This window comes from Chiloscyllium plagiosum, unplaced genomic scaffold (genome assembly GCF_037043375.1).
Source record: "Chiloscyllium plagiosum isolate Xiang-an unplaced genomic scaffold, Cpla_swu_hap1 HiC_scaffold_36, whole genome shotgun sequence".
In the NCBI taxonomy this organism is placed as follows: domain Eukaryota; kingdom Metazoa; phylum Chordata; class Chondrichthyes; order Orectolobiformes; family Hemiscylliidae; genus Chiloscyllium; species Chiloscyllium plagiosum.
Window position 1 is genome coordinate 29414811 of NW_028270174.1, and position 1026931 is coordinate 30441741.

Here is a 1026931-nt window from a genome sequence, read left to right on the forward strand (position 1 = left end):
CCCTATTAGTCATAGATAATTCTACTTGTTTTTGCTTCTTCTGTTTAGTATTGGCATGTGCAGCCTAATTTTATAATGTAAGCTTTTGCAGAAGCAACACCTGTTCCCTTATTCTGCACAATTTTAACCCTATACCTTACAGGAGGGTCAATTATTGGTTAGAAGGAAGCATTTCTAACTGTGAGAAGAAGAATGGTACTTCTGATCACTTATGCTCTACTAAGGAGCATGATCAGTGTGAAGGTGTATTCAGCTGAGTGACTGGAACTGAAAATATGGTTCAAAATTGGAATCTGATGCAAAGGGAGACAAAGGTGATTTAATTACAATTTATTGTGAAAAGGAATCTCTCTCAAGGTCAGGTCACACACGGCAGCATCACGAGTGTGCAGGAAAAGAAAACAAATGGTGAATAGGATTAGTGAATATTTCTAATCTTTAAAATGTCTTCAGTATGTATTTAGGTTTCCAATGTTTTTCTTCTCTTTTCTTAACAAGCTATTTCAGTATGAGATTAATACTCTGATTTTTTTTAAAGATATCAACACATAAAGTGTAGAGATCATGGAAATGATAGTAATTCATTTTTAACAAATTAAATGTTAGTGATGGTAGGTCAGGTGATGTATTGTTGCTGCACATGAGGAAACTACTGGATGCCTAAATGATCCAGAGTGAACACATCTGAAACAAATACTTGCAGCCTGAGAGCGTTGGATCTAAGTTGAAGATCTGGAATCTGAGCTTTAGACATGTTGCCATTTCAGGGAAGGGGAAAGTAATCCAGACACTTTGCTCCAGAGATGGTCATATTCCGCAGATTAGGTCATTCAAGTTTAACCTATGATCAGGTGCAGGAGAGTGAGACTGCAGGTGAGACAGATATGGGAATCCAAGGTGTTATATGTAAGGACTGTTAGCAATTAACCAACACTAGACTTCTTGCAACCTGTGGAGATGAGAGTGAAAGGATAAGCAAACTGACCACAGCAGATAGCCATTCAACTGGGAGAGGAAATAGGGATATAGGAGTAGGGATACAGACTATATAATTAGGGGGATAGATTACTCTGGAAGAAGTGATGGTAGATAATTTCACTGGACAGAACTAAGGCTAATTTTCCAGCAAAATGGGTTCAAATCCTACTATAGCAGGCTGGTAATATTGTAATTCAATTAAAATGAAATCTGGAATAAAAAGCTAGCCCAACAATAACGACATAACCACTGCTGATTGTCATAAAAACCCATCTGGTTCTTTAATTTCCTTCCCTTAAAGAAAGCTTTCTGGTCTGACTTACCTAACGATTCTACACCCACAGCTATGTGGTTGACCTTTAACTGCCCTCTGGGAAATTAGGGATAGGCAACAAATGATGGTCCAACCAAAGATGCCTATGTCACATGACCCCAAAAAACCCCTCTTCTCTGCAGCCATGAGCATGACCCCTTAAAGGTGCAATCGAGTTAAAGTTATCTCCAGGGGGCTGGAGAAAAACTTGGAATAGGAGGAATCCAGTAGTAATTGGTACTAGCCCAGTTGAAAGGACTGGAAAGGAAGTTCTGTTGAAGGAATTTCAACAGTTAGCAGATATACTAAAAAGCAAAATCTCTAAGGTAATAATCTTAATTACTAGCTGAGCCATGGGCAAACTGACATTGGGTAAAAAATAGTCAGAATTAAATATATAGCCTAATAATTGGTGTGGCTGGGACGCTGGCACCAGTACGGGTAGAAGGGAGCTGTTCCAGTGAGACAAGCAGGAAGCTGGAAGAACACCAGGCTCCTGCTTGTCTACTTTGGATTCCAGCACCTGCAGTTTTTTGTCTCTTTCCAATATGACAAGCAGGAAGGAAAGGATGGTGGGGGAGCATTGTTAGTATGGGATAGACTGAGTACAATAGCAAAAAATGATCTTGGACCAGAAGATCTAGAATCCATCAGGGTGGTAGTAAGAATTAACAATAGGTAGACATCACTGGTAGGCCCTGTGACAATGTAAACTTTACAACATTAATAACTTCATGGATTGAAAGAATCAGCAATAACTTCTCTCAGGTCTAGGAAGGATATAGGACAATCATGGTGAAACAGGAAAGTTAAGTATAGCATCAAATTAGAAGAAAAAACATATGGCAAAGATTAGTAATAAGACAGAGGTTTGGGAACATTTTGAAAACCAACAAATGATAGTAAATAAGGAGAAAATAAACTGAGGGTAAACTTGTAAGTGGCAAGGCAACAGACAGCAAGTGCTTCTTTAAATATATTGAAAGATTGGCTCCAAAATTAGCACAGACATACTAAAGAATGAGGCAACAGAAATAATAATGGGGAACCAGGAAATGGCCGGGAAATTGAATAAATACTTTGTATCAGTCTTCAAAATGGGAACCACTAATAGCATTCCAAAAATCCTAAATAATCGAGGGGAAAAGGGGGAGAGAAAATAAATACAATAACTATCATTAGAGAAAAATTCCGAGGAAAACTAATGGAGCTAAAGAGCAATAGGCTCCCTTCACCAGACAGGATACATTCTAGGATATTAAAAGTACTAGCAAAGAGATAATAGATGTAGTTGAAGTAATCTTCGAAGATTTATTAGATTTTGAAAAAGTCTGAGGATTGGTAAACTGCCAGTCTAACATCTTTATTGATAAAGGGAAGGAGACAAAAACAGGTACCTAAAGGCCAGTTAGCTTAACATGTTTTTTAAGGAAAATATCAGTCTATTACAAATATAATATAAATAGCAGAGCATAAAGAAATATGTAATATAATGAAGCAGATACAACATGGCTTCATGAAGGGGAAATCATGCCCTGAAATTTATTAAGATTCTTTGGGGAAGTAACATCTAAGATAAAGTGGATGTAATTATTTGAATTTCCAGAGGCACTTAATAAGAGCCCATGGTATTGAGGGGTAGTATATTAGCATGGATAGAAGATTGGCTAACTAATAGAAGATAGAGTTGGGATAAGGGGTCATTTTCAGGATGGCTAGTGGAGTGCTACAATTATTTACAATATAAATAACTTGGATGAGGGATATGAATGTATTGTAGTGAAGTTTGCAAATGACACAAAAACAGGTGAAAAAGCAAGTGGTCAGTATGACACAGTGCTTGCAGAGAGGGTTATAGACTGGTTAAATGAGTGTGCAAGACTTGACAAATAGAATATAATGCAGGAAATTAGGTTATGCACTTTGGCAAGACTAACTCAGGAGCTGAATATTGTTTAAGTGGAGGAAGATCCAGAAAACTGCAGCAGAGGGAGTTTGTAATCCCTGTGCATAAAACATTAAAAGCTAGCTAGCATCAAGTTCTGTGGATAATGGAGAAGGCAAACAAAATGTTAGCCTTTCTAAAAGAAAGAGGGAATGGAATATAAAAATAGGGGAGTCTTGCTAACATTATACAAGGCACTAGTTAGACCACATCTAAACAGTTTTGGTCCCCTGATCTAAGGAAAGATATATTGGTATTGGAAACAAACCAGAGAACGTTCACTAGGTTAATCCCAGGTATGGAGGTATTTTCTTGAGGTTGAGGGGTTGAGCCTGTACTCTGGATTTTAGGAAAATAAGAGGTGGCCTTATTGAAGATTCATAGGGAGCTTGACAAGATCGATGCAGAGAGGGCATTTCCCCTTGTGTGTCTCCGAGTATAGAACTACCTCGATTATCCGAACATCAATTATTTGAATTTCAGGTTATCCGAACAAGATCTCAAAGTCGTGTAAAAACATCCGTTATCCGAGCAAAATACTCCCTTGCCTGTCTTGTTCGGATAATTGAGGTTGTTCTGTAAAGGACTTAATCTCAAAGTAAAAGGTCATCCAGTTAGGACAGAGATGAGAATGAATTTCTTCCTAATGTAAGAATTCTTTTCCACACAGGGACAAACAGGCTGGGTCATTAAGTATATGCAAGGCAGGGGGATCCAAGATGGCGGCGATCTGAGAGGCCTGCTTTGCTGAGCTCTGCATCTCAGCCCAGCAAAGTAGCACTCTCACCTCGGTGAGTTATTTCAGTGAAAATTCAGCATTTAACGAGTTACAGAACTTCTACAAATTTCTTAAAGTCTGTTTTATTAAAGAAATATGACTAAAGATAAAGGTTCCAGCAAGTCCCAAGACACAGGACACTCACCGGAGAGGTCAGACACTTGCGTAGCCACAGCTACAGATCCCTCCGCTAGTCCATCGGAGTCGCTCACTCACCAGGCCCTGCTGCAGAGTTTGCAAAACTGCGAGACATGATCGAGTCGTCAATTGAGGAGGAGTTCCGTGGTAGACTGGACCCAATCTCGGCCATGCTCCAGAAGCACAAGTAGCAGCTGGAAAGCCTTGGACACCAAATGGAAGAAGTTGAAAGAAGGACCGCAACTTCGAAGACTGCAATTGACTTTTCAAAGGAACGAATTCGAGTTCTTGAGAAGCAAGTCCTTACCTTACTGGAACAAGTCGACGACCTCGAGGACAGAGATAGGAAGAAGAATCTTTGCGTCGTGGGGCTGCCAGAGGGAGCGGAAGATGACCAGCCAGCGAGCTTCTTTGAGAGCTGGCTGCCGCAATTTCTTGGCTTGGAGTTTGCATCAGACTGGGTGAAAGTTGTGCGCAAGCCAGGCTCAGATCAGCACCTCCGTGGGGACCTAGTGCGAGTCCACAGTTACAGGGACAATGTTGAAGTTATGGAGGCCTCCACAATAAAGAAAAAGGATCCACAGGCCTTAACTTACGAAGGTCCCAAGATAATGTGCTTTCAGGACTTCTCTGCAGCTGTTATTTGTAAAATGAAATCCTTTGATGAAGCCAAGAGAAGACTGAAAGACCTGGGTATCCAGTATTCCCTGTGGTATTTGGCGCTGCTGTGCTTTGCTTCACTTATGATGGGTCTGTGCACTCATTTGACTCGTCAGACAAAATGAAAATATTTTTGGACCTTTTAAAATAGATCGGATAACTTAAGGATGTGGACAATAGTATTTCTTTTTCCTTTTCTCTCTCTCCTTTTCTTAAAGACAATGTTGCTGGATTTTTTTTCTGATATTAATGCATGTTAATGTATATTTGGGGATGGGTAGAGTGTTTACTTTTAATTTCCTTGTTGATTTTTTTTTGTTTCTCTTTCCTTTTTGGCCTGGGCCTGGGAGACGGCTCAGGCTGGAAGGAGGTATAAAGATGTTTTTGAGAGATGTAAGTGCCCCCTGTGGGTTAGGGATAGAGCCCCTCATTAATTTGCCTTGAATTTGGTTTAGTTGGTTGGTTTGTTGTTTTTTTTAGGGTTTATGAGTTTTTGTTTTGTTTATGCTGAGCAATTGGTATGTCAAATTCTTCCTTTTTGGAGTTCAAATGATGTTATAGAGAGTCATGGCTAATTGTGTCCTCAAATGGTGCACCTGGAAAATTAGAGGGAGCCGTTCACCAGTTAAGAGGAAAAAGGTGCTTCCTTAGAAAGGAGAGGGTGTTCATTACCCTTTTGCAGGAGACTCATTTCGATGATCAGGAACATCTGGAATTGCGGCAGAATGGGTTTGATCGGGTATACGTTTCCTTTAATACTAGGAGCAGGGGAGTGGCCATACTCATTAGGAAGAATTTTTCATTTAAGTTGCTAGATCAGATTAATGATGAGTATGGGCAGTTTGTCATTCTTAAAGCCTCAATACATGGAGAAGAGTATGGTATTTTGAATGTTTATTGCCCCCCAGCGCACCCCCTTAATTTTTGATAGATGATTTCTCCAAACTGATGACTCCTGCGCCGCGGCAGATAATTATAGGAGGAGACTTTAATTGCCTCATGGATCCCTCAACACTTGCTTTACTATCTGAGCAACTAATGGATTTATGAGCTGAACTGGGATTGGTGGATATCTGGAGACATCTCCACCCCACAGGTAGGGACTTTACGTTCCTTTCTAATCCGCACAAATGTCATACTAGGATTGATCTTTTCCGAGTCCCTGCATTATCCTTGGATTCGGTTAAGTCCTGTACAATTGGAAGTATCACTATTTCTAACCACACTGGAATATATTTAGAGATTGAGGTTAAGGGCAATGTTACATGCTCTCGGCACTGGCGAATGGATCCCTTTATTCTTGAGGGCAGTGAGTACATTGAGTATTTCTTCAATGAATTTAAGGTATTTTTAGACACCAATTCGGATTCAGCCAGTAACCCGTTTATTCTTTGGAAACTGCTTGAGACTTATACAAGGGGAATAATTATTTCTTACTTAGCAATTTTAATATTTGTAGGGGCAGTCAACAAGGCTGTCCCCTCTCACCTTTACTTTTTAATTGGTGACTGAGCCGCTGGCAGACGCTATCCGTAGGGATCCTAATACAGCTGTCCCGGAAGTAGGATCAAAATCACATAAGTTCACATTATATGCGGATGATGTTTTGTTTTTCTGTCGAATCCAGTGGTCTCGGTACCTCCATTTGATACAATGTATAGATTCATTTGGCTCCTTTTTGGGTTATAAGATTAATTTCTCAAAATTGGAGGACATGCCGATGGGGGTTCTTAGGAGAATCTTTGTGTAGGGTGAATCACGGTTCCCCTTGAAATGGTCACAGGAGGGTTTTCTTTAATTAGGTTTCTTTGTTACTCCTGTCTTTGATCAGCTGTTCAAGGCCAATTTTGCCTATTCGCTCGACAGGATTAAGCAAAATCGCTAGCGATAGGGGGCATTTCCAATATCTTGGCTGGGTTGGGCAGCTCTTATTAAAATAAATGTCCTTCCCCATTTGCTATGCCCTAGACGAACACTCCCCTTAATTTTTCCAAGGCAAACATTCTGGAGACTTAATGGATGATTTCGATCTTTTATTTGCTGCAGTAGCTCTTATCAAGCTGGCTAAATTGCAGTTATCACATGGGTTGGGGGAGTGAGCCTCCCAGATATTAAAAGATATCAATTAAGTTCTCTTCTATCCTTCATTAGTGACTGGGCTTGTGAGGACCCAGTGTCAATATGGTTAGATATTGAGGCCTCCCAGGCAAATGTCCCCTCATTAGCTTGTTGTTCTTAGATAAAATGAAGACAGCTACGGAATATTGCCATAATCTGATCATTATGAATACTGTTAAGGCATGGAAGGCAATGCAGCAGAGGGTAATACATCCAAAACATCCTTTCTTACCCCTATAGCTGGTATGCTGGCGACAATAAGCCCCAGATTTAAGCTTCGGGCAGATAAGAGAATCTCCTGTTTGGGTGATGTATTTGAAGGTGAAATAATGATGTCCTTTGACCAAATAATGGGTAAGTATGCTTTAGCTAGCAGAGACTATTTTGGTGTTTTTCAGGTAAGGGATTTCATTCAAAAAGAGACCACCCTTTTGACCGACCCCTACAGATCTATCTCAGAGAAGAGGGTGCTTCATGCTAAAGGTACTCTCTCCATTAGAAATCTTTATTATATGTTAGGGGGTGATCTTTCAGAAGACTATGAGCAACGTTGTGGGGTCTGGGAGAGAGAACTTGGGGTTGAAATCTCTTTTGCAGACATGGGAGGACATTTGCAGAAATGCAAGGAAGGTTTTGATCTGTAATAAGCCTATGACATGCAGCTAAAGAGGCTGCATAGGATCCATGTGGCCCCAGACCATCTCTCAAAATTTAAGGTGGGAGTATCTTCATTATGTCCTAAGTGGAAAATAAGTATTGGTACTCTCACTCATTGTCTGTGGCCTTGCCACAGGGTCCGTATATATTAGAGTGCAGCAGCAGGAGTAATAGAGTGGGTCTTGGGGAACCAAAGTTAAGAGGGACCCTTTCTCTCTATCCTGGGCCTACCCAATATATATTCTCTAGATGCTCATGGGAAAAAACATTTTAATATTCTCACTTTTTGTGCAAGGAAAAATGTTCTAATGCTTTGAGTCTCTGAAAGCTCCCCCAGGTCTGTTGGGTTGGTATAGGCTAATCATAGAACATATTTCTTTAAAAGGTTTTGTGAATATGGTACACCGGAAAACAAGAAATTTTTATAGGGTATGGCAGCCCTTTTTAGACTATCTAGAGTTAGATTTATCTGCTATCTTAATTAAGCTTTTGTGTAGCCATGACAATCCAATTCAGTGAACTTGATGTCCTCGAAGGAAGAATTTCTAATAACCTTGTGTGTATTACCCCATGCTCTCGGAGGCTGGGAGCTAATGTTGATTTGTTCGGAGTTGTTTTATTTACTTATTTATTTGTTAATTATTTTTACTGATTTGCTTATTTTGCATGAGTATAGTTGTGTTTTGTTTGTTGTTTGTCTTTATATACACACAAATTGGTTTGTTGTAATTTTATAAAAATATTTACTTTCAATAAAAATATCGATAAAAGAAGTATATGTAAGGCTGAGATAGAAATATTTAAATCAGCAAGGGAAAGGAAAAAGACAAGAAAGTGGAGTTGAAGATAATCAGATCATCCATGATCTCGTTGAGCAGTGGAGTAGATTTGATGGGCCAAATGGACTGCTTCTGGTCCTGTGTCTTATGGTCTGTTACCACAATCTCAACTCTCTAAGAACTTTGATTTTTGCCTCATCAACAACAGCACCACCCAACAACCAGTTTCATTGTGGCATACAAACTTCCTGTTCTGTTTTTCTACAGTGATTGCTTACATCTTCATTTATTTTCATCAAAGGCCTATTTAACCCTTCAGTATCAATAGGCAGCTCATTTCACTGGAGGAGAGCCGATGACTAAATATTCCTCTTCTGTCAAGTTGAAATATTTTAGACATTTGAGAAGTCAGTCAGTTTAGAGATTCTAAAAGTTATCAAAACAGATAAAATTCCTCAGAGTCCAAACAATCCTGACAAGCAGCAATGGATTTTTGGTTAATTACAGAAGTGCAGAATTATAAATTATAACAAATGTGCTTAGTTGAGCTAGAGCTTGGGATTTATCTATATCTTTAATTTAATTGGGAGAATCCATCAAAAGCAACACACTCTAGATAATTTTCATATTGTTTGCTGGGCACATCCATTTAATAGTTGAACTGTATCATCAAATGCGGAGCAAAACACCTCATTGTGCTTGTCCTGGAAAATTCTTGCATATTTTATTTTAAATAATTGCAAACATAAAAATATAAACACCAACATTAGTGCCCTTTCTTAAAAAAATTAGAAAATTCACATGGTAAACTTTCACTCATTCAATTTGAACATAAATTCTAAAAGCCAACTTATGGATTATTTCAGGACTAGTCACACTTACTTTCTCTATTCCTAAAATGGTTAACCAATGTACTGATAGTTATTTTGCCAGGGATAAAATGCTGCATAATTCTAGTGTATCACAATACTGTAAAGAGGTCAGCATGCGGGTTTTTCTTTGTAATTTCTTCCATGTAGAGAAGAGGAAACACTGGTTCCAATTTTAACCAGGACAGCAAGTAACCATTTTAATTGCTCTAAAGAAGAGTGCCTCAGCTCATCATTGCCATTCTAAAAAATTCAGTAAAATGGGTAATGGGAATTCAAAGCAGATATTAGTCTCTGTCAGCTGGGGAATAGGTTCACATCACTGGAAAACTTGAGAAATAAAAGATAAGCACATTATACACAATATGAAGTTGTTAAACATTGCATTCCTGCACATCAACCCATTAGACAGAGACAAACTTTCAAAACAATTAGTATATCTGTCTCATGTCAAAAACAGTGCATCAGCCCAAATCAATGTCAAATTTTAGCTACCCAACCCAATTCGTTACGTTAGTAACAACAGCCAGGATTGCCCCAGGTAGATGCCCTGGTCTGTGTTGACTACAGCAGTGTCAGAATCACAACTGGTACTCTGTGTTTGGGGAATCTAGCAGGCTTCTGCAGCAGATTGCTACCCAGTGATTGTCATGAATGTGTGCATTAAATGCTAATGGGTGAACAACTACAGTGCCATCAGTTGTTGGCCCTGACACTGTCTTGTCTCATACAATGAATAAATACTTAGGTTTGGCTCAGGTGGTGGAATGCATCATCCAACTGATTCTCAATTCCAAGATATATGATTTCTCTTCACTGTGACATTTTCCATGTGTATGGTTATGGCCAAGGGCAATAAGCAAGTAAAAGTGAAGAAAAGAAGGAGAGTTTTTTTAAAAAAAACTACATAACTGGATCACAAGTGAAATTATTTCCATATGGTTCAAGATGTTGATAGCAGGTCTTTGTAAAAAAAAATAAAATTGCAAACTGCCATTTGTTTTTGCAGGCTGCACCATTTTGATAACAAAGCACAATTTTAAAAAAACATCCACTTTTTCCCACGCTTAATTTATGACTTAAAAATTGGCAGCACTCCAACTTGAAGCAAATTCATTAGATAATTACTGCCAAGGTCGGAGTTGTTCATTCTCAGATACTTAATACAGAACTGCAGTTACATATCCTTCTGTTCACATCAAGGACAATTATCTTCAGAAGATTCAAAATGGCATAAAAAGTTACTCAACATCCAATTCTCCCTACGGTGTAATTACTTGTGTAATACACCCGGCATCGATGTGAACTGCAATTATAACTGTCCAGGCATCACAACTAAAATGTATGGAATTTCAATGCTCCAAATTTGAAGAGTAAGTGAGGCTTATTCTTCACAGTTTATAAAAAATTCATGCCAACATAGTCCTCCAAAATAGTAAATACAACTACCAAATGTGACTGCAGTTAAAAGTATTTTAAGCAAGTTGGGTGTAAGGTACTGGCTTTGATGTCCGCTCTGAATCTTCTGTATCTATATTCCAGTCGTTGTATCCTACTGGATCATTTAGAATTCGCTGATCACCGCCACCTTGTTTTAAAAAGAAACTCATTAATTTGTTTCAAAAAAATTCGGCTCATTGCATGTAACATGTCCCAGATTGAGTCAGATACTTTGCACAAATTAAGTTAAACGCTGTGTTCCAACTGGATAAATGCACTGCGCAGTACGGCATCAAACTGTACATATGAAGAGCTTGCATTCAATCTCTGATCTATGGTACTTGCCTACTCAAGGTCATAACGCAAGGGAGGCCACACAACTCGCTGGGTATAGAGAGTGTGAGTGAATGTCAGATAATATTTAATGTGGGAAAAATGTAAGAGGTCATCCATTTTGGATCAAATATAAATTCAAACTAAACAACATTTTAAGGTGAGAGGGGCTGTGGAAGCACAAATTGACCTGGATGTCCATGTACAAAGTTCGTGCAAAGTTGTTTTTAAAAAAAGTGAATTAAGTGTTGGCATTTATCTCAAAGGAGTTGGAATTGAAGTGAGGATGTGGTAGGGGTACAGTGCAGTTTTGTCAGAGTGATACCAGGCTTAAATGCTTCATAGGAACACAGATTAAATAAATTTGGTTCTGTTCCCCTGAATGGGGCATGTTTTAAATCAAAATAATGTGTACTTTAACTGGGGTAAATAGAAACTAGTGGGAAAATCCAGAGGAAGGGGAAATTGTGTTAAAATTAGAACTAGGACATTTAGGAGTGAAATCGGGAGGAATGAAAATAAAATGGAAATCAGTAAGTCTCTCAACTTCAAATTACAATGGGTTCTGGGAAAATTCAAACCCTAAAGACATTGATACCCAAAGCTAACAAAAAAATGCAACAATGAAAATGATTAATAGTGGATAAATGAAGTTGAGAAACAGATTAGCGAAGATCTAACTGACGATGTGGTTAGTCTTGAGGAGTAGAATGGTCTTTTGCTGTTCCTATGTTTCAAAATATTTTGATAAAAGTGTGAGCTGATAACTTTGCTCTATTGTAGGTGGTGATATTTTGAACATACTGCTGCCTATAAATGTAAATCTCAGATGAGTAATTGTTTCAAAAGTACCCAGCAAAACCACTGTGTTCCAAGGAAAAGAAAAAAGAGGTTAAAGGGAAAGCCGAAACTGTTATCAAACTAACCTGGTTGATGCTTGAAAATGTTCCTGCTGGGTACCATTACAGATTTCCTATTGTCCTTAAGGTAATGTCAATAATCCTGTTGATATACTCTAATGACTTGGTCAATTATAATATTAAACTATATGAATCCATATCAATACTTAATTATAGAATCTTACAGTTCAAAAGGAAGTTGTTGTATATGCTGCAGTACAAAGCAGCTAATAGTTGCAGTAAAATGCTGCTTCCAATCTCCTTTTTAGACACTTTCTAATCAACCTGTTCAGAGAGATATTAGCATTTACCTCTGGGATAGGTGGGACTTCCGGGCCCAGAGGTAGGAATACTACTACTACACCACAAGATCGCTCTCAAAACCAAACTGGCATTGTAGATATTCTCCTCATCACCCTGTTCAGAGATGTTATTATGCAACTTTGGAGCAGGTGAGACTTAACCTGGCCTCCTGTCTCAGAGGCAGGAAAGCCACCACCATGCCACAAGAGTCCTAATCCTCCCTCTTATACTGGGTCTAAAGGTCTGTTTGGCTTACAGTAAAGGATGAAACACTGGTATAATTATTGTAACATAATATAGTTCACTGCATTATGGGAAGAGGTACAATTATAGTCTTAATTATTATGGAATCAGGAGCCAGGAATGTCTGACCCCAATGTGATCTCAGGCTCGACTCCTCTTCCTTATCCTAGGCTGTATGACATCATAGATTGGGTGGTGCCTAATGCCATCTCCAATATTAATCTTATAAAGATGGCATGATTTGCTGAATGATTTCTTTGAAAGAAGGCACCCAATTAACTCCACTCTTCTGCCCTCTCTAGTCTCATATTTTAAAAATGACATGTCCAATTTCCTTCTGCAAGTTGATGATTTATTTTCCATCACTTCCTATGTATTCCATGTCATAAGTAATCATTTTTAAATAAAATTTATCAGACCCTCATCTGCATTAAATTAGCAGTCAGGACAGTAGGAATGCTAGAATTATGAACACGAGTACACCTTTAAGCCCCTCAGGTCTGTTCAGCTATTGAATAAAATCATGACTGAACAGTGACCTTTATCTGCCTTGGGCCCATATCCAATCATATCTGTGGTGGACATCAATCTCAATTTTAAATTTAAGAGAGCATTCCAAACTTTTAACCTTTATGGAGTGTCTCCTAATATCACTTCTAAATAGTCCAAATCTATTTTGAAGAATACATATGTTAATCTTAAGACTCCCCAACCAGTGGAAATACTTTCTCCCCATCTTTCCTCCTAATATCTTGAAAACCTCAATCAAATTACTCCTTAAGCACCCAGATTCCAAGGAATACTACTCTAGTTTGAACAACTTCTCGTCACAAGTTAATTCTTTGAGTCCAGGTGTCATTCTGGTAAATCTGTGCTACACTCAGCTAGGCCAATATATCCATTTTAAGGTGTGGTCCCCAGCTCTGTTCACAGTATTCCAGGTATAGTCCAGGTATAAGGTTGGTATGGCTAAAACAGGACTTCTACCATGGGAAAGGGGGCAGAGAGGATTTACAAGGATGCTACCAGCAGTGGAGAGTTTGTATTATAAGGATATGATGGATAGGTAGGGACTTTTTTTCCTGGAGCATAGGAGGTTGAGGGATGACCTTATAGAGGTTTACAAAATCATGAGAGGCACAGATAAGGTCAATAGCAAAGGTACTTTCCCTAGGGGGATTTCAAAACCAGAAGCCATAGGTTTAAAGTGAGAGGGGAAAGATTTAAAAAGGGACCCGAGAGGCAACTTTTTCAAGCAGAGGGTGATGTGTGTATGGAAATGGTAGAAGTAGGTACAAGTTACAATATTGAAAAGATATTTGAACAGGTACATGAGCAGGGAAAGGTTTTGAGGAATATGGGCCAAATGCAGGCAAATGGGACCAGTGTCATTTGGGAAAGGTGGTCAGCATGGACAAGTTGGACCGACAGGTCTGTTTCCATGCTGTATGACTCTATTAGCATTCCAAAAGCCTTTGATTGTTTTCTGTTCCTACATATGCATCATATTTTAATGGTCTATGCCGATGAACCCCGGAGTCTCTCTAGACATCCATTGTTTCTGGCTTTCCCTCATTTTCTTGGATCTAATCTTTTTTTGTCATTGATACATTTTGAGTATTTTAATACATTCTATTATCCCAAATCATTAATAAATATGATGAGTCTCTGAAGTTCCAAAACTGGTTTTTGTGGAACATTAACTGGTCATATCCTGGAAGTAGTGTACCGATTCATTGATTTGGATAAATCCTTGATTAATTCAAACCCAATAATCTTGGTAACAGGAGAGCAGTAGTATTTACCTACACAAAATTTTAAATCATTGCAGCTGGGTCTGCAGGGGGTTGGGAGATGTTCTTGGCACCCTCAGCTAGTCAGCAGACAGAATCTAAAATTAGAAAACTCCAACTCATCAAGCTGGAATTATGAATCCACATCAGAAATTGGCACAAAGGGATACCTAAAGATGAGACCTGTGCCCATTTCAAGTGCCAGAAAGGTTTAAAATATCACTGCTTCTTTATGAATGGCATATAAAAACTTACCTTGCCAGGTACACACCAATTCAATTGTTTGAGGCTGTTGATCCTCTGTTATCAATGACTGCTGCAAAAGGAAATGGGATATTGAAGTGAATTTCTACCACTACAGTTGAAGAAACAAATTTACATTTGTATAGCACTTTATTGTCCTCACGACATTTCAAAACACAACATCTCTGCTGCTAAATGTCAACAGTCAAATCTATGCACAGGACCCAGAGACAGCAAAATAAACAAAATGGCCAGTTAACAGGTTTGGTATTATTAGCAGAGGTAAATCTAACTAAGAATCACTGCGTTGCCCTCCTCTATTTTCCAAATACAGTCAGTTCTGATATAACGTAATAGTTCTGTTCTCATGCAATCTCACATTATAAGAAAATTGCACAATAGCCATACCATTTAATGGGGCCAGAATCATGTTATAGCCAATATGGGGGTAAGGAAAGTTTCCATTCTACAAATAATGATCGAAAGTTTTCAATCTCATTACAGCCAATTTGCATTGAAGAAACATGTTATAGCAGAACTGACTGTAATCCTCAGGAATGGTTCCCTTCCTCATTTAGAACTCTGCTGTGATCAGCCCTCGTCTCAGAAATAAACTCAGCAACGATTGCCGTCACATGTGCCTGCATCTGCAACTGCAACTTTCCTTTCCCTCAAAGAAAATGGTAAACTACCATTTCTGTCTGTGCATAGATGTTCCTTGACCTGTTGAGTGTTTCTGGCATTTTATGCTTTTACTTAACAACAACAGTCTGACTGAGCTTTTATTTTACAAACTATTGCATGTGAAAAGCGAGGGAGAGACAGCAAGATACACAGGATAGTGCTGACCCCTTTTAGGAACATGGAATTCAGAAGTGAAGTCTGCTTAAGCCACTTTATCCTGCTTGTGCCAATACTTTCAAAGACCTGTTCAATTTAGTCTTAAACCATAGCATCTTCCTCCTAACCCTGCAAATTAGTTATCAAGTACATGTCTAGTTGCCTTTTGAAAGTGTATCCATCACTGTTTTGAGGGATACACACAAAACACTAACCTGACTGTTCTTTAAAGTGGTGCAAACTGATGCTTTGTTCCATCAATTTGTTGGTGTTATGGACCAGACCAAACCACTCAAATCATATTCAGAACATAGCTTTTAAATAAGAAAAAGTTAGGCTCTAGACTAAGTATTGCATTCCAGACGCAATTCAATTGGTCAAACTATTCAATGTTAAGCAAAACACACAATTTTAAACTAAAATATAGACCAAATAAAAAAGAATTGACAACCATAATTCTATCGAAATGATTGACAAAATAATAGATATATTAACTACTGCTAATTAACTGTTCCAATAAGTAACATCCCATAAACACATCCTTGGCAAAGGCAAAGTCAGTAAAATAGGTCATCTTACAGACAATTCTCCAGTTCAGAAGAAAAATAAATCAAGAGAAAATGTAGAAAGAGAGACAGAGAGAGACAGACAGAGAGAGACAGACAGAGAGAGACAGACAGAGAGAGACAGAGAGACAGAGACAGAGAGACAGAGACAGAGAGACAGAGACAGACAGAGACAGACAAAAACATGGAGAGATGTACTGCAAATTCCAAACTCAAATTTCAAGAACCCAGCAACAGCTACTGAAAAGCAAACTAAAAATCCTGGCTCTGGGGGTGATTGACTCCACCCATTCAGTCTGCTTCTTTTGTTCCAATTTTTCACAAGCTGTTAATTGGATTCAAATAGACTGCTTGTCACCTCTGTCTTAAAACCTCATAAAACCACAGTATCGCCACAGCTTTAATTATAATGTTTTACTAAATGTTACACTAATTGAAAATGAGTAACCCCTTCCCAATAAAGCCAACTTTAAGCAAGGGGTTTTAAAAGATGTAAACACATGTAAGAGTTTAATGTTTAGAATTAGCAGGCAACTAGATTGGTACATTTTTGGGTTATCATTTATGGAATGGAAATTAGTTTTTGCTGCTGGCATAAAATGGGTGGTATTGGATCTGTGGCTACTTTACGAAGTGTCTGACACTTGGTTCCATTGCAACTGATGGAATTCAATACCAGATGGTGCATTGAATGTGCAACCAATCTAACATGAGCCATTTCACACCACTGGCCAAGATGAATCTTTATCCGAAAATTAAGTTTGAACCAAAAGAAAATAGCCAAAATGGAACAAAACAAAAAATGATTGAGAGATACTTATAACATTTTGGGCGACATCCTTCCCATGAATTCAGATTCATATGGTTGAATCACACTGGACGATGATTACAAAAATCTGTGGAGATGTGCAGTGGTTCAAGTTTATCAACATCTCAAGAGAAATTAAGAATTGGCAATAAATGCTGGCCTACCAGCTGTACACATGTCCCAAGAAAGAACACCATGTACAATCCTTGCTGGAAATGTGCATGCATGGATGATGGATAAAGATACGATTAGTCCCCTCCTTTCAAACAACCTGCTTTCCCAGGTTCCTAAATAAGATCTTAATATACAAGTGTGGAGATAAACCCTTCAGCCACCAAGTCTGCTGTGTCATTCAATGAGATCATGGCTGATCTGAGAATTGTCAGCTCCATTTTTCTGCCTTTTCCACATTACCCTCGATTAAAAATCTCTCCATATCACCCCTGAATATTCTTAATTACCTTAGCCTTTACGGCTCTTTGGGGTAAAGAATTCCACAGACTCATTACTCTGTGAGAAGAAATTCCTCTTCATCTCTGTCTGAAAAGGATGGCTCTCTACTCTGAGATTATGCCTTTCCCCCCCTTTATAGGATAGTCTAAGACCAATCTCTCAGTATTTACCCTGTCAAGCTGTCAAAGAGTCTTGTATCTTTCAATAAGGTCACCTCCCATTCTTTTAAATTTCAATGAGCACAAGCCCAAATGAAGTTTCTCCTCAAGAAAATTCCTCCATCTCCAAGATCAATCTAGTGAATTGTCTCCAATGCCAATATATCCTTCTTTGAATAGGAGACCAAGATTGCTACATTATTCTAGGTGTGTTCTGATTACTGCCTGTACAGTTTTATCAAGTTTTCCTATTTTTCTACTCCAATTCCTTTGAAAAGAAAAGGCCAACAGTCTACTTGTCTTCGCTGTTACCTGTTGAACTTGTGTGCTAGGTTTTGGCGATTCATGCATGAGCATTCCCAAATCTCTTTGTGCTGTAAGTTTCTGCAGTATTTCTCCATATAATTAATATTCAGCTCCTTTATTCTTCCTGCTAAAGTGCATAACTTTACATTTTCCCAGGTTATATTCTATGTGCAAACGTTTTGCCTGCTCACTCTAACCTGTCTACATTCTTCTGTAGACCCTTTATGTTACCCTCACCAGTTGCCTTCCCAACTATTTCTATGGAAACTGAAAAACTTGACAACAGTTTATGTACTTCCTCATCCAAGTTATTAACATTTTTATAAATTATTGTGGCCCCACCGATGATCTCTGCAGCACTCCACTAGCTATCCGGAAAATGCCTCCCTTATATCTATTGTCTTCTCTTTGTTACACAATCCACTACCCATGCTAACATGCTGTCCCAATACCATGGGCTCTTATTTTAGGCAGCCTAACAACTGGTACCTTATCCATCACGTTTTAGAAACCCAAGTATATTATGTACATTGTGTCCACTTTATCTATCATGCTTATCATCCCCTCAAAGAATTTGAATATATTTAACAGGCATGATTTTGCCTTATCAAGCCATGCTGACTCTGCTTTATTATATTATGTATGTCTCAATGCTCTGTTATTGCAACCTTTATAATGGACTCTTTCATTCTTTTCAATGAGAGATGTTAAACTAATTCTCCTATAGTTCTTGATTTTGTCTCCCTTTCTAGTTGATGTTGCCATAACTCTTTGGCTGTGTAAGCTTGGATATCTACTTTCCATTATCCTCCCATCTTCTCTCAAGTCATTCCTTGAGCAAGACAGGTATTTGGGGCCATGGAACCACATGCCAACACTTTGGAGAGGAAGAAGAAAATTTCTGAAATCAAGAGCAAACCTTTGTGGTCACACAGCATTGTTTTACGAAAACAAATTGTCTCAGTAAACCCTACAAAATAGGCAGCTACGCACTTTGCAGATCACAAATAATTTTAAATGGTAAATGTGTGATTAAAAACTGGGGTTTGAGTAACTAACACTTACCATTCCAGTTGTACTGTCATAGCATCCACAAATGGGAAGGCTCCGACAACCTAGAAATGCTATTATGGTTGTTGTCATCATACTAATCACAGATGCAATTAATATGGCCATATTTGCTCCCTGGACAAATTTGGTCAGTATATATTCCTGCAAAAAAGTAGGTACGCACTTTACTCCCAACTTCAGGAAAACAGAAAAATACGGCACAATGATGAATAAGTGAATGCATTTCATGGCAACGCAGTGAGTTATGGAGAAGAAAGTCTCAGGTTCAGGACTTAATCCTGTGTACACTGAGCACATTGTGAGGATCTCAGTGTCCACAGGTTAAGTGAACCAACCATGGTTCCACTTATTATTTAATGCCCTATGTGGAAACTGTGTTCTTGTCAGTTGAGAACAGTTACTCTGAACTTTCGCTAAACAGTGTGCCCCCTTTGAAGGATCAGTGCTTGACAGCAGTTAACAATGATCAATAGTTATCTCACTGGAGATGGTGATTAGCATTTGTAATAAAGAGTCACCTCACTGAAGAGAACAGGGGCTTTGCTCGTTAATGATGTCTACCTATAATATATAGATCGACCTAACAGCACTAATTACAACTTTCTATTTATGGTAATGATTCATAACTATGGTAGTGCAAGGGCAAAACTTTATAAGAAACCCAATCTTCTTCACCATCTCTCTTCTATTTCACTTGATGAGGAGGTGCCGATGTTAGACCTGCAGTGGACAAAGTTAAAAATCACACAACACCAGTTTATAGTCTAACAGGTCCAACTACAACCTGGTGTTGTGATCTTTAATTATTTTACTTGAGTGAAGTATTGGAAGCGTCGACTGCTGCAATCTAGAGAAACGAACATACTAATCACAGTAAAGAGAAAGCAAGGAAGCAAGAAACAGTCCAAACCCAGAACTTTCCACCGAAGTTCATAAATCACATTTAGTAGTACATTGAATCCTGAAGCACTTTAGATCCAGCTTAATTACATCACTGTGCTTAATAGCTCTTGTACAATGTAATCAATAATCAGAACTGAACAATTATTTGGCACTATCTTGAGTAACTGGAACCAAAGTTTCATTTTAAATCACTTCTCTAACAACTTGCACTTATTTAGGATCTTTTTTAATTATTCACTCTCAGGGTATGGGTGTTCCTGGCTGGAACAGCGTTTATTGCGCTCTCTTGTTGCTCTTGAGATGGTGGTGATGAGTTGCCTTCTGGAGCATGTGCAATCCATTTGCTGTACATTGACCCACAATGCCTTTAGGAAGGGAATTCCAAGACTTTGACTCAATGTCAGTGAAGGAACACAGCAATGTATTTCCAAGTCAGGATGGTGAGTGGCTTGGATGGGACCTTGAAGTGGTGGTGTTCTCATGAATCTGTTACCCTTGTGCTTTCAAATGGGAGGAGCTGTAGGTTTGGAAGGTGTTGTCTAAGAATACACACTTCTGTGAGCGTCAGTGATGGAGGGAGTGGATGCTTCTGGATGTGGTGCCAATAAAGTGGGCTGCTTTGTTCTGGAAGGTATCAAGCTACTCGAGTGTTGTTGAAGCTGCACCCATTCACCAAGTGTGAAATATTCCATCACAAAACCCCTTTCCCAGGATATTGATAGTGGGGGATTCAGTAATGGTAACACCATTGAATGTCAAGGGGCAATGGTTAGATTGTCTCTCAGTAGAGATCGTCATTGTCTGGCATTTGTGTGGTGTGGAATGCTACTTGCCATTTGAACACCCAAGACTGGATACTGATGAGATCTTTTACTTTGGGATAAACCAAAGGTGCTTCACAGGTTGTTGTTGATATAAAGGGAAGAGAGACAGAGACAGAGACAGAAACAGAAACGGAGAAAAGGAGGAAAGAACGATCTCTGGGCCAATGCTGCAGATGACACGGTAGAGCAGCTAAACTCAGGGATGTGTAAGAAATTGGAATAGGAAGAATCAACTTCAATGGTAACTTAAATGGTAACAATTTGGGAAAATAAATCTTGAAATCTTTTAAGCTGATTGTAGGAAATACAGATAGGCAAGATCCAACAGACTTGTATAGATTTTTCAAAAAATTTCAGATTTCAAAACACATTGGTCTGTAAGATTTATATCCATATATGCAAATATTTTAAACAAATCCAAACAGGCTGCTACCACATCATTCACTGCATCCATTACAGATGACACAGATAAAGCAAATATGAATCTCAATGAAAAATGACTTATGTGGAAAAGAGAAGTTATAATTCATGAGGCACTGGTACCAATTTTGGAATAGGCCCCATTTTTACCAACAACTTAGATCAGTGTCCCTGGTGAATTATGCAATAATGGCTAAGAACTTTAAAGGGGGAGGAAGACAGATAAAGGAGCTTTAGAAATCTCAATAGTCAAAAGAAGAAAACAGATTTGCAATTTAAGTAAAAACAAAATAGAGTAGGACAGGAAGAAAGTTCAATGGCACAGGTAGCATCTCAAACTGGCTACGTTGGAATGGAGTCTATGACAGATTTTGAATCTCGCTGGTTTTCAGGTTGGATATTTAGGGTAGGTTACTGAGCTATCTTCTTAAAACAGTATGCTTGGAATGGTAGCAATGGAGCTATTTTAGATTTAGTATAGCATAAATGAGGCAAGGCTAATTATTGCTGAGAAAAAGATGGATTTTATTGAAACTTTTTGTCTTGCACACAGCAGAGCACTTTATATGAACATCAACTGAATATAAAAACCAACATTTATGCTGCACGAGAGGAGAATGCTGAGTGGCTGCAAAGTGGATGCTGACTGACAGAGGCTTGTTATGGACAATGCACCCATTAATGCTAGTGTGCTTCCAATTAAACCTGTTGGACTATAACCTGGTGTTGTGTGATTTTTAACTTTGTACACCCCAGTCCAACACCGGCATCTCCAAATCATGCCCATTAATGATAAGTGACAATTAACAGCCAATTGTTTAAATTTTAAACCAGGCAGGTAGACTCTGAAGAGTCATCTAGACTCAAAATGTTAGCTTGGTCTCTCTCCATGGATGCTGTCTGATCCTCTATGATCTCAAGTATTTGTTGTTTTCAGGTAGATTGATAGGTCAGGCATTGCTCTGAGAAATCAACCAGTGAATGGTTGTCACCTACTTGTTCAGTTGAAACAGGTGCAGTATGTGTACTTATTCTTTCTGTCTCCAAAGAACATATCCTGTCAATAAATATATGTCGCTTCCATTACATGCAAGTGCACACACTATGGCTCTAACTGATAATGCTCAAGTAATTGTCAGCAAAATTCTTTCCACATTCAGGGTTGTCCAGCAAATGTTTTCCAATTAACAAAAAGTGTCTAATCTACCTCTCATTACCCTGGAAGGTATCTTTAAAGGGGAGTTTTTGCAGCAGCTGAAGATAGTTGCTTCATGCTGCTGTTATGCAGCAGCAACACAAATGATGGCCCCAAGTAAGAGATAGCTGCCATCAATGCAAAAAGACATTCTGCTCCGCATAGAAATGAGTAATATGATGTATGAATTTCAGAGCTGGTAATACCAATTTTGCAGGGCATTTGTCTCAAAGACTGGCAGATTGTATCAAACAGCTTGCCCCTTCAACTGTTCACAAATGGGCAAGGTATGACTACACCCAAACAGCCTATGCTTGAAAATCTCAAGTCTTAATGATTCTGCAATGGGACAATATCTGCTGGAGAATCTGCAATGTGCAAGGCCTTTAACTTTAATGCAATCATTCTCCATAGCACTGCCTCTTCAAATCAGAGTCTGCTGACCAACTAATTACCATTCTTTTCTCATGCATCATAAATGATTATTTTCTCCTTGAATTAATACATTTGCAAAGTGGTCCAATGAGGTAAGATGAAAAACTATGACAGGATATGTCTCTTTTCAGCAACACTCAAGTTTTATATCACCAAATAACAATCTCAGAATAAACCATCTTCTAGGAAAGTGATTATATAATTGAATTGCATATTCAGTTTGAGAGTGAGTTTTTTGAAGCAGTAACAAAGAACATTGATGAAGGCAGAGCAGTAGATGTGATCTATATGGACTTCAGTAAGGCGTTCGACAAGGTTCCCCATGGGAGACTGATTAGCAAGGTTAGATCTCATGGAATACAGGAAGAACTAGCCATTTGGATACAGAACTGGCTCAAAGATAGAAGACCACGGTGGTGGTGGAGGGTTGTTTTTTAGATTGGAGGCCTGTGACCAGTGGAGTGCCACAAGGATCAGTGTTGGGCCCTTTACTTTTTGTCATTTACATAAATGATTTGGATGTGAGCATAAGAGGTACAGTTAGTAAGTTTGCAGATGACACCAAAATTGGAGGTGTAGTGGACAGCGAAGAGGGTTACCTCAGATTACAACAGGATCTGGACCAGATGGGCCAATGGGCTGAGAAGTGGCAGATGGAGTTTAATTCTGATAAATGTGAGGTGCTGCATTTTGGGAAAGCAAATCCTAGCAGGACTTTTACACTTAATGGTAAGGTCCTAGGGACTGTTGCTGAGACCTTGGAGTGCAGGTTCATAGTTCCTTGAAAGTGGAGTCACAGGTAGATCGGATAGTGAATAAGGCGTTTGGTATGCTATCATTTATTGGTCAGAGTATTGAGTACAGGAGTTGGGAGATCATGTTGCGGCTGTACAGGACATTGCTTAGGCCACTGTTGGAATATTGCGTGCAATTCTGGTCTCCTTCCTATCAGAAAGATGTTGTGAAACTTGAAAGGGTTCAGAAACGATCTACAAGGATGTTGCCAGGGTTGGACGATCTGAGCTACAGGGAGAGGCTGAACAGGCTGGGGCTGTTTTCCCTGGAGCGTCAGAGGCTGAGGGGTGACCTTATAGAGGTTTACAAAATTATGAGGGGCATGGATAGGATAAATAGACAAAGTCTTTTCCCTGGGGTCGGGGAGTCCAGAACTAGAGGGCATAGGTTTAGGGTGAGAGGGGAAAGATATAAAAGAGACCTATGGGGCAACTTTTTCACGAGGAGTGTGGTACATGAATGGAATGTGCTGCCAGAGGAAGTGGTGGAGGCTGGTACAATTGCAACATTTAAGAGGCATTTGGAAGAGTATATGAATAGGAAGGATTTGGAGGGATATGGGCCGGGTGCTGGCAGGTGAGACTAGATTGGGTTGGGGTATCTGGTCAGCATGGACGGGTTGGACCGAAGGGTCCGTTTCCATGCTGTACATCTCTATGACTCTATGGTGTACTGCAATTTAAATTAAGTATCTGAACACATAAATGAAAGCCATTATAAGTAATAGGTGAGATAGTTGGTGTGTAAGACAGAACTTGAGTAATGCTGAAAAGCTTTTGGCTTTAAATTAGGACAAAGAAAAGTATACTGCTAATTTTAGACTATTTTTGGAAACTATTAAAATGTTTTCAATTATGTTTACATTTCTCATTAATTCTAGTTGAATACTCAAGAAGTACTTCCTATCTATGTTACAGACAAATTAAATTACAGCTCTAAATTTATATCCTAATCGATGAACTGTGGGAAATGCCTGCATAATAAAGTCAAGTATTTTGTGAAGGAATCAAACTAAAAGGCACATAATGTGATTCCTCCCCCCTCAAATGTTCATGTAAAACACCAAAGACTTTGTTATCTGCAGGAAAAACAACAAGTAAGCTTAAAGAATAAGTTTCACTTACATTTTAAAATAGCTTACCAGATGAATAACATGACTGGGTTTATGTTGGAACACCTCATCATCATCTTCACCATAGTTCAACGTCAAAGCTGCATATATTATCAAAACAGTTGTAGTAATCCAGGAAAATACAGCTGATGCAACCATACTGCTCACCTAGATAGAATGCAAGGAATTCAATATAAACAGTAAAATAACTAAATACTGCAAATTATTAAAATTGAACACATTTTGTAGCTTAACTCAAATCTGAAGCTTGTTACAGCTCATTAGGGTAGAACGCTGGAAATCAACTCCCACTCTTCCTGAAATTGTCACAAATGTTAAGGTTTCAAAAAGTATTCCTCAATTTACCTCTCTTTTAGACCGAGGTGGACAGAAAGCATTGTATGGGTAGATAATCCTTTATCCGAAGTTCCAAAATCCGAAAAGCTCCGAAATCCGGAGGTTTTTTGTGAAGTTTTTTTCTCATTAACAAGGTTGTTTGGCATGCAAACAGTTAACCCAGGTGAACACCCATTTGATGCATGTTACTCAGATGTGGATGTGGATGTGGATGTGGAAAAGAGGGCGGGGTGCGTGTCCCAGCACCAGCAGGCCTCGATTCTCTCGAAAGGCTTGTTTTAGTTACTAAGTCTGCTCCTCTGGTAAGATTTTTAAAATTTTCACCATCAAACTGTCACTTATTCTGAAATTCGAAAAATTCCAAATTCCGAAAAACAGCTGGTCCCAAAGATTTCAGATAAAGGATCATCTACCTGTACCTATTATTCTATTGGGGTGGCATGGTGGCTCAGTGGTTAGCACTGCTGCCTCACAGCGCCAGGGTCCCAGGTTTGATTCCAGCCTCGGACAACTATCTGTGTGGAGTTTGCATGTTCTCCCAGTGTCTGTGTGGGTTTCCTCTGGGCGCTCCAGTTTCCTCCCACATTCCAAAGATGCGTGGGTCAGGTGAATTGGCCAAGCTAAATTGTCCATAGTGTTAGGTGCATTGGTCAGAGGGAAATGGGTCTGGATGGGTTACTCTTTGGAGGGTCTGTGTGGACTTGTTGGGCCGAAGGGCCTGTTCCCACACTGTAGGGAATCTAATCTAATCTTAACAAGAATTACTATTTATTACAAGTAGACTCTAGCTATAGGTAAACAAAGATTAACTGTTGATACATAACACTACCAGTTAAAACTCGAACCCACTTAGACAACTCTCCCTCTATGCACACACACACACAGTCAAAACATAGGTGTTATGGGTGAAGGGAAAGATTGGGAAGGCAGTTCAGTGGTCTGTCCACAGTGTTTGCTGAGATTATCCTTGTGCAGATCAGAATGCTTCTTCTCGTTCTTCCTTCCTGAAGTACTTTTAATTGTTTTTTAAGAAACAGAGAGTGACTAGTTCACACTGAATGTTCTCTGACTTAGTAATTAAGAGTCATAGCTTATGGCAACTGGTAAGGGGAAATAAAGTTTAGATTGAGATGTATTTTACTGCAGAACAAAACAACACCATCTCTCCCAGATATATGATGGCTTCTGACCTGAACATTCATATCCTGAAACTGTTCAGCTATCTTACAGCCGATCGCAGTTATTTGGCAGGCAGCAGGCCATTGTCTGATCATTTCACAGACCAATCAGCTTCTTGATGCTGACCAAATCTCCCTTTGTACACAACCCAATTTGTCTGGACTTTCTCCACCGTTTGAACCAACAGCTGTGTAAATTGCACCTACAATGAGTGTCAAGTAACTTGCTTTTAGCAAGTACACCAATCTTTCAAAAAATCTTGGCTTTTAAACCAGTCCTTTTCCCACTTTATTTCACAATCAAAGTTTAAAAAAAAATGAAAATACATGGTCATTACAAAATGTCTGATTAAAACAAAACTAATTTTGACGTAGCATGAGAGGGTAAGTTATTCAAACACAAAGGGTAATTTTCAATAACAAATTTAGAATTCAGCATACCAGTTTAGAAGCTAATTTCTTAGAAAATGATATTTGCTTGTAAGTACTAGTTTCAACACCATCTTATGAGTGCAGTTTACAAATTATACGGATGTTAGTCCTGCATATTAAATTTTCATCTTTAGTAATACTAAAGAGTTCTTGCCGCCAAATGTAGCATTGTGTAGAAGATTTAAAAACTTGATACATTAGAAGCTTGAAAATTACAAGGGATGGAAATAGAAGCTGTTCTGCATATTCTAAAACTTTCATATTTCATCACTAAGGGCGTAGGTTACAATTGCAGAATATAGGAAAAGCAGAAATTCCTAGGTTCCACAGATGTTCATTTGTGTTAATGCTGCAAACATGAACTTCAATATCAAAGTAACTTTGGAACCCATTCAACTGGTCTGTAAATTCAAGATGAATCATGGCTGCTTCACTAAACAAACTTGGTTATTTCCTGAAAGACAAGTGATTATAATACTCCATAAAGACAACCAGAACATTAACCAACGCCTTGCTTCAAACTATGAAATTTGGCTGATCCAACATATTGATGCAGAGGGTCTCAAATTTAATTCAGATGATTGGACACAAAAGCAATTCCATCAGATGAGGGCAGAAGAATAACATTACCACCATCACAACCCTTCCCCAACAGTATTTTTATCCTACTTGAAACTGTTACCATACCCTTTTTGCCCACAGTCCAAACAACAGCCACCTTGCTCGTGTACAATACCATCAATGCATCATCTATATGGATTTTTTTATGAGTGAGCATTCCATGGTGGGGGATGGGGCGGTGGGAAGGAAGGACGGGTTAAGGTAGTCCTATTGTGATATGGAAAGAAAATACCCTTTAACTGAAAGACTCATCCGTCTGCCTCCTAATTCTGGAGACTGAACAAATCACTGTTCTCCCAAATGTGTCAAGAATTCAGCCACCTGAAAAAAATTGAAACTTTTATATGTCCAAGGCAATTCCTCAAAATTCAGCCAGTGAGTTTAAGAAACTGGTTATAGTAATTTTGAGTATAGTTTAACAGAAATGAAAAGTAAAACAAGTAAAACAGGCTTATTTGAAAAAAATTCACTCAACCACTAAATCAAATCGAAATACACTCAGATCTTCAGAGACAATGGGATGAAAGTGACCCTTGAGAGTCCTATGTGCCCAAGCACATACCAAAGTGGACTTAAAAAAAAAATTAATGATCTTTTTGCACAATCTCATGAGACAATCACCTAAGTTAGTCTTCCACATAAGATGATAACGACAATTTATTACCCCACTGCAACAGACTTACAAGAATAGGATTCTTTTTCTGAGAAGAAAATAATGCCAGAACTCCTGGAATGGCCATTGCCTGAAAAAGCAAGAATAATGTTTATCATGGGTTTACTGATTTTAAAATAAATAAAGTCACAATACACTTTAAAAATCATATGGATTTACCATTCCAGTCCAGACGGGGATTCTAGTTCTACTCAGTACTGAACTTTTTCTAAAAATTGTATCCATAAAGCCAGACACTACACACACTGCAGCACAGGCTATCTGCAGAAATCCCAGGATAATCATACCACGCTGATTAAATATGAAGTATCTGTAACGTGCCATTGGCTGCCAACAACTTCACCAGTGGTAACAATCTTAATATCTGTTGGTTCAAAGCAAAGTGCTCTTCAATTCAACCTAGGAGAGAAAAAAAATTGAGTAATACACCATACAAATATCCCAAATCCTACTGCTTTCAATTAGAATAATCAGAATGAAGCTAATCATGTCTGTATGAAGGTAAAAATCACACAACACCAGGTTATAGTCCAACAGGTTTAATTGGAAGCACATTAGCTTTCGGAGCGACGCTCCTTCCAACACCGGCATCTCCGAATCATGTCTGTATGGTTCTTTTGAACTGCAATTTAGTTACTCCCACACATCTCTGTATCTATTCCTCCAAGTATTTACTCAACTTTCATTTGAAGAGTTGCTACTGAATATGTTTGCAGTATCTGTTGGACAGTGCATTCCAAATCCTAATCATTGTATTAAAAAGGTTTTGTCTTCATGTCACTTCTGTTTTTATCAATCACCTTAAATCTGTGGCTGTTAGTTATTGACCCTTCGGTTGGCGGAAACAATTTTCACTTAGTCCAAACAGATGCATGATTTTAACCACTTGGATCAAATCTCTTCTCGGTATTTTCTGCTCTAAAGAGAACAATCCCAGTTTCTTCAGTCTGAACATAACTGCAATTCCTCATTCTTGGAACCATTCTCACCCTTCCGAGCCATTTTCTTGAAGTGTTTCACAGATTTTGCCCAATTTCCTGGATTTATACTCTTATTCCACAATATACAAAGCCCAGGCTTTAATAACCTTTCCAACTTACCTACAAACAACTTCAGGTATTTCTATACTTGCACCTGCTTTAAAATTGTGCCATTTAGCTTGCATTGTCTTTCATCAATTGTTCTCCCAAAATGAATCAGTTCACAATTTTCTGCATTGAATTTCATCTATCATTGTACACTTGGTCAATCAACCTATATTCTCTTGAATCTATTTTCCTCACTGTTTGCTTCATTTCCAAGTTTCACATCTTCTATAAAGTTGCAAAATGCAGGTGTACCACAAGTCACTAATGCATATCAAATCAGCATTGATTCCAATTCTGAACCCTAGGGACCAGCACTGCACACCACATTAATGTCCAGAAAACAATCAGTCACCACACCTGTTTCTTTCTGTTGAGCCAATTTTGTTTCTTTGTTTTTGCTGCCCAAGTTCCATAGTGTAGTTGTTTTCAAAGCCTTAGGAAGTCTACGTACGCAACACAAAGAACCTCACTTTCACTCACTGTTGTCACCAAAAGACTCAAAATTTGTCAAATATGAATTTCACTTAAAGCTGCAAGGTTTGTAGCTCAGGTTGAGGTTTAGGGTGTAGGTTTGCTCGCTGAGCTATAGGTTTGATATCCAGACGTTTCATTACCTGGCTAGGTAACATCATCAGTAGCAACCTCCAAGTGAAGCGAAGCTGTTGACTCCTGCTTTCTATTTATATCTTTCTCCTGGATGGGGTTCCTGGGGTTTGTGGTGATGTCATTTCCTGTTCGTTTTCTGAGGGGTTGATAGATGGTATCTAGATCTATGTGTTTGTTTATGGCGTTGTGGTTGGAGTGCCAGGCCTCTAGGAATTCTCTGGCATGTCTTTGCTTAGCCTGTCCCAGGATAGATGTGTTGTCCCAGTCAAAATGGTGATTTTTTTTCATTCGTGTGTAGGGCTACGAGGGAGAGAGAGTCGTGTCTTTTTTGTGGCTAGCTGGTGTTCGTGTATCCTGGTGGCCAACTTTCTTCCTGTTTGTCCTACATAGTGTTTGTGGCAGTCCTTGCATGGAATTTTGTAGACGATGCTTAAGGCTATGCTGACTTTTATCAGCCTACACAAAGCCAAGTTGCCATTAATGATTTTCCAGATTGATTTTTCCAATGGTAAAATTAGCTCGCCAGTAATCAAACTATCCTCCTCCCATTTTGAACAAACATGCAACATTTACAACTCCTCTGGCAAAACCCCGGTATCTAAATTGGACCAGGTGACCAAATCACCTCTTGACTATCATCTATGTTAGATGAAGAAGAATTTGTGATATTGAATGAGATAAAAATAGGTAATGCAATACTAGAAAGGCTAACAGATAGTCAAGAGCTGACAAAGGTCAGACAATTAGGTGGTCGAGGGGTAGGGATAGTGCAGAATGAAAGGTGCTGGGAGGTTGGACGAGGATAAATATAGAGAGGAAAAGACCACAACAGAATTTCCACACAAGAATAAGAATTTAAAATTTCAAGCACTTTAGGATTAGAAGCTCATGTAGTCCAGCAAAGGCCAAGGTGATGAGTGAGTAGGACACAGTCCATAGGTTATGGAGTGTTTTGGATGAGCAGAAGTTAATAGTGTCTGATGGATGGGAACTAGCCAATGGACCGTTAGAATAGTTAACTTTAGAAAGTACAAAGACAAGGATGATTTTTCCAGCAGCAAACAGGTTGAGGTAGCAAAAGATGTGGCTGTAAGCTTTTGCAACAGAGAGGCTGGAGCTTAACTTCAATCACATAAGATACCAAGGTTACCAACAGTAAGGTGCAATTCAAGTTGAGAGACTGGATTCAGTTCCAAGGAAGTGGGATCTCTGGTACCGAACAGGCATCAGTGCTCCCAATATTTAATTGTAGAAAATGCAACTTCTCTCAGACCACCAAATTGCCTGGGGATCAGGAGCAATTTAGAATTCAGCAAAAGACAAAAGAAGTTGATTACAAGGGTGAAACAGAGTAAAATTTCAGGGAACATTAAACAACTCAGCAAAAAAGATTCTATAAATATGTAAAGAGAAAATGATTAGTAAAAGACAAATGCAGATCCCAGTCAGAAGCCAGAGAAGTTATAAAGGGGAATAAATAAATTTCCAGGAACATTAGGGAAGCAAGGGTCTAGTAAGAGGGCAGAACTGAAGGAAGTCAGTATTAGTAAGAAAAAAAAGTGCTGGGAAATTAATGGGATTGAAAATTGACAAATTATACCAGCCTGATAATCTACATTCCAGAGCACTAAAGGGAGGGAGTCTGGAAATACTGGAAACATTGGTGTTTATCTTCCAGAATTCTATAAATTCTGGAGCTTTCCCGGAGTGGAGACTGGCAAAGTAATCACCACTATTTAAAAAAAGACAGAAAAAGAAACAGTTTTACAGACCAGTTAGTCCAGCAGTAATGAGGACAATGGTAGTGACTATAATAAAAAACCTGATAACAGAACATTTGAAATCATCAATGGGATTCAACAAAATAATAGGAGATTATGAAAGGCAAATAATGCTTGTCAAAACTTTTAGTTTTTGAGGATGTAACTAGTAGGGTAGATAAGGGGCGACCAGTGGATGTGGTATAATTGGATTCTCAGAAGGTATTTGATAAGGGATATTATAAGAGGTTAATGAGCAAGCTTAAACCACATGGTATCAGAGATAATGTATTGGCATGAGTCAAGAATTAGTCAATAGACAGGAAACAGAATGGGAATAAATGGGTTATTTTCTAAGTGGAAGTTATTGACTATCGGAAAGATATTGTGAAACTTGAAAGGGTTCAGAAAAGATTTATAAGGGTGTTGCCAGGGTTGGAGGATCTGAGCTACAGAGAGAGGCTGAACAGGCTGGGGTTGTTTTCCCTGGAGCGTCGGTGGCTGAGGGGTGACCTTATAGAGGTTTACAAAATTATGAGGGGAATGGAGAGGATAAATAGACAAAGTCTTTTCCCTGGGGTCGGGGAGTCCAGAACTAGAGGGCATAGGTTTAAGGTGAGAGGGGAAAGATATAAAAGAGACCTAAGGGGCAACTTTTTCACGCAGAGAGTGGTACGTGTATGGAATGAGTTGCCAGAGGATGTGGTGGAGGCTGGTACAATTGCAACATTTAAGAGGCATTTGGATGGGTATATGAATAGGAAGGGTTTGGAGGGATATGGGCCGGGTGCTGGCAGGTGGGACTAGATTGGGTTGAGATATCTGGTCGGCATGGACGGGTTGGACCGAAGGGTCTGTTTCCATGCTGTACATCTCTATGACTTTATACTCTATGACTAGTGGGGACTAGCAAGGATTAGTGCTTGAGCCCTAGCTATATATTTCCCAAATAAATAATTTGGGATGAAGAAATTATTTGAATAAAATAATATGCAAGGGAATGGGGGGGGGGAAAGCAGGAGATTGGCACTAAATTCTGATGCTCATTTAACAAGCTGTTGAAGGCACTGTCTTGTGTCTTAACCTTCCCTATGCTGGATAATAGAGGACAACAGCATTGTGAACTGTTTCAGAAGCTGTACAGTGTTCAAGGAACATGGGGCAGAGTAATGAATCACAGTCAGAATATATTTTTCTTACACTGGTTAGACTTAATACTGTGTCAGTTGCAGACGGATAGAGTGTGAGTATTATAAGGACTGGGATGACGATGGACATTTTGACAGCAGGAGGGCAAAGCCAGCAGAACTTGTCAGCTAGCTTGGAGCTAGGAAAGCACATTAGTAGTTTGGTCAAAATAGGTCAAGACACCAACAGATGGCCATCATGTACATAATAAGCTTGCAGTGGTCATGATCAAAGAGTGGTTCATGACTTAACTTTCTGAGCAAGAAGAAAGGTCAGCCAGGGGAGTTCAGCTTTAGTCTTGTATGTCAAAGAAATCAATAACATCCTTGCATTTGCTTCAGGTACAAACTGGAGGAAACAGCTTAGTGAAAAGAAAGGTCACACAGATTCTGGGAAAGAGTTTGACAGAGAAGCAAGCAGCTGAATAGCATTTTGATGTGACAATGATGGATAAATGAGAACAGCACTAAATTTTAAATCTGTGCTCCCACCATTAGTCCCCTAGCCAATTCTGGTCGGCACAAAATGGATCAAAATCAGAGAAATGATTGGGTCGAGAGGTTCTTCTTATTCATTTATGCGATGTGGGTGTTACTGGCAAGGTCAGCATTTACTGCCTATCCTTGATTGTCCAGGAGCCATTTAACAGTCAATGAGATTGCTGTGGATCTGGAGTTGCATATAAGGTCAGATCAGTTAAGGATGGCAAATTTCCTTCTCCATAGTGATTTTTACAACAATCACTATGGTTACATGATTACCATTAGACTATTTTTAGTTAAATTTCAGATTTGCTTCCTCAGCTACAGTAGCAGTTTTGAAATCCATGTCCTTAAGAACATTAGGCTGGCATTCTGAATTACTGGTCCACTATGCCACTGCCTCCCCTAAAGGTTTTGCTAAAGACAAACACAAAAATGGAGGTAAAAAATAATTAAGTATATTTACAGTTGCAGAAGATCATATAGCAAATTTAGGGAGGAGTAAGAATTATAAATGTTATTCTCACCTCTGGTCAGGAAATGAAGAAGTGGGGTTTAAGGGATAGGAGGTAGTGAGGCATAGAAGGAAATGGTCGAGGATTACTTTATAGTAATAGAGAGCAGAGGAATAAAGGAATCATAGGCCATTACAAAGTTGAGGGGTGGCTGTAAACGTAAGAAGAGATTTTATTTAGCGGAGAGACTTAAGGAAGGCCAGTGAAGTCAGAGAATAAATAATTTTAAGCAAGCAGCAAGGAATGGATCAATGTTTGGTGATAAGCGTGACATTTTCTCTGTGGACATCTGACCTGGTATCCAGTGAAAACATAAAAAAGGACAGAAAATTATCATACCCACTTACAACCTAACTTTATTCCTTCATAGAATTTTTGTATCCTTCTCACAACCTGTTTTTCTGCCTGCCTCTATATTGTAGCCACATTTGCTGATGATATAGTCACTTCCTCCACCCTAGTCATGAACATAGATTGTAAACAGTTGAGGCTCACAGCTTGTCAGCCTGAAAATGATCCATTTCTCACTACACGCTAACAATACCCCCATCATCATGATTTCTTATTTTGTCCAATAATCTTATGTGTGATATCTCAACAAACAATTTTTAGAAATCCAGATACATTACTGATGCCCCTTTATCCAGCCTGATTCTTACACCCTCAAATAACTCATTTTCCAAACATGATTTTTCTTTCACAAGGCTATATTCCTTCTGCCTCTTTATATTCAATTTCAAAGCATCTTTCAACGACTTTAACAATTGATCCTAGCATTTTCTCAGTGATAAACATTAGGCCAGCTAGCCTGCTATTTTGTGTGTTCTCTCTCTCCCTCGTCTCTCAAACAGAGCAGCTGCATCTGTAATATAATGTTTAATTATCTCAGTGAAGTAAACATAATTAATTTCCTATGCACATCATTACTGCTGCATTTCGTAGGACTTCTGCACATTTGGTTGCCAATATCAATCATTAGATCACCTAAGCAAAAATTACCAATTTTTAACTTGAGGAATTGTTAAATGGTATCTTCAATACCAATCATAACTCCAGAATTCTGTTCAATATGGCCAAAAGATAATCAATGAGATACAACAAGTTAGGCTACTACACAAAGTAAGTGGTCAAGTTAGATAGGAGTTTTGATAGACGAGGGAATTGAGAGTTACAGAGGGCAGACTGGAATTTTGTGAGACCTCCTGCTCCTCATAGTCATAGAGTCACAGAGAAGTACAGCCTGGAAACAGACCCTTCGGTCCAACCCATCCATGGCAACTAGATATCCCAAAGCCTTTTAAATGTTGCAATTGTACCAGCCTCCACCACTTCATCTGGCAGCTCATTCCATACGCATACCATCCTCTGTATGAAAAAGTTGCCCCTTAGGTCTTTTTTATATCTTTCCCCTCTCACCCTAAACCTATGGCCTCTAGTTCTGGACTCCCCGACTCCTCATCCTATATTATTATTTCTTCCTAAGAAATTATAGTGTTGGGGATAAAATAATAACAACAATATAGATACATAATTGGCTAACTAACAGAAACAAGAATTGGGACAAAAAGTCATTTGTAATTAATGGGGTGTAACAGGTATCTGTGCTGTAGCCTCAACTATTTGCAATAAGGAAGCAAGAACACTGTAGTCAAATTTGCTGTTGATATAATACAGGATAGTATATTGTGCAGTGATCACAGGGTCTGCCAGTGGATATAGGTAGTTAAAACAAGTGGGCACAACTTTGGCAGATTCTGCAAGGCAAATCAAAATATTGTTTGAATAGAGTCTATAGAATGCTGCAGTACAGAGGAATCTAGCCGTCTTCAGACATGAAATTCAAATGTAACAACAAAGGCAAATGGAATAAATACTTCGGGGCTGAAGTAGGAAAGTCTCACTACAACTGCATAGGACATTGGGGAGATCACTGCATATAATTAGTAAGCTTTATGCAGAGATGTACTCGTTTTGGAGACAGTTCATAGAAGGTCCACAAGGTTGATTCCTGGGGCAAAGGTAATGTCTTATGAGGAATGAGGATCTCACATAAGGTCACCTCAGAGTACAAGGGGATCTTTATCAAATGGGTCAATGGGCTGAGTGGCAGATGGAGTTTAATTTAGATAAATGTGAGGTGCTGCGTTTTGAAAAGGCAAATTAGAGAAGGACTGATACACTTAATGGTAAGGTCCTAGGGAGTATTGCCGAACAAAGAGACCTTGGAGTGCAGGTTCATAGTTCCTTGAAAGTAGAGTCGCAGGTAGATAGGATAGTGAAGGCGGCATTTGATATGCTCTCCTTTATTGGTAAGAGTATTGCGTATAGGAGTTGGGAGGTCATGTTATGGCTGTACAGGATGTTAGTTAGGCCACTTTTGGAACATTATATGCAATTCTGGTCTCCTTCCTATCAGAAGGATATTGTGAAACTTGAAAGGGTTCAGAAAAGGTTTACAAAGATTTGCCTGGGTTGGAGGATTTGAGCTAAAGAGAGAGCTTGAATAGGTTGGGCCTGTTTCCCTGGAGTGTTAGAGGCTGAAGGGTGACCTTATAGAGGGTTATAAAATCATGAGGGACATGGATATGATAGATAGACAAAGTCTTTGCCCTGGGTGAGTCCAGAACTAGAGGACATGGGTTTAGGGTGAGAGGGGACAAGATACAAAAGGGATCTAAGGGGCAACTTTTTTCACACAGCGGGTTGTGCGTGTATGGAATGAGCTGCCAGAGGAAGTAGTGGAAGCCAGTACAGTTTCTCCATTTAAAAGGCATCTGGATGGGTATATGAATAGGAAGGGTATAGTGAAATATTGGCCAAGTCCTGGCAAATGGGACTAGATTAGGTTAGGATATCTGGTTGGCATGGACAAGTTGGACCAAAGGGTCTGATTCCATGCTATACATCTCTATGACTCTTTAACATAAAGCAAGGGGTAGTTTTAGAATAAGAGATCATCTATTCAGGATAGAAGATTAGTGGAATTTCTTGTCTGTGAGGGTTGCAAATCTTTGAAATTCTCTTCCCCAGAGAGGTGTACAACCCACTCCTGCTCCTATTTCTATATTCTAATTTAAACTATAATGATGGACAATTTATTTTTAAACATTGTAACTGAACTTAGGAAGGAAAGATATCTTTACAACTTAAAAGGCTTAATATATTTTCATACACATTAGAGCTGCAGAAACTTCCTAAGAGACCAACTCCTCAACCTTTAAACATAGACAGAAATTGTTGGAAAAATTCCCCAAGCCTGGCAGCATCTGTGGACTGAAAGCAAAGTTAACATTTCGGATCCAGTAATCAGCGGCCTTTGTGTGGAGCCGCAGTAAATGGGGGAGATACTAAATGAGTATTTTGCATCAGTATTTACTGTGGAAAAGGATATGGAAGATATAAACTCTAGGGAAATAGATGGTGACATCTTGCAAAATGTCCAGATTACAGAGGAGGAAGTGCTGGATGTCTTGGAATGGATAAAGGTGGATAAATCCCCAAGACCTGCTTAGGAACTCTGTGAGAAGCTAGAGAAGCGATTGTTGGGCCTCTTGCTGAGATATTTGTATCATTGATAGTCACAGGCGAGGTGCCGGAAGAGTAGAGGTTGGCTAACGTGGAGCCACTGTTTAAGAAGGGTGGTAAAGACAAGCCAGGGAACTATAGACCAGTGAGCCTGACCTCGGTGTGTGGGCAATTTGTTGGAAGGAATCCTGAGGGACAGGATGTACATGTATTTGGAAAGGCAAGGACTGATTAGGGGTAGTCAACATGGCTTTGTGCGTGGGAAATCATGTCTCACAAACTTTATTGAGTTCTTTGAATAAGTAACAAAGAGGATTGATGAGGGCAGAGCAGTAGATGTGATCTATATGGACTTCAGTAAGGCATTCGACAAGGTTCCCCATGGGAGACTGATTAGCAAGGTTAGATCTCACGGAATACAGGGAGAACTAGCCATTTGGATACAGAACTGGCTCAAAGGTAGAAGACAGAGGGTGGTGGTGGAGGGTTGTTCTTCAGTTTGGAGGCCTGTGACCAGTGGAGTGCCACAAGGATCAGTGCTGGGTCCCCTACTTTTTGTCATTTTCATAAATGATTTGGAAGTGAGCATAAGAGATACGTTAGTAAGTTTGCAGATGACACCAAAATTGGAGGTGTAGTGGACAGCGAAGAGGGTTACCTCAGATTACAACAGGATCTTGATCAGATGGGCCAATGAGCTGAGAAGTGGCAGATGGAGTTTAATTCAGATAAATGTGAGGTGCTGCATTTTGGGAAAGCAAATCTTAGCAGGACTTAGACACTTAATGGTAAGGTCCTAGGGACTGTTGCTGAACAAAGAGACCCTGGAGTGCAGGTTCATAGCTCCTTGAAAGTGGATTCGCAGGTAGATAGGATAGTGAAGAAGGCGTTTGGTATGCTTTCTTTTATTGGTCAGAGTATTGAGTACAGGAGTTGGGAGGTTCATGTAGCGGCTGTACAGGACATTGGTTCGGCCACTGTTGGAATATTGTGTGCAATTCTGGTCTCCTTCCTATCGGAAAGATGTTGTGAAACTTGAAAGGGTTTAGAAAAGATTTACAAGGATGTTACCAGGGTTGGAAGATTTGAGCTATAGGGAGAGGCTGAACAGGCTGTGGCTGTTTTCCCTGGAGCATTGGAGGCTGAGGGGTGACCTTATAGAGGTTTACAAAATTATGAGGGGCATGGATAGGACAAATAGACAGAGTCTTTTCCCTGGGATTGGGGAGTCCAGAACTAGAGGGCATAGGTTTAGGGTGAGAGAGGAAAGGTATAAAAGAGACCAGATATAAAAGAGACCTAAGGGGCAACTTTTTCCACACAGAGGATGGTGCATTTATGGAATGAGCTGCCAGAGGAAGTGGTGGAGGCTGGTACAATTGTAACATTTAAGAGGCATTTGGATGGGTACATGAAAAGGGAGGGATATGGGCTAGGTGCTGGCAGGTGGGACTAGATTTGGTTGGGATATCTGGTCAGCATGGACGGGTTGGACCAAAGGGTCTGTTTCCATGCTGTACATCTCTATGACTCTAATCCTTCTTTCAAACTCACGTGTTCTGGAAAAGGGTCACTGGACCCAAAATGTTAATTCTGTTGTACGTTTAAGCCTTGCTTTAGATTTGAGCACATCGTCTCTATTGGCATTAGCAGCATTGTTCAGAGTCAGATGAGATGTTACGTCAAGTCACTTACTTGCATGCTATACTCTCATGCTCTGTGCATGGTGCAAAAAAAACCATTGGAGACAAAAAAATGTTTTACAAGCAGGCCATTCTTGTGTAAAGTGACAAGTGATATAATGACCCATTACAACACTTTGACATTTCCAAGTTAACCCATTGTACTGGTCCACAATTAGGCTTTTGAGACACTAAAAACTAACTTTTCAACAGTCAATGTTTACGTGCAATTTAAACAACATCATTGTGTTCGATTAAAAACAGCTTTATCTTTGAAACATCTCGAAGTACTTCTCAAGCTAAAGTACTTTGAGGGTGTACCGACTTATGTCCACAAGCCAACATAAAAATTGACATTTTTTTTCCTGTTTGTATTGATTAAGGGTGGGAATTCTGGGTATTTCTAAATATTGCCACAGAATGAAAAAAGTTGACATAATTCCTTAATGTGTTGTAATTTTAAAATATTTGATCTGCTGCTAAAAAAGATGAAGGTTGGCAAACACATGAATTGGTGTCAAGATTACAGTGGTGCTGGAAAAGCACAGCAGGTCAGGCAGCATCATTCTACCCACCCCCAACCCCCTTCCATTTATCTCTCCACCCTGGAGGCTCCCTACCTCATTCCTGATGAAGGGCTTTTGCCCAAAATGGCAATTTTCCTGCTCCTCAGATGCTGCCTGACCTGCTATGCTCTTCCAGCACCACTCTAAACTTGACTCTGATCTCCAGCATCTGCAGTCCTCACTTTCGTCTCCATGAATTGTTGAGCTATTATACATTTGGACAGCTCAATATCTTATTTTAAATTTCTAAATGATTTAGTGAGCTATACAACTTCAAAATGTGTATACTGTGCCTACTTGTTCGAGTGCCCCAAGAAAAGTCAATATTATTAAATCCACGCAGTTCTCATTAAATTCCTAAATGTAAATGAAAGATTAAAGGAGCAGTTCATAACTCAGTTATTTGTTCCCCTCCAGTTCGACACCAAAATGCATTGAACAGTCTCACAAACAAGCTCCCTTCTCAGTTCTCCACACAAATAACAAACTTAACAAACAATTTATTTCTCTAAGATTACAAAGAGATCTTGATCAATTGGGTCAATGGGCTGAGGAGTGGCAAAATGGAGTTTAATTGGGATAACATGAAAAGGAAGAACTTAGAGGGATATCACCCAATGCTGGCAAAACAGGGCTAGATTAATTTAGGATATCTGGTCAACATAGACAAGTCTGTTTTTGTGCTGTACAACTTTATGATTCTAAGTGCAAGATATTGCATTTTGTTAACACATACAAGGGCAGGACTTATACAATTAATGGTAGGGTCATGGGTGGTGTTGTAGAATAGAGAACCAAGGGTTCAGGTACATAATTCTTTGAAATTTGTGTCACAGGTGTAGACAGGGTAGTTTAGAAAGTGTCTGCCTTGCTTGCCTTCATTGTTCAAACCTTCTGAGTATAGGAGTTGGGACGTCATGTTGAGCCTGTACAGCACATTGGTGAGGCCTCTTTTGGAATACTGTGTGCAATTCTGGTCACCCTGTTATAGAAAGGATGTTACTAAACTGGAGAGGGTTCAGAAAAGATTTACCAGGCTGTTGCCAGGAATAGAAGTTTTGAGTTATAAAAATGGACTGGATAGACTGGGACATGTGCCCGAAACGTCGAATCTTCTGTTCCCTAGATGCTGCCTGACCTGCTGTGCTGTTCCAGCAATAAAGTTTCAGCACGTTTTTCAGAGTAACACAGGAGGTTGAGGGGAGGCCTTATAGGGGTTTATAAAAGCATGAGTGGCATAGATAAGGTGAATAGCAAAGGTCTTTTCGGTAGCGGGGGTCGACAAAACTATTGGCATTTTAAGGTGAGAGGAGACAGATTTAAAATGGATGTGAGGGGTAATTTTTTTTAGCAGAGTGGTTAGTGTGTGAATGAACTGCCAGAGGAAGTGGTGAATGCAGGTAGTTACAACGTTTGAAAGACACTTGGGTAAGTTAATGAATAGAAAAGGTTTGTAGTGATATGGGCCACGAACTGGCAGGTGAGATTAGTTTAGTTTGGGAACATGGTCAGAGTGGACTAGTTGAAGGGTCTGTTTCCATCCTGTATGAGTCTCCAGGCTCCCCCACCTTGTTTAACCAGGATCTAACTCGCAGCAATTCTGGACTCTTCACCCGGGAACGCACACATTTCCTTCTCTCAAAGCGCGCGCACATACACCAGGAACAAAAGGAATTCGCTTCCAAACATCCAGATCCAATTTCTAGCCCATCACCACGTTGAGCAGAAACCATTACCTTCACCACCGTGTGTCAATATAAAAAGCGAGTACCACACGATGAATGCTCGATCGGCTTGGTTACCAGGTTTGAGGCAATATTTACTTCCTTCGAAATTAAAATTCGCTATCGCACTCGGAGAAGTTTTACTTTCTTTTTCTGTCCTCCTTTACAGCGACTCCGAATGTCTCCCTCGACAAGTGAGCTCTGCGGACTCCATGATCCAGGTTCACAGGTGTGACTAGCTCAGCAGGAACACCTCACTCATTAACCCTATCCACCCCATTCCTGGGTACAGCTACAAGGAACCGTCTGACCTTTGTGCTGTTCCCACTTTTTAAATTCTCAGATTTGTTTATTACATTTCTCTTTACTTTTCACGGAAGAGACAGAAGCGTCTGTTGCAAGTTTACTTTGATTTCTTTGAAAAAATGCTCTTGTCCCAGTCATCTGTCACTGTTTGTAGAGTTGGTTTCGTACTTCAGTAATTTTTCTAGAAACTCACCGATTATGTAAGGCTACGTCCTCCAAACTAATGCTCGCCAAAGTAATTGCAACAGTTTTGTATTTTCTTTAAAAGTTAATGCATTATTGGATGAAACACCATTCCTGGGTGGAGTCACCTTCCTTCCGTGTAGGCCTCCGTGGACCAAGCAGTGTTACTCAGCCAGAGGCAATTTACTGGATGTATTCACGGCTAGGATAATCAGGCCCTCCATTTTTCTGCTGTGCCTGCCAATGTTGAGAACTTTTGGTGTGAAGAACAAGCTCAAACTCTCATCGGAGCATCTCTCACCCACGAAGAGTAAGGCCATTTTAAATCTTATGAAGTTTTGGGTATTGAAAACTAGCAAGGATTTAGGGTTAGCCCATCATTACACAAGCCAAAATTTCTTCCACTTAAGTATAAGGTGACCATCCAAATCTCCTCTGCCTCACTTCAGCTTCAACTACAACTCTTAGACAGACCTTTATTTTCCCCTAAGCTTTTACATTCCAACCCACTTCTGGCCATCTTATCATATTCTACTTTCTGCAAACTTGAGGTAATTTAATGTTGCATTGCCACTGAGTTCCCTTTCACCCTCCTTACTCTGCTCACACCGACACTTCATCCAGGCCAGGGAATGCTTAATTTTAAATTGCTCATTCTTGTTTTCAAATATTTCATGATTATGCCTCTCCCTATTTGTGATACCCCTCATCCCCACAATCCTCTGATTAGATTTACTATAGTGTGGAAACAGGCCCTTCGACCCAAGTCCACACCGACCCTCCAAAGACCCATTTCCCTCTGACTAATGCACCGAACACTATGGACGATTTAACATGACCAATTCACCTAACCTGCACATCTTTGGACTGTGGGAGGAAACCAGAACAACTGAAGGAAACCCACGCAGACACGGGGAGAATGTGCAAACTCCACACAGTCACCCGAGGCTGGGATTGAACCCAGTTCCCTGGTGCTAACCACTGAACCACTATGCCACCCCTATATAAAACAATCGCCTCTGCTGAGTCAGATTTTAATGCATTCACCACTGGTGGTCATGTTTTCAGCTGCTCTGACGCAAAACCTTGGAGCTTGCACCCTAAACCTCTCCATATTCTCAAACTGTCTTTCTGTCATAGAGATGTACAGCACAGAAACGGACCCTTCAGTCCAACTCGTCCACGCTGACCAGATGTCCTAAATTAATCTAGTCCCATTTGCCAGCACTTGGCCCATATCCCTCTAAAACCTTCCTATTCATATACCCATCCAGGTGCCTTTTAAATGCAGCAATTGTACCATCCTCCACTACTTCCTCGGGCAGCTCATTCCACGCATGCACCACACTCTCTGTAAAAACGTTGTCCCTTAAGTCCCTTCTAAATATTTCCCCTCTCACCCAAAACCTATGCCCTCTAGAAAAAGACCTTGTCTATTTACCCTATCCATGTCCCTCATGATTTTATAAACCTCTCTAAAGTCAGCCCTCAGCCTCTGATGCGCCAGTTAAAAAACAGCTCCAGCCTATTCAGCCTCTCTCTATTGCTCAAACCCTCCAACTCTGGCAATATCCTTATAAATCTTTTCTGAACCCTTTCAAGTTCCACAACATCCTTCCGATAGGAGGGAGACCAGAATTGCATGCAATATTCCAAAAGTGCCATAACCGATGACTTGAATAGCTACAACATGACCTCCCAACCTCTTTACTGAATGCTGCGGATTTATCTACCTCTACATATTTTAGGATATCCTGTACCATCTCCTCCTGTGTTTCATCACTGTGCTAGGTAACATCATCAGCAAGCCTCTGATGAAGCGCTGGTGTTGTGTCCCACTTGCTATTTATCTGTCTTGAGAGTGTGTTGCTGGAAAAGCACAGCAGGTCAGGCAGCATCCGAACAGCAGGAACATCAACGTTTTGAGCCAGAGCCCTTCATAAGGAATGGAGGGCTCTGGCCTGAAACATCGATTCTCCTGCTCCTCGGATGCTGCCAGACGTGCTGTGCTTTTCCAGCAACATACTGTCAACTCCAGCATCTGCAGACCTCACTGTCTCCTAGTTGATTTACCTGTCTTGGTCTGTTGTGGTGGGTGATATCACTTCCAGTTCTTTTTCTGAGAGGTTGGTAAATGGGGTCCAAATCTATATGTTTGTTAGTGGAGTTCAGGTTTGAATGCCAGGCCTCTAGGAATTCACGTGCGTGTCTTTGTTTAGCCTGTCCCAGGATAGATGTATTGTCCCAGTCGACCTGGTGTCCCTCTTCATCTGTGTGTATGGATAGCAGTGATAGTTGGTCATGACTTTTGGTGGCTATTTGATGCTCATGTATCCTGGTGGCTGGTTTCCTGCTGGTTTGTCCAATGTAATGTTTATTGCAGTCCTTGCAAGGTATTTTGTACGATGTTTGTTCTGCTGGTTGTTGGTATGGGGTCCTTTAAATTCATCAGGAGCTGTTTCAGTGTGGTGGTAGGTTTGTGGGCTACCATGACATTGAGGGGTTGGAGTCATCTGCTCATCATCTCCTTTAATGTATGCCAGGTTGGCTAGAGTCTCTGGGCGTGTTGTGTCGTCTTGTTTTGGTCGGCAGACTCCGCTTATCAGGTACCCGTTGTTCCTGAATACGTTGTAGAAGTGTTTTTCCTCAGCTTCTTGTAGCTCCTGAGTGCTGCAATGTGATGTGGCTTGTCTAAATAATGTCCTTGTGCAGCTCTGTTTGTGGGTGTTGGGATGATTGCTCCTGTGGTTGGGTATCTGGTCAGTGTGTATGGCTTTCTCGTAAACACAGGTCTGTAGCTCTCCATTGGCTTTGCATTCTACCCCTTTTGGGAACGGAGTATATTGTTGTTCTCTTCCTCTTTGGTGAACTTTGTACCAGTCAGGATGTTGTTTATGTGTTTGTGGGTTTCTTCTAGTTTGTTACGTTTTGTGATGACAAAGGTATCATCCACATAGTGGACCCAAAGCTTGGGCTGGATCGTGGGAAGTGCTGTTTGTTCTTACCTCTGGATAACTGCTTCTGCTAAGAGTCCTGACATTGGTGATCCCATTGGCAACCATTGAATTGTTTGTAGTTCTGGTTATTGCAGGTGGTAGGTTTTGAGGCACAGGTTTGCTAGTTGGAGGATGCTGTCCTTGCTGATGGAGTTGGTGCTGTCAGGTGTTTGTGTCCTTGGTTTGTCTAGCAGTGAGGCCAGTGTTTCTTTGGCCAGAGTGATGTTTATTGACGTGGATAGGGCAATCACATAGAAGGAAACCATGACCTTGTTGTCCTCTACCTTGGTGTCTTTGATGTTAAGGAATTCCTGGATGGAGTGGTTTGAGTTTTGTACTAGGTGTTTCAGTTTGTAATGCAGTTCCTTTGCTAGTCTGTATGTCTGTTTACCGGGAAGTGAGTCTGAGGGGGGGGGGGGGTTGAAACTTTATTGCTGGAACAGCACAGCAGGTCAGGCAGCATCCAGGGAACAGGAGATTCGACGTTTCGGGCACAGGCCCTTCTTCAGGAATGAGCAGAGAGTGTTCAGCAGGAGAAGATAAAAGGTAGGGAGGAGGGACTTGGAGGAGGGGCGTTGGAAATGTGATAGGTGGAAAGAGGTCAAGGTGAGGGTGATAGGTCGGAGTAGGATGGAGGCGGAGAGGTCAAGAAGAAGACTGCAGGTCAGGAAGGCGGTGCCGGGCTGGAGGGATTCAAAGGGGGGGGGGGGGGCCTTGTTTATGTACCTTTGATAATCCGGAGAAACAGGGTGTGCTGGATCCTTCAGGTTTCATTCTTTGGAGGTCTTATCTTGTTAATTTCACCTGTCTTTCCTCAGGTACGCTGTAATACAGTTTTCTAGCTGTGGAGTCGGACCCATCGCCACCTGTTGGTAGGTGTCAGTATCAGCTGGTAGCATGTTTGCTTTTCAAATATATCGTGTTCTGTTCAGGATGACTGTCATGCGCCCTTTGTCTGCTGGTCTGATTACAATATTTCTAGCTTTACAGAGTTCTTCCAGGGCTCTTCTTTCCAGTGTGATGTTTGAGGGTGCCTCTTCTCTCCCTAAATACTCCTTTGTCTTTAATATATTTATAAAATCCCTTTGGATTCCCAAAGCTATCTCATGTCCCCTTTTTGCCCTCCTGATTTCCCTCTTAAGTATTCTCCTCCTGCATTTATACTGTAAGGAGTCACTCGATCTCTGCTGTCTATACTTGGCATATGCTTCTTTCCTTTTCTTAGCCAAAACCTCAATTACTGTAATCATCTAGCCTTCCCTATACCTATCAGCCTTACCTTTCACCCTAACAGGAACATATTGTCTCTGGGCGCTCGTTATCTCATTCCGGAAGGCTTCCCATTTTCTAGCCATCCCTTTACCTGTGAACATCTGCCCCCAATCAGCTTTTGAAAGTTCTTGCCTAATACCATCAAAATTGGTCTTCCTCCAATTTAGAACTTCAACTTTTAGATCCAGTCTATCCTTTTCCATCACAATTTTAAAACTAACAGAACTATGGTTGCTGGCCCCAAAGTGCTCCCCCACTGACACCTCAGTCACCTGCCCTGCCTTATTTCCCAAGAATAGGTCAAGGTTTGCACCTTCTCTAGTAGGTACATCCACATACTGAATCAGAAAACTTTTTTGTACACACTCAACAAATTCCTCTCCATCTAAACCCTTAACACTATGGCAGTCCCAGTCTATGTTTGGAAAGTTAAAATCCCCTACCATTTTTACAGATATCAGATCACCTTCCAAATGTGTTTTTCAAGTACTATAGCTCCCCCCCCAACAGTCAGTGAGAAATTAAGATGGTCCTCAAAACTAACCCACAAGCAAATGTTTGACTATCTGCCCTAATGTTATCAAGTGGGTTTGTAACACTCCGAAGAAGCAACTTGGTAGACATGTTACATAAATATCACATATCAACACAAGTTTACGTTGAGTGTCATTTCATAACTGCTAGACTAATGCAACATTACCTCTTTGATTTAATATCAAGAAATCATAATAGTAAATTATGTTTACTGTAGAAAACCATTTCTTTATCATCATAAATCAAGATTTAATTTGGCAGCTTTAGCAACTTAGCTTTTACAATTTTTTATCTCGAAATCTAAATTTAAAGGCCACATCTTTGCAAGTCTTTATTCAGTTCAACATTTAAACTTCTTTGAATCATTTCTTTTATGGTAGTTTTTAATAATCTTCAGGAATTCATGTTAACATAGAAGTGTTGCTATTAAAATAAATGCAAGTGCTAACCAACACTAACTTGATTTTCCACGATATTTTAGCATTGTAGATCCAATGTGCCACACGAGATATACAAGGATGTAGTAGAGTTCCTTTAAAAGGTAAGAGAAAGGTAAAGAGGTTTAGGAAGCAAATTCTTGAGCTTAAGGACTTGTTAACCCAAAGCACAGCCGTCAATTATGGAACTATTAAAACTGGGGACATTCAAGGTGCCACCATTTGGAAGATCACAGTTAGGTAGGTGCAATGTCATGCAAGGTTCAGAACAGGATCAAGAGAATTTTAAAATAGAGGAATTTCTTAATATTAGAACCAGAATAAGTCAGGGAGATGGCAGTGATGGGTGAATGGTTCACTGAGAGTTATAATCAGGGCAAATTCTTGGAATAGTGTACAGAGGTTACAAAATGGCAGGCCAGCAATCAATGGTTTTGAGGTTACAAAGGTATGGTAAGGATTCAGCAGCAGATGTGCTGAGTTAAGGCAAAGCCATGTTTAAAATGTGGACATGAGCAATCACAGTGATGGTATTGATACGTAGTCAGAAGCTGACAATGGAGTCAAATGATACAAAGGAAGAAAACAGGTTCAGCCTAAAGATGTTATTTGAAACACTAATTAAGTCAGTGCTAAGAAAATTGGTAACAAAAGTAAATGGCTTTAAAATTATCAATATTTAGCTGAAGGATGTAATTTGTAATTTTGTTGCAACTATGAAACAGGTCTAAAAAGGTGAAAACCTGATTGAAGGAGTTCCAGAAAAGATGGGCAGGACTGAGAGAAGTTTTTTTTCCAAAATATGAAAGTACATAGGCAATATGAATAAGAACATTTAAAATTGTTTATGCTAATTTAATACTACTGGAAAGTACATTAATAAGTAGCCAAGATAAATTAGTCAAACATTATAAAACTAAGTTTATAACTAAATTGACATTTTAGATATGATGGTTCTGGTGTTTTTCAAATTATACCTTTATTCTAAACATATCATTTCCATTTGTCGATTAATGTGAGTGGTTCATAAAATTGTAGATTACAGATATAGCATGCAGATATTCTACAAAATTTTGTCATTGGTTATTTACTTCCTGTGGAGATTAGTGAAGATGATTTTAATGAGTCATACAGTATATTGAAAGAAACCAGTTTGGAGAATAAGTAGTTTTTGCTTATTCAGCAGTTATAAATAATTGATTGAATAATAAACTCTTTCTCAATTACTTTACTATTGTATTGGATTTTGATTGTTTCAAGTTCACTTTGTAGTTTTATGTAGGATGGCAGTGGCTCAGTAGTTAACACTATTGCCTCACAGCACCAGGGAGCCAGGTTTAATTCCAGCCATTCACATCCACATTCTCCCCATGTCTGCATGGGTTTCCTCCAAGTGCTCCAGTTTTCTGCTAAAGTCCAAAGCTGTACAGGTTAGGTGGACTGGCTATGCTGAATTGACCATAGTGTCCAGGGATGTGTAGGCTAGGTGGATTAGCAATGGGAAATACAGCAAGGAGGGTTCTGGTGAGATGTGGACTCTTCAGGGGCTTGGTATGGACTTGATGGACCAAATAGCTTACTTCCAAGTTGTAAGAATTCTGTGATTCTATGTATATTGAACAAGTGCCAAGCACAATTAAAATGTACCTTTACGTCAACCTCACATTACTGCCGTTTATTTCACTCGAAATATGTAACTTCCTCAACATTTGGACTTCAAATTAATTTTCAAGATATCTTTCATGGTGATGGAGTATTCACTACATTGCATACATTGGAATACCATGGCCAGAATATTCATTCCTGATTCAGGTGCAGAGACAACATGAGAACCATCTCTGTCAACCTGGAAAAATTGAGGACTGCAGATGCTGGACATCATTGAGTGTGTGACGCTGGAAAAGTACAGTCAGGCAGCATCCAAGCAGCAGGAGAAGCAATGTTTCGAGCATAAGCTCTTCATCAGGAATGAGAACCTGACCTTTAAAAACATCAGTTGGAATGTATCATTTTCAGCTCGGCCTGAGGATTTAGAACAGGCTGGATTAGAAGCCTGGTTAAATGACCTTAAAAAGAGCTGAAAATGTGTTGCTGGAAAAGTGCAGCAGGTCAGACAGCATCCAAGGAACAGGAGAATCGACGTTTCGGGCATAAGCCCTTCTTCAGGATGAAGGGCTTATGCCCGAAACGTCGATTCTCCTGTTCCTTGGATGCTGCCTGACCTGCTGCGCGTTTCCAGCAACACATTTTCAGCTCTGATCTCCAGCATCTGCAGTCCTCACTTTCTCCTTGAAGATTTTGACCAGAGGCTACCACTTGCAGAGGTGGGCTGGATTGAGTAGGAGGCCTGCCTTGGGGATGAAATACAGTGTTCAAAGTTTAAAATCAATGAATAAAATGTGAAACAGCCCTTCCTCTCCCCAACAGCTCATCCCTCCCTTCCAACCCCATGATCCTTCAAGCCCCCATTCCAAGGTGTATGCTCATGTGCCTACCTCAATAGCCCTTTACAGACTCTGTGCCTACCTCAATAGCCCTTTACAGACCCTGTGCCAATTCCCTCTCACATACTCAACCCCCTTTGCCCTTACACTGCTCATCCATCAATGGGAAGATCTTTGTAATCATATTAGTTAGAACATTGTTATCCATCATTAAGTTACACACATCTATTGCAGATATTAAATAGAAAAATCTCTAATGAAGTCTATTTACTGTATTTATATTCCTTTCAACTAAATAAAGCCTTCTAACAACATTTCACTTAAATCCACAATAAGCAACAGAATTCATAATACCGCAGAGTCCATAACCACCTGTAGCTATCAAACAAAACAAATAGCAGCCCCCCCCCCCCCCCCAAGCCAATGGACAGTTATAAAATCAGTCACTAATGCAATAATGGAAACTCTTGGCTTAAGTCAGCAGACAGTAGGTTTAACAGGCAATCATTTGGTATTGACACTGTAGACATTTATTTCAAAAAATTAGACTAGGATTTCTAAATGCTTTGGCAGTTCCCTTTAGTAGTTGCTTCTGACAGACCTGTTGACAGTAATGTATTTATGCACATTTTTAACAATTCTAAAGGGCATCTTACCTCCCCAAAAAGGTATCTTAGCATCATATCCAATAAAGAATCTTACTCTTCCAAACATGTATCCTGGCTACCTAAATAAATTGCCGAAGTCTAGACCTGTTCTTCATAGGTCCATGCTACACTTGAGATTTCACACTCCCCAGCTACCAAAATCCCACTTGCAGCAAAAAAAATCTAAGCCTATCTTTTCACCTCTGGGAGCTGCATTTAAAATTGTTCCTGAGATGAAACATAACCTTGCTTGTGGTTGGCAAAAATGTGTAATGTTTCATAATGCAGTACTTTACAACAAATTGCCAGTCATAATAAAACAGTATACAGAAATAGCTTGTTCCTAGTGTATAGCGTATTATGAAGTAGGAACAGGTTCTGGTTCTGTGGACTTGAGCACATAAATTAGGTTGCCACTCAAGCATCATTGAGGCAATGTTACATACTTGCAAGAGCCAATAAACTGAGGCCCAATCTTCCATTCAGGTGGCCTAAAATTAAAAAGATATTATGTAACATTTCAGAGAGGTATTCTACTGTTCATTGGCTGACATTTAGTCTTCAAATAGACATCTACAATAGGTATTCTATTTGTTTCCATAGCTGTTCATTGTGGTTTGCAAAAATGTGCCTGAAAAGATCTGTGGCAGCCTGCCTGAAGTGCAACTGCCTTGTTTCTTATACAATTCTAATAAAATGAGCAGCCCAGTTATCTACAATCAACCTAGAAGTTCGATAGTTATTACTTGTTCAGTTCAGAAACATTCACTGGTTCTTTTCACAAATACTACCTGGACTTCCAAAAATGTTTCTATTATATAAGCTATTCCTTGTGGTTGCTCATCATCCAAATTAATATTTCCCTCTGCTCAGAGACCAACTTACTCAGCGCAGAACTAAGAATGAACTCTGATATCTTTTGGCATGTACAGCTCAGTACAAAACCACATGGTTTCTATAACCAATGAACAATTAAAATCTTAAAATGATATTTAATAACTGATAATTCACCTTGAAACTTAATTAAAAAGCAGATCACAGGATCAAAGTCTTAGGCGATGAAAATAGTGAAGAGTCCAGTCAATTGTAAGCTTGGAGCATTTATTACCGCTGATAACCTATTGCTATAATATGAATTCAGTCAGCAATGCAGAACTTCTGCACTAGAGTTTGCTGTTTAATATGTTGACAAATCCACAAATGCCATTACTGATGGATACGGCACTACAATGCTGTAAAAAGATCAAGAGTCCATTACTTTTATTCTGAAATACTGTAACCCACCCTCATTTTCAGTCAAACAAGACTGATCCGAAGCAAAAGAATGACAAAAGTTGAGACTCAAACTGAACATTTCATATTTGAAAACAAACCATGCACTGAAATAGTGACATACATTACAATTCTTAAAAAAAAATCAATTAGATCCATGATTTGTTCTTCTCTGCATATTTCTATCTTTACAGTAAAAAAATCCATTTATTCACAGTTTACCACATTTTTGTTTAAATCACCATTAGAAAACAAATTTTCTTGACCTGTACCAAGTTATCAACTTTATATATTGGTTACAACATAATTCATTTTGTCAAATCCAAAACATATTATAAATGTTTTCCCCACTCCTATCAACCAAAACAATTCTCATGCTCACCCAGACATTCTTATAAAATGCACACACTTTCATTTAATACACTGAAAGAGGATACACACAATCAGAAGACTAGAGGGGAATCTGTAAACTTTTGGATCCACTCCAATCTTTCATACTCTCACCCAGTTAAGCTTTTTTTTCAGTTACATTAGCAAAACTATGTAATTTAATAAGGCTGCAACCACCAGTTACAAAATGCAGAGTTTAACTAGTCAAGCTTTCAAGAAAGAAAGAACATTGTACTGAAACACAATTTTTGATTGTGCTACTGTTCTTTAGGAGAAAAATGCTTGCATGTGGCCATGGTTATATTTCTATACCTGAAGCAAGGTTAACTGTTACTTGAAACAATGTTGTCACATTTACATAAAAATGCTCTATTTGGATTATGCTGCATCTCTTCAGTTGCTGGCTTTGTTTACTCAGTGTTGTGAAACAAACTACAGAAAGTGCAAGGTTGATGTCTTGCATCTTATCAACAAGGTCACACGAATCACCATGAGTTAAGCTGTTGTATCTGAAGATCAGAGTGCAACATTGTTGTCAATTGCTATATTTAATATTAATATTAAATACTTTGCAAGTGACACGAGATGATAAATGCCAACTAATGCACTTGAACATTATTGAATAAATGCTTAAATTATCACTGAGCTATCTGCAAAATCTATAAATAACAATACTTCATTCTAGCGATACTGATATGCAACTCAAAATGCTTTCTCCAGACACCAACTTTCAGAGGACAAAATCTATCAAATGGTGCTAAGTGTTATTCGCAATTAAAGTGGACAAGTTACAAAAATTACAACTAGCCGGTGTTAGCTTTCACTAAAACCCCAGTTACAACATCAAATGATGAATAGTCATAATCAATTCAGCTAAAGATGAAACAGCTATCATTGGTAGTATTTGGATATTTAGGAGGTGAACACTATAAACCCATAAACAGTATGTGTAGAGTTAGACTTGCCTAAAAGTAGAACAGATTATGCAGATTTGAAACAATAAAAATGGCCAAGGTGTATCTGGCAGTCCATGAGCCGCTTTAGAAAGCGCATGTTAACACTGTTAGGTAGGACAAGCTACACTGTATAATTAACAGGTTAATAGTGTTTACTGCTACATAACAAATTTCCATGTGCTGATGCAAATGTATATCTACTTGTTCAAGTGCCTTATATATTGTATTTCACAAATAAATCTAACCTTGAATACTTTATATACAAGGTATATGATAATTTTTAAAACAGAGCATTTTAATGATCCTGATCTGGCAGTTCCACATAGCTTTAGTGCATAGCTTCTTCTGCTTTTGCTACCTGCTTAAAGAGAAAGCTGTATAAATTTCATTTCCGTTGAACATGTTGGAAGGCCTGCAGTTCAAGCTTGTACCAGTCAGGAGCTTCTGGACCACCCTTGCCTGCAGAATAGTGATCGTATCCATAAGCAACTGTAAGTTCTTCATCTTTCTGTACTGCCTGGATGGTACGGATACTTTTAATATGTCCAAACCGAGGATGAATAAACCTTGACAGAAGAAGTTACAATGATATACCAAAAAAGTAATTTTTAAAACATGGTTGAATTCAAGTATACTGTATGTTAAATCATAAGTTCTCTTTCCAGGCCAACAGCATTAAAAGGAAAGTAAGAATCAGATGTGGTTTTTACAGCATCAGAATTACAGTATCAATGCCAAATGCCAGGAAGATGCATAAGCAACATCCATCAACTAAATGTACACTAAAGTGAGAATTAAACAGATTTAAGTGAATGTATTGAGGCTTTTAAATTTTGAGTGGTCATCAATTTTCTTGGTTCTTTTCAAGGGAAAGGGACCCCTTTTGTTTGTTATATACATAAATGTACATAAAAATACAGTGTGTCCTCTTTAATGCAAGGATTGTCAGAAATAAGAGTGATGAACTTCGAGCATGGATTAGTATTTGAACTATGGTGTTGTGGCCATAATGAAGACATGGGTTTCACAGGGACAGAAATGGTTGCTAGATGTTCCTGGGTTTAGAACATTTAAAAAGAACAGGGAGGGGGGAAAAAAAACAAGAGGGGTTGTAGCGTTGCTAATCAGACAGTGCGTCACAGCTACAGAAATGAAGGTTGTCAAGGAAGGTTTGTCTACTGAGTCTGTATGGGTGGAAGTTAGGAACAGCAAGGGAGCAGATACCTCATTGAGGGTTTTCTACAGACCCCCTAATAGCAATAGGGAGATCGAAGAACTCACAAGCTGGCAGATTTTGGAAAAATGCAGATGTTGTTATGGGTGATTTTAACTTTTCCAATACTGACTGGAACCTCCTTAGTTCAGATGGTTTGGAAGGAGCCATTTTTGTCAGGTGTTCAGGTGGATTTCCTTACTCAGTATGTAGACAGGCCGATGAGGGGAGTGGCCGTTTTGGATTTGGTGCTCAGCAAAAAGCCAGGACAGGTGTCAGATCTCGCAGTTGGAGAATACTTTGGTGACTGTGACCACAACTGCCTCACATTTACCATAGCTATGGGGAGGGAAAGGAGCAGCTACCATCAGAAGATGTTTAATTGGGAAAAAGGAAATTATGACACTATCAGACAGGAGTTAGAAAATACAAATTGGGAGTAATTGTTCCACAGAAAGGGCACAATAGACATGTGGAAATAGTTGTTGCGAGTGATGCGTAAATTTGTTCCTCTGAGACAGGCAAGAAGGGGTAAGATTAAGGAGCCTTGGATGACGAGAACAGAGGAGCTTCTCGTCAAAAGGAAGGAGGCAGCTTACGTAAGGTGGAGGAAGCAAGGATCTTGCACAGCTTTAGAGGATTACAGGCTTACAAGAAAGGAGCTCAAAATGGACTGAGGAGAGCCATGAGGGGAACGAAAAAGGCCTGGCAAGAAGAATTAGGGAGAACCCAAAAGTATTTTACTCACACGTGAGGAATAAGATAATGATCAGGGAGAAGGTAAAGCCGGTCAGGGATAGCATAAGGAACTTTTGAGCGAAGTCTGAGCAGATAGGGGAAGCCCTAAATGAGTATTTTGTTTTGGTTTTCAGTAAGGAAAGGGACCTTGTTGTGAATTAGAACTTTGAGGAGCTGGGAAACAGGGTTGAACAGATCGAGATTGAGGAAGTTGAAGTGCTGGAACTTTTGGCAAATATTAAGATTGATAAGTCCCCAGAGCCAGACCAAAATTTATCCTAGGTCGCTCTGGGAAGCGAGACAGGAGGTTGCGAAGCCACTGGCAAAGATCTTTGCTTCCTCACTCTCCGCAGGAGTCGTACCAGTGGATTGGAGGGAGGCGAATGTTGTTCCTCTTTTCAAGGTGGGTAATAGGGAAATCCCTGGCAATTACAGACCAGTCAGTCTTAAGTCTGTGGTCAGCAAGGTTTTGGAAAGAATTCTGAGGGATAGGATTTATGACTATTTGGAAAAGCATAGCATGATTAAAAGCAGTCAGCATGGCTTTGTGGGGGGCAGGTCATGCCTCACAAATCTTATTCAGTTCTTTGAGGAGGTGATGAGACAGGTTGAAGAAGGTTGGATAGTGGATGTGGTGTATATTGACTTCAGTAAGGCATTTGATAAGGTTCCCAATGGTAGACTCATTCATAAAGTCAGGAGGTATGGGATACAGGGAGATTCGGCTCTCTAGATTCAGAATTGGTTGGCTGACAGAAGGCAGAGAGTGGAGGTCAGTGATGAGTGGTAGGTTAGGTTATTTTATTTTAGATTAGGATTAATCCTAGACAATACATAGTGGGCCAAAGGGCCTGTTCTGTGCTGTACTTTTCTATGTTCTATAAATGATATAAATTTTAAAAATGGGGGGAATGTTAAGCAATTTTACAGATGACAGCAAGATTGTTGGGGTGGTTAACACTGAAGATCGGCAGAGCAGTGGCAGATCTGCTTAACCCTGATAAGAGCAAGGTGATGTACCATGGAAGAAGAAACAAGATGAAGGAGTATTTAATGAAAGATGGGACACTGGGTAGCCTAAGAAGGATCATCATATAATTATTTACAGGATAGTTAAGGCGGTATATGGGATGCTTGCTTCTATCAGTCGTGCATAGAGAATAAGATCAAGCAGGTCATGTTGGAGTTGTACAGAGTGTTGGTTAGGCCACAGCTGGAGTACTGTGTGCATTTCTGGTCACCTTACTACAGGAAGGATGTGATAGCACTAGAGGGGGGGTACAGAGGAGGTTCACAAGGGCGTTGACTGGGATGGAACAATTGAGCTGTAAGGAGAGACTAGACAGGCTTGGATTGTTCTTTAGAGCAAAAAAGACTGAGGGGGGTGTGTTTGAAGTGTATAAGAGTATAAGAGGTATGGATAGGGTCAACAGGGAGCAGCTGTTCCCCTTGGTTGAGTGGTCAATCACGAAGGGCCACAGTTTAGGGTTAAGTGGCAAGAGATTCAGAGTGGATTTAAGAAAAAACCTTCTCACTCGGCCTGTAATGGGCATCTAGAATGCACTGCCTACAAAAGGTAGTGGAGGCCAGAAACCTTAACCTTTTAAAAAAAAAACTATTTGGATGAGCACTTGAAACAAATTAACATTCTAGGGTATGGGACATAGTCTTTGGAATTAGTACACTTTTAGTGGTAGTTATGTCGATGCATACTCAATGGCCCCCAAGGGCCTTGTTTGCACTATATAAATCTACGACTGGCAGAAACTTACATTCTACTCATTACCAAGTTCTGTCTTAAAAACACAAGAAAGCACGAGAGCTTCATTATTTTCTGTTGATGTCAAGACCTTTAAACTTATTTTGTGCTCCCACCTTCTCTAGAGCCCAAAGATTCCCCTAAATCTGTAAACAATCATTCACGTTTTGAAGGTAATTAGTGAAACTGAGAACATCATTCTGGTACTCTACACCCTACACAAGAAAGGGAGACATTTCTGTGGTACTGGCTCTTAGCATGGAATAGACACTGGGGTTGCAGTGCAAATTTGACAATGTCAGCTCAAGGTCTAATCTAGTGAAGCTTGTCACCAGACCCTGGGAGGTATTAACCTCCACACAATCCACACAGGTCTGAAGACAGACCTTGGGAAGGCAAGGAATGGGGCGCAGAGTCCTGGGCCAGCAGCATATCTGTGGAGCCAAGAGAAGACAAAACTAAATCTTCCATACATTTGTGTGTGTGTTTATTAACAGTCTCCTTAATGGACTATTGGTAAGGCCAAAGGCATTAAATGACTAGAGGAAGGATGCATGGCTCCAGTCAATGATCAATTTGAATAGGATATCCTACACCACCATTAAGGCCCTTATCCGAGTTAGCAGGTTACCCAGGGCTCATTTCAGGTATGCTCTGCCCAGCTAGAAGTTAGGAAAGATCACGTTCAAGAGATTTTGACTTTGCACTCCAACCTCAATTTTTCACCCAAGAATAGAGGACAGATTTCTAAAAATCTGAACTTGTGATCTTTGGCAAAACGCAAAGTTCAGTTAGAGAATTTTGTTGACAAGGAGATGACATTTTCATTACATACGTCAGCACTGGCCATCTCAGCCAAGAAGAAAAAAAAATACAATCAACTTCCTCAGCATGGATGGGTTGGACCAAAGGGTCTGTTTCCATGCTGTACATCTCTATGACTATGACTTTCAAAAGTACTACCCATAACAAAAAAATACTTACGTAGCATAACTGCAATTGGGAGTAAAGGAGTGATTTGCTTTGTGCCCCAGGGAGGCACAATAATGTTCTGTACTGTTGTAAGGCTCAGGAACATCTAGTACAGTATCACCATCCAAGGATATAGTGCTCCCATTGAGCGACCAATCTCGAGCATCTACCTGGAAAGAAAATATATCCAAGTGATTTTCTTACAAACAAACTGACTTTGTCCGCAGTCTTTCTGACCAATAAATTTTACTTTGATTAGAAACTCTGGAATTGTGATGCTCACCTCTTCATGCGCTAATCGTATTCCATTGTAGAAAGCCATGACTGTGTCAGGTCCGGCTGCTACTTTTGCAAACAAACCTTCCCCAGCATGTGGAATAAGAGATTCAGTAACATGCACCCTAATTCAGGAGAAATAACAAAACAACATTTATGCATGTCCTTAGATCAAATATGCAATCACTGCAATATATTTAAAAGTAGAACTAAGCATTTGGTTTTTCCAATGAAAAACAATTAGCTTGTTGATCTTGACCAGCTTATTTTTACAAAAAGATAGGAAATATAACTAACTTTGCTGGAGTCCCTGCCTTTGCAACCAACAATATCTCGAACGGTAAACAGATAAGGGAGAATTCTGACAAAAGCACAGCCACACTATCTCATCTTAAAACTGCACTATTAGCACATCTTCGTTTGACAAAATACTGTTCAGCAAGATGTACAGAACATCCACTTCCCCAGACTTCAGTCGCCCAAATTTATGTTTACCAACAGGTTTGATGAAAATAACACTTTCTCCCCAGTTCATGATATCCACTTTCTATTTTTGTCTCCGATTTACAGCATCCCCTTTTCTTTTGGCTTTTATTGAGGATTTTGTAGATTGGTGTCATACACATCAGGTCAACAACGATGTTAGGTGCTGCATTTGTTTTGCTGCACATGAGTGCAGTTAAGGTGTTATAATAGACAATCACCCCTTCAACACGATCACAGAAAGTGAGTCACCACGATTGTGACCACAATAATTCAGCATCAACTGATCATTTCTCATTTTACCTCAACTTTGCTTATTCTTTCAATTCAGAACACAGTCGACATTCCATGCCTTGTATCTTTGCCAAAATAATGGGAATGTGATATACTTCTCCCAACTACCTTAATAGTTGAAAGTCCTGAAGTTATGGAATAATAATTAACAAATTAATCCATTATTTCTGAACTATGAAATGTTACTGAAAGTTGCAGTGTGTCATGCCCTGTCCATTTATTCATCATAAAAAAACAAAAGAACTGCAGATGCTGTGAATCAGAAAATAAAACAAGAACTGCTAGAAAAGCTCAGCAGGTCTGGCAGCATTGGTGAAGAGAAATCAGAGTTAACGTTTTGGGTCCAGTGACCCTTCTCACTGGACATGAAATGTTAACTCTGATTTCTCTTCACAGACGCTGCTAGATCTGCTGAGCTTTTCCAGCAATTTCCAATTCTTCTTCATATGGGTTCAGTATGGTTTCAGGTTGGGCTTTTTTTGTTTTTAAAACATTACCTGGCCTTTAAGCATCACTTGAGTGAAGACAGAAAAATCGGTCAGGGATCATTTCTGATTAGTAATGATCTGTCCAATTTTCCATCCATTGAAATGAATGAAGGAAAGTTCGACAAGTACCAAAAGAGGTGTGCAATCCTCCCTGCCTGATATTGCTTTTTGCGTTCTGCCCAGGAAATGCTAAATGTCCTGGCGAAGACAAAGATCTACCTCAATCACTTCACAAATCAGCTCATGGTGACAGATCAAAAGAGAGATTGAAGAAATTTTCTTTGCAGAATGCATTCAAATTCATAAACTTACATCACCTTTAATAATTATTCCTGCTTCATGCAAGACGGTTTTGAAAGACATTTTTAAATCAATTGTTATAATTTGTAAATAAGTATTAAGTACTTATTAAAATGTAAACCATAATTAACCATCCAACAAGAAAGTGGCTGTTATTCCAGATCATTGATCAAAACGTTGGGGTAAAATTGATTTATCACAAAACTTCAGCCAAGAATTTGAACATGTTTAGGAGGAAACTGATCGAGTTTCACATTAAGCATGATGTAAAATTGAAGTGGAGTGAAGCTAACCCATTACTTACAATATAGGAATAGTCATTTTTAAAACTTACAACTCAAAGATGATCAAAAAAAGAAATTTAAACAAAAACTGAACTATGATAGAAAACTTTATCAATAGTCTGAGAAAATCCAATTCTGAAATAAAAACAAAAAGTGCTGAAAATGTACCAGAGTGTCTATTACATCTGAAAAGAAAAATACTAGTTAACCTTGGGGGAAGATCTGACTCTCCCTTTACAGATGCTGATGTGCATTTCCAATGTTTGGAAATACTGTATAGTATACCTGTATCTTGTTGTGCTCATCGTCTAGAATTAGACAATGATGGCCAATTTCAGAGACTGATATCCTGACCTCCAGGGACACCTTAAGAGGCATCAATCCCAATATTAAGGTTGACTTTTTGTTCAGAGATTTGTGGTGGCTGTCTAAAACAGGTAATAGACTTCATTAACCTACTCCATGTGCTAAGGAAGGGATAAATGCCTAGATAGGGTATCTTAAGAAACCTGGCCTGCTCTCAGCAAGGGAAATATCAGGCCTGGTCCGTTCAGGTTTTCCAGGCATGGACACATTCTAGCAAGTGGCCAATGATTAAAGACAAAGTTTCATTTTAAGCTTGCAGAGCCAGGAAAACCACACACGTTTCCAAGTATTTGCAAGAAACGCTGGTCTGGTATCAGTCTATTGTCCATTTTGCTCTTCTATGGCCGAGTTTGGACCACAGCTAGATAGGCACTGATCTTTATAAAATGACTGAACTGCAAGTGCTGATACTGTGGTCAAGGGTGACTTACTCAAAGTTAATGAGACTCAATTTCAAGCTCATCTTGCAACCCCCACCTCCTGGTTGGTGTGCAACGTTCCAGTTCTAGATCAAAAATGAATCTACAGTACTTCCTTTGCTGTTTTTTAATCTTTGAATACATTATACTTCCTTTTTCACAACCAGAACAGTTATTTCATGCTGACAACAGTCACTGACAAGATAGAAAATTTTGTTTTCTTCAACAATCAGTAATTTCAATATTTAAAAATGAAAAAGCCGGCTTATGGAGGGAATAAATTTAAACAACCTTTCATTTTCATAAGGATCAGGCAGGAGGCAATTTGTAGAAATGCAAAATGAGCTGGACTTGTCGAAAGTGTAAAGTGGACCTGTTGTGAAGAAAGGAGGATATTAGATTTAACAGTTTCAGACTTCCAGGCAATATTTCTTGAATTTTCCATAGGAGTCTTTTAAAAATAATTATTAGCTTTAAATATACATCTTAATCAGAACAATACCCATCCTCAGAATCAACGATACCGGTTGTCTCCTTATTGTTGAAAGATGAACAGAATTATTTTGAGAATAATCGTTTTTCAGCATTTAATTTTGAATAAAATCAACTGAAGTTGTTAATGGAGCAGAAGTATATTCCACTATATTCAGAGTAACATGGCAAACTATGAATATATAAGTTACTCAGTAAGAAAGGTAGTCAACAATCACACTCTGGCTAAATCTCATTCAAAACTCTGATGTCCATATCCTATTACACAGCTGTTCATTTCACCCTTTACCTGCAGACCCACGTCAGCTCCTGGTTCAACAATACCTTGATTTGCAAACTGCTTTACGGTCTCATCTTGCCAAACTATAACCTCCTCCGGCAGGTTATCCTCAGGTATCAGTATGCTACTACTGCTAGCTGCTCTACTATTTTCCATTGACCGTTTAGCAGTGTAATCCCATACTTTGTACTATTTCTTTAATCCTACCTACCCTCCTTTAAAGACACTTCTTACAACCTTTTCTTTGTTTAAGTTTTTGGTCACCAATCCTGTGTTACATATTGTTTGATGATATTCTTGGTTAAATATCCATTGTGCTTTACAAGTTAAAGATGCTATACAGTTACAACATTTTGTTCTTATTAGAGTTACAGCTTTTCAATTATACACTGCTTCCTACACCAATGCAGCAAATATGTAGTAAACTCTACATGGGAAATGAAAATAAATTCAAGTGAGGGATACCTACTTGCATTTAAGGTAAGGTAATTGTTCACAATCTTTCATACTGGGCAATAGTATGTTCAGAGCTTGCCATTTTACTTTGAATACGATGTAACATACCTCTGTGCCACTAACAACTTGAGTTGATTTAATCCAAAATTTAACTGAAGGAGGATTATATTTAAAATAATTTTGTTCAATCTTTCATGTGAGATAAACTCTACGAGTAAAATATCAAAAGATTTAAAAATGACCCAAACAGGGATTATATAGATTGAAATGATTCTCTGCAGCTTGTACAAACAGAAATCTCCCCACAATCCTATTGTACAAATTATCAAGATTAAGAAAGGAGAGTAAGACTGGCTATGATTCTTGGTCTTCTGAGTTATAATGTGGAGCTGGGGTGGACAAAATTAAAAATCACACAACGCCAGTTTATAGTCCAACAGGTTTATTTGGAAGTACACGCTTTCACAGCGCTGCTCTTTCGTCAGCTAGCTAATGGAGCAGGATCATAGGACAGAGAATTTACAGCAAAATGGAATGGTACAAAGGAGACCACTGTACTGACACTTAGAGTTATAAATGAGTTCCTTCCTTTTCTGCTGCTCTGCAAATTATTTTCCTTTCAAGTCTTTTTTTCTTTTTAAATAAAGACACTGAATCTGGGTTTCACCACTCTTTCGGTCAATGCATTCCAGACCATAATAAATCACTGCACATTAAGAAAAGAAATTCCTCATGTCACCTCTGGTTCTTTTGCAAATCGCCTTAAGTCTAAATCCTCCAAGCTTTCTGTCACTGGGAATGGTTTCTCTGTATGCAGTCTATCAAAAATGTTGCATGATTTTGAAGTCTCTTGAAACAACCCAATTTCTCTAGTCCCATGACAAATGAAATACTGTGTCTCTGGTATATTTAACTAAATCTCATCTGCACACCTTCCAAGGCTTCTTAAATACCTATTAAAATGAGGTGGCCAGAATCAAAATATAATAATAAGTCAAACTGAGGCCTAACCATTATCTTATAAATGTTCAGCATGACTTATTTGCACTATACCCTATGCCTGTAATTCTAAAGGCTGGATCTCATGTGCAGTTTTAAAAATAGAATTCTCAGTTTCTCCTGACACCTTTAAAATATTGTGTGACAATGCTGCAGCTTTAAGAGGTATATTTTGTCCTTACGGTAACAAACAGCTTGTGAGGCCTTGGGTTGGTTCTTAAAACGTTGGAACAATAGAAACAGCCAGGAAAGGTGTGGTCAACTCTCTCTGACCAGATTGTCTAGTTTTTAGTTCTTTACTTTTTAAGATTCAGCACCTGCTATTGGAGTCCCATCAGGGTTAGAAGCTGCAGTAGATGTCGCCTGGCTACTACTCTTTAGTTTTCGCTTGATATCTTTTCTCTGGGGGATACATGGAATAGAGCAGAGAGAATCTGTTTCTGAATGTGTTTTTTGACCAGGGATGACACTGGGCCCAGGGTGTTTATGGGATGACACTTTAGTTAATAATAGTTACTGTATCTATTGGAAAACTTCCTTCTTCTGTTGTATTTTAACACTATAGTGTTTGAATAAATTACGTTTGCTTAATGTTGACTAGTTTGACCTATCGAATTGCATCTGGAACACAGCACTTTATATTTGCCTTTAAATTAAGAAAAAGATAGTGTCTAGGTTACCTTCTTAAAAGTATTTTGAGGGGGGTCTGGTCTATAAAACTTTGTACACCAACACAATGGTCTTGTTTTTGTAGATGCTGGTGAAATGATGGTACTCACCATTGGCCTTGAAGATAGTTACCAAAGATTTAGCAATCTCCGGATTTCCCTTTGGCTGCTGTTATTTCAAATGGACAGCAAGTCAAGGAATCTCCAGAGAGTCCTGCACGTCATGTTATCATGCAGGGTAAGTAACCAATCTAACTGGTCTTCTCACAGACACCAACCCAGGAAACACAATGCATGGATTATCAACAATTTATGTGAAGTTTGTCCTCATCTCAGTTTTTACCTTAGTCCCACAGGAATGCCTCAATTATTTTATGTATTTTCTGTATACAGCATGTCCAGGGAAGTATGAACTAATTACCATAACATTATCGCTAAGATATGTAATGTCATGTCCATTAGTAAATACTGAATTACAGGAACTAACTTCATATTCCTGAATTTCAATGTCATCACTTATGAATTGATTATGTGCATCTGTTAGTGGCCCAGTCACTACCCTAAATCTTTCTTTTGTTATTTAGGCATTTGTAAATTACTTAGTTATTATTTATATTTGTTCAATTTTATAGTTCCTCTTTGCCTTCCTAATTCCCTTGTATTAAATTGAGAAGAGAAAACCATAGGTTATGATCATCCTCAACAGAGGAGAAATCATCAACACCCTTCCTACCAAAACCTAAACTCAAATCCACTCAGTCCATCTCGTTGCACAACTCTCTACTAGACCCATTTGGTTACCAGCATAAGAGACATAGACTGATTTATTCCTCTCTCTTCCATACATTCTTAACACCCTACATAAAGCACTTATAATAAAAGTATTGCAGAGATTGGAAAGCAATAAGAATAGACAAGAGTGTGGTGCCGGACAAGCACAGCAGATCAAGCAGCATCCGAGGAGCAGGAAAAATCGACACTTCGGGCAAAAGCCCTTCATCAGGAAGATGAAACATTGATTTTCTGGCTCCATAGGCAGCATGGTGGTTCAGTGGTTAGCACTGCTGCTTCACAGTGCCAGGGATTTGATTCCACCCTTAGGTGACTGTGCGGAATTTGTACATTCTCCCCATGTCTGCATGGGTTTCCACCCACTGTCCAAAGATGTGCAGGTTAGGTGGATTGGTCATGTTAAAACTTGCCCCATAATGTCCAGGGATATGCTGGTTCAGTGGATTAGCCATACGGAATGCAGGGTTACAGGTATAGGGTAGGGGGATGCTTTTCAGATTGCTCCACACCGCACGGTTACTACAATAAAAAAACATGTAAAATACTGCAGATGCAAAAAAATCTGAAATTAAATTAAAAAGTCCTGGATATACAGTGCAGCTCAGGGCGTCTCTATGGAGGCAGAAACAGAGTTAATGCTTCTGGTTGAAAGATTCTAATGAAAAGTCAATTGGATATGTTAACTCTGTTTCTCTCCATAGGTGCCATCCAGGGAATTAAATACTACTTACACCTTAACATACTTTCACATTCAAAATTTTCAAATACTTCTAAGTTTAGAATATGACACTTGTTGGCTTGATGCACCATCCACCATTTTAACCTAAGCAAAACATTCAGAATTTTCTAAAAATATAAGAAGATGATTGAAAACAAAGGTGTGCATTATGAGATGAAACAGTGTAATGATAAAATCATGATTTCTTACCATCTGGTACCAGCTCAAACTGGGGTTTCCCCTCAGATACACACTTCAGAGTTGCCAGGTGTCCTTCAATAAGTTCCCCATCAACAAATTTCCCAAGCAAGGCTATTTTTCCCTCAGGATATACATAAGCTATTTTATCACCAGTCATCTCCCCATCTTCATTCACCTCTCCTACAAGGCAGCCTCCATCCTGTCAAATAAAGATAATACGTCACTTCATTCATTTCACACAATGTTCAATCTTGCATTTTCGTTCAAAAATCCTGGAAATGTAGGCAGAGATTTTCCTCAGACTTGCTCTCACTTTGTCACCAAAGAGACAAGGACAATATCCCTATATCCCTGCAAAAGTGGGGTTTCTGCAATGCTGGAACAGTTACAGCAGCAAAATAGAAGTTGTTCTGAGGCAATTTCTGAGCACAGTAGTAAGCACTACGCACTTAGATGTTTATGGCAATGAAAACTCAAATACAAGGCAACTTCTTATATAATAAACCTAACCTTTGTTTTGCCAGCTTTCTCCATCTTCACCATATGTCAGCTGTGGCTCAACTGGCTGCACATGAGCCTCTGAATCACAAAGTTGGAGCAATGCCCAAATAAAATTTCTCCCTCCAGAGCCTACCATACTTTTCTGAATATGATGGATACCTAAAATTAATCTTGAAGCTAGGGTGAATAATACACATGGTAACAAAATAGGTAGTTTTGCAGCCAGGGTATAAACTCATGAAACTTTGTAAACTTCATTCCCCCCACCATGACTCCAGTTTAATGCTTGAAGATTGATTCAACCCCATTTTGTGGGCCATGGTGGTGGGTGGAAGAGGTGGTGTTGGGAATGTGTTGCAGGGGTGATGCTAGGTAAGGGCCAATGGTTTTGTCCACAGCTTTTGGAAGACTTGGATGGCAGCTAAAAATTGTGCAAGCACAACAATGCACCTCCACGAATTATAAAGATACCCACAGAAGCCCCTGATCAGCCCACGTGTAAGCTGAACTGAATGGCAAACAAGGGCACCAAAAAACTGTCCCACTGATGAACAGTTTGTGGAAAAGAAAAGGTTGCACTCCAGCCAGATTCTTTGCTTCACAAACAACATCACTGGCTCACTGCTCGCAGCCGCAAGGGATTGTCCTGCAACTGCAAGTGAGTCAGAGGGTGAAAACCTCTGTTTATGAAGAATTGCACATTATGGTGTCACGTGCTATTTTCAAACAATCCATAAACGTGAGAGCCCACCATTAAACAAAGAAAGATGGAAACAAGCCCTCCAGGCACTGACTTTAAATTTACATAGCCATATTTCAATTCAATATCATTTATTTTGCCTGATTATTCTATTTGATAGTAGTGAGCAGAAAATATACTTTAATACGTTTCTTTCCGGTCTAGATATAGCTGAATTACCATTTCAACACAGTATATTCTGCCAAGAATCTTTTTTGGTTTCTTGTTTGTAAAATTGTCTTATCAATGCAAACGTGTTCGATACTCATTCTTGATTGGATTTGCTCATTACCTTGGTCACTAAAGGGTCACTTTGACCATAGCTTTACAACAGTTTGGGTGCACGTTGTATAGGGTGATAAAATAAAGTTGACATTTTATTCATGGAAGTACAAGTGGATCTTATATTCAGGAAATTAAATAGGTGTACTGAGCCCAATTAAAGCACCAAACAGCTGACCTTGCTGAGATCAGATAATTTCCCAGAGGCTGGGATCGAAAAAGATCCTTTTAATTAGTGTGCAAGTTAACCACGATTTTCAAAGCCTTTCTCCAGTTAACTGAAGCTTACCGCAAAGTACATCCAGCAAACACCCCATCGAACATTATCCCTGTATTGACCCCTGAAGGTCAACTGTCCCTCTGAATCATATTCCTCAGCTATGCCATTCAGTTCTCCGTCAATGTAGGTGCCATGGAGGGTACTGCCATCCTCATAGGTGTACACAGCTTGTCCTTGTAAAGCATCGTCAATGCAGTTCCCTTCCAGAGTGCTAAATAATAAAAAGGGATACATGATGTTACACATTTTACCCCCCCCCCCCCCCCCGCCCCAAGTCACTTAGTTGGTTTTGCCTATAAGCAAAATTGAAAGATTCCCATCAAATATTTATTCAGGTTATGAGTAATTTTGTTGGGAGATTTTCACATTTCAAAATGACCGAACGATGTACTGCACTGGTTGAACTTCTGTTTGTGTATACAACCTTTTTTTTGAAAGCAAAACTAGATTATGTCCAATTAAACATGAACTCAGTTCTAACTTAGAAAATTAGTGGGCAGGTAAACATACAAACAAAAACGATGATTCATCAACAGGAAGTGAAACAGTTTAATCCTAATGAAGTAGCTGTTTCAGTCTAAATTGCAGACTGGATCTGATCTCCAGTCCAAGGGAATGACTGGTGCAATAAATTTCATTTTGAAATAAAAAAAGTGTTTTTCTAACTTCAAATCCACTCTTACCACTTAATTTTCAGAGAAGTTATAATATCAAAGGCAAGATTGTTCAATGAACATGGAATATGTGGTTGATGATATGTGGTAATAACTTATCTGCAAAACCAGCAGTAATGCAATTTTCCCCCCACCTAAGTATTAAATGTGGGGATTTTACCAGCACCACCTCAAAGATAAACATTGAACATTAATGAATGCACAGATCCAGTTTGCTTCTGTGCTAGTTTTATTGATGGCAGAGATCCACCAAGACTGACTGACTGACTGACTGACCTTTTCCTCCAAGCAGCTGGATAACATGTTGCAACAAAATGCTGCTCATCCCATGGAGGCTGCTGCCTTGATTAGGCCTTCACAGGGAAAGGAAACAGAGACACTTTCCAATTGGCAGAAGGGTAATTTGCAACTATTTCTAGCCCCTGACCTATCTCAGTAGCTGGTAAAGTTAATAAGGTCAAGTAAATGAGACACCACATTACTGGCCTCTAGCAGTACTCCGTTTCTTTGCCACTTAAAATCATTTAATTTCTTCTTCCAATAACAGTATGTACATTTCCCAGTGGATTTTTGTACTCTATTTGCATTAGAGCACAGAATGTCACAATTACTGGGGGCCAGAAGGAAGGCAAAAAGCTTTAAAGTATTTACGGAATTATTTACTTCTCACTTTCGCTCCAGGAACACTCTTGACCAGTCATCACAACCTCTATATAAACCTATAAGTGATTAATGTTTTTGATAAAACAACTAACAGTAATAGTTGAACAGCAAAATTTCACATTTCAGGACTTTTACTGGAACAAACAGGTAAAGACTAAAATCAATAAATCAGTCAAACACTAACTAACAGACAACTGATTTCAAACAAAGAAGTTAAGTTTTGCACTAAGACAATTGAATTGAGACTTAGGAAATACTCACTCTATACCACGCTTCTGACAAATATACAGAAATTTCAAATAAGTCTCAAAGACACTTCCAGCTTTCCAGCAAAAGGTTCACCTCTACCAATCATTGCCAGGTCAAAGTTTCCACAGTCCTTTGACAATCTTACTTTTGAGCAGAAACTGGACCCTTCAAAATTATCCTGCTTAGTCTTTAAATCAAGCAGTTCGGGTTTCTCTACAGCCACACCGTTTTTATTCAGTTCTATGAGCACTTGCCTAACGTGCTTGAACTGCCATTCAAAACTCTGGGTTTCCTCTCAAATTTCTTTCTATGTCAATTTCAGATCTTCCAGAAATTGGGTGACATTCAGCAGTCCTCTCTTCACAACTTTGTTTTTGCTTTAAGTTAAACGGACATTTCAAACCCAAGTGTCGTGCAATGTTCAGCATTCACACATTCTATGGTCACATTAACAATTCGTCCTCAGACCAGCTTTCAAAAGGTATGCTGGGAATGTGTTTGTAGTTGCAGGATGTGCTGTCACTTTGACAAAATAATATCCACACAAAGAAGTGGAGGCTACAAGAACAGTCTGAAATCCATAACATGGGGCACTACAGCTGGTTAGAAATAAGACAATCCTCATATTTGTAAGTTATTCCATAATTTCACAAAAATATTCACGGAATTCTGTGTTCTGACCATTAAACCTACACAATGTAGAGAAACTTGTCATTCAGCGCCAAGAATTTTCTTGCCTCCTCTCTAAAGGAGAAGTTTCACAATGAATACCTCAGTACTTTTTTGTTCAGCGTACCAATTCCTTATGTTTGGGCTCAGAATGCAAGGCTAATGTAGCAAAGATAGCATTACACTGTACCTTTGAATTTTAGGAATCTTTAATCAACTTATTGTTTGAACATGTTGAGACATTTCCAGCACAGGTGAGATTTGAACCCGGATCTTCTGGCCCAGAGGCAGAATAACTACCACTGTGCCACAAGAGCCCTTAGCTTCTTATTTTATCCTGTTACAAACTGACCCCTGATGGGATGTATAAGCAGAAATTCACAGATTTTATCCCTGCCAATGTAAAAGAGTCCTTCAAAAATGAAGGTTAGTCTGCTGCAAATGGTTTTATACATTCATCCCTTGGTATTTTGCAAATTGCAAAATGTCCCCTTCCATCATATTTTAGGAGGGGAAGCTGAGCACATGACAACACTAAGCTTTGTAGCCCATCAAAACTACACCAGTGCTGAGTTAGCTAAACTCACCCAACGCTAATTAACAGAGAAGCCCTATGCCAGAGTGGGTCAAGGTAAACTGGCTGAGGTTCTTATTCCTGTTCACAGACCCCTGCTGGAAGTAAGTGCATACGTGACCATCAGGAGTAGTTTCAAATGTTGACAGGTTTCACAGTCAAATAATATAATAGCCTGTAATTACATAACAACATCACAGCAGAAATAGTCAGAGGAACAACGTCCTACTTCCAGCTTTTGTTTTCCATAAACAAAAGGAATAAAAGACTAAATACATTCTCCAAGTGAGGACCACTGACAAAATTTCACCAAATGAAAATCCATTCCCAATGACACAACCAGCAGGGTGCGCCATTCCCACTTTCTTTTCTCATTTCCACACAATTACCATTAAACTTTGAAATGTGCACTGAACTCCTATTTGATTGGGTGAACACACCCCACTACACTACACACTCTCTCTCACGCACGCACACACATACACAAACACTCTCTTACATACTCTCATACTCATGGAGAACCTCTCTGACATATACACACACACACACCACACACACCCCTGCTCACATCCAAGCACCCACCCTCTCACAGGCTTATATGCCATCACACCCACATCACCAAGCTTGCGCACACTCACTCACTCTCTCATGCACACACATACAAATCCGAGGTGAATTTGTACTGGAGATACATTCTATTTTGCTCAAAAAAATGCATAATCTGCAAGCAGTCAATACATGTAATACTTTGTAAATTCCACTTTGGAAATAGAACTAGTCTGACTCAAGACTGGAATACAGCCAGACTCTAACCTCACATCTTTAATGCACTGTCTGAGCTGAGATGTCACCTTTTGTTGTAAAACCTTAAGTTATCGAGAAGGTGACTTGGAAGAAGTTCTGCGATTTACATATTAATAAACCAAAACATTCTAAAAATAAAGAGGAAAGACTTAACAACAATCCAGGTTTGTTCAATATATCATTTCAGTTGCATGACACTGTAATCTTTTGCTATCAATTCTGTGTCTTATGGTCTTGTGCTCCACAATCACCTAATGAAGGACAAGCAATATTCAAGCTAATGCTTCCATATAAACCTGTTGGGCTTTAACTTGGTGTTGTGTGATTTTTACTATATAATTCTACCATTTCAAACTTTAACCCCTTCATTAAACTCTCCCTAAATATGCGCACAAAAAGAAAAGCTGTTAAAGGTGAAGGGAGGAAAAAAAAACTGAGAAACAATTCAATGGCTTTTGTCCACAGGGTTTAACAGAGATGGTCCTTTTGTTAGCCAGAACCCTTTGCTGCCTCTTAGTCTGTTTTCTCTTGATTCTCTTCAGCTCCTCAGAGACAGCACTGGCAAGTGGCTAACAAACATTAATGTCTGTCTAAACCAATGGGTGGCTTTAAGTATTTACTACTTCAAAGATACAAACTATCTCCCTTTCCAGAGGTCCAAAATCTTCTGGCAATATCATTCACACCTACATGTTGTTCAGCTTTCAGGATCTAACCACAGAGTTATTGGCAGGCAGACTGCCTTAGTCATAACTTCACAAACCAATCAACTACTTGTTGCTGACCAGATTTCAGTTTGAACATGGTGCCAGCCCATCTGCAACCAGCATCCCCCATTTCTTGTGACAAGAGACACTAAAACCCATGGTAACCACCGCAAAAGCTCAAGCACAAAAGGCCACACTCTTAGACTCTCCTGCCATATTAGACCAAGAGGCTAGAAACTGTAAAATACCTTGTGCTATAACCAAAGCATGGTTTGACATGAAAATGCAAATACAAGTTGTTAGTACAGGTTATATTTACACGTGTAGGGAAACCTTTCATGTATCGTATTGAAAGAAGCTGATTATTAGACTTCATGGAACATCCAAAGATGAATTATGTAATGTACTTTTACAATGTCATAAGAATATTTTTAAGAAATAAAAGAACAATTTAAAAATATGTCATTACCTCAGTACAATTAGTAGGAGCTGTTTTATAAAATTAGCTGCCATATTTCCTATGTTACAACAGTGAATAAACTTCAGTTGTAATTGCTGTAAATCATTTTGAGATATAAATGCAAGTCTTTGTATGTGAGTGTCTCATTTCCTTAACTTATCAAATTTCATATCGCCTAGACGATTCACTTCCATATTTTTACTAAGTTATCTGCTCAACCTATTGGATTTTCCACCAGACAAGTTTGCTTGCACCATATTTTACACTCTTACAATTGATTTGGTCCTATTTAACTCATCATTAATACATTTCAGTTCTAAAGAAGGGTTTATACCTTTAATGTCAGCTGACTTTTTTTTCCTATTAATGCTATCTGATTTGTTGTTGCTTTCAGTGTTATTTTGTTTCATATTTTCAGCAATTACATTATTTAGCTTTTAATTCAAAATACTTTCATTGTCTGTTATGCTCCCAATTTCCAAATCATATCTGCCTCTGAGTTGAATATCCATTTCTCAAAAAGTATCAAGTGTCTTCCTGTTAGCTTTAAATTCCTAACAAAATCAGAAATTGAGAGATAACTCGGCAGGTCTGGCAGTTCCATCTGTGGGGAAAACGTAGAGCTTAATATTTCAGGTCCAGGGACCCTTCTTCTGAAATGTTAGCTCTACTATCTCTCCACAAATGCTGCCCGACGTGCTGAGTTATCCCAGCAATTTGTGGTTGTTTGTGATTTCTAGCATCTTTGATTTTCTTTACCTTTAAATTCCTTCTGGCTCAGGTTGTAAAGACCCAAGAATAACATAATACACAAAGATATTTTTAAGTACAAGGACCAGAGGATTGATACAAGATCACACCACAAATACTTTCTTACTTAGTAATGTTGCAAGTCAGCTAGTGCATTTATTTCTGTCTTACATGTGAATAAACAAATGAAATATCTGGAGAAAAAAAGTTATCGTGCTACTCTTTCTAATTTGGAATGGGATATTATGGAAATAGTGCGTCTGAAAACTCATGACCCCAGTTATCAGACTGATTGTGGATATATGCTTCTTTGTTCCCTAACTCCAATTACAACTGTTCTAACTGGAACACCAGGAGCTATTAACAACACAAGGGAAACTGACACAATTGAATTAGTTGCAAATTTTACATCACACATTATTTTACTTCTAATTGACACGGTCAGTCATTTCACGTCTTACTCAACTGTGACGCCACTGGATTAATTACTTCATCAGTCCTGCCCACAAAAGCAGGTGGTAAGTAGTTCCCTTTACTCCTCCTCCTTTCTTCCCTTCCAAAACTTTCTTTTAAAGAAAGCTTGTTTGCTCTCAATTTTTATTTAAATGTAAGGAAATAAAATTAGAAGAAACTGCTCTTCTTTCTCTGTAATTACTTCATTCTGCCTGTCTCACTTTCTCAAATATATGTCTACTACTCTTATCTCAGTTTGAAACAGTTTCACAGGTATAATTGCTTAGCATGGACTTTTTTAAAACTTAACATCTCACAGAAGAGACAATTGACATTAGTGTTCAGATTTCTTTTAGCATTTTATGCTCATTGTGTTTTTTTGGATCACAGAACTAAGAGTGCAATTAACATGTATTTTCCCTCATCTCATAACCATACCTCATATACATTTGATTCCCTCAAAGAAAAACCTTTGGAAATGGGTTATTTTTCCACAGATCAAAGGAGGCTTGCAGCTAAAGAAAAATATTTAATCAATGCAGCTAAGAAATTAGATACACTTCAAATGCTCAAACTGCCGCACTAAATATATTGAACCCAGTTACAATTTGAACTTTTGAAAAAGGCTGAGGATTTTAAATGAACCTATTAGAAACGTAATGAAATATTTAATTTTGTTACTAGGGTCTGGTACTCTTTAATGTTTTTTTTACAAAACCTCAGATATAAAATGTTTGGTTCTTGAGAAAATTTTCAGATGGAGAAACTGGAGAAAAGATTTAGAATGACCTACAGGCATGTGAACACCAGAATACACAACCCTGAAGTTTATCCCATTCTACATAATGGATAGGGAATTATAATAAAGGAAAAACAGATACAAAAAATCATAGCAAAATATAATGGAGCAAGTTTTCTTCCAGTAAATGAGTACAAATATTATAGACATATTAAATGTGATTTCATTAGACCACTATTGCTTAGTTGGAGTCTTTGAACTTATTTATTTGGAGAAATAAAATTTTGTATGTTTAAATTTTAGTTCCTTAGATCATATTTTTTCTCTCATGTACAGCAAATTTAAAGATTTACCTCCCCCCCCCACCCAATAGTTCTATAAATTAGTTGCTGAATTGACATCATTCTATACTTTTTCCTCTTTTTCTCCAACTACAAACAATGCATTTTGTACCCAAAAGTGCTTCACAGTTCAGCTGCATACACATTTCTTTATGAAGATAGTGTTTTCATGATACAAACAACTTCTGCTGGCAAGGCAGTACTGACACTGATAGAAAACATCCATCTCCCCCCCCCCCCCCCCCCTCCTTCCCCACTCTTAAAGGTAATTATGAAAATCTAAACAAAAAGGAAAACAGGAAATCTCCCTCCACGACAGAAAATATCCGTAATTTAATTTATATGAACTACACTCATAATGCCATCAAAAAGTGGGTGTCGAAACATAAGACCTTATTTTCAAACTGGGCAGTATTGCAAAGGAGCAGTTTGTAGAGACATTCTGCAACAAGCATGCTGCCAAATATTCTTTATAAATCAACTGAAATGAAACATCCATATGAAATTTGAATCACCAACATTGATTGTGTCAATAAACTTCCGAATTATAGATTAAGTACAACAGCAAATGGCTGAACAGGAGGGGACTACCTTTTTTCCCAGTAAACACATTTAATCACATTCCAAATGACAAACAACGAAAGAAATCCTAACTTAGATCAAGCAAAAAACTCCTCTGATAGAGCAAATATCTAAATAACAAGTAATAAGCTTCAAATTGATGGACTTTTGATTTTTTTTACCTGCCATCAAAAAAATAGAACTTCCCGCGACCATTCTTCTCACCATGCACAAAATGCCCTTCAAATCTGTCACTAGAGGAATAGGTAACTTTACAGAACCCATGTGGCTGGTTATCTTCATCCAGGGGACCTACAACAGGAACATTTTAAACTTACTGAACCTCAGCACAGACACACACAAAAGTAAATTGCATCATCTTAAATCCAAAGAAAAAACAATGCAAATTACTGCAATATATGACCACTACACATCTGACTAAATATCACCAGGAATTCTGTCCACTTAAAATCAAAAGGAAGGCATCAACTTAACTGTTTTTCTCATTGGTGCGAAACCCAGTTTGGAGGTGACTTTTTCTGACTGGGTTATTTATTACGAGTGAAAACAACAGCTGAACATTCAGTGTCACGAAGAAGGAGAAATTGCTTGTTCGTTTCCTCTCTGTTGTGTATGGCATTAACAATTGGGAAAAGCTTTATTCCTCAATTCTTCTGAAATAACAATTGATACTGGGAATCGTGCAGCAAATTGGCAACATTGACAATGACCACCCCTTGAAGACTTCGCTGTGATGTAAAGATTACATTGTTTAAAAAGGAATGGGACGAGGGAGAGAAAAGTTTCCCGGCTCTCTGTCTCAGATTATAAATATGCAACAAATTATAAACACACAGCCTCAGTCTCTGTTCCTCTGAGGGACTGTCTGTACTGCCAGCATCACAATAATCCAGGTTACATAACTGTTAAAGTAGCACATTGTATTTTGAATCGAATCGCACTTGTTTTGTTTTTAAAAAGAATCCATTCAATTCCCAGGAAAATCAGAATAGAATTTCGACGTCCTTGCAAAAACCAAATTATGGGTTTTATCTTGACGAATTAAATTTACATTTCGTCAACAGTGCAAAACAAAATCTTGGGAGGAAAAACTTTTTCAAAACATTTTTAAAAAAAAAGCCAAGTATATTCACTGGCGTGCAATTGATTTTCGACACGCGGGTTAAAAGCAATAAATAAAAGGCATCTCTTTGAAGCCGCGCGGTTTGGGGCCGGGTATATCCGCACTGCACTGTCACTCCCTTCTCCCCCGGCTTGTTCCAAAGCCCTTCCTCTGGAACACTCCCAGCTCACCTTCCACCGTCTCCTCCACATTGTCGTCGTCACTGTCCATGATACCGCTGGCTTATGCTGTATGTGAGGCTCCTTCCCACAAAGAGAGACCAGCTCCAACTCTGCCTTTGCTTAGACTGCGAGTTGCCGCTGCGTAAACCGGAATCAGGCACTGACATCATTCCCCCATCCCTCCCCCGCCCCAGCTCCTGCATTGATCGACAGCCTCAGTCTCTACCCACCCTCCCCACCGTCAGCAGCTGCTCCTCTCACTGACAGCCGCAGTCTCTCGCACTCCAATGCCCATCTGCCATGGTAGACAGTTACAATCTCTCTCCCTCCTCAGAGAGTTTAATCACACGCTGTAATGAAACTAAGAACCGTCAATCATTCCACCACGCGCTTCTCTTCCCCCAACACCAACTTGTGCATTTGGAGAGGCACTCGGAGGGACACTTGCACCAAAAGACGTAGTCCGTCAGATGTGCTGGTTTTGGAGGCAGTCCAGAGAAGGCTAAGACCACAAGAGTAGGACCTGAAGCAGGTTGGCTGTGCAATTCAATAGTCTCTCATTCCTCAAGACCACTTTCCTGCTCTTTCCCCATAATGCTTCTTTCCCTTCTGATCTATCTCAGTCTTAAAAATACACAAGGACTCTGCCCCTATAGCTCTCTGTGGCAAGGAGTTCCAAAGATGCTTAACCTCCAAGTGAAGAAAATCCTCCTCATAGAATCATAAATTCATACAGAACCTTTGGTCCAATTCGTCCATGCCAACCAGGCTACCTGAACTGAACCACCTGCCTGCATTTGACCCATATCCCTCTAAACCGTTCTTATCCATGAACCTGTCCAAATATCTTTTAAATGTTGTAATTGTTCTCACCTCTACCACTTCCTCTGGCAGTTCATTTCATATATGCACCACGCTTCATGTGAAAAATTTGACCATCAAGTCCCTTTAAAATCTTTTCTCACCTTTAACCTATGCCCTCTGCTTTTGGACACCCCTACTCTGAGCAAAAGACCTTGGTTATTCATCTTATCTATGCCCCTCATGGTTTTGTAAACCTCTATAAGGTCACTCCTCAGCCTCCTACACTCCATGGCAAAAGCTCCCAGCCTATCCAGCCTCTCCTTATAAATCAAATCCTCCAGTCTCAGTAACATTAGTGTAAATCATTTTTGCACACTTTGCAGTTTAATAACATCCTTCCCACGGCAGACAAATCAAAAATTATGCAGTATTCCAAACATGGCCTTACCAATGTCTTGTACAGCTGCATGAGTCCCAACACCTGTAACTAATGCTTTACCAAATGCTTTCTTCACCACCTGTCTACCTATAACAATAGTCGAGAGTATGGTGCTGGAAAGGCACAGCAGGTCAGGCAGCATCTGAGGAGCAGGAAAATCGACATTTTGGGCAAAGACCCTTCATCAAGAAGGCTTTTGCCTGAAACATCGATTCTTCTACTCCTTGGTTGCTGCCTGACGTGCTGTGCTTTTCCAGCACCACACTCTCGACTCTAACCTCCAGCATCTGCAGCCCTCACTTTTACCTATGACAATACTTTCAAGGAACTGTGTACCTATGTCCTTAGGTCTCTCTGACAACACTTTCCAGGGCCCTACCATTAATTGAATAATTAAGTCCTGCCCTGGTCTGTCTTACAAAAATGCAATATCTCATTTTTACCTGAATTAAACTCCAACTGCCATTCCATGGCCCACAGTTGATCAAAATATTCTTAGATAATCTTCTTCATTGTCTAGTAAACCACCAATTTTACTGTTATCTGTAAACTTACTAACGATGCCTCCTATATTCTACTCCAAATCATTAAATATAAAATGACAAACAAGAGTGGGCCAAGCACAGATCCTTGCAGTGCACCACTGATCACAGGCCTCCAGTCTGAACAACTCTTTACCACCACCCTCGCATTCCTACCTAATTTTGTATCCAATTGGCTGGCTCTCCCTGGATCCCATTGATCTAACCTTACTAACCAGTCAACCATGAAGAACCTTGACATAGGCCTCGCTAAAGTCTATATAGACATCTATTGTTCTGCCGTCTTCTGTCATCTTGTTCACTTCTGCAAAAAACCCAATCAAATTTGTGAGACATGATTTCCCACATACAAAGCCATGTTGACTATCTTTATTCAGTCTTTGCCTTTCCAAATGCAAGATCCTGTCTCTCAGAATTCCCTCCAACAACTTATCCAGCATTGACATCAGGCTCACTGTTTGTAATTCCCTGGCTTTCCCTTGCAGCCTCCCTTAAATAATGCACAACATTAGCCAACCTCCAGTCTTTCAACACCTTACTTGTGGCTGTGGATGATACAAATATTTCTGCTTGGGGGTCCCCAGTTTCTTATCACAATGTCCAGGGATACACCTGATCAGGTCATATCTACATTTATGCGTTTTACTAAACTGGTGCCTCTTTATTCTGACGTGAAGCCCTTTGGTCTAGGCTTTCTCATGAGCTAAAACATTTTCTCAATATTTATCCTGTCAAGCCCCTCAACAATCCTATATGTTTCAATGAAATCACCTCTCATTCTTCTAAATTGTAGTGAGTCCCATTGTGCTTAACCTTCGCAAATAGGATATGGAGGGATTGTTCTATCTTAGACTCCAACTCCCTTGAAAAAAGAGGTAACATTCCATTAGCCTTCCTGATTATAAGCTGCACCTATATGATAGCTTTCTGTGTTTCATGCAGAAGTACACACAAGTCTCTTTGTGTTGTAGCGTTCTGCAGTTTTTCTCCATTTAAAGAATGTTCTATTCTTTTGTTCTCCCTTCCAAAATGAACAACTTCACATTTTCCCGTATTATACTCTATTTACCAACCTTTTGCCCAGTTAACCTATCAATACCTGTGAATTGTTTGTATCCGTCATGCAACTTGTTTTTTTATACCTATTTTAGTCCATCTGCATATTTGATTACAGTATATTCTGCCTGAGTCATTAAGATATATTCACTAGATTCACTGATACTAGCTATGGATTGACAAGGAGAAGAGGCTAAGTAGGTTGGGCTTGTATTCATAAGAGTTAAGAAGAATGAGAGGCAACTTTATCGAAACACCAAGACTCTCGGGAGAATTGACAGGAGGGAGTACAATGTAGGTTTACAAGGATCAAACCTCAACTTCAGGAGTTAAATAATGAGGTTTGTTCAGAATTTAGAAGATTAAGGGATGGTCTGATTGAACACTTCAAAATATTAATAGGAAAAGACAGAGTAGATAAAGATAAATTATTTTTACTGGTTGAGGATTCTATAACCGCAGGACATAGTCTGAAAATTTGGGTCAAACCATTCAGGAAAGGTGATCGGAAGCAGTTCTATACACAAAGGATGGTAGAGGTTTGGAACTCTCATCCACCAATGGCAGTGGATGCTAGACTAGTTCTTAAATCTGAGATAGATCAATTTTTCTTAAGCGAAGGTATTAAGGGATATACTGTACCTGCCTTTGATCCATATGGAGTTAAGCCACAGAAGAACCATCATGTCATTGAATGGTGGAACAGGCTTGAGGGGCTGAATTGCCTATCCTTGGTTCTATATTCAAAGCTGAGATAGAGAGAATTTTAATCAGTAAAGGTATCAAAATTTATAGGATGAGGCAAGAAAGTGAGTTGAGGCTTATCAGATCAGCCCTGTCCATACGGATTAGTGAAGCACGCGCAGTAGGCTGAATGGCCCATCCCTGCTCCCAAGTCTTATGTTCAACAACTAAATTTCAAACTGTGCCCTGTACCCTATTCTGGTGTATGTTCTATTCCCCAAAGCTGTGTTTTAGAATTGCTCCCAGTGCCCATCTGTCCCACTCCCAACATTGCCAACTATCTTTCAATAAATTACTGACAGATTACATTTGTGGTCTCATGCTGTTCAACTACCAGCACCTTTGAGCTGACACCTATGTCTGTACAATTTCATCAAGAGCACTGGCTAATTTCTTTTTAACTAAATCAGTAAGACTTCACAGTCACTGTTAGACTCTTCATTCCAGACTTTTTTTTAATTTAATTCAAACTTCACCATCTGACATGGTGGGATTTGAACCCAGGTCCCCAAGACATTACTTGGGTCTCTGGCTTAATAGTTTAGCAAAAATACTACTCGGCCATCACCTCCCCTATTTCCCCCTTTGAGAAAGGGTCAGTTAGACTTGAAACGTCAGCTCTTTTCTCTCCTTACAGATGCTGCCAGAACTGCTGAGATTTTCCAGCATTTTCTCTTTTGGTTTCAGATTCCAGCATCTGCAGTAATTTGCTTTTAACCTCCCCTATTTTGTTCCTGATCAGCATGAAGACCATGTTCAGTTGTTATGCCTCCACTGCTGGCCCAGATAAGGTCTATTAATTCAAAACACACTGGAGATCCTAGTCTCTATGTCTCAGCTATTGTTGGCCATATAGCAATTGAACCTTTATAGGTGGCCTCAGAAAGTTTTATTATAGGGGTAAATTTCTAACTTCACACTCCTGGCAGCAAGTAAAGACTGCATAGTTTCAACTTAAAGCACACTGCAAATGTTTTCCAAACCTGTTCTACCTAAATGATAAAATAAAGGTAAATAGGGATGATATACCACCACCGGCAAGTTCTCCTCCAAGCCAGTCACCACCCTGACCTTGAATATTTTTCATCATTCCTTCACTGCCACTGAGTGAAAATCCTGAAATTCCCTCTCATTGTGGGTCTACCTACAGCCAGTGGACTACAGTAGATCAAGAAGGCAGCTCACCACCACCTTCACAAGGGCAACTAGGGATGAGTAATAAACACTGGCCCAGCTAGCAATACCCATGTTCCATGAGTGAAAAAAATAATTTAGGATCTGGCTTCAGTAATTTCCATGAAATGAACATCTATCCCTGTTACTCTCATTACATTCCAGTTCCATTTGTATTATCTTCTCATCCTGTGTCATCTCTAATCCTTTGCCATTTTGTTATTCTTATATCACTTGTGATCTATTCCCTCCTACTAGCCCTACTCTTGGCAATCCTGCTTCCTCTCAATCTCCTGTCTTCACAATCTGATTTCTACTCAGCTCCCATCAACTTAAACCATTAAACAATGTGCTTTTCTTCATATCATCTTCTTGTAAGTCATCCTTCCATTCTTACTCCCACCTTTGCTGCTTGCAAGTGCCTTGATTTTATTTTTACAAAATTGATCAGCTCCCACCCACTAAACATATTCAGTCTTTATTACTCCAAAACTGCCTTGCACATTCAGCACCCCATTCCTTTAACTCATCCCTTTCCTTGTCACACTTAGTGTAACTTGGAAAGTCCCATCTTTTATCTTATTTGTCTTTGCAATTTCCCAGGAGTGCAAATTCAGTAATTTACTATCCAGACATTCAAACATTACTACAAGAAAGGACAACATATCATTTTCTTTTATGTACATAAAACATCCTCAAAAACAAATTTCCTGTTTACTACATCAGAAAATTATCAAAGAGGAAGGAAATAATCAAGTCACCAGTTTAAATGGGAACTGGAAGAAGGAGACTATGCAAGCACAAAGCCAGAAAGGAACAATACAAATCCTGAAATAAAATTTAAAAAAACTACAGATGCTGGAAATCTGAGACGAAAACAGACATTGCTGGAGAAACTCATGTCTGGCCCTTCTTCACTGGACTTAAAGTATTGCCTTTGCTTTCTCTCCACAGATACTGCCAAACCTGCTGAGTTTCTCTAGCAATTTCTGATTTTGTAATACAAGTCCTGGGGCCAATTTTGGCTAAAGCCGTTAGGAACAGTATTCTTAAGTGTCCAATCTGGTATTAACTCTCTGTACTGATTGGGATCATCTGGACCTTGATTGGGGTTGTTAACCTGGGCCAATCAGGAAAGTCTTTGCTGACCAATATAAACAAGAGATGTTCGTGCACTTTGTGTCTTCCACTGTGTCTCCCACCTGCACACACACACACCATGGGTGCTGGGGATAAAATAAGCACTACCGCACTTAGGTGGTAGTGTGGGGGTTAAAAAAAAAAGAAAAAAAAGAAAAGAAAAAAAAAACAGGAGATTTGGCGAAAAAAGAAAAAGAAAAAAAAAAATATATAAACAAGAGATGTTCGTGCACTTTGTGTCTTCCACTGTGTCTCCCACCTGCACACACACACCATGGGTGCTGGGGAAAAAATAAGCACTACCGCACTTAGGTGGTAGTGTGGGGGTTAAAAGAAAAAAGAAAAAAAAAGAAAAAAAAAATAAATAAATAAAAGGGGTGACATTCCAACTCTATTTTGATTTAGTCCCTACCCTCCCCTTCACTGTTTTGATCACACAGCACTGCCCTTTGATGTGAAGGGCAGTGTTTGTCACTGGCCACCCGGGTGTTTTCCTATCTTCCTGGTGGTGGAAATTGAATAAAGATTCGTGCACTTTGTGTCTCTCACTGTGTCTCACACCTGCACACACACACACCATGGGTGCTGGGGATAAAATAAACACTACCGCACTTAGGTGGTAGTGTGGGGGTTAAAAGAAAAGAAAAAAGAAAAAAAAAAAAAAATATAAACAAGAGATGTTCGTGCACTTTGTGTCTTCCACTGTGTCTCCCACCTGCACACACACACACACCATGGGTGCTGGGGATAAAATAAGCACTACCGCACTTAGGTGGTAGTGTGGGGGTTAAAAAAAAAAGAAAAAAAAAAAGAAAAAAAAAACAGGAGATTTGGCGAAAAAAGAAAAAGAAAAAAAAAATATATAAACAAGAGATGTTCGTGCACTTTGTGTCTTCCACTGTGTCTCCCACCTGCACACACACACCATGGGTGCTGGGGAAAAAATAAGCACTACCGCACTTAGGTGGTAGTGTGGGGGTTAAAAGAAAAAAGAAAAAAAAAGAAAAAAAAAATAAATAAATAAAAGGGGTGACATTCCAACTCTATTTTGATTTAGTCCCTACCCTCCCCTTCACTGTTTTGATCACACAGCACTGCCCTTTGATGTGAAGGGCAGTGTTTGTCACTGGCCACTCGGGTGTTTTCCTATCTTCCTGGTGGTGGAAATTGAATAAAGATTGGTGCACTTTGTGTCTTTCACTGTGTCTCACACCTGCACACAAAAAAAAAAAATATAAACAAGAGATGTTCGTGCACTTTGTGTCTTCCACTGTGTCTCCCACCTGCACACACACACACACCATGGGTGCTGGGGATAAAATAAGCACTACCGCACTTAGGTGGTAGTGTGGGGGTTAAAAAAAAAAGAAAAAAAAAAAGAAAAAAAAAACAGGAGATTTGGCGAAAAAAGAAAAAGAAAAAAAAAAATATATAAACAAGAGATGTTCGTGCACTTTGTGTCTTCCACTGTGTCTCCCACCTGCACACACACACCATGGGTGCTGGGGAAAAAATAAGCACTACCGCACTTAGGTGGTAGTGTGGGGGTTAAAAGAAAAAAGAAAAAAAAAGAAAAAAAAAATAAATAAATAAAAGGGGTGACATTCCAACTCTATTTTGATTTAGTCCCTACCCTCCCCTTCACTGTTTTGATCACACAGCACTGCCCTTTGATGTGAAGGGCAGTGTTTGTCACTGGCCACCCGGGTGTTTTCCTATCTTCCTGGTGGTGGAAATTGAATAAAGATTCGTGCACTTTGTGTCTCTCACTGTGTCTCACACCTGCACACACACACACCATGGGTGCTGGGGATAAAATAAACACTACCGCACTTAGGTGGTAGTGTGGGGGTTAAAAGAAAAGAAAAAAGAAAAAAAAAAAATATATAAACAAGAGATGTTCGTGCACTTTGTGTCTTCCACTGTGTCTCCCACCTGCACACACACACACACCATGGGTGCTGGGGATAAAATAAGCACTACCGCACTTAGGTGGTAGTGTGGGGGTTAAAAAAAAAGAAAAAAAAGAAAAGAAAAAAAAAACAGGAGATTTGGCGAAAAAAGAAAAAGAAAAAAAAAATATATAAACAAGAGATGTTCGTGCACTTTGTGTCTTCCACTGTGTCTCCCACCTGCACACACACACCATGGGTGCTGGGGAAAAAATAAGCACTACCGCACTTAGGTGGTAGTGTGGGGGTTAAAAGAAAAAAGAAAAAAAAAGAAAAAAAAAAAAAATAAATAAAAGGGGTGACATTCCAACTCTATTTTGATTTAGTCCCTACCCTCCCCTTCACTGTTTTGATCACACAGCACTGCCCTTTGATGTGAAGGGCAGTGTTTGTCACTGGCCACCCGGGTGTTTTCCTATCTTCCTGGTGGTGGAAATTGAATAAAGATTCGTGCACTTTGTGTCTCTCACTGTGTCTCACACCTGCACACACACACACCATGGGTGCTGGGGATAAAATAAACACTACCGCACTTAGGTGGTAGTGTGGGGGTTAAAAGAAAAGAAAAAAGAAAAAAAAAAAAATATAAACAAGAGATGTTCGTGCACTTTGTGTCTTCCACTGTGTCTCCCACCTGCACACACACACACACCATGGGTGCTGGGGATAAAATAAGCACTACCGCACTTAGGTGGTAGTGTGGGGGTTAAAAAAAAAGAAAAAAAAGAAAAAAAAAACAGGAGATTTGGCGAAAAAAGAAAAAGAAAAAAAAAAATATATAAACAAGAGATGTTCGTGCACTTTGTGTCTTCCACTGTGTCTCCCACCTGCACACACACACCATGGGTGCTGGGGAAAAAATAAGCACTACCGCACTTAGGTGGTAGTGTGGGGGTTAAAAGAAAAAAGAAAAAAAAAGAAAAAAAAATAAATAAATAAAAGGGGTGACATTCCAACTCTATTTTGATTTAGTCCCTACCCTCCCCTTCACTGTTTTGATCACACAGCACTGCCCTTTGATGTGAAGGGCAGTGTTTGTCACTGGCCACTCGGGTGTTTTCCTATCTTCCTGGTGGTGGAAATTGAATAAAGATTGGTGCACTTTGTGTCTTTCACTGTGTCTCACACCTGCACACAAAAAAAAAAAAAAATATAAACAAGAGATGTTCGTGCACTTTGTGTCTTCCACTGTGTCTCCCACCTGCACACACACACCATGGGTGCTGGGGATAAAATAAGCACTACCGCACTTAGGTGGTAGTGTGGGGGTTAAAAAGAAAAAAGGGGAGTGTGGAAAAAAAAATATATAAACAAGAGATGTTCGTGCACTTTGTGTCTTCCACTGTGTCTCCCACCTGCACACACACACCATGGGTGCTGGGGAAAAAATAAGCACTACCGCACTTAGGTGGTAGTGTGGGGGTTAAAAGAAAAAAGAAAAAAAAAGAAAAAAAAATAAATAAATAAAAGGGGTGACATTCCAACTCTATTTTGATTTAGTCCCTACCCTCCCCTTCACTGTTTTGATCACACAGCACTGCCCTTTGATGTGAAGGGCAGTGTTTGTCACTGGCCACTCGGGTGTTTTCCTATCTTCCTGGTGGTGGAAATTGAATAAAGATTGGTGCACTTTGTGTCTTTCACTGTGTCTCACACCTGCACACAAAAAAAAAAAAAAAATATAAACAAGAGATGTTCGTGCACTTTGTGTCTTCCACTGTGTCTCCCACCTGCACACACACACCATGGGTGCTGGGGATAAAATAAGCACTACCGCACTTAGGTGGTAGTGTGGGGGTTAAAAAGAAAAAAGGGGAGTGTGGAAAAAAAAATATATAAACAAGAGATGTTCGTGCACTTTGTGTCTTCCACTGTGTCTCCCACCTGCACACACACACCATGGGTGCTGGGGATAAAATAAGCACTACCGCACTTAGTTGGTAGTGTGGAGGTTTTAAAAAAAAGAAAAAAAGAAAAAAAGGGAAAAAAAATAAATAAATAGGGATTCACAGAGAAAAAAAAAGATAAACAGTCGTGAAAGAAAAAAAGAGAAAAAAAAAATATAAACAAGAGATGTTCGTGCACTTTGTGTCTTCCACTGTGTCTCCCACCTGCACACACACACCATGGGTGCTGGGGATAAAATAAGCACTACCGCACTTAGGTGGTAGTGTGGGGGTTAAAAAGAAAAAAGGGGAGTGTGGAAAAAAAAATATATAAACAAGAGATGTTCATGCACTTTGTGTCTTCCACTGTGTCTCCCACCTGCACACACACACCATGGGTGCTGGGGATAAAATAAGCACTACCGCACTTAGTTGGTAGTGTGGAGGTTTTAAAAAAAAGAAAAAAAGAAAAAAAGGGAAAAAAAATAAATAAATAGGGATTCACAGAGAAAAAAAAAGATAAACAGTCGTGAAAGAAAAAAAGAGAAAAAAAAAATATAAACAAGAGATGTTCGTGCACTTTGTGTCTTCCACTGTGTCTCCCACCTGCACACACACACCATGGGTGCTGGGGATAAAATAAGCACTACCGCACTTAGGTGGTAGTGTGGGGGTTTTAAAAAAAAGAAAAAAAAAGAAAAAAGGGAAAAAATAAATAAATAGGGATTCACAGAGAAAAAAAGAAAAAAAAAGATAAACAGTCGTGAAAGAAAAAAAGAGAAAAAAAAAATATAAACAAGAGATGTTCGTGCACTTTGTGTCTTCCACTGTGTCTCCCACCTGCACACACACACCATGGGTGCTGGGGATAAAATAAGCACTACCGCACTTAGGTGGCAGTGTGGGGGTTAAAATAAAAAAAAATTTTAAAAATGGGATATTAGAGGTGGGCGCCGCAGGGAAAAAAAAAGAAGATAAAAGAAAAAAATATATATAAACAAGAGATGTTCGTGCACTTTGTGTCTTCCACTGTGTCTCCCACCTGCACACACACACCATGGGTGCTGGGGATAAAATAAGCACTACCGCACTTAGGTGGTAGTGTGGGGGTTAAAATAAAAAAAAATAGACTGCTGCTGCACACCGTCCACCTCTTCAAAAAAAAAATAAAACCAGGAGACTCACTGGCCACCCGGGTAACAGGGGAAAAAAAAATATAAACAAGAGATGTTCGTGCACTTTGTGTCTTCCACTGTGTCTCCCACCTGCACACACACACCATGGGTGCTGGGGATAAAATAAGCACTACCGCACTTAGGTGGTAGTGTGGGGAAAAAAAAAGAAAAAATAAATAAATAAAAAAAACAAAAAAAAAAACAGGAGATTCACATACACACCATGGGTGCTGGGGATAAAATAAGCACTACCGCACTTAGGTGGTAGTGTGGGGGTTAAAAAAGAAAGGGGAAAAAGAAAAGAAAAAAAAATATACAGAGGGGATCTCCCTTGTGGGTCCGCTCCTGGGCCTGGCCAAACTGGCCACAAAAAAAAAATTAAAAAAAGGGAAAAAAACAAAAACAAAAAAAAATATAAACAAGAGATGTTCGTGCACTTTGTGTCTTTCACTGTGTCTCACACCTGCACACACAGTGCTGGGGGAAAAAAATAAGCACTACCGCACTTAGGTGGTAGTATGGGGGTTAATATTTAAATAAATAAATAAATAAATAAAACAGGGGTGGTTAAGGGCAGTGTTTGTCAAAAAGAAAAGAAAAAGAAGGGAAAAAAAGAAAAAAAAAGAAAAGAAAAAAAATATAAACAAGAGATGTTCGTGCACTTTGTGTCTTTCACTGTGTCTCACACCTGCACACACGCACGCACAGTGCTGGGGGAAAAAAATAAGCACTACCGCACTTAGGTGGTAGTGTGGGGGTTAATATTTAAATAAATAAATAAATAAAACAGGGGTGGTTAAGGGCAGTGTTTGTCAAAAAGAAAAGAAAAAGAAGGGAAAAAAAATAAAAAGAAAAGAAAAAAAAATAAACAAGAGATGTTCGTGCACTTTGTGTCTTTCACTGTGTCTCACACCGGCACACACGCACGCACAGTGCTGGGGAAAAAAAAATAAGCACTACCGCACTTAGGTGGTAGTGTGGGGGTTAAATTAATTAATAAAAAGTAAACCGGAGATTCAGCACTGCCCTTTGATATGAAGGGCAGTGTTTGTCACTGGCCACCCTGGTGTTTGCCTATTAATTTTAAAAAAATAAACAAGAGATGAGAAAGAGAAGAGAATAAAAATAACCAGGAGATTCTAATCTCCTCAGTTCAAGAACTGATGGGCTGCAGCTAGTGTGATCTAGAGTCCTGAAGAAGGGCCTGTGCCCGAAACGTCGAATCTCCTGTTCCCTGGATGCTGCCTGACCTGCTGTGCTGTTCCAGCAATAAAGTTTCAAAATTCAGTGTGATCTACGCTAGTGAATAAAAGGTGCCTTGGTAGTGGGACTTAGCCTCCGCAGTTAGCTCAAGCACCCTGTATGGTAACAGATATGGTTTATATTTAATCAACAGAACAGTTGCTGACTGCTTATCAGCAGAATATTTCTGACTTAAGAATAGAAAGCCACTCTGCATTAAAAAAAAGGTATTTATTAAATAAATATAATTTCCAAATTCTGGCAAGAATTTACATGTTCCCAGTTACTCTTGCGTATATTGACCTGCTTAGTATTTAAAAAAAAGCTTTGCAAACTAGTAAATATTTCCAATTTGTAATAACCACTTTGTGTGGTAACTTTGTCACAGCTTTATATACCCATGTATTATCTTAAAAAAAACACTAACACTTTAAAAGCTGAGAAATTATTTCTGCGCCTGCCTTGACTTTCAGATCCAGACTGCATTTCCCAATGTTGTTAACCCAGTTCATGTTATAGTTAATCTTTCTCTTCTTTATTCCCTGGCAATATTTTAAGTTCACTTAATTCAGAAATGATCTGTAATAACATGCTTATTACTTATTTGACTATGCTCTCAGCCAATATCATACACTTACCTGATTTCTGTGGCTGGGTGTCAGGGCTCAGTTGCCTGACTAATATTTACCACTCCTATAACAAGAGGGAAATAACTGCAGAGGCTAGGTCCTGTTACCAAGTCACCTTTTATTTACACTGTCTGTGGCCAGCCAACCAGCCAGCTTGGAGTCAGCTCAGATCTGTCATCAATAGTAAGAAAGATCTACTCACTTCAGTTAAAATTTCCAGGTAACCACAGTTATTGATATAAAAACTCTACAAAACATGTTAAAGAGATTGTTTCAAAAATCTTATAAACTTACTTAAAGCATGTAAATAGAATAACACTTACTGTCGTGTGTACTTCAGTACAGGAGTACAGTGAAATGATTTTACAATCTTTGGTACAAGTATTTGGATGAGGGTAGGGCAGTTGACATGGTATACATGGACTTCAATAAAGCCTTTGATAAGGTTCCCACATGGTAGGCTGTTGGAGAAAACGCAGAGGCATGGAACTGAGGATGATTTAGTAGTTTGAATTAGAAACTGGCTTTCTGAAAGGAAGTAGCGAGTGGTGGTTGATGGAAAATATTCAGCCTGGAGTCTGGTTACTAGTGGTGTGCCACAAGGATCGGTTTTGGGATGACTGCTGTTTGTCATTTTTATAAATGACTTAGACGGAGGCATAGGTGGATGGGTTAGTAAATTTGCAGACGACACTAAAGTCATTGGAGTAGTGGACAGTTTGGAAGGCTGTTACAGGTTGCTGGGGACTTGGATAAACTGCAGAATTGGGCTGTGAGGTGGCAAATGGAGTTCAACGCAGCTAAGTGTGAGGTGATGCACTTTGGGAAGAATAACAGGAAGGCAGAGTACTGGGTCAATGAAAAGATTCTTGGAAGTGTGGATGTGTAGCGGGATCTTGGAGTCCATGTACATAGATCCCTGAAAGTTGCCACCCAAGTTGATAGCGCTGTTAAGAAGGCATATGGTGTGTTAGGTTTCATTCGTAGAGGGATTGAGTTCCAGAGCCGCAATATCATGCTGCAACTGTACAAAATGCTAATGCAGCCACTCTTGGAATATTGTGCACAGTTCTGGTTGTCATATTTCGGGAAGGATGTGGAAGCATTGGAAAAGGTACAGAAGAGATTTACCAGGATATTGTCTGGTCTGGAGGGAAGGTCTTATGAGGAAAGGCTGAGAGACTTGGGTGTGTTCTCATTGGAAAGAAGAAGGCTAAGAGGGGATTTGATAGAGACATACAAGATGATCAGAGAATTAGATTTGGTAGACAGTGAAAGTCTTTTTCCTAGGATGATGACGTCAGCTTGTACAAGGGGTGATAGATTTAAGACAGAAATCAGAGGCAGGTTCTTTACACAGAGAGTGGTAAGGGTGTGGAATGCGTTACCTGCTAATGTAGTCAACTCAGCCACATTAGGGATATTTAAATAAACCTTAGATAAGCACATGGATGATTTTGGGATAGTGTAGGGGGACGAGCTGAGAATAGTTCACAGGTCGACGCAACATCAAGGGTCGAAGGGCCTGTTCTGCACTGTATTGTTCTATGTCCTAAGTACCTAGGTACAAATCTTGGATCCAGAAGAGGAATAAAAAGAAAAGCAGTAGCATTACTTTAGTGTCTTAAATAGTGTAACCAGGAGAGTCTAATCTCCTCCATTCGAGAGCTGACTCCAAGCTGGCTGACTGGCCGGCCACAGACAGTGTACTATGCGCTAGTAAATAAAAGGTGACTTGGTAACAGGACCTAGCCTCTGCAGTTATATCCCTCTTGTTATAGGAGTGGGAAATACTAGTCAGGCAACTGGAGTCCTGACACCCAGCCACAGAAATCAGGTAAGTGTATGATATTGGCTGAGAGCATAGTCAAATAAGTAATAAGCATATTATTACAGATCATTTCTGAATTAAGTGAACTTAATATATTGCCAGGGAATAAAGAGGAGAAACCTAACTATAATATGAACTGGGTTAACAACATTGGGAAATGCAGTCTGGATCTGAAAGTCAAGGCAGGCGCAGAAATAATTTCTCAGCTTTTAAAGTGTTAGTGTTTTTTTTAGATAATACATGGGTATATAAAGCTGTGACAAAGTTACCACACAAAGTGGTTATTACAAACTAGAAATATTTAGATTAGATTAGATTAGATTTGATTACAGTGTGGAAACAGGCCCTTCGGCCCAACAAGTCCACACCGACCCGCCGAAGCGAAACCCACCCATACCCCTACATTTACCCCTTACCTAACACTACGGGCAATTTAGTATGGCCAATTCACCTGACCCTGCACATCTTTGGACTGTGGGAGGAAACCGGAGCACCCGGAGGAAACCCACGCAGACACGGGGAGAACGTGCAAACTCCACACAGTCAGTCGCCTAAGTCGGGAATTGAACCCGGGATTTACTAGTTTGCAAAGCTTTCTTTAAAATACTAAGCAGGTCAATATACGCAAGAGTAACTGGGAACATGTAAATTCTTGCCAGAGTTTGGAAATTAAAGTTATCTTAAAAAAAACTTTTTTTGAGCAGAGTGGCTTTCTAATCTTAAGTCTGAAATACTCTGTTGATAAGCAGTCGGCAACTGTAGCATATGTTAATCTTGTGATTTTTAAATTTTCTTTTGAATTAGCATTGAAAAAGATGGCGAAGCCTCTTTATAAAACAATACAAAAAAATTGTATGGCTACAGTGCTCAATATATTGTCTTTTTACAGATTAATTCTGCCTACCATCTTCTCAACACATCCCTCCATTTCTTCTCTTTCCAGAAATAGATCTAATTGTTACTTGTGTTTGAATAACCTTCTTAGACAGTTTATTCCAAAACTCTGTAACCTTGAAATTCTGTAGGAGTTCTCTAGATCTTGTAACTTGATTGAAAGACTGGCAAACCTCCCAACCCCTTGAAAAAAGCACAAAATGATTGAAAACTTTTCCACCATTTCATGAGAATTTTATTGAACTGTTTAAAGTTATAGGAGATAGTCTTAACCACCTGTGAGATTTTGCTTTTGAGACAGAAGAGAATGTTTTCTCGAGAAGGTCATTGATTCGTGAAATTCTTTTCTCCATAAAACAGTGGAGCCTTTCATTCAAGCTGAGTTTGATGGATTTTTAAAAACAGATTGGGGAGGGTTGGGCAGGAGGGGACAGAGTCAAGAGTTTCCTCAATCAGATCACGCTTGAAGGCCCAAATGATCTACTCTGCAGCCAAGTGCGATGTTTCTTAATCCATAAGCTTTCCAAGATCAAAAATTGAAGTATGCTAATTTCTCCAGCTAATACAGTCAGTAGTTCATGACTACAAAGGCTATCTGATACTCATTAAAGTAAATACTTACCCATGAATGGGTAACTATCAACCAACAGAAGTTGCTGATGCTACACTATTGTAACAAAAATGATACATGATCTTACCAGCGATTCATATTGTTCTGAAACAATGACTTCTCAGGTTGCATCTGTTCAAAGCTGCTGCTAGTATGGTGCATCAGGAACAATCTTCCTCAGAAGAAAAAAAACTTGCATTTTTAAAGCATGTTTCACATGCACAAGATGTCTCAAAGTGCTACATTTCAGTGAAGTACTTTTGAAGCATAAACCTCATTGAGATGTGGGGAATATGGCAGCCAATTTGGCAACAGCAAACAGCAATGTGATAATAACCAGAAATCAATACTAGCCAAAACCATGAGATGACTCTTCTACTATTCTTTGGAATAGCAGCATGAGATCTTTTCCATTCATCCAAGCAGGGCCTTGGTTTCAAATCTCTCCCAAGAGATTGCACCAATGTAACACTCACTCAAAACTGCACTGACACATCAATGGAGTGTTTCTGCTCAAATCCTCTAGTAGGATTGAATGCAGAATCTTGAGTCAGGAAATGTGACCAACAAAGCTAATAGCTGACCCATTTAATTAACATGCATTTAGCAGCGCTTGTCTATGTTAACCATCCCAACCTTTCACACATACATTATGACAATGTCCCAGACTGTAAATTCACAATAAAATCATGTCATGGTTTGAACTGAAGCCCATACGTTGCTGAAACAACTTACAACACAATAGGAATATTTGGCACAAGTAAACACAAAACAAAATTTAAATTGAAAAAAGAATGGAAAATACAAAGAAGAAAAAACAGGCAGCTTTAAATAAAAGAGAAAGCAAATGAATGTGTATCACAGATGGTTGAAACATATTTAAAATTAATATTAAATGGGGCCAAAGAGCTTCAAGGACAATGTGAAGTTAGGGTTAATTATAATTCTGTCTGGAATGTGGATGGGCAATTAAAGTCACCCTGGTAATAGCCCTACTGATTCAAATCCTTCTTGCAGTCTTCCATTTTAAGCAACTCATCTGAGTAGTTGTGAAAACACCCACTCAAAACAGGCACAGTTATTCTATAAATGTGAAAATTTGGCAGCGACACAGCCCAGTTGGCCAAATGCTATTTGAACAAATGGCTGAGCGGCAATGCTGTGTTGGTTTTCCTGCCAGAAGAACCTAGTAGGAAATGGATTCAGGGCATGAATATTTCCAAACAAGCACATTTTAAAAATAAGCGTTTAATTTTGGTTGTTGAGTAAAGTTAAGACTTCTCATGTCCTGAATTCTTACCTAATTGTTGCAAAATTTGTCCTGCAATTTATCGGATTGCTGGCAACCACTCCTTTGGTCACTCTTGGAAGCCTCCTGCCTCCTGATAATATTTTCCTTCCTGGCAACTAGCTGCCACTTCCTGTAGACAACAGACCTTTGCACGCCTAGCCGTCACTTTGCTGTGGTCTTGACTATTTTTCACTTGCTTTGGTTCGTAAACCATGGTTTTCCTCATTCATCCTCTACCCTGGCAATTTTAATCTCTACCTCAACTCGTCACACTCTCTGTCACCTCAGAGTTCACGGTCTTCTCCTCTTCCATTTCTCCCTCCATGTTAACTCTCCAGCTTATATTCATGACCTGCCCCATTGTTGAAATGAATGGTTCAGCCATTGTTGGTTTGCCAGTGTGCAAGGCTTTTCAAATTGCAATAATTCAGGAGTCTGTAACACCAAGGTTTACAGAGAAGTCAGAGTCAATATTTTGGGTCCAGTGACCCTTCCGAAATGATTCCTCTTCACAGCTGCTGCCAGACCTGCTGAGTATTTTCAGCAATTTCTGTTTTTATTTTTGATTTTTGTCTCTGATTTCCAGCATCTGCAGTTCCTTCATTTATTTTTAATCTCAAGGACAATGCCAACTCTGGAATTGATCCTCCTCACACATATAGGGTCCACATTGAGGGCAAACTCAAAATGGAAGTACAGGCATTGAAGGTAGCAGTATAACCTGCAAGGTTGAGTACCACATTAAGTGCGGCAACTCTATCATTTGTGTGCTGAGAAAGATGTCACCATACCCCACTGATGAAAATCCAGGCAACGTTATCAGACATTGAAAGGATATCCACACAAAATCCACACTCTAGAGGGGCTCAAACCCAAGTTCTTTGGTGATAAGTACAACTTCATGCTGAATTTAAAAAAAAATGATTATTGGTCAATGTGCCTTTTGCATAAATCTCAAAAGCTTAGTATCTTCATTTTGTAGGCATAGCTCTTTACAACTGCCATTAGGGCTGTCTGAGAGTCAATGTACCTTTTAGCAGCACATGGACTGAAGTATAGAGAATGTCCCAGGCTCTGTCTGCATGGCTGTCATGAGTGAAGGCTTGGGAAAGATCAAGCACAAAAATGATAGCAATCTCTACCAACTCATGGAGACAGAAAAAAAAAAGGCTTTGTCTTTAATGGTAAGAAGAGACTTCAGAAATGAGATAACGAGAGTCCAGAGAAATTATGTTCCTGTTAGGGTGAAATGAAAGGCTGGTAGGTAAATGGAATGCTGGTTGACTAAAGAAATTGAGGGTTTGGTTAAGAAAAAGAAGGAAGCATATGTCAGGTATAGACAGGATAGATCGAATGAATCCTTAGAGTATAAAGGCAGTAGGAGTATACTTAAGAGGGAAATCAGGAGGGCAAAAATGGACATGAGATAGCTTTGGCAAATAGAGTTAAAGAGAATCCAAAGGGTTTTTACAAATATATTAAGGACAAAAGGGTAACCAGGGAGAATAGGGCCCCTCAAAGATCAGCAAGACGGCCTTTGTGTGGAGCCGCAGAAAATGGGGGAGATACTAAATGAGTATTTTGTATCAGTACTTACTGTGGAAAAGGATATGGAAGATATAGAATGTAGGGAAATAGATGGTGACAATTTGAAAAACGTCCATATTACAGAGGAGGAAGTGCTGGATGTCTTGAGATGCATAAAAGTGGATAAATCCCCACGACCTGATCAGGTGTACTCTAGAGCTCTGTGGGAAGCTAGGGAAGTGATTGCTGGGCCTCTTGCTGAGATATTTGTATCATGATAGTCACAGGTGAGGTGCTGGAAGACTGGAGGTTGGCAAACGTGGTGCCACTGTTCAAGAAGGGTGGTAAGGACAAGCCAGGGAACTTTAGACCAGTGAGCCTGACGTTGGTGGTGGGCAAGTTGTTGGAGGGAATCCTGAGGTACAGGATGTATATGTATTTGGAAAGGCAAGGACTGATTAGGGATAGTCAACATGGCTTTGTGCATGGGAAATCATTTTCGGGCATTAGCCCTTCTTCAGGAAGAAGGGCTAATGCCCGAAACGTCGATTCTCCTGTTCCCTAGATGCTGCCTGACCTGCTGCGCTTCTCCAGCAACACATTTCCATCTCTGATCTCCAGCATCTGCAGACCTCATTTTCTCTCCGCATGGGAAATCATGTCTCACAAACTTAATTGAGTTTTTTGAAGAAGTGACAAAGAGGATTGATGAGGGCAGAGCAGTAGATGTGATTTATATGGACTTCAGTAAAGTGTTCGACAAGGTTCCCCATGGGAGACTGGTTAGCAAGGTTAGAACTCACGGAATACAGGGAGAACTAGCCATTTGGATACAGTACTGGCTCAAAGACAGAAGACAGAGGGTGGTGGTGGAGGGTTGTTTTTCAGACTGGAGGCCTGTGACCAGTGGAGTGACACAAGGATCAATGCTGCGTCCACTACTTTTCAGCATTTATATAAATGATTTGGATGTAAGCATAAGAGGTACAGTTACAAAGTTTGCAGATGACACCAAAATTGGAGGTATAGTGGACAGCGAAGAGGGTTACCTCAGATTACAACGGGATCTTTATCAGAGGGGCCACTGGGCTGAGGAGTGGCAGACTGAATTTAATTTAGATAAATGTGAGGAAAGTAAATCTTAGCAGGACTTATACACTTAATAGTAAGGTCCTAGGGAGTGTTGCTGAACGAAGAGACCTTGGATTGGGCTATCTGATCAGCATGGACAGGTTGGACCGAAGGGTCTGTTTCTGTGCTGTACATCTCTATGACTCCACAAGAAATGTTAAATTATTATAAGCCAAATTAACTTCTCCAATTCCATAAACAATCTAACCACCAAGCCTTGATAGTCAATGTTGTTACCATCACTGAATTCCCCACTATCAACATTCTGGAGGTTATTAAAGTCCAGAAACTCAACTGGAATCACCACAAATGCACTATAAGAGCAGGTCGGAGACGAGGAATACTGCAGTGAGTAACCCACCTCCTAATTCCCCTGTCCACCATCTATAAGGCACAGGTCTGGAATGTGATGGAATACTCTCCACTTGGCTGGATGATGCAGCTCCAACAACACTCAAGAAGCTTAACACCCTCCAGGACGATGCAGCCCACTTGATTGGTAACACATCCCCACAAGCATGCACTCCCTCCATCATGGATGCTCAGCAGCAGTGTGTACTATCTACAAGATGATCTTTGGTGAATTTCTGCAGAGCTTTAGATTGCATCTTCCAAACACATTCCCACTTCTATCAAGAAGGACAACGGTAGCAGATATGTGGGAATACCATCACCTGCAAGATACCCTCCGAGCCACTCACCACCTTGACTTAGAATCATAACCATTCCTTCATTGTAACTGGGTCAAAATTTTGGAATTCCCTCTCTAAGGTCATTGTTGGTCAACCTACAGCACGTGAACTGCGACAGTTGAAGAAGGCAGCTCACCACCACCTTCTCAAGGGCAACTTGGGATGGGCAATAAATGCTAGCCAGCCAGCAATGCCTACATCCTACAAGTGGAAAAAAAATCCGTCTCAAAGATTATGTGATAAGAACTAACACCGTAACATAAGAGTACATTAAAGTTCAACCAATAGGAAGCAGCATTAATAGGACACCCTTACCAAAACGGAAATGACATCCAACTGTGATCTAGATGGAGATCAGCAGGGACAACATTTTTTTTGCATTTGTCTGGGTTCTCACCCTCAACTGTCAGACAAAATTAGAAACTGCATTAAGATGTGGTGAGTGAAATAACTTTATCAGAATTCAAAATGTTGGGGAAAGAGGAGTTTTTGCACTAAATAATGGTAGGTGTTTAAGTATTTATTTATCTTGAATTCTCAGATGTTATAATTTGGTTCCAAAATAAATTAAGAATTGTATGTTTCAATTACTGATATTCTTGTTGACGCAGGATTAATTATGTTGCATACTGCATTATAGTCGAGATTCAGCATTACTTTGGTTATGGCCATGATTCTTGGCAGCTGTAACATCAGCAAATGTTTAACTGTGGGCTACCTTTTCAGTTTGTGAGCTAGATTTTACCCTATTCCAAAACATTAGAATAGCTTCTTTGTAAATAGGACCAGGTCAGTCTGTATGAATATCCACATCATTTTCATCATGTCTCTAGCGCACACCCCTCATTGATTAAACGTGGAACCACGCATTTGTGCGGATGATTTCAAACCTGTGGGCTGGATGATTGCAAATTACGAGTGAATGTATAAGGGTTTACATTGGTTGCCGGTACTTAAAATAGTTAGATCAGGTTTTGCATTTGTTTTCTACTGATTTGATTAAACAGAATCAGCACAAATTTGTTCATGTGCATACCAAATATCCACCAAGATCTATGCTGTCTGTCTGTCTTTACCTAAAGATTCTGTCTGAGTGATACTGAGACCAATTTAACGCTTTCAGTTAACTTCTGAGAGACTAGGAGTGATTTGCCTTTTCTCATGTGTCATATTTTACAACATCAACAATCATGACTCTTATCAAGGACCATGAAAATCAGTATTTCAGTGTTTTTAACAAGCATACTTGTTTTCAAACTTTTGGAGTAGTTCTTCCTTTACTTCCCTTTTTCTCTGCTAACCTTTTTTTTAACCAATTATTATCAGATCTTCTTGTTTCTCTCTACCAAGAATGTGGCCAAAGAATTGTAGTGTGTCTTTGTGATAACCTCAAAAGTTTGTACTTGTATCCCTGCTTTGTGTAGAACTTCAATATTATGTGGATTGTCCCAAATGATCCTCATTGTATACCTCAAAACTTGCAGCTACTTTTCAGTTGCCTGTAATTTAACTTCACACGTCTGCCTTGTGTGCACCTTCCACATTCAGACAAAGTAATCTCAATTTGCTTTCATTACAGATAGTCTTATTTCTAAAAAACTTTTTTCGGAACGTTTGTTCTGCAAGTGTTATGTGCTGTTTCACCATTCTCGTTTCCTATTTAATGTTAGCATGCTACCCAGATAAGAAAATAGTACTACCTATTTTACTTCTTTTTGGGCAGTATGGTGGCTCAGTGGTTAGCACTGCTGCCTTAGAGCGCCAGGGACCTGGATTCAATTCCGCCCTCGGGAGACTGTCTGTGTGGAGTTTGCAAGTTCATCTTGTGTCTGCGTGGGTTTCCTCTGGGTGCTCTGGTTTCCTCCTCCCACAATCCAAAGATGTGCAGGTTTGGTGAATTGGCCAGGCTAAATTGCCCATAGTGGTCAGGGTTGCCTACGTTAGGTGCATTAGTCAGGGATAAATATAGGGGAATGAGTCTGGGTGGGTTACTCTTCGGAGGGTGGGTGTGGACTTGTTGGGCTGAAGGGCTTGTTTCCACATTGTAGGTATTCTATCAAAATTAAAGATTAGAACTGCTTTCTAGATTATCTTTCGATGCATTTACTCCTAAAATGGTCTCTTGACAGTCATGGTTATAGTTAGCAAATGGAATTAGACAGGTTTTACAATATTAAAAAAGACAGCTATTTAGTAATGTAATTAACTCTATTAATTGTAGTAGTAAAATCAATTATATAAATGATTTTAAAAGGCTGTTGGAATATTTAAACAAGTCTGAATTATAAAGTGATGGAAGTTATGTTACCGCTCTACAAGGACTCTGGTGAAACCCCATTGGGAGTACTGCATTCAGTTCCATGCACATTACATCAGAGATGGTGCGTTGGTGTTGGGAACTGGGGTGGGGAGAATTGTCATTCAATCTCTTGACTCTGCATTGTTCAAAGCCTGCACAGTCTCAGAGAAATGGACGGTTGGGGACCCATCATTACTTTTGTGGGCTTTGAAGGAACCAGGCATCATGCCAGTTAATAAAGTTAGGTAACACGGGATTCAGGGTGAACTTGTGAATTGGATACAAAATTGGTTTAATTGTAGGAGTTAGAGGGTGATGGTGGAAAGTTATTTTTCGGATTGGAGGCTTGTGACCAGCAATGTTACCCAGGGATTGGTGCTGGGTCCACTTTTGTTTGTCATTTTTATAAAAGATTTAGATGGATATGTAAAGCACGGTTAGTAAGCTTACAGATGAAACCAAGATTTGTAGTAGAAAGTGCAGAAGGCTATCTAAGATTACAAAGAGATCTTGATCAATTGGATCAAAGGGCTGAAGAGTGGCAGACGGAGTTTAATTTAGATAAATGCTAGGTCTTGCATTTTGGTAAAACAAAGGCAAAACTTATACAATTAAAAGTAGGGCCTTGGGTAGTATTGAAGAACAGAGAGAGCTAGGGGATCAGATTCGTAATTCTTTTGACGTTTGTATCATATAAAGATAGGGTGGTTAAGAAGCTTTTAACACACGTTTGATTTCATTACTCATACCTTTTGAGGATAGGAGATGGGACATGATGTTAAGGTTGTACAGTACATTGGTGAGGCCTCTTCTGGAATAGTAAATCCAGTTCTGGTCTCCCTGTTATAGGAGGGATATTATTAAGGTGGGCAGGATTCAGAATAAATTAATCAGGAGTTGCTGGGAATGGAAGGTTTGAGCAATACTGAGAGGCTGGAAAGGCTGAGACTTATTTCACAGGAGTGCAGGAAGTAGAAAAGTGACCTGATAGGCGTTTATAAAATCATGAGGGATAGAAATAATGTGAATGACAGGTGTCTTTTCCTTCGGGTGGGCAGATTTCAAGACTAGGGACATCATTTTAAAGTGAGATGAGGTCGATTTAATAAAAACATCAGGGGCAATTTTTTTTTAAGAGTGGTTTGTGTGTGGAATGAACTTCCAGAGGAAGTGATGAATGCAGGTACAGTTACCCTGTTTAAAAGACATTTAGATAAGGCATATGGGCCAAGTGCAGGAACTAGAATAGTGTGGGATTATGGACTAGTTGGACTGAACGGTCTGTTTCCTTGCTGTATGACTATGTCTATATTACGGGGACCACCATATAATAAGATGGTCCCGGAAATCAGTGGGAAAATTTTTGAAGTCCACCTTGTTGACCTTGGGAAGAATAGGCCCTTTTATCAACTTTCATTTTTTCAACTCTGGACCCCAGCATTTCCCTGCCAGAGGATCCATGCCTGGCCCAGGGTCTTTGGTGAAAGACTAACAATCTTCAGCACACTTGACCCATTTCCCCTGCCCCGTGTATTTTTTGATGCTACTATTGTGTCTCAGTTCCAACAATATTACGAGTCTCCTCTTCACAATGCCAGGCTTCTTCTTGGTGATACTGTGCATGGCTAAGAAGCCCTGACACATTGAAACAATTTGGAGGTCAGGGAGAGAGGCAGTTATTGAGGCTGGTGTTTGCAGGAGTGAGCAGAAGTCCTGTGTCAGTGGAACTTTATCCTAAGTAGAAGCATCCTACATTTGCCCTCTAACAATGGCTGGAATCTGTGGAGACCCCAATTAAAGTTGCCTTCACACTATACAGGCAAAGATTTGTATCACCATACTCTGCCATTTTTAATAGTTTCCATTACTGGCCCTATGCATGGTCATTGGAACACTCAGAGTAGGTGGCAAAAGACCTTTTCATCAGCCTACTCTGCCAACTTTAGCAGAATCCATAGTTGGTCCTATGCATGGTCTTCAGAATACTCAGTAGGTGGCAAAAGCCCTTCTCCAAGGGCATACAATAGTTGCGTCCACTCCAGCCAGAATCCCCAAAATCAGCTGTACAGTGCTGTTCTGAGGAAGGAAGAGAGGCCCTGATGGGACCCAAGGAAAAATGTAGCTTTCTTCCCTTTCTCCTTATTATAGCATTGCTGATACTCTAAAATATAGAATTAAAGATTAAATCTCCAAGGCACTACTGCAAGCAATGCAAGAGAAAATCATTGGGGCATTCAAAATGTGTTGCTGTTGCCTTTTACTGATACGTTTGTTGCGAGCAACTCAAGTTTTGCAGATTTGAACAAGTAATGCGACAGATTTGATTTGAATTATTATTGCCACGTGTATCTATATGCAGTGAAAAGCTTTGTTTTGCATGCAATACAGGCAGACCCTAACATCCAAAGATGTACAGATCACAGGGTGATTTAACTGAGCAAGGCTAACAAGGTTATGGCCGCACAGGAGGTGTACAAAAGCAAGATTGACATTAGACTTGAAATTTGAGAGGTTGATTCAGCAGTTTAACAACAGTGGGGAAGAAGCTGTTCTTCAACCTTTCGGGGTACATGTATTTTACGGTTTTGTATCTTCTGTCTGATGGAAGAGGTTGGAAGAGATTATAACCGGGGTTGGAGGGTCTTTGATAATATTGGCTGCTTTTCCGGGTCAATGAAAAGTTGGAGTCAGTGGATGGGAGGTTGGCTTGCATGACGGTCTGGGCGCTGTTCACAACTCTCTGTAGTGTAGTTTAGATTAGATACTTACAGTGTGGAAACAGGCCCTTCGGCCCAACAAGTCCACACCGACCCGCCGAAGTGCAACCCACCCAGACCCATTCCCCTACATTTACCCCTGCCCCTAACACTATGGGCAATTTAGCATGGTCAATTCACCTAACCTGCACATTTTTGGACTGTGGGAGGAAACTGGAGCACCCGGAGGAAACCCACACAGACACGGGGAGAATGTACAAACTCCACACAGACAGTTGCCTGAGGCGGGAATTGAACCCAGGTCTCTGGCGCTGTGAGGCAGCAGTGCTAACCACTGTGCCACCACGCCGACCGTTTCTTACAGTCCTAGGCAGAGCAGTTACCTTACCAAGCCATGATTTACCCAGATAGAATGCTTTCTATGATGCATCTATAAAAGTTGATGAGGATCCTCATGGACATGCAGAGTTTCCTTCACTTCCTGAGAAAGAAGATGCATTGTTGTGCCTTCTTGACCACTGCATCTACCTGTGTGGTCCTGTAGAAGGAAGTCTTGTGAGGAAATCACCAGGAATATCTCCAAGATAGTTTCTAATCAACCTGCTCAGAAATGCTATGAAAACCTTTTGGAGCAGGTGAGACTGGAACCTGGGCTTTCTGGCTCAGAGGTAGGGACACTGCATCATGATATCCCTAGCTAGGAATATTTCTAGTGCAGTTGCCTCTGGGATCAGTTACCTCTCGCTGCTGAAGGTTTAGATATTAGTACTTAAAATTGTCAACACGGATTTGCATTGTCTCTACCTCCTTTTGCTGGAACCTTGCCAAATTGTGCTGAATGGTAGCAGAGCTGATTTTCAAACTCATTTTCTAGTCCACTGACCAACAGCTTGCCACATTTTCACTAGGGCCAGCTCAGAATTTCAGTGCTTGTGAGTGCAGCCAATGCAAACTTCATTTGCTTCCCTCCTCAAAATAAACAAAAGCCCAGTTCCCTTATCTCTAAAAATTGCAGCAAATGTATGGTTTATATGTACAGAAGAAAACCAAGGTAAAGACGGGAAGCAGACCCAGTTTTTTTTCCGCTATTTGTGCTGCTATGTGAAGGAACAGAGATCAGTGTGTGTTTGGAAACTGGTCCTCTCAACTGGGGTGTAAAAGTGGGAGAGTGGGAAAGGGATGTTCAAATTGGTACCCATCTTGTTAATGCACCAAAACATAAATGGGGAAAAAATGATTGGACTTGTTAACAGCCTTAATACATATAATTTATATTTTAAAAGTTATCATGTTAATTATTGCAATGTTAAAAATTAAATCACATAATCTTCCAAAATACTTGTTAATGGGTTAACTGAGTTGTAACAATAGACAATAGGTGCAGGAGTAGGCCATTCTGCCCTTCGAGCCAGCACCACCATTCATTATGATCATGGCTGATCATCCTCAATCAGTATCCTGTTCCTGCCTTATCCCCATAACCCTTGATTCCACGATCCTTAAGAGCTCTATCCAACTCTTTCTTGAAAGTATCCAGAGGCTTGGCCTCCACAGCCTTCTGGGGCAGAGCATTCCATATACCCACCACTCTCTGGGTGAAGAAGTTTCTCCTCAACTCTGTTCTAAGTGGCCTACCCCTTATTTTTAAACAGTGCCCTCTGGTTCGGGACTCACCCATCAGCAGAAACATACTTCCTGCCACCAGAGTGTCCAATCCTTTAATAATCTTATATATCTCAATCAGATCCCCTCTCAGTCTTCTAAACTCAAGCGTATACAAGCACAATCGCTCCAATCTTTCAGCGTAAGGTAGTCCCGCCATTCCGGGAATTGACCCCGTGAACCTACGCTGCACTCCCTCAATAGCCAGAATGTCTTTCCTCAAATTTGGAGACCAAAACTGCACACAATATTCCAGGTGTGGTCTCACCAGGGCCCTGTACAGCTGCAGAAGGACCTCTTTGCTTCTACACTCAATTCCTCTTGTTATGAAGGCCAGCATGCTATTAGCTTTCTTCACTACCTGCTGTACCTGCATGCTTGCTTTCATTGGCTGATGTACAAGAACACCTAGATCTCATTGTACTGCCCCTTTACCTAATTTGACCTCATTTAGGTAGTAATCTGCCTTCCTGTTCTTGCCACCAAAGTGGATAACCACACATTTATCCACATTAAACTGCATCTGCCATGCATCCGTCCACTCACCTAACCTGTAGAGGTCACCTGTATTCTCCTAACATCCTCCTCACATTTCACCCTGCCACCCAGCTTTGTGTCATCAGCAAATTTGCTAATATTACTTTTAACACCTTCATCTATATCATTAATTTATATTGCAAAAAGCTGCGGTCCCAGCTCTGATCCCTGCGGCACACCACTGGTCACTGCCTGCCATTCTGAAAGGGAGCCGTTTATCATTATTCTTTGTTTCCGGTCAGCCAACCAATTTTCAATCCATGTCAGTATTTTGCCCCTAATACCATGTGCCCTAATTTTGCTCACGAACCTCCTATGTGGGCCTTTATCAAAGGCTTTCTGAAAGTCCAGGTATACTACATCCACTGGATCTCTCTTGTCCATCTTCAGAGTTACATCCTCAAACAAATTCCAGAAGATTAGTTAAGCATGATTTCCCCTTCATAAATCCATGCTGACTCTGACCTATCCTGTTACTGCTATCCAGATGTGTCATAATTTCATCCTTTATAATTGACTCCAGCATTTTTCCCACCACTGAGGTCAGACTAACTGGTCTATAATTCTCTGTTTTCTCTCTCCCTCCTTTCTTAAAAAGTGGGATACCATTAGCCACCGTCCAATCCGCAGGAACTGATCCTGAATCTATAGAACATTGGAAAATGATCACCAATGCATCCACGATTTCTCAAGCCACCTCCGTCAGTACCCTGGGATGCAGACCATCAGGTCCTGGGGACTTATCAGCCTTCAGACCTAACAGTCTCTCCAACACTATTTCCTGCCTAATTTTAATTCTCTTCAGTTCAGGTCCTTCAGCCACTATTACATCTGGGAGATTGCTCGTGTCTTCCCCAGTGAAGACAGATCTAAAGTACCAATTCAACTCTTCTGCCATTTCTTTGTTCCCTGTAATAAATTCACCCATTTATGTCTTCAAGGGCCCAATTTTAGTCTTAACCATTTTTTTTCTTTTCACATACCTAAAAAAGCTTTACTATCCTCCTTTATATTTTTGGCCAGTTTACCTTCGTACCTTATTTGTTCTTTGCGTATTTCCTTTTTAGTAATCCTCTGTTGTTCTTTAAAAGCTTCCCAGTCCTCCGATTTCCCATTCATCTTTGCTATGTTATACTTTTTCCTTTTGTCTTTATATGGTCCTTAACTTCCCTCATCAGCCACGGCCACCCCTGCCTCCCCTTAGGATTTTTCTTCCTTTTTGGAATGAACTGATCCTGCATCTTCTGCATTATACCCAGAAATACCTGCCATTGTTATTCCACTGCCATCCCTCTATCTGTGGCTCTATCAGGCCAACCTGGGGTCAAGAAATATTAATCTTCATCATAATTGGTTCTTTTATAAGGAGTGAAAACTTGTCATCAGCTGTCCTGCAATTTGAGCTTTGCCTGTTTCAAATAGCGGTCCTTCACATGAATGAAGAGGGTGATTCTCGATCTGCACATCTGTGGAGCAGGATATACCGCCCCCCCCACTCCGCGCAAGCTGGATCTGGAGTTCAGGAATTTGATTCCTTTGCTTTCCCCACTCTCTGCTGCCACTACCTCATCACCAAGACCATTCCACAGATATTCCAATTGTCAGGTAGTCATTTTCTGCAGCTTGAACTGAACTTATGCAATGGAACCAAGCAGAGTTCCTAAAGCAGTCCCAGGAAATTAAAGATTCCAATTTGCCTGTGTTCTGGGACCCTCCAATAAAACATAATGAAATAGAGGAATTTGGAGGTTTCAGACTCACTTCAGTTTAACAGTTACCCTAGCAATGTTAGTGGTATAAAAGCCTAGCCTAATTAAAACAGGATTCCTGACTCATCACTGACTGTCCTTGATCAGAGATCCTAAACACTCAACCTCACCTCGACACGTTCAATCCAAACTGACAGGCCAGCTTTTGTGGGTAAATTACACAAGCCACCTTTAATTCAGCAATGTATTAAGAAATCTCATGGACAAGTAAAAACTGAAACAATAACTTGATCTTTTTTGCGTGTAGCAACCAAAATAAGATCCCTCAAGTCAGCAATTTAAGCCTCACAACCCAACTTGGTATTACACGATAAATGGTGGAATTTAGCTGTGATTTTAACCAACAGTGTTTTTCCCTGGATGCCCAGTGTTCAATCTCTGTACAGTGTGGCCTGCTGTGCTTTTCCAGCACCACACTCTCGACTCTAATCTCCAGCATCTGCAGTCCTCACTGTCGCCATTTGTACAGTGTTGTTAAAGTCATAGAGCTATACAGCACAGAAACAGACCCTTGGGTCCAACTTGTCCATGCCAACCAGTTATCCTAAGTTAATCTAGTCCCATTTGCCATCATTTGGCCCACGTCCCTCTAACTCTTCCTATTCATAAACCCAACCAGATGCCTTTTCAATGTTGTAATTGTATCAGCCTCCTCCACTTCCTCTGGCAGATCATTCCATGCATGCATCACCCGCTCTTAGATCCCTTTTAAATCTTTCCCTTCTCACCTTAAACCTACGCCATCTAGTTTGAACTCCCCTACCATGGAAATAAAACCTTGGCTATTCACCCTATCCATGCCCCTCATGATTTCATAACCCTCTATAAGGTCACCCTTCAGCCTCCGATACTCCAGGGAAAACAGCCCAACCCATGCAGCCTCTGCCTATAATTCAAACCTTCCAACCCTGGCATCACCTTTGTAAACTTTTTCTGAACCCTTCACAACATTTTTCCAATAGGAGGGAGACCAGAATTCTCTTCGAAGTTCTGTGCTGAGGAGCCCTGGAATTGAATTTTCATGCAAATGTCTGTTCTTCAAGTTTTACTGTGTGACGTTATTGATGATCCTTTAGATTCTTTCACCAAAATATTGACTACTCCTCTGGATCTATCAAGTTTGGAGCTTACCTTCTTATCAAAAGTAGTTCTCCTGCTCCTTGTTACAGCATTGACTCTCTGTTTGAACACACAGCTTTTCTGTGATTAACTCTTTAAATTCTTCTACAAGCCAATCATTTGTCCTTGTAGCACAAGTCAGTCGGTATTAAGCAGTCGTTAAAACAGTTTGGTTGGTGTAGCTTCTGCTCCTTCCTTTCCCAGACATAAATAATTGCTTTCAATTCCTGCATGACGGTTTGTGCTTGTGCCCCCTGTTTATTCCAGACACGGTTATCGTGATTCTTTCAATCTATGAGCAGTCATGAAAGTTCTGAACTTTACATTATCTCACAGTGTTCCCACCTCTTCTGCAAATCAACACCTCTGTCAGTCTGTTAGGGACCCAACACCCTTGCTGGACATGACTGTCTTTCACTATTGGCTGCAAGCTCACCCCACTTCCAACCCAACATCCTTTACTCCCTGCTCCCTGGACCTTATACCCCACAACCCACCTTGAATAGGCATTCCACTCACCCACCCTCCCACTTAGTGCTGTAGAGGAACAAATGGTTTCTCTGAAAATTTTCTTCACTTCTGGTTCATTGCAGGAGGCCCCTATTCAGGAATCACAAGCACAGAACTCACTTGAAGGTAAGTGGCTAATTTTTAAAATGAATATGGTCTAGGATAAGGTATAAAACCCAGATTTGACTGTCTGGGCTACTGTGTTATAGAAGTGACCTTCCTTTTTGTTCCTCCTCCTATCTTCAATATCATAAATCCCATTATATTTCCACAGCAGAGTTATATCAGACTCAATGTTAAATTGTTTCTCTCTCCTCAGATGCTGCCAGATCAATGATATCCATTTTTACATATTAGCATTAACTACCCTATTATGGCACAATTAAAAACATCATTTACTATCTTGTACTCATCTTCCAACTTAAGATAATTTCACCTCTCGCCTTTTCTCAGATAGAAAAGCTTTTGTTGCAGCAGAGATATTTCGATGGTACCTCTTGACTACAGCAATGCCAGTTTCCTAATTCCAAATAGTGCTGCAGTTTCTAGTTCACTGGTTAAAGAACATGCTGAAAAATGTTGAAAGCATTTGCGACCAATAACCTGAAGACAAACAAGTCTCTGTCCTGGATTTATGGGAATGGTCATTGATGCAAAAAAATACTGCCCAGAGTATTAAGTTTTCTAATGCTGACCGAGTTAATGCTGCTGCTGTCAGTCACTTCAACATTGTACAGTACAACTGCAGACCGAATAAGACCAATTAATTGATCCTCCTTGGAGCTCAGCATATTCAAGACTCACGTATCATTTTCTACTTGTGTATTAAAACTGTGGGCAGTACCTTCACAGATCTTGAACACAGGCAACGGTGACTTGGTTGGGCAAATGTGGCGAGATTGGAAAAATAAAATTCTCAAATGTTTAGAAAGTAGTTCAAGTTTTGAACGACAAGACAAAAATCTCTCTACTGAGTAGTTGAGAGGTCTATTTGCATGCATTATTGCAATTAGTACACAAACTTTCCTTGTTTATATGCATTTTCCTTATTTTCACACGCACCATAAAGAAACTAGTCAATGTTAATCCATGAAATGAAAGTCAGAGCAGACTCCAGCTTATCGTTTACTCCTCCAGACTTCTGTCTTGCCTAGCAGTCTCTAACATCTCAGGGCATAATCAACTGGGCAGCAACCAACTGCACCCACCACATAATCATGGCACATCTTCAACCCACCTACAATACAGTCCTGAACTTCAATGTTGCACTTTGGAGCACACTGGCACCTTTCGTTATAATGATACAGCTAAGATACTTTGTACACACGCAAAGACAACCAGCTCGTGGATTGGAGCAGTCTGAATGTCAGGACTCCTCACCTGCTGTCTTAGCACTCCCTCAATTGATACCTACCTGGATGCTCACAGCATCTCTGCCTTGCCTTTCCATATGTTGCCTCCTCAACCAGTGTTCACAATCTTTCTTTACTTTTTGATGCAGACACCAAGTCGAGCAATTGTCAGTCAGTCAATGATTGGACGTTTTGCTCTGTGTTACAATGCTACATCAAGGCAATTCTCTACCATGCTTTCACAGCGACCACTCTGCATGTGCTACTGCCAAATGATAATGTCCCAAGATCTAGTGGGAATACTCCTCTTAACAGCATCCACACAACACCATTAACCCAATTCCGTGATTAAACTAATAGTTTGCCTCTAGTTTCACGTACTCATAGTTGTTAACAGTCCCATCTCTGCAATGTCATTGAATATCTTCTGGAACTCTATTTATAAGGTCTTTTCTCTGGTGTGAGGGCATCAAAAACTGGAGGGCATAGGTTTAGGGTGAGAGGGGCAACTTTTTTCATGTAGAGCACGATGCGTATATGGAATGAGCTGCCAGAAGGAGTTTAAGTGCCAGCATTTAAAAGGAATCTGGATGAGGATATGAATTGGAAGGGTTTAGAGAGATATGGGCTAAATGTTGGCAAATGGGAGTAGATTTATCTTGGATATGTGGTCAGCATGGATGAGTGGACTGAAGAGTCTGTTTTCATACTGTGCATCTATGACTCTATATAATATGGTCATGAAGGTTCATGGCATTCTTATTATTTAGAACTGGGGTTCTAATGTGGACAGAACTGTACAGCTTTAAGTCTGATTTGAATGCAGATATTTCCAAAAGGAAATCACGTATTGCTGTGCCTACAGGTATATCAGACTATAACTAATTATATACCTTAACTTGTCTATTTAATTTCAAGATAGAATGGAGTTTAAATCGATTTAAATATAGCTAATTAGCAATTCTGCCTGGATGCAAGCTCCTAGTGACTAATATTGCCATCGGGATGGGCTTCAGGAGAGAAATAAGGCAGGGCAGGTGACTGAGGTGTCAATGGGAGAGCACTTTGGAGGGATATAGGCCAAATGCTGGCAAATGGAGCTAGGTTAGTTTAGATTAGAATTTCTGTTCGGCATGGTCAAGTTGGACTAAAGGGTCTGTTTCCATGCTGTACACCTTTATGACTCTGTAAGAGCATTGAACAATGAACATTCTTCCCCAAGAGTGTGCAGCAAAAATGGAATTTGCTCTCCTAGTTGGAAAACAATTTGGGAAAAACAAGCTTGGTTTAATTAATAACATATTGTTTCTCAGTCTTTGGATTCAAGGCCCACTTCAGGTCATGAACACATAATCTTGCCCAAGTGTACTGAGAGTGCAGTGAAATGACTGATGGTCGGAGATGAACAACAGTTTATTCTTTCTTTACAATTTCAGAAGTGCTTCCTGTTCCTTTTCCACATTATTATGATGGATTGAATTTAAACAGCTTATGAATGAATGTGTAGGTACATCACATACCTTCCTGAGTGCTTTAGTGGCACAATAGTAGTGTCCCTGCCTCTGAATCAGGAGGCTGAGATTTAAGTCCCAACTGCTCCAGACATATATAGTTACATCTCTGAACAGGCCACTTAGAAAACATTGACTTTCTTGAGCCCAAAGGCTCCTGTAATGCAGTGGTAATGTCCCATCTTCCAGGCCAGAAGGCCTTATTCACGTGTCACCTGTTCCCGAAACATGTCATAACCTCCCTGAGCACGCGAACAAAAGATATTTCTTCCCTGGTGCTACAGCAGGAATGAGTTAGTTAAGTTGGCTGGGGAACATTTCTTTCCTTGAGCACTGGGGTCAATTGAACTGTCCCATACCTTTCCTAGCTTAGATCAGCCCAAATGTACTGTCATGCTGCCATAAGTATATGTTAATCTTCAACACAGTAAGAAAGATTACTTCTGGATATAGTTTTCTCTCATCAGTTATTGGGCATTTTTTTTTGTTCTGCTGCATTTTTCCAATTTTACAAATTTAATCTTTGATGTGAATAGGACAATCACATCAGTCCTTTGACTTTCAATTTGTGGAAGTGAAATGACATTAGGAGATGATGTTGTTTTCATGTCTTCACATGTTTCCCTTTCAGAAAAATGTGAAGTAATGGAAGGATTGGCAGGCTGATTAACAGCCAGGACATGAGCATTCATTCTATGTACATAACATTTGCAGCAGTTGGTGTGCTGTTAGTCCAGAAATGGAGGGTAATATTGACTCCCACAAACCAACAAGCCTTGGAACTATGAGTTGAGTCTTCACTTGCTGTAGAGGGTGCTCAGTAAGACTGCTAAGATGTTCATTGTTAAATGGAATCCAATGGTCAACTTTAGAAAGACCACATGAGAGTTTGGCTTAGTTCGGATCTGTCACGTTTTTCTAAGCTCAAATGTCAACAATGACCATTCAGGTACTAAGTATTAGCAAAGCATGAGCCAGTGCCTGACAAGATTGGGGGCATGAGAAGTTTTAATAAATAAAACTGCATATTAGCAGCTTTGTTTCATTGAGCTAACATTAAAAATATAATGATAGATGAGAAATACAATCTCTGAAGTCCACATGTCATAGTGCTTTTTTATAGCCCACGCTTTTTGCTTGCACTGTTGTATTTTATATTTATTATATGTAAAGATTATTATGTATTGCTTACTGTTTATGTGAAACAGAATTGATTACTGTTGTAAAGCAGAATATTTTGATATCTATGAGTAAAGTACTGAATCAGTTTGAAGCATTACTTTGGGTTTTCTCAGAACTTTAATAATCGTAGTATAGTTCAATAAGCTCACTTCTCAAACTCTGTTTTCCCAGCATTAAAAAGTCAAAGATCTTTCTCAGCTGGACGGTTATTTCAACAGCCTGTCAACTTTGTTGATAAATCCCTTGCATTATTTGGACATGTTTAACATCAAGTCTACTTAGACTCTCAATCACTTTCAACTCCTTTTCAAATTACTTAAGCACTTATCAAGATGATGGCTGACTGTTAAGAAGAAAAATTATGACGAGGCACTTCACAATCAGAAACTGATTGCAGCGGGATCACATTTGAAGAAGAGACAGAGCTATGAGGGACAATGGAACAGGAAGCAGCAGTTTACAAAGTACAGAATGAAATTGACAAAATACAAGTGGACAGATGAATTTTCATGCGGATAAATGTAAAATGAGATACACTGGAAGGAAAAGAACTGGGCACGAGTAATGTTGTGAGAACTATGGATGTATCTGGAAAAGATAAAGAATTCAGAGTAGACTGAGTGCTGAATCAATCAAAGCAATACAGAGCAGAAAAACCATCAGAACAGCAATTTTCATTGCACCTTTAATGCAATAAAATGTGCCAAAGTACTTCATAAGAGAATTATAAATCAAAATATGATGCTGAACCACATGTGGTATCACTAAGTCAAATAATAACAATCTCATGGATGTGGGTTTTAAGAGGTGTCTTAAAAGAATATGAGATAGAGAACTGTAAGAACTTGGGGATGGTCAAGAAACTAGAATTAGGGGAGCAGATGTAAGGAGGAATAAAGCCAGCACAGATTTGGAAACAAGGATACAAATTTAAACCGAGACATTGCTTGGCTGGGGGCCAATGTAGGTCATCAAATAACCAAAACAATACATTAATATTTTAAACAGGGGTAGTGATCAAGTTTTATAGTGCTCTTGTCAGATCAGCAGCAACATGGTGGTCAGTTCTGGTCACCAAGGAACAAGAGACACGTTCAGGTTCTGCAGACTGTGCAGGGAAGAGGAAGAGACAAACTCCACTCTGAAGGACGTCAGAAAATAACTGGAGGAGATTATGCATTTTACCAAGGGGAGGTAACCGAGAGATGATCTTATGGAGATACACAGAAGTTTGGAGTATATAAGGAACAAATTCATATAGAATATTGCTGCAAATTAAACTTGAGATAAGAACACAAATTACAAAAAAGGGTTATTTTAATACGTCGGGAAGAATGATGAAGATGTGGACGAATATTCCAGAAAGTGCAGAGGAGATCGAAAATCCTGCTTATCTCATTCATTATAATCATATGATCAGAGATTCAATCCAACTGTTAAAAGTGACTTAGAGTCATAGAGATGTACAGCATGGAAACAAGCCCTTCGGTCCAACTCATCCATGCCGACCAGATATCCCAACCTAACCTAATCCCGTTTGCCAGCACTTGGCGCATATCCCTCTAAGCCCATCCTATTCATATACCCATCCAGATGCCTTTTAAATGTTGTAATTGTACCAGCCTCCACCACTTCCTCTGGCAGCTCATTCCATACACGTACCACCCTCTGCATGAAAAAGTTGCCCCTTAGCTCTCTTTTATATCTTTCCCCTCTCGCCCTAAACCTACGTCCTTTAGTTCTGGACTCCCCCACCCCAGGGAAAAGACCTTGTCTCTTTATTCTAACCATGCCCCTCATGATTTTATAAACCTCTATGAGGTCACCCCTCAGCCTCTGATGCTCCAGGAAAAAGAGCCCCAGCCTATTCAACCTCTCCCTATAGCTCATATCTTCCAACACTGGCAACATCCTTGTAAATCTTTTCTGAACCCTTTCAAGTTTCACAACATCCTTCCAATAGGAAGAACAGAATTGCACACAATATACCAAAAGTGGCCTAACCAATGAAATGTACAGCTGCAACATGACCTCTCAACTTCTATACTCAATGTTCTGACCAATAAAGGAAAGCATATCAAATGCCTTCTTCAATATCCTACCTACCGACATGTGATTGATTGGCACCTACCAAAACACACAAAAATTCAATTTACCAGTTAGCATATGAGAAAGGCTGTGGCATTTGTGTAATAACTGTTGACACCAGCATAAAGATGAAAACAGCTTTTTGGTGTCAACAGAATAGAACAAATACATTCACCTTTCTCTCTTTGCATTAAAAAGCTGTAGATGTGAAGATACTGTTGCACACCTCTTCCTGGAATGCATCTTTTCAAAGAAAGTCTTGTGAGAGATGCAATGGCTTTTTCTAGGTTCATTCCGAGCCCCCCCATGATGCTCCACAAGGTGTTCCTGGAAATGCACAGCAAGCCAAATGCCAACTGTGGCTGGAGGAGCAACAACAGAGCAAAAAGCACTGTGTTATCTATCCAGATCTTGCTGGCCTTCCAGTATAAAGAGTCATCCTCAACCAAGTGTTGCAGACTGGCACATTCCAAAGGTCACGACAGTGTGCTAAGGAATACTGTAAAGCTTGAGGCAGCCATTGCGAAGACACAGTAGGGAAAGGCCACAATGAAGTCATAGAGACATAGATCTGTACAGCATGGAAACAGACCCTTCAATCCAACTCGTCCATGCCAGCCAGCTATCCTAAATTAATTTAGTCCCATTTGCCATCATTTGGACCACATCCCTCTTAAACACTTCCTATTCATATATCCATCCAGATGCCTTTTAAATGTTGTAATTCTACCATCCTCCACCACTTCCTCTGGGAGCCCATTCCACACATGCATCATCCTCTGCGTAAAAGATTTGCCCCTTAGGTCCCTTTTAAATCTTTCCCCTCTCACCTTAAACCTTTTCCCTCTAGTTTTGGACTCACGCACCCCAGGGAAAAGACTTTGTCTATTTATCCTATCCACGCCCCTCATGATTTTATAAACCTGTGTAAGGTCACCCCTCAGCCTCCGCGCTCCAGGAAAAATAACATAGAGCATAGAACAACACAGCACAGTTCAGGCCCTTTGGCCCTTGGTGTTGTGCCGACCTTTTATCGTACTCCAAGATCAAACTAACCTACATACCTTTCAATTTACTATCATCCATATGACTATCCATGTGTCACTTTAATGTCCCTAATGTATCTGTCTCAACTACAACCGCTGGCCGTGCACTCCATGCACCCACCATTCTGAGTAAAGAACATACCTCTGATATCTCCCCTGAACCTTCATCCAATTACCTTAAAATTGTGTCCCCTTGTGATAACCATTTTTGTCCTGGGAAAAAGTCTCTGACTATTCACTTTATCTATGCCTCTCATCATTTTGTACACCTCTTGTCAAATCACCTCTTATCATTCTTTGCTCCAATGAGAAAAGCCTTAGTTCCCTGAACCTTTCTTCATAAGACACACCCTCCAGTCCAGGCAGCATCCTGGTAAATCGCCTCTGCTCTCTTTAAAGCTTCCACATTTTTCTGATAATGAGGCAACCAGAACTGAACACAATAATCCAAGTGTGGTCTAACCAGGACTCTACAGAGCTGCAGCAATACCTCATGGCTCTTAAACTCAATCTCCCTGCTACTGAAAGTCGACACACTGTGTACCTTCTTAACAACTCTATCAACTTGGGTGGCAAATTTGTGTATGGGCATGGACCCCAAGATCCCTCTGTTTCTCTACACTGCCAAGAATCCTGCCTTTAACCCCGTGTTCTACACTCAAATTCAACCTTCCAAAATTAATAACTTCACACTTTTCCAGGTTGAACTCCATCTGTCACATCTCAGCACAGTTCTGCATTCCATCAATGTTCCGTTGCAACCTACAACAACCCTCCACATTTTCCACCACTCCACCAACTGTTGTGTCATCGGCAAACTTCCTAAACAACCCTTCCACTTCATCATCCAAGTCATTTATAAAGATCACAAAGAGCAGAGGTCCCCGAACAGATCCTTGTGGAACACCACTGGTCACCGAGCTCCAGGCTGAATACTTTCCATGTACTACCATCCTCTGTCCTCTATGGGCCAGCCAATTCTGTATCCATACAGCCAGATTTCCCTATATCCCATGTCTCTATACTTTCTGAATGAGCCTACCTTGGGGACCCTTATCAAATGTCTTGCCAAAATCCATGTACACCACATTCACTGCTCTATCTTCAATGTGTTTTGTTACATTTTCAAAGAATTCAATAAGGTTTGTGAGGCATGACCTGCCCCCCTCAAAGCCATGCTGACTATCTCTAATCAAACTATGGTTTTTCAAAGTTAAAAATCACACAACACCAGGTTATAGTCCAACAGGTTTAATTGGAAGCACTAGCTTTCGGAGTGCTGCTTCTTCATCAAGTGGCTCCTTCATCAGAAGGAGCGGCGCTCCGAAAGTTAGTGCTTCCAAATAAACCTGTTGGACTATAACCTGGTACTGTGTGATTTTTTAACTTTGTACATCCCAGTCCAACACCGGCATCTCCAAATCATGGTTTTTCAAGTAATCATAAATCCTGTCTCTCAGAATCCTCTCCAATAATTTGTCCACCACAGACGTAAGACTGACTGGTCTGTAATAACCAGGATTATCCCTATTCCATTTCTCGAGCAGGGGAATAAAGGCGCAGCAATCTCTTCTCTCTAAGTAGTAACCTTGGGAATATCCTGTCAGGCCCAGGGGACTTAAGCCAAGGAGCTTCTCGCCAAAAGGAAGAAGGAAGCTTACTTAAGATTGAGGAAGCAAAGAAATGGCACAGCTTTAGAGAATTGCAGGGTAGCTAGGAAAGAACTCAAAAAGGGACTGAGGAGAGCTAGGAGGGGGCATAAAAAAGCCTTGGTGGGAATGATTAGGGAAATCCCAAAGGCGTTCTACACCTACGTGAGGAATAAGAGAATGATCAGAGAAAGGAAAGGGCTGATCAGGAATAGTGGAGGAAATTTATGCCTGGAGGCTGAAGAGGTAGGGGAGGCCCTAAATGAGTTTTTTGCTTCAATATTCACTAGATAGAGGGACCTTGGTGACAGTGAGAACACCGTGGATAAGGTTAATAGGTTTGAACAAATTGATATTAGGAAAGTGGATGTGCTGGAAATTCTGGGAAGCATCAAGATGGATAAGTCCCCAGGGCTGGACCAGATATATCCAAGATTACTACAGGAAGCAAGGAATGAGATTGCTGCACCTCTGGTGATGATTTTTGCATCCTCACTCTCCACAGGAGTAGTACCGGATGATTGGAGGGAGGCGAATGTTGTTCCTCTGTTCAAGAAAGGGAATAGGAAAATCCCTGGGAATTACAAACCAGTCAGACTTACGTCTGTGGTATGCAAGTTTCTGGAAAGGATTCTGAGAAATAGGATTTATGACCATTTGGAGAAACATAGTTTGATTGAAGGGCTTTTGCCCGAAATGTCAATTTTTCTGCTCTTTAGATGCTACCTGACTTGCTGTGCTTTTCCAGCACCACATTCTTGACCCATGGCTTTGAGAGTGGCAGGTCATGCCTCACAAGCCTTATTGAGTTCTTTGAGGATGTGACAAGACAAGTTGATGAAGGCCAAGCAGTGGATATAGTGTATCTGGAGGCATTTGATAAGGTTCCCCACAGTCGTCTCATTCAGAAAGTTAGGAGGTATGGGATACAGGGAAATTTGGCTGTTTGGATACAGAATTGGCTGGCCAAAAGAAGCCAGCAAGTGGTAATGGATGGAAAGTATTCCGTCTGGAGGTTGGTGACCAGTGGTGCCCTACAGGGATCTGTCCTTGGGTCTCTGCTCTTTGTAGTTTTTATAAATGACTTTGATGAAGAAGTGGAAGAGTGGGTTAGTAAGTTTGCTGATGACATAAAGGTTGGTAATGTTGTAGCTAGTGTCAAGGGCTGTTGTAGGTTGCAACATAACATTGACAGGATGCATAGCTGGGCTGAGATGTGGCAGATGGAGTTCAATCTGGACAAATGTGAAGTGATTCATTTTGGAAGGTTGAATTTGAATTCTGAAAATAGGGTTAAAGACCGGATTCTTGGCAGTGTGGAGGAACAGCAGGATCTTAGGGTCCATGTAGATAGATCCCTCAAAATTGCCACCCAAGTTGATAGGGTTGTTAAGAAGGCATACGGTGTTTTGGCTTTCATTAATAGGGGGATTGAGTTTAAGAGCCACGAGGTTTTGCCGCAGCTCTATAAAACCCTGATTAGACCACATTTGGAATATTGTGTCCAGTTCTGGTTGCCTCATTGTAGAAAAAATGTAGATGCTTTAGAGAGGGTGCAGAGGAGATTTACCAGGATGCTGCCTGGATTGGAGGGCATGTTGAGAAGTTGAGTGAGCTCAGACTTTTCACACTGGAGAGAAGAAAGAGAGGTGACTTGATAAAAGTGTACAAGGTAATGAGAGGCATATATAGACTAAATAGCCAGACACTTTTCTCTAGGGCTGAAATGGCTATCACGAAGGTTCATAATTATGAAGTGATTGGAGGAAGGTATAGGGGAGATGTCAGAGGTTGGTTCTTCATGCAGAGAGTGATGGGTGTGGGGGTGCAATGCCAGCAGTGGTAGTAGAGTCAAAGACATTACGGACATTTAAGCGACTGCTGGACAAGCACATGGACGGCAATAAATTGAGGGGTGTGTAGGTAAGGTTAATCTTAGATTAAGATAGATACTCGGCACAACATTGAGGGCTGAAGGGCCTGTACTGTGCTGTACTATTATGTTCTAATATCTATCTTTACATTTTTCAAACTTTTTACCACAACTCCTTCTTAATGTCAAACTGTTTGAGTATATCAGCCTGTTTCATGCTGTCCTCACAAACGACAAGGTCCCTCTCAGTAGTGAATACTGATGCAAAGTGTTCATTAAGGACCTCCCCCACCTCCTCCGACTCCAGGCACAAGTTCTCTCCACTGTCCCTGATCGGCCCTACCCTCAATCTGGCCATCCTTTTGCTCCTCACATAAGTGTATTTTACCTTGGATTTTTCCTTAATCCTACCCACTAAAGCTTTCTCATGCCCCCTTCTAGCTCTCCTAAGTCTATTCTTCAGTTCCTTCCTGGCTACCTTGTGACCCTGTAGTGTCCTGTCTGATCCGTGCCTCCACAACTTTAAGTAAACTTCCTTCTTCCTCATGACTAGATGTTCTACATCCCTTGTCACCCAAGGTTCCTTCACCCTACCAGCCCATCCTTGCCTCAGTTGGACAAACCTGTCCAGCACTTGCAGCAAGTGCTCCCTAACCAACCTCCATCTTTCTGTCCTGCATTTTCCTGAGAACATCTGTTTCCAATTTAGGTGTCCTAGTTCCTGCCTAATAGCATTGTAATTCCTCCTCCCCCAATTAAATACTTTCCCAAACCATCTGCTTCTATCCCTCTCCAGGACTACAGTAAAGGTCAAGGAGTTGTGATCATTATCTCTCCCACCCAGAGATCTGACAACTGGCCTGGTTTGTTGCCAATCACCAAATCCAATATGGTCTCCCCTCTAGTCAGCCTCTCTACACATTGAGTCAAGAATCCTTCCTGGACACCTGACAAACATTGTTCCATCCAAACTATTTGAACTAAGGAGGTTCCAATCAACATTAGGGAAGTTAAAATCATCCATGACAACAACCCTGTTACTTCTGCACCTTTCCAAAACCTGCCTCCCAATCTGCTCCTCTGTATTCTTTGTTGCTATTGGGAGGTCTGTAGAAAACTCCCAATAAAATGACTGCTCCTTTCCTGTTCCTACTTCCACCTATACTGACTCTGTAGACAAACCCTCCTCAAAGACCTCCCTTTCTGTAGCTGTGATACTATCACTGATTAGCAATGCCGCTCCCCCACCTCTTTTACCTCCCCACCTCATCACACCCCCTCCCCAATTCCTTTTGAACCATCTAAACCCTGGAACATCCAACAACCATTCCTGTTCCTGTGACATCATGTCTCCGTAATTGCCACAACATTGTAGTTCCAAGTACTGATCCATAAGCCGCACCTACTCAGCCTCTCATAGCGCAAACTCCAACCCTGGCAACATCCTCGCAAATTTTTACTGAACCTTTTCAAGTTTCACAACATCCTTGCTACATCAGGCCTACCAGAATTGAATGTAGCATTCCAATAGTGGCCTAACCAATGTCCTCTACAGTCGCAACGTGACCTCCCAACTCCTACACTCAATAGAGGCAAGCATACTAAATGCCTTCTTCACTATCCTATCTACCTCTGACTCCATTTTCAAGGAGCTATGAACCTGCACTCCAAGGTCTTTTTGTTCAGCAACACACCCCAGGACTTCACCATTAAGTGTATAAGTCCTGCTCTGATTTGCCTTTCCAAAATGCAGCAGCTCACATTTTCCTAAATTAAACTCCACCTGCCACTTCTTGGCCTATTGGTTCGGCTGATCAAAATTCTGTTGTACTCTGAGGTAATCTTCTTCACTGATGAAGGGCTTATGTTCGAACCATCGACTCTCTTGCTCCTCGGATGCTGCCTGACCTGCTGTGCTTTTCCAGTGCCACACTTTTTGACTCTGATCTCCAGCATCTGCAGTTTTCACTTTCTCCTAGTCTCTGTAGCCTTCTTCACTGTCCACTACACCACCTATTTTGGTGTCATCTGCAAACTTACTAACCATACCTCCTAATCATTTATGTAAATGACAAAAAGTGTGGACCCAGCACCAATCCTTGTGGCACATCACTGGTCACAGGCCTCCAGTCTGAAAAGCAACCATCCACCATCACCCTCTGCCAGTTCTGTATCCAAATGATTAGCTCTTCCAGTATTCCATGTGTTCTAACCTTGCTAACCAGTTTGCCATGAAGAACCTTGTCAAACACCTTACTGAAGTCCATATAATAGATAATGCCCACTGCTCTGCCCTCATCATTCCTCTTTGTTACTTCAAAAAACTCAATCAAGTTTGTGAGACATGCTTTCCCGCGCAAAAAGCCATGTTGACAATCCTTAACGAGTCTTTGCCTTTCCAAGTACGTGTAAATCCTATCCCTCAGGATTCCCTCCAACAACTTGCCCACCACCGATGTCAGACTCACTGGTCTATAGTTCCCTGGCTGTTCCTTACCACCTTTCTTAAACAGCGGTACCACATTAGCCAACCTCTGGTTTTCCAGCACCTCACCTGTGGCTAACAATGATAAAAATATCTCAGCAAGGGGCATAGCAATCACTTCCCTAGCTTCCCACAGAGTTCAAGGGTACACCTGATCAGGTCCTAGGGCTTTAGAAGTCTTTCATTCATTGTACACTAAGGGTCTGGTAACTTATATAACATCCTTGGGCAGTATACTTATCAATGAATGCACATATTAAATATCAGGTATTTAAATTGAATTGATTATATGTACAATGAAAAATTGTATATGACTGCATTTTCCATATTGTCCATTTTAAAGTAGTTTGATACCTACTTTTATTTCGCAAACAAAACATATTTTTGCAAAAAAAACTGTATAGTAATTTTATGCTGAATCCCATCCTTATTAGTCAACACTTTAGTGGGCGGCACGGTAGCACAGCAGTTAGCACTGCTGCTTCACAGCGCCAGAGACCCGGGTTCAATTCCCGCCTCAGGCGACTCTCTGTGTGGAGTTTGCACATTCTCCCCGTGTCTGCGTGGGTTTCCTCCGGGTGCTCCGGTTTCCTCCCACAATCCAAAAATGTGCAGGGGTTAGGTGAATTGGCCATGCTAAATTGCCCGTAGTGTTAGGTGAAGGGGTAAATGTAGGAGAATGGGTCTGGGTGGGTTACGCTTCGGCGGGTCGGTGTGGACTTGTTGGGCCGAAGGGCCTGTTTCCACACTGTAAGTAATCTAATCTAACCTTCACCAATCTGCACTATTTCTCAAGTTATACTCTGCTGCAATTGCTGAATTTCCAACATGTCTGTTTCATAAATTTTACCAGAGTGTCTGTCACACATTTGACTGTTTAGAAAGTGAAAGTGTACTTCTGCATTTTGCCTTATAGTCGAGTCATTGAGTCAGAGTTGTATAGCATGGAATCAGACCCTTTGGTTCAACTCGTCCGCACCGACAGGTACCCTAAATTAATCTAATCCTATTTGGGCCATGTCCCTTTAAAGGTAAAAACAAGGACTGCAGATGCTGGAAACCAGAGTCTAGATTAGAGTGGTGCTGGAAAAGCACAGCAGGTCAGGCAGCATCCGAGGAGCAGAAAAATCGACGTTTAAGGCAAAAGCCTTTCATCAGGAATAGAGCTCTATTCCTAATGAAGGGCTTTTGCCTGAAAGGTCGATTTTCCTGCTCCTCGGATGCTGCCTGACCTGCTGTGCTTTTCCAGCACCACTCTAACCTAGACCCATGTCCCTTTAAACCCTTCCTATTTATATACCCATCCAGATGCCTTTTAAATGTTGTAACTGTATCAGCCTCCACCACTTCCTGTGGTAGCTCATTCCATACATGCACCACCCTCTGTGTGAAAACATTGCCCCTTAGGTCCTTTTATATCTTTCCCCTTTTACCTTAAACCTATGCAGGAGTGAGCTATTTGCTGCAGGATTCCTAGTGTCTGACTTGCTCTTGTAGCCACAGTAGTCCTATAGCTAGTCCAATTCAGTTTCTGGTTAACAATAATCCCCAGGATGTTGATGTTGGGGAATTCAGCAACAGTAATGCTGTTGAATGTCAAAGGATGGGTACAAATTAGTACAGATTTAGAACACATTTTGTGCTTGGCTTTTACAACATGAATGGGTGAGTTTAAAAAAAGGAGCAAGTGAAGTCTGCAGATGCTGGAGATCAGAGCTGAAAATGTGTTGCTGGAAAAGCGCAGCAGGTCAGGCAGCATCCAGGGAACAGGAGAATCGACGTTTCGGGCATAAGGCCTTCTCCTGAAGAAGGGCTTATGCCCGAAACGTCGATACTCCTGTTCCCTGGATGCTGCCTGACCTGCTGCGCTTTTCCAGCAACACATTTTCAGCTGAGTTTAAAAAAAGATAGGAATAAAGTAAAAGTTAAAATATGTCTCTAATTTAGCCTGAATTGGACACATACAAAGACATTAAGACAATTATGGGGGAGGGCGGGAAGGAGAGTGGACCATAAGCTAAATCTTAATCATAAAAATAACAAAATGAGCTGTGGTTACTGGAGATCTGAAACAAAAACAGAGATTGCTGGAGAAATTCGGTTCTGATCAAGACTCGCCAGATTCCTAAACGTAAACATTGCCTTCTCCGGCAGCAATTTCTGTTTTTATTCCTTAGTCCTTGTCCATCCTGACCAGTCCATGGATATCAAGGGTCTGAGAAGTCTTTGAAACTTGGGATAAAGGGCTAAAGAGACATGGTGCAGTTCCTCTGTAAATCACTAGATGTTGCTGCAGAATGTGATATAGAGTAGTTCTTTTTCAAAAAAAGAGAAACTTTTATTTTATATAGAAACTAGGCGTTTCTTCACTAGATTTTGTTCATTTGATAGTGAACATAGTTTTAAAAAACAATATAAGGATTTAAATCTACACCAAAATAAAGGCTATTTAGGTTTGTAAATTATCTCCCAAGTTGAATCGTTTGCAGCGTGAGGGAAAAAAAAAGATTTTAATCTGCAAGTGACCAGCTAAGAGTAAGCTGCAGTTCAGTTTCAGTGGGAATGGAATTCAGACAGTTCTTTATAAAACAGTCGTGGCTTTATAACGGGAAAGTAAAACCGAGACACAATCCCAGTCTCCGATCACCGCTTTCAAAGTGTAAAGCCAGCATCAATCATTTCAACAGAACGAGTAAAATTCATGGGAAGGAATGAGAGAAGACTACGCTGATGAACCATCATGCTTAACAAACAGGTTTTCTGTACAGGCCTTTCCTCACCTCTGATGGTTTATTTAACCTCGTCTACAATGTCTGAATGATTTGATCAGTAAGCTCTGCCCCCGCCCCCAGGTGATGAAGCAGAGTCTATCACATTCACGTACAGCAGGAGCTGAGACTGCACCTCATGGGCGGAGCTAAATTACCATTCCCCACCCTCCTCCCAGACTGTACCTGTTGTTGTTCCCTGGTTCTTCCAGGTTGTTTGGAGTCATGGCGAAGGATTATGTCTTGTTAGCTGTTGTTTCACTGTTATCTGTCGTCCAGCAGGGTAAGGCGTTGGTTTTGTATGTGTAACAGGTATCATTCCCCATTTCCTATGGTTCCTGTTGAAATGCCCACTCCCTGCTGTACTCTAGCCTACCTTTGACCGTGCCAGTGAGCTCGGAACACTGCCACATGAATTCCAGTTAAATTCTACATGTTTTATTCGGATAATGAGGAACAGCTTCAACGGGTTTTGTTTTTCGTCCCCTTGTCTTGAACCCCTTGAGGTAATTCCTATCTCTTCCAGTTGGTGAAAGGTTAAAGGCAGTGGACGATCCTGAATGGAAGGCAGAGGGCAGTTTAATCTGGAATATGATATGAATGCAGGAAGTTGTGCTAAACTACATACATTTAAACAACTTTACATCTCAACTAACGCACTGTCCAATTCTAGGTCCTACACGTTTGGTGGGATATGAAATTTTGGAGAAGGTGCAGTGGAAATGTACTTTATAGCAGTAGGCCTGAGGGAAGTTCAAGATGCTGCTGCAGTTTAGATTTGATTGGTGTCTTGGTGGTGGGGGAATACCCAGTTTTGATTGAATAAATAGAAGCAATTGCGGCAGGATATCTATTAGAATTATTGGCAAATGAATAGGAGGCCATGGGCAGACATTTGTGTTTGTAGTGGAGATTGTGGTGCTGGAAAAGCAAAACAGGTCAGGCCGAGGAGCAGGAAAATCCACGTTTCAGGCAGAAGTCTGTTCACAGTTGTTTGTGAGCTGCAATACTTTGACAGAAAAAGATTCAGCAGTTCTTTTCAGAAAGGAATTGGATAAGTTCTGAAAAGAATAAACAAATAGAGAACTATGGGAAATGGATAGATGGAATAGCATTTTTGAAACTCTGTGGGTACAATGGGATGACTCACCAGCTGTATTGTCACAAGACACCACTTAAAAGGAAAAGCAGGAGGCTGGGAGAACACAGCAAGCCAGGCAGCATCAGGGGGGACAGGCAGGAGGCTGGGAGATTACAGCAAGCCAGCCAGCATCAGGAGGGACAAGCAGGAGGCTGGGAGAACACAGCAAGCCAGGCAGCATCAGTAAGTGGGCAAGTTGACATTTTGGGTATAACCCTCCTTCAGGCCTGGAGAGCTGCAGATAAAGGGGAAGGTGGGTGGGCAGGGTTACTGGTGGGGAGAAGGGTGGAGTAGTGTTGGGTGAACACAGCGGGTAGGTATGACCTGGTAGGCTATTGGGAAGAATGAATCTGGTTGGTAGCTGAAAGGAAGGATTGGTAGGTGGAATGGAAGGGAGGAGGCAGGGCTGGAAAGGGAATGGGGGATGGGTGGAAAGGTAATTTGAAATTAGAGACCTCAGTGTTGAGTCCTCCGAGCTGTAGGCTGCCCAGGTGGAATATGAGGTGTTGTTTCTCCAATTTGCAGTCTGATTCACTATGGCAATAGAAGAGGCAGAGGATGGACATGTTGGAGAGGGTGTGGGAAAGGGAATTTAAATGGGCAGTGACTGGGAGGTCAGGCTAGTCCTCACTGATCTGGTTGAGATGCTCAATGAAATGTGCCCTTAGTTTACGTTTAGTCTCACTGATATAGAGAAGACCACATCGGGTGCCTCCTCGAGACTGCCGCAGAACCCCAGCCTGGAGCCTTGCCACATATTCACCATCCCCCCAACCTTGAACCCCTGAGGCAGAATGATCTGTCCTCAGTAAAGGGCTCACGTTTATGCCCCCACCTTAGCGAGTTTGGTGCCCATCATGATATGGAGCTCTTTTTCCATCACCTCTGTGCCTCCTTCTTTGATGATGACTCCCAACCTCCCTCTGAGGACCCCATCTCCATCCTTCCTCTTCCACTTGGATACTTGCTCCTCGCCTCTTGTCTGCCCTGGACGCGACATCAGCAACTTTGATTTCTCCACCCCCCCTCGCCCATTCCAACCTCACCCCCTCCAAACATGCAGCGCACCATTCTCTCCGCACCAATCGCTGTTTCGCCAGTAAACCTGCTAACAAAGGCAGGATGGTGGTAGTCTGGAGGATGGACCTCTGCAGCACAGAGGCCAAAAGTCAGCTCTCTGATACCATATCCTACCTTCCTCTTGACCACAATCCCATCATGGCCCATCAGGCCACTATCACCCACACCATCTGTGACCTCCTCACCTCCAGTGATCTCCCCTCCACTGCCTCCATCCTCATAGTTCCCCAGCCTCGCACTGCCTGGTTCTACCTGCTCCCCAAGATCCACAAGCCCAACTACTCTGGCCGACCTGGAGCTGGAATAAACCAAAAGCCAGCCTAATAGTGACCATGTAACCACAGTTGATTGTTATTAAAGCCACTTCATTCACGACTTCCCATTTGGGAAGGAAATCCTTACCTGGTCAGGTCTCCATATGATTCCAGATCCGCAGCATTGTGGTTGATTCTGCAGCTAGCGGAGGGTTGGAGAGCAAAAGGAGTTGAGCCCAGACACGCCTGCGTCTGAAGCAGAGAAAATGCTGACCCTTTCATATACTGGATGGAATATGGATGAGAGTCTTCCTCAGCTTGAAGACCAGGTTTGTGACGAGTTAAAAACCTAAAATAGAGAAAGGTTGATCTGGCTTACTGGTTTTCTGATCCATACGTACGTTTCTATGGCATTTTGGGGGACCCTAGTGCTGTTGCTCCTGAGGAGTGTAGGCTTCCACTTAGTAGCTGAGCCAAAGGTTTAGAAATAAAGTAGACTCAATGTGAGATGGAACAATGAATGAATTCATCCCTATGCCATTGGTTTGTGCTAGGGGCAGGATAAGGGTAATAAGAGTACATTACATCCAGGACAGAAATTCATTGTAGGAAAAAGAAAATTTTATCTATGTTTTGTCAGAAATTTCCAATCGGCAAAATATGTTGAAATCTTTGGAATGTGAGGCTACAAATAACATTTTATATTAGATTTGTCCTGTTGTATGGAAACAAATGAAAAGCTTTCCCAATTAGGAGGCAAAAGCAAGCCAGTTGCATCTCTTTCAGTTTGATATCTCTTGCTGTTTGGTCACACCAGCACAGTGTAAGACTTATACTATTTAAACTTCATTTCAGAATCACCCACTCCATTCCTTCTGCTGAGGAGTCGCACCTCTTTAAGATTTTCATCGCTTCCGATTCGCTAAGGTTTTTTGTATTTGTTTTGCTGACTTTTTTTTCTATTTGTCTTGCTGCTTAATAAGTAAAATCAGGACCTCCGTTGAGGAAAATACTGAGTTCCAAGTGTGGAGGTCGCTGAAATAATATGGTGAAAATTAAATGTTAGGAATAATGATCAGAATTAATGACAGTGTTTTTGGACTCAGTAACTGTTCCAAAGTATTTCCTCCAGTGAGATCATTAGTGTTAAATCTGTACAATGTGTTGGGCTGCCTCATTGCATTAGCAGGTTTATTGTGAATAGCTGCACCGTATAAATCAGAAGCCTCTGTTTAAACTCTGATGTGAGCCAGTTGGCAAATGTCACCTGGGACATTACCTGACTTCAAATAATGGATGTTGGGGCAAGGATTGGGGGTTGCACAGTGAGGATGTCGGACAATCTTTGGCTGATAGACCATACTAAGTGTACATAGTTCTTTAAATAAGGACATTTTCTTCACATAGTCATAGAAATGTACAGAACGGAAACAGACCCTTTAGTCCAACTCGTCCAGGCTGACCAGACATCCCAACCCAATCTAGTCCCATATCCCTCCAAACCCTTCCTTTTCATATACCCATCCAAATGCCTTTTAAATGTTGCAATTGTACCAGCCTCCACCACTTCCGCTGGCAACTCGTTCCATACACGTACCACCTTCTGTGTGACAGAGTTGCTCCTTAGGTCTCTTTTATATCTTTCCCCTCTCGCCCTAAACCTATGTCCTCTAGTTCTGGACTTGTTCTAATTCACTGTTTAACTTCAATGTGATTAATTATATAATTATCTAATTATTATTTTAGATGATTTTGTCATCTTGTTTCAAGACTGTAAAATCCTCATTGTCTTCACTTTCATTGGCTAGGTCTTTGCAAGGGAATTCATCAGTGAAATTTCTGCAAGACTTACATATCTTCCTAATGGACACTCTGGACAGCAATTGGTTCCTTGGTAGTGTCTTCACATGGTGACATAACTGTGATTGGGATTCCATTTATTGGTAGTGGTGGAAGTATCACGTTACTGTCCAATTGAATGCATTGAGAATTTTGATTCTTGGAAGTCTTTGAATTATTGTACTCTGTTTTTGGGGGCGGGAGGGGGCTGGTTTTAATGTCTGCTTTCAGAATGCTGGTAATGGCAATTTATCACTAGTGTGCAGCAATTGGGCACTCAGATTGGTACCCAAAGATTAGTAACAATATAAGCAGAAGGAAACAGAGGGTTTCAATGATAGATTTAGATCAGGAATGATGGGAGGAGGCTGTAGCAGAACACAAAACACTGTTATGGACTAATTGGGCTGAATCACCTATCTCCATGTTACATATCTTACATAATCCTAATAATCTTCCTCTGAATGATTTTCCTTCTTATAGGGAAAATATTAAGCCGTACCTTAGTAGAGATTGAGTCCTCTGTGAGCAATTTGGAGCAGTAATCCCATGATCTTCAATGTGTGATTCGATATATTGTCAGTTCATTGTATTAGGTGAGCAATTGTCTAGTTCATACTAAACTCGCAGCATAAAACCTTCAATAATTCCATACAAAAGATTTTTGTTGCTGGATTATGACATGATTGAGTAAAGGGTAATATTTAATGTTGGTGGAGTAAGTTCACAACCCATTAACACTGCTTTGCCAGCTGCATTAGTTGTGGTTTTATAGCCACTCCTTGTATTTTGAAGTTAACTCCCTATATATCAAATGACATTACTTTCTTTGAGATGAGGATCTTTGTGACCTTATACTAGAATGACATATGGTAGTGTTTTCAAGGTTTATTTGGAGCGATGTTCATATACAAGTACTTATCATTCTCATCTCCTTCTCTTTCCAAGTAGACTCGTAAGATATCCATTCAAATACAAGAATCCCTCCACGGATCTCATCATAGGAATTTTCTTTCTTGTGGATGAATCTAGATCAACTTTGGGTGTAAAGGATCCCATCAGGTCCTCAAACAATGTCTTTGAGGGTACCAAGTGCTGATTGAGTTATACAGTACTGCATGTACCCCCACCACTTGATCCCTAGCAGTTGCCTATCTGCTCTCTGGTTGGAATCAGCAATGTGCACCAGTCAAACATTGGACGACTGTCATCTGCCACATCAGTTTGTATCATCTGGTAGCCTGCTGGGACAGCCAGTAACCCACTGTAACACCAGTGGCATAGATTTGAGTAATCAATGTAATTAGACTGTTTCTGCTGACACGAAGCTATATTTGACATGTTGAGACTAAATGTATAATATTAGATCATATCTCTTAAAAGAAAATAGAAACAAACTGTGCCAGATAACAAAGAAATCCCACAGAAAACATGGAGAATCAGTAAGTAAATCTAGAGCGAGAGAGAGAGACGCTTGCAGCCAAGTGTGAAGGTATGTTACCAAGTCATGTGGTGGTTGACATCTGAGCTAAGGTATAAATAATTTGTCTTTGACAATTGAAGATAGCTGTGGAAAACTGAAGCACTTCAAATTCGAGAACAATAAAAGGCAAAATGGATTCTGCCTTATCGGGTCTCTGATGATGGAAATATGAGCTGATTTTTATAGAAATTGAGTTTGTAGAAATCTGAAATGAAACAAAGGATTTTTCATTTTCAAACCTGCAGCTTCACTTTTCTCCTGTTCTAAGGAAACCACAAAATATTTCTGTGCAAAAGTAGTCAAAAACAGGATGTCCCAAACTCCCTGTCCTAAACGTGAATAAGTTCAAGTCAGGAAACTGTGTGTGTAAAAATGAATGTGTCACAGTTTCTGTGATTTCTTGTCAAAATGTTTTATGCTGTTTGCATATTATTGTAGTACCAAATTTTAACCACTAGAGGCCCTAGGTAGATTATATGAAGAGTAATCTCCATTAGGTGTGTACTCCAGTATAGTACAATGCAATTGACCTCTCGGATGATATGCATTTTCTCTTTCCGTCATATTTGTAGAATGATCAGTAGATAAATTCACACCTGTCACGCTACTGATTTAGAACTGGTTAGGAACGCCACAAATTTAGTTGCATGTGTGCTGGATTAGTTGGTCTCTTGGGCAACAGTGGGTGTGAATACAATTTAGATTTTGCAACCCTGGGAGAGAGAGTATTAAACCAAGCTATCTGCTTGTGTTTGTTAAGCAGTGACCCCTGTTGGAAATGTACATATATAGTACATAGGTGAGGACAGGACCGGAATTAACTGTGGCTCCCTCATGTTATATGGACCAGTATAGTTTGTAGTATAACTGGAGTCACAAAGGATGGTAGGTTGATAGCAGTCAGTGTCAGACAGCCAATATTTCTGATACAGAGCAAGTTACCCAGTTTGGGAGAATATGGGTTGGGGAGAAAATTGGATGGAAAGTGCTTGATTTAATACCGAAATATGTAAACGAGGAAGCTCACTTGCTATTTATTAATCTGGGCTCTACAATTTATGTCAGTGGAGCTCATCTCTCTGATTTAAGCTATTGATTCTGTGACTTGACTGTGCATTGGTCCACTAAAAGGAACATCAGTGACAGAACGGAGTTGAGCTTATCTCTTACAATTACAGAGATGTGACGCAGGGATGGGCAGGATTGGCAGCTTAATGTTCCAGGGTATAGATGCTATAGGAAAGATAGAACGAGGATCGGGCGTGGCGTTTTTGACTAAGGATAACATTACTGCTGTACTCAGGATATTCCTGGGAATACCTCCAGGGACTTTATTTGGGTAGAACTGAAAAATAAGAAGGGGATGATCACCTTATTGGGATTGTATTATAGACACCCTAATAGTCAGTGGGAAATTGAGAAACAAACGTATAAGGAGATCTCAGTTATCTGTAAGAATAATAGGGTGGTTATGGTAGAGGATTTTAATTTTCCAAACGTAGACCGGGACTGCCATTGTGTTAATAGCTTGGATGGAGAGGAATTAGTGTGTACAAGAAAATTTAAGTATGTGGATGTACCTACTAGAGAAGGTGCAAAACTTGACCTACTCTTGGGACTTAAGGCTGAGCAGGTGACTGAGGTGTCAGTGGGGAGCACTTTGGGGCCAGCGATCATAATTGTATTAGTTTTAAAATAATAATGGAAAAGGATAGACCGGATCTAAAAGTTGGAGTTCTAAATTAGAGGGAGGCTAATTTTGACGGTATTAGGCAAGAACTTTCAAACATTGATTGGGGGCAGATGTTCACAGATAAATGGTCAGCTGGAAAATGGGAACCCTTCAAAAATGAGATAACAGGAGTCCAGAGACCAGTATATTCCTGTTAGGGTGAAAGGGAAAGCTGGTAGGTGTAGGGAATGCTGGATGACTAGAGAAATTGAGGTTTTGGTCAAGAAAAAGAAGGAAGCAAATGTCAGGTATAGACAAGATAGATCGAGTGACTCCTTAGGGTATAAAGGCAGTAAGAGTATACTTGAGAGGGAAGTCAGGGGGGCAAAAAGGAGACGTGAGATAGGTTTGGTAGTACGGTTAAGGAGAATCCAGAGGGATTCTACAAATAGATCAAGGACAAAAGGATAGCTAGAGAAAGAATAGGTACCTGTTAAAGATCAGCAAGGCTGCCTACATGTGGAACTGCAGGAGATGGATGGGATACTAAATGAGTATTTTGCATCAGTTTTAACTGTGGAGAAAGATATGAAAGACAGAATGTGGGGAAATAGATGGTAACATCTTGAAAAATGTCCATATTATAGAGGAGGAGATGCTGGTCTTAAAATGCATAAATGTGAGGTGCTGCATTTTGGAAAGGCAATGGTTAGGTCCTGGGGATTGTTGCTGAACAAAGAGACCTTGGGGTGCAGATTCATAGTTCCTTGAATGTGGAATCGCAGGTAGACAGGATAGTGAAGAAGGTGTTTGGTATGCTTTCCTTTCTTGGTAGGTGCATTGAGTAAAGACGTTGGGAGGTCATGTTGTGGCTGTACAGGTCGTTGGTTCTGCCAGTTTTGGGGTATTGTGTGCATTCTGGTCTCCCTGCTGTAGCAAGGATATTGTGAAACGTGAAAGAGTTCAGAAACTATTTACAAGGATGTTGCCAGGGTTGGAGGGTTTGAGCTATAGGGAGAGGCTGAACAGGCTGGGGCTGTTTTCCCTGGAGCATCGGAGGCTGAGGGGTGACCTTATAGAGGTTTACAAAATTATGGAATGTATGGATAGGTTAACTATATGTATGGTCTTTTCCCCAAGGTTGGGGGACTCCAGAACTAGAGGGCATAGGTTTAGGGTGAGAGGGGAAAGATTTAAAAGAGACCTAAGGGGGACCTATTTCATGCAGAGGGTGGTGCCTATCTGGAATGAGCTTCCAGAGGAAGTGGTGGAGGCTGGTACGATTACAACATTTTAAAAGGTATCTGGATGGGTATATGAATAGGTGGGGTTTAGAGGGATATGGGTCAAATGCTGGGAAGTGAGACTAGATATATATCAGATATCTGATCAGCATGGACGGGTTGGACTGAACGGTCTGTTTCTATGCTGTATATTACTATGACCTGATGACTCTCTTCTGATCTTTGTTCCTCAAAACATCAGGAAAGGTTTATGGAACCAGCAAGTTTATTGCAAGGTGATAAATAGCTGTATACAAGAAAATACGAGGCTGAAGACAAAAGGAATTAACTGTCTAATCCATTTTTCTCCAAGTCTAATTTGGCTTGAAAAGCTGGATGAATTGGGAGTGTGTTGCTGAGAATGAACCTCCATACATGACATGGGTTATAAAACCCACACCAGCAGTGAATCTTGTATCCTGCCTTTTAGCTTCTCATCAGGCAATGCCATCACTTGCAGTAGTCTGCTGTGTTTTGAACTTTTGACCTTTGGACCACTTAATTTATTAAGAATTGCTTGGAGCATTCATTAGACTGAGAATGCTATGAGAAAGTAAGAACTGCAGGTACTAGAGCTCAGAGTCAACCTCCACTAACGTTATCTACCGTATCTGTTGCGCCAGATGTGGTGTCCTCTACACCGGGGAGACAGAACGCCAACTTGCGGACATTTCAGAGAACATCTCTGGAACGTCCACACTAACTAACCCTTCCGCACAAACCAACCCTATCACCCTGTGGCTGAACACTTCAACTCCCCCTCCCACTCCACTAAGGACATGCAGGTCCTGTGCCACCTCCACCGCCACTCCTTAACCGCCTAGAGGAAGAATGCCTCATCTTCTGCCTTGGGACACAGCAACCACATGGGATTAATGTGGATTTCACCAGTTTCCACATTTTCCCTCCCCCACCTTATCCCAGTCCTAAGCTTCCAACTCAGCACCTCCCTCTTGACCTGTCCATTGTCTTTCTGCTCCACTCTCCTCTGACTTATAACCTTCTCGCCGCCTTTCATCTACCTATTGCATTCTCAGCTACATTCCCCCCCAGCCCCACCCCCTGCCCCTCCCATTTATATCTCAGCCCCCTGGCACACAAGCCTCGTTCCTGATGAAGAACTTATGTCGGTTCTCCTGCCCCTCGGATGCTGCCTGACCTGCTGTGTTTTTCCAGCACCACACTTTCGATTGTGAGAATGCTATGATCTATGTTTTTTGTATTTTCATACGATGTGTTTAAATCTTTGCCCCAGCATATCTCCCTTTATTTGTACTGTTCTAATACTGCTCTGCATTTTGAAATAACCTTTCCCTTGTATATGCAGCACATTTTGCCAAGCAAGTAGGAAGTGCCAGGAAGAAGTATAAAATTGCTCCACCATCAGTTACAGGATCTCCTGATTTTGAAAGAATATTTCGTGCACAGTAAGTTTTATAATATCTATTAACACTGAAGAATTGACTGAAGATTTCCTTCTTCCAATTTTACCCAAATGAAATTGTGCTTAAGCTTTCAGTGTGGTCATTTTAAGACTCTCGTTTTATCATCAATAAAAAAATCAAAAGGATGTTCTTACTGCATTTTTCTTAATTAACTGTCTTGTTAGGCATGAATCAATCTTGGGTTTTTCTTTCTTTCTTTAAAGTTAAATAATTAGCAGGGTTTTCAAGTTGAGAACATTCCTGGAGAAGAGCAAGACCTTGTCTAGATAAACATTCTGAGCAACGCTGCCATTTCCATGACTCTGGCCATTCAGAACGATAGCCTCAGTTCCCAATAACCCAGTCTGAACTGCACTAGATCACAAAGAGTAGGGGAGGACTAGTATTTGGCAGCCAGTACAACAATAAGTACCTTATACACAGTTACAATCACATGCAGGAACAAAAACAGACTCTCAAACACATTTTCAGTTTTATTAAGTAATTAACCACTTTCTTCTAATTTTTTTTGTCTTCCTCTCTTGAAAGGCTTGACTTTTTTTTTGCTTTTCAACTTTAATCAAGAATTGGTGCAGGTATCAATGAGCCTCATTAAAATCTTTTGAGTAAACTTTTAATCATGGACCACATCACAGCTGAGCCTGTTTTGACTTGTTTGTAACCATTGACGTGGTTGGCTGCATCTTCCTCATCCAAGCTCTTCCTCATTGTTGCCCAGCTAAGGGGGCACTGATCCTACCTGTATCTATCTAATCATAATCAGGAAATTGCATTCAGTGGCTTCTCATCCTGCTCTACCTCATTTCCTCTGGTGTCTCCAAGTTATCCATCCTTGGCCCCTCAGTGACATGATCTAAAGGCATGGCATTAGTTTTCACATGTATGCTGACGACACCCAGCTCTACCTCACCACCATCACCACTACCGCATCTCTTGACTCCTCCCCTGTTGTTAAACCGTCAGACTGCTTATCTGATATCCAGTACTGGATTAGCAGTAATAAAAATACTTTGAAATTGGAAGTCATTGTTTTCAAATCCCTTCCAAACTCCACTCCCTAGCCATGGTCTTCTACCTATGTCCTTGGCAACAGTCTGTGATAAAGACAATCTGTTTGCAACCTTGGAGTCACACTTGACACACCAATAAGCTTCTGACCACATTTGTGCTGGCTAAAGAATGCCCATTCTCCCTCCATAATATCACTTCTCCTGATTTCAGCAGACCTACTGCTAAAATCCTCATCTGTGCCTTTTGTTACTTTATTATTCCAACGCACATCTGTCTAGTCTCCCACGTTTCGGTCTCTGTACATTTGAGCTCATCTGGAACTCCTGTCTATGTCTTAACTTACAGCAAGGCACTCTCCTCTATCACTTAAGTATTCACTCAACTCCATTGGTTCCCCATCTAGCAAAGTCTTAGAACATAGAACAATACAGAGCAGAACAGGCCCTTTGGCCCTTGATGTTACGCCGACCTGTGAAGTAATCTAAGCCTATCCCCCTACACTATCCCATCATCATCCATGTGCTTATCCAAGGGCCAAGGGCTGTTTAAATGTCCCAAATGTGGCTGAGTTAACTACATTGGCAGGCAGGGCATTCCACACCCTTACCACTCTCTGAGTAAAGAACCCGCTTCTGACATCTGTCTTAAATCTATCACCCCTCAACTTGTAGCTCTGCCCCCTCGTACAAGCTGATGTCATCATCCTTGGAAAAAGACTTTCACTGTCTACCCTATCTAATCCTCTGCTCATCTTGTATGTCCCTATTAAATCCCCTCTTAGCCACCTTCTCTCCAATGAGAACAGACTCCAATCTCTCAGTTTTTCCTCATAAAACCTTCCCTCCAGACCAAGCAACATCCTGGTAAATATCCTCTGCACCTTTTCCAATGCTTCCACATCCTTCCTGTAATGAACTGGACACAATATTCCAAGTGCGGCCGTACTAGCGTTTTGTAAGGTTGCAGCATGACATTACAGCTCTGGAACTCCATCCCTCTACCAATAAAACCTAACACACACGGTATGCCTTCTTAACAGCACTATCAACCTGGATGGCGACTTTCAGGGGTCAATGTACAGGATCTCTCAACACATCCACACTACCAAGAATCTTTCCATTGACCCAGTACTCTGCCTTCCTGTTATTTTTCCTAAAGTTAATCACTTCACATTTATCTGCTTTGAACTCCAAATGCCACCTTTCAGCCCAGTTCTGCAGTTTATCCAAGTCCCCCTGCAACATTCTTCCAAACTGTCCACTACTTCACTGACTTCAGTGTCATCTGCAAACATACTAGCCCATCCACCTATGCCTGTGTCTAAGTCATTTATAAAAATGACATGACAAACAGCAGTGGTCCCAAAATAGATCCTTGTGGCACACCACTAGTAACCGGACTCCAGGCTGAATATTTTCCATCAACCACCACTCGCTGCTTTCTTACAGAAAGCCAGTTTCTAATCCAAACTGCTAAATCACCCTTAATCTCATGCCTCTGCGTTTTCTTGAACAGCCTACCATGTGGAACCTTATTAAAGGATTTACTCAAGTCCATCAACTGCCCTACTCTTGTCCACAAGCTTGGTCACCTGCTCAAAAAAACTGAGGTTTGTGAGACGTGATCGGCCCTTGACGAAACCATGTTGACTATCTGAAATCAAATTATTTCTTGCTAAATGATAATAAACCCTATCTCTTATAATCCTTTCCAAAACTTTTCCTACAACAGAAGTAAGGCTGACTGGTTTATAATTACCTGGGTCATCCCTGTGGCCTCCTTGAACAAGGGCACAACATTTACAATCCTCCAGTCCTCTCTACTAAACCTGTAGACAATGATAATTCAAATATCAAAGCCAAAGGCTACAACACCACCTCCCTAGCTTCCAAGAGAATCCTCAAATAAATCCCATCCGGCCCAGGGGACTTGTCTACTTCTAGAATTGATAACACCTCTACCTTACCAACCTCGATCCTTTCTAGTCTAATATCCCGTATCTCATTCTTCTCCTCTACAATAGTCTCCTTTTTGAGAGTGAAAACAGTTGAGAAATATTCATTTAGCACCTCTCCAAATTCCACAGGGTCCACACACAACTTCCCATTTCTGTCTTTGGCCCTATTCCTACCCTAGTCATCCTTTTGTTCCTCACATACCTATAGAAAGCTTTAGAGTTCTCCTTCATTCTACCTGCTAAAGACAGCTCATGTCCCCTCATTGCTTTTCTTAACTCTTTCTTTAAATCCTTCCTAGCTAATCTGTAACTCTCCATCACCTCATCTATACCATCTCGTCTCAATGTCACATAAGCCTCTTTCTTCCGCTTAACAAGAGATGCAATTTCTTTAGTAAACCACGGTTCCCTTGCCTTATCGCTTCCTCCCTGCCTGACAGGGGCATACCTATCAAGGACACGCAATATCTGTTCCTTAAACCAGCTCCACGTTTCAACTGTACCCATCCCCTGCATTTTGCTACCCCATTCTATGCCTCCTAAGTCTTGCCCTATCACATTTATAATTGCCCTTACCCCATCTATAATTCTTGCCCTGTGGCATGTACCTATCCCTTTCCATCGCTAAACTTAACTGAGTTATGGTCACTCTCTCCAAAGTGCTCACCTACCACTAAATCAAACACCTGGTCTGGTTCATTACCAAGCACCAGATCCAGTGTGGCCTCCCCTCTTGTCGGCCCTTTGACATACTGTATCAGGAAACTCTCCTGCACACATTGGACAAAAACGGATCCACCTGATGTACTAGAGTTATAGCATTGCCAGTCAATGTTGGGGAAGTTAAAGTCCCCCATAATGACCACCCTGTTCCTTTCACTCCTACCCAGAATCGTTTTGCCGATCTCTCCTCCACATCCCTGGAACTATGTGAGGCCTATTTTTAAAAAAAAGCTCCCAGCAGTGTGACCTCTTCTCTCCTGTTTCTAACCTCAGCCCATATCACCTGAGTAGGGGGGTCTTCGACAAAAGTTCTTTCAGCCACCGTTATACTGTCCTTGACTAACGAGGCCACCCAACCCCCTCTTTTACTGCCTTCTAAATCCTGGAACCTGCAACATCATTCATGACCCTGCTGTATCCATGTCTCCAAAATGCCCACAACATCAAAGTCCCAGGTACCTATCCATGCTGCTAGCTCACCTATCTTATTCCGGATACTCTTGGCGCACTTCAAATCTGCCAGCACACTCCTGACCATGAAATCCTGTCCCTGTCCTTCCTACTCACATTCTCATGTATAGTGAAACTACACCTCAGTTCCCATCCCCCTTCTGAGCTCGTTTAAACCCACCCAAAATATCACTAGCAAATTTCCCATCCAGGATATTATTTCCCCTCTGCTTCAAGTGAAGACCTCCTGTTTCTAGAGGTCCCACCTTCTGCAGAATGAGCCCCAATTATACATGTACCTGAAACCCTCCCTCCTGCACCATCCCTGCAGCCACGTGTTTAGCTGATATCTCCCCCTGTTCCTTGGCAAGGGTAACAAACCAGAGCTAACAACTCTTTGTTCTAGCACTCAGCTACAACTCTTTGTTCTAGCACTTGGCTTCAACCCTAGCTCCCTGAAATCCTGCCCTACATCCCTATCCCTCTTTCTACCTATGTCATTGGTACCTACGTGGACCATGACTTGAGGCTGGTCACCCTCTCCCTTCAGAACCCCAAAGATACGATCTGAGACATCACTGACCCTGGCACCTGGGAGGTAACACCAACCGTGAGTCTCGTTCATTCCCAATGAACCTTCTATCTGACTCTCTAACCATTGAGTTCCCCAATGACTAACACACTCTCCTCCTTTCCCTCCTGTGCAACCAGGGACAGGCTCTGTGCCAGAGACCTGCACCCCACTGCATACCCCTGGTAAGTCGTACCCCCCCAACAGTATCCAAAACGGTATACATGTTTTTCAGGGGAACGACCACAGGGATCACTGCACTGAATGGTTTTTCCCCCTTCGAACAGTTACCCAGCTTTCTTCGTGCTGAGGAGTAACTACTTCCCTGTATCTCTTATCTAGCACAGCCTCTGCCTCCTGAATGATCCAAAGTTTATCCAGCTCCTGCTCCCGTTCCCGTTCCCTAATGTGGTTTTGGAGGAGCAAGAGTTGGGTGCACTTCCTGCAGATGTACTTGGATGGGACACTAATGAAATGTCATTCCTCTCCCTGCACTGCCATCCCTGCTAATCCCCTTATAGACCATAGATGCAGGAGTAGGCCATTCAATATGATCATGGCTGATCATTCCTAATCGGTATCCTGTTCCTGCCTTATCTCCATAACCCTTGATTCCACTATCTTTGAGAGCTCTATCCAACTCTTTCTTAAATGAATCCTGAGACTGGGCCTCCACTGCCCTCTGGGGCAAAGCATTCCACACAGCCACCACTCTCTGGGTGAAGAAGTTTCTCCTCATCTCTGTCCTAAATGGTCTACCCCGTATTTTTAAGTTGTGTCCTCTGGTTCGGCACTCACTCATCAGCGGAAACCTGTTTCCTGCTGCCAGAGTGTCCAATCCTTTCATAATCTTATATGTCTCAATCAGATCCCCTCTCAGTCTTCTAAACTCAAGGGTAAACAAGCCCAGTCGCTTCAGTCTATCCGTGTAAGGTAGTCCCGCCATTCCAGGAATTGACCTCGTGAACCTATGCTGCACTCCCTCAATAGCCAGAATGTCTTTCCTCAAATTTGGAGACCAGAACTGCACACAGTACTCCAGGTGTGGTCTCAACAGGGCCCTGTACAGCTGCAGAAGTACCTCTTTGCTTCTATACTCAATTCCTCTTGTTATGAAGGCCAGCATGCTATTAGCCTTCTTCACTACCTGCAGTATTCGGAAAGTAAAAAAGAAGAGAAGCTTACCTGATGTGTCCCTGGTGATTAAGGTTAGAGGAGCTTGATGGGTCGGAGGCCCTACAAAGGTAGGGTCTCGGTTTTAGAAAACACTCACTTATATAGCTGGAGGGAAATAAAGAAAAAGTCCCTCCTTTCCCAGAAACCTCTGCTCTCTGATGTCAGATATAAGACTCAAATCAGTGACTCACTGCTCCTGACAGGCCCCTGGTCCAAGTTCCTGCTCTTCCTGCTGGTGCTGATAAACAGGAATGGATTGCTTTTAAAATTCTCATCTTTGTTTTCAAATCCCAATGTGGCTTTGCTCCTCCGTATCTCTGAAACCCTCTCCAACCCCACAATCCTCTGAGATATGTGTGCTCCTTTTAATTCTAGATTCTTGTGCATTCCCAGTTATAATTGCTGCATGGTTGGTTACAAAGCTCTAGAATTCCATCTCTGACACCTCTCCACCTTACTTTTTAAAACATTTAGCCATCTGGCCTCATATCTTATTTTTTGGCCCAGTGTTATACTTTGCTTTGTAATTTCACCTATAATGTAAACATACCTTTTTTATGTAAAAGGTGCAATTATAAATAAGTTATTGTTGAAGCTGGTCTTGTTCTGTCAAATATCTACAAATGCATATATTTTCCAATTGGTTCGATACCAATCAGGAGCAGGGTCAAAGCAGATTTTCCTTTCAGCCTCACCGTCCCTCATACAGAGAATTGAAGCAAATTGTAGAGTGGTATTACTGAAAGTGTTTATGATACAATAGCGCCTCGACATACAAACGACCTCGTTTATGTACAAATCGGTTTACGAACAGGATTGTACGTAAAATTTTGCTTCAACGTACGTACGAAATTCAAGGTACGAACGCAAAAAGCCTGTGTGCGACCACGTGGTTTCATTGTTCTGCTTTGCTACGCGCTTGTTGAACGCAAAAGCTCTTGGACCCCGCGTGATCTCACTCAGTTTGTCTTTGGCACATGCGCTGTGAACAGCCATCCAAGCATTCTTACGCTATCCGAACAATGGGAAAAATTGATTCAGTTCCAGATCAGGTCCCGGAACAAATTAAGTTCGTAAGTCGAGGTGCTACTGTATTTCATAAAGAGAGCTTTCTGCCAGTTTACTAACTCATTTTTATGTTAGAGAACTATGGTTTGTTCCCTACATATAGTGGGTTTATTGTGAATAAACCTTCCATGGTGTTTCAGGGCTAGAAGGATAGGACAGATGCCTGGCTAAGGAGGGACCGATTTAGGAGGGTGGCCAACATTGTGTTGGAGTTGGGCAGGAAGGGAGCCTGATTGGGGTGGTAAAAAGAACAACCTTGGAAACAGGATAGTCGTTATGCTCCCCCTAAGCTGAGGAGCTTTGCAGCAGCCTGCAGATTTTCTCGTAGGCCGAGGGCAGGCTTAAAGGTACCACATTGGTGTAGCCATGCCAAACAGTTTAAAGGCACACATTAATAAGTCACACACCACACTGAAAGGTTAGATGGGCCATTGGCCCTGCAGTTTTATATGAACTGACGTTTCAGGGGATGGGAGTCTGGTCAGAAATATTGGGATATTTAAGTCTGGTGTTGACAAAGGTACAAATGAGGTAACAGATGAGCCAATGTGGCTTGGAGTTAAGGCAAAAGAAGTTATGATTTTCCTGTAAAAAGTATGGAGCTTGAGATTGAACAGGAGGCAGAGGTCATATGTTTTTGGAGACTTTATTATAATCGATTTTATTTTTATAAAACACTGTGAGAGAACCTTCCCTTTTGTTCCACTTGGAGTAGGAAAAAAAGTTGAGGTTTTATTTGCTTACAGATACAATCTTTGATTGCCAATAATTAACGTCAGTCAGTCCCTTACCTTAATTGAGGCATATCCATATAATGATATGGTGCTGGTGAATAATTCAGAGCAAACCTTTAGACAACATAAGATTTGACTTCACATGAACATGAATCATTTGTGTGTAATTGTATTGTGATGGCTGCTTGCTCAGACATAAATTAGTGGTACGCATCATCAAGGTGAATAAATTCAGTTTGCCCTTTCCTTGCCCTCCTTCCACCATTAGCTTGCCCAGAAATACTCATTCACATCTATCCAGTGCATTTCCTAAATGTTCTGTCTTCACACGTGAGCTGCGATAACAGCTGCACGAGAACTATTCACCTATGGAGGCCATCACAACCAAGGCTGGCCCCATCCCTATCTGTAGATAGTAAGAAGTGCAGATGCTGGAGAGTCAGGCAGCTTCCTCTGGCAGCTCATTCCAGTATCCTGACAAATATTCCGATCAGAAACGTCGACTCCTCCTCCTCCTCCTCCTTGGCCTGCTGTGCTTTTTCCAGCTCAAATCCCTATCCACCCCATCCATACCTGACACCTGTATATGTGCCATATCCAGCAAAAAAATTTAGAAGGACCAGAAATGGAAATCCTGGTCTAATTTCACCCTTTTAAAAAGGGAAGTATTTTTGACTTAAAATCTTTAAAGTGACAAGCAGCAATATGTTTCTTTCAAAAGGTAATTTAATTTCTGGTGAAATCGGAATCATGGAATCATACTGGCCCCCCTGAAGAGCATCTACCCATCCAGATGCCTTCTAAATATTGTTTGGAATGAGCTGCCAGAGGATGTGGAGGAGGAGTAGTCCCCACCACTTCCTCTGTGTGAAAAGGTTGCCCCTTAGCTCCCTTTTTAAAATTTTCCCCTTTCACCTTAAACCTATGCCCTCTAGTTTTGGACTCCCCTATCCTGGGAAAAAGACCTTGGTTATTCACCTGACCCTTGTAGTGCTCTGACTGTCATACCTTCCTCTCAAAGCTCTGGCTTTGAATCCCACCCCAGAGCTAAAATGCCAAGGAAGCTGCATTCCTAATGTGGCCAAACACGTTGCGTATCAAGCTGCACCTTCATTCAGCACCTACCAATGGCAAAGGTAAGAATGAGAGAGGGGTTAATGTACTGGAAGAAAATTTGGAGCTTCTAGCAGCACTATCCATGGTTCCAGAACACAAGACACATGTAGAAAGTGCATACTGCTGCTACAGCTCTGACTCCGAGTTAGCTGTAACTCACAACTTAATTGTGAGCTTAATTGTGTTCATAGCTTAATTGTGCTGCATTTCTTTTTTAAAGAATGTTTTCTCATGGAGATGTTAACAACAGAGCAATAAATCTCAGCTAGAACTTATTTTTTAAGTAAGGTTGTGTGTGTGGATGGTGAGCACAGAATCAAGCTGGACAGAATTCCGGTTCAACCTCTGCCCTCTCTTTGCTCTTGTAAATTGGCAGCGTGGATCTTGATTTCAGTTGTAACAGAATAAGATTCAAGCCTGTTCTCAAGGATCTAATGTAGAATAAAGGGAAAATGACAGAAATTGAGGCTGGAATAGGCCATTTGGCTCTTCCACCTGCTCTCTGTTCGGTAACATCATGACTAATCTGGGTGGCTTTATTTTCACTCTCCTACCCATCCCCAAAATCCTCGATCCACTCGTCTAACTCAACTTTGAGTGGATTTAATGGTACAGCTGGCAGTGCTCGCTGGGGAAGAGAAGTTCCAAAGACCAGTGACCCTCAGAGAAATTTCTACTCAGACCACTTGGCATCATGGTAGCCCACAAACCCGCCAACACAGTAAAACTGCAGCTAATGAACTTGAAACACCCTGTACAGACAACAAGCAAAACTAATGACTGCAACAAACACTACATTGGACAAACAGGCAGAAAACTCACCACCAAGATACATGAACATCAACTAGCCACAAAACAACATGACCCTCTCTCACTAATACCCTTACATACCGATGAGGAAGGACACCACTTCGACTGGGACAACACATCCATCCTAGGACAAGCCAAACAGAGACATGTACGAGGTTTCCTAGAAGCATGGCGTTCCAACCAGGACTCTATCAACAAACACACTGACTTGGATGGGATTTACCACCCTGAGAAAAAAACAGGAAATGACATCACCAATCCAAAGAAACCCAAACGTATAAGTAGAAAGCAGGAATCATCAGCAATGCATTAGCCGACCAATGTTGCTAGCCTCAGTACACATGAGCTACCTGGAAAAAAAATTGGCCTGATTTCTGTTCAGTAATCTATTCTCTAGACAAGTACATACTTGTAACCACAGCCTATTTTTGAAATTAAAAACATACTTTGTTCATAAAGATATCTTTATACACATTGAACTGAACTGCTTTAGTGACAATCAGTAACATCTCACTGAAGATGTTACCTAGTATGGTGACAAAGCGTCTGAAAATGAACTTCAAACTCAACATCCAGAAATTTCTCCTCATTTCCATCTTAACTGGAAACCACTTAGTTTGAATCATTGCTCCTTAGTCCTAGATACAAGGGGGCCATCCTTTCAGCATTTATCCTGTTAAACTATGCTAGGATCCTTAATGCTTCAACAAGATTACCTCTCCTCCTTCCAACTCTTCCTCATAAGACAAATTCCTCACTCCAGAAATCCGCCTAGTGAACTGCTTCCAATACAAATCTATCCCTCCCAGGTAAGGTGATCAAAACTGTACTTGTACTCTAGATGTGGTGTCGGTAATGTCCTGTACAGTTGAAGCCAAACTCTTGTACTTTTATATTTCATTCCCATTGCACTAAAAGCTGATATTCCATTTACTACCTTGATTATATTTACTGTGTCTGTGTGCTGAATTTTCTTTTAGGATTCATGTATAAAAGTGACCAAGTCCCTCTGCCACCATATTTTGCAGTTTCACTCCATTTCAATAGTACTCTACTCTTCTTGCCGAAGCAACAACCTCTTACTTTTACATGTTAAGCTCCATTATACTCATCAGGTCTTATAGCATCAGCAGGGATGAGGCGATAAAATATTTAATGTTTAAAATTTGTCATCTTTCATCAGAGTTGTGTGGAGATAATTCCCAACATGATTCAGCACCTTCAAGGGAGGTTAGGAGAAAATTTGGGGTGGACATTTCGAAGCAATTTTAATTAAATATTTTGGAAACATCCATTGAAATTGATTTCATGCTTGTTGCTTTTAAATCCCTGCAGGCAGAACTCTGTTGAATTCTATCCCGTGTTCTTGGTTGTATTTTGGACTTCTGGAATGTTCTTTAATCAAGGTGAGTAGTAATGTTTTCTAAGAAGCGGTCTTTCCAAATACACACTCTTGGTCTTCAACAAAGCCAGTTCATTTGCATGGCATCCATTATCTATGAGGCATAGGCTGAACATTTTCTCCATTGTTTCCTTTATATGGAGGTTAAGTTGAAGGTATTCTGAAACTTGGTGATTTCCCTCCCACCATCTACTATAGCAGAATCATGGACATCTGTAGGGAACAGGGAGACCGAAAGAAAATGAAAAATAGCTAAAAGTTTTCTTAGTTTCTAACATGGTTCAGTGGATAACTGTAGCAGCCAGGGCAAATACTAAGCTGTGTAGTGTGGACAAGTCTCAGGATTCCTTTCCTGGTCAACGCTGACATAGCAGATTTCAGCCCAGTTAGTAGCTGACCAATGTTGCTAGCCTTAGTACACATGAGTTACCTGGAACAAAATTGGCCTGCTTTCTGTTTAGTGATCTATTCTCTACTTACTTGTAACCACCAGCCTATTTTTGAAATTAAAAACATACTTTGTTCATAAAGATATCTTTATACACATTGTCACTAAAGCAGTTCAGTTCCGGACTGTAACATACGAAAAAAAACAAACCCCGGAGTTTGACTGTATGCAACAAATAAAGCAAAGGCATTTCTTACTTGTGCAAGATTTTATTGACATGAGACACTGGGAAGGTCCAATAACTGCACGGGCCCCCATTTAACTTCAGGAGAAAGCCCTCAGACAGTGGTTTTTCCCCAGTTTGCCTTGGCAGCAGCTGCCACGAGTTTTAGTGCAGCCCTCAGCACATAGTCCTGGGCCTTGGAATGTGCCAGTCTGCAACACTTGGTTGAGGTCAATTCCTTTGCTCTGGAAAACCAACCAGTTTCGGGCAGACCAAAGAGCGGCTTTCACGGAGTTGATGGTCCTCCAGGCGCAATTGTCTCCGTATCAGTCCTGGGAAGCAGACAATAGAGCACAGAGTCCTGTGTCACGGAGCTGCTTGGGATGAATCTCAACAAATATACATCTAACCACTAGACAAAGACAGGATCAACCTTGCTTGTGATGCTACTGTGATCGATGATGTTGCCAAATGTCACTGCCTGAACTCATCTGAAGTACAGTTCGGTCAGCAAACCTTTGAGAACCTGCAAATGGAAATCTCCAGAAATTGTTGTAAGAAGAATATCACCTCTGTAAACCTTTTCAAATAATCCTTACCAGGAAAAAAAGTCTCATCAAGGCATGTTTACATATTTAAAGGGTGACTGCTGCTGATCTCTTTGAGGAATTGCTGAGCCCTGTCAGCATGCTGAAAGCTGAATAAACATCAGCAGCTAACTACCTTTAATGTAGGATGCCCAGCACTTTTGGCAAATTCAGTCAGCTCCCCAGACTGTCAGATGTGACTGCTTTCTACTCTCTCCCCATGCAATAGCATTAACACCTCCTAAAATCAAAGGGATAAAAATTACTGAAATATGATCAAAATGTTTGTGATTATGCAAACTTATTTGATGTTTGTAAGATTTATGACTAACGGGGTCTGTTGAGATTAATCTTTTTAGATTTGTTGTGTGGTACCATACATTTCTCTTTTTATTTTTCTCTGAAGAATCGGAGCAAATTACGTTCTTCAGGCTGAAATTATAATCTAAAGTTTGATTAATGCACTCGTGGACAGTTCATCACCAAAACATTTCAAACGACTGTAATGTAATTAGGTTTTCACTGAATCTGTACAGTGTGGAAGCAGGTCATTCAGCCCATCGAATCTGCCCCAATCCTCCAAACAGGGCACCCCCGTCCCCTCAAATCCTGCATTTCCATGGTTAATCCACTTAGCCTGCACATCCTTGGACACTATGGACAATTTAACATAGCCAATCCACCTAACCTACACATCTTTGGATTGTGAAGGGAACTGGAGCACCTGGAGGAAACCCGCGCAGACACTGGGAGAATGTGCAAATTCCACACTGTCAGTCGTCAGAGGGTGGAATTGAACCTGGGTTCTTGGCGCTGTGAGGCAGCAGTGCTAACCACTGAGCCACCGTGCTGCCCACAAGTTATGTTGTTGTACCAAACATGAGTATTGCTGAAAAAAGGCAATTTGTCAGAACTTTTCAACTTTGCACCGTTCTTCTTTTCAACCTATGAAGAATTCTGCAGACATATGGATCGATGGATTTTGATTCTCTTGCTTTAATAATTATTGCTCATATTTATAAGTGTAGCAGACCATTTGAAGACTGAGTGTTGGTGGGGGCTGGAGGGGAAGCATTTCAGTGTGATCATATTGTAGCTCAATGACACTATCTGGGAAAATTCAATGGTGAGGAAAAGGGTTGTGTGTTCACACAACAGCATAGTGACCAAGAACATCGCTGTCGCGTTTGAGAATAATTGTAGCACCTCAACTGCTACTTTTGAATTGGATTGGCTCGCATTGCCTCGTCAAAACTCGATCTGGGATTTTTGGTATGCACGGTTCACTTTTCATCGAGCTTTTGAGCAGTTGTGTTTGTTTGAGCCTTTTATCATTTTTACTGGGAGCTTTACAGAATGCATGACTTTTCAAATGATAATTCATTGAAACAGAACCACAATCAGGGGCTTAGAATGTGAGGTGTGAGCATTGCTCTGTGCAGAATTACTTTGTAGTTTGATCATAAACAATAACTTTTAGTAGGGCATGTAAGGTCTCTGGGTATCGGTGTCTAAAGGGAAATACAGAGTAAATGAGGTAAATCCTGTTAATCAATGCCACGTTGTCTGCATATTCTGAGAAAATGATCTATTTTGGTGTTTAATGCAAGGACTTAAGCAGTAAGTTGTAGTGAAACTCAAACAGAAGGAAGGCAAAACCATGAAAACTTTGAGATAGAAAGCCAGAAGAATAACAGGAGTGAGAAATGAAGAAAAGTTAGTAAGAAAAGAGAGGAAAGCAATGCAGAAAAGAAACACCTTAAAATTCATATTCTGTTTTCCAAGCAGCGTTAGGAAGAAAATAAAGAATACTGAGCTAATTTGATGGCTGGAGAGAGAGAGGGAGGGAGGAGAAAGGAGAAATAATAACTCTGCATTTACGTAGCTGCTTATCACATTCTCAGTACAGATGCAGATAACAGATATTTCTGCTGTGGAACCTCATTATTAATTATTGGCTGATTTGTAAATCTTCTATTGGCTTAACTCAGCACGGCTTGTTGAAGAGGCTGGCAAGGAAACTTTATTATATTGAGATTTAAAATGGTTACGGGTTTTTAAAATGGACTTTAAAGTACTGTTTGAAAAGCTCATCTAAATAAACAAAGACTTTCCAAATTTATGGGGATCATGGATTCTGTGCAGAGTGAATTCTGGGTAAGTGTGGAGATGTGGGGGAAGCCACACCTTCTTCAGAACTAAGTGAGCCTCCCAGCAAAAGGAGGTAGGCCTTTGAAAATCAGTTGCTTTGGCAACCATTTATCTCAGTCTCCACCTTTTGGCCTTTCTGACTCAAATAAGAACTCTGGAGACCTGTGAGCCGTCTCTGAAATCCAAGCAAATGCTTCAAGGAAATATAACGACAATTTTGGATGAGCCTCCAGCCTCTAGCCTCTGGCATATCCTTGAAGCTTCAAACGTCTGTCTGTAACTTCAAGCATGAACTTAACCTGAAACTACACCTGGGCCTAAAGCAATTTTGAAAGCAGTTCCTTTGCCAATGAAGTCATCTATTAACACTGCCTTGGTAGGTTCAGCTTTCTATGATACGTCTAAGTCCATAGTAGTAGGAACATATAGAAAATAGGAGCAGGAATAGGCCATTCAGCTCTTTGGAACTTGGTCGTCCAGCCCTCCCCTCTTGGAAGTAAGAGTGCCTCTTCCTCAGCTAAAATTTTACCAAGAGGAGTCAACTTGGTGCAAGGCTGTGAAATTGCTGGTGACTTTGGGGGTGGAGGTAGATCACACAGGTTAGGAGTGAAGCATGAGTATGGAACAATGGCAAAGGTAGTAATTGAAATATCCAAGATCCTGAGGGATCCTGTTCGATGACAATGTAAATGAATGGCTCAAAGCAAATGAGGCAAACCACTGAGAAAAACCAAAAAGAAAATGGAGAGGGTAAGTGCAACACATACCATGTGGCTCAGTTTATCTTGGCCAGAATTTTTATCTTGTTCTTAGTACTCTGGAGATGGAGTCATTTCCCAAACATCCCAGTCCTGTATCCTGACTGTCACTGTCCACCCATGCTGTTTTTATAGCAGGTGGTGGAGGTGGCTGGTGTCAGGAACAGCAGGCCCAAGGTGGAGACAGAATTGGACGGTTGCCAAAGCAACTGGCTTTAAAGACTCCCTTTCATTCACCAGGGCATCCATCAGTTCTGGAGAGGAAGGTGCGACTTCTCTCACACCTCCATAATTGCCCAGTATCCAATATGTGCAAAACCCAGGAGTCCTCTAGCAAATTTGAGAAGTCTTTGAAAAGCTCATAACTCTATCAAAATAAACAAGTAGTACTTAAAGTCCATTTGAAAAATCCATGTCATTTAAATCGATCAAGTTTTCTTGCCAGTCTCTTCAATGATCCTTGTTGAGCTGTAGCCATTAGAAGATTTCTAATTATTGGCTAATTTGCAAATGAGATTCCATTGCACAAGTATAGAAACCACCTGCCCTGAGTTGCATGCATTCGTGAGCTTGAAACTCAGCCCAGCATTCACACCAAGGTTGCATTGAACAACTATTAACAAAACTTTCTGAATATAGTAAAGCTTTTGAAGTCAGCTGAAGACCACCAACCTTGAAGAGAGAGGCTAAAGCTGTCAGTCATTTGTAGGTGACTGTACCCATTTTTGAATTTGTTCAATCACTCCTTTGGGAGAGACAAGATGCCCTTCAGAGATGAAAATAACAGTAGACATAAGAGTACATAAAATCCTACTGGAACTGTTGAGCTTTAAAGACACTAAAATCTTCCCACTAAAGTTTTTTTTATTAAAAAGAAGTTTGCAATTTAAAAAAGAAAGAAATCCTATGTTTGCAATTTCACTGTCTGTTTGTACAAACCTGAGTTTTATCATTGCAGGATTAGTACTGCCTGATTTGATTCCACAAATATTATCATGGTGTGGTGCATGGTAGTTCACAGTGTGACTGGTATCTCCAAGTAGTTAAGTCTTTGTGGAGCTATGAATATGATTGTTTTAAGAAGGAATTAATGTAAGTCTTCAGTAGTTAAAGGAATTTTAAATGTATCAAATAGGTCCTTATGAATATGGACATTTATAAAAGGTTTGCAAAAGACACTTAAGTTTTGTTTTATTTCATCTTAGCATAGCTCCTGCAGGAGCCCATGGTGGATCCTGGGTATGTTGGAATGGAGGGTGCAAAGGCAAAGGGGCCCTGGGCTGGCATGAGTTGGCATAGGGAGTGTTGATGAGCATGGAGGTAAGTGGAGGGATATTGTTTTGCAAGGAAGGTGTGAGGGGATCCTGGGGGTGTGTAGAGGGGAGAAAGTTGATTATAGGATGTGTGAAATTCCATGGCATTTTGGTTGAGTTAGCACGGATAGGGCATGAGTAGTATGTGGGGTAGTGAGGGCTATTTCTTACTTTATTCTTTCACTTACAATTCTTGGAGTTGGCCTTTCACAATGCCTGCATCCCCGGCTGCCTTCACTGTTTCTGGGGTTGGAGGGTCTGATTCTCTTTAACTCCTGTCTCCCTCACTTTCCCTTCCAATGCCTGGGATAAGAATCAGAACTTTTGGGCCACTTCTATTGATTTGGATTTGGAGACTCGGGGAATTTTTTCAACTTAGGGTCAAACATTTACTCCCATGTTTCCAGTATGCGGGTTTTAACAATAACAAAAAAATGCCACCATGCCAGAACACTAGCATTTTCAATCATTCGAGAAACTTATCACATTTTGAATGGAGATATCTCACTGTGTGTTACCCTGGAGTTTAAAATTAGGGATCTTGGAGCAGAGTGAGAGAAACTCTACCCTTATTGTATTTTTCCTGAGCATTCTTGATGCCCATTAGAACCAAGGGCTTTCCTGGCCAGTTACAGGATCCCTAGTGTGAAAGTGCGGTAAGTTTCAGTGCTGCCATCATAAAGATTGAGAACTTAAAACAGGAGGGGGTTCACATTATTCTGTGTAAAATTACTGATGACTGTATGAATGTTTTTATATGAAATATCTGTTTGCCATTTTAATGAAGCTCTTAACTCAAGTGAGTTAATTTCTTTTTTCAAAACGCAGAAATGAGAAATTGCATGGGAATGAATTAATATGTTCATTACTGGTCCCACACAGTCACATTTCAACCTGAAGGTCTGATGAGACAAATCAAATGAATCATCTGGGAAGGTCAAATTAATTGTAAGAAAGCTGGTTATAAATCTGTACCATCTTCTCATTTAGGAGTTAACTGTTATTAAAACAAATATCTCTAGTGTCATACATTGATTTTTTTTTTCCATTAGAAATTAATTTTTTGATATGTAGTTTCAATAGAGTATTTCAAAATTGGAAAATCAATTCAATGCTCAAAAAAAAACAAATTTGAAAAATCCAGTTTTATTTGATCAGTTTTCATGGTGGAGCAGATGCATTTAGATATTAAATGTTGTATCCATAAACACTCTGGCAAGAGTTTGGATAATATATTTAGGTAAACTGTTTACAACCTTGTACTCCTCTGATTCTCTCTTGCCCTGTGGTTCTATCTTGTGCTGAGATACCGTTCCACCAGCCCTCGCAACGCTCAGGTATCCTGCCCAGCAGGAGAGGAACTATTCCACATGTGTGAATCTAACGATTGAGCATGGCTGCATTATCTGATCATTTGAGGTATTTTCCAGTTAGAGTGCTCCTCTGCTACCCTGAACACAAACGAAAGGTTGAGTCAGCTAGATTTGAAGGACTTGGGGCACAAAATCACTCTGCAAGGAGCATTTTCAATCTTGTAATTTACATAACTTTAATAGAATAAATTCAAAACTGACAATATGACACTGAGTTGTACAGCAGACCCTTCAGTCCAACCAGTCCGTTGCTGACCATAATCCCAAACTGAATTAATCCCACCTACCTGCGCTTGGCCCATATCCCTGCAAATATTTCTGATTCATGTTCTTATCCAAATGTCTTTTAAACATATCCACATCCACCACTTCCTTTGGAAGTTCATTCCACACACAAACCATTCTGTGTTTTAAAATGAAACAAAAAGGCCCCTCGTCTTTTTAAAATCTTTCTCATTTAAAAGGTTTGAGCAATCAATAAGTTAAAACTGGTTTATGTTTCTATTTATGTTGGAGCTGTATAAGACTCTAATGAGGCCACGTTTGGAATATTGCATGGACGTCTGTTCCCCACACTATAGGAAGAATGTGGAGGCCTTGGGGAGGGTGCAAAAGAGATTTACCAGATGATGCCTGGATTGGAGTGGTTAAGTATAAGGAGAGGTTGGACACAATTGGATTGTTTTCACTATGGCATCAGAGGCTGAAGGGTGACCTGATAGAAGCATAAAAAATTTGAGAGGCATGGATAGGGTGGATAGTCAGAATCTTTTTCCCAAGATGGAAATGCTAGATACTAGGGGGCATCGATGAGAGGGGCAAAGTTTTTTTTTTACAAAGAGGGTGATAGGTGCCTGGAACGTGCTGCCAGGGAAGGTGGTAGAAGCAGAGCCAATAGTAACATTTAAGAAGTGCTTAGACAGACACATGAACAGGCAGGGAAAAGAGGGATATGGACCATGTGCAGTAGAGAATTGCACCATAGTTGGCACAGACATGGTGGGCCGAAGGGCCTGTTCGTGTGCTGTACTGTTCCCTACTGTGTGGAAGCAGGCCAATCAGCCCATCAAATCTACACCAGCCCTCCAAACCGCATACCACTTGGGTCCACCTCCCTACACTATATGGCTAATCCACCTAGCCTGCACATCCCTGAACACTACAGACAATTTAGCATGGCCAATCCACCTGACCTGCACATCTTTGGTTTTTCGGAGGTAACTGGAGCACCGAGAGGAATCCTACGCAGCCATAGGGAGAACGTGCAAACTCCACACAGACAGTCGCCTGAGGGTGGAATCAAATCCAGGTCCCTGGTGCTGTGAGGCAGCAGTGCTAACCACTGAGTTAACACACAATATGAAAGTTACAACCTTATTATTCTGCACTGTATACCAGACTGATTCCTGACAGCAGGACTGACATATAGAGACCAGATTAGTTCGGACTACAGGGTGTTGCTGATTTATGAACATCTGCCTCATGAATGCTTGTACTTACGAATACGATCCCATGCATGATTCTAATTTGAAAGACCCAAAATAGGAGTGTTTCCCGAATGTACAAACAGCTGCTTTCCATTGCATTGCGTTGAGTTCCAGCTTGCAAAAAAATTGACTTGTGGATGGATTCCAGAACTATGTTCACTAGCGTTTAGTAGAATGAGGTGAGTATCTGAGAAACCTGCAAACGTCTAACAGAGCTAGACAGGATAAATACAGGAAAGATGCTCCCTGTTACCAGGCTAAGGATGCAAGCTAGACCATTTAGCACTGAGGGAAGGAGAAATTACTTTGAGGGCGGTGAGCTGTGGAATTCTCTGCTTTGGAAAGTGGTTGAGGCCAAACATTGAATGTTTGCAAGAAGGAGATAGATGTCGGGATCCAGGTATTGGGAAGAAGGCAGAATCAGGGCACTGAGTTGGATGATTTCGCCATGATCCTAATGAATGGCAGCACAGGCTTAAAGGCCTACTCCTGTTCCTATTTTCTATGTTTTCTGCTAATTCTTGGGGAGAGAATTGAAGGGAATAGTTTCCTGGAAAGAAACAGGCCAAGTAATTTATTTAGGTGCAAAGCTTTATCTATGAGCGGTTTTGCTGATGTCTGAGGTTTTTTTGTTGCTTGACTAAGCATACCACTAGTGACAGAACAGAGACTGCAAAAGGAAACGTGAAACAGGCTGAGATTAAATCACTTTTGTACCAAATAGACCACCAATACTAAAGTCAATGAGCTGTCACATGACAGATTTATGCATAACCTACTGTGTAACATCTTTGTCCGTAGTTCTGACTTTCTGTGCATTCAAGGACATGATTGTTAATACCAGTTAATGTGACTGTTAATGTGCCTTCTGTGGGAAATGATAGCCTTGTTTTGTTTCTGAGTCACAGTGAAGCTGATGGAAAGACAGGAGGAAGTGCTATTCAGGGCCAGATTGTGACAGGATGATGGTCTGTTAAGACAGCAGGATGCATGGCCTAAAGCTGAGAGAGCATGAGGAAAGACTTCTGTATAGATCAAAATCTATCCTCGGATTGTTAGCGCTGGCATCCACTTTGAAGCACTAAAACAGGCTCAGTTGTGAATTAGTATCGAATACATGACCCATCAAATGTGAATGTGCAATTGAATCAACAGAGCAATTGACTGTAATTATAAAATTTGTGTTAAGGTTTTGTCAATGTTATGTATGAAATTACTTTGAAGTTCTGAAAGATTAGTTTGAGGTGCGGTTGCTGAAGGAATGGTGAGGTGCTTCTTCACATGAAACAAAGGAAACATCCCACCAGCTGGGTCAGGATCATGCTGTACTTTCATCCCTGCCTCTTCCTCAGGATCACGTGATCTTGTGCTCTCTTTTTTCTTTGTTGTTCACTCTGCACGCTCTCTCTCCTGCACGTGCTCTCCTTTTCTTCCCCCCTCTCCCACTGTCACACCATTCCAGCTTCCCAAACATCTCTCCTTTGCAGCTGCATGTCCCTTCCTCACTTGTTCCTCCAACCCACCTGCTACCCACTTTCCTGCTCTCTCTCCCTCTCCTGATCAATGCCTCCCTCCTGCCTCTCTTCCCTGCTCTTGACCCTCCCACCTTCACCACCCTCACCCATTTTTTAATCTGCCTCCTTCCTGCCTCACCCATTTTTTGATTTTCTTTTTCCCCCTCCCAACCTGTCCCTTCCATGCTCTCTATCCCAACCCTCACCCACTCCCAACCTGTTCTGTCTTCACATTCACTCGTTCTATCGCACATACAGACCCGTACATTGTAAAGAAGTCACGGAGTATGGAGAATACAGCAAGAAGGTGGGGGCTAAATAGAAATGAAAGACAAGATCTAAGGGAACTGCAAAAGAGTCTCAAGGGCTGGTGTTCTCTGTTACTGGTCTCCCTCACTTAGAGTTCAGTTCTGCAGGTTTATAGCTGTCCAGTTCACTTGGTGAAAGATGTTATGACTGAAGTTGATTGGTGCACTGAGTCCTTTTCTACTTGCACTCTTCCACTGTTGACAATAAAGTTTAAATTTAATGAGGAATGATATTATCAATGCAACAGGTCTCAAATTGTATTAGGTTTGTATTTAAAAAAAAATGCCAAAGGTTTCTTGTGTTAAACAATATTAACAAGTGCTTTAAAACAAAACTTATTCAAAAAATGCAAATACTTTTGTCAGAGGTTTAGATTACGCAAGGTTCAATATACTGTTCTAATAGCTGGATTTAGCATGAGGCAAATTAGTAACCAGAGTAAGACCCCCTCTAGACCACTCCAAATAGAAAATGTAAGTAAGACAGAACCTATGGATTTCTTAACCATCTCTCCAGACGCAATAGTTTAGTGGCATAATATAACGAGATTTCATGACACAGCATTAAAATAGATTCCAATTCATCTCACCTGAGGAGTTAACCTCAGATGTCCCTCAAAAGGCACTTGGTCATAGATTTCCCATATCCTGGTATTTCTCTCCGTTCTGGGAACTGTGCCCCTTGGATTCTGGATGTAGCACTCCAGCACCTGGTCACAGGCACAACTTAAGATTTTCATCGCTGAAAATGTGTTGCTGGCAAAGCACAGCAGGTCAAGCAGCATCCAAGGAACAGGAGAATCGACGTTTCGGGCATAAGCCCTTCTTCTTATGCCCGAAACGTCGATTCTCCTGCTCCTTGGATGCTGCCTGACCTGCTGCGCTTTTCCAGCAACACATTTTCAGCTCTGATCTCCAGCATCTGCAGACCTCACTTTCTCCTTTAAGATTTTCATAGATATCTACCTGCACCAAGCTAGCACTAGAGTCATAGAGATGTACAGCATGAAAACAGACCTTTCAGTCCACCCATCCATGCCGACCAGATATCCAAACCCAATCTAGTCCCACCTGCCAGCACCTGGCCCATATCCCTCCAAACCCTTCCTATTCACATACCCATTCAAATGCCTCTTAAATGTTACAATTGTACCAACTTCCACCACTTCCTCTGACAGCTCATTCCATACATATACCACCCTTTGCGTGGAAAAGTTGCCCCTCAGGTCTCTTTTATATCTTTCCCCTCTCACCCTAAACCTATGTCCTCTAGTTCTGGTCTCCCCGACCCCAGGGAAAAGACTTTGCCTATTTACCCTATCCATGCCTGTTTTAAAAAATTCTCAAGGTCAGGTTCGTAGGAGAGTAGTCTGACACAGAACAAACGACCAAGAGGCGAGTCTGCTAGAATATGGGCATTTTATTCCCCGCAGCGTCGCCAGAACGGGTCTGGCTTATACTCACTCTACATGTTACCAAAACTGGGAGCCGTCAGTTCTCGTAGAGCGGTTGCCAACAACCCACGCTCGGCGGTTAAACGTAACCCCGGAGCAGACTCACCGAACTGGAGACTTTTCCAGCTGATATACTCTTTTCCAGATATAAACATTCATGTGAACAGCAGAGCAAGGCTAAAAAACACATTCCATTCTGGTTACATACAGATAAGAAGATTCACACGGGACTAAGCAACACCTCCATTCCGGTTAGATTCACACATGTATTGGGACATAATTTTTAACCGTTTCACCACATTCCACTGCTTGGAATTTTACACCACAATGCCCCTCATAATTTTGTAAACCTCTATAAGGTCACCCCTCAGCCTCCGACGCTCCAGGGAAAACAGCCCCAGCCTGTTCAGCCTCTCCCTGCAGCTCATAACCTCCAACCCTGGCAACATCCTTATAAATCTTTTCTGAACCCTTTCAAGTTTCACAACATCTTTCCGATAGGAAAGAGAGGGTAGTTTTTTTTCCCTGAGCTCTAATGTTGCTTAATTGCACCAAACAAGTCCAGCTTCTGGGCTTCTACCATGCCACTCTCTGCATTGAAATAACTGCTCACTGACTTTTTCTAAGATCCTCATGACTCCCAGGACTTTTACTGAGTCCTAATTGCAACGCTTAGTTTCATCCACTAGCTCCTGGGATCTCTCAAGAGTTCTAATCACACAGAAATATCATATAATTTCTGGGACATTTTTCTAAGCCCCAACACCAAACCAATGGCTTTTAATCACCTCATTAGGACACCTTCTAACACTCTTGTTGCAGTGAGCATGCTTTTTACACCCTGACAAGCTCGAACTGACTGGATTCCTATAATTGCTCTTCAGTGATCCTTGACATGTTCTGAGTGATTGTTACGACATGGGGTAAACTCTCCTGCTTAATTTAAACCCCGCAACACAAAAGATTTATTCCATGCAGTCATCTATAAAAATTCGAGTGGTAAAGAAATGTGTAAAGTAAAAATTAACTTTATTTCTTAAAGTATAACAGAGAATAATTAACTACTATGTATGATTTCTTTCTCTAACCTATCTTTTATCTTCCCTTCTATAATACTAGTCCGATAAGACTCCCAATTAAGAATTACAAAACAATATTTGTTATCTCAATACCAGACAGCTGTAGGTTCTTATCTTCGGATCTTCCTGGGTCTTCTGTTCTCCTTCTTAGTCATTTATGCATCACAGGTTACTGATCAAAAAGATACTTTTAAAGAGAGAGAGCGCAAGAGATTTTTTCAAGCAGTCTAGTACATGTTAGGCTAAGCAGTTCTCCTCTCAACTGTTCAATTTCCCCCCGGTCTTATATCCAAGAGCATCAGATTGTGTCATTGGCTTTTAATATTGTCAAGATACTCAATTAAATCTTGATTGGAAATTGGTATTTTTATCAAGGTATAATTTAAACTGGCTGAATTCAAATTTGTTTTTGTCTCCAGGCAACGAACTACTTGAGTTGTTTGACCCAGTGTTACAGACATTGTTGCCTTATTGAGAATACTTGGTGCTGTGTATGGTAGTTCTGCTGCTTTTCATTCTCTGAAAGGTACACCCACATCTTCATAACACCTCCCACCTTAAAAAAAAACGAACCATCATAATGAAAAAATGGCTTCTTTTTTAATCTTTTAAACACATTATCCTAACATACTGATAACTTCCATATAAGTTCTCAGTAACCTCTTCCCATATACCTAAATATGTACATTAAATAAAGACATATCATCTAAACTGTTAAATCTGCGATATCGCATCTGCGATTACATTCTTCCGATCTCCAACATGTACAATTTAAAAATTAAAAGTCTGTAACAAAAGACTCCAATGAAATAGTTTCATATTCTTATCCTTAAAACCTTCTAAGAATGTAAGTGGATTGTGGTCAGCGTACACAATTTCTCTGATACGTCATTCGTGACATACACATTGAAATGCTGTAAGGCCGGTACCAAACTCAATCGTTCGTTTTCGATTGTGGAATATTTCCTCTGGGGGATGTTGATCTTTGAAGAGTAACCAACTGGCCGCTCGATCCCATCCTCATCTCCCTGGAGGAGGAAAGCGCCAACTCCTGTGTCACAGCATCAATGGCGACTTTAAATGGTTTTGAAAAGTTTGGTGTAGCTAAAGCTGGTTTGGTGGTTAATATCGATTTCAAATGGTTAAATGCCTCCTGACGTTGTTCTGTCCACCGAAACTTTGTGTTCTTCTTCAGCCGATGGGTTAATGTGGCCACTACACTGCTGAAGTTTGGATCAAACATCCAATAAAATCCGTTGAGTCCTAAGAATCAAAGCACTTCTTTCTTCCAGCTTGGTCGTGGAAATTCCTCTATAGCCTTTGTCTTTGCATTCCATGGGGTCAACCTTCCATGACCGATGTTATGTTCCAAGCAAGTCACCTCTGCTTTCGTGAATTCAGTTTTATTTAAGCTTATCACAAGTTTTGCTTCTTGTAGTCGTTGAAAGAGCTCTGCCAACTGTACCATGTGATCATTCCAGGACTTACTAAAGACCGCTACATCATCCAAACAAACTGCACAGTTTGTTAACCCAGCCACAGCTCTGTTCATGAGTCTTTGGAATGTTGCGGGCGCATTCTTCCTTCCAAAGGGTATTACTTTAAACTGATGTAGCCCATTTGGGGTAACAAATGCAAAAATTTCTTTCGCCATCTCTGCTAAAGGTATCTGCCCGTAACCATGCAGTAAGCCCAACTCGGTGATGTAACTGGCTTGTCCGACTTTCTCAATACAGTCCTCCAATCTAGGAATTGGATATGAATCCGATTTTGTAACAGCATTGACCTTCCGATAATCTACGCAGAATAGTTGAGTCCTGTCTGGTTTGGGAACTAGGATGATCGGCAAACTCCACTCGCTCTGGCTTGGTTCGATGATGTCCTTTTCAAGCATGGCCTCCACCTCCATCTGGACCTGTCAGGCTTTGAAAGGATTCAGCCGATAGGGGTGTTGTTTCATCAGAGCAGTATTCCCTATGGCTACTTCATATACAATAGCATTAGTCCTCCCCACCTGATTCTTACACATGTCCTTGTACTGTAGTAACAAATCTTTCAACTCCATTCTGTGCTCCTGAGTCAGATAGCTTACTAATCTATCTCACTCCTCAAGGACTACTTCACTTTTAATCTATTTTGAGGCAGCTCAAAAATCTATATCATCATCTGGATTTGATTCCTCACTCTGCAGGGCAGTAACTAACACCCACTCCTCCAGTTCTTTCTCTCTAGTGTAATATGGTTTCAGCATGTTCTCTTGACATACCCGATACCTTTTTCTTTGTATCTGACATCTTTCCTAAATAGTTCACTTGACTCCACTTTTTCTCAATTTGATAGGGACCACTAAACCTGGCTTGAAGGGATCTCCTATCACTGGTAACAGTACTAACGCATCATCCCCTTGGGGGGAGAATGTCCAAGTCTCGAGTTTCTATCTGCCACCTGCTCCATTCTACACTGTGCCCTCTTTAGATTCTGTTTAGCTAATTCACCTACTGTATTTAATCTCCGCTTCACCTCTAATATGTAATCTAATGGTGAGATCTCCAACTTTGGTCCTGTCAAATTTTCTTTAATTAATTTCAAAGGGTCTCTCACTTCATGAATGAATATTAACTCAAAGGGAGTGAACTAAAATAGATTAGTTTGGGGCATCTCTAATGGCAAACAATACAAATGGGATACCTTTATCCCAATCACTCAGGTAATCTTGACAGTATACTCTCAACATAATTCTCAAGGTCTGATGCCACCTTTCTAAAGGTCCCTGGGATGCAGGATGATATGCACTAGATTTAAAGTGCTGTATACTGAAGCTATCTATAACCTCCTTAAAACAACCTAGCAGTAAAATTTGACTCTTAGTCCGACTGAATCTCTGGGTAGCCCATTCCGTGTGAAGAAAGCTACTAACTCCTCTACCACCTTTATTTGCCTTGATACTGCATAATGGAATTGCTCTGAAAATCTGGTAGAATCATCCATTATAGTTAACAAATACTGGCTCCCACTTTTATTTCTCGGGAGGGGACCTACATAGACTACTATAACCTGCATGAAAGGTTCTTCAAATGTGGGAATTGGCAACAAAAGTGCTGGTTTTATTACCGCCTATGGTTTACCTATCATTTGGCATGTATGACATGTACGGCAAAAGTTAACCATATCCTTGTATATTCCAAGCCGATAAAAATGTTTTTGTACCTGAGCGTGAGTCTTTCGTACCCCTAGGTGACCTCCTACAAGTAGTTCATGTGCTACCTGTAACACCACCTGTCTGTATGCTACAGGCAACACCGTCTGGTGCACTTCGGCCTATTTCTCCTCTGCACTAACCTGCTGTGGTCTCCATTTCCATCTTGTGGTTTCTATCTTTCAGATAATAACCCTCTGGAATATTCTCTGCCTCGTTTTCAGAGTATGCATCCATCCATATCTTTTATCATCTTGGTGTTGTAAGTCTCTTAGCCTTTCAGGACTAAACACTTCTGTCTGACCCTCTGGATGTTCAGGTTTTTCCTGCACCATTACGTCAAATAGGGTAGCTGCTAACTGAAACTCAACTCCTTCATCTTTCTCTTTACTTTTCACTTTGTGTTGTGACTTATGATAGTCGGATCTGGTTACAACACAGTCTGGGAAATACTAGGATATTTCTGTTTTAACTCCTCAGTTTCTTGGTCTTCCTTGGGCTTCTCCACAATAAGTGGTGTCACTCCCACCTTGGATCCTGCCAAATCATTCCCAAGAACAAACTGAATTCCTGGAGTTGACACTCTATCAATCACTCTCACTGTAACTTCCCCAGTCTTAAGTTGGTATTCCAACCTGATCTTACATAAGGGAATGTTAAATTTCTGTCCATCATCCCACAAATTACCACAATCTCTGGTAACAGATCAGAAAGAGTGCACATTCACTCATCCTTTACTATCAGCAATTGGTTAGATCCTATATCTCTCGAAATTATAATGTCTCGTCCTTCTCCCCTTGGTCTTTCTGAGTAATCTTTACCCACAGAGGTGAATTCTTTGTAGAGATCAGATACTAACTCCAGACCCAGCCCCTGCCGAGGCTGTGCACTCTCCTGCTGCTCCTCGGCTCTTCTTGGGGTCTCCTTTACTACGTTCACTAATGCCACTGGCTTAGCTGCTTTTACCACAGCACCCTTCTTTAATGACCAGCACTGTGTCTTTACGTGTCCCACTTTACCACAGTGTAAGCACCTGAGGCCTTTCATCTCCTTTCCACTCTCTTGGACTTCTTTTTAATTCTGTGGTAAAATCTTACCAGTGCTCTCTAACCTTGGTTTAGTAGTATAGGATCTCCCTTTCTCCCAACTTACATCCCTCAGAGGACAAACTTCTGGCCGGAAGCTTGTACTCATCTGCTAATTCTGCAGCCCTTCTCACTTTCTGAACTTTCTGTTCTTCCACCTGAATTCTTACCATCTCTGGAAGTGAGTTTTTAAACTCCTCCAGCAGAATAATCTCACTTAAAGCCTCAAATATCATATCTATTTTCTAAGCGTTCACCCATCAAGCAAAGTGACTATGCTTAATTCTTGCGAGCTCAACATAAGTCTGACCTGGTTCCTTCTTTGTTTCTAAACTGCTGTCTATATGCTTATGGTACCAGTTCATAAGCACTTAAAATAGCCTGTTTAACCTCTTCATAATCCCTTGACAGCTCATATGACAATGTGGCAAATACCTCACTAGCTCTGCCTACCAATTTAGTCTGAACTACCATTATCCATAAATCCTCAGACCATTCCATCTGCCTAGCCAATTATTCAAATGTAATAAAGAAGACTTCAACAGCTTTCTCAAAATATGGCAGAGTTTTGACATGTTTATATATATCGCTACCTTCTCTTTTAATGTCCATCCTGTTAACTTGACTTTGCTGACTAAATCGCAACTTCTCAAGTTCAAATTCTCTCTCTCCCTTTCTTATAGAACATAGAACATAGAAGAATACAGCGCAGTACAGGCCCTTCGGCCCTCGATGTTGCGCCGATCCAAGCCCACCTAACCTACACTAGCCCACTATCCTCCATATGCCTATCCAATGCCCGCTTAAATGCCCATAATGAGGGAGAGTCCACCACTGCTACTGGCAGGGCATTCCATGAACTCACGACTCGCTGAGTAAAGAACCTACCCCTAACATCTGTCCTATACCTACCCCCCCTTAATTTAAAGCTCTGCCCCCTTGTAATAGCTGACTCCATACGTGGAAAAAGATTCTCACTGTCGACCCTATCTAAACCCCTAATCATCTTGTACACCTCTATCAAGTCACCCCTAAACCTTCTTTTCTCCAATGAAAACAACCCCAAGTGCCTCAGCCTTTCCTCATACGATCTTTCTACCATACCAGGCAACATTCTGGTAAACCTCCTCTGCACCCGTTCCAGTCCCTCCACATGCTTCCAATAATATGGCGACCAAAACTGCACACAATACTCCAGATGCGGCCGCACCAGAGTCTTATACAACTGCAACATGACCTCAGTACTCCGGAACTCAATTCCTCTACCAATAAAAGCCAATACGCCATATGCCTTCTTCACCGCACTATTTACCTGGGTGGCAACTTTCAAAGATCTGTGTACATGGACACCAAGATCCCTCTGCTCATCCACACTACCAAGTATCCGACCATTAGCCCAGTACCCCATCTTTTTATTACTCTTACCAAAGTGAATCACCTCACACTTAGCTACATTGAACTCCATTTGCCACCTTTCTGCCCAGTTCTGCAGCTTATCTATATCCCGCTGTAACCTGCCATATCCTTCCTCACTGTCAACAACTCCTCCGACTTTCATATCATCTGCAAACTTGCTCACCCAACCTTCTAACCCCTCCTCCAGGTCATTTATAAAAATGACAAACAGCAATGGTCCCAAAACAGATCCTTGCGGAACACCGCGTGACGGCACTCCAAGATGAACCTTTGCCATCAACTACTACCCTCTGTCTTCTTCCAGCCAGCCAACTCCTAATCCAAGCCTCCAACTCACCCTCAATGCCATACCTCCGTATTTTTTGCAGTAGTCTACCATGGGGAACCTTATCAAACGCCTTACTAAAATCCATATACACCACATCTACCGCTTTCCCCTCGTCCACCTCCTTAGTCACCTTCTCAAAGAATTCAATAAAGTTTGTGAGGCACGACCTGCCCTTCACAAAACCATGCTGACTATCCTTGATCACATTATTCCTATCCAGATGTTCATAAATCCTATCCCTTACAATTCTCTCTAAGACTTTGCCCACAACAGAAGTGAGACTCACTGGCCTATAGTTACTAGGGTTATCCCTACTCCCCTTCTTGAACAAGGGAACCACATTTGCTAGCCTCCAATCTTCTGGCACTACTCCTGTAGACAACGAGGACATAAAAATCAAGGCCAATGGCTCTGCAATCTCCTCCCTTGCTTCCCAGAGAATCCTAGGATAAATGCCATCAGGCCCAGGGGACTTATCTATTTTCACCCTTTCCAGACTTTCCAACACCTCTTCTCTACATACCTCAAAGCCATCCATTCTACTTAATTGTGACTCAGTACTCACATTGACAACAATGTCCTGTTCCTGATTGAATACTGACAAAAAGTATTCATTCAATGTCTCCCCAATCTCTTCAGCCTCCACACGCAACTTCCCACTACTATCCTTGACTGGACCTATTCCTACCCTAGTCATTCTTTTATTCCTGACATACCTATAGAAAGCCTTAGGGTTTTCCCTAATCCTACCAACTAAGGACCTTTCATGTCCCCTCCTTGCTGCTCTTAGCTCTCTCTTCAGGTCCTTCCTGGCTACCTTATAACTCTCAATCGCCCCAATTGAACCTTCATGCCTCATCTTTACATAGGCCGCCCTCTTCCCTTTAACAAGGGATTCCAATTCCTTATTAAACCACGGCTCCCTCACACGACCCTTTCCTCCCTGCCTGACGGGTACATACTTATCAAGGACACTCAATAGTTGCTCCTTGAACGAGCTCCACATATCAATTACGCCCTTGCCTTGAAGCTTACTTTTCCAAGCCACACATCCTAAGTCATGCCTCACCGCATCATAATTTCCCTGCCCCCAGCTATAACTCTTGCCCTGTAGTGCACACTTATCCCTCTCCATCACTAGAGTAAAAGTCACCGAATTGTGGTCACTGTCCCCAAAGTGCTCACCTACCTCTAATTCTAACACCTGGCCTGGTTCATTACCCAGAACCAAATCCAGTATGGCCTCACCTCTTGTTGGCCTATCTACATATTGTGTCAGGAAACCCTCCTGCACACATTGGACAAACACTGACCCATCTAACGAACTTGAGCTATAGCTTTCCCAATCAATATCAGGAAAGTTAAAGTCCCCCATAACAACCACCCTATTACTTTCACTCTTCTCTTGAATCATCCTCGCAATCCTTTCTTCTACATTTCTAGGACTATTAGGAGGCCTGTAAAAAACTCCTAACAGGGTGAGCTCACCTTTCCTATTCCTAACCTCCGCCCAAACTACCTCAGATGGCGAGTCTTCATCCATCGTCCTTTCCACAGCAGTAATACTATCTTTGACAAGCAATGCCACACTTCCCCCTCTTTTACCCCCACCTCTGACCCTACTAAAACATTTAAACCCTGGAATCTGCAACAGCCAATCCTGTCCCTGTTCTACCCATGTCTCCGTAATAGCCACAACATCGAAGTCCCGGGTACCAACCCACGCTGCAAGTTCACCTACCTTATTTCGTATACTTCTTGCATTGAAGTATACACACTTCAAGCCACTTTCCTGTTTACAGGCACCCTCCTTTGAAATTGATGCCATGTTCCTAACCTCCCTACACTCCAGGTCCTGCACCCTAAAGCTACAGTCTGGGTTCCCATGCCCCTGCAGAGTTAGTTTAAACCACCCCCAAGAGCACTAGCAAACCTCCCTCAGGTTCAGGTGAAGACCATCCTGTTTATAGAGGTCCCACCTTCCCCAGAAAAAAACCCAGTTATCCAAATACTGGAATCCCTCCCTCCTGCACCATCCCTGTAGCCACGCATTTAACTGTTCTCTCTCCCTATTCCTCGACTCTCTATCACGTGGCACGGGTAACAAACCAGAGACAACAACTCTGTTCGTTCTAACTTTGAGCTTCCAACCTAGCTCCCTGAAAGCCTGCCTAACATCCTCAGCGCTCCTCCTACCTATGTCATTGGTGCCAATGTGGACCATGACTTCGGGCTGCTCCCCCTCTCTCTCTTTTTCCTCTCTCTCCCTTTCTCTTCTAACTCCATTTTCCTCAATTGTAATTTAAGTATTTCCACCTCTACTGCATCTGTCTGTTTCTCTGACACACCTAAGTGTTTGAGTAATTCCCTTACAATTTCAGCTTTACTTTTGTCCATGGTTAAACCCAAATCTAACTTATTTGCTAATTCTAAAAGTATGGCCTTTTTCTTTCCTTCTGAATTTTCTCAGCAAATTTAAGAATCATCTTCAAATCCCAGAACCTCTTCTGCAATTTTAAGAGCTATTTCTCTCACTTTTAACTTAATCAGCCACAAATCACCGAAATTAAACAATTTGTCTCACCTGCGTTTTATTTAGCGTTCGAGGACACTAACCTAGAAGTGTTTAAATCTGGGATTTTTCGTACCCCAAAATCTATTCAATTCTGTCTAAACCAGTTCAAATCATAGACTCGAGCCCCCAAACTGTTGCGACACGGGGTAAACTCTCCTGCTTAATTTAAACACACCAACACAGAAAAGATTTATTCCATGCAGTAATCAGTAAACATTCGAATGGGCAAGAACAATGTAAAGCAAAAATTAACAACTTTATTTCTTAACATATAAGAATAATTAAGTAACCACTATTTACAATTTCTTTCTCTAACCTATTTTTTTACCTTCCCTTCTATAATACTAGTCCAATAAAACTCCCATTAAGATTTACAAAACAGCACTTCTTATCTCAAAACCAGGCAGTTGTAGGTTCTTGTCTTCGGATCTTCCTGTCTTTTTCTTTTCCTTGTTAGGATTTTCTGTGTCACAGGTTACTGATCAAAAAGATACTTTTAAGAGAGTGTTTTTTTTTCCCAAGCAGTCTGATACATAATTAGGCTTGGCAGTTCTCCTCTCAACTGTTCAATTTTCTCCTGGTCTTATATACCAGAGCATTGGATTTTAAGATTGTCAATATACTCAATTCAAACTTGATTGGAAATTGATATTTTTATCGGGGTATAATTTAAACTGATTCGAATTTGTCTCTAGGCAACAAACTACTCGAGTTGTTCAACCCAGTGTTACATACATTGTTGCCTTATTGAGAACACTTGGTACTGTGTCCGGTAGTTCTGCTGCTTTTAACTTTCTTAAAGGTACACCCATACCTTCATAAGTGATCTATAAAAAAAAATTTATTAGGCCCTGCCATGATTGCTAGGTAGCACTAAGTTCCCCAAAAGCCAGCCAATTGTAAAAATTGTGGCTTACAGAGTACAAATGGATAGAGCAGGGAAAAAAAGAATTTCATCACAGTTTGGAATGACAGCCTAAAGAAAGGACAGCTGCAAGTTGGAGCCACATCAACACCTCTGCTTCCACAGGAGATTAAGGAAATTCAGGATGTCCATAAAGACGTTTACAATTTTTTATAGATGCACCAAAGAAAACATTCTACCCAGATGGACCACAGTGTGGTATGGCAACCGTTCTTCCCAAGACTGAAAGAAACAGCAGAGTTATGAAGACTGTCCATCACACAACCCAACCTCCCATCCACTGACTTCATCTATACGTCCTGTTGCATTGGGAACGCAACTAACATAATCAAAGAGATCTCCCATTCCAGTTATACTGCCTTCCACTGTCTCCGTCAGGCAGAAGCTATAAAAGTTTGTACACAAGTATGAACAGATTCAAGAACTACCTCTTCCCTACTGTATCAGATTTTTAATGGACCTGTTTAATATTAATGTTGATATGTCTCTCTGCACCTTCTCAACAGCTGTAACCCTGTCTGCTGCACTCTGTTCTGTTACCCTGATGCCTTTGTATAGTATGCCTGCCCATAAAGCACATAAGACACAATTTTCTCTATACTTTGGTACACATGTGAGTAATAAATCAAATCAAATCCTCCTTGTTTTCAAATCTCTTCATGGCCTTGTTTCTGCCTATCTCTAATCTGCAAACCCTCTGAGATGTCTGTGCTTCCCGCATTCTGGCCTGTTGTGTATTCCCAAACATAATTGTCCCACTATTGGTGGTCCTGCCTTCATTTGCTTAGGCCCACGCTCTACATCTGTATACATTGCTTGCCTTCCAAAGATACTTTCACTGTCTACATCTTTGTCCAAAGTTTTGGTCATTTGACCGAATCTCTCCTTACATGGTTGGGTGCCGTAATTCACTTTATCATGCTCCTGCAAATCACCTTGGAATGTTTAGTTGTTTTAACAGTGCAATATAAATAGAATTAGTTGTTGTTAAATGATTTTTCAAACATGCAATTCAAATAATCCAGCAAAACACTTGTATATAGACAAAATATGATAGATTTTTACAGATTCTGCACCCTTGATGTTCTGAACATTTGTAAAAAGTATTAAGTGAGCATTTGTAATAAAGCTCTCTTCCTTTTATGAAAATTAACAGGTCAAGTAAGATTTCAATCAGAGCCCATGATTGTCTAATAGTTCCTGTCACGCTGTTTGGCAATGAAACTGTATTATTCCCAATATGCCTCGAGTTAAAACCCGATATTCTCTGATTTTTTTGAAGACTTACTTCTACCACTGATCTCTTACTATAATTTCTACTTATAATGGTGCTATAATACGTACAATTGTATAAGATTACAGTCTTTATATTCCAGTCATTCCCCTCCCAGGATTCATCTAAATCTATAATTTTGAGTCTTTGTTCCCTTTTCCATGATGTTTATTCAGCTTCCCCTTAAACACAACTATATTATTTGTTTCAACCACTCTGTGTAGTCCTGAGTTACATATTCTCATAACTATTTGAATAGAGTTTTTAAAAGAAGTTCAATTGGATTTGTGAATAATTATCTCGTATTAATGGCTTCTAGTTACTCGCTTCCCCACATGAGAAAAAATTCTCTTCATATTCATTGTCTCAAATTCTATTGGGTCACCCTCTCAGCCTTGCTTTTCCATGAGGGAAGAGAACTAGCATGTTGATCCTTTCCTGATCTGCATAGACATGTTTTTTTCTAATATTGTGTTAGTAAATCCTCTGTGCAACCTCTCCATTGCCTTGATATTCTTTTTATCATATGCCAACTAGAACTGTTCTCTCAGTACCTGTAAGTTTGGTCTATCCAACATTTGATACAGTTAACATAACAAACCTATTTTTATAGTTGTAATCCTCTAATAGCCTTACTAATCTCTGGCATAGCGTTTTGTGATATGTACCTGAGATCTCTGTCTTCCACTGTCCTACCTAGATGGGCACATTGCAAGCTTATTAATATCCCTTTTTAGTTGCTCTAGTCCAATTCTCAATTTTTTTGTACCTGCCACACCACACCACCTCAATGTTTGGTGCCATCTGCAAATTCAGAATGGTCTTTGCCACTAACATATTGCTGCCATCAAACCAAAAACTACATTCTACCCATCCTCCAAATGACTAATGAACTTCAGTGTTGATATACCATTAGATATGTAGGCTGCGCATCTCAAAAACTGGAGAATTATATCAAACAGCATGTCCCTTCAGCCGTTGGAAAAGGCAAGGTCATGACTATAGCCAAACAGCCATGTCCTTACAAAACTCAAAACAGAATGTCCAATATTTGATTCAGTTCCATGACTGGGCAACATTTGGTAATTAAAATTTACACTGACCACTAATTTCAGATTATTAGGTTCAAAGACTGGCACATTTGACATACTGAAAGGTACATCTATTAAAATACAGGGCCATGTTCTTTGCAGTCAGAACATGTACTTGCACTGCACCTGTTTCAACTCAACAAAGTAGGTGGCTGCCATTTTCTGATTCATTACTCAGGGAAATGCCTGGTCAAATCAGTCAACATGTCTGCTTTAATTTTTTAAAATTAACTTGGCAGTTAACTGTTAGTCATCATCTAATTGGAGCATTCAACATGGTACCTCCACCAATTGGATCCCTCTTGCTAATCACTGAGTGTTCCTTTCTCTTGCAATAGAAAATGTTGTTCCCCCTTATCACTGGTATTCTTGTGAATATCCCAGTGAATGCAAGATGAATAGCTATGACAAAATGTGGCTTCTTTCTGCAGCACCCAAGTTCTCTATTACCAGATAACTACTTCCTTCTTTTGATCTGCTCGTACAAGCTCAAGCCTTGACTTATATGTGACATTTTCACAACGTAGAAAATCAAGGGAAGATCATATTGATTGGTTATTTTCGGCTTGATGAGTTTTGACTGAAGGGAAGAAAGACCAATCAGGAATATGTTTATCTCGACAGTCTGCCAAGACAGAACATTGTCCAGAGTTGCAGTCATTTAATTTTCTTCTTCTTTAATGAGTATCACTGGCTGAGCCAGCATTTATTGCCCATCCCTAATTGTCCATGAAACTGTGGTGGTTCTCCAATTTCTTGAAGAGCTTCAATCCATGAAGGTACGTCCTGTTAGGGTTAGGAGTTTGAGGATTTTGATTCAGCTACAGCAAAGGAATGGTGCCACAGTGCCAAGTCAGGTTTGGAAATGACTTGGAGGGGCATTTGCAGATGTTGATGTTCCCATTTATCTGTTGCCCCATTCTTCTGGGTATCTGATTGATCACATATAACATATCTCAAAGCAATCTTGGATTATTTTAAAGACACTGTCTAGGACTTTAGCATGTTCATTTATACCATTTCATTGCCAGGAACCATATCATAATATAGACTCTTGTTTGAAATTTCCTTTACCTGGGGTGATGGTATGACTTGGTAATGTCGCTGGGTCAATAATCCAGATATTCAGGACAATATTCCCTCTAGGCCATTTCGAGGTGCAAATTAGCATGTAAACGCATTGATAACTGACTTGGTCTCCACAGCAGGAAAATCACACTGGATATGATCCTAGGCTAATGCTCTGGGACCATTGGTTCAAATCCTACCATGGCAGCAGATGGAATTCAAAATTCAATTCATTACTCTGCAATATAAAGCTAAACTCCATAAAGGTAACTTTGACAACTATCATCAGTTGTTGTAAAAAGCAAAATACCCTTTAGGAATGAAAAACTACTGTGTTGGACCTGTTTGCGACTCCAGAGCTGTAGCAATTTGATTATCTCTCTGCAGCCCACAGCAAACTGCATGGGTCACCAGCACCTCACTTACGTTGCCATTCTTTATATGGCAACCTGAAATATGAGTGTTCCACACTTGACTGAAGAAGAATCATAGTTTGTTACAATCCAATACTTACCTTGTGTCCATAAATATCACTTTTGAGTTGTGTAATTGGATCATAGTTAAGTGCTGGAACTTGAGTGCAATTTCTTCAGTTCTCTCATCATTGCCCCTTGACCATGGACCGGTCGCTGGCATGGAGACTTTGAGACTGGTTACTGTGTTTTGTAGTTGCTATAAAGATACATTGTTATCACTTCAGTTTATTCCCTGATTACCTGAGGATTAAACACCATTACTATTGTATTATTGCATAGATTGCAAAAAAGTTACCTTGAAGACTATTAGATGATACCATGACATATGACCATTTAGGAAGAAACTCCTCACCTCACCTACAGTAGTCACAGTGCAATGGGGTCAGTGCAGTGAGCACATGGTCGGCAGTGCTTTGTGTTAGTCATGGAATGTAGCTGTGAGCATGGAACACAGACTTTGTGAAAGACTGAGATCTTATAAATAGTACTGTTAATAAACTTCAACACATCTGTCTCACCAAGAACCCAGTCTTGTGTGTTGTATGAATTAACACAGAGGGAAACACTCTGTATCACCACTAGAAGTGATGTCTGAACCAAGAAATTACATTGGTTACTTCAGTGTAACTGTCTTCATGATTATTGCATATATCATCATATGAAACAAGTAAATTAAACTTTATTTTTTTGGGGGGTACGGAAACAACATTCATAATAGTGATAAAGTGTAGTATGATTAATTTTCAATTACTTAAAATAATAGTTTGTTACTTGCCTTCATTCAGAAATCACCTCGATCTTGGGTCTTGTATATCTGTTTAGTCGACACATGTACTTTACTGGATATGCAGAGTCAATGAAAGGAAGGTAGGTGTTTAAAAGCTCTTCCTAATTTATTTTCTTTTTCTGTTTTTCGGTCTTTGTCTCTCACGATGATCTTTCCATGCTGTGCACTATCTTCTCTGAAAGATCAGTAATTTACTTCCCATGTTGATTGTCATAAGTTTGAAACTTTTTATAAAAACGATCCATTATAATTCTGCCTCCAATACTTTTTGCCCCCTATTTTGTGTGTTAGGTAGGGGAAGGAGAGAAGGTGACTTGCCCCAAAATAATGGCTGCCATTTGTTATTGTTGCATGTAAAGTAGTGCATTATGAAATCTAAATTTGTTGTCCACTGAAGTCTATTTGAGAATATGTAGAATACAGCCAGGAAATTGGTCCACACAGCTCAGACTACTGAGGCCTTAACATAGTAGGTAAGAAGCATATGTACAGATCCAGCTGGAAGTGCATCACTTACTATACTGGGTAGGGACAAATGAACTTTCACGCTTACCAGCTGCACTCAAGAAGTGACAACCAAGAAACTTGGCTGACCGTGCAGGTCTGAACAGTCATCCAGACACCATACTGAGATTAAAAAAAATGAAAGAACTTACATGTCTTGCGAATAAAGTACTTTCTTAAATTTGGCAACTTGTAGTGTGAGAGACCCAGCAGTCAATTAGGGTCCAACTAGATCCCAAAGGCAGCAATGAAATAAATTACAATGATCTATTTTTAGATGTTACAAGGGATGAAAGTGGCCAATATAAGGGAAATTAATATTCCTACCAATTGGTGCCATAGGGTCTTGTCTGCATCTAGGAGACCAGTCAGGATCTCAGTTCATTATGTCATCAGGAAGTGGCAGCTCTGACAGAACAGTTTTCTCTTTGCGATATGTTGGAGCAGCGGTTTAGATTAAGCACTCAAGCCCCTGAAGTAGGACATGAGTCTGCAACCTTCTGTGTTGTAGGTCAGAATATTACCACTTCACCAACACTGATACTGTAGGATGATGGATGCTGGCTGAAATCCAATACCTTTCATCATGTGAATGACCAGAGGCTGTCTATTGACTTGCATCACATCCATGATCTGAGATTCCCACCTGATTTCCACCCCTTAGATTATCAGAAGGAATTCTAATGTTTAGGAAAGTAAACTGATGTTTTTTAGCATTTTACTTGCTCTCCCCACTGTCTTGGATATGAAGAAAGTTGCAATGAAGCCCAACAGTATCTCTCTGATGTCAGCTGTTATATCAGGCTACAGTAATTGATATACGTGCCCATCGAGCTACTGAAAGCAGAAATAGGAAAACAAGAACATAAACCATCATGTATTTCTAAAAATAAATTGTAGTTGGCTGATCATTGTTTTAACGTGTGCATTTCTGGTTTCAGGATTCCTGGATTCAAAATTGGTATCGCAGTGTTGTTCATACTGTTCGGTCTTAGTTTTGTCGCGATTACAAATTGCATGATGGACAAGTATTTTGATTTCAATATAGCTAAAAAGATCAGCAAATTGTTTCCATAATGTGAAAGCTGTTGACTACAAAAGGGAATATTGCATACTCTGCTTTAAAATGATTATTATGAAGACATTCTCTGAAGCCATTCTGTGATTTTATGTATGTGACTTCAACATGGTAAAATAAAAACAGCATTTTTCACATCATCTAGGCTTTTTAAAAAATCTAATGTTCATTTATGTACACAACCTTACTTTGTAACTATTTAGTTAGTTGCATTTTTAATAAGCTCAGGTAAATTAGCATTAATTTTCTTGTAGTCATTTTCCAATCCAAATATTTACATTCAGTTTCACACACATTTTATACCATTAACATTTCCACAGGAGAGGTGATGGCCTAGCAGTATTATCACTAGACTATTAATCCAGAGATCCAGGCCATGTTCTGGGGACCTGGGTTCAAATCCTGCTATGGACAGATGGTGAAATTAGAATTCAGTTTTAAAAATCTGGAATTTACAAAGCTTTTCACTGTGCCTCCGTGCACGTGACAATAAATTCAATTCAATTCAATTCTATGATGAGAATGAAACCATTGCCAGAGCAAATTACTGCAAATGCTGGAATCACAATGGGTCAGGCAGTATGCACAGAGAGAAAGCAAGATAATATTTTGAGTCTGGATGACTCTTCAGACCCGCTGTGATCTGTTTATGTTTTAAGTATGAAACCATTGTTGATTGATGGAAAAACCACTGGTTTCACTAACGTCCTTTAGGAAAGGAAATTGCGATCCTTACCTAGCTTACATGTGATGTCAGACCCACAGCAATGCGGTTGACACTTAACTGCCCTCTGGGCAATTAGGAACGGGCAGTAAATGCTGCTGTAGCGATGACACACTCATCCCCACTATGAATTTTTTAAAAGTACAGACGGAGTTTACTATCTTCAGGTCATTTGCTATGTTTATCCTACACTCAAGTCTGAACTCAAGTCTACACATGGCTCATGTACTGATGAAGAGTGGCTGAGATAGCATTCCTTCCCAATGGTGGTTATTTTTGGAATACTTTCTGAAGGCTAAAGACTTTAGTGAGGTGCACTGCATCCGTCAGATGCAGCTTGTCAGCCATTCACTGCTATAACTTCTCATCACGCCTGTTTGGTGTGGGGCTTGAATTCAAGTCTTTTGTCTTAAAAGCCAATAATACTATCGCTGAGACACAAATAGCAACTGAGATGCGTGAAGTATTTTGTTGCAGGAAAATTATTGACGCGGAAACACCTTGCTCTTCTTGAAGTAGTCTCATAGGATCCATTACATCCACCTCAGGAAGAAATTGCTTCACGTAACATCTGATCTTGAAAAATGTAGCATTTCCAACAGTTTTGTGCCAAAGTGCTGGCCCCCGCGCTTAATCTTGAATCGAGTTCATATTCAGAAGTGTGTCACAGCCACAACTTCTAAAGTTGAAGGCAAGTGTATTACACATTGATGAAACCAGTTACTCTAGAAACATTGTCAGACTAAAACCTCCAGGATAAAGAAATGTTTCCAATCTCCATGCCACGTGATGCAAAATAAATTAAACTGTCACTGTGGACAGGATGTATTCTACACCTCCATTTAAAGAATTTGCAAAGTGTTTTGTAAAAGATCAGCTCAAAAACACAATTTTATTTTGACTGAAAATCAATATTTCATTTCTGACTGAATAAAGACATTAATTAATTTTCCTCCTGGATCTCAATTACACCGATACAATTGTTCTCTTTGCCATGCATCTTAGGATTGTTTTGATGATAAAGGCTGAGAATATGTAAACGTAAGCTACATTTAACATGTCTTTTCAGTATCTTATTTTTCTACAACATCATTCTGTGTATGTGAACGTTCTGCTTAAATAAACATTTAGATTCCAGGATTCAAAATAAAATAGTGTAGATACTAGAAATGTGAAAACAGAAAATGCTAGGAATATTCACCAGGGCAGGCAGCCACTTTAGAGAGAGAGGAACAGAGTTGACATTTTCATCAAAAAAACCGAAAGAACTACGGATGCTGGAAATCAAAAGTTGCTGGGAAAATTCAGCAAATCCAGCAGAGAGAAAGCATTAAAATTTTCAGGCCCAGTGACACTTCTTTAGAATTGATGGAAAGGTCACTGGACCCAAAATGTTAACTGTTTTCTCTCCACAAATGCTGCCAGACAAGCTGGGGTTTTCTATTGTGATCATACTACAGCTTTAAGAGGTATACTTGGTCCTGTTTTTGTTTTCCTGAAGAGTGGTTGAGACAAAAGGTGAAGAGCAGTCTGTCCAAGCCAATCAAGTAAACAGCTTGTGAGGCCTTGGATTTTTAAAGTTGGAACAATATAAGCAGCCTGATGGGGTGAGGTCAAGCTCCCACAGAACCAGGATTTTAGTTTAACTTTCAGCAGCTGTTAGGGTTTGGAAACTGCGATACATCTCTCTCTGTGACAGCGAAACACTTGAGTTCTCTCACTCTCTAAGTTTTCTCTTGATGTTCTTTCCTCCTGGACTGGAGAATTGCATGTGAGACAGTCTATTTTGATGAATTTACCTTTGTCAAAGATTTGTTTATGGAATGTTATTATCTTGGAACAGCTGCTGTTTAGTAATTAAATAATCTATTATTCTGTTAAGCTTTCCAATAAAGTGATTCCAATTGTTCTTTCTTTTATTTATATTTTAACTATAGTGTCATAATAAAGTATGTTTTGCTTCAAGCCTGGTAGTTTGACCAATGGAATTACACACTGCCTTACACTTGCCTTTTTACAAAAAAAAATCGGTTAAGCTCTAGGTGACTATTCATTAGAAACCAGTTCTGAACCTCCATTCCAAACTTAGACACTCAGAATCCCACCCCACCTCAATGTTTTCTGTTTCCATTTATTTCACCATGAAAGGTTAGCTGATAACAGTCTTCAACCATGCCCAAACCTTGACTATTTTCTTTCATGAATCTCCTGTGTAAGTGGCGTTTCTCATTTAAGACATGGTGTAAAATCATTTTTGATTGTTTGTAACTTGAATATTCACATGGATACTTACTGAAGTAATTGTTTCACAAAATTTTAAGAAGTAAAAAGATAAATAAATCCCAAAAGTAAATTTAATGTTGTCATTCATACACCAGGTTTTATGCTCCAACCAAACTCCTTCAATATTAATTGTCTTCTTGTGCAAAGTTAGCTGAGAGAAAATCGAGTTCTTGCATTACTTATTGATGATTTTATTTCCCAGAGGAGTATTGATGTAATCATTTCCCATTGATGATTACATCAATGTTAGCACTGCTACCTCACAGCGCCAGGGACCCAGATTCAATTCCCGTCTTGGGCAATTGTCTGTGTGGAGTTTGCACATTCTCCCCGTGTCTGTGTGGGTTTCCTGCGGGTGCTCCGGTTTCCTCCCACAGTCCAAAAATGTGCAGGTCAGGTGAATTGGCCATGCTAAAATTGCCCGTAGTGATAGGTGCACTAGTCAGGGTGGGTTGCTCTTCGGAGGGTCGGTGTGGACTTGTTGGGCCGAAGGGCCTGTTTCCACACTGTTGGGAATCTTAAAAAAGATCTAATGCCCAGGAGTAGAGGATATCAATGGTTTGAGCACAGCATGATTGCCCAATCTTGGCACTGATCTTAAACAAAATTCTTTTTTTTGCCACTGTTGAGGATTACAGGCAGTAAAGTGCTTCGTCTCTTTACCTGATAGAGATAAGCTGAGAAGGAGGTTTCCTCATTACCTCAGGTGAAGTGGTCATCATGGTGAGACCAGCATCTACTGCTTCTACACAATTGGCCTTGCAGAGGTGACGGTGAGCCATCATCTTAACCTGTTGGTGTCCAGGTGATGCAGGTATACCCATAGTGTTGTTAGTGAGGGAGCTCGAGTATTCTGACCAAGTGACAATGAAGGACTGGTGATGTAGATTCAATTCAGTATGGTATTTGGCTTGGAGGAGAGCTTTGTGGGTGATGGTGTTTCCATGCAACTGTTGCCCTTGTCTTTTTAGATGATAGATCATCATGGATTGTACTGACATTGTGAACCCTGGATTGTATCCATATGCTTAGAGGCTGTTGTCTTACATTGGATTGTCCCTACTCTGAGTCTGCTCTGTCTTTGACTTCAGAATAACTGTCTGACCCTTTTGAATTATTTTAACAGAATTTCAAAACATTTGTTAAACTGTTTACATTTATTCCATATCTTCCTTCCCTGCAACTTCCTCACCTCGCTCTACCAAAAGCCACCCCACCGCCTGCTTTTGGATGAGGTTGATGGTCCTCCATCATTCCTCTAACCCAGTTCTGTGCCATTTTGCAGGATGGTTGATGTTGTTTAGTTCTCACTGTCCCATATTCTACAGTAATCATACTCATTCGTTCTTGCTGCTTCACATGAAACCAAAGCTGGTCTGTTCCTTCCAAACCTTGTTGCTGGTGTTCAAGCAATGTAAGGCAGTGCATGTCCTGTCTTTCCCGAGGGATATATTATGGAAAATAAAAAAAACATGAAAGCATGGGAAGGGTTAAAGCATAAAAACCACTGGCAATCTGAAGGCAGGATGGGATAAGACTAGTGGAACATTCTTACACCAGTTAGCAGAGTAAGGTTAAGGTTGAAAGGTCACCATGGCGAGATGAGATAACACAAGTATTAAAGCAAGCTTCTCTGTTATGACAGGATTGGGACCATAAATATTTGGGACAAGACACTAAAATGTCTAATTAAGAGCTAGTAGAGTCAGCTTGAGACATGAGACTATTGTAATGGATGGACTAGCTAAATATCTATCATGACAAGTTAGTCTGGAATGGAAGATCACTGTAGCAGAGTTAGCACTAAATATGTAACTGTGACATTAGATTAGATTAGATTACTTACAGTGTGGAAACAGGCCCTTCGGCCTAACAAGTCCACACCGACCCGCCGAAGTGCAACCCACCCATACCCCTACATTTACCCCTTACCTAACACTACGGACAATTTAGCATGGCCAATTCACCTGACCTGCACATCTTTGGACTGTGCAGAATGTGCAACTAAAGAGATAATGGGAACTAACATCACTGGTTTATTGTGTAGCTAGAGTAAGGTACTTTGATTATTATAGTTGGACATGCTGATAAGCTAACAGAAATATGATTAAAAAAAATAAAAGTCCATGGACCCTGAGATTCGGGGCATTTGAGAATCTGCTTTCTCAGTATCACAGTTTTTTGTTTGCAAATAAAGGACCTACTTTTTTTTAATAGATATTTTTATTGAAAATTTAACATTTTTACAAGTTTACAAATAAAAAAAACCCAAGTATTAAAATTGGTATACAATTAAATCTTAAATAAATAATAACCAAAATTTATCAAACAAAAAAAATACCGAGAGGAAAAAAAAACAAAACTCAACTAACTACTAATCTAACCTACAACTAACCAGAGTGTATAATTATGTCTCTTACATTAATCAAAGAAGAGAAAAAAAATCCGATGGATAACACAGAAATTGGGCAGTGAGATACATGCTCGGAGTGTATTAACATCAAATCGTAACAAAACCCGTATTCATGCGGGATTCCTCTCCCAAGGGCCCCGGACCGGCCAGCTTCGCCATCTCAAGTAAATAAAAGCCCTTGTTAGGATGACCGAAATATCTGTATTTGTGTAATTCAAGAAGGGCTGCTATATTTTATGGAATAATTCGGTCTTTCAGTGCACCATATTTGTAAGGAAGTCAAAGGGAACACATTCCATAATTAATCTGTGCCAATTTGAAAGTCCAGGGGGGCCCTCAGCCACCCAGTTTACCAGAATAGTTTTCCTTGCACAGAAAGAGAGAATAGAAAATAATCACTTCTCGTGCATATCCAGGGAGCGTAAATTTGAAAAGCCCAAAAGGAGAGATACAGGGTCCATTCTAATTTCCATTCCTAAGATTTCTGTCAGAGCACTTGCTACTTTAGTCCAATATCTACGGATCTTATGACAGGTCCATAGGCAATGTACAAGAGTGCCCACCTCTATTTTACATTTGGGACACATTGGAGATACTCCTGCCTTAAATAATGCCAATCGATCCGGTGCTATATGGGCCCTATGAAGTATCTTCAACTGAATGGCCTGAGTTCTGTTGCAGATGGTGATTCTTCTGGCGTTTTCCCAAATGTCATTCCACGTTTCTACAGAGATTTCCAGTCCCAAATCCTGATTCCATGTTTAAGCAGATTATCCATATCTCCCGATACTTCATCATGTAATAAATGATAAATAGTGCTGACGGAAGATACCCCCATTGGCCATAGCACTCTACGTTCTCTATCTGATTTATAAAGACTATCTAATAACGTAGTCTTCTTCTGTATATAGTCTCGAATTTGGAAGTATCGAAAGAGGTCTCCATTAGGTAGTCCAGATTTCTGATGCAGCTGTTCAAAAGACATCAGGACCCCTTCTTTAAACAGATCCCCTAAACAGGAGATACCCCTGGATCTCCAGAGTTTGAAAGTGACATCTGTAAGCCCCGGTTGAAATCCCCATGCTCCCACTATCGGACCATAGGGGGATGTTTTATGTGAGTTGCCCTCATTTTGCCGCATTATATTCCAAGCTTTAATTGTGTTTAATATTATAGGGTTTTACAGTGATCCGTAATGAGTTTCCTCTTGTCTGAAAATAAAAGGTTAATAAGTGGGCATTTTACTTGAGAAGCCTCGGTGTCCAGCCAGATTAATTGCGGGTCAGACAAGACCCAATTGGCTATGTAACTTAATAGGGAACTTAACGGATATTTCCTAAAATTTGGGAAATCCAATCTTCCCCTTGCCTGTGGAAGCTGTAGCTTCTTCAGCTTAATGAGGGGCTGTCTATGATTCCAGATAAAGGAACCCAACCAGCCATATAATTTACATAGTGCCAGCCTCAGCAGCATCACCGGAAGCATTCTCATAGGGTATTGGAGATGGGGCAGGACATTCATTTTAATTAGTGCTATTCTACCCAGCCAGGAAATTGGAAGGTCTCCCCATCGCTGGAGGTCCTGCCTTATCCTTTCCAGTAAATGCACAAAGTTAGCCTTGTATAACTGACCAAATACTGGGGTAATAAAAATGCCTAAATATAAGAAACCCTCCAGGGACCACCGAAAGGGAAAGTGGGATCAGTCCAATAAGTGGGATATACTAGCAAGGCCACCCATTGGCATAGCCTCTGATTTTGAGAGATTAATTTTGTAGCCTGAAAATACATTAAATGTATTAATAACTTGGATTAAGCGAAGCACAGACATCAGGGGATTACTGAGAAATAGAAGAACGTCATCTGCATAAAGGGTAATTTTATGTTTACCTGTACCAATCCTCAGGGCCATTATATTAGGGTCAGCCCGTATAGCTTCTGCTAGTGGCTCAATTATTAGTGTAAATAGCAATGATGAAAGAGGACATCCCTGACGGCAGCCCCTATCCACACTGAAGCTATCCGAGCCTAGTCCATTGGTAATCACAACTGCTTTGGGATCACTATACAGTGTTGAGACCCATTTGGTAAACACCTTTCCAACGCCAAACCTTTCCAATGTGTAAAACAAATATGACCATTCAACCCTATCGAATGCCTTTTCTGCGTCTAATGAGACTACTACTCCTGGTATCTTTCCCTGATGGCAGGCTTGAATCACATTCAAAACCCTTCTAACATTATTGGATGATCTACGGCCCTTAATAAACCCCATTTGATCCTCCTTCATGATATGTGGCAATACCCTTTCTAGCCTCAATGCTAACGTTATAGAGAGGATTTAAAAATCTACATTTAGCAAGGATATTGGTCTGTATGACGCACAATCTTCTGGGTCCTTTCCTTTTTTGAGGATAAGAGAGATATTTGCCTCTTTCAGCGAAGGCGGGAGACAACCCTGACTGTGTTAATAGTTATACATGTCCATACGTGGACCAGCCAATATTCCTGTAAATTCTTTACAGAATTCAGCTTGAAAGCCATCTGGGCCAGGTGCCTTACCGCTCTGAAGTTGCCTGATTGTGTCAAGTATTTCTTGGATTGTTAGGGGAACATTCAAGACCGATACCTGTTCCGGGGTTAGGTCCGGAAAGGTCAGGTTTTAAAAAAATGACTGCATCCTCCTAGTCCTGTCTTTGCAATCCTGCGATTTATATAAATCAGAATAAAATTTTCTAATGATTGCGTTAATCCGTTTATGATCATGAATCAAAATACCCATACTTTCCTTGATAGATGTGATAGTTTGAGGGGCTTTCTTTCTCTTTGCGAGAAATGCTAAATATCTACCAGGTTTACCGACAAATTCATATAACCTTTGTTTTGCAAATAATATTTCCCTCTTAGCCGTTTGGGTAAGCGTGGTGTTTAGAGTTGTCCTAAGGGCCGTAATCCTTTGTAATTTAATAATAGGTCTGTCAGCGTATGTTGTTTCAGCCGCTTTTGGGCGAACTTCAAGCAGACGCTGTTGTTCTCCCTTTAATTTTTTCTGGGTCGCTGATGATCAAACCTCGTGCGTAAGCTTTGATGGTCTCCCACATCATTGATGGGTTGCTAGCCGTACCTGAATTAATTTCTAAAAAAGTTTTAAATTCTTGAGAGAAGTACTTTACAAATTTACTTTCATCAGGAAGAGGTCCATACGCCAATGCCGAGGGGATGTCTCATTGTTCCTCGCCTTGATTTCCATATGTACAGCAGCGTGGTCGGAAATTGCTATACTGCCTATTTTACAGGATGATATGGAATTTAAAAAAATCGAGGGGGCAAAAAACATATTGATTCTGGTGTGGCATATATGTGGATTGGAGTAAAAAGAAAAATCTCTGCCCTGCAGATGAAGGTATCTCCATACATCTATTAATCCTAATTCTTTGTTCAGATCCACCAATTGTCTAGATCTGGGAGATACTCCTGCATTCTTGGGAATCCTATCTATTTCCGGGTCCATAATACAATTAAAAGTCTCGCCCTATAATTGTATGACGAGCACTGAGAGCCATCAATTTTGAGAAGGCTTCGGTTATAAATTTAAAAGGATGTGCCGGGGGGGGCAATACAAATTTAAGATCCCATATTCCTCTCCATTTATAAGGGCTTTAATCAGAATATATCACCCAGATTCGTATTTTATCTGATTTAGGATTTTGAAAGGGAAATTCTTCCGAGTAAGAATAACAACTCCCCTACCTTTTGAGCTGAAAGGAGAAAGAAAGGCCTGATCAAATCCATCCTGCCGTAATTTCAAATGTTCTTTATCCAATAAGTGTGTCTCCTGTAGGAGAGCTATATTGACCCTTTCTTTCTTGAGGTTTGATAATATTTTCTTCCTTTTGACTGGTGAATTACTCCCCTTGACATTCCAGGTGCACCACTTAACCGACTGATCAACCATAATCCTCTGGGCAAGTCCGAGACCCCTTGGAAGGGGAAACCCTATCCAAAACATCCCGAGCATAGAGCATATAAAATTTACAAAACTAACGGCTCTTTAATACACTCACTTCGATATAATAAAAAACTATTTCTAAATAAAAAAATATAAAACGTATTTAAATCGAGATTTTCCCCCTTGTTCCCAGGGGGTATCAGTTCCTTTCCAACAGCCCATCGTATCCTCTCCCAACCAGTGCCCCACCCTTGACCTAGGCGCTCCTCAATAAGATGAAGAAAATTCAGATATAATACAAAGTTAGAGTTAACAGTGAGCACCCTACCTTCGCCCCCCCCCCCCACCCACACCAACACCTGGATATATTTGGTAATGTTAATACCATGTATATACATATATAACTATAAAATTACAACCTCAACAAGTAATAATTAAATATAATAACACAAAATAACAGGGGAAAACAACCCCGCTCCTAAAGACAGAAATAAAACAGGATAAGGTAACCACCTCCCCACACCAACATTAACTAGACCCCCCGGCCTATATATATAAAAAAAGAGAGAAAATTGCTAAGTAGAGAACAAATAAATAAATCCCTCCCCCCCCCCCCCCCCGCCCCCCCGAAGATAATATTAAACAGTCAGGTAAAAAAAGGGATTAATATAAAAAAAGGGATATAAACCGGAGTGTGGGGAGAGCAAAACAACATCAATTAACTCTTACAATTTATCTAAGAGAGTCCAAAAGTTCCTCAGCCTTTTCCGGCGATCCGAAGTTATACACGGACCCTTCATGGTTAAAGCATAGCGTTGCTGGGTAGCGCAAGGAGTACTGAATATTTAAGTCCCTTAAACACTTCTTTGCTTCATCAAACGTCTTCCTCTTTCGGACCAGAGCTGGGGAAAAGTCCTGGAATAACATAACTTTGGATCCTTTATAAATCATTGTTTGGAGATCTTTCCCAAGATTTCTGGAAGCTCCTAAGAGCATCTGCCTCTCCTTATAGCTCTGCAGCCGGAACAGGACCGGGCGGGGGCGCTGGTTTGAGCCGGGCCCGCGTATTGCAACCCGGTAAGCCCATTCCACCCTTACTTGGCCTGATCCAGCCTCCAGATTTAAAAGCTGTGGAAGCCACTGTTCGAGAAACACTGTAAGCTGGCCTTCCTCTTCCCGTTCGGGAAGGCCCAGCAAACAAATATTTTTTCGACGACCTCGATTCTCGAGGTCGTCAATGTGATTCTCTAAGGTCCGGACCCAATCCACGGCCGATTCTGCTGTCGTTTTGGAGGTTGCATCCTTTAGCTCCACCCCTCCGACTCGACGCTCAAATTCCTCGATGTCTCGGTCATGCTTTTGTAGCGCGACCGAGAGTGAGTCCCATCTGCTCTGGGACTCTTCAATGAAAGCATCGATCTTCACATTAAGTTTGGAGATGATTTCCACGAGGCTCGCCACCATTGGTAAGTCCCCCAGGGTGGTTGCGGACGCCTCAGCTGCAGCTGGGGATGGTGGGGGAGGGCTCCTGCCTGCTGAGAACTGCGGGATCCCTTCCCTTTAGTCATTTTTACTGGAGATTAAATTGTTTAAATGCAGTACTAAGCAACTAATTACATTAAGTAAAAACTATTTTGAATGATTTGGTGAGTGTGGTAGGATGGGTGACCCACTTTGCCCAAGTCTTGGGAGGAGCACTATAGACTCGGACTTGCTGGGTCACCGCCATCTTGGATCCCCCGGACCTACTTCTTGAGGAACTCTCTGCGTCTCCTGGTGATTCTCTACATTTTCTCCACAACAGTACTTTCTTACTCGCTAACTTTGATTCAAACTTTGTAGCTTGACAAAACTGATGAAGTCATCATTCTGTGCCTGGCATTCTGCCAAGTCTCTTGTTTCATCTTATGATTATCTTCAATTGTTCGAATTCTCTCTGGGTCTTGGGATCTTACATGATTGGATGCTATGGTATCAACCGCTCGTGGTTTATGGTTGGGGTAGAGTGCTACCATTAATCCTCCTTTTCGTGCTTAGTCCGTAGGTCTGCAGTGGCAGCAGAGGATAAACCATTATTGAATCTTATCGAGAAGAGGCAGATGTCTTACACAATAAGATGTAATAGTTTATTGTATGATAGCAATAATACAAATTACTTTGACTAGTTAGACATAATTACTATGATTATCAGGACCCTGAGGTGACATACCTGTCTCCATTGGGATCTCCTGCTGGACAATTCCTCCTCCACCCAAAGACTGCATGATGTCATCACATTGGCAGGAGCTTAAAGCAGCTTCAATATTCACTCTTTCAGATGCACCAACTTTTTCAGAACTATTACCTTATACAATTTATTCTTCTACTGTGGTAATGGAATTTCTGCTTTCAGCATTGTGCCCATCCAGTGAATATCCATTGCTGCTCTGTGATTCACTAAAGCTAAGTCCCAGTCATTATTGGGTCTATTGTGACCATTAACAACATCACTGGAGGAAGATGAGAACATGTCACTTTTCTTTACTTCCTTATGACAGGTGGGAGACACTGGAAAGGACAGTTATTATTTCTCATCCCTAATTGCCTTTGAACTCAGTGGCTGTGTAGTCCATTTTCTGAGGTTAGTTTAGCATCAACCTCACTGCCATGAGTCTGGAGTCACATGTAAGTAAGATCAGGTAAGGATGGCAGTTTCCTTCCTAAAAGTGAACCAGATGAGTTTGTACAATGAGCTATGATGGTTTCATTGTTACAATTATTGAGACTAATGTCACAATTCACTGGGTGAGTGCACGAGAAATCAAGCCCTGCTAATCCTAGAGTTGTGATAAACATGAAGATTTACTTTGACTACCAAGAATCCCAAATTGTCTTTGACTGGCTGCTAACCAGGATAAACATGATCCCTTTAGGAACCATTTTTAAAAAATTTATTATAACACTCTTAGCTTAAACAATAACAGTAAAAGGATTTCTAACTTGTGAAATTTAAACATTATTCTTTTTAAAAACTTCTACAGACACACTTGGGGAAAAATGCACAATTATGATGAGTGGACGGGAAAGGAAAATTAAAGGAACATATTTCTGTATCACCAGTCCAAAAAAAAATCATAAAACTAAATGGGTTAGTTTTGCAATCCTCAATTCTTCAGTGATGCCCTGATGTTACTTGCACAGCAATGATCAGTCTGTAGTTCACTGATTGCTTGGTTGGTGTCATGACTCACTGAGAGAGTGCACTGCAAATCATACCCCAATTATTCCCAGTGTCATAACAAGTTTTAAAAAACCATTGATTAAGTCACTAAAAAGCAAATTCTACGTAACTATCTAATTTATAAAAATGTAACATAGTTTGCATATCAGCTTTTTCAAAGATGCTACTACACACCTCTGGAGCAGGTGGGACTTGAACCCAGGACTCTCAGTTCAGGAATAGAGTGCCACAAGATGGCCCCCATCAACTGTCTAATTCAGGTTAAAACAACATTTGCACCAGATTCTTCCCATTAGCAAGAAAATAATAATTTAAGACCAAACTGGTTGCAACCAATCGCAAAAAAAGGTCAACATGGAAAATTTATAGCTTTAAAACGAACCCTTTCTCAAAATTCCCATACATGTACAAATAGGTACACATTGTAGGCAGGACAGGTGGGTGGGTGGAGGAGGCAAGGAAACAAAGAAGCACAGTTCTGGCATCAGTCTGGAGCACAGATGTTTCTGAGTTGTTTCAGATCCTTTCAAGTCCTTCCCATTCTTTCCTAATGATGCAAGATTCTGGCTGCACTGATTCACACTTTTTCTTTCATCAGTTGATAATTTTAGTGTCTCTCATGATGGTCCTAATCCCTTTTCCTTTTAACAGGGGCTTTGCAGAGAGAGCATTTCACAGACAAGGGTGAGGAACAGTAGCTAGCTGCTAGGAATTTTCCTTCCCACACGAGGGAGAGAAAGAGAGACATGAATGTTTTTCTCTTCCAAGGCTGGATGTTGCTGCTGTATTATCCACACACAGGGCTGTAGCTACCTGCCTGTTGTTATGCTGAGGAGAAAGTGAGGGCTGCAGATGCTGGAGATCAGAGCTGCAAATGTGTTGCTGGAAAAGCGCAGCAGGTCAGGCAGCATCCAAGGAACAGGAGAATCGACGTTTCGGGCATAAGCCCTTCTGAGCCCACAACTAGTGCTGACAATGTCCAGGCAAAGTTGCCCTAAACACACAGATGCTCATTTTGTCTGGAATTGTCCCTCACTGTTTGAATCAGGCAACATTGTTAATCAACCCACAATATTATTCCAGTAATTTGTTTTTAAAACTGCAAACATCCTCTTCCACAGTTTCCTTGGATTAGAGCACTATCTTTTCCCACATTCATCCATGATCCATACAGGGTCTTTCTTTAGGTTTTAAATTTATTTATTTCAATGTCTCTGAATGTAGTTTTCCTTCTCTTTCAAATGGGAGAGAGCAACTTTACAGAGAAAGAGGAGAAAAGATTGATAACTTCAGGAAATCTCCACTCTGTCTGTTTCACTTCCATCACTCTCTGACCAATCAGAGGCTTGTCGCTATGCTGAGCTGTCCTGAACCCATTATACTGATTTTAATTGAAAAGCCAATCAAAAGACTACACCCTGATGGTGCCAGTTTATTTGCACTCAATGTCCCCAAAAGTAATATTGTTTCCTATGTATCAGTTAGCTTAACGTGTTTCTTTAATACTGCAAGCAACTCCTCGTACTTTTGTTCCCTCTTTAAAGCAATGTCATTTTTCCCCTTTTTCCATCAAGCAATATTGTGGTCTTTTATTTAATTCTACCCCTAAAAGAAATGAAACACATTTTTAAATGCATTTCATTACCATGTATATAGCACATAGACAACAAAACATGAAAATACATCCATTCATCCTCTTTCAGTTCCTTTACAGAATTAAATAGTCTATTATAATCTTTCTCTTAAATTCTTAATTTATTCTGTAATTTTCGCAATCTGTAAAATGTCCCTGCTATGGATGATTTTATGTATGAGAAATAGATCATAGTTTTATGAGAAAAATTTACTACAGCATAGAAGAAAGCTTTCAAATATTCTCATTATTAATTTGACTGTGTTAAACTCTTCTGCACTTTTCTCAACAAATAGAAAGTATTTCTCAGAGACAATTCTGTTAGCATTCAATGTTCTTATCCCAAACAAAATAGTGACTGAATTTTATTCTTTTTGACAAAGTGCAAGTTGTGTCAAGATTTTGGCCATGGGGTCCAGCAAGTTTTCTCTCCATATTCTGCCACACTTACCTTAATAATTACTGATCCCACACCCATGGTGTCCCTCATTCCGATTTGTGCCTTATCTTACCAAATGCCGTTCCTGGTTCAACTTTCTACATCCTAGATATCCACCAAACAACATGGAGGTCTAGGTCAAGGGGATGGGGCAAAGGAGAGGAGTCTTGTAATTAGAAATATAGAATAAGATATAGTCTTTACAACACTAAGGTGTGTTGGGAGGGAGAGAAAGAAGAAATCCTATTGACATCACTTTGGTGGCACAGCTGATGACACACTTTTTGTCATTTAGCTATAACGTTATAACTATCTCTCTGTGTAGCCCTGAATGTAACTGTCTAGTTTGAGACATTACGTTATGGTCACACCGGATTGATGTCTGTCCTGAGAGCCTGCTGCAGCATCTGTCTGCAAGAGGAACAAGGTGTTTACAGAGTCCTGCAGATATCGTTAGCCCCCATCCTTCAATGTCCCTATTCTTTCCCTAACCTCTATGTCCAAAAGTGTTGGTGTGAATGAGTTGGTCAGGAATTTCTGAAAAAGGGAGCTGCACAGCAACGGATTAGGATAGCCAGAGATTAAGGTCCCTACAGGGTTGTATCTTGTACAGTGGATCTATGTGTAATGTCCTTGCTATCCAAAGGGCCTTTCAACAGAGATTCTTGCAGCCCCTCACACAGTCTGGGACACGTACTCTGCTCACTCTGAGTGTGTTTGCAGCTGTTTGTTTTTCCCTGATTGCACACTTTCGATTTCCAACATTATGGAAAAGAAATAGATGGTGCTCCTTGATCAGTGACTTCCACTTCCAGCTCTAGGTGTTGGTAAATCTTCAAACAACCAAATCCCCTTCCTCTTATAGTTCTTTTCATGAACCCCATCAGGTTTCCCCACCCAAACCGTCAAAGTGAACCTGCATTTCCTAACCTCACAATGCATGGAATATGAGGTGACCGTGCTAGGTGTGGTTATACACTGCTCCTTACTCGATGCCAGGCTGCTGCTGACTGTGAACAAAGAGCCATCCTTCACCACCCCTCCCTGTTCACAATTTACTCCTTCCAGATATGTTTATCTCCTTCCCCAGCCTGTACTCCTCAGTCCAGAAGAATAATTTGCCAAATCTCCTTCCTGGGGCAGAGTTCCCCTGTCCTGTCCAAACAACCCACTTTCTACTTAGTTTCTTTGGACAGATCTGATGGAAAGGATTCTGGGTAATCCAAGATAGAGGACAGGAAAAATTGTGGCCGGAACAGCTGCTCCTTTTTGAGGTATTTTCAGCATTGGAGCTGATTTCCTCAAATTCTAGGAACAGTAATTACTATATTATAAGCTGTTGCATTATTTTGTAACTTTGGAAAAAAAGATTTTAAAAAAGCACTTTAAAAAGGAAGAAGAGAGACAAAGGCAATGACCACATGGAAGTGATTCAAATGGAGCAATGAACCTGCACAGCTGCATGACCCAGCAGTAACCTGCACAGCTAACTGCTTTTACTGTTTGGTTTCAAGTATCTCTGGACATCTGAGTTCATTTTAAGAAAAATGAACAAACATTGAAATTCACAACTGACCTAGAGAAACCTGTGTGGGTGATCTCAGAGCAGGGGAGCAGTTAAGTGGCTTAATTTTCATGTGTAACCTTACTGTGTTTGTTTAGAAATCTACAATACTGAGTAGAGTGGATTTTTTTTTAATTATATGTTTTTATTGAGATCTGTCTCTTGATTAAACTTTATAAATATAAAAACATAGGTATTACGTTAGCCTGGCAATGTTTTTAGAGCAGTAAAACTGTGTTATTTTCTGGGTCTGTAGATTGTGAAGGTGCAAAGATGGCCTTTAGTAGAGTGACATGCTCTTCCTGTCAGATGTGTGAGGTTAGGGAGAGTTTCTGTGTTACTGATGATTATGCCTGCAGGAAGTGTGTTTGGTTGCGACTTCTATCAGATCACGTGGATCGGTTGGAGTGGTAGTTAGAGGGCAAGAGAGGAGGAGGAATAGTGTTTTTGATAAGGGATAGCATTACTGCTGTACTGAGGGAGGATATTCCTTGTCCAGGCAAGTTATTTGGGTGGTACTGAGAAATAAGAAAGGGATGATCACCTTATTGGGATTGTACTATAGATTCCCCCCTCATAGTCAACTGGAAGTTGAAAAACAAAAGGACATCTCAGTTATCTGTCAGAATAATTGAGTGGTTATATTAGGGGATTTTAACTTTCCAAACATACATTGGGATTGTCATAGTGTAAAGGGCTTGGATGGAAAGGAATTTGTTAAGTGGGCGCAAGAAATTTTTCTGATCCGGTATGTGGATGTACCTACTAGAGAATGTATGAGAAAGTAAGGACTACAGATGCTGGAGATCAGAGTTGAAGAGTGTGATTCTGGAAGAGCACAGCCAGTCAGACATCATCTGAGGAGCAGGAGAATCAATGTTTCAGGCATATTGAGTCCCATTCCTGATGAAGGGCTTATGTCTGAAACGTAAATTCTCCTGCTTCTCAGATGCTGCCTGACCAGCTGTGATTTTCCAGCTCCACAATCTTTTGTTACTAGAGAAGGAGCAAAGCTTGACCTACTCTTGGAAAATAAGGCAGAGCAGGTGACTGAGGTATCAGTGGAGGAGCACTTTGGGGCCAGTGACCATAATTCCATTACTTTTAAAATAGTGACGGAAGAAGATAGACTGAATCTAAAAGTTAAAGTTTAAAATTGGAGGAAGGCCAATTTTAATGGTAGTTTGAGGCAAGAACTTTCAAATGTTGATTGGGGGTGGATGTTTGCAGGTAAAGGGATGGCTAGAAAATGGGAAGCCTTCAACAATGAGACAACGAGAGTCCAGAGAAAGTATGCTCCTGTTAGGATGAAGGGCAAATCTGGTAGGTGTAGGAAATGCTGGATGACTAGAGAAATTGAGGTTTTGTTTAAGAATTAGAAGGAAGTATTTGTTCGGTATAAACAGCAGAGATTGAATGAATCCCTGGAACAGTATTAAGGCAGTAGGAATATACCCTAAGGGGGAAATCAAGAGAGCAAAAAGGGACATGAGACAGCTTTGGCAAATAAGGTTAAGGAGAATCCAAAGGGATACTACAAACACCTTAAGGACAAAAGGATAATTAAGAAGAGAATAGACCTCTTAACGATCAGCAAGGCAGCCTGTGTGTGGAATTACAGGAGATGGGGGATCAGTGTTCATTGTGGAGAAGGATATGGGAGATAGATAATGTGGAGAAATAAATAGAGACATTTCATTTACAGAGGAGGAAGTACTAGATGTTTCAAATTGCATAAGGATTGGTAAATCCCCAGGACCTGATCAGGAGTCCCCTAGAACTTTGTGGGAAGCTAAAGAAATGATTGGTGGGTGCATCACTGAAATATTTGCATCATCAATAGTCACAGGTGAGGTGTCAGAAGACTGGAAGTTGGCTAATGTGGCGCCACTATTTAAGAAAAGTGGTAAGGAAAAGCTCGGAACCACAGACCGGTGAACCTGACATCAGTGGTGGGCATGTTGTTGGAGGGAATCCTGTGGAACAGGCTTTACACATATTTGGAAAGACAGGGACTGATTAGGGCTAGTTAACATGGATTTGTGTGTGGGAAATTGTGTCTGACAAACTTAATTGAGTTTTTTGAAGAAGGGATAAAGAGGATTGATGAGGGCAGAGCGATGTATGTGATCTACGTGGACTTCAGTAAGGTGTTTGACAAAGTTCCTCATGGTAGATTGGTTAGCAAGGTTCGATCACATGGAAGACGGGAAGAACTAATCATTTGGATACAGAACTGGCTTGAAGGAAGAAGACAGAGGGTGATGGTAGAGGGTTGCTTTTCAGACTGGAGGCCTGTGACCAGTGGTGTGCCACAAGGATCGGTGCTGGGTCCACTGCCTTTTGTCATTTATGTAAATGATTTTGATGTGAACATAGGAGATATAGTTAGTAAGTTTGCAAATGACACAAAACTTTGAGGTGTAGTGGACAGCGAAGAAGGTTACCTCAGATTACAATGGGATCTTGATCAAATGGGCCAATATGCCGAGGAGTGGCAGATGGAGTTTAATTTAGATAATGTGAGGTGCTGCATTTTGGGAAAGCAAATCAGAGCAAGCCTTATGCATGTAATGGTAAGGTCCTGGGGAATGTCGCTGAATCTTTGACTGAGGACTACTGACAAGCATAAGACCATAAGCCTAACAGCAGAAGTGGGCCATTCAGCCCATTGAGTTTGCTTTACCATTGAATGAGATCATTGCTGATCTGATAATCTTCAATCCCACTTTCCCACCTTCTCCCTACAACTTTTGATTCCCCTGCTGATTAAAAAGCTGTTTATCCCAGTCTTGGAATAATGGCCCAGCTCTCTTTGGTAAGGCATTCCACATATTCACAACTCTCTGACAGGAGAATTTCCTCTTCATCTCTGTCTTAAATGTGTGACCCCTTATTCTGAGACTATACTGATAGCCTGCTTTTGTTTCTGTGTAATAATCCCACACATTCAATTGAATGGTTCTTCAAAACTTGGTTCTTCAAAAACTTGAGATTTCTCTACTACATGACACTTCTAGCATATTTTCCAGAACAGCACCACATCCTAATTCAGTCTGGGCCATGTAAAATGCTGTTGATCGATGTTTGTGTTTGCCATATTCCTCCATGTCCTGCCATCAGAATTTCATGTGCTATTTGCAAAATCTCCTTCTGATATTTGGACAGTACTACTACTGATGAATAATTATCCATTCCTCATCTGCAGGTCAATATGGATGTCTCCACTTCCTCAGGAGAACTGCATTTTTAATGTAAAAATACTTCAAAATTCCTTTAGCCTCAGCATCAATGTGAGCTGCCTGTGCTCACTTGTTTTAACTCCGGATTTGCTTTCTCAGCATCAATTAGCAAAGACATGCTTTTGAACTATCCCCTTCCTTAAGTAAAGTTTCAGATATTTTAACATTTGCCTAAACTGAGCAGGTCTGGCAGCATCAGTTCTGATGCAGGGTCACTAGACTCGAAACATTAATTCTGCTTTCTTTCCACAGAGGCTGCCTGTCCTGCTGAGTTTCTCCAGCAATATTTGTTTTTGTTTTGTTTAGCTATTGCTCTGGTGATGGAAAACTACCTGGAAATTGTTCCTATACCTGTTTGATCTCTTTAACCTTATTCAGACTTTCTGTGATTATGAGTGCAGCTCTAAACTTTTATTCCATCCAAACCATTCCCTAAGAGTAATTCAACTCCATTTGTGGGTAAACTTCTACTACCACTCTTCAGGTTAACATGTTATACATGAATTTTGCTTTCTGTAGTGAAATTATAAGATCATTTGATGTAGAAATGGATTTAGATCCTTTGGCCTATCGAGTCTGCTTCACCATTTGACCATGACTGATAGGTTTTTCCAAGCCATTCTCCTACCTTCTCCCCCATACTAATCAAAAAATTAATAATCTATCTCTGACTTAAAGATACACACACTTCTGGCCTCCACACACTTCTGAGGTAATGAGGTCCACAGATTCACCACCTCCTGACTGAAGAAATTTCTCCTCCTCTCATCTGGAGGGAAAGGTATACCCTTCTCCAGAAAAAGAGTTTAAGTATTACCCATGTCTCTTAATATACTTACAGGTTTAGCAGCATCATTGGAAGGATAAGGAATTATTTTCCCTTTTGACAAGATTCTTTTACATCATTTGCCCTATTCAGCTTGCCTGTTCTCACCTTCAGTCTCCTGCTTGGATATAACGTTATAATTTTGTCCAGGTTATTGGCCCTTTGAGTCCCTTTTTGGACTCGCTCCAAAATGTCTCATCTATTTCCCTCACAGATTCTAACATTCTGACCAAGAATCTCCCACTTTGTTATAATGCATCTACTTTGGCTTTTAGTTTTCACGTACCCCCTCAGCACCTTGCTTTCTGATCTGAGGACATTCCCAGCTCTCCTTTAATTGATCCTGGCTAGTTGTCTTCCTTTCACTCTCCCATTCTCAGCCCGTCTCGAGTTTGTTGGAGTGACAGGAAAAAAATGTTTAGTTTTATAGATTAGATTGTAATCATCAGCCATGACTTCTGCTTGTCTAATGGATGTAGCCTTCTGATCTTCAATATGAAAAGTTTTTAAATTCTTCTAAGAGACTTATCTCTCCAAAAGGCTTTGTATTTATTCCAAATGCCCTTATTCGCCTTTCAAAATTAGTCTGTTTGACTCTTTCAAATTTCTTATAGGTTTACATAACTACTAAGAGCAGGAGCAGGCATTTCAGTCCCTCAAGCCTGCTCCCATATTCAATATCATCACAGCTGATCTCATCTCAGCCTCGACTCCACTTTCAACAGGGCCTGGTTTTTTACATTCTGAAACTTTTGCTATATGCTTCAGGAACTAACCCATGTGCACCCAGAATAATGTGCTTCAGAGCATCATATTATTCAGAAACTCCTTTGACAGAGAAACATCGTTTTCCTGCACTAGAGCTGAATGTTACTGTGCATGGGTTGCTTCAGCCATTTCATTTATCTCACTACTTACTTGACTGACATAAGGAATATCTCCACAACCTTTATCTCAAATTTTGCTAGGGTCTGTACAAACTTAAAATATTTCCTTATAGATTTTAGATTATGTCTAGAATTTTTCTCATCAGAGCCCATTCAGCTTCTGTTTTTTTTTAAATTGCGCCGTTTTAAGCCTTTGTTTTTGTGTTGTGTCTTCTCTCTGAGATACAAGATTTTTCTTTTTGTACCTCCGTTCTTTTCAGTTCCCTCTGTCTTTCCTCATTTCTCAATTCATTTTGTTCGTCATTCTCAAGGTGCTTTAACTGTAAGTCAATATGAACTGCAGGTTCATAGCTCCTTGAAAATAGAGTTGCAGGTAGATAGGATAGTGAAGAATGTGTTTGGTATACTTTCCTTTATTGGTCAGAGTATTGAGTACAGGAGTTGGGTGGTCATGTTACGGCTGTACAGGACATTGGTTAGGCCACTGTTGGAATATTGCGTGCAATTCTGGTCTCGTTCCTATCGGAAGGATGTTGTGAAACTTGAAAGGGTTCAGAAAAGATTTACAAGGATGTTGCCAGGGTTGGAGGATTTGAGCTACAGGGAGAGGCTGAACAGGCTGGGGCTGTTTTCCCCCTGGAGCATTGAAGGCTGAGGAGTGACTTTATAGAGGTTTATAAAATCATGAGGGATTTGGATAGGATAAATAGACAAAATCTTTTCCCTGGGGTCAGGGAGTCCAGAACTAGAGGTTTAGGATGAGAAGGGCAAGATATAAAAGAGACCTAATGAGCAACAATTTTTTCACGCAGAGGGTGGTGCGTAAATGGAATGAGCTGCCAGAGGAAGTGGTGGAGGCTGGTACAATTACAACATTTAAAAAGCATCTGGATGGTTATATGAATAGGAAGGGTTTGGAGGGATATGGGCCAGGTGCTGGCAGGTGGGACTAGATTGGGTTGGGACATCTGGTCGGCATGGATGGGTTGGACAAAAAGGTCTGCTTCTGTGCTGTACATCTCTATGACTCTGATGGCTTCCTACTTGGAGTAACTGGTCTCCTTGCTTCTCTCGGTCTGATTCACACCCCTCACAAAGTCTGAGTTGAACTGCATCCTGGAGGAGAAAGTGAGGTCTGCAGATGCTGGAGATCAAAGTTGAAACTTTATTGCTGGAACAGCACAGCAGGTCAGGCAGCATCCAGGGAACAGGAGATTCGACCTTTCGGGCACAGGCCCTTCTTCAGGAATGAGCAGAGAGTGTTCAGCAGGAGAAGATAAAAGGTAGGGAGGAGGGACTTGGAGGAGGGGCGTTGGAAATGTGATAGGTGGAAAGAGGTCAAGGTGAGGGTGATAGGTCGGAGTAGGATGGAGGCGGAGAGGTCAAGAAGAAGACTGCAGGTCAGGAAGGCGGTGCCGGGCTGGAGGGATTCGGCTGAGACAAGGTGGGGGGAGGGGGGATGAAGAAACTGGTGAAGTCCAAGTTCATCCCCTGTGGTTGGAGGGTTCCCAGTCGGAAGATAAGACGCTCCTCCTCCGACCGTCGCGTTGTTGTGGTTTGGCGGTGGATGAGTCCAATGACCTGCATATCCTCGGTGGAGTGGGAGGGGGAGTTGAAATGCTGTGCTACAGGGTGGTTGGGTTGGTTCGTCCGGGTGGCCCAGAGGTGCTCTCTGAATCGCTCCGCAAGTAGGCGGCCTGTCTCCCCAATATAGAGGAGGCCACACCGGCTGCAGCGGATGCAGTAGATGATGTGGGTGGAGGTGTGCAGGTGAATCTGTGGCGGATATGGAAGTTTCCTTTGGGGCCTTGGAGAGAAGTGAGGGGGGAGGTGTGGGCGCAAGTGTTGCACCTCCTGCGGTTGCAAGGGAAGGTGCCGGGAGTGGAGGTTGGGTCGGTGGGGGGTGTGGATCTGACAAGGGAGTCGCGGAGGGAGTGGTCTCTACGGAAAGCTGATAGGGGAGGGGAGGGAAATATATCCTTGGTGCTGGGGTCTGTTTGGAGGTGGCGGAAGTGACGGCGGATGATGCGCTGTACATGGAGATTGGTGGGGTGGTAGGTGAGGACCAGTGGGGTTCTGTCCTGGTGGCGGTTGGAGGGGCGGGGCTCAAGGGCGGAGGAGCGGGAAGTGGAGGAGATGCGGTGGAGGGCACCGTCGACCACGTCGGGGGGGAAATTGCGGTCCTTGAAGAAGGAGGCCATCTGTGTTGTACGTATTTTGAACTGGTCCTCCTGGGAGCAGATGCGGCGGAGACGAAGGAATTGGGACCCAGACCATCCATAACCTCATCACCTCAGGGGACCTCCCATCCACCGCCTCCAACCTCATAGTCCCACAACCCCGCACCGCCCGTTTCTACCTCCTGCCCAAAATCCACAAACCTGACTGCCCCGGACGACCCATCGTCTCAGCCTGCTCCTGCCCAACCGAACTCATCTCGGCATACCTCGACACGGTCCTGTCCCCATTAGTCCAAGAACTCCCCACCTACGTTCGTGACACCACCCACGCTCTCCACCTCCTCCAGGATTTCCGCTTCCCCGGTCCCCAACGCCTCATCTTCACCATGGACATCCAGTAATCAGAGGCTTACTGCTATACTGAGCTCTCCTGAATGCATAACAAATGATGCTAATTGAGGAGCCAATGAAAAGATGTCTCTGGGCAAAATTACTCTGGACATACCCATGTGGTGTAGATTTATCTGGACTCAATGCTGCCAAAAGGTAAGGGACTCTTATGATTAAGTGATAGTGAGCACTATCTCTGTGCAAGGAGGCCACATTCAAGTTCTATCTGCTCCAGGGTTGTGTAAGAATGTCCCTGCACAGGGTGATTAGAAAGTATCTGCCCCCCCCCCCCAATAAAAATGGTTTTATATGGACCAGTTGGGTTTGCTTGTGTTCTGAAAGATGCAAATAACTTCCTATCTTTTCTCTCCGTTAAAGCAGTGTCATTTTTCCCATTTTTAGCCCATAGCAAAAGAATAATCATAGAATCCCTACAATGCTGAAAGAGGCTGTTTGGCTCATTGAGCCTGCACCAACTCTCTGAACAGCATCCCACCAACTATCCCATATGTACCATGGCCAATCTTACCAAACATGCACAATTTAGCATAGCCAATCCACCCAACCTGCACATCTTTGGACTGTGGGAGAAAAACAGAGCAACCAGCAAAAACAGGGAAAATATGCAAACTCCACATAGATAGTCAACCAAGGCTGGATTTGAACCCATGTCCCTGGTGTTGTGAGGCAGTAGTGCTAGCCACTGAGCCACTGTGCTGCCCTAATGTTGTCCCTGACACTGGCTTTTTTATTTTTCATTCCAGAATATATTAATTAAACTTAAATAATACTAGCTGGCTTGATGGGATTTGAACCCATGCTCCCTAAGTGCTAGCCAGAACCGCAATCCTACTACTACACCTCCATCTCCCACTGATGTAACGGATTCCTGATTCTGTTGTGAACCTCTTAAACTTTTTGTTCATAATTTATGGATTATTGTCTGAAACCATTTCATCTGGGAACCTTTGTGGAAAATATTTACTTCAATGTTTTGACCATTGAATCAGGCATATTAAGTAACATCTATCTTTCTAGAACAGGAACCTACAAATATCAACTGTGCTTTGCTTTGAAAGTTGAATGTGTGTAGCCCTAATCTTTGAGAAGACCTGAGCAGGAAGTTCAAAGATATTAAGGGCTCCACTGGTGACTGTCCAATAACTGCACATGTGTGGCAAGATGGCATGAACTTTTCAATTTCTTTTGAAAGTCCTGGCAACCCTACAAACATATTTATTCCTCAGTGCCCTTTGTGAGTTCTTCTTAGAATTGATTCAGTCATGGGTTTTGATGTTGTCAGACAGTGGATAAAAAATTTAACAGGTCATCTATTATGGTCGAGACTTACTGTTGTTCATGATATTTATTTAAAAGCTAGTTTATTGGACTATACTTCAACTAATCTGTCTCAACAGAATTTTCTAAGTTGCATGCATTCCACACCTGCCTCTTGAGCTCACAAATTTCCTGTAGCTTCTCTCAGAACATAATTTATTATAGTTAAAAATGGCACTCCATCTTCATTAAAGATGAAATCTTCAGCTTGCCCCATTGTTGCTTTGAATAGTGCAGTAGCTGTAATCTGTAACTACCCTGGGACATAGACTGTCGAATAGTCATAGCTCGTCAATCTGAGTCAGAACCTTTGAATTCTTAGTGGCATTTTGACTTCTTCCTTGGAATCTAATGTTATGGTTTCTTCAATCCCACTAGGCAATCTGAGAAAGATTCACATCCTCAAGTAACAGCTAAATTATCTTCATCTAGAATTGAATTGTGTTAGTCTGTTTCTGTTTGCCCCTTAGATGGAAAGTCAATTGGCTTCCTGCTCACATCATCCTTAATCTGAATAAGTATTGTGCCTTGTTCTGTAAAAGATGCATCTGCAGGCCCTATTGTGGGCAATCTGGGATTGTAATGAGTTAGTGAATCAAAAAAAAAAATTAACATTTCCTTAATGCAGTGTTCTGCTCCAAATTCCAAAGTCAAGTTGACATTTTCACAAAAGATCCTTTGGGGATTGTGTGATCATAAGACCAGAAGACCTAGGAGTGGAAGTAAGGTCATTCGGCCCATCGTGTCCACTCCGCCATTTAATCATGGTTGATGGGCATTTCAACTCCACTTACCCACACTCTCCCCATATCCCTTAATTCCTTGTGAGTTCCTCAGCTGTTCATTGTATGTTAGGCCTACCATTCCAGGGATCATCTATGTGAATCTCCACTGAACACACTCCAGTGCCAGTATGTCCTTCCTGAGGTGTGGGGCCCAAAATTGGACACAATATTCTAAATGGGACCTAACTAGAGCTTTATTAAGTCTCTTTTATATTCCAACCCTCTTGAGATAAATTACATTACATTTGCTTTCTTAATCACAGACTCAACTGCAAGTTAACCTCTAGAGAATCCTGGACTCGCCCTCCCAGATCCCTTTGTACATTGGCTTTTTGAATTTTCTCAGTGTTTAGAAAATAGTCCATGCCTGTATTCTTTTTTCCAGAGTGCAAGACCTCGCATTTGCTCACGTTGAATTTCATCAGCCATTTCCTGGACCACTCCCAGAAACTGTCTAAATCTTTCTTCAGCCTCCCCACCTCCTCAGTACTACCTGCCTGTCCGCCTAACTTTGTATCATTGGCAAACTTTGCCAGAATGCTGCCGGTCCCTTCATCCAGATCATTAATATATAAAGTGAACAGCTGTGGCCTCAACACTGAACCCTGCGGGACACCACTTGTCACTAGCTGCCATTCCGAAAAAGAACCTTTTATCCCAACTCTCTGTCTTCTGACAGACAGCCAATCCTCAATCCATGCCAGTAGCTCACCTCGAACACCATGGGCCCTCACCTTAATCAGCAGTCTCCCAAGAGGCACCTTGTCAAAGGCCTTTTTGAAGTCTAGATAGACCACATCCACTGGGTATCCCTGGTCTAACTTACTTGTCACCTCTTCAAAGAATTCTAACAGGTTTGTTAGGCATAACCTTCCCTTACTAAATCCATGCTGACTTGTCCTAATCCAACCCTGCACTTCCAAGAATTTAGAAATCTCATCCTTAATGATGGATTCTAGAATTTTACCAACAACCAAAGTTAGGCTAATTGGCCCATAATTTTCCATCTTTTGTCTTGATCGTTTCTTGATCAAGGGGGTTACAACAACAATTTTCCAATCATCCGGGACTTTCCCTGACTCCAGTGACTTTTGAAAGATTGCAAACAACGCCGCCGCTATTTCCTCAGCTACCTCCCTCAGAACTCTAGGATGTAGCCCATTGGGCCTAAGTGATTTATTGGTTTTTAGACCTTTTAGCTTTTCTAGCACTTCCTCTTTTGTAATGCCTACCATACTCAACTCTGCCCCCGACTCTCCATAATTCTTGGGATATTATTCATGTCTTCCACTGTGAAGACTGAAGCAAAGTACTTATTAAGTTCTTCAGCTATTTCCTTATCTTCCTTATCGCTTTCCTACATCAATGTGAAGCAGCCCAATGTCTACTTTTGCCTCTCGTTTGTTTCTTATGTATTGAAAGAAACTTTTACTATCATTTCTAATATTACTGGCTAGCCTCCCTTCATATTTGACCCTCTCCTTCCTTAATTCTCTCTTTGTTATCCTCTGTTTGTTTTTGTAGTCTTCCTAATCTTCTGATTTCCCAGTGCTCTTGGCCTCTTTATAGGCTCTATCTTTTTCTTTGATACATTTCCTGACTTCCTTTGTCAGTCATGGCTGTCTAATTCCCCCTGGATTATATTTCTTTTCTTTGCGATAAACCTCTGTACTGTGTCCTCAATTACACCCAGAAACCCCTGCCATTGTTGCTCTACTATTTTCCCCAATAGCCATATTTAGCCAAATTTAGAATGAATTTCTCCACGGGCTGACTGTTCCTAAAATGCGTTGAATACCATGGACTTTGTTTGGCTGTGGGAACTCTCCATGGCCTTCACCTTCCTATGGTATACTGGGAATCCTTTCTCTTGTATGATTTCGCCCAATAATATGTCTTATCTTTGCACCTTGATACTTCTCATTGAGCATGAGGCCTGTACTCTGCAGGGCCTTCACAAGCTATGTGGTTATGATCCTTTTCTGAAGTGTTGGGTACAACATACGACAGAATACTCCCTGTTTCCTTTCGAGGATTTGAAACATCGCACACGGAAATATATCTGGTGTTGACCAAATTCCAGATTAGGTGATTCAACCAAAATTACTCAACAGCATGGGATGATGTAAGTGGCTAATAATCTTGACTTCTGTTTTAGGGACTTTTGTCAAAAGCTGCGTGTGTAGAATACACTATTGGTATGTTTAGTCAGATCTTCATTCATTGATCATATCAGTAGCCTTCTTGCTGAACGCCCTTGTTCCATTGTCTGGTGTCAACACATAATCGGAGCTCCCTAATGGAGTTGCGAACTGTTCTCAGCCCTGTGCCTGCTTTGAGAGCAGCTCGACAATGGACATTCCTCCACTGTGATGTTGGTTATCAAACTGTGTCTTCACTTTCTCTAGCATTCGGTGTGGAACCCTCCTGGAAGTGTACATATCTAGGCAACTTAAATAATGCCATGTGATACTCTTGATTGAGCTCATGGTTCTTTCTTAATTATATGTTTTATTGAGATCTGTCTCTTGATCAAGTTTTAAGAATATAAACTGGGGGATCCAAGATGGCAGCGACCTAGGAGGATCACGTTGCTGGGCTCCCCGCCACAACTTTGGCAGGACAGAGAGCTAGAATCCATCCCATCCATGTTACTGTCAACAAAAATACAGTAAAAGAGCTACAGAACCTGAAAATTTCACTTACCTTTTGTTTTTACTGTGGGAGAATGCTGAAGAAAAGAGGGAGTTTGCCTGGGGCTGTGGCCACGGCTCAATCCACCGAGGTGGCAGGCTTGCTTACTCACCAGGCCTTAGTCGAGGAGATCACCAAATCTTGTGAAGTCCTGGGCAAGCCGATTGAAGAAAAAAATCGAGGATGAGCTGGCTCGGTCTCTGCTATGTTGCAAAAGCACGAACAGCAGCTGGAAGACCTGGAGTAAAGGACTGGAGACCTCGAACGCTAGGTCACAGGGATGGAAGCAGAGGCTGATTCATCCAAGAGTTGGATTGGAGGCCTGGAAACACAGGTCCGTGGTTTGCTGGATCTGGTGGATGACCTCAAGGACAGGAGCAGAAGAAAGAATCTTTGTGTTGTCGGCATGCTGGAAGGGATGGAAAGTGAGTGGCCAGTGGAACTCTTTGAGAAGTGGTTCCCAGAATTCCTTAGTTTGGAGGCTGAAAAGGGAAGGATAAAGATTGAGAGAGCTCATCGGGTCGCAGCACGGAGGCTAGGAATGGACCAACGCCCTGGCACTGTCCTGGTATGGTTCCATTATTATAAAGACAAACAGAGTCATGAAAACTTCCAGAGGCCAAGGGAAGGATCTGAGGGCCTTGGTGTGCAAAATCTCCAGGGTCATGTTTTTCCAAGACTTTTCAGTGGCAATGATCTAGAAAAGAAGAGATTGAGAGAGCTTGGGATCTAGTACTCTCTAAGATACACAGCGGTGCTTTGAAATAATTATAATGCATCTGTACATTTATTTGATTCGCCAGAGGAAGCGAGAAAGTGGACACACTAACTTAAGCCAGATGATGGATTTGTACAGATAACAGAGTTGTTCAGGTTTGTCCTTCTTCAGAGAGGACCTGGTGGAGCCTCCTTTTGTTGGTAATAAGTTGCATTAAATTATGCTCGAGATAGATAGAGTGTTTATCTTTACTTTCTAAATTTTACCAAGAGATGGGTGAGGTATTTATATTTAACTTACTTGTGTATATTACTAATTTTGCTTTTTCTTACCCTTTCTTTGCTCTTTTATCCTGGGCTGCCTGTGTTTGTGGTGCAGCCCTCGCTGAACGTTGGTTGGGACGGTTAGTAGGGTTTCAGGATGTGTAAGTACCCCTTTGAATGGGAGGTAAATTCCTCTCATCAGTGCCTCTGGCACTTTTCTGTTTTTGGTGTACATAGTTTTGCAAGTTTTGTAAATTTGTTGATTGTAGCTGTTTTAGTTTATGTAGTTTTTGTGTTTTGAGGACTTTTTTGTACCAAAGCGTAGCAACTCGTAGTTCGCGTTCTTTCTCTCTGGAGTCTAAATGGTGCTATCGAAGGTTATGGCTAAGGATGTGTTCAAGTAGTGTACTTGGAACATTAAGGGGAGTCACTCACCAGTCAAGAGGAAGAAGTACTCTTCAGTCTTAAAAGGGAGATGGGTGGATGTTGCCTTGTTACAAGCAATACACCTACATGATGCAGAGCATTTGAAACTGCAACAGAATGAGTAAGACTGGGTTTATTTCTCATCCTTCAATACTAGGAGTAGGGAGTGGCCACACTTGTTAGGAAGAATCTCCCATTTAAGTTATTACAGTGCATTAATCCTTAAAGCCTTGATAAATGGGGAAGAATACTGGATCTGAAATATTTATTGTCTTCCAACCCAGCCCCTCAAATTCTTGATAGACACACTTTCTAAACTGGTTAATCTCGCATCTCAGCATATTATGGTAGTGGGGAATTTTAATTGTCCAGTAGATCCTATGGTAGACAGATTGCCCAAAGGCCCCACCGATATCATCTTCATGATTTAAGCAATTAAGGAATTTGTGTGTTCAACTAGGATTGGTAGATGTTTGGAGACACCTTCACCCTACCAGCAGGGATTTTATGTTGTCTCAAATCTGCACAAATGCCATAGCAGGATTGATCTCTTTTTGACTCCCACAGCATATCTGGGCTCGGTGGTGTCCTATCCAATTGGCAATATCACCATTTCTAATCACGCTCCAGTGTACCTAATGGTCAAGAGTAAGGATACCGTGGTAGATTTGAGGCACTGACGACTGGACCCCTTCATCCTCAAGGATAGCAAGTTTACTGAATTCTTTTCTACTGAGTTCAGGGTTTTCTTTTAGTCATTAATTCAGGCTCAGTCAGGAACCCATCCATTCTCTGGGAAACTGCTAACGTCTATGCTAGGGGGTTAATTATTTCCTACTCTGCCAGTGAGAAATGGCAGAAGGGTGAGCAGCAATGCTTGCTCAAGACACATCTGAAGGCAGCTGAAAAGGCATAGTTTGATAGGCCCTCATTGGCTAAACTGCAGAGGATCACAATGCTTCGGTCTACACCGAACTCCATGCTCACATAGACAGCTAAGAGGGAGCTCACATTTGCAAACCAAAGGTTGCTTGAGCATAGGGATAAGCCAGGCTAGTACCTAGCGTATCTTAAAAATATGTTGCTGGAAAAGCGCAGCAGGTCAGGCAGCATCAAAGGAGAAGGAGAATCAACGTTTCGGGCATAAGCCCTTCTTCAGGAATGATGAGGGTGTGCCAAGCAGGCTAAGATAAAAGGTAGGGAGGAGGGACTTGGGGAGGGGCGTTGGGAATGCGATAGGTGGAAGGAGGTCAAGGTGAGGGTGATAGGCCGAAGTGGGGGTGGGGGCGGAGATGACGGGAAGAAGATTGCAGGTCAAGAAGGCGGTGCTGAGTCTGAGGGTTGGGACTGAGAAAAGGTGGGGGGAGGGGAAATGAGGAAGCTGGAGAAATCTGCATTCACCCCTTGTGGTTGGAGGATTCCTAGGCGGAAGATGAGTTGCTCTTCCTCCAGGTGTCGTATTGCTATGGTCTGGCGATGGAGGAGGCCAAGGACCTGCATGTCCTTGGTGAAGTGGGAGGGGGAGTTAAAGTGTTCAGCCACGGGGCGGTTGGGTTGGTTGGTGCGGGTGTCCCAGAGGTGTTCTCTGAAACGTTCCAGAAGTAGGTGGTCTGTCTCCCCAATGTATAGGAGGCCACATCGGGTGCAGCGGATGCAGTAAATGATGTGTGTGGAGGTGCAGGTGAATTTCTGATGGATATTGAAGGATCCCTTGAGGGAAGTGAGGGGGGAGGTGTGGGCGCAAGTTTTGCATTTTTTGCGGTTGCAGGGGAAGGTGCCTGGAGTGGAGGTTGGGTTGGTGGGGGGTGTGTGGACCTGACGAGGGAGTCACGGAGGGAGTGGTCTTTCCGGAACTCTGATAGGGGAGAGGAGGGAAATATATCCTTGGTGGTGGGCTCCGTTTGGAGGTGGCGGAAATGACGAAGGATGATCCGATGTATCTGGAGGTTGATGGGGTAGTAGGTGAGGACCAGTGGGGTTCTGTCCTGGTGGCAATTGGAGCAGCGGGATTCAAGGGCGGAGGAGCGGTAAGTGGACGAGATGCGGTGGAGAGCATCGTCAACCACGTCTGAGGGGAAATTGCAGTCTTTGAAGGAGGAGGCCATCTGGGTTGTTCGGTATTGGAATTGGTCCTCCTGGGGGCAGATGCGGCGAAGGCGAAGGAATTGGGAATATGGGATGGTGTTTTTACAGGGGGCAGGGTGGGAGAGGTGTAATCTCGGTAGCTGTGGGAGTCAATCGGTTTATAGTATATGTCCGTGTTGAGTCGGTCGTCCGAGTTAGAGATGGAGAGGTCTAGGAGGGGGAGGGAGGAGTCTGAGTTGGTCCAGGTAAATTTGAGGTCGGGGTGGAAGGTGTTAGTAAAGTGGATGAACTGTTCAACCTGCTCGTGGGAGCACGAGGTAGCGCCGATACAGTCATCAATGTAGCGGAGGAAAAGGTGTGGGGTGGTGCCAGTGTAGCTGCGGAAGATGGACTGTTCCACATATCCGACGAAGAGGCAGGCATAGCTGGGGGCCATGTGGGTGCCCATGGCTACTCCTTTGGTTTGGAGGAAGTGGGAGGATTAGAAGGAGAAGTTGTTAAGAGTGAGGACCAGTTCAGTCAGTTGAAGGAGGGTGTCAGTGGAAAGGTACTGGTTGGTTCGGCTGGAAAGGAAGAAGCGGAGGGCTTTGAGGCCTTCATGATGGGGGATGGAGGTGCATAGAGACTGGATGTCCATGGTGAAGATAAGGCGTTGGGTGCCGGGGAAGCGAAAATCATGGAGGAGGTGGAGGGCGTGGGTGGTGTCCCGAACATAGGTGGGGAGTTCTTGGACTAAGGGGGACAGGACCATGTCAAGGTATGCGGAGATGAGTTCGGTGGGGCAGGAGCAGGCTGAGACAATGGGTCGGCCGGGGCAGTCAGGTTTGTGGATTTTAGGCAGGAGGTAGAAACGGGCATGCGGGATTGTGGGAGTATGAGGTTGTAGGCAGTGGATGGGAGATCCCCTGAGGTGATGAGGTTATGGATGGTCTGGGAGATGATGGTTTGGTGGTGGGAGGGAGGTCATGGTCAAGGGGGCAGTAGGAGGAGGTGTCCGCAAGCTGGCGTTTAGCCTCAGCAATATAAAGATCGGTGCGCCAAACTACCACAGCGCCTCCCTTGTCTGCCGGTTTGATGGTGAGGTTGGGGTTAGAGCGGAGGGAGTGGAGGGCTGTGCGTTTCGAGGGTGAGAGGTTGGAGTGGGTGAGAGGGGTGGAGAGGTTGAGGCGGTCAATGTCACGGCGGCAGTTGGCTATGAAGAGATTGAGGGTGGGTAAGAGGCCAGCATGGGGTATCCAGGTGGATGGGGTGTGTTGGAGGTGGGAGAAGGGGTCGTCAGAGGGTGGGCGGGAGTCCTGGTTGGAAAAGTAGACGCGGAGGCGAAGGCGGCGGAAGAATTGTTCGATGTCTCGTCGCATGTTGAATTCGTTAATCCGAGAGCGTAGGGGGATGAAGGTGAGGCCTCTGCTGAGGACTGATCTTTCATCCTCAGAGAGAGGTAGGTCTGGAGGGATGGTGAAAATACAGCAGGGCTGGCAGCTAGGACCTGGTAGCTGGGAGTGGGGCAGGGTTAGGCGCAGGGGCAGGGATCGGCGCGGGGGCGGGGTTAAGCGTGGGGCGGAGATCGGCGCGGGCGGAGATCAGTGCGGGGGCGGAGACACATTCAGCGTGGTCGGTGTGTAGGCGAGTGACGTCACTGGGGGCGGAAGTAGATGCTGCGACGGCAACTCCGGGGGCGGAAGTGGCTGCGGCGAATGCAAAAATGGTGTTCCCGGTGGCTGTGGACCCCGTGGAGGCCACGAATCTGTCAGCGATGGTCTTCCTGGCGATTGTGTAGGCGGTTGTCTGGGCGGCGATCGGTGCATGGTCGGTGGGGGCGGAAGTGATGTCATGGTTCACGGTGGCGGTTGCTGCAGCGGCCGCGTGGTTAATGACGCCCGAGCGCTTCCGGAGGCCGATGGAAGATTCTGGAACATTTGAGGAATCCGGAGTGTAGGGGTAAGTACATGAAAGTTTTTGATACTTACTGTCTTTAATTTCCGATATGGCTAGGAAGAACTGTTTGTTTAGTGTATGGATTCTTCTGTGGATGAAGAAGAGTAAAGGACCTTTGCAGGTCTGTGAGAGTGTTGTCCTGAGCTGGGGTAGGGCTGACTGTAGGGAATGTAGGTAGCGGCGCATGGCTGCAAGCGTGGAGCGAAGGATCTGGAGGGAGGGCTGTTGCTTGAGGCTTCGGATTTGTTGTAGGTACTGGTTATCCTGGTTGGGTCCAAATTTTGTTGGTCTGAACGTAGTCTGGAGTCCATGCAGGGTCAGTCGGTTCTGTAGGCAGGTGCTGAGGAAGGAGATGTGGCTGTGGTAGTGAGTCTGTTTGAGAACGTGGCTGAAGAGCTTCAGGGCAGAGGAGATGACCTGGGGGGTGCAGTGAGAGAGGGACTGACTGAAATCCTTGTAGAGGGAGGAAGAGAGCTTCTTCAAGGAAGGCATCCTTGCAAGAGAATTCACAGTAGGTTAAAATCAACTAGGAGAAAGTGAGGACTGCAGATGCTGGAGATCAGAGCTTAAAAATGTGTTGCTGGAAAAGCGCAGCAGGTCAGGCAGCATCAAAGAAGAAGGAGAATCGACGTTTTGGGCATAAGCCCTTCTTCAGGAATGAGGAGGGTGTGCCAAGCAGGCTAAGATAAAAGGTAGGGAGGAGGGACTTGGGGGAGGGGCATTGGGAATGCGATAGCTGGAAGGAGGTTAAGGTGAGGGTGATAGGCCAGAGTGGGGGTGGGGGCGGAGAGGTCAGGAAGAAGATTGCAGGTTAGGAAGGCGGTGCTGAGTCTGAGGGTTGGGACTGAGAAAAGGTGGGGGGAGGGGAAATGAGGAAGCTGGAGAAATCTGCATTCATCCCTTGTGGTTGGAGGGTTCCTAGGCAGAAGATGAGTCACTCTTCCTCCAGGCGTTGTGTTGCCATGGTCTGGCGATGGAGGAGGCCAAGGACCTGCATGTCCTTGGTGGAGTGGGAGGGGGAGTTGAAGTGTTCAGCCACGGGGCGGTTGGGTCGGTTGGTGCGGGTGTCCCAGAGGTGTTCTCTGAAATATTCCGCAAGTAGGCGGCCTGTCTCCCCAATGTAGAGGAGGCCACATTGGGTGCAGCGGATGCAGTAAATGATGTGTGTGGAGGTGCAGGTGAATTGGTGATGGATATGGAAGGATCCCTTGGGGCCTTGGAGGGAAGTGAGGGGGGAGGTGTGGGCGCAAGTTTTGCATTTTTTACGGTTGCAGGGGAAGGTGCCGGGAGTGGAGGTTGGGTTGGTGGAGGGGGGGGGGGGTGTGTGGATCTGACGAGGGAGTCGCGGAGGGAGTGGTCTTTCCAGAACGCTGATAGGGGAGGGGAGGGAAATATATCCTTGGTGGTGGAGTCCGTTTGGAGGTGGCGGAAATGACGAAGGATATATTTCCCTCCCCACCCCTATCAGCGTTCCGGATCATCCTTCATCATTTCCGCCACCTCCAAATGGACCCCATCACCAAGGATATATTTCCCTCCCCACCCCTATCAGCGTTCCGGATCATCCTTCATCATTTCCACCACCTCCAAACGGACCCCATCACCAAGGATATATTTCCCTCCCCACCCCTATCAGCGTTCCGGAAAGACCACTCCCTCCGTGACTCCCTTGTCAGATCCAAACCCCCCACCAACCCAGCCTTCACTCCTGGCACCTTCCCCTGCAACCACAAGAAATGCAAAACTCGTTGCTATCTTATGTGAATGATTGGGCCTGGGGGGGACCCTCACCCATTATGCTTGGACATTGAAGCATCTCAGGCAAGATCCCCCTTACTAGCTTGATGTTCTTAGACAGAATGAGAACAGTTAAGGAACATTGCCGTAGCCCAATAGTTATTACTATTGTTAAAGCATGGAGGGCATTATGTCAGAGTGAGGGCAATATTGCCAAAATGTCATTTTTTTTACACCCATAGTTGGTGTGATGGACTCGGGATTTAAACTATGGGCAGCTAGGGGCGTGTCTTGCCTGGGTGATTTATTCGAAGGGGACATATTGATGTCCTTTGACCAGTTGGCTCGGAAATACTAGTTGCCCAGTAGGGACCTCTTCCATTTTTTTTCAAAGTAGAAATTTTGTACAAAAAGAGAGCACACTTCTAACATGGAGATGAGGGTGCTGAGTGTTGAGAACACACTTTCTGTCAGCAATGTCTACCACCTATTGGGAGAGGATCCCTTGGACAAGTCTGAATGGCTCTGTAAGGTTTGGGAGAGGGAGCTGGACTTTGAGATCTCTTCTGAAAAATGGGAGGATATCTGGGAAAATGCAAGAAGGATCTTGATTTGCAACAGGACCCATGCCTTGCAATTGAAGATTCTCCACAGGGTCCACTTGGCTTCAGATGGCCTTTCAAAATTTAAAGCGGGAGCGTCTCCAATGTGTCCTAAATGTAACGTGAGTATGGGCACACTCACTCATTGTCTCTGTTCCTGCCACAGACCACGGGCATACTGCAGCACTGTGGTGGGTGAAATAGAGAGGGTCTTGGGGATGGACGTGGAGATGGACCTGGTATCTTCTCCTCTTGGCCTTGTTAATCCACTTCCATTAGACACGCACAAACAAAAAGCTTTTCAGTATCCTCACTTTTTGTGCAAGAAAGAACAACGTGTTCGGGTGGGACTGGCAGGCTGGAATAAGCTAGTCATGGAACACATCCCCTTGGACTTTTATATAAAACTGAGAATTGTTATAAGATGTGGCAGCCCTTTTTGTAATATTTAGGTGCAGATTTGTCTGCCTTAGTAATAAGGGCCTTTAAATAACCATGATGATTGTGTTTAATGAGTCTGGTATCCAGAGAGGAGGAACTACAAACACATGAATATGTATGAATTTATGGTCTAGATGGTCAAGGGCTATTATTTTGTTTCATTAAGCTTTGTTTCATTATTACTCCTGTCTTGATTTATTAGTTAGTTGTTAGTTATTATTTATTTATATAATTAGTGGGTTCCTTTGTATTGTTTTGTTTTGTTTTGTACTTGTAATATCCAAAAATGTCCATTTTTTGCAATAAAAATATATTTTAAAATAATACCAACCATAAGTACTAAATTAGCATGGAACACTTCTTTTTCAAGCAATAAGACTGTGCTGTTTTCTGGGTCTGTAGATTGTGAAGGAGCAAAGACAGCCTTTAGTAGAGTCATTGTATACAATGGACCTAACAACATAGGAAGGGAAAAGGATGAGATTCTGAAGGGGGAATATAGAGAGTTAGGCAGGTATTTAAAAAGGAGGTCCTTGAGGGTAGTGATATCTGGATTATTCCCAGTGCTACAAGCTAGTGAGGGCAGGAATAGGAGGATAGAGCAGATGAATATGTGGCTGAGGAGCTGGTGCAGTGGAGAAGGATTCACATTTTTGGATCACTGGAATCTCTTCTCGTGTAAAAGTGACCTGCACAAGAAGGACAGATTACACCTGAATTGGAAGGGGACTAATGTACCGGCAGGGAGATTTGCTAGAGCTGCTCAGGACGATTTAAACTAGTAAGGTGAGGGGATGGAATCCAGGGAAATAGTGAGGAAAGAGATCAGTCTGAGACTGGTACAGTTGGAAAAAGGAGCAAGCCAGTCAGGGCAGGCAGGAACAAAGCAGAGAACAAGGTAGGACTGATACATTAAACTGCATTTATTTCAATGCAAGAGGCCTAACAGGGAAGGCAGATGAACTCAGGGCATGGTTAAGAACATGGGACTGGGATATCATAGCAATTACAGAGACGTGGCTCTGGGATGGGCAGGACAGGCAGCTTAATGTTCCAGGATGCAAATGCTACAGGAAGGATAGAAAGCAAGGCAAGAGAGGAAGGGGCGTGGTGTTTTTAAAAAAGGATACCATAACTGGGAATACATCCAGGGAAATTATCTGAGTGGAACTGAGAAATAAGAAAGGGATGATCACCTTATTGGGATTGTATTATAGACCCCCTTATAGTCAAAGGGAAAATGAGAAATAAACTTTTAAGGAGATCTCAGCTATCTGTAAAAATAATAGGGTGGTTATGGTGGGGGATTTTAACTTTCCAAATATAGACTGGGATTGCCATAGTGTTAAGGGTTTAGATGGAGAGGAATTTGTTAAGTCTGTACAAGAAAGTTTTCTGATTTAGTATGTGGATGTACCTACTAGAGACGGTGCAAAACTTTACCTACTCTTGGGAAATAAGGCAGGGCAGGTGACTGAGGTGTCAGTGGGGGAGCACTTTGGGGCCAGTGACCATAATTCCATTAGATTTAAAATAGTGATGGATAAGGATAGACCAGATCTAAAATTTGAAATTCTAAATTGGAGGAAGGCCAATTTTGACGGTATTAGGCAAGAATTTCCAAAGTTGATTGTTCGCAGGTAAAGGGATAGCTAGAAAATGAGAGTTAAAAATCACACAACACCAGGTTATAGTCCAACAGGTTTAATTGGAAGCACACTAGCTTTCGGAGCGACGCTCCTTCATCAGGTGATCATTGTTCCAAAAGCTAGTGTGCTTCCAATTAAACCTGTTGGACTATAACTTGGTGTTGTGTGATTTTTAACTTTGTACACCTCAGTCCAACACCGGCATCTCCAAATCATAGAAAATGAGAAGCCTTCAAAAATGAGATAACAAGAATCCAGAGAAAGTATATTCCTGTTAGGGTGAAAAGGAAGGCTGGTAGGTATAGGGAACGCTGGATGACTAAAGAAATTGAGGTTTTGGTTAAGAAAAAGAAGGAAGCATATGTCAGGTAAAGGCAGGATAGATTGAATGAATCCTTAGAGTATAAAGGCCATAGGAGTATATTTAAGAGTTCAAAGTTTGTGCGAAGATTTGTAGCTCGGGTGCTCGTTGTTGTGGTTCTGTTCGCCGAGCTGGAAGTTTTTGTTGCAAACGTTTCGTCCCCTGGCTAGGCGACATAATCAGTGCTTGGGAGCCTCCTGCGAAGCACTTCTTTGATGTTTCCTCCGGTGTTTATAGTGGTCTGTCCCTGCTGCTTCCGGTTGTCAGTTTCAGCTGTCCGCTGTGGTGGTTGGTATATTGGGTCCAGGTCGATGTGTTTGTTGATGGAGTTTGTGGATGAATGCCATGCCTCTAGGAATTCCCTGGCTGTTCTCTGTCTGGCTTGCCCTATGATAGTAGTGTTGTCCCAGTCGAATTCATGTTGCTTGTTGTCTGCGTGTGTGGCTACTAAGGATAGCTGGTCGTGTCGTTTCGTGGCTAGTTGATGTTCATGTATGCGGATTGTTAGCTGTCTTCCTGTTTGTCCTATATAGTGTTTTGTGCAGTCCTTGCATGGTATTTTGTACACTACATTAGTTTTGCTCATGTTGGGTATCGGGTCCTTCGTTCTGGTGAGTTGTTGTCTGAGCGTGGCTGTTGGTTTGTGTGCCGTTATGAGTCCTAGGGGTCGCAGTAGTCTGGTTGTCAGTTCCGAGATGCTCCTGATGTATGGTAGTGTGGCTAGTCCTTTTGGTTGTGGTATGTCCTCGTTCTGTGGTCTTTCTCTTAGGAATCTGTTGAAGAAGTTGCGCGGGTATCCGTTTTTGGCGAATACCTTGTATAGGTGTTCCTCTTCTTCTTTTTGCAGTTCTGGTGTACTGCAGTGTGTTGTGGCCCTTCTGAATAGTGTCTTGATGCAGCTTCGTTTGTGTGTGTTGGGGTGGTTACTTTCATAGTTTAGGACTTGGTCTGTGTGTGTGGCTTTCCTGTATACCCTTGTAGTGAATTCTCCGTTTGGTGTTCTCTGTACCATCACGTCTAGGAATGGGAGTTGGCTATCCTTTTCTTCTTCTCTCGTGAATCGGATTCCTGTGAGTGGCCAAGAAAAAATGGCCAAACTAACACACAACAAAGAGGACACTACAACACACACCTCGGTTAAAAACCTCTCCCACAGACAGCTCACAGACACGGAAAGAACAATACTGGCCAAGGGACTCAACTACAACCACAGGGACGCCAAGACAGCAGACTTCCTAGCAGCACTAGAATGCACACTCAGGAACAATGGACTGACAGAAGAGACACAACAAACAGTGAGACAAACGGTTGTACCTATGATAATAAGGAAAAGACAAACACATAACCTCAACACCAAGGAGAGGGAAGTAATCCCTAAGAAACGATAAGAATATAATCATACTACCAGCAGATAAAGGCAGAATGACGGTCATCCTAGATAAATCTGATTACATCCAAAAAGCACAACAACTACTTGCAGATATCAACACCTACCAAATGAAGGAATTTGACCCCACACCACAACTCACCAATAGGATAAATAACACACTAAGGAATCTTCAAAAAAAAGGACAGATAACCAGAGCTGACCTACAAAGAATGAAACCGGAAAGCAACAACACCCCCAGATTCTATGGATTACCTAAAGTACACAAGCCAGACATCCCACTCAGACCCATAGTATCACTACCAGGGACACCATCATACAAACTGGCCAAAGAACTACAACAGAAACTGAAACACCTGGTCAGCGGATCCAAACACTCTATACAATCAACACAGGAATTCTTGGACATCATCAGAAATATACACATAGACAAAGAAGAAACCATGATATCATTCGACGTGACGGCACTGTTCACTTCGATTGACAAAACCCTAGCCAGAGAAACAATAGCCAACCTACTGGACATACAGAACAGAAAACAGGACGCTGAACCTATCAACAAAGACGGCATACTTAAACTACTGGACTTGTGCCTCACAACACACTTCACATTCAACAACCAGATATACGAATAAATCAACGGAACACCCATGGGATCACCAATCTCGGGACTCATAGCAGAGGCAGTTATGCAAAGGTTAGAACAAACAGTCCTACCACAAATTCAACCCAAACTCTGGGTCAGATATGTCGATGACACGTTTGTAATCATTAAAAACACAGGAAGGGAATCCTGAGTGACAGGATTTACACGTATTTTGAAAGGCAAGGACTGATTAGGGTTAGTCAGTATGGCTTTGTGCGTGGGAAATCATGTCTTATGAACTTGATTGAGTTTTTTGAAGAAGTAACAAAGAGGATTGATGAGGGCAGAGCGGTGGACATGATCTATATGGACTTCAGTAAGGTGTTTAACAAGTTTCCTCATGGTAGACTGGTTAGCAAGGTTAGGTCTCATGGAATAGAGTGAGAGCTAGCCATTTAGATACAGCACTGGCTCAATGGTAGAAGACAGAGGGTGGTGGTGGAGGGTTGTTTTTCAGATTGGAGGCCTGTGACTAGTGGAGTGCCACAAGGATCGGTGCTGGGTCCACTACTTTTCGTCAATTACGTAAAAGATTTGGATAACATAGGAGGTATTGCTAGTAAGTTTGCAGATGGTATCAAAATTGGAGGTGTAGTGGACAGCGAAAAAGGTTACCTCAGATTACAACGGGATCTTGATCAGATGGGCCAATTGGTCGAGGAGTGGCAGATGGAGTTTAATTTAGATAAATGCGAGGTACTGCATTTTGGAAAAACAAATCAGACCAGAACTTATACACTTAATGGTAAGGTCCTGAGGAGTGTTGCTGAACAAAGAGACCTTGTACTGCAGGTTCATCGTTCCTTGAAAGTGGAGTCACCGGTAGATGGGATAGTGAAGAATGCGTTTGGTATGCTTTCCTTTATTGGTCAGAGTATTGAATATTGGGAAATCATGTTGTGGCTGTACAGGACATTGGTTAGGCCACTTTTGGAGTATTGTGTGCAATTCTGATCAGGTAAAAACAAGGACTGCAGATGCTGGAAACCAGAGTCTAGATTAGAGTGGTGCTGGAAAAGCACAGCAGGTCAGGCAGCATCCGAGGAGCAGGAAAATCGACGTTTCAGGCAAAAGCCCTTCATCATGCTTTTCCCGAAATGTCGATTTTCCTGCTCCTCAGATGCTGCCTGACCTGCTGTGCTTTTCCAGCACTACTCTAATCTAGACACTGCAATTCTGATCTTCCTATTGGAATGATGTTGTGAAACTTGAAAGGATTCGGAAAGGATTTACAAGGATGTTGCCAGGATTGGAGGATTTCAGCTATAGGGAGAGGTTGAATCGACAAGGGCTGTTTTCCCTGGTGCATTGGAGACTGAGGGATGAACCTTATAGTAGTTTATAAAATCATGTGGGGCATGGATAGGATACATAGACAAAGTCTTTTCCCTGGGGTGGGAGAGTCAGAACTAGAGGGCATAGGCTTAGGCTGAGAGGGAAAAGATATAAAAGAGACCTGAGGAGCAACCTTTTCACGCTGAGTGTGAGTGTGAGTGTGTGTGAGTGCACATGTGGAATGAGCTGCCAGAGGAAGTGGTGGAGGCTGGTACAATTACAACATTTAAAATGCATCTGGATGAATAGGAAGGGTTTAAAGGGATATGGGCCAAGTGCTGGCAAATGGGACTAGATTAGGTTGGGATATCTGGTCAGCATGGACTATTTGGACCAAAGAGTCTGTTTCTGTGCTGTACATTTCTATGACTCTGTGACTTATCCAATCCTTGTGGAAGAAATTCTTGACAAAAGATTGGGCTTGAAATCTGTTTTTGTTTCTTCTACGTCGTTTTCACATGAAGATGTTGTCAGCTTTAGGCCTTTAAGAAGATCCATGCTCTTTGCCGTGCAGACCTGATGCTTTCTGATGTTGGAAATGCTGTTTCCACAGTTCCCTGTGAGCTTTCTGTATTCTTTAGTGGCGGTGGGAATGGGAGTGAATAAACTGGAATCCTATCAGGTTCTAGTACACCATTGACCTAGGTAAGTCTTCCAACTTTTTTTTTCCCTTTGTTGGAATCGTTCAATTTTATTCGTTGCTGTTAGAAGTCTTCCTTTTGTTCCCTTTTGCGATTCCTTGTGGATTTTTGAATATATCAATTCACAGCAACATTGACGTCTCTCTAGCTGTCACTGTGGTTTGAGTTGACACTATGAAGTCTGGATTCTATCTGGCACTGCTGAGGTTGCTCCCTCTTGCTCTGGGTTGTTCCTACTCCGAGTGTATCTCTGAGTGACTGTTGGCCGACTTTCAGGAGTTCCGACAAACTTGTTCCTTACATTCTAATGAATACAGTTTTTATGTTTGTACCAGACCTTTATGTTATGGCTCTCCAATACAGTTCTTCCATTCCTTTCTTCTCAGAGTCTCAGCATGTAACTGTTGGCTTCATTGTTACATCAGCATATTGTATCACGAACAAACGCATTCTCATCATACTACAGGAAACATCACTGATTTGGAAGGGACAGTTGGAGGACCTTTGAGTTGCCGTAGTGCAGTTTATGGATGACACTCGTAGCTTTCATTGCGGGCCACTGGTGGAGAGCGTGAGTGTTATGGTCTGGATGCCAATCAAGCAGCTTACTTTGATCTGATGGTGTCAAGCTTCTGAAGTGATGTTGGAGCTCTGTTGATGCAGGCAAGTCGAGTATTCCATCATGTTTGATTTGTCACTTCAGTCGTCATTCATCTGAAAAAGTGTGACAGAAATGTATATTCAGTGTAAGTGTGCGTGTGCATCTCTATATACTGTGGGAAATGTTCAAAGAAAATCCCATTGTTTGTTGAATATTTTACTGTATTAGTTTGAAGTGGATTTTCCAATGAAGCTCATCCCTTCCATCCCATTTTTATTCACTAGAAACCTTACTTAAATGATCCGTTCCCTTCTATTCTCCTGCCCTGGCAACTGTTTCAGGGACTAAAGTGAAAATGACAGATTTTAACATTGATTTTCTCTTCTAAGCGAGTAATAACTTTTTTGAAGTAAGAACTTGACATAAAGACCCTTCAAGTTGTCTGTAATATTTGAAATGTATGGCATGTTACAATTCCTAATACTCTGAGAATCAATCACCAGCCCTGAGCTGCAATGGGATTTATGTGGGCTTACAGAATAATGTGCAAACTGCTTTTGAATAATTGTAGTGTTAAAGAGAGATCCAGATTGGAATCCAGATATATGCAGGAGGTATCCCTATTCTTGTGTATTCTCTACCTAATTTGGGAGCATTTATTTCTCTTTAAAGCTGCAGTATTTTGTGTCAAATGTATTTTTTTCCCTAAGTGGAAATTGGCTTATTTCTAGAATTACATCTATTAAAGGCATGAGTATTCTCCAAATGCACTGGAGAGCTGTCTTTCTCCTTGTTTAAATTCTAAAGTGCACTGCTAAGGTTTGCTATATGATGTTGCATCTGTGTTGGATCGGATGTTGGTGTGAGTTGTTCCTCTGTCAGGCCAAGTAATGATGTGGTGTTACTGATGAACCAGGAATCCAACATCATTTTGACATGATAAGTTGAAACGTAACCACACACATATTTAGAATCTCTGGTGGATTGGAACAGAACCAGTAGTCTCAAGAGTATATTTGAGATGAGCAAATGGAAAACTGCATCAAACATTGTGTTTTTTGTCAACTGTATTTATTGGAATATTTCTGCTGCAATTCCAGATCGAGGAAATTTGATCAATCCTTCCGAAGAAAGAATCATCCACTGAATGAATTTTTCTTTGAGAAATAATTATGAACTTGTTTAATTGGTGTTGAAATCATTGTTATGCTGTCCATGCATTAAACACACACATTCTGATATACATTTTGTGTTACACACTATATATATATAAAATATATATATTTTAACATCACCTGTTTTCCTTCTCAACCTGTTCAGAGGTGTCATTGCCCACCTCTGGAGCAGGTGGGCTTGAACCTGGGCCTCCCAGTGTAGGGGTAGGGACACATCCACTGCACCACAAAAGGGCTGGCTATGGCGAATGCAACAAGACTGAACCGAGGAGGTAGAGTAGCACTAGTTGAAAGGGGTCTTTGATTATAGGGGTGAGGAACAGTGGTATGGAAAATCCATTTTGTGTTCATTTCAATCCTAGTGTTGTACTCTTCCAAGCTCTTCAAGTGGTCAGTGACTGTCTGACAGTGTATGGTCCCAGACAGCGACTGTCTGACAGTGTATGGTCCCAGATAGTGACTGTCTGACAGTGTGTGGTCCCAGACAGTGACTGTCTGACAGTGTGTGGTCCCAGACTGTGACTGTCTGACAGTGTGTGGTCCCAGACAGCGACTGTCTGACAGTGTGTGGTCCCAGACAGTGACTGTCTGACAGTGTGTGGTCCCAGACAGTGACTTTCTGACAGTGTGTGGTCCCAGACAGTGACTGTCTGACAGTGTGTGGTCCCAGACAGCGACTGTCTGACAGTGTGTGGTCCCAGACAGCGACTGTCTGACAGTGTATGGTCCCAGATAGTGACTGTCTGACAGTGTGTGGTCCCAGACAGTGACTGTCTGACAGTGTGTGGTCCCAGACTGTGACTGTCTGACAGTGTGTGGTCCCAGATAGTGACTGTCTGACAGTGTGTGGTCCCAGACAGTGACTGTCTGACAGTGTGTGGTCCCAGACTGTGACTGTCTGACAGTGTGTGGTCCCAGACAGCGACTGTCTGACAGTGTGTGGTCCCAGACAGTGACTGTCTGACAGTGTGTGGTCCCAGACTGTGACTGTCTGACAGTGTGTGGTCCCAGATAGTGACTGTCTGACAGTGTGTGGTCCCAGACAGTGACTGTCTGACAGTGTGTGGTCCCAGACTGTGACTGTCTGACAGTGTGTGGTCCAGACAGCGACTGTCTGACAGTGTGTGGTCCCAGACAGTGACTGTCTGACAGTGTGTGGTCCCAGACAGCGACTGTCTGACAGTATGTGGTCCCAGACAGCGACTGTCTGACAGTGTATGGTCCCAGACAGTGACTGTCTGACAGTGTGTGGTCCCAGACAGTGACTGTCTGACAGTGTGTGGTCCCAGACAGTGACTGTCTCCAGGTTATTTGATTGGAGAGGACACCATAGTATCACATTGTCCTGATCTGACATTCTCATTGTAGTTGCCAGTGGGTGGGGTTCAAATATGGGAACTTGGGGATATCTGCCCTTTTTATTGAGAGGGTTTTGTATCCTCTCCCAGGGGTCAGAAAGCGGATGGCAATTGAACATTGGCGCCTTAAATGTGGCAGAATCACAGAATCACAGGATTGTGATGATGTAGAACATTTGTATTTGCACTGGCTCCCTGTAATTTTAATTTAATACAAAGCTTTAACCTGTCACTCTATACTTCACTTTTATGTAAATACTCATCCAGTGCCCTCTTGAATGTCTTAATTAATCCTTCCTCCACCAACCTTCCAGGCAATATGATAACCACTGCCAGGTTAACGGTGATTTACCTTCCCTGGATTTAGAGTAATTACATTTACGTTTTATCTAGAACAAACTGGCATTTTACATTCTTTTGCTAAGCTCAGCAATCCTAAAAATCCGGATCCTAGAATTAACATGGCGGTCGATGATAGCTCCTGTTCACCAATTTATACCAAGCACATTAGTCCAGAAGGTGATGAGGCAGCACTGGACATGATGTTATTAGATAAAAACAATGACTACAGATGCTGGAAACCAGATTCTGGATTAGTGGTGCTGGAAGAGCACAGCAGTTCAGGCAGCATCCAAGGAGCAGCAAAATCGACGTTTCAGTCAAAAGCCCTTCATCAGGAATAAAGGCAGAGAGCCTGAAGCGTGGAGAGATAAGCGAGAGGAGGGTGGGGGTGGGGATAGAGTAGCATAGAGTACAATAGGTGAGTGGGGGAGGGGATGAAGGTGATGGGTCAGGGAGGAGAGGGTGGAGTGGATAGGTGGAAAAGAAGATAGGCAGGTAGGACAGGTCATGGGGACAGTGCTGAGCTGGAAGTTTGGAACTAGGGTGAGGTGGGGGAAGGGGAAATGAGGAAACTGTTGAATTCCACATTGATGCCCACATCCCGCACCTCCGCCCTCAGACCCCACCCCCCCAACCGTAACAAGGACAGAACGCCCCTGGTGCTCACCTTCCACCCTACCAACCTTCGCATAAACCAAATCATCCGCCGACATTTCCGCCACCTCCAAACAGACCCCACCACCAGGGATATATTTCCCTCCCCACCTCTTTCCGCCTTCCGCAAAGACCGTTCCCTCCGTGACTACCTGGTCAGGTCCACGCCCCCCTACAACCCACCCTCCCATCCTTGCACCTTCCCCTGCCACCGTAGGAACTGCAAACCTGCGCCCACACCTCCTCCCTCACCTCCATCCAAAGCTCTAAAGGAGCCTTCCACATCCATCAAAGTTTTACCTGCACATCCACTAATATCATTTATTGTATCCGTTGCTCCCGATGTGGTCTCCTCTACATTGGGGAGACTGGATGCCTCCTAGCAGAGTGCTTAAGGGAACATCTCCGGGACACCCGCACCAATCAACCACACCACCCTGTGTCCGAACATTTCAACTCCCCCTCCCACTCTGCCGAGGACATGGAGGTCCTGGGCCTCCTTCACCGCCGCTCCCTCACCACCAGACGCCTGGAGGAAGAACGCCTCATCTTCCGCCTCGGAAAACTTCAACCCCAGGGCATCAATGTGGACTTTAACAGTTTCCTCATTTCCCCTTTCCCCACCTCACCCTAGTTCCAAACTTCCAGCTCAGCACTGTCCCCATGACCTGTCCTACCTGCCTATCTTCTTTTCCACCTATCCACTCCACCCTCCCCCCGCCCCCGACCTATCACCTTCATCCCCTCCCCGACTCACCTATTGTACTCTATGCTACTTTCTCCCCACCCCCACCCTCCTCTCGCTTATCTCTCCACGCTTCAGGCTATTTCGCTGCTCCTCGGATGCTGCCTGAACTGCTGTGCTCTTCCAGCACCACTAATCCAAAATAATTTTATTAGAGCTAGGTTATTCAGGAGAATTCCTATTCATGCAAAGAAATTTTGTTTTCCCCTGAAAGGCCATTGCTGAATCAATTGGAATTTTCTGGACTGAGATTGGCAGATTGTTATTGGGTCGGGGAATCGATGGTAACCATTATCCCTGATCCCCAGCCTCCTTGCTGGCCGTGACTGAGTTTGAGAAATGAGTCATTTGTGATCTTCACATCCAATTAATCCCTGAGTTGAACTTCAAACCTAATGGGCCGAATTTTATGGAGCATCGGCAGGCAGTAGGGTGTACCACACCTTCAGTCTACTCACCCCTTGCCATAGGCAGCTATAGTGGTGACATTCCAAGTCCTCCTGCAAAAATGCGATCCACTTCTCCCAATTCCTCTGCCTTCACCGTGTCTGCTCCCAGGATGAGAGATTTCACTCCGCGACATCCCAGTGTCCTCCTACTTGAAAGACTGCAATTCCCTCTCTCCCTTATGCCCTCAACTGCATCTCCTACATTTCCCACACCTCAGCTCGCAAACTGTTTCCCTCCCCCACCTCAACCACAATAAGGACAGAGACTCCCTGGTCCTCACATTCCACCCACTAATCGCTAAATGCAACACATTACTCTTTGCTATTGACATCCCTGCAGTTTGGACCCAGCACCAAAATGATATTTCTCTCCCCACCCCATCTGCCTTTTGCAGGGATTGTTTCCTCCGCGACTTCCTTGTTAGGTCCACACTCCCCATCAACCTCTCCACCACACCTGGCACCTTTCCCTGCAGCTCCAGGAGATGCAAAACCTGCCCCCCACACCTGCCCCTCACACCTCCCCTCGTACCTGCCCCCCACACCTCCCCTCATACCTGCCCCCCACACCTCCCCTCGTACCTGTCCCCCACACCTCCCCTCGTACCTGCCCCCCACACCTCCCCTCGTAACTGCCCCCCACACCTCCCCCTCACACCTCCCCCATACTTGCTCCTCACACCTCCCCTCATAACTGCCCCCCACACCTCCCCTCGTATCTGTCCCCCACACCTCCCCTCATACCTGCCCCTCACACCTCCCCTCATACCTGCACCCCACACCTCCCCTCATAACTGCCCCCCACACCTCCCCTCGTATCTGTCCCCCACACCTCCCCTCGTATCTGTCCCCCACACCTCCCCTCATACCTGCTCCTCACACCTCCCCTCATACCTGCACCCCACACCTCCCCCCTACCTGCCCTCCACAGCACCCCTCGTACCTGCCCTCCACATCTCCCCTCGTACCTGCCCCCACACCTCCCCTCTTACCTGCCCCCACACCTCCTGTCATACCTGCCCCCAACACCTCCCCTCGTACCTGCTGTCCACACCTCCCCTCGTACCTGCCCCCCCACACCTCCCCCTTACCTGCCCTCCACATCTCCCCTCGTACCTGCCGTCCACATCTCCCCTCGTACCTGCCCTCCACACTTCCCCTCTTACCTGCCCCCACACCTCTTTTCATACCTGCCCACCACACCTCCCCTCTTACCTGCCTCCTACACCTTCCCTCTTACCTGCCCACCACACCTTCCCCATACCTATCCCCCACACCTCCCCTCATACCTGTCCCCCACACCTCCCCTCATAACTGTCCCCACACCTCCCCCATATCTGTCCCCCACACCTCCCCCATACCTGTCCCCCACACCTCCCCTCATACCTGTCCCTCACACCTCCCCCATACCTCCCCCATATCTGTCCCCCATACCTCCCCTCATACCTGTCCCTCACACCTCCCCTCATACCTGTCCCCCATACCTCCCCTCTTACCTGCCCACCACACCTCCCCCTTATCTTCCTCCCCCTTACCTCTGTCCAAGGCCCCAAAGAGTTATTCCAAGTCCAGCAGAGATTTACTCCAACCTGATTGATTGCATCTGTTGCTCCTGATGTGGTCTCTTCTACATCATAGAGACTGAGTGCAAATTTGGGGATTGTTTCAGGGAACATCTACAGTCCGTGCGCTCCAACCCAACCCCACTTCCTGGTTGCCAGCCATTTCAACTCTCACCCCCCACTTCCATAACGACATATCCACCCTGAGCTTCCTCAGCCGTCAAAATAAGGTCACACATAAACTGGAGGAAGAACACCTCATCTTCCGCCTCGGGAGCTTACAACCTTATGGTCTCAACATAGAATTCACCAGTTTCCAAATCTCCCCACATCATCCCAGGCCTAGCCTCTTTCTCCATCCTGCCCCCTTGACCTGACCTAACCTGTCCATCTTCCTTCCCACCCTATCTGCTCCACCCTTCCCACTGATCAATCCCATCCACCTATCTTCCCCCCAGCCCTACTCCCCATTTATTTCTCAGCTCCCTTTCCCCTCCCCGATCCTGATGAAGGGTCCTGTCTGAAAAGTCAACTCTCTTGCTCTTCTGATGCTGCTTGACCTGCTGTGCTTTTTCCAGCTCCACATTTTATTGACTCTAGACTTTCCAGCACCTGCAGTCCTCACTTTCTCTTTCACTAAAATCCATCTCTGGAATAATACCTGTCTCCAACTGTGCTTCAACACATAAACACTTGTCACATCTAGACTCAACTATTTCATTAATCTCTTGGGGAGATCTCCCACTAACATTGTCTGATAACACGAGGTTATTCAAAGATCCCCATTCTTCTAACTGATCTTGCATTAAATCCCATTTACCCATCACGCCTATGAACAGTGCAAGCCATTGGTTTCCAGATGATAATGCCTCAAGTTTAAAATCTTGTTTCCATGGTTTCTCTCCTCAACTCCATATCCCCCAGCTCTGCAACCTCTGACATATCGTGCTCCTTTAATTATGGCATCTGCCATTTTAATTATGCCCAGCCTTAAAACATAACTCTTTGAACAAGTCTTTGGTGATCCACCCCACTATCTCCTCATGTCCAGCGGTGTTATTTCTAATTTAATAATGTTCCCATGAAGCGTTATGGGACATTTTATTATTGTACATTACAGTATTATAGGAATATGGTGTCATTGTTCCAGAGCTTAGGGCTAGGTCACTTTAAAAGTCTGGGTGGACAGTCTGTGACTGTGGAGCTGAAATGAAAACATTTACTCTAAAGTTATGCTGGAAATTCAAAGGACCAAGCAATGGGGCTATCAAAAGAGTATTGACAAAAACATTGGCACATAATTGGCCATCTGGCTCAACCACTCCATCCCAATGTTTATTCGATCCTGAGCCACCTCCTATTTTTCATCAAACTCTATCAGCATAACCCTCTATTCTCTTTTCCCTCTTATGTAAATCTAGTTTCCCATTAAGAGCATGTAGCCTGAACTAATCCAATTCAGTGACTTGCACATTCTCAATGAAGAGGTTTATTCTGAATTCACTACTTGGTTTCTGACAGCCTCCAGTTTTGTCCACATACGAAAACACTCTCTCTGTGGCTTCTGTCAAAACCTTTCATAATTTGAAAGAACACCACACAATCACCCCCTCAGCCTTTTTCAGGAGATTCACTTTTTTCATTTTCTTTATGGTACTGTGCAGATCTGATCTCGTCCTTGCAAGTCATATTTGCACCATGTCTAATGCTTCAAAATCTTTTTTATGATTTGACAAGCAGAGCTGGACACAGTGCTCTGTGTGGTCTAACTAAGGTTTCACCGCTTCCCTTTCAACTCTAGTATGTGCCATTGTTCTGACTTTATTGACCTGCATTACAAGTTGTAGTGATTTGGGTGTTCATCCTCCCAGATTCCTTTCTATCCGCATTTCCATTAAATTCTAATTTCCCAAGTGACAAGAATCTTCCATTGCAGTGATGCCAAGTTTCAACATGTTATGGCAATGGCAACGAATCCCTTTAGGGGATTATCTTTACAATGCAGTGATCTTTCCTGGACTTTATTAAAGTCAAGTATGAGACTATTGGTGCACTGGGTAGACTAGCTGTGGAATTCCCTCCCTTGATTCAAAGCAGTTATTTTACGAAGGGAAGGTCACAGCCACTTTCAACTTCCTGGAATTTGGACTGTATTTTAAATGCGAGGACCTCAGGTAGATCCAGAATCTATGCTAACTTATGACGGCTTGAGTAATACTAATGTATGCCATTAGAAATCAGGGGCTGTTTGTGCTACTGTTTTCCCCCTTGTCCTGGGGAGTTGTCTGGCTTCCGGCTAATACCTCTTCAGAGCAGCTCAATGGGATGTGAGATTCACCTTGTCCAAACCCATCCCCTGTACCTGGTTAATCCATTGACCTGTCGAATTTACTACTTTAAGCAATTAACATTTTAGATGACATTTTAGATTGGCTGAATCACATCTCATGAAAGATAATTTGAATATTTTCTCTTCTTTCCTCAGAATGCATGTTAGCCTCTCATACAGGCTGCAATCTTATGGATACATGGCTCCTTCGAACACATCTCAACTGTGTTCATTGTGTAGCTGTTACTGGGGTTTTCTGGCACTCTCCTCGTTGAGTCTATTAATCCATTGCGACCATCTCCACCATTCCATAATAATAGCATTGTTCTTCCTAAGAGCTGGCATGACAGGGGCCTGAGAGGCTGAGTGACCGTATTCTGTGCTGTGTATTTAATTCAGAAAAGCCTTAAATATAGCCGACGGTTACTACTGCTGAGCAGTTTGGAAGTGTATTTCTTTAGCGGTAGCCTCCTCCTAAGTCTAGATTTACCAACACGAGGTGGTCACTAAGTGCAGCAAGAAACAAAAACAAACTACTTAGGCTTTCAAAACTCTCATCATCTTCCAGCCAGCTCTTTTTTGATAAAATTAACTGTTCCCAAGAATAGTCACATTGGACTCCAAATTTTAACTCTGTTTTTCTCTCCACAGATGCTGCCAGACTTGCTGGGTTTTCCAGCCCTCTGTTTTTATTTCAGATCTCGAGTACTGTATCTGTTGTACTTGGCTTTTATGTAAAATTAACTATATACATTTATCTATAAGGTATTAGTCCAATATAGCCAACTTAATGAGTTATTTTCATTCCAACTTAGTTTCTAATTTGATGACTGCAGTTGTTACATTATGTGGAACAGGGGGTATCAGGATTGCATAGACCATAAGGAGGTTACCAACAAAGATATAAACTTCCAAAACACTGTGCAATACTAATTCTCCACTGTGCTGCTGCTGAAAATATATCCAAGGTTTTCTGAATGAATTAATTGTTACATTACAATGTATTTTTCAGGGGATTTAGCATAAATCAATACTGGCTAATGAATATAATTGTGGAAAATCAGTTGCAAGTTTTACAAGAAAATACTGTCATGCAGGGAATGCATAAAACCTAAACATTCCAATACTATATAAATAAATTTATCGTCAAGATTGGCCACACTGAAATTGGTAACAAAATTTATAACAACAACTTGCACCTTTATCATGCATTTAACGTGGGAGACTGTCACAAAGCTCCTCAGGACCATAATCAAACAAAAATCAACACCAAGCCATGAGGCGTACTAAGACAGATGGTTAATAGCTTGGGCAAATTGTTAATTTTTACACAGTGTTTTAAATGAGAGAGTGAAGCATTAATCCCAAGAGGGTGAGGGAAGAAGTTCCAGAGATTAGAAGCTAGACAGCTGAAAGCACAAATAATGGAGCAATTAGCTGCCAGATTACACAAGAGGTGCAATTTGAGAAGTGAGAAGATCATAAAGGTGTGTAGGGCTGGAGGAGGTAACAGAATTAGGGCTGGGCAAGGCCAGGGATAGATGACAACAGAGCGCTGGATCCATTCGAGTTTACGTAGGGTTGAATATTGGAAGCTGGGAAAGAAAGTAGAGGAGCGGTGAAGTCTGGACACAACAAAGGCATAGACGAGCTGCGGATGAGTTGAGGTAAAAATAGAGTGGACAATGATGCTGCGAAAATACATTGTCTTGGTGCTGGAGCAGAAATCTGGTCAGAAGTTCTGAAAGGATCAAATATGATAATAAGGTTGCAAAAATCCCATTCAATTTTAGGTAGTTGCAAGAAAGCAAGGTGGCTGAGGAACAGAGTTACGGCAGGGACTGAAGACAATGGTTTTGGTCTTACTAATATTTGGTTTCAGAAGGTTTTTGTTCATTTTGTCAGAGATAAGCAGTCTGAAAATCGATGAGGTAATCAGGGGGAGAAGCTGGTAACATCAGGGTTCATCACTAACGGTACAATGATGATGTCAAGGAGGAGTTTGCAGCTGAGAAATACGACAGTGCTAAGAACAGGTGTGTGGGATCCAGCAGATAATGATGCGGGAGCTGGAACCCATTGCAGGTGATTCAAAGACTGCAACAGGATAGAAGAGTAGACGAGCCAGCCAGTGAGAATGCAGAGACACACTGGAGGTGAAGGGTAGGATCCAATGTGTTAAGGATTGCACATTGACTAAAGGAGGTTGAGGAGTGATGGTTTAACACAGCCGGGTCAGATGGTATTTGTAACCTTAAAAAGGACCATTTCAGTCTGCAGACTGGGAAGGAACCTGATGGGAACGATTTAAACTTGGAATTGGAGAAAAGATGGGCAGGGTTTGGTGGGCAGCAATATATTTCTGCACCTTGGAGGTAACAAGGACAGGAGGTGGTACAGGTCTCTTTCTGAGGTGTACAATTTCCTATTTTGTTAACAGTCCTAGTTTTTTAAATGTCGTGTTTCCCCTAACCTTTTCCTTGCGAAGGTATTGATTTTCCCTTCCTCGAATAGCTACGCAGACTATCTTTCTCGGTGAGTTACAACAGTGGGTGACAGCAGGCTAAGTGTAGCTCCGACTATTCTCATCTGAATTTCATACACATTTTCAGTGGAGTAACACCCAAGAGCGTGAACTATGGTTGGTTTGGAAACATCTGCCTTTCGGGGTGGGGGCAAATGGCTGGGAAGAATCCTGCTCCCTCATGCTATTGTATATTCAAAAGCTTCTCTGGAAAAATAAAACCTCAAATATTGCAAATTCACATTAAAGTTCTTTTTTAATAAGATCTCATGATTCATTGACATAACATTCTCCCTATCCCCTGACACCTCCCACCTCCCACCCTCCCCAAAGAAAATGTTATTCAACATCACACTTTTACACAGTCAAGGATTCTGTACAGATTTAAAAAGAACTGAGCTCAGGTTCCAAGCACTGCTTAAGATACAGAGTAAAAATGAAATCTACAAAAAAATTGTATTCAATGAACACATCTGTTTAGAGTTTACAGTAAAAATAATTAGTTAGACATTGTCTGAAGTGCAATATCATTGCTTTCTTGATGAATTGAAAACTGTAAAATGAAATAAAAATACTTCAACGTTCTGTTAAACTAAGAGCCATTCTTTACAGGAAGTAGACCCAATGGTAAGCCTTATATTTGGACTTATATAAAAATCTATTTACATGAAACCATTACAGTTTGGATCACATCTACATGTACATCAGCACCGTAATGCAACAGCAGTGCAACTACAAAACTAGGCCTACTTTACTTGGTCCCTAAACACTTTTATTTAGAGGAAGCCTTAATTTAACAGCTTTTTTTTTAATAATTAAAAACCCATTTTCGTCCAATCTACTGCTGGTTACCAAATATTTCATCAAACTCTTGCATCCAGCCTTCCGTCGATCCACTTTTGATAAGAGAGTCCATCAGATCGCCACTGTCTGATAAATTAGAGAAGGAGCCAGCCCCTGATTGGCTGACGTAATTAAAGGACATGTCCTGATTTGTGGTTCTTGTGTGATACCCCTGACCCGGGTTGCTCTGTGCGTAGCAACCTGCTGTTAACTGTTGACCTGTGGCCTGATTAAAACCAGCCATGCTGTGGATTGTCTGGGTCATGCCAGACATGACTATCTGTCTCGGTTGGTTGGTCCTTGCGTGTCCTGCAAAATGAGGCATCATTTGTCCTCCAACTGTACCGGCAGTGTCAAGAACTGGCTGCCCCATCGTCTGGGAAAAATGCTGCTTGGCCATCTTAGTTTGACCAGGTTGCATTGGATAAGCTGATTTGTTGCTGAATGGACTCAACTCACTGTTTGCTTGAGTTCTGTTGGGCAAGCTCTGCAAACTGTGTTGCTGCCAGCTCTGAGCTGGAGTACCAGAGCTTCCAATGAGCTGTAGTCTTTGAGCTTGAGCCTTGGGCATTGCTTGCCCTCCTGGTCCTTTGACGTGTTGTTGCTGTTGCTGTTGTTGTTGGGCTAGCACAGGGTTTCCAAGAAGGTTTTGTCCATAACCAGGTACCATTCCAACCCCTTGTCCTGCAATAGGCTGTTTCTGCATCTGGCTAACGTTACGTGCCATGCTCGTGTTACTTTGGTTTGAATGTTGAAGAATTTGGTTCATGCCTGGACTCATACTGTACATTCCTTGTTGGCTACTCTGGGCATTACTGTAGGACACCATGCCAATCTCTGACTGTCCAGTGGTGGCAGGTATCGCACCAGAATTCTGGACTGCCGTCATCTGTATCATGCCTGGATTGTGTGCCATCATTCGGGGACGAATTGCATTTTGGAGCGCCTGGTTCCGTGCAGCTGCCAATTCCTGGGCGGCACCTACAACGAGAAAGAGGTAGACGCTAGTTGGATTTTGTTACATGATACTGAACCATTTTAAAACCATATTCCGTCTGTGATCAGACTATTTCTGTTGTTTAGTATGACTGTAGTATGGCATCAAATATTTCACTGAGTTCAGTACCACTGAAACCAAGACTATCGCTTGGAACTGAAACATGTCATGCTTTAATTTGTTGGCATGATGGCCCTCTAGTACCTCAGCTCAGTGGGAATTCTTCACACGAGTCTAGAATGTCAGAACCTTTGTCTTTGCAGATGTCAGCCCTTGAAGCTGCCATGGTGGAGCAGTGATGTCATGCTGCAACTGTACAAAACGCTAGCGCGGCCTCACTTGGAGTACTGTGTCCAGTTCTGGTCGCCCCATTACAGAAGGGATGTGGAAGCATTGGAAAAGGTGCAGAGTAGATTTACCAGGATGTTGCCTGGTCTGGAGGGAAGGTCTTATGAAGAAAGGCTGAGGGACTTGGGTCTGTTCTCATTGGAGAGAAAAAGGCTAAGAGGGGATTTAATAGAGACATACCCAGGATGATCAGAGGATTAGGTAGGGTGGACAGTGAGAGTCTTTTTCCGAGGATGATGACATCTGCTTGTACAAGGGGGCATAGCTGCAAATTGAGGGGTGACAGATTTAAAACAGATGCCAGAGGCAGGTTCTTTACTCAGAGAGCAGTAAGGGCGTGGAATGCCCTGTCTGCCAATGTAGTTAACTCAGCCACATTAAGGGCATTTAAACAATCCTTGGATAAGCACATGGATGATGATGGGATAGTGTAGGGTGATGAGCTTAGATTAGTTCACAGATTGGCGCAACATCAAGGGCCGAAGGGCCTGTTCTGCGCTGTATTGTTCTATGTTCTATGAATGACACCTTAATAAGCACAACGTACCTTCCAGCAAGGATTGCAGGATAGTAAATGGGAGCAAAATCCATTAACTGGTTTCTCCACTCAAGTAGTTACATTTACCTCTGCACTGTTGTCACTAAATGAGGTGAGACCCTCCAACTCAGCACGTAGCAGGTTTTGAACCTGGGAGTTTTCTCTACTCTTCAGGACGACAGCATGCAACAAAATTCCGCATTAAGCCACCAGAGAAACTATCAGTTAACTTTAGGTTTTAAAAAGGCAGCTTATTTCTTACCACTCCACCATGAGTCCTATTAGTGAGGTCATCTGTAAGACCACCTTGCAATGACTGACACCCCAATCTCTCCTTCTCTACAAGGAACCACCCAGCATGCACCAGCATCTTTGCTGCAAAACCTGTCCCCACACAAAGCTAAGATTGGAAACTTATTTAACGCAGAATCACAACCATACACCTGTTGGTGACATTCAGAGCTCCTGTCATTGTACTAAGCCATTACTTGACAATTGTTGTGTTTGCCAACCTCCTTCTCTCCAGCCCTGAACCATAAACAAAGATTTTGAAGACACAGTTTCTGAATATGTCTTTTTCAAAGTACCACATTAGAATTGAGTTAAGTGCTGCCTACGGACGGATAACACACTGATGACTTGGCGTTGTATTTGAATAAAAGTAAGAAAAACTTGTCTGACCTCCATCAGGAAGTTGGGAAGTCTCCACTGGAGTAACACCCTGCCCTGGGATGTTAAAGGTCCCTTGATGAGGATTACACAACACAAGGCCTTTCTTTCCCTAAAGCATTCCCAAAATATTGCCGGCAGTGACAAATTGTCAGGTAAGAGCAGCAAACTCAAACTGCACAACAGTGAAGTCAATTTTTCTATGTCCTTTAACAGAGCAGTTCCTAAAGAGATTTTATGGTGTGGTGGGTTGTTCCTACTTCCTGGACCTGAGATTCCCAGTTCAAGTGCACAGCAGGACTCACTGGCCACAGAAGGAGTGCTCATGACAGTTTGATGGTTGATCATTGGCCTAGGAATCCTTTGACTACCTCCCCACTATTCCCTCAAGGGAAAGGGAAATGTGTTAAGATGCAGCTCTGTCTGAAGCAAAGCATTCACCAACTCAAACCTCACAGCTTAACAGACATCTATTATTGTATTATATTTTAAACTATTAAGCTGCAGAGGGTTCAGAAGAGATTTACCAGGATGCTGCCTGGAATGGAGGGTTTGAGTTATAAGGTGACCCTGAATAAGCTGAGACTTTCTTTCCTTGGAGCAATGGAGGTTGAGGGATGACTTTATAATGGTTTATAACATCATAAGGTAAATAGCAAAGGTCTTTTCCCTAAGGTGGGGGGAGTTCAAAACCAGCAGGCACATTTTTAAGGTGAGAGGAGAAAGATTTAAAAGGTTTGTGCGAAGATTTGTAGCTCGGGTGCTCGTTGAACCACAACAAAGATTTAAAAAAGACATGGGGTCAGTTTTTTTTTAATATACAGAGCGTGTTCCTGTGTGGAATGAACGTCCAGGTGTAGTAGTGGATGTAGTATGTTAAACATTGTACAGTTACAATGTTTAACATACATTTGGTTAAGGACATGAGGAAGAAATGTTTGGAGGGATATGGGTAAAATGCAGGCAGGTGGGACTAGTTTAGTTTGGGATTATGGTTGGCCTGGACTAGTTGGACTGAAGGGTCTGTTTCCATGTTGTATGACCCTATGTCCTTTTCCTTTCCTAACTCTGCTGGTGATTGATGGTTTCCCTGATCACTGAAGTGTTCTCTTATTCACTGCATCAAAATCCTTCACCTCAAATATGTGAATTAAACTTGATCATAGGCTTCTTTGCTCCCTCAGAAATACAAATACTCTCGAAAATTATTTCTCATAATTGCTGATATCATCCTGATGAATCCACAGTAGTGAATGTGCCTGAGGATAAATGAACTGCTTTATAACTTAAAGTAGACTGTACATAGTTAAACACACCACTTGGTGAAGTACTCAGTCACACAGACTGAATGCCCCAGACTCAATTCTGAATCTGTACTCAAGTCAGTTGATCTTAACTGAAACAGTGCCTAGGTACTAGGTACCAGGTACCACAGTGCTACCCCCCCCCCCCCCCCCCCCCCCCCATCCTAAAGAGGGAAAAACAGCATCGGTCATAGAGGCCTACTCTCTGTTGACTTGGACTAACATTGCTATAAATGCAGATGTTGGGTTATGGGCAGAATGAAGCTCAGCAATGAGGTACTTCACAAGCAAACAGTCATATTGATACATGTGGTCTAGGCCCACATGCAAAAGGACCACTTGTGAGAGACACCGGAGAGAAGCAGTAAATATGCGGCAAGTACTACAATAAGGTTACAGAAGAAAATTAGGAAAGCACTAGTCTCACATCATACACTGTAAAGTCGATAAGTCAATCATCTTCAGAACGCACTATATAATTTAATCTGATATTTGTATTGTGAAAGTAATAAAATGCAACAAAGAATTTTTTAAATACTAAATATCGTGGGAAGGTAAATGAGGTGTTAATGATTCTGAGGTGTCCTAATTTTTAATTGAAAAGAATAATCAAAACCAGGCAATAGAGCCATTCAGCCCTACTCTGCCATTCAATCATGGCTGATAAGTTCCTCAACCACATTCTCCTGCTTTCTCCCCGTAACACTTGATCCTCTTGATACTCAAGAACCTGTCTATCTCAGTCTTAAATATATTCAATGAAATGGCCTCCATGGCCTTCTGTGGCAATGAATTCCATAGACTACCACTTTCTGGCTGAAGAAGTTTCTCCTCATCTTCATTCTAAAGGGTCTTCCCTTTACTCTAAGGCTATGCCCTCGGGTCCTAGTCTCTCGTACGAATGGAAACATCTTCCCAATGTCTACTCTGTCCAGGCCATTCAGTATTCTGTAGTTTTAATTAGATCCCCCCCTCATCCTTCTAAACTTCATCAAGTTTGAACCCAGAGTCCTCAAACGTTCCTCATATGTTAAACTTTCATTCCTGGGACCATTCTCATGTACCGCCTCTGAACATGCTCCAGGGCCAGTACATCCGTCCTGAGATATGGGGCCCAAAACTGGGCACAATAGTCCAAATGTGGTCTGACCAGAGCCTTATAGAGGCTCAGAAGTACATCCCTGCCTTAAGAAATCCGAAGCACCTGCTCTATTTCATGTTTCTATGATTTCACTTATTGGTAAATGAAAACCTTGTCTGGTAGTTAAACAGCTTGGAAAGACAATGGAGCTAGACTCAAGAATACACTTTGAACTATATTACAATGGCTGCATTTGAGCAGTAACAAAAAGAAGGAAAATGAATTTTCTTCATCTGATTGAGATTTTTTTTTAAAAATGGTAGATGATTTTGCAAGAAAAAGGCTGGAACTCTTTCTATACCTCCCTGTTCCATCATTATCTCAATAAACAGGGCCTGGTGAAAAAGCAAATTGGAAAAACAACCATTCACTGAGAGCTCAAAGATATGCAGAAAAATGCACAAAAGCTGAGAATGCTGATTAGCAATTAAACAGCTGTGGCCTCAGATAAAGAATCTAACACCTCAAGTTCTCTGAGGACTATTTAACTGTATAAACTTTATTCTCCTGATCTGCAACAATATTTTCCCTCCAAGATTTATTACTTGCATCACATTTTATATTATCTTAGGGTTAGTTGCTAACAATATCTCTCTTTCAGTTAACATTCTAATCGATGTGCGATAGCTGTGTGCTAAATATTTGTCGTGGCCGGCTGAGCAGTAGGTCAAAAAGAGGGGAATCAATTTGTCTCTCTCCTTGAGATTCTTCTTTCTCTCTCTGTGTGTCTCCCAGGGAGGGTTTTCACTGGAATTGGAATTAGCAACTTGCTCAATGGAGAAGAACAGGCAATCGGGATAACTAAGGGTTTAATTAAGATGTAGAGGAGTGGTGCAAGTTTTCAGGCATCATATGGGCCACCTGCTTTGTCAAGTGCCCAGCACCAACCTGATTGAAGGAGTCCCTCAGTGGGAGGTCAGAGGTTGATTGGATGTTGCTGCAAAAGCAGACTTCAATGAGGTGGAAGGATCCCATCTCCTCATTAAGAAACCTCAGGCCTAGTGTTTAATGATTCCATTTTGAGGCAGGCTTTAGGTTCACCTTCCTCAGAAGCTCCTGGCTGATCCTTCCTTTGAGCCTTTTCACTGAGGTGACCAGACAAACAACTGGGGGAACACTCGGGAGGAAACTCAGAAGCAGCTGTAAAAATGGCATACGTAATTTAGTGCAGACAGCTGTAGGAATACTGCCTACAGAAAGGAGAAATGTAACATGTACACCCCACAGATAGTATTGAAATAGTTAAGGACGAAACTGAGCATTGTTCTAGCAGGCTTGACTCTCAATATAGAAGAAAGTGAGGACTGCAGATACTGAAGATCAGAGTAAAAATGTGCGGCGCTGGAAAAGCACAGCAGGTCAGGCAGCATCCAAAGAGCGGAAAAATCAAAGTTTCGGGTATTTTCCCTTCATCAGGACTGTAGGGAGAGCCCAAGGGGGCTGACAGGTAAACAGGAGAGGGGTGGAGCTGGGGGAAAGGTAGCTGGGAATGAGATAGGTAGATGAAGATGGGGGGGGGGGGGGGAATGGTGATAAGTTGGAGTGGACGGTGTAGCGGATAGGTGGGAAGGAAGATGGACAGGTAGGACATTCAAGAGGGCGGTGCCGAGTTTGAGGACACCTCCTTCCCCTCCCCTCTCCATCTCCATTCCCTCTGTGATGCCTTTGTTAGGTCCACACCCCCCGCCAACCCACCCTCCACTCCCACAACTTCTCTTGCCGCTGCAGGAGGTGTAAAACCTGTGCCCACACCTCCCCCCCTCACCTCGATCCAAGGCCCCAAAGGATCCTTCCACATCCGGCAGAGATTTTCCTGCACCTCCAAACAACTCAACTACTGTGTCCATTGCTCTCAATGTGGTCTCCTCTACACTGGGGAGACAGGATGCCAACTTGCGGAACATTTCAGAAAACATCTCTGGGACACATGTACCAAACAACCCCACTGCCCTGTGGTTGACCACTTCAACTCCCCCTCCCACTCCGCCAAGAACATGCAAGTCCTGGGCCTCCTCCATCTCCAAGTCCTAGCCACCGACGCCTAGAGGAAAACGCCTCATCTTCCGCTTTGGGACCCTCCAACCACACAGCATCAATATCGAATTCACCAGTTTCTTCATCTCCCTTCAACCCACCACATCCCAGATCCAACCCTGCAACTCAGCACCACCCTCTTGAACTATCCTACCTGTCCCATCTTCCTTCCCACCTATCTGCTCCACCCTTTGGTCCAATCTATCACCATCACCCTCCATCTTCATCTACCTATCGCCTTTCAAGCTACCTTCCACCAGGCCCAACCCCCTCCTATTTCTCTCTCAGCCCCTTTTGCCTCCCCTCCCCCATATTCCTGATGAAGGGCTTATGCCCAAAACATCAACTCTCCTGCTCCTCGGATGCTACTTGACCTGCTGCGCTTTTCCAGTGCCACACACTTTGACTCTAGACTCTCAACACGTTCAACTAATATGGAGAAACAAACAAAAATATCAATGTTTTACTACACAGGCAAAACAGTTAACTATCAGTTCGAGGAAGTGTGACCAAATGGTACAGTGTTCTGTTCAGTGTGTTTCTTGAATAATGCATCCAATTCTGTTTGAGTCAGAACAGGAAGAGAGACACGTTGGAGCACAAGTTACAAAGCTCATTCCAAAGGTCAAGAGATTGAGCTATGAGCAAAGACTTGAGAAAATTAGGCTTTTCCATCTTGTCAAGAAGTATCTGAAAATTTGTAGATGTCTGAAAAATCATTAACAAGTGGCAATAGTGAACCAAATATTTTGTTAAATAGCAAGATTCGAGTTTGATATAAAATTGTCAGAGACACGTCATCAGGAAAGTGCTTTCTGCACACAAAGTGACCAAATATGTTATAAATTCCCAGGATGAAAAGTGGTAAGACTTGCTAAGACTAAAGACACCTATCAGTGCTGGGGGTAATTCAAACCTGCCATTCTAACCCTGTCCGGTCTGGCCCAGGGTAAACTCTGTGCCAGTAATTTCTGTCTTGGCTCTTCCAATCTCCTGCACAGCTTTGGCAGAAACCCCGAAAGAAATGGTACAATTCTGCCAGTCACAGCAGAAAATCAGTGAATACCTATGGAAATTCTACCCCTTAGTTTTCAAGCACTGGATAAAACATTACTGAAATTCTGTTTTCAGATTAGAAAACAGTATGGCCTCCACCTCAGACATTACACAATATTCTCGTTCTATCATTAAGATTCATCTTAATTCATCGATGTAAAGGAGTCTGGGCAGGTTTGTTGATGCAAACATTTCACCATTGGTGATGGCCTCCCACATCTGAGCTAAAAGACCCTGTTTTCCACGTGTGGATATACTGGCAGCAGACAGCGTACAATTCCACAGGCATTGTCGGGTCTCCAGCCCTTTCAGTGCTTAATCAATCATTCTTCATAAACCCAACCAAGCTATTCAAATGTAAACTGTGTCACAACTAACACAAAGGCATACCCCCTTATCTAAGGATACAGTGACACTGGCTGCAGACTAAGCTGAACTTAAGCTAATGCTCCTTATGCAATCCGTCTGTTTATTTTAGTATACTCCAGCAAAACAAAAACAAGGGATGGAGCCCTCTGGTCTCTTCAACATCACAAAGGCTGGACTACTGAAAAATGCAGCTTGCCACTTGTGGTTTCACTATATTGCTCACTGCCGATAGAGGAAAGCCTGTTCATTAGGCTGCAGTGCAGATTTCACTCACGTCATTATTAAGTGAATCACTCTAATGCAATAATGTAATGTGTTCCATTTGAATGCAATCACATGGAAATCAGCTCAGCAGGAGCAAAAATATGGGAAGATCGCCTGATTGACAGAGCATGAAGATAAAGAACAAACAGTGTAAAAGTTCGCCTTCCCCTCCAAATTTCTTCTCTTGTACAGACATATAAAAAAGGACCAGGCCATTCGACATGCAATAAGATCATGGATGATCTGATTGTCACCCCAAATCCACATTCCTGCCCACCCCAATAACCTTTCACCTCCTTTCTTAATGAGAATCTATCTATAATAGTTTAAAGCAAGGTACTGTGGATGCTGCAGATCTGAACCACAGACAGAAAGTGCTGGAGAAATTCAAATCTGGCAGCATCTTTCGAAAGAAAAACAGAATCAACATTTCAAGTCCAGTGACCCTTCAGTCTGCTGAGCCTTTCTGTTTAAGAATCTATCTATCTCTGCCTTCAAAATTGTCAAGAACTCTCCTTCCATCACTTTTTCAGGAAGACCCATAACCATTGAGAGAAAATATTTTCCCGCCTCTCTGTTTTAAATAAGGAATCCCTGATTTACTATAACAGGAAATATCCTGATGAAGTGCCAGGTCTCTGCTATGTCTGCCATTGTTCAAATGTGAGTCGGGACAATCCATGCCACAAGGCCTTATAACCATGAATGATATCCCACTTCAACCTGATCCTCACCTCATTCTTCACTCTCACATGTGCACTTTCCAACACAAGTCATAAGATAGCAATCAAAAGCTTGAACCTTCACTGATAATTTTTTTGATTTCCGTCCCCACCAGAGGTCCTGAGGCAAAATGTAGCCACCCCGCTGAAATGATATTGGCACTAAAATAATGTAGATTTTGTTTTTTTTTAACGTATACAAGGTCTATAAGAAGTAAGCAAATTGATGAATTTTGATGCTTGGATACAGACTAGGATTTCACAGTTTCCTTTCTACATCCTGTTCTGGTTTGCAAGACTCATTCCCAAGCCAATCAGAGCCTATCTCCATTGAGTATTTAGGGGAGCCCCTGCAACAATGATGGCATGGTGGCTCAGTGGTTAGCACTTGTTCCCTCACACCACCAGGGACCTGAGATCGATACCACCCTTGGGTGACTGTCTGTGTGCAGTTTGCACATTCTCTCCATGTCTGTGGGTTTCCTCCGAGTGCTCTGTTTTCCTCCCACAATCCAAAGGTGTACAGGCTAGGTGGACTGGCCATTCTGAATTGCCCCTTAGTGACCAGGGATGTGAAGGCTACATAGATTAGCCATGGGAAATGCAGGTTTATGGGAATAGTGTAGTGGGGTGGGTCTGGGTGGGATCTGTTTTGGACAGTCAACGTGGACTCAATGGCAGCTTTTGCATTGCAGATTTCTATAAACATTCCATGTAAGGCAGTAATTTGAACTCAGCATTTTATGTGTGGAGGAGCTGGTGGGTTACTATAGAACCACCGTGTCATTTCAAGGTCTCTGTGATATATGGAGTAGCAGACCCTTCAAGTATTGTAAGTTAAGCTTTGCACAGAACTAACAAAGTGGGATGGAATTTGCAAAATATGTTAATAAAAATCGCTGGGAGGGTGGGGGTGAGGGGCTAGTAAGAAAAAGGAAAACATTGCTGAGTCCAGAGCATGTGATGAATGTTGATGTTTTCAAATGCATACGGAAATCAAGTGGATTTTTGGACTTTGGACACTGCTCTTGACTGATTCCTGGTATCTCTTTTGCAGGCAATTATTAATAAAATCTATTCTGAAGTACCCTTGATGTCTCAATTATGATGGAACAAACCAGTAACCAGCGCGCACCCCCTCCCCACCCACCTGTTTTAATAGTGAGTTCTGTTTTGGGGGTAACAGACCAATTGATGGTGAGAGGATAGATGTGTACATGACATCTTCCAAGGCTGCTGGTGATGCCATTTAGTGATAACTTGTCCTCTGACCATTCCTTTCCCAGTGATAGGGGTCATTTTGGCAGATTGAGTTATGAATCGTTTCATGCCGCAACGTGTTCTAACTCTGACTTTTCTCTCTCCCAAATTTGAAGTTAAAAGTTTTTAAGCACTTTTCTTAACGTTTATATTTCATATAAGTTTGGTAACTCAGCAGGTAAATGCACTTTACGGTTTAGAAAGGAACCACATTTGCCAGGAAAATCCCATGAATTGTAGCCAAATAGTTTTATGAGTGGCCTACTGAGCTCCTCAAGCCTGTTCCACCAGGCTATTAGCTCATAAGTGCACTGTCTTTTAACTCCAACTACCCATTTTGGTTCCGTTACCCTTCCTACCCTTACATCATAAAAATGTATCTGAATTGGTTTTAATGTTTTCAAATGACATGTTTTCAATTTAACAACTGGTTGGTGACCACATTTCCAATACCCTTTATGTAAAGAAGTGCATTTTAACATCACCCCAAGTAGCCTAGCTTGAATTTTAAGGTTACAACCCCTGTTTCTAGACTCTCCTAACTGAGAAAAATAGTTTTTCTCTCATGAATATGTTACCCAGCTGATGCTGCTTTTCAGAGCCTAAGAAAACCTGAGAAGAAAGAATATCTTCCGAATCTGCTGATAATGTCCATTTGCCCTCCCCAAAAGCTGTTGCCGGGAATATATTTCACTTATCTGTTCTCATGATTAGCATTTTAGTTTCTTCAAGCAGGATAATTTGTAGGCACCTGTCACTGCAATTTATTAACTTTCAAAAAGGTCTGAATCAACAAACAGATACATGAGGTTCAGTGCCATTTTATAGCTTTCCAGCACTTTTGACTTGGAGTGAGTTTTGTTCATTGTTGGTTTCATAAGCTTGATATAACCTGATCATGTGACCACTGGCCACCTTAAGTCTGTTTTTCTCATTTTTTTCAAAGCATTTTATTCATGAAATGTCTGAGATATTAACATGAGATGATGTCCAGAGATGTGTGGGTTAGGTGAATTAGCCATGCTAAATTGTCCATAGTGTCCAGGGATACGCAGGCTAGGTGGATTAGCCATGGGAAATGCAGGGTTATAGGGAGGGGGTGGGTCTGGGTGGGATTCTTTTTGAAGGGTCAGTGTTGACTTGATGGGCCAAATGGCCTGTTTCCACACTGTAGGGATCCTGTGATTCTGAAGACTTTGATCATCTTAAACACTTGATTTGGATCATCCTGCAATCCTTCCATACAAACCTATAAAATCTCTCCTCATAATGCAAAACACCCTTTTAATCCCAGCATCTCTCTGGTTAACCTATAGTGCATTCAATCCAAGGCTATTATATTACTACTGAAATGCAGTGCCCCAGAATTGAAGGCAGCACTCCAGATAAATTTAAAACAAAGTACTGTGTATCTGGAATATAACTCCCAACCCATTCTCTTCCATTCCTCTTCATTTTAAAGTCAAAATTCCATTTCCCTGTCCAATCAATTTCTGTATCTGTTCTCTAGCTTTGAGCAATTACTGGACTTGGGCCCTTAGATCGCTCCCCTTAACCACAGTTCCTGTTTTCATTTAGAATATATTCTGATTTATGGTTCTTAGGTTCAAAGTGAATGACCTCATACTTTCCTACCTTTTATTTTATCTGCCACAGTCTTGCCCATTCACTTAATCTATCTCTGTCCTTTTGCAACTTCCTATTCCCATCTACATTATTTACTGTGCCAACTAACTTATTGTCGACAGGTACCTTCAGATATATGGCTCTCTTGTCCTTCATCCAAATCATTTATAAATATAGTAAAAAGCTGCAGCCCGGTGCAGATCTCTGGGGATCACAGCATGCTGCCAATTTGTGTATATTCCCATTATCCCCACTCATTGTTCGTTCTAACCAATTCCCTATTAAAGCCATAGGTTGCTTTCCAATTCCATGTGCTCTCGTACTTGTTAACAGTCTCTTCTGTGGAAGTGCAACAAAATCATTTGTCAAAAGTCAGCTAATGTATTTGTGGAGCTCTGCCGTCAAGTGCAGTAGCCACTTTAAAAATGTCTCCTGGAAGACCATATAAATAACTGCTATAGATCCCATCTCATTTACTGTATTACTTCCTCAAAAATGCAACTAGCTTCGTTGGACATGACATAACCTTTATAAAATACATGCTATTTTCTCTGATCAGCTCATTATCTCTCCAAGTGTTCAGTCACTCTGTCCTATAACAGATTCTAGTAACTTCCCTGCATTAGATCGATAATTTCCAAGCTCAATCTCTTAGCCATTTTAAATATTGAGTGACACTGGCAATTTTCCAATCCAAGTTGACAATTCCTGAATCAAGAATATTTTGGAAGATCATGATTAATGCTTTAACAATGTCCTCACCTAATTCTTTTAATATTCTATCATGGAAACGATCAAATCACAGAATATTTCTTTATCTTTAAGCTCATTAGTCTCACTATCAATATTTCTGGTATTTATATTGAACCTAGTTCATTCCTCCTGTGATTTATTCTTCGTTTCCATGCACCTTCTGTATTTTATAATGGATATAACTGGTATCACAAATCATCTAAATCTATCACAAAGGGACCCAAATTACTCTGTATCACCCTCTCAATATATTGGTAGAACATAGTACAGCACAGAACAGGCCCTTCAGCCCACGGTGTTGTGCCGACCATTGATCCACATGTAATGTAAACCTAATGTATGAACCCTCAAATTTCTGTGACCATATGCATGTCAAGTAGTCTCTTAAATATCCCCAATGACCTCGCTTCCACAACTGCTGCTGGCAACGTATTCCATGCTCCCACAACTCTCTGCGAAAAGAATCCGCCTCTGACATTCCCTCTATACTTTCCGCCAACAGCTTAAAACTATAACCCCTAGTGTTAACAATTTCTGCCCTGGGAAAAAGTCTCTGGCTATCAACTCTATCTTTGCCTCTCATTATCTTGTACACCTCAATTAGGACCCCTCTCTTCCTTCTTTTTTCCAATGAAAAAGTCTGATCTCAGTCAACCTCTCTTCGTAAGATAAGCCCTCCATTCCAGGCCATATCCTGGTAAACCTCCTTTGAACCCTCTCCAAAGCATCCACATCTTTCCTATAATAGGGCGACCAGAACTGGACACAGTATTCCAAGTGCGGTCTAACCAAAGTTTTATAGAACTGCAACAAGATCTCATGTCTCTTAAATTCAATCCCCCTGTTAATGAAAGCCAAAACACCATATGCTTTCTTTACAACCCTGTCAACTTGGATGGCAATTTTAAGGGATCTATGTACCTGCACACCAAGATCCCGCTGTTCCTCCACAGTGCCAAGAATCCTGTCTTTAATCCTGTACTCAACTTTCAAGTTCGACCTTCCAAAATGCATCACTTCACATTTATACAGGTTGAACTCCATCTGCCACCTCTCAGCCCATCTCTGCATCCTGTCAATGTCACACTGCAGCCTACAACAGCCCTCTATACTGTCAATGACACCTCTAACCTTTGTGTTGCCTGCAAACTTGCTAACACATCCTTCAATCTCCTCATCCAAGTCATTAAGAAAAATTACAAAGACTGGAGGCCCAAGAACAGAGTCCTGTGGAACACCACTCACCACTGACTTCCAGGCAGAATATTTTCCTTCTACTACCGCTCGCTGTTTTCTGTCAACCAGCCAATTCTGTATCCAGACAGCTAAATTTCCCTGTATCCCATTCCTCCTGACTTTCTGAATGAGCCTACCACAGGGAACCTTATCAAATGCCTTGCTTGCTGAAGTCCATATACACCACATCCACCGCTCGACCCTCATTAACTTGTCTAGTAACATCCTCAAAGAACTCAATAAGATTTGTGAGGCATGACCTGCCTCTCACAAAGCCATGCTGACTGCATTTAATCAAGCCATGCTCTTCCAGGTGGTCATAAATCCTATCCCTCAGAATCCTTTCTAACACCTTGCAGACAACCTTTCATGTTTAAATTTCTGAAGTATGCCAAGTCAGAAAATACCACTGTTTTTTCTGGGAAACAAAATTGGAATACTGAAACAAAAACAGTGGCAGTTCTTTAGAAGACCTGAGTGCAAATTGCAATTGGGTGGGTTCTCTTGATTCTGTGCTACAGTATATGACCTGGGAAACAAGGTCGATAGCCATTCACTGCACTGCTGGGGTTTTTCACTGAAGTTGCAGTGAGAGATCAGGAGAACCCCGTGGAAATTTGCCAGCTAATAATTCCTGCCCAAATGCCTGAGCTGACATTGGACTCAACCCTGACTTTCCACATGATCGAATGGCTTGCTAAGATTGACTATCAAAGAAACAGAATAGACACTGGAGTAAGGTACAGAATGTAAGCACGAGTCAGTATCTTTAAGATAGGAAAGGGTAGGCAGCGAACATCAAAGGAAAAAGCTGAATATAAATTGGAAATCCCCTAGCTAAAAATACGTGCAATAAATGGAATATTTATTGGGACCAATAACTCCACATGTGCGTAGTTAACTCATTAATAAAATTATTAGATTTAATTATCCAGGTAATTTCAATTAATAAACTACACAATTGAGCTTCTTGAGGATTACGAGGTATTCTCTGTGAGAGGGACACAGGATGTACAAGGTCCACAAATACATCAATCAAGTAAGAACTCAAAGAGCATTCAACCAAAATTGGTTGTTATAGTTAAAAAAAAAAGTCACCGTTGATTGTGGGGGCTACTGATGGAAGATGGTGGTGAATAATAGCATAGCAACAGTAGTGCTGTAATCACTGGTGGTAACCATGCTGTTCATCATGGTTGTTCCTGCCAGAATTTCACTGGGAAACAAATGGAAACGAGATGGAATAAATTGCTGTTTGGCAAAAGAAAACATAAAAGAAATGCTTGCTAGATATAGTACAGTTTGAAAACAAAAAGACTCTAAAATTATACCATGGCATTAAGCGTACAAATGCTAATGCTTTTGGCTGAAATTCCACCTTTGGCTATTTGTGCTGAGGTTTTAACATGTTTAAAATAAATAGAGCAACACCTCTGCTAAAATAGCTGAGAAAAGAAATTCAGTTTAATGCGCTAAGTATTTTATATTGGATTCTGCAGCCAGGGTTTTTAGCAATGAGGCTTTATGCATACAAAAACAGGGGTAAACAATATGATGCAGCAGAACTTAATGGGATTACTTTGTCCTTTTGCATGTGTGCTTTATTAAGCAGGTGCCAAAATGATCAGTAACTGTCAAATGCCTCAAATTCCTCCTCTCCTCTCACTGAAGGAGGTGGTTAATATTGTCATGTAGTTCCAAAGGCATCAGATTTTGTCTTAGTTCATTTGGTCAATGCTCCTGCAAAGCGTCCTGTGGGCATTTTACACTGCTATAGGTGCTACATAAATGCAAGTTGCTGCACGTCGTCGTTTTGACCTTTCATTGTGTATCAGTGACGATTGGCATCATATTGAATCAGGGAGGGGTGATTACAATATGCATTTATTATTTATTTCTACATTTATTATTGCAATTTCTAGTCGTCCAGGAGCAGGTACCTGAACTAATTTTCCAAATTTACCTCAGGAGTGTCTGGTCTAATTATATAACATCAAATATCATCTGACTGAGAGCAGCTGCCACAGGGCCATCTGCAGATGGAAGTTGGATCCTCACTGATCTGTCGATTCCATAAGCCATTTACCATATGAACCACACAGGCTGTCTAAAATGTCAGGATAATTACATGTAAAATAGTATTACACTACATTTTTCAGTTTAGTTTAGTGGAAATTTTTTTTAAACTTATGTAGAGTGCACTTGAAAACTCCCAACTATGTCATGTGAGGTGCATTGCTGAACAGGGCCTTAGCAGGAAAGAAGCATTAAACTAACAGATCTGTTTTGGGTTGCTGTGATTCCACTGACGAGTGAGTCATTGTGTTAGTGTTAACATTTAGTTTCACAGTTCCTCAGAAAGCTAAAACAATCTGAATACTTTGTGGGCAAATACCATATGTGAAATGATTCATTCAATAAAGACGCAACTTTACAAATAACAAAAGAAAAGTCCTGGGGAGAAGGTTGATAGCTGCTGGGAACATGGTTTGGTTAAAAAAAACAAACATCAAAGTGAAGAATCGAGCTAAATGTTGGACCCCTCCAGTTGAAGTTCAGCGGCATCCATCAAGCCTTACATTCTCACGAGGTACTTTGCAGAACATTTTCTTGGCTTCCAAAGAGGTGCAATAAAACAATATGGAGAGGACCTCACCTTGATTGAATAGTTAGATACTGTCCTTACGTAACAGTGATCCTGTCTGCAGAGAGCAGGGGTTGGTACATAAAACTGCTCCTGGCCAGGACCCCCATCCCATGTCTCCTAACCCAAGCACATGGGCCCCGCCCCTGGTCTTAGCACTGCCCCAAGTTCCAGTTATTCGGTCCTGATTTACCTCTCCAGCTTTGGCCCTGGTACACAATGATTTAGTAATATTGGGCGGATGAGGTAACCACAGGCATTCTGTCAGCAGCAGTATGCTCCCACTGCTAACAGAGATCGCCATGTATACCCTGACAGCTTCCTTCCCCGCAGCCTCCCCTCCACCCAACCAACCCTTCCACATGCCCAATCAGGCTCAAAGTGGCCCACAGGAGGCCTACTTCTTTGTGAAAGGGCCCATTCCATAACAACACCCCCCCTACACTCCAAAGATCCTTAGACAGCACCTTCCAAACCCATGACCACTTCCATCTAGAAGGACAAGGGAGCAGGTACTTGGAAATACCACCACCTGCAAGTTCCCTCCAAGCCACTCACCATCCTGACTTGGAAATATACTGCCAGTCCTTCACAGTCATTGGGTCAAAATCCTGGAATTCCCTCCCTACCAGTATTGTGGGTGAACCCACAGCAAGTGGACTGCAGCGATTCAAAAAGGCAGCTCATCACCACCTTCTTAGGGGAAAATAGGGATGGGCTATCAATGCTGGCCAGCCAGCGATGCCCAATGATTAGAATAACTCATCTACCAAACCCTCCCACTTCTCATAGTGGCCTGTCTGCATGGCTCCAGTGGTCTATTGCTGGACTTGCTCCATTGTTACTGCTCCTGTTTAATTACAGTCCCTGGAGTTGCCACTGCAACTGGTGGTGCTGCTGGTACCAAATAGTTTCTGGTCCTGCAGTTTGCTGGCAGGCCTTAAGCACTAGATTGCTGTCGTTAAAAGAGATTGGAGCGCTGATACAAGGAAAGGAGTGAAAACAGGTCATGGCTCCCATAACTGAGACTCCCCTAGCATGTGGTTTGGTCTAACACTGCCACCTAAAGTCTCATCCTGGCACTGCATCAGTAGAGGAAAGTGATCATCTTCACAGGACTCCATGAACTTCAACTAAGGTTGACACCCAATTGGTTTGGCTGGCCATTCTAACCATTCTATTTTGTGTTGCTGAGATGGATATTTCTCATTGCAGTTGCTAACTGCTCACAGGAGAATTAAGTGAGGGTTCCAGGCATCTCCAGGGTTGGGAAGCAGCAGAGTAGGTTTGGGAATGGGTGTGGAAGATTCTAATTGTGATTGCAGTAACCGGCTACTGGACTAACAAACGATTCAGTGTAGAATCCAATGGCAGTCTATCAACACCAACTGCCTGGCTCCCCAGAAAAATGTTAGTTACACTTGAATTTCATATTTTGATTTAATACTGTTTCATTCAGAGGATTTGGAAGCTCAACACTTGAGTATTAGTAATTGTAAAGACATCAGAGTTTTCCTGGAACATCTATTTCTTTTCCAGCGTAAGCATTGCTTAAGTAACATGAACATACAATGGGAAAGGGATGCAGACTGATTATCACATGAATTACACAGAAAAGCGATAATTCTCAAATTCTCTGACTCTGCACATTAGCTTATTTTCACAGTACAACAGCTTTAGAAATGCATGCAAAATCCTTTTTATTTAACTTTGAAAAAGTGTAAGATTGAGAAAGCTAGAAAAAGAAACGTGCTTCTGAAAAACTAAATTCTGAAAGGTCTCCCTGATTTTTCAGGCACCTCATAATGCAGTTAATGGCTCAGTCTCATGGGCCACGGTCTGATCATTTCTCTGAACTGGGGCAGATGATCCAGCTCAGGGCAGTGCTCCTGGTCACAGTGTCCCTTGAATAGGAAGAATAAAAAAATCAGCAGAGGCTATTACCTCTGATCGTTAGGTATATTTACGTATGTCAGATACTATCACTTACATTTTTGGATCAGAAGCTGTGGGTGTGAACCCCATACAAAGATTTCGGTGAATAATTCAGGTTTGTATTCCAATGTAATAGTGCTCTGCCAGAGAATAACAGCATCATTCCCTGAATTAGATATTGGGGGTTACAAGATCCTATAGCCTCAAGTGACAATGAACTTGTCCTGGTGCCTTGATGAAAATTCTTGTCTTACATCAACACCACCTAAGTGATTATTATTGTGGCTCCCTGGATGATGGTAGTGCACAGTTCGTCCACATGACAATTAACAAACTTCCAAATATAATTCATTGTGTAAAGTTCTTTGGAGACTTCTGCCTGAAACACGAGGTGTATAACAGAACTGCATTCTGTTTTGAATTCCAGTTACTCACCAGAAACTTCATACAACTGGACATCAGGCACTCAATTCCTTACCAACACTCATTGGTCTGACAGGAGTAAGGTAGTCCCTTCTGCCAAGTACCAGAATGGTAAAGGTACCTCCAAACCTGTACTCTAAGTTGAGTCACTTTCAATCACAGGAAAGATACACATACCAATACTCCAACTGCCATTAAATTTCACAAAGCTAGCCTGACAAGCAATGTCATTCATTTGTGGCTTTCACGGGAAATTAATTGTGTTTAACAAAGGTTTGATTCATTCATCGCCATAAGTGAATAACCCGGGTAAGTACATTATTTAGCACATAGCAGCACACTCCCATTGCTATGCAACATCGTATCCTTTGACTCACCACGAGCAATGTCGTATAAGCTCGAATCTTAAGGAGAAATTACTTTGAAGTTAAATATTCATGAGCTGGCGCCTAATCAAGAAGCACCATTTTTGTGATGTTTCCAGAGTGGAACATGCAAATGTTCTGTCACATCGTTCAGCTGCCAGCGATCCCTTCTATTTCGCTAAACAAGGAGGCAGTGTCACAGCCAACTATGGAAGATCTACAGAAGGAATACGCTTAACATCTCAATCTCCTCTGTCCCAGCTTTGTTCTGTTTCTGACGCTCTCCTGCTATCTCCATGCCAGTGCCTCAATGGGTTTTCCTGTCTGAGAATTTCCACAATTAAGCTTGCTCAATGATACCCTCATACTGACATATGTGCCCAGTCACCGAGGGCACTTCACTCAATGTGCCATACCAACAGCAGAGCTTCACAAGACACAGGTAGAAAAGCATAAGTACTTTGCTCTGCAATTTTTTTGTCCACTGCTATTAATGTGAGGAAAATGTCAGGAAAGGCACCTAAGTTGTTCTGATAAGTCACTCACTGCCAGTCTTCAGTGGTATAGGCCCTTGCAAAGTTCTGCCCGAAGTACTGACTAGCCAGTTCACTACTATGGTCTTGTAATCAAACCTGTGCTATTTTTTATTCGATGCCCATTTGTATATATTTGCCTGAGTAGCTGGGAAGGTATTTCTTTTCTCCAGTCCAAAGAAACTGAGGGTTATTGTGCCCCTCTGGATTGGAATATAATCAATCGAGAAGAACAAGGCAAGCAGATACATGGGAACACCACCATCTTCAACTTCCCCTCCAAGCCACTCACTATCCTGACTTGGAAATATATCACTGTTCCTTCGCTGTGCTTGGGTCAAAATCCTGGAATTTCCCTTGTTAATGGCATTGTGGGTCAACCCACCGCAGGTGGACTGCAGCAGTTGAAGAAGGTAGCTCACCCCACTACCTTCTCAAGGGCAACCAGGGACTGGGAATAAATGCGGGCCCAGCCAACAATGCCCACATCCCACAATGAATACATTTTAAAGAAGAGGCTGCATTTTAAACAGTTATTTATGAAGTAAAGGCTATTCCCTGATTGAAGTCTGTTCCATTTATTCTACAAATATAACCTATGAACTTTATGGGTTCTTAATGTACTTGCTGGTTAGTTTAATATCAAACTTTCAATCTTACAGGGCAAACAACACATATCATTTGCAAATACTTAAGAGAGAGTTAATAATTGACTGGCTTACCTTGGAACTGGTTGACCTGTTGAACAGGATATGGATTCCTCTGCTGGTCTTTGCACTGTGAATGTGTTCTGGGGAGATGCCTCTGCATCTGATCGTGCTGCTGCTGCTGCTGTTGTTGTAGCTGCTGCTGATGGAAAAAAAAAGGAAAATAAACCCATTAATTTTTTGCCAATACAGATCTGGGGAAAGAAATGTTACTATTTACTATTATAATCACTATTATCATAGTTTAAACCACAGCAATGGTTACAATCTCCGGTGAAATGATAATGCATCCTCAACAGCGTTTTTCAATTTCTCCATTTTCTAAAAAAAATTCTTTTCTGCACGGTCATTAAAATAAAATAAAAGTTACTTGATTTTTCTCCCCTTTTTGTAATAGTTCGCCTTTCCAAACCCAAATGTGGCTTACAAAATCTTGGAAAATGAAAAGAACATCGGTGTTAGAACCAAGCTGGAGCAAAACAAACTTAGAGTATCACGTTTGAGCTTCAATCTACTGAGATCTGGCAATGGTACGACCCAACTTCCTTCACTTGTCCAAGCTGAGTGAGACCTCTGGCAGTGCTGCTTTGTGGTATTCTGCCATCTGCAACATGACTGCGAGCTTGCACCAACTTACCCTGTCAGACACGAACCTGTTATTAATGGTCACAAACTTTTTTGGTTTGTGATAACCGATATAAATTACAAGATAGTTGCAACTGTTTAAAACAGTGCCCCTTTTCTGATCTTGCACTGTTACTTTTACTGGATGACATGGAGAAATGTTCAAAGGCCCCACTTCAGCCACAGATCTGCTGTTTCCAGCTACAGTCACAGCCGGGGTCCTTGAGCTCTTGTGGAATTTCCAGGCCAAAGTGTTTTACAAAGGCATTTCCTCTCTGTTTGCTTCTCACCCACACAAACTGTTCTCCAACAGTGGTGTCTTGTGTCTGTGAGTGCTGCTGGCTAGAAGGAAAAGGGCAGCATATACAAGGGTACAGTGAGACTTCCAACCTTCCCTCCAGACAACACCATCCTGATGTGGAACTGTATTGTCAATTCTTTCACTGTCACTGGGTCAAAAGCCTGGAACTCTCTCCCTAACTGCACTGTGGGTGGTCTCAGTCTTCATGGGATGCAGCTCACCACCACGCAATAAGGGACGGTCAACAAATGTGTCTGTACCCAGCAACAGCTATTTCCCATGACTAATTTAAAAACATGAGCTTTTGGACAAAATACTACTGAGTAGTAAAACGTTACTAACTTTCTACCAACCTCTCCCAGCTCTCCACTTGCTCAGCCTACTTTGAAGTTGCTGATCCTCTCTTGTTTTTAATGCTACGCACAGACAGTAGGAAAAGCGGTAGCTGCTGATTTATGCCCTAATGTAGTGCACTCCCCTGTGCTGTCGCTTCATTCCCTTTCCCTGCCATTAATTGGGTGGGATATCTATCTCTGGGATCATTAAGACCCTCACTCCATAAAGATGATACAATGGAGATGATGGTCTAGTGATATTATTGTTGGACTGCTAATCCACAGAGCCAAGTAACGATCTGGGGACCTGGGTTCAACCATCAACGACTTAGGTGCCTTTCCTGACATTTTCAGTAGATTGTGGAATCAAAAATCTAAGGATGGCCATGAAACCATTTTTGATTGTTCGGAAAAACCCATCTCGTTCACTAAAGCTCTTCAGGGAAGGAAATATGCCATTGTCGCCTGGTCTGGCCTACATGTGACTCCAGGCCCACAGCAATGGGATTGACTCCTAACTGCCCTCTGGGGTATGCAATAAATGCTGGCTGAGCCATGATATTCCATGAATGCATTTTGAAAAAAACACAGGAGAGGGAACCCTGGTGATAACTCAGATCTGAACCACCTTTCTCACTGCCTCCCAGAGGAAACTCCAGTCTCTCTTCACCCAATAGTGCTTTCCAATGAGGTGAATTATTGAGAAGATCAGTAACCCCCAACCCTGGGAGATTGTAGCAAACTATAACATTCACACCATGACTCCAACTGAGATTAGCTCAATCGGTGGTTGAACCTTTTGGATTTGCCCATTGGACTGTCAGATGTGTGATGCTCTTCCACACCTGATTTCAATTTCAATATTAATGGTTCTTTGAACTTTGCTTAATCAACACATATTACCACTACTGCTCACAAACTGACTAGGCAGGTTATTAAACAATTATGTTGGATCTGAACGATGGTAAATTCACTCATGCAAATTCCTCTTGAGATGCCCTATTTAGACAAACAGACAGATTTTGTAATTCCTACTTTCACAATTTGGTAGCTTTCATCCTTACTTGGGTAGTAATCGTGTGGAATGGATTACCCTTCATTTAGACAACCTGTTTAATCTTTATTCCATTGAAATCATATGAAAGACCAGTGATCTGCCTTGCCAGTTTACTGTAAAGCTTAACACCTACCCTAATAGGTCGGACCTTGTGGTATTGGGCTGACTTTTCACTCGGGAAGTATTGTGGCTTGGCTCAACTGCCTCAGACTGGAGGTGTCCACTGTTGAAGTAGGCTGCTTAAATGGTCTGCATCCATTCTCTGTACTTAATTTTGTTAAATATTAGGTTTCAGCAGCCCTCACCCCTCACCTTCCCACCCCCCACTCTCCAGGCTCCACCCATGCTTACTTTATGCCCCATCATCTCCACAGCAACGCATAGCCCCATGCCAAATCATGTCCCCACCCAGTCCTGTGATCCCTCATCATCTCAATGTCAACTCATTCCTCCCAAACTACCTCCTACTGTCATACGACACCTTAATGCCAACCTGTATAGCTGTGCCCACCAGTCTTGGCCTTTACCCTCTCCATGCAAATCACACAGTATCCATCATGTACAGATAAAACAAAACTTAAAAAAACTAAATATCTTACTTAAAACAAAATCCATTCATGAAGGCCCATCCAAAACCTTTAGAAGTCACTTCTGTATTTATTTATCAAAAGAAACAAGGTTTAAATTCATAACCCACATTGATGGCAGCCATTAATGTATTGACCTATTGAGTTGTTAAGCATTAATAATGACAGCTTAAGGGGTAGTGGCTACAAACAGCGAATATAACTGCTAGAGCAGATCTTTTTCAACATTAATGATACAGGCAGGCTGGGATTTTGGGCTGGGAACGTAAGCTACATCATTACACGTTTTAGCAGTTTACACACCCTGACGTATGTGACAAGCTATTCAGGCTTTGAGGTTTAATAAGTCTGGTATTTTAACTCTTCCAGCACAGAATGTACTCTCGCTAGGTTTGTGGATCACACAAAAATAGGTGCAGGGAGAGGATGCCAGTGAAAGTCTGTAGAGGAAAACAGACAGGTCAAGTGAAGGGCAAAAGCTTGCCAGATGCAATATGATTCAAGGGATTCTGAAGTTATGCACATTGGCAGGAAGAATAGAGGAGCTGAATATTATTTAAATTGAGAAAGCTAAGGAACAGAAGGATGATGAATCACAAAATTCTAGCATCCAACTTTAGCAGTAAAGAGGAGAGTAAGTGGATTGTTGGCCTTTATTCAAAGGGAATTGAGTATAAAAGTAGGGAGGTTTTGTTAAAACTACAGAATGCATCAGTTAGACTTCAGCTGGAATACTTGGAACAGTTTGGCCCGTATCTAAATAAAGACATACAGGTATTGGAGGAAGTGCACAACAGGTTCAATAGGCTGATACCAGGCACAGATAGACTGCCAGTGGTTACTAGAATATGGAAGAATGTGAAGTGACTTCATTGAAACACATAAGATTCTGAGGGAACTTGACAGGGTAGATGTGGAGAGTTGTCTCCACTTGTGGTAGTCTAGGACCAGAAGGCACAATCTCAGAATATGAAGTCACACACTTAAGATAGAGATAAAGCAGAAATGCGTTTCCTGAATGTAGTTAATTTATAGAATTCTTTGCTGCAAAGGACTGTAGAGGGTGGTCATTACATACATTCAAAGAGAGAGATTTTTAATCAGTAAGGAAATTGGAGGTTATGGAGAGAAGGCAGGGAATTGGAGTTGAGGACTACCAGATCTACCACTGACTGGTAGAACAGACTCAATGCCTGAATAGACTAATGTGACATAGGCAAGTAAACTTTTTAATTTTGAAAGGATTTAAGATTTAAATAATTTGACAGCCTGACAGTTCTCATACTTCAACTGTCCTTCATGGGTATTTAAATTTCCTCCATAGAAGTTCCTCCATATATATCTTCTCCATAAATGTGAGACTCCCAAGGCACTTGCTACAGTGAATCTGGGGTTTGTTTGACAATAGCGCTGAATTCAAATGGCCCTGCTGAATCCTCACGTGAGAGTCACTGCCTGCCCCTTTCCCTGCAAAAGATCAAGGGATGTGTTGGAAATTAGAGTTTCAGCACCTAGTCCAGCTTGTCATTTTTAAAGGTCAGTCGAGTCTTCATGTCTCTGTGAAAATCCAGCTAATCTGCTCCTAAGTACATCTGTTCAGAATTCAGTCCATCTCCTGGTGAAAACTTCATTTATGTCTTTGTTATCTAGACTATCCCAATGATTAAACCAAACTTTTATCCTCTATCTCCCATTCAGTCAGCTTATCTGAAGTTTTTCCACACCATTTCTCCACTCACATCATGTCTACTCTTGCACAGAATTGAAATTCTCTTCCTGGTGTTGTCAAGCCTTCATGATCTCACCCCTCCTTTATTCTGCCATTATCTGCAAGAGTTCTGTCCATTCACTTTAATGGAGTCTAGCATAACTACTTAACTCTTCTGCATGCCTCCTCCCTTTGTCCAAGCATTAACACCATACCTTTGGCCTGCTCAGCCCCATATTGAATGGCACGGTGGTTCAGTGATTAGCACTGCTGCAGTCCAGCGCCAGGCACCCTGCTTCGATTCCAGCCTCCGGCAAGTGTCTGTGTGGAGTTTGCACATTCTCCCCATGTGTGCATGGGTTTCCTCTGGATGGTCTGGTTTCCTTCCACAGTCCAAAGGTCGTGCAGGTTAGGTGGATTGACCATGCTGTGTCCACAGATGTGCACGCAGAGTGGATTAGCCATGGGAAACAGGGGTAGGAGAGAGGAGTTGGTCTGTGTGCGATGCTCTTCAGAGGATCAGTGCAGAAATGATGGGCCGAATTTCCTGCTTCCACACTTTTAGGGATTCTGTATTATGGCACGGCCTCTTCATCTTTACAACAGCCTTTAATACCCTGGTTTCATTTAGGTCATTGCCCCTCTTAGCAGCTCCTTCTTTTAACTAAGCCCCAGTTTTTGTATATGCCTCTGTGAAGTCTTTTGGGATATTTCTCTCTGTCAGAGGTGCTGTATTAACTGTATACCATGATTGTTACTGCCACAACCCTACCCACTTTACCAACTTTCTGCCTGAGTGAAATCAGACTGCACGACAATAGGATTCTTTTAAGCCTGATCAAACCAAAGATTCTGTCTTCAGTTGCACAAAACAGTTGAAGTACTGCCACTGGTCTGGGCACTGGGCCGTAATCGCACAGTTTTTACACAATTTCGTACACATTACAACACAAATTAGTTTCTACCTTAGCAGTATGGCACTGCCCAGAAGGACCAGAAGGAACTGCAGCTGCTCAATGGGAAAGCAGCATGAACAGATTTCCTTCCATCGATTCCAGCTCCAAGACAGCAGGGCACCACATTGCATCAACTTCCCGAAATTACAGCGCTGACAGAAAACAAGTGGGCTTCCAATTTTCAAACACTTCTCCCTGAAGAATTTTTCAAATGTTCTTTCTGCATGTATTAGGAGAGTTCGGTCTACGGTGGTGAGAAAAAACAGGGAGAGGAGGAGTGGGCAGTGGGTACAGAGTGGATGATGGAGAAGGGAGATGGGGGAAGACAGAGTAGGACACAAAGGTCAGGGGTCAGGAGTGGAAGAGAGGGGAGAATGTCCCGAGTATGGGAAGGGGACGGGCTCGAGGAGAAAGACACAGGGCCCTCAGTGTAGGACAGGAGTGAGAGGATGGAGGGGACAGGCCTGAAGTACCAGGAAAGAGGGAACCAGTGCCTGAGTGTTGGGAATGGGCAGGCAGGAGGGAGGGCACACGGACCTGCGTGCTGGCTGCAGGGAGGTTGCAGAGCCTGAGAGATTATTAGGAAGGTGGGGGCAGGGGAAGAAAGGCACTTTGTGAGAGCCCTGGAGGAGAAACAGCGTGGCCACAGTGACAGCATGGGGTAAAGGGAGAATGGCCTGAATGCTGGTCGGGTACATACAGAACACAAGATGAAAGACCTGGGCAGGAGGAGTTTGTAATGGAGTGGGAGCTGAGTGCTGACAGATTGGAATTCAGCAGGATGCAGGTTCCTGAGTATTAACAGGATGGGGTTTAGCATTGCAGGTCCCTGAGCATTAACAGGATGGGGTTTAGCAGGATGCAGGTCCCTGAGTAATAACAGAATGGGGTTTAGCAGGATGCAGGTCCCTGAGTATTAACAGGATGGGGTTTAGCAGGATGCAGGTCCCTGAGTATTAACAGAATGGGGTTTAGCAGGATGCAGGTCCCTGAGCATTCACAGATGGAGTTTAGCAGGGTGCAGGTCCCTGAGTATTAACAGGATGGGGTTTAGCAGGATGCAGGTCCCTGAGTATTAACAGAATGGGGTTTAGCAGGATGCAGGTCCCTGAGCATTAACAGATGGAGTTTAGCAGGGTGCAGGTCCCTGAGTATTAACAGAATGGGGTTTAGCAGGATGCAGGTCCCTGAGCATTAACAGATGGAGTTTAGCAGGGTGCAGGTCCCTGAGTATTAACAGAATGGGGTTTAGCAGGATGCAGGTCCCTGAGCATTAACAGATGGAGTTTAGCAGGGTGCAGGTCCCTGAGTATTAACAGAATGGGGTTTAGCAGGATGCAGGTCCCTGAGTATTAACAGGATGGGGTTTAGCAGGATGCAGGTCCCTGAGTATTAACAGGATGGGGTTTAACAGGATGCAGGTCCCGGAGCATTAACAGATGGAGTTTAGCAGGGTGCAGGTCCCTGAGTATTAACAGGATGGGATTTAGCAGGGAGCAGGTCCCTGAGTATTAACAGGATTGGGTTTAGCAGAGTGCAGGTCCCTGAGTATTAACAGGATGGGGCTTAGCAGGGTGCAGGTCCCTGAGTATTAACAGGATGGGGTTCAGCAGGGAGCAGGTCCCTGAGTATTAACAGGATGGGGTTTAGCAGGGAGCAGGTCCCTGAGTATTAACAGGATGGGGTTTAGCAGAGTGCAGGTCCCTGAGTATTAACAGGATGGGGTTCAGCAGGGTGCCGGTACTGGAGTATTAACAGGATGGGGTTTAGCAGGGTGCAGGTCCCTGAGTAATAACAGGATGGGGTTTAGCAGGATGCAGGTTCCTGTGTATTAACATGATGGGGTTTAGCAGGATGCAGGTCGCGGAGTAATAACAGTGTGTGGTGTAGAGGGTACAGGTCCCTGAGTAATAACAGGATGGGGTTTAGCAAGGAGCAGGTCCCTGAGTATTTACAGGACGGGGATTAGCAGGGTGCAGGTCCCTGAGTATTAACAGGATAGGGTTTAGCAGGGTGCAGGTACCGGAGTATTAACGGTATGGGGTTTAGCAGGGTGCAGGTCCCTGAGTATTAACAGGATGGGGTTTAGCAGGATACAGGTCCCTGACTATTATCAGGATAGGGTTTAGCATGGTAAAAACAATGACTGCAGATGCTGGAAACCAGATTCTGGAGGAGAGTGGTGCTGGAAAAGCACAGCAGTTCAGGCAGCATCTGAGGAGCAGGAAAATGCACATGTCGGGCAGCATGGTACAGGTCTCTGAGTATTAACAGGATGGGATTTAGCGGTGTGCAGGTCCCTAAGCTTTAACAGGATGGGATTTGGCAGGGTGCAGGTCCATGAGTATTAATAAGATGAGGTTTAGCCGGGTGCAGGTCCCTGAGCATGAACAGGATAGGGTATACAGGGTGCACGTCCCTGAGTATTAACAGGATGGGGTTTAGCAGGGTGCAGGACTCTTCGCATTAACAGGATGGGGTTTAGCAGTGTGCAGGTACCTGAGTATTAACAGGATGGGGTTCAGCAGGGTGCAGGTCCCTGAGTATAATCGAGATGGGGTTTAGCAGGGAGCAGGTCCCTGAGTATTAACAGGATGGGTTTAGCAGAGTGCAGGTCCCTGAGTATAATCGGGATGGGGTTTAGCAGGGTGAAGATACCTGAGTATTAACAGGATGGAGTTTAGCAGGGTGCAGGTCCCTGAGTATTAACAGGATGGAGTTTAGCAGGGAGCAGGTCCCCGAGTATTAACAGGATGGATCTTAGCAGGGTGCAGGTTCCTGTATATTAACAGGATGGGGCTCAGCAGGGAGCAGGTCCTTGCCTATTAACAGGGTTTAGCAGGGTGCAGATAGCTGTGTATTAACAGAATGGGGTTTACCAGGATGGATGTCCCTGAGTATTAATAGGATAGGGTTTAGCAGGGTGCAGGCCCTTGAATATTAACAGGATGGGGCTTAGCAGGGTGCAGGTACCTGAGTATTAACAGGATGGGGTTTAGCAGGGTGCAGGTCCCTGAGTATTAACAGGATGAGGTTTAGCAGGGTGAAGATACCTGAGTATTAACAGGATGGGGCTTAGCAGGGCGCAGGTACCTGAGTATTAACAGAATGGGGTTGAGCAGCATGCAGGATCCTGAGTATTAACAGGATGGGGCTTAGCAGGGTACAGGTCCCTGAGTATTAACAGAATGGGGTTCAGCAGGGTGCAGGTCCCTGAGTATTAACAGGATGGGGTTTAGCAGGGTGTAGGTCCCTGAGTATTAACAGAATGGGGTTCAGCAGGGTGCAGGTCCCTGAGTATTAACAGGATGGGGTTTAGCAGGGTGCAGGTCCCTGAGTATTAACAGGATGGGGCTTAGCAGGGTACAGGTCCCTGAGTATTAACAGAATGGGGTTCAGCAGGGTGCAGGTCCCTGAGTATTAACAGAATGGGGTTCAGCAGCGTGCAGGATCCTGAGTATTAAAAGGATGGGGCTTAGCAGGGTGCAGGTCCCTGAGTATTAACAGGATGGGGTTTAGCAGGGTGCAGGTCCCTGAGTATTAACAGAATGGGGTTCAGCAGGATGCAAGTCCCTGAGTATTAACAGAATGGGGTTGAGCACAGTGCAGGATCCTGAGTATTAACAGGATGGTGCTTAGCAGGATACAGGTCCCTGAGTGTTAAGAGGATGGGGTTTATCAGGGTGCAGGTCCCTGAGTATTAACAGGATGGGGTTTAGCAGGGTGTAGGTCCCTGAGTATTAACAGAGTGGGGTTGAGCAGTGTGCAGGATCCTGAGTATTAACAGGATGGGGCTTAGCAGGGTGCAGGTCCCTGAGTATTAACAGGATGGGGTTTAGCAAGGTGCAGGTCCCTGAGTATTAACAGGATGAGGTTTAGCAGGGTGAAGATACCTGAGTATTAACAGGATGGGGCATAGCAGGGTGCAGGTCCCTGAGTATTAACAGGATGGGGCTTAGCAGGGTGCAGGTACCTGAGTATTAACAGGATGGGGCTTAGCAGGGTGCAGGTACCTGAGTATTAACAGGATAGGGTTTAGCATGGTTCAGGTCCCTGAATATTAACAGGTTCGGGTTTAGCAGGGTGCAGGTCCTTGTGTATTAACATGATGTGGTTTTGCAGGTTGTAGGTCCCTGAGTATTAACAGGACGGGTTTAGCAGGGATCAGGTCCCTGAGCATTATTCGGTTGAGGCTTAGGAGGTTGCAGGTCCCTGTGTGATTACAGGATGGGGTTTAGCAGGGTACAGATCCCTGAGTATAAATCGGATGGGGCTTAGCAGGGTGCAGGTACCTGAGTATTAACAGGATGGGGCTTAGCAGGGTGCAGGTACCTGAGTATTAACGGAATGAGGTTCAGCAGTGTGCAGGTCCCTGAGTATTAACAAGATGGGGTTTAGCAGCGTGCAGGTCCCTGAGTATTAACAAGATGGGGTTTAGCAGGGTGCAGGTCCCTGAGTATTAACAAGATGGGGTTTAGCAGGGTGCAGGTCCCTGAGTATTAACAGAATGGGGTTGAGCAGCATGCAGGATCCTGAGTATTAACAGGATGGGGCTTAGCAAGGTACAGGTCCCTGAGTATTAACAGAATGGGGTTCAGCAGGGTGCAGGTCCCTGAGTATTAACAGGATGGGGTTTAGCAGGGTGTAGGTCCCTGAGTATTAACAGAATGGGGTTCAGCAGGGTGCAGGTCCCTGAGTATTAACAGGATGGGGTTTAGCAGGGTGCAGGTCCCTGAGTATTAACAGGATGGGGCTTAGCAGGGTGCAGGTCCCTGAGTATTAACAGAATGGGGTTCAGCAGGGTGCAGGTCCCTGAGTATTAACAGAATGGGGTTCAGCAGCGTGCAGGATCCAGAGTATTAACAGGATGGGGCTTAGCAGGATACAGGTCCCTGAGTGTTAAGAGGATGGGGTTTAGCAGGGTGCAGGTCCCTGAGTATTAAGAGGATGGGGTTTAGCAGGGTGCACGTCCCTCAGTATTCACATGATGGGGTTTAGCAGGGTGTAGGTTCCTGTGTATTAACAGGATGGGATTCAGCAGGTTAAAGGTCCCTGAGTATAAACAGGATAGGTCTTAGCAGGGTGCAGGTAGCTGTGTTTTAACAGAATGGGGTTTAGCAGGGTGCAGGTGCCTGAGTATTAACAGGATGGGGTTTAGCAGGGTGCAGGTCCCTCTGTAATAACAGGATGGGGTTTAGCAGAGTGCAGGTCCCTGAGTATTAACAGGATGGGGTTTAGCAGGGAGCAGGTCCCTGAGCAATAATCGGTTGAGGCTTTGGAGGTTGCAGGTCCCTCTGTAATAACAGGATGGGGTTTAGCAGAGTGCAGGTCCCTGAGTATTAACAGGATGGTGTTTAGCAGGGTGCAGGTCCCTCTGTAATAACAGGATGGGGTTTAGCAGAGTGCAGGTCCCTGAGTATAAATAGGATGGGGTTTAGCAGAGTGCAGGTCCCTACGAAATAACAGGATGGGGTTTAGCAGTGTGAAGTCCCTGAGTATTAACAGGATGGGGATTAGCAGGGTGCAGGTCCTGAATATTAACAGGATGAGGTTTACCAGGGTGGATCTCCATGAGTATTAACAGGATGGGGTTCAGCAGGTTCCAGGTCCCTGAGCATGAACAAGATGTGATTTAGCTGGGTGCGGTTCCCTGAGTATTAACAGCATGTGGTTTAGCAGGATGAAGGTCCCTGAGTACTAACAGGATGGGGTTTAGCGGGGTGCAGGTCCCTGTGTATTAACAGGATGTGGTTTAGCAGGGTGCAGGTCCATGGGTATTAACAGGATGGGATTTAGCAGGGTTCAGGTCTCTGAGCATTAATCGGTTGAGGTTTAGCAGGGTGCAGGTCCCTGAGTATTAACAGGATGGGGTTTAGCAGGGTGCAGGTCCCTGAGAATTAACATGATGGTGTTTGGCAGGAAACTGGTCCCTGAGTATTAACAGGATTGGGTTTAGCAGGGTGCAGGTGCCTGAGTATTAACAGGATGGGGTTTAGCAGGGTGCAGGTCCCTGAGTATAAATAGGATGGGGTTTAGCAGAGTGCAGGTCCCTAAGAAATAACAGGATGGGGTTTAGCAGAGTGCAGGTCCCTGAGTATTAACAGGATGGGGTTTAGCAGGGTGCAGGTCCCTGAGTATTAACAGGATGGGGTTTAGCAGGGTGCAGGTCCCTGAGTATTAACAGGATGGGGTTTGGCAGGGTGCAGGTCGCTGAGTATTAAAAAGGGTGGGGTATCGAGGGTGCATGTCCCTGAGTATTAACAAGATGAGGTTCAGCAGGGTGCTGGTCCCTGAGTATTTACAGGATGGGGATTAGCAGGGTGCAGGTCCCTGAGTATTAACAGGATAGGGTTTAGCAGGGTGCAGGTTCCTGTGTATTAACAGGATGGGGCTCAGCAGGGAGCAGGTCCCTGCCTATTAACAGGACAGGGTTTAGCAGGGTGCAGATAGCTGTGTATTAACAGAATGGGGTTTACCAGAATGGATGTCCCTGAGTATTAACAGGATGGGGGTGAGCAGGGTGCAGATCCCTGAGTATTAACAGGATAGGGTTTAGCAGGGTGCAGGTCCTTGAATGTAAACAGGATGCGGCTTAGCAGAGTGCAGGTACCTGAGTATTAACAGGATGCGGCTTAGCAGAGTGCAGGTACCTGAGTATTAACAGGATGGGGTTTAGCAGTGTGCAGGTACCTGAGTATTAACAGGATGGGGTTTAGCAGTGTGCAGGTACCTGAGTATTAACAGGATGGGGCTTAGCAGGGTGCAGGTACCTGAGTATTAACAGGATGGGGCTTAGTGGGGGTGCAGGTATGTGAGTATTAACAGGATGGGGCTTAGTGGGGTGCAGGTATGTGAGTATTAACAGGATGGGGCATGGTGGGGTGCAGGTACCTGAGTATTAACACGATAGTGATCAGCAGTGTGAAGGTCCCTGAGTAATAACAGGATGGGGTTTAGCAGGGTGCAGGTCCTGAATATTAACAGGATGAGGTTTACCAGGGTGGATCTCCATGAGTATTAACAGGATGGGGTTCAGCAGGTTCCAGGTCCCTGAGCATGAACAAGATGTGATTTAGCTGGGTGCGGTTCCCTGAGTATTAACAGCATGTGGTTTAGCAGGATGAAGGTCCCTGAGTACTAACAGGATGGGGTTTAGCGGGGTGCAGGTCCCTGTGTATTAACAGGATGTGGTTTAGCAGGGTGCAGGTCCATGGGTATTAACAGGATGGGATTTAGCAGGGTTCAGGTCTCTGAGCATTAATCGGTTGAGGTTTAGCAGGGTGCAGGTCCCTGAGTATTAACAGGATGGGGTTTAGCAGGGTGCAGGTCCCTAAGTATTAACAGGATAGGGTTTTGCAGGGTGCAGGTCCCCGAGTATTAACATGATGGTGTTTGGCAGGAAACTGGTCCCTGAGTATTAACAGGATTGGGTTTAGCAGGGTGCAGGTGCCTGAGTATTAACAGGATGGGGTTTAGCAGAGTGCAGGTCCCTAAGAAATAACAGGATGGGGTTTAGCAGGATGCAGGTCCCTGTGTATTTAAAGGATGGGGTTTAGCAGGGTGCAGGTCCCTGTGTATTTAAAGGATGGGGTTTAGCAGGGTGTATGTTCCTGAGTATTAACATGATGGAGTTTAACAGGGTGCAGGTCCCTGAGAATTAATAAGATGGGGATTAGCAGGGTACAGGTCCCTGAGCATGAACAAGATGTGACTTAGCAGGGTGCAGTTCCCGGAGTATTAGCAGGATTGGGTTTAGCAGGGTGCAGGTCCCTGAGTATTAACAGAATTGGGTTTAGCAGGGTGCAGGTCCCTGAGTATTAACAGAATTGGGTTTAGGAGGGTGCAGGCCCTGAGTATTAACAGAATTGGGTTTAGCAGGGTACAGGTCCCTGAGCATGAACAAGATGTGATTTAGCAGGGTGCAGTTCCCTGAGTATTAACAGGATGGAGTTTAGCAGGGTGCAGTTCCCTGAGTATTAACAGGATTGGGTTTAGCAGGGTGCAGGTCCCTGAGCATTAACAGGATTGGGTTTAGCAGAGATCAGGTCCCTGAGCATTATTCGGTTGAGGCTTAGGAGGTTGCAGGTCCCTGTGTGATTACAGGATGGGGTTTAGCAGGGTACAAGTACCTGAGTATTAACGGAATGAGGTTCAGCAGGTTGCAGGTCCCTGAGTATTAACAGGATGGTGTTTAGCAGGGTGCAGGTCCCTGAGTATTAACAAGATGAGGTTTAGCAGGGTGCAGGTCCCTGAGTATTAACAGAATGGGGTTGAGCAGCATGCAGGATCCTGAGTATTAACAGGATGGGGCTTAGCAGGGTGCAGGTCCCTGAGTATTAACAGGATGGGGTTTAGCAGGATGCAGGTCCCTAAGTATTAACAGGATAGGGTTTTGCAGGGTGCACGTCCCTGAGTGTTAAGAGGATGGGGTTTAGCAGGGTGCAGGTCCCTAAGTATTAATAGGATTGGGTTTTGCAGGATGCAGGTCCCTAAGTATTAACAGGATGGGGTTTAGCAGGTTGTAGGTCCCTAAGTATTAACAGGATGGGGTTTAGCAGGATGCAGGTCCCTAAGTATTAACAGGATAGGGTTTTGCAGGGTGCACGTCCCTGAGTGTTAAGAGGATGGGGTTTAGCAGGGTGCAGGTCCCTAAGTATTAACAGGATAGGGTTTTGCAGGGTGCACGTCCCTGAGTGTTAAGAGGATGGGGTTTAGCAGGGTGCAGGTCCCTAAGTATTAACAGGATAGGGTTTTGCAGGGTGCAGGTCCCTGAGTATTAACAGGATGGGGTTTAGCAGGTTGTAGGTCCCTAAGTATTAACAGGATGGGGTTTAGCAAGGTGCAGGTTCAAACAATGACTGCAGATGCTGGAAACCAGATTCTGGATTAGTGGTGCTGGAAAAGCACAGCAGTTCAGGCAGCATCCAAGAGCAGTGAAATCGACGTTCGGGCAAAAGCCTTTCATCAGGAATACAGGCAGAGGTCCTGAAGGGTGGAGAGATAAAAGGTGCAGGTCCCTGTGTACTAACAGGACTGTGAGTGTGGCAGGTAGAGGGACCTGGACAAGGTGCTCTAGGTGCCTCAGCCTTTGTGCTTGTCTTTAACAGGTTTAAGATTCTTGCTCCCTGTGGATGAGAGTGAGGGCGACAGCAAGCAAACTGACCATAGCACCATGGTACAGGGAACCATTCCAGAGTGGGGATAGAAGAGAAATGTAGTTATAATTGGAGTTAGTACAGTCAGGGGAACAGACACTCTTCCCTGTGGCCAGGATCGCGAGTCCCGAAGGCACCCCTAGTGCCCGGGGTTCAGGATATCTCACCTGCGCTGTGGAGAAACCTGCTGTGGGAGGGGAAAGATCCAGTTATCATGGTCCACATGCGTACCAGCAATACAGGCAGAAAGAGGAGAGAGGTTCTGCTGAGGGAATATGAACAGTGAGGGTCTAAAATTTTTAATTCCCATATTTCTAGCTGACCCACGGGCAAATTGTCACAGGGTCAACAAAATTAAAGAGGTAAACGCACTCCTCAGAGACTGGAGTTGGAGAAATGGGTTTGAATTCATGCAACACTGGTACCAGGACTAGGGAAGGGGTGGGCTCCTCCTGAATCCTGCTGGGACCAAAGGCCTATTGAATCGCATAACTAGGGCTGTGGATAGGGTTTTTACTGAATTGTGGGGAGGGAAGGGGCAGAAAGGAGGAGGTTCAGTTGGATGGAAATTTATGGAAAACATTAAAGGTGCGAGGGCTCAGCAGGTGTTGTTAAAGTTTCCAAAACAAGTAATAGGAAGGATTCTGGGTAATCCAAGATGGAGGACAGGAAAAAATTGTGGCTGTAAGAGCTACTCCTTTTTTTGAGGTATTTTAGGTATTGGAGGAGATTTCTTCGAATTCCATGAGTAACAATTACTGTTTGATATACTGTTGCATTGTTTTGGAACTTTGAGGGACAAAAGATCTAAACAACGGCACTTTAAAAAGGAGGAAGACAGATAAAGGCAGTGACCACATGGTCAGAGAAAGAAACCTGCACTACTGTCTGACACAGCAGTGAATCTGCACAGTTACTGCCTTTGGCGTTTGAGATCAAGTATCTCTGGACATCGGAGCATGCCTCGAGAAAAATGAACAAATGGCGAAGTTTCCAGATGACCTTGGAGGATCCTGTGTGGGACAGTTCACAGCACAGGAACAGATATGTGCATAGTTTTAAAGTATAACCTTGCTGTAAATCTACAATAGTGAATAGAGTGGGTTCTTTCCAGATTAAATGTTTTATTGAGATCCGTCTCTTGATTAAATCTTAAAAATATAAGCCATAAGTACAAAGTTAGCCTGGAGCAGTGTTTTTTTAGAGCAATAAGACAGTGTTATTTTCTGAGTCTGTAGATTGTGAAGATGCAAATATGGCCTTTAGTAGATCGATGTGCTCTTCCTGGGATTTTAGGGAGAGTTTCCATGTTACTGACGATTATGTCTGCAGCAACGTCTTTGGTTGCGAATCCTGTCAGATCGCATGGATGGGTTGAAGCGGCAGTTTGAGGCAATGAGAAGTTTACAGGGGCTGGGGGCATGATGGATGGCTGTTATAGGAAGGGAAAAAAGCTGCAGATTCAGTCAGGTAGAGGAGTTAACTCCAGGATAGGTTGTACAGGAACGCAGGTAGTGCAGGAGTCTCCTGTGGCGATCCCCATCTCAAACAAGTATACTGTTTTGGACAATGTAGGGGGTGACAGACTCTCAGGGGAAAGTAGCATGAACAGCCAGTTTGGGGTATCAAGAATGGCTCTAATGTAATGAGGGGTACGGTAGGTTCCAAGTGATCTGATTGTGATAACGGACTCTCTAGTCAGAGGCACAAATAGACGTTTCTGCGGCTGATGGCAAAAATCAGAATGGTGCGTTGTCTCCCTGGTACCAGGATCTAGGATATCTCAGAGACAGTGCAGAATGTTCTCAAAGGGGAGAGTTACTGTACACATTAGAACTAATGACATAGAAAGGGAACAGGATGAGATTCTGAATGGAAAATATAGAAAGTTAGGTAGGAATTTAAAAAGGAGGTCCTCAAGGGTAGTAAAATCTGGAGTACTCCCAATGCTATGAGCTCGTGAGAGCAGGAACAGGATGAATGTGTGGCTGAGGAGTTGGAGCAGGGGAAAAGGGTTCACATTTTGGATCATCGGAATTTCTTCTGGGATAGAAGTGACTTCACAAGAAGGACAGATTGCACCTGAATAGGAAAGGGGCTAATATACTGGCAGGGAGATTTGCAAGAGCTGCTCAGGAGGATTTAAACTAGTAAGGTTTTGGGAGGGGGTGTGCGACCCAGGGAGATAGTGAGGAAAGGGATCAATCTGACACTGGTGCAGTTGGGAAAAGGAATGAGTCAAACAGTCAGGGCAGGCAGGGAGGGACAGGATGTACATGTATTTGGAAAGGCAAGGACTGATTAGGGATAGTCAACATGGCTTTGTGCATGGGAAATCATGTCTTACAAATTTTAGTTTTTTGAAGAAGTAACAAAGAAGATTGATGAAGGCAGAGCAGTAGATGTGATCTATATGGGCTTCAGTAAGGCGTTCGACAAGGTTCCCCATGGGAGACTGATTAGCAAGGTTAGATCTCATGGAATACAGGGAGAACTGGCCATCTGGATACAGAACTGGCTTGAATCTAGAAGAAGAGAGGGTGGTGGTGGAGGGTTGTTTTTCAGACTGGTGTGCTGCAAGGATAAGTGCTGGGTCCACTGCTTTTCGTCATTTATATAAATGATTTGGATTTGAATATAGGTGGTATAGTTAGTAAGTTTGCAGATGACACCAATATTGGAGGTGTAGTGGCCAGCGAAGAAGGTACCTCAGGTTACAATGGGATCTTGATCAGATGGGCCAACGGGCTGAGGAGTTTAATTTAGATAAATGTGAGGTGCAGCATTTGCTGAACAAAGAGACCTTGGAGTGCAGGTTCATAGTTTCTTGAAAGTGGAGTTGCAGGTAGATAGGATAGTGAAGAAGGCATTTGGTATGCTTTCCTTTATTGGACAGAGCAATGAGTACAGGAGTTGGGAGGTCATGTTGCGGCTGTACAGGACATTGATTAGGCCACTGTTGGAATATTGCCTGCAATTCTGGTCTCTCTCCAATCAGAAGGGTGTTGAGAAACTTGATAGGTTTCAGAAAAGATTTACAAGGATGTTGCCAGGGTTAGAGGATTTGAGCTATAGGGAGAAGCTGAACAGGCTGGGGCTGTTTTCCCTGAAGCATTAGAGGCTGAGGAATGACCTTACAGAGGTTTATAAAATCATGAGGGCATGGATAGGATAAATAGACAAGGTCTCTTCCCTGGGTTGGGGGAGTCCAGAACTAGAGGGCATAGGTTTAGGATGAGAGGGGAAAAATTTAAAAGGGACCTAAGCGGCAACTTTTCCATGCAGAGGGTGGTACGTGTATGGAATGAGCTGCCAGAGGAAGTGGTGGAGGCTGGTACAATTGCAACATTTAAAAGGCATCTGGATGGTTATATGAATAGGAAGGGTTTAGAGGGATATGGGCCAAATGCAGGCAGGATAGGTAAGGATATCTGGTCAGCATGGACGAGTTGGACCGAAGGGTCTGTTTCCATGCTAAACATGTCTATGACTGTATGACAGAGAGTATGGAAAGGATCAGGAATTTAACTTCAGGTAGAGCAAATGAGGGGATATTATGAGAAGGGGGAAGTCAATGCAGGACTGAGAGTAACTACAGACCAGTGAGCCTGACGTTGGTGGTGGGGAAGTTGCTGGAGAAGGTACTGAGGGATAAGATCTATTTATATTTAGAAAAGAATGGGCTTATCAGTGATAGGCAACATGGTTTTGTGTGAGGGAGATTGTGCCTTACCAACTTAATAGAGTACTTTGAGGAAGTGACCAAATTGATAGATGAAGGGCTGTTGATGTCATGTACATGAATTTTAGTAAGGTGTTTGATAAGGTTCCCCATGGTAGACTAATGGAGAAAGTGAAGTCATATGGTGTGTAGGGTGTTCTAGCTAAGTGGATAAAAAACTGGTTGAGCAACAGGAACAGAGAATAATAGTTGAAGGGAGTTTCTCGAAATGGAGAAAAGTGACCAGTGGTGTTCCACAGGGATCAGTGTTGGGGCCACTGTTGTTTGTGATATACATAAATGATCTGGAAGAGGGCACTGTTGGTATGATAAGCAAGTATGCCGATGACACGAAGATTGGTGGAGTAGCAGAAAGCATAAGGGACTGTCAAAGAATACAGGAGGATATATGTAGACTGAAGAGTTGGACAAAGAAGTGGCAGATGGTTTTCAATCCAGACAAATGTGAGGTGATGCATTTAGGCAAGACTAATTTTAGAGTGAATTATACAATGAATGGAAGAGCCTTGAGAAAAGTTGATGAGCAGAGAGATCTGGGAGTTCAGATCCATTGTATCTTGAAGTTTGCTGCACAGGTGGATAGAGTGGCCAAGAATGCATATAGTATGTTTGCCTTCATTGGACGGGGTATTGAGTATAAGAGCTGGCAAGTCATGTTAAAATTATACAAGACATTGGTTTGGCTGCACTTAGAATACTGTGTCCAATTCTGGTCACCACATTACCAAAAGGATGTGGACACTTTGGAGAGGGTGCAGAGAAGGTTTACGAGGATGTTGCCTGGTATGGAAGGTGCTAGCTATGAAGAGAGGTTGAGTAGGTTAGGTTTGTTTTCATTAGAAAAAAGGAGATTGAGGGGGGGACCTGATTGAGGTTTATAAAATCATGAAGGGTATAGACAGGGTGGCTAGAGACAAGCTTTTTCCCAGGGTGAAGGATTCAATAACAGGAGGTCACGGTTTCAAGGTGAGAGGTGGAAAGTTTAATGGGGATACACACGGCAAGTACTTCACACAGAGGGTGGTGGGCGGCTGGAATGCGATGCCAGCAGAGGTGGTAGAGGCAGGCACGGTAGATTCATTTAAGATGCGTCTGGACAGATGCATGAGTAGATGGGGAGCAGGGGGATACAGATGCTTAGGAATTGGGTGACAGGTTTAGACAGTAGATTTGGAATGGCTCAGGCTTGAAGGGCCGAAGGGCCTATTCCTGGGCTGTAAATTTTCTTTGTTCTTTGTTTTTAAATATGTACAGTATAGTAAACAAGGTAAATAAGCTTGCAGCGTAGAGTAAAATTGGCAGGTACGATGTCGGTATCACTGAGATGTGGCTGCAAGGGGATCAGCACTTGGAACTGTGTGGTAAAATAAGACTGAGTCAGCATGGCTTCACCGTGGGGAAGTTAAAACTGACAAAATCTGTTAGAATTCTTTGATGAGGTCACAAGCAAGTCAGACAAAGGACAGCCAGTGTCTATGATATATTTGGCCTTTGACATGATGTTGCACAGGAGGCTTCCAAATAAGCTAACAGCCATGGTGTTTGGGCAAGGTGCTAGCAAGGATAGAGGATTGGCTGACTGGCAGAGGGCAGAGAGTGGGGTAAAGGGTTCTTTTTCAGGACGGCAGCCAGTGACGAGTGGAGTTCCGCAGGGGTTAGTGTTGGGACCACAACCTTTCGTATTGTACATTAATAACCTGGATGAAGGAACTGAGGGCATTGTTGCCACGTTTGCAGATGACACAAAGACAGGAGGAGGGACAGCTAATATTGAGGAAGCAGGGAGTCTGCAGAAGGACATGGACAGGCTAGGAGAGTGGGCAAAGAAGTGGTAGGTGGAATACAATGTGAGAAAGTGTAAGGTAGGAAGAAAGTAGGAAGAATAGAAGCTCAGACTATTTTCTAGTTGGGAGAAAACTAGAAAACAAAGCACAAACAGACTTTGGGGTCCGTGTTCAGGATTCCCTTAAGTTTAATACGCAGGTTCAGTTGGTAGTTAGAAAGGCAAGTGCAATGTCAGCATTCATTTCAAGAGGGCTAGAATACAAGAACAAAGATGTACTGTCGAGGCTGTGTATTTGCAATATGATATGAGAAGTTTTGGGCCATATCTATGGAAGGATGGGCTGGCCTAGGCGATGGTCCAGAAGAGGTTTCCAAGAATGATCCTGGGGAGGACTCTGGTGTTTACTCTGTGGAGTTTAGAAGGTTGAGCATAAATCTCATTGAACCTTACACAATAATGAGAGGCCAAGTTAGACTGGATATGGAAAAGATGTTTCCACCAGTAGGAGGAACTATGACCTGAGGACATGGCCTCAGAGTGAAGGAACAACCCTTTAGGACTGAGCTGAGGAGAAATTTCTTCAGCCAGAAGTTGGGTGAATCTGTGTAACTCACTGCCATAGAAGGTTGTGGCGGCCAAGTCATTGAGTATAAGACAGGAATAAAGGGGATTAAGGATTATAGGCAGGAGGCAGGAGAATGGGGTTGAGAAACAGATCAGCCATGATCGAATGGTGGAGCAAACTGGATGGGCCAAATGGCCTATATCTCATGGTCTTAAAAGGGACTGCAGATATGAAACTCAATTCCAATAAGTCACCTTGTGACAAGTAGTTAACAGTTTACTTTTGGAAATGGAGGATTAATTTCTAAAACATTAACAACACCTAATTTATAGATTCAAAGTTAAAAGACTTACTAATATATACATGCATGTCGGCAACCAATGTTATTTGAATTATCTTACCTAAAGAATAAACCTTTAAAAGAGCACATATACAGAAGCTACTTGACTACATCATCTAATAGAAGAAAAATAGAGCTCTTGAATAACAAAAGAGCATTTAGAAATAAATAATTCCAAATGTAGCCCTTTATAAAATTTTACAAAGAGTCCTTGGGGAAATACAAGACCACTACAGCCAACTTTGTATCCATACCGTCCTTCTTCTTCAGTCGTTTCAATTTTGCTGCCACGCCTGGTTGATGGTACTTTATCGAATGTTTCTGCAGTTCATGTACACGGCATCAACTGCATTATCCTTATCAATGCACTCTGTTGCTTCATTAAAAAGCTCAATCAACTCTGTTATGATGCTTAATGTTTAATCATTTTTTGTAGAATTGAGTTTGAGGGATTGTGGCTACCCTGACTGTGTGTTTTAAAGAGGTCAATGAAAGGACAGTGGAGCTGCGGTTTTGAGTGACAATTCAATTGATGCAGTTAGAAACAGGTTTCACCCATTAACATTGTAACATCTCCAATGGTTGCGCTGAAATGGTTTGTTGCTGTTTCTTGATGTGTTCTACTATCTTTGTTCCGCATGGTGGCTCTGTGGTTAGCACTGCTGCCTCATAGCGCCAGGGATCTGGGTTCGATTCCACACTTGGGTGACAGTGAGTGTACATTCTCCCAATGTCTGCGTGGAATTCCTCTGGGTGCTTTGGTTTCCTCCCACAATCCAAAGGTTTGGTTGGGTTGGATTGGTCAAGCCAAATTGCCCATAATGTCCAGGGATGTGCTAGGTGGATTAGCCATGGTAAGTGCAGGGATAGGGTAGGAGAGTGGGTCTGGGTGAGATGCTCTTCCAAGGGTCAGTGTGGATTTGATGATCTTTCACTGCAGTTACAAAAGGATACCAGGATAAGCCTTGTAAAATTCACTGACCCAAAGGTAATTGATGTATAAGCTTAGCAAGTTGATGACCTCATCATAATGATGCAAAGAAAAAAAAAGGAAGAATTTAAAATCTGGCCTCCAGCACTGCAGATTATCTTGGGGCAGGTGCTGCCAGCACAGGTGTCATGGCCAATGGGTGTGAAGTGAGAACTCACAAAGAGAGGAATTGGAAAAGGAACAAAACCAAGCTGGAAGAGAAGAGCAAACATGCCACTGGAAAATATTCTGGTCTTCCATTGTGACTGATATGGGAAAGAAACAATGACGCAAAGATGGAGATTGAGGGAAAAAAAATTACTTGATTTATATACCGATCAGTCTTGTGTATGGAACTGACTGAAACATACATACAAACCTCACATGGGTGTTGCCATTTTCAACTTATCATTTTGAATGAGCTCTGGCCTTCAGTAATTTCTGTGAGAATATGCCTTTGAGATAATGAAACACAGGAGACAGTGTATCTCCATCCCAGCCCCCGCCATTGTCTATGTCAGCATTTACCTGCTCTGCCAGCAACTGTTGCTGTTGCCTCTGCTCCCTGAATAACTGCTGCTTCTGCTGTTCCATCATATGAAGCTGATGCATTCTCTGTCTTTCTTGCTCCATCAACAACTGTTTCATCATGACTGCCTGCTGCTGGTTTCCAAGGTAACCAGGTCCTCCAGGGTTAGCAGTCATCGAGCCGGGCACTGGGACACCAGTGCCAGTGGCAGGGCCAGGGTTCTGTACAGATGCTGCTGGGCGCGAGGTTCCCACTGCACTCTGATCCTGTGTGGAAGAATGAACTGTCTCAGTGATTAGAGAACAGGCAGGCTACTACAGAGCCACAAACATGACACATTGTGAAGATAAAACATTAAGCCATGAAAAATACCACAATTGTAGTAATCCTATCCACCAACTGCCAAGTTATATACCTTATCCCTGCACATGGCAGTTTCATGAAGGAAGTGGAGTTACCATTGCATGCCTCTGCAAGAACAGCCCCCAGCAAGCTGTTTGGAAACTGGCTTCCCCCTCCATTTGCATTTGTGTAATACCTCCCCAGCAAACCTGATCAAAGTGCAAGAACTATCAGGTTGAGGTTCTGGATGTAGGTTTGCTCGCTGAGCTGGAAGGTTCGTTTTCAGACATTTCGTCACCACGCTAGGTAACATCTTCAGTGAGCCGCTGGATGAAGCACTAGTGGTGCAGCCCACTTTCTATTTATATGTTTTGACAGTTTCCAAACTCAAACATGGGTTACATCACCAGTGCTTCATCCAGAGGTTCACTGAAGATGTTACCTAGCGTGGTGATGAAACATCTGAAAACGAACCTTGCAGCTCAGCGAGCAAACCTACATCCAGGTAAAGTTAGAAAGATGATTGGTGGTGTTTTTTAAAAATTTAAACTATTTTTATTAGCTGGTAGTTTGACCTGAGAGTCATCACGCCTCAGGTGAGGGGCGAGGTTGAGAAGGAGAGTCCATCATGGTAACCTCAGCTGGTGTGGGAATTGAACCCACACTGTTGGCATCACAAACCGGCCAACTGAGTTAATCCACCCTTGTATGTCTGTACATGGGGAATGGTAGGGGTAAGTGAGGAGTGACTTGGAGATAAAAAATACATCTCCCCAGTCTAACTCATTAGCAGATTACAACAACCAACATTCAAATTCCTAATCAGATTAAACCATATAATGTGTTTCAGTGAGTGGACATTTCTTAATGAACAAAGTGACTTTTTGTTGACACTGAAACCCAGGAGACTAGCATCTGTAGTTTTATCTCACCCTCTTAAACAACCATTGGCTTTACTTTACTTAACATTTGCCACTTCACTGCTGCATTCTCAATTGAAGATTAATTTTGTTCGGTGATGTTACAGTAAAATGTTATGTCTCCCCTGCCACTAGTACAATATCGCAGATCCACAAGGAGGTCTCCAGTATACTGCAGTCTTACTGACTTGTTTATTACATTTAAGTATTAACACATTGTTCAGTAAACTGAAAGGCTGACATCTTAAGAGTCACAGCATTTTAAAAAATGCGCACAGTACAAAGAATAGTTCTTTATCAAAAGAAGGCATGCATTTGTTTCAGAGGATAATTACAACCTTCACTTTTGACAACTGTGCATATGAATTTATAAAGATTGTGTCTCAAATATTAATATTTACATACATTGTATACCAGCCTGTAGCAAATCTTTTTAATATTTTGAGGTGTCATGCACATATCAGGACTTTTTTTGGTGGGGTGGGGGAAAGAGAGACGGCGGGATGGTGTTTTAAAAACGCTATTTTTATATTCATTTTGCCACCACTTTTCTTCCTATGACCCTCTTCTCCTGAGTGTGGTGGTTCATATTGTAACACAGAACCATAAAGAACTCTCCAGCACCATGTACACATGAGTCTGCACTATCAGAGGCAGCAGGTTGTTATGCTCTGTGCATTCCTGTCTTTGGTTTTATTCTTTTCCTGATGTGCATATCATTAGGAAAGCTGTATAAATTGCTTCTCGCTTAATTGCCTCAGAGAGTGATCCCAGGATTTCTGTTACTTGCTACCACACTTCAGAGGGCATTTAAGAAGCAAGAGAGGCAGGAATAATTCCTGAAATGAGTGGATTGTTTTATGAGGCAGGTAATCCTCTGGAGGTTAGAAGAGTCAGAAGTGACTTAATTGAAATAAGTAAGATCCTGAGAGGACGTGATTGAGTGGATGTTGAAAGGATGTTTCCTCTTGCAGGAGAATCTAGAACTATAGAATCCCTATAGTGCAGAAAGAGGCCATTCAGAGAATCATGTCTGCACTGGCCCTCTGAACAGCATCCCATCCAGACCGAGCCCCCTCCACCCTATTCACTTAACCCTGTGTTTACAATGGCTAATCCACCTCGCCTGCACATCTTTGGACTGTGGGAGGAAACCGGAGCACGTTCAAACTCCACACTGTCACCCAAGGCTGGAATCAAACCTGGGTCCTTAGTGCTGTGAGACAAAAGTGCTAACCACTGTATCATTGTGCTGCCCACAACATAGCAGTCATTGTTTAAAATTAAGGGGCGGGGGGGGGCAATGAGGGGCGCTTATTTAAAACAGAGAAGGAAACATGTTTTCTTTCAAAGGGTTGTGAACTTTTGGAGGGCTTTTCAGGGTGCGTGCTAGGGAGAGGCTCTGCAAAGATGGAGGGAAGACATGATTGGAAAGGTGGCCCTTGAATCCCGAAGCAATGGAAAGCAAGATGATCCCTGGGAGTATGGAGCAATGGAATGCAGCGTGGTGGTTTGTGAACAGGTAGGATAGCACTCAGCATCCAAGAGCTCAGAGGACAAGCCTGCTTGATGTCATTCTGGATTCTGTAGGAACAGAATTAAATGTCAGGGTATGGACCGGAGACTGAAGAATGGAGTTCCGAGCAGTGGAAAAGGAGCAGAATTTCCTTGTGTGAGGTAGTAAGATCCAAACTATTCTGGGCCTTTTTCAAATCTTAGATAGCAATACATCACTGAGTACCTTCCTATGACTGATAAATCATCGCTCTGACAACCTAGTTTCTTGCTTACACATTTTCCTCCAATTACTTCCCCATTTGCCTATCTCTCTCTAATTTATTAGAAGCTAAGTATTTTTTTTAAATTATCAACGTTTTGAGAGTTGGTTGGCTTACTTATAAATATAGATGTCCACAAATCAAATAAAATTGACCCCATAAAACATTTAAATGGTCATTACCAAGTTTTTATATTAAACACCTGCCATAAACCTCAAAAAATGGTTCATAAAATAGATCTCTAACTTAAATTTTAATTGTAATAAAACACTTACAAAAAAACAAAATCAAGGCTTAATACACAGTTTCATAGGTAGTGATAGATAGTAAGTAAAACAGAAAAATGACAAGTACAACAAAACATAATTTTTCTCTGTCTGAAAGCTGTTCCACAATAAAGACCACAACTTTTAAATGAATGTCACCAGGAGCCTTAGTTTGAAAATCCTTTACAGAAAGTGAAGGAATTCCAAGATTTTCAGAGTGAAGGCATCTTGATGCTTTAACTGCTACACTGATTCCTGAGAAGTTCAGAAAAATCTATGGAACATCGCCGAAAGGTTATAACTCAGAACTCACTGGCTTTTGTGGTTGTGCTGCCTTTCTGAAGGAGCAATTCAGCTCCCGCCAATCACCGATCTTCTGCTTATAGCTCTGTACATTCTTCATTTACAGTGAATAATCCAAATCCCTCGTGAATGCCTTGACTGAACCTGTCTCCTCCACACTCTCTTTGGAATTGCATTCCAGATTCTAACCAAACAATGCATGAGAATGTGCGTCACCAATGCTTACCAAAACCAGTGTCCTCTGATTTGTGGTTCATCCAACAATGGAGCAAATCGCAATCTATCTGCTGTGTCCAGATCCCTTATGATTTTGAATTCAGTATCCCTATCTTTTCATTTTTCTATAGTTATGATTGTGGACCGATAGGGGTAAAGATGGTTTTCAGAACCAAGGATTGTGGTTGGGAAGATTGCACTTTTTAAAAGTAAGTTGCCTGACACTCACTATATTCAATGGATATTCAGCTGGTAACAAGTAGCTGATTGGTCTGGAGACTGATGATTATTTACCAACGACAAAGTAGCTGATTGTTTTGGGGACTGATGATTATTTACCAGTGACAAAGGTTGTTCACACTGCTGCTTTATTCAACCAGTGGGGGAGGCTGGTTTCAGATGGGCTGGCACCAGGGAGTGTTTTCAAGGTGAGGTCCATCCAGCAATAAATAGCAACTTGGCTTGTGGAGTTGTCACCAACTGTGGATGACAAGGGCCATCTGCCTGCCAACAATAGAGTGTTTGGTGCTGAGAGCTGAACAGCTTGTGGGTGTGAATAATTTGGCCGAAGCCTTCTGACCTCCACAGTGGGAAGGGGGCGTGTCTCTGCAGTAAAGAAAATCCTAGAGCTTGAAGCCAGTTTCTTTTCTACACTGCAGCTTTTAACCACTGAGTCTTCAGGCGGCTCAGTGGTTAACACAGCTGCCTCACAGCACCAGGGACCCAAGTTCAAATCCAGCCTCGGGCGACTGTCTCTGCAGAGTTTGCACATTCTCCCCATGTCTGCGTGGGTTTCCTCTGGGTGCTCTGGTTTCCTCCCACGGTCCAAAGATGTGCAGGTTAGATGGATTGACCGTGCTAACGTACCCTTAGTGTCCAGGGATGTGCATGCTGGGTGGATTAGCCATTGGAAATGTAGTGTGAGTCTGACTGAAATGCTCTTCAGAAGGTTGGTGTGGAGTCAATGGGCCATACGGCCTGTTTCCACACTGCAGGGATTCAATGAATCCAACCAATACCTAAGGGAGTTTGCAGTTAATGTATCCATGCTGCATAAGAAGAAATGAACAAAAAACTTGGGGAAAAAAGAGATTGAAGAATTGCAAGTTCGGGCAAGCAAAAGGATGGTCTCTGTGAACTGTTTTTCCAGTGATTTTTTTTCTCTCCACAGATGACGTCAATGTTTTTTCTTTGTCTGTCTGCATATGTGTAGGAGGTTTAGAGAAAAGGCTCTATCCAGCAGAGTTGTATGTTGATAGTTCATAGTTGTTTACCTGGAGCTATACTCTATTTATTTGCAACAAAATCAGGTTAAGTACAGAAGCTTAGTCTATGTTTTCTGAAAGATAGAAAAACTGGGGACTTTGCACGCTTTGATAAAATCTCTAATTTTTGTGACAATTCTGGGTACAGTTTGATTTCCAATGAACTACCCCAGTGATGCATGACACTCTCAAGTCTCCTCTCAATCTTTCTGACCCACTGTAGTTCCTCATCCCTGGAGCCATTCTTGTGAATCAATTCTGTGTCCCTCTCAAATGCCTTCACATTTCTTGCAATGCGTGCTTCCCAAAAATGTTGCGATACTCTAGTAAAGGTTGTATTGATGCTTTATGCAGATTTAACACAATTTTTAAGCTTCCATTGATAAGGTTCAGTACACAATATGCTTTTTAAATACTGTTTGCAACCTGTCCTGTCACATTCAATTATCTAAAATATTTCAGTCCAGGCTGGTTTGGTCTAGTGGCATGGCAGTAAACTGGAAAATGGTCTGCCCACCTCTTCACCGTGCCCCTAGCCAACACCTCCAGATCCACGTCTGTAAAGTGGGGGGCAAGCTTCCCTTTTCTATGGGCTATGTCCTGAATGCATAGCCTCGGCACGATGGGGTCAAGCTTGCAGTGTCTGAAGTGGCGCACAGCTGGGCCTTAGACATAGCACCAGCAGCATGAGTGCTGAAAGGTGCCACAAGGGGGCGAACACCTCCTGTTGTGTGATTCCCTGAGCAAGATACCCAGCAGCCTGGCTGCAAACTCACTGAGATGAGGAATGGAGGATTGTGTGAGAAAAGTCACTGCGAGCCATGGTGGACCAGGTGGCATGAATCTCATTCTCCAATATAGTGAATATTGGAGATGCACGTTATTGTGGAAAAGATTTCTGGAAGAGTATAACTGGAACTGAGGCTGGAATATGATGGTGAGGGAACAGAGTTAGAGAAAGCAGAGCCAAGTAGTTGTTTTGTATTACAGCAGAAAAGTTTGCAAATGGCTGAGTTTGAGCTATGGTGTGTTTTAAAACCATTCCCTCATGTTGCTACTCCAATAATAGGGGCTCCCTTGTCCACTTTTGTGTTCATAGTCTAACAGACAGCATCATTGTCTGATTTCTTTTCGGGAGAGATATTGCACGATACAATGAGGGACAGGAACACGAGGCCCTAGCAACAAGAGGAAGAAAATGTCTAGGTATGAAAGATTCTTTGGGTTGATGCAAGGTTCTGATAAATCTTGAGGGCAGATGTTATAGCTCCATGTGTGGAATATGTGCTTAAAGGCAATACTGGCTTTATCCAGAAATGAATTCTCTCCACTCATGAGTATCAACTTAGTCATGTGCCCACGTTTATTTTACTCTGTTACCAGTTTTGTAGTGTCACATTTGACTGAGGTAGCAAGACCTACTAGTCCCAGAGTTGTCACAAAAGTTAAAAGATTTTATAGAAATACTCGAAATTCCAATTTACCCTCTTTTAGATCCAGATTGACAAAAAACATGTAGTGGGTTTCTATACTTAACATTTAATTACAAATGAATAGATTTTAACCACAGTAAACAATTATGAATTGTTGGTGTATAACACTGGGAAAACAGTTAATGTTCCTTGTCCATGGGGTTCATTCAGATGATCCTATTGGCTGCTTCTCAATCTTCCTTCTCTGAAATCTTTTACTTGCTTGCAAGGTGCACTGGGTAACTGGTTCACACCGGTAAAAGCTCTAACAGCGGTTCAAAGCCACAGTTTACATCAACTGATGAGGTAAAATCAACTGGCTTTCCTCAGGCTTGGTGTTACCTTTTTTTACTGCAGAGAAAGGACAGCTTCTTCCTTTCTGGATGGCTGATAGCTTCTGACCCAAACATACACCTCCACAAGGTATTCAGCTACCTGGGAGCCAATCACTTAGTTGGTGCCAGGCAGAAGGACTTTGTTTTCAAAACTGGCCACCATTTCCCATAAAATCAGCTCCTTGTTACTGGCTGAATCTCCATTTGTACTTACTCCTTGGCTGCAACTCATCTATAATTAGATTTTCCCCCATAGTTTGATCAGTAAACAACAACACTTACAGTAAGTGTCAGGTAACTTGCTTTTAAAAAGTACTGCAATCCTTTCCACAAGCAAAAATGCAGAAAAAGAAGAAGATATGGCCTTTGTAACAGGAATAAGGTAAATTGATCGTGTCATCATTTAACTGACTGGGGTTGGATGCTTCCTTGTGGCAGAAGTCAAGGTCAGTTAGAGTTTATAGAGAGCAAACAGAGAGTGAACCATGTATCACAAGTCAGTAAGTAGACATAATTTGTGTAAATTATAATATGTTATAGGATGGCGCTGTCAGGAATGTGAAGTTCCAATATTATATTTTTGTAAGGAAAATTAATCTGTCTTTTAAAATGGACTCAGGGAATTTTATAAAATGGTGCCTAGAAGTCACCTGACAATCCCTGTGGACTCAACTACTGGGAGTAGATTGTACTTATCGCAAGAGACCTTTTGCAGTTCAATGAATATCTCCAAGGGTAACGAAACTCATTGATAAAGTTTCCCTGGAAGCGCAAATAGCTTTATTTCACTTAAAATCTGACAGAATGTCTGAGACAGTTAAAATGCTAATTATCTTGACTGAAACACAATGGATAGGTCTGCTAATCCATACGGAAGCAAGTTTCAATAGCTTTGGAAAAGAAACCATTACTAGTAATAAACAGTACAAAAGCCTGACTGTGAGTAATAATTTTATGACCATGAGGGAACCATCTTGAAGCAGTTTCTGTTTCTAAAGAGAGACAGAGAAGAAGGCTGCTAGACTGCACCAGGCCTCAAAAGGCCACAATCTACAGGGCTGTACAAACCTTTACTCGCTCTCAGGATCTGTGGGAACAACTTCAGCTTTAATCCACCTGTGGGAACAACTTCAGCTTTTCAACTACAGAAGCCATCGCAGCAATATCATTTCAGGAAGAGAATCTTGTGATTATATTAGAGACCGATCTCATTTTCATCTTCATATGTAACTCTGGCCTTTAGTTACTTTAAACCTTTGCACTTGTATTTTTGCTCATAACTTTCTCACTTTTTAGTTAAATAACTTTCAGCTATATTTGTATCATAAACAAATCCTCTATCTTATGAAAACATGAAGTGGTGCTGCATATTGAAAGACTCAGAAGCTATAAATGAATGAATGAATTCTTAGTTAAAAGGCCATTCTGACTAAATGTTGGGTGTGGTTGTGACAGGCAGATACACCAGAAATTTATACCTGAAAACAAGTTACAAAAGTTAAATGTACAATAAGTGTAAGCTTTATAGTGGATATATTGCCCACGTGCATGGCTTCACAATGGAGGCATCAAATTCAAGCTGAACATCACCATCACCCTGTCATTCAAACACCTTTTTTTTTTCCCAATGTTGATCCACCACAAGAACAGTAGCCTATATTTTTTCCCTATTCAGAGCTCAGGCCTCATGGATGCTTTGGCAGACAAACTGGATAAAGGCCCAGGCTCAGGAGAAAATCAGGCCTGAGGCCTCAATAATGTTCTTTTGGATGTAAAAGCAAATTGATCCTTTTACATTGGTAAATATCTTGGCACTCATTTCTCTGATGACGGTTCTGAGGTTAGGAGATGTGGTATTGGTGAGGGTACAACTCACGGATGCTGTAGTGTCAAACACTTCCTGCCTCCACAGTGTTTGTTTCTGCAAGCTGACCTTTAGGTGAACAATTGCCATTTAGGCTATCCAGCCTAGAATCACTTAGGTTCCTGCCCAATCCTGTAATATTCAACTTAAGCATGGCCAGATATCAGGCCCTTCAGTTCCTTATGTAAGGTAAGGTGTTAACACAACTGTAAAACAGATTGCAATGCTGTGCCACATGACGTTCCAATTGCCCTAATTGTCTGCCTGCCAGTATCAGGACGGCAGCAATCATTCCAAGATACACTTTTGGAAAAACTCACACAGTGATCACCACGTCAAGCTACTGACACAACGTCATCCTGGGCAAAGCTGCAGGCATACTTGCCTCTCCCTGTGTGGCAGGATTCAACCCAACATATACTTTAAGTGATCCTTTTACATTGGTAAATATCTTGGCACTCATTTCTCTGATGACGGTTCTGAGGTTAGGAGATGTGGTATTGGTGAGGGTACAACTCACGGATGCTGTAGTGTCAAACACTTCCTGCCTCCACAGTGTTTGTTTCTGCAAGCTGACCTTTAGGTGAACAATTGCCATTTAGGCTATCCAGCCTAGAATCACTTAGGTTCCTGCCCAATCCTGTAATATTCAACTTAAGCATGGCCAGATATCAGGCCCTTCAGTTCCTTATGTAAGGTAAGGTGTTAACACAACTGTAAAACAGATTGCAATGCTGTGCCACATGACGTTCCAATTGCCCTAATTGTCTGCCTGCCAGTATCAGGACGGCAGCAATCATTCCAAGATACACTTTTGGAAAAACTCACACAGTGATCACCACGTCAAGCTACTGACACAACGTCATCCTGGGCAAAGCTGCAGGCATACTTGCCTCTCCCTGTGTGGCAGGATTCAACCCAACATATACTTTAAGTTCAATATCATAAGAACATAAGAAATGGGAGTAGGATTAGGCCACCTGGCCCTTCGAGCCTGCTCCACCATTCAATAAGATCATGGCTGATCTTTTTGTGGACTCAACTCCACTAACCCGCCCGCTCACCATAACCCTTAATTCCTTTACTGTTCAAAATCTATCCATCTCTGCTTAAAAACATTCAACGAGGCAGACTCAACGACATCACTAGGCAGGGAATTCCACTGATTCATAACCCTGTGGGTGAAGACATTCGTTCTCAATTCAGTACTAAATCTGCTCCCTCTAATTTTGAGGCTATGCCCCTAGTTCTAGTTTCACCCACCAGTGGAAACTTCCCTGCTTCTATCTTATCTGTATCAGGGAGATACGACACAGCGACTTGAACCGGTACATCTTTTCATGTCATTTGACACTTCGATGAGATACTGAAAACTGAACAGTCACTGCAAATGGCCAATGATTGGCAACCGCCCTGCAGTCAATTATAAAATCATCAATTCACTCACGGCATCATTTCATTCTCTGCCTTTCCCTACACTCAGCAACACCTCCCCACCCCCCCTCCCCATCCCCGGCCAATGCTCACTTATCGGAACATCACTGATGGAATTGTATCAGTTATGTCAGCTGTGCATTTGGTACCCATGAGATTACCATGGCAACATCATTTTATCCTAATGGCTACTGGAGAGCTTTACATAAGATCAGGTGTGTGATGGCTTTCCATTTCGCAAGGGCTGGCAGAATTGTTTTTGAACTAGCTGTTGGAATTCTGTCTGTGAAGTGCAGGATGGGGGGGTATAGAAGGAAAAGAGAAAATTATTCATTCACAGTTACTTACAAAACACACACAGACACTTTTTTTTAAAAAGAGGTTTGCACCAGTTAATTGTCCTCATAAGATTCTGGGATAGTTATTTTAACAAGCCTGGTCCCCCCCACTCCCAGAGAAGGTTACATCCCTGTCGACGTGTAAATGCTCATCGACTGCTTCATCCAGAGTGAGATCGAAGAAACAAACACAATCACCAGCTCAAATAGAAAAGGAGCAGATTGTGGACAACAGGGCGGCTGGACAGCGTGGTCTCCCTGGAGCCTACGTGGCTGGTGGGGAGGTGCACCAATTTATTGCGAGCCCCCACCACTCCCTCTGCTGTCAAAACCTCATCAGACATGGCCTCAATAGTCACCACTCTAACCACAAAGTCTGAAGCACTATTAACCACTTCATGGTTTCAAAGGCAAACCATAGCCAGGCTGTTTCTGGTGTCTTACTTCTATTTTTTAAAAAAAACCCTTACGTTGCTTCAGCTATTTAAACAAAAGCCTTGTCCTCTATTTAGTTCATAAGAAACTAAGTGGAAATTGAGATATGTGTGTAGATAGAGATATTTAGAATCATTGAATTTCTACAGTGTGGAAACAAGCCATTTGGCCCAACAAGTCAAAACTAATTCTCTGAGGAGCATACCCACAGACTGACCACACATCACCCTTCCCCACCACTGTATCTCCCATGGCTAATCCACCTACCCTACACATCCCTGGACACTATGGGTAATTTAGCATGGCTAATCCACCTAACAAACACATCCCTGGACACTATGGGTAATTTAACATGGCCAATCCACCTAACCTGCACATCTATAGACTGTGGGATGAAACCCACGCAGACACAGGGAGAACGTACAAACACCACACCGATAGTCATCAAAGGTTGAAATCGAACCTGGGCCCCTGGTGATGTGAGGCCACAATGCTAACCACCATGCCGTGTTTGGGGATTAAAGAACATATATCAGAATGTCGCCAGTGGCATCAACCAGGCCTATGGGTTGTTAACAATTTGACTAGTTCCTTTCACAGAAACTAGGAGCAGGAATAGGCCATTCGGCCCTTCGAGTCTGCTCTGCTATTCAATTTGATCATGGCTAATCATCTATCTCAATGCCATATTCCTATTCTCTCTCCAAACATCTTAATGCCTTCAGTATCCAAAAAAACCCTCTTTCTTGAATACTCAGTGATCCAGCCTGCAGACAAATTGCACAGATTAACTACTTTCACTGACTGAAGAAACGTTTTGAGACTGACCCCATTCTAAGCTCCTGAGCCAGAAAACCATTCTTCCTGCATCTAGGCTGTCTAGCCCTGTTAGAATTTTGTATGTTTCAATCAGATCCCCTCTCATCCTTCTAAACTCTAGTCAATATAGGCCCAGTTGAATCGATCTCTCCTCAAACTGTCACCCCTGGTATTGGCCGAGTGAACCTCTACTGTGCTCCCTCTATGGCAAGTTTACTCCAAGGCTCTGTATAACTGCAGTACCACGTCACTACTTCTGAACTCAAATCCTCTTGTAATGAAGGCCAACATACCATTTGCCTTTCTGATTGCTTGCTGTAACTACCTACTTAAATAACTGGACTCTTCCCGATTTTAATACAGGTTGGTCTGCAATAAAGCATGTTTCGCCAGTACAAATTGGCTATTATGTGATTGACGAATTGTGGCTGTTGTTTGGATAACATGAACGTTTCTACTGAACAGCTATAGCAATATTCTATTAGCCATCTTCTACTGCACAATTTTCTATAGCAGTTTTCCACAGCGTTAATACAGAATGATCTGGATGCAGAATTCTTACAGCTGTTCAACCATTTGCTGACAGCAGGCTGCAACTCTTGCATTTTTACAAAGAAGGATCCCATTATGTCAGTGGAACCCTACTGGCTACAGCATTGCCACAAGCTATAGCAGGTCTGCTAACCCAGAAAACCCACTTCTATGATTGGTCCAAAATTTCCCTTGGTGAGGCCAAGAGGAGTAGAGGTTCTCCTCTAGACCTTCCAAATTCAATCTTATCTCCCCTCAAGAACATTCCAGATCTGCATCTCTTAGCTGTCAGATGCTTGGTGGCAAAGGGCCACCCACTGTACCCTCACAGGCAGCTAATCTCCCTCTCCCCATTACCACAGGACAAGAGAGATACAATGAGGCTTCAAGAATGCAACATTCAAATAAAGACTTCGGTGTTTCATATGTCCTTGGTTCTTGACCTGCCCAAAATTACTCAGGATTCATTTGTGTCAACTTCAATTCCAAACTTAGCACTAAAGAATGAAGTGAGCATCTCTTTGGTGATTGGTCAAGGAAAGCAACAGTGACAAAAACGAAGGCACAGTGGCTCAGTGGTTAGCACTGCTGCCTCACAGCGCCAGGGACCCAGATTTGATTCCAGCCTTAGGCAACTGTGTGGAGTTTACATATTCTCCCTGTGTCTGTGTGCGTTTGCTCCGGATACTCCAGTTTCCTCCCAGTCCAACGATGTGCAGGTTAGGTGTATTGGGCATGCTAAATTGTCCATAATGTTCAGGGATGTGTAGACTAGGGGCATCAGTCAGGGGAAAATATAGGGGAAGGGGTCTAAGTGGGATAATGTTCGAAGGGCTGGTGTGGAGTTGTTGAGCCAAATGGTGGTTTCCACGCTGTAGGGATTTGACGATTCTAAGTGACTTTTTGTTTAGAAATGTGAGTATTATATTAAGTATAGACAAACAAATAAAAAGATGGTTCAAATGACACAGGACTCTATGGCCTGTTCCCCAGGACGCACACCAAGACAAACATTGAGTGCGCCTGGAGGACCATCAATTCAGTGAAAGACATCCTTTTGTCTGCCCGAAACTTGTCCATCTTCCAGAGCAAGGAGTTGAACTCAACCAAGTGTTGCAGGCTGCCATATTCCAGGGTCCAGGACTATGTGTTCAGGGATGCACTGAAGCTTGGGGCAACTATCATCAAGGCGCAGTGGGGGAAGACCACCATCTAATGTCTTTCAGCCAAAGTTAAATGGGGGTCCGTTTGGTTATTGGACCCCGAGTGCCTCAAAGGTATGTAAATATAGTCTTGTTCAACTAAGAAATACCTTTGGTTTGTTTGTTGGATAGAGTCAACTCCAATGTTTGTATGTTTCTTCATATGTTGTTGTACAGAACAGAAATGCTTTAGTGACTATGTATGCATATAAAGACATTTTTATGAATAAAGTATATTTTTGAAATTTGAAAAAATCTGTTTCCCTTTCCAAATCCTAATTCAGGATGTGGTTATCATTGACTCAGCCAACATTTCAGGGTCCCCTATACCTCGTTGTTAAGTGTCAGGATAACTCATGAATTAAAGTACTGAGTTAAGCCACTTCAGAAAGCACTTAAATGTTAACCATATGAAGGGTGGGCTTACAGTCACATTCAAGCCAAACTGGTTAGGGACAGCTGATATCCTTCCCTAACACATCAGTTACGTGTTTGCAATGTTTTTTATATTACCGACATTTGCAATTTTCCCCACTTTACATTAGGGAAACAGAAAGCTTTTTAAACATTTAGTCAGTTTTGAAATCAGTCCTTTTTAATGTTTGTAATATTTGAATTTAGAAGTAGCCACTCCGAAAGTAGCAACTGTTATTCCATCATCAATCTCTCCTGTTCCTCCAAACTTAGTTGGGTTACTAGAACATAAGGACTGGTGTTTGATTACAATTACAATCATTTCATTTCCCTTTAGCAAACAGAGAAAAATCAGCTAGGACATTCAACCTTGATGAATGTCTAGTGTTACACCTACTGTGAAAATAAAAATGATGTGGATATCACGTGAGACTGAGGGACCAGGTTTTCTTGTGATGTGTAACATGAATGAATAAGTCATGTATGTGTAATCACATACATGAACAATGATCATGGAGGTAAGATACAGAGACTGGTAGGAGTCTGGAACATACTACCAGGGTGGTGGGGGAGGCAGGTACGATAGGGGTGTTTAAGGGACTTGATGATAAGCACATGAATAGGCAAGGAATAGAGGGATATTGGAGCGAGGGCAGGCAGAAGGGATTAATTTAATTTGGTGCATGTTCAGCACAACATCATAGGCCGAATGGCCTGTTCCTGCGCTTAAAAATGTGTTGCTGGAATAGCGCAGGTCAGGCAGCATCAAAGGAGAAGGAGAATCGACGTTTCGGGCATAAGCCCTTCTTCAGGATTCAGTTGTTGTGCTGTTCCTGTTCCTGTGCTGTACAGCTTTATCTTCTAAGCCAAGAGTTGCCTTTGGTGAAATGTTATTTGCACAACAATTTGTGTTTTTTACTGAAAATGGTGGGAAAATTGGACCATTCAGAGGGGTGGGATGGGCAAGGTTGATGTCAAATGTTTAAGGCCAGTGGTCTTGGTCTTGAATTAACAAGCCTCTTGTGGTACAATGGTAATGTCCTTGCCTCTAGTCAGAGGGACTAGGTTCAAATCTTACTTGTGCCAGAGGTATGTCTGAGCAGGATGATTTAAAAAAATAAATTAGGTTGTGTGGTTGGAGACTCTTTCTCCACTGCTGGCTCGATTACCCAGAGAGACTGGAGCCCAGAATTCATCCGTACTGATGGGGCTGATTAACATCACTGGGGGCTTTGTAAAAGCCTGTCTTCTGAAACTTTTCCAATGTTCTTGGAGGAGTCGGCATTTAACAGTTGCCTGTTCCAGACCAACCGAATGGAGACAAGGAACAATCCTGTCCGGGATTTTTAAAATGCTGACTATTGGTTAAAGGGGTTGCCTCTTTGAAACTAAAGTTACAGCAGCTCATCATAGGCCAAGGAGGAGTCAGCATTAAGAAGTTTGCTAATTTAGGAGACTTTCAACCTCCTGGGCATCAGAATGTTTGACAAGATTGTTAAGGGTCTATGTGAGCACCAGGAAGACTGTACCTGCAAATAGTTCTGGCCTCCTCAGAGAGTAAGGCCATTGGAGATAAACCGCAGCAATCTTCATACAAAGGCAGAGCATCAGACATCAGGACACTGGAGGAGAGGGAGAAGGTGCATGGAGAAGAAGCAGACACCCCTCAGATCACAGAACTGGCAGGCAGATTGATGCAAAGACACAGGGCTTTTGTACAGAGTGTTAGTGAAACCAAACCTGGAGTACTACAATTCTGGTCTCCAGATTTAAGGAAGGACCTGTTTGTACTGGAAGCAGTATAGGAAAGGTTCATTAGATTGGTTCCTGAGATGTGGAAGTTGTCCTATGATGACAGACTGAGTAAATTGGGCCTGGGTAAATAAGGAGAATGAGAGGTGATCACACTGAAACGTTCAAGATTACAAACAGGCTTGACAGGATAGACACTGGGAGGCTGTTTCCTATGGCTGGAAAATCAAAAACACAGGGACACACAGGATAAGATGCCAATCATTTAAGACTGAGAGGACATTTCTCCACCCAAGTATTGTAGATCTGTGAAATTAACTACCTGGAGAGTTGAGGTTACTGAATACATCCAATTGCATGCTAAGCAAAACTCTAGAGGCAGATGCCCTCTTTGTTGATGCTCGGCAGCACATCAGGATCTCAGTATGTGGGCCCAGAAGGCACTGGGTCCAATGCAGCCAGATGGTACCCTGCAATACTTTGTGGCGAGGGTCTGGTTCCATTGTGTTGGTCCTCTATGTAACATGACCACCCTGAGAAGTGCCAACCTTGAGAATAGTGAAACCCTAGATAGGGAGAGCCCCTCACAGGAGGAGCACAGAAGGAGAATGGATCTCCTATCCCACCACTTACTAGCAAATACATTGCTATTCTTTGCCTATAAATCCCTTCCCTATTAAAAACGTTCTGGAGATGGAGGAATAAGGACTTACTGAAAACAGCAAGTCCAGTGTAATTTGGAGCCAGGAAATTGTGGATCACTCAGAGGGTTATATAGAAGCATCAAAGGTTACAAGTGAGGAAAAGGTTAGCAATTTAAACTTGTTACCCTTTTCACCAGGTTTGTATCAGTTTTCCTTGTATTAGATTTCAAATCTCAAGCTGTTATTGCCAAACTTTTGAATGATTTTCAATCTTCATTGAAGCCACTATTTGGAAGTATTTGAAACAGCTGGGTGCTCTTGACGTTCTGCTTATCTGGTAGCAGCCATGACTCAGTGACAGCACTCTAGCTTCGGAGTTTGCAGGTTGTGGGTTCAACGACAACTTCAGCAACATGGATTTAGATGTTGCCTTTTATGTGATAAAATGGGTCAAGGCTCTTCTCAGGATTCTTATAAAGTGAGATTTAATAACAAGCTGCATATGTTTGTATTGGTCAGCTGTCAAGAGCTTGGTCAAATGGGTAGGCTTTAAGGATGACCTTAAAAGAAGAAAGACAGGTAGAAAGCCATAAAGGCTGGGAGACAATATTTCAGAATTTAGGGCCTGGACAGCCAAAAGCAGGGTGCAGTGATTAAAATTGGGTCAGTCAAGAGGCCAGAATTACTAAAGATGAGGGCAGATCCATCAGAGGGATGTGGAAGCAGAGACACTTACATGGGAAGGGAGGAGGTGCCATAGAGGATTTTAGAAACAAGGATGGGGATGTTAAAATCAAGGCATTGCTTAACAGGGAATCAATGTAGGTCAGTGAGGATAGGTGTGATGGGCGAATAGAACATGGCATGAGTCAGGACAGGGGCAATGCAGATTGGGACGACATTGTGTTTACAAAAGGATAAAATGTGGGAGGTTGGCCACAAGTGAATTGGAATAGTTGAATCTAGAGACAATACAGTCAGAGATGAGGATTTCAGCCAAAGGTAGGTATTTCTTAATCAACCTGTACAGAGATGTTATTACATACATACCTGTGGAACTGGTGGGACTTGAATCCGGGCCTCCTGGCTCACACTACTACCACACCACCAAAGCACATTTCAGTAGGACATAAGCTGAGGCCAACATGGAGTTTGTCAATGTTAGAGATGGAAATAGGTTCTCTTAACATGTAAAACAAACAAGACCAGGCCATTTGGCTCTGTCATTCAATAAGACCATGGCTGATCTGATTTTAACCTCAACTCTACAACCCTGCATATTCCCAATAATGCTTCAGCTCCATGGTAATCAAGGACTGCAAGAATTAAGAAATAATGATAGCAACGATGGGTGCTGGATCTCAACTTGGGATCAAAGATGACACAAATATCAACCTTCGATTGTTGATAGGGAAAGTGATGGAAAAGATCTTAAAGTGGAACTAAAAGCTTTGGTTTTCTCTCAGTTTAATTAAAGAAAATTTCTACTCATCCAATAAGATCACGTGGTTAAATAACTTAGCAACTGTGAAGTGGTCAAGAGTTATGTTCCTTCTAATTATTCCTGCTGCTGCCTTGACTCCAAGCTCCATGTGCAGTACGGACTCTCAAAACTCTACGTTAATATATCCACGCATCAATCGGTGAGCAGGGAGCCTCTGCACAGTCATGCATCTTTGTGGGAACATTGTTCAGCAGAGATGGTGTTGAGACACAGCCTGCATGTGAAAACCAACACTGTTTTTGATGATGTCTCCAAGAGCTAGCACATACATAAGAAACAGAAGGAGTACAAGCACAGACCCTTAAGGAAAATTGGTGCAGAATCTCTGTTCCAGAGACTGAAGCAAATAATGTAGGTCTCACCCCTATAGAGTAGCTGAGGGACAGGGGCATGTTGAAGGTGCAATCTTTTACATGAGATGTTAAGTGAGGCCTATCAATCCTTTGAAATGGGTGAAAAACATTTGAAGAGGACCAGAGAGTGCTGAACAATATTTAATCTTCAGCAAACACCTAGAATGGGTGAAGTAGTTAATATTTCACTCCAGTTTGTGAAGGTTGGCTATTTGCAATTTGCCAGTCATATCTCCTACATTACAATGGTGACAACATGTCAAAAGTACTTTATTAACTGTAAAGCACTTTGGGAAATTCTGAGGTCATGAAAGGCATCTAATACATACAAGTTAATATAACTTTTTGATTTGCTGGTCTTGACTGGAGAGAGCTACGAAAATTTCTGAAGTAAATCACTTTTAAAGCAAAGTACTGTCAACTAAGCTCAGAGATAAATTCATGTCATTTAAATCCCTCAAAGTTGCACAGATTTAATGACAGAGAAATCTGATCGTCTTGGCTTTAGGTACGCACCACACATGCCTGCTGCTACTGACACAAGCAGCACATAATTCATTCAGAGTTGGGGTGGAAAAGATAGTGAATGTTCACCAGACTAATAAATAAACTCAACTATCGGGTATATGTACAGTTTGTCAGCCACAGATAAACAAAATAGAACGTTCCTGTATTGAAAATTGGCTGCAGTCACAAAGTTGTTGGAATGCAAAGCAGCCTTTGAAATCTCAGTTCTCAGAAGGTTGAGAAACAGTGCTGTTACCAAATGCAGGGGGTCTGGAAGCCTCTGTGCAAAGAAAGCACAAGTAAAATTTCCAGTTACCCCTCTTCAGAACAGTTGCTTTTACTCTGTTAACATTGTCTAAATATCATATTTCCATTTTATATTAAATATACCAACTTTTGCAATTCTTGTACTTGTACCATTTACAATATTTATCAATAAGTTTGTGCTAACACCATTCCCAGTACTTAATAACAATTCCTTAATACTCCATTTAATGTTCATTCAAATTGTACATATTATCTACTTGAAATACACATCACGTTGGACAATATTTAATTCTGCAATACATTGCACTTACCACTGCTATCCAAGTCTTATATCTGTCATCACTGCTGTATGAGATAATCTTGTCACCAGACCATTAGCAGCTTGGTATCAATAGGCTACAGTGGCATAATTCAATATCTCTAATACTGTGCCAATGAGCTTCCTGTGCTGCTTAAATCAATGGTATAGACTGTGAGATTTATACATATATTTTAATATCATTAAGTTTGAACTTTTGAAGTTTAGATGACAGTAGTTGCTCTCATACCGGGGGGAATACGTTCAAAGACCTACCGCAGAAGCCTAAAACCGCGGATCCATTCATTTAAATAGGAAATTTACCTTCCCGGTAGCCCCCGGTCCCTGTTTCTGGAACGTTCCCTGTAATATGTTCGGGCCGCGGTAAACCGCAGGTAACTGGACCCGCGGATATGGCGGTTGCCTTGTAGTGCCATATATTTTTGTTTGTGCTAGTCTCAAAACTGGAACCCAGAAGCATGAATGTGATTGCTCTATGAAGAAACTGTATAAAGTTACAGTCCAAAAGTCAAAAATGGCTTAAACCTACCAAGCTTTTATCTATAGAGAGACTGGTCTGGGCATTACATGAAAGATGTTTTGGGTCGTATACCAGTGGTGTGTTTTGTAAAAAAAGACTGGTTTGGCGCTTTTCAATTTATAAAGGAGTGTTTTGGGACGAATGGGTTTGCTTTTACTGTTTAAAATGCTTTGAATTTGTATTATAATTAGATAGCTTGGATTATTCTATTTTATCTTCATTTCTTTTGTAATAAATGGTTTATTGTCAAGGCAAAGTCTGCAGTAACGCGTGCTTATGTTCCATGGAAAGACTACATCGTTAAAATAAATAAATCATTATCACCAATTGTCAATAAGATCCATCAAGCCAGGTCCTGACTGGCATCTGACTTGTCTGGTCATGACATTAGCTGAGATCATAACATATGTAAATAGTCTGTTTTATTGTATTGATCTTTCTAGCTTTTGATGAATAATCTTCTGTTTTATTGATAAAACTAAATCTGCAACACCATGTTTATATTTCAGTGAGAGACTATCACATTAAGACCATTTCAAAACATGATCTATCAAACCAGATTTCAGTCTGGGATCTGACATGTCCAGTAAATATCAGCTGGGATTAGAACAGCACATGTTAAACTGCTCGACCACTGTCGCTACTGGTGACAGATCTGTAAACAGCCTACTATCCCAAAGGAAGTAGTAAGCACATTTTACACACCCATCATTGTACTTTACACAAGTCACGATAACACACTGCTATACCTCCCCAGATAGTTGTTATATTTGTAATTCCCTTATTGTTTGCATTTACTGAGTATTACATAATAAGACTATTCCTCCACTGTAATTGCTTTTGAAAGTAAAATACTCTCATATTTTAATCTCTCAATGTAAATCTAAAAATCATATGGAATAGAAACAGAGCCTTCAGCCCACCATTCTATGCAAATTGTGCTTACATTTGCAAAATAACAAAAACATTCTATCAAAACTACTGCAGTGGTCAATTATGGACTAACTATAATGTGAGCAGGAAGCAGAGACAGTAAACAAATCATTCTTCTATTCCACAAGCCCATGGTTAAATTTAGGTTCTAGGTTCAAATTAATGGTTGGTGTTAATCTATACTAAATCTTCTTGCATTCTCTTCAAAGAAATGTAGAGTCATAGACAATAAGCTGATCTTGGCTAAGCACTGGTGATGGTCTGCTTTCTGTAGAATTTGGGGACGGTTTTGTAGGAACATAAAGGATGGAATCTTCTGCTGCCAATGATGGTGAGCTTTGAGGTGATAGCATCGTTGTTAATCTCAGCTTCAGTGAGCTGAGGTCCTTAAGTTATCTTCAATGACTATTAGGGTCTCAAATAGCAGGGGGATTGGTGAAGTCAATCAAGGGTTTCCCTGCCCAGCATTTCATTCTGGTAGAGGTGGGAAGGTGGTGGGATTTGGATACATTTCCTTCTGCTTAATTAAGTCACCTTCCCACCTCTCAGTCACTGTCACCAGGAGCAAAACATTCTGCATCTGAGATCTGTTAGTGCTAGAAGAGAGAGAGCTCTTGCAGAGTGCTGGGGGCTCGTGCGAGAAGTGAAAGGGATATTGCAGAGTCCTGGGGGCCAGTGTAGAGTAAGAGATATATTGCACAGTGCTGGAGATGCATGTTGGAAATGAAAGAGATATTGTAGAGTCCTGGGGGCAGGGTGTCTATTTGTCTCCTTGGCTGCAGATTAAGGAAACATAAAACAACAAACTGACTTCAAGCAAAATCAAAACTCTAAGTTAACTAGAATTTTATCTGGTTAGAGTTTTAGTTCTTCTTCCTCTCTACGACCAAAGCCATTTTCTTCTTATCAATTGTAGCAACCAAGTAGAATCAATTCACATGCGCAGTAGACAATCACATTTGAAAGACTTAATTTTATTTGATTGGTCACAGTACATCAGTCGTGGTTTACACATTGTCACAGCTAAAGCAGTTGAAGGAGCTGGTGGGCTAGTATGAGCAAGTGTGATAATTAGGTGGAGGACTGTGTGACTGAAGTGTTCAAAGTGCCATATGCATCCTATCATACTCCTCTATCTCCTGTCACTACGACATTTGGACCCAGGAGCTGAGAAAAGTCATTTCTCATGTCGCTGTCACGTCTTTGTCAGGTTTTATGCTGTTGCTCCCGTCACATTCTGCCTCCACCATCAGCCTTCAAAGTAAATGAAGCAGCATCACTGAACCTGGTCAGGAGTAAATACCCCTTCACACAACGATCAACTTGGTGAAAATTGCCGTTTCCTGTATCTGAAACTTGCTGGTCGTCCAGAACAAGGAGTTGCCCTTGGCTGAGTGTGACAGACTGGCACATTCCCAAGTCCAGGACTACCTGCTGAGGGGGCTACTGAAGCTGGAGCTGCCCCTGCAGAAGTGCAATGGGGAAAGGTCTTTCAGCCACATTATACTGAGGAGCTGGAAACTGGAGAACACTCCTAAAGCTGTGAGCCTTACAAAATATATATTCATTATGAATCACAAGTATTGAGGCAAATCAGAAAGAACATGGAGTAATATGAAAAATGTTATATCTATCACTGTTTGTAATTTCCAATTGGAAATGTTTTGCTCCCAGCCTGTATTTTTGATATGAAATGAAATGTATAAATATTAAGATTAATCTAATAAAGACTATTACAATTATATTGAGTGAAACATGTTATCTATGGACAAGTTCAATTTTATTGCAAATTCCATAATATTCCACTTAAAATGAGTCACAAAATTTATTTTTCCAAATTTTATGAAAAACAAAAGTGGTTTTCTCATGGTCTGTTAGAGACTTTGGGCGCTGGTGGAGCTAATACTAACTGTTGCTATTGACGTGGTAAGTGGGTATTAGTTCAGATTGGTTAGATTAGGTTAGATTCCCTACAGTATGGAAACAGGCTCTTCGGCCCAACCAGTCCACACAGACCCTCCGAAGAGCAACTCACTAGACCCATTCCCTGACATTTATCCCGACTAATGCACCTAACATTATGGGCAAGTTAATGTGGCCAATTCATCTGACCTGCACATCTTTGGACTGTGGGAGGAAACCAGAGCACCTGGAGGAAACCCACGCAGACACGGGGAGAATGTGCAAACTCCACACAGATAGTCGCCCAAGGCAGGAATCAAACCTGGGTCCCCTGGCGCTGTGAGGCAGCAGTGCTAACCACTGAGCCACCATGCCATCCCATATGTATTGTGAGAAGGTCAAATTTGCTGATTTGTAATCACCTTGCCCAGCCATTGAAGAAGGCTCAGAGCAGAAATGAAAGGCACAACGGTGATTTTCAGCATGTGGATGTTAATCTCATCCTCTGTATTCAAATCCACAATACAAAGAAGAATCCAACAGCATCAGTCAGCAAGACTAACACAGAGACACATCAAAGGGTTGTGTGATATAAGATCAACATTTGGCATTGTGAAAAACAACTGTGATTATTGTGCACTATATGTATTGCAGTGAACAGCTCACAGGTTTGAAGTTTCTAATGTTCTTACTCTGCACATGTATCGACTTTTAAAGTTCACTGAGCATTGAATACAGAGATCCTGATCTGAGATGAGCACCGATGGTACAATTCCAATCCATCCACTTGTCTCAGAAACACATATGGCGGCAAAGTCCACATTTCAACTACTCTTAAGAGAGAAACAAAATCACTACTGGATGCATTAGTGACGATCTTATATTTACGGTCTGCACTTTTGGCATCCCTAAGATAATGTTTCATCAAATTAAAACACAGAAGAACTTTAAATAGTGATCTACGCAATTACATTAGAGGTGCTCTCTCTGCAAGGCAAGCTCAAACCAGGCAACAAGTACAGGCTTACCCATACCAACTACATTCACAGCTCAGACCAACTGGCTCTTGATCAGTCTCAGGCAGAGTCCAAATCTGGAAGCAGACTAAATAACTTATGGATAAAGTACAATCTGCAGCTCTTTGCCCTTAAATGATATCTACTTGCCTTCTGATGTTACTCCAGCACTCCCGTTGCCCTGTTTAATGCTTTTGAACAATGAGCTGGAGGCAGCCTGGGAGCAGAGTGGACATTTTGTCTGAAGCTCTTGCTGTTGTGATATTGCAAAGTTGCAGTGCAGTGATATCAGTGAGTACAGGGACCACCCTCATCAAAGGTGGCTCTACACAGAAGCCCAGATCATGCCCCATCGTTAGGAGGAAGTGAGGACTACAGATGCTGGAGATTAGAGTCAAGATTAGAGTGGTGCTGGAAAAACACAGCAGGTCAGGCAGCATCAGAGGAGCAGGAAAATCAATGTTTCAGGCAAAAGTCCTTCACCAGGAACCATGCCCCATCTGTGTGTACCTGTATATTACTAATGAGGACCAAGGCAGGACGATGGAAACTGGCTCATTGCTTTCGTTAATAAATTATCGACACATTCCAGGTACCTGTCACCAACTTGACTGGCCAGTCACAAGGACAGCAACATTGGCTCTTCCAGATTCTGGTGTTGGGGTGGGAAGACAATTGGACAGGAGGGGAGGACAATTGTGGGGGGGTGGAGGGAGGGGCACCAATTTGGTCTCAGGGTAATTAAAATTTGTTGCTTGGGTTCCTTGTAAAACAGGCAATGCTGCACACGTAAGGACTGCAGCAGCAGCTCAAACCCATTTACATGGGCAAAATAAGCCAGTAATGAGATAACAAAAGGAAACTGGAAAAACACAGCAAGTCAGGCAGCATCCCAGGAGCAGGAGAATTGATGTTTCAGGCATAAGCTCTTCATCAGGAAGATTGAAGGGCTTATGCCCAAAACATCAATTCTCCTGCTCCCCGGATGCTGCCTAACCTGCTGTGCTTTTCCAGCATCACATTCTCGATTCTGATCTCCAGCATCTGCAGTCCTCACTTTCTCCTAGCTAACAAAAGGAACTCCAGTAAAGTATGTTACTACAATATTGTGGAATCATACACGAGTTTAATAGTTACATTTTCATTTTAAAATTAGCCCCATTGGAGTGCATTCACAAACTCGGCCGAATTTTAGATTATTTTGTGTCCTCATCTACGTGCTGGTACTAACTCAACCCCACACAGTTCTCAGTGAGGGTCTTTAGTTCCACAGCTCTGTATACATTACACTTCCAACTCCCTGTAGCTCAGTTAGGTTAGTGCCCTGGAGATTGGGGCAGAAAGGGCTGGTTGGTCCGATCTGACCACAAGGGTTACAAGTCGGCTGGTCAAACACAGGAGCTGCTGGATTAAGGAAATGGTGTTGCTGTTGTTAACAGGTCTTAGAGTGTGCACAGATAATCATATCACAAGGTTCTTTACAATTCTTGGTAATGCATAACTGAGGTTTGCATCAATCATTTACTTTAATGACAGGAGACTGCCAGACCACTCTCACTACTTCTTAAATTCTAACCTGTACTTGAAACTCCTCAGGAGAGAGACTGACAAGCAAGTGGCAACAATACTCCAGGCTGTTGGCTGCACATCACATTGGTCTTCAATCTGCTGCAACAACAGCAGCTTTCAAAGTTGCCTCACATTTAAGCAATATTCTATATTTAGCTCTAACATTCTATTCGAGCCGATGCCTTCTCCCCTGTCAACTGTGTGCATGTAATAAAGTCACATTAGTTGACAATTATATAAATAATGGCTTAAAGCATAACAGTGCCTCATTTAACTCTGCTTAACATAGCTCAGTGTATTCAGTGATATTAATTTAGCTAGCCTGATAGAACTCCAGTGGAAAGTTGCCTCATTGTCAAAGAAAGAAGCACTTGCTTGTCACTATTGAGCAACATCGGAGTGTGGGGAAAACCTAGGGGTAGGACCAGCTCAGTGAAACTAGCTATTGGTGAACAGCTGGAGTTACATTTGTCAATAAGCACTGGAGTGCAGTTTCACAATCCACATGAGTGTAGACCAAGGAAAGGAGGGTGATCAACCAGAGGGGGAGTAGTCTCAGAGGCAGCACATTACAGTGTGGTTCTTGAGAGGGAATATCGAGACCAGATTGACAAAAGTGAAGGACTGATGAAGTCAAGAACCTTTGTGAAATTTAATGAGTTTTAATGCCTTACCGTGTCATTAACATCTAGGAAAACGTTGCTGAGAAATGTGTGGGTTCTGTTTTAATAGCATTTACTATTTCATGTACACTTTTAGGTTGCACTCTATTACCCATACGTAGAACATTCACTCTTGGTGTCGGAATTTAAATTGTGCAGGTAATTTTCTGATCATATATAGTAAAGATCATTGTTGAATTTTCAAAACTGTAGAGTATTGTGACTTTATTCACTTGGTATATTCCCTAGATCTCACATTTTGTCTATTTTAAAAATAAAAGTTACTGGCTCCTAGCGACATTGTGAATTTGGTGGTCATTTTGAGATCAGTTGTACAGTCACTAAAGGTTTGACTCATTCAGCAAATCATTTTTCCAAAATTACTGGCTGATGTGGTTACATGACCGGTCCAGGTTTGAATCACATTAGCCTACCAAAGCTTGGCACAATTTAATTCCTTTACAGAGTATTCACAGCACAGAAACTAGGAGAAAGTGAGGACTGCAGATGCTGGAGACCAGAGTTGAAAAATGTGGTGCTGGAAAAACACAGCAGGCCAGGCAGCATCTGAGGAGCAGGAGAATCGACGTTTCGGGCATAAGCCCTTCTTCAGCACAGAAACTGGCCATTTCTACCAACTCTACGTGGTCTTTATTTGTCAGATGAGCCATTCACATTTTACTTCATTGAACGCTGTCACCATCGCCGTCCATTCCTTGCAGTCATCTAGCTTCTCCTTATGTCATGGATACTCCTGTCTTCACCTGCAATTCCCACCACTTGCTGAGGAAAAATATTTCCCCCGAATTTGTGATGGAGTTATGACACCAAAGGTTTCATATCTTCTCTGCATCCATTCTGTTGAACCCTTCATCTCTATCTGAGATCTCTATCTGATCGTGTGCCTTTGAGATGGAAAAGCACCAGTGGTTCAAACTTTACTGAGGATTTTAAGCTCTCACCTTTTTAAGCACCTTTCCCATTCCCAAATTAAGACAGTGAAACTGGAATTCTCTGGACCCTAGATACACTCAGTGTCTGAAAACGGTTGGGTGCCTGTGACAATCTAGTGGAATCTATTGGAGTCCATCTGCAACACATAATATCACTGGGAATACCAGACGTAACCTGATGGGTTTTGCAAAATTGTGGCTGTTTTGCTTTGCACCTTTTCTTCATAATCAGTGGGCGCTGCATTATTAGAAAAAGCCTGAGAATTTTCCAGTCCTCTCCGGCTGTGTGCTGACCCTTACCCTGGGATCATTCACCTAACACCCTGATTTCAAGGTCAGTCAATTGAACCATCAACTTTCAATTGTGCCTGTAATCAAGCATGCACACATTTAAAACAAATTATAATGCTTATGAAATTCTCCTAAGTTCCACATTTTCCTATGTGCATTGGGCATACTTTTTGATACTTCAATGTTTCCCACCCTGAGGATAACAGGAATTGAAAATGACTTCTCAATTATCCAGGAATACACGCATTAATAAAGATTATCTTGGAGCTCTTTCTCCATTCTTTCACAGGACGTGAGCTTGACTGATTAAACCAGCATTTGTTGTCCATCTTATAAAAGGAGTGAGAAAACGAGGGCACAAATTGAAAATCATCTCCAGAGGCAGCAAAAGAAACTTTACACACAGCGAGTGGCTTGAGTCTGGAATGCACTGCTCGGAAATGTGGCAGAGGCAGGTTCAATTGACATATTCAAGAGGGCGTTAGAGGATTAATTGAACAGAAAGAATGTGCCAGGGGCCAGGGGAAAAGGCAGGATTGGCACTAAGTCATAATGCTCATTCGGAGAACTGGTGCTGGCATGATGGGCTGAGTAGCCACCTTCTTTGTCAGAACAGTTCCGCGATTGTAAATTTCACACGGATCACATTGGTTGAAGAATGGTGTCTAAGCTGTGGACCTCAGGAAGGGCCCAAGTTGAATCATCTTCTCAGTATTCCTAGCTGAAGCTGGTTGAATATACCAAAACCCCGTGTTTTGTATTGATATTCTGGGCTCTCCTGTCATCGAAAACAGTGTGGAATAAAGGGTTAACTCTGCTTTGACTCAAAAGGACCCATGTTGTGGGATGTCAAATTGCGCAGAACTGAAACCTGAATCTCTAAGGTTCCCAAACAATGCCCTCTCTTATCCTCCCAGTATCCAGTTATGTTCAATAAAGCTTGTTAATCTTCATTCACCCGAGTGTAGACCTGACATTACTGTGTAATCAGACCAACACAACCTGAGGAAAGTGACAAGGACTGAAGTGAAGCTGAGCAGCAGAACAGTGCTATAGCTAAAGGACAAGACTAACCATCAATCTTCATGTGTAACTGGGGAAAATACATGAAGAGAAGCCCAGCAGTGAGAAGGAGTGGTGTGCAATGGGCTCTCTAGGCACAGGATGCAGACAAGGAATGTGTTAACCTGTAAAAAAAATCACTCAACTACAGTTAGCCGTGCATTACTGTAAATTAGAGATTTTACAGAGAGCGGGAAGAAAATCACACCCAGAGAGTTCACCAGTAAGAAGTTTGTGAGGAAACAAGGCTCAGTTAACATCATTAATTGGTGGTGCTTTGTCTGACCTATATTACAGGCAGAGTTGCAAAAACGATCAGTTGAGAGCTTGATGTCTGCAGTGGAAACTTAAAAACAAATGACAACATCCTGCAAGTGCCCAAGTATCACAGGAGGCTGAGGAGCTAAATTCTTTGGGGGGGGGGATTGATAACGAGGCCCATGCAGAGTTTGGGGCGACATAGATATCCTTCTGGATACTTCACCAAATTCAAAGCAAAAAATCAGATCAAAGTTTGGGTGAAGATTTGTAGCTCGGGTGCTCATTGTTGTGGTTCTGTTCGCCGAGCTGGGAATTTGTGTTGCAAACGTTTCGTCCCCTGTCTAGGTGACATCCTCAGTGCTTGGGAGCCTCCTGTAAAGCGCTTCTGTGGTGTTTCCTCCAGCATTTATAGTGGCCTGTCCCTGCCGCTTCCGGTTGTCAGTTTCAGCTGTTCGCTGTACTGGCCGGTATATTGGGTCCCGGTCGATGTGTTTGTTGATGAAATTTATGGATGAGTGCCATGCTTCTCGGAATTCCCTGGCTGTTCTTTGTTTGGCTTGCCCTATAACGGTAGTGTTGTCCCAGTCGAATTCAGCCGATCCAGACAATCTATACAATCAACACAGGAATTCTTGGACATCATCAGAAATATACACATAGACAAGGAAGAAACTATGGTCTCATTCGACGTAACGGCACTGTTCACCTCTATTGACAAAGCCCTAGCCAGAGAAACAATAGCCAACCTGCTGGACATACAGAACAGACAACAGGACGTTGAACCTATCAACAAAGACGGCATACTTAAACTACTGGACTTGTGCCTCACAACACACTTCACATTCAACAACCAGATATACGAACAAATCAACGGAACACCCATGGGCTCACCGATCTCGGGACTCATAGCAGAAGCAGTAATGCAAAGGTTAGAACAAACAGTCTTACCACAAATTCAACCCTAACTCTGGGTCAGATATGTTGATGACACCTTTGTAATCATTAAAAACACTGAAATAGAGAATGCATACTGGATCATCAACGCCACACTCACAGGAATCCGATTCACTAGAGAGGAAGAAAAGGATAACCAACTCCCATTCCTAGACGTGATGGTACAGAGAACACCGAACGGAGAATTCACCACAAAGATACACAGGAAAGCCACACACACAGACCAAGTCCTGAACTATGAAAGCAACCACCCCAACACACACAAACGAAGTTGCATCAAGACACTATTCAAAAGGGCCACTACACACTGCAGTACACCAGAACTGCAAAAAGAGGAAGAGGAACACCTGTACAAGGTATTCGACAAAAACGGATACCCGCGCAACTTCATCAACAGATACCTAAGAGAAAGACAACGGAACGAGGACATGCCGCAACCCAAAGGACTAGCCACACTACCATACATCAGGAGCATCTCAGAACTGACAGCCAGACTACTGCGACCACTAGGACTTATAACAGCACACAAACCAACAGCCACCCTCAGACAACAACTCACCAGAACGAAGGACCCGATACCCAGCATGAGCAAAACTAATGTAGTGTACAAAATCCCATGCAAGGACTGCGCAAAACACTACATAGGATAAACAGGAAGACAGCTAACGATCCGCATCCATGAACATCAACTAGCCACGAAACGACACGACCAGCTATCCTTAGTAGCCACACACGCAGACAACAAGCAACATGAATTTGACTGGGACAACACTACCATTATAGGGCAAGCCAAACAAAGAACAGCCAGGGAATTCCTAGAAGCATGGCACTCATCCACAAACTCCATCAACAAACACATCGACCTGGACCCAATATACCGGCCACTACAGCGGACAGCTGAAACTGACAACCGGAAGCGGCAGGGACAGACCACTATAAATGCCGGAGGAAACACCACAGAAGCGCTTCACAGGAGGCTCCCAAGCACTGAGGATGTCACCTAGACAGGGGACGAAATGTTTGCAACACAAATTCCCAGCTCGGCGAACAGAACCACAACAATTATCAGATCATTTTCCATTCAGCTTTGGGGGACAGGGGATATTAAGTTTAAAATGAGAGGGCAGAGGCATGCAACACTTCACTCCAGTGAAAGAGAGATCACAGACACCTTATATGTCATCCCTAATCAGTAAGTTCAGCAGAAGCGCTTGTGTGGCATTGAGCATTCCTTATTCAACAATTACAGAAAACATTGAAACTGACTCAGTGCACCAGCAATCACTATCCACTGCAAAAACTCTATCCCTGGGCCGCAGGAAGATAATGCAGATCCTTAATTTCTTTCAAAAGTGAGCATGAAAACAATAAAGGAATTAGAGAGTAAAACAGACCGTAGAGCCCAGCCTCAGTTCAAGCCATTCTAGTCTTTAGTTTGTTTTTTTCAGCCAGAGAGAGAGAGAGAGGGAGAGAATCTACCACTCTTTGTGTTGACTTATTGAAGGCAGAGGTGCTAGATTTAGGGGGCACTGTTCATGAAATCTTTTGCTGTCTTCTTTGAGGAGAATCATCCCTCTGTTCAAGAAGATGACAAAGAGAAAACGTTGTCTATTTGTTCCACTGAACCCACTAAGGGAAATGCAACAACAGCAATAGCAGCAGTAAAGGTGAACAATGTACTTTTTGAGAGGAGGGTCAGACACTACCAGGAAGGAGAAAGAGACTGGCGTCCTGAAGGATGAGTTGCTGTCAGCTGCATCTCTGTACATGGAACCATCTTAAAGATGCAAGCTAAGGGTTCTTGTGGCGCAGTGGTAGTGTTCATATCTCTTAACCAGGAGGGCAAGTCCCACCTATCCCAGTGGTGCATGATAACATCACTAGACAGGTGGTTCTGAAAATAACCTAAAATTGCAAGCTAACAGCTCTTGTGGTGCAGTGGTAGTGTCCCTACCCCTGTACAGGGAGCCCAGGTTTAAGTCCCACCTGTTCCAGAGGCTTGTAACGACATCTCTGAACAGGTTGATTAGAAAAACAGGTTGAATGATAAACAAATTTAAAAAAAAATTAGAGTTGCAAGCTTATGGTCCAATAGTAGTGTCCCTACCTCCGAGTCATGGAGGCCTGGATTCAAGTCCCATCTGCTCCAGTGGTGTGTAATAACATCTCTGAACAGGTTGATTAAAAAAAGTTTAAAACAAAAGTTGCAAGCAACTCAGCTGAAGATCGAAGATTTGAGACAAGTGGGCATATTTGTAAGGTGAGAGTAGAACACTTTAAAAAGGACATGAGGGGCAACATTTTTAAACAGAATTGTTTATGTGTGGAATGAACTGCCAGAGGAAGTGGTGGATATGGGCAGAGTTACAACAATTAAAAGACATTTGGATGAGAAATATGAATAGGAAAGGTTTGAAAGAATAAGGGCCAAATGCAGGCAGCTGGGGACTAGTTTAGTTTGAGAAATGGTCAGCGTGGATTAATTGGACCAGAGGGTCTGTTTCCATGCTGTATGGCTGCATGTGGCAGTGTTACAAGCTCATGACCATAGGCAGACACAAATAGGAGATGTCCTAAAATTTAAGAGGCTCAGAAAGAGCTTCAATCAAAATGAACACAATAAAATAAAACTTCGATTTTTTTTTCCCACAGCTGGAACAGTAGCCACAATCGATGAGAAGTCTCAGGTTAAGGAATTAGAAAAAGGTCTCAGGGCTTGGACACACACTCATGGACAGCGTTGGCGCCTCAACCACTTACAATCTGTAGCAATGGTATAGATGCGGAATGTATGGTAGGTGTTTCTGCTGAGAATAGGCCATGCAGTACGTTTCCCAGATGTGGTAGAGAGTCTGCAAAGAGAAGTAGATAGACCGACTGGGAAGGCAAACATTTGTCAGCCCAGAGCATCTTGTGGGAAAACGAGAACTCGCTCGGTTTGTAAGAAAGAAGAGCCTCACATTATTTCAATGAGAGAGTTTGAAGAACTCACAGGTACAGACGTATCTGGGTGAGCTGGTAAATGAATCGGACTAAAATGTTAGTCTGCAGTGACATCTATCTGGATGCACCATAGCTTTGTATAGCAACTGCTGTACCCAGGACCGTAAGAAACTACAGAAAGTTGTGAAGACAGCCCACACCATCATGCAGGCCAGCCTCCGACCTACTGACTCCAGCTATCCTTCTCATTGCTGCAGAAAGGCAAGCAACATCGGAGACCCCTCCTACCCCGGTGATCATCTCTTCCAACCTCTTCCATTAGGCAGAAGATGGAAAAGCTTAAACACAGGTATCAACAGGTTAAAGAACAGCTTCTTCCCTGCTGTTATTAGACAGCTGAATTGACCTCTCAATTTTCAAATCTAATGTTGATCTTGGTTCTCTATACCCTCCTGTGCAGCCATAACTTTGTGTGCCTCGCCTTGCTCAAACCACCCTCTGTTATGTATGTCCTTGTAAGGTGTGATTGCCTATACTGCACGCAAATAAAACTTTTCACTGCACTTAGGTACACATGACAACAATAAATCAAATCCAATATTGCTACTTTTGCAAATGGAATAAAGGAGTAGGGAAATTTTATTGATAAAGCACATGGTCTTAGATGGGCCAAATCTGGAAAACTGATGCAGTTTTGGTATCCTCTTGTGAAAAAAAAGGAAATCATTAAATTAGAAGCAGTTTCAGAAAAGATTCACTCAACTCATTCCTCAGATGATGGTGTTATCCTTCAAGGAAAGGCTGAATAGAAGAACGCAAGGTGACCTTATTGAAATATGTAAGATCCAAAGGTGATTTGATAGTGTGGATACTGGAAGAAGGTTTTTTAGCTTGTGGAGGGACTAAAACTAGGGACACAGCTTAAGAGTAAGGGGTCTTCAGTTTTTTAACAGAGATGAGGTTAATATTTTTACTCCCAGAGGTTGTCAGTCTCCCAGAGGTTGGAATTCTCCTCCCCAGAAGCCAGTGGGCTCTGTGTCATTGAATTTATTAAAGGCAGAATCTGATAGAGCATGGAGTCAAAGTTATGGGAATGGACAGGAAAGTGAGTTTAGGATCACAGCCATGAGCTTATTGAATGGTAAAACAGTATGGAATGTCTGAATGGCCCAATCTTGCTCCTAGTCCTACACTCCTTCAGGGAAGGTGGCTAGTACCGCATCTTTATCAGCATATGTCAACTATCATACACAAGGTACAGCAATATCGAATCTCAGAAACAAATCACTAAGTGGAAATTCAAAACTTGCAAGCAGCAAATTAAAAATAACTATCCAGGGTAAAGGATATAAGAACATAAGAACTAGTAGCAGGAATAGGCCATCTGGCCCTGCTCCGCCATTCAATACCATCATGGCTGATCTTTCCATGGCAATCTCACACTGAAGCAAATGTGCAACTGATGTCATTACCCGCAGCAAGTTGAATCCATACATCTGGAGAAGTAAGGAGGCTCATTCATCTGAAAAATTATCCTCAGGCTGTTCATCATACTTCCTTTTATCTACTTAATTTCTCTGGCTCAGAGTGTGCTAGAGAAATGGAGAATTTCTGTTTCTCACCTTCCTCTTTTAGGGATTGCGGTACTGGAGAGTTACCTCTTTGTCCAGCTTCTTCCCTGGTATACACCCAGAAACCAGCTGTTGTGAAGCACCACCAAATTGATCACCTTCCAAGATGATGCTAAGGGAGCGTGTGCAGCTTATATGTTTCCCAAGAGGACTAAGAATATTGTTGGAGATTAATGGCTCAAGTGCACGAATCTTTGAGGCAGAAGGAGGGGTGAAATGGGAGGAAAATGGGTTAAACGTTAAAGTAGAAGAACCTGACAGGAAACATGGAGTAATGTGAGGATAGCCACTGAGCATGTGCATAAGAAACCATGTCAAAATGATGCCAGATCACAAAGAACTGGAATCCAATAGTGTCTCCTGTCTTCCCGCATATATAACATTCACTAACTTGAATGCATAGCTGAGCTTAATATACATATTTGTGGAGCCCCTTTCTCAAGTTAGTTAGTTAGTTGTCTCTCACCTTTCATATCTGGATGTGGTAGCACTTCTGTGCGGCCAGAGATTGGGGAGTATGGTGACGTCCAGGCTGCTGGACAATGGTCAAGGCATTACATGTTGTCAGGGAAAGAGACCACAGAATTGGACAGTGGTCAGAGGCTGGGAAATGGGCAGGAAGCTGAAGGGTGTTCAAGGTGCTGGAGAGAGGTTGGGGGATGTTAGCTGTGACTAGGACCAGGTTCCTGAATGTGATGTCTACAAATATTGAAGAGAGTGCAAACAATTTATTAATGACTGATATTTGGCTACTCCAGATAGGGCCAGGAGTCATATTCCTGCATAAGGTTATATGCTGTGAGAACAGGTGAGAAAATCACAATGGGATATGTAACAAAGAAAGATCTATCCAGAAAGTACGCATCTAAAAAAAGTTAAGAATAAGAACTAAAGTGGCAACTTTCAGGCTGGATGGTCAGAGGAGCTGCACGCACTGGATGAACCAATCAAAAATTCTACTTATTCCTACTAATAATTTTCATCAGTTTTGATACTCAGAACAGGTTGTTATTGAGCTGCCTGAATTTCTGATCTGATACACTGTGAGCATAACTCCTCACTGAAGATGTGGAGTGGGAAATGGAGTCATTCAATACACCTTCATTGCAGAGTTGTTCCTACGTAAACAACAGTAAAACAGCTTCAGCAAGTAGCATAACATCTCACCCCAGAAGATGCAACGTTTGTGACAATGATGGATTTTCACCAAGTGTCTTATTTGACATATGGCTCAAGGTCAGTGTCTGGTTTCATAAATTTAAGACCTGTTTATGAATTAATAGGCCTCACCGCAAAAAAGTATTCGGCCAAACTGAATGCTACATCTTGTTATAAATCTCAACTCATAAGCTCTCTGTTACCAAAGCAGAGAAACAACTTGAAAATAATACGGAAACCTCTGAATAGTCCAAAAATCCACTAAAAGCTCAATACTAAACATCTGTGGTTAACCATAATCTGTTAAATAATGATTTTGCTAATCTTTTGAATGGGTTTGCTACAATGAATGAGGGTTATGACTTTTAATTAATTTTTAAAATCTCAATTGGAGGTAATTGACTTCATACAGGATGAAAAATAGTTTAAGGAACATGGGTGATAAACAATTTATATATCTGGAGGAAAGCACAGTTGATCATAACCACACTCAGCCTTTGTACACTTCATTTTCACTTGGTCAGAATTCTGTCAAGTACATAAGATTTGTCTAAACTCTGAGGTAAAAGGGAAGCCATAAGTGGGAGAAGACTGAAGTAAAATGCACAATATTCTAGTGCTATGTGTCCACAACCATCTAATGAAGGAACAGTGCTCCGAAAGCTCGTGCTTCCAAATAAACCTGTTGGACTATAACCTGGTGTTATGTGATTTTTAACACTGTATAACCAGAACAAGCAGAAAAGTTTGAAAATATTACTCTTCTACAGTGGTTTTTATGCAGTTTGTTGAAGCATTGATGTGCTTTTTGTCTCTGATGTAACAACAGCATTACTCAGTCTTGGACACGAGCTCCTGGATGCCTTCATTGGAAGACTGCTGATGTTTATTTGTTCACTCTTCCATTGAAAACAGTCTCTTGTTTGTGTGAAATGCACTCACTTCCAGGAAGAGAACCCTAATTACCAGACAGAAAAAGCACATTGTTTTTCTGATATATGCAACATGGATGAAACGAACTTTGCTTGGTTTTCAAAGCACTGACATCACTGTTCCATTCTCTTCCCATTTTATCGGTTTATAAAAAAACCTATTATTGAGGTGTTGACAATTTACAAAACCTGTTTACACGTGAGTTAGTGCAGTTTGTCATTAAAATAAAAATGGAATTTGGTGAATCTCCACCTACAACCCAGCACAAATGAGGAAGAGAACATACGTTTGTATACCAGGACTCAATCTTAGGGAAGATTAATGCAGAATGGAGTCTCTGCCTGTTTCTTACAAGATTAGCCACAGATGGATGAGTAGAACTTCTCTCAAGCTTGTATTTCCATGTTTGTGTTCCCTGCTGGTCAGGTTTGGCCTGATTTCCAGTGAGATGAGGCATGTCCACATCCAGAGAAATGAAAGTGGGCCCTGCTGGGAAGACAGAGCTGGGGTCATCTAATTTACGGAAGCAGCATAAAGACTTGTTGGCTCACATATTGTAGGCTGTGAGCGTGAGATTTTGCGTGTCCTTGGTGGTTTTACTCTAAATACCTCTCATAAAATGGTTTTAATGTTGTTTTCAGGTTAAGTGCCAATGATCTTCCTGCAGCGGCACAGGCAAAGGATTGGACATTTTTTGGGGTTCATGATGGGAAGGTGATGGTGTAATGATAATGACACTGGACATGCCATCCCCAGGACCAGGTTCAAATATCACCATCACAATTCAGTTTTAACGAAACTGGAATTTAAAAGAGAATCTCCAAATTGGTAACCAGGGACAAGTGTATTGTTTTCTGATTCAGTAATACCCTTTAAGGAAGGAAATCTACTTGATCTGATCTACGTAGGACTTCAGATCCACAACAGCGTGATTGACCTTCAAGTGGACCAGCAGGCTCTTCAAGTGCATCAAATTACTATCACATCAAACAGGAATGAAATGGGACAGGACCACAACATTGATCTCACCACCAGACACAACAACGGCAGCACAGTCAACCCTGTCAATCCTGTGATGTTGTCCTTACTAACGCCTGGGCCTTCTGTCAAATAAGGGAGAGGTGTCTCACAACTGCAGCCTGATACACTCATACTCACCAAACTATGCCTTCCAGACAATGTCCCACACACTGCAGCCACCAATCCTCTGTATGCCCTGTCTCAACATATGACAGATCCACCAAAAAAGTTGCTCAGTGGTCTACAGTCTGAAGGCAGTTGCCCTGGGAGTCCTTAGTATTGACACCGGAACACGTGAAGCTTTCCATGGGGAAAAAAGCATCTGTTAATTACCATCTACTGCTTGTCCTCAGTTCATGAATTAGTACTCATACAGTCATAGAGATGTACAGCTTGGAAACAAATCCTTCGGTCCAACTCATCCATGCCTACCAGATATCCTAACCTAATCTAGTCCCATTTGTCAGCACTTGGCCCATATTCCTCTAAACCCTTCCTATTCATATATCTACCCAGATGCCTTTTAAATGTACCAGCCTCCACCACTTCCTCTGACAGCTCATTCCATACACGCACCATACTTTACATGAAAATGTTTCCCCTTAGGGCCCTTTCAAATTTTTCCCCTCTCACTCTCAACCTATGTCCTCTAACTCTGGACTCCCCCACTCCAGGGAAAAAGACCATGTCTATTCACCCCATCCATGCCCCTCAAGATTTTATAATCGTCAATAAGGTTACCCCTCAGCCTCTGATGCTCCAGTGAAAACAGCCTTAGCCTTATTCAGCCTCTCCCTATACCTCAAACCCTCCAACCATGGTAACATCCTTGTAAATCTTTTCTGAACCCTTTCAAATTTCACAACATCCTTTGCACAGGAGGGAGACCAGAATTGCACACTCTATTCCAAAAGTGGACTAACCAGTGACCTGTACAGCCGCAACATGACCTCCCAACTCTTACATTTGGTGCTCTGACCAAAAAAGGAAAGCATCCTTAATACCTTCTTCACTATCCTATCTTCCTGAGACTCCATTTTCAAGGAACTATGAACCTGCGCTCTTTGTTCAGCAACACTCCCTAGGACCTTACCATTAAGTGAAAAAGTCCTGCCCCGATTTGCTTTTCCAAAATGCAGCACCTCACATTTATCTAATTTAACTCCATTGGCCACTCCTCAGCCCGTTGGCCCATCTGATCAAGATCCTGTTGTAATCTGAGATAACCTTCTTTGCTGTCTATTGCACCTCCAATTTTGGTGTCACCTGCAAACTTATTAACTGTACCTCTTGTGCTCACATCCAAATCATTTATATCAATGGCGAAAAGTAGGGGACCCAGCACTGATCCTGTGGCACTCCACTGGTCACAGGCCTCCACTCTGAAAAACAACCCTCCACCACCCTCTGTCTTCTACCTTCAAGCCAGTTCTATATCCAAATGGCTAGTTCTCCCTGTGTTCCGTGTGATCTAATCTTGCTAACCAGTCTACAATGAGGTATCTTATTGAATGCCTTACTGAAGTCCATATAGATCATGTCCATTGCCGCCCTCATCAATCCACTTCGTTACTTCTTCAACAACTCAATCAAGTTACTGAGACATGATTTCCAACGCACAAAGCATGCTGACTATGCCTAATCAGTCCTTGCCTATACAAATATATGTACATCCTGTCCCTCAGGATTCCCTCCAACAACTTGCCCACCACCGACGTCAGGCTCACTGGTCTATAGTTCCCTGGCTTTTCCTTACCACCTTTCTTAAACAGTGGCACCACGTTTGCCAACCTCCAGTCTTCTGGCACCTCACCTGTGACTATCGATGATACAAATATCTCAGCAAGAGGCCCAGCAATCACTTCCCTAGCTTCCCACAGAGTTCTAGGGTGCACCTGATCATGTCCTGGGGATTTATCCACCTTTATGTGTTTTAAGACATCCAGTACCTCCTCCTCTGTAATATGGACATTTTTTCAAGATGTCACCATCTATTTCCCCACATTCTATATCTTCCATGTCATTCTCTACAGAAATCACTGATGCAAAATACTCGTTTCATTTCTCCCCCATCCCCTGCAGTTTCCACATACTGATGCAAAATACTCATTTAGTATCTCCCCCATTTTCTGTGGCTCCACACAAAGGCTGTCTTGCTGATCTTTGAGGGGCCCTATTCTATCCCTAGTTACCCTTCTGCCCTTAATGTATTTGTAAAATCCCTTTGGATTCTCTTTAACTCTATTTGTCAAAGCTATCTCATGTCCCCCTTTTGCCCTCCTGATTTCCCTCTTAAGTATACTCCTATTGTCTTTATCATCTTTTAAGGATTCACTCAATCTCTGTCTATACCTGACATTTTCCAGCCGTCCCTTTACCTGCGAACGTTTGCCCCCAGTCAGCTTTTGAAAGTTCTTGCCTAATACCATCAAAATTGTCCTTCCTCCAATTTCGAACTTCAATTTTTAGATACGGTCTATCCTTTTCCATCACTATTTGAAAACTAATAGAATTATAGTCACTGACCCCAAAGTGCTCCCTCACTGACACCTCGGCCATTTGCCCTCCCTTATTTCCCAAGAGTAGGTCAAATTATGCACATTTTGAAGTAGATACATCTACATACTGAGTCAAAAAATTTTCTTGTACACAAGTAACAAATTGTTCTCCATCTAAACCCAGTTTATGGCAATCCCATAAAGTTAAAATCTCTACTGTAACCACCTTATGATTCTTACAGATAACTGAGATCGTACAAATTTATTTCTCAATTTCCCGCTGACTACTGGGAGGTCTACATTACAATCACAATAAGGTGATCATCATTTTCTTATTTCTCATTTCCAACTAAATAACTTCCCTACTCCTCCAAATTGAATGTCAATTGGAGGAAGCAATCAGGGGTGGGGCAAAGGAGCTGAACACACTCTGTGTGCGAGTCTTCAGGGTCCATCTTCAAGAGTGACTCAGTGGCACCACTACTGACTGAGCTAATCCAGCCCTGACGGACACAGCTGCAGGAAAAAGCCTGCAACAGCTGTTGAGAAAACTAAGAAGACTACTTACCCCATCCTTACCAATACACCCGTTGCAGGTACGTGTCTACAACAGTAGTTCGAGCAGTGTGTGCAACACAGTCCTTGTACAGGTGGAATCCTAGCTCGATATTAAAAATATCCTTATTGTATTGTGTGGCATTATCCCTATGCTGAATGGACATCTCCTGAACAAATGTAGCAACTCACACTGCACACATGCATGTGAGTCACCACCAATAGCAGAATTGTTTCGACCACAATTTATAACATCTTCATCCGAACATAACAGTTTCTATCAAGTGAAGGGATCAGCTCTGATTTAATGTAGAGTTGCAGGATGGTATGACAGGAGCAGCACCAAGTATACCTGGAAATGAGGTGTCGATCTGGTGAAGATACAACATAGGACTACTTGCACATTAAACTGCAGAGGCAGGATGCAACAGAGAGATGCCACATCGAACAAAGCAGATCAAACCTCTGCAGTCTTGCCAAATCTACTCATGAACGGTGCCTGAAAAAAGGGCAACTCACAGGAGGAGGCAGCTCCACAAATGTCTCCATTTTTCACGTTGGGGGAGCTGAGCACATCAGTTGAAAAGACAAGGCTGAAACATTCGCAACAATTTCCAGCCAGAAGTGCCAAGTGGATGGTTCAGCTCAGTCTCCTCCAGAGATCCCCAGCATCACAGATGCCAGTATTCAGCCAATTCAATTCACTCCATGTGATACCAGAAATGGTGGAAGGTGCTGGACACTACCAAGGCTCTGAGCCCTGACAACATACTGGCAACAATACTGCTGCAGACCTAGCTAGACTGCTCCAGAACAGCTACAACATTGGCATTGACTCAGCAGTATTGAAAACTGTCCAGGCCGGCCCTTTCCACAAAAAGCAGAATGAATCCAAACCAATTAGTCTGCTCTCATTCATCAGTAAAGTGACAGAAGGGGTCATCAACAGTGTGATTAAGATACATGTACTCAGCAACACCCTAATTGCCAATTTTCCTTCGAATTGGTGTGCCCATTCTGAGGGTTCATGCATGGTCATAGATAGACTGTATCTTTCCCAGAATTGACTTCCAGTGTTGGAGGTCGCTGCTGCACGTGGATGTTGGAGGTTTACACAGGGGAAAACAAAATGAGAGAGAACATAGCGAATCACTGTCAATTTGTTTGGATTCCACCAGGGCCACTCCTCTTCTGAGCTCAATACAGCCTCCATCCAAACATGGACAAAATGACTAAAATCAAGAGGTGATGTGGAAGTGACTGCTCTTGACTTCAAAGCAGCATTGAACAGAGTGTGGTACCAAGGAGCCATTGCAAAACTGATATCAGTGGGAATAAGGAACACTCTCTATTGGCTTGATCCATACTTAGTACAAAGGAAGATTGTTAAAGTTATTGGAGGTTCATCATCTTATCTGCAGGAAATAGTTGAAGGTGCCACTCAGGGCATTGTTCAGATCCATTCATGACTCCCCAGATACTGAAACAGTCCACGTCCAAATGGAGCAAGACTTGGACTACAATCAGGCTTGGGCTGATAAGTGACAAGCTACAGTCACAACAACAGCTGACAGACATTGCCCAAGAGAAAATGTAACCACCTTCCCTTGACACTCAGTGACATTACCATCAATGAATCCTCTACTATCAAATTCCTGAGGATTACCATTGGCTAGAAACTGAACTGGAATGAGCATATAAATGCTGTGGCTCCATGAGCAAGTTAAGTTGGGAAATTCTGCTGTAAGTAACTTATATGATGCCCAGACAGAGAACACCCCATCTTCCGCCTCGGGATACTCCAACCACATGGGATCAATGTGGATTTCACCAGTTTCCTCATTTCCCATCCCCACCATCTTACCCCAGTTCCAACCTTCCAGCTCAGCACGGTCCTCATGACCTGTCCCATCTGTCAATCTTCGTTCCCACTTATCCGCTCCACCCTCCTCTCCGACCTATCACCTTCACCCCCACTTCCATCCACCTATCACATTCCCAGTTACCATCCCCCCAGCCCCAGCCCCCTTCCAGTTATCTGTCAGCCACCCCCTCATTACTGATGAAGAGCTTATGCTCAAAATATCTATTTTTCTGCTCCTCGGATGCTGCCTGACTGGCTGTGCTTTTCCAGCACCACATTCTTTGATTCTGATCTCCAGCATCTGCAGTCCTCAATGTCTCCTCTCTGTAAGTAACTTACTCCTGTCTCTCCAAAGTCTATCTACAAGGTGCATGTTTGGGGCGTGATGGAATTCCCTACAATTGCCTGATGCCATTTGGAACAATGCAGCCTTCTTGACTGGCAACACCACCTGAAACATTCACTGCCTCCAACATCAATGTACAGCAGCAACCATGTGAACAAGATGCTCTGCAGAAACAGAAGTTCTATTCAAACTTAAGACCTCAATCACCTACAAGTCCAACGACGCAAATACATGTGAGAACTCTACCATTTGCAAGTTCATGTCCAAGCAACGCAACATCCTGACTTGGAATTATATCATTGTTGCTTTACTGTCACTAGATCTAAACCTGCAAACTCAGCACCTAACAGCATTGTAGGTGAATCGACACCCCAAGGTCAGCTGTGGTTAAAGATGTCATCTCCCTCCTTCTCAAGGGCAACAAAAGCTGGCCTACCCAATGACATCTTACAAAAGGATAATTAAAAATATTTAGCATATTCATGATATTTTCAAATTGTTTTTCTTTTTCAGCTTTGGCGCAATTGGCCTTGATCAATGAATATAGAACAACAATCTTTTGATCTGAAGTTTTGACAAAGTCTGGGAGAGACAGAAGAAAGACCCAATCCGGCAGTCTGCTCCTTGATTTCCGTCATTACTCTCATATAAATTGGCCACTAGGAGGTGTGCGAGAGCAGCACTTGGTTCATACAAGTTTTTCTTCTCCAGGGAATGTTCAGCCTCCACTTGCAAGACTCTTCCTTCCGTCACCACCACCCACCACCCAGGCCCACACCACCAAGCAAACCCCACACGCAGAAAAAAAGGTTTGACAGCCACATGACAGGAAATGCCAGTTGTGAATTTTGCCACTCAGAATGACGAGAAAGGACCCTCACAATATTACAGGGTCTACATTTGTTGAAAGATTCTAATAAACTATGGGATGAAGGGCTTTTGCCCGAAACGTCGATTTTACTGCTCCTCGGATACTGCCTGAACTGCTGTGCTCTTCCAGCACCACTAATCCAGAATATGGGCATCGATGTTGAGTATTAATATACAAATAACTGAACCATCCCACACAATCAGAACACAGTTACAATATTATTATTGTAAACCAGAGAGGAGGGAATAGAGAGTTCTGCTGATAAAGTTTGATGAGGAAACATGGGAGGAGAATCAAGAATGAACATTGGCACAGAGAGGCTGGGCTGAATAGTTTATTTCTATGCTGTGTTTTTCAATGTTGATTACCACATTGTATTGTAACTTCAGGCCAGAAACTCCTGATGTCACATTTTGCATAATCTAAAACATTTCCCTGTTTTGCATATATTACAAAATACCACAGAATGTGTGTGTGGCCTTTTTTAGTGCCCACTTTCTGCATGGATTCAATAGAAGCAGCAAACACGAGAGATGACACTGCTTGCCTCAAAACCACCAAGCGCTGTCTGAGATTATTTTCCCATGCTCTGCAATGCATGCCTAATACATTGTTAAGTGTCTGGTTTCAGTCTTGGTAAAGGAGGGCAATAGCAACTCTTTAAAAGTTGACCTATCTACAACTGATCCATTCCCAATAGTCCGTGTAAGGCAGGTCCTCCTTTCACTAAACTATGCGGTCTTGTGTATCTCTCTTCGACTTTGCACACAACTGCCCATTCTTCAGCCCATAGGAATACCTCTTTTCTTTCCTCTTAATATTTTCTTCCATCTGCCCATCTAACAGCTTATTTCCTCATTCCACTCCCTCACAATTCCATCCAACTGCACACCCTTTGTAATCACATTACATTGCTCTTACCATTCCCAATATTCTTCCTCATCTCCTGTCCATCCAAAATCATCTCTCAAAGTTCTCGAGCCACCTGGCCTCCTCTTCCATTAGTTTCCATTGCCGCTGAGAAACTAAATCCCCTTTCCCTGTTACATTGCTTAGCATTGTCAGCTCTAGGACATGGCACTGTGATATCACAGTGATATTCTCATGCTCGATGGCATGGGTCTTCCAGCTGTACTAAATCAGTGTTCTAAACTGCCCAAACTCTTTACAGAGAATCTATAACACTGAATACAGCTTGGCTGGTCCATATTGATACTCGGGATAGACCTACCACCTTAATTCACCTTCTGGTACCTAAATTTGTTATTCCCCACAATGGCACGGGCAGCATGATAGCTCATTTATTAGCACAACTGCCTCATAGCACCAGGGCCTTGGGTTCAATTCTAGTTTGAGGTAACTGTGTGGAGTTACCTCCAGATGCTCCGGTTTCCTCTCAGTCCAAGGTGGATTGGTCATGCTAAATTGCCTATAATTGAGCAGGCGAGGTGGATTAGCCATTGGGAAATGCAGGGTTACAGGGATAGAGTAGGAGGTGGGTCTGGCTGGGATGCTCTTTGGAGGGTCGGTGTGGGCTCGATGGGTCAAATGGCCTGCTCCCACACTGTAGGGATTCTATGGTACTGCATGAGGTAGCAAGTGCCACGTTCAAGCCACAGTCTGATTAAGGAGATGTCTTTGCTGGAACTCCATACTGGATTTATTAGTAACTATCTACCTGGCCAAAGCCTTCATAATTTCAACAGGCCACTCAAACTCCATCACTAGAAGATCAAGGAGAGTGGATGAATGGGAAAACCAACACCTGCAAGTTCCTCTCCATGCCACACACCATCCTGATAGGAAATATACTGCTGTTCCTTCACTGGCACTAGGTAAACATCCTGGAATTTCCTTGCCCATAGCACTGTTGGTATTCCTACACCCAAAGGACTCTAATAGCTCCAGTAGTGGCCCACAAAAAACTGCCCCAGGGCAGCTGGGCATAGGGGATAAATGCTGGTGATGCCCTCATACCTTTGAATGACAAAACAAAATCAGTTAAAGCAAGTACTGTGCCATAGAGAGCAAGCAAGTCATGTGTTCAATCTGTTATCTCTGTTAGGTTCACTGAACTCAGCCAGAGTGACTGTGAGTACACAGCAATTGATCACTGAAACAACAGCTCAGTCAAGGTTCCCACTTCTTAGTGATCTCCACAAAGAGCTGTGCCAGCTGGACAGTGCTGGGTTAACTTCTTGCATCCCCAGGTCAAACATAGGGGGGCATGAATGAAGGTTGGTCCTCAGGAGCCAGTGGGGCGGGGGGGCGGGGGGCAGTCAGTCTGAATCACAACCAAGTTAATGAAAAAGCCTTCAGTAAAGGGGGGGGGGAATCAAGCAACATGTTTGCCTTGAAAAATGTTTTCTATATAAAATAAACGAGATATGTGCTGTCAATAACCCTGGTGAAAGCACAGAATTAAATGAAGTTATTTAAGCAGAAACTCTAGCCAACATGTTTTGCAAGGGACTGTGTTCCTCGCAAGAGTTAATAAATAACTCACCTGGGAGTCATAAAGCAATCTCAGGACCGGAGCCTTGCATTACTGCAGTTCCCTAACACTTCTTAACACCAACCTTCAATTTTGTTAGCGTTTTTTTTACGGAATATTTTCTTTTTAGTTCCTTCACTGAAAAACAATGAGAAAGCAATCAGTGCATCCAAGAAAGAGGCCAGTGCATTCTAATTATTCTCCAATCAGAGGTGCAGACTTGCAAACATGTTTCTGTGTTGTGATGAAAACTGAGGTCCGCAGCCAGTCACAGCTCCAACACTGAACGTGTTGACATGAAGCATTTTTTCCAGTGTGTGGGGCTAGCTGCTTGGAGTCCTGGCCTGGCATCGCTGGGCTTTTCCAGCAGATGGCTTAATCATGACCACGTTGCTTTTACCTTCTGGATAATGTGGCTAATGCACAGCCAATTCCAGTGAGCTGTGACAGCGTGTAGTAGGTAGCCTGGCAACCAACAGCATAATGCTGAACAGATGGTGTTTGTACAGCATGATGGACACTGCACGCTGTATCCTGAGACAACCTAAGAATTCCCTGGGGGGTTTGAGGCCCATTCTGAATAAGCACACTTCAGCTGCCATCTCACTCTTTTTCTTCACAACATCCTCGGGACAAGAACTGGCTGATCAATTCTTACCCACAAGCCAGGAGGACATGAGGGAGACTGAGATTATTACCGTTTCTCCACATAGGGTTTTTGTACTTATTCATTACCATGCTCATCAAATCAAGAGCTATCCTCAGTAGATATTAAATCATTGTTATCGCAATGAGAGTCAGGCTGTTATAAGATAGCTATGAAATGGGATGGCTCCAAGCATCAAATCCCTGAAAGGAAGGGGTTACAAAATTCCCATCAAGATCTGTCGGTTCCACTGTTTTGGTGCAGGATTTTCCCAGAGTCTTTTTTATATTTGTAATTATAATATCAAACACTCCACCAACAAATTGTGCCAAGTACTGAATATCCTGTTGTGACATTCCATATAATGAAACGTGGCTTTTATTTTGAGCGGGATACCCTTTATGCTGATTGAGGATTTTTATTACCTTAATTCCAAAGTGGCGACAGGGCTGCTCACACACTTTATGTCGAGCTCCACATTTATACTTCACTTCTATTGATCGATCTTTTCCCTTCAATTTTCTCATGTCATTTTGCTTCCCGAGTTGACAACCATGGTAAATTTGCATTTAAGGTGGGAGATAGATAAAAGCCAGGGAAGAAGAGAAGGATATCGATATTGTGAGATGTGATTCACTTGTGAAGAATAAACATCAAGCAAGGACTTGTTGCTTTGAATTTTATAACAGGGGATCAGGCTTTTCAATACAGTTCTATGAGGGCTGTAGGGGAGAGCAGCAGCAAGTTGGAAATACAGTGGAAATGAGGAGGGGAGCAGGAATAGGAGCCCAGAGTAACATTGAAAATCAGCAGGCGAGAGGAAGTGAGAGTAACAGGAGGATAGAGTAATCTTTATTTTATTCATTCATGGGATGAGCATTCTTGACTGGTGAGTATTTATTGCCTGTCCCTAGTTGCCTTTGAGAAGGTGGTGGTGAGCTGCCTTCTTAAACCGCTGCAGTCAATTTGTTGCAGTCAGACCCACAATCCTGCCGGCGAGTGAGATCCAGGACACTGAAGGAATAGTGATTTATTACCAAGGATTTATTTCAGGATGAAAACTGGCTTGGAGGGAAACTTGCACGTGATGGTGGTTCAATGTTTCTGCTGCCGCTGTCCTTCAAGATAGAAGTGGTTATGAGTTTGAAAGGTGCTTGCTGACCAGACGTGATGAATTGCAACAGTGCAACCAGTCGACAGTATACACTGTTGCTACCGAGCTTTGGTGGTGAAGGGATGGGCTGTTTGTGGATGTGGTGCCAATCATAAATGTTATTTTGTCTTGATGGTCTCACAGCTTGATTGTTGTTTGGAGGGATATAAGCCAGGAGCAGGCAGGTGAGACTAGTTGAGTTTGGGATTGAGTTCAGTATGGACTGGTTGGACCAAAGGGTCTGTTTCCGTGCTGTATAACTATTCCATCAGACTCCTGACATGTGCCTGTAAATGGTGGATAGGCTTTGGAGAATCAGGAAGTTACTCACTGCAGTATTCCTAGCTTCTGACCTGCTCTTGTAGCCAGCGTATTTAAATGGCTAGTCCAGCTCAGTTACCCCCAAGATATTGATAGTAGGGGACTCAGTGGTGGTAGTGCCACTGAATCTGAAGGAATGATGGTTACATTATCCCTCGCTGGGGATGGTCAATGCTTGGCACAAATGTTCCTTGCTACTTTACAGTTCAATACTGTCCGGGTCTTTCTGCATTTGGACATGGACTGCTTCAGTATCTGAGGAGTTGTGAATGGTGCTTAACATTGTGCAATCATCAGTAAACCTCCCCACTTCTGAGGTAATGATGGTGGAAGGTCACTGATGTAGCAATTAAGATGGTTGGGCCAAGGACACTATCCTGAGGATGTTCTGCAGCTCAGATGACTAACATGCAAAAGCCACAACCGTCTTCCAATGTGCCAGATATGACTCCAAGCTGTGAAGAGTTTGCCCCCAGATACTCAGTGATTCCAGTTTTGATAGGGCTCTTTGATGCCACACTTCGCCAATGCAGACTTAATGCCAAGGGCTGTTACTCTCACCTCACCTCTTGAGTTCAGCTCTGTTGTCATGTGTGAACCAAGGCTGTAGTGAAGTCAGGAGCCGAGTGGCCTTAGTGGAATCCAAACTGGACACGAGTGAACAAGTTATCGATATGTAAATTCTGTCTGAGAGACCATTGTTGCTGACATCTTCCATCACCAATGTAGACTTATGGGAGCTGTAATTGGCCATGGTGGATGTCTCCTGCTTTTGCGTAGAGGATATACTTATGCAATTTTCCACCTTGTCAGGGAGATGCCAAGGCTGTAACTGTACTGGAACAGCTTGGCTAGGAATGCGGCAAGTCTTCAGTACTATAGCTGGAATATGGCCAGGGCCCATAGCCTTTGCAGTGTTCAGTGCCTTTAGCAATGGTTCAAGCTTTTACTTGACTTTTAAATACAGTGTTTTTTTAAATTCAAATTCCACCATCTGCCCATGGTGAGATTTGAACTGGTGTGCCCAGGTCTCTGGATTATCAGTCACGTGATCACACCACTATGCTATCACCTCCCCAATTTGGGTGGTGGCGTGTATCAGGAGGCCAGGGGTACTGTTGGAAATTGCAGGAGTTGAGTGTAGGTGGATGTTGGATTAATGCTGCAAAACAAAAGAGAGCAGCCGGAAACTGGAATAACGTTGGAAATGCAATGGGGAAGAGTAGCAGGGTGTTGGAAATTGCAGGGATGGGGTAACTAACAGGAGGCTGGAATAATGTTGGAAATTAGGAGGGGAAGGGAAAAGAAAGAAAAAACGCGAGAGGTAGCTAACTGCTATTTTGACTTACTCCAAGATCTGTGTTGTGGGGAACGCTAATTTCCAGGACAGCCAAAGCTCCTTGATTTATAAAAAGCTTTACTCACTTCCGACCTACCCATTCCTCTCCAGCCAAGCAGTGTGACAAATTATTGTCAGCTTTTGACAGAAGCTGTTCCTGAATGGAGGGCTGTAAGAAGTGGAGATGTAAATGGTGGCCTGTTCAGTCTCCTTCTTTCCCTCGTGACCTTACAGAGGTTTATAAAATCATGAGGGTGAATAGTGAGGGTCTTTTCCCTAGGGTGGGGGAGTTCAAAACAAGGGGGCATAGGTTTAAGATGAGAGGAAAAAGATTTTAAAAGGACATGAAGGACAACTGTGTTTTTACACAGAGAGTGGTTCATGCATGGAGTGAACTACGAGACGAAGTGGTGGGTGTGGGTAGGGTTACACCATTTAGAAGACATTTGGAGACATGAATGGGAAAGGTTTGGAGGGATAGGGGCCAAACACAGGCAGGTGGGACTGGCTTAGTTTGGGAAATTTGGTCACCACAGACTGGTTGGGCCAAAGGATCTGTTTCCGTGCTGTATGACTTTACAGAGAGATTGGGCGCACAATTCACTGAACAGCATTGAGTAATTGGGAGATTCACCAATGGGCTAAGTCATGACTGCACATAAATGTCTGCACTGCTGAATATCACAGTGCCTTACTCCTAGAAATTGCAATGAGAAGGTATGTTCCCTCCAACCTCTCCTCTGTTCTAACTGTGCTAAATATTCGAGGCTGGTATATATGGTGACAGCACTCAAGTACCTGAGCTTCTGAATGGCCTTGTCAGAATTCTGCATTGTCTGCTTGCACTGTTTGTCATGACAAAATTACAGGAAGGGGAATTGAAATAAATGATTATCGTGTATAAAATATGAATGCAAGATCAGAAACTCATATGTCACAGGTACAAAGCAGAATGTAACATTCAATTGGGAAAAATAAAATGCTGAGACAGCCAATCAGTACAAATAAACAGAAGGATAACACTGAACTAACACAATAAACATCAAGGCAGCCACCGCCCCTTCCTCACACCTTAACTCATTTCATATCGGATTAGTCAGTAAAGACGAGAAGGCAGCTTTCACTTCCGAAAGATGACAAGGAAATCACTTCAGAAGCTGTTAGGTGAAATCTCACCACAGTGAAGATTGACTCAAGCCTGTTACATCCCTCAAATTGTCAGATGGATTTTTCTTTTCAGAATGTGGAGCTGCAAACTAGTTATAAAATGAAGTGCAGCTAACCAGTACTGCACCTTAATCTCCAAACCCCCAAATCTCCCCCAAGCATTATTAACCTTTTATAATGTAGAATATGTATATTCTCTTTGCTAACACAGTGTAGACTCTGATCCAGTTGAAGGGACTGACTGTGTGGATTGGGTGCATCCTGACCAGAAATCTGTATTAATTATTCAGGATGCAAATCTTTCACATTACGTGGCTGTTAGAGTGAAAGCAATGACGTTAGCAGGCTGAGATCCCAGAAAGAATGCCAGAACCTTTAATCCCAAGAACTTCTCAGTGAAACCCCTTCCAAATCGTGTTCAAACCACATTCAGAATGAGGAAGTTCAAGGTTGGCCATGGCTCCTGGCTTAAGTCAGTCAGCTCCATTTAAACAGAAATCAGTTGCAGCCAGACAGCATTGCTGCGCTGCACAATGACCTGGCTGAACTGGTAGATTAGCCCCGAGATATTCGGACCCTCCCCAGTGCCACCCTCACCCTGATGGCCACCTTTGTGTGTAGTTGCATCAAGTTGTGCGTGGATCCCCGGTACGCAAACACCAAGTGTCACTACGTACTGAGGTTCTACCTGCCCCTGGTGTTGCGAAGGATGGGCCTGGCCTTGCTGCCACGGAACGCTTCAAGTAGTTGGACCGTTCTGTATCACCTGTCCTTCGTGGAGAAGTTTATGAAGAAAAACACCTTTGACCACAAATCCGTCAGGAAGTGGTCAGCACATAGTGTCCTTGAGACCCTTCGGGAAAAGGAGAGGGCGGATCCTATCGAGCGGTTCCTTGAGCAGACTGTCAAAGCCATTTGGCAGAATGCCTCATCGCCAGAACTTTCCAACAAGTACCAAGACATGGCTTGGCTGGTGGTGAGAAGGGCTCTGCCTGTGAGATCCTTTATGCACGCCCGGACTCTCAGCCGCACTGCACGCTGCCCTCGAAGCGGCTGCGGGGGGGACGAGACTGTCACACACCTCCTCCTGGAATGTGCCTATGCAGAGGAAGTCTGGAGAGGAACGCAGTGGTGCTTGTCGAGGTTCGTCCTGAGCAGCGCCGTGATGCGGGACTCCGTGCTCTACGGCCTGTTCCCCGGGTCGCACACCGAGACGAACATCAACTGTGTCTGGAGGATCATCATAGAGATGTACAGCATGGAAACAGACCTTTCAGTCCAACATGTCCATGCCGACCAGATATCCCAACCCAATCTAGTCCCACCTGCCAGCACCTGGCCCATATCCCTCCAAACCCTTCCTATTCATATACCCATCCAAATGCCTCTTAAATGTTGCAATTGTACCAGCCTCCACCACTTCTTCTGGCAGCTCACCAACTCGGTGAAGGATGCTCTCTGGGCGATCCGAAACCTGTTGATCTTCTAGCTGAAGGAGTTGACCCCGACTGAGTGTTGCAGACTGACACACTTCAAGGTCCAGGGCTACGTGTTGAGGGACGTGCTGAAGCTTGGGGCAGCTGCTGCCAAGGCGCAGTGGGGAAAGACCACTGTGTAAGGGCTGCCTACCAAAGAAGAACAGGGTGCCCACTCAGTAACTGGACTCTGCTGATGCCTTAGCTAAATATCTGGATGGTCAATGTACAGACTTGTATATACAAATGACGCAGTCTGATCTCTGTATGTAAGGGCATGCAATGTATACATATGAATGGGATCACCAACTGTACAGATATCAAAATATTTTTATGAATAAAGTATATTTTTGAAATAAAAACAATTCAGACCCTCTTGGCAACACAAATGTATCTAAATATAGTATTGATCAAGTAAGGGATGCCTTTGCTATGTTTGGATAGAGTCAAACCCCAATATTTGTTTGGCTCCTTGATATGCTGCTATACAGAACTGAAGTGTGTGTGTGTGTGTGAGAGAGAGAGAGTGTGAGTGTGAGAGAGAGAAAGAGAGAGAGAGTATGTGTGTGTGTGTGTGTGTGTGTGTGTGTTTGTTTTCGCAATTAAAAAAATTAGCACTGAGATATGAGCCTTTAAACAAGAAACACCCAGAAAGCTGTCTTGATTTTTTTCATCTGAATAATTGGAAGCTCAGCGTTTTCAGGTTCAGCCACCCCAGGGCGGGTAGAACCATGGATGTGGTTGCAAATACCATTCATCCAACAGCAAGATGCATTAGGACATCAGGATCTCATCCACCTGCCTTCTGCAGATCTTTACAAAAGCAGGAGATTCAGATTTATTAGTGTAAGTGGGAATGATTGGTGGGAGCTCTGTGTGCCAGTGTTTCTTCATTACCTGTGCCCACTCACTAAATATTTCAGATTTTAAAAGAGCTACGACTTAGAAAAGACAGGATTATAATTAGTTTAAGAAACTACAACGTTGAGATTACAAATAAAGGCTTAAATGAACTTCAGTTTCACACAGCGATATTTAAGCAAGATCTGGTTTCCACACACTGGCATGTCTGAGATTACAAGGGGAAACCACATACATCCAATACATTTCATGCCAATCTGGGCATTATGCAGATGCTAAAGCAAATAGGTGTGGCATGAAACTGAATGTCAACTACGAGGAACAATCCAACAATGAATAACTACAGCAACCTGTCAAGCAAGAATGATGCTCACATTCGCACTGATTCCTGGAATTTCTGAACTGCTGTGTGTCCTGAGGCTAGGCTCAGCACTGCAGTGCAGGCTGCATATACTGTTTGATACTGGCTTGCATTTAGTGACAAAACCCATTATTCAGCACATAAAATAAAATTAAATATTACAGCTGCAATACACTGAGGCAATGCAGTGTACTGTGGCTTGATGGGGCACAAACCATGGTCACGATCGTTCACACTGTTTATAGCTCATCTCAGCTGTGCGAGGGTGGGTAAGTGCTGAGCAGATGCCAAATATGTTTAACAGGGTGGAAGGAAAACTTCAAGAACCAACTCAGGGTGCCATAATCCAGCATCTTGTGTCCTCATCCTCCTTCCTACATTCTCGTCATGTTAAAATTAACACTCAGCACCCCCTCCAGTTTAATTGATTCTTCCCACAACCTCAAAACTGTAACTCCTTATCATCCTTCCTTCTCCAATATTCAGTTTTTAAAATCCAGTCATTTGGTAGCTATTTGTTGATTCATTTCATCACTTTTCAATCTTGGTAGTTGTCCTGAAAAACTGGGATTTTATCTTCCATATATCTCAATTAAAAAAAAATAAAATTAAGCTGAAGTCTCTATCCTTTGTTCCACATAACGAATAAATTGTCAATTGTATTAACATTGACTTTCAGCTGAATAGTGCAATCTAGGTCTGAAATGAAACGTGTGTGGAGGAGGAACAGGACACTGTGGGGACAGATTATGACCCTATCACACTGTACATCATGCAAGAGAAAGCAGAATCACAGGAGCTGCAGCAACAAGCATTTGCATTTATATAGCACCTTTAACTGGGGTTTTAAAAATGCAAGGCATCATCCAACGCAGCATACAGGAGACCGACGAGGGATGGTAAAGCCTGTGACTGTAGTGATGCTGACTGCTTAGCATACACCAGAGTTCAGAATAAACACACATCAATTATTCCTCCACTGCTCTGGTGACTGTTTGACAACTTCTTTCACTGATCAATAGGAGTTTCATTAGCAGCAAATTTACTCAGTGGACTAGTCACACAAGACAATGGTTTTACAGGCCCCTGTCCTGTACCCATCAGGAATTTCGGTGTTAATGCTCAGGGCGAAAAATGTGAATCCTCAAAATATCCGTCAACTCACAGCAAGATAACCTGAGCAATTATAATGAGCAAAAGCCTCTGCGGCCCAGTCAATGCTGCTAAATGGATGAGAGTCTGCATGTTGCTGGCACTCCCGTGTTTTAAGATTAACTTGTACTGAGGTCACAGCACGGGTGGTGTCAATATAAAAATGACTGCACACCAGCAAGGATGCTTGGGCATGAATCATTTAACATTTAGAACTGCAACATGAACGGTCTACCCTCGAGTTGGGAAGATCCATTTGGGGTTGCAAATTAAAGAGCTCCAATCCTGGCCTGTGTGGGTGGGCTGAGGACTCAAGATTGTCCACAGCCAGCACTGTCACACCCTATGGGCAGCTCACTTTGCCACAGGTTGGTGTTCATGCCTTGCTGCAGGCTTCCGGCTGGCACAGCAGCCTTTAATGTGGCGCACAGACGAATCCGGGGCGGGGAGGGTGTCCTCAAGATATACTGCACTGCTTCCAATATCATGGCTTCCTCCAACAGCAGCACACATAAGCGTACGATACATTCAACACATCAGACACACCCTACATGCTCTGCTTCTGTAGTACAGCCCATGACTGTGAGGGATTTTATCTTTAAATGGTGGTAAGTTTTCTCAGCAGCCATTCCAACCATGCCATTCAAAATCCACCTAACAGACATATTAGTCAGGGTTTTATCATTTCAAGTTTTTTGCATGTATGGAGCACAAAGAACTCTTTTAGGCCACAAAAAAATGGCATTTATTTATAGATCATGGATTCCAAAATTGAATTTGCTGTACAAATACGTCTGACTGTTTGGCACAACTGAACATTACAAATCCGCACGCTTCACTGTTCCATTTTTCTATAGTAAGCTCAAAAACAGACAAAATGCGCTTTTTAAGGTGCAAGTTATCCTAGGACTTAAATCACAGCCTCACGTTCCATTGTCTAAACAACATTGCAGCAATGATGGTCTTCCTGAAAAATAATGATGTGCAGGTTAGGTGGATTGGCTATGCTAAATTGCCCATAGTGTCCAGGGATATGTAGGCTAGGTGGATTCGCCATGGGAAATGCAGGGTTACAGGGATAGGGTAGGGGGTGGGACTGGGTGGGATGCTCTTTGAAGAGTAATTATGGACTCGATGGGCCAAATAGCCTGTTTTTATGCTGGAGGGATTCTATAAATGTTACAGGATTCTGCTGACTGGGCCCACCAAAAATGTAAACTTACAACTGTCAGATACAGTGGGCGGCACGGTGGCACAGTGGTTAGCACTGCTGCTTCACAGCGCCAGAGACACGGGTTCAATTCCTGCCTCAGGCGACTGACTGTGTCGGGTTCAATTCCCGCCTCAGGCAACTGACTGTGTGGAGTTTGCACATTCTCCCCGTGTCTGCGTGGGTTTCCTCCGGGTGCTCCGGTTTCCTCCCACAGTCCAAAGATGTGCAGGTCGGTGAATTGGCCATGCTAAATTGTCCGTAGTGTTAGGTAAGGGGTAAATGTAGGGGTATGGGTGGTTTGCGCTTCGGCGGGTTGGTGTGGACTTGTTGGGGCGAAGGGCCTGTTTCCACACTGTAAAGTAATCTAATCTAAAAAAGGTATATTCTGATGCCTAACATGTATTTTCTGCAATTTCTTTTTCAGAATTCCAACATCTTCCGTTATAAATATAAGGACAAGGACTAGGGAAGCGGTTCATGGAGTACCACACCTCCCAGTTCCCATCCAAGCCATTCAACCATTCTGACTTGGAAATATATTGCCATTCCAACACTATTACTGGGTCAAAGTCTTGGAATTCCCTCCGTAAGAGCATTGTGGGTCTACCGACAGCATGTGGACTGCAGTCCATGTCAAAATGCAGCAAGATCTGGACGATATCCAGGCTTGGGCTGCAAAGTAGCCAGTAACATTCACGTCACACAATTGACAGATAATGACCATCTCGAAGAAGAGACATTCTAACCACCCCCACAGTCAATGGGTGTTACAATCACTGAATCCCTCATTATTATTGTTCGAGGGGTTACCATTGCCCAGAAACTGAACTAGATTAGCCATGTAAATGCTGCTTCAAGAAGCAACAAGAACAGGTCAGAGAGTTAGATTCCTGCAATGCATAATTCACCTCCTGACTCCCCAAAACCTCTCCATCATCTGCAAGGAGCAAGTCAGGAGTGTGCTAGAATACTGCCCACTTGTCTGGAGGTGAGCAGCTCCAACAGCACTCAGGCAGTTTGATATCAGCCAGGACAAAACATCCTGTTTGACTGGCCACAAACACTCCCCTCCCCCCCCACCCCCAGTACTAATGGTCAGTGCCACCAATGCATACAAGATGCTCTGCAGAAATTCACCAAGCCTCATTAGACTGCCCTTTCCAAACCCATGAACGTCAAGGACAAGGATGAGGACTAGGGAAGTGGTTCATGGAGAACCACACCTCCCAGAAGTCCATTCAAGCCATTCAACCACCCTGACTTGGAAATATATTGCCATTCCAACACTATTTCGGGGTCAAAATCCTGGAATTCCCTCCCTAAGAGCATTGTGGGTCTACCGCCAGCATGTGGACTGCAGCCAATCAAGAGGGCAGCTCACCCCCACCCTCTCAAGGGCAAATTGGGATGGACAATAAATGCCGTTCCATGAGTTATTTTTAAAAAATCCACTAATTAATACAGATAATTAATTAATTAAAATTGGGGAAAGGATGGGAGTAAATATTAAATATCTACTGAATATATTACTGAAATGCTCCTCAAAATGTGTCTGCTCATTGGATGTTTGGTTTGGGATACATAAAATAAAGACTTCATTGTGACCAAATTAGTACAGCCAATTTGGCATCTCTGACTCGTGATAAAGGGATACAAGAAGTTCTGGATGTGGTCAAAATGCCTATAAATAAAAACAGAATGGGTAAAAGGACTGATATCCTTTAATTTATACCGTTAAATATTTTCTGCTTTTGTTGAGTAGGTTCAATTGCACTGTTTCTGGATTTTCACACATTAAAAATCAGTCTGGTAGATCACACCAACCTGGCTGAAAGTATATTTGATAAGATAGTTTAAAGGAATGCATAAATGTACATGTTGAACAACCAGGTCAGACTTCAACAACAAGCCCTAATCCTCCTGCACTGTGGACAGCATGTTCTACTCCCATGAGCAGTGTAGGCAACAGCAGGAAAACATTGCTGAAATAAACATTCTCAACACTGTTAAAAATATTCCTGATTATCTCTTTAAACGGCAAGTTCAGAAACTCACTATTAAATGACGATTAATATTAGTCCACTCACCTCACGTATATGCCACTTCCAATTCTCCTCTCCCTTCCTGAAAAAGTAGACAACCAATTCCTGGTACAGAAGTCAGAGCAGATACTTGGTTACCTCACTTGTCCGGGTCTTCAGTCAACTCTGTCTTTATCACAATGTCCCTCCACTCTCCATGGACCAATCCTCATCCACCTATCTCCCACAGCATCAGCAAACCTCCAGCTTCACCACTTCATCACTCCTGTTCGCACTCCAACTCTCATACCATGTGAGCTCTTCGACATTTTACTTTGGAGCTCAGTGACACATATCACTCCCTTACATCTGCCAGATGCTGGACACACATTCATCTCATGCACCATTTGGCTCTTGGCTTCATTTCTTAGCACTCAATCGCTATGCACCTACTTGGAAGCTGCCAGCCCCTGTGGCTTACATTGTATTTTGTTTCTAAAATACAGAGAGAGGCGAACAGTCAAGGAACTGAACATGTTGCAGTATGGCATTCTGCTAAATCAATGTCATATCAATGGCATTTTCCAGCACTTGTGTTACAACCAAATGGCCATGTGTGAAAGCGAAAGGGGAACTTAGTGGGGTCATGGGGGCAGTTGAGGTCAGTCAGACAGTATCACTACAGTCAAGAGCACTGGTCCTACCAGAGACCACGGGATTAGGTGTTCACAGTCCAAAGATTGGGCCATGGTCACATCTACTGTCAAGTGCAACCAGTGCAGTACTTACAGGTCTGTGAGTCAGGCTGCTGTGGAGAATATCCTTACAGGGAATGGGTCTATCCCTGCAGTGAGACAGGGAAGGATTGGGTCTGGAGAAATGGAGGTGGACGAGAGAACTGTTAGTGGTGATTCAGGGCAGGAGAGTGAATTATGGCTATACTAGTGTGGGGTGGCTGAGAGGAGATGGTGGTGGAGTGCAGAATATCATTCATCTTCTTCCTCCAGCCCAAGTACTGATCCGGGTTGCTATCTCGGCTGACCATGTTTGATGACATGAATTCCTTTGCCAATCAGTGGGATTCAGCATAGCTCTCCTCTCCATCAGTACCTCCAGGTCTCTGTCAGCAAACCTGGGGCCTAACTTCCCTCTCTGGGCCATTTCCTGATGTTTAGACTCGAGCACCATAGAGTGGAGGGAAGTTCCTGGTTTGCAGTCTCCGAAGTGGGATGTAACTGGAATTCACATCCACAGTGTGAACAAGGTGTCACACGAAGGGCTCTGAACAGCCCTGACACATAAACACAAATAATGTGAGGAAGCGCAGACGATTATGTGAGAAATGCCCATGAGAGTCATGGTGGACAGGGTGCCATGAATCCTACTTGAAAGAAAACTTTGCCAAAACATGTGAATCCTATGTTTTGCCAATGAATCATGGACAGAAATGGTAGAATGAAAACCAATTCTAAGACATTACTGAGTAACACCCACATCCAATTAAAAAAAATAGAAATCTTATTAAAACAAAGATTTTCTAAATTTGGATAATAAAATTCAACATAGCAGGAGTTTCGATAAATTATTTTTAGAAGACGTGTTTTTGGAAGAAGTCTGAAATCACAACACAGTGTATGTTGCCACATACCTGCAAAGACTTGAGCCAAACCATATCCAAAGCTATTAAACACTGAACATTCGACAACTATTTTCAATAAAGAGCCTACGCGTTCGTGTAACCGATTATTATTTTCCTCAGATTCAGTATTCCTAATGTAATTACAGCACATTAATCCTCAAAGCTCTGATCTTTTTAACATTGAAGGAGATTCTCGCATCAAGTTGTATTCTAAGCAAGAGATTCTGTCATGTTCATTAACCAGCCAAGTGATTTACACCCAGAAGGACAGGATCTTTAAACCCTTCCCCCAGCATTAGAGATTTGTGTGTTCAACTACCTCAGTTTACAACAGGATCTTGATCAGATGAGCCAATGGGCTGAGAAGTGGCTGATGGAGTTTAATTCAGATAAATGCGAGGTGCTGCATTTTGGGAAAGCAAATCTTAGCAGGACTTATATACTTAATGGTAAGGTCCTAGGGAATGTTGCTGAACAAAGAGACTTTGGAGTGCAGGTTCATAGCTCCTTGAAAATGGAGTCACAGTTTGATAGGATAGTGAAGAAGGCGTTTGGCATGCTTTCCTTTATTGGTCAGAGTACTGAGTACAGGAGGTGGGAGGTCATGTTGCGACTGTACAGGACATTGGTTAAGCCACTGTTGGAATACTGCATGCAATTCTGGTTTCCTTCCTATTGGAAAGATGTTGTGAAATTTGAAAGGGTTCAGAAAAGATTTACAAGGATGTTGCCAGAGTTGGAGGATGAGAGCTCTGGGGCAGTTTTCCCCAAAGCGTTGGAAGCTGAGGAGTGAGCTTATAGAGGTTTATAAAATCATGAGGGACATGTATAGGATAAATAGACAAAGTCTTTTCCTGGAGTGGGGGAGTCCAGAACTAGAGGGCAGAGATTTAGGGTGAGAGGGGAAAGATATAAAAGTGACCTAACTGGCAACATTTTCACGCAGAGGGTGGTACGTATGTGGAATGAGCTGCCAGAGGAAGTGGTGGAGGCTGGTGCAATTACAACATTTAAAAGGCATTCGGATGGGTATATGAATTGGAAGGGTTTAGAGGGTTATGGGCCAGGTGCTGGCAGGTGGGACCAGATTGGGTTGGGATATCTGGTCGGCATGGATGGGTTGGTCCGAAGGGTCTGTTACCATGCTGTACATCTCTATGACTCTATGACTGACAATTACATTTTCTTCTTAATGTCTTTGTGGAGAGTGACAGATTGAATGGAGTTCCCACCACTCTGCTCAAATGGCATGTACCCAAGCCCATAACTCAGAAAAGCATCCTCTCCTGCAGGGTTTCTCAAACCAGTGGGGTGCAAAGGTCATCTAAGTGCACCCTCAAGAATTGACATGTTTACCAATGGTAGGCAGCCACAGGATTCTCACTAACAAGCACATCATTTTCTCATTTTGTTCCTTTTTCTATAACTTAGCAATAAAACAGATTCTCAGCAAACACACCACAATTTTTAATTTCCTTTTAAAAAATCCGCAAACAGTTACGATGGTGCTGAAATGCATGCAAACGTAAAACTAACTTCTCGCAAAACAAAAATCAGGTTTTGTTTTTCTCATGGTGGAGAGCAAAGGCTTTTTTGACAAAATGCTTGGTGGCAAAAGGTTGAGAATTGCCGCTCTACTGCACATGTAAACATCTCCATTACACATACAAAGTCTTCTTGCAGCTTTTCTCTGTGACACTGCCAATTCAGCTCTGATGAATTGCAATTTGGGAGCAATTTCCAACTGCAGATTCATGTTCAGTGAAGAACTGGATTAAGATTGTCTTGAACTGGTTTCATATAGGGCCATTAATGCCACTGGGCAAAAGACGTTCTTTGTCTGATCACAATGGGCTGTGTTCAAATCCAACTCCTGAAAGTAGACATTGCAGCATCCAGCCCCATAAAGAACTGGATCTTACTTTTCATAAATAATCCAACTGACAGCAGCAGAAGTAGGCCATGAAACAACAAACTTATGTACAATTGTAACCGATTTTATGGAGCTGCTGTTTTGTTGCAAGTGAACAACAAGACTTTGACAGTAGATAGTTCAAAGGGAAATCAGACAAGTTTGAACAAGTAATTTTCTGACGAGATTGGATTATTCTTTGTAAAAGAATAAAATCTTTGTCTTTGAAAAAGTTCAGAAATATAATTAGTTACATACTTCTGTCTACACCACTTGAACTCCTGTTAACATGTTTTGCCATACTTTAGTATCAATGTTTTTACATTATGAGTTCCTATGTGAGGTTTATCTATGTAGCCTGTGATTGTGTAATCTCAGCACTGAGTTCTCAAAAGTCCCTCAGAATACTTTCTTTAATTTCTTTTGTCCAATCTTCCTCTCTTTGACTGAAATTTCTAGTGACAGAAATAAAGATGTGAACTAAATTAAGAATCAAAAGTGTTTTAAAATAACATGATTCATTTTATCCATGGATTATTCATTGTGCTGTGGGCTTGGAGGTGGGGTTTGGGGTTTGACTCTGAGCTGAATTTGGATTGTGTGTTCTGAGCAAGTGCACGGCAGACCTCCCAAGATCTGGAACCCAGCTAGCGGCTCGTTTTTAGCTCCTAAGCTATCTCATCTTCCTCAGCATTCCCCATCCTACACAGAGCCAATCCTGACAATCAGACTGACTTCCAGGCTCCTCCCTCTCACTTGGAAAGCCTGCCCTACACCATACTGAGGGCATGGATTCACATCGATGATCACAACAGGATAAGGAAAAGCAGGAAAGACAGGAAAACTAAAGAAACTGGCAGAAACATGGGCCCCCAACTTAAAGAATTTTTGAATGAAAATAAATTGAATTTTAAAAACAAATGGCGCATCTTTTAAGAGAAATAAACAGGAAGTGGCAGTAAAATTTGGCAGGAAGAAGGATTACAAATTTAGGGGGTCAAGTCTTTTACCTCCTGCCTTTGGGGAGGTGTGAGGGAAAGGTAACAGTAACTGTTGATCATGAGGAAGATAGGAGGATATGGAGTTCAGTGGGTAGTTCAAGGAGGAAGAGCAATGGAGGAGATAGTTGTGTGTACCCAGAGCTGGCTGTGACCGAGAGCTTGTTATCTGGTCAGAAGATACATGAGAGCACCACCAGCTGCTAATTCCTCTCCAAGACACTCACTGTCCTGACTTGGAAGTATACTGTTGCTGTATCAAAGTCTTAGAGCTCCCTCCATAACAACGTTGTTGGTCTACTTGCATTAAATGGACTGCAGCAGATCAAGAGACAGCTCACCAGCACTTTCTCAAGGAGAAAATGAGAACTGCAGAGGCTGGAGTCAAAAAATGTGGTGGTGGAAAAGCACAGCAGGTCAGGCAGCATCCGAGGAGCGGAGAGTTGATGTTTTGGGTATAAGCCCCTCATCAGGAACGGGGAGTGGGGAAAGGGGCTGAGAGATAAATAGGAGGGGTTGGGGGAGGTAGCTTGGAAGGTGATAGGTGGATGCTGCTGGGGGTGATGGTGATAAGTCGGAGTAGAGGGTGAAGTGGATAGGTGGGAAGGAAGATGGACAGGTGGGAGAAGTTCAGGAAGACGGTGCCGAGTTGGAGGGTTGGATCTGGGATAAAGGTGGGGTGAGGAGAGATGAGGAAACTGGTGAAATCAAGGTTGATCAAAGACACTTTCACAAGGACAACTTGGGATGACCAATAAATACTGGCCAGCCAGCAACACCCACATTTCATGAATTAATTTTTTAAAAATCTTATCAGTTCAAATATTGGTATAGTACGTACCATGGAGGGTAGGATAGCAAATGATGAGTTGCCAGGTAGAAGTGTGCTACAGTCAGGCCAGATGCAAAAAGCTGATATATTGGCCCACTGTATGGTGAGGTTCCTACTTGAAGCTACTCATATTACAATGTCAATGTGGTTACAAACAGCTTGCATCCATCTATATCTTCTAAGTGTGCGGGTTCTTTAAGGGCCCACGTGGCCGAGTGAGTATGAGGGAAGCCACGTCTTCATCTAATGATGAAGTAACATAAACAAGATGTAGTTTATTGTATCTCTGTGCAAGTTACAAGAATAGGCTCTACTTTATTACAAAGGTTGTTGAGAAGATACAGATTTTGGTCTGTCTCCTAAGAGAACCTATAGTTACCTAATTCTCATACATCCATCACTGCTGCTGGTATTTATTGCTCTCTCAAACTTTGTCAGACCCATAGACAGTTGACAAGTGAGTGCTGATAAACTTGCACATGGATTTGCTGGGTGCGTCAGCTGAACTGTCAGTGTCAGACAGCATGAAGTCATCTGGTCCAATTTAGCAGAGGGCATACTCTCACTAGTCCTCTGCTCAAGTTGCTCATCGTCCTGCAGACTTAGACGCACTGCCACAGTTGCTCCCCTACCTGCTGCAGCACATGAGCAGACAGACCATGTCATCCTCCGCCTTCCCATAAATCCACAGTACTTGCAAAAACTGAAATAACCAAAGTTCTAAAAATCATTTCACCTTCACCTTGGAAGCCTGACTTTAGGTCTCCCTCTCTCACATGGATCACCTGATCTTTTGAGAAATCTAACAAGAATTGTATAATGGGGCTGTACATTCCAAATACGGTGTCCCATTAACCAATCAGATCACTGAGTTAGCTGCTTCTGCTTCAAGCGGGGCACATGTGCGGAAGCCCTTCTCAAAGTGGCAAGCTACAGGGGTCTGTGCTAAAATCAGCCACCCTCCACACAGCATTCCCTCCCCAGAGGGAATCAGCTCCCCTAGCACCAAAAGAGTTAACTTTCACACCAACCAAATCTTCGGGAATTCTAACACTGCTTCATTTAGTAAAAAATGCTTGTGCTTTCAAAAGTGTCATCTAGCCAAGATTCCTTTTGTCTCATTAACAGAATTTTAACTGAATACGCAACTATCCAAAGACATCTTTACATTTGGTAGAGAATTATTTGGTCATTGGACTGAATCAACTATGTCAGCCATGGCTCGTTGAACCCATAACCATCTGACCCTGAGGTCAAGGCCCCCTTCAAAGATTTAAACACTAAAGTCTGGGCTGACGCTGTATGGCAATGCTGATGGGATGCTGCAATACTGGAGGTGCCAGCTCTCAGCTGAGATTATACACCAAGGCCCACATCAATAACAGTCATATAGATGGACAGCACAGAAACAGACCCTTCGGTCCAACTCGTCTATGCTGACCAGTTATCTCAACCCAATCTAGTCCCACCTGCCAGCACCCAGCCCACATCCCTCTAAACCCTTCCTATTCATATACCTATCCAGATGCCTCTTAAATGTTGCAATTGTACCAGCCTCCACCACTTCCTCTGGCAGCTCATTCCTTACACGTAACACCCTCTGCGTGAAAAAGTTGCCTCTTAGGTCTCTTTTATATCTTTCCCCTCTCACCCTAAACCTATGCCCTCTAGTTCAGGAGTCACCCACCCCAGGGAAAAGACTTTGTCTATTTATCCTATCCATGCCCCTCATGATTTTATAAACCTCTATAAGGTCACCCCCTCAGCCTCCGACATACAGGGAAAACAGCCCCAGCCTTTTCAACCTCTCCCTATAGTTCAAATCCTCAACCCCGGCAACATCCTTGTAAATCTTTTCTGAGCCCTTTCAAGTTTCACAACATCCTTGTGATAGGAACGAGACCAGTATTGCACGCAATATTCCAACAGTGGCCTAACCAATGTCGTGTACAGCCGCAACATGACCTCGCAACTCCTGTACTCAATACTCTGACCAATAAAGGAAAGCATACCAAACGTCTTTTTCACTATCCTATCTACCTGTGACTCCACTTTCAAGGAGCTATGAACCTGCACTCCAAAGTCTCTTTGTTCAGCAACATTCCCTAGGACCTTACCATTAAGTATGTAAGTCCTGCTAAGATTTGCTTTCCCAAAATGCAGCACCTCGCATTTATCTGAATTAAACTCCATCTGCCACTTCTCAGCCTATTGGCCCATCTGGTCCAGATCCTGTTGTAATCTGAGGTGACCTTCTTCACTAGGAGAAAGTGAGGACTGCAGATGCTGGAGATCAGAGCTTAAAAATGTGTTGCTAGAAAAGCGCAGCTAGAAAAGCGCAGCAGGTCAGGCAGCATCAAAGAAACAGGAGAATGCTGCCTGACCTGCTGCGCTTTTCCAGCAACACATTTTTAACCTTCTTCACTGTCCACTACACCTTCAATTTTGGTGTCATCAGCAAACTTACTAACTATACCTCTTATGCTCACATCCAAATCATTTATGTAAATGATGAAAAGTAATGGACTCAGCACCATTTGTGTTTAGAGAACAGCAGAGAGGTATCCCAGTCAATATGTACTCCTCAACAAATGTTTAAAAAATCCCAAAACATAGGCTTCCTATCTCATTGCTACTGGTGTGAGATTATGATGACGAATACGAAATGAACATTTTGCATCAGCTGTTACTGTAGAGAAAGAAATGGAGGCAAAAGAATTCTGGGAAATAAACAGGGATTTTTTTTTTAGAAACAGTTCACATTACAGAAGAGGAAGTGCTGCAGGTCTTAGAAAACATAATGGTGGATAAATCTCCAGAACCTGATCAAGCGTATCATGGGACATTGTGGGACGTTAGAGAAGAAATTACGGGGCCCCTAGCAGAAATATTTGTATCATCTATAACAATGGGTGAGGTGCTAGAGGGTTGTAGGGTGGCTAATGTTGCACCTTTATTTAAAAACGGCTGTAAGTAGAAGTCTAGGAACTATCAACCTGTGAGCCTAACATCAGTGGTGAGTAAGTTGTTGGTGATTCTGAAAGATAGGAATTACTATACATACATTTGGAAAGGCAAGGACTAATTAGGGATAGTCAGCATTGTTTTGTGCAAGGGAAATCATTTCTCACAAACTTTATTGAATTTTTTATGGAAGTAACCAAAATGATTGATGAGGGCAGAGCGATAGACGTAGTTTGCATGGACTTTAGTAAAGCTTTTGACAAGGTTCTGTATGGTAGATTAACTTGTAAAGTTAGATCACATGGGATTCAGGGTGAGCTTGCCAAATGGATACAAAATTAACTTGACGGTACGATACAGAGGGTGGTGTTGGAGGGTTGCTTTTTGGACTGGAGGCCTGTGACCAGACACTTTCCAAAGGGATTCAAATGGGTCATTTATAGAAATGATTTGAATGAGAATATAAGAAGGGTGGTTAGTAAGTTTACAGATGAACCTAAGATTGGTGGTACAGTGGACAGTGAAGAAGGTTATCTAAGATTACAAAGAGATGTTGATCAGTTGGGTCAATGGACTATGGAGTGGCAGGTGGAGTTTAATTCGAATAAATGTGAGGTATTGCATTTTGGTAAAACAAACAAGGGTTGGACTGATACAATTAATGGTTTCCAGCATCTGCAGTCATTGTTTTTACCCACAATTAATAGTAGGGCAGTGTGCGTTGTAAAACAGAGACCTGGGGTTTGGGTACATAATTCTTTAAAATTTGCATCACAGGTAGACAGGATGATTAAAAGGGCATTCAGCATACTTGTCTTCATTGCTCAGAGCTTTTGAGTACAGGAGTTGGGATGTCATGTTGAGGTTGTATAGGATGTTAGTGAGGCCTCTTCTGCAATACTGTGTGCAATTCTGCTCGCCATACTCTAGGAAGGACATTATTCAATTGGAGGTGATTCAGAAAAGAGTTACCAGGACGTTGCCTGGAATGGAGGGTTTGAGTTATAAAAATCGTCTGAGACATTTTGGTCTGTAGTACAGAAGTTGAGGGGTAACCTTATTGAGGTTTACAAAATCATGAGGGGCATAGATAAGGTGAATGACAAGGCTGTTTTCTCTAGGGTGCGGGAGTTCAAACCAAATGTGAGGGAAAGCAAACCTTAGCAGGACTTATACACTTAATGGTAAGGTCCTAGGGAGTGTTGCTGAACAAAGAGACCTTGGAGTGCAGGTTAATAGTTCCTTGAAAGTAGAGTCGCAGGTGGATAGGATAGTGAAGAAGGCGTTTGGTATACTTTCTTTTATTGGTCAGTGTACTGAGTACAGGAGTTAGGAAGTCATGTTGTGGCTGTACAGTACACTGGTTAGGCCAGTGTTGGAATATTGCGTGCAATTCTGGTTTCCATCCTATCGGAAGGATGTTGTGAAACTTTAAACGGTTCAAAAAGGATTTACAAGGGTTGCCAGGGTCGGAGGATTTGAGCTATAGGGAGAGGTTGAATCAGCAAGGGCTGTCTTCCCTGGAGCATCGGAGGCTGAGGGGTGACCTTATAGAAGCTTATAAAATTATGAGAGGCATGGATAGGGTAAATAGACATGGTCTTTTCCCTGGGGTGGGGGGAGTCCTGACCTAGAGGGCATAGATTTAGGGCGAAAGGGACAAGATATAAAAGAGACCTAAGGGAAACGTTTTCACACAGAGGATGGTGCATGCGTGGAATGAGCTGCCAGAGGAAGTGGTGGATGCTGGTACAATTCCAACATTTAAGAGGCATTTGGATGGGTATATGAATAAGAAGAGTTTGGAAGGATATGGGCCGGGTGCTGGCAGGTGGGACTAGATTGGGTTGGGATATCTGGTCGGCATGGACAGGTTGGACCAAAGGGTCTGTTTCCACGCTGTACATCTCTATGATTTGGGGTCATATTTTTAAGGTAGGGGAAAAAGATTTAAAAAGGACATGAGACAGAGAAAGATTCTGGAACGAACTGCCAGAGAAAGTGGTGAATGCAGATATAGTTGCAACATTTAAAAGATATTCGGATAAGTATATGAATAGAAAAGGTTGGCAAGGATGTGGGCCAAACACAGGAAGTGGGAAATAGTTCAGTTTGGGAATGTTGTTGGTCTGGACTGGTTGGACCGAAGGGTCTGTTTCCATGTTGTATGATTCACGGACTTTAAGTATTGTTTTCAGGCTCACTTCTTTCAAGGGATAACCGTAAATGGCAAGGCCATTGTCTTTGAACTGAATGGATTGCTCGGACATTTAAAAGGGCAGCTAAGAGTCTGAAGTCACATGTAGGCCAACCCAAGCAAGGATGGCTAATCTCCTTTCTGTAAGGATCTTAGTGAACCAGATGGGTTTTAAATGACAATTAATAATAACATCACGGCAATTAGCTTTCATTTCCAGATTTATTCTATTAAGTAAATTTAACCACTAGCTGCTGTACTCTGATTCAACCCCACATCGCCAGATCATTAACCTGGATCTCTGAATCAGCTGACCTTGCTGCCATGCTTCCAGCATTTTCCTGGTGAATACAATTCATTGGTTATAAAAATATGTCCAGAAGCCCTAAGATTACGGAGAACAAATTTATATATGAATGCACATAGGTGTTCTTTGGAGAAAAAACTTTTTTAAAAATTGCACATATATGAAAGGAGGCGAGAAACATTTTATATCTCATTCATTTTTAAAGAGAGATTGTTAATAGGAAAGAATGTTTGTGCTGTATATCAGAACCAGTGCTGTCATGGTGCCCCATTTGAATAATTTGAGCTCTCTAAAAACAGGCAGAAAGTGCTATAGCTGAGCAAACAAAATGATTTATTTACATCGTTTCCTGCTGATTCATTCCTTCTTGCTAATAGAAACACTAAGGCTGCAAATTTGGAAACCCCCCAAAAATGACCATAGGGATTGAAATGTGCAATTAACCTGCATTGTTTGCCTCTAATGTAAACAATGCATGAACTTTAGGAGTACAGCCAAAGACACATTAAGGCAGTCACAAAGCAAGGGTGAATATTTGTTATTGCTTGCAATATGGAGTGGTTTGACTTAAAAAATTGGTTTTGGAATGTGTATTTTGTGTTGGCATTTCCTTTTGCAAAGAGGCAAGAAAGAGGATGCTGCTACGATTTAGAGAGGGAAGGACTGGAATGGTGAATAGGGTATCAGGGTTGTTTTTACTGGTATCACAGCCAGACAAAGTGATCGCGGATAGTCTGACCAGAAAGGGGGTCTGTTGGTTGCTTCCTTCCATTCTCCTCAGCCGATTGCCTGGCGAGGGCTGCACACACACAAAGCTGTGGGATGCAGCAGGTCCATTTAAACCACTCAAGCTATGCTCTGTTGTGAACTCCAGACATCTAACAGAACACTTCTGCAGCAATAGACATGTTAAACCAATCTCAATGGTTTCCCTATCACACACTGTATGGCAGCATGACACTCCTTACCATCTGCTAACACTGCATTGTCACTCTGTCTCCTTCTCTCTGGCAAGTGAGAATTCAATGTATTCTGCTCTCATGCAATGTAGAGCCTCTCAGCAACAGTAGAAAGTGAAATGTCGCAAACAATGCCACTTCTAAGCTGGGAGGAGCTAGACACAATGTCACTGCCGAGTCACCTTCACAGCCGCTGGCAATGTGGCAATTTGGCTGCTACAGGTAGCAGATTTCAGTGAGGAACTGTTTAGTGAACTGGGGACATTGCTCACCCTGGTTCTTTCTAAGGTTCAGGTCAGAGACCTGCTCCCTGAACAACCTGGGCTGATAGGGTTATCTGTACGGGTAGCCCCTCTCTCTCAACTCCTCCTCCAGCTTCGAGCAGCTCGTTCAGCACTGAGTTGCCTCCCTGTCGTGCTGCAGCTGGCCGGTGGGAGGGGGGGGGGGGGGGGGGGGGGGGGGGGGGGTGGAGACACTGGAGGCAACATACCCCAACCACAGCTCTGAGTACATGCTGAATCCTTGAAGCGAGGGTGGATTTATTCAGCAGGAGATGTAACACCAATGCCTGTGGACTTCAGCAACTTTGAAAAAACTTTGGAAACGGACAACTTTTTCTCAATCACAGCAAGGGCCAGCAGATGTCAGTCTATAACCCACCTGAAAGTTAGTTGACAATCCCTTTAAAAAACACTGGAGAATATTTTTTCCTGCTGCTGAACGCACGATAAGCAGGGCGAAGTTAAGAAAGGGCAAAATGGTAGTCATACACTGAGTGACTTCACAACCTGCTAACTCTGTAATTTCCTTTGGCAGATACTCACACACGCAATACAATGGCTAATGCTGGAGTGTGTTCATGTGCCACTTTGGAATCAAAAGGGCACTTCAACTGGTGAAAAACAAATTGTTACACAGAGCTGCTTCAATACCTAAGCCTCTTGGCACTCACCTTGATGGTGAGGTAAATTTTGCTGGCTAATTTGCAAATCCAAAACTGCATTTGCCCTACCTTTTCAAGATGCCGTACTCCAGAATCAATAACACACAATGCGACTTAGCAACAAAGTACCGATTATCTCACTGAAACAGTAACGCCAGTTCTCGAGACCGATTCTCAACAGTTCCTCCCATCCACCTTCTAATCCCAAAAGGGCAATTTGATCACCAGTAGCACAAAGGATGATGATATAATAATCCATTATTTTGCTTTGTTCTGCACTCTTTTATCCAGTTCAAAAGACTCGACCCAGTGCAGGTATCCCAGGGGATCTGAAGCTAATGACCTGAACCATCTGGGCTACCTGGAGTGACACACAGTCAAAGCAATATACTGAGGTAAAAATGCATGGTTTCTGAGCAATTACTGCAAATGATTTATGCGCTCAGTCAAGTGCCCCTTTCCTAGAGTTTTATTTATGTTCACTGAACTCAGCTGAAGTCTGGGTTGGAAATTTCTGTCTCTTTCTTTAATAAGCAGGATATGGAATTTCAGAAAAAAAAATTAAGTGTACTTCACTTTGAAAGTTCCATATTTTTTAAGCATAAATTACTTCAAATTTAAAGACAATTAATAGTCTTCAAATATTTATCTACGTGTTAAATGATTGAGTTTTTGAGGAGAGCATCAATCTTCAAATCAATAAATCGATGCACAGTCTTACATTAATAGTATGGAACACCAGCTCTCAGGCAGAGACATGGGACCTGTTGAGTATGGCACTTGTCCTGTGTAACACCAGCCCACAACTGAAGGTTAATAGAGATTACAAGTATCTGTTTTCTACATCTCTTTGCTTCACATATTGAATCCTGGCTGTTGTCATTAAGATTTTTTTACTAGTGGCTGGCCAATGATGTGCCTTTAATGCAGAGGTGACAGTGGGTAACCAGGCCTTAGTTGGCAACCTGTTGGTTATTTAATGAGACATTGCAAATAGCTTTGAAAACTTGATATTCACCATTCCTACTGATTCTTTATATACTGTAATGGCTATTTTACTGGCGCGTCATCTTTGTTCTTTCAAGAACATAAATATGTTGCTAATTTTGAGCCCCGGAGGCCTGTGTCAATTTTGAAAAACCTTTTTGTCTGGAGAAGATTGCAGGGAAGGATGCCCCAAGGTGTGGTATGTTGGCAAGACCATGCAGACGCTAAGACAATGGATGAATGTGCAACAATAGCCAGCCGGGAATGTTCCCTCCTAGTCGGGGAACACATCAGCGGTCAAGGACATCTGATCTTCCGGTATGCGTCCTCCAAGGTGGCCTCTGAGATACACAACAACGCAGAATCGCTGAGCAGAAATGAGTAGCCAAGTTCCATACCCATGAAGATGGCCTGAACCGTGGACTTCGGTTAATGTCATGCTACATGTAACCCCACCATACTGTTTTACATCTTCCTTAATGTCCTTTTTTGACACTACCACCTTGATAACTTGTTATGATTTCTCTCCCTTAATTAGTTTGTACAGTTTTGGATTACTTGTTACTTTGGGTGGACCTTTGGCATGTGACTCTTATACCTAGCATGTTATTCCAATCATTTGGTTTGTCTCCAGCATCACTTTATTTTTAATTTTTTGTAATTATCCCTCTGCCTCAGTTAATCGGATTACAGGTGATCCCTTCACGTGTTATTCAGCTGTTGACACTTTACTCACACCATCTGACACTCTCCATCACCTGCAGAGAACTATTATCTGGCCCATTGACACTCCACTCACATCATCTGTATGATAATTTGATCTCTCTGATTATAAAGTCTGTGCCTGGGTGCTCTCTTCACTGACAATGGGGCAACACTCCAAAAGCTTGTGATTTCAAATTTACCTGTTGGACTACACCACGTGTCATGAGACCTTTGAGTCTGTCGAAGGTGGTTAATAACATGGCACCAGCCAGTGGATTATCTGATTGTGTTGGCATTGTTCATAAGCCCTTCCGGGATTCATAGCTAGGCAATAATTGTCTGGGTCAAGATTAAGATTACTACATCATTTCTATATTAAAACGTGTAAAACAACAAAAAAAACCTAAACAGAACCTAATACCAGATAATCACAAGAACAAAGTCTGATATTGAGCTGTAATTAAACCTTCCTGAGGATCTACAGTTTTGAGTCACAATCAGTTGATCTTTACCACATCTGATGACATTATCTTACAATCTTATTGCTAAGAAGTATGCAGTTTTCAAACTCCTATCTAGCAGCAGGATTATTGATGGCAAATACAATGCAAAAACCTAACAACTGTAATGGTCACAATATAAAATGGTTACTTCAACATGAGAGGCATCCTTTGAAACAAAAAAAAGTATTTTTCTCACTGAATTCTGTGTTTGCTACACCAGCAGCTGTCAGGCAATGAAAAAGAAACCACAATTATCCCCTTCCTGTTTATTGTACCCCACAAAGTGTTGTTGTCTTCCTTTGCCTGACTATCTTGGTCACTGACCTTTGCCCACAACCATGGGCACTTCCTGGTCATCTCAAAGTAGGCATGTTTCTGGTTGATGATACCTGGGTGTTACACACTTCTTCTTGAGTTGGGTCACCTTTGGCTGTATTGGTCTTCTCCTCTAAGTGCTGAACGTTTAACCTCAGTTGACAAGTCGGGGGAGGGTCAATCAGGCGAACAGATCTACAAATTGGTTCGGGTTTGATGCTGGGCCCTGACTGCATTCTTTCTCGCTGTACTCAGCAAGGATGGATATGGATATAAAAGGACATAACCCTGCCCAGGATTTACCATTGGCTTTGTTTGGGGGGGGCAGGAGCCTGCCCTTATGTACAGTGGCATGGACATCACTCACATTTGTGTAAATGACAGGAGCTCCTCCTGACTCTGTAATGGTGGATAAGGTCAGCAGCAGTGCTCTCAGAAAGGTCTGATTTTGGCTGAATTATTTGAAAGATTTCAGCGGGATGTCATAAATAGGGAGTGGTGCAAGATGTGGGACTATCTACACAGGGAAAGGGAAACAAAGGTAGAAAAGGTGTGGAAACCTTTGACGTTTTCTCATCTATGCTTCTAACATTGATATAATGTCTTAACATCACATGCAAGTGATGAAATGATACATTTTGATACCAATAGAACCCGTTGTTAAAAAATGTTGCTTACTGTTCATAGTCCAAACTCTTTTTCAGAAAGGTAGTGTACCTTTAATACATTTCCAGTTTGGCTTCAAACTAGGAAGAATGATACAGCCTTCATTAAACCAACTGATCAAAGAGGTACCAAGTGGACTGGAGGGAGGCAGTATTTCAGGGACAGGTAATCCAGCCATAGTTACAGCCAGATAAAGGTACATAAATTAGGATAGAGACGTGAACAAGTATGCTGCAAAACTGTACTCGCTTCTGAAGCGCATCAATCAATAAATTTGAATTAAGACATTACTTATCTGTACTTGCAGAAGGAAGATGAACCATATAACGGTTACTCAACCGTCTTCAAAATTCCATTGTTTATATACTAATTACCTTTATGTACTATCACCCAATCGTTCACAATACAGACACTGCAGGAAAGAACATTAAGGTCCCTTCAAAACCTAAATATTATTAATTTATGTCATAAAGTCCCATTTTCTATAACCAGGTAAAGGCTACGATGTTAGTCAGCAACACAATCCCCAGCGACCATTTATCTTGTCATTCTTCAAAATGGAGCATGTGAGGCCTCAGCTGGTTACTGTTATATTCTCAGACCGTCACTGAACATTTCTGTGTAAGACAAATGGCTCTGCAATTTGAATCTTCATGCATGTGCCTTTCTGTCTCTATTGCTTCTAGCTTTTCACCATCTCATTTGCTTCTTTCTGTCTTCCTTTTCTCTCTTAATTTTCCTCCATCTCCTTCTTTTGTTTGTTATTTGCCTATTTATCGTTTAACTCTCACAGTCACTCTCTTTCTTCTGTGTCTCCCGGTTGCATAATTTCCATCTGCCAGTTCGACTTCCCAGCACAAACAGCATTTTAACAAGCAATTGTTTGGCAGGTTCTTGTTGGTGCCAAATAAACAACAACAAAAGCCGTGAGTGCTTTGACAATACCACACCTCGCCTCCTTGCAGCCCTTGGCATCTACATTTTACACTGATCACAAACCTGAAACAAACTGTACTGGGAGGATTTGAGCAATTCCTTCGTGAAATTTTAAGGATGACAGGCTATTTCTGTAAAGCAAGGATATACAGCATTTTTAGTCAAGGAAAAAAAGTCAAATATTTAAAGAAGGCATCACGACTGCTTTTCATGATATAAGCGCAGCCTAATGATTCACTAGAATATGTTACAGGAGTCACCACTCACTCTTATGTTTCAAAGGATTACAATATACACGGCAGGTGGACTAAGATGCACTCAATCACACTTGAAAGTGGGATTGATAACCCAAGAGTGCTCCAGTAATGCTATAATGCAAATGTGCAGTAATTGTATTCAGCTTCAGCCTTTCTTTTCCCAATATAGTATGATATATTCAGGTCTGGTTGTACTGTGATACAGTCAGTGCGATATCCCATCGCATAGTGCAGCAAGTAATCTCTGCAACATGTCATCATAGCTTCAAATTGTTTCAGGAGATTAGCTGACAATTTACTCTGACAATTTATGCTGCAGTACTTACAGCACGGCTGAACCTCCACTCGTCTGACAAGTCAATGAACCTGGTACGAATTTTAATCTTCATTTGCAGGTAGGCCCCAGCAGTATTCCCACCCGTGCTGCGGAAGCTGCTTTGGGAATGTAAATGGCTCCTATTTGTCTTGGTTACCTGCCCCAGTGACTGGGTCTGGCTACTTGTGGGATGGCAAAAGGAGAAGATTATTCTTGTACTTAAAATTTAAAAGTTGCAGCCAGAAAGTAGGCAGAGGTCTTGGAATTGGCTGGGAGCAAATGTAATGCACATCTGGCTGCTTGGGTCTTCCACAAACATAGTGTAATCTGTCGGTGGGACTGCACTAACATCGAAGATGGTAAGAATCTCCAGCTGTCTGACTATCCCCAGACGGCATTACTAATCAAAGGTCAAAATATCCTCAAACTGGCCAATTTAATTTTGCTACATGGCAGTTTCCATATGGATGCCATGTCAAAGTCATATCATACCAGCGACTTGAAAGAAAGAGTAAGAACTGTGCATCAGAAAAATAAAAGGAACTGCTTAGTCATTCCTTTCACCTCACGTCTCTGCATCACTGGAAAGGCAGGACATTGTGAAAGCACAGATTGAGAAAGGCCTCAATTTGATCCAACCATTCTTCCCAATTTGATCTTATTGTACTTTTAGTGACTCTTCTACAGATTAGTTAGTGGTGAATACATAGTTGCATTTACTTAAACAGTAGGTAATCCTCAAGAGAAGAAACTGTTGACCCTAATCTGCCTCAACTCCGAATGAGTTCACACAGAGCTTTAGAATCACAGAATCATACAATTTCAGAAGAGGCCGTTCAGCCCATCGAGTTTGTACTGCCAAAAATACACTACACCTACATCAGTCCTACTTTCCAGCACTGGGCCCATAACCTTCAAGTGCTCACCTAAGTACTTTTGAAACGTTGTGAGGTTAGCCATCTCTACTTGTCTTTCAGGTAGAGCATTCCAGACTCCTATCACCCTCTGGGCGAAACAGTTTTTCCTCAGGTCCCCCCAAACCTCCTGCTGTTCACATTAATAGTGTTATTGAGTCCTGAACTAAGGGAACAGTTGCTTTCTATCCACCTGGCCTGTGTCACTCATAAACTTCCAAACCTCCGTGAGGTCCCTCCTCAGCCTTCTCAGTTCCAAACTGTCCACAAACAGGATCATTTGAATGGAAGCAAGACATTCAGTCCCTTCAGTACACTCCACCATTCAATTAGATTATGGCTTATCTAACACAATGCCACTCCATATTCTATCTCCATACCACTTGAGTTGGAAGCCATTGCTATCAACTCCAGAGCAATCAGCCTTTAACAATGATTCCTGTAGTCAGGTGATCTGATTGGATACTTTATACCTTAACCCTCAGTTCAGCAATCAAAAACATAAGACTAAAAGTTGGATATTTGTGAACTTGATTTTTATTTATTCTCAGGACTGATGAGGAAGATGGTGTTTCCCATTTATTGACCATCCCTAGTTGAAGAGTACAACTGAACTTTCCTTATGAACCGATACAGTCCTTGTGGTGAAGGCAATGTTAGGTCAGGAGCTTGAGGATCGTGACCCATTGATTATGAAGGAACAGGGAAATCATCCAAGTCAGATGTGTGTGTAACTTGGAGACAGTGATGATTACATGCCCTCGTTGTTCTTGGCCTTTCAGGTGGTGCCAGGTGCTTTTGCGGAAGTCTCCAGGGTATCCTAGAGGTAGCACACTGTGGTTGTGGTCCATCAGTGGTGGACAGAATTTTTTAAATGGTGAATAGGGTGCCAATCAAGTAGACTGCATTGGCCTGAATAGTATTCAGCTTCTCCAATGTCATTGCTCATGCACTCATCCAGTCAAGTGGAAAGTTTTCAACCACGCCACCTTGTGGATGAAGGGGAAGCTTAGGGAACCTTCACCACAAAAAAGCAAGTCTAAGGCTCCCACCCATTTTAACCACCATGGCATTTATGTGGCTGGTTCGGTTGAACCACTGGTCCATGGTGACAACCAACATAATAACGGAGGAAATTGCCACCCATAACGTTACCAAAGCTTCAAAGCAGTTGGTTGGACTTTCTCTTGTTGGAGATGGTCACTGGGAGTAATGTTAAATGCTATTTAATAGTGAGCATACCCAAATGCTGCAATGGTAAGTTGTTGGTGAGTAAGTTCCATCTGATAGGACTGATGATGATTTCAGATTGAGTTCAGACTGATAAGAGTCGTACCTGACCAGAACTGGATTTGCCTTGCATTTTGTAGATCGGACACATCTTGGAAAAGGTTGACATAAGTCAGGTGGATGCTATCAGTTTGTTCAAATAATTTTAATATGTTCTATACCCTTACCGGGAGCCATGTATTAAATTGATTCTTGGAGCAGTGAGAATGGGTAGAGGCTTATTCTGTCTATTTCATGTATTGATACCATATAGCAGTATCTTCAAGGACACTTGTGACACTGTGGTCATGTCCCTACCTGTGAACCAGAAGGCCTGGGTTCAGGGCCCATCTGTAGGTGAACTGAAGCACTTAAGTGAGCAATTAAAGCCTAATTGAGGGATTTATTCCACCATTGTCTGGATTAAACACACAATGGAAGAGGCCCATGACAGGGAGCCAGCCCAGCACATTTCCTTGCACTGAGTCAGTAGTGAGCTTACAGCAAGGTGTCTGGGCTCTTCCATCACAATTCCTCTGGATCCAAGAGAGACCCCTCCCCACCCAACAACCCCCAAACCCCAAGATATAAATTTTCTCCTGCCCTCAGGTTCCTCTCCCTCCCTGCCCACCTCCTTTACCTACTTGACATGTTCTGATTCATCACAGCTTGAAACTGGTGGATGCTGCTGGTAATGAATGTAATCCCCAGTGGAGGTCTGTACTGGAGACAGGTGGGAAGGAGGGCTGGTGTGGTTTGCAGAAAGTCCAAACTAGAAAGGTCGAGGGAGGGCAAGGAGGGAATTGGGAAACCTGAAGGATCGGGGGTGGGCGAGTGCCAGTGAGCTGGGGGCCTCTGAAGGAAGACCCCATTTGCTTTGCTGCCAATAGCTTGAGGAGTGGGGTTTGGTAGGTTTCACATTTTTGTTCTGACCTCTGACCAGTCACAAGAAAATTACTGCTGGCTCGGGACAGATCCTTCATAGCTGTTAATCTGCCTCTATCTGACCTTGACTGGCCTAAAGGCAGGTGATCACCCTACATCTTCCCTTCAGTTCATGAAGCTGCAGTGAGGGCAGGACAGTCGGCACTGGGAAAGGTGCTCATGGTTTTAGACCAATTGTGTGTGCCCATTCCCCTGCCAACCTGCCCCTGGGACAGCATCAGGTTCGACTCCTCGCTAGTGTACGTGGACAATACAAGCTGGATAAATCCGAATTTGGGCAGCATCTTCACCAAACTTCCACCTCATCAATAGTTAACAAACTGGCGCTTCTTATGACAGGTCAGCTTGCTCCTTCTGTTCCCTGTCATGTTTTCTGATATTTGCACCAAGAATAGCTCTCATGATAAATTATTTGCTCACCGAGGCTGGGAGTGCTGAGGAAAAGAATTGCTAAAGCAAGCTTGTTTCGGGAAATCTGAAAAAATGAGATAACTACAACTACTTCTTGCATGTGTGCTCTTCTTTAAATATTACTTCCAATGGTCTTTCGAAGCCAAACTCACTAGACTTCACTCACATGTTCACTGCTGGGTGGGATTTCTGTGCTGATATACTGGTATCACATTGCGTCCTACACTATCACCGGACGGTGAACTACATATGGTGGAGCCACTTAACAGTTAATATTGCAATGGCCAAGGCATTATATCCCGACCATGCCAGAGGCCAGGAGGCTAGCAGAGGAAGGCAGTTGCATGTTCCTCTAGTGCTGGGAGTGAGGGACAGGATGGGATGATGGAGAGAAGGGAGAGAACATATATTGCTAACTTAGAGTCATAGAGATGTACAGCATGGAAACAGACCCTTCCGTCCAACCTGTCCATGCCGACCAGATATCCCAACCCAATCTAGTCCCACCTGCCAGCACCTGGCCCATATCCCTCCAAACCCTTCCTATTCATATACCCATCCAAATGCCTCTTAAATGTTGCAATTGTACCAGCCTCCACCACATCCTCTGGCAGCTCATTCCATACACGTACCATCCTCTGCGTGAAAAGGTTGCCCCGTAGGTCTCTTTTGTATCTTTCCCCTCTCACCCTAAACCTATGCCCTCTAGTTCTGGACTCCCCGACCCCAGGGAAAAGACTTTGTCTATTTACCCTATCCATGCCCCTCATAATTTTGTAAACCTCTATAAGGTCACCCCTCAGCTTCCAACGCTCCAGGGAAAACAGCCCCAACCTGTTCAGCCTCTCCCTATAGCTCAAATCCTCCAACCCTGGCAACATCCTTGGAATCTTATCTGAACCCTTTCAAGTTTCACAACATCTTTCCGATAGGAAGGAGACCAGAATTGCACGCAATATTCCAACAGTGGCCTAACCAATGTCCCAGCCGCTACATGACCTCCTAATTACTGTACTCAATACTCTGGCCAATAAAGGAAAGCATACCAAACGCCTTCTTCACTATCCTATCTACCTGTGAATCCGCCTTCAAGGAGCTATGAACCTGCACTCCAAGGTCTCTTTGTTCAGCAACACACCCTAGGACCTTACCATTAAGTGTATAAGTCCTGCTAAGATTTGCTTTCCCAAAATGCAGCACCTCGCATTTATCTGAATTAAACTCCATCTGCCACTTCTCAGCCCATTGGCCCATCTGATCAAGATCCTGTTGTAATCTGAGGAATCCCTCTTCACTGTCCACTACACCTCCAATTTTAGTGTCATCTGCAAACTTACTAAATATACCTCTTATGCTCGCATCCAAATCATTTATGTAAATGACAAAAAGTAGAGGACCCAGCACCGATCCTTGTGGCACTTCCACTGGTCACAGGCCTCTAGTCTGAAAAACAACCCTCCACCACCATCCTCTGTCTTCCACCTTTGAGCCAGTTCTGTATCAAAATGGCTAGTTCTCCCTGTATTCCGTGAGATCTAATCTTGCTAATCAGTCTCCATGGGGAACCTTCTCAAACACCTTACTGAAGTCCATATAGATCACGTCTACTGCTCTGCCCTCATCAATCTTCTTTGTTACTTCTTCAAAAAACTCAATCAAGTTTGTGAGACATGATTTCCCATGCACAAAGCCATGTTGACTATCCCGAATCAGTCCTTGCCTTTCCAAATACATGTACATCTTGTCTCTCAGGAATCCCTCCAACAACTTGCTCACCACCGAGGTCAGGCTCACTGGTCTATAGTTTCCTGGCTTGTCTTTACCACCCTTCTTAAACAGTGGCATCACGTTTGCCAACCTCCAGTCTTCTGGCACCTCACCTGTGACTATCGCTGAAACAAATATCTCAGCAAGAGGCCCAGCAATCACTTCTCTAGCTTCCCACAGGGTTCTCGGGTACACCTGATCAGGTCCTGGGGATTTATCCACCTTTACCCGTTTCAAGACATTCAGCACTTCCTCCTCTGTAATCTGGACATTTTGCAAGATGTCACCATCTATTTCCCTACAGTCTATATCTTCCATATCCTTTTCCACAGTAAATACTGATGCAAAATACTCATTTAGTATCTCCCCCATTTTCTGTGGCTCCACACAAAGGCCGCCTTGCTGATCTTTGAGGGGCCCTATTCTCTCCCTAGTTAACCTTTTGTCCTTATTGTATTTGTAAAAACCCTTTGGATTCTCCATAATTCTATTTGCCCTTTTTGCCCTCCTGATTTCCTTAAGTATACTCCTACTTCCTTTATACTCTTCTGAGGATTCACTCGATCTATCCTGTCTATACCTTACATATGCATCCTTCTTTTTCTTAACCAAACTGAACAAGACAAGAAACAGTCAAATGTCACAGGCCAAACAAGGCATTGCGGAATATGCCTTACAGTGTCTAACAAATCAGTTATAAGCAGCCGATTTTTAAATATTAAGAAATTACTCCTAAAGCTTTACGAATACTTCAATATAGCCATTGAATCAATGAATATGTAGGTAGCTTAGAAGTTACTTGATCAGGATTAGCCCAATATTTACTTTGAAAATGTATGTAACCTTGATCTCTGCATCTGAAGAAGATACTCCACATTTGACTGCAGACTTCTGTCTGTATGGCTGATACAGATGCTGCTCCTGTTTATAGCAGCGATACAGACAGCTGTCTGCAGTCAACCACAGAAAACGTTGTTCAAAGTGCCAGGGACTATGGATACACGATGTCAGACTTAACCCAGTGAAATCACACTACCCTCCCTCACTGATCTTTTCGAATTAACAGTGTCAGATACCTGAAAGGTCCAGGGCAAAGGGAGCACTACAAATGGAAGACGAATGCATCTTAAAATGCAAGGAGATTTACAAGCGAAAAGAATGAGACAGACAGTGTATGATTATCCCTTTGCGCTTCTAATGTAAAATCCAGAGCCAATTGTAGCTTCTATTACTGCGACACTTCAGCTTGTACTGACAAATATCTTTGATCAAATTTTGCCTTCTGCCAAAAAAGAAATAAGTAAGAGGAAGACGACAAAAAGAATAAACTTGGGATTTATATCGTGCCCTTCAGGACCTCAGGATATAGCAAAGTGCTTCAAAGTTGATTAAGCGCTTTGCTGGCAGCCAATCAGTGCACAGTCACACACATAGCAATGGAAGACACGCCTAGATTAGCTGGGACACATGTTGGATGTGGAATAAATGCTGATCAGGCCACCAGGAGAACTCCCGTGCTCTTCTTCAAATAGTGCTCTGGGATCATTGACATCTACCTGCGAGGGCAGAGAAGGGCTCAATTTAACATTGGAAAGGTGGCACCTCTGAAAATGCAGCACCCCCTCAGTTCTGCACCGTTAGTACTGTGCTTTCTCTTATTCTCATTTCATGAGGACTGCTTCAGTGAGGTGGATTCTCTGGTGCGGAAGGAAATGGCCTCTCCCCTTTAAAGCTTTCTCATATTCACAATTTGCCAGGTTTGTGCCTCTTCCAGCTACCTTCCCACGACAAGTTTTCATCTTCTGAATGCAGTAACATGCAGAATTAAATTTTGTTTGCTCAGATTTTACTCAATTGGGGATAAGTGACTTTGATGAATGTAGCCCGTACATATAACAATAGAAAAGCAGCTAGAACCCACTACACTTTCAAATAATCTGTTATCATAAGAAAGCACACAGAAACGTTATTAGATGTAACTTAATAATATGGCTATGATACCTCCACCTGACAGCAAAAAACTTCTGTCAGCAAATTCAAACATCCAAGATTGATTAGATTTTTAGTTCTAACTATTTGACCAAGACAATTAAGTGATAGTGTTACCACAACTCTCCTTGTAGATTAAGCGATCTCTTCTAACAATCAAATAATTGCGCAGAATTGATGATTATTCTAAATATAACGTCATTTTATTTGACATTTCTTTCTCATGAATTTCTGCGAAGTCTTAACTTAAGTCGAGTGTTGCTGTTTTCATCAGACGGAGTGACTTGAAGTTAAGTCTTCTCTGGTTTCACAGGTCACATTCCAATTGCTAAATACTGGGAATACTTTCAAGTTTTCTCTTAAAAATGCACTCACAGATGGAAATCTCAGTGTTGCATACACTTAATATTTTGAGAGATTTATTTAGATGCATTAACTAGAGGAATAATAATATGGAAAGCGAAACAGGTATCTTTTAAATATGCATCAGTAAGTGCAACACTTAAAAAGAACTTATTTATTACCTGTCTGAATATAATCCACACTTAATCTAAAATCATTTTCTGGATAATTAACATGGTAACCCAAACGGCACTTTAAGAAAATTAACATTGCATGAGATTTCAGAAGGGTTTAAGTTATTTAGCTGGAAACCATGGGAAGTTATGAAAGAAAAGATTTGTATTTTTTTAGCACTTGTCACAACCTCAGGACATTCTAAAGTGTTTGACAGCAGAAGTGGCATTTTGAACTGTAACTGCTGTCATCTGGGAGGAATGGCAGCCAATTTGTGCACAGCAAGATCTCACAAATAGAACACGAGTATCAGCTGCATTGATTCGAGGATAACAAAGCTGAAAACAGCTCCTCAATCTGTACTAACAGCTCAGATGCAACAAGAATCCATACCTATACAATCTGAATACCTGCTCAGAAACACAAGTACTTATTACTCTGTCTGGGTAGCAACTCACCAAGAACCTGCAGCACTGTAGTCAATTCTTGGCAAAGGAACCAGGGAATTGGAGGATCTTTTGGGATGAATGGGCTAAAATGCGGCCTCATAACCCTACTTACCTTGTTATTCTGTAAATCTCTTCACGGGTTCTACTAATTTGTTTTGGTCATATTTATTTTATTGACTTTGGGGGCAGCACGGTGGCTCAATGGTTAGCACTGCTGCCTCACAGTGCTCGGGACCCGGGCTTCAGCCTCGGGTGACTCTCTGTGTGGAGTTTGCACATTCTCCCAGTGTCTGCGTGGGTTTCCTCCGGGCGCTCCAGTTTCCTCCCACAGTCCAAAGATGTGCAGGTTAGATCAATTGGCCATCGTAAATTGCCCGTAGGGATGTTTAGGTTAGGCGCATTAGTCAGGGGCAAATATAGGATAGGGGAATAGGTCTGAGAGGGTTACTCTTTGGAGGGTCAGTGTGAACTTGTTGGGCCGAAGGGCCTGTTTCCACACTGTAGGGATTCTAATATCTAAAAAATAAGCAGTTGAAGGGCTGGAATTGATTTATGGGCTAAGAAACAATAAATGAACCAGAGTTCCAGCCATCTAGAATATGATAGATAAACATGGTTAATACAGAAAATATGGATAAATACCGATAAATATAGATAAATACTGATTCCAGAACAGGGATGCAGTAAGTCACTACTTTCACTGGTGAATACAAGTCATGGATGCCAGGTACAAATTTGCATCCAGGAATGAAACATAATGTAGAGATGCCGGTGTTGGACTGGGGTGTACAAAATTAAAAATCACACAACACCAGGTTAGAGTCCAACAGGTTTACTTGGAAGCACTAGCTTTCGGAGTTGCCACAACCACCTGATGAAGGAGCAGCGCTCCGAAAGCTAGTGCTTCCAAATAAATCTGTTGGACTATAACCTGGTGTTGTGTGATTTTTAACTCAGAATGAAACAGTTTGTGATCCAGAACTCCTTAAGGGGAGGTGCTCATAACCTGACAGCACTTTGTTAACAATCTCCCTTCTCAGCAAGATCAGCCTGACTTAAGGCTGCACAAAAGGTATAGACCGAAATTGCAGCGTTACATTTTTCAGGTTTTAAAACTCAGCAATACCCTTCCAGTGACAGTGTGATCAAAGGTCATGGTGGCTCAGGGGTTAGCACTGCTGTCTCACAGCACCAGGGACCCAGGTTCGATTCCAGCCTCAGGCGACTGACTGTGTAGAGTTTGCACATTCTCCCAGTGTCTGTGTGGGTTTTCTCTGGGTGCTCCAGTTTCCTCCCACAATCCAGAGATGTGCAGGTTAGGGTGAATTGGTCATGCTAAATTGCCTATAGTGTTGTTGGGCCCAAGGGCCTGTTTCCACACTGTAGGGATTCTATGAACTCAGGGCAGAACGTTCCTGTTTCCAGTTCAATGTGAGTGACATTCAAGACATCTGATTTCACCAGGGCTCACAACAACTTTTCTCACACAACCTTCTGCTCTTTATCACGTTAATTTTGCAACCAAACTCTTTGGCACTTTCTTGGGGGTGTCACTTGGCCAGACTGGCAGAAGCACTTGGCATTGCTGGGATCTTCAGGGTGTCCATGCTGCACATGCCAGGTCTAAAGCCCAGCTGCATGATACTTCAGATGCTGTAGAGAGGAACTGGCCCTCATGCTGTGGTGCTCTATCATTCGCCCTGAGGACCCCGCCCAGAAAAGCAAGGAAACTTCACAGACAGGAATCTGGAGGGATTGGTTCCTGAGGATTGGAGAGAAAGGCAGTTCTTTATCCAGCTGACTGACACAGGAAGCCATGCCTTTGTGACATAGTGCTGGGACCCTGATGGTCAGTGCTATGTTCCATGATAAATGGAATGATACAGCAGTGCAGGAAAATGGTCAATGATTTCCCCTAAGGACAGTTCTCCTTTGAGTTTTAACATAACCATTTGCTGGAAGCACACAGAGTGTGGTACATTCTGAAGGTGTGACACTCATGTAGTCCCAGTGCCAAACAGCAACATGCCCACCTACTTAAATGCTCAGTGCTCCCCACTTGACAAGCTGTCTGCCTCTCCCTCTGAACGAAAAGAATAAACTGAGACACAGAGGCCGGCAATCTTCAAGTGAGCAGAAACTGAGTCAGTACTAAGGAAGTAAGCTAAGAGCCATAAGATGCATCCTGTATGGACGAATGAGATAAGTGTGTTTTTCTTTGTGCAAAGTGAGATGCAAGTTGTAGGTGTCCCTGTGCTCCAATAGCAGACCTGAAGTACTGAAGTGGAATGCAAGTTGGTCAGAGAGCAGGATTTTGTGCTGAGACTGATGGCTTGCTGCTGTCATGTTGAGGTGGATGGTGGCTATGCAGCTACCTCAGACCTTGTGGGGAAGGTACAGTTGGATAATGGCTGAGACACGCAGTTGACTGGAAGAACCCAACAAGCCAAGCAGCATCAGGAGATGGAGAAGTCAATGCTTTGAATGTAACCCTTCTTCAGCACCCGAAATGTTGACTTCTCCACCTCCTGATGCTGCCTGGCTTGCTGTGTTCTTCCAGCCTCCTGCTTGTCTACATTGGGAATCCAGCAACTGCAGTTTTTTTTGTCTCGAGACAAGCAGTCAGTAAGCTGAAGCCACCAGATACTTATTCTGACTTGCCTGTCAGGGATTTGTGCTGGCTAGTTTCTTAGGGAGAGGAGAGGAAAATTGATAGTGGCGTATAAATAAGGCCAAGCTGGTGATTTCCAGCACCTGTCAGCACTGAAACAGAGACATACCAGACTCGAAACATCAATTCTGTTTCTGTCTCCACAGACGCTACTAGACCTACTGAGCTTCTCCAACAGTTGGGTTAATAATGAGGTGCAAATGTAAGGAAATAAGGTGGTCTCAACTCAACGGTGAGATCCGGAAGTTGCCATTTAAAGCTTTAAGGATTAAATCATAAAATCCTTTGTCAACGTTGAGTGTCTGATTCTTTCATTCTTGCTGTTTTTTCCCAAGCTTTCTCACCATTGTTCATACTGTATCGGGGAAGGGGAAACATTCTGCCCTAAGTAATGAGAAAGGTCACCTAAATATTTGCCTCATCACAACTTGCTAAACTCATTATTGCTGCAACATGAGGTATCACCCCACTACTTAATTAATAATCAACATTTATTTTAAAGTTGAATAAAAAACCCAAAGACCTGTGGGTGCTGGAAGTCAGAAACAAAAATATATTTTTAAAGTGTTCGGTTCCATATCCAACATTTCTTCAGTTACACTTTAAGATGCATATTTTAGAGACACTGGGCACTCTTAGTATCAAAATGTTGTAATACAGGATGCTTAGAGTGTCATAGAGATGTACAGCACAGAAACAGACCCTTCGGTCAACTTGCCCATGCCGACCAGATATCCCAACCCAATCTAGACCCACCTGCCAGTACCCAGCCCATATCCCTAAAACCCTTCCTATTCATATACCCATCTAGATGCACTAGCCTCCACCACTTCCACTGGCAGCTCATTCCATACACATACCACCCTCTGCGTGAAAAAGTTGCCCCTTAGGTCTCTTTTATATCTTTCCCCTCTCACCCTAAACCTATGCCCTCTAGTTCTGGATTCCCCCACCATGGGCACAAAGTGACAAAAGCAGGACAATCTATTTTGGAAAACCCTTTAAATAGACAGGCTATCATAACTAAGCCGAATCTTGCTGGGCATATACTCTGCAGCATTGATCATTAGAGTACAATCAAAAACCCAAACCTATAATCAACAAAAGCAAGAAGGGACAATGGTCTCCTCCTTCTTAAGATGTTTATGCTTTTATTCTCCTAAGGGGCAAACCAATCAACTTTTTTTAAAACGCTGCCCTGCTGGAAGCAGCCTTAATGAGCTGAGGGTTGGCCTTCGCCCCTTATAGAAGAAGACTCCGACCTTGACTTCCGCCAGTCAATCTGACTGTCCAGCATCTTTTGCAATTCCAGCAGGATGCTGCTTATACAGAGTCCTAAGAAGAGGACAACTTGGACCCTGGAGGCCGGTGAGTTGGCCTTCATCTGACTGGGAGAGATCAGCGTCCTGGGGAGGGGCTGCGCAGGGTTAGTGGTGAGGCAGAAAGCTACAAAGGAGGCGTACAATCACTGATGCTGCCACTGAATGGCAGTGGGTACATCCCAAAGGAGGTACCCCTTCCTTGCGCCCTTTCACTAACTCTGGTGAAAAGTACAGTGTAGCCACATGTCCACCATCCCAGTGTGATATGCCAGCTGACATTGAATAAGACCCTTAATTGGGCGTAATGAGCCCAGAATAGGCCTGAAGGTTGTGAGCTGCTTGGTGCCCGACATGCCATTGTATTATGAGAGACAGCTTCGAGTGGGCTAACACCACTCGTATTTTATGTGCCACAGCCGTGTTTCAAAGCCGTCTGCTGTGGGGGCTCAAAAACTCCTCCAATTGAGACAGTCAGTTAACTTCGCACAGACTAGAGACTGAACCTAGAATCTCCTGCAACTGTGTGGCTCAACACTGGGATCTCATTTACATTTACCAAGTAACCTTTGTTGGAAAGCTCAAAATATTGGTTTTGAACAACAGAGAATCAGAGAGAACTTGGCACAGGGAAACAGCCTTTGCCCTCTTTCTCTGAAATCGCTGTGGTCCATGTAGCTGCCAATGATGTAGGTAAAAAGAGGGATAGGGTCCTGCAAGCAGAATATAATGAGCAGGGAAATACATTAAATAGATTCTCCATCAATAGGGGAATCAAAGGTTAGTGGACCTGAGGAATGTTGGATCAGCCATGATCCTATTGAATGGCAGAGGAGGCTCAAGGGGTCAAATGGTCTACACCTGGTCCTGTTTCTTATGGCTTTATGATCAAAAACAGTAATCTCAGGTTTACTTGCTGTGCTACATGTTAGTGAGATTTGGAATAGAAGATTAGATTCCCTACAGTATGGAAACAGGCCCTTCGACCCAAAAGTCCACAACGACCCTCTGAAGAGTAACCCACCCCAACACATTTACCTACCCTCTATTTACCCCTGACTAATGCACCTACCACAATTTGAGCAATTTAGCATGACCCCCAATTCACCTGGCCTGCACATCTTTGGATTGTGGGAGGAAACCAGACTACCCAGAGGAAACCCATATAAACACAGGGAGGATGTGCAAACTCCACACAGACAGTCGCCAGAGGTGGGAATTGAACCCGGGTCCCTGGCGCTGTGAGGGACTGAGCCACCGTGCCACCCCAAGAAGAATAGACCAGCCTAGCTGGAGGGATGGGGTAGGAGGGAGAGATTTTTGGGGAAGAAGGGAAGAAGGGACATCTACTAGTTTCGGGGGTCATATCTCAGCAGGACCAAGACCAATATCCCTGCAAAGGAGTTTTTCACTAATGTGTGGAAAGGTTAAAACTAAATTGCAGGGCTTGGGGACCCAAGTGGGATATAAGAGTAGGGGCAACACTGGGGCAAGTGAAAAACAGAAAAGCAGAAAGAAGTGGAAGGCACAGGAAGCAGGAGCTACTAGCAAACAGAGCTGGAATACAAACGTGTAAAAATGTCAAAGACAAGTCATAGAGTCAGAGAGATGTACAGCATGGAAACTGACCCTTCAGTCCAACCCGTCCATGCTGACCAGATATCCCAACCCAATCTAGTCCCACCTGCCAGCACCTAACCCATATCCCTCCAAACCCTTCCTATTCATATACCCACCCAAATGCCTCTTAAATGTTGCAATTGTACCAGCCTCCACCACATCCTCTGGCAGCTCATACCATACACGTACCACCCTCTGTGTGAAAAAGTTGCCCCTTAGGTCTCTTTTATATCTTTCCCCTCTCACCCTAAACCTATGCCCTCTAGTTCTGGACTCCCCGACCCCAGGGAAAAGACTTTGCCTATTTATCCTATCCATGCCCATCATAATTTTGTAAACCTCTATAAGGTCACCCCTCAGCCTCAGGGAAAACAGCCCCAGCCTACTACTGTATATCTGAATGTACAGTGCATTCACAATAAGACAAACAATTTAACAATACAAATAGTTAAAAAAGTTACGATATGGTCGTGATTACAGACTATCACTGCAAGGAGGAGAAAGTGAGTACTGCAGATGCTGGAGATCAGAGTTGAGAGTGTGGTGCCAAAAAAGCACAGCAGGTCAGGCAGCATCCGAGGAGCAGGAGAATTGATGTTTCAGGCAAAAGCCCTTCATCAGGAATGAGGCTTGTGTGTCAAGGAGCTGAGAAATAAATGGGAGGGGGTGTGTGGGGGTTGGTGGGGGGAAGGTAGCTGAGAATGCAATAGGTCGATGAAGGTGAGAGAGAAGGTGATAGGTCGGGGGGAGCGAAGAGCGGATAGATGGAAAAGGTGATGGACAGGTCAGGAGGGTGGTGCAGAGTTGGAGGCTTGGGACTGGGATAATGTGGGGGGAGGGGAAACGAGGAAATCCATATTGATCCCTGCAGGGAGACCAAGTTGGGAACTGAACATTCAAAGGCATTTAATCTTTAGAAAGGACTGACAAAGAGGCGGGGTTGCATTGTTAGTGAATGATAGAATCTGTGCAATACTGAGAAGGGATACTGCTGCAGAAACTCTCAATATGGAATTAGTCTGGGGAGAGCTATGAGGCAACAAGGGGTGGAAAACATTAGTGAGAGTTTTTTTTATAGGTGGCTGCTGCAACAGATGAATTCTCGGACCTTATGTCCAGGAGCAGGTGCTAGAGTGCATAGAAGATGGTCTTTTAGATTAGTACATTGCAGAACCAACTCAGAAACAGACTATCCCAGATTGGTTTTGTGAAATGAGAAGGGTTTAATTAACAATCTTGTCTGAGAGTGACTTTAGGAAAAAGTGACCATAATGAGATAGATCTCTTCATTGGGATAGAAAATGAAGTAGCTCAATCCAAACGCTAAACAAAGAAAACTCACGAGTAATGAACTGGCTATGATAGACTTAATTAAAAAGCACGGCAGTGAATAGGCAATGCTAATATTTAAGGAATGAATATGTGTATTACAGCAGTTATACAGTTCTTTTGCGTGAAAGACCACAACAGGAAAAGTGGCCCAACTATAGTTATCATAAATTAAGGCTAGTATCCAAACAGGATCCATATAAAGTTGTTAGAAAAAGTAGCAAGTCTGATGATTGGGAGCAGTTTAGAATTCAGTAACCAAGAGTTTGGTGAAGAGGGGAAAATACAGTATAAGAGGAAACTCGTAAGGATTATAAAAATAGACTATAAGAATTTCTACACGTATGTAAAAAGAAACAGCTCAGTGAAGACAAATGTAGACTCCTTATTGTCTGAAATGGGGGAAGGATTGGTAATATCTGCTCTCTCTTAAATTCAAACTTTGTTCTCCCTCCCCACATGGTCATAGTGCAAGTGACAGAATACTATTCGAATAGTGTGATAACTGATTCCTTCTGCAGTGATCAGCAGTGGGAATCTTGTTAGAGCCTTGAAACACTAATGACAATAACAGTGCCCCGAAGACAACCTGTTCACAAACTAAAGATTGAACTGGGAATCATTTGTAACTCAGTGCCATACCAGATTGAAACATAAGTTCCTAAATTTGCTCATTTGATAATTGAGGCAAGAACGCAATAGGTGAATTATGTTGCTCTTCCCTCATCAAAAAATTTAACCACAAACAGCCTTCTGTAGCACTTATTCCCAGTGAGTCAGAGTGTCTGCTATTTATAACAAAGGATTGTTTATCCTTCCCACTCCCAGCAGAACCAGAATTACTCATCCACAATATTTCTCTCCCTAACCCTAACCCTAACCCTGACAACTCTCTGAGTGAAAGCAAATCTCATCTCCTTCTAGATTGGGTTTCCTTGTGATTTTGTTGAGCTACTAACAAGAAGAATTTTTTTGCCAATCTGCAATATCAAAACTGCTCATCATCTTGAAAAGTCTATATTAGGTCATCTCTTAAATTTCTTTGTTTCGAGAGAACAATTTTAACTTTATCAATCTCCCCAAATAACAGAAATTCTCCACCCAGTTAAATCTCCTCGGCATTGTTTCAAATGCCTTTTTTTTTCTGAAGTGTAACACATATGTTTTTAGCCAGTTCAAGCTTGATCTTTCTATATATTTAATATCATGAAGTGACTCCACGTGCTTTTGAACCACATTATCAACCTGCCCTGCTATCTTAAGAATTTACATGTCGTTGTCTGGATCATCCTCAAGACCCTAACTATCTTCATCACTACTTGCTACTTCAGCATTTTATGTAAACTTTACAATCTTTATTAAGCTACCCAGCATACCTTTGCCTAGTTCATTCGTAGAAAATGAAAAATAACTAATGAATCCAAAATATTGCCTTGGACGAACACAGCTACAAATCAATTCTAAAACTGAAAAATATCCACCCTTTGCTTTCCATCACTCAATCAATTTTGTATCTATAGTGCCACTTTAACACCATGGGCTTCCATCTTCTTAACGAGCTTAATAATCAAAGAATTCAATTATGTTAGCCAGGCATGACTCTTAACATGTTGACTCTCCTTAATTAACTCATACCTTTACAAATGAAAGTTTATTTCTTTCCCATTTATGGTTTCCAGTAACTTCCTTACTTTGAGATTTCTGCCAACTACCCTGTTATTTATTGCTTCCTGTTCGATGTATAATCCAATGAGAATTAAAAATCGTGATCAATGCCTCAACTATTTCTGCTTTTGGCTTTTTCACCTATAACGAGGTAGTTCATCTGTTCTAGGTAACTTGCTAACATTCTGTAATGCTTGTCTTTTCATTATGTCTTCTTTATTACTATCCCATCCATAGCTTCTCTCTCCACACTTAGTGCAAACTTCAAATTATACACTTCCTTTTTGAAGGCAGATACCAAGGTATTCACTTAATGTTTTTGCTATGAGCTTCTCTTCGAAATTAAGATTTCTCTCTGGGTCATTAATCAGCCTAACATTTTCTCTAGAAAACTGCTTATATTTTTCATGTTTACCAGATGATTTAGGGTTCAATTCAATTATGTTGCTCACCTTTTCTTGTAATATCTCTTTGCCTCCCACATTTTGTTTCAGTTCTCTCCAGTATCTTTATAAATCCTCCAGGTTATTAACTGAATCTCACTTCTGACATTTGTCATAAGCCCTCGTTCAGTGTTTTAATTTTTATTGCCTTTGTCTTTTAGGCAACATTAGCTTTGGATGTTCTCTCCTTTCAATTCAAAGGAATATAGTTTGTCTCTGAATTTTCCTTCCCTGAACCATTCTTTCATTGTTCATTTGCTGCTTTACCCTGGACTTGTTTTTTGTCCCAATCTACTTTACTCAGAAATCACTGAAATTGGCTCTTCCCCAGATGCACTTTTCTACCTTTGATATTTTCTGGCCTCCTTCCATAATTATGTTAAATTGAATTACATTCTTGTCACTTCTAGCTAGATACTCTCTGACATTATCACATCATTCCTCAGACCAGATACAACACAGCCTCCTCTCTTGCTGATCTCAAAACACATTTCTCCAACGACACCTCTTAAACCCTGGTTGGTAAGATGGTCTGTCTCTATTCAATCTCAAAGAAAGTCTGTCTCTCCCTCCATTTCAAGCTAGTCTCTCACTTCATCCCTGTTCTCTCACCTAAGTCATCCATCTCACTTTTTTCTTTTTCCCATTTATCAGGCTGCACTGCTGCCAAATATTTATTGCTGGAATATCACCTGAAACAATGCAAAAGTTGTCCAGTATTTTCAATTAAGCTACTATAAAATTATCAGTTTTACAATTGAAAATGGAACATGACATGAATCTATGCTGTTATAGGCTGCGCCATTTTTATTTACTTGTGTTCTAGTGAAATAATGGCAATGCTTGCAGTATATTTTCCTTCTGTCTTGACTTTTTGTAATATTTACTCTCTTTGATTCTCCTTGTTCTGCAGTTTCATGATACATGTGATCTCCCCCACTTTCTGATTTCTAATCCCCGATGAGCCAGTCTTAATTTCTGCTCGTTTTGTAACTGTGCTGTGGAGAATAGATGTGCTGCACAGAATGGTTCAAGTAATTTTACACTAGCACACACATCAGAATATAGTGCCATCAACACATGAGCGATACTGACTGTCATGCCGTCTTCCAATACTTAAAGAATCAGAAAGGCCTGTTACATGCATCTATTGAAATTGTATCCACATTACAGACTGCATACACTACAGGATATCCTGTAATAATATCATACTGTGTATATTGTGAGCAATGTGATGTTCTAGGACTACTAGAAGCCGATTCCCTGTTGTAAAGATTAAGAACCACAACAGGATCTGAGTCCCCAGGGCATGCAGCTCCAGAACAGATGCAATCGCTGCCACTGACAAGACTAGTAGGAGTTCCAACAGACAGACTAATGATTTCCTTTACAACTGAGATGACGGTAAAACTGTACCATACCTTCTCAGGGAGCAGCTAATGAGCAGTGACAAAAAATATACGCTCCTGCTTGTGATCTATTTAAAGCAAACCAAAGTGAAGTGAGTTAAACGCTTGTTAAATGGAATGCCCTGATGGATATGAAATCGCTCCATTTATCAGACATTTCCACAGTCAACACCTCCATTAGCCATAGTTGCACTGACTGTCCTAAAGTCTGTTGAAATAAGCACCATTGTTATCCGTAATAAAAGCATTGTTAAAAAAAATTAAGTAATTCTTTTTAACAATGCTTTTAACAAGCAGGGAAGCATTGTAGTTTTTAAAGAAAGGCGCCATTTTGAAGCTGACATCAACATTGGGTCCCTCAAAACGCACGTTGAACCCTGCATGAGTTTGCAGTTCTCTATGAACAAAACCATCTTTGAAATAATATTACCACTTGTGGCTGTGTGAAACTCTCCCTCTGACAACTGAATAAAAAAGATGTTAATCTATTCAAACTAAACCACCGTTATTTGAAATAGTCAACAAAATAAACTGGCTCCACTAATTTATCTGATTGAGGACACAGCAGAAATTTAAAGATTAAAAATAGTGCATAATGTATGTTTTTGTGTGCATGGAGTGGGGAGGAGGGAACAAACACAGTATGGATGCATAAATGCTGCATCTCCTACAGAAACAAGCTCAACCTTTCTCAGGGAAGACAGCTTCAAAGACAGCAGCAACTATTTTTGCAAACTAGCCACAATTAATGGAACTCCCTCAGCAAAGACCTGTAATTAATACTTGCCTCCTCATTAAGTCACTGCGAATATTTTTGCAGTATTCTGTAGCACAATGCAAAGGCCATTTTTTTTCCACAATTTTATTTGCCAGACAGAGATCTAGATCTTAAACTTCACGGCTCAATATCCACTAGCAACTCCCTCACCCCACTATCTGAAAGGAATACTTACAGGAAAGATGAATAGCAAGGCTTAACACCATGGTCCTGCTCAGATCTCAATTATTCTCCCTAAGAGCTAACCCCCACCCTCTCATATTGACTGTCGGTATTCTCCCTACCCTGAGGTCAAAGTAGTGGGTGGAAGGCCATTAATTACATGCCGAGGAGGAGAATCTAGACCTTTTCCTAATGTACTTATTTATGCTGCATTCATTAAAATACAAAACTAGCTGGCATTGAACATACTCTTTGTCACTAGATGTCACTAGCGTTGCACCTGGAATTTTCAAAGGGTGCTAGTGACACCTCAAAAACCATTGTATCAGCTTTAATAATTTGCAAAAAAAGCCTTGTTATGTAACCATGTCAGTACTCTACAAGTGCTCCACTTTATGGTTTGCAGTATTGGCAGTATGACCTTTGCCTTGGGAGTTGGTCACATGTCCTGTGGATAACCTCTCATCTCTGGCGGCCATGCACATGGAGACCCAGCGTAGAATGTAAGGTCACCAATCAACTAACTCACCATATCCCTTGCCCGAGACAATTAGGATATGGAATCTCCCTCCATTGGCCAGGCACCAGGTTCCTCCACCATATGAACTCAGAGCTGAAGGAGGATTTCCAGCTGAAGTAGCAAAGGAACTCATTTTGCAAAATTATAGAGCAGCATTCGTTATGACAACAGGCTGAATCTTCCTAGCCCCTAAACGATGTTGGTGACAGTGAGCCAGTTGGGGAAAGATCAGAAAAATATAGATTCTTGGCATAAGAGAATGGAAATTGTCCACCTCATGTTTTAATGGTGAGATGAGCACTAGTGGCCTAACTTATCTTTGCATTATGACTTATTCTGACCTCAGCTGGTGTTCTCCTGCATTGCAGAGAGAAACTAGACAGTGACAATTCCTGCCAGAAAACTCAGAGTGGGTACCTTGCTGCTAGAATTTATCATTCATTCCTCAGGGTCTCTACCTTGGCTGATTTCTCAGAGCATGCTCCATGGTCAGCGATAGCCTGCAGCCCTCTGTCCCATGGAGGTGGGCATTTGATGTATGCCAGGCTTGCCACATCATGACACATCGCTGACGGGGACTCGGAACTCAGTTCTCCACTTCAGTACTGCACACAAGGGTAGCCACCTTCTCAGGCATCGGAGTTACTGCTTCACAGGGCTCTTTCTTAGCACTCACTGATTTCACACATACGTGGATGCTCACAGCACCTCTGTCTTGCCTTTATCCACTTTTACAACAAATTCAAAATTTACACCCCCACAGTACTTCTGTCCTGCCTTGCCAAATTGTGCAGAGCCAAAACTGGGCAGCTTGCCATGCTTACCAGCAGAGATCGCTCAAGAGGGCAGCATGTTGGCATATAGCACCATGCTACACCAAATGTCACACACACACAAGTGCCAGCAGCTTAGATGGCAAACACTGACTGAGCTTCAACCAAATGGCTATGTCTCAAAGTTGGGGAGTATTCTCATTTACTATTGGGAGGGGGGGGCTGTCATTAATCAGAAAGTCCCATCAGTCAGTTCAGGGTGGCATTCAGTCTCAGTCTAGGGCCTTGGACAGTTGACTGTTTAGAATGAACAGGACAAGGACTTCCGCATTAGTACAGTCTGGGGAGGTGGTCACAGTCAGTCCTGCAGGCCCAGTGCAACCAGGCTATGGATTAATAGTTGGTCAGTCACGGAGCTGCACAGAGATCAGTAATGGGTCCAGTCACTCATCAGTCAAAGTCAGTCAGGAAGGGTTGGCTACAGTCAGTTTACTGAAGGGGAGTCATCAGGCACCACTGCTGAAGTGGGACAGTTAGGGCCATTGTGTGGGGACTGGAGTCAATCTGTTGAGACGGAGAGCGGACAATAATTGTGACAAAGGGTATTTCAAAGAAACAAGTGTGGGAGACAAAGGGTGGCACAGTGGTTAGCACTGCTGCCTCACAGCACCAGAGACCCAGGTTCGATTCCAGCCTCGGGCGACTGTCTGTGAGGAATTTGCACATTCTCCCAGTGTCTGCGTGGGTTTCCTCTGGGTGCTTCGGTTTCCTTCCAAGGTCATAAAGATGTGCAGGTTAGGTGAATTGGCCATGCTAAATCCCCCATAGGGTTCAGGGCTGTGTAGGCTAGGTGCATTAGTCAGGGGTAAATGTAGAATTGGGTCTGGGTAGGTTACTCTTCGGAGGGTCAGTATGCACTTGTTGGGCTTCTATGATCCTCAGCTATAGTATTTGAGGATATGAGTTGCTGGGGGAGGGGATCTTCATTGATCACCACCAGCCTGGCTTCAAGAGTGAGCAGTGCATCATGATGACTGGCATGGCTGAGCTTTAAGCTCAAGGGGCAACATTGGCATTGAAGACTTCAATAAAAAAATTTGAGTGGGAACATGTGGGAGCACATGTTGTGCAAGGAAGAAAGAAATACGAAGGTGGAGGGCTGACCTAGATTAACAGCCTGAGTTCATCACTCATTCTGGTAAGTTACACTGCCTTCCATTCTCTTCTGAATGGGAACTGTACACTGTCAGTGAGAAATGGCTGCCACAAAATCAGAGTGGGTGCAGTAAGGTCTCTTTCTGTCTGAAGATGTGTGAGCAATGGGAGGTCCTTCAAGGGGCAATTGCATTAATTGGGTACTTAAAATATCTGTAATTATCAAACTCAACAGTATGGATGTAATGACGTATTCGCAAATACTTACAGTTAGTTCTAGGCAAGACAAAATCAGCTCTGTTCCTTTCTTGCAGCCTGAGAGACTTTGGGTCATCTTTACGAATTAGAGCCGTAGGTGACAATTTTAAAGTTGTCTCTGATTAATTCTGTTTCATGAAGATTGTTATGATCTATTTGAAATGACCAAATACATGGAGAAAATTGCTTGCAGCTGGAATTTATATTCCACACAGTTGGTCACGGCATGTATTTCATACGTTGAACTTGATAATTACAGATATTTTAATTGGCCGATTAATACAAGTGGCCCTTGAAGGACCTCCCATTGCTCACAAGACGAACCCATATCTTCAGGCAGAAATAGCCCCGACCATACCCACTCTGAATGCGCTGGCACTTCCATTGTACAATTGTGATTTGGATGAGAATAGAAGGTAACATAAGTCTCACTTGCAACACCGCCTGTATGGGGTAATTTGGGAGGGAGGAGGATGCGGGTAGAGAGGATGTAAAGCTCCAGTGATATGTCTACACTTACAAGCTCTATCAGCGTGACATGGCTTGTGCTGCATCCATCAGAATAAGGCAATGTCAAAGGTCCATGCACAGCCATTTCACAGCCCTTCTTGTCTCAGTATACCAAGGACCACGCTAAACTCTCATGTATTATAAGGATGGTTACTGGGAGACAAAGTTTGTCTCTTCAGCCATGGTTGATAATCCCATCTGTAGATGTAATGCAGCCCATTCTTCAAACAGGGGGCATTGTGGAGCAAACAATAGGCCATATGAAGATGATGGATCAGTGCTCCTTATTTTCTCGATGCCAGCTTGCTATCCCTGACCAACTCATGATCCAACCCCATGACTCCTTGTAGTCTCTATGCTAATTCAGTGCTCCCATACCCTCTACCTTTTTCCATTATACCCTCCATGTACACTTGTTCAGTATGGACCTTGGAAAATATCAGCAGCAATGTTGTGATGGAATAAAACAAAATTCTGAATATCTATTAAAGTCTTTGCTACGAAAAGAGCTAACCTATGCTAGTCCATTCAATGCATTTAATTCCACTCAAGTACTTAAATACTTATAAAAATAAACATTCGTATTCACAAACCCACAGCAAAGACAGATTATCATTTAATCACCTCTTGGAGTTGTCAATCAAACTCGGAGCTTACAGATGCCAACCAAGATAATGTCAGTTCTGAAGAAGAATCATATTGGACCCAAAACATTAATTCTCATTCTCTCTCCACTGATGCTCCCAGGCTTTGAGTTTCTCCAGCACTCTGTGCTTGTTTCTGATAATGATAGATTTTGGAAAGCACTCAACAGGTATTCCATCTGCTCCAGGGAGTTTGTTTCTTGGTAGTACAGCAGTGTCACTTTGCAGTGGTATAATGCTGAGGCCAAGCCAGATGTGGTATTGAGGAATGGAGGTGAGAATGGAGTTTGAGTCAAAGGCAGAATCTCGGCTGAGATGCTCCTCAGAATGCACTCTACACCAACCCCCTGCCCCCCACCATGTACTGACCTCCTCTCCTCTAAGTGGGGTGGGCCATTGAGTACTTGCACTAAAGATTGCCTGAGTTGAGCTGAACTGAAGAAACCACAGATGTCATTGGTGTTATCAAACTGTTGCATTCTTTCAACCAAATATTTAATTTTTAAATTGTAGCATTGTTGGCAGATGGGGAGTCAGGATGGTTGACTCTTAAGAGTGAGTACAGGCTTGACTCTTAAGAGTGAGTACAGCAGAAAACTAGGTCGAAATTTATACTCGCCATTCTGTCAGTTGGCATCTGTCAGTTCCTTTAAAGATAGTTAGATTGCTTGATGCCAGCACAAACTGAACAGTTTGCCAGGACATAGCTTACTTACTTGCATCCTGTATAATAATTGTGAATTATTTTGCATTTTATTGTGGTCTCCTGTCCAAAGCAGTCAGGTGCTATCAACATTTTCCCCCTTTAATTTTCCATGCCCGGCCTGCAAAATCTAACCTCCTTCAATCCCTTCCTTGAGAGCCCCCGTTCTTTCCTCAGTTTGGCATCCATGCTGTTTGCTTTCTGGGTCTAATTGCAGTCTCAGCAGTTCCCACTACGGAGATCTGGCACTGCAGGAGCTGCAGGTTAATCACATTGTCTAGCGGCTCTTTAGATCAGGACTTGCTCCCAAAGAAGAGCTTGTTATGGCCACCCACAAATTAATATTGCTATGATCCAATCTTTATTCAAGTCAGTCAGTGTGAATGATAAAGTGAGCAATACACCACAGGAAGCTCTCTTCAGATAATGGGCATTGATAATCTGCAGTATTATCTACAAAATCAGCAACATATTTTCACATTTAGCATCTTTAATATAGTAAAACATCTCCTATTCAAAGAGTATTATTAAACTAGATTTGAACAAGCTGAAAATGTGTTGCTGGAAAAGCGCAGCAGGTCAGGCAGCATCCAAGGAACAGGAGAATCGACGTTTTGGGCATAAGCCCCTGAAGAAGGGCTTATGCCCAAAACGTCGATTCTCCTGTTCCTTGGATGCTGCCTGACCTGCTGCGCTTTTCCAGCAACACATTTTCAGCTCTGATCTCCAGCATCTGCAGCCCTCACTTTCTCTCGTAGATTTGAACAAGGCCACATTAGGAGATATAGGCCAGGTTCCAAAGCTTGGTCAATGGGGCAGGTTTTAAGAAGCATCTTAAAGGGAGAGGAGAGGGTTTGGAGAAAAGTCCTGAGTCCTGGGCACAGGGAATTGAAGGGCACTCAAAACTTTGTGACTGCTGGGTCACATGATTTGTTCAAAGCTAAGATGACATTTTTTTTTAAATTAGGTAAGCTTTTAAGGAAATATAAGCAAACCATAGATTCCCTACAATGTGGAAGCAGGCCATTCAGCCCATCGAGCCTACACTGGCCCTACAAAGAGCATTCCACCCAGACTCACCCCCCCTCCCCCCGCACCTCCCTACCCTATCCCTGTAACCCTGCATTTCCTGTGGGTAATCCCACCCAGGCTGCACATCTTTGGACACTATGGGTGATTTAGCATGGCCCATCCACCTAACTTGTATATCTTTGGACTATGGGAGGAAACTGGAGCACACAAATGAAACCCACGCAGAAACAGAGAGAATATGCAAACTCCATACAGATAGTTGCCTGAGGGTGGAACTGAACCCGATTCTCTGGCACTGTGAGACAGCAGGGCTAACCACTGAGCTATCGCGCCACCCATATATACAAGTTAAAGACAGCTAAATAAAATTGGGATTGAATAGCTGAATTGAAGAGCCTCATGGAGCTAATTAGTTGACACTTCTTCATAATAATGCTAGTTTAGATTGTGAACGTCAGCGAGTGTGGGAAAACCATTGTAGCACTAAGTACTGTCCTGTTCTCACCCAGCTACGTATTTTCTAGCCAGTCTGGGCAACAATCAGAGATGGGAAACTTGACTGCTTTATTTTCCCTATTTCACCGAGGAATAGTTTCTTCGAGTGTACAATGGGATATTTAAATAAAAGAACGACAGGCCTGAAGTCAGGATGATAATGTGAAAACTGGCACCAATGGGTGATCAGTATAGAATTCAATAAAAAAAACTGATGTTATTGTCTCAATTTACGCTTAGTGAAAATGATGACTAGGCATACTCATCAATTCATATGAACATAAGCATTGTGAAGTCAAAATAAACTCAAATAGTGTTATTTGTTGCTACAGACGATAGTCTTCATCTTTAACAGTCTTTTTGATGATTCAAATCCTGACAGCCATTTATGTACCATTTACAGAGAACAGAAGGAATGCCTCTTCCATTGCTCTACTTTTCTATTTAACACTGCATTCGATTGACATCATGTAGGCGCTACATAATACTTATCTGCCTCCAGTTTTTATTTTTTTATAACATTTTAAATAACAAACACTAATTGCACAAGCTGGAAACGATTGCAACTAGTGTCCACTAGCCACCACTCCTAACAGAATAAAAGGCGGATAAAGTTAATTTGCAAGATCCTGAGTCAAATATGAACCAAAAATGATTATAACTGCAGCTACTGACTGCTCTATGGCTTGCAAAACAACGTCTGAAAATTCATTTTAATCCAGATGGTCTTTGAGGGCACATGGGAAAGAATAAGTAAGATGACAAGAAATACTACTCAGAGTACTTAAATAGCATCTAAAATATATACCAGAACCACCTTTAGTATCTGCTCCCAGGGCCAAGTGATAATACGGGTGTATGTTACAGTGAAATAGGACTTTCTGTTTTCTGTGAGGTTTGCTGCAGTGGTCTATGGTCAGGGATACTGTGACAAGATATGTCTCAAATTTGCTGCTGTTTACCCGCTGTGAGCACAGAATGGGAAGTATTTCACTTTGCTAATACAAATAAGGACAGGGCTTATACAATTAATGGTAGGGCCCTGGGTTATGTTGTAGAACGGACAGACCGAGGGGTTCAGGTACAGAATTCTTTGAAATTTGCTCAAAGGTAGACAGGGTGGTTAAGAAGGCGTTTAGCACCATTGCTCAGACCTTTGGGTGTAGGTGTTGGGACTTGATGTTGCAGTAGTACAGGATGTTGGTGAGGCCTCTTCTGGATGACAGTGGCCAGTTCTGGTCACCCTGCTATAGGAAGGATATTATTAAAATGCAGAGGGTTCAGAAAAGATTCACCTTTACCATAGCCATGGAGGGATAGGAGCAGACAGTGTTTAATTGGGGAGGGGAAATTATACTTCTCCACAGGAGCTGTGGAGTATAAATTGGGAACAACTGTTCTACAGGAAATGCACGACAGAAATGTGGAGGCTGTTTAAGGAGCACTTGTTGCGAGTATTGGATAACTTTGTCCCACTGAGACAGGCAAGGAATGGTAAGGTGACAGAGCCTTGGATGACAAGAGAAGAGGAGCTTCTCATCAAGAGTAAGGAGGTAGTTTACTTAAGTTTGAGGAAGCAAGGATCTGGCACAGCTTTAGAGGATTACAGGGTAGCTAGGAAAGAACTCAAAAATGGACTGACCAGAGCTAGGAGGGGGCGCAAAAAGCCTTGGTGGGAAGGATTAGGGAAAACCCAAAGGCGTTCTACACATATGTGAGGAATAAGAGAATGATCAGAGAGAGGAAGAGGCCGATCAGGGATAGTGGAGGAAACTTGTGCCTGGAGTCTGAAGAGGTAGGGGAGGCCCTAAATGGGTTTTTTGCTAGAGTATTCAGGAGAGAGAGGGACCTTGTTGATAGTGACAACACCGTGGACCAGATTAATAGGCTTGAACAGGAAGTGAGGAATGAGATTGCTGTGCCTCTGGCAATGATCTTTGCAACCTCACTCTCCATTGGGGTAGTACAAGATTATTGGAGGGAGGTGAATGTTGTTCCTCTGTTCAAGAAAGGGAATAGGGACATCCCTGGGAATTACAGACCAGTCAGTCTTATGTCTGTGGTAAACAAGGTACTAGAAAGGATTCTGAGAGATAGGATTTATGACTATTTGGAAAAATATAGTTTGATTAAAGATAGTCAGCATGGCTTTGTGAGTGGTAGGTCATGCCTCACAAGCCTTACTGAGATTTTGATGATGTGACAAGACAAATTGATGAGGGTCGAGCGGTGGATGTGGTGTATCTGGATTTCATTAAGGCATTTGATAAGGTTCCCCATGGTAGGGTCGTTAGAAAGTTAGGAGGTATGGAATACAGGGAAATTTTGCTGTCTAGATACAGAATAGGCTGGCTGGAAGAAGACAGCAAGTGGTAGTGGATGGAAAGTATTCTGCCTGGAGGTAGATGACCAGTGGTGTTCCACAGGGATTTGTCCTTGGGCCTCTGCCCTTTGTGGTTTTTATAAATGACTTGGATGAAGAAGTGGAAAAGTGGGTAAATTTGCCAATGACACAAAGGTTAGTGGTGTTGTAGATAGTGTCAAGGGCTGTTGCAGGCTACAACAAGACATTGACAGGATGCAGAAATGGACTGAGAAGTGGCAATTGGAGTTCAACCTCGATAAATGCAAAGTGATTCATTTTGGAAGGTTGAATTTGATTGCTGAATACAGGATTAAAGACAGGATCCTTGGCAGTGTGGAGGAACAACAGGATCTTGGGGTCCACATACAGAGACTCCTCTGAGTTGCCACCCAAGTTGATAGGATTGTTAAGAAAGTGTGTGGTGTTTAGGCTTTCATTAACTGGGGGATGGAGTTTAAGAGCCGTGAGGTTTTGCTGCAGCTCTATAAAACCCTGGTTAGAGCACGCTTGGAATATTGTGTCTAGTTCTGGTCACCTTATTATAGAAAGAACGTAGATGTTTTAGAGAGGGTGCAGAGGAGATTTACCAGGATGCTGCCTGGATTGGAGGGCACATCTTATGAAGAGAGGTTGAGTGAGTTCATGTTTTTCACATTGGACAGAAGGAAGACAGGTGACTTGATAAAAGTGTACAAGGTAATGAGAGGCATAGATAGACTAGATAGCCAGAGACTTTTCCCCAGGGCTGAAATGGCTATCACAAGAGGTCATAATTTCAACATGATTGGAGGAAGGTATAGGGGAGATGTCAGAGGTAGGTTCCTCACACAGAGAGTGGTGGGTGTGTGGGGTGCAATGCCAGCAGTGGTCGTAGAGTCAGAGACATTACGGACATTTAAGTGACTGCTGGACAAGCACATGGACAGCTGCAAGTTGAGGGGTGTGTAGGTTAAGTTAATCTTAGATTAAGATAACTGCTCAGCACAACATCATGGGCTGATGGGCCTGTACTATGCTGCACTATTCTATGTTTTATGACACTGCCAGTTTTGAGATATAAAATTAGACAGTAGAGGCTGGAACTTTTTTTCACTGGAGCGTGGGAGGTTGAGGGGTGACCTTATTGAGGTTTGTAAAATCATGAGCAGCATAGCTAAGATGAATGACAAGGTTCTTTTCCCCAGAGGGCATATTTTTAAGGTGATAGGAGAAAGATTTAAAAAGGACATGATTGCCAACTTTTTTTACACAGAGAATGGTTAGTGTATGGAATAAACTGCCAGAGGAAGTGGTGGATGCAAGTACAGTTACAACATTAACAAGATATTTGGATAAGCTCATGAATAGGAAAGGTTTGGAGGGATATGAGCCAAGTGCAAGCAGTTGGGATTGGTTTAATTTGGGAACAGTCAGCATGGACTGGTTGGACCGAAGGGTCTGTTTCCGTGCTGTACGATTCCACCACTCTATAATTTATATTGGATACGAAAGAACCAAGAACAGATTGATTAATGTGTTTCAGTTCACTTTGTTTTTAAACTCTGCAGAAAGGATAGAGTTGCTATGGGAGACACCTTACTCTGAGAAACACGGGCTTGCTGCTGTCATTGAGTGGAGATTTTTTGGTATGTTCCCAAACATTGAGGTACGGATACAACAACTATTCAGAGGACTGGCAAGTCTTGCAGGCTACTCAGATTATACGCTGAAGAAGCTTAATAAACTAGTTACACCTTTCCCACATTGTAATGTGTGCATGGCAAGAAGCAAGTCATTCTTGTCCAACCTATCAATTATAATTGTATTAAATCCAGAAGAGTTGCACAATGTCTTCTGAATCAGATATTCCATTACTGTTTAAGAGAAAGCTAAATTATCAACACTGAGAGTCAAACTGATGTGCAGGCTAGGTGGGTTAGCCACAGGAATTGCAGGGGTTGGGTCTGGCTGGGATACCTTTTTGGGGGAGGGGGGGGGGTCAGTGTAAACTTGAAGGGCCAAATGGCCTGCTTCCACACTGTAGGGATTGTATGATCTGAACTGAACTTCTTTGAGGACTATCACACCTCAATGGCTTTTACAGTCATCTTTGTCACTTGATAATCTCAGCATAAATCAGATGTAGGCACAGAGTGTTGAAAGTTTGCAACTGAAAATGGTTTGCGACCCAACCAGGTTAAGCAGCTGATGCTCTTGACACGTACTGACTTTGATTTCACAGAGTAATGCACCATTTGAATTCTGTACAATGGAAAGTAATGGTCTGCACTCTTCAATGCTGAGAAGGTGAGATATGTATATCAGTTGGCAGAATGCTGGACTGCTTGTCTTTTAAAATGGAGAGCTAACATTTTGTAGAAGATGTTCTCATCAGCATTATCCTGAAGGCCATCACCAGATCAGTGATAAAGAAAAGATTGTGATCAAACATGAGTCTCTGATAGAATGCTGCACAGATGCTGCACGAAGAAGACAAACATCCATTAATATAGCCCTGATGTTTGCATTCTCTGAGAGTTAAGCATGCATGTAATAAGTGCACAGACCCTCATTAAGGCTGGGACTTAATATCCTATTCTAGAAGTGTTGAGGAAATGCTTTAACTTTATGCCAAATATCAAGGGAGCTGCTCCATTTCTGGACCCTGAGATTGGGAGCATCACATGTTAACTAATTTGCCCTGAAGCCAAATTGATAACAGGGCATTGGGACTGAGATGCTGCAGCATTTTCTCATTTACTGTAATTTTCATGATACCTGTCGCTATTGGCAGGAAACATACTGGACTAATAATTAGATGCTGACTGTGAACTCTTCTTCAAGGCAGGAATGATGTTGTTATTTTAATCTGAAATCGAGCAATGTTAGTTGGCGGGTATTGAAGCAGATAAGAAAAACAGTTCTTTGGACTGAGATTGGAGTACCTGTGTTTCTCTTTTGTTTGAATTAGAAGCTTATCGAAGCTTAGACTTTTGAAGAAGAAGCTTAATCTTTTTCATTTTAATTTGGCTAATTGGATCGCAACATTTCACAGTGATTTCTCATAACAGACGTCAGAGGCTGGATTTTCATTCTCAGGGCGAGTGGGGGAACTCTATAAAATTCCTGGCTTCATGCATTTTCCTTGGAGGTACGGGGGTTTTGGGATGTGGCAATTTAATGCCAGTCTTCCATGTCCAGTGGGTAGAGGTAGATTTGGACCCACACCCCAGGGATGAGTGTGTGAAAGCAAGCTGATTAAAAGGCCTTGGTGATTTAGGGCATTGTTCCTGCTGTATCAAAAGAGTTGGAACCTCAAGTCCTCACCTTGCACCCACACACCAAGTAAACCTACCCATCATTCGATAACCTAGGCTCCCCCACACCCCCATATGTGCTGTGCAAAACAATGGAACTTCCATGCTTACACAATCACAATAGACTCAGTATAGAAAGGGTTAACTCTACAGTTACAATTGAATGTTTTAAAGAAAGCTTTAGAAAAATCTTTTAATACAGCTCAATAAAAGTGTCAATCATTCAGACCCTTGAAAGCATCTATGACAGAAACTGCAAGCACTTGAAACCACCATGTTGGCGCAAAGAAACATTGTAACAGAAAGGATTAGAAGGTCAAGACAAAAGTTGTCAATCAGACTAGTTTCCCCTGGCATGCAGCTGTTCAGGACTCTCATAGCTAAGTATGCATAATGAGGCTTCCGAAATAGAATGCAGTTCCACAGATGCCAAAGCCTTCTCGAATTCAACAAGGTGGTTGTTTCTCCTGTGTTATCCCAGCACGTGAAAGGTTGTAGGGAATTCAGTGTAGGGCACAGTGCCTCAGTGGCTAGCACTGCTACCTCACAGCGCCAGGGACCCGGGTTCAATTCCAGCCTCAGGTGACTGTCTGTGTGGAGTTTGCACATTCTCCCCGTGTCTGCGTGGGTTTCCTCCAGGTGCTCCAGTTTCCTCACACAATCGAAAGGTGTGCAGGTTAGGTGGATTGGCTATGCCTAAATTGCCCATAGGGTTCAGGGATGTGTAGGCTGGGTGGATTAATCATGGTAAATATGGGATTACTGGGATAGGTGCAGAGGTGGATTTGCGTGGGATTCTCTTTGGAGGGCTGGTGCAGTCCCAAATGGCTTCTAGATGCAGTGTTCTATGGTTCAAGTTTAGAATGCATTGTAGTCCCAAGTTTGAGCCTAATATCCCAAATGACGACGAGTCAATAGATAGGTACCTGTGTAATTTTAATTGTTACAACTAGATGCCAAAATGTATCAACTATGTTCATCCGAGGACCAAGGTGGATTTTCGTAAACACCTGTATTGTCACATACCCACACCCCTTCAAGTATATCTAACAATTAGGTCTTTTTCCAGAGTAAAATATTAAACAAAGGTTTATCTTGTGAAAGTTGTGAGTAATTTTTATTTCAAAAAAAAATTTGTTTTAAGAAAGGTTCACATTCCTACCATTTGCCACAACCTGTTCCAGTCAGCCCAGAGCCACAAATCCTTATCATCACGCTGCTTTGCAGAAAGCACGAGCTGGCAGATGCCACGGGGCAGAAAGATTCAGAAGCTCGGGCAAACATGGCAAATGAATCCCAGCCATTGATTGTTCTGGCAGATAGGAGTTTTAATCTGTTCGCCAGCTAACTTAAACTCTACTGCAGCAATAAGACTTTATGTAATACTTGCCTCATTTTTAAATTAACTATGGGTGCCTTGATAAATCAGTCACCTCATTCAGCACAACATTTTAATTCATTTAGATGTGCCACTTAATTCACTTAAAATACTTGGAAGCATGGAGGAGATACAATTGATATTTAATAGTTATGCAAATCAGGTGAATAGTGGTCAATTTTGCACCTTTTCTGAAGTTAGTGGGAAAAAAGCAGCTAGAGTGTAAAACAGTCACCAATTTGCTATGACCACTTTTGCTCTATTTCACCCCCTGGAGAGTCATAACAAATAATTTGTATTTGAAATTTTATTGACTTAAATGAACCATCCATTTATCTAGTTTTCTCCTAAGGCACCATGGTATTTAACAGAATTAAAGGTCTGTACTTTGACAGATCAGGACCTGAGGCACTAACGTTAATAAGAGGAGAACTGGTAGCGGAAGATCCGCCATCTCCACTGGTGACCAATAAGCGCTGTCATCGACTTACTGGAAGATAGGCATCACCCACACTGAGTTCAGCACCTGGTCATGTCAACAGATCCATACATGTACCGATGGATGACAGGGAAAGAAATGTTAATGGAGCAAAAAAGCAAACAAAAGGCAGCTAGTGTCGCTGTGAACTCATTACGAGTTTTTAAGTGACGCTTGATTGATTGTTGGCATGACAGTGATTAATGATTGTTTGGGAATCTCTGCCTAAGTGGATATTACGACTCAGTCTTCGTTTGGCAGAGTTCATTTATATATACATGAGTTGTGTTTCACAAATGGTATCACCTCCACCAATAATCGCACACCCCTCTCCGCATCCAAATACACCCTTCATAGGATTCTGACCACTGTGGTACTTCACACTCTCGCTGAAATTTCAATGTGGAAAGAGATATTCCTGGATAAGCAGGAAGTTGCTGGGTGTGGAAATTGGTGTGGTCCTTTTGTATCCACTGGCAGCCGGCTCAGTGTAAACAGTGAGGATCTAATGGGGGAGATGGGGAGTCTGTCATGGCACGGAAGGTGAGAGGTCTGCAGCAGAGAAGGAAGTCTTGTTTCTAATGACCCAACAAATGAAAACGAGAAGCTTACCTTATTCTTCTCGTCCTCCCCTCACTTCACCTCAGTTGGCAAGAATATCACAGTGGTCTGTTCACACAAAGTGGATTTCAAATTACAGTAAGGCCTGCCGATGTCATCAGATGACTATCTACATCTTCAAAGAAGGACCTCATCGGCCTCATGTGGGTTCCCTAGCTGCCTGTATAGAACCGGATAAATTTCAAATCCACTTCGGATATTGGCTGATAAGTGATCCAGATGATTTTAACTGCATGTCATTCCAAAACAAATAGATTTCTTTAAAAGTCATGATCCAATAACCTCGACATATTAATACCGGATGGTGACCAAACGCCCTCCAAGTGGATAATACTTGTCAACACTCTTTGACAAAACTCAACCGTTAAGAATGGTCACTTGATGAGGTACCAAAGAGCTTGCCAATCCACAATGAAGTATATCTACCTTTGGGACAGGAGGGAACAACCCTGGGGCTTGTGTAAAAGATTTTTAATGGAGAAATCACTTACATCTTTAGATAATAAATGAAAAGGATTGAAAGTCATAAATAGCACATACAAATGAAGGGCTGCTTTATTCAATTTTTAAATACATTAATATTTACATCAGTGTCTCATGATGGCTGATGTGCGCCATTGCACTGGGGGAATAACAAGCAACTCGGCTCAATTCATGAAGTTACTGCACCTGATGTTATTTCCCAACAGTAGTGGACATACGTGAACATCTAACAAAAGCAAATGTGTACGACATGAAACAGACTAGCGAGGACATTTCATCAACTTAATTCACAGATGTGCTGTGAAGAGAGCTTGAAACCTTTGTCTGAACAGTACTGCTCCAATGCGCATGGAGTGCTTGGTAGAACATAGTTTCATACACACTATTTATTCAGATAAATACTTACATTTATATAGTTTTTTTCACAATCTTTGGATCTGTGAGTGCACTTTGTAACCAATGAAGCACTTTACAAGTGTTGTCACTTATAACATAGGACCTGAGATTCAATTTCTGGACTCTGTTCCCACCATGGGCAAGAATCCATGACTCTGCACATCCAGCAGTATTCATTCTATGGCGGTTTCAGAATTCTTCCAAAATTCCCATTTAATTCTGAAATGCATTGCCATCAAGAATGTTGTTAGGCTTAGGTGTGCTTTGCCTTTGGGATTTTTACTTCAGTGTGATGTTGCTACCTTAAGGCTAGTCTTTATTATTTATCTACTGATCAGTTAGAGAAACAATTTGTCTCTGTATTTCCTGCTATGTCAGTGTCAAGCTTCTGCTGTCACACCTGAGATAATAGTTTAATTATATGCAGATTATCTTAACTCTGGGGGGAATTTCTTATTGGTCATACAAACATGTTGAAAAACTCTCAGGGAAAACAAACCACCAGAGACTGCAGCTTCTTAATTGACAAATGGACAATAACCTCCAGCCTAAAGAGTAATTAATCTTTGAACAAACTCATCCACTCTGACTTACAATTGTGACTACCTTTTAGCCTGAAAGGGACACTACTTCACCTGAGCAGCAGAATAATACATAGTACATTTCTTGGTATGCCTATCATTGCCTTTTAAAGCATTATATACAGGCTGATTTACCAAAGTGAGAGAACTATACTGGATATAAAGATTCTCACTGTATAAGAATGCAAATAGCAGCAGTTATGGCTTTTTAAGCTATTAACTACACTCCATGGTGTAAAACGCTACAGGCCTTTTCCAGTGGACTTGCAAACATTAAAAAAACTGTGCATTCACCAACAGCTTTCGGGAAAGACCACAGTCTCTGTGAAATTAGGGTCGGGAGGGAGTCACGAGATCTACACAAATAACATAGGAGAATCCGGGAGCATGACAGTGAGCCATCCCTGACATGCAGCCTAAAAACTGGGAGGTCAATCTCCTAGAGCAATTGCAAAGTCAAATTAACTAACGCCAGGAATGTACTTGATACAGCATCAGTATCAAATTTACACCAGTGAATAATCAGGAATTCCATACACTTAACACAGCAGCAGCAAATAGCATTTTAAGAATTAATGTCATCTGTGAGGCACCATAGGATTAGAGAGCCGTACAGGGATGACTTGCTGTGCTATGTTACACAACATTATGAAGCCCCTGTGGCCTCTTCATTCAATGACAAAGTGCATTAATCTCACAAAGTGGTCATCTTGCACAGGACTGTCTGATGACTTGAATTCTGCAAAGTTTAAAAGTTAAACCAGCATTTGCAATTATATTTGTAAGTGTGTACAAATTCAGGTTGTCTCCCTTATGTTTAGTCCAATCTCAACGGCAAATAGGGATGGGCAATAAATGGCAAATCCAAAGAATGATTAGGAAAGAAAAAAATCCTCTGTTCAAACATCAAGTAGACATCATTATGATGATTCCCTCGCAGATATCATTCTGCAAATGGCTGGGGAAATTCTCCAAATCAGGAGTGACCTTTTCAGATACCTTTGCCTTCGGTGAGATGTGGAAGTGCTCTATTTACAGTTGGTTCTGCTATAATGCGTGCTTCTGCAATGTGAATTGGCTTTAACGCGATTGAAGAATTTAGACCATTATTCGTAGAACACAAACTTTCCTTACCTGTATTGTCTATAATACAATCCCGACCCCACTAGTTTATATGGTGTGGCTATTGGGCAATTTTTTTTATAACACAAGATCACACAAGAACGCAACTATCGCATTACATGAGAATGAACTGTACCTGCTTGGTGGCACTTGATAGAGCTTAGTCAATTTGGGCAATGATTCAAACCTGCATCCTTGTATTCATGGAGTTTGCCATTCTTTCATTACTACAGGCCTGCATGTGTCAGTTAGCCGGATCGTAGAAAAGTCTTCTGATAGTTCTTTGAGTAAATGGATTGCATATATTGGAATGATCCAGTAAATGTTGAGGTTGCAGCTTTAGATTTGGGTCTTTGCCTAGTTACCTTACCTGAATCAGTGAAGTAGATAGGGTGCGACAAAACAGCTCCATCCTTTCTGAGTGGAAAGAAATTATTAGTCAGTAACCCCACTCCCATTCAGTGACCTGTGCTGGAGAGTGTCCATGCTGGATTCTGGTAGAGAGGAGGATTGAGTATAGCTTTCCAAAATAGACAGCCTTCATTCACAAGTAGCTGATTAAAAAAATGTAGCCATTGGCTAAGGCAATGGAGGGCATTTGGGGATGGTGGAAGCACGAATCTATGTAGGCAAAAGGAAAATTGCAGGTGGAAAAAGAAATTGTGGGAGCTACGACCGTGATCTGGCAAAACATAGCACTGTACATTATCAATAATTAATTACCTTTCGTTGATACAATAACCATAATGACTTTGTTTGCATTGGCTCTTTAGATAAATGCTGGTTCAGTGTCTCAACACCCTGCAACACAAACAGCTTCTGCACCGGAAAACATTATCTGAGTAAGGCTCCGATAGCAATGAATAGCCTGCAGCAGTCGACAGGTCATACACATAGAGTGTGGAACGGCAAACTTGGTTTACAAAGAGACATCTGTTCCATTACTTAAATGCATTGTGGCTAATTACATCCTGGCCCGTCTGTGAAATGACAACCATTTATTCTCCAGTGAACCATAAAATCCTAACATGCTCAATCGAAAGCAAGGAGGGAGCACTTGACAATTATGTTTCCAATGCAGCTCAGAGAAGCCAGAGATGATGAAACGAGAGCCAATTTGCCACAAAACTAAGAGGGAAAAGCAAGGAGGGCCAGGAAAGGCATTCGTTTAGCACATTGCCATAAATGTGGGGGAAGGTAAACACCATGAGTCAGTACTTGAGAAATGAAGAGCAAACTGAAGCCCGTACCCTTTTATCATTTCACTAACTATTTCACTTAACGCTCCTCTTTGCTGATCCAGCTCACTATCAGCGTACCACAACTTTCTGAGTTCCTCAGTATACCTTCATAACAGAAGGATTCTTTATCCAATTTTGAAAGTATTCTGAGTGCACTTATATACACATTATTGCTCTCTTACACTGAAGTCAGTCCTGCAACATAAATATCATGAGTGCTGCTTAGTGTGGAATAAGGCAAAATACGCATTAAGAAAAATGTCCATTGATAGCATTATAATTTATTTTAAGGGTCAGAAATCATTTTGCTGCTCAGCTTCACTCCAGTCAAAGAAATAATTAATATGCTAAACTATCTGACATACACCTGGCTTAATTCTACAACAGAAAATCTTTCTTCGACAACCGGGACTATCAAACAAGGTAAACTAGCTCACACATAACCACTTGTCACAACTTTACCAGAAAGCATTTTATCACAGTATCTTACTGACAATCAAAAATAAGCCATGACCTGTGGCCTGGGAACCAGTAACGAATCCAAAATTGCTCACCTGTCTGAAAGGAATTGTCCAAAACTAGGCACCAGCATCGTAGCACTTCAACCGCTTTTCTCAAGAACCTTGTTAATACTTTTAACGTCACAGTTGCTCAGAAAAATACCCTTTTAAAACTGTTTTCACATTTGGCATTGACTGCAAATTATGACAAAAGGCAGGTCAGAAAATATCACGACTACTGATACACAAATAAGCATAGGAAATGCTGAGGGTTAAGGGAAAGATGAATATGGTGTAGAGATGGACTAGTGGAAGGGAGGAAGGAACTATTCATAACAAGTCCTTGCTTTTAGTCATTTGTTTCAATGTCAGTTAGTTAATGGGGGCCCATATTCATACTTAACATTGCGAGTTTCATTTTAAAGTTGTTTCATACCAGATTGAGGTTTTGGAGCAGCTGACCTGCCACCCAGCAGCTTGTAGTTTACCTCCTGTAATTGTATCTGCTTTCTCTGCCTCTTGTTTCCAGAGCTCTCCTTCACAGCACAGGCTCGAGATAGGGAAGGGGCAAGTGGGAGGAGTCAGGCTCTGAACTGGAGGGTCAGAGAGACTTTGAGTTTGATTTATTGTTGTCACGAGAGGCAGTGCAAGTGTTGTTTTGCATGCTATACAGGGAGAGAAGGTGCAGATGGAGAGATCAACATTAACATTTGTGAGGTCCATTGAAAAGTCTGACAACAATGGGGAAGAAGGTGTTCATACATAGATTCAACCTTTTATATCTTCTGCCTGGTAGGAGATGGTGGAAGAGAGTACAATCAGGGTGGGAGGGATCTTTGATTTTGTTGGTTGCTTTCATGAGGCAGCTGAAAGTGTAGACGGAGTCAATGGATGGAAGGCTGGTTTGCGTGAGAGGCTGAGCCATGTTCACGACTCTCTGTAGTTTCCTGCAGTCTTGGGAAAAGCAGTTGCCATACCCAGCTGTGAGGTAGCCAGATTGAATGCTTTCGCTGTGATATGTGAAATCTCCTTCGCCTCCTGAGGAAGTAGAGATGTTGTTGTGCTTTGTTGATCACCATGTCGATGTGGGTGGACCATAGCGGATGGTTGATGATCATCCCAAGGAATCTGATGCTGTCGACCATCTCTGCCTCAGCAACACTGATGTAGGTGCGGCGTGCCCTCCACTCCACTCCTGAAGTCAATGACCAGATCCTTCACTTTGCTGACACTGATGGAGAGATTGTTACTTTATACCATGTCACTAAGTGCTCAATCTCTTTCCTGCATTGTCTTATCTCAGCCTACAATGGTGATGTCAAGTTCGCTGATGATACCACCATAGTCGGTCGAATCTCAGATGGTGACAAAACAGGCTACAGATGGGAGATGAAAGACCTGGAAAAATGGTGCACTGAGAACAACCTAGCTCTCAATGCCGGCAAAATCAAGGAACTCAGTGGCGGGACGTTACTCATGTACCCCTACACATTACCAGCACAGAGGTGGAATGAGTGGAGAGTGTCAAGCTCCCGGGAGTGCTCATCCACAACAAGCTTTCTTGGACTCTTCATGTGGATACACTGGTTATGAAGGCCCAACAATGTCTCTTCTTCCTCAGGCAGCTGAGGAAATTTGGCATGACGGCGAATACCCTTGCCAACTTTTATAGGTGTGCTATCGAGAACATTCTGTCTGGATATAGCACTAGCTGGTATGGCAACTGCACCATTCAAGATCAGAAATGGTTACAGAGAGTGGTGAACTTAGCCCGGACAATCACAAAGGCCAACCTCCCATCTAGAGACTCCACCTACCAGGCCCACTGTCAAGGAAAGACCGCCAGCATTCTCAAAGATCTATTCCACCCTGGCAATATTTCTCTCCAACCTATACCATCAGGGAGGAGGTACAGAAGCCTGAACACATGCACCAGCCGGTTTTGAAACAGTTTCTACCCCACTGTTGTTAGAATACTGAATGGACCCACAAACTCTTAACATTCACCTGTACCTGTGTTTTTTGTTTTTGCTGCTGTTTACCTATTATTTACTTATCTATGCTTAGCGAGTTTTGAGAAGATTTGGAGCTCAGGTTGAGCTATTTAACTCTGTGACCTGCCTGTATTGCTTGCAACACAAAGCTTTTCACTGTGCCTTGGTACACGTGACAATAAATTCAATTCAATTCAACTCAATTCAATGCATTCAAGTTGTAAATGGAGCTGGGAGGAAATTTGGCCACACAGTCATGAGTGCATAAGGAGTATATTAGGGGACTGAGCCTTTCGGGGCACCAGTGTTGAGGATTATCATGGAGGAATTGTTGTTGCCTAGCCTTACTGATTGTGGTATATGGGTCAGAAAGTTGAGGGTCCAATTAGGGGGGGGGGGGGGGGGGGAGGAGGGAGCTGAGACCGAGATCTTGGAGTTTAGAGATGAGTTTGTTTGGGATTATGGTGTTGAAGGTAGTCAATAAGTAGGAGCCTGAGGTCCTTGCTCTCCAGATGTTCCAGGGATGAATTGCAAAAGGTCAAGGCAATTTGCTGGGTTGGAGTTGATGTGAGCCAAGACTAACCTCTTGAAGCATTTCGTAATTATGGAGGTCACAGCCACCAGGTGGTGGTCATTCAGGGGCTCTGCAATGTTTTGCTTTGGCATCAGGATGACGGTAGACTTCTTGAAGCAGGTGGGCACCTCAGATCAGAGTAAGCAGAGGTTGAAGATGTTTGTGAAGATGTTTCCCTCCAGCTGGTTCACACAAGATCTGGGTGCTAGGCTGGGGACTCAATCTAGGCCAGTCACTTACCGTGGGTTCACTCTCAACAAGGCTGACCGAAAGAGGAAGGTTTGCAGTGGCTGGGAGAGTGAAGGCGTTGTATGTGTGGTGAGGCAGTGAGCAGGCAGTAAACAAAAAGTTAGCATATTTATGTTCTACATTTAATTTATTTTCAAGTTATTTTGTTTACTCATATAGAAATTTAGCAATGTAAAGTACTAAAACCTACAGGGTGTAGTGTTTTCCTGCTGTTATTCTGAGAATAAAGCTACCTAACTATAGCTTTTATATTGATCTTAACTGGCAAATCTGACTTGCTCAAAGTTGTTTCGCTTTAAGTTGAACTTTTCAGGAAATGAATTATAACTTTGAGTTCGGATTTATTACCTGGAGCAAAAATGTCCCCTGCAAGTCAGTAATAACATGGATTATTGCTTGCTCATTTATCCAACACAAAGATTCCTACCTTTGTCTCATGGCTCACAACTCTGATAAAGATCAGCAAAATAAGCCAAGGCTACTGTTTCCCTCGAGCTTCAAGAGCTCATTTAAACCAAGAGAGATGATCCCAACTGAACACAGTCTGCCCACACTTTCTAATCAAACCAGGATGTTATTTTAGAATTTTTTTAGAATTAGAATCCTTACAGTGTGGAAACAGACCCTTCAGTCCAACAAATCCATATCGATCCTCCAAAGAGAACTCACCCAGACCCATTCCCCTACCATGTATTTACCCATGACTAATGCACCTAGCCTACACATCCCTGAACATTATAGGCAATTTAACATGGCCAGTTCACCCAACCTGCACATCTTTGGATTGTGGGAGGAAACCAGAGCAACTGGAGGAAACCCACGCAGACACGGGGAGAATGTGCAAACTCCACATACAGTCACCTGAGGCTGGAAATGAACCCGGGTCCCTGGGGTTGAGAGGCAGCAGTGCTAACCATTGAGCCACTGTGCCGCCCACGAGTCTGCCTTTTGGGAAAAAAAAAGAAATTTCCCAAGAATATTGCTCATCCTGTTACATTATAATAGATCTCAGCTTTACCCTGTCAATAAAACTCTCAGGTGTCAGATTCACCTAAATGTCTATGACTTGAGAACATCATCTCTCGAGCACGCCGATACACAGTGCTACATTGTTGAAGATACTATTTTTCGTAGAATATATTAAACTGAGGTCCTGTCTAACATTCTGAATGGACAAACCAACTCCAATATGACCTATACAGTGGACAATTTGCTTGCATTTACACTTGGAGGCTTCATCACATGTTCTACAGAGCTTCCAAACATTGTCCCTGTAAATAGCTTTTCATTACCATCTGCAGCAGTTTCATATCTAATAGCTAAAAGTATTGAGAGAAAATGACAAAGAAATCCACAGTTTCTTTGAACACCTCAGTGGTTTTTAGCCAGTGATGCTCAGAGCATTAACCCAGGCAGTCTAGGACAGTCTTCGAGGGACTGAGGTATGAAAAATTGAAACTCCCTCTTTTGATTTTCCATCTTGTTGTGAGAGAGAGGCCTTGGTTTACTTGGCATGTCCTTACAGCAGCACTTTTTAAGCCCAGGAATTCAATGCCTATCTGTTGGCACTCTAACGGACAGCTGTGTGACCTCCAAGTGTTCTTAATATTTTTATATTTTTCTTATTTTTCTCAGCACTAAAATAATGCCCCTGCAAACATTTGTGTTTTGAACTTTAAGGAACAAATGACACAGCCGTCTTAAGTTAAAGTTTGATATTTGGAAAAGAAGTGTTCAACAGCTTGGCTTGGAGCACAAGTAGGGCAATGCGAGGTTAGCTACACTACACATACTGTCCTAAAAGAACCCACTTGGTCAAATTTAAATCCCTATGAAATGCAGAAGACAACTTGCGGACCACTTTGCATTAGGGTAACTGCTCTGAAGACTATCAGTAGTCTTCTGTTTCAGGTTTTATTTCAGGTCACCACGGAGCGGTTCAATTTAAATTTTATAAAAACATCACTTGGGTGGTTGCACTGCCACTGCATATCGGAGCACAATGGGAGGTGTCATGGATGGACTTTGAATTGAAAGCTTTTCCCTTATCGCGCCCCAGTCTGTGCAACGCAGAGAACAAATGCCCTGGGGAAGCTCTTCGAGTCTGTATGTGTAATAAGTAGTTAAGCAGGTAATTGGGCTTAATTGATTAATTAATTGACTAGATAGACATAAAGGGGAAACAGGTGGGACTGGTGTGTGATTTGTGGGGTGGAGTGCTTTATCGCCCTTTCCAACTCCATTTTGATTTCGTTACTTCCTGCTCTCCCTACCTCCCTCACTTTTGAAAGTTTGCATTGGCCTTAACGGCCTTTGCACATAAATATCTAATTAGCTACATGAGTGTTTTACTGATGATAGTTAGTGTTTACAAAGGAAAAGGGTCACGGTGATTTGGTGGTGAGAAAGGTGCTTGATTATTTGTGATAGCACTTCAGGATATAAGACAAAACGAAGATTGAGTAGCGGGGTAGAGAGCTTCATCTCCATTTTGACTTCATCCCCTCCTTCCCGTTCCCTCACCTTTGGTGGTCTGCATTGCCTTTAATGGACGTTGTATGTAAATTAATCATTTGGAAAACATGGGTGATTTACTGGTGGTGGTTAATAGATTAAAAAGTACAGGTGGTTTGGTGACTGAAAAAGACTGCTTCTGGATATTAAAAGTACGACTGAGTGGCGCAGCTCTTGTAGTCCAGTGATAGTGTATCTAACTCTAAGCCAGGAGACCATGGTTGAATTTGACCTGCTCCAGAGGTGTGTAATGACATCTCTGAACAGGTTGATTTGAGCAGATCTGTAAGACAGAGTAGTTAGTAAACTCCCTTCACAAACCGAGATGTCTTACTTTCTGCTTCACTGAACGGTTTGGATGCACTTTGACCTCGGACCTGGGAGGAGGAGGGAGGCCAAAATCAGATTGGGATGGTCATCAACAGATTACTAATATCAGCTAATGACACAGGCACACATTTCACAGCCAAGGTTTGACCAACTCTTCACTGGCAGAGTTGTTGAATTTGGCGTGATCCAGAATAACAAAATGAGCAAGGGGTTTAACAGACCAGCAATTCACAAAAGAAAGAGACAATAACCAGCACCATCCAAACAAACATAGAAATCAATACTGCATGTAACGAAGGGTTAAGAATTTGGCACAAGTGCTCCTATTATTATAACACATCACAGTGACAGGAACCTCCCAGCCTTCCTTATAGGAACAGCTTTCTGCTTTTGACAAAAAGTTTAACCTTGTTCATTACAAGAAGAATTTTACAAAACTCCCCTCACTCAGTGTGCTTTATGATGACTTAATGTTCAACAAAAGAAAGGCAACAAACCATCCCATGAATAAATAGCCTTGGGCAGACCTCCCCACATACAGACATCACCACAGCCCACTTAAGTTAAACTCAGAGATCAAACCTTGCCACAAATATTCTCTTAAAAAAAAATTCAAGTTACATTCAATATCAGCACTTTTTTTTCTTGACTTGATTAAAATATAAAAGAAAATCTCATTCAGTATGCTTAATTAAAAATAAACCATCTTTATTAACAGTAACATCTTTTCACTTGGTGTTCTGTCTGCTGATCTTTATTTAATTATTTTTTGAACAATGAATGTTGTTGTTTAATTAAAGAAGAGCTGTTGATGTTGCACCTTCCGTTCCTCACCACCTCCTCTCCCTCACACGATACTGGTTTAGTCATTACAAGCCAGACATTTTCAGAAATGTGTGTACTGATTACTTGTATCACGTGTAAACTGGGAGCGGGCTGACAGTCAATGCCAGCTGTTCCTAGTTTTTCAACCACGAAATAATGCCAGGGAACAGAACATGTCCCTATTTCGACTGCCACTTTCAGAAGTAAGCACTCCCAAGCCGGAGTTGCGCAGACCAGATTGAGAGAAATAGCCTCATCAGTTGTGCACCATCTTTGACAGGCTGCAGAACTGTGAGCAACATTACAACTGGGCCAGATTTTGCACTCAGCTGACATTCCTTGAAATATAATCTTTAGTGGGAGTCACTATGCAACAGTGAGGGTGGTTTACCCAGGCTGACGTTTCCCCATCCCAGATCAGGGACATGGTGATCAACTGTACGAACATCCCAGTTTAGATTATACACTCAGCACGGCCAGAGGGTGAGTGTGGACCTTCAGAATCAAACGATGCACCAGCAGAGAAAAGAAAAACAAAAGGAATTGGAGAGAGTGTAGACGTTTCACCTCTTCAGCTGCCTCACCATTCACTAAGGAGTTGGATGACCTTCTGCGTTAGTTACATCCTCACAAGTTAAACTTGTGCATTTTACATAGCTTAGAGGAATGAATCCTGTGAGTAATTGGCTCTCACAAGGGAGGAGCTGCAGCTCTGCATTTTCACACCTTGAGGTCTTCTTAGCCGGGCAGGTTCTCTGATCAAACGCTCCCAATATCTACTCGCCTGAATGACCATAACCAGTCCCCACACAGCTCAGCAATCTCATGCAACTCCAGAGATTTTACACTCACCTCACAACACACAGGAACAGTAGGAGGTAGGACCATGTTGGGTTCCCAACCCATTGTCACTTTTTAAGGACCTGACTGAACCTGCCCCTGGGAGTTAAAGGTCTGTCCATTGTCACCTGCTGCGGTTCAGAGAGGAAAGTTGTTCACTGAACCCTTTTCCTTCCTCCCCCTAGTCCTGCCCTATGTAACCTATGTTCATTCTCTCGGGTGTGCTCCAAAGGAAAAGCTATTCGCAAACTCATGTCGGAGAGGACACTGTTTATGGAGAAGCCTTGAAGTCAGCAAAAAGACCTTCAGAAAATGCCATACTTCCTGCAGACCTTTGCAATTTGAATTCTCAATAGAAAGCACCAAGCATTTGCAGACTTGTACGATAACCTTAGGGAGGGAATTCCAGGATATCTTCTGGCTGTTAGTACATCACCCCACAGCAGGTGAACTACAACCATTCAAGAAGGCAGCTCACCACCACCTTCTCAAGGGCAACTAGGGACAGGCAATAAATGCTGGCCAGCCATTGATACCCACATCCCACAAATTAATTTCAAAAACAGAAGACAATCAGGAACTAACCTATACTGATGAACACTTGTTCAATTGTGCAAAGTTAAGAGAGATAAATTGTCGTGTTACTGTTGGCATCATATTACACCAACTAATGTCATGATCTGCCTGCTTTTGTATCCTTCAGGCAGATGTTTACTGGGCATGCCTTTACACCTGCACCAATATGGCATCTGTGTGTGTGTCCAAATGCCACTAACACTACTTTCGACTATAAGGCCACTCATAACTCTCCCAAAAAAAGCACTAACAAACCCAATTTCTCACCTATGTCCTAATGTTTGATTACCTTTTGCATTGGCGCTCAAACATGCTGTATCACAGAAACATTTTTCTCAATGTGTGGAGTTATGGTTCACCTAAAATGAATCACTGCGACACATGTTGCACGAAAAGAAACTAGAGGCACATACGAGCAATACCATCTGAAAGGTTGAAAGCACGCATGTGAGATTCATGTAATTCCCTCCCCAACACCAATGTGGGAGTACATTATCACAAGCACTTCAAGAAGGGCCCCCACTACATTCCCTGGGCAATCAGTGACAGGCAATTAATGCTGCTTTGCCTGTCTTGTGCACAGCCTAAGAATAAATGTAAGTTACATCAAGATGTGTTAGTAAAACTCTTTAGGTACAGTTCTCTTACAGGTTGTAAATATAAGGAGCAGAGGTGGGCAACAGAGCAATACAGGTTTACAGAACTGAAAAAGACCCTTTGTTCCATCAAGTTTGTACCAGTCAAAAACAACCAGCTAACCATCCTAATCCCATAAACCAGCTCTGGTTGTAATGTGAATCTCTACCTTAAAGCAGATTTTGGGAAGTAGTGGGCTGCTGGTAGCTACCCAATGGAATAATACCTAGTAGAAAAGAATAAGTGGCGAGGTGTGAGGTGCCCCGGATGCGATTTTAGTCAGGGGAGCAACCCCTGATGCAAGAGAGGCTCAAGGTTTCTTGTAGAGCCCAAGGCAATCCAAAACAAGTGTTAAAAAACACTTCTTGCAGTTTGCCTCTTGGCTCCTGCTTGCTAGCAACTTCCACTGAGGGCCTCTGCACCAGGCAGCATTGATCGTTAACATTACTTTGGTTTCACGTTGGATCAAGAACACCTCGCACTGAGGCGAAGGGAAGGTGATCACTGCCAAACATCTGACAGTCAAAATGCTATGGGCACAGTGTAGTACTTGCACTGAGTGGCACTCAACCAGGAGCTTAATTAGCAGCGTAGCTCCACCACCTCATTTCTACCCAGGGTTCAAATTAGGCCTTTTATTTCTTGGAATTGTAGTCAACCAAGATCCCAGTTTTTCATCTCTGCCACCTAGTTGATTGATAACTGAATGGTTAAAAGTATACCAGCAATTAATCAACCGTGTTTTACTGCTCCTGAAAACTAGAGAAATTGGGAGTATAATTTGCAGTCATACGTCAAGCTGTTTTTCTCAAGTCAGCTCCAGTTTATGCAAACACTGTGCACTTTGCTGATAAACCTCGATATTATATTTACTTTTATAGCCTTCTTAAAATCTGTTTACTGAAGAAGCAATGGGTTTGTGATAGGTTTTGCCTGTTGCATGTGATAGGAATTTAGGTGCTGTACTAACTATCCACAAGTGCGATGAATAAGCAAATGAGACAAAGTTCCCATTTTATTATCATACCTTTCAGACTGTTATGTATTAGCCTGAGGATTGTCTTTACAGATTGAAAAAAAAAGGGACAGTGATGGATGATTCAGTCAATGTCTCATCTAATAGATTTCATTTGAAATTATGGGGAATGTTTTAATATTTTTGGAGGAATAGTTCTCATCTCTGTAGGTTGAAATCCTTCTGGCAAGTGTGTGCACACAGTCAGTAATGCACTCGGACGTAGCAACATAGCATGGGCTTCAGCTTATCGGTGAATCTCCTGCTTAAAATGCCCCACTCACACTGCAGCGTGGCTTCACAGATTGGCAGGTGAGGAACTGAGACCAATCTTCTGTTTATCCACTCACTTCATCTCAATCCTTGTGTTCTCCACACTGCCATTACCCCTACACCCACCCAACATGGCACAGCCTATTTTGTCAGAGCGCCATATTACAACTCTGCTACTATTTGTCTATTGTTTGATTTTCTGCATTTCTGTGCTTCGTTTCTCAATCTTAAGATTTCCACTGTTTTTGTTTTGAGCGCCGTGAACCTGTCTGGGCAATTTCTGTAAAGTCACAAAGCAAGTGGTGTTTACTTTGTGTTCTTTGCAGGTAAAGGTGCAGCCTGGATGGAACTGAAGCAGGGAAATAATAAAAAAAATACAAGTTGGTTACGGAATGTTTCTTCCATTTGTGAGCAACAGGATTTGCAGCGATAGCTTTGCGCTGGGGTGGTCTCCCTGTACACAGATTTTTATCATCAGTTCAATTGAAAGACACCTCTTCTGCTCACTTCAAAGTGATTCCTCCAGAGGCAATGTAGAAGTTGGTAACTGACTTAAAAGTCTGCTCCAGTTATCCTGGTAGCCCTCATTTACATTTCCTAAGACACCCAGAGAAAGAGTTATATACCAACACATTTTGCAACATTGTAAATTGGAATGTACACGCACAAGTCCTTCAGGTTGGAGAATACTGTGAAAGCAGCAGAAAATGATTTAGGAGTTAACGTCACACACAGGTCAGGGCATTTTCACAGCTGACATGATGAGAAACAAGATTCAATCAAGGATAGAAGAAATTATGGGACAGAACTCCCACGTTTCCAGCTGGAAGCTGTTTAACTGAAAAATTAAAAACTCCTCGCTGTCTCCTCTGAGTTTTGTTCAAAGGCATTTACCACAGTCCAGTCGAGTCTTAGAATTCAGAACCTCTGCCTCAGGCTTGTGTACAAAGCCACTGACAAGAACTTAGCTCACAACTGACCTGCAAAAATCACACATTGTCTGACTGGCGTCTTAACGGGGCCTTTTTTTTTGGGGTCTGTGAAAAATCAACCAGTAACAGTTCATTATTCTCCCATGATCTCTGACTTGTCTTGTAAACTGTAGCAGGAACCCTACAAACCTGAACTGAATCCAGCACTATTTCCTCAAAGCCAAGCAGAGGTGGTATGCCTCAGTCTGCACATTTGAGATGCTCCATTGAATAGAGCCAATGCAGAGAAGGTTATTTATGAGCGATGAGCTGCTCTCCTCCAACCTGCCCATTAATTGGAGGCCACAATCACCCTCCGCCTGCCTCTTATTCATTCATTAACAGTCAATAACAAGTTCCATTTCAGGACTGATCACATTTATTTTTGCAGTCACAGAACTGGACACCTCAGCTGTCATCGTGAAGTGTGGAGGCGGGTGTCGACAACAGCCACGTATAAATAGTTTTGAGACAGATTGCACATTTTCAAGGTGGCCTTTACAGATGTACCGCCACGCTGCTGCAAGGATGGGGCTGCGTTTCTAAGTCGAGGGCCGGCAATGGCACAGAAACAGAGGCCATTCGTTTTACAAAGCAGCGAGGCGTCAGCAGTCAGATTGTTTCACTTCACATCAGATGAAACTTTACAGCACAACCCAGGCAAAGCTGCCTGCGAAAGCAGACTGCTAATGTAGCAGCAGCAGCACACACACACACTGTGCACACAAATAGAATGTGATGATCAATATGTTTAACAAATTTTTGGACTGCTGTGTCTTCCAAACTAAACTCACTATCATAATGAGATTAAAATTCCCATAGTTTAGATCCAGCTTATGGCGTAATGGGGACAAAGGCAGCACCAAACGTGGCACTGATCTTGGTTTGACCCATGGGATGTGATACGCTAAGATAGTCCCCACCAGCAATGTAGTTGGCTTCATTGGACCCACAGATCCAGGCAATCAGCCTTATAATGTAGTCAGTGGTTCTGACTGAAACGTCTCTGCACCTGTATGTGTGTGAGAGAGAGAATCTGTGAGTGAGTTAGTGAACAACTGAGGGAGCAAGTGAACTATTGACTGAACAAATGAGTGAGTCAGCAAATGAGTAATCCTGAAAGTATGTGTGTGAGTAAGTGATCCTGAGAGTGAGTGCATGTGTGTCAGTCATCCTGAGAGTGTGTGTGTAAGTGATCCTGAGAGTGAGCGTGTGCGTTCCTGAGAGTGAGTGCATGTGTGTCAGTCATCCTGAGAGTGTGTGTGTAAGTGATCCTGAGAGTGAGCGTGTGCGTTCCTGAGAGTGAGTGTGTGTGTGTAAGTCATCCTGAGAGTGTTTGTGTGTAAGTGATCCTGAGAGTCAGTGTGTGCAAGTGATCCTGCAAGTGCATGCGTGTGTGTATGTCATCCTGAGAGTGAGTGCGTGTGTGTGTAAGTGATCCTGAGGGTAAGTGCATGTGAGTGTAAGTGATCCTGAGAGTGAGTGTGTATGATCCTGAGTGAGTGCACGTGTAAGTATTCCTAAGAGTGAGTGCACATGAGTGTAAATGATCCTGAAGTGAGTGTGTGTGTAAGTGATCCTGAGAGTGCGTGTGTGTGTAAGTGATCCTGAGAGTGCGTGTGTGTGTAAGTGATCCTGAGAATGAGTGTGTGTGTAAGTGATCCTGAGAGTGCATGTGTGTGTAAGTGATCCTGAATGTGAGTGTAAGTGATCCTGAGAGTGAGTGCACGTGTGTGTAAGTGATCCTGAGAGTGCGTGAGTGTGTAAGTGATCCTGAGAGTGTGTGTAAGTGATCCTGAGAGTGTGTGTGTAAGTGATCCTGAGAGTGCGTGTGTGTGTAAGTGATCCTGAGAGTGAGTGTGTGTGTAAGTGATCCTGAAAGTGCGTATGAGTGTGTAAGTGATCCTGAGAGTGAGTGTGTGTATAAGTGATCCTGAGAGTGAGTGTGTGTAAGTGATCGTGAGAGTGAGTGTGTGTGTAAGTGATCCTGAGAGTGCGTGTGTGTGTAAGTGATCCTGAGAGTGCGTATGAGTGTGTAAGTGATCCTGAGAGTGTGTGTGTAAGTGATCCTGAGAGTGAGTGTGTGTATAAGTGATCCTGAGAGTGAGTGTGTGTGTAAGTGATCCTGAGAGTGCGTATGAGTGTGTAAGTGATCCTGAGAGTGTAAGTGATCGTGAGAGTGAGTGTGTGTATAAGTGATCCTGAGAGTGTGTGTGTAAGTGATCGTGAGAGTGAGTGTGTGTGTAAGTGATCCTGAGAGTGTGTGTGTAAGTGATCCTGAGAGTGCGTGTATGTGTAAGTGATCCTGAGAGTGCGTGCGTGTGTGTGTGTAAGTGATCCTGAGAGTGCGTGCATGTGTGGCCTGAACTTTGCTGATTGGGCTGAAGGCCTGAGGGAAGGACAAAGGAAACACATGCTGACAGCATACTCAGGCAGCTCCCCTCTCCATGTTGCAGGTGATGGCTGACTACAAGAGGGGACTGCTATCTTGTTGTGGATGGGAGGCTGCCCAAGAGCTGCTGGCCATTAGGCACGGGGGCTGCTGGCCATTAGGCGCGGGGGCTGCTGGCCATTAGGCGCGGGGGCTGCTGAGGCATGCCACCACCAGAAAGTAGGGAACAAAAAATCTTTTCTCCAAATCCAGTGCCTTGTGCACTTCTCCAGGAATATGACATGTTACCTTCCCTGCCTGCAGTCTCCTCTTTGCTTTAAAGAAGCAGCCCATCCTCTCCTTCCCAGGTAGCTCCACTTAGCTTGGTGAGTCCATGTGGCAGAGGGTTGACCCACAATTGGCAAAGAGCTGAGGGCACCATTAAATGACCCCCTCGCTGGGCCATTATTGTGGATATTGGCCCTCTGCCCTCTGCCCACAAATGAAAAGCAGTCTGCTTGGTGGGGAAAGCTGCCCTACACAGTAAACTCCCTATCCTATCAGGAGGAAACTGCTGAGAAAGATGATGCTAAATTGTCTTTCCACTTCACATCGTTGTTTCCTTTTCCAGGGGTTCGGCTGCTTGGCTGTTTCTATCAGCATTACACAAGGTTCAGCCTCCAGGTGGCATATGACAGTAGCCAGGGGTGCACCAGAATTCAACTTCTCCTCATCCTGGGCAGGGGGCAAGACTTTATTCTGTATCACTTACTGATGCTCCCAACTGTGTTTGTTTATCACTGTGTATGCGGTCTTAATGGCAAACCCAGTTTCACACTTAGGAACAGGTCAAATTCAGTTTTTAACGCATTCCAAAGCAAATTGCGGTCTTGCAGTAACTGTCATCATTTTACCCAGATTCATCAATCCTTCTCTGGTAATTAGAATCGTCAGGGCTCAGAGTCCATTGATTTTTGAACATCCCTCCTTATTTTCATTCTCTCTGGGAGTGATCAGTGCTGCTCCACAACTGAGCCCTTTGTGTTTCCACTACATTAAAATCACGAAGGAAAAAGTGTTAACGGAATCAGAGGAGAGAGAGGAGATCTTTTGGGGGAATAACCACGAGGGAAACTTTCTTTGAAATACCAATGTAAAATAAATATCAGTACACATTCCATCACTGGGATCCCAGACTACAACAGGATATTTTAAAAGGTTGCAGACCACACTTGAAAGGAGTGCACTGCAAGTACGTTTGAGGTGAGTGACTATATCCCCCATTCGTGTCTTATAAATGGAGGACGTTATGGTGGGTGAAGCATAAGTGAAGCAAATCCTAAAGGCTCTCTTGTATCTGCGAGTTAACAGCAATAGAAAAATGTTCTTGCAGCTACTCCCACTGAAGACACTTTGTTTCAGCACATTCATTGGCTTTGAACTTTGATTGCTTCATTTCTGTTGAATCCTAATCAACCGGTTGCAAAATTTCAGAAACATTTGTCACATTGCTTACTGATGTCATAGAAATGTAATTGTCATCGTGAGCACACCTGCAGAAGTTGTTTCACACCATTGTCATATTTTACATTGCTTATTTTCACTGTTGAAAATGGTCCATTTAGCCCTCGCTGTAGTGTAAGGAGAGTGAATATATCTCTGATCATCATAAAAAATCCCACAACACCAGGTTATAATCCAACAGGCTTATTTGGAAGCACTAACTTTCGGAGCGCTTTCACAACCACCTGATGAAGGAGCAGTGTTCCGAATGCAAGTGCTTCCAATTAAACTTTAGATTAGACTACTTACAGTGTGGAAACAGGTCCTTCGGCCCAGCAAGTCCACACCGACCCGCCAAAGTGCAACCCACCCAGACTCATTCCCCTACATTTACCCCTTCACCTAACACTACAGGCAGTTTAGCATGGCCAATTCACCTAACCTGCACATCTTTGGACTGTGGGAGGAAACCGGAGCACCCGGATGAAACCCACGCAGACACGGGGAGAATGTGCAAACTCCACACAGTCAGTTGCCTGAGGTGGGAATTGAACCCGGGTCTCTGGCGCTGTGAGGCAACAGTGCTAACCACTGTGCCACCGTGCAACTTGTTGGACTATAACCTGGTATTGTGGGACTTGTAACTTTGTATACCCCAGTCCAACACTGGCACCTCCAAATCATTTCTGATCATGACATTCATTTTGGTGCAACTCTTTAACATCAAAGGTTATATGTTATTGAGGAGGAACAGTGCTAGAGAGCTGTAATTGGTATCCTGATGTATGCACAATGTACATCTGTAAGGATGTACAACTGGCTGTTGGAACTCCTTACAGTCAGACAATACTCATTCTCAACTAAACAAGTGTGATGAATTTTTCCTTTTGTAAGTATGTTTTTGGGTTGGGGAAGCCAGCAAACTGTGAACTATAACGCTCATAGCACACTCAGTTCCAAGAATTGTTAGGTGGCCGCATTCAACTCTGACCAGCAACAGGCACAGACCTTATTGCAAGGTTTTCAATAGGTCACTCAGGACAATTCGGGAGTCACTGAAGAGCACTTCAAAAGTTACAGGCAGTTGGTGAGTAAGAGAGAAATGAGAGAGGCAGTCACCATGTCGGGAAGGTTTACCGTTTGCTGTACTGCTGAAAAAACAACTGAACTATAGCTAGTTTGTGCAGTTGAGGATGCAGTGAGAAGTCAAGAGCAGTTGAATGGCTCTGTGTTGTTAGAACTCAGAGAGAAGTTCTAGGAATTAGTGGGCTGCTATATGCTGAAGTTAGGGAACAGCAAAGATCCTGGAGCTGTGCAGTCACAGAAACTACGTGGTACGAATTGTTCAGCACAGCTGAGAGCGGGATTGAAAAGTTTTATGCAGCTGAGCAAGATCAAAGCTCGGAGAAACGCAGGGGTGGTGTCAGCTTGGTGAAGCTAGCTGTCTGAGGCAAGTTGAGGTTGTGTCTGTGAGTGAGAAACTGAGAGTGTAGTTTTACAGCATGGTAGAGTGCTGACCCAAGATGGTGACTGACCAGAATGGCTCTTTAGAGAGACTTTTAGGTCCAGATCAGCAAGAGTGAAGAAGTGAGAAGATCAATGATATATGATGACTCATTGCATCACTATTGTCTGGAGGGAATTGCTGAGAAATACGGATCAACTTCTTGATCAAATCTGCTACTTAACGTGCGCTGTGGGGTGTTTGATCATCAATTGTTATCCGTATTTACCACGTGTCAATGCTGGGTGCTACAATATAAATTGTTGTTCACAATCGAGATGGCTATGTGACAAATGCTGTACTCAAGATGGCTCCCGCAGGCATGCACGCACACAACTGTGGATTCATAAACTTTACCAGAATTTACCGTTACCCGCTTAAGTTCCTGCCCATGCTTACAGCTTCTTTCAAGTTTTTAGGTCTCTGTCCTTCAGCTAGCCTCTGTAGCTCTACTATTTCCAGGTCAGTCAATTGTTGGTGCAGGAATAAGGCTTTTACAAATAGTGACTGTATTCTGTACTTCCAGTGTATTCCCATAGTTTCACTTGAGCTGTGGTTTGACTTGAGCTGACTTCTACTGTAGAAAAGAAAGCCAGTGGCTTGAAACCAGAGCCCCTGCATCCCAGATCAAAAATACAACCAAGATAGTGAGGCTGAACAGGTCACTATAAAGAACATTTAAATGCAGTGGGAGTGGAAAGCAGACACCGTCAACCATGACTATAAACTATCCCTCCCCCACTCCTTCCCCTTGTCTCAACCCTTTCCTTTATAGAGTCATAGAGTCTTAATGGCACAGAAAAAGAGCCTTCAGTCCAACTCGTCCATGCCAACCAGATATCCTAAACTGACCTAGTCCCATTTGCCAGCATTTGGCCCATATCCCTCTAAACCCTTCCTATTTACGTATCCATCCAGATGCCTTTTAAATGTTGTAATTGTACCAGCCTCCACCACTTCCTCTGGCAGCTCATTCCTTACATGTATCACCCTCTGCATAAAGTTATCCCTCAAGTCCCTTTTAGATCTTTCCCCTCTCACCTTAAACTCATGTCCTCTAGTTTTGGACTCCCCTACCCTGGGGAAAAGACATTGGCTACTCACCCTATCCATGCCTCTCTGTAAGGTCATCCCTAGCCACCAAAGCTCCAGGGAAAATCGACATTTCAGGCAAAAGCCCTTCATCAGGAATACTTTTTGGTGGGCCAGTTTCTTTGGTATTTCCATTTTGTTCTCAACCAGAACGGTCTGTTCTCACAGATGGAAGACAGGCTGCTGCACCTGACACCACGACCAACTAACAGTATTTCTATTGTGCAGTAATGATTACACACAAAACTAGGCCTCAGTAGGAATGGGCACCATCATGATGTACAGAAAACCAATGGGAAAGATTTATACTTTGATGTTGAGAGTGGAGAGTAACGTGTTCTTGTCTGTGGCATTCCCAGTATGGTTACTGACAACTTGTTCCAACAGCAAATGGGGTCTGCCCTTCAATGCCTAGGTGAGCAGCCTGACACCTAACCACTCAGCTTCCATCTGCTTGGCATTTCACGGTACAAGAGGTTCCTGTTGGCCCGGAGCCTTCTTGGGATTTAAAATGACCAAGCAATGGCCAGATCAGGCTAAGGCCTCCATCCCACTATTGCTAGCTCACTCGTACTGTGCAGGGAGCTCACTGCTGCTAGCTCACTTCGTGGACATCTGTTAGGCAAAGGAGGACCTCATCTGGGCATCCCTCAACTCAGCGGTCCTGCTTTAACCCTCTCCTTTAGCCTCCTGAACCCTGCTTCGTCAGTGTGGAGGGGCTGCCTGTAGACAGGGCAAGTGATAATGTCACCGTATAAGAAATCCAGCAGCCCAGACAAATACTCTGGGAACATAGGTTCAAATCCTTTTCTAGCAGCAGGTGGAATTTCAATTAAATTCATTAATTTGGATTATAAAGCTAGTAGTGATCATAAAATCCATCAAAAATACCCACCAGGTTCACTAATGTCCTTCAGGGAAGGAAATCTGCCCTCATTACCTGGTCTGACCTACACATGACTCCAGACATATTGCAGTGTGGTTAACACTTTATTACCCTCCGAAATGATCGTGCAAACCACTGAGTTCAGGACAATCAGGTACAGGCAAAAGGTACTGGCCTTGCCAGTGAGGCACACATACCACTAAAGAATAGAAAGAGAAGGAATTCTGGTGCTGCTGGGAACTCCAAATCCCAAGACAAGGGCAGAAGTCTCCTCTCCAAGTAATGAATGTAGCTCCCTGCACTGCTGCAGGGCAGTCATTGGCTGATTAGTGTGGCCATGTGCCTGTACAACCCAGCTCTCAGATATATAAAAGGGATTTTGTGGACCAAGTTAAATTTCAAGCTTAAATCGAAATCAATTTACAGAAGACCAAGGGTTCCGTAGACACTTAGCAGTTCATGATTCTGCCATTTAATATAAAGACGTGAAGGACATAAGCGAAGGAATTAAGGGCCACAGAGAGCTGGCAGGTAAGTAGAACTGAGTCCATGAAAATGATTAGCCATGATCTTACTGAATGGCAGAGCAGGCCCGAGGGGCCAGGCGGCCTACTCCTGCACCCATTTCTTATTCCTTACAACTGGGACTCGCATCAAACTTCACAGTCCCTGAGACAGGTACGTCATACTCACCGCAAGAAAGAACTTGTCATCTTTTATCTGTCATGCTCAAAACTGATACAAAACAGTGAATTTATAGTATCCACACACACTGTTAGGGCACTCTATTATTTAAACCATCCAGTCAATTCAGTGAGCGCTTATGATAGCTCTTCTTTGGATACTTTCTTTCTTTCACCCTGGCTCACTTCCTGTTGAGTTCAATCCTTTCCCATTCCCTTCACGTAGTTTTCAGCCTTCCCCCAATCAGCAGCAAGTGACAACTTGGGCCCTGAGTCACTGGGAAAAATCAACCTGGACAATATGGGCTGTGGTGAAGTTTGTGGCAGAATTGGATTAGATGTCTATCTCAAACTTAGGAGTTTCTCATTCCATCTCTTTTGGTTTTTTTGCTAGCAGCTAGGAGAACTCCTTGCTAGACAGTGGTGAGTAGCTGATTAAGAGGAATTATAGCTTATTAAATGCCTTATTAAATCCTCAACTTGCCTCATTAATGCTCAGCTTCCCATCATACCAAATGTACAAGACAAATTTGACGTCACAAGAAGAAGGGCTTATGCCCGAAACGTCGATTCTCCTTCTCCTTTGATGCTGCCTGACCTACTGCGCTTTTCCAGCAACACATTTTTAAGCTCTGATCCCCAGCATCTGCAGTCCTCACTTTCTCCTAGTCACAAATTCTCAACATGGAAGCTGGAGTGGGTACCTGATGATTTCGGCTCGCTCCTTGCTTCAAAGGACCTCCATATTGGACACCAGACACTAAAGTCCCACAGCACACTTCAGGAGCACCAGGCACACACACTCCACATCCACGGGCACTGGCACTCAATATGCCAGACTCCAAGAACCTTCATGGAATATTCAATCTACTTACAGGACACCTCTCTATTTCAGTGCTGCACCTTGGGCTGCATTGGCCAAGGTACCACTGTAATGCTGCAGCTAGGACACTGTGAGCTCAGTGAAATGTGCCCAGCACATGGACCAGGCTAGGCAATGTCTTTGCTCACTGTCTTAACGCTCATTCACTTTTAGCCGAGCTGGATGTTCACAGTGTTGCCTTGTTCTGCCTTTGTGCACTTTGCACCCCCAGCCAAAGCTACCAGCTCCAGATTATTTCCACCTTGCCTTGCACTTTACAAAGCCAGGAGCCATTGTCCTGGTTGCCACAGTCCTCGTTCACGTCAAGGGAGATAATGTCACTTAGCGGGGCTGGTGTGGAAAGTCAAGGGCAGCCTCCAATAGCAGGTCAGGAGATTGAGCACTCACAGTCAGAATGCTCTCCACACATGAGGTGGAGCCCACCAACAGTCTTCACTTTTCCTGTCGTACCGGAAACCATCTTCCTTTTGGAATGAGAGAGAAGCAGGGGTTGAGGGAGGTGAGCATGGCTGGCAGAGCTGTTATTTTGGCAGATGTGGCAAAGTGTCTGAGAGAATAGGCAGGCAATGCAGACAGTGAGTGGGGTCAGCGATTGAGGTAACATGTTGCAGATATTATTGAAAGGGGTAGAGCATGAGCTTTGATGGGAGGTGGGTACAGTAGAAGAGTGTGAGGTATCAGAGAGAAGAGCTGGCAGAGTGGAGGAGGGCACTGACCTTCTTCCTGCAGTGCTGTCCATTCTTCCAGACAGCCGAGACCTCTTTAAGCCAGATGGCAACCTGAGGCCAGGTTGGCATGATCTGGTGTCATGGTTTCCACCTGTTGGTTCTGGGGGAGAGGAAGTCCTGCATTTGCAACACCCGTCCATTAGGACGTCTAGGTGCTGATTCACAACGCAGAGTACCAATTTCCCCCTGTCTGCCACGTCTGGGGTAAATTTCAGGAACCATGCAGGGCAATGCGGAACTGACAGTGCTTGATTGGAAACACAGTGGGCACTCAAAGATGATGCAGATACAAGGGATGCCAGTCTTTCAGTAGATATCTGCTGCATGGTGAATTGTTCTAGGAATGGAGCAGGTTAAGATGGAGACAGAATTGGATGCAAGTGACGCTATAAGAGTGAGGCAGGTAGTTAATAAGGTGCGTTTGGTATGATATGAGAAACTTGGCTAGGCCTCATGGCAAGAATCCTTCCAGAAAATTTACACAACTTGCACTTATCCAAAAGAAGAAAGATTCAGCCCACTGCATTTGATTTCCCATCACCAACCGGTCTGAGGTATTGCAGGATGTACTGACACAGGTTATATGGCTCAGCCTGAGCACATCTAACTGAGCGGACTTTACTGTTTCTGACAGGGTCTGCACCCTGACCGTAAAGGAGTCCAATTTGACTCAGCCAAGGCTCTGCTACCTGTGGTTCAGGAGCTCACCATGATTCATCAAGGACTCGTGCGTGGCTCCCTACCTCGATCAAACAAACCTATTTCACTGGTATTAAATAGCTTTTGTTTTGTTTTTTATAAACTTGTGAGAAAGTGTCATTCAATCAACAACTTCTTTGTAAAAAAAACTTCTAAATAATCTCGATCTTCTTGTTTGTCATTATTAGCATTTGATTAACAGTTATTGTAGTTGTTAAAATATTGCTTCTTAAGTAAATGTTAAAAATAGCTCTTATTTTTAAGGTTACTGGCTCTTGGACCAAGCTTTGATGGACTGTTTTATAACTTCAAATCGGACAGGGTCCGTCTCCTTTTGCCTGGTTTGGATTAACCACCATTCAATTCCAGTGAAGGGGAGAAAACAGTCACCAATGTATTGTATTTTTCCTTTCATAGATTTCATGGAAAAGAAGGTTAAGGCAACACGGTCACTTGCTGGTGATAGTTTTCAGCCCCCATCGGAATTGAAACCAACTTCTGATGCTAGGTAAGAGAATGATTACTTGTGTATTCCTTGAAATAACTCCATAAGTTAATTTTCCCATCTCGCTGCCTCTAGACCTTGGCAATGTCCATGCTGGAACTCTGGTCTACAAAGACGCCACAGATGGGTGAGGTAATCAAGTTCATGATGGACACGATCTTAAGTGGCAACTGCATGAAAAACATACACAGGGTTATTTTGATGCACTTACAAATTGGTACATAATCTACATTTCTTCACAATGCGTCCAGATAAATTATAAATAGATCTGTTCAGCAGCACTCAGGCTGTGGAGATAATGCAACCTTCACTGATCTGTGCGCATGTGAGCTATTAAATCAAAAAGAACTGTAAAGAGGAACAATGAGGGTATTTATCTGAAATGGTAAGCTACATTGAAAACAACATCAAACAAAATTAAAAGTTAGACAGGAGCCAAAAATTACAATTTGTATGTGAATACTGTGCCGTCCAGCAAACCACAAAGTCTAGCCCCCCTCCTCCCCTGTCCCACCTACAAGTTACATAAACAATGCATAAAAAAACCATGGGTAACCTAAAGTCAGTCTTGGTCACTGTCTTCATCACATGTTTCCACATAAAACGAAGAGCTAGTATTGATGGTTAACTCACTCATCTACAGCAACCAGACATGAAAATTACAATTTAGCACAGTAGGGTATGATTGTGTGTCTCGTTTTGAGCTTGCATGACATGGGAAATCAAGCTCCATAGTCTTTTATTATAGAGTTATTTACAAATGATAATGCCCAGAAAAGGCTCACTAACATTTAATACGCTATTTAAAGTTAGGGGCTTGTTGGGGGGGGGTGAGGGTAATTACAGTTGTTCATAATTATCCTTGCATTTTCTTGCACTCTCTTTATCTAGTGAAAGAGGATGTCCTATAGAACTAAGTTACAACCAAGTGATTCCACAACAAGTCCTGCAACAGGAAATGGGTGGCAACTGCAAAATATCCTCTTAGCACTGAGCTCCACTGCCAAAGAAAACAAGCAAGTTACATTTATATACCCCTCTTTTCGAATCTTTCCGGTAAGTCCCAAAATGCTTCGTAGACAATGAAATATATTCAACTACAACCACCATTGCTGGTTTGGCAACAATGTTGCCATATTGTACAGAGCAAATCCCCATAAACAACAAATCTTGTCAATGTTCTGTTAATCTGCTGTCAACGGCTATTTTAGATGAACAGTGCACAGGAGACTGACTGAGCTTCCTGGCTTTATTTGAACAGAACCGGTGTTATAAACAGGAGCATCCAATATATTGGGGTAGGGTCACAGATTCATGTGCAACCAGGTGACCAAGATAAAAACATAAAATGGTGAATTTCTGCTGCGACCGCACAGCAAGTGTCCCATTGAGCTGTTTATACGGCTGTCCCAGAGACTGCCTTACTCTCTGACCACAGTAACAGCACAGAGCTTCAGCAAAAACTCACTGAGTGTAGCCAGATGAACCTCACAGAATCTGAGTTCCCTGACTGGGGCTGTTAATCTCATCTAATCAGAGGCCCTGAAAGAAAGGTCGAGTGTCAGGGATCCTGGTGATTGTATGAGGCAGTACTGTAATCAAGGACTCTTCATTTATAAATGAAGGGTGGCTTGGTGATGGGATAGAGTTCTATAGAGTTATTTCGACCCAGATACAGTTTATCATGCACTAATGGACTATTCCACTTCCCTTTAGAATGGCAGGGTGCTGCTCTGTACTTATGCCTTATGCAGCCACGGGCACGGGGACCCATGCCCGACAGGAACACTCGGGGTTGGAAACAAGGTTATAGTGAAGCCAACACAGCGGGCTGCATTACCTTTCCATCTTCAAACGTTGTTTCTTCTGTGAGCTGCACCTGTGAAAGCTGATGGGAACGTTGTGCAGTTCTTAGCTGGGTTGGGATTTGCTCGGCAGTCAGTGTACTCAGCCGAGAGAAGTTTGATCCTGAATCCAGGACATTCAGAAGTTGGAGAGGTTACAGGCTGTTGCTTGTGGAATGAACGTGGGAGTTATTGGAGTCAAGATGAGGGTGATTGCTTTTAAAGGAATGTTTCTGCTTCTTCTGTGATAAGCTTTATTTATAGTACAGGAAAAGGAACAGTTACTTTGGAGGTTTTTCTTGCTGGAATACAGACAGTTGATTTTTTTGTGCAGTGAGAGAGGGATTTTGAGAACATTTCTTGCAGAAATGATAAAATATAACGAAGTTACCAAATGATGCAGAAGTCTTAAAATTAACGGTGTGGAGTTCCACAATGGGACACTGGGTTCAGAATTTGGAGGAATACCTAATTCCACTGTTGGACAAAAGATTCCTCAATGTTACACCTCATAGGTAAGATTTGATGGGAAAGTTGGACAGGAGAAACAGTCGAAAACAGATGCAGGACTGGAGTGATTCCATCACTTCCCAGCAATCAAATGACTCTATGACCGTCCCAAATCCACATATGAGAGAAAGATATTTCTCTGGAGCTTCAATCCACAAATGCCAGTTCCTACTGACAATCTCACAGCCCAATCAGAGTAGCAGGGTACCACCTTGAAATTTGTGGCCCGATGTCTGGGTGTGGTATTGACTGGATATTAGGGAGTGGAGAGGAAATTGCCCAGGAAACACCATGTCAATTTACAACCATTGCTCCTTTCTATGCAAATAATTCCATGTAGAGAGCTCAGTTCAGGGTCAGGAATAGGGCAGACTGGTGACTGGAAACTCTGCCTCACCACACAACAATGGGGAAGAAACAAATTGATCATCAAATTCTCCAGCCGCAGCATGGATGACAGTTTCTAAACAATAGCAGGATTGTTCTCCAAGAGCATGTAGGTCAGAATTGTGTAGATCGTCATGTAACAGTCTGAGCAGCAAACTGAGAGGCACCAACTAACACAGGAAATGGTTCACTGGTTGAAAAAGAGAATACTGCGGATGCTGGAAATCTGAAATACAAGAAGAAAGTGCTGGGGAAGAAAGTGTTCAGCAGGTCAGGCAGCATTCATGCAGAGGGGAATCAGAGGTAATGTTTAAGGTCAGCTTTCATCAGAGCTGGGAAAAGTTAGCGATGTAAAAGGTTTGGGTAAAGGGTGGTTGGGGCAGAGAGAAAAGGAAGGCCTCTTGGGTGGAAGGCAGGCCAGAATAAATGACATCAAAGTTAGTCACCTTCAGTGGCTAACAAAATGGTAATAGGGGAAGGAAAGGAACAAAGAAGCAAAAAAATTACTCAAAGCAGGTAGGTGTCCTCGAATAGAAAGCAAATAAAACAAAATAAACAAAGAAAACAAGCTGGATTACAGACTTCCTCTAGCCTAGGTTAGGGGAGGGAATACACAGATTGTGTGAATGCTTTCTGGAACACCCCATTTTATCCACAAACAGGAAGCCAAGCTCCCGACGGTCTGGGTCACCATTTTAATTCTCCATGTTGCTCTCTCACTGATATCTCTGTCCTTGACCTGCTGCACTATGGCAGGGAGGCTCAATGTTAGCTTCAGGAACAGCGTCTCATCTTTCCACTGGGCACTTCACAGTTTTCTGGACTCAACTCTGATCTCAACAATTTCAGGCTTAAACTTTGCCTCATTTGTTCTCTTTGTTCAGTTCGGACTCTTCTTCCAGTCAGCAACACATCTGCTCTAGGCACATCTTTTGATTTGGAGAAAGTGAAGACTGCAGATGCTGGAGATTAGAGTTGAGAGTGTGGTGTTGGAAGAGCACAGCAGGTCATGCAGCATCCGAGGAGCAGGAAAATCGGCGTTGCAGGCAAAAGCCCTCCATCAGGAATTAGACTATGACCTCTTTTGCCCTTCCCCACTCTCTTTCCCCACTAACAGTGGCTTTGGCTGTAGCTGCTGAAAGCCAAGCTCTGAAATCTCTTGTTAAATCTCAAACCCCTCCTCAAGTCCTCCCCCACTTTAAGACTGTGCCTAGAACCCAACCTTAAAATGGATGCTGGATGCTGTATAAATGCTCTCATCATTTTTGCTCTTATCAACACAAAATAACTTGCTTAAAGCTTTTGTGTATTAAACAGGCCTTGCAACTGTGATATCTCACAAAGATCATAATACTAAAATTAATGTTGGATTTTTCCTGATGAAGGGCTTTTTGCCTGAAACATCTTTTGATTCATGATTCCTTGTTGCTTTACTTGCTTTGTCGTGATATTCTTTGGCACTGGAGGACTAACGTTGCTGTTGGTCAGGCTCTGCTGTCTTTTCCTTGCACAACCCAACCTTTGTTCAAAATTTCATACATTCCTAACTTTTCCCAATTCTATTGTAAGTGCACTAACCTAAAATGCTAACTGGGTTTCTGTATACAGATGCTGCCTGGCTAGCTAAGGATTTTCCCAGCATTTTCTGGCTTTAGTTTGGAAAAAAGTAACGGCTTCGAACACTGGGGAAGGGTAGAAATGTTAGCGCCTTGACTTGAAGATATTGAAAAAGTGAAATAAATGCCACGAACTCAACGACATTATCATGACTATTAAAGTCAAGGTGGAAAGTTGCAGAAGTTGAAACTTCCTCATTGTTTTATTTAAAACCATGAACCAGACCATTAAGGAAGTTGAAACAAGACAGCCCCAAAATCTAAGAAGAATTGGTGGCGGGCAGACTGGGAACATAGGCACAGTGCATAATAGATCACAATCGAAAATTGAATTATTAACAGGTCACATCCATTAACTACAAATAGCCATTCTCCATCTTCTTTCCCAAACTGAGGATATAAACCTAAAGAGTTTTTTTTTAAAGAATCTAAAAAATGCTGCACAATGTTTATGGCATATAACAAGCCAGAATGATGCTTTAAAAAGAGTTCCTTTTATGAAAGGCACTGACTGATAAACCAGGAAAATTCCAACATTAACTTTAGTATTTTGATCTTTGTGCAATGTTACAGTTGCAAGGTCTGCTTAATGCATAAAAGCTTTAAGCATGTTAGTTTGGGTTGATAAGAACAAAACACTTGCATTTATATAGCATTCTTTTTAAGGTTGGGTTCTAAGCACAGTTTTAAAGTGGGAGAGGGCTTGAAGGAGGGGTTTGAGATTTAACAACAGATTTCAGAGCTTGGCTTTCAGCAGCTGCAGACAAAGTCACTGTTAGTGGGATGGGGCAAAAGAGGGTATAGTCTAAACAGCACAGATTTCTGGTAAGCTTGTAGGGCTGGACACATATACAGTGACTGGAAGGATTCAGATAATGCAGTGAATTAAACGCCAAGTCCAAGAATATTCAATTTGAGAATTTGAGGGATAGGAGCCAACTTTCTTCCACAGGGACAGGACTTGAGGTGAGATAGGATACAAGCAGTTTTGAATGAGTTGAAGTTTACAGAACATGGAGAATGGGCACCAGGCCAAGGAATATTGGAATAATGGAATTTACACAAATGTGAATTTCAGCAGCAAATGTGCTGAGGCTGAGGAAAAGGCATACTGTAGGGGGATGAAAGCTGACACACTTTGTGATGGAGAGAAAATGGGGTCATAATCTGGGCTTGGGTGGACTAGGACAGTCCAATTCAACCCAAGAGATCATAGCTAAGAGGAGAAGGAATTATTGTCAAAGTATGTCACTAGCTGAAAATGTTGGGTTTTTAACCATAAAACCATAAATTAGAAGATAATAGGAGGAGATGTAGGCCATTCAGCCCATCAGGTCCACTCCACCATTTGATCATGGCTGAAATGTTTCCGAAACCTATTCTTTTGCCCTCTCCCTCAAACTCTTGATCCCCTCGCTAATCAAGAACTTATCTATCTCTGTCTTAAATACGCTCAATGACTTTCCCTCCCCCATCTTTTGCGACAATGAATTCCACAGATTAAGCACCCTCTGGCTGAAGAAATTCCTCCTCATCTCAGTTCTAAAGAGTCGTCCTTTCACTCTGAGGCTGTGCCCTTGGGTCCTAGTCTCTCCTATTAGTAAAAGCATCATCACCACATCCATCCTATCCAAGCCTCTCAGTATTCTGTAAGTTTCAATCAGATCCCCTCTTAAGCTTCTAAACTCCATCAATTACAGAGCAAAGGTCCTCAACTGCTCCTCATATGACAAGATCTTCATCTGAGTGGGCCAAATGGCTTTCTTCCATGCTAGAGGGATTCTATGTATCTATGAATAACTACTCAGTTCCTCTGCCATTTCCTTGGTCCCCATTACTAAGTCTCCAGCCTCAATTCTCAGTGGTCCAATGTCTACTTTTGCCTCTCTCTTACCTCCTCTATATCTAAAAAAAACTCTTATAATCTCCTTTTATATTATTAACTAGCTTACCCTCATCATTCATCTTTTCCCCTTTTTTTTTGGGTTGTCATGTGCTGGTTTTTAAAGGTTTCCCAATCCTTTACTTTTCCATTAATGCTTTTCCTTTGACATTAATGCTGTTCCTGAATTCCCTTGTTAGCCATGGTTGCCTCCTCTCCCTCTCCCTCCCTCCCCCCTGTCCCCCAACTTCATAAGTTTCTGCTGTGCATCCAAAACTATCCCCAAACACTCCTGCCAATGCTGCTCCACTGCCTTTCCTGCTGGCTCCCCTTCCAATCAGCTCTGGCCAGCTCTTCCCTCATGTCTTTGTAGTTACTTTCACTCAATAGAAATACCATTACATCTGATTCCAGCTTCTCCCTCTCAAACTGCAGCATCAATTCTCTCATACTGTGGTCACTACCCCTGAAGGGTTCCTTCACTTACAGCTCCCTAATCAGGTCTGCCTCAGTACACATCAGCCAATCCAGAGTTACCTGTTTCCTCATGGACTCAACCACAAGCGGCACTAAAAGCAAACCATCTAGACATTCCTTTTCTAGGGTTCTGATACCAATCTGATTTTCCCAGTCCACCCGCATATTAAAGCCCCCCATGATTATGCCTTTTTCACATGCTTTTCTATCTTCTGATTTATTTTCTTCCCCACGTCCTGACTACTGCCGGGGGTTGAGATATAACTCCCATCAGGGTCTTTTTCCTTTGTGGTTCATCAACTCTGCCCACACAGATTCTACACTTTCCAAGTCTTTCACTTCTTGCTAGCAAGTTAATTTCATTTCTTACTGGCAAGGCACCCTGCCCTTTCAATTGGACCTGTTTTGATGTATTTATCTATTTCTTTATTCATTGTCACGTGTACCGAAGTATAGTGAAAAGCTATGTTTGTGAGCAGTACAGGCAGATTAAAGTAAACAAGGATATACATATCAAAAAAGACTTAGACAGAGGCAGACAGGTTCCATTGCACAGGGTGCACACTCGGGGAGATCAGCATCATTTGTCAATCTAATATCAGCTGGGAAGAAGCTGTTCCTGAACCAGCTGATGCATGTGTTCAGTCCTCTGCCTAATGGAAGAAGTTGTAAGAGATCATTCCCTGGGCGTGATAGGTCTTTGATGAAACTGGCAGCAAGCCGTGTAAATGGAGTCCCTGGTTTCCACAATGGTCTAGGCTGTGCACACCACCTTTTGTAGTTTCTTATGATCCTGGGCAGAGCAGATGCCATAGCAGGCCGTTATGCACCCAGGCTGCATGCTTGCAATGGTGCATCTGTAAAGGTTGCTGAGGATCCTGATGGACATGCCAAATTTCCTGAGCTGCTTGAGGAAGAGGAGGCATTGTTGTCCCTTCTTGCCTGTCGCATCTACGTGGGAAGTCCAGGGTAGATTGTTGCTCTCCTTGGATATTTAATTCCCAGCCCTGATCCCCCTTGCAGCCATGTCTCTTATAATATCGTTCCAGCCAATTTCAATCTGCGCTATAAGCTTATGTACCTTGTTTTGTATACTGTGAGCATTTCAGGACAACACTCTCAGTCCTGCACCGACTGTCCCCCTTCTCATAGGTGTCCCTTTACCTGCTCTGCCTGAATTTAGATTCCTGAGCCTTTCCATACTCTCTGTCCTATTACTTGTTCTGGAAATTTTAATAATCACAGCTGAGCCCTTCCCCACTTCAACTTTCTCCATAATGGCCCATGCAACTTCCATTTTTCATGAACCTACCCACGCCCCCGCCTGTTTAGTTTTTAAAGCCCTAGTTATGCGATTTGCAAGGATTCTGGTCTTAGTGTGATACAGCTGGTCTTCCCAATATTTAACTGGAGAAACTGTGGCTCATTTCGGACCAGGGGCAGGATGTTAACTGGCAAGGGGAAGAAGGGCCAACTGTAGGCACTGAGTCAGAAGCCTGGCATGATCTTTCCCCAGTCTGGGTTTAATTTGGGCACATTTGGAGTTGTGCGGGAGGTTGTGAATAAGTAAAACATTTAATTCACCAACTAACTGAGAAATTCCAACTTTAGCACCCACCATGAGGTTTTCCCAGGTTGTCTGGAACTCAAGGGGTTTCACCAGACAAGTGCCTGGTAGGAAGTGTCTGTCCGCAGAGACTGACAGAACTGTGAAAGTGAAGAGCATCCCACTTCTCCTGAGAGCCTGCTTTTACTGCTTCACAGCGGAGTTCCGCCTTCTTGGAGTGGTTCCATTTCTCTTGGGCTTTACTGACTTTGATCGTGTTTTCCCTGCTGTCAGTCCTTGTTGGGAATGAGCAGCTTTTGCAGCTCTACCTTGTAACTCTGAGGGATGAGAGAAGCAATAACACCAAGAAGCTGCAGCACAATCAGCAGCTCCCTCTCAGCCACCAGAGGGAACGGAACACAAAGGTAGAATTTTCTGGGTGTCGCAATTTTCCGATGAAGAGGATCATTTTAGTCTTGACTCTGCTCACAGTGACAGTTCCTGTCCTGCTTCAGCCTTCCAGAAGGTGTCCAATATTTAACCCCCCTCCAACAACTCTGGGATTGCTGTCTGAATTAAGGGATGGTGAATGGTATGTGGAGATGGGAAGTCAATTCAGTGTTCCTTGTTGCAAGGGCTGCCATTAGCCTTCAGTATTTCTATAGTGACAGTGCTCCATGGGGAGTACACCAGGGGCAGGAGGGACACAATGGAAGCAGAGTCAGTCTGACTGCATTCTCTACCACTGTACTAGCTCTGCATTGTTGGAGATATTAGTCTCGAGGAGCTCCTCAGGCAATGGCAAGCCTTTGCCACAGAAGATGTGCCTTATTGCCTTTGAAGGTTAGAAAACCTTGAACCCTTATGTGCTCTAATTTGCCTTTGTGCAGCCAACTTCTCTGACTTGCTGAGGTACTATCACAGCATGCTGTCTGTGCAACGTTGAGGACATTTAGTGTCAGTGAAGAATTTAAATAATTGAATTACCCATGGGAAAACTAAATTAGCATATGAGGATGGAAAGAATAGATAGTAGATTTAGATGAGATGGAAAGAATCTCAAGTAAAGCACTGGCAGGGACTGGTTGGGCGAAATGGCCTCTTTCTGTGCCTATCTAATTCTCTGTAGTATCCGCCTTAGTTGGTTTCCCACCACTGACCAGTGGGTCAGTGACAATGATCTCTGCAATCCCTGGGAAGACTCCACTTCAATAGGAAGCAGCTTCTCAACATTGCTCTTTTATTTTAAGATTTGGCTCCAAACATTAGGCAAAGGGTCTAGCAGGACGCAGGCAGCAGGGCACCTAAAGTGAGGTAGTGCAGAAGTGTAACCTGGTGTGCTCAGCAAAGCTGTGTAGCCTGATGCCAGGATTTCAAGATGAGTACATGGAACTACAGCTGTACTTTTTCCACAGCTCTCTTGACACTATGTGTAAATAGGTATCAGAACAAGGCGACGTTACATTAAAACTACACCTAGACCAGTTAGAAGTAAAATCGTGAAGTAACTTTTCACGCAACGAGGAAAGGAAATCTGGAACACTCTGTTAAAAGGCGTTGGATGCTGTATGAGTTGAAATTTCAAGAGGAAGAGGAGGTTATTGTTAAGTGAGGATATCAAGTATGATGGTGAGATGGTATGGAGTTGAGATAAAGATCAGCCATTATCCAACTGAATGAGTGAATTGGCTCAAGGGGCTTAAAGGCCTGACCCAATCTTGAGAGAAGCAAATATCAATCCTAGGGGGTATGGGTAAAATCTGGGCAAACAAGACAATCCCTTATTGGAGATTCTCAGGCCACTAATTTATAGGTAAGAATGGGACGAAGCAAATTTCATCCCACAGAGTTGAACAACAGGAGAGCCTGAAAGAGGATGGAATGGTTGAAAGGTCTAAATTATGAGACAGCTCCTCAAGACGATGGATCCTGATCGTTCTGCAACGACAACTCAACAAAGAGCAAAGAGAATAGCGAGGGAGAAAATTGCTGAGAAGAGAAAGTTGAAGATTTTCATCTCCATTTTGATAGTAATCTCTGGTGTCTTTTATCCAGTTTATGAATATGAAAATGGCTGTAGACTATTTCTCAAAGCTAGAGGTGAGTCTTGCAATTGTCCTTGGAGAGTTATGGAATATATTTCCATCCTTCCCCCCATGATAACATAAAACTTGGTACAAACCATGAGCTATATAATTACTAAGGATGCTCCCAGACTTTTCAACCAATAGGATCACAGTGTGCTTAAAATGTGTAATCTAAATGCATACAAACTGACACACCACATCATTAACATATAGATAGATTTTTATCCTGTAAATTAGTGTGGATTAGCTCAAAAAGATAAGGAAATTCATTTCCATGTGCACATTCAATAACAAACTGGGGTTTTCAGCTGGGCTGATGGCAAAGGGGAAATAAAATAGAACATTAGTAACTCTTCAACCCACAGAAAAACTCTTCTCACGTTATGAAACCGCATTGTGGAGCTGGGTCATTGACATATGGAACTCTACAGAAAGGCTGTGCTCCCAGAAAGACCGTATCCTGAAACACGACAAAATAAACTTTCCTGTGCAATGCTTTGCTGAAACTTAAAAAAAAGGTGAACAAAATACTTGGCACTATTAGCAACGGATCAATTAAATCAAAAGAGATTGCATGACGTACAATATAGAAAGGCTTGCATTTATATAGTGCTTTACATAATCTCAAAATTGTCACAAAGTGCTTCACAGCCGATGAAGTACATTTGAGATGGAATCAAGGCAGAATAAGGCAGAAAGTTTGCACATGGAACGTGTGCACAAATGTCAATGAGATAAAGGCTAGATACTCTATCTTGGGCAATGTTGGTTCAGGAGAAATATTTGCAGGAACTTTCCTGAAGTTCTTCGGAATAGTCCCATACTATGTCTTACGCTTAGCTAAAAGGGCAAGCAGGGTTCCGGTTCAATACCGACGGCATTTCTGCCTCAGTATCAGCTTCGATTTTGTGCAGATTTCTGAACAAAGACTTGAGCTCACAACTTCTGATTCAGCGGCAAAAATGCTATGTGTTGCTGAGCTACGTCTGCCAATCTATCGCTGCACGCTATTTCCTGCACGGTGTGCATGGAACAACAATAATCCTGGGCACTGGGAGTTTATTGTACAAAGAAACATATCAGAGGTTGGGCTCCAAGATGATGTAACTAAGTTTGCTAGCTTTTATAAAAAGAATTGATGAAAAATGGTCTGGGCAAATTGTTCAGCATGCTGAATGTTTCAAGCTGGGCGAAATTGATCATTAAGGTCATTATTCTCCATTTGGATGTTTAGTTCAATGAATAAGTAGTTGCAAGTAAACAGGGGAGCCAGACCAACAAGGGAGCACAGTAACAAACTTTTCCTTAATCATTAATCCTGAGCCTTATTTTTGAAGTAAAACATGTTCCTCAAAATTAGCCAACATAACTTGTTCAGGACCTCAGTTATAAAACTAATAATGAGTCACTTGTGCAGAATTAGGAAACGCTTTTGTGTTTTAAAGAGGGAGGGAAATGTGTGAAAACTGAGTTCTGCCCTTTTTTTGTTTCAAAAATACACTTGATTGATAAAAATCGTTATAGACATACATAGGCACTAGTGCAGTTTGATTCTGAATTCAGTCTTTACACATGTAGAACACACACCCCAAGGCACTTCTTAACTTGTATAAGATTATATTTATATATATTTGAGGCACCGGGAGAGCCAATAACTGAATGGACTCCCACTTAACTTAGGCAGAATGACCTCAGACAGTGGTGTGTCCCCAATGTGCCTTGGCAGCAGTTGCCCTAAGATTCAGTACAACCCTCAGTACGTAGTCTTGGACCTTGGAATGCGCTGGTCTGCAGCATTTGGTCGGGGTCAACTCCTTGTTTTGGAAGGCCAGCAATTTTCAGGCAGACCAAAGAGCTCTCACCAAGTTGATGGTCTTCCAGGTGCAGTCCGTGTTTGTCTCGGTGCTTCCCAGGCAATAGACTGTAGAGCACAGAGTCCTGCATCACGGAGCTGATCAGGATGAAGCTGGATAAAAACCACTGCAACATTTTCCGGGCTTCCTTTGCAAAAGCACATTCCAACAGGAGACGTGACAATCTCTACCCCCCCCCCCCCCCCCCCCCCCCGCCCACTCAACCTCCCTGCCTCGCAACTGCTTCAAAGGCAAGTGTGGCTGAGGGTAGAGTGTGGTGGGAAGGAGCTCACAGATAGCAGCCTTCTCACCACCAGCCAAGCGATGTCTTGGCGCTTGTTGGAAAGTTTTGGTGGTGAAACGTCTTTAACAGTCTCCTCAGGGAACAGCCTGACTCTCTCCTTTTCCCACAGGGTTTACATGGTAGGTGTGTTCTTGTGCATTATACGTATGTTATAGAAGATCGTCCAATAGGAATAACGGGGGCGATGGGAAAAACGGAGGAGGGGAAACTACTAAAAATATCAGTAAAAATTGACACAAAAATAGTAGTTAGCCTAACACAAACAATAGCACAGTCTAAGTAAATGTTAAAGTCATATATTTTAATGAAATAACGCAATAATCACTTTAAGGGGTTTCTGAGTTTACTGAGTTACAGGACTGTATTAAGACAGGGATCAAAGGTCATCACCAGCATCATGATTACTTTCATGTCCAGCTGTGGGTGCAGAGTGACACCAAAAGAAAACATTTAATCCAGAATTGGATGGCTGTAGTTCATTGTCCTCAGACTTTTTCTTGAGGTTGGCTTATAAAAGGCATCTAGTTTTTGCTGCTTGGCCATCTTTCATAAAGCCACAAACTACTAGCCTGTTGCATCCTGCATTGTAGTCATTAGCTTCTAAGAGCTACAGCTGCTTCTCAACTTCCCTCAGGATGGAAGACAAAAGACAAGTGGACAGTTCTCGTGGTGCTGCAGCCTGGACTTCATAGACTTCATCTCGAAATTGAATTTGCCTCTCATAAACAAGCTGTTGTAGATCAGTCTCCACTTCTTCAAATCCAACTTGCTTTGCAAGAGCACCACAATGCTCTTTGATTGCGGGAAGCTCCTCTGACACTTCAATGTCTCTAAAATCATGAAGAAAATCAGGAAGATGCTTCCACCAGGCTGCATGCAAGCAGTCTTTACTGACATCACCCCAGGCCTCCACAATGATGTCAATAGCTTAATGTTAAAGCTCTTGCAATATTAAAGAACGTTGTCCTCATTATGCTCCTCAGTAACTGCAATCAGCTTCCTGAATGTGCACCTTAAATAATAAGCTTTAAAAGCTGCTATTGCACTCTGGTCCATGGGTTGAATGGGAGATGTTGTGTTCGGAGGTAGAAATAGCAGTTTGGTGTTATCAGAAAGCTCACCATTGTCTAAACTAAGGAGAATTTTTAAATCCAAATCCTTCCTCCTGCAATAATTTCTAAAAACATCTTGAAAACATCAACAATAAGGTCAGAAAAAAATCTGCCCTGTCATCCAATCTCTTTTGCTTGACCTGAAGAAACCACCTAGAGTGGACGAAAGGTAACCGGGATGGAATTGCCCAATAGTCAACAGGAGTTCGCATTTTAAAAATATCATTCCCCAATTCACCAATCACATTAGAGTCAAATCTCGTTGACAAAATGCACGTTATAGGAGAACGACCTGTACTGAGTACAGATACCTCCAATAAGGAATCCTCACTTGGGATATTGCCGCATTTGTATAAAATCCACAAAAAAGGCAATTCATCAAAACAGCGAAACTAGATGAAAGTAAAATAACCAGATGGTGCTGACAATGAAGCATAGAAATAAGAAAGAACTTGCTTTTCTATCGCACCTTTCATAATCTCTGGACAAAAAGCACTTCACAGCCAATGAAGTATAATGAAGCATGGCATCTAGTTTACACATGGCAGGGTTCCATAACAACAAGAAAATAACTGAAACATTTATTTCAGGATAAATGCGGATCTGGAAACTCGAAGACCTCCCCTGTATTTAACTGAAGAGTGCCACGAGGTCTGGATATTATTGCAACCTGAAGGACTTCAACATCGGGATCAAAGGGGAATTATGAACCCACAACCCCCCAGCTTAAAGGTGTCACCGCAAAACCAGCTTAAAGGTGTCACCGCAGGCAGTCTGCCAAATGGTCAGCTGCAGGCACCCTACCCACTTAAAGACAGTGAGTGGGCTCAATCGTTATGCTGCAGTGGGTATCTCTCAAGCATTACTGTTGTCACCAAGAGAGGTGGGCACTGCATGCCTGGCTGGACTCCTCGGGGTGGTACCTCCCAGAGCTGGAACCCTCTGAAAGTGAGTTTAGTTTAAGATGACCGAGGTTGAAGGCCTCTCATTGCAGGGCTGATTGACGGAGACCAATCAGCGTGCCTTCCTGCCAGGGGATTCCTCTGGGAAGAAGCAGAGAGCCTCAGGACGCTGCAAGGACCTCCCTCAATATGGCAGCCTCCCCATACATAGTGGGAGAGGTGCTGCAGCCAGTAAAGTGTAGGACTGCCTTTAACAGCCCCTTCCTGGGGCTCTTCCCTTCAGCTGCCCCAACCCACCACTCCATTCCCACCATCTTGTGAATGGTAGAATTCAACCTTTTATATTTTCCCGAGAGGGCAGAAGGGTTCTCCAGCATTCCAAAAGGCAATGCTTCTAATATCACCGCCTTCATTTACTACTGCACTCAAGTGTTCAGTTGATTTTGTGCTCGAGGCTCTGGAGTGGGGATTGAATTGTTGACACCTGAAGAACAGTGAAATATTTTACATTATCAAAGAAGAAGATACAATTCCAACCACTGGGATGAGGGGGGTTCATGTCTCTCTCGCCACACACCAAATTGCATCGTCTAATTTTTGAAAGAACATCAGCTACTGGGGTCTAGATTAGAGTGGTTCTAGAAATGCACAGCAGGTCAGACAGCATCCAAGGAGCAGGAAAATCGACATTTCGGGCAAAAGCCCTTCATCAGGAATAGAGCTACTGGGGTCAGATCAAACAAAGTTAAGACTCCAATGTCAATTCAATCTCTACCCACTTTGTTACAGATCAGAGCAGCCCACACACCATGGCTAGCACGATCTAAGAGGCAGACATAAATTGCTGCAAGTATTTTCCTTGTCACTCGGAGCAGCTGCTCCTGTTCTCTTTAGATGCTTCCAGCCCTCCCCTTTTCTCATTTCTGCAACAGGCGCCGTCAAGATTACCCCCAACAGCCCTCGTGTTCCTCTGTCTGCTTCAGTGCCCTACCTGTAAAGAACTTGTTTTACTCGGTCTGTCTGCCATTCAATCAGCCATCATGTAAAGCAGCATTCACAACCCCTGCCTCCAGCCCACTCGATTTGTGCTCAAAACACAAATCGCTCCGCAAAGATTGCTCATGGAACCAAAGCACATTGCCACTGCTACGTTTCTCTTGGGAGCAAGATTCATGAAGAGTGAAAAACTCTTGGCCTGAAGACTAAAGGGTTTGTGATTCCAGGCACACTTCTAGACTCCTCAGCACTGGGTTGGGAAAGAGATTTGACGAAAATCTAAAGAGAGGAGAAAAAGTAATAAGAAAATAATGGATCTTGCTTTGGGATAGCTCAGTGGTTAGCACCACTGCCTCACAGCACCAAGGACTCTGGTTTGATTTCACCCTTGGGTGACTATCTGTGTGGAGTTTGCACATTCTCCCAGTGTCTGTGTGGGTTTCCTCCAGGCACTCCAGTTTCTTTCCACAGTCCAAAGCTGTGCAGGTTAGATGGATTGGCCGTGCTAAATTGCCTATAGTTTCCAGGGTTGGCTATGGTGGGTGTGGGTCTACGGGGATGGGGGATAGGTCTGGGTGTGGTGCTCTGCAGAAGGTCAGTGCGGACTCTGGCCAAATAGCCTGCTTCTGCACTGTGTGGATTCCATGTCAAGTCAAAAGGCAATTTCATCATTTTCCCTCTTTCTGAAGAAAGATCATACCAGACTCAAAAGGTTCAGTTTGCTTCCATGTCCACAGATACTGCCAGACCTGCTGAGTTTCTCTAGCACCTCATTCCAGATTTCCAACATCTGCAGTATTTTGCCTTTATCACCACATTGTCATATCGCCTCCATCACATTGTAATTTACTGAGCAACATTTTGAGATGTTTTGGTGTGATTTTGATATTATGATAATCCAAGTATTGTCAGTAATATTTCTGATGCTGTATATCTGTTTATTTGTGTTCATGGACCTTGAACCACAAGCCTACACAAATCTCCTAAATGCTCCCCTACTACTGGACCCACTTGGCCCAACAGTGCATCCTTTTTTGTTGGATTGGACATGTACTGCTTTAGGAAATTCACCCGAACACAAGCTAGGAACACTTATTCAGCACTGTCCCTTATTGTCCGGCTTTGATGCTGTCTTCCTGCAGTGGTGGAGAATGCGGTTCCTGCCTTTTCCTCGACCTTGGAAACCCATGAGCCTGAACCGAACAAAGATGGGCTTTTCCCTAATTTTTTTCATGTATGATTTCTGTTATCGATATGGATACCAGAGTATGGTGACTTAAACATGTCTCATTGTATTTTGTGTAAAAGTGCAAGTGGCAGTAAATTTCTGTTCTATTCTATTTTAAGGCCAGAAGGAATGAATGGTGATATTCCATTCAGTTCTCCAACTCAGTCTGAGCTTTATCAGTAATTGATTCTGCCTTTCTCTCATTTCTCCTCTTACCTGGCCAGAAGTGACAAGGCATCATCTAACGCCATGTACACAGATCTTGTATGGGATTTGATCAGAACTGAGGCAAAGTTAGGTCACAGTATACCACAAGGCAAAGCAGCACATTGATTGATGCCACCCCGTTAACGACACAAGATCCGAAGATTGCATGCCTTGGGTTTAATCGGGATTTCCTCTGGATAGCCTCCCAGCAGACAGACTGAGCCAACCCTTTACAAGCTGATTTCTACAGCACGCGACACACCTGCATGAAGTGCTGCAGGGCACGAGTGTGTAAATGCTGGCTCACTAGGGTACTAATACAGGGAATAGCTGAGCATTCTGGAGTTCATTTGGGTCAAATCAATCCACATTAACTTCCCATCTCAATGCACAGTGAGCTTAACAGAATGCTGTCGAGAGACATTGCACTGTCTGAAAAGCTAGAAGCAGCATGAAGGAATGAAACGACTGTAAATTCTTAGCCCAACCAAGCTTGAACAGACTGGCAGACCCAAAGCCTGCAGCCAAACCTGCTCATGACATAACATGACAATTCAATTGTCCCAGTTTAAACAGGCTCTGCAGGATTGGTTTTGCTAGGATTATCGTTTCCCTTCACAAATAGTTGCATAGAATATCTGATGTCGCTTATTAACCTCTGGCTTTTGTAAGATTAGTGAAAAAAACATTAAAGGATGGGGTGTATATTCAGTAGACAATGTCACCTAATAACCTCACCAAAAGCTGTAAGATTTTGCTCTTGTACAATTTGTTTTATTTGTCTGTTCGTCCCTCACCATCTCCCCAAGAGCAGATTTCTTAATTGCATGCTGGTGGAATATGAACTGGAGTCTTTTTGACATTTGATTCTACCTCCCAGTTATTATGGTGTGAAAGTAAATCTGTTACTTAGTTTAGCTGAACGTGGATTTGTATTGAGTCCAGTTTCGTTCACTAGTATAAAGCAGCATTCAGGTTACCACAGCTCTCCTCCTTCAATTCCAGCACTTCTCTCAATATTATAGCTTCGCACACTCTTCATTAATATTGAATTCCTGTCTCAAATTTTTGAGTGTGGAATGAACTGCTATTATGAAAGTGATAGTTTTAACGCGTTTACTGGAGGACAGTTGCATGCACAAACATCAGATCCATCTTGTTTCATTTTTTAAAGAAATGGCTGCTGCATGACCCAGCAAATGGCATCAATCTGAAACAAAAGCCACCAGGTAGTAACCCTATGCTAAGAGATCGCAGTATTTGATTGACTGCATTTTTTTGTCATCGTTTTGAGCTTTCTTGCCTTGTGACTGGCAATTTGACTGCAGCAGCAGCAGCAGCTTCCTTTGGGACAAACGATGAACTGATTCATGTCTCTGTGGACTCCATTCACTCATTTGGAAAATGTTATACATCGTGAACTTAGTTTGCGTTTAAAATTTTCAACACTGCTCAATCTGTGCACACAAATTTCCACATTGTCCATACCAAGTGTCATTACTGTGTACGTGCCTATATTTGGTGGAAAAGCCTAGAAGGTGCTGTGATGCCAGCTGAAATTTTACACAGAAACAGCAATTCTGCCCAGCAACCAGAAAGCTAGGGGCTGGCCCTGCAAGCTCTGAGGAGATTTCACATTGCTGAGGCAGTTAGGTACAGTTGCTGCTTCTACCCCTTGAGTTAGCATGTGGTACCTCCAGGAGCTGCTGGCCAATCAGAGGGCAAGAAGCTCTTCAGCTCCAGCAGTACCACTCGGAGTGGATGGCCAGTGCTGGGATTGCACAAGAGAGGAGATCTGGAGTGAAGCTCAGAGGGATTAGCATTGCCAGGACCAATCGTGAGGTGGGAAAGGCAGGGGAATGATTGGGCATTGAACCTGAATAGAAGGAAACCAACACACACACACACACACACATAATATAGAGTGGTGCTGGAAAAGCACAGCAGGTCAGGCAGCATCCAAGGAGTGGGAGAATCATTGTTTTGGGCTTCATCAGGCTTATGCCCAAAACAACGATTCTCCAGCTCCTTGGATGCTCCCTGGTCTGTGTTTTTCCAGCACCACACTCTTGACTCTGATCTCCAGCATCTGCAGTCCTCACTTTCTCCACACAAATACTCCAGACAACACCACCCCCCTCCCCACAAACATACACATATACACTTAGGTGGCAATGTGCCAAACTGTTACTGTTCACTTAGATCGTTACTCACCTTACATATCCTAAAGGTAGGCAGCTACCCTCATCCCCCAACACCTTATAACTGGTTCCCAGTTTGGGGAGGGGAATTAAACTTCAACAAGAAACTGCTCAGTGGGATGCTGAATAAACACCAAGGGCTCCTTGCTCAGTCCTTGTCCTACACTGGGAGAAGCTGCTCTCAGCCAAGGTGATGATGAGAACCATCGATAATTTATCCGATATCATTCACTACCCAGGGTCACGTGAAGATGGATCACCTGGATGTTAGTGGAAGCCTATGCGCTTCCAAACCTGAGGAAAAGCCAACACCTTTTGGGAAAGACTGATGTGGAGATGCCAGTATTGGACTGGGGTGGATGAAATCAGAAGTCATATGACACCAGTTTATAGTCCAACTAGTTGGACAATAGCCTGATGTTGTGTGACTTTTGACTTTGGAAAAGATTGGCAATGGAAAAGATTGAAGGGCAAACCAGCAGAGAAAAAGAATCCATGAAAATTGCAAAGAGATCAAATAGAGCAAAAATGCCACTAAAATAAATGTAGAAATTAAAATACCAATGAGAAATCCCGTATATATTGGAATAACCCATTGAATAAAAGCAAAACGAAAAGGCAGAAAGTGTGAAGAAATCCCTAAATATTTCCTGTCGAGTTTGCAAAGGAGCCAAAGGATTAAAAATAGCATAAAAAGATACTATTAAGAAAAAAAAATCTGGTTCCCCCATTGGGCTATTCTGGAGCCATTGGAACGCCATCCTTCCCAATGCCTTTGTCTTTCTCCTTATTGAACACTTTGTTTCCTCTGGCTTTCCTACCATTCAGTCACTACTTCACCACCCATCATTTATTTCAACTTGGTTTCCTATTACTCGGGGTCAATCTTTACCTCTTTAGCCAGTTTCTTTCACCTCCTTCCAACCTTTCACAGCCTTCAATCCTAGGGAACTCTACTTTAGGGCAAGATTGTAACATGTTCAAAATCCTTCCATCTACACAGCGTATAAATCAATATGGCTCCCTTTTGTGCTGCACTTGGTTCACCAAGAGAGTCTTAGCCAAAATGGTAGCATCCTATTCCATCACATGAGATATCCCTGAAGGCTTGTCCAATCCTGGCCTCACTAATTTTCATGTCTGGGAACAGTAATTGATGTTAGCTCCCCCCTTGTAAATTAGCTCTAGTTGCTAATTCCTTGGGGTTACATTTGGAGGCATTCCTCAGTCTTTTTTCCCATAAAGTAAAATTGGTAGTTTACCAATAAAGCTCTGGCATTGTGAGCAGAAATGACTGAGCTGCTCGGTAACTTCTGCAAACGATGGCATGGTTTTCCCCACACTCGAGAGATGTTAATTGTTACATTCGGAATCAACCAAAATGCCCATGGACTGTGGTTTGGTTGCGTTGTAATCGGGAGAGGAGGTAGAGCTCCTTTATTTGGGGCGATGTTTTCTCTGACCAGTGCTGTGGAAATGATCACCTGTTTCATGTTTCCCAACAGCCTTCCTCCAAAAAAATGACAATAAAATGTGCTGTCAAGCAAACAGTTACTACAAATTAATCAAAAAGGATAGTGAAATTGCTTTTTCCTCCCTTCCAGGGAGAGACAGTCATGAAATATAGGAATTAAACTATCTCGAATCAAGCAGGGGACATAAAATCCATAACCCTTTAATACTGTCATTCTTTCCTTTCAGTGGGTGAAACAGAAGAAAAAAATAACAGTAGGAATATCAACAGTGAAAGAGATCAAGTCATGGAGCTGAATTGCAAAGCTCTAACCTAGAATATGAAGCCTGTGCATCACCTTACTTCAGTATCCAATTGCTATCCATTGCATTTCATGTCATTTTGATTGATTCCACATCCTGACATTATTATTAGTGCTCGTTAGGCTCTGCAGCAAGCCAGCTAGTGCATCATCCACCCTTATTTACATGTCAATGTGAAATCTGGCGTGAGGACTTCTGACGCTCTGCATGTTGCTAGGCCCTGAATGCAGCCAAAGATTTACCGTCGGACAAGAACCTAGCTTTAAAATTCTCCCTGGGATGAGTCTCATCTGCGATCACAACACAGATAATCTACCATATTAGTGCCACAAGTCTCAATACTGCACAAGCAATGAGGGGTGCTGAGTAATGCTGTGTCTGCCCACCCATTTGTTAAAATTATAATTGTTACAAAACGTGAGGAAGCCTGATGTAGTAAAATGAAATGACTGGTTTTCGATTGAGGCAGACTGCTAAGCCAAACTCGAGCCTGTGAATGTCTGTAAAATCACAATGCACAGATCATGAACAGCTATCAGCTTCAAATTAGTTATCCCAAAGAAATCAAATGTTCGTCAGGAATTGTGAACTCTACGTGCGGAGCACCAGGACACCAAAGGGAGTTTTATTATGTTCAAGAGAGAATATGATACCATAATTAGAGGATAAAACTATCTTCAACCTCAGGGGGTGGGGTTTAACCAGGACCTGTTAGTTGTATTACACAGGGAATATCAGATATCTAGGACTTACTATGAAGCAATGTCCTCAAACTTAGTTAAATGCAGGGGTTGATTCTCAAATACTCACTGGGAACGAGGCTAGGTGTGGGATTGCTTTGAAAACCACACTCCTAGATGGCATTGCTTTTCCCCAGTAAGGACAGAGATAGGATGGAGCCAGCAACCGATTTACCTCCAAATTAACTGTTTATTCACAAACTGCAGAGAACCAGAAGGAAATGCTCAGAGTTGAGGCCAGGAAATGTGAAGAGTCTGCCACACACGTGTGCTCCACTGTCAGGAGCAATGTGGGAGGCCATTATGTGGCATGACTGACAAATAAAAGTAATGGGAAAATATGGTAGTTCCAAACAGAGCAGGTCAATGAACTTCCTGTTGGTCTTTCAATCATTTGTACGAACTGTGATGTTGCTGGCACTCTGACATCTTGTCTGTTCCATTCTGTAAGCAACAGCAAGCTCTGTAATGGCTGCCATCTGCCTTTGAGCAGGTTGCAATGTCAAGCCGGTTCCTGGCTCTGCTAGTGCCACTGATTCCTCCAAGTTCATTTACTGGCTTATCATTACAAAATCCTTCTCCTTCTTAGGCATTCCGTCATGGTTAAGGATGATATGCTACAGACTGGATTGATACGCAGACACTGGGTTCCCGACACCAGATTGAAAATGGAACACGATGGATTTCAAATAATAAAAACCAGCCTAGTGGGCACTTCTTCATCTGGTACCAGAACCCTGCCTAACTTCTGAACTGCTCCCATGAACCCAGAAAGTAGAGAGCGGGCACACTCACAAATGAAAGAGAACGTCCCCGTTCTCCCAGACAACTGAAGTCTGAGAGAAACACAAGCAGAAGAAAGAGCAACAAGCATGTTGTAAATCCGTTTTAATCTGAGCACTGGATGCGAGGAAATGTGACTAAGTACTTGTTTAGTCAATATGGTGATTTTTGAAGAGCAGTCAATGTTGCAATTTAAGAAAAACAAGTATCCTTTCTCTTTCACCGGAATTTGGGGTGAGAGAGACACCGTGACCTGACTAAACAATAAATGCAGTGAGGCATGAGAGGCCATGATGGGGCCTGTCCTGAAAGAATTGCAAAACACTGATTTAAATTATGTCAGCTGTCTGAATCTTGTGATTAAATTATTGTCCTTTGGGAGGGAGAGACAGAGGGAGGGAGAAACCGAGTAACTACAAGCCTATCATTTTAACCTCAGTCTGGAACGTATTATGAGAGTTAGACTGACTGATCATTTTGACAAGTATCGGACAAAAACTACATGGATTGTGAACATAGTTGAGATTTTTAAGAAGGTACAGTACTGGCGTTGCAGATAGGTAGTTTATGAATGTTGTGTATGTATGTTCTTCCCCAAATGAATCGTAGGATTATTAAAGTCTAGAAGGAGTTCGTTCAACCCATCACTTCCATCTTAGCTTTTTGCAAATGCGATTCACTTTGTCCCAGCCCTGACCTTTTTCCTGTAGCCCTACAAATTTCTTCCCAGTACAGATAATTATCCAATTCTCTTTTGGAAGCAGTGATTGAATCTGCCTCCACCACACCTCAGGCAGATCCTAAGCCCTCCTCCTTTTTGTAAGGTTTCACAGAATAATCTTTCAAAGCAAAATCGGAAATGTAACCTTGTGATACAAGTTGATAATTAATTGGCAAGTGGGAGACAGGATAAAGAAAGCGTGCTTTGATGAGTGAGATGTCACAAGTGGTGCTTTCCAGTGATCTGTGTAGGGCGTCCCAGCTTTTATTAAAGATTTTGACTGGAAATGTCTATATTCATATTTGGAGTTGATGCCAAGAGACAGCAAATTGTGTGGATGTGAGGAGAAAGCTGCAAAGTGACTTTGACATTATATAATATGTAAAGAACAAGGAGCATATTGTCATGTACATATGTATTCTGAGGGACCACATTTTACTGTTGTACTGCAGTCATGTGCCAAGTAACAAAATATCAGTCTACCAGCCAAATGGAGAGATGTAAGGAATATACTCATGGAAAGTGTAGCAATTTTGAGTCTAAAGGGTGTTTACTGTTTAACGTGAACCAGAAGATATACAAGCAGACTAAAGGGGGAAAACTATGGCAAATGGATTTCAATCTGGACAAGTATGAGGTCACTCACTTTGGATCCCAGAAAGACAAATTAGAATACTTAGGAAATGCAAAGGTCCAATGTGATTTGGGTGTCCAGGTACGAAAGTCATTAAAATCCAGTACACAGATGCAGAGTTAATGCCTCAGGTCAATAATCTTTCAATAAAGCTGGGAAAGATCATTGACCTGAAAAACAAACTGCTTCTCATTCCACCGATGCTACCAGATCAATTGATATTTTTTGTTTTTAATCTTGAAAGTAGAGCTAGGCTACTTCGGAGTAAAATTAGGAAGCATTTACTCTCACAGAGAGTATTGGAAATTTGCAACTCAGTTCCCCAAAAATTAGGGTTGGTGGGTCCAGTACAATTGTCAACACAGATTGATACCTGCAGCTTATGAAAAGGCCAGATCAGCAAACATCCATTTGGTGAAACTGACTTGAGGGACCCAAATGGTCTGCTCCTGATCCTTTGCGCAAAATACTTCCACTGGCTCCCCTCACTTTTCATATTGATCTGTACCATATGCCATGCCTAGGTCTCTAATTAATGTCGCTCTCTAGCAGGCCACTCGTGAGGAAGTAGTTCACTTTTACCGACTGACTTTCCTCTCCTGCCAGAATAGCCCAGCTTGTACTGGAAACAGCTGGGGGGAGGAGGCGGCTATGTTACCTCTCCTGCCATGTTGCTCCTCATTGTTTATTGCAGAACTAATGAACATTATTAAAACACAATTTACAATACTGAAATTCAACCTAACATCAATATGGCTTACAATTCTCCTGCATGTATGGATTAATTCCCAATCTTAACTCCCTCCAGATACCTTTTATAGTGCAGGTTATTGGTGTTAGCTATTCCAGAATGCTCCATGTACAAAATGGAACTGATTCCTTTAACTAATCCTTGCAGCTTTGTTCTGATTGGATTTGAGGTGGGGCCAGTTTACAGAAGAAGCAGTTGTTAGTAACCAGAGAATGCAGATTCAAGGCAGTCGGCAAAAAACAACTGGCCAAAAAATTTTTTTTTTCAATTAAGCAGTGAGTTATGATCTCAAATGCTCTGCCTAAAAGGATAGTGAAAACAAATTCAACTGTAGCTTTCAAAAGGAAATTGGATATCTGCCACAGGCATAAACACAGGGTATTATAGAGCATCAGAGGGTTTGGTTATTACTTCTGCAATTAACACAGGATATCACTACAGGCATTGTACAGGGTATTACTGCTGCCATTAACATTGGACATAGCTCTAGATATTAGCATGGGATATTACTTCAGCCACTATGACAGGACATTACTCCAAAGATCAGCATTGGGTATTACACAATATTGCTATAAAATCAACATGCAATATTACAGCAGACATTAACATTAGATATTTCTGCTGACATTAACATCAGGTATTATCACAGCTATTGATATAAAACATTACTATAGGGCTTAATATAGATTATTACAACAGGCAACATCAGGTGGGAGTCGATAGATCAGTTGGTTAAAGGCTAGCGTGTGGTTCAGAATAACATTAACAGCGCAGGCTGTTCAATTCCTGTTCCAGTTGAAGTAGCCTTGGGACCATACTCTGTGTCCTGCACAGAAAGTGGATGGCAATGGTAAACTACCAATGACAGAAGCTGCCAAGGAAGCGGTTCAGGGTGAAGCATTACCAAATGATACAGCTACAGGTAGAGAGTACATGCATAAATTAACAACAGGATATTACTACAGACATCAGCACAAGATACCATGCCAGACAGTAACAAACCTTGCATTTATAAAATGGTTTTAAAAGTGCAAAATACCCCAACTTATTCACAGGAGTGTTATCAAAAAAGAGAAATATAAGAAAACATATGATGAGATGAGTCAATGAGTTAGGCTTTAAGGAGAGAATTCAAAAAGGAGAGAAAGGTGAAACAGAGAATTGAGGTGCTTAGGAGGCAGAAGGCTGAAGGCACCCCCATCAGTAATGGAGCCATTAAGATTACAGAGATTCATGAATCACCTAGTGTGGAAGCAGGTCATTCGGTGCATCGAGTCCACACCGACCCTCCAAAGAGCGTCCCACCCAGACCCACCCCCCCCCCCCCCCCCCCCCCCCCACCCTATCCCTGTGACCTTGCATTTCCCATGGCTAATCCACTTAGCCTGCACATCCCTGGACACATTGGCCAATCCACCTAACCTGCACATCTTTGGAGTGTGTGGAGGAAACGCAGACACGGGGAGAATGTGCAAACTCCACATACATGGTCGCTCGAGGCAGGAATTAAACCCGGGTCCTGGCGCTGTGAGACAGTGGTGACAACTACTGAGCCACTATGACACCCCATGCAAGAGGCCACAATTCAAGAAGCAACAGAGATCTTTGATGTTTGTACTGGTGGATAAGCAGAGGAATTGTAAATATGAAGGAGAAATTTAAAATCAAGGTTTTAATGGGTTTGAGAACAAAGGGAGGTCAACAATTAGAGGAGTGAGTAATACATGAAGTTAGAAACAGCAACATTTTGGACAAGTTCAGGTTTGTGGAAAATGAAAAAATGAGGTTGATAAGAAAAACATTGGAGCAGTTAGGTTTAGGGGTTGCAAAGGTATAAATGAGAATTTCAGCTCGAGCTGAGATAGGGACACATTTGGGTGACGCTAGAAGTGCAAACCAATTGGCTTGATGATGGACTAGAAATGTGTCCAAAACACAACTAGGCCTCAAACAAAACAAAACCCCAGTCCAACACCGGCATCTCCGATTCAAACAAAACAGTTTGACTCGGTCACCAGGGAGCAGGATAGAGTTAGTCACTAAGGGAGAGAGTATATCATGACAGGCATTAGAATAGGATCTTACATTAAGCAGATATTGCGAAAAGTAATGTCATCTTAAAACAAAATTGGCAAGCTATTCAGGAACATATGCATAGAAATTGAACTTTGTTGAGATGCGATTTTAATTTGGGGAACCAGATTTCATGGGCAAAGCTCATCTGAAAATCCTCCAAGGTGCAACTGGGCTGAACTCATTAGATATTTAAATGAAATATGTAATATCTGCTTCAGGTCTCCTTGCTGAAATTAGATTGAGATGAACCCTGAGGATTATTCCGTAGAGGATAAGATGGTTTTAAATTTCATTGTTGTGGAGGCAAGAATACTAAGACTGTTCCTGTAATGCCACAGCATCCTTCATCCTCAGGAGTGGCTGGAAATATACTCAATACAAAGGAAGATGCTTGTGGTTGTTAGGGACATATTATCCCAGTCACGAGGCATCGTTGCAGGACCTCCTCAATGTAGAGTCCTTCCAGCATTTTCAGCTGCTTCATCAATACCTTTCCTTCCTACACAAGGTCAGAAGTGGGATTAGATTAGATTACTTACAGTGTGGAAACAGGCCCTTCGGCCCAACAAGTCCACACTGACCCTCCGAAGAGCAACCCACCCAGACCCATTCCCCTACATTTACCACTTCACCTAATACTACGGGAAATTTAGCATGGCCAATTCACCTAACCTGCACATCTTTGGACTGTGGGAGGAAACATGAGCACCCGGAGGAAACCCATGCAGACACGGGGAAAATGTGCAAACTTCACACAGACAGTTGCCCAAGGCAGGAACTGAACCCGGGTCTCTGGCGCTGTGAGGCAGCAGTGCTAACCACTGTGCCACCGTGCCGCCCATGTTTGCTGGTGATTGTGTTCAGTTGTATTCATAACTCCTCAGATAATGAACCCTGCAAGATCTGGGCAATATTCTGGTTTGGTTCATAACTAGAAGTACAATTCAATCAGTCACACAACTATTGGGAAATGACTAACTCCAACAAGACAGAATCCAAGCATGTTCTCTCAACAGTTAACTGCATCACCTTCCATATCTGGGGGGAGTTATTATTGATCAGAAACTTATGAGATATGAGAGGCATTGATTGTTCAAATCTTTTCCACAGAGGGCATAAATTTAATGTCAGGGGTTTAGAGGGTATCTAAGGAAAGATTTTTTCACCCAGAAGATGGTGGAAGTATTGAATGCACAAGCCAGAGAGGGTGGTGGAGGCAGATACTCTCACAACATTGAAGAAACATCTGGATGACTACTTAAAATGTGAGGGCATAGTAGGCTATGGATCAAATGCGGGTAAATGGGGTTAGTATCGTTTGGTGTTTGTTGGTTGGCCTAGACATGGTGGACTGAAGGGCCTGTTTCTGTGCTGTATTACTCTGGTGTATTTATACTTCCAATTTCTCTTGATTTTTCTTATATTCCTGTAAATTTCAAAGCACCTGGAACATATTCAGCTAACAATCTTGCAACAGACTATGAATCCCATTCAAGAATATTTGTCACTCATTTGAGACTTTTATGCACTTCATCTACAAACATTTATTTCCATTCTTCAGAGAGTGACTGAAATCTAAAGACCAATGGAACTTCTAAGAAATCAATATTTGAAGCAGAGGATATAATGCAGTGGGGAGAGAGTGGAACAATGGGATTCATTTGGATGTGTTCTGGCAAAGAGTTGGCATACAGACACAATGGAACAAATGGTCTTGTGTCAGTGGTCATAATTAGATAAGGCGTGATTCTATAGCTAATAGAGATGTGAGCTATTATTGCAGCCAACAATACGAATTTGGTGATTTGTAGCGTTATTTATACTGCTAAGTTACACAGCTAATAGCTACTCAAAACATGAAATGTTTAAAAAGTAATGAACAGTCTCTTTACAGACTTCAGACCTGTAATTCTGCTTGTTAAATCAAGGATATTGTGACATTGCAAATAAGGAGTATCAGATTTGACCATCATGCCTCCTCAGTGTTAACTCCTTTAGTCTTGTAACTGTGATAGAAGTGATCAGAAAACTAGAAGAAACTTTTACACTTGAACAAATAAAAGTATGCTTACAGAACAAACATCACCGTGCATGCATGATTAAACAGTCCACTACAGTTTGGACAATAATTAACAGAACATGGACACAAGTGAGTATACCAGATCTCAAACTGAGGCCTACATTTTGCTGCAGGTTTTAATCACACATTGTTCACTGGTTACACTTCTTTATCTTTGAGAGTTTGTAAAGGCAAATTGTTCTCAGCACATTTCCTTATTTAACACAAAATATATAAAATGCCTCCAAAGCAAAGCTTGAAGCAAGAAATTACTCAGTTTAGATCAGTTTTCCTCAGGACCCCTGAAGTTGGAATCAAGAAACCTTACAAAAAATATGCACACCATCTAATATAAGATCAATTAAAATATTGGACATAACCAAATTATCAAATTTACATCACATCAATTTGAAAGAACTGGAATTAGGGAAATCATCAGACTGTAAAAGCATCCACCTTGCCAACATCTAAAAATCAATTTTCTCTGCTCACTTACCGGACCATGGCTTGGCAGTGTTCCATAAGGTATTGTCGGGGGTAGTAGTCCTTTCTGCTTCATTAACAGCAAACGCTTCTGCTCCTCGCTAATATGAGAAGCCTGAGATTGAACATGTGGCTGCTGTTGTGGCAAGTAGGGCATCATGGGAGCTTTGTTCTGATTAGCCATAGGTGGGGTCATTCTCTGGCCCACAGGCTCGATATTATAATGAGACAGTGGCTTAGTGTTAGCATACGAAAGCATAGGCTGTTTGTTCACAGAGGTCTGCCCTATCGTATTTGGCTGTTGATTCATTATGTTCATGGGGTTTTGTGAGAGGTAGTTATTCATGGCCTTCTGAGGGTTGTTTGTCATAGTAGGCACCATAGGCTTTTGGTTATTAAAGGCCTGTGGGTACATCATCGGGCTATTTGGTTTGTCTGGATTAAAACGCCCTGCGAAAGGACTGTGTGGTGGGGCTGCAGATGACCAGCTGGGTGTTGGGTTCTGCTGGTGTGGCTGCGTGTGCTGCTGCTTTTGTTGCAACAGCATAGCTCTTTGCTGTTGCTGAGCTGCCATTTGTTTTAACTGCTCAGCTCGAGAAAGATCAGAACCACTTGACTGAAGAGTTCCTGGCCCAGAGCCCGGCCCTGGACCCTGTCCTGACCCTGACCCAGAAGATGTAGTTAACAAAAAGCCATTTCCAGACCTTGCATGTGCTTGACTTTGATTTGGAGTTTGCTGCTGGGGTTGGCTCACAGATGTTACTGGTGAAGTGGCGGGAGCAGAAAGGGATGAAATACTTGACACAGAGGACACACTAGAAACTGTAGAGACATTAGAAAATGGAGGACCTGACGAAGATGGCCTAACTTGCGGAGATCCCATCGACATCTGATTAAAAGGAGACTGGCACATCTCACTCTTTATATTTGAATTTTCTGGTGGGATTGGGGTCTGTGACGCGGGTCTGATAATCTCCATCTCCTTCTTTTCATCAAAATCCTCATTAAATAGATCATGCATGTCATCTTCTGGAACTGTGCTCGTTAGTTCATCAATTAATTCCTGCCATTCTTGCTCATTAAGATTAATATCAGAGAACAGTTTATTCTGATGGAGAAGAGAAGCATCTGATGAGTCCATGCAACCTGGATCATCGATTGGCTCTTGTTTAAGTTCCTTGGTTAAGATTATGTTGAAGTCATCTTCGTCTCTGGTGCCATTGGCCTGCAGGTTCAATCTGGCATGTCTGCTCTCTTTGCTTATGTCATCAAAGCCAGTCACATTATTTCCGCTGGTTGGTATCTGCAATGATGACTTTATGTCAAGTTGATGCAGAGGAGAGACTGAAGGCATGGGGATCTTACTCGACAGGGTGTTGCTGTGGTCTAACCCAAGCCCATCTTTTCGGACTCGCTTGCTGCTTGGAGAGAAGCTGCTGTCAGAAACTCCATTTTGCAGGTCACCATTTAATGGGGAACGTGCTCCTTCAAGTTTCCTCTTTACAGTTTCTTGAAGCTTTAAGAGGAACATAAAAAAAAATTAATTATTAAGAGTCTTCATGATGCATTAAGAGCACAAAAAAGCAATTCTATATCATACAAACTTGTGATCATACACAGTTGAACTCAAATTACTGCGAAATTTGGAGTAAGAGGGAAGCATTTTAATTTTATTGCGTTTTCTCTTTTGAAGTTAGTTTCCCGTCACAAGTGACTATTCAACTAGGGTCACTTTAAAATGGATGGGACAAAGTGGTCTATCCCTCTCTTCAAGGTTGAATTCTGTTGGGTTTGGGGCTTCTGTCAATCCCTCAACAGCTGTCTCAGCCCGGGCTGCTTTAATTAGTATAAATGGCAGGGGGTGGGGGGCAACTGGTGGATTCTGGCTCATGGGTGGAGTGCAAGTGTGAAAACAAGGAAAGATCCAAGAATACAGGGCTGACAAAGAGGTGAAGATGCTGCTACAGGGCATTCTTCTGCAAAGTGGTTGCATCAAGACTACAACAGAAATGCCTGAGGCACCTGTTCACCAAGGCACTCCTGCGGGATACCTTTCAGGTGGGTATGGAGATCAGGAAAATTATCCAGGGATTTGGGCTCTTTACACACAGACATTAATCTTCCACCTTCCACCATAACCCCCTCCACCCCACACACACCAACCCCGTCAGAGAGAGAGAGAGAGAGAGAGAGAACTTCTATCTCTTAACTTTTATCCTCAATGGTGAGGAAGGAGGGAAATCCCCATCAGGCAGCTAGTCAACAATAGCCCCATATTCCAGACACTCTCTACAGACTGTCTATTCAGTACCAGAATTATTTTAAACAGTGTCAGTATTTAGATAAAGCTGCAGTAAATTACTCCAAAATAGTCATCTTTAGACGTGTAAGTTCTATATTCTTAAGATTCCCAACCAACTGTTAAATTCCATTCACTACTTGCTATTAAAATTTATGAAAATTGTTTGTTTTTAATTTCTCCAGCCATACTTGCTCCTCCACTTCCTTTTCCTTACCTATCCCTCCCAGACAAGCCAGCTCACACAGCCCCTTTGTAGACCGACTCTTGAACATAGCAACTCATTCGCGAATGTAAAACTTTTGAAAATTTGGTTGTTTTAGCAAAATAAAACATTTAAAGCTTAGCAGATGGCTTTACTTTATTTATACTCAGGTCCAGTGTTTCTTTAGCTAGAATTTGAGAGTGGAGGGAAATAGATCCTTAGCATTTTTTCCTTCATTGAAGTTACATCGACAAAGAACCTGTGTTCGATTCCTGTATGCAAATATTTATTATTTACTTCTAACATCAAGAAGCCAACATTGTGGAAATGCGAAAGAGCATCAAGACAGAAAGGACACATATAAAACAGTGGCTAAGGAAATGCACAGGGCGTTTACTTCTCTTTTATATAAATTATTAGATTTAATTTGCAAAGCTGATTTGGGATATTTCTTTGTGATAGCTTTTATCTTTGTGTTTTAGCTAAATAAATATGGTTCAGCAGGAAGCTGAGGTATGGGACTAATGTTTAGTGGGCATTTAGAGTTAATTAGATTAGATTCCCTACAATGTGGAAACAGACCCTTTGGCCCAACAAGTCCACACCGACCCTCCGAAGAGTAACCCACCCAGACCCATTTCCCTCTGACTAATGCATCTAACATTATGGGCAATTTAGCATGGCCAATTCACCTGGCCTGTACATCTTTGGACTGTGGGAGGAAACCGGAGCACCCGGAGGAAACCCACGCAGACACGGGGAGAATGTGCGAACCAAACCTGGGTCCTTGGTGCTGTGAGGCAGCAGTGCTAACCACTGAGCCACCATGCCGCCCAGTTGCATGCACTGATTTGTTAGTTGAATCAGTTGAAGAATAGCCCAGCCAGGAAGAGAATCATAGAGTTTCTACAGTGTGAAAGCAGACCATTCAGCTCATCGAGTCCACCATGACCCTCCAAATAGCATTCCACCCAGACCAATACCTGTACTCTATCCCTGTAGCGCTGCCTTTCCCATGGCTAATCCACCTAGGCTGCACGTCCGTGGACACTGTGGACAATTTGGCATTGCCAATCCACCTAACCTGCATATCAGTGGACCGGGAGAATATGAAAATGCCACGCAGACAGTCGCCCGAAGGTGGATTCCAACCCGGATCCCTGGCACTGTGAGACAGCAGTGCTGCCCACTCAGCCACTGTGCTGCCCCATTTCAAGACAACGGATCCCTTCCCTCCTTCCTTTCCCCGGCTCCTCAGTTTTCATTGAATTCTTGGTGGCAAAGTTGTGCAGCATGCAGCAGACCACTACAAGTCTTGTCATGCACATTGGCAAATACAGCACGGTAGTGCAAGCAGCAAAATACCCCAAATGATTGCTCATATTTTGTTGGGATAGCATTCCTCTTATTATATGCCTACATATGAGTTATACAGCACAGCCATCAGTCAAATGTTCAGGGGATAGCTCTTGTCTTCTCATCACCACCCTCCCGTTTGTTGTGGAGGCTCAAATGTTGAATGAAACCAACCTCCAACCTAACTGCTGTCGTATAGCGAGCTTTGGTCTACAAGATGTGGTTATACTCAGGATCATCGAGCTGAACACCAAGGAAATGGAAAACCCAATGTTTGTGATGCATCTCAGAATGGATGTCAGGTCATTGGAGAGACTCAGTGGCTCAGTGCCTCACAGCACCACGGCCTCGGGTGACTGCGTAGAGTTTGCTCATTCTCCCAGTGTCTGCGTGGGTTTTCTCCGGGTGCTCCGGTTTCTTCCCACACTCCAAAGATGTGCAGGTCAGGTGAATTGGCCAAAGCTAAATTGCCCATTGTGTTCAGTGCATTAGTCAGAGGGAAATGGGTCTGGATGGGTTACTCTTCAGAGGGTTGGTATGGACTTGTTGGGCCAAATGGCCTGTTTCCACACTGTAGGGAATCTAATCTAATTTACAAAGCAGTGAGCAAGCAGTCTACATATGGGGAACCCTAATCCTCATGAAGTTGCTTGCTCCGCTTGTTTCTCTCTCACAAGAGCAAATAAAGTGTATTCAGCTCTACTTGGATACAGAGCTTCAATCATGTATCCTATGCAACAAGAAGTTGATGAGAAAAGGGCAAACTAAATTCAGAGTGGTCAGGAATGTATAAAAACACTGGAAGAGCTTTGAATAGCCCTTAAAAAAGGAGCGTAAACCTTGGTGGTTTAGAGACAGGAGCCATTATCACATGGAATATAAAAATAACAGAGGCACTGAAGAAATATTTGAGTCTGTCATCAAAGCAGAAGACATAATTTGTATACCAAAAATACAGGCCATTAGGAATGAAGAATTTGGAATAATTACTATTAGCAGACAAAAAGTATCAGACAAACGTAAGGAGCTAAAAGCCAATAAGTCAGAATGTGATGACTTACACCCTGGGGTTCGAAAGGGGGTTGCTGCAGAAATAGTGGAGGCCCTAGATTTTGAAAAATCCCTTACTGAAGCAACCCCAGCAGGTTTGAAGTTAGCAAATGTAATGTCACTCTTCAAGAAAGAAGGATGTAAAAAAGAATCAGGCACCAAGCTGTCAAAAAAAGATGGAATTAATGAGGAAACAAGTCTTTATAAATACCCTTCAAAGAAGTATGATCAAACAGAATCAAAATGGTTTTATGAAGATAAGCCATGTTTGAAAAATGTTTTAATTGTTTTGAAGATGTAACTAGAAGGCTAGATATTGGGGAGCCAGTGGATGCAATATCCTTGAACTTCCAAAGGTATTTAATAAGGTGTCACATAAAAACAAAGGACAGGCAGGGGCTCTTGCAGATGAGAGTAATGTGTCGCATAAATGGAGCAGTGGTAAATAGGCAGGAAGCACAGTGAGCATTTGTAAGGTAGCAGGCTATATCCAGTTCAGTGCCACAATGATCAATGTGAGGTCCTCCTATATTTACAATCCATATTAATCGATCCAAGTTTGCTGACAATATAAAGCACAAGTCTGGATTCAATGCAAGGAAGCTGCATCCACTTGCCCTTCTATTTTCAAAATGTTGACAAATGAACCTAGTGTGGTATTCATAAAGAAACAGCAGACTTAATAGACACTGGGAACTTTACAGTAGGGTTAAATTTACTTAATTTAGTGGGGTGGGGGGAGATGGCAGTAAAATCTGGAATACAATACATTACTGGAACACTGCAGTACTGATTGACGGTACAGACCTGAGAACTGTTCTCTGCACCCCACCCTTCTCGATGCATTTGAAGGAGAACAAAAGCAAGTGGCAGGAAAAATGACTTTTATGTTATCTGTCACAAAAATTCCTTTAACTAGCCCAAGGTTTTGGCAGAATCAGATACTGTGTCTACATTTCTCCAGGACCAAAACAGCATTATTCACAAGCACTGAATTATGAAAGCTCTCTGGAGGCTCTGCACATCTCTGTCATACCACTGGCACACTCCTACAGGCCTTGCAGACTCCTTAACTTGGACTGTCATTCATTAGTTATTGTATCCAAACTAGGTTAGTTTCCTTTATAAGAGATTTTGTGCTACACTTAGATTCGTTCTTGTAAGCCTCTGCTGAAACTATATTATAGCTCTTAAAAGGATACTATTTTCTTGCAAAATTGTTTTGGCAAACCTGTAACTTGTTTGTTTGCAAACACTTACAATGATGATGCAGATTGCATTTAAACACATTACCACCTCTCTTGAAAGCGATACCATATGCCGAAAAGGAGGCGTTTCATCTCTCTCCCCCAAAACAGGTTTGCTAAATACTTCTTCATGAACACAATGCTTCTTTATTAGCTCAACAGCAAAACAAGACCAAAAATATCTGGCATGAATGGGATCTCTGATGTATGAGCTCTGCTTGCTCCTGGGTCATGTGGTCTACAAAACTCAAGGGCAGTGTTGTCCAAAGCTTTTAGTCTTTAAGATCTGCACGCACAACTCTTGGGGTACCAAGGCAATGTATGAAATTTCAATCCACATTACTATTAGTTTCTTTGTAGCTGATACTAACAGGTCATCGTAAGAGGCAACTGTCCCATGAACTGAATTTGTCCAAAATTAAAACAGTGAATTTACAGCACAGAAACAAACCCTAATCTATGCCAGGTGTTTGACGCAACTTGAGCTTCTTTCTACCCTACTACAAGGGTAACACAATGTTAGTGCTCCTATCTCGGAGTCAGAAAACCCTGGGTTGAAATCCCAGCTGCTCCAGAAGTGTGTTGTGACAGCTTTGAACAAGTTGATTAGAAAATACCTTTATCATACTTCATATTTTTTAATTCTTTCATGAGACGTAGGCAAGGCCATAAATTTATTGTGAGTGGCTTGCGAGGCCATTTCAGAGGACAATAAGAGTCAATCACATCCCTGCTGTTATTGCACTTTTGAATGGACCTCTTTTAAGTAAACGTTGAGCTTTCTCTCTCTATATATATCTTCTTGGTAGCTGTAACATTGTATCTTGCACCATGTTTTGTTACCCTGATTCACTTGTATAGTACAATCTGCCTGTAAAGCACATAAGTCAACGCTTTTCACCGAACCTTGGTCCACAGGACAGTAATAAATCAAATCAAAATCAATTGTAGATCGGGGTCACATGTAGGTCAGATCAGGTAGGCGTGACTGTAAAACTATATTAGTGAACCAAATGATTCTTTTTACACCAATGGATAATAGAGATCATAGTCATCATTGAGACTACATTTGTAATTCCAGATTTTATTCCATTGAATTTAAATTCCACCAGCTACCATAGTGGGATTGAACACATGCTCCTCCTGGGTGTTAGACCAGTCCAGTGACCTTCTGAATAGTCAGGTGTTCTGAAGAAGGGTCACTGGATTCAAAACATTAACTCTGCTTTCTCTCCAGAGACAGCACCAGGCCTGCTGAGTTTCTCCAGCAATTTCTATTTAATATCCAGTGACATTAACACGACAACATTACTCCAAACCAATATGAAGGTATCTATCAATTCCTTTTCACTCCTGTACTCATCTAGATTCCCATTGAACATATTTGTGTTATTCACCTCACTTACTCTATGTGCTGTTAAGTTGGATATTCTAACTACTTTGGGTAAATATGTTCCTCCTAAATCCCTTATTCATTGGCAAATGTTCAGTCCCTACGTTTGAACTGTTCCCCACTGTGCCCCCTAATTTTGAAGACCTCTATTATGGCAACTCCGTCATACTTTTCATTGCTTGAAAAATGAAAAGCTATAGCCTTGTCATTACCTCTTTATAGATTTAAACTTTCACTTCAGGTACAGTGGCTGTAAATCTTTCTCACATCTTGATCAATTCCTCCCTGTCCTTGTTTTAATAATATAGTCACCCCCAATGCCATGCAGAGAATTAGAAATACAAATAAAGTTAGGAACAGGTTTCTTAGAGACATAGAGATATACAGCATGGAAACAGACCCTTTGGTCCAACCCGTCCACGCCGACCACATATCCCAACCCAATCTAGTCCCAACTGCCAGCACCCGGCCCTTATCCCTTCCTATTCATACATCCATCCAGATGCCTTTTAAATATTGTAATTGTACTAGCCTTCACCACTTCCTCTGGCAACATTCCATACACGTAGCACCCTCTGCGTAAAATAGTTGCCCCTTAGGCCTCTTTTATATCTTTCCCCTCACCCTAAACCTATGCCCTCTAGTTCTGCACTCCCCCACCCCAGGGAAAAGACTTTGTCTACTTATCCTATCTATGCTCCTCATGATTTTATAAACCTCTATAAGGTCACCCCTCAGCCTCCGACGCTCCAGGGAAAACAGCTCCAAGCCTGTTCAACCTCTCCTTATAGCTCAAATCCTCCAACCCTGGCAACATCCTTGTAGATCGTTTCTGAACCCTTTCAAGTTTCACAACATCTTTCTGATTGGAAGATCAGAACTGCACGCAATATTCCAATGGTGGCCTATTCTTAAACTGGATCAAAGGCTGATCGGCTTTTGGGAATGTGGCAAGTGGGGATGGACACCAGTGCGTCAGCCACTAATTCTGCAGTAAGTGTAACTCCTCTTTGTTTATCGTCTTACAGTAGTTGTTCAATGTCAGATATCAGAGAGAAGCATTGGCTTGTTTTCGCAAAACACAACCACACGGAGTCAATTGCAAAGGATGGAGGAACCAACATCCCAAAAGAAAGCTCTGCATACTTGAAATTGTTTGGTACTGGTTTTACTGTGTGTGTGGCCGGAGATAACCCACTTGCCCTTCCGTTCACAGAGGTTCGGCTGCTTAATATCAATGGAGGGTTTTTTTTTGTGTTCAAGCACCACTGTTGTACAAACTGAATGAAAATGTCTCTTTGTTATTCGTTATCTTAATAAGACATCAGCTCCTGTACAAATTAGTAACAGGAAGATCAGAGAAAGGCTTTCTTGTCCTGTTGATCAATAGGTGTTGCAGTGGCACGCTTTGTGTTGTGTCATTGTGATGCTTGTTGGAGCAGGGCTTTTCCTCCGGCAGACACCTTCCCCTCCAAAACTGAGATGATTTCACCTTTTGACAAGAATTGTAGCACAGGAAAGGTGCTTTGTATATTATAAGATCATAAATGTACTCCCACCATTCTGGCTTCGACCAGAAACCTAACAACAGAACACCCAATATAAACAATTACTAACATGACACTTAAAGAGCTGAGGGAGTGCACAAAAGAGCACAAGACAGTTGGTGCAGCTTTTATCTGCTAAAGGCTAGAGAAGCTGCATTGCTCAGTGCCCCTCGGATCCCAATCCATTTCCTCCCCCAAAACAACAAAAAACACCAAGGAGATGTTACTATAGCAACAGACTAAGCTCGGTACAATGCACCTCCCCCTCACTTCTCTGGCTGCTACTGTGACTTCAGAGGACAGTTATTTCAGCTATGCAAAGGAAGTGACCAGTTATGCTACACTCTGCCTCTTTTTGCCTCTATTTGTTATGTTACACACAGTAAGATGACTGTTATGCATAACTATCTTATAGATTTGCACTTCTTTAAATATCTTTTTTTAAAAACAGACAATTATGTTCTCAAAGCCAATAAGCTGCAGTTCAGTGACTGTCCACAGTTTTCAATGAATGTTTCTTTGAGGAGTAGCTAATTCCTAATTCATCCCTGGCTTTCTTCCAGAAAGTATCTGCTGGGGCCCCAGTTCTCAAGAAACGAAAAACATGCAGGATTTTTATTATCAAGAATATTTAGCAGGGAGTGGGCCACCTCTAAAATTCTGACATTTTGCTGAAATGAGCTCACACTTCAACTATAACCTATTCCAAACCTTAGCTGCTCTCCAAATACAAACCAAAAATGTTGCAGAGATCATTTTGTCTCTTGGGCCGACATTAAAATATTCACGGAAATGTAGAAACAATCAAGTCCACATGGAGGCTGAGAAGGCATCAGCTCAGAATCTGATGGTTTCTGCTATTTTGTTTAAACAGATAAATCACTGAAATTACTGTCATTTCAAACGTCTCTTCAAGACTAAACAAATCAGCGGGACTTACGTAATCAGCCCCATTAAAATCCTCGTGTTTAATTTCTAGCTCATCTTGTAAGAAAGGAATTAAACAGCAAACACAGGAACAACTCCTCAACCTCTTCCCATATTTGATTGGAAATGTTATCCCAGCTCGTCCCAGGTTGTGCTCAGGGATCAAGCACTTCGATATGACCTGAGGGCTCTATTATAAAGTGCACCCATACCGTCAGTGGAGTTTCTGCAGGAAACTAAACTGCTTTCACACAGATCCAACTAAATAGGTCTGCACCATGCAAACAGATTTCCTGGGACAATGTTCATGTTAAGTCAGAGAAAATGCCAATTCCTGACAAAAATAGCATGATGCATAATGTGTAATTCTGAAGCTCAGATTGGACCTACATCTAAAATCATCTGTTCTCTTTAAGGTCATAAACACCAATTGGTGTTAGGGACATCTTCAGGTCAATCATGTGGCAACTGTATTCTGTTTAAGATTTTCCTACTTTATTGTTCAGTTCCCTATCTGTTCAAATCATGATTTGTTGTTACCTTATCAATATGACACATGAATCAATCCACATGCAAATATGACACAACCTTTGCATGAGTTAAACTTCCTAGGGTAACAGTACTGCCAGAGATACATAATTAATATTTGAGGTTGTACACTTCTTTAACACACAAGAACAAAATAAGGGTTCCCGAATGCAATAGGACACAGTATTTCTGTATCGGTTGGGAAGGGGAGGGGGAGCAACAATGCACTTAACATTCAGACCCACTGCTGACAATATAATTGACTGAGAGATGCTTAACATATTATCTTGTCAATCACATTTCCTTCTCCTTTCTCCCTTACGTTTCCCTTCCTGAAGGCAATGACTCATACTGAAAAACAAACGCTCTACATGAGCCAGTATCCTTTATATCTCACTCAAATAGGCCATTCTTCATATGTCATCGAGCACTGGCTTGTTATACTAGCATATTGTGGAGGGCAAGTCAGTGTGTACAATGCTGATCATTAGGGCGATCATCTGATTGGTTGTTCGTGTCCAAAGCAGTCGATCAAGTACACAATCTATCCCAATTGACAGTCTCATCAGCCAATGGTGCCTGATGTTCTGAACATGGGGTGAGCGCTACAACCCTGCCAACACTGGATTCCCAAAGTGAAGGCAATTTTTCAGCAGAAAGATGTGGAAAGCAATCAGGACTGAGAGACTCAGCCTCTTTTCCCCTTGTTACCTCATGGCATTCACTCCAATAGCAGTGTCCCTAACGTGACCCTCCTATACATTCATTCAGCACATGCATCAAATCCAGATGATCAAGGATAAAAAAGACCATTAAAAAAAAGGAACAGCAGTAGGCTGTTCAGCCCTTCAAGCCTGCTCCACCTTTCAATAGGATCATGACTGATCTGAAATTCCTCACGGCCACTTTCCTGTTGTTTCCCCTCGTTTCCCCTGATCAAAAATATATGTATTCCAGCCTTAAATATATATGCAAGAACTCTGCCCCCACAGCTCTGTGTGGCGAGGAGTTACAAAAATTCTCAATCCTCAGAGAAGAAATTCCTCCTCAGCTCAGTCATCACTTGGTACCAGTTTATTGTGAGACAATGCCCTCTGGTCCTAGACTCTCCCGTGAGGGGAAACATCCTGTCAGCATTTACCCTGGCAAGCCCCTTAAGAATCCTGTATGTTTCAATGAGATCACTTTTCAAACTTCTAAACTCCAGTGAGTAGTGCCCCTTTTCACATAAGACAGTCCCTCCATACCAGGGATCAACCTCACTCTTCCTTAGTTATACACTGAGTTATTAGGAAAGCATTACTACAGATTGATACAAGTTCAAAGTCAATAATGGTTAAGATGCTGATGTTTCTGTTGCTGCAGCTGGAAGCTATTCCTGCGGGAGATCTAATGTCGCGTTACGCTACATTTATCTGTCTGACACAACCTCTCCGTGATATCCGTTAGCCAGCTACATCTCTAAGAGACTGAACCATCTTTCCACTGCCCTCTGGGAAAGATTCTGTATTATTGTTGCTAATTGCTATCTTCAGGTGTTTTGTAAGCTCACAACAGAAGTGTTGGTCCTGAGGAGTAAGCACAATTCCCGGGATTAGACAGAAATAGAGCAGGCACAAGGCAGGGTTAAACCATGCAGGGTCAATTCAAGACGTGCTAACCCGGGGTCCTTTCTAAATTCAACTCCCACCCCCCACCACGTCTGCCAGGATTCCACCTCTGGAGATAAGGATTTTCTACCTGAATGCATTTGTCTCCTTCAGTCAGTTACAAACTCATATGTATCAGTTCAAAGGGGACTAACCCAGACATCAATTAATCTTCGAACACAATTAAGTTCTGAACACAGGCAACAATTGCAAACTGGATGGATGAAAAGCAACTGAATCAAGACTGCATTTCCCACTGGAGAATAGAATGTTTTAAAGTCCCAGCTCATCTGAAACAAAACTTGAATTCACAATAAACTAGCTGAAGTGATATATAAAACAATGCTGCTTTGTTACCTACATGTCCCTAATACAATAACAGTGACGTCATTTCACAAAGTACTTCTCCGACTGTAAAGCAGGTCAAAACATTCAGTAGCTTTGAAAAGTGCGATATAAAAGCAAGTTTTTCTTCACTTGATGCAATCAAGCATTGATGCTGTCACACCTCCCTTTCCCACTCAATAGAATTCTGCAATGATGGAGTTTCTAAAGTTAGAAACACAAACCAATGCAATGCTGAGTTGAACCATAAATTCTAGATCAACTAAGCTATACTAACAAATGTGCTATTCTAAAGCGTGGTTCAAAACTGAACAGGGAACCACTTGAGAATTTTGACTCAAGTTATGTTGACAACATGCATATATAACCAACAAAATATCATCTATTCATTCTTGTTATGTTTCTTCCATCGATTTAAGTGTAGCATTACTTAGTTCTACACCAAGTGTCATACAAATGCACATGACAAATAAAATTAAAACAACATAATAAGGGTAGGGCATTTAGCCTCTCAATACTGTTCCACTATTTAATTTGATCATGGTTGATCACCATATACATGCTTTTGCTTCATATCCCTTAATGCTAACCTAACAAAAATCTAATCAGTTTTGACAATTTCAGATTACCCAACCTCAAAGGTTTGTTATGGCAGAGTTCCAGAATTCTACTCTGCTGGGTGATGAGGTTCTACCTAACATCACCTCTCAATTGTAAGGTTATGTATTCTTGTTCTGAACTGACCCCCATCCAGCAGAGGAAATTGTTTCTTCTGGAAAGTCAATGAGAAAAATATGTTTCTGGGGAATGCTATTCTCCTTTTATCTACTTCCTAGCTCCACTAAGTATTCTCTTGGTGAGGTTGCATCTCCCACATTTGTTGAGAAACACACAAATTATTAAATCAGAACAACTTATATTTTTCATGGTGTTTGCCCCTGACTGCCCTTGTGGTAACGAGGTGACTGAGGCATGTGGAGCTCTTCCATCTGAGCAGAGCCGCTAATAAACAGGGTTCATTCCTGGTGCCAAGCCCTGAAACCTCCCTCTGCTCCTTAGCATCATACACAGGGCTCTCTGTCAGAAATCCCCTCTGTACTATTCCTCTCTCTGTCTGGAGGAGTTTCCTGTATGGGCTTCCTTTGCACACCGTCCATTTCCCCACTCTCATTGGCCAGCCGGAAATGACATCAGTCCTGCCATCCAGAGGAGGCATGTGCATGAGGTGCAGAGCGGTCCATTTAGAATTCTCGCCTTTGCTGCTTTGAAAATTGGCATGGAAAATATTTCATGTTGGGAGTTCTGTAAAATCCACTGCTCATTTGATACACATCAATGTGTGGGTTTGCAACCCCTTTTTCATTATAAGAACAAAGAAAATTTACAGCCCAGAAACAGGGCCTTTGGCCCTCCAAGCGTGAGCTGGTCCAAATCCACTGTCTAAACCTGTCGCCCAATTCCTAAGCATCTGTATCCCACTGCCCCCCATCTACTCATGCATCTGTCCAGATGCATCTTAAATGAATTTACCGTGCCTGCCTCTACTACCAACGTGTTCCAGGTATCTACAACCCTCTGTGTGAAGTACTTGTCGCGTGTATCCCCCTTACACCTTTCACCTCTCACTTTGAAAGCATGACCTCTCATTATTGAATCCTTCACCCTGGGAAAAAATTTCTCTCTTATATACCCTGTCTATACCCTTCATGATTTTGTAGACCTCAATCAGGTCCCCCCTCGATCTCCTTTTTTCTAATGAGAACAATCCTAACCTACTCAATCTCCCTTCATAGCTAGCACCATCCATACCAGGCAACATCCTCGTAAACCTTCTCTGCACCCTCTCCAAAGCATCCACATCCTTTTGGTAATGTGGTGACCAGTACTGTACACAGTATTCTAAATGCAGCCAAACCAATGTCTTGCATAATTTTAACATGACCTGCCAGCTCTTATACTCAATATCCCGTCCAATGAAGGCAAGATTACCAAATGCCTTCTTGACCTCTGTATTCACCTGTGCAGCAACCTTCAGGATACCATGGATCTGAACTCCCAGACCTCTCTGCTCACCAACTTTTCCCAAGGCTCTTCCATTTACTGTATAATTCGCTCTAGAATTAGACTTCCCAAGATGCATCACCTCACATTTGCCTAGATTGAACTCCATCTTCCAATTCTCCATCCAACTCTCCAGTCTACCTATATTCTCCTGTATTCTTTGACAGTACCCTATGCTTTCTGCTACTCCACTAATCTTCGTGCCATCTGCAAACTGGTGTGATCAGACTTCCTTAGAAGATGCTCCTAGGTCTGGCTGATGTAGCCATTAACAGATTCAAGCAGTGGACCGTTCAGACAGTCAATCAGCCTGACTGTATGCTTCTCGTCCCAAGTGTCCATGAAGAGGGACCTCGTGGTGCCCACATATGCTTCAGGATCTCCACAACTGGTGGACACTGGAATCCATCATCATCAGTAAGACCATCACTTCGATCATATTGACTAAGCTTCCTCCACGGGATTTTGTTGTGTATTAGTGATGTCTCTTTTATAAGGGGCACACTTTGCCAATAAATTGAAACTATCTTATGGTTGGATCAAAGAATGTATCTAACACATTAATGTCCGAAGGTACTATCTAAATTTCTCACATGCACAGCCACAGGCAGCAGTACTCTAAAGCAATACTGAAGAAGTAGTGGAAAAAAAACTAATCTGGGCACTTTCAGTAGGTGGTCAAAAGAGAGTACTACAGTTATTGCTGTTATCTGGAATCAATATTTATCCCACAACCAAGCTCACTAAAATGACAGAGTGAGCTTGCTATGTGCAAATTGGTTTCCTACATTACACCCAGTGGGTGGCTGTAAAGCACTTCAGGATTTCCTCAGGCCTTTCATTTTTCTTTCAAAAACTTGTATGGTTCAGTCCTACTTGGAAGGCCGGACATCCATTTTCCAGAAGATGTCAATGGATGACAGAAACGAGCAGGAATCCTGAACAATGTTTCTGTTCTTACCTTGAGGACATGAAGGCCTGTAATAAATCTAGTCATCTGACTGAAATAAAATATCCAACTGTCTGACTTCAGTTTTCAAACCTAAAAGGAAGGACCTGTACAGTTAGGCAATTACAGTCAGAGAGCCTGGCAGTGGTAGAGCTGTAAAACAGCCAATGTCCCCAGCTACCAAGCCTCCAATCCGGAACGTGATGCATGACACCGCAAAGTATCATCGCAGGAGAAACAGTCCAGATAAAAAAAAAATGCTGCATTCATTTTTCCGCTTTTTCTTTTTGTCCAAAGATTTGAAAACAAAGAGGCTTTTTTCTTTGCATTATACATTTATTTCAATATACTGAAAGGAAGACATCTCCTTGAAGCAAAATGAAATGCAGAAGGAAGGTTTGGCTTGAATTGATGTGTGTAATATGCATCTCAGTATAGTTCAGCCAGTTCACAGTAAAGCTCTGCTATGCCGCATCCCGAAACAGGAGAGGCCCTGACAGATCCTGTGGCGTGTTGGTGCAGGGTTAACTTTCTGTACCAGCCTGTGTTGCGGTGGGCCTGTACCTATTGGGCAGTGGAATGGAACTGCTTCAACTAATTTAATGCAAGGCTCTTATCAGTTAAAGCTTTAGAAAGGAGGTTGGGGTTGAAAGTTAACTCAGGTTGCTGACGTGAAGAGAGAACGCTAGCTCATTAGGCCCCCAGTCACGTCAAAGTCAACAGGCCAAACGTTCAAGGCAAGGACAGGAACCTAAACTCCAGATGAATTCCAACTCTGTGTCCCATCTGGACTGCGACACTATTGTTAAACGTAAATGCCCTAATTCAGCAGGAGGTGAGCTTGACACCCAATTAGAGGGCCCGAGTGTCTCCAGGAGTTGGGGCAGGCTGCCTGCCTAGAGCCAAAAGATGAGTGTTACTGGTAAGAGTAAGCAGCTCCTTGATGTGAAACCCAGCAGAAAGTGGCCATGGAAGTTCGGGAACAGGAGGAGCAACAATGATGGCAGTGATCGTTAGACCTATACAACTGTATCTTAAAATTATTTCACAGTGGTTTACCTGGCCTCACAGGTTCACTGGAAGAATCATTTAAAAAGATTCCTGTGCCAATCTAACAGGTCCCTTAATGAGCATTATGAGATACTGGGATCCCAAGATTACCTCCAGGCTGCTGTTCATAAGTGGAATCCTAAAAATAGTGCAACTTTCCCTGCAGCCTTGATGAAAGCTTCCTTCCCACCTACAATCCTGAGAAGCAGATCACATAGAGCAGGACCTAGTCCTATTCTGACCTAATGCTTAGATATTTGTGATTCCGAACAATCTTTAATAACTTATATCCAAATTAGTGCAAAGCATGGTTACACACCACAAACAGCATAACCCCATTCACCATCAATTGTAAAGACCAAATGGAGTTTCCAAACTCAGCATAAACTAATTTGAAGTAACTCGGAGACTCGCTCAATTTACCATTTGGTAAAACTGGGCCTTAGATTGGTTTTCAAGTTGGAGATAGTACAAGATGGCAAATATGCCAAAGCTTTACCAAGAGGTTTCTGGACTTATGGGATCCCTGAACATAGACAAGGTAACAGCATCTGTCTAAGCAAGGTCCCGCAAGATCCACTGCATTTGACGATTGGGCATCATTTTATGTTCCAAGGCCCATTTTTACTCAAACATAATATAAATTTCTCCACGGGTTCTTCCATAATCTGCTGTCACTCTGGTGCAACAGCCTTAGAAAGTCCGAGAAACTGATAAGTAAACACTATATAATGGTAATCTGAAAGAAATTGGCCAGCAATGTATTCTAGGTCAGAAACATAATCTTCTTGATTCCTTCATAAAATGTGCTGGATATATTCACCAGATTAGGCACCAGAACTGGAAGTGGCGTCAGATGTAACAGGTTTAAAAGGATGGATTGAGAGAGATTAGAAGACAGGATAGATTACATGATAAAATGGTAATGGTGTAAGGCTAAGTGGGGTGGTATTTGGATTCAAAACGTGAACTTCAAAGGTCATTGACCTGAAAAATTAACTTTGGGCTGAATCTTGTATTTCTTTTTACTATTGTTTGCGTTGCGTTCTTATCTGAGAAAAAGATGCTTTTGCTAAAGTAGGAGCAAATGAAGATTTACCAGACTGATTCCTGGGAGGTCAGGACTGATGTTATGTGGAGAGGTTAGGATTATATTCACTGAACTTCAAAAGAATGAGATGGGAATCTCATAGAAACCTATAAAATTCTAACAAGGTAGATGCAGGAAGGATGTTCCCAACGGCAAGGGAGTCTAGGACTAGGGGTCACAGTCAAAGGATATAGGGTAAACCATTTCGGACTGAGATGAGGAAACACGTCTTCAGCCGAGAGTGGTGAGCCTGTGGAATTCGCTGCTTCCAAGAAAGCAGTCAAGGCCAAAATATTGTATGGTCTCAAGAATCAGTTGGATATAGCTATACACTCAGGCCAAAGGGATCAAAGAAAATGTGCGAATAGCGGGAATGGGTGTTTGAATTGAAATGATCAACCATTATCATAATAAATAGCAGAGCAGGCAGAAGGAGCCAAATTACCTCCTTCTTCTCCTACTTCCGATGTTTCTCTGCACATCTAATCACTTGTAGGGATTTCTGCCACAAAACCTGGCAACTTTTCTCACCACTTCTTACCAAGCCCACCGTATTAACTACCTACCACCACCATGGTGTCCCACGTGCCCATTTTGAGCCGAATTGTACCACCTCATTCCTGGAACAACTCTCCACTCAGCAGATCTTTGGGAATGCACCTGGACAAGCACTGGCAGTCCGGAGCTCTTCCGATCTGCCAGCGTAGATCCCACCATCTTCTCTCCGAAACCTCACGCTCACTCTATCCCTACTACTGTACCCACCTGCCTCCAAGGCTCATGCTCTACCACTGGCACTATTGCCTGTGACATCTTTCCCACTCACCCTTACCCAGCTCAAACCCCCACTACCAAGCCTACATGCTCTGTGCTGCCAACTCACTCACTCAGTGCACCTCCCACCTGACCCAATACAGTAGCTTTGACACCCATGTTCAGTTTTCTTAGTACACACCTCTCTCTCATTCAAGGTGAAAAGCAGCTCTCCTTGAACAACGACCCACCTGGGCTGCCCAACATCCAGCTTCTCACCCCTGTATCTTGACTGTGACTGCCCAGAGTGGTTGAGTGACTGTGCCTCAGCCCCACGGACCGGTAATCTAGACTTAACGTATCAAGACTCCCCAACCCTCTGAAGGCTATCTCTCCTTGACCAAGACTTGCTGACAATCATGACAACCTTCCTTCTTCGGTGTCTTCACTAAATGGCAAGGCAAGACTGGCAAATATTGGATGCCAATGTTCATGGATACGGTACCCACTCTGATTTCCACCTCGGGTTTTCTCGATGTCTCACTTGTTTGGTAAGAGAGGAAGCTGAATATTAATAAGGTGAATTGTATCATCAACGAGAAGTTTAACAAGCAATAATCTCCCTTAATGAGTAACTGGCTGCTATGTCACCTTGTCACATGCAAAAGGCATAAAAGATGATGCAGATCAGTCCCAAGGTCCATGTTAGCCTTGCCAGACTTCCCCTCTGATTACACCATGAATCTTACCATAACACGTCGCTTGGATCCCTGTAAAATCCTGTCCTATACTAATCTCTTCCACAAATGCTGCCAGACCTGCTGAGTATTTCGAGCGCCTATTTCAGATGTTAAGTACCTGGATTCTTGCTACCCCTGAGGCCTGTGAACTAAACATTGAACCAGATTACAAAATCAACCTCAGCCGCTTCATCTCAGCACTCAAAAGGTCTTCAACTTCACACTGCTCTGAGTCAGAAAATGCCAGAACTGGAAATAGCAGAAGGCATCTTCCTCTGAGAGGCAGAATTAGGTCTCTAATGGCAACTCGATCATAGATGCTTGCCGGTATTAATTATGAAACCTGACAATCCCATTTCTTGTCAACGCTGTACTCCACTTCCATCTTTTAATGGGCTGATGCCTGGCTTCAACTACAAACTTAGGAAGGGACAGCTATGGTTAAACATCTGAAAAATAAAAGTCACAATATCTACATCAAATGCTCTTTGATGTAGGAGTGTTCAAACCATCACCTGCTCACCACATGTGACCTACAAGTTCTAGCAATTGAGCCTATGGCGCGCACACTATTATTTCAATGTCTGGCTTGTCCTGTTGCAACTTGTTAACTTGTAAGGTTTGAAAAGGGCTGTTCTCAGCATTGTTACTTCATTGTGCGATTAACGAAAATCCAATTCTGTCGGTATCAGCAGCTTGAGACACATACAAATTACCCTGAACGTGTAACACAGATTTAAGTTTTGGTTTGACCCACAAGACTTCATGATGAGCATCTGAGTGGCTGATGATGTTAAATAATTTTCGACAAATTAGGCTCAGCATGCTAAAAGCTCAAAAACTGACCCAGACAGTACAGGAAGATCCCAGAATCAGGCACAATTCTGTGTGGAGCAAGCAATCCGTGGAGTTCACCAAGTGTGACAATACTATGGTTTAAAGAGGTGTATTTTGGTCTGATATTTTTTGTGAAGGAAGGTTGAGACAGAGATACAAAGCGGTCTGCTCAAAGCCATTAAAGCAAACAGCTTGTGAGGCCTTAGGTTTATGTTTTGAAGTTGGAACAATAGAGGCAGTCTGAATGAGTGAGGTCAAGCTCCCACAGAACCAGGAGTTTTAGTTTTAGCATTCGGCAGTTGCTGCGGTCTTAAAGCTGGATGTAGAAGCTCTTATTCACCCCCACCCCCCCCATCACAGCTAAAGGCTGAGGTTCTCTTCCTGCTGCTAGAATTACATGAGAACAATCTATTTTACTGAATTTGCCTTTGCCAAGAGTGTGTTTATGGGATGTTACTGTATTGGAACAGCTAATTAGTAGCTAACATATAATTTGTTAAGCATTTCAATAGAGTTGCAATTAAACCAATTATTTTCTTTATATTTTGTCTGTATTTTAACTAAAATAAAGTGTGTTTTGCTTAGAGTCAAGTAGATTGACCAATCCAATTGCATCTGGAATGCAATGCCTTACATTTACCTTTAAAATAAGAAAAAGTTAGGTCTAGGCTATCTTCTTAACATACTTTCAAGGGGTTTGGTCTAGTCCATAACAAAAGTGAGAGATACAAATGGGCATTACTGTCTCTCCAGGTTACAAAGGAGAATAGGGCAGCATGATGGCTCAGTGGTTAGCAATGCTTTCTCATAATGCCAGGGAGCCAGGTTCAAATCCAGCTTTGGTCGACTCTGCATGGAGTTTGCACGCTCACCACGTATCTGTGCAAGTTTTCTCCGGGTGTTCAGGTTTCTTCCCACGGTCCAAAGATGTGCAGGTTAGGTGGATTGGCCATGTTAAATTGCTATTGTATCCAGGGATGAGTCGGCTAGGTGGATTAGCCATGGGAAATAAGCCCTTTCCTGAAGAAGGGCTTATGCCCGAAACATCGATTCTCCTGTTCCCTGGATGCTGCCTGACCTGCTGCGCTGTTCCAGCAACACATTTTCAGCTCTGATCTCCAGCATCTGCAGACCTCACTTTCTCCTAGCCATGGGAAATGCTGGGTTACAGGTTGGGGGAGGTGTGTGAAACTGGATGGGGTGTTTTTCAGAGGGTCGGTGTGGATGTGATGGGCCAAATGGCCTACTTCACACTGTAGGGATGCTATGAGAAAATAATTTGCTGAACTTCCACTCCTCATTGCTGTCAAGCAATATCTACCAGAAGAGTTTGTGTTTGTTGACTAAGTACAGTCTCAACTTGAGGTGCAATAACAGCCATCTTCAGTTAATATCTTGTCCCCATTGTTCGGATTTATATATGAAAATGGGAATGTGAGTGGTACCTCAGCAAATATCAACCATCAGGTGATTGCGAAAAGGAGGAAATAGAAATATCAAAATCACAAAATGGAAATGAGCCATTCAATCCATGTCCTCCATGTTGACATTACGCTCTAATCAAACAGTTGTTATATTCTGTGTGCCCAGCTTGTTCCGATATACTTTTATTCCCTGCTCATCAACCACTTACTGGACACTTTCTTAACAGTTAGCATGGTCTCTACTCTAATACTTAACACTGATAATAACATTGGCAATCTCACAACTTATTATGAAGAATATTTCTCCTGTTCTCTGTTCTAAATCTCTCATTTAATTTCATATCCCCTCATCCTAGAGCACGTTGTCACTGGAAATGGCTTTCCCTAACATATTCCACCATCTTCGAATTTTTAAACACTTATGTCAAATCGTTCTTACTCTCAGAAAGACAACCTGATGATTTTATTTCAACAGTGCAAAGGGGGCAGAATCAAGACGCTTTTGTTCCAAAAAATATCCTGCTGCTGTCTTCATGTTCAAGACTGGCCTGTACAATTTGACAGACCCTGGAATAGGCAGCCGGCTTTGGCCCGAAACAAGCTGGAGCCTCATTACATTCTTAAATCAGCATCCTCTGCCATATTTCGGACCCTGAGGCAGTTTTCATTTTCCACACGCTCTGCCCAGTTCAGCTTCGTGCGAGGCAATGAACCAATGGTCCTTAAAGGAGCCGTTGCAGGTTGCCGTCAATGCTGTCTTCTCCTCCTGCCCATTCGGAAATCGCTGCAGGCCTCCTCTTAAAGACGCATCCCTGGCTCATTTCTATGTGGGAGCTGACTGACCCTGCTCCTCCTCTGATTATCACGGACAGTTCCTCGTGTGACCTAACCGTGTGAATAATTCAGGCCTCTTGCACTCCTTATCAAGCAGGTGGCCTAGTTGCTGTCACACCCGTCCAATGAACACAAGGAAAATGACCTCCTTATCTTTCAATTTTTCAAGGCTTTCCAGATTTTCTTTTTCACTTGTAGGATGTGGGCTTTGCCAGCTGGCCAGTATTTCTTGCCCATCGTATTTGCCCTTGATAACCTGGTGGTGAGCTGCTTTTTGAACCACTGCAGTCCACAAGCTGCAAGTTTAAAGATAAGCCAAAAAAGAAAGCCACCACATACCTTGATAGCTGCACTTCTAACAGAGGATGGGCTCCAAATACAGCCATGACTTTGATGTTCACTTAATGCACTTAGATATTTAGTTTTACTCAGGTGGGGTGGGTTAATGGGGGAACTTCCCTGCTCTCACATGGAGGGCTCTTGTGGTGTAGTGGTAGTGTTTGTATTTCTGAATCATGATACCTGGGTTCAAGTCCCACTTACTCCAGAGATGTGTCAAAATGCCCCTGAACAGGGTGACTGAAATGGTCTCTTTTGGTGAAGATTTCTATACACGAGAGTCTCAAAATCAGCAGCTGTTGACAACTAGCCAGCAAGTATCAGTCTGCTCTCACATGAAGGAGTCTTGTAGCACAGTGGTAGTGCCCCTACTTCTGAGGCAGAAGGCCTAAGTTCAAGTCGCTTCTCAAGATGTGATGGCTGCAGAGGTGTGTCAAAACACATTATATTTTTAAATTAAAATGTTTCAGATTGTTGGATCAAATTGAAAGAGAAGCTATTGAGGAGATAACATTTCCTCTTAGTTACACAGAAACCTGCAAAGTCCAGTACAGACATTTCTCAAATCAGGCCCTTGGAAGTTAACCTGCATATGCAGCAGGGAATAAACATTTAGAGCCTGTGTACTTAAATAAATTGTCAGAACACTCGAAACTAAGTGTTGGTTGAAGATCATAATGAATATTTTTGCAAATAAAAGTTTCTAAACGTACAACGATCAGACCCCATTTTTCAACGTCTGGCTATTGAAATACTGACACACTCCCATAAGACAATGGGTTTTAACTGCATTCACAATGATCCAAGAACAGAAAGTGCTGGAGAAACTCAGAAGGTCTGGGGCACCAGCTGGAGAGGCAGAAACAAAGTTAAAGTTTTGCGTCCAATATGACTGGAACTCCAGGAATCTCTTTCCGCAGACACTGCCTGACGAATGGAGGTTTGAATTTTATTTCAGATCTCCAGCACCACTGTACCTTGTTTTTCATGATCTTGCTGTCTGCCTTCAGAGAACGCACTCTAACGGCACTCAGTATTGCAAACATGGATATCATAAGAGCCCTGCAAGATTTATACTCTTATGAATAAACTGGGATTTCAATTTTTAACCTCAAGCTTGTTGGAAGATCTGTAAATCCAGTGATTGCATGAAGAATTCGCAGTAGCATCTAACAAATTCGTATCAATCTAGCAGTGTCTTTGGTATCCTTTTGTAGTCTAGTGCAGTGCAGCAGAATCTGCAGGGACAGTTTTACTGAAATGTGGTCGTATATTAGTTTGCTTCCATTTTATTTTTAAGATATGTTGACCCACATAAGCTTCTTTCATTTTGCACTGTAACTGGATGGCATACTAGAGCAACTGGCCTCTGACAGATGGTATTGCACGTTTCTGAAAACAATCAGTAAGTGGCAGGTACTGTAATTAGCATAAAGGTACGGCAGAACACAAAGAGCACAAACAGCAGTTTGTGGAGATCTTAATACACGGTGGCACAGTGGTTAGCACTGCTGCCTCACAGCGCCGGAGACCTGGGTTCAATTCCTGCCTCAGGCGACTGACTGTGTGGAGTTTGCACATTCTCCCCGTGTCTGCGTGGGTTTCCTCCGGGTGCTCCGGTTTCCTCCCACAGTGCAAAGATGTGCAGGTCAGGTGAATTGGCCATGCTAAATTGCCCGTAGTATTAGGTGAAGTGGTAAATGTAGGGGTATGGGTGGGTTGCGCTTCGGCGGGTCGGTGTGGACTTGTTGGGCCGAAGGGCCTGTTTCCACACTGTAATCTAATCTAATCTAATACAGGAACTAGCAAATTGGCCAGTTTAGTACGGTCTCCAATAGACCTTTAGTATTGTATTTAGAGATGCTGACACAAGAATATCAAGATAGGCCACGCAGGGGAAACATAGGAATGGAAATATCAGAATGATTTGGAGACGCTGGTGTTGGACTGGGGGTGTACAAAGTTAAAAATCACACATGTCCAACAGGTTTAATTGGAGTCACTAGCTTTCAGAGCGCTGCTCCTTCATCATCAGAATGTTCAACTGCATGTGGGAAGGGAAGCTTCTGTAGGTGTGTTATTCGTAGAAAATAGATTAGATTAATTAATTTATGGTCTTCTGAACACTTTTGGAATGCCTGCTCTGAAGAACAGCCCCACTTTCTGAAATAACTCCACAGAGGCAGGTATCCCATCACCAAGTCACCCTTTATTTACATGTGCAAAGTACATGACACTGACCAAGCGAGCTCAGAGCCAGGTGAGTAGAATCCCAGACACTTCTGTTTACATCTGTCAACCCAGGACTCCCTCACTGCACTAGGCTTACAGCCCCAATTACAGATTTCATATTCTATAAGAAGATAAAAAATCAATTGCTGTAAAAGCTCATATCTGGCAGCTTTGTTTTTTGGACAGAAGTCAGAGTTAACGTTTCCGGTTGAGTGATCCTTCCTCAGAACCGTCAGAAAGATTCTGAGGAAGGGTCATTCGACCCAACGGAAGCATTGATTCTGCTTTCTCTCCACAGATCTTGCCAGACCTAAACTTTTCCAGCAACTTCTGGTTTTTTTGTCTGATTTTCAGCATCCACAGTTCTTTCAGTCCTTATTCATATTTTACAAAATTCATCCAGCTGACCAATCACCACACTCCATCTCCACAGAAACTGTCAGCTCTGCGGAGGTTCTCCAGTGTTTCTGTCCTTATTGCAGATGTCTAGTATCCGCAGGACTTTACTTTTACTTTATTTGATGCTTCGTCCAACAGAACCTAACAAGAATGAGAGGGGCGGGTCTAGAAGAATAAGAGGGGATCTTGTAGACATATAAAATTATAAAGGGACTAGATTTAAGATAGAGAGGATATTTCCACTGGCGGGTAAAACTTATCTAAAAAGGTTATGATACACCTCAGGAGGGAGTTGAACCTCTTGTTGGGTCTGGGTGTGATGTTCTTCGGAGGACTGGTATGGACTCAATGAGCCGAAGGTCTGTCTTTCACACTGTAGGGATTCTCTGATTTAGTTAGAGGCAATGAGGAGTTTACAAGAGCAAAGAGGTGTGACGGAGGGCAGTTTCAGGAAGTGGAGACACTGCATTTACAGTCAGGTCGATGGTTGGCTGCTCGAAATGGCAGGAGAGGTAGCGAGGTGGTGCAGGAGTCTCCTGTGGCTCTCCATCTGAAACAAGTATGCTGATTGTGGGATCTTACAGAAACATAAAATAATGAAAGGAATAGATAAGATGAAAGGTAGAGAGGATGTTTCCACTGGTGGGTGAAACTAGGACAAGAGGGCATTGCCTCAAAATTAGGGGAAGCAGATTTGGGACCAAATTGAGGAGGAACTTAGTCACCTGGAGGGTTGTGAATCGATGGAATTCCCTGCCCAGTGAAGTAGTTGAGGCTTCCTCATTGAATGTTTTTAAAGCTATGATAGATAATTTTTTGAACAGTAAAGGAATTAAGGGTATTGGAGAGAGGATGGGTGAGTGGAGTGGAGGCCATGAAAAGATCAGCCATGATCATATTGAATGGCAGAGCAGGCTCAAAGGGTCAGATGGCCTACTCCTGTCCCTAGTTCTTATGTTGTTATTGCTACTGTTATATCAATGAACGCATTTCATGTATCCCTGCACTTATGCATTGCATAGCAACTGTACACACACAAAACCTACAAAAAATGTACTACTTTTCGATTCACATTCTATTGAGTTAGTTAATGACCAACGCCCTTTAGTTTCAAGCTTAATCAAGGTATCAACACGGTGCTTTTCACATTGTTCTTGATTTGAGGCTTTCACACTGCACTTTCAAGAGTTGTTTTGTGCAAACAATGTTTAAAACTAGAGGAGCCTGATAGATATCCAACTCTTGGGTCAGTACCAACTGACATATTGAAAAAAGTGAAAACAGGCCTTCTGAGGATGTGCTGCCTTGATGATATGAATACAATTATCTCTTTCAATATTTTTTATTGGAATTCTCTGGTGCTGACATCCTGTAGGCTCCTTCTCGGAAAAGTAAATAAATAGACCTTTGCTCTAAGAATAGGCACTGAACATGTGTGAAAGGCCCTACATTGTGATAATGTCAGAATGAGATGGATCCGGGAGTTGAGAATGTAAGGTCTCAAACAGGATCTCTCTTATCATCCAGTGTGTATGTGGTCACATTCAGTTAAACTTGTGTAGACATGATCGTTTTAGACATTACATTGACAGCAAACCTTATTGTCGTTGAAGTCATCTGGATTCACACTTGCCATGCAGAAGGTTGATATTCCTGGCACAGACTTTGTTTACCTCCAATTATCATAGACATACAGCATGGAAACAGACCCTTCGGTCCAACCCGTCCATGCCGACTAGATATCCCAACCCAATCTAGTCCCACCTACCAGCACCCGGCCCATATCCCTTGAAACCCTTCCTATTCATATACCCATCCAAATGCCTTTTAAATGTTACAATTTTACCAGCCTCCATTACATCCTCTGGCAGCTCATTACATACACGTACCACCCTCTGCGTGAAAAAGTTGCCCCTTAGGTCTCTTTGTTATCTTTCCCCTCTCACCCTAAACCTATGCCCTCTAGTTCTGGACTCCCCCACCCCAGGAAAAGGACTTTGTCTATTTACCCTATCCATGCCCATAATTTTGTAAGTCTCTATAAGGTCACCCCTCAGCCTCCACGCTCCAGGGAAAACAGCCCCAGCCTGTTCAGCTTCTCCCTGTAGCTCAAATCCTCCAACCCTGGCAACATCCTTGGAAATCTTTTCTGAACTCTTTCAAGTTTCTCAACATGTTTCCAATAGTAAGGAGACCAGAATTGCACGCAACATACCAACAGTGGTCAAACCAATGTCCTGTACAGCTGCAACATGACCTCCCAACTCCTGTACCCAATACTCTGATCAGTAAAGAAATGCATACCAAACGCCTTCTTCACTATCCTATCTACCTGTGACTCCATTTTCAAGGAGCTATGAACCTGCACCCCAATATCTCTTTGTTCAGCAGCACTCCCCAGGACCTTACCATTAAGTGTATAAGTCCTGCTAAGATTTGCTTTCCCAAAATGCAGCACCTCGCATTTATCTGAATTAAACTCCATCTACCATTTCTCAGCCGATTGGCCCATCTGGTCAAGGTCCTGTTGTAATCTGAAGTAACCCTCTTCACTGTCCACTACACCTCCAATTTTGGTGTCATCTGCAAACTTACTAAATATACCTCTTATGCTCACATCCAAGTCATTTATATAAATGATGAAAAGTAGTGGATCCAGCACTGATCCTTGCGGCACCCCACTGGTCACAGGCCTCCAGTCTGAAAAACAACCCTCCACCACTACCCTCTGTCTTCTACCTTTGAGCCAGTTCTGTATCCAAATGGCTAGTTCTCCCTGTATTCCATGAGATCTAACCTTGCTCACCAGTCTCCATGGGGAACCTTCTGACTGCTAAGGGTCAGGGCAAAGTTCCTCCCTTATTATTTCTTCAGCAGCTAGGCCAGGGCTTCACAAACTGGGGGTGAGATTTTGGGACCTCGCTTTCTGAGACAACAACTGCTCCCACAGAACACAGACTGATTTCGGACAACCGTGAGGCCCCTTTTAATACTTACCTTTTTTTAAAAAAAGTAAATCAGCATGCATGGCGTAACGGACTGCTATCTAAGAAAGCCCCCTCACCACCACTCATTTTTCACTCTATAGTCACAAAGAGATTTTTAAATGGGGTCACAGTAGAACTTGTTTTGGGAAGCACAGAAAACTGAATGGGGGGGGGGGGGGGGGGAAGAGGAGGAGGAGCAGGCGAGTGAGGGTGATGATGGGGTAAATGAGAGACTGCTAGCCCTCAGATAAAAACTACATCCTGTGGATGCTGGGAGTCTGAAGTGCAAATAGAAAGTGACGAGAAACAAATCTCTGCAGGTCTGGTAGCATCTGTAGAAAGAGAAACAGAGTTACCGCTTCAACTTCAAGAGGGTGCCAGACCTATTGAGGTTTTACAACATTTTCCTGTATGATTGAGGCAGAAGAGCGTTGGAAAGCTGACTGCGCTGCAGCTGATGCCACACAGACTTCCAAACGTAAAGACTACACCAAACAGCCTCTTGTAAAACTCGGATCGAAAGGAATTGGGTCTATGCTATAATATCACAGGGACACCTGCTTCCACTCCTCAAAGGATATGAATCCAGGTTCGTTCTGGCATCTAGGTATCTAAAAGGTCAGTTAATTTCTGGCCCTGTTCTGCTCCACTCGATGTTATTCTCAGTGTTGGAGTCAGACAATGTGCCTGTTCCTAGTCACTTCCCGGTGAAGGATGAAGCAGCAAAAAATACCAGAGGCTGAACTGCACATGTGGAACTACATTCCAATTTAACTCAATTGCATTCATCAGAAAAAAAACTGAAATGAACATTTCTTAGGAAGGATCCTCTTCAAAAATTCTCAATGGTACAAAAAACATAAAACAAAAAAGAACATAGAGTCATAGAGATGTACAGCATGGAAACAGACCCTTCGGTCCAACCCGTCCATGCCGACGAGATATCCCAAACTAATCTAGTCCCACCTGTCAGCACCTGGCCCATATCCCTCCAAACCCTTCCTATTCACATACCCATCCAAATGCCTCTTAAATGTTGCAATTGTACCAGCCTCCACCACATCCTCTGGCAGCTCATTCCATACACGTACCACCCTTTATCTCTGAGGCAAAATAACTTTAGAAAATAAAAATCCTAGGCTCAAAACACAAAGTTGAAAATGGACAAAACAGAACTATGTGCTCCACCTTTGCGAACATTCAAAAAACCACAATTTGATTTCAAACAGTGCAAGTCATTGGACTGCAATGTAATTTACACAGCTGACTGACTTGCGGAAAGTGAATTCCTACTTCCCGTGGTATCGCCCTCACTGCTGGTCAGAAGTGTACGGCCCCAAGCTCCACTACAAATTTGAAGTAATGATCTTGGTTGACAAACCAGTGCATGAGTGAGAGTGTGCTGCACAGAGCAAAGGGGTGCCCTTGAGATGAATGTTCAAGCCCAGGCTCTGTCTGCTACGAATGTCCCAAATGCAGTCAGTCTCTACAATATGAAATGTTCTGGCCAGCATTCCTTTGTTAACCAAACAAAAACCCCAGAAACTAGTCATTCATGTCTGGCACAGTGCTGGTAGATGGCAGATATAATTGGTGATATAGCCTTGTGTGAAACATTTCCAAGATATTCCCATAAGCTGTAAGAATACCGTTGTCCTGATCACCGTCACTTTTGTTTCCTCCAAATATTGTGCAGCATAGTCACGGATTCCACATAGACTCAGAGTCATAGAGATGTACAGCATGGAAACAGACCTTTCGGTCCAACCTGTCCATGCTGACCAGATATCCCAACACAATCTAGTCCCACCTGCCAGCACCCAGCCCATATCCCTCCAAACCCTTCCTATTCATATACCCATCCAAATGCCTTTTAAATGTTGCAATTGTACAGCCTCCACCACCTCCTTGTTCTGAGGATCCAAGCACAGAGGTTTTTAAAAAAGCAGATTTTTAAAAATTTCATTCCCAGGATGAGGGCATCACTGGCGAGGCCAGCATTTACTGTGGGTCAGGAGTCACATGTAGGCCAGACGAGGTAAGGATGACTGTTTCCTTGCCTCAAGGACAGTAGTGAACCAGATGAGTTTTCCCAACAATCGACAATGGTTTCATCGTCATCATTAGACTCTGAATTCCAGATTTTTCAAATATTAAATTAAAATTCCATCATCTACCGGTGGTAGGATTTGAACCTAGGTTCCCAGAACTTTACCTAGTTCTCCACATTGATGATGCAGTGGTAACTGCAGCTCCCACAGACTGTGTAAAGGATAAGTGACGTTTCTTTTTTCAGGGGCTTTGCAGATCCCCTGCTGTAACTTTGGCAGATCAAGTCTAATACTAGAGAAATGGGAGATTGTTTACATTTCCATTGGACTTGAAACATTAACTTTGTCTCTGATTACATTGTTCCTCTGGGTATGGTGAGAGTTCAAGGGAAACCCTGCAGAACTTTTACTCCAATCGCACTTACTTAACTACTCAATTTTAAATGATTAATGCTGATTTTTGTTATTCTTGCCTGTTAATAAATTGATCCATAAAATCAGCTCCATTTACTACTCATTAAATTTATTTGGTGGAATCACAGACATTAAAGCACAGCATCATAACCAACCCTCTTTAGCTACAGAACAGAATTCCACAGGGACGCTGCTGTGACTTCAATGGAATTTCCTTTCCGTAGGGGCTATGAAGATCCAAAACGCATTGGCATTTTACAATTTCTGGAAGTTTCCATGAGGTCTGGTAAGAGACTGAGCCTATTGGTGCATACTTGGACACTAGGATTGGACAGGGAGGTGAATGTGGCAACACAGGGTTACTCCCAATGTCAGGAATTCCTGTGGCTATGACCGAGAGGTATCAAATGGCATAGCTCAGGCTGATACTCTGGAGGAAGAGGCAAACTAGTCAGTGATTTCTGTAGGCCTCACAGCAGGGTGGTTACAAGACCAGGCTGGTTTTGCGACTTGGGGAGTTGTTTTAATGTGAGAGAGGCTATCTCCTTACAATATCCTAACCCCTAATTCTGCAACATCTGCTGTCCTGTCAGTCACACTATGAAAACACAGTTTGGGCCTATTTACCCAACCCATCTTTCTCTGAATCATTTTATATTCCTCCTTTTCAACTTCATATTCAAATTCCCTTTCAATAAAAATCTTTGCCTCAGTAGCCACTCGTGGATAATGATTTATAATCTTTCACATCTCTGATTATGAAGATAATACATTGTAATAGAACATGTAGATTTAGGCAGAGAATTTTCCATTTGTTTAAAATTAAAATTTACACAACATAAGTCAAACAAACTCCCACTTGTTCGAAAATGAACTTGTTGGAGAATGATTGCTGTTTACAGTGACAAGCTGAGAGGCTCTGCTTCAGGCTTGCTGTTTAAACAGTTGTTCTCCTTTGTTTACAAGTGGGCAAAGTGACTCCAGCTTTGCAAACGCCACTAGTGCGTGTCACTTCACCTTTGAACCCATGACACTTGACGTATGCATGTGCCCAGTTTACTGCTGAGGGAGGGCATTCATGAGTCCCTTGGCCAACACTGTTGTAACAATGGAAAGCCCAGTATTTTTATGGTGACTGCACATCACACTCAATACCTGACTAACAATGATTAGCAATGTCACTAGATAAAGCCTTCTATTTCTCTGCCCAAGGATGTCACAGCAAGATTAACAGTATAACAACCATTCAAATACATTGTGTTCTAAACTGTGAACCACATAAATGACTTTATTAGTTGAATTCCATTTAAATGTATCTTTATTTATGGCACTTAACATAGTTCTAATTAATTTTTCTAACTATAAAATATTTAGTTCTCTTAGCTTCTCGTGTTATAGATAAGTATCAATGGATGAACCTGGGGAGGGGAGTGGTGGCGAGGGAGAGATCAGATTATGGTTTAATCGCTCCTATATCAGAGTGTATTGTTCTACATAACAATACCACAACAGCTCTGCAGCAGCACTGGTAATTGTGTTTGCACATACCGTCTTAAGAGGTGGACCACATAGGAAACCCAAGCTTGATGTACAAAATGTTGCTTTCAGACTGTATTGAGTCGTCACACTGACTGAACCATGTCAGCTCTAACCCTGTAGTGATCAGAAGCTGAAAGCAGTGTGCCTCTCCCACAATTCCTTAACTTGGTGTTTCAGATGATGGATGTGTTCAGCTTCTTGCTTTCTCCCTGCACTGTGTGCATGTCAAATTCTTCCTAACCCCTCCCCCACTTCACCAAGCTCCTGCTAAACAAACACAAAGAACACTGTGTAGGACTGGACTGGGTTAATACACCTCACAGTCATCTCAGCTGAGCTCAATTGAGTAGATGGTGCTAGAAACCTATTTTCATTTGTATTACTTGTAAACTGCAGTAACCTTTTGAGCACTAAGTGGTTTTCTTTATACTAGAATTGATTTCCCATCAGCTAATCCCAATATGAACAATATACTCAACTTGGAAACTACAATTCAGGAGTGTCCCGTATCTCTGGCAGACTATCTCACAGCTGAATTAGTGTACGCCTTAGAGAGACTGCCCTGCAGGGTAACGTCATAGATAACAGATCGTTTCACTCACAAATCTCAAGAAGGTTGTTGCCATCCAATAGAAAGCAACTCACATGATCAGCACCCCATCCACACCTTAAATATTCACCACACTACCACCAACAGCAACACTGTAATCCATCTACAAGATGCACAGTAGCAATTCACCAAGGCTCCTCTAATACATTATGATCTGAACCATCATCGGCATCACAATCTCCTCAAGGGCAATTAAATATGGGAAGCAAATGAAATAGCATGTGACTTAGTGGTTAGCACTGCTGCCTCACAGCACCAGGGACCCGGGTTCGATTCCATTCTCGGGCGACTGTCTGTGTGGAGTTTGCACGTTCTCCCCGTATCTGCGTGGGTTTCCTCTGGATGCTCTGTTTTCCTCCTACAGTCCAACCTGGCTTCCTCCCCCAGTCCAAAGATGTGCAGGCTAGGTGGATTGGCCATGTTAAATTGCCCGTAATGTCCAAAATTGTGCAGGTTAGGTGGACTGCCCATGGGGAATGCAGGGATAGGGTAGGGGTGGTGGGTCTGTATGGGATACTCTTCAAAGGGTTAGTGTGGACTCGATGGGCCTACTGCTACACTGCAGGGATTCTATGAAATGGTGCTAACAGTTGCAGCAGTGCACTGTCCTCCAGCCCTAGTGATTAAAAATACCTCATAACATGAACTCTTCTGGGCAGGCTTGGTAACTCCCATCAGGCAGACTTCCTGAATGCTAAGGGTTGGGTCAATCATGTTTTCCTTTTATTCTTTCACAGGATGCCATTGTTGTCCTTTAAGCTGGAAACCCCCTGTTTTGTGGACCTAGAAAACTGAAGATGAGTCACTGGGGAAGCCTGACATCTGAGGCTATAGAAATTCTGCCACTTTTAAAATTCATTCACAGAATGAGGGTGTCACTGGCTCTGCCAGCATTTACTGTACATCCCTAATTGTCCAGAGGGTGGTTAAGGGTCAATCATATTACTGTGGGTCTGGAGTCACATGTAGGCCAGACCAGGTAAGGCATGGCTGTTTCTTTCCCTAAAAGACATTAGTGAATCTGATGGAATTTTACAACAATTAACAATGGATTCACAGTCATCATTAGGTCCTTATTTCAGATTTTTATTAAATTAAAATTCGATCATCTGCCACAGGGGGATTCAAACCTGGGTCCACAGAATATTACCTGGGTCTCTGGATTAACAGTCCAGTGGTAATACCACTTAGGCCATCGCTTCCCACATCTCTAGGCTACAACAAAGGTTGGTACTAAAGTAAATGTTCCCATATCATGTCAAAGTGTGTGGGAGGTCGGCCTCATCACAGAGAGAGCAGACAGCATCCAACACAGCAGTATGCTTGTTGTTGGTTATTTGCAGAGATCAGCCAATCAGGTTGGAGTCAAAATGTAAATCAAAATAGCTCCTGGCCCAAAGCTTGTAGTCCAAGCAGTTCACCTCGCTGCTCGAAATCTCAATCTGCTACAAGCTGGTTGAGGTATGGAGTTAGACCTGTGGCTGGATGGAGGGGCAAACAAAAAGAAACACACAAATGATTGAACAAATTAGGAGCAGAGAATATCACAATAATTTTGACACTCGTGGTTGGAGGCTCTTGCGGTGAAATGAAGCATCTGAGTTGGGATTAAAGATGTCAGGGGGAAAAATACCCATCTGACAACATTCCGGGGAACACAATAAGGTTTAAACTTCTTCCTGCCCTACTTGGTTACAAACCAAGCAGTTTATAAACAAAGAGAGTAGTCACTGTATTATGGCGCAGTGGCAGTGTCCCTACCTCTGAGGCAGGAGGGCCCCAGGTTCAAGTCCCAACTGCTTCAGACATGTGCGATGGCAACTCTGAACAGGTTGGTTAGGAAGCGTTGCTGTAATGAGGCACACGGGTTGGGAAACTTACCACCCTGGTCTACAGTGTGTTTGACACTGCTGAGTGTGATAGTAGGCAGCAAAGACAGGAGAGACAGGAGTGGTTAGCTTAAACTTCCACAACACAGAGGCGGAATGTAGTCAGGCTGGCTGCTCCCCAGCATGATTTCGTGAGAGATTTACATACACCTATTCTTGGGTTCCAATTACAGGCTTCAGGAACAGTCACTCGGGGCTACGTACTGCTGAGGGGACAGTAATCATGAAGCTTCATCTACTCTACAATATTGAGATATGGGAAGAAAATCAGAATGGAAGAGATCATTTCATTCCACACCTTCTCCAAGAATCTTCAACAAATACCTCGCCAAATTTGACTACAATGGCTATGTTTAACAGTTTGTTAGCACAATACTGAATTATTATTATTATTGACATTTCTGCTTTAAAGTCAGCCCCAGTACAAAAACACACATACACACACGCAGGCATTGCTAGCTGGCCAAGATAAACTGACAAATCAATTGCTCTATAGAGACACTGCTCCCTCAAATGATTCATTCCTATCTGGTCTCCAGCAGTGCAAGGCAGACTGCAGCTGTTGTCACTAATGGTGCAGAGCACATCCTCGAAAACACTTGACTAAATGACTGAAACAAAGCAAAACTTTGTGTAAAATACAGAGTCCTTTATGCCACACAGCCATTGACAGCCAGATGATATTGAAGACTGAGATGGATAGACGTTTGATCCCGCAATGAATCAAGGGACATGCAGAGCAGGCAAGTCAGGTTAAAGCAGCAAATTGGCCCTGATCATATGACTGGCAGAGCAGGCTCAATAGAGACCATGCAGGCCTCCTTCTGCTCCTATGTTCTTATAAGTATTTCAGTGTAATTGCCACACTGTGGACAACCACACCACATTAATCATGGGGCAAATGAAACAAAGTCAATTTATATTACCAGTGATAACCAAATAGTCATCTTAGTTAGGCTTCTTAGGAGGTTTCAATTAAGTTGCTGTCCGAGTAGGCTCCTTAGCTCATCTGCTCCGATCGCTTTTCTTTTCTTCGTCCCTTGACTTTTTTCCCCTACTGGACTTTTACTTACCCCTTATCCTGAGCTCGGATGGCATCCGAGGCAGCAAAGCCCAGCGCAGACCTCAAGTGGGTCCAGGGCAAAGGAGAGCGAGCCCAGCATGGACCTCGAGTGGGCCCAGCGCGGAGAAAAGCGAGCCCAGCATGGATCTCGAGTGGGCCCAGCGTGGAGAAAAGCGAGCCCAGCATGGACCTCGAGTGGGCCCAGCGCGGAGAAAAGTGAGCCCAGCATGGACCTCGAGTGGGCCCAGCGCGGAGAAAAGCGAGCCCAACATGGACCTCGAGTGGGCTCAGCGTGGAGAGAAGCGAGCCCAGCATGGACCTCGAGTGGGCCCAGTGCGGAGAAAAGCGAGCCCAGCATGGACTTCGAGTGGGCCCAGTGCGGAGAGAAGCGAGCCCAGCACGGACCTTGAGTGGGCCCAGTGCGAACCTCAAATGGGCCCTTATTTTCCTTCCTGGAGTGAGTGCAGGTCATGGCATTGGAATCAGCAGTTACTACATTGACAGAGATGACACATGCAGGGTAGGCCCAGCAATGACAGATAGCACCTGAGGATCAGTAACTTTGACACAAGTTGGGTCTGTGGCTGGTGTTTAGCGATGGAAGGGCATCACAGCGCTTAATGACGAGGTGAGCCTGGCGAGGGATGAGATTCCAACGTTGGCTGACCCAGCGTAGGCAGTGGCAATGCGGTGGCAGAGGAGTATTGGCCCAGTGATGAACGATAGCGCCTGAGGATCTGCGACTCTGATGTTGGTTGGGTCTGGTGTGGATGGCAGCAAGGCGGTGGAGTCGGGATAGTGGCCCAGGCATTTTGATGACAAGTTGGCTCAGGACTGTCTTTATTTTCTTATTTTATCCTTTTTTAAAAATTATTCAAAGTGGTGGCAAACCATGGTGAGAAATGAAAACTTGTCACTGAATGTTATTGTGTTCTCACTGTAAAATACATATGACAATTAAAATCATATATTCATTCATTCAATTTATACACACCCTCCTATATACATCTTTCAACAAACCACAACATTTTAACCTCAGCAGGATTCACGTACAGAGCCAAATTGCTAGCACTATCATGCCTTTCTGCTAGACAACAGCAAGAATGCCAGAAATTCGGGCCTTCAGTAGAGGTGTTTGGCGGTAACTCACTCCTGCTCCTATTGAACGTTGGGTTCTAGGCACTTGGGAATCCATCTCAATGCATTTTGTTGGGGTACCTCCCCTGCCATTGGAAGGAGATGGGTGAGTTGCTGGGCAACTGGTTGTTCGACACCACCATCAGCTCCCTCAGTCAGGGGTATTTGCCCGAAACGTCGAATCTTCTGTTCCCTAGATGCTGCCTGACCTGCTGTGCTGTTCCAGCAATAAAGTTTCAGCTTTGATCTCCAGCGTCTGCAGACCTCACTTTCTCCTTATCAATGTTGTACTTGACAACTTGTCACTTCCCCAAGGACAGAAAGGAGTACCCAAGCTCTGAGAAATCAGATGGCCATGAACTCAGGTAAGTGCAGGGAATGGTGTGCTGAGTCTCATGTTGGTGAAGGGTCAGAGGAGAAGTCCTAGGAAAGGCAAGCTTAAACCATTCCTTGTCCTCCTAACACCACACAGCAAAAAACTGGAGCATCTCTTCAACTACAAAGAGAAACATGCTGGCTCCTCCACTCAGGTCAAAGTTAAAATTCACACTCAGTGGTCAATAACATCAGGTTAGTAAATATGAACATTGGTAGATTCATTTAAGATGCATCTGGACAGATGCATGAGTAGGTGGGGAGCAGAGGGATACAGATGCTTAGGAATTGGGCGACAGGTTTAATCAGTAGATTTGGATCGGCTCAGACTTGGAGGGCTGAAGGACCTGCTCCTGGGCTGTAAATTTTCTTTGTTCTTTGTTCCTATTAGAGAGTTTAGTTTTGAGAGCAAGTTTAGCTGTAACGATCCTTCAAGTAGCCAAGGGGGCATCGAACTGATATGCTTGTGTAGCCTTCACAAGACACTGTCTCGGTAAAAGAGTTGGAGCTTGCTTTCGGAACAATCACCTGGAGATCTATCAAAGGCCTGATTAAAATCCTGCGAGTTCCTATTACTGAGACTTCCACAACATTCTGGGAGTTGTCGTGACACTGAGGGCAATTTTAAGTCCTATTATACTCTCAGTCTCATGTTCACTTGCTACTGACACTGTTTAAATGGACCTCAAACACACTGGGGCTGGCTTTCTGGGACACTTCGTCAAGACTACCTCAACATTTTTGGAACTTTTAACCAGCAAATTTTCTGAGGCCTTCACCTCAAAAAAGAGCAGTTCTGCCACTTTATCTCATGGGATTCCTTGTAGAATTCATCAAAGGAAAGGACATGCTTGCTCACTAGAGAAAGGGAGAACATTGTGCTGAGGTTCTCTTTGGATCAATTGTCAGGAAAACCCTTCTGATTCACTCTAGTCCTTTAGGGAAGGAAACTGCCATCCATACCTGGGCTGGCTTACATATGACCCCAGACCCATAGCAATGTAGTTAACTCTGAACTGCCCTCTGGGCAATTAGGGATGGATAATAAATGCTGGCCTAGCCAATGATGCCTTCATCCCATGAATGAATAATAAATAAGTTACATATACTGCATTTTTCTCAATCATCTAATATTTTAACTGTGTCTATTTTGATCCTAAAACAAGCACTAATTACAAGTATATTACAAACAGAAAGGAAATGTGTACTAGAAATACTGATCCATCAGGTGATGTGGTGAAAGAAACGTGCTTGCATAGAGCACACTCATATTGCTCCCTGTAAAGCACTTTTACTAATAATACAATGAAAAAATGAACATTTACCTTCATAACTATAATTGTTCTATTAAGTGAAGTGTTGACCTGCCCCACAAATCATTTGATGCTCACACTCAGTGCCTTGCCATTGTCTTCAATGGCCACATGAATATACATGGCACACAAAGAGTTAGAAAGGACCTGAGGGGACCACGTGTCTCAGAAATCAGTCCGAGTCCTTGTAACACTGATCTAATGAGATATAATGAGCTCCGTATGTGTCCAGGCTCAATAACAAGGCAAGCCTCCCATTCCATTACAGAGGCAGGCAGTGGGTCGAGACTACTACAGAAGCTGCTTGCTGCACACTTTGAATTGCTCAGCCACATTTGCTTATGAATGGACTACATGCTTAAATGGATTTCAGTCAGATTGATCTGGTTTCCTTTACTAATTGGAGGTTGTTAAAGCATGCAGGGTGAGAAACTGGGCTCGTTAGTGCCCGTGCTTTTGGGTGCTGAATGTCTTTTGAACTCCAAAATGATAACTGCGGTGCCTGTGCACTCCAGTGCAGCTAATTGTGCTGGCCACCATCTTCGTGCAAGTGTTAATGCATAGTGAATGCCTGTCTGAAGTATGCAGAACAAGCAGATCATGTTTTAAATCAGCGTGCAAATCTGATTTGACACCAACAAAGCCACCAGTCAATGCTCCAGCCAATGCCCTTTTCTTAATCTCACACAACTGACCAAACATCTAGCAGTGGGAAGCATCTTGCACCAGTGCTATTTAAAGAGATCACTAACAAGCTTTCAGGCTAGTTGCTGAACTACTTAGTTTACTACAGTTCTTCTAGCATTTGGTGCTTTCTGTAATTGTTAATAGCTACAGAGAGTGGTATTGCTGCTGCTAAAGATGTTTTGCTGATTTCAAAGCTTCTGTGCAAACAAATTGCTTCGTGACATGGGTAGCCTTTGGAATGCCACATGACTCACAGAGAATGAATGGAGCACATGCAGAGCAGGGACAAACAGCAGAAGAAGAGTGAGATGGAGATAGGGAAAAGAGCTTTTAGCACGACACCACATCTATCCATCCAAGGCTTCAGGGAGCAAAGTTTCAACCTCAACCTCTTGGAGGAAGAGTGTGTGAGATCTCTCGCCATCACGGAGGACAAATCTCACTGAAATCTCTCAGCTATCAGCAGTTACCACTCCAACCTCAACGGCACTGCCCGTGGCCATGAAAATGAGAACGCCAATGACATTGCAGTCATTGGTTCCTTCTAAGCAGCAGTTACTTGCATTATCTCACAGACTGTCATCCATTGATGTTGCGATGAGATACTTTCACCACAGCAAATTGCATGCCATTCATTCCTGCTAGATACAAGCAGGCAGGACTGCTTGTGCAGGCTTGCTAGGATTACAAGATTCCCCCATGGTCTAGGATGCAACTGACTGAATACGCTTACTTTCTGGGTACTGCCATACATTGTAATCAAAGAGCATTCTTCTGCATCAATGAAGGGCAGCCTATCATGGTGGTCAACGCCTATTATTTTCCGAGAGGAAGTCATGATGCCTTCATTTTGCAGTGGTCCACTGAGCCATCACAGAAAACCAAAAGGGGGGCTAATGGGAGAACAAAGGTTACCTGCTGAAGACATGCAGCACGCACAAAATGCATGCTATGATGCCATATGTAATGTGGCCAAGCAAGCTGCTGATACAATGCTTTTAATGCCTGGTCAGCTCTGGACAGGCCCTGCCATAACTGGCAGAACGGGTGCCCATGATATTTGGTGGTCTGCCAGGGGACAGCTATTGCCAACAACTTTCATACCAGCTGGGGGAACAGGAGGTGGCAAGCCCTTTGCTGCCTACAGTAACTTGCCCAATAACATTGTCACTGACTACGACTCCAATTTCTCACTCACCAGCAGTTCCACATTTCCACAGTGTCCTCTTTTCCACAATGTAAAACCAAAAACCAGCACAGCACTTGCACTCGAAATCAAGTTTATAAATGGAAGTACATTATACCATTCACAACAGTCAACTAATTATCCTTGGGTACCCTTTGTGCCTTTATCCTCGAGTTACAGTGTTCCTGCACAATACTACCCATGTGACTGCAGCATGGTGGGTGCAATGTTTCTGACTTTCCCAAATTTTTCCTCTCCTTTCCGAGAGGTAGTAGGTGAGAATTCTGGAAATCCCACTTAGATAGTGGAAGGTTGGCAGATTGGAACTCCTGTCTACCCATGCCCAAGCATAGTTGGCAGGGCCTTGGGTTAACATCTGGTTATCTCAGTTGATGGTAACATTGGACAATCCAGATGCCAGAGTGAACCCTTGCCTGATAAATCATGTGTTTAATTTGTGTAGTTGGCTACTGTGGTGGTCAGTCAGTGAACATATTCTCACAATGTTCTTTAATAAAACAACATAAGTTTATCACTCAAAAGAAGGAAAATAAACAAATCTATGTTTGTATCTATATAAAAGACAGGACAGAAAGACCTTAAACATATACAGCAAAACAAAGCTTCAACCTGCTTCCCAGCAATATTCTTAACAGATACTCAACCTCAGTGTAACGTCACTCCTTTCTTAACTCTTGCATACAGTCATAGAGGTAAACAGCATGGAAACACGCCCATTGGCCCAACTTGCCCATGGCATCCAGTTTTCAGAATTAATCTAGTCCCGTTTGCCTGTGTTTGGTCCCTATCCCTCGATACCTCTCCCATCCATGTACCTGTCCAAATGTTTCTTCAATGAAAAAAATTGTACTCGCTTCCACCACTACATCTGTCAGCCCGTTCCAGACACTCACCACACTGTGCTGAAAAAAATTGCCCCTCTGGACCTTTTTGTATCTCTCCCCTCTCACCTTAAACCTATGCCCTCTAGATTTAGACTCCAGTACCATGGGCAAAAGCTGTTGGCTCTTTATCTATGTTTCTCATGATTTTATCGACCTTTATAAGGTCACTCCTCAGCCCCCAATGCGCTAGGGAAAAAGGTCCCAGCATTTCCGGCCTCTCATAACTCAAAGATTCCTGTATATAGCATCCTCGTAAATTTTTGCTGCACTCTTTCCAGTTTGACAATATCCTTTCTATGGATGTAGGTTTGCTCGCTGAATTGGAAAGTTCATTTTCATCAATGAACCACCCAGCTTAGTGAGCAAACCTACATCCAGAACCTCAACTTGAGCCTCAAGTCTTCTCAAAACTCACTAATATGCTTTCTTTGAGGGTGACCAGAACTGCACACAGTACTCCAAATGTGACCTCACCAACTTCTTGCACAGCTGCGACAGGTTGTCCGAACTCCAGGTTCTAATAGCACAGAGACTCCTTGCCAGTTCTGACAGCTTGAAAGCTTCTGCACAAACACTTACAACTTGGAGACCTCATGATCTGAAAACCTTCTGCTCGGGTGAAACAGTTCTACTGAACTGAAACCTTACTCTGAAATAGTAACAAACGACTTGTGGCTCCCGGTCTGTTTTTGCTGTCTGTTATAGAACTTCAATTTTGTAAACAGTTCATCAATTAAAATCACAGGTATCCTGCTAGGAACTTAACTGCTTTCTTGGAAAATGATGCAGTTAGTTCACTGTTCCAAATTACTTTCTGATCTTTTTTTAAAAAGGCCCTTTATAGAATTGGAACAATGTACGTATTTTACCTCTGCTTTAAAAGCCAAATTTCCAAAATGATATTATCCAAAATGATACTATATTAAATACTTTTATCATATATCTAATCCAAAATCTATTGCAGCACTCCATCTCCAATGCATTGGGGTATCAGAGCTGAAAAATGTGTTGCTGGAAAAGCGCAGGTCAGGCAGCATACAAGGAGCAGTAGAATCGACGTTTCGGGCATAAGCCCTTCTTCAGGAATGAGGAAGGTGTGCCAAGCAGGCTAAGATAAAAGGTAGGGAGGAGGGACTTGGGGGAGGAGCGTTGAGAATGCGATAGGTGGAAGGAGGTTAAGGTGAGGGTGATAGGCGGAGAGGTCGGGTAGAAGATTGCAGGTCAAGAAGGCAGTGCTGAGTCCAAGGGTTGGGACTGAGATAAGGTAGGGGGAGGGGAAATGAGGAAGCTGGAGAAATCTGCATTCATCCCTTGTGGTTGGAGGGTTCCTAGGCAGAAGATGAAGCATTGGGGTATCAGCCTTGAATCTTATGCTTATGTCTCTTGTGTGTCACTTGAACCCACAACTTTCTGACTTAGAGCTAACTGCCCTACCTCTGAGCCACGTTGCAGCTGAAAACATCTTCTTTACATTACACGTCTTGCCTCATTTAGGTAAGCCAAGGAACAGAGAAGAAATCAAACCCAGGGTCTTCTGGTTTATGTGGCTGAGTAACACAATGATAACATGTCTTGTGGCTCCATTAGCGATGCCTCAAGTCTCTATAATAAGGCAGCAAGATGTGGATAAATAAATTAAAACTTCAGACCTGATACATCGTGTAGTCAAGAAATGTTACAAACAGTATTTGACCTGCTCTGCTAGAAGCTAGTAATAAATTACAGCTCAGCCCTTAACATGGTGTGCATTTCCATGTGTGTAAGGGAGGAGCTTTGATTTTCTTTATGTGAGCGAGTTACAGCAGCCAGGCAACTGGATCTCCAGTATTTCAAAGGGTTTCTAAGTTTGGTGATAAGACTTGCCTTTTAAATTGCGTCCAGCTTCTGAACTACTGTAAACTGCCTCATTTTTTTTGTGCTTGTGTGTTAACTGAATTTGCCGAAACAGTGACAGTAATAGCCTGAACAATCAATCAACCAGGACTTTGAACAATCAGCAAACAAAGGCCTACAAGCTGTACTCAGATGTTTAAACTCTGAACAAGTATCAGTTTTCTCCTATTTAGTTATATTGACCATTCTCCCTCTTCCTACCGATATACACAAATACATACAGGAGGAGAAAGTGAGGTCTGCAGATGCTGGAGATCAAAGTTGAAACTTTATTGCTGGAACAGCACAGCAGGTCAGGCAGCATCCAGGGAACAGGAGATTTGACGTTTCGGGCACAGGCCCTTCTTCAGGAATGGAGCAAATACATACACACAGGACAAAAAAAACTGACTTAATTTGAGGTCTTTGGACTTTATAGATATTTTTAATCAACCTGTTCAGAAATGTGATCACACACCTCTAAAGCAGATGGGACTTGAACCCAGGCCTCTTGGCTCAGACATAGGGACATTACCACTGCACCATCTTTAAAATGAGCAAGAGCTGCTCAATATATTTTCTAATCAACCTGCGTAGGGATATTGTGACACACACCTGAAGCAGATGGGACTTGAGCTGGGGCCTCCTCCTCCAGAGGTAGGGATACTACCACTGCACCAGAGGCCTCAAATGGTATATCTGGCCTTTATACGATTTTGGTAAATATCTGAGCAACCAGGGTTAATGTCCCCCAATTAGCCTCTCATTCTCCCTTTCAAGAACCATCCCACTCTCATCAGTTAAGATAAGCCACTCTGCTCTAGTGCAGCACTCTGTACTCCTAACCCACTTACGCCACTGCACTCTTTTTACACCTCCGCAGAAAACTGGCTTCTCCTAAGATTCATATTTGTTACTTTTGTGCCAATGAAATTACTGTTGACTTATGGCCAAATGAAGCGATCAATTGGCACATCGCAAGACCCCCGAAACAGCAGATAGACACATTAGTCTGTTGTGTGGAGGGGCTTTGGCTGAATAACAATTCATGAAGAGGATCTTCCTTGATTCTTTAATAGGGTCATGGCATTAAGCTGAAAAGTAAGTGGGCTTCAGTAGAATGTCTCAACCTAAAGGCAGCACATAGGGGTCACTAGACAAAGACAAGACCAAGAACAATGACTATCATCGATCTGTCTATTGCCTTCTAATATCCTTGCAGTGAATGGATACAAGTTTAACAATTGCAGAGTGCACATGCCTCTGACACGCTGTGTCAACTCAACATTATTGCAATCATGTGTCTTACAATTACTTTGTAGCTACAAAGCTGATAAAGGACTGCTTTTATTCAGAACTTCCATCTCAAGGAGACTTCTGGATCATCAGATGCAACAACCTGCTGTGTAAACAATGCCCACATTATGACAGATGGGATAAATTCTACCGCAGCAGCTGGGACAATACATACCATTCTAAAACAAAGAACAATGTTCCCAATGAAATAACCCACAATATTCCAAACAAAAACCAATTCAACCCATTTCCCAATGTTAGTGGACCTTGTAAGATAGTTCTGAATCTGTATCTTGGCCAAAAACTATTCAGTCCTTCCATGGGCCACAGCCTATCAGAATATAACATTTTGTTGAAATCTATTAGTTTTTGAAGTGTATTAGTTGCAAGCTGAGCAACAAACATGGATGAAAACGCGGAGTGGTTGACTAATCACAGCATTCCATCACCACCAGTTTTGCCGAGAGCATGGGAAAATCAGGTCCAAAGGCACCTTTCTCCTCCCAAGCCGGGTGCACTCAGCACAAGTCACAACTTGTTTTGCTCAAATACATCCATCGAATTTGCACTTGAATTAATTAATACCAACACCTTCAGCTGTCCCATTTTAGAGTCTGTTCCATGGTTTTACCACTTGCTTACCAATTGTTTACATTCACGTTGAATTTTAAAGGCTGGACACGGCCACCTCGACCATGCAGGACAAGGTGAAAGAACCTCTCAGGGTCACAGAGATGTACAGCATGGAAACAGACCCTTCGGTCCAACCCGTCCATGCCGACCAGATATCCCAATCCAATCCAGTCCCATCTGCCAGCACCCGGTCCATATCCCTCCAAACCCTTCCTATTCATATACCCATCCAAATGCCTCTTAAATGTTGCAATTGTACCAGCCTCCACCAGTTCCGCTGGCAGCTCATTCCATACACGTACCACCCTCTGCGTGAAAAAGTTGCCCCTTAGGTCTCTTTTATCTCTTTCCCCTCTCACCCTAAACCTATGCCCTCTATTTCTAGACTCCCCCACCTCAGAGAAAAAAAACTTGGTCTATTTACCCTATCCATGCCCCTCATGGCTTTATAAATCTCTACAAGGTCACCCCTCAGTCTCCGGTGCTCCAGGGAAAACAGCCCCAGCCTGTTCAGCCTCTCCCTGTAGCTCAAATATTCCAACCCTGTCAACAGCCTTGTAAATCTTTTCTGAACCCTTTTCAGGTTTCACAACACTGTTCCGATAGGAAGGTGGTGGGGGTGGGGGGGGGGGGGGGGGGAAGGTGTCATCTGCAGAGAATGCTAGGTTGAGTTTTGGTTAGGTATTTACACTATAAATGGTTTGAAAAGAGTAAATCTGGAGAAATTGTTTCCAGTGGGGAAAGGCTGGATATGCAGATGACTTGCACCTAAATAAGCATAATACTGCAGATGCTGAAAGTCTGAAACAAACAAAGAGAAACTGCTGCAGAAACACAGCAGGTCTGATAGCATTTGTGGAGAGAGAAACTAAATTAACGTTTCGAGTTCGGTTCTTCTTCAGAACTAAAGCAGAGAGTCCGGAAGAAGAATCAGACCTGGACTTGAAACGTTAATTCAGTTTCTGCCTCCACAGATACTGCCAGACCTGCTGACTTTCTCCAGCGATTTCTCTTTGTTTGACTCAAATTGAAGGTGAATGGCAAAAGAGCTAGAAGTAACATGAGCAAACATTACTCGTTACACAAAAATGCAAATTGCTGGAGAAACTCAAGAAGCATGGCTGCATCTCTGGACGGAAAACAGTGTTAATGTTTCAAGTCCAGTGACCTTTCTTCAGAACTTAACAGAACTGGTTCTCAAAGTTTGTGAGAAGATTTGTAGCTCGGGTGCTCGTTGTTGTGGTTCTGTTCGCCGAGCTGGGAATTTGTATTGCAGACGTTTTGTCCCCTGTCTAGGTGACATCCTCAGTGCTTGGGAGCCTCCTGTGAAGCGCTTCTGTGATCTTTCCTCCGGCATTTATAGTGCCGGAGGAAACTATAAATGCCAGAGGAAAGATCACAGAAGCGCTTCACAGGAGGCTCCCAAGCACTGAGGATGTCACCGAGACAGGGGACGAAACGTCTGCAACACAAATTCCCAGCTCGGCGAACAGAACCACAACAACTGGTTCTTTCTGCAGTGAATATCTGTAATGCACTGTTGGTGGAACAGACTTCCATGAAGGGGAAGACAACCTCAAAAGAAATGAACATTCTCTCAGCTGTAGGAATAGGGCAGAGGAAATGGAATTAATTGTTTTGCTGCACCAAAACGAGAGGATAGATAGGATGGGCCAAGTTACCTCCTTTTCACATTACTCTGTACTGAATCCTGTTAGAACTCTAAAAATACCAATCGAAATTCCTCTCAGCCTTCTCTTTTTCAGTGTGATTGCACTAAATTCCCATCATGACTCCACATAATCTAATCCCTCAATTATTCTGATTGCTCTCTTCTTTAACCTTTCAATAGGTGCAAAATCCCTTTTTGTAGTGTACTGGCCAGAATTGTACACAGTATTCTGTATAAAGCAATTGCACTAAAGTGGCAGGATAACTTCAGTATTTTGGTTCAATATTGACCTTTTAATACTTCCCAATACATGGTTTGCTTTACTCACTATTGTGACAGTTTCAATTTATAGTCAGTCAGGATCCTCAGACCTCTTCAATTTTTCATGCACATTTATTTTCTTTCCCTTTAAGTAAGTGTGCCTTCTTGGATTATTTTGGCCCCACGAGATGCACTTTACATTTTCTGCATTGAAATTTGACCCACTATCTATTTGCTCAAATCCCAAGAACATTCAAATCCTCCCGTACCTTGCCTTATTCAGCTTTGGTGTGTATTCCTACAAACCTTCAGTGATGTGTTGAAGTTTGTGCCTTGCACTTAAACTAGGGTTTCAAACAAAGCCAACAACACTATTACTGGGCTAAGATCACATTTGACAAACACAGGCAATCATCCAGTGGTACAAACCCTGTGGAAAAATGACTTCATGAATGGTGGTCTTCTTAATCTATTGTAGGATTTTCATTCTTTGGCATGACCAGATGGCATAAGCAACTGGGGAGTGATTGGTGCTCTTAAAAAAAACTTAGAGGAAGAAGGGAACTAATTGGAAAAAGATGGAAGCATGAGAAATTTAACATCAGCACGCCCAATATACTGTTAGTAAACAGGGATGATAGTATTAAAATTAGCAGTGTGATGTTCTATGTCAGGGACCCCTACCCAAGATTGTATACTGCTACTGATTAAACTATTCTGACAATAAAACAAAGACTGTTGGAACTACATAAGGCAGATGCAGCACATGTGTAACAACGTAAGTACTAATACATGCCATTACAGTTCACAAGATTCAAACTATTTGTTTGTTCTTATATTTAAGAATATAAGAAGCAAAGGTAATAAGAATCTTAAATAAACAATTCTCTCCACTAAGTAAAACACCATCACAATAACAGGAGAGCATTTGGATTTACCAAACTCCAGTTGCTAAGGGATTGACATCATCATATAATTTTGCTTTGCAGCTGCCAAAATGCTAATAGGTCCTCAGTGATTGGTCAGATGCCAGCAGTGCGCATTAAGATTCACATTATCATGTCATATATTGCAGTGACCCTGAATCAAGTGTGGATTTGTCCAGCAATGGCCATCATTCAAGTGGCTGCGTTAAGGAAGGATAGAAACGAGAGAGGAAGGTAAAAGATGTAGCCTTTTTGGCGACTCAATATTTAAAAGAGCCCCTGAGCAAATCATCTGAAAACATCTTCCCTTCGTGTGTATGCTGGCAACACCCAGCTCCCCGAACCCGCTACTCTGCTGTGAACCTGACATTCTGCTTGTCCACAATCCAGCGTTAAATCAACAGAAATTTCCTCCCATTAAATGGCAGAAGCCCAAAGCTGATCCCTGCCACAAGTCCCGTTCCCTAGCCAGCCACTCTAAACCACTTTAAATTTAGATTTTTTTTAGATTAGATTTAGATTTCCTACAGTGTGGAAACAGGCCCTTCGACCCAACCAGGCCACACCGACCCTCTGAAGAATAACCCATCCAGACCCATTTCCCTCTGACTAACGCACCTAACACTACAGGCAATTTAGCATGGCCAATTCACCTAACCTGCACATCTTTGGACTGTGGGAGGAAACAGGAGCACCCGGAGGAAACCCACGCAGACACGGGGAGAATGTACAAACTCCACACAGACAGTTGCCCAAGGATGGAATTGAACCCGGGACCCTGGTGCTGAGAGGCAGCAGTGCTAACCATTGTGCCACCGTGCCGCCCCTTCTTAGCAACTTGTGAGACTGCTGCAACCAGTCTGTTTGCAAAGTTGGTGTCAAACTTATCCCAAAGTGAGGTTCAAACACGTATCTATGCCAACACTGCCCTGTTTACTTTGCTCATCTGCTGCTGAAACCTATATCCATTTGCTAGCTTCGAACACGACTATCTAATGCCATCCAAGCTGCCCCGCCACATTCTACCAACTCTGCTGTTGTTGTTCTCATTTACATCAAATCCCATTCACCCTTTATCACTGCGTTGACTGACCTAAGTTAAGAAGCACTTTGATTTTAAAATTCTTGCCCCTCATTTTCAAGCTCCACAGTGGTCATGCCCCTCAAATTTTCTGTAAACTCCTTCAGCCATAGAACCCTCTAAAATATTAAAAGCTGGTGTCTTGAGCAACCCATATGTTAATCCCCGCTCTGTTAGAGACCGTGCCTTTGGCTGTCCACCCCTTAAATTCTGAAACATCTCTCCCTAAACCTCTCCACCTCATGCTCTCATTTCCTCCTTTAAGCTCCTCCTTAAAGTCTACTTTAATGCTCTTCTTGCAAGCCTTTCATCATCTGGCTTATGTGGCTTGGGTTTCATATTTTGTTGATAATGAACTGCCCTGGAATCTATTATTGTGTTAAAGGTGCTATATAAATAAAAGTTGTTGTTACACTGTAGGTGAAATACAATGCGAGAAGAAAAGTGTTACTGGATAAAGTGCTGCGGGTGAACAGTTTAATCCAGGAATGCCTAACAGGGCTCCTTTTTAACTGGTTTCAACTCGGTGATGTTTACACAGATTCTACCTGCATAACGTGGAATGGGCTTCTTACCTAAATTGGGAAGCAATGTTCTTACTATTGACTTATACAGTTGTTTAACTTCAAACCAAAACAAGACAAATCCATTGGAGAAGTCTGCAGTTACTGAGTGGGTGACATACCAGCACATGGAAAGCATCTGGAAGCCTTGAGCTGCAGGGAACAAAGGATGCATCAATTGTGGGAAGTAACCCCTTAATTTGTTGATGCTGTCACTGATATTACTGATTATGTACGGGGTATTCAAATAATTGTTGAACCCATTATGACACTTGTATCTGCTGCTGATCTAAAACACAAGGAAGCTGCTCATTTGTACTGTGTGCTGCTGAACTGCCTCTGGGAAGAAACAATAAGCTTATCTGAAAAACAGATTCAAGGCGCTGTATGATTCACTCATTTGTCTTCTTTAAAGCTGAGGAAAAGTCAGCCTTGCCTATCCAACAGGAATGTTATTTACTGCAAATGCCTTTTGAAGTATTACTATTCCTTTTGAAAAGCCAGATACGCCACACTTGAGCTGGGCCTAAGCACAATACTTAAAGCTGTCACAAAAAGAGAACCAAAGGCTGCTTTCAACTGTCACTTTAACCAGCATTTCTTTCTGTCCTTTCAATATATTCGCCACGTTAATTGCATATGGGTGTGGTGCAATAATTCCAGCATTGTTATGCATCGCATTGCAATCAGTATTTACTTGGATTCAGTAGCTTTATTGAGTGCTATATATAGATGCTGGCACCCGATAACACTTGGAGCCTCTCTTCCTCTTGTACTTGTTTACATCCCACTTTTTAATTCGAGCATGGCCGTTCAAGCAAAAGGGCACCGCTCCCCACAGCCAAGGCTGCTTCACAGTCTGAATATTCCCAAATCCAGTCTTTCCCCCTACTTAGCTATTTAACATGAACTGGATTTTCTCTAAAGCAATAAATACTCTTGAACTTCTAAATGCAAATAAAGTCCGCACTTCTGGGGCAAAGGTCCTGACATGTCACAGCTGTAGTTTGTGGGAGCTGATGATTGCTAGAGCGATCCACAGTGACCACATCTGCAGTAAGTGTTGACTGCTTGAGGAACTTTGGCTCACAGCTGATGAGCTGGAGTCTGAGCTGCAGACACTGCGACACATCAGCGAAGGAGGGAGGTACCTGCACAGAGTGTTTCAGGAGGCAGTCACATCCCTTAGATTAACAACATCAAATTGGTTCCACGGTCAGGGGAGCGTGACTGTGAGCGAGGCAAGTATGGGGATCCACAACTGAGCTTTGGAGGGCGCCTCAGCCTTTTTCGATAGGTATGTGGTCTTGCTCCTGACATCAGGGGTAATGAGCGAACATGACTACAGCGTAACGGACCATAGTGTCATTCAAGTGGGGTGAGCACAGAGAAATGTAACAGTAATAGAGGATGGCACAGGAAAGGATTAGCTACTGCTAAACTGCTCTTTGCAGCCAAAACAGAGTCCTGAAAGCTGCCTTTCATACCTTGTGCCAAGGTTCAGGACAGCTCTCCTGGGCTGAAGAGGAAGCTGGAGTGGGAGGGGAAGGAGCCAGTTTTTGTGGTCCATGTGGTACTGAGGATAAAGAGAGGACAATGAAGGAAGTTCTGCCGAGGCATTATAAGAACGTCAGGATTCAATTTAAAAATGGAACCACAAAGGTAATAATCACCAGATGACTTACTGAGCCACGTGCATATTGGCACAGGTTAAATAAGATTAGAGAGGTAAGTGTGTTATGCAGAGATTGTTGTGGGAGAAATAGGTTCTGGTTTGTGGGGCACTGTTATCAGTATTGGGGTGGGGGGGGGGGGGTGTGGGGGAGAGAAAGAGAGGCAGAGAGAGACAGCTGTCCTGTTGGGACAGGCTTCATCTGAACTATGCTGAGACCATCAGATATTGCAGCAGAATAAAGCCATTCAGCCCCTCAAGTTTGCTCTACCATTCAATCATGGTGATATGGTCCTCAATCTCGTTCTCCTGACGTCTCGCCATAACTTTTGACCCCCTTACTAATCAAGAACCTATATATCTCTGTCATAATTGGACTCAATGATATAGCCTGCACAACTGTCTGTGTCAATGAGTTCCACAGCTACCCCACCCTCTGGCTGAAGATATTTCTCCTCATCTCAATTCTAAAGGGTCATCCTTCACTGAGGCTGTGCCCTTGGGTCCGAGTCTCTCCTACTAGTGGAAACATCTTTGCCACGTCCACTCTACCCAAGCCTCTTGGTATTGGGTAAGTTTCAGTGAGATTACCTCCTCATCCTTCTAAACTCCAAGTACAGCCCCAGAGTCCTCAATCATTCCTCAAGTGGCAAGTGTTTCATCTCCAGGATCATTCTTGTAAACCTCCGCTGGACCCTCTCCAAGGCCAACACACCTATCCTTGGATATGGGGCCCAAAATGGCTGACAATATTCCAAATGCAGTCTAACCAGTCTTATACAGCCTCAGCAGTACAATCCTGCTCTTGTATTCTAGCCCTCTCAAAATGAATGGTAACACCGCATTTGCCTTCCCAATTACCAACGGAATCTGCATATTAAAACTTAAGAAAGTCCTGATCGAGGACTCCTAAGTCACTTAGTGCTTCAGATTTACAAAGGCTTTTCCCAATTAGAAAACAGTCTACGCCTCTTTTCCTGCTACCATAATACATTACCTCTCACATTCCCACATTGTATTCAGGCTGCCAGTTCATTGTGCACTCTCCTAGCCTGGCCAAGTCCTTCTGCAGCCTCCTATCTCCTCCACACTACTTGTCCCTCTACCTACCTTTGTGTCATCTACAGATTTACCTTATCTATATCCCTCTTGATTTTATAAACCTGTCTAGGGTCACCCGTCAACCCTCTACTCTCCAGTGAAAGAAGTCCCAGCCTATCTAGCATCCCCCAGTAACTCAAGCCCTCCATTAATGATAGCATCCTGGTAAATCTCTTCTGAACCCTCTTCAGCTTAATAATATCCTTCCTATAACAGGGAGGTCAGAACTGTACACTGTACCCTAAAAGAGGCCTCATCAATGTCCTGTACAAGCACAACATAACGTGCCAACTCCTACACTCAAATATCTGAGCAATGAAGGCAAGCATGCTAAAATGCCTTCTTAACCACTCTATCTATATGTGGAGCAAACTTCAAAGAAATATGTACCTGAACCTCTAGGTCTCTCTGTTGTAGAACCTGCCCAGGAACAAGTTATTTTAGTTGGACATTGAGTTAAGATTAATAAGAAATCTTGAAGTTAAGGATCCTCTAGGGGAAAGCAATCACAACACAATAATGTGTCAAATTCAGTTTGAGAGAGGGCACCTCAGGTCTCAAACCAGTGTCCTTAACTTAAACGAAGGCAATTGTAGAGGCGTGAAGAGAGGTTGTTCAAAGCGGACAGGGAAATCAGACTAAAAGGAATGTCAGAGGATGAGCAGCAGCAGATATTTCTAAATGCTCAGTAAAAATGTTTTCTGGTCAAAAAGATCTCAATGAGAAGGATGAACTACCTATCTTTAAGAACAGTGGTTAAGTAGAGTATCCATTCAAAAATGGGTATACAAAATGGCGAAACCTATGAGTAAAACTGAGGACTAGGATTTGTTGTGGATGACTCAAAAGCTAATAGTGAGGGTGACAATTGATCATGGAAGTAGATTGACAAGAAATGTAAAAAGCATGAGCATCTACAAACACAAAAAGATAGTAGCTAAACTAAATTTGGAATCCTTGGATTATGCACCAAGGGAACTGATAACAGAGAAATGGCAAATAATTTAAAACAATATTTTGCACTTGTCTCTACACTGAGGGATACTATAAACATCTCAAATATAATGGATAGGCAAAGTGATAATAGAAGAAAGCATCTTGTAGAACTCTTCATCATGAGAGATTAGGTACAGACAAAATGGGAGTGGAGGGAAAAAGGTCATCATGACCTGATGGCCTGTATCCAAACGTTCCAGAGAAAGTAGCTCCACAGATCGTGGAGACATTGGTCAAAATATTCCAGAACTTACTGGATTCAGGGAGGGTTCCAGCAAATCAGAAAACTACTTATGCGACACCCCCATTCAAATCAGTGTGAGAGACATAGAACAATACAGCGTAGAACAGGCCCTTCGGCCCTTGATGTCGCATCAACCAGTGAACTAATCTAAGCCCATCCCCCTACACTTATCCCATCATCATCCATGTGCTTATCCAACAACTGTTTAAATGCCCTGAATGTGGCTGAGTTAACTACATTGGCAGGCAGAGAATTCCACACCCTTACCACTCTCTGAGTAAAGAATCTGCCTCTGACATCTGTCTTAAATCTATCACCCCCCAATTTCTAGCTATGCCCCCTCATCCAAGCTGACATCAACATCCTTGGATAAAGACTCTCACTGTCCACCCTATCTAATCCTCTGATCATCTTGTATGTCTCTATTAAATCCCCTCTTTGCTTTCTTCTCTCCAATGAGAATACACCCAAGTCCGTCAGCTTTTCCTCATTGTGCCTTCCTGTTATTCTTCCCAAAGTGGATCACCTCTCAGTTATCTGCATTGAACTCCATTTGCCACCTCTCAGCTCAATACTGCAGTTTATCCAAGTCCCCCTGCAACATTCTTCCACACTGTCCACTACTTCACCAACTTTAGTGTCATCTGCAAACTTATGCCTATGCCTGTGTCTAAGTCATTTATAAAAATCACAAACAGCAGTGGTCCCAAAACAGATCCTTGTGGCACATCTCTAGTAATCGGACTCCAAACTGAATATTTTCCATCAACCACCACTTTCTTACAGAAAGCCAGTTTCTAATCCAAACTGCTAAATCATTCTCAATCCCAGGCCTCCACATTTTCACCAACAGCCTACCATGTGGAACCTTATCAAAAGCTTTACTGAAATCCATGTACACCACATCAACTGCCCTACCCTCATCCACATGCTTGGTCATCTTCTCAAAAAACTCATCGAGGTTTGAGAGATTCGACCTGCCCTTGATGAAACCATGTTGACTACCTCCAATCAAATTGTTGCTTGCTAGATGATTGTAAGTCCTAGCTCTTACAATCCTTTCCAAAACTTTTTCTACAACTGACATAAGGCTCACTGGTCTACAATTACAATTACCTGGGTCATCTCTGCTGCCCTTCTTGAACAAGGGTACAACATTTGCAATCCTCCAGTCCTCTGGTACAATGACAACTCAAAGATCAAGGCAAAAGGTTCCGCCATCTCCTCCCTAGCTTCCCAGAGAATCCTTGGATAAATCCCATCTGGCCCAGGGAATTGTCTACTTTCACTCCTTCTAGAATTGATAACACCTCTACCTTACCAACCTCGATCCTTTCTAGTCTAATATCTCATACCTCATTCTTCTCCTCTACAATATGCTCCGTTTTGAGAGTGAAAACAGATGAGAAATATTTGTTTAGCACTTCTCCAGTCTCTGCAGGATCCACACATAACTTCCCACTTCTGTCTTTGACTGACCCTATTCCTAGACTAGTCATCCTTTTATTCCTCACATACCTATAGAAAGCATCAGGGTTCTCCTTTATTCTACCTGCCAAAGGCAGCTCATGTCCCCTCATTGCTCTGCTTAACTCTCTCTTTAAATCCTTCCTAGCTAATCTGTAACTCTCCATCGCCTCATCTGAACCATTTCATTTCAACATCTTCCGCTTAACACGAGATACAATTTCTCTCGTAAACCACGGTTCCCTTACCTTATCACTTCCTGCCTACCTGACAGGGATATATCTATCAAGGACATGTAATATCTGTTCCTTAAACCAGCTCCACATTTCGATTTTCCCCATCCCCTGCATTTTTCTACCCCATTCTATGCCTCTTAAGTCTTGCCTAATTGCATTATAATTGCCTTTCCCACATCAATAACTCTTGCGTATATATCCCTTTCCATCGTTAAACTAAACATAACCGAATTATGGTCACTTTCTCCAAAGTGCTCACCTACCACTAAATCAAACACCTGGCCTAATTCATTACCAAGCACCAGATCCAGTGTGGCCTCCCCTCTTGTCGGCCCTTTGACATACTGTATCAGGAAACTCTCCTGCACATATTGGACAAAAACTGATTCATCCGACGTACTAGAGTTATAGCACTTCCACTCAATGCTGGAGAAGTTAAAGACCCCATAATGATCATCCTGTTCCTTTCACTCCTGCCCAGAATTGATTTGCCAATCCTCTCCTCCACATCCCTGGAACTCTGTGGAGGACAATAAAAAACTCCCAGCAGTGTGACCTCTCCTCTCCTGTTTCTAACCTCAGCCCACACTACCTCAGTAGACGAGTCCTCATCAGAAGTTCTTTCAGCCACCGTTCTACTGTCCTTGGCTAACAGGGCCACACCTCCCCCTTTTTTACCACCTTCACTGATCTTAATGCAAGATCTAAACACTGGAACCTGCAACATCCATTCCTGACCCTGCTCTATCCATGTCTCCAAAATGGCCACAACATCGAAGTCCCATGCTGCAAGCTCACTGACCTTACTCTGGATACTCCTGGCGTTGAAGTGGACACACATCAAACCAGCTTGCTGTCTGCCAGCACATTCCTGTGTCCATGAAATCCTGTCCACGCCCTCCCTACTCACATCCTCCAGTGCACTGAAACTACACCTCATGTTCCCATCCCCCTGCTTAGTTAGTTTAAATCCACCCAAATAGGACCAGCAAATTTCCCACCCAGGATATTAGTACCCCTCTGGTTTGTCGAGGTCCCCAGAATGAGCCCCAGTTATCCATGTACCTGAAACCCTGCCTCCTGCACCCTCAATGCAGCCACGTGTTCAGCTGATATCTCCTCCTGCTCCTTGCCTTCGCTATCACATGGCACAGGTAACAAACCAGAGATAACAACTCTTTGTTCTCGCTCTCAGCTTCCACCTTAGCTCCCTGAAATCCTGCCCTACATCCCTATCCCTATCCCTCTTTCTACCTTTGTCATTGGTACCTACGTGTACCACAATTCGGGGCTGGTCACCCTCTCCCCAAAGACACGATCCAAGGCATCACGGACCCTGGCACCTGGGAGGCAACACACCAGCCGTGAGTCTCGTTTGTTGCCAACAAATCTTCTGACCCTCTAACTATTGAGTCTCCAATGACTAAGACTTCCCTCCACTCCTCCTTCCCTTCTGTGCAACAGGGACAGACCCCAATGCATGCCCCTGGTAAGTCGATTCCCCCTACACCCCCTCCCAAACCCACCCAATAGTATCCAAAACAGTATATTTGTTTTCAGGGGAACACCACAGGGGATCCCTGCACTGACTGCTCTTCCCCCTTCTAACAGTTACTCAGCAAGACAGAAAGCAATAATCATGAGGACATTTAGCTGAACATCTGTTTTTGGGAAAATGCTAGATTCTATTATTAAGGAAGTTTGCTGGACCCCTTGCTGACAAATTTGGATCATTGATAGTCACAGGTGAGGTGCCGGAGGACATTGTTAAATAGTGGCACCATGTTAGCCAAAGGTGGTAAAGAAAAGCCAGGGAACTACGGACCAGTGAGCCTGTCATCAGTGGTGGGCAAGTTGTTGGAGGGAATCCTGAGGGACAGGATTTACATGTATTTGGAAAGGCAAGGACTGATTAGGGATAGTCAGCATGGGTTTGTGCGTGGGAAATCAGCTCTCACTAACTTGATTTAAGCTTTTTGAAGTCGTAACGAGAGGATTGATGAGGGCAGAGCAGTGGACGTTATCTATATGGACTTCAGTAAGACATTCGACCATGTTCCTCATGGTAGACTGTTCAGCAAGGTTAGATCACATGGAATACTAGGGAGAACTAGGGAGAGGCTCAACAGACTGGGGCTGTTTTCCTTGCAGTATTGGAGGCTGAGGGGTGACCTTATAGAGGTTTATAGAATCAGGAGGGGCATTGATAGGGTAAACAGATAAGGTATTTTCTCTGGGCTCAGGGAGTCCAGAACTAGAGGGCATAGATTTAGGGTGAGAGGGGAAAGATTTAAAAGGGAACTAAGGGAGGGTGGTGCGTGTATGGAATGAGCTGCCAGAGGTTGTGGTTGAGGCGGGTACAATTACAGCATTTAAAAGGCACCTGTAATGGCACATTAATAGGAAGGGTTTAGCGGGATATAGGCCAAGTGCTGGCAAATGGGACTAGGTTAGGTTAGGATACCTGGTTGGCATGGACAAGTTGGACCAAAGGGTCCTTTTCCATGCTGTACAGCCGAATGACTCTCAATGACAGGGAATTTTGAAAAGCTTAATACAACAGAGTCGACATGGTTTTGTGAAAGGGAAATCAGGTTTGATACATTTGCTAGAGCTGTTTGAGGATGTAACTAGCAAAGTTGATAGGAGAACCGGTAGATGGAATGTATTTGGATTTTCAGAAGGCATTCAATAAGGTGCCACATTAAAGATGTTTGCACAAGATAGGGGCTCACTGTATCAGGGATAATAATAACCTCAATGGCATGGAGTGAGGATTGGTTAATACACAGGAGGCAGACAGTCAGGACTAAAAGGAACTTTTTCAGGTTGGAAGGAAATTGGAAGGAGTGCACCAAGGCCAGTTCTAATGGCCTCTATTATTTACTATCTGTATTATCAACGTGGACGAGGGATGGAGTGTAACATATCCAAATTTACTAATAATACAAAAAGAGGTGGGAAAGCATCTATGAGGGCATAAGGAATCTGCAGAAGCCTGGCAGATGGACTTTAAAGCAGGAGTGTATGAAGTCATGCATTCTGGTACAAAGAATTAAAAGGAAGGCTGCTATTTAAATGGAGAAAGAAGGCAAAAATGTACAGGAAACAAAAAGTTAGTATGCAGGTGCAGCAAGTAATTGGGGGGCTAATACAATTTGGGTCTTTATTGCTAGGGGGATGGAGTTTAAAATTGAAGAGACCTTGTTACAACTCTACAAAGTGTGGGTGAGGCCTCACCTGGAGTACCACGTACAGTTTGTATTTAAAGTAACGACATAATGGCATTGGCATCAGTTCAAATGAGATTCATTCGGCTGATTCTTGGATTGAAGAGATTGATTTATCAAGACCAACTGAACAGGGTTAGGCTATTGGTCAAACAGTCTGACAATTTAAGAGACAGTGAGGGATAGAGGTAAGTGTTGGGAAGGTCCAAAGGGCTGCAGTTAGAGTATATATGAACAGTGATGCTGTGCTTTTGGAAATTCAACCAAGAGTCAGCACATGGATGAAGAGAGGACAAACCCTGCAAAACATCAATAGTAATAGTGTAGGAATGGCAAGAGTAACCAATTATGGCAACTCTCTGGCTGCAACCAGGTAGGTAAGAATGGAACCAAGAAAGTGTTGTTTCGCGCACAGTCAGAGATATGTGGAGGTGCTGGAGTAGGATGATGTGATCAACTGTGTCAAGACGGGTAAGGAAGACAAAGGACCAGTCTGAAAATGTGTTGCTGGAAAAGCGCAGCAGGTCAGGCAGCATCCAAGAAACAGGAGAATCGACGTTTCGGGTATGCCCGAAACGTCGATTCTCCTGTTCCTTGGATGCTGCCTGACCTGCTGCGCTTTTCCAGCAACACATTTTCAGCTCTGATCTCCAGCATCTGCAGTCCTCACTTTCTCCCTAAAGGACCAGTCTGCCTTGGTCAATCTCAAAGGATGTCATTTCTGCATAAAGAGGAGCTGTTTTGGCAGTGAAGCAGCACCTGCATTAAAGAGAAAACTTTTTCAAACCTGTTGGTCCATTGTGTTTTTGGGCTAGTGTGTAAGTGCATTGAACAGTAAGATGCATAGTGTATCACTGCACCCATTGTGGGGTTTCTATGGTTATTTCTTCTGTGGCTAATATACAACTGGAATTGAACCATCTGACTGGAAGGTTGGGTAAACGGAATCGTGTCATACCTCACCCCTCTATCCTGTCTGCTTTTGCACAGACATTCAGAAAATCCTGTACACTGGTGGCCTCCTGTCCTGCTGGAGCAGGGAAAGAAGTAAAATGGAGTTTTAATAAAAGGGCAAGCCAATAAACATTTTCAACATTTATTGGAAATCTTCTCCTTGGCCAGTCTTTTGGCTCTCACTCACCACACAGCACAACAGAAAGGATCTACGAGGCTCGACCTTCACACACTACCCTCTGCATAACAAAAATTGCCCCTTAGGTCCCTTTTAAATCTTCCCCGTTCACCTCAAACTTATGCCGTCTAGTTTTGGACTCCGCTACCCTGGGAAAAAGACCTTGCCTAATCACCTTATCCATGCCCCTCATGATTTTATCAGTTCACCCTTAGCCTCAATGCTGAAGGGTCTGTTTCCATGTTTTACCTTTTTATGACTCCATGTAACACAGACGAGAGATTAAAAAAGACAATGGAACATACTCTGCCTTCTCAGATTACTGGCTCTCACATTCTTATCTTTTGCAGAGCAATTCAATATTCCCTTCTCCCACTGTCTGCACGTCAACTTTCTGAATTACCTCACCACATTGCTGAGGTTTTGCATATTTTTAATACAATAGTAAAACATTATTGATGGTACCACTGCTTTAAAGTCAGCCCCAGCAAAGAAACCATCAAGCATGCTCTCATACACACTGCTACTTGGCTGAGGTTGAATTTGATAAACTGACAAGTCAAGTGCTGTACAGGGATACTGCTTCCCTCGAATGATTCATTCCTATATAGTCTCCAGCAGTGCTAGCAAGCCTGCAGCTGTTGTCACCAGTGCAGCAGCACAGAGTTTCAGAAACAATTTCACTGAACAATTGAAACAAAGCAAGGTTTCACTGTGTAAAATATAACACATCCATTTCACTTTCTTTGTCTCTGTCAATCAAGCACACAAGTATCCATTACATGGATCCCTGTTCACATACTGCTGTGAGCTCTGTTCAATTTGGACTGATCCGAGTGAAAATGACTTCACTTGGAATTAGGCACACTGTGAAGACAGGTGCGTAAGGGTTTAATTCTCATTAGAGCTGAAATATACTCGCCTCTTTCCTTTAAATAAAGATTTGAATTTAGAATTCATATCACAACGTGGAACCAAACTGGACAGACTGAAAGAAATTGACTTGCTGATGAACCAATTGCTGAGGACTCTGAAACACACGTGCAGACTGAGCAGTAATTATTATTCTATCAAAATCAAGCTGGTCACCTATTACAGCCAGAGTATCATCTTATTCAGGTAGCTTTTCTTCAATGAATTAATGGCTGAGGCGTCAGGGCATCTTTTGACACAGTCCCTCAGAGGTCACGTACAGAAGCAATGTCTTTGACTTTCTTCAAGGCTTCAACAAAACACCCTTCTTCTGTTTCTCACTTTTATCTAACCAAGAAGAACATTATGATATGTACTTCAATATTTAGAATCAATGACTGAAAGACATTTTGGAGTTATAATTTTATTTTTGCCAAAAATAAATGCCACTATCATAGATATTATACCAGTCAGTTAGGTGGGGAAAGAGATGATGAAATAAAGGGATGGGCACAAGAGCTGAAAGACTCGAGATTCAATCTCTGATCACTGGCAAATTAACTTATCTAAACTGCCCTGGGCAAATAAATTACCCCTTATCTATGTTTGAAAGACACATGGTCTGCAGTTATCAGGCAAGACTCATTGTCAAGAAGCCTATTGACACTCATAGTCACAAATCACAGAACAAGAAGGCATCATGGATTGGGGGGGTGCAAGTCAAATAAAACAATTAAATAATTAGAAAGTCAACTAATGTAGAATGGTTTCTGAGAAGGGAATCATTAGAGGCAAGCTTCTGTTGTTTGTTAAGCCCTTTAATATTTTACTAATCAACCTGTACAGAGATCTTATCACAAATCTTTGGAGCAAATGGGACTTGAGTCCAGCTCTCCTGGTCCAGAGGTAGGGATAGACCACTGCACCAGAAGACCCCTTGTTAAGCACTTTAAATGTACACTACTATTAATAACCTCAACTCAAGCCCCCTGGGAATTGCACTGAAACATAGAGAATAGATCAAGAGGTGGTCTGTCATGACAGTATCTATTGAGAAACATTCTCTTCTGACTGAATTCCATTTGCCATTTTTCAGTGCACATGACCAGTCCATTGATATCTTCCTGCTGTCTACAGTGTTCTTCGTTACAATGAATAGCTACTTCTTCTCTCATCTACATATATATATTATATACACACATGCACACATATATAATGAGAAGCAATGGCCCGAGTACTGAGCCCTTTGGAATCCCACTGCTGACAGACTTCTCATAACAAAAGCAGCCATTGACAATTGCCCTTTGCTTCCTGATACTGAAAACATTCCATATCCAGCTTTTCACTCTTGGTTAGATTCCACGGAATCTTACTTTGTTTTCTAGTCTGTCAGGTGGAATCTTATCGAAGTTCTCGCTAAAATCTATACAGACTTTGAACATAGTGCTCCTTTTAACCACCTGAAAAAATTCCATTAAGTTAATCAGAGTTTCCTTACCCATAAGCATGTGGACTGTGACCATGAATAGTTGATACCAATCTAAATAACAATGAAAAAGAATACTATCCCTCAGAACTGCCTTCATCATCAAAGTTAGGGATGGCCTTACCTGGGTTAAACTACAATTAATCAATTTACAATAGTGTCATATTAATAGTTCTCCAGACTTCCAGAACCAAGCTTGCAACCAGAGGGGATTGGAAAATAATTGGAAAATTACATTCTTCCTTGATCTAGAGCCTGGAATTCATCTTATCTCGGCCTGGTGTTCTATCCATTGTCAATGACAGTAAACCTTTTAAAAAGACAGTTGAACACTGATGAATCTGGAATTATGCAAATTGAAACTACGACTGTTTCAAGTCTGCTCAGGTTAAAAGTGTTAAGAGACAAAAAAAAACTGCAGATGCTGGAATCCAAGGTAGACAGGCAGGAGACTGGAAGAACACAGCAAGCCAGGCAGCATCAGAAGGTGGAGAAGTCTATGTTTCGGGTGTAACCCTTCTTCAGGACTGGGGATGGGTGTAGGGGGAGCTGCAGATAAAGGGGGTGGAGGGCAGGCTGTTGATGTGGCTATATTTGAAGACAGGTAGAGGGTACGACCTGATTGGTTGATGGGAGGAAAGAATCTGGTTGGTAACTGGAAGGAAGGATCGAACAGAGGAATAGAAGGGAGGGGCTGGGAAGGGAGGTTATTTAAAATTAGAGAACTCAATGTTGAGTCCTCCGGGCTGTAGGCTGCCCAGGCAGAAGATATGGTGTTGTTCCTCCAATTTGTGGTCTGATTCACTGTGGCAATGGTGGAGGCCAAGGATGGTCATGTTGGAAAGGGAGTGGGAAGGGGAATTAAAATGGACGGTGACTGTGAGGTCCAGTTGGCCCTTGCAGGTCCGGCTGAGATGCTTGGCAAACCATTCCCTAAGTTTACGTTCAGTCTCCCCAGTGTAGAGAAGACCACACTGGGGGCACCTCTTACAGTAAAGTGGATTGGAGGAGAAGCAGGTGAACCGGTGCCTCAGGTTTTACAACTTTTTCGGTTGTAGGGTAAGGTACTTGGGGGTTCAGTGGCAGGGGGTGGCATGAACCAAGGACTGTTGATGGGAACGGTCCTTGTGGAAGGCAGAGAGGGGTGGGGAGGGGAAGATGTTCTTGGTAGTGGGGTCTTATTGGAGTTGGCGGAAGTATTTAAGGATGATAAGTTGGATACAGAGACAGGTTGGATGGTTGGTGAGGACAAGGGGGACCCTGTCTTTATTGAGTTTGGACAGGGTGGTTTAGGGCAGCGGAGCGGGGAATGGAGGTGGGTGTGTTGGACGGCTGTCTGGATGACAGAGGGAGGAGAAGCACATTGTTCAAAATAGGTGGACATCCGGGATGCTAGCGAGTGGAATGTCTCCTCATCCAAACAGATGCGGTGGAGGTGGAGGAACTGGGAGAACAGGATGGAGTTCTTGCAGGATACTGAGTGGGAGGACGTGTACCCCAGGTAATTATGGGAGTCCGTGGGTTTATAGTAAACACCCGTCTAGAGACTGTCACAGAGATGGAAATGGAGAGGTCAAGAAAGGGGAGGGAGGTGTACAAGAAGGACCAAGTGAATTTGAGGATGGGTGGAAGTTACGGGTGAAGTCGATGAACTGCTCCAGAGTTGGAACAGCAGAAGAGTTGAAGATAGTGCCTATGTGGGGATTGAAGAATGCTGCATCAGTGGAGGCCATATTAATTCCCCTTCCCACTCCCTCTCTGACATGACCATCCTTGGCCTCCTCCATTACCACAGTGAATCAGACACAAATTGGAGGAACAACACCTCATCTTCCGCCTGGGCAGCCTACAGCCCGGAGGACTCAACATCGAGTCCTCCAATTTCAAATAAGCTCCCTCCCCAGCCCTCCCCCTCTCTTTCTTACCTCTGATCGACCCTTCCTTCCAGCTACCAACCGGATTCATTCCTTGTGTCGACCAACCAGGTTGTACCCTCTACCTACCTTCACCTATATCTACCTCACCACCCCACCCCTACCTCACCAATCAGCCCTCCCCAACCCCCTTTATCTGCAGCTTCCCCTACACTCACCTTCAGTCCTGACACTTACACCTGAAATGTCATCTTATGTACCTCCTGTTGTTGCCTGACTTGCTGTGTTCTCCCAGCCTCCAGCCTGTCCCTCCTGACGCTGCCTGGCTTACTGTGTTCTCCCAGCCTCCTGCCTGTCCCTCCTGACGCTGCCTGGCTTGCTGTGTTCCCCCAGCCTCCTGCTTGTCCCTCCTGATGCTGCCTGGCTTGCTGTGTTCTCCCAGCCTCCTGCCTGTCCCTCCTGACGCTGCCTGGCTTGCTGTGTTCTCCCAGCCTCCTGCCTGTCCCTCCTGATGCTGCCTGGCTTGCTGTGTTCTCCCAGCCTCCTGCCTGTCCTGCTGTGTTCCCCAGCCTCCTGCCTGTCCCTCCTGACGCTGCCTGGCTTGCTGTGTTCCCCCAGCCTCCTGCCTGTCCCTCCTGACGCTGCCTGGCTTGCTGTGTTCCCCCAGCCTCCTGCCTGTCCCTCCTGATGCTGCCTGGCTTGCTGTGTCCCCCAGCCTCCTGCCTGTCTACCGCAGGTTAAGTGTGTTTGGCTGCCACTTCAATGAGCATCTATTTAGTGCATGTTATTTTAAAGTACCATGTCCAAACTAAGGGATGCTGTGCAAGAGAAGTTTAACTTGGAGCTCAGCTGCATGTCCTGGTCAGCCTGGGTTGTTTAAGTATGGGAACCAGTTGGGAAATGGGGGAAGATGAGAGTGTAAATGCACAGAACATTTCATCATAGTGGAGTTAGTTTTAAAATACCACACTACCTCAGCCCCCATCCCCCACACTTCCTGCCTCTCACTGTCACACTCTTGTACAGTTAAAATTGGGGATTTAATTACCTCACAACGTTATACTAGACATAAGGATCTAGCCATCATTCAAAAACAGTACTATTGACTAAATTTTAAATCAATAAACTGGTTAATATGAGAGAGTTGGTGGAAGTTCTCAAACTCTGTTGTCAATTAGAATTACTTTAACTGACAGATTATGATTATTTTACTTCTTGCAGTCTAGCAGCCCAGTGACACAGGGAAACAGCGAGTTGGTTCATGCCTCAAGAAAGAATTTGCAAAAGACAACACCTCAAGGTACATGTCACAATTGGGGGCGCTGACATTAAGTGGCTATATCACTGGCAATTTTCAAACAGCTAACTTCGAGAGGCTAGCTTCAGCTAGAACAGACAAAACAAATCAACCACCGAGCCTCTCACTGTATCTAAGTCATTCTGATTACAGAAGCAGAACATGGCCAAGGTCTACTCGCTTACATTCAAAACATCTTTCTTTCCAGTTTTTAAAAATGAAACTTGGAAAGGGATGCGTTCGGATAATTTTAAACAATTAATAAAGCAGCAGATGCAAACATCATATCTATTTTAATCACATTCATTCAGGGCCATTTCCAAGTTATAGCAAAGATTGGTCAGGCAGTAGTTACTGCCATCGCCTGGAATCTGTGTGGGGTTTGGAAGGAATACTCCAGCAATTTTCTCATGCTCTTCACAGAGGTCATTCTGATTGTAGATGAAATAACTCCAAAGGAGACCAGCAACCTGTCACCAAGTCACCCTTTATTTACACATGCACTGTACTCGACACTGGTCTGGCTTCCTCACAGACAGCTCTCAGAGTGAACAGAACCTCTGAAACCCCTGTTTATATCTGTCAGCCAGGACTCCCCCGATTGGACCAGATTAACAGCCCCAATCAGGGAATTCACATTCTACGAGGTCCACCTGACTGACCTCATTACAATCACGACAGTACACACGGAGAACTTGATGACATTTTATTGACCAAGTTGAAGAAGCCGAGAGAAAACAAAGACTAAGCTAAGAGCCTGATTTCAAAGTAATACGGCTCCTTTATAGACTTCAGCACATCAAGGAATGGCAATGGGATGGGACAAGATATATCTGGAAAGGCTCTAGCAGGGAGTGATATAGAAATATAAACAAAGAGAGTGACAGAACAATTGAGAAAGAATAACCCAGGTACAAAGCAATTGGGTGGGGAGGGGGGGGAGAGAGAGAGAGAGCAAGGTGAAGCAGGCATTGAGACACAGGCAGAGTGAGAGACACAGCAGTTGTCATGAGCTCCTTAACACAGTAAATGCAAGGCTGCAGGATTGCTCTGCGGGCCCCTTAGTGATTGATTTCAGTAATGACAGGGCTTTGTGACTTTTCAGTAGCAAGTAATAGCTGGATGAATAGGGAGAGGAAGGCCCTTGCTGCGCAAATGAATTACTAATGAATCTGCCGCTCTTTAAAGGACAATGCTTTTCTGGTTTGTCCCTTTTTAATTTCTCCACCACAATGTGTCATCAGAATGTGGAAAGTGCTCACTGCCAAGCACCATTTATTGGTTAGTAGTCCGGTTCAGATATAATGTTCTGTGAATGGCTTTGGATTAAATGTAACATTCTTCCTCGGGCGATTTATATGATTGAGAATTTTAACGCTTAAGATGCTGCCAACTGGTTATCATTAATCCTTTGGAATTGCTCAGCAAGTTGAAATAAAAGAGGGATGTCACCTCAGTGGCTGAGTTAGCGTGCAAATGTCTTATATAAGAGCCAGATCGTCCCAAGTTCAGTGAATCAGTGAATTACAGTAACACAAAAGACATTCTAACCAGTTGCCAGCCTAAGAAAACAGAAAGAGAGCACTGGTTCCAGCTCCTGATTGTTTCCCACTGATGCTTGCTGGGAGGAATGCGCGCACAATGGTAAGTTAGGACTAGTCAGGCTGGTCCTTCCCTTGAGACTACCCTCCCCCTGTCAACATTCACCACCCAGGATCAAAGAATCCACCAAATGTAGAGTGGAATCCAGACCATGTTGACAATTCAATGAAGTCATGTTGCCACTCTGATGTGAGGTTAATCTAGGCCCCTGAAGATCTTTTGATGCCTTGACCAGCTAAACAGAAATAATTATTAAGGGTCAATGAATGTCTTGCTGTTGGTGGAACATTCAGTGGGTGTGCAATTTGCTTGCATAGCCGAGGCTACACTTCAGAACGATTAAACTGATGTGAATGAACATCATTCGCTCACATAAAAGGAGGATAAAAGTAGATGAGGGAAATTGGGGGACAAACATTATAAATAGCAACCATGAACTAGTTTTAAAAAAGTCATCTTTAAGTCATTTCAATACCTCTTAGAAATAGTTCCTTTTCCCCAATTTTCCCTCCTCAAAAGGACAATTTGTCTTTAGTAACTTTCACAATTTCAGGATGCCTGAAAACACCAATTAAATACTTCTGAATAACAATCATGGTTGAAATAAAGGGAACTTTGTTACCAATATATGCACAGCTAGATAGGAACAATACAGCACAGAAGGGGACATTCAGCCCATTTTTTCCATGCTGCCCCAATGATCCCATCTTCCTGCATATTGCCCATAGCCTTGCAGCACTTAAGGTGCAGCTCCAATATTTTTTGAAAGGCTTTAGGGTCTTTGCCTCGACCACCAACTCATGCAGCAAATTCCAGACACCCGCCTCCCTCTGATGTCAATGTGATAAGTAGTGTTGGCTGACAGATAAATATTAGTCTGGACACTGAGGATAACTAGCCTGTTCTCCTATAGAGGGACAAGGGACCATTTACGTCCACCTAAGAGGACAGGGAGAGAATCTGAGTTTGCATCTCATTCAAGTTGTGCTGTTCTGCTTCGACAATAGCAACAGCCAACTCAAGTGGCCACTCTTCATGTTTGAGTCCACCCAGTTAGTTCCAACAGGCTATTACAACATGGAAATCATTAAGCCCAAACCTTATTTTGTCCTTTTCCCTTGGATTCCTAGTATGGATCAACAGGCCATTGGATGAAGAACAGCAATGAGTTTGCTAAAAACGGAATGGCTGACCCTACGTGTACACGAAATGTTAGCTAGCTCAACATAAACTCAGGATTTAGAGGAGGAATTCGGAGGAAGACTTACACTGGACTTGAAACGTTAACTCTGTTCCTCTCTCCATGATGCGGAGTTTCTCCAGTATTGTGTTTATTGAGGATTTAACTCTGGATCATGTTAGTCCAAGATCAGGGTGAGGGAGCAGATCACCTTTACAAAGCAGTGGTCTGGGTTGGTGATTTCCTGACCAACTAGTTCCTGGTCAGCTCTCCCCTTCAATAGGAGCACCCAACTGGGAATCTATTTTAAAATTCTGGTATGTGAGAGAAGACAAAGACTTTCATTCCTTTAGCATCTTTCATGACATCAGGATATCTAAATCTACAGCCAAATAAAATGCATATCAGTGGAAGAAGTCAACTTTGTGTTGTTTGAATCACAGCACAAAATTTGTGTGCAGGAATTCCCATAAGCTTCAATTAAATAATTTATCAGAGAATCCATTTTGAGGTGTTGGTTGAAGGACAATGATTGGCCAAGTCACAAAGATGAACTTTACTCTGTTTCTTCAAAACAGTGACAGGGTAAGAGTTTGACTTCTTATGGAAGAAGACTTCATCTCCGATAGTGGAGGTGAAGAGTCCCTTCAGAGCTACACTGAGATGTCAGCTTAGAATAAATGCTCAATTTTCTGGAGGAGGACTCATACATATAAGCATTGAACTCAAAGGTGGGTAGGCTACTACTAAGTCATAGGTGACTTCTGAAAATCAAAACCATAAAGATGCCTTGTAAAGGAAATAACTAATTTAATGAAATAAAAAGTGTTAGTGAATAGGAATTAATTGTAATAAAATGTACTCTAAGTAGCATCTGAATACATGCCAAAAAGCTAAAGGAAAACATAATATAGAAATGTCAAAAACTTTGAAGGTCTTACAGATGAAAGGTAAACAATGTAATAGAAGTCAGATCAGGTGAGGACCAGCTAAACTTCATGTATTCATAAGGATACAGTATAAGCAAAGTGATAAGATGTGTTTTTGTGGACATATAATGGACAATGAACACCTGTTTGAAGTGGCTTACAGAGCCACTCTAAGTCTTAAACGACAACACCCACACACACAAGAACAGGGAGATAGATATAAAACGGCCAAGTTTCCCTCTCACTCCCTTTTGAAGGTTGAGACAATGATACTCTGAAGAAATTATACTGGACTGTAAGTACAATCTTCTTTACATCTTATTTGTTTGAATACAATAGTTGTGTTATAACATTCTTTAACTGACTATATAACTACCGTTCATAATGATGGGAAAACAGCGTTGAACATTTACTTTTTTTATAGTAGTCACCTCTGTACAACTGAGGTAATTGGTTTTAACCATTATGCATTTCAGCTTACAAAATTCATTCCTATTACACAATTTAGAATGGACTCTTACAATGATTATTCATGGACAATTATAAAAGGTGGGAGCTTTACATTTAACTCCTCACAAACCACATCTAGGTAACAATATCCTAAAGTTAATTTGGATTGCAAACTTAAAAACTTGTTTCTACTGTAGCATATCCATAGGTATATTCTATCTAGAGATGCTGAGATAATTTTATTGGTTTGAAACCACTGTGGTAGGGATGATGTGGAAAAGGAGAGAGGACATTTCATTCAAGTACCCAGCAGGTAAGGACCAAGCTGATTTCTAGCTGGTAAAGCCGACTGAGTTCAATTATTGATCTGAAATTCCTCTTAGTTTGAGATTTTAAACAGACAGTAAGTTTGATTGGACTGGTTTATCATGCTGTGGGATATAGACAGTAAAGCCTTTAACAGGTTAAAATCAGACAATTGCTGCATGAGCATTACTAAATTTTGTTTAAAAATGAAATTTGGGCAATGTTGGTCAAACGTTTATTGTGCATCACTAGTTAGCCTATGAATGTAACAGTGTATATGGAAATGACACTTCCATAATGGTGTTCAGTAGGAAGGGGAATGTAGCAATCAAGAAGGAACAGTGATATGCATCTAAGTTGGAATGGTGTGAGACTGCTGCAGAATCCAAAGTTAAACCTGGGTTCAATCCCAGCCTCGGATGACTGTGTGGAGTTTGCACATTCTCCCTGTGTCTGCGTGGGTTTCCTCCGGGTGCTCCGGTTTCCTCCCACAGTCCAAAGATGTGCAGGTCAGGCGAATTGGCCATGCTAAATTGCCCGTAGCGTTGTGCATTAGTCAGAAGGAAATAGGTCTGGGTGGATTACTCTTCGGAAGGTCGGTGTGGACTTGTTGGGCCAAAGGGCCTGTTTCCATACTGTAGGGAATCTAATCAATCTAATGCTGTTTCTAGAACATTGCTTCTATTGTTCTTTTTAATAGTAACCACTTTGTTTTTTCCTTTGTTGTTTCTTTATCACCTTTCATAGTCACTTTTCTTTTTATAAGTTCTGTTTCTCTTTATTTTGGATATTTTTCTTTGCAGTCTCCGACATGGCTGGATTTGGTGAGTAAGAGGCCACTATTTAGGCATGGCTCACTCACAACATGCAGCAGTAGTGAAAGGCCTCTATTAAAACTATACAGTCTACAATTAACTTCCATCACTACCATAAATGCGCATTGTATTCATGCGGTCTCATAAAAATACCAGAAAAATCAAAAGAACCAGTGAGAACATTGGAATGATAAACACATTCCTTCTTAGGCTTAGCATCCAGCTTTGGCCTACAGACTTGAGGTGCTGCAAAGCAATGTTTGTTTTGTGGCCACTTTTGGGCTCAGGCTCAATACTCAAACCAAAATGCCAAACCAGCTCACTAGGAGTGATCAGCTGGTACTGGTCACGCTATCGGTCGGGCAGCTTGCCTGAGAGAAGACATTCCAATTGGGCCATGTGCCTTAACAGTAAGAGGCCTCAGCTGAGCCTCAGAGTGGCAGGCTGGAGTGGGTTGGGAGACTTGAGAATAGCAGGGAAAGAGGTTATGCTGCAGCCATTATAGGATGGTTCCATTCAACTGCTGTAATAGGCCGGCCAAGGATACTCGAGCCTGGAGGGACCTCGGCCAGCCCTGCCCAACACCTTCTCACAAGAATTTCTTTGTGGGGTCCTTCAATGAGTGTCAGACCACTAGTTTACACATATGACCTACCCAACAACACAGTTTCAGCAACACATTACAATTTTATTTTCGGAAAAGCTCTTTAATCACCTGAAGCTGAAGGGCGAACAGTAGAATTACAATTATGGTCCTGGCCTCATCACCCAGAAGCTGAGTGAACGATCCTGTAGTCAGAGGTTCAAATCCCACCACAACGACTGAAAAAGTTAAATTCAATTATTTAAATAAATCTCAAATTAAAAATCCGACCTAACAGTGACCATTAAACTGCCAGATTGTTTTTAAAAGTCCTTCTGGTTTGACTACTGTTTATTTAGGGAGGAAAATGTGCTGCTTTTAACCATTTGAATGTGACCCCAGATCCACAGAGATGTGGTTTACCCTCAAACTGCCCTCGAAATTGCAGAGCAAGCCCTCAGCTGAACTCAAGGAGATGGCTCACCATCACCATCTCAAGGGCAATGAGAGGCCAGCCTTACCAGCAACACCCAAATTCTGCGAATGAATAAGATGAATTCACTGTAACACTGGAAAGTAGTGAATGCCTCCATTAGGAAGAGAATCATACAGCGCAGAAACTGACCCTTTGGCCCACCGTGTCTATTAACACCACCAAACTCCACTAATCCCATGTACCTGCACTTGGTCCATAGCCTACTCTGCCCTGCTATTTTAAGTGCTCATCCAGATGCTTCTTAAATGTTGCAAGAGCACCTTCCTTCACCACCCTGTCAGGCAGCATGTTCAGTATTTCTACCATCCTCCAGGTAAAAAAAAGTTTTCCTCAGATCTCTAAACCAATGGCTCCTCACCTTAAACTTATGCCCTCTGGTCTTACATAGGTCTGCCAAGGGGAAGAGATTTTCACAATCCACGTTGTTTCTGCCTCCTATAATTCTGTATACCTCAAACTAATCCCCTCAGCTTCCTCTGAACCAAGGAAAACAATCTCAGCCAATTCAGTCTCTCCTCATAACTGAGACTATCCATCCCAGTCAACATCCTGGTGAATTTCCTCTGCACCCTCTCCAGCGTAATGACATCTTTGTGATATTGTGGTGACCAAAACTGCATACAGAATTCAATCTGTGGCTTACTATTTTATAAAGTTGTAACAAGATTTTCTTGCTCCTATATTCTACCCTGTCTAATGAAGGCAAGCACCTGGTATGAATTCTTCACCATCCGGTCTACCTGTCCTGACACCTTCAGGGATTTATGGACATGTACAGCAAAGTCCCTTTGTTCTTCAGTACTCCCTAGGGACCTTCTTTTTGGATATTATTAGACCTCCCAAATGCATCACCTTGCACTTAGCGAGATTAAATTCCATCTGCCCAATTTACCAGCTGATCAATATCAACTTCCAAGTGTCTGAGACCAACATTCTGAATACCAACATGACCAATTTTCGTGTCATCTGCAAACTTACTAATTGTACCTTCTACATTCAGATCTAAGTTGTTAATGTATACAACAAACAGCAGGGTTCCAAGCGCAGATCCCCGTGGTACACCACAGGTCACAGGCTTCTAATTACACAAACAACCCTTCACTAACACCTGGATTCCATGGGTTCAAACATTTAAGACCTGCCTTCCACGTGGGACCTTGTCAAAGACCTTATTGAGGTCGATGTAAATCATGTCAACTGCACTACCCTTATCAATATATTTAGTCACCTTTCCAAAAAAAAACTCAATTAAATTAGTTTTTAATTGAGGATCCTCTTCAAACAAAGCTGTGCTGACTATCCCTGATTAATCCCCACCTTTCTCAGTGTTGATTATCCTGATTTTTTCAGAATCTTTTTCCCCATAACTTCCCTGCCAGTCACATCAGACTAACTGCTCTGTAATTACCTGGCCTATCCATGCTCCCTTCTTAAAGAAAGGAGCCACATTAGCTATTCTCCAATCATCTGGCACTTAACCTTTGGCCAGCAAAGAATTAAATATTTCCATCAGGACCCCAGCAGCTCTGCTCCCATAGCAGCCTGGGGCACATCTCATCTGATCCTTGGGATTTTAACTACATCATGCCAGTTAAAATGTCCAATGCTTCCTCCTTATTAATCTTAACATGTCCAAGAACCTCACCATCCCAAGTAAAATCCCCAGCTGCAATGTCTTTCTTCTCTGTAAATACAAGTGAGAAGTGTACATTTAAAACCCCACCCACGTTCCTTTGGTCTCAAACAGGTCTCACTCTTCCCCTGGTAATCATCTTACACATAATATACTTGGGGTTATCTTTGATCTGCCAAAGATGTTTCGTAGCTCCTTTTTCCAATCTGAATTTCTTTTTTAAGCAACTCTCTGTACTTCTGACGGGCTTCCCATGTCTGAAGGTGTTATCACTGACATATGCTTCCTTCTATTTCTTTATCAAATTCTTGATATCCCTGAACATCCAGTGTTTCCTGCTGCCCTTGCCCATCAACAATTAGAGGTACACAATTAGCTAAGATGCTAAACACAATGAGCAGCTGATCTTTACAGAACAGCAATGTTTCAGGTTTAACTTTTATCTATATTGCATCTGCTGAAAGATAGTAAATGGGAAGGGGTGTAAGAGAGCAGATAGAAAGCACCAAGACTGCTCTGTGACCCTGCCTCTGACTGCTATCCAATGATTCATGCCCAAAATGTTCTGAGTGGCACAGGAGGAACCTGGTGACAATTGGAAGCCCTCTCCCTCTTTGTTGCATACTCTGCCAACTTCATCAATTAAAGATGATACACAGAACCTAGAAGTAAAGAAATGGGATTAAAAATGCAAATGACCAATGCGGAGGGAGAAACAATACTAAACTAAAACTCTATTGAGATAAGGCAATGCTAAATAGCTGTAACACCAGTTGCCAAGCTCCAAATGTTAAATCCTTTAAAATGGCCCTGCCCCTTACTGAAGGAGCATAAAATACAATAAAGGGAACTAAACTACATAAATAAAAGATTAGCCTTTTGTATTTCCTGAAGTGCAGTGAAACCTTCCGGCAAAGCCTGGATCTCTGTAAAGTGATTTGTTAATATTATTCATAATGTACTGATTTACCATAAATCAGCATGAAAATTAACATTACTGATTTGGCCTCTTTTCCATCTGCAGTGTTCAGTACACTTAACAACTTGTACCAAGATAAACGGCATTGATTCACTGTGATGCACAATCAGCGCCAGCAACAACTGGGGAATAGTACCAAAGGGAATTTTAAATGTGTATTGAGACAAAATGGGCAGATTTGGAATATTCCCTTGTTTTGAGGATTTGTTAGATTTTGAAAAATATATACGCTTTAAAGGGAACCAAAACAAATTGTCATGTTTGTTTACACATTTGGTTTTGACATAAATATGACACCATTTTGCTCACGTCTGTACATCGTCTCCTTCCTTCATAGCTGGTCTGGAAGCTGAAATGTAATAAAACATGAAGCTTGGGTTTGAAATTTATATGCCTCAGGAAAACAAAATCAATACTTGAATGTCAAGCATCTGAGCTTCTTGGTGGTCGATTTGAGGATTGGTTGAGGGAAGTGCAGGTAATCTCCTGCGGCCTAACAAAGGTGTTTCTGCTCCTGCAATACACAACTTCTTCGTGTTCTCTCGTTCGCCAGAATTTTAACTTCCGCTGCAGGCAGATGCAATACAGACTAGATGGGATATTGGTTATTTTACCGGATAATAATCCAGGGACCTGGTTAGGAGGCTGCACGGTGGCTCAGTAGTTCGCACTGCTACCTCAGAGTGCCAGGGACCCAGGTTTGACTCCAGCCTCGGGCAACTGTCTGTGTGGAGTTTGCACATTCTCCCCAAGTCTGCATGGGTTTCCTCCAGGTGCTCCAGTTTCCCCCTGACAGTCCAAAGATGTGCAGGTCAGGCGGATTGGTGATGCTAAATTGCCCGTAGTGTTAGGCGCATTGGTCAGAGGGAAATGGGTCTGGATGGGTTACTCTTCGGAGGGTTGGTGTGGACTGGTTGGGTCAAAGGGCCTGTTTCCACACTGCAGGGAATCTAATCAAATCTAATCTAATCTATTTTATTAGATAGTAATCCAGTGACCTGGACCAAATACCTAGAGAACGTAAAGAAAAAAGCAAGGCAATTTGGGAATTTGGATTCATTTTTTTCTTTAATGTTAAAACAAAAAGAGCTGGTATCAGTAAAACAAAGTATAATTTTTAAAATGACATTTAAAATCAGTGATTTATAGTACAACAAAAGGTGGACATTCAGTCTATCAAATCCATTTCAATACCCTACAGTTTCACTGTAACCCTGCCACAAATTTATTGCCTTCAAGTGCAAGTCCAATTCCTTTCTAATTCATCAATGGCATCCACATGTAGGAATTAGGGAAGGAAGTCTCCTGAATTTACCTGCTTTGACCTACACGCGTCTCAAGTCTCTTGCTCAATTGGTCAATACTCTCATTGCAATTCAATGAAGGCACCTCACACCTCTGAATCATAGACTGTAATCTCAACTGCCATTCCAGAGATCCAAAGACATCTACATAATCCAGTCTGGCACTCCACTGCAATTTGCACTGTTAAATGCCAAACCTTTCAGCTAAAGAATTAAACCATGACCCTGATTGCTCTATAAGATGGCTAGGGATGATCCAGTGGCACTACTTTGAAGAACAGTAGAGATATTATCCCTCATATCTGGGACATTATTTATCCCTCAACCTTCATCACTTCAACAGATCATCTGATCACGATTGCATTGCTGTTTGTGGGAGAATGCAAGATGAAAACTCGCTGTCATGATACATATCTTATAACAGTGCCTACACAAGCAAGCCCAAAGAATTTTTTTCTTTTATTTCAGGCTTACATATACCCAATGATTGATTATAACTGGACTGTGCTCAGCCTGGTGAGTTTTATATGGATCAATATATTTTTTACATTTCCGAGATGACTCAGTTTATGTGACAGCTGACCAGCTGCTTCAAGAAATCAAACTTCACTCGAGATGCGAAAAGGAAAGCAAAAGCAAGAAGGTGTAATGGGCTTATGTCTGTAATGACAGCCAAAACCCACTTGTAACCGGACACAGTGGAGACGATGTTATGAACAGTTGCAAGTTAAATTTTAAGGACTGGGATGGCAACAACATTTAAACTATACAATGTCAAAGTTCAGCTTTGGAGATGGTTGTGGGAGACAATGGTGGAACTTCTCAAGAAGAACATTGCCTAGAGTGCTGGCTGGGTTTGTACAGTGGAGTGACAAGACCGAGGAAACTGAATCATTGAAGAGAAAATTATTTTCCTCAGGCCTTGCAATATTTTTTTGCAGGGATCTCAGGTTTTTAAAATGGGCCTTAATAGATCCAGTCGACAAGTGGAGAAGTGAGAATACGTAGGAGTGAAACGATATGGGACTGGGATATCATAGCAATTACAGAGCTATGGCTAAGGGATGGGCAGGACTGGCAGCTTAATGTTCCAGGATACAAATGCTACAGGAACGATAGAAAGGGAGGCAAGAGAGATGGGGGGGTTGGCATTTTTGATAAGGACTAGCATTACAGCTGTGCTGAGGGAGGATATTCCTGGAAATACATCCAGGGACGTTATTTGGGTGGAACTGAGAAATAAGAAAGGGATGATCACCTTCTTGGGATTGTATTATAGAGATCTCAGCTATCTGTTAGAATAATAGGGTAGTTATGGTAGGGGATTTTATCTTTCCAAACATCAACTGGGACTGCCATAGTGTTAAAGGTTTAGACGGAGAGGAATTTGTTAAGTGCGTACAAGACAATTTTCTGATTCAATCTGTGGATGTACCTACTAGAGAAGATGCAAAACTTGACCTACTCTTGGGAAATAAGGCAGGGCAGGTGACTGAGGTGTCAGTGGGGGAGCACATTGGGGCCAGCGACCATAATTCTATTTGTTTTAAAATAATGTTGGAAAAGGATACATCAGATCTAAAAACTGAAATTCCAAATTGGAGAAAGGCTAATTTTGACGGTATTAGGCAAGAACTTTCGAAAGCTGATTGGGGGCAGATGTTCGCAGGTAAAGGGATGGCTGGAAAATGGGAAGCCTTCAGAAATGAGATAACAAGAATCCAGAGTATTGAGTACAGGAGTTGGGAGGTCATGTTGCGGCTGTACAGGACATTGGTTAGGCCGCTGTTGCAACACTGCGTGCAATTCTGGTCCCCTACCTACCGGAAGGATGTTGTGAAACTTGAAAGGATTCAGAAAAGATTTACAAGGATGTTGCCAAGGTTGGAGGATTTGAGCTATAGGGAGAGGCTGAACAGGCTGGGACTGTTTTCCCTGGAGTGTCTGAGGTTGAGGGGTAACCTTATAGAGGTTTACAAAATTATGAGGGGCATGGATTGGGTAAATAGGCAAAGTCTTTTCCCTAGGATCAGGGGGTCCAGAACTAGAGGGCATAGGTTTAGGGTGAGAGGGGAAAGATATAAAAGAGACCTAAGGGTCAATCTTTTCACACAGAGTGGTACGGGTATGGAATGAACTGCCAGAGGATGTGGTGGAGGCTGGTACAATTGCAACATTTAAGAGACATTTGGATGAGTATATGAATAGGAAGGGTTTAGAGGGATATGGGCTGGGTGCTGGCAGGTGGGACTAGATTGAGTTGGGATGTCTGGTTGATATGGATGGGTTGGAATGAAGGGTCTGTTTCCATGCTGTACATCTCTATGACTCTATAAAAGCAATAAATTCCAGAGAGTCTTAGGAGAATGAACGTTCTGTTACTCCACTCCTTGATGATGTTTCCTCGACCATCGAGTGAGCTCCAAGAGCAGGGCAACGGAATCGGATCGAATTTGCAGATCTTGGAAGAGGAAATGGGTCTTTGTGACCTGGTGCAGGTCACATGTGTAAAACATGTGTAAGTGAGACCGGGAGGGTGCATGTTTGGAGGAAGTGGAGTCTCCCATGTTGATGAATTGATACTGGATACTATGAATATTTGGAGATGATTGTCTTTGCAAAATGAAAAGGTATTACAGCGACCTTTACCGATTGGTCTGGGTTCTTCTGAAGAGGGAGAGCGCAATCATCCAATATTGTTCAATTGTAATTTATAGGCTATAACATGGGTACAGTTGCACCAGTTTTGCCATATAACCAAATTATATTTGAAAGTGCATTATATACACATTACAAACAAGTATAATTCATGTTTATATTTACTTAACAATAACTATCATTCGACAATCAAGGCAGCAGTGTAGCACTCACAAGAATAAAAGAAAATCAATTGTGCACCTAACCATTTTACTAACGGGTGCACAAAGTACACATGTATACATAGTGTCTACAATGCTCATTCGCATAATCATTGAAAGGTTAATTGTTGCTCAATTCTTTACTTCAATTAAGCTTGTTGATGTGTTATGGCAAGTAGGTCAGGAAGTTGGACCTACTGTCCCAGTGGGAGAGACATTACCACTCCACCACAAGGCGTTTTATAAACCATTGCACCTGGTATTCCCACACAGCCTCCGACCTGTGGACTAACCAGACCGAAGTACTGGCAGCTTTAAAGATTGGATGAGATTGGATGTTTTCAGATTAGCATGGCCAGAGCCACTCCATTTTTATATACTAATCAGAAATGCAATTAGCCACATCTGGATTCCATGTCATACTTTTCCTGAGCTTTTTAATTCAAAACTTAAGCAGTTGTGAAGAGAGCAGATATTTTAAAATGAACTGGAATGCAAAATATTAAAAACTTACTATTTTTATGAGGAGAATTCCCCTGAATCCCATGCACATCCCCTCAGGCAAGGCAGACATTGGGTGGACCCAACTCTGTCGTATAAGTGGAAGCAAAACCACTATCATTTAAAAATTGAAGATAGAACATTGAGCAGTACAGCACAGTACAGTCTCTTCAGCCCACGATGTTGTGCCAGCCTTTTACCCTACTCTAAGATCAGACTAACCTGCATACCCTTCATTGTACTAACTTCCATGTGCCTATCCAAGAATCGCTTAAATGTCCCTAATGTATCTGACTCCACTATGACTGCCGGCAGTGCGTTCCACTCACCCACCACTCCGAGTAAAGAACATACCTCTTGACGTCTCGCCTAAACTTTCCTCCAATCGCCTTAAAATTATGCCCGCTTGCGATAGACATTTCTGCCATGGGAAAAGGTTTCTGGTTATTCACTCTCGCTATGCCTCTCAATATCTTGTATACCTCTGACAAGTCACCTCTCATCCTTCTTTGTTCCAATGAGAAAAGCCCTCGCTCCCTCAGTCTTTCTTCATAAGAACATGCTCTCCAGTCCAGGCAGCATCCTGGTAAATCTCCCCTGCTCTCTCTAAAGCTTCCACATCCTTCCAAAAATGAGGCGACCAGAACTGAACACAATAATCTAACTATGGTCTAACCAGGACTCCAAAGAGCTGCAGCATTACCTCATGGCTCTTAAACTCAATCCCCCTGCTAGTGAAAGCCAACACACTGTGCGCCTTCTTAACAATCCTATCAACTTAGGTGGCAACTTTGTCTATGGACATGGAACCCAAGATCCCTCTGTTCCTCCACACTGCCAAGAATCCTGCCTTTAATCATGTTTTCTGCATTCAAATTCAACCTTCCAAAATGAATAACTTCACACTTTTCCAGGTTAAACTCCACCTGCCACTTCTCAGCTCAGTTCTACATCCTGTCAATGTCCTGTTGCAATCTACAACAGCCCTCCACACTATTCACCAGTCCACCAAACTTTGTGTCATCGACAAACTTACTAACCCACCCTTCCACTTCATCATCCAACTCATTTATAAAAATCACAAAGAGCAGAGGTCCCAGGACAGATCCCGGCAGAACACCACTGGTCACCAAGCTCCAGGCTTAATATTTTCCATCTACCACCACCCTCTGTCTTCTATGGGCCAGCAAATTCTGTATCCAGACAGCCAGAATTCCCTGTATCCCATGCCTCCTTCCTTTCTGAATGAGCCTACCATTGGGAACCTTATCAAGCATCTTGCCAAAATCTATGTACACCACATCCACTGCTCTACCTTAACCTCAAAGAGTCAATAAGGTTTGTGAGGCATGACCTGCCCCTCACAAAGCCATGCTGACTATCTCTAATCAAACTATGGTTTTCCAGGTAATCATAAATCCTGTCTCTCAGAATCCTCTCCAATACTTTGCCCACCAATGACATAACACTGACTGGTCTGTAATTCCCAGGATTATCTCTATTCCCTTTCTTGATCAAGGGAATAACATTTGATAGCCTCCAATCATCTGGCACTACTCCAATGGACAGTGAAGATACAAAGATCATTGCCAAAGGCACAGCAATCTCTTCCCTCGTTTCTTGTAGTAACCTTGGGTATATCCCATCTGGCCCGGGAATTTATCTATCCTTATGTTTTTCAAGATTTTCAGCACATCCTCCTTCCTAACATCAACATGTTCCAGCATATTAGTCTGTTTCATGCTGTCCTCAGAAATGTCAAGGTCCCTCTCAGTAGTGAACACTGAAGCAATGTATTCATTAAGTACCTCCACAACTTCCTCCAACTCCAGGCACAAGTTCCCTCCACCATCCCTGATTGGTCCTACCCTCTCTCTGGCCATCCTCTTGTTCCTCACATAAATGTAGAACACATTAGAGTTCTCCCTTAATCCCACCCACTAATTACTTCCTATAATAGACTATTTCAAATTATACTCTTAAATACAGCCAATATAACCAAAGAAGCACTGCAACTAATTCTGTAGTTAGACTAGGGATCTATATTTGAATGTTTCACACTCCTCTTACTTATATGCATGTTTAAGCCACAACTGGTCAATACATTTGGACATGAAGAACAGTGCAGATTTCCATCTTTCAGGTGAGGCATTAGACTAAGGTCCCAGCTACCCTCTCAGGAGGAAGTATTTCCTAAGTGTTGAAGAGGATCAGACAGGTTTCTCTGGTGCGCTGATCAATATTAGATTATTAGAATTAGAATTGCCACAGCGTGAAAACACGCCCTTCGGCCCAACAAGTCCACACTGAGCCTCCAAAGAGTAACCCACCCAGACCCATTCCTTTACTGCTCAGCATTTACCCTGACTAATGCGCCTAGCCTACACATCCCTGAAGACTATGGGCAATTTAGCATGGCCAAATTAGCTAACCTGCACATCTTTGACAGGTTTGGAAACTCACGCAGACATGGGGAGAATGTGCAAACTCCACATAGACAGTTGCCCAGGTCCCTGGCGCTGCGAGGCAGCAGTGCTAACCACTGAGCCACCATGTCGCCCAAAGCCTTATGTCTCAATTAACATCAGTAAAAAAAAACACAGGTCAGCAGACTAACAAACCCAAAGGCCATGTGTACATTTAAAAGGTATAATCAAGAGAGGGAATCTACAGTAGCTATTGTGTAAATGTGTTCTCTTCAGTACTGTAACTGTGGCTCGAAAAGTGCATTTGGTTTTTCGTGAAGCTGTTTAACCCTTTACTTGATCTCACCAGATATCCCTCACAAAATGGATTTAATTTTGTCAGTAACCTGCTAAAGATGAAATGCAACTTTTTAAATTGCCTGCACAGAAAGATTTTCTTAGTGGTCATTTGCAAAACATCAACAATATTCACCACTTCTTCTTTCGCTATTGTCAGCTTAGTTGGAACGCATTCCAATGAGTAGTTATGCTCCAAAGCAATGTCAGTCCAAGTTTAGAATTAGCCCTAGTTAGAATAATAAAAATAAGCCTATACTAATAGTCCATAATACTTCAGTTCAAACATCATCGTGGCAGTTTGAGAACTTCAATTCAGCAAGCAAAGACAAAATAAATAAATAAATCAGTAAAAGTGGCCACAGAGCTGTCATATTGTGTTAAAAACCCAGCCTGCTGCACATACAAGACCTGTGACTCCAGTTCCAGTTTCACATTAATATGGTGAATTCTTCCCTGGCTCCAGTATCAAACCAGTAAAGGGTATATCAGAGAAACTTCAAAAAAAGGCTTTGGCGTACGCCAAAGTCATGGTAGGTGTTACCTGAAAAGAAATTCTTTCTTGAAAGACATAATCAACCCTTGCTCAAACTGCATCAGACTTCTACTTAGACTTAGACTCATCAGACTCAAACTTCTACTTAGCTATGCCACTGTTTCAAAAGAAGAAACTTGACTGAGTAAAAAATATTTCAAAAGTTTTGCAAGACTTTTCCAAACATTCCCCTGGTCATCCAGTGAATAATTTTGCTGGTAAAGCAGAGATTTGTAGAATAAAAATTGTGTATTAAAATCCTTAGTCTCTTTTATGTCAACATATTCTAAGTCAGATCTGAGGGCCACTGTATCATCACTGGCCTCATACATGAAGTGTTCCTTGGGGTGAGGAAGAGGTCCTTTTGCCACTGGAGTTGTACTGCAGTATAAATCATCACATTTAGGGGAGGAAGCTGTGGTGGGGATTGGACGGGAGAACAGTTGTGAACCATGACGTTTTAAAATCAAGTGATATAGTGGTGCATATATAGTGCTTTTAAGAAAATCATTAATTTCTCAGACATTGATTACCTATTATATTGATATGCTATAAATGCAGTATACACAATCTATAGAATGTGTGCAGCAGCTCAGCAGAGTTACTTCAACAAAACCTTCCTGCAACCCCTACCACTATTGAGAAGGACAAGGGCATCAGAGGAACATCATTACCTCTAATTTACACTAACTGTACATTATAGGTGAAGCCAGTGCAGAGTCCAGGCCTCAGCGTAGACTCCAGGCCTCGAGAGCATTGGAAGTGAAGCCAGTGTAGACTCCCAGAATTCTTGGCCTCAAGAGCCTCCAGGCGAAGCCCAGAGCAGTCTGGAGGGTAGCTGCCGCTGTGGACTGGCTGGAGGGACTGTTCTTCTGAAACTTTACATTTCTTTATCCTTCTAATTCATTCCAATCATTTTGTACTTTTGCACCTAAGATGGCGCAAAGGTCTGTAATGCTAGACCTTTTATTCCTTTATTTTTCTCACATTTTCCAAAGAAATTGTACTTAAGAATCTGTACCTAGGTACCATTGTACCTGAGATGGTACCATAAGTGGCAACTTGTAAACTTTTCGCTGTACTCATGTGAGTACGTGACAATAAAAATAATTCGCATTTTAATTCTATAGTGAGTTAGACATATGTTGCCATATTTTAATTTTTGCTGTGTCAACATCTAGGAATTTCTTCACCTGTATAATTGAGACAGCAGTAGCTCCACATGGGATTCAAGGAGAAGAGCCTCTTATTTCCACAGATCCCGTCCATACTACCTAGAAGGAAAGTCTGCACTCACTTCAGTCATTTTTGACTTTTATAAAGCTAGCACATGGTCTGACAATTTGCACTGCCGCATTACAGTCCTCAATAGAATAACCCATTCTCATTATCATTGAGTGGGGCTAGGAGTGGGATGTTGGCAATTACTGAGTTTGGCTTTCTGAAAGAGTCAGAACGTTTGGTCACAAAAAGAGATAAGGGTTAGAATGTGGCCACCCTGCCCTGTACCACTGACTGTGTCAAGGGTGGCTGGTTCTCTGACTGGGAGATACCACTAGCAAGCACCTGGGTTCATAAGGAAGCATATATAGAGTGCCCGCTTTGTGGGCACAAAGGAAGTTGATGGCTCAGGTGTGGAGAGACTAACAAAGAAATAGTGCCGTCCATTAGATGAAATTAGATATATCTCAAATACACCCTACAGTCAAGAGGTTGCAGCAGTTTCTTTCATATACACACCCTGCGTTTCAAGATATCTGCCAAGATCTCAGATCAATACCATCACTGCGGTTGATGGCAAGTTCGGTGGGAATGTGCCAAAGGATTTTCAAGCATGTTATTTGTATTGTACTGAACTCTGTACATTTTCATGCTTTCCCTAGCTCTTAAATGAACTCCACTGGATTATGTCATTGCAGGCTGTAGCAACAGGCACAATTAAAATGTTAATGTAAGTGATTTACAGAGTGAATTAGCACTAGAATAGCAAAGTTCATCAAAAGTCAATGCTTCAAATTACAACAAAGCAGCCACAGTCCAGAAACCAAAGGCCTTTTTCAGAATAGTTGTCATGCTCCTTACTCATGTGTCCTCGATGCTACGTTGGCAATATGTATGTCTCCTTATAATATCTGGTCATGGAGTAGGAGCAATGCAAAACAAAGAAAAAGATGAGGATGATAACAGCCTCACTTATAGAGCATCCAATTTCCAACGTGAAGCAGAGAAGATGCGTTTATTTTGTTTTGAATCAGGTTCTGGGAACCCGCTGCCTGTGTCACATTCAATAGCCTGTTGTCTCTGAGCCACTACCAGGAGTCTGTCGCCTGCCAGTCACTCACAGGAGATTACTCTGCAGGATCCGACTTCTGTGAGCCCACTGCCTGTGAGCTCCTCCTGAGGTCCCAACGTCCATCATCCCAATATCCGTGATCCCACTGTATGTGACTCTCTTCCAAGAGCCCACTGCCTGAGCAGCCCTCCTACAAAAGCCACAATCTTTGAGCTGCTCCAGGGAGCATGCAGTGTACAAATTGCTCTGGGTAGCCTTCTGTCTATGAATTGTTCTAAACTTCGCCTGAGAGTTCTGCTGTTTGTGACTTGCCTTTGGCATTCCCAGCACAGATTACATTCATACTCCAGCAATGAAGGCAACACCTCGGCAGCAACTGACTCCCACTGCCTCAAACACTTCCATCTCCACGACTGAAGAATCTCCACATCTGGATCTATGCTGCAAAGGTGTGCAGATTCCTTCCCATTTCTGATAGTAGGCTTCCACATTCTTCAGATTAAACAGCCTCTCTAATTTAATGATATGGGGGTGCTGGTGTTGGACTGGGGTGGACAAAGTCAAAAATCAGGCTCCACAGGGTTATAGTCCAACAGGTGTATTTGAAGCCGCAAGCCTTTGGAGCCTCCGCTGCCTGAGGAAGGAGTAGTATATACCCAGCAGGTGCACAAATGGGGCAGTCAATCTCCATGATAGAACAATAAGTGGATAAACCAGCCTCGAGAGTTACCAAAACAGAACAGGCAACAACATATCAGCAGCACACCATACATTCATCCAATTTTCTTTCCCATTGAGCTGAACGTGTTAAAAGGGTTACTTATTTTCTACTTCCCGCATTATCCTACTTTAAACATGCATTACCCCTCTTCACTATTGGCAATGTTAACAGAATCAGTTCTCAACCACAGTTCAGAACATCTGCAGCTCGGGTGTTAGCAACCTCCCAGCTGAATCTGCAGGTTAAATTTTCATTCCAGGACTTGAGCTAAAAACATTTTCAAAGTAGACACTCAAGTGCAGCACTAAGGGGTTGTCACACTATCTATGATGTTTTCTTTCAGATGAGATATTAAACTGAGGCTCTCTCAGACATAAAAGTTCCAATGGTAGTATTTTGAAGAGTACTGAGGATGTCATTCCAGTATTCTTATTTCTCAATTTACATCAGAAAAATCAGGCTATCTAGCCATTGTTGTGTTTTGTCTCACAGTCAGTTTGTCAGTATCCCATTAAGGGGCATCATCACTGGGCATGTGTTTTGCTAGTCTAAAGTTCACAGAATCATCTTAACTTTAATCACTTGAAGCATGACACACTACCACAGTATGTTTTTTTCAAGTGACCAAATAGCCTAATAATAATTACAAAACTTATGTATCTGTGAATATAGTCAGATGTAAAATAAAATCTGTTGTTTCTTATGTTATTACATACACATTGCTGCATCAGGTAAAAATAACCTGCAGGAGACAAAATACACATGGTTTGCAACAGTGGCTGGGTATAAAATACTTCAATATCTTCACAGTAGATATTTGGAAAACTAACTGAAGTCCAACCAGACAATGGCTTTGACAACCAAGAATTTGGATATGAGGACAGTTCCTAACCTTTAAACAGCATCTACTTCCAAAAGTACAGATCTGTAGAGAGGGCAATGACCAACCAGAACACAGAGACAACTTCTTTCATGGTTAAAGTCTAATTCTTTCTTCAAGATAAAAGCAATTTCCAAAATGGCCAAAATTAAAAAATAAAATAAACAGATACATAAGTTTTGTAACTTTTTAAACTAACACATAATACATTACAAAGCCCTGAAATCCCAGAATGCTATGTAACTGAAGTAACAATCTTGCTCAGAACAACATCAGCTGCTAAGTCTGTTATTAAAGAAGGAGCATTTTAAATTTTCTCTGACACAAATTGGGCACACAACTTAAAGCTATTGGCCAATGTTGTTAAGGCTGAATTGTGGATAGCAGAAGCATTATGATGAATTGGGCAGCAATCTGAGACACCCTTTACTGAATTCCAACTGTTCAAGCTTGTTCAATTCTATTGCAACAGATTAAACCAAAATAAAAGTTTTAAAAATCCTACTCATCATTGCCAAGGTGGGACATCACAGCACAAACATATTCAATCTTTCTATGGACATTCAAAGATCCAAAAAGATTGGGAAAGTTTTAAAGATTGGTGCAAGTTAAGAATTAATGTCAGGATTAACAGACTAAAACATGTCATACAGAAGGCAAACCCCAAGCATCTATTGGCCAGTTTTGGAAAATGCCCCAGTAAAGGGATAGTTCCGAAGAGGAACTATCGCAGGGACTCATCAGGTTAGTCATCGTGCCCATGCCAGTTAAAGCTTTTAGAAAGGATCTTTTAAAGGGCATACTATTACTTGGAGCTGGATGCAAGAATAAACTCAGAGAAGCAGGCCAATAATAATTACATGCTTTGGGTACAGCTAACACTATTGCTCCAGTCAGCAATGTGTGCCAAACCAACACAATCTATAACAGATGCACTTTGGTGTACCCACCCAAATGCTGCACAGCTTTTCTTGATATCTGTAAAGCGTGTGGCACAAAGGGATATTGGACACACACATACAGGGAATCTGGTTCAAAAGGCCAAGAACAAAACACAGACAATCAACAAAATGGAACAACACCACAATACTGCATTAATAATGTACTCAAATGTAAACAAATGCATGAGATTCAGAGACAACCAAACGTAAGGCAAAGTTCAGATGAAGCTTTCCACACTGTTATGCTCACACACCATGTTGACAGTATAAAGCAATCTGAAGCTTTTACAACTGTTAATACCACATGGCCTGAAAAGGCAGGTCATGCACAGTCAAAACCAAAATCCACACAGGAACTAGCACCAACATATTACCATGGCACATTCTGAAAGACATCTACCTCAAGAAGTGATGTTCCATGGTATAATCAGCCAAGTTGTTGTAGTCATACCAGATCATAAGGCCACTCTCTCATCAGAAAGAGATGACTGGTGGTGGTTTCACCACATCTGAGGCAAGGACAGAGGTCGGAAAGGAGAATCCTTCACGGTAACCTCAGCCGATGCAGGAGTTGAACGCGTATGGTTGGCCTCACTCTGTATCACAAACCAGCCGTCCAGCTAATGAAGCTGAACCAACTGTCTCAGGACCTACAAATAGATCAGCAATTCTGTGCACTGGCAGAAATACAATTCAGGGCCAATGTGCAAACTCATCTCGGTTTCTCGATATCTTCTATCCGAAAACTTTACCGGTCCAGCAGCAGCAGAATTATCAGTTTGCACAGTTCGCAGTGTACTCAAACTTCATGAGATTTAAATCAGACCCACCCTGGAGAAACAGACTGTACATGGCATAGACAAGTTAGTCAACAATCTCCAATGATCCCACCAGGCAACCAGACTAATTCCATCGGACATGCTGATTGTCGCCTGACCCACACACACACCCAAATATTCCTCTTGATCTAACATTGATGCTCTAGACTATAAAGTTGAAGACATTCTCAATGTTGATCTGTTACACTATGGCCAGAGCTACTGCGAACAGTGCAGTTATTGACTGCTCAAGATAAGCAACTACAAGAGCAAGAGATCACTATCCAAAGACAGCCTGACAGCATTAAGGAAGTATTGTCATAATACACTGGAGTAGCAGGGTGAAAAATCAACTCTTGCTATTCCCAGAATCATCACAAATGTTAAAGAATTTAAAAGAAATACACAAAAATTCTCCAAGTTTCCTGATTTTTCAGACCGTGGTTGATAGAAAGCACAGACGGGGTTTCTGTATTGAACAAGTATTACTATTTATTATAAGAAATTAGACTCTAGCTATAACCCAGCAACATTTACTGCTATAGTTAAAACTCTAATCTTCTTACAAATGGCAGGAACAAAAAAAAGGGCGGAGTGCAGAAACAGGAAAATAGTTCAGTAGTCTTTGTTCACAAGATCCGTTGAATTGGTTCTTGCTGATCACGGGGTTTCTTCTCAGCTTTTGTTTTCTAAAAGTTTCCACTGGTTTTCAAGAGACACAGGGTAGCTAGCTCACTTACAAAAAGCCTCTGACTTGTCACTTAAAAACTTACAACAACTGCTGAAGGAAAGATAAACTGATTTTCTTCCGGTTTAAAGTGGGTTTTGACTGCAGAGGACAGACAGTGAGCTCCTGAGCTGATGGGGGATCTGATCACTTCTCTCTGTGTCTTGTTTCTACCCCTAAGCTGTTTAGTTACCTAAGTACCAACCACAAGGTTGCTTGTAGCAAAAAGCCTTTGTCATCAACTAATGGTTATTAATTCACAGACCAATCAACTTCTTGTTGCCATGCAAATCTCCACCTGAATACACAATCCCTTGGCTCCAGTTTGTCTGCAAACTCAACTTCATTTACTGCTTGCTTAAACAATACCTGCTGTGAGAGTCAGGTTGCTTCCTTTTCAAAACAGTTCTCTCATTTCAATATACAATTTAAAAACAAAAGTAAAAGGACATGGTTTTCACAGCACCTGAGAAGATTTATTCATTTTGGCCACACAGAAATAAACTGTTATATAACCATCTAGGAGAAAGTGAGGGCTGCAGATGCTGGAGATCAGAGCTGAAAAATGTGTTGCTGGAAAAGCGCAGCAGGTCAGGCAGCATCCAAGGGAAGGAAGAGAGCTTCTTCAAGGAAGGCATCCTTGCAAGAGGATTCGCAGTAGGTTAAAATCAACTAGGAAAAGTTCCTGAAGAAGCATCGATTCTCCTGCTCCTTGGATGCTGCCTGACCTGCTGCGCTTTTCCAGCAACACATTTTTCAGCTCTGTTATATAATCATGTCAAGGCATTCTCAAAGACGATCAAATTCTAATACCAAAAGCACTACACCAAGATATCGTGTTTGTGGTACACCTGGGACACATGCATGATTAGGGAGGAAGAAAACTCTGACAATAATGATTGCACTGTGATACTGACACCAGCAACTGGCAGTAAGATGACCAAATTGACAAACAATTTCAACAAAGAACAATGCAATATGTCTCCAGACGGGAGTATAATCAGACTGGGAAAAGTTATCAACCCTTCAAAGGATTACACTGAAGTTTGAAATAAGGATAGCTGGTCATCGAATACCCAGCATGAGCAAAACCAATGTAGTGTACAAAATCCCATGCAAGGACTGCACAAAATACTACATAGGACAAACAGGAAGACAGCTAATGATCCACATCCATGAACACGAACTAGCCAGAAATGACACGACCAGCTATCCTTAGTAGCCACACACTCAGATGACAAGCAACATGAGTTCGACTGGGACAACACTACTATTATAGGACAAGCCAAACAGAGAACAGCCAGGGAATTCCTAGAGGCATGGCATTCATCCACAGATTCAATCAATAAGCATATTGACCTGGACCCAATATACCGGCCACTGCAGCGGACAGCTGGCACTGACAACCGGAAGCGGCAGATACAAATCACTATAAATGCTGGAGGAAACATCACAGAAGCGCTTCACAGGAGGCTCCCAAGCACTGAGGATGTCACCTAGACAGGGGACGAAACGTCTGCAACACAAATTCCCAGCTCGGCAAACAGAACCACAACACATATATTTGTATAATTATCATATTGACAAGTTCCCACATACAACCATGTATATCTGCTTGGAATATTTTTCTTCACTTGCCTGGATACCTTTAATATGATATATAATATCATCAGTCACATCATCATTGTATCAGAGCATATAACCTGATGGTATAAAGATCACAGACTCCATCTTAACATTGATCACTTGAAACATGATTACAAGGATGTTCTTCTGCCGTGACTAAATAGTTTAATTCTAGCCCAAAGACTTGTGTCTATAAACTAGCCAACTATAATAAATATGTTAGATTCTTCAATACCATGTTATGCACACCTAGCTACTTATGTTGCAAGGGATAACTTAACCACTACCACAGCAAGTAAAGATAAGCAGCTAGTGCAAAATACACATCAGCCACCATCAAATTCCTGTTTCCAGGAGCTCATTATGTGCAAATTAGCTGTTTTCCTGAATTAGTGAATACACTACAAAAAACGTTCTACATTGGCATAAAAGTCTGAGAAGTCTGGTGATCATGAAAATGTTCAGGACAATGCTCCTTCCTCAACCCAGCTTCCAATTTAGACCCTAACATTTCCATTTAGTGTTAAGTTTGCATTCTGACTTTAAACCATTAGAGATTACATTGAGACTGTGCAGCCAGCAGAGGGAGCAGATCACGGACTGGAGTGAAACCAAGTTCTAGATGAGAAAGGGTTTCTTTTGTAATCTACAGCACAATCCAGTCATCTCTTTGCTCTTAAATAAGGAAGGTGGATGTCACTGTTTGGAGCACACTGGCCTGCCTGGTCAGAGGTGAACATCTCCTTTAATGTTGCTATAATCATACGTGAAATAAATTTAAACAGTTTCAATCCAGTTCACACCGGACATAAGCCAACACTTAAAAAGTATTCCTAATGATATGTTAAGTGTCACTCAAAGGCTGGTAAGGGAAATGGCAAACAGTTGCTGTAGTGAATAGTGTTTCTCCATTGAGTCACATTGTTTATGCTAAGTGGAGGGAATGTTATTCTACTCCTGATCTGGGACTACTTGTCAATACAGAAAATAGGAAGAATTGTATTTTCCAGGATTAAAATAATTAAATGAAGTTGAAAATTTTCAGGAACTGACTTTTCATCAAAGCACAGACCACTCAAAGTGTGAACAAATCATTAAGGCAATCAATAAATGCATAGGAGTGAACTTCCACAGATATTCTCCCAAAACCGTGCCTTAACTTTGGCATGATATCTGCAGCAAACCCAGAGAAATAGTGAAGACTGATTCACTGGCATTCCCACAGCTCTTCCGATCAAGATAATCCCCAGCGCTCCATGCGCTTCCATGGAATTTCAAATCTGCACTGGATTTGGCAGCAGAGGCTTCATAATGTTGTAATTAATGTATCTGCCTTTGTTAGCCGAATCCCAGTCTATACAAAGCTAGCTAAATGTAAACAGAATCACAGGCTAGAGATAGAGGAGCTCTCGCACTAAGTGCAGTTTTCAGTTCTACATTAGCTGCAAAACAAAGCCACCCAAAGCCTATGAGAACTGGGGCCCTCCACTTCATGGAGATGTGACATGGGAGATGTTCCAAGCTGAAAACATGGACAAGGGACATTAATCAAAAGCTGAGCCCTTTTCACCACAACAGAGAAAAGATTTGACAGCAATGATCAAAATTTCAAGGAGCTTCAATAAAGGAAATTATTTCCAGCAGGTGGCAGGTCATTAACTGCAGTATAAATGTAAAACCATCAAGACTACAAAAGAAAAGTTGGTGAGAATTTTTTTTTGTGTGTTTACATAGGGAGTAGTCAGGACAAACTGCTTGAAACATCAGTGAAAGAAGAAAGCATGGCAATTTTCAAAGGCAAATGGATAAATAATTTGAAAAAAATAATTAGAGTTTGGGAAAGAGACAAAATTTTGCAGCTCGCTCAGAGAGGTGTGATGATTCATCTGACACCCTCCCAGCTGCAATAGTGTACATCTAAACCTATTTCCCGATGGCTGTTGGCTCCATGTAACCCTCCAAGGATACATTTCAGTGTAAGTGGGATGGAGAGGGAAGGTAAATGAAACCATACAGTTCCACTGAACTTAGCAGAACCATTCCTGGAGCAGGTCACCAGTCTGTGCAGAATACTACCACAGAGGCTCCAACAAGAGTTCAGGCCAAGTGTTTGCATTCCTTTTCATGAACAGGCTTTATATCCCAATAAGAGATGGGCCCGAAGGCACCAGTTGTATCATCTAATGAACTACTAAGCTGTTTCTGTCTGTGACTGTGTCACAAATATCTCCCAGTACATCCTTGCTACTTTACTGCTGCTTCTGCGACAACATTACAGTCTGTGGCCTGACCTTTGTCAGCTACTAAGCCACATGCGCTTGCACTAATCACAGGAAGATAGTTAGCAATTGGCATCCACTGTGCTATTGTTTGTTTACAGTTAAATATTAATGGAATGTCCCTTACAGCATTTTGTGTCATATGAAAATAAGCAACATGTTCAATTGAAATCATTTGTGACAGACTGTACTCCTACACCTCCAAGAGAACCATCACTCCTTCAACAAGTTCTGTGTCTGAGTGCAACACATTTTGGGACTGTCCCTCAAATATGAATATTTTCTATTCACCTTTGCACTATTTTTAGGTTCAGTTTGATTCCTACTTGTTATTGTCTACTTAACATTGGGGAGACAGACAAATTTTGACAATCATTGTCCCTGCACAATTACAGGGTGTACATACTGCAGGGGCTGCAAGGACTTATTATGTATGAGACTGTTACAAAGGTCAGATTGTCAACATGAATACATTGTTAACTCTTCTTAGACACAATACTGTACCAATGCAAGGTACTATGGAACAGGCTCAATTTCCCCTTGCTGTGTTTGATTCCCAATCTCGCATGCACTGGATAAGGAAGGCACAATTGGAACGGCAGGAGGAGAATGACAACTAGATATACCTGACCAAAAAAAAAAGCAATAGTTTGACTGGATTAATATCAAGTCCCTCAGTATCACAAACTCTGGAGATCTCATGGGGTCTGAACAGGAGGGAGGAGAGGAACAGAGAAGCTGGCATGGAAAGAGCTGCTATTACATAGAACGTTCTGTCCTCATTTTAATATTTGCTATCAAGATTACTAACTCTTCCTGAAGTGGTGCTGCTGATCGCCAGTTTGTACACAGCATTGCTTCTTTTTCAGCACTTACTCAATAAACTGTCTAAAACCCCTACTTATTGTTACCATGTAACAATGATTCCCAACTAATTAGGATAATTGCATGGAAGTGTTTAACAAGCTTGAGATAATATCCCAACTTTGCTAACGCAGCCTTTTGCAAGAAACAAAAACAAAGTGCAGGAGAAACTCAGCAGGTCTAGCAGCGCCTGTTAAGAGAAAAACAGAGTTAATGCTTTGAGTCCAGTGACAAAAGGGACAATTGACTAGAAATGTTAACTCCATTTTTCGCTCAACAGATGCTGACCAACCTGTTGAATTTTTCCAGCACTTTCTCTTTTCCATCATCTACAATTAGAGTCATAGAGATGTACAACATGGAAACAGACCCTTTGGTCCAACCCGACCAGATATCCCAACCCAATCTAGTCCCACCTGCCAGCACCTGGCCCATATCCCTCCAAATCCTTCCTATTCATATACCCATCCAGATGCCTTTTAAATGTTGCAATTGTACCAGCCTCCACCACTTCCCCTGGCAGCTCATTCCATACACGTACCACCCTCTGTGTGAAAAAGTTGCTTCTTTGTTATTATTTTTTCTTTGTCTCAGAAACAGATCTAAAGTGCTGCACAATCAGCAGAATTTCTTGAAGTGAAGGGAGAATACATTGTATTGGGTTTGTCACACATGGAGAAGCCTCCAAACTAGGAATGCATATGACAGTGCTGTACACTTCTACAAAAGTACAAACCTTACCAATGGATTATATTCTTGACAAGGAGTGCACCAATAGCCCTGCTCAAAGAGAAGTTTTCTAGTCACGTAGTGATGTCACTTAAACTGAAAAGGCACCCACTTGTACAACGACACAGTGGAGCGTCTGAGAGCCAGTCCGAGGGACAAGAACTAGACATCTCAGGAATCTTGTTAGGGTGCCCATCAACTGGCAAGAGTTGCTTCCAGAGAAGGCCCACTGAATTTAATGTAAATCAAGGCACCGGCAATGCTACCAGTGTGGGAGAAATGCTACTTCGCTGAGCAGAGGCTAGCTGCTCTCTCATTCCACGTGGTCATAGGGGAAGTTGCTGCTGGCCACCTGAGGGCCAGGATTGCAAAGGACAATGGGAAAAAGAAAATGACTTGTGACTTTTTTTGGGGGGGGGAGGATGAAGATGGGGGCATTTGCACTAGGTCTCAGTGGACATTTGTGGCTCTATATCCAGCCTCTTGACCAGGAATTAGTTGTCTTTGATGAAGGGATTCTCCCCCCTCAGTTGAGAAGCTGCCAGAATGGGTTGATCTGGTGGATATGCCACATGGCAATTTGCCCACTTGCAGCTGGGCCAATCCCAAAGTGGGTGCGTTAAGCAGCTCTTATTTGGTTATCTAAGGGCCTCCGTAGGTACAGGGATCTAAGGGCCTCCGTAGGTACAGGGTTCGAAGGTCAGCCATGGTCTTTTCAACCCTGGATTCCATTTCGGATAGTTCCAAACGCAGTCTTACAGTCAGTTAGTACTTTGCTCCACCAGATTAATAGAAGTTTGCGGCCTTGTCACAATGAACCACACATTGCACTTGGTGTGAATGTACAAGTATAGGCTGATACTAGTCCATCATATCCACTCAAATAGGAAACGTGATAACAAAGGAAAATATTACTTCCCAAACAACACATTTTTTTTGTGCTGGTTAAACATTACCAGAGCCAAATTAATTGCAAATTGTATGGAGACATTTTGGTACTGCAAAAATGGGGATCGAAAGAGGAGTCAATAACAGAAACAATCAAGAGCCTCAGTTCCATCCCTCGTGTCTCTTCCTTACGTGCCTGAGAGTGGAGTCGCAGGTCGACAGGGTGGTGAAGACGGTGTTTGGTATGCTCGCCTTCATTGGTCAGTGCATTAAGTATAGGAGTTGGCATGTCATGTTGCAACTATACAGGACACAGGTGTGGCTACTTTCGGAACACTGCATTTAATTCTGGTCTTCCTGCTATAGGAAAGCTTTTGTTAAACTGCAGAGGGTGCAGAAAAGATTTACAAGGATGTTGCCAGGATTGGAAGGTTTAAGTTACAGGGAGTGGCTGAATAGGCTGCAGCTTTTTTTCCTGGAGCACTGGAGGCTGAGGGGTGTCCTGATAGGAGTTTTATAAAATCATGAGGGGCATGGATAGGGTGAACAGTCTTTTTCCCAGGGTGGGGAGAGTCCAAAACTAGATGGCATAGGTTTAAGGTGAGAGGGGAAATATTTAAAAGGGAGGTAACTTTTTCACGCAGAAGGTGGTGTGTGTATGGAATGAGGTGCCAGATGAAGTGGTGGAGGCTGGTACAATTACAACATTTAAAAGGTATCTGGATGAGTATATGAATGGAAAGGGTTTAGATGGATGTAGGCCAACTGTTGACAAATGGGATGAGATCAGATTAGGATACCTGGTTGGTATGGATGAGTTGGACTTAACAGCGTGCTTCTATGCTGTATAACTCAGACTCTGTGCATCCCACCCCAGCACAACACCCCATTATATCTTACGCTCGTGGCCATTCCTCCCATTTTCAAGACACTTTGTGCCTGAACATTCTGGTCGTGGATCTGATATTCTCTATCAATGTGACAGTTATAGAAGCACTCTCTCATATAATGCAACTTAGAGAAATGGCTGTATTATTAATGTTCACAATTGCTGATAGAGCTCTTGCACTGGATGATGAAGACCAAGCACTTAACCCTTACTGTTACCTCTTACTGGTAAAGAAAGCAGTAGAAAGAATAGGTCAGATACAGAGATACACGGGTGGGTTTGGCAGAATGAGGAAAACAGATGGAACAATAAACAAGGTAACATCGTCCAAGATCATTGCTAGCTTGCAATAATTTTTTTTTTAAAATTACATAAATTGTGCTAATGATCTACATTGCTGGCATTAAAACATTCACATATCATCTAAACAGCAAGATTTCAATTTTAAATTAAAATGAAAATATAATGTTGTTCAACTCAACAGGTTAACTATTTCTCTCTCCACAAACCTACCAAATATTCCCAGCATTTTCTATTTTCAATTCAATTTTTAATTTTTTCACCACAAACCTAATGCTCTGTTCAGGTACTAAAATAAAAGTTGGTTGAATTTTGAGCACAATGGAACATTCTACACTCAAAGTCACATCACAAGCTAATGGAGCTAGAGACAGTCAAGGCACAAATACAGAAAAACCAAACTCACTATATTTCATCCCTATCACCAAGCAGTTCATTGTTTTTAATACCAGCGCTACTCCACCTGGGTTCAGAGAGAATGCAATTTGTCATAAAGACAAAGATGTACAGCATGGAAACAGACCCTTCGGCCCAACTCGTCCATGCAGACCAGATATCCTAAATTAATCTAGTCCTATATCCCTCTAAACCCTTCCTATTCGTGTACTCACCCAGATGCCTTTTAAACACTGTAATTGTTGCAACTTCCGCCACTTCATTTGGCAACTCATTCCATACACGTACTACCCTTTGTATGAAAACGTTGCCCCTTAGGCCCCTTTTAAATCTTTCCTCTCTCACCCTAAACCTATGCTCTCTACTTTTGGACTCCCCCACCCCAGGGAAAAGACTGCCTATTTATCCTATCCATGCCCCTCATGATTTTATAAACCTCTATAAGGTCACCCCTCAGCCTCCGACACTACAGGGAAAACAGCCACAGCCAATTCAGCCCCTCCCGATAGCTCAAACCCTCCAACCCTGGCAACAGCTTTGTAAATCGTTTCTTAACCCTTTCAAGTTTCACAACATCCTCCTATAGTAGGGAGACCAGAATTGTACTCACTATTCCAAAAGTGACCTGACTAATGTCCTGCACTGCCACAACATGATCTCCCAACTCCAATACTCAATGCTCCGACCAGTAAAGTATACTAAACGCTTCTTCATTATCTCATCTACCCAAGACTCCACTTTCAAAGAACTATGAACCAGCACTCCAAGGTCTCTTTGTTCACCAGTACTCCCTAGGACCTTACCATTCAGTGTATAAGTCCTGCTAAGATTTGCCTTTCCAAAATGCAACAACTCACACTGTCTATAACTAAACTCCATCTGCCACTCCTCGGTCTAGTGGTCCACATAATCAAGATCTCATTGTAACCTGAGGTAATCTTCACTGTCCACTACACCTCCAATTTGGTGTCACCTGAAAACATACTAACTATACCTCCTATGTTCACATCCAAATCATTTAAATAAATGATGAAAAGCACCGATCCTTGTGGCACATCACTGGTCACAGACCTCCATTCTGAAAAGCAACCCTCCACCAACACCCTCTGCCTTCTACCTTGAAGCCGATTTTGTATCCAAATGGCTAGTTCTCCCTGTATTCCATGTGATCTAACCTTGCTAACCAGCCTCCCATGGGGAACCTTGTCGAACGCCTTACTGGAAGTCCATATAGATCACGTCCACCGCTCTGCCCTCTTCAATCCTCTTTGTTACTTCTTCAAAAGATTCAATCACGTTCATGAGACATGATTTCCAACACACAAAGCCATGTTGACTATCCATAATCAGTCCTTGCCTTTCCAAATACACGTACATCCTGTCCCTCTAGATTCCCTCCAAAAACGTGCTCACCACCAATGTCAAGCTCACCAGTTTATAGTTCCCTGACTTTTCCTTACCACCTTTCTTAAACAGTGGTAGCACATTAGCCAACCTCCTGTCTTCCATCATCTCACCTGTGGCTATCAATGATACAAATATCTCAGCAAGAGGCCCAGCAATCAATTCCATAGCATTCCAGAGTTCTAGGATGATCATGTCCTGGGGAGTTATCCACCTTCATACGTTTTAAGGCATCCGACACTCCCTCCTATGTATTATGGACATTTTTCAAGATGTCACCATCTTGTTTCCACATTCTAGATCTTCCATTTCCTTCTCCATAGTAAACACCGATGCAAAATACTCATTTAGTATCTCCATCTCCTGCAGTTCCACACACAGATTATCTTGCTGATGTGATCCAGAGCAACAGATAAATCAGTTATAAGTGATCTAGGTATACAATTCTATATCTATCTGGTATCTTTAATGGTCTTAATTTCTAATGGATCCATATTTTCGTGAATCTATTGTTTACTGTTCTCCTTGTCGTCTCTAGCCATTTTCAGTAACGCTGCATTCTGTTTTATCTCCATGAGATTTTAGTTGGTCAAGAGGACAGTAACGTGTCACCGAAAGCCACAGTAATTGGATGAAACTTTGCACAGCCAGCAAGAGAGAGAAAGCCTGCTACATGCTGTCAATCAATAAGAAAATGCATCACCTGATCCTTAATCCTCTTTGAGACCTTCTCCAGGTTACTACACACACACACACACACACAAAAGTCTGCCACAGTAGTCTAGGAGCCACATAAGTCACATGTCAAGTACAACATTTTGACATCCCCACCAGGAGAGAGTAGGAGCACGATTAAGTCGCTCACTGCACTTTTTACAAACATTGTCAATCTGATTGCACAATCCTATGGGTCACCTTGAAAAATCTGAAGCTGTTAAGTAAGGCGCTTGCCACCCCAGGAACCCGATGAGAAGCCAGGAGAATGCCCTTGCTGTAGGAAGGAGCGGTCCGAGTTTGCTCGAAGACACAAACTCTTTGAACATTGGATATCATCACTTGGGCAAGACCCTGCAGGGCAGTTGTCACCCATGAGAATATTCCCCATGGCACATGTTACTGCCTTCAGAAGGGGAAAGGAGAAACCAGAGTGAAAAATAACCAGGACCTGTCCCACTGATCTAATTTATTACAACAAGAAAATACACATTAATCAGTTGCATTGTGTGGTCAAGTTATTTTCCTCATTGCCTGCACTAATGCTCATGAACTAAATTAATCTGTCCCTTTGTTTCCTTCTTGCTCAGTAGTTTCTTGTGCCTTCTCTTACTGGCTTCTTTCTTTTCCATTCTTTTTGTCTCTCTCTCTCTCTCTCTTTCTCACATTTAGAAATAATGTCAAGGCTGTAAAGAAAATGGATAAGCGATTCACTGGAATGGTACCAGGGCTGATTGAATCATTTATGTGCAGAGGTTGGGCAAGATGTTTGGTGGAAGTTTTTTTTTATTATTCATCGGTGGGATGTGGGTGTTGCTTGCTAGGCCAGCATTTATTGCCCATTGTTAATTACCCAAGGGGCAATTAAAAAAATCAATCACATTGCAGTGGGTCCACAGTCACCTCGACCAGGCCAAGGGTGAATGGCAAGTTTCCTTCTCCAAAAGGACATTGGTGAACCAGACGGATTTTTGAACAACTGGCAGCAGTGACATGGTCACAATTAGGCCAGGTTTTTATAGAATTCAAATGTGGCCATCTGTCATGGTGGAATTGAACCCCTGTCCCAGACACTAATCTGTGCTTCTGGGTAACTAGCCCAGTGACAATACCATCATCTTCCCTGGAGGAACATGAGGAAGTGGTTAATACATAGTTAATTATTGTGTTATAATTGCCTGAAATAGTGATGAAAGTTGATTTAATAGCAACTTTCAAAATGGAATCAGATATGCGTCTGAAAGCAAAAACATTTGTATTGCGATAGGGAAAGAGCAGGGATGTGGGACTAGTTAGATAACTACCAAAGAGTTGGCACAGGCACGACTGTCCAAATGCCCTCCTTTTTGTGCTGTTTCATTCCACTATTCTGTCAGTTCAGATAGCCCCAATCCATAATATTGAGCTGGAGGAGCATTCTTTGGCAGACAGATCCACTGATGTTCAGCAGCCAGCTGTTTGAAAATCTGAAAACAGAAAAGCACAGATATTAATACTTTTGATCATTCAAATCCAACAAGATATCCATTTTAAGTCAATGATTATCTTTTACACATACATCACTTACCCTTAATATTAGAAGGCAATTCACAAACCTTTTCAGTTTTACATGCTGTAGTCTTATCAAGAATTACAAAGGCATTAATTACAATTAATGTTTAGTGAGTAGCTGTGAAATTGAACATGACATTTAATTTACCTGTAATATTTGTTGGAGTAAAAGGCGTCTATCTTTCGCACTTTGTTTCCTGGCATCAACTTTTCTTCTTCGTCCCAGGTTATTAATTTCATATATGGAGTCTATCCTTCGGCAAGTGTCCTGTTCGGTCTCCCAGCTGTAACTCTTTATAGTTTCAGCAATGTTCTAGCACCCATGGTGCTTATTTGTTCTATGAGTCCTGCTGACAAAACACTTCATTCACAAACACTTCAACTCGAACAAGCTTCAACCTGGTAATGTTCCCTCAAATGTATATACACGGTTCATGTTCCAAGTACAGTATGTTTTAACTAGATGTGAAGCAGAGAATTTATAGCAGTTACAGTATATTAGTGCATTGTACCTCTATGTACCTCATTTGAATAGCATGTGGAATCCTTTTGACTTAAAATTTCTGAATGATGTTTTTCAAATCTACTTCCACGACACAGATTGTAATCCATTGGTCCCGATTAAGTCTGACTTACGATTCCAGTAAGAAATGCCACATAACTATCTGGAATTTGTTGCTTTACAAGGGTCAATTGAACCCATTTACAATGTTTCATGTTTTTAGCCCAGAAGTTGAATCTCTGTCAGCATCTGTGAAGTGACATTAATACCATCACATACGCTGTAAAATCTGCACTGCTACTTTCCACGTGCCAATAAGTTGGTCATAAAAGTAACCCAGGAGAGGAAATCATTTCTGGAAGATTCCTTTCCCATTCTATATGGAACTCACCCAAGTTGTCATTACTTTTTGTGAGCCTACACATTGAGCAGTTGCAAGGAGCATCTGAACACAATTCTGCTTTCACTCGAAGTTCATTCTTGTGTACATTCCAGCAAGAAACATTGTATAACCATTTCGGTTCGGAACTCCAGCTGAGTTTAACTTTCCCAAGGGCAGGTGGCAATGTTTCCAAGAGATCCTTGTTCACTTGAAAGTTGAGATCCACAGATCTATGGTGGGGGCTGCCAAACCTCCTTCAATGGTTGTGGAAGGACCATAGAGCCAAGCAAAGGTAAGTTGCCTGAATGAACTGGCTTAGACACCCAGCTCAATGAGAAGTGAAAGTACATAGAACAACACAGCGCAGAACAGGCTCTTCAGCCCTCGATGTTGCGCCAATCTGTGAACTATTTTCAGCTCGTCCCCCTACATCCATGTGCTTATCTAAGGATTGTTCAAATCTCCCTAATGTGGCTGAGAAAGTAATGTGAACGGAATTCGGATCAGCAGAACATTTCCACACTCAAGAGTTGTGGACAACAAACAAAGCAGCCTTTCATTCAATCAATCAGTCTCAGTTCACTTCAGTTCAAGCTGAGAACCCAAGGTTGAAAGACCAGTCTGCTAACCAATTACCCGCATAGTTCTCCCATTCATTTCACTCCCATAGCAAATAGACACATTAGACTACAAAAGGCTCAGAGAATCATCATCGTGATTCTAAATGGAGATCAGCTGTATTTCAATAAGCACATCCTTTTTATTTGAATCTATTATTCCCTACAAATGAAATTCTACCATTCACTGCCAGTGCGAACATTTGTTTGTTAAAGATAGGTACCAGTACAAACCTTAGGGCAGTTAGAAAACATTTAAAAGCGGAGGGAGAAGGAAACCAGATAGAGAAGGTGGAGAGGTGGATCATTGAGGATGACTGGTTCTTAAATCAATATAGTCACTTCAAAATCATCTAGTCGTCTGACCTTCTGGATAACAAACGACTTGATGTCTGTCCTGTATTTGCCCACTATAACTTTGAAAACGATGTCTATTCCTGCACCCCTGACATATCCCAGTGGATGGCTAAAGTTCCTCATTTGGCTGGGAACTTCAGCCTGTAAACAACCCAAACCATAAGGAATGAGTTGGAAACCCTCCTGTAAAACAAATTTGTCATTCATGTCATTGCTGCGGGTGATAGTTCAATTTTGCCAAATGGTGGCCACGCTTGCACACACAGTAACAGCCCCTGTTCTTGAAAACAATAATTAGCTGCATCAAACACAAGAGAAAGATAGTGCTTAGGGAAAGGCACTACATAAATGCACTTTTACTTAAGTTTTGTTTTTCTTTCTTCCTCACCCTTCAGTTTGAAAAATGTCTTCTGCCTCATATTGCTACTGAACAACAGGATCAACAACCTTTCACCTAAATCTCTTTTCTTAAGGTTGGATGAAGAAAGACAAGAATGATGGAAATGTGGACTGGATGAATTAGAGGCAGATTAAGCTCAGAATGAGAAATACAAAGCTAAAAATAAATTAGACATAGAGTGGAAAGGAGGTAGGAATTATAGCAATATGAATTATTAAAAATGTCTGCTTAAATTCAAATAATGAAACATTATAATGAAGAACTCTAGACAAATAACTCAGAAAGTAGATTACTAAAGTCATTGTTAAACAAGGATAGAACTGGGACTATGACACTGAACTGGAGAATCACAGCCTGTTACATGCAATGTGAAGAGAACTGCAACAGGAAGGGGCGTACAACAGGACGAAAGATTGGAATAGGAAAAGGACTTTCCTAGTCCTATTTGCTGTCATGTGCACAATGTTTGGTTCCATTGTTTTATATTGTGCCCCAAACACGAGTACCTGCTGATCACACCTGATCAATCTCAAATTCCCTTTAACTCTCTCCCTTGCCATAACAGAAATGGTGTGATAATGCTTGAACTTTTCTCTACCTGTTCTTTCCTTCTCTTTCATAAGACAGTAATTCTGATCAGACATCTTGACAATAGTGATTGTTCAACTGCAAGTCTGGACCATGAACGTCAGTGGCCTATTTGACTGCAGAGGAACTAAAGTGTTGATTTATCGCTTTAATGGCCTATGCACAGCTCAATCATGTGTATTACTGTAATCACTTTCCCTCTTTGTCAACTATCATCATTACTAGGGAGAAATTTGGATCTGTAAAATTAATCTAAACTGCTTTAGCTAACGTCCAAACTTGAGGGTCTTAATACAAACCCCGTTTGTCCTAAGACTGCCAAACTTGGAGGTTGGTTACAGTTTGTACTAGTGGAGAAACCCAAACAAACAATGGTGCACCTTACAATGAGTTTCCCATTGAGAGACCAAAAGACAGACTAATGATCCTGACTTCAACTAAGGATGAGGCAACCTCTTAGCTTTCAGAGATTTACATTCAGAAAATAAGAAAATCTAAATAAGTACGTCTATCCTTTGTGATTACCACCAAAGACACCGCCAATAAGCAAGCCTACATTCCCTCTTTGCATGATGGGATGATTCTTGTGTTCCTATTGACCCATTTGCCCTAATTACAAGTGGAATCGAGCTGTAAACTCGCTGTCTGCCAGTGTTGATTTCCTGTGTAGACTTGGTTCTTTGATCAGCCCGAAACTGGTGTGTGGCCTCATGAGTAATGACAAATCAGTGTGAGGTGATGTGAGATCCCAATACCATTTCCAGTTCTGCCCACAATGTGAATAACAAGCCTTGATCCCACTCACCAAACATGGGATGGACAATTCAGTGAGTAGACATTCTCAGCATAAGCCAACAAACTGTCAGCTGCCTCAGGGAAATCTGGAATAGATTTGGCATTTATTTGTACTGCAATCATTTCTTATTGGTTAAAGGTTTCCATAGTTAATCTTTGTACGTATTGTTGTAGTTGCTGTAAATATTTTTTTTGCCACTAGAAACTTTTGCTCTATTTCCACCCCCCTCGCATTTCTAATCCTCTCCTTTAATGTATTGCTTTTGCCCCATTCAAAATGGGCCAACCTGCTGGATAATTGGCCTAAGGTCAGCAGGTTTCTGTTGAGGGACAAGCTTTGTGCTGGCAGCTTGACAAATGAGACTGAACCATAAAAAAAACACTCTAGTCCCACAGTGAATCCTCCACCATGAAAAGAAGTGCACATTAAGTGGGCAGTGAGTGGATGGGAACACAGTATTGCTCTTGTATCTGAGGCAATGCTACCTGTTTTGAAGGGAAATGCTCACCACTAATGAGCTGATTAAATTGATGGACCACCTTCTGTTCCCCAAGACTTCACACAGTAGAAAAACAAACATTATTATATCACAATTTGCAATTATACTCTATCAGTGACACAGTAAAATGTTCTAAAGTGCCTCAGGAAGTATGCTCACGAAGTCAGAGAATAGGACAGAAGCGCAGGTAGGGTTTAAATAGCCAATTCAAAGGAGGAGAAAGGTTCAAAAGGTGGAATCATTTAGGGATAAAATTCAGAGCTTTGGGCAGAGACTCCACTTCCAACAGTGAAGCGAAGGAAGTCAAGGCCGTATAAAACTTCCGAATTGAAGGAACACAAATTTCTGGGAAGATTGAAAATAACTTATCATATATTTTGGGCAACAAAACTAAAATATATTTAATAATTAAAGCACCAGATTTCAATTGTTTTTGATTTTTAACAGAAACCTTTCTGGATAGAAACACAACAGGAGCTGTACTCTACGGGTCACCTGCTGGTGGGTGAATCCAGTAATTAGGGCATCGTGCCGTTGGCAGCATATCAGCTGGATGTTCACCCAACCCAAGCCATGCCATGTTTTTACGGATGGTGGATGAAGCTTTAGGAGGTGCCACCTATCCATTGCCCGATTTAGGCTCTCAAGGTGAGCAATTAATACTTGATTTAATACCTCATCCTTGTACAACTGTGATATCACAGACGCCAGTGCATAACGTATAGCCTAGCGCATTTAACCCAGCGTGTAATTCGTCTGAGAAAGAACCTGGACTTCCTGTGCCCATCCAAAGCAACACCTTCCTCCCTCTCCCCAGCCAACAGCTTTGCCTCCCTTTATCCACCCTACTGCCCTGCCCCCTCCAAGATGCCCCCAATCTGCTTGTATAGGCCTTATAGCCTGGTCCTGGAGAGATCAGAAATCACAGTCTTACCTCATTACTTCAATGTCTGAGTCCATCGCTAAATGCCAACTTCTTGGCCTACCTATAGTAAAGCAGTGGTACTCCAATAGGATGGCAGCTCAAAAACGTGGTGAGAAACCGAATCTCAAGCTAAAAGGCCATCACATGAAAAATTACAGCACAGCCATCCGGCTAGGCAGAGGCAGGGTACCCCCAGAGTGTGGGAGCAGTACTTGTTGGAAAATCCAGCCACAACACTTTACTATATCCCCAACACTCCAAAGCCTAGATCCATATCCAAAATCCAAAGTGGCTTGTGAGGTTTTGACTAATGAGTGATTATATATTCATTGTGACCCAATGACCACCTCGTCCACTGCTCCCACCAACAGCCACAAGCTCATTATTGTGACATTTCTCTTAGCTTGGAACTTGGGAAATCAAAAAGGTGTTTTCTACAGTTAAACTAAGTTGATCAAATTGAGGCAATGTTTTCCTTGAGCCTCACCTACACGCTAGACATAAATCAATTCACACCTATTTTCAAAGCCTACATTGTTTACAGGACAAAGCAGTCAGTGTTATGTGGTCCCTACATGCTTGGCAAAAGGTAATGAAATTCCGTGGAGATTGTACTGTAATTCTGACAAGAGACTAATGGAAGCCCCAGGGGAATGTGTAAACGGAACTAGTGACAAACTCTTAATCCCCACAGAATTTCAGGGCCATTATGTACTTGCCTATAAAATGCTCTGTCTCCCAAGTAAGTCAGACCCTGCTTCTTGTCTAACTACTTGAACATTTCTCACGATTGCTTCAAAACAAAATTTATAGCCACACCTGAAAAGATATTAGTGATATTAGTGGTTTTGTTATGATTTGAAATCAAGCATATACAGAAAACCGACAAACACTGACCAAATACTTAACTACACCAGCAACCATCCCAACACACAAATGAAGCTGTATTAGAACACTATTCCAATGAGCCACCACACACTGCAGCACAAACGAACTTCACTAAACAGAGGAGAACCACCTATACAACGTATTCAAGAAGAACGGATACTCAAATAATACAGTGCGCAGATTCCTCAAGAACAAACCACGACAAGCAGACAAAACACAGCCAGAAACCCTAACCACCTTACCATACATCAAAGAAGTTTCAGAAATGACAGCCAGACTACTAAGACCCCTCGGAATCCTAGTAGCACACAAACCCACCAACACTCTCAAACAAAAACTAACAAATTTAAAAGACCCAGTACAATCCATGGACAAAACCAACGTCATATACAAATTCCATGCAAGGACTGTCACAAACACTATGTAGGACAAACAGGAAGAAAGATAACCACCAGGATACACGAACACCAGCTAGCCACAAAAAGACACGACACTCTCTCCCTCGTACACACGGATGAAAAAAACCCACCATTTCGACTGGGACTACACATCTATCCTGGGACAGGCTAAGCAAAGACATGCCAGAGAATTCCTAGAGGCCTGGCACTCCAACCACAACGCCATAAACAAACACATAGATCTAGATGCCATCTATCAACCCCTCAGAAAACGAACAGGAAATGACATCACCACAAACCCCAGGAACCCCATCTAGGAGAAAGATATAAATAGAAAGCAGGAGACAACAGCTTCGCTTCACTTGGAGGTCGCCACTGATAATGTTACCTAGCCAGGTAATGAAACGTCTGGATATCAAACCTACAGCTCAGCGAGCAAACCTACACCCTAAAAGCATAAGAGAATGCAGCATTTTCTCAGAGCTGCATTGATATTGTTTCGATAATGAGCATCCAGGCCCCAAGGTTTTGCTTAGGGTCAGATGGAGGGACAGCTAACTACCTGTTTGCAGGAAACTGGTCAAATCCCTGTAAAACTGATGTAATCACTTCTTTCCATTAATACCATTTTCTTGTGATCATACTGGTAAAATATGAAGGACAGGATTCGCAACGTGAACCCACAACCCAAAAAGCAAGTGTGTTGCCACCGAAACCAAGTGACAAAAAACTATCTCTGAACGACACCGCTAATAGCATCTTTACTTGTGACCAAACAGAACCAGTTTGACATTATGCTTGCATTCAGTTTAAGGGTTGAGATGTTATATTGCAGCTGTACAGGACATTGATTAGGCCATTTCTGGAATACTGTGTTCAATTCTGATCGTCCTCCAATGGGGAAGCCGTTGTTAAATTTGAGAGGGTGCATAAAAGACTTACATGGATGTTGCCAGGCTTGGAGGGTTTTGTGCTACAGAGAGAGGCTGAACAGGCTGGGGCTATTTTCCCTGAAATGTCAGAGGTCGAGGGGTGACCTTAGAGAGGTTTATAAGACAATGAGCAGCATGGATAGGGTGAATAGCCAAAAAGTCTTTTTCCCAGCATAGGGGAGTCCAAAACTAGACGGCATAGGTTTAGGGTAGGGGGGAAAAGATTTAAAAGGGACCTAAGGGGCAACTTTTTCATGCAGAGGGTGGTAAGTGTATGGAATGAGCTGCCAGAGGAAGAGGTGGAGGCTGGTACTATTACAACATTTAAAAAGCATCTGGATGGGTATATGAATAGAAAGAAATGGACCAAATGCTGGCAAATGGGATTAGATTAGTTTAGGATATCTGGTTGGCATGGACAAGTTGGACTGAATGATCTGTTTCTGTGCTGTACAGTTCTATGGATCTTTACTTCAAAAGGAAAACAGAGACATTATGTGGACTGTTCAGGTTAATAATGACTTCGGTTGTGAGAATGAATATTAATTGCTGCTTAGATAATTTACATAAAAGCTGTTCAGCTGGGATGTCTCTTATTGCCATACATTTCATTCCATGGTACTTTCCCACTTAATTCCTACCACGTTCCACTTTCCCATTGAACCACGGCATCACTTGCATTTGGCAGTCAGAATACAAAAAGGGAACAACAGAACCATTGTATGGGGCAGAAACTCTACTGATGTTCTCATTTCTTTCCCATCTCTTGCAACCCAAAAATGTGCCAAAGCACATCACCGCCCACACATTCTCCAAAGCCACAGCAAAACTTGAATGTGGCACTCTTCAGAAAATATAGAATGGCACTGGAGTGGTGCGAGATGGAGTAAATGTGGCAAAGGTATACAATCCAAACCGCACACAAGCAACGTGACACATACCAACAAAAACTCAATTCAACAGGTTGAGAACCTGACACTGTACTCGGAAGGTGAGCAGTGTCTTTTTGTCTGTCATGGTTTATTTTGGATATTCAAGAATTTTCCCTTTGCCAATTGGCTAAATATTTCCTCAACTCTTCCTCTTTAGTCTGTTGGTTTTGATACTTCGCTGTTCACTACAGTGCAGCAAACAAAACGTTTCCAAGGTCCAGCTACAATTATCATTCTTCACAAACCCCACTACATATCCATAAATAGAAAGAAGGCCTCTTCCCACTTCCAGAGACATCATAGGGCAGGGTGTTGGGTCTTAGAATCTCTTGGGTTTTGGGTGCACCTCTTCCTCCTACATGTTCCAGTGACCGACAGTTTCTGTACACACCATATAATAACATAGAAGACAGGAGCAAGAGGAGGCTGTTCAACCCCTTGAGCCTGCTCTATAATTCAATATGATCATGGTTGATCATTGAACTCAATACCCAAATCCCACTCTCCCTCTATATCCCTTTAGATACAAGAGCTATGTGTCGCTCCTTCCTGAAAGCAAAATGTTTTGGCCTCAACCATTTTTGTGGCACTGAATTCCACAGACGCACCACTCTCTGGGTGAAACAATGTCTCCTCATCTCAGTCCTAAAATGTTTACTCCTTATCGTGAAACTATGACCCTCTGTGCCTGGACTCCTGCACTATTGGGGCATCCTTCCAGTATCTAACCTTTCAGTCCTGTTAGAATTTCTATGTGATTCCCCTCTTCAACGAATACAATTTTAACTGACTCAATCTCTCCACATAAGTCAGTCCTGCCATCCCAGGAACCTGTCTGGTAAACTTTCACTGCACTGCCACTATGGCAAGAACATCATTCCTCACATAAGGAGACCTTCAGACTGAAGGCCTGTGACCGGTGGAGTGCCACAAGGATTGGTGCTGGGCCCTCTACTTTTTGTCATTTACATAAATGATTGGGATGCGAGCATAAGAGGTACAGTTAGGAAGTTTGCACTTGACACCAAAATTGGAGGTGTAGTGGACAGCGAAGAGGGTTACCTCAGATTACAACAGGATCTGGACCAGATGGGCCAATGGGCTGAGAAGTGGCAGATGGAGTTTAATTCAGATAAATGTGAGGTGCTGCATTTTGGGAAAGCAAATCTTAGCAGGACTTATACACTTAATGGTAAGGTCCTAGGGAGTGTTGCTGAACAAAGAGACCTTGGAGTGCAGGTTCATAGCTCCTTGAAAGTGGAATCGCAGGTAGATAGGATAGTGAAGAAGGCGTTTGGTATGCTTTCCTTTATTGGTCAGAGTATTGAGTACAGGAGTTGGGAGATCATGTTGCAGCTGTACAGGACATTGGAATATTGCGTGCAATTCTGGTCTCCTTCCTATTGGAAAGATGTTGTGAAACTTGAAAGGGTTCAGAAAAGATTTACAAGGATATTGCCAGAGTTGGAGGAGCTGAGCTACAGGGAGAGGCTGAACAGGCTTGGGCTATTTTCCCTGGAGCGTCAGAGGCTGAGGGGTGACCTTATAGAGGTTTACAAAATTATGAGGGGCATGGATAGGATAAATAGGCAAAGTCTTTTCCCTGGGGTCGGGGAGTCCAGAACTGGAGGGCATAGGTTTAGGGTGAGAAGGGAAAGATATAAAAGAGACTTAAGGGGCAACATTTTCACGCAGAGGGTGGTATGTGTATGGAATGAGCTGCCAGAGGATGTGTTGGAGACTGGTACAATTGCAACATTTAAGAGGCATTTGGATGGGTATATAAATAGGAAGGAAGGGTTTGGAGGGATATGGGCCGGGTTGCTGGCAGGTGGGACTAGATTAGGTTGGGATGTCTGGTCGGCATGGACAGGCTGGACTGAAGGGTCTGTTTCCATGCTGTACATCTCTATGACTCAAAACTGGACACAATATTCCTTGTGTGGCCTCACCATTGCCCTGTACAATTGCAACAAGACATCCTTGTTCTTATACTCGAATCCTCTTGCAATGACGGGTCGGGATGGACTTGATGGGCTTAACAGCATGCTTCCACATTATAGTGATTCTCTGATCTATGAACATAGAGTTGCCTGCTTTACAACCTGCTGCACCAAGGAGTAAGTGCGGACTGCAGTTGCTGGAGATCAGAGTCGACAGTGGGTGGCTGGGAAAGCACAGCAGGTCAAGCAGCATCCGAGGAGCAGGAGAATCGACCTTTCAGGCATTAGGAATCGACTGCACCTGCACACTTACTTTCAGAGACTGGTGCATGAGGACAGATCTCATTGAACACGTCCCTCCCCTCCCCCTCCCCTTCCCCCCACCTCTCAATTTGTAGCCAATTAAAAATAATAATGTCTTCCTATTTTTGCCACCAAAGTGGAAAACTTCACATCTGCTCACATCATACTGCATCTGCTATACATATGCCCACTCAGTCAGCCTGCCCAAATCATTGTGCAACATTTCTGCATCCTCCTCAGAGCTCACCTTTCACCTGGCTTTGCGTAGTCTATAATTTTGTGATATCACATCCAGGTCCTTCATCTAAACTATTAACAAGTTCTGGAAACAGCTAGGGTCCTAGTACTAAGTCCTACAGTTCCTCACTAGTCACCGCCAGCATTTCAGAAAAGACTTTTTTATTCATTCTCTTTGTCTCCTGTCTGCTAACCAATTCTCTAAAGGTAGACAATTTCTATCCATTTCAACACACCACCCCAATCCCACATGTTTTAATTTTACATAGCAACCTCTTAAGTGGAATTTTGACAAAAGCCTTCTGAAAATCCAAATACACCACATCCACTAGCTCTCCCTATCAACTCTACCAGTTAAAATCTTAAAGAATTCCAGTAGATTTGTCAAGCATGATTTCCCTTTTTTTTAAAAAAGGCCAAGCTGTGTCTGATTCTACCACTGTTTCTAAGTGCATTACTATAAAAACCTTGACAAACTCTAGTATTTTCCCAGTGTCAATCCATAATTCCCTTACTCCCTCTACCTCCCTTTTTAAATAGTGGGGTTACAATAACATCCCTCCAATCTGTAGGAACTATCCCAGAGTCTAAAAGATGACCACGAATACATCCAATATTTCTAGGGCCGCTTCCTTTAGTACTCTGTAATGTAGATTATCAGGCTTTAATCTCATCAAGTTCTCCAAGACTATTTCAGCATAAAAGAGGATTGTGTAGCCTTGTGTCCTATATGACTGAAATGAGCTTCTGACTCTATCTGCTCCATCACTGAAAGACTAACTTTTTTTAACAGTGGTCACCTCTATCCCTTGCTCAGCTCTGGTGCTGCTGAACTTGTCTCTTTCTGGTTCCCACATGTCTCTTCTGACTGACCTCCTCTATCTGAAGTAAACTTGAGCTCAAAAAAAAAACTCTGCTGCCTACATCCTAACAAGCACCAAATCCTGGTTACGTATCACCCGATGATCACTGAGCTGTGCTGGGTCTCAGTCTGGCAAATTCTCAACTTTTAAGATTCTCATCCTCATTTTCAAATCTCTCCATGGCCTTGCCCCTAGAAAAACATATCAGTTCAGAGTTTGAACAGGGGATAGCCCAAAGGGAAATTTGGGTTTGGTGCTAAGAGGAAGCAGGAAAGCAGCTGAAAAGATTGCCTGAACAAAAGCAGTTTACAAATTCCTTGCACTGGTAATTGAGACTGGAAAGGGCATAGCTGAGAGGTTTAAGGAGCTGGGGTTACATTTGTATACCAGGCTAATTCCGGAATAGTAAACACACCGAGATCTCTGTGCTCCACCAACTCTAATCTCTTATGCATCCCCAGTTTTAATGGTTTGCTGTTTAGTAGTTAAAATGTAAATATATTGTTGAGAACCAACATGGGTGATAGGTGGACTGGTCTTGTTGTGGGACAGTATATGTGCAGCTACGTTGTTGACAATTGTGGTTTATCTATGATGAATAGCAAGAGATCAGCAGTGAGATTTGGAGGAGTCAAGTCTCAAATTGATGCAGCTTTGAAAGGAACCTCAGCAATCCTTTAGAACATAGCAGATAATGTTGAGGATGAAGGACTAAGTGACCGATATGAGGTTTATAGCCCCACTGATGATCAAATAGGATACTGCGATTATAGACAGTCTAGCGTAAACTAAGAGAATGGATGATAGCAAGGTGGGATCAATAAGGAAACAGGATTTTACTAAGAACCAAAGATAATGCCTCTGGCCTTTGCCATACTATCCTGGAAGACATTAAGATCAATGTAAAAAGCAGGGGCCAAAATACTTTTTTATTTTCCTAAGGACTCTTTGGGAGATTTCTCATGGGGTACTTTCTAATTATTCAGGTGCTACTTTTCCATTCTTACTAATTCCTTCAATAAGGCAAGATGCAGTCAGGCAGTAACATTTCAATCTGTGTTTGTCTTAACTTACAGGACAGTTGAGTCACAGATGCACAAGATTTTGTCAGTATCCTCATTAATTACTAACTCACCACTAAATGTGAAGCCCCAACACACAAGGTTACTTTTTCTTTTAGACACAGCAAGTTTTGAATTGGCACAAGAAAACATTCTAATATTAGTATATCTTCCTCACTAACTAACATACTCCAATAAGAGCACATGAATTTGCTGAATTGTTTGCTTGTAACTTCAAGTATTCCTGGATTCTACTTAGCTAGATGGGGAGTTGGTTTAGCTCAGTTGGCTGGACTGTTGGTTTGCAGAGCAGTGTGATGCCAACGGCATGGGTTCAATTCCCATCACCAGCTTGCGGCTACCATGAAGGACTCGCCTTCTCAACCTCTTCCCTCGTCTGGTGGCCCTCAGGTAAAATCACCACAAGTTGCTTCTCTCTAATGAGAAAGCAGCCCCGATGGTCTGGTAAGACTATGACAACACAATACAATATTTAGCTCGATAATCCAATATTGACAGGTCATGCTCCCCTGGTTAGCTTCCCTCCCTCTCCCCATTGTAGCCATTCACTTGCCACCTCCAGACATACACAACTGGAGCAGACAGAGGCCATTTGACTCTTCAAGCACGCTCCACCATTCAATAAGATTATGGATGACTTGTTAGTTTTTCAAATTCTACTATTCCCAAAACCTTTGATTCCCCTTGCCTAAGAATCCAACTACCACAACCTTAAAAACAGTCAGTCAATGACCTTAACTCCACTGCTTTCTCAGGCATAGTTCCAAGGGCACCCAATCCTCAGGAAACATTTCTTCTCATCTCCATTTTAAAACAGTGCACCCTTTAAGCGGCATGGTGGCACAGTGGTTAGCACTGCTGCCTCACAGCGCCTGAGACCCGGGTTCATTTCCCGCCTCAGGCGGCTGACTGTGTGGAGTTTGCACGTTCTCCCCGTGTCTGCGTGGGTTTCCTCCGGGTGCTCCGGTTTCCTCCCACAGTCCAAAAGATGTGCAGGGTCAGGTGAATTGGCCATGCTAAATTGCCCGTAGTGTTAGGTAAGGGGTAAATGTAGGGGTATGGGTGGGTTTCGCTTCGGCGGGTCGGTGTGGACTTGTTGGGCCGAAGGGCCTGTTTCTACACTGTAATCTAATCTAATCTAATCTAATCTTGTTCGTATGAGGAACGATCAGCTCCAAAATATATGAGTAGTGAGTAAGTGAGTGAAAGAAAGAAAGGAAAGAAAAGAAAAGGTGTGTGTGTGTGTGTGAGAGAGAGAGCACAATCGAGAGAAGGGGAGAGGGAGAGAGAGCGCGCAATCAAGAAAGAGAGAGAGCAAGAATGTGTGTGAGAGAGTGTGATAGAGAGAGAGAGAGAAAGAGAGCAATCGAGAGAAAGAGAGAGATACGAAGGGCAATCTTTTTCTGACTGGTCTCTCCCGTTATTCATTTCAGCCCGTGCAGTTTGACAGTTCTTTGGGGTGATCGTGCCTGCCGTTCCCGTCTACTCTGAGCACTGGTAAGACAATGTCAGTCAAGCTGTTTCGATGATGGAAATGTGGAATGACGGCCAAGAGAAGCCCAACCAAGGAGGATGTCGGTGGATAAAGGGCCAGCCATAAGAAGGTCATCACGGGCTAGTGTGATCTTATAAGAATGGCTGGAACCTATACACATAGAAATCACACAGAGTGTTTCAGATGACAAGGGGATTAAGCTATAAGTTACAACACACTCCAGGATCTCGGAGAAAGCAGCCAGAATGGAGAGGCACAGAAACGACAGGGGATGAGCGGTTGATTCTGAGGGTGGGTTTAAGGAGACCGATTATGATCATGGGTTTGAAAAGGACTAGGATAAGGCGTATGGAAAAGGAACCAGAGAGGTTCATACAAATTATAACACAGAAAAAGTGCTTTGTGGCCAACAAGTCTCTGTGGATAATTGCCCTCGCATGAGTACATAATCCAAAACACATTCACATAGCATTTTCATATCTCTTTTCTTTCAAACACTTGTTTAAAATTTGATCTGGAAAGACAAAGTAACTTCTGTTTCAACTGCTAACTCTGGCCGTGAATTCTCTAGCTACACAACTCTGGGTAAAGACGTTTCCCCTGCCCTCTGTTCCAAGTGACTTACACTTAATTGGTGCTTCTCCTCACCCCTTGACTGCTGGAAACAGCCAATTCAATCTATCCCAGACATACCCTTGCATAGATTTTAAACACTGCTTTTACATCATCCAGAAACTGGGCTGTTCTAATGAATGGGTGGAGGAAGAGAGAATGAGTGAAAGATACCTCATTGTAGGGGCGGGAAAAAGAGACATGGAACAACAAAACCCAGCTGGACAAAGAGGAGGAAAAGACCTGCTGGGGAAACAAAGAACACTGCACTAACAGAAGAAACCGTGTTGCAACAACAGGAAAGATTGAGACAGTGAAAAAGAGATGCACTGTTCAGCTGGAAGGCTGCTTGAAAAGAGGGGAAGAAAAATCCTGTTGTAACCAACATTGTGGTTCTACAGCAATGGAAAGGATAATAATTGTAGTTTAGTAGGCTCACATTACAAAGCAGGACACCCTATCAATCACAGGAAATCATTTCTGATCTTAAAAATAACCATCTGCAAACCTCTAATCATACAAAGCAACCACCTTGAATTTAGGGTCAGCAATTTCCTTGCTGTTTTTTGAAGGGATTTCCTGAAGTTAAGGGAAATTATTTGGCAATGATGTTTCTGTTATGGAGTGAAAATTTATTTTTTGCTGAAGGTGCAATGGAGATGGTAAAAATTGTTCATCACAAAAGCGAAGCCACATACTACTGAGCAGAGATTGGCAAGTGAAGGAGTGTCTCTGCTAGGATCAGTGAGTGAGTGAGTGTTTCTGCGAGGAACGGCGAGTGTATGTGTGTGTGTGTGTGTGGGTGTGTGCGCGCGCGAGCGAGAGAGAGAGATGATGTCATAACAGACATGTCCGTGAAGCCTTTCAAAGTTAAATAGGCTGTTGGTGTTCATTTTCCAGGCTTACATTTAGTGGGCTAAGGTTACAGTGGCACTGGCTGTCTTCCAGCTCCTCCACTATGAGTTAGCATCTTCAAATGAGGAGATGAAAAGGACTTAATTTTACAAAATGCCCTACTGTTTCTTTTGGCACTACTCAAAATGATTTGTTTAATGCAGTGTCAAGGTACTGTGACAGGCACAGTAGGGCAAGTTAGGCCTTCATCCCAAGATACTGTGACAGGCACAATAGGGTAAATCAGGCCTTCATCCTGAGATACTGCGACAGGCACAGTAGGGCAAGTTAGGCCTTCATCCCAAGATACTAAAACAGGCACAGTAGGGCAAGTCAGGCCTTCACCCCGAGATACTGTGACAGGCACAGTAGGGCAAGTCGGGCCTTCATCCCAAGATACTGCGACAGGCACAGTAGGGCAAGTCAGGCCTTCATCTTGAGATACTGCGACAGGCACAGTAGGGCAAGTCAGGCCTTCATCCCGAGATACTGCGACAGGCACAGTAGGGCAAGTCAGGCCTTCATCTCGAGAGGAAACCTATCACTTTGAAAAGACAAGACTCTCCACCCTCTGGTTTTAAAGCAGGAAACTCAAAAAAATGTCAAAAGCAACAGATGTCTGTGTGTGAGTGAAATCATTGTAGCAGAGTGAAGAATGAGCAAACAAATACAGTATGCCCAAATGTTTTTGGTAGAAAAACCTTAAACCATGACTTTACATTCTATAACTGACAATTACAACACCCAATCAGATCTTTTCACAATGCCTTTGTACGACTGCTGTCAGAGCAAGGTTGTGGCTTTCTTGAGCAGGTTACTGCTTGTAATGATACCAGTACTTGGTTAAAAAGTAGGAAGCTACCTCCTGCCACATTTCCCTGGGCTGGTTTAACATAGTGAGCTCTCCCCATGTTTGCTCACAAAAATGCAGTGTTACCAGTCACGGCTGAAGGCCCGTTTCTTGAGAAGCATTCCTCTGGTTCTCTTTTGTCCTGAGATGAACAGAACTGCTACTGCTGATTTCTCACCCAACCTTTCTAATAAAAACATGGTCGTGCACAAACCCTGCTCTTCAAGGCGTTCGGCACTTAAACCACTCGAAGCAAACAAAACATTCTGCCAGTATCTTTGCTACAAAATCTGTCTGATCAGCAGATCAGCAAATCGTTTTTTTTTCCAAAATAACTGGTGCAAACCACTAAATGAACAGAGTGCAGGGTGCTACAATAATGCATCATGAAATAGTCATTCAATGGGTTTTAACGGTTACACCAGCACATTTTCAACAGGCATCACATGGTCCACAGGGGTTTCCTGTTTTGTAAATGTGGCTCGATGATGTTAAATGACAGGACGCTTTTGCCTTGTTGAAGTCGCTGCCAACACTTCCATGGTTTGGAGGAGGAGGAGGAGGAGGAGGAGGAGGAGGGGGTCGGTGCTCCACGACAGCAGCACCGTGACTGGTCATGTTATGTCTGTCCCGATTATTTCATTTAAAATGCCGGACGTGGCCTTTTGTTAAACCCCAGGCCCGGGAAGCAGCTGCGGCAGCGGTTTCGAGCCGGCAACGTAACAAGCGGCACGAATCCCGGCCGCCTGTGCAGGCTGCAGCACTGGCCCAAACCTGTTTGATCCGGTTCGCACGCGGCTCGGCATTTCGCTGGGCGCATTCCTGCGGTTGGATGCAGCAGTGTGGAAGATTAAAACCTGTTAGACCTCCTCGTTTTACAGCTGCCGGACAAAGGTCAGGCAAGTGTAGAGCTGTGAAACTTTGCCGTTGCTGCCACAGGACAGAGACTCCAAAGGTTGCAAAGTCTTTCACACTTGGGCTTACTTCACTAATTCTGACACAAAACTAAGGGATGTTAAATCGTGTCTCAAAAAAAAAACCAAATGAATCGGGCACTCGGTAATGGAGGTCCAAATGTTGTCAGAAAGCATACATTCTTCCTGTGGCCGCTGCCCCTGCCCTACTCTCACCCAGGTTCGATCACAAGTGCGAAAATTAGGGCCCACTGTCGGGTTGACAACTTTCCAGGATTATCCTGGAATTACAGATAGAAAAACTGAACACTGCAGCAAGGAACTCCAAAGCAAAATCAGAAAAAACACTTTTGCTCTCAAGTCCATAAGGAAGTGGACCAGCATATAATGTGGCCTTGAGGTCCTGAAGGCAAAAGAGATGGTAGTTTAGGTTACTTACAGTGTGGAAACAGGCCCTTCGGCCCAACAAGTCCACACCGACCCTCCGAAGTGCAACCCATTCCCCTACGTTTACCCCATTCACCGAACACTACAGGCAATTTAGCATAGCCACCTCACCTGCACATTTTAGGATCCTGCCACATGAGCAGGCCAAGGCTTTTGACAGAATGCCTCAGCACCAGAACTTACAAACATGTACTAAGGGCTAGCTGAGCTGACACTGAGAAAGGCCCTTCCCATCAGATCCTTCCCGTGTGCGTGGAGTGCCCTGTACATTGCCCTCAGGGTGGCTGCACTGGGAAAGAGTCAATAAAACATGGTGCTGGAAGCAGCAGCAGCATCAGAAGAGCAGGACAGTCGACATTTCAGCCAGGACCCTTCATCAGTCCTCACTATCTCCAAGTTGTAGAGGGAAATAGACTGTCGTCCTAAACCTTGTAGAACATGCCTTTGCAAGAAGGTCTGCAGAGAGATGATTTTGTTTTGTTGAAATTTATGCTAAGCAGCTCTATGCTGCAGGGGTGCACACAACAACTCCACCTGGATGCCATCGACTTTATGAAAGATGCTCTTCGGTCTGACTGAAACATCCTGGTCTCCCAGTGCAAGGGCCTGTCCTCGACTGACTGTTGCAGATTAGCACATTTCAAAGTCCAGGACTAACTGCTAAAGGATGCGCTAATGCTTTGGGCAATCATTGCAGAGATGCAATGGGAAAAGATCGTCATCTAAGACTTTTTTAGCCATAGTATACTGAGGCTGCAATCTTTGGACTGTGTGCCTCACATAAAACTGGACTTTGTAAAGCAATAATATTGAAAAGATATTGATGTACATCAGAGTGTAACTCATTGTACAAAGGAAAATATGACATCTTTTGCACTTGCTGTAATTCCCAATTTGACTTATTTTTTATTCTCTGGCTGTATATCTGACAAGGAATGCATTTTGTAAATATTAAGTTTATTACAATCATATTGAGGGGAACATGCTGTATGGGATAAGTTGAACATTATTGTAAACTCTGTAGGATTCAAGTTCAAATGTTATTGTAATATTTGTAGATATTTTATGAATAAAGTATATTTTTGGAAAAAAAATTCATTGGGACACTACAAAAAGGTTTCATCCTTCGTGTTATTAACTAATTAAGAGTTGGAGTTGGGTAAACGGGTATTTGATTAGTGAGATGGAATGTACCTAACACCCATGTAGTGTTAGTGTTAATGGGGAGGGGGGGGTTGGTTAGTTTAGCTGGCTGACTGGCTAATTTGTGATGCCAATAGTGTGGGATCAATTCCTGCATTGGCTGAGGTTACCAGGAAAGATTTGCCTTCTCCACCTCTCCCCTTGTCCAAGGGGTCATGACCATTAGATTAAACTCACCACTAGTTGTCTCTAATGAGAGAGCAGCCCTATGGCCCCCAGGGACTATGGGAACAATATCTTCTCTTTAATGGTTAACAGAGTTAAACGTGATGCAGTGTAAGTGAGGCGAGTTATCCAATCCCACAGAAAGCTACCTCCTAGAAGTCTGCCTATCTCTCCATTCGTGTCAATGTTTTCTTTTGGAGATAGAAGCGAAGAGATTGTGATGATGGGAGTAAAATCAGTTTGTGTTCCATTAATCCAAACTGGGTATGTCTGGACTTTTGAGATGATTCCTGAGGGCAGGAACAAAAAAGCGTATGAATGGTCATTGCCTGAAACTAGCCTATTTTTAAAAAATCTAATTTCCACGTGCCTGGAATAATAACGTGCTGATTCAGAGAATCCTCTTGTCAACACAGTAGGAGTGGTATGTTTTCTGTGCATGTGTACTCATAGCAACACCACAGAATATCACTGGAAGCTTCAAATGGTAACTTGCCTTATTTTCCACAGAATTCGTCACTACAAACCTTCCGACACACTTTGAACTGAGACCAAATTCAAACATTTCATATCATCAAGATCAGTTACCATACCAACAAATTTATTTACTTGCGTGTGTAAACAAGCCAGTTCAGCACAAACTGCATATTATTGACTGATCAATAAATCAGTTTCTTTGTTGAGGTCAGATTTGGTTCCATTTATCCATCTTCTAGTAGAGGCAAAAAGGACCAATACTGAATACAAGTTCTCATGCCTGAAATACACCTGCATTGTAGGAACAGGCATCTTGTTAAAGAGAGGTTTTCAGGTATCCTAACTGTTCACCCAGATCAGAGGATTAGTCTGGAACCTGTTTGAGAGGTCTAACCCCAGTTCTCAGCAACCTTACCAAAATGGATTTGGGCCAAATAGAACAGGTGCTACGTAAAGGTAATTGTTTTAAAAAAAAATTCTATTAATGGTCCCTAAACTGCTCTTGCATATCTCTCTTCCCACCATCCTGTTACTCCAGCCTCATGCCAGGATCTCCCTTATGGTCAATGACAGTAACAAAAATGGCTCAACACTGAACAATGCACCACATATAAGCTGTCATGGAGTCACCACAGATACCTAATGTTCACACAAATGTTGCTAATAACTCAAGTATGTACCAGCCTTGCAGCTCCAGACTGTGGTGTGAATTGCAAGCACACTGTTAACTACAGAGTGGGAAATAAGTCACAGTCAATTTCTATCTCCTTGTACTGACTTAAGACTCAAGCTTCTGCCATATTTTGCTCATGCTGTCTCCCCCACTATGTTTGCATTTGGCCTCTTCAAATCACTGAGTGATCACTAACTTACTATGATACAATAAAAATGACCCACAATATACTGCAACTCAGCATCTCTTAGGATACTTATAAATTAGGAAATGATTGAACCTTCATCATACTTTACTCGGCAAATGGCAGTGTAGTTGGGCGTTTTCACAATATAACTGAACTGAGAATGCTGAATCTACTTTTTTTTAAAAAAACTTGAGACTGAAATATTTCTGGCAATAGTCCCAATCGAGCTGAATAGCCTCCTTCAGTGCTGTCATTAAATGAGGAGACACTCACACTATCAGCAGAGATGGAGTGGGCACTACCTAGGCCTTGGCTGTGGGACGGCAGTGTTTTCTTTCCTCCAGTTTACTCACCTCTGCTAAAGGCTGTGACTCTACCATTGGGTACTGACACTGGCATTCAGCCAATAACTCAGCCAAATGGGCAATTTTCATCTGCATGTCTAGACAGTTAACGTTGGTGGGCCGCATGATTGTGGGAGAAAGTCATTCCAGCCAAATCCTGACTCCAACCAATGAATATGTACATTCTTTCTAATAGGAGTGACCGGATAGCAACAAGGACTGCTGACCCTAGTTGTCTTATCCCTCCGAACCATCAGGTTGCAACAAAGACCAACTGTACCCCAATTTCAATCATATTCTGTATTAGTTACAAATAACCCCAGACAACAAATGTTAAGAGTTTGAACCAGTGAGCTTCTGATCAATGTAGATAAATGAGACAGTAAGAGCTCAGTGCATACAGCGTTCTTAGCAATCTTAAAGTAAAATAATTTCCTCTACTGTTTTTCTTTGTGAAACTGTTTGAATTATACTGTAGCAATCCCTTTCCTGGTATTTATGGTCCATAATGGAACTGCAATGTTCACTGCAACTAGGTAAACTCAGAACTGGTGTAAGCAACAGAGAATTCTGTTCATTTTCTATCTGACAATTCCTGATTCAAGCACAAAACTATATTATAACCCACTACCAATCCAATCGCATGCATCCTGAACCCAGTATAATGTTCGCTGGTAGTTTGCATTGACATAGTTAAAAAAATGTCCATGCAGAGCTGCTTGATAAGCCTGGATTGGCCCAGTGCATGAGTCACCCTGTATGTTTGTAGACAATAAAATCCTCTGGGAAGGGTGAATAAGAAACTTCACAGTGAAAGCCTATGTTGCAGATTTTCTATTTTCTGAAAGAAGATGCACACAGCAGCAGTTCCTGAGATAAACAGGTTCATGTTAGAAAGCCAGGCTGAATTTGACGCTACCTATATATTCTGAACCTCAGTCAGAGTTGCAGTTCAGGATGGGTAAACTCAAAAGTGGGGCACTTACTGAGTTTGGTGGATGTGCACATCATTAAGTCAGAGTCAACTGAACTTGGCTTTGTGAACTATAACTGTTGTCACAACAAACTGAAGGGCACACGTGTTAATCATAGCTGTTAGATTTAAGTAGCAAAAATCCATTGGAATAGCATTCTTTAGCTTAATGAAAACAAAAGTGTACCAAATAAGTTTTCCAGACTGGCGTGACCACCACATCAGATTCCACAGCAGTTAGTCAAAAACTAAACAAAACTAAACAAGTAACATCATCAATAAAGTATATCAGATTTAATTTGAATTAAATCCATAATGACCCACACACTCATTCTCAACTTAACAACTCACATGAAGTTGGTTTATGTTTGAAATCCAAATGGCTTGGCAGATGACAAAGCTCCTCAAAGCACATGCCTGGTTTCCACTCTGGACTGCAAATTCTGTAATCTATCAACACAGACAGGATGAGGGAAAGGGGGTTCGCTTTTATTAGTTCCTGCTAACCTCACTGGAGGAGAAACCGGTCAGTAAACATGGTTGCACCATGCCTCAGTTATTTGCAGTACCAGGTTCTGGCTGGCTGCCCCCAAGACTGTCCTGGATTTTCCCCTAACCTCCTTCAGCCTCAATCTGTAATTGAACGCCCTGTAACTGACTGCATACGTTAAGGCTTTGAAGTCTGAAAGCATCCACACCAGCCCACTAGTGACACAACAGGATCAAGAGGGGCAATTCTTTCCACAGAGAGTGGTAGATGTCTGGAATAGGCTGCCAGAGGTAGTGGTGGAGGCAAGTACAATTTTGTCATTGAAGAAGCATTTAGACAGGTAGATGGATCCCAACAATATAAAAAGATTCTAAATGGCACATTTCCCACTGTATTGATGCCAGCAGGAATCAAGGAACAGGCACAGAGATGTGACCAGCACTACCATGCTACAAGCAGTTGATTGTATGACAAAGGAATTAATCAGGGCAGTACAGTGACTCAGTCATTAACAATGTTACCCTCACAGCACCAGGGACCCGGGTTCGATTCCAGCCTCGGGTAACTGTCTGTGTGGACTTTGTACACTCTCCCAGTGTCTGTGTGGGTTTCCTCTGGGTGCTCCGGTTTCTTCCCACAGTCCGGAGGTGTGCAGGCTGGATGAATTGGCCATGGGAAATGCAGGGTGACAGGGTTAGGCCGGGGGGGGGGGGGGGGGGGGGGGGAGTGGGGAGGATATTGGCTAAGGATGCTCTTCGATAGGCTGGAACTTTTTTCCCCTGGAGCACAGTAGACTCAGGGGTGACCTTATAGAGGTCTATAAAATCATGAGGGCCACGGATAAGGTCAATAGTGGACAGGTTTTACCGATGGTAGGGGAGTCTAAAACTAGAGGTGACAAGGGAGAGATACAACAGGATCAAGAGGGACAATTCTTTCCACAGAGGGTGGTGAGTATCTGGAATGGGCTGCCAGAGGTAGTGGTGGAGGCGAGTACAATTTTGTCATTGAAGGAGCATTTAGACAGGTAGTTGGATGGGACAGGTATGGAGGCAAACGAGACTAGTTTAAAATTATGAAAACTGGAAGGCATGGCCAAGTTGGGCCAAAGGGCCTTTTTCATCCTGTAGACCTCGAAAACTCTGTCATTCCATGAATACCCCTCAACTCTTCTTCACTTTTATATCTATGGAACATTGAGGAATCTTTTATATCTTCCAAGGCAGCTGAATAGCGCCTTTTTAACATTTTTTCCAATGATGCAGGGCTACATGGAACCCATCACAGGAATTGTGAGGTCTATAATCTCTGCAGCAAGTCACTACATTTGCCTCAACAATACTGCCCAGGCCCCTGCCTTCTACCAATCAGGGTAAGAGCTGCAAATTCATGGAAATGATCACTTAAGTTTTCTATAAGTCACACACCTGATCGGAATTGGATTGCATCCCTAGGTCAAAATCCTGGAATTACCCACCTAATACCACCATGGGAGTAGGAAAAGGCCTTTATTAACTCCAGGGTACTTCACAGCAGAATACCATTGCTTGCCATGTTATAAGAAAGGAAATACAGCAGTCAGCTCCTGCAGGATAAGATCGAGCGGCTGATGGGTACCATGGAATCTTTTTACATCCCTCTGACAGCGTTTCCTCAGTTTGATGTCTCATCCTAAATATATCTCCAAAAATACAACACTCCCTCATTGCTGCACTGAAGGGTCAGCCTGGATTACGTGCTGAAGTCCTTGGAGAGAGACACAAATCCATGATGAGAGTGCTGTCACTAAGCCACTGCTGACAGAGAAAATGAGAACAACTGCAGGTTCTGAATTCTCAGCACTAAGTGCTCAGGCCAACTTGGGGCAGTTAATAAACACAGAATCTTTCCAATATGATTCACATTCGAGCACAACTGAGAAAGGTAACAGGAGGAGATGTCAAGTGGCTTAAATCTGAACTTTCTGACTCCAGGGACAGCCATATTGTAGAGAGTAAACATGGCCCTTTTTTGCAGGAGAGCACCAACTGAATGGATTTGGCTGCCTGATAGACAGTGGACAAAAAAGGGACAATGACGGCGATCTCGAAGCAAGGACTCCAGAATGAAAAATGGAAGGATAGAGAAAGCAGATGTATGATTTGATTAGAGATCATTGACTTAAAACATTAACTCTGTTTCCTTCTCCACAGATGTCGTCTGATCTGCTGAGTATCTCGAGCACTCTTTGCTTTTAGTTCAAAAGCCTGTTGTTCATTTACAATGTTTGCTGTTTTTCAGGTTTCTAGCATTTACAGGGCTTTTTCACCCCTCATTTCATCTCAGAGAGGCTACTATTTACTGTTTTCAATTCCTGCATTCCAAGTACCATTAGCAAAAACAATTATTAAAGTTAAAAATGGTCTATTTTAAGGCACTGACTGAAAGACAGCAACAAATTTTTACTTATGCTTCCCATCTACATAGACATCAAATATTTTCAAGTTACTGCATGAATTATAGTATTCTTGAAGGTTAAATGCTGGAATATAAAAAGGAACGTTCCCTGGTTTAAAAGAGTACATATCTCTCATTTACTGCAGACTCCTATCATGAACAACCCTCCTTGATTCCCTAGTTTGCTGAATATTCAGCAGCATTTTATCACATTACTGGCTGTCTAGTGAATACAATTCCCAAGTGCCTGCTGACTGGTTGGCCACCGTGAGAGGATGATTTGGTTTATCACAGCAGAACATCAAGCTGTGTGTAATTCACCCACTAGCTTCTGTCATCTGCTGCAGCCTGTGTCAGCAATGAGTTACGACTGACGGATCATTTACACAGCAGCTGTAAAATCTCGCCTGTGCCAATCCTCAGCTGTCTGAAATCCCACTCAGGCCTGCTGACCGCACCCACATCCCTCCCCACCTTTCTGCCATTTTGGACCTACATTGAGCCTGATAAGCCCCACAAACCATAAAAATGGGCCAATTTCACCTGAATAGTAACAATCTATACTCTCAGGGTGCGAGGTCCTATGACAGACAGAAGTCTGCAACTGTCAATTTATACATAGCTCAAAGTAGTAATACACTATAATTCACTAGGAGAAAGTGAGAACCGCAGATGCCAGAGATCAGAGTCCAGAATGTGGTACTGGAAAAGCACAGCCAGTCAGGCAGCATCCGAAAAGCAGGAGAATCGACGTTTCGGGCATAAGCCCTTCATCAGGAATGGTAAATTAAATCTCTTAATGTGTAAAAGTAATTTAAAGCTTCCATTTTATCTCTATCAAAGGCTCTGAATCAAGTCTCCACCTGGTGTTATGTCAAGAAGCTTATTTTTTCTCCAATGTTCTGCCCTTACACTGCCTTAACTGTCTGGTCTTAAAGCAGGTCAGACATGTGTAGCAAGCAACTCACTTCCTGACTCCTCAAAGCCTCTCCACCATGTACAGAGCACAAGGCAGGATTATGGTGGAGTACTCCCCATTTGCTTGGATGATTGCAGCTCCAACACTACTCTCTGCACCATCTCGGACAAAGCAGCCCACTATACAAGTGGTGGAGTGACCAGACTGGTGGCAAATAAAGTTCAATGTGGATAAGTATCGAGTAATGCCCTTTGGGAGAAAGTACCATGACAGACAATATAAAATAGCAGGTGCAATGCTCAAAGAGTACAAGAGCACAGGGGCTTAGAGTGCTGTTCAGACAAGGCAGGTAGAACTTAAACCCAAATCTTCTGGCCTAGCAGTAAAGACACATAAAACATACAGTATTCTGGGCTTTCGTAAAAATGGCACAGAACCGAAGAACAAGTTGGTGATGCTGAACTTTCTCATTACACTTAAGAGTCATAGAGCTGTACAGCATGGAAACAGACCCTTCGATCCAACTAGTCCAGATATCCTAAATCAATCTAATCCCATTTGCCAACATTTTGCACATATTTCATTAAACTCTTACTATTCATATATCCATCCAGATGCCTTTTACAGCAATGCAGGGTCACTGCTTTTTTCCCATATCCCATGTGGCACCTGCTCTCCCCCTTGTTTGAAAGTACTTTATTTTGATTTTTTTCCAAAGTTCCAAATCAATGCAACAGCTTATAAAGCAGTAATCACTGCTCCAAAGGAAAGAGGAATTCAGCTCCAACGGTGGGGGAAAAAAACGCAAAAAAGGAGCAGCTCTTACAGCCACAATTTTCTTCTGTCCTCCATCTTGGATTACAATCCTTGTAGCCCTCAGCTAGAGTACTGCACACAGTTCTGGCACCTCACTGTAGGAAGGATTCAAACATATTGGAGAAAGTGCAGAAGACATTGACAAGAATAATTCTTGGGGATGAGGTGTTATGATGACAGATTTGAAGGGTCAGGACTGTTTCAAAATCATGAGCTGTCTGGATAGAGTTGATTGTGAGGAAATGTTCCCTCTTGTAGAGTGATTGAGGGAGGGCACAGATTTAAAGCATTTTTCAACGTAGCAAACATGATGTGAGAAAAAGATTTTTCACACGACTGGAATGCTCCGCCTGGAAGCATAATGGAGGTAGAGTCAGAGTCAATTGATGCATTCAAGTGGGCATTGGATGATTACTTGAATGGAATTAATGTACAAGGGGATAGGGAAAAGGAAGGAGAATGGCACAAAACCACCAAATGGCCTCTCTGTGCTGTAACAATTCGGTGATTCTTGAAGGCTCCCTGCACTGCAGCCAACAGCTGTGCGATGCACTAGACTGCTTGATTTTGCTGAAGTAAGATTTCAAAATCACCACGTTCCTAACCAGTGGAGCTTCACAAACAATTCATTGGTGGATGGCAGGTTCCTGGCACCAGCCCTAGCCCCACTTTGAAAATAGTGAGGTATCCGAGACATACCACCCCTGAAGGCAGTTTTCAAAGTGCACCCACTCACAACCTACCACCTCAAGCTACTGAAACTCAAACTCAAAAAAGAACTAATTTAAAACAAATTCAGAATTGACAGAATCATGAACCAACAGGTTGCAAGCACGTGCTTTTAATATACGTGGTACAGTTCACTAAAGCAGCATCGTGGTACTTTCTGTGTAACCCAAAAGTAAAGTGGTTCACATGTAATGAAATTGTAAAATACAGTCACTGCTGTTAGAACAGTGTATCAGCCATATTGCACTCAGCAAACAGCCACGAGATGAATCAAGAGCTAATCTGATCCTGGCAGCGCTGCTTCAAGGAGGAATGTTGGCTACTATTTCAGGAGAACTCTCTGTTCTTTGTCAAATGGTGACATAAGATCAACGTCATCCATCTGCAAACAAGTAAACAGGAGCTTTGTTTATTGTCTCATCTGAAAGTGACACACCGGACAAAGCAGCCCTCCTTCAGTACAGCACCATTGTGACAGCCTAGAACATGTATTCAATAGGTTGGACCTTGATACGATAACCTTCTGATCAAGTACCATCAAGAGAAGCTGCAAACTGAACAAACAAACAAACAAACAAGCAGAATAAATCCTTTGAACAAATTGAACAGTGTTGAGTCCTTTGTACAGTGTGTCCTGGATATTACGCAGTAAAACAAAATGTGGAAAACCATTCTTAAACTCCTAAAGCAATGTAGCTACAAAAGAACAGGAATCAGAAGAGTACTTGATTATATTGACAGCCTGATTAGATTCATTGCAAGTGGGACGAGAAAGCAGCAGTGTTGGTGCTGACATAAGTAGACAATATCTCACAAATCCTAAAACCACCAGCTTCAGGGAGGAGTACTGAATTTCTCCATCCTTTAGCATTTGATCTGTTTTCTGCTAATTAGTGGCATTGAGTTGAGTGCAAATTTGGAACTTAAAAAATAAAATAATTGTGACCGTGGATACGACAATATCTACATGTGGTGAATGTCCTCACTCTGCAACTGAGCCCAAATGCCTTAGTTCATCATTCACGTCAGGACAATAAAAATATACACCTTGAAATGATTAAAAGCTTGGCTGCATCGTGCAGTTTAATCAGTTCTCCCTGTACAAACGTTAACATTCAGCACACTGAGAACACTCTTTACAGATACATTACATTCATGGTACAACAATATATTTACAGTATATCTTTTAACCTCAAAAATAATTATTCCTGAAAATACTAATGCAGTACATTAAGAGTTTTTGGAGAATTCAGTATACTTAACAATGGTAACAAAACCAACTTTTCTTTCTATTGAATTAAATTCAGTTTTTTTAAAATCCAAGTTGCAGATGTTTTTGTGCAACAGAATGGGGTGGGAGTGGCCTGGATCAGTGGATTAAGAGCTCCTTGGGTCTTGTTAAGCACATGCTGCTAAAATATTAATGTCTGAATCCCTCCTCAGAAATTCCCAAATCTCCTGGAAGATGATAGCAACCCAGTAGAGTCTGCCAAGTGGAATAGATATTTAGAATTCAAACAGTTAACAGTATCTTCAAATCAAGTGGACATGAGGCAGTGTAGACAGCCAGCAAGCAATCCCCACTGGCCTCCTTTTCTGGTTGACAAGGCAGGGCCTGCATTGGACAGGTAATTTGATTCTGTCAGTCTGGCACATGTCCTGATCTGGAGAGGAGACGTGAACGGAAACACGAGCAAGACTGAATTCAGATCCAAAGACCTTGATTTCATCAGTTCAATAGGGAGCGAGGAGTAGGCAAATGGGGAGCGAGACCAAGAGAAAAAGAACCAAGGTAGATTACATTCAGCAGTGCAGGTTTCTATTACAAAACTGAAGGCGTGCACCATTATTGATTGCGTCCCTGTCCCTACTAGCTGCTTCACTGAACTCTCACAGGAATGCAGTAATATTTCTGCCACACATTCTATCTAACCTCAGTAAAAACCAAAAGCTTACATTTTCTTCAGGCTGCACTTCTTACACAAAGAATGCAGAATTGACGCAAGTCGCTGATCCAGAGGCAGTGCATCTGAGGACATAAAGGTACACGATAGAAGCTGCAGTGGTTTAGAACCTCAATTGCAGTATTTCAGCTCACTCCCATTTATTGGTTATTTTGTAAACTCCCTGCGAATGAGCTCAGTTGATTGCGTGCATGCCTTCGAGTGTTGAGTTACTCTGTTATTGAAGGTGGTTGGCTGACCGTGTGATGCCATTTCTTTTCCTGTGAACGCTGGGCAAAAAAGGTAAAAATGTCTTTGCGTTCTGATACAATAACTCTGACTTATTAGCCACTGCTAGACTGTGAAATATCTGGAGACTGCAGATGGTTCCACATGCTTCTTGCTCCAATAGCACTGCATTAAAGAGTTACACAGTGGTTATTTAATTCACTGTTCTCCACATGAGGGATTTCACAGGCCATAAAGCTACACTTTCTGAGCTTTGGGGTAAGTGGGTGTGACCATATGTGAAATGTATGCTCACTACAACTGGCAAAAAAGAACATCCATCTCACCGAGTCTCACAGTAGCCTCATCAGGTGGTTTATAGTCAAAGTGGGTTCCCTGGCTCATCAGACTCCCTCCTGACTAAATACTCTTCTTGTTATATTCCTGCTGTTACCTGGGAGAACGAGGGGATGAATCAGCACCGTGACACTTGTTATCTGTTTTCAATAAAAGATTTTAATAAAATGAAATTCACATCTAAAATTAACCAATTCATAAACCACACAGGGAAGTTCAGAAGGATAAAAGTGGTTTAGCTAGGTAGAAGATGCACGGAAGACGGTAATAACATTATAGAGAAAGACAAAGTGAAGAAAGACCAATTTTCCTCTCCCCTTGCTCATTAATACTGCCTGAAAAAAGAGGACAAATCGACACTAATCCTTTGAACCCATACTGTTTTGGAAGTGCACCCAAAATACAATTGTTTGTATATGGCACCTACATTAGCACCAATCCATGTCTCATGTATTACAAGAGGTCTTGTCATCCAGGTTTCCTGTAATAGTGTCAGGTATGTTTTACACAGAGTTGGAGGGTGTGTTCAGTTCCGTTCGCATCCCTCCCAGAACTTCCAAGGTGGCTTTAAAGGCAGAAGAGGAAAATCAGCCACAAATACCTTGTGAACTGCTGAAGCTTTTTGCCTCGATCACTTCAGTGTTGTCGCGATCACGGAGTAGGAAATGAAATGAGAAATCTCACAGTCAAAGTAACCTAACAATTCCTGTGCTGTCAGCTCAGCATTAATTTATCCTCTTTTATTTCCCTGTTCATCCAGATTCTTTTATTCTTTCATGGAATGTGGGTTTCACCGGCTCAGTCAACTGTTAATGTCCATCCCTAACTTGCCCAGATGACATTCAAGAGTCAACCACATGCTGCATATAGGCCAGGTCAGGCAAGAACAGCGGATTTCCTTTCCCAAAGGACATTAGTGAGTCAGACAGGCTTTTACAATCATCAACAGTAGTTACATGATTATCATCAGGTCAGCTTTTTATCCCAGATTTTTTACTGAATTCAAATGTCATAATAATGATGTGGTTTGAACCCTGACACCAGAACATTTGTTGGGGTTCTGGTCCAGCAACAAACCACGACATTGCTGCCTTCCCTCCTCTTGGGTATGTAATAGCAGCACGGACTCATTCACACAGGGTTGAGCTTTTAAATACAGAGGAATACCAGCAACATACATTCACATAAATGGAAAGTGAACAAAGTTTGCTGTGGAAGTTCTGCTCCATTATTGATTAACAAAAATATGTTTTCCTAGCCTCATACAGAGTTCCTGCTTTGAACTGACTCTTCAACAATGCTGGTGATTAAAGCCCTTGATAAACTGTTCAGTACCAAGGGAGTGTCTCTAACAGTAGCGATAGCCATCCTGGGCTGGTCACAATAAAATGTCTGTGCATCACAGGTACCAGTCACTACTGGCATTTTATAACCACAAGAAGCAGAAAATTACAGGGCTGTGGGCTATTCGTTCCCTTAGAAGGAAAGTTGGGGGTCACAATAAGCCAACTGTCCAAAAAAGAAGCCTACCCTGGAACCATGACCTGACATGGGTGGGTGGACATATTGGAGAGTGGGATTTTCACCCCTCACTGCGGCAGAAGTTGTGAAATGATCGATAAGCTCCATTCCTTCTTTACTGCATCATTCACTTATTCCTTTTAATTTTTTTCTTTAACTTAGGCTCCTTGTTTCAATACTTCTGGAGAGACCAACCTCAGTGTGTCTCATCCCTTCAATGCAGAGAAGCAACCTCTGGTGTTTATTTTTGAGATCATGTCCTTTATCCAGCAGAATACTGTGGTGCCATTGATTACCTGAACCTGCATGTACAGAACTATGCAATGTGACCTAAGGAGGAAGGCTTACATATCTCCTAATGGCTGCATTGCTGTAGCATAGAGCACACCATGGCTGCCTTTCTGGTTTACTCTCCCGGGAAGAAAGCTTCCTTCCCTTATCCTTGCACCCCCTCACCTCCCTACCATAAAGATTCTTTCACTCCTGGGGAATGTGACAGGTCAGGACAAGCAAACGGCAAGCATTAAAAAAAACACACTCCTATTATCGCTGTCTGGTGAAGATTAGTGATTTGTCGTCTAGAGAATTTCATTTTGCTAGGAACCATGGCTGAAACAGTAGTGGTGTACAGCGCCAGCAAAACACTCCACAAAACAATAAAGGCAAAAAAAAAGAAATGGCCTTGACAAAAAAAGTCACAAAATGCACAACAGTCATAAAGAAAAGGTAGAAAAGACAGGAGCAACCAAACTGAATCACAAAAAGAAGAGCTGTGATGCTAAGTGGAATATTTTATTGAAGTTTCCAACAAAATTCAGGTTAAACAAAATTGGGAAATGCACGTTGAAACTGTGGCTCTGATTAGAAAAGTTGGCCCAGTTAACGCTCAAAAGAGATTAACTACTGAGATGTCTGCACTTAAGACCCAAGTCCCAGGGGTCCGTTTGGTACAGTTGGTCGTGCCCCATGTCTGGGTCAGGAGGACTTGGTTCAAGTCCCAGCAGTCCTAAAGCTATCCCGTAATAGCTCTGAAAAGAAAATCTCTAAGATCAAACGAAACTCAAACCAAGTTTCATCAATAAAACAAGAAAACAAAAACAGTGTTATTAAAAGCAGCTGAGTTCTTGCCCTCATACCCACTGCAGTTGTTGGTTCCTGGACAAGAGAGGGTGCAGAAAGGAAACAAGAAAACTAATGTTCAAACCATATTTATAGAATTACAATAAAACTTTTGTAAATTCTGGAAGCCTTTTGCTGCCTAATTTGACACATGGAATCGCTGATATCATTGGAAATTTCAGACCCAAAATCGCCAGGGGAGCTGACTCACTGAATGTTACACTGTGCAATGTGGTACTGTGCCTTTGTAAGTATCTGCTGGGCGGAGAGGACAAAAAAACCTTAAGGTCGCTTAGGATGAGGAGACACAGGAACCCACTTATTTCGACCCATCCAGAAAGTCAAGACTGCCGTCCCCTTTTCAGCAATTAGCTATTTATTAAATACATCCACATTTCTAACCACAGCCACAGTGAGAGGTCATTGAAATTCACCAGAGTTTAATCCACAACGTGCATTTCCCAATTTAGTTTAATTTGAATTTTGTTGGAAACCTAAACAAAAGAGGCCACTTAGCATCACAGCTCTGCTGTTTGTACTTTAGTCACCGTGTTCACAGTTAGATTTCAAAAATACCTTCTGACTTTTCTCCTTTCTTTTTATAACAGTGTGTGGTGCTCTTCCAACTAATCTTGACACAGTCTCAAGAGCAAGACACAATCCACAACTTTTTCTGTTAAAGATTTCTCTAGCTTTCTTTCCAAACGTTTTGCATATGATCTTTTATCCATGGCCCCTTTTTCTACCTACTCTCTCTGATCCTTTCATCATTTTAAACCCTGATATTATAAAATATCCTGGGAAGTGCTCTGCTCGAAAAAGAAAAGCTAGAAAAATTGAGGCGATTTTCATATTTTTTCTTTTCTTTATGAAACGATCTGAAAGCAAGACAGACAGATCACTCTCAATATGTGATCAACATGGCAAAACAATTAAAAAGTATTATTTGATCCACAGTTCAAATAGCCTATTACAAGTCTGCTGAAATTCTTACTGGAGCTTGATAATGGATTCGGATCCAGAGCATGTTTTGGATATGGTGTTAAATTCTGATTTTAATATTCAAGACGACAAGCTTCAGATCAATGTAAGAACAAAGAGCACAAGAACGACTGGGCTTACTTGTATCACTTCTGGTTATTGCTGTTGCTTTAACACAACATACCACCATCGCACTAAATAAGCCCCAGGTCTCACTAATCTTTTAATGGCTTCAATAATTGATAGACTATTTCATTACAAGAGTCAATAGGTTGTCCCTGGCCTTAGTGCGTTTTCTTGCACTCAGGTTTAGTTGCGCGCAGAGCAGCACAAGTTACCACAGGCACTGTGTAATCAAACTTATCTCAATCAGTATATCACTGACTTCCTGAAATTGCTGATAGTGTGTATTAGCCCTAAACAGTACAGTAACAAGGCAGAGTCTGGGTTTCAGTATAAATGTAACATAATACCACTGTACAATCAATCAATCAGTTGTCATCTCATTAACAGGATAGCAAGTTAGAGATAAAATTTTTAGATTCTCAAACAATTAGTTCACAAATTTTATCCTGGGTGGTCTGATAGCAACTGCACATTTTTTCTGGGTACCACTGTCTTTGTCCCCTTGTGGTTAACGAATGACCTCCGGTTCAAGCCATGAGGCAACTTTTGACAATTCCGGTTTGGTCGTCAAATACAATATATTGTAACCAATGGAAATCCCAATCACTTAACTGAGGGGGCAAAATAAAACGCCAACAATGACTACCTAAGTATGAATTCTGATTGGTCAATAACTGTTCTTGGCATTTTATGTCCATTCCCATCTGCACTTCAATGGAGTGGCTTGTTCTGCCATTTCAGGGGCTGGTTAAAAGTCTACCACGTATAGGTGGGCCTGGAGTTACGTGTAGAACAGATTAGGGGAAGATGGTGGATTTATCTCTATGGAAGACATCAGTGAACCAGACAATAAGACAATCATTAATCGTTTCATGGTCACCATTGCAGAGACAAGCTTTCAATTCCAGATTTTTTTTGAATAGAATTTAAATTCCTCCTGCTGGATTTTGAACCCATGGTCTACAGCTTTAACCTGGGATTCTACGCAATTAGTTCAGTGACACTACCACAATACCATCCCGCCCCTCAATAGAACAATGCTAATTAAACTGAACAAGTCCATAGTTCAAGAATTCATTTCTCTAGTTGAAGGTAAAATTGTCATAATCCCAACACACCATAGGGCTATTCTCTTGTTATAAAAGAGATGACTAGTGGTGTTTCAACCAGAGAGTCACCGTGCCTTAGGTGAGGGGAGAGGTTGATAAGGACAGCCCTTCTTGGTAACCTCAGTCGGTGTGGGAATTGAACCCACGTCGTTTGTGTTACTCTGGAATGCAAACCAACCAACTGACTCTCATACTACAGGTTTGCTCTTCAAATCACCTTCCAGAGAAACATGAGCACAAACCCAGAAGAGATTCCTGTGCAGTACTGAAAGAGTTCTGCAGTGTTAGAGATCCCCATTTCTCAGCTGAGACATAAAACTGAGGCCCTCATGTGGACCAATAAGATCACATGACACTAATCAAAAAAGGATAGAGGAATATTTCAGGATGGCAACCTGCAATTAGTCGAGAGCCAGAGGGATTGGTGCTGGGGCCACAATTATTTACAATATATATTAATGGCTTTGATGAAGGAAGTGAGTGTACGAGAGCCACATCTGTGACTAACAAAAATAGGTGGGATGACAAATAGTGCGAATGACATAAAGAGTCCACAGAGGGATATAGACAGGTTAAGTGAATGTGCAAAAACATAGCAAATGGAAGACTAATTGGCAAAATATGATTTTGTGCACTTTGACAGGGAAGACAGGCGAAGTGAATATAACTTAAATAGAGAGAGACTGCAAAAAGCTGCAGCACAGAGGGATCTGGAGGACCTCAAGCTTGGATCATAAAAAAACTAGCATCCAACTTCAGCAGGTAATAGTGAAGGCAAATAGACTGCTGCCCTTTATATCAAAGGGAATCAGGCATCAACATAAGGCGCGTTTGGTAAAACTATGCAAGGCAGTTGTCACACCACATCTCAAATTGTGAAAAAGTTTGGTCTTCTTACACAAGGGAACATATCCTGGCATTGGAGGACAGTCCACAGAGAAGGTTCACTGGGTTGATCCCAGGTCTGGAGGGTCTCTCTTATGAGGAGAGATTGAATTAGTTGTGCCTGCGCTCATTGAAGTTTAGAAGAATGAGAAGAGATCTATTGAAATACCCAAAGGGTGATGGTTGTTGATCAGGTGGATGTAGAGAAGTTGTTTCCCCTTTAGGGAAAGTCTACAACTAGTGGGCATAATCTCAGAGTAGGGGGTTGTCCAGTTAGTACAGAGATGAGGGGGATATTCTACTCTCAGAGGGTAGAGATTCTGAGGAGTTCTTTACCACAGAGGGCTGTCGAGGGTGGGTTGTTAAGTATGTTCAAGGCTGGGATAGACAGATTTTTAAAATCAGTAAGAAAATTAAGCGTTATGGGGAAAAGGAAAGGACATGGAGGATTATCAGATCAGCCATGATCTTATTGAAAAGGCCTAATTCTGCTCCCATGTCTTATAAATAATCCTCAGTTCCCTGGATAATATTTATTTCTCACTTTTCATCAGCAAAGCATTACACGGAGTTTTAGGAGATCTTGCTGTAAGCGAATTGGCCTCCAGGTTTCCTGCACTACCACTGCTCTGCAAAATCATTTGTCAGAAAGCTTGTTGAGATATCTTGAGGTTGTGAATACCAAAGCATGAAATATATGGAGCCATACAGTTCAGCCTTCGGTTTCCCTCCATTCAAAAGAACTGACTGGAGAGAGTACAAATGTGGGAAGGCAGTGCAGGACAGGCCGGGAGTTGTGGGTGGGAGAATATGACATGAGCATGGACCAGCAGCAGACAAGACAGCACTGCTGTCGCTCAGCAACGGTTCCACAAATTAACTGACAGGGCATTTTCACCCATAGAAAACTGTACGCCTTCGTTAGTGGCCTAATCGAGGGAAGTTGCTATCTAGGGAACTATAAGAGCAACCACGCATTCTTCTACTCCATGGCACAGTGTATTAAAAGAAAGAAATAGCATTTGCATAGCACATTTCACAGCTTCAGGTTGTCCCCAAAGCACTTTACAGCCACTGAAATGTAGTCACTATTGTAATACTGGAAATGCAGCAGCTAAAATACACGGAATGGGCTCCCACAAACAACTATGACCAGATAATCTCTTTTCACGATGTTATTGAGGGATGAATATTTCTCTGCTCTTCAAAATAAAGCCACTGGATCTTTTACATCCACCTGAGACAGTTTAATGCTCATCTGTAATCGGATACCTCTGGGATACCTCAGTGTATCTTCAGTGCCGTAGTAAGGAATAATAACTGGGCTGATGCTCAACACTCTTGACCAGGGTCTGATGCGATGACCTGCTGATCCAGAGAGTGCCACTACTGAACCACGGCAGACCCAAACGCATCCACGTGTGGTATTTAAAAAAAAATTTAGAAACTTTTAAGGCTGAAAGAAAGCGAACACCTCACTTCAATCCCACTAAAGGGATGAGAAGGTCAGATACATTAATCATACAGAATAGGAATGAATAGGCCGTTGGCCCCTCAAGCTTTCTGTGCCATTCAATAAGATCATGGATAACCGGTTTGTATTTTGAATTCCACTTTCCAATTTACCCTGATAACCTTTAATTGCCCTTTCTAAGAATAATCAATTTACCTCTCTCTTAAAAGTATTCAATGACCTTACTTCCACCATCTTCTGAGGCAGTGTGTTCCAAAATCATACAAATCTCGAAAAATGTCATGGTCCTCATTTTATAACACAACCCTTTCCACATCCACCTTACCATGAATTCTCAGAGTCAAGATACCCCTCTGACTTTTAAACTTCAGTGAAAACAAGTGCAGCCTGTCCAACCTATCCTCATTGCACAACCAACTCATTTCCGATTAGCAACCTAGTTAATCAATTAGGGGCAGCACGGTAGCTCAGTGGTTAGCACTGCTGCCTCACAGCGCAAGGGACCTGGGTTCGACTCCCGCTTTGTGAGGAGTTCGCACATTCTCCCCGTGTCTGCGTGGTTTTCCTCCGGGTGCTCCGGTTTCCTCCCACAATCCAAAGATGTGCAGGTCAGGTGAATTGGCCATGCTAAATCACCCACAGAGTTAGGCGTGGGTTTGGGTGGGTTACTCTTTGGCGGGGCGGTGTGGACTGGTTGGGCCAAAGGGCCTGTTTCCACACTGCCAAGAATCTAATCTAATTAGCAATCAGATGCTGGAGGTCTGAAACAAAGCAGAAAATCCTGATGAAACTCTTCAGGTCTGGGCAGCATTTGTGGAGGAAGGATTGGATTTAATGTTTTGAGTCCAAAATGCCAAATTTCTTAAGAAGAGTTTTATTGTACTCACACAATTAAATCTGTTATTTTCTCCACAAATGCTGCCAGACTATCTGAGTTTCATAGCACTTTGTGTTTGCATCAGGTTTAGTAAACTTCCTCTGAACTGCCTCCAACACATTTACATCTTTGCTTATATAAGGAGAACAAAACTGCATGCAATATTTGAAATGTGGTCTCATCATATCACCGATGCATTCTTATAGATTGCATTCTTACCTCTTATGTTCAACTGCTTTTATAATAAAGGATAGCATTCTACTGGCCTACTTGATTACGTGCTGCACTTGTACGAGAATGCTAGAATTTTGCGTACTAAAGCATCTGGATCCCTCTTGATCTCAGAATTCCACTGTCATTCAGTTTGGACGAGTTGGATGGCAGGGTCTATTTCTGTGCTGTACATCTCTCGGACTCTATTCTCTGTTTTAATCCGAGTAATTAAGATCATCTGTAATCTCGCCCAGATACATTACAAATACATTAATTAATAATCTGTTAGACAGAAGTTATTATGTGATGGATCTTCAACTAACTGTTGCAAGCATGATTTAAAATCCAAGGTCTCTAAAGTCCTATCTGTATCCTGATGCCTTGGGGACAATTCACAATTTTCAAAGCTCGTCACCAATTAAAAGTTTGTTAATACCATTTAGTAACTTTTTAAAGAGGCTAAGGAGGCTGGGAATGTAATTTTCAATGGCACTTTCAGTGAACACAAATCATTTGGTGCATACTGGTGAAGAGTTGTCTTGTTTGAACAGAAAGTTTCTCTGATGTTTAGAATTGTTAGTGTCTTAGTTATTATGCGCTTAATTGTGTACATTACCTCAATTTTGCCCATTTGGGGTCTGCCTTAAGCCTCTATACTGCTGTCTCACTCAGGGATACGGCAAAGCAGCAGCAGGTTCCATCATGAATGCCACATACCTTTCCGACTGGCGCCAAACAGCTAATTCCCATCTGCCATAGGGGTTAGTTGAGTTCACCTCCATCCCAATAAGAGGAACAATGTTAAGCCATAAGGTCAAGATATAAAATTCGTCCAAGTGTTGGGCTCCCAACCCTGATTTGTTAATCTGACCCGAGATTACTGAAAGCAACAAGCTTTGATGCTGCACCTGAAAACTGCATATTCGTTTTCTGCTTGGGCCTCATGGTGATATCTTCATCGTCCTTGGTCTCTACTGTTAGCTGACACAGCTTGGGCAGCTGTAGCCGTGGGAAACCACAATCGGATTTAGCACCAGATTCCCATTCCTGACATCAATCCGTTCTTGTTGAGATCACTGTTTCAAATATATTACGCTAATGAAGTTCAAATTCTCTTCTACAAAAGACAAAGTGAGATGGGTATGGTTGGGGGATGCAGTAATGGTTTACAACAAAGAAACTGTGTTCAAAAGAAATGTATAATTACTGGGTGGTATAGAGAAATATAGTGCTCGGAAGCCTTTGAAGATATTTAGAAGTCTAGGGTCAACATGGTCCTGCCTTGTTTCCCCATCCCTGAACTGGGTGAAGGAAGAAAATGCTGAAGAGTAAGTGTGTGAATCTCCCATCTGAGCTTGGCTGTGATGATCTCCATAATGAAATAGATGGTGGATGTTCATTACAGTATTCCCAGTGACTGCAACCTTGGAATTATGACTTACAAAGGGGAAAACACTTGAGAAAGGGGAAAAGGCACAGAAACGGAGAGCAAAATGAATAAATTACTTAAACCTTCCTCTATCCAACATCATGGCTTCAATGATGATGAGATAAAGAACTGTGTCGCATTTAGAATACACAATGATTAAAACAAGCCCTCAGTGCGGCTCATGATATCGCATTAACAACAAGAACTATGGCACACTGCTACCAGCTTCCAGCCTAGACACCGTACTGTTCTCTACCAGTGGTAGTGAAGATGATTAGATTCCTAATCTGGACTACCAGAGTGGTACTGTATAGACGGAGTTGTCTATCCAACAAACTTATGAAGCTGGATAATCTATTCTCAGCCACTGCAAACACCGTGGGGTCAGCTTCTCCGTAGTTTATTATGAAACTTCAACTGATTTCAGTGAAACATGAGCAATCACAGTATTTGTAACTGAATTGTCACTGAATTATTATATGAAAATGCAGGAACAAGAGCAGGAGTGATGTGATAATATCCTGTGGATTCTATACCCTTATGATAAAGACCAACTGTCTACCAATAATGTGTTGTAATACATGCTAACTTTGTCCTTCTTATGATCCAAGCCAGATGGAAAAGTGCAAAATGAGACAATTTCCTTCCTTGATAGCAGATTTATTCCATGTGTAGCTCTGCAGAGTTTTGCCTCCTTACTACTCCCCCAGTGACCCGACTGACTCTTTTTATAATTAATTTTAAAAAAAAACCTTTTTGGACAATTATGAGACACCTCTGGATAAGTTGGTCTTGAACCCAGAGCACCTGCCCAGAGGTGCCACTACCAACTGGTAACAAGAGCTGTAAAATGGTTGTACAGGATGAAAACCTGGACCACCATCTGAGGAGATCATGATTGACATTAAAGTCAGGTGTCTTATCCATAAAATCATGCAAGCTGCAGAGAGATTCACCATATTGTCTGAATAATGAACCAAGTTCAGCAACAGTGGGAACATGTGATCCCAAGATAATTTCTAATCAATCCTTTCAGGGATGGTATGGCAGACCTTTGGAACAGGCAGGACTTGAACCTAGGCCTCCTGGCTCAGAGATCAGGACACTATCGCTGTGCCACCAGAACTCTTCCGTGATCCCAAGATATTTTTAATCAGCCAGTTCAGGGATGTTGTTAAACATCTCTGGAGTAGGTGGGACTTGAACCTAGGTCTCTCGGCTCAGAGGCAATGATATTACCACTGTGCCACAATTGTGTTCCAGTGTAATCCCAATCCTTAATCAAGTATTACCAATCATGAGTAATACTTGATTAAAGTATTAAAGAAATAGAATAACAAGCCATGAGCAAACTCACCCTCTTTGAGGATTCAGCATACCTTCAACATATCAAACCATGTAAAGAATATTTTGTGTTCCTACTCTGCTTACCAAAGTAGATAATGTCACATTTCCCCAGACTAATCGGCCATTTTCTTACCCACTCAGCTAACCATTTGCACAATATCCTTCTACAGCTTCCTTGTGCCTTCAACTTGCTTTCCCACTTAGCTATGTGTCATTAGAAGGTACAGCTGGTAATATATTAATTCATTTTTAAAAACTGGTTATTGGAAATGGGAGTTGCTAGCTGCACCAGCATTTAATGCTCATCCATCATTGCCCTGGAAATGGTGATGGTGAACTTCTGTGATTCTTGTTGTAAGGACACCCTCACTGCTATTAGGAAGATAATTTCAGAGTTTTGACCCAGTGACGGATTAGCAAGCAGCTTTTCGAGGGCTCCTTGATGCCATACTTAGTTACTTGTTGCACTGATGTCAAGGACAGTCATTCTCACCACAATTTTGGAGTTCAGCTCTTTTGTCCATGTTTGAATAAATATGCTTGAGAACAGAATGGCAGTGGCTGAACCCAAATTAAGCATCAGTGAGCAAGTGCCACTTCATAGTACAGTTGAATGCTGATGATCACAAGCAGAACGGACCTTGTTAGCTATGCCTCACATTTCTATACAGGATATATAGAGGCAATTTTTCCCATGGTCAGGCAAATGCTAGTGATGTAGTTGTGCTTAAATAGTTGAGTTAAAAGGAAGTTTCATTGCTGGAATGCCATCAATACCCTCACCCGTTATCATATCCAGTGACATCAGTCTTCACCATGATATCATGTGGAGCACTGAAACTGGCATCTGTGATGCTGAGGGTTTGAGGAGGAGCTGAGATGGATTAACCCCCCTCAGCACTCCTGGCTGAAGATGGATTCTAATGCTTCAGTCTGTTTTTGTTTTGCACTGATGTACAGGGCTTTCCTATTGATGAGGACGAGGGATTTGTACAGCTTCCAACTCCCAATAGATGATTAATTGCCTACACCATTACTGACCGGATGGGGCACGACTGTTCCATTGATTGTGGGATCACTTAGACTATTATTGCATGCTGCTTCCACTGTTTGGAATGCACGGAATCTTGCATTGTAGCTTAACAAGGTCGGCATCTCATTTTTAGAAATGCCAAGTTCTGTTTGTTGCATGTCCTCCTCTATACTTCATCGAACTAGGCTTGATGTCTTGCCTGATGGCTATTGTAGAGCGTCAGGACTCAAGATTCCAGATTAGGCTTGACGATAATTCTGACGCTGGCACCTCATAGATGCCCAGTTTTGAGTTGCTAAATCTGTTCAAAATCTATTATTTTGCACAATGATAGTGCCACACAGCATGATGGTGGGTATCCTCAGTATGAATATGACACTTCATCACTGCAAGGACTCGGAGGTGGCCAATCTAACAGATGCTGCTAGTGTCAGATATACCTGCAATAGGTGAACTAGATGAGGTTTAGTAGACTTTTCCCTTTTGGTTGTTCCCTTGTCCATGAAATGGGGAACATAGAATGAGCCTATTAATGGAGTTTAGAAGGCTTGGATGGATTGATAAAACACACTTGATTATGCAAGATCAAGCGAGTAATATTGCTCCAAAATTCTGACCAACTGCAGAGAGATGCCACTGACAGCAAGGTAGCATTTGCAGTAATTGCATTATCCATCACTGTTATTGTGTTACGATGGTGGGGGTGGGGAATGTGTGTGGGATGTTTCACACAAATCTATTACATCTCTTAATTATTTTAAACAATCTTTTTCTTGATAATCTTGGAGCGAATGGGTGCTATGGAATTCATCCCACTTACAGTTCTTTAAATTAAAACCAGGCAGAAGTGATTTCAAACTGTGCTTTGCACCAATAGCTCAGGAAGATCTGCACTTAGTAAGTGAATACACTACTGACATGTACAGATCACAGGCCTCTGGCATCAACAATAGCATGCAACAAGCAAAATGACACATTAGCAATTATTAATGAACAAATTAACAGTGCTTTCTCTTAATTTATCACTGGATTTGTAACTCAGTGCCATGCAAATGATAATACAAATATTATAACAACAGACTGGAGGTGAGTGTACTATTTAGTTATCATAGCTTGAATCAGACAATTCTCCTCTCAAAACCTATGATAGAAGGAGTACCTAAAGCAATTAGTTCAATAACATTAAGAAATATTTCTTGTTTAATTCAAAACAAACCGCAACTATTGTATACCCTCCATTCTTAAGATACCCTATCCAGGTGCATGCAATTCTAGTCTCCCTGCTATAAAGAAAGATAATGTGAAACTTGAAAGTGTTCAGAAAAGATTTACAAGGATGTTGCCAGGATTGCAGGATTTGAGCAATAGGGAGAGGCTGAAATGGCTGGGGCTGTTTTCCCTGGAGTGTTGGAGGCTGAGGGGTGACCTTATAGAGGTTTATAAAATCGTGAGGGGCATGGATAGGGTAAATACCCAAGGTGTTTTCCCCAAGGTGGCAGAGTTCAAAACTAGAGGGCGTAGGTTTAAGGTGAGAGGGGCAAGATTTAAAAGGGACCGAAGGGGCAACGTTTGCATGCAGAGGGTGGTGCAGGTATGGAATGAGCTGCCAGAGGAAGTGGTGGAGGCTGGTACAACATTGAAAAGGCATCTGGATGGGTACATGAATAGGAATGGTTTAAAGGGATATGGGCCAAATGCTGGCAAGTGGAACTAGATTTCTTTAGGCTATCTGATTGGCACGGACAAGCTGGACTGAAGGGTCTGTTTCCGTGCTGTACATCTGTATGACACTCCTCAGCTATGAAAATCAAGTGGAATGAAGACAGGTTCATCACCATTAGGATTCTCCCGGTCAAATTGGAGCATCTGACTTCAGCATTCTGAACATACTTCTGGTTTCTCTGAGGGCAAACAGGTAGCTCCATCGCAGACAGTCAGAGACAAAGTCTTACTATTAAAGGCTGCTTCACCATTGTAGAGGACATTCATCCTCTCTGCAACATCATTTTGCAGTACGTGTCACTGCAAGAAAGGGGTCTCACTGGAATGGATATTCAATTTTTTTTTAAAAAACAAAATCCTTTCTACTCCCTTGTTTTTGCTCAACTTATCTGCTTCTAAGTTTCCTCAAATACAACTTCCCCTAGCTAACTGGGGGTTGTTCAGTCACCTCTCCCAGAGTTCTGACAGTGGGACATGTCAGAATGCGGACACTTATGCTGCCGGAAAATTCATGGGAAAAAGGCATTTCTAGTTTATACAAATTCAGATATCCCAGAAATTATACAAGTCGATCATTAAGTAGAGAGAAATATTCTTTTGGTCTGTTATCTCAGAACTGCTAATGTATCTTTGATACTTCAGTGACTAAAGACACTATCTAAACATAAACCAATTAAGCTTAAGGAAGAACACTGATAAAGCATGTACAAGCAATATTAATCTTCAGTTGGAGACCCAACTGTTGCCACAACCATAATACAGACCGCATGTAAGTAATAAAATAATTATTTGTAGTCATCCAGTGGAGTTGTTATTACAGGGTTCACTATAGGCACTGCAATGCACATCTTCATAATGGAATAATAAAGAGGTGCACAAAAAGGTTACAATAAAAGAGACCAAGATTAATTACGAGGTACCTCCCTATCAGCTACAGATAATACAGGCCAGAGCAGTCTCTATGAAATCTGCTGCTCTCTTCATTAATCTGGTTGCCGTTACCTACTCATCATCCAGTTCAGCTGCTTCCAAGCTGTGCCACCACTGCCTATCATAGCAGCAGCAGGTTTTGTAACCTCCTACTCTAATAGGTCTTTGCGTCTCCTGCAAACATTCTTCTGGTCCCTACCTCCCACTTCCTTTCCTCACCCTCAAGTATCCTTTGCATGCAGTTTTTGCCGTTCCTGCCCTTTTTGGGCTCTGCCTCATGAATTTTTTAAAGATATGCAAAGGCTCAATTAATTTATACTGTGCAGTATAACCAGAATATGAGTTGTGTCAAATCCAGTGATCAGGTTTGAAATGGGACTTAGGATCTGCAGTGGTCTATAACGCTGGTCTGCATCCTTTGAGATGAGCATTTATTGTTAATGAACATGATTCACTTTACCATAGAAATAATGGAGATGGGGACACATAGCAAAATCCACGTGGATAGGCCAGTACACAGCTGAAAAAATAACCTAGACCAGGTACAGTGTGGCCTTAAACAGTCCATGAAGTCTCGCCTACCTTACAACATAGGTTTAAATGCTTCCTCCAGGCCAGAGAGGGGGCACTTCGTAAAATCAATTAGTAAAGATAGTGCTTAAACCTGAAGTAATACTCATAAGAAACAGCACACACAACTAATCATTAAGCTTGAAAATTTGGTCAGATGTCAGGAAGTTCTTCTCCAAGAATGAGAAAATGCAGGATAATGGAAACAAAAATCAGTGAAAGAGAGCAAAGAAACAGAAATCGAGAAAAGAGGAAGAGCAAGAGATTTCTATTTACATAGGGCCTTCCATGACCACAGGATATCCCAAAACATTTTACAGCTGAGTAAGTATTTTCGAAGTGTCGTCACCGTTGGTAACAGCTGGACGTTAGTCAGTGGGCGGAGGGACAATGGATATTCCTTTTTTTTTGAATGGAAACATTGCAATGGATGTAATTTTTGTTGGTGCATCGATGCACTGTAGTAGAGTGTGTCTTCTGGCAGATGATTACAAGTTCCTGATCACAGATGCTCAGTTTGCAAAGATCAACGAGACGGATCTTCTGAGGAGTGGCAATCACAGGCAGATTGCTATTCTCTGCTCCTACTTTTTTTTAAACATTAAAAGCAGAGTTCTGCAAGTCTGAAGGGAAATTCTGATAAGGTCTCCTTCAGAAATTCAGAGTGTGACTTAAATCTAACAGATCCTTTACAGCGTAGGATGGTTGAGGAAATTAAATCCTTGCCCACTTTATCACAGCAGTAGCCGTCATATTCTGTTTTAAATATCTAGCAGCACAAACACCCATTTTGACTGCCTCTGTGAAAGAGTAAATACAGAAGGTTCAGGTGTTAGCTAGATAGGTACAAGATTGGAGACTTTGTGACAGAGTGTTTAAGGGGAACTTGTGTCATGAGGCAGGAGGGAGTTGGAGCGGGAAGGGGTTGGGAAGAATAGAGAAGACAGCGGGGGGGGGGGGGGGGGGGGGGGGAAGAGGGAGCGAGAGAGAGAGAGAGACAGAGACAGAGACAGACACAGATACAGACAGAGACAAGGTTAGTTTAATGGTTTTCCAGGAAACACACTTGATTTCTAAATGTCTAACATTTCCGAGACAACAATTTAGTCAATGCATTGGAACCCCTGAAACCTCAGATTTAGGTGAATGTTTGGAGGATTTCAAGCTTAGGGAAACTGCCCATCGGAACCTTCAATCTCCTAGTCAATTCCCTCAGAGTCTGCAGGATTCCGTTGTTCAAATCCCATCCACGCTGCAGAAATGCCAATTTGCAATCAGCAATTCCAGGTCAGTATTTCCCCATAGGAAGAAGCTGTGCATCAATGTGAGAGAGTACTGCTCTTGTTCATGTACCAGGTTGCAGAGTGATACAGGAGGATTCCTAATAGCAGGTACCTGAGAGTTTCAAGTGTTGGGGAGCAGGACATCAAAACATATGGAAAGCTGAGAATGAAACTACAGTACGTAAAATACCATCTCCTGTGTACAGTCAATTACTAGTTCAGAAGCAGATTGTGATCAGATTGTTGAATCTAATCCAGACTGGTTTAACTCTTTTATCACAGTATGTCAACAGATGTATTAAAGAGGGAATTTGACACCAATAGGCATATAATCTTAGTTGATGGAACTTAATTCAGTTTGGATTATTCAGCATCTTAGTTACATTGTAGAATGGTTTTGAACTGATTTCAAAACTGCTCCCCAATGCACAGGACAATAATTTGCAGCTTCACACAGTCTCGTGACAAATGAAAGAGGACAAGCTAGAATTCCTGCCTGGTTTTGTGCTGGTCTGCTTAGAAATTCATTACACTGCAACTCCAGGTTCGCTTCGGTTCACATTAGACTCGCGGATGCAGCCAAGCCTTCAAGTCATCAGATTTTACTTTGTTCTAACATAGCAACTCCATTGTCACCCAAAAGCGTAGCTGTTTAAGTGACCTAGTGTTCTGGCTATAGGCATGGGTTATGGCTGTTCATTCAGCTGAAAGGTACAAAATCGCATTGCTATCACTGTACAGTGCATTCCACGGAGGGGTGAATTTTGCACATTCTAGTTTTAAACATTTCATCAGGGCAGCTTTCAGCAATATACATTGCCTATTCTGCCAGATACGGAAAGGAAACATTCGGACAGCACGGGAAGAGGCAGGGGGTTTGGAGTGTGTCTTAATTTCGCAAGTCACCAACATGAGTGGTCCTCAGCCAGAGCAGGAGACAAGACTTTGAAAATCCTAAGCATGATGCATGGTGGATGGTTCAGCTTCCATTACAACACAAACAAGAACAACTTAACATCTAGAGTCTGCATTGGATGCAGCGACAGAGGTGATGTAAGAGGCTTGCAATGTGCCATCCGGCAATCTGTCCTCAAGCACCATCCTGTTGCAGCATTGTAGCCAAGAGGATGTTATGATAGTTAGTCATAGGGTGAAGAGGGGGCTACAGGCTCGCTTCTTTTAAACTCCCGCCCAGTTGTTTGCAACAACTATTTACATTTTATTTTTAGCACGCAGTATTAGACTTAATTTACAACATGATCCTGTTCAAAAGAAGTCAAGTATAAAATCTCTTGCACGGAAAAAAAGGAAGAATTTTGTTGCTTAATAGCCACAGAAAAATAATAACACACACACACGTATAAAGTTTAAAAAAGAGGGCCTTTTTGATAAAGGCAGGAAGAATAAAGACTGCAGAGTTTAAAATTCCTTAGAGGTTTTGACATGTTAGATTTTAACCCGAGATCACAGTTGTTTAATTATTAATTTGTACCGGTTGAGTTATTTTTCAGTTCTTGAAAAACTGAATGATTGGAGAAACAATTTGCTTTTGCACCACTTCCTATTTTCACACTTGTTTCCCCTCGAATGTTATTCAAAAAGCAACTGCTGAAATAAAGATTGTGTATTCCCAAGTCTGGCCCCATCAGCTCCTCCTGCGGGACCCTCCACAAGTAGTTCCAAAGCAACCGTGAAACGGTGCGTGAGTACTATTCATCAGGCCCATGCAAACTGAAACAGGAGATGGCAGTTTCTTGAACCTAACTTGATCAGATTTCAATGTCTTTCGATAAAATGATAGTTCAGTTTAAACAGTTTTGTCTTATTCCACATTGGTCAGAAGATCACTGCAGTCATTTCAGTTCAGTGTTTGTCCTTTTGAAAACCTTTTTAGTCTAAAGGCCTTAAATATTAAAATCATGACAGAAGTTGAAAATTGATAGTCCATATTTTACAGCTGTCATGACAACCTGCTTGCTTCTGGCATTGTAATGTATTCTGTTTCCTTGGCACTCAGAACTTCAGTGAACGTCCTTAAAGAACAATGGACAACAAACTGACAGACGTTGCAATTTACATAAATAATAGTCTAGACACATAAAAATCCACAATCGTTTCTGCAACCATTGCCATTCACACCTGTCTTTAAGGCTGCAGTTCAGGCTATGACAAATTAAAGATTTCAATGTGTATGGCCCTGACTTTGTGAAGATGTCTCATACATTGTTTCTCATCGAGGTTGAGGGGCCAGAGGTGGTCCTTGAAGACCATGGGAAGATACAACTTCCTGATGAAGTCCCTTCTTCCCCCCTCCTCATTCTCCCTCATTATTCATATCATACTACAGGCCAAGGAAGTCATTAACCATAGCATCTGTGTTGGAGAGCCAGTTATCCTAGCAGAACTGGCTGATATTGATTGGGAAACTGATATTGATTGGGAAAGCTATAGCTCAAGTTCGTTAGATGGGTCAGTGTTTGTTCAATGTGTGCAGGAGAGTTTCCTGACACAATATGTAGACAGGCCAACAAGAGGTGAGGCCATACTGGATTTGGTTCTGGGTAACGAACCAGGCCAGGTGTTAGAATTAGAGGTAGGTGAGCACTTTGGGGATAGTGACCATAATTCGGTGATTTTTACTCTCGTGATGGAGAGGGATAAGTGTGTACTGCAGGGCAAGAGTTATAGCTGGGGTCAGGGAAATTATGATGCGGTGAGGCATGACTTAGGATGTGTGGCTTGGAAAAGTAGACTCCAAGGCAAGAGTGTAAATGATATGTGGAGCTTGTTCAAGGAGCAACTATTGAGTGTCCTTGATAATTATGTACCTGTCAGGCATGGAGGAAAGGGTCGTGCGAGGGAGCCGTGGTTTAATAAGGAATTGGAATCCCTTGTTAAATGGAAGAGGGCGGCCTATCTCAAGATGAGACGTGAAGGTTCAATTGGGGCGATTGAGAGTTATAGGGTAGCCAGGAAGGACCTGAAGAGAGAGCTAAGAGCAGCAAGGAGGGGACATGAAAGGTCCTTAGTCGGTAGGATTAGGGAAAACCCTAAGGCTTTCTATAGGTATGTTAGGAATAAAAGAATGACTAGGGTAGGAATAGGTCCAGTCAAGGATAGTAGTGGGAAGTTGCGTGTGGAGGCGGATGAGATTGGGGAGACACTGAATGAATACTTTTCTTCAGTATTTACTCAGGAACAGGGCATTGTCGTCGATGTGAATACTGAGTCACAAATAAGTAGAATGGATGGCTTTGAGGTATGTAGAGAAGAGGTGTTGGAAATCCTGGAAAAGGTGAAAATAGATAAGTCCCCTGGGCCTGATGGCATTTATCCTAGGATTCTCTGGGAAGCAAGGGAGGAGATTGCAGAGCCATTGGCCTTGATTTTTATGTCCTCTTTGTCTACAGGAGTAGTGCCAGAAGACTGGAGGATAGCAAATGTGGTTCCCTTGTTCAAAAAGGGGAGTAGGGATAACCCTAGTAACTATAGGCCGGTGAGTCTCACTTCTGTTGTGGGCAAAGTCTTAGAGAGAATTGTAAGGGATAGGATTTATGCACATCTGGATAGGAATAATGTGATCAAGGATAGTCAGCATGGTTTTGTGAAGGGCAGGTCGTGCCTCACAAACCTTATTGAATTCTTTGAAAAGGTGACGAAGGAGGTTGATGAGGGGAAAGCGGTAGATGTGGTATATATGGATTTTAGTAAGGCGTTTGATAAGGTTCCCCATGGTAGGCTACTGCAGAAAATACGGAGATATGGCATTGAGGGTGAGTTGGAGGTTTGGATTAGGAATTGGCTGGATGGAAGAAGACAGAGGGTAGTAGTTGATGGCAAAGTTTCTTCATGGAGTGCCGTCACTAGCGGTGTTCCGCAAGGATCTGTTTTGGGACCATTGCTGTTTGTCATTTTTATAAATGACCTGGAAGAGGGGTTAGAAGGTTGGGTGAGCAAGTTTGCGGATGATACGAAAGTCGGAGGAGTTGTTGACAGTGAGGAAGGATGTGGCAGGTTACAGCAGGATATAGAGAAGCTGCAGAGCTGGGCAGAAAGGTGGCAAATGGAATTCAATGTAGCTAAGTGTGAGGTGATTCACTTTGGGAAGAATAACAAAAAGATGGGGTACTGGGCTAATGGTCGGATACTTGGTAGTGTGGATGAGCAGAGGGATCTTGGTGTCCATGTACACAGATCTCTGAAAGTTGCCACCCAGGTAAATAGTGCGGTGAGGAAGGCATATGGCGTACTGGCTTTTATTGGTAGAGGAATTGAGTTCCGGAGTCCTGAGGTCATGATGCAGTTGTATAAGACTCTGGTGCGGCCGCATCTGGAATATTGTGTGCAGTTTTGGTCGCCATACTATAGGAAGGACGTGGAGGCACTGGAACGGGTGCAGAGGAGGTTCACCAGGATGTTGCCTGGTATGGAAGGAAGATCGTATGAGGAAAGACTGAGACACTTGGGGCTGTTTTCATTAGAGAAAAGACGGTTTAGGGGTGACTTGATTGAGGTGTACAAGATGATTAGGGGGTTAGATAGGGTTGACAGTGTGAACCTTTTCCCGCGTATGGAGTCGGGTATTACAAGAGGGCATAGCTTTAAATTAAGGGGGGGTAGATATAGGACTGAAGTTAGGGGTAGGTTCTTCACTCAGCGAGTCGTAAGTTCATGGAATGCCCTGCCAGTAGCAGTGGTGGACTCTCCCTCTTTATGGGCATTTAAGCGGGCATTGGATAGGTATATGGAGGATAGTGGGTTAGTATAGGTTAGGTGGGCTTGGATCGGCGCAACATCGAGGGCCAAAGGGCCTGTACTGCGCTGTATTCTTCTATGTTCTATGTTCTAACCCCTAGAGAAAGGAGTAGGCCCTTCAGGAGCAGCTAGACTACTCCCTGTAGCCTTCAAGAACTTTACAAGTTTGTAATGCTGTACACCATTATTAGCTCAGACAGAGCCTGTAGAACTCAATGAGTAACTAACCTGAAAGGAGGCAGTGATAACTAAGGAGTATTGCTGGGGATGTCCTTCCTGCATAGACGTACAAGTTTAGTTGTGCAAGGCTAAGAGAGAGCATTTTACGGTCAAAAGGTACCACAGGTTGATCAATGTCACACTCTACATTTGCAACATGTACTCCCTTAACCAAAGCTAATATCTTCAAAATGGTGTGCAGTGCACTATTTAAATCAACATTACATGCAAAATGCAGGCTTCATGATCGGAATAAATAAAATGATTACATTATGAGTGAAACAAATGTAAATTCAGACTTTTTTTTTTAAACCATATAACCTTCCTCATTCACATTACAGGATCTGAGCCACACTGCAATATTGGACTAACAATAATTAATTTAATGGCAACATTTGCAATTTCTGCAGATTGGGATAATGCAAAGTTCAAACTATTATTCACAAATGCAGCAGTATTTTGATCAGCAGAATTTACAACAATCAAGATTTGTAATGAGACAGTTGTTGTTGACTTAATTACAAATGTGAAGCTCAGTGGAAAAGTATAATATCACAATTGTCTAGGACTTTGCTTACCAACATCTTTCCTCCTTGTCTAAATAGAACGTGAAAAATATCATATGCAGAAATGCTCATAATGTATTTTAAATACAAAATTTTATTGAGAGCTTGGTTCCAAATATGAATAACTGCACAGTCCTTTCAGATCTTGTTACTTGTTCATTTTAAACAATTGCAGCATTGTTTGAATTTTCAGCACATACAAAAACAACACCAATTAGAATCCAGTATGTTAAATGCAAAGATCCAACTTTTAAACTCAGCTTCCAGTTTTAATATGTCAGACTTGGAACATACTATGAACAATTGGAAAGCAGTAAACCTATTTTTAAAGAAAACTCTACCAGAAGGGGTTGATGAATTTGTTCTTTACCTTTCAAAAAGATTTCTTAACTACCTTAAAATGGCTTCTTGCAATTTTTAATTCTCTTCAATTTTCCATCTTAGAAATAATAAGCTCAGGGGTGCTCTGTTAACAGACAGCTTTGTGGTCAATCAGAAATAAAATAAAACAAAACATTCTGGAGGCTGAAGCCCTGCTTCTCACATAAACATAATCCTCCAAAAATAAATTGTTAGAAACATTGCAAATACAGAAAACGCTACCATGTATTTATGCTTCCTTTTTTCGTAAGTTTTATGGTTTTATGATAAATCTCACTTTCAGTAGCCAGTACACTGTGGAAAAAGAAAACCAGTGGCCAAAAGGATTATTAAGTGACACCAGAAGTAAATTGGTTAGTTTCCCTTTCCCGGTTTTCATTGGTAGATGCTGCAAGCAGCCCATTTTTGGGGCAGGAAAGAAGCAGGGAGAAAATATGACAAACCATGAGCAAGGTAGGGGTGACATGGGTAGGGGTGTGGGCAGCAGTGACGTGGAAAGGAATGTGGTAATCAATGTAAGTGGAAGGTGAATGGTAAGGGGATGGAAATAAATACAAATCTGAATAAAAAGGAACAGGAAAATAGCAGAAGCTGGGAGATCATTTTGAAGTCGGGGAGGAAGAAACTTTTCTGCATCAACTGACAGGGATTGCGAAGGGAAAATGCCAGTGTGAACCTAGAAAGTATAAAGTGCCAGTTCAATGTTGCAGATAATTTGCAATGAGGGTCTCGCCATCTGACTCAAGGCCTCTCCATCATCGTTTAGATGGCTTAGATCAAGAATGTGATAGAATATTCATGACTCTAGATGGGTGCAGTTGCAACACTTCAGAATTTTAACACTATTTGGGATAAAATAGTCCTCTCAAATAGGGATTTTTGTCACTAAATTTTGGATCAATCACTTCATGTACAATAAACGGTGAGTGAGTTATTCTATTTACAGAATGTACTGCAGCTCTCAACAAGCATTCTTTAAGAACACCTCCCATCAAAGGGAGATTATTGCTGGGAAAGTCAATAATAATAGTGATGGAAACATCAGCAGTGAATCAATTTGACCCATCGTGCCTGCACTGATTCTCGATGTTCCTCTTCAAGTGTCGCACATTAGCCTGGCTTGGGAATCTATTAATGTCCTTACATTGTTACTGGGTCTAAATCATTAAAGGCTCTGCTTAACACAATTGTGGAAATACCATCTCACTCGGACTACAATGGTTCAAGGAAAAAACCAATCAGTACCTTCCCTAGGCATCTTAGAGTGTCCGCGGGGGTCAGTTAGCTCAGTTGGCTGATGGCCAGTTTGTGATGCGGTGTGGGTTCAAATCCCACATCAACTAAGGCTACCATGAAGGACTCTTCTTCTCAAACTCCCGCCATGCCTGCGGTTTGGCGACCTTTGGGTTAAACTACCACCAGTCATCTCTCTCTAATGAGAGAGTTGCTCTTTATTGCCAGAGAAGAAACAATATTAGTGCCTGAGAAGAAGCAAATTAAGTGTGAACAGTGGTGGTGAATCAGGGAACTTTATTTGTTAGAAAAGGTGAAAGTAGAAGAATATGAAGGCTGGTAAGGAAGAGAAGTCCCAGTATTCAGGGATTATTTTGCCCCCTGCAATTTTAACTGATGCAACTTTGGGTATAGCCATATGTTAAGACTGGGCCAAACCATGATCTCAACACTCCCACTGTGTGACTACTACTTTGTCTGTCATTTGTAAGACAGGAAAGCAAACGGTCTTATGCAAATGCTGCTCAAGCACTAAGGAAGATCCTGAAATTTTTCCAAACCTGTGAATACCTAACAGGGCAAGGCTGCAGACTCATAGCAACCCTACATGTGGCATTAGGCCATCGGGTCAACACCAACCCTCTGAACAGCATCCCCACCCAGATCCTACCCTATCCCTGTAACCCTGCATTTCCCATGGCTAATCCAGCTAGCCTGCACTTTCCTGGATACCAAGAGCAATTTAGCGTGGCCAATCCACCTAACTCATGGGGACCCTGCCGCCTGCAAGTTTCCCACAAAGCCTTACACAATCCTGATCTGCAATGATACTGCTATTCTTTATTGCTGTTGGGTGAAAATCCCAGAAGAACTTCCTTTGCAACAACACAAAGTGTACTTCACAGGAGCACACAGACCTCAGCAGCTCATGCTGGTAGCTCAAATAGTGATCAGGGCTGGCCAACAGATGCTGGTCTTGTCAGGGACGCTCCCATTTCCATGAACAAATGTAAAACAATTTTAAAATGTATACGTATCCAATGCCTTGAGACACTCACCTTAATCACAGCCTGTTACTCATGACTGATTATCAGTTAGACATATTATATTGAGTTGTCAGCTCTTTATGGCTACGGTAACTTTTCTGAAACCATTTGTAGGCTTTCCAGAGTTCCACAAGCTCTAACGTGCAAAGAGCCTAGAACATGCATTTGAAATGATACAACACTAAGGTGCGGTGCTAGGCATGGCCGAGACATGATAATGCTTTTAGATAAGGTACAGGGCCAGGTTAGTTTTAGAGTACTATTTCAAGCTGATCATTTTAAAAATGCCACAGTTATCCCCAGCAGTCTTTATCAACTAGCCAATTTGTGTTAATTAAAATAACGAGAGAGAGAGAAAGAGAGATGCCAAACTGATATCACAACTTTAAAGTGGTTCAGTCCAGCTCAATTTTGGTTTTGAACAGTTTTCCTTCTTTCTGGCAGGCATTAGCTGGAGAAAGACACTGGTCACATTCACTGGAACAGTCTCTTGAAATAACAAGCAACATGTTGCTCCATAGCCCTTGTGCCCATCATTAAAAAAAGCCACACTAACCCTACCCAAACAACAGTGTACTCAAGCAGAAAGGTTTTGCACCATAGCATATTGCAATTTTAGAGGTGCTACAACACAGATTCACTAGGATGCTGCTTGGTGTGAGGAAATCCCAAAAAAAATGAAAACAGCTTTAAAAATTGAGGTAGTGTTAATTGGGGGAATGCAAACTATGGGACAGTATTCTGTAGATACAAAATTAAATGCCACAGTTCTAAATGAAGGCCAGGAGAATTTTATACACTCTAGGCTGAAAAACTGTTGAATTCATTCATAGAATGAGTGCTAATGACAGAGCATGTCAATAGTCAAGATTAGATTGAATATGTTGAGGAGTTCAGTGATGATTTCAGAGCCTGGTCAGCTAAGTACTTGATTTTAAGACTTAGGAAAATTATAGATCTTAATCTCTTTTTTTTTGATAAATCTATAATAGTAAGTAGGGTGACTTTATTTTTTAAACCTGTTTTACTGAGATCAGTCACTTGATTGTATTTTAATGTTAATGAAAGATATTAAGGTATTCGAGAGCAATGTTTTTGTGCCGTAAACTGTGCTAACATGGAGTTTCTAAGCAAAGGGCATTCAGTTTGTTTTTCATTAATTTCTGGGTCTGTAGATTGTTAAAGGGGCAAAGATGGCTTCTAGTAGAGTGATGTGCTCTTTCTGCAAGATCTGGAAGCATTTCAATGTTCTTGGAGACTACGTCTGCAGGAAGTGTGTTTAGTCGCACATTCTATCAAATTACATGGATTGGTTACAGCGGCAGTTGGAGGCACTGAGGAATCTACAGGAGCCAGGGGTGTGTTGGACGCAGTTTCAGGAAGGTTGAGAAACCACAGATCCAGTCAGGTAGATGGGTTACTGCTTGGAAAGGCAGGAGGGGTAAGCAGGTAGTGTAGAAATCTCCAGTCAGGCAGCATCCAAGGAGCAGGAGAATCAACGTTTCGGGCATGAGCCCTTCTTCAGGAATGGAGGATGAGAGCTTCTTCAAGAAAGGCATCCTTGTAAGAGGATTCGCAGTAGGTTAAAATCTTCTGGGCTGAAAATGTGTTGCTGGAAAAGCGCAGCAGGTCAGGCAGCATCCAAGGAACAGGAGAATCGACGTTTCGGGCATAAGCCCTTCTTCAGGAATGAGGAAAAGTTTGTCCAGCAGGCTAAGATAAAAGGGAGGGAGGAGGGACTAGGGGGAGGGGCGTCAGAAATGTGATAGGTGGAAAGAGGTCAAGGTGAGGGTGATAGGTCAGACTGGGCTGGGGGCGGAGAGGTCAGGAAGAAGATTGCAGGTTAGGAAGGCAGTGCTGAATTCGATGGATTTGACTGAGACAAGGTGGGGGGAGGAGGAATGAGGAAACTGGTGAAATCCGAGTTCATCCCTTGTGGTTGGAGGGTTCCTAGGCGGAAGATGAGGTGCTCTTCCTCCAACCGTCGTTTTGTTGTGGTCTGACGATGGAGGAGTCCAAAGACCTGGTGGAGTGAGAGGGGGAGTTGAAGTGTTGAGCCACAGGGTGGTTAGGTTGGTTGGTCCAGGTGTCCCAGAGGTATTCTCTGAAACGCTCCGCAAGTAGCCGGCCTGTCTCCCCAATATAGAGGAGGCCACATCGGGTGCAGAGGATGCAATAGATGATGTGTGTGGAGGTGCAGGTGAATCTGTGGTGGATATGGAAGTTTCCTTTGGGGCCTTGGAGGGAGGTGAGGGGGGAGGTGTGGGCGCAAGTCTTGCACCTCTTGCGGTTGCAGGGGAAGGTGCGTTGAGTGGATGTTGGGTTTGTGGGGGGTGTGGATCTGACAGGGAGTCACGGAGGGAGTGGTCCCTCCAAGGCCCCAAAGGAATTGCGCCCACACCTCCCCCCTCACCTCTGTCCAAGGTCCCAAAGGAATTGCGCCCACACCTCCCCCCTCACGTCCCTCCAAGGCCCCAAAGAAAGCATTCCGTAAAGACCACTTCCTCCGTGACTCCCTCGTCAGATCCACACCCCCCACCAACCCAACCTCCACTCCCGGCACCTTCCCCTGCAACCGCAGGAGGTGCAAGACTTGCGCCCACACCTCCCCCCTCACCTCCCTCCAAGGCCCCAAAGGAAACTTCCATATCCGCCACAGATTCACCTGCACCTCGACACATTGGTACCAATGGCATAGGTAGATAAAGGGATGAGGTACTGCAGAGAGGCTATCCAAATGTAGGCATGAGGTTAAAAAGTAGGTCTTAGAGAGTAGTAACATATTACTCCTGGTGCCATGTGCTAGTGAGAGTAGGACTAGGAAGATAGAATGGCTGAATGCATGGCTGAAGAGGGGTGCAGGGGAGAAGGATTTACATTTTTGAATCATTGGAATCTCTTCTGGGTATAAGTGACCTGCATAAGAAGGATGGATTGCACCTGAATTGGAAGGGGACCAATATACTGGCAGGGAGATTTGCTAGTGCTACTCAGGAGGATTTAAATGAGTAAAGAAGTGGTGGACGGAGGGGGGGATAGTGATAGTGAGAAAAGAGATCAGTCTGAGGTTGGTATAGTAGTTAGGTTAAATAGTCAAGGCAGGCAAGAGAACGGCAGAGAAATAAGTCAGACTGATAAATTTAACTGCATTTACTTCAATGCAAGAGGCCTGACAGGAAAGGCAGATGAACTCAGGGCATGGTTGGGAACATGGGACTGGGATATCATAGCAATTACAGAAATGTGGCACTGGGAGGGGCAGGACTAGCACCTTAATGTTCCAGGGTATAGATACTATCGAAGGATAGAAAGGGAGACAAGGGAGGATGGGAAATGGCATTTTTGGTCAAGGAAAACATTACAGCTGTACTTATGGAGGGCATTCCTAAGAGAAACTCCAGTGAAGTTGTAGGGTGGAACTGAGAAATTGGAAAGTGATGGTCACCATATTGGGATTGTACCATAGACCCCCTCCAATAGTCAGGAGGAAATTGAGAAACAAATACATAAGGAGATCTCAGATATCTATAAGAATGATAGGTTCGTAATGGTAGGGGATTTTAACTTTCCAAAAATAGACTGGAACTGCCATAGTGTTAAGGATTTGGATGGAGGGGAATTTGTCAAGTTTGTCCAAGAAAATTTTCTGATTCGGTATGTGGATGGACCAACTAGAGGAGTAGGTCTTGACCTAGTCTTGGCAATCAAGGCAGGCAAACTGAGGTGACTGTGGGAGATCACTTTGGAGCAAATGATCATAATTCTGTTAGTTTTAAAATAGTTATGGAAAAGATAGACTTGATCCAAAAGTTAAAAGTCGAAATTGGAGGAAGGCCAATTTTGGAGGTATTAGATAGCAACTTTCAAAAGTTGATTGGGGGAGGCTGTTCACACAGTTGGAAAGTGGGAGGCTTTCAAAAATTAGGTGATGAGAATTCAGAGACAACTTGTACCTGTTAATGTGAAGGGCAAGGCTGGTAGCTGTAGGGAATGCTGGATGACGAGAAAAATTGAGGCTCTGGTCAAGAAAAAGGAGTCATATGTCAGGTAAAGACAGCTGGAATCCCAGAGGAGTAGAAGGGCAGTAGGAATAAGAAGGAAATGAGGAGGACAAAAAGGCGACAGGAGGTAGCTTTAGTAAATAGAGTTAAGAAAAATCCAAAGAGATTCTACAAATACATTAAGGACAAAAGGGTAACTAGGGTGAGAATAAGGCCCATTAAAGATCAACATGGTCTTCTACGTGTGGAACCACAGGAAATGAGTGAGATGCTAAACAAATATTTTGCATCAGTGTTTACTGTGGAGATGGACATGGAAGCTAGGGAAGTCTGGGGAAATAAATAGTGACGCCTTGAAATATGTCCAGTTTACAGAAGACTTAGTGCTGGAGGTCCTAAAATGCATAAACGTAGATAAATCACTTGGGCCTAATCAGGCACATCCCAGAACTTTGTGTGAAACTAGGGAAGAAATTGTGGGGCTCCTCCCATACGATGAGATATTGTATCATTGACAACCACGGGTGAGGTGCTGGAAGACTGGAGGTTGGCTAATGTTGTGCTATTATTTAAGAAAGGTGGTAAGAAAAAGCCAGGGAACTATAAACTGGTGAGCCTGACGTCCGTGGTCAGTGAGTTGTTGGAGGGGATTCAGGATATATATGCATTTGGAAAAGCAAGGACTAATTAGGGATAGTCATTATGGCTTTGTGCATTGGCAACTGTGCCCCACTAACTTGACTGAGTTTTTTGAAGTGACAAAGACGAGATGAAGGCAGAGCGGTAGACATTGTATATTTGGATTTCAAAACGTTTGACAAGGTTCCGCATGGTAGACTGGTTAGGAAGGTTAGATCACACGGAATGCAGGGGAGCAAGCCATTTGGATACAAAATTATTGAATGTAGGAGGCAGAGGGTAGTGGTAGAGGGTTATTTTCCAGACTGGAGGCCTGTGACCAGCGATGTGCCACAAGGATTGCTGCTGGGTCCAATGCTTTTTGTCATTTATGTAAATGATGTGGACATAAATAAAGGCGATATGGTTAATAAGTTTGCAGACACCAAAATTGGTGGTGCGGTGGACAGTGAAGGCGGTGACCTCAGAATAAAATGGAACCTTGATCAGATGAGCGGAGGAGTGGCAGATGGAGTTTAAATCTTACTTAATATGAGGTGCTGCATTTTTGAAAAGCAAACCAGGGCATGACTTGTACAGTTAATGGTAGGGCTCTGGGGCGTGTTGCTGAACAAAGAGACCTAGGGTGGTTCAGTTGCACAGTTCCTTGAAAGTAGAGTCTCAGGTAGACAGGGTGGTGAAAAGGCATTCAAGCACGCTTACTTTTATTGGTCAGTGTACTGGAGTTGGGAGGTCATGTTGCAGCTGTACAAGACATTGATGAGGCCATTTTTGGAACACGGCATTCAATTCTCATCTCCTCGCTTCAGGAAGGATGTCATTAAACTTGAGAGGGTGCAAAAAAGATTTATAAAGGATGTTGTTAGAATTGGAGGGTTTGAGCTAGAGGGAGAGGTTGAATAGGCTGGGGCTGTTGTCCCTGGAGCAGAGGTTTATAAAATCATGAGGGGCATGGATAGGATAAATAGCAAGGCCTTTTCCCTGGGTTGGGGGTGTCCAGAACTAGAAGGCATAGGTTTAGGGTGAAAGGAGAAAGATTAAAAAAAACGACCTAAGGCACAATCAGAGGGTGATGCATGTATTTATGATGATTTATTGTCATGTGTTGTCTATAACGAACAGCACAGTAAAATACTGTGAAAAACATCAACTGTCCCCATAATCATAGAATCCCTACAGTGTGGAAACAGGCCACTTAGGCCCAACAAGTCTACACTGAAGATTAACCCATTCCCCAACCCTATTACTTTACATCTCTCCCTGACTAATGCACCTACACATCCCTCAACACTACGGACAATTTAGCATGGCCACTTCATTTAACTTGCACATTTTTGGATTGAGAGGGGAAACCGGAGCACCCGGAGGAATCCCACGCAGACACAGGGAGAATGTGCAAACTCCACACAGACAACCACCTCAGGCTGGAATTGAACCCAGGTCCCTTACGCTGGGAAGCAGCAGTGCTAATCACTGAGCCACCGTGCCACCTGTAATCTAATGCTATTTAGAATAATTTGGGAATAAAAAGATATGTTTGGAAGAGCTGCCTCCACCAAGAGTCCTGAGCCAGTTCACCAACGTCACCTGCACCAGCCTCCTACATTGCCTCGCACTGCTTGTACCGGACCCACCAACATCAGAGTCGCCACACTTCAGACGCCATCTTTTCATTGCTGGGCCCACCTCACGGCCATCGACAATGGGTCCCATGCTGGACCCACACTTGTCCCACAACCAGGAGTCATAGAGATGTGCAGCACGGAAACAGACCCTTCGGCCCAACCTGTCCATGCCAACCAGATATCTCAACCCAATCCGCCATATCCCTCCAAACCATTCCTATTCATATACCCATCCAGATGCCTCTTAAATGTTGCAATTGTACCAGCCTCCACCATTTCCTCTGGCAGCTCATTCCATACACGTACCATCCTCTGCGTGAAAACCATGCCCCTTAGGTCCCTTATATATCTTTCCCCTCTCACCCTAAACCTATGCCCTCTAGTTGCAGACTCCCCAACCCCAGGGAAAAGACTGCCTATTTATCCTATCCATGCCCCTCATAATTTTGTAAACCTCTATAAGGTCACCCCTCAGCCTCCGACGCTCCAGCCCCAGCCTGTTCAGCCTTTCCCTGTAGCTCAGATCCTCCAACCCTGGCAACATCCTTGTAAATCTTTTCTGAACCCTTTCAAGTTTCATAACATCTTTCTGATAGGAAGGAGACCAGAATTGCACACAATATTTCAACAATGGCCTAACCAATGCCCTGTACAGCTGCAACATGACCTTCCAACTCCTGTACTCAATACTCTGACCAATAAAGGAAAGCATATCAAACACCTTCTTCACTATCCTATCTACCTGCGACTGCACTTTCAGGAGCTATGAACCTGCACTCCAAGATCTCTTGTTCAGCAACACTCCCCAGGACCTTACCATTAAGTGTATAAGTCCTGCTAAGACTTGCTTTCCCAAAATGCTCCAACTCTGGTACTGCCGTGCTGATAATAAGAAGTCCCCAGCTCCAGGCTGACAGGAATGGGCTGCCACAGGGAGTGGTGGTAGCTGGTACAATTACAATATTTAAAAAAGCATCTGGACGGGTATATAAATAGGAAGGGTTTAGCAGGATATGGGCCGAAGGGTCCGTTTCCATGCTGTACATCTTGATGACTCGATGTGGATGTAACAAATAGGATTGAAGAGATAAAAGAACAAAATGAATAAATTTGATTCTGGTGAAGCTGAATTGCTTCATTCTGTGCTCTCACTATGCAAAAATGTGCATTTGTTGGGACTCTTCAGAACCACTGAATTATTCATGACCGTGTCAATACTGAAATTTGTCACCTTGAAGATCAATCCAATTTGTCCATTATCTTCTTGTTAGGAATCAGCAGGGAAGGTGGATGGGGTGAGGCAAAAGGAAGCAGGGGCTTATTGAAATTGTTACAAAATTAAATTTGATATTAAATGCACAGTTCTGAAGACAAAAACAGATCTAACAAAAGCCAGTTATGAGCATACTGTGTGCAAGATCGAGATAAACACAGGAGTCGAATTGACAATGCAAAAAACGCAGATCCGACACTTCAGCATCTGAGCACAAAAAAATCAGGTTAACATTTTGGGTAGTGACCCTTCACCAGTATTAGAAACTGAGAGACAGCTGAGCTTTGTTATAATCTACAACAGAAATGATGGTGAGACAAAGGGAAGAATACCAAAAATATGTGCAGAAGTAAAAATATGGATTTAAGCAGTACTATGGATGAGGAAGGCAATCCATCCATTATATCACTGCATCATTCTATCCCAGAGAGACAGTTAAAACAAAAGAATAAGGAACAGGAGTAGGCATTCAGCCTGTCGAGTCTGCTCCACCATTTAACACAATCATGACTGATCTCATCTACGCCTCAACTCCACTTTCCTGCCCATTCTCCATAACCCTTCAACCCATTACTAATTAAAAATGTCTGTCTCCTCCTTAAATTTACTCAATGTCCCAGCATCCACTGCACTGCAGGGTAGTCAATTCCACACATTCATGACCCTTTAAGTGAAATAATGCCTTATCTCGGTCTTAATTCTACTATCCCTCATCCTAAAACTATGACCTCTTGTTCTGGATTGCCCCACAGGGAACTACAGTCTGATATTAACCAGCTGGGAAATTGGGCAGAACAACAGCAAATGGAATTTAATCCTGCTCAGTGTGAGATGGTGCATCTTGGGAGGTCTATTAAGGGAAGGACATACACAATGAATGCTTGGTCCAAAGGGACCTTGGCATACACATCTATAGATCCCTCAAGGTATCAGCACAGGTAGACAGGGTGGTGAAGAATGTATATTGGATGATGGCCTTCATCAGCTAGGGCGCAGAATATAGCAATAAGGAAATTTTATTACAACTTTATAAAACATTGGTAGGGCCAAATGGAACACCGTGTGCCATCCTGGTGACCACACTACCGAAAGAATATGATTGCACTGGACAGGGTGCAGAGAAGATTCAACAGGACAGTATACAGGGCCTTGGTGAGGCCACTCCTAGAACATTCATCTGCAGTTTTGGTCTCCTTTTCTGTGGAAGGATGTTCTTCTCGAGAGAGTACAGCGAAGGTTTACCAGGCGGATTCCAGGGATGGCGGGACTAACGTATGAGGAGAGATTGACTAGGTTAGGATTGCTTTAGCTGGAGTTCAGATGAGTAAGGGGGGAATCTCACAGAGCCTTTTAAAACTCTAACAGGACTAGACAGGGTAAATGCAGAGAAGATGTTCCCGATGGTGGGTGCATACACAAATAAGGGTCACAGTCTGAGGATTCGGGGTGGACCACTTAGGACAGAGAATGAGGAGACATTTCTTCACCCAAAGAGTGGTGGGCCTGTGGAATTCATTACCACAGAAAATAGTTGGTGCTAAAACATTGAATGTTTTCAAGATTCGGCTAGATAGAAGCACTTGGGGCGAATGGGACCAAAGGTTATGGGGAGAAAGCAGTATTAAGTTATTGAGTTGGACGATCATCCATGATTGTGATGAGTGGCGGAGCAGGCTCAAAGAGCCGAATAGCCTCGTCCTGATCCTATCTTCTCTGATTTGTTTTTCTACGTTGCCTGGGATGGAAAGTCTCAGTTATGAGGAGAAACCCAATTGGCTGGGTTTGTTTTCCTTGGAGCACAGGAGGCTGAGGGAATATCTGATTGAGGTGTACAGAACTATGGGAGGCAGAGACAATGTAGATTGTGAGAATTGCTTCCCCATGGCAATGTGTCAAAGACCAGTTGACACAAGTGAAGGTGAGGAGCAAGTGCTTTAGAGGAGATCTGAGAGAGAAAAAAAAGTTTCACCCGGAGGGTGGTGAAAGTATGGAACATGCTGTCTGAGATGATGCTGGAGGCAAGTACTCTCCCAACATTTACGAAGCATCTGGACGAGCATTTATAATGCCAGGTGCCAGGACCAAGTGCAGGGAAATGGGATTAGTGCAGTTTGGTTGGTCAGCATAGACATGGTGGGCCAGCATAGACATGGTGGGCCAAAGGCCCTGTTTCTCTGCTGCATGAGTCTATAACTCTATCTGCTCAATGTCTTCCTCGTCAATCCTCTTTATTACTTTACATACCTCAATTAAACCTCCTCTCATTTTCTAAATTCCAGAGACTATAGGTCTAAAGAACTCAATCTCTCTTAGAGAGTCACAGATGTACAGCATGGAAACAGACCCTTCGGTCCAACCTGTCCATGCCGAACGAATATCCCAACCCAATCTAGTCCCACTTGTCAGCACCCGGACCATATCTCTGGAAACAATCTAATGAAGCTCTTAGTGCAACTACTTCTCTTAAGTATGGGGTCCAAAACTATACGCAACATAGCAGATTTAGTCTGACTAATGCCTTTCACAGTTACAGCAACATTTCCCTATTTCTACACTCTATTCCTTTCCCAATAAATGCCAAAATTCCATTTGCCCTCCTTATTACCTGGTGTAACAGCATGCTCGCTTTCTGTGATTCATGCACAAGATCACCCAGACTCTTCTGCACCAGAGCACTGACATTTCTCTTCAGGTAGATAGTTGTCTTTCTATTCTTCCAAATAAAATGGAGAATCTCACACATATCCATCCACGTTAAACTCCAACTGCCAAATTTTGGTCCATTCACCTATCCTATCCTTACTGACTTGTACCTTCTTTTTTATTTCTTTATTGCAACTTAGTTTCCCACCTTTTTTAGTGTCACCTGTAAATTTGATTACAGGTGTTATTAATAAGTTATTAATACAGATTGTAGATAGTTGGGACTCAAAGGACCAAACCTTGTGGCAGCCCAATAGTTGCACTTTGCCAACCAGAAAAAGATCCAGTTATCGGACTCCCTGCTTTCTGTTGGCTAGCCAATCCTCTGAGCAAGCTAATTTCCATTACCCCAACTCCATGTGATCTTACCTTGTGTATTAAACTTTTGTACAGCACTTTATTAAATGCCTTCTGGAAATCCAGATATACACCATCTTCAGGATCCCCATTAACTACCATGTTAGTTGCATCTTTGAAAAACTAAGGGAAATTAGTCAAATACGATTTGCCATTCATAAAATCATGCTGACTATAAATGGACCCATTTTGATTTTCCTGATGTCCTGTTATTACTTTCATTTAATGGATGCAATAATTTGAAAACAGCTTCTATTAAAACATGGGAAGAGGTGAAAGTAATTACTTATGGATTGGGAAGACTAAATGTACTTTGGGTGTCCGTTCCGCAAACCATCGCTGCTTGACTTTTAAATGCAACCTCCTTTTCGAGATTCACCTTCAGATTCTCTCCCATTCCCATCTTGGATTCTCAATCTTATATCATCTACAATATTCCCACTATCATATCAGGAACAATGTGGCAATCTTCTGTCCTAAAGTTCTGAGGGAGGTACCTTGCACTAAACATTTGTGCTGTGTGCAGTTTAAACATTCCAAATGTTTAAAATCCAGAGTTGGTAAGTGTTCTAAATGGCTGGTTAAATTCCTCACTGGAAACAAAAAAATAGAAACCAACCCTTAATATCTCAACTTTGTTCTGACTTGAATATTTATTGAGTTTAGTGTCTAAAACCTTGATATTTGCCTCATGTGTTGCCTATAGAACATAGAACAATATAGCGCAGAACAGGCCCTTCAGCCCTCAATGTTGCGCCGACCTGTGAACTATTATCAGCTCGTCCCCCTACACTATCCCATCATCATCCATGTGCTTATCCAAGGATTGTTTAAATCTCCCTAATGAGTTAACTACATTGGCAGGCAGGGCATTCCACACCCTTACCATTATTTTCCCCTTCTATCTTCTACTTTGCACCACCTCACCTTTAGACAGCTATTTTCTGCATTTATCCTTCCCAAGCCTCATTCACTGCCTCAGTGAAGTGGCTTTTATACTGAAGTTGGTGCTGTGCTAGTACCACCAGTTACTTGCACACGGGTCTCACATGCTCTGTGTTAACCCCAAACCGAACACAGTGCGGCACCAGCCGTAGTCAAGAGGACACTTTTAGAACCTAATTGACAACCAGAGCTCTCAGTGCAGGCTCCTACATGAAAACCAGGCATCAGGAGCCATTGGCACTGACACAGGATCTCATACAATATAAATACAGCTGGAGTCAAATCTATGCACGTCTTCCAGCTCTTTCCAGCAATTATATTTTAAAAAAATGTTTTAATGTCCTCCCTCCCCCGGAATACGGATCAGCATTCCTGACGCTTTGACTTTATTTATGTTGCTTTCTCCTTCCACTCTCACTGCATTCAGTCACTATCCTTCCAGCGCCCATTGCTGGTGAAAAACGTACAGTAAATACATTACCTAATCTTTCCTGCTTCTAGGTCTTGACAAATACTCTGCCAGTATTACCTGGGTTGCAGATTTCCAGCAATTGCAGTTGTTTATTCTTACTTGCACAGCTTCTTCAGAGCTGCATGAACTACTGCTGCTCATACTTCCCCTCCTTTCCCCTCTCCTCTGCTCCTGAAGCTCACCTGGAGATTGCTGATTCTTGGGCAGGCAGATGGTGACGGACCCCTCGAGTCTTTCTTGGTATGAGGGAGAGCCATTGTGCTGAGTGTGAGCAAATTTGTGAACTCACTTGCTCAAAAGGCAACTTTTTAAGCTCAGGACACTGGCAAGAAAGAGACATGAGACACGTGTGGAGTTTGCGTGTTCTCCCCGTGTCTGCGTGGGTTTCCTCCGGGTGCTCCGGTTTTCTCCCACAATCCAAAGATGCACAGCTTAGGTTAAATTGCCCATAGTGTCCAGAGATATGTAAGTTAGGTGGGTTAGCCATAGTAAAAATGCAGGGTTACAGGGACTGGGGGCTGGGGCTGGGTGGGATTCTCTTTGAAAGATTGGTGTAGACTCAATGCGTCAAATGACCTGCTTCCAAACTGTAGGGATTCTGTGGTTCTATTCTATGATTCTAAATTGCACTCATTCGACACAGCAAAGAGCTCAGTTATAAATGCAGCTTTTCACAGTATCGACAGAATCATGAACTAGAAAGGATTCAGATATGTTATTCATCCACATCGTTTGTCCATCTGACATCACACAGACAGTGAGTAAATGTCACTTATGAATTTTTAAATAATGCAGGAAGATCATGGTCAATATACCTAAATAAATAAAATCTCCTTAACAACAAGATATACATGTGATTTTCCTTTTAGTTGAAGTTGGCCTTGGTCGAGTGGTCACTACATTATCAGGCAAACAAATAATCAGATTTTTAACCTACAGCTAGGGCTGATCCCTCACTCCCTCTAAATGATACACACTTCCCTTCTCTTTCCCCACCCCCCGTAAGAGTTAAAACATTTCAGTTCTTTAAAATGTGAGACACCTTGTGAGTTACACAGCATTTTGGAGAAGGGGCAGTACAAGGAAGCAGTCAGGGTTTGGTATACTGAACGGCAGGTGGTGGTGATTTGGATTCACCGTCAATCGTCAACTAACTGACTGAATGAGGAAATGCTGGTTATCTATTGCCAGGCACAAGGCGCTGCAAGTTAACTTGGTGCGAAAGGCATTCCAGATCAATTCTGAACCATCCCCAATCAGCCGGTAATATAGGGCCAAAGCTACCCCACAGGCAGAGAAAAAGAAAAAATGCAGTAGCACCAGTGAAATACTTTGGTTTTTGTGACAATGCTAAACACTTGTTGAGAGATGACCTTATCGAAGTTTATAAAATCACAGGGGCTGAGATAGGGTGAATGACAGGTGTCTTTCCCCTCGGCTGGGGGATTTCAAGATTGGGAGGCATACTTTTAGGGTGAGAGGAGAAAGATTTAAAAAAGACAGAAGGGCATTTTTTTTTTTTAAAAACACAGAGCGGCTCAAGCATGGAATGAACTTCCACAGGAAGTTGTGGATATGCGTACAGTTACAATGTTTAAAAGGCATTTGAGTAAATAAATGAATAAAGAGGATATGGGCAACAGCAGGTTGATGGGACCAGTGTAGTTTGGGAACATGGTCAGCATAGAACTGGTTGGACCGAAGGGTCTGCTTCCCTGCTGTTTGACTCCAAGACTCTACATAACCTGTACTTGACAGCTTTGATTTAAGACATGAATCTTTTTTTAACCATATAAAATTGACCAAAACAGTTTCTTTTTTCTAAACATTGCACGTACACAATGGTGATTTCATGATGTGTATGTATGGAGATCTGAAAATTCTTGAAATATATACCACATTGTAGGTTTATATTTATATCAGCTTACAAATTTGGCCCCAAAATGTGGTGTTTTAAATAAGAAGGCACTAACGTTTTTTTAACAAAAAGTCTCTCAATGGTTACAAATTTCAAGCACCTAATTTCTCACCTTCTGACAGTCACTGAGTCCTATTTCAGCCACTGACCATGGAGTAAGGCTGCACCCCAATCAGGCCCGAATTCCATTTCTCACAACTACGCACACACTGATTGAAGATGTACATTTGCACAAATGATACCCTCACTGATTAACCAGCATGTTCCACCGGGATGGGGTGAGGGGGGTGGGCACTGAATGATGACAGAGGGGGCATGCAGCAAGATTCTTGCAGTCACAAGGAGAATAATTTAAACCAGACTTGCAAAAGAGATTTTAACAAATTTACACATTGTACAAATAAAATGGCAGAATTCTTTAGGGGAAGGAAACAATGTCAGGGTCTTCTCGAAAGAACGTGCAATAGAGGAAGTTAATGTCCTGACAGTATAGCCACATATTCAAGAGATCCATCAAAACAGGTTGAAGTGGGTCCTAATAGAAGTGAAAAAGCTTTTGCTTGAACCTCAGCAGGCAGACAGCATATTAGATTAGATTCTCTACAGTGTGGAAACAGGCCCTTTGGCCCAACAAGACCACATCAAACCCCCCCACACCCCACCCCACGTCCCGCCAAAGAGTAACCCACACAGACCCATTTCCCTCTGACTAATATACCTATCACTACATGAGGAGCAGGAAAATCGACGTTTCGGGTAAAAGCCCTTCGTCAGGAAGCCTCCAGGGTGGAGAGATCTCTATTCCTGATGAAGGGCTTTTGCCCAAAACATCCATTTTCCTGCTCCTCGGATGCTGTCTGACCTGCTGTGCTTTTCCAGCACTACCCTGATCTAAACTCTGGTTTCCAGCATCTGCAGTCCTCACTTTTGCCTACCTATCACTACGGGCAATTTAGCATGGCCAATTCACCTGACCTGCACACCTTTGGACTGTGGGAGCAAACCAGAGCACCTGGAGGAAACCCACGCAGACACGGGGAGAATGTGCAAACTCCACACAGATAGTCGCCTGAGGCTGGAACCAAACCTGGGACCCTAGTGCTGTGAGGCAGCAGTGCTAACCACTGAGCCACTGTGCCGCCACTATCACTAGGAGGTGGGAGATATACTGAGTTCCCACTTACAGCTTGCAAAAAGAGTGAGGGTTTTCTTTCACAGTCTGAGAGAGAGAGAGAGAGAGAGAGAGAAAACACTTCCCCCTCCCCTCCTATTTATCCACTGGTTAAATAACAAATTCCATCAGACTTGCTTGCCCACAGGCCAGGCAAACAGCAATCCCTGTCTTAACCTGAGGATAAGCAAACACTCTCTCTCTCTCATTCGCAGTTTTCATTCCCACTGCTAACTACGGTTTGCCCCATAACTCTTCTCATTGACAAAGCACACAAATGGCCTCTGGCTGTGGTGTCCTCCAAGTTCGGAACAAAATAACACGTCTGAGAAACCATCTGTGCACAAGCAAACACTGAGATCAGCTGCTACAGTTACATAAGGGTGAGGATTTTTTTTCTCTCTTGATCTGTATGCACACTAAAAAGAGAGTACATTGGTTTAATTTTATCAGCCCAAGGCTGCTGCTGTTGTGCAGTGGTAAAATCATATTTCTTTGTGTAAAGCAGTACTGTTGTCCTGTATATCTGTGCATGTGTGTGTTTCTTTTAATGGGGGTGGAGGGGAAACGACACGGAGGGAAGGGAGTTTGAGGAGGGGAAGGGGCAGCGTGATGTGGAGAAGTAGTGTAAGCCAGCAAAGACTGTTGCCATGGCAATGGCATCTGCATGACATCAGCAGCAGCAGCTTCGAACTCTGGTGCACCATGGAATATCATGCATGGAGCCAGCAAATGCCAGCTTCATTGTGACTGTTGACAAGTTTCAAGAGTGTGATTCAGATTCAGAAGCTTTTACAAGGTGAACAGCCACTTGAAGCATAAACTCCCAGTGAAGAGAAAAAAAAACTGAGCTCAAATAAGGCTCACAAGCCATCGGCAAAAATGCTCTCAACTCTTGCAGCTTTGAAAGTCAAGTTAAGCCTCTCTAGTTCTCTTACCCTGTTCAACACAAAAAGATGAGGTGATCAAAGTAACGTGGGGGAGTGGGAATTTGCAACTTCAAATTATTTACTCCAAATGCAACTGCGTCTAAGAAAATCAAATGGCATAAAATATGCAATTAAACTCTGAGAAAACGTAAGGATCACAAGAACTTAATACTTAATATGTATTAAGAGATAGATTTTTGATTAATAAAATGAGCAAGGGTTACAGGGAGAAGGCAGCCGGATAGGGTTGAGAAATAGATCAGCCATGATTGAATAGCAGAGCAGAGCACACTGTGGGCTGAATTCTGATTCTGATCCTATATCTTAGTCTTGTAACAAAAGCAAGGGTTCAACTCCTGCACTATCTGAGGTTACCATGAAGGACTCCTTCTTCCCTTGCCTGAGCTGCGGTGACCTTCTGGTTAAACCACCACCAAGTTATCTTGCTCCCTCTCTCACACTGGCTCGCCTGCGCGCTCACTCTCTCATGAGGAAGCAGCTGTATGGTCCTCTGAGACTATGGTGACTTTCGTTTTTAACCAATTAGAGCTCCAACTGATACAGACTCTACTGAACAATGTGTGGCACAAGTAAAACTCGAACTCCATCAAAAGAACAAATGAGTGTAACACTGATTAAATTGAGCCGAAAGTCTGGAAATGACTGATGAGCAAAGCATGGGATCATGAATTGAGAACTGCACATGTCTCTTACTGTGAAGCAAAGTCTGTCATGGTAGACTAGTTCTGGAACATAGTCTACAAATACAGAAATTGTACTGGCTGAAGTATTTATAAAAAGAACAAATTCACGGGTCCTAAAATTATTCTGTGAATAGCTATGGCTCAGAGGTAACTAAAAACAAATGCCTAAAGTTGGACTGTCTTGAATTAATTGTAATTCGAGTGTAAAAGGAAACTCAAAAATCATCTTCTCGCACATAAATAGTTACTAGGTAGAATGGATTCTGTAGGAGGCAAAAATGGACTATATGTTAAAGAGAAAGATTAAACAACTTGATTAATTCTTTGTATTCGGTGTTTGCTAAGGAAGAGGACTCTGACAAAATATCAGAAAAAGCAATGAAGAGTGTGAAAATTGAAAGGGAGGCGGCATCGGAAAAATGAGGTATGCTTAAAGTAGATACATCACCTGGTCCAAATGGTTTGCATCCGAGATCACTATAGGAAGTGGAAGTGGCTATTAAGATACCAGAAGTGCTTGCCTTAATTTTTTAATCTTCCCTCGGGATGGAAAGGTGCCAGAGTAATGGAGAATGGAAAATATGATGCACCTCTTTTTCTTGAATAAAGGTAGGAATATTCTTGTAACTACAGGCCAATTGGACGAACAAAAATGATGGGCAAGACCTTAGAATACTTAATGAGGGAACAAATCAACTTGGAGAGGTTGGAGTGAATTAAGGAGAGTTAACATGGATTTATAAATAGCAAACCATGCTTGATTAAACCCCATTGCTTGATGAAGCAACAGGAATATGGTAGATGTTGTCGAACTGGATTTCAAGAAAGTGTTTCACAAGGTAGTGCTGGTTATTCTACAAAAGAGGTTTTGTCCTGTTATCTTGGCAAAATGGGCAGTAAGAATCGAAAATCAAGACTTCAGAGTTGTCAAAATCCTCAGCAATGAGAAAATGTCTATAGTTGTCTCCAGAGATCATCGATTATTGTAAGTTTAAAGTTGATAAGCAACAGTCTGATGTTGTTCACCAGTAGTTTGTCACACTGTTACCTATCCTATTGTTAATGCAAGTTGAAAGTCAGTTTCAAACAAATGCAGACAAAATTGATGAACAATATTCAGCTGGAGCAGAACTTTGCTCTGTCATCTCTAACAGTGTAGCACTCACACAGTACAGTGCTGGAGTCTCAGGCTAGATTATAGGCTCCAGTCTCTACAGTGAGATTTGAACCTCCCTGAACGTAAAGTAACGCAAAGAATTGCTCCTGAACTATTTCCAAATGGCATGAGCTGGACTCCAGTTTGCCTGTCATTGACTCCCATAGATGGGTCATGATAACAGAAAACAAGATTTTAAATACAGAAAGAAAGCAAAGCAACAATATACTATTTTACAACAAATTGCATTTCATATTGAAAACTCTGCTTGGACATACTAAATAATCGCAAACAGTCTGGATGGGAGAGCAATAACTGAGGTAACATCAAAATGCAAGAAATACTCAGCAGATCTGGCAATATCTGTGGAGAGAGAAACAGGGACCAGTGATGTAACAGAGTCCTTATAGGCACGCTAGGAGTAATCACTCTGCTATTGTCAGCACTTGCTGTTGTTATTCCATTGAGGCTCACGGTAAGTTCAGGAATCTATATACATGTGCAGTTAAAGCCAGAAATGACAAAGTTTCTGTCAATTATCTCAGTCTTTTCCATTCTTCTGAGGCACAACCGGACTGCAAAGGATGGGAGATCTATTAATTGCTGAGAAATTTCCCGGAATGTTGTTTGCCTTGCTGTGAAAATCCCAGGAAAAGGCTACACCTTAATGAATGAGGAATAGCTATGTTTTTAACTTTGAACTTTACAATACCTGCTAAATACCAACACTGAGAATCTAATTTTGTATTGATGTATCAAAATTGGTTAAATTCCACATTTTTACGTTTAAAGATTGTTTGTTTCTTTTAATTTCTATCTCCATCTAATCTGAAATATTGTCTAAAAATTTAAATTAAAAATGATGGGCGTTGGGTTCTTTTAACTTCCTGGCTTGCCATGTCTGAATGCTTCAGTGTGATTTGACTCCATAAGTACTTGCTGACACAAATGTTGTTGCACACCAAAGGATTCTCTTGTCTTGGTGCCAGATTTGAACTGGTCTCTGGGAAAGTGGAGAAGCCGTGCCAGAGACCATTCCATAAGGCATGTGACTACCACAGTTAACATCATTACTGACTTAAAATCCGGGTCCTTAATCCTGTTCCTTCATTGATGTTGCTTGATTTATTTTCTGCATTTTCAGTTTTTATTTCAGATATCCAGCAGTTTGCATTTGGACTGTGACTGAGTAAAAGAGTGAACTTGATGTGAGGGAGAGGTGTTGTGAGCAGTGTGGAAGTTAGGTCCTGTGTGGCAGCCATAAAACCAGCCCTGATGTAAGAGTCAGAGAATGAAGAAGCAGCTTAGCAATGAGCATCTGCGAACCTCACAATCTGTTCACTGAGGCATGCTCACTATCCAAGATTTGCCTTTTCTTTCTTCTCCATGGATGGCATTGTGCCTCAGTGGTTAGCACCGCTGCCTCACACACCAGGGACCTGTGTTTGATTCCGTCCTCCGGCTGTGTGGAGTTTGCACTTTAGCCCCGTGCGCGCGTGAGTTTCTGCTGGGTGTTCTGCTTTCCTCCCACAGCCCGCAGATGTGCAGGTTGGGTGGATTGGCCGTTTTAACTTGCCCCGTAGTGTCCATGAATGCGTCGGCTAGGTGGATTCTGAGTGGGGTGCTCTTCGGACAATCGTATGACCTGATGGGCCGACTGGCCTGGTTCCACACTGTAGGGATTCTGTGATTTGCTGGAGATTTGAGTTTTACCAGCAAGTTGTCAGTGAGGAGATCACTGTTGCTTCGGCAAAATGTGTTTCTTTGTTTTGTTTTAGGCTTGGGTTAAACTTTCAATGTAAGCTCATTAGTATGCCACTTAATACCACAATACCAATGACTCATCGATGTGTATATACCTCATAAAAAAATAAACTTTCTTCTATATGACAAGAAATGCCACCTGTAAACCTGACCCAAAGAGGTTTTTTTTCATTGCTTTAATGTATCAGTTCTTAAAAATCAATTTATGACAGTGAGGAACTCTTTACTTTTCACTGCACCCTTTCTGTTTTCTTTTCCTGAAGGCAGCCCCTGCCATTGGACATCATTTCAGAAATACCGCCAGCCTTCCAACACTTTTTGGCCAAGCAGTTACGCTTCATGTGTGACCTAAACAATGGTCAAAGTAGCCATTGGTTCCCACACAAAGCAAATGCACTAGCCAACAGGAATGGTTAGACAGCAGTCTAAGAGGGAACTCTCACGACAGGGATATTGCCATGTTCCTTCTGTTGGCCAGGCTGTCGGATTTGATTCGCCCTGATCTGGGAACTTCATCCTGCAGTCACTAAACCAACTCAGTCATCAAGGAGAATACAACTGAAGGATTCAGTCCACATGAATATTATTCCATGTATTCAGTCTTTGCCTTCCCTCTCCCATTTCCTTGTACGGTTTCCCAACTGACGGGCACCTCAGGTGGTCACTTAATTGGAGATAAATGTGCACTTGGTATTCCTCTCCTACCCTCCAAATGTCCTTTCCTGTCTCAGAGAGCCAGAGTTGATAACTCTCCTGAAACTACTCCCGTTCTGCCCACCTCTTACTCAGAAGAGAGTTGCGAAAGAATTGGGGGAGAAAGCATGAGAACTGGTTTCATAGAATCCCTGCAGTGTGGAAGCAAGCCATTTGGCCCATCGAGTCCACAGCAACCCTCTGAAGAGCATCACACTGAACCTGGAGGGTTTTAGATTGTTGTGGGGGGGTGGAGACAGGATGGTGGGAAAAGACAAAGAGAGAGACAGATCACCTGAATGGATTCACCGCAGCCCTATTCACAAAACAAATCCTGTGCTCAGGAAGAGAATATTCACACACCCTGCAGCATTTTGTGCTTGTATCTTCCTGTGCTGCACTACCAGGATATCACAGTTTGTCTAATAAGCTCCAATCCAGGGTGCTGTCTGGAAATCCAGTTGTGATTTCGATGTCTTATTTATTTAAGTAACATGTAAACTCCAGGAAGGTCTAAGGGGCCTTTCTTCATTGGAGAGCATATGAATTGTGTGTGAGAGGCACCAGTTAATTTTATGATGATACATTCGATAACATGGCCTCCACGGCTCCCTGCTGCAATGAGTTCCACAGATTCGCCCCACTCTATCTGGAGAAGTTCCTCCTCATCTCAGTTCTAAAGAGCCGCGCCTTCACTCTGTGGCTATACCCTCGGGCCCTAATCTCCCCCACTGGAGGGGGCATCATCTCCACATCCAATCTGTCTGATGAAGAGTCATCGGACTCGAAACACTAACTCTGCTTTCTTCCCACAGATGCTGCAAAGCCTGCTGACTCTCACCAACAATTTCTGTTTTTGTTCCACTCTCTCCAGGCCTCTCAGTATTCTATACCATAGAGTACAGACCCAAAATCACTCTGCACCATAAACCAGTCTTACAGCCAACTGAGCTAACTGACCTCTAGAAGGTCTTATATATCTGATTATACAGCAGTTTTCTTAGAATGCCACCAACCTTCCTGACTCCATGTCTGACTGCACTGCTGCTGCTGCTTTGTCTTTCATTAACAGTATCTGGGCAAGGCCACTACTTACTGCTATCCCTAATTGATTTTGAGAATGTGATAGTGAGATACCTTCTTGACCGCTCCAATCCATGCACACCCACAACACGGTCTTGGAGGGAGCTTAGGATGTGGACACATCAGCAGCAATGAAGACAACGCACTTCTGGCGTGGATCTTACAGAGAAACTTGAAACAGGGTGCTCCTGTGCACTTGCATATCTTTATCCTTCTGGCTGGTGGACGTGAAGTGTTTAGGAGGTGCTTTTGAAGAAGCCTGTGGGAGTTGCTGCAGCGTATCTTGTAGCTAATATGCACTGCAGCTACAGTGTGTTTGTGGTGAAGGAAGTGAATGTTTAAGATGGTAATTGAGTTTACTTCTCTTATAAACTGGAAGGCAAGTTCCTGCTTCTGACAGCTGCCTTTAATGGGACATTGGTCTGGACCACCACCATCACCCCCACTTCCTTCTAATTACTATCTGATCTGTACATTAACATCGAACTTTCCGAAATCCCAGTGCTTTGTATTTTCACCAGAATATGCCACTCGTCTTACCCTAGCTATTCCGTACATTAAAAACATTCCATCTATGGTTACACTTCAGAAATACATTGGGAGGGAGTGAAAGTTACGAAATAAAGGAAGTTAAAAATCACACAACACCAGGTTAGAGTCCAATAGGTTCATTTGGAAGTACTTGCTTTTGGAGCGCTGCTCCTTCATCAGATAGCTGTAGAGCAGGATCATAAGACACAGAATTTATAGTGCTCCGAAAGCTAGTGTTGTGTGGTTTTTAACTTTGCCCACTCCAGTCCAACACCAGCTCCTCCACATCCTAAATAAAGAAGCTTTTCTTTCTTCAAGTATTTCAAAGATATTTATTCTGTAATGTTAACCACATGCATGACAATTGTGTGTGTATGTGTGTGCATTGTGTGTGTGTTTATGTGTGCCCGCATGTATGTGCGTGTACGTGCGCTTGCGTGTATGTACGTGGTGTGATTAAGAGGACAGACTCATCAACCTCCCAGGCCTGAGCAGCCAAATTGCAGAAGTTCAATGCTGTGCAGCAGACTTGGAAACTGTGCTGAAGTTCAATTAGTCTTTTTTCCTTACAAGCCAGCCTATCCTTGCACCAGACAAAACATTCTCTGACCCATCAGAACACTTGTAGGTTGCTAGCTTGCACTGGAAGTAGAGCACACAGAATGTGTCAGGGACAGTGGCACACAGCAGTGGTCTGGGCGTGTGTCAAAACAGCCGATTCAAGGTTAGACATTGATCTGAATTCGCACAACGGGTCAAAGGACGTTTTGTCTGGTGTAAAGGGTGACTTGGCTTACAGAAGGAGATTAATTGTGCTCCTGAACCATTTCCAACCCTGTGTAAGAGCACTGAACCTCCATGATTCGGCATTTCAAGGCGATGTGCAATTTGAAGGCAATAAGAGCAGAGAAAATGCACCAACTGATGGGTGAATTGGTAACACAAGGGCACCGATTCAGGATAACTAGACGAAGATGGGGGATGAAATGCTTTTGCACAACAAATGCAAAGGTTTCTCAAACAGCAGTTCACAATATATTACAGCGATATGGGGCAAATGCATTGGATAAAACCATCAAAGAACGAGCCAAAAAGCCTCATTCTGTGCCATATCATTTAATGAATTCTGGAAAAACATATGGTTTATTGTCCACAGCTTAGTACTTCACCCTTGGGAATGCATTTTGTTTTAGGTTTAACTGACATCACAGCAGCAGCTTCACTTGGCAGAGAATAGTCACTGGATTCTGCCTTTTTTATCCTTTTTTTTGCACGTGGTAAAGTTATGGATAAGCAGTAGGCCATTTGGCCCCTTTGAATCTGCTCTGCTGCTTAAGAACACAAGTGATTTGGTTGCGGCCTTAACGTTTTTTCATTTCCTTCCAACACCAACCCCCTCCCCGATTCCCTTGTCAGTCAAAAATCTACCAAATTAGTCACTGGAGGATATAACGTTCCAAAGATGATTTTTAAAAAGCTTTGTCAGCTTTGTCTTCCTACTCTCTTTACAAATAAAATAATTATTTGATACACTTAGTTAGTTTTGTTTTCTATGTAACCTTCAAACAACACTTGCTAAAACATTATATACATGCTCCCCAACGGCAAGAGTCAATTCAGATGGAAGTCAAAAGTTTATATGAATAGCGCTTACTTGACTTCCTAAAATGCCACAATCGGTAAATTCACTGCTCCACATCCAAGGCTCAGTCAATGGTATGTGTTGAGACTTGCTGAACCACTTATAGAGGGCTCTTCTGTACCTTCCCCCAAACTTCAGTTGGATACTTTGGTGCTCCTGAAAGAAAAAGCTAGTAATCGTGCAGTTTTACTGTTGCTGTCAGCTTATCTTTAGGTGGAATATACCTCCTGTGTCAAAAATTTACCAAAAATCCATTAATTGAACCCTTCCCCATATCTCCCGAGGTACAATTCGTTGGGTTCTTACTGCTCTTAGTACTTCATCCGGGGCCTACACAACATGTAAGATTAAAGTTAAACCTGATCCTTATCCAATTTCAGCAAGGCGTTCGATAAGGTTCCCCACAGTAGGCTATTGTACAAAATGCAGAGGAATGGGATTGTGGGAGATATAGCAGTTTGGATCAGTAATTGGCTTGCTGAAAGAAGACAGAGGGTGGTGGTTGATGGGAAATGTTCATCCTGGAGTCCAGTTACCAGTGGTGTACCACAAGGGTCGGTGTTGGGTCCACTGCTGTTCGTCATTTTTATAAACGACCTGGATGAGGGCGTAGATGGGTGGGTTGGTAAATTTGCGGACGACGCTAAGGTCGGTAGAGTTGTGGATAGTGACAAAGGATGTAGTAGGTTACAGAGAGACATAGATAAGCTGCAGAGCTGGGCTGAGAGATGGCAAATGGAGTTTAATGCAGACAAGTGTGAGATGATTCACTTTGGTCGGAGTAACCGGAATGCAAAGTACTGGGCTAATGGTAAGATTCTTGGTAGTGTAGATGAGCAGAGAGATCTCGGTGTCCAGGTACATAGATCCTTGAAAGTTGCCACCCAGGTTGACAGGGTTGTTAAGAAGGCATACAGTGTTTTAGCTTTTATTAATAGAGAGATCGAGTTCCGGAACTATGAGGTTATGCTACAGCTGTACAAAACTCTGGTGTGGCCGCACTTGGAGTATTGTGTACAGTTCTGGTCACCGCATTATAAGAAGGATGTGGAAGCTTTGGAAAGGGTACAGAGGAGATTTACTAGGATGTTGCCTGGTTTGGAGGGAAGGTCTTACAAGGAAAGGCTGAGGGACTTGAGGCTGTTTTCGTTGGAGAGAAGAAGGTTGAGAGGTGACTTAATAGAGACATATAAGGTAATCAGAGGGTTAGATAGGGTGGACAGGGAGAGCCTTTTTCCAAGAATGGTGACGGCGAGCACAAGGGGTGATAGATATTGGACAGATGTCAGAGGTAGTTTCTTTACTCTGAGAGTAGTAAGGGTATGGAATGCTTTGCCTGCAACGGTAGTAGATTCGCCAACTTTAAGTACATTTAAGTCGTCATTGGACAAGCATATAGACGAACATGGAATAGTGTAGATTAGATGGGCTTCAGGCTGCCCCCATGACCTGTCCTACCTGCCTATCTTCCTTTCCACCTATCCACTCCATCCTCCTCTCTGACCTATCACCTTCATCCCACCCCCATTCACCCATTGTACTCTTTGCTACCTTCCCCCACCCTCCTCCCTTACCTGTCACCTCCATCCCCACCCCCATTCGCCTACTGTACTCTATGCTACTTTCTCCCCACCCTCACCCTCCTCTCATTTATTTCTCCACCCTGCAGGCATTCTGCCTGTATTCCTGATGAAGGGCTTTTGCCCGAAACATCGATTTCCCTGCTCCTCGGCTGCTGCCTGAACTGCTGTGCTTTTCCAGCACCACTCTAATCCAGATTCAGATTGGTATGACAGGTCGGCACAACATCGAGGGCCGAAGGGCCTGTACTGCGCTGTAACGTTCTATGTTCTAATACCCACACAAAAAGCATTGTCCGGTTCATCAACAGATTATGATCAGATGTAGATGAACCTGGGTCTTTAACCCAAGGAGCAGTGAAGACCAACTGTTGGCCATCTAACTCCAGCTAGGCTCAGTGAGTAGGAAACATCTGCAGCTTTACCAAGCTGGGGCCACACCACACATGCACTTAGTCTCCAAGCTATACAGAAACTGATAACCAAGGAGGATAGGAAATGTTACATTAGAGGAAAGTCCTGGGAATCAAATGAATAAGTGAACACATTCCATTAATAAACAGCTTTTTATTCTACACTGCGCGGTCCGATTAAAGTAGTAAAGAGGGGGAAAAGAATAAAGCTAATGATGACAAACTGCAGAAAGAAATTTCTTAGCTGCCAGTTGACTTTGTGCGACTGTGCATATTGGGTGACATCAAATCAGCAACCATTTACTGCAATGAATATAACAATCGAGACAGATATCAAATAGCCTGTCAAACTGCTATCACCTGTTCTACATGATCACACAAAGTCAAGGGCTGCCCAAGTTAATTGTAAAAAAGTATGAACTTTTGTCCAGGGAGTCACAGATATGCAGATTGTATACTGGGGAAATGTCCAGAGCAGGGGAGGGGCAGCTTCTTACTCTGTTGATTGAAAAGCAAAATAAATTTGAGGAGAGGTTTTTCAATCTGGAATTATAGAAGGCTGAGCCAAGCAGAGGAAAACTTCATTCCTGAGAACTTCAGGTTAATCCTTTCAATGACATGAACAGCTGTCAGAAGCCTCTTCAGAGAGAGTCTGACTTGTGTAGCTTCAGGCTAGACAGCTTCAGGAATTAAGCCAGCACCACAATAAAAGACGAGACTACAAAGGGAACTCCAAATAACCAAGCTTCCAGCAAGGCCCACCTAACTCTACCAATCGTCAGATCAGTTCCAAACTCAATGGGCAGTGCCATGGTTTAGTGGTTAGCACTGCTGCCTCACAGCACCAGCAACCAGGGGTTTGATTCCAGTCTTGGACTACTGTCTGTGTGAAGTTTGCACATTCTGTGACTGCATGCGTTTCCTCCCACAGTCCAAAGATGTGCAGGTTAGGTGGATTGGCCATGTTAAACCGTGGGCGGCTGGGTTTGGATGGGATGCTCTTCAGAGGGTTGGTGCAGACTGGATGGGCCCAATGATCTCTTTCAGACTGTAGCGATTCTACCAAAGGTAGAAGCCAGAATTTCCAGCATTTACCCCAATGATTTCCAGAATTTTTCTTATTCATTTGGCTGTAAGGGTGTAATGTTGTTCTATGTTTAATTAGCTTGTGTTTCATCAACAGACAGTGAAATTTAAATCCAACTGTTAGCTACCAACTTCTCACAGCTGATAGTGTTTTAATTTTGTATATTTTTGCCTCAAATTCAACCCTGTGTAAGTGAATAGGTTTTAACCGAGTTAAAGTCAGGCCCTCCATCTCTCCACGAAAGCAGCATTTGCCTCCTCTGGCCCTCAGCTCCTGTGCCATCCTTACCGTTCCCTCCTCCAATGCCTCCCAGACTATCCAATACACCACCCACCTGACAGAGATGGACAAGAGCACTCCTACCCCTTGTGCCATATTTGAGCTGCCATCTACACAGGCAGACACTAAAAGGCAATGCTTAAAGATCATTCCAGATGAGGAATACCATTCAGAACACCTTATTCCATCCATCATCAAATGGGCCTATCCAATTGGCTCCCAAATCATTCTGCGCCTCTTAGCTCTACTGCTCCATTTAGGAAACCTTTTCAATTAGACCTGAGGCAGAATTCCTGACAATTCACCTGAGCTACTGTTCACCACGCTTAACCCATGATCCCTTTAGTCTCATTATTTGATGCAAAGTAACAATCCCAATCTGTCCATACCTTTAAACACTTTATTTACCATTATAAACATCACAGGTCAGGATGCTTATGAGACTGCAAAGCCCAAATCTCAAGTCAGTGTCCAACATGAGGAGCAGGATTATGGCCTCTTGGCAACACCTCCAATGCGTGGATTACTCCAGAGTTTGAGAGAGCAGATTTTAACATAGTATTCAAGAAGTGGCCTGACTACAACACTTCGCACTGAGATCATGTAACTTTTGTGGAACTACAAGGTCATCTCTTTAAAAAAAAAAGATTATTTATAGCTTTCCTACAAAGGAATTTGTACTTGTCGGTAATCAGCTCATATGAGGTAAGTTATGGCTATAAAACTGGTGAGCATGCGCAATGTAGGAAGGAAAGAGGTGAAAGGTTTTCAGTGGATCACAGTGGGAATCTGCTGTCATAGCTTTAGCAAGTCGAGGGTTGGAGGCTTCAGAGGGAGGAAGCCTCGCCCTCGAGAGTTTCCAGCCAATCTGATCGGCAGCCAAAAAACAAAACTAGTGGTCAATGCTGGGACTGCAAGGAGGCCCTCGAAAGTGTGTAATAGACATTGGAGACAGTCATGGCAGACCTTTTAGGGAGGGAGAGATCTTGCATCCTTCTTTCCTTCCTTCCAACCTTTTTGCCAATTTTGGTTAATTAAACAGCCTTCCCACTCTCTCCCATCTTACAGTACTTAATGTGGGCGGCACGGTGGCACAGTGGTTAGCACTGCTGCCTCGCAGCGCCAGAGATTCGGGTTCAATTCCCGCCTCAGGCGACTGACTGTGTGGAGTTTGCACATTCTCCCCGTGCCTAACCGGAGGTTTCCTCCGGGTGCTCCGGTTTCCTCCCACAGGCCAAAGATGTGCAGGTCAGGTGAATTGGCCATGCTAAATTGCCCATAGTGTTAGGTAAGGGGTAAATGTAAATGTAGGGGTAGGGGTATGGGTGGTTTGCGCTTTGGCGGGGCGGTGTGGACTTGTTGGGCCGAAGGGCCTGTTTCCACACTGTAAAGTAATCTAAAAAAATCTTTAAAAAAAATCTAAATCTAATGTATTATGGCGGTGGAAGCTTACTGAGGGTCTTCAGTGGCCGAGGAGCCTAAATAGGCCCACGAAAGAGTGCCGTTCATGGACGCCTTACCCACCTCCCAGAGTATGGGATGCAGCTGGAGGCTAGCCAACAGAGTGTGAGTGAGTGAGTGTGTGAGTGTGTGTGAGTGAGTGTGTGAGTGAGTGAGTGAGTGTGTGTGAGAGAGTGTGTGAGTGTGTGTGTGAGAGTGTGTGTGAGAGTGTGTGTGAGAGTGTGTGTGAGAGTGTGTGTGAGAGTGAGAGTGTGAGTGTGTGAGAGAGTGAGAGAGTGAGAGAGTGAGAGAGTGAGTGTGTGAGAGAGTGAGTGTGTGAGAGAGTGAGAGAGTGAGTGTGTGAGTGTGTGAGTGTGTGAGTGTGTGAGTGTGTGTGAGTGTGTGTGAGACCCCATCCCAACATAGATCTACAAGTGGCAGTAAGATTCAACCTATGAGAAAACACACAGGGTTACATTTCAAACACCAGCCACTGACCTTTCCTGCAAAAGATGCCAACATACAGTGGAAAATTTGTACATACATATTTAATGAAAATTTTAAAAATGTTCATTCTAAATCTTATAACTTTGTGTATGACATGCAAAGTTTTACCAACACCTCAAATGTAAAATGGAGGGGTTCAAACTTAAGCCACACATCAGATTTTATATTATTTATTTACAAGCCTACAAAAGTAGGCTGTGGAGACCAAACATCAATTAACGTTTTATTCTAGGACACCTCTTGATTCAGAAAGCCCTGTAATTAATCTTGCTCTCCTGTATATAGATTTTCCTTATCATTAACCCAAAAACTGGGCAGAAATGTCATACTTTGTTGAGTTGTTGATAGAGATGTTAAAGCTCTGCTACTGTAAATCACTACAGTGGTTTGAGTCAGAAGCCATGGTAACAATCAAAAGTTAAACTAGATGGGCAGATTAAAGCAAAGAAAGTAAGATTTGGGTGGGTAAATATATTTGAAGCCATCTCCTCACATGGAGAGTAAGCAGTGACATAATTTGATTGGCTCGAATGACCGGTTTCCTTGTAACTTTTCTATTCAGACGATTTGACCCACCGAAAATCTGAAAATAAATTCTAATGAACCCTACAAAGTGACTTTAAAATTCCTGACATATAATTCTTTCCTGCTTTTGTATTACAGCCCACATGGTGGAACAGAACAGATTAAACTGCTCAGACAAAATAAGTGAACCCAAAAACCCTCACTGAGAGAACCATCCACCTTTCCAACCATGGGCTGACTCTTTCAGTGATGGGGAGAGTTAGGTCACAACTGTAAAGAACCAATAGACTTGAAAGAAAAGTCACCAAATGATACCACCCAGAAAGCTGCAAGGTTATCAATATTCAAAATCATAGCTTTTACACACTCTTCAAAAAGGCTCTTGCACGAGGCGAAGGGAGCCTTGAACGGAATGTTACATTAACACAGGCATAACACGAAGCCGGCTACCTCTGCGCCTGGTTGTCATACCAGTGCAAGGTGATGTTAAGTAATAAGTTGACTGAGCTTGCACATGGAACTGGATTGAGATGCTCTATTTCTAGTAGCTGGTTTAGAAATCTTATCTGGAAGTGGGCTGCCCTTAGGAAGCCAAGGTCATTCAGGTTCAAGGTAACAAAAGCTATATGCCACCAAAACAGGGTCTTTAAAAGGGACCAGTGAGCATCAACACAGAAATTGTTAAGTTTAGTAAACAATGCTTAGCTGAACACAGGAGTTAGCAGGAACACTAACTTTAACCTAGCAAAGTTTGGGAGAAGATTTGTAGCTCGGGTGCTCGTTGTTGTGGTTCTGTTCGCCGAGCTGGGAATTTGTGTTGCAGACGTTTCGTCCCCTGTCTCGGTGACATCCTCAGTGCTTGGGAGCCTCCTGTGAAGCGCTTCTGTGATGTTTCCTCCGGCATTTATAGTGATTTGTATCAGCCGCTTCCGGTTGTCAGTTCCAGCTGTCTGCTGCAGTGGCCGGTATATTGGGTCCAGGTCGATGTGCTTATTGATTGAATCTAACCTAGCACCCTGTTCATCAGGGTTCTGCCATTTTAGATGACCTGGTGGCCCGAAGCACATTCTCCTCTCACCAGTGTAAATTCTATTAATTGTAATATTGAGTACACTTTGTGCCTACAGTTCTGATTTAGGATTTTGAGCTGCATTCCAAGTTTGTGCCAGCTATTTGGCACAATCCAATTGTATTCTCCAGTATTAGGCACACCAAGAGTGGTTTTTCATACTTTCCTTCACAGAAGGATGGCGTCATAAATAATATCAACTCCAGGGCATGTCTCATTTATTGGGAACTTTAAGAAACATCCATTCAATCCATGACTATTTGACCAATCACATTCCAAGTGGTTTCTAACCTTATTACCCGAGAGGCAAATAAAATTAAAGTCCTACTTTCTTCTTCAAAATTGTCCATTTAAGCATCTGCTTCTGAGCAGGAGAGAAAGCCATCAGCCAGAAAACACTGGAGTCCTGCGTTAAATCTGCAAACCAGGTTTTAATGACAAATCGAGACCCTGACTACTATTTTAACTAGAAACATTTTTGAAGAAACTGGCATTATTGTTTTGTTATCCAATCTAACCAATTGGGGAGAGGAGCCAGAGCACTCCTCTGGACACCCCCCAACCCCATGTCGAAACAAGCCTGCCTCCTTCCCTTTCCATTTTTTCTAATCTCCTCATGTGTGCCAAGGGTTGTTCTTCCTGCCAACTGCTCGCCAACTTCCATTGCCCACTGGTTTTGAGACACCAATGGAACTGGTCAAAACCTACCGGGGCCTCACACTGCTTAATTTGGGAGCGTTTCCCCTCGGTGTAGCCCTTACCAATCTGAATCCCCCCTCCGAAGCTGAAATCAAAACAACCACGGATAGTTCGACTTGAGCAATGAGACTTTAAATGATCTTTTCCCATCAATGCTTCCTTTTTCTTTGAAGGCACTGATTCATACTGAAGCACAATTCTAATACACTTCACCCCAGAGTAAATGATTCTGTACATGAGTGCTCTTCATTTGTGGCTTCAAATATTGAATACTGACAACCTATTCAACCCTTGGGGATAGGTTCGCACTGAACAGTCCCAAGGTTAAAGTTGAAGTCACTGGGTAACCATGCACTATTCTAGCTGATCTTGCCCCTCTATAAACCAAAAACAGAAATGAACTGGAACTGCATGTTGCTGCCTCTGTTGAGAACAGCTAAGTCCACACAGACAAGAAACCAGAGACAATACAGTGCGCTATCCTTCCTATAGAATTCTTAAGTTGCTCAAATTTGTCTAAAACAAAGAAATGTTCTTCTCTCCAGCTCATCGGACTAAAATGCAATTGGCAACATGCAATTTCCTCTTTAATAATTTAAACCAGGCAGATTTCCACAGTTTAATAAAAAGTTGAGAAGTTTGAAGAAATTCACTTATGAAATGAACTGGTGCAAGATAAATGAATCAAACACCATTTTAACACACCTTGCAGTGAATATTGCTTCAGCTCCTTTACAACATTCGTGCACTTTGTACCAAATACATTTTTGTGCCCACATTTCCCTTTGGCTATTGAATTTCACATTGGGAATAATTATAGTTCATTTATGGTAAGTACTCGTTATTAGAGTAATTTCCCTACAGGCAATCATTAGAAAATAAAAAAAACAATCTCAAGACTTATGTTGTACATATAGATATAAATGCTAGATAAAAATCAAACTCAGTTACTCACTCTTTAAATTGTGATACTTTGTTTAAAGCAACTAATACTTGCTGATAATTGGTCAGATCTCTTGCTAGAGATTTAAAGATTATGCTTTGATTATTGTCCTCTCTTCTAATATTTCCTTAACTTAAAGTCAAAACTGCCTGACATTAGACAATTTTGTGTATTTCTTGAAGGAATTTCCCTCTTAAAATGAAGGTAGACCTTTGCTTAATTCCTCTCTGATGAGAGACAGAGAGAGAGAGAGATACAGACAGAGACACAGCCAAAGAGACATAAAAAGAGAGACAGAGAGAGAGAGAGAGAGAAAAGAGAGAGAGAGAAAAGAGAGAGAGAAAAGAGAGAGAAAAAATAGGCAGACACACACACACACACACAGTGAGGTTGGACTGTAGGCCCAATTGTCCATGTTCTGCCCAATAATGTACATTTGTTTTAGTGATAGGAGCCTCTACCACAGGACACAGTTAGCATTGCGATGGAATACATGGGTGCAAGTCTAACAAACACTCAAGAAGCTTGACCCCATTCAGAACAAAGCAGTTCACTGGGTAGGTATCCACATTCACTCTCAGTGGTAGCAAGTATGGGTACTATCTATAAGCATGTTCTGCACCAATTCACCAAAATGCACTAATCATCACCTCTCCCTATGAGGACGACCAGGGCAGCAGATGCACGTGCAACCATCACCACCAGCAAGACACCGTCTAAGTCACCCTCCATCCTGACTTGGAAATTTGCCCCAGGTCGCTGGGGCAAAATCCTGCAACTTTCTCTCTTTAAGGCACTGGAGCTATCCCACATAAACTGCAGCAGTTCAGGATGGCAGTCTGCCCACACGTTCTTTTGGGCAATTAGGAATGGGCATTATCAATTCCAGCTCAGCCTGTGAAATCCACAGGCTCTGGAAGAATAAAACATGCTCCAACTGACTTGCCTCCAATATATGCAATAAAGTACAGATTTATAAAATTATTTCTGGGATGAAGGTGTCACTGGCAAGGTCAAAATTTATTGCCCATTCCCAGCTGCCCTTGAGAAGGTGGTGGTGAGCATTTCTCTTGAAATGGCGCTGTTATCTGATGAAGGGACTCTCACAATGGTGTCTGATGGGGAGTTCCTAGTCATTAAAACAGTTACAATGAAATAGTGGTGGTGATATATGAGGATGGAGGATGAGACTTGGAAATGGTTATTTGTATCCATGGGCCTGCTGCTTTTGTGATTTCACCCACCAAAACATTTTTCAGTAGATAGCAGTGTTAGAAAAATTGTTTACCCAAGACATTGGATGGGTTGTTGGTAAGTGGTCAGCTGTCATCTTGCCCAGTGTAAGTGTAGCAACTGGGTCTCAGTGATATTCTATAGAGACCTGTACCAAACACAAGGACATAAGCAAAGAAGATAAAATGCTCTCCCATTAGAGCAACAAAAAATGCAATGGTAATTTAAAAGCAAAGGGAACTCTGATTTACAAACATCTGACTGACCAATGCTCTTACTTACAAACATGGTCCTTGACAGGAGTGTAATTTTAAAGACCTGACATATGAACATTTCCTGTACTCACGACCAGCTATTTTATACTGTCCTGCATTGTGTTCCATGTTGTCATCTGTGATCATCTTGACTGACATTGCAACAATCCTAACTGCTCAAGAATGCCACTGAAACTAACCATCGGTGCTTCTGGGATAACCATGCCATAGACTGTCCTGGACTTCACACTGAGGCTTTGATGTTCAGGGGCACACAACTCATCTGACTAAAGAGTCAAGGTACACCATTTTACCTTTGTGCTGCTTTGATTCCATGACCAATAACGAAATAGCAACTGATCTGCCTTGAATGTGGCATTACCGGAGCTCTGTAAGGTTTCTGTAAAGTGTGACTAGCACAAGCTGTCATGGAAGTGTAACATGAAATAACATCACAGAGGCCCATAACCCATCACCAAGTCACCCTTTATTTACACAAGGAGAGTCCTTGACACTGATGCATCTCCCTGAGAGCCAACTCACAGAGTGAACAGAACCTCTGACATTCCTGTTTATATCTGAGCCAGGGATCTCTGATTGGACCAGATTAACACCCCCAACAGGGAACTCCTATTTTATGAGGTCCACCTGGCTGACCTCTTTACAATGCTACATAACAAACAGCATTTTTGAGGAGAGCTCAACCGCACATCAGAGTCAGAGACAGATTCTGATTGGAACCTTTCAAAATCAGTAGGGGGCCCAAACAAGTTTTGCCTCAATTACTTCCCAATACGCTGAATTTGCACCCTCCCAAAATTTCCAGGCTAACAACCTCAAAAAATCACTGGAGTGATTCAGCTATGAAGAGAGACTAGACAGGCTGGGATGTTGATCTTTAGAGCAGAGGGGGCTAAGGGAGGGGGATATACTTGACATGTACGAAGTTCTGAGGGGCACAGACAGGGAGAAATGTTTCTCTTTAGCACAGCGATCAATAATCAGGGGGCAGAGGTTGGGTAAGGAGCAGGAGATTCATAGAGCGTTTCAGGAAGATATCTCACCCAGAGAGTAGAGTGTATCTGGAACTCACGTCTGGGAAGGGTGATAGCTGGCAGGATCAAAACATTGGAGAACCATTTAGGAGCATTTTTAGATTAGATTACTTACAGCGTGGAAACAGGCCCTTCGGCCCAACAAGTCCACACCGACCCTCCGGAGAGCAACCCACCCAGACCCATTCCCCTACATTTACCCCTTCACCTAACACTACAGGCAATTTAGCTTGGCCAATTCACTAACCTGCACATCTTTGGACTGTGGGAGGAAACTTGAAACATCATGGCTCATATACTTGTGCATTGAGTGCTGGAAAATGACATCAGAATAGATGGACCTTCGATAACAGCTCAGTTATGATGAGCCAAGAGTACTGCTAAAAAAAAACTCAGCTTTTATGACTTTATTATTAAAAACCATTTACAATAATAATCAGCTTTTGCAGTCAATCTTGCGTTGATGTCAGAAATTATGGGCTCAAATTAAGATTTGAGCACATTGTGTTGATTCTTCACAGCGAAGGAGGCATTAATGACGCCATTAATGTCAAAGGGTCTTTCAACAAGGTTTGAAATGAAGGCTTCAACTGAGCTTCAGTCTTGAGTTGGCCAGTGGATGAGCCATAGGAGATGTTTTGGTTATCATTTCACCCATAACCCAAAAAAATCATTTCAGCTGAACATTTTTTCATCTTGCTCTTTACAAAGTTACTGTCACTTTTGCATTCTTTCCTGTAGTAGTAAGGCTTATCACATAACAGCAAGCACTTTACTGAGGCTTTGGATTTCAGCTATTTATACATCTGAAAGTGTGACTGAAAACTGAAAGTCTTTGTGCGTTGTGGGGTTAGACTGAAGTACTGTATTATTTAAACACCCCCTCTAGACAATTTGTCTCAATATCTGAAAACGTCCAAAAATGAGGTTGGAACATGTGAAACAAACAGCTCCTTAACTATTTCAAGGATGAAGTTTTGAAAGTGTTTAATGAGGAAAGTAAATTAAGTCTTGAAATCTATGAAAATATGGAGGTCACGTGAGGTGGGGAGGAGGCAAAAGATTACATTCGTATCGGGAGAATATCGAATTCTACTTAGAGAGCATATCAAACTGGACTCATTCTACAGGTTAACACAGCTTGACTTAGAGTCAAAAAGCTCCTGTTGATCTCATATTATGGGATTAGCCTTACAGAAAAACAATGATGCCAGAGACCAATGCTGGCTACTGTGAGTGCTGACCTTGACTGCAGTACATATGTTATTCTATTTTGCGCTATTTTGTTCCCTTGTTCATATCTCTCCAAAATAATAATGATAAATCTAGTCTTGCACTTCACTTAAACACACAGGCAAACGCTACACAGAATATTATTTGGGTTTTGTCTTGTTTAGATTCCAATTCAAGACAGTTTGTAGGTTAATCCCAAAATAACAGCTAAATCCACGCACATTATGCTACACAGGACACTGTGCCTCTGAACTGTGTGGGAGATGATGCCCAATCATTCAAAAATACCATCAGTGTGAGGCTCAAAAGGGACTGTCAATTGACCAGTCAGACAACTCGTCATACTGGATGTTAAATTATATGGCTCTCTATTGAATACGATTGACTGATATTCAGATGATAAAGTCTCCTGCAAACGGAATGGTTTAGAGCCAGTGTCAGATCATTTTAACTGTGTCACTTGAAAGTGATCATGCTGGAAACAAATAGAGAACAATTTGAACTTTCTGATGTGCCTTTCTATGGAAATCACTTCTATCAAACATAGACAACAGAAGTTCAGAGAAGTAATAACAGCAAATTACAATTATATCAATTTTGCAACATAGATGGAACAGTTCCAGTTGCTTCACAGTGGCATAAAAGGTTAAAAAAAGGACGCTGAACCAAAGAGCGAGCTATTAGGGAAGGAGGGACCAAGAAGCGTGGTCAAAGAGCTAGATTTCAAGTCGGGTCTTAAAACAAGAGGTCACCTCGATAATAAACAGTTTAGAAAGAGGACTGTACAGAGTGGGCCTTCGGAGATGATGCTAAGGCCAGCAGTAGTGAGGCTTTGGAAGCTGGAGACACACAAGAGACCAGGGCTGGAGGGAGAGCAAGTTCAGGGAGCAATTGCAGTACTTGATCAAATTAGAGGTAAGGACAGCAGACCCCATGAAAGGATTTAATTGAAGAACGAGAACTTTAAATTTGAAGCTTTCTGGAACTTGGAGGGAACAAAATTAGTGAAGGCAAGGATAATAACTGAGCAGGGCTTGATGCAGAGTAAGCTACGGGCACCGCGGTTTTACATCAGCTGTACTTTACGGTGTATAGAGACTGGGAGGCCAGTCTGGAGAGGGACCAGATTTCCAACAACAGATGGGCTAAGACCAGAGTGGAGGTAGGTAATGTCAGAGATCAAAGGAAACAGTCTTTGTGCTGGAAAGGAATTGGGTCAGAAACACAGCTCAGTAGTAATAAGAAAAGGAGATTGTGAATAGTCTGAGGCCAAAGCCTGTGAGGGAAATTACCGGCGTGTGGACACAGTTTCTGGCAGCAGTTGACCTAATTAGCTGCAAGAACTTACTGCTTAATGCAAGAGTGGAAGTTGAGCAAACTATCTGGGGGTTTAGAAATTGTGACAAGGTCACAAGGGATAGGTCACGCCAGGTTGCATGGGGCATACCAGTGGAAACTGAGCTCAAATCGGCAGCTAATCCCACCAATAGAAACTGTGTGGATGGGAAAGAAATGGGGAACAAAGATGGATCTTTCAGGTCCAGACATGAATGGGATAGGAACAAAGCCAATTCTAGTGATACTCTACTTCACAGTTCAAGGTAAATTTATATGTTAGCACCTACCTTAATCCACACACAAGACAATTCTTCAACTGCTCACACAACCCACTATTTCATCCTAAACATTAAATGTAATAGCTATGATCATTACTGTCTCTCATTGTTAGCTGTTCTGTCATTTTGACCCTCACCTCCATTGCTTTGAACCAAAGGGATGCAGACATAAAAGAATATGACATCTTGTCTTGCTATCCACCACCACCAGATCTGGTTCAACTGTTTTAAAACACCAAAAGGCCATGCTCTCACCTACTAAAACTAATCGATAGTCCATGGTCATCCTTGAAAGCAAAGATAACCCCCGAGCACCTTTTGCCATCTCTTCAACTCTGACCTCAAACAAGAGGTGCAAGGAGCTCACGGACTTATTTGTCACTGAATGGAGATCATTCAGTCAGTCAGCCATCTCAATGAGGCCACCACGGAAATGTTCTCTAATGAGTCCCTTTGCCACAGCGCTGAACATACGTTTTTTTTCTCACTCAAATCTCCTCATACCTTCCCTGAGTTCATCTTATCCAAGAAACCTCTGTTAGTCCCTTGAAGTTTTGAGCAGGTGATAGGGGAGGGAGAGACCGAGAGAGAGAGAGAGAGAGACAGAGAGAGAGAGACAGAGAGAGAGACAGAGAGAGAGCGAGAGAGAGAGAGCGAGAGCAAGAACGAGAGAGACAAAGAGAAAGAAAGACAGCAAGAGAGAGAAAGATAGAGAGAAAGTAGAGAGAGAGAGATACAGAGAAAGAAGAGAGACAGAAAGAGATAGAGAGAAAGACAGAAAGAGAGAGAGAAAGACAGTGCGCGCGAAAGAGAGAGTGAGCGCAAGAGGGAGAGAGCGAAAGAGAAAAAAAGAGACGGAGAAAGAGAAAGAGAAAAAGAGAGTGAGAGAAAGAGAGACTTTTTAAAAATTCTCTCTCAAACCAACATCTGGCCCCATCATCCTTGCAAACTACAACAAGTCATTCTGCTATAATGCACGTTTCATTAATACAAATTCACTGTAACGTGATTAACGAATTTGGGACACTGTCTCTAAAGCGTGAAGTTTTAAAGCATGTATTGGTTATAATATGATACCCGCCCCATTAGTTTAAATGCTGCTACTATTACATGATTTTTTTTTATAACATAATATTACACGAGAACAGAACTACTGCATTATAGCAGAACTCCAACTTCTCTCTCCTTTCCAAAGTCTTCAAACATATTGCCTCCTCTCAGATCTCTGCTCATGCTTCCCACAACACAGTTTTGAATTTCTCCAATCAGAATTCCATCCCCTATAACAGCACTGACACAACACATAGCAAAGTCACCAAATGTGACTATAACAAATAACAAAGGCCAACAATAGCACCTCCTCAAAGACATCTTCACATTTATCCAGCTGGGCAGGATCATTCTCAACTAATCCATTTTTTATCTAACTGTGGCCAGAGTAACAATTGTAATTACTAAGCAACATCTTGATTTTAAAACACAATCCAATTTTCAAATCTCTTCACAGGCTCTGTCCCTCCTCATCTGTAATGTCCTCAGGGCTGTTGTGATCAAATAATTCTGGGTCACTTGGAGCCACACCTCCCTCCCACCCAAACATCCATTATGCATATCTCTCTGGTTACCAGGTCAGGAAACTGGTCAGTCAGGCAGGCAGGAAATTCAGGAACTGTCAGGATGAGACCCTGAAGTGGATGTTAATTGGTGGGGAGTTGAGTTTTACCTGCAGGGGGACTATGAGTCCTTTGCTGACCACAAGAGCGAGATTTGTTCAACATCCCTACTGCAGTTCCTCCCACACTATTTTACATGTACACTGATGTCTGTATTAGGGCCACTTGCTGCTACCATCCTGAAATGGAAAAATTAAATCAATTTTGCTTCCTATGATATAGAGGTGCTGGTGTTGGACTGGGGTGGGCAAAGTTAGAAGTCACATGACACCAGGTTATAGTCCAACAGGTTTATTTGAAATCACAAGAGTTTGGAGTGTAGTCCCTTTGTCAGGTGAAGTGAACCGATGAAGGGGCTACATTCTGAAAGATTGTGATTTCAAATAAACCTGTTGGACTATAACCTGGTGTCATATGACTTGTAATTTTGCTTCCAATTACCATCTGTCAAAGGCGATCTCAATTTCACATTACCACTTCTGATTCTTACTTAATTTCCCTTCCTTAAAATTTCTCTATATCCATTTCCAGGGATGGATGTCTGTGATCTTCATTACAAACCAAACAACTCCCACAGTTACCTTGATTACATTACCTCACACCCTGCTTCCTGTACAGACTCCAGTCCATTCTCCCAGTTTCTCTGTTTCCATCACATCTCCAAGGATACCACCTTCCACAGCAGTGATTCTAACATGTCCTCAACATGTTTTTCCTCAACCAAAGACGCTCCCCGCCGCAGTGGGCAGGGCCCTGAACCGTTTGTGACCCATTTCCCACATGTCTGCCATCATCCATTCCCCACCCCTCCCTGAATCGTGATCTGGTCCCCTTGTCTTCAGTTTCTACTCCCACCAGCCACCACATTTTAAAGATCACCCATCACCATTTCCTCCAGCATAATGCCACCAACCTAATACATATCCTCTTCCCAACATCTGAAGTATTCCACAGAGAGCATTTCCCTTGTAACAACCCGTACCATGCTTTATATTCATCAACACTTCAATTGCTTCCCATTGTTTTTTCCTGTGCAATTGCACAATTGTAACACTTGCCTTTTTGCCTATCCCCGCCTCACTGTCCAAGACCCCAAACACCTTTTTTTGGTGAAACAACAATTCACTTGTACCCCTTTCAATCTAGTTTCTGTATTTATTGTTCACAGTCTCGTCTACAATGGGGAAACCAAAGGCAGATTGAGTTACCACTTCCACTCAGTTCACAAACACGATGCCAATGTTCCAACAGTTTGCCATTTTAGCACAGAAGTTTGCTCTCATATCCACATTTCTGGCCAAAGTCGACTGTATGCTGTCCATAGTGGAGGAACAGCGCCTCATTTTCAGCACAATATTACAGTCTTCTGAACTCAACATAGGTTTCACGGTCCAAAAAAGGTGAAACCAATCTTCCATGTCCCATGTTGTGTCTTCATGCTTTTTCTCTTCAAACATTACCATTGACGTTTCTTTTTCTTTCCCTGTGACAGCCCAGATCATTAATTGTCCTTGCCCTCTAACCTTCGTCTGATCTCTTCTTTTCTGTTTGCTCCTCCTCCCTGTTTTCTACAGTATATAACCCACCACATTTTCAACTCTTGTCAGTTTTGAAAGGGGAGACATATTGGTCTTACAATATTAAGGTTTTCTCTCCTCACAGATGCTGCCAGACCTGGGTATTTTCAACACTTTGTTTTTATTTCAAATCTCAACATCCACAGTACGTTGCTTTTACTACATCAAGATTATCGCCTATGTCAAGAAGATTTTTTTTAAGTTGTTTAAGTTACTGGCGGTAGGCATTGTACACTCAGATTTGCTGCAAATTTTCTTTTGTTAAAGCAAGGTAGCACTACAACAGGAATACGAGGGAAGAAAATTAAGAAGACAATGCTTTTGAAATAAGAAAGAAAGCAGAAACTACAGGGTTAAAATGTTTTTTTAAAAAGGCAAACAGCAATGTAATTTTATTTAACCATATAGTCCTTTCCAATTTGGCAATTTCTCACTTATCAATTCTGTCAGCTTGATCAGGATGTTCCATACTCAAGCCTTGCCTATGTAGACAGAGAGAGACACACACAATTATCACATACAAATGTCGTGGATTATCAAACAACGTTAACAAAAAAGATTAGATTAACACAGCAGTTATTAATCTGTTCAGCTTTAACCTAAATCACCAAATGATATGGCACACTGTCCAACTTGCATCTCTCTTGTTAGCACGTCTTTGATGTATGCGATCTGACAAGGCAGGCTGTTATGGGCCGTCTGCATCACTGTCACCATGACAACAGTGAAAGACAATCCATGATCCCAGACCTTGGTCACACGTAACAGGACAGCTTATCTGCCCAGGACCATTGGCTCTAATGGGAAAAGAGTAATTACATTCTTCCCTGTCAAAACCTCCTCTTTCACATGCAGCACTTATGTTCCTGTTTAAGGTGCAATGTGCGAGCTTTTTTTTCTCTCCAATGATAAATAACAATAGTGCAATTACAAAATTGAATATACATGCTAAAATTCAAATTATAATGCTTCCCCGTAGAATTACTGAAACGGAGGTCTACTTGACCCTAATTTAACCTCAGCCTCAATCTACTTTAAAACAGAAGCAAGCACTTAATTTGGGTGGAGGTGAGGGATCTGTCAGGAACATACCTTCAGTTATTAACAGAATGGATGAAAGCAAATGGCTGCAGTATGTCTGATTTAGATTTTACAAATACCAAACATACAATTAACTGAAAGGATATTTGCTTCATATATGCTCACTGTGAAGATCTGTAATGGGACTGTACTTTAGTGCACTTCATCAATTCTTTAAGAACTAAGACGGTGTTTCTGCAAAATTACAGTAAATGGAAGGAGGTCCACAGACTAACAAAAGCTGTCTGGTTTGCAGCAGTAACCCTTGTGATTTCTTTCACTGGGTAGAATGTACAGCATGAGACAGTGCAATGCTCCCAGCTGCTCGTTACAGTAGAAAGGAGGTTTTCCAATTATCTATTAGAATAAAGTATTATACAGTGTCATACAGAGCTGGGAGGTCCCAGCGTAACAATTCTGCAATTCTGTGAGTTGATGCAGGAACAGTATCAAATTAGTCAATCTCAGCTGGGATGTTGGTAGGAGCATTACAAATGGTCTCAGAAGGTCAAAACAGAAAACTGGGTTGTTGGGGGGGGTGCGGTGGGGGGGAGATAGCCGGAACTCATACCATGGATTGCTATGCTATCTCTGTTGGAAAGTGCATGCATGAATTGAAAGGCCAAGTGGCTTGTTTCTGTCAGATAGTGTTTAATTATTCCACAGCAGCATCAATAAAATAAAGAGAAAAAAAATTGTGAAAACAATGAGTTGTAGCCTACTAGCTGCTTGCATACCATTGGAAGGTGTGATTCAATTATCACCTCAAAATTTGAGCATATTATCTGTACGAAATTAACTTTCCTTAAGATAAGGTGTTAAGGCCTGATTTATTGGTTTTCTACAGGTCATAGCCCGAGACAAGATTGGTCGACACTGCTGAACTGTCTGCTAACATTTGGTGACCAGGTTTGTGCCTAAAAATTAGTCACGTTGGCACGGTTACGTGTGCACAGGCACCCGCTGACTCACAAGTATTTCGAAAGGCATGGAATTTATGAGGGATCTAAAATAGCAATATTTGGTAACTTGACACTACAACAGTCCAAAGCATGATCCTGACAGAAAAAGGTGCATGATATAGATTCATAACTATTTTACTCTTTCCCCCTTGATTGAATCCTGTAATGGAAGGAAATTGAGGTGAATGAACAGTGATCAAGGAACAAGTCAAACAATCTCACTCTCAGGCAAGATTTATTAACATGTCACCCACCACCACCCTAGAGAGGGTTAATTAAAAACAAACACACATCAACACATACATAACCTGTCAAATATTCCCACTAAAAGGTTTCTATGTTCGCATTCATAGTGGAAAACCAGTTTGTGACAGCAGCAAGTCGCCCAACTGGAGGTGTTGTAGTGATGCCTGGGACAGGACAGAATCATTTCATTGAAGTTACATGGATGGTATCCTCTTAAAAATGTGGAAAAAAGGGACTCTGTACTAAAAGTAAACAAAAATAAAAAAAGAAGTGCATGACTATAAAGTAAGATTGAAAATAGTACCTTTACGATTTGTTACAATTCCCTCACTCTCTAACCTTGTTCCTCCTGAGGACTCATAATGGGTAAACAAATAGGAAGTCTATCACGTGACTACTTTTCTTCAGGCTAATATTTTACTTAATAACAATTCAGTCTTGATGGTGGCGACTCAGGAAGGAATATTGGTCTGGATAGCCAAAGAATTCCCTTTCCCTCTGATGAGAGCCAAAGGACTTTTAGGTAAACAGTTAGTCAGGCCTTAATTTAATCTTATTCGAAGGGAAGATCATTTAGTATCGATAATACGTTCAAATTTTGAGGTGATAATTGAATCACATCTTCCAATGGTATGCAAGTAGTTAGTAAAAACAATAAGTTGCAACCTTTTTTTTCTACTTCATCGATGCTGCTTTAGAATAATTAAACACTGGGATAGAAACAGGCTATTTGCCCTTTCAAGCCTGCTTTGCTCCGAATGAGTAATTCAGTCAAATCCCACTCCCCTGGTTATGCTGCCGAGATTTTCCTCTGTTTCAAGCCACTATCCAATTCTGTATTAAAAAGGCAGTACATATGTGGACTATGCAAAAACAGTGGATTTTGACAGAAATGCTGCATTTTTCCAATTCTTTTGTAATAAGTCCAAAAACCTATGCACAGAACATACCTTCTAACTGTATTATATCACACTTTCAGACATTAAATGGCTTCTACCACTTAAGCCCTTCTTAGTAATCAACCTGCTCTTGCAGTCCTTTGTAGCTCTTGTCCTAATTATCGATTGTCCTCAAAGTGTCAATACCTGTCTCTCTTCACCCACCCAAGTCCGAGCCATCCAGATGGATGTAATATAGAGTCTTATAAAACACCATTCACTAATGCACCATTCACTAATGTTTTCTATACTCTACGCATCACATCGAGCTAGATTTCATTTACTTCATCTGCCTTTATCACTTCCCTTTTAGTGGACAGGATGTGGGTAATGCTGGTAATGCCAGCATTTATTGTGCATTGCATTTTCCTTGAAGAAAGTGGTAATGAGCCACCTACTACTTTTTTGAACTGCTGAAATCAGTGTGATATTTAATTTTTTTGCAGCACTTTGCTATAACTAAGTGGCTTGACATTCAAGAAAGCAGTTCCACTACTATAATTCAGGAGTAACATATAGGCTAGATCAGATGAAGGTGGCAGAGTTCCATCCCTCAGGATGTTCATGAAGCATATAGATTTTGCAACAACCTAATAACTTTAGCGTCCGTTACTGAAACTAAATCCTATATCAGAAATATTTAATTACTTGAATTTGAATTCCTCAACTGTCATAGATACTGGGTCTTAACATATATCTTGGATCACACATTCAGGTCATTAGTTGTCAACAGCATAACCACTATTCTAACATATCTTAATATGGTATCCTGTTTTATCACTAAGCTAAAAGATCTATTGAATGAGTTTTAAAAATCCTAACAAAATAAATCTACTACAATTCCTGTATCCATCTGCTCTACTATTTCTTCAAAGTATTTGATAAAATTGATCGACCCTTTTCGAAATCCAATTGGACTTGACTCGCATTTTTGAAAAATGTGATGCTGGAAAAACATAGCAGGCCAGGCAGCATCCGATGAGCAGGAGAATCAGCGTTTCGGGCATAAGCCCTTCTTTAGGAATGAGGCTGGTGTGCCAAGTGGGCTGAGATAAAAGGTAGGGGGAGGGAATTTGGGGCAGGGGCGTTGGGAATGCGATAGGTGGAAGGAGGTGAGGGTGAGGGTGATAGGCCGGAGAGGGGGTGGGAGCAGAGAGGTCGGGAAGAAGATTGCAGGTCAAGAGGGCGGTGCTGAATCCGGGGGTTGGGACTGAGATAAGGTGGCGGGAGGGGAAATGGGGAAGCTGGAGAAATCTATATTCATCCCGTGTGGTTGGAGAGTTCCTAGGCGGAAGATGAGGCGCTCTTCCTCCAGGCGTCGTGTAGTCAGGGTCTGGCGATGGAGGAGGCCAAGGACCTGCATGTCCTTGGCGGAGTGGGAGGGGGAGCTAAAGTGTTCAGCCACAGGGCGGTTGGGTTGTTGATGCGGGTGTCCCAGAGGTGTTCCCTGAAATGTTCCGCAAGTAGGCGGCCTGTCTCCCCAATGTAGAGGAGACCACATCGGGTGCAGCGGATGCAGTAAATGATGTGTGTTGAGGTGCAGGTGAATTTGCGACGGATATGGAAGAATCCATTGGGGCCTTGGAGAGAGGTGAGGGAGGTGGTGTGGGCACAAGTTTGCATTTCTTGCAGTTACAGGGGAAGGTGCTGGGAGTGGAGCTTGGGTTGGTGGGGTGTGTGGACCTGACGAGGGAGTCACGGAGGGAGTGGTCTCTCCAGAATGCTGATAGGGGTGTGGAAGGAAATATATCCCTGGTGGTGGGGTCTGTTTGGAGGTGGTGGAAATGATGGAGGACGATACAATGTATCTGGAGGTTGGTGGGGTGGAAGGTGAGGACCAGTGGGGTTCTGCCCTGGTGGCGATTGGAGGGGTGGGGTTCAAGGGCGGAGGTGCGGGAAGTGGAGGAGATGCGATGGAGAGCATCGTTGACCACGTCAGAGGGGAAATTGTGGTCTTTGAAGAAGGAGGCCATTTGGGTAGTTTTGTAGTGGAATTGGTCCTCCTGGGAGCAGATGTGGCAGAGGCGAAGGAATTGGGAATATGGGATGGCGTTTTTACAGGGGGGCAGGGTGGGAGGAGGTGTAATCTAGGTAGCTGTGGGAGTCGGTCGGTTTGTAGTAAATGTCTGTGTTGAGTCGGTCGCCCAAGATAGAAATGGAGAGGTCTAGGAAGGGGAGGGAGGAGTCTGAGACGGTCCAGGTAAATTTGAGGTCGGGGTGGAAGGTGTTAGTAAAGTGGATGAACTGTTCAACCTCCTCGTGGGAGCACGAGGTAGCGCTAACACAATCATCGACTCACATTTTGCCAATTGCTTAGTAATTTCGTCAGTTAGAGATGCTTGCAGACAGTAATTGGATCTTGCCACACCCAGTTGTGTGAAATGATTGCAACTTGGGTCAATTTTGCGGGTCAATGTCCTGCTTCAAAAGAACGTGTAAAAGTCATGTCTTGACATTGGTTAGATTATTTTTCACATGTACCTGACAGCCATCTCCAATTGCTCTCAGAGCAAATTGACATTTTGTTCTAAACTACAAATTTCACCAATGTTCCCTCAATTCCCAAAACTGGATTATACATGAGTATGTACTGAAGAAATTCCTTTACGAAGCAGATTACTCTGTAATACTGTCACATACCCAGAAAATATGAAAAATACCTGTATTGAAATAGGCTCAATCCAATCTTCTTTCACCTTTAGAACAACATTACGGGGCTAGTTTATGTACAGTCCTTTAAAATGTGCTTGACACAGGTATACAATAAGAGGGAAGTTTGGATCTAACACTGGCAAAACAACTACTCATGTCTCACAAATGTTGCTACTGTGCTTTGAGTATGGCACCCTAGGGTCTCAATAAATGACGTGGGAATGTATAGTGGCACTAAAGATTCATACTCATAAATGCTGCAAATATACGTTCTTACCTTTTCTTGCAAATTATCCCCATTCGGTGAAATGTAATAACCCATTTGGGTGCCATGGATACCTCACTCTAGTGAGCATTCTTAACATATAAGTCCAGAGTGTTGTTGACGAGATGTTGAAGAGAGGGCATGTCTTTCCTCACAAGTAGCACACAAGATCCTAGGGCACTATTTCACAGGGAAGCATGGGCCTTTTCTATGCTACCCTGCCTAATATTCATCCAACAACCAAGACCACAAAATACAGTTCATTAGGCCATTACCTCATTGTTATTTGTGGGATCTTGTTGCGTTGACATTGAATGCCATGATTCCTATATTAGAGATAACAGTTCACAAATGGCCTTTTTCAGCTAACATGCGGTTTGAGAAGACCCAAGGTAATGAAAAGCACTATATAAACGCAAGCGCTTTAGAATTGTTTTTCGCAATGGTGGAATATCAAATGGCTGTACTGACCTCCCTCAGTGATTGAAGTGTGCCAACAGGACCAAACTGGTCGACATAGCTATTACAAAAATCTCTCATTTATCAGACCGGTTTCTACAATTAGTGGCTAGAGTCAGCATTGGCATTTATATGACACCATTAGACAGAATGATAATATAACATATTGGTCCAAGTATATGCTGGGCCATTAAATAGCAGCGAATCGATGACACATTGGATGATAGATACTGAATGTCAATGATGGATATAGAGTAGGAACAGGGAAGAATGGAAACACACTAATTGGATGTCAGATTGGAACAGAGGTTGGTTACTAATTCACTGGAACTAAAGTCAAGAGGCACCTCAATGCTGGCCATCACGATGGACTCTTTAGTGGTTGGTTACATAGAACAGCAGCTGCACAGGCCTTTGAGCAGCTCAACTGCCAGAGTCGCTCTTTACTGAGACTACCATTAACCCAGGAACAGCACACACAGGTGTTGAGGCCCCCTCGAAATAAAGGGAGAAGATAAGCTTGAAAAATAAGGAAGTACATGAAAGAAATAAATAAAAAGTGAGTCGAAATTCTAAGCAACTTCCTCCTTCTATTTTCATTTTTGCAAACTGCCTAAGCTTCGCACCATTAATCCTGATATTTCGTTCAGCTTCACTGAATGAAACCATCTGTCATGTCTACTTTTGATCACGCACAGTGTGCAGAAGAGCTTAACTGGGATGAAGGTGCCCATATCCTCTGGTATGCCTCTGTCGTACAGTTTCATCTACAGGAGGGAGACAGGTCCTGCAAACAATATCAGAATTGAGTCTCACAGGGCTCAGTGAATCAGTAGCACCAAGTCCCTTCCCAACTTGTATTCCACCAGACGGGAGTACAAAATCAACATCAGGGCCCAACTCCAGTCTGTCATCGGTGCCGGTTCTATGGTATTCTTGAAAAACAGCAATTTTGAAGAATTTCCCTGCTCAATTCCGAGTCAGGTTACCCTCAGTATAGATTACACATGACCTGATTTATGGGAAGAACTTGACTTTGCATTAGAATGTAAAATGATTAATAGTAAATTAACATACTTTTTTCCCCCATATCTCTGCTAGGTTTTATTTATCTTTAAGTCAATGGAAATAAAAACTGGGAGAAAAATAAAATAAACAATTGATTCACACCAACATTTAATGCAAAGTCCATAAAGTTATCAAAATAGTTGACTATATTTTGTTACACAAAACAGAGTAATTCAACTCATTCCAAATGTACTTAGCACATCCATATCTGAATACCGAAAGACACTGCCAGAACAAGAGGAGTGAAGGTACAGTATCTGAATCCAGTGAAGGAGTGAAAACAGCAGAGTAGACAATGATGACAAATGATAATGCAACACCGCGTAGCTGACTGAGGAGCGAAGATAGCACATTAGTACAACGGACCTGTGTAGTAGGGAGGTTGGTTAGGCCAGTTGGCAGCACAGCTGGTTTGTCATACAGAGTGATGTCAACAGGGTCCGTTAACTTCCCACACCAGCGGAGGTTACCATGAAGGATTCTCCTTCTCAACCTCTCCCCTCACCTGAGGTGTGCTGACCTTCAGGTTAAATTAACTCCAGTCAGCTCTATCTGTAATATGAGACTGAGACTATCTTATTTACGACTCTAAAGTGACTCTGTTTACCTCAAGACTTGTATTACAGTACAATAGTCCTGACTGAAGTGCGAGGTTAGAACTGCAGCCTGAAAACATAGTTGAGGGACTAGTAAGAGAACAAATATGTCAGAAGAATGGCAGGCTGAATAATTTTGTGGAACCTGGTTGCAGCTAGTGAAACAGTGAACCTTACACACCAGCTGAAATGCTACTTCAGAATTTTCTTCAGTGAAGAGACTGATTGATTTTTCCATATCACTGTTGTTGAATATAATTTAAATACAAGCCACCACCATTCTAATCTTTAATGGTCCAAATTAAATGCTTGTTTGTACCCCTAAGCTAATACTCAAACACCACTGCTAAATTTCCAATGGGCGAGTCACCCTGTTCAACCACAGCACAGTCACAGTGTGCCAAAAGGACAACTTGCCAAACTCAGGTCACGAAGTGCAAGGTGAAAAAGAAGGGCACTCTACTCAGAATATCCTTATCAAATTTTTAACAACTGTCTGCAAGAGACCCACAAACCCAAGGATCCCTGATGACTCTTTACTTGAATACTGGTTGGCTAAACGTGAAGATGTCTGAAAAAATGAATGAATGTTCAATTTTTACAAATAGAGGGGTGGTAGAAAACTGCTATATCATTTAACTTTCACTAAAATTCAAAGTAACAAAATATCTGACACTCTAAATTAATTGAATAGAAGGCCCACATAGGCCCAAATGGCTAAATGCTATAGTTCATTTTGGTTGAAACAGCAGTTCTTCAACAAAATTAAAAGGGCAATTGCAGTGTGTTTCCACTCATTTCATATAAGCAAGACCATATTATTCACACCCTTCTGCCTGTTCCATGACTAAATCAGTGGTTAGTAGATCCCATTATAATTTTGAAAACCAAGAAATGGATTGATTCAGTGTCCTGGTCAATACTGATTCTGCAGTAAACATCACAAAAACAGATTGTTTTGTTTGTCGTCACAGAATGGTGTTTATGTGAGCTTGCTATATGAAAATTGGTCATAAAAGTTATTACACTTTAAAACTACTTAATTATCTGTAAAGCACTTTGAGACATCCGGTAGTAATGAAAGATGTTATATAAATGCAAGCCTTTCCTTTATGCCAGAAGCAGGTTAAAAAACAGACACTGGCACACAAGACCTAGTACTGGACTTCTATTCCTCAGTAAGATTTTAAAAAGTGTTTTCTTTAGATCCACAATTCTATTTATATAACACTTCTAACATAAGAAAATAGCCCAAGTTGTTTTATAGAACGATTGCCAAACAATTGACACCTGTTATGATCCCAGCTGATCATAATATGGGATAGGTCTGATTCCACAATGAAACCTAGCTTGATAGACTACAAGTTTTATCTTTGTAATAGAGTTATCATGGTGGTCAGTCACTGACATATTCACTCGAGGCTGTTAATGTGCTTTAAACTCAAGAACATAAGTCTACTGCACAATTGCAATATAAAGCTACATATGAATAATTGGGAAAGATCTCAAGATAAACAGCAAAATATAAGATTCACACCTTTTTCACCACAATATCCTTTACAGACACTCAACTCCAGTGAAGTGTCATTCCTACCTTCACTCTAAGTTTTTACTCAACTGACAAGGTTCCAAGTGTTTCCTGTTGGCAAATTTCTGCACATGCACAAGATGTACTTCACTCTGTCGACACAGACTAAGTCACTGACATTTCTCACAGAGTTCCTAGAAAAATTAGCTAGGGTTTGCTAAAATAGGTTAAGTTTTCCACTGCGTTCTGAAGGCCAAGAATCAGCCAAAACTGAAACAGCTCTTTTGCTGGTACTGATCTTCTATACCGAACTATAACCTGCAGCTGGTTTCTGGCCCCTGTTCCTATGGATCATAAAATACTCAACTTAGTAAATACTTCAGCAATTATCATACCAAGTAGCTTGTCTGGTCATTTAGCTTAAATTATATGATTTATTGGAAATACTGTTTTGAGTCTTCGCTTAAAAATAAACTTTAAGTCCCTTCAAAAAAGACCTTCACAGAATTAAAAACCAGAATTACCTCCATTTTAGAATGCAAGTTTCCAAACCATAACAAAATATAGTAAACTTTCAGCACACACCAATCCAGAAAAAGACACTGTGGCGGATGGCTAAAAGCGTGATCACGAGTGCATCTTTGGGCTATGGGCCAACTGCTGGAAAGTGGGATTAGAATAGTTAGATGGCTATTTTTGATCAGCTCATACGCAATAGGCCAAAGGGCATTTTTCTATGCTTCAGACCTCTATCAACTCATCTCAGTGGAGAGTTTTAAAAGGAGAAAGTTCCCAAACTTGGGTGCTACACAGCTGAAGGCATTGCTGCGAAATGGAGCAATTAAAATCAGGAATGCGCGAGGGACCAGAATTAGCTAGTTCACAGGGTTGCAGGACTGGAGGAGCTGGTTGAAATTGGCATGGGCGAGGTCATTCAAGTGATCTGTAGACAAGAGAATTTTTAGGTCAGGGTTCACCAACTGGAAGCCAATATAAGTTGTCAGTAAGCACAGAGGTGATGGGTGAAAATGCTCGGTTAGGACACGGACAGCAGAGTTTTGAACATGAGTTTTATAAATGTATAGGAATGGAACTTGGTGAGGCCAATCCTAACCAGCTAAATGTTGAAGAGGAGGAATGGGAAGGTGATAGTATAGTCAAACATGTAATTACTGAAGTCCATCATAAAGATGTAATTTGTGATGTTGATAAGAGTCAATGCAGTACTGTAGCAAGGACTGAAACTAGACTGAAAGGGTTAAAGCTTGCAGTTGATATTGGTTTGGCAAGTGATGACTTCTTCAAGGATATGGGTGAGGGAGGTAGGGAATGGTTGGCATTGGGGTGGTAGTTTCCAAGGAAAGAGTTTTAACAATGATTTTTTTCTGAGTGGGTGATGATAGCACATTTGAAGAGAGGGTAGCAGTACCTGAGGAGGAAGAATGGTTAACAACATCAGCTGATGTAGGCTCAACAAGGGAAGTGAGGAGTCAGCCATTCAGTCAGAAATAGAGCTAAGGCAGCAGGGGCTTTGAGAAAACATTAGCGGAGTTATGACACAAATTAGGGAAAGACAAGAATTCAGGGTTCACAGAGAGGTCAGGGGGAGGGGCCAAAATCTTTAAGGGGACATTTGGTTTGGTGAGCTAAGAGGAAGGAAAAGAACTGGCACTGGAAGCTGATACATGGTCTCAATATTACTCCTTGAATCTTTCTTTAATTGCACATATATCACTTATTGGCCATGCAGTACACAGTACTATACTTACTGGGCCCAGGTTCTTATCCTGCATAAAGCACTATTCTGGAGTTACAGGTTCTTACAGCATGACTAGAAATATTGTTCCCAATTCCTCTGCCACATCTGCTCTCAGGAAGACCAATTCCAAAACAGAACATCCCAGGTGGTCTCCTCCTTCAAAGACCACAACTTCCCCTCCCACATGGTCGACAATGCTCTCCAGCACATCTCCTCCAATTCCCGCACGTCCACCCTTGAACCCCACCCCACCAACCTCCAGATACATCGCATCATCCTCCACCACTTCCGCCACCTACAAACAGACCCTACCACGAGGGATATATTTCCCTCCTCACCCCATCAGCGTTTCAGCCCCACACCCATTTATCTCTCAGCCTTCTTGGCCCACAAGCCTCATTCTTGATGAAGGGCTTATGTCAGAAACATCAATTCCCCTGCTGCCTAACCTGCTGTGCTTTTCCAGCACCCACTCTCAACTTAGATCTCCAGCACCTGCAGTCCTCATTTTCTCCTAGGCCATTACAGCACCCAATGTTAAAAAGTGAAGTTGCCGTTGTTCCAGAGGACCACAGGGCTGTTCTCTCATTGGAAAGAGGTGGTGCAGTGAACCTGAGGGCCACCATGTCTCAGGTGTGGGGTTGAGAAGGCCAGACAGGAAGTGTGCTTGTGCTGTTGACATCACTGTGCATCACAAACCAGCCGCCCATTAGTACTGTACAGGACAATTAGATTGGGCCATAGGTCTTAGAAATTACAGTTCACATTTATACTATCTTTGGTTTGTACTATTCGCCAGTGGGTACTTTCCACTTTCATTCCATTCTTCAGTCTTTTTCCAAATTCTTTTAAGTTCTTGCTTTTCAAAATATTTGTCCAGCTCATCTGCCTTAATCTGAAAAAAAAGGTTCATTTACCTGCACTGCCATCTAGCCAACTCTTTAATGAAACAGGTCTTTAACACTTTTAACATGGATTTTGGTTCTACAATAAGTTTCTTACGTGACACATAATCAAATACCTTCTGAAAAGTCAATAGATGGTACACTTCCTTTATTCAAACAATCATGTAGCTTACTCAAAGTTCAACTTAGTGAAGCATTATCGGTCCTTTTGGATTCAGGCTGGTCATCCTCTGCAAGCTCACATCTTTCTACATGTTTACTAATCAACCGTCAATTTCCTGCCTCTTCAAGGAAGAGGAGTATAATGCTCATTATCCTCCAGTATTTTGGCACAATTCCAGTTTCCAAAATTGTTTTTCAGGAGAAAGTTACGATAACATTGTAATCTTGTAGGCAAGTAACTGGATAGCTAGATAAAGGGAACGATATTAAGCAATACGACAAAAGAGCTGAAAAATACATGATAAAGAGTCAACATAAAGGAACATGAAATGTACCAGTTGGCTTGCTTTTTTCATATTTCTACATGAATGTAGTTGGATGGGTATATGAATAGGAAGGGTTGAGGGATATAGGCTAAGTGCTGGCAAAAGGGACGAGATTAGGCTGGTATATCTGGTCGGGATGGACAAGTTGGACCGAAGGGTCTGTTTCCGTGCTGTACATCTCTATGACTCTACTGTTTAGATTAGATTAGATTACTTAGTGTGGAAACAGGCCCTTCGGCCCAACAAGTCCACACCGACCCACCGAAGCGCAACCCACCCACTCCCCTACATTTACCCCTTCACCTAACACTACGGGCAATTTAGCATGGCCAATTCACCTGACCTGCACATCTTTGGACTGTGGGAGGAAACCGGAGCACCCGGAGGAAACCCACGCAGACACGGGGAGAATGTGCAAACTCCACACAGTCATTCGCCTGAGTTATTTGCTGGACTAGAATTAACATTACTGTATTAAGTACTCGGACCCAACAAATAGGGAAGTAATAGTAATGCTTTTCCAGCTGTAAACACTGCTAATATTTAGTACTGGATCAAAAGGTCCTTGCAACATGTACTGTATTAACTTTCAGTACAAAGCCATAGGCCTGTATAGAACTCTAGCTGTGATTAGTACAAGTATTAATTCATATTTCTATATAAACTGAACTGATCTTTATTTTTCTGTTCTAGTTTTCACAACATTGAGTTGTCTATGAATGTATGCAAAAGCACTATTACAAAATAATATATAGTTCTTTGCAAGCCCTGCAAAGATTTACATACAATAAGCTGCACTTGCTGCCGAATGAACAATTGAAGCATGAGTCATGTCACCTGCAGTCGAACATTCCCCAGGAGAGGCTGGAGTTTAAAATCACAACCCTAGCTACTGTACTTCAATTTTTTTTAGTTGTATAAAGTGTGTGTTCAAACATGGCCCTTTCACCTCAAAGATCAGGACTGAAAATCCAATCGTTAAGTCGACCTTCAACCCCTGTCTCAGCTGACCGTCTTCAAGTCAGCTCTGCCTGGCCTTGAGCAAAGAACAATGCAGCAGGAGAGAAAAAAAAAATGGAGGCATGAAAATGCTTTAAAAACTTGCACCGTTTATCTGAAAGCCTGGAACTGACAAGGAAGTTACTTATGACCAGACAAGTTTGATCAAGCAATTACTATGCACAGAATAAAGAACTTTTTGATCCAGAATAGAGAGACGGATGTGTCTTTTGTTAACAATGGGATCAAGTTTGTTTTGTAGGCGCTGGAGGAGGCTGATTCGCCTGGCTGGAGAGTCGTGAACATGGGTCCACTGCCCACACAACCATGTCTCGATCAATTAAGCCAGAAGGTGAGGAGATATTTCTTCAGAGGCTTGTTAATTTTCATAATTATCCACCCCACACAATGTGGTTCCTCCATCGTTGACGGATATTTAGAGCTAAGATGGACAGGTATTTGAACTGTCAGGGAATTAAGGGCTATGTGGAAAAGACAAAGTTGCAGATCAGCCATGATCATACTGAATAGGCTCAAAAGGACAATGGTCTACACCAATCCGCTTTACTTCCATTCTATTACCTTCGGGCATTAAGTATTACCTGTATTCTGTACGCAATATACATATTCCTTTCTGCACTCCACTCAGAAGATGCTTAATGCCAAAGTGATACAGACAAAAATCTACCTCAGAATACTGACTCTTGCAATCCTCTCCCTAAAAGGTGGCAAGTTTCAAAATGAATTCTAAACAACCAGAAGAGATCCCATTGGGTAGCAGAAATCTCAAAACATCTGCATTCTGATACAAATGGATCAAGAAAACAAACAATTCGACTTGCACTTATTACTGCTAACACAGAAAAAACACCAAAGGAGTGTGTACAAGAACATCATGAGACCTGTTTGATTTGCAGTTGAAAATCTTTTTCTCTTTGGTTTGTCATCATCGTTCATAAAAATAAGTGGCACAAACTCAAGGCTGTGCTTTTAATAAAAGGGCATTAAAAGATTATGGCAAAGATCGGCCGAATATATCATTTACATTTTTGTTTACTGCCTCCTTTGTTTCAGTGAGATGCTAAAATTTCATAGAGACCCCAAGAATGTACCTAAACACACTGCCAGCTTAGTTTACTATATAACATGCTCATCTTGGAGACATAATGCTGTGGGTTTCAACTTCTGTCTCACTATATAATTTCAAACTGACATTCCAGGTCCAGCAGTGAGAGAATGTGGCACTGTCAGACAGGATATTGAGGCTGATTCTGTTGGCTTAGGTGGGCATTATAGATCCCTTAGTGCTTCTGACAAAGTGCTGAATATCCCTCCCTTCACGCCCCAACACCTCCCTCAACCAACACTGTCAAAAAGAAGCTTAATTGGTCATGCATCTTATTACATTTTTTATTGTGTGGTATACTGTCTTGCACAACGGGTTGTTACATTTGACTAAATAAACTTGCAATTCATTGTTTTTGAAGATTCAGTGATACTGGAGGGGCGTGTGGCCAGGATATGATAAAAATATATGCCTGAAAACAAGGAGTTTTTTAAAAAAAAAGAGAATGTTTCTAAGTAGTCAGTGATGTTGAACACAGATGGTCTTAAAATAAGTGGATCTATCTTCGACTTAATACAGTCCTGATGGTCCACAGCTATGCCTCAACGGTAACTTTAAGTGCTTTGCGAGAATCATGGTGACAGATTCAAACACAGTAGCAACACTGTTTCTGTTCCAATGAATTATCTCTCTCCTGGGTTTTCAACTAACAATTACTCCATACAAGTAGGAGAGGATGAACATAATAATGTGCAGTCTGGAAACGGGGATATTTTAAGCGCCTTGCTCTCTAATCACCTTCATCTTTAAATATTTAAATTATCCGATTATTTTTCACCCTCCTCTCCCCGAAGTCCTAACTCTCGCAGAAATACGACTCAATGAAAATCAACAGCACTCTGGTACCACAAGAAAGTATAAAATGACAGTGTGTGGGGCCTGATGATTTAGCCCAGCCAACACAAGAGCTCTGGCCTCACCTGATTAAGTCCTGCACTAAATGTCTGAGCCGATGGGGAAAACTGCAGGTGGAGACAGAAGAGACCACCAATGTACTGACTGGGATGTGGGACCCAGAGTTACAAGATCACAGGAGAATCAGAGAACCCTGGAAAACCTACAAGTGTGAAAGCAGGCCATTTGACCCGCTGAGTCCACACCGACCCTCCGAAGATCATCCCATCAAGACCCAACCCCCTACACTATCCCTGTAACCTTGCATTTCCCATGGTTAACCCACCTAGCCTGCACACCCCTGGGCACTAAAGGCAATTTAGCATGGCCAATCCACCTAACCTGCACACTTTTGGACTGTGGAAAGAAACCAGAGCACCCGGAGGAAACGCATGCAGACACCGGGAGAATATACAAACTCCACACAGACAGTCACCCGAGGATAGAATCAAATCTGGGTCTGTGGCACTGAGAGGCAGCAGTGCTAACCACTGAGCCACTCATTGAATTTCAGTCAAAAGGAACTGAGCCTGGGATGATCCACATCTATGCAAATACAAAAATCAAGGGCAAACTCTGCTTCAGTGTTTAAACTCTAGCCTTGGAGTCGTGAAAGTTATGGGTTCAAGCCCCAAACTCCAGCCTTCAGTCCAAAATATAGACTGATGCTCCAGCGGAGTACTAAGGGATTGCTGCACTGTCTGAGCTGACGTCTTTTGATTAAGATATTAAATCAATGTCCTCCATGCCTACTAGAGAAAGTATGCAAGATTCCATGAGAGAGTGTAGTTCTACCCAGGTTCTTGGCCAGATCCCTCAAACATCACCAGAAAACAGGGTACCTTAATACTATGACAATGCTGTTTATGGGATCTTGCTATGTAGAAACTGCCTACCACATTTCCCATAGGAGTGCATGAATGGGACGCACTATGGAAGTACTTCATTGGCTATATTGCAATTTGGGATATCCTGTGGTCTTGAAAGGCTCTATATAAATACAAAATATTTTTACATGGTTAATCAGGTATCTTTTAAAAAAGATAGAAACCAGTTAGGTGAAAAGAAGAGTCAGTTCGAAACTGACTGAGAAAGATTATAAATAGGGGTGAAGCAGCTGGGAGACAGTCGCAGGATTTATTCCCTGAGCTACAGCAAGACGTGAATGTTTAAAACTGGAAAACTTTTAATTAGGAGACATTCACTTAAACATTGGGCTGAGATTGTATCTGTGTGCGTGATCAAGTGATTATGAGTTAATCTGTGGGTGGGTGGGTGAGTGGGCGAGAGACAGAGAGAGAAAATCTGTGATTACAAGCAAGTCTGTTTAAGTGCAAATTGGCAGGTAGCGTATATCAGAAGGACGAAAATGAAATCAACGCAAGTAAGACTGAACCGAAGAATCCAGTCATGAATGGCATGAAACAGAATCTCTTTGCCTTGAATAAATGAATTAAAAGTGTGAGGATTACGTTGAGGTAAGCATTATTTTTATGAAGTGATCCAAACAGTATCTGACATCATTCCGCAGTTTTATCATGGAATCACTGGGGATTTTCCAAAGTAAAAGTGCACACTAAAGTGGGAAATGCTATATCCAGTCCTAACGGTTCTTCGTCAGCCAGAAATGCTGGCATGAAGAAATCAAACACAACACACCTGGAACACTAACTCACATTCTCCCACTGGCTAAGTGCTGCTGGCTATTTTTCCAAAAGCCATCGGCTCTCGTCTGAGATACTTGGAGAATTTCAAAAGTCAAAGGTGCAGTCTTTTAAAGACAGACTTGTGTTTTTTGTTTGAAAAAAAAATCAAAGTGCTTTAGTTTCTTTTTGGAGATGAGGTTTGTTCAGAAAAACATCAAAGATGACACTGCTATTGTGATCTTTTCATGAATATTTTTATTTTGGGTTTCACTCCTTACCTATCCCACTGCCTTTCATTTCCTTCCACTTTTCCTCATGTTGATTCCTACTATCGTCCCTTAATCACCTTATTTAATTTTCTTATCCTGATTTTTGATTTTTTCCATGTACTTCAGTCCCACTTTTCTGCCACATTACCATGTATCATGAAGAAAATTAAATCCTGCTAACATTTGCACACACACTTCGCTCTGGATTTAATCGCTAAGAGATTAGCGACTGAAACATTTTCTTGACATGTAAAGGTCAGTACACTGGCCCTGCAATCCCAGCAGGAAGCTGTACTCAAGGTGACAGAATTCTTGAGCAACAGAAATTTCAGGTGGTGAATTGGAATATTGTGCGAGTAGTATCACTGCAAAATATTAAAGTATGTGAATGTGATTTGTTCCCACAGCATAAGTAAGCCTAGTGACAACTTGTGGTGATGCAGAAAATGTGCAAGCGATAAAGATGTGAATCTGGATGGAGGCAGTGACCCCAATTATTGGCGAGAAGGTTAGAGACAAGACCTTGCTGCCAGTAGAAGCCATGACCTAGATTTTATCACTGTCAGGCAATTACCAGCAGTCAGACTTTCTGCCTGTCTCAGTAGGATTCCCCACCCCTGCTAATTGTTGGCCAACCAGAAAGCTAGCAGCTCATCAATCCCAGCAGTGCCATCAGAGGGGGTGGCCACTGCTGGGACTGCAGCTAATGCCAGACCAGCAGCCATGGTAGAGGCTGTATATGCAGATTCCATTGAGCAGAGGTTCGAGGATCACCCAGTCAGAACAGCCATGCTCTGGTGAGAGCCAAGGGGAATTGTTCAATCTTTTGGGTAGGGCGATGGAAAGCCCTGTTTATAAAAGTGGCTGCACAGATGTTGGGTTTTCTTTCCTGGCTGCAGTAATAGAAGTCTTTGTTTTAAAAAATATAACAAAACATAAATCCACTACATCCTACCAGGCTCCCCATGTCAACGCATAATAACTCATGCCCTGTACTCAACCCACACAGTCTCCATAAACCCCATGCACCTATACCTAACCCTCCATATGCTCTATGTTAAATATGACCTTCTACCAACCACCCTTGCTCCTTTTATGAGATTGTGCCAACCCATGCTCTCATCTACCGTTTGCTTTTATGCCTGGTACACCACCTCACATAGATTCCACGTGGGCAGACCTAAAGACACATGCAGAGATGAGACAGGATAAAATCTATTTAATAGATATGAGTTGGGCCGAAGAGTTTGTTTCTGTGCTATGTAACTCTATAAATACTGTGTACTGAAGATTTTACCAAACAGTGCAATCACAATGAGTCAATGTCAGGGAAGCTGAAACTCCAGTTGTAAGCCATTCCCACTGTCAGAATTAAAAATCCAATAGGAGGATGCCAGAGATAAACCAAGGTTCCAGACTGGTATCAATGGACTGTCCAAATGTCTGCATGCCTGTAGTACAACACCACTAACCAGAGTGGAATTAGGCAATGCTAGAGAATACAAACCATTACTCGACATCAGGATCACTCGGTGAAAGGGCGTTCAAACGCTGCAAGAACAGCTAAGCCTGTGAGAATGTTAAAATGTACAGTTGTTTGGAGGCGAGGTGAAGTTGATACAGCAGGTGGAAAACCATGGTGGGAAGTGAAAGCAGACATCACTAAGGAGCAGGAGATTCTGCTACTAAGTTTACCAACCATGCTCAAACACTAGACGAACACCTGAGATTTGTTCAACAAGCAAGCATTCTCTCCAGCAGCAAAGAGGATGGCAAGTGCTGTCTATCCCAATATCGATAAAGCTCTGCTAATATGGTTCACTGCAATCCAAATGGAAAATGATCCACTCTCCAGCTGCCCCAGCAAAATGTTTACTGTACAAGATGTGAACAAATTGGAAATCGACATTTTTCACATATTTACAGAATTGCAGTTTAATTTCTTTTTTGGAGAGCACATTAATACATAGAATGGGGACTCCACTGTCTCCACTCCACAAAATACACATTTATGGGAGGGCCTCCTGCGAGTCATGACATTACTGTATTGAGAAAACTCAATCCCTAAAACCTATTCATTCAACTACATAATCATGTGTAGGAACAAAAATTTCATTCAAGTGTCCAATCCCTTCTAACAGCAAGCATTGATATTCATTGATAGCCCCACTTCAATGAGCCTGTATTCACTGATATTGGATAGTCACGGGTAATGACAATCCTCACATTTATGTCAACTGCCAGAGGGAAATAGAAACCAAAGATTTTTAAACATGGTAGATATTTTTATTCAAAGACTTAAAGAGCAAGACTTTAAATACCTTATAAAAACCAAAAGAACTACAGATGTTTTATAGCAGAAACAGAAACAGATTGCCCGTAAAGCTCAGCAGGTCTGGCAGCATCTGTGGAGAGAAATCAGTTAACCTTTCAGGTCCAGTGATCCTTCCTCAGTTTTAAGAAAAGGTCTCTGGACCTGAAACTTAACTTCAAATACCGTGACAATCTACTAGCTCCCTCAGACCACTGCTTTTGATAGATCACGAAGATTTTCGAAAGGTCCTCTTGACAGTTTGACATTGCATGATGTCTGTTGATGGTTCCAATAATCGTGACAGTTGATACGCTTATGTAGTTTTTACCTACCATTCCAAGGGCCCTTACCTCCCCAAAGGATGCCACAGACCATATGCAAAGAGATATCTTGGCTATCCAAAGAAACACGCAAAACTTGGACCTATTCTTATCAGGTCTACAATTGTACACTTCATCACAACACCACTCAGAAGTGGAGGCCGTTGAGCAAATGCAAATATTGACACAAAAAAACTGTGTTCAGGCAGGACATGCAATTTCATTCGGACCCAACTCAACAGAAAGGCAAAAAATCCAGGCCTTTCCTCTCCTCTCCCTTTCCTCAGTAGGCTGCAGTGGAGCTCAAACTAACTTTCAACGTGTCAAACGTGAAAAATTGGAATTGCATGTGGTACTGAATCATGCACACTCCAGCTTTGATCAGAGATGTGTCACAAGTCCCAATTGTATCAATCTGACATTACAGAAATCAGAGAGGATTCTGCAAACTGATGTTAATCCCATATCACTTGCTGAAAAGTGCACACATACCTATCAGGGGAAGACAGAAATGGACCCTGTGTGGATACCTAAATCATATTCTCACTTGGGAACAGTTACTACTCCAGGTTTGCATAGAAAAGATGAGCACTTGGGTGAGGCACTGGATTTTTAACAATCAGTATCATTGGGAAGTGGAGGAGTAGGGAGAAACAAAGATCAGAACAACAGATTTTTAAAAGTTAGCAGAAAGTAGAAACTGAATTTTACAAAAGCAAATACATTTATGAAGCTCAACATCAGGTAGAAATGTCTTCGCCTGTATGTTGGTGGCAGAATGCAGGACTGCAATTTTAGATTTGACATCCAGTTCAGTCTAGTCCAGCCCAGGATTAGGCAGCAAGAATGAAATCCCATTCTGGTCAGTTCCTGTTTAGTTAGCACAGCACATATGGAGATGATTGGCAGCTACCCACAACTTGTACTGATACAGTGTGGTGTTTATTCAGAAGGCTCTGATTGTGTAATTATATTCAATACAGCAGGTAGAGTGCTTTATTAGAACATTGCCCATTTTATTGTTCACTATCTTTCTTTCACTGTGTCTGTGAGGCAATAAACTATTCCCTGGCCCCACCTCTGTACTGAATTCTGGTCAATACTGCTGGGCTTGCAATAGATTCCAACTAGCCTCATCAGCAAAACACTGGCGGCTTCTATCTACAGCCACCATAGTCAGGCAATTTCTACACGCAGTCAGTCACATTCCTGCAGTATAGCAGGGCCAACAGGGTGTTTCAGGAATATCTTCTGCACTGTGCTGGAAAGACATTTTCAAATTTATACCCAACCTGATGAAAGATAGTGAACAAAGTAGTGAAGATCTGCAATAGATTACATCAGGGACAACATCCACTGAGCAAAGAGGCACAGAGCCAAGGGGTGGGCAGTGGCAGCAGATTCAATCCACTTTTGGTGATCATGACCAATGCCCTTAGTGAATAAATGTTCAGTTAGAATGTAAGCAGGTACAAAAGCAGAAGTAGGTCAGTTTTAATCCTGGGCTGTTTGGATTTAGTTCATCACATTCGGGACAGCGTTGTAAAGTTAACCTCTGCCCTCCTGGACTTGGAATGAAACCTGGTCTCCACTCAGTGAGAGTGCCTCACCCAGTAGTGACCTGTTTGGGTGTTCACAGTTTGTACATATGGTGCAAACTATTACAGTTGACCCACAAACAAGGTCCTAGTTGATCTAAGAAAAGAGAGAGACTAGAAATCTGCAAGTGTCCTTATGAAAGGTGGTGAGAAAGAACCAAGTATACTCATTGCATGTGCTGCCTAGTTGGAATTTATTTTTAGCACTCTAAAGTTGAAAAGTAATGTTTTCTAAACAAGCCTGCAAGTAAATTTGTGTACTTTATTGATAGATGGATAGACAGACAGACAGACAGAGATAGATAGACACGGTGGCTCAGTGGTTAGCACTGCTGCCTCACAGCACCAGGGTCCCAGGTTTGATTCCAGCCATGGACGACTGTCTGTGTGGAGTTTGCACATTCTCTGTGTGGGGTTTCCTCCGGGTACACCAGTTTTCCTCCCACATTCCAAAGATATGCAGGTCAAGTGAATTGGCCATGCTAAATTGTCCATAGTTGTTAGGTGCATTAGTAGGAGGGGGAGTGGGTTATTTTTCGGAGGGTCGGTGTGGACTTGTTGGGCCGAAGGGCCTGTCTCCACACTGTAGGTAGTCTAATCTTTTGCTGTATTGCCATAATTTAAAGATTATAAATTAGTTACACAGCTAAATACTCGTGTAATTTTCACAGACTCGTAGCTCTTTCCTATTTCTATTTTTTTTTTACTAAAATCATGATGCAATTCAGACCTTCAGATAAACGGTGACTGAAATAACCATCCCAAAGATTGGTCTTGACCAGACAATAAAGTAGTAGAACTACTGCAAATGAAGTTAGCTGTCTGCAAACACCATCCACTTAAAAGTAAAATGTGAAGATAATTCATTTCTAAAATCAGGACATATCCCAAGGAAAAGTAAGACATTTACTTCAAATGCACCTTACAAAGGGTTGTAGCTATTTCCACACTCTGCTGCACATGTGTTGCCCACATTATAACACAAACTGACATAAAAACATTAAGGGTCCTGGACACAGTGAGGGAGTTAAATGCTCTTGTGGGACTGAATATACAAATGAGAAGGTTGGACTTTCAAATGACCAAAAGAGGTTGCTCAAAGATTGATGGATGATCATAAAGTACTCTTTTCAGTTGTTTACAACAAGCAAGGTACCCAACCAGTCTGTGCTAGCAAAACTCAACGTAGTGTCCAACATTAGATGCGATTCTGGAATTCAACAATACTTGCCAAACAATCTTGGCAAAGAACTCCACAGACAACCAAGTCAGGTTCAGTTGGGCTCACAGTGTGATGCATTTGCATGTACAGCAAGTTACATATATTAATACATCAGGCCTTCCGCTATACTGAAAGAAAATGTACACAGCTGCCACTGTACATGTTTCAACCTAATAAAAAGGGGAAATTCATACATTGGTTCATATATCCTTATCCCCCATACACTCATTTCACATTTCAATCTTTGTACCTTGGAGGGGAAGAGATGTTGCTCAAAATACGCCCCCTTGTAAACTGCTTTAAATTTCTCTGTTAGTGCCAGCATTATGTTTTGTTAAGAGACTTGAAAACGGTGACATATTTCAATTAATAAAACTTTATGTATTTCCTCTTTTAAAATGGAAAACATCATCACATGGTATTTAAAAAAAAAAGTGCACATATGGAGGGTTGAAAATCTGAACTAGTAGTTAATTTGAAAATTCCAGTGAATAGAAGAGTGTCTAGTGGACTCCAGAATGAACAAAACAGTTTATGAAGTAATTTTCTGATCCCAGGATTTTAACTTTATGCAATAGCGTAAAAGGCGATATCAAATGTAGAGTCACTGAAATGCTTGGAAAAGATCACACACACATACCTTGTCCCTTTCCAAGGTGATAAGAATGGTTTTGATCTCAGTTTTTACAATGCAGCCTTGCACATCTTGCATGAATTTCCACAGTATTATGCATTTGGTGGTACAGGTGCAATTTATTTCCTCACAACATGTTTAAGAATGGGCATTATAGGCTTGCTTCCTGGAATTGGACACTAGAATTTCAGGCATATGCAGACCTCAACTTTCAGATTATTACAGTGAACATCTGGTTCGACGTTCTGATAGTGGATGTCAACAGGCAAGACTCCCCAGTTGAAGAACAGACTCAGGAAGTGATGCAATTTCGCAAGGTTGTCAAACAACATGGGATAAACTTTCAGAAATAGCACTGGTTTAAGTTACAAGGTGGACACTGAACACAGTGGACTGGTGCTGAACGTATGTACATCCTAAATGCCTTTGGTTTGGAACAAACTGTTAACGAAACAGATTCATTACAGCACAAATGACAGCTGTTTGGCTTACTGAGTCCAAGCCAGCTCTCTGTGGGGCAATCCTGCTCCTCGCATTCTCCAGTTTTCTCCTCAGTCCACCGAGTTATTTTCCTCATGAACCCATCTTTTGAAATCATTCATTACCTGTGTTTCAACCACAATCACAGGCAGCAAGTAATCAGGTCATTATGACACAAAATAAAGAGGTTCTTCCTCATTGTAGCGCTTACAGAACATCGGTGGCTCCCAACCCGTATTCACAAGCTAAATGCAAACAGCCTTTGTCTACCATATCTAAACCTGTCACAGTCTTGTACACCTCTGTCAAACCTCTCTTCAACCTCCTCCATTCCAAACAGAACAAACCCAACTTCTCAAACCTAATCTTGTAGTTAAAATCCCCCAGAACTGGAACAATTCTGGTAAATCTCCTCTCAAAGACCTTCACATCCTTCCCAGAGAGTGGCCTGCAGAATTGGACATAATATTCTAGTTTTGGCCAAGCTTGAGCTCTCCCAAAAATAAAGGTTCAGCATATTTTCCATGCTTTTGAACTCAATACCTCCATTTATGAAAGTACAAGATCTCACACTTGTTGCAAACAACTCTCTGAACAAGACCATAGGGAATAAGCCAGGAAGAGGCCATTACGCCCTTTAGCCTGTTCCGCCATTCAGTAAGATTATGGTTGATCCAACATTCTTTACGTCCACTTTCCTGCTCTTTCCTCATAGCTCTCAATCCCTCTAATGATCAAGAATCTATTTCAGCTTTAATAGGAAGCTCCCTCATAGCTCTGTGCCAAGGAATTCCAAAGGCACTCAACCATTGAGAGAAAGAAATTTCTTATCTCAGTCTTAAATTGGTGCCACTTTAGACTATGGCATCTGGTCCTAGACTCTTCCATGAGGGGAAATACCCTCTCAGGAGTTACCCTCGAGAGTGTGGTGCTGGAAAAGCACAGCAGGCCAGGCAGCATCTGAGGAGTCCTCAGATGCTACCTGACCTGTTGCGCTTTTCCAGCGACACACTCTCGACTGATCTCCAGCATCTGCGGTCTTTACTTTCGCCTCAGAAGTTACCCTGTCAAGCTCCTTAAGGATCGTATGTATTTCAAGAAGATCACATCTCATGAGTGGAGTCCAAACCTATTCAAGCCTTGCTCATAAGACAATCCGTCCAAACCAGGGATCATGCTAGTGAACCTTCTTTGAACTGAAATCATATTTTTCCTTAAATAAGGAGACTAAAACTGTTCACCGTTCTCCAGATGTGGTCCCACCAGCACCTTGTACAGCTGCAGTTAGACATGCCTACTCTGAAACTCCAACCCATCCTGAAATAAAGGCCAGCATTCCATTAGCCTTCCTGACTACCTGCTGCCCGTATGTGCTAGCTTTCAGTGTTTTGTGCAGAAGTACCCTCAAGCTGTTTTGTGCTGCAGCTTTCTGCAATTTTTCTCCATTTAAATATTCTGTTCTTTTGTTCTCCCTTCCAAAATGGACTTCACAATTTCCCACAATGTGCTCCATTTGCTCATGTTTTGCCCACTTACTTAACCTATCAATATCTTTCTGTAAACTGCTTGTATCCCTCTTGTAACTTGCCCTTCCACCTATTTTTGTGTTATCTGCAAGTTTGGTTACAGTACATTCACTTCCTTCCTCTAAGTCATTAATATAAATTGCATTCAGTTATGGTGCCAGCAATGACCTCTGTGGAACCCTGTTGCCTCACAGAGCCAGGGAACCCGGGTTCAATTCCAGCCTCAGGCGACTGTCTATGTGGAGTTTGCACATTCTGAACAGTCTGCATGGGTTTCCTCCGGGTGCTCCGGTTTCCTCCCACAGTCCAAAGATGTGCAGATTATGAATATTCTTTTATTGGCACATGCATTCAATATAAACTATACAGTGGAAAATGTGTACCATTCCTCTTCCAAAAGTGCCATTCACAATATAAAATTGAAAGAGATAACTTAAAGAGAGTCCAACTTTTCCTCATAAAGGTATGCTGCTAACACATACCACCACTAGATTCCCACTTTGGGCTCCACACCAGCTCACGCCATGGCAGAGAGAGAGAGAGAGAGAGAGAGAGAGAGAGAGAGAGAGAGAGAGAGAGAGAGAGAGAGAGACTCTGGGCTACACCAGTCCACACCATGGTACAGAGTGTCTTGCTCTGGGCTATACCAGCCCACACCATGGTACAGAGTATCCTGCTCTGGGCAACACCAGCCCACACCATGGTACAGAGTATCCTGCTCTGAGCTACACCAGTCCACACCATGGTACACTGTGCCCTGTTCTTAGCTACACCAGCCCACGCCAAGGTACTGACAGCATGTGTCCCGCTGCAGGCTACAGCAGCCCACTCCATGGCACAGAGACTGCCATGCAGCCGGTGGTCTACACTATGTGGAAGCAAGAGTTCTGTTCCAGACTTCACCAACCGATGCTGCCTCTCAAAAGGCCGCTGCCACTCCAGAGCCCATCAAAGCCACCTCCTGCCGAACAGCTTCCTTATCAGGTATGTTTGAGGGAAAAAAGGGTAGAAAGAAAAAGAAAAGAAAAAGAAAATGCAGACAAGGAGGACAAGCCCAGGCACAGGAGCCCGAAAACTGCCTACTCCACCACCACCACCACCACCACCATCTTGAGATCAGGTGGATTGGCCATGTTAAATTGCCCCCAAGTGTCCACAGATGTGCAGGCTAGGTGGATTAGCATGGAAAATGCAGGGTTACAGAGCTGGTTCAGGATGGGATACGTTTCGGATGGTCAGTATGGACTCAATGAACTGAATGGCCTGCTTCCAAACTGTAGGGATTCTATGATTCTATAGCCCTTCGCTGTTTCCTACCCATTAGTCAATTCTCAATCCAAGCCAAAATATACTACTCCAACACAGAGGGCATTGAGCTCTTAATACTCTGTCCCTGCACACAATCTACAAAACCACGTCTTACTCTGCCATAAAGTATATATTATCTCTCATCATTGTATTCTGGCAGAGTACAACAGCTCACATTCCACTGTAATAAATTCTATCTGCTACTTACCTGCTCTTGATGCTAGCTTGTCCTGTTGTAATTGATTGGTATCATCCTTATTCTTTGCTACAGCTCCAAGTTTGGTAATGTTGACAAAGTTTGAAATTTTAGTCTGAGGATCAATTGGTTACTGAGCCCTGCTATTTTCTGTCTCTAAGCCATGTTCTTTTCAAATCCAAGCTAACACTGACTCTCATACTTGGTGAGGTTTAAATATTTTATTCTGGCTTTGATGTGCCACTGTTAAATACTTCCTTAAAATTCATATAAACAACATTAATTACAATTCCTTCTTCAATGTTCACATTTACTTCACCAATAATAAAAAAAATCAACACAACCTGCCTTTACAAGTCTGTGCTGGCTCTCCACGAAAAATGCAAACCTCTCCTAGTATCTGTTACTTTATTTTCCTAAAACATTACCCATAACTAATGTCAAACTGACTAGCCCATTATTACCGAGGATGCCCTCAAACCCTTTGTGAACAAGTGTGAAATAGGTCCTATTTCTAGGCAAGGTTGGAAGATGATGGTATGTTCTTCTGTTATCTGCCACCCCCAATGTCCTTAGCAACCTGGAATATGAGCTGTTATGACCAGCCACTTGCCAGTATCCTCCTCCTTTGTAAGTACCAATACAAAGTATGCACTAAATAGTTTGGCCTTATTCTGTATCTCTAAGCACACAATCACCTCTTTAGTCCCTTATAGGTCACAACCTGCGTCATACTGATGCAGTTTCTCCCATCACACATTTCATCCTAACTAAACTCTCTCCCATTTCCTTGAAGTTGGCCCTCTACCATTTTAAAAGTTCCATTTTACAGTGATCCTTGCTCATCTCTATTACTGAGCTAAACCTTATGATGATGATCATTCTTATCTAAAGTGTTCACCCACAGACGCTTGGTCCGACTCCTAACCCAATAATCTGTTCCTAAAACTTAAATTGTATCTTTGCTGATCTAAATTGCACAAAATAGTCAGAAACTGGGTCTTACTGGCACAAGGTAGGAGGAAAATGCTGCAATATCAATTTTAACTGTGGTCTTTGAAGTAAATTAGAGCAGGAGATGGGACTAATTAGATAGCTTTACCAAAGAATTGATGCACACATGATGGCGTGAATGGCTTCCTTCTATGATCCTAATGATTCTAACTAAACAAAACTACTTCGAACAAAATCCAGCTGGGAAGTCTCCATTTCACCAGGTTGTTAAAAATAATACATGCATACTAAAGATTGCTGATAGAACATAGACTAGCAGTTGCTCTGTAAATTATACGATCAGTCTTGTAATTAACTCAGATCAGCAATATAAAGTTTTGTGCTTGCCTTCCTGCAACTTCTTGCAGCATTTAATTGTAAATCTGGGACGTCCCACGTGACATCATTCTTTTCTGCTTTAGCTACAAAGCAATAATTGTGAAGAATAGAATCCTGGGTGTGTCCACAAGCACCAAAGTAGCTTTATTGTTTTTTTTCTCCTTTTCTTCCCCCCCTCCCCACAACTTTGTTTACTGAAGATATTGACTCCTGATTGAGTTTCACACCAGAGACACTGGCAGTGCTGGGTCACGCAGTCATCCTTGATACTTTCTGAATAATGAAGCCTAACCCCACTCTCCTAAGCCGCGCCTGGCTCCCGAACCCTCCGTTGAAGTTGTCTAATTATTTTGGCTAACCTTTCAGTGACGTTAGCATAGAGGAAGAACTTCAGGCAAGGCATTATCAGCTTTCTTACCAACGACTAGCCTTTCCATGGGTGAAGGGGGAGAAATAAAAGAGGTGAACAACTGACCACCCTTACCAGATGCTTTGACCCACTAGCCATCAGACACTATCCTTCAACTACACAGACTCCCACTGGGAAGAACTATGAAGGATGCCCAAAGTGATGGTTGGATCAGTGCTGGTGGTCATAGCAGAGCATGGCCCTCATATAGCTGCTCAAATTGAATACTAAATTAATACTGGTCTGTGTGCCAATAATCTATTGGGCCTTTAACAGGCTGTCCAAGTAAGCCTGATTCCATTGCCAAATGATCCTCTCCTAGCAATCACTCCCTGGTCCATTTCCCATCAATGCCACTGAATAGTGGTAAGGGAGGGGAATCTAAAACAAAAGTAGGAAGTGCTAAAGAAATTCAGCAGGACTGGCACCATCTGTAGAGAGAGAAACAGAGTTAACAATTCGAGTCCAGTATGAAGAGGAGTTCTGAAGTCGTCATATTGGACCAGAAACACACATTCTCTCTCTCTCTCTCTCTCTCTCTCCACAGATGCTGCCAGATTTGCCGAGTTTCCTCAGCACGTCTTTATTTCAGATTTTCAGCAACTGCAGTATTTTGCTTTGATGTTGGTGTTGGAATCTTTGTTGTTTTATGTCCCTCCCAGATGTAGCTGTAGCATGTCACTGCAACTGACAATTAACTCTCCACAGATCAACAACACAACAGAGGACTTTCTAATTGGTATGTTCAAGTCCTCCTCCAGCCAGTACCTTTACCCAGTATGACACCAGAGGGTGAATTTGTTTTATATTAAGATATTTTATTTGCTAATGTGGTGACATGCACTGACTTGCCTTCTAAGTTAATCTTGCCCCCCACTCCAAGGTAGAATTTCCTCATTCATAGTCACTGATTACACAGATTGCCCAGCTAGAAGTGAGACCTCAACAAACAATAACTAATCTTCAAAAGTAGCTCAGTGGCTGCAAAGTGTTTTAGAATATTCAGAGACCGTGAAGGTATATGCAGAGTAACCTCAATTATCCAAATATCACTTATCTGAATTTCGGATTATCCAAAGATGATTTCAAGGTCCTGATAGAAACATTACGTCAAAGAGATGTTTCAACACCGTTCATGTCTTTTGTTTACAAATGATTAAAAATGAACCCCGCTTACTGAAATGCTGCCGAGAACAGTCCTGGACATCAATAGGAGCCCAGGCACAATCTCCAAATAACTGACTGCCTGTGTGCTCTCTCTCTCTCCCCACACTTTCCCTGGAGTTCTACATACTTCCCCTGGAGATAATCTCTCCATTGTCCTGTACTGGGCAAAAGTGGAACCTAGGTGAAAGCGAGGACTGCAGATGCTGGCGATCAGAGTCAAGATTAGAGTGGTGCTGGAAGTGCTTTTGCCCAAAACGTCGATTTTCCTGCTCCTTGGATGCTGCCCGACTTGCTGTGCTTTTCCAGCACCACTCTAACCTTGACAAAGGTGGAAACTGTCAAGAAGTTGCAATAAAAAGATGTGTGCGTGCGCATGCGCACTATTTTGAGACTCACTCCCCCGCCCCCCCCAAAAAAAAGGCAGCAGCAGTCTTACTGTTGTTGTCCAGTCTGGCTGCCCCGGAGAGGGAGTGGGGGATGGCCGGGAAGGATGGGAGGGCGGGTGTGGGGGTGGATGGTGGATGTGGATGGAAGGGACCTCATGGGGGCTGTGTTGGGAGGGCGTACAACAGGTGTGAGCGTGGGTGGGGTTGGGGGGGAGCCAGTTTTGGACGAGGTGGGGTGGACGGGGTTGGGTGGGTCAGACGGGAGGGAGGTTGAGGTCCTGTGCGTGCTGTGCTGCTGCCTAGTCTCCTGAACAGGGAGCAGACTTAACTAGTGCTCGCTGTGTCAATCCCTTTGAACTGATTTTTTTTTGGGGGTGGTTGGGGAGGGCTTCAGATTCCTTACATGCAAGTGTGTGTCTGCTCAGAAACAAACCCTGGAGATCGTGAGAAGGAGCAAGGCAGGCAGAGCGAGGAAAAAGGACACTTCCGAAAACTGAGCCCCAGAGGAGAGGCACTGAATCAATTAACCAAATAATCAATTATCTGAACAAAATAGTGCCCACCTATCTCATTTGGATAATAGAGGTTCCTCTAAACAGCATATTTCCATTTTTCCTTTTAAGCAATAAACTATATCCTACCTTTACTGCATTGCTTGCTTTTTTTTAAATACAATTAATATAGTTTTGAAAGTTCCCAACCTGGTGTGCCTTTTCTAATTTCTGCCATTCTGGCCACTCCTGTCAATCACTTTGAATTACTGAAAGGTTAGTGCCAGAATTGCATAATAATGTGATTTTCATGAATGTCAACTGTCAGGGTTTAAAACCGACATCAGCCTCTTGTCAATACTTGGAGAGAAAAAGTGCAGACTGAACTTCTCTCTCCTCTGTCTCATACTATGGAGCTGCCACTTGAAAGAAGTGCAAGACAACAAGGGATTTTTTAAGGTGCCGTTTACAAAACCCATTGACTGACACCACTCAGCCCAAAATGGCACTAAGGACAGTGGTGTAAAGGAAAAGCAAGAGCTAGTATGAGCAAGGACAGGAAATGGATGACCACGTGGAGGATGGGAAGGGCTGGGGGGTGGAAACAATTCAAGGTTTGCAGGTGACAAAAATAGGTGGAAAGGTAAGTTGAGAAAGGGGCACAAACAGTTCACAGACAGATAATGATAGGTTAAGTAAGTGGGAAAAAGTTAGCAATTGACTATAATGACAGAAAATGTGAAGTTGTTCGCTTCTGAAAGGAAAACAAAAGAACACAGTATTGTTTACATGGAAAACAAATGCTGGAAACTTCGGGGGTGGTTGGAAAACAAGAGTCAAAGTCTTACTGCAATTGTACACGGTGCTGGTGAGACCATATCTAGGGTACAGAGAGCAGTTTTTGCTCCTTTATTTAAAAGATATCATTTCATGGGGGGGGGGGGGGGGTCAATTTAAAGAAGGTTCACTAGGATGATACCTGGCATGAAGAGCTGGTCTTAAGAGCAAACAAACAGGCTGAGACTCTATTCTTTGGAATTTAGGATAATGAGAGGTGATCTCATTGAAATATATAGGATTCTTCAGGAGCTGGCCAGGATAAATGTTGAGAGGAGGTTTCCTCTCATGGGAGAGACTAAGACCATCGGAACATTATCTACACATAAAGGGTGCCAAATTAGAGGAGTGAGGAGGAATTTTCTTTCCTCAAATGAATTGGAGTGTCTTTGGAATTCCTTGCTACAGCTAGCTGCGGGCGCCAAGTTCCTGTGTATATTTAAGGCAGAGATCGATAGATACTTGATCAATCGGGGAAAATCAAGGGTTACAGAAAAAGCAAACAAAAGTGGACATGAGGACTGTAAAATCAGCCATGATCCTACTGAATGGCAGAATACTCTCGCATAGCCTACTCTTATTCCTATTTTTTAATGTCTTATGAAAAGTAAGGGAGGGAGGAGATGGCAATAGAAAAGGAAAGGAGAGAGAATAAAAGAAAAAGGACAAATTCACATTTATTTAGCTCCTTCCATAAGACCATAAGACATAGGAGTGGAAGTAAGGCCATTCGGCCCATCGAGTCCACTCCGCCATTCAATCATGGCCAATGGGCATTTCAACGCCACTTACCCGCACTCTCCCTGTATCCCTTAATTCCTCGCGAGATTAAAAATTTATCAATCTCTGCCTTGAAGACATTTAACATCCCGGCCTCCACTACACTCCGTGGCGATGAATTCCACAGGCCCACCACTCTCTAGCTGAAGAAATGTCTCCTCATTTCCATTTTAAATTAACCCCCTCTAATTCTAAGGCTGTGCCCATGGATCTAAGTATCCCCGCCTGATGGAAACAAATTCCCAGCGTCCATCCCTTCTAATCCATGCATTATCTCGTAAGTTTCTATTAGATCTCCTCCCAACCTTCTAAACTCTAATGAATACAATCCCAGGATCCTCAGCTGTTCATCCTATGTTAAGCCTACCATTCCAGGGATCTTCCGTGTGAATCTCTGCTGGACACGCTCCAGTGCCAGTATGTCCTTCCTGAAGTGTGGGGCCCAAAACTGGACACAACACTGAAGCGCTTCACAAGAGGCTCCCAAGCACTGATGATGTCACCTAGACAGGGGACGAAACGTCTACAACACAAATTCCCAGCTCGGCGAACAGAACCACAACAACGATCACCCGAGTTACAAATCTTCTCAGAAACATTGGACACAGTATTCTAAAAGGGCCTAACCAGAGCTTTATAAAGTCTCAGTAGCACATCGCTGCTTTTACATTCCAACCCTCTTGAAATAAATGACAACATTGCATTTGCTTTCTTAACCACGGACTCAATTGCAAGTCAACCTTTACAGAATCCCATACTAGGCCTCCCAGATCCCTTTGTACTTCGGCTTTATGAATTTTCTCACCGTTTAGAAAACAGACCATGCCTGTATTCTTTTTTTCACATCCCCTGAATGTCTCAAAACCTCTTCACAGCCAAGAATGTCACAGTCAGGATGGCGAATGCAGTCACCACCTCACATTCAGGGAGATCCCAATCACAGGGGCATCATTAAAACCAGAAAAATATGTTTTGCTTTCATTCACAGAGGAATCAACATTGGCTAAGAAGATGGCAAAGGAATCCCTTTCTTTCCTCTAAACAGTGCAGCAAGATCTGAGACAGCGAGGGGAGAGGGACAGGAAAGTAATGGATGGCAATTATAGAAAATAAGAGGGAGGCAATAAATTGCAGCAATGGAGTGAAAGGAGGGTAGAGAAGAGAATGGTAAAAGATCAACAATGAAAGAGGGACGAAAGTTAACAAAAATATGGTTAGACACACATCATAGAAGAAGCAACCCTTTGTCATAGGAAAATTCAGGGAGTACAAGCATCAACTGTCAAGTAGCAGGTAGTAAAAAGTGCATTGCTAATGGAGGAATCACAACTATTTGAAAAGAGTTGGGTGGGGACAAGAATGCCCATACGGACGGAGAGGACTGGAAAAATGAGAATGTGCATGTGCCTTCAATCATGAAGTTTGAATGATGTACAGTATACAGTGGGCCCTGAGGAGGGTACAGTCTCTCAGGAACAATTGCCTGTCAATTTGGAAAGAATCACAGTCGAAGTAACTTCTGTTGATGTGACAGTGACCGATTGCTCGGACACATTTCCACATGCCACTTTCATTTTCTTAAAAAATACAACTTGTGAAATACAGAAATGCTTAAAAATTAACTGCAATGCATCATTTTTAATGTTTAAATGAAATTTTCCGATGAAACTTGCCCCGACATCTCTCCTAAAATTGTACTACCAATTTTGTGCATTCAAACATTTGGATTTCCCCTTCAGACTTCCAAGTTCTTGTTTTATCCTCGGAAATAAGTGAAGCAATGTTGGCAATAGCTACAAATAACCGACCAATCTGGTGTAATTACTTGTTTTGACATTGGTTATTCTGGTGTTGCCTGCTTTCAGGGGGCTGTGTCAGACCCTTTTCAAGTTGTAGTCTGCCTTTTGCTAACTGGCACATAGGAATTTGAAACCATTTTGAGATACAGTTGTAATTTATAGCTTTTTGCAGTTCACTTCATAGATTATCATCCATTTAGTTTTGTTCTAAAGCTTTCTTTAAATGTATCCTGAACCAGCAGTCTAATATTCAAATATGATGAAAGTAAACTGACCACTTTGAAATAATGCATCAATTTTGTTTTCAAAGAAGCAAACAGAAGGGTTGAAAGTAATGTGTGAACCCTCTCTGGAAACAACAAAGTAGCCTACAATCGCCTTACTAACATGAATGTTTATACTGACTTTTTTTTCATGGATGCACATGCAAATGCTGCATCTGAGGCAGTGAAGTAGTTATTAGCGGTTCTTAGAAAAATTATGCAGTGTGTAAATAAATTCCACCTCATGTATTCAAAATCCATTCTCTTTTCCCTTCCTTTTATATCTTTGCAAAGATACTCACTTCACTGAAACAACCCTTACCAAAATGCCATATAACATGCTATGTGACTACAAACATGCTTAACTGGTTGAGAAAGGGACAATCTTTAAGCTTAGACATTGTTGGCCACCCCAACTTTTTCCAATGTCTTTCTACCATTGTTCTACATGGTGAGACTACACTCAGCTGGATGCACTCTTATCTATTTCATCATAGCCAGAAATCCCCTGCAATGGCACCTTTTCTTGTTCCAACACTGCTGACATCTAGTAAACATCAAGCAGAAATTTCTTCCAACTAAACACTGGCAAGGCCAAAGCAATCACCATCCACTACAAATAAATCCCCTCCCACAAAATCTATTCCATAAACACTGACTCCATTCCTCTCCCTAGCGACTGTCCGAGGCAAAGTAAGACTGAAGGTTGCTCACAAGTTTGGTCCCATTTTTTGACCTGCAGCTTAACCTCTGAGCACAGGCACAGGTCATCACCAAGATCGCCTACTTTCACCTCAAGAACATATCCAATTCCATCGCTTCCTTGGCTCTCCTGCTGCTAAAACCCTCACACAGTTTCATTACCTCTAGTTTTGACTATTCTGCTGCGCTCCGAGCCAGTCTTATGCTTCCCAACTTACATGAAAACACACTCAAGATTACTGCTGCTCCGATACCAAGGCACATGGATTCCTGTTCACCCGCAGTGAACTATGCTGACTTCCAGTTGGGTGACGTCGCAGTTTAAAATTCCCATCAATGCTTTCAAAAACATTTATGACTCATCCTTCTTGCTGTGTCTAATCAGCTCCAGCTCTACCCGTCCTCCTCCAGTCCAGCCTTTTTTAATTACTCCAAAATGGACATCAGGCTATCAGTTGTGAAGACCATCAGCCCTTTCTCCTCTCTACCTCCCTATCCTTCTTAAAACTTACTTCTTCCTTAAAGCAGCAGGAAATCCTCATAATCCTACAATCCAAAGCATAGCTGTTCCACAGGTTTCAAATATTAACTCTTTTAGGTCTATTATCAGGCTGAGGCCTAAATGGATATAAAGCTCTAGATCTCCAGGATCCACCTTCATATCACCTAGCAACAACAATCCATTACTTGATCTATTTCATATTTTATCCTGTCACTTAGAACCTTGGTGGCATTGTAAATACCGGATATTTCACATTTATTTATGTAGAACAACTACACACATTTATGTAAAATAAATATACAGTACAGCAATTTAAAACAAGGTGTGTGAGTCTGTACTCTCTTAAACAAAGAGTTTTTAAATCTTAAACATTGCTTCTGGGAATTGGAGCTTTAAATCATTGTGTATTTTACTGCAGCTAATTAATACAGCAACATCCATTATTCACAAAGTAGGGTCACCACTCAGACATAATTTGTTCCTCTGTGTCAAAATAAGAACACAAGTTAGATGTCAACAGTGTGGATTACAGTCTCACATGTAAAAACTATTCTCCAAACTGAAATTACAACCTGTCATCCATACCTGGGTATAATTAGAAGTTCATAATGCAAAAAGGGGAGACTTTACCAAACTCCACATTCCAAACTGAATACTTAGCTCAGCATCAGGCTGATGTGCTACTAGTTTATAGAATCCAACCTCAAAGAGATTTCCCTGACTACTTTCTTATCGCTCCAACATGACTGCCCAAATGGAAATACCTCCGTAAGGTTATCGAAACTTCAGCTGGAAGAATAGCCAACATCACAAAGAAATTTTAACCATCAAACAGACTGAGCAATTCCTAAATTCAATCCTTGTTCAGTGCCGAGTTAGGTGGTCACACCCAGTCAATAATCAAAACACAACTACCCCCAGGGTCTGTGGCTTGAAAGGGTACGAAGGAAATCAGTCAAGAATTCTTATCCTGGTCACTATCCAGAGATTTTTTAAAATGTGTGTGCAGAAGTCAGTTAACCTCCCAGAGAATAACAGTCAAAACAGGCTGGTACGTAATGATCAGCTGTTTGGACCAAGAACAATAGGGGATGCTGCCATAGATCCATTCACTGAACCAGGCCCACACTCCTGGTTTGTGGTTGCTTCACAATGCAAGGCTGGAGTCCTTCTGTTGAGATATCAGCCATGGCTCAATGGTAGCACTCTCACCTCAGACAGAAGGAAGTGTGTTCAATTCCCACTCCTCATATTTGAGCACATATTCTCTGCTGAGACTCGAATGAGTGAATGAGTCAGAGGCGGCGACTTTTGGATGAGCCACCAAAGCACCCACTTAATCTCTCATTAAACATTTAAAAATTGTCCCACATTATTATTGTGAAGGACAGGAGCCATCCATCAGATGCCCTGGTCAACATTAATCTCATTGTTTGCATCAGCAAATTTCTTTCAACAAGTACTTCTTTGGCTATGCAGTGTTTGGGACATCCTGAAGTTGTTACCGTTGGTACAGTAAAGCAGATTTCATTTATTTTGTTGTGAAGTGCAAGATTGTGTTGAGGATGGCTGATCCATTCGGTCACTATTCTGCCCAATGTCTTCAGGTAAGCTTAAGCAAAACATTTAAACAGGAAAGGATAAACCAACTTTCAATTCTATTTCTGAGCTTCACAACAAGGTAAGTTACTAACATATAAATGCCACTCTGGAACTCACTTCAGCAAACTGCCCTCACTGATTTAAAATGAATAAATGCTGTTGTCAGCTATTGCTAAATCAAAGGATATTTCACAGTCTAACTGACTGCTCTTGGTGCAAAATGCTGTGGATGCTGGAAATGTGAAAGAAAATTAGAAAATGCTGGAAACACTCAGGCAGCATCTGTGGAAATAGGAACAGCATTAACGTTTCAGCTCAATGATCTTTGGAAAGTCACCGACCTGAAAGACTGGGCTGCGGTTTGGCCTTGGTTGGGAAACTAGCAGGCAACCTCATCAGGACAGCTCAGTAACATGGTCCCACAGCCCAGGACATCACTGGGCAGCCAGAGAAGTGGACGAGCCGCTGACTGAGTGCAGGTGGGCAGGCAGGTCAATGGTTAATGTGCTAATCAGGTACAGTTTTTCAGCACCATTGCATTTTGCCTAAAGACAGGAAGGAAAGGCATTCCCCAGGCACCAATGATCCAACTGATGAGGTTTTCACAATAATCAGAGATCATTAGAGCCATTCCCCCCACTTTTGCATCTGTATTGGCACCTCCATTTTGAGGTGCCTGCACATTCTACCACATGCCTCAGCAGTGCTCACATCTCTAGATGGGGGCTATGAGACTCTAGAGGCTTGTGAGTGGCCATGCAGTGTCCAGAGTTTACCTGCTGCCCTCAACTGGATGGCAACCATCGAGACTTGCAATCAATAAAATGTCTCCCTGCAGTACATTGAGGGGGCAGGACTGTCAGTTTGTCCTGACGTTAGGATCATGGATGCTGACAGACCTGTTGACTATCTCCAGCATTCAGTGTTCTTCTGCCAATTTTCCATATTGTTGACTTCAGCCAAATGGAAACCACAGCTACTGTAATAAAGCTTCTTTCTAACTCCCTAACATTTCAACAGGAAAGTGCATTGTGTAGAATATTACAAATAAAAATCCCACTGTTGATCCCTGATCTGGGCTGTGTTAGCTGTTCTCAGCCAAGCCTGTGCAGACAGACAATGCACAAGATATAAATCAGCAGAAACCCTCTTTAATATCCGACTTCGGTTCTGGAAGAGTTCCAGTGAATGGGAGAACAGCTAATGTAAGATCTTCATGTAAGGAGTGAGGCAGAAAGCAAGAAACTATAGGCCACTCATCCAAATATTTTTCTTTGGAGTGATGTTGAAATCCTGTATTAAAGAGGGTTACAGTAGGATGCTTAGAAAATCACAATGTGATCAGGCAAAGCCAATGTGGCTTTGTGAGCAGGAAATCATGTCTAACTAACCAAGTGAAATATTGTGATCTAGACGGATATGCAGGAGAATGTTAAATTTTAATGTCCACTATGTGAATAAAGGAACTGCTCTTTTACTTCACTGCTATTTGATCTCCAGATGCGCAAAAGGTTGGCTTAAGTCATAGGATTACAAAATGGATGAGAAAACCTGGCTAACCCAATGCAGGAAGGTTTGAGGGAGTCCCTGGTATAGTATACAAGCATTTCTTTAAAATGTTCAAGGTTCTTGCCTTCGGTATGCTCCTTCAAAGCACATCATACTTGTGTGTGAAGGCTTTCCAAATATCAGTCTTCAGTTTACCTTCAAGAAATTTGAACATCTGTCCATTGGTGTCACTAACTTGCTTTGATTTAAGATTAGATTCCCTACAGTGTGTAAACAGGCCCTTCGGCCAAATTAGTCCACACCGACCCTCCGAAGAGTAACCCACACAGACCCATTCCCCCTAACTAACGCACCTATCACTACAGGCAATCTAGCATGGCCAATTCACCTAACCCGCACATCTTTGGACTGTGGGAGGAAACCAGAGCACCCGGAGGAAACCCACACAGACACGGGGAGAATGTGCAAACTCCACACAGACAGTCGCCAGAGGCTGGAATCAAACCTGGGTCCCTGGCGCTGTGAGGCAGCAGTGCTAACCACTGAGCCGGGGGGGGGGGTGGAAGAGTGTTTTGCATTTATTTTGTTGACACTGTTTATTACTTTATGAAAAGTCTTCAAGTTCTACTCAATCACTTTGTTTATGGTTGAAAATATTGTACAGTGATCTTCTGATGTCAGGAACAGTTTCCTAGTGATACTGCTCACAAAGCAGTGAGCACAACTGGAAATCATGCACACCGTATGGTCTGACCTGAGCACTTTGTAGTTTGAGGATGACCTCCACATTTCTATTTTACTATTCTCTTTATATAATTCTGCAGCATTTGAAACACTTTATGAGACATGCTGAGGACAGTGCTTCTCAACCAGATATTTGTTCCCCCTGATGCTGCCAAAAGGCTTGAGGTGGTCCACAAAACAAGCATCTTTCAAGGAGGAAATATTTTTTAAAAATCTTATTACACAATAAAAGTTCCACTGTCCTCTCCCTGGCATTTCCAGCATTGAGAGAAACATGAGGTGGCCAGTTTGTCATCAGCAGCAGGAAGCCTCTCCTGGTTTGAGCAGTTAATGAGAGCGAACAGTGGGATTTTTCAGTCAGCAGGCGAATGCTAGAATACCTTCCTGTCCTCCATGGTCTAAAACAGAGACGCTTAGCAGCAGATCACTGGGTTTGATATCCATTGTGTGGGCTAGTTAACACACAAGGAGTACTGGCCCAATATTTGGCTGACAGCACTCTTCCTGTGGCTGGCTGCTGCTTGAGCATCGGCTTCAGCTGTTTCGAGAGCATGGGATGATGGGCAGCTGGATCAAACTGACCACTGCTTGCCATTTCTGTCAGGAGTGAGCCTGCAGCTTAGTTGATACATTTGATTTTCTGATTTGGCTTCTTGTGTGCAGATTTGCTGTTGGTTTTTAAACCACATCAGATGTAACTCCATACCAGCAACAGGTTTCACATTAAAACAAATATAACAATAATAATGTACTTTCACATAATTTAGTGCAGAATAAAAACAGAGTGACAAATAATTGGGGAAATTTTTAGCACGGTGGTGGGGTGGTGAGGAATGGTTTAAGTGGAATGTGGAGTGGTCTCAAGCAAAGCCAGGAAAAAGTGAGGACTGCAGATGCTGGAGACCAGGGCCAAAACATGTGGCGCTGGAAAAGCACAGCAGGTCAGGCAGCATCTGAGGAACAGGACAGATGTTTCTGCTGAGAAGTCCAGTCATATGCAAATACACAGGCTTCCTTTGCAGTGAGGTGCCGGTGTTGGACTGGGGTGGACCAAGTTAAAAAAAATCACACAACACCAGGTCTGAGCTGAGATGTCACCTTAAGTTATCTCAGGAATGCGAACTGAAAGAAGTTCTGGGATTTACAGATTAATAAATTGAAACCTGCAACCCATTCTAAAAGATGAAAGTCTTAACAGCAATCCAGGTGTGTTCAATGCATCATATCATTTGCACGACACTATGATCTTTTGCTATAAATTCTGTGTCTTACGATCCTGCCTGACTAGTTATCCAATGAAGGAGCAGCGCTCCGAAAGCTAGTGCTTCTAAATAAACCTGTTCGACCATAACCTGGTGTTGTGTGATTTTTAAACTTGTTTTGCAGTGACGGTGGCAAGTAAAGAAAATGGGTGTCTCTGCAGAGCTCATCCAAACACAGGCAGCATTTATGTAAGATTATAAATCCACATGTTATTCTGTGAACATCAATACAAAGGGACGCTTTCACACAGCAAGTCACACCTTTTATTAAATGGAATTGTAAATGATACTCCTCACCAATGGTACTCTGGAAGGCATTAGCACCTAGACTACAATCAAACTGTTGAGAGAGTTCTACATGATCGTCATTAGGATGCAGTTCTCCTTTAACCCTTCAGATAATCGTGCACAATTAATGATAATGAGATCATGTTTCTCAACCTTTGGTCACGGCCTATTGCTAGCGTGGATTCTAAATCTGACCGGGCATTTTCTTTTCCCGCAGAAAAGATTTTAGAAACCAGCCTTCACATAAACATATCTACTGCTATTTTAGCATGACCTTTTTAACCTCGTAGTTAAAAAGCACTGAAGGCCTTTGAGTTAGTCCAATCATATCAATAACAAAACCCCAGGACTTGTATACTACAGCTTACAATTGGAAAACTGGAAATAAGGTTAAGTCACATCATCTATAATAATTTAGAGTGATATCGCCATAAAGATGTACAGCATGGAAACAGACCCTTCGGTCCAAGCCGACCAGATATCCCAACCGAATCTAGCCCCGTTTGCCAGTACCCGGCCCAAACTCTTCCTATTCATACACTCATTCAGATGCCTTTAAAATGTTGCAAAATGTACCAGCCTCCACCACTTCCTCTGGCAGCTCATTCCAAACAAGCACCACCCTCTGGTGTGAAAAGGTTGCCCCTTAGGTCTCTTTTAGATCTTTCCCCTCTCAACCTAAACCTATGCCCTCTAGTTCTGGACTTCCCCACACCAGGGAACAGACTTTATTTATTTTTCCTTTCCATACCCCTCATGATTTTATAAACCTCTGTAAGGTCACCCCTCAGCCTCCAACATTACAGGGAAAACAGCCCCAGCCTATTCAACATTTCCCGCTACCTCAAATCCTCCAATCCTGGCAACATCCTTGTAAATCTTTTCTGAATCCTTTCAAGTTTCACAACACCCTTCTGAAAGGAAGGAGACCAGAATTGCACACAATATTCCAAAAGTGGCCTGACCAATGTCTTGTACAGCTACAACATGATCTCTCAACTCCTATTCTCAATATGCTGGTCAATAAAGGAAAGCATACCAAACGCCTTCTTCACTATCCTATCGACCTACGACTCTACTTTCAAGAAGCTATGAACCTGCACGCCAAGGTTTCTTTGTTCAGCAATGCTCCCCAGAACCTTACCATTCAGTGTATAAGCCCTGCTAAGACTTGCTTTCCCAAAATGCAATACCTCGCATTTATCTGAATTAAACTCCATCTGCCCCTCCTTAGCCCATTGGTCCATATGATCAATATCCTGTTGTAATCGGAGATAACCCTCTCCGCTGTCCACTACACCTCAACCTTGATATCATCTCCAAACTTACTAACTATACCTCCTATGTTCACATCCAAATCATTTATATAAATGACAAAAAGTAACCGATCCTTGTGGCACTCCACTGGTCTCAGGCCTCCAGTCTGAAAAACAGCCCTCCCCTACCACCCTCTGTCTTCTACCTTTGAGCCAGTTCTTCTCCCTGTATTCCATGAGATCTAACCTTGCTAATCAGTCTCCCATGGGGAACCTTGTCGAACGCCTTACTGAAGTCCATACAGATCACGTCCACCGCTCTGCCCTCATCAATCCTCTTAGTTACTTCTTCAAAAAACTCAATCAAGTTTGGGAGACATGATTTCCCACGCAAAAAGTCATGTTGACTATCCCTAATCAGCCCATGCCTTTCCAAATGCAAGTAAACCCTGTTGCTCAGGATTCCCTCCAACAACTTGCCCACCACCAATGTCAGGCTCACTGGTCTATAGTTCCTTAGCTTTCCCTTATCACCTTTCTTAAATAATGGTACCATGTTAGCCAACCTCCAGTCTTCCAGCACCTCACTTGCGAGGCAGATTAAATAACAGTTATCTTCTGAACCAGGTCTTTGGTTTGGAAGAAGTGGGAGTGATGAGCAGTAGCAGGGCTGGGGGAATGTTTACGAAGGGTATGGCATAAAAAAACGGAAGTGGACATCATCAATCTGGAAGCTGATTTGGAAATCCTGGTGTTGAACTGGGGTAGACAAGGTTAGCAGTGAGAAAACACCAGGTTACAATCCAAGTGAAGGGGGCAATGCTCTGAAAGCTTGTGATTTCAAATAAACCTGCTGTCGTCTGACTTCTGACCAGGTTTCAGATTAGCATTATGTGGCAAAACAATTTGAAATTCCCTGAAGTTGTTTCTCCATGCTTTCCCCCTCTCCTTAACCCCAACAACTTGAGGTGCAGAATTCAACCAGGATACCATGGGAACATCGAGGGAGGAAAGGGGTTAGGAAGTTAACAACCGCTCATGTTGAGAAGTCTCATGCAGTCACCCAGTAGCCTGTTGGAATGGTGATGACAGACCTTTCGAAACAAGGTTTTGCCAAGGTTCCAGACCCTGCCAGTGTTCAGTGATTTCCCAAACTCCCAGAAATGCACATCAATTGCTGACAATATGAAGCTCAGATGTGATGCCCTATGTAGTCAAATATCTTGTTTTTGAATCTTGCACATGAATAACGGCTACAGGGTCAAGATAGGGCAGGACAACAGGAATGCTAGTGAGAAGTTTAAAAAACCCACAGGGTGAAGAGGATAATAACAATGGTACAGAGAGTTGACAGATAAATCATGTTAAAAATGAAGCATCACTAGATTACCAGCTTTAGTGACAACCTTGTGTGTTATGATCTTTTTATGTTCAAGATCTCACACATTAAGTAACACAGATAAAGATGACAGATAACATCATAGGTTCAAGACCAGAAATGGATTAAGATACCATTAACAGAACATCAATTGCCACAAATACCCAAAACGTATTTGAACTGAACTCTCATGTTTTTCTGACGTGCTTTCCTGCTCCAGGGTCACACGTGAAACATACAACACCGTGCACATTTCTCTCCCCTGCCTTACAATCCGACTTAAAATTGAACCAGCAGCAATGTTAAACCTCGAAAATCATTCATCGCAGCCCATGGAAATTTTCTCTGCTCGGAGGTAATCACAAAGCTTCAGTTCTGAAGAGATCATACTGGGCTCAACATGTTCACTTTGTTTTCTCTCCACAGAAGCTGCCAGACCTGTCGAGTTTGTCCAGCATTCTCTGCATTTGTTTCAGATTTTCAGCATCCGCAGTATTTTGCTTTTGTAAAGTTTCTGGTAACTATAGAGGTATAAACAGCACTGAGAAAGGTTCTATGCCTGATTTTATTATTTTCCAACGAAGTTGCTAAGGGAATACTTGATCCACTCAAAATAAACCAGGCGTCCCTCTTTTCCCTTCCCCTCCAATGTCATATATATATATATGTGAAGTGTACATTTTCTGCAAGTCCAGATAGCTTGAACAAGCTCACCATTGGATAGAGATGCTTCGTAGGTGAGCGCAACATTGTCCTCATCCAGCGAAGGAGTCACAGGACTCCGAGAAGCAACAGCCCTGTTGTCTTTTTTGCCCTTTCCCTGGAAATGGAGTATGGAGGTTGATTCAACACTAATGAAGGCAAGAGGATCTGCTTCAGCTGATGCCAAGCATGCAGCTTCCAAATGCCCTGATCTCAGAGTTACAGAGCAGAAGCCAGCAGCGTCTCTGCTGGGTAGGAGACCGAAAGGGGTAGGTAGGTACAACCTCAGTTACCCGAATGTCAATTATCCCAATTTCGGATTATCCAAACAGGAGGTCCTGTAAATACATTATCCGAACAAAATGCTCCACACCCATCTCGTTCGGATAATCGAGGTTGTCCTGTAAATGGCTGGAGAGTAGCAGTTGCTATGGTCTGGAAGTATGGTGCATACTTATTCCACCACAGAGAAACAGCGACTTCTCACAAGAAGCAAACACTGCTAGAGTCTATCCTTTATTATAAAAGGGTTGTTGTTGTGGGTGATTTTAACTTCCCCACTTTTCCCTTAGTCCCTGGGACTTTGCTGGAGCAGAATGTGTTAATGCATACTGGAGGGTTTCTCAAAACAAGATGTGGATAGTCCACCTAGAGAAGGGCCCGTGCTAGACCTTGTGTTGGGGAATTAGGTGATTGAAGTTTCAGGAGTGGAACAGTGATTATAATTCCATAAGTTTTACGATAGTTGTGGATAAGGGTAAGACTGGTCCTCGGGTGAAAGTGCTAAGCTGGGGGAAAGAAGGTGAAGAAGAAATTTGGAGGGCTAGAAGGGTCCATAAAATGTCTGTGGTAAACAGGATCTAGGAGGATCCCAAAGCATTTTATAAGGAGCAAGAGGGTAGGTCCACTCAAGGACAAAGGAAGGGATTTATGCATGAAACCAGAGGTCTTTAATGAGTATTTTGCATCAGTATTTACCAAGGAAAAGGACATGGGTAACAGTGAGACTGGTGAGGGGTATGTTGATATTAAGGAAGTGGTATTGAGTGTCTTGAAAAACATTAAGGTAGATAAGTTCCAGGATACGGAAAGAGGCAAGGGAGGAGATTGCAGGGGCTTTGACAGAGATCTTTGTATCCTCCTTAGCCACAGATGAAGTTCAAGAGACCAGAAAATAGCAAATGCTGTTCCCTTTATTGAAGAAGGGCAACAGGGACAATCTAGGAAATTATAGCGGGTAAGTCTTACATTGGTGGTAGGGAAATTATTGGAGAAATTCTTAGGGACAGGATTTACTCGCATCTAGAGAAGAATGGCCTTATTAGGGATAGTCAGCATGGCTTCATGTGGAAGAGATATTATCTCACAAATTTGATTGATGAGGGTAGTTCAGTGGATATTATACACGTGGATTTTACTAAAGCATTTGACAAGATCCCTCATGATAGGCAGGTCAGGAAGATTAAGTTGTATGCAATCCATGGTGAGTTGGCAAGTTGCATACAAAATTGGTTTGGTCATAAAAGACAGACGGTGGTTATGGGGGGGGGTTTCCTGACTTCAGGTCTGTGACCAGTAGTCTTCTTCAAGGATCAGTGTTGGATCTCTGAAACTTGTAATGTATATAAATGATTTGGGTGAAAATGTTCCCAGGCTGATGAGTAAACTTGCAGATGACAAAATTTGTTAGACTTGTGGATAGTGAGGAAGATTATCAGAGGATACTGCAAGATGAAGGTTAGTTGGAAAGTTGGGCGTAGAAATGGCAGATGGAATTTAATCTGGACAAGCATGAAGTGATGCATTTTGAGAAGTTAAACACAAGAGTTAAGTATACAGTAAATGGCAGGACCTTTAGAAGCAGCAATATACAGAGACATCTTGGGATCCACGTCCAGAGCTTCCTGAAAGTGGCAATATAAGTGGATAAGGTGGTAAAGAAAGTACACAGTATATTTGCCTTCATTAGTTGGGGCACAGAATAAAAAAGTTGGCAAACCATGTTGCAGCTGAATAAGATTTTATTTAGGTCACATCTGGAGTAGTGTGTGCAGTTCAAGTCTTCATTCTACAGGGAGGATGAAGAGGCTTTGGACAGGGCGCAGAAGAGGTTTACCAGGCTATTGCCTGAATTGGAGGCTATTAGCTATAAGGAGAGGTTTGACAAATTTGGATTGTTTGTGCTAGAATGTCACAAGCTGAGGGGTGACCTGACAGAAGTACATGAAATTATGGGAGACATGGATAGGATGGATAATCAGAGTCTTTTTCCCAGAGTGGAAATGTCAAATACTAGGGGGCATAGGTTTAAGGTGAAAGTGGAAAGGTTTAAAAGGAGGAGATGTGTGAGGAGATCCTGAGGAGTGTTGCTGAACAAAGAGACCAGGGGGTGCAGATTCATAGTTCATTAAAAGTGGAGTCACAGGTAGACAGGGTAGTAAAGAAAGTGTTTGGTATGCATGCCTTTATTGGTCAGTGTTGGGAGGTCATGCTGTGGCTGTACAGGACATTGGTTAGGCTACTTTTAGAATACTGTGTGCAATTCTGGTCTCCCTGTTAAAGGAAAGATGTTGTTAGACTTGAAAAGGGTTCAGAACATATTAACAAGGATGTTACCAGGGTTGGAGGGTTTGAGCTAAAGGGAGAGGCTGAATAGACTGGGGCTGTATTCGCTGGAGCGGAGGGGTGACCTTATGGAGGATTATGAAATCATGAGGAGCATGGGCAGGTGAATAGGCAAGGTCTTTTCCCCATGGTAGGTGAGGCCAAAACTAAAGGACATAAGTTTAAGGTGAGAGGGGAAAGATTTAAAAGGGACGTAAGCGCCAACCTTTTTCACACAGATGGTGGTGCATGTATGGACTGAGCTGACAGAGGATTAAAAGGCATCTGAGTGGGCACACAAATAGGAAGAGTTTTATGGGAAATGGGCCAAATGCTAGCAAATGGGACTAGATTAGGTTAGGATATCTGGTCAGCACGGACGGGTTGGACCAAGGGTCTGTTTCTGTGCTGTATATGTCTATGATTCCATGAAACCTTTGTGTTTCACACAGAGGGTGATAGGTGTCTAGAATGTGCTGCCAGGGATAGAAACAGAGACATCAGCAATGTTCAAAAGGCATTGAGACAGAAATGAACAGGCAGAGAACAGAGGGATATGGGCCCGTGTGCAGGCAAGTGGGATTAGTTTAGAATGGCATGGACAGACCATGGACGGGCTGAAGAGCCTGCCCCTGTGCTGCACTGTTCTATGTTCTATCACAATTTTTCAAGCTTCTGGTTGGAATAAACAGTGTAGAACTGCTTTTACACAAGACTAATCTTGGATGGAGGACATCCAGTGTGTTGAAATTGAAACTTATTGCCTACAACCAGCCAGTGAGCTTAGACACCCACTGAAATTCATCATGCAGCAGGTACTAGAATGAAGATGGCAGTACCACAGGTTTATAGTGGAGTGGAGTGGAGGTCCTGCTGAACTCAGCTACTTACTTTTTTCTATTCACTCACAGGATGTGGGCTTCGTGGACCAACACTTACTGCCCGTTCCTAATTGTACTCCAGAGGGTGGTGGTGCACTGTCTTCTTGACCTGCAGCAGTCCACTTGGGTTTAGGGATACCCAAAATGCTGTTAAGGAGGGAGGTGCAGGATTTTGACCTAGCATCAATCAAGGGAAGATTATACATTTCTAAGTTAGGATGGCAAGTTGCTTGGAGACAAACTGGCATTTCTGTGTCCCCATGTATCTGCTGCACTTGCCTTTCTAGATGGTAGTGGCCATGTGTCTGGAAGGTGCTGTCAGAGGGTCTTTGGTGAATTTCTACAGTGGCTTTTGTAAATAGTACAAACTGCAGCTACTGAGCATCAGTGGTGGAGAGAATGACATGGTGCCAGTGAAATGGGCTGCTTTGTCCTGGATGAAGTCATGGTTTCTCAAGTGTTGTTGGAGCAGCATTCACTCAGGCAAGTGGGGAATATTGCAACACACTCCTGGCATGTGCCTTGTAGACAATGAATATACTTCAGGGAGTCAGGTGGTGAGCCAATCATTGCTGGATCCCTAGTTTCTGTTGTTGTAGTAACAGTAGTTGTATGCTACTCCAGTTCAGTTTCTAGTCAATGGTACCTGGAGGATGTTGATATGGGGGTAGTCAACAATGTGAATGACATTAACTGTCAAGGAGTAGAGGTTAGATGGGAATGGTCATTTGCTTTGCACTGGTGTGGCATCAATACTACTTGTCACTTGTCAGCTCAAGTCTGGATATTGTTCAGGTCTTGTTCGATTTGAACACGGACTGCTTCAATGTCGGAGGAGTCATGAATGGTGCTGAACATCATGCAATGATCAGTGAACTCCCCCAGCTCTAACCATACAATGTAGGGAAGAATCATGGATGAAGCCGCTGAAGATGGTTGGGACTAGGACACTATCCTGAGGAACTTCTGCAGAGATGTCCTGGAGCTGCGATGACTAACCTCCAACAACCATAACCATCTAGGAGAAAGTGAGGACTGCAGATGCTGCAGAGTTGGAGTCGAAAAAGGTGGTGCTGGAAAAGCACAGCAGGTCAGGCAGCATCTGAGGAGCAGGAGAGTTGACATTTCGAGCATTAGCCCTTCATCGACCACAACCGTTTTCCTATGTGCCAGGTATGCCTTTAACTAGCAGAGAGTTATCTCCAGCCACTTTCCACTGACTTGACTTTACCAGGGACTATCTGATGTCACATTTGGTCATATGCAGCGTTCCTGTCAAGAGCAGTTACTTCCACCTCACCGCTGGAGTTACGATCTTTTTGGTTTGTTTGTACCAAGGCTGTAATGCAATCAGGAGCCACGTAGCCCTGGCTGAAACTAAACTCAGCATCAGCAAACACGTTGTTGTTAAAAATGTGCTGCTCAAAAACACTGATGATGATATATTCTATAACTCAACTCCAATGTGCAGTGGCACACAATCACTTGAAACACCAGCCGACAGCAGCATTGGTGACAGTGGAGGAAGAAGCTTTGAATGCAAGAGGGTGCGAGTGTGATGGATAGCAGGGCATTAACTTTGCAACAAAGCTAGGGGTGGGATAACAGTAACTGCATGAAATGGCAGGCACCAAATGTGCCTTGAACTGGGGACTGCAATGGCGGAGGTTGAAGAAAATTAGTAAAACATCAAAAGAGAACAGGACAAGAACATGAAGCACTGGCTTATCGAAGTAGGGTCATGGCTGGACCTTGCAATAGTGATGCAGACAGTCAGGCTATTTGTATGCAACTCACATTCTGTTATATAGTGATACTGTGCAGGCTGTGGCATAGGTAATGTCACAAGACTGTAATCCAGACTCTGGGAATAATGTTCCGGGAACATGAGTTTAAATCCCACCGTGACAGACGATAAAATTTGAATTCAATAAACAAAGTCTGGAATTAAAAGCCAACCTAATGATGACCATGTGACCATTGTCATAAATATCTATCTGGTTCACTAATAAATACCCTTTAGGGATGAAAATCTAACATCCTTCCCTGACCTTATTGATACATGGCAACATGGGTCTCTACAGCAGATCATCTGAAATAGCCGAGCAAACACTCAGACCAAGGGCAATAAGAGGTGGACAACAAACGCAGGCCCGGTCAGGGACACCCACATGAACAAAAGAAAAAACAAAAATATTGTGATGACTAAGGGAAGGCCAAATAAATGTTTTGGATAGCATTTTTGGGGTGGCACGGTGATTCAGTAGTTAGCACTGTTGCCTCACAGCACCAGGGACCCAGGTTTGATTCCAGCCTCGGGCGACTGTCCGTGTGGAGTTTGCACATTCTCCCCGCGTCTGCATGGGTTTCCCCCGGGTGCTCTGGTTTCCTCCCACAGTCCAAAGATGTGCAGGTTAAGTGAAGTAGCCATGCTAAATTGCCAATAGTGTTAGGTGCATTAGTCAAAGGAAATGGGTCTGTGTGGGTTACTCTTCGGAGGGTCGGTGTGGACTGGTTGGGCCAAAGGGCCTGTTTCCACACTGTAGGGGAATCTAATTCCACACCCAGACTCATTCTAGCAGTGAACTTTGAACAACAAAGTAACATTAATGCTTTTTTCTAAATGGCTGAGCCACATTGCTTCCTTGAAAGTTCTGCTCTTTTCTTTCCTGGATATAACAGGGAACATGGTAAGGGGCAAAAGTTCCCTCAAAACTACTTGGCTGCAACCTAAAATTTCCCATGCAGGTTGTGGGGAAATGGGACCATGTAAATAACAAGATTGCTCTCAATCTCCAAACAGAAAACAAAATGCTTCCGGGAAGGACCTAGCATCAAACAGCTCTCGCAGGGACAGGTGACCATGAAATAAGAACCCAATGTCTCATTTTACAGTCCCTTGTTCGGAAGGTAAACAGTCTGGAATCATGGGAAGCCTCTCAGATTTTAGGGAGGGAAATAACAATTACCAGGGAGTCAATATTCAACAAATGATCCAGACTTCAGAAATGATTGTAGGGTATGACAAATTGTTCTAAAGACACAAATCAAAAGAGATTGGCTAGCTAGATAGGCATATAAAAGGCAAGAATGTGAAATAATTCACATTGAGACTACAAACAAGCAATGGGAAAAGAGCAAGAAGTCACCGATAATGGTAAGAATTTGGACTACTGCTCTCTAACTCAAATGCCTGACTCACATAAACCACACTTCAGACTTGGAGCCTAGACAGAGTCAAGATGGATTATTCAGTGTGGGTGAGATAATTCCTTATCTGATGATCACACAAACGCTGTTTCCAGCAGGAACAATTAGATAGGAGTTAAGATCAGGAAAACCAACCAATTTTTCAGCTACACTGAAGCTTCTGACCACCAAACTGAACACCAGCCTTCCTATTCCATGTATGTCTTTGAACCACAGACTTAGTTACAAGAGCATCCACTCAATGCTTTATGCCATTTTTCTTCGTCTCAGAGAATGAAATCTTTACTTTCCAAACGCACCCAGGATTCATCCGATGGATGCGGCAGGAGCAAGTTCATTAACACAATGAATAATTTTGGCACAACTGTAAACCAGACATGAAACAAAAAGTCTGTATTATTTAGAACACTATTCTGAGTGACCAAGTTTTCTAATTGAAGTTCTCAGTAATTTGGTATACAATTTCATTCTATTTTTGTCGTCTGTATGTGTATGTGGTATTGTGAACTGTAATATTATGTTAGACATTTACTGCATTTGCCACATATCACTGAGAATGTGTATCGGGTATAAGCAGGCAGGGAAAGAGTTAAGTTTTGCGTTTTGTGAAACAAGAGGTTCAGCTGAACATGACTCCGATCAGATAAGAACTTGCAGTTAACAATGGAGTGCTGCAGGTAAGGGTAATGAGTGGAAAAGCATTCATTATGTATAGCCATTTAATAATATTGGAAGCATTCAATATATAAGGTCAGTTTAACAAGGTGAAAAGTATTCATTATGTGAAGCCAGTTAAGGTTAAGAACATGCACTGTATAATAGCAGATGGCTTAATCTTTACTACTGACACTCACTGATTGTAATGGTCACCCAATCAATATGTATGTTGCTTTATCTGGATGTTCCTCCCTGTAAAATGGCTATATAATTCATTAAGAAACTGTCGTTCGAGAGAGAAGACGGTGAACTCATGCCTTTGTGCACATAGGTGATCATTCTCTCTCCCTCCAGGGCCCAGAATAAAGATGAAGGAGGCAAAACTATACTGTGTCTCCGAGCGTTTTGCTTTGACTAAGGGGGGAAAAACGGGACAACACCGCTGTGAAATACAGATCCCCAGGTTTTAGCTCTAGTAGTGAGAGAAACACATGACACGCAGCGTTCTTCATTTAATACATATTCTTTTAATCCTCCATTCATTTCCTGCTCTTCCCTGCCTGAAGGTTGCTCCATAGTTCATAGCTTAACTGGCCATTCTATCTGAGTAAGCCTTACCAAGAAGTGTTAGCAGGCTGCTCACCCATCACAGGGGAGGCCAAACTGGCTTCACGATGGACGGTGATCAGGAAAGAAACTAATGAACAAAATCCTCAGCCTTGGATGTTCCTCTTCTCTGGAAAGAATATTTTCAACAACTCCTTAACCACAATGGCAGCAGATACTCTCAGTGCCCTGGGGTAGAACTGCAATCAATGGGAGAGCTACAACAGGTCATTAAAGAGCTGAAAAGCCTGTGGATCCAATAATATCGGAGGTCTTCAAAGCTGGAGTACCTTTGCTTACAACAAGTCTCCACAGACGTATCCTGCATATTTGCGAGTGAAAAGAATCCGATGATCACAACACAACACCAGCCTTAAGAATGTAACGTTTATAATTATCTTCAAGAAGGGAGATAAACCATAAACAATACAAAGTATTTGGATAATTCTCTCTTGTCTATATCAAGGAAAATGCTGAGACGCAATTTCCTGAATTCCCTGCGGCAGAACTGAAGGGTCACTGGGCCCGAAATGTTAACTCTGCTTTCTCTCCATACATGCTGCCAGAGTTCCACCAGCAATTTCTGCTTTTGTTTTTGATTTCCAATATCAGCAGTTCTTTGGATTTTTGTTTAAGGTAAATGGAATGTTGGCCTTTGTTTCAAAAACAGGGACATATTGCTAAAACTATACGAGGCACTAGTTAAACTATCTGGGACACTGAACAGACCTGGCCCTTCCACTGAAGCAAAGACATACTGGTATTAGAGATGGGTTACCAGGCTGTTACAGGGCATGCAGAAATTTTCCAAAAAGGAAATGTGACCTGTGCTCAATGAAGTATAGAAGAGTATCAGGTGATCTTATTTAAGCATATAGGATTCTTAAGGAGCTGGACAGATTGGATGCAGAAATATTGTTTTCCCTCGTAGGAAAGCTTGGGACTGGAGGGCATAATCTCAGAGTAGGGTTTATACATTTAAGACGGAGACAAACAGGATGTTTTTCTCTCAAAAGGTTAATGAATCTGTACAATTCTTTACCGTAGAGTGCTGTGAGGCTGAGTCATTAAGTATACTCAAGGTTCAAGTAGACACATTTTTAAAATCAGTAAGGGAATCTAATGTCTTGGGAAAAACTGAGGAAAGTGAAGATGAGAATGATCAGACCAGCCATGATCGCGATGAACGGCAGAGAAGACTCAACGGGCCGAATGATCACTTCTGCTCCTATATCTTGTGGTCGACAGGATAACCATTGAATAAATGTTGACCTGTCAAACAGGTATTTTATAGGTACTGCTGTAAAATGGCCTGGATGCCGAGTGTGCGGATGGCTGAAAAGCTCCTTCCCCAATGGGGTAGCGTTATCTCGATTGATAAAATCGACTTCAGGAAGACAAAGAAAATATTTACCTAGTACTCTGTAGCTCGTCTTGAAGCAAGACAGCATGAATACTCATTTTGGAAGGAGATTGCTACCAACTGTTAAAAAATGGTGACCCTTGCCCATCAAGCGGTGTCGTACTTTCATTTACAACCTCTTAAACGATGAGGCAGAGCAATACAGAGAAGGAAGTAAATCCTGTATACCCTGATCCTACTACCTCATGGGACACTCTGCCTGTGTGCAGTCAAGAAACAGCCAGCCCATTACATTATGTCCCAACATCAAAATTCACAACCTCTAATGGATATCACCCTCGAATAGTGAGGCAGTCAGTGCTCCCAAAGCTCAAACAGTTGTTCTTCCTGAGTGAGCATGGACAATGAGTGTTAGCAGACTGCTCATTCATGGGAAAATGACAACCAGTGGCCTCACAAATATGCACATTGCTAGGGGAAGTGGTCCAATCAGTGACTCGAAGGCCACCCACAGGATCACTCCCCCACTTCTCCAGAAACAGAGCACAAAACTATGCAATTAAACTGGGCATTCCCCGGACTACATACGCAAGCCACCGGGGTGAAGGTGTTTAAAACAGAAATGCAAGCCCATTTCAGTCTCTGCTAATGGAAGCTTATTACTGTGACTTACATGTCAACCAAGGGTTGGAAAAGTACGAGGGTTGGGTGTTTGCAGACTGATCCCACAATAACATTTACAGACCACCACAATCAATTTGATCTGTGGATAAGTTCAAAGATTAATGTACAATGTGTGCTAATGGTGACTGTTGTCCTTCGTTACAATGAAACGTGTTTACTCTTCATGCAGTAAACACTACGGTGATTAAATGTGGTCCCACAACATCCTCTTGGATTAAAAGGATGACCGTGGTGAAACGGATGTTGCATGTGTTTTCCACTGATGTAGGGTACTGCAAGCCGATTACAGAAGCTAAATGCGGTTGCTAGTCATGTCCTGTGTATCAGCAGATAACAAAGATCCCCACTTCGATTCTTGCCATGTGACCTGGAGCTGGCTGACAGCATGTGTGCTACAACTGGCTGCAGGGTACCTGGGGTGGGGAGGCCAAGAGGCTCTCTGTAGCTCATTGGTCAATGTCATTCAGTCATCATCTGGGGGAAAAAAATGGACGTTTGCTGAGCACATAATCAGTCGAAATACATTGTCAAAAAAGAAGCAGCGACTGGCCACCCTTTCAGGTCCAGTTTTCGAGGGACAGTTTATATTAAAATTCGGGCAGCACAGTGGCTCAGCGGTTAGCACTGCCACCTCACAGCACCAAGGTCCCAGTTTCAATTTCAGCCTCGGGCGATTGGAGTTTGCACATTCGCCCCGTATCTGCGTGGGCCTCCGCCGGGTGCTCCGATTTCCTCCCACAATCCAAAGACGTGCAGGTTAGATGAATTGGCCAGGCTAAATTTCCCATAGGTGTTCAGGGATGTGTAGGTTAGATGTATTAGTCAGGTAGTTAGGATAATAGGGTAGGAGAATGTGCCTGGATGGGTTACTCTTCGGAGGGTGGGTGTGGACTTGTTGGGCCGAAGGAATTCTATTCAATGTTCACATTTCATCAGAATCACAGGAATATAAGTTGGCTATTTAACCCTTGAGCCTGCACTGCCATTTCATGAGAGCATGGCTGATCTGGGACCCAATTGTTAAATTTTTGTCATCCAAAAAATATTAAGAGATATCAAACTCAGTTTTAAAATGGTCATTGATCTATCAATTTTTGGCAATTCCAATTTGCCAAAAAGAAAATTTAAACTTTTACATACATCTTTTCTAATTTTAGTTCTGAATGGTCTGGTTGTAATTTTCTGAACATGTCCCCTGGTCATAGACTCCCGAAACTAGCGGGAACAGTTTTATTCTTTCTGTGTTCCTTAATATCGTTAAAATGTGATATACACATCAAGTGCATTTTCAAGATGGTATGCCACATTATATTAGAATATTTATTGATCAAAAGCATAGTTCAAACGTGGAGTGCCACTTGCTCACTCAGAAAATAGAACCAGTGGTTATTGTAGATCTACTGAAGTATATTGTTGCCATTACACAAAATTACACGGATTATTTCCTAAATTTGCCAGTCAACCAGAAGTATTGAAGTAGATTTGAAGAAAGACATGAAATGAGACTCAAAGTGCCTTCGCAAAGTTCTCAGTAGAATTAACATAGTCACTCCAATAACTGGAGACACTGTTAACAAGTTTAATGAACTGCACCAAGATGAACTGCAAGTAACCAGCACAGACATTCATTAAGGTGAAGAGGACACAGTGGGTTACTATACTGCTCTTCTACAGCTCTGGATTTGACATTGATGTTGAAGGTACTTAATAGCAGGCAAAATGTATTGCTTATATTGACACCAATTGTCCTACATTTACAGAGCCCCTTAGAATGGTTGCTGGTCAAATGGAGATGTACAATAAAAGGTTATCTTTTTGAGGTTGTGGTTCAGCCACTTTCTGCGGGCAGAGAAACTGTTTTCACATGGTTTGAAACCCTAGATGACACTAGTGGAAAACGCCAGTATAGTTCAACGTAATGAACACACAGCACTGGTTTCTTTAAGAAAGCTCTCCGATAGTGACTGAACCTTCCTATGAGGGATAGACAGGAGACTAGAAGCTATATAACCTATCAGATGACAAAGCAACAGCTACCACCTTCAGAAGCCTTCACATAGTTAATAGCTACATCTTGGACAGTCGCAAGTCATTTTTCTGTCTAATCCAGTGATTTTGCAAACTTTTTCCCACTACGATCCCATAAATCGAGGCTTGAAAATTGTCAGGAGCGCTCAGAGAAGTGAGAGAATGGTCTCTATCCAAGGCTCCTGACACACCTTCCAGGTAAAGCAGTGATTTACCTGCACTTCACTCAATCTAGTCTACTCTATTCACTACTCACAACATGGTCTCCTTTCCACTGATGAGATGAAACAGACTGGGTAACTGTTTTGCAGAACACCAATGTACTCTGTGCAGAAATGACCCCCAGCTTCCAGTTGCCTGTTTCTTCAACACCCCACCCATGATCCCATGCCAACATTGCAGTCTCGGGTCTGCTGCAGTGTCTCAGCAAAGCTCAGCACAAGCTGGAGGAGCAGCCTCTCATTTACCACTTGGGGACCCTGCAGCCTTTGGGACTCAATACCAAATTCAAATTCGATAATGTTAGAACCTGAACGTCTTTGTCTAAGTTCTTCCAAGTCACACGTCTCAGGCCCTATCATAACATAGGTCATTTTCACTACAGTCAACCCATTACTTAAGGTTCCCCATTATCAATCTTTCTTTCTCCCTGGCATCTTATCCTTGATCGCTTTGCCTAAATGCCGTTCTCTCTTTCAGGGCTCCATCTCTGCCTATCTATTCACTCCATTCCTCACCCCATTTTAAGCCACCTTTGCCTCATTTCTATCAGTTCCGAAGAAGGGTCACTGGCTTGAAGTATTAACTCTGCTTTCCGTCTGTAGGTGCTGCCAGCCCACAGAGTTGATCCAGCACTTTTTGCTTCAGATTTCCAGCAGCCTGTGTTTTATTTTAGTGAGAGAATGGAATTGGGGATCTAAGAGAGCAGGAACACTGATATTCTAACTCAGTTGCAGCCCCATTGCTACCTCAAAGCTCAGGACATCACCTTGTGGACCCCCACTTTAGGGAGCTCTGTTGTAAACATTCTCAAGCAGAATAATTATTTAAATGCTAAAGTTTTGGTGAAACAGGTACTGAAATTATATTTGCTGCAGTGGAAAAACAATTTTAAAAAAAACCCAGCAAAACAAGAATCACATATTCCAAAAGACCTTGAACTGTTATATATTCCAGCAAAGATAAAAATGCATAAATTCATTTTGTAGGACAAATCAGACAAAAGCAAATCAGCAGCTTGTGCTGAACCCTGATGATTTTATTAGTTATTGACTTCGATGTGGAATAGAATGTAAAACAGGTCGCCCTATTTTGTGCTGTCAGCAAAGACCCATTTTACCCACTTCTACCTGATTTAATTATTAAAATTTATGCTGGTACAAGTTGTGTGTTACCACACTATCTTAAAGATCAGGTGATGTCCACAAGTTAGAGTTCAGAATGTCCATGGGCTCCTTCAATTTTTTTCCATTCTCATCTCCAATCCAACACTAGTGCAAGATCAGACCAAAGTGAGATTTCTTATCATATTCAACCAATTGTATTTCTAATTTATCCCAGATTGGACCAGTAAACCTCAAACCCCAAACCCTTTAACACCGAAGAGCACCAGACTGGAAAGAGCCATACAAATGACTGGTAAATACACCACTTACAGTCAATTGTTTCTTCAAGTATTTTATTCTTGATACGCCCAAGGACAAAGCTCAGTGCAAAGTCACACAGTGAAATTTAACCAATCATAATTAAAAGTACTGAGATTACACCACCCCTGGTTACTGGATAGACAAGTCGCATAGTGACATTTTTTTCTTACAACAGCTTATTAAGTCATCTCAAAGCATTTCACAACTGATTTCAAGTTCAGTCACTGTTGTTCTGTACTCTTAGCAAAAATAACCGCAGGGTCCCAGTAACAGCAAATGAAATCAATGACCAGATCTTGATAATGTTCATTGAATGAAGGTGGCTGACCACAACACCAGGTGAGTTCCATGCTCTCTGTTTAAAGTGCCACAGAATGACTTACAACTAACTCCTCCAACCAGGGAGAGGAGTTAGTCATTTTAAAAAAAAAAATCCCAAAACCTTTGTTCCTCCAGCTTGGCTGGAATATTGCAACTCGATCCTATGGCACTGGAGTCAAAGCGATAAAACTCAGAGTCGAAATATGTCATTTCTGGAGCTAAGTTTGAGTCAGCTCCATTCTGAGGAAGGGTAAATTGACAGAAATATGCCTCTTCAAATGTTTTGATGTGAATTAATGCCAGTTTTTTTTCCTCCAGATCGAATCCAAATTCTATTTGCATGTGACTGGGTGTGTGCAAAGTACAAGAAAAAAATTTAAAAGGTGTTTTCACTCTAATTCTGAACTAGAAAACTCCATCTGCAAACATACACAGAGTAACCAATCCAGCTTTTGAGTGAAGGCAAGCCAAGCAGCCAAACCTTTCCTTCCAAACTCGAGCACTTATAGAGTCATAGAGATGTGCAGCACAGAAACAGACCCTTCAGTCCAACTCGTCCAGGCCGACCAGATATCCCAATCCAATCTAGTCCCGTTTGTCAGCACCGGCCCATATCCCTCCAAACCCTTCCTATTCATATACCCATCCAAATGCCTTTTAAATGTTGCAATTGTACCAGCCTCCGCCACTTCCTCTGGCAGCTCATTCCATACACGTACCACCCTCTGTATGAAAATATTTCCCCTTAGGTCTCTTTTATATCTTTCCCCTCTCACCCTAAACCTATGCCCTCTAGTTCTGGACTCCCCGATCCCAGGGAAAATACTTTGTCTATTTATCCTATCCATGCCCCTCATGATTTTGTAAACCTCCATAAGGTCACCCCTCAACTTCAGACACTCCAGGGAAAACAGCCCCAGCCTGTTCAGCCTCTCCCTTTAGGTCAAATCCTCCAAACGTGGCAACATCCTTGTAAATCTTTCCAATAGGAAGGAGACCAGAATTGAATGCAATATTCCAACAGTGGCCTAACCAACGTCCTGTACAGCCGCAACACGACCTCCCAACTCCTGTACTCAATACTCTGACCAATAAACGAAAGCATACCAAATGCCTTCTTCACTATCCTATCTACCTGCGACTCTACTTTCAAGGAGCTATGAACCTGCACTCCAAGGTCTCTTTGTTCATCAACACTCCCTAGGACCTTACCATTAAGTGTATAGGTCTTGCTAAGATTTGCTTTCCCAAAATGCAGCACCTCGCATTTATCGGAATTAAACTCCATCTGCCACTTCTCCGCCCATTGGCCCATCTGGTCAAGATCCTGTTGTAATGTGAGGTAACCTTTTTCGCTGTCCACTACACCTCCAATTTTGGTGTCATCTGCAAACTTACTAACTGTGCCTCTTATGCTCACATCCAAATCATTTATGTAAATGACAAAAAACAGTGGACCCAGCACCGATCCTTGTGGCACTCTACTGGTTACAGGCCTCCAATCTGAAAAACACCCCTCCACCACCACCCTCTGTCTTCTACCTTTGAGCCAGTTCTGTATCCAAATGGCTAGTTCTCCCTGTATTCCATGAGATATAACCTTGCTAACCAGTCTCCCATGGAGAACCTTGTCGAACGCCTTACTGAAGTCCATATAGATCACATCTACCGCTCTGCCCTCATCAATCCTCTTTGTTACTTCTTCAAAAAAACTCAATCAAGTTTGTGAGACATGATTTCCGATGCACATAGCAATGTTGACTATTCCTAATCAGTCCTTGCCTTTCCAAATACATGTACATCCTGTCCTTCAGTATTCGTATCTCTCTCAACAACTAACACCATCAATGGTTTGTTCATGATATTTGACCCATTCTAAAGCAATGGCCAATTTCAGTGAATCAGCAACTCATTCACCTTTTAGCTTTCTGCTCCTGCCTGAAAACAGAGACCCCCTCCCCAATCCCCTGACTGACCCTTCATCCATACTGGCTGTGATAGAATTCCCTTCAGGGTTTTCCTGATGTCCTCTTGTAACCTCTGGGAATGTGCAGTGCAAACTCCAGCAATTTACTGGAGTTAATGGCCCCTTACTGTTTCTGCCAGTGTTTTACATGGAGTCATAGGGTCATTCAGCACGGAAACAGACCCATGCCGAACATAATCCCAAACTAAACTAGCCCCATCTGCTTGCTCCTGTCCAACCTCCCTCTAAGTCTTTCCTATTCATGTACTTATCCAAATGTATTGACTAATTGCAATGGGTACACTGGGTAATTGCCACTGTTCAGACGAAGCATTTTGCCTCAATTATGAGGTAACAGGGAAATGAAGATAAGATGACACCTCATTTCATTTATCATCATACAGGCATGTCAGTCTTTTTAAAGACTATGACTGTTTAGCTTGATACTGCATCTGTCTAGGAGATAAGTTAGCTAACGCACAAACTTGGATACATACCATGAAAGCTTTTGTAATTCCACAGTCCCTCACATGCATAATTTAGTCATGAAGATAGACCGACTTTGCCGCACTCCATTCACCTCATGCACTTACCCTGGTCATGGATTTGAGAGAGAGCAGATTTAAGTATGTCATGAAGATTTCCAGCTCTGTGACTGACTGACAGTTTAAACATCACAAAATTGTTATGACATTGTGAGCATGCAGTCTTCCCTACTTGGTGCTCAGAACAGCTAAGTGCTCCCTGCTGTCGTTTGGCAGCTCGGAAAGTCTCTGAAATGAAATACAAACTACTCCCTGGAATTCCACATTTGCTCAGATGCACGATAAATGGAACCTATCCCACAGTGTGAAGAGCAGGAGGTAGAGGAAGGTACCTATCGTGGTCATCGAGAGGTATTCAATAACCTCTACTCCTAACTACCCATTTTGGGCCCTGGGCTCATTCGCTGACTTATTATCAAGTATTCTTAAAATGTATTTCCCAGCAACTCAAGTTCTCTAGATATATATACATATTTGGATCAATAAAGTATAGCCAAAGCAATTAAGGCTCTCTACATCTGTGTTGTGTAATGTGCTTATTTTATTATCTCAGATTGTTCAATCACTATCACAATCAGTAACCAACTTGTAATTACCAGTGCTTCACTTTACTGTTATATGAAATGATCTCTCCAAAGCTTGACTGAATATTGACAGCTGTACAATTGGATGATTTTCCCTAGCTCAGTGGAAGGAATATGTAAAATCTGTGGCTTGTCATCATGCTTTACTACAACCATAGCGACACTGCGATACTGCACAAAATATATTCATGTTACCTTGCGCGCGCGCACACACACACCCCACCCCCCAATATGGAATTTATTCCAAGTGCACAACATCACAGATTTATGAGACTACAATATTTCATTCTGAAGCAAGAGGACTTGCTGCAGAATTTGAAGTAAATACTGTCTGCTGTTGCTCATTTGGCAGCACACCTGCCTCAGTTAGAAGGATTGTTGAGTTCCATTCCTTCCCCAGGGATTTGAGAACAAAATTTCTGCTGACACAGCAATGGAGCACAGTTGAAGGTGCAGATGAGACATTAAACTGAAGCCCTGACTGCATCTTCAGGTAGATGTAAATAAATGCATGGCATTATGCAAAGACAAAAAGGAAAGCTCTCCCTGGTCAATACTATACTGCATCTAATTATACGTTAAAAAAAAACGTTTACTTGGCCACCTGAGTTTCTCAAACCGTACTACCCAAGATTAGGTACAATTCTGCAACTGGACAGTATTGGTTGAATAATCCAGAATGTGCCACAAAATAACATCAACCAATTTAAAATTTAATACATCTCCTGCTAGCACCCAAATGGGAATCTGGTACCTGTGATGTCATCAATATGCACCCACACCACAACCAGTAGGTTACGTGTCAGGTCAGTTGGCACTTCCTTTTCTCTTGCCTGTCTGTTCTCTTCTCTCCTGGTCACCCAGTTTTCCAACTTGTTTGTTCACCTTGGGTGCTTACAATGTACGTCCTATCTCCTGTACCTAAAATTTTCAACGCCTCTAAACACTGCCTATACATTTAAATATTTTAAGAGAGTACAGGATATGGGTGGATTGCGTATCTCAATATTCTTAAGCAGTGCTGTTTTTGAGTGAGCAGGTGTGACGTTCTACAAGTTGCCATTGCAAAGTTTCTGGTGAAACATCACTAGCACTGTGAATGCATGTGCAGTGAGTGCTCCCCCTGCAGTTGGAATGGTGGCAAATGCAGCCTTTAAGATTAGAATTTCAGTCAGGCTCCCCTTCTGGCACATTTACACTTGCAAGGCGATACATGTTCGACTTTTCCTGAGCAGAAACATATGTGCAAGCATTGGCACCTCTTGAATTAAATAATATCTCCCTGGTGTATTCTCCATGACAATATTTCAAACAAAGTCAACTTGCCAACCAAGGAGCTTTCTTCCTCATGTTATATAAATTGCTGCTTCCTTTGAAATTTAACATTCTTGCATTTGTCCTGATGAATACAAGCCATGTCTTATTTGTTGGTTTTTTATTCTTGATCATGAGAGGCAGGTGTCACTGGCAAGGCTGGCATTTGTTTCCATTACTAATTGCTTTTAAACACAAAGCTTGCTAGCCCATTTCAGAAAGCAGTTAAGTGTTCAACACTTTTTTAATAAGAAAAAAGTCTGGAGTCATAAGTAGGCCACACTGGCTAAGATGGCAGATTTACTTCCCTGACAAAAAAAAAGGACACGAGCTGAACCAGATGGGTTTCTGTGACAATCACCATTACTATTAGCTTTCAATTCCAGATTTTATTAATTCCCAGTTGCTGTGACAAGATTTGAATTCTTTATCCAGGGTATTATGGAATTAGTTTTAACCTCTGGATTACTAGACCAGTGACATTACCAGAACACCAAGATCTCCTCTTATTTTTCAGCAGTACTCCATTTCAGAAGTGCTTGGAACAAATGCAAAGCTCTCTTTTATTGACAGCAATCCAATGTCTGACCAATTAGCAGGAATCTCCATGTTTTAAAATGGAACAAAACAGGAAAAGGTAAAAATGTTGTATAATGGGGATAGTTGAACCCAGTCTGAACAGGAGCCCAAGAGATTCATTGCAACCTAATACACAGCTGTACCCACTTTCATGTTGTGGTGAATTGCTTCCTCCTTGAAAGTTTGAAAACACATTATTAACCAAGAACCTTGCAAGAGAATAGACCCCAAACATCTTGAAACAGTCCACCCACAGAGACAGCTTATGGAAGCAAAGCAAAACATACACAACTGTAACACATCCCTGACGGTGGCTGATGATTGTTGCCTTCCTAAGCCCTGTCAGACAGGTCTGGACAGTCTGCATCTGAATGATATCACAGATGTTTTGATGAAACAGAAGCCGAGAAGACGCCACAGATTCAAACAATGCAGCTTTAATCCTCAGCAAACAGCTTCATCAGCACTAGGGTCATGTTGAACTTGTGTTAAAATTACTAACTTTCTGACTGATCGATCAACCTAGAGTGTGTTAAAGCAATAAGACGCTTTTGCACGTCCTTAATTTAACAAGATTAATAATTCATTTTTAGTTAGTTGGACATAGGGTAGACTAAATTACGGGATTCCAACAGACCTCAATGACTTTGTTTGTACATCCAATTTGTAGACAGAGAGTGGATACAACTTGAACTTTGGAATGAATTTTAGCTTCGAATGCAGTTTCACTTCTAAGCCAGCTGAAGCTAGAGGCAGCCACAACGATTACAAATCACCATCTCATATAAAAGTGAATTACTTCCCACTCAGAACAGACATGAAGGAAGTGCACAGTGAGCAGTTCTTGGCCAGCCCACTTGGCTTAGTTAGAGGAAAGAGCTTTCACAAGGGTCTCAGGGGAGATAAAGAGTTGAGCGGACAGGAATGCAAGTTTCCCTGTAAGACACTGGCCCTACAGGAAAGTTTCAAATTTACCCAAGGGCCTGCCTGTGTAATTAAACCAGCAGAGCCCCACTCACATCACAGAACCACACCTTACGGCCCAGCTGCCTTAGGCTGGCATCTTGAACACCTGCAGAAGGCCGACATCTGAAACTATCAGAATCCAAGGTGGGACGAACGCTCCACAATTCTAAAGGCCCACCATCCAGCTTCCACTTTGGTGGGCTGGGAAGATGTTCAGAATTAAAATTAACCCCTTTGTTTCTCATTTCAGGTGGGACAGAGCTGTTTCCTTAGTGATAAACAAATAAATAATTCAACTTCTGTCAGTACAATGAAAAGTTGGCTGGAAAACTAATTATGTAAAAATTGGATATGAACTAATTGTTTCCTAACAGCTACCAGAGTACTTAATTTGGAAATGATTATATTATTCTCTTCCATAAATTTTGTTTTTCTCATTAAAAGGTAAAAGGATGTCATTGCTGGGAAATGGGACACTAATTCATTTCTGTCATCCAATGCCAGTATAGCAAATCACATCATGGCACAACATCGATGTTAAAGTATAGCCTCTTTCTTCTGCACCCAAAACAAATTAAACTCAAGCTAAAACAACAACAACACCTTGTATTTATACAGCACCCCTGACATTAAAAAAAAGTTCTAAGATTATACACCAGAGTATTACAAATCAAATCTCGGTACTAAGCCACACAAGGAGATAATAGTTATCTTCTCTATTAGTAGATCCAGAAATATCAAGTAGCATCTTACAGGGAGTTAAGAAATAAAGAGCAGAGCAAAGATGTAGGAAGGGAATTGCACACCTTAAAGCCTTGGGGCAGCTGAAGACACAGGCACCAATGGTGTGGAGCTATTCAAATCTGGGAAGCTCATGAAGCCAGAATTGGAGGAATAAAGATCTCTCAAAAGCATTCTGTGGCTAGAGGACATTGCACAAATAGGCCATGTGAAAACTGAAAACAAGAATAATAATTTTAAAATCAAGCTGTCACTTAACCAGGAACCAATGTGGGTAAGTAAACACAAGGTTAATGAGCAAATGGGAGTTGATGCGAATTAAGATATGGGAAAGCAGAGTTTTGGTTGATTCCCCCAGTTTAGAGAAGTAGACAGTGGTTTTAAATAATCAAGCATTAAGTCTCATTGCACAATTGAAAACCTAAGTGAGATTAGCAAATTATAGTAAAATAGAGCAGTCAGTGTGCTAGGTTTCAAGTTGAGACTACTGTACAACTCATGTTTCTGATCCTCATCCCATAGTTTGGGCTGGATCCAATTCAACTCGTAAAGATGTCTGGTTTTTATAAAGCTGCATTTTTTCTATTGATTCACACAGTAAGTTCAAGATTCTTTGCTCCAAAGACTCTCCTTTCATCAAATTGTAATAGTCATAATCCTCTTTTCGATGACACGCAATCTCCAAACTCACCTCAACTGTAGAATCCATCTCAAACTCACTTGGTCCAATTCCCATTAAGTTGCTGAGCAACCAAGATCCCTTCCTGGCTGTCAGTGTGAATAGGATTTCTCCTCAGAGGCTGGCACCACTGATGAAAAACCCACACTGGTTAGTTAAACTTGAGACATGTGACTGCCCTCAACACAAAGGCAGCATTCAACCATGTGAGGCACCAGGGAGTTCTGATTTTAGTGAAGTTGATGATGTTCAAGGGAAATCTTCCAGTGGGTGGAGTTATTCATGGCACACAGGAAAGTGGCAATGGTTTTGGAGACAATGTTTGTCTCCTTTAAATTCCTCCCCTCTGACCTTAAACCTATGTCCCCTAGTATTTGGCATTTCCAACCTCAGAAAAAGACACTGACTCTCCACCCTACCCATACCGCTCATCATTTTACAGACTTCTATCAGGTTGCTGCTCAGCCTCTGACACTAGCGGAAACAATCCAAGTTTGTCTAACCTCTCCTTATAGCTATCACATTCCAATCCAAGTAACACCCTGGTAAACGTTTTTTGCACTGTCTCCAAAGTCTCCACATCTTTCCTATAGTGTGGTGACCAGAACTGCACATAATACTCCAAACGTGGCCTAACTAAAATCTTACACAGTTGCAACATGACTTGCCAACTTTTATACTCAGTGCCCTGACCGATAAAGGCAAGCATGCCATACATCTTCGTTAACACCTTATTCAATTGTGTTGCCACTTTTAGGGAGCTATGGACTTGTACCTCAAGATGATTCTGTATACCAATGCTCTGAAAAGGTCCTATATAAAAGTGGACTGATTCAGTACCCAAGGAGTTCCGAATTCTGAACATTGTGCACTAACCAGCGAACAACCCACACTGACCTTATAATGAAAAATGATGAAACAGCTGAAGATGGTTGGGCTGAGGAGAGTACCTGAGGAACTCCTCCAGACATGTACAGGGGTACGATGATCGATTTTCAATAACCCCAACCATCTTCCTTTGATTTGAGACGATATATAGCTCAGATTAAGGTCCTGGACGTAGATTTGCTCGCTGAGTTGGAAGGTTCGTTTTCAGACATTTCGTCAGCATACTGGGTAACATCTTCAGTGAGCCTCTGGATGAAGCACTGGTGGCATTGCTTGCTTTCTATTTGTGTGTTTAGGTGGAGACGTCATTTCCTGTTCGTTTTCTCAGGCGGTGGTAAATGGGATCCAAGTCAATGTGTTTGTTGTTAGAGTTCCAGTTGGAATGTAATGCCATGCTTCTAGGAATTCTCGTGAGTGTCTCGGTTTGGCTTGTTCTAGGATGGATGCGTTGTACCAGTCAAAGCGGTGTCCTTTCTCATCTGTATGTAAGGAAACTAGAGAGAGTGGGTCATGTCTTTTTGTGACTAGTTGATGTTCATGTATCCTGGTGGCTAGTTTTCTGCTTGTTTGTTGTGTTTGTTACAGTTCTTGCACAGTATTTTGTAAATGACATTAGTTTTGCTTGTTGTCTATATAGGGTCTTTTAAGTTCATTAGCTGCTGTTTTAGTGTGTTGGTGGGTTTGTGGGCGACAGTGATGCCAAGGTGTCTGAGTAGTCTGGCAGTCATTTCCGAGATGTCCTTGATGTAGGGGACAGTGGCTAGGGTTCTGGATGTTTTTGTCTGCTTGTTGGGGTTTGTTGCTGAGAAATTGGCAGGCTGTGTTAAATAGGTACCCGTTCTTTTTGAATATGTTGTATAGGGGATTTTCCTCTGCTCTGTGCTGCAGTGTGTGTTGGCTCGTTGAAATAATGTTCTGATCCAGCTTCATTTGTGGGTGTTGGGAGGATTGCTTCTGTAGTTCAGCATTTGGTCCGTATGCATTGTTTTTCTGTAAACGCTGGTTTGAAGTTCCCCATTGGCTGTTCACTCTACTGAGACATCTAGGCATGGTAGCTTGTTGTTGTTTTCCTCCTCTTTCGTGAATTTTATGCCAGTAAGGGTATTATTGATGGCCTTGAAGGTTTCCTTTAATTTGTTTTGTTTAGGGATGACAAAGGTGTCATCCACACAGCGGACCCAAGATTTGGTTTGGATTGGATGGTTGGCAGAGCTGTTTGTTCAAGTCAGTGCTTCCTTGGCCAGGTTGATGTTGATGGATGTGAACAGGGCTGCTACGTCAAAGGAGACCATTATTTCTTCTTCTTCTTCTATCTTGGTGTCTTTGATGGTCTTCAGGAGTTCTTGGAAGGCATGGCGTGAGTCTAAGTGTTTTAGTCTTTGGTTTAGCTCCTTGGGCAATCTGTAAGTTGGTGTTTCCAGGTCACGAGACTACATTGGACAAAACAGGCAGAAAACTAGCCACCAGAATTCATGAACATCAACTAGCCACAAAAAGACATGACTCACAAGCCAGAGTCATGCATGAGAATTCCTAGAAGCATGGCATTCCAACCGGAACGCTATCAACAAATGCACTGATTTGAATCCCATTTACCACCCCCTGAGATAAAGAACAGGAAACAATATCCCCACACCAACCCAAGGAAACCTAAACACAAATAGAAAGCAAGCCATGCCACCAGTGCTTCACCGGAGGCTCACTGATCATGTTACCTAGTATGGTGATGAAACGTCTGAAAACGAATCTTCCAGCTCAGCGAGCAAACCTACATCCATTTCCCTTTGACTTCAATTATACCCACACTCCTTTATACCAAACCTTGGTAGATGCTGCCTTGATGAAAAGAGCAGTCATTCCTATCACCTCTGGAATTCAGCCTTTTGGTTCATGTTTGGGACAACACTGTATTGAGGTCTGCAACTAATCAGCTGTTATGAAACCCAAACTGAACATCAGTGAGCAGGTTGCGACTGGGGATGTGTTTATTCACAACATCAAGGACACCTTCAATTATTTTGAGAGAGTGATGGGGTGGTAACTGGCTGGATCAGATTTGTCCTGCCTTTTTTTTGGACAAGACACGCCTGAGTAAGGCTTTATTTTGGTGAGCTGTTGCTGATGCTTTGGCTACAGGAATATGTTGGCTACAGGAGTGACTAGCTCTGGGACACCAGACGTCACATTGAAGTGAGCATGTTATCAAGGCCTGTACCCTTTGGTGTATTCAATGCATGCAGCCATTTTGTGGTATCACATTGAGTGAACTGACTTGGCTGAAGCCTGACATCTAATGATCATGAGAACTTTGCGAGGAGTTAGAGAGAACACTGTCCACTCCCCTGTGTGAATCCAGCGGCAACACTCAAAGTTTCCCACCATCCTGGCCCAACCTTCCGGCTTAATTAGCAGTCAAACCATCCACCACCTTAAAACTTCATTAATTCTTCTATCAGTGCACCATGTCTGTTGTGTGCACCATTTAAAAGATGCACTCAGCAAATTGTCATCACTTCTTTGGCATCACACAGAAGGAGACATGTGAGAATACCATCACCTCCAAATCATCTGACCTTAGCCAACAAATTTCTGTTCCTTCATAGGTCAAACCCTGACATCTGTGTGATAGTATATTCATGATAAACGGACTGCAATAGTTCAATAACAAAGCTCACCCCTACTTTTGCATGGAGAACTAGGGACGAGCAGTAGCTGATGACCTTGAGAAATGGTTGTCACAATCATTTTAAAACTCACCCATTTTTCTCCGCTTCAGGTAATAAACTGGGTCCTAACTGATCAAAAGAAAGAAGAACTTCAGTGGGGAGTCTAGCACCAAGAATTTCCCACCCTTGCAACCCAGCCTTTTGAAATATGAAGGCCGAGCTGTCGGTCTTTAAAATGCACATCAGAAAGGCTCAGAAACTTCAGGGATACAGCACAATTTGGTTCCTGCCACTTACCCTCTGAACTCCACCAGCCGCTTGTCAAGGTCATAACAGGTGACCAGTGGGACAGTACAGCTTTCTTGAGCGATCACTTTGCTGACAATGACAGGTTTTGGTTTCCTGCACGAAGATGTAGCCAGCCATCTTCCTCAGACAAATGCTAATGCAACTCCAGAAGCTTTTTCACAAAAGTTATGTATGCTAGATTAATTAAAATATTCAATTTTGAGTTTTGTCAAGTAAGGGATATGGAGCTGCAGTACAATTGAGCCACTATATGCAAATGGTGGAACATACACAAAGGGCTAAATGCCTCCTCTTACTCCTATGGGTACAACTGAGGTAAAATATTAAGTCCAAACTGGCTCTTAATGAGCGCAGCAATGTTATTCCTCAGCAGGATACTGATGGGTCTTGGACAACAGTATGAAAAGGTAGACAAAACTGGTTAATACACTCTGCAAATTAGTCTTGGCTGATAAGATTAGTTAAAGTGGTACAGTCAGCGAATGATACCACCTAGAATGGGCTTTTGCAAAGCAGACTGCCAGCAGAGAAAAAAACTGGTTTAAGCAAATGAAAAGTGACATTCCTTTAAAAAGGGCAACTAAACCAAAGGTACAACTCCAGGGAAATTGAAAAGGTCAGCCTTCCTTCTGAGTTTTATTAATGCAAACTTTTCTCATTCCTCTCCATATTATCGGTGCAGTTAGAGCCTTCGCACCTGCAATTTTTTCCATTGTCTCTTCTATGCTCTTAAAAAAACCCAGCCCTCCGTGCTGAAATCAAGCCTCTGATTGTACGAGTTGCAAAAGTTCAAATCCTTATCAGATCACTGAAGCTGTGGAACTAGTTAACCCCCTCATCTTTTACATTTTTTCCTTCCACCACAAATATTAAGTTTGATGTTATTCAAACACCATTTCTTGATCTATTTCTTCTACATTCCTACATCTATAAACCGTGTCCTGCATTTTAGCTCTTTAGTGAAGAAAAGTACTATCAGCACCAGAGGCTGCAGAAAAACTGTCCATTTAACTCACAATTCTGAACAACTCCAATTCCTCCAGGCTGTAACCAGTACTATACGCACGGTGAACTGCTAGGAGACAGCTAAACAACGTAGTAAGTCAGTGCATGACAATTCTGAACAGGATGGTGAAAACGTGGAACAAAAATCACAAACACTTATTAGCCTTCATCGAGGAGTCTCTTCACAAACAAAGCATTTATTCGCAAAAATGAGTTAGTTACAGATCTCCTGCAGCAGCTTTGCAAGAAACCATTACATAAAAACTGGTAGCCCATAAAAAGTATGAGAAAATGAACTTCCTCATCCACGGTTACATCCAGCCATTTTTCCAAGATTTTCCATTACCCTCCATTCCTCTACTTCTCCATCTACACGTCAAATGGCGTTATGGGCCTGACCAAGCCCCCTCAAAATATATTAAGACGATTGGTCAAACTATCACTCTTGAAGCAAAACACACTTTATTCATAATGTATAGCTTAAAGAAAAGAATTGGCTGTGACTCTACTGAAATACTTAACAAAATAATAGATTATTTAAGTACTAAACAGTAACTGTTCCAAAGTAGTAACATCTCCTAAACACACATTGACAAAGGTACATTCGGTAAAACAGATTGCCTCACATGCAATTCTAGCAGCAGGATGAGAACCCCAGATTTTACCTGTAACAGAGAGCAATAAGAGCTTCCACATCCAGCTTCAACATCCTAATAGCAACTGCTACTTAAAGCTAAAACAAAAAAAAAATTCTGGTTCTGTGGGAGCTTGACCCCACCCATTCAGGCTGCTTCTATTGTTCCAACTTTTTAAAAAAAAATCATTGCCTCACAAGCTATTTGCTTTATTAGCTTTGGAGCAGTCTGTTTGGCACTTCTGCGCCAACCTTCATTTAAAGAAAACCTGGACTAAATGCACCTCTTAAAGCCACAGTATCATCAAAATGGAGTGACTGGCAATTTTCCAATCCAAGGCAGCAATTCTTGAATCGAATGAAGTTTTGAAAGATTTTGACTAGAACATCTACAATTTTCTTATTTACTCACATACATAAAGCTGCACAGTAGCAAAGTAATCTTTCATCCCAAATTTTTTTTTCGAAAAAGTCAGGTTTTGTAAATTTGTTTCAAAAGGTACTATCCCTAGAATTTGCTCCTCTTGATTGCCTGACACAATGTGATAACTACTTACACTGTTTCTCTAAAGGTTCTGCTGAATAATGCCCAAAGGATGGCTAGAAATCTGTCTACTTTGGAAACTTTTACTCGATTTTCTGCTGAATGGTTCAGTGGTGTAACAACAACTCATTTATGTAACGCTTTTAATGCGGTTAAAAGTCCCAAAATGGTTTACAGGAGTGTTAAGATTTGAAGGACCACCTTATGGAAGGACAGCAGAGCAGTTTAGGGGAGGGAACTTTAGAATTTGGACCAAATCACTCAAAATGTGTGGCTTCCAATAGAGAGGCAACAAAAATTGAGAATGTCAAAGATGCCAGAACTGGCAGAGCTGAGACACCTGAGGATTGTACAAATGGAGGAGGTCAAAAGGATAGGAGCAGACTTGGACATGGAAAGACATGAAAACAGAGGTGGAAATTTACTATCAGTGAAGTCCCAACAGAAATAAGTGGTGTCCATTCCACTGGTCATTCTATTCTGCCTGCCATAGTGGGCACAGTTGGTTGATTGTCAGCTGGTGGTTAATAAAATGTCCTATATTTACCCCTTCATTTGAGAATGCATGTCTCAAATACCACTTGCTTTCCATTATAGCCAAATTTCATGTCTACCAATTGCAGAGTACAGCTCCTGATGATAAAACCAGCAAAGCAGAATCTAAAGGAAAAACGTTTCTCTCCACATTATCAGTATTTGATTATACACCTCTTACTTAGCGGTCAGGATCTTCAGATTACAATTCCTGAGGTAAGAAGTTAAAGTGTGTTTTCCTTCACTTTTGGTCATACCCATAAGAACAGAAAGTGGGGCACTCTCAGTTTTCTGGAAATTTTCCATCTGCTCTGAATGAGTGGTGAAAACTCTGCTGTAAAGGCTCAAATAAAGCCTTGTTAGCTGGAATTTACTGAGGAAGGAGGAGCGAGTGGGTGGAAAGCAACATGATCACTGGTGCACCCAAGTCACATTCCACAGCATTCCACACACTGGGAATTGTTGGTTTTCATTAACAAAAACAAATGTTTTGTTTTTGCTCCTCAAAATAGCTCCCTCCATCCCAACCTACCTTTATTGCCATCCCCTCACCTTCCTCAAAACTCCACCCTGCCTTCGGTTCACCTTACTACTTTATTACACTGGGGAGTTAAGATTTCCTAGTCGAAAAGGGCATGGAGGGGCCGGTGGAGGAGAGGGACAAAGCATGTCAAAACCTTCTCTTTTGTTGCCTGTATTTGTACACCAATGTCACTCACAGAAACAAAAATACTCACAGGGCAAGGAATTCCTGCGGGTACACAGCAAAAACGTCACAGAAGTTGTATTCTGCAAAGAGACTAACACCCAGCATCAGTGCAGAACTGTCTGCTCTCAGCAAGTGTGAATATTCCACCCTGCAGTAACAGGCCCAGGAGAGTAATGTTCTTAACTGAATAATTACAGTGCGACTAATGAAACAAACACTTATCTGTTTATTGTTTGGCACTTGAAAAGCAATGTTTCTCCACTCCTTCAAACGGCAGTCCAGTTCTTTAAAGTTAAGTAGAGTAAATATTTGACACAAACACTTTGCTAACAGAACAATCAGGAGCAAAGAGCCCTGCCTTTGTAGTCATCATTCATTTAAAAGCCTCATTTACAATAAATTGAAGGGAAACCACAAGTTGCATCCTGCTGTCAGGCTGGATTTGTGGTTCTAAGTTGAGGAAGACATGGGTGCTTTGCACTGTAAACGTAACAGCAGTCAAGAACCTCACTACCAATGGATGGCTCATCCAAATTAATTCAATAATTACAATTCTAACCGTGGAGGACGGAGATGGAAGATACAAGGCAGAAGCTTAAAACATGTGTACTAACAGGATCAAGGAACGCTTCTTCCCCGCTGTCATTAAACTGTTAAATGGACCTCTCTAATTTCAAATCTAATGTTCATCTTGCTTTTGTGCACCTCCTGTGTAGCTGTAACCTTGTATGCCAAGCTCTGTTGAAATACCCTATGATCTGTATGTCCTTGGATGATATGATCTGCCTATACCACACAAACAAAAACCTTTCACTGTACTTAGGTACAGGTGACAACAATAAAATCAATCAGGTCAAAATAAATGTTTCCCGCCTCAGGCGACTGTCTGTGTGGAGTTTGCACATTCTCCCCGTGTCTGCGTGGGTTTCCTCCGGGTGCTCCGGTTTCCTCCCACAGTCCAAAGACATGCAGGTTAGGTGAATTGGCCATGCTAAATTGCCCGTAGTGTTAGGTGAAGGGGTAAATGTAGGGGAATGGGTCTGGGTGGGTTGCGCTTCGGTGGGTCGGTGTGGACTTGTTGGGCCGAAGGGCCTGTTTCCACACTAAGTAATCTAATGAGTAGGAAGGGTTTGGAGGGATATGGGCTGAGTGCTGGCAGCTGGGACTAGATTGGGTTGGGATATCTGGTCGGCATGGACGGGTTGGACCGAAGGGTCTGTTTCTGTGCTGTACATCTCTATGACTATGACTCTAAATGCACGTGTCCCTCAGCAGTGAGGGGTAAAGCTGGATGGTTGGCAACTGCTGTCCACTAATCCACAACAGGTGAGTATGAACGTTAGGAAAAGAGAGCCAGGTTTAGGAACGCTGCCCCACAGAACAACCCCCACCCATCTTGCAATAACTTGCAAACACTGTCCAAATGACAAGGACCTTTTCCTCCCTGGAGCTTCACTTCCAAGTGTGTTCCCTCCTGCAGCCTCATTTGAATCTCCTCTTCCCCACAATGAGAACGGGGGGGGGGGGGGGGGGGGGGGAAGAGGGAGAATGGAACTAATAGTTCCCACTTCATGTTGTGCCCCTTCCTACTGCCATTTTAATCTGACATTTTAGGAAGCTCTTGATGCAGAGTTGTACTTTTGGGCCTAGGTAATGCTGACAGAGTGTAGAGGGGGGGGGGGGAAACAGTCACAAGGGATTCCCTTGGTGTTTAACTGGGGCAAGCACCATGCCACTGCCAAAGGATGAGCGATAAACATTTAAATAATTTCCAAGGACATCTGCAATGAGGGCTGTATCTATCATAGCTCCAGTTTCTCAATCAAATTCCACAATGCATTCGCTGATGTTTTAGTTTGTTGGCTGACCTCAATTCAATCAACAACTGAAGAAAATACAACTGGCCTCTTGCCTCTCCTTTCTCCATCATACTGCCATCCTTCCATCTATCTAAGTTAAACAGGGGCTGCTTGAACAGGAATGGCACGGTGGCTCAGTGGTTAGCACTGCTGCCTCAGCGCCAGGGACCTGGGCTTAATTCTTCCCTCCATGCAAACTCCACACAGACAGTTGCCTTTCTCCCCATGTCTGCATGGGTTTCTCTGGGGACTCTGGTTTCCTACCCACAGTCCAAAGATGTGCAGGTTAGATGGATCAGCCATAGAAAATGTAGGTTATAAAGGTAGGTCTGGGTGGTATGTTCTTTGGAGGGGTGGTGTACACTCGATGGGCCGAATGGCGTTCTCCAACACTGCAGGGATCCTATGATTCTATAAATATCTGGTTTGTGCATCAAAAGCACCCTTGAGACATCCGTGGGAAAGAATCAGTATTTTAAGAAAAGGATGGGTAAAATCTAACTAGGAGGAGCTTGCAAATTAAAGTTAACAGTGATCGAATCCAAATCAGACAAACAACATGCCAATCAAAGCAGAGGATTTAAATGATCTGACAAGGAAGAGCGGTTGCCCTGTGCTTCTGCACGTGGGGCTCCCTCTTCAAAATGTTCCCTCTTTACACAGGTCACCTCCTATGTTTCTATGAAACAGTGGAATGAAGTGCACTCAATGCTGTTATTAGGTTTGTGCAGTGAACTAGTATGAATCTAATACAGGAAATGTCACACTCAGGCTAATACAATTCAGTGCTGAGCCAGAGTGCTTCTTTGTGAAGTACTTTCAGATGCGTCATGTCAAACTGTTCCCGCCACCAGTGAAAAAACAGTAACCACTAGCAGATCACCCACACATCTAAAAACAGGGAGGTTTTAGTTTGAGTTGCACTGAAACTTCACTGTTACACTTCATCAGCACCCTGTTGACAGGATCAGCAGCCAGTGATCATCACAGGAACCTCCTTGTGGATCCTTCTGACCAGCTGCCGTAACCACAGATGGTCATTTTGAGGCAAGAATATGAGGTAATGTGGGTACATGCACAGAACACAGCTGAAAATGTGTTGCTGGAAAAGCGCAGCAGGTCAGGCAGCATCCAAGGAGCAGGCGAATCGACGTTTCGGGCATGAGCCTCATTCCTGAAGGAGGGCTCATGCCCGAAACATCGATTCTCCTGCTCCTTGGATGCTGCCTGACCTGCTGTGCTTTTCCAGCAACACATTTTCAGCTCTGATCTCCAGCATCTGCAGTCCTCACTTTCTCCTACATGCACAGAACAGACAAATTGAATGGTGCAAGAATCTCGACAGGTTGAATGGCCTACTTCTAGTGCTATGGTTGAAGATCAATGGAAATCCCCGATGACATGTTTATGCACAAGTCTGTGCAGATATCCTGAAGTTTGATTGTGGTACCGTCCCTGAGAAGGTTCCCAAAGTCTAGAGTTTGATCAGCTATAACTCCTGGTGGCAGTTCTAAGCACAGGAACAGAGATTATCAAACTAGGCCCAAAACAGCTGGCATCCTGGAAGTGTGCCCATGTTCAGTGAAAGCCACAGCAGGAGTATGGAACCATTTAAAGTGAATTTCTCTGGCAAACTTGTTACTGCCAAAGAGGAGGCGACTGCAGCTTGTGTCAGAGAATGGGCAGGCTGCTTCCTGAGCCAACCACAGATGCAGTCATAGGGTCATACATCACAGAAACAGGCCCTTCCATCCAACCAGTCCATGCCGAACAGAATCCTCAACCAAACTAGCTCAGTCTGCCTGTGCTTGACCCATATCCTTCCAAACATTTCTTATTCACGTACTTATCTAAATGCCTTTCAAACAATGTAACTGTACCCGCATGCACCACCTCCTGTGGAAGCTCATTCCACTCATGAACCACTGTGTAAAACAAATTACCCCTCATGTCTTAATAAAATCTTTCTCCTCTCATCTTAAAAACATGCATCCTAGTCTTGAAATCCCCCAACCGAGGGAAAAGACACCTGCCATTCACCTCATGATTTGATAGACCTCTATAAAAGATCATCCCTCAACCTCCTATGCTCCAGTGAAAAAGTCCCAACTTATCCAGCCTATCCATATAATTCAGGCCTGCCATTTCCAGCAACAGCCTGGTAAATCTCTTCTGAACCCTCTCTAGCTTAATAATGTCCTTTCTATGACAGGGCGACGAGACTGGACACAGTACTCCAGAAAAGGTCTCACCAACATCTTGTACAGCCTCAACATGATGTCCCAACTTTGATATTCAAAAGGTCTGAGCAACGAAGGCAAGCATGCGAAATGCCTTCTTAACCAGCTTGTCTACAAATGACATGAATTTCAAAAACTTATGTACCTGAATCTCTAGGTTTCTTTGTTCTATAACACTACCCAAGGTCCTAATTTTAATTGTATAAGTCCTGCCCTTGTTTGATTTTACCAAAATGCAATACCTCACAATTATTCAAATTAAACTCCATCTGCCACTGTTCAGCCCATTAACCCAATTGCTCAAGATCTCTTTGTAATCTTAGATAACCTGCTTCACTATACCACTAATTTTGGTGTCATCCTCAAACTTCTGTATGCTCATCTAAATCATTTACATGAAATTTATATTGTTACGATATGGGGTGGGGGTGTCAATATGGTAGAAGACCCTTATAGGGCCAGGATAACAATTCATAATCTGCACAGCCTTAAATTATCAATTTAAGATCAAAAGAATCGGGTCACCAAATGTATTTTGAGATTAGTATCAAAATTACATACTGCGCACATTTTGTCAGGAAACTTTCAACTGGGTACTGTACCCAATAGAAGATCCCAACCTGCATACTTTAACAAGCTCCTGTCTGATGTAATCGAGTTTTTACATAAAACCAGAACATTCTAATGATCTTAGCACATAAACTGAAAAGCAAAGAGCAGAATAATTAAACTTCAATGTCTCAACTGTTCAATCTCACTTCCAGAATACCATGATTTAGTTAGCGAATTTAAATCTTCGAAGTAACAGGTAATCTCCTCATTTGTGGAGTTTAATGTGATTAGCCTGCCACTTATTCTGTTGATGGGAATCTTCTCAGTACTGTCCAGAGTTGTCGGTGTCTCTCCAGAAGCACATAATGGACTTGCATGCAGGCTGCAGTCGTGGAGCTTGGATTAAGACAGCTCCTGGCTTGTCCTGAAGCTGTTCAGCGAAGACCAGTCTCACTGACAGAGTTCAGCATCTGTCAAATGGCAGGAGTTACCTGGCACAAGGAACTTATTGGTGACTTCCCATGTTTCATATTCCTCCATCCACTGAGCAAACTCACTGGAACGTTTGCAGCAACACCAGTTCCTTGCTGCCCTTGTTAAACGTGTTCTTGAGGTGAAATAGTGGACTGACTGAAGCCTCCCAGGTTCAGTCCTCAATCATTGTTGAAGCTCCTGATCTCAGCTGGGGTACAGGCTGGCAGTGAGACCAGATAGGAAAGGCAAATGCAGCAGCATGTTCTTGCTGCTGATTGCTAATGAGTGAAGCACAATGGAACCATAATCATAGCAGCAAGAGGCAGCCTGTTCATAGGAGATTGGAGGAAAATGGGAGTCAGCCACTATAGTCCAAATGAATCCCAGGTTGTTTGATCAAAATTAAACAGATTAATCACAATTTGCAGGTAAACTAACGAAGCAAAGTAAAAAGTAGTGACAATGACCTGCTAATGCTCACTGCACTAGAATATGAGAAAATGGGGCCAATCAGCCCTTTAGCTTGTTCCTGTTCCTGTTGGAAGTGCATAAATGAACAATACAGGGACTGTGCTTGGCTGTAATACCAGCCTTGGCCCAATAGTTTGTAAACACCACTACCTCAAAGAGCAAGGCCTCTGACTAAAATGAAGTACTTGATGAAGAACTGGAGAGTTCACGGCCATTCACTGAACTGTAACCAGAAATGAAGTTGTAGCTTCGAGAGAGCTGGGGAGGTGCCTTTTGTTTTTGCTCACTGGGTGTCACGACCCTATTAAGCAGCTCTTCCTCTCAGTCTTTTCTTTTCAACCCTAACTGACAGAGAATAGAAACTAATACAGTAATAGTGATCGCAGTAATTCACCACGTAATTCACCAGTAATTAATGATTCGGCTGTCAGTATCTCAGTGCCAGGATCAGTCTATTCACATGACATTAACAGATAAATGGTTGAAGGCTTTCTTTCCTGAAATGAGCTCAACAATCGCAGCTCAATAGTTACACATCATTCGTGAAGGCTTAGCATGAACATCCTAATATATTTCATTCTGGAGTGGAGGAACTGAGCTCATTAAACTGCGTGGCTGAGCTTCCTACTTTAGAATCAGCTGAGAGCTTGCTACACCAGTACAAAATACAAGGGAACAAAAATTCAAAAACGTGGAACTCTGCACTAGCTTGGCTTCCCCCACCATCTCAAACATGGAAGGCAATGAAATCAGGCAGACAATTCACTGCAGTGATAATTATCCATTCCTTTGAGCAGTTGGAAACAGCAATTTTTCACCAAGGGTGGGCAAAATACTGAAAGATATACACAAACTTTAGTTTAAAATCCACCCCCCTCTCCTCCTCATGCATTCTCACAGAAAGTGCCAACTCACACCAGAACTCATAGGCCCAGGTATTTCACACAAGCAGAGACATTTTATATATAGATGTGGCAGTACACGTCAGATTATTACTCTGAAATATTACTCTATTTTAACCTGCTAACATTGGAAGATTGCACCTGATTTCACTTCGTTAATACCTCTTATCATCCCCCAAGTCAAATAAGTTGAATTCAAATCAGCCAGTTTAGACTATCTTGTCATTGCTTGATGTTTGTGCACACATGCACCAGCACAGATTACCGAATTGGATATAGAGTGGAGACACTGGCTGTTCACCAGCCATAACCCCCACCTCCACAACATTTTTAGTTCAGTGATACCAGGGTATGGGTCCAAGCAGGCCTAGCGATCAAATATTATCCAGATACTAACAGAACTTAGTTACTGCAGAGAGTTAGGGAATCAAATTTAAAACAAGAGACTGAGTCTGCTCCAACCCCCAACTGAGAGCATAAACAAACTAAAAATAGCAAGTTTTGAGAAGATTTGTAGCTCAGGTTGAGGTTCTGGATGTAGGTTTGCTCGCTGAACTGGAAGGTTAATTTCCAGACATTTCATCATCCTACTAGGTAACATCTTGAGTGGGCCTCCAGTGGAAGCCCACAAACCCACCAACACACTAAAAAAAGCAGCAAATGAACTTGAAAGACCCTATACAGACAACAAGTAAAACTAATGTCATTTACAAAGCACTGTGTAAATACTGTAACAAACACTACATTGGACAAACAGGCAGAAAACTAGCCACCAGGATACGTGAACATCAACTAGCCACAAAATGACATGACCCTCTCTCACTAGTATCCTTACATACAGATAAGGAAGGAAACCACTTCGGTTGGGACAACACATCCATCCTAGGACAAGCCAAACAGAGACACACACTAGAATTCCTAGTAACATGGCATTCCAACTGGAACTCTATACACAAACACATCGAGTTAGACCCCCATCTACCTTTCCCTTGAGAAAAAGAACAGGAAATGACATCATGACCCCAAAGAAACCGAAACATATAAATAGAAAGCAGGAATTATCAGCAGTGCTTCGCCTGGAGGCCCACTGAAGATGTTAACCTTCCAGCTCAGTGAGCAAACCTACATCCAAAACTAAAAATAGCATTAAACTCTTTTTGAATTTATCCAAGATTTGGTCCAAAGCAACCCTCAAGGTGTACATGGTGTAGTGACCTATTGTCATCTAGATAAGGAGATTCAGAACCACAATCTGCCTTCAAACCAGAGCAAGTCAATTAAGAGAAGTTCTGCTAACATTGGGCAGCACTTTCTCACTCTTTATAGAATCCTGGTTTGAGAACCAGCAACAAGAACAAAAGAGCAGGGGAGTAGATCAATCTGCACATTGGATGAGCAGAGCTACAACTGCAGTATGCACAAACTGTGAAAGTTTATTAGCTATAAATCTGCCAAGGTTTATAAAGTCAACTAAAAACGGTAGCATCATGCACGCTTCCACTGGAGAGAATCTGATTTGCAACTGCACTAAAATATACTTAAATTCTGATTTTTAGATTAGATTAGATTCCTTACAGTGTGGAAACAGGGCTTTCGGCCCAACAAGTCCACACCGACCCTCTGGACAGTAACCCACTCAGACCCATTCCCCATATTTACCCCTGACCCCGTGGGCGGCACGGTGGCACAGTGGTTAGCACTGCTGCCTCACAGCGCCAGAGACCCGGGTTCATTTCCCGCCTCAGGCGACTGACTGTGTGGAGTTTGCACGTTCTCCCCGTGTCTGCGTGGGTTTCATCCGGGTGCTCCGGTTTCCTCCCACAGTCCAAAGATGTGCAGGTTCGGTGAATTGGCCATGCTAAATTGCCCGTAGTGTTAGGTAAGGGGTAAATGTAGGGGTATGGGTGGGTTACGCTTCGGCGGGTCGGTGTGGACTTGTTGGGCCGAAGGGCCTGTTTCCATACTGTAATGTAATCTAATCTAATCTAATGCATCTAACTCTATGGGCAATTTAGCATGGCCAATTCACCTGCACATTTTTGGACTGTGGGAGGAAACCGGAGCACCCGGAGGAAACCCATGCAGACACGGGGAGAATGTGCAAACTCCACACTTACAGTCGCCCGAGACTGGGATTGAACCTGGGACCCTGGTGCTGTGAGGCAGCAGTGCTAACCACTGAGCCACCGTGCCACCCCCAAAAGATTTGTTGTTCCATTTATAAAGCAGCATTTAAATGAAGATAAAAAGGAAGCAACTGAAATCACTCCCTTTCCATTTCAACCCATTCGCATACAAATATTTGAGTGCTGTTTTGACTTAGTGACAATTTTCCCTTGAACTTATTTCTGCCCTCAATCCAACCCACAAAAGACAAAGAGGGCCAGATTACCGACTAATACCAAGAATCATTCTTCTTTCCCATCCCTGAGAAAACAAGTAAGGAATGAATCACCCTGCTTCACGAAGGATCTACATTCAAACATCAGCTTCCCTTTACTTGACCAGCTGTGTAATTTGAGCACTATCGATTCAGATTGCCAGCATTTCTTTGTCAGGGCTTCTCTAGTTATTTTGACATTCACTTGCACCTGTATCACCTGTGGAAAAATTTCACAGTTGATTGCAATTTCACCATCTCCTAAAGTGCCGAGAGACTTTTCTCCCACCATTCACCACAATTTGCACTATCACTCCCAACTCTAACTGACATGCCCCCAGCAAATCTTCACCGTCTTGCACCCAAAATCATAACCTCTGGTTTGGTCCCAATTTTTACTCTCTCATGGGGCACAGGATCAATTGTGCCTGTCTCACAATTAACTTTGGTCAGATTTCATGGAGGCCCAGAATGCTTCACTATCCTCTGGTAAAATAGGCCATGATCATGCTAGTGGCTAAAGGCATTACCAAGTTCCCTTCCCCCCCCCCAGCAATGACGATCTCATTAAACCACTCTCGCCTATTCCCATCAACTCTCACCTTGAGTAACCCTGTAAACTTATGAGTTGTTATTATCTCGACCATGAAGCCTGTCATTTTAGCTGCCTTACTGCTTCATTTCCTCTACTTTATCAACAACACACACGAAAAAAAAATCAAGCTTCTCCAAAGTCCTGCCCACACTCTGATCTTGAAGATCCACCTCTTCCCAGTTTCACCAGAATGGCCTTTCAAACCTCATCACAATCTACTTCCCATTTCCTTGACTCCTTCCCACCCAACCTCTTATGCTGGCGCCCACTTTGATTATTCATTATAACTGGATCCCCATCTTCTGTCTCCTAAAACTGCACGGGCACCCCTTCCTCAAATCATTCTGAATCTACTGACTACCATTCCATCTCCAACCCTGCCTTCCTGTGCACTGTCCACGAATGTGTTGCGGCTCCTAGAGGCAGCTCCCGCAAATCCATGCCCGAGTATTTCCAGTTAGATTCCCACAGAACCGGAACAGCCTCAAAGTATGGATTCTGTGTTGTATTAGCCCAATGCATCCTGACAGAGCTCTGTACAGATTCCTCCACTACATCTCAAAGCCTGCCTATATAGAACTATATACAGCATCACCCATGTTTGCCCTTACTCAACCCATCTGTTCTTCAAACCCTTACTCATGTCTTTAGAAGTCTGTTTCAGAGTCAGAAGATTTGAGTTCATACCCCACATCTGACCATAGATGTAGGGTGACAATTCAGTGAGTAAGTGATGGAGCGACTGCACGGTCACCGGTACCATCCCTTGGATAAGATTTTAAGCTGAAGGTGCTGACTTCATGTTCAAACAAAAAAAAGGTGAAAAAAAATTAGCATCTGATGAAAAGCAAGGGAAATTTTTGATATCCTTGCAAACAGTAAGCTTTCTAATCAATCCAGCAAAGCAGATTACCTGGTTAATTATCATTTTGCTGTTAATACAATCTGTGTGTAAATTCGCTGTCACATTTGCCTACAAAACATTTATTTTTCAAATGTAGTTACTTTTTTTAGAATGTCAAAGTGCTTCACAACGAAAGATTTAAGAGGCACTATACAGAACCAAATTTGTTCCTGTTTTGAAATTTCCAAATTTTCAACTATCTCAACATTCCCTGGCAGCCTCTCATTCTCCATGAACTTCAGTACATCCAAAAACTCTTGCTTACATCTTAATCAACATTGAATCACACATACTATTCAATCCCTGTCCTTGCTGATCCAGATCAGCTGGAATGCTTAATTGAGAGTCAGAGACATACAGCACAGAAACAGGCACTTCGGTCCAACCCGTCCACGCCAACCAGATATTCCAACTTAATCTAATCCCATTTGCCAGCACTTGGCCCATATCCCTCTAAATCCTTCCTATTCATACACCCATTAAGATGCCTGTTAAATATTGCAATTGTACCAGCCTCCACCACTTCGTCTGGTAGCTCATTGCACACACGCACCACCCTCTGGTGTGAAAAAGTTGCCCCTTATATCCCTTTGATATCTTTCCCCTCTCACTCTAAACCTATACCCTCTAGTTCTAGACTCTCCCACCCCAAGGAAAAGACTTTGTCTATTTATCCTATCCATGCCCCTCATAAATTTTGTAAACCTCTAAGGTCACCCCTCAGCCTCTGACACTCCAGCGAAAACTGCTCCAGCCTCTCCCTATAGCTCAAAACTTCCAACCCTGGCAACATCCTTGTAAATCTTTTCTGAACCCTTTCAAGTTTCGCAACATCTTTCTGATAGAAAGGAGACCAGAACTGCATGCAATATTCCAAAAGTTGCCTAACCAATGTCCTGCACAGCCGCAACATGATCTCCCAACTCCTGTACTCAATACTCTGACCAATCAAGGAAAGCATACCAAATGCCTTCTTCACTATTCTATCTACCTGTGACTCCACTTTCAAAGAGCTATGAACCTGCACTCCAAGGTCTCTTTGTTCAGCAACACTCCCTAGGACCTTACCATTAAGTGTATAAGTCCTGCTAAGATTTGGTTTCCCAAACCTTGCATTTATCAGAATTAAACTCCATCTGCCATTTCTCGGCCCATTGGCCCATCTGGTCCAGATCCTGTTGTAATCTGAGGTAACCCTCTTTGCTGTCCACTACACCTCCAATTTTGGTGTCATCTGCAAACGTACTAACTGTACCTCTTGTGCTCGCATCCAAATCAATTATATAATCATTTACATCTAAAGTCTGAAAGTTCTCATTCATTGATTAAGTCCCACTGTGACCTCCCTCTCTCACAAATGTGAGACCCCTCCTCCACCCTAATAACACCACACCTTTCCAAAACAAAAAACCTCAATTCCTCTTCTGGCAAACACTCTGCGTTCCCATCGAAGATTCCACTTTCTAAAATTCCCTCCCCAAAACCTCCCCACCCTGGTTTCCTTTGAACAGCATACCTTTGACCACTTAGGAATAAGACTCAACCCCCTCAATCCCAGTCCACCATTCAAGACGACCATGGCTAACCTGCGGCCTAATTCCACATATCTGCCCTTGGCCAATATCCCTTAATTTTTTTTGTTGAGCAAAAGGTATTATCTGTCCCAGGTTTAAAATTAACTGATCGAACAGTTTTGAGCCATTCCTGACTATCTGCTTTACATCGCAATGTATTAAGATACCATGTGTACATACACACACACATAAACAAACAAACATTCATATACAGGCTGTTGATACAGTCTAACCCAAGCTGAATAAATAAGCAAATATTAACAATGATCTTCAAGCAGGGAATCAGCTAACACGACTACGCTGCGGAGCCTCCGCTGGGGACTGGCAGCTGTTTCCTTTCCCCCTCCTTCCATCAGCCAAATCCCACCCACCTCTTTAAATACAAGCCAAAGCAACTCCTCCTTTACTGGGGCAGGAAACGAGAGTAGATTGAACTGATCAAAACAGCACGGCTCGACTACAGCGGCGGTGGAACAACGGTTTGTTTTCAAATAAAAAAATCTGTCCGGTGGGGAGAGAGGGAGGAGAGAGACAGAAGTTTTGCATTTTATTGTATCAGAAGGAGCTGCATTCGGACTTTCGAGCTCACTGACTGAAGGTTGAAGAGGGAATCTCTGGCCAGGCAACTAACCCCCTCGGGTGGCAACATTCATTAATAGACATTGGGCACAGAAAGTGAAAAGGCTTGCTTCGTTGCTAGGCATGAAGCAGTGCGTATAGTAACTTTGCAAAAGAGAAAAACAACTGCAAAACTTGTGGAAGTGCTCCCCAAATGTCACCACACAGGGGTTTACACACATCCCAAGGGGTAAACCGTCCAGGAGTTGGCCTGAAACTACTGTTCAACTCCACAACACACACACACACACACACACAAAAGTTTCTCATTATAAAAGTTACAGGTAAGCATTAGAGTGACACTCGAAAAAAAAACCGTCCAAAACAACAGCCCCCCCCCCCCCCCCCCTTTTTCCCCATCAATGGGCCAATGAATGACCAGCCTGTGTTGGACCTTTGGGGGGGGGGAACAAAAAGTGAAAGTTAGTGCTTACCGCGATCAGAGTGTTGCTCCTCTGCTCCGGGGCGGAGGGACCGGTAGGCGGCTCGGATTCACAGTGTTTGTTGCGGGACGCGGACTCCTGCCGCTGCTTGCCCGTCTTCTTCGCCTTGAGCTCCAGGCACCGCTGGTGGAGCGTCAAGGTCTCCTGGCGGTCCAGCTCGATCTGCTGAGCCTGCGCTTGCTGGCGCCTCACCTCGCAGTTGTTGTGGTGCCTCCTGAAGCCCTCGATCCTCTGCCGGAGCCTCTGCACCACGGTGCTGTGCTTGGGAACACCGCTGGCCCCAGCCGCCGCTCCCATCCCGCCGCCGCTGCTGTCGTTCAGGGCGGCCGCGGGAGCTACAAAATCCCCCATAATCTCCAGCTTCCCCCCTCCCCCCCGGCCGGACAAGCTTTCGACACAGTTTATTTCGGGACAACTCTTTTTTTTAAAAAAAAAGAACCCTTCAACAAAAAAAAAGGTGGATAAAATTTAACCACAGTTCCCCCCCCACCACCAACCCAAAGAAAATCTCTTAAATCCAATGGAGCCCCACGGTTCCTTCTTTTTTTTCCCCCCCTGTTGCTGCTTTTCGGTCAGGAATAAAACCAACTAAACAAACAAAAAATTAAAAAATAAAGAGCTTGTGATAACTAACTCATTGCAACCCAGCGTCTGTTCTCGAGTTCACTCATCGCTGCATTAGAAGCTATTCCACTGCTTTTGCATCAACTCCACGATTAAGATCCGGATATTAGCAATCATCATAAAATTCGTGACCAAAAAAAAAAGGTTTTCTTTGTTTTTTTGTTGTTGTTGGAGAGAGAGAGAAAAAGGAGGGGGGGGGGAAGAAAAGTTTCTTTTTTTATATATATCTCTCTATATAAAGAAAAGCTGTTTACATTTGCCCGGTGTGTCTGGAGAAGCGGATCTGCGTTCGCTGGCGTCCCGCGGCATTCACGGTTCAAAAAGCGCTGGCGTTTTTGCATTGGGAGAGGAGAGAGCGCAGCCCCTCTTTCACTGGGATCGCGAAACTCGGAAGGAACGGCGAGCAACTGCTGCTGCTGCTGCCGCAGCTCCCACTATCACCTCCACCATGCCAGCCGATTGATCTGGGACAATCAAACAGTAAACATCAGCCAGAGGCCGTGAACACAACCAAAGGCAGGCTGCAACACACGCCACAGAGCTCAGCTCAGCTCCGGATCAGGACTAATACACAACTACCTTTTTTTGGGGGGGTTTGAGAAAGTCAAAAGATAGATACATGTGTGTACATGAATATCAGGACTTCATACAGCCATGACCGGGGGAAGCAGCTAGAAACCCCCGGCCAAGAGGCGAGCCTCCGGAATCATTTAACAATTGACAGGGTCAGAGAGAAAGCCAGGGCTAGAGCTCGCAGAGTCGAGCACCTCAAAAACCGAGGCAGACGGAAATCCAGGGGCAGAATCCGGATGATCGCACCAGGACCAAAGTGCACCACACACACACACACACACACACAGAGGGAGAAGAGGGTCGGATGGAAATTGTGGGGTAGATTAGAGCTATGAAATCAGGAGCGACGCGAAGTTACCAGGGTCAAAGTGAAACTCCGGAACAGAGTTCAAATGCAGAATCAGGACAGCCAACATTCCTCAACAACTCCCACGGGGAGTCGAATCTGGAGTAACAAAATAATAAGCAGAGGAATCAATGTTAATGCACCAAAACAGGATCAGAAATAAACCAGGACAAGTGTAGATTTTAAAAATACCTAATGCATCAACTAAAGGAGAGAAACGTTATAGTGGACACAGAATAAGAGGCCTGGGCTAGCCCACGACAGAGCAAGTGAACAGAATCTGTACTGATACAAAAAAGACCTGGACACACAAATTGACCCTGGAATAAAGAAACAAAATCAGAGTTAATGCAACACTGGATCACAAAAAGAAACCCCGGAATGGAATATATGTACAGAATCAGTGTAACAAAACCCCTAAGAGCGAAACCCCTAGACATCAGTGAAATTAAATTCATGAGTAATAAAACAGTAGAGAAGCAAAGACAAACCCTGGAACAGAGTATAGACGAGGACTAGGATTACAATACAGAATAAGAAGGATTGAAAAATGTGTTGCTGGAAAAGCGCAGCAGGTCAAGTAGCATCTAAGGAGCAGGAGAATCAACGTTTTGGGCATAAGCCCTTATGCCTGAAACATCGATTCTCCTGCTCCCTGGATGCTGCCTGACCTGCTGCGCTTTTCCAGCAACACATTTTTCAGCTCTGATCTCCAGCATCTGCAGCCCTCACTTTCTCCTAGAATAAGAAGGGTGTAAGGAAATCCTAACATAGAACCAGAGATAGAGAAATTGGGCTAATAGTGTGGTTAAGAGAAATCTGAAAAAGGTTGGGTTCTTGGATAAGTGCATGTAGAGAGACAGATAGAAATCCCTAGACAGATCAGTAAGATAATCAGAACTAATACAACACTATTTGGCAGAAAGAAAATCTGGAACAAAGTAAACTGGAAGAGAGAGTGGGACAATCTGTGACAGAATATAGACAGAATCCACACTGGATGACTGCCGAGTACAAGATTAGGAGTAATAACCCAAGCTTAGAAGATAATACAAATGTAGAATCAGGTTTATTGCAAAAATTGGGGAGAATGTGACAAAGTGAAAATCTTTGTAGCTATACAAACTATCCGTTAAGCGTTAGAATTGTGGAAACTCTGCTATGCATATCTTTACTCATACAAAGTCCTGTTTGCACATAGTCCTCCCTGCTGGACCGTGACTCCAAACACCAGCAATTTAAAATTTCCTACTCTTGTTTTTTAAATCCTTCAATGGATTCCCATGTGTTCTTCCAGCACTATAAATCTTCAACTTGTGTAAACCTCTCTGCTTTTTTCTCCTCCTTTAAAAGATGCTCCTTAAAATCCACTTTCTCAACCAAACTTTTAGTTACCTATCCTAATAGCTCCTTATGCGGATAAGTGTCAAACTGTATTTGGTAACGTTGCTGCAAAACACCATGGTCTGCTTTGGTATGAGTAAAAGGTGCAACATAAATGCAAGTTGTTGTGGGTATCGTAATCCAAAACCAGTTGGCAGAATGAAAACCTGGGATGGAGTTGAGATTATTTCAGGACTATATTAGAGAGAATGGCCAATAGCCAGAACAAACCAAAAACAGGAAAAGTGGTAACACAGGTTTTAGATTACAATGAATCCAACAATTTTTAGAACAGAGAAGAAATTTAATATAAAACACCAACAGGACTGTAAAAACTACAGAGAATTAAAAAAACTATAAAATGTCAGGTCATGGCTGCAGGATTGGGACCAGAGTTGTATCGGTCCAAGTCGTTTATGCAGACCAGATATCCTAAATTAACCTAGTCCCACTTGTCAGCACTTGCCCATATCCCTGCAAACCCTTCCTATTCATGAACCTAACCAAGTGCTTTCTAAAAGGTTGTAATTGAACCACCACTTCCTCTGACAGTTATTCCATACACGTACCACCCGCTGTGTGAAGAACCTGCCCCTTAGGTCCTTTTTAAATCTTTCCGCTCTCACCTTAAACCTATGCCCTCTAGTTTTAGACTCCCCAACCTCGGCTATTCAACCTATCCATGACCCTCATGATTTTATAAATCTCTATAAGGTCACCCTTCAGTCTGACATTCCAGGGAAAGAAATACCAGTCTAAACACCTTTGACCTATAGCTCAAACCCTCCAACCCCAGCACTATCCTCAAATCTTTTTTGCTTCCTTTCCTGCACCACTTTCAAGTCTAAAGGGCTTATGCCTGAAACGTCGATTCTCCTGTTCCCTGGATGCTGCCTGACCTGCTGCGCTTTTCCAGCAACACATTTTCAGCGCTAATATATTTCCTCTACCAAGGAGACCAGGTTTGAATGCAGTGGCCTAACCAATGTCCTGTAGGGCCACATCCCAACTCCTATATTCAATGCACTGACCAATGAAGGCATTGTACCAAACACCTTCTTCACCACCTTGCCTAAGTATGACTCCATGTTCACTGTAATAGTTATGGAGAAGTGTTAAAATATAAAATTATCTTTATTAAAGGTACATGACAGTTTATAATATTGCATTTTACTGCAAATTCTAAATATTTGGACAAGACGTCCTCAATATGCCGAAGCACAAAACTTCAAGATTTGGTCAATTTGAAGATGCAAGACAAGTGCAGCAAAAATCTGAGATTGACGCCAAGCTGCAAGGTGAAGACTAAACATAGAACAAAGCAGTTCAACAATGGCAGAGGATAAAATAGGACAATCAGTTTGGTTGGATTAGGATTAAATCCACTTGAGAAAAACAATTCTACAAGATTGCCACTAAAATATGACAGAGTCAAGGATATGTAATTATAGAACATAGAACAGTACAGCACAGAACAGGCCCTTCAGCCCACGATGTTGTGCCGACCATTGATCCTCATGTAAGGTAAACCTAATGTACGAACCCTCAAATTTCTGTGACCACATGCTTGTCCAGCAGTCTCCTAAATATCCCCAATGACCTCGCTTCCACAACTGCTGCTGGCAATGCATTCCATGCTCCCACAACTCTCTGTGTAAAGAACCCGCCTCTGACATCCCCTCTATACTTTCCGCCAAACAGCTTAAAACTATGACCCCACGTGTTAACAATTTCTGCCCTGGGAAAAAGTGTCTGGCTATCAACTCTATCTATGCCTCTCATTATCTTGTACACCTCAATTAGGTCCCCTCTCTTCTTTCTTTTTTCCAATGAAAAAAGTCCGAGCTCAGTCAACATCTCTTCGTAAGATAAGCCCTCCAGTCCAGGCAGCATCCTGGTAAACCTCCTCTGAACCCTCTCCAAAGCTTCCACATCTTTCCTATAATATGGCGACCAGATTGCACAGTATTCCAAGTGCAATCTAACCAAAAAGTTTTATAGAGCTGCAACAAGATCTCTCATGGCTCTTAAACTCAATCCCCCTGTTAATGAAAGCCAAAACACCATATGCTTTCTTAACAACCCTGACCACTTGGGTGGCAATTTTAAGGGATCTATGTACCTGCACACCAAGATCTCGCTGTTCCTCCACACTGCCAAGAATCCTGTCTTTAATCCTGTACTCAACTTTCAAGTTCAACCTTCCAAAATTCATCACTTCACATTTATCCAGGTTGAACTCCATCTGCCACCTCTCAGCCCATCACTGCATCCTGTCAATGTCACACTGCAGTCTACAACAGTCCTCTATATTATCAACGACACCTCTAACCTTTGTGTCAAATGCAAACTTGCTAACCCATCCTTCAATCCCCTCATCCAAGTCATTAATAAAAATTACAAAAAGAGTAGAGGCCCAAGAACAGAGTCCTGTGGAAAACCACTCACCACTGACTTCCAGGCAGAATATTTTCCTTCCACTACCACTCGCTGTCTTCTGTCGACCAGCCAATTCTGTATCCAGACAGCTAAATTTCCCTGTATCCCATTTCTCCTGACCTTCTGAATGGGCCTACCATGGGGAACCTTATCAAATGCCTGGCTGAAGTCCATATACACCACATCCACCGCTCGACCCTCATCAACGTGTCTCGTAACATCCTCAAAGAACTCAATAAGACTTGAGAGGCATGACCTGCCCCTCATAAAGCCGTGCTGACTGCACTTAATCAAGCCATGCTCTTCCAGATGGTCATAAATCATATCCCTCAGAATCCTTTCTAACACCTTGCAGACGACAGACGTGAGACTGACTGGTCTGCAATTGCTGGGGATTTCCCTTTTCCTTTCTTGAAGAGAGTAAGTACATTTGCCTCCCTCCAGTCCTCAGGTACGACTCCGGTGGAGAGTAAGGATGCAAAGATCTTCGCAAGCGGCAAAGCAATCACATTTCTCGCTTCCCAAAGCAGCAGAGGACAAATCTGGTCTGGCCCTGGCAACTTGTCAATCTTAATGTTTGTCAAAATTTTCAGCACATCAGCTTCCTCAATCTCTATCTGTTCCAGCATGCTTACCTGCTCCTCAATGGTTTCATTCGCTACAAGGTCCTTTTCTTTAGTAAACACAGAAGCAAAAAACACATTTAGGGCTTCCCCTACCTCCTCAGACTCTATACACAAGTTTCCTATGCTATCCCTGATCGGCCCTACTCTTTCTTTGATCATTCTCTTATTCCTCACATACATGTAAAATGCCTTTGGATTCTCCCTAGTCCTTCCTGCCAAGCCTTTTTTGTGCTCCTTCCTAGCTCTCCTCATGAGAAATAAAAAGATCTGGAATAAACTAAAATGAATGGAATAGAGCTTTGGGCCAAGGTAGTTGAAAGCATGCCTGAAAATTGGTGATGAGCAACTTGCGAGAGTCAGAGAAATGCAGAGATTTCTGTGGCTATGCGATGGAAGGGGTTAGAAATGGAAACAAAGGTAACAAAGCAGGATTTTAAAATTGAGGCTCACAATAATAAAAGAAAATGTGAAGCATTACCACATCAGCTCTGTATTTGGATTTCCAACTTGGATTAGCTCATCTTAAATCAGGTGTTATGATTCCATTTGATGTTGCTGCTGGACAAGTCAGAACCCAGACTGAAGCTTGGCTTGCTATATCATATTTTGTTTTGCTTTTAAAGAGATGGTTTGTCACTGAAACATAAGCACGCAATGTTGCAGATTTTGTTTTAACAACAAAACAGAAGCTTATTAACCAAATGAAGATAAAATAGAATAAACCAAGCTATAATATAAATTCAAAGATTTTTTTTTTAAACACACACGGTTAAAGAATAATCCCAGGATTCCCAAAATAGTCTTTCACAAGTTCCAAAATAAATGCAACCTCTTCTACAGAAACCAAAAGTATCCTTGTACAGCACTCACTGCAGATTAAAATATTTCCTAACACCTCAATAAGTTTAAGGTAATTGTGACTTTAACTTTTAAATTGAAAAGACTGATAGCCTCTTGCTGGAGTATCAAAAACCTTATATTAAAAAATTATACTTCAAATAACCTCTTCCGGGTTTTAACCCAATATTTCTGGTTTGGAACTATCACTAGCTCCTTACTCTAAAGGTAATCTAGCCTTATTATATTCTAGCTTTTCCTGAAGCACTGATCTACATAACCTTTTTTATCTAAGGACTTTACAAAACTGCTCAAAAATAAAGTAAAAGCAAAACAAGGTCTCTCCATCTAAACAATGTGTTACCCTAAATTTAAAAAAAAACAAGTCTAGAAATTTCTAACAGACCTCAAAGCACCATTTATACCTTGCTCAGTTGTAAACCATCCTGTTGTAAATCCATTGGCACTGTCAAACGTAGCCCTCATCAAACTGCACTAAAAAGAAAAGAAAATCACCATGGCTACAGAAATCTTTATAAAATACTTTCTAACTTCTGACATACAGAAAACCCACACATCACAAATGTAAATTTAAAATAAATTTATGAAGTCCCACAACATAGATCACACATGGCTAAAAAAAAAAAGAAGTTTCGCTCCTATTCAAGAAATTTGCTAGAAAGCAGACACCTGGAGGAGATTGGACAAAACTATGAAAAAGTAAGTGCTGCCATGGATTATTAAAAATCCCTGATATAATTACCAAATAACCATGATCCAGAACAAATTGGCAAAGTTCTGGCTAAAACCACACTACACATTTGTCAGCACGATCTCAAAAACAGAAAATCGAACAGACTTCCAGAAAGTTATTTTAAATCAAGCTTCTGACTATGATGTTAAATAAAAATTACCTCTCAGGATCCAGGTAAAGCATCATAGCCAACAGCCTAAATATGTAAAACTAGAAATAAATATAGAATGATCTAATTTTACAAGATCAAAACCAAGATAAAACATGAGATACATCAGCAGAGAAGGAATGTAACAAACACCCAAGGTGTGGCAGATCTACAGGAACGACAGAATATGGCAGAGGATCAGATAAATATATAATCCAGGATAGAGCAAGACATGCTTGATCACAGGGGTGTTACAGAATTAGGACAGAAGGTGAGCAAACCAAATCAAAAGAACTTCGAAATTGGAGATAGGAAATGTAAAAGACTTAGGACTAAAACATGAGACAGAGCAATACCTCAAGGATCAGGATTAAGCAGGTGCTACTCTACAAACTGAATGAGACAAAACCAAATGCAAATGATGAACACTGGTGTACGGAAGGGCAATGTTATTATAATATTTGGTAGAGAACTTCCATAAGATTAGATTTTAACTGTGAGATAGTGCATTATTAGTCGATCATGTAAATACAAAAACAGTGACAAAAGTATGTTGTAAAAAACCAAATTCAATAAGCAAATAGAACTGAGATGTAGCAAGATGACTGGTCTCCAGCAACACAACTACCTTGTTTGGTGCCAGATATGACTCCAATCTTTGAATATTTTTCCTCTGATCCCCACTCACTTCAGTTCTATTTGAGCTTCTCAGTGCCACTTTCAGTCTGATGCTCCCCAGAAATCAAGGGCAGTCATTCTTACTTCACCTCTGGAATTTAACCCTTATTTGAACCAATGCTCTAATAAGATCTGGGGCCAAAAGCCCCTGGCAAAACATCAACTGAACATCAATAAGCAGGTCATTGAGTGGTAAGTGCTACTTGACAATACTGACAATGACACCTTCAATCACTAAAGACAATCGACAGTAGGATTTAAAGGGTTGGATTTATGCTAGATTTGTGGACAGATGAAGATTTGTTTCATCATAGAAAAAATTATGAGAAACATAATTGAATGAATGAGGATGAATCTCTAGCCAATCTTGGCTTGTTACCATGATAAAGTACATAAGGTCTCAATAACAATCTGCAACGTTTAACACATCTTGATAGTGAAAGGCTTTCTTTTAGTTATACTGAAAATAACAATTTCTATTAACTACAAGCTCTGCTAACATGATTTCTCATTGGGTCTTATTATCAATGTCAGGGAGAGAGTTGAGATGGCCTAATGCTGAGGCTAATGTAAGTTCAGAGTCTGAAAGCCAATCCAACAATTACAAGGGGGTAGGAAGAGGAGTTTGTATAATTAATCAAGTGGATATTGCAGAGGTATCTGTCCGAAGAATGAGAAGACAAAAATGCCACTGCTCTGACCCAGAATTCAGAATTACAATTGACAATTAAAAATGGGCATGTCAGTTCAGTACTGAAATCTGTCAGTGGATCTACATTGACCAGAATTCTAAATAAGGTAGGAATTTCTCTAGAAGCTGCTTAGTATCATACTCTACATTGTCAAAAACGCAAGTTTCAATAAATGCTACTGTGCATGCAGCAAAAAGAAAGCTGGAAGAGAGAGAGGGTGAGAGACAAGGCAAGAGAGAGGACAGGAGAGAGAGGACCGTCGAGAGTGTGTGTGTGTGTGTGTGTGTGTGTGTGTGTGTGTGTGTGTGTGTGTGGTGAGAGAGAGAACAGCTGTTGCCACTGCAGTCTGTGCCATGACCCATGTTGACACCCTCAGTCACCTGGAGGAGTGTGTTAACCTGAACAGCTTTAAAGAGAAATATAATTGCTTAGTGATAGGTTTAATCTGGATAAAGCTGACTGCAGATTGATTCTAGAGGTGAGGAATATGTTCTCTCCATATTTTTCCTGAGGTGATCAACTCATAAGTAGACAGAGGATAATGGGCGAAACCAACAATTTTACAATAAAGTTGAACCTAATAACAGCCATTACTCTGATATCCAGATCTCCACATTCCAATTGCCAGTGTTATCTCTAACTTCAGCACACAGAGTGTTACCGGTACACATGCAGAACTTCACCAAGGTTACCGAACCCTGCTCAATTAGCCAGGAGTTGCTCTATTTATTTTGACCAATACACACTAAAGCAAGTTAAAAGTCTCTTGTTTTACAGTAGTAGTATCCCTACCTCGGAGCTAAGAGATTTGGGTTCAAGTCCCATCTGATCCAGAGGTGTGCAATAACATTGCTGAACAGGTTGATTAAAAATATCTAAAGTTCAATTAATATATCGCAATTACTTCAAATCTACTCAAAAAGTGCTTTGAGCTTGAAACTTTCAAAGGAAATAATTGTTCACACCAAAGAGATGGGGGACATTTCATACTGAAACTATGATTTCCTTTACATGATCTTCTGAAGAAAATATTACATCTGAAACTAACCCTTGAAAGTTTTTGAGTTGCATTCAAGCAGATGGGAGAGAGAGTATACCAGCAAAGATCCACCAATGTGAGAGAGAACCTTGGACACTACATTAGAACTGCTGAAATCTACTTGAAAAAGTTTAATATTAACAGCATAATGCCACGGAATTAATTGGGCTCAAATTGTATGACGGACACTGCATTGCACAGACACATTTCTCCTAATCTGGCAGGTGCTCCTGTGAAGTTTGTTCATAGTCTGGTTTGTTTGGCATATCATATAAAAAAAAAGTACCAAAAATTTACATCTGCAAAAACAGCAGTTTCTGAAAACAGCCAGAAAACAAAATCAGCAACAGTGGCAAATCCATCATCCTTCAAATGTAGTGTGAGTCCAAAGGTTATTGCAAAGCACTTGCCCCATGAACATCTTGGCAATTTGGCCTTCATTTTCTTCAAAGCACTGGCCAGCCAATTTCCCTGCTATTTCAGTACAGCCTTTGTCTACATGAAAATCATTATTAAATGACAGAGCAGCAGACTTCGAGGTCAGGTTTCCGATATACTTGAAGCTTGAAATACCGAGGGTTCAATTGCAGTCAATCCCTTACAAGATGAAACTTCCAGTTCTACAAATGGTGTCATTCTGGTTTCACACAACACATCAACAGGTGTGTTCTGTCCCCTTACAGGCCCTGTTGCTTCTTTGGACTGTGATATATGGAGATTGCTGACAGAGGAGACAGAATTGGCGATTAGAACTATACAGTGACAGAAGTGCTTTACAGAGTAAACAACCTGTTGCCATTCATCGAAAGGATCTGCCCTGCCACTGAGAGTGTGACACAATATTCAACTCCGTGAATCCTGGCTACTGTGCAAGTTCTGCATGAGATCATAACCAAGTCTCAATCTGCAGACACTGTAATCAAATTATACCCTCAATTATTCAGCAGCCTGCTCGTCCATCTCAGCTCATGTCAACAATCAACTACTGAAGCATTCTGTTCACAATTGTTTATCAAAGCAGACATCATTGTCAGTGGGCCTCTGATATCTAGAAACAGACCTGTGAAAATTGACATTTATAGACGTGCTCATTGGACAAAAAAAAAACCATGAAAACAGTATATTTCCTGATTACCTTGGAGACTTCAACCAAGACAAAAGCACAAAGATTGTAGAACAGTCTGTACCTCTCTTCCTTGAAAGTCAGAAAGTTATTATGGTCATTGTGGAGATTGTAAAATCTCCAGTGATTTCATAGACACAATTGACAGACACCATAATGACCAGTAAGTAAGAACTGACAAGGTTCTGGTTAAAGATTAATTGTTTCTCTCTCCACGGACACTGCCAGACCTGTTGAGTTCCAGCATTTTAATTTCGGACTTGCATCATCTGTAGTATTTTGCTTTTCACCTTGGATGTTTTCACAATGGCTTTATGCATTTCCAGTTGTTCAGTTACTCTGAGAAAGTAGTTCATAAATTCCTTATTGAATACAGAAATATTCTCAACACAAATTCTCAACCTGGTTACCTGGCAACTTTAGCTTGCACTTGTTCCATGCTGGACTTCAGGCACTAATGTTTCAGGGCACACTCCATCGGCACTGGTTACATGCACACCCACCCATAGACATTGGCACCTGCCTCATGCCAGCTTCAAAAGAACACTTATGGCACATCTCCCATCCACTTACTCTGTGCTTCTGCCCTTCAATGCTGTTCCTCAGGATGCAATGGTGTAGCAAGAATATTTTGCACCTAGTAACACATACCCAGCTCATGGACTGGACCAGGCTGCATTTATGGCTGCTCGCCTGCTCTCTGAAGACTGTCTTTCTATTTTTCTGTATTTTTGATTGTGGATAAAAATAGAAACGATTAGACTAGATTCCCTACAGTGTAGAAACAGGCCCTTTGGCCCACACCGACCCTCCGAAGAGTAACCCACCAACAGACCCATTTCCCTCTGACTAATGCACCTAACACTATGGGCAATTTAGCTCATTGACTGTACACTGATACTCCAAAGAGCACCCTCCGAGACAAAAAGGATTGTTTTTAAAATAAAAGAATTGTTGAAGGATTACAGCTTTTTGAAAGAAACCAGACACTCGCTGCAAATGCTATTTACACAGCTGCTTATTCAAACAGTACAGTTCAAACAGAGACATGTTGGCTCAGTGGTTAGTGCTGCTGCTTCATACAGCCAGGAAACCAGGTTCAATTATAACCTTGGGCGACTGTCTGTGTACATTCTCCCCATCAGGATGAAGGGCTTTTGCCCAAAACGTTGATTCTCCTGCTCCTCAGATGCTGCCTGACCTGTTGTGCTTTTCCGGCACCACACTCTCACCAAACAACATTGTCCGTAATGACCAGGGATGCGGGTTAGCTGTGGCAAATGCAGTCATAGGGATAAAATAGGGTGGGAGAAGGCCTGTCTGGGAGGGGTGCTCTTTGGAGTGTCAGTGTAGACTCAATGGGTGGAATGGTCTCTTCTGCATTGTAGGGATGCTATGATTCAGCAGTTGAAGTGTCTTTTGCAGATAAGTTGGAGTTTGTACAAGTGGCAATACAGCTGGCAACAAGTAGCTGATTGGTCTGGAGATTAATGACCAGTTACTGATGACAGAAGTGCCACAACACTGACTTGTTCCCAGGTAGCTGAACAAGATAGTTAGAAGCAATCAGATCTCGACAGCCTCAAGCTATCTCCATTCTCTGCAGTAAAAAAAAAACAAAATATAAAATGAAAGCCAGTTTACTTTTCCTTCAACAATTACTGTAAGCTGTGACTCTTCATAATGAAATCAGAGACTTTCATTATTGTGAACCAGTTATGCTGTGCCTCCAGGAAACAAGTGAAAGCGTCAGGAGAAGGAAGATTGGCAGGCAGCATTCTGGTCAACACAAGAATCACCTCAGCAAATACTATGAACAAGAATCATTGAACTGTTTCCCTAATCATTCCCTTCACCCATAACACCCTTTGTATTCTCTGCCTGTGTGCCTCTCTGTACGTCTGTATGTGTGTGTGAACATATAATTTAAGGGGAAATTTAAAAGGAAGATGGAGTTTTAATTAATAGAGTTATATGCCCAAAGTTCATAATTACTAATCTGTAGCTAAAATATATTTATTTACAAAAAGTAATTTTTGTTAAGTATAGAAAGGAAAGGGAGGCAACAGCCTTGTGATTTATCACTGGACTGTTAATCCAGAGACCCAGGTAATGTTCTGGGGACCCAGGTTTGAATTCCATTTGGGCAAATGGAGAAATACAAATTCAATTTAAAAAAAAATCTGGGAGAATCCAAGATGGCAGCGTCATGTTAAGATCACGTTTGCTGGGCTCCGTGTTGCAACACCGACACAACAGAACTAGAACTCGTCCCATACACTTTACTGTGAGTAAAATCCACAGTAAAAGGAGCTAGAAAACCAAACAAAACAAAACCTTTGTCCTTGCAGCTGGAGAATACTAAAGAAAGGAGCAAGCTCGCCCGGGGGCCCCAGCCCACCAAAGCAATGGGCTCGTTTACTCATCAAACCCTGGTTGAGGAGTTTGCCAAATCTTGCGAGGTCCTGGGGAAGCAGATCCAGGAACAAAAAAAAAACAAAGAGAAGCTGGCTCCTCTATCCACTATGCTGCAAGACCTGGGAAAAAAGACCAATGAGCTCGAGCGCCAGGCGAGCTGCAGGGGTACAGGCAGAGACCGACTCCTCTAACAGCTGTATTGAAGCCCTGGAAACACAGGTCCACGGTCTGTTGGATCTGGTAGACTATCTTGAAAACAGGAGCAGAAGAAAGAACCTGCGCGCTGTTGGCATACCAGAGGGGACGGAAAGCGTGCGGCCGAGGGAGTTCTTCGAAAACTTGTTCCCGAAATTCCTTAGTTTGGAGGTTGAGAAGGGAACGATAACAATTCAAAAAGAGCCCACTGGATTGCAGCACAAAAGCCAGGTGCGGATCAGCGCCCATGCCCTGTCCTCGTAAGGCTCCATTATTATAAAGACAAGCAGAGGGTCATGGAAGCCCCTAGATCCCAGGAAAGGGACTCGAGGGCGTTGGTATATGGCGGCTCCAGGGTGATGTTTTTTCTCGACTTCTTTGAGGCAGTGGTCCAGAAAAGGAAGTCTTACAATGGCAACAAGAGGAGATTGAGACAGCTTGGGATCCAGTATTCTTTAAGATATCCAACATTGCTTCACTTCAATCATAATGGATCCATACATTTGTTCAACTCGCCAGGGAAAGTGAAGACCTTTGTGGACACGTTGACTTAACTCCAACAGCCGAGTAGGCATAGAGAACAGAGCTGTTCAGGTTTGTTCTTCTTTAAAAAGGACTTGGAGGAGTCTCCTTTCTGGTAATAAAGTTGCATGAAATGATGTTCGGGACAGATAGAGTATTTATCTTTAATCTCTATGTTAAGGGCTGGGTGACATATTTATTTTTTAGTTTACTTGTCTATAGTACTAACTTTGGGCTTGGTGGGTTTTTTTCCTCTACACCGGGTGGTAGTGTATGTGGCACGACCCTAGCTGGTAAGAGTTGAGAGGGAGGTTGGGATGGTTAGTAGGGTTGTAGGAAGTGTAGGGACCCCATTTGAATGGGGGGTCAATTGCACAAATTTTTGGCTTTTCTTCTTTTGCGATATATAGTTTTTGTAAGTTTTTTTTTAAGATTAGATTACCTACAGCGTGGAAACAGGCCCTTCAGCCCAACCAGTCCACACTGACCCTCCAAAGAGTAACCCACCCAGACCCATTTCCCTTTGACTAATGCACCTGACATTATGGGAAATCTAGCATGGCCAATTCACCTGACCTGCACAACTTTGGACTGTGGGAAGAAACCGGAGCACCCGGAGGAAACCCACGCAGACACGGGGAGAATGTGCAAACTCCACACAGTCGCCCGAGGCTGGAATCGAACCTGGGACCCTGGTGCTGTGAGGCAGCAGTTTTAACCACTAAGCCACCCTGCCGCCCCTTTTGTTGGCTGTAGTCACTTTAATCTGTGTAGTTTTTGAGGTTTGTGGATTCTTTTGCATTAAAGCTCAGCAATCTATCATTCGGGTTCTTCCTCTCTGGAGTCTAAATGGTGCCTATGAAGGTTATGGCTAAGGATGTGTTTAAGTGGTGCACCTGGAATATTAAGGGGTGTCATTCGCCTGTCAAGAGGAAGAAGGTACTTTCCAGTCTTATAAAGGGAAAGGGTGGATGTTGCCTTATTACAAGAAACACACCTACACGATGCAGAGCATTTGAAGCTGCAACAAAACAGGTATGACCAGGTTTATTTTTCATTTTTTAATACGAGAAGTAGAGGGGTGGCCATTTTAGTTAGAAAGAATCTCCCATTTAAGTTATTGGAGTGCATTAAAGACACTCACTGGAAATTTGTAATCCTTAAAGCTTTGATACATGGAGAAGAATACAGGATCTTAAATGTTTACTGTCCCCTGGTCCAGCACCTTAAATTCTTGACAGACACACTTTCTAGACTGGTTAACCTTACATCTCAACATATCATCGTAGGAGGGGATTTCAATTGTCTCATAGACCCCACGGTAGACAGATTGCCCAAAGGCCCACCGATATCTTCTTTGCAATCTAAACAATTAAGGGATTTGTGTGCTGAACTGGGATTGGTAGATATTTGGAGGCACCTTCACCCTACTGGCAGGGATATCTTCTCAAATCCACATCAATGCCACACCAGGATTGACCTTTTTCTGACCCCCGCAGCACATTTGGGCTCAGTGGCATCGTGTACAATTGCAATATCACCTTTTCGGAATACACCCCAGTGTATTTAATGGTTAAGAGTAAGGATACTGTGGTAGGCTTGAGGCACTGACGACTGGATCCCTTCATCCTCAAGAATAGCAAGTTTATTGAATTATTTTCTTCTGAGTTCAGGGTTTTTTTTAAGACATTAATTCAGGCTCGGCTAGAAACCCATCCATTCTTTGAGAAACACCTGAAGCCTTTGCTAGGGGCTGGGTTACGTTCTATTCAACCAGTAAGAAGCGGCAGATGGGTAAGCAGCAATGCTTGCTCGAGACATGTCTGAAAGTAGCTGAAAAGGTATACTTTAACAGGCCGTTGCTGGTTAAACTGCAGAGGATCACAGCACTTCGGATCTACACTGAACTCCATGCTCACATGGATAGCCAAGAGGGAGTCAAAGGCTGTTTGAGCATGGGGATAAGCCAAGCAAGTACCTAGCATATCATGCGAGGAAAAGGAGTGCTCCCCAAGCCAGGACCTCAATCAGAGAGGACACTGGAAATCATAAAAGTGGATAAATCCCCAGGACCTGATCAGGTGTATCCGAAAGCTCTGTGGGAAGCTAGGGAAGTGATTGCTGGGCCTCTTGCTGAGATATTTGTATCATTGATAGTCACAGGTAAGGTGCTGGAAGACTGGAGGTTGGCTAACGTGGTGCCACTATTTAAGAAGGGTGGTAAGGACAAGCCAGGGAACTATAGACCGGTGAGTCTGACGTCGGTAGTGGGCAAGTTGTTGGAGGGAATCCTGAGGAACAAGATGTACATGTATTTGGAAAGTCCCGGACTGATTAGGGATAGTCAACATGGCTTTGTGCGTGGGAAATCATGTCTCACAAACCTAAATGAGTTTTTTGAAGAAGTAACAAAGAGAATTGATGAGGGCAGAGCAGTAGATGTGATCTATATGGACTTCAGTAAGGCATTTGACTGGTTCTCCATGGGAGACTGGTTAGTAAGGTTAGATCTCATGGAATGCAGGTAGAACTAGCCATTTGGCTACAGAATTGGCTCAAAAAGGTAGAGGACAGAGGGTGGTGATGGAGGGTTGTGACCAGTGGAGTGCCACAAGGATCAGTGCTGGGTCCTCTACTTTTTGTCATTTACCTAAGTGATTTGGATGCGAGCATAAGAGGTATAGTTAGTAAGTTTGCAGATGACACCAAACTGGAGGTGTGGTGGACAGCGAAAAAGGTTACCAACAGGATCTTGACCAGATGGGACAATGGGCTGAGGAGTGGCTGATGGAATTTAATTCAGATAAGTGCAAGGTGTTGCATTTTGGGAAAGCAAATCTTAACAGGACTTATACACTTAATGGTAAGGTCCTAGGGAGGGTTGCTGAATAAAGAGACCTTGGAGTGCAGGTTCATAGCTCTTTGAAAGTGGAGTCGCAGGTAGATAGGATAGTGAAGAAGGCATTTGGTATGCTTTCCTTTATTGGTCAGAGTATTGAGTACAGGAGTTGGGAGGTCATGTTGCGGCTGTACAGGACATTGGTTAGGCCACTGTTGGAATATCGTATGCAATTCTGGTCTCCTTCCTATCAGAAGGATGTTGTGAAACTTGAAAGGATTCAGAAATGATTTACAAGGATGTTGCCAGGGTTGGAGGATTTGAGCTAGAGGGAGAGGTTGAATAGGCTGGGGCTGTTTTCCTTGGAGCACCAGAGGCTGAGGGGGTGACCTTATGGAGGTTAATAAAATCACAAGGATAAGGGAAATAGACCATCTTCAAGAGAGGCCAATATCTCTCTCATTCTTAAAGGGAAGGTCACGGAGGATATTGCTTCCTGTAGACCAGTTTCACTCCTGAATGTTGACTTCAGAATCCTATCTAAACCTCTGGCATTAAGGCTAGAAACTGTACTGCCCTCCATCATTAAGGCAGACCAGACGGGGTTTGTAAAAGGTCATAGATCGATGGATAATGTCAGGGGATTACTTAACATGATGCAAGTATGTCAACAGCGATCAGTACAAGGATTGGTGATCTCCTTAAATGCGGAAAAGGCATTTGACAGGGTTGAGTGGCCATAGCTTTTTCATATTTTGAAGCGGTTTGGCCTGGAAGAGACTTTCATCAGATGGGTGGAGGTTGATCTTGCCACAGTCCTCACCAATGGTGTACGGTCAAGTAATTTTAATATTTGTCGGGGCAGTCGACAGCACTGTCCCTTGTCACCATTGCTTTTCATGTTGGTGATCAAACCGCTGGCGGAGGCAGTATGTAGGGATCCCAATATAACCACTCCAGAAGTGGGGATGCAGTAACCTAAGAGCACACTGTATGCGGATGAAGTTCTCGTCTTCTTATCAAACCCGACAGTCTCAGTGCCACACCTGATTGCATTGTATCAATTTCTTTGGTGGCTTCTCGGGTTATAAGATCAATTTTGCTAGGTCAGAGGCCATGCCCATGGGTGGTCTCCCGAGAATGCCTGATCCCGAGGATGAATCTCAGTTCCCCTTTCGATGGTCATAGGAGGGCTTTCTCTACTTAGGGATGTTTATTACTCCCGTTTTTGATCGGCTATTTAAAGCCAATTTTGCCCATTTATTCAACAGTATGAAGCAAGACCTTCGTAGATGGGAGGTACTTCAGATCTCTTGGTTAGGTCAGATAGCCCTCATTAAAATGAACATTCTGCCCTGCCTGTTGTATCCTATGTAAATACTTCCTCTGCATTTTACCAAGAAAATATGTAGAAGACTGAACGGCTGGTTTAGTTCCTTTATCTGGTATCGCAAGCCGCCCCTAATTAAACTGACTAAAGTGCAGTTACCTCACAGACAGGGAGGAGTGGGCCTCCCAGATATCAACAACTATCAGTTAAGCTCGTTGCTATCTTATGTGAATGATTGGGCCCGGGGGGGACCCTCATTCACTTTGGTGGGACATCAAAGCATCTCAGGCAAGAGACCCCCTTATTAGCCTGATGTTCTTAGACAAAATGAGAACAGTTAAGGACTATTGCCATAGCCCAACAGTCATCAACACTGTCAAGGCATGGAGGGCAATGTGTCAGGGTGAAGGCAATAATTGCCAAAACCTCATTTTTGACACCCATAGTTGGTATGCCGGGTTTTCAGCCAGGGATGATGGACTCTGGGTTTGAACTATGGGCAGCTAGGGCCGTGTCTTGCCAGGGTGATTTATTCAAAGGGGTCATATTGATATCCTTTGACCAGTTGGATCGGAAATATGAATTGCCCAGTAGGGGCCTCTTTTGTTTCTTTCAAATTATAAATTTCATACAAAAAGAGATCACATCTCTAACTGATCCTTATAGGTCTGACATGGAGAAGAGGCTGTTGACTGCTGAGGGTACATTATCTGTTAGCAACACTTATCATCTATTGGGAGAGGGTCCCTCAAACGAGATCAAATGGCTCTGTAAGGTATGGGAAAGGGAGTCGGATGTAGAGATCTCTTCTGAAAAAAATGGGAGGATATCTGGAAAAATGCAAGAAAGATCTTGATTCACAACAGACTTGCAACTAAGATTCTCCACAGGGTCCACTTGACCCCAGACCGCCTCACTAAAATTAAAGCAGGAGCATCTCCATCCAATGTGTCCTCAATGTAAAGTGAGTATGGGCACATTGTCTTTAGCCCTGCCACAGACTGTGGGCATACTGGAGTGCTGTGGTTAACGAAATAGAGAGGGCCTTGGGGACGGAGGTGGAAATAGACCTGTTATCTCTGCTTCTTGGCTTTCTTAGTTTACTTTCCTTAGATGCACACAAAAAAAGGCTTTTCAGTATCCTCACTTTTTATGCCAAAAAGAGCATTCTTTTAGGGTGTGTATTGGAAAATTCCCCAGGGCTGGCGGGCTGGCATAAGTTAGTCATGGCGCACATCCCCTTGGACTTTCTTATGAGTATGGTGCACCATAAAACTGAGAATCTCTATAAAACATGGCAGCCCTTTTTGGGCTACCTGGGTACAGATTTGTCCGCCATGTTACTGAGAGCCTTTATAAAGCCACGGCAATTCTATATAATGGATTTGGTATCCAGAGAAGGAGGAACTATGAAGATATGAATATGTATATGGGCTATTGCTTTGTTTCGCTTAGCTGTGTTATGGTTATTATTATTTTTAAAGATTTTCCTTTTTTAGCTTACTTATTATTTATATAGATATAATTAGTGGGTTTGTCTTTTAACATTGGTTTTGTATTTGTTGTAATATTCAAAAGAAAAAAAAAATTATTTGAGAAAAGAAAATCTCAGTCCATTGTGACCATGAAATGATCGTCAGGAAAAACTCCCCACCTAATTCCCGAATGTTTCTTCGGGAAGGGAAACTGCTATCCTTACCTACATGTGACCCCAGACCCACAGCAATGTGGTTCGCTCTGAACTGCCCTCTGGGCAATTAGGGATGGACAATAAATGCTGGCCTAGCCAATGGCGCCCTCATCCCATGAATAAAGAAAGTACTTTTAAAATCTAGTCCATGCTTTATGTCAACCTGGGTCTAAAAGACAGATAAATGGGAGTGTTTTGTGTACTTTTCAAAATTTGAAACTTTAGTGACAACTCCAGGGGTAGTGAGGCCTGATTTTCAGTGAATTACTCCAGCGAGGTATCATCTCTCTGCCAGCACTCACTGATTTTGAGCCAATCTGAACATTCACAACGTCCCCGTCTTGCCTTGCTTCTCAGGCAGGGATACCGGGCTCACAGTACTGCTGTACTAATGTGTTGTTTAGCATAGATACACAGCCAGGAAGCTTGTCATGTTTGTCAGCAGTCCACAGGCAAATCAAGGGGAATATCCTTTGGACAGGAGTCCTAGCACAGTAAGTAGAGGATAGCTTCTGTCCGATACCAGCCCTTGGACACAGTCTGCCCGCCTGCCTCTCGGGATGGTCAAAGTCAGGATCCTCTCCTGAAAAGGTGCAAGAAGCTGAAGGTTGGGCAGCCTTCCACTCCTCTTCATTCTTTCTGCCCGACTGGGGGCTGTTTTCCTCCTTGAAATGAGAGAGGTAGGTATTGAGCGAGTTGAGAGTGGGTTGGCAGGGCTGTGCAGATGGCAAAGTGTCTCAAAAGAGTAAGAGAAGAGAACTGACAGGCAAAAGTGAGAGTGATCGAGCAGGAGCCTTGGTCAGAGGTGGGTACACAAGCACTGAATGTGAAGAGTTGGAAGGAAACACTTACGCTGGTGGAGTGAACAAAGTCACTGACCTTCTTCCTCCGATGCCATTCATTCCTCTGGAAGGCCAGAGAGCACACAGACCCCGTGGCAACTTCAGACCAGGTTGGCATGGTCTAATGTCGTGGTCTCCTCAGCTGATCCTGGAGAAAGAGGATGTCCCACCTCTGCACCACCCCATCCAGCAGGACCTCTGCACGCGGGCCGAGTAACAAGGCAATCAATTTTCCTTTCTTGCTATGTCTGGGGTATATGTGCAGGGCAGCTCCAGGTGCTTGTCTTGGTCCATAACAGCCCCTTCCAGAAAGGTACCTGCTGAACTGGTGGATGCCGGTGACTATTTCAGCAGTGGCAAGTTGCAGAATGGGGCTAGAATTGGACAGGAAGGCTGCCATATGGGTGGGGTGGGTGATTAATGAGGTGAGAATGGTAAGAGATGGTGAGAAATCTCACTCAACCCTACGGAGAGAAACCCTCTGTGAAACTAGTCAGCTCGTCACTATATCTGAGCTCATCATATGCTGTTCACTTACAAGATTCTTTTATCACAATAAAACCAAATCTCAATACTGGAACATCACTGTTAGCGAAAAGAGTATGATGTTAATTCTAAAACCAGCTGTACACAGTCTAGCCAAAAACAGTAAAAGCATTTCTGTTTAAAGCTATGATCTGAACATTTAAAGAGCCGGTGAGCAGTGCATATGTTATAAATGAAAGAAAGACTTGCATTTATATAGCCCCTATCATGTTATCCCAAAGAGTTTACGGTCAAAGCATTTCTGAACTATCACCACTGCTGTAATGTACAAATCAAAACAGTTTGCACACTGCCAACTCCCACAAACAAACAACAACAACAAAATAGTGGCATTTAATCTGCTTTTAATGATGCTGAATATGAGATAAATGTTGAGAAGGATACTAGAATCATTTCCCAGCTCTTCACTGAAATAGCATGTCATCTGAGATAGCAAAGTCTCGGTTTAGCAATTGAAAGCTGGTATATTGGGCAGTGCAATATTGCCGCAGTACTACACTGAAGTGCTGACCTAGACTCTGGAATGGGACTTGAACGAACGTCATGCCATTTAATTTGAAGTGCACCTGATAAATGCTGTTGAATTTATACCAACCCAACTTAACAATATGCTCTACTTAATTCACATACTTAATCTCTAATTTTAAAACTGCTATGTTCCAGAACAGACCAAGTGTTGGGTGTAACACCAATTGTAGCACAGTCCACTGGAACACAGCAGCATTTATTCTCAAAACTCCTCCATACATGGGGAAAAGGAAGAGCATGAGAATTCAGATCAATGAGCAGAAGAGATACAGCACCAGGCTCAGTAATTCCATCAGGAAATGCAGTTATTCCATTTTAAATAAAAACGGATCAACAGTATTAGTCAAACCAATTACTTCAACGCAGAAAAATGATTTCACAGCCTGTTCTCAGCTTGTGAATGGCCTTAGAACTCAGAAACAATTGCTTGTAAGCATATATGACATGAATATGATCAAACTAAGCTCCAACCCATGTTTTCTCCAGTCTCATCTCCAACAAGCACGAGTATCTCACCAGGATTGAAGCCATCTGAGCAGCTGCCTCCGACACTTCTCTCACTCCCCTTAGACCACAGGGACAAACTTTCTGCAAGGCTGACCCTGCCTCAAGTCCTGAAAGTGCATGTTTCTTGAATTTCTCTCACATCATTCCTCATGCACTTTCTAAGCTCATCTCTTTTTTGCAGAATTTTTTATTTCTATATAAACATGAAATTTTCCATAACTAGTCTTCAGCTTGTTAGCCAACTTTGGCCCCAATGCTGTTATTCTCAGCTGCCACACTCAACCAATTCACCCATTTTGTAGATAACTCATGCTCACCATTAAACCTTTCTGTTATTTGCCACCCTCAGCAATGTTGACTCGAATGGAAGCAAGATCCTTTGAAGCAATAAAACTGCTGTTTGCAGAGCATTTACTCAGAATGTAAAGATCAACAATTTCACCAGCAACATATTGCAGTTTGCTTTTATTTTAAATTGGTGATTTTCTTTACAGGCTAGATTTTAATTCAGCTGTCACGCAGAGATCTTGCGCTGACATCCTCGCTTTCATGAATCCCAGCGTTCTTGTGGAATAATGTCCCATTGGTAAGCTGTGCACGGTCAGGAAGGAGGGCTCACATCCAGAACAAGACAAGCCCGAGTGAGTGTACCGCTCGGGAAGTTGGAGGCTGTGTGGCAATTCTGTGTAGAGGGGAAGAGGTGCTTTTTGCTTACTTTTTTGGCTCATAGTTTGTTAGGCGTTTTCTTAAAGAAAACAGGACAAATTGAAGACTGGACAGCTGGCACAGAGCAAAGAACAACATCACAGGAAAACCATAGATTCATTGGTTGGTAATAGCTCCTAATTTGACTGTTGTTATAGGTTAATTTTAGATTGAAGGTAAATAGGGGAAATATTTACAGGTTACAAACTAAAAAAAAAACCCAGTAAGAAATTTTTTAAAATCAAGTAAATAAAATAGATGTGGGACCATGTAATATTTTGTACAGGTCATTCTGCTATAACCTGTGCAACCTCATACTATAGAAAATCACAGTGTACAAGATCACTGTAGAAATTCACTTTAGCCGTTCAATAGAAAGTTTTGTTATTCAACCAGTGTCTACAATTCAATCACATTACAGCCAATTTGTGTTAACGAAGGGCATGTTATACCTGAATGACCTGTACCTGGGAGCTGGTGGATTCCATTACGGCTCATAGTGATCGCATCTGTAGCGAGTATTGGTTGATTGAGGAACTCCAGTTCAGAGTTGATCAGCTAGAGTCTAAGCTTTGAACATTGCCACACAGCAGGGGAGGGGGAAGAGTTACCCAGATGCTATGTTTCAGGAAGCAGTCACACCCCTTAGGTTTAACTACCTCAAATTCAGTCAGGGACAGGAGGGTGTGACTGTGAGCGAGGCAGGTAGAGGGTTCGAGGAAGTAGTTCTGAAGGAGCCTCAGCTCTCGAGCTTGTCTAACAGATTTGAGATTCTTGCTCCCACGTGGGTGAGAACAGGGGCTGTAGGGAGGATGAGCAAACTGACCATAGCACCATGGTACAGGGAGCCAAATAATTGGGCGGGGGTCGGGAGGGGGAACAGAAATGTAGTTGTAAGTGTGGATAGTTTAGTCAGGAAAATAGACTCTGTTCCTTGTGACCAGAATCTAGTGTCCTGAAGGTTATGTTGCCTGGGTTCACCTCGCCTGCAGAGAAACATGGAGTGGGAGGGGAAAATCCAGTTGTCATTGTCCATGGAGGCACCAATGATGCAGGTAGCAAGAGGAAAGAGGTTCTGCCGAGGGAATATGAGCAGTTAGGGGCTAAACTAGAAAAGCAGAATCAAAAAAAAGGTAATAATCTCCAGATTACTACCTGAACCATGAGCTAAATTGCAGAGGGTCAACAAGATTAAAATGGTAAATGTGTGGCTCAAAACATTGATGTGGGAAATTCATGGGACATTGGCAACAGTACTGGGGAAGAAGGGAGCTGTTCCGATGGGGTGGACTCCATCGAAGTTAGGCTGGGACCTTGTGAATCACACAACTACTGCTGTGGGTAGGGCGTTGAATGAAGTAATGGAAGTGGTGGGGGGGGTGGGGTTCAGTTCCATGGAAAATTAAATTAAAATGGAACTGGGGTTGAGCTCAGAGGTTAAATTTTCCTGAATACATAACAAGACTGACAGTATGGAAAAGATCAGGAATCTAACCTCAGGCACAGCAGATGAGGGGACAACTGTGAGAAAGTGGCAGTCAACACAGGACTGATGGTGTTAAGTACACACAGGTAAATGACCTTTTGTATAGATTGAAAGTGGTGGATATGATGCTGTGGGCATCACAGAGGCTGCAAGTGGATCAGAGCTGGGAATTAAATATCCAAAGATACCCATCCTATTGAAAGAACAGGCAGATGGGCAGAGGTTGTCTCATTAGTAAGAAATTAAATTAAATTGATTGCAAGAAGAAGTTGTGTAGAGTTGCAAGGTGTAGAATCTTTGTGGATAGAGTTGAGGAACTAAAAATGGTAAAGACGACCCTGATGGGAGTCGTGTACTGGTCTCCTTGCAGTTATCAGCATGTCAGGAAGGAAATAAATCAGGAGAAAGAAAAGGCTTATGAGGAGGGCACTATTACAACAATCATGGGGACTTCACTCTGCAGGTGGACTGGGAAAAATCAAGCTGGGAGCAGATCTCAAGAAAAGGAATTTGTGGAATGTCTCAAAGATATAGTTTTTTTGGAGCAGCTTGAGGCAGAGCCCACCAGAGAACAGGCAATTTTGGATTTGGTGATGTGTAATCAGGCAGACTTTATTAGGGAGTCAAATTCCGATTGAGTAAAAGGAAACTATAAATACATGAGGAAGCAGCTGGCCAGAGCGGATTGGAAGGGGAGCCCAGCAAGGAAAACAGTGGAACAGCAATGGCAGGAGTTTCTAGGAGTAATAATTTGGGAGGTACAGCAGACGTTCATCGCAAAGAACAAGAAATTTACTAAGAGAAGGATGAGGCAACGATGGCTGACAAGGGAAGTCAGGAACAGCATAGGAGCAAAGAAAAAGCATGCAATGTGGTGAAGACTAGTGGAAAGCCAGAGGATTGAAAAGTCTTTAAAAGAACAACAGAGCATAATTTAAAAAGCAATAGGGGAGGGGGGGGGAAAGATGATGAAATGGGAGGGTAAAGCAAGCCAGTAATATAAAAGAAGATTGCAGGAGTTTTTTTTAAAGATCTATAAAAGGCAGAGGGATATTGGACCATGGGAAAATGAGGCTGGAGAATTAGTAATGGGAAAGGAACTGAGCAGGCATTTTGAATCAGTCTTCACAGTGGATGATGGCAGCTGCATATCAGAACTTCAGGTAAGTCACGGTGCACAGGTAAGTGTGATGGCCATCCCAACACTTCTACGAGAAGGTGCTGGGGAAGCTGAAAGGTCCGAAGGACAACACCCCAGGGTTCTGAAGGAGATAACAGAGGAGATTGTAGAGGCATTAGTGGTGATCTATGGGCAATCACTGGAACCAGGGAGAATGCTACCGGAGTACTGGAAAATGACTAATATAACACCCCTGTTTAATAAGTGAAGGAGGCAAAAGACAGGAAACTATAAGCCAGTTAGCCTTACCTTGGTCATTGGTAAGATTTTAGAGTCCATTATTAAGGATGAGATTGCAGTGCACTTGGAAGTGCATTGTAAAACAGGGCTTCCTCAAAGGGAGTTCATGCCTCACTAATCTGTTAGGAATTCTTTGACGAGATAATGAGCAGGTTAGACAAAGGGGAGCTGGTGGACTTGATGTATTTGGATTTCCAGAAGGCCTTTAAAAGATGCCCCACAGGGCTGCTAAATAACATGAGTCCACGGTGTTAGGGATAAGGCACTTGCATGAATAGAGGATAGGCTGACTGACAAAAGGCAGAGAGTAGGGATAAAGGGGTCTTTTTCAGGATGGCAGCAGTGACGAATAGAGTTCCTCAGGGGTCTCTGTTGAGACCACAGTTATTCACCACAATTATAACTGACGGCAGAATTAAGGGACTGAATGGCCTAATTCTGCTTCTATATCAAATTGTCTTATGGTCCCTATCTCTAGCGCAGAAGATCTGGGTTCAAAAGATTGTTAAGAATGGTGAATTCACTACCTCAACATGTAGTTGAGATAAATAATGTGGATACATTTAAGGGAAAATTGGATGAGCACATGAAAGAGAAAGGATAAAGGGAATAGTGATGGGGTTAGATAAGTGGGAGACTTGTGTGGAGCCTAAATGCTGGCATTGATCAAGAGGGCCAAATGGCCTGAATTGAACTGAATTGAATGTCACGTGTACTAAGGCACAGTGAAAAGCTTTGTCTCGCGAGCAATACGGGCAGATCACAGAGTTAATTAACTTAATAATAGGTAAACAGCAGCAAAAACAAAAATACAAGTACAGGAGAATTTTAAGAGTGTGTGAGTCCATTCAATATTCTAACAACAGTAGGGCAGAAACTGTTACGAAACAGGCTGGTGTGTATGTTCAGGCTTCTGTATCTGCTCCCCGATGGTAGACGTTGTAGAAAAACAATGCCAGGATGAGATGGATCTTTGAGGATGCTGGCGGCCTTTCCTTGACAGCGGGCCTGGTAGGTGAATTCTATAGATGAGAGGTTGGCCTTTGTGATTGCCTGGGCTGAGTTCACCACTCTCTGTAACCATCTCCGATCTTGAATGCTACAGTTACCAAACCAGATAGTGATACATCCAGACAGAATGCTCTCGATGGCGCACCTATAAACGTTGGCAAGGGTATTCACCATCATATCAAATTTCCTCACCTGTCTGAGGAAGAAGAGACGTTGTTGGGCCTTTGTAACCAGTGCGTCCACATGAAGAGTCCAAGAAAGCTTGTTGTGGATGACCACTCCAAGGAGCTTGACACTCTCCACTCATTCCACCTCTGTGCTGTTAATGAGTAGGGGGGCATGAGTAACATCCCGTGGAAAGTCAGTAATGAGTTCCTTGGTTTTGCCGGTATTGAGAGCTAGGTTGTTCTCAAGCTTAGTATGAGATCAGTAAGTTTAGTAATCAGGCCTTAGTAAATAGGCCAAATGGCCTGCTTTTGTGCTGTACACTCAATTTAACTTGATGAATGAGGAGCACAAGCACAGAGGAGCTTGGGAAGAAAAAGAAAAGTGCAGAGCACCACAGATCTCATGCCCAAACCAGAAAGAATGAATGATACAAATCTCCATCATTCATGGAAACATGAAACTTTGCATGTATTAGATGGTGGGTATTACACAGGGTAATCAGACTACAACAAAGGTACAAAACTAAACCCGAAAAGCTTCAGGTTGAAGACAAAAATGTTAGACTGCGTCATGACTATATAATAACAGAAATTTATTTCTTTATCTGACAATGAGGGGAAAGGTCAGTTCTGTAGGATCAACGGACAATAAAAAAGCAAAGATATTCTATCAAATTGAGTGATCTATAATAACATAGTCAAATTTACAAAGTAAAATGAGATACAATGAAAGTGACATACACAACATTACAGTATCAAGTTTGAATCAGGGCAAGGTGGAAAGGATATGTACAAGTATATGATACATTAATAGGATTGAGCATTGAGAAAGGACAAGGTCAGGGTAAAGGAGACTTCGCTTGAGTGGGTATATCTGGGAATTCCACTGGTATATCTTTTTCAAATTCCATTTTAGAATAAAGTCAGTAGAAACAGGAAAAACCAGATTTAGGTTAACATGAGGGAAATAAAATTCAGACGTGGCAGCTCAGTTCAGTTGTGTGGAATGTACACCCAATAACGTGGTAAGCCATGACCCTTCCAGTGTCCTGGATGTACACCCAATAACATGTGGAAAGCCATGACCCTCCCAGTGTCCTGGGTGTACACATGTTCAGGACATGCTGCCAGCAAACTTGAGCTCTGAGGCTGGAGTTACTGTGGTGCAGGAGGGAGAGCTTTAGATTCCATGGACAGTAGGACTGGGTTTAGAGAAGATGGCAGACCGATCCAGTGGAACAGAGCTGAGACTAGGTTCTTTGTGGGGTGTTTCGCTAGTTCTATTGGGAACGAAGTCAGCAGGAGTGTGGAAACCGAGAGAGAATAACAGAAGAATATCAGGATGGACAAAATACTTGGAGAGACAGACGGCACTGGCAGACAGAATAGAAAGTTAACAAGTCGAAGTAGAATAAGGGAGGAAGTAATGAAGTCTAAAGTAGGGTTACATGCACAGTTTCGTAAATAAGATTGGGAATTACAGGGAAAGTGGGGAAATATGAGAACATAGGTGATAATGGAACTGACTGAAGGAGGAGCAAGACTGGGTGTTAAATACATTTTGGGACACAGTGTTTGGAAAGGATTAAGAAAGGAAGGTAGAGAATAGGGGTGGCAGTATTGGTTAAGGGAAACATTGCAGTTGGAGAAAGAGGATATCTCAGAGGGTGCAAACACAGAATCATTTTGGTTAGAACGAAGAACAAAAAAAGTCTGCAATTACATTGCTCAGTGTATACAAAAGATAACCAACTAGTGGGAAGGATGTTGGGAAACAATTCTGCAATGAAGTTACAGAGAAATGCCAACACTATAGCGTAAATATAATTGGGAACTTAATTATCCAAACATGTGCTGGATTCTTGTAGTATAATAGAACAGAAAAGAAATTTACTGTCACTTGTACTTTTCCAAAAAATTCAGTGAGACATGTTTAAGTCACCACACACTGGCACCTATATCAATAACAGAAATCATACATTAAAACAAATTAGGAAAAAGCCAATCTTTGTTCGGTTCAGGCTCATGGGTTTCCAAGGTCGACGAAAAGGCAGGAACCGCATTCTCCACTGCTGCAGAAAGACAGCATCAAAGCCGGACAATAAGGGACAGTGCTGAATAAGTGTCCCTAGATTCTATTCGGGTGAATTTCCTAAAGCAGTACATGTTCAATCCAACCACACTGTACGGAATCTAATCATAAAAAAGGATGCACTGTTGGACTGGTTCTTGGAAATAAGGTGGAACTAGTGGATCCAGTCGTGGTAAAAACACTACTACTTTAGAAGATAGTGTTATGACACAGGGTAAACTCTCCTGCTTAATTTAAAACCAGCAACACAGAAAAGATTTATCGCGTGCAGTAATCTGTGAAAATTCGAGAGACCAAGAACTAGTTAAAGTAAAAATTAACTATTTCTTCAAGTACGACAGAGAATAATTAACTAACTACTACTTACAAGTCTTTCTTTTAACCTATCTTTTACTTTCCCTTCTCTAATACTGGTCCGATAAAACTCGGAATTAAGATTTACAAAACAACACTTCTTATCTTAAAACCAGTCTGTTTTCAACTTTCTCTGAATTCCTGTCTTCTTCTTGGGAATTCTGCTTCACAGATTACTGATCGATTAAAGTACCTTTTAAGGAGAGCTATTTTCTGGGCTGTGTGCAGACGTTGTTGGCTTAGCAGTTCTCCTCCCAACTGTTTAATTTTCCCCAGTCTTATACCCCAAAGCATCGGATTGTGTCATTGGCTTTTAAGATTGTCAATATACTCAATTCAAACTTGATTGGAATTTGTGTATTTTTCGAGGTATAATTTAAACTAATTGGCCTAATTTAAATCTGTTTTGTCATTTCCAGGCAACCAGCTACCCTGGTGGCTGGAGCACATGTTACATTGTGTTTTATTGAGAACACTTGGTGCCATCACTGCTAGCTTTTAACTCTCTTAAAAGTACAGGACACCCACATCTTCATAACAGATAGTGATCAATGTCATTCGCTACCATCATCGAATGATACAATGGTCAATCCAGAGTAAGAAAAATCAATTGTTGAAGAGCCAGATGTAATTGGACAAGAACAGAGCTGAGTGGGATGGGACAAAAGATTGGCAGGTAAACGGTAATTGTACAATGGGTGACCTTCAAAATGAAGATGGTTCAGGCACAGTCAAGGTGTCTTCCCTCAAACTGGAAAAAAAGGCAAAACAAACAAATCCAGAATTCCTGCGTGAGAAAGAAGATAGAAATTAAGATAGAAGAAAAAGTATGCTTATGATGGACATCAGGTAGGAAATGCAATTGAGAACCAAAAAGAATACAGAAGTTTCAGAGGAGACAGAGAACTCATTTTCAAAAATCAAAAAGGAATTATGACAAAAGACTAGCAACCACATAAAGAGGCATCCCAAAGTCTTATGTTTGTATATAAATAGTAAAAGTTCAATAAGGAGTAGCGCCTGGAATTAAAAGGAAGTTTTACACATGGAGGCAGAAAGCATGGGTATGGCATTAATATTTTGTATCTGTCTTTACTAAGGACGATAACAAGTCATGATGCTACTGGAAGAAACTCTATCACTAAAGGGTTTAGAGTTGATAAGGAAGAAGTTTTGAATAAACTATTGGTACTTAAAAGTTGACAAGACACCGGGACCAAATGAGGTGAATCCAAGCATATTGAAAGGAGCAAATGGAAATTGCAGGGACACTGGAGACTCGAGAATAATGGAGAGTTCCAAACATCACGCCCTTGTTCAAAAAAGGGCGCAAGGATATGCTTACCAATTACAGAGCAGTCAGTTTAACTTCAGTGGTCAGGAAGCTTCTAGAAACAGTTATTTAGAACAGAGCTGGTAGTCATAGAGTCATACAGCACAGAAACAGACCATTCAGTCCAACTCACTGAAGCTGACCAAGCTTCCCAAACAGAACTAGTCCCATAAGCCCATGCTTGGCCCATTTCCCTCTAAACCTTTGATATCCATGAACCTGTGAAAACGTCTTTTAAACGCTGTAATCATACCCACCTCTACCACTTCCTCTGGAAACACATTCCGTACATGCACCACCCTCTGGGTGAAAATATTGCCACTCAGGTCCCTTTTAAATCTTTCTCCTCTCACTTTAAAATTTATGCCTTCTAGTTTTGGATTCCCATAAACTTGGAAAAGGCATTGGCTATTCACCTTATCTACGCCCTAATGACGATTTCATAAACCTCTATAAAGTCACCTCACAATCTCCCAAGCTCCAGTGAAATAAGTCCCAGCCTAACTGGCCTCTCCAAACCTCAAGTCAAATGGAAAAATGTTGAAAGTTAAAAATCACACAACACCAGGTTATAGTCCAACAGGTTTAATTGGAAGCACTAGCTTTCGGAGCGCTGCTCCTTCATCAGGTGGTTGTGGAGTATACGGTTGTAAGACACAGAATTTATAGCAGAAGTTTACAGTGTGATGTAACTGAAAATTATATATTGAAAAAGACCTGGATTGTTTGTTAAGTCTCTCATCTTTTAGAATGAACATGTTGGTTTCAGTTTTCTCATTATGTAAATCGCAAAACTTTTTTTAAAAGGTTACATTCTCAAGTGAACTTTTAACGATTTTTGCAATTTTCATATGAAAGAACTGAAACCAACATGGTCATTCTAACAGATGAGAGACTTAACAAACAATCAAGGTCTTTTTCAATATATAATTTCAGTTACTTTTCCTGATATGTGTTAATATGATTAGACCTTGGAGTGTAGGGAGCAATTTCAAGGTCTGCGGATAATCACAATCTAGAAGCAACATAAATATTGAGGAGGACAGTGTAGAACGTCAAGAAGAGTAGAACTGTGCAGATAGCCAGCAAATAAAGTTCAATCAGAGAAGTAGGAGGTGATGCACTTTAGTAGGAAAAACATTGATGGACAATATCACACAAGGGGTACAATTCTAAACAGGGTCCAGCAGTAAAGGGACCTGGGTATGTATGTGCACAGGCCAGTGAAGGTAGAAAAAGTGAAGGCTGTGAAGGTTGTACAGCCAATAAACTGTACAACACACTGTTTTATTAGTAAGGGTATGGTGGAGCACAAGAACAAGGAGGTAATGGTCAACTTGCACACAATTGTTAGAATTCAGCCAAACGTTTTGTGTACAGTGCTGGGTGTCACACGATGGGAGAAAGTGAGGAGTGCAGATGCTGGAAATCAGAGTCGAGAGTGTGATGCTGGAAAAGCACAGCAGGTCAGGCAGCATCTGAGGAGCAGGAGAATTGACATTTCGGGCATAAGCCCTTCATCAGGAATTATACTCCCTCGGATGCTGCCTGACCACCTGTGCTTTTCTAGCACCACACTCCCGACTCGGGCTGTCGCACTATAGGAGGAATGAGAATGCACTGCAAAAGATAAAGAAGAGAATTACAAGAACGGTTCTAGAGATGAGAAGTTTCAATTATGAGGATAGATTGTTCAGTCTGGGACTGTTCCCATAGTGAGGCCGTGGTGTGCATGTTCACCAATCCCTTAATGGCAAGACAGGTCGATAAAGACGTTAAGTTGGCATATGGGATACTTGTCTTCATGAGCCAAGGCATGGAGTTGAAGGGAGTTACACTGGTTTGGCCACAGCTAGACTTCTGGAATTCATATGGAATCACAGGAATGTAAAGCACAGAATCAGACCCTTCAATCCAGTGCTGACTAGATATCCTAAATTAATCTAGTCCATTTACCAGCACTTGGCCCTTCTTATTCATATACCCATCCAGATGCCTTTTAAAAAATGTTGTAATTGTACGAGCCTCCACCACGTCCTCTGGCAGCTCATTCCATACACGTACCACCCTCTGTGTGAAAAATCCTCCTCTTAGATCTTATTTATATCTTTTCCCTCTCACCTTAAACCAATGTTCTCTAGTTTTGGACTCCCTACCCTGGGAAAAAAATCTTAGTTATTCACTCTATCCATGGTCCTCATGATTTTATAAACCTCTATAAAAAGGTCATCCTCAGCCTCCAATGCTCCAGGGAAAGCAGCCCCAGCCTATTCAGCCTCTCCCTATACCTCAAGCCCTCCAACCCTGGCGACATCCTTGTAAATCTTGTCCGAAACCTTTCAATTTTCACAACATCCTTTTTACAGCAGGGAGACCAGAACTGCATGCAGTACAGATTGTTCTGCTATAACATGTGTTTCTAAAGCATGAACTTTTAAAATGTATGTTGGCTGTAACACAATTACAGTGCCAACACTCTAAGTGCTGTTTCTAAAGGATGATTTTTCGATAACATGGGGTTACACAAGAATGGAACCATTGCGTTATAGAAGCGACTGTATTCCAAAATAGGCCGAACCAATGTCCTGTACAGCCGCAACATGACCTCTCAACTCCTGTACTCAATGCACTGACCAATAAAGTCAAGTTTACCCAACGCCTTCTTCACTACACTGTGTGCATAGGACTCCATGCACTATGGAGACTAAGAAACTATGAACTTGCACCCCAAGGCACTCTGTTCAGCAACACTCCCCAGTAACATTATAGGAAAAATGGGATTGCACTGGAGAGGTTGTTATAGAATCACAGAATCCCTACAGCTCAGACAGAGGCCATTCAGCCCTTTGAATCTGCACCAATCCTCTGCAGATCATCTCACCCCCAGTGTATCCATATAACCCTGTATTTACTGTAGGTAACCCACCTAGCCTGTATAATCCTAGACACTGAGGTAATTTGGCAAGGTTAATCTACCCAACCTGCAAATCGTTAGACTGTGGGAGAAAACCGGAGCACCCAGCAGAAACCCACGCAGACACGGGGAGAATGTGCAAATTCACACAGTCAGACACCTGAAGCTGGAATCGAATCAGAGCTCCTGGTGCTTGACGCAGCAGTGCTAACCACTGAGCCCCGTGCCACCCCTTTTTAAATATAAAAGCTATTTTGCATTCAAACTTGTTTTTTTTTCCCCTTCTGTGCACATGGAGTTTACTTTTAAGATGCAGAGGAGATTTACCAGGACGTTGCCTGAGCTGGAGAGTTTCAGTTATGAAGAGAGATTGGACAGACTGGGCTGGTTTTCCTTGGAGCAGGGGAGTTAGTCGGATTTACAAAATCACGAGGGGCATAGACAGGGCAGAATGGAAGAAACTTTTCCCCTTGGTGGAGGGATCAATGACGACGGGACATAGATTTAAAAAGGTAAGGGGGAGGTGGGGACGTGAGGAAAATCCTTTACACACAGATGGTGGTGGGAATCTGGAACGCTGTCTGTAAGGATGGACACGGAAACCTTCCTCACATTGAAGTAGTGTCTTTGTGGTACACTGACAATTTCAAGGCACATTAAGGCTATGGTTAGGAAAGCGCAGCAGGTCAGGCAGCATCTGAGGAGCAGGAATGTGAAGGGCTCCGGCCCGAAACGTTGATTTTCCTGCTCCTCGGATGCTGCCTGACCTGCTGTGCTTTTCCAGCAACACACTCAACTCTGATCTCCAGCATTTGCAGACCTCATTGTCTCCACATCAAGGCTATGGGCCAAGTGCTGGAAATAACAGATTCGAATAGTTTTTGACTGGCTCAGACTTGCCTTTTTATGTGCCGTAGACCTCTACGACTCTATGTTCCCCAGAGACTAAGAGCAGATCTTCTCGAAGTTTTCAAACTCATGATGGGGCTGGACAAATTAGATAGGGAGAAACTGATCCCACTTGTGAAAAGGATCAATAACTAGAGGGCAGAGTATTAAAATGATTTGCAAAGGAAGGAAATGTGAGGTGCCGAAAACCTGATCACACTGGAGACTTCCTGCCTCTATTCCTGATGAAGGGCTTTTGCCCGAAATGTCGATTTTCCTGCTCCTCAGATGCTGCCTGACCTGCTGCGCTTTTCCAGCACCACTCTAATCTAGATTCTGATCTCCAGCATCTGCAGTCCTCACTTTTGCCTGGTCATATAACCTAACAGGTTCACCAACTGAATTCAGCCATCCCGACCTGGTCTGGCCTGCACATGACTTACGACCCACAGCAATGTGGCTGACTAATTACTGCCCTCTGAAATGGTCTAGCAAGCTACTCAATTGTGCCAAACTGTAACCAGACAGGCTACAGAGATTCATGAAGTCAGCTTCTCAAGGACACTAGGAATGGACATCAACTCCCGGTCTTTGTGAAATGCCCACATCCCTCGCTTATATTTAAAAATCTAGAAAGGTGAGATGGGACCAACAGCTCATGTGACAGATTCACCTGCAGAAAATTCGATGCTGCCACTCCAATACAGTACTTAGTGAGTGCTGCACTATTAGTGGTACCTCTTTCAGATGAAGCCCAATCTGCCCTCTTAGCTGGATGGATAAAACATCCATTGAAAAACATCTTTGCAAAAAGGAGCAGTGGGTGTTATACCTGGAGCCCTGATCAATATTTAATCGCTGAATCATCATTAAATGTCGTGGTAATCATCATGTAGTTGTTTGTGGCTGTTTGCTGTGTGTGAATTGGCTACAGTGTTTACTACATTATAATAGTGACAACTAACCCTTTTAAATTCTTTATTCACTGTAAATTCACTTTGGGATGTCCAGCAGTTTCTTTGAAGACTAAACCAAACAGATGAGATAGATTAGTCCTGAGACACAACATAATTTGCACCACACTGTCTTTATATACATGTTCATGATTTAAATGACAACAACTCACACACAGGCAAAAGGAAAACATTTCTTGGAATGAAATAGCTAACGCATGGAACATGGAGAGAATAACAGCCAAGTAAAACAGGAATATCCAAAAAAGTATCAGTGTCTGATATCATTGTCTAAACCAATAATTAATAATTATGATTTAGTTAAGTTTCGGTACACTTTCTTTACAAGATGTTTTAAGAAAACCATCTTAAATATCTATTGAAAACTTAACCATAATATGGACCATGGAACTCTACAAGTCTGTTACTTAAACATTACCATATAGAACCCTCTGCTCTCAATTCTAATTGATCTTTTTCCTAAAGCATTGCTTGCAGTTTTAAATTGCCACAAGTTGGTGTGTGTGTGTTTGTGCCCAGGTTTGAAGATTGAGTCGTTACTACGCAGATCAGAATTTACATGAATTCTTCCATGCTAAGGAATTTCTGCTTTACCTGGGAGCTCTGCAGACTACCTCTGTTTGAGTAAGACTAAAACCTGGGATAGAACATCTCTAATTGAACTGGATTGATAGTGTAGGTAAAAACAAGGACTGCAGATGCTGGAAACCAGAGTCTAGATTAGAGTGGTGCTGGAAAAGCACAGCAGGTCAGGCAGCATCCGAAGAGCAGGAAAATTGATGTTTCACGCAAAAGCCCTTCATCAGGAATAGAGGCAGGGTGCCTGTAGAGTGGGGAGATAAATGAGAGGGGGGTGGGGGTGGGGAGAAAATAGCATAGAGTACAATAGGTGAGTGGGGGTGAGGATGGAGGTGATAGGTCAGAGAGGAGGGTGGGGGAAGGTAGTAAAGAGTACAATGGATTGATAGAGTGGCAGTTTGACTCAACTGGTAAGGTTCTTTGTGTAAATCAGAAAACTGTAGATTGAAAACCCACATTGGGCATCAACTTAGATTGTTTATTCCAAACGTACATTACTAAAGACTGTATGGTGGGAAGCAAAGTCCTCTGATTAAAAGCAGTTTGGAAGAAGATATGCAAATCTTTTTTCTGACATTCTATCTTTAAAATGTAGAGCAGAGTCAACAATACAAAATTGGTGCCAAACTGAGGGAAAACCTTGAAAAGAACAGGACCTGAACACTAGATAGATTAATTCTAAATGCATTGGGTTACCACATGGAATAAGATCATATCTACAAAATTGTCAAATAGTCACTACGTTTCCAATTCATTAACTCTACGTGAAACACCTTGAGTTGCTTCAGGAGGAATGCAATTGTGAGCTATTTATTTTATACATGCCTAAAATAAAAAGCAGAAAATGCTGGAAATACTCAAGCAGATTATGGCAGCACCCTTGGAAAGAAACAGAGATAATGTTTCAGGTCTGTAATCTTTCATCAGAGCTGGGAAAAGTTAGGCTTTGAGCAACAGATGGTTGGATAAGGTCAAAAAAGACAAAATGTGTGATAGGGTGAAAGCTAGGCAAGATTGAATAACATACAGTTAGTCTTTCAGGGCCAAACAAACGGTATAATATCTTGCTCAGTTGAGAACAATCTTGCCTTGGAGTTAAAAGGTTGTGGATCCAAAACTAACTCTGTGAATTGAGCACATAATGTAGACACAAAGAAACGTGTGTGGAACAATAAGAACAGATCAAACTTATTACAAGGAGAGGAAATACTGAAATGAGATCAAAGAATAAAATCAGAGCACAGCACGTGCAAATAATATCAAAAAATATACAGTTATATTTTCTAACATGGGATTGAGATCAAGCGTGGAATGGAGCAGCATAAAAAACTCCAAAAGCAAAATATATAAATACGCACATACAGAACCAGAATAAAAAATACTCAGAAAACATAGATTGAGGCAAAAGCATAGGGCAAATCATGTAAAGGATCGAGAAAAAAAGCATTGCAAATGTGAGATTTAAACGTGCAAACCGAATTTCAGAACAAAAGCAGAAGGGAAAACTTTAAAATGGTAACTACCCTGGATCCCACTGTCATTGCGAACTACTGCCCCATCTCCAAGCTCTTTACATGTGCTGTTCCTCCCAAGTGTTTGTACACGTTTAAATCCCTTCAAATAGATGTTCATGCCTGCCACAGTATCAAAATGCTTTTAACCAAAGTCACAAACATGTGAATGTGGCAATAGTAAACTCTCCCTCCTCAACTTAGAGCTTCATGAAGTTGTACAGCACAGAAACAGTCTATTCGGTCCAACTCGTCCACGCCAACCAGATATCCTTACCTAATCTAGTCCCATTTGCCAGCATTTGGCCCATAATCCTCCAAACCCTTCCTATTCATGCAATAATCCAGACACCTTTTAAATGTTGTAATTGTACCAGCCTCCACCACTTCCTCTGGCAGCTCATTCCATACATGTACCACCCTCTGCATGAAAAAGTTATCCCTTAGGTCCTTTTTAAATCTTACCACTGTCGCCTTAAACTTATGCCCTCTAATATGGACTCCACCATACTTGGGAAAAGACCTTGGTTATTTACCCTATTCATGCCCCTCATGATTTTATAAACCTTTCTAAGGTCACCCCTCAACCTCTGATACTCCAGGGAAAATAGCCCCAGTCTATTCATCATCTCCCTACAGCTCAATCCCTCCAAAGCTGGCAATATCCCTTGTAAATCTTTTCTGAATGCTTTCAAGTTTCACAACATCCTTGTTATAGCAGGGAGACTAGAATTGCAAGCAGTGCAGGTTGTTCTGTTAAAATGCGCATTTTGTCAACATGAGTTCGCTGTAGCGCAATTGCTAAATTGGGGACGCTGTTTCTAAAATGTGAACTTTTAAAACACGTGTTGTCTGAAACATGGTTATAGCACCAACACTTTAAGCATGGTTTCTAAAGTGCAATTTTTCTATAACACAGGGTTGCATAAGAATGCAACCATGACCTCCCAACTCCTTTACTCAATGCACAGTAAAGATAAGCAAACCAAACACCTTCTTCACTAACCTAATCCACTTTCAAGGAACTAAGAACCTACACTTCAAGGTCTCTTTATTCAGCAACATTCCCCAAGACCTTACCATTAAGTGTGTAAGTCCTGCTCTGATTTGATTTTCCAAAATGCAGCACCTCACATTTATCTAAATTAAAGTCCATCTGCCACTCCTCAGTCCACTGGACCATCTGATCAAGAACCCATTGTACTCTCAGATAAACTTCTTCGCTGTCCAAGTTTGGTGTCATCTGCAAATTTATTAACCATATCTCCTACATTCACATGCAAATCATTTGTAAAAATGATGAAAAACCGTTGACCCAGTCCTGATCCTTGTGGCACTCTGCTGGTCACAGGCCTCCAGCCTGAAAAGCAGCCCTCCACCACTACCTTCCGTCTTCTACCTTTGAGCCAGTTCTATAACTAAATGGCTAGTTCTCCCTGTATTGCTGACCAGTCTCCCATGGGGAACCTTGTTGAATGCCTTACTGAAGCCCATACAGGTCATATCCACTCCTCTGCCCACATCAATCCACTTCATCACTTCTTCAAAAAACTCAATCAAGTTCGTCAGTCACGATTTCCCACATACAAAACCTATCCTGAATCAGTCCTTGCCTTTCCAAACATATGTAAATCCTGCCCCTCAGGATTCCCTCCAACAACTTGCCCACTACTGATCAGGCTCACCGGTCTATAGTTCCCTGATCTTTTCTTCTCACTTTTCCTTAGTGACACCACATTAGCCAACTTCAGGTCTTCTCACACCTCACCTGTGACTATCGATGATACAAATATCTCAGCAAGGGGTCCAGCAATCACTTCCTTAGCTTCTGTCAGAGTTCTAGGGTACACCTGACCAGGTGCCAGGGATTTTTCCATCTTCATGCATTTTAAACCATCCAGCATCTCCTCTTCTGTCATACAGCCAATTTTCAAAATGTTGCTATTTATTTCCCCACCACGTTCTCTATCTTCAATATCCTTCTCCATAGCAAACACTGATGCAAAATACTCATTTTGTATCTCCCCATCTCCTGCAGTTCCACATGTAGGTGGCCTTACTGATCTTCAATTGGTTCTATTCTCTCCCTGGATACCATTTTGTCCTTAATATATTTGTAGAATTCCTTTGGATGCTCCTTAATCCTATGTGCCAATTTGACAGCAGCCTTTAACAATCGACCACACCATCCTCCTCCAACGTTTCTCTACTGTTGTGCAATTTGGTGCTCCATTCCTTAGTCTCAGTCTTAGTTCTCTAATCATAGAATTAGTTATAAGGGTGTCTCTTCATGCTTCACACTCAGTCACCTCAAGTATTCCTTGAGAATCTATCCTTGTCTTAGTTCTTATTTAAATGTTGGCCCTCAGCAACAACACTAAGGGTGCAATGTTAGTTTTGACATGTATGCACATGACATCACTATTACTAAATGACTAGATTGTTCATTAGACATTCTGCATTGAAATGAGCAGAAATATCCTCTAGTAAAAAATTGGAAAGAACAAAGCTATGGCCTTTGACCCTCAGTACTAACTACATTCCCTGGCTATCAAATCCATTCCCTCTCCATGTCAACTGCCTGTGACTCCAAAGTAAGCTTGACCCCAAAGTAAGCTAGCATTTACATCACTAGGCTCACCTGCTTCAACCAATGCAATATCACTCTATTCCACCTCCCACACTCTATCCTTTGTAACATAACACCATCGAACACAGAGCTGCCCATATCCTTAAAGTACATTAAATCCCATTCACCCAACGTTCCTGATTAGGCAATGCCTCATTGTAGAAGTGTTCATCTTTGCTTTGAAATCATTTAATGGGCTTGTTCTATGTCAGATGCTGTCACTGAAACTCTTGTGTCTGTAATCTCCTCCAGCCCAAAATCTCTCCGATGTATCTTTGTCACCCTAATTCTGGCCTTATTTACATCTCCAATGTTAAATGCCTTCAGCTGCCTAGCACCCAAAAAACAGAATTTCCTCTCTAAACCGTTTACATTTTTCTCCTTTAAGGAACTACCTCTTTGATAAGGCTTTGAGGCTTCTTGTCCTCGTATTATCCCTTGTGGTTCAGTGTCATAGTTTGTTTTACAGTGCTCCTGTGAAGCTGCTTGGAATATTTTATTGAGTAAATGCTTCCACATAGATACAAGTTATTGTTGCTAGCTATTCACATTATCCTGACTAAAGCAAAGCACACAGGACATGTTGAATAAAAAAACTAATATATTTGATTACATTCACAGTGATCAAGGCCTGAAATAATTCAACTAACTTTAAAAACCAAAGAAAGTTGTCTTCTGATTTCCCCATTGCACACTAGACCCAAGGCTTAAACATGGCTGCATTGACAATAAAAGACTAGACACTAAGCCAAAACAGAAAATAGGAGAAAGGATTTAGACTAGGTGGACTACAAGACATAAGGTAACATACTGCAGACCGCACGTACAGAGACAGATCTAAAACACTGGGCAGGTTTAGATCACAATTAAAACATGTGATGGAATATTTATTGGATTAGGATAAACGCACTGAAGAGAGCGAGCAATGGGATGATGAAGATATCTGCTCCAAGACATGGCTAAAACATGGTGTAGATGAAGCAACTATTGAACTGAGACCAATATCACAGATTGGATCCGTGTCAGCAATAAAACACAGGAGTGTCTACATGATTGAATCCAGCTTTAGAAGCAACACATGGATTAATCCTCGAAATTGGGAGAAACATGACACCAAAGTAGTTAAGAGAACAAGTCAAAAATATGGGCTGGATTAGCTGCACGATCAGGATTAGAGACTTGTTTAGTACTGTATCACACCTTTAGCCTCAGTAGATTATGGAACCTTCTCTCCCGATTTCTCGGTTTACTCTAGAATCAAACCTCAACTGACAAACGCACTTTTCTGCATCACTCCAGCTTTAATAAAGGAGTTCCAAAAATAAACGCGATCAACAAATTTACATATGAAGATTTGTTACAAATTTGCTCTGATGACAGTAAGTTGAACTGTAACATATATCAAAGAGTTTAATTACAAAGCCCAGTCTCCCCCACTTGCAATAGCCACACAATATAAAACATTGTCAATTACATAGGAGTATTCTGCAAGCATGCCTTGTACTAAGACACCAGGGAGAGTGTAGATGTTATTGTAGTGTTCACAATACAATATGAGAGCTTCCCTTTTTATGTAGCATCAGTAAAGTTGGTGGTTTAAACCAACTGAACTTAGCGGAAACCTTACCTCTTCACAATTGGTTTTCATATCACTTGCATACCAGTGCTTTGCCACTGTAAACATTCAGGTCGTGTGAAGCCAGTATTGGTATCTCAGCAGCCTCGTTGTTCTCATGATAATGAAGCTGCTCCCCATAACAAAAGCTTCTTTCTCTATCCTGTTCCCTCTTGATAATCACACTCATGCAGTCTTTTAAAACACTCAGACTGCTTTTGCTTGTAGTTTAAATGGGGTGGGGAGGGGGGAGGGAGCTGAAGAAAGGAAACTCTGATTTTTATCAAACTAGTACCTGTAGTGGATAAATCAGTAATCTAGGTGGATTTAAGTGGACTTTCCAGGAACGCTAATAAAATGTGAAGTAGAGGTTTAGTAAGGTCAGGACTTGGGTTCAGCAATAAACGAACTCAGGACTCGGACGAAAACACAGAACACGTTCTTTACATTAAATCAGTTAAAACATGGGATGGATTACCTGTTGGATCAGGATTATGTGAATCTTAAACTATGAGACAGATTATCTCTGGGATCAGGACTACATAGATCCCTTCAAAATAATGTTAGGACATACAATAAAACACATGGGAGCAAGATGAAGCATTACATAGATTAGATTAAAAAAGGAAAATGTCAGAGTCCGAGAAATAAAGTAAGCAAAATAATTCTATAAGATTTCCTGTAAATTTCATTTTAATCTAATAAATTCATCAGTAATTAAATTTCACAGGCAACATATTTGAAGCAACATTTTGTTAGGTGTTTTCGATACTTTTTGTACTTTGTTTGAACAAATGTTGATCAAGATTGCAAGTCAATTCAAAGGAAAAGGCATTTCTGATGAAAATTGAAAAGTGTGGTGCTGGAAAAGCACAGCAGGTCAACTCTCCTGCTCCTCGGATGCTGCCTGACTGGCTGTGTTTTTCCAGTGCCACATTGTTTGACTCTGATCTCCAGCATCTGCAGTCCTCACTTTCTCTCATTTCTGATGAAAGGCCATTGACCCAAATGTTAACCTTGCCTCTCCCTCTACAGATCTTGAACGACCTGCAGAATCTTTCCATTTAAAATGATCTTTTACCTGTTTAGTCCTATGTTCTCTTGTTCCACTCTCACAGTTTAATTTAAAATATTATTCTGAGATTTTTCACCTTTGGCCTTACATGTCTCGATAGGACCACATCTCAGATGTTTCCTTTCTGAGAGTTCACATTTTTCCAGTCTTTTCTCATTATACAAGTTCCTGAAATTGAGATAATCCCCATGGCATTTTTCTGCATTGCCTACAGCAACTAAAGGTGTGGTCTGACCAAAAACATGGTTTTATTAAGTTTTTAAAATTATCAACATTGGCCAGAATATATTGCTCACCTCTAAAGGAGTAGGTGATAATAAGCTGCCTTCTAGAGCCAATGCAGTCCATAAGGTGTAAGTAAACTCATACTGCTTTTAGGGAGGGAGTTCGAGAATTTTGGCTCAGCGACAGCAAAGGAATAAAGATGTATTTCCAAGTCAGGATGATGTGTGAGTTGAAGGGAATCTTGCAGGTATTAGAGCTCCCAAGCATCTGTGACAGTTTTCTCCCTAGATAGTACACTTTGGGGGTTTGGAATGAGTTTTGGTGAGTTACTGTAGTGTATCTTGTGGATGGTACACACCGCTCCACTGTTCATCAGTGGTGAAGGATGTGAATGTTGAAGATGATGAATCGGTTGCCAATCAAGTGGCTTTGTCCTGGATAGTATCAAACTTCATGTGTGTTACTGGAATTGCAATCATCCAGACAAGTGAGGGGTTCTCCAACATGACCGTCCCTTGAGACTTGTAGTTAGTGGGCAAATATTGGAGAGACTGGCAGTGAGTTGCTCACTACAGAACTCATAGCCTCCAGCCTGTTCCTCTAGTCAGTGTTTTTATACTGGTCCAGTTCAGTTTCTGGTCAATGGGAAATCCCAGGATGTTGATATTGGGAGATTTCAGCAATTGATACTCAACCACCATTGCTCAGTAGAGCAATGTGTACCACCTACAAGATGCATTTTTGAAATTCACCAAAGACTCCTTAGACAGCTCCTTCCAAATCCATTACCACTACCGTCTAGCAGGATAAGATTATCAGATACTTCGGAACACACCTCCCCACAAGTCCCCCTCCAAGCCGCTCACCATCCAGACTTGAAAATATATCACCATTCCTATAGTGTCACTCAGTCAAAATCCTGGAATTCCCTTCTGAACAGCATTGTGGGTTTACCTATAGAAAATGGACTGCAACGATTCAGAAGTCAGCTCCCACCACCTTCTCAAGGACAATAAGAGATGGGCAATAAAGGCTGGCCCAGCCAGCAACACTCACAGCAACATCCCATTCACTAATAAAATGAATAAAAAACATAGGCATGGTTCAGAACCTGTGGAGTTGCAAATGGTGCTTATCATCAGTGAATATATCCACTGATGGCCTTCTGATGGGGGAAAGGTAATTGGTAAAGTGGTCGATGATGGTTGGATCCAGAATGTGATCTGGAGGATTTCTCGCAGTGATGTCCTGTTGTTAAGATTACTGACTTACAACAAACCACAATGATCCTGTGTTCAGTACGACTCCAAGCAGTGAAGAGTTTTCCCTCCGATTCCCAATGTTCAGGAGTTCCATTATATTATATTTTGAAAATTTGGATTTTAACATGGCAGAACCATGTCTATCCTTTAAGCTTTATTTGTATTTTTATATACCTTGTGGGTTAAGAAGGTTAGGACTTAGAATCATAACAGTGTGGAAACAGACCCTTCAGCCCAACAAGTCCTCACCGACCCTCTGAAGAGTAACCAACCCAGACCTATTTCCCTACCCTAAATTTACCCCTGACTAATGCACTTACACATCCGTGAACACTATTGGCAATTTAGCATAGCCATTCCTCTCTAACCTGCATATCTTTGGACTGTGAGAGGATACCAGAGCACCAGCAGACACTATGAGAATGTGTAAACTCCACACAGACAGTCGCCCGAGGTTGGAATTGAACCCAGGTCCCGAGCACTGTGAGGCACCAGTGCTTCTACTGAGCCACCCATGCCATCCCTTGATGTCATTTCTGAGTTCTGTAAGTGGTATGGGTTGTCTTAAAATTTGTTCACATATATTTGAACGAAGCTTTTAAAAAGACACAAGTTGAATATTTCAGTGCCTTAGAAAGAGAGAAGAGAGAAACAAATGGGACTGTCACTTTGCACAAGTGTCCTACAATGCTTTAGAAAGACATTATCAACCAGAAGGGCAGAGGGTGTGCAGATTTCTTTCACTTAGAAGCAGAGAAGCAACAGTGCAATTTAACAGTTTCCAGTACAGTCAGGGTAGGAGAAAATAAGTTGTGAATGGTTTAATATCGGTAAAGGAAAGCTCCAGAAATAGAAAGCAGTGGACCGGGTGTTTAAGGAAATCATTTTTAGAAATAAGTGAACTGTGTTAGCAATTTGTTTCAGGGTCTCAGGGAAAACAAAATTGACTAAGGGAGATAACGTCAAGTGAATGTAGAAGTTTGCTGGGGGATAAAACAAAAACAAGTACAACTTTGCCAACTGAACAAGGTTCTTTAAATTGGAAACAAAATTCTGAGTACCCTCAAAGTTGGTGTCGAATGTAAGATATGATTTGGTATTTCAGGTATTTGTAATAGGACTTTTACAAATGGTTCTTATATAGTGTAAAATAGTTTGTGTTATTTTTACTTTTTGCGCTTAATAAATCTTGATGTTCTTTTGTTACAAGCAGACTCGCAGCCCCTTGTGACTGAGTATGAAACCACAAAAATAAAATTTCTGGTCTATCAAGCCAGGTTTCACTCTTGGCTTTGACTTGACCAGTATTATTAATAATAGTATCACAATGCTAGTGACTCTAATTCTGCTGGTACTCCTTGATGCCATACTCAGGTAAATGCCATCTTGATGCCAAAGAAGACAGGCAGGAGGCTGGAAGAACACAACAAGCCAGACACCATCAGGAGGTGGAGAGGTCAACATTTCAGATGTAACCCTTCTTCAGGACTGGAGATGGAGTGTAGGGGAAGCTGCAGATAAAGGGAGTGGTGGGGGCAGGGTGTAAAGTGGGGATCGGTGAAGACAGGTAGAGGGTATGACCTGGTTGGTCAATGGGAGGAATGAATCTCTGGTGGCTGGGAGGAGTGGAAGGAAGGGGGAGGGGCTAGGAAGGGAATCACGGGATGGAGAGGGAGGTTATTTGAAATTGGAGAACTCAATGTTGATTCCTCAGGCTATATGCTGCCTGATGAGGTGTTGTTCTTCCAATTTGCACTTTGGTTTGTTGTGGCAATGGAGGACACCAAGGATAGTCATGTTGGAAATGGAGTGAGAAGGGGAATGAAAATGGGCGGTGACTGGGAGGTCCTGTCGGCGCTTACAGACCCAGCTGAGATGCTTGGTGAGCCATTCCCTCGGTTTACGTTTGGTCTCCCTGATGTAGAGAAGACCACATCAGGAGCACCTGATGCAGTAAACTGGGTTGGAGGAGAGGCAGGTGAACCTCTGTCTCTGGAAGGACTGTTTGGGGCCCTGGATGGAGGTGAGGGGGGATAGTGTGCCGGCAGGTTTTGCATCTTTCCTGTTGCAGGAGAAGGTACCTGGGGGCTCGGAGGGATTGGTGGGTAGAGTCGCGCAAATAAAGGCTGTTGAAGGGAACGGTCCTTGTGGAAGGTTGAGAGGTGTGGGGAGGGGAAGATGTTCTTGGTGGTGGGGTATAGTTAAAGTTGGCGGAAGTGTTTAAGGATGCTGCATTGCATGTAGAGACTGGTGGAGAGGTAGGTGAGGACAAGGGGGACAACGTCTTTATTGCAGTGGAGCGGGGAATGGAGGTGGGTATGGTGGACAGCTGTCTGGATGACAGGGGGAGAAAAAGCACATTGTTCAAAATAGGTGGACATCTGGGATGCTTGCGAGTGGAATGTCTCCTCAACTGAGCAGATGCAGTGGGAGATTGGGATGGAGTTCTTGTAGGATACTGGGTGGGAGGAGATGAACTCCAGGTAACTGCCAAAGGCAGTTTCTATTACTTTATCCTAGATTAGATTACCTACAGTGTGGAAACAGATCCTTTGGCCCAACAAGTCCACACAGACCCTCAGAGTCGTCCACCCAGACTCATTCCCCTACCCTATATTTTACCCTTGACTAACGCACCTAACACTATGGGCAATTTATCATAGCCAATTCACCTGACCTGTACATCTTTGGATTATGGGAGGAAACCCACATGACACAGGGAGAATGTGCAAACTCCACACAGACAGTCACCCAAGGTGGGACTTGAACCCAGGTCCCTGTTGCTGCGAGGTAGCAGTGCTAACCACTGAGCCACCGCACCTCTAGAGTTCAGCTCTTCTGCCCTAATTTGAACGAAAGCTGTGATGAAGTCAGGAGCTGAGTAGCCTTGGCAGAAACCAAACTGAATGTCAGTGAAACGGTTATTACTAGGCAAGCATATTACATTTATTCGTAGGTTTAACATAAAACTCCAGGATCTTATTATGTTTCAACCACAGTAACAGCAACATGCATTCTAACAATGCTCAAAGGGCTGAATTGCCTACTCCCACTCCTAATTCCTACATTCTTATGTTCCTTTAAAGGGATAAGATCCTGTCTCGAAGAGCTCACAATCCACATCCATCGGTTCTTCAGTATCGCTGGGAGTGCTGTCCAACCTGGGATGGCTTCAAGCAAAGAGAAGCATCATGGACACCACCTCGGACTCAAAATAGGTGAGTTGGGTCTGCCAGGGTGGTACCAGTGAGGGATGTGGCAATAGGCAGTGAGGATAGGGAAATGTTTCTTTGACAGCTGCCCTTTCTACAAAAATGGGGTATGAGAACCCCCTCCATTCTTTTACTCCGCCCACCAAAGGGCCCTCAGGTTTTACAGGTCTCCCAATGTGGAAACCCAAGGATCCCTCCGTTGCTAGTAGACAGGATGGGAGGGCTTCAACTGGACTCTGTAGAGAAAAACTGCCCTCCAAGTTCTCCACCTCCCACCCCCAACCCTCCAACTCTGTTCTAGAAGGCCCGAGGAGATTTCAGCTAGTGGAAGGGCCAACAGCTAGAGTTGTTGAGCTAGAGTTGTACATCATCTACAAATGTGTGGAAACACATCCTGCATTTTCAAATGTCATCACCAAATGCTAGCAGGTAGTTGACGAATAGGAAAGGGACAAAGATAGAGCCTTCAGATACACCACAGGTAATATTGCAGGAATGGGAAGAGAAGACATTGAAGGTGATTCTATGGCTATAAATAATGATGATATAGACAGGCAGGAGGCTGGAAGAACATAGCAAGCTAAGCAGCATCAGGAGGTGCAGAAGTCAACATTTCGGTGTATCCCTTCCTCAGGACTAGGGGTGGGTGTAGGGGGAGCTGCAGATAAAGAGGGAGGCGGGGGCAAGGTGGTGAGGTGGGATAGGTGAAGACAGGCAGAGGGTACAACCTGGTTGGTCAATGGGAGGAATGAATCCAGTTGGTGGCTGGGTGGGGTTGAAAGGAGGGGAAGGGACTGGGAAGGGATTCGAGGGATGGGGAGGAAGGTTATTTGAAATTGGAGAACTCAGTGTTGAGTCCTCCGGGCTGTAGGGTTCCCAGGTGGAAGATGAGGTGTTGTTCCTCCAATAGGAGCTGGTTATCCGGATGGGCCCCAGCTAAACCTGCCTCTTTGTCAGCTATATCTTCAGCACCTACGCAGGCACTGTGCCCCAACTCTTGCACTGTTACATCGATAACTGCATCGGCACCGCACCCTGCACTGGAGCAGTTCATCGACTTCACCCACAATTTCCACCCCACCCTCAAATTCACTTTGGTCCATCTCAGACACCTCCCTCCCCTTTCTTGACCTCTCCATTTCCATTTTCGGAGACAGTCTCCAGGCGGACTTTACTACAAACCCGCAATCCCATAACTACCTGGAGTACACCTCCTCCCACCAAGTGTCCTGCAAGAATTCCATCCCACTTTCCTAATTCCTTTGCCTCCACTGCATATGCTCAGTGAAGGAGAGATTCCGCTCGCGAGCATCCCAGATGTCCACCTACTTTGAACAACATGCTTTTCCTCCCTCTGTCATCCAGGCCTCCATTCCCTGTTTCACTGCTGTAAACCTCCCCTCCCAACACAATAAAGACAGAGTCCCCCTTGTTCTCACCTACTACCGCCCCACCAGCTTCTGCATCCAACACATTACCCTCAAACACTTCTACCAACTCCAAATAGACCCCACAACCAAGAACATCTTCCTCTCCTCACCCATCTCTGCATTCAACAAGTACCGTTCCATTTGCCAGCCCTTGGTTTGCACCACTCTCCCCACCAATCCTCCCGAACCCCCTGTACCTAGCCCTGCAACCAGGAAAGATGCAAAACCTGCCAGTACATTCCCCCCACCCCTCCTCTCCATCCAGGGCCCCAAACAGTCCTTCCAGGTGAGACAAAGGTGCACCTGCCTCTCCTCCAATCCAGTTTACTGCATCAGATGCTCCTGATGTGGTCTTCTCTACATCAGGGAAACTAAATGTAAACTGAGGGAACTGCTCACCGAGCATCTCAGCCGGGCCCACAGGGGCCGACCGGTTCTCCCAGTAACTGACTGTTTCACTTGCCCCAACCACTCCCTTTCTGACATGCCCATCCTTGGCCTCCTCCATTGCCAAAACAAACCAAACTGCAAGTTGGAAGAACAACACCTCATCTTCCGCCTGGGCAGCCTATAGCCCAGAGGACTCAACATTGAGTTCTCCAGATTCAAATAACCTCCCTCCCCATCCCCAACTCCCTTTCCAGCCCCTCCCTTTCCCTTCCACCCCTCCCAGTCACCAACTGGATTCTTTCCTCCCATTGACCAATCAAATTGTACCCTCTGCCTGTCTTCACCTATCCCCACTTCACCATCCTGCCCCTACCTCCCCCTTTATCTGCAGCTCCCCCTACTATCACCCTCAGTCCTGAAGAAAGGTTACACCCGAAACGTCGACTTCTGCACTTCCTGATGGTGCTTGGCTTGCTGTGTTATTCCAGCCTCCTGCCTGTCCTCCTTGGATTCCAGCATCTGCAGTTTTCTTGTCTCTAACTAAATAATGATGTAACCAGTCTAGTGTATTCCTTCCCAGCTAGCTGACAGTAGAGAGGAGTTGGTCAAACGTGTTAAATGCTGTAAACGATTTGCTTTGCCAGGCATGCAGGATATATTTGTGAGCTTGGTGACCAAAGTGGGGAGCTAAAGCCTGATTGGAGGGATTCAAGCGTGAAATTCTGAGAAAGGTTTGGGAGATGATGTCACATTAAAGGGCTTTGAAGAGGTTGGAGATTTTAATAGGGTCGGTGTGTGTAGTGTGGGGGGATGGGAGGAGGGACTAAGTAGTTTACAAGATTGCACTGTCAATGAGTTATGATGGATGCAGAAAGGCTGAGTGAGATAACAATGTCAAGGGGTAGTGTTGGATGTAAGACAGCTTATGTGGAGGGTGAGATCTGGGGAGTAAACTCAGAAAGTTCTGATACAGGTTGACATTACCAAGGGTGAGATGATGCAGAAGCACAAAGAGGAATGCAGAGAATGTACCTATGTAAATAAAATCCCTGAAAAGTACTCATTGTCATCCACCCTTCAGCTTGGTTTTTTTTTATAATTCCCATGATTTGGTCTAGCTTTGAGCTTCAGTAATAGCCTTCCCTGTGGGACTTTATCAAAAGAAGTTTTAGAAATTGAGGTACATCCCTTTGAAATATTCTCTCAACTCGTTTGGATTGTTACTTCCTCAAAGAATTTGAAGAGTTCAGTAGGACAGCACTTTTCCTGCCTAAGTACAATTTATCTGCAATTTGTTAGATTGTTATCGTACAGACACCCTCACTTTTACTCCAGATAACTGATCCTGTTATTCTTTATGCTCTGTTTTGGAGTTACATATTTAGTAACCTTTTTGAACATGGATAGTACATCAGCCTGTCTGATTGACTTTACTCATTGACTCCATCAGAATTATTGCCAGTGCCACACTAATCTCCTTTGTTCATCCAAATACTCTGGGATCCATTTATGGTTGGGAACCTGTTTGGAGTGTTTTTAGCCAGCCTATTACTTCCATCTCATTTACATCAGAATTATTGATTTTAGTTGGGATATGTTCATCTGTACAGCCATGTCTTCCCTTGTGAATGACTGGAATAACAATTACTTCAGAAAATGTACTGTCAAATAAGGAATGGGAACATAGGGATTGACCAATAGTGATTGATAGATAGACGTTACTGAATGATTCTATTATATGTACCAGCATTGTCTGCAGTGAAGTCTTAGTATCCTAATGCTGTTAATAACTCAACATCTCTTCCTCCAGAATTTTTCATTTCTGGCAGTTTTGCAGATTCTGTTTTGCCTCCTCTCCTCAAATCCCTTTCTCTGACTATTTCTAATCCCAATCATTTTTATCTTTCTTTTTCATATCCAGATGTGGTCTTACATACGACCAAACTTTTTATTTTCCTATCACCAGAGGTATTATTTTCATCCATTAACTACCACCAGTAAATCACCTTTGTTTCCAATTGATTAATTTATGCGCAAACCGTGTTAAGGGCAATACAAGCCATCAAAGCTGAGGGAGAGGTAGGGAGAGGGGGAGGGGGGTAAATCAAAATGGAGTTGGAAGGGGCCAATCTATTTTTAAAATGCCATCACCAATTAATGGTCAGTTTTAATTCCATTTTGAGTTAGTTTTTTTTAGGTAAATTGCTTCAATGTAGAAGGATACCACCAAGCAGCACGTTATCACTAAAAACTATTTTCCAAAGGTGGACAGCAAAGCTGACAAAAAAACTAGCACAATAAATGATGAAGGATTACTAGTTAAAACAGGAACTCTGTTGTAACAGAGTAATTTCAACTGAATGGTTACTTATTTCCAACATCAATGTGAAACTATTGAACTATATTTCATTTATTTAAATGTATTATCTGCAGGAAGTAAAGACTACAATTTCACAGCAATATATTGAAGCTTACTTAGAGAAACTTGCATTTGTTGGTTATCATACTAATTAATAATTAACATTTCTGTCCTTTAATCCTGGGATTGAAGAATAAACTTTACTGGCTCAAAGGGTATTTTGAGAGAGAGAGAACACAATGTGACTATGGAAAATGTAACATGAAGGTCTTAGGGTGCCAGTACTTGGTGATATACTTTCACATGATAAAGTAAAAGCTTTTTCTGGGCTGTTGGCTGTGCTGTTGCTCACCCTGTTCTGAAATATCTCTAAATGCAAGCTGTTGACATTTTGTTCAGCAAATATTCTAGGTTGGTTCCCCAGTCATTGAGAGAGTATTGCTTTTGTAGACGCTTCTCCTCTTCAGTAAGACCAAGACTCATCTACCTTCTCAGATTTAATGGCTCTATTCAAAAAGTAGAGTTCTTCCAAACGTTATGACCAACTTTTATCCCTCAACCAATATCAGAAAGAAACACATCATATGGCTATATATCTCTCTGCTTTTTATGTGAGATTGCTAAATGCAATTTGATTGTTGTGTTTATCGACATTACAACTGTATTTAATTAGTTGTGAAATGATCTGTGATGTCCTAGGTATTTTATAAAGTTAAGCTACATCTTTCATTTATCTAACTTTGCTAAGATCTTTCGCAGTTGGATGCTAAGTAGAAGATTATTGGTTGGCCTAGACTGTTCTCAGTCTCGATGTTTTGCCAAAGACTAGTTACAGTGTCCGCTGAGGTAGAACAAAAAGCATTCACTTTTGTTTAGAGATGTAACTAACAGTAACAATTGATAGGGACTTCATCTTGCCATGAGGTTATAAGGTGGCAAAATCATGACCATTTCATGTTGTACTGGATCACATATTGTGATGATATGTCCTGTTTCTCATTTGCCTATCACTTAGTAACTCCTTTAACCAACATTAAGGAACACTCCACATATTTGAGCTTGTATATATATTGCATTTCTTCTGTTGTGTGACGAAGAATATATGTGCAATTATCATTTGGGATTTAGAGTTTAAAATAGAGTCAGATTGATTTGCACAGCTCTGTGAAGGATTCTTTTTAATGAAAAGGGCAAGTAAGCAATTTGAAACAGTGACCTGAGTACGCCATTTCCATAAAGGCATGTAACATCAGTAATGTGCCTAATAGGACACCTAAGATGTTAATGGAAGGAATGTTTGTAATGCCGAATTTACAAGCAGACCAGAGGTCATTAGTTTAGATTTGACTTGAGGTCAATTCAAAAGAATCAGGCCTTCAATTCAGAAGAGAGAATAGTTTTCTTAGCTGCAGAATCAAGTTTTGTTTTTGTTCAGGGAAATCAGTCACCCTAGCTGAAGTATTGTCCCTTCATGCAACTTTCAAGGTGGGAGAGCTTTGACAGAAGTCATCAAGTTGTTGGAATTAAGAAAGGTTCATGGTGATAGAATCAGAAAGGAACTTTGAAACTATTTCAGCAGTCCAAGAAAAAAGAAACTGGGAAGAGTCAGTGAAGTAAAAGTTACAAAAATGAGATAGGAGTACTATTCCTTTGGAATTGTGTAGATGTAAAAGGATAGTTTGGGGAATAGTGCTAAACTTTGATTTGCTAATTGTGTTAATGTCTTTCTAACCATCATATTGCTTACTTTTGTATAATAAATATGTTCTGTTAGAAAGGAATACCTGCTGCCTCATGTGAATAGGTTTCAGTGATTAATCACCTGGAAAACCAACTGTAAAAATTAAATACATGATCTATCAGGCCAGGTTCATTCTGAGGCTTGACTTGTCCAGCATTACCATCGGCTGGGATTATAACATTAGTGTGGTGCAAGAAGTCAGTAGTCCTAATGTAATATTGCTCCATCAGCTTAATTTTGTATGAACCCTTTTTATGGGCCTGTTTCTTTGATTTACATCAGTATTTCTGGGTTTATGCCATACATTGCGTGCCATCATGTTACTCCACATCATTCTGAGCCAGGGTCATTCGATAAGTGCCCTGAGAACCTGCAGTAAAAGAAACAGAGAGAGATACAAACATGCAAAGATATCAGAGCTGCCAGGTCAGAAATTAAAGTAAAAAGGATTTGTTGCATGAGACAGAAGTTTATCCTTTTCTGAATTTACTCAGTATTACTTGCAAAGAGGCAGTTGTGTTTACCTTTATATTTGGGATTTTCTTCGAAATGGCTGAAAGGTTGAGAATATTTAAACCCAAAATCCTTTGGCAATTAGAGCACAATGGTCTTTTAACATAGTTATCTAAACTTAGGGAAAATTACCCTAAGAAAATAAATAAACTTAAACAAAGTATGTGATTTTAAAAATTCCAAACAGAAATAATCTGTATGTTTGATGCAATGTTTTAGTATCTTCTGTCAAAATATATACTAACATTATACATTAATTATACAATTGTAATTTTATGTTGCAACTTACATAAGCTTGGAATGAATTATGCTGCACATGCATAGTAGACAATAGACAATAGACAATAGGTGCAGGAGTAGGCCACTCAGCCCTTCGAGCCTGCACCGCCATTCAATATAATCATGGCTGATCATTCCTAATCAGTATCCTGTTCCTGCCTTATCTCCATAACCCTTGATTCCACTATCTTTGAGAGCTCTATCCAACTCCTTCTTAAATGAATCCAGAGAGTGGGCCTCCACTGGCCTCTGGGGCAGAGCATTCCACACAGCCACCACTCTCATGAGGAGAAGTTTCTCCTCATCTCTGTCCTAAATGGTCTACCCCGTATTTTTAAGCAGTGTCCTCTGGTTCGGCACTCACTCATCAGCGGAAACATGTTTCCTGCTGCCAGAGTGTCCAATCCTTTCATAATCTTATATGTCTCAATCAGATTCCCTCTCAGTCTTCTAAACTCAAGGGTATACAAGCCCAGTCGCTTCGGTCTTTCAGTGTAAGGTAATCCCACCATTCCAGGAATTGACCTCGTGAACCTACTCTGCACTCCCTCAATAGCCAGAATGTCTTTCCTGAAATTTGGAGACCAGAACTGCACACAGTACTCCAGGTGTGGTCTCACCAGGGCCCTGTACAGCTGCAGAAGCACCTCTTTGCTTCTATACTCAATCCCTCTTGTTATGAAGGCCAGCATGCTATTAGCCTTCTTCACTACCTGCATGCTTACCTTCATTGACTGGTGTACAAGAACACCCAGATCTCTCTGTACTGCGCCTTTACCTAAATTGATTCCATTGAGGTAGTAATCTGCCTTCCTGTTCTTGCCACCAAAGTGGATAACCATACATTTATCCACATTAAACTGCATCTGCCATGCATCTGCCCACTCACCTAACCTGTCCACGTCACCCTGTAATCTCCTAACATCCTCATCACATTTCACCCTGCCACCCAGCTTTGTATCATCAGCAAATTTGCTAATGTTATTGTTGATACCATCTTCTATATTATTAACATATATTGTAAAATGCTGCAGTCCCAGCACGGATCCCTGCGGTACCCCACTGGTCACTGCCTGCCATTCCGAAATGGAGCCGTTCATCACGACCCTTTGTTTCCTATCAGCCAACCAATTTTCAATCCAATCTAGTACTTTGCCCCCAATACCATGTGCCCTAATTTTACTCACTAACCTCCTGTGTGGGACTTTATCAAAAGCTTTCTGAAAGTCCAGGAACACTACATCTACTGGATCTTCCTCGTCCATCTTCAGAGTTACATCCTCAAAAAATTCCAGAAGATTAGTCAAGCATGATTTCCCCTTCATAAATCCATGCTGACTCTGTCCTATCCTGTTACTACTATCCAGATGTGCCGTAATTTCATCCTTTATAATAGACTCCAGCATCTTTCCCACCACTGAGGTCAGACTAACTGGTCTATAATTTCCTGCTTTCTCTCTCCCACCTTTCTTAAAAAGTGGTATAACATTAACCACCCTCCAATCCTCAGGAACCGACCCCGAATCTATTGAACTCTGGAAAATAATCACCAACGCATCTACGATTTCCCGAGCCACCTCCTTCAGTACCCTGGGATGTAGACCATCAGGCCCTGGAGACTTATCAACCTTCAGACCTAACAGTCTCTCCAACACCAAATCCTGGCAAATATAAATTCCCTTAAGTTCAGGTCCTTCAGCCACTGTTACCTCAGGGAGATTGCTTGTGTCTTCCCCAGTGAACACAGATCTGAAGTACCCATTTAATTCTTCTGCCATTTCTTTGTTTCCCGTAATATATTCCCTTGTTTCTGTCTTCAAGGATCCAATTTTAGTCCTAACCATTTTTTTGCCTTTCACATACTTAAAAAAGCTTTTACTATCCTCCTTTATATTATTGGCCAGTTTACCTTCGTACCTCATTTTTTCTCTGCGTATTTCCTTCTTAGTAATCCTCTGTTGCTCTTTAAAAGCTTCTCAGTCCTCAGTTTTCCCACTTATCTTTGCTATGTTATACTTTTTCTCTTTTAACTTTATATGTTTCTTATCTTCCCTCGTCAACCACGGCTGCCCATGCCTCCTCCGAGGATCTTTCTTCCTTTTAGGAATGAACTGATCCTGCAACTTCTGCATTATATACAGAAATATCCGCCATTGTTCGTCCACTGTCATCCCTGCTAAGGTATTGCACCATTGAACTTTGGCCAGCTCCTCCCTCATAGCTCCATAGTTCCCTTTATTCAACAGAAGTACTGTCACTTCTGACTGTACCCTCTCCCTCTCAAATTTTTATTCAACTTTTATTTTTTTTAATGCAAGAAATGGCCAAAGGAGCTTAACTCCAGATTTAATATTTATTCCAATGGAATTCATGATTCATTTAACGTTGTTTTGCTTCAAGTAGTAAACTCATAAACCATAATATTAAATAAGGACTAGTTTGTATTATCATGGTTAACCATCCATGCCACCCTTAAAAGTATTCCTGCTATACCATCATCAGATAGTGCAGAGAAACTGGGGAAAATTGCCTTTCCTAAGTAAGGATTTAAAATAAGACATGGAGGCATTTTCTGATCATCTTGCTTTATGGCATTTTTTGGCTGTGATGTTGTACATGTACCATACCTAAGAGCTGGAGTTCTGGGAATTTCTTGTATATTATTTCTTGTGGTGTACCGCAAAAATCTGTTTTGGGGCCACCGCAGTTTGTCATTTTAAAAATGACCTGGATGCGAGCGTAGAAGGATGGATTAGTAAATTTGCAGATGACACGAAGGTCAGTGAGGTTGTGGATAGTGCTGAAGGATGTTGCCACTATCAGATGGACATGGATAAGCTGTAGAGCTGGGCTGAGAGGTGGCAAATAGAGGTTAATGTGAAAAGTGTGTGATGATTCACTTTGGAAGGAAGAACAGGAATAAAGAGGGCTAATGGTAAGATTCTTGGAAGTGTGGATGAGCAGAGAGATATCAGTGTCCACGCACATAGATCCCTGAAAGTTGCCACCAAGGTTGATAGGATTGTTAAGAAGGCATACAGTGTGTTAGCTTTTATTGGTGGAGGGATTGAGTTTCGGAGCCATGAGATCGTGTTGCAGCTGTACAAAACTCTGGTGCCGCTGCACTTGGAGTATTGCGAACAGTTCTGGTCACAGCATTATAAGAAGGATGTGGAAGCTTTGGAAACGGTTCAGAGGAGATTTACCAGGATGTTGCCTGGTATGGAGGGAAGGTCTTATGAGGAAAGGCTGAGGGACTTGAAGCTGTTTTCATTAGGGAGAAGGTTGAGAGGTGACTTATTGGAGACATATAAGACAAGCAGAGGATTAGATAGGGTGGACAGTGACAGCCTTTTTCCTCGGATAGTGATGGCTAGCATGAGGGGACATAGCTTTAAATTGAGGGGTGATAGATATAGGACAGATGTCAGATGTAGTTTCTTTACTCAGAGAATAAAAGTGGTGTGGAATGCCTTGCCTGCAACAATAGTGGACTCACCAACTTTATGGGCATTTAAATGGTCATTGGATAAACATATGGATGATAATGGAATTGTGTTCGTTAGATGGGCTTTAGATTGGTTGGCGCAGGTTGGCGCAATATTGAGGGCTGAAGGGCCTGCACTGCGCTGTAATGTTCTATGTTGTGTGTTCTATTCATTCTTTTCCAGAAGTCTGACGGGGAAGTTGGATGGGGGATTGTCTGGTTGCCAGTCTGTTCTAATCATGGATAGATTTCAAATTCCCAGGGTACTATGATTACATGAAGGAGAAAGATAATTGCTTCCTTTATGACAGACCGAGAGCATCCTTGTGCCCCCTCCTGTGGTGAGTTTGGTGGTGGGAGGCACTTCCTCCAATGGATGGGGAATGCATCTAGAACCCTTTTCCTTCCCAATTCCACCCCAACTGAATCCACGGTGAGAAGGCCAGTCTGTCTCACCACGTTACAAATTGAGATCCTAAGATGGTAAGTAATGTCCACTTGAAAGCTTTATGCTGGTATTAGCACAACCATGACAAGATCACCAACGTGGGGTAGCTTGCCAGCTCTCGGGGTGCCTAATGGATGGACCGAGCATCAGGAAGTGTTAGCACCTGCTGTGATCCAACACCCCACCCCACCATGACTCCTAACCTGTGACACTTTACCTCTCCAGCACAAACCCATGCCCAGGTCTGTCCTCGATCGGAGATCTTGTGCCAGCAGCAGACAGTGGCACAGCTGAGTGTAGAAGAGAAGCCAGCCTGTGACTGACTGATTGACAGCTCCTAGTGGGCAGATTTTTAGATCCTGTTTGGCACTAGCCTCAGAAAGAGCCAATGTAGGGGTTTGGGAGAATCATGTACACAAGATTCTCATTGCTTCCACAAAATTCCACTCACATTATTCTAGGAGTGTGAGTGGCACCACATTGCTTCTTCAGGATGGACAGGGCAGTGGGGCTGAAAATCTCAGGCCTGACTTTCAAATGTTATCAATTTTTTTTTGCAAATGGATATCGATAACATTTTGTGTAAAACACTTTTCCTTAATGCCATTGGACAGGTTGAACTGACTGGTTATCTGTCGGGGTATGTGCCATCCAGTCAATCACGTTTTGATAATTTTTGACAACCCAGAAGGAGCATGAGGCAGAGGAGGCGACATGAGAATGAGAAGTGCCTGATCCTCCCATCAGAATTTGAAAAGAAGAGCAGAAATTAGCACAACTGACTACACCTCAAATTCTAGTTTGTTACCTGTTTTATTCCCCGGTCTCATCTTCCTAAGGCTGGAATTTCTACACTAATAGATGAAAATATCCACAAAAAGAATTAGTTGCAATTTTTGAAATTGACATGCTATCATGGACAGGGTTGATGTGTTAATGTCAATCACCAAACTGTTTTTTTTTGCGAGAGGTTAGTGAGCTCAATTTTCCTACAATTTGGCTGTGTCAATTTTGGAGAGTTTCATGAAGGTTTCTCTCTGTGAGCTCTACTGGCTTTGCTCATGTGACCTCATTAAGGATGCAACATGCCTCTATGGCGCCCTCTCTTACACTATCTTGCACCCAGCAGTGGATGGACATGCTAGTTGCTGCTGAACCTTCCAATGATCATGTTGCAGGTGCCATATTTAAAGGCCATCTGTCCACCTGTTTGAATGCTACAATCCAGGAATTGCTCTTCACAATTCCAGTGTCTAAGGATCTCCTTGGAATACGGTCATTGGAGCAAATTGACAATCTGGTTCATGATATCCTGGCAGTTCGGATAGTAGAGAAGACGGCTGTCCTCTTTCCTCAGGACTGCCAGAAGTTGGGATCTGTGACATTGTCATTTCCATGGTCTAGAAGGAGGAGGTTAATGACTTCCTGCACAGCATATGGGTTGGTGCCACACTCTCCTTCCAGCTATCTCACTGTCTCTTTCGCTCTTTAATTGCTCTCCCATGACCATCATTGTGAACGTTTTGTTAACATGCTCAAGCTAAACCTCAAACCATCTCTTGTCTTCTGCAGGTACCAGTAGCACGTGCTCTGAAGAGACTAGCCTTTCAATCCCCCAGCAGCATCGGGAGGTGGAGAAGTTGACATTTCAGGTGTAACCAGGTCATACCCTCTACCTGTCTTCACCTCTCCTCACGTCACCACCCTGCACCTGCCACTCCCTTTACCTGCAGCTCCCCCTACACCAACTCCTGGTCCTGAAGAAGAGTTAAAACCGAAACGTCGAATTCTCTACCGCCTGCTGCTGCCTGGCTTGCTGTATTCTTCCAGCCTCCTGCGTATCTTTGCAGATAGCCAGTGAAGAAACATCCCAAATCGTTGGATATCTGGAGGCCAGGCAACTACTCAGCCTCAGGCAGGAGAGGACCCAATGGTATCGGCTATTAATGACTTTCTGAAAATGCACTAACAGATATAGGATTCGTGGGCAAGTTTGTCAGAGGCAATGGGAAACCAGATTGAAGGCTGGAGGAACCCACTAATGCCATCTGTATTGTGCAGACTCCAGCATGTGTGTGTGTCTGGCTGTCTCTGTGGGCAGCTTTGTGTCTGTCATAGCTCCAATAGAATGCTCATTGTCTGCCCGACATGCATTCCATCACTAGCCATTGGTTGTCAGCACCAATAGCATGGTGACAGGGTGAGGAACCTTGAACTCAATCCAGCAGCCCCTTGCTCATAAAGAGGTAGGGTAGTAGCAGTAAGCACCAGCCACAGGAGTGATCCCATACAGAACCCCCAGAAGTCTCATCTCAGAATAGTCCGGAGATGCCTGACCCTCCAACTGTACACTGCCTGTGAACCTCAAACCTATGGAAGGTCATGCCAGGCAGGACACTTTCAGAATGTCTGAATCCTTTAGCCGTAAACGCCCTCAGCATCGTCCATCGAAAATTCCAAGGCCAATAAGCTTCTCCTTGGGGAAGGCTCCCTCCAACTGAGATACAGACCCTGGGACTGTACATTGGTGTAGTAGGAGGGAAAGAGGACAACAGGTGATACTTCAATGTAAAGAAATACCACCTTTTAAAATATATTTTCACTTTACATCATTGCTTCTCTCATAAATTGTCATTTTATTTGCAGCTACAAGATTGAAGCTAGACAGACTCCCTTTCCTTAGCATCATGCAATGTAAGAGCCCTGTGTCTGAAGATGAGATACACTTACCCTAATGGTTTTCATAGCATCTTGTCATGTCTTGAATACGGGAGCGTCAGGTGTTGTTAACATTGATGCTATCATCTGCCTCATGTTAGCCCATGCATAAGAGTGTGTTTCATTGTATTTATGCTCATCCTTAGTCAGGGGTTCATATAAAGGAGTGACAGAGAGCGTCGCCCCTTATGACCTAGCCATTGTTCTTCTAAGGCAAAACAGGAAAAGTGAAGAAAGAACAAAAGTCTACATTTGGGAATAAACTGTGGCTGTTTGTCTTCCCCATGTCAATATAGTTACAGTCAATGACTGAATAGAATAGAATCCCTACAGTGTGGAAACAGGCCCTTTGGCCCAACAAGTCCACACCAACCTCTGAAGAGCAGCCCACCCAGACCCATTCCCCTACCCTATATTCACCCCTGACAATTTAGCATGGCCAATTCATCTGATCTGCACATCTTTGAATTGTGGGAGGAAACTGGAGCACCTGCAGGAAAGCCACGCAGACACGGGGAGAATGTGCAAACTCCACACAGACAGTCACCCAAGGCAGGAATCAAACCTGGATCCCTGGCACTGTGAGGCAGCAGTGCTAACCACTGAGCACCGTGACACCCCAAGATTGACTTCATCCAACTCAATCCCATTAAAGGCAAGTGTCAAATAATTCCTTGTTGTGCCTGTCACTTCTGTCATGGTGAAGATGATATTCCTCCCAATCAATGTCCCCCATCTTCACCTTCAGAAGAATAGTGATGACAGCTTCTCATCATCATCACCACATTTAGCACCCACCCTCAACCCTAAAACACAGCACGTAGCTCATTCTGTCTACCCATAATGCAAGGAACCCCCAGGCTTGTTCACGTATGGAAACCTTATCTTGAGGAGGCCTACCATCTGCCTCATGATGACCCTGGAATAAGAATGTACTTCATTTGTATCAATGCTCAGCCTCAGTCTGAGGTCTATGTAAAGGAGTGATGGAAAGGATCACCCTTGTCACCTAGCAACTCTCCTTGTAAGCCATAATAGAAACAGAAGAAACTCAGTTGATCTGGCAGGCTCTGTGCAGAGGGAAACAGAGTTAACATTCCCAGTCTGGTATAACTTTTCAGAACTAAAGAAGTCCTGAGTTTCAAGTTCCTGTGACAAAACTTATTGGAATACTTAAAAGCATACATTAGATAATGAATTATGCTTAGCAAGGATAAGAAAGGATTGAAAAATGTCAAAAAACTTCAATATACTAACATCATCAAGACGACTATAGCTATAAATGTCAAACATTTGTATAAGGGGTATTTTTCCAACATTGTGTATGGCATAGACAGTCTTGGAGCACATCTAAGAAAGTCAAGCACACAGCTTCCTCAACATTCAACAGTTTGCCTCTTAAATTGCTTGAATAGTTAAAGCTAAATAATAAAATGCATAGTAACCCCATATCAAAGTCCTTTGCTAAAACTCTTAAGTGTTATTTGGATGTCTAATCCTTATTAGACATCTCTAGTATGAAGTTGAAGAGTATGGTGCTGGAAAAGCACAGCCGGTCAGGCAGCATCCGAGGAGTAGGAGACTCAATGTTTCAGGCATAAGCCCTTCATCAGGAGTGAGGCTTATTCCTGATGGAAGGGCTCATGCCTGAAACATTGACTGTCCTGCTCCTCGGATGCTGCCTGACCGGCTGTGCTTTTCCAGCACCACAATCTTTGACTCTGATCTCCAGAATCCGCAGTCCTCACTCTCTCTAGTATGAAGTACAAGAATTCATGGTCAAGTTTAAACCCTCAGCAAATAATGTTTTCTGTGCATAATTATTGGCAGTGCAAATCTTTCAGCTTCCGTAATCCTTATTGTAATGGACATTGATACTTCCTGCACAAAGTCTCATAATATCGGCTGTCCTACATGTCTCAGCGGATCAGTTCCCCAAATCCAGTTCTGACTTTCTAAACGAGGCCTAAACTTTTTTATGAGGTTAACATAACTCTTGATATGAGTCTTGATGGCCCCTTGCCAGTCTGATGATTGCCATGTTTCAATTCTCTCATCGTTTTTTCCTTCAGGAAAGAGATTTGAAAATGACTTCTGCTAAAGTATTATGATTTAAAACGAAGCAAATCCGTACAGTTTTAATAAAAAGCCACCAGCTGCAGGCATTGAAGATGTAATAAAACTGGACCAGCCAACTTATAGAATGGAGTGTCCCACAGTTTATTCAAACAGAGATAATGAGAGTCAATTGACTTATCCAAGACCCTTCAAGCCATAATGGTTGTATTTATTTTGAGAATATCGGGAAATGGTGCCTTGGGACTCATATCCCAATAGAAGAAGAGATGTAACAGTTTTTTTGCCAATCTAATGTCAAACCTCTGAAACTGGAAGAAGTCAGGGACAGCCACTTACAAGCTGAGAGGTTATGAAAAAGTTATTCGGTTCTGTTTATTTTCTGCAATGCATACTGTTCTGCACACTTCAGGCATACCTCACACTCATCACATAACAAGAGGGATGATCTAACTTCATCTCACCTTCAGAAGTGTACATTCTGAAAATATATTCAGTTGAGAGTACAAAGTTGTTACAAAGGTAAAGGAACTGATACATAAATTATATGTATACTTGCCACACCCCAAGACAAGCTGTTTCAATACAGGAGCAACACTACCATCTTTCCGATAATAAGGAAAATTTTCCAGGTATGTCCTATTCACAAAATGCTGGTTAAATCCAACCAGCCAATTCACCCCCCCCGCCCCCGCCCGCCCGCCATCAGTCTAGTCTTGGCTGTCAGTAAGGTGATGGAAAGTGTCATCAACAGAGCTATCAAGCTGCACCTGCTCAGCATTAACCTGCTCAGTGATGCCCAATTGGGGTTCTGCCAGGGCCACTCAGCTCGTGACCTCATTACAGCCTTAGTTCAAACATGGACAAAAGATCTGAATTTCAAGGGTAAGGTGAGAGTAACAGCCTTTGATGTTGAGGCCAGTTTTGTCCAGGTTTATCATCAAGGAGTCCTAATAAAACTGAAATCAATGGGTGTCAGGAAGCAGACTCTCTGTGGTTGGAGTCATACGTGATACATAGGAAGATGGTCATGGTTGTTGGAGGTCAGTCATCTCAGCTCCAGGACATCTCTGCAGGAGTTCCTCAGGGTAGTGTTCTAGGCCCAACAATCTTCATAAATGACCTGTTCATCATAAGTTGAGAAGTGGGAATGCTTCTTGCTGATTGCACAATGTTCAGCATCATTTGTGACTCCTCAGATGCTGAAGCAGTTCATGTTCAAATGCAACAAAATCTGGACAATATCCAGTTTTGGGCTGACAAGTGGCAGTTAACATTCACACCACACAAATGCCAGGAAATGACCATCTCCAATAAGAGACATTCTAATCATCATCCCTTTATATTCAATGACATTGCTATCACTGCATTCTCTATTATCAATTGGGAATGGGGATTGCCATTGACCAGAAAATCAACAGGAGTTGCCACATAAACACAGTGGCTGACCAGAGGCAAGGAACATTGTGGCGAGTAACTGACCTCCTGACTCCCCAAAGCCTGTCCATCATCTACAAGGTACAAGTCAGGGCTGAATGGAATATTCCCCACTTGCATGGATAGATACAACTCAAGAAGCTTGACACCATCAGGACAAAGCAGCCTGCTTGATTGGCACCGCTTCCACAAACATCCACTGTCTCCACCACTGAAGCTCAGTAGATTCAGTGTGTACCATTTACAAGATGCACTGTAGGAATTCACCAACTATCCTCAGGCAGCGCCTTCCAAAATCCATGAACATTTTCATTAGAAGGCAAGGGCAGCAGATGCATGGGAACACCACCACTTGCAAGTTCCTCTCCAAGCTACTCACCATCACAGGATGTAGGCATCGCTGGCTAGGCCAGTATTTATTGCAGAACCCTAACATGGAAATATATCACTATTTCCTCACTGTTGCTGGGTCAAAATCTTAGAATTTGCTCCCTAAAGGCATTGTGGGTCTACCCACAGCAGGTGGACTACAACCATTCAAGAAGGCAGCGCACCACCACTTTCTCAAGGACAACTAGGGACGGGCAATAAATGCTGTCAGCCAGTGACACCCACTTCCTCCTAGTGAATTTGAAAAAGATCATGTGAACGTTATCTAAAGTGCTTTGGATACTGTTACATCCTTTCTAAAATAAAGAAACTGTACATTATAATCCAAATATAGTTTCACCAAGACCATGTACTGCTGGAGGAACGTTTCCCCTCTTTTACCTTTGCAATTAACAGCAGCATACTATTAGTCTTCTGAATCATTTACTGAATCACTAAACTCATTTATTTTTGTGATTCATTTATCAGGATATCTAGACCCAACTGTACCTGCAAGTTCTGTAATCTCTGTCCATTTAAATACTACACTGATTTTCTTTTCTTCCCATAAAAGTTGGCAAGTTCTCATTTTCCACACTATGCCCAATCTGTTAATTTTTGCCCACTCACCTAACCTATGCACACCATTTTGTAGACTTTCTGTCTCTTTTTGACAACTTGATTTCGAAACTATCTTGGTGCCATCAGCAAATTTAGCAAATATACATTTGGCAATGATACAGACTGTAAATTGTTAAGGAGAAAGTGAGGACTACAGTTGCTAGAGATCAGAGTCGAGAGTGTGGTGCTACTTCTTCTGCCACCTCCGCCTCCGAGCTTATTTTCAGGACTCCCGCCCACCTTCTGAAGACCCCTTCACTTGCCTCCAACACACTCCATCCACCTGGACACCCCACGCTGGCCTATTACCCGCCTTCGACCTCTTCATTTCCAACTGCTGCCGAGACATTAACCGCCTCAACCTGTCTACCCCCTCCCCCACACCAACCTCTCACCCTCACAACATGCAGCCCTCCACTTCCTCTGCTCCAATCCCAACCTCACCATTAAACCAGCAGGTAAAGGGGGTGCAGTGGTGGTTTGGCGCACTGACCTCTACACTGCTGAAGCCAGACGCCTCCTCCTACCGCCCCCTCGACCATGACCCCACCCCTATCACCAAACCATCATCTCCCAGACCATACAGAACCTCATCACCTCAGGAGATCTCCCACTTCCACCTTCCAACCTCAGTCTGGGAAGCCTGCACCGCCCAATTCTACCTCCTTCCCAAGATCCACAAGCCTGACCACCCTGGCCGACCCATTGTCTCAGCATGCTCCTGCCCCACTGAACTCATCTCCACCTACCTCGACACTGGCCTATCCCCCCTAGTCCAGGAACTCCCCACATACGTTCAAGATACTACCCACGCCGTCCACCTCCTCCAAGACTTCCGTTTCCCCGGCCCCCAATGCCCCATCTTCACCATGGATATCCAATCCCTCTACATCTCCATCCGCCATGACCAGAGCCTCCAAGCCCTCTGTTTCTTCCCCTCCCCACATCCCCAAAAGTACTCTTCCACCGACACTCTCATTCGTTTGGCTGAACTGGACTTCACCCTTAACAATTTCTTCTTTGAATCCTCCCACTTCCTCCAGACCAAAGGGGTAACCATGGGCACACGTATGGGCCCCAGCTATGCCTGTCTCTTTGTTGGCTACGTAGAACAGTCCATCTTCCGTAGTTACACTGGCACCACTCCCCACCTCTTCCTCCGCTACATTGATGACTGCATTGGCGCCACCTCATGCTTCATGCATGAAGTTCATCAACTTCACCAACACATTCCACGCTGACCTTAAATTCACCTAGACCATCTCTGACACCTCCCTCCCCTTCCTGGATCTCTCTATCTCCATTAATGGCGACCGACTAGACACTGACATTTTTTACAAACCCACCAACTCCCACAGCTACCTGGATTACACCTCTTCCCACCCTACCTCCTGTAAAAATGCTATCCCTTATTTCCAATTCCTCTGCTTCTGCCATCTCTGCTCCCAGGAGGACCAGTTCCACCATAGAACACACCAGATGGCCTCCTTCTTTAGAGATCGCAATTTCCCTTCCCACATGGTTAAAGATGCCCTCCAACGCATCTCATCCACATCCCGTACCTCCGCCCTCAGACCCCACCCCTCCAACCGTAACAAGGACAAACCCCCCCGCCCGGTGCTCACCTTCCACCCTACCAACCTTCGCATAAACCACATCATCCGCCAACATTTCCGCCACCTCCAAAAAGACCCACCACCAGGGATATATTTCCCTCCCCACCCCTTTCCACTTTCCGCAAAGACCATTCCCTCTGTGACTATCTGGTCAGGTCCACGACCCCCAACAACCCACTGTCCAGTCCTGGCACCCTCCCCTGCCACCGCAGGAATTGCAAAACCTGCACCCACACCTCCTCCCTCACCACCATCCAAGGCCCCAAAGGACCTTCCACATCCATCAAAGTTTTACCTGCACATCCACCAATATCATTTATTATATCCGTTGCTCCCGATGCGGTCTCCCCTACATTGGAGAGACTGGACGCCTCCTAGCAGAATGCTTCAGGTAACATCTCTGGGACACCCGCACCAATCAACCCTACCGCCCTGTGGTCCAACATTTCAACTCCCCCTCCCATTCTGCTGAGGACATGCAGGTTCTGGGCCTCCTCCATCGCCGCTCCCTCACCACCTGACGCCTGGAGGAAGAACGCCTCATCTTCTGCCTCAGAACACTTCAACCTCAGGGCATCAATGTGGACTTCACCAGTTTCCTCATTTCTCCTCCCCACACCTTACCCCAGCTCCAACCTTCCAGCTAAGCACTGTCCTCATGACCTGTCCTACCTGCCAATCTCCCTTCCCACCTATCCACTCCACCCTCCTCTCTGACCTATCACCTCCATCCTCACCCCCATTCACCTATTGTACTCTTTGCTACCTTCTCCCCACTCCCAACACCATCCCCCCCCACCGCCCCTCCACCCCCATTTATCTCTCCACCCGGAGGCTTCCTGCCTCTATTCCTGATGAAGGGCTTTTGCCCGAAACATCGATTTTCCTGCTCCTCAGATGTTGCCTGACCTGCTGTGCTTTTCCAGCACCAGACTGATCTAAACTCTGGTTTCCAGCATCTGCAGTCCTCACTTTTGTCCTGCTGGAAAAGCACAGCAGGTCAGGCAGCATCCGAGGAGCAGGAGAATCGATGTTTTGGGCATAATTCCTGATGAAGGGCTTATGCCTGAAACGTCGATTTTCCTGCTCCTCGGATGCTGCCTGACCAGCTGTGCTTTTCCAGCACCACTCTCTCAACTGTAGATTGTGAAGGCCTCAGTACAGATTCCTATGGTACTACAATTTTTACAGCTTACTAATCTGAACAAAGATCAATTTATTCATATTATCTGTTTTCTGTCAGCTAACCAGTCCTTTATTAATGCCAATACTTTACATCCTGCTGCTTATTATATGTAACTCCCTTATCAAATGCCTTTGGAAATGCACGTATACTACATCCATGGGTCCTTTGAAGCTGGTTACTTCCTCAAAAACTCTGATAAGTTATTTAACCACAATTTCCCTTTCACAAAACCATCTGAACTCTGCCTATAATTACAATACATAGCATAATGTACTTTGATTGTTGTTAGTAGGATAGGCCAGCTCCCATGTTAGCCTGTTATTGGAAATGCAGCAATATGTATTTATAACAGTGGATGATGAGAATAATTTTGTTCTTTAAAAGATACTTTTTCAGCACCCTGTTGGTAAGACTCATTTCCTGATCTAGCATTAAGTCATTACACAAATGCCTGTCCCACTGAGCTGGATGATCTTGAGAAACAGGTTTAATTTTTTTTGTGTTGTTTTTTATTTTTTTTCTATTACACTACCACCTAAGTGCGGTAGTGCTTATTTTTTCCCCAGCACCCATGGTGTGTGTGTGCAGGTGTGAGACACAGTGAAAGACACAAAGTGCACGAATCTTTGTTCAATTTCCACCACCCAGGAAGATAGGAAAACACCCGGGTGGCCAGTGACAAACACTGCCCTTCACATCAAAGGGCAGTGCTGTGTGATCAAAACAGTGAAGGGGAGGGTCGGGACTAAATCAAAATAGAGTTGGAGGGGGAAATAATGCACTCCACTCCCTGCTGCGCCCACCTCTCCCTGAACAACTCCAGAATGTTGGTGAGAAACAGGTTTAATGCTAAAATGAGACTTTCTGTTAGTGGGTTAGGGAGGGAAATAAATGATTGGGCATCTTCCTGCTGATTGGTAAAATGAAAGGTATGTTACATCTGAATATCATGTGAGCAGGGATTGGTCTCGTTGTTATAATGCAGTTGGTTCAACAACTCAACAGTGCTTAAACTTCCAAATGGCTAATGAGAGAGACTGCAGAGAAAGTAGCACAAGGCTGAACCCGAAAAATAATGTGTCCTCAGAAGAGAGCTGGAGATAAAAATGAGAAAATTGTAAAGTTAAAAAGCGGTAAGTCAATTATTGTGAGTGTTTTAAAACTCTGAGCATTGCGATGTATCAAAATGTCGGATTATGTTAATTGATCAGGTCCTGTATCTGGTTTGTAGGTGCTACTTAGTTATTAACCTCATTAGCACGGGTTCAATCTCGATATTGTTCATCAATTGAGTTATCGGGAGAGGCTTGAATAGGTTGGGGCTAATATGCAATGTTTGGTCAATACAAGGGTCTCTTCATTTTAGACTGGTGTTTTTTTTCTCCAAAATACCAGACTGATCAGGTCCTGTAAATCCCTAGACTAACAGAGGATTGTAGCAGTGAATTTACCATGATGTGTAGTATAGACTTGGTTTGACTGCACAAACAATGTGGTGAGCAGTGATGTGAATATCATTTAGCTTCCTCGTTCAACTCACTGGCAGTTTTGGGAGTCTGAAGATTTCTCTATCCCTTCAGATTCCGTTTTAAGTCACCTGCTCATGTAAACAATCAGCAGCAGGGAAAAGCTGAACATGCCAAAATTCTCATGGCAAGATTCCTTGATAAAAGCATTTCAGGCCTGTTAAGAAATGCACTGCAGCAGGAGAATAGGGAAGAAGAAATCAACCCTAACATCTTTACTAGAATTCTTTGAGGAGGTAATAAACAGGATGTGGAGATGCCGGTGTTGGACTGGGGTGTACAAAGTTAAAAATCACACAACACCAGATTATAGTCCAACAGGTTTAATTGGAAACACTGCTTCTTCATCAGGTGGTTGTGAGGGGAAGCAACAGGTGTAATATATTTGAATTTTCAGTAGGTGTTGGATAATTTCCAAACATTAAGCTACTTAAGACAAGAGACCATGGTGTTGGTGGCAATATATTAGCTTGGATAAAGGATTGGATAACTCTCTTAGAAGGTAGAGTTGAAAATAACCTGGGTATTTTCAATATGACAATCGTAATTAATGGCTTACTACATGGGGTGGCATGGTGGCTCAGTGGTTAGCACTGCTGCCTCACAGCACCAGGGTCCCAGGTTCGATTCCAGCCTTGGGTGATTCTCTGAGGAGTTTGCATATTCTCCCTGTGTCTGTGTGGGTTTCCTCCGGGTGCTCCGGTTTCCTCCCACAGTCCAAAGATGTGCAGGGCAGGTGAATTGGCCATTCTAAATTTGCCCATAGTGTTAGGTGCATTTGTCAGAGGAGAAATGGGTCTGGGTGGGTTGCTCTTTGGAGGGTCTGTGTGGACTGGTTGGGCCGAAGGGCCTATTTCCACACTGTAGGGAATCTTAAAAAAAACATTTATTTACAATAAAAATTAATGACTTGTATGAGGAAAGTGAAGGTACTATATCCACATTTGTGGATGACCCAAAATTAGGTGGGAAGGCAAGTGGCGAAGATGATGCAAAATGTATGCAGAAGGATATAGACAGGTTAAACACGTGGGTAAAAACCAGGCAGATGGAATATATTGTGAGGAATTGTGAGTTTATGCACTTGGCAGGAAGAATGGAGGAATTAAATATTGTTTAAATGGAGAAAGACTACAGGCAGTTACAGAACAGCGGGATATGGGAGCGCTTGACTATGAATCACAGAAAAAGCTCGTAAATAAGTTCAGCAGGTAATAGGGAGGGTATGTGGAAAATTGGCCATTATGAAGAGAATTAAGTAGAAAGTAGGGAGGTTTTGCTAAAACTACAAGGCACAAATCAAGTCAGCTAGAATTCTGTGAACAGTGTTGGGCACCTTCTTTAAGGCAAGATAGACTGGCATTGGAAGTAGCCCAGAGAAGGTTGACAGTGGTGATACCAGGTATGAAGAAACTATCTTATGAGGAGAGGTTGAATAGATTGGGTCTGTGCACATGTTGGAAAATAGAAGAATGAGAGGTGATTGAAATATACAAGGTTTTTACACGACAAGGTCAACAGATTGTTTCCTCTTTTCGGAAAGGCTCGGACCAGAGGGCATAATATCAGAATAAGGCTCATCTGTTTTAAGACAGAGATAAGGAGGAGTTTCTACTTTCAGAAGCAGCGATCTTACTGGCTGCGCAGTACCCCAGAACTGTGTCTGTGTGTCTGATTTCAAGTAAGTTGGAACTACTGAAGTTCTGAAGAAGAGTTATACTAGATTTAAAAGTTAATTTTGTTTTTCTCTCCCTCTCTCTCCACAGATGCTACCAGACCTTTTGAGTGTCCCCAGACTGCCTGTTTTTATTAGAAGTGAATGCTTTACCTGTCACTCAACAGGTCACATTCAGAAGTGTGTAGAAGTGGGGCACAGATTAAGGAAAAACAAGAGTTCAAAAAGAGGTTAAGGTGAAACAGTCTATAATAGAAGAAAATCCTAAAGTATCCCATAGGTGATAGCATCCCAGACCTAGTCTTCTAACGAAAGGTCAGTTTATGAATCTCTAACAAACAAAAGTGAAAAAATATTGCTTTTGTTATCAGACAGAGACCATAGTTTTAAAACACTGTTCATAGCAAACACCACTGCAGCTATAATTACAACTACAGTGCAATGCAAATGGCCTAGGAGGAGAAGCAGTTAAAATCAAAGGTGTGCTACAAGCAACGCTCAGAAATAAGGGACACCAAGTAACAGAAAACCTGCAAGTACCTCACAATCAAGATTTTTTACTTCTCGATGATGAACATGTGTCATGGAAAATAGAAGAATTTTTCAAATGAATGGAATGAGTTAAACTACTTAAAGGTAAGACACAACTGGTCCAGGAACAGCTAACCATGAAACAATAGACCAGTGTATAACAGAACAACTGACCAAGGGTCAACCAGTAAAGAACTTCAATGTTCTCTAGACTCACAGCGGAACCCAAACTGAAAACAGAATCCACTGAAATTAACTATCTTGACATAAGAAATTGTTATATTCTGTCACCAAGTTGGAAATCTGCGACTCTATGGGGTTGGCAAAAATGTTTTTCATTGCTAGCAACAATGAACGGAATTCAAAATGCAAGGATTAGCAAGATTTGTGAGGAAGCCTGAGTAACCAGTTAGGTAATGAACAGTATACCTCACTTGAGCCAACTAAGCATCTTTGAAAAATATACACTCCTGATGAGTTACCACATTTTGTTGAACAAATAATAATGACAAATTCAGAGTGATGTTAGATTACAAGGTGACTTGAAAATTACAAATTCAAGCAGAGAATTTCATTTTTGCATCTTCACCAGAGAAGAATCCTCAGTCAAAGTGATAGATAATAGCAAATAAGGAGTTATCCTCCTTGCAGAATTGAAGAAGTAAACACTGTTTCACCAATGTGAATCAATGGAATCATGGAGGGTAAATGAGGGCACATAAACCAATCAACACAGCAGATTGAGAAGTAAAAGTCTGCTGGCACAATTGACGATGTAGCTTATACAACTCCACTGAAGACGCAACTGAGAAGGGTTGGCCAATGTCCAAAGATTCGAGGCCGTGAATGAAAAAATTTCCTGATTCAGAGAACCAGGATACTGTAATGAGGAAATTGTCTTTGTCAACAAGGTGGCTGCCTCCATGAAGGAAATCCATGAGATTAAAGTGCGCCAACGTAAAGGGTCTTCCAGACCTATCACTGTCAGGAGAAGAATCAAAGTCAACAGCTGTCAACAAAGAGGACTACCATTTCTCCAATTCTGAAGAGAACATGTTCTGAGTGAATACTTCCAGTCCACCTGGATTTGTGAAGTCTGAGATGTGGCACTGGTAAATATGTGTATAATGTAAATGGAAGAAAAGTTTGTGGATAGGGCAGAGTTTTTGTATAAGGGCCTGGCAGGGTTAATATGAAGAGTGCATTAAGCACCACATTCAATGATGTCATATGAATTTGAGGACAATGCAACTGGGATCTCTAAAACATAAGGTCCTACCATTCAACTCCATCTCCACCACTGGGACTGTGTCTACCTTATCAGTACAACCTACAATGAGTGGACAGCACGGTTATTTCTGGTTGTACAGAGAAATACTTATACTGACCATGTAGCCCAAAGTTGCAATCTTGCCTGCAGTTCAATTAATGGGTACAATTTGTTTGTGCATTATAATCCTCATATCCAGTTTCATGGCTTATCACCTTTGCTCCCCTAAGAGTCAGTCGATAGCAGGTTTCCATTCCTAAATTAAATCATGAAGTAGTGGGTTTTTTTTGCATCAGTCTGGCAGCTTTTGACTTACCAAGTAAGAGACAGGTATGGGGTCATGTTTGGATGGGGTCCAGGTGTTGCAGAGATTGGGGAAGGAACAACAAGGATTTTGTCTTGTCCAGCAATCACTATAACTTTACGAAGACATATTATTGACTGTGGGCCTGGCTGCCTCATTTCAAATATACAGAGAACCATAATAGCTCAGAATATAGACTGCTGCAGAAATTTAGCAGATCTGACAGGATCTGTGGAGATAGAACTAAAAGTTAACATTTGAGTCCAGTATGACTCTTTTTTAGAATTGGAAAGTCAATGGATTGATTTGATAAAGAGGTTACAATAGCAACATTTAAGAGGCATGTAGACAGTCAAATGAACAGGTAGGAACTAGAGAGATGTGGGCCATGTGCAGGCAGATGGAATTAGTTTAGAGTGGCATCATAGTTGGTATCGACATTGTGGGTGAAGGGCCTGTTCCTGTGCTGTCCTGTTCTATGTTGTAATTGACGGGCAATAATTAGATTTTCATTTAGCAAGGTGACTCATCAAGTTGGGTAGCATAGCATGTACAAAACTTGCATATTATTGACCATTGACTTCACTCTACTGTGAAGTAAAGCAGTTGGATGACTAGGATGATGCATTTTCTCATTGGTGTTAACATGGTCAGCCTTAAAGCTTAAAGAAATGTATACGTGACCATCAAGTTCAAGTCATAAGGATGGTTTTCAATGTTAATCCCCAGTTCCTGTTGCTGCACAAGTAGATAGAGGGCAGTGTGAGTCAACGCCCACAAGCCAAGCAGCTCAAACCACATGTGGTAGTGACCAACACTATTGAATCTGAAAAGGCACCGACAATTGAGCTAAATTTATAACAGTTACTAAAACATGCAGGACTGCAGTATGCAGTGTTTATTTCCAAGCTTGGGCAGGGGGAGGGGTGTTAAATTTTATTCTTTATAAAACTTTGATTTCAAAAGCGGATTTTCCTGAATGAAAGGTATTTACTTCTTGTCTGGAAGCTGTTATGCCCTAGTGCTTGACTGAGATTGGTGTGGTAGAAATCTGTTATCTTTCAGTTGCAATCTTCTGGCTCATCCTCACCTGCCAACATGCAGGTGAGTGTGATAATATATGTATGGCTTGGTGAGATGAAACCATGTAAGAATGTGAATGAAGAAAAAATTCTAAAGTCCATCGAATTCAAGACTGTTACCAGGTTGTGGAGGAAGAGTGCTTGTGAGTAACAAGCATACTATAAGGAGTGTTTTTTAAGGTACGGTATGTTGCTTTTATCTGAGGTATTTTTTTTAATGAATGGTTATGCATGGGCCCTTTTCAGTTGGCACTCAGTATTGGTCATCTCCTTCCAGTGCCCCTGAGCAGCTCTCCTTTAAAGGCTTGCGTTTCTTCATTGCATGACTGCCTGCAAGAACACTTGCACCTGAGAAATGGGATTCTCTGCCCTGGAGCTAAGCCCACATGCAATTTTAGCAAAAGAACTTCTTTTGAAAGCAACAAAAATAGAGTGCTAGCCATTTAAGTTGCTGCAGTTCCTTTGAATCCTGCAGCGTCACATTTAGAAATTTTTTTAAAAACTTGCATTTATACAGTTTTTTTTCACAACACAGTATATAGTTGATGAAATACTTTAAGAACTGTAATCATTGTTATAATGCAGGAAAGGTAGTGATCACTTTATGCACAGCAAGATCTCACTATTGCAATCTGGCAATAACCAAGTAATCTGTTTGCTTTAGTAATCTTGGTTAAATGATGAATAATGTCCCGGAAACCAAGGAGAACTTCCTTTAATCTTGTCAGAATTTTTTGCACTTGCCTATCAGTAATGCTCCCACTCAGGTGTGTGTCTGTGTGTGTGTCTGTGGTTTCTGGACGTTACTGATGTTCATGGACATTGGCCCAGGCAGTCAGAAAGAAAATCCAGAGGGTGTGCTGAATGTCAGGGCAGAAAGAGTAGATCTTCTCATCCAGAACACTATGCCCTGACAGTGTATGTGCTCAGGGCTTTGGTGTGTAGCTTGAGTCTGAGAACTCCTGATTTTCAGCGTATCCCCACTCAGCCACTAGATATTTTGTTGAAATGGTTGAGGTTCTGTTTTGAGGCATCTTTTTAACACTTGCATACGAAATTTATCAAGGCTGATTCTGGAAATTAGATTGGGATCCGTGTTCACCATATCAGGTAGGCATCACCCTCCAAAACCAAGTCCCTACCTCCCCAATCCTGAAGTAGCAGGCCAGAGAATTTCCTTGTCTTCACTTATCCCCTGCATTGCCGAATCCAGTCAAATACCCTGTGAAGGTAAACTCTCATCAGATGGAAAGCTCTTGCTTTGCCTGGATAAGTGCAGCTCCAAAAACACTCAATCTCAAGACACCAACTTAAGCAGTGTGTACCATATGCAAGATACACTACAGCAATTTGCTGCATCTCCTTATACAGCACGTTCTACATGCATCACCTCTATCACTGAGAAGGACAAGGACAGCAGATGTATGCAGACATAAACACCCACTGGTCACATACCATCATGACATGAAACTAAATCAAGGTTTCTTTATTGTCACTGGGTCAAAGTCATACAGTCATAGACTCGTAGATTTTTTAGAGCACAGAGGGAGGCCATTACACCTATAGTATCTGCACTGCACCTAACTACATGGATTCTATTTTCCAGCTTTTGACCCATAGACATGGACGCCATAGCAATGCAAGTGAATGTCTAAATGCTGCGTAAAGGTTATGAAGGTTTCTGTCGTTACTATCCTTTCAGGCCATACGCTCCAGACGTCCGCCACCCTCAGGGGGAAAAAAAAAGTCTACTCAATTCCCCTCTTTAGTACTCAATTCTCAATTCACCATATCCTTTAAATGCATGCTCTCTACTAATGGAAAATGTGCCTTCCTATCCATTGAACTTATGCCCTTCAATCCTGTACACCTCTGTAGGGCCGCCATTCCATCTTTGCTGATCAATGAAAACAACCCCAGCCTTCTCCTCCAGCACCCTCGGCATCCTGGTTAATCTCCTCTACACCTTCTCCAATGTAATCTCATCCTTCCTTAATGTGGTGACCAGAACTGTAGACACTGCAGTTGTGCCCTAACCAACATTTTATTCAGTTCTGGTTGAAACTCCCTGCTCCTAATTGCTAAGCCTTATGTAATGAAGGCAAATATCCCATATGCCTTCTTCACACCTTACCTACCTGGCTTACTACCTTCAGGAATTGGTGGATAGGCACACCCAAGTCCCTCTGATCTTTAATACTATCTCGGGTCCTACCACTCATAGTACAAAAGATGGAGTTGTTTGGCCTGACCAATTATATGATGTCCCACTTTTCTGGTTTGAATTCCATTTGCCATTGCTCTGCCCAACAGACCTGTCTGTTGATATTCTCCTACAGTTTATGATTATCTTCCTCACCATCAATATTTGTGTGATGTGTAAAATTTTTGACCTCCTACCATTTGCCCAATTCACTAAGGCATACCAGAAATAACCAGTGCCCTGGGATTTAGCCATGCAGAATCCCACTAGAAATGGACCTCCAGTCACAGAAACATCCCTCTATGATAACCCATGGCTTCCTGCCTCTCAGTCAATTTTGGATCCAACATGCCACTTCTCATTGGATCCCATGGGCTTTTCCTTTCTTGACCAATCTACCATGAGGGACATTACCAAACGTCTTGCTAAAGTCCATGTAGACAATTAGGAAACAGGAATTCCCTTCCTAACCAAACCCGGCTGGACTGCAGTAATTCAAGAAGATAGCTCACTACACACTTCTCAAGGGCAAGTAGGGATAGGCAATAAATACTTGCCCACCAATGACATATCCCATCAAAGAATGAAAATAAAAACAAAATATAATGTTGTGATAATAGTTCAGGAACTGTAATTATTTCTAATACTTCAGTAAATCTAGAAATAAATTTATTCTATGTTTTCTTTACTACATAGGGTAAGTGCACTTCATAAATCAGTATTCAAAAGATTTTTGTGTTCTTAATAAACTACCTGGTGCTGGCTTATGAAGCAAATTCCTCTGAAGACAAAACCTGCAGAGTTCTATTATCACGGCATATAAATTAATTTAAAAAGCTGTAGATGGCGGGGACAAATATCTTAAATTCTTGAAGTAATTGGAGATAAATGTATCTAATGTTACCTGTATTTCACCCTTCTTTATTTAACTTTTCCTTATTCTCAGTTCTTTGTCACTTAGAACTCCCTTTTCTCTTTAACCAGTTGCACTATTTTTAAACTCTTCTTTCTGTTTCTGTTCATTACCTACTTTGCCTTGTACTTTCAAAATTCGAACTTAAGACAAAGGCATGAGTCACAGAATTGGAAGCTGATAAAATGGCAATGGGGAAGTTTAACGAGCTGAGAATGCGTTTGTAAGGGCAGCAGTGGAAAAGTTGTATGAATTGAAATTCAACTTCCTTTGCCATTGATTTTAATATTACTGACTGGACAACAAGCAGAGTTTTAGATTTCATGAACAGAAATTTGTTAATTTATAACTTGTTTTAAAAAATCACATTTTTTGACTCCGCATTTAAACGAGAAATTGAGGCAAGTTGTAATTGTAATTTGGAACATTATTTATGTTAACAATGGGCTGAGTTTATAGAGTCAAACAGTCGCACAGCATGGAAATAGACCCTTTGGCCCAACCAGTCCATGCCGAACATAATCCCAAACTAACTAGTCCTATCTGCTTGCTCCAAGTCCATAACTCTCCAAAACTTTCCTTTTCAAGTACTTCTCCAAATGTCTTTTAAATGTTGTAATTGTACCCACATGCACCACTTCCTCAGGAAGTTCATTCCACACATAAACCACCCTCTGTCTCAAACATTTGCCCCTCACGTCTTTTTAAGATCTCTCTCCTCTCATCTCAAAAATTTTCCCCATCCTAGGGAAAAGGCAACTACCATTAACTCTATCCATACCCCTCATTATCTTACAAACTTCTGCAAGGTCCCCTCTCAATCTCCTCCATTTCAGTAGAACCAACCCCCCCGACCCCAGCCTTTCCACTTATATCAAACATTACAATTTATTTTAATGTCATGAAATGTTGGCTGTGGCAGGGGCAGCATTTGTTTTCCTTGCTCAAATGCCCTTGAAAGCTAGAAGAGGAGTTGCCCCGAGTCCCTCAAATTTCAAACCGAATGTTGATCATGCTTTTGTGTATCTTCTTTGCAGCCGTAACTTCGCATTCCTCACTCTGTTCAATCACCCCATGATCTTTGCATGTTAAAATCTGCCACAACCTTTTGCTTGTACTGAGGTACATGTGCGAATAATAAATCAACTCAAAAGTGCTGCAGTCCATCTGGTGTGGGTGCACCCACAGTACTTCCTGGAAGGGAGTTCGAGCACAAACAAGGAACGTTTGGAAATATCATACCTAGTCCGATTTGACTTCTGGTTTGAACGTTGCTGTTCCAATGTGCTAATCACTTAAATAGTTATCATGGTACATCACGACCAGTCAAGAACCAGTGTTGACTGGAATGATTAAAATTGTTCATTTATCACAATCAATGCCGTACACATTGGTGTTTTGATGTTAACTTGCCCTTGGGACAGTGTGATTCAATCCAAACATGGCCCAGAACCTATAATACTCAGAAGGGTGATTCCAAATACTTTGCTGAACAACCGTTCATTTAATATTTTTATTTACTTTATATGTTGGCAATAGCAACTTACTGAAAATTTACACCAACAATTGATTTTGAAAGGTTAGTGCCAAATCTGGCAAAAAGCATTGTAAAGTGTTGTTTATGGCAAGTCATGTGAGTGTTGCCTTCCTCTCAAGAAGGGGAAAGAGGTCAATAATATATTTTCTTATATATGTACAGTACATAAAAATAATAGATGATACCCTGCTTCTGGATTGACAGCTCAATCGAGAGACAAAAACCTGTTCATATATTTTTGAAGGAAATAAATTGCAGTTCAAAGACAGTGACCCTGAAACTCCACAGGATAGATTGGACAATTCTTGTGAAATTTCCAGGCAAGTAATGGTTATTTTTACAAGGGTGATTTTGGTCACCAGGCCTACAATCTCGGAGGTCACATGGCACAGCAGCAGAGCCCCAGAAGTCCACTGCAGTATTTATTGACCATAGAAAGTGCGATTGTAATGTGGCAGAGTAGATTAATTGTCAAGTTGTAAATCCTTCCAATACACCTCTGAGCTGCAAGGCTGGACTGCTGCCCGAGTGTTAGTGCCGTGCTGATACATTCACGTCTGGTTTCTCCAGCTGCTTCCACACAAACGCCTCTGAGGTCTACAAAGTGGATGTGGAAATTCAGGAAATCTCTAAGAGTGGGAGGGTTTCCTGGTGAGCCTTTCTGCAGAAGGCAAAGGCAAATTATTCCAATACTTTGTCCATAAATGTGGCCCAATCCAGTAGACGTTCACAGTCCAGTCCTCAGAAAAGAGAATAGGAGACAAGTAGATTTTACAATGCACCTTCCTGGTGTTTGGTAAGGACTTGCTGTTTAACCCTTTTGACTTTTCAGCCAGGATCAACATTGATTTATGAGGGATCCCCTTTGTCTTTTTTTTCTAGAAGAAGGCGATCACAGGAAACCGTGCCAGTAAGGCTACATTCCACATACTTGGCAGCTGCTCACTGGTATGCCCTCAACAATATGAGCAAAGTCACACCAGTTGGCATAGGAGAGCAGTCATTCACCTGTGGAAGGTTCACATTACAAAGGATATTATAGTAATTTCACATGCTGCAAGCAGACCATCTTAATCATTGGGAAGATCATTTTTAAAGTCAGTCCACACTTTCATTCTATGCCGGTGGGTCATTTCAAATTGCCAGGGGAATCAAGTGGGTGGTATGGCCATATTCAATGCATTGGTAATTTTCTGTCATTCTGCATTACATTTACCAAAGACTCAGGTTCTCACTGAGATGGATGACTTGAAGTTTATTAACTTCTTTGACTGTTTAACAGCGACAATATCACAGACCTATGCACATTGTCTGCGTTCAGTGCTTACTGATGTTATGATACATTACATATAACTGATTCTGTGAAGACACTTATACTGACTCCATTGCACAGAATAACTGAAGACTATCTTATACATGGAACATCACATGTCATGATTTCAAGTAACTGTTTCAAAGAGTCATAGAGTCATAGAGATGTACAGCATAGAAACAGACCCTTCAGTCCAACCTGTCCATGCCAACCAGATATCCCAACCCAATCTAGTCCCACCTGCCAGCACCCAGCCCATATCCCTCCAAACCCTCCTATTCATATACCCATCCAAATGACTCTTAAATGTTGCAATTGTACCAGCCTCCACCATATCCTCTGGCAACTCATTCCATACACATACCACTCTCTGTGTGAAAAAGTTGCCCCTTAGGTCGCTTTTATATCTTTCCCCTCTCACCCTAAACCTATGCCCTCTAGTTCTGGACCCCCCCTGATCCCAGGGAAAAGACTTTGTCTATTTACCCTATCCATGCCCCTCATAATTTTGTAAACCTCTATAAGGTCACCCCTCAGCCTCCGATGCTCCAGGGAAAACTGTCCCAGCCTGTTCAGCCTCTCCCTATAGCTCAAATCCTCCAATCCTGGCAACATCCTTGTAAATCTTTTCTGAACCCTTTCAAGTTTCACAACATCTTTCCGATAGGAAGGAGACCAGAATTACACGCAATATTCCAACTGTGGCTTAACCAATGTGCTGTACAGCCGCAACATGACCTCCCAACTCCCGTACTCAATACTCTGACCAATAAAGGAAAGCATACCAAACGCCTTCTTCACTATCCTATCTACCTGTGACTCCACTTTCAAGGAGCTATGAACCTGCACTCCAAGGTCTCTTTGTTCAGCAACACTCCCTAGGACCTTACCATTAAGTATATAAGTCCTGCTACGATTTGCTTTCCCAAAATGCAGCACCTCGCATTTATCAGAATTAAACTCCATCTGCCACTCCTCAGCCCATTGGCCCATCTGGTCCTGATCCTGTTGTAATCTGAGGTAACCCTCTCCGCTGTCCACTACACCTCCAATTTTGGTGTCAAGTGCAAACTTACTAACTGTACCTCTTATGCTTGCATCCAAATCATTTATGTAAATGACAAAAAGTACAGGACCCAACACTGATCCTTGTGGCATTCCACTGGTCATAGGCCTCCAGTCTGAAAAACAACCCTCCACCACCACCCTCTGTCTTCTACCTTTGAGCCAGTTCTGTATCCAAATGGCTATTTCTCCCTGTATTCCGTGAGATCTAACCTTGCTAATCAGTCTCCCATGGGGAACTTTGTTGAACGTCTTACTGAAGTCCATATAGATCACATCTACTGCTCTGCCCTCATCAATCTTCTTTGTTACTTCTTCAATCAAGTTTGTGAGACATGATTTTCCATGCACAAAGCCATGTTGACTATCCTGAATCAGTCCTTGCCTTTCCAAATACATGTACACCCTGTCCCTCAGGATTCCCTCCAACAACTTGCCCACCACTGAGGTAAAGCTCAACGGTCTATAGGTCCCTGGCTTGTCTTTACCACCCTTCTTAAACAGTGGCACCACGTTTGTCATCCTCCGGCACCTCACCTGTGACTATCGATGATACCAATATCTCAGCAAGAGGCCCAGCAATCACTTCTCTAGCTTCCCACAGAGCTCTTGGGTACACCTGATCAGGTCCTGGGGATTTATCCACCTTTAACCGTTTCAAGACATCCAGCACTTCCTCCTCTGTCATCTGGAAATTTTGCAAGATGTCACCATCTATTTCCCTACAGTCTATATCTTCCATATCCTTTTCCACAGTAAATACTGATGTAAAATATTCATTTAGTATCTCCCCCATTTTCTGTGGCTCCACACAAAGGCCGCCTTGCTGATCTTTGAGGAGCCCTATTCTCTTCTTAGTTACCCTTTTGTCCTTAATATATTTGTAAAAACCCTTTGGATTCTCCTTAATTCTATTTGCCAAAGCTATCTCATGTCCCCTTTTTGCCCTCCTGATTTCCCTCTTAAGTATACTCCTACTTCCTTTCTACTCTACTAAGGATTCACTCGATGTATCCTGTCTATATCTGACTTATATTTCTTTCTTTTTCTCAACCAAACCCTCAATTTGTTTAGTCATCCAGCATTCCCTATACCCACCAGCCTTCCCTTTCACCCTGACAGAAATATACTTTCTCTGGATTCTCGTTATCTCATTTCTGAATTTACCAGCCGTCCCTTTACCTGCGAACATCTGCCTCCAATCAGCTTTCGAAAGTTTTTGCCTAATACCGTCAAAATTGGACTTTCTCCAATTTAGAACTTCAACTTTTAGATCTGGTCTATCCTTTTCCATCACAATTTTAGAACAAATAGAATTATGGTCGCTGGCCCTAAAGTGCTCCCCCACTGACACCTCAGTCACCTGCCCTGCCTTATTTCTCAAGAGTAGGTCAAGTTTTGCACCTTCTCTAGTAGGTACATCCACATACTGAATCAGAAAATTGTCTTGTACGCACTTAAGAAATTCCTCTCCATCTAAACTTTTAACGCTATGGAGGTGTAGAGCTCTTTTGTTTGGAATCTATGTGATGGTAGAACATCCTCGACTTTCCTTTTAAAGAATAAAGGCTCTTTTTCCAATAACATCTACAAGACTGCCTCTAGATGTATTGTCTACATATATCCATAAATGAATAGTGGACATATGACATGACCACACTGGGCCCTTATACAACAGTGTAACTTCATTCTGTGATATGCTGTCTGTCGTCATGGATGAATGTGTATCATTTGTCACAGATGTGTGGCGTGACATGTTCAATATCTGAGATAAAACCTTGTGTGATGGCTAGTTCATGATGTGCAGTTTAGATATGTCATCGATTTCTTCACAGGACTCAACCTGCTAATTACAATGTCATATGACAATTGCATAGTGTATGCAAAGCGATGGACTGAAAATATTTATACTGACCCCATACACAGAGCGAATGACAGAAGATGAGGTGGGTACCTTTTTTTTTGCCTTGATATCATGTGGATGTTTTAAAGGTGCAGGGTTGTCTGGTCTAAAATCTGTCATAATACTGATTGGAGTCATACCTGGTACAAAGGAAAATGGTTGTAGTTGTTGGAAGACAGTCATCTCAGCTCCTGATCATCTTTGCAGGTGTTCCTCAAAGTAGAGTCTTTGGTCCAAACATCTTCAGCTGCTTCACCAACGACCTTCCCCCTTTCATAAAGTCAGAATTGGGAATGTTTGCCAATTATTGCACAATATTCAGCACCATTCGCAACTCCTCAGATACTAAAGTAGTCCATGTCCAAAAACAGCAAGACTTGGACAATATCTAGGCTTGAACTGAGAAGTGGCAAGTAACATTCATGCCATACAAGTACCAGGCAATAATCATCTCCAACAACAAAGAAGTTAACCATTGCCCATTGACATTCAATGGTGTTATTCTCACTGAATCCCCTACTATCAACATCCAGAAGATTAACATTGACCAGGAATTGATCTGAACTTGCCACATAAATACAGTGGCCACAAGAAAAGACTAGAGGCTAGGAATACTGTAGTGAGTAACTTAACTCCTGACACCTCAAAGCCTGTCCACGATCCAGAAGGCACAATTCAGGAGTGTGTTGGAATATTTCCCATTTGCCAGGATGGTTGAAGCTCCAACAACACTTAAAGCCTGACACCACAAAGCAGCCCACATGTTTGGCACCACATCCACAAATACTCACTCCCTCCACCACAGATGCTCCATAGCAGGAGTGAGCACTATACTATCTACAAGATGCACTGCAGAAATTCACCAAAGTCATGCATCATTCTGACTTTGAAATATATCATTGTTTCTTCACTGTCTCTGGGTCAAAATCCTGGAATTCCCTCTCTAATGACATTGTGAGTCAACCTGCAGCACGTGGACGACAGCAGTTCAAGAAGGCTGCTCACCACCACTCTCTCAAGGGTAACTAGGGGCAGGCAATAAACGCTGATCCAACCAGTTGCACCTGCATCCCACGAATGAATTTCAAATAATACACAATATTATTCGCTAGAGTTAACAATTTCATTAAAATTTCCATGGATAACGAAGATCAATATGCTAGAACCAAAGGGCAGAAACCTTCAAGAAGTCATAAATGATAGACATATGGCTACCTACTGCTCCTTTTACCAAAAACTAGAAGAAAAAGATCCTCCTGATTTCAACGTTCAGTTTACCTGTGACACTACCGTGTCATCACAAGAGTGATTGGCTGCTTCCATGTTGGTGCTTATGTTTTTTTAAGAAACTCCAGACTGCCAATCCTCCAACCTAGAAAGGCAAGTTTCTGTATGGGTGCTCTGAGATACAGGCTAATGTCTACAGCCTTGACTGATGCCGCCATTGTAATTGTCCAGGATTGAACACGATTATATCAAGGTCCATTCAAACTCTAGAAGTGATGTTGACTGCAGTGCTGTTAAATTACCCTCCAAGTGATTAGCATACAGTGGATGGATTCCTCTATCTTTGTGACCATTTGATGTAACCTGATTAATCTGGTCCAGTATTTAGTGTTGTACAAATATAATTCTATTAAATGAAGAGGGAGTGCAATGGAGATCCTATATTCTTCAGACAAGTGCTAACATCTCTTGATCTTCTGAATGGTAGCCTTTCCCTTTTGCATGTGCCACTACTTGCTGCTCCTGTTCACCCATAGAACATAGAACTCTATAGCACAGGAACAGGCCTTTGGGCCCACAATGTTGTGCTGAACATGATGCCTTCTGCCTGCTCATGGTCCATATCCCTCCATTCCTTGCTTAAACACACCTATTATATCTGCCGCTACCATGTTCTGTTTGTTACCCAGTTCTCTCCCCTTTTCTCTGAGGTAGCTATTTCAGGGTTGATACATAGGAAGAGTAAGGTGAGATTGTGTGTTGCAAAGTGCAGGCGGTGCAGGAATGTTGCAGGAATTAACCCTATCCATTTTGCAGTTTATCTAGGGAATGACTGGACTGCCTTCCAGAGAAGCAGCTGTTGTGACATTTTTCACTGACAAATGATGAAGGAGGAGCTGAATGTCTCAATGAGTCTTGTACCAACGTGAACCTATTTTTATTTCCTCATCTTCAATTTCCAAGACCCTGTCCAAACAGGAGAAAGGATTTAAGCCCACTGGGTCTCCACTTGATCTGCAGCAACAGCCACTGTGCAGCCTACATTGCAGAGATGTCAGGTTTGTACATTAAATCATTTCATTCCATGTTGAAGATTTTAGAAGTGTTCCTGCACTCTTTCTATCAGGTGAATGTTTGGGGTCTAAACAGCATTATGTTGTTGCTTTATTCACTGAGAAACAATTTAAGTGCGTGGCAGAATTAGAAGGGCAGTATTAGTAGACACACTTTGTAGAATGCCATCTTAAAGATTACATTGACTTGTCCTACTTTGGCAAGCGTTGCAAGGAAATCAAACTTCTTCCTGCTCTGAGAGGCATGGGTTGTAAAGTTTGCACAATCACGTGATCTGGGGACCTTTCTGTCTGATCTAAACAGCTTCTCCCTCTTGATCCAAATCTCTTGGAGGCAAATGTTTACAGTTCCACTGGAAAATCTAGGAGTCCATGCGCTGTAGCAGATTTTTCCAGACACTTTTGTACAGCATATGTTTGCTGTGATTAAATTATTGCAGTGCTTTTTAATATTGCAATTATTGCAAATGCAGACCAGCAAAGTCAACTATTAGATTCATTGTTTGGGGGATTGTAGTCAAAAGATTGATGAGGAGCAATTGGATTGATTATTGGAAGTCTTTATTAGTTAATTGTACTGTGTTGTGAATATGGAGGAAGCAAGGCTGATTTATTTCAGCAGTCTGTCTCCATGTTGGAGCATTCTGCAAATCCCTCCAACATTCCATCCTATTCTCCAAAGGGGGAAAAAAAAAGAGTGAGAATGTACACAAGCAAACAAGTCGTCTTATTTCATTTAAAAATTAAAGTGGGAAGGGAATGTCATTCATTTCTTAACATCAGCAGCAATTGATACCCTCTAAATAACCAGTGCCAATGGCAAATTGTAACTTTGCAGGTAAGGTGCATTTGTTGCAGAATCTTCTTTCGATTAATTTGAGATATGATTGCAGGGCACCTGCTGTGAAATGACAATAATTCTGAAATAACAAACGAGAAGGTGAACATTACTAATAGAAGTATGATTGTATTAAAGTATTACTCTGTCAGAGTAAATCCTGAAGTGTATATGTACTCAGGCTCAACACCTTCTTATTGACGTTTTTTGTTAATGACTGCATGTGTTCAATTGTGTATCTTGTATGAACCATAAATGGCATAATGTCAGAGAAAAAGCAAATAAAAGGTGAATTACTTGACCCAACACAAATATTGAACCTGTTAAGTGTGGTATGTAAAGCACACTCGCACTGCTTAAATATGAGCATCGAAAACAATGTTTTTGTTTCTCTTAGTCACGTTTTACTACTTTCTGAATATGTGCATATTGGATTGACAATCATTGAGAAATTTATGCAGAAGGTCTTGGGTTCTAAGAAATTCCATCAGGTCTGAGTGGAGATGTCGGCACCCATGGGAATGTTTTGAGTTCGGTTGCACAGTTTGGAGTCGGACCAGAATTCTCGCCCACATTTGGAACAAGCAAGAATCTAGCAAGAAGTGGGTGTGGAGAGTTACACCACCCAAGGTCAGTGGATGCATATTAATGTCCCTTGAGCACCCTGAGAATTTCACACTTTGTGCCATCCACTTACCCAAAAGAAGCCATTCTCAGCTGGTAGTTGGTGCTAATTTTACAGGAGATTCCAAAGATTTAGAGGCATGGGTAATCAAACTAAAAGAAGAGCAAAGTCAAACAAAACAGCCTTATTTCATAATTAGAAATATAGTTAACACTCTCCAGTGCCAAGCAATTACAGAAGGTCTCAAACATAATGGTGGGCCTTGAATGGTCATTCTCCAGGGTGTCCTTATCTCACAGAAGACAGCAGGTAATCAGTGATATCCCTCCTTTGCCCTGTCCTACCAGAAGGCATAGATAATCAATCTCAGAGTGGATTGATTACAGTAAGATGAAAGCAAACAGTTCACCTCATCAAGGTTGGCAGGAAGGGAGCAATGCCTTAACACTTGGGTAGGGAATAGTGGCAACCATTTTGCTCTTTAGTAAGCATTCTGGAAAGCGTATGTTTGTAAATACCTCACAAGAATTGGACCAGGCTTGCTGCGATGTCCATTATTCTTGATATGTCGATATTTACTGATGAGGTGCACAAATGAAGAGCAGGTAATTGAGTGGTGGAACTTGGAGCACATGAAACCACACTATGATAGCAATTGTCAAAAAAATGAACTGCTTCTCTAATGTAGCTGACCAGTACATTCTGAGGAAGAGTCTTACCAGACTTCAAAATTGTTTTTATCTCCACAAATGCTGCCAGACTTGCTGAGTTTCTCCAACATTCTCTGTGTTTGCTTCACACATTCAGGAAACAAACCTTGCATTTTTACGTGGTGTGGACTATGCAATTCCAATATCATGCCCACATAGCTGATTCTTAACTGCTCTCTGAAGCCACTCAATTGTATCAAATACTATTGTTGTAGTTCAAGAGGACGATCACAAAGTGTAACAGATTAAGTCTGACTGTGTAATATTCTCATTAGATGCAGTATACGTTACAGGGGGTGGCACGGTGGCTCAGTGGTTAGCACTGCTGCCTCGCAGTGCCAGGGACCTGGGTTCATTTCTCGCCTCGGGCAACTGTCTATGTGGAGTTTTCACATTCTCCCTGTGTCTGCGTGGGTTTCCTCTAGGTGCTCCAGTTTACCCCCACAGGTCAAAGGTGTGCAGGTTAGGCGAATTGGCCATGCTAAATTGCCCCATAGTGTTCAGGATTAGTTGCATTAGTCAGGGGTAAGTATAGAATAGGGGAATAGTCTGGGTGGGTTACTCTTCAGAGGGTTGGTGTGAACGTGTTGGGTCGAAGGGCCTGTTTCCATACTGTAGGGATTCTATGATTCCAGGTGAAATAACACAAGACAGGATGATACCCCGTCATCAAGTCACCCTTTATTTACATGTGCAGAGTCTTTGACACTGATCCAGCTCCCTCAGAGCCAGCTCTCAGAGTGAACAGAACCTCTGAAACCTAAATTTATATCTGTCAGCCAGGGCTCCCTGATTGGATCAGATTAACAGCCCCAGTCAGGGAACTTACATTTTATGAGGTCCACCTGGATGACCTCATTACAATCACTACATCCCTTCCCTATTGAGTCCAAAGACAGGCTTTTTTTTTGCTCCTCCTAGGTGTTTTAGCATGGGGTCAGGTTCCTCCAATTCTACCCCTGATATGGGCAGCGTTTAACGCATAGTGACTGGCCACTTGCGCACGGTGCAACTTGGAAGAAATTCATTCTCTTCTCTAGGGGCAAAGGTGGCAACATCTGCTGTGTCCATTTCAGTTTCTAATTTACCTTCAACATTTGATGGAGGGGCAGAACTCACAGGTTCCAGAACTGTCGGAAAGGCTCTCGAGGAACTGGGTATGTTTTGCTCCCACACCATTTGCAAGTTTGCAGCTTTCATATGGCCCATGTGTTTGTTCAGGTTCATCACACCTACCCGAAATTTATACTTTTTGACATTGCATCACCCCCTCGCCTCTTATCCATGCAGGGCCATTTCCTTGGTTCCTACACCAAACTTCATCCCTGAAGTAAACTGTCTATCTCTCTCACAAGTCGAGTCCTGTGTCTGGCTTTGGCATTTATGATATCATTTCACCCTTGTCCTCCCATGTCTAGGAAGATCAGATTTAACCTGGTGCAGAGTCTTCTCCCCATTTGTAACTCTGTTAGAGCTATCCCTGTAGAATGAAGGGTGTTCCTATAAATAGGAACCGGGACAGTTTGGTATCTACTGAAGCTGTAGGCTGTTTCTTTAAACTGCCTTCAAAGTTTGGACAGCTCTTTCTGCCAGACCATTGTATTATGGATGGTAAAGAGCTGTCTTTGCATGTTGAATACCATTCGACTTTAGGAAACACCCAAATTCCCTGCTGGTAAATGATGGGCATTCTATCATTGTCCCTATGTTTGATGAATTAACTCTATGCATATCTCACCACTTTGAGTGGGCGTCTACAGTGGTTAACAATATTAAGCCTATGAAAGGACCTGTATAGTTGACATGTAACCGAGTCCAAGGTTTACTCAGCCATTCCCATAAATGTGGGGGAACTGCTGGGGGTAATTTTCGTTCTTGTTGGCACTCTGGGCCCAGCTCCACCAACGTGGTTATGACTGTATCCAATCCCGGCCACCAGACATTACTTCTTGCCAACATCTTAGTTTTGGAAACCCCTGGATGACTCTGGTGGAGTTGAGGAGAAAGTGAGGTCTGCAGATAGGTATGTATTGCAGGGCAAGAGTTATAGCTGGGGGAAAGGCAATTATGATGTGATTCGGCAAGATTTAGGATGCATAGAATGGAGAAGGAACCTGCAGGGCTGGGCACAATTGAAATGTGGAGCCTTTTCGAGGAACAGCTACTGCGTGTTGTCAATAAGTATGTACCGGTCAGGCAGGAAGAAAGTGGTTGAGCGAGAGAACCATGGTTTACTAAGGAAATTGAATCTCTTGTCAAGAGGAACAAAAAGGCTTATGTTAGAATGAGATATGAAGGCTGTTAGGGGTTTGAGAGTTACAAACTAGCCAGGAAAGATCTAAAGGGAGAGCTAAGAAGAGCCAGGAGATAACATGTGAAGCTGTTGGCATATAGGATTACGGAAAACTCTAAAGCTTTCTATAGGTATATCAGGAATAAAAGAATGACTAGACTAAGATTAGGGCCAATCAAAGACAGTAGTGGGTAGTTGTGCGTGGAGTGTGAGGAGATAGGAGATAGGAGAAGTGCTAAATGAATTTTTAAGTTTTGAGGACACAGCTTAAAAATACAGGGTAGACCATTTAGGACAGAGATGAGGAGAAACTTCTTCACCCAGAGAGTGGTGGCTGTGTGGAATGCTCTGCCCCAGAGGGCAGTGGAGGCCCAGTCTCTGGATTCATTTAAGAAAGAGTTGGATAGAGCTCTCAAAGATAGTGGAATCAAGGGTTATGGAGATAAGGCAGGAAGAGGATACTGATTAGGAATGATCAGCCATGATCATATTGAATGGCGGTGCAGGCTCGAAGGGCTGAATGGCCTACTCCTGCACCTATTGTCTATTGTCTATAGTATTTTTTATCAGTACGCACATTGGAAAAAGACAATGTTGTCGAGGAGAGTACTGAGATACAGGCCACTAGACTTGATGGGATTGAGGTTCACATGGAGGAGGTGTTAGCAATTCTGAAAAGTGTAAAAATTGATAAATCCCCAGGGCCGGATGGGAGTTTTCCTAGGATTCTCTGGGAAGCCAGGGAGGAGATTGCAGAGCCTTTGGCTTTGAACTTCATGTTGTTATTGTCTACAGGAATAGTGCCAGAAGACTGAGGATAGCAGATGTTGTCCCCTTGTTCAAGAAGGGGAATGGAGACAACTCTGTTAATTATAGACCAGTGAGCCTTATTTCTGTTGCGGATAAATTGTTGGAAAAGGTTATAAGAGATAGGATTTATAATCATCTAGAAAGGAATAAGTTGATTAGGGATAGTCAACACTGTTTTGTGAAGGGTAGGTCATGCCTCACAAACCTTATTGAGTTCTTTGAGAAGGTGACCAAATAGGTGGATGAGAGTAAAGTGGTTGATGTGGCGTATATGGATTTCAGTAAGGCGTTTGATAAGATTCCCCACTGGTAGCTATTGGACAAAATACAGAAGCATGAGGTTGAGGGTGATTTAGCAGTTTGGATCAGAAATTGGCTGGCTGAAAGAAGACTGAGGGCGGTGGTTGATGGGAAATATTCATCTTGGAGTTCAGTTACTAGTGGTGTACCACAAGGATCTGCTTTGGGTCCACTGCTGTTTGTCATTTTTATAAATGACCTGGATGAGAGCATAGAAGGATGGGTTAGTAAATTTGTGGATGACACTAAGATCGGTGGAATTATGGACAGTGTCGAAGGATGTTGCAGGTTACAGACGGACACAGATAAGCTGCAGAGCTGGGCTGAGAGGTGGCAAATGGAGTTTAATGTGGAAAAGTGTGAGGTGATTCACTTTGGAAGGAGCAATGGAATAAAGAGTACTGGGCTAATGGTAAGATTCTTGGCAGTGTAGATGAGCAGAGAGATCTCGGTGTTCACGTACATCGATCCCTGAAAGTTGCTACCCAGGTTGATGGGGTGTTAGGAGGCATATGGTGTGTTAGCTTTTATTGGTTGAGGGATTGAGTTTTGGAGCCATGAGGTCATGTTGCAGCTGTACAAAATTCTCATGCAGCTGCACTTGGAGTATTGTGTCCAGTTCTGGTCACCACAATATAGGAAGGATGTGGAAGCTTTGGAAAGGGTTCAGAGGCGATTTACCAGGATGTTGTCTGGTATGGAGGGAAGTTCTTATGAGGAAAGGTTGAGGGAATTGAGGCTGTTTTCATTAGAGAGAAGAAGGTTGAGAGGTGACTTCATTGAGACATATAAGATAACCAGAGATTTGATAGGGTGGACAGTGACAGCCTTTTTCTTTGGATGGTGATGGCTAGTATGAGGGGTCATAGCTTTAAATTGAGGGGTGATAGGTATAGGACAGATGTCATCGGTAGTTTCTTTACTCAGAGAGTGGTAGATGCATGGAATGTTCTGCCTGCAACAGTAGTAGACTCATCAACTTTATGAGCATTTATTTGGTCACTGGATAAACATATGGATGAAAATGGAATAGTGTAGGATAGATAGGTTTCAGATTGGTTCCACGGGTCAGCACAAGGGTGGAAAGGCCTGCACTGCGCTGCAAGGTTCTATGTCCTATGGATGCCTTGTCCTCTTTAAGGTGACCTAGTAGGGGTTTGTTATTATTACAAGTTTAAGTCTGTAAAGGTATTGGTGGAACTTCCTGACTTCAATTATGACCGCCAACTTTTATTTCTCTATCTGGGTGTATTTATTCTCTGCATTAGTTAAAGTCCTGGATACATACATTATTGGATGTTCTTGTTCATTGGGCCACTATGAACTAATACAACCCTGAGTCATACAGGGAGGCATCACATGTCAATACCAGATCTTGCTTGGGAGCATAGTGTAGCAACACCTTTGACGATGATAACTATTTCTTCTCTTCCCTGAAAGCTATGGCCTGGCTTTGCAACCATTTCCAAGGCTGAACTTTCTGAAGAGTTGATGCAAAGGTGCCAGCTTGGCGGCCAAGATATGTATGAACTTTCTATATTAATTCACCAGCCCAAGAAAAGACCCAAGGTCTGCTACAGATATGGGATCATCCTCGTTTTATCTTCCAACGAGCGTAACCCGGTCTTGTCGACTCTGTAGCCCACGTTGGTCACTTGGTGTGCCTGAACTACAAATGTTTCCCATCTGAGACATACAGCCACCTGGGAGAAACATCTGAGGACTATGTCCATGCTCTCTAGGTGCTCCTTATTTGTCTTTCCTTTAAATTAATACGTCATCTTGATAAATGACGACGAGGGGTAGACCTTGTAAAATGTTCTCCATCGTCCACTGAAAAATTGCACAGGCTGACGATACCTAAATTGGCAGTCTCATATAAAGGTAGAAATCCTTTTGGATAATAATTGCAGCATACTTCTGGGGATTCTCATTTAACTGCAATTTGAAGTACACATGGCTCATGTCCAGCTTCATGAAGGTCAGCCCCCACCCCGCCAGAATTGGGTATAAATTGTCTCTGCAAGAGATTAGGTATTTATCCAGTTGCAAGAAGTGGTTTACTGATTGTTTAAAATCCCCACAAAGGTGAACTGACAGTCAGGCTCCAGAGTTGGTGCGACCATTCTGCAAACTGGCTGATTTGATGATTCCTTCGCTTTCCAGCATTATGATTTCTGCCTCTATTTTTGCACATAAGGCAAATTGCTTCCTGGTCAACATGTACGTTGGCCTTGGCTCCGTTCGTAATCCCAAGACTTTCCTGAAAGCTTCTGGGCATTTATTTAGGGCTTCATTCAGGCAACCATTTTCAAATCAAAAAAATGTTGAGCCAATCTAGATGAATCTTTCTCAACCAATTTCACTAAGCCTTTTACTACAATCAGTGGTAACTGAACCAGCTGCTTCTCATAAGAGATTGGAACTGAACTCATACCTTTAATCTGTAAAGGTTTCCAGAATTCGGTTCCCGGTCTAGAGTCATAGAGTCATAGAGATGTACAGCATAGAAACAGACCCTACGGTCCAACCCGTCCATGCCGACCAGATATCCCAGCCCAATCTAGTCCCACCTGCCAGCACCCAGCCCATATCCCTCCAAACCCTTCCTATTCATATACCCATCCAAACGCCTCTTAAATGTTGCAATTGTACCAGCCTTCACCACATCCTCTGGCAGTTCATTCCATACACGTACCACCCTCTGCATGAAAAAGTTGCCCCTTAGGTCTCTTTTATATCTTTCCCCTCTCACCCTAAACCTATGCCCTCTAGTTCTGGACTTCCCGACCCCAGGGAAAAGATTTTGTCTATTTATCCTATCTATGCCCCTCATAATTTTGTAAACCTCTATAAGGTCACTCCTCAGCCTCCGACGCTCCAGGGAAAACAGCCCCAGCCTGTTCAACCTCTCCCTGTAGCTCAGATCCTCCAACCGTGGCAACATCCTTGTAAATCTTTTCTGAATCCTTTCAAGTTTCACAACATCTTTCTGATAGGAAGGAGACCAGAATTGCACGCAATATTCCAACTGTGGCCTAACCAGTGTCCTGTACAGCCGAAACATGACCTCCCAATTCCTGTACTCAATACTCTGACCAATAAAGGAAAGCATACCAAACGCCTTCTTCACTATCCTATCTACCTGTGACTCCACTTTCAAGGAGCTATGAACCTGCACTCCAAGGTCTCTTTGTTCAGCAACACTCCCTAGGACCTTACCATTAAGTGTATAAGTCCTGCTAAGATTTGCTTTCCCAAAATGCAGCACCTCGCATTTATCAGAATTAAACTCCATCTGCCACTTCTCAGCCCATTGGCCCATCTGGTCAAGATCCTGTTGTAATCTGAGGTAACCCTCTTCGCTGTCCACTACACCTCCAATTTTGGTGTCATCTGCAAACTTACTAACTGTACCTCTTATGCTCGCATCCAAATCATTTATGTAAATGACAAAAAGTAGAGGGCCCAGCACCGATCCTTGTGTCACTCCAATGGTCACAGGCCTCCAGTCTGAAAAACAACCACCACCCTCTGTCTTCTACCTTTGAGCCAGTTCTGTATACAAATGGCTAGTTCTCCCTGTATTCCATGAGATCTAACCTTGCTAATCAGTCTCCCATGGGGAACCTTGTCAAACGCCTTACTGAACTCCATATAGATCACATCTACTGCTCTGCCCTCATCAATCTTCTTTGTTACTTCTTCAAAAAACTCAATCAAGTTTGTGAGATATGATTTCCCACGCACAAAGCCATGTTGACTAACAGTAATCAGCCCTTGCCTTTCCAAATACATGTACATCCTGTCCCTTGGGATTCCCTCCAACAACTTGCCCATCACCGAGGTCAGGCTCACCAGTCTGGCCGAGGTCTTGAGCAAACTTAAGGGTTGGAGTCCAGAGTGAATTTTGTTAAAGACTGGTTCTGCACTCACTGAAATGGCTGTGCTGGTATTTACCTCCATTAGAACCTGGTGACCATTTAACCACATGATTCTTTTCAATTGGATCGGATTTGGGTGTTACTAAACAGTTTAACTGTACAACACCAGATGTAGGTGGGCTTTCTGGGTGTCCACTCTTCTGGATACTGACCTGAGTTCTCTTACTCAGTTTATGTCTAGTGGGACTATTTTGTTGTCTTCAGTCTGCATACTGGCAGCAACTACAATGGTTTGCCAGCCCAGAACCTGAAGGAAATTTTAACCGTTTGGCCAAGACTCAGCTTTGTTTTGGAATTCTGCTGTCGGCTGACTGAGAGTCCCTCTGTTCAGGATATGTCCTGAATGAGGCTATGTAAGTGGTGTTCCCCAAGCTCAGTTAGTCCAACAAGGGTGTCCACTTCTATTGGTATATGCTGCAACTTGTATGCTGTACTTGCTGTACTTTCCAATGATAAAGCCAGTTGTAGTGACTGTTTGAAGTCTAGTTGGGATTTAGCTTGTCAGAAACCCCATTTTGGATCCCTCTGGTTCCAACTGGCAAGTAAACCAATCGAGTCTCTGAATTAAAGGAGGCTTGTGGTCATAATATTTCTTAACTAAATCCATAAACACTTGAAGGGTTTTAGTATCTGGTGCCTCAGGGAAATTTAGGCTCCTAACAACCAGAAAATGCTGTGAGTCCACAAGCTGCCAGGAGAATCTGCCCCAGTGTCATTTGTCCAGAAAAATAATGCATTCTTTCCACATTCTGGGCCTAGTTTCGACGGCTGGGTCAAACGAATCAAGCATAATGGCATGATGCTAGAAATGCTTACCCCAACTCAAAGACAACCGTTGTGAGTGAACTTCTTCAGGAACATGCTTTTCCCTCATCGCCACTGAAATAAATCCACAGTGGTCAGTTTCCTGTCACCTAGTCACTCTTTATTTACATGGAGAGTCCTTGACAGTGATCCTGCTCCCTCAGAGCCAGCTCTCAGAGTGAACAGAACCTCTGACACTCCTGTTTATATCTGTCAGGCAGGGCTTCCTGTTTGGACCAGATTAACAGCCCCAATCAGGGAACTCCTATTCTATGAGGTGCACCCGGCTGACTTTGTTATGATCACTACAGCAGGAAGCGATTGAATGTCACATGATCTTGATCTTTTTTGCATAGACTCTTGGCAAGATGAAAAGTTAATGTGTTCCTTACATCTGTCGACTCTGTTAATAGGACAAAATGATCAAGGATATTATAGTTATTTTAATCAAACTGTTGAGACATGCTATGACACACTTCCAGGGCAAATGGGACTTGTACCCAGACTTTCTGGCTTAGAGGTGGATACTGCACCCTGGAGTCCTCCCAAGTCCATTATAACCACAGCCATCTCAGCCTACATGGGGTGAAGTAACTGGCGGCCTTGCCAGGGTTTGGGCCTACTTACTGCTAATGATTGAAAAACATTCAGCTTCAAATTACTTTTAAACGCTCAAATTCATTTCCTAACTCCCTCCAATTTGCTTTCACATTTAGCATCTTCAGACTCCTCAAATCCCACCTCTGACTATACTTTTGATAAACTTTATTAACTCTTCTGCCACATTCCACTCAATTCTACTCTCTTGAAACCAAATTAAAGGTTCTATAAAAGTGCAAAGTGCTATTGTTAACTGAAGAGGCAAGAAAATCGGCAACAAATGGTTAATAATGAGCAGGATTCGATAAGGACTGCAAACCAACACTTCGGCAGACTTACAGGTTTCACATCAGAAAAGCTGATATTGAAAGTGGTTCTCCAAAGGCATGGCATATTTCAGGAATGAGAACCGTTAGATAGTTCTAATAATTTGGCTTTTAAACTCAATCACAGCAGATCTCAAAGAGATTGCATTACATGAATGATTAACAAATGCACATATCTTTGCAATTATATTCAATTTAATCCAACAAGTTGATATGTTAATTAAATGGAAATTATCATGTTCTAATTGGCAGAATGACTGATTGAGAAGTTCAGGAGAAACACCAAGAACAATCAGAAATGAGCCGTGCAGCTAATGGATACCTGTAATTATGGATACCTGTAATCAATAGTACTTTTGCAATGCAAAACAGAAAGGAGTTGCTCTCATTTTAGATTGTAAGTTCTTTCTGTGAACCTTTTTGATATTTTAGAAATACAAAATGCTAATTTTCATCCGTGTTCTCCAGTGATAAATTATGGCTAAAAGTATGATTATGGCTCCTCAGATGCTAGCTGATCTGCTGTGCTTTTCTACCACCTTTCTAACCTTGACTCTGATCTCCAGCATCTGCAGTCCTCACTTTCATCTACCTTCCTATCCTGATCTAGATTTCGTACTTCCTGTCCTGAACAGAGTCACGCCTTGTTACCTCCTCCCTTCTATCCTCTGTATGAAGCTGGTTCCACAACTAAAGAAGATTCATTTTCTTTATAAAAGTCACTTTCATTTGTTTCTGAATCTATATCAGGATGAAATCTTGACCATTCAAACATGTATGGAGAAACCAGCTGCAGATATGTGTTTCTTGGGCATTGGCTTACAAAATGTATAATGTGACCTTTCCAATGGCATGCTGTGCATATGAATAGGGACTTTTACTGATGCCTTCTCCAGGACTGTTGGATAGATGATGTGAGTTGATTTTGTTTTTATTCATTCACACAACGTGGTTGTTGCCAGCATTTATTGTCTATCCCAAATTACCCAGAGGGCAGATACAAGTCGATCACATTGCCATGGATCTGGAGACCATGTAAGGAAGGCAGTTTCCTTATCTAAAGGACATTCATGAACTAGATGGCTTCTTCAATTGACAAAGACTTCATGGTCATCATTATACATTTAATTCCCAATCTTTATTAAATTCAAATTTCACTCTCAGCTAAATGTAGGCGCTCCAATTGTTCTCATTGGGACTTAGATCACAACCACTGAACAGGTTACATGATTAAATGATCATATTTCTATTCATGGTATCTTGCTGTATGCAAATTGTCAGTAATATTTCCTACATTATCAATGTGACCCATATTCAAAATTACTTAACTTGGCTGTGAAGTGCTGTGGGATGTGCTGAGGATGTTGAAAGTATCAGACTGAGCCACACTCCTGCTTTCATTTTTTATTTCTTTTTCCAGCAGAAACTGTGGAGATTGATGTTCTTGGCCGAGGAGGCGATGTTTCAGCCTTCATACTATGAAAGGAAGGGTTTCAAACATCATATTTAGGGTTTGGAACTGAGTTTCCCCTCTTAAAATGTGTGATCAGTTTTAAGGATAACATTGAAATAGTTTGCCATTGTGGCAGACATCAACGAAATAGACAGCAGCTTTATTTTAATCTGTGATTACTTTACTACACTACTCATCGATGTGAGTGAATTCCAGGATAAAGTAGTGCCTCATCTGTGCAAGCTCAAAGTAATGTTCTGTTAAGAAGCACACAAGACTGTATTGGGGAAGATATGTTTTCTGGGCTTTCAGGATTTTATGACAAACAATATATCTGCCCTCGCTATGCCCAGCAGCAGTGGCACAGAGAAGTCTGAGACCATTTAGATGATCGAGCCTGATCTGGCATCCAGCTACACCTCAGCTCACTTACTTGCCTCTCTGTTCCCATACCCTAGGAAGGGTTTACTGATCTCTATCTTGAGAACCTTGGTATCAGTAACCTCACCAGCACCCTCCATAAATTCCTCTTCCCTGCTGTCTTAATGTATGTGATAATTTAGCATGTAATGCCAATCTCATAAAAGATTTTCACTTCTTTCTTAAATTCCCAGTTTATTTTATTTATTATGGCTTTTCTAACTGGGCACTTTTAATTCCTGCTCTTGTTCTGGTATGCAGCCAAGTCCTGTGGTTTATGTGCAGTAATACAGTATACTTCAAGAAAGATCTTTATTTTGTACTCCCCACCCTCCCACCCCATACTCTGAATATTAACTTCCTGTCAAGTCTGATGCACTTCTCTCATTCATCCATTTTGTTTTCCCCTCGACTCCGAGCTCAAATGTTGCAGAAAGAGCATGCAGGCCTAAGTCTCAGTTCAAGTTTACTGTTCTTTGCACTTGGATTGTGCTAATGGGAACTTTACAATCTATTCCAAACCATCTAATTAGAAAGGAAATCATGAGATGCTGAAAAGGGAAGAGCTGCTGAGGTGGTTTCTGAAGCCTTCTTTCTAGCTTTCCTCTTTGAAGTACTTCCTGCTTGAGTTTTTCATTATTCTTTCATGGGATGCAGGAGTTGTTGACAAGGCCAGTATTTATGGAGCTACAACTGAGGCTAAAACAACTCTAGCTAACTGTGACAATGTTGTGAGAGGAGGGCACTTTTGGGTGGTATGGTTGTCACTGGCATATATTGGCTGTAAGTCCGTGCTGTGGGTCACTTACTGGCAAAGCTGACTCTCTAGGCTTACCAAGGTTGCCTGGAGCGTTGCCTGAATTCAACCTTTCCACTCTGTACCCTCCACCTCCTCACACTAGTGATCAGGATTGTGTGATATGAAGTAACCATCTTAGTGGATAATGCACTAAGATGTTCATCATTGAAGTTCAATTGCCAGATGAATAAAGAGGCTGGTGGTTTTAAATTGAGACCAGTATGGGTACATTTGACTGGCTGGTCATACTCTGCCGGTCACTCAGTTCAAAATCAAAACTCATCCCCGTTGTCAAAAATGTCTTGAAACTGCCAATTATTTCACAAAGGATTTGATTTTGATTATAAGACTCTCAAAGACATCAGGAGAAAGTGAGGTCTGCATTTTTGCTGCAGCAGCAGGTGCGGTGAGAGCAAGGAACAGGGGCCTGCTGGGAAGGTAAATTCCTCCTTTAATAACTTACCTCGTAACTAGGCAGAGCACCACGCTGAGCAGGAGCAGATATGGGACTGCTGAGTAAGTGAAGTAATGTATTTGGGCAGTTGCTTTACCCAAAACACTACTTAGGTAGTGTCTCCTACCCATCCTCCCCCTTTAACAAAAAGAAAAGGTGTGAAAAAATGTTAGGACAGTTGCATGCTCCCCCTGTAGGATGTGGGAGATAAGGATCACCACGAGTGTCCCCACTGACTTCATTTCCAGGAAGTGTGCCCGACTCCAGCTGCTCGGAAACCGCATTAGGGAACTGGAGCTGGAGCTGGGTAACTTCGGATCATTCAGGAGGCTGAGGGGGTAATTGAGAGGAGTTACAGGGAGGTAGTCACACCTCAGGTACACGATAAAGGTAGATGGGTTACCGTCAGGGAATGGAAAGGGGACTGGCAGACAGTGCAGGGATCCCCTGTGGCCAGTCCCCTCAATAATAAGTATACCATTTTGGATACTGTTGGGGAGAATGACCTACTAGGGGAAAGCCATAGTAGCCAGGTCTCTGGCAACTGAGCTTGGTTCTGTGGCTCAGAAGGGAATGGGGGAGAATAGAATATCACTAGCGGTAGGAGATTCAATAGTTAGAGGATCATACAGGAGATTCCGCAGTTATGAATAGGACTCCCAGGTGCCAGCGTCTGGGATGTCTCTGATTGAGTCTACATGGGGAAGGGTGACTAGCCAGAAGTCTTGGTGCACATTGGCACCAATGATATAGCCAGGAAAAGGGATGAGGACCTAAAAGGTGATTTCAGGGACTTAGGTTGGAAGCTAAAAAGCAGGATAAGCAGAATAGTAATCTCAGGATTACTACTACTGCCACGTGCTACTGAGGCGAGGGACAGGGAGCGAGTGCAGCTATCCACGCAGCTACAGGGCTGGTGCAGGAAGGAGGGCTTCAGATGTGTAGATCATTGGGTACCTTCTGGGGAAGGTGGGACCTGTACATGAAGGACGGGTTGCACTTAAACTGGAGGGGCCCCAATATCCTGAGCAGGAGATTTGCTAGAGCACTTTGGGAAGGTTTAAACTAGTTTGGCAGGGGGTTGGGAACCACAGCTACAGATCAGAGGAGAGGATAGTTGTTGAGCGCAGAAATAGTATACAGAGAGTCTGTCAGGAAGGATACAGAGTTGATAGGACAAAAGGATGGGTGAACATGTGTCTGTTTCAATGCAAGGAGTGTTGGGAATAAGTGTAATGAACTTAAAGCATGGATCAATACTTGGAACCACGATGTTGTGGCTGGAATGGAGACGTGGATTTCACAGGGGCAGAAATGGTTGGTGAATGCTCCAGGGTTTAGATCTTTTAAAAATAATGGGGAGGGGTGGGTAAAAGAGGAGTGGGAGTAGCATTGTTAATTCGAGAGAGCATCACAGCTGCAGAACAGGAGGTTGTTGAGGAGAGTTTGTCTACTGGGTCAGTATGGGTGGAGGTCAGTAACAGGAAAGGAGCAGTCACTTTATTGGGTGCTTTCTATAGAGCCCCCAGTAGCTGCAGAAAGATGGAAGAACAAATTGGATAGCAGATCTTGGAAAGGTGCAGATGTAACAAAGTTGTTGTTATGGGTGACTTCAACTTCCCCAATATTGATTGGAAGCTTCATAGTGCAGATGGTCTGGATGGAGCTGATTTTGTCAGGTGTGTCCAGGAAGGATTCCTGACTCAATTTGTAGATAGGCCAACGAGGGAGGTGGCCATATTGTATTTGGTGCTAGGCAACAAGCTAGGCCAGGTGTCAAAGCTCTCAACAGGAGAGAATTTCGATGACAGTAACCACAACTGCCTCACCTTTACCATAGCCTTGGAGAGGGATAGGAACAGATGATATGAGAAGGTATTTAATCGGGGGAGGGGAAATTATACTACAATTAAACAGGAGCTGTGGAGTATAAATTGGGAACAATTGTTCTATGTGTTTTGAGAAGATTTGTAGCTCAGGTTGTGGTCTGGATGTAGGTTTGTTCGCTGAGCTGGAAGGTTCATTTTCAGACCTACAATCACTATATAGGTAATGTCTTCAGTAAGCTTCCGAATGAACGGGAAATGCACAACAGAAATGTGGAGAATGTTTAAGGAACACTTGTTGTGAGTGTAGGATAACTTGGTCCCACTGAAACAGGCAAGGAATGGTAAGGTGAAGGAGCCTTGGATGATAAGAGAAGAGGAGCTTCTCGTCAAGAGGAAGAAGGAGATCTACTTAAGGTTGAGGAAGCAAAGATCTGACACAGCTTTAGAGGATTCCAGGGTAGCTAGGAAAGAACTCAAAAACGGAGTGGACATGAAAAAGCCTTAGGGAAAAGTAAAGGCATTCTACAAGGAGGTGAGGAGTAAGATAATGACCAGAGAGAGTAGGGCCAAGCAGAGATAGTGGAGGGAACTTGTGTCTGGAGTCTGAAGAGGTAGGAGATGCCCTGAAGGGGTGTTTTGCTTCAGTATTCATGAGAGAGAGGGATCTTGATGACAGTGAGAACACCGTGGACCAGGTTAATAGGCTTGAACAGATTGATATTAAGAAAGTGGATGTGCTGGAAATTCTGGGAAGCATCAGGATAGATAAGTCCCCAGGGCCGGACCAGATATATCCAAGATTACTATGGGAAGTGAGGAATGAGATTGTTGTGCCTCTGTACTGGAAAGGATTATGAGAGGTATGATTTATGACTATTTGCAAAAACATAGTTTGATTAAAGATAGTCAGCATGGCTTTGTGAGGGACAGATCATTCCTCACAAGCCTTATTGAGTTCTTTGAGGATGTGATGAGACAAGTCACCGAATGTTGAGCAGTGGATGTGGCGTATATGGATTTGAGTAAGGCAATTTCATATTCAGCAAGTTAGGAGGTATGGGATACAGGGAAATTTGGATACAGAATTGGCTTGCTAGAAGAAGACAGTGAGTTGTAGTGGATGGAAAGTATTTCACCTGGAGATCAGTGACTGGTGGTGTCCTGAAGGGATCTGTTCTGGGACCACTGCTCATTGTTGTTTTAATAAATGACTTGGATGAAGAAGTGGAAAGATAGGTTAGTAAGTTTGCTAATGACACAAAGGTCGGTGTTGTTGTAGATAGTATCGAGGGCTATTGCAGGCTACAACAAGGCATTGACAGGATGCAGAGCTGGGCTGAGAAGTGGCAAATAGAATTCAACCTGGATAACGTGAAGTGATTCACTTTGGAAGGTCGAATCAGAATGCTAAATACAGGGTTAAAGACAGGATTCTTGCCAGTGTGAAGGAGCAGTGGGATTTTGGTGTCCACATACATAGGTCCTTCATAATTGCAACCCAAGTTGATAGGGTTGTTAAGAAGATGTATGGTGTTTTCGTTTTCATTAACGGGGGGTTGAGTTTAAGAACCGTAAGATTTTGCTGCAGTTCTGTAAAACCCTGGGTAGACTGCACTTATGTCCAGTTCTGGTTGCCTCATTATATGAAGGATGTAGATGTTTTAGAGAGGGTGCAGGGGAGATTTACCAGGATGCTGTCTGGATTGTAGAGCATGTCTTATGAAGAAGGTTGAGTGAACTAGGGCTTTTCACTCTGGAGAGAAGGAAGAGAGAGGTACAAGGTAGTGAGAGGCATAGATAGAGTAGATAGCCAGAGAAATGGCTGTCACGAGGGGTCATAATTTTAAATTGATTGGAGGAAGGTATAGGGGAGATGTCAGAGGTGGGTTCTTTACGCAGAGAGTGGTGGGTCTGTGGAATGTACTGCCAGCGGTGGTAGTAGAGTCAGAGACATTAGGGACATTTAAGCGACTGTTGGACAAGCAAATGGATGGCAGCAAATTGAAGGGTGTGTAGGTAAGGTTAATCTTAAATTAAGATAAATGCTTGACACAACATCGTGTACTGTGCTGTACTGTTCTTTGTTCTATGTTCTATGCAGATGTTTCAACATCTTCAACCTGGTTTACATAGACATGTACGCACTAGGAACAGCAGCAGACCATTCAGCTTTTCCAGCCTACTCTATCATTCAATATGATAATGATTGATCTCCCACACCAATTCCATTTCACTTCCACCTCTTTAAATAACAAGACAAATCACAAAAAACATATTCTTCTAATTTTCTATGAATTTTTTTTATTACTAATATTTCATTGAGGGAGGAATTGACTGCCCTTAATTAGTTATTTCAACATGGGGGACACTTCATCTACTCTGTAAAAGCCATTTCTCATTTTACCTGCCACTGGTTGGGCTAAAAGGGTTATCATTGATCCCATTTCTAAGAATATGCAGCTGGAACAATTTCAGTCTTCCCTTTATTACAATCCAAGTGCAGGAAACAGAAAACTAAGGGCTGAGACTGGGGTCTCCATCAGTCTCCCAAAAGTATTCCAGAGGTAAAGCTGCAATCCTTTTGAGGACGCAACAACACTCTTGCTTTCACTCCAGTGTTCAGGAATTTTGCCTAGTCAGAAATTAAACTCTACCTGGAATATTCCCAGAGTAGGCAAATAGACCAGGGGGAGAAAATGCTGCATCTACATCTTCCTCTCAAACACAGAATGCTGAAATTGTGCAGGGTGTTCCAGTGTCCAGTGATTCTGTCAGTTAGCCAGCAGTGCTTAAAAGACTTCTACTGTCTCCATCAGTACTCTAGACATGTGCCATCTGACTTACCAGAGTTATTCATCTCCGAATAATAAAGTGGTTCTGTGATTGTAATAAAGTCAGCCAGGTGGACTGTGAATGTGAGTTCCCTGACTGGGCCTGTTAATCTGGTCCCATCGGGGAGCACTGTCTGACAAATACAAACAGGAGTGTCAGATTAGCACTACTGCTGTTTGGCAGTAATGTGGGGATGGGATTATAAAAGCAAACCAGGACATTAGAACCTCCTCAAAACAAAATGGAATATTAGAAAAGAAATATAACCAGGAGGTTAGAATCTCATAAAAAAAAGGAAAATATAAACAGGAGTGTCAGAGGTTCTGTTCACTCTGAGGTTTGGCTCTGAGGAAGCCAGAGTCAAGATTGTGGTCTTGGAAAGACACAGCCAGTCAGGCAGCATCCGAGGAGCAGGAGAGTCAATGTCTTCGGCAGAAGCCCTTCATCAGGAATGAGGCTTGTGGGCGGGGGAGGGACGGGGCTGAGAGATAAATGGGAAGAGGGTGGGGTTGGTGGAAGGTTGCTGACAGTGCGATAGATAGATGAAGGGGGAGAAAGTGATAGGTCAGAGAGGAAGGTGGAGCAGACAGATGGGAACAGCAATGGACAGGTCAAGAGGGCGGTGCTGAGTTGGAGGCTTGGGACTGGGATAATGTTGGGGGAGGGGAAATGGGGAAATTGGTGACATCCACATTAATCCTGTGTGGTTGCAGAGTGTCAAGGTGGAAGATGAGGTGTTCTTTCTCCAGGCGTCAGGTGGTTAGGGTTTAGTGATGAAGGAGGCCTAGGACCTGCATGTCCTTTATGGACTGGAACGGAGAGTAGGAGTGTTCAGCCAAGGGTGGTGGGGCTGGTTGGTGGGGGTGTCCCAGAGATGTTCTCTGAAATGATCCACAAGTTGGCGTCTTATCTGCCTGATGTAGAGGAGACCCTCAGTCGCCCCAGTACTAACCAATCTCATCGCCTCGTGACAGAACACTTCAACACCCCCTCCCACTCCACCAAGGACATGCAGGTCCTGGTGCCAGTCCCAATCTTCCAACTCGGCACCACCCTCTTGACCTGTCCATCATCTTTCCTATCTATCTACTCCACCCTCCTCTCCGACCTATCACCTTCTCCCCCATTTTCATCTCCCTGTCTCATTCTCAGCTACCTTCCCCCCAACCCCCACCCACCTCCCTCCCTCCCATTTATCTCTCAGCCCCTCAGCCCACAAGCCTCAATCCTGATGAAGGGCTTATGTCAGAAACATTGATTCACCTGATCCTTAGATGCTGCCTGACCTGCTGTGCTTTTCCAGCACTACACTCTCAACTCTGATCTCCAGTATCTGCTGTCCTCACTTTCTCCCTCTGAGGAAGCTAGACCAGTACCAAGTGCTATGTATGTGTAAATAAAGGGTGATTTGGAGACTGGATACCAGCCTCTGTGGAGTTATTTCAGTGCAACAAGAGAGAAAAATATGCTCCTGAAGAAATTTGCTCACAACAGTCATCTTTGAGTTGGGGTAAGCATTTTGGCATCATACTATTATTTGACCCATTCGATCCTGCCATCAAAGACTAGGCCCAATATCTGGAAAGAATATGTTAGGTTTTCCAGGCAAATGACAGTGGGGCAGATGAAAAGCAATGATTAACTCTCTTGACAGCTTGTGGACCGCCAGCTTTTCCGGTTATTAGGAGCCTAGCGATTCCTGAGGTATCAGTTACTAAAACCTTTCAACAGTTGATGGATTTAGTTAAGGAATATGACAACCCCAAGCCTCCTCTAATTCTGAGACACTATCAGTTTTACTCAGCAGTTTGAGAACCAGGGGAATCCATGTTGGGATTTTGTCATTAGAAAATGTGGCAAGTGGAGCATGTGAGTTACAGAGCACGCCGACAGGAGTGAACACCCACGCCAGGCCGACTGAACTTGGGTGATGCCATTTGAGTGAAGGCAATTGTATAGTCTCATTCAGGCCATACTCTGATCAGAGGGACTCTAGATTAGCCCACAGCAAAACCCCCAAAACAAAGCCAAGCCTCCAACAATTAATTAACATTTTCTTCAGGATCTGGGTTGCCAGTATATGGATTCAAGACAAGCAAAAGAGTCCCACTAGGCCTGAATTGAGTTAGATCATTCATAGGCTAGTATCCAGGAGATTGCACACCTTAGAAACTGTCTTGAAACAGTTAAATTGCTTTGCAACATCCAAATCAGACCAATCAAATAAACATCTGGTTAAATGGTCACTTGGTCCTAATGAAGGTTGATACTGACTATATCAGTGATTGCAGAACCAATCTTTAACAAGATTCACCCTGGACTCCAACCCTTAAGTTTATATAAGATCTCAGATAGACTAAGAAGCTATACCAGGGAACCTTTGCAGATTAAGGGTATAACTTTGGTTCTGGTCTCATATGAGAAGCAGCTGGTTCAGTTCCCACTGATTATAGTAAAAAGCTCGGGCCTGTTGTGGTGAGATTGGTTGAGAAAGATTCACCTTGATTGGCTCAACATTTTTTGATTAGAAATAGTTGCCTGAGTGAAGTTCTAACTGAATACCCAGAGACTATCAGAGAGGAGCCAAGGCCATCCTGTACATATATCAAGAAGCAATTCCACGATTCTGCAAGGCCTGCCCAGTGTCATTTGTCTTACATGAAAAAGTAGAGGCAGAAATCAGGAGGCTGGAACGCAAAATGGGCAGCACCAATCAGACTGTTTGTGAAGCTAATTTTTGTGGGGATTTTAAACAAACGGTAAACCACTTCTCAAAGCTGACTCAGTACTTAATTCCTCACAAAGAAGATTTATATGCGAAGCTATGAGGGGTGCTGTCCTTCACAAAACTGAACATGAGCCATGTGTACCTGCAGTTGTGATTAGATGAAGATTCCAGAGATATACTACAATTTATAGCCATTAGGTTTGTGCCAATATACAAAACTGCCATTTGGGGTATCATCAGCCTGCGCATTTTTTAGTGGATGATGGAGAATGTTTAACATCTATCCCAAAATCTATTCCAGGTTGCCATTTGTCTGGTGGACATGCTAATAACAGGGAAGACCAATAATGAAAACTGGGACACTCCAGAGCAAGCGTGCATTTTAGAAGGGAAAAATGTGTGTTCCAGGTACCGCAAGTGACTTACATGGGCTACACTATCAATCAGACCAGGTTATGTCTATTGGAAGATAAAGTGAGGTCAATCAAATGTGCCCAGGCTCCCATGTCTATGGAGTGGAGTTTAAGTCTTTTCTTGGATTGGTAAATTATCGTGGAAAATCCATACGTAACCTGGCCTCCATCCTGGCACCCTTATTTCTGTAGTTGAGAAAGGGTCACCCTTGGAAATGGTCTCACAGCCAAGATGTCGCCTTTAGGGAAGTGAAGAAGCAGCTATCATCATCTAAGATGTTGGCCCACTACAATCCCAAGCAATGCCTTCTTGCACGTCATCAGGGTGGTGTTCACTCACTGACGGCCCAATGGAGAGGAACACCCAATAAGCATATGCTTCCTGAACTTTAGTTAATGCAGAGCACAAATATAGCCAGATAGAGAAGGGAGGTTTGGCAGCCGTTTTTATTGTGAGAAAGTTCCACTAACACCTTTACGGAAATAAATTTCTCATAGAATAGACCACAACCCCGTGCTAGGTCTTCTCAAAGGTGATAAGGCCCTGCCGTCCATGGCTTCAGGTTGAATTCAGTGATGGACTCTCATTCTAAGTGCATGCAATTACAAGTTGGAACACTGGGAGGCCAAGCAGCAATTGCGGATGCCTAGAGCCTTTTCCCATGACCGGTGGTGCTTCCACTGGAGGGGTCCAAGCTGGCTTTAAACTTTCTGGACACATTTTCAGTCTCAGCTGACATTATCAGACTTTGGTCACAATGGGCCGGGTGCTGGCAGGTGGGACTAGATTGGGTTGGGATATCTGGTTGGCATGGACGGTTTGGAACGAAGGGTCTGTTTCCATGCTGTACGTCTCTATGATTCTATGACTGTAAGAGCCGGTCCTGGCAAAACTAAAACAGTTGGCAGTGATGGAGGAAACAAAAAGGCCGTCACAACCAGAATTCAAACCATTTTGGAACCGGCGAAAGCAGATCACCATGGAAGATGGCACTTTATTGTGGGGAGCAAGAATGATTGGCTCGAACAAAGGCCCATCATCAGATACTGGCTGAACTCCATGAAGGTCATCCAGGGCTTTCTGAAATGAGAAGTTATGTCTGGTGGCCAGGATTGGATGCAGACATAGCTGCATTGGTGGGGCAGTGCCCAGTATGCCAACAAGGACAAAAATTACTGCCAGCAGTTCCCCCACATTCGTGGAATGGCCAAGTAAACCCTGGACTCGGTTACATGTCAACTATGCTGGTCCTGTTATGAGCTCAATGTTCTCAATCATTGTGGGTACTCAGTCAAAGTGGCTGGATGCTCATAGCGTTCATTTGTCAAACACGGGGACAATAATAGAAAACTGTGAGTATCTTTTGCAAAAAACAGACTCCTGGAAGTGTTGGTCACAGATAAAAGGGCCATCATTTACCAGCAGGAAATTCAAGTATTTCCTAAAGTCGAATGGCTTTCAGCATCTCAGGACACTTCCAAACCATCCATCATCCAATGGTCTGGCAGAAAGAGCAGTCCAAGCTTTGAAGGCAAGTTTAAAGAAACAGCCTGCAGCTTCACTCGATACCAATCTGTCCCAAACCCATTTAATTATTGGACCAACCTTTACACAATTACAGGGATAGCTCCAGCTCCAGGTTAAACTTGATCATCCTAGAAATGGGGCGGCGGAGGGTGGAACGGTATCAGGAAGGCCAATATCAGACACAAGGCTCCTCTAAGCGAAACAGATGGTTTACCTCAGAGGATGAAGTTTGGTGCCAAAACCACAGAAATGGCCCTGCATGTGTAAGACGCATGGTCGATGTGAGGTCAGGTCGTGTGACACACAAGGGTTCCGGGAGGTGCAGCTCTGACCAGACACGTGAACCACATGAAAGCTGCAAACTCGCAAATGGAGCAGGAACAAAACATAGCCAGCCCCTCAGAACAACCAGAAAGACTGCCTGAATCCATGGGTTCTCCCTCTCCACCTAGCATTGAAGACACCTCTCAGTCTGAGTTGGACATGGAAGATGACACAGCCTCAACACCATTACCATCTGGAGAAGAGGATGAATTTCTTCCAAGATGGTCTGGTCACAAGAAGCAGGCCATAGTCCGGTCCATGCTGCTGTTTCAGAAGCTGAGTTGGAGGAACCGGACCCAGTGCGAAAATGCCCCGGGAGAAGCTACAATAAAAAGAACAGGTCTGTCCCTGGACTTAGAGAGGGAGGGAAGTAGAGATTGTAACAAGGTCAGCCAGGGGGACCTCCCATAATGTGAGTTCCCTGATTGGGGCTGTTAATCTGGTCCAGTCAGGGAGCCCTCTATGACAGGGACATCAGAGTTCTGTTCACTCTGAGAAAGCCAGATCAGTGTCAAGCACCATGCACAAAAAAATAAGGGGTAACTTGGTGACAGGATACCAGCCTCTGTGGAGTTATTTCAGTCAGATAGTTTCAGGTTCACCTCAAAGTCAAATCTGAAATTAAACTTGGAGTTACCTCATCAGTTTGGTTGTGTGACTAATTCACAAAACTCACTGAGGCACTATGGGTCTGGCAATGGGATTTTAAGGTGCAAGTTCTTTATTCATTGAAAATTCAATTTATTGGAAATGATGACCTAGAAATAATGTTCCTATGATTTAGCAAGTTCCTAACTCTGATTCCTCCAAACCTTTCCAAAGTCAGTCCTTCGAGTTTCAATTCGACGGTTAAGAATAACGATGAACATAATACAGAGTTTCACTCCACTGTGATATAAGTTTTGTCCTTAGAAAAACATTCAAGAAGAAATGGAATAAAAACAGTCTAACATGAGTCAGCCATTCTTTGCAGTGACAGCTCTAGCATTTTCTCTCATACAGAGAGAACTGTAAGCAACCATCATTGACTGACAGGGAACGACATGTTATTTGCTGTTTGTGAGCAGGTTTAAAATTGGAAATGTAAATAATTGGAAGAAAGTCTGACAGTTATAAGATAAACTATGTTGAAAACAGCTTATGTCCATGAATCGTAAAAAAATTGTTCTACGTTACTTTGAAACTTTATGATAATTTACGTGAGTTACGTTCTAGACAAAATGACTGTAATAATATTAGGGAAAGGAAATAAAATGGGGAACAGGATTTCTTGGTTGACTCCTTGGAAAATTGGGCTGAGGTAGTTCATGGAAAATTAACTGACTGACTAAGTGACTGCCAATGATCAATTTAGTGACCAGCTGGTTATTAGTCTCACAGACTACATCACAGATTAGCTGTATGGAGGTGAAGATCACACTTTTTTTTATACATAAGTATCACATTATAGAACCTGAGATCTATCTAATAATATGACACCCCCTTTAACTATTTAAAGAATAAGATATCTATTCTGGTAAATTTATACAAGTTCATACATATTATGTTATATGTTAAGGTAATACTGTGGCAGACATACAACATGACTGGATCTAGTACTTATACAGTTATCATGATGTGGCGGTATAGCTTCACTCTGTGGTGTACTGTCTCTCATTGTGGGCAGATGTATTGCACATGTCATTGATGTCTGGTTTCTGATTTCTGCTTGGTGTGATGTTTTCAATCTCTGAGTCATTAGTGTTGTAGGACGGATGGCTGATCATGTAGAACTTCAATGTGTCATCTATTTCATTGTAGGATTTGACCATTGTTTGTGGCAACGTTGCATAATCTGGCCTGGACATGGCATTGTAGCATCTTTCTTTGAACACGTGAACCCAATATAAAGATCTCAAACTCTGATGCTATGCCATGGTTCCAGTCAGGATAACTGTCTACATGCTGATTGATCATTTTTGGAACTATTTTCTCTCATCTTCTCAAAAATGCATCATGTACATGTGATCGGATGTTAAGGATGTGTATGGGGGGATCCAAGATGGCGGCGACCCAGCAAGACTGAGTCCATAGTGCTCCTCCCAAGACTTGGGTACAGTGGGTCACCCACCCCCTACCACGCTCACCAAATCATTTATAATAGTTGTGTAATTTAATTAGTTGTGTAATATTATATTTAAACAATTTAATCCTAAGTTAAAATGACTAAAGGGAAGGGAGCCCGCGGCTCTCAGCAAGCAGGAACCCCTCCCCCACCCTCTCCAGCTGCAGCAGAGGCGTCCACAGCCGCCCCGGGGGACTTACCTACAGTAGCAAGCCTTGCAGAAATGATTTCCAAGCTTGACTCGAAGATCAATGCCTTTATTGCAGAATCCAGAAATCGTTGGGACTCGCTCTCGGCCGCGCTGCAGAAGCACGACCGAGAGATTCGAGAAATTGAACGCCGAGTCGGAGGGGCGGAGCTAAAGGCCACGACCTCCGAGACTACCGCTCAATCAGCCGTGGATCAGGTCCGGACTCTTGAGCAGCGAGTCCGGACCTTGGAAAATCATATTGACGACCTCGATAATCGAGGTCGTCGAAAAAATATTCGTTTGCTGGGCCTTCCCGAACGGGAAGAGGAAGGCCAGCTTACAGCATTCCTGGAGCAGTGGCTGCCACAGCTTTTAAATCTGGAGGCTGGATCAGGCCAGGTAAGGGTGGAATGGGCCTACCGGGTAGCAATACGCGGGCCTGGCCCGAACCAGCGCCCACGCCCGGTCCTGTTCCGGCTGCAGAGCTACAAGGAGAGGCAGATACTCCTAGAAGCCTCTAGAAATCTCGGAAAAGACCCCCAAGCCATGATCTACAAAGGATCCAAGATCATGCTATTTCAGGACTTTTCCCCGGCTCTGGTTCGAAAGAGGAAGGCATTCGACGAGGCGAAGAAGCGTTTAAGGGACTTAAATATTCAGTACTCCTTACGCTACCCAACGATGTTACGCTTTAACTATGAAGAATCCGTATATAACTTTGGATCACCAGAAAAGGCTAAGGAATTCTTGGACTCTTAGATAAACTGTAAGACATAATGGATGTTGGTCTGCCTTTCCCCCCGCGCTTTGGTTTATATCCCCCCCTTTTTTTTCTCTCTTTTCTCTTACCTTACTGTTTAATATTATCATGGGGGGTGGGGAGAGGGATTTGATTTTCTCCCCCCCCCTTGGGGTTGTTTTCTGTAATTATTTTATGTATATACGAGGGATGTATGTATATGTGTATGTATATATATATATATATATATGTATATATATATAAAAGCTGGGGGGTTTGGTTAATGTTGGTGGGGGGAGGTGGTTACCTTATTCAATTTTACCTCTGTCTCTAGGAGCGGGGTTGTTTTCCCTTTGTTATTTTGTATTATTATATTTAATTATTATTTGTTGAGGTGGTAATTTTATAGTTATATGTTTATATATGGTATTAACATTATCAAATATACCTAGGTGTCCCACTTCCTCCAAACGAAAGGAGTAGCCATGGGCACCCGCATGGGCCCCAGCTATGCCTGCCTCTTCGTAGGATATGTGGAACAATCCATCTTCCGCAACTACACTGGCCCCACCCCCCATCTTTTCCTCCGCTACATCGATGACTGTATCGGCGCCGCCTCGTGCTCCCACAAGGAGGTTGAACAGTTCATCCACTTCACCAACACCTTCCACCCCGACCTCAAATTCACCTGGACAGTCTCAGATTCCTCCCTCCCCTTCCTCGACCTTTCTATTTCTATCTCAGGCGACCGAATCAACACGGACATCTACTACAAACCGACCGACTCCCACAGCTACCTGGACTACACCTCCTCCCATCCTGCCCCCTGTAAAAACGCCATCCCATTCTCCCAATTCCTTCGACTCCGCCGCATCTGCTCCCAGGAGGACCAGTTCCAAAAACGCACAACCCAGATGGCCTCCTTCTTCAAGGATCGCAATTTCCCCCCCGACGTGGTCGACGATGCCCTTCACCGCATCTCTTCCACTTCCCGCTCCTCCGCCCTTGAGCCCCGCCCCACCAACCGCCACCAGGACAGAACCCCACTGGTCTTCACCTACCACCCCACCAATCTCCATGTACAGCGCATCATCCGCCGTCATTTCCGCTACCTCCAAACGGACCCCACCACCAGGGATATATTTCCCTCCCCTCCCCTATCAGCATTCCATAAAGACCACTCCCTCCGTGACTCCCTCATCAGATCCACACCCCCCACCAACCCAACCTCCACTCCCGGCACCTTCCCCTGCAACCGCAGGAGGTGCAAGACTTGCGCCCACACCTCCCCCCTCACCTCCCTCCAAGGCCCCAAAGGAAACTTCCATATCCGCCACAGATTCACCTGCACCTCCACACACATCATCTATTGCATCCTCTGCACCCGATGTGGCCTCCTCTATATTGGGGAGACAGGCCGGCTACTTGCGGAGCATTTCAGAGAACACCACTGGGACACCCGGACCAACCAACCCAACCACCCTGTAGCTCAACATTTCAATTCCCCCTCCCACTCCACCAAGGATATGCAGGTCTTTGGACTCCTCCATCGTCAGACCACAACAAAACGACGGTTGGAGGAAGAACGCCTCATCTTCCGCCTAGGAACCCTCCAACCACAAGGGATGAACTCGGATTTCACCAGTTTCCTCATTTCCCCTCCCCCCACCCTGTCTCAGTCAAATCCATCGAATTCAGCACCGCCTTCCTAACCTGCAATCTTCTTCCCGACCTCTCCGCCCCCACCCCAGTCTGACCTTTCACCCTCACCTTGACCTCGTTCCACCTATCACATTTCTGACGCCCCTCCCCCAAGTCCCTCCTCCCTACCTTTATCTTAGCCTGCTGGACAAACTTTCCTCATTCCTGAAGAAGGGCTTATGCCCGAAACGTCGATTCTCCTGTTCCCTGGATGCTGCCTGACCTGTTGCGCTTTTCCAGCAACACATTTCCAGCTCTGATCCCCAGCATCTGCAGACCTCACTTTCTCCTCATACCCAGGTGTTGGTATGGGTGGGGGTAGGGTGCTCACTGTTAACTCTAGCTTTGTATTATATTTGAATTCTCCTCATTTTATTGAGGAGTGCCTGGGTCAAGGGTGGGGCATTGGTTGGGAGAAGATATGAGGGACTTTTGGAGAGGAAGTGACGCCCCCTGGGAACAAGGGGGAAAGTCTCCACTTAGATACGTTTTATATTTTTTTTATTTAGAAATAGTTTTTTTACTGTATTGTTGTGGGTGTATTAAAGAGCTTTATTTTTGTAAATTTTACATGTTCTACGCTCGGGATGTTCTGGATAGGGTTCCCCCTCCCGAGAGATCTCGGATTGGCCCAGAGGATTATGGTTGATCAGTCGGTTAAGTGGTGCACCTGGAATGTCAAGGGGAGTAATTCACCAGTCAAAAGGAAGAAAATATTATCAAATCTTAAGAAGGAAAGAGTTGATATGGCTCTCCTACAGGAGACACACCTGTCAGATAAAGAACACTTGAAATTACGACAGGGGGGATTTGATCAGGCCTTTTTTTCTTCTTTTAGCTCAAAAAGCAGGGGAGTTGTTATTCTTGTTCGGAAGAATTTCCCTTTCAAAATCCTAAAGCAGATAAAAGACGAATCTGGACGATATATCTTGATTAAAGCCCTCATAAATGGAGAGGAATATGGGATTTTAAATTTGTACTGCCCCCCGGCACACCCCTTTAAATTTATAACGGAAGCCTTTTCAAAATTGATGGCTTTTGATGCCCGTCATATAATTATAGGGGGAGACTTTAATTGTATTATGGATCCGGAAATAGATAGGATTCCCAAGAGTACTGCAGGAGTATCTCCCAGATCTGGACAATTGATGGATCTGAACAAAGAATTATGATTAGTAGATGTATGGAGATGTCTTCATCCACAGGGTAGAGGTTTTGCTTTCTACTCTAATCCACATAAATGTCATACCAGAATTGATATGTTTTTTGCCCCCTTGATTTTTTTAAATTCCATATCATCCTGTAAAATAGGTAGTATAGCAATTTCTGACCACGCTGCTGTATATATGGAAACTAAGGCGAGGAACAATGGGACATCCCCTCGGCATTGGCGTATGGACCCCTTCCTAATGGAAGATAGTAAATTTGTAAAGTACTTCTCTCAAGAATTTAAAACTTTTTTAGAAATTAATTCAGATACAGCTAGCAACCCGTCAATGATGTGGGAGACCATCAAAGCTTACACGCGAGGCTTGATCATCTCCTACTCAGCGACCCAGAAGAAATTAAAGGGAGAACAACAGCGTCTGCTTGAAGCCCGCTTAAAAGCGGCTGAAACAGCATACACTGATAGACCCTCTATTATTAAATTGCAAAGGATTACAGCTCTTAGGACAGCTCTAAATACTACGCTTACTCAAACGGCTAAGAGGGAAATATTATCTGCAAAGCAAAGGTTATATGAATATGGCGACAAACCGGGTAGATACTTAGCATTTCCTGCAAAGAAAAAAAAGGCCCCTCAGACTATTACGTCTATCAAGGAAAGTACGGGTATTTTGACTCATGATCACAAAAAGATTAATGCGATCTTTAGAGAATTTTATTCTGAGTTATATAAATCACAGGATTGTGAAGATAGGACGAAGAGGATGCAGTCATTTTTTAAAAATTTGACTTTTCCAGGTCTAACTCCGGAACAAGTATCGGTCCTAAATGCTCCTCTTACACCCTAAGAAATAGTTGACGCAATTAGGCAACTTCAAAATGGTAAGGCGCCGGGCCCAGATGGTTTTCAAGCTGAATTCTATAAAGAATTTACAGAAATACTGGCTGGTCCACTTATGGACATGTACAACTATGCATATAGTCAGGGCTGTCTCCCGCCTTCGCTGAAAGAGGCAAATATCTCTCTTATCCTTAAAAAAGGAAAGGACCCAGAAGATTGTACATCATACAGATCAATATCCTTGCTAAATGTAGATTTTAAAATCCTCTCTAAAACGTTAGCACTGAGACTAGAAAGGATACTACCACATATTATAAAGGAGGATCAGACGGGGTTTATTAAGGGCCGTAGATCATCCAATAATGTTAGAAGGGCTCTGAATATGATTCAAGCTTGTCATCAGGGAAAGATACCAGGAGTAGTGGTCTCATTAGACACGGAAAAGGCATTTGATAGGGTCGAATGGTCATATTTGTTTTACACATTGGAGAGGTTTGGCGTTGGACAGGTGTTTACCAAATGGGTCTCAACATTGTATAGTGATCCCAAAGCAGTGGTGGTTACCAATGGATTAGGTTCGGATAGCTTTAGTGTGGTAGGGGCTGCCGTCAGGGATGTCCCCTCTCGCCATTGTTATTCACGCTAATAATTGAACCACTAGCAGAAGCTATACGAGCTGATCCTAATATAATGGCCCCAAGGATTGGTACAGGTAAACATAAAATTACCCTTTATGCAGATGATGTTCTTCTATTCCTCAGTAACCCTTTGATGTCCATACCTCGCTTAATCCAAGTTATTAATACATTTAGTGCACTCTCAGGCTATAAAATTAATTTTTCAAAATCGGAGACTATGCCAATGGGTGGCCTTGCTATGATACCCCGCTTAGCGGACGGATCCCTTTTTCCCTTTCGCTGGTCCCTGGAGGGCTTCTTATATTTAGGCATTTTTATTACTCCAGTATTTGGTCAGTTGTATAAGGCTAATTTTGTGTATTTATTGGAAAGGATAAGGCAGGACCTCCAGCGATGGGGAGACCTACCAATTTCCTGGTTGGGTAGAATAGCACTAATCAAAATGAATGTCCTGCCCCGTCTCCTATATCCTATGAGAATGCTTCCGGTGATGCTGCCGAGGACGGCTTTATGTAAATTATATGGCTGGCTGGGTTCCTTTATCTGGAATCATAGGCGGCCCCTCATTAAGCTGAAGAAGCTGCAGCTTCCACAGGCAAGGGGTGGATTGGACTTCCCAGACTTTAGGAAATATCAGTTAAGTTCCCTATTAAGTTACATAGCTGATTGGGTCTTGTCTGATCCACAATCAATCTGGTTGGACATCGAGGCTTCTCAAGTAAAATACCCACTTATTAACCTTTTATTCTCAGACAAGAGGAAAATCATTACAGATCACTGTAAAAACCCTATAATACTAAATACAATCAAGGCTTGGAATATAATGCGGCAAAATGAGGGCAATTCACATAAAACATCCCCCTATGCACCAATAGTGGGAGCATGGGGATTCCAACCGGGGTTAACAGATGCCACTTTTAAACTCTGGAGATCCAGGGGTATCTCATGTCTAGGGGATCTATTTAAAGACGGGGTCCTGATGTCTTTCGAACAGCTGCGTCAGAAATTTGGATTACCCAATGGAGACCTCTTTTGATACTTCCAAATTCGAGATTATATACAGAAGAAGACTACGTTATTAGATAGTCTTTATAAATCCGATAGAGAATGTAGTGTCCTACGACCAGTGGGGGTATCCTCCGTCAGTACTATTTATCATTTCCTCCATGATGAAGTATCGGGAGATATGGATAATCTGCTTAAAACATGGGATCAGGATCTGGGACTAGAAATCTCCGCCGAAACGTGGAATGATATTTGGGAAAATGCTAGAAGAATTACTATTTGTAACAGAACCCAGGCTATCCAGCTGAAGATACTTCATATGGCCCAGAGAGCACCGGTTCGATTGGCAAAATTTAAGGCAGGAGCATCTCCAATGTGTCCTAAATGTAAAATAGAGGTGGGCACTCTTGTACATTGCTTATGGACCTGTCATAAGATCCGTAGATATTGGACTAAAGTAGCAAGTACCCTGACAGAAATTTTAGGAACGGAAATAAAAGTGGACCCCGTATCTCTCCTCTTGGGCTTTTCGAACTTTCCCTCCCTGGACACGTACGGGAAGAGACTATTTTCTATTCTTTCTTTCTGTGCAAGGAAAAATATTTTGGTGAACTGGGCGGCTGAGGGCCCCCCTGGACTTTCAAATTGGCACAGACTAATTATGGAATGTATTCCCCTTGACTTCCTTACAAATATGGTGCACCGAAAGACCGAATTATTTTACAAAATATGGCAGCCCTTTTTGAATTACATAAATACAGATATTTCGGCTATCCTAACAAGGGCTTTTATTTAATTGAAATTACAAACCTGGCTGGTCCGGGGCCCCTCGGGGGAGGAATCCCGCACGAATACGGGTTTTATTATATCTGATGCTAACACATCCCGAGCATGTAAGAGACTTAAATATACACCCTGGTTAGTTGTAGGTTAGATTAGTAGATAGGAGAAAGTGAGGTCTGCAGATGCTGGAGATCAAAGTTGAAACTTTATTGCTGGAACAGCACAGCAGGTCAGGCAGCATCCAGGGAACAGGAGATTCGACGTTTCGGGCACAGGCCCTTCTTCAGGAATGAGCAGAGAGTGTTCAGCAGGAGAAGATAAAAGGTAGGGAGGAGGGACTTGGAGGAGGGGCGTTGGAAATGTGATAGGTGGAAAGAGGTCAAGGTGAGGGTGATAGGTCGGAGTAGGATGGAGGCGGAGAGGTCAAGAAGAAGACTGCAGGTCAGGAAGGCGGTGCCGGGCTGGAGGGATCCGGCTGAGACAAGGTGGGGGGAGGGGGGATGAAGAAACTGGTGAAGTCCAAGTTCATCCCCTGCGGTTGGAGGGTTCCCAGTCGGAAGATAAGACGCTCCTCCTCCGACCGTCGGGTTGTTGTGGTTTGGCGGTGGATGAGTCCAATGACCTGCATATCCTCGGTGGAGTGGGAGGGGGAGTTGAAATGCTGTGCTACAGGTTGGTTGGGTTGGTTCGTCCGGGTGGCCCAGAGGTGCTCTCTGAATCGCTCCGCAAGTAGGCGGCCTGTTTCCCCAATATAGAGGAGGCCACACCGGCTGCAGCGGATGCAGTAGATGATGTGGGTGGAGGTGCAGGTGAATCTGTGGCGGATATGGAAGTTTCCTTTGTGGCCTTGGAGAGAAGTGAGGGGGGAGGTGTGGGCGCAAGTGTTGCACCTCCTGCGGTTGCAAGGGAAGGTGCCGGGAGTGGAGGTTGGGTCGGTGGGGGGTGTGGATCTGACAAGGGAGTCGCGGAGGGAGTGGTCTCTACGGAAAGCTGATAGGGGAGGGGAGGGAAATATATACTTGGTGCTGGGGTCTGTTTGGAGGTGGCGGAAGTGACGGCGGATGATGCGCTGTACATGGAGATTGGTGGGGTGGTAGGTGAGGACCAGTGGGGTTCTGTCCTGGTGGCGGTTGGAGGGGCGGGGCTCAAGGGCGGAGGAGCGGGAAGTGGAGGAGATGCGGTGGAGGGCACCGTCGACCACGTCGGGGGGGAAATTGCGGTCCAGAATTGCGGTCGGGGGGGAAATTGCGGCCGATGGAAGTTCCAGAAACTTCCATCGGCCTCCGAAACCAGTCCGGCGCCATTACACACGCGGCCGCTACAGCGCCCGCGGCAATAGCCGCAGACGCCGCCGACGATGACGTCACTTCCGCCCCCACCGACCTCGCAACCTTCATGATCGCGGCCCAAACAACCGCCTCCGGGATCGCCGCACAGACAACCTGCTCTGCGATCGTCATGAAGACAATCGCCAACAGATTGGCGACCTCCGCGGCTATGGGGAAGAACTCTGTCTCCGTGGTCGCCGCAGCTACTTCCGCCCCCAGTGACGTCAGCAACCGACATTTGGACCACATCGCCGCATGTGTCTCCGCCCCCCCGCCGCGTTCCGTCACCATGCCTAACCCCGCCCCCCCGCCGCGTTCCGTCACCACGCCTAACCCCGCCCCCCCGCCGCGTTCCGTCACCACGCCTAACCCCGCCCCACCGCCGCGTTCCGCCACCACGCCCAACTCCGCCCCCCGGCCGAGTTCCGTCACCGCGCCTAACCCCGCCCCCACGCTGCATTCCGTCACCGCGCCTAACTCCGCCCCCCGGCCGAGTTCCGTCACCGCGCCTAACCCCGCCCCCCCGCCGGTCTCCATCACCATGTCCAACTCCGCCCCCACGCCGACCTCTGTCCCCGCCCCCAGGCCTAACCCCGCCCCCGCATCCAGCTCCAGTCCCACACCAGGTCCTAGCTCCCCGCCCTGCCGTGTGTTCACCATCCCTCCAGACTTGCCCCTCTCTGAGGATGAAAGATCAGTCCTCAGCAGAGGTCTCACCTTCGTTCCCACACGTTCTCGGGTCAATGAATTCAATACACGGAGTGACACCGAACAATTCTTCCGCCACCTTCGCCTCCGTGCTTTCTTCTTCAATCAAGACTCTCGCCCACCCTCTGACGACCCCTTCTCCCACCTCCAACACACCCCGTCCACCTGGACACCCCGTGCTGGCCTCCTACCTGCCCTCGACCTCTTCATAGCAAACTGCTGCCGCGATATTAACCGCTACCTGAACTCCCCCACCCCTCCCACCCACTCCAACCTCTCACCCTCGGAACGCGCAGCCCTCCACTCCCTCCGTTCCAACCCCAACCTCACCATCAAACCAGCTGACAAGGGAGGCGCAGTAGTAGTTTGGCGCACCGACCTCTACACCGCTGAGGCCAAACGCCAGCTCGCAGATACCTCCTCCTACCGTCCCCTTGACCATGACCCCACCCCCCACCACCAAACCATCATCTCCCAGACCATCCATAACCTCATCACCTCAGGGGACCTCCCATCCACCGCCTCCAACCTCATAGTCCCACAGCCCCGCACCGCCCGTTTCTACCTCCTGCCCAAAATCCACAAACCTGACTGCCCCGGACGACCCATCGTCTCAGCCTGCTCCTGCCCAACCGAACTCATCTCGGCATACCTCGACACGGTCCTGTCCCCATTAGTCCAAGAACTCCCCACCTACGTTCGTGACACCACCCACGCCCTCCACCTCCTCCAGGATTTCCGCTTCCCCGGTCCCCAACGCCTCATCTTCACCATGGACATCCAGTCCCTGTACACCTCCATCCCCCATCACGAAGGACTCAAAGCACTCCGCTTCTTCCTTTCCCGCCGTACCACCCAGTACCCTTCCACCGACACCCTCCTTCGACTGACCGAACTGGTCCTCACCCTGAACAACTTTTCTTTCCAATCCTCCCACTTTCTCCAAACTAAAGGAGTAGCCATGAGCACCCGCATGGGCCCCAGCTATGCCTGCCTCTTCGTAGGGTATGTGGAACAATCCATCTTCCGCAACTACACTGGCCCCACCCCCCATCTTTTCCTTCGCTACATTGATGACTGTATCGGCGCTACCTCGTGCTCTCACGAGGAGGTTGAACAGTTCATCCACTACACTAGCACCTTCCACCCCGACCTCAAATTCACCTGGACAGTCTCGGACTCCTCCCTCCCCTTCCTAGACCTTTCTGTTTCTATCTCAGGCGACCGAATCAACACGGACATCTACTACAAACCAACCGACTCCCACAGCTACCTGGACTACACCTCCTCCCATCCTGCCCCCTGTAAAAACGCCATCCCATTCTCCCAATTCCTTCGTCTCCGCCGCATCTGCTCCCAGGAGGACCAGTTCAAAATACGTACAACACAGATGGCCTCCTTCTTCAAGGACCGCAATTTCCCCCCCGACGTGGTCGACGGTGCCCTCCACCGCATCTCCTCCACTTCCCGCTCCTCCACCCTTGAGCCCCGCCCCTCCAACCGCCACCAGGACAGAACCCCACTGGTCCTCACCTACCACCCCACCAATCTCCATGTACAGCGCATCATCCGCCATCACTTCCGCCACCTCCAAACAGACCCCAGCACCAAGGATATATTTCCCTCCCCTCCCCTATCAGCTTTCCGTAGAGACCACTCCCTCCGCGACTCCCTTGTCAGATCCACACCCCCCACCGACCCAACCTCCACTCCCGGCACCTTCCCTTGCAACCGCAGGAGGTGCAAAACTTGCGCCCACACCTCCCCCCTCACTTCTCTCCAAGGCCCCAAAGGAAACTTCCATATCCGCCACAGATTCACCTGCACCTCCACCCACATCATCTACTGCATCCGCTGCAGCCGGTGTGGCCTCCTCTATATTGGGGAAACAGGCCGCCTACTTGCGGAGCGATTCAGAGAGCACCTCTGGGCCACCCGGACGAACCAACCCAACCAACCTGTAGCACAGCATTTCAACTCCCCCTCCCACTCCACCGAGGATATGCAGGTCATTGGACTCATCCACCGCCAAACCACAACAACCCGACGGTCGGAGGAGGAGCGTCTTATCTTCCGACTGGGAACCCTCCAACCGCAGGGGATGAACTTGGACTTCACCAGTTTCTTCATCCCCCCTCCCCCCACCTTGTCTCAGCCGGATCCCTCCAGCCCGGCACCGCCTTCCTGACCTGCAGTCTTCTTCTTGACCTCTCCGCCTCCATCCTACTCCGACCTATCACCCTCACCTTGACCTCTTTCCACCTATCACATTTCCAACGCCCCTCCTCCAAGTCCCTCCTCCCTACCTTTTATCTTCTCCTGCTGAACACTCTCTGCTCATTCTAGATTAGTAGATAGTTGAGTTTTGTTTTTTTTCGGTTCTTTTCTGTTGTTGTGTTTTTTTTTGTTAAATTATTGCTATTGTATATTTGAGCTAATTGTATATCAATGTTTATATCTGAGAGTTTTGTTTATTTTGTAAACTTGTAAAAATGTTAAATTTCTAATAAAAATATCTATTTAAAATAAAAAAAAAGGATGTGTGAGGAAGAATTGTGTAGATCTATTTGGAAGCACTAACTCTCGGAGTGCTGCTCTTTCATCAGGTAATTGTGGAGTACAAGATTGTAAGACACAGAATTTATAGCAAAAGTTTTCAGTGTGATGTAACTGAAATTATATGTTGAAAAAGACCTGAATCGTTTGTTAAGTCTCTCATCTTTCAGAATGACCATGTTGGTTTCAGTTCTTTCATATGTAAGTCACAGACTTTTAGAAGTTACATTCTCAAGTGAACTTTAACAATTGGTGTCATGTTGTCTAGATAATGTATTTGAGGTGTGAGCTACCCTGTGTGAGGCTGTCTGTGCCACAATGGTCAGACTGATTCTAATCTAAAAAATGGATTTACAGAATCTTACATGGATGAATGTAGTTTTTGAGCAAAGTAAAATGAAATTCTGCAAGTACAGATTCACCCCACAAACTTACATGTGTATGTGTGCATGTGGGTGTGTGTGTGGGGGGGGGGGGGGGGAGGTGGCAGGGGTTATGTGTGTCTGTGAGAGTGTGTGTATATGTGTGTGAGTGTAAAGGGGTATAAGTCTGTGAGAGGGTGCGTGTGGGAGTATATGAGAGAGGTCTGCGTGAGTGTATGGGTCTGTAGGAGAGTGTGTGTCTCTGTAGGAGTGTGTGCGTAGGACTGTCATTGTGTGTGCACCTGTCTGTCTGTGTGCATCTGTCTGTCTGTGTATATAGTGCAATGAGGTCACCTGTAGTGTGACATGAACCCAAGGTCTCAGTTGAGGCCATCCCCATGTCACACTACAGGTGACCCCATTGCACTATATGCATACACAGACAGACATACATACACAGACAGGCGCACACACACAGACAGACACACACACAATGACACTCCTACACTCGCACACTTCTACAGACACACACACTTTCCTACAGAGGCATACAATCACGCAGACCCCCCTCATACGCTCACACATACACTTCCACACTCACACACGCACCCTCTCACAGACTTATACCCCTTTATACTCACACTCACACACATATACACACTCTCTCATAGACACACATATCCCCTGTCATCACCCCCTACACATGCACCCACATGCACACATACACATATAAGTTTGTGACGTGAATTTGTACTTGCAGAATTACATTTTATTTTGCTCAAAAACTGCATGAATCCATGTAAGATTCTGTAAATCCATTTTTTAGATTAGAATCAGTCTGACCATTGTGGCACAGACAGTCTCTCACAGGGTAGCTCACACCTTAAATACATTATCTGGGCCGACTTGACATCAATTGTTAAAGTTCACTTGAGAATGTAACTTTTAAAAAGGTTCTGCGATTTACATGTGAAAGAACTGAAACCAACATGGTCATTATAAAAGATGAGAGACTTAACAAACAATCCAGATCTTTTTCAATAATTTCAGTTACATCACACTGTAAACTTTTGCTGTAAATTCAGTGTCTTACGATCTTATACTCCACAACCATTTGATGAAGGAGCAGTGCTCCGAAAGCTAGTGTTTCCAAATAAACCTGTTGGACTATAACCTGGTGTTGTGTGATTTTTAACTTTGTACACCCCAGTTCAACACCAGCATCTCCAAATCTTGCATGGATCTGCCATCCGAAATGTGGAGACACTAGTAAGGAAAAAACATTGTCTTAAGGAGTAGCATGTTGATTTAACATAGCTATTTTTATAAAACGTGGCAAGTAGTTTTGTGTTTAATAATCATGGACATCAGTGTATAGACAGTTTGTTCTTTGAGATCATTAGACTGAGAATAGTAAAGGAAGTATGTAATGTGTTGAATACCTCACTTCCTGCATAAGTTTTGGAAGATTTCATAAATGTGTTATCAACTATTGACAGACAAACTTGTTGAGGAACACGAAAGATGCAGAATATGACGGTTAGAATGTCAAACTGTTCCATAAGTATTATCTTTGATTTGACTCATAAAACAAAATAATCAGCAGAATGGAGGCTTGACCTTGGACATTGCCAATATCGGTCATGATTTTGCACCACTGCTCAGAAGGAATTTTATGTGGAATGAGAGATCGTTGAGATTGATGGAGTTGACATGCTTCTCAGGACTTGATTCATGCCTTTGTTGATGCTGGGCCAATAGATCCAGTCACATGCCAATTTCTTGTCTTTTTTTCTTCTGCATCCATGTGACTAATGGGTATATGTTCGAGCATGAGTTGACTTAGGATTTGAATTTGTTTGCCTGTGAAAATTAAATTCCTCAGGAGTTTCTTTTCATGCCTGAATGACTAGAAGGAATGTGCTTGCTCAAGGACTTGTTGAATATGTACAGGCCACCTGCTGTTAATGATCTTCTTCAGCTGTTGCAAATGGATATCATCAGATGTAGCTAGCTATATCTGCTCTGCTTGGTCGTGAATGAGTTTAACGTGGAAACTGTCTTCTAATCTGGATTCAATGATCCCCATTTATAGGTCTAGAGGAATAGCTTTGTTCTTTGTGGGATTTGGTATTTAGCTAGGAATATTGGGAATTATCATTTGTGAACCTGATTTGTCTAAATTATACTTTTGAATCTTCTCAAGCAGACCTTGCCACCGTGGAGGTGCACTTGTGAGAAGTTTGTGACAGATCACTTCAAACAGTGTGTGATCAGTGGGCATAATGAAATCCTTGATGCATAGTTATGTGTAGACCCTTTGTGTTCCGAAAACTAAATTGAGTGCTTCCCTTTCTACGTTGGAGTTGAGCTGATGTAAAGACTTTAGATCCAGATGCAATAGGTTTGTCACCCTAAAGGGAGACATTCCATGGCCTTTTGGAATGCATTTAGTTGCATCATGGAAAACTTGGAGGGATCATAGTATTGAAGAATGCAAGTGCTGGATAATACACAGGCATCATGCTTTTGGGGAGGTTGGGGTGGGTGACAGCGAGAGAGGGAACGTATTTGCAGGCATTAGTGAGAGTGGTAGAGCATGGGCCTGTGTGGAAGGTGGGTGCAATATTAGACCGAGAGTGAGCATGTGATAGTGAGGCAATATGGTGGCACTCATGCTCAGAGTGGATAAGGAAATTGATGTTCTTCCTTCAGTGCTGGCTAGCCACCAGACACTGAGACACCTCTCATCCAGGTGGCAACATCGGACCAGGCTGGCACGGACTAGTATTGTGGCCTCCATGGCTGATCATGGGTGGATGAGGAAATCCCCCAACTGGACCTTCCCATCTCCCTGGAACTTCAGCACCACATGCCTTGAATGCCCATTTCCTCTTGTTTGCCATGTCCAAGGCAACTGTCAGGAACTGTGCAGAACAGCTTTGGGCTGACAGGACTGGTCTGGGTGCACAACACGATGGCAATGGGGATGCTGGTCAATTCCAGCTTTCTGGTGAGTGGCAGGTCATTTGGGAATGGCGCGAGGTAAGATGGAGTGAAGTCGGATATAATTCTTGCCATAAGGACTAAAAAGCCAATGACTGCAGTAGGTTTGGTGAGATAGAGTGTCAAAACTTTCTATAATATATATAGTTGACTGGCTGACGAACTGACTGCCTATCATGGATGGACTTACTGACTGTAAGAGCTCATATTTTCCAATGAGAGTCTGAGTTTGATGGTAAGTGTCAGGTAACCTTTACTGTGATTTCCAGCTCTGTTACAGCTCACAGCAAAAAGGCACGCACAAAGCTTCAGAATGTATTAGCTTATATGCTTCAAGCTTAGAGCACACATGCCCACCCAACTTTGATACTATTAGTCAGCAATACTGGGTTATCCCTCCGTAATCGGTTCTCCGGTACAGATCTTACACAGTTCAATCTTGCTACTCACTGAGATGGACAGGCTCATGGACCATCCCTGGTCATGATGTTCTCACAGACCTTCTGATCTTTCTCCTTGAGGCTTTTCAACATGGCTCTCAAGTAACATTTGCTAGCTGCATTGTGTTACCTGACTCTTAATTAGATATTTGCTTATTATTTAAGGACGTTTTAAATTTCTCATTACAGGGAATACAAAAGAATATTGATTCCTGATCAGTTCCAACAAAGTTATGTGGTTACACCTAATGTTGGAATTTTTTGCCTAAAAAGTTGTGTCTTAATGTATTCATTCAATCCACATTCCAAATGTCTGCTCATCTCTGTCATTCCTCTCGGCAATGATAGGGGGACTGCCTTTTACTGTCTGAAACTGGTTTGAATCTTTTCCTCTAATGCTTTTGATGATTTTTTTTGTATATAAGTAGATCTATAGCTACTTCGGAATCTATATCTATCATTACATAAAGGATGTTAACTAAAAACCACTCTTAATATTGTAACAGATTGATTAGATAATTCAAGGGAAACAACTAATTAGTGTGAAATGTTCTTAACCATATCAGTAATTGCAGATGTATGTTCTATTTCATTTAAGTAACCTTGAGTCTTACAGAGCTGCTGCTGTTCTACCTGCAGAGACTATATTAAACAAATATTTTCCCAAGCACTCTAACTAATGTCAGCCATGCTCTGCTGCAGTAACCATGGGCAACTGTCGGCCATTTTGTGCCATTTAGTCATGGGCAGCCTAAAACTGACCCAACTATCTATCAACTTAACTATCTGCTGAATAGACTAGCTGGACAGAGTAGGTTGGAGATCTTTTATACTAGAATATCACATATCATGATGTCACCTAGCTGTCTTAAGGCTATAGTGCCTTTCTGAGATCTGTACAATAAGCCTGCACTGGTTATCACCCAAAATGCACCCATATTCATATGATCACTCATCAAAACTCATGACTGCAGTCAGGCCTAAATTTGATTGTAACTCTCACTATAATGGTTAAAGAGGTAATATATTGGCAGATTAAGAGAAGTCAGCACTTTGTGAAAATACCCTGTATAAATTGAGTCAGACATTTACAATGAGCCATTGTCACTCTTTGTTAAAGCAAGCAAAATGAACCACAGAAATTTACAACCATAAATGTTACAGCACAAAGGAGACACAAAAGGGTGGCATGGTGGCTCAGTGGTTCACACTGCTGCCTCACAGCACCAGGGACCCAGGTTCGATTCCAGCCTCAGGCAACTTTGTGGAGTTTGCACATTCTCTCTGTGTCTGCATGCGTTTCCTCGGGGTGCTCTGGTTACCTCCTACAATCCAAAGTTGTGTAGGTTTGGTGAGTTGGCCATGCTAAATTGCCCATAGTGTTTAGGAATGTGTAGGTTAGGTGCAATAGTCAGGGGTAAATATAGTATAGGGGAATGAGTCTGGGTGGGTTACTCTTCAGAGGGTTGGTGTGGACTTGTTGGGCTGAAGGGCCTGTTTCCAAACTGTAGGGATGGTAACTTGTTATGAAAATATAGGTGTACTGTACCTTTAAGAGAGTTAAAAGCTAGCAGAACTACCTGATAGTACCAAGTGTCTGAATAAGGTAACAATGTAACGCTTTGTTGAAAGCTAGATTAGCTGGTTGCCTGGAGTCAAAAACATATTCAACTTCGGCCAGTCAGTTTACATTATACCCCCCCCCCCCAAAAAACCAAACTCCCATCATGTTTGAATCGAGTATATTGACAATCTTAAAAGCCAATGACACAATCCGATGCGTTGGGGGAAAATTGAACAGTTGGGATGAGAACCGCCAAGCCAACGACATCTACAGACTGCCCAGAGAATAACTCTCTTAAAAGTACCTTTATCGATTAGTAATGTGTGAAGCAGGACCCCCAAGAAGAAGAAAAGAAGATTTGATGTCTGGCTGGTTTTTTGAAAAGTTGAATTTTGGTAAATCTTATTCAGGGACAGGGCAAGCAGTAACAAAGCAGAGAACAAGATAGGACTGATAAATTAAACTACATTTATTTCAATACAAGAGACCTAACAGGAAAGTCAGATGAATTCAGGGCATGATAAGGAACATGAGACTGGGATATCATACCAATTACAGAGCTATGGCTCAGGGATGGACAGGACTGGTAGCTTAATGTTTCAGGATACAAATGCTACAGAAAGGACAGAAAGGGAGGTAATAGAGGAGGGGAGTGCATTTTTGATAAAGGATAGCATTACAGCTGTACTTAGGGAAGATATTCCTAGGAATACATGTAGGGAAGTTATTTGGGTGGAACTGAGAAATAGGAAAGGCTGATGGGATTGAACTGTAGCCCCCTCCCCCACCCCCAAAATTCAGCGGGAAATTGAGAAACAAATAAGGAGATCTCAAAGTTTTCTGTGAGAATAATAGGGTGGTCATGGTAGGCAATTTTAATTTTCCAAACATAGACCGGAACTGCATAGTGTTAAGGGTTCAGACGGAGAGGAATTTGTTAAGTGTGTACAAGGAAATTTTCTGATTCAATATGTGGATGTACCTACTAAAGAAGGTGCAAAGCTTGACCTACTCTTGGGAAATAAGGCAGGGCAGGTGACTGAGGCATCAGTGGGGGAGCACTTTGTGGCCAGTGACCATAATTCTATTAGTTTTAAAGTAGTGATGGAAAAGGATAGACAGGATCTAAAAGTTAAAGTTGTGCATTGGAGGAAGGCCAATTTTGATGGTATTAGGCAAGAACATTCAAACGTTGATTGGAGACAGATGTTCACAGGTAAAGGAACAGCTAGAAAATGCAAAGCCTTCAGAAATGAGATAACAGTATGTTCCTGTTAGGGTGAAAGACAAGGCTGGTAGGTGTAGGGATTGCCGGGTGACCAGAGAAATTGAGGTTTTGATCAAGAAAAAGAAGGAAGCATATGTCAGGTATAGAGATTGAGTGAATCCTTAGAGTATAGAGGCCATAAGAGTATACTTAAGGGGGAAATCAGGAGGGCAAAATGGGGCATGACACACCTTTGGCAAATAGGGTTAAGGAAAATCCAAAGGGATTTTTATAAATACATTAAGGATAAAAGGGTGACTGGGAGAGAATAGGACCCCTCAAAGATCAGCAAGGCAGCCTATGTGTGGTACCACAGGAGATGGGGGGGAGTATGCTAAATGAATATTTTGCATCAGTGTTTATTATGGAGAAGGACATGAAAGATATAGAATGTGGGGAAATAGGTGGTGACATCTTGAAAAATGTCCATTTTATAGAGGAGGAGGTGCTGGATGTCTTAAAAAAGCATAAAGGTGAATAAATCCCCAGGACCTCATTGAATCCCAACAGTGTGGAAACAGGCCATTTGACCCAACAAGTCCACACTGACCCTCCGAACAGTTCCCACCCAGACCCAGTCCCCTGACCAATGCACCTAACCTATACATCCCTGAACACTACGGGCAATTCAGCATGGCCCATTCACCTAACCTGCCCATCTCTGGAATGTGGGAGGAAACTGGAGCACCTGGAAGAAACCCACGCAGACACAGGTAGAATGTGGAAACTCCACAAAGACAGTTGCCTGAGGCTGGGATGGAATCCGGGTCCCTGGCACTGTGAGGCAGCAGTGCTAACCGCTGAGCTACCATGCTGACCTGATCAGGTGCGCCCTAGAACTCTGTGGGAAGCTAGGGAACTGACTGCTGGACCTCTTGCTGGGATATTTGTATCATCAATAGTCACAGGTGAGGTGCTGGAAGACTGGAGGTTGGCTAACATGGTGCCACTGTTTAAGAAAGGCGATAAGGAAAAGCCAAAGACATCAGTGGTGAGCAAGTTGTTGGAGGGAATCCTGAGGGATAGGATTTACATGTATTCCAAAAAGCAAAGACTGATTAGGGATACTCAACATGGCTTTATGTGTGGGAAATCATGTCTCACATACTTGATTGAGTTTCTCGAAGAAATAACTAAGAGGATTGATGAAGGAGGAGTGGTGGATGTGATCGACATGGACTTCACTAAGGTGTTCGACAAGGTCCCCATTGGAGACTGACTAGCAAGATTACATCACATTGAATGCAGGAAGAACTAGTCATTCGGATACAGAACTGGCTCAAAGATAGAAGACAGAGGGTGGTGGTGGAGGGTTGTTTTTCAGACTGGAGGCAAATGATCAGTGCCACAAAGATTGGTGCTGGGTCCACTACTTTTCATCTTTTATATAAATAATTTGGATATGAACATAGGAGATATCGTTAGTAAGTTTGCAGATGACATCAAAATTTGAGGTGTAGTGGACAGCGAAGAAGGTTACCTGAGAGTATAACGTGATCTTGATCAAATGGGCCAATGGGCTGAGGAGTGGCAGATGGAGTTTAATTTAAATAAATATGAGGTGCTGCATTTTGGAAAAACAAATCAGGGCAAGACTTATACACTTAATGGTAAAGTACTAGGGAGTGTTGCTAAACAGAGACTGTGGAGTGCAATTTCATAGTTCCTTGAAAGTCAAGTTGCAGGGAGACAGGATAGTGAAGATTGCGTTTGAAAAGCTTTCCTTTATTGGTCAGAGCATTGAGTACAGAAGTTGGGGAGGTCATGTTGTGACTGTACAGGACATTGGTAGGGCCACTTTTGGAATACTGTGTGCAATTCTGATCTCCTTCCTATCAGAAGGATGTTCTGAAACATGAAAGGGTTCAGAAAAGCTTTACTAGGATGTTGCCAGGAGGATTTAAACTACAGGGAGATGCTGAATAGGCTGGGGCTGTTTTCCCTGGCGCGTTGGTGGCTGAGGGGTTGCCTTATAGAGGTTTAAAAATCATGAGGGGCATGGATAGGGAAAATAGACAAGGTCTTTTCCCTGGGGTGGGGGGAGTCCAGAACTAAAGAGTGAGGGGACTAAAAAGTAAAGGTTTAAGGTGAGAGGGGAAAAATGTAAAAGGGACCTAAGGGACAACCACTTCATACACAGGGTGGTACATGTATGGAATGGGCTGGCAGATGGAGTGGTGGAGGCTGGTACAATTGCAACATTTAAAATGCATCTGGATGGATATTTGAATAGGAAGCGTTTAAAGGAAGTTTGCCTGGATAGAGTCAGATGGGACTAGATTGGGTTGGAATATCTGGTCGGCATGGATGAGTTGCACCAAAGGGTTTCTTTCTGTGTTGTACAACTCTATGACTAAGTCACAAGTCTCCTTTTGTAATTCAATGAACTTCTCCAAGTGGAAACATACACTTTGTAAGTGATTTCCCTGGAAGTGTGAATAGCTCCTCCAAACTCACCACAACCTGATAATGAGAGCTAAGTGAGCTATGACTGAGACTTAAAAATTAATCACCTTGAACGAAAGACAATTTGGGCCAACCCAATACTTAGTACAGAAGCATGATTTTCCAGTTGAGATACCAGCCATTTTAAGTTATGAACTGTGCTAGACAAACTGTAAGACAAACATTCTGTGTTGAGCCAAATCTGGCTCTGGGGTATGACTGAAATATCTTGCCAGTGTTTCCCTCCAACATACCACCTACTTTTCTGTTTCTATGCTTTAATGTATTATTATATTGTATATTAACTGCATAAGTCCTGCCCTGGTTTGTCAATGCAACATTTCACATTTATCTAAATTTAATTTGATCTGCCACTCCTTGGCCCACTGGCCCATTGAATCAAGGTCCCATTAAACTCTGAGATAACCTTCTTCACTGTCCACTACACCATCAATTTTGGTATCATCTGTAAACTTACTAACCATACCTCCTAGATTCACATATAAATTATTTACATAAATGACAAAAAGCAGTGGACCCAACACCGATCCTTGTGGCACACTATTGGCCACAGGCCTCCGGAACAACCCTCTACCATTGCCCTCTGTCTCCAACCTTCAAGCCAATTTTGTATCTAAATGGCTAGCTTTCCCTGGATCCCATGTGATCTAACCTTACTAACCAGTCTACCATATTGAACTTGCCGAAAACTTTGCTAAAGTCCACAGAGACAACGTCTACCGCTCTGCTGTCATCAATGTTCTTTGTCACATCTTCAAAAACACTCAATCAAATTAATGATACACAATTTCCCACTCACAAAGTCATGGTGACTATCCCTAGTTAATTATTGCCTTGTCAGATGCATGTAAATCCTGGGCATCAAAATCTCCTCCAACAACTTACCACCACTAACATCAGGCTCACTAGTCTATAGTTCCCCGGCTTTTCCTTTCCATCTTTCTTAAATAATGGCACCACATTAGCCAATCTCAGCCTTGCAGCACCTTACCTTTGGGCTATCTATGATACAAGCATCTCAGCAAGAAACCCAGCAAGCTCTTCCCTAGCTTCACACCGAGTTTTCTCACAGCGATAAATACAGTCTAGTCTCAAATCAGCTGAAATGTACATTTGTAGTCACATGACTTCTGAAAGTAATGTTGTAAAATTCTTTACTGAAAACCAAAATGCTGAAAATCACAGTGGGTCAGCAAGCTTCTGTGGAGAGAGAGCAAGCTAACTTCTCGAGTCTTGATGTGATTTCAAGTCAGAGCTGATGTGAAGTGCAGAGCGGGCAGTATTTGCACAATAGCGAGGGGTTGGAGTGCTGGGGGAGAAAGAGTGCTGAAAGTGCAGGGTAAATGACTGGAATGCCTGGACCACTATGATTTCCAGCATTTCTTGTTTTCACTACAGATTCCAGCATCTGCAGTAATTTGTTCCTGCATTGTAAGATTCTTTGTCCATTTTAAAGACTAATTGGCCTTCTTTATAAAATATATCATGATACAGTCATGACACGATATACAAAGTATTGTTAAGAAACCCAATGAAACCTCTATACAGGATGCAGTATGAGTCCCACAGTAGAAAGTGCAAACACAGATTGAAAAGCAGATGGCTTAAATGAAGAACAGGATTGTATATGTGATAACCCCTCCAAAGCCAATGGAGAATTACCCATGACCCTCCACATGGAGCTTGTTGAATGTGAGTTCCTTTGGTAACAGACGTACTCAGCTGGAACTCATCACCTGAGCCCAGTAAATAGCAGATACAGCGTTAATAGTGTATTTGGAACATTTCTATCTGATATTATTCTATTTGTTTCTTCTGGATGTTTTCTGTTGCGACCCACAGAATAGATTTCACATAATAAGCAGCGATCGATTGCCTGAAAAATACTGACAATAGCATGGATCTCTCTGTTTGAGGCCCGGAAATGTGCTGTTAGTAACTCAAAGATAGATTTATGGCCCTTATTTTCTGATGGGAAGAATTATGCTGAGCCAGCTGAGATGCCGTCCCTCTGTGTTTTGGGATCTAGCTACTGGGATAAAAGTTGTCTCGCTGCTGATTCTCAATGCCCGAGGGAGTTGGCATCGGGACTGTCTTCGAGGAGAAAGTGAGGTCTGCAGATGCTGGAGATCAAAGTTGAAACTTTATTGCTGGAACAGCACAGCAGGTCAGGCAGCATCCAGGGAACAGGAGATTCGACGTTTCGGGCACAGGCCCTTCTTCAGGAATGAGCAGAGAGTGTTCAGCTGAACACTCTCTGCTCATTCCTGAAGAAGGGCCTGTGCCCGAAACGTCGAATCTCCTGTTCCCTGGATGCTGCCTGACCTGCTGTGCTGTTCCAGCAATAAAGTTTCAACAACAATCGGGACTGTCTCATTCCATTCCAAGGAGGCATGGGATGGCCAGCGTAAACTGGGAATAATTCAGTTTCAGTCCACCAGAAGACAAAACCTGAAGTAATTTTCAAAGTGGAAATTATTTATCAAGAAATACATTGGTGAAATACTTGCTGCACAACAGAAGTGTACAGTTTTATGGTTAATAAAATTCCAACAGTGTTGTATTGTGACATTCCAAAAGTGTTCTTGGCCTGTTCTGGTATTGATTTGTTTGTAAGCAAGCTGTGTGTATCAGAGAAAACAAAAGCAGACCCAGTTTGCAATGCCTGTATTTGGCTTTGTCCGTAAATTTCTAATTGACTAATCTGGTGATCTCTTGTGGTGGTTACTCGTTAAAACCAAAAAGGATTCATGGCCCTTTCGTGGTGGAAAGCCATTCGGCTGTATGTGAGAGCACTTCTGAGTATGAAAGAAAGAAAAATAAATAAAGTGGACCCAGGGATGTGTCTGCAGGACAGTCTGACCTGGCTGGGAAGAGCTTATAACAGTGGATCCGTTTTGGTGTTTAACAATAAATGATGTTCCTGTCCAGTCAGGCTTCCTGAGTTATTACATTGGTGGATCGCCTTGCCTTTCAAAGAACCTAGTAAGATCCTATCTGGGAAATATTAAAAATGCTGCTGTTTGAGAAACTGGAACCTCGTGATGCGAGTGTGTGAAGGATTAGGCCCATTACACTGAAAGAATGAGATACCTTTTTCAGGCGGACGGGTTAGAAGGGGATCTCTGACAAAAAAGCCATTCTCCTGAATGTTGATGGGGGCCTGACTTTCAGCATCATAAAGAGTTTAACCAATCCGGCAGCCACAGAGTCAAGATCTTTCAATGAATTAATAGATGTGGTAGTGGACCACTATAACCGCAAACCATCTGCTATATCATAGCAATACAAGCTTCACATGGCAAACAGACCTCCTGGGGAATAGTGACTGAATTCTTGATGACACTGGGGGAACACTGTGAGTAAGGGTTAGGACTTCAGAAAATGTTAAGGAATCGTTTAGTTTGTAAAATTAATAATATTGCAACCCAAAGGAAGCTACTGACTAAACCAGATCTGGACCTCAAGAAAGCCATAGATCTGGTCCTTTCCTGCTAAAGCATGGAAGAAGGGTCTCAGGAACTTCAGGGGTACAGTCCTCAGTCTTGGGTGATCCCTTTGTTCACAAGGAGCTATGTTTGGTGGCCTGATATAGATTAGATTATCTACAGTATGGAAACAGGCCCTTTGGACTAACAAGCCCATACCGACCCTCCGAAGAGCAACCCACCCAGACCCATTCCTCTGACTAACGCACCTAACACAATGGGCAATTTAGCATGGCCAATGCACCTGACCTGCATATCTTTGGACTGTGGGAGGAAACCAGAGCACCTGGAGGAAACCCACGCAGACTCGGGGAGAATGTGCAACTCCACACAGACAGTCACCCGAGGCAGGAATTGAACCCTGGTCCGTGACACTGTGAGGCAGCAGTGCTAACCACTGAGCCACCGTGCTGCCCCCAGATATCGAAAACCTAGCCAAGTGCTGCAAACCCTGCTAGGAAAACAAGGAGTTTCCAGCACTAGCCTCACTGCACCCATGGGAATGGCTGGGTCTGAGTACATGTAGATTGTGCTGGGCTATGTATAGGGTCTACATTCTTAATCCTTATTGACACCCATTCAAAATGGATTGATATGCACTGAGTAGCCTCAATAACTCTTACAACCTCACAGAATATCTCCACCAATCCTATATATATCCGAGGTCCTTGTAACAAATAATGGGACCCATTTACCAGCAGTGAATTTCAGTCCTTTAAGAACTGGGGAGGGCACAACCTGATCACTCCATCCTCAAATGGTCTGGCTGAGCGGGTGGTCCAGGTCCTCAAAAGTAAGACAAGAAAGCAAACTACAGACTTTTCGGGAATGAAGCTTGCTCATTTCCTCTTCAATGAGAGGAGACTGCTGCACAGGACAACAGGAGTAGCCCCGGTGGAAGTACTGATGGGCAGGTGCCTTCAGGCTAGGCATAACCTGACTTTCCCAAACTTGGGGGCAAGGTTGAATTAAAACAAGAAGCCCAGGAAAGGCAGACAGAGATTTTATACCAGCAGACACAGTCCACGTAAGGAATTTCAGTGACAGCACTCCATGGATTCTGGGAGTTATTCTCAAAAAAAGGGACCAATATGACCCTTGGTTATAATCAGGGAACAGACTGCAACAGAGCACGTTGACCACCTCTGTCAGCAGAAACACTCCACTGGGGTGATTGCTTCAACAGACACACCATCATCGGCATCCTGTGGATGGGAATCTCTGCCCAATATGAGGAATCAGAGTCGGAGATGGGGACAGAGGCAACAGAAGGTCACCACCAAGAACGAGCCCCTTGTTGTGGCCCTTTGATGGTCTGAAAGGAAGAGACATAGACCTACTTATTACATTCCTCTACGGCAGACTCAGAAAGCAACAGGAATGGGACTGTGGACAAATCAAAAGGCTCCATTGTCACAGTGGCAAGGGGGAACCCTTAGACTTGGAGGGGGAGGGATGTGATAATCTCCACAAGGCCCATGGGGATTCACTAATTTAATCTCCTCATGTAGCTCACTGAGTATCAGTTCCCTAGGTAACAGACAATGACCTGCCCAGTTGTAACTCATCACCTGAGCCTTTTATAAATCAGACCCATTGCCCTTTCCCATTGTCCATACCACTCCCTCACTTTTGATGGTTGGCATTACCCACAATGGGCTTTGCATGTAAACATCTACTTGGCTACATGGGTGATTTACTGACGGTGATAAACAGTTTTTAAAAAAGTCATGGTTATTTGGTGAAGGGAAAGTCATTCAGTTGTCGGTGATAATTCCAGACATAGAATGAAAAATAAAGCAGACCCAGTGAGCTGTGGGGGGTGTCATATCTGCCGACTGTCTTCCCCTTATTGATGATTATTTTGTGTCCTTGAAGAGGGGCCACATAGTGTCCCATCAATGCTCTCGATACTTTTAGAGAGAGGTCAGCACCATGGGGTGATGCAATGCTTTATTTCCCCCGCCAACTCCATTTTGATGTAATCCTTTCCCATTTTCCCCGTCCCTCAGTTTTGATGGTTTGCATTGATTTACGGTAGCAGTTCATAGTTAAGAACAACAAAAGAAGTCAGGGTAATTTGCTGATGGGGAAAAACCATTCAGTTGTGTGTAAGAGCACATCCAGATATTTAAAAAAAAGAGAATGAAGCTGACCCAGTAAAAAAAAAACCCAAGGGATCTTGTGACACAGTAGTAGTGCACTCATCTCTGAGCCAGGAGGGCAAGGTTCAAGTTCTACCTGCTCCAGAGGTGTGTCATAACATTTCAGAACATGTTGATTAGAAAATATCATATGACCCAGTGATGGCTCTGTAGCACTGGGCTGGCACTAGCCTGCGTATGTCATGGGCAGTGGCTCTGTTTTGGCATTTAATAATAAATGATATTCCTTTCCAGTCAGGCTTCCTGATTAATGATAGTATAAATAAGATTTATTATCATAACAATCCTTGCTGTGTCCCTTTAAACATGATCTTCATTTTTGCTACAATGTAGTAACAGTGGGAATGCCGCTTTCCAAGGGTGCGTCTTCAGTTCAGTATTGTACAGACAGTCATCTTTAATTCAGTGGGAATGTTTACCACTACAAGACCACTGCTCACCAAAAGAATATATCAGAGGTATTTGAAAAGTTGGAACCTTTTCATAAACAAAAGGTGGACAAGTTTTTGATGCCCTAGGTTTCTCTCTTTTTTTGTCTCCTTTATCACTGCCTTCCCTTTACTTCTAATTAGCTTTGTTATGGTTTTGGCCTTCTCAGCAATCACAATGTTTAAAAAAAAACAATTTTCTGCCCAAAGCCTCAATTCAGGCTCCACCCAGATTTAGACCCAGAGGAAGGTTATTGACAGTATAGTGGCTCTTATCCAAATATGATTGGTTCCTGTCTGAACTAAGTGGATTATGATAGTCTTCTCACTCAGATTTTTACTCGCTTTTCATTTGTGGCATATACTGGCAAGTTTGACATTTATCGACCACCCTTTGTTACTTACTCCTTACAACAGGCTGGCTTGCTCAGCCAGTTCAGAGGGCAGTTAACAATTAACCATCGTATTGTAGAACTAGAGTCACATACTACCTGAACCAGGTCAAGATGATAACTGTTCTTACTGAAAGGGCCTTTGTGAACCAGTTGGTTTTTGCAACAATCAGACTGCTCAAGGTCATTTATACTTCCATGAGCATTTTGAAGAAAAATATGATTGAAGCACATTAAAACATAGAAACATAAAAAATAGTTGCAAGAATAGGCCATTCAGCCCTTTCGAACCTGCACCACCAGTCAATATGATCATGGCTGACCATGCAATCTCAGTGTCCCATTCCTACCCTCTCCCCATGTCCCTTGATCCCTTTACCCACAAGGGCCATGCCCAGCCATATATCTAATGAACAGGCCTCAACAGCTTCATGTGGAAGACAATTCCACAAGTTCACAACTCTCTGAGTGAAGACACTCTTCCTCATATGTCAGTCCTGAATGCCTTACCTCTTATTCTTAGACTGTGACCCATAGTCCTGGACTTCCCCAACATGGCTCTTCCCTCATGTGGCCTGTCCAGTCCCATCAGGATTTTATTTGCTTCTATGAGATCTACTTTCATTCTTCTAAATTCCAGTGAATACAAGCCCAGTTCATCCTATCTTTCCTTGTATGTCAGTCATGCTACCCCAGGAATCAGTCTGGTGAATCTTCGATCGATCCCCTCAACAGCAGCAATGTCCTTCCTCTGTCTAGGAGACCAAAACTGCACACAACACTCAACGTGTTTCCTCACCAAGGCTCTGTATAACTGCGGCAAGACATCCTTACTCTGATCCTCAAATCCTCTCTCTGTGAAGGCCAGCACCTTTCCTCACCACCTGCTGCACCTCGTGCCAACCTTCAGCGACTGTTCCACCATGACACTCCAGTCTTGTTGCATCTCACCTTTTCCTAAACTGTCACCATTTACACAATAATCTGCCTTACTGTTTTTGTGACCTCACATTTATCCACATTATCTTGCATTCGCCAAGTATGCGCCCACTCAGCCAGTCTGTCCAAGTCAGCCTGCAGCCTCTTAACAGCCACCTCACAACACACTTAGCACTCACTGGGTACAGGCTTGTTTAGCTGAATTGATTTCTTTTCTGCAAGTGGCTGTGAAAAACAGTGAAATAGATAGACTAGGATACTTGTTTAGCAGTGTAATACACAGAAGGTAGTCAGGGTTTTGTTCAAAATGACCCACTGGAAATAGACAAGTCTTGGTACGCTTCATTAGATTAGATTCCCTACCGTGTGGAAATAGGCCCTTCGGTCCAATAAGTCCACACCGAGCCATTTCCCTATGACGAATGGACCTAATACTATGGGCAATTTTGCATGGCCAATTCACCTGACCTGCACATCTTTGGAATGTGGGAGGAAACCCACGCAGACATGGGGAGAATGTGCAAACTCTACTCAGACAGTTGTCGGAGGCTGGAATCGAACCTGGGTCCCTGGTGCTGTGAGGCAGCAGTGCTAACCACTGAGCCACCATGATTAGTTTTTATTGTCATGAGTCATTGTCATTATGTCATTAGTTTTTATAGAATATCAGATTCCCTTGTCTTTTCTTGATCCTGGTCAATTTGTTTCAGTAATAATTGCCGAAGATGTTTATCCAACATTCCACCCAGTCCTGTCAGATCCTCGATATGTGGATGAGGTTAATATTTACCTCCATTGATGTTAAAGCTGTACACCATGGTGTCAAGTCGGATGAGTGGCATTACAGTGGGAATTGATGTTTTGCCTTTATTGTTGAGCATAATGTGTCTAGTTAATTAGAGGAAGTACTAAAATTGTAATATGCATCAATTATCTTTTTGGAAGCATCAAGTAAATACAGTACACCATGTACCAAGCCATACAAGTAATTTTATTTTTAACTAAATAAAACTGTGTGTCAACTAATGATGCCAGGTCTTTAAAATGCACATTTTAAAAATGTTCCTAGACTACGTGACTGCCTCCCAACACTTCCCTCAAATAAAACAAAAACAAAGATCTATAATGGGTTTTGCTTGTCACTTTGTATTAGAAATTTCCAGTTTTATTCTGGGAGCACTTTCAATAGGGAAATGTCCATTGTCATTTCATACTTCATTCTGTGATAAACAGCAGGCTTTCTCTGCTGCGCCCTGCAGTAGCAATTAAGTACTCAAAATATTAAATCTCTCTTGTAATAATAAAGCTTCCACAATGTCGGCTGCGTGTAACTCTGCAGTGTCAGCTCTACGCTCTGCAAGAGAGTGTAAATCCAAGCAAAGCTGATAACTACAAAAAGAGCTCTGTAGCAGTCCATTCAAGATCAACTATGTTTAATCAGTGTAAATAAAGGTAATTAATAATTTGGAAATAAAAGTAAATCTGCATCCTTGTGTTAATTTTTCCTTGTCTATCTACCTCCTCCTAATGATATTTCGCTGGGCAGATTGTTTGTGGGTTTGCTGATTGATTCATGTTCTGGCTGCCATGACAATGAGACTGTTGAGAGTCAATGTTATTTTGTCTCTCCATTAAATAGCCGCACGACTGTCTGAGCAGTGAAGTAAAACATTTGTTGGGTGGTTGCTTTTCAAGCTTCAATGTAAAGCTTGACCTTTTGGGTGTGAGAGACTGTGTTAAAATCAAGTGAAGTCAGGGCTGTGGTTCATCAAGTAGCATCCCCAGTCTCCCCCAAAAACTGTGGGTTCAGCTCCCACTCTAGGTCTCGCTGCCCAAAAATAGAACATAGAACACTACAGCACAGAACAGGCCCTTCGGCCCACGATGTTGTACCGAACATTTGTCCTAGCTTAAGCACCTATCCATGTACCTATCCAATTGCTGCTTAAAGGTCACCAATGATTCTGACTCTGCCACTCCCACAGGCAGCACATTCCATGCCCCCACCACTCTCTGGGTAAAGAACCTAGCCCTGACCTCCCCCCTATACCTTCCACCCTTCACCTTAAATTTATGCCCCCTTGTAACACTCTGTTGTACCCGGGGAACAAGTACCCCTGACTGTCTACTCTATCTATTCCCCTGATCATCTTATAAACCTCTATCAAATCACCCCTCATCCTTCGCCATTCCAATGAGAAAAGGCCTGGCACTCTCAACCTATCCTCGTACGACCTATTCTCCATTCCAGGCAACATCCTGGTAAATCTCCTCTACACCTTCTCCAAAGCTTCCACATCTATCCTAAAATGAGGCGACCAGAACCGCACACAGTACTCCAAATGTGGCCTTACCAAGGTCCTATACAGCTGCAACATCACCTCACGACTCTTGAATTCAATCCCTCTGTTAATGAACGCTAATACACCATAGGCCTTCTTACAAGCTCTATCCACCTGAGTGGCAACTTTCAAAGATCTATGAACATAGACCCCAAGATCCCTCTGCTCCTCCACCTTACTAAGAACCCTACCGTTAACCGTGTATTCCGCATTCTTATTTGTCCTTCGAAAATGGACAACCTCACACTTGACAGAGTTGAACTCCATCTGCCACTCCTCAGCCCAGCTCTGCATCATATCTAAGTCCCTTTGCAGCCGACAACAGCCCTCCTCACTATCCACAACTCCACCAATCTTCGTATCATCTGCAAATTTACTGACTCACCCTTCGACTCCCTCTTCCAAGTCACTAATAGAAATTACAAACAGCAGAGGACCTAGGAATGATCCCTGCGGAACTCCATTTGTAACTGGGCTCCAGGCTGAATGTTTACCATTTACCACCACTCTCTGACTTTGACCGGTTAGCCAGTTCTCTATCCAACTGGCCAAACTTCCCACTATTCTATGCCTCCTGATTTTCCGCATAAGCCTACCATGGGGAACCTTATCAAATGCCTTACTAAAATCCATGTACACTACATCCACTGCTTTACCCTCATCCACATGCTTGGTCACCTCCTCAAAGAATTCAATAAGACTTGTAAGGCAAGACCTACCCCTCACAAATCCGTGCTGGCTGTCCCTAATCAAGCAGTGTCTTTCCAGATACCCTATCCCTCAGTATCCTTTCCATTACTTTGCCTACCACCGAAGTAAGACTAACTGGCCTGTAATTCCCAGGGTTATCCCTATTCCCTTTTTTGAACAGGGGCACAACATTTGCCACTCTCCAGTCCCCTAGCACCACCCCCATTGACAGTGAAGACGAAAAGATCATTGCCAATGGTTCTGCAATTTCCTCTCTTGCTTCCCACATAATCCTAGGATATATCCCGTCAGGCCCGGGGGACTTGTCTATCCTCAAGTTGTTCAAAATGTCCAACACATCTTCCTTCCTAACAAGTATCTCCTCTAGCTTACCAGTCCACTTCATACTCTCCTCTTCAACAATACGGTCCCTCTCATTTGTAAATACTGAAGAAAAGTACTCATTCAAGACCTCTCCTATCTCTTCCGACTCAATACACATTCTCCCACTACTGTCCTTGATTGGGCCTACCCTCGTTCTCGTCATTCTCATGTTTCTCACATACGCATAAAAGGCCTTGGGGTTATCCTTGATCCTACCCGCCAAAGATTTTTCATGCCCTCTCTTAGCTCTCTTAATCCCTTTCTTCAGCTCCCTCCTGGCTATCCTGTATCCCTCCAACGCTCTGTCTGAACCTTGTTTCCTCAACCTTATGTAAGCCTCCTTCTTCCTCCTTACAAGACATTCAACCTCCCTCGTCAACCAAGGTTCCCTCACACGACCATCTCTTTCCTGCCTGACAGGTACATACATATCAAGGATACGTCGTATCTGTTCCTTGAAAAAGTTCCACATTTCAACGACATCCTTCCCTGACAGCCTATGCTCCCAATTTATGCTCCTCAGATCCTGTCTTGCAGCAACGTATTTACCCTTCCCCCAATTGTAAAACCTGCCCTGTTGCACGCACCTATCTCTCTCCATAACCAAGGTGAAAGTCAGAATTGTGGTCACCATCACCAAAATGTTTACCCACTAACAAGCCCGTCATTTGTCCAGGTTCGTTACCAAGTACCAAATCCAATATGGCCTCCCCTCTGGTCGGACAATCTACATACTGAGTTAGAAAAACTTCCTGGACACATTGCACAAGCACAGCCCCGTCCAATCTACTTGATCTAAAGAGTTTCCAGTCAATATTTGGGAAGTTGAAATCGCCCATGACAACTACCCTGTGGCTTCTGCACATTTCCAAAATCTGTTTCCCAATCTGTTTCTCCACATCTCTGCTGCTATTGGGGGTCTCTAGTAAACACACAAGGTGACTGCTCCTTTCCTATTTCTGACTTCAGCCCATACTACCTCCAAAGGCAGATCCCCCTCGAACTGCCTTTCTGCAGCCGTTATACCATTTCTAATTAGCAACGCCACCCCCTCCTTTTTTTTACCACCCCCACTAATCTTACTGAAACATCTGTAACCAGGAACCTCCAACAACCATTCCTGTCCCTCTTCTACCACGTTTCCATGATGGCCACAACATCGTAGTCCCAAGTACCGATCCACGCCTTAAGTTCACCCACCTTATTTCTAATACTTCTTGCACTGAAGTATACACACTTGAGCCCATCTCTGTGTCCGCAAGTATTCCCTGTCAGTGCTACCTTCTCCACAGCCTCCCTACATTCTTGGACATCCTGAAAAACAGCTAACCTACTTGCTGAGCAGGTTGGTTATTCCAACAACTCCCCATGGAGATGGGCTAAGAGTGTGTGAAGCTATTCAACAAAGTAATGGCTGATAAACTGAGATTTACAAGGCAAACCTTTCGATGTTGTAGATTACCTTAATGCTGTGCCACCAACTACAGACTCCACACTGTGGTCATATCTGCTCAGCAGGATCACTTTTTTTTAAGCAGTGGACGTAATGTCAAGACTTTTGTTTAAAAAAAAGCCGGAAGATTCGGTCAGTAGATGAGTGACTTGGTCCACCTGGATTACAACCCCTGACCAGTCTGGTTGTCCCCAAAGCCCAGCAGTGGGCCCTGACTTGACCTCACTCTCAATTCAAAAAATGCTAGAAGAAATCATTGCTAGTGGGGAAAATCTGCCTGACAGAACTGGTATCCTTTGAATCCACTGATTACCAATTTTAAGAGGGGTTATAATTTTCCAAGACTCTCAGGGCAGAGGATTGGACCTGGAAGTTGGAGGATTGCAAGTTGTTGTTTAAGAAAGGGGCAAAGGAAACTACAAGTGTGTAAGCATGGCACTGATGGAGGCCGTATGACAGGATAAGGTAAATATACACTGAGAGAAAAATACGTTAATATTGGACAGTCAACATGGCATTGTCAAGGGAGGTCATGTCTGCCAAATTTAATTGAGTTATTTAACAAGATGACACAGGCAGTGGATGAGGGTAATGCTGTAGATGTTTTATATTTGGACTTTCAGAAAGCATTTGATACAGTGCCACATGGCAGGTTGGTTAGACAATTAGATGTCTTGTAAAAGACTAGGAGATCAGACAAGTTCATTGAGCTGTGCAAGTGATTGTGTTTTAGTCTCATTAATGAAAAAGATGTTGCTGGGAAAGCACAGCAGGTCAGGCAGTATCCAAGCAGCAGGAGAATCGATGTTTCGGGCATAACACCTTCATCAAGAATGAGGCTTGCAGGCCAGGGGCTGAGGGATAAATGAGAGGGGAGGGAGAGATTGGGGGGAAGGTAGCTGAGAAAGTGATAGGTGGGTGAAGGTGAGGGAGAAGGTGATAGATCAGAGGGGGGTGTGATGGACAGGTCAGCAGGGCAGTGCCGAATTGGAGGCTTGGAACTGGGATAATGTGGGGGGGAGGGGAAATGAGAAAGCTGTTGAAATCCACATTTATCCTGTGTGGTCGCAGGGTCTCAAGGTGGAATATGAGGCGTTCTTCCTCCAGGCGTCAGGTGGTAACGGTTTGGTGGTGGAGGAGGCCCAGGACCTGCATGTCCTTGATGGAGTGGGAGGGGGAGTTGAAGTGTTCAGCCACAGGGCGGTGGGGTTGGTGGGTGTGGGTGTCCCAGAGATGTCCTCTGAAATGATCACAAGAAGGCGCCCTGTCTCCCCAATGTAGAGGAGACCGCCCCGGGTGCAACGGATGCAGTAGATGACATTAGTAGAGATATAGGTAAATTTCTGATGGATGTGGAAGGATCCCTTGGGGCCTAGGACGGAGGTGAGGGGAATGGTGTGGGTGCAGGTTTTGCACTTCCTGCAGTGGCAGGGAAAGATGCCAGGAGTGGGGTGTGGGCTGTTGGGAAGGGCATGGATCTGACGAGGGAGTCGCAGAGGGAATGGTCTCTCCGGGTAGGGGATGGGAGGGAAATATATCTTTGGTGGTGGGGTCTGTTTGGAGGTTGCAGAAGTGGCGGAGGATGATGCAATGTATGTGGAGGTTGGTGGGGTGGAAGGTGAGGACCGGTGGGGCTCTGTTCTGTGTTGCGTTTGGAGGGGTGGGGTTCAAGGGCGGTGGTGTGTAAAGTGGAGGAGATGCACTGGAGGGCATCATCAACTAAGTGGGAAGGGAAGTTGTTATCATGGAAGAAGGAGGCCATCTGGGACTTTCTGAGGTGTAATTGGTCATCCTGGGTACAGATGCGGTGGAGGCGGAGGAATTGGGAATAAGGGATGGCATTTTTACAGGAGGTGGGGTGGGAGGAGGTGTAGTCTACGTAGCTGTGGGTGTTGGTGGGCTTGTAATATATGTCTGTGGATAGTCAGTCACCAGATACAGTGATGGAGAGATCCAGGAAGGGGAGGGAGGTTGCTGAGATGTTCCAGGTGAATTTGAGGTCTGGATGGAAGGTGGTAGGTGAACTGTTCAACCTCCTCGTGGGAGCATAAGGCAGCACCGATACAGTCATCAATATAGCAGAGGAACAGGTTGGGGGTGGTGCCGGTGTAACTGCAGAAGATGGACTGTTCCACATATCCGACAAACAGGCAGACATAGCTGGGTCCCATGCGGGTGCCCATGGCTACCCCTTTGGTTTGGAGTAAGTGGAGGATTGGAAGGAGAAGTTGTTGAGGGTGAGGACCAGTTCAGCCAAGCAGATGAGGGTGTCGGTGGAAGGGTACAGGTTGGGACACAGTGAGAGGAAGAAACGGAGGGCTTGGAGACCTTCATCATGGCAGATGGATGTGTACAGGGACTGGATTTCCATGGTGAAGATGAGACGTTGGGGGCCAGGGAAACAAAAATCTTGGAGGAGGTAAAGGGCATGTGTGGTGTCACAAACATAAGTGGGGAGTTCCTGGACTAAGGGGTCAGGACGGTGTTGAGGTAGGAGGAGATGAGTTCGGTGGGACAGGTGCAGGCTGAGACAGTTGGTTGATCGGGACAGTGAATCTTAAGAAGGAGGTAGAATTGGGCAGTGTCGAGTTCACAGACAATGAGGTGGGAGATCCCCAGTGATGATGAGGTTGTGAATGGTCTGGGAGATGGTTTGGTGATGGGAGGCGAGGTCATGATAAAGGGGGTGGTAGGAGGAGGTGTCTGTGAGTTGTCGCCTGGCTTCAATGGTGTAGAGGTCGATTAATGCGCTTGCTCCCTCCCCCCTTGTCTGTGGGTTTGATAGTGAGGTTGGGGTTGGAGCGGAAGGAGTGGAGGGCTGCGCATTGTGAGGGTGGGAGGTTGGAGTGGGTGAGGGGGGTGGACAGATTGAGGCTGTCGATGTCACGGCGGCAGTTTGAAATGAAAAGGTCAAGGCAGGGCAACAGGCCGGCACAGGGTGTCCAGGTGGATGGGTAGTGTTGGAGGCGGGGGAAGAGGTGGGCGGGTGTCTTGGTTGAAAAAGTGGGCACGGAGGTGGAGGTGGCGGAAGAAACGTTCAAGGTCGCAGTTTGTGTCAAACTCATTAATCTGGGAGGGGAGAGGGATAAAGGTGAGGCCTTTGCTGGAGACTAAATGTTCGTCTTTAGTGATGGGGAGGTCTGGGAGAATGGTGAACACACAGCAGGGCTGAAAGCTAGGGCCTGGAGTGGAACTGGAGCTGGAGATGAGGCGGACACAGTCGCTTGAGTGGGCATGGTTATAGCGTCAGGGGTGACGTCACCAACAGAAGTGACACTCAGAAAGGGGCGGAAGTGGGGCTTATAGCTGTGTCCACAGCAGCGGACATGATGTCATGAGTGACGCGGGTGACATTTCGGTTTGGTTCTCGGCGGGTGACATCACTGGTGGAGGAAGTGACGTCGGTGATAGAGTCTTCTACGTTTAGGTGACTGATGTCTTTAGGGGGCGGAACCGGCTGCCGCCGCGGCAACTGCAGGGGCAGAAATGACGTGCAAGGTAGGTATCGCGCCTGTGCTGGGGGCAGTGAATCTAGCGGCTTCGGTGGATTGCAGCGGTGGTTGGAGGCGGCAATCGGGAGGTGGTGTAGTTGGTAGGGGCTCTATAATCACGCCCACTCACCTCCAGCTCCAGTTCCACTCCAGGTCCTAGCTTCCAGCCCTGCCGTGTGTTCACCATTCTCCCAGACCTTCCCCTCACTAAAGACAAACATTTAGTCTTCAGCAAAGGCCTCACCTTTATCCCTCTACGCTCCCAGATTAATGAGTTTGGCACACACTGCAACCTTGAATGTTTCTTCTGCCACCTCTGGGCCCACTTTTTTAACCAAGACACCCGTCCACCCACTTAGGACCCCTTCTCCTGCCTCCAACACACCCCATTCACCTGATGCCTCGTGCCAGCCTGCTATCCCCCATGACCTCTTCATTTCAAATTGTCGCTATGACATCGACTGCCTCAACTTGTCCACCTCCCTCACCCACTCCAACCTCTCACCCTCACAACACGCAGCCCTCCACTCTCTCGGCTCCAACCCCAATCTCACCATCAAACCCGCAGTCAAGGGAGCACAGTAGTAGTGTGGTGCACTGACCTCTACACTACTGAAGCCAGGTGCCAATTCACAGACACCTCCTCCTATTGCCCCCTTGAACATGACCTCACCTCCGATCACCAAACCATCATCCCCCAGACCATCCACAACCTCATTGCCTCTGAGGATCCCCCACCCACAGCTTCCAACCTCATTGTCTGTGAACACCGCACTGCCTGATTCTACCTCCTACTGAAGGTTCACAAACCTGACCACCCTGGTGGACCCATTGTCTCAGCCTGCGCCTGTCCCACTGAACGCATCTATTCCTACCTCGACACCATCCTGCCATGACGAAGGTCTCCAAGTTCTCTGTTTCTTCCTCTCACACCGTCCCGACCAGTACCCTTCAATCGACACCCTCATCCGCCTGGCTAACTGGTCCTCACCCTCAACAACTTCTCCCGCTTTCTCCAAGTCAAAGGGGTAGCCATGGGCACACACATAGGACCCAGCTATGCCTGCCTGTTTGTCGGGTACGTGGAACAGTCCATCTTCCGCTGTTACACCGGCACCATCCCCAACCTGTTCTTCCACTACATCGATGACTGTATCAGCACCACCTTGTGCTCTCATAAGGAGGTTGAACAGTTCTTCAAATTTACCAACACCTTCCACCCTGACATCAAATTCACCTAGAACATCTCGGCAACCTCCCTCCCCTTCCTGGACCTCTCCATCTCCATTACCGTCTCTGGTGACATACTTACCAGAGACATCTACTTCAAGCCTACCAACTTCCACTGCTACCGAGACTACACCTCCTCCCACTCTACCTCCTGTAAAAAGGCCATCCCTTATTCCCAATTCTTCTGCCTCTGCCGCATCTGTTCCCAGGATGACCAATTCCACCTCAGAAAGTCCCAGATTGCCTCCTTCTTCCACGATTGCAGCTTCCCTTGCTACCTGGTTGACGATACCCTCCAGCGCAACTCCTCCACTTCACGCACCACCGCCCTTGAACCCCAGCCCTCCCAACGCAACCAGGGCAGAAACCCCTGGTCCTCATCTTCCACCCCACCAACCTCTGCATTCAACGCATCATCCTCCGCTACTTCCGCACCTCCAAACAGACCCCACCACCAAAGATATATTTCCCTCCCATCTCTATCAGGGTTCCAGACAGACCATTCCCTCATCAGGTCCACACCCACCCACCAGCCCACACCCCACTCCTGGCCTCTTTCCCTGCCACTGCAGGAAGTGCAAAACCTGCACCCACACACTTCCCTCACCTCCTTCCAAGACCCCAAGAGATCCTTCCACATCCGTCAGAAATTCACCTATACCTCTACCAATGTCATCTACTGCATTTGTTGCACCCGGGGTGGTCTCCTCTACATCGGGGAGACAGGACACCTTCTTGCGATTGTTTCAAAGAACATCTCTGGGACACCCACACCCACCAACCCCACCATCCTGTGGCTGAACACTTCAACTCCCCCTCCCACTCCATCAAAGACATGCAGGTCCTGGGCCTCCTCCGCTGCCAAACCGTTATCATCTGACGCCTGGAGGAGGAATGCATCATATGCCACCTTGAGACGCTGCGACCACACGGGATGAATGTGGATTTCAACAGCTTTCTCATTTACCCTCCCCCCCACATTATCCCAGTCCCAAGCCTCCAACTCGGCACTACCCTCCGGACTTGTCCATCACTCCCCCCTTTGACCTATCACCCTCTCCCTCACCTTTATCCACCTATCGCTTTCTCAGCTACTGTTCTCCCAACACCACCGCCCCCCCCACCTCCCCATTTATCTCTCAGCCCCTGGCCCACAAGCCTCATTCCTGATGAAGGGCTTATGCCCGAAAGGTCGATTCTCCTTCCCCTCGGGCGCTGCCTGACCTGCTGTGCTTTCCCAGCAACACACTCTCAACTCTGACCTCCAGCATCTGCAGTCCTCACTTTCTCCTCCATGAAAAAGATGTTGTCTTAAAAGGTAAAAAGAATCAGAGTAGGGGGCAGTACATTTCATCTCAGAAGACAGTATGTGACAAGAATGCAGGTGCAAGATAAAGGGTCAGTGTCTACCTGACCCTCTGAGGTCATTTGGGACATAAACTGCTCACTAAAGAATGCTAACATGTAGACATAATCATAAAACCTTACAAATAACTAACTCTGTATTCAAACTATATTATGAGTCTTATGGCAATTAGTAAAAAGTAACCTCCTTTTGTATCTCCTGTGGTTCGGACAGTGGGAAATATAAGATATGTAATAGAATTTGATAGGGATAACAATGAATACAATGAATAATGGAACTCAAGCAGTCCTTAGAGATAAGCAAGTCTGGGAAATGTCAGAAAAAGGATATAATTAATGGGATACATTGTAAGATCCCAACACCTGGTTGTACGATGTCCGGTAAACATCATGAGGTCATGAGGAACCTAGGACTGTCCATAGGGGTGTCCATCATTGATCAGGTATTTTACAGGATTGGATGTATAGATTAAGGGGAAGCAACAATATTGCATGTAATTATTGTAATGCAAAATGCATTAAAGTGCTGTGTCCCACTGGGGAAACCAGCGTGTTATTGTCCTTTCTTCTGATCTGAGCTATAATTAAGAGGGTGACAGAGCCCAATGTGAAAGCCAGATTCAAAATGGTCACTGGCCTCTCCCACGTGTAATAAAGAGCTTGAATAAAGATTGATTGTACTTCTCAACTCAGAACCCAAGATTGCTGTTTGATATCTCTCCTCAAGAAAGAGGCATAAAGGATAATAGCAATGAAGTAACACTATACCTCTACAAACCATTGATCAGACCACATTTGGGAATATTGCGTTCAGTTCTGGGCAACTTAGTTAAGGAACAATGTTAAAGCTCCGGAGAAAGTACAAAGGAGTTTTACTAAAATGGTAGCAGGAAAGAGGAATTTTAGATACAAGGAAAGATTGGAGAAATTGGGCTTATTCTACTTGGAGCAGAAATTATTAAGAGGTGACCTTTATTGATGTGTTCCAAATTATGAACAAATTTGATAGGATAAAGAGGGATATTCTGTTTCCACTAGTTGGTCTGTCAGTAACTAGGGATCACAATTTCAAGATTGATAGGAACAGAGCTAGGAGTGAGATGAGGAGAAACATCTTTACTCAGAGAATTGTTTGGATTTGGAATACACTGCCGGAGGGAGTGGTGGAGGTGAATTCCATGGAAGGTTACAAAACTGAGCTGGATATATATTTGAAAGTGGTGAATTTAAATGGCTACCGAGAGGATTGGAGAATGAGACTAGCAGGGTAGCAGATACAGACACGATGGGTTGAATGGCCTTCGACGGTAAAATTCTATGATTCTAATGAAGTGTACTTTGCCATATTTAATTAGAATGGGATGTGTCTTATTAGTTAAATCTAAAAACATGACCTGAAATTAAACATATAGGTAAAGAAAATGCTAAAGTAAATTCTAAACTCTCACAAAGCAAGCTGTAATCTGAAACAATGAAAGTCTACATGTTTGGTAAGCAAATTTCACTCACAGTCATTAACAAGAATGGTACCAATGTTGATCATTGCTTATTGTATGTCTCGATGAAGGTAAAGTCACCACAGTCCTACCAGACCATGGGCTGTTCTCTCATTACAGAGACAACTGGTGGTAGTTTAACCTGGGGGTCACAACACCTCAGGCAAAGGGAGAGAGTGAAAAGGCGAGTCTTTTGTGGTAACCTCAGCCAGTGTGAGAATTGTTGCTGGCATCACAAACCAGCTGTCTGGATAACTGAGCTAACCAATCCTCTGCTTCATTTACTGTTTACTGAACAATTACTATGCAATACAGCAACATAGAGTCCTTGAACCATACAGCATGGAAACAGACCTTTCGGTGCAACAAATCCATGCCGACCACAATCCCAAACTAAACTAGTCCCATCTGCTAGCGCTTGGCCCATACCCCTTCAAACATTTCTTATTCATTTACTTATCCAAATGTCTTTTGAATGTTGTATCTGCACCCATATCCATCACTTCCTCTGGAAGTTCATTCTAAATATGAACCATTCTGTGTAAAAGAAAATTGCCCCTCATGTCTTTTTCAAATCATTCTCCTCTCACCTTAACAATATGCTCCCTGTTCTTGAAAACCCCCACATTAGGGAAAAGACATCTGCCACTCACCTAATCTATACACTTAATGATTTGATAAATCTCTAAAAGGTCACCCCTCAACGCAGACCAAACTTACTTATCCTAAATTACAGGAACTTGCATTTGTATAGACTAGAAAAAATATCCCATGGCGGTTATTCTAACCATTTGGAGGTATTAGGGACAGTTAGCCAACAGCTTTGTTGAAGAGATACTTTTTGGGAGTTTCTTAATATAGGATGATGCTGTGGTGAGGTTTAGGGTGGGAATTCCAGAGCTCAGAGCCATTTGAAATTGAGCACGCATAATATCCCGGAAGATGGGCAGAGATCAGAGTACCCAGTAATCAGCACGTACCTCACGTTCTGTTTGAGCACAAACATTGAAGGGATCTTTATAACTGCAGAGTGTACCGTCATGTACGACCTGATTGATGAACATCTCCCATTTCCTTGGACTGACAGATTAATTCACATTTATGAGCCTCTATAATTTATTGATTGGGAAAGAAAATCAAAATGGAAGTTTATATTGACTCATGAGCAACAACAAAAGATACAAAAAACAAGGCATAAAAGAATTAGAAAAATCTAAGACATGGTTTTAGCCTTAAATCAAACCTGAGTATTTTGTCTGTTGTATGAAGCCTCATGAAACTCATGGGCAGTTAAGATTTTTAAGATGATATGTTAAAGTAAATGTACAAATTGACCTGCAACTTGTGGTGATTGACAATTCACAGGATATCTCTTGCTCACTCCAGCCTATTGACCAGTGTACCCATTAATAATGAGGTGCATTGTTCACATGGTATTTTTTTTCCAGCAATCATTTGGTCGACTGACTGTCCATTTGGTTCAGGGGGAAAGCATAATGTGAGAGGTTACTAAGTCATGCAGACCAAACTTAATCCCAGAAATCTGCCAAATTTGTTCATTTCAGATGGGGACTGACAACTAATTTTAATGTTCCTAGGCAAAGAACAGGTCAAATCTGCCACAGTTTCTACTCTTTAAAATAATCATTAAGCAAGTTAAACAGCCGTGGTTAGGCATTGTAACAAAACTCAAAAGATCAATGGAAACATATCAAAATCAAATCAAATTGTCATTACTGGGGTGATGATGTACCCCAGGCCGTAGTTTCTATTTTTGCAAACAGACAAGTAACTCCTGCTGGAAAATGAGCACGTTGAGAGCAGAACAAGGGGTGATTTGGCCCACTTCTCTGGTATCATAAATTCAGCTCATGCATAAGGAATTGCTATGTGGTTGGCCTATCAGAGTGTGTTGGAACTTAGTTTTATAAAGTTTCATCTGGAACAGTCTTTCAAAATTGCACATAGTGAAGTAGCAAGCCATTTTATGTTATTTTTCTCTCAGCAATTGGTAGAAAAGAAAATTGTACTTGGTCTAAATGTAGAAATGTGCTGCTATCATTAGTTTCATATTATCATGAAATTTCTACCCAGTCTCTTCAAAATCAATAGAAAACGTACAAAATGTGCAAGGGTTATTTGCATGCTTTTTACATGGAAGGTGAAGGAGCTGAAACAGGTGGTCACATTTTAAGTGGCAGTGAGGTCTATAAATTGGTAGCATTCCTGCCTCCATATGGACAAGTCACCCTGAGCTGAACTTGTGGCTAAGTGTTTTGCCGAGAATAGTTTTGCCCAGCAAGTGGCTGGGTTCCGAGTTGAGATGGGTGGAGTGGGAAATATAATGGGGGGAAGCACCCTCCTTTAATAGGCACAGGCTCCCCCTTCTCCCCAGCCCATAAAGGACCAGCTGTGACAGGAAGGGGGTCATGGTGGCCATTAATTAGCCATTTAAGGGCCTCAGTTAATCCAAGGGTAGTTGACCAGTTCAAAACCTTCCCATATTTAGTAAGAAAAGAGCCACTACAGTGCTAAAATTCAGAATGAATTCCCAATGAAATCCACTCATGTCAATATACTGCAGGAATTTGTATTTTGTCTGAGGCAAAGGAAAATCTGGCATAGCCTTTATTTTAACGTCTCTATTTGGTGTGACAAAAATTAGACACCTTTGCTTTCTAAATTGATTTTTAGGAGAAAGTGAGGTCTGCAGATGCTGGAGGTCAGAGCTGGAAATGTGTTGCTGGAAAAGCGCAGCAGGTCAGGCAGCATCCAGGGAATAGGAGAATCGACGTTTCGGGCATAAGCCCTTCTTCAGGAATGAGGAAAGTTTGTCCAGCAGGCTAAAATAAAAGGTAGGGAGGAGGGACTTGGGGGAGGGGCGTCGGAAATGTGATAGGTGGAAAGAGGTCAAGGTGAGGGTGATAGGTCAGACTGGGGTGGGGGCGGAGAGGTCGGGAAGAAGATCTCAGGTTAGGAAGGCGGTGCTGAATTTGATGGATTTGACTGAGACAGGGTGGGGGGAGGGGAAATGAGGAAACTGGTGAAATCCGAGTTCATCCCTTGTGGTTGGAGGGTTCCTAGCCGGAAGATGAGGCGTTCTTCCTCCAACCGTCGTTTTGTTGTGGTCTGACGATGGAGGAGTCCAAAGACCTGCATATCCTTGGTGGAGTGGGAGGGGGAATTGAAATGTTGAGCTACAGGGTGGTTGGGTTGGTTGGTCCGGGTGTCCCAGAGGTGTTCTCTGAAACGCTCCGCAAGTAGCCGGCCTGTCTCCCCAATATGGAGGAGGCCACATCGGGTGCAGAGGATGCAATAGATGATATGTGTGGAGGTGCAGGTGAATCTGTGGCGGATATGGAAGTTTCCTTTGGGGCCTTGGAGGGAGGTGAGGGGGGAGGTGTGGGCGCAAGTCTTGCACCTCCTGCGGTTGCAGGGGAAGGTGCCGGGAGTGGAGGTTGGGTTGGTGGAGGGTGTGGATCTGACGAGGGAGTCATGGAGGGAGTGGTCTTTACGGAATGCTGATAGGGGAGGGGAGGGAAATATATCCTTGGTGGTGGGGTCCGTTTGGAGGTAGCGGAAATGACGGCGGATGATGCGCTGTACATGGAGATTGGTGGGGTGGTAGGTGAGGACCAGTGGGGTTCTGTCCTGGTGGCGGTTGGAGGGTCGGGGTTCAAGGGCAGAGGATCGGGAAGTGGAAGAGATGCGGTGGAGGGCATCGTCGACCACGTCGGGGGGGAAATTGCGGTCCTTGAAGAAGGAGGCCATCTGGGTTGTGCGTTTTTGGAACTGGTCCTCCTGGGAGCAGATGAGGCGGAGTCGAAGGAATTGGGAGAATGGGATGGCGTTTTTACAGGGGGCAGGATGGGAGGAGGTGTAGTCCAGGTAGCTGTGGGAGTCGGTCGGTTTGTAGTAGATGTCCGTGTTGATTCGGTCGCCTGAGATAGAAATAGAAAGGTCGAGGAAGGGGAGGGAGGAATCTGAGACTGTCCAGGTGAATTTGAGGTCAGGGTGGAAGGTGTTGGTGAAGTGGATGAACTGTTCAACTTCCTCGTGGGAGCACGAGGCGGCGCCGATACAGTCATCGATGTAGCGGAGGAAAAGGTGGGGGGTGGGGCCAGTGTAGTTGCGGAAGATGGATTGTTCCACATATCCTACGAAGAGGCAGGCATAGCTGGGGCCCATGCGGGTGCCCATGGCTACTCCTTTCGTTTGGAGGAAGTGGGAGGATTGGAAAGAGAAGTTGTTCAGGGTGAGGACCAGTTCAGTCAGTCGAAGGAGGGTGTCAGTGGAAGGGTACTGGTCGGTACGGTGGGAAAGAAAGAAGCGGAGGGCTTTGAGTCCTTCGTGATGGGGGATGGAGGTGTACAGGGACTGGATGTCCATGGTGAAAATAAGGCATTGGGGACCGGGGAAGCGAAAATCATGGAGCAGGTGGAGGGCATGGGTGGTGTCCCGAACGTAGGTGGGGAGTTCTTGGACTAAGGGGGACAGGACGGTGTCAAGGTACGCAGAGATGAGTTCGGTGGGGCAGGAGCAGGCGGAGACAATGGGTCGGCCGGGGCAGTCAGGTATGTGGATTTTGGGCAGGAGGTAGAAGGAGGTAGAAGCTAAATTGACTTTTAGCCAACATTATAGCCAAGTTAGCTTTTTGTAACTGACATAACAGTTTGTTCAATTATTGTAAAGGTTCGGCTGAACACAACACAGTGACCTATATGTATTACATTAAGTTGTATAATTCTTTGATGATCTTATTGGTTAACTGTTGAAACGTTGTTTGTGTGTTTTTCATTTCGAATGGCATGACGTTACATTGATAAGGACCATCCTGTGTTGCAAAAGCTGGAATTTCTTTGTTCTATCAATCATTATCTTTTTAACAAGTCAATTTTTGTCACAAACCCTGATTGTCCAATCCTCCCAGTACAATCCTCCAATAATGGAATTGGAAGGGAATCCGTCTTTGTTACCACATCAATTCTGTTACAATCTAAACCCAATCTTTGTGAGGCATTTCTTTTCACTATCATCACAACAGTTTTCCAGAGACATATCACAGCACTAATACCCTGCCTGTAACAACACAATTTCATGGTTTGGCATTTTTATCTGCTGCGATTTGTATCATTTATTGAGCACCTTTTTGGCCAACTCTCACAATTTGGTCAGTTTTCTCGGAAACCTGGCACAATAGGTTGGATTATAGACTCTGAGCTATGGATTATAAAGTTTTCTGACTTGCTGCTGGACCTTTATTGTGAGTGGATCGGTCCAATTTACAGTTCACCCAATGAATCAGTAACAAAACTCTGTCAACTCTTGCAAAGTCAAATGTTCAAGTCAGTGCTGTGGTAGACAGCGGCCCTGAAACTTGGGCTGTATCCTATGAGAGATTGGAGGAACGTCTGGGAAAACAGTTTGCTAAAAGATTATGCCAGATTCACTCTGTTGATAGGAGCTTTCTCAATTCCTTGTAAGGTCCCCGATTTCATTGGTCAGCTGCATGAAGAAAGGTGGTCTGACATTGCACTGTCACGTTGTTCCCACTCCTGATCCTGTATTATTTGGGTGATTTGGATGGTCAGAGATTGCAGATGTATGGATCCCTAAAAAAGAATCTATGGATTCAATTGGCAGTCTAAAAAAAAATAGTCTGGAATGCCCAAAGAGGACCAAATTGAAAAGAGAGGTTTGCAATTACACGGAACTTTTCATAACGTCAAGACATTCCAAATTTAATTGTAGCTGATAAAAGATTTTTGGAAGTGCTATCACTGTTGGTAATTTCGGAAATACCCCAAGAAGGCAAACAGAACTTTAGTTGAGCATCTCATTCAAAGGCCAACACTAGTTATCATGCAGCCCCTCGAAATACTTGCCTCAGTTGTGGGCTTTTTGCAGTGGCTCTTGAATCCCACAACCTTCAAAAGTGAGATACCAACTTAGGCACAGCTGACGCTGGGCAATTTGTGTATTACAGGTAATTGTGCCAATTGACCACTATTCCCGGGGGTCTGTTGGACTACCAGCTTGAGTTTCGGGTTCTGGGGCTTGGGCAACTGGCCCAACCTCAAGAACAATTTTTAAAAAACTATCACAGTTTCAATGAGCATAGTTGGCACGGTGGCTCAATGGTTAGCACTGCTGCCTCACACTCCCAGGGACCTGGGTTTGATTCCAGCCTTCAGTGACTGTCTGTGTGGAGTTTGCATATTCTCCCCTTGTCTGTGTGAGTTTATCCAGGTGCTTCACTTTCCTCCCACAGTCCAGAGGTGTGGAGGTAAGGTTGATTGACCCTGCTAAACTGTCCATAGTGTCCAGGGATATGCAAGCTAGGTGGATGAGCCATGGAAAATGCACGGTTATAGGGATAGGGTTAAGGGGTAAGTCTGGGTGGGATGCTTTTCAGAGTGTCGGTGTTGACGTAATGGCCTAAATGGCTTACTTCTGCACAGCAGGGATTCTATGATAATGTAGGCAGAATCTAGAAATGTTTTTGTACATGTTTGAGTTGCTCTTCCATTGACCCTGCCTCTTCTGTGGGATCAGCACTAAAAGGCCCAGATAGTTGCAATCCCAGTTAACAATCAGGACTAGAACTTGAGGAATTTCTGGGCTGCAGTGTTCACCACTTGGATGGATTTTTTGAAGAATGGCAATTAAAACAATTTGATTAATGTTTAGCTGAACGTTTAAGTAGTTCAAGAACAAATGTGATGACCCTGGTTGTTGATATATCAAATTAAAGAATTTGGATTTGAAAGAATTGTTAATTAAAGAACAAACTCCCTTTGGAAAATGATGAATCATTGCTGGCATGTAAGAAAGCAAAGGAATTAATGACAAGAGGAAATGTTAGAGTGCATCAATAAAAAGCCTGTGACCGCTAAGAAAGAACTGGATTTCCCTTCTAAACAGTGGGGTCATTCCAATTCTGGCCCTATAAGGTTTTTATCTGAATCCTATCCAGGTTGTGAGGTTTCCGACTTGCCCAGTAATGCCCACCTCACCCAGTAGTGGAGCTGCTGATTCTGAGATTAGGTTAGGAGCATCAAAACATTGCTCACTGTCCTTAAAAGAACTATGGGCTACCATCTTTAGATGGGCATGGGAAGAAACTATATAATATTCTTGCACACTGTGCATGGAAGAATATCCTGATGAATTGGGTGTCTGAGAACCTGCCGGGCCTGCTAGGATGGCAGAAATTAATTATGGAGCACATTCCCTTGGACTTTTTCACAAACCTGGTGCACCACACAACAGACCATTATTATAAGAAATGGCAGCCCTACTTGAGTTATTTAGATATAGATTTGTCAGTTATCTTAACTAGGGTGTTTGGTTAACTAGGATGGTTAGCTTTGTCAAGCCCTGGGCCCTAGAGGGGGTCTCCTGAGTTAATACGGGTATATATACAATGCTCCCGTTCCTTTGTTTGGGAGCTTTGCGCCGAGCATAGCTGTTCTGTATTTTATGTTTTTTTTGGGGTTTTTTTGCTTTTCTTTCTTTTTTTCTTGTGTTGCTTTGCACAGTGTTAGGGTTTGCTTTGTATTATAGGGCAGGTTAGTAGTTAGGTAAAAACAATGACTGCAGATGCTGGAAACCAGATTCTGGATCAGTGGTGCTGGAAGAGCACAGCAATTCAGGCAGCATCCGAGAACAGGCAAAATCGACGTTTCGGGCAAAAGCCCTTCATCAGGAATAAAGGCAGAGAGCCTGAAGCGTGGAGAGATAAGCTAGAGGAGGGTGGGGGTGGGGATAGAGTGGCATAGAGTCCCTGAGATTCTTGTAGAGAGAGGAGGAAAACTTCTTCAAGGCAGGCATCCTTGCAAGAGGATTCGCAGTAGGGTTAAAATCAACGAGGTAAAAACAATGACTGCAGATGCTGGAAACCAGATTCTGGAGCAGATGCTGGAAACCAGATTCTGGAGCAGATGCTGGAAACCAGATTCCACGCTTCAGGCTCTCTGCCTTTATTCCTGATGAAGGGCTTTTGCCCGAAACGTCGATTTTGCCTGTCCTCGGATGCTGCCTGAATTGCTGTGCTCTTCCAGCACCACTGATCCAGGTTAGTAGTTAGTAGATAGTAATTTGTAATTTGTGTTTTTTTTCTTTTTATTATACTGATCTTTGTTATTGATTGTTTTTTCAATAATTTTATATGTTTGTAAAGTTAAAAAAAATTGCTAATAAATATATTTACAAAAAAAAAGAACAGTGGGCATGGAGGAAGCCATTGTCCCATAAAATTGTCCAGCTGGCCATGCTGCCAGTAACTCAGTTAATCCCAACACTGGCTGCCTGAAGCTCCCCAGGAGATATAGCCATCGGTTAGAACCAGGATACTTATCAGCAGAGGAGGTTTGTAAGAAAAGAAAGAAAAGGGAAGAGACTCTGACCATTCACAGCAGGCACTAATGGATTAACAGACTTTAATAATTTTTCCAGCAGTCCATCAGGAAAGCCTGTGAGTCACAAGGAGTATTTAGCAGATTGCTGGGAAGCAGACAAACATCATGTTAAGTTTTCCCAATGGATTGGCTGAGGTGAGCTGCACTACTCCTGGGTCACAGTCTTTTGAAGAGAACTAATCAAAGCTTTAAAAAGCTATTACCTGTTTGTTTCGGATGCTACCATCTCTATTTAGTTGCTGTGTTTCCAGAGTTCTAGGAAATCCAGCCAGTCAATGGTAAGATTAAACCAGGTTTCTAGCTGCTTGATTTAACTATTGAATGAAAGACATGCCACACAACATTCTGAACTAAAGATGGTGGAAGACAGGTATCTGACAGGTTGGGTTCCTGTACTGCTACCATGCTATGAACTGTGATTTCAGTGCATTACTGAGGGAGTGCTCAGACAATCTCAAAGGTAAATGAGCTTCTGTCAAGGTCATGAGAGACAGAATGTTTAATGCGTTGTTATGGCATAGAGACAGGCAGCCACGCTAAATCAGTCTTTCTATCTCTGTATTTGAAATGCAGTAAACTTTAAAAACTCCAAAGACCTTCAAAATTAACCTCAATGGCTCCTCAGCAAACTTTTGAACAACCAATCTCAGACTCTGTGAATAATCAGTTCTAGACACTAGTTTGTATCTTAAATAAAAAAAACTTACTGGTTTATTAACAATATAGAAACTTTAGCAGAGCAAAAATTAAATGACAAAGTAATCCAATCTATGCTTTAAACCTCAATCTTTCTTTTCAGCCCCTTTCACATAAAAGACAGACAAACAAACTTGTCAAAAGGATAAATAAAAGAAATCTACAAAACTGGCCAGATTACTTCAATGGTTTTCATGATGTGTTGTTCCACTGGCAAAGACAATGGTTTTTTGATTGATTTTGTGAAGATGGGTCTTTAATCAGGGTTACCTTTACAGTTCATTCAGATAAAGGCAGCAATCCTTGTAACTTAGCTTTCTAGTCTCTGAGCTTCCTAGAGCTGCTCATGGGGAATTAAGCAGAGACCTGTCAAATCTTCATGCTGTTGCATCAACAGCCACATTCCTTCTCACTGAAAAGGCAGTCTAGAACCTACTGCAAATTCTGACCGCTCCCTCACAGACTGACCATCTCCTTCACAAGGTCCATGTTACCAGATCAGCCATCTGCTTGAGCATCAGGTCTTTTCCAAACTTGCTAGAACCCATTCCCTGATGCTGACATTGTTAATAGCTGAAAATGTGTTGCTGGAAAAGCGCAGCAGGTCAGACAGCATCCAAGGAGCAGGAGAATTGACGTTTCGGGCATGAGCCCTTCTTCAGGAATCTGAAGAAGGGTTCATGCCGGAAACGTCGGTTCTCCTGCTCCTTGGATACTGTCTGACCTGCTGCGCTTTTCCAGCAACACATTTTCAGCTCTGATCTCCAGCATCTGCAGTCCTCACTTTCTCCTGACAGTGTTAATAGCCAATTTCTGGTATCAGTTTAAACACAATTCTCTTCCCTGGTGCTGAAGCATCTGCAGATAAAGAGCAAAGAGTAATACAACAAAGGAACAGGCTCTTTGGCCCGCTAAACCTGCGCCACCACAATTTGCCCATCCATGCTAAAACTATCTTCACTTACAGGATCCATATCCCTCTACTCCCTTTGTCAGGTGTTCTTGAATGCTGCTATTGTACCTGCTTCCACCATCTCCTCTGGCAATGATTCCAGGCGCTCACCATACTTTGTGGGAAAAACTTGCCTTGCACATCTCTTTTAAACTTCCCACCTTGCACCTTGAACCTGGGTCTTCTAGTAATTAACCTTTCCACCATGGGAAAAAGCCTTATGATTTCCACTCTATCCATGCCATTCACAACCTTCTTAACTTGTATTAGTTCATCCCTCAACCTCCTGCGTTCCAGTGAAAACAAACCCAGTCTAGCCAACCTTTCTTCAAAGCTAAAATCCTCCATACCAGGCAACATCCTGTTAAACCATTTTTGTATCCTCTCCAAAACATCCACATCCTTTTGGTAGCATAGTGACCAGAACTGTACGCAATATTCCAAGTGTGGCCTCACAAAAGTTCTATAAAACTGCAGCATAACTTGTCTATCGTTATACTTAATGCCCCTTCCAATGAAGGCAGGCATGCTTTAAGCCTTTTTTTACTGCTTTACCTACCTGCCCTGCCACGTTCAGTGATCTGTGAACCTGCACACCCAGACCCTTCTGCATGTCAATACTCCTCAGGGTTATCCCATTCACTGTGTAATTTCCACCTGTCTTTGACCTTTCAAAATGCATCACCTCACATTTATCCGGATTAAACCCCATCTGCTATTTTTCTGCCCATGCCTCCAACTGATCTTTATCCTGCTGTATCCCCTGACAATCCTCCTCACTATCTGCAACTCTACCAATCTTTGTAAGGTCCGCAAACTTACTAATTAGTACAGTTATGGTGTCCTCCAAATAATTTATGTAGATCACGAGCAGCAGAGATCCCAGCACTGATCCCTGTGGCACACCACTAGACACAACCCTCCATTCTGAAAAGCATCCTTCCACTGCTACCCTCTGTCTCCTATGACTAAGCCAGTTCTGTATCCACCTTTTCAGCTTGCCCCTGATACTATGTGACTTTGCCTTTTGTACCAGTCTGCCATGAGGGACGTTGTCAAAAGGTTTATTGAAGTCCACATCGACAACATCAACTGCTTTTTCCTCGTCAATCATCTTCATCAACTCCTCAAAACACTTTCAGGAACCTTTTGATCAGGAACCAATTGGCAATTAACTTCCAGACCTGCCCTCACAAAGAAGCAAAAAGCTGGTTTGGTCTGTTTTCCTTTTAACAAGCTGTTACCCACAGTCCACAAGTTATCTTTAGCTCACAGTTAACAGTTCACTTCTCCAAAACAAAATTGATAAAAGAATAAAATAGAAGTAACGAAAAATTAGCAAGGACTCTAACAGAACCTCAGAACTACCCAATTCTCTGTAAAGCAGGGAAAATGAAAATCTTCCTTTACATCAGAGGAACCCTAATGAGGTTGATAGGGTGGGCAGCCTAGAATGAAACAAAGATTACTGGGGGTCATCTAGATTAAGAGGCTGATTAGATTAGATTAGATTAGATTCCCTACAGTGTGGAAACAGGCCCTTCGGCCCAACAAGTCCACATCAACCCTCCGAAGAGTAACCCGCCCAGACTCATTTCCCTGCATCTAACACTATGGGCAATTTAACATGGGGAGAAAGTGAGGTCTGCAGATGCTGGAGATCAGAGCTGAAAATGTGTTGCTGGAAAAGCGCAGCAGGTCAGGCAGCATCCAGGGAACAGGAGAATCGATGTTTCGGGCATAAGCCCTTCTTCAGGAATTTAACATGGCCAATTCACCTGGACTGCACATCTTTGGACTGCCTGTGATTCACTCCATGAAGTACAACTGACACTTTCTTTCATCTGCATCCAAATTGCACTGGAGATGAAATTAGCTGCTACCACACGTGGAGTAAGTGGAGCAAGTGGTTAACTCTCTGATGGCGGCGGGGGGGGGGGGGGGGGGGTTTCTTTCTTGCATTCTGAGGCTCTTCAAAGGGTGATTAAATTAAACAGACACCCACATGTTGCAGATGAATGATATCAGTTATCACAAAATGCTGAATGAGCACCTTACGCATTGATCAATTGTGTTGTGCAAAACCCCTCACCACAGGCATTCCGAACCATATCATTTCAGGTGGTGAGGTGTCCTGACTGAGTGAGTAGGAAGCACAGAGGATGTGCAAGCTTAGTAATCAGAAGTGCATGAGAGCGTGTGAGGGATGATATTGCATGGAATAGTTAGAGTGGTAGAGCACTGGCTTTGGTGGGAGCTGACTACAATAGCAGAGAGACAGTGAGTGTGAAGTAGCAGAGAGAATATGGTGGGACTTAGCCTCACAGAGTGTAGGAGGTCATTAACCTTCTTGTGGCATTGCTGGATATTGCACTGGACCAGACCTGTATCCTCTGTCAGTTCTGTGACAAAGGATGGTTTTCCTCTCCAACACCTCATCCACGGGCCTCCAGGTCCCCATGGCCAAAATATGGAGCTTTGTCTGCCATCTTTTGACAAATTAATAGAACCTGTGTTTGGCAGTGCTGGACTGACAGTGCTTATCCTGCTGCTTAAGGATGGTGCTGGTGTCAGGAATTCCAGCAGCTTCCATCAGTGGTGTTTACCCTCACCTCTAGCTAGAGTGACAATAGTGCAAGTGCAGCCATTGAAGGTGTGCTGTACTGTTACTGAGGTACGTTAGAGAGAAAATTCACTCAGGGTCATGGAAAGAAGGGCTCCATGAATCTCACCAAAAATTGACACCTAGCTGAAGTTTATTAAAATTCAGACCAAATTGTTCCTCATGTTACCTCTCTTTGAGGAACTATTAAAAGCAAGAATCACTGGATCTTATCAGGTTAAAAAAAACTTAAGGTAGTCAGTATAAAGGAAAATCAGCAAGTGTGTCACGTTAATATGTTAAAGGAATAGTACAGATAAATGTTTATTTATATTAAGGGAAGAAATAGAGAGTGAATTAAAAATATCAGAGCAATTGGAAAATTAATCAGAAATTAGAAGTTTAGCAGTTGATCCTTCTGAAATTAAATTGGACAATATGAAAGTGCTTAAGGTATTATAAGCTCAATAATTAATTTGTGTGAACATGCCAGAAAAATGTCTTTGAATTTACATGATGTTAATGTAGGAGATGTGATACCTTAAAAAAAGATATCCTTATAGTCTCAATTCAGACTGATCAAGTGTGGAATGAGCTGCCAGAGGAAGTGGTGGTGGCTGGGACAATTACAACATTTGAAAGACATCTGGATGGGTACATGAATAGGAAGGGTTTAGAGAGATATGGACAAAGTGCTCACAAATGGGACTTGATTAATTTCGGATATCTGGTTGGCATGGACGAGTTGGACTGAAGGGTCTGTTTCTGAGCTGTACAACTCGATGACTCTATGACTCTAAGTGAGGGAAGAATTCAAGTTCATAATGAATAATGATATTATTGAGGCAAAAATGGGGACTGAAGATGCTAGAGATCAGAGTCGAGAGTGTGATGCTAGAAAAGCACAGCAGGTCAGGCAGCATCTGAGGAGCAGGAGAATCGATGTTTCGGGCAAAAACTCTTCATCAGGAATGAAGTAAATGACATTATAGAACTAAGTCATAGGAGCTGGAGATAATATACCATCAAGGTGTCAAAATCAGGTGAGTCACAAATATTTTGTATAAATTATTGCAGTCAAAATGGTGAAAAACATAAACTTGAATCCAATTCCACAACTTGAAGACTTCATTGAAAGAATTGGACCCACACAATTTATCACCAAAATTGACTTATGCCAAGTTTGACTGACTGCCAGAGCCAGAGAAATATCAATTTTTGTAGCACTGGATAAACGTTATCATTGTACTGTCATGCCATTTGGAAAGAAAACAGTATCAGCAACTTTCCAATGATGAACCAGCAAAACTATTGAAGGGTGCTGTAACTATGATTTACATTGTTAACTCACTTGTGTTCAATCACACATGGGTAGAACATTTACTATGGTGATCCTGCTCCTTTAACAAGGTAATGTTATCCTTGGGTTTTTTCAAGAGGGGTTATAAAAGGCAGAGGTCTGATTTGTCTGGGCTTTGGGGTCTTTGCTAATGGCTAACAGATACTGACCTAGGCACCAATCAGGGAAAGGCTTTTAGGTTTCTTTTAAGACAGCTGTGCAATGAAAGGGGAGTGGCTAGTTCTCCCAGTTCAGGGATTTTTCTTGTTGGGTTTAGTTTTAGTCGTCAGAAATTGCAGGAGATAGAAAAGCAGCTAAGGTGAAAAGAGTTTCCATGCTTCAGCAAATAATCCCTGGCTGATCCTCTCTCTCTCTGACATCTCTCTCCTGTAAGAACCTATGTTTGAATTTACCTTTTGGCCAAGGGGTGTGTTTATGGGATGTTGCAGGAAATTGGAACAGCTCTTCGTAAAGTTGTGGAGGATATCTCATAGGTTGGGTTTTCAAATCCTTGCTATTCTAAATTCTGTCTTCTTTTGTTTGTGTTTCATTTGGTGGTCTATAAATAAATTCTGCTTTGTTTAAAACTGAATGGTTTGACCAGCTGCATCACTCCTGGCGTATCCATTTTACATCTGCCGAAAACAACTGGAAAAGTTAGGATCTGGACTCCCTTCTTAAAATGTTTTGAGGGGATCACGATTGAAATATTTGATCAATTACAAAGGGCCGAATTGCTCATAAAACTTGATAGAAGTGCATTTGCCAAAGCAAAAATGACTTTTCTGGACTACGCTGTGATCACAATGTACCTAACAAAGTGATAAATGTCACTATTTTGGATTTTCCCATGCGTGGACAAAATGTGAAATTCTGTAATATATTGGCATAAGTAGATTTATGATAAGTTTGATCTGAATTTCTGTAATAGTTACTTTTTTTAATTCACGTGTGGGATGTGTGTCCCTGGCCGTGCTAGCATTTTGCCAGTCCCCAGTTACCCTTGAGGTGGTGGTGGTGAGCTGCCTTCTTAAACTGCTGCAGTCCTGTGCTATAGGTTGACCCACAATGCCCTTAGGGATGGAATTCCAGGATCTTGACCCAGCGACAGTGAGGGAACGGTAATATGTTTCCAAGTTCAGGATGGTGAGTGGCTTGGAGGGACCTTACAGCTGGTGGTATCTGCTACCCTTGTGCTTGTAGATGGAAGTGGTCATGTGTTTGGAAGGCACTATCTAAAGATCTTTAGAGAATTTCTGCAGTTAGTACACAGTGCTGCTAGTGAGCTTCAGTGGTGGAGGGATTGGACGCTTGTGGACATGGATTGTCCTGAATGGTGTCAAGCTTCTTGAGTGTTATTGGAGCTGCAAAATGTGGTGCTGGAAAAACACAGCAGGCCAGGCAGCATCCGAGGAGCAGGAGAATCGACGTTTCGGGCATAAGCCCTTCTTCAGGAATGAGGCTGGTGTGCCAAGGGGCTGAAATAAAACGTAGAGGGAGGGAATTTGGGGGAGGGGCGCTGGGAATACGATAGGTGGAAGGAGGTGAGGGTGAGGGTGATAGGTCGGAGAGGGGGTGGGGGCGGAGAGGTCGGGAAGAAGATTGCAGGTCAAGAGGACGGTGCTGAATCCGGGGGTTGGGACTAAGATAAGGTGGGGGGAGGGGAAATGAGGAAGCTGGAGAAATCTACATTCATCCCGTGTGGTTGGAGGGATCCTAGGTGGAAGATGAGGCGCTCTTCCTCCAGGCGTCATGTGGTCAGGGTCTAGCGATGGAGGCCAAGGACCTGCATGTCCTTGGCGGAGTGGGAGGGGGAGTTAAAGTGTTCAGCCATGGGGCAGTTGGGTTGGTTGGTGCGGGTGTCCCAGAGGTATTCCCTGAAACGTACCGCAAGTAGGCGGCCTGTCTCCCCAATGTAGAGGAGACCACATTGGGAGCAGCAGATACAGTAAATGATGTGTGTGGAGGTGCAGATGAATTTGCGACGGATATGGAAGGAACCTCATTTCCCCTCCCCCCACCTTATCTCAGTCCCAACCCCCAGATTCAGCACCGCCCTCTTGACCTCTAATCTTCTTCCAGACCTCTCCGCCCCCACCCCCTCTCCGGCCTATCACCCTCACCCTCGCCTCCTTCCACCTATCGTATTCCCAGCGCCCCATCCCCAAATTCCCTCACCCTACCTTTTATCTCAGCCCACTTGGCACACCAGCCTCATTCCTGAAAAAGGGCTTATGCCCAAAACGTCGATTCTCCTGCTCCTCGGATGCTGCCTGGCCTGCTGTGTTTTTCCAGCACCACATTTTTCAACTCTGGTCTCCAGCATCTGCAGTCCTCACTTTCTCCTGTTGTTGGAGCTGCACCCATCCTGACTTGTGCCTTGTAGATGGTGGACAGACTTTAGGGAGACAGGAGGTGAGTTACTTGCTGCAGTATTCCTAGCCACTGACCTGCACTTGTAGTCATATGTTTATGTGGTGAGTCTAGTTGAGTTTCTGGTCAATGGTAACCCCCAGGATGATGACAATGGGGGATTCAGTGATGGTATTACCATTGTATGTCAGGGGTGGGATGGTTAGAGCATCTCTTATTGGTGATGGTCTTTGCCTGGAATTTGAATGGTGCAAATGTTACTTGCCACTTGTCAGCTCAAACCTGGATATTGTCCAGATCTTGTTACATTTGAACATGGACTGCTTCAGTAACTGAGGAGTTCTGAATGGTGCTGAACATTATGCGATCATTGGCAAACATCCCCACTTCTGACTTTATAATAGATGACAGCTGAAGCAGCTGAAGATGGTTGGGCCTCAGATGCTACCCTGAGGAACTCCTGCAGAGATGTCCTGGAGTTGAGATGACTAACCTCCAACAACCATGACCATCTTCCTATGTGCCAGGTGTAACAACAACCTGTGATGAGTTTGCCCCCAGATACTCACTGATTTCAGTTTTGTTGGAGATCTGTAATGCCACACTAGCTCAATGTAGCCTTGATGTTAAGGCCTATCACTCTCACCTCACCACATACTTTGAAAAATTTATTGAAGAATGCCTAGACATTTTGATGGTCAACAGAATGTCTTTGATTATTTAAAAGCTGTTCTGACAATTGCATCAGTTTTAACAGCAACAAATTATGAGAAGACATTCAAACTGGCTCTTGATGCCAGCGACAACAATATTGGTGCTATTTTACTGTATGAAGGTGACATTTGGATTATTGCCCTGTTGGTTACTTTTTGGGGAAATTGGTCAACAGAATTATTCAATAATGGAGAAAGAGACACTGAGGGCAGAATCTTATGGGAGCCTGAAAAATGGGCATGAAATCGTGGAGAATTGTGTGAGAATTCATATAACTTTCTCTTTGTTGGGAGCGACTATTTGCATTTTCCAACTAAATGTTGAGCACCATGATGAGATTACCAGTCTGGTAGCATCAAGTTGCTCATTATCAGCCTCATTAACTGCAGATCTCACTTCATTAACAAGCAGCTTTCTATCCTACCACTCGCCATGAGAAAATTGGATGCCAAGAATTCCCGACAGGAAAGTCAGAATGGGTACCTGGCGACTCCAGTTTTCTGCCTTGTTCCTCCAGACCGTTACCTTGGGCAACAACATTTCAGGCACACTCCAGCCCACCTGCTGCACTCACCCACTATCTACAGATGCCAGTGACTGACAACTACCATTGTCTCTGGACCCCTGTGGCATCTCCTCGATTCACTTAAATCATTGAAATGCTTGACTACAAAGAGCCAATTTGCTCATAAAACTTGATTAAAATGAATTTGCCAAAGCAAAAGTGATTTTCTGGACTATACTGTGGGACAAGATCAAATTGTACTGAACAAAGTGATAAATGTGGCTATTTTAGATTTTCCCATGTCTTGGACAGAATGTGAAATTCTGTGATATATTGGCAAAAGTGGATTTTAACATGGGTTTGTCCTGAATTTCAGCTGTAATTGTTACTTTTTTTATTCATTGTGGGACGTGGGTACCTGCACTTTGGAAATACATGTCTGTTGTGCACCATCAATAGACTTTAAAATGTTGCAACAAGGAAGATTTGCGTGGAAAGAAACCTGGTTCATAGACTGGAGCAGGCTGAATCTGCTCGCTTGCTCTCTAATCAAGTCCCGCTGCATACTCACAGCATCCCTGCATTACCTTGCTCTGTTTTTTTCTTGCTCCCCTTCCCCACCAGCTCTCCTGTCAGAGAGACCAATCTCACAGCATTTCTACCATGCCTTGCCATTTTGCGCAGACACAAAGCTGGGGGGGTTTGTCTTGTTTGTCAGCAGCCCTCAGTCAAGTCAAGGGAGGCAGTCTTCAATGAGAGGTTCAGAAAGGGAGTGATAAATGTGGGTGGTACTAGAAGGGAAAAGGTGGTGAGGCATCCTGGGTGAGTGAGTAGGCTGTGCAGAAGTTATGCAGGGTAGTAGTCTGGAGGATTTCGGTGGGTGAGAATTGCATACAATAATGAGAGGCATTCAGCATGAGTCTTGGAGGATGGTGGGTGGAGATAGAATGTGTCTGAGCTCGTATGGAAGAAGATGCAGGCACCTACACTGACCAATTGGAGACGGTCATTAACGTTCTTTCTTCACTGCTGGGTATTCCTCCAGAAAGCTGAGACTGTAATGAGTCAGGTGGCAAACTGGGACCATACGGGCAGGATCTGATGATGTGGCCTCCTTGCTGGTCCTGGAGAATGGGAACTCCCTCCTATGTACCACCTCACCCACAGGACCTCTAGGTGCCTGTCTGCAAAACAGGGCACTAACGTTCTTAATTGCCAAGTCTGGGGCAAACATCACAAACTGTGTAGGGCAAGTATGGACTGACAGTACTTGTCTGAGTGCACTGCTGGTGTAGACACCAGTCTATTGTGAGATAACTGAGCAGTAGCAAGTTCTACAGGGAGGGGTAGGAGGAGAATGATTTAGATACAATTCTTAGAGCTAAACGATTCAAAGGGTAGGGGACTGAGCTGATCTGGATGACCAACCACGATCATATTAAATAGGGTAGCAGGCTCAAAAAGCTGAATGACAAGCCCTGCTTCTGTTTTCTATAACTATGATAGAATCGAGTTAGCTTTTGTTGCGAGGGGCTGTATTGGCACAGGTCAGGTAGTTAATAAGGGTGGTTTGGGCAAGTGCAAATAAACTTGCAAGATCTCATGGAGATAAACTTTCCATGAAACTTGATAAAATTGACATTTAGCCAAACAAAGAGTAAGATTCAGCTCAGAGTCTTGTGTTGACTATATATCACTTTGCAATTTATATATCCAACAACTCTGAAGAGATGGTCATTCATACAGACCATAATTCTTGAATTTATTTGGAGAGATTTTGGGTCAGAAATTTAGGTTTATTTTGTCGGAGCTTAATACGGCGGCTACATCATTTAAACATCATTCATGTGGTTGGCAAGATCAAAATTACATCAATGCTTTGTCAAGACCACACATGAAGGAAACTGAATGTTGTGATAAAAATGGACTTGTATAAAATATTGTTGAGATGAAGCTCATTGTGTGTTTCATGGAAATAGATTATTCCTGCTACTGTGCAAGAGAAATAGTGTTAAGAAGAGATTTTAGGTAGAATATGAGAATACCACTTAAGGATATCTTTTTTTTGAAAAGGAGATATAATGAAAGGTGCGTAAAATGTATTATCATCATTGTTATCATTTGGTTTTTATTAAAGAAAGAGAAATTAAATTGTATTAGAGCTATGAGGGGTTTTTGAAGAAAGTTCAGGAAGTCATTCTGGAACAAAGACCTAATGTATCCGAGGAGATGTATAAGTGTAATCAAGTGTCTGTGGGAATCCCTCGAATGTTAATCGAATAAGATATTTATACTTTGAGGATTATGAAAATTAATTCATCAGTTCAAAAAATACTAGAGTTTTAGTTGAGAGGAATCACAAGTTGAGTTCACAAACAAGTTTAGTTTCTCTCCTAGTAGGAGATTTTCAATTCAGAGGAAGTCAATTATTGAAGCACAAAATCTTTCATGTTTATGCAGCTACCAGCCAGAAGAGTTTAGATTGAAATTGCAACTTAGTAGATGTTAGAAAGCATATGCACACAGATTTGTGAAATAGTCATCACCATCAACTCAGAAAATAGTTCTAAATTGTCTTCACAATCCCCAGAGAAGAACCCAGAAGAAATCAACAAAGTAGAAACCTAAAGATTTGAGAAAGGGGTGTAATTTCAATGGACTTGAGCATAGTGTTGGGAAATAAGTTTGAATGGTGATTGTTGTTTCATGTTTTTCTTCTTCCCAGTGAAGGGTGTAATTCTTATTTCCAAACTCTCCTATTTGACTGATGAGAGTTGTAAGAGGTAATTGTATGTGCCAGTGGCAATGTCACATTGGCAGATGTTGTGTCTGTAAACTTATCAATGGGATGAAAATTCAGGCCAAATGTGCAATATCTTGGGAAGTTAAATATACTGAGACAATACTTGAATAGAAAGTGAATCCTTAATATAATGATGTTGATGCAGTATGATCGATAATGCTATGGGAGGGAACTTGTGTCAATGAAAGGTAGGATTCTGCTCTTGTACTTGGTTCTTTCCATTATGTTTAAGGGGACCAGAAAAGGCCAGTGTTCAGCTTCACTACGTATCCTCAAACACTAAGGATAGAAGGTGAACTTATTTATTTAAAGCTTCGATTTGATATTGAAATTAACAAATTTGCTAAAATCGCTGCTACTATTGCAGCACAAGAATGATCAACATCACTGACATACTGGGGCACATTTTCACTTGATTCACTACATCCAGAATCTGTTGATTTAGTGGCGAGTGTGGACAGTGACAGGAAAGGTCTCTCCTTTCACTTCATTCATATTAGACATTATTGCCTCAATTCAAAATACTTTCGTTGCTGGTATCTGATGAGATTCTAGAATGCTGTCTGGTTTATGTTCTGTGATGAAATCTAGGGCATCAGTCATAGCACCAAGATAATTGTGCCTGAATATCTGTATTAAGGCCACAATTTTCACTTTCACTTTCGGACAATGGACTTACCTTGGTAGTAGGGGAAGATGTGTAATAGCAATGCTTGACCGCACTGGTAGCCTGCGTGTTTCCTTGACTCCTGGCCAGATAAATGATAGTGTGCAGATTCTGCAATCACCTGAGGCAGACAATTATCCTCTCATGCAATGGCACAGCACCTTCAGTAGTGTGAGGAAAAATCATCTCCTGATTGATACGCAGTGCCACAGTCGGCATTACTCGCCTTAGCACTGAAATCAGGGTGAAACTGTAGGGGCAGCAGTATAAGGTATCTGAAGCCCGAGACAGTCTAATTTTTCACAAGCCCTGTGCTATCACTCTTTTTCTTAATTAGATTACATGGATCATTGAAAGGACACCCTACTGAATTGTGCTGGAACATTGTGTTTTGGTGGACACAGCAATTTCAGAATTAAGTTCTCAACAATTACGATTTCATCAATGTTTTTAGGCACCAGAGCTGCATCAGCAGTTTTGAACCCACATGTAATGACAGCAGCTTTGAAACCTCAATATCATGCCCAATCATTGATAATTTTCAATCAGTGACATAAATGATAATGCACAGGAAATGTTTCAGGGGCTAAAAGGCTGAAGTAATGTGTTAAACCAGCAGTTCGTCGATTTCCAGTAAATAACTTATAATCGCTCTAGTATTTCAGAACCATAAATATTCAACAGCAGAAAGATTTTAAGAGACGGCTCAGTATTATAATGTGGATGAGAAGGCATTTAATTTCAGGTTTTATTGTTTAACTCATTTGGTTGATTTTATGAGTTTCAAATACTATTTTTGTATTTTAGTTAACAGCGTAGACTTTACTTATACTTGCCCTGATGTGGTTCAATTTTTTGGGAATCCAATTTGTCACAATTTTCCCAAGATGTACTTCTTTTATATAAAAGCAGTAAGACAGGTAAACCTCTGAAGTAACAACACATTGGCACAGGAACATCTAGCTGCTGAGGCATATCAACCTAAACAATAACACTTCAGCTCCTAGAGTCCACGGCTTATCAGTCCACAGCAAGAGGCATTGGAAGGGTGAAGTAATAGATATGTATGGCAGTAAAGTGAAGGCCTGGGTTTATAGGGATGTGCCAAACAATTGATGCATGTAGGGGATAGATGTAGAGCAGGATAAAGAGTTAGTGGCATCCTTATTGGCTGCGCAGCATAAGGGATTTCATTCCTGAGGTGAGGATATTGCTGGTTGGGCCAGAATTTATTGCCCATCCCTAAATGCAGAGGGGGCAGTTAGGAATCAACTGGTCTGGAGGCACAAATAGGCCAGACCAGATAAGGTCGTCTGTTTTGTTCCCAAAAGGATATTAGTGAACCAGATGAGTTTTTCCAACAATCAGCAACATGGTCATCATAGACTCTTAATTTCAGATCGTATTTTAATTGAAATCAAATTCCACCATTTGAACCCAGGTCCCTAGGACATGATTAACAGTCCAGGGATAATACCACTAGGCCATCACCTCCATTTAAAAAGGGGCATATATGACTAACATGGACAAGGAAGGGTGGAGGCTTTGCGGTGCTGCATGGACTTCAAGGTGGGAGGGGAAAGGAATCCTTTTGGAGGTGGGTCAGCAGCCTCAGAGGCTAACTGCCTGGTGGCAGCACCTGACTAATCTGTGTAATTAGAATGTAGATCCCATTTTTGCCCTGACTGGGGATGTCGCCTGGATCTTCCGCGTTTTGGATAGGCCTCCCACTGAGGACTAAGACCCACTGGCTCTCTGTGGCAGCTTACCAGTGGCTTATGTGTTGATCCTGCAAAGCCAATACCAGTAACCCTCCCCCAGGAGCCACAGCCAACCATTTTTTCCAACTGGATTCTATCCCCTTCAGAAATAAACAATAACATAGGAATATAATTATTGGTATGCACAACCAAGCGAATACCTTTAATCAACGAATACATTTTCCTCATCTGCTTCCCTAATTTCTGTGCATGCATTTCAGCAAGGCCAGAGATGCGCTGCTTATTTACTTGTTCTGATAGATGAGATGCACAGGATGGTCTTTGGAGAGCCCATGAAGATCTGTCAAACACTAACAAAGGTGTGCCTGTTCGGGAACAAGCTCACAAAATGCTGGAGAGACTCAGCAGTGTCTGGCAACAACTGTGGAGAGAGAGAGAGAGAAAGTTACTGATACCTTGACCAGAATTGACACTGTCATGGGTCTCTATCCATTCTCCCTCTCAGGGCCTGTCTGCTCATCCCTGCTACCCAACAGCTGAAGAGCATGAATGCATTTCCATTCAGCATTGAGCAGCAAGGCTTAGCTTCCTTCTATCTTCAGTAAAGTGGTAGTCAGAGTGTGGATGCTATTTTACTGGGCCAGCATGTGCTCACTCACCCACCAGACAACAAACTCCATGTTCACGGTGGACTATTTTCATGGAGGTGGACGTCAATGTAAATACCTCAAGGTCCTGTTGCGAGAAATGGACCCTTTGAGTGCACAGGCAGTGTTTGGAAATGGTGACAGAAACACACACATTACCCATTGCTTCTCCAAAAGTTCCATTTTACTGGATGACCCCAGAGGTGATCCTGCCATCACAACTGCTGAATCCAAAGAGATGTGTGAACATGTGCTCAAGGAAGATGCACAAGAATCATGACAGTGCATCCTCAGGAGTACTCTCCCTTCTCTGTAGGCTTCTCCACCTCTTCTCACAACAGTTCCTTACCATCCTTAAAGGACTAGTGAGAGATTAAATGTGTTAGTGCTAACACCAGTAAAGGCTTTGAAACAAATGCGTGCCGCAACATTTCAGTTAGTGCAGACATCAAATCAATGTGAATCAAAGCTAAATGCAAATACTGTCACCAGGTCTGTAGGCCATCATTGATGCTCAATGGCTATGTCACTCTGCTAATGTCCAGGGCATCCTCCTACACTAAAGGTAAGTTTGCCACAATGTTGCTCCCTCATCAGAGAGATGATTGATTCAACCTAAGGGCCACAGCACTCAGGTTAGGGGAGGGCGGGTGAGGTATGAGAAAGAGAGTTTTTTATTGGAACCTCAGCCAGTGTGGTAATTGAACTTGTACTGTTGGCATCACTCATATTCAAGCCAGCCGTCTAGCCAACTGATCGAATCAATCGCCATCCTACACTAAAGGAAGTAGCTGCAGGTCTGTAAGGTTCTCTGCCTTTTGTTCTGATCCAAGTTGATGGTAATACTGGACAAATAAAATTCCAGAATGAAAACTGGCTTGATGGACCATATGATTAATTTTATTGTTTATTTAACATGGTGGTTAGTCACTGAAACATGTTCATACAAAGCTACGTATATTAGATTTGATTCCCTACAACATGGAAATAGGCCCTTCAGCCCAACAAGTCCACATTGACCCTCCGAAGAGTAAACCACCCAGACCCATTCCCCTACCCTATACTTACCCCTGACTAATGCACCTAACACTATGGCCAATTTAGCATGGCCAATTCACCTGACCTGCACATCTTTGGACTGTGGTAAGAAACCCACCCAGACATAGGGAGAATATGCAAACTTCACACAGACAGTCACCCGAGGTGGGAATCGAACCCAGGCACTGTGTGGCAGAAGTGCTAACCACTGAGCCACCTTGCCACCCTATCTTATTGGCAGCCACTTCAGAAAACTGACTGCCTATCCATCTGGTGGCCAATAGTACATGATGAATGTGAAGAAATGGGGAGAAATGTCTTCTGTATGGCTGGAGTGGAGATTTCAAACAACCAAATGCGCCCTCCACCCATAGCTATGCAGTAATTGATGCAGATATCCCCTATTTTATTCTTAGATTAATTAGTCTTAATAAAGAATTCAAATCAACCCCTTGGATTTTCTAATTAAAAGCCATAAGATGATGTTGAACAGTGATATATACAGATGTGCTGCATCACAGTTAAAAAAGTCATTTGTGGTTCCTTCTTAAATTATAATCTTGCTCCCCAAATGAACAGCATTCCTTTCTAAAATAGGGTTTTATCAAGTCACAAAGTCATGGAAATGTACAGCACGGAAACAGACCCTTTGGTCCAATTAGTCCATGCTGACCAGATATCCCAACCTAATCTAGTCCCATTTGCCAGCACTTGGCTCAGATCCCTCTCAACCCTTTCTATTCATATAAATATCCAGAAGCCTTTTAAATATTGTAATTGTACCAGCCTCCACCACCTCCTCTGGCAGCTCATTCTACAAACACGTCAGCCTCTGCATGAAAAAGCTACCCCTTAAGGCCCTTTTGAATTTTTTCCCCTCTAAACCCTAGACCTATGCCCTCTAGTTCTCGACTCCCCCCACCCCAGGGAAAAGATTTTGTCTATTTATCCTATCCATGCCCCTCATGATTTTATAAACCTCTATAAGGTCACCCCTCAGCCTCTGATGCTCCAGGGAAAACAGCCCCAGCCTGTTCAGCCTCTCCCTATCGCTCAAATCCTCCAACCCTGGCAACATCCTTGTAAATCTTTTCTGAAATCGTTCAGGTTTCACAACATTCTTCCGATAGGAAGGAGACCAGAATTGCACACAATATTCCAAAAGTGGCCTAACCAACGTCCTGTACAGCCGCAACATGAATCCCCAGCTCCTATACTCAATGCTCTGTCCAATAAAGGAAAGCATACCAAATGCCTTCTTCACTATCCTATTTACCTGCGACTCCACTCTCAAGGAGCTATGAACCTGCACTCCAAGGTCTCTTTGTTCAGCAACACTCCCTAGGACCTTACCATTAAGTGTTTCAGCCCTGCGCTGATTTGCTTTCCCAAAATGCATCTCACGTTTATCTATCCGCCACGCCTTAGCCCACTGGCCCATCTGTTCAAGATCAAGTTGCACTCTGAAGTAACCTTCTTCACTAGGAGAAAGTGAGAACTGCAGACTGTGGGGCAGCGGGCAGGAAAGTGACATCATCATTCATCGCGACGGTGGTGGCTAATGGTGTCTGAGCATTTCCAAAGGCCAAGAGAAGCTTCTGGAATGGGTGAGAAATCCTGAGTATTGAGGTAAGTACATGAAAGTTTGTTTAACTTATGTTCTTTTATGTCCAATATGGTGGAGAAAAAGCGTTTGTTGAGGGTGTGAATTCTTCTGAGGATGTAAAACAGCAGAGGCCCTTTGCAGGCCTGGGAGAGTGTGGCCCTGAGCTGTGGCAGTGCTGACTACAGGGAGAGTAGGTGGCGGCACATGGTTGCAAGTGTGCAGAGGAGGATCCAGAAGGAGAACCGTTTTTACAGGTTTTAGATTTGTAGTAGGTACTGGTTGTCCTGTTCAGGATGCCTGAATGTAGTCTGGAGTCCATACGGGATCTGTCAGTTCCATAGACAGGCACAGAGGAAGGAGATATGGCTGTGGTAGCTAATCTGCTTCAGGATGAAGTGGTAGCTAGTCTGCTTCAGGGCAGGGGAGATGACCTGGAGGGGGGGGGGGGGGGGGGGGGAGGGGGGGGAGCGGTGAGGGTGTGTGTGCAGTGAGACAGAGACTTACTGCGACCCTTGAAGTGAGTTGAGGAGATCTTCTTCAAGGTAGGCATCCTTGGAAAAGGCTTTGTGTTAAGGTTAAAATCAACTAGGAGAAAGTGAAAATGTCTTCGCTATAAATTACACCTCCAATTTTGGTGTCATCTGCAAACTTACTGACTATACTTCTTACATTCACATCCAAATTGCTTATATAAATGATGAAATCTAGTGGACCCAGCATCGATCCTTGTGGCACACCACTGGTCACTGGTCCTCCAGTCTGAAAAGCAAACCTCCACCACCACCCTCTGTCTTCTACCTCTGAGCCACTTCTTTATCCAAATAGCAAGTTCTCCCTATATTCCATGAGATCTAACCTTGCTAACCAATCTTCCATGAGGTCATTTGTCGAACGCCTTACTGAAGTCCATACAGATCATGTCCACTGCTCTGCTCTCATCAATCCTCTTTGTTATATCTTCAAAAAACTCAATGAAGTTTGTGAGACATGATTTCCCACGCACAAAGCCATGTTGACTATCCCTAATCAGTCCTTATCTTTCCAAGTACATATAAATCACATCCCTCAGGATTCCCTCCAACAACTTGCTCACCACAGACATCAGGCTCACCGGTCTTTAGTTCCTTGGCTTTTCCTTACCACCTTTCTTAAATAGTGGCACCACGTTAGCTAACTTCCTGTCTTCTGACATCTCACCTGTGACTATCAATGATACAAATATCTCAGTAAGGGACCCAGTAATCACTTCCCTACCTTCCCACAGAGGTTTAGGGTACACCTGATCAGGTCCTGGGGAGTTATCCATTTTTATGCGTTTCAAGACATCCAGCACTTCCTCCTCTGTAACATGGACATTTTTCAAGGTGTCACCATCTATTTCCCCATATTCTATATCTTCATCTCCTTTTCCACAGTAAATACTGATGCAAAATACTCGTTGAGTATCTCCTCCATCTCCTGTGGTTCCACACAAAGGCCGCCTTGCTGATCTTTGAGGGGCCCTATTCTCTCCCTAGTTACCCTTTTGTCCTTAATATATTTGTAAAAACCCTTTGGAGTCTCCTTAACTCTATTTGCCAAAGCTATCCCATGTTTCCTTTTTGCCCTCCTGATTTCCCTCTTAAGTATACTCCCATTTCCTTTATACTCTTCTAAGTAGTCACTCGATCTCTCCTGTCTATACCTGATATATGCTTCCATCTTTTTCTTAACCAAAACCTCAATTTCTCTAGTTATCCGTGATTCCCTACGCCTACCAGTCTTTCCTTTCACCCTGACAGGAATATATTGTTTCTGGACTTTTGATATCTCATTTTTGAAGGCTTCCTATTTTGCAGTCATCCCTTTTACTTACGAACCTTTGCCCCCAATCAGCTTTTGAAAGTTCTTGCCTAATACCATCAAAATTGGCCTTCCTTAAATTTAGAATTTCAACTTTTAGGTCAAGTCTATCATTTTCCAACAATATTTTAAAACTAATAAAGTTATGGGTCATTGGCCCCAAAGTGCACCCCCACTGACACCTCAGTCACCTGCCCTGCCTTATTTCCCAAGAGTAGGTCAAGTTTTGCACATTCTCTGGTAGGTATAGCCACATATTGAATCAGAAAAGTTTCTTATACACACTTAACAAATTCCTCTCCATCTAAACCCTTAATACTATGGCAGTGCCGATCTATATTTGTAAAGTTAAAATTCCCTACCATAACCACTCTATTATTCTTACAGATAACTGAAATCCCTTTACAAATTTGTTTCTCAACTTCCCGATTACTATTAAGGGGGTCTATAATACAATCTCAATAAGTTGATCATCCCTTTCTTATTTCTCAGTTCCACCCAAATAACTTCCTGAGATGTATTCCCATGAATATCCTAAGTACAGCAATAATACTATCCCTCCTCTCTTGTCCCCCCTTTCTATCCTTCCTATAGTATTTGTATCCTGGAACATTAAGCTGCTAGTCCTGTCCATCCCTGAGTGACATTTCTGTAATTGCTATGATATCCCAGTCCCATGTTCCTAACCATGCCTTGAGTTCATCTGCCTTCCCTGTTAGGCCTTTTGCATTGAAATAAATGCAGTTTAATTTACCAGGCCTACTTTGTTCCTGCCTGCCCTATCTGTTTGACCTGCTCCTTTTCCCAACTATATCAGTCTCAGATTGATCTCTTTCCTCACTATTTCCCCTGGGTACCACTCCCTCCATCTTACTACTTTAACTCCTCCCAAGCAACTCTAGCAAATCTCCCTGCCAGTATTTTAGTCCCTTCCAATTCAGGTGTTTGGCTTCAGTGATGCTATAACAACTTTAGGGAACTGATAAGATATCATCAAACAAGCATCTTGCTTTCAATCTATTACTGTCATAGAAGTGTACAGCATGGAAACAGGTGTGCCACAAGGATTGGTGCTGGGTCCTCGACTTTTCATCATTTATATAAATAATTTGGATGCGAACATAGGAGGTATAGTTAGTAAGTTTGCAGGTGACACCAAAATTGGAGGTGTAGTGGACAGCGAAGATTACCTCAGAGCATAACGGGATCCAGATCAGATGGGCCAATAGGCTGAGGAGTGGCAGACGGAGTTTAATTTAGATAAATGTGAGGTGCTGCATTTTGGGAAGTCATATCGCGGCTGTATAAAACATCAATTAGACCAATTTTGGAATATTATGTGCTGTTTTGGTCTCCCTTCGATTGGGAGTATGTTGTGAAACTTGAAAGGGTTCAGAAACATAAGTTTATTAAAGAAAAGAAAGAAATCAAAAAACAAACAATTTTTATTCAAGTTAGAAATAACCTATCCACAGATATGAAAACAAAGTTTAAACCTGTTTCCCAGCATCCTCAGCTTTATTAGTAGGGGCATAGAGCAAGGAAGTGATGGTGAACTTGTAAAAGGCACTAATTAAATCTCAGCTAGGGTATTGTGTACAATTCTCAGCGTTATATTATAGGAAGGATGTGAACACGGGTGAGAGAGTGTAGACGTGGTTTCCAAGAATGGTTCCAGGGATGAAGAATAATTGCAATGAGGACAGATTGAAGAAGTGGGACTGTTCTTCTTGGAGAGAAGAAGACTAAGAAGAGCTCTGGTAGAAATTTCAAAAATCATGAGCAGGCTGGATAGATTGTAAGAGGAACAAGAACAAGTGGGCATGAATTTAAAGTGATTTGCAAAAGAAGCAAGGGTGAAGCTACTTGACTCAGCAAGTAGTCATGGTTTGGAAAGCTCTTCCTGGAAGTGCAATGGAGGAAAGTTCAACTGGGGCATTCGAGGCAGCAGTATATGGTTATTGGTTAAAAATGACGTGTAAGGGTATGGGGCAAAAAGCAGGAGACAGGTATTTGGTAACGATGATTGTTTAACTCAATGAACCAAGTGGTCTCCTTCTGCCCCGTAACACATCTGCGATTCTGTGATTATTGATTAGATTACTTACAGTGTGGAAACAGGCCCTTTAGCCCAACAAGTCCACACCCATTCCCCTACATTTACCCCTTCGCCTAACACTATGAGCAATTTAGCATGGCCAATTCACCTAACCTGCACATTTTTGGACTGTGGGAGGAAACCGGAGCAGCCGGAGGAAACCCCCGCAGACACGGGGAGAATGTGCAAACTCCTCACAGTCAGTCGCCCGAGGCGGGAGCTGAACCCGGCTCTCTGGTGCTGTGTGGCAGCAGTGCTAACCACTGTGCCACCGTACCGCCCACTACAAAGACTCATCCATTACAAAGACTCAAACCCAGAGAAACTGAACACCAATCTCAACTCTTTAAAGTTTCTACTTAACTGTTTTCTTCCAGTTTCTCTATCTTGAACTGTAAAGTCAATTTTATGATTCCTTTTTGAGTTTTATGGCAAGACACCTTTAACAATTTTGATGGCCTAAACTTTGCCGGTTCGAACAGTTTAAATCTTCTATTTCTACTCCCCTGAGTTTGAATCTTCGCAAATTACAACTCACTCCTGCTGAAGTGACTAGTTTTGTTAAATGAACTGAACCGAACTTGGTTCCCCTGCTAAGAGAAAACCTTTTCCCTTTTGGAATAAACTCTAGTTTGCTTTGAACTAAAGTCACAAACAAACTAATCGGTTAAAGTGCTTGCTGTCTATCAGAAACCCGAAATTGTAAACATCTTCCAAATTATCAGCACTGAGCTCTGCCTGGTCCTGTGTCTTCTTGGATGTATTTCAGCCACTGCTCCAGAATGTAAGCAGAAATTGCTGGAAAAGCTCAGCAAGCCTGGCAGCATCTGTGGAGAGAAAGCAGAGTTAACACGTTGAGTCCCAGTGATACTTCCTCAGAACTGTTCAAAGGAAGGGTCACTGGACCCGAAATGTTAACTCTGATTTCTCTCCACAGATGCTGCCAGACCTACTGAGTTTTCCCAGCAATTTCCCTTGTTTCTGATTTCCATCATCTGCAGCTCTTTTTCATTTTTTTAAAACTGTTCAGTAATGGCCTTGAATAAAGAAAACTATCATGGTGCTATCCCACATTCAGTTTCCTCTATTTTTGAGATGCAAAGCTAATAATACGTATTATATACACATTTCACCACAATGTCTATGAAATTACATCCACCCTTCCCCTGCATTGAGAGAGTTATGAGTGTGAGAAATGAAATGAGTGTTGAGGATGGATTGAAAACATTTGTGAAGTGGACCCTTATAGCTAGGTACAAATAGCTAAAGGAGAAAGGTGATTGTAAGTGTCAGCCCTTTGAATGGAAATGGAGAGAAAGGGATGTGGAGGACTGAAGGATGTATGGATCATAGGCAAAATGTGCAGGATAATGCAGGGGAATTCAAAGAGTAATGGATACCACCAGAAAGAGGTATGCCACTCACCTTCCCTGATCGAAAGGGATGAATAAATCTGTTCTGAAAGTGTATGCAGGACCTGGGGATTATTCTCCTGCTCCACGCTGCCTCATAACCTTTTGTCAGTCATTTGCAGTTTTAGTTGCTGCCCCCTTCCATCCATCCCTAGGAGTGAAACTATCCTATTGGTCTTTACTGTTACACATAACCACCAGAGAAGAGCAAAGAATGTGGCGGGGGGGGGGGGGGGGGTGGGGAGCAGCCTTCTCTTGCTTTCCTTCCCCTCCTAGCCTTCACAATTAAGGCTTCCTGCAATATTCGACTTCTAATGCGGCCCTTATAAATGGGAGATCCTTCAGAAGCAGAGTATGGGTGGTCATCACACCTCTCCTCTTACTGTGCAGGAACAGGGTTACAAAGAAAATGGCAGAGTTAAACAGTCGGGCAAAGACCTGTAACAAAGTAAGTGGTTTCACTGGCCTCCCCATTGCATGTGTAACAGTTCATGCCCATGATGTCAATCTCTGCTTGTGTTTGGGTGTGAGAGTATGATGATGTATTTTTGAAGGATTCTCCTCCCATGTAATGTCTGCTTTGGTGGGTTTTGACTAATGATCGAAAAGGAGAAGAAAAGGGACTGGTGTTTGTATGGAAATGAGAGACTGGACAGTGGCAGTTAACAACTGTTTCATGATGTAGCCAGCTTCAGCTTTGTGTGGTTCATAGAGGTTCATGAGGGGGTGACAAGAACCTTCAGTTGCTATCCTGATCACTCTTGCACAATCACTCCTTCAAGATCAGTGCAGGATTTGGTGATCCACTTCTGATCTTAATGCTCTCCTGTGGACTATCATGTCCAACAGAGTTAGTGAGTGTCTTGTATAAAGTTAAGTTGAAAAACATGGAGCTCCTAACCATTATGTGGATTCTGAGTAAGAGAGGTGAGTGGCAATTGAGATGGGCAAGTTCTGGATTGATGGCAACAGCAAAGAGTGTGAACTAGTGAAGAAGCAATGATCAGGATTGGTCATTATGACAAAACTTTGTAAAATGAAGTACAATATTTCAAAAGAGGGTTTGAATGACCAGTTAGAAATTGTAGACTGAAGCAGACAGCTAGGTCAGTGGTCAGGCCCACTAGTGAGATTATAATTTGGTGCAGAAGTTAAAATAACACAGGCCTCCTTTTAGTTGTAACAGGTAGATATTGATCTAACATCGAACTTACCTTGGCCATAAGTTTGTCCTGAAGTTACAAATTGGGCCTTAGTTTCTTTCAGTTTTCAGTTTTGTATCTACTGACACCTTGTGTTCTTCACAAAGTATTGCAAAATAATTGGTTTATCTGTAACAATGATGTAGAGGTGCCAGTGTTGGACTGGGGGGGGGGACAAAATTAAAAATCACATGATCGCAAATTAAAAACCATATGACACTATGAACTTTCGCTAAAAATTCTGTGTCCTATGATCCTACTCCACTAGCGCTCTGAAAGCTTGTACATCCAAATAAACCTATTGGATTATAACCTGATGCTGCGTGATTTTTAACTTTATCTGTAACAAAGTTTTGTAGAGGTAGTGTCCTTACTTCTGGACCTGGAGGCCCAGCTCGAAATCCTAGATGCTCAAGAGGTGTGTAATATTATCTCTGAACAGGTTATTTAGAAAATATCTATCTCTAAGTATTTAATCCCAATGTCATTTCAAGCTAAGTGACAATTCTCCCTTTCGCATAAAATTAGAAAAAGTGGCATCTTCCTGCTCTCAAGAAGTGCATTTGGTATATCTCAGAGAAATGCAAAATTGGAACATATATTAAAGAATTGGATGAGCAAGGTTATTATTCAGGCATTAAGGAACGCAAGCTACAACAACTCAGAGGTACCCACACCCCTCTTGAACTTTTTGCTGAACCTAACTAATGGGGCAAGTTTCAAAATAGTTCAAGGAGCCTTAGACTTTTTAATTATAATAAATAAGAGCAAGACTGTATTCTTAGTACAAGTGACTAATGCCTTCACTCCAGTGTTAGTGGGAAGCAGTTTCTAAGTTGCACAGTATATCTATATCTCAATGCAAACTTCTGTCTAAAAACTGTAATAGATACAGGACTCTGCGATTTTTATTATTTGACAGATGCATCAATGGTATTGATTTAGAATGAGATTTACTCATTTTAATTGAAAAGTGAATTCAACTTTTATAATTCAGGAACAGGGTACCAAAGTAATCTCCTCAGATGTGCAAACTTCACATATTTCCATTGTAAAAGACTCCAAGGAAAGATTATCAAGTTTTGTATTGAGTAGTGATAGATGCTTCTTATGTCAAAGCACTCATGAAGTATACTTGTCTTTTTGAGTAAAATTTGCATTTGCAGCTGAAGCAGTGTAAATGTACTTCTGCTCGTATTTGGCCATTGATTATATCAGACAACATTGTGCTGCAAAGGAATTACAAAATTTTGGTTCAAATTTTCTGCTTGAGCTATGGAAACCCTGAGGCATAATTTGTTCAGTTATGTAAGTAAATGAAAGTAGACCTGTTAGTCAATTTGGAAATTGCAAATAAAAGAGATGGTTGCATCATATTTATGGCATGGGGAAAAAGAATATCTGACAGAGAGTCGCTGTGAATGTCTTTTTTTTCGGAGAGGAGGCAGGCAGATCAGTGTTTTATTAGGGTCTATTATTCAAGCTGCTGCTGTTTTTGATATATGTTAATGAATTGAATTTCAGGATACAGGGCAGCTTTGAAATTTACTGATGATACAACTCTTGGAAATGTGAACAGTCAGGAAGCCAGTAATAGATTTCAAAAGGATCTAGATCATTTGGTGAAATTGGCAGTCACATGGCAGATGACAGACTATGTATAAAGATGATGTATGAACTGTTGTGACTGTTTCAAATTTGGCATTCTTGGGTCTGTCCTGATGTGTGCAAGTCAAAATTCTTTGGCAACACATGTCTTTTTTCAGGAATACTCTGGTTCTGAAAAATTTCGCAAGCTGTGGTGGAAAGTATTGCCTGATGGAAAGTGGTCAAATTGTAGCTTTCAAAATGAAACTGGATTAATGCTTGAAAAAGAAAGTTACATGGATACGTGGTAAGCACAGGTCAGTGGAACTAACTGGATTGCTTTCTATGGAGTTGGTGCAGATTCAATACCTGAATAGCCTCCTTCTAGACCATATATTCTATGATACTGTGACATTGTTTGGGGTAGAGTAAGGAGCAAAGATGGGGAGAAATTGTGAAAAATGTACAGGAGAACTTTGTGATTGGTGTCTTTCCAGACCAACAAGAAAAGAAACAGTAAGAGAAGTAAAGAGAGAGCATGAAAGTAGTTTACTGGCTAACATAAAAGGGGACCCTGGATGTTTCACATAAACATATAAATAACAAAGTGGAAGTTAAAGTTGGACAGATGTTGGACCAAGAATGACAGCATCTAAAATTCTGCCTGTGAAGCAATGAAGGAGAAGGCAGTAGTAATAATAGATCAAACAAAAATAAGTTAGTTAAGGAGAAAGTACTTAAGCGGTTGGTAGCTGACAATGTATTGAGGTCATCCAGTTCAGATGTGATTCATCAAAGGAACATCATCAAAAGAACGTAAGGTGAAATTGTGGATCTTATGTCCATAGTTTCCCAATCCTCCTTGGATAGTGGGGTAATGCCAGAGGAGCGCAGGTTTGCAAATACTATACCTCTGTTTAAAAAACGAAAATGAAATTGATCCAGCAATTACAGTCAGCTTAATGTCAATGATAGAGAAATGTTGACAGTCACAATTTGGAACAAAATCAAATCACATTTGTAAAAGCATGAGCTAATACTCTACAAACTTAGGTTGATCTTGAATAAAAGTTGACTCCTATCCTTTAGGTCAAAGAATCCAAACTATTTTTTTATTTACCACACACTTGCTACTGCAGTCAAATTCATCTTTATGTTTGAAAATGACTGTTTAGCTCCTCATGTCTGTGCACCTCAACATTTGATGTCAAGGATGAGATTTCAGTGGTGAGTACTGCATTTCCACCAATTTCACCCTCAGATATGACAACCTAGACTCTAGAAAGAATGGTAGATACATGGCCTAGTTAAAACATAAATTTGCTGAGGCTGCAGAGCAGAGAAATAATTGTGCAGCTGCTTGAGGATCCATGGTATTGGAGTCCATACCAAATTGCAGAGTAAATGGTGCTAGTGAAGACAGTTGAAGAGGTGATTCATCATTGTGCTGTTGTATTTGCCTGATGGAACAAAACTTAAGACAATGGTGATAGTCAAGAAAAAAAAGCTGTCATGGTTAGATAGCAGAGAAACACCAAAGAAAATTGTAGGCTCCACTATATTTGGCGGTTCAAATGTTGTTTCATTTAAAAATGGACTCATAAAATGGCTGAGGCTTTGGAACCCCAGAATCCTCAGCTAAAGCTGTCACAAAGGAGTTGGAGACAAGTCATCTGCTTCCAGCCCCTTGTAGATGAAGGAAATCATCAAGATTCATACGATATTAATGGTTTTACTGGAACCTCATCACCTTGCAATGGAAACTCTGATGAGGGGTGTAGTGATCAGAACCAGATGGACCTCACTGACTACGAGGTCCTGAATAGGGGTTGTTAACCTAATTGACATTAAGTTAACTGTCATTAACATTAAGTAGTCTGATGAATGTTAACAGGGGATTTAGAATCTCTTCAGTTCAGGGAACTGACTGCAAGCTGGCTGTACTAGTAAATAAAGGATACCGGCCTCTATGCAGTGGGAAATAAAGCTTAACAATCTTCCAATTGGACCACTGAAATGCCTATCTTTGTCACATGTTTGAAATCAGCTTGTTGAATGCTTAGCTATACAATCTTGGGATAGTAAGTCAGTTACTGTTTGACCTCCAAGAGGGAGGGCAGGACTGCAGGCTGAGTTTGCTACTGACTTTGACCCCTCCATCTCTGTCTCCAAGTATCTTGTTGGAAAGAAACCTACACTTTTTTTGCCTGCAAGAAGGAAAAATATGCCCACTTGGTCCCAGTTCACTGAGGGAAAATGATTGGCTATAACCTCCTGAATATTGTAACTCGTGTAAACTGATTTGTAGTTTAAGGTGAAGGGGAAAGATTTTAAAAGGACCTAAAGGGCAGATTTTTCATGCAGAGGATGCTGCATGTATGGAATGAGCTACCAGAGGAAGTGGTGGAAGCTGGTACAATTACAATATAAAAGGCAGCTGGATAGGTACATGAATAAGAAGGGTTTAGAGGGATATGGGCCAAATGTTGGCAAATGGGACTAGATTAATTTAGGATAATTGGTCGGCATGGATGAGTTGAACCAGAGGGTCTGTTTCTGTGCTGTGCAACTTTATGACCCTGTTACTATTGTACCTGTGTAATTACTAAAACTTGTAATTTTTAGCCTGTCTGATCTCCTGTCCTTTTGTCTTTCATTCCTTGTGTGCTTTGAGTCCATACCTTTAACTTCATATTAATGAATTTCACTGTGAGTTTCTTTTTATAACTTTTATATCCAAAGAAAAATTGAAGGAACACCCTTCAATTGGTAGTAAAAAGGGAAAGGAATAAATCAAACAATACTCTGCTTTTCCCTTCGTAATCCTAAAGTGGTTATGATAATTTAACATCACCCCTAATACCCTTTATTCCATGACATTCTGACAAGGTAGCTATTCTTAAAAGGAGAGTTGTCTATGTTTTGATAATGAATGGATGGAGGAAGGTGGCTTGAAAATATGACGCTGAAAGAAGTTTGGAATTTCTGACCAGGACCATTACATAAAGCACAATTTCACTCCATCTGCGACATTTACAGACCACAGTTTGTTGATTATGTTACTGACGTTAGATCACAATATTTGACATTGTGGTGATTCACATTGATCTACACAACCTTGTTCAATCATTCGATGTCTCTCTAGATAAATCCTTTAAGGATAGCATTGAAAAAAAGTGTGGAATGATTGCATAGTTGGTGAAGAGAAGACATTCATTGAAGGAGTTAGCTGATGGCTCTGACGTTAGCAGCTCTGTGCGAGTTTGTTGTAAAGACCTGGATAAAATCACAGTGGAGATGCTGTTGAATCATTCCAGAAATGGGAGATATCCAATACATCTGAAAGCACAGAAGCTAAATATTTGTGGAATGATGTGGCTCATGACCATAAAATATAGGAGCAATATTAGTCCATATAGCCCAGTCAATCTGCTCCACCATTTGGTCATGGCTGATATGTTTCTTAACCTCATTCTTTTGCTTCCTTTCCTTAATCTTTGATCCCTTAACTGATCAAGAACCTATCTCTCCCTGTCTTTATACAATTAATGACTTGGTGTCCCTAGCCTTCTATAGCAATGTGTTCCTCATAGCTGAAGAAATTCCTCCTCATCTTATTTCTAAAGGGTTGTGCCTTCACCCTGAGGCTTGACCCTAAGGTATTAGTATCTCCTACTGGTGGAAACATCTTCTCCAGGTCCACCATATCCAGGCCTTTTAGTATTCTGCAAGTTTCAATGAGACCCCCCCCCGCCCCCCCCCCCCATCCTTCTAAACTCCATTGAGTACAGACCTAGAGTCCTCAACTGCTCCTCATATGACAAGCCCTTCATCCTGGAGATCATTCTTGTACACTGCTCACAAGATTCCAAATGTGGTCTGACCAGAGCCTTATACAGTCTTAGCTGTACACCCCTGCTCTTGTATTCTAGCCCTCTCAAAATGAATGCATTTACCTTCTTAACTGCCAACTGAACTTGCATGTTAATCTTAAAACAACTGTAAGCTAGGGCTCCTAAATCCGTTTGAACTACAGATTTGTGAATTTACATTGTACTTCACCTGCCACATCTTTGCACACTTTCCTAGCCTGTCCAAGTCCTTCTGTAGCCTCCCTGCTTCCTCACTACATGTCCCTTTACCTATCTTTGTATCATCTGCAAACTTAGCAAAGATGCCCTCAGTTACTTCATTTGGATTGTTAGTGTAGAATGTGAATAGTTCCAGTCCCAGCACTAGCAGAACTCCACTAGTCACTGGCTACCATCCTGAAAAAGACACATTTATCCCTAATCTCTGCCTTTCGCCAGTCAGCCAACCCTCTAACCATTCCAGTACTTTGACCTTAACATCATGGGCCCTTGTTTTATCTCATAGCCTCCTGTGCAACTCCTGTCAAACTTGCCCATTACCTTCTCACACAATTCTAAGAGATTTGTCAGACATGACCTCCCCTTGAAAAGCTATGCTGACTCACCCCTAGTTTACTATGTTGTTCCAAGTACTCTGCAATCTCTTCCTTAATAATGGACTCCAAAATCTTACCAATGCCAAAGTCAGACTAATCAGCCTATAAATTCCTGTCTCCTGCCTCCCTTCCTTCATAAACAGAAATGTTATATTGGCCATTTTCCAGTCATTTGAGACCCTCCCTGACTCCACTGCCTCCACAATCTCATGAGCTATCTCCTTCAGAACTCTGAGGTGTTGTCCAACTGGTCCAGGTGATCTATCAACTTACAGGCCTTTCAGCTTCGCCAGCACCTTATCCTTAGTAATGGCCACTACACTCACCTCTGCCAAAAAGCCAAAGAACTGCAGGTGCTGGAAACCAGAAACAGAAATTGCTAGAAAAATTCAGCAAGTCGAGCACCATCTGTGGAGAGAGTCAGAAGTCACACGACACTAGGTTATAGTCCAACAGGTTTATTTGAAATCACAACCTTTTGGAGCTGACAAAGGAGCAGTGCTGAGAGTGTGTTGCTGGAAACGTGCAGCAGGTCAGGCAGCACCGGAGGAACAGGAAAATCAACGTTTCGGGTCGAAGCCCTTCATCAGGGATGAGCGCTATGAAAGCTTGTGATTTTAAATAAACCTGCTGGACTATTACCTGGTGTCATATGACTTCTGACTTTGCCCACCCCACTCCAATATCGGCACCTCCACACTGTGGAGACAAAGCAGAGTCAACATTTCTGGTCCAGTGACCCTTCTTCAGAAAGCCCTGCTTTCTCACTACACATGCTGCCAGACCTGCTGAGTTTTTCCACTAATTTCTGTTTTTGTTATTCGTCTCTGTCCCCTGACTCTCTTGAAGTTTTGGTATGCTGCTGATATCATCTACTGTAAAGACTGATGCAAAAATACCTACTCAGTTCCTCCGCTACATCTTTGTTCCCCTTTACTACTTCTCCAGCCTCATTTTTCAGCAGTCCATTGTCCATTCTTCACACTCTCTTATCTTTTATATATCTAAAAGAAATCTTCTTTTATTTTACTATATGATTTTATATTACCAGCTAGCTTACCCTCCTTTTTAATCTTTTTGTCTCTTATTGACTTTTTTAAAAGCTGGTTTTTAAAGGCTTCCCTCTGATCTTCACCATATTGTATGTTTTTTCTTTTGCTTTAATGCTGTCCCTGACTTCCCCTGTCAGCCACGTTTGCCTTGTCCTCCCCTTAGTATGGAGAAAATGAGGACTGCAGATTCTGGAGATCAGAGTCGAGAGTGTGATGCTGGAAAAGCACAGCCAGTTAGGCAGCATCTGAGGAGCAGGAGAGTCAACATTTCGGGTAAAAGCCCTTCATCAGGAATGTCTCTTCTTAGTATGTCTCTTCTTCCTTGGAATGAATTTCTGCCGTGTCTCCTGAATTACTCCCATAAACGTTGCTACTCCATTATCTTGGGCAGCACGGCAGTTCAGTGGTTAGCACTGCTGCCTCACAATGCCAGGAACTCGAGTTTGATTCCAGCCTCAGGTGACTGTCTGTATGAAGTTTGCATACTCTCCCCATGTCTGTGTGGGTTTCCTCCGGCTGCTCTGGTTTCCTCCCACAATCCAAAAATGTGTAGGTACAGATGAACTGGCCACACTAAATTGCCCATAGTGATAGGTGCATTAGTCAGGGGGAAATATAGGTTAGGGGAATGGGTCTGGGTGGGTTACTCTTTGGAGGCTCGGTGTGGACTTGTTGGGCCAAAGGGCCTGTTTCCATACTGTAGGGAATCTAATCCTCCCTGCTAGGCTCCCCTTCCAATCCACCCTGGCCAGTTCCTCCCTCATGTCTTTGTGTTTACTTTATTCAACTGTAATACTATTGCATCTGATTCAGTTTCTCCTCTCAAACTGCAGGGCACATTCTATCATATTATAGTCACTGTCCTCTCAGGGTTCCTTCACCTTCACCTTCCTAATCGAGTCTGCCTCATTACAAGAATCCAGAATTCTTGTTTACTAGTGAGCTCTACCTAAAGCTGCTCCAAATAATCATCTTGTAGACATTCCTCAAATTATTTTCTTGAGATCCACTACCAACTTGATTTTCCCAGTCCAGCTGCATTCTGAAGTCCCCCATGATTATTGTAATAATGCCATTCTTATTTACCTTTTCTATGACCCGAGTTATTTTCTGCTTGATATCCTGACTACTGCTAGGAGGCCTGTGCACAACTCCCATCAGGGATTCTTTCCTATGCGATTCCTCAACCCTACCTATACAGATTCTACACTTTCTGACCTTATAATTACCATTTGCTATCAATCTAATTTCATTTACTACTAACAAGACAATCCTGTCCCCTCTGCTCATCTGCCTATCCTTTTGCCAGGACGTGTGCTCTTGGATATTTAGTTGAAGCCAGGTCTCTGTGATATTCACCAACATCCTACTTGCCAATTTCAATGTGCTACAAGCTCATTTATCTTGTTCGCATACTGCGCGCATTTAAGTACAACACCCTCAGTCCTGTGTTGACACCCCCCTCACCCTTCTCATAGTTTTACCCTTAGCAGCTGTGCCTGAAGTTGGATTCCTGATTATTTCCATATTCTCTGTCCTGTTACTTGTTGTGTAAATTTTAATATCCTCTCCTGTGCCATCCTCCTTCAACTAGTTTAAGTCCTGTGACCTTGATTTGCACCATCAGTTCATCTATGTTATGGCTAATGCTTCATGTATAAAGATACAAAGCCTTTAATTTTGTTCTATTATCGAGTTTCCCTACACTTTTATGGTTCCTTGCTACAACATGACGATCATAAATCTTGTCATTTCCATTTATTTTCTGGAAACAATTATTCCAATCACTAACTGGATTCCGAACTTCCCCTTTATCTTGGATTTTATAATTTTCCATGCAACTAAACCACCCCCAATCATTTAGGTTAAAGACCCTAGTTATGTGATTCACCAGGAATCTGGTCCAAGCCTGAACCTCCCCCTCTTTCCCCAACCCTGGTGCCAATGTCCTATGAATTCAAACCCATTTCTCCCACACCAAGCTTTGAGCCATGTGTTTCATCTTGTTGACTCTGTTTCAATTAGCTCGTGGCTCAGGTAGTAATCTGAAGATCATTACCTTTTTGGTTCTGCTTTTTAATTTAACCTCGAGCTGCTCACATTCCCTCTTTCCTATATTATTGGTACTGACATAGGCCAAAACAACTCAAGCTTTCCCCTCCCATCTATCAGAATTAATGTCATGGAGTGAGTCAGAGTTTTTGCAACATGGAAAGACGCCCTTCGGACAATAAGCATTACTAATTTATTATCCAATTAAAGATAGGAGAATAAACAGAGGGAGGATACCGAGAGCACTGTCTTGTTTAGTCAAGCCTTTTCCAAAGTCATTAAATTTTATGCTCTGTTCATAACAATTTCCGGAAGAGCTAACCCCATGCAGCAGATCAGGTGTCGGGGAAAGGTAGCCGCTCAGGTTTCAGTTAGTCAGTCTGGGTAACCATGCCGTTGAAATAAGACCGGCACATCTTGAATAAGTCATTTTTGACTCCGCTACCGTGACCGGGACTTTGTTTTGCTGTTGGGTATGGATCAAACTGCGAGTACTGAAGACGATAGCGTGTTCACCACCATTTCTTTAACTGATGATTCGGGTAAAGTCGAGTTTATGATTAACTGGTAACTCAGAGTGCACAGGGAATGGAGAAGAATAGAGACCTTTCTTTCTGATGGATTGAATGTTTGACTTTGCTTTTTTTTTAAAAAAAAAGGCAATTCCGTTGTTTTAGATTAAGGGTTGATGCATCTTTTGATGTAGGCGCAAAACAATATACAAATAATGTTTGAGCGTTAAGGAGTTAAAAACACCCTGTACCATTATTCTCTTCAGCGGTTTCACTAACTATTGGTGCAGACAAGTGGATCACTTGAGTTCAGCCAATGTTGATCAGACAGCTGATGTCAGAGGTATTTGTGGCTCTGAAGCAGCATAAGAATGCTCTTTTTGACTCGAATCAACGATTTCACCGTTTTTAAAAATCCCATCTTGATTATACTCAAGCAGCCAATTACCAAGTTGGAAAAGAAAAAGTCTGTTTGACAAAAGTTACTTGTGGATGTTGCAAACAGCATTGACCGGATGTATTTGCCTATCCTCGTGATTTCCAGCTGGGGAAACAAATGCGGTTTGAACGTAGAAAAGTCAATATCGACGGTTTAGATATTGAAAAAGATGTTAATGAGAGTTGAATACAGACCACCAAACAGTAGTTGTGATGTTGGGGATTGTAATAAACAGGAAATTAGAGATGCATGCAGTAAGGGTACAGCAGTTATTATGGTGAATTCAATCTACACATTGATTGGACTAACCAATGCAATTGAGGAGAATTTCTTAAAATGTATGAGAGAGAATTTCTCGCCTTGACATGTCACCCAGTTAATCATTAAGTGAAATGTGGCAATATTGGATTTAACTTTTTTCTTTTTTATGAAAAATGTGAACACTTTTTTAGAGCAGTTTAGAAACGTGTCTTCTCTCCAATGAAACCATAGAGGTGGTCAGTGTATTTTTTAGAATGTTGTATGTGTGCGTGTGTTAGTGAACAGGACACCTATTTCTTCTGCCTCTGATCACTGTGTTCGCTCTTTCTTGGCTTCCTGGGGTTTGTTCAATTCTCCCTCTTGTGGCCGTCCTGCTCGGTTCAGTGTCTGTCTGAAAACCCTCTCGCTTTCTCAACCTATGTCATTGCCGACGCCTTCCTTTTAAAATAAACCCCTCCAGCCCCGAGTACCTGGTGTGGACAAGGTAAGTGTTGTACTCCCGGGGAGTGCCTGGCCGGACGGACCTGGAGGCAGCAGCAACATTGGTCTCGCGAGTAGCTTTTATTTTGCAAATGCAGCTCCCTCACTTCTTTGCAAATAAAACGAAGGCTCTTTAAAAATGCCGGTAGCTGGTGATACTTTAGGCCTTACCCTGCCGAATGGGAGGAAATGTCCGAATAAAGCCCCTTCCACCCGGTGGGTTAGGGGGAAACCTGCGACCCAGCTTCAAGAAGAGCTGCCCCCTCACTGTATCCCAGTGTCTGAGTCTAGTTTCAATGTAACAAAACCGTGTCTGTCTTTTTAAAAACCTTCTTTAGTTTAAGTCCTGGCCCTGTGCATTATACCTTCTTTCTCCCCCCCCCCCCCCCCCCCCCAAAATAATACTGCTCTTATTGCCATTAAGTTTCAGCACATGGTGAGATTGACTTTTTTATTTTGACTAAAACCTGGAAATTGGGTCCTTGGACAGTTTATTAACTGAAACGTAAAGCGACTCCTAGTTAAGGCCCCAGGCTTTATCCTGCCTAGGGAGCTACAGTCGCTGATCTCACCCAGGGTACTGACTGGGTTTGGACACATTTCCCCCTCATTTCCTGGGGCGAGTAGCAAAATTCAACTGCTGCTCAAAAGTGGACAGGATAGATACAGGAAGATGTCCCTGATGGTGGGGTGGGGCAGGACCTGGGGCTCACATTTGGAGAGTGTCCACCTTTTTTCAGGACTGAGGTGAGAAATTTCTTCATCCAGGGAGTGGTAAGCCTGTGGGACTCACTACCACATAGTAGTTGAGGTGAAAACATTGTGCTCTCAAGAATGAGGTAGATATAGCTTGTGGCTAAAAGGATCAAGGGTTACGGGGTGCAGGGTGGGATTTGGGTATTGATTGTTTAGATTCCATACAATATGGAAACAGGCCCTCGGGGCCCAACATGTCCACACTGACCCTCCGAAGAGTAATCCACCCAGACCCATTCCCTTACCCTATATTTACCTCTGACTAATGCACCTAATACTATGGGCAGTTTAGCACGGCCAATTCACCTGACCTGCACATCTTTGGACTGTGGGAGGAAACCAGAGCACCTGGATGAAACCCATGCAGACACTGGGAGAATGTGCAAACTCTACACAGACATCACCCAAGGTGGGAATCGAACCCAGGTCCCTGGCGCTGTGGGGCAGCAGTGCTAACCACTGAGCCACCATGCTGCCCCGCTGAGCTTAATGACCAACTGGGATCCTGTTAAATGGTGTAGCAGACTGTGTTGAATTGCCTATTCCTTCAGCTTCTGTATTTGAGTTGATACTGTTCTGAGTGGCAATGGTTAGTGTGGTGGTTGAGGATAGCAGGTAAAAGAAATGCATTTTCTTTAAAGCACCATGGATATTCTGCAGTGATGTATGCTGTAGCTATATTTAAGGGATTGGGGATTAAAACAGCAAGCAAAAAATTGCTGAAGGTCCTCTGAAATTTTTAATGCCCAACTCAAAACTTTATCGTTTGACTCTTTCATTCTCCCTGTGGTCTTCCATGATGTAGTGTCCCAGGCAAACAGTTTATAATTATACAGGACAGGTAAGTCATTTGTCCACTACTGATATTCTGTCTGTACACTTATGAAAGTTATTGTTGAAGTTGCCAATGCAGCTTCCTTAACGTTCTCAAGTTTTGGATTTTGTGGAAAAACACATTTAAGATTCACTCAATATGCTTCATTTTCATGTTCAAAATAAGTGAAGAAATTATGCATTTTCTCAGCAAATCAGATATGTTCATGTTTCCTCAGTGTTTGTAGTTAAAAATCTTGTTATACATTTGAACAATTAAATCAACTGGGGCTTTTCCACAAAACATTTAAGTAGGCCAATAAGATGAGTTTATGTTAAAATACTGCACTAATTTTTTAAAATGTCTTCTCATAAATGCCTACTGTGCTGCATATGCAATGTTGGCTTGTGTACAGGCCTCTCATTAATTCTTCCTTCCTTGAATATTGTAGTAGGACTCAGTGGCAGCCTCTGTCCAGGCTGGCAAGACCTAGCACTGTGGCTTGTGTTTGCCAGCCCTGGGGGAATAGTGTTCTTCCTCTAAACCACTGCATCCACCGGCAGCTTCAAGTCCCCATCCTGCAAAGTGGAGTGCCAATTTTCCTTTATCTGCCAACTCTGGGGCACATGTCAGAAACCGTATAGCATAATGTTGGACTGCCAGCATTTGACAGCCTTTTAAAGGTAGCAATGAAAGCAGGGATCCCAAAATATCGGAGGGGTCACAAGGACCTATGGCAAAATCAGGCTAGCGTCAGACAATGTGGGGCATGGTTCATAGTGTTCTGAGTGGCAATGAAGTAAGTTTGGGGCTATTGTGACTTGCTAGGTCACATGGAGAGAAAACTGGTTGCCAATTTCTGGTAAAATCCAGCCCTGTGTTTGTGGAGTGAAAAATTGATATTGGTTTAACAATTGTATGATTTCAGCTTGCTACTTGGTTTTGAAAAGTGCTGCTTTTTCTTTTGTAAAAGCAAGATCCAGTGTTTTATACTTTTACAATAAGGTGACTTTGTTTTGGGAGGTGTTGATGTGTTACAGTATGAGCCCCTCAGAGGTGACAGGGCATTTACCCTTCCAGCCTGCAGTCTTCATGGTTAGAGCCCAGGCACTGCTGACATGCACTTTAGTGTTGAGAGGGCATCATAGTGGAATAATCCAGTTGTCAGTTGATGCCTTGAAGCCCTCCCTTGTTGGCAGGAATGCTAGACTGTGATCAGTAAGGAGAAATTGTTAGTTGAATCATGAACCTAGGAGCAGAAGACCCTTTTGAATGGTGGAGTCGACTCCTTGAGATCATATCTGATCTGATCATCTTCTACTCCATTTTTTTCCCCTGCCTTTCCCCATAACTCTTGATTCCCTGGCTGATTTAAATTGCCTGTCTAAGTCTTGCATATGCCTAATGATCCAGCCTCAACAGCCCTCTACAGTAAAGAATTTCAGGGTCTGAGAAGAAATCCCTGTTCATTTTTTTTCAAACTGGGTGACCGTCTGGTTCTAAACATTCCCATAATGAGAAACAACTTCTTCGTGTCTACCCTGTCAAGCCCACTGAGGATCACTTGTATTTTTCAGTGAGGTATCCTCATTATTAAATTCTAAATCCAAACTATGTTGCCTCTCCTCATAAGAAAATCCTTTTCTGAATTGCCTCCAATGCCAGTATATTTTTGCTTAGGTAAAGGGGCTAAAATCAGTATTCTGTGTGCGGTCTAACTAATGCTTTGTATAGCTTTAGCAAGGCATCCCTATTTTATACCCCATTCCATTTGAATTAAAGGCTAACATACCATTTTGCCATACCCATTACCTGTTGAACTTTGGTAGTTTTTTTTTGTGATTCATGTTTGAGGATCCCAAATCCTCCTCTGCAGCATTCTGCAATTTTTCTCCATTAAATTAATATTCAGCTCCTCTTTCTGCACATTTTCCCACATTATGTTCCATCTGCCAAGTTTTATTTGCCCATTGATTTAAAGTGTCTGTATTCCTGTGTAGACTTCATTGTTTTAACCCTTGCCTTCCCACCCACTGTTCTGGCATCCACAAGATTTGCTATGGTACTTTCACTATCCTTATTCAAATCACTGATGTATATTGCAAATAATTGTGACCACTGAGACCTGCAGCACTCTACTAGTTAGTTTCCCATTGTGAACATCCCCTGAATTCAAGTGAGTTGTGTTGTTGGGTAACAGCAGTCTCCTCACTGCTTCAGGCTGAGGACAGCTTGTCTAACAGACAAGGGATAAAACCTGGGATTTCTTTTCCTTTTGAATGGACTACATAATGGATACATTTCAACTGAGAAATGAACTGATGTAAAATCATCTTTTAGTGCCTTTTTTACCTGGATCTAAAAATAACTTTGCTTTTTGTTTAGTGGATTCTGGATCTACCATCTCTGATTTAAAACTCGACAGTGACCCGTTCGTGATGAATGCAGATATGGAAGGTATGATTTATAAAAATGGAATTAACTGCTGTAGCTTTAAGTGCATTTCAGTCATCTCAATTCTGGATTCTTTCCCAAATGAAATATTTGCTACTGCTCTGTTCACCAAAGCATCATAAAGAAGTATGGTTGGGATCTTAGAAATTCATATAGGAGTTGATGTTCTGTGATTTCACTCAGGAAATCTTTACTATTTGTTGCCCTGAGTCTTTGACCGGAGTTTGGCGTGGACTCTGGAGTTACTGGCAGAATGGAGAGATTCAGTGTGATCTCTGAACTGGCAGCTAGTTAGTGAATTCTGGAGCTGATTGTTGAGATGTGTGTGGGAGCAGCCCACAGTAATCTCCTCTACCTTTCTCAATAGGGAAAGTTATAACTTAGGCTGCACTTCAACTGGAGTTATTGAGAGTGAATGTAGTCACTGTGGATGTCCATGCTGAATCCTAATTTAAATTATTTTGCTTGCAGCTTTATAGACTCCTTCATCAGAAAATTAAATTTCTTTATATGACAGTGTTGGATGTGCTGTAGGCACTGAGCCCAAGTATGATATAAAGAAGGTCAGAGATTGTGATTGAAGATTATAACATGTAGGGATTGAAAGATTAAGCAGCTTGAGGAATAATTTCTGTTTTGATTGTTGCACTCAACAACATGCTTACAGACTTTTCTATGTAAGCCTTTTTTAATAAGTTATGACTTGACCACACCTTGTGTGACAGTGTTTGTAGATGCCATGGTTGTATTATGATCTTTTAATGGGGTTAATTGACTTTTACAGCACTCCAATATTCTAGTTAAAGTGAAAATGCCACAGTGAAGAAGTGTTTTGACTTGTATAGGTTGCAGTTTTCTGTGAAGTTCACCCTTTGACCCTCCTATTAATGAGACAAATGAATAACCACTTTTTCTTGAATTTGGAAATGTAGGCATGCACGGGTAAGTATGTAAGGAGCAATTCTGAGAATGTTGGTCTTTCAATCATGAGGAAACTTTGAAAACCATCTAAGCAGAGTCAAAATATTTTCTGCTTTTGAGATTTCTTCTTGATTGTATAAAGGGCTCCCTTTTCGTTCTCACTGTCTTCATTATTAAATAATTTAACCATGTATCAATAACAATACCTGCTGTACTTGTATTGACGATGGGATATTTAGATATTCTCTTGCGCTCATGCCCTCAAGCAGAATTAGAAGAATTCAACAATATGATCCATCACCATTCTATTAAACTTAAAAGCCAAAACACTAGGAAACTATTAGTTTCTTAGGCAAAAACTTTTTTTTTCCAAAAGTAACCAATATACACAAGGCCATCACCATCAATGCAGTTTGTGCTGATTGGTGAGGTCTGCATGGTTAAGTTTGGCTGGAACAGTCACTTCGCCTCCAATAATTCACAGCATGAGAGATGCTTTGAGATAACCTTTAAATGCAAGGCTGTATGAAATTAATCTACTTTATTATTATCCACTTGACAGTGTCCATTAAAAGTATCAGCTGTTGCTTTGCCGCTGTTTAGGAAAACTATTTTTTTGAAGACCCTGTTCCCCACTTTGCAGCCTTGCTTCCCAGGCCCTGACCTTGCTAACCTCCCTTCCTGCTGCGCTGTCTCCCCTCTGGCCTAGTACACTTGCAGGCAGCTGGCGCTCTGCTTCTCACCCTAACTCCAGTCACTGGGTATATTTCTTCTGAATTTGTTGATAGGTCAATAGTGAACCAAATCAGCAAGTACGAGAGATGACCAACACTGACTGGAGGAGCGCTTCTCCAGTTCTCTCTGTTCCATTTATGGTAGTGATTTCTCTGATCACCACTGGGCATATCGAGGGTAAGTTAATCTGCTTCCCACCACCCCTCACCAGGAATTTTGAGTTATCATAACTGAAGGCTATAGAAAGCAACTCAAAGGGAGACTTTTTTTCAGACTTTTTTTTGTGGATTTTTTTGGAGTCTTGATCGGCTTCATGTTTTTAATCGTGATTTTGATCTATGAACGTGTGTAACTATTTTATCATTTCCAGTGATTAACCCTGAGAATGAAGTAGAATTAGAAGAGAAGACACGACTGATTAACCAAGTGTTGGAACTTCAGCACACTTTAGAAGGTAGGTTAATTTGCTATGAAAATTTCTACTAATATATACTTGAATAGGTTTTGGCTTTTAATGTAAGATGTCTGTTTACCTCAAACATTATTACCACTTAATTCTGCCCTCTTTGAAATAAATGTCAAGTTTGTCTCTTTAGAAAAAAAACCTTTTATCTTCCTTTTCCTTCTTAACAAATATCTAGCTGGGTAGAATTGGCCATGTTTATTTCTGTGCCAGGTTAAGCTATTTGGTATGATTTACATGGCAATGCCGCAACGTTTTGTATTTATATTCTAATGATCAAGTAAGAGTCTTAATATATTTTCTTCTGTTTACACAGAGCTGTCTGCACGTGTAGATGCTGTAAAAGAAGAGAACCTTAAACTAAAGTCTGAAAATCAAGTCCTTGGGCAATATATAGAAAATCTCATGTCAGCTTCTAGTGTTTTCCAGACAACAGACACAAAAAGCAAACGAAAGTAACAGCTAGTTGATTTGATCATCAGATTTTAAACTGTATATACATGCTCTGTCTTATAATGTCTTCATCTGCTTCAATTTCTTAAACATTTGGCTAACTAAATTTGACTAGTGTTGATTTAATACATTTCTAAAATTTGTTCCTTTTTTCTTTTAACCTGAATTCCTTCAAGGACAAAATTTTAGGAAACTTTATTGAGCATAGTTCTTGCCCTTGTTAACAGGTTTACATTTAGTAATATGTTATAGCGTAATCCTTCAAACTTGTATATTAGTATTATGCACATTGGACTTTATTTTGAGAGTATAGCCTATAAAGGCATGCTGTAGCTTCCATAATGTCCTGGGACTTCAGCACAATTCACATGTTGTCCCCAGTTTAACCTGATTGAGTTATAAAGCATAATTTAGATTAAGGGGGAAAAAGTGCAATGTAATGGTAACACTAGTAAAAGGGATATGTCTAAAACTTTGTATATGCTGAACTGTAAATGCTACCTGTGTGTACAGCGATGTAGTTGCCGTCCTACATTTTTGTTATGTATTTGCTATAATAAAATAGTTTTTGTAACTGCAAACTTTGTCCAACTGAATTCAATTTAATACGCTACCTTTTTTTTGGTGTCATGTCCAGTGAAAGCATGTCCAATTCTCAACTTTAAAAATATACTACTTTCAGCATATAATTTCATAGAACTATCTTTATTCAAAAAATGGGCACAAGTAATACAAGGTTTTTTTGTTGTTGTTGCAATTTTTTGCCAAGGGTTAACTCAAAGGCTGACTATTCTTCTGGAAAGTTCTTGAATAAGAAACAACCTCTCGTTTGCAAAGTGTCTTCCTGATGCTTCTTAGCAGTTCAATGGAGGGAATTGAACAGATCTTGACTGAGACATGCCAGGGTTGAGGAGGTGAAATATGAGTGTCTTCCAATGAGCGGATCGTAGCTGGTAAGCTCATGGGTTATTAATCATTCCTTCGTTGTCAGCCTAAATCCAATCCATTACGTGGACAATGGGAAGAATTGAAACTTTCCGCTTCGAAATTGGGACAGGTTACAAATTTATTACCCCAAGACCTATACCTAAGCATGCTCTTCTGCAGAGAAAACCAGGTATAGAACAAGGCAGGGACACCTTATACTCTTTTCAACCTGTGTAGATTGCTAAATCTTGTTTCCCAGTCTGATTTTCTGTTCTAAGTCCATCAGTGAAGAAACATGTCTCTTAAAGATCACCAGTAATAAATATACTATAACCTGCTAAACATCCATCTCCTGGTGAGCATTGTGCAATAATTCTGATCTACAGCTTCACTTCACCTATTCTTCAAAAATAGCACAATCTATGTATCTGCAATGACTTTCTCTGACCAGTTAAAATGAGTCTCAATTATTCTTTTGTTTTCTACTTGTAAAAATGCAATATAGCATTGTTTTTAATTGTTCTTGTGCGTATGAGTTTTGAAGAGTTGTACTTTTGTTTGGTCTGAAGGCATGAATAATGATCCACTTTGTTTAAACACATGACATCTTGCTGCTGATGGGTTAAAGTTTTACCATAGCCCCAGAGGTTAAGAAATAGATGCACGCTTTCCCTTCCAAAATCAATTGTGAATAGTAAGCTAAGGATGCAAAAGTTCTTGATCTTTAAATTTGAATATTAACTTTTTTTTTCTTTCTCTCTTCACAGATGCAGCCAGGTCTGCTGAGTTTCTCCAGCATTTTCTATTTTTAATTTCAAATGTCTACATTTGCAGTATTTTGTTATAAAAGTGTCAAGGTTTTGTTTTGTTTATTCTTCCAATTAAAGTTGGTATCCGGTCTCAAAAAATGGCATATAACTATTTGGTTTTTCATTTTCTTTTGGTGGCAGAATGGAAGTTTGGAGAATAATACTGAACCATTAATGCTCTGGCTGTTACTGGCTAAACGTAAAGTAAATATGACACACTGCATTATCCTGATAGGAACAGCAATGAATTGGTTGGGAAGGGGAAATTCTAGGGATCCCCCTGTAAGATCCCATCCCCACTAGTGAGTAGTTAGCTGCTGTGTCGGAGGAAGTGATTTATTACAAAATTGAGGGGCATGGATAGGATAAATAGACAAAGTATTTTCCCTGCGGTCAGGGAGTCCAGAACTAGAGGGCATAGGCTTAGGGTGAGAGGGGAGAGATATGAGACCTAAGGGACAACTTTTTCACGCAGAGGGTGGTGTGTGTGTGTATGGAATGAGCTGCCAGAGGAAGTGGTGGGGGCTGGTACAATTGCAACATTTAAAAGGCATTTTGATGGGTATATGAATAGGAAGGGTTTGGAGGGATATGGGCCGGGTGCTGGCAGGTGGGACAAGATTGGGTTGGGATATCTGGTCGGCATGGACGGGTTGGACCAAAGGGTCTATTTCCATGCTGTATGTCTGACTCTATAACTGGAGGGAGGAGCATGTATCTTACCTGATAGAGTTCAGATAGAAGAAAATTAGAGAGATTGGCATGTTCCATGAATGCATTGGGAGATGCTGCATATTCTGGCCAATATTTTTCTTACTCCAGGATGGGGTAAAGGTGGAGCTAACACCAAAGTGTGTGTCAGGACTTATCAAAGGCGAGTTCCAAAAAGAACGATTTAACACAAATTGTATGTACTGCTGCACAGACATTATTGTAACCTGCTATCTTTTAACATCTTCCAACACCAATGCCTTGAATAGGCGTGCAGAATGTTACATACTTAAGGATTTACTTGGGAAACAGTAATGTAGATTAGGAATGAACTGCGTGCATGTTATATATAGAAAGGAAAAATATTTAAATAAAATGAAACCGTAGCTAAAACCCATTGTCTGGAAAGAATGCATCCACCCATCCAAGACATAGATAGCAGATGCACAATTGCGTGCTATTTATAGGAAGGTATAGTGCCTTTAGAAGTGGCAGATTGTGAGTACTATACCTACACATTGGGGCAATAGATATGTCCAATTAAATGTATACCAGCTATCTTAACATCAATGGTAGGAACAATGCAGCAGATTGAAGACTCCTTAATGTTTTAGATTTTTAAAACAATAGGCAATATTGATCCCACAATGGCAAGTCTTGCTTAACTAACATTGTTACCTTAATAAAATTCAATGAGAAAACCAAAATCGTGAAATAGATCAATAAGTAAGGTTCACACATTCTGAATCGGGGACAAGTAGCAGACTGGGTACATGGTGGTAAAACAGTAGGAGTTGTAAGGAGTGTGTTGTTCAGTGTTTTTTTTAAAAAAAGGTTGGAACTGATATTAGTGAAGTATTTTAAAACCTAGTATTTGAAAGGGTGGGGAACAGGATTGAAATTCAGTAACTAGACATTAATTTCAGCCATCAGGTAAACAACTATCTGAACAAGTAATAATTGAAGAGTTGCAGATGATTTGGAGCTGAAGGGTTTTACTGATGCAGCTTTTGCTGGCAACAATAAGCTGATTGGTCTATGGGCTAGTGACCAGCTATTAGTGACAGACCTTTTTGCCTGCCAACAACTGTGTGATTGGTTCTCATGTATACAAACAGCTTGGAGTTAGGAACGGGTTAGAGAAAGAGAGATGTTCAGTTGTTCCCCAGCTAGACAGCAGTCTCTCTGTTCTCTGTAGTCAACTCTCTAAACTCGAATAAACCAATGTGTCTTTCTTGCAACAGTTGTTGTATACTGCAGTTTTAAAACTGATAAATCAGATACTTCTGCTTTTATAAGGAACAAGCCACCTTTGTATTTCTAGCTGAAGGAAAGAATCACAGGAAGATGACTACAGCAGCAGAGTCAAAAGGATCATCTCTGTAACCACAACAACCAGGGAACAAATGCTACTGAACTGTCTTTCCAGTTTTACCATCTGTCCATAATCTAGTTTCCCTGCCTATTTGTGTGTATAAGGAATTAGAGCTTTAATTAGTATTAAATGCTGATGGGCTTATAGATGTTGATCTGTAGCTAGAATCTAATCACTCCTAATAAATAGTATTTCTTGTTCAGAAAAGAAACATGCTTTCTAACAAATAGGGTCTGAAAGTCCAATAAATTGGGAAACTTTGCATATTTTAAAAATCTTTAACTTTTGAGATGACTTGAAACAGCAGCGTTTAATTTCCACTGCTATTCCAGGGAGTTGTAACAAAATTTGGGGCTCATCCGGGATTGGATTGTAAACAGGTAATAAGGATTTGGGTGTGTTATTGCTAAATAATACAAGTGAAGAAAAACAGTAGCTTCTGTGCTGCATTTGAGAAGTGACACTGGAAATGGAAAAGATTTCCTGTACTGGTAGTTTAAAAGAAGCTTTCAAAATGGAGTTAATTGACTTGGTGGGTAAACTAGAGATAGCATTGCATGGCTGAGCTAAAAGGTCCAAAATAAGTGAGGTGCTATCCTGGCAGGAGTTCACAGGAAATACAAAAGAAGCTGAATTCTTCAGGTAGTAAAATGTCTGAACTGGATGATACTCAAGCTGTTTTAAATATGACTGAATGAGGAGAAAAATGAAAGAAGTGGAGATAGAATTCCAAAGGGAAATTGAATTGATAAAAAGCGACAGAGCATGACTATAAGGTTTAAATGGTGTAATTGAAACGGGAGATGCCAAATGCTGGTGCAGCTCTGGTGGGGAGAATCTTGCTTGTTGTTTGAAGCCCAGCAAGCAAATGGTTAAGTTTGCACAAGTTGTGCAAAAATTTGAGGAAAAAGATATTGAGGCGTTCTTCATGTCATTTGAGAAAACAGCTCAAAATGAACTTGGCAAATGAGGACTGGACATTATCTATCAACTTACTCTGCATAAGCAAAGCACAGGAAATTTATCCTTCACTGTGAACAGAGGTTTCTTGGGATTCGGTGAACAAATTTATATTTGCTGCATACAAGTTAGTGACTGAGGCATAAAGGCAAAAGTTTCAAAATTTAAGGAAACAGCCTGGGCACATCTTTTTCAAATTTTAGAAAATCAAAGTAATTGTGACAGATGGAATACGAGCGTTAGAATGGGAAATCATGTATGAAGTTCTTGGAGGTTATTAGAATTTAAAAACTCGCTTTCTTCTTTAATAAGAACTTGTTAAGAACCAAAGTGTTGTAACTGCTAGATGGGTGGCAATAATGGCTAATCTATAAATCAAAACCTTTTCTCGTCACCCTCAAATTTTGAAAGGTAAGGATAGCTGAGTGTGCCCTAAGGTTGGGTCTCTCGGAACAGAAAACAGAATACTGAGGGTGGAGATGAAAATTGGAGGCTAAGATGTTTCCACTGTAACAAGGTGGGATGTACTTGTTCATGATGCTAAAAGTTGAAAGGGAAATCCGTAGGATGTTTCTGAATTTGTAAGAATGAGTCTGAAAAGGACACCAGAAAAAAGTATAGATCAGATTGTGTAATTGTAACTACAATTAAGAGACCAGAGGTTGACGTTGTTGTGAGTGCATGAGAGTAGATTAGAGATATTGAAAGGCTTTCAATCGAAAGCGAAGATGACTGTTTTATTTTCTACAAAGGAAGAATCCAAGCCCTGAACTATTCTTAGGCATACAGGTTCCAATCAGATTCTCCTTGCTGGAGAAGGTTTTATGTTTTCTCTCTGGAGTGTTTGGTGAAATGAAGATGCTGGTAATTTAGATGGATAGAGGATATATCCTGATTCTATTGTACAAAGTCCAATTGGTCTGGTCTCGACGTTTCGGGCATAAGCCCGAAGAAGGGCTTCCTAAAGAAGGGCTTATGCCCGAAACGTCGATTCTCCTTCTCCTTGGAGGCTGCCTGACCTGCTGCGCTTTTCCAGCAACACATTTTTAAGCTCTGTATCTTGATGTAATCAACTACATTGATCTGATTGACATAACCTGTATGTTAATACATTTTAATTTTTAAAAGCCATGCAAATTGATTTTAATAAACTATTCATTTAGCTGATATGCATTAATCAGATCAGTTTAAATATTTTACAAAGTGATTTTAATCTGAGCAGTGTGCCAATTGATCTAACTATTTCGGTTTTGGCTATTAAGTAACTTTAATCACTCCTGAGCAATGTTAAGCAGTCTGAAAGTATTGTCTAATTTCTCTGCAGAAGCCTGAGAAAAGATAATCAGAAACTAGTGGGGTAGCCGTAATTTCTTTCTTGCAACATAGAATGTTTTATTGCTTTGAATAAGGTCCCACAGAGTTAATTATTAGGGACTGATTGTTAGACCTTTTATTATTAACATGACAACTACTGGTATGGGTTGGGGATACAAGTTGGGGTGTTGCTGTAAAACTGAGTAACATTCCCAGTCCCACCTTTTGACAGTTCAAACCATTCAGTCAGCCTTTCAAGACAGAACACACTTCTCCCATTGCCAGTGCTCTCACCACACAAAACAGTAGTGCTTAGACACTGGGCAATTAAATCTATGCTTAGGCATTTACTGTTGTGGTTTTGTTCGCCGAGCTGGAAGTTTTTGTTGCAAACGTTTCGTCCCCTGGCTAGGCGACATCATCAGTGCTTGGGAGCCTCCTGCGAAGCGCTTCTTTGATGTTTCCTCCGGTGTTTATAGTGGTCTGTCCCTGCCGCTTCCGGTTGTCAGTTTCAGCTGTCCGCTGTAGTGGTTGGTATATTGGGTCCAGGTCGATGTGTTTGTTGATGGAGTTTGTGGATGAATGCCATGCCTCTAGGAATTCCCTGGCTGTTCTCTGTCTGGCTTGCCCTATGATAGTAGTGTTGTCCCAGTCGAATTCATGTTGCTTGTTGTCTGGGACAACACTACTATCATAGGGCAAGCCAGACAGAGAACAGCCAGGGAATTCCTAGAGGCATGGCATTCATCCACAAACTCCATCAACAAACACATCGACCTGGACCCAAGATACCAACCACTACAGCGGACAGCTGAAACTGACAACCGGAAGCGACAGGGACAGACCACTATAAACACCGGAGGAAACATCAAAGAAGCGCTTCGCAGGAGGCTCCCAAGCACTGATGATGTCGCCTAGCCAGGGGACGAAACGTTTGCAACAAAAACTTCCAGCTCGGCGAATAAAACCACAACAACGAGCACCCGAGCTACAAATCTTCGCACAAACTTTAGGCATTTACTAATATCCATACCAACATCTTTGTCTGCAACCATCATGAGTGTGATTATGACTGGAAACCTCGACAGTTTCCCCTTTATCCTGAGGTCAAGCAGCTCAAATGCAGTAATTTACTGGTGTCCTGACTGAGCTCATCGAACAGCACAATAATTAAAACTATTTTAAGAATGTAAGTTACAGATTTCAACTAATTATATTTAAATTGAGTATCATAGGTTGGTATTTGTATAAATAACCTACCAATCATCAAGGTCAAGTCCAATTTATTTTAAAAATTGCAGTTGCTTGAAGCCATTGTCTAATTTTCCTGCCCTGCAGAAGATATTTATACTTCTTTCGTGTGATTTTGAAAATAATTTGCCTTGACTTCAAGTAAAGGCATTCTATTTGGACATTTAGACAGACCATAAAGCCCTTGAGACAAGATGCTAATCCTGGGTGGAGAAGGACATCTGCCTACCCACTTGCCTATGATCCTTACATTCCAGTTAGTTGCTAAGGCATATCAAAGGTGTTCAGAAGGTGAGAGAGAGGTGGGCAAAACTGTCCAAACTCCAGAAAAGCATGCAGAACATATTCCTGCTGTAGGTGATGGAGGTTGATTTCTTGGAAGATTTCCAGGAGAAGAGCCAGCAAGCCTTGCTCTGTCTCAGAGGCCTCCAAGATAAGCTTCTGTCCAGGGTTTGCACTGTGGAGCAAGATGAGACGTGCTCGTGTTTCTTCTTCCAGAAGGTGCACAGGGAGAACTATGTGCTGAGTAGAATAAAGGAAGAAGATGGCTCAGTAATGTCATCTTAGTTTGATATATGGAGGATCAGCAAATCCTTTATGCCAGGCTGTATGAGGCAGCCCACATACCGGAGTGGCCTACCAGTCATTCCTGTCAAATGTCATGGAAGTCTTAAACAACAGTATGCTGAGAGGCTGGAACAGTCTAAGGCCATGGCTTACTGGTCGAGTTGTATTCAGCTCTGTGGGACTTGATTGGCCAGGACCTTTGGAGGTGTGTGACGCTATGCTTCTGGCAGGTAATATGTGCGAATCCATGAGGAAAGGTACCATCACCCTCATCCACAAACGGAAAGGGGAGAGGAAGGAAATTAGAAATTGGCAACAATAATCATTGCTGAATGCAGACTTCCAAAATCCTGTTTAATGTCATTGATCCCAGAGCAGAGCTGACTGGACTGGCAGTGATCCATCCTGACCAAACCTGTGCTGTACCAGGCAGGATGACCTCAGAGAGCCTCGTGCTCCTCAGATACGATCGCGTACGTGCAGGAGAGCGGGATGAAAGCCTGCCTCTTCAGCCTGGACCAGGAGAAGGTTTTTGAAAGGATATTGCACATGTACATGTGAGACATGCTCTCCAAAATTGGCTTGGGGGGGGGGGGGGGAGGGGAAATCCGCAATTGGATCCGACTGCTCTATTCCAACATTGCTAGTGCAGTCTCTATCAGTGGGTGGGATTCAGAAAGCATGCGAATTAGATCAGGTGTCAGGCAGGGCTGCCTACCCCCTCTTACGTTGTTTGTGTGTTGTAATAAAGTCTTTGCTGAGTCCATTGGGAAGAATGCGAGTCTGAGAGGGTGATGATTCCAGGCCGCTGAGGCCAGCAGGTTAAAGCCTCCCGGTACACAGATGACATTGCTGTTTTCAGACCAGATCCACTGTCAATGTGCAGACTCATGAGCATCTGCAACTAGTTCGAACTGGTCTTGGGAGCCAAGGTAAATCGAGGAAAGAATGAGGTCATGTTCTTAGGGAACTGGGTCAACTGATCCTTCATTCCCCTCACTATTAGGACAGATTACCTGAAAGTGCTGGGAATATGGATCAGAGAGGCCAGGGTGTGCACAAAATCTTGGGAGGAGAACATCGCCAAAGTGAAGCAGAAACTAGTCTTTTGGAAGCACTTCCCCCTCCCCATTGCGGGTAAAAACTTGGTCATCGGGTGTAAGGCACTCTCTGTTGTTGTACATGATGCAGGTCTGGCCCATTCCCCAAAACTGCGCTGTTTCAGTTACCCAAACCATCTTCCATTTCATCTGGAAATCTAAGATAGACTGGGTCTGTAGGAGCTCCGTTTTCAAATCTCTGGATAAGATGGGGTGAGAACCACCTTTGATGGCCACTTTGTGTGCAGCTGCATCAAGCTGTATGTAGACCCTCAGGACACCAACACCAAGTGTCACTATGTACTGAGGTTCTATCTGCATCCGGTTTTGTGAAGGTTGGGACTGGCCTTGCTACTGTGGAACGCTCCAGGTAGTTGGACCGTTTCCTATCACATGTGCTTTGTCGAGAAATTTGCAAAGAAAAACACTTTTGACCATCAGTCCATCAGGAAGTAGTCAGCACACAGTGTTCTAGATACCCTGAGGTAAAAGGAGAGGCTGGATCCTGTTGCCTGGTTCTCTGAGCAGACTGTTAAAGACATTTGGCAGAATTCATCATTACCAGAACTTTCTCACACCCCAACACATTGCTTGGCTGATGATGGAAGGGTACTGAGAGATCCTTTATGTACGCCTGGTCGGTCTGTGCCACGACATGCAGACCTAGAAGTGGCTAATGGTGAGTGGGTGGGTGGCAGGATGGAGTTGAGACTGTCAGACATCTCCTTCTGGAATGTGCCTTTGCAAAGGAAGTTGCAGGAAGACACAATGGTTTCTGTTGAGGCTCGACCTGAGCAGCTCCATGACGCAGGACTCTGTGCTCTACGGTCTGTTCCCTGAGACACACACCGAGCCAAACATCAATTGCACCTAGAGGACCATCAGCTCGGTGAAAGACATTCTTTGGTCTGTCCGGAATTTGTTGGTCTTCCAAAACAAGGAGTTGACCCCGACCGAGTGTTGCAGACTGGCACATTCCAAGGTCCCAGACTACGTGCTGAGGGCTGCACTAAAGCCTGGGGCAAGTGCTGCCAAGGCCCAGAGGGGAAAGACCACTGTCTGAGGGCTTCCTGCTGACGGTAAATTGGGGTCCATCCAATTATCAGTCCCTCCTAGTGCCTTAAATATAGTAAATATTATTAATGTGTGTGTAAGAGAGATCTTCGGTTTTTTTGCATGGAGTCAAAGTCCAATGTTTTGTTACCTTACTTGATATCCAACTGTACAAAACCGAATGACTTTTGTGACAGTGTATATATACAAAGAGATTTTTTTATGAATAAAGTGTATTTTTGAAATAAATAAAAGTTAAAGGATAGTTACCCAGGACATTTCTGACTCCTGTTGTATGTAAACCTTGCCTTTAAGGGGACAACTCCGCATTTGTGTATATGATATTTTGACTCTACCTGTCAACTTTGTCTGCAATAGATTTGCAAGCTTCTCGTACGAAACTCATGCCTGCTGTGGCACCCATGGGGCAAAAAAAAAGCAATTTGATAATTATTCTCGGGTGGGCACATAGCCAAGATCAGAACCTCCCCACTCTCACTGGTTATAGGATACCTGCTATAGAAGAAAACTAATTGGTGTTTCTTTCCTACATCACTGATATCTGTCATTTCATTAAAGTCCCATTCCCAAAACCTTCCATATGCTTGTAGCCAGATTGATCAGAATTACATTAAACATCAATCAGGAGCCAAACAGCTGCCATATAAACTAGATTAATAAATTGCAACTACCATTTCGCCATCATCATGCAAATAAAAAAGCTTTGTAGAATCATTCAGCATTCTTTTTCTTTTTACACTTCCAAACCATCAAGGACATGAAGCTCATAACTTCTCTCAGGAGAGAGTTTTACTTTAACTTAAACATTCCATCAAACATTAAAATGAATGAGATTTGATTTCCCACACACAGAGGCATGTTGACTATCCCTAATCAGTCCTTGGCTTTCCAAATGCATGTAAGTCCTGTCCATCAGAATTGCCTCCAACAACTTACTCTCCATTGATGTTAGGCTCGCTGGTCTATAGTTCTCTGGCTTTTCCTTACAGCCTTTTTTAAAAATAATGACATTGTATTAGCCACTCTTCAGTCTTCTGGCATCTCACCTGTGACTATCGATGAGACAAATCTCTTTCCTAGCTTTCCAAAAAGTTCTGGGAAACACCTGATAAGGTCCTAGGGAATTATCTACCTTTATGCATCTTAAGACCTTCAGCATGTCCAGTTATATGAACTTTTTCAAGACATCAATATTTATTCCCCCAACTTCCCTAGCTTCCAAATCCTTCTCCACAGTAAATACTGATACAAAATATTTGTTTAGTATCTCACCCATCTCCTGTGGTTCCACATGTTGAAGGTCACACTGATCTTTAAGGGGCCCTATTCTCTCCCGAAGTACTCTTTTGTCCTTAATATATTTATGGAATTCTTCAGGATTCTCCTTAACTCTATTTGCCAAAGCTGCCTCATGTCCCCTTTTTATCCTCCTGATTTCCCTCTTAAATGTACTCCTCCTGCCCTTATACTCTTCTAGGGATGCACCCAATCCATGCTGACTACACTTGATATCTGCCTCCTTTTTTTTGACCAGAGTCTCAATTCCTCTGGTCACCCAGCATTCTCCACACCTATCGGCCTTTCCCTTCACACTATTAGGAACATACTGTCTCTGAGCTCTCGTTATCTCAATTTTAAAGGCCTCCCAACCATCCCTCTACCGGTGAACAACCTCCGCGCCCCGCCCCCCCCCCCAAATCAATTTTTGAAAGTTCCTTTCTAATACCACCTAAATTGGCCTTTTAGTTCAAATTTAGAACTTTAATTTTTTTTATCAGTTCTACCCTTTTCCATAACTATTTAAAACTGTTAGAATTATGATCACTTTCGTCAAAGTGCTTCCCCACTGACACCTCAGTCACTTGCCTGCCTTATTTCTCAACAGATGGCCAAGTATTACTCCTTCTCTAGACTATGAGACTGACTTATCTACTGAACCATTCCCAGCCTTTTTTCTCAATATCACTTTGGTTCCCACACCTCCCTTTCCAACCCTGCAGGTGAATGTGCAGGAGGTCACTGGGGTTTACCTCCCTGGCACCAGGGAGGCAACACACCATGCTGATGTCTTGCTGATAACTGCAGAAACATCTGTCCGTGCCACAGATTAGACAGTCCCCTATTACAATCAAATGCTTGGACCCTGACTTATTATAGTAGAGCCAGTCATGGTACCAGAAACCTGACTGTCAGCTCTATACTCCCCTGAAAGGCCATCCCCTTACTATAGTATCCAAAACATAAGAACGTAACATAAGAACTAGGGACAGGAGTAGGCCATCTGACCCTTCGAGCCTGCTCTGCCATTCAATATGATCATGGCTGATCTTTTCATGGCCTCCGCTCCACTCACCCATCCTCTCTCCAATACCCTTAATTCCTTTACTGTTCAAAAAATTATCTATCATAGCTTTAAAAACATTCGATGAGGAAGCCTCAACTACTTCACTGGGCAGGGAATTCCATCGATTCACAACCCTCCAGGTGACTAAGTTCCTCCTCAATTTGGTCCCAAATCTGCTTCCCCTAATTTTGAGGCAATGCCCTCTTGTCCTAGTTTCACCCACCAGTGGAACCATCCTCTCTACCTCTCATCTTATCTATTCCCTTCATTATTTTATGTTTCTGTAAGATCCCACAATCAGCATACTTGTTTCAGATGGAGAGCCACAGGAGACTCCTGCATCACCTCGCTACCTCTCCTGCCATTTCGAGCAGCCAACCATCGACCTGACTATAAATGCAGTGTCTCCACTTCCTGAAACTGCCCTCCATCACACCTCTTTGCTCTTGTAAACTACTCATTACTTCTAACTAAATCAGAGAATCCCTACAGTGTGAAAGAAAGCCATTCGGCCCATTGAGTCCATACCAGTCCTCCGAAGAGCATCACACCCAGACCCAACAAGAGGTTCAACTCTCTCCTGAAGTGTGTCATAACCTCTTTAGATAGGTTGATTTGGAAAATATCTACCCTGAATGTTCCTGCAGAGTTGCCCAGCTGAGAGATGATTGGTCTCCAACAATAGCAGCACCTCTTTTATGGGTAATTTGCATAGTTGATCATAATTTAGGTGAACCTTTATTTCTCTTTTCGCTTCTCCTCATGTTCCTATCTCTCTTTGTTTATCTCCATTTGTTAAGCAAGCACTGACAATAAATGTGTTCACTTCTGTTGCCCAGTTTTTCTTCAAATAAGTTTGGAAAAGCAAACTTAAAATGCTGCATGAGGCAGAAGTTGAAAATAGAACAGAGAAGAAGAACATATATATCATGGCAGATGATAGAGCAAGTTTCTCAGGAAGCAGTGCGAACAGTGTTTAGAGTGATATTAAATGTTGTGGGTATACATGATAAATGAAATTGTAAGTGTGGAAATTAAACGGTAATCCTCAGAATGAGTTGGAGCTGGAGATAGTTACTGAGCAATGAGTAATGGCTGTGAAAGCAAGTCTTAGTAAATATATCATGGAACATAAGCGTGTAGACATGCAATGATGGTGAGCAGAGGAAAAGACACAACAAAAACACATTGAATAAAAGAGCAGCACTTCTTCAAGAAACATTTGCAATCTGGGTGGGATCTGATCCACATTTAACCTTTTCTTTGAAGGTAGATGAGGTGATAATTGATTTTGTGTAGACTGTTTTATTCCACAATAAGATTAAATGTATGGAGCAATGGATACATCTCACAATGATGATTTAATCAGTTGTGGAGCTCCCATTCTGGGGTATTTTATTTAAACAAAATGATCGCTTCATATACTCTCTCGTATCATTAGGTAGGATTTCTAATCCTGCAGTCTTGTGTCTTTTCAATCTGCTTACAGTTTTGACAGAAATTATTTTTCTTGGTTGCTGTTCCTGATATATTTGAAAAGGCGAGAGGGTAAATTTTAAAGAACCACTTGGTAAAGTTTGTTTTGACTGCGGGCAATGAGAGGGGAGGGATCAAAGCAGAAGCAAGTAAAAATAAATCACTTCAAGTGTAACAATCTGTGCTAATTATACAAAGGCTAGGGGCGGCAATGCAGGGGCAGCACGGTGGCTCAGTGGTTAGCACTGTTGCCTCACAGCACCAGGGTCCCGGGTTTGATTCCAGCCTCGGGTGACTGTGAGGAGTTTGCACATTCTCCCTGTGTCTGCGTGGGTTTCCTCCAGGAGCTCCAGTTTCCTCCCACAGTCCCAAGATGTGCAGGTCAGGTGAATTAGCCATGCTTAAATTGTCAATTAGGTGCATTAGTCAGAGGGAAAAAGGGTTTGGGTGGGTCGGTGGGCCGAAGGGCCTGTTTCCACACTGTAGGGAAGGACAAGATGGCAGGCAGAGAGTGGATTGTGAGATTCAGCACCATGGCAACAGTACTGTGTCATCACTTTCTCACCTCACAATTCAGCTGGTATATTATTGTGTTAGAGAAGGGATCTGGCTCCCCCGTGGGACAATTGAGGGATCTGAAGGCTACCTCCAGGTATCACTGGGATTTTATTTATGGCTGAGTTGGGGTGGAAGGGAGTTTGTGGTGCTGATGCCTCCGGTATGGGTAAGCTGTGCCCGTCACAGACTCCCTCAAGGCATTCTTCCTTTTAACCTCTTGCAGCAAGACCTGTCAGCCTGGATCCACCTTCACCTGGGCTCCATGGTCCCTGCTCTGTCTGCAAATGGCTGCCTGCTGTCACAGCAGCAATCGCCACTTGGGAATTTGGTTGAGAAAGAGAGTTGCCTGCCAGCTGCCAGCTCTTGGTGACAGACCTGGTTTCCAAAAGGGATGGAAGATTCCAGCTCAAACCAGTTAATGATCCAATGGCTACTAGATGGTTGCAGGGCAAATCCCCCAACTGTGGACAGGCTCAACTTCTGACTTTGAAGCTGGGGTGCAGGATCCTGCAGTTATTGTTAAAACTATGGTTGAAGAGCAGTCATTTTAGCCTGAGCACACTGCTGCTACAGTCCTTTCACTAAATGTACCTTTTGTTGATTTGTAGATACCTTATTTTTAAGAGTAGAATATAACAACCTAAATTTGCAATGTGTGACCGCTTACTGGAATCTTAAACTATCTTTGTTGTTTCTGAGACATTGCATTTGATAACTCTGCTCAAAACCTAATGTACACATGTAATTTCTTACGTCCTCTGGGAAGATGCTTCAAAGGGCTTAAATTCAATGATCTTTTAAAATGATTACTTTCTGGACCATCATTTCAATATAAAAGAGTGACCAAATGAACACTTAAACCTATTGAGCTAATCAGTTAGATGTGCTGGTGAATATGATGGCAATAAGTTTAACTTATACAGGAAGTGTTATGCAATGTTTACACTGAAGGCACTATTTAAATATCTTTTTTTTACCCTATGTGCTATGTAAGAACATATTACAAATAGTCACATTTTGTCCCTTTTAACACACCAATTATGTAACTTATATCCTTCATAGATCATATCTAGTTTTATAAGAAATGCTAACATTGGCTATTAAAACTAACACTTTTGTATTAAGACTGTACTGGAGAGTGCAGTTACACAACACCTTTGTAATCCATCAGGTATATTAGCTGTTTAGCCCATGAAAATTTTGAACTATGACAATTTCAAACATCTTTAAACATGTTGCTATCATAGAAAATATCTGTGGCATGGTTAGTGAAAGCCAATGTGTTTGTGCTCTTATATAAATTAAGACTGATATTTTGCAGGAGTAATTTTATACCAGGGTTTGTGGGTGTATAGACATTTCTGTGAATACCACAAGAGAGTATCTATAATGTGTGTTGCAGTCAAACCTTGATAACAAGAAGTGGCAGAAGTAAGGAAACATTTTATTTTTCTGTCTAACACATCTTTATCGATTTACACCCCGAAGTACAATACTTTAAATGAGTAAATTACCCTGGGTCTTTCCGAAAGAGTACAATTCACAAAAAAAATTTGAGATTTCCCTGTTGTATTGCAGTTGAATAAGAGCAAAAAAAAACCTAATGAAATAAATTGACTTGATTTAAAAACTGCCTCTTTTATTGAGCCGGAAAGCTATTTCACAGTAGGGATTTAAACGATAAAAAAGATAATGGAGTGAACTTTGAATGCAGGCAAAACGTCTGGGGGAATTCAGGAAACAAGCCAAAATTATATCAGAAGTTTTCAGGATCAAAACTGTGTCCCAAGACCACTTAGATGGATGAGTGGATTCTGGGTAACATCATATTGTCCAGATGCTGTAGCAGGGACTGCTGTCCAATTGAAGATTGGGGCCTAGCTCTCAGAGCTGCCAGCACGAACAGAGGCTGGCAGGAGCGTTGCATTCCCGAGGCAGCAGAAAGATGACGGTTCCTCCAGCTTCAGACATCTTTGTAGGCCAGGCAAGCTTCATGATTGGGCTCCAGTTATTGCCACGGGGAGGGGCAGGAAGAACCAAATGTGAGTGGGCCATTAAGGAAGGCACCCTTTCCATCATTGCAGGAGAATGTGCGGGAGGGCAGTGGGGTGTAGGGGTGGGAAGAGGATGCTAATTAGGGTTTGCTTTGACTAGCTAGTTTCCTCCATTCTCACCATTGAGACGTTGCCATTTTGCCACCTCTTCCAACCCATCTCAAGAGGGCCGCTAAAATACAGGCCTGCGTTTCTGCCACAGTTAATGCAGTACAGGCCAAGATTAGACATTATAGATTACATCTGGAGCTGTTAGATCTACTGTAACTCTAAAGTTCTATTCCCAGTTGCTACTGCATAAACGCCACAATAGCAAATTTTCCAATGCCAGCAACTATTTTCCCAGCCCTGCAAACAGTCAGGCAGTCTATTGCATGGCTACTAGAAGTGGGTGATGTGACAGCATGATGAAGGTTGTTTTGCATTCTGAATGTAAGTAAATGGATGAAACTGAATATTAGCTGTTATACAGCAAGGACTATTGTTGGCTTGAAATCTACCCCTTTTTGCTTTAATGGTCTGAATTACATCAACCAAAGCTTAGAAATAGGCAATTCATCAACTCTCAAATACAGGATACCACAGGATAAAAATAAGGTGCAAATTTTAATGTGGGGAAATTTACCCAAGGGCCATTATAAATAGTTCAATAAATTGTGTCCATAGTCGCACATGTTGATGTCTTAAATGAGCACATTCCTGTGCCTCTTTCAGTAAAGTCGGAACAATTACCTTCCTTTCCTCACGATTCACAAATGTTTGACCAAATTAATTTATTCTGAAGTATGGCACACGCGGCAGTCAGTTTGCATGCAGAAAGTTTCCACCAGCAACAAGAAAATCATTGGCAGTTCAATTTGTTCATTTTACATGATGATAATGACAGAGGATTGCTGGCCAGAGCATTAGAACTTACCCTGCTGTTTAAATAATACCAAGTTTGTCTTCCAAGTTGCCTCTTTACTTTTAACATGGCAAAATGGGTGAGGTGGTTCACAGGATGATTATTTAATCAGAAAATATTATGAGAATTAGTCTCCTGCACTTGAACAAAACGGCAGATTTTAAGGAGATCTATACAGGAAGAAAGGGAGAGGGATTTAGGAGTGGATTAACCAAGGCTCAAGCCCAAACCTTTTCCAGTTGAGAATATTTTGGTGCTCAAATGTTGCCAAGAGTGATGGTGGGAAAAAATACCTATGGAGAGATGAGTCTTTTGGGGGGGGGGGGTAAGTGGTGGAGGAGAACAGGAAAGGAAGGGGTGTTTTCAAGTGCTGGGGGGTATGGCTGAGCAAACAGACAGTGGCGGTGGGGGTAGGGTGGGGGTGGACTGTTTCATCTGCAGCTTTTTTTTAAGAAAAAGCACTCACTTTCTCATGAGGCAGTTCAGGGCAAAGTTGGGCAGTTTAACTCTGCTTACTATTGAAAAACAATTTAAAAGGAGCCTTGACGGTTTGATAGCACTTGGTTGGAGCTCCATGGCAACCACTGCTGCATTTTTGGAATGTTTTACACAGGTTTGGAACCTTGGCTTAGGCAGCTAATGCTTGGCTACTGATGGTGAAGTAATTAAATTTGTAGATGAGCAAGAGGGCCGGACTGAAGGTGCACAGACACAGGATTGTGGGGCTGGAAGAAATTACAGAAGTTACCAAGAGGTGTTAGGATCCAGCAGGATTTAAAAACAAAGATCAGAATTTTAAAGTTAATGTGTTACTCGGCCTGGGATCTAACATGGGTGAGGAAGCACAGGGGTGATGGGGATGAAATTTGACGAACAGAGTTTTGGATGAGCTCAAGTTAATGAAGGGTGGGAAAACAGGATGTAGACCAGCAATGTAGTGGAAGAGTCAAGTTTAGAGGTAACACAAGTTTGAAAGAGGGTTTCAGCAGTGGCTGAGTTAAGGCAAAGACACAGACCTGGAATATTACAAGGGTAGAAAAAGGCAGTGTTCGCAACAGTGTGACTATACAGTTGCAAGTTCATTTTAGAATCAAACAAGGTTGCAAACCAGATGGGCTCAGTAGTTAGGGAATATGACCCATGGCAGAGGTTGAAACCCAAAGTGTTGGAGGAAATTTTGGCTCACTTGGTATTGGATGTCTGTCAAGCAGCATGACAAAGCAGAAGTAGTGAAGGGGCTAAAAGTAATGGTGTAGAGAAATGAATGTCATCAATATGTGTGTGGAGCCTGATGTCATGGTTCTTGGAACTCCCATCACCAGAGGACAGCACGGACATGTGAAATAGAAGGGCCAAGAATTGGTCCATGGAGGACCCTTGGCTAACAGTGCAGGAGAGGAAAATGAAATTAATTATTTGATTAGAATTGAATAGGTAGGAATGGAACCAAACAAGATGGTAGATGATGGAGAAAGCATTGGACGAGGATGGTGTGGTCGGTGTCAAAGATTGCAGCAGGTTGAGAAGGATGCAAAGCAATCATTTACCAACATTTCATGTTGTGAGTTTGATATGGAGCATTTCTGTTAACCCACAGCACTGAAACCTGAACACAAGGTTTTAAACTTGGTGCTGGAGATTTTGGAAGCATCAACTATGAAGGACTTAAGAGAAAAGTGAGAATAGAAATGGGGTAGTACACTCTGCACTCAAATCCTAGAAAGGAGGCTTATAGGGGAATATAGTGGTACCAGTGAGTCAAGATGGTAGAGACCAGCATATCAAGAATTGTGGGAGGAGAATGTGCCCAAGCATTCCGGTGTGACACATGATTAACTTCCTCCAGGTGAGGAGGACTAATACAGTGACCCTTCATTATATTGTAGGTCTCAACTCATTCAAGAAATGTGATCATTTGTCTGCCAACTATTGATATTTCATGAAAACACCTAATTGTCATATTCAGTTGTGAGAATCAGTTCCTGCTCTGTACAAATATGTTTTTACCTATTAAAATAAAATACAAAATTGGTCAAGTAATCCTAAAAGACATATAAAATCAAACCAGTGCACATAATTATGCAATGTTACTAACTTGTTGCCCTCTTGCACCACAAGTCTTAGAAAAACATCTAACTGAAATTATTTTGAGCTGAACCATGATACAAGATTTAATGAGGAATCTCCTTCACGGCATTCAGCTGTCAATCTTGAATTCTCATCCTAAACTCATTTACCTTGTTCAAGATTGACTTCTAACTTGGGGTTGAATATTCCCATTTTAGGCTGTTACTTTCAGGAAGTTTCATGGTTCCTATTCCATTATGACTTGAGTTTTCTCACCCTACCTTCCTCTGCTCACCTCATTAAATATGCAGCCGAGTTTTATGACGTCCATTTTATGCAATCACATGGTAAGAGAGGTAGAAGTGTTTATTGCTGCCAGGACCTTACGGCATTCATGTCACTAGTGCCATGTGTAAATCCCAACAGTGCATCACTTCAAAACTGCCCTTCATGCTGTGTTGCTCCACAGAACAGGACTTCCCAAAGTGGAAATCAGGAGCACAAGTGGGATCATGAGTTGAAACTTTGGGTTGCAAGCTCTAAGGCAGCAATGGCTATCGTGTAGTTATACCAGCCAGACACTTGTCCTCCATATCTCTCTCTGTTCTCACTTAAGTGTGGTGACGTTTTTCAAATCTTAAAATGGGGTTAAGTGGTGGATGGGGTGGGTGTTAAGAAGGCCATCCTCTTTCCCGTGGATTGGCAAAGGAGGCTATGCCACCAGACTCAGCCTACTAGGACCCAGATAGTGGGTCCAGACATTGCCATTTCTTGAACCAAACAAAAAGCCTACAAGTACTGTAAGGCGGCCAGTGATTTTCTGTACTCTGCAAAGGTGAATGCTACCAACTTCTTCGCTACTACCTCACATTCACTTGAAGTCTGCCATTGCACAGTAATATCACAGAGGTTAATGGACTACAATTCTCCCTAGTGCAGGCAGTATCTCCAGTCAACAGCTCTCACCTACCTCATCCTTCCAAACTAAGCATGTAGGGAATAGGAGTAGGAAGCACAGACTCCCCCACCTGATTTCCTATCCACTTTCCACAAACTAAATTGCTCCTTTGTCTCGAGGAGAAAACAATTTACAAGCAGAGAGAGAACCAGGACAGTCAGCAGAATGGCTGACATTCAGCTCATTCCTGATAAGAATATCCAGTTGGCTAGAGGGAATGGAAGCTGCTCATGTGGATACACTGAATCCTCGATGTTCAGCCTATCCAGTATACTTTGTTGTTCTGATGCTGTGCTGCTCTCCCATTAACCACAGCTGTTACCATATTCTTAAACTGCTCATGCTTCTATCCCATTACTTTCTTGACTTATTCAGACACAGTGGCATCCACATGACACCTGCCCCAAAGAGGGAAGTTCCTGAGCCTAACAGCTTCTTCACCAACTCTAAGGAAAAGGCTACAGATCCCACCGAGGAAACACTAGCAAGGTTTTCTCCTGCAGCCTCTAAGCTCAGAGACTTTCACTTTGGTGGGTTCGCTTTCTACATTTGAGAGCAGAATATGGTAAGAACACCACTGGCACATCTCCATAGTTGGTCAAGGAAGAGATGCCCTAGGTTACAGGCAATTTCAGGTAAACACTTGCTCAGACCTAGGCCCAGATGATTTCATGCTGTTGGCTAGTAATAACACCATCTAAATGCACACTCAGTCCCAGGAACAACAGGCAAGCTTGTCAGAGACAATCCACTTCCACTCTGCTTCAGATCCCCAATCCTGTAGAAGCTGCAGCTGAGGACAAGAAGTTGCTCTAATATACAAGGTTATGCATGAAACTAACTTTTCTTAGTTCAATTTGATGTTCTGGGTGGATGACTGCACTCCTTCCCCAACAGTTTTATGAACATACAATGGTTTCATTCTTGAAAGAGAGAACAGCAGGAGATATGAAGCATTCAAACAGTTTGAAAAAGAAGATTTTATTGAATGACAGGAATAACGAAGGCAAGCCAATCAAAACAGGTGTTGCATTTTGGAACGGCAAATCAGGGTAGGACTTATATACTTAATGGTAAGGTCCAGGGGAGTGTTGCTGAATAAAGAAACCTTGGAGTGAAGGATCATAATTTCTTGAAAGTGGATTTGCAGGTAGATAGGATAACAAAGGAACATTTGGTATGCGCTCCTTTATTGGTCAGAGCATTGAGTATAGGAGTTGGGAGGTCATGTTGCAGCTGTACATGACATTGGTGAGGCCACTTTTGGAATATTGTGTACAATTCTAGTCTCCCTCCTATAGGAAGGATGTTATGAAACGTGAAAGGGTTCAGAAAAGATTTACAAGGACGTTGCCAGGGTTGGAGGATTTGAGCTATAGGGAGACGCTGAATAGGCTGGGGCTGTTTTCCCTGGAGCAGAGTCTGAGTGTGACCTGATAGAGGGGCATGGATAGGATAAATACAAAATGTCGTTTCCCTGGGGTGGGGGAGTCCAGAACTAGAGGACATTGGTTTAGGGTGGAAGAAGAAAGCTTTAAAAAGGGACCAGAGGGCAATGTTTTCACGCAGAGGGTGGTACGTGTACGAAATGAGCTGCCAGAGGAAGTGGTGAAGACTGGTACAATTATAACATTTAAAAGGCACCTGGATAGGTACATGAAGATGAAGAGTTTGGAGGGATAATGGCCAAATGCTGACACATGGGACTAGATTAAGGTTGTAGAGTGAGGTGCTGGAAAAGCACAGCAGGTCAGTCAGCATGAGGACCAGGAGAATTGATGTTTCAGGCATAAGCCCTTCATTAGGATGAAGGGCTTATGCACAAAATGTTAATTTTCCTGCTCCTCAGATGCAGACTGACTGTGCTTTTCCAGTACCAGACTCTTTGACTCTGATCTCCAGCATCTGCAGTCCTCACCTTCTCCTAGATTAAAGGTTGTAAGTTCACTCGCTGAGCTGGAAGGTTTGTTTTCAGATGTTTTGTCACCATACTAGGTAACATCATCAGTGATGCTCTGGTGCAGTGCAGTTGTTCTGTCCCACTTTCTTTGTGTGTCTTGGGCTGTTAAGGTGGGCGATATCACATCACAAAACATATGAAAACAAACCTCCCAGTTCAGTGACCAAACATACAACCTGAAAAATGATATCACCCAGTCTTCAACTGTACTAGTTCTCTGACAGCTGTAGATAATGTCAGGGAAGTCAGGATATTTGGATCTGCAGGCACTTTTAGTGGTGTACTGGCAGTGTCCCAACAGCTGGGCCAGGAGGCCCAAGATTCCATTCTCACCTTCCTAGTCATATTAAAACCTTATTTTAAAATAAAGTTTGCCAGTTTGTTTGCTTTTATTACTTACTTTCTGGAGACAGCTTGATAGTGGAGGCCGCAGTGGTGATGGCATCACTGCTTCATTGGGTCTGGAGCATGGCAAAGACTGGGGACCTGCACCGGGGACCTTGGTGGTCGGCTATAGGTCCTGTATGTGGCTGCAGCTGAAAGCCTGGATTGGACTTTGACAGTCAAGAGATTGAGTTCAATGTGGGAAGAGCAGGCAGCTCAAGGTCACCCAGAGAGCAGGCCAAAGCAGAGGATATAGAATCTAATTCTAATAGGTTGATTAAAAATATTTATACTCCTCTCAAGGCCTCTTGCGGTAGAGTGTTAGTATTCCTATTTCTAAGAAAGGCGACCTGGGTTCAAATGTCAAAATATCACCTGCTCCAGAGGTGTGCAATATTGTCTATGCACAGGTTGATTAGAAAACTGAGCTGGAAATGTGTTGCTGGAAAAGCGCAGCAGGTCAGGCAGCATCCAAGGAGCAGGAGAATCGACGTTTCGGGCATAAGCCCTTCTTCAGGAATGAGGAAAGTTTGTCCAGCAGGCTAAGATAAAAGGTAGGGAGGAGGGACTTGGGGGAGGGGCGTCAGAAATGTGATAGGTGGAAAGAGGTCAAGGTGAGGGTGAAAGGTCAGACTGGGGTGGGGCGGAGAGGTCGGGAAGAAGATTGCAGGTTAGGAAGGCGGTGCTGAATTCGATGGATTTGACTGAGACAGGGTGGAGGGAGGGGAAATGAGGAAACTGGTGAAATCCGAGTTCATCCCTTGTGGTTGGAGGGTTCCTAGGCGGAAGATAAGGCGCTCTTCCTCCAACCGTCGTTTTGTTGTGGTCTGACGATGGAGGAGTCCAAAGACCTGCATATCCTTGGTGGAGTGGGAGGGGGAATTAAAATTTTGAGCTACAGGGTGGTTGGGTTGGTTGGTCCGGGTGTCCCAGAGGTGTTCTCTGAAACACTCCGCAAGTAGCCGGCCTGTCTCCCCAATATAGAGGAGGCCACATCGGGTGCAGAGGATGCAATAGATGATGTGTGTGGAGGTGCAGGTGAATCTGTGGCGGATATGGAAGTTTCCTTTGGGGCCTTGGAGGGAGGTGAGGGGGGAGGTGTGGGCGCAAGTCTTGCACCTCCTGCGGTTGCAGGGGAAGGTGCCGGGAGTGGAGGTTGGGTTGGTGGGGGGTGTGGATCTGACGAGGGAGTCACGGAGGGAGTGGTCTTTACGGAATGCTGATAGGGGAGGGGAGGGAAATATATCCTTGGTGGTGGGGTCTGTTTGGAGGTAGCGGAAATGACGGCGGATGATGCGCTATACATGGAGATTGGTGGGGTGGTAGGTGAGGACCAGTGGGGTTCTGTCCTGGTGGCGGTTGGAGGGGCGGGGCTCAAGGGCGGAGGAGCGGGAAGTGGAAGAGATGCGGTGGAGGGCATCGTCGACCACGTCGGGGGGGAAATTGCGGTCCTTGAAGAAGGAGGCCATCTGGGTTGTGCGTTTTTGGAACTGGTCCTCCTGGGAGCAGATGCGGCCGCGTCGAAGGAATTGGGAGAATGGGATGGCGTTTTTACAGGGGGCAGGATGGGAGGAGGTGTAGTCCAGGTAGCTGTGGGAGTCGGTCGGTTTGTAGTAGATGTCCGTGTTGATTCGGTCGCCTGAGATAGAAATAGAAAGGTCGAGGAAGGGGAGGGAGGAATCTGAGACTGTCCAGGTGAATTTGAGGTCGGGGTGGAAGGTGTTGGTGAAGTGGATGAACTGTTCAACCTCCTCGTGGGAGCACGAGGCGGCGCCGATACAGTCATCGATGTAGCGGAGGAAAAGGTGGGGGGTGGGGCCAGTGTAGTTGCGGAAGATGGATTGTTCCACATTTCCTACGAAGAGGCAGGCATAGCTGGGGCCCATGCGGGTGCCCATGGCTACTCCTTTAGTTTGGAGGAAGTGGGAGGATTGGAAAGAGAATTAGAAAACTATTTGGAGTCCAGTCATTCTCCAGACACGTTTTGGGGAACCTTCCCTTATGGTTCTCTCATTGTAGGCTGCATGGCTATACCATTATAGTTGATGTCTTGTTCAACACTGCTGTCACAGACAGTAAAAACACAAGGAGTCCTCAATGCTGGTTCCAGCTCAATGAGCAGATAATCTGTGGGGAATGTTGAAAATAGAACAGCATTTCAGCAATAGTATGCTCTCACGTCAATCACAATGAAGCAACATGTAATGGCCTCAAACGTTGCATGAAGGCTTTGCTTATGCCAGGAGCCAAAGCAATTGTTCCAGATGAAAACTTACTCATTTGCATGTTGTAAATCAAAGTGCTGATGCTTCTTTGGGAGTTAGATTCAGGCATGTATCGATTCTCAAAACATCCCATTCAAAAAGAAAAGCCACCTTTGAACCTCACAGATCTTGTTAATTAGTTGTCATTAGTTATGAGAATGTGGTATCGCTTAGGTATTGTGTTTCAATGAATGGTAATAAAAGTGATGCCTACCACATTAATTTGCAAATTGCAAAGCCATGAGATTCTCAAGTTAGAGTCTTCATGGATTTGTATATCTGACATGACATGAGGCCAACTGATACAAAGTATGGAATGGTCAGGATTGCTTTTTGCAGTAAACTATATAGTTATTACCAAAACAATGCCCCTTCAATAAGATCCATTTTGATTGGAAATGGACAGCATTACAGCTACATGCATTCATGATTAATTCAATAGCCCCTAGCATGGCCTCATATGCAAAACAATGTACCCTGTTCCTGAATATGAAATACCTGTTACTTACTCCGCCCACTGTTCAAGCTTTGGCAGCAACTTTGTGTTATTGCATAGCTAAGTGCAAAAATGGTAAGATTTTAGCTGTGTCCCTTTGAGTGACTTGCAGACTCCACCTGAGACTAACTATTATTGCCTATTCTTTATAGCCCTTTTGTGTAACCGTCCCGGCACCACAATTATTTTTCAGCCTCCCTCTGCTTCCAATCATCATTGTGATTGTTCTCAATTCACCCCAAGTCCATGGCTTTGCAACTTGTCATACAGTCTCATCATATTGAGGCAGTGATAATGACTTGAGAATGCTACTACAGAAACCCCTCCTATGCTGTAAAAAGTCTCACCTTGACTTGCCGCTTCATGGTTTATTTTAGTGTTGCAAATCCATTGTTAGAGTGAGAGATTTGGTCTGGCTTGTTATCCCTGTGTCATAACATTAGGAAGATTCTTAATTTCATGAAACCCCAAGGGCAAAATTGGAATTTTTTTCCCCCCAAAAAACAGAATGATACTGACAATCTCACCATACAATCCCACACTTCTCATCATTTCCTAGACCTGGAGGAGCATGGGCAAAAAAAAATTATCACTGTTTTATTCTTGCTTTCAATGACAGGAGATGAAGTATTCAGCTTATAATACACATATCTATTTGAATAAAAAGGACACAATTAAAATGAGTGAATTGAAAGGTTTAGTGATCAGTTTAGCTAAACATTTCAGCCTTCCTGTGTTATAATACAACTGCTTCTTTAGGTATCTTATTGCACAATAGTAGAGTTCAAGTACCACCTATCCAGGAGGCATGTCATAATATGCACATATGCTTTTCTAATTAAAGCAAAACATTGTTACTAATCTGCAGATATTTTACACTTTTAGGACCACCAAATAGTTCCAAACAAAAGGACAAAAGAGAAAGTAATTCACATTATTAAGCAGGGTAATCCTATGTTATCAGAACAGAGTTCATGGCCGAAATTAATAAGATAAATACTGCTATAGATTGATCACACAGCAGTGAAGTAGATATATTCTTTGGTATTTATGAACACTATTCCCTTAATAATCCAGAATAAGTGCATCAAATTTTCTCATTTAAAAATACTATTTCTATACCAAACGAAAACTGACCTTTTTGTTTTTATTTTACACAATAGCATAGGCAAATAGTTACTTTTAGGTTGCAGTTGGGACTTAATAGAAATTGTTTTTAAAAATTCAAACAATTAAGATCTTTTAAAATGAACGAACGAGTCAGAGGAATACCAAGCTCATGTTCCCAAAGAAGAGGTTTGGCTGCCACATCGGGCAGATCTAAAAGCAACCTCCATCTACAGATGGTACAAAGTTTGAGAACAGAAATTAAAAAATTAGGAACGATACTTCATAAAACGTATTAATCTCAGCAGTTAATTCAAGAAATCTTGAAATTGCTGCTTTTTAAAATCCACCTCAAACAGACAGCTGACCTGCACGAGTCTACATTTATTACAGCAGATTAAAATGTTTTCCTATGCTATGGGGCGGGTTGGTAATTTAAAGGATAAGTTTAACCACATTGTGAAATATATAACTTTTAAATTGTTTGCCTTTTTTTCCTTTCATTAGTGTTGGCCTGACTGGTCATTCAGTTTTCAAAAGATTTCAGCTTCATATTGATGGTGTTTAAAGATTATTAATAAAAATCTAGAAGTGAAAGCTAGTTCTCATAATAGCACCTTGAAACTAATCAAGGATTATTGTAAATGGCTCAAGTGGTCATTTAATGTCTAACAGGAATGAACTTTGCCAGCCTTACGTGGTCTGGACTACATGCAACTCCAGACCCACAGCAACGGCAAGCAATTCTTGGTCTTAAAAAGGCCCAAACACTGTTTTGCTCACACAAGGGACAGCAAGAGAAAAATCTGAGATATTAACAATTAATTTGCAGTGTGCCAAATTGCTGTCTCATCCATTTTGTGTTCTTGCTGATGGCGATTATCACCTAACAGGCGGTGTGCAACAGCACACAGAGTGAGATAACTATTAAATAAGTTACAGAAGAAATTAAGAGCAAACAAGCAACAAGGGAAACCCAATAAAAAATGGAACATACATGCTGGGGGAAAAAAAAAGCCCGTTTTCTTCTGACGATGTCAAATCAGGTCCTTATTATAAATAGTTTCAATGTCAACTCCTCCGCACAATGTAATATCTGAAGAGTTTCAATAGAATATCTTGTAACAAACGACACCTCTACCTTCACTGCTGTTGCATCGGATAACTTTATATCACTTTAAGGAAGGTTTGTTTCAGCACTTGTAAAATTAACCTTTGCTTACCTAACATGAACCACATGCAACTTTTAAGATGGTCATTAACTGGTCAGATGTAGAAGGAAACTTTGTAACAGGGCATTAAGGAATGGATGCAGATTGAAAACAAAATGAGGAAGGAATAAAAATGCATATAAAATATTGCAAGTTGTATTCAAGATGAATTTCTGCCTCAGCTCCTTATTACACAATGCCAGATTCACAAAACTTAAGTCAGCCATTCTATATAGGTGAGCAATTAATATGTAGACAACACAAAAACTTCCATTATATTAAATATTTATTTCAAAGAGCAATTGTACATTTTGCAAACATCAGTGTAAACAGGGATTATGCGAACCCAGAGTAACATTAAAACTATAAAACACCAGAAAATTCAGTACGCTTCACACCATTCATCTCCTGAATTGCAGCCAATTGGTTCGTAAAATCATTCACCTCTGCATTCATAATAATGAAACTGAGACAGAAGATGACTTAGGAATGCCACTGCACTGTATTACAATTTATCAAACACACACGCACACGAAAAACATCCCATCAGGGATGAGAAAATTTCTCCCAGTTAATTTGACAGTATGGAGTGCAGATCATGAGATGTTTTAAGTTGGTGGTAAACCTAAAATGCAATACAGCTATTTGTACTAAACTTAGAGGGCAAAAAAAGCACACAACTCTTATGTGTACCCGAACAATATGTACAAAGAAATTCAGTGCATCTTTTTGTTTTGCTACAATACAATCCGATAAGAGACCTATTTAGGGAAGAAAACACTGGCACCAATGCGAAAAAAAAACTGCAGTTGTGCTAAAAGGTACATCATTTCAATTAATTTATATATGTACACTGGAATTATCTTTAGTATTGTGTTTTATCACACTGATTTCACCCTCCCTCCTCATACTGGGCAGAAACTTGAACTCAGTGTCGTAAATATGCCAATGCTTCTTCCCTTTCAATGCAAATATCACCATATAACTGTAATTAGCTTTTATCTTCTAACATTTGTATTTTTACCCTGGTTAACAGTTGTTTCACAGAAGTTACCAAATATTTGCTACAACTTTCCTTGCAATAGTAGAAGATGCCTTCACAACTGGTCATTTGGTATTAGGACATATTTTGATATGCCTAATGTTAAAAATCAACATCCTCAGAGTGATTTATTTTTCTTGCCAGGAAGACTAAGAGGCTTGTAAATGAAGCAGAGAAGAACAGTATGGAGGCTAAGATTAGATAGGTACTTGGAATAGAGGTTGATTTATCAGCTCAGCCACAAGCTGAGTAATTCACATGCTGTCAGGAAGTACAGAGGATGGTATGCCCACCTGGAAAAAGTGAGAATGCCTCCATTCAATAACTAACTATTAAAACATTTACTCCTTTCTCACTTTTTTCTTACGGATCAGTTTTGTAGGACAGTCACCTGAGCCAGCACCTTCATCAGCTTCTTTCATCTGAAAAGTAAAAGCGAAACCTATTACAAAAGGAACATATCTTTCTCTTATCACAGAGATGCCATAATTTGATATTTCGCATCTTCTCCAGGCTTAACATACAGTAGCATTGGCAACAGAATCAGTAATATACCCCCAAGTTTGTTTTTAAATAGCACCATGTTCAGTTTGTCACTGTTACACTCTCTGTGAATGTATCCAAGCTATTAAATCTAAAGTTACATAGAGGCAGGATTAGGTGAGGCTCCATTTTATTTGCTTAATTGTTAATTTTAACTAGTATGTAGAAAAAATATCTATAACAGACTAATCTTTCTTCATTAGTTTACAAGCCATCTGTAAGCACTGCTTAAATACATTATTTATTAGCATATATTGGTCAATATAGTTTGGAAATAAAGTTAGGATGTGTTATTACATTTGTTTCATTCTTAAAGTTTTCCATAAACACCTTATCCAAAATTATTTCTCATTTCAACCTTACAATCCCAATTTAATACACCTTCAAAAGCTAATTTCACCTTTGCCTCAAGGTCAAATATGCCTTCAGCAAAGCCAGGAGGGAGAGAGGTCAGCAAACCCTTCCTGCTAATTATGTTAGTTACTGCATCTACTTTAGGTCTTCATGAGGCATAACTCCAGTTTTCAAAACCAATAATACATCAAAATATATCTGGTTTCCAATTTATTTTTAAAAAATTAAACAGATAGTACTGTAATGTAACCTATATAGAAATCAAAGGCCAATTCAGTTGGAGCAGAAGCGCAGACCAAAAACAAAAGGCCATCATAATCAGAATTTACAACCACCTACTCAAATCCTATAAAATATTATTCTTCAGATATTTCAGGTGATAAACCTGAGTATTTCCAGTATCAAGGCTAACTCTTATTTGGCAATACTGGAACTATTCTTCACGCACTAAAGCCTCCATGAGCTCATTCTTAACCCATCTGCAACAGAAAACCAACTATTACTTGCAATCTGTATCAAGCAGCTAAATACAAATGGATGCTTTTTCAATTTACAGGCCCATAAATCATGGATACATTAATACCTGGATTTTAATTACAAGAAATGCATTTGATTGGAGTTCCTTACATTCAACTCACTCCTCTAATGCATGCCAATCATGGAATTAAGCCAACGTTTTTGCAATACCAATGGATCTCAGATATGTATAGCTACTTGTGGCCCAAAGAGCAAGGAAACACATTTTAAAGATAAGGCATCCAAAAAATACATAGAAAAAGTGACTTTAAAACAACTTGGTACTGTTGAGAAAGGGTACAAGTACAAAGTTAAAATAATTTTGTGTTATGACAATGAAAGACATTGAGGGAAAATACTTAAATATCCACTAGACGGGGACAGGTAAAGGAAAAGCTGGAGAATATTTTAAATCCATGCATAATTTGTTGCTGCAATTGAATGTACCACAACTAGCTAAAGTTCTCAAAAGGATGCTAGTATAGTTCCAATGTGGATTGAAAGTAAATAAAAGAAATTCAACAACTTGACAGGAGGAAAAATAAAATAAGGGGGAGTTCGCTGTCCCATTTGGAAGCCAACCTTCTGCTCCCAACCCAGTGAGATGACAATACATTACTTCCTAGTACACCTACCTTATATAATATCACAGTACTGAGTGTAATATTCGCATGCAGATTGAGGCACTTAAGCCTCAAGTGGTCAACCCCTCACTTTGTTTCTAAACCTCAGAATTAAACTTAGGTAAGACCAGTGCCTCAGAAAAATCATCTGGTCAAAATTGTCTATAAGAACAAAGACACAGATGTAGTTCAAAAGTGAGGAGAGCGTGCCCGGTATTACTTAATAAATAATATCAACTGGATTTTGTAGTTGATGGCTTTGTGATTAGTAGTTGCTGAGAGCTCTGTTCTAGTCATTTTAGATGTTATCTGTAATATTTAATCAAGAAATGAGGGAACAGAACTTGTCCTTTAGAAATAAATAGGTTCATGAAGAATTAATTGTGCGCAGTCAATATTCCCTTCTCAAGGGTGGACTATTGGAAATAGGGTCTCTGTAAAACAGAGTTTTACTGGTACTTACTGTGTAGCATGAGAGTTCATTTAACTGCAAATACACAATAAATAACTTACCAAATTTTTAGCATATGAAAACAAATAAGTGAAGAATCACAATAAGTGGAAGCCATGATGCCCCATTTAACTAGTGTCATTTACCTGGCACATTATGTACTCCATTTCCAGTATGTTGTTTTGGAAAATAAGAAGTTTTTGTCCTTATAACTATTAACTAACCCTCTGAGGGGGACAGACAAGGGAACAACAGTCATACTGGCATCATGAATAGCTGCTGTGGTCATTGGGAAAGAAGGTTTAGACAGGTGATTAACAACACAGATTGGCAGTTCCTAAATTAAAAGAAAGCCAACAGGTGTTGGCGGGGGGGGGGGGAAATAAAGGTGAGAGAGATCCAGGGGAATGAGCTATCACCTTAGAGTCATAGAGATGTACAGCATGGAAACAGACCCTTGGGTCCGACCCATCCATGCCGACCAGATATCCCAATCCAATCTAGTCCCATCTGCCAGCACCCGGTCCATATCCCTCCAAACCCTTCCTATTCATATACCCAAACAAATGCCTCTTAAATGTTGCAATTGTACCAGCCTCCGCCACATCCTCTGGCAGCTCATTCCATACATGTACCACCCTCTGCGTGAAAACGTTGCCCCTTAGGTCTCTTTTAAATCTTTCCTCTTTCACCCTAAACCTATGCCCTCTAGTTCTGGACGCCCCGACCTAGGGAAAGGACTTTGTCTATTTATCCTATCCATGCCCCATAATTTTGTAAACCTCTATAAGGTCACCCCTCAGCCTCCGACGCCCACAGAAAACAGCGCCAGCCTGTTCAGCCTCTCTCAATAGCTCAAATCCACCAATCCTGGCAACATCCTTGTAAATCTTTTCTGTACCCTTTCAAGTTTCACAACATCTTTCTAATAGGAAGGAGACCAGAATTGCACGCAATATTCCAACAGTGGCCTAACCAATGTCCTATACAGTCACATGACCTCCCAACTCCTGTACTCAATACTCTGACCAATAAAGGAAAGCATACCAAATGCCTTCTTCATTATCCTATCTACCTGCGACTCCACTTTCAAGGAACTATGAACCTGCCTCTGTTCAGCAACACTCCCTAGGATCTTACCATTAAGTGTAATAAGCCCTGCTAAGATTTGCTTTCCCAAAATGCAGCACCTCGCATTTATTGGAATTAAACTCCATCTGCCACTTCTCAGTCCATTGGCCCATCTGGTCCAGGTCCTGTTGTAATCTGAGGTAACCCTCTTCGCTGTCCACTACACCTCCAATTTTGGTGTCATCTGCAAACTTACTAACTATCTCTTATGCTCGCATCCAAATCATTTATGTAAATGACAAAAAGTAGAGGACCCAACACTGATCCTTGTGGCACTCCACTGGTCACGGGCCTCCAGTCTGAAAAACAACCCTTCACCACCACCCTCTGTCTTCTACCTTTGAGCCAGTTCTGTATCCAAACGGCTAGTTCGCTCTGTATTCCATGAGATCTAACCTTGCTAATCAGTCTCCCATGGGGAACCTTGTCAAACGCCTTACTGAAGTCCATATAGATCACATCTACTACTCTGCCCTCATCAATTCTCTTTGTTACTTCTTCAAAAAACTCAATCAAGTTTGAGAGACATGATTTCCCACGCACAAATCCATGTTGACTATCCCGAATCAGTCCTTGCCTTTCCAAATACATGTACATCCTGTCCCTCAGGATTCCCTCCAACAACTTGCCCACCACCGAGGTCAGGCTCACCGGTCTATAGTTCCCTGGCTTGTTTTTACCGCCCTTCTTAAACAGTGGCACCACGTTTGCCAACCTCCAGTCTTCCAGCACCTCACCTGTGACTATCGATGATACAAATATCTCAGCAAGAGGCCCAGTAATCACTTCTCTAGCTTACCCCATCAGCTGAAAAGTGAAAACTGTTCTACCAAAAATTATCACCAATGATTTCAAGGCATCAGCAACGAACACTAACACTCCAAAACTGCTGTCCTTGGCCCTCCATTCTACAGAACAACTTTAGGATTGATATAGTGCTTTCATCTGTTAAGAGTTGAATATTTTCTTTGTCTAAATGAATACTGCATCATTGCTAAAACTCTGCTTAACAAATTTAATACACTTTCTGAAAATTGCTTACAAATTGTCAACTGCCTATATTAAATAACTCGGATCACAAGCCCTTCCAAAGTCAAGAAAGAAATAGGAACCAAGACCCACCCTTGAACCTGATATTTCTCATTTTTGTGGAAACCAGAATGGGGCAGTCTGGAGTTTCTGGAAACAGCTGGACATGTAAATGTTTGCTTTCCTCCAATGAAATTCGATTGTGGTGTCCCCTTTACTTGGAACCTCGAGTGTGAAATCAAGGAAGTGCACGTCTGTTCTTGGTTCATTTTTTTGGAAGTCCAGCATATCCTTTTGGAGAGCTGAGGTACTTACGGGTAAGGGGTCAGGTATCCTTTGGGGGATGTGTCAGGTGTCCTTTGGGACTATTTGCTGTGGGGACTAAGTTGGCATGGGATAAGAGAAGCCATAGAGGATGGGTAGGTAATGAATAGGCTATAAAGGGGCATGGCAGATGGTAAATAAACATTGGAATGGCATGGAGAGTATGAGAGATAAGCAGATGATGCAGAGTCAAGACTGTGGTGCTGGAAAACGACAGCAGGTCAGGCAGCATCCAAGGAGCAGGGAAATCAATATTTCGGGCAATTTTCCTGCTCCTCTGATGTGACCTGACCTATTGTGCTTTTCCAGCACCACACTCTCTACTCTTATCTCCAGCATCTGCAGTCCTCACTTTCACCTTGATGATGCGGTGTGTCTAGGGATAAGAGAGAGTGAGCAGGAAGAATTCTTCATCAAGACAGCAGTGGAGTAACTGGAATGAGCAGTCTAGTCCGGTCAGCTTTTGCTCCTTGCTTTGGCTTTCTTATTTCTTGGTTTTCTTTTCTTTAGAGTGTGCAGAGTGGCAGGTGAGGGAGGAGGCCTCAGACATTGGCAACACTGGGACAAGCTGGATATGGCTCCAACCCTGCCTGAGATTTTCCAACAAGCGAGGAGCAGGTTCTGGCTTTCCCTGAGCCCAGGAGCTGTTAACTGAACTGTGTCTTAATAATTTTAAAGAAGTAAAATTATGCATAACTTCTGTCACTGATGTAGGCACCATGGTGGGGCGAATTATAAAACTTTTCACTATATTTTTCATGTAAAAGTGCACATAGCAATATATAAAAGAGGAATCTTTACTTTTAAAGATCAACCACAATGCTGGAGCCCCAAGGCAAAAATCCAGCACCAACTGGACTGAAACCAGAACAGTGAGCAAATCATTTTTAAAAGTGGCATTTGCACAGCAAAGATTTCTTCCACCTCTGCACAGCCGATGCAAGAACAAAAATTGGGACCCAGAAAACCTAGGTTGACCTTCTAACAAGTCTGTCTTAATGCACCTCCATCCTGTAATCTCTGGACTGCTCCCATAGTCTATGGCTCTGAGCCTATCCTAGCCTCATGCCCCCCAGAGTGAAAGTTAGGTCCAGTGGGGACCCTTTAACCAATGTATGTAGGTTGGATCAGGAAACTTCCTGACTTGGGTCATATTGAGAGCAAGAATCCAATTCTACATTTCCTTCAGTGTGCTCTACAGACAGCTATAAAATCAAGTACTTTTATAGTTTGCCTAAAAATTTAAAACAAAAAGACTTAGTTATGTATGCAAAGCCCAGTATGCTTAAAATGAGAACATCCATTGAAACAATGACTAACCTCATCCTCTGAAGCTGATTTTGACTTACTGCCCTCTTCATCTTCCTCTTCATCGTCGTCCTCTTCTTGACTGCCTTCTCCAATGTTTTCATCATCTCCACTTGCCTTCTCATCTTCTACATTAAAAAAAAGTTTAAAAACCAGTAGACAGGCATGATGAAAATCTAGTACAATAATACAAAATGCATTGAAAAACTAATGAAACATTGGTTTTTATCTCACGATGCCCCGAGTATGAAGTGGAGAAAGTTATGCCTCTTGGACAAAATCCATCTGAAGTGCCACATTCCATTTAGACTTCGTACATCAGAAAAGAACGGAGGAACAATACTGATTTACAAGAATGAATCCAGGATTGAGAGGGTTAGGCCATGTGTAGTTGCATACACTTAGCCAGTACGTGAGTATAGTAGAGTGTTCAACATCAACCACAATGTTGGAGCCCCAAGGCAAAAATCCAGCCCCAACTGGGGCTGGCAAAACCAGAACAGCAGGTAATCATTTTTAAAAGTGGCATTTGCAGAGCCAAGATTTCTTTCACCTCTGCACAGCCAATGCAGGAACAAAAATTGGGAGCCAGAAAACGTAGGGTTAGGGAGAGCTGGGGAAAGACTTAAAAGGGACCGGAGGGGCAACATTTTCACATAAAAAGGTGGTGCATTTATGGAATGAGCTGCCAGAGAAAGTGGTGGAGGCTGGTACAATTACAACATTTAAAAGGAATCTGGATGAGTACATGAATAAAGAGGATTTAGACGGATATGGGCCAAGCGCTTGCAAATGGGACTAGATTAATTCAGGATATCTGGTTGGCATGGACGAGTTGGACTGAAGGGTCTGTTTCTGTGCTGTACAACTCTATGACTCTAATGACAAAAATTATTTTGTCATGTGGAAGAATCAAGAGGCAGGGGAGTATTATCTTGAAATTAAAGCCATACCTTACAGCAGTGAAATCAGGAAGCATTTTTTCACAAAAAATGATAGAAGAAGCATGTATTATTAATCTGGCAAATGCCGAGTTTAGGACTAGTGAAGCTTTCGAATCAGAGAAACAGGGAATATAGAGCAAAGGTGGGAGACTAGAGTTACCATAATCAGCTGTGATCTGTCTGAATGGCAGGACAAGCTCAATGGTCATAGCCAGTTCATGAAGTACATACATACACAAACAAACAAACCAACCACATGAAAATAAAAACTACAAAAAGAAAAGAACCGAGAACGATCATTTCCAAATAATCTCAGAATTGCACTGGAGGAGAAAAAAGTCTTAAAATGAGGATGGGATGTGTATGGACTAGACAGGACCTCCTCAAAATATTTTAAGCAGATAGTCTAGACTCTAAATTTTTCTTATTTTTAAAGGCAAGCGTGAGTTGCCTGTTCCAGATGCAATGTGACTGGGTGACTGGTCAAACTACTCTATGTTAAGCAAAACACATTTATTTAAAAATTAAAATACAACTGAAGAAAGAGGAATTTAGACTAACAACTCTATTGGAAAACTTAACAGGACAATAGATACAGTAACTATTACTGATTACTCAAGGGAGACTGATTAGCACGGTTTGATCTTATGGAATACAGGGAGAACTAGCTATTTGGATACAGAAGTGGCTCAAAGGTAGAAGACAGAGGGTGGTGGTGGAGGGTTGCTTTTCAGACTGGAGCCCCGTGACCAGTGGAGTGCCACAAGGATCGGTGCTGGGTCCTCTACTTTTTGTCATTTACATAAATGATTTGGATGCGAGCATAACAGGTACAGTTAGTAAGTTTGCAGATGACACCAAAATTGGAGGTGTAGTGGACAGCGAAGAGGGTTACCTCAGATTACAACAGGATCTTGACCAGATGGGCCAATGGGCTGAGAAGTGGCAGATGGAGTTTAATTCTGATAAATGCAAGGTGCTGCATTTTGGGAAAGCAAATCTTAGCAGGACTTATACACTTAATGGTAAGGTCCTGGGGAGTGTTGCTGAACAAAGAGACCTTGGAGTGCAGGTTCATAGCTCCTTGAAAGTGGAGTCGCAGGTAAATAGGATAGTGAAGAACACGTTTGGTATGCTTTCCTTTATTGGTCAGAGTATTGAGTACAGGAGTTGGGAGGTCATGTTGCGGCTGTGTAGGACATTGGTTAGGCCACTGTTGGAATATTGCGTGCAATTCTGGTCTCCTTCCTATTGGAAAGATGTTGTGAAACTTAAAAGGGTCCAGAAAAGATTTACAAGGATGTTGCCAGGTTGGTGGATCTGAGCTACAGGGAGAGGCTGAACAGGCTGGGGCTGTTGGAGTGTCGGAAGCTAAGGGGTGACCTTACAGAGGTTTACAAAATTATGAGGGGCATGGATAGGATAAATAGACAAAGTTTTTTCCCTGGGGTCAGGGAATCCAGAACTAGAGGGCATAGGGTTAGGGTGAGAAGGAAAAGATATAAAAGAGACCTCAGGAGCAACTTTTTCACACAGAGGGTGGTACGTGCATGGAATGAGCTGCCAGAGGAGGTGGTGGAGGCCTGTACAATTGCAACATTTAAGAGGCATTTGGATGGGTATATGTATAGGAAGGGTTTGGAGGGATATGGGCTGGGTGCTGGCAGGTGGGACTAGATTGGGTTGGGATATCTGGTTGGCATGGACGGGTTGGACCGAAGGGTCTGTTTCCATGCTGTACATCTCCAGGACTCTATGACTCTAAAAGATTTACAAAGGTGTTGTCAGGGTTGGAGGATTTGAGCTAAGGGAGAGATTGAATAGGCTGGGGTGGTTTTCCCTGGAGCATTGGAGGCTGAGAGGTAAGCTTACAGAGGTTTATAAAATCATGAGGGGAATGGATAGGATAAATGGATAGATGGGGTAGTCCAGAACTAGAGAGCATAGGTGAGGGGGAAGATATAAAAGAGACCTAAGAGGCAACGTTTTCACGCAGTGGGTGATACATGTATAGAATGTGCTGCCAGAAGAAGTGGAGGAGACTAGTACGATTGCAACATTTAAAAGGCATCTGGATGGGTATATGAATAGGAAGGGTTTGGAGGGATATGGGCCGGGTGCTGGCAGGCAGGACTAGATTGGATTGGGATATCTGGTTGGCATGGACGGGTTGGACCGAAGGGTCTGTTTCCATCATGTACATCTTTATGACTCTATAACTGTTCCAATATGGTTTCATCCAATAAATACACCCCTTGGAAAAAGGGAAATTCAGACAGACTCTCACATGCAGTTCTCTCATTCAGGAGAAAATTCAGAGAGAGTAGTAGCCAGGAAACATTCATTGAAGTTTCCAACTCTGTTGAGACCCCAATAGCTTCTGCTTCAAGCTAAAACTAACAACTCAGAAATCCTGATCTGTCAGAAATAGCCACACCCAATCAGGCTGTTTTAAACAAAAAACCTTAAGGCCTCCCAAGCTGTTTACTCTAGTGGTTCTAGTAGACTGCTTAGCGCCTCTGCCTTACAGCCTCATGTCAAAACCACCAGGACAAAAAAAAAATAATTTATTTAAGTAACAGCATTGTCACAGATATTAGTATACTTCAGGTTTCTGAAATTCTTCTCATTCTGAGACATTTAAACAATTTATTCTAAACATGAGCTAAGAGAACACAAAATGCATAGCTGAAACACCAAGATTGTTTTACTGCATGCCTTTTATCTTGAACTGGCCAGGACCATTTTACAATACCTCAAGAATAATAGGGGCAGATTCAGCTGACAAATTTAAAACAGGAATCAGACCTATTTTTGTGAAGAGACAGCTGAGACACGATATCTTTTGAATTTTGGAATTATTTAGTTGCTTCCTCCCAGTTCAACATGTTCCTCTGTTCTTAATTAAAACTGAAAGCAAATCACAGCTATATTGCCCAAATCAAAAATACTCCAGTACCAAATTACCAGATTTTTAAAAAATCATAAGGATGGACTCAGGGTTCAAACTATGAGCAGCTAGAGGAGTTTCTAGTTTGGGAGACATGTTTGATGTCTTTTGAGCAACTGAGCCACAGATACGGGTTGCCCAGCAGAGACCTTTTCCGTTTTTTTCAGGTTAGGGATTTCATCCAGAAGACGACTACGCTTCTCACTAAGCCCTTTAAGCCCGATACAGAGAGGATGTTGCTACGTTCCACAAGCACCCTTTCGGTTAGTGCCCTCTATCGCCTGCTGGGTGGCAGGGCCAGGCAGGATATTAAGTGGTTATGTGAGGTCTGGGAGCAAGAGCTGGGAGTGGAGATCTCTTCTGAAACATGGGAGAACATATGGGAGAAGACTCGAAAGATCTCAATCTGTAACAGACATGTACTATGCAGTTAAAAGTTCTGCACAGGGCATATCTGGCACCAGACCATCTGGCGAAGTTTAAAAATGGGGCATCTTCAGTATGCCCCAAATGTAAAATAAGTGTAGGTACTCTTACCCATTGCTTCTGGACCTGCCACAGCCTCCGTCTTTATTGGAGTGCTGTGCCGGGAGAGATAGGGAGGGTATTGAGGACTGAAGTCAAAATAGACCCGATATCTCTCCTTTTAGGTCTACCGAATTTACCATCTTTAGATGGGCATGGGAAGAAACTATTTAATATTCTTGCACACAGTGCATGGAAGAATATTCTGATGAATTGGATGTCTCAGAACCTGCCGGGCCTGCTAGGATGGCAGAAATGAATTATGGAGCACATTCCTTTGGACCTTTTCACAAACCTGGTGCAATACACAATAGACAATTTTTATAAGACATGGCAGCCCTACTTGAGTTATTTGGATACAGATTAATCAGTTATCTTAACTAGGGTGTTTGGTTAACCAGGATGATTAGATTTGTCAAGCCCTGGGCCCTGGAGGGGGGTCTCCCGAGTTAATGCGGGTATGTATACAATGCTCCTGTTCCTTTGTTTGGGAGCCTTGCGCTGAGCATAGCTGTTCTGTATTTTGTTATTTTTTGCTTTTTTTTTGGTGTTGCTTTGAACAGTGTTAGGGTTTGCTTTGTATTATAGAGTAGATTAGTAGTTAGTAGATAGTATTGTATTATAATTTGTGTTTTTTTTCTTATTATACTGATACTTTGTTTTTTTCAATAATTTTATGTGTTTGTAAAGTTAAAAAAAATTGCTAATAAATATATTTACAAAAAAACCCATAAGATTGAATGAAAGAAGTTGCTGGAGACACCCAGCAGATCAGCTATCATCTGTGAACAGAGAAACAAAGTTAAAGTTAAAGATCTAGGTTTTCAGAAGGTGGATCCGGAATCTATAAATAGCTACTCACTAGTTAGTCATTAAGATAAAAGTATTTTTATTTTCACATGTTGTGTGCTGTTGTCTATTTCCTTTTATCTATTTTTCTTTAAGAACTACTGGACACTGATTTAAGCTGACTGACAAAAGAAGCGATGGTGATGAGGAAAACATTTTATACAGCATGTCATTAGAATTCACAAGATGGTGGACGTAGGTTCAACTGAAGCCTTGAGAACTGAATAATATTCTGAAGCAAAACAAAACTCAGGATTATCAGGAAGAGGAAACGTAGTGGGACATATTGACTAGCTCTTCTGGACAGCCAGCTTGAACACTGGCTGAATGGCCTCTTTCTTTGCTACAACCATGATTTTGTTCTTAGTTATGAACTTTCATACTTATTTGCAGTAATTAAAAAGTTTTTAAAAAGGCTCAACACCTAATCATTCACAGTTGCAAAATTATTTTAAAATGAACAAAAAATTAGGTAACAGAGCCCATATATGTAGATACAGTTGGAGGGAAGTTTAGGATGAGAATACCACAGTGTAGGACCAGGATCACTGAAAGTACAGCCATCAATGTTAGGGCTAAACAAACATGAGATACATATGATTACTTAGAGGAATGCAGAGACCTTTTGCTTTGGGTGGGGGAAGCTGGGGGAGTTGTTCAAGGCCTCATAGTGATTACAGGTATGAGAATTTTAAGTTTGAAGTGCTTTATTAAAAAAAAAGCTAATTCTGTTGGCAAAGGTGTAATGAATGTTTAGGGTTTGGTTTGAGTTCAGATATGGCAGAAGGGCTTTGGATGAGTTTAAGGCTGAAGGAGGGTGCGGGTTTGAAAGACAGACAAGAGAAAAAATTGGAAAGAAGATACCATAGGGTTGAGTTCAGTAGCAGTTCAGTTGAGGAAAGGGTGAAGACAGGAAATATTACTGAAGTGACCTTTGTAATAGTTAAGCTGTAGCAGAAGGTCAGTTCTGATAGGAAGTACAAGTTGCAAACAAAAAAACAAAGTTGAGTCATCTGTTTCAATCTAAGATGATGGCCATGGATGGGTACAGATTAATGGTGTGAATCAAAGGTAATCGTTTTGTTGTTTCCAATCTTCAACCAGAATAAGTTGCTGTTCATCACAAATCAATGTGAAACAAGTAATCTCACAACACAGAAGCAGTGTAAACATAGATCAGTGAGCTGAATCTTAATTTATTTGGCTGTCAGTTTCGCTGGGTTAAAGTCATTACTGCATCTCAGCACATTAACTAACTACCCTGCTCATACAAAGCCACTACTTTCATCTCCCTTAATACCTACCTCTCTCTCACTTCAGGAGAAAAAGCCCCCATAAAGGCAGAAAGAGTCAAAGCAGGTAGTGTGCTGCTGGAGATTTGGCTCCCCACACTTGAGGATTTTGATTGTGACCAGCCCAAGTGACTGACTGACTGTTGCCAAACCCTTGAACTGGTTTTGGAAGCTGCTCTTAACTTACTGTGACAAGAGGATCTCAGTGAAAGCTATCTTCCTTGACTTGATCGAGACCTGATGACAACAATGATAAGCTTCCTGGCTTTGTAATTGTACGAAATAATTCAGCAATACTCCAAGACCCAGGTATTTCTAGCTGAGGGGACAAGGTACAAAAAGGCAAGCCAAGGCAGAGATGATGCGAGCATCCAAGTCGGCTCAAAAGGAGCCGGCACAGATAAAATGGGTCAAATGGCGTCCTCTACTGTAAAATCCCATGATTCTCAGGGGGTGCCAAGAGAGCGAGTTGACGTTGGAGATGCAGCCTGTCCAGTTCATAAGCTTGGTGTTTGTCTCTGAGTGCAAAATGTTCGTGCTACAGCTTTACAAATGATGGTTGCCTTTGCACCTAGAGGTGCATGTACTGTAAATGGGTTAGAAGGTGTCATGAGGGCTCTTTGATGCTGGCACATGGCGGATGCTAACGTCTGTGTTGTGGGTGTATCACCAGTGTTTGAAGTCTGCTCTGAGAAGTTGGTGCCTGGTGCTCAACATGGAAGCCCTTTGGAGAAAGTTAAAGCCACCAAGTACCCGCTGAAGTTCTACATTTAGAAATTTTTAGCATTTAGTTTGCTTGCAGCAATTATAGAAATGCAATGTATGATACAAAGCTGTATATTAATGAGGCGATTCACAGTTAATAAAGTCATTAATAAGCAATAATCCTACTTAATAGATAATGCACCACTGTCTAGCCTCGACACCTGGAACTTAGTTAAAACATGCAGCGAGTTGTCCCCAATGTTGAGATAAATCTAACATGACTGCGTTACATCTGCCATCTTAGCCTTATCATTTAAGCCTCTAATATTCCAGCAGTTCATTATTACTACATTTTCTTATTAGGAATCCTTTCAGAAATTATTCCCCTTCAAATAATTTAAAAAGAGAAGACAAGATACTGTTCTTATACCTTTTGCAAGATTACATTCTTTCTTATCATCAATCACGTCTTCCTGCTCATCTTCCTGATTTAGTTCTTCTCTGACATCAGGCTGCACAGCATCTGTTTTCTTATAAGCAGCTGCATCATCAGTTTTCTAAAAGAATCGTAAAATTTATTTACAGTTCCATAGTTCTTCTGTTATTAAGGTCAATCTTAAAAACCTATTTCTTGAAAATTCCAGTTCAGAGTCATCAGTAATTTTTGCCTTCTATACCCTTCTACTTCAGGGCTGCCAACCACGATTACGGATATTCCTGGGGGTTTCATTGCAAGATTTCTTGTTTCCAATCACCTTACTATACATCAGTTTTGACCAGCAACAATAGCTAACCAAATGAAATGTGTTCAAAGAAAATTAAACAAAAAACAAAATTTGTTTTATTGGTTCTTTGGTCACAAGAAAATTTAGGAGGACTGGCAAACCTCCTGTCTGCCTATAATAGAATTAAAAACTCCCAACAAACTGAATAAGTAGGAAAAAAATTCTAAAAACGAATTGGCAGTGGGAACATGGTCTGATATTTCTTCCTTAAACTCAATGGGAAGAATTTCTCAGGCAGTGAGTTTTCTGCTCTGGGATGTAGTAAGTTTAGAGGCAGAAAAATGACTTAAACTGACAAGGTGGTGATGTATTCAAATTTAGACAGCTTCACTACAATTATATACTGGGAGAGAAGGCCCAAAATCAAGCATCTCACCCCACTATCAACTGAAGCCCCGAGGCCTCAATAAAATTCAGCATCAGTACTTTTGTACCCAGGCCAAATTCAGCATTATCCAGAGATCAAAATTGGGAGCATCGTAACCTATAAAGCTGAATATAGACAAGTAATCAAACAGCCACTGAAAGCTCAAGTCCTATCTATTCCAAAGGTGCTATAGCATGTCTGGCAGGTTGACTTAAAAATGCATTGCTCTTGGTGAAATGATTGTGACCGTACTTCAAGTCCCAGCTGCTCCAGAAATGCATAATAGCATACCAATGAGAAAATTTAAGAAAAAAAAGGGTTTCCAGCTTGTGATGTCTATCAATACCAGTGAGGTAACAGTAGGCACAGTGGGGGCTTTTGTGGTGTGGTCGTAGTGTCCTAACTCTGACTTAGAAGGCTCAGGGGTCAAGTCCCACTTTCTGCAGGTGGTGTATAATAACATCTCTGAACAGAATGATTAAAAAAAATCAAGCTAACCTTTCATGCATTTTCTTACCTTGCTTGGCCAGCAGAACAGCACAATTAGCCCTAAAGGTAAAACAGCTGTCAGGATGTAAATAATCCAAAGCCAGGGACGCTCTTCTGCAGCAATTGTCAACTGACCCAAGACACCAGGCTGAAAAGAGAGAAGGATGAACCTCATAAATGATATCAAATAATCTTCATTCTGATACACACAAGGACTTCTGCTGTACTGGAAATCTCAACATCATGATGGACAAACAACACCATGAAATAAACACAGAATTCGTTTGATTGCATCAAGAGATGTGGTCAGATTAATTAAGTTTGAATTAAACTCAGTTTTAAAATTGATTTATTAGTAGAATGTTCTTAAAATTCTCGTCAGCAGAATGGATGTTGTGAGACAGGAGAAAGAAACAGAAGGAGACATATGCTGTATTGGGACAGGGAACAAAGGAAAATGAAACCCATAAAATGGGGAAAATAAATCCCTTAAAATTTTATTTAAAATACAAATTGTTTTCTTATAGTTATTATTATAGTAAAACCATATTGGATTAAAAAAAAGCTTTAAGATTGGACTTCTATTTTTGAGTTTAAAACACATAAAAACATAGGAGCAGGGATAGACAATTTAGTCTATCGAGTTCTCTGTCACAGAAGAAGATGTCCCACTTTCCTGTCATTTCCTTGTAACCACAGATTCCCTCAATGTTTAAAAACTGTTAGTGACACAGGACTGCAGAGGCTGGGTTATGTATGTTTAACACTGAAATAAAGACCTCTGTAGTTTCACTAGTCTCCAAGAGAAGAAATCCCTCAACACTGGATACAGACAACCCCTTGTTCTGAGATTGCACTTGACTCTCCTAAGAGGAGAAACAACAACCTCTCTACACCCTGTCAAGTCTCCTAAAAAATTTTGTATGCTTCAATAAAGGTTCCTCTCATTCTTCTAAACACCAATGAGACCAGGCCCAACCTACTCAAATTATTCTCTGAAGACAATCTCTCTGGCCAAAAATATAAAGGAGGATAGTAAAGGCTTTTATAGGTATATGAAAAGAAAAAAAATGGTTAAGACTAAAATTGGGCCCTTGAAGACAGAAACGGGTGAATTTATTACGGGGAACAAAGAAATGGCAGAAGAGTTGAATTGGTACTTTAGATCTGGAAAAAGCACAGCAGGTCAGGTAGAATCTGAGGAGAAGGAGAGTTGACGTTTTGAGCAGGACCCTTCATCAGACTTATCGTATTACCCAATCATAGTGATTGCACCATTTTTTAAAAAAATGGCCTCACTGGATGATCCTTCCAAGATGTCCTCCTTAGTACAACTGTGACACTCTCCTTAATCAGTTATGCAATTTACCCACCCTTTTTACTTGCCTCTCAGTCTTGCCTGAAACATCTAAATCCTGTAACGTTGAGATCTTTGTCCTGTCCATCTTTGAAGGAAGTTTCTGTAATGACTACCACATAGGAGTCCCAAGCACTAATCAAAGCTTTAAGCTCATCAGCTTTACCAGTTATGCTCCTTGCATTAAATTAAATACATGTCAGACTGCCAATCTTGCCATGTTCATTAATCTGGCCCCGACTGTTCTTCTTGTTAGACTTTAAGTAATGTGGACCTTCTGCTCAAATCACTCCACATGCTGACCTATTGTTCCATTTCCCACTCCCCTGCCTCACAATAAACCCTATTGAATGGCGCTAACAAACCTCCCTGCAAGGATATTGGTGCCCCTCCAATTTATGTGCAACCTGTCCTTTTGTAGATGTCCCAGTTGTATTGGAAGAGATCCCAGTATTCCAGATACTTGAAGCCCTCCCTCCTACACTAGCTCTACAGTAATGCATTCATCTATATTAACATATCATTTCTGGACTCACTAGCATGTAGCACAGGGAGTAAGCTTAAGACTACAATCCTAGAGGTCCCAATTTTCAACTTCTTGCCTAACTCCCTAAATTACCCTTGCAATACCTTATCTGCCTATATTGATCATGCCAATATGGACGATGACCACTGGCTGTTCACCCTTCCCCTTCAGAATAACCTGCATCAAGGAGGCAACAGACCACCTTGGACTCGCACTCATGACCACAGAAACACCCACCAGTGTCCCCGATTATACACTCCCCCATCACTCCTGCTTGCCTACCCTTCAATCCGCCCTGCTATTCAACAGAGCCAACTGTGATGCCACTAACCTGGCTGCTGCTGTTGCTTTCCCAAGAGGCCACCCTCCACCATCATCACCCGCCCCCAACAAACAGTTTCCTAAATGGTATATCTCTCAGAGACTGGAATGGCCACAGGCCTCCTGTACTGCAAGTCCATGCTTACTAGTCTTCCAGGTGGTCATCTAATGCATTTCTGTCTGTGTAGCCCTTATCTGTGGCATGACCAACTCTCTAAACGTGCTATCCATGACACTCTCAACATCATGGATGCATCATAGCAAGTTCACCTGCAGCTCCAGCCAGTGCATGTGGCAAATCAGGGCCTGCAGCTGAGTGCGCTTTCTACATACATGGTCACCATGGATACTAGAAATATCCCTTAATCCCCACATGTTGTGTGAAGAGCATTCCACAGGGCCAAGTTCTCCAGTCACTGTGAACCTTAGCAACTACAAACAGTAAACTCCAAACCAGTTACCCAACCATACCCATTTCTTACCAGAAACAAATGGGAGAGGAAGCAAGTTAATTTTTTCAAAAGTAAAACATACCTCTTTAATTACATCGAGATGTTTCATACCTCATTTGCGGTAGCTATCATTTTCTTCAACCTCCAGCCATCTGCTGCCCACTGGTCAGATACTTCCTTCTCAGCACAGATGATAAAGTTATCAAACAAGATGTCAGAAGACATGGACCACAGTTCTAGACCAACAGCAATGATTGGAGTCATTCTGTAAGGTTCTAAATCTTGAAAATAATTCGGATTTGCAATTTTCCTTGGATTCCATACACCCTGCATATAAAAGGAGACAGACAAATAAAGGCCATCGAAAATATACTTCCCTCTCTTTCCAAACTTATTTTGCATTATTAATAGTGTACTTCTTTTCATTATGTTCCTCAGAATAGTGAAACATTATTTCTGCAGAAGCTTAGGGAGGGAGGAAGGAAATCCAATGTGCTTTATACATGCTTCAGATACAATTCCAACCTGAACTAGGAGACTTTAAAAGTAGTTGTTCAAATGGAAAACTCAGATATTAGTTCCCTCTTCTTTCATGCTGTTAATTTCTCTCTCTCTCTCTCTATATATATATAATAAAGGGCAAAACCTTACTTTTGTTTTGTTTGCATCAGCTTCTTAGAGGGTTTTTTCGTAAGGGTATTTCTTGCTGCAAGTTCTAGCCAGTTTGCTTGCTGTATCTTACAAACATACAGCATACCACCCCACCACCTTTTTGCTGTGGTATCCTTTTGCCGGATTCTAGCCTCATTTTACCATTACCCATTCTCAAAAAAATTGCCACCACCAGAATATATGAAAATTGACTGCCATCTGTAATGCTGGCACAATTTTTAAAAAGGTCATCATACACCAGAAGCAACTACAGCTGCTATGTGTGGTTCCTGACATTTTCCCTAGACATGGCTGTCAAGGACAATTTGGCTCCCCACTCTGAAGCAGAGACCTGGAGGTTTTGTTGGATAAGGTGGTGCAGAGGCAGAATGTTTTCTTACCCCAGGACCAGTAATGATGGGCATGATATTAGACCATGTCAGGCTAGTCTGAAGTTGCCACTATGCCATATCAGCCATCTACCACATTGCAGAAAGATCAATGTTCTTCTCCACTCTACTAGCATAAATGCACACTTTGTTTTTGATACTCTCACTATTTCTGCTGTTGTAATCGTCTCACACCAAGGTTCATACTCTACCAGTCTCATTTTGCTGTAGCATCTTCCTTTGCTCACTGTCGCCCACCCAACCTGATGTGCCTGCATTGTAATCCTGTATGTCCTTTGCATTGCCCACCTCCACCAGAACAAACAGCTCTGACGCTAACTTACATCTCTGGTAATATCTGTGTTTCTCTCATTCCAGGATGAAATATAGAGCACGACTGAAAGAGTTAAGACAGTTAGTGGGTGGCCTGGCACATGACCTCTCACCTCTTCAGGAGTCTATCCTGATTCTGACTGCTCCAAGCAGCCTAGAACAAGCCCTCAGACTGACAATGAAGGTTGTCCTCACCAAACAAAGCCCATTTTCCATGACTTGGCAGAGGACTACTGACAACCAAAGTAAGTTTCTTGCTTGGCAATAAGACAGTACTGAGAGCCAGGCTTCTCTACCTTCAGGGTTAAAGTGCAAAAAGGCAAGGCAGGGATGCAGTGATTATCCAGGTTGGTTCACAGTGAGCGAGCACTAAGACAGAAAGTGAACAAGCTGTGGATACAGCCTGGTCTGTCCATGAAATGGGTGCATGTCCCTGAACACAAACTGTCCTTGCTGCAGCATTCGAATGATATTTACTGTTTCACCCCGCGCAGTCAAATTTAGTTATTTCCCATATTTTTATCTTACTCATTAAACATTTGCCCATTCTTGTTCCATCTTGTAAGCTTTGCAATGATGATCAATGGTGCTAAAGCATTCCATAACATGAACATATATATAAAAAAAGGATCATGCAAGTAGTTTCAACTATGCCACCAGCCACCTAGTGTAAATATCAGACATCCTAATACATCGGTATCTTAGTTCAAATGCTCTTCACTTCTTCCTGTTATACTGCCCAAGTAAAAGGATGCTTCATAATAATTCCTCTTTCCAGCTTGATGATATATTTTAAACACAGGTTTTATTGCATACCTGGTAGTTTGGATTATCTATCATAGGTGGTTTCCATTTTCCTTTATAGCTAGGGTTGTTCATCATAGGTGGTTCCCAAACACCACACCCAGGAGCAGTTTCACACTTGGGATTAGGAATTTGGGGAGCTTCCCACTCACCATCCATTTCTTCATCCCTGAAGAAGAAATTAGATTCTGACTGCATTACCTACATACATTGTATTGTAAGTGTTTTTTTGCTCAAATTACAAAAGTAACAGTACTAAAGAAAACTTAAGAAAATTGTATATTAAGAGTTGTACAAAAAACCTTAACCAAAAGGACCGCATTACTCAGATGTTACTTATCTGTCATTTCCTTCTCAGTGAATATAGGGTCATAGTACAGAATTAAATTTAACCCATGCCATGAATTCTAAAGGCAGTAGAAAATTAGTTTAATGAATGCACTTTCCAGTAAAAGTCAGTATTTCGTTGAACATATTTAATTGGTACATATCTTTGCAGCCTGCATGTTTGTTATCTACCACATCTAAAATCAAGATATCTTCCATTTCTCCCCTCTCCTAACAGGTAGTGCAGGAACTACATATTAGAATTAATAATCCTAAAACAAAATTAAAATAATTACCAATCCTCTGGTTTTTCTGCACTGGGATCAGGGACATACTCTGCTTCATTATCCAGCCAACCTTCTGGTTTCACAGCATCCGGATCAACTATCTTTGCTGGAGCATCTTCATCCCTGAAAGAAGATCCTTTATTTTGTAGTTGTAACTGTAGAAGTATTCAAAATTATGAAATATATAATACGAGTCTGCATTGAGAAAATGCAGAAAGATTTTTTGTGACACCATATATTCCAAAGATATCAAATTAAACATTTAATTTAAAGCATTTCATAACCTCTCCTCAAGATGGTACTCACCAGTCTTCAGGCTTCTGTGCATCTGGGTCAGAGATTTTTGGTCTTTCATCCCAATCTTCAGGTTTACGGTCATTAGGATCATCTATTTCTTTGGGAGGATTAACAGGTGGAGTCATATCTTCCAGCAAATTCCCTTTACTAACAATGGTTTGGTCAATCAGCATCTCAAAGCTGTTATCTGGATTTAGCACTGTCAATTTAAAAAAAAACACTTACTTAAAAAGTTGATAGCCCAGGCAAATTCAACAACATTCTCCATGCACACATTCTTCTCCATAGCTGCATGACTCATGTGCAAAGGGACTAACATTACAGGAGGGGCACAAATTTACACATTTTTAAAAAAATACTACATGGTGCAGATATCAAATTAAGAACAAAAGAACAAAGACAAATTACAGCCCTCCAAGCCTGCACCGATCTAGATCCTCTATGCAAACCTGTTGCCTATTTCGAAGTATCTGTATCCCTTTGCTCCCTGACCATTCACGTATCTGTCTAGATTCGTCTTAAATGATGCTATCGTGCCTGCTTTTACCACCACCCTCTGCGGAAAGAACTTTCCACAAATATCTCCCCTAAACTGGCTCGCATTCACTTTGAGCTCATGACCCTTAGTAATTGAAAAAGCTTCTTGCTATCCACCTTGTCTATACCTTTCATGATTTTGTAGACCTCAATCAGGTCCTCCCTCAAACTCTGTTTCTCTAATGAAAATAATCCTAATCTACTCCACCTCTCTTCATAGCCAACGCCCTCCATATCCTGTCAATATCCTACTGAACCTCCTCTGCACCCTCTCCAAAGCATCCACATCCTTTTGGTAAATGTGGCAACCAGAACTGTACGCAGTATTTCAAATGTGGCTGAACCAAAACCGTATACAACTTTAACATGACCTGCCAACTCTTATACTCGATATCCCATCCGATGAAGGAAAACATGCTGTATGACTTCTTGATCACTCTATTGACCTGCGTTGCCACCTTCAGGGAACAATGGACACCCTTATCTTCCTGTACATCAATTTTCCCCAGGACTTTTCCATTTACTGTATAACTCGCTCTTGAATTGGATCTTCCAAAATGCATCATCTTGCATTAAAAATTCAAAACCATGATATTTTTGAAATGTGTGGATATTTTGTTGTCTTAGCTACAAGGGAAAACGCAAAGCAAAATTATCTTTGATCTGCCCTTTTGCCTCCCAGGCACAGGAGATGACTTCAAGCTCTTCAGTTGAGATCACTGAAGCTCATGGAGTGTAATTAGTATGAATATCGTAGATTAACAAACTAAATTGTTGGAAAATTTGGATACGCATTAAATGAATTTGATGTCAGAACATATATCCAGATATTTTTAACCTGTCTGTTCACGAATGTTAATCACACATGTCTGCAGCAGGTGGGACTTGGAGTCATACAGCATGGAAACGTATCCCTCAGTCTAATTCGTTTATGCTGACCAGATTTCCTCTTAACCTTTCCTATTCATGTACCTGTCCAAATGTCTTTTTAATGTTGTAATTATACCTGCATCTACTAATTGCTCTGGCAACTCAAGCCATAATTGCACCAACCTGAGAAAAATTACCCCTCGGGTCCATTTTAAATCTTTCCCCGCTCACCTTAAACCTATGCTCCCTAGTTTTGAACTTTTCTACCCTAAGGAAAAGATCTTTGCTATTCACCTAATCTAGACCCCTCATGATTTTATAACCCTCTATAATGTCACCCTCAACCAATGCTCCTGTGAAGAGAGTCCGGCCTATCCAGTCTCTCCTTGAATTCAAACCCTTTAGTCCAGATGACATCTTGATAAATGTTTTCTTGACTCTCTCTAATTCAATAACATCTGATAAAACACAGATCTCCTGGCTCAGAGGTAAGGACACTACCACTGTGCCACAAAAGCCACTCAATGTGTTTCCAAAAGCTAGGCTATGATGTGAACAGTTGTCACAGTTTTTATTTTTCATTTTCTGTTATGGAGATTATGCACGTGCAGAATACATTTCTTTGCAAATGGAAGCATTGGAAGGAGGTCATAGAAAGATTTCTTAATAATATCATCTATCATGTGAAATTTACTGAAATGATGTGTCTTTCAAGCTACATTTCAGATGGTGTACAGATGAAGTTTCATGTTGGAGAAAGATTCAAAATCCGAATTGCATGCACAATTAACAAGTTAAGATTTATCATGAATTATAATTAATTAACAAACCCCCACTCAAAAACTCTGCTGCGTTTTGGTGTAAATATTCTTAACTTTTGACAAATCTAATTAACTATATATTGAAAAATACACTAAGTGTCAAAAGTGAATAATTTACAGAAGCCAAAAAGCAAACACGATATGAAATTTCAGCCATAAGGTCAGCTATACGTATTCTGAACGATTGCTTACTCAAAAGCATTTAGCACATGTGACTGTGAAAGGATCCAAATGTGCTAGTTAAAAGGAGAATGTATGAAGGCTTAATGAATCTAAGAAAGCAGGTGCTCTCTGCAACAGCTCATTTATGTATTTCAGGATAATAAAGTCAATTAACTAAAACAAAATTCATTCAATCTTTTTCCCTCATACGTCTGAACACCTTGCTACCTAGCTTCTAAATGTTTTCTGTGAAGTCTGATTGAATTTTTGAACATAAAAGACATAATAATGGAAAATACTCATGTAAAAAGATACACAATTAGTTCAAGTCATCAAAACTGTAGAGTACCTAGAGTGTACAAATGTGTGATCTTGTCAGTGAAAAACTTTTTTAAATCAACATCAGGGCGTTTGGCATGCTTTTCTTCATAGTCTCCAGTTATGGGGTTCTTGTGTCGGAAGATGAAGTGCAGTTTGTAGTCTTCACCACATTTATCTGGCCCAAACATGATTGAGTAAGGAGTTTTGTCGAAGAAGTTTTCCTGGAGAAGGAAGAAGTGTTGAAATATGGTATATCAGAAGCTATTAACATTGTAAACTGATCTCCAGACTACCACAGGGCATCAACTGGATCAGAGATTATTTATTAGACAGCACTATCACCTTCAGAAGAATATACAGTAGCGCCTCGACATACGAACGACCCCGTTCACAAATAAATCAGTTTACGAACAGGATTGTATGTAAAAAGTTTGCTTCAACATACGTACGAAATGCAAGGTACGAATGAAGGGACAAATGCAAAAAGCCCGTGTGCGACCACGTGGTTTCATTGTTCTGTTTGCTATGCGCTTGTTGAACACAAAAGCTCTCGGGCCCCGTGTGATCTTATTCAGTTCGTCTTTGGCGCATGCGCTGTGAACAGCGTTCGTTGCTATGTCCAAGCATTCTTATGCTATTCGAACAATGGGAAAAATTGATTCGGTTCGCGAACCGGGTCCCGGAACGGATTAAGTTCGTAAGTTGAGTCGCTACTGTTTTAGTCCAGTATTGAAGTCATCTGATCTTTACTTTGTTAGGAACAAACTAGGTACCTAGCTCTTTAAAATTCTTACTTAATAAACAAACAATTTTTAACAATACTATTTTAGTAAAAAATAAGTGCTGCTATATAGCAGAATGACCAAACTGGCATTTACAAAAAGACACCAGCTGATTGTTTATAGTTGGTAAACATTACTAATAAATAGAACCTTTCATATTATGGGTTTACCAATCTTCGAATTAAGAACTTAAAAGGTTGTAACTTCTCATCTTGCTCAAAGGCAAAATAAATCACTAGAGTACAATAATGACAAGATTAACAGTGGACTCGGATTTACATCTCAGCTATGATTATTTTATCAAGTAAAAATATCAGTACGGATGGATCTAAAACAATAACATGGGAAGAAATAAGACTCTTGGATAATTGTATATCGTCCAGATTAGTGAGCCATATCAGCACATTTTATCCTGAAATGAGTGTAAAGACCAAATCACTTTATTTTTCTGTTCTTTTTTTTATTGTGAACTGAAACAGGAAAGGAACTGCTTTAAGAAACAAAAGGTTTTGGAAAGCATTACTGCACTTTTAAAAGCAAATTACCTGACATTCATTGTACATGTTGTTTACATTGCTCTTTCTTTAAATTATGGTTGGGTGGGGAGGGGACAAACTGAGGAATGGCGACTAGTTATCGAGAACAATGACCCTCTGTCTGGCAACAACTGCAGGACTGGCTTTGTAGTTGAACAGTTTGTGGCAATGAACATCTGGTCAGAAACAAATCAGACATCTGAAAAGGACATCTAAAAATAAAAAAAAACACCTCAAGCCAGAAGAAAGCTAGTTTATCTTCCTCATTGCTGTGCGCTGTGGCTCTTAACCACCAAGTCAGACACGAAGTTGTGAACCAGTCTTCTTGAGTCTCCTTCACATCAGAGAAAGCACATGTAGACAGGCAATGGAGGAGCAGGAGCATCTGGCAAGCTGTTAACGATCATCTCAGCGATGCCCGTAGGACAGAGATTTGGATTGCTGTTTTTGTGTTCTGTCTGGTGGGGAAATTGGGGGGCGCGGTGTGTAGTTTTATAAAGAGATTAGAGTTTGAATTAGTAGAATTATAGGTTGACAGTTCATAACTGTAGCTGGAATCTGTTTATGATCATTATTATTGTTAACTTAAGTACAGAAACCTGGTCCATGTATTCTATTAACTTGGGTCTAAAAGGACAGAAATTGGGAGATCAAATACATTTACAATGAATATTCCTGGAATATTACCCAATTTCCAGCACTACCAAATGAGGAATAACAACATTTGAGGGCTTCTTCAAGATTTATTTGAAAATGAGAGAGAGATTTTCTTGTGAGATGGTAAACAACAGGTGGAGGAAACTTTCAAAAATCAGGTTGAATGGCTTGGCATGTAAACTGGAGGTAGCCTGACAGCATGAAGGTGGTAGAGTTAGTCAAGATATTAGCATGACACTTGGGTTTAGGAGGAAATACAAGAGAGATCAGGTACTCTAGGAGGTGAAAGCTCTTAAATCAGGTAAAAGTCAGTCATGGCGAAAGAAGTTCGAGAATGGGGAGAAATTTGAGAAACTAGAGAAGGTAAAAAAAAGTAAAGAAAGACCAGCGAAACATAAGCAGAGGGAAATGGAATTAAGTGCAAGTTTAAAATGAATTAATAAATGACAGATGCTGATGTAGGCCTTGGTAGGGATAATCTGTCATAATTTGGAGGTCCAGAAAGTAAATTTGGACAGGCTCTATCAAAATTTCAGGAAAAGTATGTAGGAGGGATTCTTCATGTAATTTGAGAAAATGGCTAGACAAAAGGAATTGGGAGGACTGGGCTTTGCTCATACAGAATAATTGACAGGTAAAGCACATGAAATTTATGTTCTCCTGTCAGAGGAGATTTAGAACATAGAACAGTACAATCCAGTACAGGCCCGTTGGCCCTTGATGTTGTGCCTACCTATTTCCTACTTTAAGATCAAACAAAACTACATTTCACTATCATCCACATGCCTAAGAGTCACTTAAAATGTCCCTAAATGTATCTGACTCTACTACCAATGCTGTCTGTGTAAAGGAACCTGCCTCTGATATCTGCCCTAATCCCTCCTCTACTCAGCTTAAAATTATGCTCCTTCGTGATAGCCATTTTCACCCTGGGGGGAAAAAAAAAAGTCTCTCGCTATCCAATATGCTTCTCATCATTTTGTACACCTCTAACAAGTCAATTCTCATCCTTCTTTGCTTCAATGAGGAAAGCTCCAGCTCCCTCAACCTTTTTTCATAATACACCCCCCCCACCTCCAGTCCAGGCAGCATCCTGGGAAATCTCCTCTGCACCATCTTGAAAGCTTCCACATCCTTCCCATAATGAGATGACGAGAACTGAACAAAATATTTCAAGTGTGGTCTAACCAGGCCTTTATACAACTTCAGCATAACCTCACAGCTTAAAACTCAATATCCCGCTAATGAAAGCCAACACACCATACACCTTTAACAAATTTGGTGGCAACTTTGAGGGATCTATGGACATAAACCCCAAGATCCTTCTGTTTCTCTACACTGCCAAGAATCCTGCCTTTAACCCTACTTTGAATGAGCCTACCATGGGGAACCTCAGCAAATACCTTGCATCCAAATGTGACCTTCCAAAATGAATCACTTCACACTTGCCCAGTTTGAACTCCATCTGTCACTTCTCAGCACAGCTCTGCATCCTGTCAATGTCCCTTTGCAACCTACAGCACTATCCACAATTCACCAAATTTTGTGCCATCGACAAACTTATTAACCCATCCTTCCACCTCCTCATCCAAGTTAATTATAAAAAAAATCACAAAGAGCAGAGGTCCCAGAACAGATCCCCACAGAACACCACTGGTCACTGGTCCAGGCTGAATACTTTGCATAGTACCTGGTTAGTACCTGGTCAGGACCAGCTCCCCCTATCTGCCTATCTTCTTTTCCACCTATCCACTCCACCCTCTCCCCCCCCTGACCTATCACCTTCATCCCCTCCCCAACTCACCTATTGTGGTCTATGCTACTTTCTCCCCATCCCCACCCTCCTCTCATTTATCTCTCCATCCTTCAGACTCTCTGTCTGTATTCCTGATGAAGGGCTTTTGCCCGAAACGTCGATTTTACTGCTCCTCAGATGCTGCCTGAACTGCTGTGCTTTTCCAGCACCACTAATCTAGAATCTACTACCACCCTCTGTCTTCTATGGGCCGGCCAACTTTGCATCCAAATTTCCCAGTATCCCATGCCTCCTTACTTTGAATGAGCCTTTCTTGAACAAGAATAACTTTTGCCATGCTCCAATCATTTGGTACTATTCCAGTGGACAGTGAGGGCACAAAGATCATTGCCAAAAGGATCCCTTGATTCCTGTAGTTACCTTGTGTATATCCCATCTGGCCCAGGGAACTTATCCTCCCGTTTTTCAAGATTTCCAGCACGTCCTCCTCCTTAATATCAACATGTTTGAACATATCAGCTTATTTCACTCTATTCTCGCAAAACAAGGTCCCACTCACTATCTGAATACTGAAGCAAAGTATATAAGGATCTCCCTACTTCCTCTGACAACAGGCACAAGTTCCCTCCACTATCCCTGATCAGCCCTACCCTCACTTTGGCCATCCTCTTGTTCCTCACAGGAGTGCAGAATGCCTTGGGGTTTTCCTTCATTCTATCCACAAAGGCTTTTTCGTGCCCCCTACTAGCCAGTTTCTTCCTGGTGACCTTGTAATCCTCTAGAGTCCTGTCTGATCTTTGCTTCCTCGACCTTAAGTTAGCTTTCTTCTTCCCTCTTGACTGGATGTTCCACATCTAGTCATCCAAGGTTCCTTCACCCTACCATTACTTCCTTGCCTCAGTGGGTTAAACCTATCCAGCATTTGTAGCAATTGCTCCTTAAACAACCTCGTTTCTGTCATGCATTTTCCTAAGAGTATCTGCTCCCAATTTATACTCCACAGTTCCTGCCTAATAAGATTGTAATTCCCCCTCCATCAATTAAGTACTTTCCCATACCATCTGCTCCTATCCCTCTCCATAATTATAATAAAGTCAGGGAGTTCTGATCACCATCACCAAAATGCTCTTCCACCAAGAGATTTGACACCTGACCTGGTTCACTGACAAGCACCAATCCAATATGGTCTCCCCTCTAATCAGCCTATCTACATATTGAGTCAGGAATCCTTCCTGGACACCTGACAAAATCTGTTCTGTCCAAACTATTTGCACTAAGGAGATTCCAATCAATATTAGGCATGTTGAAGTTAACCATGACAACAACCCTGTTACTTCTGTACCTTTCCAAAATCTGCCTCCAAATCTGTTCCTCTGGTGTCTCTGTTGCTACTGGGAGGGGGGGGGGGGTGGGTTTGGGTGCGCGGGGTGAGAGAGAAAGAGGTCTATAGAAAACTAGGAGAAAGTGAGGACTGTAGATCAGAGTCGAAAGCACAACAGATCATGCAGCATCTGAGGAGCAGGAGAATCAAAGTTTTGGGCAAAAGCCCTTCATTAGGGATGTTGGGGGAGGGGGCGGGGTGCTGAGATATAAATAGGAGGGGACATGGGGCTTACCCCTACCCTACCACCCATTTATCTTTCATTCCCCTTCCATCCTCACTTCCAAGATGAAGGGCTTATGCCTAAAATGTCGATTCTCCTGCTCCTCGGATGCTGCCTGACCTACTATGCTTTTTCAGTGCCACACTTTGAGGTCTATAGAAAACTCCCAATAAAGGTGAGTTGCTCCTTTCCTGTTCAACTTCTACTCATACTGACTCAGTAGACAAACCCTCCTTGACGACCTCCCTTTCCACAGCTGTTATGGCTCTTCCTGATTAGCAATGTCACTCCCCGACCTCTTTTACCTCACTCCCTATTCCTTTTGAAACATCTAGTCCCCAGAACATCCAACAACCATTCCTGCCCATGATATCCAAGTCTCCATAATGGCCACAGCATCATATTTCTTGGGATTATGATGATGCTCTAAAGAAAACTATATTGGCTGCATATGAATTAATGCCTGATGCATATAAACAAGGTTTTGGGAATTTAAGAAAACATGTTCGACAAAGACCATACCAAGTTTGAAAGGGTTAAGCAAGTAATTTTGAGAAGTGGATATGAGCAGTAAAAGCTGAAACCATGTATGAAGTTTGAGAGATTATTAGTGGGCGGCACGGTGGTTAGCACTGCTGCCTCACAGCACCAGGGTCCCAGGTTTGATTCTCAGCCTTGGGTGACTGTCTGTGTGGAGTTTGCACATTCTCCCAGTGCCTGTGTGGGTTTTCTCCGGGTGCTCCGGTTTCCTCCCACACAGTCCAAAGATGTGCAGGTTAGGTGAATTGGCCATCGTAAATTGCCCAAAGTGCTAGGTGCATTAGTCAGAGAGAAATGGGTCTGGATGGGCTACTCTTCGGAAGGTTGGTGTGGACTTGTTGGGCAGAAGGGCCTGTTTCCGCACTGTAGGGAATCTAATCTTAAAGAATTTAAAAATTCATTACCTTCTCTATGAAGGACCAATGCCGAGGGCCACAGGATGGCAACTACTAGACAGGCATAGTTCATTATTTACCAGTGGCTAGAACGGATTTATTTGCAATAAATAGTAACCATTCTAAAGAAACCTGGCTCATGCTGGTCAACTTGGGTCAAAAAGACAGGTAATCTCGGGAATTTTACGTACTTTAACTTTTGTGATGACTCCATATTTCCCCAGTGAGTAGTAATATTAGATAGCACATGCATCAGGAATATTAACTTAAATCAATTGCGTATGCGAGAGAAACCTAGTGATAGAGATAACTGGAAAGAAGATCATAATTTGCTGAAAATAACATTTGAAACAACATGTCATTAGTGTGAAAGTTGGACAGCAACTTGTAACAAGAAAGAGAGCAAATAAAATTGCTTTAAGTTGCTGAATGGGTCATACTGCTGTTGGCATTGCAAAATCAGCATTTATTAGATTCCCTGGAGTGTGGAAACAGGCCCTTTGGCTCAACAAGTCCACACCAACCCTCCAAAGAGTAACCCACCCAGACTCTATTTCCTACATTTACCCCTGAGTAATGCACCTAACACTTTGTGCAATTTAGCATAGCCAATTCACCTAACCTGCATATCTTTGGACTGTGGGAGGAAACCAGAGCACCCAGAGGAAACCCACGCAGACACAGGGAGGATGTGCAAACTCCACACAGACAGTTGCCAAAGGGTGGAATTAAACCCGGGTCCCTGGTGCTGTGAGGCAGCAGGGCTAACCATTGAGCTACTGTGTCACATCTCAAAAAAAAACTCACTCCTAAAGACCCCATGAGTTTTATGTAGTCGTTGCATTTGCATAAAACAAACCCACCCAAGATTTAATATCATTATTTATTACTGACCTCCATTCATTGCCTGGCTTTAGACAATTTCTGGAGTCACTTTTAGATTGCAAATTGTTAGACATTTTAATTAACATTAAAAATGATATCTTTTCTCTTGTTGAACACAGCCTTTTCTTTGTTCTTTATTTCGAAGCTTGATTTGACATTGCATTCGTTTGGTTCAATGCAACAGCTTTTTTTGGGCTGTGCGTGTTTGAGAGTGTACACATGCTTGCATCCATGTGCATATGCATGCACTTCAGTTCTTAAGTTTCATCGTTCAAAAGAAGAAACATTTATCTCCATCAAGATTCCAGATGCTCTGTAATTCTATAAACTCAAAAACCCTCATGCCAAAAAAGTGCAGGAGAAAGTGTTACTAAACTGCTTTTGTATAAAAGCCCTGTTTCAGCAAATTCCAGCACAACGTTTGATTACATTTAGACTGAATAATCTTAAATATCCAAGATGAGAATTCAGTGTAAATGATGATAATGCAAATGTATTCTTCAGACATGACACTTGGGTCAAAAGGGCACAAAAAGGTTTGGATTTGAAATAACTGGTAACAGCACATTTTGCCAGAATTTCAGTTGCTACATTATTCATGTATCCTAAGTCAGGAAGAGGAAGATACAAAAGTAGATGGAATTGCAACACTAGCAAGTAATTGTCAAGGGTAAGATTGGGTGGAGTCAAAAAGCTCGGAAATGGAGAGACAACAAATCATGGATACATCACACTCAATGCTGCAGTGTGAAGGGTTGGAAACTTAGAACACTTTGATCTGCAGTTAAATGCAAATATTTCCAGGGTTCTTCAAATGGGTGAAACTATTAGACTTCAAGTGGGTAGAAACAGCTTTTCCTTTCTTTTTGAAGATTATGGAAGATAAACGCAGACTAATGCATAAGTATGGAATGATGAAAATCATTTCAGAATTTCAGCATTCAATGCAGTCAGTGCATTTAATATAGGGCAAAATCCATACTAACAACAGAACACAACATTGCAGATTACGTACAAACGGAATAAAGCAAAGGATGAAGGAGAAAGGGGAGGCGGTGGTCAGAAAAACATGTCAAAGTACAGAATTTCATATCCCTGAATTTTAAACGGAGCAGCAACAGAGAGTCATAGTCACAGATGTACAGCACTGAAACAGACCCTTTGGTCCGACTCGTCCACGCTGACCAGATATCCCAACCCAATCTAGTCCCACCCACCAGCACTCAGCCCATATCCCGCCAAACCCTTCCTATTCATATACCCATCCAAAGGCCTTTTAAATGTTGCAATTGTACCAGCCTCCACCATATCCTCTGGCAGCTCATTCCGCACACTCACCACCCACTGTGTGAAAACGTTGTTCCTTGGGTCCCTTTTATATCTTTCCCCTCTCACCCTAAACCTATGCCCTCTAGTTCTGGATTCCCCAACCCCAGGGAAAAGCCTTGTCTATTTACGGTATTCATGCTCCTCATGATTTTATAAACCTCTATCTGGTCACCCCTCAGCCTCCGACGCTCCAGAGAAAAACAGCCCCAGCCTGTTCAGCCTCTCCCTATAGCTCAAATCCTCCAATCCTGGCAACATCCTTGTCAATCTTTTCTGACCTGAGGTTTCATAACATTCTTCCAATAGGAAGGAGACCAGAATTGCACACAGTAGTCCAAAGTGGCCTAACCAATGTCCTGCACATCTGTAACATGTCCCAACTCATGTACTCAATACTCTGACCAATAAAGGAAAGCATACCAAACGCCTTCTTCACTATCCTATCTACCTGCAACTCCACTTTCAAGGAGCTATGAACCTGGACCCCAAGGTCTTTTTGTTCAGCACCACTCCCCAGGACCTTACCATTAAGTGTATAAATCCTGCTAAGATTTGCTTTCCCAAAATGCAGCACCTCGCATTTATCTCAATTAAACTCCATCTGCCACCTCAGTCCATTGGCCCATCTGATCAAGATCTCATCGTAAACAGAGGTAACCTTCTTCGCTGTCCACTACACCTCCAATTTTGGTGTCATCTGCAAACTTACTAGTTATACCTCAAGCTCACATCCAAATCATTTATATAAATGAAGAGTAGTGGACCCGGCACCATCCCTGGTGACACTCCACTGGTCACAGGCCTCCAATCTGAAAAAACACCACCCTCTGTCTTGTACCTTTGAGCCAGTTTTGTATCCAAATGTCTAGTTCTCCCTGCATTCCTTGAGGTCTAACCTTGCTAACCAGTCTCCATGGGGAAACCTTGTCGAATGCCTTACTGAAGTCCATATAGATCACATCTCCCACTCTGCCCCCAATCCGGAGTTATTTTTTGAAAAAGTAACAATCAGATTTGTGAAACATGATTTTCCCATGGACAAAGGCATGTTGACTATTCTTAATCAGTTCTTGCCTTTTCAAATACATGAGCATCCTGCCCCTCAGGATTCCCTCCAACAACTTGCCTACCACTGACGTCAGGCTCACTGGTCTATAGTTCCCGGACTTACCCTTACCACCTCTTAAACAGTGACACCATGTTAGCAAACCTCCAGTCTTCCAGCACCTCACCTGTGACTATCGATGATACAAATAACTCAGCAAGGGGCCCAGTAATCATTTCCCTAGCTTCCCAGAGTTCCAGGGTACACTTGATCAGGTCCTGGGGATTTATCCATCTTTGTGTTTCAAGGCATCCAGCACCACCTCCTCTGTAATATGGACATTTTAAGAAGTCACCATCTATTTCCGTACATTCTGTATCTTCCATGTCCTTTACCACAGTAAACATTGATGCAAAATACTCATTTAGATTCTCCATCTCCTGCAGTTCCACATAAACGCCAGCTTGCTGATCTTTGAGGAGCCCTGTTCTCTCCCTAGTTACCCTTTTGTGCTTAATGTATTTGTAAAAACCCTTTGGATTCTCCTTAACTCAATTTGCCAAAGCTACCTCATGTCCCCTTTTTGCCTTCCTGATTTCTCTTAAGTATACATCTACTGCTTTTATACTCTAAGGATTCACCCAATCTATCCTATCTATACCTGACATACGCTGCCTTCTTTTTCTTAACCAAACCGTCAAGCTCTTTCGTCATCCAGCATTCTCTATATTTACCACAGAACATAGAAAAGTAGAGCATAGAACAGGCCCTTCGGCCCACGATGGTGCGCCAAGGATTATTCCTAATATAAAATAACCTAACCTATGCACCCCTCAATTCACTGCCGTCCACGTGCATGTCCAGTCATTTAATGTCTCCAATTACCAGCCCTAACAGCCCTTCCTTTCACCCTAACAGGAATATACTGGCTCTGCACTCTCGTTATGTCATTTCTGAAAGCTTCCCATTTTCCAGCTGTCCTTTTACCTGTAAACATCTGTCCCCAAATAGCTTTTGAATGTTCTTGCTTAAAATTGGCCATCAAAATTGCCCTTTCTCCAATTTAGAACTTCAACTTTTAAATCTGTTCTATCCTTTTCCATCACTATTTTAAAACTAATAGAATTATGGTCGCTGGCCCCAAAGTGCTTCCTCACTGACACCTCAGTCACCTGCCCTACCTTATTTCCCAACAGTAGGTCAAGTTTTGCACTAACAGGTACATCCACATACTGAAATCAGAAAACTTTCTTGTAACACTCCTTGTACAAATTCCTCCATTTAACATTATGGCAGTCCCAGTCTATTTTTGGAAAGTTAAAGTCTCCTACCATAATCACCCTATTCTCACAGATAAGAGATCTCCTTACAAATTTGTTTCTTCATTTCCCACTGACTATTAGGTCTATAATAGAATCCCAATAAGGTGACCATCCCTTTCGTATTTCTAAGTTCCAACCAAATAACTTCCCTGGATGTATTTCTGGGAATATCCTCCCTTAGTACAGCAGTAATGCTATCCCTGATCAGAAATGCCATCCCCTATCCTCTCTTGCCTCCCTTTCTGTTCTTCCTGTAGCATTTGTATCCTGGAACATTAAGCTGCAAGTCCTGTCCATCCCTGAGCCATGTTTCTGTAGTTGCTATGATATCCCAGCCCCATGTTCCTAACCATGCCCTGAGTTCATCCGCCTTCCCAGTTAGGCCCCTTGCATTGAAATAAGAGCGGTTTAATTTATCAGTCCTATCTTATTCTCTGCTTTGTCCCTGACCATTTGGCTCATTTCTTTTCTCAGCTGAACCAGTGTCAGATTTATTTATTTCCTCACCATCTCCCTGGCTCTCTCTCCCCCTCCCCCCCCCCCCCCCCCCCCCGGCCACCTTACTAACTTAAAACCTCCCAAGCAGCTCTAGCAAATCTCCCTGCCAGTATATTAGTCCTCTTCCAATTCAGATGCAATCTGTCCTTTGTGTACAGGTCACTTCTACCCCAGAAGAAATTCCGATGATCCAAAGTGAGAACCCTGTTCTCCTGCACTAGCTCCTCAGCCATGCATACATCTGCTCTATCCTCCCTTTCCTACTCTCAAGCTCATGCTCCGGGAGTAATCCAGATATTACTACTAGAGGACCTCCTTTTTAGAATTCCTGCTTAACTCTCTAATCTCCCTTCAGAATCTCAACCTTTTCCCTTCTGTCATTGGTTCCAATGTGTACAATGACCTCCTGCTGGCCCCTCTCCCCCTTGAGAACATTCTGCACCCTCTGAGGCATCCTTGATCCTGGCACCAGGGAAGTAACACACTATTCTGATTTTTTGCTGTTGGTCACAGAAACATCTGTCTGTGCCTCAGACTTGAGAATCCCCTAACACAAATCGATCTCTTGGAACCAGACATACTCCTCAATACGTTAGAGCCAATCTCAATACCAGAAACTTGGCTGTTCATGCTACATTCCCCAGAGAATCCATCACCCCTTACATTTTCCAAAACAGCATACTTGTTTGAAATGGGGATAGCCACAGAAGACTCCTGCACTACCTGCCTACTCCTTACCTTTTCTAGAGTTAACCCATCTGTGACTGTAGTCTCCCTTCCTATAACTGTCACCCATCAGACCCCCTTGCTCTTGTAAATTCCTCATTGCCTCTGTCACTCTAACCGTGCCATTCGATCTGATAGGATTCGCAACCAATGGCATTTATTGCAGACATAATCCTCAGTAACACGTCAACGCCCCCTTAACTCCCACATAGAAGAGCATATCATTCAATAACACCCATTTTTGTTTCTTCCAGTCTGAAGACGCAGAAAATTATTCCTCTACAAAACACTGCTCCAGGCTAACTAAATACTTATTGCTTATATCTTTAAGTTTAATCAAGAGACATAGCTCAATAAAACATAATCTATTCACTAATACAGACTCAAGGCCACACTTAAAACTATTCACTTATCTGTCTGTGCTGTAACCTCTCCCAAACAGGTTCCTCCATGATCAGTTATGAATTTCACTGTTCGTTAATTTTCCCAGATGCACTCCAAAGTCCAGCGATACATGAATTCAACAGCAAAGACAGTAACTGCTCTGTCAGTTAGCAATGAGGGTTTCTTTCTCTCTCTCTTCTGCACTGACCACACCATGTGCTGCATTTGTCTGTACCTCTCCATTTTAAAAGTGCCGTTGTTTTGACTTTTTTTATCCCTTCAAAGTTTCAAAACCATGCAACAGCATATAAAACAGTAATTGCTGCTTCTGGAATTAGGAGGAAATCACCTCCAACACCTAAAATACCTCAAAAGAAAAAAAAAGGAGCAGCCTGTTAAAGCTAGAAATTTTTCCTGTCCTCCATCTTTGATTACCTAGAATCCTGAGAAAGTAAAATTATCCGCTGAAAGGTTGAAACATTGGCTTGAATTTGATCAAAATCAACTGGATAAACGTGACGTTTGACATATTTTAATCAGTGGCATACATTTGGCTTTGAGAGTCAGTCACTTAATTAGAATTACTTTGTCATGTGAACTGAAACGAGTACAGTGAAGAGTGTATACATCACTGCTTACAGCATCTTTTTTTTTTTAGGTACAAAAGGTTCCTAGGTACAATTTCTTTAGTTACAGTTCTTAAAAAAAGTAAAAAGCCCAGCATTGCAAATATTAGGAATAAATTGTGATGAAAAAATTTTCAGAACCAGTCTTCCAACCCAGTCCAAGCTGACACCTAGCCTCCAGTCCATTGGGCCTGGACTTCAGACTGCGCTGGGTTTCACCAGGCCAGGACATTGCTCTAGAATCATTTCCAAACTGGAAGGACTGCTATTTGGGAGAGATGGCCAATTCAGGGTAGTGGACAAATTGTGGCACCCAACAGCAAGATGTTGGGCTTATTTTTGAAAGTATCTTCAACATGTTGGAGAGAGACTGAAAAGAAAGGGTGTTTATGAATGCAGGCTCAGAAGAAATAGCTTTATTATGAGGAATGATACAGGGATTCAGTGATTCTGTCCTGGAGGCATTACTGTAGGAGTCAGCACACCTCAGAACGAATAGCTAGAGGTGTTAGCGATAGGTGGTCAATTGAACAACAGATTAGTTATAGATGGGCCAACTATGCATCTCTTGACTGTTAGGATAGTGCAGGTGACTTGAGCATTTAGGAAGCGCACCACTTCCTGTGTAAGCCTTGATGACCACATGAATACAGTCTATGATCCTATGCACACAAAGAAATCCAGTCATAGTTCTGAAGTCAACTACTCTTTCAGCAAGATTAACTGTGCAAACAAGTTATTTGTCAGCCTGACAGTGGATGATTTCTGTGACTTCCTTATGCAGCAATGTGCATGGATAGTTTCTACCTCACTCTAGAATAAATCGCAGGTGAGTAAGTGCCAATATTACTTTTAACACTCCAATGTTCAGTATCGAGCACTTGCCATGATGTCAACTCTTGCGCTGATCCTGAAAAGTTCCATCACCAACATCCTGAGAGACAATAGAGACTTTGATGGCTAGACTCTCTATGAAAAAGAATACTGTTTGGAAAAGACAGTGATTGGTAGTGGGGCGTCAGAGACAGCCTGACAACCTACATAGTTTTACAGGGTCTACAGTGATGGGAAAATTGAGGTAGAGGTCAGTTCTGTTAACTGTTATGCTCGCTCCAGAGATGGGACCAAACCTGCTGAGCGCTGCTAACATTTTCTTTTAAATATATAAAACTTGTAAAATTTGCCAACATATACAATCATCATTGCTTGAAAGCTCTATACGCACTACTGTAAAAACAAACGCAGGTTATCAACAGAAAATCTTGTTAAGAAATTGCACCTCAATATCATGGTATCATGATATATTCCTTCAACATAACACATTATAATTGAGGCGAGGCAACTCTGAATTAAAAAAAAGCAATTTACACGAACAGAAAATGTCATCCAAAAGGGAAATTATAATATATAGACAAATAGAGAAATGAGTGTTGTACAAAATAATAACATTAGAAAAATTCTATTAGTATAGACATTTCACTTTTACATCCATCTGAAAGTGAAGATGAGAAAGTCCTGATTCATTTCACATATAGCAATGTGATAACTTCATTAGGAAGAGAATGTACTGATTACTCTGCTCTATTATTGCACAAGCAGTCACAAATGTGTAACTACAGAATTAAATCACCAAGATGATCAATGTGCCTGACTGACAGCTAATCAGGACAAAGATAATTTATACTTGATTTTGTAATCAACAAAAATATTTATAGGGGAAAATCAAGAGTTGGGGGAAGGGGCAGGAAAGTGGAAGTGAGGAGTGTCAGATTAGTGATGATCTGTTGAATGGTAGAACACGATCAAGGGGCCAAGTTGCCTGTTCCTATTTCCCATCGATTTATTTATTGTAAACAAACATTTTTTCACCCTGGCTTCCTTCCTGATTTAACCACTTTCAAGTACATCTGTCCGTTACGTCCCTTCTCATTATACTTATTTCATTTAATATTTCTAACTTGTTCTCTAACTAGAATGACAGCTTCATTGCTCTCCTAATTGAAGACAGAGACAAAGTATTGCTGTGTAACTGCTGCTTGTTAGCACCATTGTACCTTGCATTAATTGGCAGATGACTGACAGGAAGCTAACGAGATTCATTGGATTGCATTGGAAGGAATTCAAAGAAGGTTCACTATGCTGATTCCTGGGTAAGAGTTATTTCATGTTGAAAGGTTGTGTAAGTTAACCAACATTCATTAGAGATTAGAAGAAAGGTGATCTTACTGAAGCAAACAGAATGGAGTGGGCTTGACAGGGTATTTTTTCTCATGGGGAAATATAGAACTTGAGGTCACAATGTAAAATATTCTCCAATTTATGAAGAGGAGTAATTTCTTCTTTCATTATGTTGTTAGCCATTGGAATCCTCCTTTACAAACAGCTGGAGGGGCTAGGTCATTATCTAACTCCATTTCTAATTTTTCAGATTTTTGGTCGATGAGGGAGTTAAATGTTACGGGGGGATTGTCAGGAGTGGTGTTAAGGCCACAACCAGACCAACCAGGTCTGGGTGGGGCAAGCTTGAACGGCCTACTGCTCATACTTTTTATCTTAAGTGGGAGAAATGGGCAGAATTGAATTTTATGTGTACTGACTGTAAGGAGGTCAGCCAGGTGAAGCTCATAGAATGAGCTCTCTCATTGAACCAGATTAACAGCCCCAATCAGGGCGCCCTGGCTAACAGATAAGGAGAGTCAGACATCCTGTTCTGAGAGCTGGCTCTGAAGAAGCTGGATCAGTGTCAATAAAGGGAGACTTGGTGACAGTATACCAACCTCTATGGAGTTATTTCACCTTGCGTTTTCTAAGGAGGTACTCCTGGACAATTTTTCATGGTTGGGTAGATGCCAATACTGTAGGTGTCCTGGTACAGCATGACCAGGGTGTGGTTAGCTGTGGACCACTCAATACTATTGCTAGGATGTGGGCAGGATACAGTGTTTCCAGTATCCAGTGCCTTCAAATAATTTTGAGATGTCATTTGGAGTGAGCTGAATTGTCAGAGGTTTGTGACACTTGGGACTGCAGAAAGACGACATGATGAATCATCCACTCAGCCCTTCTGTTTGTTGATGTTGCAAATGATTCAAACTCATTTATTGTACCAGTGGGAATTCCCCATTGTGGAGCTCCCCCAGCACAAAGGGTGGGATATTTGTGGAGCTTTCTCCTCATTAGTTGTTTAATTGACAATCACCATTCATGACAATATGTGGGAGGATTGTGAAGCTGGGATCTGATATGTTGCTATGGGATTCCTCAGCTCTGTCATCTTTTATCCCCCATGATTTGGCATGCAACTTGTCTCAGGTTGCAGTGTCACCAGGCTGACCTCACTTAAATTTATTCCTGATTCTATTCTTGGCATTCCCTCCTACACCTTAATCCTCAAATACCCTTGATTTATACCCTTTAGCACGACAGTAGATAGAGACTGTACTTAGTGGACAGATGACATTGTTTTTACAAGGCATGTGCAATGGTCACTACCTATATGCTCATTTGCAGATGCATCTGCAACACTTTGACTGACGAGCACAAGGTCTAGTAAGTGCTTCCCTCTTAATGGTTCTCTTACGATTTGCTAGACTGGGGCTGCAACAGATATGTCCATCAGGGCTGGATGAGTTTAGTCAAACCACACTTGCTGATGGAATTTAAAGTCCCCAGTGAGCACATTTTGTGCCCTTACCATCCTCACTGCTTATTCCAATGGTGTTTAACATGGAAGAGATTCATCAGCTGAGATGAGGCACTTGGTGATAGTAGGGAGTTTCCTTGTGTTCCTCATATTGCCAGGTTTATCTTTCACCATTTGGTGCAAAAGGTGTGTAACATTTGCAATCCTCAAGGGCTCTGACACCACCCCTGCACCCAAGGACTAATCGAGAGATTATGATCAGCAGCTTCTTCAGGAATCATTCCAACCAGATCAGATTTTCCAATTTAGGTACTGGTGAAAACTATATAATTCATACTTTTAGCTCCCCTCTTAGGTGAAGAGATAGTCTAGTGGTATTATCACTGGATCGATCCAGAGACCCAGGTAATATTCTGGGCACCTGGTGGTGGAATCTGAATTCAATAACAAGAATTTTGAATGGGGGTGGGGGGGTCTAATAATGACCATTGTTAATGATTGGAAAAATCCATCTGCTTCATTAATCTCCTTTAGGAAAGGAAACTACCACCCTTATTCCACTCCAGACTCAGTGTGTGGGTGACACTTAATAATGGATGGGCAGCAAATGCTGGCCTAGCCAGTGATGCCCACATTGCACACATTTTTAAAAAAAAAAAAATACTTGTATTTTCTCTTAATTTTCTCATTCAGTACCCTGAAAATGTTGTTTTTTTTTGGCAAAGTCATTTTCTAGGTAAAGGCTAATAAAAAGAGTATTCATTCAGGATCTCAACCACGCTTTTTCTCTTCACCTGTCACCATTTTCTTGCCAAACCAACTCCACTACTACTCTGACAACTGAAAAAACTCTAGGCTCCCTTTTACTTAGCAACCAATCTATTCTTGTCCTGACCTTTTGCCTCTTCTTTTTACATTCTCCTTTGAACTTTTTAGGATTCAGTCTGATTCCTCTGTGTTATCCATGTTAGCCAATTAGGAATCTCCCAGGTCAGTGCAAATGCAAGTATCATGGCAGTGTCAGCATTAATGAAGAGGAGTTAAAACAACACCTGATAAAACACAGATACATCTCTGATGAGGTGATGTTTGGAAAACTGCAGGGATTATTAACAATACTATTTTCAAATAACAGCAATGCTGAAATGGGTTCAGCAAAAATAAACAAAAACCTATTAGCTGCTTTTTTTTCCTAAGTAACATGAAAGGGTGCCACAATATTTCATACAGTATCAATTGTGCATGTCCCTTCTGTGCCTTAGCAGATAACTTGACTGAGTGCTATTTTGAAAATGCAAAGTGTCAAAGTCTGCATGTATTGCTCACAATAATCATCAGATCTGGTAAGAATGGCCAGTCTTCTTCAAAAAACAAAGTGATGTTCACGCATCAGGTGAGTTTTTAATGACAGAATCAGACAAAAAAAATCATGCATCTTATTGATACAGTTTTTTTAAAATTAGACTTATAGGAATAGGTGGACAAAAGGTGACAACTTTCCCTTCCATGTGGTTGATGATGCCTCCATACTCTAATCCCAGTGTCCCCCCAACTTATCCCAGATTCAAACTTCCAACTCAGCACCGCCCTCTCGACCTGTCCATCTTCCTTCCCATCTATCTGCTCCACCCTCCTCTGACTTGTCACCTTCACCCCCTAACTGAATCAACCTATTGCATTCTCAGCTACCCTCCCCTGCACGCCCCAGCCCCACCTCACTCCCATTTTATTTCTCAGCACCCTTGGGTCACCTCCTCATTCCTGAAGAGCGGATGCTTGAAACATTGATTCTCCTGCTCCTCTGATGTTACCTGACTGGCTATGCTTTTCCAGCACCACACTCTTCAATAAGTGACAACAGAAGGCTATTCCAGTATGAATGACCACTGATACAAGGCATGGGGAAGAAAAGAAGTGCTTCAGATCTCAAGTAATTACCAGCTTCAGGTCGTCCGTATGCGAAAGCAACTTTAGGTATGCACCACCACAGTCAATGCCAGCTTGGAAGTTCACTTCATACCTGGAAAACAAGCACATAAAACCATCATGCATATAGTCAGCCTTTGGGTCGGATGTTTCACCAGGTTATTAAACCAGAGACATTTAATCAGAACTTAATTTTGGATGGGCCAGCATTTTTGTTCAATAAATAAACCATTTTCAACTTTGCTTTGAAGCAAACTCATTAGCTAGCTAATTTTTTTTAAAAATAAGTAAAACATTACAAAAACATCAATAAAGAGGCTAATCAGCCCCTCAGGTAAGGTCCGCCATTTAAAAAAAAGGTTTATCACTGAGGCGACTAATCGGAAATCTAAATTCCGGCCCACTCTTAACTTCTCAACCCCAGGATTTACAAGAATCAATCTATCCCTATTTTAAAGATATCCAAAAACTCTGCTTCCATCAAGTTTCAACGGAGTTTCAAGACTGTTGATCCTCAGACATTTTTGCTGCTTCATCTGTCATAAATTAGTGATTGCATTCTTAGTTCTACATTCTTCCATGAGGAAACAGCCATCCTCATCTCCTGATAAGACCCTCAACATATCTAATGATTCAGATCAAGTCACCTCTTACTCTTCTACATTACAAGCATATTCAAGACAAGATGTGGAGGTGCCGGTGTTGAATTGGGGTGGACAAAGTCAAAATTCACATGACACCGGATTTTAGTCCAACAGATTTATTTGAAATTACAAGCGTTGGGAGCCCCACTCCTTCCCCAGGTAGCTAGTGAGAGAGAATACATTGGACACCATTTATAAGTAAAAGCACAAAGGGTCAGACAACTTATGTGAATGCACTGAACAAACCTAGATGCCTATTAAGTCTTTAATTAGTTGGAATGGAAGTGCAGGTTTTGACTGATTAATATATAAATCCCAGAATTTTTCTTCAGGTCATATTCCAAAATAACTTAAGGTTTTCAGTATAAAAAGGTGATATCTCAGGTCAGGCAACACACTTTAGGTTTGAGGGCTTGTTTCAAGTCGGTTTGTATCTCAACCTGGAAAGAGATGGTCTACAGATAAGTTCCTACTTTGGAAAGTAAACTAACGTGGCGTTTTATAAATTAATTCTCAAAATCTATGGGGTGAATTTCCATTTGCAGATAATACACTCTTTGGACAAAATATAACATATAACATTTCAGCAAATGAGAATTCACCCCATAGGTTTAAGACCAAATGTGCAGTGAGGAAGTTTTTGGGGGGGTGCACACAAGCTGTGTGGTGGGGTCATCTTTATCGAACTTGGCTCTCAGCCTCTACTTAGCATCATTGTGTCACCCAAAGTCAGCCTTGGATGATGTTTACCCAAAGATCAAAGGCTGAATGTCCTTGACTGCTGTAGTGTTCTCCCACTGGGAGGGATCTTTCCTGTCTGGCGATTGTTATATGATATCCATTCATCCATAGTCATTGCATCTGCATGGTTTTGCCAATATACCATACCTTAAGGCATCCTTGCCTGCAGTGTACGAGATAGACAATGTTGGTAGAGTCACATGAATATCTGTCTTGCATGTGGTGGTGGTGTCCATGTCGATGCTTTGACACGCCCTTACAGGTATTGTGGTCAAGTTGTCTTGAAAGCTGGGAAGTTTGCTGCAAACTATAGTCTGTTTAAGGTTTGGTGATCTTTTGAAGGTGTAGGGAAGATCTTGGCAAATTGCTCATCAATGTGTTGCAGGCTGCCAAGAACATGGTATAGTCTCTCCACTCCCAGGAAGTACTAGACGAAGGGTATCCTATCGATCGTATCCTCTGCGTCTTCTGAGGAGGCCATTATGTTTTTTTTACTGTGGTGTGTCAGAACTGGCAATTGATGAGTTGAGCATCACATCCCTTCCTTGACTGCATCCTTCAACATCTGTTGCATTCCCCCACATCTGAAAGGATCTTGTCTATGCGTAGGGCTTGTGTGTTGACTGTTTTAATATGTGTTTAGGGTGGAAGCTTGAGAAATGCAGCATCATAAGGTTTTCTGTAGGCTTGTGGTACAGTAAGATACTGAGGTGTCCGTCCTTGATGGAGATGCATGTGTCCACGAATGAGACGGATTCTAAAGAGTAGTCCACGGTAAGTCTGATAGGATGAAACTTGTTGACATCATAATATAGCTGTTTCAGTGATTCCTCACCATGAGTCCAAAAGGAAGAAAATGTCAATGTTTAAAGTGGAGCAAAAATCCCCATCACATACCCTGGACTAAAACCCTTGGACCTTGGCACAGGAATTTATGGAATTCACATTTGAACGAAGATTCATTGAGCTCTCTGGCCGAGACAGTCAAGGCAATACGCAAGCTTAGGGGCAGCTGTCTGAAACAGAGGTTTTGCTTGTAAAGCTGAAGGAAGACCCCCACAAACACCTCAGCTAAAGACAATGAACACCAGCCTGCAGAGCAAATAACCGAGACATTCTGGAGCCTATAAAAATACAAAACTATTCAACTTCTAAATCAGTTTGCTCAGACAGATACTGAACATTCCACACCATTGTACTACATGTAAACTTGTTTGCCTTTGAATGTGAAGGCCTTCACACTACCAGTACAACTTCAACATACATTCATCCAAGAGAAATACTGGACCTTCAAAACTATCGGAAACCCATTCACTTTAAACTGGAGAACCATTCATACCTCATCCAGTAATTAGGAGGCTCATTCAGCCCCAAGAGGAACAACAACAGCTCAGTAATCAATACAGACTTGAGGGGAGATAATGGGACACACAGTTTACATAACTGCTAGCCCTGATCTGGGAGAGAGAGCTTTTTCCAATATTAAGCTCGTGCAGAAACAAGCAGATGCCAAACTGGCTCTAGTCCCAACAAGCAGCTTTGGAACACAAACTAAACTGAGAAGCTGAACCAGGAAGGCAAACCAAAGAGCATCAACGCAACTAAGGACATCAAAGAGGGTAGAAAGCCAACCAACTGGACGCACTTTAAAAGTGTTTAAAACTGAGCCGAAACACCCTCAACCCCAAAATTTCTGACGCAGCTAGCAGGGAGGCGAAGATAGGTGGTAACAGTGCAGGGTACCCCAAGTATAGGAAACCTAAAGTAAGTGTCTGATTACTCAAAGCTAAACAACAATTGTAATGTTTTAACCTGTTTAATTTGATAGTGTATTTAAATTACTGTCCTCTGTACAATTGTGTTAATTTCGTTGCTTTATTACATTTGCCTTTTATTTCTTGTATTATACTTAACTTTCGTAGTTAAATAAACAGATTTTGCCCAGAAACATCGGTCTACTGCCTTCTTTATTTCACATTCCCTATATAAGTCCAGTGTCACAGCCACCCAAAATAAAACCAAACTACACATGCAAACCAGAAGCTCTACAATATACTTGGTGTAAAGCATTGTTGGGAGGTCCTGTGCAACAAAGTCTTGTTCGAATTTGTGCATGAAAATGTTGGCATTTGGGGTGCAAATTTGGATCCCATGGTTGTTCAGTGTGTCTGGATAAAGTACTAGTTGTTGAAGATGAAGACATTGTGGTTGAGGATAAAGCAGATAACTTGTAGGATGGTGCCTGGAAATTAGGAGTTGGTGATATCGAGTACTGTTCAATACATTCGCATAACTTACATGACCCTTTGATCTTTTACTTAATTTCTGTGTCCGATGTATTCTCTTTCACTAGCTACCTGAGGGAGGAGTGGGGCTCCAAAAGCTTGTGGCTTCAAATCAACCTGTTGGCCATAACCCAGTGTTGTGAAATTTTTGACTTGATTGAAAACAAGGCACTCTTGATTTTTGTTCCCCACCTCTATCACAAAGAGAAAAATCACATAACACCAAGTTTAGTCCAGCAGGTTTAATTGGACGCACTGGCTTTTGGAGCGCTGCTCCTTCATCAGGTGGTTGTCAACCACCTGAAGGAGCAGCGCTACGAAAGCTAGTTCAAATCACTTGGTGTTGTGTGATTTTAAAACTTTGTACACCCCAGTCCAACACCAGCATCTCCAAATCATGACCTCTATCACAATTAGTCATGCCTAACCCTATTTCTGTTACATTCTAGTTTTTCCAATTCAATTTTACTATCACTGATGCCCTTCACGTTCCAGTTCTAAGCATTAACAGATTCGTCACCATCTTCAGCTGTTTGTTACTCCCCACTGAAATCATTTAGGGTTTATTTGATGACCAAGTCTGGGTGCACACTACAGGGATCACATGAACCATGCTTATTGCCAAATCTGCACTTACACTTATTTAAGAAAAATAGAAGTGTCAATATGATTAATACATATACATTTTCTCTTCTGCCAAATCTCATTGCACTTATATATTTTAGTATAGCATTTTCAGTAATAAAGCTAGAACAATAGGGAATTAGACTTTTCAGCAATCAACTTAAAGATCTTTGAAAAAAAAAGCAAACAAAAATTCTTGGAACAGTGAGCAAGTCTAAATCTCTTTGTATGCTGATAAGACAAGTGCTTGCACTTCTGTTTTGCCAATTCTTGATTTTAGAAGTTATGCGTTAACGTAAATTTGTTGGGTCATGATATTTTGTCAAGATGTTAAAATAGCTTAAGTGTTAACATTTCTGGCATTTGCACATTAGGAACTTAAAGGCAAAACAAGTTATACACAAAAGTAAAGCACAGTCCTTTTTTTCTAACATCAGGAAAATGTGAATCAATTGATCGAGTGAGCACAGAAACTATTCTAAGTAGACACATACTTACAATTTTCTTTTGCAATTTTGCATAATCAATATTTTTTCAATTTTGGTCCGATAAAGCAACAAAACTAAACCTTAACACGAGTTTCAGCTCATGATTCTTTTACAATATGTAAAAATGAAAATCAAATATAGCCCAAACATATTTAATACTATATTGTTGACTTGATAAATTAGTTGCTAATTTCCCTCTCCAAGATTACCAAATGTGTACTTACTGGATAATCAGAGGTTCAGCTTTGAACAAAAATGGTTTCTTCAGTGGAGCTGAGATTGCATGGTGCTTTGCTTTTGACTTCAGCACCAAACCTTTGTCACCAGGCACTGTGTTTTCCATCAATTCCTCAACTGCCCATTTTCCTAAAAAAGAAAATGGGAACTCACTGGCAGAATAGATAATTGCAAATTAAATGCAACTCGAAACACATTCAACAGTTGTAGGTTCAAGTTACATATTGTGAGTGCCATCTAATTTGAGGGTGAGTTAATAAAATGCAAATTCATAGATGAGGACTCCGTAAATTAAACTCTTAAACCCTGGTGCACTTGCATATGAAGGTTTAGAACATCGGAAAGTTGCAGTCACATTGTCAGGTGATTTACTGCAGGTAAGTTCCCTGCCTTAACTTCTCTCTGGATTACACATGAGAAGAGACACGAAGTTTGAAATTTCTGGCCACTAATATTTTGTTCTGCACTCAGTGAATACAAATAAGGCCAGAAACTTGGCTAGAAACATAAGAAATAAAAGCAACATTAATCAAAAGGGTTACTTGAACATGCTTTACTATCCAATAATAAAGGCAGACTTTCCACATCAAATGTACTTTCCCAAATTTCCATATTAATTACAGTTTAAAAACATCAACCTCAGCCCAATCAGACTGCTCATTTTGGGCTGTGTGCATTTGTGCACATGAACCTCCTGGGTGCAAGGGTTTGGGATGTAGGGGAAAGGCTGGATAAACTTCCAGAAAGAGCAGGGTGAACATGGTTTTGCTTCATATAGGAACAAAATTTTAGGGAGAGATATCTTGGAGGACTTTCAAAATCAATTTCAGGAGTTAGGAAGGAGGCTGAAACATAGGACTTCCAGGGCAGTAATCTCAGAAATACTACCTATGCCATAAGCTTCACCATTTAGGCAAAGGCAGAACAGGGAGGTAAATATGTAGCTTGAGGGATGGTATGGAGGGGAGACAGTGGAATCACTCTGGGAAAGGAGAAAGCTGTTCCGAAGAGATGGGCTTTACCTGAGCTGAAATGAAACTAATCTCCTGCCTGACAGAGTAACTAGTGTCGTGAGGATGGATTTTAAACTTGTAAATCAGAGTGGTGGGTTGACTAATGGGCCTCAGCTTGGAAGTACAGAAGGGGATAAATTCCTGCAATGTTTGCAGGAGAACTTTCTGGAACATTTTCAATCCTACCAGGAAGGAAGCGGTACCAGATCTGGTCCAAGAAAATAAGGCAGACTTAATGGAAAATATCAGTGGGAGAGCATTTGGGAAATAGCAATCATACAAAAAGGTTCAATACCAAGTTGGAAAGGGATAAAACACAGTCAAGGACTAAGATTCCAGACTGGAAGAGGGCAGATTTTAGGCATGTAAACGTTGGAGCAGGTTGACTGGAAACATTTTTATGGTAAAACAATAGATGAAAAATGGGAGACTTTCAAAAGAGAGGAATAGGATGCAAGCTAAGCACATACCCATGAGAAATAACTATGGGGTATTCAAAGCTATAGTACCCTCGATGACTAACGATTTGATGAGAAAAGGGAGAGAGACAGGCGATGCATACCAGAATAATACAATGAAATAGGTATCAGGAAGCATAACTCAAATGGAGGAGACAGGCTGAGGCTGAAGGAAGGAAGGAGGAAGCACACCAAAAAGGGTAGCAGACTGTGCTAAAATAAATTGTAAAACATGTCCTTCAAAACATTAATAGTATAAGATAGAAGAATACTCTATATCTATATTATATATATTATATATTCTATATCTATAAAAGGACCAAACAGGATAAGGTGCTCACTGAAGCAAAGGATATGGCAGAGTTACTAAGTAAATACTTTGTTTCGGTCATTAACAAATTAGAAGATGGAGACAATTGTCCAGTTGAAAATGTGGGTGTTAAGCAACCGAGCAGCATAGTGATACATAACAAAGTAGTGCTAAAAAAAAGTCACCACTCCCAAGCAGGGAAGTCAACAGCCTGGATAAGGTAGATTCTAGATTGCTGGAGTGGGGGTGGACAGGATTAGTTCCAGGGGATTGGAAGATTGCAAATGTGTTGCTATTGTTTAAGAATGGGGCAAAGGATAACCCAGGATCTGTCAACTTGGCATCAATAGTGGGAAAACTGATGTAGGTCATAATATGGGACTTGCGCCCACACCTCCCCCCTCACCTCCCTCCAAGGCCCCAAAGGAAACTTCCATATCCGCCACAGATTCACCTGCACCTCCACACACATCATCTATTGCATCCTCTGCACCCGATGTGGCCGCCTCTATATTGGGACCACCACCAAGGATATATTTCCCTCCCCTCCCCTATCAGCATTCCGTAAAGACCACTCCCTCCATGACTCCCTCGTCAGATCCACACCCCCCACCAACCCAACCTCCACTCCCGGCACCTTCCCCTGCAACCGCAGGAGGTGCAAGACTTGCGCCCACACCTCCCCCCTCACCTCCCTCCAAGGCCCCAAAGGAAACTTCTATATCCGCCACAGATTCACCTGCACCTCCACACATCATCTATTGCATCCTCTGCACCCGATGTGGCCTCCTCTATACTGGGGAGACAGGCCGGCTATTTGCGGAGCGTTTCAGAGAACACCTCTGGGACACACGGACCAACCAACCCAACCACCCTGTAGCTCAACATTTCAATTCCCCCTCCCACTCCACCAAGGATATGCAGGTTTTTGGACTCCTCCATCGTCAGACCACAACAAAACGACAGTTGGAGGAAGAACGCCTCATCTTCCGCCTAGGAACCCTCCAACCACAAGGGATGAACTCGGATTTCACCATTTCCTCATTTCCCCTCCCCCCACCCTGTCTCAGTCAAATCCATCGAATCTTCTTCCCGACCTCTCCGCCCCCGCCTGACCTATCACCCTCACCTGGACCTCTTTCCACCTATCACATTTCCGACGCCCCTCCCCCAAGTCCCTCCTCCCTACCTTTTATCTTAGCCTGCTGGACAAACCTTCCCCATTCCTGAAGAAGGGCTTATGCCCGAAACGTCGATTCTCCTGTTCCCTGGATGCTGCCTGACCTGCTGCGCTTTTCCAGCAACACATTTCCAGATAAGATAAATATACACTTGGAGAAAAATAAATAAATATTAGACAGTCAACATGTCTTTGTCGAGAGCAGGTCACATCAGACAAATTTTATGGGGTTCTTTGAGGCGTCACAGGCATTGGATGTGGGTAGTTTGTGGATGATGTATATTTGGAATTTCAGAAAACATTGAGTATGGGGTCACATGGCAGGTTGGTTAGCAAATTAGAAATGATGGATCCTTGGCAGCAGTGATTGCAAGTAGTTGGCTACAAACACTGACGGTAGGTCCAGATGGACATTTCATAGACAGGAAATGAGTTTAAAGTGGTGCTCCCTACAGATCCCTTGCTTTTTTCCAATGTATATAATGGTGTTGAGGACACAATCTCTAAATTTGCAGACAATACTAAGCTAGGAAGAATAGTGAATTAGGAGGATGATGCAGAATGACTTCAGAGAGAAATTGACAAGTTGGCGAAATATCTGACAGATGAATTTAAAGGCAGAGAAATGAGAGGTCATACATTTCAGCAGAAAATACATGGAGAGACAATACAGGCTCAAATGGTACAACTTTGAGGGGAGTAAAGGAGCAGAGGGACCTTGGGGTTCAACAACATAATTCTCTGAAGGTTGCCAGGCAAATTGAAACAGTAGTTAAGGTGGCTTATGGGATCCCTGGGTTTATAAATAGAAGGCATGAGTATCAAAGCAAGAAAATGATGCTACACTTCTACATATCAGCCAGACCACATTTGTAACAAGGTGTTAAGCTCTGGACACCTTATTTAAGGAAGGAGGGAGTACAAAAGAAATTTACTAGGATGATATTAGGAAAGAGTCATTTTAGATAGAAAGGTTGGAGAAACTGGGCTTATTCTTCAAAGCTCAAGAAGAATAAGAGGTGTTAAAAATTATTAACAATTTTGACAGGGTAAAGGATGACATTTTGCATCCATTAGTTGGTAATTAAGTAACTAAAAGGTCACAATTTCAAGACTCTCAGCAAGAGAGCTAGGCGTGAGATGACAAGAAACTGTTGAGAGTTGGTAGGATTTGAAATGGTGGAGGTGAAATTCCATAAATTAAAAATCATAATGTTAGAGGTCTATGGAGTTAGGGTTGGAGAATGGGACGAGGTGGGTAGTTCTTTCAGAATCTGTACAAACCTGGGCTTCTTCTATAATGTAAAATCTAAGTAAGAGAAGAGGGCAAAAGAAAGATTTGTAAAGAGTGACGATATGTCATCTTGGCCCTAAATGGCTGGCCATCAGGAAGACCAGCCTCTGAGCAGCTAGTATTTCAAGGCCTCTCAGAATCTTCTATATTTACATGACAATCTCGCTTTCTTCTAAACTCCTGTATTTATACATCCAAACTATTCAATCTAATAAATGGGATTAAGGGACAAGAGAAACTAACAAGAGAGTCAAAAGGTTTTGGGGATAGGCAGAAATGTAGCATGGAGGAAGTAATTAGACCAGTCATTCTTACTAAATGATAAGGCCAACCAGTGCTTTGAACTTGCATGCTTTTTCCCCTCATTAAACAACCACTTCATCCCTGGAATCGTTTTAGTGAGCCTACAATGCATTTCTTCCATTGAATGAAGATTCTTCCTTGGACCAAAACAGCACAAAGGTCTCCATTGGGGTCTCACCAAAACCCCATAATTGCACCAAGATTTTCTTACTTTCACACTCTAATCTCCTCAAAATATATAACAATGAACTATTTTTATTCTTAACTGTTCACTGCATCTGTGTATTTTGTTACTGGAAAGGAGTGTCACCAGCAAGGCCAGCATTTATTGCGCATCCCTAACTTTTAAAAAAAGGCATAGTGAGCTCTATTCATGAGATGCTGCAGTTCTTGGGGTGTAGGGACACCCCAGTACTGTTACAAAAGATTTTGATCCAGCGTCAAAGAAATTGTGATATACTTCTAAATCAGCATCACATGTGGCTTGACTTTGAGGTTTTCATGCATCACGTCTGTCCTTCTAGGTGGAGGAGTTCTCTTGCTTGAAAGGCTGTCAGAGGAGTTTTGCTAAGCTATTGCTGTGGATCTTGAAGATGGTATGCATTGTTATCACTATGCATCAGTGGTGGAAGGTCTTAAGATTGAAGTGATGAATGGAATGCCAGTCAAGCAGCATGTCTTGGATATTAACAAGCTTCCTCAGTGTTGCTGGAACTGCACTCAACCAGCCAAGAGTAATACTGACTTGTACCTTGATGATAAATGGACAAGTACTGGCGGGACAGGAGAGATCTCACCACAGAATTCCTAGCTTCTGACCCGCTGTTATAGCCGATGTATTTATATGGCTGGTGCAATTCAGTCTCTGGCCAAACTTCAGTTTGGTAAATGCTGTTGATCAGTTAGATTCTCTTCACGGAGATGGTCATTTTCCAGTACTTGTATTGCATGTAAGTTATTCACCACTTATTAGCATGGAAGTCTTGCTGCATATAGACAGACTACATCAGCATCTGAAGTGTCACAATAGTGCTGAATGGTGTCTAATCAGGGAAGATTCACACTTCTGACCATATATTGGAGAAGAGGTCATTGATGAAGCAGCTGAAGACTGTTGGGCCTAAGACACTCCCCTGAGGAATGCCTGCAATGACATTGTGGAGTTGAGATGAATACGCTCCAAAAACCACAACTATCTTCCTTTGTGCTAAGTATAACTCCAACCAGTAGATTTTTCTCAGATTCTTACAGACTCCAGTTTCATCCACACTCCTTGTTGCCATACTCAAAAGCTACCTTGATGTCAAGGACAGTCACTCACCTTACCCCTGGAGTTCAGTTCTTTTGTTGACCAATGTGGTCATGAGGTCAGGAACTGAGTGCTCTGCAGAAGGGCTTATGCCCGAAATGTCAACTCACCTGCTTCTCAGATGCTGCCTGACCTGCTGTGCTTTTCCAGCACTACATTCTCTACTCAGAATTCAAATGATGCATTGGCAAGCAGGTTATTCCTTTGCAAGTGATGCTGGATAGCATTGTTGACAACTCTTTTCATGAACTTGCTGATTAGGAGTAGACTTTAAGGGAAACAATTGATTGGGTTGGATTTGCCATGATTTTTGTGTATTACATACCTGAGAAATTTTCCACATTCTCAGGTACACGCCAATGTTGTAACTGTACTGGAATAGCTTGGCTAGGGGTATGGTTAGTTCTAGACTATTAGTCTTCAGTACTACTGCTAGAATGTTGTAGGGGCCCACCTTTGCAATATCAGTGTCTTCAGCCACTTCCTGACATTATGTGGAGTGAATAGAATTGGTTGAAAACTAGCATCTGTGATGCTGGCAAACTCAGCAGGAAGCCAAAATTGATCATCCACTTGGCCCTTCTTGAAAGGCAATTAAAAGACTCTAGTGACAGTGGTTTGTACAATCACCATATTTAATTCCAATTTCATCACTTGCCACAAAGATTCAAACCCATTAGCCTTGACATCTGAATTATTAATCCATAGGAATCATTACCGTGTCACAAATAAGCCCCAAAATGTTTTTGTATTAAAACAGACAAATGCCATTGATCAAAACTTAATCGTTTTGACCATTTAAACTAAAACTACTTTAAAAAAAAATTTTTTTGACTCTCCATTCAGAGAAACCTGCCTCTTAGAGGGCTTGACAGGGTAAAGGCCAAGACATTTTATACATTCTACTATAAAAAACTGAGCAGTGTACAATTCATGGAACAAAAACTCAAAGCTAAACAAAGAAGAATTATTTATATAACGAGGATTCTGACCTGGTCATAAGATCAGATGTTAAGTTGTTTTTTTAAAATCTACTTTATTTTATACAACAGGGTACACCTTCACATTACCTGACAGCAGCAATTTTGTGTTTTAATTTTGAAGTTATTTTATTACCTATTTTGGATTTGCCATGGACAGGAGAAAATCAAGTGACATATCCCTCGATTTAAGGTTTCATCATAAACACAGCATCTATGACACTGCAGTACTTCCTCAGTACTACAAAAGTGTGACAGCCATAATACTGTGCTCAAGCTCTAAAATGGTACTTGAACCCATAACATTGACTCAGAGGCAAAAGAGTAACTAAGCAACAACAGAGTGGCACCACTTTTCATTATCAATTTCAAGTGCTAATTTTTAAGGCAAGTGCAATTTGCCAACCTTAACATCACATGAAATACTTTCAATGCACTACGGGAACCTTTTATGCAAACTTTTAGCAGCACAGCACACCACAAGAGAACACTACATCATTCAAAACATGTCTATGGCAACTAAAAGTAGATTTTTTAAAAAAAAAACATTCTTTTGAATATTGCCAGTTGCATTAATCATTATCATCACAACCTGATGCATGACAATTCATTAGTGAAGCAGGATTAATTAGAATATTAGGCCTCATTTATATAAATTTTGTGCCCTTCCAACTTAAGTAAAATTTGTCAACAGTTTAATGCAGTTTACTCTGGCTTCCATTTGGAACAGGCTATTCTATTCAAGATATGTTAGGCAAGTGTTATGTTATTGTCTCAACATTTAACATTTTAAAAACCACAGATTGCAATCTCATGATTACACATCCATCCAATGTAGAACTTAGCTATCCTTGCAGCACTAAATAATAAAGTTACATTAATTGACAAATCCTACAAACAGTCTAAACGATTCTTACCATCATATTTTGCAATATCTTCATCTGCATCATCTTTCTTTGTTTTGGACAAAACCCATCTTCAATGGGAAAGGAAATAAAAGTGAAAGGTTATTGCACCGAGTTAATTTTAATTCAATGCCAAAAAGATGTGTATTAAATTAATTGCATCTTATTAATCTTGAAGAAAAAAAAAATCTTCTTACCCATCTAAATTTCCACGATCGAATGTATCAGCAAAGTATACCTCCTTACTGGGCACTGGTGTCTTGTACGCTACCTGCAAATTTAGATGAATTTCAATACCATGTATGTTATAAAGAAAGATTTTATTTATTGTATACAGAGTCAAAGGTTACATTGATATTAGAAATATGCTTTAAATAAAGTTCAAGTTTGGTCGATGTGTTTTTTTTTAAATCTTCCAATCAGAAAGTAATATGGTTATTCAAAAATAGTTTATTTCATTGACTAAGGAGCACACGTTTTTAAATTTTCCAGAAAATTCAGTAAAAAGCTGGGTCCAGATTACCTTCTGAATCTCAAACTGCCCATCCTAGATAGAGTTCAAGACTGACATCTGTATGCTATACAGATGTGTTTCATTGTGGAAAAAAAATCATATATGATTTGAGTAGAGGGTAAAGTGTTCAAACAGATTTTTAACCCTTTGGAATTATGACTGAAACCTAGTCTGGGCTGATGGGATGGGAAACTCTTCTTTCTGCTAATTTTTGGAAAGTAATTCAGGTCACAGTAGGCTCATTGCCACACTAAAAATGTACTGGTGCATTTTGCAAGCAGCAATAAGATAAGGGAGTACTCAATGAATGACATGAATAGGAAGGGTTGAGAGGCAAATGGGCCAAATGCTGGCAAGTAGGACAAAATCAGTTTAGGATATCTTGTCGGTGCAGAAGAGTTGGACTGAAGGTGCTGTTTAACTCTATACAAGAAACAGAAACTTCGCAATAGAGGAGGTTACTCTTAGATTAGATTGGAGGCTCACTGTTGAGCCATTCTGCATTTTGCCATGCCATCTTCTACTTGCTCAATGATAAAATATTGCTGTTTCTCTGCATATCTTTATGATAAAAGAACTAAAATGCTGGAGAAACTCAGGAGGTCTGTGGAGAGAAACAGTTAAGATTTTGTGGCTGATAGGACTCCACTGAAAAATAATATTTGACTTGAAACATTAACTCTTTCTTTCTCCACACGGACTATCAGACCTGTTGAGTTTCTTCAGCTTTTTCTGTGTTTGTTTCAGAAATTCCAGCATCTGTAGTAGTGTTTTTATCTTTATGATAAACAGGAGAATGAATATATAAACTGTAGAATTCAGTTTTGATTAACTCAGAACTCTGACTGGATATTTTTAATATTTACCCAAGTTATCTGAAAATTAGAAAGGATAGAGATTAAATTAAAACTATGGCTTTCTGTTAATAACTGGAACTCCACATCTATTCTTGATTTCCCACTTCCTTAAATGTACTCCCACTTTCATTCTGCTTGAATGTTTTTCCACTGAAACATCCCATGTGTCACCTTTAGTGATGTATTCAAAGTAAATCTTCACCTGAACTGTAGTAGATTTACTATCCTTAGTTTGACTGTCAGTACTAGTTTCTTCCATCTCCAAGGCATCGACCTCAGCTTCGTTATCATCATTTTCAGCACAGACCACGGTTAATACAAGCAAAAGTCCAAGAAAAATCTGCTCCCATTTCAGCTTCATATTGATTCCTTATCTGCAAGGAAGGTACAGAAATAAAAGAGAACATACAGTTGATGAGCAGAACTGTAACAATTTTCTTCACTTCTCCAGAACCACCAACTACTTTTCAGCATCCCCTATACCTATAAGGCCATACGAAATAAGAAAAGGAGAAGGCCATTTTGCTCCTTGAGCCTGCTCCACCATTCAACAAGATCATGGCTGATCTGACATTCCTCACATCCCCTTTTCTGCCCTTTCCCCATAGATTCTTAAATTAGTAGGGCAATCAAGAGCCTTCAATATACACAAAGATTCTACCCTCACTGCTCTCCATGGAAAGAAGGTCCAAAGACTCAACCTTCAGAAGAAATTCCTCACCTAGGTCCTGAATTGGCACTTTATTCTGAGACTACACCCTCTCGTCCTAGATTCTCCCATAAGGGGAGACCTTGTCAACATTTATCCTTTCCAACCCCTTAAGAAGCCTATATGTTTCAATGAGATAACTTCCCAGTCTTCTAAACTCCAGTGAGCTGTGTTTAACCTTTGGTCATAAAATAATCCCTCCACACCAGAGATCATCCACAGAACTTTCCCTGAACTGCCTTTAAAGATAAAATAATTTTCTTAGAGAAGGGGACTAAAACTGCTCAGAGTATTTCAAATGTGATCTCACAAGTATCTTGTACAGTTGCAGTAAGACATCTCTACTATTTTTAAAACAAAACTCCAACTCCATTGAAATAAGGGCCAACATTCCTTTAGCCTTCCCAATTGCCTGTTGCACCTGTGTGCTAGCTTTGTGTTTCATATATGCTAGGTTTGTGTTTCATATACCCTCACATACACCCTCAAATACCTTCACATTGAAAAAAAACTGCAGAAACTGCAATTTAAATAATGCTGCTCTTTTGTTCTTCCTGCCAAGAATGAACAACTTTGCATGTTCCCACATCATATTACATTTGGCAATTTTTTTGTCCACTTAACCTATCAATATCTCAACTGTTTGTATCCCTCTCAAGCTGCTCTTCCATTTATTTTGCATAATCTGCAAATTTGGCTATAATACCTTGGCTTCCTTCCTCCAAGTCATTAACATGTATTATAAACAGTTACGACCCCAGCACTGATCCCAGTGGAACTCCATAGTCACAGGTCACCAACATGAAAAAGAACCCTTTGTTTTCACCTCACTGTTATCTACCCAGGTCCATGCTAACATACTATCTTCAACACCATCAGCTCCTGAGTTGACGTTTGAGCTACCTCAGTGAATGCCTTCTGGAAGTCCAAGTACAAAACCCACTTCTATCAAGTTGAGACTTCCTTGAAAAAAATTCTAATAAATTAGTCAAAAACAATTTCCCTTTCATTAAGCTATGCTGACTCTGCTTGGTTAGATTATGATTTCCCAAATGTTTTGTTATTATTTGAATAATACTTTTGCAACAATATTTGCTAGGCTAATTGACCTGTAGTTTCCTGCATTTTCTTTGCATTTAGCCTCATTAGTATGTCTAATTCTACTTCTTTAGGAAGATCAATTGTATTTAATTCCTCCCTGTACTCTTTAGTGTTAACAGGATAGTTGCAGTACCTTCCATATAGAAACTGATGCAAAATATCTGTTTAACTCCGCTGCCATTCCCTGGTCCCCCTAAAGCATCTCTCGACTATTCCTCCTTGTATGCTGTTTCTTTCAACAGAAAATTCTCCTTAACTTCCTTTGTTAGTCATACTTTGTTTACTCCTTTCTTTGAATCTTTCCTCCTTACTCTGAGCAAAAATATATCTCAGCAATGAATTATCTCCTTAAATATCTGCCATCGCTGGCTTACTGTCTTTCCTGGTAATCTATCAACCCAGTTCACTTTTGCTAACTCTATCCTCATTTCATTCTAATTCCCTTCATTGGAGTTTATACAGTTGCTTCCAACACAAATTTCTCACTTTCAAACTGAATACAAAATTTTATCATATTACATTCACTAGTTCCCTCGATGATATTTTACTTCAAGGTTATTTCTTAAGTCCACCTCATTGCCCATTACCAGATTGAAGATAGCATGCTCCCTGATTGGCTCAATGACGTATTGCTCTACTAAACTATCCCTACTGCACTATGAACTCATCGTCACAGCTACCTTTTCTAATTTGGGTAACTCAAAACTAGCAAGATTAAAAGTCACCCATAATTATTCCTCTATTCCTTTTTAACTTGCTCCTTACAGCCTTTCCTACACTGTGGCTACTGTTTGGGATTCTGTACCTACTCTTCCTACTCTTCTTTCCCTTCCTTTTTTGTTTTACATACCCCAAATGGACTCTACATCACAGAGACAAGATTGCCTCTCAAATGTCACATTTCTATCCTGCCAATATTTCCATTCCTTCGGTCTTTGAAAGCTCAAATGAATTTTAAATTTTCAGTTTCGATTTCCTTGCAACCACGTTTCTGTGATGGCTACGAGATCATATTCATTTACCTTTTTTTGTGCTGTCAGTTTGTCTACTTTATACCAAATGCTTTGTGCAGCATTAAGAATCTGGTCTCAGTAGGATTCAGTTGGAGTCTGCCCCATTGGAACAGCTCCCTCCTTCCCCAATACTATTGCGAATGTCCCATTAATTCAAACCCATTGCTCCCATACCAATTTTTGAGGCATGCATTACCTCTTATCTTGCAGACACTTTGCCAATTAGCTCATGGCTAAGGTAGTAATCCAGACATTTTTACCTTTTTAGTTCTGCTTTTCAATTTAGCCCCTAGCTGTTCATATTCTCTGTACAGAACCTCTCTCCTTTTTCTACCTATATTGTTGGTACCCACGTGGACTACTGGATTTTCCCTTCCAACTCCAAGCTCCTCTGCGAAACAGATGAGTTATCCTGAAGCCGGATACCACAAAGCAACACCGCCTAAGCACCTTAATCCTAGCCACAGAGGACAGTATCTATCCCTCTGACTATATTATCCTTGATTTCAACTCCATTTCTCTTCTCCACACACTCCATCCACCCTTGAATGACTCCCTGTACTACACAGTGCTGTGATCTGTTTGACCATCCTTTCCACAGTACCCACTCTCACCCACATGGGAGCAAGAATGTCAAACCTGTTAGACAAGCTCAAGGGCTGAGGGTCCTGCAGCATTTTCTCATGGATCCCATTTGCTTCACTCGTAGTCATACCTTCCTGTCCCTGACCAGAGATTAATTACTTCAAATTCAGTCAAGGAGGTGTGACTGCCATCTCAAATAGTGTCCAAGTAACCCTACCCACTCCCTGATATGTTCATCAACTGAGCTGGAGCTCCTCAAGCAACCAACACGGAGTACAGAAACAAAAATAGAAAGTGCTGGAAAAGCTCAGCAGGTCTATAAGGATGATATTACCAAACTGGAAAGGGCTCAAGAGATTTACCAGGATGTTGCTAGGTATGGAAGGTTTGAGTCAAAGAAAGGTTTGGACATAGGAAGTTGAGGTGATCTGATAGAAGTTTATAAAGTAATGAGAGGTATACATAGAGTTAATAGCAGTTGTCTTTTCCCGAGGATGGAGGATTTCAAGACTGGGGGCACATTTTCAAGGAGAGAGGAGTGGGATTTAGAAAAGTCAAGACACAAATTTGTTTTTTTTTTAAACAGAGGGTCGTTTGCATGTTGAATGAACTTTCTTAGAAAATAGTAGATGCAGATACAATTACATTTAAAAACATTTGGATAGATACAGGAATAAGAGAGGTTTGGAGAGATATGTGCAAGGAGCAGGTAGGTGGTACTAGTTTAGGGATTATGTTTGGCATGGACTGGTTGGACCAAAGGTCTATTCTGTATGATTCTAATTGTGGAAACCACACTGTGCATGAATTAATGGATGATCAATTAGCACAGAGATGGAGAGATATTTCTTTACTCAAAAGGAGTGTGAACCTATGGAATTCCCTACCATACCGAATTGATTATGGACTAATTTAATGCACAGGTGGACAAATGTTCATCTTAGGAAATCTAGAGGCATGGACAGCAGGCAGGAAAATGCAGAGTTGAAATCAAAGCTCAGTTGAGTTGTTGAAAGGACTCTTGTGGTGCAGTGGTAACGTCCTTACCCCTGAGCCAGGAGGCCTCAATTCAAGTCCACAGGTACGTAATAACAGCTCAGAATGGGTTAATTTTTTTTTTAAAAAAAAAGTGTTAAACAATAAACCAAGCTTGACAGGCCATACAGACTACTCTTGTTCCCAGTTTTTTAAAAAAGATTTCTTATCATTCACCATTCTATCTTCGTATTTTCTCTTTGCCACTTCTAATCTAAATCTTATGACATGATGATCACTTTTCCACTTAGACTACTCCAATCCCCAGCATCAGATCTAGCAACACATTCTTCTTAGTTGGACTGAATTCACTGGTCACTGGAGTTCTACTGAACACATTTCAGAACTTCATCGCCTTTATTCAAATAATCAACAAAATGATGGTTGGGTAATTTAAGGTCTCCCAAACGCAGCACTTTTCAGTGCTTGCCCACCTGACTTTTCTGGAGATTTGCTCCACTGACTTTCTCAGTATCTACAGAAAAATCTCAGCATGTTATTCTTGCTTCTCAATCCTAACTAAATTGATGTGGTTCTAACCAAATTGATGTGGTTCTTCCCTGAAAACCATTCTCTCTTTCCACTACCACATTGCTTTCCCACATCACAAATGGCACTCCTACCCTTCTTTTTATTATTTTCTTTTATAACCACTTCATATTCTTGCATTTTAAGTATACAATCCTTATCATTTTAAGCTACATTTCCACTATTGCCATTACATATTATCCCCATAACAATATTTGTCCCTTATCCACATTGAATTTTAACTTCCCATTATATTTTACACTGCTTCTATGAAATATGGTGCTATTTCCTTCTTAAATACTAACTAACACACTTTATTCCTCTCTTCCAATTCTATACAGTGGTACAGAGTCCTTGACTAATTTAACACTTTTCTCAACTACGCTAGTAAACCTCCTGGTGAAGAAAATAGTCTGAGTGCTGAAGCACAACCCATCCTGTTGAATAGATGCCTCCTGCCTTAGAACTGATCAGTGTTAAGATCCTGAAGCCTTCTTTGATACTCCATGCATCAAGATCGATATCGATCCTCCCCATTTTTTTCTCCTCTTTGTTAATGTTTGTCACAGAAGGTAATCTGAAGGACCTTGCAACTTTTGAGGTCTAAGTTTTTAAACTTCTTCCCTAGTCTATGGAAATCTGACCAGAGACTTGCCCTCTCTGGGGAAATGATGACGCATACCCAGACTTTTGGCTTCACCTACAAAACATACTGTAACATATTCAGGGGATCCTTTACTCATCAATGGTGGTTAACCAAATGCCTGCCAGTTTCCCGATGTTATTTCTCTTTGTTGTTGTGTCCTGTGCAACACCTGTACAATGGTTTGAACTGTACATTTAAGGTACTGTCACTCCCTATGCTGAATACTGGATTGAGAGTCTGGAATTGTTTACTACATCTTTTCAGAGTGTCCTACTTCCTACTCTCTTGAACTCTTACTGACAAAAGAATGACCAACTCTTTGAATGCACCATCCAAGAAACTACCAAATTAATGTTAGATAGCCTAAACAAAAAGTTTCAGTTAGCATTGCACACAAACAAGTACTTTGCTGCTTAGAACACAGGAACCTAGTCAGTAGTTTCAAATATTTCATACCCAAAAAGTACTTGAAATTACACATAAAAGCATCACTGTAAGCACAATATTTTTACATCACCCACACCTAGTTGGAATGTTGATTACATTAACAAGAATAATGGTTGCTTAGAAACTTAAGGTTAATACTTAAGATGATCAATGTTGGGAGATCAAGATATCACAAAGGCAAAACATACAGATGCTGAAGCAGGAAGAGTAAATCCTGCAGAGAAATAAAGAAAGAGTGTTGTAGTTAACCTGAAATAGTAACACTCTGTCCTACCATCATCCCCACCCCCATCCTCAGATCCTGCATGAGATCTCCTGGATATTTCCAGCATTTTCTGTTTACAGATCACAGTAGCAATTGTGTAAACTAAGAATATAAAGCAATCATCATAACCAAGTTCCCAATTTACTGGTACAATGATGTCAGACATATGAATTTAGTCAATTTGATAGGCAATATCATTATCACAGTACCATTGTCACTAACAAGTAAATATCAATTATTGTACCTGCAGTTAATCATCAACACGATCAAAATTTGTTATGCGATGGTTTCTTAATTACATACCAGACAATTTGTATTTACTGCTTTCCGTGTATAAGCTCAAAAATGAAATACAGGATAAAGAGGCCTAAGGCCTTTGGCAACACGCTACTGGAGATCTACTTAAAACAACTAGAGGCACGTTTATATCTTAATACATTTACTAACATTAACATCCACTGTTTTTTCCACGGGTTCCACCAGCTTCACTCAAAAAAAACCCTTATATTTAAATAACTGTGCAGTGACGCTTCTATAAAATATATTAAACTCCAGTCAATACCTACATTGTTAAAAACGTGTATATCATGAACATTTAGCTGCATTACAACGAAAATATCCCGTAACAACATGCATTAAGAAAGGCGATCTTAAATATGATGAGACTTTGTACAGATTGTACCTTGCACAGTCCAGTCCTGTGATGAATGGAGATGTAATAACTGCGGATGTGCTGCAGAAAATACTCAGCAGTGACTGCTTACCTCAAGATCGCCTCTCTCAATATTTTCTTTGGGTAAATAAATTTTCTCCTCTTTATTTACACAGTGTGTTATCCGCAATCCCCGCTAATGACTAATGCCGGGCTGCCTAGAACCTTTTTTTTCCCCCTCAGTTTCCCTCGCCTCCCTTCACTTACCGTCCGTCCCCGTTATTTCGCTGGCTCACATTTATAACCGCCAGTACCGTCTGCGCATGCGCCGTGCCGACGCCGGGGTAGCAGGAGACAGCGTCGCCTCGCAACGTCAGGATTCAAACCGTTAGGCAGTGGGCGGGGCAGAGGCTTGGTATCGCTTGTCCAGCTTCGAGCTCGGCCCGATCCTGCTCACCCTGACAATGACAATTGTTGTAGAAGGGGGTGTGGTCGAACCAAGCGCTGCTTCACTCCCGCCTTCCCGAATGTTCAAACTGAGCCAGCGTTCGGAACCGTTAGCGAGGCTCGGCGCCTGCGCACATCGTTCAGGCTCAGTGGCTCAAGTACTTGGAGGAGGGGGCTTGAGTAACGGAGCAGACTGGCATGTTACGGCAAGTGGGAGGTTGAAAAATGAGGGTTCAAATAGGAAGAGAAGATTGTGGTAAGTAAGCTGAAAGGAGCGGAATAAATACCAGGAAGGAAGAAAGGTAATATTTTAATAGTGTGTGAAGTGGAGTAAATAATCGGAGGAGAATACCTAATGCTGTGGATAGGGGACGGCAATACATAGAATATGTGACAGAGATTGGAGGGACATAAAAACTATTTTCCAATCGACCTGTTCAGGGTTATTGCACACCTCTAATGTAGATGGGAGTTAAAAACGGGACACAGGCAGTAACTGTTATTAAGCTGGGAGGGTGCATGATGGATTAGAATAGGTGGGGAGGGTATAGCATAGGGCTTGAACAACCAAGAAGGGTACATTTGGAGAAAATAGAAGAGGAGCAGAATAAGATCAGATTAGATTCCTTACAGTGTGGAAACAGGCTCTTCGGTCCAACCAATCCACACTGACCATCCGAAGAGTAACCCATCCAGACCTATTTCCCTCTGACTAATGCTCCTAACACTACGGGCAATTTAGCATGGCCAATTCACCTAACCTGCACATCTTTGGACTGTGGGAGGAAACCCACGCAGACATGGGGAGAATGTGCAAACTCCTCACAGACAGTTGCCTGAGGCTGGAATTGAACCTGGGACCCTGGTGCTGTGAGGCAGCAGTGCTAACCACTGTGCCCACCATGCCACTGTTCATATTTCATTGTTGCAGCAGAAAAACATAATTCATTAGATAAGGTTCATAATTGAATCAACAAGGAAATATAATTAGTACTTAGGTAGTAAGAAACATACATGAGAACATAACTGAAGCAAGTGTAGACCATTCGATTCTGTGAACCTGCCCTTCTATTCAATAAGATCATAGTTGATTGGTTACCTCCACTCCACTTTCATGATTCCTGTGTTCCTTGATTTTCTTTGCATTCTAAAATATTTATGTGTGGCTTGAAAATACTTGAAAGCCAAGCACACCCAAAGATGAGTTCTAAAGATTCACCACCCTTTGCATCAAGAAATATCTTCCCAACTCAATCCTAAACAGCAGATCTCTTATTCTGAGACTCTGATTTCTCATTCTACCCTTTCCAGCCAGCATTTACCCTGACCTGCCCTTATTTCATTTGTGTCAGGATGATCTTCACTCATTCTTCCAAGCCCTAGGCATATAGGCCTAGCCTCAGAACAATTCCCTCATCCCAGGAATTGGTCTAATCAAATATAGCATGGTATTCTTTGAGCCATGGTATCAAAACTGAACACTGACAGAGTCTCAACCATAGCAAGATTTCTTTCTTGTACTCCAACCCTTGTAATAAAAGTCAACATACCTTTTATCTTTCTAATTTCATGCTACAACTACATGTAAACTTTCTGTATGTATGTACAATGATGCCAAAATCCCTCTGCATACCAACATTTAATAGGTTTTCAAAATTTAATATAAAAGCTGTTTTTCTATTCTTGGCATGTGGAATAACCTACATTATGCCCCATCTTCTACCTTCTTAGTAGCTCATTTAACATGACAATCTTTCTTTGTAGACTTCTTGTATCCTCCCAAGACTTTACTTTCCTGTCTACCTTTGTATCATCCACAAACCTGCGTGTATTTACTTCATCCAAGTCATCCATATAGACCATGAATACCCGAGGCCCCAATATATGTCCTGTAAGCTTTCCAGTCATACAATCCTGTTAATTTAAGTGACTTGTCTATTCCTACTGTCTATCCTTTAACCAATCTTCAATCCATTGCTAATGTATTCGCTCAAGCCCCATGAACTTTTGTGCAGCACTTTATTGAATGCCTTTGGAAATTAAAATGTACAATATCTGCAGTTGCCCCTCTTTTTCTCCTTGCCAGTTAAACCCTCAAAAATTTAAAGATTTGTTCACACAATTTCCTTTCAGAAAACTGTGTTGACTCTGCCTAATCATGTTATGATTTTATAAATGACTTGGTACTATCTCTTTAATAATGGATTCCTGCATTTTCACACTAACTGTTGTTTGCTTAATTTGGCATTATTGGATAAAAATGATAGGCTTACTACCTTCCATCTCCTGTGACTCTTTCAGAATCTAGGAAATTTTAAAAAATTATAACCAATACATCTACTATCCCTGCAGCGTCCTCGGTTAGACTTCAAAAACAGAAAACACATTTTTTAAAAGAGACATGTAAATTATTTTAACTATCACATCTTGCCAAAACCCTCAACAACTTCTCCTTTCAATCCTCCCACTTCTTCCAAACCAAAGGAGTAACTATGGGCACCTGTGTTGGACCCCAGCTATGCCTGCCTCTTCGTTAAGTATGTGTAACAGTCCATCTTCCAGAGATACACCGGCACCATTCCCCACCTTTTCCTCCGCTACATCGATGACTGTATTGGCGCTACCTCGTGCTCCCACAAGGAGGTTGAATAGTTCATCAAATTCACCAACAACTTCCACCCTGACCTCAAATTCATCTGGACCATCTCTGACACCTCCCTCCCCTTCCTGGACCTCTTCATCTCCCGACTGACTAACCATGGACATCTACTACAAACACACCAACTCCCGCACTACCTGGACTATACCTCCTCCCACTGTGCCTCCTGAAAAATGCCATCCCCTATTCCCAATTCCTCTGCCTCCGCCACATCTGCTCCTAGGATGACCTTTACCACCATAGAACATCCCAGATGGCCTCCTTCTTCAGAGACTGCAATTTCCCCTTGTGGTCGACGATGCCCTGCAGCACATCTCTTCCACTTCACGCATCTCCGCCCTTGAACTCCACCCTTCTAATCACAACAAGGACAGAGCCAACCTGGTCTTCACCTTCCATCCCACCAACCTCCAGATACTTCACATCATCCTCCGTCACTTCCGCCACCTACAAACAGACCCCACCACTAGGGATATATTTCCCTCCGCACCTCTATCTGCATTTCGGAAAGACCATTCTCTTGGTGACTCCCTTGTTAGATCCATGACCCCCCACCCCCACCAGCCCACACCCCACTCCCGACACCTTCCCCTGCCAACGCAAGAAGTGCAAAACCTGCGCCCAAAACCTCTCCCCTCACCTCCAAGGACCCAAAGATTCCTTCCACATCTGACAGAAATTTACCTGTACTTCCATACACGTCATCTACTATATCCATTGCACCTGATGTGGTCTCCTCTACATCGGGGAGACAGGATGCCAACTTGTGGATTGTTTCAGAGAACATCTCTGGGACATTTGCACCAACCAAACCCACCGCCCCTTGGCCGAAGACTTTAACTTCCCCTCCCACTCCACCAAGGTCATGCAGGCCCTGAGCCTCCTCCATTGCCAAAGCCCTAACCACCCAATGCCTGGAGGAAGAACATCTCATCTTCCTTCTTAGAACCACATGGGATCAATGTGGATTTCATCAGTTTCTTCATTTCCCCTCTCCCGACCTTATCCCAGTCCCAAACCTCCAACTCGGCACCACCCTCTTGACCTGTCCATCTTCCTTCCCACCTATCCATCCCTCTCCGTCCTATCACCTTTCTCCCCCCTACCTTCATCTACTTATCACATTCCCAGCTACCTTTCTCCCAGCCCCACCCCTCTTCCATTTATCTCTCAGCTCCCCCTGCCTACAAGCCTAATTTCTGATGAAGGGCTTATGCCCGAAACATTGATTCTTCTGGTCTTCAGATGTTGCCTGACCTGCTGTACTTTTGCAGCACCACACTCTCGACTCTAATCTCCAGCATCTGCAGTCCTCACTTTCTCCTCCCTATAGGGCAACCAATTCAGGTAATTTTTTTTTTGGCTTTTAATCGCATTAAATTTTCCAGAACGTTATCTTAGTTAGTCAATCATATTATACTTATTTTTCTAATTAACCTCTCAGATGTTGTTATGCACCTCTGGAGCAGGTGGGACTTGAATCTGGCCTCCAGGTCCAGGAGTAGGGATACTACCACTACATCACAATAGGGCCCAAATCCTCAATTTTCAACTATTTCAGACATTTTCGGGCTACCTGATTAGACTTAATCTTTCATGGTAAGTGAACATTACAGTTAAGTAATCCACCTATGACTTAATTAGAAAACTTTGTAAATATTAGTTTGAATTAGATTCAAAGAAAACTAACTTAAAAGGCACTGTGATGAATAGCTCACTCCTAACTTAGAAAAGCTTTCCTATCATCTGCAAGGCATAATTCACAAGTATGACTGTAAAGTAGAAGTATAACTGGTGCAGATGAATGTAACTCCAACCACACTTGAGAAGCTTAACATCATGCCAAACAAAGCAGACTGTTTGATCAGTGCCTTATCCATCACCCTCCGCAGTCACTCCCTTCACAAATGACACACAGTGGCAACGGCGGGTACTACTTACATGATGCAATACAGCAACTTCCTGAGTCTCCTCCAATGGCACCTTCAAAACCACCAACTTTTACCACGTTAGGGAACAAGGATAGCTGACATATGGCAACACCACTAGCTGCAAGTTCCCCTTCAAGTCAAAGACTATCTTAACTGGAGCTACTTCACTATCTCGCTTTTTTCACTGCCACTGGATCAAAATCCTGGAATTTCCTAATATAACTCTGTGAATATTTTTTACTAAGTAATGTTTCTTCGTGACCATCAATTTTCTTAGTCCAGATTTAACCTCCCTCTTCTCCTTCTGATAGGTACCAGTGTGTTTAATTTTATCCTGATTTATTTCAAAGTCTAGTTCTTTGTGGGGTATATGTCAATGTCTTGATGAATAAAAGGTTATCATAAAACTCTGCTGCTCACATTAACCATTTCATGTAGTGAAATTATTTAGTAACTAAGCATGTTTGAGACCTTTTTTGCAGCGCAATTCCCCATGAATTTTAGCATGTTAGATACTTGTTTAACAAATCCCAATTGCACACTCAGCCCCAAATCAACCCACAGCTGCCATCCAAATAACCCCTGGACAGTCAGGTGATCTCCAGCATCTGCAGTCCTCACTTTTTTCATATCAAAAGGTTAGGGACAAGGAACCTAAAGAACTGTGGATGCTGGAAATCTGAAATGAGAACAAATTATTGGAAATCCTCAGCAGATCTGGCAGCATCTGTGGAGAGAAATCAGAGTTAACATTTCTGGTCAGTTGACCCTTCTTCAGAAGTTCTGAAGAAGGGTCATTGGAGAGATTGCTGAGATTTTCCAGCAATTTCTGTTTTTGAGTTAGGGGCAAGTGTCTGACTGGAGATATGTTGCATATCTCCTAATGCCTGGTCTGAATGCTTGAGATAGTGGTTTACAAATGCAGTTTTTCTTAATTGAGAGGCTACCTGAGCACAAGGAAGGCACCAGGTCACAGTGGTAGTCTTGCTTTTGTATCTGATGGAATTGAGGAGCAACATGCTTAACAGGAAATGCACAGCCCTAAGCATGAGGAGGGAAATGAGAGTGGTAATGGAGGCCATATTGTCAGCATAGGCTTTATCACAGATTGAAGTACCTGAAAATGCTGAAGAACCGGTGTAACAGAAAAGTACAACTCTCCAATTGTGCCCTCCTCTAGCTTTAAAATTTGCTGTCGCCTTGACATGCTTATCCTCTGGTTGTTTTCAAGAATCAGCAATGAACCTTCATCCTGTATCATAAGTGTTGTGAAAACCGGCTGTTAAGTTCACATCCAGACAGATAAGGACTCGATAATGCAAAGAGTTGGGCTTTTTGCCTCTATTGCTGGATTCACCTGTGTGCAGATGTTATTGATTACACCGATATGGCTATCAAATCACCAAGTAACCATCCAATGAGATTCACCAACAAGAAGTGGTTCTACTCCTTCAACTTTTAATTGGTCTGTGGCCACAACATGAAATTTCTGCTTGTTTGTTTTGCTTCCCTGACACTTGTCACAAATTCTTCATGCTTTGATAATCAAGGTTGTCACAGCACTTAATTCTATCTACAATCCAAGTGGGTGAATTCCAATGGGTAATAACCCATGGTGTTGAGGGTAATTTATCAGCATGGATGGGGGATTAGCTAGCTAATAGAGGACAGAGAATTGAGATAAAGGAGCATTTTAGAGATTGTGACCTGTTGTGGAGTGCCACAGGTTTCAGTGCTGAGGCTATGAGAAGTGATGGTACTATTGAGAAGTTTGCAATGATGCAAAAATAGGAGATAAGGCAAATATTAAAGATGAGACAAGGAATCTACAGAGGGGATATAAGCAGGTCAAGTGAGTGGGATAAAATTTGGCACATGGAATATAATGTTGGAAAATGTGAGTAATGCATTTTGGCAGGAAGAATAGAAAAGCTGAACACTATTTTACTGAGGAAAGACTTCGAGGAGAAAGTGAGGTCTGCAGATGCTGGAGATCAAAGTTGAAACTTTATTGCTGGAACAGCACAGCAGGTCAGGCAACATCCAGGGAACAGGAGATTCGACGTTTCGGGCACAGGCCCTTCTTCAGGAATGATTCCTGAAGAAGGGCCTGTGCCCGAAACGTCGAATCTCCTGTTCCCTGGATGCTGCCTGACCTGCTGTGCTGTTCCAGCAATAAAGTTTCAACTGAGGAAAGACTTCAGCAATCAAGATCTCAGAGGGATTTGGGGTGCTAGTGCATGAATCGCAGAAAGCGAACATTCAAGTTTGACAGGTAATAGGGAAGGCAAATAGGATTTTTATTTATTCATTCATGGAATGAGAGCCTCACTAGCTAGGCCAGCATTTATTGCTCTGCGTCTGGAGTCACCTGTAGGCCAGACCAAGTAAGGATGGCAGTTTCCTTCCTTAAGGGATATTAGTGACCCAAATGGGTATTTCCTACAATCCACAATGGTTTCATGGTCACCATTAGACTCTCAATTCTAGAACTTCAATAAATTGAATTCAATAATATTGTTTATTTCAAAGGTAATGCAATGTAAAAACTAAACAAGGCTGTAGTTGGACTACGGCTGGAATACTGGGAACAGTTCTAGTCCCATAATCCAAGGAGAGGTACACTACCATTATAGGGCAAGCCAAACAAAGAACAGCCAGGGAATTCCTAGAAGCATGGCACTCATCCACAAACTCCATCAACAAACACATCGACCTGGACCCAATATACTGGCCACTACAGCGGACAGCTGAAACTGACAACCGGAAGAGGCAGGGACAGGCCACTATAAATGCCGGAAGAAACACCACACAAGCGCTTCACAGGAGGCTCCCAAGCACTGAGGATGTCACCTAGACAGGGGACGAAACGTTTGCAACAAAAACTTCCAGCTCGGCGAACAGAACTACAGCATCTCTGAAATTCTGCTGATGGGGTGTCAAAGAGCATCCTTGCCTGCATGGCTGCACCTATTTGTCCAAAACACCCTCCAAATTATGTGCCAAATATCAGAAAGAATCAATGGGAAAGTACAAGCTGAATTTTAGTGTATTTAGATATTTTGTCTACATAATAAAATGAACAGAAATGGACAATGATATCTTCCTATGATTGTCACCTACATCTTTCATCTGATGAACAAATAATCCTCCATTTTGAATTCCACTTGAATAGCAAGTGAACTCTGGGTTGAAGAGTTACATGTGCGTTACAAAGAGTGTCTTGGTAATAGCATCACTGATTAGACAGTGCTAAAGGGCATAGCTGTCAGACAAAGGTTGCGAGAGATAGTGAGGGAACAAATACAAGGAATTAGTTAAAGCTGTGTCTCCTGAAGTTTTGCTTTGCACCTGCAATAAGTCCTGTACACTTGGTGAAATGCCCTGTCAGTTAAAAAAAGACATAGTGGTGCCCAAATAAGCACATTAAATATAAGCGAATGGGATGGAATGAATCACTGGCAATCCTGGTAGGGGTACTGCACGTAAACATTTTGCACATGCATACTGAGAGTGTCTGCGGACACCCCCAAAACATTCTCATTACAGTATTTGTATTTATCGTTACCAAGTACAAATCACAGAAGTATTTCTCCATGACCCGTTGGTAAGAGTGACCACTGCATGGTCATTGTGGAGTGAAAGTTCTACATTTATTGTGAGAACAACTTCCATTATACTTTATATTGCCACCAGAACGTGGACAGGGAGGGATTATATTAGAGGCCAATAACCAGGACCTGAGGCTATCTGTGTTCGAGTTGGGGGAGACTGTTATTTAGTTCAGGCTGAGGCCTCAGGTCAGGAGCAACACCAACACACATGATTTCTGTCCCTGTTTGGCTACTATTCTGTTTTAAGTGAAGTGGATTAAAAGTAAATCTCATTGCTCAAACCTTTGCATCCAGCAATCACAAGTATACCATCACAGTCTGTAACTTCATGACCTAATATGTCCCTCTCTACTCATTTACTATAAAACCAGGTAACCTGTCCAGAGATTTAGGCGAACATGGTAAGAGTGGCATCAGATGAACCTGAAAATGACATGCTTTGTGAAGAAGCAACTCAAAAACAAATGCTATACAGCAAAGCAAGCATGGTATGTTCAAGAGTTAAGTCATCCCATAACCAATAGGTCATGGCACAGCGTTGCAACCATAACCAGGTTTATAGGTTGTAAACATTTAAGCAACTTATAAGAGGACAAGATTCTATGACTGTGTCTATCCCCAAGAATGGTGAAGACCAGCAAAAGGGCACAAGGAATGCAAAGGAAGAAACTGGTGCATTTACAAACATTTTGATGCATTTGAGATCAAGAAGCAGCTGAGTGTGCTAGATAGAACAAAGGCTATGGGACACTTGAATGTCCCCAGTATAACACTGAAGAACTATGCTCAAGACGTAGCTGTGCCTAAACTCAAGCATATTCCGAGTGGACAGCTGAAGATCTATGTGCCTAAGTTGCTGTACCCTCTACTCAAGCAAATTCCTAGCGCGGCACTGAAGATCTATGCCCCAAAAGTAGCTGTGCCTTGACTCAAGCAGTTCTAATAGAGCTGCAACACTGAAACTCTACCTGATGATTTGGATAATTACCTGTTCACAAACAGCAGGGTAAATTCAATCTATCCAATCAGCCTACTCCCATGCAAAGGAAGGGAGCTGCGGAAAATGGTATCAAGGAATACCTGTTCACCAATATGCAGTGTGGGTTCAGCAGGATTAATTTGCTTCAGAACATGTGACAGCCTGAACACAAGACATGAATTCCTCAGTTAAGGTGACAATGAATGCATTCCACTGAACATAGCAAGTAGGAAGTCTTGTATAACCAAAGTCAATTGGTATTCAGGGAAAACACTAGTTGGTGTAATATTATGAAGATACTCATAATTGTTGGAGACTAATCATCTCTGTCCCAGGCCATTGCTTCAGGAATTTGTCAGAGTAGTGTCCTGACCTAACTAGCTTCTGCTACTTCATTAGTGATCTTCCAGTATAAAATGTAGGTGTCTTGGCTGATGATTGCACTATGTTGTGTTCTGTTTGCAACTTCTCATGCCCACAAGTGCTAAAGACCTGGCAACATCCATACTGGTACAGATAAAAAAGAAAATATGTACTGAGCAATGACTATTTCTAAATGAGTGGGTTGAAAGACGTCTCCTTGACTTTCATTAATCCCAGTATCTGTAACATATGGGTCACCATTGATCAGATTCTCATCTGGACCAACTTTGTTATATCAAAATTACAAAGCCTAGTGACCCTAAGTCATTGTCTTACTTCTTGAAACTCTAAAACACCCTGTCACCTACAAAAGTACATGTTAGAAGTATATATGTTCAATTTTTTTGGATCAGTGTAGCTTCAAGAAACTCAACACCACCAGGACAGACTGTGCACTTAATTCCTTAGCTTGTCATGGATGCAGTTAGTACAACCTGCACAAAACACTTGTTCAGCAGCGTGCATGCCTTCTTTGACTACTTCTCAAAACCACAAACTAAATCACCTGAAAGGAGCAGGGGAGCAGCTGCTTGTGAATGTTATCACCTCCAATTTTTCCCAGTTGTGACATGGACAGTCATTGGCATACTTTCATAGGCATTGACTCAAAATCCTGGAAACTCCTGCATAATATCACTTAGGGAGTATCTTCACTACATGAAATGCTATTGCTTTTTGGAAAAAGTTTCAATATCACTTTTGAAAGGGCAACTAGGGATGGGAAATAAATGGTGGTTTTGCCAGTTATCTCCAAAAACTAAGAACAATGTTTTAAAAAAATGAAATATAAGTTCAATTTTCATATTTCAATGGCTGGGAATTTTCATGGAAAAAAAGCTGTTTTACCCACATTGCGTTCTTTGTACTTAGCTTAAAGTCTAAAGAGAAATAATTCTAAGTTTCAAATGTTACCATCATCTCAAAATAAATTAACTTTTGACAGTACACTTCTGAAATTGAATTCTATAACGCAGAACATGCTTAATTTCTATGCTTAATTAACTATGCTTAATTTCTATGAATAACATTAAGGTAGCACAGGAATAAAAATAAGCAATTCAATCACCACAGCCTGCTCTGTCTTTCAGTTAGAACATGGCTAATATGTATTTTAACTCTATTTATCTGCTTTGGTTCTTTATCCTTTAATATCTAACAACAAATTATCACAAGTTATGACATTTTCAGTTGAACTAGCCCAACACCTTTTGGGGCAGAGAATTCCAGATTTCTACTACTCTTTGGTTGAATAGTTGCACCCTGACGTCTTTGAACAGCCCAGTTGTATTTCCAAATTGATCCTTCCATGTTCTGCACTCTGCCACTAAATAGAATGTCGTTTTGTAGCCTACTGAATCCTTTCACTCTTTTGAACACCTAATTAGATCTTTGTTTGTACTTGGTGAAATATAAGCTTAGTCTACGCAATCTGTCTCTTAGTTTAACCCTTTTAGTCACTGTATTGTTTTGGTGCAATTACATTGCACTACCTTCAATATATCACAGATACTGTGAGGCACAGTATTCAGAACTATACACAGTATGCCAAATCTAATCTAAGCTGAGCCTTGTATAATTATAGAATAGTTTCCACATTTTGTGTTCTGTTCTTCTTGAAATATAGGTTCAAATTCTATTATCTATTTGATATTTTGTATTACTTTTGTCCATTACCTTTAGTTATTTCTATGCATACCTTCCCAAATTGTTTTGCAGTCCACATTTCAATTATTTTTAATATTTTTCTTCAATGCCTATTTCATTGTGTGATGTACGGTGTGTGACCTACGTATAATCCAATAGGATTTATGTTAAAGTTCAGATTTGATTGAATGGTATGTGGCTTTGGATTGTGCATCTAAAAGTTTTTAATGATTAATATGTAAGTGATTCTATAGCCATGGTGATTTCTTCTAAAAAAAATACATTCTGAAAGGGATAGTTCTTGAAGGCTAATGGGAATTTGTTTATATTGGGAGAGTTTTATGAGGGAACAAACAATTGTGCATTAGGCTTCCAGTTTAGACAGTCAAAGATTGATTCTTTTCCTTATTGATTAGGGGAAGCACCCATAGCTTGAAAAACAGCTTCTGAGTTTCCATTTGGCAGGTTTGCAAAACTTGTGGTTGAAGCTGTGCATGTAAAACAATTGCTTCAGAGAAAGGTAGGTAATTTAGCACTGTTAATAGGCTACCTCAGTGTGAGGACATTCTTTTTAAAGTTCCAGACCAAAAGTGTTTGATTAAAACCCTAAAGAGGTTATTTGAAGCTTTGGGAAGTGGCCCTTTAACTGTGGCTAATCAGGTGGATTGACTGGCACCTTCCTTGCTGTTGGCAGGATGGAATAGTAGCGGGAAGATGACAAGACTACAGGTGCCCGCCACTCCAAACATTTCCCTGCTATTTTAAGGACCTATTAACCTATCAACAAAATGCTGATCAAATTTGGCCAGTAATTGAATGGATAAAGTCACTGAGCCTTACAGGTCCTAAGAATGCAAAGTTTAATCCTAGTCCTTGGTGGAGTTATAGCTAGAGTAGCAAGTGAGACTGGTATTAATGACCTCAGTATGTCTGGGCTGCAAGGGCAAACCAGTTATAATTCTCATTCTTGGTCACTTCCTAGTATCTTCTAGAAAATGTGTGCATATGAACATTGAGGGCAGGTTCGGTTTTAATGTCCTTCACAGAAAAATAGCTTCTCAGAGTTGACTGTTCACTTATAAAGCAAAAATATTTAGGGGAGCTACAAAGGACTGTTGCTATTTATGGAATCATATTTCATCCTATTGTAACAGCAACAGGTGGTGACAGTGATGGAGAACACTGAACAAGGGAACTGAATAGTTCTTTCAGGCCTCCACCAACAGGTGGTGACTATGAGGGAGGGCAGCTGAAGCAGTCAAATGAACTCTTATTGAAAATGAAAGAGTGCATTTTGTGGAGAGAGGGCTGATTGGAAAGGAAAGTAGACAAAGACATCTCTCAACCCAATGTACCCCACACAGGCATTCCAAGCACATTGTGTAAATAGTTCCTTATTTATCTTTAACTTCCCTTCCTGTTTATAATGACCTGATGCCAGTGGAATAAAGAAACCGTGCTTAATGATCTTTGGGCCATTTGTGTTTAAGTCTTATGTTATATTTCTGAAACAGAGCAGGATTTCACAGCACAGATAGGAAGTCATGGTGGACAAGATTGAAAGGCAGTTGACCTAGATGGAGTGGATAGTGGAGGAGTTCAAACTTGTAGTAGCCATGAGGGAAGCTGAAACTGGTGCAGAATCATAGGAGGCCAGGTGTTTGCAGAGGGAATCAGACCTTTTGGCCAAACTGAGGCAAATGCTTCTCGTGTGTTCCCTTGATGCTATGAAAGAAGGATGCATTACTACAGGTCATATATTCTACTTGCTGATATTCGGAAGTTAGACAGACTTGACGGCAGACCAGAACACCTAATAATTTGGCAACTGAAAATTGGATTGAGGATATGCGGATGTTTTGTTGCATCCAGGTAATCAATACAAGTGAGCATGGGACTGATTAGAATGTCTGTGGGAAAACTCATCAGGAAATACCGGGAACATGTGCAGATGTTCAAAGAAGTCTGCTGATTTTTAAGGGAACTGACTAGGCTTTTTCGGGACAACATAGTCATTTTATATGTATGAGCAAGCTGAAGGGAAAGATCTGATTTTCGTGCCCCTGGTGCTGGTGAAGTTATTTAATTGCATTATTATCATGGATCTCTCTTTTCGATTGACCCTGGATCAGGATTCAGGACTGACTATCAGAACGAAGGAAGTAATGAGACTATCCAAATTGAGTTCAGGAGGATTAACAGTGACAAACGTAAAATATCTTTCTTTGAAGAGTGGGATGACATATATGGATCCTGGGGAAAAGTTGGACTCCTGAGACAAGATAAAGGCTAACATCAGGGAGGTGACTATCAGTGTAGACAGGAATGTAGACCATAGGTTAAAGAGGCAAGCTGACCAGATTACTCAGAGCAACTGCA

General features: G+C 42.3%; 6 protein-coding genes and 2 long non-coding RNA genes across 21 annotated transcripts; 4 read left to right on the top strand and 4 right to left on the bottom strand.

Moving 5' to 3' along the window:
• Positions 1-8986: 8986 nt before the first annotated feature.
• LOC122539361 (uncharacterized) lies at positions 8987-46568 on the bottom strand. 3 transcript variants are annotated; one of them, XM_087980057.1, is made up of 7 exons: positions 46522-46568; positions 27795-28034; positions 27646-27705; positions 24405-24542; positions 18686-18832; positions 14502-14562; positions 8987-10823 (listed from the first exon to the last, which is right to left on the bottom strand). In XM_087980057.1, exons 2-7 carry the CDS (start codon positions 27957-27959, stop codon positions 10711-10713), a joined length of 684 nt encoding a protein of 227 aa, XP_087836183.1. In that variant the 5' UTR covers positions 27960-28034; positions 46522-46568; the 3' UTR covers positions 8987-10710. The 3 variants fall into 3 exon arrangements, with proteins under 3 accessions (XP_087836183.1, XP_087836184.1, XP_043530042.1); XM_087980058.1 differs by lacking the exon at positions 46522-46568 and adding an exon at positions 44983-45001; XM_043674107.2 differs by lacking the exon at positions 46522-46568 and adding an exon at positions 40784-40965.
• LOC148139920 (uncharacterized) lies at positions 41118-73252 on the top strand. 3 transcript variants are annotated; one of them, XR_015753324.1, is made up of 5 exons: positions 41118-41570; positions 45075-45128; positions 46544-46603; positions 62782-62933; positions 71790-73252. It is a non-coding gene; the product is annotated as an uncharacterized LOC148139920 (long non-coding RNA). The 3 variants fall into 3 exon arrangements; XR_015753326.1 differs by lacking the exon at positions 71790-73252 and adding an exon at positions 67175-67534; XR_015753325.1 differs by lacking the exon at positions 46544-46603.
• Positions 50836-75313, bottom strand: setd7 (SET domain containing 7, histone lysine methyltransferase). The gene is made up of 8 exons (XM_043674108.2): positions 75167-75313; positions 74035-74164; positions 66218-66419; positions 64416-64605; positions 60092-60173; positions 57174-57291; positions 56903-57060; positions 50836-52774 (listed from the first exon to the last, which is right to left on the bottom strand). Exons 1-8 carry the CDS (start codon positions 75204-75206, stop codon positions 52594-52596), a joined length of 1101 nt encoding a protein of 366 aa, XP_043530043.2. The 5' UTR covers positions 75207-75313; the 3' UTR covers positions 50836-52593.
• A 47335-nt stretch (positions 75314-122648) lies between these two features.
• On the top strand, positions 122649-174767 carry mgst2 (microsomal glutathione S-transferase 2). The gene is made up of 5 exons (XM_043674109.2): positions 122649-122765; positions 132562-132661; positions 143631-143701; positions 170551-170632; positions 171998-174767. Exons 1-5 carry the CDS (start codon positions 122708-122710, stop codon positions 172131-172133), a joined length of 447 nt encoding a protein of 148 aa, XP_043530044.1. The 5' UTR covers positions 122649-122707; the 3' UTR covers positions 172134-174767.
• A 52202-nt stretch (positions 174768-226969) lies between these two features.
• On the bottom strand, positions 226970-759845 carry maml3 (mastermind-like transcriptional coactivator 3). Of its 4 annotated transcripts, XM_087980059.1 has the most exons (7): positions 717253-717342; positions 535444-535642; positions 535049-535210; positions 434995-436497; positions 271087-271353; positions 248448-248574; positions 226971-228489 (listed from the first exon to the last, which is right to left on the bottom strand). In XM_087980059.1, exons 4-7 carry the CDS (start codon positions 436333-436335, stop codon positions 227504-227506), a joined length of 2721 nt encoding a protein of 906 aa, XP_087836185.1. In that variant the 5' UTR covers positions 436336-436497; positions 535049-535210; positions 535444-535642; positions 717253-717342; the 3' UTR covers positions 226971-227503. The 4 variants fall into 4 exon arrangements, with proteins under 4 accessions (XP_043530046.2, XP_043530045.2, XP_087836185.1 ...); XM_043674111.2 differs by lacking the exons at positions 535049-535210; positions 535444-535642 and having other exon boundaries at positions 226970-228489; positions 248448-248571; positions 717253-717627; XM_043674110.2 differs by lacking the exons at positions 535049-535210; positions 535444-535642 and having other exon boundaries at positions 226970-228489; positions 717253-717627.
• LOC148139921 (uncharacterized) lies at positions 743169-778618 on the top strand. Its single transcript, XR_015753327.1, has 3 exons — positions 743169-743294; positions 765267-765398; positions 777612-778618. It is a non-coding gene; the product is annotated as an uncharacterized LOC148139921 (long non-coding RNA).
• A 133967-nt stretch (positions 778619-912585) lies between these two features.
• On the top strand, positions 912586-921121 carry LOC122539367 (short coiled-coil protein). Of its 4 annotated transcripts, none has more exons than XM_043674115.2 (4): positions 912586-912779; positions 917885-917956; positions 919980-920063; positions 920389-921121. In XM_043674115.2, the coding sequence occupies exons 1-4, from the start codon at positions 912713-912715 to the stop codon at positions 920529-920531; spliced, it is 366 nt and encodes a 121-aa protein (XP_043530050.2). In that variant the 5' UTR covers positions 912586-912712; the 3' UTR covers positions 920532-921121. The 4 variants fall into 4 exon arrangements, with proteins under 4 accessions (XP_043530050.2, XP_087836188.1, XP_043530055.1 ...); XM_087980062.1 differs by lacking the exon at positions 912586-912779 and adding an exon at positions 913129-913326; XM_043674120.2 differs by lacking the exon at positions 912586-912779 and adding an exon at positions 913789-913933.
• Positions 921122-948664: 27543 nt separating this feature from the next.
• Positions 948665-1013263, bottom strand: clgn (calmegin). 4 transcript variants are annotated; one of them, XM_043674122.2, is made up of 15 exons: positions 1013123-1013263; positions 1006077-1006248; positions 1004701-1004774; positions 1004516-1004574; positions 996739-996880; positions 991745-991826; positions 973107-973299; positions 970377-970566; positions 970080-970193; positions 969469-969625; positions 967391-967606; positions 964652-964771; positions 963413-963539; positions 955730-955845; positions 948665-949860 (listed from the first exon to the last, which is right to left on the bottom strand). In XM_043674122.2, exons 2-15 carry the CDS (start codon positions 1006233-1006235, stop codon positions 949780-949782), a joined length of 1830 nt encoding a protein of 609 aa, XP_043530057.2. In that variant the 5' UTR covers positions 1006236-1006248; positions 1013123-1013263; the 3' UTR covers positions 948665-949779. The 4 variants fall into 4 exon arrangements, with proteins under 4 accessions (XP_043530057.2, XP_043530058.2, XP_043530059.2 ...); XM_043674123.2 differs by lacking the exon at positions 1013123-1013263 and adding an exon at positions 1012968-1013086; XM_043674124.2 differs by lacking the exon at positions 1013123-1013263 and adding an exon at positions 1012886-1013017.
• Positions 1013264-1026931: the final 13668 nt, after the last annotated feature.

What these genes read in the sequence shown, in the direction of transcription:
- setd7 (XM_043674108.2), bottom strand. Translation starts at nt 75,206, where the DNA reads ATGGACAGTGACGACGACAATGTGGAGGAGACGGTGGAAG. An exon ending in TTTGCTGGATGTACTTTGCG is followed by an intron (nt 64,606 to 66,217) that starts GTAAGCTTCAGT and finishes TTTATTTGACAG; the next exon opens with GATGGAGGCTGCCTTGTAGG. An exon ending in CCCAATTGCAGTTATGCTAC is followed by an intron (nt 52,775 to 56,902) that starts GTAAGTATTTTT and finishes TCTTCTGTCAAG; the next exon opens with GTTTATTCATCCTCGGTTTG.
- LOC122539367 (XM_087980061.1), top strand. Translation starts at nt 914,965, where the DNA reads ATGGGCAGTTTAGCACGGCCAATTCACCTGACCTGCACATCTTTGGAC. An exon ending in CTACACAGACATCACCCAAG is followed by an intron (nt 915,095 to 917,884) that starts GTGGGAATCGAA and finishes CTTTTTGTTTAG; the next exon opens with TGGATTCTGGATCTACCATC. An exon ending in ACTTCAGCACACTTTAGAAG is followed by an intron (nt 920,064 to 920,388) that starts GTAGGTTAATTT and finishes CTGTTTACACAG; the next exon opens with AGCTGTCTGCACGTGTAGAT.
- mgst2 (XM_043674109.2), top strand. Translation starts at nt 122,708, where the DNA reads ATGGCGAAGGATTATGTCTTGTTAGCTGTTGTTTCACTGTTATCTGTC. An exon ending in GAAAGAATATTTCGTGCACA is followed by an intron (nt 132,662 to 143,630) that starts GTAAGTTTTATA and finishes AAATCCCTGCAG; the next exon opens with GCAGAACTCTGTTGAATTCT. An exon ending in TGGAATGTTCTTTAATCAAG is followed by an intron (nt 143,702 to 170,550) that starts GTGAGTAGTAAT and finishes GCCTTCATTCAG; the next exon opens with AAATCACCTCGATCTTGGGT.
- clgn (XM_043674122.2), bottom strand. Translation starts at nt 1,006,235, where the DNA reads ATGAAGCTGAAATGGGAGCAGATTTTTCTTGGACTTTTGCTTGTATTA. An exon ending in GATCGTGGAAATTTAGATGG is followed by an intron (nt 1,004,575 to 1,004,700) that starts GTAAGAAGATTT and finishes TTCCCATTGAAG; the next exon opens with ATGGGTTTTGTCCAAAACAA. An exon ending in AGATATTGCAAAATATGATG is followed by an intron (nt 996,881 to 1,004,515) that starts GTAAGAATCGTT and finishes TTTCTTTTTTAG; the next exon opens with GAAAATGGGCAGTTGAGGAA.
- LOC122539361 (XM_087980057.1), bottom strand. Translation starts at nt 27,959, where the DNA reads ATGGCACGTTACAGATACTTCATATTTAATCAGCGTGGTATGATTATC. An exon ending in TCCCCGTCTGGACTGGAATG is followed by an intron (nt 27,706 to 27,794) that starts GTAAATCCATAT and finishes TTGCTTTTTCAG; the next exon opens with GCAATGGCCATTCCAGGAGT. An exon ending in ATTGGTGTGTACCTGGCAAG is followed by an intron (nt 10,824 to 14,501) that starts GTAAGTTTTTAT and finishes TTTTAAAACAAG; the next exon opens with GTGGCGGTGATCAGCGAATT.
- maml3 (XM_043674110.2), bottom strand. Translation starts at nt 717,612, where the DNA reads ATGGGGGATTTTGTAGCTCCCGCGGCCGCCCTGAACGACAGCAGCGGC. An exon ending in CACTGCCAAGCCATGGTCCG is followed by an intron (nt 271,354 to 434,994) that starts GTAAGTGAGCAG and finishes TCTTCCACACAG; the next exon opens with GATCAGAGTGCAGTGGGAAC. An exon ending in ACAGGTCAACCAGTTCCAAG is followed by an intron (nt 228,490 to 248,447) that starts GTAAGCCAGTCA and finishes TTCTCGTTGTAG; the next exon opens with GTGCCGCCCAGGAATTGGCA.